We start from the raw sequence: 922,709 nt of genomic DNA on the forward strand, positions 1-922,709 counted from the left end.
CAGTTGGGAGAACATAATAATTCCATTACATCTTGCGTTACACTTTTTTCATTGGTTTATGTACGTCGTCCATTTGTTCATGATACCGATTCTAGAATTCTGGAACTCTGTGCCAGGTTGTAGAGTTTCGATGTGTAACATATATTTACGGAGTCATTTTAGTCTTCAAAAAGTATTTCCCGCATTCGATCTAGCCGAAGTCATACAAGATTTGGTTGACTGTTTCAACCCCTCTAGTACAGAGACTTTCTCTTAAGTATCTATGAAACAGCCCTATAATAGGTGTCTCTTGACTGGCGCCTGTCCAGTAAGGAAGTCTGTTATGATTCTGAGCGTCTTTGGTATACGTTCCCAGTAAGAGTTTTTTTACGTTTCGATCTAAGCTTTTTTCCAGTCATGGACGACGTTTTTTGGAAGTGGGAATGTTATATTAGAGTAGTATATCGAGTTCTTCTCGACATTTCCACTCAACGCTAGAGTTTACCTTAGTACCTACTCCTGAGAGTCCATATAACCCCTTGACTATCGGTGCATATATCGATCTGCTTAAGTTCGAGAGGTCTCATGTTAATTTCGCTTGCACAATGCAAGATTGCATAAATATCTGATTGAAATACAAAGGTATCTGGTCCTATAGTATAGTCTGTGTACCATGTATATCTCTGCAACTTGAATTGTGAATGCTCTGACCCATCCTTTTCGTGGACAGATGTTCACCTGGATATATACTTTACGCCTTTATTTAAGTACTATATGGTTAAAAGTCATCATCTATGCGGTATCTCTAACCATTACATTGCTCATGTTTTTTCGCAGTCTATATCCCATTCTCTACTCCCCTTAAAACTATGTGCAGAATCGGGAGGTCAAATAGGGCCCCCATAACTGTTGTTGGTGTGCTCTTCAAATCAATGTGCTGTGCAAAGTAGTTGCACCTTGCTTAATTTAGGGATGGCACTTTTTTACTGCACCTTTGGTTACCATACCACTGATACATAATTGATTATTGTTGGTTTTACCATCGTGTTATAAAACGCTTAAACAAGGTTAAAACTCTGGAACCAACCGTGTTATACATCCAATATAACATGTCTGATTTTAAAACCCACATTTTTTTAAAAGTGCGTCTAGCTATCAATAACGGTATGTTATATGTATAGCTACCTTGACTATTCGTTCTATCTGCTGATTCCAAGTAAACCTCAGTTCATCCGTATAGCCCAGGACATCGTGTCTGTCGTTGCTGACTCTAGCTATCAACCCATCCATAACCAGATTCCAAAAGAGAGAAAATAAGACTACCGTCGGCGTCGTGCGACTGCCTACCTGTGCTGACACTGCGTTACAGTAAAGTTGGGTATATCGCCAGTCTATCCACATGCAGCGTGTTTCGTCTATTCATCTTAGCCGAATCGACATTGTGATTACTTCGTAGGAAGTGTTGTCTAATATTCCTTTTATATCGAGAAATTCACCACTTGGTTTTCCAAAACGAGGTACCTCTATCTGTTTACAAGATAATATAGCGCCGTTTCTGGCACTAGAATAGCAAGTAGGAAACCCTCTGTCTCGGGAAACCAATGAGGTCTTGGCTGACCTCATTGAGATGTCATCCATGGAGAGGTTTATTCATCCAGGTGCTCATTTTTTCTTGTTTGGTCAGGTGGTTTATGCACATTTCTTGTTCCCTCAGTTTGAGCGGTGTTGTGTCATCTACTGCGCGAATTGCTCCATGTAAAATAGATGTCTCAGCCTGCGTCTGAAAATGGGTTGTTAAATTAGCAACATGTTTATCCAGTTGCTGACCTATGTCCATAAATCCTCTTCCCCCTTGATACCGTGGTAATGTTGTTCTCTCTACTGCACTGCGTGGATGATGTTTTTGCGCCTTGGTGAGAAGTGTTGTTAGTTTCCGCTGAAGACTTTCTATATTCGTTTTTGACCACTTTATAATACCAAATGAGTAGCTAATCGCGGAACAGGCGTACGTATTTAATGCCTTAAACAGATTTTTACTATTAAGGTATGACCGATTTAGCTGTCTTACTCTTCGCACAAACTCAGAAGTTAGTTCGGTTTTCATTTGTTTATGGTCAATTTTCCGAGCTTGCTTTACTTCGAGATATTTGTATATATCATTTTCACTCATTGCCTCGATGTTTTGGCCATATTACATATCGAAACCTCCGGACTGAACCTTTCCTCTGACTATATTTAGAATACGGCACTTGTCCAGTCCAATGTGCATACTGATATCATTTGAGAATGTTTCCACAGTTTTCAGCATCTGATCCAGACGGTTTCGACTGGAAGCTATTTATTTCAAATCATCCATATACAGCAATTCGATGTGTAACATATATGTGTACAAATGATTAAGCTTCACCACAACAGTATTGTTATTTTTTATGCTAAAACCAGAGTCAGTGGAGTTCAGTAGCTGAGATAGTGGGTTCATCGCTAAACAGAACCAAAGGGGACTCAACGAGTCCCCCGTGAAAAGTTTCCGGTTAATTGGGATATCTTCAATTTCGATGTTATTTTCACCGGATTTTGAAGGTGAATTTTAGTCTTCCACTCCGTCATTATATGCTTTAAAAAGGTCACTAAACTATCGTCGACTTTATATTCTCAATATATCTCTAAGCCATTCATGCGGTACTGAATCAAAGGCGTTCTTGTAGTCAATGAAGGCGGTGAAAAGGTTCCTTTTTTTAGTGTACGCTTGATTAGAAATGACTGAGTCGATTATATGATATTTGCAGCCCATGGAACCCTTAGCGCATCCTTTCTGTTGAGGCTCTATGATATTATTTAGAGAACAGTGTTGGTAGATATGCTGGGCTACACAGGATGTGACCAATTTGTACAAAGTTAGGCCCTTGTGGGCTGGATCTTAGGTGTTATTTTAATCCTTTGGTATTAGATAAGTGGTTCCCTGAGTAAGAAATGGTGGTCTTTCTTGCGGATTAAAAATAACATGATTAATTAATACGGTTAAAAGCTCATAAACACTCCAAAACTTCTTTAGCCAGAAGTTTTGAACTCCGTCTGGTCCAGGAGATTTCCAGTTATGAAGCTCTTTGATAATGTTCGAGACTTCTTCAGTGGTGAAAGATTCATAAGGAATATTACTGTAGTGTTGACAGTTGTTTCTTGGCTTGGCTTGGCTTGGGTAGGATTTATTTTTATTTTTTACAGTGGAATTCAGTTGCCTTCTCTGCATGCTCAAAAAGTACTAGTACTACAATTGTTACTAACTTCGTATCTCTTTAGGCGACCTGAATAAACGGAAAGTTTTTGTTTTAATGTATCCAGGCAGTGTTGCCTTAATTTATTATTATTATTATTTATTGTTTCGTTCAAACTATGACCTGGATTTATAATAATGACACTTAGATTAATTACTTTACTTTACTCTAGAGATCTCAATTTGACGTTTACAATTCATAAGGTACTTTATTAATTGACATTTACACTCTATATTTTATAGTTTACGTTATTTGGAAGATTTAAAATTGATTAAAACTGTGACTACTGTGATTGCTTATTATTTTATTCTGGTTATTTGACTTTTATGACAAAATGATATTTTGGCGAAATTAATTTTTTGGTATAGCTTGTCTCAAAATATATAGTCTTGCCTTTCCCGTTGTTAAAGAATTAGTGGTATTATTGCCATTATTAATAGATAAACATGTTTTACATTTCTACTTGATCGCTCAGGGTTGAATCAGGTACGGCTAATGTTGTATCAGCAGTCTCGTCATTAAGAACCTGTACTTGCTACTGTGTGTATAGTATATTAGTGAAGTTTGTTCGTAACAAATATGTTTCTCCCGTAGGAAACATAATCGAAAGCATTTGTCATGTATGATACTTAAAAATAGTTAAAAATGTATATCATACTTTAATAGATAGAGGCCGAATCAAATAAGATGCTGTGATAGAAACATGTTTACTTACAAAAACGCCAATATCGTCGATAGAGAAGGACCAAAGCAAAGAACCATTGACAGGACGAAAAAACGTAATAATTTTCAGATCATTTGGATAGAGCTCAACAAGATATTATAAGAAGAAAAATATAATCAGACAATTCCTACATTAAATAAAGTTAAATTGAACTTACAGGAAAAAGAAACAAATGTAGATATAGTTGTGACATCCTCCATAAAGTCATTTATAAAATGGGTTTTAAGTAATGTAAGATATACAAAAAAGCAGTAGTAATGGAATCACAGAGACTGCGTACTTGGAGAACTGAGTATCTCTCAGAAATTAGGAAGTATAAGTTAGAAAATAAATATATCATATACGAGTATCTGGATGAAACATGGTTTGATACTCATGATATAGTATGCAAAGGATGGGTCGATTCTAGAGCTTAGACTATCATTAAGATACCAGTGCAGATCTTTTTGAAAATTGGTTTCAAAATTTTCTTTTGAAAAATATTCCTAAAAATGATGTATTCGTCATGGAAAACGATCAGAGTCGTCAGCTACAAAAAGCGCCAAACAGGTCAAGTACTAAAACTGAAATTCGTAAGTATTTTTTATTTTATTTATTTTGAAACTAGTTATAACAAAGAACAACTGAGTCGCCTAGTATCAAAGTCGCCAATCTCCACCTTGGCCAATTTTACAGGAACCGCGAAATTCTGTGGTAGCTTTATTTCGGTTACGATTTGCCTAATTATTATAATTTGTTGTAAATATGTAATGATGATTTTGTTTCACACACATTTTTTATAGTCTACTATAAGTATCTACTAACTGTAAGTATCTAGTAGGTACTATAAGTTTCTACTGAGAAAATTCAAAAAGAAAATGAACATTGGCGATTGTGATAGTAATACTGTAACTTTGGTTACCTTGATACAAATTTCGCTGCCTCCAAGTCATTTGAAATGGGTCTAGTTAAATCAAAAGTCATTCTTGTGAAAATTAATTTTATTTTAATGAAATTACACAGATAGGGCTATATTTTCTTTACTTTGTGGCTCACAGAATGCGTCTTCGTGGTTAGGTACGCTGTTATTTCGCTGTTTTCGTTGATCTCCTGGACCTCTCTTCTTGCAATTCTTGCTGCTTACGTGATCTTTTTACATCCTGTATTTCAATACAGGATGTTTAATTGGAATATAATCGTTTGTTGACTTCTGCAAGTTCACTTAGTTTCAATTTTCTGCACTCAAAAGCAGTTGATTTGTGCTGGCACTGCAGTTGTTTTGGTACTTTTCTGATGTATCTGAAATAAAAAGATAACTGTTTTCAGATCTGAAAAATTGGTGGCTCAAAAACAAGATACTTAAAATTCAAATAGAGGTTTAAGTCATACTGTTACAAATAGTACACTTATCTAAGACGTTTCTTAATATAACATTTCCATTTTTCAGGTTGTCTAATTCTTTTTCGACATTTAGTTGGTATTACTGGCACGGGTAAAATATCCATTTTTTTGTATGTATTTAAAAGTTCTTAAATTTTCTAAAGTTTCTAAAAGAACAGAATTCTACAGAAAAAGTGCTAATATAAATTTTTGTTCAACGTTATCTTAGCTACATTTCTTGTTTGAAACATTTTTCACTACCGCGTACAGATTCTTGGTAAATCGATATTTTCCTTTCCTCCCCCCTCTGACGATTGCGACTGGAGTATTCTTTCCTTGTACATTTAGGTACATATATACAAATCGTTGCAAGTATCACAATTTGACGAACGATATCTTGATTACCTTTAATCCTAAAATATTTTACAATAGACTATTTTAAAGTACAGAAAAGCTTTTTATTGTGTAATGCATATACCCAAATGTACAAGAAACGTTATAATGAGAAATTTAAAAAATAGCGGTAGAACTTCTTCATTTTAAAAGTAATTGATTGTTCTTTCTATTATATGTATTTAAACTTAAAACTGCATGAAAAAAGTTATAGAACTATCGGGAAAATACCGACACCTTGAAATATTGTTTTTAAATACGTAAATGACATTGTTTTATCAATATTACATACTCAATGGATGCGAAAAATTCCAATTATAGTATAGGTATTTTCATAAAAAAATAGCTAATATAGAATAAATCTGAAAATTTAAATTGTCTTAAGGTGTCAGCGGATTCCCCCGGTCTACCCGAAGTCTCACATAGTTTGTGTCGTGAGCTTACTCCCAATTCTTGTTACATTTTCTCCTTATTTTTTGTTACATTGGCGCACAAAGCCAAAATTGAATGCATCAAGACAACATATATAAAAATAATACACTGTCCTTAATTAAAATACTAAATAATTATTTATTTTTTCTTTCTGTTAGTAAGTAGGAATATTTATTAGAAGTCTTTTAAACATTTTATCTATAATGTTTATACAGCATGTATTTGAATAATGTTTATTTAATGATTGACAGGTTCCTGGAATAAAAATGATGTTATCTGCTTTTTCATTGAGCTAGCTGATTGTTTTATTTACTTTGTTATGAAATATTTGATTAAACCAGAAGATTCTATTCGCTATCTAAATAATATATAGTTGTGACATCTATGTTAACTCTCTCCTTTAAAATTAATTTACACCACAGAGTTCTATTAAATACCTAAAGGTCGAACTCTCTATGATCGTATTGAAGCTGGCTAGAGGGCGCTATTTGTCGGCGAAAAAATAAGGGGGCAAGAATTTGAAAATTACATTTGACTGCATACATATAAGACAATTTTAAAAGATCTCGTTTATGTCACTTTATTTATAATTTTTATCATGGAATAATGAAGTTTGGGAATTCCTTTATCAATTTAAAACGTGTAAGTAAACGAAACAAAAAAATTTTTAATAAATAAATTTAAAAAAGGTGAAAATAAATTGTTGATTGTTGAATTTGGATATTTATTATTTGTATTATATATTACATAATGTATTTTAACAAACCAATTTATGTTTTTATGCAAAGTTCAAGAATGACTGAATTAGGTATATTTAGTTAGTTCATACCTTTTTGAAATAGCATTAACTTATTCAGTCCACTGTTTTTCCAGTGTATTGAGTATACCCCTAAGGTACATATGGCTAACCATCTCAATTATCTCGATACAGTGATAACTGAAGTCTACTACTTCAGTACATAAAGAGAAAACATTGCCTGAAGAAAGGTTATTCAGACAAAAAATGCCATTGACACATTTTTGAAGTCACCAGGTGCCAAGAACAAGGCTTTTTCTGTGTTTTCCACAACCTGAAAAGTGTCTTTTCCACTACTTGAAAAGAGGCTTTGTTAGAGACGAAAAATTTGTTAAGGGTTATCTTGGAAAACATGCCTGGTTTATTTAGACGACATAATCGTCTTGGAGATTTTGAAGATAATCTGAAGTGATGTTAAATCCCAAGAAGTGCCAGCTATTTCAAAGTAAATATATGGGTCATATAGTCAGCAAAGAAAAAGTGACCGTGGATAAGGGAAACCTCGATTCCATTAAGGAATGGCCAGAGCCGATTGACAAACATCAAGTGCGAAGTTTTCTCGGGCTATGTACTTACTATCGGAGGTTCGTTAAGAAGTTTGCAGATATCCACTAAACCATTAACGCTACTTAAAGAGGATGCAAGAGATTACTGCTGGGATGGAGACTGTCAAACGGCCTTTCAAACCTTGAAGAAGCATTTAATTACAGCACCAATATTAGGGTATCCACTGCCAGAAGGAGAATTAATCTTAGATACAGATGCAAGTAATAAGGAGATTGGAAGAGTGCTATCTCAGATTCAAGGAGAACAGCAACGAGTCCTTGGATCTTTTAGTAAAGTGCTTTCAAAACCTGAGTGAAATTATTGCGTCACCAGAAGAAAACTTCTAGCAGTAGGGAAATCAGTAGAACATTTCTACCAGTACCTCTATGGAAGCACATAAACGCTGATTCTCTTTCTAGAAGACCGTGCCCAGCAGAGAGTTCACTCTGCAGCAAAATAGAATCCAAGGAAGCAACGGTGCTAAGAACAACGATGGTAAACGACGAGTGGACGCCTTCTAGGATCAGATAAGAACAAGAGAAAGAGCCGTTTTTACAGAAAATTCGAAAATGGAAAGAAGAAAACCGTCGACGATCTTGCGAGCGAATGAATAAGACAGTTGGCAAGTATGTGACAAAAATGGTATCCAATCACCAGCGATACTAGGACCAGTACCTACCGTTTTTTGCAATCCACTACAGGTCTGCTGTTAATGAATCGACGGGTCAAACGCATACAAAAGTCCTGTTGGGACGCGAGATGCGACTACCTTGTGATCTAGAGTTTATATGTCGACCTGGAGATCATGTAGCTAGTGAAAATTATTTGAACGAATTGCGAAGAAAAATGGACGATATACACGAGTTATACCGTTCACATCTTCAGATCGCTAGTGACCGCATGAAGAAACGATACGATACCCAAGCCGAAAAGGGATGTTTTAAGAAGAATGACAAAGTCTGGCTCTATAAACCAAGGAAGCGTAAGGGTTGTTGTCTTAAGTTGCAGCAGTTCTGGAAAGGTCCGTACCTCATTATGGAGAAGATTAACGATGTTATCTACCAAATAAGCAAGATTCTGATGGGAAAGCCGATGATAGTACACCATAACCGGCTGGCTTCATTCGAAGGAGACCATGACGTAAATGAAGAAGTGGAAGTAAACCAAGTCCAAGAAGTATCTGACCTCACGTTTGAGGAATTCATGGGGGTCTATAGAGGTTCGGTAAAACAAGACATGGTGTTATCACTGAAGAAAAGCAAGATCTACTCGCACTTCCAGATGACTACTCACTGGCCCATACCATCCCGGCTAGTATTAAAGACGCACAAGGGTTGGCACCTATATTTCGAAGGAAGTTTGGTCGAGTTAGAGCTTTAATGCCAACTACCAGCCCCTAAAAAAGCTTTGAAACTACAAGATGCATCACTTTACCTTTTCTATCTGGTAACAAAAGACACTGCCCATGATCAGCTTACCTACCAAAATGTATGGGAAGTATTACTTCAATTAAGATAGCATATATTGGAGTCCAAGGTGCAAAAGTTAGCTGTGCCAAAGCTAGAGTGCCGTCAAATAGATTGGAGAGTTGTCCGAAATATGTTGGAGGAGATCTTTACAGAAGTCCAGGTACTAGTCTGTTGCAATCCGCATAGTTACTGGTGCGGAGCGAAAACCATTCCTTGTCACTTTTATACAACTGGAAGTTGTAAGAGAGGGTCCAGCTACTGATACCAGCATCCAGTTCCAGTCCCGACAAGGTTCCAGGAACCATCTCTTGAAGAGGAGGCCGACACCTCTTTCCGACACCAGCCTAACTGTAAACAAGTATTTCTAGAAGCCGTGAAACAGGTATGTGCGTATCGTCATCGAAGGGTTTACTTCCTTCTGGTACATTCATTAGAACTCTCGAGAACAGCATGGAACTGGCCCCAAATGATATAAACACAGAAAATATTTAGGCGGCATACTTTGGAAGAGGCCAGGGCTCGATTTGGGCTGTAGCGCCATTGGAGAGAGAGAGTAACCTATTGCATAATGTTATTCATTTCTTTCTTAAAAAAAGAATGATTGTTTTGAACGATTAGTTCCTTATATCCCTTTGCAAATAGATTTCTAGAATTAAGGAAGTCAAAGAGTCTATCTGGGGCTCTAATGAATTTTATAGTTATTTCAGCTCCTTTAAATTCATCTGATCCTTGTACCAGTAAAAATTCAAGGGCATTTTTATACAATTATTCTAAAGCACAAACCCAAGGATTAACGCACAAACCCAAAGATTAACCAATATATATTCCAAAATTATCTCTTATCTAATTATTATTGAAAAATACACTCGTATAAGTAAACATGATTATTTTTCAGCTAGGAGATTATCTTTCTTAGAACCAGTCACACAAAATTCCATAGAATTATTACAGGAAACAAGTGAGATTTCAAACAAATGTTTACATTTTTTACCCCCTTATTTGAGTCCAACTACCGGACAACACGTGCACTACACTTTAAAAATCGGCTTCAGTTATTGTGCTCCAGTTCTACGTCCCGTTTATTACTATAATTTTACTATATTTTACTATAATTTTACTACTACATTATTTATAAACTATGATTTACATTTAGAATTTACACCATCCAATTTTGAGTTGACATTCTCGACCGAGTTGCTTCGTTTTCGAGATAGAGAATAGAGGGAATTATTAAATAATATAATATAACATCAAAATTATTATACATTCATTATTATAAATTCATATATTCTTGACATTTTGTTATTTTTGACATTTTGTTGTTTATGAATTACAATAAATAATTTTTTATTCACAGTGTTTTAGATTTATTTACATATTTACATTACATTATATTAATAAAAATTACATATGACAACACTGGAAACAATGTTACCAATTTTAAATTTATACACTATTATATGCATGGTATTGATAATTTTGTGAAATTTAGAAATAACCACAGATCAAATATTTTATGCAAATATGTATATAACATAATATAACCAACGAATATAGACACATAATGATATAACTATTTTTAACAACGATGTAATTACATTGTTGGTTCCATCCTTAGTATATTACATCGTTGATTTTTAACTAATAGATAAATATTTTAGGTTGGTATGTATTCTTTAATATGTCATACCATAGTGATTCATTAGTCAGCTGTCAATTTGTGTATTTATCAATGTTAGTTTGTGATGTTTTTTACACTACTTTAAGCTGCCGCACCTTATCATAGTGTTTATGATAAATTTCCTTTATTTAATTTTAATTAAAGAATAATAATTACTATACAATCTCCTCACTTTATAATTAACTATATGCTTTATTAACTTTTATCGGCTGTATGGTAGTTTTCAGTTTCAGTTATCCCAAGATATAAAATAATAATTGATCAGTTATGGCTGGAAATGAGAGAGTGTCTCTAAATGATGCGTTATCAAATGTGGAAGTCTTGGATGAACTTCCTTTGCCAGATGAACAACCTTGCATCGAAGCACAACCATGTTCTGTAGTGTATCAGGCAAACTTTGATACCAATTTTGAAGATAGAAATGGGTTTGTTACTGGTATAGCTAAGTACATAGAAGAAGCTACTGTACATGCAAGCTTGGTAATTATATATTTTACAGAAATGTAATTTTAACTTAATATAACATTTTTCAGAATGAATTATTAGATGAAGGGCAAGAACATGCTGTCATGTTATATACTTGGCGTTGCTGCTCTAGAGCTATACCACAGCCAAAATCAAATGAACAACCAAATAGAGTTGAGATATATGAAAAGACTGTAGAGGTTTTAGCACCTGAAGTCAATAAATTGTTGAATTTTATGTATTTTCAGGTAAATATTTTCTAGACGTTTCATGTATCTAGCTATAATTTGTTTAGTATGAATTTAAATAATGGATTCTAATATGAATAATAGCAGGAGTATTCTTTTGCAAAGTATTCTTACTGGAAAAGTATATCGTTTTACTATTATTCAGTGTTTATTATAATTAAAATTCTTTTTGAATACATGCTTGCCATATTCTCAATAATTCCGTATAAGATAAAAAGATCAAACTTCCATTTACACTACAGAGCTCATCACAATTCTTCAAGCATTGAGATAAATTAATACCTATCACAAGAGCAAATCTATTATATTAACAGGTAGCAAAAGTTTGGTAGATACAATCAAACAAATTAAATTATTAAGTTAATTACAAAAAAGGTAAACACATTTCTTTGGTTTGGATTAATGCTCAGGTAATTATCAGAAGTGAAACAGTGCTATTACAATAGGGGAAACGAGAGAATAACTATTAATGCCAGTCACTTATTTATGACCATGGTTTAAAAAAACAAATGGAGGTAAAATGCAGCGTTTTAGAAATAGAGGCTGGCATGTAGTCATGATTCTAACTCTAGATACATCATCATTCTCAGTGTATTCTACTGATTATGGTGCAGCCTCAATTACATAGTTGTTCTTCATTTCTACCCATGATTCTCTAGTATTCGCTTTTCTATCCCATGTTGTACCAGCTTGTTTCCTTATGTTATAGTCCCATCTTAAATTTGGATGTCTTCTTGGTCTCTTGATGCTTTTTGGATAACACAGTGTAGTGTAGTCTAGTGGACCATCTATTGTCAGTTCTTTTTGCTAAATGTCCTGGCCACTGCCATTTTAAAGATTAAAGATGCAGTACCTGCATTTTTGTAATGAATTAATGTTTCGATACAATTACTCACCACATCTCTAAATTGTGAAAGATCTGGGATATTTATGAGTACTTAAATGCTAAGCATAAATCCTCGCATGACTTAGAGAGACGTAACGAAAGCTTACTGTTTTACAAAGGCAAACTTAATTGGGTTCAATACATTTCAAACAAAAAAGCATGGTTTGGCATAAATAATTACATGTTGTGTGAATGGACCTCTGGATATATTTGGCACAATATAATTTACATGGGAAAAGACATGAAATTTGATGAACAGTATAAATAAAAGCCAGTTTCTGTATTTTTGGCCTGTATTGTTATGACAATTATGAAACCTTTACTATTGAAAGCTCACTGTTTTACCACTAACAACTTGGATACTTCACCAGTGTTTACTACTATTTTATTAGTAGCTTCATCATATGTATATGGTAGGTACTATAAGAACACAAAGGAAAGATCTATTAGAAATAAAGATGAAGTTTAAGAAAAATGATGTTAAGGTGTTTTATAGTGGGAAACAGTAGTGGTAAATTGGAAGGGTAAACAGTAGATTTGCATTCTGTCATACAGAAATGATTACAAAGGAAAAGAGAGGAAAGAGTATAATTAAACCTAAGATTGTTGAAGACTGTAGCAGTAGTATTATGGGTGGTTTTGACAGGGTTGACCAACATCTTCCTGTTTACACTAGAACCAGGAAGCATGGTAAGCAATGTTTCAAAAATATATTTTTCCATCTTCTCGAACATACTGAGTGAAATGCATTCGCACTATGTTATTTATATATGTATTTCTGACTATTGGTCATCTTCAGAAATACATATATAATATATATGGTTGTCTTCCATTTATATACCTATTTTGTTTTTCTGTTTTGCGAGATGTGCCATTAAATTTTACTTTTATTATTCACTTGCATTAACATTTTCTAAATATATATATATATATATATATATATATATATATATATATATATATATATATATATATATATATATGTATATATATATATATATATATATATATATATATATATACTACAATTACCAAAGTGTGTTTATGTTTTAGAGAAAAGCCATTGAAAGATTCTCCCAAGAAGTAAAAAGGCTGTGTCATACTGAAAAAAGAAAAGATTTTGTATCAGAAGCATATTTACTAACTTTGGGGAAATTTATCAATATGTTTGCAGTACTAGATGAACTAAAAAATATGAAATCAAGTGTGAAGAATGACTACTCAACATACAGAAGGTAATAATAATATTTATATTATTTGTTAGTGTTAAATAAATAAATTACAAGTGGTGTTTTATTGAGTGAAATATGAAACAATAGATAAGTCTCATGCATTAGTTATTCTTATTGAATAACTAATTAGTTAATTGCTTTAACCGCATATGAGGTGTGTTCAAAAAATACCAAAAATTTTCGTTTTTGGGAAAAAATATTTATTTATTTGTCTACATTAATGTTGTCTCCTTCAAAGTAGTCACTATCAGATATTATGTCCTTGTACCAACGCTTCTGCCGATGCGCATCTATGTCATCTATGCTTGTGAAACCCTTTAAAGATTTCTTTATTTTTGGAAATAGGAAAAAGTCACATGGATTGATTTTGGCCAAAAATTCACGAACAAGCAATGAAGTGTGAGCTGGTGTATTATGGTGATGCAAAAGCCATGAATTGTTTTACCCCAAATCCGGTCTTTTTTAGGATTACTTCACGTTGTAAATGTAAATGGCGTTGAACTTGTAGGTAGTACTGTTTATTGACCGTTTAACCTCGTGGCAAAAATTCATGGTGCACTATACCTTTAAAATCAAAGAACACAGTGAGCATAACCCTCACGTTCGACCCACTTGTCGAGCCTTTTTGGTCTTGTCAAACCAGAATGCCTTACATCATATCCATAATCCCATGTTTCGTCACCTGTTATAACCCTTTTGAGTATCTGGATCGTCTTTTAAGTCATGTAGTGACTCCTGAGAAACCTCCATTCGTCATTGTTTTTGTTCAAAATTCAACAATTTTGGAACAAATTTTGCTGACACGCGTTTCATACTCAAAACATTTGAAAAAATGTCATGGCAAGAGCCAATTAACGTGCCAGCTTCATCAACGACTTCTCTGATCGTGATTCGGCGGTCATTCATGACCATTTCTGACTTCTTTTACAGTTTCATCGGTTCTTGATGTGCTGGGGCGTTCGTCATCTTCAACGTCTTCACGGCCATCTTGGAAACGCTTACACCATTCGTAAACACTTGTTTTTCATAGCATGTTTACCATGTTTTTAACACTCTTTCATTTTACACTCTTTTAACACTTTATTTGATTTTTTATGCAAAATTTAATACAAATTCTTTGATCCATTTTTTTAAATAAATGAATATCGCCGAGCTCATAAAAACCGTCGAACCTTAGATGCTGCCACAGACAAGGTAAACATTGAATATAGCTGCAATTTTTTTATACTTTATCAAGAATTGTCAAAAAAAATTTTTTTGACAATTTGGCTCTTCAAATCTGCAAAAATTAAAAATTCCTGTTTTGTAAACACCCCTCATAAGTTACGATATAATATTAAAGATAATAAATATACAATTTATAATAAGGGAATTAATCAGTTGAGGATATACACGTAGCAGTGAAATAATGCCTATAATGGACATATTTATTACTTCAGAATGTTGTCTCTGATGTGGGCAAAGATGTGGGACAAAGATTGTCAATTAAAATTGTTCAAACATGTCCAGATCATGGACAAAAGGCTATTACCCAAAAGTTATCGTTTAGAGACCACAAGGTAAAAAAAAGAGAAGAAAACAAATTAATTTGGAGAAAATTTTTACCGAGACGAACAGTTTTAAAGGATAACCTTTGGTAAGACGGTAATATATAGTGTAGCAAAAAAGATCTTAACATGTTTAACCTGATGTATAACAGTTTCGAATTTTTGTATTAGCAAATTATTATATTTCACAGATAATAACATATTGTACATTTATTTTAGAGCTGCCCAGTTTTTGAAAGTAATGTCAGATTCACAAACACTCCAAGAGTCCCAAAATCTTTCCATGTTCTTAGCAACTCAAAATAAAATTCGTGATACAGTTAAAGAAAATTTAGAAAAAATTACAGGATACGAAGAACTGCTTGCAGATGTTGTCAACATTTGTGTTCATATGTTTGAAACCAGGATGTATTTAACACCCAGCGAAAAGCACATGTTAGTTAAAGTCATGGGCTTTGGATTGTTTTTAATGGACAGTGAGCTCTGTAATATCAATAAACTGGATACTAAGAAAAAGTTAAGATTAGATAAAATTGATCGTATATTTAAAGTAAGTGTATGTAATGTATGTAGGAAAATGTGTAATTTTCCTCTGCTTTCCATAATAAACATATACCTCTGATATCTTTTCCTATTTATTTATTTAGCATATGGATTTTAACAGTATGATTCTATCAATTACTTAATTAGTTAACAAAGAACATTGATTTAAGGAATTGATGTGTGGGAACAACGCATTATTCCCCTGACGAGTTGTAAAATTTTAAGCAATGCCTTCCTTGACAGTGCGAAGCGCCAAGATACATCCGGCTATCCGGCATTCAGTACTTATCAGACACTGACGAGGAGTGCGTAGTTCTTTGCATAAAATTATTTCGTCGCCAACTTTCCGTCGGTAAACCATAGAAAAACTCGAACACCTATATTTGAGTTTTTAATGCAATTCTTGTAGATTTTTAGCTGAGGCACAGAATAAATAACAATCAGAATGCCCACTCTCAGATGACGATTTTGAAGTTTGTCAGCACGCGATCGCCATATTTTAAACGGAAACAGACTCGAATTGAGAAATTTGTGACAAGCTACGACAGAACTGTAATTTATATTTTTAGAGATTAATAATTTAGTACATTTAAAATAATTTAATCAATTCTTCAACTAAAAGTACGAATAAAATAGTGCATATTATGTCAATAGTTGCCGTAAATAAATTAAACCGGGTTAATTTTTCTATGCACACCAGATAAAATGTCACTGAACAGCACTGGTTCCGTTTAAAACATGGCTGATTCCGTCTGCGCGAACGAGATGCGCGTACTTATTTTTCAAGCAGAGTGGGCATTCTGATTGTTTATTATTCTGTCGCTGAGGTAGCTTGGAAATAAAACAATAATCAACCTAACCTCAACCTAATCAACCTATTATAAGAAAAACACCAACTAAAAAAGTTATTCGAAATAATTAAATTAAAATTAAAGGCATTTAAAAAAATCTCTAACCTATTAAATGTTCGAACAAACCACCATTTTGCGCTAAACAAAATCCGAATCTATCAACTAAAGCAAGTATCATTGCATTCAGCTGATTTGGCTGTACCCGACTACAGAGTTGAACAATTTTTTCTTGCAATTCTGCTAAATTGGTGGCTCGTCCGAATTCATGCCAATATAATTTTGATTTTAGCATTCCCCAGAAATAAAAATCCAAAGGTGCTAAATCTGGTGATCTAGTTGGCCATTTTATATTATTGACCGCAAGGTTTCGAACCGCTGGAATAATCTGATTGCTTAATAAATCTAGATACTTAGTACTTTTTTTTCGAAACATCCTAACATGTTTTCATTATTTTTTGTCCAGGTCTCTGAACCATATGTTAGGACTGGGCGTATTATTGTTTTGTAGAGTTTTATTTTTACATTTCTCGACATAATTGTGGATTTAAGGAGGAGATTGAGCCCAAAATAGCATCTGTTGGCCGTGCAAATTCTGCAGTTTATCTCTGCGGTAGTATTATTTTCAGTGTTAGGTAGTGCTCCCAGGTATACAAGTTCGTTCACTGCTTCGATGACGCCGTTTTCTATAACAAGTGGTCGTAGGATTTGTGGTTGCGTGCTTATTTTCATATACTTCGTTTTGTTGGTGTTTATTATTACCCGTTTTTGTAGCTGATTCTTTTAATGCTGCATACGCCTCTCATACAGCGTTTTTCGTTCTCCCAACAATATTGATTATTGCTATCACCAGCATAGGCCAGGATTTGCAGTGATTTATTATATATTGAACAAGTGGTTGTGTTTTGTGACATACGTATTACTTTTTCCAGAGCCAGATTGGACAGTATGCAGGAGAGGGGGTCTCCCTGGCGCAGCCCATTGTTTTAAAAGGTTCAGACAGTTCCCCTGAATTCGTACTCTACATTCAACTTTTTCAAGAGTTAGTTTTGTTAAATTTACCAACTGATTTGGTATTTCCAGCTCTTTCATTGCTTTGAACATTTCTCTTCTATTCACAGAGTCGTAGGCTGCTTTGTAGTCTATAAATATGTGATGAGTATCAAGCCATATTCCAGTGTTTTTCCCAAAATTTTTTTGAGGGTTGCAATCTGAGGAATTGTCGATTTACCACCTCTGAAACCAGCCTGGTATTTTCCTGCTATCTGTTCTGCATATGATGCCATACGGTGACATAGTACTGTGGAAAATATTTTATATGCTGCATTTAGAAGCGTAATTCCTCTGTGGTTAGAGCATTCAAAGATATCTTCTTTTTATTGTGTATGGTGCAAAGTATTTAAATATTCCAATCATTGGGGAGGGATTTATGTGTCCATATTTCTTTTATAAATTGCTGTAATGCCATAATGGTATCATGGCCACCTTCTTTATATAGTTCAGCTGGGAGATTATCTATTCGGGGTGATTTGTTTCTGACTAGTTTTTTAACTGCATCTAACTTCAAGAATCTTTGGTGGTTCCTCCTCCCTCTCGTCTGTTCCTCTTACCTCATCTCTTTCATCTTCCAGGTTTTCTTCTTCTTCCTCCATATTAAGTGTGTGGTTAAAGTGTTCCATCCATCTATTCAATACATCTTTCCTTGTTGTTAATAGGTCGCCATTCTGACTTTTGCATTGTCTTGCGGTTGCCTTGAATTCTTTTCTGTCGATGTTAACTCACTTATAGAATGGTCTGAATTCTTTCTCTCTGTTGAGGTTTTCTATATATTTAATTTCCGTATTTAGGTGGTTTTGTTTTTTTCTTTTGTGTATCCTCTTTTCTTCTCTCTTTACAGTTGTTCTTGTTCGTCGGGTAAGCATCTTTCTGTAGGCTTCATTTTTTTCTTTTGTTGCATTCTTGCATTCATCGTCATGCTGCTTCAATGTCTTCCTTTATTCTGGTCCAATAGGAGTCTATATCTGTTACCAGCGCTGATATCAAAATAAAATAACAGCCTAAGCTATCGTTGTTTATTCACAAATATAGGCTTAGCTTTTAATATTGCAAGTTGACAAATTATTTCCCCCTCCTAAATTAGTTAAAAAACCAATCCATAATTAATATTACACATGTTTAAATATTTCTATCATGAATATTCTTTAATATATCAAATATATTTTTTAGAATTTAGAAGTAGTTCCGTTGTTTGGAGACATGCAAATTGCACCTTTCAATTACATAAAGAGAAGCAAACATTTTGATGCAAATAAATGGCCCTTATCTAATAGTACAACACCTTCACCTCAAGCCGATCTAATGGTTCACCTTCCACAGATCAGAGAGGATCACGTTAAATACATAAGTGAATTATCTAGATACAGTAATGAAGTCACAACAACTTACAAAGAATGTGGCAGTGATACTGAAAATAAGGAAACGGCAGATTTGGCACTCAGAGGATTACAGCTTTTATCAGAATGGTCGAGTGTAGTTACAGAGTTGTATTCTTGGAAGTTACTACATCCAACCGACCATCACCAGAATAAGGAATGTCCTAAAGATGCAGAAGAATATGAGAGGGTTAGTTGAGTATTTATAATTTTTTTAATTACGTAACTTAAGGTTAATTTAAGAGGTCGGAGCAATAAGGGAACTAAGCCTCATTTGAAAATATTTTAGTAAATCAGGTTTAAATAATATTTTTACCTTAATTCCTTACATACATAATAAACTATTAAATATATTTTAGGATACAAAAGAAAACTGCATTTTTTTAGAAAAAATGTATTCAAATAATAAATGTGGCTTATGATCTTTTTGATAACAAATTTAATATAAATTCTATAGATAAGAATATACTTACAATATTAGTTTTTAATAAAAACATGAAGGTATTGCACTTGGGGGAGTGTCGAACAGGAGCGACTGATTACTGGACCAATCAGAGAAGGTCTTCAGTGAGTTTGTTATTTTATCTTGTAAAAATTTTTGTCTTTATCGCGATATAGCATTGTTGAGTCATCCGCATAAACTGATACAAATGCATCAGACATTACATATGGTAGGTAGTTCATTAATATACAAAATAAATAATATCGGGCCTAATATGGAGCTCTGTGGTACCCCATTCATAACAATCGGACCAGACATTGAAATTTTGAAGTTATTTTTTATTTTAACTATTTGGTGCCGGTCTTTCAGATAGGAACCAAACCAACTATGGCCAATTTCTCTAACACCATATCTGTATAATCTATCGAGGAGTACATCTTGTTGCACACAATCAAAAGCATGAGGTCACAAAAAATGGCAGTAGGATTTTCACTGTTTTCAATTGAGATAAAACTTCATCATAGAAACTGTTATTCGCTGTGGAAGTAGAAAATCTATTTCGAAATCCATATTGATGCTTTGTGATAATTTGGTTGATATCTAAAAATGATAAAAGCTGTTTTAGCATTGCATATTCAATAATCTTAGATACCACAGATGGAACAGGCAATGGTCGAAAATTTACATTAATTCAGGATCACCTTGTTTTAATACCGGTGAAATGATAGAAGTTTTCAGCACACTGGAAAAAACACCAGTATTGAAAGAAGCATTGATAATGTGAGCAAGTGGTGTCAAAATCTGAGACGCAATTTTCTTAATTACTATACCTGATATTTCATCAAAGCCACACGATGCTTTGTTTTTAATTTTATATTTTATTATGTCTAAGTTATCTTCATCTGTTGTTTAAAATAGGAACAAACTATTTTGAACAAAATCGTTGGAATGCTGAAAATTAAAATTGGTTTAATTATTTTACTAACTATATCTTCTGGTGCATAACAGATTTTGTTAAAGTAGAACTGACCCTTTGTGGTCTCAACAAAAACTTTGTGCTGATATTTTTTTTGTCTATATAGAGTTTTTAGCTCAGGTTATGCCTTACTCAAAGTATACAAATTCTTCAGACTATCTGAAGAAGATTTTACTTCTTGTGTGACCTGTTTTTTTTTGTTTTGGTAATGTTTGGTTTTTCTAATAGAACAACTAATATTGAAATAGAACTGTAATTTATCATGAAAGGCATTATCTTTACTCTCAACATCGGTTGCATGATAAACATCTTGCCATGTTTCTTTACTCAAGAGATTATTGAATGCATTTATAGCGCCTTCATGTGTTACTCTGAAAGTATTTCGAACTGATAGTCATAGTTAGATTAATAAATTTTAACCTCAACAAGAATATATTGTGATCCGATTCAGTATTTACATTTGCAGTACCTATACAATCATCACAATTTGTATATAGCTGATCTAAAATATTTCCGCATGTGGAAGTCGACCTTGTAGGTGTAAAGTTCCTGGGTGACAATCCATAATATGCTAGAAGACCAGAAAATCTGTGTGAATTATTTAGTGTCATGGAACTTACATTAAAATCGCCTGTTAAAAATATGAATTGATTTGGTTTAAAATTTGAATTTAAATTAAGTTTTTCATAAAATACATCAAATTTACCTTTAGGGGATCTAAAGCATACTAAAATTGTGTGTTGATTTGAATTATAATGCCACTTCAGCCCACATACCTCAATGTCTTTTTTAACCCAGTACTGATCGAGTAAAATGGAACTAACCTTCATATCATCCCTTGTCCAAACTGCAATGCCACTACATTTATATTAGGATCTACTAAAAGAATTTACAATTTTAAAATTTGGAAAACTGAATCACCTCGCCATCTGCTGACCACGTCTCACTCAGTACAAAGAAATTTCAGATCAGACTCCTTATAATCACGATATAAACAATCCATTTTAAATTGATTCAGTCCTTGAATATTTAACAGAAGGAGATCATACTCATCCCTTCCTTTTTCCTATTTAAAAATCATTTCTTCATCCTTCACTTTATTTGCGTATGTGTTGGGCGCTTCATAAAAAACCTACTTACATAGGATCCTACTGGCCATAGTTTTGAGTCCATCGCTTTACCGAAATTTTGTTCAAAAATTGAAACTTTAAAAGATGAATATATGTTGGGATGCTTAGCCGTTAACGACGTACATATTACTTCTGCAAAGTGTTTTTCTAACATCTTAAGATTTCCTGCCGTTTTATGTTACTCTACTCTAGTAAAATGGAGATGGCTAAATTTTGGGACATCACTAATTTCGCAGTTCTGATTATTACCTATAACAATACGTCCATTCCTTTTTTTATGCCTAACAGTTTTCCATTCTTGCCCACTATTATTTGTAACCGAATTTGTATTCTCAATATTTATCAAATTTTCATCGTTTGTTAAATTAATAATATCTGAACATTTTGCTTCCGTTTCTATTCTTAAAATGTCAGCTGATAATTGTTTATTATTTCGATATTATTATTATTTCGATTAAGGAAACAACTTGTTTATTTTTATTGGTAACATTTTTAAACACAGTTTTTGTTGGGGAACTCTTTTCTTTATTAACAGCTAGACTTTCATTAACAGCAATATTTTTTGCGGGTGTAGTTTTTTGTTTTTTGGGTATTCTTTACTGCTAGACTGTATCGGTCGTTTAAAGAACGTTGAGGTTTCTGTTAGAATGGTTTATTAAATTCATATTTTGTTGAGTAGATGGCGACTGGTCGGTTAATTGCATATATTTAAATAAATCTAGTTGTTCTTTCAGTAAATTTATTGTTATTTGTTGATTTGATATTATTTCATTCTGATTAATAATGTTCTTTAATCACCTGATTTCAGTTAGTCTCGGATCCTCATCGTCAGCCTCTTTATACAATATTTCGTTTGCTGGATCACTTAACCTCACACTTTCTTCACAGCATATAACTGTTTCGTCGTCGATTTATTTAATACATTTTAATTGCTTCAGTCAGCCACTATGTGATAACGTTCCAGATTTCGCACATAAAAGACCACTTTGTGCAACTTTTTGACACTTTTTACAGCACTTAACTACCGAGTTGTAAACACGACCGTTTCTCTGAGGAGCCATGTTCGATCCATTATTAAAATGAAATCTTCTTTAGCGACAATGTACACTTAAATGGACTTAATTTATTCTTCATTTTACTCATAATTTTAATTTTATTATCATCATACTTATAATTTAAACCCAAATTAAGAAGTTTGCACTTCTGTCAGCACTCCCCCGAGTGCAATATCTTCTTGTTTATATCTGGCAATTCCGTCTAGAATTCGGGCAGCGTGCCGCTAAGTGTTTACTAGCTTATCTGATAATCTGTCTTTTTACGTCTGTCCAATGTTTTCTATCACCTACTTTAATACTGTTTATAGTTTAAATTAAATTCCGATTTTTGTTATACTAGGAACAAACTACTTTAAATCTTACCTTTTGCATTTAGTTTGTATTTAATTTTCACTACACCGCGTGATAATCGTGAAAATATAGGAGAAAATTTAACACTTTGTTTACTACCTAGCGCCACATTGCCTCCATCTTGAAAATACGGACAATAATTTAAACTCTTATAGTATATAATGTTTAACCCATTTTCTACCAGAATATCAATAAATATATTTTTCCATAAATATAACTGCAGATGACAATGGAATGAAACTAAATAAACGTAAAAATATGTTTTTATTAATTTTTTTTTATAAACATAAGAAAAAAACGCTGTGACCATATGGTCACACAGGGAGGTTACCTATATATACATTATGTATTTACTACTGTGTATGAAAAATTTCAAAAAACTCAATGCAAAGTCCTAAATTACATTTTTACACTGTGTACGTATCACAGAAGAACATCTTTCTCCTGCACACCTACGTCTTTTGCCGTTAGGAACTGGAACAAGAAGATGGTCAATTTTGTCATATCGTAGATTGTCGGACACTCTATTCATGGACAGACTATTCCTGCTGACTGAAGGCTTACCAGGACGTCTAGGCGGTACTCCATATTTCCGCAAATACATCTGTGCAATTTCTCGGAGAAAAGGTGTTTTTTTTCTTTCCTTTGAGGACTTCTTATAAAGCACCCAGGCGTTATGTAGGCAAACGTCAACAAGCCAAGTAAAAAGAGGTCAATACCACTTTTTACTTTTGATGCGTGCCACATCTTCATCTATTCTATCCGTGCCACCCATGAATGTATTGTATTTTGCAATAATCAAAGGCCTTTGTACTCGAATAATTTTCTTCTGTTGCTTAGAGTATCTCTTGACGTAACTTTGAGGATTGATGCCGTAGCAAGTTGATGCAGCATTATCCATCCATTTGACCAAGATAATTCCGTCATTTTTAGATATAACATAATCAACAGAACCTCTAGTTTTAGTAGCCATTACTTTGTTGTCCGGCAAAGGGCAACACTTAGGAACTCTATTTTGTCTTATTGTTCCAGTACAGTCATATCCCCTTAGTTTTAATTCTGCAAGTAAATTGAAACTCGTAAATAGATTATCAGTATAAATATGGTAATTTGGCATCTTATTTAGTAGATCGTTAAGCATTTGAAATAAAGGAACTGTTGCACTTCCAAATTTTTCTACATAACTGTTATCAGTTGAAATCTGTTTACCTTGATATAACTGAAAATGAATCAAATAACTGTCTTCAGAATTCAAACACCAAGCTTTATAGCCAAAGCGTATTGGCTTACCTTTGATAAACTGTTTACAGCTATGTTTCCCAAAATTCTTGATCATTGATTCATCATAATTCATGTGCTGGGTTGGTTGAAAGTACTTAAGACATTTCATTTGCACCTTTTCTATAATGGGGCGTAGCTTCCACATTTTATCAGTCCTTCCAATTCTGCTGTTATCGGCAAAATGTATACATTTCATGATTTGATCAAATCTATTCCTGCGCATAGACACACCATGTGTACTGCCATGTCATCCTGTTGATCCCAATAATATGTTCTGCCCGGTAAGGGATGGTAGCCGGATAAAATTAAAATTCCGAAAAAACATTTTAATTCATCAATGGAAAGATTTGGATCTGGAAAATTCTTGAACGCAGCATATTTTTTTGTTTCTTGTAAAATATGCTCAAACATATCGTTGTCAAAAAATAGTTCGAATAGTTCTAATGGCCTCATGTCATAAAATTCATAACTTTCAGATTTATTCCCGTTTTTAAATTTTTTATTATGTATTAAATCTCCCTCTATCCATTGCTTGATCTCAGTTTTTTTAGAAATTCTACATTTTTTATTTTTTCCCTTATTTATTTGACTCACCTGTTAATCAGGTTCTGTTGTCTTTATTTCATCCACAGAGTCTTCCTCTCCTTGTTCCATATTTTCGATACGATTTATTCGAACTTCAGCTGACGCTAATAACTGTCTATGAGACAAATTGTCAACTAAACCACCATCGTCTTCGTCGCCGGAATCTTCATCCGTATCCTCATGAACATCTGGAGGAGAAATAAACACCAATGTTTCATCATTTTCTATATTTTCGTCATCATATAACATGGTCAATGCTTCTTGTAATGTAAAACCACGTCTAAAGAGAAAAAAACAGAAAACCTATTAATTATCACATATTATCCCTGTGTGACGTTATGGTCACAAACAAATATTGAAAGTTCTACCGCATTTAATACAATACTTTTGTGATAAATTATATAAATATGTCTTAAACACATGTCTCTAGATCCTATTTGTTCAAAAATATTTTTGGTTTCTTTAAAAATAAGATTAAAAAATATTACTTATTCAAAGCGAACGTCCATTTTGATGCTTTCTCGTTGTAACACCAACAAACAATAACTATAACATAACACGACTTTGCCAGCGAATAGATCAGGTACCGGGTATGTCATTCGTTACATAGATATCTCTAGTCCGCGTGGTCGTATTACTAGTTGCATATATCGCTGTATGTGTTAAATGTTGTATATTTAAAAGGGGCCATTTAATGTGACCATACGGTTACGCTAGCAGAAAACAGGTTAATTACGTTTCCAAATTGGATACAGTTTGTTGTATTCTTATTTGTCTCGATAGTACATAATTAGTTTATTTCAATTATAAGAGATTATGAAAAAGACAAAAAAGATTTGATTTCACGTTCAAAGCGTCTATGTATCTATTGATACGTATTTCGACTTAAAAAGTCTCATCAGATTAGTTATTCATAGCCGTTCTTAACGTGAAAAATAATCTTCTCTGTCTTATTAGAAGCAACAATAACATGACTTCATTATGGACGCAATAGCGACATCTGATAGATTTGTTTCGAAACTATCTTACCGATTTTTTTAAAAGAGATTAATATAGTTTGTTGATTTTAAAACATGTACTTTGACAAGGACTTCCGATTTTAAAGTTAAAATGTTAATAGCATGCAATAAAGAGTTTATTTTTCAGTTTATATAGTATTTTTACGAAACATGTAAAAAAATCTGAGGTGCCATCAACAAAAAACTTCCAAATAATATAATGCTAATATTTTTTTTTTTTTTTTAGGCGACCAGGTATAATTACACGGATGATGAGAAATTTGCCTTAATTGAAGTGATAGCAATGATTAAAGGCCTCCAAGTGTTAATGGCTAGGATGGAAACTGTATTTACTGATGCAATAAGAAGAAACATTTATGCAGAATTACAAGACTTTGTTCAGTTGTCATTAAGAGAACCTCTAAGAAAAGCAATAAAGAACAAGAAAGATTTAATTAGGAGGTGGGTGAAGTTATCATATAAAAATTAACCATCGAAAATGTTTTTGTTTGTTATGGTCTTAATTTTATCTTCTTCGGAATCTTGTAAAATGGAGTTTTTAATTTGATGATTGCTAACCCTAAAAATATTAATTTTTTTATTAGTTATTGAGTTATTGAGTCTTGAAAATGGCTATTTTCACGATTTTTAAGACCTTTATATTTCGAAAACGATGCATTTAAGAGAAAAGTTACTACGAACATGTTCTGCTCAGAATGAGCCAATTAACCTAAAAAACTTCATTTGTGTTCTGTTTTTCTTGGCAGAACACACCGTACAACGACGACGAGATTTTTCTATGACTGGTAAATGATCCCCCACATTTATCATATTCTTCGTTCTCTTTGAATGTCTTCCTACAGATCTTTATAGAACATGAACTTTGGTAGAGATTCTTCCTTTGGTTACTAAATCTTCACCTATTGTCAGTAAAATATCCTTGAATTTAATTGTCTTGCGATTCAGTTCGTTGTAAATAATCCAACTATTGACATCCGCTACCATTGTGAGTCCAAAAAGACTTTTTTCCACTATTCGAGCGATTTTTTATCTAAATCATACAATCCATACATTTGGTCACCCAAGTCAACTCCCTCCACACAGGAGGGAAGTTGTAAAACGGTATAGCTACTGGGCAAGAAACGTCTGCTTTTGTACCATCAAGTCCTTTACGGTTTAAAGTGGTTAAGGTATCTGTGCGGCAATTACTCAATAACAATACTTCCTTAGTGTCTTGCCATTTCATTCCAATTATTAATGCATCTGCATCGATGCGAACGAACTGTGACTCTCCTCTGACTAACTTAACTAATTATTGAGGAGAGGCATATTTTTTCTGGTCCTTATGGGAGTCCCAATAGCTGGAAACTTGATTTCGTGAAGTAGTTTTACAGTAGTGAAAAAACTAAGGTACCTTCAAATTTTTGGATTTCTTTTGGACTGTAAATATTTATATCATATATGTAACCTGTATCAGAGTCGTATCTAACCCATGTCTTTATTCCGCTTTTTATAGGCTTGTTCGGAATATATTGTTTCAATGTGCTTCGTCCCTAAAACTTCGTCTGCTCTTATCAATACTTTGCCTATTTTTACAACACGAGTCTCGATAAAAATGCGGTAAATGCGCTGTGCTCATTACCCTTTTCAACCTAAAACTTGAATTCACTTCGACCTTTTTAATCGTACCGGCATCTCCCTTCGCGTCCCACACTCACCCGTCCATACCACGGAACAAAACCAAAAGTCCTGTTAAACAGGGCATTTAGTCCTGTTAAACAGGGCATTTGAACTTGAATCATGCTTGCTTTCAGAATTGCAGAACTAAGACGTAATATTTGAATTATTTTACTGCCAGTTCTTGTGAATGCGTCTCAAACAAGTTTTTGTAAACACAGAATTGGGGAAATATTTAATCTTTGGCCCAGAGACGTACTGGATAAATTTTATACTTGAATATAAGATAGTTTTCAAGGAATTTACTGCATGCTACAATGCTGAATCAGAATAAAAATTGTTGGTGAGTGATATCTGCTTGAGTCGTAGATTGACGTCGCTTCATGCTGAAAAACCCATTGGAATGATTAGTCCCCACCGAAAACAACCATTGGGATTATATATCACGAACACTAAAATTGTCATTTTTTTGTACCACTCCAATTTGTTTTTCATAATATGATTAATAATTTCAGTCATTCTACAAAGGTTTTTACAATTTTACTAAAAACTCCATATCCTGGAGCTATGTGCTGATTTGTTCCTATGTATTTCTGTACGTATATTACGATTCTTTACATGGATGTGCCAGTATTTGAGGGTAATAATTGTGTGGGAAGGTTCTGAAAAAGAATCGTTTCTCTTCATTTGGTAGCGTTCATGGTCTTGTTGAGTCGTTGATGGATGGATTAGCCGTCACTTTACTCTTACGTTCCTCTGGTGGTTTAAAAGAAGACTATTTTAGGTATAATTTCCTTAATATGTATAATTTTTTAGCATCATCATGTCTGTTCGAGAAACTTGTGCAGATTGGTCTAAGCATTTCGATCCAATCAATGACCATTTATTAAAAGGTAGAAAGGACCCAGAGACTGGTTTTCAGATAAAAGTTCCGAGAAGAAATGTGGGTGAGTTATTTATTTTAAATTATGTAAAACATTTTTTATGCAGAATTTCACTTTTGTTATTACAGTAGAGCTTCGATTATCCGAACTAATTGGGAGATATGGGTGTTCGGAAAATCGGTTTTTTCGGATAATCGAACTGTATTGATTTAGCCGTACATATTTATCCACGGGTGAATGAAAGCTGTATTTACATACCTACATATGTATTTATATCTTTAATGACGAATAGGAATTAAACAAAAAAGTGCAGTCTTTGCAGAAAAACATATTTTATGTAAAATATTGACGAAAATTGTAAGAGTTTTTTAATTACTAATGCTTAAACAATCTTCAGCTCTCGTCTGCCGAAGCAAGTCTACCCGTTTACGAGCGGCTAGGTCACGTAGTTTTTTTAAGGACCGCTATTTTTCATTCCAACGTCGATGACTTAGGGCGTTATAAAGAAACTACTGAAGAAAGTTTCTATAAACCATTCCATGATAATTGTACTATCCATCCAAGCACTGCAAAATGTAAGCCATGTGCATCACAGACATATTAATGTGTTAACAACGTGGTCTCTTGCTTTTACCAATGACAAGCATGAGCAATCATTAACAGAATCTAACGCAGCGATATCACATGCAGCAGCTTAAACTTATTCCTAAACTAGTTCGTAAGGTTTTATTTTGCAATTTAGTGAAATTTTGCAATGAATTATATATTTTATTTTAGTAAATTTTAATTGATATAAAAATTTTTAATTGATATTGTTATTATTTTTTTTTACTTTTCTAAGCTTTGTCCATAAAATTGTACAATTTTACACTTATTTAATAACACTAAAAACCAGAATTTTATTTATATTTATTTACATATATTTTCGGACTTATGAATTTATACACAAATCTAGCGATCCCTCGTGACGTCACCGATGTCTAGTTCGGCCGTAAAGCCGCTTAGATGTCGTCAAAAACGTAAACAAATATTACCGCTAAACTAAACCGGAACTAGTCTGACAAAACACCTGCTCTCGGAGGTCGTTGACCATAACAATAATATTTAAAAACAACAGGTGACGGAAGTATTTGGAAATTGAATAGAAACAGGTGACGTATCAAATAAATACGTTAGAATATAAGGATAATTAAAATAAAGTAATTAAATATAAATATAAGAGTGATTATGGAAAAAATATAAAATTATGATTAAAATAAAATAAAGCTAATAAGAGAAAATATTATAAACAAGATAATGAGATGAAATGAAATTAAAATAAAAATAAGATAAAATACAATAAAATGGCATAAAATTAAATCAAATCGTATAAAATAACTCCTGCCTTTCTACTTCTATTGCAATTGAAACTGGAAAACGACAAAAGTATTTCTGAACTAGAATAAGAAACCGCCTGATACAATAAAAATCTAATTAGTAATTTGGCGTTTTTAATTAAAACTATCCAGATATCTTAATTATCAAATTAAATACTTTTTGTTTGTTTTTAAATTCCAATGGTTTGATATCTCGAGAAATACACTTCCAAATGAAAAACCAAAGTAACACGTGTTTAATATTTTTTTAAAATCTACCGATAACACCAAAAACTACTTACCACCCCCACCCCCTGGGGCCACCTAGGGAGCTAAAAGTTTGGCTATTTGGAGTTCTAAATATGTACGTTTAAGTACCCAACTCCAAATAAAAATCCAGCCGAGTGCAAATTTTACTATCCTCTCCCGCTATAAGCCTTTATTTTTATGAAAACTAAACCTTCTCCAGCTGATTGCAATGTATTATGATAGAATCCAATTGTAAAATATCTCGAAGGTAAAAATTAAGATAATGTGAAATTGTATTAATTAATCTTTTAGGACCATCTTCTACCCAATTATATATGGTAAGAACAATGTTAGAGTCATTGATTGCAGACAAATCTGGCGGGAAGAGGACATTACGTAAGGACATCGATGGACAATATCTAATGCAAATTGATTCTTTCCACAAAACTTCCTTTTATTGGAATTACTTGTTAAGTTTTAGTGGTAAGGACTTTTTATGATGTATGTACATTTTGTTTCTACTACATTTTGTTCTTATTTGCAGAGTATTTGCAAAAGTGCTGTGATTTATCTCAATTGTGGTATAGGGAATTTTATTTGGAAATGACTATGGGAAAAAGAATAAATGTAAGTATAGCATTAAACGATACGATCGCTTTATCTGGATCATGGATACTGATAAGATAAACAATAATAAGTCGTGGTCATTTAATCAGAAAACATAATATGAAACTAAAGTTTACTTTTCTTCTTCTTCTCCCTTCTTGTATGTAGGTTTTAAGCCTGTTTCTTCTTCAATATTAGCCCCCTAAATTGTTTAAATTATCGCACCATCTTTTTCTTGGTCTGCCAATACTTTTTCGTCCATTTGGTGACTTATCTCGTGATATTCATACTATCCTATCCTCTGCCATTCTACTAATGTGTTCGTTCCACTACTATGTCCGTTTTGTCCCACATCCATTTATGTCTTCTATATTGCATGCTCTTCCTATGTTTTGGCTTCTCTCCTATGTTGACTTTTATGGACAAGTATACCTACGCCTGCTCGTGCTCGTTCTTCTTTCTTCACTCCACTGTATCCTAGAAAATATTGGTTATAGTCTCTTTAGCCTTTACCTTTCTTCATACCTTTCTTCTCTGTTTCTTGGATTGCACAAATGTCTGTTTTTATTTATCTGTTCTTCTATTATCTCGTGGTCTTTGTTGTTGAAACAAGTAATATTCCATGTTTCTAATCTGATTGTGGGCTTATTTTTCCTTCTCATTTTCCTTTTTTTGCGTGGTTGGTCGTCTTAGGTTCCGTGTGGTTCCGAGGCTTTATATCGGTTCTTTGAGCCTTGTTTTCTTTTACAATGAGTAGGATGCTAAACTGGCCCATCAACCCTCCTCTTTTACCGGGCTTAGGACCGGCTATGGGCATGAACGCGATTTCTGAGCTACTCAATCCACCCAGTCCTCGCGCTCATAACCCCCAGGCTGAGTTGTTTACTTATCATTTTTAGAAATTTATGTTAGTTTATGAGAATATAGTGAAGAATTTGTAGAATTACATATGTAGTTAGCTTATTATCAACTTTTTTCTCTGCTGTGCCTTATGAATCACAGATTCCAAGAGACATATTCTCAGTCTCAGTTATCGCCTTTTTTCTTTTTGGGAAGTAAATTACATCTATTTAACACTACCTCTCAACTCTTCTCATCAGAGTTTATATAATATATTTAGACTAAATCATTTTTATCTTTAGAAATGCACTGTACGCCACAATCATAATGAAGAGTGTAACGATTTAATTACAATGGAAAAAAGGATACAGTTCCCTATTGATATGTCAATGCCTTGGATTCTTACAGATCATATTTTAAAAACTAAGGAACCGTCAATGATGGAGTAAGTATGTCATAGGTTACAAGCATTTTACGCAATATTCGGACGAATATGCAAAATTCAAAATATTTGTCGTATTTTGGATATTTGCCTAACTCAAGTTGATATATTTTAGGTATGTTTTGTATCCCCTGGATTTATACAATGATAGTGCTTTGTATGCTTTAACAATCTTTAGAAAGCAGTTTTTATATGATGAAGTGGAAGCTGAAGTAAATTTGTGCTTCGATCAGTTTGTTTTTAAGCTGAGTGAACAGATTTTTGCGTATTATAAACAATTAGCCGCAAGGTAAGTTCTTAAATTAAGATAATTTCTCAGAATACTTTGTTTAATAATATAATAATAAACATTAGTTATTATCTCAGTTTATAGACGAAGGAACTAACGATTTTCCCATAACACTCGCTGATACAGGTATCTAACAACTGCTTTTGATAAATTTGGTGATAACAATATTAGTAATAAACAAAACATGGAAAAGATTAAACGTAATTTTTTTTACTTGTAAACAATGTAAGATCGCTATTTGATTTTAAGTACTAAAGGTGATGACCGGTAAATTATATGGAAAAGTGGCACAAGTTTACTGAAAAAGCATAGAAAATCATTTAAAATGAGGGTTTGTAAAGTTATTTTTGTTGCTTAATTATTGCCAAAATAGGTTCAAAAGTTGATTTTTTGAAAATTAGTAATATCCATCCAATATACATTTTGCTATGTGCTTGAGCAAAAGGCTATGTTATATAATATAGAATAGCAAAATAATATATTATATAATACAAAATATTCTTGTGAAGGTATATTTTCCCAATGGAAGTTATGATGTGTTCTGATCCATGCTTCTTTACGGTCCTGGGTATTCATCCATCAAAGTTTCACCCAGCTCTTTTGTTGCAGTGTAATATTCCACGATGGCGTGGCACCCATATCAGTTTGACCCTGTTATGTTCCGCCAGTTTATCGAGTTCTCCTCTGCATTCTCGCACTAGCCTAGATAGAGTTCATCTTTGAGCTTCTAAAAGGCCCCAATACTCTTAAGAGCCCTATAAGTGATATCTGTATTTTTATATTTTTTTATGTTAGAGAATTGTAAGTCTGTTTTATTCCCGCTATAATTACTTCATACCTTTTTACGCTCAGTAAATTTATGCTCAAAAGAAAAAATTAAATTGGGAAATATACAGGATAAAGAATGGAAGGACTATTACAAGGAACTGTTAACAGAACAAAGACCACAATTCATTGGAAAAGAAAACAGGCGAAGACGCAGCAGATCCCCACAACAAGAAATAGAAATAATAGATAGGGAAATGAGAACGGCCATAAAAGCAATCAAAAATAAGAAAGCACCGGGACCTGAAGGCATCTCACTTCAGCTTATAAAATACGGATCAAAAAAATTACACCGGATGATACAATGGATCTTTCAGAAAGCCATAAATGGAGAACAGTTCCCAAAGGAATGGACGGAGGCATATATGGCATCTATATTTAAGAAAGGAGATAGAAAACGATGCGAAAACTACAGAGGAATAAGCGTAATATCATCAATAGGAAGATTATATGGGAAGATACTGCGAGAAGAGATAGACCAAGCGATAAAAGGCAAAATCGGGGAGGATCTGGCAGGCTTCACGGTAAGAAGATCATGCATAGACCACATATACACACTGGAACAACTGTTGGAAAAGAAAAAAGCAAAAAAAAAAGAGATATACATTTGGTATTTGTGGAACTGAGAAAGGCGTATGACTCTGTACCAAGGTCAGAACTATGGGAGGCAATGTACAAATTAGAAATACAGACGGAACTCATAGAAGCTACAAAAGCTCTGTATAAAGAAAATAAAGTGTCCATTAAAATGAACAAGAATCATAGGAGATTTCACCACAACAAAAGGGCTCCTGCAGGGATGTTCCACATCTTCAACCCTATTCAAAATATACTTAGAGAAAGCCTTGACTACATGGAAAAGAAAATTCGAAGGCATGGGAGTACCGGTACGGAACGAATACCTATATACGTTAAGCTTTGCAGGCGATCAAATAGTGATTGCACAACACCAAGACGACCTCAGCTACATGATGAAGAAACTACAAGAAGAATATACCAAGGCTGGCCTAGATATTAACCTCCCGAAAACAGAGTACCTATCTACAAGTGAAGAAGACATAGAAGATCTACAGATTGATGACAACGTAACAATCAAAGGAAAGGATAAATTCAAATACTTGGGGTTTATAATCACGAAAAGGCAACAACAGAGAAAGAAATTACACAAAGATTAGGACAAACAAGAACAGCAATCCGACAACTTAACTCAGTATGGTGGGATAGACACCTAAATATGAAGACAAAAACACAGATTGGCAAAAAAACCTAAGAAACTGTCCGTGTGATTAATTCTTCTGTATTTTCTGTGTCGTAGAATTTTGCTCAGTTCGATTGTAGCAGCGGAAGCGAATAGTTCTCTGTGGTATCGAAGTGCTAATTAATAGAGTTGTTGTTGTTTTTACCAAAAAATGGAATTAAATTCAGATGGCAGAGGAAATCCACCTGACAGAGGAAGGATTGACGATGTTGCTAGTAATATGGATTATGAAGTTAATGAAAAACAAAAGCAGTTTGAGGAAATTATAAATATTGATATTAATACACAATCAAAACAGGTACCGATAACAAATTCAAAAAACTTTTTACCAGATTATCAGGTAAGCAATAAAACAAATATTAATATAGGCCAGTCCATAATGTCAGAGGTGAAAAATAAATACAGTCAAGGTGACCAAGGTCCTTATTTTGTTTTTATGCAGAATAAGGAAGGTAACATTGGCCGATTGCATCGCATAGCGACAGCACGATTAATTTTAGGTGCAGTACCTGCAATTAAAGATAATATTGTTAATATTAATATTATAGGAAAAAATAAAATTAAAATTGAATGTAACACATATAAAAGCGCTAATATTTTAGTGGAATGTAAAAAATTAATAGAAAGAAATTACGATTTATATATTCCAAATTTTTTTACTCAAAAGAGTGGGGTAATTAAAGGGGTAGACAAAAATATTTCAGAAAATGAATTAAAAGATATCATTGTTCCAAGATACGGCAATTTTAAAGTAATAAACGTTAAAAGAATAAAGCGAAAAGAAAATGATCAACTGGTGGAGACGGGTACGATAGTGGTGTCTTTCAGAGGCCAAATGATTCCAAAACAAGTAATCATTGAACGAATGATATACCAAGTGGAACCTTACGTTCCGAGAGTAATACAATGCCTTAATTGCATTAGATACGGACACGTTACGTCACAATGTCGAGGTAAGAAAAGATGCAGCAAGTGCGGACAGGAACATGATTCAGATGTATGCGATTTAACAGATCCCACTTGTATATTATGTTTCGGAAACCATTCAGCATTAGATCGAAACAAGTGCGCTGAGTTTGAAAAACAAAAGGGCATTAAATATATAATGGCAAATGAAAATTTACCTTTTGAAGAAGCAAAATTAAAATACAGCAGTAGCTATAGGACAGTCCTGAATTCAACAAACACAGGAAATAGGTACACAGTGACAACCAAAAGAAAATGGAGCGAAGGAGCTCAAAATAAATCAGTTTATCCTTATTCAAAAGAACACGAAAATATACTGGACACTGCAAGCGCCTCTGCTTACCCGTCGCTACCAATTATAAACAACCCATTATATCAAAATCAAACAAAAATAGTCCAACAAAACTCACTAACTAGTAAACAAATTACTGATAATATAGTAACAATATTTAAAAATTTCTTAGACAAAAACTTAATTCCAATAGCAAACAAACAAATTTTAGACGACATTAAAAGTAATATAGAAAAAGTTTTAAATGGCCCTAGTAAATAATAAGATTTTACAATGGAATTCACGATCAATAGTGAACAATAAAGGCCATTTTGAAAAGTACATTTTCGAAAATAAATTCTTAGCTATTCTTTTAAGTGAAACTTGGTTAAAACCGAATTCAAAGATAAGCTTTTCCCAATATAACATCTTCCGTGAAGATAGATCAGATGGTTATGCAGGAGTAGCGATATTATTAAGAAAAAATATCAATTTTCAGAACAATTTAAATTTTTATAAAATAAATAATGTCATGTGCGTTGCAGTACAGATTAAAATAAATAATAAAATCTTAAATTTATATTCCATTTATGCAAAACCCAAGTTATGTGTGTCAAAAAACGAATGGGTTAAATTTTTTATTAGTTTACAAAAACCTTTTTTAATAGGGGGAGATTTCAACTGCCATAATAAAATGTGGGGCTGTGATGTCACCGATCAAGAAGGTCTTTATCTTTTTGAGGCTATGGAGGAATGTGGACTTAATTTCCTAAATGATGGGTCAGAAACATTAATTCGTAGACCTATGAATTTAAATAGATCTGCTATAGACTTAACAATTTGCTCTAGGGATATTTATTACAAATTTAATTGGCACACAGAAACTTTGAGTCTGGGTTCTGATCACTACCCAATAGTAATAGAATTTAACCATAATACTGATAATAACGTTACTAATAGTAATGATGTCATTGAAACTAATGATATATCTAGATCTAGAATTACATGGGATATTAAAAAGGCAGACTGGGCTTTCTTTACCTATCTCTTAAACAATGAAAAGAATAATAATATATCAGATGGTTCAGAGCAAAAATATTCCACATTTTGTGACTCAATCAATTTAGCTAGTAAATGCTCTATTCCAGAGAGGAAAAGGGGGCCCAATGCAAAATTTAATAAACCATGGTGGAATGATGATTGTAGGAACGCTATAAGACAACAAAAAGAAGCTTTTTTGCAGTTTAAAAGACTATCTAATTACGATAATTATTTAAAATACCAACAAGCAGAAGCTTATAAAAAAAGAATTATTTTAGGCAGCAAAAGAGCTTCTTGGAAAAACTTTTGTAATAGTTTAAATAAAAATACACCCATTAGCAAAATATGGAAGGAAATAAGAAAATTAAAAAACGTTTATAACCCTCCCAATAATCCGATAGTTGTAAATGAGTGGACAGATATATTTTTTAATAAAATTGCTAGACCTTGGGTTATAGAAGGAGAAATTAATCACAGGAACTCTACGGATAATAGACATGAAAATGACGAAGCAAACACAGACAACATATTTCTCACACAAGCATTTAGTCTGGAAGAATTAGAGAACTGCCTAAAAAGACATAATAATTCAGCTCCAGGATTAGATGGTATACACTATAGTATGTTGTATAATTTACCCATACATAAGAAAGTTCAACTACTAAATGTAATAAACAATATCTGGATGAGTATGGATATACCACGTGCATGGAAAGAGTACATTATAGTTCCAATTCTTAAGCCACACAAATCACCAAACTGTCCGGATTCGTATAGAGGCATTTCTCTATCATCATGTGTGTTAAAAACAATGGAAAGAATGATTAAATGTAGACTAGAATTCTGGTTAGAAAAAAATTCTAAAATACCTGCAACACAATTCGGCTTTAGAAAATCATGTTCTACGATGGAAAATTTAACGCACTTAATACTGGATATATATAACTCATTTTCCGTCAACAAGTCGGTATTTGCTACATTCATAGACATAGAAAATGCATATGACAATGTGAACCTACAACTTCTATACCACAAAATGAAAGAAATCGGACTGCCAGATATACTCTGCTGGAAACTTCATCAACTTTACATCAATAGAACTCTTTATCTTCAAATTAATAACAAACTAATAGGGCCGAGAGTTTCAAACATCGGGTTACCTCAAGGGAGCATCTTAAGTCCAATATTATACACTATTTACACAGCTCATATAGGTCAAAGCATAATTACTAGCAAACAAGGTAAAATATTACAATTCGCAGATGATATATGCATATATGTAGATCAATTGGAAATAGAACAAGGCAGTAGTAAAATAAATACAGTATTTAAACATCTACAAGAAGACCTAGATCAAATAGCATTAAACATATCTACCAAAAAAACACAAGCTTGCATATTCTCCCGAAAACGAAACATTCCAGAAGTAGTGGAGTTGCAAAATGTCTCGTTTAAAGTTCAACCTAAAGTTAAATATTTGGGTATTATACTGGATAGGAAAATGATTTGGAAAGATCATATTGAGTACATCGTAGCAAGATCTGACAAAGGGTACAATGCGTTACGAGCAGTAAACTATACAACCTGGGGAGCAGATCCCAACATAGCATTACTAATGTATAGATCATACATAAGATCAATATTAGATTACGGATGTTACTTTTACAATCAAGCCGCCAAAACCCATCTTCAAAAAATAGACATCCTTTCAAATAAATGCCTCAGATTATGTATAGGAGCTTTGATGAGTACTCCAATATCAAACCTAAGCGTAGAATGTAATGAACCACCACTATGGTTAAGAAGGAAAACTATGTGTGAAAAATTTATAACTAAAATGATAACTAAAGAGAGCATAATATGTAACAACTGCCACAAACTTTATATAAATGACCTAACCACTGAATACTGGAGGAAAAAGCCAACATTACTTCTTGCCGAAAGTTACAATAGAATAAGACAATTTAAAAATAAGCTATACACATCAACTCTCCCATCCATGTTTCAGATAAATCTAAACAATATACCAAACATACAACCAACCTACATGAGAGATTACTCGAAATTTCCAGTTTACTTAAGGAATGCCATGTTTAATGTGGATATAGAAACTTTATTTCCGGAACATTACCAAATTTATACCGATGCCTCAAAAATGAATTCGAGAGTGGCCGCTGCCGTGTGGGACCCTAGGACAAGGTATAAAGAGGGTATACGACTTAATGAAAATTTTACAACATTTTCAGCAGAACTTATTGCAATACTGAGAGCAATGCAGTATATAAGCAGTATAAACAATAACGAAGAGAAATTTCTAATCCTTACAGACAGCAAAAGTGCTTTACTTAAACTGGAAAGTTTGAAGGACATATCAAACTACATATATATTGACATTATTAAAGCATATATCGCACTTAGGGCTAAGGGCAAACAAATATCATTTTGTTGGGTAAAAGCTCACTCTAATCTTAAACACAATGAAATAGTAGATACTCTAGCTAAGAAGGCCACCGAACAAGAAAATGAAAGTAAATATAAATTAACATTAAATGATGTTTACGCTAATATTACCAGCAATAAAACCAAAACCTGGCAACAATGGTATAACAACTCAACTAAAGGGCTATTCTACAAAAACATACAATTAAATATTCCAGCTAAATCATGGTTTAATCATTACCACAGCGAAAAAATCGTTGTTTCATACATATGCAGACTTAGATTTGGACACTGCCTAGTTCCAGAACACAAATTTAAAATAGGTCTTAGTGATAGTAATCTTTGTGAATGTGGTGAGTTAGGATCTGCAGAACACATGATACTAAACTGTAGACTAAAGATAATAGAAATAAATCAATTCATGAATCAAGTATATAGAGAAACCAATCTTACACGACCTTTTAATTTAAAAACAATATTATCTAGTTTAGACGAACGTGTATATGAGATCCTAATTAAACACATACTTAATATAAAATTAAAATTGTGAACTATTAATACCTGTGTTTATCCCATTTGTTTACCTATCTTTCCGTGGTCTAGTCTTGTGTATGTGCATTGCTCTGAAAGACCCCTGAGCAGAAGTACTCCTTGTTGACATTCCTTATAATGTAATTTAAAAAAAAAAAATGAATAAATAAATAAAAAAAAAAAATAAAAATAAAAAAAAAGAAAATAAAAAAAAAAATAAAAATAAAAAAAAAGAAAGTAATAATAAAAAACACACAATAAAGAATAATGTTGAATAATACTGAATAATACTAGAATATATTTTATGATATAGATATATCTATATAAATGTGTAATATTGTATGATTGTAGCTGAAGATTAAATTATCCATTTATTGTTATAGAATCTAGGTATGTCTTTAAAATACAAAATCTTATTTTAATAGTAATATGTGACATAAATATCTGTAGAGCAAAAATAAGTTCGGCTAATGGATTAAGTCTACAGTCAGGAAATTCGATGACACACACTAGAATTTTGCTGAACTCTTTGTGTTTTTAATATAGTTTCATTATTGTTTTGATAAATTTTTGTAAAATAGAAGAACAATTTGATTTTTTGTGAATGTGGTAAGCTGTCAAAATTATTATGTCAAATATATCACTTATTCTTGATCTACTTTAATTTAATACAAGGTAGGCATCAACAAACAAAATATTTTCATCAGATGGAAGAAAATAACCTATAAGTACAAATAAAAATATTGTGTTTCAAAAATACTAATTAAAAGAAAATAAAAATGTAGCCTTACTTGTTGTCCTAATAGACCACCGTCGTGCGGTCTTGTTATTATTTAGACGTCGTCGATGGGAGCGTTAAACCATCCAGTCAGATACCAATTGGTCAATTGGTGGCAATTATTTATATAGTCTTATCTTATGCTAATCTTATTCCACAACTACTTAATCTTTTACTACTACTACTTAATTTTATTCTACTACTACTTTAATATATAATTTATTTTAGCATATTTCTTGATAAACGATTTCGTGTTGAGTGTTCGGCAGTTGGAGCTTATTTACTTCCCTATCCCAGAGCCAACCGGTACGAAACACTTCTTAAACAAAGACATGTGCAATTATTAGGTAGGTCGATCGACTTAAATAAGCTGATTACCCAACGAATCAATGCCGATATGCAGAAATCTTTAGACTTGGCAATAAGTAAATTTGAAGGTGGTGACATTACAGGAGTCATAGAACTGGATGGATTGCTACAGGTATTGTATATAGTTTTTGACAGGAATTATGTGAAGATTGTTCTGAATATTTTTAGTAGTAGTTTGATGTAAAAACAATTACATAAGTAAAACTAAAGTGTAATGATCAAACTATGAATTGGCTTTATAGAATCATCCTCCTCCTCAGTCCTAATCCCTTTTGGGATATGGTGACACCATCAGGACTTTACAGTTTTTTCACGATTTTATTTCATCCTTCCCTGTCCTGGGCTAGTTGTTCGGCTTCATGTAACCCTTGGTTAATCAATATTTTTGTTTGATCTACCCAACGACTTGGAGATCTTCCCCTAGGTCTCTTTCCTTCAACTCTACCCTCGACTATCAGTTTTTTCATCGTACCTGTTCTTCTAGCAATGTGTCCAAATATCTCTGTTGTATTTGTTTAAGCAATATATCCTTTACTTTAAGTTGTTCTAATATCGATACGTTAGTGCGATGATCAATCCAGAATATTCTTAACATGCGGCGGTATACCCACATTTCAAAAGCGTCTAGTTTATTTTTATCCGCTTTCTTATGGGAAAAATAAGTGCCCTTACCAGCCTTAGTTTTGTGTGTATTGTTGTCCTAGAATTTTTCCAAATTGTTACCAGTTTCATCATAGCTGTTCTAGCAATAGTTAACCTTCTACGTATCTCTCTGTCACACCCTCCGTCATTTGTTATTAGGGACCCCAGGTATATGAAACTATTTAGTAGAAACTATTTAGTACTTCAAAGCCCCCAACTTCTTTAATGTATTGAAGATTATTCCGAGCTCTGTCTACTGTCATGATCTTTGTCTTACTCCTATTTAGCTTTAGTCCATATGTTTTGCTTTTCTCCTCCAGACATTTCATTATGTCTTCCATTTCTTCTTGATTTGCCGCAATTATTAAAGTGTCATCAGCATATCTCAAGTTACTGATTTTTTGACCTATTGATATTCCACCCTTCAATCCGTCTAGTACCTTTCGCATAATGTGTTCGCTGTAGATATTAAACAGAGTTAGCGAGATTATGCATCCCTGCCTGATAACTGCCTCTGTTCTGAAATGATAGGAATGGGTGTTGTTTATTTTTACTGAGCACTTATTATTTTCATATAGACTTCTAATTATTTGAATTAAGTGGTGTGGTGTTTCCATTTCCGCTACTATGGACCATAGCTGCTGCCATTTGACTTTATCGAAGGCATTTGTTTAATCCACAAAGCACAAAAGCATAGGAGTATTGAATTCACGAGTTTTTTCGATTAGCTGTCTGACATTAAGGATGTGTTCTCTTGTGCCTTTTCCTGGGACAAATCCCGCTTGTTCTTCTGACATCTGAGGCAATTTAAAAGCTTTTAGTTTTTCATTTATTACATGAAGTAGAACCTTGCTTGCATGGGATATTAGGGTTACCGTTCTGTAGTTGCTGCAATCTAGCGGAGTTCCTTTTTTAAATATAGGGATGAAAGTGGATCTCCAGTCTCTTTTAAAACTCCTGCGGTGATCTAGTCTGCGCCAGATTTTCTATTTTTTAACTTTTTGATTGCTTTTTCTACCTCTGACTTTAGAATGTTTGGTTCTCTCTCCGCAGTGAACTCGTCGTGATTTGCATTCTGGGGATCATCTGCGTATAGACTTTGACAATATTTTCTCCATACCTCCGCAATCCCTTTCCCGTCATTTATAATATGTTGGTTTTGATCCATTATTGTTTGTGTGATTGGTTTAAATTCCCTGGATATATATCGGACTTTGTTATATAGCTCATGGGATTCATACCGGTTTGCATGTCTCTCTAGTTCTTCGCATTATTCATTTATAGGTTTATTTTTATCATCCCTACATGCTCTTTTAATTTCTCTATTTAACCTTGCTAATTCTTTTTTGTTGCTGTCGTTTTGATATATGAGAGATTTAATTCTCCTTCGCTCTTCGAGAAGTTGCAGCGTTCTGTCTGTCATCCAGTGTTTTCCCTTGATGATCTTTTTTCGGTTTTGTTTCTTTCTATAGAGGTTTCTATGACATTTCTGAAACCTTTCCACATTTCTTCTGGGTTGTTTTGTGTGTTCAACATACTAGTTTCTTTTATTGCATCTCTAAATTTTCCAGCCTGTTTTGATTTTGGTGCGGCATTGTTCTTTTTATCTTCGAAGCAAGCCCATAACAATTTATGATCGGATCCACATTCAGCTCTTGGTCTAGTTTTTACGTTTGTAAAACATGTCTTCCATCTGTTTCTTATCAATATGTAGTCGATTTGGTTCTTGTATTCTCCATTTGGCTGGTTCACGTCGATAAACGACATGGGCATGGTGTTTGAACATTGTGTTTACAATAGCCAAACTGTTTTCGGTTGCAAAATCTATTAAACGTTCGCCTCGGCTGTTTCTAATACCTAACCCATAGTTTCCTACATTTTGGATGTTATCATTTCTTGTTTCTCCTACCTTAGCGTTAAAATCTTGATGCCCATAATTAGGAGTGGTTCTTTAGATGAAATATTTCTTTTTGTGTCTTCAATAACGGAGTATATGTCTTCCACTTCATTATCTAACGCGTCTGAGGTTGGCATATAGACATGAAGAATGTGCATTTTGTTTGGTGATGCTAGTAAGGGTATTTTTCGTCTCTTTCGACTTCTCGTTGTAGTATATGCACTTTGCCTGGTTGCAATAATCCTCGAACATTCCAAGTTGCTATTCCCATTGCTTTTCTTTTTCTTCCAGGCGCCAATTTCGCATGTGTTGCCTGGTTGCTCACAAACACATGCCCGGTAGCCTATTTGACACTAGTTGACCCGGAACCAACTGAGCGCCAATCGCTAATCGGATCGCTAAGCATATCTAACTATTCATGATGGTGTAGTCACGGGAATATAATCAGGTGGTTTCCCCTTGCCTGCCTGATCACAGTATCACGGCCGGTTGAATCATTATGTGATATCTTCGAAACTCCCCATTTTAAATCAATAAAGAATTATTTTTTAAACAATTCAAAAAATCAAAAGCTCAACATTGAGGGCTAGAATTTCAAACAACAGTAAAGAAAATAAAATGAATAGAAAAAAAAATGGAATGTGCAAAAGCTGAGAGATGCTACTAAAAATCCGTCGACTAAAGAGCTTGTCATGCAGCATATTTTGGACCGACATATGTTCCAGTTCACGTTGTCCGAATGCAAAGCATGTCAGATTAAATGAAACCGAAATTTCCGAAACTGACAAAAGTGTATCTTTAAAAGAAACGTGGAGTTTTTTAATGGATACGAGTGATAAGTGAAGGTGACATGCTCCTTCTTGTTCTTCAAAACCCTGTCCATCTTTTAATCCGTAAAACTGTCACAGAATACTCAGCGGAAAAGCTCAAGGCCAATGACGTCGACTCTCTACATGGTGAAAAGTGAACAAGGAAAGGTACTGCCTTTTTTTTAGTACGGCATTATTTAGTTATACCACCGAGTATCCCGAGCGAGGGCACGTTTAGTGGCGTTGGAGTTCCTTATACACCACATCGAAACAGACTTAAAGGAGAAAAGGCTTCGCAGCTTTTATTTTTAAAGTTTTTCAAGTTTTTTCAAATCAAGAACACAGTTTTTGTTTATTATTCTTAGTTTGGTTCTTATAAGACCATGCATTAAAAGTTATCATTCTTTCCGAATGTCTTTAAAAAATGTTATTGATGCATTAATTTTTTCCAACAATTTATTTCTATATAAAAAACTTATACAGAAGTAAAACACTTCACATTTGTATTTAGGTGTAAAAATATAATTAAAACTTTTGAAAAGTGTCGTCAAAATTTATATAGTAGTACATATAAAGTGACGTTTTCGATCTAGATCAGATCATCTTTAGTGCCTTCTCTTGTAATTGAAGCTAACACTAAAATTGTAGCTGTGACATCAATATATGGTTTTACATTGTTCCAAATTTAAATTCTAATGTGACTCTAGGTCGATGACATTGGATAAAAATTTAATATTTAAAGAGCAACATGTTTCTTTGCTCGACTTGAACACGTGGTTCTTGTCAGTTAAAACGACACAGACCAAGAAGTTGGTCTGTGTCTGTGCTCTTTAAGTATTAAATTTTTATCCAATGTGACGACACTTATTAAAAGTTTTAATTATATTTTTATACCTAAATACAAATGTGAAATGTTTTACTTCTGTATAAGTTTTTTAAACGATGGTATACAGCCAACTACTGGGATTTTCCCATTAATTTTTTATTTCTATATATTATTGTTTATTGTTTTCATATTGGTTGTACATTTTAGGTTAACCGACTATGCCATAAATTATTAAGTAAATGGTTAGCTCTCGATGATTTCGATTCAATGTTTAGGGAAGCAAACCATAATGTCCTAGCTCCTTATGGAAGAATTACTCTGCACGTATTTTGGGAACTGAATTACGATTTTCTGCCTAATTATGTCTATAATGCTGCAACTAATAGGTACGAGATATATCCGATGGGTGTAATTTATATTAAGAGCTATTTTGCAGGTTCACCAAATACCGAGGGATATCTTTTGGAACCGCAGTCTCTAGAGACAGACCTCCACAAATGTCTCACCATTATCTGTGGGGTACCAAACAATTAAATTTAGCCTACACAACGCAATATTCACAATACTCAGGTACTTATTTCAGTTTTTCTTTGTTTATAGACCAATCAAGTTAGTAAAAAATGTATTTGAGTTCAAATGTGTAGAATGAGATACTGCAAAAAGACTCTCATCTAGGGATTCATAAATATTTTTTAGTGGAAATATGTTTGAATAAAAATCAAAACGCCAAACTCATTATTTAGCTCATAACTTAAAAACTTGTCTATTTAGAGCTTTGACGTCAAGAGACTTTTTCAGAATAAAAAGATACACAAAATGAGATATGCTAAATTAAAATCGAATAATAAACAAAAGAAATTTCGTTATTTTCGTAGATTTTTTCAATAGTTATGACGTCTAAGGGAATTTCTCTATTATGTAGAAGATGGGTTATGAGTCTTACTCTGTCAAATGCTTTCTTCGAGTCAATCAGATACAGAAATGATGGTCTATTATACTCTCCGTTTGCAACATGAAACGGCAATAATCAGTTTTATTTCTGAATGTATTTAGTAGATAGTATTTTCTCAAAATATTTATAAAATCTGAGATCCCAAATAGCTTTTAAACTTTATTTAAAAACTAAAAATTAGTGTTCGTGTTATGTTTCAGGTTTTGTTGGTCCCCAGCACTTTCATACAATGTGCAGACTTCTCGGATACCAAGGAATCGCAGTAGTAATGGAAGAACTTCTGAAAATAGTTAAAAGTCTGATCCAAGGAAGCCTTCTACAATTTACAAAAACGCTTATGGAAGCAATGCCAAAAATATGTAAACTACCTAGATATGATTATGGATCTCCTGGTGTTCTAGGTTACTATCACGCACAACTTAATGATATAGTGCAATATCCTGACGCACGTACTGAACTTTTCCATAACTTCAGAGAATTTGGAAATATTATTTTGTTTTGTTTACTGATGGAACAAGCATTATCCCAGGAAGAAGTATGCGATCTGCTGCAAGCTGCACCTTTTCAAAATATTCTTCCTAGACCGTTCTGCAAAGGTAAGCAATTAATTAGTGTTCCTTTTATCACAGAAATAATATAGTTGAAACAATGCAAGTTGTACCTCTTAATCTCCAAGAACAGGTCAGAATTTGATGATTTTTTAAAACATTTTATAAAATGGTTATGAAGTTGAAAAAACATTTCATACATGTACAACATATTGTCACCTAAAAGACGACGATTCTGTAGATATTTGAAGGTGCACTGCACAGAGGTGTGAAAAAATAAAACCGAGTGTAACAACTGTAGCGACTGTAACAACTGTAACGACATATCGCGCGACCACACACTACATGGAGTAGTAAAGGCAGTCCCATGCGTGTTTATTAATAAAATAAAATCGATTGAAATCGAATCCAGGGGAAAGTAGACAGTAAGCGAGGGCCAGGCAGGAGAAGACACTCGTGGCTCCAAAATCTGAGGTCAAGCCAAAACAAACTCGCGCGCAGAATACAGTGATGATTTAAATCATACATAATAAATGTACCTCTTGAGGTAAGTGTGACTGAAAGGGTTAAAAAAACAATATACTAGACAATATTCTTTCTGTTATTTAGAGTATGTTAGCATATTTTAGCAAAATTGGCCTGTTCCTGAGAATTAAGAAATTAATTGCATTGATTAATATACATATAAAACATGAAAATAAAAATGTCAAACCTTTCTAAATGATTTTTTTTTGTACTGAAGATGGTGAAAAACTCGAAGCTAAACAGAAACGACTAGAAGCAAAATACCAAGCTTTACAAATAGTCCCCAACATAGAAAAGCTAGGAACTGCCAAACAAGCTATGATATCAAAGGAAGGTGACTTGCTTACTAGGGAACGTCTTTGTTGTGGCTTATCAATATTTGAAGTGGTTTTAAGTAGACTGAGAAGTTTTCTAGATGATCCTGTCTGGGTGGGTCCCCCTCCAACAAACGGAGTCATGAACGTAGACGAATGCACTGAATTTCATAGGCTGTGGTCTGCTCTCCAGTTTGTTTATTGCATTCCAGTCAGTGAGAATGAATATACAGTAGAGTAAGTAATAATATTTGTATTCTTTCTTTTCAATCTTTTGGTGTATTTGATAGTATAGCTAATGTATTTTCTAAAGAGTTATGACGTTGTAAATAGTTGCGTAGATGCGTTGTAAACTGGCAACGATGCACTGGAAGATTAAAGTGAAAACTGGAAGAGTTCGACACATTTATGGTTCCGTACAGTGGCGGCTAGTGCTAAAGGCCCACGGGGCCATGGCACTGGCTCTGAAAAATATATTTTTATTCATCTTTATTATTAAATCTTTATCTTTATCATTAAATTTAATCTTTATCATTAAATTTAACAAAATACCCTAAATCACATTTTAATTTATTAAAAATGTAATAAAATAAATACATACTGTTGTGAATTTATTAATTGTTATGTCTTTAATTTATAATGTCTTTATCAAAAGGTTCTTATCTTAATTCATTAAAAAGCACAATAACTGATATTTATTTATTTATCACTAAACATACATAATTTATTAAAAAGCGAACGTAACATTTAAATTCGCGAGCGCGTCTTGAGAATTAACTGTTTTTCCAAATAAAATGTCCTGTTAATATATGCCAGTGCCGTTATCTCGAAAAGTCTTGAGTAGACGACGGCGAAACGGTAAAGGCAAACTGGATTTCCCGCATCGGTTCGACCTTGTTCTGAAAGGTCCACTCAGGTAAATAGACGCCTCTCGTAAAATCTAAAACATAGGCATGTGAATAAAAACATGTTTACAGGTTAAAACTATGACTCATATTTTTACGTAACATTGCCCCCCTCTCAAAAGATGGTTCCTCCTGGAACCTTGTCGGGACTAGAACTGGACGGTATGCTGGTATCGGCAACTGGACCCTCTTTTACAACTTCCAGTTGTATAAAAATGACAAGGGACGGTTTTCTCTCCGCACCAGTAACTATGCGGATTGCAACAGACTAACACCTGGACTTCGGTGTCTTTGAAGATCTCCTCCACCATATTTCGGATAACCCTCCAATCTAATTGGCGGCACTCCAACTTTGGCATGGCTAACTTTTGCACGTCGGACTCTAGTACGTGCTCTCTCAATTGAAGTAAGGCTTCCCATACATCTCGGTAGGTAGGTTGGTCACGGGCAGTGTCTTTTGTTACCAGGTAGAAAAGGTAACGTGATGCATCTTGGAGTTTCAAGGTTTTACCGGGAGCTGGCACTTGGCATTGAAGTTCTGCAACTCGACCAAACTTCCTTCGAAAGACGGATGCCAACCCTGGTGCGTCTTTGATACTGGCCGGGATGGTAAGGGCCAGCGAGTAGTCATCGGGGAGCGCGAGTAGATCTTGCTTTTCTTCAGTGGTAACACCATGTCTCGCTTTACCGGTACCTCCATAGGCACCCATGAATTCCTCAAACGTGAGGTCAGACACATCGTGGACTTGGTTTACTTCCACTTCTTCATCTACGTCGTGGTCACCTTCGAAAGACGCCAACCGGTTATGGTGTACTATCATCGGCTTTCCCCTCGGAATCTTGCTTATTCGGTAGATGACATCGTTGATCTTCTCCATAATGAGGTATGGACCTTCCCAAAACTGCTGCAATTTGGGAGAACAACCTTTTCGCTTCTTGGGATTATACAGCCATACTTTGTCGTTCTGCTTAAAGCAACCCTTTTCGGCTTGTGTATCGTACCGTTTCTTCATTCTGTCGCTAGCGATCTGAAGGTGGGAACGGACCAACTCATGTACATCGTCCATTCTTCTTCGTAATTCGATCACATAATCTTCACCTGCTACATCTTCTCCAGGTTTACATCCAAACTCGAGATCACAAGGTAGTCGCATTTCGCGTCCGAATAGGACTTTGGCTGGTGTCTGGCCTGTTGATTCGTTAACAGCAGATCTGTAGGCCATTGTGAAGAACGGAAGGTATTGGTCCCAGTCTCGCTGATGATCGGACACCATCTTTGTCAAATACTTGCCAACTGTCCTATTCATTCATTCTACCATACCATCCGATTGCGGATGATACGCGGTAGTTCTTGTTTTCTTCATGCCTAGTCTATCACATATTCCTTGGAATAGATCGCTTTCGAAGTTCCTGCCTTGGTCACTATGTATCTCCAAAGGCACTCCAAATCGGCTGATATATTCTTGGATCAACTTATCTGCAACGGTGGCGGCCTTCTGGTCGGGAAGTGCGTAAATCTCGACCCACTTAGTGAAGTAATCCATTACTACCAGCATCTATTTGCCTCCATTTTCACTTTCTGGAAATGGCCCAGCGATGTCCAAAGCTATTCTTTCAAACGGGCTTCCAACATTATATTGTCTCATAGGAGCTCTCCTTTTTCGGTAAGGCCCGTTACTCGTGGCACAAATAGTACATTTCTTACACCAGTCTTTTACATCGTCGGAACTGTTCATCCAATAAAACCGTTCCCGAATTCGCTGAAGGGTTTTCCTTACACCAAAATGCCCTCCCGATGGACTGTCGTGTAACTGACGAAGTACTTCGGCTATTCTGCTCTTTGGGATCACCAACTGTCTTCTCTTCTCTGAACCGTCATCATTTTCCAGGACTCGTTTGAGCAAGCCATCTTCGATGATAAATGAGTCCCACTGGGCCCAATACGTCTTAACTACTGAGCATAGGTTTGATATTTCCTGCCAAGGTGGTCGACGGTTTTCCTCTTTCCATTTTCGGATTTTCTGTATAACTGGATCTCTCTCTTGTTCTGCCCTTATCTTAGTAGGCGTCCAGTCGTCGTTGACAATCGTCGTTCTTAGCACTGCTGCTTCCTTGGATTCCGTTTTGTTGCAGTGGGAACACTCTGCTGGGCATGGCCTTCTGGAAAGAGAATCAGCGTTTCTGTGGCTAACTCCGGCCCGGTGCTCAATCTTAAAATCGTATTCTTGGAGTCGTTCGATCCACCTGGCTATCTGACCCTCTGGATTCTTAAACTGCATCAACCACTTAAGGGCGGCATGGTCGGTTCGGATTAGAAACTTTCTGTCATAGAGGTATTGATAGAAGTGCTCTACTGATTTAACTACTGCTAGAAGTTCTTTTCTCGTGACGCAATAATTCCGCTCAGGTTTTGAAAGAACTTTACTAAAATATCCGAGGACTCGTTCCTGTCCTCCTTGAATCTGAGACAGCACTCCTCCAATTCCCACATTACTTGCATCCGTATCTAAGATGAACTCTCCTTCTGGCAGTGGATACCCCAAAATTGGTGCTGTTATTAAATGCTTTTTCAACGTTTCAAAGGCATTTTGGCAGTCTATATCCCAGCGGTATTCTCTTGCTTCCTCTGTAAGTCGCGTTAATGGCTTAGCGATATCTGCAAACTTCTTAATAAACCTCCGGTAGTAAGTACATAGTCCAAGAAAACTTCTCACTTGATGTTTGTCAGTTGGTTTTGGCCATTCCTTAATAGAATCGATTTTTCCCTTATCCACGGCCACTCCTTCTTTACTGACTATATGACCCAGATAATTGACTTTACCTTGAAATAGCTGGCACTTCTTGGGGTTTAGCATCAATTGGGCAGCTTTAAGTCGATTAAAAACGTTTTCTAAATTCCTCAAATGATCTTCGAATGTCTATCCCAAGACGATTATGTCATCTAAATAAACCAGGCATGTTTTCCAAGATAACCCTCTCAACACATTTTCCATAAGCCTCTCAAATGTCGCAGGAGCATTACAGAGTCCAAATGGCATAACGTTGAATTGCCACAATCCAGATCCTGTGGTGAAGGCTGTCTTTTCTTTATCTACTGGGTCCATTTCTACCTGCCAGTATCCAGACTTCAAATCCAAAGTAGAAACCAATTTACTTCCAGCCAATGTGTCCAATGTGTCATCGATCCGAGGCAGAGGATAACTATCCTTCTTGGTAACGTTGTTCAGCAAACGGTAATCCACACAGAACCTCGTCGTTCCGTCTTTCTTCTTAACCAGGACCACCGGAGGGACCCATGGGCTCGTAGAAGGTTCTATCACCCCGTCTTTCTTCATTTCCTGAACAATCGTTTCAGCTTCCTCTCTTTTCGCCTGTGGTAATCGTCGAGCTGTTTGACGAATTGGCTTAGCACTACCAGTATCAATTTTATGCTTAACAACGGTAGTTCTTCCCGTCTTTCCTCCTTTCGGTACGAAAATATCACGATACTGCCGAAGAAATTCCTTTAATTTCCTTTTCTCCATCTGGTTTAGAGACTGTCCTGCAACTGCAACCATTTGGTCGAATTTGTCGTTGGAATTATCAGATGTTGTCGCCTGACGGATTATGGATGTCACAGGTACACAAGTTCCTACTTTTGTCTCTTTCTTTATGGTCACTGGGTAGTCGTTGACATTGATAAGTCTCACAGGAATTTCTTTAGCCGAAGTCACCAATTCCTTTTCAATTATGATTCCACGGCCAACCTCATCGTCGTGGTTCCAAGGCTCCATCATAACAGGTCTCCCTTCGTCTACAATTCCCTGTAGTCGCGCTACTATGATCGTTTCGCTTCTCGCAGGCACGACTGTATCTTCTGTAATGGCTGCTTGCACAGTGTTGTCATTATGTGGATGGAGAAATACCTCCTCGTTGCCAACTTTGATTACCTTATTCTTAAAATCCAATTGCAATCCATACATATTCATTACGTCCATTCCTAATATAACATCCTCTTCGATGTCAGCAACTATAACAGTATGGACAAACTTTTCTGCCCCAATTCCCAATTGTACCTGGATTTCTCCATGAATGTTGGCATTTTCACCTGTAGCGGTCCGAAGTCGCAACCTCGTTGGTAACAGTTTCTTTCGGCTGTTTATAACTGTCGGGCGTATAATGGTTCTGGTCGCTCCGGTATCCACCAACAACGTATGTCTTTTACCATTTATTTCTCCATCCACATATACACTATCTTCACGACATTTCAAAGAAGCTATTAGTATAAGAGGGTCTTTGGAAAAGTTCCGGGTCGAAGCTGCTCCCCTAAAGCCGACTCGTTCTGGTTTTCCTGATGGTGAGTTTCTTGATTTTATGGTCTTCGTTTTCTTGCATGTAATAATTTTCATCATATTAACGAGCTGGTCAAGTTTATCTTCATCTCCTTCCTCTTTTACAGTCCTAACTTTACTGTACCCACCAGAGGCCTGCGTAGCTGACTCGTATTCGAGGGCGGCGGATAAGACATCAACCAGCGTCTTGTGACGAGCTAATCGTAGTGTTCTCTGCATTTCATGATCACGAAGACCATCAATAAACGTTTGAACGGCCAATTTTTCCATCATGTCTTCGGGAGCTGTTGGATAAGCATATCGTACTAATCTGGCAATATCTACCTCATATTCTTGAAGAGCCTCATCTTTCTTCTGTCTACGATTTTTAAGCTGCGACTGATATACATGCTCCAAATGTTCGTGGCCATATCGCATATTTAACCTCTTCTTCAGTTGTTCGAAATCATCGGTCTCCTCTACGGCTATGGTCTGAAGCACATCTAAGGCATCTCCTCGAAGAGCGATAGTCAGGTTTACAGCCTTTTCTTTTTCAGATCATCCATTCGCTCTTGCAGCTGATTCGAACTGTTTCATGTAGTTATTCCATGACGATTTTCCGTCGAAAGTTGGGACTTTCACATGGACAGAACCTCCACTTCCTTCAAATTTCGGCCGTATTTCCAACTTACATTTAGTCTCGTCTTCTTTTGTCTCTACTGTAATTGGATTGTTTCCTCTCTCTGCCGTCCCTGTTTCCTCCAGCTTCTTTTCCATCTCTTTCCATATCTTTTCTTCGAAGGCCAACATATCGGCAGCAACTTGGTTTTTTAACGAAGATATTCTATCGTCCAGGGCAGACATCTCAGAAGTGACTTTAGAGATTTCCGAAGAGATGTTAGCAGAGACTTTGCTTTCCAGCGAAGAAATCTCGTTAGAAACTTTGTTTTCTAATGAGGCGATGTCGCCGGAAACTTTCGAAATATCGCCAGAAACTTTGTTCTCTAATGATGCGATGTCACCAGAAACTTTGGCTACATCACCAGAAACTTTGGCTACATCAGAAGAAACTTTCGAAATATCGTCAGAAACTTTGTTCTCTAATTTCGAAATCGACGAGATAACAGCATCTTCAAATATATAAGTCTCTGGATCTAGTCCTTCTTCTAGCAAAGCGTTCTTTAGTCGTTGGACTAACTCAGCCTTTTTTCCGGTAGAAGCTAATTCTCTGTCTTCGAGATGTCTTCTTAAATTAGTCACTGTCAGCTCATAAATCGTCGTCATTTTCACAATTTATTTTATATTCACTTGTATTATTATTATAAGTCTAATTTATGTTCGATCTCACTTCTGCCACCATTTGTTGTGAATTTATTAATTGTTATGTCTTTAATTTATAATGTCTTTATCAAAAGGTTCTTATCTTAATTCATTAAAAAGCACAATAACTGATATTTATTTATTTATCACTAAACATACATAATTTATTAAAAAGCGAACGTAACATTTAAATTCGCGAGCGCGTCTTGAGAATTAACTGTTTTTCCAAATAAAATGTCCTGTTAATATATGCCAGTGCCGTTATCTCGAAAAGTCTTGAGTAGACGACGGCGAAACGGTAAAGGCAAACTGGATTTCCCGCATCGGTTCGACCTTGTTCTGGAAGGTCCACTCAGGTAAATAGACGCCTCTCGTAAAATCTAAAACATAGGCATGTGAATAAAAACATGTTTACAGGTTAAAACTATGACTCATATTTTTACGTAACAATACTTTAGTTTGCAACAAATTATTTCACTGCACAAAATATTTTCAAAAATTATTGTCTATTAAAGTCAATTAATTAAAGAAGAAACAAATTTTGCTGCACTATTAAAAGAGATGGAGTAGAATCAACCTGTACGAAGAACTGTCAAATAATGAAATTTGACTGCTGAAACTTTTAGAATGATTAGTACAACTTATTTGAGACACGTAAACTTGTGTTCTGTGTCGATATGACACAATTGACACATATTTAGAAAATCCATTACCTCTACTAGTAATTTTTCTATTGAATCTATTGAATTGAATTTAATACTGAATCTTATTTCAAAGCGAAAACAAAATGTTTTGAAGGGCAGATACAATATTGACTTCTCAAGTTTATGTGTAAATTAAAAACCGTTACATTTTTTAGGGAATTGTTTGGCGAAGGTCTGCATTGGGCTGGGTGTACAATGATCGTTCTTCTTGGACAACAAAGAAGATTTGAAGCTTTAGATTTTTGTTATCACATTTTAAGGGTACAAAGAGTTGACATGAAGGATGAAGTAGTGAAAGGAATTGTGAGTTTTTGATTATTTATTTAATTCAATATTCTTTAAAATAAAAAATCCTGTAAAAATACTGTATAATATTCCCGTAGATAATTGGGAAACTTGATTAAATTTATTTTCCAGAATCTCAAGAGAATGGTTGATCGTATACGACGATTCCAGGTATTAAACTCGCAAATATTTGCTATTCTAAATAAGTTTTTAAGATCAGGAGAAAGCGATGAGCTGTCAGTTGAACATGTTCGATGTTTTCCTCCACCTATACATCCGTCAATCAATCCCCAACAGCATTACCATGCACCAGAACATCTCAGGCAGTATTAATTTTTAGGGCTAAGTCTAAATGTTATTTATATTTTGTTATTTTGCTATAAATACACATTAGTTGTAATTCTGTAACTGAGGAATGGACCAATAATAAAATCAATGTTGAACAGTTGTGAGGCCATCCTAATACTTTTTATACTATATTGTTTTTTATTAAATAAATATTTATGTATAAATGTTGTCTCAGCTACCTACATTATTTGTAGGTAATGTTTTCATACTTTTAGCTATGTTTTTCTTGGATTTTATCTTTGTCTTGCCTTTACTTCTCTATAACTATTTTTGCCTATCTGCCCTTTAGCATTCTGGTTACCAGCGAGGTCTTTTTTCTTAACTCTAATCTCTAGTTAGTCTCAAATAACTCTAATTTCATATACTTTCTCATATTTTTGATTTCTTCTGGTGCGGCCACCTGATAATATCCAGTAAAAACATAAAAAGAGCAGTACGCTATATGATTTACAGAATTTTGAATATTCTGGTGTACTTTTTACATTTTTCGATTTAGCAGTTAAAAAATAATTGTTTTAAATTGGTCATTCCTTTGTATTTATATATTTTTAAAAAATTATTATTTCTTCTTAAAATTATGTATATATTTTATTTAAGTTGGTAGTTATATAGATCCCTATAGGATAGATGGGTCTATCTAGTGTGGTTACATTTTAACCATTAATTTGGCAAGCAATACAAAAGTAATTTTTGAGAAATGGTAGTGTGATATGGTATATCACAAGACATTTTGACCATTTTTATATTATTCTTTTTATAGATAAGGGAGATATGGAATTATTTCCACAAGATACATAGTCAAATATCCAAATTTATTGTAAACATTTATTATGTATCTTATAAGAAAAAGAAAATATTGTAGCTGAAACCTCACAATAAAAGCAGAAACTAAAAGTACTAAAACTAGTTTTTTAATAAAAAATGGAAACAAAAAGTAATAAAGTAAGATATTAATTTTTCAAAAACGACCAAAACTGTTGTAAAACTTACTTGTGTGCTATTATGTAAAGAATTAAAACAATTTCTATCCTTTACTAAACACAATATAAGAGAACATTTTGAACACGACCAGGATGATTTGCAATACCTACACCTGCCTTTGGTATCATAAATAGGAAAATTATTAACTTTATCAAATCGTATTTCCTCTGATGGTCTCGGCAGAACGCACTCTTTAATTTCTTAATGCAAACACTCTGCTGTTAGAGCCTATGCTATGCTTCTAATAGTAATAATTATAACGCATGGATTCTATACAGAATCCATGCGTTATTTATACAAATATCTACCATTTGTGCAAATATGGAGAGGTACCAGCGACGAGTGTTTCGGGGAATTCTGTAAAGGCTTACCAGCATAGCCATCAAATCTACTCCACCCATATGAGAATTATAGTGTTTTATGGTAGTGTTTTATTAGAGAAGGACAAGGGATTTCAATTTTTGCTCGCTGACTTTTATCATACCTTTTAATTGTTTGCACAGGTGTAGAAGATATATATGTACTAGCTAGGACAACAGGTTTGTTGTTAAACCATTTCACAACATTTATTTTATTAATGTTGTCACTTCTTGAACAAAACGACCCTCTTCCTGTTTTCTTCGGAGAGTTATCATCTTCTAAACCACAATTTTTTAATCATTCCTTTCTCATTGTTCCCAGGGCTAAAATTCCATAATCATGACGAAGAATGTAAAACCAATCAAAACTTGAAAAGAAATGATCGACATAGCTAACACAGAGCCCGGTGAGTTCATTGATTGTGTTAGAGCAAGAACAACTTTAGTCCCTATCAATCCTAAGGATTCTTCTTTTCGTGAAAAAGTATGCTGCCTAAAAGTATCATCCCCCCATAAACTATGAAATCGTACACAAAACCTGAAATGCCGGCTCTAACAAATATTTTAAAACCCCATTTTTTTTGGTTTTGATTTTATGTACTGTCGTTGTGAACCAGCCTTATTCCCTTCATAAGGGACCAACATATCGTCGATACTGCTGTATGGTTGGTGACCCCTGAAGTACCTCGTACATGCTTGGCAAATTTCTCCCAAATTCCTCATGTGCGTTCTTTACAATCGTCCACACAGACACGCCACCTTCTGAACCCCCCTCTGCTTCTTAGTAGTCCACTACTTCTCCACTAATTCAACATTCATCTCGTTTACCACACTACCACTACTCTGAGAGAAAAAAAGAGTACCTCATTCCTTGAAGAGGCGCAAGCCTAAACAAGGTTAAAACCCTGGCTCCTCGTCGATACTAAGGCGTTTTTCTTCTTCTATAATACAACAATTTCTTCTCACTATGTCCAAAACTGGGCGAATTCGGTAGTACTGATAGTTGTTTATATGATCTTTATTTATTAGAAGATATTAGAAGATTTTTCACTAGCGAAGTGAATATATCTGCGAATTTTCTGGTGCAGTCCAAGTATAACCGCATAGCTACTATACCCATCAAAATCTGTATCGCTATGAAGTCGTCTCGTTTGCCGAACGGAATAAAGGCTTGTATTGTTGACAATCAACTCTAATAGATCGCCTGCAAAAAACATTTTGAAATATTCTAATGGTGACTTTATTTCATCCACCACAGAAAAGTTATTTTCGGGAATGTTCACAGGATATTGAAATTCTTTTTTCGTCCAGTGGTATTCAACCAAATTCTGTCGTTTCGTGCGTTTACTTTGTAGTTTGCCTTTAGGTTGGTTAGTATTGTCGTTGATCTCTTTAGATGGTCCAGGTATCTGATATTGTGATCGTGTTTTTAGAGGACTCAAAGCAGATTTAGGTATACTACAAATAGATTTAGGCGTACTATAAGCAGATTGATGTGTTGATAGCTCTGGTTTTGAATGTTCATTTCGGATACTGAATCTGTATCTGATAATGTATCAAAAATCTCTTGAACTTCAGAAGGTAAACTTTCGACTTCAGAACTTTCATCGGTTTCAGAACTTTGAGTTCTAGATGGTTTAGTATAACTTTCATTTTCTTCATCGCTCGAATCATCCATATCAGATGAAGGTGGTGGAAGTAATGCCAAAATTTTTTCGGGCCTTGATGATGTCATACTGGTAATTCGCTGAAACCAAGGAAGCACTATACTTATATAACTAAATTAATTCATTTTGAAACGTTTCATCAAAACAAATTCTACTAATGTAATTGGAAATGAAGTGGGGGATAGGTACAAAACAAAAATATTTCACAATACTGAATATATGGCAAAGTAAATTATAAGATACATAACAAAAAAGTTCCATTAAGCTATATCTTTGGCAAAGAAGATTATAGGATATAAAACAAAAATGCTCCTTTATGCTGTATCTTTGACAAAGTAGATTATAGGATACAGCTTAAAAATGGTTCGGTATTGTCACTTTTGGATATTTATATATAAATATTCATGTATGTATGATCACAACACATTATCATACTACAACTTCACCTCCTGTATTAAAACAAAATACTTACTTTTACACTAATACTGAATATAACTTACCAGTCTTTTTCTAATCGGCGTTCACTAGGCAACCATCTTATAAACATTGTGCCTAACTTTGAATGATCATTATATATGGCAGTACTATTAGCTTTCTGAGTTTAGTAGACGTATAGGCAACACAATTAACACACAATAGTGAGTAAATGATTTAAGAAATAGACAATTTGAATATTTGAAAATGACGTAGCCTATAAAATACAAATCCAAATTAAGGGTTAATAAGAAAATATGGATATAAATGAGATAATGGGACAACTACAACCATTGCATTTGAAGATTTTTGTGCTATGGATATAGTATAGAAAAAATAGAAGAGCAGTTTCCTTGGATTCTTGTTTGTAATAGATGTGCCCGAAAAGTATTTATTTTCCAGATACTTTCGGCAAACGCGACAAGAATATCACTTCAAATACATAGAAATCAAAGAATTAAGCGATCAACTTGGTTTTATAAAGATTAGGACTTTTCTTGTTTAACACAAGTAGGTTTTTCTCTTAATATCGTTCTGGAACTGTTGCATTGTGGTCTTCAAGTTTTCTCAAATTTTTCTTGAGAATAAATAACAATTATACAATAAACTCTTTATTTGTAGTTGATGTTTCGTTATCGGTACCACTTATAATATATAATTTTTACAAGTACACTAACTTTAAAATTAAATTTTAAAAATGGTATTTTAATCAAGTTTGGATTCAATCATAGAGCTAAAAATTGGTACGAATGTTCGGAATAATGGAAAAGAGAAAAATACGCCAACAATTTCAAAAGACTCCCAATGAACTGGCCCTCATAGCTTTACATTTATATTTGTTTATTTACTGACACAGTGTTTACTTGTGCAAATGTAATCAAACGACGTACATTGTGGATGTATCTACATAATGCCCACTTTTGTCTTATCTGTAGGGATTTATAAATTACCAAATATTGAATCTATAATAAAAGTACAATTATTTGTATAGAGTTTTATTTATGTGTAATTTTATATTGGAATGTAATTTACTTTTAGTTTTTTAACTTTGTATATGCGAATCCTATAGACGCAATTAAATTATTATATGTAATATCTAAGTATTATATTCACCTTGTATAAATTATTATATTCCTGGTGTAAATGTAAGCGAATCCCGCACTGCACTCGCGGATCACAAGTGCGGTTGAGAGGACGGAGTGTTTTAGTGGGTAGGTTCTCGCCACGGCGAAGATTGCGGTTGAGCGTGTCACATGTGGTGGGCTCGACAGGCAGACAAGTAGTTGTACTGTAAAACACGTTCACTTCTCATTTGGTTCACATACAGATTTGCTCCAGTTGTGTTTTCCTTGCAGATGATCATTAGCTTGGTTTTATTGGTGTTTATATCCAGTTCATATGTTCTACTTGTTTCCGTTATTTTGTTCATTAAGTTTTGCAGCCCTTCTATGGTATTGGAAAACACTATTGTATCATGTGCATACCGCAAGTTATTGAGCTTGACTTCATTTATTGAGATACCTTTATCAATATCTTTTAGAGCCTCTTCAAAAATGTGCTCCGAGAACAGACTGAATGTGGTGAAATTATGCACCCCTGCCTCACTCCCCTTAAGATTTTGACCTGATCTGTATATTCTCCATCTATTCAGAGCACCCTAATTGATGCCAATACAGGTTAGCTATTATTTTTAGGTCTCTTCGGTCAATCCCTGTCCTTTTCAGCACTTTCATCATTTGTTCATACCTGACTCTATCGAAAGCCTTCTTGTAGTCAATCAGGCATGTAAAAACATCACAGCTGACATCTCTACATTTCTGAAACAATACCTGCACGCTAAATAAAGCTACCCTCTTACCAACTACGTCCATAAATCCAAACTGATTGGGTGCAATTTGTTCCTCGCATTTCCGATAAATTCTTTTGTGGATGACTTTTAAAAACAGCGTCAGCAAATGACTCATTAGGCTTATGGTCCTATAGTCTTCACAAACTTTTGCTCCTGGTTTTTTGGGCAATGGTATGAACTCCGATTTGAGCCACTCTACTGGTATTTTTCCTGCCTTATATATTTCATTAAATATTACTATTTTTTATTTGTTCTGCATCTAATACCTTCAGCAGTTCTGCAGGAATTTCATCAAGTCCCGGTGCCTATCCATCCTTCATTTGTCTGACGGCATTATTTCTTCTGGTAGGATTTCGGGACCTGAATTTTCTTCAATGGTGGGTTCTTGTATTGTTCTAAGGTCGTGGCAAAGTTTCTCCAAGGATTTTTCCCATACTGTCTTTTTATCTTCTTTGGTTATGGCAAGATTACCTTTATCATCTGTTATTTTTGCGCTGTTGCGTTTTCGATTCAGCTATATCTTTCACCTTTCGATGGACATTAAATTTTTATCATATCGACTCTGATACTCCTCTATTTCTTGACATTGTTCTGTTTTTTGTTTCTCTTTGGTTTCTTTTCGCGGTCATTGTACTAGAATTTGCCAGGTGTCTCAGCCAATTTGTCAAGTGACTTTTGAGAGGGGTCAGGTTGCGTGAAAATGGTCTACCGATAAGAGTTTTTAGGAGGACCAACAGATCCTCCACGCGGAGGCCGAGGACACCGGCTAGTTGTTAAACTACCTAACTTTTGTATTATCCGACATAAGCGAATGAATCAAAAAACAAAATGTTGAGAAAACAGCTATAGTTAGGTTTTAATTTCAATATTTTATAAATGCTAGAATATTCCACAGGGTGATGCAAACTTTAAGAAAAAAACACAGTTTGATTCGTACGCCCGGTATACAATAAAAATTTTCCTGTTTATCAACGATATTATTATAAAGATATTGTTAAGGAATAAGGCTATAACATATTAAAAAAATCACTTAAATCGGACAACAGGTTTAGGAGATATAAGAAATAAAAAATTACCCATTTTTAAGGTGGCCGGTTATTTTTGGCCCAGAGTGTATTATCCTACCACGTAAAATAGTATCCGAGCTTTCTTTGCTATTATTTTACCAATAAAAGTGTTATTTAATATCGTTTGCAAGCATTAAAATAAATACCCATTCACGTTATGACGTCACGAAATCGACCTTCCGGCCATTGAAGAGAAGCTACCCATAATAATAATATTCCTTAAGCGTAGTGTACCTCAGCATCTTGTACTACCACGAGCCGCCTCTGGTACCCACTGGCTTCGTTACGTATTGTTCTGGGGTGCAAAAATTCTATATGTAAAATGTAATTAAGGGGCACAGAAAATGGCACCTGTATATTTTAGAACTAGTACTCTGCAATTTGTATTTCTTTATTTTTTTGTTCAGTACCATTTTATATGCTATTTGTGTATTACTTTCATGATCTAATTTGTGTCACTTTTGCTTTGATCTTCATCTTTAATTTTGCTTATTTTTCTCTTAATCATCAGGTCTTTTGTTTTTTATCTTCAAATTGAGTTCTATTTATTGAAAAATAAGAAATAAAACAATTTTTTTTTTAATTTATAGTACGAAAATATTTATTTAACTCCTTTATAAACTATTCTTAAATATCTAATATAACAAAACACATATTATTTAATAGTAATATGGGAACTTTTATATAATACTATAGGCAAGACAATTTTTTTTCAAAACATTTTTATAAACTATACTTAAATATCAAATACAACAAAACACATGAGGGGTGTAACATCAAAGGCGACAATCTCCACTTTTTCTTGTTTTGAATTAAGAACGCCATCTGTTGCGTTTTTTTATTATCTGTTAGATAAAACTATTTGTAAGAACCAAAAGCGGTCTTAACGTTATACAAATCGCAGTCAAAAGTTAATGTTGGGATCAAAAGCGTCAATCTCCATAGTTGAGTGCGTACTAAACAAGGCAATCTCCGCTGCGGCCAATAAAAACCACATAGCGCACGCACGTGATTAACACATGGTTAGATTTGCCGTTACATCGTGCTGTTATAATTTGTTTTAATTTTGGGAGTCGTTACGTTGCTTTTGTGCTAAACTATATTTGTGTCGTAAGAAATTAGTTTTATATACAAAAAAGTATTAATTTTTTATCATGGAAGTTAATTCGTCTCCTGTCATACCAACAAAGGCAAGGAAGCGAATAAGAACCTGAAAAAGGGAAGAAAAACGTCTAAGGTGAGTACTTATGTGAATGTTATGATTCTATTTCCTCGAACGAATGAAACTGAAAAACGGATCTACGAACTTCGAGCGAAAGCATTTTTCCAATTTCTTCAGGAAAACAGAGAAGACCTAGTTACTTTGTCGTTTGACTGCCAAAAAAATTTGGTCCTCCCCAAAGTTCCTGATCAAAGTGCTTATTATTCAAGGCAGCTTTATTTTTATAACTTTACTATTGTTGAAGGTTCCTCAAAGTCTCCACTTTCAAAAGAAAATGTATTTTCATACTGTTGGACTGAGGACATGTTTGGCAAAGGATCAAATGAAATTTATTCTGCAGTCTTTCATCGACTCAATGACACTGATTTTGGCAACATGTCAAAGAAGGTACGACTTTTCGCCGATGGATGCAGTCGTTAAAATAAAAACTCGATTGGTATGTCCTGCAAATGGCTAGCCGAGAGCACACCACGAAATGTGAAATACTTGAGTTAGTTTTTCCTGTAGTTGATCACTCATTCTTACCATCCGATAGAGTTTTCGGTCAAATTGAGAAGAATTTACGAAAACGAGAAGTAGTAACGACAACTGGCGAATACATGGAAATTATTTCCGAATTTTCTACGGTCGTTGATATGAAACAAAGCTGTGTTTACGATTGGAAGTCTGCTGTTCAAGCGGTTTTTAAACCAGTAGGAGCATGGGGTTTTCAGTTTAAGGAATGTAAAAGGTAAATTTTAAAACGATGTAGGACAGGAAATGTTTTGGCAAACTTCATTACAAAAACGATTTCGGACCTTTTGTAAATATCACACGAAAAGGCAAGCAGATTAGCATGATCAATCCAGAAAAACTTATCCCCGATGCTCACAAAGTAAATAATTTAAAACTGCGTGATGAGCGAAATCTTTTGACCAAACATTTTGGTTTAGACTGGACACAAGTCAATCAGATTAACTTAGCTTTTAGCTAAGTTAGCTTTTTCAACTTTATGAACAAGAAGCAAACGAAAACTACTTGGAAAATCCTGTTCCAGAGTTAGAGTCTGTCGAAACCTGTGAATATATACCCGAACTTCCGGATATTGTAGTTTAAATCGTAGGTATATAAATTGTTTACATATTATATTATTGTTTCATATCAAAATATATATATTTTTTGATAAGTAACAGACACAATGATGAAACTAAAATATTAAAAAAAAAGGAAAAGAAATAATTTCTTAAGCTCCTCTTTCTGGACATCCGATCACAAGCCAAATTTTATATCATTTTTCATCAGTTTTCTTGTTTTAATTTAATTTTGTTAGTTTCTACAGTTTTTCGCAGTTTCCCAAAATTATGGAAATGGAAGATTGCCGACTTTGATTTTACACATCTCACATATTTAATAAGAATGAATATAGGAACTTTTATATAACTGTACTAACTATACTACTATATACTATACTATAGGAACTATACCTACTTAAATATCAAATATAACAAAACACATATTTAATAACAATATATGAACAGAATTGTACCAATATTTAAGAAAGGAGAAGTAACAAACCGTAATAACTACAGAGCAATATCTCTACTGAGCACAACATATAAAATTCTAACAACCCTCAATAAGGCAAAACTCACTCAATCCACAGAGAAAAAAATTGGGGACTACCAGCAAGGATTCAGAGAAGGCAGATCCTCTACAGATGCGATCCACATAGTTACACAAACAATCGAAAAATGCCACGAACACAACATAGAACTCCACATCCTCTTCGTAGACTTTAGACAAGCCTTTGACTGTATTGGAAGAAATAAATTATTTATTGAAATGAAAAATCAAGATATACCATCAAAATTAATCAGATTAACAAAATTGACCATGGATGGAGCTCAAGCTAAAGTAACAACAGAAGAAGGTAGCACAAAATCAATTGCAATAGAAACAGGAGTGCAGCAAGGCGATTCCCTGTCAACCACATTATTCAACATAGCAGTAGAAGGAACAGTCAAGGCCAGCAAAATTAAAGGAACTATAGCCCACTCCTCAACACAAATAGTTGCATATACAGATGATTTAGTTCTTATGGGAAGAGACAAGGAAAGATTAAAAGAAGCAGTAACAATACTGGCAAAAGAAGCACGGAAAAGAGGTCTAGAAATTAACGAAGGAAAAACAAAATATCTATTCTGCTCTAGAAGAGAAGATAACAGGACGAGAGAAATTAAAATGGAAAACTACACTTTTGAAAGAGTCCAACAATTTAAATATTTGGGAGTAATAGTGAATGCCCAAAACAAGGAAAGTGAAGAAGTAACGGGACGAATACTAGCAGGCAACAAAACATACTGGAGATATCATAGGCTCATGAAGGACAAGAACTTATCCAGAAATACAAAACTGAAAATATACAGAGTTGCAATCAGACCATTAGTTACGTACGCAGCTGAGACAATGTGCCTCACGAAAAAAGATGAAGAAAAATTGAGAATTTTCGAAAGGAAAATCCTCAGACGGATTATGGGCCCAATAAAAATTGACAATGGAGAAATGAGAAGAATGAACCATGAACTAAGAGACATAATGAAGGGAGAATATATAGTTAGATTTATTAAATCACAGAGGCTGAGATGGCTGCGACACATAAAGAGAAGGAAAAACGACCTACTGATTAAGAAGATCACCAGATGGAAACCAGCAACTGAAAGACCAAGGGGAAGACCCAGAGAGATATGGGAGGATCAGGTCAGGAAAGATATCAAAATTCTGAAAATGAGAAACTGGAGGGAACTATGCACATATCGAAATGAGTGGAAGAAAATTGTAACGAAAGCCAAGTCATGCAACAAATTTTGACAACATACAAGTGGAATTCGGAGTGATTCACCACAATAATCGAATCAGAGAGCTCTAAGTAAGAACGGCAAACATTCCACCCGGAATGAAAAGCCCTGATGAGGATGATAGGAACTTTTATATAACTGTACGAACTACAATTTTTTTAAATTTCTTGTACGAAAATGTTTACTTAAACTTTCTTTATAAACTATACCTACTTAAATATCAAATATACCAAAACACATATTTAATAGGAATATAAAAACTTTTATATATAATACTGTACGAAATACAATTTTTTTTTTAAATTTATTGTACGAAAATTTTTACTTAAACTTCTTTATCTAAACGTAAGTATTAAATATTACAAAAGACATATTTAATATGAATATTGGAACTTTTAATACTGTACCTATGCAAAACAATTTTTTTCAAATTTATTGTACGAAAATTTTTACTTAAACTTCTTTATCTAAACGTAAGTATTAAATATTACAAAAGACATATTTAATATGAATATTGGAACTTTTAATACTGTACCTATGCAAAACAATTTTTTTCAAATTTATTGTACGAAAATATTTACTTAAACTATAGACTATACTTAAATATCACAAACAAAACATACATTTAATAGTAATATAGGAACTCTTATATAATACTGCACAGCAAAAACTAATTTAACATTAATACTAGTATATATGAACTTTAGGTACTCCTACGAGCACCCCTTGGCTTGAACAATCCACCTAAAAAAAAAATTATTCAATCAAAAACTACCAAAGAAAAATTGATATTGTAATCTATGTGGCTCTGGAAAAAGTAATACGTATGTCACAAATCACAACCACCGGTTCAATATATAATAAATCAGTGCAAACTCTTGCCTATGCTGATGATATCAATATTGTTGGGAGAACGGAAAACGCTGTACGAGAGGCGTATGTACTTTGTAGCATTAAAAGAATCAGCTACAAAAATGGGTTTAATAATAAACACCAACGAAGTATAATAAAAACGAAGTATATGAAAATAATCACGTAACCACAAATCCTACGACCACTTGTTAGAGAAAACGTCATCGAAGCAGTGAGTGAATTTATATAATTGGGAGCGTTCGTTAACACTGAAAATAATTCTACAGCGGAGATAAACCGCCTAATTTGCACGGCCAACAGATGCTATTTTTCGCTCAATCTCCTTCTTAAATCCCGAATTATATCGAGAAATACAAAAGTAAAACTTTTCTTCTTAAAGTGCCGTCCCCGTACGGAGGTTGGCATGATGGCTATTTTTATGTTTGAACTTGCTGCTCTAAACAAATCAATCGATATGCATTGATACCAATCACGTAAATTCTTCAACCATGAGTTCTGCCTTCGGCCAACAGATCTTTTTCCTTGAATCTTTCCCTGTATTATGAGTCTCAAAATTTCATATTTTGGTTCCTTCATCACGTGGCCCAGGTATTTCAGTTTTCTGGTTTGTATAGTGGTGATTAGTTCTGTTTCTTTACCAACCCTCTCCAGTACTTCTTTATTTGTAATTCATCAGTCCATGATATTTTTAATACTCTGCGATATAACCAAAGTTCGAAAGCCTCGATTCTTTTTAAATTGCATTTTTTAATGTCCAAGTCTCAGCTCCATATAATAATATTGAAAATATATAACAGCGAATCGTACATAGTATGATCCCAAATTTAGGTTTTGCATGTTAGGAGTGGCTTCATTCGTATAAATTTGGCAATCTCTATTCGCCTGTTTACTTCTGCAGTATGATCATTGGTTTTATTGATCAAAGTTCCCAAGTACTGATATTTTTCTACTTGTTCTATCACGTTACCATTGATTGTCAATAGGTGATGTATATTTTGTGGTCTTTTTGTAATTAGCATGTACTTCGTTTTTTTAGCGTTTATAGCAATTCCCATCTCAGCACTATTCATACTTAAGCTTTCGATAAGATGTTGTAGATCTTCTATACTCGTTGCTTTGATATTATTGAGCGTGTTTTGGAAAATTTCTTTAGATTATAAGTTAAACAAAAGTGGCGATAAAACACATCCCTGTCTAACTCCTCTACAGATCTTCATTTCTTCTGAGTGTTGCCCATCAATTCGAACTATGGCACTTTGGTTCCAATATAATGTTTGCACTATATTTATGATTTTACTGTCAATGCACTTGTTCATAAGTATTGATATTAGTTTTTCATGTCTTACTTTATCGAAAGCTTTTTCGTAGTCAACAAAGCACAAGTGTAGATCAACGTTTACAATCCCGACATCGCTGAATCAATATGTTGATGGCAAATAGTCCATTCCATTTCGAAACCCGAACTGCGTCTCGCTAATATCCTCTTCTAGCCTTCCGTATATTCCTTTATGTATTACTTTCAGCAGTACTTTTAAAGTATGACTCATGAGGCTCAGTGTTCGATAATCAGAGCACTATTTTGCTGCTTGTTTTTTAGGGATGGTTGTAAATGGTAAATGCTGACTTCAGCCACTCTAGTGGTATTATTCCCGTATCATACACCGTGTTGAATAAATCTGCCAATACTTCCAAGTTATCCTCTTCCACTAGTTTTAACAGTTCTACTGGTACTTCATCTAATCCAGCTGCCTTATTGTCTTTATAGTTGTTGATAGCATATTTGATTTCATCTATCGTGATCTTCTGTCTCTCTAATTTAATTCTTATATTTTCTGCATTTCACCTCTTTCTTTCATCTTGGAAATGTTCTCTAACGTACTCCTCCCATCGTCTTAATTTCTCTGGTAAATCTATTAGTACTACTCCTTTTTTGTCTTTTATGTGTCCCTGCTGTCTATTTCGACCCATTTCAGTCACTTCTCTTATTTTTTTGTTCATATTTCTCATTATCATATTTTGTTTCTAGTTCTTCTATCTCTTTACATTGTTTCATCAAATATATTTCCTTAGCTGTTTTGATTTTTTCCTTAATTATTCGTTGTATTTCTTTATACTTCTGTTGATCTTTTCCTTTAAATTTTCTTCTTTCTTCCATCTGTTGTAATAGTATTTCTTGTGTCATCCATTGTTTTTTAGCCTCTGACCTATGTTGTATCAAACTTTCTTGAGCTGGTTTCAGTAACGTGTTTTTTATATTATACCACTTTTTATTTACATCCATAATTTGTTTGTTGTCAGTTAGTGTTTTTTGCATATTAACATTCACATTATTTTTTAATTCGTTTTTCATTTCTTCGTTTTTTAGCATTCTTACATTAATTTTTGGTTGTTGTTTTCTGAGTTCAATTCTTTTTAATTTTATTTTCACGTCAGCAACTAACTGATTGTGGTCTGAGTTAACATCTGCCCCAGGATAAGTTTTAACTGAGGTTATAGAGTTTTTATATCTGCTATTTACGAGTATAAAGTCTATTTGGTTTCTGACAATGTAGTTTTCTGTATGTGAAGGAGACGTCCATGTATATAGTCTTCTCTTAGGAAGCTGAAACCAAGTATTGGCAATTACCATATTCTTTTCTTGGATTCTATGAGCCTTTCTCCTCTCTCGTTTCTAGTTCCTAATCCGAACTGTCCAACTATATTTTCAACTGTACCTACTCCAATTTTTGCATTAAAATCTCCTAAAATGTAAGTAATATCTCTAGATTTTGTTAAATTGATTGTATTGTGCAATTCTGAATAAAACTTTTCGATCTCATCTTCAGTCTTATCAGCTGTGGGAGCATAGACTTGGATCCGTGCTTGAATTTTTAGCATTATTATTCTTTCTGAGATTTGAATCACACCTAGCACTGATTTTCTAATAGTTTTGCTTATGATAAAAGCTACTCCGTATCGATGATCAGTCTCCTCCAGCGTAATAAATATTGTGGTTATTTATACAAATCAATAATACGACCAGTGCTAACAGATGTTTCGAAAGAAAAGTACTAAGACGAATCTATGGAGCGTTGAATGACAATGGACCCAATCACCCAACTAGAAAAACACTCCTTGATAGACACATTGGTCAGAGAAAAAGAAGAAGACTCAGAACAAGGTTTCTTGATTCATCGATGAAGACATAAGAAATATGGGAATACGTGCTTGGCATTCAATAACCGTAATTAGTGACCAGATATATCAGATATCAATTTCACTGTCACCATCTCAAAAAACGTGTTTATATAATAAATATTATGATATTCTCGGTGAACGTGACTCGGGGAACGGTAACTAAGATTTGGTGGTTTGAACAACCGTGAATTGTAGGTACGGCGAAATACCTGTGATATAAAAAGCGAATAAATTTATTTTCAACTGATGTATCTCTTAAAATAATAACTTTAGTTATAAAACATTTCATAATATCATCTCTGATGGTATCGCGTCTAGTCTCTGGGATAAGATTATTTCTTATAATTACCCGGTATTGATCTGCTATTCGCTGTTCAGAGACTTGAATCTCTGGGTACTCCGTGCAAAATTCGGCATATAGATGTTGTCGATAGCCGATCGTTTCTCGACCGAGGTTCGTCACCTTGTAAAAGAAATGCAAAATATTTTCATTTATAGACACAGTCCATTTCATGCTCTGCCTCGGTCGTCCCGCTTGAGTGAGCGCCGACTGATGTTCCAGCGCAGCACCTTCAGCGAGTGGAGCTCTTGTTGTTGTTTGGCTCCCTTGTGGTTGTTGTTGTTGAGATACAGCTGTAGGTAAATTAAACTAGGTATTTGAATCGGACCTACCCATATGCCTCAAAAGGAAAATCTTTGACCAATGTGCGTTACCTGTACTCACTTATGGAATGGAAACATTAACATGCACAAAAAAGGTAGTGAATAAGATTCGCGAGACTCAGCTCTGAAAGAGCTGGGGGAGACCTATGTCCAGCAGCGGACGTAACAGGTTGATGATGATGATGATCCATGGTGTAACACGTCACCTACATTACGTAAGATTCTTATTCAAATTCAAATTATTGAGAGTGACTTATTACGAATAGGGCAAAAAATAAGAAAACATTCTCGAAAAAGTAGTCAGGCAGCCTCAACGATGATGTTTTCAATTTTTTGCTTTTATTCTCTTATAACATGTAAGAGAAACGTTCTTAAAATGAAGCTTGATTGAGAGCTTGTTCTATTTTCAACAGAAGCTGTGGAACTTTTACGACCCTTTTAAGTATAACACGTTAATTTAGAAGAAAATGCATTATATATTTCATATGAAGATTATTAATGTTTTCATTATTCAATAAATGTTAAGCTTGTTTATTTTTTCATAAATGATTCACAAAATTAAATTGTTTTGATGTGATCGTTTTTTAATAAGATAAAAATAAGATAATACGAGAAAAAAATTTCTGATCTCGCAAAATCTAAGTGTAAAGTTTTCGTTGGTCTACCCTGTATAATACGTCTTGTTTAATTGCCATATAGATAAAAACTATTCTACTATAATAACCATTCTTTAATAAAACTCACTCTCACTCACTCGCTTTCTAATGTGTTCATTTTCATTAAAAAAATTTTATGAAAAATTTGTAAAAATTTTCATTCAAATTTGGATCAAGTCGGCATATTCAAGTCTTTAGACGTAAAAGAGTGAAAATATCCAGAAACAAATTGGCGGTATATTTAATATTAACTTACCATTTTCGTACTTAAGCTGGGTAGAGGGTCCATAACCTTTCTCATTTTTTGCAGCAATACGGAAAAAAATCCCTTGCTTCTTGTCTACGAAGGCCCCCCTCAAAGTTGCGTTAGTTACAATACAGATATTATTCTGGCCCCGGTAAAAAGTTACAAAGTTAAGTTCACTCTGATCGATATGTACGTTCTCCTGTAAAGAATATAAAAATAAATAATATATATATAAATATATATATATATATATTATATATTTTGAAAAATTAAAAATACAATATATTATGTTTCTCTGAACACTGGCTCAGAGAAAACGAATTAACAACATTAAAGCTTGATGGATATTTTTTGTCAACTTTTTATTGTCGGAACGTAAGCGAATATGGAGGTGTTGTAATTTTTAGCGATAATAAAATCTCTGCACGACCAGTTTGCTTAAATGACACCTCATGTGATTATGAGAGTGAATTCTGTGCATTAGAAATTATAGATATTAAAACTATTTTAGTAACAGTGTATAGAATCGGAAATGAGAATTTTAAAGTTTTTCTTGACCTATTTGGAAAGTTATTGGTGTTTTTCTCTGCTAATTTTTTAGAAATAATAATAATTGGAGATTTCAACATTGATTTCAAAAAAGCTTCTAATGAACTAAACAGTTTCCGTGATCTAATTTGTACTTTTGAGTTAACCATAAATATCAATGAATTGACTAGAATCACAACTAGATCAGCAACTTGTTTAGATAACATCTTAACAAACATAAGCAGTGAGATAGTTGATTGTGGAATTGTGGACCCATGTATTTCTTATCATCTTGATCAATTTCTCTACTTAAAAACAAAATCTAAAAAAGTCATGGTGCTAATACATACAGAAGCCATATAACAAATAATGGCATCCTGATGATAAAACAGTCGTTAAATAACGTTGAATGGGCTTCACTTGTTTACCTCAAAACAGCAACAGAATTATTAACTGAAATTAATTTTTCAATAAAAAAATCACGAACTCATAGTAAAGCTCCAATTTCTTGGTTCGATGATGAACTAATAGTAATGCGAGAAAATATTTTCACCGTCAAGATAATTGCTGATGTTACAAAGGAATATAGTGAGTATAAAAAGTTTATGAAGCACTATAAAACAACAATATCACTAAAGAAAAAACTGGCTTACGAGAATTTCTTTTCCAATTCAGAAAATATATCTCGTGACAGTTGGAAAGTTATAAATTATCACAGAAACAAATTTCAAAATAAAAAAGTCTGTCCAAGTTTATTTTTATTATCTGTTAATGATACTGAAACTAGGAATGTTTTGCATATATTGAAAAATTCACACTGCACTGATTTTTATTTCTTAAACAAAAAAATAATTGTGGAAACTATTGTTGAAAAAGGGAGCTTTAGATGAAATTGGAAATTATCGTCCCATCTCAATCATTCCCATTTTCGGCAAAATTTTTGAGAGTATTCTAAATGTTCGTTTGATAGAATATCTAGAAAAACACAAAATATATTACTGTAATCAATATGGAGATCATAATAGAGGAAATCGAACAAGCAATACGAAACGCAAAAAACGGAAACACTGTAGGTCCAGACGAAATACCTGCGGAACTACTGAAATGTCTAGACGATGAAACTCTACCTGTACTTCTGGACCTATTTAATGAAGTATATAAAACTGGAAAAATCCCACAGGAATGGTTGGTGTCCACCTTTGTAGCAATGCCAAAAACAGTACATGCCAAAGATTGTTCAGACTATAGGACAATATCACTAATAAGCCATACCCTCAAAATATTTCTAAAGGTGATTCATGGAAGATTATATAGAAAACTAGAAGAGAACAATATAAAGATAGAAGAACAAAAGTCCGAAAATATAGATATAAAGAGGGGAGTAAGACAGGGCTGTGTTCTGTCACCATTACTGTTTAACGTGTACAGTGAAGCCATATTCCAGGAAGCGATAGCGGATCTGGGTGATGGAATCTCTGTAAACGGAAGAATAGTAAATAACATAAGATTCGCTGATGACACCGTTATAATGGCAGACACCCTGGAATCGCTACAAGAATTGGTAAATAGAATTAACGATTATTGCATTTGATACGGACTAACAATAAATAAGAGAAAAACTAAATTTATGATTGTCTCAAAAACGCAACATGGAAATGAAAGATTAATGATAGAGCAAACCCAAATAGAAAAATTAGAGACATATAAATATCTGGGAACCTGGGTTGATGACAAAAATGACCAAAGCAGAGAAATCAAAGTCCGAATTGAAACGGCAAGGCAAGCATTTGTGAAAATGAAGACAATGCTTACCAACAGAGACCTTCAGTTGCATCTCAGATTGAGGGCTCTAAGATGTTACATATTTTCTATCTTACTATACGGAATGGAAGCTTGGACATTGAAGAAACAACACATAAGAAGCGTTCGAAATGTGGTGTTACAGAAGAATATTAAAAATTCAGTGGGTTCAAAGGATTACCAATGCTGAGGTACTACGACGTCTAAATAAGGAGTTAGAAATTATGAACAGCATAAAAAGAAGAAAACTAGAGTATTTGGGTCACATAACCAGAGGAGAAAAGTATGAGCTGCTGAGAATTATTATGCAAGGAAGGATCCAAGGAAGAAGAAGCATAGGAAGAAGACGCATCTCCTGGCTGAGGAACCTTAGAGAATGGTTTAACTGTAGTTCACTACAACTTTTCAGAGCAGCAGCCAACAAAGTGACCATAGCCGTTATGATATCCAACCTCCGATAGGAATGGAACTTTAAGAAGAAGAATCAATATGGCTTTAGAAAAAAGTGTAGCACTTCACTAGCTATACAGAAAATTGTGAGAGATATAGTTGATGGCTTGGAGGAAGGTCATTTTGTGTCTTTGACATTGTGTGACTTATCCAAAGCTTTTGACTGTGTTTTTAGGTCATATTTAACAAATAGAAAACAGGCAGTTTTTCTTAATAACAGCTATTCTGAATTTAACACTGTCGAATATGGAGTTCCTCAAGGTTCGATATTAGGACCCACTTTGTTTCTTATTTATCTGAACGATTTATTTCACTATAGTTTTCCTATAAAATGTGTTTGCCTCACAGATGATACAATTCTCATTAATACTGATATTAATCAGCATAATTTAAAAATTACAATAGATAGTGATACCCAGAAAGCAAAAAACTGGTTTGTACATAATGGGCTGAAGCTAAATGAAGAGAAAAATCATAATTTGATTTTCAGTTCCGATTGGAAGTATGGTGTTGAACTATTAGGAATCTTTCTAGATGATAATTTGGATTGGGGTGCTCATACAGATTACTTAAGTTTTAGACTTGCTAAAGTATATTTTTAATACGCAACTTGGTTTATATGATTCCTAAAAGTATCCTTAGGATGTGCGACTTTGCACTATTCCATAGCCATCTACAGTACGGAATAAGTAAGTTTAACATTAACTCCAACTTCCCTTGATCACGATACAAGATCTAGAGATGCTATTTTATTTAGTGTGTTTGTCGTTTCTTAAATTGTTAATATTAAATATCTGATTGCAATGTTTAAATTCGCAAAAATTTTATATGCATGTATGTAAAAATTATTGTCACTATTCCTTTGACTTCAACAAAACAAAACTATTTTTGTATATTGACTATATAAATTCTATTCTATTCTATTATTGAATGAAGTGCAATATATATTTAAATAAATAATACTAAAATATAGCCCTACCTTTGGTTCCATAGCCAAACAAACCGTATACTCCAATATTTTACCCTGGTTTGTACTAGGAGGATCCCAACTGAGAGTTGCACCACAGGCTAACTTACCCATTCTGAGCTTAGGGACTTTTTCAAACTGCGGTACGCCGATTGGGAAAGTACTAAACGTCGATACCTAAATCAACAAAATATAGTGCAGAATTTTTATTGTTAACTTAAAATTACTGTGCATTGTAAAACTCAAGAATTTTGAAAAAATATAATTTTACTTAAAGCCAATTAACTAATGCAAATATTTAATATTTTACATTAGACTTTTGTTAAGTATAGGTTGGTACAATAGTGTAGGTACTACTAGTGTAGTACTACAGTGTACTTATGACTTACGTGAAAGTAAACGACTATAATAATTGTAAGCAAGACAAGATAGTTGTAATATATTGTTCCAAATAATAAAGAAATAATCCATTAATAATATACTTATTTTTTCATTTGTAAACTAAATACTGAAAAGGATATGGGCCCAGCTGACTCCTTGAAAGAAGTAAAGTATAAACCAAGAAAACGTGATCTAAATTTGATATAAATATGATCTAAACGTGATATAAATCAAGAAAACGGAAACATCGAAAAAATTTCTATGGGTTAAAGGACACTCAGATATTGTTGGCAATAGTATTGCTGATTCTATAGCTAAAAATCTATTACAGCATCCACATACCGTGATAGAAGAATTGAACACATGTGACCTACTTGCCTATATCAAACAACATATTAAATTTAAATGGGACAGACAATGGATTCAGTTTGGTGAAAGTAGGGGCACTAATTTATACAAATTACAACCAACAGTAGATGTAAAACAATTTTACAAAGATGTCACACTAAGCAGAAACACAGTGTCAACTGTCTTAAGATTAAAAGTAGATCACGGATGTTTTCCGAAAGATCTACAGAAAATAGGAGTCCTACCAACAGACCGATGTGAGTGTGGAACTAGTATAGCTGATTTAAATCACATATTCTTCAACTGCCCACTACATCGTAATACAAGCACGTGGCTGCTAAAAGAATTGATAAAAGAGGGTTTAAGTACACCATTAAACGTAAATCTTCTATTAAGTGAAGACAATATAAAAATCTTTAAAATAATTATGATATTTCTTGTAAAAATTAAATTAAAGGTATGAGTGTAAAATTGATCGTATGCGTGAACATTTCCTTTGTATGTTTACCATATATGTTGCCCACCTACCTAACCGTGGTTTATGTATTGTTTGTTACAATAAAACCGCTCTGATGAATCCTTGAGCGTGAAAAGTGTCCTCCTTGTACAATCCTGTATGAATGAATACTAATATTTATATGTAATTACGTGGCTAAAGGTTTCAAGCCAATAAAAAAAAAATGATTGAAAGTCAGACAGAAGAAAGCCAACACAGGAGAGAAAATTTTATAGATGACCATTCAAAGACAAACTCCATTATAGTTCAATGTGTGACAGATAAACATTTAAACAATGTATATTTATCAAGCTTACATTAACAAAAAAGCTATTGACTTTAAAGTGTAAAAGAGATCAAAAACTGGAAGACCTTTTTATGAATTTTGACAAAAATATAAGAGAACTGGAAGGTGTAGGTAGTAAGATAGATGAATCAGACAAAGTATGTCATCTTCTTTTAACCCTTAATGAAGATTATGAAGCTGTAATTACTGTAATAGAAACATTAAACAGTGAGGTAACTATGAAATTCGTTAAATCTAGATTATTGGATGCAGAACTGAAGAAATTTGATAAAAACAAATCACCTAATATGAGCAATGAGGCAGCATTCAAAGTGATATTAAATGCTTCAAATGTGGTAAAATGGGCCATAAATCATATGAGTGAAACAATCAAATTGTTTCTTCACAAATATGCTAAATTACTTACTTAAAGGCTATATGACGTCATATGTTTTTCGGAGCACTTTCAAAGTGAAGAAAATTTAAAATTAATTAGCATCTCCGGCTTTTCATTAGCTAATTTCTTTTGCAGGGTAAAAAAGAAACAAGGCGGAGTTGCGATTTATGTAAAAGAAAATCTTATGTATCCTTCTCTTAATTTAAATGAATATAATGTAGAACAAAGTTCAGAGTGTTGTGCAATTTATCTACCTTCAATAAAAACCAATATTTTAACTGTATACAGATCAGGTAAGGGTGACTTTGACTTGTTTTTGGTGAATTTTGAGAATGTCATAACGTCCTTGCTAAGTAAAGCAGATGAATTGATCATACTTGGTGATTTTAATATAAATTTTAAAATTGAATCTGACCCTTCTCTTGATATTCAAAATCTATTAACATCTTTTGGTCTAAAAGTAACTATAAACGATTATACCAGAATCATATCTCACATCCCAGTCCAGGAGTTGCATCGACAACATTATAAGCATAAAGTTGTTGACACTAATAAAACATTTCAACGGTTTATTACTTTTTCTGGTTTACAGAAGCTTAAACGTGCGCTAGCTAGTACAAATATGTACTTTTTCTATGATATTAATAATGACCCTGATTTTTTGACAGTCTTTCTTACCGAAACTTATAACAATTTATTATTAAAGCATTTTCCAGTAAAAAAAAGTACGACAAACTACTGTAAAAACACCCGTGCAATGGTTTAATAATGAATTAAGTCCCTACAGATCTAATCTTTGTCTTATTAAACACATTGCAGATGCCACTAAGGATCCCGATTTGCTCAAAATATTATAAACAACAAAAATGTGAATATAATCGGCAATTACAAATTTCGAAAAAGTCAGCTTACCTAATGTCATTTTACTACTAATTCCAATAATAAACATAGAGACTGCTGGAAAATAGTAAATTTGAAAGAAACAACACAAGATCCAGTTCGGTACAACCTGATCTACCTCCAGGCGAAATTAATCAATTTTTTACTACAATTGCAGAGAATATAATAACATCTATTCCAACTATTAATGCCGATGTCCTCTTCAATTATAGAAATTATCCTTCTCCGAGCAAGTCCTTTTTTTCGTCCCGTTGTGAAAGAAGACGTCTTTCAAATAATAAAGTCTCTTAGTAATTCTAAGTGTAGGGACGTTCACGAAATTATTAGCAAAATTTTAAAAGAAACTTACCAAATAGTTTCACTAATCTTATTAATTTACTTATATCAACAGGAGTATTTTCAGAAGTACTACAATACTCAAAAGTACTACCTATCTACAAAAAAGGGGATTCCTCAAAAACTAACAATTCAAGACCAATAAGTATTGTTTCTACTTTTGGGAAAGTGATTGAAAATTACTTTAGCAACTCACAATATGGATTCAGAGGTGCTCATTCTACTACGAACGCGGTATTTAATGTTGTAAGCGAGGTGATTGAGGGGCTTGATCGCGGCAATCGCATGGCAATTCCTCTTTGCGACTTGTCGAAGGCTTTTGATTGCGTTTCACACGACATTTTGCTCTACAAATTAAATTACTATGGAATCACAGGTATCGCTCTTAAGCTTATAACTTCTTATCTATCTATCTATCTATCTAAGGTCATCTCTCCGATTTTATATCCGTAAAACATGAAATCCCACAAGGTTCGGTCTTAGGACCTCTTTTGCTTATTATTTATGTGAACGATTTGCCTAAATTCATATCTCCGTACAAATCCATACAATTCGCAGATAATACGACATACGTTATATCAGGACAAAATAATAATGATTTAAAAATGTCTAATGAGGAAATTTCTACTAAATCTAGTACATGGTTTGCTACAAACAAACTAAAACTTAACTCTGATTAAATGCAAAATTTTGTTATATCTGCAAGTAATTTACACAATAATCCAGACAACCCAGACAACAAAGAGACTGTCAAACTATTGGGAATAACCATAGATAAACGATTAAACTGGTCGGCTCATATCTCACAACTTAAGAAAAAGCTATCAAGTTCATTATTTGTTATTCGCCAACTAGCAAAGGTTGTCAACTTTGAAACATTAAAAATGACATATTTTACTTTATTCCCCTCTCACCTAAACTATGGTGTAATCATATGGGGCAATTTAACAAATGCACTTCAAATTTTTAGAATGCAAAAGAAATTTGAAAACGATTTTAGCAGGGGTTATCTAGAACACCGCCGACCTTTCTTTATCCGATTCAAAATTATGCCGCTACCTACTCTGTTGATATTTCTAGTTCTAACTGAAATTCACAGAAAACGTGCCCATTCAATAAAGCAGTTTGATGTTCACGTTCACAACGTGTACCTACGAAAAAATCGCTGTAGATTACGTCTTTCATAAAAAAATTGTCTTAATTTTAACTATTACAATATTTTACCAAAAAGTATTACACAGCTAATCTGTAACAGTTTCGATAAAGTTGTTTGTTTTTACTGCTCAGAAGAATATATGACTCATTGCAGAACATCCACTGAACTGCTTACCGTAACTTTGCCATAACTCTTTTTTTCTGTTTAATATGTGTTATTATTTGTATATGTTTAAGTTAGGTACGTTTTATATTTTTGTTTTTTAATTACTATGTATTTTTTGACTTGCTACAAACAAGATACTCTACTATTCTGTCTCATGAGTAAATATTCAAACCATTTACTTATAGTTTCAAATAAAGCAGATTGTAAATTAAATTGTAATAAAAAAAATTAGTTTGGTCTCTTTTGGCAGATACCAGATGAGAAATCATCAAAAATAAAATAAGGTTGAATAAAAAACATTTATATATCACCTACCTCACTCCAATCACTTCGACCCATAGTGTTGATGGCAGCAACTCTAAACTTGTAAGTAGTACCCGGTTCAATTTTAGAATAATCACGACCATGTGGATAAGGGGGCAGATTATCGACGGTTAGATGAGTAGAATCTAGATTCATGAAAAAGAATCTGATTACGTCACACTCAACGCCCTGTGAGTACCGTACCGTATACCAGATGCCCTCTTTACTGGGCATATGTGACGTCTTTGGAAGATTCGTTGAAACATCGATATTTTCTTTATCTAGTTGTCGTATTGTCTTCTTAAGTTTAACATCTTTACGGTCGGTTTCTGCTACTGTAGCAGAACGTGCTGAATCGGTTATGGCTGGACAACCCAGAGAAGCTGAGACTAGAAAAAAAATTAAAATATTTAATTTATATTTTTGCCGTAAAATAGTTTCGAAAGCCAGAAATACCAGAAAGCCTATGAATAACTGTTCTGATGAGCTTTATTAAAGCGAAATACGTATCAACAGATACATAGACTATTTTTGCGTGAAAGGAAATCTTGACTGTCTTTTTAATTTTATTTTTATATTTTTGCCTTTACCTTAAGGGGTATAGCAAAAACACTCGGGGGAGTGCTGACAAAAGTAAAAACTTCTCAAATTGCGTTGAAATAATAAGTATTAATTTGAGATAAATAAAATTAACAATTTGTTGTGACTATTAACTACATACATATTTATTGTTCTTAATGTAATTATATAAAATTAATAATATCAGTCTTTTTACATCGAAAATGTTGTGCATTTTTGAATATACACACACAAGTAGTGGTGATGACCGCAAAACTCTTTCGCAAGTTCAATGCTTTTTCCCATCCAGAGATGTGCTATATAGTCTGAACCTGTATCTTCTTCTTCTAGTGCCGTCTCCACTAATGAAGGTTGGCTATAACCATTGCAAATTCGTCTCTATCTTCTGCTTTTCTTAAGAGCGTCTGTGTGTTTAACCCGGTCCAGTCACGAATGTTTTTCAGCCAGAATATTTGTCATCTACCAGGACCCCTTTTTCCTTCCATTTTACCCTTCATAATCAACAATCACAACAACTCGTACTTATCATTTCTAAGTATGTGTCCCAAATATGCTGTCTTTTGCCTTTTAATGATGGTCAAAAGTTCTCTGTCTCTTCCCATTCTGTGCAACACCATTTCGTTCGTAATATGATCGGTCCATGGTATCTTCAAAATTCTCCTAAAAAGCCGCATCTAAAAGCTTCCAGTTTCCTCATTAAGGCAACATTAACAGTCCAGGCTTCGACACCATAAAGAAGAATAGAGTGGATATAACATTTTATCATCCGACATCGGATTTGCAGATTGAGTCTTTGGTTACTCAGAAATTTCCTCATATTCAAAAAGGCTGCTCTTGATTGCTCTATTCTTGAGCGAATTTCTGATTTCGGATTCAGATCTTCCGTAATCCAGACTCCTAAGTATTTCATTTTGTCCACTTGCTCAATATCTTCATTTTTTATCTGGTTCGTTGTAATGACTTTGCCCCTCTTCCTGATAACCATGGTTTTTGTTTTCTTTATGTTTATTGTTAAACCAAACTGTTCCCCAGTATCACAAATTGTGTTTAGTAACGTCTGCAGGTCTGTTTCACTTTCAGCGAAAATGACTGTATCGTCAGCATAACGGATGTTATTTATATTTTCACCGTTTATCTTGATTCCTTCTGTACAGTTTTCAAGTGCTTGCGTAAATAACTCTTCGGGATATATATTAAATAGTGAGCCTGTATAGGGTGTTCATTTTTCATTCTCGACACGGCGCGATATAATATATTATATATATATATATATATATATATATATATATATATATATATATATATATATATATATATATATATATATATATATATATATATATATCTGTACCCGAGAGCCAACAGGAGTTAAGTCCAATATTTTTAAGATATACATTTTTGAGTTAAGCGATACAGCTTTACCAGATCTATGTAATGGTAATAGAGTTTATGTCCTTAATACTGTTAAAATCTCATTTTTAAATATTGAAATGGTTTAAGTACGTTGCATTTGTGACGTACAATGATTTATGTGACTTAAACCAATATTATATCTACATTTAACAGCATCATAATAGTGCAAGTCCCACTTAACTCATTGTGACATTATAATTAGTGACTTAACCTCTCAGTGTCAGTCAGTGTTTTGAAATCTGTTGCATGACGTGTGTTGATATAGTAATAATTTGCAAGGTTGAACTTAATTATAACAACAAGATGAATAGTAGAACATAAAAAATATTGAACATGTTACCTGTGACATTGGTAGGAGAAAATGAGAAAGCTCAAGAAGAAACTTTATCTACTCCAGGTAAGATAACCTCACTTTCTGATCATGGTAAAATATTTAATATTATTTTATTATAAGGAAAACAGTGAATAATTTGTTTTGTATAATGGATAATTAACCAAATGTGTTTTCCAGATCTGTGTCCGAGAATTGACATTAATTCTGATGTTCCACAAAATACAGAATATCAACCTACTACCTTAGTTACTGAGACAGAGACTCAAATTCACGTAAACGCAGCTAATCATTTACCATCTGCAAATACATTATGTAATAAAATACATTTTCCTTATGCATTTTAGTATTAATAATTTAGGAAAAATAAATCGGATATTTATTAAAGATCATTTTATAGAATGTGCCACTGAAGATAATAAGAAAAATCTAAATTATATAAAATAATACCTACAGAAGCAGAATTCAATGGGTTTTTAATGCAACAATGAGTACCTATTACTCACAAAACAAATTTTTGAATAATCGATTCTTGTAATGATTTACTGTGTTTATGCAACTAAAGAAAGTTAAAAAATAAAGCTTAATTAGTTTTTTTGTTTTTAAATTTATCATTTTTTATGAAAAATAATCATTGCGTCTTTCTTTTGAAACAGTTTGATAGGCTCTACAAACTTAGACCACTCATAAACCATCTTTCAGAGACCTTTCAAAATGCTTTTACGCCATATAGACACATATCTATTGACGAAAGCATGTGTGCTTAGGGCGTACATCACTAAAACAGTACATGCCAATGAAACCAATAAAAAGGCTTTGGAATTTGAGCATTGGCATGTGCTAAAATGGGATACTTTCTAGATTTTCAAATATATCAAGCAAAAGCCACTGAATCAACGTCCGATATGTTAGGAGAACGTGTTGTTTTAGAACTTACGTCGAAATATAAAAATGGTGGCTATTGCGTATACTTCGATAATTTTTTCACCACAATACCACTGATGCAGAAACTACTGGAAAAAAAACTTTTGCTTGTGCACTGTAAAGCAAACAAGAAAATATTTTCCAAAAAATAGACAATAAATTTAAAATGTTTCTGTATTTAGTTTTTTTTTATGTTTTCAAAATAAAGTATTTGTTTATAAATTTTTGTAATTATTTTTACCGGTCGCTATATATACCATTGCCCAGTAAGTATTAGTTGTTTATCAAAATGCACACTGGTAGCTATGTCTACCAATTTTTCCAGCACTTCTGACAAAGAAAAATTTTTTAAAACTTTTTTTGTGTTAATGATGCTGTAGTAGTTACCCACGCTGCTCTCTTAAATATCTCAGATACGCCCATGGCCCAAATTAAAATGTAAGAAGTCGCTGCGCTTTAACGCTAGCTAGAAGCGAAATTTTGGTTTGGTCATGAGTTGGGGTCAAGACTCGAGAGTGCGCAGCAACTTTCCATATCTCGTGGTGAATTTGGGAATAATTTGAGAAGTGAAAAGAAAAGTAGCAAATGAAAAAAATTAAAGATGGGAAAAAACATGCACAGAGATAGAACAGCACATAGGACGAACGAGAAATTCAGAGTCATGGCGCATCTTAAAGTCGCTCCAAAGAAATAAGACAGAGAAAATCAAGATCGGTCAAATCAAAGAAAACGAATGGCAAGAATACTATAAAAAATTGCTAACCGAAGACCGCCCCGAATTCAAACAATCAGAAATAGACGGAATAGAAATCTACACACATGACGAAATCGAATTAAGCCTAGCTGAGGTAAAAAGAACGATCAAAACTCTAAAGAACAAAAAAGCAGAAGGTCCCGGCGGAATACCAAATGAATTGATAAAAAACGGATCGGAAAAGTTATTCCGTATGATACATAAAATGTTTGAGAGAGCACTGAATGGAGAAGACTTACCGGCAGAATGGACCCAAGCATATATGACATCAATATACAAGAAAGGAAATAGAAAAAACTGCGAAAACTATCGGGGAATCAGCATTATATCGTCTATAGGCAGACTGTATGGAAAGACCATTAAGGAAAAATTAGAAATATATATACAAGATAAAACCGGAGAAGACCAGGCAGGTTTCACAGCGGGGAAAGCATGCTTAGATCACATTTACACGGTCGAACAACTAATAGAAAAAAAAATGGCCAAAAATAGATCCGTCCATCTGGCTTTTGTTGATCTTAAGAAGGTATATGACTCAATACCTAGAACCAAGCTATGGGAAGCAATGGAAGACATCGAAGTTCCACGAAGATTAATAAACGCGGTAAAAGCACTCTACAAGAATAACGAAGTAGCTATCAAAATGGGCAATAGAATATGCAGTCCATTTAAGACGACAAAAGGACTACTACAGGGTTGCTCCACATCCCCCACCCTGTTCAAAATATTCCTGGAAAAAACCCTGAAACCATGGAAAAGAAAGTGCGAAGGAATGGGTATACCAGTAAGGAACGAATATCTATATACGCTAAGTTTTGCCGATGACCAAATAGTGATCGCACAAGACGAGGATGACCTTAGTTTTATGATGAGAAAACTGGAGCAGGAATATACAAAGAATGGGATGGAAATAAACCTAAAGAAAACTGAATACCTAACAACGGAGAATACAGAAATAAAACAACTGGAAATAGACGAAGGTAAACAAATCAAAGGAACAGACAAGTATAAGTATTTAGGTTTCATAATATCAAACAAAGGAACAACGGAGGAAGATATAAAAAATAGACTAGGACAAACAAGAGACTGCATACGAAAATTGAACCCGGTACTATGGGATAAGAACATCAGCATGAAAACAAAGAAAAAAATATATAATACCATGACAAGAAGTATCCTCACTTATGGGTGTGAAAATTGGACAATAAATAAGAAAACCAAAAACAAAATAAGAGCAACAGAGATGGAATTCCTAAGGAGAAGCTGCAGAGTAATAAGAAGAGATAGAATAAATAACATGGAGATTAAGAGGAGAATGGGAATGAACTCCGACATAATAGACTACATCGAACAGAAGAGGTTAACCTGGTACGGACATGTCAGAAGAGCAGACCAAAATCGGTGGATAAATAGAATAACAGAGTGGAGCCCGATAGGAAGAAGAAAGAGAGGCAGACCCCGAAGATCTTTCAGAGATGAGGTGGACGAAGCAATGAGTAGAAGAAACCTACAGGAAGGGGACTGGCTAAACAGGAAAAATTGGAGAAAACGAAAAATTGAAGGAATACAGTGAAAACTGTGAAAATCCTTGTATATATATATTTGAGAAGTGAGCGTCTTTTACATATGTCGAAATTTTAGTTAATACCATCATTAAATATTAAAGCAACTTAAATTAAGCAAGAAACTTAAATTATATATCAAACCACGTCATAATGACAATCGCTCTATAAAGCTACACGCTCGTCTCAGGTAAGCAATCTCAATTTATTTATTTTATAAAATCGGTTCTTTTAATATCCATCTATATCGTTATTCATTTTGTAAGAAACAAAATAGAATTAACGTTTTTATGTCATAATTTCTTATGGCCTTCATGTTTATTGTAATATGTATCGTTCCTCATTAGTTTTTATTAGTTTTTTTTTCAATAAGGTAAAAGTCATGGCTGCGTAGACCGTTTATCGAACGATCCGATGTGAAATATGTACTGTTATAACCATTCTTAGAAACAATTGCAATTTTCTTGATGCTATTTTGTAGATTCGTCACCAAGCCACCCATCCAGAGTATATTTTACATATACTCATCCGCTCATTTGGAGAAATCAGCTTGGCTTATTCCAATCAGCCTTTCATCGTCGTTGGTTTTTATAGAGCCGAGAGGTTAAAATCCTATGTGGACCTGTTTTCTGTGGAACCAGCTCTTGGAACAGATAAGCTTTTATTAATTTTAAATTCACATAAATATTTGTAAATCGTTTTGGATTTCTAAATTGTTGATACTTGTTTTGATTTACAATCAGTGTAAACTGTTTATATGCATAAAATCAAGTAAACTTACTAGTTTTTTTATACATAGGGAAGGGGTAATTAAAGTTTATATAGGTTGTTAAATAAGAGAGGGGAAAATTGAATGCGGTTTTTTTAAATCGGTTCTTATAAAGAGTCTCTGACCCGACTCATTCTATCACATATATTATATAAATATCTTGATTATATTAATTGATATTTAGTTGCTATTAGGACACATATTAGTCCTATCGGTGAGTACCTCACCCCTTTGCGTCTGCATATGATATGTATGAACAATATCTACGATTCATATTTTTTGACAAACCGCGTATATGACTAAAAAAATTTAAAATATTTGAAGAATAATTTTTTTCATAAAACTAAAAATAAAAAAGTTTCCCATATGGTACCGACTTAATTGGACACCCTGCAAATATCTCAAATCTAAAGAAAAAAAGAAACATTAGAATTAGTGCTTTTTTGTAAAATATTTAATGTTTGTGTAGTATGAAATAGATACATCTCCCGTGGTGTGAGTATGCAGGGGAGTTGAGATTAGAACAAAATTAAACACCAAAAAAAATTCGATTTGTAAAAGTAATATCTATTAATTACTAATTACTTTAATTAATATTTAAATACATTTATTTTATTATAGAATTATTTTTACTTACCTTTAGTTGTACTCTTTTTGCCATTATGAGAACTTGGCAACATTGGATATTTGAACCCAGAGGTTTGCGTAAAATCTTTAGGTTTTGTTGGAGTTTTCACTGGTACTTCGTCTCTCTTCTCAGGTTCAGGATTTGGAAGACCAGCTGCATATTTTAACCCAAGTTGTTCCATAAATTCTTTTGTTACTACTGATGGGGCAGCAGTAGAGGATTTAGTGCTTGTCCGCGAACTAGGTCTTCCACGTTTTCGCTTTCTTTCACCACTACCTAGTGAATTAAAATTAAATTAAAACACTAAACAACTGGAACAAGAAATGTGGACAGATAGGAGGAAAAATAAAAGCTGGAAGAAGAGTTTGGAAGCTGGTGTTTGGAAATGAATATAAATACTTGGGGGTAACTTTAACAAATACAGGATCAGATGAAAGGGAGATAATAAATAAAATAGGATAAGGAGATATAGGAGAAATAAGAAAGGAAACACAATAACATAACAATTACACTCGACTATATGGTGCAACGATATTACAAACAAAAGTAAACACCAAATCTTTAAGACAATTGTGGAAAGCTGCTCATTGTATGGTCCAGCGACGTGGATAACAACTAAAAGAATGAAAAATGAAATAAATGATGTTTTGGGCACTAATGGATAAAGTGAGAAATGAACGAATTACAGAACTATTGAATGTGAAGGATTATGGTATGGACATAAGCGAAAAAGGGACGAAACAAGAATACCGCCAAGAACTTGGAAATGTAAACTAAATAGAAGAAGGTAAAGAGGGCGTCCTAGATTACAGTGGTACGCACAAATAAAAACAACAATGAAAAAAAGAGGCCTTACTGAAGAAGATATATATGATAAGAACCAATGGCGATTGGGATGTGGTAACCAGCATACAGAATATGCTGTGTAAAGTCACGGATAAGTAAATAAGGGGTCGTTCAAGTATAACTTAACGCAGTTTGGTGGTAGAGGGGGTCTACGATGCGTTACGTAACATTGTTTTTTTTTGTTAACAAAATGCATTACGAAATACTTAAACGCCCCATAATTTTTTTTAACAATAAGAAAACACTTATCTGCATGCTTATTTTATTTTAGAAATGGTAAGACCATTTCTAAAATAGAAATAAAGATTTTAGAAATGGTACAATACAATGGTACACACTGCATTGTAACCGACTTTTACTTGCCTCCAATTAGATCTGATTCTTTAAGTGGCGAATCTACTACATTTGGTAGATGTACGATCTTGCTAACTGAGGGAGATTTGCTGTCACTAAGACTGACAGACTTCACATTCATTGGTTTTTCACCAATCGATATCTTTCTCTAAAGGGGAAAACATTCAAACAAGTTTTACTACAGATACTAAATAGAAAAATGTACAACTAAAAATCTTAAATCTTTAGACGGTTATTATTTGCCAATATTCCTGGTGTATTTCTTATTTACTTTTACATTACCCCATTCACGCACAATTAGTTATAATTACACTACAGGATATTATAATTCCTCTCAGTGGTCTATAAAATAAATTTTCTCTTCTTTTACATTTAATTAACTCATTTTTCCGTCACTTACTTTCTCTAATCATCACATTTAAATTTATATCTTTTTTAAAAAATCAGTTTCCACTTTCACTGGTTTAATTTTATAGTCAATTCATAAAATATAAACAATTAGGTTTAAATAATAATAAAAATACTAGTTACTGTCTCAATTTTAGTAAACTAATTTAATTAAAATTCATATAGAGTTCAACATAGGACTGCTTGGCCTGATTTACTTTTAAAAAAATGTACAATCAATCTTGTTCCGAATGTCATTGTCACTTTAAACAGTCAATCATCACTTTTGAATATCAAATTAGTTGGTAATTAATTTCCCTACAGTTCGGATGTAGAAAAACCCTTTCGAGTATGGACTTATATTCCCTGTAGGCAATTTAAAGTCCATCGGCATATAGCCAAATAATTTAACAATTTTATGTATGGTTTAATCCATTTAATCCCAGTGTGACAAAACAAGATTTACAACAAATACTAATATAATAATACCAACTACTTCGTCGTCTTCTCAGCTATAAACGGAATTAACATTTTACAGTGGAACTGCAGATCTGCAGTTGCCAATAAAGAAAACAGAAACTACTGCAGCAGCTTTGTCAGAGACCTGGTTCAAACCGCGAAGGTTTTATAACTTATAGGTTATAATATTGTACGGTCAGATCGTATGGACGGCTACGGTGGGGTAGCCACCCTAATAAAATCCAATAGACTATTTTCAGAAGTCGTAGTACAGAAACCAGTAGAAATAATGTGTACATGCATCGAAGCGAAACTTTTACCAAATAAAAAAACAGTGCATATATTGTCAATATACATTAAACCAAAGACTCGGATAGAATTAGAGAATGGATACATTTTTTCGAAAATCTACCACGACCCTTTATAATTGCTGGAGATTTTAACGCTCATCATCTTTCTTGGGGTTGTGAATTTAATAATGAACACCTATGGTGTTTCTTTGCTCAATGCTATTAATCACTGCAATCTAGTGTATATCGATGATGGCGCACCCACTCTTGTTACGTCAGGTAGGAAAAGTGCCATTTCTCTGTCTAATAAGTTTAATAGCTCTGACTCAGGCTTGCAAACCTCTGGTCCAGTTCACAACATATGGGTCCTTAAAATAGCCAACTGGAATCTGTACATGATAACAGTGGATGAAAAGAGCACTATATGTAACTACAATAATTTCATAGACATAATAAACTCAGTTGCAAACACTTATATTCCGAAAAGAACAATAATAAAAAATAAGTACTGGAAGCACAAACCAAAACAATGGTGGGATGAGACTTGTAAAAACATTGCTCGTGGGAGAAAAGAAGCTTTCAGATTATCGAAAGAAATAAAAAGAACGCAGTGGAGAAAATATGTTGAGAGCCTAAATCAGAAAATTCCCATCATTGAAATATGGAAAAAGGGTAAATAGTTTTAAGAATCGTCAACAACAGAATAAGGTACCTATTGATTCAGAAGCGAATTAGATACAGGAGTTCCATGCCTCAATCTCACCAGGCTGGGCAAAAGAATGCATAGAATACAATAAGTTATCTTTAAGAACTGTTCCCAGAAACAATTTGCATTTACTTGAAACGATTTGAGATGTGGGAATTGGAGAGATCTTTGAAATGATCTAACAATAAAATGAAAAAGACAGAAAAGATTTGATTTCACGTCCAAAGCGTCTATGTATCTGTTGATATGTATTTCGACTTAATAAGTCTCATCAGAAAAGTTATTCATAGCCGTTCTTAACGTGAAAAATAATCTTCTCTGTCTTATTAGGAAGCAACAATAAAATGGCTTCGTTATGGACGCAATAGCGACATCTGATAGAAACTATTCGAAACTATCTTACCGATTGATCTAACAATACTTCACCTGGCGAAGACAATATAACTTACTCCATGCTGTTTCACCTCCCATATAAACATAAAAAGTCGCTGCTAGAAATCGATAATAGTATCTGGACTGGTGAAAGTCCCATTCCGGATTTCTTAGGGTGCCTTTCCGTTCCGAACGTTGGCGATCATTCTATATATGATGACTTTGTTGGTTACTATACGAAATAGCTGTGTTGAGGTCTTTCTATACCATGCTCTCAGGTTAGCAAGCCAGGATATTCTTCTTCGTCCTGGGACCCTTTTTCCTTCAATTTTACCTTGCAAAATGCATTGGAGTATCTCGTATCTGCCTTGATTGTGATTCTTTCAGCTATCCATTACGGATAGCTGAAAGAATCACATAATATTATACATTTAAAAAAAAAAAGAAAGAAAGGGCCTGCGTAGCGCAAGCGGTAGGATGCTTGCCTCGCACGCCGGTGGTTCGGAGTTCGAATCCTACCGCCGGCAAAGAACAACTAGACATTTTTAAAAAAATGTCCCAATATACTCCCAAAGCCGCGAAGCGGTATAAAACGGGAGACTATTATTATTAAAAAAAAAAGAAACCGTTAGACCTCTCAAGTTCGTACAGACCTATATCCTTAGCATCTTGTATTCTTAAAACTTTGGAGAGAATCATAAAAAATCGATTAGAAATATGGCTAGAATTTGAATATATCCTACCTAACTCACAATATGGTTTCCGGAAATGTAGGTCCACTCTTGAAGCTATTACTATTGATGTGTTCATTTTTAATGTCACTATATTCCGACAAACGGCTTTCACTAAAAATAAACCAAAATCTTAAAGGATCCCGAACATCGAATTTAGGACTCCCTCAAGGCAGCATACTCAGCCCGCTACTTTTTATGATTGAAATGATTGCCATAGCAAAAGCATTTAGATATGTCCAGTCCAGAAATAGACAGAATCATGTTATATTTACTGACAGCAAAAGTGTAGTTGACCGAATAACAAACCTAAAATCATCCAAGAACCTTACCAGTATAGAGGCAGAAAGGTTAAAACTGAACTTTTAAGTAACGGTATAAAGGAAAGCAATAACTGTAGTGTGGATTAAAGGACACTCAGTAATAAAAGGTAATGATGTAGTGGATACACTAGCCAAATCAGCTAGTGACACAGGATACAATTTAAACACCAACATTGTTTCATTTTCAGATCTTACCTACAAGTTTACTTCAAATTTAAAAGAATTGTGGTAGCAGGAATATAATTCATCAGTGAAAGGGCTTAACTATGTTGGCCACCAAAATAACATTCCATCAAAAAGCTGGTTTCATGGATTAACAAAACGAAACTTCATTGTTATTATAAACAGAATAAGATCTAATCATGCTATGACTCTTTTGTACAAATATAAAATAGGACTGGATGAAAACCCATATTGTCTATGCAGAGAAGTTGGTGATATGAGCCATGTAATTCAAGAATGTTCAAGAAATAAAGAGAGCATTAAATCATTTTTCGAAGATATGGCAAAACTCAATTTCTGTTTTCCAACCACTCTAAATTGTATATTTTTTGGTAATAATATTAACTTATACCAATGTTTGTATAATCATTTAATTCGTTGCAAAATGAAATTGTAAAAACGAACACTATTGGAAGCAATTCTGCGAAACAGTGTTGTGAAAAAAGTGTGTTCACGAAAAAATTAATATAAAAAAATATAATAAACAGAATAAATTTTTTTTAACTATATTGTATACAGCTAACTCCTGGGAATTATCCCCTTTTTAATTAAATGAAAAATACACCAGGAATATTTGCACGAATACGACAACCAATGGGTTGGGACTAAGCGTTGAATCGTGTGTGACGTTCCAGGGAGGTCATTTTAAACAATTTTGAGCCTAATAAACAAATACCTTTGCGCCTATTTAAAATTTTATTTTGGTACTTTCTGTTATTGCTATTGTTCTTGTTCTGCTTTAATGTTAATGTATTAGATAGTTCTTGAGAATGTATTAAAGAAGAACTAAAATAAACACGTTAAAATGTTTATTTTTTGCATAAAAACGACACTCTATATAAAAGAAAGGAAGACTTTTTGTTAAAAATTAAACGAAGAGTTAAAAATGATTTTTAATTTGAAAAATCTCAGTGGCGTACCATTTTTTCTTAAAAACAATTCAGACCATTGCCCGTATGAGCGCCAATGATGAATATAAAATTCTTAATTTTATGGTAAAAAATACACAATAACTACCTCTTAAAACCCACTAAATTTCATTTGCTTCTCTCAACCGTTTTCAGAGCAAAAAATAGATTTTCAATTTGTAAGAAAAACTTTCATCCCGTATCTCGGAAAACGAAACATTTGCGTACATTTGTTTATATAGCAAGCTGTCATTATTGTTTCATGCAAAATCACTCCCTGAAATTTGTTGTACTTATACTAACATCCTGTATATTATTAAAAAATTTGTATTATTCAAATGGACTAAAAACTGACATTTTGAACCTCTGTAACTCAGAAACAATTGATTTATGAATCTTGGGACAATGAGAACTTTTGATCAGAATGACCAAACCTAACTCTCTCAAAGTTTCAGCCAATTTAAATGAAACCACTTTTACATAAGAAAATTGCCCTGATAGTTTGTAAGGTTATGAGACAGTATAGATTACCGATCAAGTATATCAACCTAATTCGATTATTCTTCGAGGAATAGAAAAATAGACTAGAACGTGCGGGGGAAATGACAGAAGAAATATCTATACAGAGCGAGGATACATCCTTCCTGCTTATTCCTAATCGTTAGAATCGGAATGTAACTGATAATAGAACAAGCATTAGGTGAAATTTACTCAATTAGTTCAAGGACTGTTAAATTAGTTAGTAGTTAGTTAAATTAGTATAGCATAGCACTCACATGCAAAATAAGATTAACAAGCTTATACAATATTTCGATATAATTGGGCTTAAAAGTAAGAAATAGAAAACGAAACTTCTAAAAAAAAACAGCTAGATTACTAAAATAAACGGAAAGGGAATAGAAAAAGTAGACAAGTGTACATAGCTGGGATCAAACATAAAAAAGGCAGATGTAGATCAGATATAGAGCAAAGCATAAGATGCACATAACTTCTTAAAGACAATTTTGAACACACACTATCTCAGTTAACAAAAATCAAAATATCCGGCATTTGCATGAAGAGTATTCTGTATTCATCATCATAAGTGGCTCGACAATCCGTTGTGGATCTTGACCTGCTCACGAAGAAGTCGCCACCCCTGTTGATTACTGGCCAATTCCCTCCATGTTCTGACCCTTAGAATCTGTAGGTCTTCTTCGACATCATCAATCCATCTCCTTCGTGGTCGTCCTCTACTTCTTGTGCCCTCTGGTTTTAAAAATATTAATCCCTTCGTGTATTCGTGATCTGCCCATCTGGGTCTCTGCACTTTATAGTATAGTATAACATATAGTGTAACAGTATAACTGATATAGTTCAAAGTTGTATCTTCGACGCCATAGCCCATTTTCATAGAGAGCATAAACAGTTCTGTCTGATACTGCTATGCGTCTTTTTATTTCGTCGCTTGTCGTGTTTGTTTGATTTGCTCAAAGGAATGGTTGTTAATTTGAATTCTCTGTTGGATATTTCGGGGGTTGTAAGAAACTAACATATATTTGGTTTTTTCCTCGTTTACCACAAGTCCTAATTCACTTGCCGCGTCAGCAAGCAACGATCAAACCAATGATTTCTTTTTTCTGACTTGGTTTTGCCCAATATTTCAACCGATTTCTGTAACACAATATCTCGTATATTTGCCCATAGTTGATCAATGTCTACTTCTTCTTCTTTTAAGTTTTCTGTCCTTATTTGGTCTTCTATTTGCTGTCTGTATACATTTGCAATGTCGGGATCTTTTAGTTTATTAATGTCGATTTTTTCCCTCCTTTTCCCGATCTCCTTTTTTAAATTGGATATTCTCTCTTTAAATCGTGTTTTAACTAAATAGTGATCACTATCTATATTTGCTCCTCTAAAAGACCTAACATCTAATAAGTTAGAGCAGTGTCTGGCGTCGATGATTATATGAGCTATTTGGTTAATTGTTTCATTATCAGATTTCCAAGTTTCCTTATGTATATCTTTATGGGGAAATCGTGTCCCAGCTATTACCATGTTCTTAGATATCGCAAAGTTTATGATTCTGAGACCACTATCATTAGAGTCTACGTGTAGGTTCTCTTTTCCGATGGTGGGCGAAAATATAATCTCTCTTCCGACTTTGGCATTAAAGTCTCATGCTATTATTTTGATGTCATTTTTTGGGCACTCATCGTACTCTTGGTCTAGTGCTTCATAGAATATGTCTTTTTCATCATTATCTTTTTCTTCCGTTAGAGCATAGATGCTAATAATATTAATATTATCGAACTTCCCTTTAAATCTCAGTCGACATATCCCTATGATCAATAGCTTAGAAAATCAATTACACTATGTTTGACCTTGCTGCTTACAATAAATCCGGTACCAAATTCGTGTTGGGATGTCCGCTGTAGTAAATATTGCAGTTATTTTTTTTTCCAGGATGCCTGAGCTAGTCCACTGCTAGTATTATGTATTAACCACAAAATTATTCAAACATCTGTTAATAGATCACTAAGAAAAATCCTAAATATATACTAGCATAAGAAAATATTGATTTCAGAACTATGAAAAAGAACAAATCAAGAGAATAGAGCATAATAAAAGAAAAATGAAAATGGATTGGCTATATACTCTGGAAAGAACAAACTAACATAGACAGGCAAACATTCGAGTACCAACCTGACGAAAAAGAAGAAGAGAAAGACCGAATAATAGCTGAAGAAGAACTATAACAAGAGAAAATGAAATAATTTGATTGAATGGAAGGAAAGTGAAGCGAAGAGTAAGAAACAGAGAGAAGCCGTGGAGGAAAGTTCAATGAAATGAAAAAAAGATGTAGATCATGGAAGGAACGATTTTCCCAAGACACTCTTTGATACAGGTAGAATAACGCGCTGATCTAATCCAATCACTCACCTTCTACTATTAGCCAAACAACGCAAAAATACGTCGAGTAAGAGATAGAGAGAGAGAGAGCGCACTGCGATAATAAAAATATTAAGCAATTGTTGATTCTTGTTAACTAAGGAACAAAATGGAAAGTCTGTAGAAATGAGATTAATTTACATTTAATTTAAAATATATGATTTTTACATAAGCTGTAAGTCATGTCAAAAACAGAACGTTAATATGTATAAATAACACTATAGACATTTCGATCTCAAATACAATTAAAATATACAGTGGGTGGCCACATTATTACGGGCAGTACATACACTTCTTGCAAACAATTTCATAAAGTTCTTGCAGACGAAGGACATACAGTTACAAAAATCATGAATGTTCATAACAGAGAACATAAGCATAGATTAAGTAGATTTTTTTGAAAATGCAACAGGATCTAAAGATCCATTAAGAATATCAAAAAAGTGTACAGAACTGTAAGGTACAAACTGTAAAGTAAAAGTACACAGAAAAGTAATCATCAACTGTTGAAACTATTGTCTTATGTCCACGTATATTATAAAAGCAAAAGAATGAAAAACTAAAGTACATGAATTAGTAAAAAATTAATGAAACAATTAAAAAATGTTTATTAGGTATATTAATATACCTTTTATAAAGAAATTTTTTAAATAAAATTTTTTGTGATACATGGTATACAGTCAACTACAGGAATTTAGTTTCTTTGTGGAAACAATTAGACTTAAGTAAAATATCAATAGTTCAAGCACTTGAAAGCGAATCAGACACATCGATAGAATCTTCTCAAGAATATGGCTCCATCACATAAGATTATCCAATGGAATCTTAATGGTTTACATGCCCGAACTGAATTTTTCAGAAGACTTTCAGAAACAAATCCAGCTGTTATATGCTTACAAGAAACCAATTTTAAAAAGGATTATTGTTATAAACTAAAGAACTACACCTGTTTTTATAAAAATAGAATAAATCCTAATATAGCAAGTGGAGGGGTGGTGATATATATACACAATAATTATGTTCTGAATTTAAAATTCTGAAAGAACTTTCGTACAAGGGACTGAGGTATTTGACACAAATATACAATTCGGTTTTAAGGACGGGATACTTTCCGCTTTTGTGGAAGGTATCACAAATTATACTAATCCTTAAGCCAGGAAAACCTGTTGAGCAAACAAGATCCTACAGACTTATTAGCCTACTCTCTGCTATGGCAAATTTACTAGAAAAAAAATCCACCGATTTGAAGATCAAGAAGACTGCTCTGCTGTTGTTTTAGACATCGCCCAAGCCTTTCGACAAAGTTTGGCACGATGGACTATTATACAAAATAAAAAAAAGCTTAACGAGCATTTCCTTCTCCTCAAATCCTACCTTCAAAGTAAGGTATCAAGACAAAACCATACTATATAGCCAATGAGGTCTGGCGTGACTCAGAGGAGTGTACTCCGATCCTCTATATCATCTTCACAGCTGATCTTCCCACTAGTAAAAATATAACCATTGCAACATATGCAGATGATACCGCTGTCATGCCATCTCATAAAGATCCTGTCATTGCTTCTCAAATCTTGCAGACCTATTTGGATGTTATTTAATCTTGACTAAAAACTTGGCGAATTAAACCGAATAAAATTAAATTTATCTATGTCACCTACACTCTACGAAGAGGTGCCTGTCCAACTGTGGCATTAAATGGTCAGTTCTTGGAACAAGAAGAAGATGCAAAATATCTGGGAATCCATCTACGCCAACGATTAACTTCGTATAGAAGAGAACACGTATATTTGCTAAAAGAAAGCAACTGGGCTTAAAACTTAGCAAATTGTACTAAATGTTAGATCGTAAATGACAATTAACAGCCACCAAAAAATTATTAATTTACAAAGTACAAAGAGCTACGGAATTCATTGTGGGGACCAGCATCCCATTCAAATATCGAAATTCTAAAAAAGATTCCAGTCCCAAGTACTTAAGATTATCGTACACGCTCCACTGTATGTAACTAACAGTGTTATTGCTCGTGATCTTAAAATAAAATCTGTCAAAGAAGAAATATCCTACTTCTCCCAGAAGATTAACGAACGCATAGAAAAGCACCCCAACACATTGGCTCCTTCCATATGATCTGCCTGTCAGATTTTTCAAACCTTAGCACTCTTCTATAGTGAAGTGTTGTGTAGTTAGTTTAGTTTCCCAAACATAACCTTATATAAGTTAAAGAAAACTGTCACTGGACAATTTTCCTAAATGTTTTGTTACTGTCACTAACATTTGCCTATTGTAAAAATTTATAGATTGCAAATGAAATGGGATGTTTATTAAAAAAAGTTAAAATTGAATAGTAAATCCCATTCTGCTTTTTGGATTCTGAATGGTACTGATTTTGATTTACTGGCACAGAAGACAGTAAGGGAAAGAAAGTTCTTTTTATTTATCACGTTCACCGTTAGATTCAAAGGTGTCATCATCTGGTGGTGTCGCCGTAATGTCGGGTAGGAGGACCTAAACCAAAACAATTTCTTGCAAACCAGGCGTGCATCGCAATATATCAATTGCCAAATAATTGTCGACAACATTTTAAAATTTTCTGTTATTCTAAATATATTTAGAATAACGTAATGCAACCTTTCAATTTCTATGAATATTTTTACGTTGTAAACATAATGCAGATACTTGTATGACTTTATTACCAAATCATTCCGATAATAATAAAAGTGCAGACAAAGTGCCAGTTCCGTCCCGTGTCCTGTCTCGCAGAAAAATCGCTGTCCCGTCAAAAATGCGGGACAAGACGTCCAGCGTGCATCCCTAGGTGCCCTACACTCCAGGCCAAGATTACAGACCATACCATGACGTTCATCGAATGTTTAAGCCTTTCTACGAAGGAACTTTTGTCTAATAAAATCTAAAAACTTTATTCACAGGAAACGCACATTTAACTACAAATATTAATTGCTCCACTCCAGTCTTCAACAATCATATCAATTATATTTTATTATCATTATTAGCTATAGAATTTGAAGCATCTGTAGTTGACGATATAACTATCGAAGAATTTTAGTAAGAAAAAATAAAGTTTTTATTTCTCGGAATTTAATTTTCTTGGAAATGAGTATGAAACATTAGAAATACTAAAAAACAATTTCGAGTTTGAATAATTTTTAATTAAAATCCTCTGATGAAATTAAATAGAATTAATTAAATAAAAAATATCATTTACCTGTTGATTATACCGAACAGGAAAAATTAGCAAAAAAGGATTTGAAAATATTTACACCGATCTAAATATATTTATAAGATGTCACCGTGACAACAGGATTTTTGATAAAGAATGACAGTTTTGTGACTTCTAAAAAAAGTTATGTATTATTATACCAAAAGCAACACCAATGATAAAAAAGGAGGACCACTTATTTTTTCAGCAAAATAATTATTTAAACTAGAAAATATGGAAATCGGTGTAATGTCCCTAATAATTTGGTCACCCAATGTATGTACATGAAACGAATTAGGTATCTAGAGAAAAGCTGAAAGAGGATTTTAGAAAAATGTGGCCAATAGCTCTTTTGAAATCAAGATGAGGGCTGGATGAAAGCATACCAGCACCGAGATAAACACATTACTGTAAAGAATGCGTTTAAATTGCCTGAATAGAAATAGAAAAATTGAAGGATCTAAAACACTTAAGAACTGGTTCTGAAATTATTTCCTTGTCGTTTATATTAATTACTATATTTAATGGGAATAAACCATAGTTTTAATTTGTCTATATTTGGTGTTTCGGTTTCCACCTTAAAAATAGTTCTCAAATTACAAATTAGACAAATTATTTTTGTTTTCTCACTTAGATATTGAAAAATTCTTCTTATGGTTTAATTTTATCTGCCTCATTTATAACGGCAATTCATAGATATATTATAGATGACTTTAATATGGTATCAATATTTTTGCGGTGCGTTCTTGTAACCACTTTAAGAAAGAAAAATTAATTTGATTGCATTACACTTTTCTGACCATCGGTCTCAATTTTTATTTATTGACTCCGAGCATAAATTTGTTGACACTAATCAAACATTTCAATGTTCGTTCTTCTTCTGGTTTACAGAAACTTAAACATGCGCTAACTAGTACAAATATGGACTTTTTCTATGATATTAATCATGATCCTGATTTTTTGACAGTCTTTCTTACCGAAACTTATAAGAACTTAATATTAAAGCATTTTCCACTAAAAACAGTACGAAAAACTGCTGAAAAAACACCCGTGCAATGGTCTAATAATGAATTAAGTTCCTACAGATCTAATCTTTCTTTTATTAAACACATTGCAGATGCCACTAAGGATCCCGATTTGCCAAAGTATATAAACAACAAAAATTTAAATATAATCAGCAATTACAAATTGCTAAAAAGTCAGTTTACTATAATTTTATGATTAATTCCAATAATAATCCTAGAGACTGCTGGAAAATAGTGAATTTTAAAAGAAACAACACAAGATCCAGTTCGGTACAACCTGATCTACCTCCAATCAATCATTTTTTTATTACAATTGCAGAAAATATAATAACATCTCTTCCCACTATTAATGTCGATGTCCTCTTTAATTATAGAAATTATCCTTCTCCGAGCAAGTTCCTTTTTTTCGTCCCATTGTGGAAGTAGAGGTCTCTCAAATAATAAATCTCTCTTAGTAATTCTAATTGTAGGGACGTTCATGAAATTAATAGCAATATTTTAAAAGAAACTTACCAAATAATTTGACACCTTTCACTCGTCTTGTTAATTTAATTCTATAAACTGGAGTATTTCCAGAAGTACTAAAATACCCAAAAGTACTATCAATCTACAAAAAAGGCGATTCCTCAAAAACTGACAATTACGGACTCATAAGCATTGTTTCTACTTTCGGGAAAGTGATTAAAAAGGTTATCAAACAACAATTTTATTCCTATTTTGAGTCAAATAATTACTTTAGCAACTCAGAATATCGATTCAGAAGTGCTCGTTCTACTACTAACGCTATATTTAATGTTGTGAGAGAGGTGATTGAGGGGCTGGAACGCGGCAATCGCATAGCAATTTCTCTTTGCGACTTGTCGAAGGCTTTTGATTGCGTTTCACACGATATTTTGCTCCACAAATTAAATTACTATGGAATCAGATATATCCCTCTTAAGCTTATAACTTCTTATCTATGTATGTGGCAGACACCAGGCGGTAGTGTCTAAAAGTCATCTCTCCGATTTTCTATCCGTAAAATATGGAGTCCCACAAGGTTCGGTCTTAGGACCTCTTTTGTTTATTATTTATGTCAACAATTTGCCTAAATTCATATCTCCGTACAAAATCATACAATTCGAAGATGATACGACGTACGTTATATCAGGAAAAATAATGATTTACAAATGTCTCATGAGGAAGTTTCTACTAAATCTAGCTCATGGTTTGCTGCAAACAAATTAAAACTTAACTCTGATAAAACGCAAAATTTGGTTATATCTGCAAGTGATTTACACAATGATCCAGATAACAAAGAGACTGTTAAACTATTGGAAATAACCATAGATAATCGACTCAACTGGTCGGCTCATATCTCACAACTATAAAAAAAGCTATCAAGTTCATTATTTGTTATTCGCCAACTAGCAAGGATTTTCAACTTTGAAACATTAAAAATGACATATTTTTCTTTATTCCACTCTCACCTAAACTATGGTGTAATCCAATAGGGCAATTCAACAAATGCACTTCAAATTTTTAGAATGCAAAAGAAAGCTGTCAGGATTTTAGCAGGGGTTACATATCTAGAACACTGATATGTATTCTTTATCAAATTCAAAATTATGCCGCTACCTACTCTGTTGATATTTCAAGTTCTAACTGAAATTCAAAGAAAACGTGCCCATTTAATAAAGCAGTCTGATGTCCATGTTCAGAATAGGCGAAACTGTCACTACCTACGAACAAATCGCTGTCTTTCACAAAAAAATTGTCATAATTATAACTATTACAATTATTTTACCAAAAAGTATTAAACAGCTAAGCTGTAATAGTTTCGATAAATTTTTAAAAAAATCTTCTAAAACATTGTTTTCACTGGTCAGAAGAATATATGACTCGTTGCAGAACATCCACTGAACTGCTTACCGCAACTTTGCCATAAATCTATTTCTGTTTAATATGTGTTCTTGTTTGTATATATTATTTAAGTTATGTTTTATATTCCTTTTTTATATACAATATATTTTTTTTTGACTTGCTACAAACAATATTTGTATCTGTTATGCTACTTATGTATCTACTCTACTACTCTACATAAAACCAACTTTAACATTGGTAATATATAATAATAGTCTAGATAATGATTTTGAGAGCGAAAATGACAGAGAGATGTTACTGAAAAACCTGAAACCGCCAAACCACCTCCAATATTTATTAGTTGAGTTAAGAATGTCACTCCTTTATTAGAATTGCTGGACGAAATCGCCAAAGATAGCTACGAAATAAAGGTTCTTAGCTTGGACCAAGACAAATTCCAACCCAAAGCACCTGAAAAATAAAGGATAATAACTATAACCCTATGCCCTAATAGACAAGAACACACAAAGAACGTATCATCCGAGTGTACTGAAAAATATGTATGTTGTTCTAGAAGAACATGGACACTGTGTAGAGAACGTTTGGAATATCAAATTCTTCAGAACTAAAAATCCACTACCCATGTTTTATATTGATCTTAAAGCAGCACCAAACAACAAAACCATATATGATATTACCACAAGATAAAAAATATGAACCACCGCGATAGAAAAGAGACATACCACAAAGCACTAGGTGCCAAAGTTATGGATATACAAAGAATATTGCAATCACAGGCCACGCTGCGTCAAGTGCACCGAAGACGCGACAGAGAAATGCCCAAGAAAAGTGAAATGCATACTATTCGAATGCAATCATCCAGCCAACTACAAGGGCTATGTTATTGACAAAGAATTATAGCAAACAACATATCCGGCACCAAAGCAAGTTAACTCTGCCAATATTAAATCTGAGCAATATATAAAACTCAGCATCACATATACCCAGGTAACAGCAAACAAACAACTAGAACTTTCTAGCACAAATGCGCAGCAATTCCAAAACCAGACATCACAACGAAACCAAAGAAGATATGTTCGAACTGAAACAAATGATAAAATGACTCATTGAACAAATGAGTACGATGTTAAAACTTTCGACTACAGTGATTGATACACTGTCCAAATGAATAAGTTTCTCAAAGTGACACTCTAGAATGCCAACGGACTAGCCCAATATACCCATGAGGTCAAAGCCTTCATAATCAACAATAACACTGACATAATGCTGATATCTGAAACCCATTTTATCCGCCGCAGTCATTTTAAATATCCTAATTATGTAATATACAGCCTCAATCATCCAGTATATAGAGACAGTATATAGAGAAGGACCATTAACAATAACAGTCATCTACTGCCCACCACGACATAACATAAACAAGCAATAATTCACACATTTCTTCAGATCTCTTGGAAACAGATACTTGGCAGGTGGAGACTACAACGCTAAGCATACACACTGGGATCTAAACTAATTTCTCCAAAATGAAGACAACTTTATGTGTGTGCAAGACAACAATCTTAAAAGCATATCCTACTGTCCTAGAGACAGAAATAAAATTACAGATCTGGTAGATCTTGGAATCACCATGTATTTACCAAACAACTACTTAAGGGGGTCCTTCTTGTTATGATCTGTCTTCTGTCTATTCTAATGTTTTAATAAAAGTTCAGAAATCCTTCACAGAACATCCTGCTACATTAACTAACAAATCTACAAACTGGGAACAATTCAGAGAATTACTACTAATAAATTAGAACTAAATATCTCACTAAAAACAAATCTGGAAATTGACAATGCCACAAAATACCTCAACCAATCCATACAAAAAACTGCATGGGAATCAACGACAATCAAGGAAATAAATCGCTCTACTGATGAACTACCCAATAAAATCAAACAAAAAATAATTGAGAAACGAATATTAATACGTATATGGCAACTAACGAGGGCACTACAAGATAAGACCAATCTGAATAGAGCTGCAGCACAGTTAAAAGCGTTATTAAATAAATACAAAAACAATGGTATGCATTCTTATCTCAGACATTTTTCACATACAGAAGCTATTGAGTATTTATTCTGAAAAATAACCAGGCAAATAGAACGTACTCAATTCTGCAACCCTCCAATCCGAACTGAAGATGGCGCATGGGCAAAAAGCAATAAAGAGAAGTCCAAAATTTTCGCTGAACATCTTAAAACAGTTTTCCAACCTTTTCCTGCATATGAACGTATTAATAGAGATAAAGAAATCCATATTTATCTAGAATCTTCCTATCAACTTGAGACTGCACTAAAAAAATACGTTAAACGGAGTGAATAATATCATTCACAGTAAATTAAACCCCAAAAAGTGCCCAGGCTATGACCTAATTACCGTAAAAATCTTTATGTATCCCCGTAAAACATCACGATGAGTATACTAGACTTTACCAGAGCTGGAGTCCCACAATGCAGTGTCCTCGGATCAGTGCTGTACCTTATATTCACTGCGGACTTACCGACAATACCAGAAGTAACAACTCATGCAGATGACACACCAGTAATATCTTCCCATGAAGATCCAGCCGCAGCATCACACAGAGTACAGGCTAGTCTAAATGCAATACAAAATTGGCTTAAAATGTGACGTTTACGAGCCAACGAGACAAAACCTGCGCAGGTAATATTTACAAACCGCAAGGGAAATTGTCCTCCGATATCGGTAAACGGTCAACCTCTGCCACTGGCATACTTGGGAATGGGTTTGTATCGCAGGCTCACATTGAGAAATCACATCTTTACCAAGCGAAAGCAGCTGGGTCTTAAACTCAGTAAAATATATTGATTAATAGGCCTGAAGTCAAAACTCAATCGACAACAAAATTTTAACCTAAAAAGTTATTTTAAAATTCATTTGCAGCTATGGAATTCAGCTATGGGGCAGGCTAGATTCAGCAATGATACTCTTGAAAGATTCCAATCGAAAGTCCTCCGAATGATAACTAATGCTTCATGGTACGTTCCAAACAAGACGATAGCACGAGAGCTCAAAATGACAACCTGTCAACGAAGAAGTCAACAAACTCAGAACAGAGACTAACAGACCACCCCAAAAATCTAGTCCAACATTTAATGAAACAACCAATCGGACAAAGACTCAAACGAACGATCCAGCCGACCTGTTAACTATAAACTAGTTGCAGAAGTTCAATAGAATCTAGAAACAGAAGCCCAACCAAACCCTAAGACATACGTGACACTATTCGAAGGATACAAAATGTGTTATGTGGGGAAAAGTAACACTAGTCTCGGTCACGCATGCGATTGAATCGGACCAGTGCAAAAACATACAGGCATACCGAGCGATAAGAAGTGTTCAGTTCAAAAATTAATTTGTATTTCGAGAACAACTTCCGAGATGGAAATCCAAAAGTAAAATATAATGTATTTTAACTAAAATTGTGGTTTATCCGCATTAAATATGTTAATTAACAATGAAGACTGCTAGTCCTCTGTATGATAGTATCCGGTGAATCCGTTAATTCACTTGAATATATAAGCAGACAATAGGGCCTCATACACGAGCGAATTATCCGTCGAATTTGATTCGTGGCGAATCAAATTCATCAAGTCGTCACGATTGTAGACAATAATTCAGATAGGACAGAAGTAAGTTTAATTATTTATTTATTTCATAAAAATAAAGTCAAGCAAACAATTGAAAATATTTAAGATTTATCTTTTTTAGATATTTAAATAACCGACTAAAAAAAAAATAAAGAAGAAGCGAACATCCGAAATTGAGGAGTTTATGAAAGTTTATGCCCGTCAACAAGGTTTAATATGTGTTTAAATGAATTTTTGTCCATTCTTATATAGTTTCGAAAATCACTTGGATCATTATCCCGGAGCTCTCTCCTTAGAGACATATTATGACTAAAATCGTTTCGTCGTAATAACCACTTTTTACCCACATTTTTCTCACTCTTTTTTTGAGTAAATGTTTATTTAAAACAAATGTTTAAATAAAAATAAAGTGTTTACGTTTCTTTTGGTATGTTGGTTAGTGGGTTCTCAAAGATTTGGGTCGTCTGAACCAGATTTGTGGCATCAAATCTGTATGTTTCCGATATGTACGGATTATCTGCTCGTGTATGGGGCCCTATTATTTGTCTTAAACTGTATGTATTCGTAAAAATTTTAATACTTACTGTACTATCTGAAACATTAGCAGTTCCTACAGGACGAATAGGAATTGTAACTGGCTTTTTTACAGGTTTATCTGAAAAAGAGACAATAAAAAAATTGTTTGAAATCCCAATAATTATGTACGAGTATATGTTCGGTTTTTCCCTTTGAGTCAACTATACAAATATGCTGTTCTAATCAATATGACTCAACAACCATGGTGTACGATAATATTTTTATACTGAAAATTGTCAATTTAAAAATACAAATCGACCTGTTTCAGGTTTTTTTTTCACATAGTACATAATAACGCTAAAAATGAATTTATTCCACACATATGGATCGCATGGTATATATACAGATTGAACGAATTTAAAACGGAACATACGAAATCAATGTATTTCGGCTCAACTCCGCTCTAGGTGGTTGGCCAACAAAAGGTTGTCAAATAATTATATTATAAAAATCCAATACTTCAGCGGGCTGCTGGATTCTGAATTCATTCAAGAACAATTCAAAACTCCAGCCAAATAGGTTGCCTAGAATCACTAAAAAAACTAGACTACACAAGCAGTTATTATGCTGTCAAACCACTTATCGCTTCCTTATAGTCCAAGAGATAGAGCCGAAATTTTGAACTGATCAGTAATATGACATTTCTCTATTGGAATATATTCATTGTAACTGGGTTAAGACTTTGCCTTACAGGCGGACGCCCCTCGTGGTACAGGGGGTGGCTATACAGGGATGAAGTTGTAATTTTTTTCGGAAAAATTAAAGATCGATAATATGGCTGAAAATTTGCCCAGAGTAAGATCTTGGTATAACTAGACGAAATCCCAAAGGGCGGACGCGAGAGTTAATACATAAGGGGTGGCGGACAGGGGTGAAATTGCAATTTTTTGGGGAAAAATTAACGATAAGTAATATGTCCGCCATTTTCATGGCTCATTATTTAGCCCCTAAAAACTCTAAATCCAAAAGGGCGGACAGCTGGGTTGGTACATAGAGCCATAAAACGGGGTCAAATGTACCACTTGCCTGCGCATTTTAGGTCTCGGTAACAATTTTCAAACTGATTTTATTATGATATTTTTATACCGATTGATTTGAAAATTTGTATGCTCACTTATGTTACTATTCTGAGAAGCGTCAAGTAGAGTTTTCCTCAAAATTTTCCAAAAAAATTTCCGTAAATGAAAATTTTTAAAGGTAAAATCTAATTTGTAGAATCCTTTCGATTTTCTGTATGTTTTTTTTTACAAACTAAAGTCATATTTACTTTACAAATCACATTTTTTTCTTAAATATAAATATTTTACGAATTAATTTTTAATTGAATAAATGTTTGATATTTGATATTTTATTAAATTAAAGTAATTTTATAATGTTAACTATTAAATATTTTTAGTATAACAAATAGTAATTTTACTTATTTTTCATTACAATAAAAATGTTTTTAAATTTATATTGCATAAATAATGGTTGTTCAGATATAAGAAAAATTTTATTTATTATTACATTAATAATCAAATACAAAATATATTATTTCTATTTATCAATAGGTAAAAAATTCAATTTGTAGAATTCCTTTAACATTTTACAAATAATTATTAATAAAAATCAATTTAATAGTGGAATTATCAATTTTTTAAGTTTTGAAATTTACTTTGTAGATATTTTCAATATTTTTTTAACTTTTAAATTGATAGAATTTTTTTTTCCTTAGTTAATTATAATTTTACAAATTCTGTTTGGACATTAATTTTGCATCATTATTATTTTAAAATATTAAAATAATAATGATGCGCGTTCCATTTAGATCAGTAATTCTAGACGCATGCGCTAAATGTAATAAGTATCAAGATGCTTTTATCCAACTTGGTGAAACTGACTTCGATTGTAATGAAGTTTTTGAAACCTTAGAAACTTTCATATGTCACTTATATGGAACAGGACTGACGAGAACAATTCCAAAAAGAAAAGTAAACGATGTCAGATTTTCACTATTTAACCGGCAGTATAAGTTGCATGATGTAAACGAGCCTTTAAAAAAAAAACTAAAAAATTTCGATGCTTCAAGCTTACCACTTGAAACCAGCTTGAAAATTTTTGGAAAAAAATCATGGTATAACTGACAGAAAATCGAAAGGATTCTACAAATTAGATTTTACCTCAAAAAATTACGAAAATTTTCATTTACGGAAATTTTTTTGGAAAATTTTGAGGAAAACTCTACTTGAAGCTTTTCAGAATAGTAACAGAAATGAGCATACAAATTTTCAAATCAATCGGTATAAAAATATCATAATAAAATCAGTTTGAAAATTCTTACCGAGACCTAAAATGCGCAGGCAAGTGGTACATTTGACCCCGTTTTATGGCTCTCTGTACCAACCCAGCTGTCCGCCCTTTTGGATTTAGAGTTTTTAGGGGCTAAATAATGAGCCATGAAAATGGCGGACATATTACTTATCGTTAATTTTTCCCCAAAAAATTGCAATTTCACCCCTGTTCGCCACCCCTTATGTATCCACTCTCGCGTCCGCCCTTTGGGATTTCGTCTAGTTATACCAAGATCTTACTCTGGGCAAATTTTCAGCCATATTATCGATCGTTAATTTTTCCGAAAAAAATTACAACTTCATCCCTGTATAGCCACCCCCTGTACCACGAGGGTCGTCCGCCTGTAAGGCAAAGTCTTAACCCAGTTACAATGAATATATTCCAATAGAGAAATGTCATATTACTGATCATTCCAAAATTTCGGCTCTATCTCTCCGACTATTAGGCAAGCTCCTCTTTCCTTTAAAGGAGACAGATAGTTGAACGATATTTTATACAATGTCTATCACTGGGTATGGATTTATTTTTGTCCAAGTTTTATATTGGTCCACTATTTCAAATGCAGTTCAAACAGACATATATTAAATTGTATGTTCCGTTTTAAATTCGTTCAATCTGTATATATATATATATATATATATATATATATATATATATATATATATATATATATATATATATATTATAGTTTATAATACATACAACATAAAATATTGGTTTCATTATCATTTTAGAACAAAATTTACGACGAGCTAGTTTAAAGCGGGTCCAGATGAGTGTAACGTGTGAAGGGGCCATTATACTACTTGCGAAGTTAATAGAAGTTGACAGACAGTGTAGACAGGTACTTCATGCGACTTCGCTTCGCCTCGTTCTACTTCCGTTCTGTCGGTTTTTGGCGTCCGAGTCAAAGGGCCCGAAGTTCGAATACGAAGTATCACACTACATTACTCGACTTCACGAGTATGTAGGGAGTTACCTCGCCTCGATTAACTTCACTTCTACACTTCGTCCGAAGAACTTCGATCGAGAGTTTAGACGGCGTTTAATGTAAGATTACGGTGTAACGAATCTTGGTTTCCACTCAATTGCAACGAACATGCGGAATAGGGAGGTCGTGATAGCAGTTGCTGCTTTTATTTGGATGTATTTATTAACTGAAGACCCGAAGAAACGTTCGGTGTGTCGATGGTGGAAAACTAAGTTGTATCGGAAAAGATACACTTTACTTGTGGAACTAAAATTTCAGCAAATAATGGTCAATATAAAAACTTTAACCCGCGTGTTGCCTCCTGATTTTGAATATTTATTACCAAAGATTGCATCTAAAATATCAAGACAAGATACTGTCATGAGATCTGAATTTCACCGCAAGATAGACTGGCACTAACATTAAGATTTTTTGCAACAGGAGATTCATGTACTAGCCTTTAATACACTTTGTTTTGACTCTTTTTTACTTTTCCTTTTTCCCTTCGATGTGAGGCAAGCAAACCGATTATTTTGTTTTTGCATTCTTCTACATCTCTTCCCAAATGAAAAGCGATATCACTCCAATCATCGTTTTTCAGATTTTTCTTAAAGTAATTCTCGTTTTTTGGATCCCAAATACCGGGGTTTTCTTGATGTAAACTAATAAGTTCAAGTGATTGTTCGTCACTCCACATCAAAAATGTACACACGATACAATGGTCACGAACATCGTACAAACGAGTACTGCGAGCGCCTTTGTTGTAGCGTTTTTTTACCGACAGCCGATGGATCACGGCGAGCGCTACATGTAATGCTCGTAGTGCCGTCCAAACGTAGAATTCATGTTGCATTACACGATAGATTACATTACGCGGTACACGCGTCTGGACCCGGCTTTAGCTGACGAAGTCGTATTGTCCATTAGAATTTTTATCTTGTTAGGTGTTTGTACTCGTGCTCTATTCCAGTTCCCGTTAGTCTTTAGTTCTTATTATATTGTTCCTGGAAGCGATAAGTAGATTCACCAGTATTTTACCCGATTTCTCAAGAAAAATTTGCCGTTTCGTCAGCTTGTTGATATTTCATTAGGATTTATTGATGCCTATAAAACGAAAGCATTACAGGCGAAAATGTACAGCCTATTATGGAAAACATTCATTGACTAGCGATTTGTCTTCCTCTTATATGTATATGTACCGAGAAACTGATCTAGAGTATCCATTTCTTCCTTAGTGGAACGGTAATAGAAAATAATTTGGAGTTCTTTGTCATTTCTGTTACTAACAGTTTTTTCATGGAGCAAACTACTCATTAAAACAACACTTTTATTCTTTTTAGAAATATAGTGCAGCATTTTTAAAATTCCGATTTGTATAAAGCTTTAATTCACGTATTTCAAATTCCATTCTGTATAAGGTTTTAATCTACGTATTTCAAATCTTCTAACATAAAGAATCACTTGAATTTCGAACAAAAAGACACAGTATGAGTGTTTGTTTATAGTCTTAATTGTTCCGAATAATTCATCCATCCAATGGCACTGCAGCCCAAATCGGGCCTTGGCCTCCTTCAACAAGCTTCTCCAATCATTTCGATTTACCGCTGTTTTTTTTTCATAAACGCGTTCGTAGACAGTTCCTGGCATCCTCATCGACTTCGTCTTCCCATCTCTTTTTAGGTCTTCCAACAGGTCTTTTTCCCTGCATTCTTGAATTTAGTAATTTTCTGGGGATTCTATTCTCCTGCATGCGGACCACGTGCCCTGCCCACCGTAATTTCTGCAGTTTAGTGTATTGTGCTAGAGTTGGTTCGCTATATTGCTCGTATATTTCTGGTGAAACGATGGTATGAAAGAAAAGAAAATTTTATTTAACATGTTCACGTCATATCATAATTCGCCTATAGATCCTAAATAATAGGTTCTAGATTATCTCAAATATATTATCCAAAACAAATAAAAAATTAAGTATGTTTTAAAAAGTGTGCTGATATGGCAACCTTATTTTTCCTACTTATTCTAAAACATAAATTTTACATTTTATTTAAATGTTTCTCTAATTTTATCTAATAATATATTTATACTTTTAAAATATAAATCCGTGATGTATTGTTATTTTTGTCACACAGTCCACTACCTTTTGAAATAGCTATGTTAAATTAATATATTAACTCATATTTCTTACCTTTTGTATTAATATTAGTTTTAGCTGTAATATTTATTTTAGATGACGGAACCAAGGCTGCTCTAGATGCTGATGTTATTGTTGCAGCAGGAGGGGGCAATTTTTGTATCTATAAAATGAAAGGGCGCTTATGAACAATGGAGGCAATGATGGTAAATACAATAAATAAATGTATTAAACATATAGAACAAAAAGTGCAAAAGTATTATATTAAGTTAAGATCTATGTAGAAAATAATTACTACCCACATAAAGGGTGCGGCATTAGTGCGAGTAAGAAATACGAAAAAAAATGATTGAGGTAAAACTTGGAGTTTTTGTATGTTCCCGTTTTTGCAATACCAGGTTTTGCAATGTTATACAAGGAAATTTAAAAGATAATTACGTTTTTATTAATTTCTTAGTAACAAAAACACCCTGTAGAATTGTAAATATTTGACAAGATCAAAACATCTATTTATGTTCAAACGATTTTTGATCTAAAATTATTAACAGAGCGAAATATTTAATTTTGGTAGACAGGATTGGTCGAAATTTCTAATGAGTATTTTGTGAGTTTTCTTAAATTGAGTATTTAGTAGTATTGTAATTAAATGTTATAGTATGGGTACTTTATTATTTCTTAAACATTCTCTATACCAAATTGATTTAATTTGTGAGTTATTCGTGATTTTTTGACCAATCGTGACATCTGATCGAACAAAACCTATTGCAAATGAATGAACATAATTAAATGTATCTCGCACCTTTAGTGTCAATGAGAATCCGCATATTAGTATGGGATATATAGCAAATGCTTTTGAAATTAGTGGTCACAGTGTACAAAGAACTTGAAAAAGAGATAATATGAATTATCATAACTAATTTGATTATGAAATCGTAGGCTTCCACGGCCAGAGTCAGAATTATAGTTTATTCGTCTTCCGGGTTTGGACCGTGTCATTTGTGAGTGACCCAAAAGTGGGTTCATCTCAGAAAGTAGGTTCCGAGATGAACCCACTTTTGGGTCACTCACAAATGACACGGTCCAAACCCGGAAGACGAATAAACTATAATTTGATTATCTTCGAGACCACCAGAGGGCAAAAGTCAACCATAGATTACATAATCACAAATCGAAATATTCACCACTCGAAAATATTAAATGTAAGGGTTCTAAACTCGGCAAACACAGGAACCAATCACGGCCAAGTATCAGCTAAAATATGAAGTTGTGTACAAACAAAACAAAACAACAATGGATTCGTCAATAGCAACTGTCAGAGTCCAAAATGAGCTCACTGAAAACTTTACAATAGTCCAAGGATTAAAGCAAGGAGACAGGCTGGCACCGACACTATTCAACCTGACCTTGGAATATGTGATAAGACAGCTGAATATAGGAAGAGGTAATCTCCTAACAAATAAATCAATACAGATTGCCGCCTATGTCGATGATATCAGCATCATGTCTCGCAGAACAGAAGAGGCGGCAGAAGTATATTCACAATTAAAATCAAAGGCAAAAGAGACCGGACTAGAAATAAATATTCAAAAGACAAAAAGTTAACACAGGCAAGACTAGGGAAAACAGACGCACAGTTGAATTAGAGGACGATATTGAAACGGTAGAAAGTTTCACATATTTAGGAGTTGCATTAAACACGGATGGAACAGAAGAACCAGAAATCCAGAAATCCAAAGAAGAATAGTAAAGGGAAACAAAGCTTATTTTTCACTCGATCATGTGTTCCGCTCCAAAAACACACACTGGAGAAAATCAGGGTCTACAAAACTATTATCAGACCAATAGTATGTTATGCATGCGAGGCATGGGTGATGACAGAAGAGACAAAAATAAAACTGGAAGTCTTCGAAAGAAAAGTCCTAAGAAAGATATTTGGACCTATAAACGAAAACGGAATATGGAGATCCAGGTACAACCATGAACTCTTCCAAATGTTCAAAGAGACACCGACCTCAGAATTCGTTAAACTCCAAAGACTTCGCTGGGCTGGTCATGTAGTAAGAATGGAGAAAGATTGCCGAAAAGAGCCCTAGATAGTAAAATGCAGGGCGCAAGACCAAAAGGAAGGCCACGGAAAAGATGGGAGGATGAAGTGGCAGCAGACGCGCAAAATTTGCTAGACGTGAGAACCTGGAGTAGATCGGCGCGAGACCGACAAAATTGAAGGCATAGTTTGGAGGAGGCCAAGGCTCGATTTGGCTGTAGCGCCATTGGAGAGAAAGTACAAACAAAAATTAAAACAAGCCCGTAACTGTTTAAAAACTCAATATGATAGAATCCAGTCAATCCTTTTATTCACTGGAATATATAAGCAGACAATATTTGGTTTAAGATGAAATATGAGTAAAAATTTTAATACTTACTGCAGTATTGGAAACAGTAGTTCCTACAGAACGAAAACGAACTGCAACTGGCTTTCTTACAGGTATATCTGAAAAAGAGACAATAAAAAAATTGTTTGAAATTCCAATAATTATATACGTGTATGTTCGGTTGTTCCGTTTGATTCAGCTATACAAATATGCTGTTCTAATCAATATGGCTCACCAACCATGGTGTACGCGCTTTAGATGAAATAGAATAAGGTAATAAACCTAAACAAAACTTTATTAACAAAAAATGTTGATGAATTAAATGAAATATTTATTTTAATAACCTTCTTCTTCCTTTGCCCTATCCGTTTCGGGCGTTGGCTATTAACAAGGCTATTTTGACTTTGTTTACGGCACCTCTGAACAGTTCGGTCGATGTTAGTCCGAACCATTGTTGCAGGTTATGTCGATTCTTCCTTGGACTATTAACTTTAGCAGCCGGTACTTAGTATGCCTCATGACATGTCCAAAGTACTCAAGCTTCCGTTTCTTTACGGTGAAGATTATTTCTTTGCTTTTGCCTATTCTCTGCATTACTTCCACGTTAGTGATGTGGTCTGTCCAGGATATCCGAAGAATACGGCGATATATCCACAGCTCAAAGGATTCTAATTTCTTCAGGGTGGCTTCCGTTGTGGTCCATGCCTCTGCTCCATAGAACAAGACCGGGAAGACATAACACTTGACCAGTCTTAATTTTAGTTTCATTGAGATTTTGCTTGTGAACCACTTTTTCATATTGTTGAACGCGTTTCGCGCTTTTTCAATTCGTGATCTTATTTCTGTTGACTGGTCCCATTTTGTGTTGACTGTGGTTCCAAGGTATGTGTATGTCTCCACTTGTTCTATTTTTCGGTTGTTTAATGTCAATTGCATCGGAGGTTGTTGTGTTCTGCTGATGAGCATGCATTTAGTTTTGGTTGTATTGAGTTCTAAACCATATTCTTGACTTGCTGTGTGTATGCTTTGCATGAGTCTTTGAAGCTCGTTGCAGTCATTTGCGATAATAACTGTGTCGTCAGCATATCTAATATTATTGATTACCTCTCCATTTACTTTTATACCCTCCGAAACTTCTCCCAGTGCTTCTCTGAAGATTTGTTCAGAGTATATATTGAACAGGAGCGGCGAGAGGACGCATCCCTGTCGTACACCCTTTTTAATATCTATCTTCCCACTGTGTAAGTTGCCCATCTTTATCTCAGCACTTTGGTTCCAATAGAGACTGGTTATTATGCGCAGATCCTTGCCATCAATATGCATCTTCCTGAGCATTTACATGAGTTTATCATGTTTGACCTTGGAGAAGCACAAGTGGACGTCCTTGTGCATGTCTCTGCATCTTTGAATTAAAACTTGCAGACTGAAGATCGCCTCTCTTGTGCCCAATGCGCTTCGGAATCCGAACTGTGACTCCGATATATTTGCTTCGCATTTGTTATATTTGTTTTATTAACCAGAAAAGCGTAATATTTTTTTTTTCAAAATTTAATTCGGTTTAGATCTTATCATTTCATTATCATTTTTAAAGCAAAATTTACAAGTGCTCGTTTAGGTGGCGGATTCGTATTGGCCATTAGAATTTTTCTCTTGTTAGTTGGTTGTACTCGTGCTCTTTTTCCAATTTCTGTGAGTATTTAGTTCTTGTTGTATTGTTATATATATTGTTAAATAATTGCTTCTAGATTATCTGAAATATATTATCCAAAACAAATAAAAAGTTAAGTATGTTTTAAAATTATGCCATGGCAATACATCTTTTTCCTACTTATTCTAACACATCAATTTTACATTTAATACATTCCTCAACTTGATCAACGTTTTAATACTGTTTTGTCGCTATATTTTATTGTTTTATATTTTCAAAGAATTAATCATAATATATTTAATCATGTTAATAAAATGTTTGATAGTGATTAAATGTTCTTAATTTTATTTAATTGTATATTTAAACTTTTAAAATATAAATCCGTGATGTAGTGTTACTTTGGTCACACAGTCCACGATAAGATACGTTTTGAAGTAGGTATATTAAATTAGTATGTTAACTCATATTTCTTACCTTGTGTATTAATGTTATATTCAACCGGAACATTTGTCTTTGGAGTTGGAACCACGACTGCTCTAGTTGCTAAACCTTTTGTTTCAGTAGCAGGGAGATATTTAAATTTTTGTATCTATAAAATGAAAGGGCGCTTATGAACATTGGAGGCATTGAAGGTAAATATAATACATAAATATATCATTAAAGATATAGAAGAAAATAAAATAATGTAATACATTAGTATTACAAATAGAGTAACAGTATTAAGTTATATTCAGTTTAGTTCTACGCAAAAAATAATTACGACCCACATACAGGATGCGGCATTAGTGTGACTAAGTCCAATTACTCATTTGTCATAAGAGATATGACAAAAAAATGATTGAGTTAAAAGTTAGAGCATAGATAGGACCATGTTTTGAAAATATTTTCAAATATACAGGCCACCCATATTGGCAGGGTGGAACAAACATCTGTTTTAAGAACACCCTGTATATTTTTACATTTTTGAACTTTTCTCTATGTTCCCGTTTTTGTAATACCAGGTTTTGCAATGTTATACAAGGAAGTTTAAAAAAAATTACGTTTTTTTATTAATTTCGTAGCAACATTAACACCCTGTAGAATTGTAGAGATTTGACATAAAAAAATCTATATATGTTCAAAAAAATGTTTGATATATTTTTCTATTGTCTAAAATTATTAGCATAACGAAATATTTAATTTTGGTATACAGGATTGGTCGAAACTTGGAAAGAGTATTTTGAGAGTTTTCTTAAATAGAGTGTTTAGTAGTATTTTAGTATTGTAATTAAATGTTATAGTATGGTACTCCATTATTTCTTAAACATTCTCTATACCTAATTGATTTAATTTTTTGTGAGTAATTCGTGATTTTTTTAACCAAAAATTAATTGCAACAACAATTAGCTGAAATTTTATTAGCATAAATTATCAATCAAAAACAATTTAAAAAAAAAACATAATCTAGACCGATCCTTAATTTGTTAATATTGGATAAGATATCAAAATACCTACAGTCCATCTAATTTACTTACCGTTGCACGTCATTATCATTGACAGAGATCGAAGTTGACATAGTTGCCAAAGTATAAAAAAATCCTGAATCCATTTTAAATCAAATAGGTCACATAATTATTGCAAAAGTGGTTTATACAACAAAACAAATTAATATTTAATGTAAATAAATAGAAACAAAACAAGAGTTAAAAAATAATCTTGTTAAAAACAAATTGAGCCGCTTGTATGCGTCGTGTAAAGAAGTATTAGTTTTACGGCCTGAGAAATAGAACTTACAGTTGAAATATGTAAATTTAAAGCTGCAGCTACACGCTAAAACAAGAATGTATATTTTAAGCATCTATAATAATATACAAAACATACATTTACATCCTTCTCTAACAGCAGTCAAGGGTAGAATGGGGCCGTCATTATCACGTTCCTGTTCAAAATAATGAATTAAAGAAGCTACCATTTCTTTACAACGACTATTTAAATTCTTACGTGACATTTTTGAAATAAAACACACTAATTTTGTTCTAAAAAGAACATATTTTATTAAATAGGTAAAAATATAAAATAAGAGGTATTCACTTTAAAATTCAAAATAATAAAGTACAAAAAGTGTCAACACCGCAACTGTCAAATAAGTATTACCAATTTTGCCAAAATATCACCCTCGTTCGATTACAGTTACAGTGTGTTCCGAACAAATGTTCTTCATGAAAACGCTTTATAATGCATTTATACAAATTAAATGAAACATATTATTATGTATTTCTTTAAGTTAACAGTAATAGAAATCTTTAAATATTATTTCTACGCGTATATAATAAAATATGTCTAGTGGCTGTAATGCCAGTGTACTCGGCAAAGTGATTCTAAAAAAGAACACATTTACCACCTAAATATTTCGTGTTGGTATCATGTGACCTCACTGGCTATGACGCGGATGGCGTGCAACGGTAAGTAAATTAGATGAAGTGTAAGTATTTAAATTGTTATGCGTGTGCTAGTCTGTACGCGCCTTAAGATGAAAGGCTTCTAAACTCGGCAAAAACAGGAACCAATCACGGCCAAGTATCAGCTAAAATATGAAGTTGTGTATAAAAAAAATTAAAATTAAAACAAGCCTGTAACTGTTTAAAAACTCAATATGATATAATTCAGTGAATCCTTTTATTCACTGGAATATATAAGCAGAAAATATTTGGCTTAAGCTGTAATATGAGTAAAAATTTTAATACTTACTAGAGGAGTTGAAACATTAGTAGTTCCTACAGAACAAATACGAACTGCAGCTGGCTTTTTTACAGGTTTATCTGAAAAAGAGGCAATAAAAAAATTGAGTTGAGTTTACCGAAAGTAGAAGCTGATTATAGCCGCAAATATCAAACATAGAACAAAAAATTTCGGTGTAACAGTATTGGCATGTTTTTATAATGTAGATGCTGTATACTTCAAACATAAAAAGATAAAACTTTAGAAAAGTACATTTTGTTTATATTATGTTATGAATTCTACAATTTTTGATTTATATAAAACAACAATGAGTAAATATTTCTTTCTTTGTAGATTAATTGACGTTAATTATTAGAAATTTTTTTAGCAATTACCCTTTTAATAGATTAGGGGATAGATTTGACAATCGTCAAATCAGCAGTTGCCAGATTACAACATTGTTTACAATTAATCTCGAAAGAGACAAATATTTACTCGTTATTGCTTCATATAAATTAAAAATTGCAGAATTCATAAAATAGTATAATCAAAATGTACTTTTTAAAAGCTTTATCTCTTTATATTTGAAGCATACAACATATGCATTATAAAAACATGCCAACACTGCCAAATCGAAATATTTTTGACATTTGCGGCTATATTCAGCTTGTACTTTCGGTAAACTCAACCAAAAATTGTTTGAAACTCAAATAATTATGTACGTGTATGTTCGGTTGTTCCGTTTGAGTCAACTATACAAATATGCTGTTCTAATCAATATGACCCACCAACTATGGTGTACGCGCTTTAGATGAAATAGAATAAAAAATAAGCTTTTAAAGTAAATTTAACAAAAAAAAACATAATGAAATATTTCTTTTATTAACCAAAAAAGCTTAATAATTTTTTTTTCTTCAAAATTTAATTCGGTTTAGAACTTATCATTTCATTATCATTTTAAGAGCAAAATTTACACCGTGCTCGTTTAGCTGGCGGATTCGTATTGGCCATTAGAATTTTTATCTTGTTAGTTGGTTGTACTCGTGCTCTTTTTTCAGTTTCTATGAGTCTTTAGTTCTTGTTGTATTGTTTCTGGAAGCAATGAGTGCATTCACCAGTATTTTTCACAATTTCTCAAGAAAAATTTGTCGTTTCGTCAGCTTGTTGATATTTTATTGGGATTTATTGATGCCTATAAAACGAAGAGCGGTGGAGCGTGCTCTGTTGGGGTTTTCAATACGAGAAAAAATTCCAAACCGCCAGCTACGACGAAGGTCAGGAGTGGCCGATGCTATAGAGAGAATAGCAGGTCACGTGGCTTGCATGACAGATAATAGATGGACAAAGCGGATACGGGAATGGAGGTGAAGAGATAATGTCTACCAAAGCAGAGGTCATTCACCAACACGTTGGACTAACGATCTACAACGTTACCATATGATTTGGATGCCAGGGGCACAAGATCTAAACAGATCGAAAATTATGAGGAAGATCTAAGTCCAGATGTGGATAAGCGAAAATTTAATGGTGATATAACGAAAGCATTACAGGCGAAAATGTACAGCATATTATGGAAAACAATAATTGTATTCATATATGTACTTCCTCTTATATGTATTTCAATTTGTTGGAGGAATCGATTACTAGAGAAATACAGTACACCCAGTTAGTTTTACTGTAGTAATTCATAATATTATTTGTTGCTGCTGTAAAAGAGTTTTCCAAATCGAATTCCTCGTTTTTTTTTTGGTCAGTATTAATTTCATATTCACATAACATATTTTGTAGAATGAGTCGAGTAATACACATATGGATGTGAAACGTGGACCCTCTCAACCACTGATGAAAATCAACTGAGAATATTTGAGCGCAAAATACTAAGAAAGATATTTGGACCAACCCAATGCAGCGATAGTTCGTGGAGAATTAAAATGAACCACGAGCTGGATGAACTAATGCAGAGCGCAGATATTGTCATATTTGTAAAATCACAAAGACTAAACTGGCTTAGTTACCTAGAAAGAATGCCAGATAATCGAGCTGTAAAAGTAGTCCAGAGATGCAAGCCCCAAGGAAACAGAACAATAGGAAGGCCCCGTAAAAGATGGATAGACGACGTAGAGAGGGATCTTAAAACCATGAACATCAGGCAGTGGCGAAGGAAAGTATCCGACAGGGCAGAATGGAAGAACATTGTTAAGCAGGCCAAGACTCACAAAGGGTTGTAGCGCCATTAGAAGAAGAAGAAGAGTCGAGTAATAAATTTATGTACATGACCATACTGGGAAACTTGACAGACTTTTCCCCTCCTAGAAAGTCTAACTTTTTTGCAGTTTTTTAACAAACCTCCTATTGGTTTTAGTAAATCCCATTCTGCCTCTTGAATTCTGGATGTTATTAATTTTGAATTGCTGACACAGAAGAAAGTAAGAAAAAAAAAGTTCCTTCTATTTATCACATTTACGGTTGGATGCAAAGGTATCATCATATATTGGTGTCGCCGTAATATTGGGTGAATGTTTATTAGGAGCACCTAAACCAAGCGTGCATCGCAAGAAATCAAAATGAATTGTCGAAAACATTTTAAAATTGTCTGTTATTCTAAATCTATTAATTATGTTTCATCAATATAAATTATTAAAACAGAGAATCTTTTAATTTCTATAAATAGTTTACGTTAAAAACATAATGCAGATAATTGTATAGCTTTAATTACTAAATCATCCCGATAATAATAAAAGTCCAGCAGAAAAATTGCTTTCCCGCGTACATCCTTAATGTTTAGACAATTAACTACTGTTTCTGGCTTGAACTGTAACTTACTGAAAAGCACTGTGTAGATATATCATAAATTCACTGTACAGTGTCGTGCCTTTATTTGCATGATATTCACTCTGTGATTTTACACCTTTGTTGATAAAAAATACATTTTTTTGCCATACCTTAGCCAGTAGCATGACTTTTAAAAAAATATAGTTGCAATAGTAAATAAAAATAAATAAATTTCACTGAAATATCCAAAAAATATGTCACGTAAAAATAAGATGCAATTATTAGTTTGTTTGTTGAATGTACACAAGAAAGTGATATAAGCCTAATGTTTAAAGAACATATTCAAAATATCCTTAATATATGATACAACTATGACACTTATGATAGGATTATTATACATTTACTATTAGCATCAATTATACCATTACCCTTTAAAAGCTTCGTTTAAATTCAAAAAGATGCACTTTCCAGAGCACCTCTGATAGTTACAATAATTTTATAACCCTTTGTAAGACCATGGCATGATTCGCCTATATAAACCGAAATAATTGCTTCTAGATTATCTGAAATATATTATCCAAAACAAATAAAAAAATAAGTATGTTTTAAAATTATGCCATGGCAAAACATCTTTTTCCTACTTATTCTAACACATCAATTTTACATTTAATACATTTCTCAATTTGATCAACGTTTTAATACTGTTTTGTCGCTATATTTTATTGTTTTATATTTTTATATTTTATATTTTTAAAATATATATCTGTGATGTAGTGTTACTTTGGTCACACAGTCCACGATAAGATACGTTTTGAAGTAGGTATATTAAATTAGTATAACTCATATCTCTTACCTTTTGTATTGATGTTAGTTTCAACTGGAACATTTGTCTTGGCCGTTGGAACCACGACTTCTCTAGTTGCTAAACCTTTTGTTTCAGTAGCAGGGAGATATTTAAATTTTTGTATCTATAAAATGAAAGGGCGCTTATGAACATTGGAGGCATTGAAGGTAAATATAATACATAAATATATCATTAAAGATATAGAAGAAAAATAAATAATGTAATACATTAGTATTACAAATAGAGTAACAGTATTAAGTTATATTCAGTTTAGTTCTACGTAAAAAATAATTACGACCCACATACAGGATGCGGCATTAGTGTGCCTAAGTCCAATTACTCATTTGTCATAAGAGATATGACAAAAAAATGATTGAGTTAAAAGTTAGAGCATAGATAGGACCATACTTTGAGAATATTTTCAAATATACAGGCCACCCATATTGGCAGGGTGGAACAAACATCTGTTTTAAGAACACCCTGCATATTTTTACACTTTTGAACTTTTCTCTATGTTCCCATTTTTGTAATACCAGGTTTTGCAATGTTATACAAGGAAGTTTAAAAAATAATTACGTTTTTTTATTAATTTCGTACCAACATTAACACCCTGTAGAATTGTAGAGATTTGACATAAAAAATTTACATATGTTCAAACGATTTTTGATATAGTTTTCTACTGTCTAAAATTATTAACATAACGAAATATTTAATTTTGGTATACAGGATTGGTCGAAACTTGGAATGATTATTTTCTGACTTTTCTTAAGTAGAGTATTTAGTAGTATTGAAATTAAATGTTATAGTATGGTACTTTATTATTTCTTAAACATTCTCTATACCTAATTGATTTAATTTTTTGTGAGTAATAAGCATAAATATTCAATCAAAAACAATTTAAAAAAAATATATATAATCTAGACCGATACTTAATTTGTTAATATTGGATGAGATATCAAAATACCTAAGTATTTAAATTGTTGGTGTGTAAAATATTAAAAAAAAAAACAAAATATTCTAACTATAGAGCGTTCCAAACAAAAGTATAGCTCAAACAAAGTATAGTTGGCTATGACTTTGACACTAAACCTGCTTAAAAGTTTGATACCTATTACACTATTTTTATAGTTGCTTTGTTGCTAGTACTAACATGATTTTTACTAAGAAGGAACTGATTGATATGTTTCTGTGATAGGAGAGTAACAAAAATGTGCTACTCTCAGGAAGTGAAGTTTTTTAAAGTTTACTAAAATGGTTTCAACGGGCAATGGATTGAACACCTAGAGTACGAGACATCTGACCAAACAAAACCTATTGCAAATGAAGGAGCAGAATTAAATATAATCTTTAGTGTCACTGAGAATCCGCATATTAGTACGAGAGAAATTGCAAATGCTTTTGAAATTAGTGGCCGTAGTGTAGGGAGAACTTAAAAAAAGAACAATATGCATCTATATCATGCATAATGCATCAAGAGCTTAATGAGTACAGGAATAAATTCAAAATGATGAGTATTGGTGGCCTCCTCGGTGTCCGGAGTTAGGAAGCTAGATTTTTGTTCTGGGGCTATATAAAACATAATGTGTACCCGAGCTACAACTAAATAAGTTATGAAGGAAAGCATGAGAAATGAATGTATGAGAGTAAACAGAAATGTATTTAGAAGATAAACATTTAATTAAATATAAGAAAAGTTAGAACAATTTTTTGAAGAATTTATAACTACTGTACATAAAGTCCTACTCCTGAAAAAAGATCTTAAAAATTATCGTTGACGTCACTTGATAGATATATAAAACATTGAGTACTTGGCAACAACACATTCACAAAGATGCAACACAACTTTGTAATTCTACTAATGTAGGGAGCCAATATGAATAATCATAACTAATTTGATTATCTTCGAGATCACCAGAGGACAAAAGTCAACCATAGATTACATAATCACGAATCGAAATATTCACCCCTCGAAAATATTATATGCAAGGGTTCTAAATTCAGCAAACACAGGAACCAATCACGGCCAAGTATTAGCTAAAATATGAAGTTGTGTACAAAAAAAAAATAAGACAAGCTCGTAATTGTTTAAAAACTCAATATTGAGTCTGCATTGCGTCTGCGAGTTGAATCAGCGACGATACCACGAAATGTATAATGTATTAGTATACATATATTTATACATATATGCATATATATATATATATATATATATATATATATATATACATATATATGTATGTATAGTATATATTATACTGCGTCTCGGTCACCCATGAGATTGATTTGGACCCGATAAGAAGTGTTCACTTAAAAAATTAATTTGTTTATCGAGAACAATTTCCGAGACGGAAATCGAAAAGTAAAATATAATGTATTTTAACTAAAATTGTGGTTTATTCGCATTAAATATGTTAATTAACAATTAAAACTGCTAGTCTTCTTAATGATAGAATCCGGTGAATCCTTTTATTCACTGGAATATATAAGCAGACAATATTTGACTTTAGCTGTATGTATGAATAAAAATTTTAATACTTACTGTAGTATTGGAAACAGTAGTTCCTACACGACGAATAGGAACTACAACTGGCTTACTTACAGGTTTATCTGAAACAGAGGAAATAAAAAAAAATTGTTTGAAATCCCAGTAATTATGCAGGTGTACCTTCGGTTATTCCGTTTGAGTCAACCATACAAATATGCTGTTTTAATCAATATGATCCCATTTCTCAACTTGATCAACGTTTTAATACTTTGTCGACATATTTTATTGTTTTATATTTTCAACAATTTATTCATATTTAATAATAAAATGTTTGATAGTGATTAAATGTTCCTAATGTTATTTAATAGTATATTTAAACTTTTAAAATATAAATTTAAAATTTTTGCGTTAGATATGTTAACTCATATTTCTTACCTTTTGTATTAATATTAGTTTGACCGGGAATGTTCATTTTAGGGGACGGAACCAAGGCTGCTCTAGATGCTGAAGTTATTGTTGCAGCAGGAGGGGGCAATTTTTTTACCTATAAAATGAAAGGGCGCTTATGAGCAATGGAGGCATTGATGGTAAATATAATATATAAATATATTGAAGATATAGAAGAAAATGAGGAGCAAAAGTATTGAGTTATATTAAGTTTAGTTGTATGTAGAAAATTATTACTACATTATATATATATATATATATATATATATATATATATATATATATATATATATATATATATATATATATATATATATATGTATGTATATATGTTGGGATAAATTTCCGCGGTCAGATGAATGAAAATTAGTAAGTTCTTGGGAAGAATCGCGTTGAGAATTAATTAATGACGTTTCGGCACCCATTTTGGAGCCATTATCAAGAGTGATACGGTTCCGTTCGAGTTCGGGGTCTCAATCTGCCTACTCCCCTCACTCGTGACTTACCAGTATCTTGTCCCGTATAAATACGAGAACCGTCAAAAGGCACTGAGGTCTCAATCTGCCTACTCCTAAGTGATATATAGAACATTGAGTACTTGGCAACAAGACATTAACAAAGATGCAACAAAACTTTGTAATTCTACTAATGTAGGGAGCCAATATGAATAATCATAACTAATTTGATTATCTTTGAGACCTCCACAGGACAAAAGTCAACCTTATATTACATAATCACGAATTGAAATATTCACCCCTCGAAAATATACTATGTAAGGGTTCTAAATTCAACAATCACAGGAACCAATCACGGCCAAGTATTAGCTAAAATATGAAGTTGTGTACAAAGAAAAATTAAGACAGGCTCGTAATTGTTTAAAAACTCAATATTGAGTCTGCATTGCGTCTGCGAGTTGAATCAGCGACGATACCACGAAATGTATAATTTATTAGTATACATATATTTATATATATATATATATATATATATATATATATATATATATATATATATATATATATATGTATATATATATATAAATATATATATATATATATATATATATGTATATATATATATATATATATATATATATATATATATATATATATATATATATATATATATATATATGTATGCATATTGTTATGTTAATTAACAATTCAAACTGCTAGTCCTCTTTATGATAGAATCCGGTGAATCCTTTTATTCACTGGAATATATAAGCAGACAATATTTGGCTTTAGCTGTATGTATGAGTAAAAATTTTAATACTTACTGGAGGAGTTGAAACATTAGTAGTTCCTACACGACGAATAGGAACTACAACTGGCTTACTTACAGGTTTATCTGAAACAGAGAAAATAAAAAAATTGTTTGAAATCCCAATAATTATGTACGTGTACCTTCGGTTATTCCGTTGGAGTCAACCATACAAATATGCTGTTTTAATCAATATGATCCCATTTCTCAACTTGATCAACGTTTTAATACTTTGTCGACATATTTTATTGTTTTATATTTTCAACAATTTAATCATATTTAATAATAAAATGTTTGATAGTGATTAAATGTTCCTAATGTTATTTAATAGTATATTTATATTTAACTCATATTTCTTACCTTTTGTATTAATATTAGTTTGAACTGGAACCAAGGCTGTAGATGCTGAAGTTATTGTTGCAGCAGGAGGGGGCAATTTTTGAACCTAAAGAAGGAAAGGGCTCTTATGAACAATGGAGGCACTGATGGTAAATATAATATATAAATATATTAAAGATATAGAAGAAAATAAGGAGCAAATTATATATATATATATATATATATATATATATATATATATATATATATATATATATATATATATATATTTCCGCGATCAGATGAATAAATTACTAAGTTCTCGGGAAGAACCGCGTTGAGAATTTATTACTGACGTTTCGGCACCCATTTTGAAGCCATTATCAAGGGTGATACGGTTCCGTTCGAGTTCGGGGTCTCAATCTGCCTACTCCCCTCACTCGTGACGTACCAGTATAATCTTGTCTCGTATAAATACGAGAACCGTCAAACGGCACTGAGGTCTCAATCTGCCTACTCCTCAGTGTCGAGTGACTGTCACTCGATAGATATATAAAACATTGAGTACGTGGCAACAACACGTTAACAAAGATGCAACAAAACTTTGTAATTCTACTAATGTAGGGAGCCAATATGAATAATCATAACTAATTTGATTATCTTTGAGACCACCAGAGGACAAAAGTCAAAGGGTTCTAAATTCAGCAAACACAGGAACCAATCACGGCCAAGTATTAGCTAAAATATGAAGTTGTGTACAAAGAAAAATTAAGACAAGCTCGTAATTGTTTAAAAACTCAATATTGAGTCTGAATTGCGTCTGCGATGATACTGTTGAATCAGCGACGATACCACGAAATGTATATATATATATATATATATATATATATATATATATATATATATATATATATATATATATATATATATATATATATATATAGTATATATTATACTGCGTCTCAGTCACGCATGAGATTGATTTGGACCCGTGCAAAAACATAAAGGCATACCGAGCGATAAGAAGTGTTCACTTTAAAAATCAATTTGTATTTCGCATATTCGCATTAAATATGTTAATTAACAGTTAAAACTGTTAGTCCTCTTTATGATAGAATACGGTGAATCCTTTTACTCACTGGAATATATAAGCAAACAATATTTGGCTTTAGCTGTATGTATGAGTAAAAATTTTAATACTTACTGGAGGAGTTGAAACATTAGTAGTTCCTACACGACGAATAGGAACTACAACTGGCTTACTTACAGGTTTATCTGAAACAGAGAAAATAAAAAAAATGTTTGAAATCCCAGTAATTATGTAGGTGTACCTTCGGTTATTCCGTTTGAGTCAACCATACAAATATGCTGTTTTAATCAATATGATCCCATTTCTCAACTTGATCAACTTTTTAATACTTTGTCGACATATTTTATTGTTTTATATTTTCAACAATTTAATCATATTTAATAATAAAATGTTTGATAGTGATTAAATGTTCCTAATGTTATTTAATAGTATATTTATATTTAACTCATATTTCTTACCTTTTGTATTAATATTAGTTTGAACTGGAACCAAGGCTGTAGATGCTGAAGTTATTGTTGCAGCAGGAGGGGGCAATTTTTGAACCTAAAGAAGGAAAGGGCTCTTATGAACAATGGAGGCACTGATGGTAAATATAATATATAAATATATTAAAGATATAGAAGAAAATAAGGAGCAAAAGTATTGAGTTATATTAAGTTTCGTTCTATGTAGAAAATTATTACTACAATATATATATATATATATATATATATATATATATATATATATATATATATATATATATATATATATGTTCGGATAAATTTCCGCGATCAGATGAATAAATTACTAAGTTCTCGAGAAGAACCGCGTTGAGAATTTATTACTGACTTTTCGGCACCCATTTTGAAGCCATTATCAAGGGTGATACGGTTCCGTTCGAGTTCGGGGTCTCAATCTGCCTACTCCCCTCACTCGTGACGTACCAGTATCTATCTTGTCCCGTATAAATACGAGAACCGTCAAACGGCACTGAGGTCTCAATCTGCCTACTCCTCAGTGTCGAGTGACTGTCACTCGATAGATATATAAAACATTGAGTACGTGGCAACAACACGTTAACAAAGATGCAACAAAACTTTGTAGTTCTACTAATGTAGGGAGCCAATATGAATAATCATAACTAATTTGATTATCTTTGAGACCACCAGAGGACAAAAGTCAAAGGGTTCTAAATTCAGCAAACACAGGAACCAATCACGGCCAAGTATTAGCTAAAATATGAAGTTGTGTACAAAGAAAAATTAAGACAAGCTCGTAATTGTTTAAAAACTCAATATTGAGTCTGAATTGCGTCTGCGATGATACTGATTAATCAGCGACGATACCACGAAATGTATAAATATATATATGTATATATATATATATATATATATATATATATATATATATATATATATATAGTATATATTACACTGCGTCTCAGTCACGCATGAGATTGATTTGGACCCGTGCAAAAACATAAAGGCATACCGAGCGATAAGAAGTGTTCACTTCAAAAATCAATTTGTATTTCGCATATTCGCATTAAATATGTTAATTAACAATTAAAACTGTTAGTCCTCTTTATGATAGAATACGGTGAATCCTTTTACTCACTGGAATATATAAGCAAACAATATTTGGCTTTAGCTGTATGTATGAGTAAAAATTTTAATACTTACTGGAGGAGTTGAAACATTAGTAGTTCCTACACGACGAATAGGAACTACAACTGGCTTACTTACAGGTTTATCTGAAACAGAGAAAATAAAAAAATTGTTTGAAATCCCAGTAATTATGTAGGTGTACCTTCGGTTATTCCGTTTGAGTCAACCATACAAATATGCTGTTTTAATCAATATGATCCCATTTCTCAACTTGATCAACGTTTTAATACTTTGTCGACATATTTTATTGTTTTATATTTTCAACAATTTAATCATATTTAATAATAAATTGTTTGATAGTGATTAAATGTTCCTAATGTTATTTAGTAGTATATTTATATTTAACTCATATTTCTTACCTTTTGTATTAATATTAGTTTGAACTGGAATCAAGGCTGTTCTAGATGCTGAAGTTATTGTTGCAGCTGGAGGGGGCAATTTTTGTACCTATAAAATGAAAGGGCTCTTATGAACAATGGAGGCACTGATGGTAAATATAATATATAAATATATTAAAGATATAGAAGAAAATAAGGATCAAAAGTATTGAGTTATATTAAGTTTAGTTCTATGTAGAAAATTATTACTACAATATATATATATATATATATATATATATATATATATATATATATATATATATATATATATATATATATATATATATATATATATATAATGGTATTTTGAGAACGATTTCCGAAGTGGAAATTGAAACGTCAATAAACGTACTTTAACCTTTAATTGTGGCTTATTCCCATTTAAATAGTAATTATATATATATATATATATATATATATATATATATACACTGTTATATTCCTAATTTGACATGAGAAATTAAAAGACCATATTCATATGTAGAATTCAATTTAAAATAAAAATTTTCATATTTCTCAACCACGAGCATATAAGTTTTGAACACCCTGTATAAGACAAATTTTGTAAAAATAGTTATAACTAGTTTTTAAGAAAGTGTTTATCGGAGTTGTGTACTAACCACAAGAACAATGCATTCCAAATAACCATTAGGGAGCTGGAGGAAGAAAGTGTTTTTCAAACGGTTTATGAAAACCAAGGACAATGGGTAATTTTACTTAATAGAAGAATAGGTTACTTAGTTTTTCAAGAAATGCTGATATTGGGTACATTATAGATAGTTAAAATATACCTGTGTATTACGATTTGTAAAGATAGATTAAAATATGAATAGTGTAGAAAATAGTTTTGTGGAAAATACGTCATGACTAAAATTTGTTTTGATTGGTTGTAAAATTAACTCAGGAGGGGGAATGGTTTTGGAAGGATGAAACGAATGAGTAAGGAAGGCAGTATGTTTGGTTGGATCGAAGGAGAGAGTGCAGTTTGTGAGTGTAGTGGACAGAAAAAAAATGGTGGGTTATTTGTGTCAAAAGTGACAAGTAGGATATCGTTGAAAAAGAGGAATGATGCCAAGTGGAGAGAAGATATAACTCCTTGAGTATAAAGTATCCAGTAATTTTAAGTGTTTCAAAAGTTTGGAATACTGCATCAGGAGAAAGCCGGAATGAGTACTGTACGAGGGAGAGCAAGGGAAATGAGAACGAGATTGCAGAGGAGCAGGAAGATTTTTGGGAAAGGTGGACAAGTTTCTTTAGATCACAACATCAGCAAATAAGGAGAGGTGTTTGTGTGAAGACATTGGCTAATCATCAGCGAAGGTCAGTTTAATTTTGTTATGACATGAATGTATGATTTGCGTAATAAATACCACAGTGCATATTGAACTACACATTTCATTATTATAAAATTATTAACCTCAGGAAAATTTGTTACTTAGACAACATTACAGTTTCTTTTTGTAAGAGAATATTGATAAAATAAAATTTTAATATCAAACAAAATTTGAAAACAAAAGAAAATAAGATTCCTAGTTTCGTAATTGTCATATAAAAATAACGATAGATAAATAATAAACTTTACAATATTAAACATTTTTTGCAGTTTGATAAAATAAATGACTTATAATTTAGAATTGAAATTCCTGTGTATATTATTTTATTCATTTTTTTTATCCTTATTAAGAAGCCACTGAGAAATATTTTGAAGCCACGAAAGAAAGTAAGTATTGATATTGTGATTTAGCCCTGAGATTTATTTTGGTTTGATTTTTTTTTATTAATTAGATAATTACTTGATTAATTAATAAAAGTAGATTACATCCACAATCATTAATAAAGTTCAAAATAAAGCACAATACATACATATATATATATATATATATATATATATATATATATATATATATATATATATATATATATATACACTCATGGACAAAAATATCGAATATTTTGGAATTTTCAAATTTTGTTTTTTCAAAATAAATTCTGGTCAAACAAGTCGTTTATTCTAAAATAGAGTTCATTTTAACAATGTTGATTGAACAATTTTAAGTTGTTATGCAGAGAAAATTGTGAAAAAAATTCATGTTTAATATTAGGTAAATAAGGTTATTTTACTCTAAACTTAAATGATAATTTAAATTGCTTAAACAACTAGTTTAAACTGAAAGAAGTGTGTGGGAGAACAGTGATACCAAGCCAACCCCGGTGATTAGTATAATTCTAAACCCAGAGAAAACTTCACTGTCCCACAGTTCCTTGCGATTTTTACTTCTTCGCTTGAAGACCCTTCGATTTAGTGGACCACCCAGAGTTTCAGTAATTACGACCAACTGATAATGTTAACGAATCACTAGGTACCCTGAGAAACCCTGTATTATTGAATATAAATTTTTATATTGTAATAGGACAACCTGTAAATCCAACAACAAACTATGTCTAGAAATAAAATCCAATAAGTTATGAAAGTCGGTTTAATATAAAATAATATAACAAATTCTTGTGTAGATTAGGTAAAATGACATAATGTATTTTAATCATTAAATACCTACATAAAGAAATAAACATTTATATACCCTAAGGATTGGTACCAACCTATTTATACGATAGGACTGGACAATTCTATCCTATCCTTAAACCCTAAAGGTTTTAGTTAGGTTAATTATAGTTGAATTTTAATGTTAATACTAACTTATTTACTGAATACTATTTTTAAATGCAATATTAGAACTTAGTAAAATCTAATCTGTATAAACGATTTATTGCAAAAATGATTGAATAAAACTACTAAAAAACTGCGGATTGGTGAGAAATTTGTTCAGTCATATTGTATATTTTTTATTTTCTTAAAGGCCTTAGCGCGTTACCGAAACCTAGGTTTTTTAAAGAAAAAGAAAGCACAATAGTCTACTTATTGATGTTCTTCGGACTCTTATTAGGTGTCGAATTATTCGTTGGCCTAGATTTCAGCTATGCCCTATGCTGCATTTTATATTGGGTAAAATTTACCTTGCTTTTCCAAAAGTTGTTGTAAAACCATCTACCATTTCACCTTCAGCACTTTAACTTTTTACACAGAACGTGCATACTAAGTTCGTTACACTAGCACTAATAATAACGATTATTAGAAGTAATTTTTAACTGCCGGAATTGCGGCATAATCCATTTCATCAACATGACAACATTTCACTTTCCCAGTCTTCTCTCGAATGTCTTTTTGTTTTTCATTTCTTGCTATTAAGTAACCTTGGACGAACCCATCCATATTTTTGTATAGGCTGCAAAACTAGTTCTGATATTTGGGCGAGACATGTCCATCTCGCTTTAATTCGTATCATATGCAATAGATAACTATTCTTACACTTTAGAAAAAGACCCCTTGATATGACCACAGAAATAATTCCTTTATTAACATTTGAACAGCGGCGTGCTTTATTTTCTTTTTATTAATATTATATTTTATTTAAAAATTTTATCGTTACAGAACCGTAACATTTTTCCCCCGGCTTGGGAAATTCCCAAGACCCAATTTCGGAAGAAATTTTTGTTCCCCTCGGAACCTCAGGCCGTAACCTTTTCGAAGTTGATGTTACATTTTCCCTTTAAGTCTACTATTTTAGTCATATTTACCAGACTTTCCTTCTCGAAAGCCAGCATCTCCTTTTCTAAAGGTAGAATACATAATTTAGTAATGGGTCTGGTATATATACTAGTAGATGTCCTTACTTCCACATTTCGCACCTTACCGTCCGAACCCGGATGTATTTTTATTACTCTTGCCAATTTCCATTTCATTGGTGGCAAATTATCGTCTTTTAGTAAGACTAGGTCATTTAATTTCAAATTGTCCCGCTCTAAATACCACTTATTACGGGCCTGGAGTTCAGATAAATAGTCTAAACTCCAGCGTTTCCAAAAGGTTTGTTGAATTCGAGTTAACTTTTCGTATACAGACAGTCTGTTTTCATTAACATTTAAAATATCCCTTTCAGGTAAATTCACTAGACTTTCTCCTATTAGAAAATGTCCCGGGGTGAGACTACTCAGTCATTTGCATCGTTGGAGATGGGTGTCAGAGGGCGAGAGTTCATTACGGCCTCTATTTGGGTTAGCACCGTATAGAATTGTTCGAAAGTTAATTTAGTATCACCTAACATCCTATAAATGTGATATTTGGCCCTTTTTACGCCAGCTTCATGTAAGCCACCCTGATGGGGTGCTTGAGGTGTTAAAAATTTAAATTCTATGAAATTATTTAAACAATAATTCTTTATTTCCGCCTTTACCTCCGACTTCTGGAAAAAAGTTTTTAATTCTTTATATTTGTTTCGACATCCCCAAAAACACGTACCGTTATCTGACAAAATAGATTTCGGCAACCCCCTTCTACTTACAAAACGTTTTAGTGCCATTATATATGCCTCTGTAGACAAATCGGAAACTAATTCCAAATGAACGGCTTTTGTAACCGTGCATACAAAAACTGCCATGTAACATTTAACTAATGAGGCCTTTCGCAATGTAGAAGTTTTAATCTGAAAATAACCCCCATAGTCTACCATTACATTTGTAAAGGCTCGGTTGGGCGTTACCCTATTGGCAGGTAATTCTGCCATCAACTGCTCGGCATTTCTCTGCTTATACCTAAAGCATACGTGACAAGATCTAACAATCTTTTTTATCATTTTTAAACCGTTCATAGGCCAGTACCTAGTACGGAAATTTCCTAACACTGTTTGAGCACCCGCGTGGTGCAAACGAATGTGTTCTCTTTTTAACAATAGATAAACAATTTTATAATTACTGGGTAACAAAGTAGGGTGTTTTTGATCGTAATTTAAATGAGTATTACCTAAACGGCCTCCCACTCTTATAAGTTTTAAGTGTGGGTCCACAAAAGGACACAATTTCTGTATAGATTTATTTTTTACAAAATTATTTTTTGTTAACTCCTGAAATTCTAAATTTAAATTTTGTTTTTGAATATTTTTTACAATTAAAATCTCTGCTCGGTCTAATTCCTCGACAGTAATTTTACCCGTCTGGGTTTGCAATTTATTGCGTGAATTTTTTAAATTATTCACAAACCTATTTACAAAGGCTATAGTATACAAGAGTTTAGAAAACGTTGACGTTTTATTAAATAACTCGGAAAATATATCTTTTGTTTCGACATGTCTTACCACTAAGGCTACCTTTTGCTTCTTAAGCTCCGTGTCAGTGTTATAATCAACATTCAATTTAAATTGTGTATAATCAATATTTTTATTTAACAAGAATTCAGGTCCGTTCCACCATAATTTATTATCAATTAATTGAGCAATTTTAATTTTACGCGTAGGAATATCCGCGACGTTCAATTTAGTGGGTATGTGATGCAATATGATATTTTTTGATATGTTTTGGAATTTTTTTACCCTGTTTGCCACAAAAACATTCCAATTTGTCTCTGGAGACTTTACCCAATATATTGCTATCTCTGAATCGCACCATAAGTGTATCTGTTTTACTTCCAAAACGGAAGACAAGGTTTCATATACCTTTTGGGAGAGTTCTGCACTCAGTAACAGAGCAGATAACTCTAATCGTGGTATCGTGGTGACCTTCAACGGAGCAACCCTAGTTTTAGCGGTTAGCAATCGGCTAGTTACAGTATCATCTTGATACACTGCCCGCACATAAATACAACAACAGAAACAAGTGGCGCTTGCGTCACTAAATGAATGTATTTCTATGGATTTTATTACTTTATTTATTTCAAAAAGACACCTAGGAATTTTTAAATTTTCTATAAGAGGCAATTCTTTTAATAATTGCTCCCATTCATGCAATATTTCAGGATCTTTCAAATTTTCATCCCAACCTAATTTAAGGCTCCATAATTTTTGTATTATTAATTTCCCCTGTACTATCACCGGAGCTAATAACCCAAATATATCGTACCATTTAGCTACAGTAGCTAAAATGCCTCTCTTGGTGAGGTTTTTCTCTGAATTTTTCAGAGAAAATGTGTACATAAATTCATCACGTGGAGCGCACCATTTGGTACCTAAAACTTTATTCACTTGTTCTATATTTTCCTCCGTATGTAAGTGATATTCTTTTATCGGAGTTGTACAAATTTCATTTATGAACTCTTGATCATTCGATCCCCATTTATGAAGGTTAAAACCGGCTTTATTTAATATTTCGTTAAGACCGGTATATATATTTTTTAAATCCTCTTTATGTTGACACCCTGTAAGTATATCGTCAACCCAAGTCTGGTTAAGCAGGCTAATCGAGGCTCCTTTATGTTTATCTTTGTTAATCTCCGCGATTTGATTTAAAACCCTAGTGGACAACCAGGGTGAACAGGTCAGACCGAAAGGAAGCCTATTAATAAATACAGTTGATTAGGATCGACACGGACTTGTCTAAACATTTTTTCTATATCCGCCATTAAAATATAACTAAATGTACGGAACCTTAATAGTATTTCATACAAATTGGGTTGTACTTGCATTCCTTTGTATAGGACATCATTCAAGGACAAACCAGTATTCGTTTTTGCTGAACAGTCAAAAACGACGCGCACTTGCGTAGAGGAGCTTTCTGTTTTTATTACCGCAAAATGTGGCATATAGTATTTTTGTACATTATGTACTTTTTTATACTCCTGCGAATTTTCTACCTTTTCAACATGTCCGCTGTCTATATACTCCTGTATAACTTGTTTATATTCCAGGAACGCTTCTGGAGCGGTTCTAAATTTATTTTCCAATGCACGAAACCTCTTTTCTGCCTGGTATCTTGAACTTCCTAAATCTTTTATTTGATCATTTTCTGGTAGAGTAACTTGAAAGGCACCATCCTGTAGTATTATTGTATTTTTCTGAAAGTGCTCCTCCAGTACTTCATCCTGCGTCCGGTCCATCATCACTTCAGGGATGCTCTCCAATTCCCAGAACTTCTTTACATATTTTTCTAATGAAGATTCCGTATTCGAATGGAGTGAAAATGTAGAGTGAACATTATTTACACAAGCTACAAAAGAATTCGCATCCGTCAGTGCATATCGAGGAACCGAACCACACAAGATATGTCCGAATTTGGAATTTTGTAATATCGGTAAATTTTTACCAAGTCTTATAATGCCTTCTAGCAATATATCATAAGCATAATCGGCTCCGAGCAAGATATCGACCCTCCCCGGTATATTAAATTCTATATCTGCCAGGCTACAGTTTTCCGGCAATCGCAACTTATCTTTATTTATACGTAACTGTGGCAAATCGCCAGTGATTTTTGGCAAAATATGACATTTAATATTAAATTTATTTTTATTATTCAAAGTTGTCAAACGTAATTTTAACATTTTATTTGACACCGAAGCCTTTTCCGCGATGCCCCTTATCTGCAGCTTAGCATCTATAGGTTTCAAATTCAATTGTTCAGCAAATTGCTCTGTGCAGAAAGAAGTCTGGCTGCCTTGATCGAGCAGGATTCTGGCGACCTTTTTCTGACCCTTTACATTATATACGTACGCTTGGATAGTACCAAGCAACACAACTGTTGATTGATTACCAGAAGCATTATTAGAACTAACAGTTGTATTTGCGGACGTACTTGCCTCATTGTCATTGACATACGTTTTACTGTTTGTTTTATTTTTATAGCCATTATTGGCACTATTTTTATTTTTATTATTAGTAAAATTATTTTTTGAATCTTTTTTCACGTTTATATTTGAAGAACTCTCCGTTTTAGTTCTGAAATGCATTTGACTATGATGGTCTTTTGCGCAATATTTACATTTTATATCGCTTCTACAACTATCTGTATGTCCTTTTAGACATTTAATACAAAGCTTATGCTCTTTAACATATTGATATTTTTGATCGTTAAGAAGATTATTAAATTTATAGCAATTGGTAATTTTATGGTTATTTAATTTACAATAAGTACATTCCTCGGCTTTGCTATCGTTGGAAATATGGAAACTAGCTCTCCTCTTTATTTCTAAAGACGGTCCTGTCTTTTTGAAATGGTTCAAATTTTCTAAATGTTCACAGTGTACTTTTACACTGTCTAAAAACTCCTCAAAAGTCTGTATTTCTTCGGCATGCGACCCAAATTCGAGTGCCCTTTTTGTACCATAATCCAATCGTTGCTCAACCATATTGATCATAAGAATATCCAATATTTGTTGGGGTGTTAAATTTAAATTTTTTAGTTTGTTCCAACTATTATAAGTGTTGGTATACATTTCCCGTAGGTCATTCGTTAAATTGTTTGAATGCTGTATAGGTTTATTATTTAAAAGGGTTTTAATTATATTTTTTATTAATTGCGCTTTATTTGCATATCGTGAATCTAACACCTCCCATGCTAGCCTTAGGTTTTCACCACTTACGGGTATGTTTTCTAGTAGTTTAAAAGCCTCGCCTTTTACAGACGTTTTTAAATATAGCAGCTTTTGTACTTCCGGTATTGATTCGTTCTCCATGATGAGTGACTTGAATAATTCTTTAAATGGACCATATTCTTCATTTCCATGTGAAAACACAGGTATGTTTATTTTAGGAAGAGTGACATTCACTTTCGCTTCCATCGCCATTGGCTGCAGCATCGGTTCAGCTTCACTTGGTTGGCTGTTCAACCTCCGCATTGTCCCTTTTATTAATTTTATAGCTTCATAATAAATTTGGTCCACCATTTCATTGTCTTTATCATCTGTGAACCTTTCATCTTCTAGCAACATGAAATATGCTTCATTATATTTTTCATAATACGTCCTCAATTTTCCTAAAATCTCTTCGTAAATATCTAGATCAACCTCTACGATAGAATTTTTTACTTGATTTAGGATTTGACTAATTTTTCCTTTATAAGCTGCACGGGTGGCTTTGTGGTTAGACATTTTATTTTAATATATTAATTTAAATAGGGTATTACCAAATGGTTTTTATTTTTTAAATAAAATGTTTTATATTTGTTTCAAATTATTTTTTAAATTTTGAATATTCTTTCTTTCTAAAGTTTATTTCTAAAGATTTATTGCAAAAACTTTATCTTTCCTACAAAAGAACTTTATTTTGAATTTATCTTTTTAAACTTTATTTATTTTTGAAAATTGATTTCAACGTTTTAGGTATATAAAACGTTTTACAAACTCATGTATAATATGTATTATTTAAATACTGAAAAACTTTTAATTTTGGTTTTTTAAGGACTTGACATCCCTTGGTCTGTTGTAAGCAAACAAAGGGTTTGATGCAGATCAAATCTGCTTTAGAAATTATTAAGTACCTTACATAACCTAATGTTTCTTTTAGACAAAAGAATTCTATAGTTTTTATTAACTAATAGAAACATAAATAAATTTGTTGTACTCTTTTAGTACTAATATATTTTTTTTACTGTTTTTCTATTTGGAAAATTATTTCTGTTGCCATATTAGCTCTTTTACTATTTTTCTAGACTGTCTGCTGTTGGTTTCTTCGGTCATTTATTTTTTACTTTCTTTGCTTTTCGTTTTATTAATTTTTATATTAAAATTAATGTGCCCAGATTAAAGGAACAACAGATCCGTGGCTCTTTGTGCCCTAAAATTGAGGATCCGCGGTCGAAGAACCATAAAAATGTGGGAGAACAGTGATACCAAGTCAACCCCGGTGATTAGTAAAATTCTAAACCCAGAAAAAGACTTCACTGTCCCACAGTTCCTTGCGATTTTTACTTCTTCGCTTGAAGACCCTTCGATTTAGTGGACCACCCAGAGTTTCAGTAATTACGACCAACTGATAATGTTAACGAATCACTAGGTACCCTGAGAAACCCTGTATTATTGAATATAAATTTTTATATTCTAATGGGACAACCTGTAAATCCAACAACAAACTATGTCTAGAAATAAAATGCAATAAATTATGAAAGTCGGTTTAATATAAAATAATATAACAAATTCTTGTGTAGATTAGGTAAAATGACATAATGTATTTTAATCATTAAATACCTACATAAAGAAATAAACATTTATATACCCTAAGGATTGGTACCAACCTATTTATACGATAGGACTGGACAATTCTATCCTATCCTTAAACCCTAAAGGTTTTAGTTAGGTTAATTATAGTTGAATTTTAATGTTAATACTAACTTATTTACTGAATACTATTTTTAAATGCAATATTAGAACTTAGTAAAATCTAATCTGTATAAACGATTTATTGCAAAAATGATTGAATAAAACTACTAAAAAACTGCGGATTGGTGAGAAATTTGTTCAGTCATATTGTATATTTTTTATTTTCTTAAAGGCCTTAGCGCGTTACCGAAACCTAGGTTTTTTAAAGAAAAAGAAAGCACAATAGTCTACTTATTGATGTTCTTCGGACTCTTATTAGGTGTCGAATTATTCGTTGGCCTAGATTTCAGCTATGCCCTATGCTGCATTTTATATTGGGTAAAATTTACCTTGCTTTTCCAAAAGTTGTTGTAAAACCATCTACCATTTCACCTTCAGCACTTTAACTTTTTACACAGAACGTGCATACTAAGTTCGTTACACTAGCACTAATAATAACGATTATTAGAAGTAATTTTTAACTGCCGGAATTGCGGCATAATCCATTTCATCAACATGACAACATTTCACTTTCCCAGTCTTCTCTCGAATGTCTTTTTGTTTTTCATTTCTTGCTATTAAGTAACCTTGGACGAACCCATCCATATTTTTGTATAGGCTGCAAAACTAGTTCTGATATTTGGGCGAGACATGTCCATCTCGCTTTAATTCGTATCATATGCAATAGATAACTATTCTTACACTTTAGAAAAAGACCCCTTGATATGACCACAGAAATAATTCCTTTATTAACATTTGAACAGCGGCGTGCTTTATTTTCTTTTTATTAATATTATATTTTATTTAAAAATTTTATCGTTACAGAACCGTAACAAAGTGCATGATCAGTAACGAGTATTCCCCCCTCTAGCTCTTATTACTGCTTGCATCTTTCTCAGCATGCTTGCAAGTCAATTTTGGACATATCCTTGGGAAATTGCATTCCATTCATCCTGTGCAGCAAGCCGAAGCAGCTCTATCGTATTTGGAACGGGATTTATTTGTCGTATGCTGCGTTTTAAGTGATCCAACATGTGCTCTATTGGATTTAAATCCGGGTTAGACGGTGGCCAATCCAATCTTCGAATTTGGACCTCATCAAGATAGTTACTCACTATGGCAGCGGCATGTGGTCGAGCATTATCGTGCATTAACGTGAATCTTTCATATTCAATGTAACCAAAATTTGACAAAACATGATCTTGCAGGATGTTTTAAACGTAAGAATCACCGGTCATCCGTCCATTCACTTCCACAAGTGCGGTACGTATCTCCCAACTAATACCTTCCCAAAGAATTATGCCACCAACTCCAAAACTAACGGTCGGGGCGAGACTTGCAGCTGGCGAATCGTTCTCCAACTCTTCTGTAGACGTAGTTTTGACCATCTGGCTTCCATAATAGGATTCTGGTCTCATCAGTGAAAAGAACGTTTTTCCAGTTGTCGATATTCCACTAAATATGTGTTCTTGCAAATTCCAAATGACGAGCTTTATGATTTTGGAGAAGACGTGGAACTTTGGCGGGGCGTCTGGGCTTTAAGTTTGCTTCTTTTGATCTTCGTCTAACTGTTTCTGAACTTACATTAACTTGTCTAACATTTAATAGCTCATTTCTGAGGTGCATCGATGTCAATGAACGATTTAATGTAGAAATAAGAACCAAAAAACGGCCATCAAGTGCGGCTGTGCAGTTTGAGCATCCTTGAGCAGGCCTTTGTACGAAATTTCCTGTTTCGCCTTGTGGTACCTTTTTAAAGTATTTGAAACTAGATTGACTTCTCCTGAGACGTCGTGCGATATCTTTTTGTGCATATCCTTCCTCGTACAAAATTACCATCTGTGCTACTTGGGCTTTATCGCAGTATCTAGTTGGTGGCATACTTGTTTTAAACTTAGTTAAATCAAAACAATATTTACTTAAATTCAATAAATTAAACTAAAAATAACCGAATTAGTATGATTTTTCCTTTACATGAAGAAGGTTTTTTATGATAAAATATACGAATGACACTAAACGCTAAATAAACGTCAAATATATATATATATATATATATATATATATATATATATATATATATATATATATATATATACAAGAATTACTGGATATTAGTGACTGTCGATATAAACAAACAACACAGTTTATTAGGGTTGCAGTCAGGAAATTGGCCATTTTTTAAATTTTAAAAATTTTAGAATGTATTTTGTCCATTATTTTATATTTTATATGTGTGTTATTCATGGTGAGTGTCAATGCTTTTACAAATAATCTGAACGACTAGTAAGTTGCACTGAAGAATTGTGATATTTTATAAATATTTACATATTTTTCTTATTACAGTGTCTTGAAAAAGGAATAAAACCATTCCGAAAGCTAGACAAAAAGTCTAGCTAAAATATAACGTTTTGTTTGTTTTTCCAAAATCAGATTTTCTGCTCTTTGACTATCATCATCATCATCATTGGCTCCACAGGGAGACTCCAAGTTGGAGACTCCAACTCCATTGAATTTTACTAAGTGTACTGGTATGCTGAATTCTATAATGGCCTTGTACAGTGCGTTTCTTTCAACACTATCATAGGCACATCTAAAATCAACAAACAGGTGATGAGTATCAATGCCATACTCATATGTTTTCTCCAGAGCTTGCCTTAGAAGGAATATTTGATCGGTCGTTGATCTTTCTTTACGAAACCCACACTGATATTTACCTATTATGTCTTCACAATATCCCGATTGATCAGAAGCCGGTTTAAAAACTCCATCACGTCTACAAAAACCTATCCAGATACTGATATAGAATCGGATTACAATCCGGTGGTGGCTGTAGTAAATATAAGATTCAAGAAACTACAGAAAAGTGCAGTTAAACAAAAGATAGACGTTAAGCAACTAAAAAACGCAACTATACTGGAAAGGACAAGAGAACAGGTAAGCAACAATTTTAGAAACATCGCTGCAAAAAATAGGAACACAGACAATGTAGAAAATAAATGGATGGAGATAGAAAAGGCCCTTATGACAGCTGGTGAAGGCTACTTAGCTCCAAGCAAAATTAAGAAAAAAGAATGGATGACAAACGAAATTTTGCATCTCATGGAGGAAAGGCGAAGAAATAAAACCAACGAGACAAAATACAAAGAAGTGAACCGTGAAATTAAGAGAAAAATTAGAGAAGCCAAAGAGAACTGGGTTCTGGACAACTGCAAGGAAATAGAAGAATATGATAGAAGGTAAGATAGCTTTAACATGCATGAAAAGATCAAGGAAATAACAGGTAAAAAATTGAAACAAGCATCCATAGTAAAGGACAAAAAAGGTAAAATAATTACAGATTTAAATGAAAAACTGGCAAGATGGACAGAATACATTGAAGAACTTTTTGCAGACGAAAGACCAGAAATAGCAGTGGCAGAACCTACAGGAACACAAAAGGGGGTAAAGCTGCAGGACCAGATGAAATTCCTGTAGAATTGTTGAAACTAATAGACGACGACGCACTTGAAATAATGGTGAACCTCTTTAACACAATTTATAGAACAGGCATCATACCAAAGAAATGGCTCTCCTCTACTTTTGTTACAATCCCGAAGACGAATAACGCCAGAGAGTGTTCAGACCACAGAACTATAGCAATGATGAGCCACACATTAAAAGTATTTTTAAAAATAATTCACAAAAGAATATTTAATAAATTAGAAGAGAACATAAGCGCCACACAGTTTGGATTCAGAGGTGGACTGGGAACACGGGAAGCTTTGTTTGGTCTGAGTGTGTTAATGCAAAGATGTTTGGATGTAAACCAAGACCTCTACGTAGGTTTCATAGATTTTGAGAAGGCCTTCGATAAAGTCAGACACCAAAAGCTGTATGAAATCCTAAGAAGCAAAAACATCGACAGTCGCGACATTACCATCATATCCAGGTTGTACTGGGGACAAACAGCAAAAATCAAAGTTGATAATGAGTTAACCGAAGAAATTGAGATTCGTCGAGGTGTGCGTCAGGGTTGTGTGCTTTCTCCACTATTATTCAATATATATAGCGAAACAATATGTCAGGAAGCGCTCCTAGAGCAAAACATTGGTATGAACATTAACGGAGAGTTAATTAACAATATACGATACGCTGATGACACGCTAATAGTAACAGATAACCTAACAAATTTACAGTTTTTGATGGAAAACATAAACACCCATACCAAAAAATATGGTCTAAAACTGAACATCAAAAAGACTAAATTCATGATTGTAACAAAGAAGCTATACACCAATTTGAATTTAACCATAAATAATCAGACAGTTGAAAGAGTTACGTCCTACAAATATTTAGGAGTTTGCTTCACTGATACTAATGACCAGACAAGAGAAATCAAGAGGCGAATAGAGATAGCGAGACAATCGTTTGTCAAAATGAAAAAGTTCCTATGCAGCCGGGACATAAATATAAACTTAAGAACGAGAATGTTAAGGTGTTATGTTTTCTCCGTTCTGCTGTACGGCATGGAAGCCTGGACACTGAAAAAGATAAACATCAAAAACATTGAGGCATTCTAGATGTGGTGTTACAGGAGAATGTGGAAAATACCATGGACAAAAAGAGTAACAAATCAAGAAGTTCTGCTGAAGATGGGGAAGGAATGCGAAGTCATAAAAACCATACAAACGAAAAAACTGGAATATCTGGGCCACATAATGAGAGGAGAAAAGTACTCTATGCTTAGACTCATAATCCAAGGAAAAATCTCGGGAAAGAGAAATGTGGGACGTAGGAGGATTTCCTGGTTGCGAAATTTAAGGGAGTGGTATGGGTGCAGTTCAATACAGTTGTTCAGAGCTGCAGCCAACAAAGTGAAGTTTGCTGTGATGGTAGCCAACCTCCGATAGGAGACGGTACTGCAAGAAGAAGAATATCCCGATAGTCGGTCGTAAAGAATATATGCCAATATTTTGTATGTTACGTTTAGAAGGGCTATTCCTCTGTAGTTGTCACATATTGTTTGATCTCCTTTCTTGTGGATAGGTACAATTATACCTACATTCCAGTCTTCTGGCAACTTTATTTGCTTCCAGATCAGTTCTACCAGTCTACATATACAGTATGTCAGGTTTTTTGCCATGTTTTAAAAGATCTGAAGGAATGCCATCTGCCCCAGGGGCTTTATTTTCTTTCAATTTTTGTATAGCTTGGATGACTTCTACCTCTGTTGGGATGTTATCTTTTTCTCTTTCGTCGTCAATGTCCCCTTTGGCTATAATACACACATTAAACATTGTTATTTTATGATTTATTACTTACATCAATAAATTTGTGTCGATGAAACAACCAATATCGCAATACGTCCACGCGACACATCGACATAAAGAAACACGCTTCGATGAATATATATTTAATTTATATTTTAAGCTATTCTAGTATTATAATTTGTTTTTATAGTGCTTATTAATAAAGTTACGTTTATTAAATTTATTATTCTCAAAATACTTTATTACAACTGCATTTCTAGGTGCACAGGTGATATTTTTAAAAGAAAATCCTTTAGAAAAATACCCGAAAAATAATATAAATGTATTACCTGTAAGAGATATGTATCTGCAGATAACGCTCCTGTCCATTTGACTTTAATGCTATGCATTTCTGCTTTAACTAATTCTATAAGACCAGGAGCAGGAGGTCTATCGACATCTAAGTACCACAAATCTTTGCAGAGTACCTAAAATAAATATTATTGATTCACTTTTTACAATTTAAATTGTGAAAGTTATTACCTGAATTTCGCCCTCTTTTACAGTTCCATCTCGACCGGACCAAATGTGGAGTCTTGAACCAATTGCCACTGCAGTGTGGGACGATCTGGCACAGGGCAAATCATGTTCAGTTTCTTGTTGGACATTTAATTCATCCCAGCTCATTGTCCCTAAATTCAGACATTTCAAGATATTTGTACACTCTTTAGATGATTCAACTTCTTTTGAGATCTCTCCTGAGAACAACTCTTGAGCAATTGTTTGAACAAATCCCCCAAAAATAAACATTTTGTGGCCAATCACTGTGGACGTGTGTAGAAATCTAGGCAGAGGTTGAATACCTGCTATTTTTGGTTGACACCAAGTCATTGTATTTGTATCCAGAAACCATACATCACCTAAGATGGATCCATTTGTACCTCCGTATATTATTAAAAGTGAACGATTCTGTTGTTTATCAGTATATGCTGCACTGGTATGAGATTCTCTTGGACAGGGAGTTGGGCCATATGTTTTCGGAATCTCCCATCGATAAGGTTTAGAGGTAATATCTAAAGTATAGAGGTCGTTTAAATACTTTGGCGGAGGGTTTTTGAGGTATCCACTATCATTGGTTACACCACCAAATAGGTAAACTTTTGAATTTATCAAAGTAAAACTATGTCCTGATCTCGGACAAGGAGACTCTCCATTTGTTGGTTTTGTTGGTGCTAGTAACGTACATTCCCATATTTGTGTCTAAAATCAAAATTATACGCAAATTAATAGTAATTAATATCCTTAGTGTATCGGGATTTAATTAAACATTCAGAAATCAGATCTAAGTAACCCAATTCAGTTTAAAAATTTAAAATCGTTTTAATGATATTAATCATTGCTTATTGCTCAATACGATTGTTTATGACATTGAAAATATCAGTGTAACTAGAACACGCTTACCGCGACGCTGACCTAGTAAAATTTGCAATGTAATCAAAAGCTTATTTAATATTATGTACAAATTATGTTAACAAACGCACGTGAGTTAAATACCTGGAAAATAACAGGAGTAGATTATTAAGAATTAAGAGTTAACAGTCGAAGCTAGTGTTGTCATCCGTCAAATGGGTACTCTCTCTATTATTGTACTTAGAGAACAATACAGTAATTATGAGTATCTAGTGAGTTCGAGTTCATCAACCCCATACAGGGAGTAAACTACTCCTAGAGTTCCACTATATGGAATTCCTGATGGAAGCAATTATATCGCGATCCTAGACCAGACGGAAATAGAGCAGATGTGGGAGGAAAGACGTCGAAGGACGAGGTACAGGAGAATGGAGCTGTAAACAGTAATTCCATCGTAAACAACAAAGATGTCAAGCCAGATATGGAGCTGAAAGTAGTGCTATACATAATCACGGCAGTTTTAATATTAAAGTTGGTATGGTCAGTATGGAAGGCACACAGGAGGAATTTGAAAAAGGACATCCATTGAGGCATATTAGCAAGAACAACGACAAATCTAGACGTTTAAAGTGGTAAGTCTCTATTATTTGTTTTTATGATACTTCCTTGCACGATTTATTGCACATTTTTATGAATGAATATTATAATACATAAAATAAAAATAAAATAAATACCAAATCAATTGGTAAATTTAACAAAACTAACTCTTGAAAAAGTTGAATGTAGAGTATGAATTCAGGGGGAACTATCTGAACCTTTTAAAACAAATAACTGGCTGCGTCAGGGAGACCGTCTCTCCTGGATACTGTTCCATCTGGATCTGGAAAAAGTAATACGTATGTCACAAATCACAATCACTGCTTCATTATATAATAAATTAGTGCAAATCCTGGCCTATGCTGATATCAACATTGTTGGAAGAACGAAAAACGCTGTACGAGATGCGTATGTAGCATTAAAAGAATCAGCTACAAAAATGAGTTTAATTATAAAATATGAAAATAAGCACGCAACCATAAATCCTACGACCACTTGTTATAGAAAATGACGTCATCGAAGCTGTGAACGAATTTGTATACCTGGGAGCGCTCCTTAACACTGAAAATATTTCTACCGCAGAGATAAACTGCAGAATTTGCACGAACAACAGATGCTATTTTGGGCTCAATCTCCTCCTTAAATCCCCAATTATATCGAGAAATAGAAAAATAAATCTCTACAAAACAATAATACGCCCAGTCCTAACATATGGTTCAGAGACCTGGACTCTAACAAAAAATAATGAAAACAGGTTAGGATGTTTTGAAAGAAAAGTACTAAGGCGAATCTATGGAGCAGTGAATGACAATGGAGTGTAGAGAAGACAATACAACTTCGAACTTTATAGAATATACCAGAAAGATGATATCGTAAAACTTATTAAGATATTCTGAGGTAGTATCTGACTATGATAGGACATAGTCTGAGGTGGATAGGACATGTAATGCGGATGGAACAAAATGACCCAGCTAGAAAAACACTCCTTGATAGACCCATTGGTCACAGAAGAAGAAGAAGACCCAGAACAAGATTACTTGATAAAATCAATGAAGACATTGAAAATATGGGAATACATGCTTGGCAGAGAAAGGCGATGGATAGGGACGACTGGAGAGAAATTCTTGAGGAGGCTAGGACCCACATAGGGTTGAAAAGCCAGAATGATGTTGATGAAAGCCATTCTATTATTGACTAACTTCATAAGATCACTAGTCAGAAATGGCACTAGAAAAAAAAAGTTTATAATCATGTATTCCTGGATATGACCCAAGCTTTTGACATGATATAGCATAAAGGACAAAGTTTCAGTAGGAAGCCGGAGAAAGCATACTCTGATTGGAGACAGAGGAAATTTACCCCAAGGTAATATCCTTGACTAGTACTATACATTTTATACACCCTCCTGAATTAATCAAGATACTATTGCCACAATTGCTATATTATCTCAATTGAGGAATTCCTTCGAGCAGATTAACAAGGAGGATTAAGAAATAACCTAAATCTATTCATATTCAATTCACTAATAAAAGGAAACAATATATTCCAATCAAAATAAATGAGCTCCAGATCCCACATGAGAACATTAAAAAATATTTGGGCACCACTCACAATGTAAGACTTGTACAAGATAAAAGATAAGATGAGACTCCAAATTAGGGACTCATAAAACGGCGATACTCTGCAATTAAATCCTCAAGCCTGTTTGAAGTCATGGCATATAACTATGGGGTTGTGCCAGCGAAAGTAACAGAGATAATCCAACGTTTTCAGAACAAATACTAGGGAATATCATTGAGGCTCCTTGGTACATTAGAAACAGTAACATCCACAAATACCTGGTGATTGATACTGCTGGACAGATTGTCTATAAAGGTCAGAATCATGAAGATAGGAATCATCAAATGACTGTTGAGTCCTTGCAGCTACTTGACAACTCAAACCAAATCACATGAACCAAGAAAATTAAACCATACATGTTAATCTTATAATGTAAATAGGCGATGCCTGATAAGAACTAAAGAAACACTGCTGAATAAGACTTCGACTTAGAAATAAGTTACACATTGTTCTATCAGTAAACAGATTGAAATGTTAACCTGAAAGAAACAATTTTTTTTAAACATGAGGTGTAAATAAATGACAACAATTTGCTATAAATATAATTTAAATTAAAAGAAGACTTTTATTAAATAATTGCATCAGATATCATTTAATCATCATCATCACTGGCTCGACAACCCTTTTTGGGTCTTGGCCTGTTCTAGGATTCTTCTCCATTCCGATCTGTTTCGTGCTTTTTTTCTCCAGTTTTTTATTTTTAAGGTTGTTATATCATTTTCTATTTGTTCTAAGTATCTCAGTTTCGGTCTTCCTCTTGTTCTTTTTCCTACTGGCATCTGTTTGAATATTTTGTTTGGTATTTCGCCTTCTTCCATTCTTTCTACATGTCCTATCCAACGCAGCCGTCCTATTTTGATGAATGTTATAATATCCGGATCCTGGTATATTTTGTATAGTTCAGAGTTGTATCGTCTTCGCCATATTCCGTTTTCTTTTGTGCCCTTGTATATGTGTCGCAAGATTTTTCTTTCGAAGGTGGCTAACAACGTTTCCTCTCTTTTAGTAAGTGTCCAGGTTTCTGAGCCATATGTGAGTACCGGTCTTATTAGGGTTTTATATATTTGGCATTTTGTCTTTCTTGCGACGTTATCTGATCTTAGGTGTCTAATTAAGCCATGGTAACATTTATTTGCAATAAATATTCGCCTCTTCACTTCCTCCGTAACGTTATTATCAGACGTGACTAGGGATCCCAAGTATATAAAGTTTTTTACCTCCTCTATGTTGTATTCTCCTATTAATATATTTTGTGGCTGCCTTATTTCTGCGTTTTTTCTTACCTGCATATATTTTGTTTTGGTCTGATTGATTTTAAGACCACTATTTTGTGCAGCTCGTTCTATTTGGTTGTATGCCTCTATCATTTCTCTTCTTGATCTTGCGATTATGTCAACATCATCTGCAAATGCTAGTATTTGCACGCTTTTATTAATGATTGTTCCTCGTGTATTGACTGTTGTGTCCCTCAGTATTTTCTCGAGCACGATGTTGAACAAGATGCATGATAGAGCGTCTCCCTGGTGTAGTCCCTTTTTCACATCTATTGTTTCCGTTAATTCATTTTGTATCCGGATTCTACTTTCTACTTTTAGAGATTCTTTTATCAGTTCTATTAGTTGTGTTGGTATATTAAATTCTTTCATTGCTTTTATTAAGAATTCTCGGTTTATATTGTCATATGCGCTTTCAAAGTCTATGAAGAGATGATGGGTGTCGATGTTATATTCACTTGTTTTTTCGAGGATCTGTCGCAGAACAAATATCTGGTCTATTGTTGACTTCTGTCTACAGAAGCCACTTTGGTATTTGCCAACTATTTTTTCAGCGTGTGGTCTAAGTCTTTCATAAATGACATTGGACATTATTTTGTATGCTGCATTCAGCAGCGTGATTCCACGGTAGTTTCCACATTCTAACTGAATTCCTTTTTTATGTAGTGGTACAATAATACCGCTATTCCACTCCGTTGGTAGCTGTTTATTCGACCATATCTTTGTTATCAATTCATGTATTGTTTTTTGTAGTGCGTCTCCTCCTTCCTTTAGTAACTCCGATGCTATTTGATCCGATCCCGGTGCTTTATTGTTCTTTAATTTTTCTACTGCTGCTCTAATCTCGGCTATTGTTGGTGGAGTCTTTTCTCTGTTGTCTGCTTGGTCTAATGGTATGTCAGGGGTCGTCTCTCTCCGATCTCCTTCAAACTTTTCCGTAAAATGTTCTGTCCATCTACTTAGTATCTCTTGCTGTTCTGTCAATATATTACCTTCCTTATCTCTACACATCGTTGTTCTCGGTTTGAAGTCTTTTCTGCTTTTGTTTAGTCTCTGATAAAATTTTCTTGTCTCTGTTGATTTACTTAGTTCTTGTAGTTCTTGAAGTTCTTTGTTCATATATTCTCTCTTTTTTCTTCGGTGAGTTTTCTTTTCTTCTTTGCGTAGTCGTTTATATTCTTCCTCTGCTTGTCGGGTTCTGTGCCCCTGTTGCATCAGTAAATATGCTCTGTTTTTTTTGTCTGTGATGATCTGACATTCTTCGTCAAACCAGTCATTCGTTCTTGTTTTTCTTTCTCTACCTTTTATGCCTAGTACTTCTTTAGCTGCCTCTTTTATGATGTCTCTGCATTCTTCCCACTCTTTATTTAGGTTTTCATGTGTTATTCTGTTTTCTAGTTTGTTGTTTATCTTTTCTTTATACTCTTTATTTTTGTTTGTTTCTTTGAGTCTTTCTACCTTGTATCGTTCATGTTTAGAGCCTCTTTCCTTTTTGATGTTTGAAATTCTAGCCCTTCGAGGAATTCCTTCGAGCAGATTAACAAGGAGGATTAAGAAATAACCTAAATCTATTCATATTCAATTCACTAATAAAAGGAAACAACATATTCCAATCAAAATAAATGAGCTCCAGATCCCACATGAGAACATTAAAAAATATTTGGGCACCACTCACAATGTAAGACTTGTACAAGATAAAAGATAAGATGAGACTCCAAATTAGGGACTCATAAAACGGCGATACTCTGCAATTAAATCCTCAAGCCTGTTTGAAGTCATGGCATATAACTATGGGGTTGTGCCAGCGAAAGTAACAGAGATAATCCAACGTTTTCAGAACAAAGACTAGGGAATATCATTGAGGCTCCTTGGTACATTAGAAACAGTAACATCCACAAATACCTGGTGATTGATACTGCTGGACAGATTGTCTATAAAGGTCAGAATCATGAAGATAGGAATCATCAAATGACTGTTGAGTCCTTGCAGCTACTTGACAACTCAAACCAAATCACATGAGCAAAGAAAATTAAACCATACATGTTAATCTTATAATGTAAATAGGCGATGCCTGATAAGAACTAAAGAAACACTGCTGAATAAGACTTCGACTTAGAAATAAGTTACACATTGTTCTATCAGTAAACAGATTGAAATGTTAACCTGAAAGAAACAATTTTTTTTAAACATGAGGTGTAAATAAATGACAACAATTGCTATAAATATAATTTAAATTAAAAGAAGACTTTTATTAAATAATTGCATCAGATATCATTTAATCATCATCATCACTGGCTCGACAACCCTTTTTGGGTCTTGGCCTGTTCTAGGATTCTTCTCCATTCCGATCTGTTTCGTGCTTTTTTTCTCCAGTTTTTTATTTTTAAGGTTGTTATATCATTTTCTATTTGTTCTAAGTATCTCAGTTTCGGTCTTCCTCTTGTTCTTTTTCCTACTGGCATCTGTTTGAATATTTTGTTTGGTATTTCGCCTTCTTCCATTCTTTCTACATGTCCTATCCAACGCAGCCGTCCTATTTTGATGAATGTTATAATATCCGGATCCTGGTATATTTTGTATAGTTCAGAGTTGTATCGTCTTCGCCATATTCCGTTTTCTTTTGTGCCCTTGTATATGTGTCGCAAGATTTTTCTTTCGAAGGTGGCTAACAACGTTTCCTCTCTTTTAGTAAGTGTCCAGGTTTCTGAGCCATATGTGAGTACCGGTCTTATTAGGGTTTTATATATTTGGCATTTTGTCTTTCTTGCGACGTTATCTGATCTTAGGTGTCTAATTAAGCCATGGTAACATTTATTTGCAATAAATATTCGCCTCTTCACTTCCTCCGTAACGTTATTATCAGACGTGACTAGGGATCCCAAGTATATAAAGTTTTTTACCTCCTCTATGTTGTATTCTCCTATTAATATATTTTGTGGCTGCCTTATTTCTGCGTTTTTTCTTACCTGCATATATTTTGTTTTGGTCTGATTGATTTTAAGACCACTATTTTGTACAGCTCGTTCTATTTGGTTGTATGCCTCTATCATTTCTCTTCTTGATCTTGCGATTATGTCAACATCATCTGCAAATGCTAGTATTTGCACGCTTTTATTAATGATTGTTCCTCGTGTATTGACTGTTGTGTCCCTCAGTATTTTCTCGAGCACGATGTTGAACAAGATGCATGATAGAGCGTCTCCCTGGCGTAGTCCCTTTTTCACATCTATTGTTTCCGTTAATTCATTTTGTATCCGGATTCTACTTTCTACTTTTAGAGATTCTTTTATCAGTTCTATTAGTTGTGTTGGTATATTAAATTCTTTCATTGCTTTTATTAAGAATTCTCGGTTTATATTGTCATATGCGCTTTCAAAGTCTATGAAGAGATGATGGGTGTCGATGTTATATTCACTTGTTTTTTCGAGGATCTGTCGCAGAACAAATATCTGGTCTATTGTTGACTTCTGTCTACAGAAGCCACTTTGGTATTTGCCAACTATTTTTTCAGCGTGTGGTCTAAGTCTTTCATAAATGACATTGGACATTATTTTGTATGCTGCATTCAGCAGCGTGATTCCACGGTAGTTTCCACATTCTAACTGATTTCCTTTTTTATGTAGTGGTACAATAATACCGCTATTCCACTCCGTTGGTAGCTGTTTATTCGACCATATCTTTGTTATCAATTCATGTATTGTTTTTTGTAGTGCGTCTCCTCCTTCCTTTAGTAACTCCGATGCTATTTGATCCGATCCCGGTGCTTTATTGTTCTTTAATTTTTCTACTGCTGCTCTAATCTCGGCTATTGTTGGTGGAGTCTTTTCTCTGTTGTCTGCTTGGTCTAATGGTATGTCAGGGGTCGTCTCTCTCCGATCTCCTTCAAACTTTTCCGTAAAATGTTCTGTCCATCTACTTAGTATCTCTTGCTGTTCTGTCAATATATTACCTTCCTTATCTCTACACATCGTTGTTCTCGGTTTGAAGTCTTTTCTGCTTTTGTTTAGTCTCTGATAAAATTTTCTTGTCTCTGTTGATTTACTTAGTTCTTGTAGTTCTTGAAGTTCTTTGTTCATATATTCTCTCTTTTTTCTTCGGTGAGTTTTCTTTTCTTCTTTGCGTAGTCGTTTATATTCTTCCTCTGCTTGTCGGGTTCTGTGCCCCTGTTGCATCAGTAAATATGCTCTGTTTTTTTTGTCTGTGATGATCTGACATTCTTCGTCAAACCAGTCATTCGTTCTTGTTTTTCTTTCTCTACCTTTTATGCCTAGTACTTCTTTAGCTGCCTCTTTTATGATGTCTCTGCATTCTTCCCACTCTTTATTTAGGTTTTCATGTGTTATTCTGTTTTCTAGTTTGTTTTTTATCTTTTCTTTATACTCTTTATTTTTGTTTGTTTCTTTGAGTCTTTCTACCTTGTATCGTTCATGTTTAGAGCCTCTTTCCTTTTTGATGTTTGAAATTCTAGCCCTTCGAGGAATTCCTTCGAGCAGATTAACAAGGAGGATTAAGAAATAACCTAAATCTATTCATATTCAATTCACTAATAAAAGGAAACAATATATTCCAATCAAAATAAATGAGCTCCAGATCCCACATGAGAACATTAAAAAATATTTGGGCACCACTCACAATGTAAGACTTGTACAAGATAAAAGATAAGATGAGACTCCAAATTAGGGACTCATAAAACGGCGATACTCTGCAATTAAATCCTCAAGCCTGTTTGAAGTCATGGCATATAACTATGGGGTTGTGCCAGCGAAAGTAAGAGAGATAATCCAACGTTTTCAGAACAAATACTATAGAGCGTTTCACGTTAAGAAAATAACATAGCGGAGATAGGGCCATGTATTTCTTATGGACGGTAGAAGCGCAGCGATGCCACGATGAACACAAGCGCGATTCAGGGTTGTATAATTCGTATTTTCGTTTTCACAGACATAAATTGAATTAATGGTTTTTAACGTAATTGACCAAAAGTGCCCATTCGAAACAAGAGATGAAAAGTAGGGAAAATGATTTTAATTAAATAAATAGTATTTACAAAAGATAATTTTATTTTATCTTATTTTAATTATAGTAACGATAGTTTATTTGTTTTTCGGTAAGAATATCATATACCATGAATCATAGAAATCAGTAGAAAATATTGCTTAGTTTAATCATGCACTTTGCCGGCTATTAAATATTTAAAAGCAAATAAACGGACCGCTTGGAATGCATATATCTAATTACTAATTGCAACTTAAAATAATACGGTGTATGTATGTCAGCGATTTTATGTCGTTCTCTGAGACTACATAATGATAATAAGGTTTTGTGGTTCTTTAGTTGAGGAGCAGACTTTCTATATGCATTTTGTCCATTTTTTCAAATTTTCAACCAAAGGTGGCATCGCAAACTATATGTATAGAGCCACCATTTTGTGTCACGAAAGACGTTTTAAATGCATTCTGTTGTCTGTAAATTAAATGAAAAAAATACCTTGGACTTTCTATGTGCTGTATGTCCATTGACGGTAGACGAACTAAATGAAGTTTGTCCGTGCGCTATGGACTAATTGCGATTTGATTGTTGTTGGCGGTCGTTGTCGTTGTATAGTTGGTGTCTATACTGTTATGTTTGTTTTATGTACGTTTGTTTTTCCGATTTTCAACAAAACAATATAAAATAATGGAGGTAGTTGTGACAGGAGATCATGTAGTTGGTGATACGGACCGCAGTAGCAGAAAAAGAAAAAGACATCTAACTTCTAAAGAGCGTAAAAGCAATGTTAGGTAAGCTTTAATGACTTATAGGTTACTTTTGTATTTTGGTATTGTTTACACAATATCATCTTAAGTTCTTATGTTGTTGTCGTTAATATTTTAATATCATTCTCTTTTCAAGGCATTCAAATCATTATCCTAATTTGGAACATTTTGTTGATTTTTCCTGTCATCACCCTAATCGAGAAGATTTTTGTTGTAATGAAGTATTCGAAGACGATGTTAGGACAATTAGAAGTATGTTTTATGAAACAATAAACAAAAATATACAGGATAATCATTTGGGGCATTTTATGGATGTTGAAAAACCAGATAGAAGTTGGAACCGAAAAATAGAAAGAAAATCCCACAATTTCTTTAGAAGATATCATGTAAGTTTTACTGTAATTCTTTGCTGTACGAAATTTTATAGATTTTCTAGACCCTTGCTGCATAATATTCTTTATTTTAGGTTTGGAAGAATGGAAAAAAAATTTACATTTGCCAGAAACTATTCTTATCCATATTTAGTGTCAGTCAGAGACGCGTAAATACTATTGCTCGAAAAATGCAATCTGGCAGTGGTATTGTTGAGAACCGTGGAGGGGACAAACGGTCTTTCAAGAATGTTAAAAAATTTGAAGCTGTTAAAAAATTTATAGCCAGTTTGAAAGGACATGAAAGTGATTACGGGCGTGCTAAATCTCGGCGCATTTATCTATCATCTGAAAATAATATTACTATTTTATGGAATCTGTACAATCAAAGTACTGCTGATAATTTGAAAGTAAATTACAAGTATTTTAATAGGATCTTTAATAGTCATTTTAATATTGCATTTGGAAGCCCTGCTACTGACGTATGTGGCTTTTGTGTCAGGACCCAAACTTCTATTAGCCTTTGTAAAGACAAAACTGAAATAGAGAAACTAAGAACTTCTCTACGTGTACATAAAATACGGGCCAAACAATTTTTTAAACTAATGAAGGAAAAACCGGAACACACTGTTTCCTACTGTTTTGACCTTCAGCAGGATCAAGTCTTACCGAAAGTGCCCATTCAAGATGCATTTTACGCCCAGCAGTTGTCTTTTTATTGTTTTTGTGTAACCGACGTGGATATTAAAAAGCCAGTTTTCTACACCTGGATGGAACATCAAGCAAAAATGGGATCTGCAGAAACAAGTTCTGCTCTACGTGATTTTCTTAATAAATCTGAATTTGGATCAGGTATAAAACAGTTAACACTATTCGCAGATGGTTGTGCGGGCAGAATAAAAATGCACACATGATGCATATGCTCATGCTATGGTTATACAGAGATGCCCCACAAAATATTAAATCTGTGGTACTTATTTTTCCGGTACGCGGACATTCATATTTGCCAGCGGACCGTGTTTTCGGGCAAATAGAAAAAGTTACACGATCCTACAGTACAATAAAAACCCCTACACAATATTATGAAATTTACTCCAAGAAGGGAGAAGTTAAACAACTTGGTAGAGACTGGACTGTTTATGATATAAAAACTGCGTTAACCTGTTTAAAAAAAATTGAAGGAATCAGTGCAGCCAAACGAATTATTATTAAGAGATCACAAAATAACAACAATATTTTGCTTAAGACCGAACTGTTCTACAGATATGATCCATCCAAACAATTCCAAACATTATTAAAACGTGGAAAGAAGCTTTCGACTTTACACTTACCTGCTGTAGAACTCCAAAACGAAATTAAACCAAAAAAACTCCAGAGTCTCTCGAAACTATTAGTGGAACCATCAGGGGTGAATTGGGTTAACGATCCTGAGCTAACATGGTTACAACCAATTCTTTCTGATACTGGTGAGCAAAATGACAATCAAGTTAACCTTGGTGAAACTGAGGATGATGACGTTATCAAAGGAGCTGAGTGCTGTAATTGCAATGATGATGACCATGGGGACCTTTATGATATGTAAAATGCCATTATTGTTCCATTCATTTTTAAACATTAATTTGTATTTAAAAATAAAATACTATTTTTATGAAGCTACTTGAGTTATTTTACATCGTTACTACCAAAAGTCTGTCATACCGCTTGGTGTAGACAATCAAAATGCGTTTTGTCCAAGGATGACAATCTAAATGCAGTTTGTCCAACAGTTTTTTCAAGTTTTTTGGGATATTATCAATACTAGATTTTTAGCATATAGGTATAATATTTGAATGGTTTTTCATCCATATTTTAGGTATATCAGTTTTTCGTTCAATTCCTTGCCAAACGCATAACAGTTTTTCTCTATTTGCCAAAATTACAAAAAAAGGACAAAATGCATATAGAAAGTCTGCTCCTCAGTTGTTATTCTGACTTTACAGTTAAATGTTAATTGAAAATGGAAATTCGAAAAATATATCGACAATCTAGTAAACCGCATGTCTGAGAGATTTGGCAACACTGATCTCCATAAGCCTAATGTTATTTTCTTAACGTGGAACGCTGTATAGGGAATATCATTGAGGCTCCTTGGTACATTAGAAACAGTAACATCCACAAATACCTGGTGATTGATACTGCTGGGCAGATTGTCTATAAAGGTCAGAATCATGAAGATAGGAATCATCATCAAATGACTGTTGAGTCCTTGCAGCTACTTGACAACTCAAACCAAATCACATGAACCAAGAAAATTAAACCATACATGTTAATCTTATAATGTAAATAGGCGATGCCTGATAAGAACTAAAGAAACACTGCTGAATAAGACTTCGACTTAGAAATAAGTTACACATTGTTCTATCAGTAAACAGATTGAAATGTTAACCTGAAAGAAACAATTTTTTTTTAAACATGAGGTGTAAATAAATGACAACAATTTGCTATAAATATAATTTAAATTTAAAGAAGACTTTTATTAAATAATTGCATCAGATATCATTTAATGCCTATTACTAATTTTTATATGCAAAAAATTGGCTTTGTCAAATGTTAAATGAGTGCAGTTAAATGTAAATTCAATAAATAATTCAGTACTTAATATTTTCAACAATAATATAGATTGTACAAATATTCAATAATAATTACCTGTAACTCATAAAGTACATCAGTATATATTCCATCATTGCTCTTTCCTCCAAAGCATATTATCTTTTCGTCATGTACCACACATTCCAAATAAGCACATCTTGGAAAATACCCTTTAATATTGATAAATCCCCACACATCTTTTCCTAAAAAATTTGAGTGATTTTACATATAGGTTAACCAACAAATGATATTAGTCATAGATTCAAATCAGATCTGGTGGTGACTATTTTAGAATCATAAATATTTGAAAATTCCTTTATAAAAAGTATAATATTCAGTTGCTATCAACAAGTCCTTGTAGACACTTCATCTCAGGACTAACAACTTCCAGTGGAGTCTTACATTGCCATGTTATCTATTCCTGTTGTAACTTAAACATCATAGGTTATAAAGTTAAAAAATGTGACTCAAAGTTAATTTAATAACAGTTAGAAGGTTTTTACCCATATATTTAGTGGCTTCAAACATGTACATTCAGATACATAAAAACACTGAAATAGGCATCTCATCTGAAAGCACTATCAATATTGGAGTACCACAAGGAAGTGTGATTGGTCCTTTACTGTTTGTGATCTATATCAATGATCTTCATGGTCTAGTGGCTAATACTACTTCCAGCATAACAAATTATGCAGATGATACAAACATTTTAGTCAGTGGTAAAGACATGTCTGTTCTAAGCGTTAATGCTAGTTTAGAGTTCCAGAAATCTAAAGACTGGTTTTCTATGAATAGGTTAGTTTTAAGTCAAAATAAAACAGATCTTCTTTTGTTTAAGACAAATTATGCACATTCAGATATGCCAAACAGTATTATTGTAAATAATGACACTTTAAATATTAGCAGCAGTACCAAATTTTTAGGATTATATATTGACAGTTTTTTATGTTGGGATAAACATGTTGACCAGTTATGTATGTCTTTGAGTAAAGTGATTTACAGCTTTAGAGTTCTAAAAAAATACATGAATAGTAACTCATTAAAAACAGTGTATCATGCTAATTTTGAAGCAAAATTTAGATATGGTCTAATAAATTTTGGCCACAGTAGGGACATAAATAATGTATTTCTGGTTCAGAAAAAAATAATCAGAGTTATAATAAAAAGTAGGGAATCATGTAGAGGGCATTTTAGGAGTAATAATATTTTAACAGTTTACACTGTATTTATTCTGTTATTTATTCTGTTTATTACTGTTTCTATATAAGAATAAAATACTCTTTAGGAACTTTGAGCCCAATAGTAAAAAATAGTAAATTAGGTTATATAATTATAAAATTCCAATACACAGGTTAAGTATAACAGAAAAAAATGCTCTTTATTGCTGCATCAAATTGTTTAATAAACTGCCTGAACCTATTAAAAGGGAGGAAAGATTAAGTTTGTATAAACATCAAATATTTAAATTACTGGTAGCTCTTGAGCCATATTCTGTGGAGGACTATTTGTATATGTAACGGTTAGGAATAAGTAAATAATATTTTCGTTTGTGACACTGTTTTTTTTAAATAATTTTATGTTCACGGAATGTATATTATTTTCTAAAATAAAGATATTGTTATGTTATGTTATGATAGCACTGGTGGTGGAATATTATACTCGGTTCACTATTCCCAGTCCGAACTGTCTAGTGAATTTAGTAATTTTTTTTTGCGAAGTTAGTTACTTTTTGACAGACTAAAAGTGGCTGGAAATTACTATACAACCAAGCATACCTACTCATAGCCAATATTAATAGTAAACTAACTAAATAGTAAATAAAATAGAACTTTGCGAATTACCGACAATAAATATTGATTTATCTGCACCATATAATAAATATTTATGTTAAATTATAACAACTAAAATATATTTTTTAAATTTATATACTACCCAAAATTTGATGTGTTTAGTATACACTTCCACTGTTTAGAATAATTCTCCTTTTTTAAACAAAGTAGTATGCAATAGTAGGATACTTCAGCTATTAATACTGAGAAGTAGGAATTGTTGTGTTGTAGGTTTCTGACAATGAATCTGTCAAAATATGCACCAGCTAAGCGAATGGAGTTTAATTCCAAAAACATTCTGTGATGTAGCCTGAATAGGGTTTTTAATATTATACCTTTTATAAAGGGATTTTTAAATAATTTTTTTGTGATACATGGTATACAGCCAGCTGCAGGAATTTAGTTTCCTTGTGGATAAATATTTGATATCATACACTGTTTGAAATATAATAACAATTATAAATATGGATAGATACAGTGCAAAATGTAAAAGAGGTTTGAAGATTATTATGAAAATGTATAAATTAAAATTTAAACATCAAGCGAATAGTTTTCAAATAAGATTTCAATCACCTTATAGTTGAAAAGATAAATCTAGTCCCTTGATCTCAACCATAATAAAAAATCATTTATTTACACTGGTAAGAAAGTGTTTAATCACCTACCACTCGATATAAGATCCTCAAGCAATATTTTTGTATTCCGAAGAGCAATCAAGAAGTTTTTATTATCTAAATGTTACTATAATATAGGGGAATTTTTTGATGATAGTTGCGCTAATTGATATATATATATATATATATATATATATATATATATATATATATATATATATATATATACATATCAATAATTATCTCTCTCATAATACACAAGAACATTATTTGCTTTAATTAAAACCTGTTAAAATATTTTAGATCCCAGAACATATCTAGCAAAACATTTTGGGTGAAATTGATATCTCAATGATAAAATTTTAAAAACATACACACTAATGAGGATGAGGACCCTAGAAGTAAAGGGGTATAAGTGACATTTTTGTTACTTATACCCCTTTACTTTTAGATCCTCATATGAACTGTAAAAAACTTTAAATTTTACTCTTATTACCTGTACTATATATATGAAACCTAATACTCCTGATTTCATCACTCTCACTCTCACCACTAAAAACTACCATTAAATCTTTGTAACGTACTGCCCGGTGTCCCTGTGTTGGAAGTGGCGGATGTCCATTATTGTTTGGTACTAAATTCCACTTCAATGGCTTATTCATATTTCCTACTTTATCTTTAACAATTGATTTTGTACCCTCAAACAATGGATTTTTTCAATGTTTATTTCTTGCGCCAAAACTAAGTTAACTTTCCAAAAAAAGTTAAACACAAACACAGAACACTGTTCCGTAACCCGACATTTCACGAAGCCGAATCATAATCATAGCACAGAACACAGAATACACCAATCCTTAGATCATAAAATGAAGAACTTAAAATAAAAGCGTGCAATAAATAAACAGATACGTGCAGGTACTAATGAAATTAATTAATTCCTTCTAAGTCGTACAGATGGAAAAATACATAATAGTAATATTAAAACGTCCTCATTTTTTTTAGTTGTTTTATTTAGTGTTGCAGCATTGTTTAGAGCAAGACCATCATGTGACGACACCATTTTTCTTTCCATTTATCGTTGTGTCTCTGTCTTACATCAAGTAAGTATAGCAGCGTTTTTTTTTTGGTGAGTGAGAGAGAGTAAGGAGTTGCAATGAGCCAGTGAGGGACAGATGGAACAACTGTAAGAGATCGTGTCGTCAATTCGCAAACGGCAAGCTCCATAGTACAAAAAAAATACATACTCTGGTTCTGGTATGCTCTGTCTATGTTAATATATATATATGTCTATGATATATTAGTCAATGACGTAAAATAAACGTCATATTATACTATACATTGTACGTCATTGGTAAACATCAATAAATCAATTTTATAGTTTATACGTCATTGGTTTTATAGTTTATATGGTATTGGGTTATTGTAGAATGTAGAATATATTTTTTTGGGAAAATTAAGTAAAAATAGTATTCATCACAGCAATTATTAATGAATATTACTTCTCTATAGATGTAAAAGTAAACAGTGAGAATGAGTTTATATCAACTAAATAGTGTGTAAAGACAAAGGATGTTCAGAGATGCAGACGGACTGGCTAAAAAATGTTCTACAGTGAGAATAGTTTACAGCCGAGAACATTCAATATCATAAATATTGGTGGGGCCATATTTTTGAAGACACACTTACTGCTGTAAAATATCACCATGAGATACTCCATTCATTCATAAATCAACTTAATGATGAGAAATTTTAAAGTGAGATCAGAGACATTTCCAACCAGAGAAATTATTCAATATCTTGTTTTTTAGTTTTAGAGTTTTTTATGACAAATTAAAAAGCAGAAACACTTCCATTCCATCAAATATCATCTCTCATTATTATGTATTTCTTTATATGGCCTTTTCTAATAATTTTCATTTATTCATCACCAATTAACATCCTGCAAAAACTTGTTTTAGAGAAAAATTAGTGTGTTAAGACTTAAAGTGACAACCTTTTCAATCAATTTTTTTATTGTTTTTTTTTTGTATAAAATTTTATTGTTAAAAGAAGTATTTGTATTTTAAGTAGAAATTATTAAAGAACGCTTTACAACTTCGAGCTGATGTTAAAATTTTTTTTGAAACAATTGTATTTCCTTTTGTGGATTTAGAATTAAAAAATAGGATATTTCACCAATTTATATCATCATCATTCTGGCTTCACAACCCTGTGTGGGTCCTAGCCCCCTCAAGAAATTCTCTTCAGTCATCCCTCTCCATCGCATTCCTCCACCAAGCATGTATTCCCATATTTCTTATGACGTCATCTATGTTATCAAGGAACCTTGTTCTGGGTCTTCCCCTTCTCTGACCAATGGGTCTATCGAGGAGTGTTTTTCTAGCTGGGTCATTTTGTTCCATCCACATTACATGCTCTATCCACAATTTATGTAAGTACTTTAAAATTTCTATCTACATTATTAAATTATAGCTAATTATATAAAATACCAATACTAAACTGCAGAGATTATGATGGTCAGGGCACGTGGTCCGCAAGCATGAAAATAGAATCCCCAGAAAATTATTAAATGCAAGAATGCAGGGAAAAAGACCTGTTGGAAGACCTAAAAAGAGATGGGAAGATGAAGTCGATGAGGATGCCAGGAACTGCCTGGGAACGCGTTCATGGAAAAGAACAGCGGTAAATCAAGATGATTGGAGAAGCCTGTTGAAGGAGACCAAGGCCCGATTTGGGCTGTAGCGCCATTGGATGGATGGATGGACCAAGACTTAGGAAAGTATTTAATAAACACATTATCTAAAAGTATAATAATTCAATTATTTAAGTAATATTTAACTAAAAAAGAGCCCCAACAAATCATTGGAGAAGAGAATTATACAAAACACTACATAAATTTAAGGAATACCTGAAACACCCTGTATATGTTAAAAAGCTCTTTAACAACCCAATCTCAACAACTGTATCATATGGGGTCTATTATAAATAGTGCAGGATGTAATTTTGAAGTTATACATTGTGGAAACCAGTTATGGAATAAAATTGTTTGTCAAATTTTAAACTTTAAAAAACGCTGAAGCCTGTCAACTTTTAAATATAAATGTGAGCTAACTATACATAAATTGGAATGTACAGGGTGATATATGCACCAAAGTAAAGTTGCACCAGTAGTGTAGTGACTAGTGTACAGTGTAGTAATGTCTGGGGGCTCAGGAGACTGAGACCCCAGAACACCTGAAGAGGATGTTGAAAGCTTGACACAGTGATAATTGATGTGGTTCAACCCGGAAGCCTGGTGAGTTTAATATTCATTTTTATAATAATATTGATCTTAGTTTTAGGTTTAATATGTATATAATATATATATTAGAATTATCCAAGCATAGTGAATAACGCTACATATTTGTGAATTTTTTGCTGTATTCTGGATTTATCTGATTAGTAGGTATTATATTATCATGTTCAAATAAATAACTGTTTCTAATTTGGAATAAAAATGAAAATGATTAAAATCTGTTAGTAATATCAAGTTCTCAATGCTTAGTTATGTAAGTCTAAACCGTATTCATTTTACAAATTCCCAATCGTCAATAGAACCACATGTAAGCCAAACAGGGTTGTACTGATGTACGATCCATGTATCATATGATTTTTAAAAATATTTACTTTTGAAACTGTTAGTGTAAGAGTTTCTTGAAATTTAGTCATTATATCACAATTAAACTAAACTCTAAAAAATAACACGACCAGTAAATAACTTAGCAATAACTATAACATAAATATAACACAATATATTAACTTAAAAATCAACACAATACAATTTGAATTTAAAATGCTGGCAAGTTTGGATCTGTAACATGAGAATCTGTCTGACTTAAGGTAATAAATTATATTTAATAGCCTCTTGACGAATGAGACGGCGAATATCAACATGTGCTCATGTTTACTGATGGGAATTTGGTAAACGAATGTACTTTAAGTAGTTTTTACTTTTATACCAAAGTTTAAAATGTACTGCTTTATCCATTTGACATTGGACATATCTAGAATGACTCACATAAATCAAGAAGTTATCAATCTCCTTTGCCTTTTATCCAGCCAATTTAGATAATATGCTAAGTATCAGAGTACAATTAGTTTTACCCAATTTCAGGGTTTCCCATATATGTATATGTAAAATTTGTAAATATGGTGGACAAACAGATGCTTTCCTAAAAGGTTTGGAAAAAATTTTAATGAATATTGAGCATTTTAAAGGAAACATTTTTTTAGTTGGTGGTTCTAATATAATAAATATGCCTGACAATGATTAAAATAGGGATAAAGACAAATTATTTTCTTTGTTAGGATCATATATTAAATGATTATAATGAAGAATACGCAGTCACAATTCATAAAAATTTAATATTTTATTTATATTTTAAACAAAATACTGCATTTTGCTTTACAATAGTATTTAGTGATTTTAATAAACAACATTTTCAAAATTAATTGGCACTAGCAGATTAAAATAACATTTATGAAAGTGATGATGCAAATCAGGTATGAAATATATTTTATAATATATTTGTACATCATTTTAATTTGAGTTTTACCATTAAAAAAAATATCCAAACTGAAATGCAAGGAAAAATTATATTAGGGATGAAGAAGTTGAGGCTACAACGAGACGATATCGTTATAATGACAATATCACAAGTCGATATCGTTATAATGACAATAGATCCATAAAACAGTATAATAATGCAAAAAATAATTTTGGTACGAAATAAAGCAAAAAAATTTAAACAAAAACAGATCAATCTGATAACGAAAGTAAAACAGTATGGGCAATAATGAATGAAAGGGTAATTCAAGAATGCAGAGGGAAATTTAAATCAGGTGTGTTCCTAGATAAACTGAAATTAGCAGTGATTAGACAATTTACACAAGAAAGATAGCATGACACAAATTGAGAATTATTAGCCAATAGGCTTTTTTAAAATGCATTAGGCTTTCACAGCCATCGTCTAACTTGTTAAGCTGTTTGTTTAGTCTATTAGGCTGTTGTCTTCTGAGATTAGTTCTCGACATTTCGCCAACACTAGGGGTTGGCATCTTCTGGAGATGTTACTGCTTCGCCTGTAAGCTGAAACTTTACAAAAAGGTGTCTCAGTCTCAGTAATCATAGAAGTCAGTAGTTCAGTGACTAGTGAGTGTAGTAGTGTCTGGGGGCTCGAGAGACTGAGACCTCGGAAGCCCTGAAGAAGACATCAGAAAGGATGTCGAAAGCTCGGCAAAATGGATATCGACGCAGTTTAACCCGGAAGACTGGTGAGTTTAATATTAATTTTTATAATAGTATTAATCTTAGCTCTAGGTTTAATATATATATATATATATATATATATATATATATATATATACATATATATATATATATATATATACATATATATATATATATATATATATATATATATATATATATATATATATATATATATATATATATATATATATATATATATATATATATATATATATATATAAAGTAATGGCATGTCTCGCAAAACAGAAAACCAAAAATGGTATGTTGATGGAAGGCAACCGTATATACGTATTTCTGACTATTGGTTGTCTTCAGTACGGCGCAGCCAAGTTAGAATAGCTGTAGCTGTAGAACTGTAGCTTCCTCCATGGTTGGTGTTAGTTGTTGCCTGGAAACCATCAGGGTCTTCTAACTCTAATGCCACAAATTGGTTGCATTACTCCTGTAGTGATCCTTTCCCAAGTTAATATGCTCCTTTTCTAACTTGGCTGCACCATACTGAAGACAACCAATAGTCAGAAATACATATATACGGTTGCCTTCCATCGATATACCATTTTTGGTTTTCTTTTCATGCCATTACTTTTTACTTTTATTATTCACTCGCATTAACCTTTTCCTTATATATATATATATATATATATATATATATATATATATATATATATATATATATATATATATATATTGAGAGAGAGATAGAGATTTAAAAACTTGAATGCCAACAAAATAACAAAATGAAGCTTTTCGTAATTATGCATCTTTTAGAAAAACATTTTCACAGAAATTTAATATTTTTTCCTTCCTAAAAAGGACAATTCCCATACATGTGACCAATATAAAAGTTATCCATAATATGAAGAATTTAAATTAATTTATGATGCTTATTTTGAAGTAAATGAAGCAAAAAAGAGAAGAGAATATATTCACTAAGAGCATAGCATAGTGGGTCACAGCTGTTTTTACTTGCATTTTGTGTTACTAACCCAGTGTGGAGATGTATCCTTGTTATTTTATGCATCCACCTTCAATTTTACTGTTTATGATGTAGGAAATGCCAATGAATAGAGAACAATTGCCAAAATAGAGATGTCATATTCTACTCCGGACAATATAAAAATCAATAAATCCCTTTAGCTTTTTTCTATACAGTAGAAAAATTTAATGTGAATTTTATTACACACAAGTTTCTACCTACAGAACATACTCAAAATGAATGCGATATGATTGATAAAAAAATAAAAAAGTTAGCTTCCCCACCACAATGGATCACTGTCATACAGACATCTAAAAAAATGGTAATCCTCCAAAGGAAGTAAGTACTGGAGATGTGAAGGACATAAAACAAATTATTGAAAAAAATTATTCAAAAAAATAACATAGAAACAAAAAAGAGTTAAAAGAGGAAGCCAATTCTGTATGTTTTATAAACAAAATTTCAAACATGAATTTAAAGTTATAAATATAAGAGGACAAATAGGTACATTTAAACTTGAATCAGTTACAAGGTCCCTCTTAGAATTTCATATGCTAAAAAACAAGCTTTGTTGTCACTTTGTAAATCTAATGTAATAAATACACAGTATCTTCTTACAGACAATAAATATCTACATAAAAAGATTCATAAAATATTCTATCATATTTAATTATTTGCTTATATGATAATATAAGCAAATATATATAATAATGATGATAACTATCAGTTGCCATAAAAAAGTCAAAGTTTGTAATTATACAACTCGAACATCGAGTTAAAACACTTCTGTTGTAGTTGGTATATACACCAATTACAACGGAAATGTTTTACTTTAATGTTGGAGTTTTTTAACTATATGGTAGACTGCCAACTCCTGGGAATGACCCCTTTTTAATTTGTGTAGAATAAAGCTTTATCTGTCATAATATTCTATTTTGTTTTAATGAAAGTTAAATATGTAGATTCTGCCAAAACAAAGTGGGAAAAGCAGAACTTATTATTATATGCAAGTGTAGAGTACTTAATTGTTCACCCACGCCATAAATACCTGGAATATGTCTTTGTAAAACCAGACTAGGTAAAAAATGTACCTCCAGAATGGATAATTTTCTTCGGCTCCCAGATCTGTTATACTGAATAGGTATATGTAGAGTATACACAAAAAATATTTCAGATGCAATGTGGAAAGGTGTAAGATGCGAAACAACCTTTTTGGATTCTACAATATACCAAATATACACTTTTTATTTTGATGATGTTTCCAAGAAGTGCGGTCAGAAATAAATGAAGAAAACCAAAAACATACATTGTTGTTATAAAGAAAAGCATCAAAATTATTAGATTTAAGTGTTTTTCATGTTTAAAATATGAACCAACACAAAAAAATATTTCAGATTTGGGGTTATTATTATTGTTTACAATATTATTTACAAATTCAAATTTTCTTTAACTATCAATGAAACACTTTAAATAACTACGATAATACGGCCAATTTCGGGTAGATGGCGCCCCAAAAATAAGAAATTTAATTGGAAACATTAAGAAATTTGTAAATTTATCACATATCTAGAGAGAAAATAGATTTAAATAAAATTAAGAAAATTAATTACAGTTCGCTTTAACTGTATTTTTTCGTATTTGATTGTTTATAATAATAAAAAATATTTGTCATTTTATGAAGTTAGAAACTTTGACATTAGCAGTTGCAGTAACTGTAATTAAGTCAAGTTGTAATAGTGATAAATTTTGTTAGTCATAATTTTGTCAGATGTTTAATAGATACGCTAAAATAAATAAATTTTCAAAATTATTGAGTAATAAGCAAATTTAAAATGAGTGATCCTAACGATCAACAACCAAATGAAAGACGCGAAGTGCCACAGGAACAAAATTTAGAAGATCGTTTAGTTTTTTGTGGCCGACATGGACATCCATATCTGTTGACTCATGGGCCCCACCCTCAAGTAAGAAAAAATTTAAATCTTCCTCTTATGGTAGAGCACCCTTTTCCACCACTAACTCGGCTTCCCGTAGTTTCGGTACCTGTCAGAGACCCCTTTGAGTACTAATTTTCTTATATCCATTAAGTTATGTTTCTTATATGTAATAAAAATTTGGTATCTTGTTTATAGCATTGATTTATCATTAAAGTTGTCACATGTGTAATCTTACTCCGTTTTACTTACTCTCTTTTACAACAGTATTAAAAAATTTACTAATTTTCTTGTATCCATAAAGTTATGTTTCTTATATGTAATAAAAATATAAAAGTTGGTATCTTGTTTATATCATTCATTTCATATTCCAGTTGTCACTTTGTTGTGTAATCTTTTACAGCATATTAAAAAATTTACTGATTTTCAGGTAAGAAGAAATTTAAGTGTTCCTGTTATGGTAGAGGTAGAGCGCCCTTTACCGCCCGTAACACCGCTTCCCGTAGGACCGGTACCAGTTAGAGTACCCTTCCAGAGAATTGATGAAACACGTGAGCAACTGTTAGATCAACTAGAACGAGCACTAGAGCATGTTTTCTCACTGCCGCCTCCCAATCATTTCTTACCAAGGTCCTCTCACCAAAAAATTGACGAGCGCCACTCTTCACCAATAATCCCGTTACCCGTAGCACCGGTACCTTTTAGAGTACCCTTCCAGAGAATTACTGAAACAGATGAGCAGCGACTACGAGATCTTGAACATTTTTTGGTACTGCCGCTTCCCAATAATAACGATAATGTTTTACCAAGGTCCTCTCACCAACAAAGACCAGTAAGTGCAGTACCCGTAGAACCGGTACCTGTTAGAGTATCCTTCCAGAGAATTGTTGAAACAGATGATCAGCCACTAAAACTAGAATTAGAACATTTTTTGGAACTGCCGCCTCCCAATAATGTTTTACCAAGTTCCTCTCACCAACAAAGACCAGTAAGTGCAGGTATTCCAATCGAAGAGCGTCACTCTTCATCAACAATCTCGTTACCCGTAGGACCCGTACCAGTTAGAGTGCCCTTTCAGAGAATTACTGAAACGGATGAGCAGCGACTACAACAACTAGAACATGTTTTCCAACTGCCGCTTCCCACTGATCCTTTACCAAGATCCTCTTACCAACAAATACCAGTAAGTGCAGGTATTCCAATTGACGAGCGCCACTCTTCATCAACAACACCGTTACCCGTAGGACCAGTACCTGTTAGAGTACCCTTCCAGAGAATTGTTGAGACAGATGAGCAGCGACTACAACGAGAACTGGAAAATTTTTTGGAACTGCCGCCTTCCAATAATGTTTTACCAAGTTCCTCTCACCAACAAAGACCAGTAAGTGCAGGTATTCCAATTGAAGAGCGCCACTATTCATCAACAATCTCGTTACCCGTAGATCCGGTACCTGTTAGAGTACCCTTCCAGAGAATTGCTGAAACAGATGAGCAGCAGTTAGATCAACTACATATTTTGGAACTGCCGCTTTCCAATAATCTTTTACCAAGGTCCTCTCACCAACAAAGACCAGTAAGGGCAGGTATTCCAATTGACGAGCGCCACTTTTCACCAACAATCCCGTTACCCATAGAACCGGTAACTGTTAGAGTACCCTTTCAGAGAATTGCTGAAGCAGATGAGCAGGGAGTACAACGAGAAGTAGAACATTGTTTGAAACTTCCGCTTCCCAATAATCTTTTACCAAGGTGCTCTCACCAACAAAGACCAGTAAGGGCAGGTATTCCAATTGACGAGCGCCACTTTTCACCAACAATCCCGTTACCCGTAGGACCGGGAGCTGTTAGAATACGTGTCCGGAGGATTACAAGGCGTAGAAATGAACCGCCCAGAATACCACAACTAGGGTTTGAAGAGCCCAATATTATAGGCTTTAATATCAATAATCCTCCAAGACATATGCATAATTCAAGAAGAGCAGAAGAAGTTGTTCCACGTCAAGAACGTGCCTTTGCACGACCAATCCAGTATCCCGTGTTACCAGGATCTCCCAGGAGAATTGCAACACATGGAAATATACCGCCTCAACTACCAATAATGGAATGGGAAAACCAAAATATTTTTGTGGATTATCGCAATCATCGCAGAACAAGAAATGTCCCTCAACCAAGACGAGCAGAGGCAGCATTAGGTGTTGCTCCAGCAGAACCCTACTTAATCGATGAACCAGCAGATAGCGCAGAGCAAGAGCCATAAATTCAAGCTTATATTAGCGATATCTTGTCTGTGAGTCCATTTCGAATAGGTAAAAGAAATAAGAATAGAAAAAATTCTACCACCAACGACCGGTTTCGCATACTATAATTTGCTGTGCATCTTCAGGTCTTAAGGCACATGGTAAACTAAATGATACCGATACAAGGATTATTATTTAGTGTTTTAGAAAACTTAGTTCAAACTGTTATGGTAAACTGGTGATGGGTGATCATCGGTTTTATTGTAACTATTTAAAAAATGGAGGGAAAGTTCTTGAGGGGAGAGATATTAACTAACCTAAACTAGGAAGTAGGTATTGTGTAGAATGTTTGTTGAAATGAATGTGATGTGTTATTTAAAAGTTATTTATATTTATCAATAGGTATATTTTGGAAATGTCTGTTAATTTATTGAAAATTATTTATTTAGAACAGACCGCTCTATGATAATAAATAAAGGTATATGTATAATTTATGGGTGTTCAATAACTCCAACTTGTAATTATCAAATTATTATAAATTGATTTGGTCTATATTATGGCAGAGTTGATGTGATGTCAAATACATTTAAATTAAAACACTTAAGGACACTTAGGGATAAACAGAACACATTCAAAATGACACAACAAACATTTAATTTAAAAGGTGGCACTAGATCACTTCTAAGGAGAGGAACTGAAAAAAAAGACTAGTTTTTTACCAGTTCCTCCCTTTAGAAGTGATGTAGTGCCACTAAGTGCCCCCTTTAAAATTAACTGTCTATTGTGTTTGTCCCTAAGTGTTTTTTAATTCAAATTTATTTGACATCACAATTCTGCCCTAATATAGACCAAATCAGTTTATCATAATTTGATAATTATAAGTTGGAGTTATTGCACAACTACAAATTATACATCTACCTTTATTTATTATCATAGAGCTGTCTGTTCTCGGTATCATTTAGTTCACCATGTGCCTTAAGACCTGAAGATGCACAGCAAATTATAGTATGCGAAACCGGTCGTTGGTGGTAAAATAAATTGATTATAAGTCTTTTTCTTATTTCTTTTATCTATTCGAAATATGGAAGTTTATATTACGCTTAAATCATTAATGTAAAATTGAACTTATCAATTATGTAATCTTTTACAGTATTAAAAAATTGACTAATTTTCTTGTATCCATAAAGTTATGTTTCTTATATTTTTAATAAAAATTATAAAAGTTGGTATCTTGTTTATATCATTCGTTTAAAATTCCAAGTTGTCACTTGTGTAATCTTTTAAACTGTATTCAAAAACTTACTAATTTTCTTATATCTTGTTTATATCGTTCATTTAAAATTCCAAGTTGTCACTTGTGTAATCTTTTAAACTGTATTCAAAAACTTACTAATTTTCTTATATCTTGTTTATATCGTTCATTTAAAATTCCAAGTTGTCACTTGTGTAATCTTTTAAACTGTATTCAAAAACTTACTAATTTTCTTATATCTTGTTTATATCATTATTTAAAATTCAAGTTGCCACTTCTCGTATAATCTTTTAAACTGTATTCAAAAATTTACTAATTTTCTTATATCTTGTTTATATCATTTATTTAAAATTCAAGTTGCCACTTGTGTAATCTTTTAAACGGTATTCAAAAATTTACTAATTTTCTTGTATCTTGTTTATATCATTATTTAAAATTCCAAGTTGTCACTTGTGTAATCTTTTAAACTGTATTCAAAAACTTACTAATTTTCTTGTATCTTGTTTATATCATTCATTTAAAATTCAAGTTTTCACTTATGTAATCTTTTAAACTGTATTCAAAAACTTACTAATTTTCTTGTATCTTATTTATATCATTCATTTAAAATTCAAGTTTTCACTTCTGTAATGTTTTACATACACTGTATTCAAAAATTTACTAGACTTGTGTAGACGATCGTGTAGCTCTTCATGGACATCCGTATTTGCTGACTCATGGGCCCCACCCTTAGGTAAAAAAATTAAATCTTACTCTTATGGTAGAGCGCCTTTTGCCACCACCAACTCCGCTTCCCATAGTATCGGTACTTGTCAGAGTACCCTTCTGGAGTACTAATTTTCTTGTATCCATAAAGTTATGAGTTTGTTGTATAAATGCTCTTAACTTTCTTTTATCAATATTTACTAATAAACCTTGAAAGAAAAGTCCATAGGTACAGAATTATTAATTAATAAAATAAATATAGAGCCATGTTGAAACCTGATATGAATAACATTGTAACTCTACTTACAATGTTTTTCAACTATGGATTAAATAACATGTATAAAGGATAACCTTTATTTTGGGCTAATAACTTTTATCCTATCTTATGTAAATGTAGTTATTCAACAAAATATCCTCATTGTAAGTGCAAATTTTGAATCACTTGGTGGAAAAAACGTAAACGATGTTACAATATTGAAAAATTTTATTATGATTATTTTTTATAAAAATATTGTAACATTGTATACAATGTTTTTCTCGAAAAATGTATTGATTAAGTTTTTACAACTTCATTATACGTTATGATACAAGCAGGGGCCGAAAATTAAGTTTTTAATTTTTATAATTAATTATGCAAGTGGAATGCATTACACAATTTAGTAAGGGCAAATACTTGAGTATTAAATCTTTTTTGTGACACCAGGTGGTCTGCTCGTTCCAATCCTTTGAAATCCTTAAAGGAAAGTTATGAAGAAATTAAACATTGTTTACGTCATTTTTCTTTAAACAAAGATGAAAAACCAATAACAATGTCTGAAGCTGCCGGTTTACATAAAAAAACTTGATACATTTGAGTATGTACTATTACTTACTATGTGGGAAAAGATTTGAGAGACAATAAATGCTTCAAACAAGACTCTTCAATAACAAGACGAATACATAAATACAACAGTTTCAATATATGATTGATTCATTGATATATTTCATACAAACTGTTAGAGATGATTTTGACAATTTGGAAAAAAAGCAGAAAAATAAGATATTGCATTATATTAATGATAAAAAATGGCAAACATACGAAAACTATGTCATGAAGAAATTCCAGAACATGAAATAAGATTCAGTGGCAAAGAACATTTTAAATTTAATATTTTTATTGTTGTATATGATTCTTTACTGATCGCATAAAGATCTGGAGGATATTAAACTATTAACAATACATTCAAAACAATTTTTCACGATGTTAGTGATGTTATACGTCACTACCTAGCTATTTTATGGAAGCAACCTAGCACGAGGTTGCTTCCATAAAGTCCTCGTAGACACACCATCTCAGGACTAGCAACTTCAACGTGGAGTCATATGTCGCCATGTTACCTAATCCAACGGTAACTTTAACATTTTATAAGAAATACTGTAAACCAAATGTAAATAATTATTTTTTTAACGGGTTTTTACCCATATATTTAGTGGCTACATTCATGTACTCCTAGACACTGATGATGGAACTATGGATTCCGAAAACGTTTTGTCTAACATAGCCCGTTTGGGTTTTTAAACATATACCTTTTACAAAGGATTTTAATAATTTTTTTAATATATGGTATACAGCCAACTACAGGAACGTAGATTCCTTGTGGATTTTTGGACACTTTTAACAGAATAGATATGAGATTTTATGTTCAAAAAATAAAAATTTCGTTTTGTACACAAAGGAAATACAGCTTGTTTTTATGCATGACCTAAAGCTTGTTTTTATGCAAAAAATATAATTTACGTATTACATAAAATCCCAAATTTAGTTATGATATTCATCTTAAATATTCCCAATAAACGTATTTATTTATTTTTTTCACTTTCAGATGAAATATCAAACCATACACTATTACCAATATTAGCAGACGAGTTTTTAGATTTTCAAGCGATACTTCTGGTTATCAGCCAGGCAAAAACTCAGAAAACAGTGACTGAGTTTGAAGAGAATCTGCATTGACAGCAAGAACTTGTTATCTCTTGAGACCCTAGTAATCCTACCGGATTATGAAAATTTTTATCATTCTCTGCCTCTAAATACTCATGTTTTAAGAGAAGTGGATTCCGAAGATGAATAAATAATATTTGTTTCAATTTTTTATAATTAAATGCTAGTCCATTTTAATTTGGTTTTATTTTTTATCATTTATTTTTCTTTTTAAACAGTTAACATTATAAACAGTCTGATTTGGCATGTACAATAAAGTAGTGCACAGAAGTGGTAAGTGCATACCTATATGTGATTAACGTCCTATGTTGGTCCAAATGTGGCTATGCCAACCGTCCAATGACGTTAATTGGACCTTACTCGAATGTCCGGTGGACTTTTTTTTTGTTTAAATGGCATAGGCAAGTGCCATACAGCCAGTCACAACATGAAAATATTCTACCCAGAAAGAAGATTGTGTAGTACAATATAAAAAGATAATATAAATTTCAAACTTAAGTAGCATTACAAATTTTAAGCATTAAAACTATTATTAAGGATAGGATAGAGATAAAGCATGAACACTTGTTTCTCGTCTAGGGACCCATCAAGACATTGCTTTTAAGACAAACTAGATTGGGTCACGGATAAAAGGTAATAACAAATGGGGTAAAACAGAGGTGTCCAGTGGACTTACTTGACGGACTTTTGGAATGTCCCTCAGACATTTATTTTAGCGCTGACAGTGTACATTAGACGTCATAACGCCATCGGATGAAGTACTAAAAGTGGCGCCATCCTGTTCATAAGAAGAATGTATTTTAGGGAATAAAAAAAAAATGTTTAAAGGAATTTACACTTATTATTATATTAGATATTTTACATTTATTTATGTATACTTGTTTCCATAAATAAATAAATCAATCCACTTTCAAAATTATACAAAAATTATCGAAATATACAAGTATATATTTTGTATTTCGTGTTTCTGTACTTCAAATACTACCTAAAGCTATTGATACATAAGTTAAACAAATCTATCTCATGATGCGAAATTAGACCATGCCTATATTTGAACCACACTTAGTTCTACGAGTAGGAACATGGAAATGTGAATTCTGATGAAGTGAACGGGGAGAAATATGAAAACAAATTAGCTGAAGCAATTCAGGAGATTGGATTATTTCATTAACAAGCTTGAAAATAAAGATTAATTCAAAGTTACCTCTTCTGGTAAGAAGAGAATCCAGATTCAAGAAATTGATCATACCAAATTAAGAATATGGTCTACACAGTTTACACCCACAGCAGACCACAGTGATGAGGAAATATCAGTATTTTACAAACAAATAAGCAACCTTATAAGAGATATGAACTCCTTATAGACATTGGAGATTTCAATGCTAAAATAGGTAACGGAAAAGAAGGGCAACATATTGGTCCTTATGGATTAGGAGAGAGAGAGAAATCAACGAGGAGAAACAATGAGTATCTTTGCAGCTGAACATGACTAATCGTGCTAAACACATTTTACAAACTACCACCTAGACGACTGTATATGTCAAAATCACCTAGAAACAACGGAGAAGACGCTATTATAAGAAACCAAATAGACTATATACTTGTTGGCAAAAGATATCGAAATAGTTTCAACAGTGTTAAAACCTACCCAGGCGCTGATATCCAATCTGACAACAGTCCTTTAGTGGGCGTGTATAGAACCAAGTTAAAGAAAACACGCGGAAAAACTGTAAAAAACATGACATGAGAAAACTGAAATGTAGTGAAGTAAAAGAAATAGTCAGCAAAATAATAAATGGAAAATTCAACTCAACGGAAAGCACAGAAGAGAAGATAGAAGTCCTCAATAAAACGATAGACGACATTAAAGACAATTTTATGAAGAACGAAGAAGATAAGGACAAAGAGAGTATTGATAATCCTTTACAAATTACATACAAAATTTATTTTTTGATGTGAAGGAGAACCAGTCCCCAATACCTACGGAAACAGGACTACCTATACTATTGGCAGAAATAAGAGCAGCCATAATATCACTAAAAGAAGGGAGAGCTTCAGGACCAGATGGAGTACAGTTTGAATTTCTTGAACTTATTGATGATGAATCTTTAAGAATACTATGTAAAATCTTCAATAATATCTATGACAGGCAATACTCCAAAAGATTGGTTAGTTTCAGAATATATTACCTTACCAAAAAAACAGGGAGCGACAAAGTGCGGAGAATATAGGCCAATAAGTCTAATGAGCCATACACTAAAACTTTTTCTTAAAATTATACATCGCAGAATATACAAGCTATGCGAAGAGAGAATACAAGACACACAGTTTGGATGTGGAGTTTGGATTAATGAAAAGCGTAGGTACGAGACATGCACCATTTAGTCTACAGGTATTATTCCAAAGATGCAGAGATATGACTTGCGATATCTACATCTGCTTTGTGGACTACCAAAAAGCATTTGACACAGTTCAACACCGAAAAGTGATGGATCTTCTAACAAAAGCCCAAATAGATGATAAAGACCGGCGTATAATACAAAATTTATACTAGAACCAATCAGCCAGAATAAGAACAAATCTTGGAGATGAACCGATGGAAGCGATCCAGATTCTGTGAGGCGTTAGACAAGGATGTATACTTTCACCTATATTCAGAGGAAATATTTAGTGAAACAAAAAGAGGAATTAAACGATTTCTACAAAGCGAAACCGAATTCAAATTTTTACCACTGTGTCTCCTAAAACTTGCGAAACAAACAGCTGGATAAATTACTCGGCAAGGGAATCTAAAATCGCATTCCACATGCCGTTCATCATGGTCAAAATTCGTAGTGAATTCAGTTTCTTGTACTCCAAACGAAGTAAGTAATAAAACATAATGACGGTATTAGATTAGATATGTTATATTTAGTGAAACTTTGGAAAATTGCGAACATGGAATCCTTTTAAATGGAGAACGTCTAAACAACGTCCGCTATGCAGATGACACCGTTATTTTTGCAGACAGTTTACAGCAACTAATAAACAAAGTAAATGAAGTAAGTGAAAGATTTGGACTAGAAGTAAACATATCAAAAACTAAATTTATGGTCATCAGCAAAAATAAAATTAGAGACGTCCAACTGCTTATCAAGAATACACCAGTGGATCGAGTAAAACAGTTTACCTATCTTGGAACAATAATAAACGAACAATGGAATCACTCACAGGAAGTAAAATGTAGAATAGAGAAGCTAGGAGTGCACTAAACAACATGGCCAAACTCTTTAAAAGCCACAACCTTAATCTGAAGATTAAGGCTCCTATGATGTTATACCTTCTCGATATTATATACTACGGAGTTTAATCCTGGACACTCACTGATGCGATGGAGAAAGATATGTGGCTATACAGAAGAATCCATGGACGGACAAGATAACCGAGACTGTACTACGAAAAATGGGGAAAGAAAGAGAAGTGATGTATACGATTAAAAGGAGAAAGTTAGAATATCTCGGACACATAATGAGGAACGGCACTAAATACAGATTACTGAAAATAATCCTTCAAGACAAAGTATTCGGAAAGCGAGGAATTGGGAGAAGAAGAATATCATGGTTAAAAAACCTGAGGAAATGGTTCTCCACAACAACTAATCTATTTAAAGCATCAGTTAATAAAATATTTATATCCAGAATGATCGCTAATATTCGAAACGAATAGGCACCAAAAGAAGATTATAGTTGAATTTTCAAGTTTGGAGTGGACAAGAGAAAATTATAGTTTTTAGACATGCAATCCTACAAAAATCTCTGGTATAGCTCTTAAAAAACCAAGCTTTTTCGAAGCCCAGGTGCACATAAGATCTATAAAATTAAAGGACAAATTTCTCTGAAAAATCACACCAAGATCTGTGACATTATTGACCCTATCAATCAAAATATTATCCAAATTTTAATTAAATACCATAGGCTCAAGGGTTCGATAAAATTAGATCACCAAACATTTCGCAAAACTGTCCAATGATTGTAACCCAAGACAAATGAGAATAGTTTAGAATAATATGGAAAAAAAATTATGTCATCTGCATATCTTAATATTTCAGTCAGTCAAGGATCTGATACCATCATCAAGAAAAACTGTGAAGACAAGAGGTCCCAAATGGGCACTGCAAAGCTAGGAAAGTATTCAGTTGAAGAAAGCCCTACAATTTGACATAGAAAGATCGGTCTGGCATATAACTTTTCAGCCATTAAAGAAGTTCGCTAGACACTCCAAATAAATTCTAGTTTATGCAACGAAACCTGCCAAATTTATAATGTAATCAGTGTAAACTAGTAGAAGTTGAACGACCAGGCAAGAAACCGTGCTAACCAGTATGAAGCTGATTCTTCAGATTAACTATCAAAAAATCAGTCAGTTAAGTATCCAACATTTTAGCAAGAGAAGAAAGATTTGTAATGGAACGATAATTAGAAATAATTGATTTAATGAAGAAATTAATAAACAAATTGTGATGGAAAGTGACCCTCAGTCAGAGATTTATTAAAAATAAACCATAGACGTTTACATAAAGAGATTGCAAAATTCCTTAAAAATAAGTTGGGATATTCTATATGGACCAAGACCTTTATTGGTAATAAGACACTGTAATCATGCTAGAATGTCACAAATTTTAATAATTAAGGAGTGAATATGACTGTAACTGAATCTGGTCTTTGACTCCACTTGTCTGGGCAGGAGAAAGAAGGATTGTGGACACTGCTAAAGAAATTGGCAAAATCATCAACAATGAGGCTCACTAAAAATAGAATCATTCAACTTCATGCAACTTGGAATATCAAAATTATTTCTCTTACAATTGTGTGGTTGGCGAATAGAAGCAGATGAGTAAATTTTTGGGTTTTAAAGTTAAAATCTTAAGTATGAAAAATATCAATACTTGATATGGAAATTTGTATATTTTATTTCAGCAGTAAATCATTTTTTTTTAGGAATTTTTAAACACTGACCAGCAAAAAAGTGGCCACCATATAAATTTCCGAAAATAAAAATTCATTGGAAGCTTTATGCACTCTTTATATTGTATACTAAACATCTTTCATTTTTAAAACAAAAAATGGTCATTACTGCTTGATTCCTTAGCATAATTTATATAATGAGAAGGCTACAAAAGAAAATAGTGTAATATCGAAACGCATTACAAAAAATAAAAATGACAAGTGAACTTGAACAAAATTGTCTAATATCGGGTATAATAACCTTAAACATCAATAACCGTTTGCATACGATTTAGAAGGAAAAGGTACAAATTTTGAATAAAAACTTGAGAAATACGTTCATATTCTTGACGAAGCATGTTTTGAAGTTCTGCAAGACTTTCTGGCTGGCCTGGTTGACTTCAAACCATACGATAAAGTTTATCGAAAAGATGTTCGATAATATTCAGATCAGGGCTGCAGGCTAGCCATTCTAGAGTATTAATTCCTACTTCCCCTAAGTAATTTGTCACGATTCTTGCAGTATGCGGCCGTGCATTATCTTGCATAAAGACGAAATTGTCCCCAATAAATGGACCAAATAGAACTACTGCTTCTGCCAAAACATCCTCTATATACCGGTGAGCATTCACGGTCCATTTATGGAAATAATTTCAGTTCGAGCTTCAAATGAGATTCCAGCCCAAACCATGACACCATCACCACCAAACTTTCTTCTCTGGGACATACAAGCTCGGGCATATCTTTCATTTTTCCGTCTCCAAATCCTCTCTCGACCATCTCCAGACTTTAAACAGAACCGCGATTTATCAGTAAAGAGAATTCGGCTCCAATCCTATATATCCCAGTCTGGATGTTGTCGAGCAAAAATTAATCGATTCCTACAGTGTCTGGGTTGTAATTAGAGAACAATAACTGCCCTTCTGGTCATTAGTCCTCTTTCGTTGAGGTATCTTCTATCCGTTCTCTCACTTACATTAACATTTCGAACCTCCTGCAGACCGTTTCTTGTAGCAATTGCGATTTTTTAAAAGTTCTATTGCAATAAAACGATCATCTCTTTGCGAGGTAAGTCTTTTACGACCGAAACCAGGTCGACATGAGTGTGTACCAATCTCTATAAAGCGATGGAAAGTTCTCCGTACTGTAGTTCTCGGAATAGCTAAAGTTTTGAATACATAAACTTAATATTATTCATTTAGTTAAATCCACGTTTGAAAAGCTAAATTACTGTTAATAAATGTTTTCAACTTAGAGGATGAACAGCGACTATAGAAAACAACAACATAAACGTCAAAACTGTCAAAAACAAGCATATGATCGCAATAAATATTTAAATTGAGACGCAATATGAAACAGTGCATAAAACTTCCATTGAATTTTTATTTTCGGAAATTTATAGGGTGGCCACTTTTTTTTGCCGTTCAATGCAAATAAAAATGTTTTTCAAAAAGACTTGTCTCTTTTCTGTCCGCCAACCATTACAAAATTCATCATAATTGCTAATGCAACATTCAAATTAAATTTTATTTATATATTTATTTCAGTTTCTGCCCTCTTTTTGGTTCTCTTCGAATATTTCATTATCAACTTTTCATTCTCCTTCCCCATGGCAGCGCTGGTTTTTGAGTTTTTCCAATCAGCGTCTAAAACAAAATTAATGTACATTTATAAATTGAACAAATTAATTTGCTTATTGTGAATAAATGATTATTCAAAAGCGTAAATTTAAACACGAGAATTTCAAGGTGTAATGTGCCATAGTCTTAATGAATCTCGCCTGAACTAGAAGAATACCAACTCAACCATTGCTATTTCCTTCTAATGACCAAATGAGCAGAAATTACACTTCGACACTTACATTCATAGCCAGACCTGAACATTTGTAGAGTTGGTAAATTTCGCCATCTAAATTACATATCCTAAAACTTACAACTAAAATTTTACCAGTACTAATAAATCAGAGGATAAGTTTAGCAGATTAACGAACAACAGGGTTTTTTTAGTGGAAGATCGTGTACAGATGCAATATTCGTTATAAAGCAAATTACTGAGAAATCACTAGAGTATAATAGACCAGCATTTCTGTGTCTGATTGACCTAAAGAAAGCGTTTGACAGAGTAAGACTCAAAGATGTAATCCATCTTCCATATAATAGAGAAGTTAAATAAATAGTCCCCTAAATATTATAAAAACTATCGAAAATATTGTCTGTCTGTAAACTAACTGTCGATGGACAATTTACAGAACCTATAGAATTAGGCAGCGGAATAAGGCAAGGGAACTAATTGAGCCCCATGCTGTTCAATTTAATCATGGATGAAATCATCAAAAGCGTTAACAAAGAAAGAGGATACAGAATAGGAAACAAAGAAATCAAAATACTCTGTTATGCAGATGACGCAATATTGATAGCCCAACATGAAGATAGTCTGCAAAGACTGATCCACAGATTTACCATAAGAGCAAAAGAATTTAATATTACAATTTCATCTCAGAAAACTAAAACAATAGTAGTCAGCAAAAACCAACCAGATGTAAAATAGATATTGATGGCATCAGTATTGAACAAGTAATGGAAACATTATTGAGAGTGCCATTAATGAAAGAACAACCCTATTGGCTTCTGAGAATGTCGGTAGTATAAATTTGAACAGCATTTCCTGATTGAAAAAACGGTAGTATAAATATTTCAAACAATACCAACTGTACTTTTCACATTCATTTAAAAGATTGAGTCGATTGAGATTTCCAAATATTTGAATAAAGCTTTTGAAATATTTGTTAGTAATATTTTATTCTTATATTATTTATTTGACATTACAAGTTATGTACTCCTGTCAGGTCAGCTATATATTTAAAACTGTTGATGTTGCCAGGGTAACTTTAAAACACATACGTTTTTGAAAGTTGAATTTAAACACGATACAGCATACTTTAAATAAGCAAAATGGGGTACCAATAAAAAAAAACAAATTAAAATCAACCTTAACTAATATAATCACATCTAACAATGTAAATTAATAAAGAAGTTAATAACTAATACAATATAAAACGAAATAAACTATAATCTATATGTAATAACATAAATGAATAACAAATGAAATACAGTTATATTGGCCAGCAGCTGTAATGGCAGCAGCATCTTGAAATTTATGACAAAATATAAGTTTTTTAAATGCGAAATACAGAAAAACTATAAGTCAGCGTAAAAAATGTGTAGATTGAAAAGTGAATAAAATATAAAACATAAGTTATTACCCAAGCTAGTATTATCCTTTGAACAAAAGGTAATTTGCATCTCATTCTAGATGTCAAAATGGGAAATCTCTTACAAATACCAAATGTTCATTCAATAACAATCCTTGAAGAAATTTGTGATTGATTATACAGTACTTCAGCTGCTGTCTGAGGATTCAGCAATGGTGTCATTAGGTAGTTGAGGACTGGATATCCACTATCCCCTAATAAAACATCATCCATAAATTCTCCATTTTCAAATCTTGTTTTCAAGGAAGAGTTGTTAAAAATATGGCTATCATGGCAAGGACCTGACCAGTGAGAAACTAAATCCATAATATAATTGTAGGCATCACATACTGCTTGAACATTTAGAGAGAAGAAATCTTTTCTATTTCTAAAGACTTCAGCATTGTTACCATCTAAAATAAAATGATACATATAACTTAGGATTCAAATCATACATTCACTAAACATCACAGACTCTATTTACTAACCTGGTGATTGTATGGGAATGTACAATAGGAGGATGTGGGAGTACAATCTATTGCACCAATTACTTTTGGAAATCAAGTAAATTTATAAAAATCTAAATTAATTTTGTCTCTATCCTCAACATTGGGAAATTTTTATATATCTGGGTCTTACAAAAACAATGGCATCTGTCACCTGTTTTATATTTCTTCCAGTAGTTGTTTTGTGGATACCACCAAAATCACTCATAACTATATAGAAACAACCAGTAGCATAAAATCTTAATGTTATTAAAATTTTTTCTGTTAGATCAAGCTCATGGTCATCATCATCATTGGCTCCACAACCCATGGTGGGTCTCCATTCTCTCCTATTCTTCACCTTGGCTCTCCAGTTTTGTACACCCAACATTCTCAAGTCTTCCTCCACCTGATCCTTAAATCGTGCCCTGGGTCTGCCTCTCCTTCTCACTCCATCTGTTATGAGAATTCAAGGTAAAGTTTCTGGACTGAAATCAAGCTCATGGTACCTAAAAAAGATTTTTACTATTACATATACATATCAAACAAAAAAAATATCTAACATGTGGTACCATGAAAGAATGGTTATATATCCTTACTGAAGATTTATATGGTGTAAAACAGGACCCAGTTCTTGTACCAATTGTCGTACAGGATTCTTATGAAAACGAAACGTTAAAAAAATTCGTTTTCGTCAAATTCCTTAATATAATTTTTTATTTCTCATACAGACTATGTTCCAATGTTCTTTAAAAAATATACTTCATCTTCAAAAAGTTCCTTTCTTTTTTTTTTTCTTATTTTTCATTTTCTCGATATAAAAAGTACATTTGGAACGTAGATTTTTTTGCAAAAATTAAAATTAAATGAAAATAGTTCAAAAACTGACATAACAAAACGAAAACACACAACAGCTTACTTACACTTTACACTAACTAAAGCTTATAAAAAAAGTAAGGCTAGGGTTAGAGTGTTAGAAACTTCTTCTTTTTCTTCTCTTCTTTTTTCGCACTGCTTTTAAGCAATTTGCCAGCTCGATACGTGGGAATTCCAGATAATCGAGGATCCTGTACTCCTGTGAATTCCGATAGCTAAAACACAAACTATAGCTGCGTGTGTGCCACTTTACACAATATTTTTTCATTTGGAAAGTAAGGATTACTTTAGATTAGGTTGAAAACAATGACGTGTAGAAAATGTCATTGGGCGCGTTCAGCAGACGGAGCTGCTCCACAACTGTTGAGTAAAAGTCTGCAATCAAACCGCTACCACAGAATAGGATGGAGTATTCTGTGCCGCTACCGATACGCTACTTCCGGAGCGGCCTGTCAAATTTGGTAGCGTAAAAATGTATCGCTACCTCCATCCAACATGTTGAGAGAAATGTCATTCATGATTGAGGGTTCGGTTAGGTGTTTGTCTGTTTTTTACGTTTTTACTTCCAGCCATAATATTACTTTATTATATGGACATAACCATTAAATTTATTTAACTTGTTTAGAGGTATTTCTTGATTGGATTTCTAATTCCTTTCCAGCTGTTTCCTAATAGCAAAAAGGTGATCCATTATTTATCTTTACAGTTTAATGACTGTTTGGTTCCATTCCTTCATGTTTTGTTCATACTTTCTTTTCACTTCATATATTAACTATTAAAAATGTTTACGTCGAAATTGATCATTACTTGATAGTTAATGTTATCTAAAAAGAAAACTCTGAAAACTTTTGTTTTCTACATCTCCATAACTTTTATTATAATTTCTTCCCACTACAGCTATTTTAGCATTTTGCCTTTCTCAATTGACAAACAAATGTCCGCTGTGTCTACACTTTATAGTCTCTGACTGAAAAAATAAAGGAGGGGAAAGCTGTATGTCTCAAATTGGTCATTCAGAATTATATATGTCTATTTTAATACTTTCACTGCCATGAGAAGCATAATGTGATACACGGGTAATATAATTTTACAGCCGCGAGAATCAAATATCGAATACACACGCATTTGTAATGCTCACACATCACAAATTATGAAAGCTCTGAGAAGCAATTGTGGTCTCTCATATCAAAGTATCGTTAATACAGTTTAAACGTAGACGGCTGTAAGCAACAGAAACTATATTTGGCCTCTGAAATATGTGAACCAATGTTTGATTCTCACAGCCTGAAAAGTGGGTTACTGATAAAAACTACTCAAGTCAACTATTATATATTTATTTTTTAACGAAAACTACATTCAAATACATTGCTATTTTAATAAGAAATTAACAAAAACTTTATATATTAAAAAAATATTGTTTTTTAATTATGCCATTCCTTTCCATGTTCCTATTATATGAATGTGACGTAAAGTTAAATAATATTTAAAAGTCAAGCTAAATTGCCAAACTACTCACAAATGTAACCAAAATATTTAATTTTTAAAATGACAAATTATTTGACATTGACAGATAGGGTAGCGGTAGCGGAATCCAGCAGGTTTTGACTTATGACATTTGGTCCAGCGCTTACCGATGGATTCGGAAGTAGCGGAGCGGTAGCTGCTCCGTCTGCTGAACGCGCCCATTGGATGGGTTGAAGGCATGGTGGTACAGGTTGAAGGGTGAATTGGTGAACCTAGATGAACTGGTGAACCTGAACTAGATTACGAGTTGGACAGTGATGGAGAAGATGATGGCGTTGTTTAGTTCTAAAAGTGGCCACTGTAGTATAATATATATGTAGTGTAAAAAAATAGTTTTAATTACTTTTTCAAAAACTTAATATAAATTTTGTCACAGGAGCAGTTTTGTCGACTACACAAGGACATCAAGTGGTCGGAAGTTCCTATGCGTATGTTAGATATTCCATTTTCTAAAACTAACGAGCTATTACAAGCAATACCGGGAAATGAACCCATAGACTACTTCAGGCAATACTTGATGACCAAATTGTAGGCCACATAGTAGAAGAAACTAATACTTACGCAGATGATGTTTACCTGTCTCACGGTGCTTTTGTGCAAAAGAATGTAACTTTTTAAGAAATTTTAACATTTATTGGACTAGTGTTACACACAGGTACACTACGGTTGAATCGCCTCCAAGATTATTGGAAAAGCCACCCATTATTTAATTCGAATTGTTTTTCACAGCACATGAGTCGTGATCGATTTTTGCTGATAATGAGGTGTTTACATTTTAATAGAAACATACCTGGACAAGCAGCCCAGGATCGATTATATAAAATAAGGCCAATTATAGATTTTTTTTAACAAAAAGATCTCTACTACCCTGGGAAAAATCTATCACTCGACGAATCCATGGTGCTATGGCGAGGTCGTTTGGTGTTTAGGCAGTATGTAAAGAACAAACGCCATAAGTACAGAATTAAATTATATATGTTAACAGAACCGGGTGGCACAATTCTGAAAACTTTGGTATATACCGGGGCTTCGGGTCATATTGGAGGAAATCTACAAAGGTGGTTTTGGAACTTTTGAAAAACTATTTAGATGCTAAGATGCTGGCCATTCTATATACTTAGACAATTTCTATAACTCTTTTGACCTAGCCAACCAGCTAACTAAGCGCAAGACTTATTGCACTTGAACGCTGAATTCAAAAAGAATTAATAATCCCAAGAAACTTATTTCTAAAAAACTTAAAAAGGGTGAAACATGTGCAGTGTATTCTCACAACCTGTTGGTTGGCAAATGGAGAGACAAAAGAGATGTTCTATATTTATGTAATGAACATGAAAACGAAATGGTCGAGTTTGAAGATAGAAGATATTGTACCAAAACAAAACCTAAACCAATTTTTCATTGCAATAAGCAGATGGGCGGAGTAGACCACCAGGACCAAATGAATGCATATTATCCCTGTGACAGAAAAACATTAAGGTGGTACAAAAAATTAGGTATCTATTTCATATAACTTATGCGCCTCAATGCCTTTTTCGTCTTCAAAAAATATTCAGGTAAAACCATGAGTCTTTATGATTTCTGACTAGCTGTCATATCAAAACTATTAAAAATTGAAGTACCCAATACTAAAGCTGCCCGGACCAATAACCCAACATCACATAAACTGACAAAAATTACATCTGTAAACAAAAAAGGTGAAACAAACAGAAAACGTTGTAGATTTTGTTCCCAAAAGAAAATTCGGAAAATGACATTGTACCATTGTGAAGGATGTCCTGAACAACCTGGATATTGTGTGGGAGATTGCTTTGATGTTACCCATAAATAAAAATTTTACTATTTTTATTTTAGATTGCTCTTTTTCGTTTTATGTTTATTGGAAAAATGATTATCTTTTTATTGTATTAGTTTATTTTATTTTGCACTTTGTTGCAACACAAATATTTTCCTATTTTTGTTATTTTATTGGGAAAAGTGCATTATTCTTGTTCTTTTTTTTATTTTTATCTTACGAGTTCAAATACTTTATTTACTGATTATTAACAAAATAAAGATTTTCTTAGCATCCTTTAAATTTTCTTCTACATAAATTTTGGCCTAAACCACTCATAACAATGGATTTGTTTCGGATCCGTGCCGACGAGCACTGCATAGAAAATTTTTTGACCAGTGCGCATGGTACGGATCCGTAACACATGCCAAAATTGACATCTGAGTAATAATTTTACATCCCTTAATCCAAAAAAAAGACTTTTTCAATAAAAATTTTTTATTTTTTACAAAAACAAATAGCCAAATAAAATATTTTTCAGTTACGAAAATAAGTAGACATTTTGTTTTGTGGGTTCGTCAATGAACACTAATTTTTGATATACACAAAAAGAAGTAAAACTTATTCCAAATCATCGTCATTAAATATTTTTATGAAATGTTATCAAAAATATGATGTCTTTCTTTATAACATTTAAAAATAGTTAAGAAAAATTCATGCGGTTGACCTAAATACAAATTTACAAACAATTTTATATTTTCGGTAATGATTAAGTACTTAATAAGTACATTTCCGTAGAATAATTAAATGGGGCGGGATCATTGTAATAATATTCAAATAACAGATTTAGTCATTCTTAAGCAGTCTATTTTGTGGTTCTTTCAGCCAGAGTTTGTCGAAAAAAAGTGTGATATATTTAGTGTTTATCAAAGAAAAATATGTGGTGGCCATGGGAAAGTGATTTGCGTTTACCTGACGAAAATGAACTTACGGATAATTTAGAAGATGAAGATGAAAGTGCGGGGCCAAGTACTCAGCAAAGGAAGAATTTGTGTGTAGCTGAGCAAAATATGGTGTTAGATGTATTTGATGGACTTTCTAAAAAAATGACCAAATATGAAGATGTTAAGCAAACGGCGGTTTTAACAAAAATTTCTTGTGCAACAGTGTACCGTTTAAGAAAGACAGGTTCGAAAAGTAGAACAAGAAAGGATTTGGAAAGCTCTAAAAAAATTCAACCTCACCTCTTGGAACCTGGTATAATTAAAAGAAAACATATTGTTGATTGTTCCACAAAAACTTTGGGAAGATTTTTGACCAAAAATGGTTTTAAATATAAAACTGTCAATGAGAGACAAACCATAATGGAAAGTAGCCACCTAATAAAATGGAGGGATGAATATATCGAAAAAATTTCACAATACCGCAATGAGTGCCGAGAAATTTATTATCTGGACGAGACTTGGTTTGATTCTCACGAAACGATAGATAAAGCCTGAACAAACGGTACAAGAAAATGCCAAATAGATGTACCCCATTTTAGAGGTAAGCGAATTTGCATATTACATTGCGGAGGACAACATGGATGGGTGAACGATGCGTTATTGTTGAGTTCCAAAAGTATTAAAGACAATTCTCTAGACTACCACCAAGACATCGAAGGGACGCTTTTTGAATCGTGGTTTGAGAATACATTACTCCCAAATTTAAAAGAAAATAGCGTGATTGTTATGGACAATGCATCATATCACTCCAGATGCATTAAACAAATTCCAACCAAACAGAGTAGGAAGGATGAAATTCAAGAATTTTTAATAGTCGAAGACCTTATTTTGAGGATTATTACACCAAAGATCAACTAATTCAGGTTCTTCATACAAAAGTCGTAACTAAAGAACATATTGTAGATAAATTAACCACTAACAATGGACATATGGTTTTAAGATTACCTCCACATTACTGTGTGTTGAATCCCATAGAATTGCTATGGGCTTAGTTAAAAAACCATGTCCGGAGGAATAACACATCTCCAAAAGATACCCAAAGTGTTGTCGAACTAATAAAAACAGAGTTCAAAAATATCAGTGCTCAAAACTTTCAAGAACATGTAAAGAAGATTGAAAAAGATTACATGAAAAATGTCACAGCCTTGAAGAAAATTATTATTAATTTGGCTGAGGGTAATGAAGAGAACGATAATGACGATGAGTTGGAATAACTGTTAACTCTAACTGGAAGATCCCAAATGAATGTGAATTTCCGAAGTGGCTAGTATACCTAAATTTTTCTAAATAATATATTACGAGGTAGTTTACTTTAAAAATAATCAGTATTTCGATCAATTGGTAAAAACATTTAAGTACACAAATTAATTCGAAATTCAACACTTTCTCCGATAATTTTATTTGAATGTTGGATACAGATTAGTACAACTCTGTAAATGTCTCTCTGGGGTTTGTGTTAAAATAGATATCAATATCGGATTACCAGTAGGTCAGTTATTAAAATTTCGCATAGATCTTGTCCCTCACTGTACTATTTGGTCAAGGAGTAGCAGATTTATCAATTTTAGTAGAGGAAATTGGGAATAAGTATAACAAAAATATGAGTTCCGAAATGGAAGATAATTAAATAGAACGTTATAACATTAAAATTAGAATGAAATTTTTGCTTAAATATAGGCTTTTTGGACGAAAACTTCTAAGAAGCTTATTCACTTTACATCTAAAATATATAAGTAATTATAACTAATATGATTACTGAAGTTAAGTTTTTACTGAATAATATATTCTAATATTTTTTCGTAACAAATTTTCCACAAATAATTCACTTAGCAATATTAGCTGGTAAAACCTAAAATTTTTAAATCTAAGATAATAATCTATTTAGGATCCACTGTTGTATTCATAATAAATGGTGATACATGTCGTATTATTACAGACATCGATACATTGTATGGCTTTCTATGAGTGATTGTTGTTTAATTACAACTTTTCATCGAAAACATTATAATTTATAAATAACTCTACATAACTAATAGTAAACTTATAGAACGGAGTAGGTATTTCGCATGTCAATCAAATTCACAAGTAAAAGCTTAAATAAATATGAACAATATTAATGAAAGAAACACATACTTAACACATATAGAAATATATACATGTAATATACATTTTGTAACCATATACAGTCCATCTAATTTACTTACCGTTGCACGTCATTATCATTGATAGAGATCGAAGTTGACATACTTGCCAAAGTATAAAAAAATCCTGAATCCATTTTAAATCAAATAGGTCACATAATTATTGCAAAAGTGGATTATACAACAAAACAAATTCTTATTAAATTCTTACGTGACATTTTTTAAATAAAACACAATAATTTTGTTCTAAAAAGAACATATTTTATTAAATAGATAAAAATATAGAACAAGAGGTAGGTATTCACTTTAAAATTCAATATAATAAAGTACAAAAAGTGTCAACACCACAACTGTCAAATAAATGTTACCAATTTATGCCAAAATATCACCTTCGTTCGATTAGTTACAATATGTTTCGAACAAATGTTCTTCATAAAAACGCTTTATAATGCATTTATACAAATTAAATAAAACATATTATTGTGTATTTCTTTAAGTTAACATTAATAGAAATCTTTAAATATTATTTTTACGCGTATATAATAAAATATGTTTAGTGGCTGTAACGCCAGTGTACTCGGCAAAGTGATTCTAAAAAAGAACACACCTACCGCCTAAATATTTCGTGTTGGTATCATGTGACCTCACGGGCTATGACGCGGATGACGTACAACGGTAAGTAAATTAGATGACGTATAAGTACGTTGAAATTTTGGGAAAATCGTAGAAATGGAGAAATCCAATTTTTCTTCCTGAAATCATTAAAAATTAGACAAAAATATTCAAATTTGACTCTTTAGGCTTAAAAGTAAAATAAATTAGACCAATAAATATATATACAGTAGACTCCCTCTATAACGAGAACTGAAATGGCAGACTAATTACCTTGTTATAAGCGGATCTCGTTATATCCAACAACAATAATACTGTGCATACATATGAATATGTAGTTTTCTAAAACATTAACTTTCTATAGTGAAGCCATTCGGAGCAATATAAGATGCTAATAAATATTGTTTGAATGGCGTTTTTAAAACAAAGTTGTTTACTTTTATTGTCAATGATATACGTTAAAACAAAGAATCTGTATTCTGTAAATATGTATAAAGCGTATTTTCAAGCTTTAAATTGTCCAATATTCTATCTATCATATTTTCTAAGGATGTGAAACAGTTTTATGCTTCTTTGTCCTTGGATAAAGTTTCTGACAACCTTTAAAACACTTTCCACATCTTGTCTATTAGGACCCATATTATTAGATGTGAATGGTCAATCCCCTACAATGACACTTGTGAATCATAAATTTTACATTTCCAACTAAGAATCATAAATTGTAAGAAGTTTATTGCGGGCGGCCCGCAGTTAAAAAGGGTATTTATTTATAGCTACGGCCGGGCCAAAACGTAAAAAACACGTTTTTTAATCTTATTTTCTCTCGTTATAAGCAAATTTACCTCGCTATAGAGTGTTATAGTTCAATAGAAATTTCACGGGACATCTAATGTACCTCGTTATAAGCGAAACCTCGTAATAACCGTGTTCGTTATAGAGGGTGTATAATATATATATATATATATATATATATATATATATATATATATATATATATATATATATATATATATATATATATATATAAACAACGCAGTTTATTAGGGCTGCAGTCAGTAGGTTTGGCCAGGATGTTATAGAAACACTCTTTTGACTTTTGGTCGAGCTTTCGCAATTCTTTTATTCCTTCTTCAAGACACTGTAATTAGAAGAAAGTGTAAATATTTACAACATATCTCAAATTGTCATTACAACTTACTAGTGGTTAAGATCATTTTTGCAAAGCTACGACACTCAACATTAAAAACACACATATAAAATATAACATTTAAAATAATGGACAAAATACATTTTAAAATTTAGTTGGAAAGTTAAAATTTTGTTAGTAACATCTTTTCATGGTAGGTTTGACTGATCCATAGAGAACAGAAAAAAAACAAAAATAGTGTGATTAAAAAGTAATTAGGAGTTCTTGCTATTATATTAATGGAAGTAGTATATTAAACCTGTCTTGATAGTATGCAACATGTTTTGTATGCAGGTGTATTACGGTGTGTATATGTAATCCTAATTACTTTTTAATCACACTATTTTTGTTTTTTTTCTGTTCTCTATGGATCAGTCAAACACACCATGAAAAGATGTTACTAACAAAATTTTAACTTTCCAACTAAATTTTAAAATGTATATTGTCCATTATTTTAAATGTTATATTTTATATGTGTGTTTTTAATGTTGAGTGTCGTAGCTTTGCAAAAATGATCTTAACGACTAGTAAGTTGTAATGACAATTTGAGATATGTTGTAAATATTTACACTTTCTTCTAATTACAGTGTCTTGAAGAAGGAATAAAAGAATTCCGAAAGCTCGACCAAAAGTCAAAAGAGTGTTTCTATAACATCCTGGCCAAACCTACTGACTGCAGCCCTAATAAACTGCGTTGTTTGTTTATATCGACAGTCAATAATATCCAGTATTTCTTATATATATATATATATATATATATATATATATATATATATATATATATATATATATATATATATATATATATGTATATATATTAGTTTTGAGTTTCTTGAACCGTACTATATTTAATATAAAATTAGTATTTCTTGGGTTTAGGTTCAATAAAATATATATTACATGTGGAACTAGATTTTATTTTCCACAGCAATCAACGTTTCGGCAGGAAACCCTTGCCTTTGTCAAGATTCTAAAATGTAAGTGTATAGGAACAAACAGTTATTGTAAAATATGTATATATATGACTTACTAAAACGTAAAACGGGACACAGACACTAATGAACTGACAAATAAAAGTTGATATCTGATATCTCATGGTTTACTGTCATTAGTATATAATTATTTTTATATGAGCCTATCATTGATGTTTTCGAAAAAGGTGAAGTGGAGATATGTTATGACTTTAAGAGCTTTTTATGGTGTTATATTTATTATTATTTAAATCAGATTGAAATATATTTTATTTAGGTTTTGTGTATCTTTTTTGTCATTTATTGCGTTGGTATTTCTTTTTATTTCTATTGATTAGTATATATCCCTCTTCTTTTCGTTTTATTCTATTTCTAAAATTTTGATGTTTTCAAAATCAAATTTATGCTTCTTCTCACTTTCATGTTTTGTGAGCGCAGTGACGTTGTTCTTGTCATATTTGTGAGAACGAATTCTGGATTGAAGCAGTTGACTAGTTTGACCGATATAGACACCTTCACAGTTGGTATCTCGTAATATATTATATATGGAAGAGTTGTGTAATTAGTTTTGATACTGTTGGGTTTGTTGTCTAAAGAAACATGGTCTTCACGATATCTTAACTACAATTCTCATCATCCATTTTCCCATAAGAAGTCTGTAATTATACTGCTATACTACTCAAAATACAGACCAACTGCAATAAAAAAAAGCAAAAAATGCCCTTCTAAAGAATGCATATCCCGAACATCTAATCGAAACAATTTTCAAATCAAGACTTAATAAATTTTATAACAACACAAATAACAACAAACCCAACAGTATCAAAACTAATTACACAACTCTTCCTTATATAAAAGGTTTATCCGAACAATTAACAAATCTTTTAGCCAAACATAATATAACAGTGGCCCACAAAGGAAACAACCTTTTAAATAAATATTTCACAAAACTAAAAACACAAACTCCAAAACTTAAAAAATCACATGTTGTTTACGAGATACCATGTATTAACTGTGAAGGTGTCTATATCGGTCAAACTAGTCAACTGCTTCAATCCAGAATTCGTTCTCACAAATATGACAAGAACAACGTCACTGCGCTCATAAAACATGAAAGTGAGAAGAAGCATAATTTTGATTTTGAAAACATCAAAATTTTAAAAACAGAACAAAACAAAAAGAAGAGGGAGATATACGAATCAATAGAAATAAAAAGAAATACCAACGCAATAATTGACAAAAAAGATACACAAAACCTAAATAAAATATATTTCAATCTGATTTAAATAATAATAAATATAACACCATAAAAAGCTCTTAATGACAGTAAACCATTAATGTCTGTGTCCCGTTTTACGTTTTGGTAAGTCATATACATATATACATATTTTACAATAACTGTTTGTTCCTATACATGTACACTTTAGAATCTTGACAAAGGCAAGGGTTTCCTGCTGAAACGTTGATTGCTATGGAAAATAAAATCTAGTTCCACATGTAATATATATTTTATTGAACCTAAACCCAAGAAACACTAATTTTATAATATATATACATACAGTGTGTCAATTTTAAAACTTACAATGGGCTATATCTCACGAACAAAAGCTGAAATCGAATAATGCTTAAAACGGTTTCTAGGATAGTAAGGGGAAACTAAAATGACATGAAAGAGAACTCACCCCCATCAACCCCCTAGACCCCACCCACCACAACCAAAAAAGTTTAAATTACAAACCCCTACTTGTGATACATCATTGAAAAGACTATAAAAAATGGTATCCAATGGTATAAATAATAATTATACAGGGTGAAGCACTAATTGTGAAACTTTGGCTTAAATGGAAAATTTAATAAGGTTTTTGTTGAACTACAAATTTGTTAAAAATGTCAATTAAGTAAATGTTCAAAGTGGGTCCCGTTGTTTTGTAAACAATAATACAGCCTATTTTCAAATTCTGCACGAACTTTGGCAAATTTTGTTCTAGTAATAGCGCGACATGCTTGCGTAATTCTTTCTCACAATTCCCCAAGTGACGCAGGTTGAGTTTTACAAACAACTGACTTGAGAGAACCCATTGAAAAAAGTCAGGTGGCGGTAAGTCTGGTTATCTCGGTGGCCACTCAATAGAACCTCTCCTTCCAATCCATTTGTTCGAATAATTAGTATCCAACCAGTGCCCAAATGGAGCTGCATAATGAGGAGGTGCTCTATATTGCTGGAAGTGCAGCAAATCTTCGTCTACAGCTAGTTTGCCTTGATCGTCCCTTTGGTTCTCTAATTCATGCACAATTAAAGGTTCGATGGCGTTTTCCAGCATATCGAGGTAAATGTCGCCACTGAAATTGCCTGGTATGAACAAGGAGCCAATTATAGCATCGTCTAATATTCCTGCCCAAACATTGAGTTTTTCAGGGTATTGAATGTGACTTTCTCTGAATCAATGCGGGTTCGCATCACTCCAGTACCGACAGTTTTGTTTATTTACATTACCATTCAGCATAAAAGTACATTCATCAGTGAAACAAATATTTTTTAACATTATCGGTTCAACGCGAATTCTTTCAGTAATGACTTCATAAAACTCAATTCGTCGGTCTGGATCATCATCGCCTAGTTCTTGAAGAATTTGTGTTTTGTACGGGTGAAACTTATGTAATTTCAATACCTTTCTAACCAACTCATGTGAAAGTTCTGTCATTATCCATGTTGATGCAGTAGGCTCTATTGCAAAATTTCCAAGGACCTCAATTTGGGATGCTTCATTCAGTAATCTTAGGTAATGCCTTTTTTATTTTGCACTGATTCCGTTTCTCCAAACTTTTCAACTAAATCGCGGACTTACACGTGACTTACATTTTTTTCCGGATGCCTTTCATGAAATATTTGAGGTGTTCGTAAATAAAACTGGTTCTGGGAGTTAAATATGAAAACGATCTCCACGCGTTCAGGTATACTGTAAACCATCGTGACAACTACAGCTGAATGACAGTATCGATTGTACAAATGATGAAAACTAATGACATTTAACATTCTCAAATAAATAAAAAATTATTGAATCCGACAGAACCCCAAAAACAGATGTTTTCAACTTTTTTTGAAAAAACGGAAAATTAAGTTTTTATTTAACAAAAATAAATTCTGACGGGCACTTATCATTAAAAATAAAAATTCCGGAGATAGCATTACAAATATAAAAGTCATAGTAAGCCGGCTGATATTAACACCCTGTATAATTATTAAACGTAATTATTAAAAGTAGCGAGATTAATGCACGTATTTCCAGTGGAAGTGGAAATCGTACATACCATGCTAATAAAAGATTGATGGCATCGAAATTATTAGACAAAATAACCAAAATGACTATCTTCAGAACTTTGATTAGACCCGTAGTAACCTATGGTTGTGAAACCTGGGTAATGACGAAAAAAGAGGAAGCTCAACTCAAGATATTCGAGAGAAAGATACTGAGAAAAGTATATGGCCCGGTGCAAGAGGAAGACGGCACATGGAGAATCAGGAGAAACGAAGAGGTTATTGAACTGAATGAAAGGTACACGAAAACGACAAATATGTTACAGTGGAAAGCGGAAAAAAGGAAGGCCCAGGACGAGATGGTTGGATGACGTAGGAGACGACCTGAAAACCATGAATATAAGACAATGGAGGAGAAGGGCCCAAGAGAGATCTGAATGACAGGACATAGCCAAACAGGCAAAGACCCATCCAGGGTTATGATGCCAAAAGAAGAAGAAGAATAATTAATAAACAATAATTATGCAGCGTTATCAACAGAATCAACAAAAACCTCATTAAATTATCCATTTAAGCCAAAGTCTCACAATTATTGCTTCACCCTGTATAATTATTATTTATACCATTGTATACTATATATATATATGTATATATATATATATATATATATATATATATATATATATCCTCCTCAGTCCTAATCCCTTTTGGAATGTGGTGGTGACACCATCAGGCCTTTACAGTTTTTTCACGATTTGTCTCCATCCTTCTCTGTCCTGGGCTAGTTGTTCGGCTTCATGTAACCCTTGGTTAATCAGTATTTTTGTTTGATCTACCCAACGGCTTGGAGATCTTCCCCTAGGTCTCTTTCCTTCAACTCTACCCTCGACTATCAGTTTTTCCATCGTACCTGTTCTTCTAGCAATGTGTCCAAAATACTGCAAATATCTCTGTTGTATTTGTTTAAGCAATCTATCCTTTACTTTAAGTTGTTCTAATATCGATACGTTAGTGCGATGATCAATGCAGGATATTCTCAACATGCGGCGGCATACCCACATTTCTAAAGCGTCTAGTTTATTTTTATCCGCTTTCTTTAAGGTCCACGTTTCGGATGCATATGTCGCTATGGGAAAAATGAGCGCCCTTACCGGCTTTAGTTTTGTGTGTATACCAATTTCATCATAGCTGTTCTAGCAATAGTCAACCTTCTAGGTATCTCTCTGTCACACCCTCCGTTATTTGTTATTAGGGACCCCAGGTATATGAAACTATTTAATACTTCAAAGACCCCAATTTCTTTAATGTGTTGAAGATTATTCCGAGCTCTGTCTACTATCATGATCTTTGTCTTACTCCTATTTAGCTATAGTCCATATGCTTTGCTTTTTTCCTCCAGACGTCTCATTATGTCTTCCATTTCTTCTTGATTTGCTCCGATTATTAAAGTGTCATCTGCATATCTCAAGTTATTGATTTTTTGACCTCCTACTGATATTCCGCCCTTCCATCCGTCTAGTACCTTTCGCATAATGTGTTCGCTGTAGATATTAAATAGAGTTGGCGAGATTATGCATCCTTGCCTGACACCTGCCTCTGTTCTGAAATGATCGGAATGGGTGCTGTTTAATTTTACTGTGCACTTATTATTTTCATATAGACTTCTGATTAGTTGAATTAAGTGGTGGGGTGTTCCCATATATATATATATATATATATATATATATATATATATATATATATATATATATATATAATATACATTTTTTATAGTATTTTCAATGATGTATCACAAGTACCTAGGGGTTTGCAATTTAAACCTTTTTGTTGTGGAGATATAGCGATTTAAACAGAACAGGGACAGGGACTGCAGACGTATTGAGAGACGCATGCAGTGTTTTATAAACCTCAGTAGAAAAACTCCACCTAGTCATTAATGAAACGATATCAAAGTACATGAAATTTTCAGTAACTCAAACAGGATTAAGAGATCCGCTAATCTTCAAAATCAACGAGAATGCAGATAACGTCCTAGAACTAGAACAAGTTTCGAATTTCACCTACCTGGGAACTAATATACATGAGAGAGGAAAAGATGACTGTTCAGGCAGGAGTTTTATACAAAATTATTATATCTAAAAATGTATCGAGACGAGCCAAAATACATATATACAAAACAGTTTTAAGACTGACAGTCCTCTATGCAAGCAAAACGGGTGCTAAACCAAACACAAGAAAAAAAAAAATAAATCTATGGGAAAGGAAAATATTGAGAAGAATTTTTGGAGATATTAAAGAGGGGGAGGTATATAGAAGAAGAACCAATGCCGAGATAATGAGTCTTTTTAAAAAACCTACGATATCAGAAGTTGTAAGAGCTTCAAGATTGAGTTCGGTGGGACATTTAAAAAGAATGAAAGAAGAACGAATACCAAAAATTGGTCGAATGAAGCAGAAAAGGACCTTAAAGAGAAAGGTATAAGAAATTATTAGGATAAAAAGGAAAGAAAAAACTAAGGACCGTAACAATGGAGAGCAATTATTGTCAAGCTATGGGCTAGGTTAGGTTAGGTTTGGTTATTAATCTATTATTAATATCCAGATTTAGCCATACGGCTCACACTCCCTCTAAGGGGAAAATTCACTCAACCCAGATACCTACGGTATCAAATGGATTGAGCTCTGATGGGACTCTTTCCATGTTATCGAGTCCTAGATGACTTGGTATGTCGGTGTATCTCATATAGATGTTCATTTAGACCCAGCTTTTTTATGTTTTCTAGGAGGCTCTTCGGGATGACTCCAGTGGTAGAAAGAATAATAGGTATCGTCTGGGTACTTTCCATTCTCCATTGTCTCCTGATTTTTATTTCTAGATCTCTGTACTTGGCAATCTTTTCGTTGTATTTAACACGTAAATAATTGGTGTTGGGTATCGCCACATCAATAAGTGTTGTTTGCCTAGTAATTTTATTAACTAGTATGAGATCGGGTCTATTATGGGCCACTGGTTGGTCTGTAAGCACAGTGCGGTCCCAGTATAGCTTGTAGTTGTCATTTTCAAGCATTCTATCAGGGACGTATTGGTAATAAGGAAGATGGTCGGTTTGGAGAAGTCCCAGTTTGTCAGCTAGTTCTTGGTGGATAATCTTTCCTACTGAGTCATGACGTTCTTTATAATCAGTACCGACAAATGCCTGGCAGCCACCGGTAAGATGTTGGATGGTTTCTTGGGCTTGGCATCCATATCCGCATTTGTCATTTTGGACTTGAGGATCTTTAACAATATATATCAGGTAATTTTTAGTTGGCTATTATTAATTATTATTAATTTATTATTATTATTATATATATATATATATATATATATATATATATATATATATATATATTGTATATATATTATATTTTATAATATATATTATTAAAGATTATACTTACCCGCTGAACATTTAAAGGTCCTTTGAGCAACCCGGTAAATTTAAAAGTTCTGGATTACCAACAGCAACAACATTTTCTGGAATATTAAACTTTTCCTCCAGATCGTCTAAATTCTCCGTCTACAAAATATTTATAAAGATATTAGAGATAGTTTACTATTATACAGGGATAAACACACAAGAAGTCCACATTGGAAATATTCATTTGATTTTTTATAATGCTAAAGCAGATCGAGTTTTATTCTAAAGGGGACATCTTTAGATAGATACAGATAACTGTTATTTATTCACACCCTTCTTTCCAGTACCACAAACATTTAATTTTAAATAGGAAATATACCATGTGGCACATCATTAAACAGATATTTTGCTGGATAATTTGGGCATCTAGTATAATTCAAAGTTATATCTTCGGCGCCATATACCAATTTCATTTTAGGTATTTCTCACAAAGATACCAAGAAGTCTTTCGCGTTTTGATCTACAACTTGATCTACAACTAGCTCTCTAGTCTAGTGTCTAGGATAAGAATATTTCTTATAATTACCCGGTATTGGTCTGCTACTCATTACTCAGATACTTGGATTTCTGGGTACTCCCTGCAAAATTCGGCATACAGTTGTTAGCAGGTCGATAGCCGATCGTTTCTTGACCGAGATTTGTCACCTTATAATAAAAGCACACAATATTTTCATTTATGGACACAGTCCATTTTATGCACTGTCTAGGTCGTTCCGCTGTAAGTGATCGCCGGCTGATGTTTCAGCGCAGCACCATCAGCGAGTGGAGCTCTTGTTGTTGTTAGGTTGTAGCTGATTTTATGACAGCGGCCCGCGTTCTTAACACTCTGCCTCCAGATTTAGCTATACGGCTCATACTCCCTTTAAGGGGAAAATTCACTCATCCCAGATACCTACGGTATCAGGAGGATTGAGCTCTGGTGGGACTCTTTTCATGTTATCGAGCCCTAGGTGACTTGATACGTTGAAGTATCTCCCAAAAAATTTCTTACGCATTTAGATGTTGAGAGCAGTACTGCTTTTTGCATGGTTTTATAGAGATATTCATTAGGACCTAGCTGTTTTATGTTCTCTAAGAGGCTCTTCGCATTAACTTCAGTAGTATAGAGAATAATTGGTACCGTCTTTTGCTAGCTAGTTCTTGGTGAAGAATCTTTGCTACTGAGTCATGATGTTCTTTGTAATCAGTTCCGACAAACGCTTGGAAGTCCCCGTAAGATGTTGGATGGTTTCTTGGGCTTGACATCCATATCGGCATTTGTCGTTTTGGACCTGAGAGTCTTTAACAATATATTTCAGGTAATTTTTAGTTGGAATAACCTGATCCTGAATGGCAAGTACGAAACCCTCTGTCTCCGGAAACATCTTTCCTGATGTCAACCAATAGTTCGACGCTGTATTGTCGACATATTCTTGGCTGATCTCATTGAAATGTCACCCATGCAGATGTTTACTCTTCCAGGTGCGCATTTTTTCTTGTTTAGTTAGATGGTTTATGCGCATTTCTTGTTCCCTCAGTTTGAGCGGTGTTGTGTCATCTACTGCGCAAATTGCTCGATGCAAAGTAGATGTCTCAGCCTGCATCTGAAAATAGGTTCTTAAATTAGCTACCTGTTTATCCAGTTGCTCATCTATGCCCGTAAGTCCTCTTCCTCCTTGATACCGCGGTAATGTAGTTCTCTCTACTGCACTGCGTGGATGGTGTTTTTGCGCCTTTATTCTACTTTCCGCTGGAGACTCTCTATATCCGTTTTTGACCACTTAATAATACCAAATGAGTAGCTAAGCGCGGAACAGGCGTACGTATTTAATGCCTTAAACCGATTTTTGCTATTAAGATATGACCGATTTAGCTGTCCTACTTTTCGCACAAACTCAGAAGTTAGTTCGGTTTTCATTTGTTTATGGTCTATTTTCCACGCTTTCTTTGCTCCGAGATATTTGTATATATTATTTTCACCCATTACCTCGATGTTTTGGGCATCTTGCATAGCGAAATCTCCGGGCTGAACCTTACCTCTGACTATATTTAGAACACGGCATTTGTCTAGTCCAAAGTGCATACTGATATCACTTGACAATATTTCCACAGTTTTTAGCATCTGATCCAGGTGATTTCGACTGGAAGCTATTAATTTTAAATCATCCATATACACAAGATGATTAGGCTTCGCCACAACAGTACTGTTATTTTTGATGCTAAAACCTGAGTCAGTGGAGTTCACTAGCTGAGATAGTGGATTCATCGCCAAACAGAACCACAGTGGACTCAACGAGTCCCCCTGGAAAAGGCCCCGGTTAATTGGGATATCTTCAGTTTCGATGTTGTTTTCACCGGGTATTTGAAGGTGAATTTTAGTCTTCCATTCCGTTATTATATGCTTTAAAAAGGTCACTATTTTATCACCGACTTTATATATGTTCAATATATCTATCAGCCATTTATGCGGTACTGAACAAAGGTCTCCTTATAGTAAATGAAGGCAGTAAAAAGTTTTTTTTTGTGTACACCTGGTCAGAAATGACTGAGTCGATTATAAGCTGTTTTTTGCAGCCCATGGAACCCGTAACGCATCCTTTCTGTTAAGGCTCTATCTATGATATTGTTTAGAGAACAGTGTTGGTAGATACGCTGGGCTACACATGATGTGACCAATTTGTACAAAGTTGGAAGACAAGTAATTGGGCGGTACTTGGCTGGATCTTGGGTGTTATTTTGATCCTTTGGTATTAGGTAAGTGGTTCCCTGAGTAAGAAATGATGGTATTTCCTGTGAATTAGATATATTATGATTAATTAATACTGTTAAAAGCTCATGAACACTCCAAAACTTTTTTAGCCAGAAGTTTTGAATTCCGTCTGGTCCAGGAGATTTCCAGTTATGAAGCTCTTTGATAATGTTCGAGACTTCTTCAGTGGTGAAAGGTTCATAGGGAATAGTCCTGTAGTGTTGAGAGTTATTTGTCGTGTCTTCAGTCCATCCAGCATTGTTGTTATGAGTAGCTCGCGTGGAAAGTTGGTTATTAGCATTATTATTATTATTTAAAGGATAGAAAATAATAGTCATTAAGTAGTTTTGTTGATCTGGACAGATAATTATTAGGAATACATATTGTAACGAAATAGCCCATCTCCGATGCGGGTACGTGTCACAGTTCTTAGAAGGTTGCATCTAGACTATTCGATCGTTGGTATTCTCGATGCGCTTTCCATGTGAAGGATAGAGGTGGACTACTCCAGAATATTCTAGTACATAATAACTTATACTTATATAAATTAGAACCGCTCGTTTTATTTAATCTCGCTACAGTGGTGTTCGGTGTGAGATTTAAAAAATATATTCAGCAGTGATTGCTAAAAAAATAAAAGACTTTTAACTTTTGAAAAGTATCGTTCGTCGGGAACATCCGCGTAGTTCGGTAGTGATCTTTGTAAAAAAAAGAACGTTTAAAAAGTATGTGTGTGCCTGACCAAAGACGCTGTTAGTACAACTTTCTGTAAAACAGTTGCATGAACAACTAAAAGAACGCGATGAAGATTGTAGCGGGTCCAAGAAGATCCTCCAAGAACGACTAAAGAATGTTCTCAACAAGAATGGAAATGACCCAGAGACATTCCATTTTCAATCAGCAGAAGAAGCAGTTTTAATGAAGATCAAACAAACTTCTAAAAAAAAAATGATAATAAATTTGAAAATATTTCTAGAAGATTCGACGAGAAATTTGAAAATGTCTCGCAAATGATTGAAGAAACCTCTAGAAAGAATGATGAAAGATTCGATGAAACGTCTCAAATTATTAAAGAAGCAGCTAGACAAAATGACAAGAAATTCGAAAATGTGTGTAGAATATTCGACGAGACTTCTCAAATAATTAAAGAATTATGTATTCAGAACAATGAGAAATTTGAAGAAGTTTCTAGAAAATTCGATAAGGTAGAAGAGATCATACAATTAGAGACCATGATAACTAAGACGAAAGTGCTACCACCAGTTAATGCAGTAGTTTTAGATCCGGTAGTGAAAGAAGAATCACCTATAGACGAAACGACACATCATATGAGATTCAAATTGCCACCATTTGATGGAAAGTCTTCTTGGTCCATATACCTTAGACAATTTGAAGCTATTGCGACAGACAATCATTGGACAGGTTTCCTTGACTGCTGCTTTACGAGATGATGCTGCGGATATCCTAAGATCGATTCCTAAGGGTCAAGAAAAATGTTACCAGACCTTATTCACTCGACTAGACAGACGTTACGGAGATGCTCATCTACAACAAGTCTACAAAGTACAACTAAGAAGGGTATCGGTATAGAAGGGTATACAACTTCCTAATGGCTTATCGCTCGGCCGTGAATGAAACTACAGGCCACACTCCAACCTGCCTAATGTTAGATCGTGAAGTTCGTTAGCCTTGCGACCTAAAGTTTGGCTGCAGACCTTCCGAAGAACATGTTGCAAGCGAAGATTATGTCGACCGCCTGAAGTTAAGAATGAACAACATTCATGAACTTGCCCGATACATATACACATCCAGTTAGCCAGTGATAGAATGAAAGATCAATATGATTCTCGATACAAGAATGAACGCTATGAAGTAGGTGATCTTGTTTGGCTTTATAATCCACAACGTCCTCGAGGCTTATCTCCTAAATTGCAAAGACAATGGGAAGGTCCGTATGAAATTAAAAAGAGAATAAATGACGTAATATACCGAATTAAGAAGTTGCCGGAAGGTAAACCAAAAGTAGTTCACATAAATCGTCTTGCACCTTATGCTGGCTCAAATGAAACAGAAGAAGCACGAACCCTTCAACATGAGATCAAAGATGACCGGCGACCAAGCTTTAATGAATTTATGTCAAATTACGCAGAGAGAAAGAGTGCTAGATTCGGTGTGACCACAGAAGTTCAGCAGAATCTTTTTAGTGTTCCGCATAACGTCTCTCTAGCCCACTGTGTTGCCCAAGATCTTGAGATGACTAAAGGAATTTCATCCGTATTTTATAAGAAGTTTGGTCGTTTGGACGAGTTAAAAAATCAGCAGCCTAAAGTTGGAAGAGTACTGAGATTAGAAGGTGGTTCTCGATCTTTGCTGTATATGGTGACCAGGAAGTCGTATACAGACAGGGCAAGCTACAAGGATATATGGCGTGCTCTAACTAATTTGAAGAAAATCGTGTGCAATTATGACATACAGAATTTGGCCTTCCCAAGATAGGCCATGCACTAGATAATCTGGATTGGAAGATTTTCGAAAGCATGCTTGAAGTGATCTTCCGAGAAACGGGTGTATTGCATTAATCCGAAGAGATCGTGTCCTTCAAAGACAGTAGACTGCTATTTCTTTCTGAGAGGTTCATGTAGAGCTGGAGAGTCATGTAGATTTCGCCATACTGGACCTTCATGTAGAGTTGCTGATCGGGCCGTTCAGATCTAAGAGGGGAGCAGTGTAAGGAAATAGCCCATCTCCGATGAGGTTATGTGTTACGATGCTGGAATGTTCGATCGTTGGCATTCTCGATGCGCTTTTAACGTGAAGGATAGAGGTGGACTACTCCAGAATATTCTACTACATAATAACTTATATATATATATATATATATATATATATATATATATATATATATATATATATATATATATATATGTATATGTCAGGCCATGGAGTTTGGGGTGTGTACATTGTAAAATGGCGTGCACCCCATCCATCCATGCTATGGCATGCTGGACGAGCCATACAGTCTGTAGTCAACACCCCGAAGTATGATCGGGAACACAAAATGTATCAATACTCATACTCTTATGAAACGCACCTGGCGGATCATAAGAGCCTTCACATTTTACTCTTCTTCAACTTGTCTTTGAGTGAAATTTCTTTAATCTTTTCTATCAGCCTCTCTTGGCTAACTCTTGTTTTCTTCTGACCCCGAATGGCAATTAGGTTTCCGAAGGCAGACGGGTCACTATATTTCTTTCTAATATATTCTTCCCATCCACACCTTCTTTCCCTCCCCATCCTACCCAACAAAAATATGGAGAAAACCAGATGCAAAAAATCCGTAAGTTAAGGTGGAAGCTATCGTGCTAAAAACTGAATGGTTGCACGTCACGCGGCCGCTAACGATGCTCTTGGGACACCGGGCGAAATCCCATTGAATATTAGCCTTGTTCCTGTAGGCGGGGCTCTACAGGAATCGACCAACGTTCCCCAGCTACTCGTGGGAATAAATATGAATACTCACCAACATGCTAGGCAAGCACGGTGTTTAAATGCCAAAAACCCGACCACTGTAAACCAACCCTATTCAATGTGCGTCATAAAGATAAACCTCAACATCGCCACATATAATGCTCGGTCACTCTCTACCGAAGAAAGATTCGAAGAAATGGAGGAAGAACTCTCAAAAGTGAACTGGGATATTGTAGGTATCAGCGAAGTTAGAAAAAAGGGAGAGAGTCTTACCTCACTCCCATCAGGCCATTTATTTTATTACAAAGGAGAAGAGAAATCGACAGTCAGAGGCGTCAGCTTCTTTATTCACAAAAGAATTGCTAACAGAATTGTGTCAATAAACCAAATCTCAACAAGAGTGGTCTACTTAAACATCAAAATAAACGCCAGATATATCCTAAAGTCCATTCAAGTGTACGCCCCTACTACAGGACATCCAGACGAAGAAGTCCAAATATTCTACGACCAAATATCCTGTGCAATCAAGGAAAATCCTGGCCACTTCTTAATAATAGGTGGTGATTTCAACGCCAAAATAGGCACTAAGGAAGACCCCTCTGAAATAATATTGGGAAATTTTGGAAGCGAAGGCAGAAATGATAGAGGCAAACAACTACTGAAAAACAATCTCTATCAAATGAACAGCTTCTTTAAAAAGAAAAAACACAGAAGATGGACATGGGAAGTGATGTAAAACAAGGAACGAAATCGACTATTTCTTAACAAACAAAAAAGAATTATTTTAAGACGTAAATGTGCTAAACCAGTTCAGTACAAGCAGTGATCATAGGTTAGTAAGAGCTAAAATAACGATATCAACCGAAAAAGAAAGACTCAAAACGATAAATAAGAAACAATCAAAGAAATGGACAAAACCAACTAACATTCAGGAGTTCGAAAAATATATTGGTAATTCATTGAAAGATACAACAACAGCAGACATCAATATATTGAACAAACAAATAGTCAACACAATGCAACAGGCTCAAACTAAATATTGTCCGACAAGCAAAAAAGATGAAAAACTGAGTCAACCCACGAAAACCCTTATAGAACTAAAGCAACAAATGAAAGGAGATAACACTACAAGCAAAGAAGCGATAAATCAAATAAATAAGACGATCACAAAGGCAATAAGAAAAGACATAAGAAACTACAATGTAGAAAAAACAAAACAGACAATAGAGCAAAATAAGAACATGAAATTTTTGAAGAGGAGTGTACAAAAGGGGAAAATAGAAATTAACAAACTGAGAAACAGAACTGGAGAAGAAACAACGAACAGAGATGAAATATTAAGAATAGTCGAATACTCTACACAGAGTTATATAGATCAAGAAAAAAAGATAACAATACGGAACCTCCAATTACACTAAAAACTGGGGTATTAAACCAGGGATCAGATTTAATGCCCGATATAATAAAATTAGAAATCAAAGAAGCCCTGAAGAAAATGAAAAATAATCGAACCCCGGGTGAAGATGAAATAGTATCAGAAGCACTAAAAATTGGAGGGGATGTATTACTTGAAAAAATTAAACAACTTTTCAATATCTGCCTTCACAGCGCCAATATTCCAACAAACTGGAACAACGCTACTATGATTCTATTACACAAAGCAGAAGACAAAGCAAATTTAGAGAATTACAGACCGATTAGCCTCCTCAGCCATATATATTGTTTACGCGAATACTAGTTAAGAGAATGGAAAGAAAATTAGAGACTTATCAACCAAGGGAACAGGCAGGATTCCGAAAAAGTTACGGAACAAATGACCATCTACAAAGTATAATATTTATCGATTTTCACAAATCCTTTGACACAGTTGAGCTAAGCAAAATATTACAGGCGCTTAAAGAATGCAGGCTAGATTATAGATATACTAAATTATTATACAAAATATACCTGCAGGCAACAACCACTGTCAGATTACATACTAACAGTAATCGCATAAAAATAGAACGGGGGGTTAGACAAGGAGACCCAATGTCACCTAAACTTTTTAATACGGTGCTAGAACATGCTTTTAAGAATTTGGATTGGATGACAAAGGGAATAAAAAATAGATGGAGAATATCTAAACAACTTACGTTTCGCCGATGATATACTTATAATAGCTGAAGATCTAGGTATGGCAAGAGAGATGGTACAGGAACTCGTTGTGGCTACAGAAAATGTAGGTTTAAATATAAATATCTCGAAAAAAAAACCATGACCAATTTGGTACCCAACCAGATCAGTATTGGTGGGAAAGAAATAGAACTCGTAGATAGATATAAATACCTGGGACATGAAATTATGATTGGCAGGGATAACCAGACTCATGAAATGAAGAGAAGAATCGGCCTTGGGTGGGCAGCATTTGGAAAACTGAGAGAAACTTTTAAAAGTGAGCTGCCTACATGCCTAAAGAGAAAGGTATTTGATCAGTGTGTCTTCTCAGTCTTGACGTACGGAGCAGAAACACTTACCTTAATAAAAGCAGCAGCTACCAAACTGAGAGTCACGCAGAGAAGAATGGAGCGGTCCATGTTAGGAATAACTCTGCGAGACAGAATAACCAACGAAGACATCAGGAGAAGAACCGGAGTGACTGACATCATCGAGACGATAGCCAGACTAAAATGGAGATGGGCAGGACACATAGCCAGAATGACAGATGGGCGATGGACAAAGAGGTTATTGGAATGGAGGCCAAGGGAAGACAAGAGAAGCGTCGGTCGACCACCTACAAGATGGACTGACGATTTAAGAAGACTCAATAAAAACTGGATAAGAGCGGCGCAAGATAGACGGGGTTGGAAGCATGAGGAAGAGGCCTATGTTCAGCAGTGGACTCTTGAGGCTGGATGATGATGATATATATATATATATATATATATATATATATATATATATATATATACACATATACATATACATATATACCAAAAAACAATTTATAAGTATGTTGGAAATATCGGGTATGTGGTGTGGTATAACATTATTGCTGATGTATATGTACATCCAATAAAATGCATGTTAAAATTTAAAATATCTTTGATCACGTCCGTTAACGATGAGAGAGTGATATATCTGGCTAAAGTTGTCGATATCCGTTCTCTTATTTAGGGACGATGGATGTTTTAGAATTTGACACATTTCAAGGATGGATCGCTTATGATAATTTTTTTGTTTGCACAGTATTTTGGTATTCGTGAATTCGATACTGTGTTTGGTTGAAATGGCATGCTGTGCAAGGGCACAAGATGATTTAGAAATCCTAATGTCGCTTTTGTGGGACGTTAGTCGACCTTGAAAAGAGCGGCTGGACTGGGCAATATAATAGCAGGAGTTGCACTCTGCACAGGGTACATGATAGACGACATTAGTTTGTTCTAGAGGGGCCAATGGAGCTTTTGTCTTAGAAAATAACTTTCCTAAGGTTCTATTATTTTTTAAGGCTATGGATTTATTATTATTATTAATGTAATTGACTCCAACCCATAAAAAACATATTTATATATTTTTTTCAAACGAGTCACAAGTACTTCACATATATATATATATATATATATATATATATATATATATATATATATATATATATATATATATATATATATATATATATATATCGAGAAAAGGAGTACGACCGTCAATCCAAAATAAACTAAGGTACACTCGAAGAGTGGTGGGTTTTTCGGTCAAAGTGGAGAAATAAAAGACAAAGAAGGTGGCTACTTCATCTATTTATTGAAGACGTTTCGCTTTCTGCTCAGAAAGCATCATCAGTTCATCTAAAAAGAACAATATGAAACCAAACATCCATAGAGAAGTTACAACAAAAGTGTGTTACCTTACAAAGACATGTAGCAGTCAATGATGTTAAAAATGTGAAAAAACTTACGAAACTGGACATTCAGAGTTAACGTTGTATAAAATAATTAATTGAAACTAGGTATAGTTTGCAATTTAACAAAATTAGCACAGCAAAAGAACATGTGATAAAAATACATGTATAAAAAAGTTATTATAAAAACTTAAGTAAAAAACATTAAGGTTTATTTTAAAGTGTAAAGAACTAAAGAGATCATACGAATGCACTTCCAACAATTTTATTTAATAAATTAGATTTTAATTTTAACTTTAGGTAACATTATAAGTTATTTAGATTAATAGTAATAAGATAAAATGAAGTTACCAGTCTTTAGCTTACTGAGTCTCGCCGATAAATGAATTTACAGGTTTAACACCCACGAAAACACGTGAAGAGAGGTGGCCTTGAGGTCAAAGTGACATAAACAGCAAGGCAACCTACCAACCTCTATATATAAGGCGGTATATTCAAAAATTGTGATAAATTTGGTTGACAGCTTGTCGTTAAAAAACCAAACAATGAAAGGAAAAGGTGGTTAAAATCACCACTCACCCCAACAGTGATTGATCTGTCAACAAAGAACAAAGCATGCGAAGTCAATCCAAAATATCATATATTATAATATTATGACGTCACTAGTTAGCCAGCTAACAGGTGAAGATTAATACAACTTCCACAGTCCAAAGGTTCAAACATTTAGGACCGTAATGAAAAAGATTCTATGAATCAATTTCAGTTTAATTTTATCAAACAAGTTCATCAAAAAGAACAATTACTTAATTATGTAAAAGTGATATTGACAAATATTAATAAAATATAAGTTGATAAATCTAAGTTAAGGAAGGAATAATGAACGCAATCTCGTAAAAAGACAGTTTTTAGAAATGTGTTCAATATTAAAACATCCTAATACCCTTAATAAGAGAACCGACATTAGTAATTTGAGTCAAATTTATCATGCATTAATTTTACAGAATTAGGCTTGATATGTTGTTTACTTAAATTATGTCCCACATTGGGGTTTTGTTATTACATGTTCATATAATAAATTTAAATAAAAATAAAATAAAATAAATTATTCCTTCCTTAACTTAGATTTATCAACTTATATTTTATTAATATTTGTCAATATCACTTTTACATAATTAAGTAATTGTTCTTTTTGATGAACTTGTTTGATAAAATTAAACTGAAATTGATTCATAGAATCTTTTTCATTACGGTCCTAAATGTTTGAACCTTTGGACTGTGGAAGTTGTATTAATCTTCACCTGTTAGCTGGCTAACTAGTGACGTCATAATATTATAATATATGATATTTTGGATTGACTTCGCATGCTTTGTTCTTTGTTGACAGATCAATCACTGTTGGGGTGAGTGGTGATTTTAACCACCTTTTCATTTCATTGTTTGGTTTTTTAACGACAAGCTGTCAACCAAATTTATCACAATTTTTGAATATACCGCCTTATATATAGAGGTTGGTAGGTTGCCTTGCTGTTTATGTCACTTTGACCTCAAGGCCACCTCTCTTCACGTGTTTTCGTGGGTGTTAAACCTGTAAATTCATTTATCGGCGAGACTCAGTAAGCTAAAGACTGGTAACTTCATTTTATCTTATTACTATTAATCTAAATAACTTATAATGTTACCTAAAGTTAAAATTAAAATCTAATTTATTAAATAAAATTGTTGGAAGTGCATTCGTATGATCTCTTTAGTTCTTTACACTTTAAAATAAACCTTAATGTTTTTTACTTAAGTTTTTATAATAACTTTTTTATACATGTATTTTTATCACATGTTCTTTTGCTGTGCTAATTTTGTTAAATTGCAAACTATACCTAGTTTCAATTATTTATTTTATACAACGTTAACTCTGAATGTCCAGTTTCGTAAGTTTTTTCACATTTTTAACATCATTGACTGCTACATGTCTTTGTAAGGTAACACACTTTTGTTGTAACTTCTCTATGGATGTTTGGTTTCATATTGTTCTTTTTAGATGAACTGATGATGCTTTCTGAGCAGAAAGCGAAACGTCTTCAATAAATAGATGAAGTAGCCACCTTCTTTGTCTTTTATTTCTCCACTTTGACCGAAAAACCCACCACTCTTCGAGTGTACCTTAGTTATATATATATATATATATATATATATATATATATATATATATATATATATATATGGTGTAAACTTACAGTGTATACGGTTCTCAAGTTCTTTTCCCATCTATTAGCGACTGCTTTCATGTCGTTCAATTTTAAAATTGCTGCTGCTGTTGGTGGGGTGACAGAGGTAGTTCCTATCATTCGGTTGACGATCGCTCGAAATGAATTAGAAACTAAAAAGTAAAGGTAAATTCGTTAATAAGTACCTATATTCTATAGCGATGTGTCTACGTTGTCCAGTGAATTTTTTACAGGATATTTAAATAGTCAAATAGATCACCACGGTATTACTTTTTCACCTTAAATAGTCAATACTTGCACTCTATTAATTCATTGTACTCACTGTTTGGAGAAAGATTAGGTGCTGCCTCTGTCGTAGTAGGCGAACTCCTGTGAGCTTCAAGCATCAACTGCCCGAATGTTAATCCTAACTCAAGGATGTCGAATGCAGGTTTTATATTGGCTCGGAAATATCTTCTGGCTACTTCATCTTTGGTTGTTAACTTCGGCTTTCGTGACATTGTTGTGCTTTCAGGTTGCTATAAAATAAGTTAAAATTTTAAGTTGTTGATTATAATACAATGCAATTTACACCTGGTTTTGACTTCAAAAGGTATTGAAAATTAATTACACTTTAAAAACAATCAAAAAATTGAACTGCTGAAAGAACAGTACGATTGCAAAACAGGTAACATTTTTTTATTTTTTTTTTATTGAATGCAAGTTTACAATCTACTCCTTAAAATATATAAAAAACAAGTAAAGGTGTTAGGAGTAGTCGTCTCGTGGTGTAAACAACACTACATTGGTTTTCATTGGTTTTTCATTGGATCGAATTTCATCATTAATTCATAGGTTTTTTCAAAAATTCATCTATTACTAAGTTGGAGACAAACCAGGGTGCGTTTATCATGGTGCGTAGGGTTTTGAACTGTATTGTTTGGTATTTGGTAATTGGTGCTGTTCAATTTTTTCACATGCGAAAAATCATGTCATTTTTTCGATGTATTACTAACCATCATTTTACCACAATTTTACAATCATTACCTTAGTCCAACGCTTGATAATACTTTCTGCTTCCATTTCCAACCCCCCTCCTTTAAAAATACAGACAGTTTTAAAATATCAAACAAGAAGACGTACTGACGTACTGCTCTTGCTTGTTAGGTACATATCGCTGGGAACAGACGCTCTCTCTTCTCTGTTGAATATCGTTAGTAACAAAGGTATTCTCTCTACTGTTGACTGCCGCTAACAACAAACATTCTCTCTCTCCCGCTTGTAGTTACGCTAAAAATACCGCAAATACTGTTTTAAATCGTATACACACGCAAATGTACTCTATCTCATGATATCAATTTTAGTACCACGAGACATGTATTCAGAAACCTGTAACCCGGAGAGCTTCCCCGTATGAAGAACAAACGCGAGTGAAAGCCTGTAAAATCCACGAGTGAGTGTGTGTGCAGCAGAAGTATTGGTAAGACTTTGTATAAACTTAATTTGCTATAATCTGTATAACCCTTTACTACTTATCCTAATTTATTTGAACCAGCCCTATGTAATACAGACCGCATGCACTGAAATTATAATCATAATTTTACATATGTACACCCTTTTTGTACAGGTGCATCTGTAGAGTTCAATACTGGATGATTAAATTGGCTTCAAAATTGTCATATATCCAGTTATTTTTATAGCAATTGATAATTGTGACGGTTTTGTGATAAGCCAATTCATTTGTCTAGTTTTTAAGACCTTGTAGTTCTCCGAGTAAGTTTTTCGTTTTAGTGAAGTCCTAGATATTTTAGTTCTGATTTTATTGGAATTACTGTATTGTTAAAAATAGGACGGCTGCGTTGGATAGGACATGTAGAAAGAATGGAAGAAGGCGAAATAGCAAATAAAATATTCAAACAGATGCCAGTAGGAAAAATAACAAGAGGAAGACCGAAACTGAGATACTTAGAACAAATAGAAAATGATATAACAACCTCAAAAATAAAAAAACTGGAGAAAAAAAGCACGAAACAGATCAGAATTGAGAAGAATCCTTGAACAGGCCAAGACCCAAAAAGGGTTTAATTTAAATTAATTTAAATATTTAGGTGCACTCATTGATAAGAACGTCTTGGGAAAAACCGAAATTAAACACCGAATTAGTCAAGGACGTAAAATTGGAGGATGTCTGAATTCCTTATCGTGGGATCGCAACATTTCCAAAAGGAACAAAAAAAGAATAGGGCAAACCATGGTTTAATCAGTTCTTTGTTATGGCTCTGAAGTATGGACAATTAATGCAGACCTGAAGAAGATTGAAGAAGATTGTTGGCAGTTGAAATGGATTATTTTGAGAAGAAGTGCTAGAATATCATGACTGGAAAGGAAGACCAACGATTCTATAAGAAATAACATGAATGCTACAGAAACGGTCATTGACAGAATAGAAAGAAGAGGTTTAAAATAGTTTGGACGCCTACTGATAACACCTGACGAACATTGGCCCCAAAAACTTCACAGATGGAAGCTTCCAGGGGAAAAGAGGTAGAACTCGACGCTCCTGGAATGAAGGAATTAGAAGAGCGATGGAATCGAGAGGTTTGGATGAGGAGCATGCCTTGGACCGGGAGGATTGGCAAAGGATTGTATTTACAAGTTGGATCCTGTAATACATACATACATACACATATATATATATATATATATATATATATATATATATATATATATATATATATATATATATATACAGATTGAACGAATTTAAAACGGAACATACGAAATCAATGTATTTCGGCACAACTCCGCTCTAGGTGGTTGACCAACAAAAGGTTGTCAAATAATTATATTATAAAAATCCAATACTTCAGCGGGCTGCTGGATTCTGAATTCATTCATAACTCTACCCAAATAGGTTGCCTAGAATCACTGTGAAAACTAGACTACAAAAGCAGTTATTATGCTGTCAAACCACTTATCGCTTCCTTATAGTCCAAGAGATAGAGCCGAAATTTTGAACTGATCAGTAATATGACATTTCTCTATTGGAATATATTCATTGTAACTGGGTTAAGACTTTGCCTTACAGGCGGACGCCCCTCGTGGTACAGGGGGTGGCTATACAGGGATAAAGTTGTATTTTTTTTCAGAAAAATTAACGATCGATAATATGGCTGAAAATTTGCCCAGAGTAAGATCTTGGTATAACCAGACGAAATCCCAAAGGGCGGACGCGAGAGTGGATACATAAGGGGTGGCGGACAGGGGTGAAATTGAAATTTTTTGGGGAAAAATTAACGATAAGTAATATGTCCGCCATTTTCATGGCTCATTATTTAGCCCCTAAAAACTCTAAATCCAAAAGGGCGAACAGCTGGGTTGGTACAGAGAGCCATAAAACGGGGTCAAATGTACCACTTGCCTGCGCATTTTAGGTCTCGGTAACAATTTTCAAACTGATTTTATTATGATATTTTTATACCGATTGATTTGAAAATTTGTATGCTCACTTCTGTTACTATTCTGAGAAGCGTCAAGTAGAGTTTTCTTCAAAGTTTTCCAAAAAAATTTCCGTAAATGAAAATTTTCGTAATTTTTTGAGGTAAAATCTAATTTATCGAATCCTTTCGATTTTCTGTAAGTTATACCATGATTTTTTTCCAAAAATTTTCAAACGATTTTTCCGATAAGGAAAAAAAATTAGAAAAACTTTTCTAAAACATTTGATAAAACTCTACGTCATCGTCTGAATCTTTTATAGAATATTTTGTAGTTTTAAAATGATATTATGATAATGTTTTTTTTTCAAACTAAAGTCATATTTACTTTACAAATCACATTTTTTTCTTAAATATAAATATTTTACGAATTAATTTTTAATTGAATAAATGTTTGATATTTGATATTTTATTAAATTAAAGTAATTTTATAATGTTAACTATTAAATATTTTTGGTATAACAAATAGTAATTTTACTTATTTTTTATTACAATCAAAAAGGTTTTTAAATTGATATTGCATAAATAATGGTTGTTCAGATATAAGAAAAATTTGATTTATTATTACATTAATAATCAAATACAAAATATATTATTTCTATTTATCAATAGGTAAAATTCAATTTGTAGAATTCCTTTAACATTTTACAAATAATTATTAATAAAAATCAATTTAATAGTGGAATTATCAATTTTTTAAGTTTTGAAATTTACTTTGTACTTAGATATTTTCAATATTTTTTTTAATTTTCAAATTTATTGAATTTTTTTTTTCATTAGTTAATTATAATTTTACAAATTCTGTTTGGACATTAATTTTGCATCATTATTATTTTAAAATATTAAAATAATAATGATGCGCGTTCCATTTAGATCAGTAATTCTAGACGCATGCGCTAAATGTAATAAGTATCAAGATGCTTTTATCCAACTTGGTGAAACTGACTTTGATTGTAATGAAGTTTTTGAAACCTTAGGAACTTTCATATGTCACTTATATGGAACAGGACTGACGAGAACAATTCCAAAAAGAAAAGGAAACGATGTCAGATTTTCACTATTTAACCGGCAGTATAAGTTGCATGATATGAACGAGCCTTTTTAAAAAAAAAACTAAAAAATTTCGATGCTTCAAGCTTACCACCATGTCAAGATGAATTACACCAACATCTACTGCAAGCCCATTATATTTCAAATATTTGGACAAATGCTCATAAAAAAGTACCAACAGAATTGTTGAAGAACATGGTTGGGAGTTTGAAGATGAAACATATAAATTCAAATGGTTTAGTGGACCTCAGATGCCAGAATCAATTCGAGAAGTAGTGATTGAAAATGAAGCAGACAATGAATGTGATATTATTGAACGTGAAAGTGACGAAGATGATGAATGTGATGACATCAGTGAGAGTGAGAAAAATGACGAAATTTTTAAAGTTTTTCTAAATTTTTTTTTCTTATCGGAAAAATCGTTTTTGGAAAAATTCATGGTATAACTGACAGAAAATCGAAAGGATTCTACAAATTAGATTTTACCTCAAAAAATTACGAAAATTTTCATTTACGGAAATTTTTTTGGAAAATTTTGAGGAAAACTCTACTTGACGCTTTTCAGAATAGTAACAGAAGTGAGCATACAAATTTTCAAATCAATCGGTATAAAAATATCATAATAAAATCAGTTTGAAAATTGTTACCGAGACCTAAAATGCGCAGGCAAGTGGTACATTTGACCCCGTTTTATGGCTCTCTGTACCAACCCAGTTGTCCGCTCTTTTGGATTTAGAGTTTTTAGGGGCTAAATAATGAGCCATGAAAATGGCGGACATATTACTTATCGTTAATTTTTCCCCAAAAAATTGCAATTTCATCCCTGTCCGCCACCCCTTATGTATCCACTCTCGTGTCCGCCCTTTGGGATTTCGTCTAGTTATACCAAGATCTTACTCTGGGCAAATTTTCAGCCATATTATCGATCGTTCATTTTTCCGAAAAAAATTACAACTTCTACCCTGTATAGCCACCCCCTGTACCACGAGGGGCGTCCGCCTGTAAGGCAAAGTCTTAACCCAGTTACAATGAATATATTCCAATAGAGAAATGTCATATTACTGATCAGTTCAAAATTTCGGCTCTATCTCTCCGACTATTAGGCAAGCTCCTCTTTCCTTTAAAGGAGACATATAGTTGAACGATATTTTATACAATGTCTATCACCGGGTATGGATTTATTTTTGTCCAAGTTTTATATTGGTCCACTATTTCAAATGCAGTTCAAACAGACATATATTAAATTGTATGTTCCGTTTTAAATTCGTTCAATCTGTATATATATATATATATATATATATATATATATATATATATATATATATATATATATTAGGGTGTATAATACCCAAAACTCTGATAAGTTTGTAATGTTCCACTAAATTATCACGGTTCTATAAAGATCGGCTGTAAAATAAGTTATCTGATAAAATGTAACGTTTTGATCAAGTCTCCCTCTTCTCCCCGAGTGATCTACTAATTTCATTGTTTTTATACTTCTATACGCACTTGGTAAGGCGAAATGCATGAGTCGTTTGCTCCCGAGGCGACAACTGTCACGGTATTTTTGAGCCAAGGATAGGGAGTGAGGTTTCGTTGCGTTGTGCCGTTCGTCCGTTTCGTGGTTCCGATAAGACTTGTTTTCGAATACCTGGCAGGCGTTTGCGTGGTTGGTTTCGAGCGTCAACTTACCTCCAACCTAATTCAATTTGAGGACACTGTCAGGCGAGAAGTTTAACTGGAGCGGTGTCGTAAGGCCAGTTTAGCGAGGACAGAGACCTTCCGTAGAGCAAAAGGAAAAAAGCTGGTTTGATCCTAATGTTCAGTATGAATAGGGACTGCAAAAGGACGGCCTATTGAACCTTTTAGCTCAAAAAGTTTTCAGCAGGAGGTGTCAGAAAAGTTACCACAGGTATAACGACTATTCCTATGATAACGAGCAGAATTCACCAAGTGATGGATTGTTCACCCATAAACAGGAAAAATGACAGGGGTAATGATTCCAAGCTATCATCCCTAGGATTATGCTTAAACCCACGGGTCCAACGTCTGATTATGTATCACGAGCCCTTATTTTCGTTGAGATTATCGGTTTACCGAGGTTATCGATCCTTGCCAGTAAGCCAGATCTTTAGACGGAAGAACATGGGTATTAAAATACTTTCGAAGTTTAAAAAACGGAATTGTCTGTAGACGACTTACCTACCTGGCAGGGTATCGTATTTGGCAGAGCAGTTTCCACGCTGCGATCTATTAAGACCTCAGCTTGGGGATTCGTTTTGTCGGTTAGACTAGACCCCTGGTATATATTTTTAAAAAATCCATAATCTGAACGTACCTACTTAAAACAATATTAATATCCGAGGTAATTATATATACCCCACAACTTATTATATACATATATATTACATTATATACATATATAACCCCTTATTATTTTCTGTTGAGAACGTATTGTCGAGTAAATACTTAATATGTTTATTTAAAAAATTCCCTAATCAGCGTATCGTCTCTCCGGCTGAGGGCTGGTGTAAGGCAATTAATTAAATTTTACGACCTTTTCATCTGGGAATGTAGGGAGTTTCGAATATCATATTATAAGAATATATACAATTGCGTAGATATAGTTATGGTTAGTCAGTCGAATTTGTACCACCTAAGCAAACTGTATTAAATAAAACTTTAAAGTCACATTTGTGTATTTTAATACAAAAGTAATTTTTTGTAATAGAAATTTAAGTTTTGGTTTACCGACTGAAAATAAATATAAATTCAATAGCCTCGTTGCCAAGAAAAATGTAAAATTACCTAAGCAAGGAACTGATCAGCCCTTAGCGACCGCTGCTGGGTTAGTAAATTATGAGGTGTATATTTTGTGAAGGGTAGCATGACAGTAAAAATTGTTTTAAAGCACAAACATTTACTATGGAACGAAAACGTCGAACACTGTCAGAAAATAAAGCCTGTTTTCGACGTCTGAAAGTAAATAACTATCCCCTCACTATTTAATGCGGTAAGTCTGCGATAGATGAATAGTGAATAGTTGCAATAGAATAATAGGCGATTTTAAACTCTTGAATATAATGCAGTATCTCTCAAATCGTATAAAATCCACGTATGTACCTCAAACAGACCTAAACGCTTATAGTTAAAAAAATCAAAGTGATAGTTGTAAATCGAGAAATAAAACAATCAATCTAAATTAAAATTAATTGCAGAATACAAGAGTTAACTTAGGCTCCATCGTAACAAACAAGACATTAAAAAACGAAATCCGCCAATGTAGGGCCATAAAAACAAAGAAAGTGCTCGGGCTAACTTCAAATGATATGAAAACTACCAATAACAAAAAACTACATTTCTTGACGGAAATAACATTTGCTACACTTAATCGTATGCGTCAAAAGACATAGCTGCTGTTGTCAGATTTACTTATACCAATGTTTTTGGTAACTTACCACATTTAAATCAACCATCGATCCAAAATCTGCCAACTTAAAGTATGTGCCGTAAAGCATTATATTAGTAGCTTTCACGTCTCGATGGACTAGTAATTTCTCATGCATGTATTTCAGGGCCTTGCACATATCGTATAAGCAATCCCACAGAAGCGGTTGTCGTATAATATTTTTTTCCGAATACTCCATAAGGTTCATTTGGCAAGCCTCCATCATCATATATACCTCCCCACACTCTTCCCACGCCATATAAAATTTCACGCAGTTTTGGTGGATTCCCAATTTCTCATTATTAAGAATTTCAGTATATTTTATGTGAGGAGGTAATGTACGTCTAAATTCTTTTATTGCATATTTTGTATTAGTAAATTTATTTATTGCCTTGTAGACAACTCCAAAACAGCCTTCTCCTACTTTTATAGGCGATGTGTAAATTTGTTGGTGATAGGTTTCATGGAGTGATGCATCATAATTTACATCCAGGTCAACTAAAAATAAAAAAAACATATTTAGTTAATTTTAATTAATACTTAAGTGTTAGAGTTCAGGTTGAGATGTTAAAGTTACCAGCGGAATTGGTAACATGGCAGCATACTACTCTACATGAGGTAGCTTGGTCCTGAGACAAAGTGTCTATGAGGACTTGTTGATAGCAACTATCAATAATCTTTCCTGTCATATTAGAAGCAACTATAAAATGGCTTCGATCTGGACGCAATAGCGACATCTGATAAATAAATCAGTAAACTAATTCTCGAAACTAAATTCAGATTTCCGCTTTAATCTGTGCCTTCTAAGAATTGCAAGGCAAAACAGACGTTGATAAAGATGTTATTAGAGACATGGGGAATCTAAAACTGTATTCCACAACATATCTCCTCAACTAAGCAAAAATCCTTAGCGAATTGGTTTCTCGTACTCATAAGTGCGTTACACTTACACCAATATATATATATATATATATATATATATATATATATATATATATATATATATATATATATATATATATATATACTGCGTATACAATATAAATGTATTACATTCTCAACACTGATAACATTTCAAGCATCAAATTTGAAATCTCCATATTGCCTCTCCATATCTCCTGGTTTTTGTTCAATTCGTAGCGTTGATTTATGAGCTAATTAGGCGTAGTTGAGTGATTTCTTGAGAAATTGGAAAGTTCGGTTTGTTGTTGAAATACGGAAGATGAATGGATAAAAAGAAAAGTTGGAAGGAGATTTTGGATGATGATGGATTTGGAAAGCAGAGAAGGTTGAGTTATCTGTTACTTACCTTAGAAAGAAGAACGTCGAATTCTGATTGAGTGCCGGTAGTTTGTAAACGGTTAAGTTGTGAAGAGTTAAAAAAATGGTAGCAGCTCTGATCTATGAATGCTGGTTGGCAGACGTTGCAGTTTGAGTTTCTACTGCAAGGAGATTTCTAGTAGGGGAAGGAGATCAAAAGGATCGTTAGGAGGTTTGAGCTAGAGTACGTGTAAGCATACTAAAGGAAGGAGTTTAGCTACAGCGTTTTTGATGAAAAAAAAAAATAAAAATAATAATAAGGAACATTGCAGAATATTAGCGACATTCCACAACCGAATGTTTTGAGAACAGCATTGCAGAGGTATACAGTTTGAAATGAAACAGGTAAAAAAAAATTAATTTATAAGGTTTTCTTTTCTTAAAAAGATATTTCTGAACTCAAAAAAGAACCGAGATATAATAAAATCTAATAAATAATTTGGCGTCTGTAATTAAAAGGATCCAGAGACACGACTTAAAACTCAATAAATAAATTTTGTTTGTTAATTATATTGAAATTAAATAAAATGAGAAATTAACACATTGGCTGCCACCATAAGAGTGTTAGGTAAGTTCCCCAAGTGCCAAAGTAAAAATGCTTACAAAACAATATTTATTCACACAATTGGTTAATAATATAAAGTAAGTTTACATTCTTATATTTACAAATTTTTTTGAAAAAAATAGCAAGATCACGGGTGATTCTAATGGCACTGCAATAACATATTACACACGTATGTGCCACTAGTACCACCGGTGATCGTAAATAACTTAATGCTGTTTAGGAAATATGCCACACAGTAAAATTTTTCGCAAACATTACAAAATGTAGAAACAAGTTTGGGTTTCTTTTGAACTTCTTTACTGCCTTTTGTTGCAACTGTTTCAGTGTAACATTAATTACAACGTTTTCTCTTCTTCCTATTGATTGTAGTTTTGGCGTCAACTGTAACAAGCATATGCTTTACAGTGGTAATAGGACTAGAATTGACTAAACTTAAGATTAGCATTTCCCGAAATGAGATGACTTTCTGTTTTGGTGTGTTCAAGGAATTATATATTATTAAACTATGGATGACAGCCGTATTCAATAAAATTTCAATTGCAGCTTTATGGTACCAGCGAACAGTTTTTCTCAGAGGTGAGAAATAGCTTGCCAGTTGATCTGAGACGTCAACAACATCTTTTCCTTTGTTGTAGTCTATAATTATTGCTTCAGGTTTAATTATAGCTACAAGTGTCTATTAGCATCTAATACTTGTTTTGCTAAAGGCACAGACGTGTAGTAGTTATCGGTTATTACAACTCTTACTTTTTGTAGATAGTCTTTTGCTAAATCTAGTACAATATTTCCCGATAAATCCTGCCCTTTATTAGCCATCTTGCCGGTATACATAATCATTTTTAGAATATAACCTGCAGGATTACATAATTTAAACAGTTTCAAGCCATAGCGGCGACACTTTGAAGGTATATACTGTTTGAAAGGTAGTCTTCCTCGAAAGGGAATCATACTTTCATCAACAACTAGTATTGAGCCAGGATTACATTGTTGGAGAAAACGTTATTGTGTCATTTCAAATAATTTTTTAATTTTATAGCAACGATCGTTTGATAAAGCAGCCGTGTTATCAGCAAAATGTAAGAATCTCAAAAGAAGCTGAAATCTGTTTCTGGCCATTACAGAAGAAATAAAAGTAAAATTATACAATGGTGACTTACTCCAATAATCAGCAATTTTGGGAAGCTTGACAATTCCCATATACATAATACAACCCAAAAATTTTAAAATTTCTTCTTTATTGGTAGGTTTCCATGCATGAATTCTGGATAATCTGCTATAACGTTGTGCATTTTTTACTTGCGCAGCATTTCTATTAGTCTCTTCTACAATAAGTTGTAAAATTTCATCATCGGTCAGTTTCCTGTATACATGAAAAGAAGTTAGTTCGGATCTATTTTGAGGATAACTATCATCATAGAGATATGATTCATTACCAGGAAACTGTATATCGAGACGTAAATGAGTACAGTCAACTTCGTACCATTCATGGTCATTATTTTGCTGGTCATTAGATTCTACCGATTTGTGCATTTTCATTCAATAAGCTTGAATCACTGTTACATTTATTTTCTTTATCAGATTCTTCTAAGTCACTTGGATTGTATTCTGAACCGGATAACAAAAATTCAACAATTGGAGCAACTCCGTCTATGTCAACTTTTTATTTTTATTTGGCATACGGTGCGTTTTACTTGTATTTAGTAAATTATCCATGATCTGAAAGACAAATTCCAATTAAAAAAAGTACTTTACTAGCACCATTTTTCATTAATTAAATGTAAGCAAAAACATTTGAGGTTATGTAAAATAAAAACTGTAATATTTTGTTTATCCTGACAGATAATCCAGCAACAAGATTTTAAAACGAATAAACTACATATACTTACTTCAAATAATTTCAAATTCACAAAAAAAACTACTAATTCCGTAGAAAAACTTGATAATGAATGCTTCTAATCGATTTCTACAACGCCTTATTCTCAACTGTCGTTACAAGCTATTTACGACATTATCGCGCCTAACAAAAGAACATAAGCAAGCTATGGATTCCTAGTATGCCACAGTAAAACTATTTGAGCGTCCTCACAGAGCCGACCGTTATAATAATAATTCTGAAAGTTAAATTCGCACAAGTAACACCGGTGATCCTAATGTCACAATTGCAATCTATTACTTAGGATCGCCGGTCATCCTTGTGGCAGCCAATGTGTTAAATTTAATTTTTTTAATAGATTTCAAAATCATAAAGGATGGAAGGCAACAGTAAATACGTATTTCTGACTATTTGATCGTCATCAGTACAGTGCAGCTAAGTTAGGATAGGAGAATGTTAACTTGGAAATGGATCACTAAAGGACCAATGCGACCAATTTGTGGCAATAATGTTAGAAGACTCTGAGGTTTTCAGAGCAACAACTAACACATCCATGGACGAAGCTGCTGCTACCTGAAGAAAATAATGCCAAACCTTTAGAACGTTTCAAACAAAAAGCTTAATATATATTACAAATTAAATTATTCATATAACAACTTACCGCTTATATCATAATAAATCGGTCTTGCTATTGGCTTGCTACGTGTATTATATCCAGAAAGAGTCGGTAGATTATTCTTTTGATCATCATCTTTCTACAAACCAATAGTAATTAGCAAGAATTCAAGATAGACATCTGTTAATTTTCAGTTAAATAAGTAACTTTTTATCTGGTACAGGTTAAACTACTATGCCAACTGTACTATGACTCGACACAACTGTATAGACGGTTTTGACAGTTGAAATGTATAGTGTGAGATATTAAAAAAAGACTCTCATCTAGGGATTCATCAATTTTTAAATGGAAATATTTTTAAACCTTTAAAAGCCGAAATATTAAAAACTGTAAAAAATCACTAATATCTTTAAAAACATGGTATTGGGGTATATTTTATTATAATATTTTGCGAAAAATAAATATAATACTCTGTCTTGTGAGAAAAAACACATTTCCAAAATGGAAACGTTGGCATCTATAGGTCACCACTATACAGTGCATTCATAAAGTGTGCAAACGGTCTATTATCTCATGACTTAATTATTTTCAGAATTAAAGCTCTAACAGGTCGATTTTTATTTTTGTTTTTTAACCTTTTTGAAAAAAAAAATAACTTTTACCCCCAATACCTTAGCAGATGTGACGTCATCGATATTTTTTGTTAATAGAAAGGGCATATTTTTATGCTATAACTTTTTCAACTATGCTATAACAACTAAACTTTTACAAGTGCTAATAAATCACAGGATAAGTTTAGGAGATGAACAACAGGGTTTTCGTAGTGGAACATCGTGTACAGATGCAATATTCGTTATAAAGCAAATTACTGAGAAATCACTGGAGTATAATAGACCAGCATTTATGTGTCTGATTGACCTAAAGAAAGCGTTTGATAGCGTAAGACTCAAAGATGTAATTCATCTTCTGTATAATAGAGAAGTTCCCCTAAATATTATAAAAACTATCGAAAAAATCTACCAAAACAACAAAATAGAAGTCAGAATAGATGGACAACTTACACAACCTATAGAAATAGGCAGCGGAATAAGACAACGGGATTCATTGAGCCCCATGCTCTTCAATTTGATCATGGATGAAATCATCAAAAGCGTTTAACAAAGGAAGAGGATACAGAATGGGAAGCAAAGAAATAAAAATACTCTGTTACGCAGACGACGCAATATTGATAGCCCAAGATGAAGATAGTCTGCAAAAACTGGTCCACAGATTTAACATAAGAGCTAAAGAATTTAATATTACAATCTCATCTCAGAAAACTAAAACAATAGTAGTTAGCAAAAACCAACCAGATGTAAAATAGATATTGATGGCATCAGTATTGAACAAGTAATGGAATTAAAATACCTGGGAATTACACTGTTTAGCTATGGAGATCTGGACAAAGAAGTGAGAGATCAAGTACAAAAAGCAAATAGACACTGATATGAAGTCAAGAATTTATAAAGCCAGTGTAAGACCAATAATGACATATGCCTCAGAAACAAGACCCGACACAGCCACAAAGCAAAGGCTACTGGAAACTGCAGAGATGAGAGTACTGAGAAGAATTACAGGAAATACACTGAGAGATCAAAAGAGAAGTGAAGACATTAGAAGAAAATGTAACTTACAGTGTATAAATGAATGGACACAAAATAGAAAAAAAGAATGGAATAACTACATAAGCAGAATGGAGAAGACCCGTGTCGTCAAAATAACAAGAGATAAGTCACCAATCGGCAGAAGTATCGGACGACCGCGCAAAAGATGGAGTGATAACCTTCCATAGAGGTATTAATCCACCGATGAACTAGCAGAATTGCTTATAAAGAGGAAGAAGAAGAAGAAGAAACAACAAAATCGCTGTATATATGTTTCGTAGTATATATGTTTTATATACTACCAAAAGGTATTCAACAGAATCAAGCATGACAAACTGATGTCGATAATAATTAAAGAAGTTAATATAGATGATAAAGACCTTGGAATTATTTAAAACTTAGACTGTATTAATACTAAGCGGAGTACGATAGGAGTACGTATTGTCCCTTCTTTTTTATTCATATATTATACTCCGAGAAGGTAAATTCAAATATTATACTACGGATTTACCGTAGGTGTACATGTAAATCCGTAATAGTAAAATGGAAAAAGAACATGAATTGGTTATTATAAAAAACGGAAATTAAAGTAGTTTGTACATGTTATGAAAAAGAGTGAGAGATATGGTTTACTTCAGTTGGTTATTTATACAGATGATGGAGTGTTAGTAGTAAATACTACGGAATTAGTACAAAATCTAGGGACGGCAACGATGTATCGATCCATTCATTATTTCAACAGATTTAACCTGACTGTATGGGGGATATACCCCCTTACCTAACAGTCATTTGTTCTCAGATGCAGAATATATTAAAGATGCGAACAAAACAACATCATGTTCTTTGCATGAAACCCAAAAATGTTGAGAATATAAAGAAGCTCGTCGTGGTCAAGATCAAAAGGAGAGACGTGGTCGCGGTTTCGCACCAGGCATCTCTTCGAGAAAAGGAAAGCAACTATTAAAAAGGAAACTTGATTTATAGAAAGAAGATGATCATCTATCTAGCAGTAGTAAAAAAGACGCTAGCATTTCCAGCGGAAAGTTGGGTGTGATGGAAGTAATTTCAAGAACTGTAGAACCTAATGATGACGCATTTTCTAATAACAATTGTGGGCAACGTTCATCATGTGCAGTAAATGTTTTCTATTATTTCTTTGATTTTGTTGAATTTGGTTCAATTAAAATAATATTTCTCAACTTTGATTGTGTTTTATATTTCGCTCCATCATTTTTTTTTAACAAGAAAAGGATTTCAAACTCTTAAAATATCAGTTAAAGACATGGAAAACTAAACGAAGTATACATGGAATGCTCATAAAGCGTGAATTTCAGAATTTACGTATTTTAAAAAAATTCAAAATAAAATAGGGGTCCACTTTTGGGTACTTTCCTCAACAAAAGTTATGTACTTTAATAATCAGCTTTGTTTTGTAAGTATGTAATAGGTACTAAATAGATAGGTACATTTCTAAATATTTTAATAACTTACCTCTTTTTTAGACCTTTTGTCAGCCATTTTGTTTTTGGTTCTTTTTAGCTGCTTTGAATTTGGATTGCCTAAAAAGAAAACAATTCATTATACACTTTATGTACTTTAGCAATGAAAATAAATTGAAGAAATTAAAACTACAGAATTTCAGCATATGTTACCTATAAAACCATAAAAGCGATGCAGGAAAAGGTATATGAATATAATCTACCTTGGACATAAAATAATTGGAGAGTTCTGCAGTGGATATATAAGTGCGCAGTACAGGGCGGCTTCTTGCAAACCGGGACACATGCTTAAATATCAGAAAATTCCCGTAACTTTAAAACGAAGAGTTTTTGAGTCTTGTTTTTGGCCAGTATTTCGATGATCTTATAGCATATCTAAATATTGAAACGTAAATCCGCAAACAGTTCCAAACATAACGAGCCTTTGAAATGTCTTAGAAAGAGACAGTCATAAAAAAAGAAATTCGAAAAAAATCCGAGTACCGAACGTTTTTGAAACAGTGGCTACACTAAAAAAGGTGGACTAGGTGCGGGGAAAGCCCCATAAAATGTACCAAATTGATACCCAACGCATCTCTCCAAAAAATTAGATTCAGAATGCCCTGTAAAAAACGTGGAAATAATTAGTAGAGGCTAAAATTTCTAGTTTGTATATAGATTCGATAATCGATCCATCGCTCCATCCGTAATCCGTAGCCTGTGATCTGTGATAAGAAAGCTATGCTAATGCTTCCAAAAAGAAGAACTTTCTTAGCTGTCTTGATGAGATAAAGGAACTAATTAAAGAAAAAACCACTTTTACAAGAGGTAGTTGACAACTAAGCTAGCCTAACATATAAAGGAGTCCCAAGGATAAAATAGGGGACTACGGAAATTAATTAAAGTAGAAAATAACAGGTTCTGAGAACAAAAATATTGAAAACCTACTAGGAGAAGCTCGTCAGCAGATGCATGGAAAATAGTGACAAGCTTGAAAAGAGACTTCACAAACAAAGCAGTCACTAATTTAGGCCCTTCACCAGTATGAAAAAAAACATTATGAACAGCTGTTAGTCAAAAAAAAATTAAAGTACACAACTGAAAATCCACTACCTACTTATCAACGAAATAACGTTTATAACTGTAACTATTTCAATAAGGAAAGTTAGAACCACACTATCCACAATGAAGAATGGCCGATCCCCATTCCTGTCAAATTATTAAAAGCATTATACCCCTGTCTATAAAACAGAATATCATAATGCAAAACTGTTGCCTACAAATACAGATTTAACTAGAGCGCAAACGGTGGTATTAATTTCTATTTTTAAGAAAGGCAAAAGAAGAGATACTAAATTGTTATCAATATTAATATAATAAGTCGACTGTCCAATAAAGTTATTAATGATAAAATAAGACAGTATTGGTTATAGAATTGAATAAAATTAAAGCGATTTTATACGACAGATAGCAGAAGTACAGGAAACGAATTAATTACATTTGGCATTTGTGGAAAACGTACGAACCTACGATAATAATAAGCGTCTATATTCTTTGATAATATCAAAGAATAGAGACGCATATTAATAATATCAAAATTAACCGGCAACGTGGCAGGTGAAGATGATGAAAAAAGCTCGGCTAAAATCTGTAAGTATTGCCAAAAATCAGTAGTCAATACTGTTGTAAAAAATGTGTTAATTGTGAGGTTTGAGGTTGTATTCCATCTGTCTTGTGCACTTCGAGTGGCAGGTTTAATTGTGGTAGGAAGAAATAATTTGGTGAAATACATGGTACAATGAATCTGTATTCAGTGTACCATGGGTGAAATATGTTGCTTGAAGCAAAAGATGAAATGTTAAAAGGTAAAGATATGATAATTGTCGAATTAAAGGCTAAAGAGGCCCTTCTCTATAAAAACAGCGCTTTACTAGAAGAAAATTTACAAAACTTTGAAGGAAAAGGCTATGCAGAGAAGACGAAGCCGCAGCAGTCAAAGTCAAACCATAACCCCCAAATTTTAGACTACACTATAAACGGCCACCTACGTTTGCTGTGATTGGTCACAGCATAAGGGGTGTCTATGCTGTGGATTGGTCGGCATCTTCATCTGATTTTTAATTTTTCAGGTTATATATCACTCTGTTTGGCGCTTAAACATCTATGATTAGGCGGTTTTATACCAATTTGCCAATAAGCACACATAAAATTTTAATTTAAATTTTTGTCATTTATTTTTAAAAATCTGTTCGTTAGAACACCATATTTAATTACCTAAGACTTTGTTTTAGCAAGCAATTATGGATTCTGTCTATCCATCTACTTCAACAAGCCCTATTCCATCTACTTCAACAAGCTGTGAAATTAACTCAGGAGCCTGCCATCTTTGCAGCAAAATATTTAAAAATGTGGAATTACGAAATCGTCATATCAAAAGAATACATAAAATAGATATGTCGATTAAGAAAATTAATCACATTATTTGTCCCTTATGTGAACAAGAAACTAATTTAAAAAGCCATGAGAACTTACGAAAACATTTAAAGGAGAACCACCAGGTGAGTATTGAATTAATAAATTTTGAATTTTCTAGTTTACAAGAATATGAGACATGGAAAGACATGCAGAAATTGGAGACAAGTTATGCTAAACAGAGAGCAGTTCGTAAAAAGGAGTATAAGATAGTATATTATCATTGTAACAGAAGTAACTTGAATGGTAGGTCCAGTACTTTTTTACTTCAAATAATTGAAACTTATACTAATCTATATTTAGGATATAAGCCCAACTATAAAATTAGGACGGAGAAATCTGGTGGATCAATTAAAATTAAAGGAGTGTGTCCCTCCAGGCTGATTTGCAAACTGAGAGATCAAGGACAAGTTTCAGTCAGGTATTGGAAAACACATGTTGGACATAAAGAGGAATTAAGAACCATGCATCTGTCAAAAGCAGAAGAAAAAATGATTGTAGAGAAGTTAACATCTGGGGTGCCATTTAGCAGAATTTTAGAAGATTCAAGAAAATTGGAAACACCAAAACTAGAAAGACTTGCCCTATTAACAAGTAAAGATCTCTCAAATTTGTCCAGGAAGTATAATACATATAAGAAACGAGATCAAAATGATATGGTAGCAACGGCTTTAAAGGTTCAGGAATGGAATGATAACAACAAGAATTACGCTTTCTTATTCAAGAAGGAAGGTAAAGACCAATCATTTTTTTTATGCCTACTACAATTATAATTAATCCTATTCCAATTTGACTTGTGTGAATTGTTATCACGTGACTCATGTAACAAACCTTACTCTTAGCAGACTCAACAACATTCATCCCTTTTTATGAAATATTCAATATACATTTTTAAATAATATATCTCCTAAGATTGTAGTTATTGGTTTTTTTACATTAAAGCTAATTTTGTAATGAAGGTGCTGATTTATGGGGCAAACTTACTAGTTTTTTTATTTTACTAGACAACCCTTTTTGGGTCCTTAGTCTGTTTAAGAATACTTGTCCATTCTGATCTATCTCACACTTTGCTCTTCCAGTTTTTGATTTTTAAAATTTTCATGTCTTGCTTTATTTGTTCCTTATATCTAATCTTCCTTTAGTTTTATTTCCAACTGGAATTATTTGTTTATTTTGAAAGGGATTGCATCTTCTTTTATCTGTGCTACACTTTCTTTATACTGAAATTGTCCTATTTGTATGAATGTTATGATATCCAGATCCTGGTATTCCCTTTATAGTTAAAATGTATATCTTCTTATCCACATACAATTTTCTGTTACTGGTTTATATATGTGGCTCAAGATTTATCTTTCAGAGTTAGCCTATTGGCTTTCTTCACTTTTAGTAAGTGTGCATGTTTCAGATACATATGTGAATAACTTATTAAGGTTTTATATAATTGGCACTTAGTTTTTTCTTGTATTATTACCCTGACTGTTGTTGTTTAATTAAGCCATGGTAACTCTTATTGGCTATGGATATTCTTCTACATAATTATTTGTTAACACTAGTATTACATATAACTAGTTATCTTATATAAGTTTGTTACACTTCAGTGCTATACTCTTATATAGTTAGGTGTTATGACTGAGTACCTGCTGTTTTGCTGCTACATGTATTTTATTTTAGCTTGATTGGTTTTCAGTTTACTTGTCCATGCAGTTTGTTCTATCTGATTGAGTTCCTCTATAATATTTTATATTGTTATTACTATTATGTTAACATCATTTTTGCAAAAGCTAGTTGTCTGCATACTTATTGATTATCATTTCTCATGAATTTACTCTTTCTATCTTCTTAAGTATCTTTTGCTTCTACTTATCTCTTCCCACATCGTTGCTGCTTCCCTTTACATGCTGTTTTTTCTTTCAGTTATTAATTTATATTCTTAGTCAAACCATTAACTTCTTTGTTTTTTCTGCATGCCTATTACTTCTTTGGATGCATACCTTATGGCATTTTACAGGTTCCCCATTCCTCATTTATGTTTTCATGCCTTACTTTATTTTATAGTCTGTTGTTGAAGGTTCTTTTGTATTCTTTATTTTTGTTTTCATTTTAGAGCCCTTCTATATGCTACCTTTTCCACAAATCACATGTTTTAACACATCATGGGCTCAGTACTATACTAGGAGACTCAAATTGTTGGGGTTTTAAGTTATCTTTTTTAAATAAGAACTCAACTCAACTCAAAAAATAGGACGAATGATTACCTATTAAAATATACAATAAAATTTCAGTCTCTTACCATTAATTTATCTTTAATTATCTCTAAACTATAAATTTTCGGTAAACTATAATTTTGGGGTTTTATTTTTATTAGGAGAACAACATGATGTACTTAAAAAAGAAGATTTTGCCCTAGGATTCATGAATTCTGTCATGGAAGATAAATTAAGAGAATTCCCTAGCATAATTTGTATGGATGGTACACACGGCACAAACAAGAGGGGAATGGATTTAACAGTGGTGCTTATTAAAGATGACAGGAATACAGGATTTCCAGTTGCGTTCTTACTGACAAACAGATTGGACCAACTAGTTCAAGAGGTTTTTTTAGGTATGTATTATATGATTAGTGGCAAATTTATGATTAGTAAGTAAAAATAATTTTCAAAAACTTTTAGGTGCCCTCAAGAACAGAATGCAGACCGGAATTCATGCAGAACATTTTATGAGTGACGATGATGGAAAATATTATGATGCATGGGTGAAGATTATGGGCAACCAACCAAAAAGGCTTTTATGTACGTGGCACGTCGTGAAAAATTGGAATATTCAAGGGAAGAAGAAAATAATGGATCCAATTTTGAAGAAACAAATGAAAACTGAGATGAAAAGAATTATTAATGAAACAGATGAAGATAGATTTATAGAGTTGTGTAATAAATATATAATCAAATTGCAAGAGGCAAATGAGATAGCTTTTTTTAATTATCTGACACGGTAAATAAATATATGAAATCATACATTTTAAGTCATCCTTAAGTATATTTTTTTTGTAGGTATTACTTTCAGAATGAAGAGAGAATCAAAATGTGGGCCCACTGTTATAGAAGAAATTCAGGAATCAACACCAATATGGCGATCGAATCATTCAACAACTTATTAAAAACGAACCATCTAAGAAGAAATGCAGCAGTGAGAATTGAAAAATTATTGGACACAATCGAAGATTTAGTAGATATCAAAATGTGGAAGAGGATTATAGACATTGAAAGACCAAATGCGAACAATTATCAAGACAGGGTTATATCAAAAGCACACAAATTGGCAGAAACGATGAAAAACAAAGTGGAGGTTAAGAGAAATGTGAAGGTATATGGTCAATTTCAGGTAAAGTCATTTAGAGATCCTAATAAATTATATAATGTAAATATAAGGCAAGTATGTGAAAATGAATGTAAGACATTGTATTGTAGAGTATGTAAAATTTGTATTCATCGCTACCAGTGTGAGTGTGCTGAATATGTGGTGAGGAATACCTTGTGTAAGCATGTGCACTTGGTGAGAATGCATGAGGAGCGTGAGGGAACTAACTCTGTTTTAGATGATGCTGCAAGGTGTTTGGCAGAAACTTCAATTATCAAATCAAAGCATCAGGAGGAAATTAATGAGTTTGTCAGAGGGAAGGTAGAACAGACAAATGTGATCCAGGAAAACACCAAGCGATGTCTTCAAAAAGAAAATGTCAAAAATGTCGTAGACAGCTTAGATGACTTAGATGATGAAATTTATACAGAAGCACATGACGATATTATGAGAATTGCTCAAAAAGTAAAGCGTAAGATGAAGGGAAAATATCAGGAAACCACTAAGGATATTACAAAGAAGCGAAAAATGGAAAAGCAGGAATATTTTTCTTCCAATAAAAAAAAAAACTAATTAAAAATTAAATTTGAACCATTCTTGTAGCTCACATGTATGTTGTGTTTTTGTATCTGTATTGAACTTTTATCATAGTTTTATAGGCTTATTTACAAGAGAGTTAGTTAATTTAACATTATTATATGTTTACTTGATAAGTAATATATGTAGTAAAATTTCATACATATATATGAAAATATGTAATTTTCATATATATGTATAAATGCTTAGTTTAGGCCTGAATTTTAAAGTAGTGTTAAGTAATGTATTTGTAGACTTTTATATTAGAATTTTATTTTTAAATCGGGATGTACTGGGCCCTAGGCGAGGTTTAGAGGGGTTTTCCTTCGCCATTACACCAATAACGGCCCCCCCTCCTTTGATTTCCCAGATTTTTAATAAAGAATAAAGACATTTTAAACATAGCTATTTAGTGTTTTATTTGGTTTGCAATAGTTATTTCCAGTAAACATCTGCTTCATTTTGTTGACAATGATAATTTTTCATAGCACTCAATTCACAAGATATCTTTTTATTATCCTACATTTGTGGTGAAATCTAACAGAATTTAGTGTAAAGTTATAAAAAATGAAAATGGATAAACGTCAATTTGGATTTATGCAAGGCAGGTCTACAACAGCAATTTTTGTTATAAGACAGCTAAGAGATAGACTTGCATAGTATTATTAATCTTGAGAAAGCACATGACGAAGTTATAAGAAACCTACTGTGGTAGAGATTAAGTAGAAAAGGAGTGCCGGCTGAATATGTGAGTGATTTATGAGCAAGTAACAACTATAATAGTGTTAAAACAACTATTATAGTGTTAGAACGATTGCAGGTGAAACTGCCAAATTTTGTGTGAAAATAAAGCTTCATCGGGGTTTCGTGTTAAACTGATATTTATTCTCATGTGTGCTGGATTAGATAACTGAACCTCCTTGGTATTAGTAGAAAAGACTAGAGTAGTGGAGACAGGTCCTTGAAGAAAAAGTATTAAAATTAAGTAAACAAAATATTTAGAATATTCTTTTAAAGATGGTATTCTAAGTCCAGATAGTCATTAGCTTGGATAGACAAGAACTCCCAAAAGATGATAATTTTAGGATCGGTATTACCGTTTTATCTATAATATTTCAATTAAAGATAAACGAAAGAGGCAAATTGGGTGATGTGTGATAAAAAAGGTACCTACCAAGAAAACTAAAAGGTAAGTTGTATAGGACTGCCTTAAGACCGGCTATGATGTATGGTACTGAATGTAGGGCAGGAAAAAAAGGGATGAAGAGAAATTGCATTTTTCTGAAAAACCATAATCTCATACAAAAAGTGGAGAGATACTTAGTAACTGGAAGGGAACAGAAAAGTTTAGAGGAAAATAATTAGAGAAGCCGATCCCACATAGAGAAAGGTAAAGAGAATAATAATGTTAATGAATGTTCTAGAAATAAAAATAATAAGAGGAACATCTAAAACTTAATAAAAAAATTACCTAATCAAAAAAATTAAACAATATCTAATATAAAAAGAATCACTAGCATATCAAAATAAAATACACACAATTCAGAATTTAATTTTACCTACATAAGACAATAAAAGACAATACATACATAAGATAATATAAAAAGAATCACTAGCATATCAAAATAAAATACACACAATTCAGAATTTAATTTTACCTACATAAGACCAAAAGAAAAAAAATTACATTTCTAATAAAACTATAATAGCCAGCTTAATCCTAAAATGTGAATATCATCCACTTTGTACCAATACCACAGTATACGTCAATTGTCTTTTTAGTAAACATGAAACCCGCCAATTTTTAAATTGGGACCCACCCACCAACCAATCACAGTAAACGTAGGTGGCCGTTTATAGTGTCGTCTCCAAATTTTAACAATGAAAACAAACACAAATGCAAACAGGGATGAGTAAAAAAGACGCCAACAGCGCGGTTTCCTGTGATTTCGGTCCATGAAGCCAATGCAGCAGTTTTGCAGACTAAGCAACAAAATATCATGCATAATATTCAAAATTTGGAAGGGAAAAATAATGAGAGTGAATGGGTGTCTGTGGGCCCCAAGACTAATCGTCGTAGGAGATTTGTGGTTGGACGTGGATCTGATCTATCAACATTCAGACGGTTCCTAAATCAGCATCTCTGCATGTTACAAGATTGACTCCTAGCACTAAACCCGAAGACTTAAGCTTAGAGCCTTAGAGACAAGTTTCCAGAAGTGACCTGTGAGTCTGTTGAGTCGAAACACCCAGACATTTATTCCTCAATGAAGGTCACTGTTATAGGTAATGGATTTTGACAAGACTTGTAAATAACAGGTAAACTTGTGTACTGAATCGGCATGACTCATAGCTCTTGTTAAAATCCATTACCTGTAACCAAAATAATTTCAGGAAGGTTTGGAATAGAGAAGTGTGGCCTAGTGGTGCAGTAGTTTCCTGGTTTCTTATGAAGAGAAGGTTGCCAACAGAAAAATAAACAGACCCTCTCAATCAACACAAATTGTAAGTAATATAAACATTAATACACCAAAGAAACTGATGTCAATATACTATCAAAATGTACATGGTTTAAGAATCAAAACCAATACAATATATGCTGAAGCTCTAACTGAAAACTATGAAATAATTGCCCTTACTGAGACATGGCTGAATGAAGGTATTTTTGATTCTGAACTTTTCGACAATAGGTACACAGTGTTTAGGAAAGATAGGTCAGACCATAGGCTACGAAGTGGAGGAGTACTCCTAGCAATCAAAAATGAACTACCTTTTGAACTTGTTAATGTTACCTGTGATAGTGATTGTGTAATATTTAAGATAAATTTAAAAAACTTTACCCTTTATGTTTCAGTTGTGTATTTTATACCTAAAGCTGATGTTGTGAATATGAAAATTATTTTAATTTATTTGAGAATATTTTGTTATTAAAAAACTCTAATGTGATGTTACTAGGAGATTTCAATTTACTCCATTTTAATGATAACTGCTTTTTGGATTGTGATAAAAATGTGCTAATGCAGGAGTTTCTTAATATTAACAACTTGCAACAAATAAATAATATTCCTAATTGTATGAATAGATTTTTAGATTTTGCTCTGACTAATATAGATGATTGTACTGTGACAAGGTCTGACTGTCCATTAGTGACTGAAGCTGAAGATTCATATCATCCCGCTCTCATCTTCAGTATCAGAGTAAGTGAAATAGCTGATTTACCAGGCAACAAAAAGGTATATACATACAACTAGGCTCAAGGTAACTACCAGCATCTTTATCATTTAATTTTTCAGTTTAACTGGTCCTCATTATTCTTATATAAGGATATTAAAAATGCTTTTAATGTTTTTTATAGTAAAATGTACATCTTTTTAAATTGTTCTATTCCTAAAGCCAAAAAAAGGGCCAACAACTCTATTTCCAGGTTTCCAAACTGGTTCTCTCAATATTTGATCCATGAAATTAAAAAGAAAAATAGTCTGCATCATTTGTGTTTAAATAAAGCCTCAGGGAGCCCAAAGAGTGTTGAATTTCAGCTTTTAAGAACTGATATTAAAAACCAAACCAAATATGAGCATAACTTATTAGAGATGTGTAGTTCACCATCAAAATAGTTCAAATGAATGATTCTTTCAACTGAACTAATTGAACTAGTTCATTAATTTTCATTGAACTAGTTCACTGCGAACGATTTGCATTATAAATTGTGTCTCAACTTTTAAAGAAGAAAATAATGAGTGAATGAAATCATATATTTATTATTTTGTGAATGGGATGGACTGACTAGTTTAAAAAAAGAAGTGCCGATTAGCCTCAGATAACAGATCATAATTCTTATGAACGTGACAATAACATAAACAGTCTTATCTTAATATCATAATGGTTCGGATCTTATGCCCATGCATTGGCTTGAAAGTTGACATGCTGTGTTGTTTCTCGTATTGTAATTTTGAAATAACAATTTTAAGTTGTGGTTAAAATGATTAATGCATCTACATAAAATATAATTTTATGTAAAAGTGAGAATGAAAATGTGTTATTTAATGTTCCTAGAAAATTCACTGATTTTTTTTGTAAGGTTCTTTTAGAAATAACCTAATATAGATACCTATGAGTTTAAATATATGTAAATATAAAAATAAATCATATGTGCTTTTCTCACCAATATGTGTCATCCTCAGGAGTCCCACAGAGGAGCAAACTAGGACCATTGCTCTTTATTTTTTTTATTAACGACTTACCAGACTGTATTAAATCTTGTAACAGTTTAATGTATGCCGATGATTTTAAACTTTTTAAAACAATCTCTAATAAGAAAGATGCAGTCAAATTGTAAGATGATCTAAGATCAGTTATTCAATGGTTTAACAATTCAAAAATGACTCTTAATGTTAAAAAGTGTGCAGTAGTTTCATATATGTGAAAACTCAATAGTGTTATTGAAGATTATTATATTAATGATGATCGAGTTGAGAGAGTGAGTGTTATGAAGGATCTTGGAGTTAAATTCCAAATCAACATGAAGTTCAATATACACTTTTATGAAATAACTAACACGAGCTTATTGCGCTTTGGGTTTTGTCAGTAGAAATAGCAAAAATAAGAAATATCCATATGTGGTCTCATACAGGGTAATGCTAGACTCATTTCAGTTGCAGTCACTTGCCACTAGAAGGAACAGTCAGGCCATTATGTTCATATACTTGATTGTTAACAGTTATTGTGGTTTAATTGAGTTTATTTACTTTGGAGCACCCAAGAGTAGGTTAAGGATAACTAACCTAGATCTATTCTTTACAAATTACTATAGAAACATATCACCAATAAACAATATGTTAAAAATTTGTAATGAAGTATTTAATAGACTGACTCATGTGGATATATTTAATGTAAAAAGCTGTGAACTTAAGACATTGCTTGCTCATCAGCACTAGGCTTAAGGGGTCTATTGTATGTTTTTCTTATTGTATTATTAATGTTTCTTAAACACTTTACATGTAATTACTATTAGTCTATAGTGTTTGTAAGGTGTCTAAATATGAATATGAATTATACATATATGAATATAACCTAATGCTTTGATTTCGAACTCTCTCAATGCAATTTTAATATACATTTTCAATTATATAGATAGAGAAACAAATACAAAAATTTTTAACAGGTTGTTACCTTTTAAAATTTGTCAATTATTTATATATTATTTCTAATTAGGTACTTACTCTCATTAATCCAACTTTTTAAATAAATGTAGTCTATATTGATATTACAAATGCAGAAATAGATATATTAAAAAATGTAAAGATAAAATATTTACCAAAGTGATGTCCAGAATAAAAAAATTACAACAAAATAATTAAAATATAAACATGGAGGACTCTGAAATGGGATAGTTTTTAATTTGGTAATTGTAAGACTATATTTTATAAGTATTTAGCATTTAAAAACATTCTATAAATGATATATTAAATTAAACAAGGATATTTAATCACTTATATACCTGTATAAATCTCACTTTCTTTTAAATAAATCTTTAAATACAAGAAATTTTCTTCAACTGAACCACAAACTGATGAAAATTCAGATTGACATTTCTCGAATTTTTAATTCAAATTCAAAGGTAACTTGATGTAGTTAGAATGACATTTAATGAAAATTTTAAGGGACATGAAATATTAGTCAAATTGACTTCTATTACAAAAATATGAAAATATTATATTCCTATTGTATGTATTATTGAAACTCTAGAACATTTTAAAAGTATAAAGATTAAATTAAATTAAAAGGATTGCCAAAAGAAAATGTAAAGAATATAGAGAAGCATCCTGAAATACAATAGTTTATAATTTAGTAATTTGTAAGACCATATTTCGTATTTAGCATTTAACAATATTTTATAAATGATATAGTTATATAAAATGAAAAAGAGGATTTTTAAAACTTATTTAAATGGATTTTTAAACTTACCTACCTGTAGTTTTTCTAAATGAATCTTGGAATAACAGGAATCGTCTGTACCAACAGTGACATTCTCTGTCCCTTTTCTGTAAAGAGCACTAGATGGTGCTTGATATTTTTCTTCTATACCGATAATCGCTGCCCGCTGGTCACGTAAAAATGATTTTTGCAACTTTACACTTTAAATAAAAGTATAAAATAAGCAAATATTCACCGCAATGTTTGTATATTATTTTCACATTCTTTTATAATTTTTGTTTAAAAAAGTAGAAAGTTGCAAATTATTTCTACATGACGACCGTTCATGGATAATTTAGGAAATATCGGGCTCCATCTAGTGTCGTTTAAAGAAAATTAACAGAGAATTTTCGCTTTGGCCACAACTTGGCAAAGAAAAGAAACCTAACCCTCTTTTGTATGCAAAGAATACGCGGTTGAGCGTCCATATTCTTTGGTTTTGGTTTATTTTGGTTAGAAAATGACTAATAAACATAAACAATTTACTGAATATTACAGCTCACTGTTGATGTTAAAAACTCTACATAACAATTAATAATCATTTTTTAATGGTTAAATACTTTTAAAAACTGGCATTGACTGTAATAAACAGCCAATTTCTACACTGATTCACAGAGCAGTATGTACCCCTTTGAATTAACTCATATAATGTATTAAATATTGTAAAATTTAATGTCCTTTAAATATTTCATTATTTGGTTGAATTGGCAGCTTAGTAGATCCTAGATCCTTCATGTTGATAGTGAATTTTTCTTTCCTAGATGTATGTTTTGCATTCTAACAGAATATGTTTAACAATGATTGTGAACTTGCAGTTGTGGCAGAAAGGGATGGGTTCTTTATTTATTAAATGGATATGGGTTAGAATAGTATGTCCTAATCGTAGTGGACTTATTACTTACCCACTACGTTTTGAGCGGAACTGGTAAGGTGGTGCTGGCTGACAGTTTCTAGAACATCTTTTAATTTGTTGAATGAGGAATTCCAGTTATTCTGCCATAAATTGGTAAAATGTTTTTTGATAGAGGCTTTATGGTTGTTTCTTGATAGCATGTTTGACTCAGGGATGCCTTCATCTAGTGTAGCTTCATTGGCAAGTTGGTCCACTGCTTTGTTTACCTTGATTATCACCTGTGATGGCACCCATAAAAAAGTTATTTCTATATTTTTTGTTGATAGTATTATAAGTTCATTTTTTATTGGCATTATAATTTCATTTGATGCATATAATTGCTGTAAAGATTTTAGTGGACTTAAAGAGTCAGATATAACTTAATAAGGTGCGAATTTCCTTCTGCAAACTTTTAGTGTCTCTAAAATAGCCAGTGCTTCTCCAGTAAATATGCTACAATTCAGAGGGAGGCACATTTTAAATTTTTCTGTTCTATGTATATAACCCGCTGCTAGCCCTGATTGAGTTTGTGATGCATCAGTGTTAAAAATTTTGATATAAGGATATTATTTCATGATATGATTGATGTATTACTGTTGGGTTAGTTGATGTTCTGGGATAGCAAGTAAGGAATATATTTACAATTGGTGAACTAGTTGACCAATAGGGGAAGTTCTAGGTTGGTTTTATGATAGTATCAAACTACTCACAGTTTTAACCACTGTATTTTAATCTTTCATGAAAAGGGAGTGTGTTCATAGGTTTATTTTTGTAATTACTGATAAATTTAGGTTTTCAAATATTTGAATACACTGGATTTTGGTGATTTTATGATAGTCGAGCTGCATAATTTAGTGACCATTGTTGCGTCCATGAGTGTAAAGGTAATTCATTAGCAAATACCTGAAGGCTACTGGTTGGGCTAGTTTTAAATGCGCCAAGGGCAATTCTTGGTGATGTTTGAATTGAGTTTAGTGTTTTTGGTAGCATCATAACATACTGCACTGTGGGCTAATTTGCTGTGTATAAGTGATTGGTATAAGTTTACTAGGGTTCTTATATCTGCTCCCCATGTACGGTTTGAGAGAATTTTCAGATTAATTCTAGGTTGACATTGTTTTTGCAAGGTATTTATATGGCTTTTACAGTTTAGAGGGCAATTTGGAGTTAACTCCAGACAATTTATTCTGTTTGTTTTTGTTAGAGTAGGTACATCCATTTAAAAATTAATATTCTTTATATTTTTTCATTTGATGAATCTTATGTACTGTGTTTTTTCAGGAGAAAAGTTAAAGCCAGTTTTAAGTGACCAGTTTTCCAGCGTGTGTAACAACTTCTGCATTACTTCAGTCGCACATTACACACTTCTGCCTTTGTGGTAGATAATTAAGTCATATGTGTATATATTGGATTTAATCGGTAATCTCAGTTCATCCAGGATGTTATTTATTGCAATCAGAAATAATGTTAAGCTTAAAATGGAGCCTTGCGGAATTCAATTTTAAAATATTATATTTCCATGCAGTATTGCATGGATATCAATAAAGACAGCTGTTTTTGATTATGTAGAAATGCTTAACGGATTTCAGTCTCGACCAATACTAGGTTGTTGGTACTGGATATGCCTTTACGAAAACCACTTTGATAGGGGGACAATAACTTTGAGTTTTCCAAATGCCATACTAGTCTGTTATTTATAATATTTTCCACTAGTTTGAACATACTGCATGTTAAGGATATTGTATAATATGACATGGGATCGTCTTTAGGTTTGTTGGTTTTAAGAATTGGGAATCTAATTCCATGGCACCACATCTTGGGAAAAATATTGAGTTAAATAGGTCTAGAAGGATAAATTTAGCTGATTCTGGAAGTTTTTTTAAGAAAATAGGGGGAATATCATCTGTGCCAGAAGTGGTATTTTTAGGCTATTTAGAGAATAATCAAATTCTTGTAGATGTTTTCATCCAGGGGCAATTTGTTGTCATGAATTTAAATTTTAAAGGATTCTTCATGATTTTTGTATTATATGAAGCTTGGGTTTAGGTTGCAATCATTAGAATTTAGTTGATACACATTGGCTAATACATTAGATATGTTCTTTTTGTTGGCAATAAGAGTATTATTGTAAGAAAGGGTATTAATATTGATATAGTTGTTTGATCACTTAAGGTTTCGGATCTTTTTCCAGATGATCTTGAAGGGATTTGAGGAGTTTACGGAGGCAACATAGTTTTACCAGGACTTTTTAAATTCAAGTAGATTAGCATATGTTTTATGTGTTTTAAGAATATTCAGTCCATGTTTGCTTGCAGCCAATGATTTAGTAATCTGATCCTTTCACCAGGGGACTAGTGTTCTATTACAAGTTTTCGTTTTTCCGATAGCTTTATGCGCTGCCGAGATAATTATATTACTTAGTGTACATATGTTTGTATAAATATTTCTAAACTACATTTATAAATTCTCATCTGTCAATAAACGCACGTGAAAGCCAAACAGGGTCACACTGAAGTATATTATATGATTTTTAAAAATATATACTTTTGAAACTATTAGTGTAAGAATTTCTTGAAATTTAATCACTGTGAGCAAAATTTAATGTCCCATTGAAGGAAAATGTGCTAAAATAAAATATTCATTAACTGAGAGATACATAACAAAGTAAACATTTTGAATAAAAAAGCAACACACTACAATTTGAATTTAAACAGACTGGTAAGTTTGGATCTGTAACATGAGAATTCGTCTGGCTTAAGGCAATAAATTATATTTAATAGCCTCTTGACGAATGAGAGGGCGAATATCAACACGTGCTTATGTTTACAGATGGGAATTTGCTAAATGAATAAACTTTATTTAATGTAAAGTTGCATACTTTTTCATCAATAAAATGCTGAAAAAGGTCCCAGTTAGCGGTTTTTCTTTTTCAAGTCTGGTAAATTGGATTGTTTTTTCTTGTTTGTCATTTAGGATGTCAATTATGATTGGAAAGTCATCACTGTCATATAAGTATTCTAGTGTCTTTCATTGTAATAATATAGTTGCGAGTGCTGGACTGCAAAGTGAATATGAATAGATGAAAGATTCCTATTATCGGTATTAAACCTGGTGGGTTCCCCAGTGTTCATACGTAGTAGATTTGAATTATTGATTGTGTTTTGTAATATGTTCCCGCAATTGTCTGTTTTTTATCTTCCCAAAGTAGTGTTATGACAATTTGTATCTACTACAAAGATTAATGGAGATGGTATCTGATGTAGTAAGATATTGTTACGATAGATAATGACGCATCATATGACTCAAACTGTAAACATATTTATTACTAATATCCTTATTCATTCGAGTATTTTCTAGTAAGAAGATCGACGGGTCTCCCTCGGCTAAAAAAAAACCAGTATGGCGTGACCTTCCAGTCTTTTCGCCAAGGGTCAGGAAGGTCGACATCCTTCGACGAATTTCTAGATGTATGGGTACCCCTCCGATATGAAAAACCTGCTTTTGATGGAATTCCTTCGATGGAAGGTCATCGATTTTTTGCCGCAATTCTCGATTAACGGTTATTTATATATATATATATATATATATATATATATATATATATATATATATATATATATATATATATATATATATATATATATATATATATTGATACGATTGGGGTTTATAGAAAATAATTTATAAGTTATATACTACATAATATTAGATATAAAAAAGTATTTGATTATTTTAAATAAGTTATATACTAGAGAATTTTATAAAAATATATTTATGTGAGGGCATTTTAAGAAATTAGCATATAATAATTGTAAAAAGTTGTATTTTAGTAGTTATGATTTTGTAGATATATTTAAGTGAGCCATGTGACTAGGCAACACACTATACATACTCTCCAAGTGACATTTTAGGAATTAAAGTGGGGTTATAATAATAATGTTAGTTTAAAATGTTTAATTTATATATATTTATTGATTTAAATGTTTATTCTGATCTGAAAAGCCTAAATGTCAACAAAATTATCAATAGAACATTAACGAATTCTCCAGAATGCAGAATTTGATCTTTGTTTATGTTGGAACATTCTGGAATAATGATTATGTTGGTGGATCGAACATATATTTTTTTCGAGAACATCCATATAGAAGTAATAGAACAAATGGAACATGATCTCTTACCAGATGATTCTAGAACATCCAAAAAGATATAAATACCCGTGATTTGGATTCAAGATGGCCAGTTTATTATGAAAGTTAGTAGAAGACAGTTTTAGTGAGAAAGTTTAAGTCAAGCAGTCAGAAAGTTTTAAGTCAGTCAGTCAAGCAGTTTAGTAAGAAATATGAAAGTTAGTTGGAGTTAGTCAATCAGTTACAAATAGTCCAATTGTTTAATATAGTGAGTTAAATGAAGATTAAAAATTATGTATATATTTTAATGCACATTTATAATTATACACAAATAACTATTGAAGATTAAAAAAGTATATTAGAAGAATATTGGTTGGATATTGGAAGAAATTAAAATTATATTATGATTGGAGATTAGTATAAATCAACTTATAATAATTGGATATTGGTATATTGAAAAGAAGAATAAATATAAATGCTGTTTGCTGGTTTGCTTGGTGGTTTATAAATGATGGTGAAGAAAAATATATCTTAAATTGGTAGAAGCTGATAATTGGAAAAAGTAATTTCACAAAAACAAGGATAACCGAAGTACGAAGACATTCAGTGGTGATTAGAATTTATATAGTGGAAAACAGTTCATTTAGGCATTCAGTGAAAGAAAGGTACAAAATTTTGTTAATATAATTTAGTTAGTGTCATAACAATTTCAATTTTGAAGATAGTTTGTTTAAATTTTACATTGTCTATAGAATTTAATTAGTTTTATAAGAATATCAATTTAAAGATAGTTTATTTTAAATTTACATTGGATAGGTTAGATATATATGTGTGTTTCATAATAGTTATAATAAAGATAATTTAAAAAAGTACTTACAAACTAATTCTTTGAGAACCGCGATTAAAACCCTATATTATTAAAATACTCATTGCTCATCATACAAACAAACAATACATCATAACAATATATATATATATATATATATATATATATATATATATATATATATATATATATATATATATAGTGATGAGTGCCTTAAGAACCGTCAAAATAACGTAAAAGATAGAAAACATAATACGTTGTGAAATAAAAAGAGATGAAAGTAGTAGAGGTGGGAAATTATCGATAGAAACCTCTAATTTACTTACATTAGGGCTATCGATAGTTTCCCACCTTTAGACGTTAGCGTATGAGCTAGTTGACTTCAGTCATAATATTACAAGAATGACTTCGAACATTTACATTTTTTAAATTTCGCATAAAGTAAAAACTGATTGAAGGCAATAAAGCAAATGTAAGTAAACAGTTTAATTAGTAGTAATTTGATAATTAATTCTGTGTTGACGAATACAGAATAACAAGCTATGATAATTCTGTATTGAGAAGAGTGTATGCGACGTCTAAAATCATAGTTTATTATTGATCAATATTTTAATTTTGGATAAAAAACTACTCCTACTTAAACTGTTTTACTTACATTACGTGATACGTATTACTATGACTGAAGTCAACCAGCTCATAAGCTAACGTCTAAAGGTGGGAAATTTTCGATAATTCTAATGTAATGTAAAGTAAACTATAGGTTAATATCGATAATTTCTCAACTCTACTACTTTTATCTCTTTTTATTTCAGAACGTATTATGTTCTCTATCTTTTGCGTTATTTTGCCGGTTCTTAAGGCACCCATCCCTGTATATATATATATATATATATATATATATATATATATATATATATATATATATATATATATTGCAGATGTTTATTTTCTTTTTGTATGTGACTTGAATTACAACGACTTCGAGGTTGGTATTTAGATTAATAAGCTTAGTTTCAATATAATTTCTGACAAAGATAGCCACCTCCCAGAAAGGGAGTATAGTTTTTTAAGTTTATTACTGAATTCCATTTGAAGTGAATTTCTTATATACACAGTATTAGGGGAGAATATTTTTGAATTAGTCATTTCAGTGATTCGAGACGACTGAAATACCCATTTGAGTTCCATTGAAGAATCAGTGATTTATCCATTGGATTTTTCAGTTTGAGAGAAAGTACCACTATCAGTTACATCTCGTGCTGCTAGTTCTAGATTTACAATTAATCTAGTTATGTTACTTTTTAGAATTTTTTGAAAATGAATACATAAATGTTGGGAATTCTTTTAATTCTGATGGTTCGTTACTATGATTTTGTGAAATGTACTCAGGAATTTTACAATTTAAGGCATTGTTTAAGAAGTCACATATTTTTGATAAATTAAGAAAAAGAGGTGGGTTTTGGAGGCAATGATAAAATTGTTTTAGAAGAGAGTTGGTTTGTTAAAAGTTTTAATTGTTCGATATGGGTGTAGAACCCATTAAGATTCCATTATATAATAAACTTATTAGACATTTTTAGAATTCTGCATCTGATAGCGATTCGTCGGTCTCTTCATTTGAAGATGTGTGAATGGGGTTGTTTTTTTTATCTGGTGATTTTTTTTAATTTTGAGTTGTGAGAGTGCAGTGAATAAAGTTAAGGATATCGGTTGATTCGGACAGTTCATTTGAGTAGCCCTTTGAGATCATTCAGGATGTGTAGCAAAGAGTATTGAGTAAAAAGTCGAATATTTCATTATAGTTTAATATGAATGGAGGTGATTGGTTTTCAATTTTGTCTTTTATGGATTCTAGTGAAGAAATAATCTCATCCGAGGTTTTATTTGAAATCTTGTTTTGTTTATTTGTGGTAGGAGTAAAAATTTGCGCGTCCGTTTGTGGGTTATTTTGGTCAATGTCAGGTGAGGATGAGATTTGCCTTTTAACTTGAATAAGTTGTTTGTTAATATTAACTAAAGGTTGCAGAGTTAATTTCAGTAGGGTTATTAATATTATTTAGATTGGATATGTTGTTTCTTTTGGTAAAGAGGGTTGACTTGGTTTTCTATAGTTTCAGTTATGCTGTAGGTAGTCCGTTTCCATGTTTTGTTGTGTTTCGGGGTCTGTATCCTGCGTTTTAGGTGTCATATTTGGAGGGATTTCTTAGGGTACCTTTGAGGAGTTAGCAATTGTTATGATTGGGACAATCTGTATCCTGATGTCAATAGTTTTGTTCTAAGTTAAGTCCATCAATTAACAGATATAAACGATAACGCTAAGTTCTACTTAGTTTATAGCTTAAAACAGAATTACTGACAGTAAATGGACCAGCGACCAGTTCTTAAGAACGATAAGTAAAATTAAAGTTTACTCACCGAAATACTACTGGCAGGCGCACAACACAATAACTTTACTCCACTGTGATTCTTATCAATTAATATCAACTATTTCGCTATTTAGATAAAAAAATATTGAAGAGGTTGTCCGATTCTAACATACACGTTCTAGCTCGATTAGGCCAGTCCGTTCTCCGTCATTAAGGCGTTCAGTTATTACTTAATCATTTAGGGTTTGTTCATTTGCATTTTATGATGTATTCAGAATTCAGATAAGAAGGTATCAATGCCGTTTTTTCTGCATTGACCTACCCTGTATTTAGACCTTTGCTATAAAATTTGTGCTTTCAATTACTTTCAAATGTACTATAATATATACTTCAGCTTGTCCGGGTACAAGTAACTGATGTTATTCTATAGTCTTACTTACAATTTTCTTGCATTCCTTGTTAATCTTAAAATGGGAAAATGTGTTCAAAATCAAACAATAAATTTTTAAATTAAAATCTTATTACAAAAATACTGCTACATACTTGTAAATAGATAGTACAAGGTCACATAAAACAGATAGTACAGGAAACATAAAAACATTCACATCTAACAAATAAAAACTATCCTTACAAAGATTACATTTTTGATACAAAAATAAAATATACGTACATAAAAATTAATAATAAATTCGACATTTCATTTAATTTATTTTCCATATCCTGGGAAAAACATATTTAAAATTTGACTAAGCGTTTCGTTAACTGTTAAATCGTAACATCCTCCTAGTTCAAATCGGCAATAAGGACAATTGTAATAGTTCGATTTGAATGCTCGCCGCATGCACGCCTTAAAAATAAAAAAAAATATTAACATACTTTACTTTATCAAATATGAGATAAATAACTAATATATTGGTTTGTATGCTAATTAATACAAGCACAATGTTTCTTTTCTATTTTAAATTACAGTTAGTGGACAATTCAATGTAATTATAAATTCGAATTGTTTGTAATGCCCTGTGTCGGATTCTTCTCGATCGACCATGATAAAATAAAATGTTGAAGTCGTTGGGTAAAATATAGTTTTATTGACAGCTAATGAATTATTACAATATAGTTATTGTTGAGGTAAAAATTTATCATAGACTGCGCCCCAAACTAGTCCCGAAGTTATATTTATAATCTCACTAAAATGCTACGATTTATCAAATAAGTGTATTGCTCTATGCATAGACCAAAAACCTTTTACTTTTAAAAGCTGGCAAATATAATTTGAACCGAGGAAATGACTGGGGATAAAGGGGTAGAATGCGAAAACATGAAGTTGATTCCAGTTTACTCCAATTAGCCTCTTCTACTCAAATACGACCCTCACCTTCACGATGGTGCCTCCTGTAAACCGAGCAACCCAACTGGAGATCCGGTATCCAACCCGGGTGGAAATTTGGGTCGGGAACTGACGAGAGCGGGTGAAATGGCCCTCCGAAAAGGGGGTTTGACGTTGGGTTAACTACCTAAAAACCTTTTGTTATGAAAGCTACAAAGAACGAAACCGGACTGTCTAACCTACGACGAACTCGGAATAATAAGGATAATTATTTAAAAATTTGCACGTCCAACGTAAGAAGCCTTTATCAACCTGGAGCCACGGCTGTGCTCATACAAGAAATGAATAAAGCCAAAGCGATATTGCTTTACAGAAAATGAGGTGGACTAGCTCAGGCATCCTGGAAAAAAAAAATAACTGCGATATTTACTCGAGACGAATTTGGTACCGGATTTATTGGAAGCAGCAAGGTCAAACATAGTGTAATTGATTTCCAAGCTATTGATCATAGGATATGTCGAATAAGACTTAAAGGGAAGTTCGCTAATATTAACATTATTAGCATCCATGCTCCAATGGAAGAAAAAGAGGATGATGAAAAAGACATGTTCTGAGGCACTAAACCGAGAGTACGATGAGTGCCTAAAAAATGACATAAAAATAATAGCAGGAGATTTTAATACCAAAGTCGAAAGAGAGAATATATTTTCGCCTACCATCGGAAAAGAGAGCCTACACGTAGACTCTAATGATAACGGTCTCAGAATTATAAACTTTGTGATGTCTTACAACATAATGTAATAGCTGGGACACGATTTCCCCATAAAGATATACATAAGGGAACTTGGAAATCTCCTGATAATGAACCAAATAGATCATATAATTATCGATGCAAGACACGAGATATAAATATACGAGATATTGTGTTACAGAAATCGGTTGAAATATTGGACAAAACCAAGTCAGAAAAAAGAAATCAGTGGTTTGATCATGAGTGGAAATGGCCAAAAATAGAAAGAAGGCAGCATATCAAAAAACTATCGACGAGAAAAAATTGACTAATTGTTATTCCTAGGAATATGAAAAATAAAGAAAGAGGAACTAGTGTAGAGTTTGTTGGTACTTGCGATGGTGTGGAAATAAGTAGCTTAGTATGGAAAGATAACAAATTAGTCACATTTCTATCGACTTTCGCTGGCGAAGTTCCTAAAACTACTGCTAAGAGATATGACAAGAAAAAAAAGAGAACAAAAGAAGTAAGTTGTCCATATCTTGCACAAGAATATAACCATCATATGGGCGGTGTTGATTTGTTGGAAAGCAATATGGGACGGAATAAAATTATTCTAAGCAGTAAAAAAATGATATTTTGGAATGTTTTACCATCTACTAGATTTAAACGTTGCTAACAGTTGGAATATTTACAAGAATTCAGCTGAACATAGAACTTTCATACTTTCTTTCTTAAAATAAAGCTGAAAAGATTTTAACGTTTATTTTTTTTATATGTACCTATATTACCTTATTTTCTGTAATATCTTATTAATAAAATCTTTTCCTATAAATTTATTTTTTTTAATGCCACGCTGTTATCAGAGATTTTGCTGAGATCGTTTTTCTCTAAATACTCAGCTTTATGCCTGATCGGGTTTTTCTTTTGGGAGAAAACTGATCTTTGTATGAATTTTCTAGCCACTACCGTGGGGAGCAAGCAATAACCAACCACACTACCTTGGGGAAACAATCAACAACCATCCATACTACCTTAAAGATGCATCAGAATATAATTTGAAACCCATTTACCAACATGGGGACAAAAATGATTGCTATAATCTAGACCAACAACCCCCCTTAGCCCAACTAACAAGCACCGACAGCGGCTAACTTCCACAAAAATCGGAACCCTTTTTAAATGAGTAAAAATTTATTTTTGTTTCACATTCATAATAATATGAATTCTGTTTATTATTATTTAATAAATATATATACCTTTACTATGACTTCTTAAGTTTTTTGTTATTTCCTGTACCTTTCTGGGATTGGTGTGGGGAGAGAATGAACAGGGAACGAACCCAGGGCTGAGCAGTCGGGCAGAGCACCATTCTGATGGATGGAACGGTGGGCGTTTTTCTCTTGAATATCCTTAGGAATATTCGAAGAATTTTTCCCCTCGTTTCTTCCAGCAGTGTGGTGTTGCTTAACGCCCTGGTCTTAGTAAGAACAGACGTTACATTTTTCATTAAAATTATTTGAAATAATCTTCTGTAATCTTGCATTTTATTTTTGCCCCTTAGATTATTTTGATTTTTGTATAATAATAAAAACATCTTAAAAACAAACAACTTACCTCACACATATTGTGTTTGCATTCAGTAGTAATTGGATTGTATACCATATCCTGACAGCAAGCACATTTGAAATTTTCTTGAATTTTTGCCAAATACTTCTGCTTTCCTAACTTAATAGTTTCATTGCAGTCATCCCATAAGGCAGCATTGTCCACATCTTCTTTTATTAACTTACTTATTTCTTCAGGTACTTCATATTCTATCTTTATTTTTTTACTGCTGTTACTCATTCCGTTGAAAAAACTTGTTATGGTATTTCTCTCTTTGGTAGATTTATTTTCTTTTTCTTCTAGTTCTTCCATTTCATCTTCACTTGCTTTACGTTTTCGTCCTTTGGAAGGCTTTCCCTTCTTTTCTTTTTCTGCTTGTTTTTCAGAATAATTATCTGGATACTACAACATAGCTATTAATAAAACTTGAATGTTTTCGCAAGATAGTAATAATTAATTATTGATGTAAAAACTAAATATTATAAAAGTATACATATAAGGCGGTTTTGAGGTTATCTCCTAAATCACAACCCCCTGGTCGTAAATGCCAAACGGCTTAAGTAGGATGACGTGTAAGGTATCGTTGGAAAGGGGATGAAAAATGGGCTGGGATGCAGTATGTGTCGTGTGCATCGGGTATTACGTCATATCTTCGTTTCTATTGGCCCGATCGTGGCGTATGAGGGCTCGTTGGAAAGTGAAGGGTGTAACGACTACGTTGGGACAAAAAAAGATAAAAGTATTCCCAAAACGGCAGTATATCGTATCTTCATTGCTATTGCTCCGATTTTGACGTGTGAGGTGTCAAATCAAAACGGTGGTAGCAAAGAAACAATGCCAAATGTCAATTCTTCTTCTTCTTTTCCGTATAGTGCATAACAGAACGTGACAATCGACGTATGACGTGACATCTATGTGTCAGGAGATGTAGAACGCGATAGGAGTGACATTCGATACTTGACTATCGGAACATCTGACTGAATAGATGGGTCGGAGATAGAATCCGAGATTGGAGCCACCTCTCTGATTGTTCCCATTATATTTTTAATTATAAGCTCAGAAGAGTTACTCAATTCTGAGCCACCTTCCAAGCGGTCTCTTTTATAATTTCGTTGTCCATCTTTATTCCCACGCGTTGGAACGAATTATTGGTTTATTACTGCAACCCATGAGACAAGAAAACTTCAAATAATTTTGACATTTTTCGTCACTGATTTATGACGTTACGTCGAGGATTATCAGCTGTGTCAAAAACTGCTATCAATAATTTTCAAACTGAATATAGTAGAACTATTTGGGTTTAGTTGGTTGGTTGAACTAATCTAACGGAGTAATGATTACTAAAAGTGTAAAGGAATACCTAAAATGGGAGCCGTGAAAGAATATAGCACATTAAACGACTTATAATAATGCGTGTAATTGGCTCTGTGGAAGAAGAGCGGTAAACTAAAAGGTAAGTGAAGATTTTTCCACTTTTAGCTTAATTTTTATTTCAAACACTATTTTATGTTCTACCAATTGTATCTCACCATTGATTAAAAACTACATATAGATAGCTCACCTCGTGGTAACTAAAATATGTATCTAGAGTTTTGAGTTTTTTTATTTAATTACGATTACAAATACTGTTTGTAGCAAGTCAAAAAAAAAAAAATAAAAATACATAGTCTATCAAAAAGGAATATAAAAGGTATCTTAAATATATCACAAACAAGAACCTGAGCAGTAAAAACAATGTTTCAGAAGATATTTTTTTATAACTTTTTCGAAACTATTACAGCTTAGCTGTTTAATACTTTTTGGTAAAATATTGTAAGAGTTATAATTAAGGCAATTTTTATCTGAAAAAGAAATCTATATAAATTTGTTCGTAGGTAATGACAGTTTCGCGGAGTGTGGGCGTGGAGATCACACTGCTTCATTAAATGGTCCCGTTTTCTGTGAATTTCCTTTAAAACTTGAAATATCAACAGAGTAGGTAGCGGCATAATTTTGAATTTGATAAAGAAAGATCGGCAGTGTTCTAGATAACTAACCCCTGCTAAAATCCCGATAGCTTTCTTTTGAATATGACATTTTTATTGTTTCAAAGTTGATAACCCTTGTTAGATGGCGAATAACAAATAATGAACTTGATAGCTTTTTCTTTATTTGTGAGATATGAGCCGACCAGTTGTCGATTATCTAATAGTTTATTATAGTATCCAATAGTTTAACAGTCTCTTTGTTATATGGATCATTTTGTAAATTACTTGCAGATATAACAAAATTTTGCGTTTTATCAGGGTCAAGTTTTAGTCTGTTTGCAGCAAACCATGTGCTAGATTTAGTAGAAACTTCCTCATGAGACATTTTTAAATCATCATTATTTTTTCCTGATATATTGTATGTCGTATCATCTTCGAATTGTATGGATTTGTACGGAGATATGAATTTAGGCAAATCGTTGACATAAATAATAAACAAAAGAGGTCCTAAGAACGAACCTTGTGGGACTCCATATTTTACGGAAAGAAAATCGGAGAGATGACCTTTAGACGCTAACGCCTGGTGTCTGCCACATAGATAAGAAGTTATAAGCTGAAGAGGGATACCTCTGATTCCTTAGTAATTTAATTTGTGGAGCAAAAGGTCGTGTGAAACGCAGTCAAAAGCCTTTGACAAGTCGCAAAGATAAATTGCTATGCGATTGCCGCGTTCAAGCCCCTCAATCACCTCACTCACAACATTAAATATCGCGTTGCGATATTTAATGTTGCATATTGTGAGTTACTAAAGTAATTATTTGACTCAGAATAGAAATAAAATTGTTGTTTGATAACCGTTTCAATCATATCCCAAAAGTAGGAACAATGCTTATGGGTCTGTAATTCTCAGTTTTTGAGGAATCACCTTTTTTGTAGATAGGGAGTACTTTTGAGTATTTTAGTACTTCTGAAAAATATTCCAGTTGATAGAATTAATTTAATAAGATGAGTGAAAGGTGTTAATACTATTTGGTAAGTTTCTCTTAAAATTTTGCTATTAATTTCGCGAACGTCCCTACGATTAGAATTACCAAGAGACTTTATTATTTGAGAGACCTCTTCTTCCACAACGGGACGAAAAAAAAAAGGACTTGCTCGGAGAAGAATCTATAACTCAAGAGGACATCGACATTGGTAGTGTAAAGAGATGTAATTATATTCTCTGCAATTGTAGTAAAAAATTGATTTATTTCATCTGGAGGTAGATCAGATTGTACCGAACTGGATCTTGTGTTGTTTCTTTCGAAATTTACTATTTTCCAGCAGTCTCTAGGTTTATTATTGGAATTAGTAATAAAATCACAGTAAGCTGACTTTTTAGTAATTTGTAATTGCCGATCGACAATTGGATGGCACTACCCGAAAAACGTATCGAGATTTCTCAGTCTGTGTCTGACTTGCGAATAGTTAAGAGTAGTGTCTTAGTATTTATAGTATTATCTACTAAAAGCTGCGTTTTGTGCTGAGTTAAAACGGAATTTCATATAAAAAGACTGACATTTTATACAAAATATCCTTTGTAACGCATAAGTGTATTTACGCGGGATATTTTGAAAGAAATGACAGAACAAATATTATATCTTTCTTTAAATTTGATATTGACGGATGTCGGTGACCTGAAACAGAGGGTAATTTGCGAGCATCATTTTGTAATGGAACATATTTATCAAAGTGGCCAACGAAAATTATTAAGAAAAGATGCTGTTCCTCTAAAATTTACAGTTAACAACTGATCTAGGTGAGTACTCATATCTTTAGAAACATTTTTAAGTTGGCCTAAAGCGCCTTGTCAATGAGAATATTCTTAAAATATATTTTATATCAAATCAGTTGATATTGAGTGATTTATATATTTTTTTATACAATTAAATCAAACGAGATTTTTATTTTTAAATATACAATTCGTTGTTAGTATCACTCCAGAAATAATGGAGATACTTGCTTTGGTTTAAATAAAATTACACATAAATTTCAATTACCATTTAAATCATGTGTCCGGACAAACTGATTTTAATAATAAAAGTTTCCTCCACATGCTCGAATTATTTCCTGAATTCTCCTTGGCATCCCTAATCAAATGAAAAATGTCCTGTTGAAGAATAAGTTCCCATTCCTCCAAGAGGGCTTCTTGTAACTTATTTAAGGTTAAAGGGACAGGAACACCACTTCGTATCCTTCGCCCAAGCATGTCCCAAACATGTTGTTCTCGGAACGATGTACAATTCTGTACGTGCCTCTAGAAAAATTCCAGCCCACACCATAATTGAGCCCCCTTGATAGCCTATCCTAGGACTGAAGGTACATTCTACAAAACCCTCATGCGGTCTTCGCCATACTCTCTCACGGCCATAAGTGGGCGGAGAATTCGATTTTATCTTACAGTGAGCTATCTATGTATAGTAGTTTTTAATCAATGATCTCACTAATTATCAACATGTATACTTACAACAATATCGTCTTCATGACCACCTTCTTCCCATGGTGCTGGATTGGGATCATCCCTCCTCAATAAATATCTGTATACCAAAAATCCAGACTCTCCCTTTTCTGGATAATATTTAACTACTTTGTAAATACCATCGTACCGTAATCCATCTTTTGGACTATACTTTGAATTAATTTTAGGATTACCTTTCCTTACTACTCGCACTGGTAGACCAGCTCTCCAATCTGTTGCTTCTGCCCCATTTTTGTCAAGTGGAGCATTGCAATTAACTGCTAAAGCCCTACAAAAATTTTCAGTATTCGTTATAAAAACCCATTTGGTAAAGGAGATAATCATTTTACTACAATTAAAACATACAGTACATACAAATTTCACCTTCAAAAGAATACGAGAAATAAATAATTACTTACATATTGCCTCGTTTAAATTCTTGATCCATACTTTGTTTGTTCACTCGTTTATTTCCACTTAAATCTCTGCCTCCACTTCCCGTGTAAATAAATTCATCGCCTTGATCTATATCGTCTTCATATCCGCCACTTAAAACAATCGAGTAGGCCCCTATATTTGCTGATCCATGAATACCACCTACGATAAGACGATGAACTCCAACCTCAGACACCTAGAACATTTGAATGATCAAATCCAAACAAAAAATGAAACTTATTTTAACGTGCAGAATAATTTTGTAAGTTTCGAACCTTTTGATCCCAAATTTGATATACCACGTACTAAATACACTAATTATATACTAAGTTTTGGCGATCTTTGATTTCTTCTTCTTACGCTGTCTCCATCCGTAAGCTGGTAATACAAATGTCAATTGTAGTTGTAGCACGAAAAATTTCAGAAGACGAGCGGTTAGTCAAACCACCTCCTCAGGTTCTTTGACCATGAATTCTAGCTTCTTCCTACTAATATAATACCGTTATTTTCACTGTATTATGAGTCAAGTTAATTACAAGTTTTTTTAACAGAGAGGAAGAGCACAGAATGTTCGGTGTAGGTCTTTTCGTTAAAAAAAAAAAATGCAAATAAACATTCTAGTATTTGTAGTATATGAATAAAAATGAAAGGTAGTTTTCAAAGTATTTTAAAAGTGCACGCACTTAGTGAATATTGAGTAGATGTAGAAAAGGAACTGTTTCATGAAGATGTAGAAAAGTATTTTAATTTATTGTCAAAACGATATATAAATCTGATAATTGGTGACTTTATTGCGAATATAGCAAGTGAGGAAATATATAAACCAATTATGCAATTGAATCGGTCTTTTCAGAAAAAACATAAGTAAATTTTTGGCAATATTGACATTTCTTCATAAATCCGTTTTTTATACGTGAACGCACCATTCTAAGTAGAAACGACATCAGTCTCGTCTTGCTGTAATAAGCAAATTATTATATTTTTTTTGTAGTTGTCGCTTGAAGTGTTTTGAAAAAGTTAATGCGGATGTAAGGGCTGAACTACTTGCCAAATTCAGAAGTATACTTACCAAGAATGCACAAGATTCATACTTACAAGGGCTTACAAGAAAGTGTGAAGTAAAAAAGAGACGACCTCGAAATGAAAATCCAAAGAATAGAAGATATAACATTAGTTACTCCTTGACAGGCTCAGGTGGGAAAATTATTGTTTGCAAAAAATTTTTCATGGTAATTCACACTGGAGTCATGAAAAAATTCGAAGAATTTTTAAGTTTCTTGTACAAGGAAAAGCACCACTAGATAAACGTGGAAAAAATATTTCAGGGAATGCTAAGTCTGAAAATTTAATAGAACAGATTAAGACTCATATTGTGAGTTTTCCCATTAAGATTTCACATTGCACAGGGAACGAGAAGAATTATTTAGATAAAAAATTGAATTATGTATGACCTATTTTGTGCCAAATTTCCTGATAATAATAATAATTCAGTAAAGTATAAATTTTATTTAAAGATCTTCCAGGAACATTTTTCTCTATCTTTTGGACGTCCATAGGTAGACACTTGCTGTGAATGTGAACAGTTAGAAATAAAAATGAAGAATCCATCTTTAAACGAGACAAACGGCACGTGGCCGTTGCGGAATTATCTGTACATAAAATACATGCAAAGAAGTTCTACAATAAAAAGGCAGAAATTGCAGAAATATGCAAGAAAGATGCCACTGTAGGTGGCCTGATGTTTGATTATATGCAAAATCTTCATATTACACTTATTCCTGTACAAGAGACTTTTTACTTAACTACAACTAACTAAGTAGGTTAGGTCAACTAACCTACAACGTCTTTGGAATTCACAATATGCAAAAAAAAACAAGGGATATTTTACACCTACCACGAGGATCAAGCTAGAAAGGGTCCCAATGAAGTTGCTTCATTTCTTATGGATTATATCAAATCTGAAGTGCTGTGAAATATCTTCACTTATTTTCTGATAGCTGTGCCGGTCAAAACCGGAATCACACTGTAGTGAGATTTTTACTTTTGTTAGTAGATACTGGAAGTTTTAAAACCATAAACCATTACTTTCCATAACGTGGCCATTCCTTTTTGCCTAACGACAAAAACTTTGCGGCAATAAAAAGAGTCATAAAAAGAATATACAGAAATGATAGAAAGAATTCTACACGACACGAAAAGTTTTTTGTTAAAACGGTGGAAACATTAAATATTTTTCAATTTAAAAAGTGGTGGCCTAAACATTACAAAAAAACGTGTTTGTCTACCGACTCAATGGGCAGAAAAGAAAAGGATAAAAAAATCGCTTTCCAGATTTCAAACTACTACCATTTTTTTATTCTTCTATACCAGAACACCAGAACTGTTGATAAAAATGGAATTCTATCACTTATTGTAAGTTTAAAGTTGTTAGTGATAAAACCATTAATATATTCCGATACTGTTACAGTCTCTGGTTGGTTTGAAGAATAAAAAAATGGTAGTAGTTTGAAATCTGGAAAGCGATTTTTTTATCCTTTTCTTTTCTGCCCATTGAGTCGGTAGACAAACACGTTTTTTTGTAATGTTTAGGCCACCACTTTTTAAATTGAAAAATATTTGATGTTTCCACCGTTTTAACAAAAAACTTTAGACTACATTATAATGCACAGCCTAGGTTTGGCGTGATTGGTTGGTGGGTGGGTCCCAATTTAAAAATTGGCGGGTTTCATGTTTATTAAAATGACAATTGAGGTATCTCTCTTAGGTTATTAATTTAACTTAGAAAAATTATAATAATTTTATATTTATTTTATCTTTTGGGACTCTGAAATATTTTCAGCCCGAAAATAACTTAGACGTATTTTGCTAACATTATTTTCTCTTTTAGGGACTTTTTATTTCTTTTTCAGGTTAAAAATAACTTAGATTATTTTTCTGATATTTATATACTGTTTTGGGACTTTGAAACATTTTTACTATAAAAATAACTTAGGATTATTTTTACTTTTCAGGTCTTTTTCGACTTAGGAAATTTTTAATACGAAATTTGTGAATAACTTTTTATTTGTTTATATTTTGTTGCATGTCTTTGTTGATTAGTCCCGGAGGCACAACGACAGACACAAATTTCGCATTTTCAGGAAAATCTGACAATTTTAAATAACTTTTGTTTCCCGAAATTATTGGGACTTAGAAAAATTCTCACTTTTTTTGCTTTTTTCTAAGACTAATTAACTCTTTATTTTCAGATTCTTAGTATTAAGATATCTAATCCCTTTCTTTGCAGATTCTTAGTTATAATACTAATCAACTTTTATTGCAGATTCTTACTTGTAATAAACATTTAATTGTATTTTAATAAAGGTATTTTTCCCGCTAGCTAGGGTTCATATATAACCTATATATCCACAGACCGTGATCCCTATATGCTCCGGTCCAACATAGCTATGGATAGTGCGACTGGATCACCTTCCCTCATTCCCGAGGGTCAAATCCAGCGACAATTAGTAATATATGTAGTAAAATTTCATAAAATATATGTATAAATGCTTAGTTTAGGCCTGAATTTTAAAGCTGTGTTAAGTATCGATGTTATAATCATGTTATATTTGTAGGCTTTTATATTAGAATTGTATTTTTAAATCGGGATGTACTGGGCCCTAGGCAAGGTTTAGAGGGGTTTTCTTTCGCCGTTGCACCAATAACGGCCCGCCCCCTCCTTTGATTTCTCAGGTTTTTAATAAAGAATAAAGACATTTTAAACATAGCTGTTTAGTGTTTTATTTGGTTTGTAATAGTTATTTCCAGTAAACCTCTGCTTCATTTTGTTGACAATGACAATTTTTCATAGTACTCGATTCACAATATATCTTTTTATTATCCTACATTTGTGGTGAAATCTAACATAATTCAGTGTTCTAAAAAATGAAAATGGATAAATGTCAATTTGGATTTATGCAAGGAGGCAGGTCTACATCAGCAATTTTTATTATAAAACAGCTAATTTAACAATTTAGAGTGAAAGAGATAAACTTGCACATAGTATTATTAATCTTGACAAAGCACATGATGAAGTTATCAGAAACCTATTGTGGCAGAGATTTAGTAGGAAAGGAATTCAGTGCCGGCTGAATATGTGAGTGGAGTATGAGCAAGTAACAACTATAATAGTGTTAAAACTACTATATATAGTTAGAAGAACTATTATAGAACGATACAATTGTAGGTGAAACTGGCCAATTTTCAGGGTTTCATCCGGGTTTCGCCCATATTTATTCTGATTTGTGCTGGATTAGATAACAACTGAACCTCCTTGGTATAGAGTAGCGGAGACAGGTCCTTAATGAAAAATGATTAAAATTAAGTTGGATACAAACAAAATATTTAAAATATTCTTTTAAAGATGATACCTATTTCAAGTTCAGATAGAGTAGTTGGCTTGAATAGACAAGAACTCACAAAAGATGATAATTTTCGGCTTTTAGGATCGGTATTACCGTTTTATTTATCATACTTCAATTAAAGGTAAAGGAAAGAGGCAAATTGAATGATGTGTGATAAAAAAGGTACCAAGAAAACTAAAAAGTAATTGTATAGGACTGCTTTTAGACCAGCTACGATGTATGGTACTGAATGTAGGGCAGTAAAAAAGGGGATGAACAGAAATTGCATGTTTCTGAAAAACCATAATCTCAGAGAAAAAGCGGAGAGGTACTTAGTTCCTGGAAGAGAACAGAAAAGTTTACAGGAAAATAATTAGAGAAGCCGATCCCACATAGAGATAGCTAACGAGAATAATAATGTTAATGCATGTTCTAGAAATAAGAAAAACCTCTATAAATCTTAATAAAAAAAATTACCTAATCAAAAAAATTAAAACAATATATATATCTAATAAAAAAAGCATCACTAACATATCAAAATAAAAAAAACACAAGTCAGAATTTAATTTTACCTACATAATCTCAAAAGAAAAAATAATTACATTTCTAATAAAACTGTAATAGCCAGCTTAATCCTAAAATGTGAATATCATCCGCTTTGTACCAATACCACAGTATATTGCTACTCTGTATATTGCCTAAAAAATTCTTTAGCGATATACTGTGTCACAATACCTCAATTGTCATTTTAATAAACATGAAACCCGCCAATTTTTAAATTGGGACCCACCCACCAACCAATCACGCCAAACCTAGGCTGTGCATTATAATGTAGTCTCTGGTCTATCCGGATGGTAAAGTATCAATTAATAAAAAAAATTGAAGATATACGCAAGCTCATGGACTACATACTAGAGGAAAAAAGATCATTTTTTAATTTAAAACCATAAGATGACTTAAGAAAAAACAATTTTTACAAAAAAAAAATCGGTTGCCTGTAAAGTCGGTTTTACGGGCGAAGATTTTACGTGACAACGTCTTTTTCTCGGTAGAATATTTATTGATATGAATATTATTAAATTGCACAATAGGAACAAGGAATTAAATGAAAATAAGAATTGCACAAATTTTAACTATAGAAATATATTTTGTTTACTAAAACATTGTACATGTAAACTTAAACTTAACTAATTTCTATTTGAGTGATTTTGTTGAGGATAGGACGATGATCGCACAAGCACGGAAGCACACACCGATTCAACGCGCCTAATTCTCTAGTGCTGCGCGCGCAGCGGACCGATCATGTTTGAGTGGGAGAGAGACGCAAGGCATTCGCCGGTCCGGCGGGCCTCTCTCTCGTTCGGTGACTCACTGTAACAGACGTGAGCGGGCGTTACACTTTTTCATGAATGACTCCGAGCCACAACCTAATTTAAGACGTTGTCACGTCAATATGTACAGGATAGTGAAATATTATTGCAACAATTAATTTTAAAGCAGTTTTTCTTACAGCGCTTTAAAACAGTTTTTTTTTATTTACTCAAAACGATAATTTCTGACTCATGTTGTTTCTGAAATGACCCATTCATTTACAGTAAACATGAAATTAATAACGACAATCGACAAATCATTTTCATCCGATTAATTATATCAAAAGCGCTTTTGAAATCTATGAATATTATGTGCATTTCTCTGTTGTATTCTCTCAATTTTTTAATTATTTGCTCCCCAGTCTGAAACCGCTCTAATATTCCCCTGATATTCGTTCAGCGCACGATTTAAGGCTCAATTTAGTATGTTTACTAGAATTTTATGTGGTGTTTGATTGGGTTATTGCTCTGTAATTCTCGTACTTCTCCCGATCTCTTTTTTTTTATAGTTAGTCACTGTAACACCCCTGTTCCAAATATCTGTTAGTGTGTTTTGTGTCCATATTTGTTGTATTGGCTTGTTTATTTCTTCGTGTAAACATCTTCCCCCGTATTTTATGAATTCTACTGCTATTTCATCTTCTCTTGCCGCTTTTTCGTTTCGGAGGTTTTTAATTTTCTTATACTATTGGTCTTACTTCTTCATCGCAGTGTGTTTCCTCCGTAGTTAATAGCATTTTTTCATAATATTCTTCCCATATTCTGCTGATCTGTTTATCTTCAAATAAGGTTTCTCCTTTTTGGTTTTTCGTCCTCTAGTTTTAAAGCTGGGCGTATTTTTTGTAAAATTGTATTATTTTATGATTTTTTTGTCTTTTTAATATCACCTAGTTTTTCATTTAACCAGTCATTTTTCTTATTTTTATTTGTCTTGGCTTTGTTTCTCGCTATTTTGATTTTTGGCTGTTTTGTTGATCCATGTCATTCTGGTTAAGTTTATTTCGTGTTCTGTCTGGTTCGCAGTCATGCGAAGTCATTGCTTTGTTTATCATCTTCACTGTACATAAATACAGATTTTTCTTTTGTGATTTCGCCTGTTTCCCCATCTTACTTTTCGTATTACAGCGAAGTCCATTGTGTATTTTTTAACCCTCTTGCTACTTCTTCCATCTTTCCAGTCCTTAATAACGTTTTAATATTCTATTTTGCTATTTTTAGTATATTCTTTTGCTTCCTTTGTATTTTTTCTTTTTGTTCCCTGAACTTTGGAGGTTATGTTATCTTTTGTTGTTTTTTCTTTGCTGCTATCATCAAATTTAATCTTGCCCCTATTCTTTGCCGTCGTCTGAGTTCTATTTACGTTTTTTTGCTAGTTTTGAATCCACGTTCATCATTGTTTAATCTTCCTCCATTTTCACAAGTTTATGATATTTCCGACTCCACTACCACACTGTCTCGTCTACTATCAGTTTCCTGTATGCTGCCTTTACTCGTTTACCTGCAGATCTAATTTTTTTGGATTTATATTCACTTTTTTTATATTATTGGTAAGTATAGGTAGGCTACAGTGAACTTATGACTTACGTCATAGTCAACGACTATAACAATTGTAAGCAAGACAAGATGGTTGTAATATGTTGTTCTAAATAATAAAGAAATAATCCATTAATAATATACTTACTTATTTTGTCATTTATAAACTAAATATTGAAAAATTATAACCCATATATTTGCTTATATACAATGAAAATACTTTTATTTCTGATTACTACTGTTTAAATATTTATTTACTGCAGATGTTATTGCACAACCTGTAGGTTTTTCAAAAATTGGAAAATCACGTTCATAAAGTACAGAACCAAAAAACAAGTATAAAAACGTCCATTATAATATTAGCCATTTTCTAATTCTTATAACCGACGTAAGTTTGGCTCACATGTTTTGGTTTATTTCCTATAATACGAATGATGACAAGGTGCAAAAATCCATCGGATCTACTTTATATAACTATACCTGTGCTCTATATTTCCAACGCCTTCCAACATCAATGCCTGGAATAGGGCCAAAGTGATCTTTGGAAACTACCGTACACTCAGTCGTTCTTCCAGCGCAAGCCATACCTCTACCCCAATCACGCGTAGACGTAGTGGTTTTACTTGGCATATTTGCCCGTTTTTTACTCAATCTTACTCCCTCACCTCTTTTAACTATCTCGGAATCATCAGTTTTGCATTCTGGGCAGTACCTGACGAATAAATAAAAATGGAAATTGTTTCACAAATAAAAGATACTTATTCATCAGTAAACGCATAGAAGGATTCAAAATATACTTCTTTTTGAAAAGTACTACCTTATCATCTACCTTTAATGAAAATAAATAACAATTTTAATTGGAAATACGTCAGAAATAACGCAATTTTCAATCAAAATTGTGGTTTATTCTTATTAAATACAGCAGAGAGCATAGAAATGTCATAAGAAAACAGTTTCACAATCATATAAAGTACTATCTTGTTTTTAAACTGCTTCAAAACTGATTATTATCGAAAATATAAAATAATGCGAAATTATCTAACTTCTCTTATGCGCGTATTTGACATAAAGCTTTATGAGGATTTTTTTTTAAATTAGTACATACCAATCTCCTTCCGGAACTTCATCTAATGGTGGATCGAGACATTCAAGATGATACTCATCGTCGCATTCATCACATAAAATTATATCTTCCCAATTTTGTTTTGTGTGACACACAGTACAACCACATTCACGACATTTTTTATTTTTATCATCTTTACAAGTGTTACAGTTGTAAGGGTAAATTCCTAAAACCACACACGTCAAGTTAATAAAACTATAAACATGATCATCGAGAGCAGAAACTTATGACTTTTCTACACTATCATGAATAATTACTAATTTATATATAAACTGCGTCGATTATCATAGGCGCAATGTACTCTCAAAATCAGCCTGGTGGTTTGTTGACAAAACATGTGTGGATAAAGCACACGTGTGTTTAGAACAATTTATGTCACTTCGATAAGAAATAAGGCGTCTTTTTAAAGAACGACCGGTTTGTCCAATATAGGACAATCCACAATCCCGACAAGGAACCCTATAGACTACATTGGTTTTTTTTTGTTGAGATAAGGGAGGACCTAACATTATTTATCCCAATCTTTACAGGCACAATCCGGAGAAGCCTCGAAATGCTGTAAATAAATTGTGGAAAAAAGGTAAAGAGCAGTAAATGTTAAATGTCGTGGAATAACTCTGAGAGAAAGCTCCTGGTGGAACATTTGAATGTAATGATAAAGCATCTGATTCTCCAGCATCAGCCAAAGTTGGTGAATGTCTCTGGTATGAAACAGTAAACAAATATTTATTAATGAGACGTAAAAAATATGAGTTTTTTAACAGAATATCCTTTAACATTTCTGTGAGGAGCATGTGTCAGCCTGTGAACTCTAAAACTTTTTACTGGCCATATCTTTTCTATACCAAGAGGGTCTTAATACCTGATCACTACCCCGGTGGACAGGCATGTCCAGGAAAGAAAGGCTATTATTTATTGCAAGTTCGTATGTAAACTCTAGGTGGTGATCATAGGAATTCAAAATTTCTAAGGTAGTTTGGACTTTGTCCGGTGGTAAGGCCAAACACAGGTCGTCTACATACCTCTTGGCAAGAGTTATGTGAAAATCCAACAGTTGAAGTCTACTAGAGACCAAATCGTTAAGTACAAAATTGACTAGTATTGGAGATATAGATGACCCCATCGAGGTTCCAAATATTTGAAGCTAGTATTTTTCATTAAAGACCAAATAATTAGTATAACCATTTTCAGCATCTCAGAGAAGTTATTCCACTGTAACGGGATTCAATTAAGCATCCAGAAATCAGATCTAAGTAACCCAATTCGGTTTAAAAATTTAAAATCCTTTTAATAATATTATTCATTGCTTATTGCTAAATGCGATTGTTTGTTTATGACATTGAAAATACCTTTGTAACTAAAACACACGCTGAGCTAGTGAAATTTGCAATGTAATCAAAAGCTTATTTAATAATGTTTACAAATTATATTAGAAAAACATGAATGCACAAACAAAACGCATGTGAGTTAAATACCCCGAAAATAACGGGAGTAGATTATTAAGAATTAAGAATGAACTGGGTACTGTCTCTATTATTGTACTTAGAGAACCAATAAAGTAATTATGAGTATCCAGTGAGTTCGAGTTAATCAACCCCATGCAGGGGGTAAACTACTCCTAGAGTTCCACTATATGGAATTCTTGATGGAAGCAATCTAAACAACATTATATAATTATCCAACATTATGTCAACAATGTCATTCCAATGGTTACCTAATGTTAAGAGAACAGTTAATGGTAAATTAGTAAATAAGGAGACCACGTCGAAGCTGACAAGGATGTGCCCAGCAGGAAGTTGGAAATTATTTATAAAAGAACTAACTGAATCTAAAGGAGTCCCCAACATTAAACTCATTATCAACGTTATACGCTTTATTTACGATATTCAATATGAACTTAGATAGGTTATCATTAGGGGAATTGATGGAAGATACAATGGGCCTCATGCTGAGTTGGGGTTTGTGAATTTTTGGAAGACAGTAAAGTCTAGGTGAATAGCCATTATAGAAATGCAAGAATTTGGCCGTAGAGTTATCTCTACCAGCAGTAATGCATCAGTTAGTGATTAATGTAGTAATATCTGGGGGCTCGGGAGACTGAGACCTCGGAAGCCCTGAAGAAGACATCAAAGAGGATGTCGAAAGTTTGGTGCAATGATAATCGCTGCGGTTCAATCCGGAAGATTGTTAAGTTAATATTAATTCTTGTAATAGTATTAATCTTAGCTCTAGATTTTATAAATATATTTGTACTCAATATCCGAATTTGGCCATTGACCGAAATTTATACCCACAAAGCGTTGTGAATTTCGTTTATTTCTCACATCGCGTTTCGAGTATTTTTGACGTGCACAGAACGCGTTGTGGATAAATTACAATGACCCACAAAGCGAAACTACGAAGCCCGTCGGAAACACACGATAAATTTCTCTTTATGGTCAATATAAATACCCAGAAAGGGAAATACAAAAATGGCATATCGAATCTCACCGGTACCACGAGTTTTACTCAGTGTAGTTTCTGATAATTTATAATACAATGGGTGAATAAATCGAAAACCTTAAAAATTAATTCGAGGATGGTTTGAATAAACTTAAGGTGGATTCAAGTATTAGGTCTACGCTACTTTTAGAAGGCAACTATAAAAAACTAATTTATGAGGTTAAAGAAGCACAAGAATTGCGAAGATTCGGCAAAGGACTATTATCTAAACATTATCGAAGACTCAATCGATCTTCTAAATGTGCCTATCTTCTAGAGATGTTGGCCCATCTTGATTGACCCATCTTATTCTATTCACAGCAGCTCGAAATAGATCAGTTGACGTTAGACCAGTCTAATTCCTAAGATTGGCCAGCCAGGATATACGTCTACGTCCAGGGCCCCTCTTATCGATATGAATTATTAAACATTGCAGAAAATGAACATCTGATAGCCAAAAGACACATTAACGAAGAGGAAATCAAATTTTTTCTTCAGCGTGAGCAATTATTTGATACTGTGCATACTTCTTCTTCTTCTTCTGGTTCCTATCCGTTTCGGATGTTGGAAATCATATTGGCAATCATGACCTTGCTCGCTGCGGCTCGAAACAGCTCCGTTGAGGTTTTCTTAAACCATGTTCTTAAATTCCGCAGCCATGATATTCTCCTTCTACCGGGTCCTCGCTTACCTTTGACTTTACCTTGCAATATAGACTGCAACAGGGAGTAACGGTGCTGATTTCTCATAACGTGTCCCAGATATTGCAATTTTATGCGTTTGATCGTAAACACAATCTCTGGTTCCTTCTTAATTTTTTCTAGAACTTCCTTGTTCGTGATCCTTGCTGTCCATGATATTCTCAGCATTCTTCTATAAAGCCACATCTCAAATGCTTCAAGTTTTTTAATAGTGGTGTCTGTAAGCGTCCATGCCTCCGCCCCGTACAACAACACAGAGAAAACATAGCATCTCAAATGTCTCATTTTTGTATCCAGGGATATGTTGTGACTTTTGAAGATGGCGCTCATTTTGTTAAAGACCGTTCTTGCCTTTCCTATGCGGCACTTTATTTCCTGTACATTGCTCCACTGTTCGTTTATAATAGTTCCCAGGTAGCAATACTGTTTTACTCGCTCTATCTGCGTCCCATTAATGTATAGATGAGCCCCATTTATATTCTCCTTGCTGACAATCATTTGTTTGGTTTTGTGGGTATTAATGTTTAGTCCGTACTGTTGACTGTACTCGTTTATTCTGTCCATTAGCCCCTGAAGTCCCTCTAAACTATCTGCTATCACCATGGTGTCGTCGGCATATCTAACATTGCATACAGCCCACATAAATAATGGACATAAAACAGAAAAAGGTAGGTACATATTTCCGTTTTTTAACTATTAGGCGCAGTCTTTAGATATATCTCTCTCTCTCTCTCTGGCAAGTTATTGTCAAAAAGTCTTTAAACAATTTTTTATTGTTTATAAGAATGGAGCATGAGTTAAAGAAAACGTACGCAAATATAACCCGAGAAATTATAAACTTGTACCTTAGTAAATGCAAGTTATGCCAGTTGAAGAAAAAAATTCCAAATACAGGCTTGGTTGTCAAGCCTATAATTTCTAAATATATGAACAGTAGATGTCAGGTAATTATATATAATAATCATATTGTAGATTGACCTGATAGATATGCAAACAGATCCCGATGGTCCATGTAACTTTATTTTAAACTTCCAGGATCATTTGACTAAATTTTTGTTTTTGTAACCACTGAAAACCAAAACAGCACTTGAAGTGGCTGACCACTTGGTTGATATTTTTTGTCTAGTAGGTTCTCAATATATCTTGCAAAGTGATAACGGTCGTGAGTTTGCCAACTCGGTTATTGTAGAACTAACTACTAAGTGGCCTGGTCTGAAAATAGTTCACAGTCAACCAAGATACTCACAAAGTCAAGGCTCTGTAGAGAGGTCTAATCAAGATGTCCGGGATATGTTGATTACCTGGATAAACGATAATAATAGTACAAAATGGTGCGAAAGGTTGAAATTTATACAATCTAAGCCAAACAGATCTTTTCGTAGAAGAATTGGTAGGGGCCCTTATGAGGCCATGTTTGGCAGCAGACAAACAAACAAAAGATGCAGACTTTCCGAAAGATGTCCTTGATAAACTAAAAAATGAAGAAAACTTGGAAGAATTAATAAATAGCATGAAAAACGAACATGATGATGATTATTTAAAAAATGGAGAAGAAAGCAACAGTGTAGAACCCTGCCAAGAGACAATCAAGACAAATATATCTTTAGAAATTCTGGACAATAATAGCCTGATTAAAAATAATGCAGATGCACCCAATATACAAGAAGGCAAAGTTGAAGGCAATTTTAATGATCAGTTAACCCAAAGAAGTAAGAGAATATTGAATGAGAGAGAAGAATCACATAAAATGATGAGAGTTCAGGCATCAAAGATGATATGTGAGTCAAATAAAAGATTCGCTCCTTTAAAAAAAGGGACTAATGTTTTGATTCTAGTGCCGGATGTTGATAGAGGTCGATTAACTCCAAGAAATGTATTAGCCATTGTTTCTGAAATTAATAATGATGGCTTGTACAAACTCAGTACTGAGAATGGACCACTGGAGAGATTATTTTTAAGAAATGAACTCCTTGAAACAGATACTCAATTCATGTTTGAATCAAATGATATTAGTAATACACTCATGGACAAAAATATCGAATATTTTGGAATTTTCAAATTTTTGTTTTTTCAAAATAAATTCTGGTCAAGCAAGTCGTTTATTGTAAAATAGAGTTTATGTTAACAATGTTTAATGAACAATTTTAAGTTTTTATGCGGAGAAAATTGTGAAAAAAAAAATAAATGTTTAATATTAGGTAAATAAGGTTATTTTACTCTAAACTTAAATGATAATTTAAATTGCTTAAACAACTGGTTTAAACTGAAAGAAGTGCATGATCAGTAACGAGTATTCTCCCCTTTAGCTCTTATTACTGCTTGCATCTTTCTCAGCATGCTTGCAAGTAAATTTTGGACATATCCTTGGGAAATTGCATTTCATTTATCCTGTGTAGCAAGCAGAAGCTTCTCTATCGTATTTGGAACGGGATTTATTTGTCGTATGCTGCATTTTAGGTAATCCCACATGTGCTCTATTGGATTTAAATCCGGGCTAGACGGTGGCCAATCCAATCTTTGAATTTGGACCTCATCAAGATAATTACTCACCATGGCAGCGGCATGTGGTCGAGCATTATGATGCATTAACGTGAATCTTTCATATCCAATGTAACCAACATATGACAAAACATGATCTTGCAGGATGCTTTAAACGTAAGAATCACCAGTCATCTGTCCAATAACTTCCACAAGTGCGGTACGTACCTCCTAACTAATACCTTCCCAAAGAATTATGCCATCAACTCCAAAACTAACGGCCTGGGCGAGACTGCAGCTAGCGAATCGTACTCCAACTCTTCTGTAGACGTATTTTTGACTACCTGGCTTCCATAATAGGATTCTGGTCTCATCAATGAAAAGAACGTTTTTCCAGTTGTCGATATTCCACTAAATATGTGTTCTTGCAAATTCCAAACGACGAGCTTTATGATTTTGGAGAAGACTTGGAACTTTGGCGGGGCGTCTGGGCTTTAAGTTTGCTTCTTTTGATCTTCGTCTAACTGTTTGTGAATTCACATTAACTTGTCTAACATTTAATAGCTCATTTCTGAGGTGCATCGATGTCAATGAACGATTTCGTGTAGAATTAAGAACCAAAAACGGTCATCAATTGCGGTTGTGCAACTAGGGCGTCGTTGACCAGGCCTTCGTACAAAATTTCCTGTTTCGCGGTACCTTTTTAGAGTATTTGAAACTATAGATTCAGTTCAGCTGAGACGACGTGCGATTCCCTTTTTGTGCTTATCCTTCCTAGTACAAAATTACAATATGTGCTACTTGGACTTTATCGCAGTGCCGAATTGGTGGTATACTTGTTTTAAACTTAGTTAAATCAAAACAGTATTTAAATAAACTTAATAAATTAAACTAAAAATAACCGAATTAGTATGATTTTTCCTTTACGTGAAGAAGGATTTTTATGATAAAATGTACGAATGACACTAACAACTGAATAAACGTCAAAATAAACATCAAAATATTTGAAACCAGTTGAGTACATCAGCCTACTGTATGAGTATTATCAGTAATCTAAAATTATTTTGAAATAATGTGACTACAAAAAAAAATTGGAAAATTCCAAAATATTCGATATTTTTGTCCACGAGTGTATTAGTGATATTAGTACAGACCCTGTAAAGGTAAAACAAAGGAACAAACAATGTAATTCAAAGTGTCACTTGGTTACTTGGTTTACATGCAAGAAGTTTATTATTTTAGAAATTTAATGAGAGACTGTAGATGACAATTGATTGGAAACCCCGCCGCATGCGACGGGCAAAATCACTAGTATAAATATGTAATAAATATTACATTGTTACATTCTAATAATGTGCAATAAAGATTCTAGTAGATCTAAAGATTATAACCTTCAAGCCCTGATCCATTATTTTACAATTAACATCAATAAATTAATTTTCTAATAATTAGTCAATCAAATCAAAAATAAAATTTAATAAACAATTCAATTTTTAGCCTGCATCTTTGCACAAAAGTTCCGTATTTCTTTATTAACCTATCTTTTCTTAATAAACAAAATATAAAAACTATGATCTTACTGTTAGTTTTTTCTGAATATCTGGATAACCTTTCTTCAGCACTAACTTCAGTTAACTGAACAGGATGCTCTATTCTCATAATTCTATCAACAAATATTAATTTGCAATTTTCAACAGCTGTTTGTTCTTTCCCAACTAAAGCGGTACCTATTACATTCAATTTACTAGCTTCTTCTATCTTAAAGTTATACCTGAAAAAAAAAAATTAAATAATTTGTATGTGTGATTTCAGTGGTATAAAGAATAGTAAAATAATTCAAATTAATTGTATTAATTATAGTCTACAAGCCCATGGGAGATTTTTAATGGATCATTTGACCCAGCATGAATCACATATAACATAGTAGGTACTACAATATGTAATAACAACTTTAGAAAATATGCCGTCAATTCTTATCAGTACAGGTGAGTCACAGTAAGATAAACTTAACTCTGCAAGATAAACCAAAAATATTGGTACCAGGCTTATTGGTATATTGGGCTTTTCTTTTCAACACAAAAAACTAAAATTCTGAAATTTAGAAGAAAAACAAAAAAAGATAATCAACTCTCACGGGGGAAGGGACTTTTTGGCCAAATATATTTGTAAGGCATTTACAACTTACATACAAAAAATAATGACCTGCGACCTAATGCCGTACAAAAATATTGGTACCAGGCTTATTGGTATATTGGGCTTTTCTTTTCAACACAAAAAACTAAAATTCTGAAATTTAGAAGAAAAACAAAAAAAGATAATCCAACTTTGACATACAACGGAGTATTACTATAGAGCGTTTCACGTTAAGAAAATAACATTGCGGAGATAGGGCCATGTATTTCTTATGGACGATAGAAGCGCAGCGATGCCACGATGAACACAAGCACTTAAGCAATTAAATTAATGTTTTTTAACGTAATTGACCAAAAGTGCCCATTCGAAACAAGAGATGAAAAGTAGGGAAAATGATTTTAATTAAATAAATAGTACCTATTTACAAAAGATAATTTTATTTTATCTTATTTTAATTATAGTAACGACAGTTTAGTTGTTTTTCGGTAAGAATATCATATACCATGAATCATAGAAATCAGTAGAAAATATTGCTTAGTTAAATCATGCACTCTGCCGGCTATTAAAGATTTAAAAGCAAATAAACGGACCGCTTGGAATGCATATATCTAATTACTAATTACAACTTAAAATAATACGGTGTGCATATGTCAGCGATTTTATGTCGTTCTCTGAGATTACATAATGATAATAAGGCTTTGTGCTTTGTGGTTCTTCAGTTGTTATTCTGACTTTACAGTTAAATGTTAATTGAAAATGAAAATTCGAAAAATATATCGACAATCTAGTAAACCGCATGCTTGAGAGTTTTGGCAACACTGATCTCCATAAGCCTAATGTTATTTTCTTAACGTGGAACGCTGTATAGATGCTATTAATCATCATAAAGTTTTAGGATTGACCTTCGACTCCAGACTTTTTTTTATTTATTTAATACACGGGATAACACTGCCCTAATTATTTAGGTGAACTAGCAGTTCTTGTTTTGTAAGTTAGATAAACTACTGATAAATAATTTGTATATTTTGAATTAATAGAAAATCCTGACCATCCTGAATTAACCCTTTCGGTCACACTTTTTTTTTGTGTAATGAAAAATATTTTGTTAATTATTCCTACCCAGTTATGGTATTCTTAATGTCTTTTGGTAGGAATATTAGCATTTTTTTATTAAAATAGGGCCTGTTTTTGATTTCGTCAATTGAAGACATTGGTTATAATATAACTGGTTACAAACTAATGAAGTATTACATATACTTTTACAGCTAAATGTTAGGATAAAAATACATTTTTTTACTCAAAAAAACATGATTTAATGATTATAATATATTAAACAAAATTACGGTTTATGAAATTGTAAAAAACAATTTTTAGTTTTTGCCAAACATAGATATACTTTACATTTTTGACAAAAAATACGGGAACTGCCTTTACATTCTGGGAGTTTACATCATGTTGAAGATTTCGTTTCTTCATGTAATTAAAAATGCGCTATCGCGTCAAACCTTACATAATCAATATGCCGGTTTTCCCGGTTCTTTTTCTTGTTCAACGGTTAATTCCATTCAGTTTCAAGTTGTTGAGTCACTTTGTCATCAAAAGACGATACATCATTTCAAAAAAATAATTTGACATATGGACATTTTGAAGTGTACTTACTATTTAATTTTATTATTTGCACCTAGAAGCTTCCAATATTTGAGAAAAACACAATTTACCTCAGTTTTAGAAGGGCAAAAAATATAATAATTTGAGTAGCGTCGTTGATAGCTTTCATAAACTGTTGTGAATGTAAACAGAGAAACTGCTTTAGTTCAACTGGGATTTAACAGATTGTATTACGGGTCGTAAATCTAATTAAGATTGGATATTGTGGGATAACTACAATGTTGCTATACTATAAATCCTGTAATATTTACTTAAACAAAGGGTTAACATAGACAACTTAATAAAATTTTATAGATGAAAATATCTTGTTTAAACTTAGGTAAAACCATTGTTTTATTGCAGTACTTATAAAACCCACAGCTATGGCTTTTGGTTTATCAATGTAAATTTAAAATTGAACATGGATACTGCAAATATAAAAAAAAACCAAAAAACCTATAAATAGCAAAAGTAGTGCCAAACTTCATATAATAGATATTAAATGAAGTTTGGCAAGAGGCACTTGGTCTATTAACACAAAATTAATACATAAAATTAGTCACTTGCTCTAGTCATGCAAAATTCAAAATCCAGAATAAGAAGAAAGGCTCTTGGTCTTTTTAAATATTTCTGGTTAACTGTTACTAACAGACTAATGGCATTTATTCTATACATAATTTATGCTATTTTCCACCAGAAAGTGCCATAATACACAATTTGAGAAAATGGCACTTGCTCTAGTGATGCATTACAGTCTATTTCATAGTAGTTACAGTGATAGGTACTTATTCACAATTTAATTAAGAATTATATTAACACTCTCGCCGCCAATGATATTTTAAATTTTTTCGTCATGCGCCAAAAGTATATTATTTTGTTAACGTGAAACGCTGTAAGTGTACATTAATGTTACACGTTTGTTAATACAGAGTGCACATTAATGTTACACTTGGCGGCGAGAGCGTTAACATGAAGCATATTATTAATAACTGCAACACTAACAAAAGGTATCATATTGATTGAAACTAAAGTAAAAATATTAGTTGCTTAGTCAAAATATCTAACCAGTATATTAAATGTTTTTATTAATATTATTAGGAAACAAATTACTCGTAGCAGCTTACCAATGCCCTCTTAAATGTTTTTCCTCTAAATTATAATTTGCTAAGACAATCATGCCAGGACATAGTTCCTCTGGTTTATAAATATGATATGATCTAGGCCTTATGTCATTAAATCCAGCATCAGTTTCAAAACCGGGAATTATGTGGTTTGCACTAAAATAAAAAAAACTTTATAATTATAATTATATGGGATTATATTATCAAACAATCTTCTGAATTTCAACTAATGATAGTTAGAATCAAGCTGAAAAATTACAATTTTTTGTTTTATTTTCAAAGCGAAAGTGCTTTTCATGATATTCTTTGTGACAACCTTTTTACTTTATATCACTTTTTATTTCTTGATTTAAATGATTTTTGACATTTTTCCATCTATACCTCTTATTTGTTCTATGTCTTTATTTACTAGAAGTTGTCTATTTACTAGAAGCTCTGCTATCTCCATTAACATTTTCTTTATTGTACTCTCCGAGCTCATTTAACAAAATTAGTCATATTAGTCCGATTTTATATATTCAGTATTTTGTATAAATGGATTTTTAATACATTTTTATTTAATTTCTGTTATTTCTTAATATCTTCTATTCATTATATATTCATAGATACTATTTTACATCAATGAATTTCTTCTATGGTCCACTTTTAGTTCTTTATCCTGATTTTAGTCACTTAGTTTACTTTTTGCTTATTAAAGTTATCTACAATTTTGCCTTCAAAAATACCTAAATACAAAAGAAACATATTTTTTTATTACTTACAAGCCAGTAAAAGAAAATTCTTCATAATTACCTTTTGATTCTGAAGATTAGTTTATTTTCATCTTCCTCGGATAAAATTTCAAATGGCTCCTTTTTAAAATAAATTTTAACAATAAATGCTTCATACCAGGTTCCATCATCTTCTAATAACACGTCAATAAGATCACCAACAGCATAATATTTACTTTCAGCTTCAATTAAATTTTTATCAGAGTCTTCGGTGTTTTTTGCATCAGTACTTTCTTTCGATTCAGAATTATCTATGTCTCTAACAAATAATTGCACAACATTGTTGTTTTGGATTTGGTAGTCAAGAATACAAACCTTGGATTCAAGCTAAAATATGCATATGATAAAATATTTAAATGATAATGAAAAACAGAAAAGAATCAAGTGATATTCACACATTTTTATGCTTATTTTTTGTAATAAAATTTTATAGATTAAAAATAATATTACTCAAATACATAGTAGAAAGATTTTATTTAATATCAAAATATTTTTCATATCTTAAGGAATTTATGTCAATGTTATGACAATAATAAATAAAGTTGTAATAAACGTATATAGTCCACAAGAAATTTTACTCTTTTACAATTACCAGTTCACAGATTTTAAAAGTATAATTAACATACCGTTTTTCCTTTGAAAAGAAGAGTCTGTTGTTTAGGTTTTACACCAGTCTTTTGTGTGACCAGTTTTTCAATGACACTAACTTTATCCTGTTTTGATACAGAAATAACCCATTCTTGCTTTTCGTCACCATTTTTTCTAATTTTAATATACATTTCTTCATACAATTTTCAAATTAAAAGCACCTGAAATTCAAATGTAGATTGTTGGATTTAACACTAACGTTGCTCTACTTTGTGTTATCAACTTTTTGGACGTTTGGTTCTTACTGACATAACAGATGGGCGGGAAAATACTTCATTGGTTCAAACAGGTTAATTTCATGGCATGCAGTTCAGAACTGTCAGAAATATAATTATACCCCGTCTCACGGTTCGTAGACTTACTACGGTTGCCTCTTTCGACTAACCAATGAACATTAAGCCCGAAATTACGTCACGAGAGTACAGTAATTTGAATCGTAACATTGTAATCGTCGTTTTTATGTCTTTGATGTGTAGAAAATAGTAAAGATAGTTATGAAATAAAGATCTCTAGTAGATTATAATACTTAATTATGGAAAACTATTGATATGTAGGCAGTTTGGTACTTAAAATTAATCACAACCGGTTGTTAACGTTTATCCCATGTTAATGCAGGATTTACGTAAATCTAGGACTTCAATCTCCATTTTACACTGAAAATTTGTCGCGTATACTGGATTAACTATTGAATGAATTACTGAATTACATAACTATTTTTTCCATTTTTTTAATATCTTTCCTTCACACTACAACCTGTGCCTGGCATTCTAAAATTTCATCAACATTATTATCACGTTAATACACAAGGAAATTTTAAAGTTTTAACCTACCTTATAAAAAAATACAAAGACAATAGGTACGTTTCTTCGATAATTCAAAATAAGTTTTTATAGAAAACAACACCAAAATTTCAAATACAAAAATATAAAGTAAACAGATATTTAAGAAACGATAAATAATAAAGCAAATAATAAACTGAAAGATAATTACCACGAACACATTGTGATAATAAATGGGTTTTGTATTCTTGTGTACTCTGGTGACGTAACTCAAGCATCTCCACCGCAGTCGGAAGAGGCAACCGTAGTAAGTCTACGGACCGTGACTCCGTCCCACGTTTTTGCTTCAGTATGGGCTCTTACGGACTATATACCTCTTTTTTCTTTTACTATTTTGTGCATTTTTCACTAATTCTATCCTTATTTACCGTTACGTTGTTACCATTTCCATTTTCTGTGAAGCATCTGAATCACCGATCTGAATGCGGTGTCAAAGTTTATGTTCTGTGATTAGGATGTCAAATGTCAACAATTATTCAGTTATTCTAACCCTTTCTCTTATGGTTTAAGAAAACCAGAGATATGTAAGATAGTGTAAGAGATATGTATTACATATCTCTGAAGAAAACCAACAACCAGATTACCTCACAGTTGCCAACAAATAGTGCTGGTGAATCGCATCTCAGCGAAGCCTTAAAAAACAGAAGAAAAAGAACCCTTTCTCTCTTTCCTTGTCTAAGTTCTAACCAAACTAAATTCAGAGTGTACTTTTATTAGAATCCACAATAACAAACAAACAACCTAGAGTCCTAGAATTATATTGACTCTTTGACACAGAACATAAACAGAAGTGATTGTTATAAGTGCTTAGTACTAGTTACATCAAGCAACTATTGACAACACTGTCACAGCACAGACACAAATGTTTGTTCCTTAGCTGTGACACCTTTTAATTTTTATTGAATTTATTGACTTAATGAAGAATTTATTATGTATTGCCTTTAATTAAAGTTGTTTTATGTTTGTGTAAATAAGCTGCACCAGTGTAAATTTGTTGTAGTAGGAATATAAGTTCAGCGCCACAATATATGCAACTATTAGTATACCTACGTCGCCAACGCCAAAATATATGCAACGACTATGCACGCACCAGTAGTTTCCGTAGGGTTAACAACCATACTCTAGAAGAAACTACATGTAGTAGAAGAGCTCAAATAATGAAAACTAGGCTGATTACATGATAACATGTGCGAAAAAACTTACGGACCAGTTGTTCCTCAAACTCAGTAACCAATGAACTTAATCGTTTAGTCGAATCATGACGGTATTGCGATTTGTTTTCGACTAAACTATTTAGTTATGCAGGTTGCGCATACAGTTGATAGTTGCATAGAAGAATTTAGTATGCCATCATGTATAACAACAGAGTACTTGCTTGTGCATTACTGTACATGGAAGATAATGAAAAAAGGAAAAGAAAATTCTGTGTACATCCTATACTAAGCGTTGAAGGATGTTTAAGTTACATAACTTAAACCGACATATAGGCCAATGCGATTTGTGTAGAAAACTTTTGGTTTCCCCCTTTACAATTCCCGGATTTATCGAATAAGTTTTTACAAATGAAAGCATGAGACATTGCTTTAGGAACGACTTTGTCGAATACGAATGACAAGTCAATAGAATATGCTAATGGAAAATTTAAAGCCGAAATAAATTATCTAATAATAGAGAAAGAACTATTAGTAACAGTATACTAGTTTACCTATACGGTATGACAAATCCGTTCAGCAGGTTAACCAAATTTAGATTGAACTTAGAAGAATACAACTTCACAATTAAATATGAGCAAGGAACAAAAAAATCACAGCAGATGCGTTATCATGAGTATAAATTACATTTAAAGAACTAAAGTAACTAAATAAAGACATAAGAAAGAATATATTGGTAACTGGAGTGTTGAATTGTTAAAATGCTCGAAAAATCAATTTAAATCTTTCCAGTAAAAATCAAAATTTGCGATCTTTTAAAAGATATTTTAAACCTTTTGCCTCCCTAATACTTTGATCGCCGTTTTTAAAATCGTCACTATTTAAAATACAATTAAAGATATCAATTCATTTATCGTTGTATGTGTGTACCGAAAATACTGCTTTTTTACGGTAACTTATAGTGGCTCTGGGAATATTAAAAGTTCTTGAAGCTTCTTGAACATCGTTTTCGGAGTACTTTTTTTATAAGTTTTTTCAGTTTTAGATCGTTTTGGCATAGTTGCTAAAAATATATAATAATTAGTTATTGGCCACACATAAAACATTAGTCAGTAACATATGTCAATCGCTGGATTCTTACAAAAAACTAATGTCTCAGTTATTGGACTAGATGTCCAATAATTTATTTATTTTGCTTCAACCACTTAGGGTTATTAGCATAAGAAAAATACAAAAAGTAATAAAAACACATAGGCATATACAAAATATCAATTACATAATAATGTATACAATATATTATATTTTAATTATTGATGTATTGTATTAAAGTTTATTAAAAAAGTTTATAGATTTCAAGAATTCTATCAAGTCAGCTACGTATTTAGATTCTCCTAGAAGTTCTTCTAATGTTTTTGGAATGTAGTGATAGAGTCTTTTAACTGAGTATATTGGACAGTCAATCAAAATGTGCTTCACTGTCACTTTACATTTACAAACAAAACACACTGGTTCCTCTTCTCTCTTCAACAAGTATGCATGTATTGTAAAAGTGTGTCCTAATATGAGACGTGTTATTAGGACTTAATGTTGTAATTAGGACTAAATATTGGCGTTAGCACAAACCATTGAAAACAAAGAAAATGTTAACAAATCTGAAGACTAAAATAACAAACATGAGTAGAACACTGTTTCCAGTCTCATCATCTAGTTCCTCCTCATCGTCTAGTTCATCCTCGTCGTGTAGTTCCTGCTCATCGACTTCCAGTTCTAGTTCTTTGCCTCCTGCATTAGAAACAAATCTACAATCTCCGGTTAGAGAGTCGACTGCATGTCCAGTAAATGGTAAGAAATTATTATTTTAATCGACACCTCCGATGTGAATTTTTAAAATTGTTTCCAGAGTCGTGTTCATTTTTTTAAACAAGCTGGACCTATTTTCAATAAAATCTATCTATCCTTATTTTATTATTTCCAGATACCAAGAATGATGAAGATGAAGAAAGTAACAGTGAGTTTTCATCAGTTTCCGACTATGATAGGACATATCAACCTCCTACTAAACAAGCGCGTCGAAGATTATCAGCTAGTTCAAGCTCATCAACAAGTTCTACAAATGGAGTTCAGCATATACCCGGATCTCGAAAAAAATCTGCAAACACGAGGCGTGCCATTGTTGCTAAGAATTTGAGAAATTCAGGGCAACAATACGTATCGGTATCAAAATCAAATCGAATTATTGAATCTCGCAAAATGGGACCAACATGTGGAAACCATTGCCGATTAAAATGCTGGGAAAAAATATCACAAGAAGCTCGTCAATGGCTATTTGAAGGGTATTGGGGAATGGGATCGTTTGAACGCCAAAGAGAGTTTATTGCGAGAAGTAAGACAGAAATAGTTCCTAAATACCAGTATAAAAAAGTCGATTCAAACAGAAAGTACAAGCATTCCTTCACTTTTGAGTTGCATAGTGCCAAAGTTAAGGTTTGTAAGATATTTTTTAAAAATACCTTAGGAATAAGTGATAGACCTATAAGAACAGTGATTAGTAAAATGGACAACAGGGGAATCTTGTTAGGAGAAGAAAGAGGGAAGCACAAAAAACATAAAAAAATATCTGACGAGCTGACAGACGGCGTAAAAGACCATATAAATAGCATTCCCCGTATAGAGAGCCATTTTTTAAGAAAACAAACATCTAGGGAGTATATTGATGGTGGAAAGAATTTAATAGATTTGTATAACGATTACAAAGAGCATTGTATTGAAAACAATTTACAGTTCGTAAAGCTACATACCTACCGAAAAGTTTTTAATTCTAATTTAATATCAGTTTCTTTGTGCAGAAAAAAGATCAATGCGATCAATGCACGGCGTATAAAGTGACGGAAGGAGAAAAAAAGAAGGAGCTACAAGAGGAATACAATCGACATTTACAAGAAAAAGACAAAAGTAGAGAAGAAAAGCTGAAAGACAAAGAGTTAATTTCTGAAGAGTTTGTAGTAGCTTGCTATGATTTGTAGGCGGTTATGATTATACCTAATGGAGAAGCGTCGACATTCTACTATAAATCGAAAATTAACTGTTTAAACTTTACGATATGCGAATTAGGTGTAGATCATACAGAATGTTATTTTTGGGACGAGTCCGACGGTCAGCATGGAGCGAATGAGATTGGCACCTGCGTTTTACGTTTTCTTCAAAAAAAGTCAGCAGGAAGTGATTTAGATATGGATGTAATTTTCTATTCTGATAATTGCTGTGGTCAGCAGAAAAACCAGTATATTATTGGAATGTATATTTACTCAGTTAAGAAACTAAAGTTTAAATCAATTACACACAAATTTTTAATTAGGGGGCATACCCAAAATGAAGGAGATGCTGCACATTCAATAATTGAGAAAGATATTAAAAAGACATTACGGTCTGGTCCCATTTACGTCCCGGCACAATATGTAACTGCTATAAGAAATGCAAAGAAACGTGGCAATCCTTTCGTAGTTAATTAAATGTCTTATGCAGATTTTATTCATATTAAAAATTTAGCAAGCTTAGCAATAAAGAAGAATGTTAATGGAGAAGCAGTAAAGTTATCAGATATTAAAGTTATAAAAATTGAAAAAAATGATAATAATGATATCCAAATATTTTACAAAACATCCGATTTTGACGACTATAAAGAAATTGCTCTACAGCGAAACTTTCACCGTATTTGTGACCAGCAAAAATTAAGTTCATTATATTTTAATAAAATTGAAATATCAGAACGCAAGAAAAATGATATCCAAAGCCTTATTACCACCAATCTCATTCCTCAATTTTATCATTCCTATTATAATCACATTTTAAAAGAATAAGATAATTAAACTTATTGTGAAAACAATATTTCTTAGAATTTTAATTTTCTGTTTATTAACCACTTCTCTTCACAATCTAGTAGTTTGGTTTATAATTTGTTCTATTAAAAATTAAAAAAAAAACGTTTCTTTAACTTTTATTTCACAGTGTACTCCTTAAAATAAATAAGCAAAAACTGTCACAATTAGCAAATATTTTCCAAATCATGCAAAACAAAAATGACACTAAAAACAAAAATCAGTTTTAGCTTAGCTTGTGACATATTATGTCAGGTTATTACACTAGGTGATGTATTTAGCCATTAAATACATTGCAAATCAAGACTAATATTAAGAAAAAAACTGCCATATATTGTTAAAAAAACAAAATTATCTTATTAATTTTATCACCGAAATTAAAAAATTTTCTACTGTAAAATTGTAAATTTGGCATTGTGTCACTTTTGTTTTCAACGTGCGTTTTGTTGATCAACTAAAATTGGTCAACTAAACTTGACTCGTGAGAATGTGCTTTAACGTTCGTAACAGTCACTACTATTATCCTTATTCAGCTCTGCCAAAAAATTCCTAATGTGACCTTCTCTCCATCCAAATTATTCTCTTCGACTATGAGCAAATAAAACAAAAAAAATTTTACAAACTAAACCATATCCATAATTGACTCAGATGTTAGCCATTTTTGTTTTCAAGAATAAATCACGATTCTTTTAAAGGTGTAAGGTTCATTCATGTTATGCAAAATCAAATTGCCTCCTACTATATATCGCAACAATGCAAAGTTTGGGAAAATTTATTGGTGTAGTTTCATTAATTTTCATTAGCGGCTAGGTATCAAATATTACGCTGTGCCGGTTAAATGGTACAAGTGAAGCGGGGCATTCGGCTTTCGCCTTTTAACAGAGCTCTCATAATTAATCCTTATTATTGTAATTCTGACCGCGATAAAAGAAAAGTGCTTTACTCGGCATCATCTCCTAATAGAATATGCTTCCAAGAACAGCATAAATACAAAAAAAAACCAAGTACAAATAAGTGTAAAGCTGATGGAAGTTAATGCACTTTTTAAATTATATCTGCATGGTTTAAAGCTTTTTAACAATATACAAAAATTAGATACCTAGTCGTATTAATAAAAATGTCTTAAAATAATTAATTATTGACTAATAATAGATCTTCTTCTTTTCTAGGGTCATAAGCTTTGAACTGGCTTTGACCCAACTATTTTGACCTTGCACGACTGATATGTTTGAATCTATTTTAAAATGTGATTGTTATTTGAATTTTTTAATAAAATAAAAACTTTTTGGATGTGTTTTGTTTTTTTAATTGTTTTTAGTTGTTGTTGTTAGATTTTATTTTTTTTTGTGGCTCTCATATATGAGCGACGTGGCCTACTTAAAAAAAATGGGTAATCTTTAGTTTGGTGGTCACGTCTCTCAAATATGATCGACAAATATTTTTTCTCTTTTGTTGCAGGTTTGAGAATTTGAAATAGAAACGAACTGCATTTCCTACAAATCTAAATGGTAGACGGAAACAAGAAAATGGCCCTCAGTCCGGGGCACTCCTTAAATGGAGAGAGGGTGAGAAGAATCCCCCCGTCAACTACTATTGAGGTCCAAGGCAGTGGACAAAGAATCCAAATATATGACAGGATAGTACGCATTGCCACCTGGAACGTACGCAGCTTATTCATGTCTGGGAAACTTGCAAATACTAAAGCCGAGATGAGAAGAATAAAAATAGACATCTTGGGATGACTGAAGTAAGATGAGCTGGTTCAGGAAAACAAAACACAAAAGATGGATACATCTATTGGTCAGGAGGAACCAACCGAGAACATCAATATCTTCTTCTTCTTCTTTTTATATAGACGTGACTCTGTTTGTTTTTCAATGTGCCTCCAGTAAGTTGTCGTTCCATCGTTTTCGTGGTCTTCCTACTGATCGTCTTCCTATTGAGGAACCGTCTCTTGCCGTCTTAACTACTCTATTTGTTGTCATTCGGATTATATGATCGTTCCATTCTACTCTTCTATTTCTTACCCAGATCTTGATGTTCTCCACCTTGCATCTATGTTGTATATCTGTACTTCTAGCTCTGTCCCATAGTGTCTTACCATCAATTTTTGTGTTTTCATCTCTGCTGTTTCTAACATTCTTTTTGTCCTCTCTGTATCAGGTCTTGTTTCTGCCGCGTATGTCATTATTGGTCTGATGACTGTTTTGTAAATTCTGCCTTTCGTTTCTTTCCCGATATTTTTATTTCTTCATATCGTTTCATTTAGGCAGCCTGCGGCTCTGTTTGCTCTATTCACTTGATCTTCCAGTTCGGTTTCGAGCTTTCCGGAGCTAGATAATGTGATGCCTAGATATTTAAACTCCTTCACTCCTTAAAGTGTTTGTCCTTGTGTATTGTAGTGTGATGTTTAATTTTATGTTTATAACATTTTATTCTTGTTGGATAGGCCGCAATTGACGAAATGCCCCTGAAGATGCTCTAGGGAGCGAAAGTACTTGGGCAAGATTAAATTAATAAAACTGTGCTCGATATCTGCCTTTTATTTGATCAAAGTTTATTACTTGATTGCCTATTCGAGCGTTAAAATTCCCCAATATTATCATCTTTCCTCTGACTTGCTCTATTACTTGTTTTAATTCGTCGTAAAAAGCTTCCCTTGTTTTTTGAGGCTTGTTATTTTTTGGGCCTTATACTCCGATGATGTTTAGGTCTTCCTTCTCCATTCTTGTCTTTGCTGTTACAATCCTTTCTGATATGTATTGACACTCTTTGATGTGATTTAGGTACCTTTGGTGTATTAGTAAGGCTACACTTTCTTTGGCTCTGTTTTCTTTTGCTACTCCACTGTAGATTAGTATGTATTCACCTAATTTTGATTGACCTTTCCCTTTCTTTTTTGTTTCCTGTAGAACACAAATGTCATAAATCATTTATCCAAAACGTAAAGGAAGAATGTTTTCAATTATTCTTTTTTTTTTAATTTTTCAGTTCTAATTTTTGTTTGTATTACCATTATTTTTAGATATTATTATAATTTGTTACAGTACCCCAAATTGTCAACCCTCAATTGTATTTCAATGGGTTTCAATTTGTTATATACAGTTGAGGAAAAAAAATCGCCCCCACAGAACATATAAGTAAATGATAATTTCTTGTTATCTTGTAATTCATATGATATTTTTCTTGTATTATTAGACTCTAATATATCATATGAATTACAAAATAACAAGAAATTATCATTTACTTATATTTTCTGTAGGAGCGATTTTTTTTTCATCAACTGTATATTATATAATATAATACTATTATTAATGTTATGTATATTGTATATTGAATAAATGATGTTTAAATTAAATTTTTAGTTATTGTTTTCTTTTCAAAATTATCATGGGGGCTATAATATGAAAGATGCCGAAAACAAGCTCTTCGCCATGGGGTAATATCAACTTACACAAAAATATTTTGAAGTAATGATTAAAAAAGTTCCCCGACAGCTGGCTTATTGCTAGAAATAGATGAAACTACTGATATATCATGTAATTCACAATTATCAATTGTTGTCCGATACATGTTACGTGGTAATACTTATGAGAGGTTTTTAGGTTTTACAGACGTAAGTAAAAGCCATAAGGTAGACTATATTTTTGGTATTTTAAAGGACAGATTAAAATTTTTTGATATGAAAATTAAATTGGTAGGGCAAACTTATGACGGCTCTACTGTGATGTCTGGTGAATTGAATGGTCTCCAGGCAAAAGTTAAAACTAAGTATTACACCACAAGCTTTATTTAATCACTGTCATGCGCATATAATGAATTTAGTTTTGCAGGATACGTGTAAAAAAATTAAACATTGTCGTCTTTTTTTTTGACTTTTTGACAGTTTAAGCGGATTTGCTTCCTTTTTCTCAAGCTCGCTTAAACAAATGAATGTTTCCAAAAAAAATGCCAATGGCTTGTTTAAATGAATTTTAAATCTCGGGTAGTTTTCACTGTAGCAGATTTTCGTAAACAGCTTTTGGAAGTTTTTGATATTATTATTGAAGGCGACGATTTTGAAAGTTATGATATCTCGGACCGTGAAGCAATCGGTTTGAAAAGTTTATTAAATTATTACTCTTTTAATATTCTTTTAAATATTTTTAAGAAAGTGTTTACCCAAATCGATTTGATATTCAATGTTGTTCAAAATCAGTCAACTCAGTGGCGGATCCAGAAACTTTTGTCGAGGAGGGTCATGGGTGTTGAGGGTGATTTTGATATAGGATTTAGATTTTTGTACCTTTCAGTGGCTGATCCCCAGAAATTTTTGTCGGGGGGTTCATGGGTCTTGATTTTGCTATGATTTGTGCCTCATGTAAGAGAACCATTTTTTAAATAATATTATTATTATATTATTAAGCGATATATTAACCTAACGAGAAGTTATTAAAACCCAAATACTCTACGGGTGCAAAGAAGGGTACAACATTAAGGGGTCTTAAATATAAACCAAAAAAAAATAATTTAAGCCCACATGCTCTATGACAGTAAAACCAAGTGTACAAGACTATTAAACCAAAGGAAAGTTATTAAAATATAAATACTGAAAAACCAAGGACTGTCAATTTAAACTAGGTATTTTAAAGACAATTAATTTAAACCCACCTATCCTATGGCTACAAAACAAACCAAGGATAAATAAGTATAAACATTAATGAATATTTTAATAATAAGTGTTTCAACAACGAACCTGTCATGTTTAAAATTTCACTCCTTTATGATATTAATAAATATAAAATAATTTATATTGCCACGATACACCTAATGATAGGCCTATAATTTGCTGTACTGCCAGTTGCTTGATATTAGTGGTGTGGGACAATATGAATATTGTTAAATTTACACACGAAGAGTTTTGAAAAACCAATAATAAAAACCACTGGATTGTCTTGACAAAAACTAATGGAGATAGAATAAAATTAAGAATAACAATTTCATGAATGTGTTTATAATAATTAAGTGTTGTGAATGTAAAGTAATTTTTTAGTTTTAAATATAGAAATAGGTTTTATATTGAACAAAGATGACAGACTGTGATAAATTTTATCAACATTATATAACATCATTGATGATACAACCTCATTAAGTTTGTAAGTAGTGAATTTTTTAATTAATTATACCAACGTTAACAATCTATTCATCACAGTTGTAGCTCCCTGATGAAGGACATAACCAATGTCCGAAAGCTTGGATTAAAAATTTACAATAGTACACGTTTCATTTTTTATTGCTGCAAACCCAATATTTAACGTTTACTTTCTTATATTGTCAGCAAATACTACACTCTTTTGATTTATATATATATATATATATATATATATATATATATATATATATATATATATATATACATATATACAAATATACATATATACATATATACATATATATATTTTTACATATATTTATATATTTATACATGTATATATATATATATATATATATATATATATATATATATATATATATATATATATATATACATATAATAATAATAATGATTTGTCAAAGTTTAGCCTCATAGATAGCCTTCAAAAGATACTGAATTACAAAGTAGTTATTTACTGATATATTCTGTAAATTACTTGTTTCTTCGATAAGAGTGCATTAAAAAAGATAATGTTTCTGTAGACTTATCTTCATTGGATTTTAATTATATCTAAGATAATTATTTTAAGAGTGTGAGTGAATAAACTAGTGTATGCCGATTTTCTAAATTAGAGTCATGTATTTAAAATTAGCAATTTTTTGTTGGTTGCTATACTCCTTTACAAAGAAAGGGGTAAGTTAAGTTTTTATTTATAAGTTTACTAATGAAAATTATATGGACTCGTATCTCAGTTTTTTTAACAGGTACATTGTGCAAAAATATTAGCTCAACTGTAAATTAAAATTTACTATTAACGTTTAGAATTTGAAATCGCAAGTTGTCAAAATGCAATTTAAATTTTGGTTTTTTAAGTTTAATTTAAGGTTTAGTTTAATTTAGTTTCCCAATACGCTTTCTGTATACATGTAGTGAGATGATCCACAGTACTGCCTAGATAACTTTCTGTCTTTAGACATAAGTTTATATTTAAGTTATTAGTAATGGTTTCTTTAAATAAAGTCCAATTAGTTTTGGATAAATAAAGCGTAGGAGGTCTAGGTAAATAAATTATTTCAGAAGAAAGGGTGAGAATTACTGGCGAGTGATCGGATGTTAAGTCGAAGCATGATTTAGTTGTTAGGTGATTATCTGGTATACCTTTGGTTATACAGAAATCAAGGAGACCTTGAAGTTTTCTTCTGTCTGTTGGCCAATATGTAGGTTCACCTGTAGAATATTTTTTGGGTTTATTAATATTAATTGCCTTAAGTAGTTATCTACCACGTAGGTTCATCAATCTAGATCCTCAAAAAGGACGTTTGGCAGTGTAATCAGCACCGGCTAGGGCTAGATGATTCCAATGATTACGTAAGGAGGAAAAAATTTGGCAATATTACAGTTGGGAGAATTAATCGATGATACTAAACGGCCGGCGCATACATAGTTGGGGTTTATGGATTTTCGGCAAACAGTAAGATCTAGGAGAGATGCCATTATAATTATTGTTAAGGTTTCTGATTTGGCTACTTTATCTGTAATGAGATTAGATCTTTTTAAGTTGACAATGCATTTATTTATGTTTATTATAATGTATTTTCTATATTTTTTTTAATTTTTGAAAAGTTATGCCAGAGGACTCTTTAAGAAAATTTTGGTTTTCCATTTTATTAAATTTAATATAAGTATCATATCAGTGAGTTTTTTTAATATTTAAAATAAAATATTTTTTAAACAAAACTTTTTTACATTAAAAAATATTTTTTCTCACTAATTTAAACAAGATACAAGAATTATGTAACAATAAAACACTGAAAACTTTGTTTTCAAAACTTCAACAAAATTTATTATAATATCTTATCACTACAGCTGTTTAAACAGAGTTCCTTTCTCAAGTGATCTATTTTTTGTATGTAAGTGTAAACACATACCAAAAATAGACTACTTGAGAAAGACACTACAGCCGAAACAGCTGTAGTTAGAAGATATTATAATAAATTTTGTGGAAGTTTTGAAAACAAAACAATTTGTGTTTTGTTTTATACAAACTTAACCTTACAACATAATACCTTCTAAGAATTTTGTAACATTTTTTTGTAACATGGTTATATTTTTTAATGTATTTTTTAACTAATAAGTTTTTAACAACGAAAACCATTGTAATTGACATTGTTTTTACATTTATATGTTATTTTAAAATCAGTTGAACTGAAGAAATGCAGAAATACTGCACGAAACGTTGTCTATTAAAAGAATGAAATAGTATTTTCACTTTTTTTTCTCTTTGACTGATACCCTCAATTGCAGTGAGATTTTTATCTCATTCACTTTGTATATTTAAATTTAAACAGTCATAGTCCTTGCTATATATATACAAACAACACAGTTTATTAGGGCTGCAGTCAGTAGGTTTGGCCGGGATGTTATAGAAACACTCTTTTGACTTTTGGTCGAGCTTTCGGAATTCTTTTATTCCTTCTTCACGACACTGTAATTAGAAGAAAGTGTAAATATTTACAACATATCTCAAATTGTCATTACAACTTACTAATCGTTGAGATTATTTGTGTAAAGCTACGACACTCAACATTAAAAACACACATATAAAATATAACATGTAAAATAATGGACAAAATACATTTTAAAATTTAGTTGGAAAGTTACAATTTTGTTCGTGACATCTTTTAATGGTGTGTTTAGACTGATCCATAGAGAACAGAAAAAAAAAAACAAAAATAGTGTGTTTGTTCTCAGTGTTAATATCAATTCCTCTGTACAGGTAATGATTTTGAAAACAATTGACGACATTGGAATGGATGCGCGCGAACAGCTACCTGCTTTATAGCTAACCAAATCATCAAGCCTTCAAATAAGCCAAGTTATCAAATAATAACACATCGAGAAGTGTTTTTTACGGTAAACAGAAACTTTTTATTGAAAAAACAATTCGTGAAAAGGATTCTAACGGTTCAGGAAAAAGTGCAAATTGTTGTCTGGCATGTGAATGGATTATCAGACAACATGATTAGACAACAATTTGTAAATATGTTTCCAAATAGGCCGGATCCAGCACGATCAACAATTCAGTCTATTATACGTAATTTTTTTACTTATGGATCCGTGTTCGATCCAAGAGGAGTTCGTAGACGAAGGGAGGTAAATCCAGATTTGGAACTAAGGGACACTTTGATTTGTGTAAGTATTGAGCAAAATCCTACCCAATCAACACCTCGTCGAGAGAACAATGTGGAATTCCAAGATTTAGAGTAGGTGAAATTTTGTAAAGACATCGATACCGTCCCTATAAACTTCATAAATCCAACGAACAATTCCCTGGGGATCAATATAGACGTTTAGAATTTTGTCAAACTGCAATGGAAATGTCACATCAAGATGAACATTTTTTAGAGAACGTTTTGTTCACCGATGAATGTACGTTTTCATTGCATGGTCGTCACAATTCAATCAATGCTAGGTATTGATCTCGAGGAAATCCTCGTCAGATTTATGTCGCTCGTACCCAGCGTCTTCGAAAAGTAAATGTTTGGGAAGAGATAAGGGAATCATGTCATTGGTCCATTTTTTATAGACGGTATGTTGACTGGGCGGAAATACTTGGAACTTCTGCAAAATGAAATTGTCTCAGCCCTTTGTAATTTACCAATACCTTTCGATTCCATATGATTTCAAGACGATGGTTGTCCTGCACTTAATTCTCGCATCGTCAGTGAATATCTCAGTGCGACTTTTCCTAATCGATTGATTAGTGGCCACGGATATTTTTTTATTTTTGTAGAATTTTTACTTATTTAAACATTCTTTAAAAGTTTTTATTTTATTTTCGAAAGTACGACGATACTATTTTGTCAATAAGATTTTTTGTTTTAACTTTAATTTTTGTTTTGTTTTAGTGGGTTTTGAACTCTAATCGTCTGCGATGTCTGTATCGCAATGTCGAATTCTTACCACTAATCCACGAAGGATTTATAATTATTCCGTGACAAGAGTGTATGAAACTCCTCAAATCATAGTAGAAATTATTCTTGGTTAATAATTTAAAACTTTAGATTAAATAATCACTACAAATTTTTGCTTTATTGTGGTCAATCAGTTTTTACTTTATGCGAAATTAAAAAATGGAAATACGTCACACATTCGACGTTACTCATAATAATTATGACTGAGGTGATTTAGCTCGAATCTAACGTCTAAAGGTGTGAGACTATCGTTAGTGGTAATGTAATGTAATATAAATTATAGGTTTTTCCGATTATTTCTCACCTCAACGGATTTCATCTCTTTTTATTTCACAAGGTAACTGTGTTTTCTATCTCTTACGTTAAAAAGCCGGGTGGTAAGACACTCATCACTGTATATATATATATATATACAGATTGAACGAATTTAAAACGGAACATACGAAATCAATGTATTTCGGCTCAACTCCGCTCTAGGTGGTTGGCCAACAAAAGGTTGTCAAATAATTATATTATAAAAATCCAATACTTCAGCGGGCTGCTGGATTCTGAATTCTTTCAAGAACAAGTCAAAACTCCACCCAAATAGGTTGCCTAGAATCACTGAAAAAACTAGACTACACAAGCAGTTATTATGCTGTCAAACCACTTATCGCTTCCTTATAGTCCAAGAGATAGAGCCGAAATTTTGAACTGATCAGTAATATGACATTTCTTTATTGGAATATATTCATTGTAACTAGGTTAAGACTTTGCCTTACAGGCGGACGCCCCTCGTGGTACAGGGGGTGGCTATACAGGGATGAAGTTGTCATTTTTTTCGGAAAAATTAACGATCGATAATATGGCTGAAAATTTGCCCAGAGGTATATTTAAGAAAAAAATGTGATTTGTAAAGTAAATATGACTTTGGTTTAAAAAAAAAAACATTATCATAATATCATTTTAAAACTACAAAATATTCTATAAAAGATTCAGACGATGACGTAGAGTTTTATCAAATGTTTTAGAAAAGATTTTCTAAATTTTTTTTTTCTTATCGGAAAAATCGTTTGAAAATTTTTGGAAAAAAATCATGGTATAACTGACAGAAAATCGAAAGGATTCTACAAATTAGATTTTACCTCAAAAAATTACGAAAATTTTCATTTACGGAAATTTTTTTGGAAAATTTTGAGGAAAACTCTACTTGACGCTTTTCAGAATAGTAACAGAAGTGAGCATACAAATTTTCAAATCAATCGGTATAAAAATATCATAATAAAATCAGTTTGAAAATTGTTACCGAGACCTAAAATGCGCAGGCAAGTGGTACATTTGATCCCGTTTTATGGCTCTCTGTACCAACCCAGCTGTCCGCTCTTTTCGATTTGGAGTTTTTAGGGGCTAAATAATGAGCCATGAAAATGGCGGACATATTACTTATCGTTAATTTTTCCCCAAAGAATTGCAAATTCACCCCTCTGCGCCACCCCTGATGTATCCACTCTCGCGTCTACCCTTTGGGATTTCGTCTAGTTATACCAAGATCTTACTCTGGGCAAATTTTCAGCCATATTATCGATCGTTAATTTTTCCGAAAAAAATGACAACTTCATCCCTGTATAGCCACCCCCTGTACCACGAGGGGCGTCCGCCTGTAAGGCAAAGTCTTAACCCAGTTACAATGAATATATTCCAATAGAGAAATGTCTTATTACTGATCAGTTCAAAATTTCGGCTTTATCTCTCCGACTATTAGGCAAGCTTCTCTTTCCTTTAAAGGAGACAGATAGTTGAACGATATTTTATACAATGTCTATCACCGGGTATGGATTTATTTTTGTCCAAGTTTTATATTGGTTCACTATTTCAAATGCAGTTCAAACAGACATATATTAAATTCGTTCAATCTGTATATATATATATATATATATATATATATATATATATATATATATATATATATATATATAATTTTATTATTTATTTCTAGGTAAACTCATTGCCTGGAGCTGAAGCTGAGTTTGAGGAAGATGAGTTAATAGTTGAGTTGGAAAATCTAGGCAAAATCCGTGGACATATTCTTCAAAGTGCCGAAGGAAAAGATTTCTACGCTTTTCAAGATATTCCCTATGCAGAACCTCCTATAGGAAAAAACAGATTTAAGGTAAAAATTAATGTTATTTAATAATAAAAAATAAGTTTTGAATAAATAGTGTAGTGGAGGTATACGCACCTGAAGATGAAGCATATAAGCAAATAAAGATAAATTTTATTAAAAATTGAATAAGGGAATAAAAAGAAATTAATGAAAAATAATGATTTGGGCAATTCATGAAAGAATCAGGGATTCTAGGACTACAATTCAGCTCTACCAATATAAATCCTACTCCAACCTCCCCGAAGGCATATCTGGTAGCCGCTGGGTACATGGCGTACAATCGCTGTGCGTGATGTAGCTGATTAGAGAGGATGGAAGGCGAGTTTCTGGCTTTTTAAAACTGGAACAGATAAGTTGAGGGAATAAATCCTAACAGAAAATTCTGGCCCTCCTGGAAGGAGGTTAATTCGTAGGACTTGCTCCGCTACACCTGTAAAACTAAAGCTTATCTCAAAATTTCCTAGTAACTAGCCTTGAATACAGGAAGTTTCATCACAAAAACGACATAGCAAACGAAAACAGACTGTGATTACGAATACATGGAGAAGAATGTGATATCATACAAGATTGGAGAAACAAAATTGACGAAGTGATTCCTGAGAAAAAAAGACAAAATCCTATTTAACTGTTATAAAAAAAGATCCAAGGTACTGCAGAAATTGATGGATACATTCATCTTTATACTGGATTAAACACAGATAAACGAGCGCAGTCAGGAATATTGATATTACTAGGAAAAGAGTTTAGAAAGAAGCTTAAAAGTTGAGAGCAGGTAAATAATAAAATAATTAAAACTTTATTCACATGGAAAGGAAAATACATTGAAATATCTGGAGTGTATGCTACAACTGACAATATGCAAAATGATAATTGCAACAAGTATTTGTTCTTTGTTAATTTCCTGACCTTCTAACCCTGTATAGATTGATAAATTTTCTTTTATTCTGATTATTACCGATAATTAGTGTGGTAATATCATAAGTAATTAGAAATAGACAAGGCGAAAAGCTCGGATTTGTTCGGAAAAATATTCCCATGAGATTTTTTACATAATTACTTTCATGAGATACCCAAAAGTAAAAAATTTTTTTAAACAAATTATAAAAATAAATTTTTTTGGCTGGGATAATTTTTTTTAATGTTTTTTGGATTATTGTGAACAAAAAAGAACTTTTGTAAGTTTTCTCTAAAGTGGATCGATTTCAAGTTAAAAATAATTTAAAACTTAAAAAACACAAAATGACGATTTTCAAGGCTCAAAAACACGGGTAAAAAATATTATTTTTGAAATCATCAAATGCCTAAATTTAAGATCAAACCCTCTTCTATCAGTTCAAGATGAAAATTCTGGGCTTATTTTATTTTAAATCGTTGTTTTTTAATTTTTAATGAAGCGCATATACTGGGACGGGCGCTCATTTGTATAATGAGAATTCAAACCAGCAAAAATTTATGCCATAGACCTTGTTTCTCTCTCCTATACACTCCGCAGCCCGAGCGCCCGTCCTTTCATACGCGCTTCATTAGCAATTAAAAAACAATGTTTTAAAATAAAATATGTAAGCCCAAAATACAAAGTTTGAACTTGAATTTAGATCCTTGGTGAATTCAAAAATAATATTTCTTACTTGTGTTTTTGAACCTTGAAAATCGTAATTTTGGACTTTTTTCAGTTTTAAATTATATATATCGACACTGTTGCCACTTGCAAACTGCTTCAGAATGCTACTGACCAATTGCTTGAATGGACTTTAGTGGATATAACCTTTTTGTTAAGACGGCAAAAATGATTAAGTTTCCTCGCAGGACATCCAGTAAAGAGTATACGGATTTTAGGACTCACATTCGACAGTAAACTTACTTGGAAATGCCATTTAAAAGATCTCAAAACTAAGTGCATCACAAATCTTAACACATTAAAAACGCTGTCCAATCATCATTGGGGTGCAGACGAAGACTCGTTACTTCAGATTTAAAGATGTCTTATTCGTTCTAAAATAGCCTACTACAGTTTCATTTATGTCTCAGCTAGCCTGTCAGATTTAAAACTTCTTAATTCTGTACACAACACTGCACTTCGAATCTGCCTTGGAGCCCTGAGGTTGAGCCCCGCAGAGAGTCTATATAGAGAAGCTAATAAACTTTTCCCAGCGGAATTATATAAAGAAGGTGGCCACGATATCATAATAGCCCTACAGCAGCTTATAAAAGAAATATGGATACAGAAGTCCCTTCCCAATGATTGGAATATTGGAATACTTTGCACCATACACAAAAAGGGTGATATCTTTGAATGCTCTAACTATCGAGGAATTACGCTCCTAAATGCAGCGTATAAAATATTCTCCAATATACTATGCCATCGTATGGCACCATATGCAGAGCGAATAATAGGACAATACCAGGCTGGTTTCAGAGGTGGTAAATTAACAATTCATCAGATTTCAACCCTAAGACAAATTCTAGAGAAAACACTAGAATACGGTGTAGACACGCACCACATATTTATAGACTACAAGGCAGCCTACGACTCTGTAAATAGAAGAGAATTGTTTAGAGCAATGATAGACCTAGGAGCACCAAATCAGTTGGTAAGTTTAACCAAACTAACCCTTGAAAAAGTTGAATGCAAAGTACGAATCCAGGGGGAACTCTCTGAACCTTTTAAAACAAATAACGGGCTACGTCAGGGAGACCCACTCTCCTGTATACTATTCAATCTAGCTCTGGAAAAAGTAATACGTACGTCACAAATCACAACTACCGGTTCAATATATAACAAATCTGTGCAAATCTTAGCATATGCTGATGATATCAATATTGTTGGGAGAACGGAAAACGCAGCACGAGAGGCGTACGTAGCATTAAAGGAAGCGGCTACAAAAATGGGTTTAATAATAAACACCAACAAAACAAAATACATGAAAATAGGTACGCAACCACAAACACTACGGCCACTTGTTATAGAAAATGACGTCATCGAAGCAGTTAACGAATTTGTATACCTGGGAACGCTCGTCAATACTGAAAATGACACTACCGCAGAGATAAACCGCAGAATTTGCACGGCTAATAGATGCTATTTTGGGCTTAATCTCCTTTTTAAATCTACAGTTATATCAAGAAATACAAAAGTAAAACTCTACAAAACAATAATACGCCCAGTCCTAACATATGGTTCAGAAACCTGGACTTTAACAAAAAGCAATGAAAACATGTTAGGATGTTTCGAAAGAAAAATACTAAGGCGCATCTATGGAGCGGTAAATGAAAATGGTGTCTGGAGAAGACGATACAACTTCGAACTCTATAGGATATACCAGGAACCAGATATCGTAAAACACATAAAGATAGGACGTCTGAGGTGGGTAGGCCATGTTATGCGGATGGAGCAAACCGACCCAGCTAGAAAAACGCTCCTTGATAGACCTATTGGTCAAAGAAGAAGAGGAAGACCCAGAACAAGATTCCTAGATAACATCGATGAAGACATGAGAAATATGGAAATACGTGCTTGGCGGAGGAAGGCGATGGATAGGGACGACTGGAGAAAAATTCTTGGGGAGGCTAGGACCCACAGAGGGTTGTAAAGCCAAAATGATGATGAATAAACTTTTCCTTTGGCTACGTCGCCGCTAACTCCTTATAAAGTAGTCGTCTCGAATCTCAGCTAATACCGAAAATCCAGCCTATAAATTACTGAGTAATGACCTTTTAAACTCTCCTCCTATGAAATTTCAATCTATGCCACAGTATCTCTCACCACATCTGAATAACATCGATCTTTAAGCCACAACTCCAATATTAATATCACCTAAACCTCCCTGGAATAAATTGACAGAAGATTTTCTCGCAAATCTCTCGTTAACAAATTATGATAAGCATCAAACAAATCTACAATTTCTAAGACAAACCTTTAAAGAATTAATTGCTAACAACAGATTTGACCAAATTTTATACACAGATGCTTCTAAGATTCCTATAGCTGTTGAATGTGCTGTAACTTCAAACACAGATTTAATCATATCTTGTAATCTCCCGCTCTTCTGCTGCATACATACTGCTGAATTATTCTCGATCCTCCAAGCTACAAAATTACTATTACCAGAATATAAAAAAGTAGCTATATGTACAGACTTTTTAGCATGTATCTACTCTCTCAAAAGTATGTACACGGTATATCTTTTGGTTCAAGCTATTCAAAACTCTTTCGATAGTTCAATCTCACTGGGAGTATCCATAAACCTCAACATGTCTCATGTTGGAATCCCTGGTAACAAACTAGCCGACCTCTTTGCAAAGCAAGCCGCATCTTCTAATATGGAGACTGAAAACATACAATTACATACAGATTTACAGTCGTATTTTAAAAATATTATTCAAATTTTTAGGCAAGCTCACTGGAATAAAATCCCTTGATATCCGTCCCACCGTTAAAAAGCTTGAGTTTCCTGCCATGACACGATAAAACAAAATCATAATTCGCCGACTTAGAATCGGCCATACAAGACTAACTCATAAATATTTAATGACTTCTCAAGATCCACCTACATGTACAGTTGTACACACTGTGGTAATATTCTATTTGTTAAACATATTGCCGTAGACTGTACCTATTTCAACAACAGAAAAGGGAATGTTTTGAGTCGAAACCTACAAAATATTCTCAGCTCGCCAGATCAATTGTAAAACCTTATTAATTTCCTGTATGAAACCAGGCTTTACCAGGAAAGAAGATTTAGAGCAAGAAACGTAGTTTAGAATTATTTGATAATTAATAATTGTACCAATATTTAATGGATTTAATGTACTTCTTTATCGATTGTAATTTCACTGTATATTCTTGTAATGTAATGTTATAAAAACGATCAAATTTACAGAAAAATTTCAAGATAGATAACCTATTTTGTTCAGAATGATCCAAAAAATTCAAAAAATATTTGCCCTGGCCGAAAAAATTGTTACAGTTAGTTTAAAAAAAATTGTTTAAAAAAAAATTGAAGAACTTTTCACCTGGGCGACCTGTTGAACCTTATTTTGGGGTATCTCATTAAAGTGATATGCAAAAAAATCTCATGGGAATATTTTTACGAACGAACCCGAGTTTTTCAACTTCTCTATAAGGAAAAATATAATTATTTTCTAAATACCAAATATCTGCTATTGTTTCTAGCCCCCCAAACCTCATGGACCGTGGGAAGGAATATTGAATACAACAAGCAATAACAAAGTCTGTCCGCAACAATTTCTCGAAAAAAAGCATAAGCTTTCCGATTTAAATGAAGATGAAGATTGCTTGGTTTTGAATGTATATACACCAGTGGTAAGTTTGTTTTTCCTATACAGAGCAATAATTTCCATATACGGAACAAAAACTTGATTATTTAATAATACTTCGTTTTTTTATTTAACCCGGCATTGTTAGCGTATCAGGAAATGACGCGATTGTTGGCCATTTTCTTCTCATTTAATTATATTGTATTAGGATATTTAATAATTAACAAAACCTAGTCGGTTGCTGGTTCTTTAAACATTTTATTAGTGATAAATAACATGAATGTATGTACTTTGTTTAATGAAATAATACATATAGAAAAAATTGTGGAACGTAAAAGAAATGTAAACACTTTATTCACTCTCATAGCATTTATTGTGACATATTGTAAATATATGTTCACCACAAATAGGTTTTGCACAATCTGCACACCTTGAAGTGTTTTTTCTATTTTTACTTCGAGGAGAGTAAAAACATTTGACTCTATCTTTAGTTTCTGCTGTTTTGTTGAAGAAAAAATAGTAAAAACGAAACTGAAGGCAAAGGAATTAATAAATTAATAAAGAAATTGAAATAAAATTATTATTTAAATATAAACTAATAAAGATGTGCCGATTATAACGTTACAACGTAAACCAGTTGTCGCAAGTAATGTTGCGTTCAGTATGGGCAATTGGTTCTATCATATGTTTAACCATGCTGCTAGGACTATTATCTATCTCAAAGACGTGTTATGTCTGCTTTACAGCATATATTTCCAACTTTGCTGTATAAAAAGTTCATGAATCAACAAGTGCGAACATTTTTATCCCATATTTTGCCCGGCTTACTGGGTTTATATTGACGAAAGCTACATTTTCCCCGAAAACCTTTAAGCATCTCGTCAATGCAGCAATACATTCCAACTGTATAGCAAGCCATGCACTTTTCCAAAAACTCGTCGAAAACTTTTCTAATGGGTGCAAGTTTGTCATGTTTTCGTCGTTCTGCTCTGAACTGGATATCTTCAAAGCGTAGTGCACGAAGGAGGATATAGAATCGCTTCTTTGACATAACTGCCCGAAAACATTCAGGAGCTGTTCCATTTGTAGCCCAAAGATCGTCCAGATTTGCATGAGAAGATGTAAAAGGGCCAGATAAGTACAACAAGCCAAATAGTGCTCTAATTTCATCACTATTGGTACATACTGTATTTCTGGAAATGGTAAGCAGGATTTTCAGTATCAAGTTACGGCATATATGGGAATCGATCATGAACGCATATGGGATTGTAGGAAGCAAGACTGTAGCAGTTTTTATTGAATCCTATACTGCGATGATATGACATTGGACAGCAGCAGTGTCATCATTACGTCAAGGTCTCGATGATGTATATCACATTTTTCAAAGGTTTGATACCAAGTAGTCACAGGCGAAAATCACATCTGATTTAACTGGCTGGGATACTGCGATGGAGAAAGCAGCGGGAATCTACTTTATTATTAATCCCTAGTACAATCATTATGGCAGTTAAAAGAAAAAAGAAGGCCCTCAGTCCTCGGCAGACTTTTAATAGTCAGAGGGTGCTGAGGGAGGAATCCTTTATTTTTAATACATCCAAATATAATGTGATTAATATCACACTGGGAAATATTATCGCATAAGCACTTTCCTAATACTATATAATGTTTAATCTAGTCAGGTAAGGAGGAACAGCTTACCTGGTTATTAGTTTTTAATCTTGTGATAGTTGCTGCTGATCGTTCGGATTTGTTATAATGGAATATGTGTGATAATTCTGTAAGGGATAGTAACGTAGGATGAATCTTGTAATTATGATTATTTGATGTATTCTCCAATATTTTCCATCTGTCTTGCCAGATAAATTTTTTTCTGATTATAAAATTTGATTAGATCTGTTACTGTGTAAATATATTTTTATATACCAAAATAAGTAGAATCCTTAGCAAGCTCATTTACTATTTCATTACCTATTACCCCGTGTGACTTTTTATCCAAATAAATTAGAGATCATCATATCAGATCTTAGAGAGTCTGAGATAATCACAGCATCTTGCAAATTTTCCTTCTTTAGCCAATCCAAAGTTTTCTTAATAGCTACTGCTTCTGCAGTGTAAACAGAGCCATTTGAAGGAAGTTTTATTTTAAATGATTTGTTATTGGAAGGAATGTATACTGCAGACCCTGCCTTCCCATCGTCCAGTTTAGAGCCATCTGTATAAATTATAGTTTTATTTATATATTCACTCAATTATGGAGTTTAAAAACGTGTTATTTATTTTAAGTGAATTTGAATATTTCGGAAATATAATATTTGTTTTTTTGAAGATCGTATTAAATTATAATTCATAGAGTGGTATAACTAAATTTGTTGATAATGTAACCGGTAAATCGTTGGTTTCCAGAAATGCATCCGCTAATAGTGAAGAATTTTTAATGTTCCAATAATTGTTAACTAGATTTTGTATGGATAATTCATACAGAATACACAGTAAACTACTTGTTCTGGCCTTAACTTTAATACATATTTGGTTGCCAATAAGTTTCTACGATTTTCTAACAATATTTCATTACTTTTACCAAGTTATAATATATATGTGGGTGCTATGAGATATATTATAGTATATCTCATAGCACCCTGAGTTAATCTCAAACTTTTAAACTGAATACGATCTAGGTAAATGAAATACAATAAGGCTTACTCACAATCAATTTAATTTTACTACCAAAATGACCGGTTTCGCTTTCTACACTTTGCAAAGCATCTTCAGGTCAAATGGTACAAAGTAAATTAAATGATGCCGGTACAAGAATTTTTAATCATTTAATTTACTTTATACCGTTTGACCTAAAGATGCTTTGCAAAGTGTAGAAAGCGAAACTGGTCGTTTTGGTAGTAAAATTAAATTGATTGTGAGTAAGTCTTATTTTATTTCTTTTACCTATTTGAAATGGACTCACACAAGCAACACATTCATGATTTGAAAATACGATCTATTTTTAGTAAATGTGTATTGCTTACTGATCCGTATAACACACATCCGTAATCTAAAATTAATTGCACGTAGGTCCTGTAAAACATCATTGCAACTTTGGGATCAGCACCCCATCTCCTGCAAGTTATACATTTAAAGACATTGATGCCTTTCTAACATCCTGTTTTTACATATTGGACATGTTTGGACCATGGTAATTTGGGGTCTAGGATTATATCAAGACATTTATACTCAAAAACAACAGGTAGAACATATTCTGACAGGTGTAGACTATCAGGCGTATGTATCCTATGTCTTGTAAATATCATAATGGTAGATTTTTCTGGAGATATAATTAGTTCATGGTTTTAGTCCAATTATCCACTAGCTTCACCATGTGTTCTAGAACCCTCATACAATCGTCATAGGAATCACGGATGGAATAAATATATATATCATCAGCATACTGGATACATTTTATGGAATCAACAAAATTATCGTGTATACTTGCCGAAAATATGTTGAAATGAATCAGGTTTAATACAGACCCCTGTGGTAATCCTGTATGAGTTATTATTGGACCATGTAACTGATTCCTATGGGCTCTGATATATAAAGTTGGGTTGCTAAAAATATTTACTATATTAGCAAATAAATTTGTGGAAAACCCTAGCTCGCCTAACTTTGAATGCATTACTGTTAAATTAACAGTCGTAAGCGCCTTTAAGGTCTAGAAAAAAACATGCTAAATATTTATTTTTAGAAAAATTTAGTTGGATATGTTGTTAAGTAACATTTGCATCTAGTGTACCAATACCAGATCGAGATCCATACTGAGTGCTTGGCAAAAGATTATAGTGTTCGACTGTTCAGTTAAGACTATTTTTGATAATTCTTTCTAAAGTTTTTGTTATACAAGACAATAGAGAAGTGGGTCGATAAGACGAGGAGAGAGTTTTGTCTTTGTTGGGTTTGATGAAAAGACAAAATTGTTTCTTTCATTTTGTCACTGTAATTTCCTTCCAGAAGCCAATCAATGAATATTTTTATTAAACAATTTTTAGCCTTATCGGGGAGGTGGTTAATTATCGAATGGGTGATATAATCTTTCCCGGGTCCAGTAGATTTTGATATTTTAATAGCTGCATCCAGTTCTTGGATGCTTATTGGATTTTCTAGTAATTTGGATTGACTAGAATTGCATATTGTTACGTGTTTTAATTGGTCTTGAACGTATGGTGAAGCAAACTTGTCAAGTACCTCTTCTATTAGCTCTATTGGAGTGGTGTATTTTTATTGATAGTATTTACAAAGTTAATCCATGATGTTTTTTAAACAACTTTGCATTTAGCTTGGTTGTGTTTAAATTTTAGATAATTTTCAAGATTTGAGACAATATTATACTCTTGAAAAGCTTTTTTTCGACAAGATATTAAATGTTTACATTCGTCGACGCGCCATACGGCAAGACCGGATTTTGGTTGAAACGATTTTTGAGTAATTATAGCAGTATCTGCAGCTTCACTTATTGTTTTTATTAATTTTTAACATTTCCAAAATGTACCATTTGTATAATGACTATCGGAAAGGCATTTTTCTAAGTAATTTTCAAATATAGACCAGTCAGCTAAAGACTCTTTCTATTTTGTGAAGGTATGAATTGTCATTGGAGAATATTTCAAATCTATGGTGATTTAAATTGTACCTAGTGAGTCATTTAGAGGATTCCACGTAAAAAAGCCTGTTAAATGAGGAGATATTAATGAGGTATTAAGTCGATCATAGAAGAACACTCCTTCGGTTTGGATATTTTGGTTGGTCTTCTGTCATTGAGTAAAATTAAATTAATATTGTCTAAAGCGTCAGCTAGAATATTACCTTGTGCACTATCCTGTATGGAACCCCATCGACAGTGATGACTATTGAAGTCGCCACCAATTAAAACTCTGCCTTTAATTTGACCAAATAAATTTTCCCAATCTTTGGATTAGACATATATTTTAGGAGGTTTGTAAACACATAGTATTGATAATTTTACTAATTCTATAAAAACATCGCAAACTTCTATATTTGGATTATAATTTGTTTTGAATTTTATATCTGAAAAGGAAATGTTGTTTGCAACTAAAACAGCAACGCCCCCATAGCCATCACGTCGATCAACTCTAATATTATTAGAACCTTTAATATATAATAATTTATTTTGTAACAACCAAGTTTCGTTAAGAAGAATGACATCAATTGTATAACTTTCTAGAAAATTACGCAAATTAGTCTTTTGTTTTATAATAATTGGGAGTTCCATTGAAGACTATTAATTATTGTTCTATGCTTATCCATCACTATCGTTGTCTGATAAACAAGAAAGTATGTTTTTGATTTAATTTTTAGTGAATTTTGTAATTCAATCGAGACTAGTTTGGAGTAAATTTGTTTATTTATGCTTTCTAAAGCAAATGAAATTTCTTGTAAAATTTCTTATTTTGTTTTTTCTTTATATGCCATAAACTCATTCTAATATGGGTTAGGAATAATAGGATGTAACACCGATTTTTTTGTTCGAGAAGTTGAAGGAATTGTATGGCAATTTTACATTGAGTGGGGGATATGGCATATCATTTAAGAGGATTAGAACTTTGTTTAAGTTTAGGAACGTATGAATTGATTACGGCACTGCCATTTGCGGCAGGCGGGAGTTGAGGAAAATTGTAAAAGTTGCTAAGCAATTCAAATTTATTATGTGTCGTGTTTTTGACACAAGATGGTTTTTTGCTAGATACTCAGCTTCTTTAAATGTGGTATTCTTAATCGCCATTATTTTTTTTAAATAATATCGATGTTGATAAGCTAGGCATTGTTTCGTTATTGTATGATCCTTTATTTTACAGTGAAGACAATATTGTTAGTTACTACAGCGGGTGTTATCTTCGTGTTCTTTGCCACAATTTTTGCATAAGCTGGAAGTGAACTTACGCTGCCTGAGCGTATGACCGAATTTAAAACAATTTAAACACTTTACTACGGGGTATATGCAGGCCCGTTCCTAGGGTAGTGAGCGCCTGCGTGCAGGATTTTTTGTGCGCCCCCATATTATGTTTTTAAGATACCTATATCATAACATGTTCTTGTGATATGATTGAAAATACGATATGAATGTAAAAAGAAAAATAAAACGAACCATGTTTGAAAAAAGATTTTATTTTCAAAATTAAATGAAGAAAAAAGGTCATTTTAAAACAATATTATTATGTAAGTTAACAGTAAGAAAGAAAACACTCAATTCGCAAATTAATTAATAAATTAAGGTATTCTGCAATGTAACATGAAACAATAACGGAAAGGAGATACTCTCAATGCAAAAAAACTTTATTAAATAATACATATATACCAAGTGAAAAATAATTAAATAACAAATATTGGAATTACAACATGACACGTCGTGCTTTTACAGATGCAAGCTCATTAATCATTTCATTGTGATCAATGGCTTCACAAATTTTATTTTCAATTGAAATGGCTGCCAAATCTGGTAGCCTTTCTTGGCACATTGACATTCTTAAATAATTTTTCATGTGCTTTAGCTTTGAAAAACTCCTTTCGCTAGATGCCACCGAAATTGGAAGGGTCAGGAATATTCTCAAGGCTATAAATAGATTTGGAAACAAGGATTGTAAATTTTTCTTTGTTATATAATTTAAAATATCTATGGGCGAATCCGAAATTTTGCTAGAGTCTGTGAGTGGGTTAAGAACTTTGTATGACAGAATTTCATTATAAAAATCAAGACCATCAATATCTTTGCATACGTTTCCTTCATTTTGAATTTGTAAAGCTAAATCCAAATCCATACATGATCTTTTAATTAGATCAGAATCTAGATTTTGAAAATTACCCAAAAATCCAAATAAATCGTGGCACTTATATTCCCCCAAAGTGTCTTTGTAGATTGAATTGTTGTGTCCAAAGTTTGAAAATAAAAACTGATCTTGAATTTTTGTTTTGGATCGAATACTGTTTCATCTGTACCGTCATACGAAAATTGAAGCTTCGCCTTTCTTTGTCTTAATAATGGGAATGTTTGCTCTACATCACTTTTTTCTGCTTCTGCTATCAGAAAGCCTCATTCATGAAAATCTCGAAATGTTTGTCTGACCTTTTTTCAGTGAAATAAATAATAAGATTTTTTATTTCTGTATGGCATTCATTTAAAGTTGTATTTGGATTCTGGACCATTTTACTTACTATATTAACTTTTGTTAACACATCATACCAAATTATAATAGAAAAAATGAATTTGAACGTTTTAATTTTGTCTAATAGTGACCTTGCTGAATGTTTCGTGTTCATATCTCTTGAATTATCTTCCACCAAATCATGTAAACGTTTACAAATTTCGAGGAATTGACACCTAAGAGGGCGAATGGCTTTGACTCTGCTTTCCCATCGTGTTTCACTTACTGATTTTAAAGTTAAGTTTGGTACATTCCTTTTTAAAATGTCCCATCTATAGGTTGAAGCAGAAAAAAAAATTGAACAACTCCTGAATAATTGAAAAAAAAAACCTACAGTCTCATACGAAATGAGTCAGTCTTAAATTAAAAGTGAGCTGAACAAGGTAAAAACATTGCTCTGGGATTAATTTTTAGAATTTGAGCTTGAAGGCCCACATGCTTGCCAGACATATTTGCCTCATTGTCGTAACCCTCACCTCTCATGTCATCAAGGTTTATTTTAAATTTTGATAATATTTCTTCTTTTAAAAAATTGAAGAGCCCTTCTCCTGTAGTATTTAAAACTTTGAAAAAACCCAGAAAGTGTTCTCTAATTTCGACTTCATATGGAGAACAATAAATATACGCGGCGAGCGGCATTAGACGGCGCGTCGTGTGCTGCCACTAATAAAATTGTAGGGTGGTAATTTAATTAGTAATTTTGGTATTATAATAGGGAATAGCAATCGGATGAAGTGATTGCTTTAGCGCTTACCGGGGAAATACTGAACACTGACTTTTTTTGTTTTAGAAGTGAGAATATTTTTGTAATGGTAACCAAATATTTGGCGCCCTTAAAATTTAGCGCCTGCGTGCGGGGCATTCATTGCATACTCGCCAGGAACGGCCCTGGGTATATGTGTTGATCAACTTGAAACCTTACCAAATTTAACGTAATATATTGAGGAGTGATATTTCCTTCAAATGTTAAAATTACCATTTGTCCAGGAATAAAAATAGTTTCATTATCTGAATCAATAAGCTTTTTTTTCATACGTCTTATCTCGGTTATTTTTTGGTCGGAAATAATATTATTCATCATATATTTTTCGTCCATTCCTTTTTTTGTGATTAAAGAAATTCGGAATATAGGCAATAAATTTATTAGAAGTGAAAATTTTTTTTTTCACTTCTTCTTCTTTCACTTTTCACTTTTAGTAACACGTTTATTTTTAAGATAAGGATAACTTTATCAAAAATATTTGTTTTGTAGAAACCCAGTTCTAATAAATCATTACCAATATTCTTTTGGATACACGGTGGATCTTACGTTTATGGAGCTGGTTCAATGTTATTGTACAACCCAAAGTTGTTGGTTGATTATGATATAATAGTGGTAACAATAAATTATCGATTAGGAGCACTTGGTAAGCATTTATATTTTATACATAATATTATGTGTGCATTATTTAAGGATAAATAAATTATACTGTTAACATTTTGAGACCTCAAGAATAAAAACTAAATTACAGTTTTTGTTTGTAGATATTGCCTGAATACTAAAGTTTATAAAAGAATTAAAAAGAGTTATAAATCACATAAAGTAATTAAGTAATTTTAGGGCCATATAAAATATGTATACCTTAGATTTAATATATAGGGTGAAAACCACCTATGGAATAAAATTATTTGTGGTTTGTCCTGGTTAGTGCTTATCCATTTCGGATGATTATGGCAATCTGTATTTTGTAAACTGCAGCTCTAAAAAGATTTGTAGTTGTTGTGTTGAACTAGGTACGTACGTAGATTTTTCGGCCAGGAAATTCTTCGTCTTCCTGGTCCCCGTTTTCCTTCTACTTTTCTAAATTTATTTTTAAAAATTGCACATTTATATTTAAAAATACACATAATGTGGGCTTTCCTCTATCGACTAAATCATAAATGCGACCCATTATTGAAGCAATTTCATCACCTGTACCTCTGCCTTCAACAAAACCAAATTGATTATCAGAAACGATTATATGTAGGTCTAAAAATTTTACCATCCTAGTTTTAATCGCTTTTTCCATAATTTTTGCAAGGCTAGAGATTCGTGAAATTGGACGGTAATTTTGACTTAAATCTTTATTTCCAGATTTATACACAGATTTGACAATTGAATTCAATATTCAATAATTTATTTAATAAATATGCTAAAGGGGGTACAATTTATTCAGCCACTTCTTTTAATAATTCTGTCTTTAATATATCAGGTCCGGGTGCTTTATTTAACTTAAAGGATTGAATAATCGCTATCTTAACCTTTAGTTATTGGATACAAAGTTCCAAGATTCTAGTCGGAAAATTGGATGGCGGTTTTTTACCAAATGGAATTCCCCCTTGTGTCTCTTGCACCTTACTATAAGAATACATTGCTTAATAGAACAGTCAGTACTACTATTATAAGGTCAATATATTATATATCGATTTTTAATTCTCACGATTGGTGAGATTTAAAACTCACCAATAATGCAGCAAATGACTAATGAAACAATAGAGATAATTTTTAACTTTTAATCTTTTTTATTGTGTCGAAAATATTTTTATCTTTGTTTTTTTTTCAGGATTTTTGACAACACTTGATGAGAACATACCAGCAAACTTGGCTCTCAAGGATCAACTTCTAGCTCTAAAATGGACACATCAAAATATCCATAAATTTGGAGGGGATCCCAAAAAAATAACAGTAGGTGGCGAAAGTGCCGGAAGCATATCTGCTGGATTTCACTTGTTAAGTAGATCAGCAAAGGGTACGCAAAAATAATATTTTATAAAATAAAAATCTGTATGTTATGCTTCTAAATCACTGAAATTTGTTTTAAACATCAATAAACAATCTTATCTAACTGAGATTAATAGTCCGGAGGCTAAAATTCTATTAATTGCGACTATTGGTGTCCTTAAATCAAGTCAGAAACTGCTTTTTAACTAACTGATGAAATTAGCTTAAATGGTTCCATCTTTTGAAGTCGTCATACTAGCTGAATGCAGTAGACATTGTAGAGAAGTTGGAAAGACCTCTTATAAAGAAAATATCGTCCGCTTCACCCAACGCCAACCTCCACCTAAACCACGTCACCATCGAAGGTATAAATGAACCGTCCTCTCTTCCCAGTAGCAGTAATGCATTGATTGATGATCAATGTAGTACTGCCTGGGGGCTCCGGAGACTGAGACCTTGAAAGCCATGAAAAAGACATCAAAGATGATGTCGAAAGCTCGGCGCAATGATAATCGACGTGGTTCAACCCGGAAGACTGTTGAGTTTAATATTAATTCTTGTAATAGTATTAATCTTAGCTTTAGGTTTAATATATAATTTAATATACATGTTCGGAAATTAGTACAATTAAATCTGGATTAATACTATTATTAAAATTAATATTAAACTCACCAGTCTTCGGCGTTGAACCGCGTCGATATCCATTGGGCCGAGCTTTCGACATCCTCTATGATGTCTTCTTCAGGGCTTCCGAGGTCTCAGTCTCCCTAGCCCCTAGACACTACTACACTCACTAGTCATTTCACTACTACGACTGGGACCAAGGGACGGTTCATTTATACCGTCGGTGGTGACGTGGTCTTAGGGTAGGGATTGGCACGAGAGTTGGCGCATTTCCGACAGTGGGATTTTGATTCGAGGATAGAGGGGGCTATATTTTCTTTATGAGAGGTCTCCATGTAGAAGGTAACCGTAAGGCGTCATCTCTTTTATTAAGGCAATTTGGTCTTTTTTCTATTTCTATGGCTTCTCGAATAATTCCTGGTTTATAGAAGCGGATGGGGGCTATGGTTCTGGAGTTTTCAAAATCAATTTTGTGACCTGTATGAAGATGGTGTTGACCGAGAGTTGAAATTGAATCGGAATTACGAACAGAAATGGAATGTTCATAAATCCTATTTTGAATTCTACGATTTGTTTGGCCTATATAGGATCGGGGACAGTCTACACAAGGAATTTCATAAACTCAGTGCTGTTCATTTGGAGTATTGTCGTTGATTGATCGGACAAGAGATGAAAGTTTTTGTTGGGGGTAAATATTGTTTTTATTCCTCTTGGTTTAAGAATTTTGTCGATTTTGTCAGTGAAAACTTTGATGTAAGGAAGAAAAGCTTTCGTATGATAAGGATCTGAGTCTTTGGATTGAGGTTGAGTGGGAGATTGATGTATGTGGATGTGTGTAACCGTTTTGGATGAGGGCTTGTTTTAAACAAGAGAGCTCAGCAGATCTACTTGCATCATCGGAAAGGCATATTGATCTGGAGACAAGGGTATTAATGACTGAATTAATTTGTGAAGGTGGATGGTGAGAGTTGGCATGCAAGTAACGATTGGTATGTGTGGGTTTTCGATAATAAATTTATATATATATATATATATATATATATATATATATATATATATATATATATATATATATATATATATATATATGTATGTATGATTTATTGGTTTATTAGTTTTATACATGATTTTCTAGCTACAAAAAGCGCTTGTGCTTTAACTCCCTATCTTTTTATATTCAGGCAATACATACATACATTTATTTCAGGCTTAATTAATGGAATTATCCAACAAAGTGGGTCACCATTATGTGGTGTCTTTTATCCAACAAATGACAGAAAATTGGCATTTGAATTCGGCAAAACGTTAAACAGTTCATTTACTTCAGCTACATCAAGTGATTTATTAGAACTTTTACAACAAGCATCGACCTCAGATATATTAGCTGTTCAAAGTAAGGTAAATACAATATTTATTTGTTGACTAGATTCATATGCATATACAAGAGTTGAACCTTGTGTCACGTTTCAGGGGGTCATTTTTAACATTTTTTATAACTTGTGCCTATTATATATAAAAGTCTATTATTGGTACTTTCTGTTATTGTTCTTGTTTAACATTATTTTATTAGAGAATTCTTGGGAATGTAATAAAGAAACAAAAAACACACGCTGAAATGTTTTTTTTCACAAATTTTAATTTGAAACATCTTAGTGGCATACCTATTTGTTATTTAAATAAATTAAGACCATTATCCGTACTCGCCAATGGTGAATATAAAATTCTTAATTGTATGACAAAAAAACGAGACATAACTACCTTTTAAAACCCACCAAATTTTAGATTCTTTGATCTTGAGGAGTTTATCACAAATGTCAGAAAATGTGTTGACGAAATGCCTGTTACATTTATCTGCCATAGTTGCTTGAATAAAATGCCTTTGTTTGGCACTATATAACGGGTCATTATATTGTTTATTTACTGTTTTATAGCGATTAAAAAATTCAGGTGTAAAGTCTGTGGTTAATTAGCCGCCCATTCTGGATCAGACGCTACAATTGTGATCTTATGTTATCCCTAAAACCAAGGGTTGCCAGCTTCGCCATCATCACCGTACCGGAGGTATTCCTCGTCGCCTTGGATGCCGTTTTGGACCTTATCCGTGACTGTGGATCAGGGACACTTAAGAGGGGCTAGTTTCCCGGTCAAAAAACCCCTGGAATTTGTGGAGGGCAGAGGTTGATTCACTTTCCCTGATAGGACTATCCAAAAAAGTCCAAGGACTTCCAAAGAGTTTCTACATGCTACCCGTTTGAAACTGATAGAATATTATAAATCCGTCAAAAGCCTGTATTCTTTTACTAAGCTATTGCGCATTTATAATTTGTATCTCAGAAGTCGATGCAACCTGGAATCGTCAAAATGCGGATTGAATTAACTAATTCTTTAGCATTAAACTGTTCAATTACTGAGTGAAGTTTGCTAAGCATCTCCAACCGTAACTGCATAAGATCGTGTAGATACAACCATTATTGGCCAGTATCAGTACTTACCGCCAAAATGCTTAGTACCTAAATAATGCTGATTGATAACCCCTAATTTCTTCTTCTTCTTCTTCGCGCGACTAGGATTACTCCTGTTTGTCTGCCTCTTATTCTGATTCAGTCGTTCTTGACTGTACATTATCTTTCCACCTTTTTGGCGGCCTTCCAACGGGTCTTCTGCTATACGGCTTGTTGTTTTTACAGATGTTCGCTAATCTATCTGGTCCCATTCGGTTTACATGTTCGTTCCAGTTTTTGTTTTCTTGTTTTTATCCACCTGTTATTTTTTGAATTTTGCATTGTTCGCGTATACTTCTGTTGGTTTGTCTGTCTCTTAATGATATGCCCGCTATTGATCTTAATACTTTCATTTAAAAATTGTTGATTTGTTGTTTCGTCTTTCTCGTATCGGTCCTTGTCTCCGCTGCATATGTTAGGATTGGTCTTACTGTTGTCTTATATACTTTGATTTTGCTTTCCATGGTCAGATATTTGTTTCTCCATATGGTTTCTCGGAGGCATCCACTTACTCTTGCCGCTTTTGATGCTTGCCTTGTGGTGTCTGTTCTTATATCCCTGTCACTAGTGATCTCTATTCCTAGGTAATTGAATTTCATTACTTGTTCTACAATTTTGCCGTCTATTTCTAGTTTGCATCTACGCAGCTCTTTACTGATCACTATAGATTTAGTTTTTTCTACTGACATTCTCATATTAAGTTTGTTTGCTGTGATATTGAAAGTGTGGAGCTGCCTTTGTAGGTTATCTTCGTTATCAGCGATTAGTACTGCATCATCGGCATAGCATAGTATCGTGATTTTATGCGCTCCCATGTGGTATCCGTGTCGTTTTCTTACTTCGAGAATTATTTGATTCATCACCATATTGAATAACAATGGGCTGATCGAGTCTCCCTGTTGGTATCGTAACTCTGATCTTGTTGTTCTTGTTAATTTCATTAATTGTCCTTATTATCTGATAGTCTATTTGTTCAGCTTGTAATAAATTTAAGATGTCATTTCGCTTCACCCTGTAAAAAGCACTTTTAAATCTACAAAGCACATGTATGCTGGTTTTCCATATTCAATAGACTTCTCTATTATTTGTCTGATAATAAAAATTGCGTCTATTGTGCTGCGGTTCTTTCGGAAGTCTTGTTGTTCATCTGCCATGTTCGCTTTTTCCTCGATTTTATCTTTTATGATTGCCGTTAACAATTTTAATGTACTATTCATCAGACTAATGCCTCTATAATTTTCAGGATTTCTCGAGTATCCCTTTTTAAGTATCGGTAGCAGGAGACTTTCCTTCCATTCCGTTGGTACTACTCCGGTATTTATTATATCGACGAATAATTTTAGGAGCCATTTGCGTAGTGTTGTTCCTCCATATTTTAGCAGTTTTTTGTTTATCTTATCAGGACCAGGTGCTTTTCTGTTTTTTAATTTTTTTATTCATTCTTATAGCTCTTCTTCTGATATTAGTACTCTACCGTGAGTTTCGTTAATGATTATTTCTCTGTTCTCTTCTTCTCCTTCTCCATATAATTTCGTGAAATGCTCAGTCCATTGTTCCTCCGTAATGTTATCTATGCGTACAAATTCATTCATTTCTGTTTTTTGTCTCCTTATCATCTTCCACACCTTTTTCTGGGATCCATAGAGGTCGTATTCCATATCTTTGGTAAATTTATAGCCTATCCCCTAATTTATAGCCTAAAATATAATATTTCTAGATATAACAAATTCACTCTAGTATTATATAGAAAAAGGTATATCTAATGACTTTAATTAATATCTTATTTTTTCGAAAAAAGTGTAGATAGAACCTTTTCGCTTAGTACGACAGTTCAGGAATTGAATACTTGAATAGGCTTGGGGAATAGGAAAAAAATCCATACATTTAATTTTGATATAGGTATATTTATTTTGTAGTTGACTTCTGGAAGATCTGTAGGGTTTATGGATGCCATTACATATAAACCTGTCATTGAAGGTACCTTTAACGATGATGCTTTTATTACTGAACCAATGCATGGTGCAGTACAGGATGGTCATTTTAATTTAGTTCCTATATTAATAGGAATCACTTCTGAAGAATCCTTAATGTTTTTGTTTGGTAAGTAATCTCTTTATTAATATATATTATTCTTATGTTTAAAATGAACACCATAGCAAGTTTAAGAGCTTTCGAACTATTTTAAAATTAGCATATACATAATTATTTATTTATCTAACTAATAAGCACACAATACCGTTAGTTAAAGGCTTAGCATAACTTCATTTCATAATTTATTACAATATTTACCCTGTATATAGTTTAATAGATTTGTATTATTATTAATATGTGTTCACTGATTTTTCGTTTCCATGCTATTCTATCTTGTGCCAAATATCTGTTCACGTTCCATTCTATTCCTCTTTTTTCTTCCTGCATATTGTATAATTTACTTATCCCATGCCAGTGCAGTGCGACGTTTTTCTGTATCAGGTATGTCCCTAAATTTTTTTTATTCCGTAATAATCTTTGTTTTTTGGTGTACAATCTAAAAGATTGTACGTTCGAGGTATTAAGTATTAAAAGTATATCATCATCTGTGTATTCCTGTCTAATAAAACCAATTTTGTAAGCACATACTTTCAAAAATTTATTTTAAACTCCCTTGATATTATAGATGTTGATATTATATGAAGGAGACCAAATGAGAGAACCATACTCCAAAACTGATCGAACTAAACTAAAGTATAACATTTTTGTAACAAGTTTATACTGAAAACATATTACAATTTCAAAAAAAAAATCCAACATCTTTAAAGCTTTAGTTAAAGTTTCATTAATATTATATTCAAAAGTTAATTTAGAATCAAAATTTATACCCAAATCTTTAATATTATTACGGGCCTCTAATGATCCATTATTATATAGCTGACAGTACAATTCAATCTACATAATTGACATTGGGCACAGGAAAACGGAATCAAACCTCTTTCATATCATCAATAAACTTATTCCAATGTAATTAAACAATTTAATATTGTACAACTAATACTAAAGCTGTTCTTTTTGCAGAGACACGCAATTTGGTTTTATTAATGAAACTTTGCTGATTGAAGAAACAAACATTATTACATAATATGTAATTCTCCTACGCTTAACGTTCTTAAATATTTGACAATACCGTAAATTTATTTACCTTGACTGTGGTGTTCAAAGTTTGCCATACGTTTTTATTTTTCGTTGCAACTTTAATAATGTATGAGGAATATATGTATAATGTTTTTTTGTAGAAATTAATGAAAGTGATATTGAGAAAAGAGCCAAATTTCTTGATGAAGATCCAAAAAATCTTATAGGAGATTACCTTAATGTAGCCGAACAAGATAGAGCAGCAGCTGGCTCTATTTTACATACATATTATAATTATTCTACTTTTACAGAAGATAGAACTGCGTTAATAAAAGTAAGCATATAATAATTTATATAATATAATCCGGTGAAATACAACACAAAAATGATATCTCGGAAAATTTAAGTTTGAAATCTAATACCAATATTAAAATGCTTTTTAATTATCACCGTAAACGATATTGTAGGAGGGCAAGGTAGCTATACAGTTCACGTATGTATATGGTATAGCGGCAAAAGGAGTTTGGGTTTAGCAGCCAAAGCGAACACACGTGCAGACAACGACATCGACGAAAATAAACTCGCATATCGGACCTTTTCACGATGTCGGAAGTCAAATAATAAATACAAGTGATTAAAGTAAAATATAGATAATAAGTGTTTATAAAAAAGAACTTTCGATTCGTCTACATTGAAAAAAAACAACGTAATTTAATTAAAATAGTGAAAGTAACATTGATAAATAAATTAGGTTTCGGCAAAGTGACAAAAAGATAAGAAATATTTATCGGTTGGTTTTTAAGATCATTAGCCAGATAATTAAGTAAACAATACAACAGGATATCGTAAGTAAGCAGAATTTTAGTTTTAATAGTAATAATAGTAGCTTTGATACAAACAATATAAACATATAGTCAGGGCCGGCTTCTGAGTTTTAGGAATAAAAGTGTTGGAGTATTGGACGCAGCCAGCGCGGGTGTGGGCGGAAATTTGAATTGAGTAGTCGCACAACTGCACCCGTGACGCAGTGACTAATAACCCTAGCACAGAAAATTACTATAAATAAAGAACAATGAATTCAGATGAGGAGTTAACTGATGAAGGAAAAAGGAGGAGAGAAGATGATGAATATTACTCCAGGAGATAAAAAAAAACACCGAGAACCCCACAAAAAAGAGAAGAAAACACAAGTGGAATCGACCAAATGATGAAAATGATGAAAGAATTAGCAATGGATGTAAAAGACATAAAAAAAGAACAATATAGATCACGAGACGAAATTACGCAACTAAAGAGGGAAATTACAGAACTAAAAGATCAACAAAGCGACTACAAAGATGAAATAAGAAAGATGCGAGAAACAAACGAAAAAGCTATTAAACAAATAGGCCAATTAGAGAAAGAAATTACCGCAGCAAACGAAAAAATAGAGAAACTGGAGAGAGAAAAAAAGAGGAAAAATGTAGTAATACAAGGACTAAACATTGACACAAATGATCAAAAACTATTGCGAGAGGCCGTAGAGAACTTTCTAGAAAAAGAACTACAAGTGTCAGTAGATGTAAATGGAGCGAGAAAAATAGGAGAAAATACTACCTTAGTAGAACTTAACAGCGTGAAGAACAAAATTGAAGTAATGAAAAATAAAAATAAACTAAAAAACAAAACAGACGAGCGAATCTACATAAATGATGATATGTCAAAGGAGGAAAGAATTATCCAGAAAGAAATTAGAAGTAAGGCTATGGCAGAGAGATATAATAGAAAAAATGTAAAAATAGGATTCCAGAAACTAATCATAGATGGAGAAATATGGACATGGAATAACAGCCAACGACAATTAGTAAAAGATAAAAATGTAAAACCAAAAAACTAACAGCAAAATTTAAACAGGCTAAAATAACGAAGACGACTTGGCAAGATAAAGGTACAAGAGATGAACAAAATGTAGAGATCATTACTGGAAACAAAGTAATAAACGAATGCATATTAGTAGGGACATGGAATGTAAGAGGAACGTACGAGGAAGGAAAACTAAAATACATAATCGACGAATGCAAAAAATACAAGTTCGAAATAGTAGCACTACAAGAAACAAAACAATTAGGGCAAAACTCAATGGAAATAAACGACTATTTATTTTTCAACAGCGGGGGAGAAAATAGAATGTTAGGCGCAGGCTTTGTGGTAAATAAAAAGCTGAAAGATCTAATCGTTGACTTCAAACCAATTTCAGAGAGAATATGTGTATTAAGAATAAGAGGAAAATACCAAAAAATAACATTTATAAATATACATGCACCGACTGAAGACAAAAGTATAGAAATAAAAGAAGACTTTTATAATCAAATAGATACAGTATTCGAAAATATCCCCAAATACGATGTAAAAATAGTGCTAGGTGATAGTAATGCAAAAATAGGAAAAGAAGAAATATATGTACCCACCATAGGAAAATACAGCTTGCATGAAACAACGAACGAAAATGGTCACTTCCTAATTGATTTCGCGAAAGAAAGAAATATGATCATTATGAGCACATACTTCCAACACAAAAGAATACACCAAGGAACATGGAGATCACCGGATGGGAAAACCATAAACCAAATTGATCATGTGCTTGTCGAAAAAGATATGCAAAAATGTATAAAGAACATAAGAACATACAGAGGTCCAGATGCAGATTCAGATCACTTTATAGTTGGAATACAAATGAAACAACTTATTCCAGTGCTTAGAAACCAGCGGAAGAAAAAGTATAAAGCAACTAAACCTGTGAGACTACTGACAGAAGAGGAACAAAATAAATATGAAAGAATAGTCAGTAGAGGATTAGATAATATTGCAGAAAGTGGGGATATTGAACAAACATGGATGCAAATAAAAGTATGTATGACCAAAGCAGCTCAGGCCAGTAATAGAAATATAAAACACGAATACAAAGAATGGTTCGACGATGAATGTAAAATGGAACTAGATGAACGAAATAAATTAAGAATGAAAATGATGCAAGAAAAAACAACAGAGATAGAGAGAAAATACAATGAACAAAGGAAAAGAGCCAAAAGAATAATAAGATCTAAGAAAAGAAAATACAATGAAGATAAATTAAAATGTATAGAACAGAGCTATAAAAATAGAGAAATTAGAAACTTATATCAAGGGGTGAAAAATGAGAAAAAGGGGTACCAAGGAAAACCTGTACACTACAAAAACAAAAATAGAAGAAATTTAGTAAGTGACGAAGAAATATTGAGCAGATGGAAAGAATACTTTGAAGAACTTTTAAATGAAATTCCCACAACAGAATATGAAGAGGAAGAAGAAGTGTATGAAAATGTCGATCAAGAACGAATAGAGGAAAGACCACCTAACGAAAAAGAAATAAAAGAAATAATAGAGAAACTAAAGAATAATAAGAGCCCAGGAAGAGATGAAGTAACAGCTGAAATGTTTAAATATGGAGGACCAGTACTAATTAAGCATTTGGAAAAGTTGCTAAAAGACATATGGGAACAAGAAAAAATACCGAAGGAATGGACCGAAGCGACACTGTGCCCTTTTCACAAAAAAGGCGACAAAAGTTTATGCCACAATTACAGGGGAATAGCCCTACTAAATGTTGCATATAAAATACTTGCAGTATATATAAAAGACAAGCTATCTCAAAATATAGATAATGACATAGGGGAATATCAATGTGGATTCAGAAGAGGGCGCAGCACAGTGGATCAAATTTTCCTACTGCGCGAAATACAAGCAGAAAGCTACGAATATGGGAAAGATACAATGGCCCTATTCATCGACTTTAAACAAGCGTTCGATAGGATAAAGCGCAAAGAAATATACAAAGCACTACGTGAAATGGGAATTAGTGAAAAACTGATAAGAATGGTAAAAATGACACTCCGAAAAACAGAGAATAGGGTTAAAATAAATGACGAAGAAACAGATAAGTTTGAGGTTAGTGAGGGGGTGCGACAAGGAGACCCACTGTCATCGCTGTTGTTCAGTATCGTCCTCGAAGTTACCATCAGAGAAGCTGGAATCAACAGGTCAGGACTTATATATCAAAGAAAACACCAATGCTTAGCATTCGCTGACGACATTGTACTGATAGCCAGAAGTAAGCAAGAATTAAAAGAAATAATAAAAAGATTAGAAATGAAAGCGAGAAAGAAAGGGATGTACATAAATGAAGAAAAGACCAAATATATGGAATGGACAGAAAGAGATTACCTACAAGAACAATATCTGACAGTAATAACAGATGAAAAAACATATAAATTCGAAGAAGTAGAAATATTCCAGTATTTAGGTGCGACATTCACGAGAAGACCAAATATGAAGGAAGAAATCCAAGCGAGAATTATGGCCGGTAACCGTTGTATTTTTGCACTAAACAATTTATTAAGAAGCAAAAACATATCTAGAAGGGCTAAGATAAGAATATATAAGACAGTAATAAGACCTATTGTATTATATGCCAGTGAAACATGGACAATGAACAAATCCGAGCAAGTCTTGCTGCAAGTCTGGGAAAGAAAAGTCCTCAGGAAAATATTTGGAGGTAAATTATGGAATGGTATATGGATAAAAAGACCAAATATGGAATTAGAGGAGATGTATGGAGAGCCGAATATCGTAGGGATCATAAAGTCACAAAGACTGAGATGGTTGGGACACATCCAAAGGATGGAAAACACGAGACTGCCAAAAAGAATGCTAATGGGAGGAATAGGAGGGAAAAGGAAGAAAGGCAGACCGAAAACCAGGTGGAAGAAGGATGTTGAAAAAGACATAGAAAAACTTAAAATACCAAACTGGAAAAATAAAGCAACAAACAGAAAAGAATGGAAAAGAATAGTAACCCAAGCCATGGGCCTTCTAGGCCTGGAGAGCTAAATTATATATATATAGCGACAAAAGGACGCGGAAAAAAGGACGCATAAAAAAGGACGCGGAAAAAAGGACGCGCGAAAAAAGGACGCGTGGAAAAAAGGACGCGTGGAAAAAAGGACGCATATTATTAATGAAATACTATAAATAGTTTATTTTAATTGACAATAGCAATTACCCCCGTTTATCCCCTATATATAATTACAGAAAATGATTCTACCTAACCTAAAATCGGTTACGGTAAAAGTAAAAAGTGAAAAATATTTATATGAAAAAAACTTGCCTTCACACTTTATCCAGGCTTAGGACTGGCAGCAGAAGCTGGCGTGTTTACAAGTTTTTTTTATTTTTTTTTTTAATTTTTTGCTTTTTTTGGAATTTTTTTGTCATTTTACTTTTTTTTGTTTTATTCTTGATATTAATTTTTTTTGTATTTTTTTATGTTTGCAACTGAAAATTGTGAGCAATGCCTCTCAAATATTCTAAAGTTGGCCTGTCAGCATAATCGGCAACAATAGCCCTTATCCTGTTTGCTGTATCTTGATATTTTCTTTTGCGTGGAGGTACATTGCCCGAAATGTACTGCTCTATTTTCAAAACATTTAAATCATATTCTTTTTTTAGAGAATTAATAAATTTCCAAATATTCGGATGTGCACTATTGAGAAGAGAAGAAAAGCTGTTGTGCCATCCTTCGACAGCATTATTAGTTCGAGGTATATCTTGGTCTGCCAAATCGTAACAATTCCATACATTTGCTGGAAAAAGAGGTTGTCTTCGATTTCCTCTTCTAGCTAATTTCCCTATCCAAGTGTCTTCAAAGTAATTAATCAGCGGCACTAGTAGTTTTTCATTTTGTGTATAAAAATCGCTATTGAGCAACTCCTCGTACACTCTGACTACATGGTTGTCTGGAACAAACGCAAGAGCTGTCAATTGTCTTAGGTGAAGAGCGAAGTCAGGATTCTCAATATATCTACGTTGCAATCCGGCACTTTGAATATGGCGCCACATACACTGCGAGAAATGAAAAAAACATCCGCGGATTCTCACATTTGGGAACTCAGTTTGTGCAGCATTCATTGCCGCTATTTCAAAGTCCATCATTATTGTTAGAGGGCGCAAGGCCGGATTCAACACCTTTAGTTGCTGAAAAACACGTGTATAAGTCTCTTGTGTTTTGTTCGTTAGAAGTGCAAATACAGTCGGGATTACATTACTGTATCGCACTCCATGAATTGTGTATATTTGAGAAAACAATGGTGGTGCTGAGTTAAATGTTCCATCGGCATACCAATGATCGCATTGTTCCATAAATCTTAAATTTCTTTGTGTTGAAAATAACAAAATACGTTCTTCTTCTGGCCCGCTATCAAATAATAGAAATAGCTCACTGCCTGTAGTTGTTTTATATTCTTCAGGAAGCACAAGTTCTTCTAAATTTCTCGGATTTGCGGGCGTACCTCCTAGCTCGTTCCGAACTCTTTGCACAGTTTTTTTTAACGACGACACTGATGGAAGTTGTGCCGTAGTAGCTAAGGAAAGTCCTTGAGAAATTTCACTTACTACACCTTGGGTGGAGTGTTCCAGTTGTTGTGCAACTTCTTTCACCCGGTTACAAGCTTCTTTTGCTTCAATCTTTGCCGTGTCTGCAACGTGATTATGTTCTCTGGATTTTGTAATTTCATCCACAACGGTATGCACTCTTCCTGTACATTTGCACTTATTATAAGTAGCACACTTTCAAATTGTCTTTTCACCAATCACTCGCTCTTTTTTATGGAGAAATCCATTATAAAGTAACAAGTTGTTGCCTTTTTGGCTTTTCACAAACGCTAACACCATCTTAACAGACTGATATAAATTTGTAAAATGTTTTCTTGTTAAGAACAGAATAAATTACCTACCGCGACAAGTTTCCCCTATATAAACAATTTGGTTAATGATGTTTTGTTATATCGGACCTTTTGTAATATTCATTTCTTAAAAACAATTATCAAACAATTAGAAAGTTTTATTTTCTTACTAATCGTTTCTATTTACATTATTAACATTACCTGCGGAATTTACCAACCTTCCGGTTCGCGTTAAACCCTCATTAGACCCCTTACTGGGCTGGTACTTGAGTTTTTCTAATCCCATACATAATTCTGATAATATGGAATCTAACCTGTTTCAATACCAGAAATTTTGAATCAACATTATATTAGTATTTATTATTTTACTTAAGATATTTTAGTCCTAAGCCTCGATAAAATGTGAGGGCAAGTTTTTTTCATATAATTATTTTTCACTTTTTACTCTTACCGTAACCGATTTTAGGTTAGGTAGAATCATTTTCTGTAATAAAATATGGGGATAAAAAGGGGGTAATGGCTAATGTCAATTAAAATAAACTATTTATAGTAATTCATTAATAATATGCGTCCTTTTTTCCACGCGTCCTTTTTTCCGCGTCCTTTGGTCTCGCGTCCTGTTTTCCGCGTCCTTTTGTCGTGGATTCATTATATATTATGTATTATATCAAAAATAGAGAATTTGATAGATCTTAAATATGTAAACACACATGGAATAATGAACATAGGGTTCAGTGGAATGATTCAAATATAGTCCTAAAAGAAACGGATGGTAAAAAGAGAAAAATCAAAGAAGCGGCTCTAATTTTGCAAAATGAGACCAATTGTGTCGCAAATTCCTCGGCAGAATGTAGTAGGATCTGGTTACCCATATTAAAAGAGGAAGTTATTAAAAGGAAAATACCAGTATTAGTAAGTCGGTAACATATAGAGGATACATCATTTATGTTTTTTAAATAACAAACATATAAAATCAGAATTTGGTGTTTATTGAAAGTAAACTAAATGCACGACCAAATACTTATCATGTCGGGATAGTATTGTGAGGTTTTCTTTCCTGGTTTTTCCCTCATAATTTACTATGGAATCACTAACAGGAGATTTTTACTGTCATCAGGGCATGTGTTTGTCTTTTTAAAGACGAATTACATGCTATGATTTTTTCTGAGGAATATTCTCAAGTTAAAGTTGATTTCATGTAATCGATGAACTATCTTACAAGTAAAGTCGTCCCAGGAACGCAACTCGACAATATTGGCAATATCATTTTAAAGTCGTCTACTTTAAAATGTATATTGTATGTCTGAATTGTCAATATAAATGAGTCAGATAAAATTAAATTATTAGAAGAATTTTTCACCAAGTAACAAAAAAACAAAATTTGTTTAATTTACTAATGTTTGTATTTTGAGAACGATTTCCGAAGTGGAAATTGAAACGTCAATAAACGTACTTTAACCTTTAATTGTGGCTTATTCCCATTTAAATAGTACTTACATTAACAAATTTAACTGATGGGCATAACAATGTATATAATTGGTTTATCCAAATTTATCTTGAATGAATTTTTGAATCACATCACCTTGAATACTACTCATAACACTTACTCCGCCATAGATTTGAGAAATTAACTTATCGGAAGTTAACTTAAAGATTCTTCTATGCGCTAGCTAAGGAAACAGCATCGTTGTTATTTGGTTTTAAAAAAGTTTTTTTTTATCATTTGACTGATTTGTTCCTCCTTATCCTTGCTGCGATTTGCATTACATGTTTTCTCTGCGTTCTTGATAGCTTTTATTAAGTTATCGTTTATGGTTTCGACATCCATATCGTCTGTGTTTGTTGTCTCCAGCCATCTCAGAATTTCTTTTTCGTAGGACACTAACGATTATTTATTTTCAAATTAACCAATTTATACTAGTTTGTACAGAAAGTAAAACGAGAAGCCTTGTTTTTTAATACAAATTTCAATAAAATGCCACTTAAATTCCATAATAAATGAATATTTGGCTAATACAATAGCTATTATATTTGTTTTGAGTTGCATGCAATAATTCTCGACATCTCTAAAACATAATACGTAAAGACATATGTCTGAGAAAAACCATCTTTGAGGTTTAGAATAAGCACAATGTTCACACAGATGTAATATGTATGTTATTTGATTTTAGTATACCAGTGATGAAGTTTTTACGAGATCAGTTATACGCCAAGCTGAATGTGCTTCAAGATATGTACCTGTTTACATGTATGAACTATCATGGTTACCTGAAGGCAGTACTGATATAGGTAAGTTTCAAAAATTAAACCCACCATCTTTCATGAGAACATATTTTCCTTAATTATCTGCGATTATCGTTTGTGGATGCCGTGCCTAAAAAACAATTCAAGATATTACCCGAGTTTTAGGCATGTGTTCTAGCTGATTAAAAGAAATGATATAACTGATTCGAAAAGATACTCTATCAAGAGCTGGCCAAAAGCATCCTACAAAACAAAGATTTAATAGCTGCTATAGAATAAATTTTTGTAAATTCGTTTATATTGAAATTTAAATATTTTAGGAGTTCCACATTCAGCGGATTTATGGTATTTGTGGGATACGATGGCATTTGGCGAAAATAAAGAAACACTGCGGAAACCTATACTAAAGTGGTGGACTAACTTTATTAAATATCAGTAAGTACTATTTTTTCTACGACTTTTTTGCGATATGTGTTATTGCTGTTTAAATTTTATTTTCTTAATTTTCTGCGTTTGTTATACGGGTTTGTTGTATTCTGGTGATTTCTCTGGCACTTTCTTCATTATAAATATAGCATGAATAGCATGATCTTCTCGCTCTAAAACCTTGTTGTTACTCTGCTAGTGTCCGTAAGCAAACTATTTACTTAAGTACATACACAAACAATCTTGGCCTTTCTGTTCGTGTCGGAGATTTTGGGTGCGGTTCTTTCAAATATAATGAAAAATTTAAAACAAAACTAACCTTTTATTATTTTATAACAAAAAGTTATTAAAAGATTCTACGAAAAAGTTACGTCATCCCAGAAAAGAAATTAACAAGTCTGTGTTTACGGTATTAAATTAGAAATGAGAAGTGCTTAGGACGGCTCCACACATGGGATCCAACGTTGGCGCCAACGTTGGAGCCAACGTTGTGTCAACTGTGTTCCCACGTTCAGTGAGGCATCCACAGATTGGGTTGAGTATTGGGGCGATATCAGTCTGTTTCCTCTAGAGCCAACGTCAACATGTCAGACATGGAAATTGCAGCGGCTGCGACTGTCGTGATAATCATTGCATATGATTATATTTTGCTACAAAAAGGCGAATTTTACGTCATTTTGTCTATAGCGTTACTTAAAGCTACTAGATCTTTAGAGATGCCGTGTTTGGCAACTGCAGACTGAATTTCTTAGCCTTCTATTTAGGCTAGATTCCGCATCAAACCTGACTTTAATCCACAACCGATAATATGGAAGTACATATTTTAAAAGTTATATGACCACACGACGGTGGTCTTTTAGGTCAAAATGATCTATATTTAAAATTAATAGCATATACTTTTGTAAAATGTTAAGAAAAGTACATTTTCTTTGGGTGCCTGAAAGACTCTGAAAAAAACAGATATGTATATTATTGCGAAACTGCAACAAAGAATACTGTGTAAAATGGCAGCACAAGTGTTTTAAAAGAAAAAGAAGGCAAGGACTCTTTTTATAAACTGTGGTTTGTCATTGGTTTATTTTCTTTTGCTTTGCTAGATTGTGCAAAATTAGATACCTAATTTTATTCAGGATGCGATAATTACGCACCAATCTCTTTGATGTGTACGCAAAAACCGACAGCCTACGGAAAACTCCCAAGGTTGGAGCAAGTCATAAAAACGTTGACGCCAATATTGGCTTCAACACAGTTTTGTCGGTACACCCATTGGACGAACGCTGTTGGGGCCAACGTTGGCCCCCATGTGTGGAGACGGCGTTATACGAAACGAAAATTCAAATCATATCGTAAACAAACAAACATTTTATATCTTGGCATTAGATTATGAATGAGAAATATAAATATGAAAACAAAATTATACTTTATCCCAAATTTCGAAATTCGTTCACATAAAAAAATATATATTTGTATATTCGAAAGAATGTAGATATTTATTGTAATTAAAACATCAATAATAAATCACTTCTCTGTTATTTAGTTCATAAATAATCTTTATGAACTAAACTTACCCTCTAGGTACTCAGGCTGGCAGAAACGCTGAATAGCTGAAACGCTGAAACATAATATCCGCCATAAAATATATAGGATTTTACGGCTAAGCAAACGGGATATTCTTCGAATTGTTGGTTTCAGAACACATACCATAAATCCATAGCTATTTAGATAACCTCAGGTCAATAAACTTAGTTCTAGCAACTATTAGGACCCTCGGTAAGGGTCTAAAATAAATATTTATTTGAAAATATATAAGAGAAAAGGAATTTTTCGGCTTACCTCGTCAAGAGACCACTCAAACAAAATGTTTGTCCTGTTTATTGGACGTATAAAGAGAGAAAGGTAGATGAATGGCGAAGAGTTCTGAGGCGACCAAGGTCGGAACCATTAGTACTAAAGTTTGATTTTTGGAATAGGTTAGATGCTTCCGCGCCCGGCAGATAGATGGTGTGAGCAACATTATTTTATTATAATCATAATTTTTTTGAAACTTTTGAAACGGCTACAGTGCTATAATTTTATTTAGTTTATTTGTTATCAGTATGGTTCTTAATTTTTTTGTTATGTATAATAGGTTAATCGTTGTAGTTTTCCCGGTCTGATTTATCCCTCTTATTGACAAAAGGTATTAGGATGCTTCATCTCTATCCTTGTAGTATTCAGTTTTCTTCTATTATTTTTTGGATTAGCTTTTATAGTTGTTTGGTAAGATCTGGTCCTCCATACTTAAGGAGTTCGTTCGGTATTCTGTTCTCTCTTGATGATTTTTTGTTTTTGAATTTTCTCAATACATCCTTTACGTTGTGTTGGAGGTTCATTATAGTCACGTTTAGCAAATAGGGATCGAGAGTATTCTGCAGACAGCAGACAAAGATGACGAGATTGTGGAAGAATTTTACCAACAACTGGAGACCCTGATAAGAATGACCAAAAAAAGTTAAGTGACATTAATAATGGGCGACTTCAATGCAAAGGTCGGCAGAGGTAAGGTGTCAAACGTTGTGGGCGGTCACGGATTAGGAACTAGAAACGAGAGAGGGGAACGTCTCATACGCTTCTGTCAGGAACAAAAACTATTGATAACTAATACTTTTTTAAAACTGCCCCCTCGCAGACTTTACACCTGGAAGTCGCCAGCAGACTCGAAAGAAACAAATGTAAGAAACCAGATCGACTTCATTGCCATACCAGAAAGATCCAGAAACTCAATCACATCAGTGAAAACCTATCCCGGGGCTGACGCTCAATCGGATCACAACCCAGTGGTGGGTAAACTGGGAATCAAACTAAAACGTATAGAAGGGAAGCCTAACAAAACCAAGATAAACATTAGGAAATTAAAGGATCCCAACATTAAACAACAAGTACAGGAATCCTTAAGAAGAAACATTGGAAACTTGAGTGAACCCGCACAAGACGCAGTTGCTAAATGGGAAGTAATAAAAAGAGCTGTTGAAATGACAAACAAGACACTTCTGTTACAGGAGCGCGTAAAGAAGAAAGAATGGATGACGGATGAAATCCTTGATATGATGGAAGAAAGAAGACAACACAAATGCAAAAATCAAGTGAAGTATCAAGAAACAAGTCACAATATAAAAACAAAGATAAAGGAAGTGAAGGAACGCTGGCTGAAGGAGAAATGCGATGAAATCGAAGAGTGCGACAGAAGATATGACTACCACAACATGCACAAAAAGATCAAAGAATTAACAACTAAAAAGAAAACCAATAATCCCCACCCGACACTAATAGACGCAGACGGTAACCTTATATCAGACGACTTGAAGCTCATTGACACATGGAAAGATTACGTAGAACGACTTTTTAACGATAAACGCAGAGCGACAATGGACCAGGATGACGATATGACTGGACCCGAAATACTAAGGTCTGAAGTGGAAAAAGCCATTTCATCGCTAAAAAACGACAAAACACCAGGTCCCGACAACATACAGGGCGAGATCATAAAACTCCTATGCGAAACGGATGACCACTTCCTCGATTTTCTGACAGGCCTTTTTAACACCTTTTACGACAAAGGGGAGATTCCGGAGGAATGGCTTCTATCGACCTTTGTAGCCATACCTAAAACACCAAGTGCAAAACACTGTGATCAACACCGCTTAATAAGCTTGATAAATCACATTACCAAAGTTTTCACCAAAATCATACACAATAGAATATATAACAAATGCGAAGCAAATATATCGGAGTCACAGTTCGGATTCCGAAGCGCATTGGGCACAAGAGAGGCGATCTTCAGTCTGCAAGTTTTAATTCAAAGATGCAGAGACATGCACAAGGACGTCCACTTGTGCTTCATCGACTTCTCCAAGGCGTTTGACAAGGTCAAACATGATAAACTTATGGAAATGCTCAGGAAGATGCATATTGATGGCAAGGATCTGCGCATAATAACCAGTCTCTATTGGAACCAAAGTGCTGAGATAAAGATGGGCAACTTACACAGTGGGAAGATAGATATTAAAAGGGGTGTACGACAGGGATGCCTCCTCTCGCCGCTCCTGTTCAATATATACTCTGAACAAATCTTCAGAGAAGCACTGGGAGAAGTTTCGGAGGGTATCAAAGTAAAGGGAGAGGTAATCAATAATATTAGATATGCTGACCACACAGTTATTATCGCAAATGACTGCAACGAGCTTCAAAGACTCATGCAAAGCATACACACAGCAAGTCAAGAATATGGTTTAGAACTCAATACAACTAAACTAAACTCAAAACTAAATGCATGCTCATCAGCAGAACACAACAACCTCCGATGCAATTGACATTAAACAACCGAAAAATAGAACAAGTGGAGACATACACATACCTTGGAACCACAGTCAACACAAAATGGGACCAGTCAACAGAAATAAGATCACGAATAGAAAAAGCGCGAAACGCGTTCAACAATATGAAAAAGTGGTTCACAAGCAAAATCTCAATGGAACTAAAATTAAGACTGGTCAAGTGTTATGTCTTCCCGATCTTGTTCTATGGAGCAGAGGCATGGACCACAACAGAAGCCACCCTGAAGAAACTACAATCCTTTGAGCTGTGGATATATCGCCGTATTCTTCGGATATCCTGGACAGACCACGTCACTAACGTGGAAGTAATGCAGAGAATAGGCAAAAGCAAAGAAATAATCTTCACTGTAAAGAAACGGAAGCTTGAGTACTTCGGACATGTCATGAGGCATACTAAGTACCGGCTGCTACAGTTAATAGTCCAAGGAAGAATCGACAGTAGGAGGGGACCGGGAAGAAGACGACACTCTGGGATGCATAACCTGCGACAATGGTTCGGACTAACATCGACCGAACTGTTCAGAGGTGCCGTAAACAAAGTCAAAATAGCCTTGTTAATAGCCAACGTCCGAAACGGATAGGGCAAAGGAAGAAGAAGAAGAGTATTCTGCCTATGTTTCCTTTTGATTTTGTCACGTTTTTATTAGTTCGTTGATATTTTTTCTTTGTCTTCTGATCTTTCTCCATATTTCTTCTTATTATTCTTAGAAGTCGTGTCTTGAATGTTGAATGTAATCTGTTTTGAGAAACTCTCCGAGTGTTTGCTTTTTTTACTTTTCTGACCAAAGTATTTGTTTCATTTCGGATTTGTTTATATAAGTTGTAAATCTTTTGTGTTTGTTGTGTTCTATATTGTGATAAGGCTTTTTTCTTTACATTTTTTCTTCATTTTCTCTGTAAACGATGTGGTTTTCTTTTTTGATATGGTAGAGCTCGTTCCTTTCCTTTCTCAAATTACTTCTTTTGCTGCGTTAACTATGTTTTTCTGAGTTTTTCCAGCTTTCCTCAATGTCATCGATGTCTAATATTTCATTCTCAGCAATCTTCTCTTATATTCTTTTTCTGTATAAGTAATATATCTTCTCCTTCTTCAAGATCCATATTGTATCTATATTGACTGCCGCTATTACATTCTTCACTACTACATTCAAACCAATCTCTCAAGTTCTTAAGGCACGATATTCTTCGTCTTCCCATATTTTGGGATCCCACGAGCACTAGTTCTTCGTTCGAGACCTGTTCCAGGTGGTCTAGTATAAGCTCCGGTTGCCAAGAAACGTGTAAACATACTGTGCACAGTACTATTGGATATTTGATACGTTTGAGCAACATATCGCTCACTTATTCCGTCTTAAATCAACGCAACAATAGCAGCCGCTGTTTCGGGATTCACAACCATAATTCTTGAGATTAAATCAACGTAATTCAACTTCAAATTGTCTTTGAGACTTGATTTGACTTGTCAGTTTACTCACATCAACAAGAACAAAAGAATAACAATATAATACCCACAGCTACCTTTGCACTTTTAAAAGTGATAAGAATAGTGTATTCTTTATTTCTGATTTTTTATGCATTTTTTTTTCGGATAAGCACTTAAGTTTTATTAGAAATTACTTAAAACATTTTGTTTCGTTTTTGTTTACGTTATTATAATAATAAAAGTTTAAAGAGAATTAAAATTTTAAGTTTTTATTTTAAAAATGCAAGTGCTCCGTTTTTTGTGTCGATGAGTGTATTTTAAATAAATTTCGAAAATATTTAATTTTAAATGGAAATAAGAATGGAAACCAAAATTTCAAATAAAGAATTAAATTATAATTTGTGATTTATTTCCAACGAGATATTTGATAAAGAGTCGCAAGGAGGCATATGCAATAAATTGGTACAAAATATTTGAAAGTGGAAAAGGAAGATATTATATTATCGATGAAAAATTATTACGATACGAATTCAGGAGGCGAAACCACTTTTGTGACACAGACACTTAGTTTTCTTTTTCTTTGCCGTTTTCTAAAACTCACGTGTACATTTAAACGAAATCTAAACGTTCATTTTCGTGTAGTTTCTACATTTAAATTTTAAAAACACAAGAAAAAGATTTTCATAAATTATACTACGATTTCTAGTAACGACAATATGATTTAGCATATATATATATATATATATATATATATATATATATATCCTCCTGGTAGGAGGTCGGAGCGTGGAGTCTGATCCTCTACACCAGGGCTTCTTAAACTTTTGTCATTCACGACCCCATTTATGATTGCGAGTTTCTTGATGACCCCATACAAATATAAAAGAAAAATAAACTAATGTTTTTTGATGATTTATTTATTAGGTAACATTTAGAATTTATTAGGTCATTATTTTTGTATTACCTACTTGAGTTATAAATTCCGTACATTCCGTACATACAATTCCCCCCCCCCCCCCCCTCCTTGAGTGGTCAGTTTACCTTACCTATGTAGTCACCTGTACCAATAAAAATTGACGGCAGAGTTTCTAAAGTTATTTATACATATTGACTATTGATTTATATGTGATTCATGCTGGGTCAAATGATCTCTTAAAAATATCCCATGGGCTTGTAGTCTATAAGAAATCAGTCACCTGGATCTTTTTTAAAGGCCAAAGAAAAAGAATTTAAACAGCAATAGTTACATGCGTACCTTCAAAGTAATTTAATCTTTAAAGGAGTACTTGCCATGTTACATTGTTTATAATAAGAAACTTTGTTTTTTCAGAAACCCCACCCCTGTTTTGGACGAAGAACTTCAAAACGTGATTTGGCCAGAAGTACAACCGAATGCTGTTAAATATTTAGATATAAATTCTCAATTCACAGTGAAGGAAAATCCCCGAAATTATTATAATTTGAAATCTCTCTTGGACTCCTTTATAAAACCTCCGTATGTTTCATATTAAACAGTAGAATAATTTTATTTTAAACAAAATAAATGTAAACGTAAGTACGAATAAAAAAAGACTTTTACTTATTTCCTTTAACTTCTACTCGAGGAAAGGGTACCCATAAATACTCCAATCCCTGTTGATGATCATCATAGTCTATCAGTTACGTGGTCATTTCACGTCATTTTGATCTCTACTAAAGCGTCAATAGGTATTATTTTGACCATATATTCCAGAATTGCTGGCTTAATTTCTGTAGCAACTAATATTGGGTGAGTCTATTCTAAGGTAAATTAGTGACATACAGCTCGGGTATGGAGGTGAGATAATCTGCAATAAAAAAATAGTTGACACTAGCATAACTGATTTCATATCATACCATTTTATTATGTTAATTTTTTCATCAGATCTTACATCTTGCTTAGAAGAACCATGACCTAATCGACTCATCACCTTATCCGATGTTACATGAACTGCTTTGGGTATTCTGGATCTCATTATTGTACCAGTTAAAAAAATATTTTTGATCAACATGTACTCAAATAAAAGTAAGGTAGTGAAATATCTATCAATGAATACATGTGTTCCTTCTAATAATGTTGTAGATAACTTAATAACGATGGAAAGATCAATGCTCGGGGTGAGACTTACAGACAAAAAAAAAACAAACACAGGGATTAGAAGTAAAACCAAAGTAAAAGACGCAGGAGAACATGCTGCCAAATTAAAATGGAGCTTCGCAGGACACAATACCCAACTAAAGGATAAAAGATGGAACCACGGAATACAACAATGGAGAACATGGTTAAGAAAAAGAAGCAGAGGAAGACCACAAATGAGATGGGCTGATGACATGGGCCTTTAGTAGTAGTTTTATGTGAGTCATTCAAACATGGGAAAAAGACGAATCCTCACAGCTTAAACCACGTTATAAAATTCTTCGTACAGGGAAAAAAGGTAAATCCGAGAAAGGTGGAATGTCAATGCTTGTCGGGACGTCGGGGGAGTACACGCCGCATTTTGTTTACTAAAAACGTTTAGTTTTCGAGAGAGTATATACCACAAATAGTAGTGTCAGTGGAATAGGACGGGTGGGGAGAGTGATTTGCATGGGCCCAGCCTTTCTTAATGGCGGCGGCGCTACTAGTCACGTTAGGTGAGGGGTATGACATAGCAAGAGACTTATGACTTTGATGTAAGTGCTGTTGCCATGGTTTCACTAGTTTTGCATATTTACCCAAATAATGATTATACTATACAATGTTTTTCAAAAAATAATGTAGCAAATTCTACTAAAGTCACCACTTAAATTTACAATAACTTATTTCTAAAGAATTATGAGTATCCACAAAAAAAAATGTGTTAGTGGCAACATTGTAATCCACCCTTTTGCAAGTTGCAAATGGCGTTATAAAAACATCGTATCCCAAATTTTAGAAATAGGCGATAAAAACAGTATACATCAATTTGTATATATCTAATAAACACTGCTAAAAGAAAAGAAGGTACATTACCAAAATGGTATAGTATTCCCAATAAAAAGAATATTTTTTGTTGATGGGTGAAAGTTAAAGATGAACAAATGGCTATTAAACATTCTGAGGATTAAGAGTTTATTTTTACAAGCACCAGGTAAGAACAGCACCTAATTATACCAAACTTTTGTTAGTAAATACAAACTCGATACTATTTTGTACATTTTGTTTTTGTAGTTAAATTACCTTTAAATCTTAATCAACATTAATCTTATATTTATATACTATATATATTTTAAAATCATTAAAACTCTTAACTCTGATCATTGCATTCCTAAAAGTTGCCTTATTTTATAAAAAAACTCTTAACTCTTATAATTGCATTCCTAGAATTTTCCTTATTTTATAAAAAAGTCATACATTCTTAATTTTAATAATACTTCATTATTTTAGATTTTCATGGATCTTCTACTTCTGAGCAATAGTTATATCGAGTTACATGCTAATTTGTGATGATACTGAAGAGCAAGATCACAGAAATGCTAGAGTTTACACTTTATTATCTACAGATGGTCCTTTAAGGCATAGTATTTTAGAAGGTATGGAACTTCCAACAAAGCAACACGATGGGAAGATTAAATGAAGATTGGTGGAAAAATCCTTTCATGAAGTTGTCCATACGGTACAGAATTGCAGCCAATGGAGACAGCAAGCTAACAATATTTAGAGTGTCTCCACCCACACCTTAACAAGGGCTTAAGGAATGAGGATAAGGAGGATATTTGTTGCCAATACTTTACCAAAGACAATTATACAAATAAACAAGTGTCAGGATACTTGTGTTTTATTTTGTTGTTTTTGGAACTTTGGTTTGTGAATGTAATGGAAAACAGATCTAATCATAAAACTTCAATAAAAACTTTCCTGTACCATAATATATACTCTCTCTGTATCAGATATACTGTTATACATTTATATATAAAAATGTGTAAGTGTATACTATATTTTTAGGCAGAGAGAATATATTTTTTGGCATAGAATAAGTTTTTATTTCTTATTTTATGACTATATTTACTTTCCATTAAAAGCATACTTTTTGAGTTTTGGCGCCTAAAAGTCAGAGCATATTTTTTGAATTTGCCGCCTAAAATTCACAACCTACGTTTTGAATTTGCCGCCAAATGAAATTAGTTTTGCCCCGTATGTTTTTAGCGCTAGAAACTCTCTCCCAAAACTTTCTATGGGAGTTACCTTACTAGGGGGGTATACACTCTGGTTTCGTTAGCCTTCATTAAATAAAGTGCGTGTTATTGTGCTCGAAAATGACGGATAGTGAAATAGATGATACTGGTCGCGAAAAAAACACTACAAAATAATATAAAGAGGTCAGCAGAAGTGCAGTTAAACCAAGCTCTCAAATTGTTTAACCAGGAGATGCGTCTTCTTCCGCGGCTCCTTCTACCCTGTATTCTTCCTTGTATTAATAATTGCAGCAAGTTATAACGCTCGCCCCTCATGACATGTCCCAGATATTGCAGTTTTCTGACTTTAATTGTATTTAAAACCTCTTTATCTTTTCCCATTCTTCTCAACACCTCGACATTCATGACTCTATCCACCCAACTTATTCTTAATATCATTCTGTAAGCGCATAACTCGAAGGCTTCTAATCTTTCCGAAACATCTTTCTTTAATGTCCAAGCCTCCAACCCATAAAATAATACGGAGAACACGTAGCATCTCAGAAGTCTTATCTTTAAAGAAATTGAAATGTCCATGCTGCATAGTACTTTTTTCAGTTTGTTGAAAGAATTTCTTGCCTGTCCTATTCTTGCCTTAATCTCTTCTGTGTACTCATTATTTTCGTTAATTATTGTACCCAGATATTTATATTTTTTAACTTCACTGACTTCTACCACTCTGTCAACCATTTGTTGTAAATCCTCAAGACATTCCGCTAATAAAATAGTGTCGTCGGCAAACCGTATATTATTGATTGGTCGGCCATTTACATTTATTCCCATAGTTAATTCTTCTAGTGCTTCCTGGATTATTTCCTCTGAATACAAATTGAACAAAGTAGGAGACAGGAGACAGGACACAGCCCTGCCTGACGCCCCTCTCAATCTGTATTTCATTTGAAAAGATGTTGTTCTCTTTTACCACAGCGATCTGATTATAATAGATAGCGCTAATGATCCAGATGTCTCTCATATCTAAGTTTTTCTTTTCAAGTAATTCGATAAGATGGTTATGTCTGACCTTATCGAAGGCTTTGTTGTAATCCAAGAAACACATATATACTGGCTTATTAACATCCATGCACCTTTGCACAAGTACATTCACAGCGAATAGGGCTTCCCTCGTTCCCAGTGCATTTCTAAATCCAAATTGTGTGTCACTTATGTGCTGCTCAAGTTTGTTGTGTATTCTCCGGTTTATAATTTTTAAAAATATTTTGAGCGTATGACTCATTAAACTTATTATCCGGTGGTCTTGGCATTCTTTTGCGTTATCCGTTTCCATTATCTTCACTACGTAGTTAATACTGCAAAAAGGTTGAACTCAATCAAAGTAACTTTCCCAATAGGAGGTCATTCTTACATGGAGTGCGATCGAGATATGGGGGTGATAAACCAAAAAATTATGGCTGAACTTCCTGAGGATTGGTACGGAAATTAGATCATGTCGAGTAAAATCAAATCCGTTCGATGTCGTAGAGGTCGATCAATCACTTATAAGAAACTGAGAGAGATTCCTATAATCGACAATGGGAGACGTCAATTATACGCAAACCATTTACAAATTCCGAAGAGGTGCAACTACCTGAGATCCAGTTTATTTTGCCACCAAAATTATATACAGGTGAGTTTGTTTTAAAAATTCCCTTCCTTTTCTCTTTTTTCATATAGATGTTTTTTAGAGCTAAGGAAAATTTCTAAGGAAAAATTCAACGATCTGGTCCACTTGAGTCAGTTTTGCACATCTGAAAGCGCTTGGTCGTTCTATAGAGGCTTACCTTACAACAAAAACAACAAAAACGTAAACAAAATGAGGAGAAAATAATAAAAGCTAGACAAATGAAGAACAGAAAAAAATATTGTTGTCATGCATTTCGCTTTTTTCCCGTGTTTATAGTCGTTTTGTATAAAACTTTGAGGTCGCTGGTTAAATGAAATTAGAAATAATATTGAAGAAAAATGCAATATTTTGACTGTAAATAAATTAGCGAAAAATAGCAACTATAACTTGTGAATAAATTACGAGAATTAACTGGTCTTAACTCATACTGTTGTCTGTACAAAGAATATAGACTTACCGTTTGAAATATTGATGTATTCATATCAGGCAGAAGAATTGGTCGCGGTGCGTCACGACGCCATCCGAGGCACAGAAGGAAGGAAGGACGTCCCGTGTGGTGTTCGCTGTTTCGGTAATGAAGTCGAAGTGTTGAGAGTTGAGACGGTCAGAAAGAACCCTCTAACCCTTGGGTGGTTTATGGACAAGTGCATCTCATAAATCAACCCTATTGTAGGACGCTTCTAAATAGCGACAATCCAATTCAATGGTCACAGTGTAACACGATACTCTACACGTGTTGTGTGTATTATCGACACAAAAATAACAAAAGAAGTCAAATTCTCCGTACTTAAAACATAATAAATGAGATAGCCAGTTTAACAATTTTACGAGATTTTATGAAATAACCGGAAACAATATATTTTAAAGCAAATAAGTTAGAATATACCATTAAATCAGAGCATATTATAGTATAGTAAAAGTAAGTAAAAAAAATATAAAAATATGAAAATAAATAACTAAATACTTTCCCAAAAAGCAATGTTTCTAAGTTTTGCGTTTTATTTAATTGTATGATGATAACTAGGGTTTGAAAGTTAAAAATTCAATTTTCTCGAATTAACCTCTTTGTGACATTTCGCCTTTCTTCCATGTAGTCTTCATATGCAAATTTTTAAAATATCTTTTAAAAACCCGTTACGGTATCTGTTAGATATTAGAAAATTTTACAGAGATAAATGTGTCATGCAGCAATCATGTTGCTGCTTTAATGAGAAAACGTAGTTAGTAAATATAAACGTTTATATAAAAATAATACGAAACAGGCACAATTCTTATTGACAGGGCCACAATATTTTTAGTTAAGTTATGGATAGTTTATACAAAAAAAATTATCACTCTTATTTTTTATTTTCTTTATTAATTACATATCTTACCTGTCTGAGGCCCTCCCATGAACGTTCTTTTGATTTTCCTATTGGTTTATACTATTTAGTTGTATTTTATCATTGGTTATAGCATCAATAAGTGCGCACGATCAAAGGTGCAGATTTTCCGGATTCTGATATCAAACCGTCAGTATAAACCGGGCTATCACAAAGGGCACTTGTACCGTTCCCTTTCTCGGTCTCAAAGCCACGAGGTCTTTGAATACATATAAAGTTTTGGAAGTGTGGTTGTTTTGATTTTATGTTTCTGGGAATAAAATGTTAGTGGGACTGGAATGTTTATGCTGGTGATTTTATCTATTCTGTGTTATTCCATACAGTCAGCTAGTACTAGTTCTTTGGCTGGTAAGTTAACTTTTTCGGTTTGCTACAAATTTTCTTCTGGCGTAGGAGACCAGAATTTTTGTTAGTCAAAGTGTCAAGTTATATTTAAAAATGACAACATTATGCCTTTTATGCTATTTCAACATTTTTTAAAACTTTTTGGAAGTTTATAAATGAATTTTGCTTAACTCGTGTGTGAAATTGATAGTAGGTATTAATAAAAATATGTTAATATACTTATTGTGTTATTTTTTTACAAAAAATTTATTAACATTTTATTCATTTATTTTGTGTCCAAGTGTGGATACGCATTTTTAAATACTCTCCACATTTTAAAGTTTATTTCATTGGATTTAAAGCAATACCGCGTAATTTAAAATTAATTTTATTCGGCTAGTTTTTTTTAATTGTAGTGTTTAATAAAAACATACTCGCATAGTGCTTAAAAATTTGTTACTTTCCCCTATGGGGACTGGCATTGAGTCGAGGACACTTTTAAGTGCCTCTATAGTGTATTTTTATGTATGAGAGAGTAATAAAACAATAAATTATGTATGCAAATCCCTAAACTGTTGATACGGGTGACTCAATGAAAAACAGATATTTGTCAACAAGTTTACAGAAGTATATAGGAAAACAATTTTAAATTGACTATGACCACCAGGTATAAAGGTTGGAGCAGAATAGAATACAATAGTTGTGAGGGTTACTAATCCCTAAATAAGGTTGCCAGTGTCGGAGTGATGGAGGTTAACAGGTACTAATGAATTTGCAAGAAATGTAAGATGTTTATTTTATTGGTTATATATAACCAATAAAAGTTTAATAAGTACCTACCTATTTGCAAAATAAAGTTTAATTCTTTAGATAAAATAAAACGTTTTATTTTATCTGAAATGAGTGCATTCCACGAAGTAAGGGTTTCAACAATCAAACATTTAATTCTTTAATTCCAGGAATCTACGACAGTAATTGACTAGATAATTACCTTCTAAACTTATTCCACAGAAAATGTGATAGTGGGTTTTTCCATTTTGTATATAGGAAGGTCCAAGTGGCGTATTCAAAATTCTTAACAGTTCACTAAAAGTAGGTACTTCAGTTGCAAGGTGCAGTTTATTGTGTATACTAGTGTTATGGAAAATTTGGAAGTGCCGTGTAAACGCCGAAAAATTGGTCCTCTAACAGTTAATGAAAAAATATTAATATTTAATTGTTTTAAATCATTTACAGACAAACGTTTATGTGAAAGTGTTGATGAGACCGTTGAGTTAGATAGCAGTACACTTGGTGTTGGGAAATCTACGATTTACAGAGTTATTAAAGAAGAGAAATGTGGTAGTTTTCAAATGCCACGTAATGCTCCAGGGAAACCAAAATTTCAAATAGAATATCATTTTAAAAAAGGACTTCGACGGAAAGTGTATGAATTCTTCTTTAGACAAGAATTTCCAACATTGGATAAAGTTCTTGTCTCAGTTCGAGATGATAAGGATTACCCAGAAATGAGTCGAAGTACGTTATGGAAACTTTTAAAAGAAATAGGCTTCCGCTGGAAAAAGAATCCCAGAAAGTCTATTTTATTATAAAGAAGCGATATTGTCATATGGAGAAGACATTTTCTAAGAACCATAAAGGAAATAAGAAACCAAAAAAGAAAAATATTTTATCTTGATGAAACATGGATCAACGAGGGTCATACACCAAATAAATTTTGGCAGGATGAAACTGTTACAAGTCAAAGGCACGCTTTTGTAAATAACTTATCTACTGGTTTAAACCCACCATCAGGAAAGGGACGCAGGCTGATAATAGTACACATTGGCAGTTCAGACGGTTTTGTTGAAGGTGGTTTATTAACTTTTGAATCAACTCGTACCGGTGACTACCATGAAGACATGAACGCTGATGTCTTTCAAGAATGGTTCGAACAAATGATAGATCTTCTTCCTAAGAACTGTGTAATAGTAATGGATAATGCAAGTTATCACTCCAGACTTATAGAAGGACTGCCCACAACCAAGTGGTTAAAAAAAGACTTGCAGAATTGGCTGAGTTCAAAAAATATTACGTACCATCCCGGATCTATAAGAAAGGAACTTTATTCGTTGTGTGCCCTTCATAAAGAAAAATTTAAAAAATACGAAATTGATGAAATTGCCAAAAATCGTGGAATGACGGTACTTAGATCCCCACCATATCATTGTGAATTAAACCCGATTGAACTGGTATGGGCACAGATAAAGAGTGAAGTTTCAAGAAAAAATACCACTTTTAAAATTCATGATGTTAAACAGTTGTTTTTGGAGGCCGTAAATAATGTAAAACCTGAAAACTGGGAAAAGGCAGTAAATCACACTATTAAAGAAGAGGAAAAAATGTGGAAGCTGGACAATATTACTGATAAAATGATCAAGCCAGTTATTATAAATATTGGTTCTGAAAGTTCATCTTCTGAATCTGATTTGGATTTGTAACAAGTAGCTGTAAGTTTTATATTAATAATTTTATTCATCTATTTAACATACCTTAGACGGTTTTAAAAACTCTTTTTCTCTTTTGTAATTTTTAAAAATTAAAAAAAATGTGAATTTTTTAAAACCCTTTTTAATGTAGGCCAGTCAGTTCTAATATAGTGTGTGATAAAAGAGGTCACTTTTGTTTACATACACATAAAACTTTATAACACTGAAATAATTCATTTATTTTTTACAATTATTCAAAGTAATTTTTCAATTAATCTTGAGCACGCCCATGGAGTGGTCGGAGGTACCAGTTAAAATTATGCTAATTACTCTCTCGTTCATAAAAATAAACTATAACAATATTGTTAGGTCATCTGAAGTAATGGAGCCTGAAGAAAACGTGGTACCGTTAAAAAATAGAGGATTTAACGTAAATTCAAGTATAATTTTGAAAATATTTTTGTGTATATTGAAAGGATAGATAACACCGATCTACATCCAATTACAATAGGTCATATTTTGTACAAAAAACTAGGAAATTCTAATATCTTTCAAGTAAGGGGAATTGGTAGGAACCAAATTAAGGTAGTAGTAGCTTCTATACATGATGCAAATAGTCTTATAAATAATAGTAAACTAAAGGAAGAAAATTTAAAAGCCTTTATTCCGGGTCACTTATTAGAAAGCAAGGGTTTAATTTGGGATATTGATACTCAATTTAATACTGTATACTTACAGAAAAATATTGAATCTCCTTCACGTATCTTAAATATTAAACGAATGTATAGAAAAGTTAAAAAAAAATGGTATAATTAAGTATGTTGCAAAACGAACTGTTATTGTAGCTCTGCCTCAGTATGTTATTATAAATCGAGTGTTTTGTGTAGTCGAACAATTTGTAGGTAAGGTTACTCAGTCTTATAGGTGTTTGAGATACGGTTACATTTCAAAATAGTGTAGAAGTTCTCAAAATCTCTGTATTCGATGTGGAGAGAATAAAGATGAAAATCACTCTTGCGAAAATTCAGACATTAGTTGCATTCATTGTCAAAGTAATGAACATGTTTCGGTTTCAAAAAATTGTCCTTCTTACCAAAAACAACAAAAAATTAAAAATATGATTAAAAATAAAATTTCTTTTATAGAGGCCAAGGAAGTTAATAAAAACTAGCCAAAATAAGTTTTGTAATTTTATCCAACTACAATAAAAATTTTCCTAATATTACACAAAATAAAATGTCCCCAACATCTGCGCAATCTACTTCTAATGAAGCTACGAGTACTAATTTTAATCCAACTTTTCGCCAAAACTCGAACAATTACTCAGTTCCTATCAAAAAGAGGAAAGCCAATTCTTCTCCTGCTGTATCTTCTAATTCTGTTCAGCCACCTCCCGTATTTAACTTCAGATTTGGACCATCTCAACCTCTACCTGCTAATCCACCCTGTTCTGCTTCTCAGAGTGGAGAAAAGGAGAACCAAGAGATTGCTCGAGCTATGACTAACTTTGTAATTAGTTTTTAAAAAAAAATACGTACATTGGACGATTTGAAATTTTTAGATAATGAAATAATAAATCATGAAATTACTTCTGTATTGGAGGGTATAAAAAAGGTTACATATTTTTCTCTGTCTTAAATAGATTTAAAATCATGCAATGGAATTGTAGATCTGCTGTCGCCAACAAAAACAGTTTACCACATTTTTTAAATGAAAATAATATTGATGTTGCCTTGTTGAGTGAGACATGGTTTAAACCCGATAAACAATATAATTTTAAGGGTTATAAGATTGTTACGACCGATTGTTGCGACCGATATGACGGTTACGTGGGACTGGCTACACTTATAAAATCAATTCATCGTTTTGAAGAAATGTGTATTACACAAAATAATTGTAATGACGATATTCTTGTTTCTGGAATCACTTTAAAATATAATAACTCTGATATTAATTTTGTTTCAATTTATAGACCTCCAGATATTCGATCGACTTCCACAGATTGGTGTAAAATATTGGAACAATTTAATTTTCCTTCCATTATAGGTGGTGATATGAATTCTCATAACAGCTTGTGAGGTTCACTTAAAAATGATGGCATTGAGCACCAACTTATTAATGCCATTGATACTCTTGATTTATTTGTTCTTAATAATGGCAAAGCAACCTGTCTGACCCGTCCGGATCTGACACAATCTAGTGTTGGTATTACGTTGTGCTCTCCTGATTTCACAAAAGAAATTACTTGGGAAGTCTTAGATGACATATGGGATCGAATCATTATGTAGTTCAAATGAATCTTTCTTCTATTAATTTTCGTAATGAATACATTCTTCCAAACTCCAAATGGAATGTTAATAAACCTAATTGGACCCAATATTCAAAAAGTATTAATAATGCAATCTCTTTTCAATCCATTCCGACATATAAGCCCTTTAAAATTATTAAACGACCACCTCCTCCGTGGTGGGATTTCGAATGTGAACAAGTTGTTTCTGTCAGGAAAGATGCTTTAAAAACATATAAAACTAACTCTAGTTTCGCTAATTACGTACCATGTCAGGAAGTAATGGCTAAAAAAAAAGTTCTATAACTAAAAGCCAAAGAAAGTTGGAATATGAAACACCTAAATATGAAGACAAAAACACAGATTTATAAAACATTAGTGCGAAGTATTATGACATATGGGGCTGAAAATTGGATCATAAAGAAGAAAAACAGCAGTAAGATAGTAGCAACAGAGATGGAATGCCTGCGAAGATGCTGCAGAGTATCAAGAATGGATAGGAGAAGTAATAACGAAATAAAGCAAAGAACATCAATAGAAACAGACATACTAACATAATAGAACAAAAAAGACTAAAGTGGTATGGATATGTAAGAAGAACTATCGACAGCAGGTGGATAAAGAGAATAACCGAATGGAGCCCCATAGGAAGAAGGAAATGAGGACGACCCCGAAAATCCCCGAGAAACGAAGTAGACGACGCCATGAGTAAGAGAGGTCTAAACGATGGAGAATGGGACAACGGAGAGTTATGAAGACGGTTCAGTGAGGGAAGGCAGTGCATATACTGTAGAATCCCTGAATATATATATATATATATATATATATATATATATATATATATATATATATATATATATATATATATATATATCCGAGGTGAGTTTGTTTGACGGAATTTGTTTGGGTAGTGACTGTCTATGTTATGTGAGCGCGTTTTCTGGCTTGAAATTAGTGTGAATATGTCGGGTGTTTGCCACAGCAGTTTGGACAGGATGGTGCATTTGCCATTCATACGATTTGTGATTTTGTCCCCAGTTTGGACAGATAGTGGATCTTTGTTGGTATTCTGTGTTGTGTTGTTCGCTTTGGCAGCATCTAGAACAGTATTTTAAGCGCAGGGGGATGCCGTTATTCGATCCAGGGATCTTACAATGTATAATCTTTCTGTTTAGCTTAATACGGTACTTCAGTGCTTCTGCGAACTTTTTTGGTTTTGAGTTTGCGAAGACTCGAACGAAGTATGTAGAGATATAATTCTAGAGGGCAATTATTCTGACGATTTTAGTGCGTGGGAAGTGTTCATTGTACCATGGGTTATAGTTATACTTCTCTTCAGTTCATGGGTCTGAATATTTATGTTTATCTATGAGTTATACTTCTTGCCCACCAATAATGATATTATGGTTGGGTACCCAATTTTTATTATTTTTGTTTTCGAGATGTTTATGTTTAAACCTATAGACAGTATTACACACTTTGGGTCTCCTTGTCTAACCCCCCCTTCATTTTTATGCGATTACTGTTAGTATGTAATTTGACAGTGTTTGACAGTTGTTGCCTATAGGAATATATTGTATAAATTTTGTATACCTATAGTCTAGCATGCATTCTTTAAGCGTCTGTAGTATCTTGCTTAGCTCAACTGTGTCAAAGGCTTTATGAAAATTGACAAATATTAGCACTAGATTTTAATTGTATTCCACTAATTTCTCTATTAGGGTTTTTATACTTTGTAGATGGTCATCAGTACCATAACTTTTTTGGAATCGTGCCTGTTCTCTTGGTTGATAAGAATACTATTCGCGTAAACAACTTTCAAGTAAAATTCTGCTCCAATTTTTAATGCTTCTGCCACTTTTCCATCTACGCCTGTGGTTTGATTTTTTTTATTTTTTTCAGGGCCTCTTTTATTACTGATTTTGTAATATCGGACATTAAATCTAATCCTTGGTTTAGTATCCCAGTTTTTACTGTAATTGGAGGTTGCGTATTGTTATTTTTTTCTCTTGATCTATATAGCTGTGTATAGAACTTTTCGACTATTGTTAATATTTTATTTTGCCCTTTTGCACTCTCCTTCTGAAAACTTTGATGTCCTAATTTTCTCTATTGCTTGTTTAGTTTTTTTTACTTTGTAGTTTCTTATATCTTTTCTTATTAACATTGTGATCGTCTTATTTGTTTTATTTAGAGCTTATTTGCTAATATTGTTGTCTCATTTCATTTGTAGCTTTGGTCTATAAGGGTTTTCGTAAGTTGACTTAGTTTTTCATCCTTTTTGTTTGTTGGAAAATATTTAGCTTGAGCATGTTTCATTGTATTGACTATTTGTTTGTTTAATATATTGAGTTCTGTTGTTATTGTGTCTCAAGAAATTATCAATATCAACATATTTTTCAACTCGTGAATATTAGTTGGTTTTGTCCATTTCTTTGGATGTTTCTTAGTTATCATTTCTTTCTTTTTTGGGCGATATCGTTATTTTCGCTCTTAATAACCTATGACCACTGCTTGCACTAAACACGTTTAATAAATTTACGTCTTTAAATAATTATTTTTGTTTGCTAAGAAATAGTCGGTTTCGTTTCTTGTGTTTTCATTAAGGCTTTCCCATGTCCATCTGCTGTGGTTTTTCTTTTTAAAAAAAGCTGCTCATATGATAGAAATTGTTTTCAAAAGAAAAGTTACTAGTTGTTTGCCTCTATCATTTCTGCCTTCGTTTTCAATATTTCCCAATATTATTTCAGAGGGGTCTTCCTTAGTGCCTATTTTGGCTTTGAAATCGCCACCTATTATTAAGAAGTGGCCAGGATTTTCTCTGATTTGATCGTAGAATATTTGGACTTCTTCGACTGCATGCCCTGTAGTCTGGTCGTTTATTTGAATGTTCTTTAGGATATATCTTGCGCTTATTTTGATGTTTAAGTAAACTGTCCTTATTGAGATTTGGTTTACTGAAAAAATTCTGTTGACAATTCTTTTGTGAATAAAGAAACTGGCCATTGACTGTCTTTCCTTTCCAACCTTCTTTGTCTATGTGGCTGTTAAAATCGCCAATTAGATCTTCTTTTTTCTTTGCCTGGTCTAATACATCTTTTAGTGCGTTGAAAAAATCTTCCTTTTCCCTTATGCTCGCATTCTAATTCATTGCATATACTCCAACAATTATTGTTGGTTGTCCAAATATATTCATCCTAATTTTCATTATTCATTAATTTATTTACTGGTAATCTTGTACGTGTTTTCTCAATTTTTTTCCTTAATCTTAATGCTCCTTTTGCTGCTCTTTCATTTTTGCCAACCCCACTTCCTATGTGTGTATATTTCCCTACAATTTCCTCTCCTTGACCCTTTTCTTGTTTGACTTAAGATCCTTAATATTATTAAAAACCAAAATTCACACATATTATAAGCTTTTAACTGCAAATCGGCAAGGAGGTGAATGCATGTTCATTTAATCGGCATTATGTTAGTAAGGATCTAATAAACAACGTGGAGTGAATCAGAAAGAAACATGGGTGTGTTAAAATGTTTACGCCCTAATAGTTTTTTCGTCATGTTAAATATCTAAACGATGTGTAATGTCTACACCGGCATAAAAGACGTCATGGTGATATGCTGCGGAGTTAATACATCAATCAATCACATATACTAAATACCCATGAAACGAAAATTTCACACATACTTTAAGATGATTACAGTTTTACATTAAGGTTTATAAAGTTTTACCTCAATCTTTTTTTATTTAAAAATAGGATGGATATTGATCATTTATAATAAATAGCCCGGTATTAGAAGTCCAATGGAATGAAATCTGGAAACGACTAAAATTGAATAAAGTTGTTATCATAAAGTCCTTACAGATACTTCATCCAAGGATTCGCAACCCCAGTGGAGTCATACGTTACCATGTGACCAATTTCTTTTATAACTTAAACGTCATAGTTTTTTAATATCAAAGATGTGCTTGATAGTTAAAATCTAACTACATTTAAAATGTTTTTACCTACATATATAGTGGCTTTAAACATATAAATCCAGATAGCACTGATGATGAAATAGTTATTCTGAAAACGTTCTGTGATCTAGCTCGATAGGGTTTTGATATTAATATACATTTTACAAAGGAATTTCTTAAATATAGATTCGGCAACAAATATATTCCTCAAACCAAACGTAGATTGAATTGAAACCTTTAGATTACAAGCTCATTCTTATCGTTACAGGTAAGTCACAGGTAAGATAAACACCACTCAAGGTGTGGAGGGGGATAATTTTTAGCCAAACATGTTTTTATGGTATTTATAAATTAGTTATGTTATACAAAAGTAATGACCTGGGACCTAATGCCGTACAAAAATATTGGTAAAGTTCTTCTCAGAGCCTTCTTTCAGTGGGTCACAGTTTTTCGATTTCTTTCTAACGCATTAAGTTGGATGTAACCGAAAAATCGTAGCGATAGTTAATTCGTTGATATTTAAAATGTGCGATTTAATTACGCAAATTACGAACATTTGACGTAAGACTTCATCCTTTAGAACTTTCAAAGAGTGAAGAGATCGTTGTCGTTCAGGTCAGTATTTGACATTATTTCACAGCGCTGTGCGTTATTTTGTGTTTTGGATTATTTATTTTTTCATTAAAATATTTTAAAAATGTCAAGATATACGGAAAAATAGCCAGTACTCAAATTACTTAACTATTTTAAATTAGAAAAGGAAGCTCTTCTTCTCATGGCGCCGTCTCCTTTCGAAGCTTGGCGATCCAAATGGCAATTGTTGTTTTGGAAACTGCTGCGCGAAAGATTTCTGCGGATAAGCGGTGGAACCATCTCCTCAGGTCTTTCAGCCACGAGTTCTGGCGTCTTCCTACTGATCTTTTGCCCTGTACTTTTCCTTCCAGTATAACTTGAAGTAATTCGTGTCTTTTGCCTCTCAACACATGACCCAAGTATTGCATTTTCCTCTCTTTGATTGTTCTTAGTAATTCTTTTTGTTTACACATGCGACGAAGTAGCTCAACATTAGTAACTCTTTGTACCCATGGAATTCTCAGCATTCGTCTGTATACAGGGTGAGTCATGAGGAACTTTACATACTTCTACCATATGTAGAGTACCTCAGGGAGCATATCATGTGGCCACTAAAAAATGTCAACTCCTCTTCTTTATTAATTAACAGGGTGATTTGTGTAATTGACCATTTATTTCATTTTACTGTAGTGTTTATACGGCTCATTTGATTTTTTAAATTTTTGCATGATACAGTACACTGCTATCAAGCATTCGACTGGTATTAGCTAAACTAAAAAATTCCAGGACTGGCTTTGGAAAATTAATTTAGGGATTCGTATTAACGTTGATTGAATAATCCAAATTTGGGTTATTCAATCAACGGTATTAAATATTACACCCTGTATATATATTTTTTAAAATGCAATAAGTGTTTTTCAAACTACATAAATAGCCAATGAAAACGACATATGCGACAATGTTGTCGCACTTTTATTAAATTTTTAGTGAACGATAAAATCTTACCAAAAATAGAACAACCATAATGATGTATCAAATTATAAGGTAATTAATTTAAACAAATGTTATAAATTTCAAACATTTTAATTGAAATGATAAACTGAGTCACTGCACAACAAAAAACAGTAACTACTAACAATAACGAAGAACAATTTAAAAAAAAACTAAAAATATGTACATAGTTATGATAAACCCATAAATTAGAACTGGAAAAAATACAATAATGGTAACAAAATAAAAATAATTCAAAATAGATTTTCGAAATGGAACCCTGCAGCCTGTACACATTTTTGTTGCCGAATTGTTAATTGACGTATTGAATTACGGATACTCTGGGGATCGTTTCTAATAGTATTACAACAATGTATAATTCTATCAATTAATTGTTGTCGGTTATTAATATTCACTGCGTAAACTAGTTGCTTCAATCGTCCCCAAATATGGTAATCAACGGGATTGAAATCAGGGGATCTTGAAGGCCACGAAATAGGACCTGCACGTGTTATCCACCTGTTGCCATAAACATTATTGAGATGTCTCACTGCCAGTAAAAAGTGTGGGGGTGCCCCATCATGCTGAAAATACATCCCTCGGATAGCAACATTCGCGTTGGCAAGCAAATTCGGCAAAATATTTTGTAGAAAGTTCAAATAGACCTGCCCTGTTAAAGGACCATCAAAAAAGTGGGGACCTACTAATTGGTTATTTATGACACCAATCCACACGTTAACCGAAAACCTTAACTGAGAACGACGTTCTCGAATAGCATGGGGATTTTCTTCTGCCCACACATGTGAATTTCGTGAATTATTTATCCCGTCTCTGGTAAATTGGGCTTCATCTGTAAATAGTGTCCTGTATAGCGTTGGTCGATTATTGTTAATCCATCTACAAAATTCCAACCTATCGATCTCATCTCCAGCATGTAGTCGCTGAACCATTTGAATGTGATATGGGTATAGATTATTTTTTTGTAAGACTCTACTTACTTTTGATTGAGTAACATTGAGTTCTCGACTTACTTGTCTAGTGCTTATTGTAGGGTTCATAGTAACGGCGTCCATAATGTCATCTTCCTGCGCTTCATCTACATGTCGCTCTGTTGTTCCACTAGGAAAAGTGCCATTTTCTTGCAAATAATTAAAAACTGACCCAAATTGGGAGTTCGACGATTAGGAAATCTCCTGCGATATTCTCTACTAGCAGCCCTACCATTCCCATTACAGAATCCATAAACAAATATTATGTCTGCATATTCTGCGGTCGAAAACTGATGTGGCATTTTGAACGAAAGTAACAAAAGCTCTACCAAAACTAACACAATGTACTTAACGTAGATATGACAGAAGAAATATGTATTCTTGTACACATAAATAACAATTGATAATGACAATAATGACAATGGGTATAAAATATCAAGAAACGTCAAACGGTCAACGCCAACCTTCATTTTAAACTTTTTTAGATTTATTTTTATTTAGTACAGTTGATGCAATGTATTATTATTTGACATAAAATTTTAATTATTTACAATCAACAAAAACTAACACATACAAGAGGTTTGACTTTTTAATCAATTTAATTTATTATTTATCGAAAATAATGCCCCAATACGATCTATGAGTAAAAATTTAAAATTGAAAAACAATTGATTCTATCGTAGAGATAATAGAAAGTGACAGTAAAGATGTTAATTTTCTACGTATTAGATTATGTTATAGGAACTCATTTTAATTAAAATGTTTGAAATTTATAACATTTGTTTAAATTAATACCTTATAATTTGATACTTCATTATGGTTGTTCTATTTTTGGTAAGACTTGATCGTTCACTAAAAACTTAATAAAAGTGCGACAACATTGTCGCATATGTCATTTTCATTGGCTATTTATGTAGTTTGAAAATCACTTATTGCATTTTAAAAAAAAATTTATACAGGGTGTAATATTTAATACGAATCCCTAAATTAATTTTTCTAAAGCCAGTCCTGGAATTTTTTAGTTTAGCTAATTCCAGTCGAATGCTTGATAGTAGTGTACTGTATCATGCAAAAATTAAAAAAATCAAATGAGCCGTATAAACACTAAGTACAGTAAAATGAAATAAATGATCAATTACACAAATCACCCTGTTAATTAATAAAGAAGAGGAGTTGACATTTTTTAGTGGCCACATGATATGCTCCCTAAGGGACTCTACATATGGTAGAAGTATGTAAAGTTCCTCATGACTCACCCTGTATATGTATTTGTGTGTACGTAGGTGTGCATATGTGTGTGTACGTATGTATATATACATATGTATGTACTACACTTGTTAACTATACTTACTGTTATCTAGTATTCCTATACCTTAACTAAATTTTTGATTTTTAGTTATTGCCGACAATTCAAAGAATTACCTCCTTTTAAATGTACATAGTTACATTGGGTTTTTCGATTAACCTTGGGTAAACCTTTGCGTGTTAAGTTCAAAGCTACCATACATTTCCTAAATATTTAAGAGTTTAATATTTAACTTATCTGCAAAGATTAAATTTCTTTTCTATATATATATATATATATATATATATATATATATATATATATATATATATATATATATTAAACCTAGAGCTAAGATTAATACTATTATAAAAATTATTATTAAACTCACCAGTCTTCCGGATTGAACCAGGTCGATATCCATTGGGCCGAGCTTTCGACATCCTCTCTGATGTCTTCTTCAGGTCTTCCGAGGTCTCAGTCTCCCGAGCCCCCAGACACTACTACACTTACTAGTCACTTCCCTACTTCAATAGTATTAATCTTAGCTCTAGGTTTAATTGTACTAACCGCGGAAATCTTTCTGAACATATATATATATATATATATATATATATATATATATATATATATATATATATAATATAATTCTTATTTATTGTTTCTTCTTTTTTATTTTTTGTATATTAAGGGAGAAAAATAACAAGTTTATTAGCGGAAGCGAATTCTGAATTATTTTCAGAATGCATTATTTGGTTAAAAACGAACATTTTAGTGATAGCATAATAATTTTTTCTAACTAAAGCCGTAATTTGTGTAAATTTTTCGGCGAAAAATAAATCTTCGGGGATAACTATACATGTGAATACTTTCCAAGCACCACTAACGGTTCAATAAAGTTGTAAATTGATAATGAGTGATGGTAAAAGTAAGTCTCAGTAGGGCCGCTTCCCTGATTCACCTTAATAATCATATTATAGTTTTATAGAGAAAAATTTCCGCGTTAGCTGCTTAATTATAATAAAGAGCATTAAAAATGTCTCCCCTGATAATTCATCTTTTAATAATTTACTAGTTCTTTATGTTTTAGGAACTACAGCGGCTCTTACAGCAAGGCGAATTAAATGAAGTAAATTTTCAGCTTTTTAAAAATATCATATTAAATGAGTTGTCTTCTAATTTATTTGCTTTAAAACCGGTGTTTTAATTAAGTCTATTCAAATGATACTTTTTGAATCATTTTTCAAATTTTCTTCCAAATTTTAGAATATATATATGTTAGATCACTAATCACTTATTTGACTTTTTAAAAAAAGAACTTTATTTGTTACAAATTAAATATTAAATAATAGTACAAAATTAAATTAATTTAAAATGACTACATTAACTGGACTGGTCGAAGTTGCAGCTAAGAGTGATTCCGGCATCTGAGAATGGTAATTTATAGGTTTGGTATGAAGTGCTGAATTGCTGTTCTCATGAATATTGGCCAACGGTTCGTACAAAGTTCTAATGCGGGCTCAGCGGTTTCTATGGGAATGGGATGATGAAATCTGAAGTCGGCGAACTTAAGCTAGTTCAAGGTTAATATTTTCTCATATAACAGCTCCCCTTATTAGTAAAAAGTCAATGCCATTGCTTTGACTTTTACAGAGTAATTGGTGTTTCTGCTTCGCTTTCCTGTTGGACATTGGGTCTTCTTCTGAAGGAGGATAAGCTTTGAAGTTTCTGTCTAATGGAATTTCTGCGTGGTAGTGGAGTTGGAGGCTGATCCTGGGACAAGGAGATTGCAATTTTTGGGAATATTTTGGTTCGGTATTTGCAGAAAAGGTATAAAATAACTAGGATAATAATCAGGGATAAGGTTAATATAGTGAATAAGGGTAGATGTTCCTCAATGAATGATTGGCTCATAATATGGTCCAGTTCTTGTGAATATTGGTCCAATTTGTGTTGTGCAATATTTAAGTCATCTACGTTGATTTTACTGAGTTTTAGTGGTTTCAATTTTGATAGGTGACTCTTTGTCTCAAAATGGTCACAGCATCTGTAGGGTACGTTAACTGGGTGACTTCTATACGTGATATTTGTATATTTCTCAATTTGGTCTCTAGCATGAATTCTGGTACTGCCAATGAATGCAATACATTCGGGAATTAATCTTAAGATTGAATTTGTTTTTATTATTTGTGTAGTGACGTCTTTCCTTGCACATTTGATTGTTACTGGTAATGGATCGGAAATGGTTAGTAACCATAAATTTCGGTCAATTTCTTGTACATTGTAACCTTGTGCCAAAAGTATGGACATCTGGCAAGTTTTTGGTAAGTTGCTGAGAGGTTTCAAAAGCTGGGCTTCACATATAGCATCTGTGTCTATGGGATACGGAAGAATGTCTGTACACATTCTTTGGTTTTGACTGATTTGTTTGCATTTTTCGGTGTCCATGGGTAAAACATATGAAATTGAATCATCATCTCGCGCTATGTATTTATGAACAGTTGAAAGTAAATGATGAAAACCAGTTTGATTATCTAATATTGGTATTGAATATAATTGATACAAGGTGAATATTTCGGGATCAACTAACGGAATTTCGAGAACGAAAACAATTTTTGAATCAAGCTGATAAGCTTGCAGTTTTATTATGTCAATATACTGAGCTATATTTGACATATAAGTGGGTAGAGGCAATACGTTATTTTGTAATGACTGTGAGATTTCTTTTAATGCGTCCATTAAGTCTATGGGCGAAATAATAGAACTATGTAGAATTTGCAGGCGAGAGAATGTGATAGAATTTAGTATATCATTTAAATAATTTTCTAAAAATACGTAGCTTTCCATTAAGGACTCACATAAATCTAGTATTTGTAATTGTGCTTGGTAAAAGGAGATGTCATTATTAATGTCCAGAAGTGTAGTCTCGATAGTTTTTAAGTCTTTGTTAAAAGTTTCTTCGTCTATTTGCAATTTTTGAATTGTAGTGTTGAAAGTTCTTATAACTGAAGTGGTAACAGATATTTGATTTTTTAGGAGATTTTCAATTTGAGTTTCATCGGAATTTATCATATTTATACATTTATTAAAGTATTCGCCATCAGAGGCGTCTAAATTTCCAGTAATAGATTTCCAGATTGTTCCAATACCATTTACTAAACCGCGTTTTAGGCGTTTATTATAAGGTACTGTGTCAGAGGTTATTTCTTTATATTTTAAATTAACGGAGTTTGAGATTTGTTTTAGCAGACTAACATGTGTCTGTACTTCGGCTTGAAAGGCAAGTTTTCTCGGTGTATCCACGTTAATAAATTTTTCTAACAGGTTTTCCAAAATTCTGTCATTATTGGATATTGTAGTTTTGATAGGTAATAATTCTTTGTAAACAAGTAAAGTCCATTTGTCATTAGATATTCGTATAGTTCCTTTTTCATGAAAAAATATTCCAATTGTGTTATTAATTGGAGTGAGGAGAATTTGGGATTGGACGATAGGAAGGAGTCCATAGAATCTGTAAAGGAAAATTATTTAAAATAAGGTTTAAGTCTGTCAAAATTTACTTTAGAGGTTTGGTTAGTTTTGGGGTTAAGGATAATTGCAGAATTTGTAAAAACTTCTTGAATTTCGAAAGGTCCATTAAAAAGATTATCCGATTTTGATTTAATTTGGGATTCTTTTACGTAAACTTTGTCACCAATTTTAAAATCAGGTCTTCGTTCTGAAATATTCTCGTCAAATCTTACTTTCGCCTTTTCTTTCTGTCTTTCTGTTTTTGCTCTGGCTACTTTGTAAAAATATTCCATGCGGTTATTCAGGTCTCGAATATATTTACTCATTAGTGTTTTTTGATTGTATAGAGTTTCTGGTGGTCGGCCTGCAGTGTGCCCAAATATAAGTTCATATGGTGTAAAACCGTGGGTCTTATTCTTTGTGTTGTTATAGCATATTATTGCATAAGGAAGTATAGTGAAGGGATGATCGTTTGGGTTCTCGGCTTGATTTGCTCTAATCATTTCTGAGAGTGTGGCATGAAACCTTTCTATAGATCCATTAGATTGTGGATGGTTAACGCTAGAAAATGTTAGTTTAATGTCGTATAATTCGCATAGATCTTTGATTATAGCATTCTCGAATTCTCGACCGCAGTCACAATGAATTCTTAGTGGTGTTCCATAGTGTTGAAAAAAGAGTAGGAGTGTCTTGACTACTGTTACTGCCTTTTTGTCTTCCAAAGGATAGGCTTGCGTGAATTTTGTCAATTCGTCACGAATAGTTAAAGCGTAGTTCCTAGTAGGGTATTCGAATATGTCCATATTTATTCTTTCGAATGGTGTTTTTGGAGTTTCTGTTATGACTAGTGGTCCACTTAAGTTTTTCCTGCAAATCTTAACTTTTTGGCAAATTTCACATGCTTTTACAAATTTCTCTACATCTTTTGTTAAATTCTTCCAATTGTATTTCTGCTTTATTCTTCTGACAGTTTCGTTTATTCCTCGATGTAAGTTGTTTTTACCGCAATGGTAATGATCTAAAATTTGAGGGATTTCGTCTTCGCTGGCTGTTTTAATTATATTTTGACAGATTCTTAATTTTAATTCTTTGTCAGCAAAAATATAAGAAAATATCTCTAGGATAGGTAGTTCGAGATTATTTTCGACGCAATATATTTTTGATTCATCGAATTGATCTTTATTTGCAAAAAGTACAAGAAACAAGTGTGATATTACTCGTTCGGGATCAAACGGTAATGGTATAATAAAATATTTTCGATCTTTTACAGTTTTGCTGTGTACAATATTAATTCTTCGGTTACTATATTCCATGTTTTCTTCGAATATGTCATTCATTATGTTCTCGTGGAGTTCTTCAAGTTTATTTTGCCAAAAAAATGTAACAATATTTTTGTTGGATTTGTCTAATAAGTCCGTATTCGATGTTTCAATTTTAGAATAATCGATTATTGACTTTGTTCTATACAGTTCGATAAACTTGTCAAGTTCTTCGGACATTTTTTCTATATTTTCTTCATCGTCGTCTTCGTTTTCTTGAGTTTCCGTGTCGTCTTCATTCGATGCATGTAATGAGATTTTTGATTGAAAGTTTGCACAATCCTTGAAATGGTTAATCTTTATCCTTGAGAGGGCATCTGCATTTCTGTTTATTTTTCCTGCGCGATGTTCTATTTTATAATTGTATTCTTCGAGTTTTAGGCGCCAACGCGCTAATCGGCTTCCGGGATCTTTTATCGAGAAAAGCCATGTAAGGGGTCGATGATCGGTAATCAGGGTGAATTTTCGGCCAAAAAGATATGGTCTAAAATGTTTGACTGCCCATACGATAGCTAATAGTTCTCTCTCTATAGTCGAATATTTTGTTTCGGCACCGCATAATGTTCTGGAGGCATAAGCTATGGGTAAATCTTTTCCAATAGGGCCTTGCGATAGAACAGCTCCAATCGCGAATGCACTAGCGTCAGTTGTTAGTAAAAATGGTTCCTCAAAATTGGGATATATAAGTATTGGATCTGAAGTTAAAATATTTTTGAGTTCGTTAAAGGCTTCTTTACAATCAGAATTAAAAATAAAAGGTACGTCTTTCTGAAGTAGTTTCGTAAGTGGTTTAGAAATTTTGGCAAAATTTGGAATAAATCTTCTATAGTAACCGGCTAAGCCTAAGAATGACTTTATTTCTTTGGTGTTCTTTGGTTCCGGGAAGTTTTTGATACAAGATATTTTAGCTGGATTTGTTTTTACACCATTTTCTGTTACAAGGTGGCCTAAATATGCTACTTCTTTTCTTAAAAATTCGCACTTGTCTGGCTGTACTTTTAAATTTGCTTTTCGTAACCTTTTAAAAACTTCTGTTAGTCGTGACATGTGATCATGAATAGTGGGTGAGTAGATAATTATGTCATCCATATACACTAAGCATCTTTCGTTTTGTATTCCTAAGAGGATGTTGTCCATTACTCTCTGGAAAGTAGATGGAGCATTCATTAGTCCGAATGGCATGCGGACAAATTCGTAATGTCCATTTTCGACGGAAAAGGCCGTTTTCTGGATGTCTTGTGGCTCGATTTCAATCTGGTGAAATCCAGACGCTAAATCTAGTGTTGTGAAGTATTGGCATCTTCCTAGTTGGTCCAATAGTTCTGATATTTGTGGTAGAGGATAACGGTCTTGTACTGTGAGTTCGTTGAGTTTTCGATAATCAATAACAACTCGCCATTTTTGTTTTCCTGACGCATCTAATTTCTTCGGTACGACCCAGACTGGACTCGACCAGGGCGAGACACTTTTCTGGATTATTCCTTCTTCTAACATTTTATTAATTTGCGTCTTTACCTCTTCCTTATGTATTTGAGGATATCTATAGGATTTAGTGAAGACAGGTTTAGCGTTGTTTGTTTCGATTTTGTGCTTGATTTCGTTTGTGAAGGTCAGTTTGTCGCCTTCGACATAAAATATATCTGCGTATTCAGTACATATATCTAGAATTAGTTCTTGTTCTTCGCAATTTAAATGATCAATTCTTAGTTGTTCTTTAATTATTCGTGTTCTATCTACTACGGGTTCTTCAAAATCATTTCCGTTGTAGGATAGGATTGTCTCCGAATTTTTGAAAGGTTCGATTGAAATGTCTGAAAATTCGATTGTCTTCGGCATAGCATTAGCATTTAGTACGGAAGTTAAGAATTCTCCATTTTCATCTACATGGACTAATGCATGAGGTAATCTAACTTTTTCTATTTCTTGAGCTGATAATATGGCATCTGTATTTGATAAGTTGCATTTTAGTCTGCATATTTGTTCGGTCCGGCTGTCAATGGTAATTCTGTTTTTTCCTTTTATTCGTTTTCTCTCTGGTCTTTCAAGATTTTTGTCTTGATCTCGATTGTTTACGATAGTATATTTTTCATTTATAGGGTTTTGATCTTTTAAATTTGATTCCTGTTTAGAATCTGATTTAATTTTTATTTTAGGTTCGTTTTGTGTTGTTTCTGTGGTGTGTCGGTGTTTTGTCTTTAGGAGGTGTGTTTGTCTCGTGCCCTACTTTGTGAAGGGTGACAGTTTTAAAATTTGTATGCAACTGTCGGGATTTGAGATCTATTACGCATTCATAATGATCTAGAAAGTCTAGGCCTATTATGCCATCGAAATCAATGTCTAAATTGAAAATAAAGACTTTGTGAGGATTATTGTCAGTGAAGGGAATCAGGACAGATTCTGTTATTAACAATTTTTGATCGGTTATACCTTGAATAGTAACGTTTTCAGGAAATCTATTATGATAATTGCGTGCTGTGTTTTCTTTGAAAACAGTGATTCCAGCACCTGTGTCGATTAAAAGTTTAAAAGTGTTGGTAGCATCATTAATGTAATATAAATTTTTGGAACTCATTGTATGAAATGGGGTTACATGAATGTCTGTTCGGGAAAATTGAGATTCGGATGAAAGTTGTCCAAGTTGAGTGCTTGGATTTGTTCTTGGATATTCGTAATATCCGTTGAGGGGTTCGTATGATTGGGAGGATGATTTTGATTCTGAAGTGAAAGAAAATCCTGATAATTTTGTGTGTTCTTGGTTTCGTAAAAGTTATCAGTTTGCGGATTATTTTCTGTATAATAATCCGTTTCATAGTTTTCATAGTTATCGGTATTATAATAATTATCTGTATAGTAATCGTCTGTATAAAAGTCAGTCGTCATTTCATCAGGGTATTCGTTTAAAACATGTGCTCTTTGGAAGTTTGCGTTTCTTTGAATAACAGATGGACGATTTTGATTTTGATTTTGAGATGAAAAGGAAGGTCTCTGTTGGTTGAAATTTGGATTGTTGGACGAATATTGATTCCTATTAGGGTTCTGATTGTTTTGATAGTTGTTAGGTCCATTAATATATTGGTTTTGGTAACCGTGTGGCCTAGAAAAAGTTTGGTTTGGCTGTACGAAACGTGAAGAGCGGCATTCACTATTTAGATGACCAATGCGGCCACAATTTGTACATTTTGTAAACTGAGATGAGGGTCTTCTCATTGGTTGAGAGGATTTAGGAATAGTTGATCTAGAATTAGATTTTTGTTCTTCAAAATATGACAATTGAAGTTCGCGTCTAATACGATTGCTTGCTTCAATGAGATCTTTTGGATTACTAGCCCTAATAATTTGTCCTAGACGAGGTTCTAAACCGGTTAAAAGTGTGTTTAGGGCCATGGTATCGATTAAGTCACATTGGGCAGTTTTTTGATCTGGGGATAAATTTGCTACTTGGATCGAGGCGTGCATTTTTGCATTCAGAACTTGTAAACGGTTAAAGAAAGTTAGAGGAGATTCGTTAGATAGTTGTCTTAGTCTTTGTAAGTCTTGTATTAAGGAGGTCAGGTCTCTACTGTCTCCGAAATGTAGATTTAGTAATTGTTTTATTTCTGTATAAGAAATTGGTTTTCTAGAATTAATAAGCTGTGCAGCTTTACCTTTGAGTTTATTTTTTACGTGAATCGTTAATAGAACGCGCTGATCGCCTGTGGCCATTTTAAAAGCACAGTCGCACGCATCTAAAAATGTAGAAAGAGAAATCGGATCGCCTTCAAATTCTGGGATAATAGAAAATATTTCCGAAAGCTTGTATGGTTCGATTTCTTGTTGAGTCTGGGAACGTGTCTCAGGCATTTTTCGAGATATTTTTAAACGAAAATAAAAAATAGAAGTATGGAGAAATATAAAATATATCAGTATATTAGGGAGAAAAAAAAATGTGGTGGTATATAAAGGGCAAAATGTATCAATATAAAAATATCAAATAATATATCAACAAAAATGTATCAAATATACCAAATAAAAATATATCAAGAAAAATATACCAAAATATAGCAAGTAAAAAAAAATATGTCAATAAAATATCAGTATAAAATAGTATGTAAAGAAATATCAATAATTTCAAATATTAGATAATCAACTTGTATTTTCTTTTATGTATCTTAATTAATTGACTTGCAGTATAGTCAATTTCGTAAATTATTAAAACAAAATTATTAACGAGATGATTCAAAATCCACTTACATAAAGAAGAACATCGGGACGCCTTGTTCTCTCTGCTCAGCTACCAGGGGCTTCACTAGGTGTTCCTTCCGTAGATTACAGGAGTGAGGTTGTTCGGAGATGCTTTCTTCTTTAAGGGTCGTCTTGTTCTCTCTGCTCGGCTACCAGGGGCTTCACTAGGTGTTCCTTCCGTAGGTCACAGGAGTGAGGACTTCCGTAGATTCTTTGTTCCGTTAAGGGATGAGAATCCGCCGCTGCCAGTGAGTATACACGTGTTCTAGCAACGTTAACCGGATCCTACTGACTTTGCGCCAATTGTTAGATCACTAATCACTTATTTGACTTTTTAAAAAAAGAACTTTATTTGTTACAAATTAAATATTAAATAATAGTACAAAATTAAATTAATTTAAAATGACTACATTAACTGGACTGGTCGAAGTTGCAGCTAAGAGTGATTCCGGCATCTGAGAATGGTAATTTATAGGTTTGGTATGAAGTGCTGAATTGCTGTTCTCATGAATATTGGCCAACGGTTCGTACAAAGTTCTAATGCGGGCTCAGCGGTTTCTATGGGAATGGGATGATGAAATCTGAAGTCGGCGAACTTAAGCTAGTTCAAGGTTAATATTTTCTCATATAACATATATATATATATATATATATATATATATATATATATTATTATGATTGTTTATTTTGACTTTAATCTTAGTTTATTGAGCCAATAAAAAAGAATTATAACTTATTTGTTATCAAAAGTAAAATAATCCTTATATTACCTGTGTTCGATGGATTCAAAAGATTTTCTAGTTGTCTTTTATCGGGATAGAGAAGAAAGGATAAGAATACAAATATATTATATTACAAATATTTACGTTTCTTTATTTTATATGAACGAATAAAACAATTATTAAATTCTGTCGTTATCTTATCAATCAGCATACAAGAAAATAAATCAAATTTTTATAATAATAAGATTATAAAGCTACATACATTTATATTACGTGAAAACCAATTTTACTTGAAACAAGAAACAACAAAACTTTAAACTTTTGATTAGCCTAACAAAACCTCAGTTCTTAAATTTGAATGCTAATGACCATGATGTCAAACCGATCCTTCACAGATATAAAATTCAATTGAACAAACACTTACAGCTTATTTTCTTCTTGAGTTGTATGTTGGAACATACCCAGAAAAGTCCAGTCTCCTCAACGATGTGATCTCTCCTCTTTGGCACCTCGGCTCCTTCTTAACGTCTCTGCAAACCTCCTACAGACTACACAAAAAACACCTGATTCACTTCTCCAAACTCAGCTACTTATTTATGACACCAGGACCTCCTTTTGTCAACTTGATGCCGTAAGAATACTTTCACATATACTTTATAAAATGCCCACGGTAGATACAAGGACCTCTTTTAATCTACTTGTTATCTCCTTCTGCAAACTATTCACTTCTTTTCGTTACGCCGGTATCCAAACTCACGAACCACACCCTATCTTGAGACAAACGACTGTTTCCTTTCGATGACCAAAATATAACTAACTCCTCTGGTCTCATGATCGGCTCACAAATTCCCATTTAAAAACGACCGTCCAGTCAAAAGCTCAAATTGTGTTTACCATGATTTTGGAAAAGCCTAATTTCGGTTTCAGAGAAAAACTAAATAGCTTACTTTAAAATTGGTTTTGTCAATACACAATTTATACATATTTCAAAAGATTAGAATATGGTCATTTAATACTCGACTATACAAACAATGAAAAGATTAACTAAGACAGGTAAAATGTCTTCTAATTCTAAACAAAGGTTTTTTTGATAATTTTGTTTGAAACGGAAATTTCTATTCTTATCTACACTAAATCTTATCTTAAATTACTATATACATTTTTGTTTATAATGATATCTTAAAATTTTATTTCGATGGATTTTTTTATTTATTTTTCTTTGGTTGGGAAAGAAGAAACATAACAATATATATATATATATATATATATATATATATATATATATATATATATATATATATATATATATATCAAAAGATGTCATGAAATGAGATGTTCTGACTGCAGTCCTAATAAACTGGTGGTTTTGTTTATATCGACAGTCACGAATATCCTGTATTTCTTATATATATATATATATATATATATATATATATATATATATATATATATATATATATATATATATATATATATATATATATCTTCTTCTTCTTTAGATGCAAATCCACTAATGGATGTTAGCGATCACATTTTCCATTAATTCTCTATTTCTTGCAATATGTATCAGAGATTGTATGATGTCGTTAATCCCTGTCCATTGCCTTATGTTTCGGAGCCAGGACATTTTCTTGCGTCCCATTCCTCTCTTGCCTTCAATTTTACCCTCGATTATAAGTTGGAGGAACTGGTATTTTTCATTTCGCATGATGTGACCTAGATACGCCGTTTTCCTTTTCTTGATGGTTTCGAAAAGTTGGCGTTCTTGGTTTATTCTTTTAAGGACATCTATATTTGTGATTTTCGCTGTCCATGGTATTTTTAGGATACGGCGATAGAGCCACATTTCGAAAGCTTCTAATCTGTTTATATCCCTCGTTTTGAGTGTCCAGCCCTCTACGCCATATAGCAGCACTGACCACACGTAGCACTTAGTAAACCTTAGTCTCAGTTGAAGATCGAACTCTGAACAAGTCAGTACCTTCTTGAATTTTACGAAAGCTTGTCGAGCTTGCTCAATGCGACATTTTACTTCCCTGTCCGATGCCCAGTCTTCAAAAAGCCACGATCCCAGGTATTTAAATTTACTCACTCTTTCAATGGACTTAGTATTCAGTGTTATGGTGGAGTTTTCAAGTGCATCCAAGTTTCTGGAGATGATCATAAATTTGGATTTTTTGGTATTAATCTCTAATCCCATTCGCTTACTGTATTCTCCGATTATAGTGACAAGTTGTTGAAGATCGACTATGTTGTCACAAATTAAGACACCATCATCAGCATATCGTATGTTGTTGATCAGTACTCCATTCACTTTGATTCCCATCTTTGCATCCTCCAGAGACTCTTGAAATATGGCTTCCTAATAAATGTTAAATAAAAGAGGGGAAAGCACACATCCCTGTCGAACGCCCCTTCTTATATGTATGGGTTTGGATATAGAATTGTCTATTTTTAACTGTGCCGTTTGATGCCAGTACAAGTTTTCAATGCATCTTATGTCTTTTTGGTCTATATCAACTTTCTTGAGGATCTGCATTAACTTGTGGTGTTGGACACGATCAAACGCTATTTGGTAATCTAGTAATATATATATATATATATATATATATATATATATATATATATATATATATATGTTTGTTTTGAGGTTTCCGCGGGAGCTATATGTGCTGTCACTATTTTTCCGGGTTTCCGGTTCCGGGTCAAGAAAACCAGCATTTTACAACGCGGAGTCAAACCCGGAAAAATAGTGACAGCATACATATATATATATATATATATATTATATATATATATATATTTATATATATATATATAGATATATATATATATATATATATATATATATATATATATATATATATATATATAAATATATATATATATATATATATATATGTGTCGTTCATTGTAAAAGTGGTGTAACTCCATCAAATTGAATTTGTAGATATTTTGACATTTGCAAATTGATGTACAGGAAAAAAAATAAAAGTCGTTATTGAGTTATTTACATTATTTATTGTTTACTACAAGACCAAGTTTCTAATCATAAGTATAAAACGAAAAAAATATATTGAATTCTGTGATAAAAATAGGAAAAAAATTTTTTTTTGGAGTTACTTCACTGTTATTGTGAGCTAATCGTACATAATTTCATCATCAGATGAACGTTCACTAGAATTACCGCTGTTTGACCGCGTTGGTATATCGGTAGGAAGATTTTTATAATACGAGTGATAAATCGGTGGAATATACGGTAAGAGGTCTTTCATATCTTTCTTTTTTGCGCTGGTTATGGGACGTTTTGAGGTATACAGTGGCATTTGTATAATATTGTACTTATTATAATACTGTATCTTTAAATTAAGGTCATCACAAGTTTTGCAAGTGTCTTGGTGTGGCATTTTAAAATGTAAATTAAATTTTGTGTTGAAAACTTTATTATAATATTTTAATTTCTTAGGTTCTGTCATATTAATATCACATTTTTCTTTGTAAAGATCATACATTTTTCGTATTGTTAGTCCTGGATTTAAATACTTTCTACAGGGGTTATTTTTCCTCGTGTAATGGCTTTGATAGTGAAATGATATTTATTTATGTCTATTTAATTTATAATGTCTTGTTCTTATCTTAATTCATTAAAAAGCACAATAACTGATATTAATTTATTTATTACTAAATATACATAATTATTAAAAGGCGAGCGTAACAATAAATATCGCGAGCTCGTCTTCAGAATTAACTGCCCTCTTCAATCAAAGTTCGGTTATTTTATAAGCAATCCTGATATTCGAGAACAGCATCGAAAGATCGCATTGTCTTGCATCGAAAGATCGAGAAGCTTAGCCGGGCTCATTCACCATAATTTTGGTTCTAGACTTCCACCGAAATTTCTACAACAAAACAGAATAATTAGTCATAAAATTTAGGCCAGTATATTTATCGTAACAATAGGAAGGAAAACTTTCGATGTGAGCTACAATGTCAGAATCATCAAGTTTTCTGGAACTTGTTGTGCCTCGTTTATCAGTACATTGGAACACATCATCCTTTGAAAGGCAACGATACAGTCTGCCATCACTGATTTGAAATGTTTTTAAAAAATATTTCTTACACACAGATCGGGTTTCATTACTTGACTTAACAAAATATTTGAAATGAAAATTTTTTCCTGCTCGTGAACTATTTAGTGGACGTTTTCTTTTGACTGCTGATTTTTGTACCAATGCATACAGATATGAATTTTGAAGATCATAATTTTTTAAATTCCAAAAAGAGTCAAATATTTCTTTTCTTTCATCCTCTGTCAACAGCGTTAAACATTTCTTTGGACATCCACAATCAATATTTTCAAATTTTTTCTAATTTTTTATTATACCTCTTTTAGTTAAATACTCTTTACCGCTATTTCTTAACATTTTTCTTTTGTTGACTGCCCAATTTTCTTTATTGAGTGATCTTTTTCTAGCCTTAGCTGGTACAGGGTCTGCTTGAAGATTTTGCTGGTCATTATTATCATTTATATTTTCGTCATGACTTGAATCTGTACCTAAAACAAGGAGACAACACATTTAAAAGGTTGAGCAAGTATAGTTAGTTATAAAACTCAAAAAATAAACAAAATAGTTCCGTATTAGGCAATCCAGACCACGTGACCTCTGGTTGGCAAACAAAGGTTATTTTTGTGATTTTCCTAATAACTATACGTTATTTATCCTGTATGAATATTATTCGCTTCATTTTTGGAATTTTTATTGTATGTAGTTCAATAATATGCTTAAACCAAATGCTAAGGAAATTATTATTAGAAGCACCAGATGTTGGACAAAAACAAGCAAAATAGTATTTGTTTATTGTTGCTTTTCAAACAATGAATAAAACATATCTTTAAAACACTAAAAAACATTAACAAAAACAAGTAGATAAAGTTACGGACAGTTTTGTTGGTTTTGTGTGCCAACCAAATACAATGTTTAACAGGTCAATGGATTGCCTAATTCTTATTAATAACTTATATTTTAAGGTTATAAAAATAACTAAATGAACAACAACGAAACTTACCGGAAGTACTATTATTTTCTTCATTTGAAGGGTGATATTCGGAATCAGAATTACTAAAATCATCTGTATCCATCATAATATGCTATTATAATTCGTTTTGAAACAGTAAACATAAATTAATCAACGAAATGATACAATATGTAACATAACCTCTTGCAATTTTGCCACAATAAAAGTGAAGTATCTCCGGACTTACTTCATTATTATTGCGACTTGGGATTTACTTCACTTTTATAATGACATATTTACAGTTTAAGCTCTCGAATAAAACTAGTAACCCCATCTACATGTTGAAGGAGTAAGTTTTGGAGATGATTCGCTTTTATATTGAAAGATTATACTAAACGTGGTTGAATGATACAATAAAACAGTAAATAACAAAATATGGAGTTACACCACTTTTACAATGAACGACACACACACACACACACATATATATATATATATATATATATATATATATATATATATATATATATATATATATTCGTCTTCGTCTTCAAGCAGATCCAGATTTGATTTCTCTTCAGATGACAGTGCTAAGGATTCCGACTTTCAAAGTAAGGACGATTTACTAAAGAGTGACACTAATTCGGATGAAAATACTGTTAATTTAAGGCAGTTAACTTGTACAGCTATCAGTTATCGCTGGAGAAAATCCTTGTTTGAAAAGTTTCACCGAGAGAACACCAAAACTTAAGGTACTCATCTTATGAGTCTTATATAGCTCCTGCGGGTAGGAGGCGCCGACCTAGTACCAATGAGGTTCCGGAAGATAGTAGACGTCAAACAACAGTAAGCTATACCCTATTCAATGAAGATGAAGCCTTTGCTTAATTGTCTAAGAATACATTCATGAATACCTTTGCTGTAACAACGAAAAAGCTGGAAGTTCTTGTATATAAAAAGAAACTTTTTTTTCAGATAATAGGACGTTTCATAAAAAATCGCTATTATCAGAGGCTGATCACTGTCCTATAAAAGAGCACATTAATCAAATACCCTGCGATGTTGGTCATTATACGAGGGCAAAGTCCAGTTAAGAATACCTAAGTCAAGAGCGATATCCAGATTCTAAAATAGCATAAATTCTATTGATCTGTTTTTAAATGCGAATTTCCAAATTTATCTTTTCGACGACCTCGAATGGATACATGTCACACCTGTGATATATTGTACTGTAAAATCCGTATAAACAAGTCAGTCAAAATGTGAGCTAGAACTTCACAAAAGGAAAGCAGAAAAGGCAAGAGAACTACTCAAGCAAGATACAATAGATTCATAACAACCTGGTAGCAAGGTTTGCTGTTTAACCATGGATCTGGAACAAGTCATGTTTGTGCCAACGTTAGTTCACTCAGATATGTTCTACTTGTCACGGCTTTCCCGTTTCAGCTTTGGAATACATGTAGGGGACATAAATAATGCCTCCATGTTCCTGTGGTACGAAGGATTCTCGGGACGTGGCGCAAACGAAATTGCATCGTGCCTGCTACATGTCTTAAATAACTGCTTTACTAAAAAGAAGGACATCATTATTTGAAGCGACAACTGTGGTGGCCAAAATAAAAAAAAGTAATATGTTTGTGTTGATGTTTTTGATAAGCAGCCATATTTTCATGCCTTGTTACAGGGATTTGTCTCATATATGATCCAGATGTCCCAATAGAAAAACGGAAAAAACTATGAAAGCATTCGTACCGGAGGATTTGACCAACGTTATTACTTCCGCAAGATACACTCCACCTTTCGATGTCATCGACATGAATAGCTTTGATTTTTATAACATCAAAGAGGCTGCTGAGAAAATGTAAAATACCATTAAGTTTTTTTTTTCGTCTTTATAGAGGGAGGTCTGGAATCTTTAAAAGACATCTCAGTTTAGGACGCCGCCTAACTGACCTTAGTGCAGGATTCGTTCTTCTTACTCCCGGCGATAGTTCCCGAGGTACTTTCAAATGCCCTCTCGTCGCCAAGTCTACGCCGAACGTCTACCTGCTAAACCAGACCCTCCTCTGTTATCCAGCGATCCGGAAGCGGAATGTACGCTGTAAGGCCGGCATCACTTCCGAAGCACTACCTTTATTCATTCACTCTCCATTCATACACATCCACAATCCATTCATCAGCAAGGTAGCTCCCTGTCTCGTTCCAGGTAGTGCGTAAAAGACCTCATCGCTCCTAGTACGGCATCACTCCTAGACGGGCATTTCCTTCGTCCCCACACCTGTCTCTCTTTTCATTCTGTTCCTTTCTACTATCCATCTGTTGCAATCTAACATCGTATGTGTCACAGTGTCCGAGTGTCCACAGTATAGGCATTAATCTGTGTCATCCTTTCCGAATATAGAGAGGTAGGCCCTAAAACACCCGTGTCCTGCGAGGAAATGTGTCAGGAAATAATCCAGTCGCCTGTGGCCACATTCCACCCAATTTCTTATGTTCGGGATCAGCATTTTCGTCCACTGTGCCATATCTTCCGTGCTGTTCCACTCTTCTTGCCATCTTTCAATTGACCTTTTTCTTTCCTGTCTTCTCTCGGCCATAGTAAGGTTTGGGCCTCTTCTCTCATAAAGCCCTTTTCTTTCCACCGCCAAAACATGTAACGGAACACATCCCGTGATGGTCCACATTCTGCCGCAGACACAGTCCTGTAGGCGCATACCACTCGCAACAGACTTGTCCTATCCACTTGTGTCAAGAGTCTTCTAATAATAAATACCACTAAGTTACAAGTTAACCAATCAGTTAAAATACGTGTTGAAAAAGAGAATCCTATAAACATCAAAATCAACCATTCATTTTCAGAATTTGAATCATGGCAAGAAACTAACATTTTAAGAAAGAACAAGATGCTAAATGATTTAAAAAAAATTAAATTAGTGATAATGGAATACGAAAACAAAGTACCAGCGAATAAGAAGGCCTCCAATCAATGATACCATAGCTCAACAATCCTCAGCACCAACAGTTCTACAAAAATTTGTTAGGAGTGGTTGAAACTGCACAAGAAGACCCTGCTGACAAATAATGATATATTCCGTCCCGCTACTGAAGAAAAGTAAGGCAGGTAGGAAAAGTAGGAAAAGTAGTAGAAGGGCATTTAGCACCTTCCTATTAAAAAAGATAAAAAAAAAGAATTGTTTTCGTTTTGTTTCTTCATAATATTATACTTTTAGATTAAGTTTTCCATTTTGTTATATACAGATTTTTTGTATAAATAAACAAACAAAATTAATTCTTGAGTTTTCTTAACGTTTTTACTAAATATCTAAAAATGTTGGTTTTGGCACTTAGCTTATTTGAAACTTCCACTCTTCAATTGTTTGCAATTTTAGTCAAACCATTCCTCGTTTCTTTTGCTTGAGGTTTCGTCTAATGTTTCCCTTGCTGTATTGGTAATTTTTTATGGAATGGAATCTTGGACCTTGAATACGACATCAATGAAAAAACTGGAATGATTCGAGCTGTGGGTGTACAGAAGAATTCTGAAAATATCATGGACAGAACACGTCACAAAAAAAGAGGTTCTGGGAAGGATGAACAAAGAAATGGAAATTTTAAATACAATAAAAACAAGAAAATTAGAATATCTCGGACATATTACACGTGGAGAGAAATACACCTTGCTGCAACTGATTATGCAGGGAAAGATCCAAGGAAAGAGAAGCATAGGGAGGCGTAGAATGTCATGGCTGCGCAACCTGAGAGAGTGGTACGGATGTACATCAAATGAACTTTTCAGAGCAGCCGTCTCAAAAGTCCGAATGGCTATGATGATTGCCAACCTCCGCCGCGGAGATGGCACTTCAAGAAGAAGATTGGTAATTGTAGTTTGGATGATACTCCATTCGTCTTCGATGTTATTTTCTTCTCTTCATTTCTCCTTTATTTAGTATTAGCTTTATACTGGTACTGCTTGTACTGATTATTTTTGTTATGATTTTTAAACATATATGTGTACCATTTTCTTTGTTTGGCTCCTTTCTCTTTTTTCTCCAATTGAAAATAACTGTTATAGGTTATATAATTTTTTCATAATTTTATTTCAGGATTTTTTTTTAAAAAACTACTTATTTGGAATCAAAAATTTCAAAACAAAACAAAAAATGTAATTATTTATTATAATAGGCCTTTTTATCAGCCGCCATATTTTTTGAACAGATTTGACAGTGACGTATAATATTTATATTATATATCATATGTATAGATTATTTATTAAATAAATATGTTTTAATTAATAAAGAAATAACATTCACACAGGCGTCATAATAATAATCGATTAAAAAAATTGATCTGCTAATCGAGGCACTTGTTTCTTTATTTTCCTATTTCTTTAGTCACATGAACTTTATTGTTAGTTATATTACTAACCTAACCTAATATCATTGTTTACCAATAAATTGTTAAAAAAATGGCTGACACTATTTTTTGAAAAAAAGTCCTATTCATTGTGGTTTATTCTAGTGTAGAAAACATTTAGCAGCAAGATTTTATTTGGAAAAACAGAAACGAAAAAAAAAAAAATAATAATAATTGGTTTATTCTCACCAATACGCATATTACAATAAGTATTATTATTGGACAAATTCTTAATCCTAACAGTGATAACTTTCCTATTTATCTGCAGGAAAATAAAACTATCATCTGGGATTTATCCGCTCACGAAAAATAAATATATTCTAACGTGCTTTTTCCTCCGCCCTTTAGTGCTTTCCGTGGGTGTAAAAATTAAACGAGCCCTTTTGGATTTGTTTCTGTCAACCAATGTATCTTCCTTATCTACAAGTAAAAGATAGTAAGACGATCACAATTCAAGTGACAGAGAAAACTGTAAAGAGCCTCGGCCAATCTCGCAGATATCTACCAAGAAGATTAATTGTTTATTTCAGTGGCATTTAGTTATAACGGAACAGAACACTGGACAAATCCCTTCTTATCGATTACATTATCACGTCATGGCGAAAAAATCTAATGGGTTGAAGAATTGAAACAAAAAGTAGATACATTTTTTATGCTATGATTTTTTTGTATTTAAAAAGGGAGTTCCATGTCTTTTTCCTTTTAGTAAATATGTTTGCTCAAACCCGAATAGGTATAAAGATTTATATAAATGAAATATAATATTGATATATATATATATATATATATATATATATATATATATATATATATTATAATATAATATATAGAAGAATAACAAGGGGACGAAGTTTACATAAGGAATCAAGTTAAAACGGGAAAAAGTTAATAGAATTTGCTACACAGAACAAAATGAAAATAGCTAGCACACGTTTTGATCACAAAGAAATTCATAAGATAACATGACTTCTCAAGATGGAAAAATAAAAAATCAAATAGATCATGTCCTAATTGAAAGTAAACGTGATAAGGAAATAATCGATTGTAGGATTTACACAGGGGCAGATACCAACAGTGATCATACACTAATAATAGCCAAACTAAAACAAGAACTACCAATAATTCCAAAACCTGTTAGAGATAGATTAAATTACCAATTAGAGCGCCTTCAAGAGAAGCAGGTTGTAAACAGACAAGAGGAAGAAATAAATAAAAAGCTAGAGAATCCAATCAAATAGGATATAGAAGAAGAATGACAGACCATACAGACAGCCACGTCGGAAGCAGCGGAAAAGTGTATACTAAAAGAGCAAATAAAAAGACGGCAAGACTGGTTCTATGAAGAATGTAAGAATGCTTTGACAAGAGGAAACAGGGCAAAACTACAAAGAGATAAAGTAAATACCCAAAATACGATCGAAAACTATGTAGCAAGCAGAAGAGAAGTGAAAAGAATTTGCAGAAAAAAGAAAAGGGAACAGCTACAAAAGCAATTAAAAAACAAGAAGCCTACATAAACAAAGAGGTAAAGAATTTCTACCAAGAAGTTAAAAAGTCCAGAGAAACTAAAAAGAATAATCCACAGTATTGCAGAAACAAAGAAGGCTTACTTCTAGGAGAAACAACAGAAAAATTAAACAGATGGGCGGTATATTTCAAAGATCTATTAAATACCGACCAACAAGAGGAACTCGAGGGAAATGAGAATTGGCAAGAAGATGAAGAAGAGACGTGCGAGAAACCCACTTTGAATGAAGTCGGAGAAAGAAGAAGTGACCTAAAAAATAACAAAAGTGCAGGAGAAAGTGGTATCCCAGCTGAGATTTTTAAGAAAGGTGGCGAAAGATTGAAGGAAACGATATTTCACTTGACATTAATAATTTAGCAGAAGGAAGAAATAGCGCTCTATTTGACCTATCTATAAAAAAGGACACAAAGCGGGGTGCGAAAACTACAAAGGTGTATCACTATTAGAAGTAGTCTATAAAATACTTATAGACTTATATATTTATATATAAATATGATAACAAAGTGATTGGAGAATACCAGGTAGGTTTTAGACCAGGAAGAACAACTTCTGATCAAATAAGTATACGATACTAGTGCAAGAATGTCCGATGTGCAAAAGTAATACTATTTATTTATGTAAAAGGTGTAGAGTGCATCCACACCCCGAATGTTTCGAAAATTTTCACCTTAAAATTTAATTTACATTTAAGATACAATATGTTCCCTTATTAAAAATTATACTGTTGAAAATGAGAAAAAAAATCTCTTTGGTTGTAAATTAGTCTTAATTTATGTGTTTTTAATCCAATCTAATAAATTGTAAAATTTCTATTTGTTTATTGTATCGGACGTTAATCGGTTAATTCTGTAAATAGAATAAACTTACCTCAAATTTACTTTACTTACCTCAAAACTATTTTAAAGTTAATAATAAAGTCTATTTAATAAATAGACTTTATTAAATCGAATAAACCATATCTCTCATTCCCATTCTTTTTAAGAACGTAAATATATAGACCAGCGACATGTTGATCAGTTTACTGATGTTTCAAACTATTCAATAAACTTGTCTAACTATACGCTCGTGAATCACACCAATTTATATTGGTTACGGTGGCAAATTTTATAGAACTATCTTACTGCTCACTTATTTACATTGGCGAAGCATACACAATAAAAATGACCTAGGTAAGAATTTACTTCTGACATTTAACAATGTTGCCGTTAGCTCTTAGTTTAATTTGTAGATGAGTCACGTTTAATTAAAAATTGTCCGACTATAAATGTTGTTCAGAATAAAATCTATTTCTTATAGTTTTTTGCAGAAACTGTTGTGTATTTTTTACAAAGGTATTAGTATTTGTGCAATGATTGTATTTTAAGTAATATGAACTTAGTTTGCTACAAAGTGAACCCATACTGCTGCAAATTGGTCCGAGTGTAGCATTTGCTTGATCTATTTTCGGTACTCCATAAAGAGTTGGTGTCCTGTGGTAATGAGGTAACAATTCTTTTTTTGGTAGTCTGTCAAATAATACTTACACTTGACTAGAGTTCTATTTGTTTTGTTTTCCAAGGGTGTGGTTGAGTTATTCTGTATTTTAGTGTATGGTCCATTTCTGATGAGTTCTTAACTTTTCACCTGATATATATATATATATATATATATATATATATATATATATATATATATATGAATACAGTTATAGATGATATTAAATTTTAATATCTTATCTAGTGTATTTTTATATTGAATACTTATTAATATTATAGAATGATAATTTAAGAGTCATATTTAAATTTAGTATTTTTTTTTGTGTTTAACAAAGGTTAACATTTGTTCTGAAGACTTACAAAACCTAGGGCCAATCTTGTCGGAACAATAAACGGTTGTCCCACTTTATAAAAACACACCCTCTCTTTACATTTACATAAAAATATGCTCAATCTCTACCGCGTAGTCGGAGATACCGACTACCACGAATTTTTCTTATTTATTTCATCTCCGAGCTATTTCAAATTACGTAGGGTAAGTGTATCCTGTTTTCTCTTCGAAGGACTTTGCCGCGGACGAATTTTTTTTAAATAAAAAATGACAGGAAAATATTAAGTCTCGTGATATAACTTTTGACGGTGAGAACGCTCTGATGATGAACGGTATGTTAGTTTGAATATCTAATATTCATTTCTTTAATCCGGTTTTTTAACTTTATTTCAGCTGTCATATATATATATATATATATATATATATATATATATATATATATATATATATATATATATATATATATATATATATATACGTATATATATATACATATATATAATATATATGTATATATATATATATAAATATATATATATATATATATATACATATATATATATATATATATATATATATATATATATATATATATATATATATATATATATATATATATAATAGATACTGTGAAGTGAACCCAACAGGAAGAAGAGAGAGCTTCTAGAGTCTATACAAATAAAAAAAAATGATAAAAAAGATGTCAAAAATTTGAACAAAATATATTTTAACTTAATTTAAAAACACATAAAAAAACAATCTCAGAACGCCTATGATGTTAAAATAACTGATTGTTTAAACGATAAACTAACATCAATAAACAACACATTAGATTTAAAATACATTTTACATGTAATGACTTAGTGGGTATGTCCTATGTTTTTAATATAATTTTAATTGTGACGTCTATTTGTTAGTTCCGAATTTTTACATGCTTGGTAAGTCGAAAGTTTAACTTTTAAACCGTATTATGTATGTCATAAAATGTTTTTTTGGTCAATATTACTTCTTGAAAAAGGCATGGATTTCCTGCCGAAACGTCGAAAAAATATATGAAAATGTCTTAGTATAAATCAAAATTTTTTTATGAACCTAAGCCCAAGAAAATCCACTAAAAATATATATATATATATATATATATATATATATATATATATATATATATATATATATATATATATATCTAAATATGTTTTGGATGGGTTGGAGTCAATAAAAGGGGCTATTGGCTAACTATTTTTTATCTCGAGCTTTCAATTGTGTTTACAATTATTTTCAAGAGCTGCTAAAAAATACAAAATATCTTACAAAGTGGAACTAGAAAAAAATAAATTATATGAACTCATCAAATAAAATTGGTTTTATTAATAAATTGCTGCTAAACATATTTCAAAAAAACTAATTTTCTTATCTAATAAATGTTTCTTAAATTTTGTAATATAATTTGGGAAAACTTTTTTAACACAAAAACAATTGAATTTATAAATTCAATTATTTTTTTTTCTTACTCTTATATATATATATATATATATATATATATATATATATATATAATATATATATATATATATATATAATATATATATATATATATATATGTATATATATATATATATATATATATATATATATATATATATATATATATATATATATATATATATATATAATAGAGAGTTTCATCATTTAAAATAACTCTACACTATTGTTTATTTTTTTATTAAATTTCACCTTAACTTAGATTCGTTAATTCCGCAGCTCTTATACTATTGGAGAGTCACAGCTCATCAATACATTCAAAGACAAGAAATAAATGTTTTAAACTACAACTACAAACGTATGTTTGTGTTTATTTAGTTTCTAAATGGATTTGCCATTAACGTAACAATAAAACATGCACCTATTGAAAACACTCCAAGCGAGCGAATAAATAATAAATTAGGTTTAAGACAAGTGTATATCACTTCGAGGTAAAGATAAAACAAATAAAAACAAGCCAATAAGAATTTAGAAACCAGAAATACAGAAATAAAAAAATCTCATTCAATTCAATTTCTATTTTTATCATGGTTTATCGGTTAGAGATAGAGATTAGAAACATAATATATATATATATATATATATATATATAAGAAAAAGTAGTCCAAAGTTTTTTGACTAGTTTGGAAAAAATATATGTAAATACTTTTTTCTTTTTGGGTGTGGTAGTTAATAAAAAATAGAGCTTTGCTAAGGCGTACTATTTATTCTGAATCCAAGCTTTCGGTGGTTTTTTGCCACCTTTATCAAGGTCTATAAAGAAAATTACTATGTTGTAACAATTTGAATGGTGCAAAAAAGGCTATAAAAAACTATAAAAAACTTACCCAAATGTAAGATTCGTGGCATAAACAACAACGTTAAATAACATGATAATCTTCTTCTTCAAGTGCCATCTCCGCGGCGGAGGTCGGCAATCATCATAGCTATTCGAACTTTTGAGACGGCTGCTCTGAAAAGTTCATTTGATGTACATCCGTACCACTCTCTCAGGTTGCGCAGACATGACATTCTACGCCTCCCTATGCTTCTCTTTCCTTGGATCTTTCCCTGCATGATCAGTTGGAGCAAGGTGTATTTCTCTCCACGTGTAATATGTCCGAGATATTCCAATTTTTTTGTTTTTATTGAATTTAAAATTTCCATTTCTTTGTTCATTCTTCTCAGAACCTCTTTGTTTGTGACGTGTATTTTCAGAATTCTTCTGTACACCCACAGCTCAAATGATTCCAGTTTTTTCATTGATGTAGTATTCAAGGTCCAAGATTCCATTCCATAAAATAAGGTCGAAAAAACATAGCACCTCGCCAACCTAACTCTTAGTTCCAGTTTTAAATCTCTGGTACATAGAACTCTTCTCATTTTGTTGAAATTTGCTCTAGCCTTTTCTATTCTTATTTTTATCTCCTGATTGTAATCATTTGTGGAGTTAATCATTGTTCCCAGGTATGCATATTTGTCCACTTTGAGGAAGACTTTTCTCCTTGAGGAAGTCTTTAATATTTCTTTACAGGGTTCCAGTAGACAATCTTTTAGTCGATTCCAGTACTCGTCAATATCGTTGGTGTTTGTGTTCAATTTGTTGCAGTTCACATGCAGTTCATGTTGGAGGCATTCTTTTACTTTAGGTTCTTTAAGTTTTCTTGTGTCTATTGTAGGGATTCTTTGATGTCTTTTAATATTTTTAAGGGTGAGTGTAATTTTGGCTATAAGTGGATTGTGATCTGAGGCCACGTCTGATCCAGGATATGCTTTCACGGCTTTAACAGCATTACGGTATCTTTCATTGATCATAATGTAGTCTATCTGGTTCCTGACTACTTTCTCCGATATATCTGCGGGCGATCGCCATGTATACAGTCGTCTGTTTGGTAACATAAAAAATGTGTTTGTAATAATAAAGTTCTGCTCTTGACAGAATTGTAACAGACGGTCTCCTCTCTCGTTTCGATTTCCCAGACCATAGTTTCCTATACACTTTCCGCTTTGTCCCTTTCCAATCTTTGCATTGAGATCACCTAGGACTATCGTGATTTCTCTTGTTTTCGTTATTCTAAGTGCCTCTTCGATATCTCGATAAAATAATTCTACTTCTTCTTCGTCGGCATTCGCCGTAGGAGCATAAACTTGTATCAAATTCAGTTTGGCATGAGATGTCACTAACTTCAGTACCATTACTCTTTCTGAGATAGGGAAATAGCATTCCACCGCTCTATTAGATTTTTTATTAACTATTACTGCCACGCCGTGTCTGTGTTGGTTACTGACATGATAATACTGAGTTGCAATTTCCTGCGAAGCTCCATTTTAATTTGGCAGCATGTTCTCCTGCGTCTTTTACTTTGGTTTTGCTTCTAATCCATTTGTTTGTTTTTTGTCTATAAGTATCACCCCGAGCATTGATCTTTCCATCGCTCTTTGTACTTTTACTATTTTATCCATATTAGACTTGGTGAGTGTCCACTCTGTGAACCATACGTGAGATAGGGAGGATACACTGATCGTAAATTCTGGTTTTCAAATATTGTTCTATTTTAGTGCTTTTCAAGATCCAACTCAGTTTTCTAAATCCTGCCCATGCTAACCTTATTCTTCTGGTAGTTTCGCCAGTTTGATTTTCTTTGTTAACTTTCATTATCTGTTCCAAGTAGATGTATTCGCTTACTGTTTCTAAATTTATGTCGTTCAACGTTATTTCTCTAATGTTCGGTGTAAGACCTACTTTTTCCGAAGCTTGAAATAGTTGCGTCATCATGGTCTGTAGTTCTTCGAAACTTGTAGCGAATATTACAATGTAATCAGCGTATCTCAAATGACTCAGTTTTCTTCCATTAATATTTATTCCTTTATCTACCCAGTTAATGTCTTTGAACACGTCTTCCAGTCCAAGTGTGAATAGCTTTGGTGAGATAACATCTCCCTGGCGAACTCCTCTGTTGATTGGTATAGCTTTGGTTTTCGCATCTATTTATATTTTCATTGTAGCTTTCTTGTAAATATTATGTATGAGCATTCTGTATCGGGAGTATATCCTGCAGTTGTTCATAGCTCTCTCTATTGCCCAAAGTTCTATGGAGTCGAATGCCTTTTCATAATCAACGAATCCAATGTATAAGTTCAAGTGATATTCATTGGCTTTCTCTATTAGCGTTCTGACTGTAAGAAGATGATGCGCTGTACTGTAACCCTTTCGGAATCCTGCCTGCTCTACCGGTTGATAGCTATCGAGCTTCGGCTTTAACCTGTTAGTTATTACTCTCATAAACAGTTTGTACATTTGGGACAGCAGGAAGATTAGCCTATAGTTCTTCAGATCTCCCCTGTCTTCCTTTTTGAAGAGAAGTATTGTCAAACTTTCATTCCAATCATCTGGGACTTCTCCTCTAAGAAGATATTCGTTGAAAAAAATTTTCAATTCTTCGAGAATAATTTCACTCCCCTCCTTCAACATTTCTACAGGTATTCCATCTGGGCCCGGAGCCATATTGTTCTTTAGTTGTGCCATAGCTTGTTTTATTTCGAAGGATTCTATGTTAGGGAGTATTTTTGAGTTGACATTCGTTATCTTTCTCTTAAGATCTTCCTTTGCAGTGTTATGTGGGTTCTTATTTGAGGAATATAAATCACGGTAAAATGTTTGGGTAACTTTTAGGATTTCTTTCTTTTTTCTTATTTCTTTTCCATCTTTATCCTTTAATGAGATTATTATAGGCTTTCCTAAGTTCGATCTTAAGCATTTTAGGCCTCGGTTATTTTCTATTTGAGACCATTGGTGTTTTTGTTCCATCACTTATTCTGTCTTCTTTATTTTTTGTTTTCTTTGCAACAGTCAGTCCTGATTTCAAGAGCTTTCGTTGCATTTCTTTATTAATTGTGTTCATGTCGGAGTATTCTTGTTGATAATATTCTACAAATTCTTTTCTTAAGACTTCTCTGTACTCATCTCCCTTCTGTCGTATTTTAGTTTGATCTATCTGATTACAATAATTATGTGGCCTGTTTCTACTGGTTTTCGTCTGTTTAACATGAATCCTTGCTCTTAAAAGACGATGATCGCTGCCAATGAATCGATTGAGAGCAGTTATATCTTTAAAAATGTCTTTGTTCGCACACAAGAAGTAATCGATTTCGTTTTTAATCTTTTTATCGGGTGATATTCACGTCCATTTTCGGTTTGCTGATTTCTTGAAGTGTGTGTTCATGGCATATAAATTTTGTTGTTCTAAGAAGTTATATAATTTTTCTGCTCTTTCATTCCGTGTGCCATAACCATGCATCCCTATGCTGTTATCAAATCTTCGTAGAACATTTCAATTACCTCTTCCTGATGTGTTGTTGTGGGAGCATACACTTGTATAATCTTGAACTTGGTTTTATTATCTAGGTCTATTATAATATAAGCTACTCTATCAGAAACGTTTCTGTGTGTAGAAATGTATAGTGTGAGATACTTTTTGACAAGAAATCCTACTCCACCATATGAATCGTCTATTTTACATGTATAGAATAAGCGATTTCCAGAGTTTAGATGCATGCATTGTTCGTCTCTTCTTTTCACTTCTGATAGTCTACAATATCCCACTTTATCTTGGATAGTTCTTCTTCTAAGTTTTAGACCTTTTCATCTTTAGCCATAGATTGGATGTTGTATGTGGCTAGTAGTAACTGTTTTTGTTTGTTCGTATCTATTTTGGCGAGTTTTGTTGAGCTTGTGCCTCCCCCAGAATCCGTGAGGCTGACTGGTTTTCCGGTGTGGGATTCTGAGCTGCTAGCTCTACCCACCTGGAGTATCATCCCATTTTGTTTTAAGTTCAACATGTTGTGTTTTGAGGGATATATTGGCATTAAAACAACACGCTTGCCGGACAGGTTGGTGAGTGTTCGCAGTATCACAGCCGGTTAAATCAGTATTTGATTTTCGCCTGCGACTTTGTGGTACCGCACCTGTATCACCTATCAGGAATTATATTCCTCAGCCACGGGCCACTAATGACACAGCTGCTGACCTGTGTCATGTCCTCCGTTGATCCGTAGGTACTTATTTGGCGAAGCCTTATTCATACCTGTCCTGAATATCTACAGGAACGTTTCCTATCAGCCATTACGACGCGCAGTGTCGGGGTTGAGAACTTCCTCGCCCAGTCTGTCTTGCACAAAGTATTGAAGGACCCCTACTCAGTTCAGCGTCCCTCCTCTACACAAGCTGAGACTGGCACGGTAGTGGCACAGCACTGGTAATGTAGTGTGACACTTCGTATTCGAACTTCAGGCAGTTTGACTCGAACGCGAAAAACCAACACATAACGAAAGTAGAACGAGGCGAAGCGAAGTCGCATGAAGTACCTGTCTACACTCTAGTACTCGCTGAACTTCGATCAACTTCGCGAGGAGTATAGTGGCTGCTTAAGATTTACATTTTTTTCCAATTTTTTGTTGTCGTAAAAATGACGATTGTTACGTCCCTCCACACATGTTCTTAGTTTTTTTTATTAATCATTTTTATTATTTTATTTTTATATTTAATTCTTTAATTAACGTGTGTGTATGTCTTATAATCGTGAATTAATACGGCCCTGTACACAACTCCCTATGAGACTTAAGTTATGGGAATTGAAGCTACGAGACGACACGCACTTCAGTCAAAGTGACAGTTTTGTATAAATCAGCGAGCAAAAACACTTCAGTATTTTTTTGTATAAACCTGACGACGCGGCTTTAAGAAGATTCTGTCCCATCTGAGTCAACCCCGGTGCACTGTGGAAGAAGAAGAAGTGTTACATCAACATCACAGGTACCGTAATTTGATTGCATACACACAGTATTTATATTAATTGATAAATTTACATATAACTTATTTTCGCATAAAAGTAATACCAGCACCTAAATAAACATTTATGAGCGAGTGTTTCTCTTATAGAATTTACAGTCGTTCAACGATAGTCCGCCATAACTGCCAGTAAATTATAGTCCACCTTTTTAGGGTTTTAAGGAGAATTATATTTACGTGTATAAAAACTTTTTTTACATCAGACACTAATTTAAAGTTGACAGCTCTAAAAGAAATACCTAAATTCGATTTGGTTATTTTAAAAAGTTGAAGCTGTTTATATTCAGAGTATATACGAAATCTGATATGGATTTCTAGGTTTCCGTTTTCAAATCCAACGTTTAGTTTGGCGCGATTGCATCGTATCGTATTTCGCAATCTCCCTGACTCTCTGGTATTATCCCATTATGCACATAAGATTTTCCCTTCTTTTCGATCAACTTATCGGAGTAACATTTTATTTCACATGCTTATTCAATAGTATTATTGATTTTCACGGTACACCTTTTCCAACCTCGCTAGTTATGTTCTTCTTTTTTTGTAAGAAAAAACAATTTTGGAATAAATCTTGGAGTTGGATTTCAACTTAATACATACTGACAAAAATTAAAATCTTACATTTTTTAAAATTAATAAGTAAAACAGAAGATTACTGCTTAAGATTTAATGTATTTATTTAAAGTAAAACAAACTTTCAAATTAAACACTAATTTTTTCCCTTCTAGAAAATAAGTAATTACTATTTAAATGGGAATAAGCCACAATTAAAGGTTAAAGTTCGTTTATTGACGTTTCAATTTCCACTTCGGAAATAGTTCTCAAAATACAAACATAAGTAAATTAAACAAATTTTATTTTTTTGTTACTTGTTGAAAAATTCTTCTAATTTAATTTTATCTGAATTATTTATATTGACAATTCAGACATACATTATACATTTTAAAGTAAACGACTTTAAAATGATATTGCCAATATTGTTGAGTTGCGTTCCTGGGACGACTTTACTTGTAAGATAGTTCATTCGATTACATGAAATCAACTTTAAATTGAGAATATCCGTCAGAAAAAAATCTTAGCACGTAATTCGTTTTTAAAAAGACAAACACATGCCATGATGACAGTAAAATTCTCCTGTTAGTGATTCCATAGTAAATTATGAGGGAAAAACCAGGAAAAAAACCTCATAATACTATCCCGACATGGTAAGTATTTGGTCGTACATTTAGTTTACTTTCAATAAACACCAAATTCTGATTTAATATGTTTGTTATTTAAAAAACATAAATGTAAATGATGTATTCTCTATATGTTACTGAATTACTAAAACTGGTATTTTCCGTTTAATAACTTTCCTCTTTTAATATGGGTAACCAGATCCTACTACATTCTGCCGAGGAATTTGCGACACAATTGGTCTCATTTAGCATAATTAGAGCCGCTTCTTTGATTTTTCTCGTTTTACAATCCGTGTCTTTTAGGACTATATTTGAATCATTCCATTGAACCCTATGTTCATATTCAATATTGTTCTGAAACTACTTTCTTATGTTATAAGAAAAATCTATAGTATTCTACTTCGGAAATCGTTCCCAAAATACAAACCCTTTTTTTTTAAGTAACAATATATTTACAACAATATAGGTACATCTTGTTGCCGAGAGGGGGGAATTTGGGCCTGTAGGACCCATCGCCGGCTCTTCGGGCTTCTTCCTATAGCCGGAATTGGATCGGGTATTCACCATCTTTGGTTTGTCGCTGGTAGAAAGGTTAAATACCATCGCTGTTATAAATAACAGTTCCAGTGACAAATATCTGTTATAGGTAACGGTTCCAAGGAACAGTTACAAAGTAACAGAGCAAAAATGGAAAACAGATAGGTAAAAATGATCTAAGTATTCCTTGACTTACGGAAGGAATAACTTAGTAAACAAGTAAATTAAATGGTATAAAAATATAATGCAAAGAAAAATGTTTCTAAGTGTTTCTTGACTTACGGAAGAAACAACTTAGGACAGAAATATAGATAAATGAAATATGTAAATGTGAGAGTAAAATATGGAAATATTTATAAGTGTTTCTTGACTTACGGAAGAAACGACTTATAATAAAAAATAAGAAAAATCAAATATAGAAAAGATGTGAAAATAATGCTAAGTGTTTCTTGACTTACGGAAGAAACAGCTTAGCAAAAAATGGAAAAATGAAATAGACAAATATATAAGTATTTTCTTAACTTACGGAAGAAAATATCTTAAATAAAATATCAGAAATAATAATGCGATATGAAAATATTTCTAAGGGTTCTTTTGACTTACCGGAAAAGAACGACTTAGACACACAATAAAATAACAAGTCAGATATCAGAGAAATACTTCTAAGAGCTCTTTGACTTACCGAAAAGAACTACTTAGATACAAAGTACAAAATCAAATATATAAAATAGAAAAGGCAAGATAAATATTCCTAAGTGTTCTTAACTTACGGAAGAACAGCTTAGATACAAATACAAGAAAATAAACAATCAAAAATAATCAAATAAAATAGCAAACAATCAGTACATGAACAAATATGTAATATTCTAACCTGACAAGGTCTGGATATACTATATATACATTTTCTTGCCTTGTACTATTTCGTTCCCTGTCTTCGTAGCTTCTATTCCTTCGTACACAATTTACCTGTCTATTATAGTTAGGTCGCTCTGTATTTTTTCTATTGTTAAAATCTTGTCTATTATTATTAGTACTGTTATTAAAATGTTGTCTATTATAATTACTGTTATTATTATTAAAATTTTGTAAATTATTACCATATCTATAATTATTATATGATTGTCTATATTGTTGATTATCATTTTTATTATATTGAAAGTTATTATTGTTTTTTCTGTTGTTATTATTACTTGTCATATTGCCTCTTTGTATTCTTTAAATAAAATTAATAAAACTATCTATTGTTTGAATATTTTGTACAGTTACTGTTTGCACAACATCAGCATCAAAATGTCTAGATACATTTAAGACTGTTTCATCCTCTCTAAGTGGTGGTTCCAAATATTTTGCAACCGTTATCAGTTTCAATGCATAATCTACCATATTTGATTTTAAATTGTGATTATACTTTCCAAAATATAGAATTTCTCTAAACTTTGCTTGCTCTAATTCACCCCAATAATAATTTAAAAATTTATTTTCAAATGTTTGAAAATTATCTAAATCATTTTCAATACTAGCAAACCAAGTTGCTGCATTGTCATTTAATGTCATTCTAATATAATCTTTAATATCATTAATATTATTCACAAATCTTAATTTATGTTTTAAACTATTTATGTATACTCTAGGATGCAAATTTTTTATATTACCAGAGAATTTAATCCCAGTCTCATTTGTTAAATTTAAGTAAGGTCTCCCTATGTCTCTCATTTGTGAAATATCATCTATTCTCTGTTCCACATTTCTTATTTGATTACTATTTATTTGGATATTTTGTTGTATATCGTCTAATTTTTCTTCTGAGTTTCTCCTGTCTTCGTTAATTTTTACTTCTAAGTTACATTTCTGCAACTCTATTTTCTGTTCTATATCTATCTTATTATCTTGAATAATCCTCTTTACTTCTGTCCTCTCATTTTCTATCCTTTTCTTGTAGTCATTCCGTATATTTTTTATTTCATTTGCTACTTTTTTCTCTGCAGTTTCAAGTTTTTTATCCATTTGTTTTTCTATTTGCTTTACAATTTTATTATTATTATCTTCTATTTTCTTTTCTAATTTTCTATAATTCTCTTCCAATTTCTGTTCCATTTTTTTCATGTCCTCTTTGACTTCTTTTGAATTCTCTTCCATTTTTTTCGTATTCTCTTCCATTTTCTGTTCTATTTTTTTCGTATTATCTTCCATTTTTTTCGTATTCTCTTCCATTGTCTTGTTCATCTGCATCATTGCATGTCAATATGGCATCAAAGCTGCCATATTGACATTTTCCTCTCTTTCTGGATTCATTTCTGCTGTATCTTGTGGAACTTGAACTAAACTCTCCTCTTGTATAGGTTGTGTTTCTACTTCCACATCTTCTTCATTCTTTTTGCTTCTTGTACCTTTCTTTCCTTGAGACATTTTGAGACTTTACTTGTTCAAATATAATTAAAAATAAAATCTATAATTTTTTCTTTCTAATGAAAATTAATTTAATTATATGAGAGCACTTATCTTCCCAAACTAATTCTTTTAAATAGAGAGCCCCGCGGTGGGCGCCAAATTGTAATGATGTATTGTTTGTTTGAATGATGAGCAATGAGTATTTTTAATAATATAATATATAGGGTTTTTATCGCGGTTCTCAAAGAATTAGTTTGTAAGTACTTTTTTAAATTATCTTTATTATATCTATTATGAAACACACATATATGTCTAACCTAGCCAATGTAAATTTAAAATAAACTGTCTTTAAATTGAAATTCTTATGAAACTAATTAAATTCTATAGACAATGTAAAATTAAACAAACTATCTACAAAATTGAAATTGTTATGACACTAACTAAATTATATTAATAAAATTTTGTACCTTTCTGTCACTGAATGCCTAAATGAACTGTTTTCCACTATATAGATTATAATCACCACTTAAATGTCTTCTTCTCAGCTTCGGTTATCCTTGTTTTTGTGAAATTACTTTTTCCAATTATTAGCTTCCACCAATTTAAGATATTTTTCTTCACCAGCATTTATAAACCACCAAGCAAACCAGCAAACAGCATTTATTTTTATTCTTCTTTTCAATATATCAATATCCAATCACCAAAATATCATTTAATTTTAATATTCAATTAATACTTCTTCCATTATCATCATTTATACATAACATAATTTTTAATCTTCAATATTATTTTCTTTATACTGTTTCTTAATATTGATTTAACTTACTATATTGAACAATTGTAACTGATTGACTGCCTCTAACTAATTTTCATACTAAAAACTCATAACTGATTGGCTAACTGAATGGACTTTCTTACTAAACTTTCTGACTGACTGACTTCCTGAATCCAAATCACCGGGTATTTATATCTTTTTGGATGTTCCAGAACCATCTGGTAAGAAATCATGTTCCATTTGTTCTATTAAATACATGTCTGAATTTTCTGGAACAAACCATTTCGCAAACAAGGCCATCTCCGGTGATCTAGAGAATTCCATACTTTTCTATTAATAATTTTGTTGGCATTTAGGCTTTTCAGATCAGAATAAACACTTAAATCAGTAAATATATATAAATTAAACATTTTAAACCAACATTATTATTATAACCCACCTTACATTCCTAATTATTTAAAATTTCACTTGGAGAGCACGCATGCCAATTTCTTAAAAACGCCCTCACATAAACAACTTTTATACAATTCTCCAGTATACAACCCATCAAAACAACCAAATACCCTTCACATCTAATATTATGTAGTATATAAAATATAAATTATTTTCTTTAAACACCAATCATATCAGTATATATATATATATATATATATATATATATATATATATATATATATATATATATATATATATGTTCGGAAAGATTTCCGCGGTTAGTACAATTAAACTTAGAGCTAAGATTAATATTATTATAAAAATTAATATTAAACTCACCAGTCTTCCGGGTTGAACCGCGTCGTACATATATATATATGTATATATATATACATATATATATATATATATATATATATATATATATATATATATATATATATATATATATATATATAGGTATTATATTTTCTATTTATATATAAAGTTGTCCTTTTAAGAATCGAAAATGTGATGCTGTGTGATCGAAATGTTGTGTCAAACTAAAATATAAATAATAACAAAAAATTGCTCTGCAATAGAGTGAGGTTGGAGAAACATTTCAGATTTTCAAGAGATGTGTATGATATAATTTTAAATAATTTAATCCTACAATCCAGAAGCCCTAATTAATTGTAGATTTATAACCTCATTAATGATGGTTTGTCTTTAATAACAAATGGAGAATAATCACATATACAAAAAAAATATATTATTTATTTATTGTAATTAAAGTTCAATGAATTTCATTCAACTCAATAAAGTCATTATCAAAGATCAGCTAGAATTTCATCGGCCTTGTATATTTCTATTTAACCGGTATTTCTCTGCAATAGTGTTTTTCCTGTAAAATTATATTTTTCATGTAAAAACCTTCAAATTTAAAACGAAATATGTCAGATAAAGGACACACGTAAGTTTTTGTTATCTCAATTTCAACTTTTTCACTTCTTAAATACTCGTTTCCGCTAGGGCGATGTCTCTCTGTGCGTCAATTAATTATCTGTCTACAAGGATTTTTGTTAGCAGAACTTTTTCAAGTTCTATTCATTTTATCGTTTATATAAAACTGTCAAACACGTATTTTCAGTGTGGTGAAGGCTCCGCGAAAAAAGAAAACTTATCTAACACAATATCCTCGGATTTAGTTTTGTTTGCACAAAAAATGAAACGTTTAAACGGTCGACGTTGTTTTATCTAATATGGCGAATAAGTCGAAATTTTGTTACTGCCCTGGATAACTGGGTTTTGGATATATGATTAGTTAACAGAAAATATATTTCTTTTGAAAATACACTTGGTGGAGATCAATACACTATTGAATCCGTTTCAACAAATTTTCGAAACATTTTCCAGCCAAAAAAAAATATCTCAAGTTTTAAGAAGTGATTTGGTTTTAAATTAGGACTGAATAGCGGAACTTCATTTGATATTTTAAGCATGATCCGTTAAGTTTTTACCACTCAGGCAAGTTTTTTGTTTAGGGTAGTGGGTTAGAGTGGAGTTGTTGTACATGTTGTTCAGACGCTTAACGTATAGTTAAAAATCTAATTTCTACTTCTTCGAAACTGTAAGTAAAATTAAACAGTCTTCTTCCAATTTAATATGGCGAGTTGCTAGCGTAAATATTATAAAGAAGAGGTGCAAGATTACTTCCTTGAGGAAAGTCCTTTCTGAATTTTCAGCGGTTTTTCGTATATTTCAAGGTACTATCCGTTGCAAGATAATTCGGATCGAATTTCCAAAATTAAGAGACTGGGTCGATATCAAGTACAAAATGACTCTACTCCCTTAATGCTATAACGAATAGTCACCCTTGATCTTTCATTACATTAGTTTCAATTTTAAATTCTATCCAAAGATTAAAGGTACTTTACTAAATGATACAAAGTAGGTGTAGCCAGGTACGTATTTCAATTTTGAGTTGTTAACGATTGGTAAATAAAGTTTTAAGCATAATTTTGTGTACCTTCTTCTTCTTAAAGTTCCATCTCCTATCGGAGGTTGGATATCATAACGGCTATGTTCACTTTGTTGGCTGCTGCTCTGAAAAGTTGTAGTGAACTACAGTTAAACCATTCTCTAAGGTTCTTTAGCCAGGAGATGCGTCTTCTTCCTTGGATCCTTCCTTGCATAATAATTCTCAGCAGCTCATATCTTTCTCCTCTGGTTATGTGACCCAAATACTCTAGTTTTCTTCTTTTTATGCTGTTCATAATTTCTAACTCCTTATTTAGACGTCGTAGTACCTCAGCATTGGTAATCCTTTGAACCCACTGAATTTTTAATATTCTTCTGTAACACCACATTTCGAACGCTTCTATTTTTCTTATGTGTTGTTTCTTCAATGTCCAAGCTTCCATTCCGTATAGTAAGATAGAAAATATGTAACATCTTAGAGCCCTCAATCTGAGATGCAACTGAAGGTCTCTGTTGGTAAGCATTGTCTTCATTTTCACAAATGCTTGCCTTGAAGTTTCAATTCGGACTTTGATTTCTCTGCTTTGGTCATTTTTGTCATCAACCCAGGTTCCCAGATATTTGTATGTCTCTACTTTTTCTATTTGGGTTTGCTCTATCATTAATCTTTCATTTCCATGTTGCGTTTTTGAGACAATCATAAATTTAGTTTTTCTCTTATTTATTTTTAGTCCGTATCTAACGCAATAATCGTTAATTCTATTTACCAATTCTTGTAGCGATTCCAGGGTGTCTGCCATTATAACGGTGTCATCAGCGAATCTTATGTTATTTACTATTCTTCCGTTTACAGAGATTCCATCACCCAGATCCGCTATCGCTTCCTGGAATATGGCTTCACTGTACACGTTAAACAGTAATGGTGACAGAACACAGCCCTGTCTTACTCCTCTATTTATATCTATATTTTCGGAATTTTGTTCTTCTATCTTTATATTGGCCTTTTGATTCCAATACAGAATATGAATGCCTTCTTAAAGTCGATGAAACAGGAATAAATATCTAGGTTCATATCTAAGCATCTTTGAGAGAGGACATTAAAAGCAAACAATGCCTCTCTCGTTCCCAGTCCCTTGCGGAACCCAAACTGAGTATCATCCATATCATCTTCTAGTTTTCTATATAATCTTCCATGAATCACCTTTAGAAATATTTTGAGGGTATGGCTTATTAGTGATATTGTCCTATAGTCTGAACAATCTTTGGCATATACTGTTTTTGGTATTGCTACAAAGGTGGACACCAACCATTCCTGTGGGATTTTCCAGTTTTATATACTTCATTAAATAGGTCCAGAAGTACAGGTAGAGTTTCATCGTCTAGACATTTCAGTAGTTCCGCAGGTATTTCGTCTGGACCTACAGTTTTTCCGTTTTTTGCGTTTCGTATTGCTTGTTCGATTTCCTCTATTATGATCTCTGGCCCCGTTTCGCTGTCGATTTCTTCCGGTTCTTGTCGATTATCCTCAAACAGATCTGTTATGTATGTCTTCCATTTTTTTAATTTCTCTTTAATTTCTATAATGATTTTTCCATTTGCGTCTTTCAGAAGGGCATCTTTCTTTTTTCTCAGTGTATTTTTCATTTCCTTTATTTTCTTATGCATGTTAAAGCTATCATACTGTTTAGCATATGTCTCTATTTCACTGCATTGATTAGCAAGCCAGGTGGATTTGGCCTCTTTTATTTTCTTTCCTATCAATCTCTGTAGTTCCTTGTATTTTGCTTTACTTCTGCCTTTATGTTTCCTTCTTTCCTCCATTAGATCTAAGATTTCTGAAGTTATCCATCTCTGTTTTTTTCTTATTTTTGTCTGCAGTAGCTTTTCTCCTGCCTTTATTAAAGTTTCCTGTACCATGTTCCGTTTGTCATTAACATCTGTTGTTTTTATCACGTCTTGTTTGATTTTCTTTACCTATTATTATTTTTGTGTACCTATTTAAATTTAATTAGTTAATAGCGTTTGTACTTGGAATTCAGAACTACAAATTTCTAGATACGTAAAGCCAGTGTTTATAAGAGATTTGAAAATTTCTTGGAATTTTATTCAGGTAAAATGGTAATGTTTACTTAATATCAAATTATCGCTAAATGGGCTTCAGTGAGAAGAAAGTTTGTTTGAAAAGAACTTCATTTTTCTTTTGTGGTTCATTTAGAACAGAAGTCAGTGTAATAACTATAAATATGAGGGATATAGAAATGATTAGAGACGATGTCCTGTACATTCCTTCCACTATTTCAGGAAATGAAGACGAGTCTGAACCTGAAAAACGTTCTGGTTATATTCATCTCACACACGATACAAAGAAAATCGTGCTTAACGTTTACAACGGTAAGTACTCGTTAAAAATACTCTTTAGTTAACCTACCTAATACCGGGTGAATTTTAAAACGACTAGTACCAGGTAGGGCGACTTCTCGCCCCAGTAGTTTGATTGGAAATCCGACGAGAATATTTAATTTGCTGTTCGCGGTATTTTGGGTTTTACTACTTCTTTGTGCTCTTAATACATCAACTACCAATGTCCTAAACTGTCAAAGCGATTGATTAAACTTAATTACAGATATTAATAAAAACGTTAGACCTGAAACGAGAATTCGCCCCATCCGGTATTAGGAAGATTAATCATATTTACCGATTAATTAATTCATAAAATACACAGAATTCCGAACAGAATTCCATAAAAAGTAAAATTACATATTTTTTTTAGCTCTTCTTGCGACCATGGTTAAATCAGAAGCGATCAAAAAGACGGTTTTTCTGACAAAAGTGCCACAATCCATTGTGTACGAACTTGATAAAAGACGGTCCAGTGTTGCAAAAACAAAGAAAGGATTCTGGTGCCCATCGAGTATTACCGAATTTTCATTTATCAGCTATACGGGAAACAATATATCATATGTAGACTTCGGCAAATATGCAAATAAAAATGTAGAAAATATGCGCATAAATATGCACGTGTTTACCCGAAAATATGCAAATATTTTACAAAATATGCATACAAATAAATAAAAAAATCGTAAAATAGTAACAATTTTATTTAAAAAAAAAGTGTACATAACTAAATATTTCCTACTATTCATTAAGATTTACATTTATTTTAAGTAACTACATCATTTTTAAGTATGAATAAACTTATTTAGAATTATGGTAACAATAAATGACCAAGTGGTGTTCAAAATTTTCTAACAAAAACTTGTGGCTTCTGTCTGAGTACATATATTTATATATGGAAAAACTTCGTTTAACATCAACTGATGTAACGGGAGCATTTTTCAAACTAACCAAAACATTTGGTTCTAAATTAATTGTTTCCGAAATATTTCCAGCTAGAACACTGACTACTTCAGAAAGAATATGGTAACCTTTATTTTTTTCCATAGTAGCTTCAAATTTCTTTAAAATATCTTTTCCAATATTACCTCTAACGTTCCGACAATATGACGCAAATTCTTTTATTAATGCTGTACTTTCGAACAATGACAGTTTTGGTGATTCTAACTGAGTAATTGTTTTTTGAACAAAACTAAAATTTGATTTTATAAATGAAAGTTCTTGTTGAAGCAAGTTACTCTGAAAAGTTTGTTTAGAATCCAAAAGAGATTGGGAACTTTCATCTGTTAACGTATCAATGATGTTCTTTATTTTAACAAAATGATCTGCATAAAAATTAGCTGCTTCTAACCATGTTCCCCATCGCGTTAAAATAGGTTGTGGTGGAAGAGGAATGTTAGGTAGCATTTCTTTATAAAGTTGAATTCTTATAGGAGATTTAAGAAATACTTTTTTGACACTGGATATCATGGTATTTACAAGAGGAAACTTTTTTCGTATTCCCTCTGCAACTCTGTTTAATCCATGCGCTACACAAGTAACATGTATTAAATCTGGGAAAAATATTTTTAAATTTTGTCCTGCTTTCACCATATAAGGAGCAGCATCCGATAAAATAAGCAGTAATTTATTAGAAGGAATAGTTGTCGGAAGAAAAAAAGTTGCTAATGTTTCTTGTATAAAACGCGAAATTGTTAAAGCATTTGTTTTCTCAAGTTGCTGGCATGAAATAAGATGAGATTTTGGTAAGGTATCTTCTTTAAGAACACCAATCAATAAATGAGCAATATACTTTCCTGCGGAATTAGTGGTTTCGTCTACAGATATGTAAAAATAATTATCTGCAATTTCTTCCTTAATATTAATTAACACCGACGAGTATAGCCCGTTCACATTATTTCTTCTTAGAGACCGATCACTTGAAACATTAAGTTTGCAATATTTTTTTAGAAACGAACTAAAATTTACATTTGCTAATTTTGAAAGCGGTATGTTTGCAGACACTAATGCGCGACACAAGTCTTCATTAAAAGTTTCTTGCTCATCTAATTTTTTTGAAGTAGATTGGAAACATTTAGCCATTGAAGTTTGATGTTTTCCTCCTATTTTTCCTTTTTTTGCAATGTGTGAAGCAGTTCTCACATGTTGGTCTATCTGAAATTTCTTCTCACATGTTATCTATAAATAAAAATAAAAACCTTTATTTTAACCCAACCTTTAAAATATAAAAATATACAAGGTGTTTTTGGTTAATCAAATAACTGGTTTGAAAAAAAAAACACTCGCTAAGTGTTTTAAATGCAGTATTAATCCACAAATTAGTTTTTGTTACTAACCATTAGTACATCATATAACTTATTTTAAAATTCAACAAAAGTTTTTTTTTTGTTAATTCAATTACAATAAAAATAATTGTGTTTTAGAATAGCTGACTTCATAAAAAAAGTAAAGGTGAAAATTTTTTCGAAATACACACCATTGTATTGTACCATGGACAATTTTTTCTCACTAAAGGAAGCTATTTTTCATTTAAAAACAACCTACGAGTACTAAATTTCAAGTAAATACGTTTATTGGTTTTAAAGTTATTGTTGTTATTAACTAAAAGAATTTAATTTTTTTTTAATTTTAACACCCTGTATCTCGAAAAGTAAATAAGTTTGACCCCTCATTAACTATATCGTTTTGTTCAATTTTTCGAGAAGTATCTACAGTCAAACGTTGTAAGTGTCATTTGGAAACACCCTGTATGTATGAAATATTAGATATTTAATAGAAAATATTAGATACTTACAATTTTGCCACAGACTGAACAGTAGATTTTTCCCATATCCATAGACAGCTCTTTATAAGGTTTAATCCAAGTTGAAGCAATGGTTGTTTTAGGCATTATAAAATCACAATCTTCCTTTTTGTTACGCACAACGAGTGTTTACGCTTTGAATATCAAAACAAAAATGATTTACAAATCTGAGCATCAAATTAGAAATGTTTAGGTACCTAATTCAATAAACTGGGAGATTTTGGAAAATCCCTAAATTAGGAACAAAACTATTAGCCATTTACCTTCTGTTAAGATACAATAAATTGTAGATAGATTTGGGGATTAGATCATAAAATGCAAATGAGCGAACCCTTAGCGATTATCCAATAACTGAATGCCTCAGTGACCGAGACTTTCTAAAAATGTTGAGGGCTACTTAAATTGATCTTCTTTGAAATTGTAAATGTTTTGTACCTGTAGAGATTACGTACTTAGATCATTTCTTGATTAAAATGACTACAAAATTTTATACAAGAATTGAAATAAATTGGTATGTTTAAAAATTTTTAAATACAGTATAAAAATCTGAACTTTTATGCACTTTATGCAAACTTTTATACAAATATGCCAAAATATGAAATATTTGCATAAAATATGCACAATATGCAAAATATGCAATATGCATATTTGCCGAAGTCTAATCATATGTATTCAGTGAATAACTTACCAACTTAAAATAAACTCTTGAATGAATTGAGAAACGAAGAAATAATCCCCGAGTGTCATTAAACTACTTTTTGGAGGTTTTTAAAATCTAATGGTTTTATGTTTCTTCTTCTTCTTCAGTGCCTTATCCGGTCCGGATATTGGCGATCATCAAGGCTATCATGGTTTTGTTGACTGCTCTGTGAAACAGCTCCGCTGAAGTCATCCCAAACCATTGTCGGAGATTTTTCAACCACGAGATACGACGGCGTCCCGGTCCTCTTCTGCCAAATACTTTACCCTGCATAACGAGTTGAAGAATTCGATATTTTTCTTCGTTCCGCATCACGTGGCCGAGGTACTCAAGCTTACGTTGTTTAATTAAATTAAGCACTTCTTTTTCCTTTGTCATGCGCTGTAAGACCTCAACGTTGGTGACATGGTCCACATAAGATATATGTTATCTTTTATGTTTAAAACAGTGAATTAACGGCAGGCAATTATGGAATCCAGCCGTTTAATAAAGTGGAAGTGCGGTTATTTGGAGAGTCTAAGATCTTTTAGGAGTGAAGGGAAGAACTTGTATTATTTGGATGAAACTTGGTTCGACACCTATGATATAGTTAAAACAGGTTGGATCGATGGTAGTAAAAAGTGTGTCACCAATGTTCCTCCCTCTAGAGGGAAGAGAATTTGTATTTTACATTGTGGGGAAGAATCAGGATGGGTAGAAGATGCTTTATTACTCTCTGCTAAGAGTGTAAGTGATTGTCGCTTAGATTATCATCAAGATATGGATACTTTGTTTGAAAAGTGGTCTGAGCAGCAATTACTACCTAAATTAAAAAGAAATAGCGTTGTTATTTTGGATAATGCTCCGTATCATTGTAGACTAAAGAGTAAAATTCCAAACACTAATTCAAACAAAGTTGGAATTCAAGAACTTTTATCAAAACATGAAATATATTTTATGGATTCTTACACAAAAAACAACTTGAAGAACTATTAAAATTAGTTAAATGTGAAAAAATTATGTTATCGACAGACTAGCTAAGAATTATGGCCATAAAGTATTAAGATTACCTCCTTACTATTGTGTACTGAATCCAATAGAATTGTTGTGGTTTCAATTAAAAAGTAATGTGAGGAAAAATAATAATTCTCCTAAATCATTTTCGACTGTTGTAGATTTAATTAAGACCGAATGTAATAATATTACAGCAGATAATTTGAAAAATGTATAGATCATGTCAAAAAACTGGAAGAAAAATACTTACAGTTCCAAAACATTATAAATAGAGTAGTTATAGATTTAAACGATAGCGATGATAGTGATACCGATTTAAATGTAGACGATAGTTAAGTTTAAATTTTTTTTTTAATTTTTTTACTATGTTAAATATATATTTTAATATAAAAGTATTACTTATATGTAATTTTCTTTTATTTTGTGGGATTGCCGTAATTTTGATAAAATGTATCAGTATATAAGTCCGACCCTGTATACAACTATACCTAAAAGATTAAATCCGAAATATCTTGCGACGAACAGTAATGTCGAATCGCCGATTATTCAGATATTCTCTCTCTTTAGTCGTTTCCTCATTACTGAGTATCGATATTTTCTACCATACCAGCAACTAACTGTTTCCATGGACTTCTATCCTGGGCTGCTATCATGGACTGAGAGAATTTCTTGACACTGACTTCCTGCAATTGACCTGCCCATCGTGTGGGTGAGCCACCTCTATCTCTACGACCTTTAAAGTCACTCTAGATAATCATTCATTCGTCTTGGGATACAAATGCGAGACAAATAGAGGAGGACCGAGTATAAATGTTAATCTTTTGAAGGATTGAGTAATTTGTTCTGTGCTCTGTCCATGAGATCTGAAGCATTCTCATTTAGTACCAATATCTTCTTTTTTTATGTATAGTTCTATGTCAGTTTTTATTATACAAGATTCTAGAGAAATGGGTCGATAAAACGATGAGAGAGGTTTGTCTTTATTGGGTTTGATAATAGACAAGACATATAATTGTTTCTTTCGTTTTGTCAATGTAATTTCCTACCAGCAGCCAATCATTAAATATTTTTATTAAATGATTTCTAGCCTTATCGGGGAGGTGGTTAATTAGTAATATAATCTTTCCCGGGTGCAGTAGATTTTGATACTTTAATAGTTGCATCCAGTTCTTGCATGTTTATGGGATTTTCTAGTAATTTGAATTTACTAGAATTGCACAATTTTACGTGTTTTAATTGGTCTTGAACATATTATTATGGTGGAGCGAATTTTTCAAGTTACTCTTCTTTTTAATGATCATTTTTAATAGACATTTTATTAATAAATGTAAATACTTTATTGAGCGTGTATTTAAAAAGTTAATCCATGATATTTTTTGTCTTTTCGTGAAAACAACTGCATTTAGATTTTATGTGTTTAAATTTTAGATAATTTTCAAGATTTGAGACAATATTATATTCGCAAAACCTTTTTTTGGGCAAGATATTAAATTTTTACATTCGTCGTTCTACCATACGAAATGACCGGAGTTTGGTTTAAATGATTTTTAGGATTCTTAGCAGTATCTACAGCTTCGTTAATTGTTTTTATTAAGTTATTAAACATTTCCGAAGATCTACGATCTGTAGAATGAGTGTCAGGAAGGCATTTTTCTAGGTAATTTTTAAATATAGTCCAGTCCACTAAAGACCCTTCCATTTTGGGAAAATATGAATTGCTATTAGATAATGTTTCAAATCTGTGGATGTGGATTGTACCTAGCGGGCAGACACGAATTGAGGACCAAAATGAAATTTTAAGTAAGGTTTTACTTTTATACCTGAAAAAATCGCACGAATTGAGGACCAAGACTTCAAGAAGGTATAAAATATTATTAAAAGTACGAATCCCAATAATCGTAGATATTTATTTGATATTTTATGGGATATTTATATAGATGTTTCTTTTCGGGAAATTGTATTATCTACACCTAGAGTAAACAATTTTGCGTTACATTTATTTACCGTACATGTCCAAAACTTTTCACCACTTTTAAGAACTATTTTTTCACGATACTTATAATCATCCAATACAAGTAACGAGTTTCCCTTTTCACTTTTCATCATTTTAATTTCACTCATTTTGACTACCTTTCAAGACAGCTCAAAATAAACTAAATCTAAAATATTATTTTATTCTTAAATATTTCCTTACTCATTAAAATCTCGTTCGGTCCGTAATTCGGTGCACTAATTTTGGCTGTTCAGGTAGCGGTCCTCAATTCGAGAACACCGTACCTAGCGAGTCATTTAGAGGATTTCAGGTAGTAAAAACTGTTAAATGGACGACGTTATAAGCATGTTCAAGAAGATGATGAAAGAACTGAAAGAAATCAGGAATGAAAATAAGGAATATAGAGAAGAGATGATAGCGCTGAAAAAAGAAAATATAAAGATAAATCAAGAATTGGAAGAAACACAAAACAAATTAACCCAGGTTGAAAACAAAGTAGAAAGAATTGAAAAACAGATGAAAAGAAATAACATAGTAATTACGGGTCTACCAATAAACGCAACAGATGAAACACTCTTAAAAAATAACGTAAAAGATTTTATACAAAAGCACCTAAAAGAGGATGTAGAAATAGAATCTGCAATGAAGTTAAAGAACAATATATGTCTGGTACAAATGAAGGATTATGGCGAAAAAATTAAGGTAATGAAAGAAAAAAGCAAACTCAGATTTCTTACTGGAGAAAAGATCTTCATCAACGATGACATGACCGAAAAAGAAAGACACATGAGGAAGGAAATCGTAAATAAAAGCAAGGAATTAAGAGCTGAAGGTAGAAATGTAAAGATAGGGTACAGAAAACTAACTGTGGATGGTATAAATTGGGTATGGGCCGGAAATGGTACTTTCAAACGAGAAAAATCTAGAAATATGGACCCAAAAAACGGCATATAGTAGTGAAAAAAGGAAAAGATGGCCCATTATGCCAACGAACCCTAGCGATGAACAGGAAAATGAGTTTGAACATAAATAGCAAAATAAAAAATAAGAATATGTACCTAAATATTGCGACATGGAATGTTCGAGGAGTATACGAGGAGGGAGCATTAATTAACCTAATAGAAGAACTAAAAAAATATAAAATACACATCTTAGCACTACAGGAAACACATTTAACTGGAAACAACGTCGAAAAGATTGGCCCATACACGTTTTATACAAGTGGAGGCAATAATAGGAATTTTGGAGTGGGTTTTCTGGTACATGAAGACGTGGAGCAGGTAAAACGATTCGTAGTAAAATCTGACAGAATGTGTGCAATTAGAATTAAAGGAAAAAATAACATGATATCGTTGATAAATATACATGCTCCAACAGAAGAAAAAGAAGAAGAAGTGAAAGATGAATTCTATGAAGAATTAGAGTCATTGTGTGAAGAAATGCCCAGACAAGACACTAAAATTATTATAGGCGACGCCAATGCAAAGGTCGGAAGAGAAGATATATATAAAAACATAACAGGGGGTGAAAGTAAACATTTGAATACAAATGATAATGGACAGAGATTAATCACATTCGCAATTGAAAACAGGATGAAGATAATGAGTACCCATTTTAGGAGAAAAAAAATATATAAAGGAACGTGGAAAATTCCGGGGTCAAATGGAACTAATCAAATAGACCACATCTTAATACAAGAGAAGTTTGCGAATTTAATAACAAATGTGAAAACGTGCAGAGGGGCTGACGTAGACTCAGATCATTTTTTGGTTAGAATTAATATGAGAGAAGCAATAATTAAAAGGCATAAACGGAAAAAGAAAGTGCAACGTAAATTTAACTTTGAAAAACTGCGAAAATTTGAGGTAAAGCAGGACTATCAAAAGGATATACAAGAAACCTACGCTAAACAAGATAGTACTACTGAGAGTAACATACAACAAAAGTTCTTGAAAATGACAAACACTATAAAGGAAGCTACGTCGAAGAACATACCAAGAGCAAAAAGATTTAGAAAAAACCACTGGTTCAATGACGAATGCAGAACAGAGTTAAAAAAAAAGATCAGATTTGAGATTAAAAAGTTTACGTTCGCAAAAACAAGACGACCTAGAAAGGTATGCCGTACAACGAAAAAAAGTAAAGAGAATCCTAAGGGAGCGGAAACGAAAGTATATGGAGAATAAAATTAAGCGCATTGAAGAAAATTACAAGAAAAATGAAATAAAAAATTTTTATAAAGAAGTAAAATACATTAAAACTGGGTACCAGGGAAGAACGATGAATGTAAAAGATAAGCAAGGAAACCTGATAGTGGACGAAGACCAAATATGTGAAAGGTGGAAAGAATATTTCGAAGAGATACTAAATGACGAAGTGACTACTGAAGAAAATTGTTATGTTCCTAGACCTCAAATAGTAATAGAAGAAATACCAAAGCCCACAAGAGAAGAAATTGAAGAAATAATAAAAGATATGAAAAACCAAAAAAGTCCCGGGGAGAGCGGCATTGTGGCAGAGAACATAAAATATGGAGGAGAGGTCTTAATAAACAAACTTGGTGAGCTAATACTAGAAGTATGGGATGCCGAAGAAATGCCTCAAGAATGGAATAAGTCGATTATAATTCCTATGCACAAAAAGGGAGATAGAACTGAATGCACAAACTATAGAGGAATATCCTTATTAGAAGTAATGTATAAAGTACTCGCCATACTAATTAAAAAACGATTAGAAATATATATAGAGAAGAATCTAGGAGAATACCAGGGAGGATTTCGGAAAGGAAGATCAACAACCGATCAAATTTTTATGCTAAAACAAATCCTGACCAATTGCTATGAATACAACATTTCAGCACAAGTACTTTTTATTGATTACAAAGCTGCGTACGATACAATAAACAGAAACAAGTTAATAGAAACACTAAAAGAATTCCAAGTGCCAGAAAAAATAATAAGATTGGTAAAAATGACAATTAGACAAACCATTTGTGCTGTGAGATGCAACGGTACAGTCTCAGAAGAATTCGAAGTGAAAAAAGGTGTTCGCCAAGGAGACCCGTTATCTACATTGCTATTCAATATAGTTCTAGAAAAAATTGTAAGGATTAGTGGGATAAATAGGTCCGGTACTATTTTATACAAAGAGCACCAATGCTTAGCATACGCTGATGATGTGGTTCTTATTGCAAGAAATGGAAAAGAACTATCAAATATAACAAAAAGACTGATTCGGGAAAGCTCTAAAATGGGACTGAAAGTTAATATTAATAAATCGAAGTACATGGAGATCTCGAGCAAAAAAGGAATAAGCACCAGGGGATCCTTTAAATTGGAGGTGGAGAATGGATCAGTTGTAGAATTCGAGAAGGTGGATAAATATATGTACTTAGGTACTCTTATTGATCAGACATGTAAAGAAGAAACTGAAATCAACCTGAGACTGACCAAGAGCAACAGGTGTGCTGGAGCCATGAGCAAAATAATTAAGGCCAAAGATATATCTCGTAATACAAAAATAAGAGTATACAAAACTATAATTAGACCCACAATGCTATACGCTGCCGAGACATGGACTATGAACAAAACCGTACAGAACACATTGGAAGCATGGGAAAGAAAGATACTTCGCAGAATATTTGGTGGAAAAGTAGTAGAAGGAGAATGGAGAAGACGAACTAACGCAGAAGTGTATCAGTTGTATGCTAACCCTACAATAACAAATGTGGTGAAAAAACGTAGACTAGAATGGCTCGGCCATCTAGAAAGAATGCAAGGTAATAGACTAGTCAAGAATATTGCTTGGAGAGAACCTGAGGGCAAAAAAAAGAGAGGAAGACCAAGAAAGAAATGGAGAGATGCAGTGATGGAAGATGTCAGAGAGATGGGAATCAGAGATTGGAAGCTGTTAGCTAAGAATAGAAAACGATGGAAATTATCCATCCAGCAATGGGCCTAAAAGGCCTGTTAACGCTGTACATACATACAAAAACTGTTAAATAAGGAGATACTAATATTGTCTATCATTGAAGGACGCTCGTTCGGATGTGAATTTTACTCTTATGTAATATGTCGTATTTAGAAGAGTAACCACTCGTTTCGATGTTCTAAAAGATTTGTGTTAATATCTGAAAAGTAAATAAGATGGTTCCCCTTTTTAAGATTTGCCTAAGTGCCCCCTTCAACCTCGCTTTGTTCCTGTTCTGTTCCTGAAGGAGTTTGTATTTGATCGTGTCCAGAGAGTTCAACTTCAAATAGATGTAGTTTCAAAAATCGTGTCCAAAGAGTTCAACCACAAATAGATGTAGTTTTTTGATCGTGTCCAGGTAGTCCAACCCCAGAAGTGTTAGCAATAATCCCAGAAGTTTCAGTGCTTATTTTATGTGAATTAAAGGTAACATTTTGTGTTTGATTTCTATAATAAAATAGACCTTTTCTTTTAAATAACAATAATTGCTTTCGTAACAATTTAAATAAGATAATATGTATTTTATATTGTAAATCAAGGCGTGGTTACTGTCAATCTTTTGTTTCTTTGTCATCCGAATTGAATGTTGACATATGACAGCTAACTTTAATTTATTTGTTGTGACATATTTGTGTTTTCGTAGGAAAGGTTAAATTTTAGAATATTTTCAATTATAAAGATATCTTTAATTTCATTAATCTAAATTGGCCACAGTGATTAAATAACTTAATAACAATTTTGACAGATTTTGTAGCAATCCCATTGTAAACAGACAACACATGTAAGTTTTTTCTTTGGAATTCTGTATTTTGCAACTATTTATATAGTATATTTTTTGTGCCATCTGTATTTTTGATAACTGTTTGTGGTGACACAAAAATAAATGTTAAATTTTGTTTCTTAACATTTGTTTATTTTTTTTTAAATTAACCTTTCTTGAGTTTCCATTTGAAAAAGATATGTTTCTTTATGTTTGATAATTATTTCCCGAGTTACAACTAGCTGTTGTAATGGTTATAATTAGGCACCTCGAAGTGGCGCTCTTTATAAATTACTAGAGGTGTTTCCTGTTTCCTTTTGTTTTGTTTGTCCCAAGTGATTCATGACCCTTGGTTTCATATTTTTGTAGTTGCCCCAATCTCAACCCCCTTGCCATTTACTTATCCACGACCCCAGCTCTCCAGTTAACCCCTGAGTGCCGTTCGCATTCGTTTCGATTTATTTTGCTTGCCCTATCTTCGCCTCCATAGTTTCTGTCCCCAATTTTCTACCCCCATAATCTTACCCTATGGTAGGCAAAATATAATTCGTTACAATGCATTTTGTGGTATCTGACTGGAAGATGTCATCTTTTAAATAGATTTAAAATCCGACTAAAACCGGTGCTGTTTTACAGCTTTCGCTGTGATACAAGTTCATGGAAATTGGATAATACTTATAACTAATTGCAGGGATTTACTTAAATATCTAAATCCAAATAGATGAAAAAAGTATATTTTATCTACTCATGATTCCAATATTCAGTATACAAATCACTTTTACTTAGTTTTTTACTTAATTGCTTTTAAATTTACTTCAATAATTACTATTTAACTAGCACGATAAATGAGTGCCTAAAACACGTCTTTCTCGTTTGCTGGTCAAACATCGACTCTCAGAGACAGGCCTTGTGTCAACAAATATGTCAAAACAAATGTTCAACAAAGCTCAAAATTTTTTGATTTTAACCAATAACAGTGAAGCTAAATTTTTTTTCTAATATTTAAACCTAGATTAAGTTCTAAAAATTTGAGTATAATTATGCGGGACACCTTGTATCTATGAATAACATTTAACACTTTGGATAAACTGGGATGTCGTAGGAAGTATGTTTAAAAACCCGTCTTCCTGACACAAAAATCAATACTAATTTGCATCCTTAATATGAACGCCTAAAATAATATAGTAACTTGTCGACACCCTCTTTTTAAAATATCCTATTATAGAAAGTCTTCAAGATACATAAGATTATGTTTTAAGTTATTCATGAAGGCCAAATAAATTGGCGTCCCTGAAGTCTACCCAGAATTCATTCATGGTATAATTTTAACACCGACATATTTGATCAAAATGAGAAATTGCGACGATACTTTAATAAGAAATACTTGATAAAGCTAAATTTCGGGAACCATTAAAATTATGTAGTAATTTTTAATTTTTTTTTACTTTTATTTCCTCATTTTCCAATTGATCTCTACTACATCACTTAATACGTTAATACGTTTTCCACCCTTTTCCCAATTTGTAATTTTGATCTTCTTTTTCTTCTTTTACTTTTCTATGCATTTTGTCTTAGACTGTTCCTTTCATTTTTTTCTGCCAATTTATTGGATATTCTAGTACATTTAAAAATGACTTTATATAGGGGAAAGTGGGGTAAAGTGGAATTGCTAAACTTTCAAATTAAATAAATTTTAGAATTTTTGTAATACAATTTTGTAAAAAACGTATCGTATACAGTAGTGTTATTTTGAACGTTATTTTAAAATATAAACAAAGATATTCATTACAAGAAATGTGGATATCAAAATAATTGTACAAGTTGACTTCATATTTTTATTGATATTTTAAATAAAACTCGGTAGAAACTTAGCAAAATATATTGGAAAATGAACATACAGTAAAACCTCCCTTAACTGAAACCTTTTTAACCGAAACATCGTTTAACCGAAACGGCTGACAGTGTCAATAATTTCGTCAATAAAAAGTAAATGTTTGTCGCAAAACGTAAACAATTCCGTTAATTTCACTCACCAATTGATGTCTATGTGTGTTGGGAAATCACAAAAACCAAGAGCTCTAAAAGATTTTTCGAAAAGGCATTTTAAGGTATAGAAGCCAAAAAATTTCATGGATGTCGACCACTTTATTTTTAGAATGGTTTGAAAATGAATTCGTCTCAAGTGTAAAATCCTTTTTAAAATCAAAAAACCTTCCCATTAAAGCATTGTTGCACATCACCCTCAAAATCTATAAAATGGTGACAATTGTCAGATTTTTGCCACCGAATGTCACAAGCTTAATCCAGCCGTTAGACCAGGGAGTCATAGAGACATTCAAGAGACATTATAGAGAAGCATTCTCAAGACATCTGTTATTACAGGAGACGAATTAATCCAAAAGTGTTCCCGAAATTCTCAAATCTTTAACAATAAAACATTTTTATTGGTGAGCTGAGTCCTGGGCCAAGATCAAATCTTCAACTTTTGAAAAATGCTGGAACAAACTTTTTGATAAGATTTTGATTGACGATCCTTAAGAAGAAAATGGTAAGAAAACGACAGAAGAAATTAAGACCTTTCATTAAAAATTTGCCGGGACATGACGAAATTAACTAAGAAGAGATACGTGACTGGTTAGCAGCTGATGACTCAGAACGTGAATTCATCGACCAGGACATCATTGATATGGTTCTTTATCAAGACAACCTGAGCATATCAGATGGCGAAGATTGTCATTACATAAAGTTTTGTCCTTTTCAGATTGCTTTACGTTTCGTCGAACAATCGAATGAGGCAAACTCATGACGTCCTGCAAATTAACAATGGAGGGAGAGAGAAACATCGTTGTCAAACGAAAACGCAAAAAAATAGCAGATTTATTTAAAAATGTTGTTTATTTGTTCATTTTCCTTAATTTTATTACTTTATTTTGGATTTACTTATTAGAAAACATTACGAAATAAACTCATAGTATTTTTTAATACCAATACTTTGATCAAGAGTATTATAAAAAACAATGTTATTTTTAACCGAAATTCTTGTTATTCGAAACGGCTTCCCCCCCAATTATTTCGGTTAACGGAGGTTTTACTGTATATATATATATATATATATATATATATATATATATATATATATATATATATATATATATATATATATATACAGATTGAACGAATTTAAAACGGAACATACGAAGTCAATGTATTTCGGCTCAACTCCGCTCTAGGTGGTTGGTAAACAAAAGGTTGTCAAATAATTATATTATAAAAATCCAATACTTCAGCGGGCTGCTGGATTCGGAACTCATTCAAGAACAAGTCAAAACTCCACCCAAATAGGTTGCCTAGAATCACTGAAAAAACTAGACTAAACAAGCAGTTATTATGCTGTCAAACCACTTATCGCTTTCTTATAGTCCAAGAGATAGAGCCGAAATTTTGAACTGATCAGTAATATGACATTTCTCTATTGGAATATATTCATTGTAACTGGGTTAAGACTTTGCCTTAGAGGCGGACGACCCTCGTGGTACAGGAGGTGGCTATACAGGGATGAAGTTGTATTTTTTCGGAAAAATTAACGATTAATAATATGGCTGAAAATTTGCCCAGAGTAAGATCTTGGTAAAACTAGACGAAATCCCAAAGGGCGGACGCGAGAGTGGATACATAAGGTGTGGCGGACAGGGGTGAAATTGCAATTTTTTGGAGAAAAATTAACGATAAGTAATATGTCCGCCATTTTCATGGCTCATTATTTAGCCCCTAAAAACTTTAAATCCAAAAGGGCGGATAGCTGGGTTGGTACAGAGAGCCACAAAACGGGGTCAAATGTACCACTTGCCTGCGCATTTTAGGTCTTGGTAACAATTTTCAAACTGATTTTATTATGATATTTTTATACCGATTGATTTGAAAATTTGTATGCTCACTTCTGTTACTATTCTGAGAAGCGTCAAGTAGAGTTTTCCTCAAAATTTACCAAAAAAATTTCCGTAAATGAAAATTTTCGTAATTTTTTGAGGTAAAATCTAATTTGTAGAATCCTTTCGATTTTCTGTAAGTTATACCATGATTTGTTTTCCAAAAATATTCAAACGATTTTACCGATAAGAAAAAAAAAATTAGAAAAACTTTTCTAAAACATTTGATAAAACTCTACGTCATCGTCTGAATCTTTTATAGAATATTTTGTAGTTTTAAAATGATATTATGATAATGTTTTTTTTTTCAAACTAAAATCATATTTACTTTACAAATCACATTTTTTTCTTAAATATAAATATTTTACGAATTAATTTTTAATTGAATAAATGTTTGATATTTGATATTTTATTAAATTAAAGTAATTTTATAATGTTAACTATTAAATATTTTTGGTATAACAAATAGTAATTTTACTTATTTTTTATTACAATAAAAAGGTTTTTAAATTTATATTGCATAAATAATGATTGTTCAGATATAAGAAAAATTTGATTTATTATTACATTAATAATCAATTACAAAATATATTATTTCTATTTATCAATAGGTAAAATTCAATTTGTAGAATTCCTTTAACATTTTACAAATAATTATTAATAAAAATCAATTTAATAGTGGAATTATCAATTTTTTGAGTTTTGAAATTTACTTTGTAGATAGTTTCAATATTTTTTTAACTTTCAAATTGATTGAATTTTTTTTCATTAGTTAATTATAATTTTACAAATTCTGTTTGGACATTAATTTTGCATCATTATTATTTTAAAATATTAAAATAATAATGATGCGCGTTCATTTAGATCAGTAATTCTAGACGCATGCGCTAAATGTAATAAGTATCAAGATGCTTTTATTCAACTTGGTGAAACTGACTTCGATTGTAATGAAGTTTTTGAAACCTTAGAAACTTTCATATGTCACTTATATGGAACAGGACTGACGAGAACAATTCCAAAAAGAAAAGTAAACGATGTCAGAGTTTCACTATTTAACCGGCAGTATAAGTTGCATGATGTGAACGAGCCTTAAAAAAAAACTAAAAAATTTCGATGCTTCAAGCTTACCACCATGTCAAGATGAATTACACCAACATCTACTGCGAGCTCATTATATTTCAAATATTTGGACAAATGCTCATAAAAAAGTAACAACAGAATTGATTGTTGAAGAACATGGTTGGGAGTTTGAAGATGAAACATATAAATTCAAATGATTTAGTGGACCTCAGATGCCAGAATCAGTTCGAGAAGTAGTGATTGAAAATGAAGCAGATAATAAATGTGATATTATTGAAAGTGAAAGTGATGAAGATGATGAATGTGATGACATCAATGAGAGTGAGAAAAATGACGAAATTTTTAAAGTTTTTCTTAATTTTTTTTTCTTATCGGAAAAATCGTTTGAAAATTTTTGGAAAAAAGTCATGGTATAACTGACAGAAAATCGAAAGGATTCTACAAATTAGATTTTATCTCAAAAAATTACGAAAATTTTCATTTACGGAAATTTTTTTGGAAAATTTTGAGGAAAACTCTATTTGACGCTTTTCAGAATAGTAACAGAAGTGAGCATACAAATTTTCAAATCAATCGGTATAAAAATATCATAATAAAATCAGTTTGAAAATTGTTACCGAAACCTAAAATGCGCAGGCAAGGCGTACATTTGACCCCGTTTTATGGCTCTCTGTACCAACCCAGCTGTCCGCCCTTTTATATTTAGAGTTTTTAGGGGCTAAATAATGAGCCATGAAAATGGCGGACATATTACTTATCGTTAATTTTTCCCCAAAAAATTGCAACCCTCTCCGCCACCCCTTATGTATCCACTCTCGCGTCCGCCCTTTGGGATTTTGTCTAGTTATACCAAGATCTTACTCTGGGCAAATGTTCAGCCATATTATCGATCGTTAATTTTTCCGAAAAAAATGACAACTTCATCCCTGCATAGTCACCCCCTGTACCACGAGGGGCGTCCGCCTGTAAGGCAAAGTCTTAACCCAGTTACAATGAATATATTCCAATAGAGAAATGTCATATTACTGATCAGTTCAAAATTTCGGCTCTATCTCTCCGACTATTAGGCAAGCTCCTCTTTCCTTTAAAGGAGACAGATAGTTGAACGATATTTTATACAATGTCTATCACCCGGTATGGATTTATTTTTGTCCAAGTTTTATATTGGTCCACTATTTTAAATGCAGTTCAAACAGACATATATTAAATTGTATGTTCCGTTTTAAATTGGTTCAATCTGTATATATATATATATATATATATATATATATGTATATATATGTATATATACTAGAAGACTAGAAGAACTGTAACATGTTGTTTATAGTTTTATTACTTTGAAAACCTAATCCGCAGCCCCTTAAATACATATTACCATTTTTCTCAATGAAAGTGTACATATTTCGAAAATTATTAACTTTAGACCCAGGAAAACCTTATACAAATACTTGTATTGTTACAAAATATATTCAAAAATGCTTTTTTATACATAGTATTCTATTTTAAAAAACACAACTTTGGTTGATTTTGTGGTTCCGACTAACCCTGTATAATCGAAAATAACTTTAGATCATAGACCTATTTAATACACATAATTTTTGTTATAAACATTTTTTTATATACCTAGTTCAGAGTTTAGCCGTAGCAAAAGAAGAGATATAGAAGTATATAGAAATGTTGCCATGAGTCATAGTACAAAGAATAACAGGTATGATATTGCGCAGGCCACTGTCAATAGATCCCCTACTCCTGACGTCACAATGAGAGTTACCGTCATTGTAATATATCTGTTTATAACGGAAATTTTATTAATTTTTTAGCTTTTGGCTTCTTTAGTAAGCTTGTTGTAGATTTTATTGTGTTTTGTGAGATTTAAGTTGATTTGTAGGCTTTTTAGTGTAAAAAAATTATTATTAGGAATATTTTCAACTCTTTATGCGATTATATAAGCGATAGTGGCTTTGTAGGTATACCTACTTTATATATGACAATAATTTGGTGTTTTAGAAGTTATAAATCTTCTTCTTCTAGTGCCATCTCCGCGGCGGAGGTCGGCAATCATCATAGCTATTAGGACTTTTGAGACGGCTGCTCTAAAAAGTTCATTTAATGTACATCCGTACCACTCTCTTAGGTTGCGCAGCCATGACATTCTACGCCTCCTTATGCTTCTTTTTCCTTGGATCTTTCCCTGAGTAATCAGTTGGAGCAAGGTGTATTTCTCTTCACGTGTGATATGTCCGAGATATTCCAATTTTCTTGTTTTAATTATATTTAAAATTTCTATTTCTTTATTCATCCTTCTCAGAACCTCTTTGTTTGTGACGTGTTCTGTCCACGATATTTTCAGAATTCTTCTATACACCCACAGCTCGAATGATTCCAGTTTTTTCATTGATGTCGCATTCAAGGTCCAAGATTCCATTCCATAAAATAAAGTCGAAAAAACATAGCACCTCGCCAACCTAACTCTTAGTTGTAATGTAATCATTTGTGGAGTTAATCATTATTCCCAGATATGCATATTTGTCCACTTGTTCGACGTTGGTTCCGTTTATTAGAAGATTCTCGTTATTTCTTTGAGTTTTCGAGTTTCTCATAAATTTCATCTTCTTGACATTCATTGTTAGACCATACTCTTTTCCATACTCCGCTATTTTGGTCACCAGTCTCTGAAGATCTTCAATATTTTCGGCTAAGATCACAGTGTCGTCCGCATATCTAATGTTGTTAATGGGAACTGCATTTACCTTTATTCCAGCTGTTTCACCCTCAAGAGCGTTTTTCAGGATCTCTTCGGAGTAGGCATTAAAAAGAATGGGCGACAATACACATCCCTGTCTCACTCCACATCTTATTTCAATTTCTTCTGACAGCTGTTCGTTAACACGTACTTTTGGTCGCTGTTTATAGTATAAATTTGATATGATCCTGAGATCATTGTAGTCAATTTTCTTTGATTTCAGGACATTCATTAATTGTTTATGTCGTTCTTTATCGAATGCATTATTATAGTCAATAAAACATACCTATATATCTTGATTGACGTCCAGGCATCTTTGTATCAGTACATTAAGTGAAAAAAAAAACTTCACGCGTTCCTAGGCCTTTGCGAAAACCACATTGTGTATCATTAACGTATATGTCCAGTTTGTGATATATTCGGTTATGGATGACTTTTAGTAGTAGCTTTAGCACATGAGACATCAAGCTAATGGTGCGGTATTCACTGCATTCTCTTGCGTTTTTTTTTTGGGGAGACAAATAAAAATCGACGTTAACCACTCTTTGGGTAATACGCCTGAACTATAAATTTGGTTCAAGAGTGTCACTAAAACATCAGTGTGCTTCTCATCTAGAATTTTTAATATTTCTATAGGAAGCATGTCAGGTTCAGGGCTTTTCCCACTCTTCATTGTTTTTAATGCGTGTAATATTTCTTCTTTTGTAATATATGGACCTATTTCTTCTGACGTAAGTTCTATGTGCTCCAGATCTCCTCTTTCGTCATCGAACAATTCGTCGATATACCTATTCTGCCTATCTTTGTACTTTCTCGTCCGTATGTGTTATAGTAGTCCCGTGTCTATCCAGAATTGCACGAGTTGGATTTTGTTTTCTTAGTCCTGCCAGTTCTTTAACTTTCTTGTGTAGGTTAAACAGATCATATTTATTTTGAAGGTCTTCGATCTCTTTGCATTTCTCTTCAAAGTATTTTTCTTTTGCCTACTTTCTCATCTTCCTGATCTCGTGGTTTATATCTCTGTATTTATTGTTGTCTTTGTTTTTAAATTGTCTTCGTTGTTCTTTGTACCATGGCCATAAGTACCCAGACTAACAGCCATTGACCATTGAACTGCGTGAAGCGTGAAGTCAGCAAATTCCATCAAAACTGGGGAACAAACTCTTTTTTTATATGTTTAGAAAGCACTCGATTATAGTTATCAGATAAATTCAATTTGTAATTAGGTTATTAGGTTTAATAAAACTATTATTAAATATTATATTCAAGCAGAAAAATTTTTTGAAAATAATATATTTAAATTGATAATTTTTTAAAAGTTCAATCAAAAGTGCAGAAATTTATCCATAGATATATGTATATATATATATATATATCTATATATATATATATTTATATATATATATATATATATATATATATATGTATATATATATATATATATATATATATATATATATATATATATATATATATATATATATATATGGATATGGATATATTTATGAGGTGGAGAAATACGAGGTATAACTCGCCAAGAAATAAATTTAATAAATTTATTAAATATTTGAATAATTGAAGTGAATAAATCAAGTTTATTGTTCCTATTAAGAGTGACACTTCTTGACTTTGATCAATTTTGCATATTTATAATTACAAGAGTCTGACAAAATGAAAGCCTGACCTTTCAATAATTGAGTTACCGATACCTTGCCTTAAACTAAATCATTGTTTACAACTCTACATTGACGAGAAAACCACTATAGTATGTTTATTTTTCAATTTGCTATATTTAGTTTTTCACAACAATGCTACACACATAACTACAAATATAATCTATCTGGTAAATAAAAAGTAAGTTCTTAACTTTTTTATCATTTTCTTTCCACTCTGGTAATTCAGTTTTCCAAATAAAAGACTTTTCCGTAACAATTATTTCTTCCGAATTTATACTAAATCTGCAGTGACAAAGCAAATTTGAAAAGTTTGAGGCTCCTGGGCTTTTCACTTCTCTATTGTAACTTCTGCGTCAATGATCCCGAAGTTCTATACTTTAAATTTTAAATTTAATTCGATCTCTTCCATTAGTATAGACAGAACAGTTGAGTTTTCGAAGAAACAAGCTTCTTGAAACAGTATTGAAAATTGTATAAAATTTTCTACTAAGTTGATAATGAAATAAAAAAGTTTTATTATAATTAGAGCGGTTGATCAATACTTTGATGTTTCTTCTTGGAACGCAATTAATTTAACAAAAACTAAAACTAGAAATGGTGTAAAGTTTTCGCTTATTTTTTTCATAATTTTGCTATAAACATGCAGTGTGGGCTGGCGAGTGAGGGCTATGGGCGCCGCCCTCCCTAAAAAAATTATGTACAAACAATTAATTTATTTCATATTTTCATATTTCATATTTACAATTTTCTGTTAAAACTTTTATTTTAATTAAAATATATATACCTAACTAAACTCAATTTTATAAGAATTAACTTTGGTTTAAGCATCCACGCTAAAAGGAATATATTGGCTATTAAAAATATATAATACATAGAATATGCTGCTATATATAAACTTTCCTCCAACACCTGATTCTGTTTTTTTATTGTAAATTAAATATGACTATGGAGTGAATTAATGTAAGATAAAAATTGGTCAAATTGCCTGTCAGTTCCTGTAAAGCACACCAGTATATCGCCCACGTATCTCCACCAATATAAAACCTGTTTCAATACGGGATGTTTTGAAATATTTCTTTCTAGACGATACATAAAAAGATCTGATACCAATAGGCTTAGAGCAGGGCTTAAACTTTTTTCATTCACGACCCCATTTATAATTGCGAGTTTACTCGCGAACCCATATAAATATAAAAGAAAGATAAATAAATATTTTTTGATGATTTATTTATTAGGAAACAATATACATATGGAAATTAAAAAAATTGTACATATGGCTCAAAAAGTTGTAAAATTGTATTTATACAGGGTGAGTCATCACTAACGGGACGGAAGATTACAGCGAAACGGTAAAAGATTTTGAAAAAATTTAAAATGTATAGTATGTAGGTTGATAGAGGCTACATTTTAAAATTATTCTGAAATATACAGGGTGTCACAATAAAGCGCGGCATTTCAAAGTTATATTTTTTCTTATGGAATACCCTATATTTTATTAGATTTTTTAATTGTCTGCAAAAAATAAGGTATAGTTTCATAAGATTTCCCTATACCTATGTACAGAGTGTTTTGAGTTATGTCGAATTTTCTTAAAATGTAAAACTTTAAACGAGGACTCATTCTTAATTTATTTAAGCAATTCTAATAAAATTACTGATACATCTAAATAGCTGGATATTGGTCGAATGTGTTTCATGATTAATTATTAAACATTTATTTACAGGGTGTTCAAAATTTGTAGTTTCATTATTGGATTATTCAATATGTAATATAAGTCTTATTTTATATGGAACACCCTGTATATTAATGAATTATAAAATTAAAAAAACTTTTTTCTTTCGAATGATATACGGATGTCCTATAACTAGGACTGATAGTTTTGCCGTAATTTAAAATTTTGTTAAACGGAAATCCATTTCAAATATTTATAATTGTTACTTTCGATTTTTAAACCCATCATATTGACATAGTTGGGTAATGGTTAAATTTATTCCATTATTGATTATTAAACATTTATTTACAGGGTGTTAAAAACTTAGTTTCAATTTTGGATTATTCAATATCTAATATGAGGCTTATTTTAAATGGAACACCATGGATATTAATACTAAAAAAAGTTTCCTCTTTTGCATGGTATAAAGATGTCCTATACTTAAGTCTTATAGTTTTTGCGTAATTTACAATTATTTAAACTCTTCATCGGTATACATATTGATTTTAAAACAAAAGATATAGTTAGTTAATGTCATTGAATGACATTGTCATTTTCTGACACTACGATCTGGTAATTGTCAAAATATAAACATTCGTGTGTAATATATAACTTTCATTGTTCCTAAAAATGAAGAATTACACTATCTGTGAAAGAGTCGACATGGTACTTTGAATTGGAGAATGTTTGGAAAATTGTCTCTTAGCTTCTAAAGTTTATGCTCAAAAGTATCCTGGTAGAAGACACCCACAAAAGGAAGTTTTTCAGATATTGCTTAATAGATTCCGTGCTACTGGTAATGTTGCATACGAAAAGGTAAATAAAAATAAACCAGTTATTGGTGACAACGTTAACGAACTTAATGTCCTGCTTTCTGTTACGGAAAACCCAAATATTAGTACAAGAAAAATTTCGGGTGAATTAGAAATTAGTCAAACTAGTGTATGTAGAATACTTAAGACCAACCACTTTGATCCGTATCACATTCAACTTCACCAGCATTTGACAGAACAAGATTATCGTAACCGTTTAAATTTTTGTTTATGGACTTTAGATAAAGTTGGAGAAGATGATGATTTTTTTAAAAATGTATTATTTACAGACGAATCGACTTTTCATAATAATGGTCTAGTAAACAGACATAATTTTCATTATTATAACACAGAAAATAAACATTTATTTCGTACTGTTGATCGCCAACACCGATGGAGTGTTAATGTTTGGGGCAGCGTTATGGGCGAGGACGTTATCGGCCCGTATTTTTTTGATGGACATCTCAATGGGACAAATTTCTTAAATTTTATAAACAAGATTTTTGGTCACTGCTTGAGAGCCTTTCACTTAGCCTACGAACAAAAATGTGGCTCCAGTTGGACGGAGCTCCTGCTCGTTTCTCACGTGATGTTAGGAACTACCTTAACAGAAAATTTACAAACAGATGGATAGGTAGAGGTGGTTCATATAATATACCCCCTAGGTCACCAGGACTAACCAAGATGGATTATATTAAAAATATTGTATATGCTACACCTCCTTCTACTAGAGATGACATGAAATTAAGAATTACAAACGCGTTGGCTTCAATAACTCCTGCTATGTTAAATAATGTAAATAAATCATTCGAAGATAGAATCGCTTGTTATATTGCACAAGATGGCAAGCAATTTGAACATATGTTACATACCTAAACATATTTACTTATAGTAAGTTTTTGATTATTTTGTATTATTTATGTTCATTATTCATTCTGTATTATTTTGTATTATTTGTTTTATTAAAATTCTTTCTGTTTCGTTATGTATGTATTTAATTGTTTTCAAAAAAAGAGTGTGTGCTCGTAAGCACGTAAGAAGTTATAGGTGCATCTATTATTATGACTTCAAAGAAAAAAATATATTTTACAGTTTTATTTTTATTTAAATATTAAACTTATTTTAATACTTAAAATAATACAAAAAATTAAACATAACGTTAATATCTACGTCATTTTTTAACCTTTTAACTGTAACCTTTGCGCAATTGCCTTTCACTTGATGAATCGTAGAAAATCTAAAAAACATCAGATTTTCAACAAATTTTTTTTTTATTTTCTTTTCATCATATTTTAATACTAATTATCCTATTCCCAACGAATACAAATCCAAAGACATAAAAATTTTAATTTATTTACAAAAAATGTATTTACAACTACACTGATTTCGTTTATAACAATATGTCAATATGATGGGTTTAAAAATCGAAAGTAACAATTTAAAATAATTGAAATCGATTTCCGTTTAATAAAATTTTAAATTACGGCAAAACTATCAGTCCTAGTTATAGGACATTTGTATATCATTCGAAAGAGAAAAATTTTTTTTAAGTTAATAATTCATTAATATACAGGGTGTTCCATTTAAAATAAGCCTTATATTACACATTAAATAATCCAATAATGAAACTACAAATTTTGAACACCCTGTAAATAAATGTTTAATAATTAATCATGAAATGCATTCGACTGATATCCAGTTATTTATATGGTTGAGTAATTTTATTAGAATTGCTTAAATAACTTAAGAATGCAGTCTTATTTTAACCTCTGTGGAGTGCGGATGTGTTAAAAATAATTTTCTTTGCTAAATAATAATTAACATTTATCGAATTCTCATTAAAATCTAATTATCACTTAATAGTGCAATAAATAAATTAATTAGTGGGTGATAAGCTGAAAAAATGGACGATGAACCACCCCTGGACAAGGGTGGAACAGTGGATGATGGAGGAGCAAGCGTAGATATGGTTACGTTTAACACCACGACAACCAACAGTCAAGATGGTAAAAATACAAGTGATAAAGATAAGGACACACCTTTAGATAGCAAGCAAAAAAGTAAGGTTTTCAATCTACAAAAACCAAACCTGTATTCAGATTTTGTCTACGTATTTATTGAAAATACCAATAATCAAAATATAGGTAAATTACATCCTATGGCAGTCGGTCATATTTTACATAAAAAATTAAATATTCAAAATATTGTAAGAATTGATAGAGTAGGCAAAAACAGAATTAGGGTTCAATTAAAAACAATTAAAGACGCCAATAAACTAGTGGCTAATGATCAATTGAAAAACGAAAATTTAATTGCTTATATTCCAAATAATTTATTATCGAGGAAGGGTGTTGTTAAGAATGTTGATACTTCTTTTGATGAGCAATATCTTTTTACAAATTTTCTATCTGCGGTAACTATTACTGAGATTCGGAGAATCAAGCGAAAGATTATTTCTGATGGAGAAACAATATTTGTCCCTCGACAAACAGTCATAGTTACATTCGAGGGTAACATGTTACCCTCAAACATTTTTATTAATTCTGTATCTTGTCCAGTTGAACCTTATATTCACAGTGTTACACAATGTTACCGGTGTCTTAAATATGGTCACGTAGCGAAGCAGTGTCGTAACACAGTGGCTCTTTGCATAAACTGTGGTAAAACAAAAGATGAAACTCATTCATGTCGGGATCCACAGGATAATTGTTGTATTTATTGTAAAACAAATTCACATAAATCCATCTCTAAATCTTGTCCAACATATGTAAAACAAAGTGAAATAAAAAAGAAAATGGCTGAGGAGAATTTAACTTTTACGGAAGCAAGAAATTTAAATAAAACATCATATGCTTCAACATTAAAAGTTCACAATAAATTTCAAGCTTTATCTTATTTATCAGAGGAAGAGTTTCCCCCTTTGCCCACACGAAGGCCTAATATTAAAAATCCTAGACAACCTTTTTCATCGCAGTCAACTAATTCTATTACCTTACAAACTGAGCGAAATCACAACGCTTTAAATCAAATCGAGTCAGTTAACAGAAAGCGAAAAGCCACATCTCCCATTCAAATATCAAATCCCCCTCCAATGTTCCCATTTAATTTTGGACCCAATAAACCTATTAATGTACCACCAAGAGAAAATTTTGAATCTGATATGTCAGATGAATTTATTAAAGGATTTTTCACGGTCTTTCAGAAAGTACTAAGTGAAGTAAAATCTTTTGAAGAACTCTTAGCCATCGATGTAAATTTTATTAAAAATATTGCGTTTAATTGTAATGAAAGTATACCTGATGATGACGACACATTATAATCTTAACCAATTAAAAATTTGTCAGTGGAACGCACGTTCCGCTGTATCCAATAAACATAGCTTAGTAAAAATATTATCAGATTATGATGTTGATATTGCTCTTATATCAGAAACATGGTTTAAACCAAAATTAACTTATACATTTTATGGATATTCTATTGTGCGAAAGGATAGGATAGATGGTATGACGGGTGTCGCTATTCTTATAAAAAATAATATCAGCTTCAAAGAAGTATTTCTTAATAATGTAGTAGATGGTAAGCAAGTCTGTGCAGCAGAAATTTTTGTTTCTAAAAACTTATCTATTATTTGTGTTTCTGTATATTGTCCTCCAAATGTTTCAGTTACTGTACACAATTTTTCCAATCTTTTTAATGATATAAATGGTACATCAATAATTGGAGGAGATTTTAATGCGCACCATGACCTATGGGGCTCATATAAAATCAATCAATCTGGGAAAAATTTGGTAAATGCATTAAATCAAAATAACCTGGTAATTTTAAATGATGGGTCACCTACAAAAATATCTCGGTCGGGTCAAAATTCTTCTGTCGATTTAACACTAGTATCTCCAGATATCGCAGATAAAACTAACTGGACGGTGGTAACAGATACTCTTGGATCAGATCATTTTCTCATTCTTATGAAACTTAGTATATTGAGGGAACAGTTTAGCAACACAATACAACCAAAAACCAAATGGAATACTAGAAAAGCTAACTGGATGGAATACGAACGAATGTGCATTTTATATTTTAGTAATAAACCGCAACTACTAAATGTAAATGATAAATATAAATATTTCATGGAAGGCATTGAATATGCTGCTACATGTTCAATTCCAATCAATAAACCTTGTAAAAGAGCTAAACTGTCACCACCTCCTTGGTGGGATGATGAATGTGATAAAGTCGTTCGTTATAGAAAAGAAGCTTTAAATAATTATGTCAACAATAGTAATATAGAAAATTATATACAGGTTGAAGAAAAAATGGCAACATCAAAAAAATTTTTAAAAAACGAGGCTAAGAGTTACTGGATTAACTACTGCGCTAAACTTAACAAAAATACTCCGTCTAAGGAAATATGGCAACAGGCAAAAAAAATGCAAAGAATTCCCGCACCTAAGCCTAAATGTAGTAACTATGACTGGATAGAAACTTTTTTGCAAAATATCACACCATGTTCAGCAGATCAGGAAGTAAAGGATTTAATAGATAATACAGATGTTCAAAATGATATATTTAATTATCCTTTGAAATTTACTGAACTACAATTTGCATTAAAAAGTACCAGTAACACAGCTCCAGGTATGGATCAAGTTATATACGATATGTTGTGGAATTTACCAACTGTCGGTAAATTATTTCTTTTGGAAATTTTTAACGATATTTGGTTATATAACGCTGTCATTGAGGAGTGGAAAAATGTTTTAGTTGTACCAATCCCCAAACCACACAAAAATCCCAACCTTGCAGAGTCTTACCGGCCTATTTCCTTGTTGTCCTGTGTTATGAAAACTTTTGAACGGATTATTAAACACCGGTTAGAATTTCATTTGACTGCCTTTTTTCCGTTGGAACAATTTGGTTTTAAAAAGGGATTTAGTACTATTGACGCAGTTTCTTATTTAACAACAGACATTCAGTTATGTTTTTCAAATAACTATTACTTAGGTGCTGCATTTCTCGATATAAAAGGTGCCTACGATGCAGTTAATATCATTATGTTAAGAGAAAAATTGCTTCAGGCAGATGTCCCTGCGAGAGTGTGTAATGTCTTATGCAATCTTTTAACACAAAGAAAAGTTTATGTAAGGTCAAATAACAATTCTGTAATAGGTCCCAGACGATCATCCACAGGTTTACCACAGGGCTCCGTCATTTCTCTTCTTTTGTTTAATGTTTTTACAAAAGAAATACACGAGGAAAAATATAATTATAATATTATACAGTATGCTGATGATTTTGTCGTTTATAACACTAATAAAAAATTAGAAGTAGGCATAACTGAGCTCACGTCACATATACAACTAACTACTTTGAAATTTAAATCGTTAGGTTTTTCTTTAACGCCTCAAAAATCTAGTGTTACCATCTTTACAAGACATAATCTACCCAATATTGATAACATAAATGTAAATGGTACCTTATACCCAGTATCAAATAAGGTAACTTATCTTGGAATTATTCTTGACAGAAAGTTTAGCTGGAAACCATTTATACAAAGTATAGAATCAAAATGTTTAAAAGGCATAAATTTTTTAAAATTCATAAGGAGAACCTGGTGGGGAGCAGATCCACATACATGTTTAACTTTTTACAAAGCCTTTATTAGGTCCATCTTGGATTACGGATGTACGTTATATGGATCAGCTAGTCCTTACATTCTAAAACGACTAGAAATAATTCAAAATATTTCCCTAAGACTCTGTTTGGGTGCAATGTGTTCAACGCCTGTGGACCACTTCGGATTGAAGCACTAGAACCACCATTATTTTTACGAAGGGAATGGTTAGCAGAAAAATTTATTATTAAGTCTTTTTTTAAAAACCGTACTCTGTTAGATAAAATAGCCTTATTAAATAACCACGATTTAACTAACACGTACTGGTCAAAAAAACCTTCTCCTCCATTATGTATGGCGTTTAGAAATACAAATAGTTATAATAGTAATTTAAAAAGAACTATTTCAGTCGAAAAATTTGAATTCTTTGATATGTTGGAACCACTAGGAATTAATATTCCTATATATAATGAAAATTTGTTGATAAGTAAAAATATATTAAGCGCCTGCATATCAAATCTGTCAGATTTTCTGGAAATATATACCGATGCATCAAAACAAAATAATGGTACGGGATGTGAATTCTATATACCCTCAACAAACGTTCAAGAAAAATTCAAATTGAATAATAATACTTCCATTTTTTCTGCAGAAGCGATTGGTATTATTAAAGCCTGCGATTATGTCGAAAAAAACAAGTTAAAAAAAATACATTTTTTAAGTGACTCTTTATCTGTTCTTAAATGCATCGCTAACCCAATTAATGTGATGGCTACTGATACAAATCCGTTTATTAGAGAATTAAAAGCAAAAATTCATAAATTAAAAAAAGTCAATACGAGTTAAAATTCACTTGGGTAAAAGCTCATATAGGACTTCGAGGCAATGAAGTTGCAGACTCCTTAGCCAAAGAAAGCGTTACAACTGGAGAGCATATCAACAACAATTTAGGTGGTCAGGAATATTTAATGATATCCAAGAGTAATTTTAAGGCAAAATGGGAATTGCATTGGAAAAACTATTGCTCTAATAACCTCACAGGATATACACTATTACATCCAAGTATTCCGAGAGATTTGTGGCACCAAGAATTTGATTTTACAAGAAATGATATTGTGACCATTTATAGGCTAAAATTCGGACATGCAAGCTTCCCTCAACACTTATATAAAATCGGTGTAATCAACACCGAACTTTGTGAAACTTGCAATGTGGTTTGCGACTTAGATCACATTTTTTATGCTTGTAGTAAATTTGAAATACAGAGACAAGAACTTATTAATAGTTTATTATTGCAAAAATTATACCTCCCTTTCAATCTACTTTATTTGATATCATTAAATATGTACAAGGTATATAAAATTATTCTTAAGTTTATTAAAATGTGTAACTTAAAACTTTAGTGTAGGTGTTAAGCTCGTTACCTCTGTTGACTCGCCAAATATTTTACCTTTTTACCTATACTTTCCGTGGTCTACACTTTCTGTCTGTGGTCACCTTGAATGACCCCTAGGTGCGAAAAGTAATCCTAGTTCCTCTCCCATTGTAGTCTTCTTTTAATTTCCAGAATTGTAGTGTATTTAGTTTAGTTAGAATAGGTTAATTTAAGTGAACTTTATTACACATTTGCTGCTGGCTGGATGGGCACTTAGCCCGATTGCCAAGAAAAAAAAAAAAAAAAAAAAAACTTAAGAATGAGTCCTCGTTTAAAGTTTTACATTTTAAGAAAATTCGACATAACTCAGAACACTCTGTACATAGGTATAGGGAAGTCTTATGAAACTATACCTTATTTTTTGCAGACAATTAGAAAATTCAATAAAATACAGGGTATTCTATAAGAAAAAATAAAACTTTGAAACGCCGCGCTTTATTGTGACACCCTGTATATTTCAGAATAATTTTAAAATTTAGCATTTATCAACCTACATACTAAACATTTAAAATTTTTTCAAAATCTTTTACCGTTTCGCTGTAATCTTCCGTCTCGTTAGTGGTGACTCACCCTGTATAATTACAAAAATTATATGTCCTATTTTTCATCAAAATTGCATATTTTGCAATAACATAAATAAAAGGGAATTATGACCGTCTTAGTTCGCTTGAATATATTTTAACGCAGTCGTTGAGTGGTAAGTCATTTTTTTTATTGTTACGTTGAATGTTTACAATCTACTCTATAAGTAAATACACGAGTTGTCGATAAACCTTCACGGAATCCAAACTGTGAACACGATAATATGTTGTGTTTATCAAAGAAAGATGTTAATCTGATTTTAAGGCATTTTTCAAAGATTTGTGTTAAAGTGGTAATTAGTGGGATGGGTCTGTAGTTTAACAAACTTAGTCTATCTCCTTTCTTGTATATAGGAATTACAACTGTTTACTTAAATTTGTCTGGACATTGACCAGTTTTAAATATTAAATTTATTAGTTCAACCAACGGTTTAATGATTTGTTTATATATAATTTTTATTGTTTCTGCTCTAATGTTGTCAATACCGGGTGATTTTTTCTTCTTAAGTGTTTTAATAATTTCCTCAATTTCACTTTCAGAGACCGGTCTTAAATACAAATGCATCACGCTGTTGTATTGTGGGAAATATGATGTCGGTGGTGTTATATTCTTGGCTTAATTTTCTCCAATTTCTGTAAAATAATGAGCAAACGAATTGGAGATAGTTTCACCATCTGTTACAGCAGTTCCTTCTTGTGTAACTATTTCTATAATATTTTTTTCGGTTTCTTTACCTGACAAATTTTTAACAATATTCCAAGGTTTTGTAAAACATTCTTGCTTTTCTTAATTTCATTTCTAAAGTAATCTTCCTTTGCATTTTTTAATAATATATTTAGGTGTTTTCTATAATTGAAATATTCATTTTTTATTAACATTGATCTTTGACATGTTTACGATACAAGAGATTTTTTGTGTTTATGGATTTAACCAGTCCTACAGTTATCCAACTTTGGCGCTTCTTCTCATGTTTTTTTGTGTTTTTTTATAACTGTTTTTTTACTGTAGGTTTGTTAAGAATTTCACATAATTAATTGCATTTGAATTTAAAATTTTTAGAGGCATATATTCACACCAGTCATAACTTTCTAAGTATTTTTTTAGTTTTTTGTAATTGATTATGTGTTGCTCTCTGCTTAGTTTTGTATAACTATTTTTTAGGTTAAGTGGTAAACAAATAGCAGTCGCTTTATGATTAGGAACACAAGTGTCCACGACTGCTGCTTTAGTTTGTCTAATAATTCCCTGTGATTTTAAAAAAATGTGATCAAAACAACTTATAATTTCCCTGTATTCTTGTATATTTGTTGACCATAGATTCAAATTGGTATTCATACATCCAATTGAGGTATTCGTAAGCACGTTCGTTAGTAATATCCTTAATACTAATATTAATGTCCCCGAGTAGTATATGGCACGCTAATCGTTCTTGTTTTTGTTGTTCTAAATATTGTCTTAAGGAATTCCTCCACTTCACCAGATGGTGAACGATAAAGACATACAACTAAGATTTTCTTATTATTTTCTAATTAAATAAGTAATTTAATTACATGAGAACTCCCAATCATTCTCCCTTTTTAGTCGAAAAAGTAATGGTTTTATTGTATATATACTGCTACCCCGTCATTTCGATTGAAATTTATGAATCACTATACAAGCATATGTATTCAAGGTTATTATATTGTACAGGGTTTCCCATTATATTTTGACCCCCCACTTATTTTCCTTAATTTCGGGAACACAAAAAAAGTTTCAAATAAAAGTTGTATTATTTTATCTGTACCCACCAACAGTGTAGCAACAGACCAAATTTTTTATACAGAGAGTGCCCAATAAAATGCATCTTCAATATTTCAAATGGGACACCCTGTATTTTTTTATAGTTTTGAGTAGCCCTGCATTTCCTGATTACAAATATATAACATAGTGTAGCATTAGTTTTGTTCTATAATGGCGTATGGTACTACTATACTATACTAAGATAAGAAAAAAATATATTTAGAAAGTCAACAAAATTAATGACTTACAGTGCTACATTTAAGATACAATACTACATTTAAGATTACAACAGATGCTCAACGTGCCCTCCATTGTTATCAATGCACAAGTAATATCTTCGTCTCAAATTTTCTAATGCGTCAGATATTGTGTTATTATGACCATTTAAATTTTCAATTTCCGCGCGAACTTTTGCCGTGATAGTGTTAATATTTGTATTTGAATCAAAATACACTTTTTCTTTAAAAAAACCCCATAAAAAGCTCTCACATGGTGTTAGGTCGGGACTATTTGGTGGCCATGTAATGGTTCCCCTATTGCCGATCCACACATTAAATTAATTATTTAAATGTTCTTGAACGGCTACGACATTATGTGGTGGTACTCCATCTTGTTGCCATATCTTACTATTTCATTGATTTTGTGTATAATTTTGATTTAATAACTCATCCACTTCTGTAATGACTGTGTCCAAATATGATTCCCCAGTTAATTTATAATCATAAAACAATGGTCCAACAATTTTGTTTTGAAATATTCCGCACCACACATTTATTGATTTTCTTCCTGACTCTTTTATTTGCTTAATTTTTCTTTTTCTATTATTTTTCTGTTCCCACGAATACCTATTTCTTCTATTAAAAATGCCTGAAGTTGAAAAATTTGATTCATCTGTCCATAAAATGTTATAAAAATAATTAGGATCATTGTTCAAATTTGTAAGCATGTCTTGACAGAACTGTAAACGCTTTCTCTTATGAACATCGATAAGTTCTTGTACCGGTAATATTTTGTACGGCTTATAGTTGTGCTTTTTTAAAACTCTGTATGGTCGCATGGCTTTTCTCTAATGCATTAGTAGCATTGTTTAGACTAGTTTCGGAATTTTCTAAAATAAAAATGTTATTATGGATTTAATCTATTATTTAAGTATTTAATTTTTACCTTAAAAGTAAAGCAAACTATTAAGATCTTCATCATCATTTCCTACGATAGTACGTTTCTTCCGTTAAAACATTTTTTCATTTATGACATGACGATAATTATATAAAAATGTATTTTCAGAAGGAGTCTGTCGATCTGAATAAATCAGCCTATATTCTCTTCTTGCCGCTTGCTTGTTTTTATTATTTTTTACATAAATTGAGAATATATCTACTGTTTCATCTGCAGTATAACCCATTTCGATATGAGGACTGACCGTTTATAATAAATTAATAATTGTTTCATTCTGAAATATCAGTTGCATAGCCACCTATGGTTACCCTTTTGTAGTACCATATGCCATTATAGAACAAAACTAATGCTACACAATGTTATATATTGGTAATCAGGAAATGCAGGGATACTCAAAACTATAAAAAAATACAGGTGTCTCATTTGAAATATTGAAGATGCATTTTATTGGGCACTCCCTGTAGACATTGTTGGTTGGTAGAGATAGTTCAAACACTCCTGACCATGGAGCTGCGCGAAGGCGGAGTCAAATTCACGTAAAGGCAGAAAGATTCAATTGTAAGTGGAATTATACAGTGCATACTACAATGCGTTTCGCATGGAAGTGGGGACTAAACCAAATTTCGTCTACTGCGCCGTGGTCAGGAGTGCTTGCACTATCTCTACGGATAAAATAATACAACTTTTATTTGAAACATTTTTTTTGTGTTCCCGAAATTAAGGAAAATAAGTGGGGGTCAAAATATAATGAGAAACCCGGTACATCACATAGTTTAAAAGTTTCAGTTAGTACTATCAAATCAAAATCTGAATTTTGTTGACTTAATACTGCACTAAACTCATCAATGTTTCTTGTTAAGCTTCTAATGTTTTGGTAAATAATTTTTAAGTTAATTTGATTATTTTTCTGTTCAATAAACTCATTTAGTTGCACTATTTCATTTATCTCGTGAGTATCAAAAAGTTCAAAATCTTTAAGTTGATTCATTCTAATGGATTACACAGTATTTAATAAAACAACTATAGTATGTATATATATCCACAAATCACGATGTATAGAACAAAAGGAACGGAACACAAAAAAATCAAACACTGGACATTTAGTGTTTATATCAATAAATCAATTATTATTGAAATCAAAACTTAATCAAATCAATCTGAACGCTAAGTGTATATGTTACGAGCAATGTTCGAAATTGGACAATCCTAGCATTGTACGGAAAATCTTGTCCACTTCTAGCATTGTACCCCTTACTGTACAATCTCCGAAATAGACATAATCGTCGGACTTTGTATAAAAGAATTGCTGTACAATGTTCGAATTTTAATAAGTAACCATTCGTCAAAGTTTGGGAGAATATGACAGATATCGATTCACAAACACCTTCCCTATATTATAGTATAGTGATGTACTTACCTCTTGAAGCTTTATAATGTTTCACTCACATTAGTACTCTATTGCAGAACCAATTCTTATTATTTATATTTTAGTTTGACACAGCCTTTTATCACATTGACGATTCGAAAAAGAAGAACTCTATACATAAATAGAAAATATAAAAATATCAAATAAAATTAACAAGAAATGTTCGATTTTTGATTTGGTGTGTCGCTTGTCAATAATAATCAAGACGAATCGATGAACGTTTCGATAATCATTTTTAATTTTGATCATTTCGGACATTGTACAGTTTGGGGATACAATGCTAGAAGTGGACAATAATTTCCGTACAATGCTAGGATTGTCCAATTTCGGGCTTTGCTCGTAACATATATATCAAAAAACCAATTAAAACTTAATCAAACCAATCTGTACTCTTAGTGTATATGTCAAAAAATCACAATGTATAGAACAAAAGGAATAGAACACAGAAAAATCAAGGTAGGTAATATGGAATGTTCAAAAAAATAATTCAATTTTAGTGGAACACCCAGTTGGTTTATTTAATTGAATTCGAATTATGTCTTGTTTTATAAAACAGTTTTTTATTTGAATGTAATGTCTCTTTGTTAAAAGTATTTGTTTTATTTTTTGCAATAGAGTGATTTCTTTCCTTACCAACTGCAGTATTTGGATTGGAGAAATAGGATGGGTTCTGATATTCCTTTCCTTTAATTTCTGTTCTGCCTGTAGTCCTTGGACCTTCTCCTCCTCCGTCTTGTTTTCTTCTGTTATTGAATTTTTCTTTTTCGTTATGCTCGATTTTTCTTGCCTAAGAATGAGGGTCACAGGATCACTTCTGATGGTTCTATTTTCCTATTCTGTATTTGATTCTTGCTGGAGCTCTGCGGCTGTATAGGAATCCTCGTTAATGTAAAGTTTATGATGTTGTATAATTGTATGAAGCAGGTATTGTTTATGTCCTGACTAGCGAGTACTAGTTGTTTACGTAGTACTTTATGTTCTTCCTTATGCTCTCTTGTAAGGTCTTGCGCAATATTTATATTGCGATCGATGAATTCGATCTTTATAGGACTGTCAGGTTATTTTCCCAATGGCTAGACATTATTTATTTCAGTCTCGATTATAGTTAAGCTTAACAGATTGTTCAGTTGATCAATGATACTTTGAATTTGTAATTCTTGTTTTTCTCGAACAATCAGAAAAAACACTAGGCTATTTTGTCTTTTATATTTTTCAGTGATTTCTATTTTTTAAAATGGTTAATTAATTTGGGTTTAGATAAGAAAGCAAATTGCCTTTGTTTTTTGAATATACCTATTTTGTTATTTTAAAGATTCAAGATTCATCAATAAAGCTCGGATTTATAGGCAACAAAAATTGAAGAAAAACGCGCCCGTATAGGCAAAGATTTTTATTAAAAAAGGCAGGAATATTAACATTTAGGCAAAATATAGGCAATAAAGGAATATAACTTATTATTTATTGTACAAAGTGAATTACCTAACGTAATATTAACTTTAGGCAGGTATATTTACACATCATAATCATAACATTAGTATAAAAAAACTAGTAACTAAATAACTGTAAATTAATAATTAAACATTGTAACCACTTAAAATTTTATCATTAATAGAAACAACTAAATGTTTTTCAATATTTTCGGTCTCAAAACGATGTCTTCGATCACTTAAAATTAATTTGTACATTGAAAACGAACGTTCGACATCGACAGATGTAATTGGAGCATATTTCAGAGCGGATAATAAATCTGGCATAATTTGAAATTCCTCGGAAAATGACCCATTCAAAACTTTAGCAACATTAGATAAAAACGAAAAACCTTCATTCTTGTCGAAAACATATTTCTTTTTTTTTTTTAAATTAATTGACCGTTACTTCCATGTGCCGATTTAATTTTTGTCTTTAAATTATCTATTAATTTTACTGACTCACATAAATTTATCTCTTGTTTTTCTAATAAGGTAATTGTGGTAACTATTAATTTATAATTGTCATTGATATAAGCGAGTTCCTGTTTCAATTTGGGATTTTTTAATATTTTTTTTGCTTCTCGAATGACTTCGGAAATATCATCATCAAATTCTGACATAACTAATTCTATTTCATTGCAGTGTTAAAAGTAAAAAAAAACTGCTTCGAGCCAGATTCACCACCTTGTAATTACTGGTTTAAGTGGCAAAGGGACACCGGGAAGTCTTTCTTTATATATTTGCACCTTCAACGGAGCCTTTACAAAAACTTTTTTCATAAAATTTATAAAATTATTTACCAACGGAAACAGATTTCTTATTTCTTCAGCAATTCTATTTACCCCGTGGGCTACACAAGTGCAATGAATTAAATTAGGATAAAAAATTAACAGCAGCTTTTAACATATATGCCGCAGCATCTGAAAGCATTAAAACTATTTTATTCACTGGTATAGCGTTGGGTAAAAAGAGGTTTGTTAAACTATCTTGTATAAATCGACTTATTGTTAAATTGTTTGTTTTTTCCAATTCTTTAACGGCAACTAAATAAGGTTTTCTCGCAAAGTTTTCGTTCAAAATTCCAATCATTAAATTAGCTATATACCTGCCGAATACATCTGTCGTTTCATCCACGATAATATACAAAAAATTGCCCTCTAACTCCCGCTTAATTTTTGAAATACATTCCACATAACATTTTTCCACAGTATGTTTTCTCAATATACTCTCGTCCGGTAAGGATTTATTAAGATATTTTTCGAAAAAGCATTTAAAACTAGGGTTATTAACTTTATATAGAGGAATGTTGGATGCAATCATCATCTGGCATAAATCAAATTTAAATGCGTCTTCCTCCTTTTTTTTTTGAGCTGTTTAAACTATTACGCAGAGATATTTGGGCTAACTTAGAGGATTTTAATTTTTCCAAATTACGTTTATGAAGTGGGGTTCCACAATGCTGGTCAATAAAGTACTTTTTTCTACTTGAAATCTGAGAAGTAAAAAAAAATAATTAGAATTCTAAAACCGCTTTAGAATTTAGTTATGTTGTGGAACGAGAAAAAAAGAGAAAAAATAAAACTTACCGATTTGCCGCATGGTTTACAAAATGTTCCATCTCCTTCTAGAGAAAGTTCCGAATAAGGTGCGATCCATAGCCTTAATTTAGATGTCATCTTTTCACACAAATGTTTAAAACGTTTTAAAACGTGTTCTTTGCTTTTCGGTATACGCAACAAAACTAAACTAGGATATAGCAATTTGTGACTAAACTCTGATACAGAAACCGACTGTACAACTGATAATAAACTAATAAAGCTTAGGGATTTCCAAATAGTTAACCCTCAAGTCTCGAGCAGGTACATTTTCCTAGAAATCTGTTATATAAACAAACCATTGATATTTTATTATTGACCCAAAATTTTATTATAGAATGGTTTAGTAATAGAGTAATATCATGGGTAGTACCATGAAATTTTAAAAAAGGTACAAATAGGCGGAATTTACGAAAAAAGGCAAAAAGTGCAAAAAACAATTATAATAGGCAAAATACCCAAAAAAGGCATTTTGCCTATAATCCGAGCTTTACTCATCAATATTCAGTATTAGTACCACATACACACTTGCTCACATAAACGCAACCACAACAATGAATATCATTATCATCATCACTGGCTCGACAACCCTTTTTGGGTCTTGGCCTGTTCCAGGATTCTTCTCCATTCTGTCCTGTTTCGTGCTTTTTTTCCCAAGTTTTTTATTTTTAAGGTTTTATATCATTTTCTATTTGTTCTAAGTATCTCAGCTTCGGTCTTCCTCTTGTTCTTTTTCCTACTGGCATCTGTTTGAATATTTTGTTTGATATTTCGCCTTCTTCCATTCTTTCTACATGTCCTATCCAACGCAGCCGTCCTATTTTAATGAATGTTATAATATCCGGATCCTGGTATATTTTGTATAGTTCAGAGTTGTATCTTTTTCGCCATATTCCGTTTTCTTTTGTGCCCTTACATACAGGGAGTTTCAAAAAAAGGTAACCCCGTCTCTAGGGCAGGTAAAAAACTGAAAAATAATTGGGGTTTGCTTAGTAAAAAATTTTTGTAACGATATCCGTTTTCAAGATACAGGGCGTTGAAGAAAAAAAAATTTTACGCATTTTTTACGATTTTGCCCAAACTACTGGCAACATTGTAATGAAATTTTATACGAATATGTTTTGGAAGCTGATATATCCCATGAATTTGTTTTTATGTCTAATTCTCATAGAGGGCGCTAGTTACACGGATCGTACTAAGTATTAGTCAATATAACTTTTTTAAGAGTATAATTATTAATCAAAATTTTAAGTAAACTTAAACATCATTCAATTTTACACGAAAAAGGTACTCTTGGTAAAACTCGATACTGTGTACTGTTTTCGGAATATTTTGATTTGAAAATTATGAAGTAATAATTGATGCTGGCATAAAATAGTTAGTAATTAAACAAAACTCACAAGAAGAAAATTAAATTAATGACTAAGAACATAAAAATAAAATTCAATTACAGTAAGTGTTCAAAATGCCCTCCGTTTTCGCGAATACACAAGTCTATTCTTTTTTCTAAAGATTCCATTAACCTTCTAAACGGTAGGGGATCAGCTATGGTGTCATTAAATTGACGTTGAATTCTTTCTTCCAATTCTTGGCATGAATTTACCTCTGTAGCATAGACTTTTTTCTTAATATACGACCAAACTGCGTAGTCCAAAGGGTTAAAATCGCATGACCGAGTAGGCCAATGAATCGGAGCTTCTGCACCTCTACCGATCCATCGATTCGGAAAATGATTACTCAACCAATTACGACACCTTCTATCAAAATGTGGTGGAGCTCCATCGTGCATAAAAAATAAAGATCTTCGCTCGTATAGCGTTAAATCTTCTAATATCTCGAATAAGGAATTGTTTAAAAAATTAAGATACATATCACCATTTAAATTTCCAGGTAGAATATGATAACCTATTAATTTGTTACCTAAAGTTGCTGCCCAAACATTAACTTTAAATGATTGTTGGTAATGTGATACCCTTTTGACTCGTGGATTCTCATCACACCAGTAGTGTGCATTATGGGAGTTAAACATACCTTGTCGCGTAAAGGTGGCCTCGTCCGTAAAAAGAATGCATTTTAAAAAATTTGGATTGTGGGCTGTCCTTGGTTGCAATGTTTTACAAAAATCCACTCTAACCGGTAGATCATCTGGCAAGAGCTCTTGGACTTGTCTGTAGTGATAAGGATGTAATTGCTGTTCTTTCAGTATCCGCCAAGTACTTGAAGAAGAAGTATTTGTTTGTCTTGCTATATTCCTTACGCTAACTGTTGGATCTTGATCAAGTAAATTTAAAATATTAATTTCTTTATTAATTGTTTTTGTTGTTCTTGGTGTACCACAATTTATTTTATTTGGTCTCACATTCCCAGTTTCTCAACAACGTCGTTCAACGGCTCTAAATGTTTTTTTACTTGGTAAGTTTCTTCTAGGAAACTTTTCTGCATAAAGTGTCACAGCTGCACTAGAACATCCTAAACATTCGCCTAAGGTTAATAACATGTCAGTGTATTCAACATTTGAGTACATTTTGATTTGATTTTACAGATAACAAGGTTTCAAAACTCTAATTATTGTTGATTTATCGTCATAACAATCAATAAGTGTCAGATTTCCATGGCAACTTGGAGAAAATAGAGGTATACCTATTAGAACTTTATCATTACTACCAGCACCAATTATTACTTCATAATTTTCAAATCAAAATATTGGAGTTTGCATCGAGACAGCAAAGTGAATAGACGTATTTAATACGAGTTCCAAAGCTATCGAGTTTAAAAAAGTAAAACACATTAAGTATTTAGTTAATTAGTTTTCATTAAACAAAAACAGTGTTATAATCAAATCCATCTAAAATCAACGGTTGAATCTGCAAAAACCAGTAAGTAAACAAAGTTTGTTTACATATATTTAAGCATTTATTGTCAATCGAAAAACACCCATCATTTTTCGAAATTTTGTTGAAATATCAAAACAAGTTCTTCAGGTGAACAGGACCGTACTCAGCCACAATTTAAATTATTAATGTGGCGTTTAAATAATGGATAACAAAAATCCAGGGGACCATGTCCCTAACCCTCCTCTGAACCTTCCCATATCTAGTACTTCAACTCAATACAATTCCCAATCATACGCATCAATTACAACAAAAAATCAAACATCATCCAAATTTCCCGATAAACAGCAAGCCATCTTATTTACTTCCATTGACGACGTAAAAATTGAAGATTATCTAATAGCCTTGGGCAGCACTGTAAATCCTAAAGATATTATTTTCGCCTCACGGATTTCTCAAAATAGAATATGCATTTACTTATCCTCAAAAGAACTAGTAGATAACTTCTTAAAAAATTATGGTTCAATTAAAGTCAACAACCAAATTCTCACTGCCCGCAAATTAATCACTCCAAGTCAAAGAATTGTTTTATCCAATGTATGCCCCAGCATACCACATTCTATTTTAGAAGCAGAGCTAATAAAGCTAGGTCTAAATCTATTATCGCCTATCAACTTTCTTAAAATAAACGCGTCTCGCCCAGAATTTAGTCATATTCTCAGTTTTTGCCGACAAACGTATATTACTCCTTTAGAAAACAATGCAATATTGCCAGCTTCTTTCATAATAAATTTCGACAATACATCATACAGAATTTTCTTAGCAACCGACAACCTTGAATGTTTTTCTTGTAAACAAGCAGGTCACTTAGCTGTAGTATGCCCACTTCTACAACATAACGAGCAAACTTCATTAGAGAATTTCGCCCAATGCACAGAAGCCGCCAACACTTTAGCGTCTAATGATGAATCTTGTCAAAACATAAGCGCATCTTCAGTTAATCAAAATGTCAATGTAAGTACCAAAGAACGAAATAAACAGAATACGGAACCAATGAAAACATCTGAAACGGTAGCCCAAGAAACTTCAACGATTTCCATTAAACGACAAATGTCAGAGTCTACACCACCGCTTGAAGACCTCCACAAACAACCTACATTTCAAAAACCCAAACCCAAGAAAATTAAACCGGAAAAATCCATTCACGATGAAATGCAACCATTACAACAAATGTTTGAAGACGATAAAAACAATTTTACACTGAACTATAACCAAACTTTAAATTTCTTTGAATCAGCCCCACACAACGCAGACATATTGGATCTTCTTAAAACCTATACAGACAATGTACCAGGTTTCCTTAAGGATCTGGACACTATGTACACTCAAAGCTCAAAAAAGCTGAAAACAAAAATCACAAACATTAAAAGAAAATTACAGCATCAACTCTCCAGAACATCTGCATCAATGGACAGCGAACTCTCATCCTCTCAAGAAAACTTAAGTACTTAACATTCAGATGTATCATACAATGGAATCTCAACGGGTACAACACCCGTTGCGAAATGTTACAAAAGTTAATTGCTCAACAAACACCATCAGTTATTTGCCTTCAAGAAACTCATTTCAAAGATTCTTACCATGCAAGGTTAAAGGGTTTTAAATGCTTTTATAAAAACAGGACCAATAGAGATAAAGCAAGTGGTGGAGTAGCAATCTATATCAACCAAATGTACGAAGCAGAACTAATACCTTTAAATACACCCTTAGAAGCTGTTGCAATCACAATTAATAGTGATATAAAGATCTCAATATGCAAGATTTATATTCCACAGAGTGAAAATTTTTCAACTGCCGTAATTGAGGAACTACTTCAACAGATCCCATCTCCCCGTATACTCTTAGGAGATTTTAATAGTCATAGTCCCCACTGGGGATCCAAATTTCGATCATTAAAAGGAAAAGTACTAGAACAATTACTTGACAGTAACAATATAAACATCTTGAATACAGGGGAACCCACAAGATTTAATATACAAACAGGAGAATCCTCAGTTATCGACCTAAGCATGTGCGATCCGGTCCTACAAACATCTTTAAATTGGGAAGTCCATCCCTACTTATACGGGAGTGATCACTTTCCTATTCTTATAACCCGTCCTTTTAAAACCGCCTTAACTACTCCTCTCTCAAAATGGAAATTAGACCAGGCAAATTGGACACTTTTCTCAGACCAAATAGACCAAAAACTCCCATATCTCCCTGACCCTAGTACCTCAAATATATCTTCAACTTATCTAAAATTCTCTGAGTTAATATTAGAAGCAGGCCACAAAGCAGTCGGAAAAACCAAAACTCTAAAAACTCACACGCCAGTACCGTGGTGGAATACTAAATGTGACGAAGCCATCAAAAAATACAAGCGAGCTTTTAACAAATTCAGACGATGTCCTACTACACAAAATCAAATAAAATATAAAAAACTGAGAGCTGAATCTCGATATCAAATTAAGCAAACTCAAAAACAAAACTGGAAATCTTTCGTGGCATCCATCAACAACTCTACTCCCCTGTCTGCATTATGGAGGAAAATTCGTCAACTATCTGGAAAACAGCAAAACGCCCAAATTAGTTTCTTAAAACATAATGATCAATTCATTACCTCAACACAAGAAATCACAGAAATTTTTGCAGACCTTTACGAACAAAATTCCAGCACTAACAACTACTCTCCAAATTTTCTTCAATTTAAATTTAGAAATGAAAAAAAGGAGATAATGATCACGGAGAACACGGAAGACTACATGAACTCGCCAATTTTACTTGAAGAAATGGACGATGCATTGTTTGGCATAAAAAACTCTTCTCCGGGTCCAGATGATATACCAATAATTTTTCTCCAAAAACTAAGCACAAATGCTAGAATATACCTCCTTAATGTTTTGAACCAAATGTGGATTCAGCACTACTTTCCAAAGTCTTGGTCAGAATCATATATTATCCCAATCCCTAAACCCCAAAAACCGAAAACAGATCCCCAGTCCTATAGACCAATATCCCTAACCTCGTCAACCTGTAAGCTATTTGAAAAGATTATAAACCGTCGTCTTACATGGTTTCTGGAAGATAAAAAATTGCTTATCCCGGAGCAAAACGGCTTTCGTCAAAATAGATCAACGACGGATAACCTAGTTGATCTTGAATCCGAAGTTCACGAAGCACTCATTAACAAACAACACTGTCTAGCTATTTTCTGCGATATAACAAAAGCCTACGATTGCACATGGAGATATGGTATAGTAGAAAAGCTTCACTCCTGGGGTATTAATGGACAATTCCTAAAATTTATTCAAAATTTTCTTCAACTTAGAACATTTAAAGTACGATCAAATGGAACACTATCATCAAGTCGAATCCAGGAAAATGGAGTCCCCCAGGGATCGGTATTAAGTGTAACTTTATTTCTTGTTGCAATTAACGATATCTTGGAACAATGTCAACATCCAGTAAATAATATCCAGAAATGGTCTGACAAAACAGGACTCAGTTTCTCTAACGAAAAAACAAAATGCATGCTCTTCTCAAAAAAGCGAAAAGAGGATAATCCAATTTTAACATTGAATGGTAAAAATCTGGTCTTTGTAAAAGAAATAAAGTTCCTCGGTCTTACATTTGACAAAACATTGAATTGGAAAAGTCACATTAAAAATCTAAAAGGTACTTGCCAGCAAAGCATTAATATTTTAAAGACACTGTCGAATATCAACTGGGGCAGCGATACGGCAACTCTTCTACGAATCTTTTCATCATTAGTTCGATCAAAAATTGACTACGGCTCAGTGGTATATAACTCAGCCAAAAAATCTGTTCTTAAAGAACTAGATGTAATCCAAAATACGGGACTGCGAGTCGCTTTGGGTGCCTTTCGAACAAGCCCCATACTAAGTATATGTAGTGAATCAGGGCAAACCCCTTTAGAATTTAGAAGAGATTTTTTAAGTTTGTCGTTTGCTTGTAAAGTTCTATCCTCTCTAGATAACCCAGTCTACCATAACGTTCACAGCAATCGTTTCAGCCACTACTTCTCATCTCATCCTCAATGTAATCCGCCTTTCTATGAACGAATTAACCGATTACTTCATAAATATAGCATACAATTCCCATCAATATACCATCCTTCCGAAAACCCTCCTCCTCCATGGATTGTAAATAAACCACCAGTAATTACTGATCTATCAAAATTTAATAAACATGAATCCCCACCAGCCATATTAATAAACAACTTCAAAGATATTATGGATAGATTTAGCGACTACCGACAGATCTACACAGATGCATCAAAAACAACGGACGGAGTCGGCGCAGCCATTTTCTGTAATATTCATAATGCTAAATTTAAGTTGCATAACAACTGGACTATCTCGAACGCAGAACTATACGCAATCCTTGAAGCTCTAAAGTTCATTAACACAACGGACCAGAGAAATTATACAATCATTACTGACTCAATGAATGCTCTTTGTGACATCAAAAACATATACTCCAGCAATCCTATTCATAAAGACATTTACAAAGAACTTCAAAATGCTGCAAAGGAAAACAAACATGTGGTATTAATCTGGGTTCCATCTCATATTGGAATACATGGTAACGAGGTTGTGGACCGTCTAGCTCACGAAGCAGCGACAAGTGATGGTCAAGCGCAATTAAATAAAATAGTGCCAAGTGATCTTAAATTGTGCTTAAAAAACATAGTTAGTTGTGCGTGGCAAAACAAATGGTCGCAGTGTTCCGAAAAACTAAGGCAAATTAAAGACAATGTTTTACAAAAACAAGCCTTTGTGTTACCGAGGAAAAAACAAGTCATCTTTTCTCGGCTTCGAATTGGGCACACCCGTCATACACATCTTTACCGAATTACAAGAGACAATCCTCCATACTACAACCAGTGTCAAACCAACAATACAGTTAAACATATTTTAACCGAATGTCAAATTTTCCAGGAAACCAGAAGTAAACGCAACCTTCCCAGCGACATAGGCGACCTTCTTAGAGACAATAATCATCTACACAATATTATAAAGTTTTTAACGGTTGTAGGCATAAAAGATATTTAAATTAATATCTAGACTGTACTTATATTACATATATCAATCGTCTTTAATGTTCTTTAATGTTAGTACGTAATTAATATTAACCTTTCTTTGTTACAATATGTATTTTCCATTGTTGTCGTCTATAACTCCAGTGGTTCGGACGACATTAAATAAATTAATAAAAAAAAAAAAAAAATCAAAATATTCCGAAAACGGTACACAGTATCGAGATTTACATAAAGTACCTTTTTCGTGAAAAATTGAATGTTTAAGTTTACTTGAAATTTTGATTAATAATTATACTCTTAAAAAAGTTGTGTGTGTGTGTGTGTGAGAGAGAGAGATGGCATTAGACAAAAAATCTTTTTGCCACAGAAAATTGTTATAAGGATGTTTAAATTTTTATTTTAGAATCGTTTATAAACTTGATTAGAATATTATATATAGATTTGTCAGAATAAGATAACAGATTGCTGATGTTCACTGGTAGGCTAATATTGAGATCAATTAAATCTAGATATAGGCTTCGAGTCTGTTCCCTATGATTAGGACAATCGAAAAATAAGTGGTTCAAATCTCCGACAGATTTACCATCACAAGGACAGAAAGGGGTTTCATAGATTCCAATCCTATGCAGATGCTCTGGAAAGAGGCCATGGTTAAGTTTTAACCGGGTTATTAACGAAGAATGTACTTTATTATAGTTAAAATTAAAATGGGGAATATTTTTTGGTAAGCATGGATGAATAGAAAAGTAATGGTTTCTTGAAGACTTCTGAACCTCTTTATATTTTGACATCCATCTTTCCCTGCCAATACTCCTGATAATAGAAAAAAGATCTTTAAAGTAGTAAAAATTTGTAATTTCTGATATCTCAGATGTATTTTTTGCCATACCATCCACTAATTCGTTTCCAATTACTCCATTATGTCCTTTAACCCAGAGTAAAGTAACTGTTTTTTTTGTGAATTTTAGATCATGTAATAATTTTTTGATATCAAGTATAATGGAGTTTTGAAAACTATCCAATGGATGGCTACGAATAACTTGTAATACTGCCTGAGAATCTGATACTATTACGATGTTCTCACAATAATTAGTGACACACCAAGTTAGTGCTTTCTGTATAGCAGCAGCCTCGGCTGTAAAAATAGAACAACATTCAGGAATTCGATATTTCTCAACATAATTGCTGTTTGAAACAAAAAAAGCGAAACCAGTACTTTCAACAGTTTTTGAACCATCTGTATAAATTATTGTTAAATCTTCCCCTAATTTGCTTAGTATGGATTTGAATATAATATTAGTTAAAATTGGCAAATCTGAATAAGAGGGCATTATAATGGTTGGTTTGTCTATCAGAACTTCAAAGTCTTGTATGTAAAAAGGAAATTTTGGGAGCTGTAATATATAAGATTGAAATGAATTCGTATCGATAAAAGATTCTGCAAGAGGAGGAGAATTTTTTATTCTCCAATAAGAATTTGTTAAATTTTCTGTCAAAAGTAAACCTATTTTGTGAACCATAGTTGTATTAAACGATCTGTATGTTATTAGACGTTTGTTGGCTAACATTTGCCTACGTATATGTAAAGGTGGTTCCTGGGCTTCTGCTAGAACTGCTTGGTTTGGTGAAGACATCATAGCTCCTAGACAAATTTTTATTGATTTAAATTGTATTCTGTCAAGAGTTAATAGATTTGTTTTGCATGTTGAACCGTAAAGAACACAGCCGTAATCCAGAATGGATCGTATGTAGGATCTATAAAACATTAAAGAGATATTTTGATCTGCACCCCATCTTTTTTTAGAAACGAAACGCAGAAGGTTAATTCCACGCTCGCACTTTTGTTTTACGTACTTTATATGGCTGGACCACAAGAGTTTTTTATCTAGGATCATGCCTAGATACTTATACTCTTCTGCTAAGGGGAAATTATAATCACCTATCTGGCATTTGCCTGTGACTTTTTGTCTACGTCTAGTGAAACATACAATCGAAGATTTTTCTTGTGATATACTAAAACCCATTTGTTTCACCCACTTATCTAAGTTACTAAAGCTAAGTTTTAGATTCAACATACAATCTTCATAGGATTTATGGCTGGTATATAAACATATATCGTCTGCATATTGAATTATTTTGCATTTTTCATCCGTCAAACCATGCAGATCTGCAGTATAAACATTAAATAATAAAGGACTTAGAATTGAGCCTTGTGGGAGACCGTTATATAATATTCTTGGACCGTGTAATACATTTCTATGGTCCCGTAAGTATATTTTTCTATTCACATACAAATTTATTATATTTACAGATAATCTTTTATCGATACCACACCCCACCATTTTTGAATATAATATATCCAAATCAACCACGTCATATGCACCCTTTAAATCTAGAAACAAACATAGCATAAATTCGTTTTTTGAAAAACAGAGTTGAATATCCGTAACTAAATGTATGAGAGCATCAATGGTACCTCGACCTCTACGAAATCCATACTGTGAGTAGGGAAAAACTGAACTACTTTCAATAAAATGTTCTAATCTAAATTTTATAAGCCTTTCAAAGGATTTTGTCACACATGATAATAGAGAAATGGGTCTATAAGATGATGGAAGTTCTGGGTTTAAGTTAAATTTGAGTAAAGGGCATATGATAATATTTTTTAAAGTATCGCAATATTCTTGTTTCAACCACCAACTATTAAAGATTTGTAAGAGAACATCTTTGGCATTTGACGGCAATTTGTCCAATATCTTATAAGTAAAACCGTCCAAACCGGGGGCTGTATTTCTGCTTTTTTTTAGTGCGAAATCAAGTTCTGAAGGAGTAAAAGGTTTTGACATGGAATCTACACTAGTATTAAAACGAAAAAATTCTTTAATCCTACCAACATTACCAGAGGCAGATGAAGGTGCAAGTTGGTCTAACATCTGTTTAATGAGATTTTCAGAAAGTTGAGGTTTTTTGTTGTACTGATAGTTATTGGAAATTGATCTGACGGTTGACCATATTTTTGAAAGAGGTGTGCTTTTGTTTAGACTATTTAAAAAATTTATCCAACTACTTTTTTTCTTTGTTTTAAATAATCGTTTGGTTTGGGCTGCTATATTTTTATAGTTTATGTAATTATTATAGTTACTTTGGGTTCGATACGCTTTCAATGCTTCTGATCGTTTTTTTATTATGAATGTACATTCCTCATCCCACCAATAAGGCCTTGGAATTGAGGGAGTAAAAGGTTTTTTTATGGGCATAGATTTGGAAGCAGCTAGAGAGATAGTCTGAAAGAGTAGGGCTGTCTTCTCATCGTTAGAAAGATTATTAGATGATAAAATTGTGGATAATTGTTTGTCTAAATCTGTCTGAAATAGCTTCCAGTCAGCGCGGCAATCGTTCCATTTTGTTGATGGATTAATTAGGAAAGAAGTAGGATTAATTTTAAGCTCTATTTTAATAGGAAAATGATCGGATCCCAATGTGTCGGGATATACTGACCAGTTTATACGATTTGTTAATGAGGCTGAGGTGATAGTCAAATCAACGGCAGAATGATTGCCACTCGCGGCGATTCTAGTAGGTGATCCGTCGTTTAGGGAAACTAATTCGAAAAAATCCATGCTTTCGACTAATATTCTACCATTACGGTCATCCGGGATCGGACCCCACATGTAATGGTGGGCATTAAAATCACCACAAAAAACTGTATTATTATAATCGAATTGTTCAAATAAATGTATCCAATCAGTCTTTTCTACTCTGATGTCAGATGGTTTATATATAGACACAAAAGATATATTAATTTTGTTAAGTAAGACTGCACACACTTCTATTCCGGTATTAAAATTATAGTTAATGTTAATTATTTGATAATCAATGCCGTTTAGTATGAAAATGCCTACACCGCCATAGCCACTTTCACGGCATTTTGAAACAAAATTATACCCTTTTAATTTAAAGTCTATTTGGTTTTTCAACCAAGTTTCGGATAAAATTATAATATCTACATGAGAATTATTAATATAATTTATGAGACTATCCCTATTACTTACTAACGATCTACAATTCCATTGTAAAATATTTAAGGAAGATTGAGTAAGTTGACTGTGCATTTGGAAATTAATAATACGAGTGAATGCTTTCATTGTCACTCGTCGCTAAATTATCCGTTTCTCTGTTATTACCTGTTTCTTCTAAATTATTAGAAATAAGTTTTCTTAATTCATTTTCTAAATTGCATATAGGTTGAGATTGATTATTGGTATACATAAGTTGATTAATATGAGATGTGACAAGTAATATAAGTTTCTCTTTATAGTCAATAAATTCGTCCCTGTAGGGATTGGGTATTATAGGATTAGATTTAGGGGTAGGTCTTTTGATAGAAGTTGACGCAGAGGTATGGGGTAAAATTGGTGGAGAAGTTGCTTTACGTTTATTATTTGTAGAAATATGAATAGTTTTCCTTACCGGTTTATTTAATGTGAAATTAGGGACATTGTTAGACGAGGTAGGTAAACTGGGAAAATTGGAAGTGTTATTTAGAATAGAAAATCTATTATTAGTTATTATTTTTGCGTAACTTGGATTGTTATGTAATTGTTCTGCTTCTCTGAATGTTATATTTTCTGATGCCATTATTGCTTTGATTTTCTTCTGTTTTTCGTATATTGGACATTTTCTAGACAACGAGGTGTGATCGTTGGTTTTACAATATATGCAATGATTATTTTCATTACAAGTTTCTACAGTATGGGTGGTGTCTGTACATTTTTTACATCTACTGTCCTTAGATTTACATTGTTTTGAGGAGTGACCATATCTGAGACATTTATAGCATTGCACTACCGGGTGTATGTATGGATCTACTGAAAAGTTGCATAAATTAATTATTATGTTTTGTGGAACCTCGTTTCCCAAAAATTCTACAATTATCATTTGTCTTGGTACTAATTGAGTTGTGCCATCGTTGTTCGTTACTTTTCGTTGCATCCTTTGAACATTTACCACTTGTCTCTCGGATATTATCGCATCCTTTAAATAATTCTCCGAAAAGAAAGTATCAACCATACGAACTATGCCTTTTCTATGTGTATAAAATTTTGGAATATAAGCTATAAGATCATTTTTATTTATTAAATCATGATTAATTATTTTATTTGCTATAGAATAAGTTTTAAAAATGACTTTTACCCTATTAATGCCAACTGTTTTTATATCAAGTACATCATTTTTAATGGACGAATCATTTAATAAAAAATGTCCTACCTTCATTGGAAATAACCTACCGATATTTTTATTTTTGTGTTCAATATATACAAAGAATGGGGCCTTATCGCTGGGTTTATACCGGTTTTCAAAATCAATTAAAGTATTTACAGACCTGTTATCATCAATATTAGTTTTTTCAGACGTGTTTACGGAATGTAATTCATCGGGCGGTCTATGACCTCCAATAGCATCTTCTTCCATACTTAGATTTTTTGGAATACCAAATTATGGGCCTAATTTGCACTAAACAAATTCACAAAATAACACAATAGCGATCACTATCAAACTCGCACCGACAGCAATATCAAAACAAACCGTTCACTACGGCTATCGACTCGGGTATGCTTAAAAAAAAAAAGTTATATTGACTAATACTTAGTACGATCCGTGTAACTAGTGCCCTCTATTAGAATCAGATATAAAAAACAAATTCATGGGATGTATCAGCTTCCAAAACATATTTGTATAAAATTTCATTACAATGTTTTTTTTTTTTCTTCAACGCCTTGTATCTGGAAAACGGATGGCGTTACAAAAATTTTTTACTAAGCAAACCCCAATTATTTTTCAGTTTTTTACCTACCCTAGAGACGGGGTTACCTTTTTTTGAAACACCCTGTATGTGTCGCAAGATTTTTCTTTCGAAGGTGGCTAACAACGTTTCCTCTCTTTTAGTGAGTGTCTAGGTTTCTGAGCCGTATGTGAGTACCGGTCTTATTAGGGTTTTATATATTTGGCATTTTGTTTTTCTTGCGACGTTATCTGATCTACACACAATGCATATAGAAAAGATTAAATATTTACTACTTACAATATTGCCACAAACTGAACAATACACTTTATCCATATCCATAGATAGCTCTTTGTAAGATTTATTCCAAGTAGCGACACTAGTTATTTTTGGCATTTTAAAATCAAAATAGTTAACAAATTAAACAAGATCGACTAATGATGCTTAATTTTTCACTGTCACTTTTGAGAACAAAATGATTTACAAAAAGATAATTCTAATCATACTCCACGCAATAAACTTTTGAAAAACCCTTTATTACGGGATTATAATCGGTTAACTGCTACAATAATACCAAGAATATTAGGTAGTATCGATAGGTACTATCTGTAATATTGAATACTGAAATATTGAAATACAGTGAACGTTGGAATTTCCAGTTACTTAGTCATAACATACTACGGTTAGATAAATACGAGTATTATTTAAAATCCGCAATTCGATATATATTGACGTTTGTCCATTTTATGCAATTTTTTATATAAATATGCAAAAATCCCCAGATATTTGCATGAAGTATGCAATATATGCATTTCGCATATTTGTCTAAGTCTAGTTATAATATTTTAGATAAAATAAACATCCGTCAAGTAACGGTGAAATACACCTGATAAATACCTTATAAAATAGCCAGTACTAATAAAATGCCCCATGAAAATGTCTTCATTCGAATACAAGCATACAGAAATAGAAGTTAAATTAAAACGTAAGCTAGACAGAGGGGTACAATTTTTTGAAAACCATTTAATTGCCCTTAGTAACGTAAAGGTGCGGGCCTATAACGGCAAAATAGATATAATAATCTCTAAAGCTCACTTCTTTGCTTATTTCGCTGATAATTTCTCATCTGTAGATACTAATTTTGAGGGGAATTTATAAAGCGGATGCCAACTGTAGAATACCATTCTTTTAATAAGTTTTTAATTGAAGCATTGTTGCCCTCTTTGAAGTTTCGCCTTTGTTTCCTTTAAGTTTATTTTATAGCGAAATATACTTGAGATAAAAGCCCCAAACCGACGACTAGGATCCAAACGGAAATATGTTTTTGATTCCTTTTTACTTTTTATCAAAATTCTTTTTAAGCTTATTATTAATACTTTGATTTTCTAAAGCCGCGCTTTTATTTAGAAAAAGGGCTCTAGCCGTGCAGATTTTACATCTAGATTTTATATTTATTATTATTTTTATATACGAACAAACTGAATTTTGCCAAGAATAATAATTTTGGGACCACAAAAAAAATGCAAAAAAATTTACCACTTTCACTTCCGGGCTTCCCCTTAAAACCTGGGTAAAAAACGAAAAAAATCGATTTACTAAGAATCCTCACGTCGTAGAAAAAAATGTTTTTAATAAAAAATGTAGCTGAGATAATTTTAAACAAAAATGTTTATTAGTCAAAATGTCAAATACGCACGCAAAGTCAATGTTCAGTAAAATTTTTTATCAGCTCGACGGTAAAAATATGATATCTTTTGATCCAAGTGTCCTATCGACAAAACTCAAGATGCGTTTTAAAGGTAAAGAATTCAGCTTTCGTATGCAATTTTTGTATTTTGCCGCAAGTAAACTTAAATTTTTTAAAGGTGTTGAATAAATCAACGTGGCACGATTTCTGCCATTTTTTATGATTCTCATGAGATCAATACAATCTATCCCTTTTATTGACTGGCCACTATAAAGTTTAGAATACTAGAGCCTAGAAAAAGAGTTTAGTTTTGGGTTTTGGCAACAAATCTGAGGCATTTGAAATATGCTTAAAAAACGCTGGATTTAAACTTTCACATAAAAAACAATCTAAAACGTTTAAAACTTTTTTTTTCAATTAAACTAGTACGTTTTTTAAAAGAACCAAACTTCTGCTATGAACTACACCAACATTTTTTTCTTTGAGGCATTTCCCGTGACGAGCGATCGTTTAAAATGTAAGACATTAAATTCTGTGTGTTTTAAAAGGTAAAAGAAATAATAAATTAGACTTACTCACAATCAATTTAATTTAACTATCAGACGACCGGTTTCGCTTTCTACAATATGCAAAGCATCTTCAGGTCACGATACAAAGTTAAATAAATGCTGAAAATAATAAACCCATATTAAGGTGTTGTCTAATAAAGGTAAAACAAAGATAGGTGATATAAATTATATAAATTACAGTAATTATGCCAATATTACATGTCTGTGGTTTTTCAAAATGAATAAAATGTTTAAGCAGACAAGGTAAGACCCACAAATTGGTAAAATAGTCTATTAAACTGTAATGAATTAATAAATAAACAAATAAATAAACCATTACTTACATGCCGGTACTCTATTAATTGATGGTTGAAAGAACATGGTTCAAACTATCTTGTATTGTTGATTGGAGAACTCAAGTCAACTATTGTAATTGTTTAACAGTAAACGGGGAAGTTCTTGAGGAGACAGATTTTATCCAATGAAGTAGAGATAGGTAAATGTAATTGTTTGTTTGATGAAAGTAATGTTCTATACCATTAAGTTCTTTAAAGTTATTTATATTTATTCTGGAGATATATTTATGAAATGTGTGTTATTTATTGAGATTTTTATTTTTGTTTTGGAAGGTGACATTTGTGAGACAATGAATAAGAATAGATGTACAAATTGTGTGGGTGTGCAATTATATCAGCTTGTAATTATCAAATTTCTTTGATAAAGTTATGTTGCAATATGTGGCAAATTGTTCTAAAGTCCAATATATAAAGTTAAAAATTAAAATTGAGACACTTTAAGACACACAGAAAACACACAGAAAACACTTAAAAAACGGGAGGACGAAACAGACATTAAATTTAAAAAGGGGAGGATTTTAAAAGAACTACATCTCTTACTTGGAGACAATGAGTTTTTTATGTTATATATCAGATTTTAGGTTAAAGTGTGACAGTTCTTCTTCTATTTTAAATGCTGTAAGTTAAGCTGTAAGTTAAGTTATCTAGTTTTATGAAATAAGCTGATATTAATAAATTTAAAGACTATTTTACCAATTTGTGAGTCTAACCTTGTCTGCTTAAACATTTTATTCATTTTGAAAAACCACAGACATGTAATATTGGCATAATTACTATAATTTATATAATTTATATCACCTATCTTTGTTTTACCTTTATTAGACAACACCCTAATATGGGTTTATTATTTTCAGCATTTATTTAACTTTGTATCGTGATCTGAAGATGCTTTGCATATTGTAGAAAGCGAAACCGGTCGTCTGATAGTTAAATTAAATTGATTGTGAGTAAGTCTAATTTATTATTTCTTTTACCTTTTAAAACACACAGAATTTAATGTCTTACATTTCAAACGATCGCTCGTCACGGGAAATGCCTCAAAGAAAAAAATGTTGGTGTAGTTCATAGCAGAAGTTTGGTTCTTTTAAAAAACGTACTAGTTTAATTATTTCTTTTACCTTTTGAAATGGACTCACACAAGCAACACATTCATGATCTGTGTGTTTTATTCATATTTAAAATGCCTCATCTTTGTTGCCACAACTCAAAATTGAAATTTCATTTCATAGGTTTTAAAGGTTTATCTCTAAAAATAGAAATTTTACTACGATTGGTCAATGAAAGTGATCAATTTTATTGATCACTTTCATTGAAAAATCGCGCCACGTTTATTTATTTAACACTTTTATAAAAACAGTTTTTTCACGGCAAAATACAAAAACTAAATACGAAAGCTGCATTCTTTACCTTTAAAACGCATCTTGATTTCTGTCGATACGACACTCGGATCAAAAGATATCGAATTTTTACCGTCGAGCTGATACAAATTTTTTCTACGTCGATACAGATTCTTGTTAAATCGATTTTTTTGAATTTTTACCCCCCTGCGAGGGGAGTTTTGGGAGGAAGCCCGGAGGTAAAAGTGGTAAACTTGGTTTTTTTTTCAGCATCATCAGTGGCATTACAGCTCGTTATGAGCCAAAGCCTTCTTCAGAACAATCTTCCAGTCGCCCCTGTCTCTGGCAACTCTTCTCCATGCTTTAATTCCGATGGATTTTAGATCATCCTCTATGTTATCTTGATACCTAAGTTTTGGTCTTCCTCTGGCTCGTCTTCCCACTGGTCCTCTTCGGTCGAAAATTTTTCTGATCGTTGCATCTTCATTTCGCCTAATTACATGTCCTATCCATCGAAGGCGTGCTAATTTAATACATTTTACAACGTCAAGTTCACCAAAACTTTTATATAACTCAAAGTTGTAGCGCCTACGCCACAAACCCTGTTCTTGGATTCCTCCATATATTTTCCTTAGAATTTTTCTCTGACCACGTTTCAGACCCGTATGTTAACACTGGCCTTATTAGTGTTTTATACAGGGTGGATTCAGGGAGGATTAATTTAAAAAATACCGAATTCTACTTGGAACAAATCTGAAATCCAAAAATTTTTAGATGAGGAAGATTTGTATTATTAAAGAGACATAAATGTATAAAAAAGCAATTATTAGAGGTTACTCAAAGTAAGCAATTTCAAGAGAAACATGTTGTTGATGATTTTGCTCTCAATAATGGACATACCGTACTTAGATTACCTCCTTATTTTTGTATATTAAATCCAATAGAATAAATATGGGAGCAAGTAAAAGAAAATACAAAAAAAATGTGTCTCCTAAATTTTCATCGGCTGTTCTTCCATTAATTGCAGAAGAAGTAAAAAACATTACAGCGTCAAGTTGGAAAAATGTCACTGAACACGTAATGGGGTGGAAAACGAATATGGTGAATATTTGCCAATATTAACTGATTCAATTATAACTCTAGACAATACAGTGGTATAGGTAATGGATTTTGGCAAGAGCTATGAGCTCCTAGCTCTTGTCAAAATCTATTACCTTTATAATGTGCGACAGTGACTCTGAATACAGTTATAGGTAATTAAAAATAGATCTTTATTTACTGTAGTAATTATACTTTTATTTTTATATTTTTATATATATATATATATATATATATATATATATATATATATATATATATTTTGATATAATAAAGAAAATGTACCTGGGTATTGGTGCCCAATAAAATGCATCTTCAATATTTTAAATGGGACACCCTGTATTTTTTATAGTTTTGATTAGCCCTGCATTTCTTGATTACCAATAGGTATATAACATTGTGTAGTATTAGTTACTTATCCGCGTCATGTCATAAATGAAAAAATGTTTGAATGGAAGAAACATACTATCGTAGGAAATGATGATGAAGATCTTAATACTCTGCTTTACTTTACTTTGAAGGTGAAAATTAAATACTTAAATAATAGATTAAATCCATAATAACATTTTTTTTTTAGAAAATTCCAAAACTAGTCTAAACAATGCTACTAATGCATTAGAGAAAAGCCGTGCGACGATACATAGAGTTTTAAAAAAGCACAACTATAAGCAGTACAAAATATTACCGGTACAAGAACTTACCGATGAAGAAAAAGCGTTTACAGTTCTGTCAAGACATGCTTACAAATTTAAACAATGATCCTAATTATTTTTATTTTTATTTATATTTTATGGACAGATGAATTTTTCAACTTCAGACTTTTTAATAGAAGAAATAGGTATTCGTGGGAATAGAAAAATAATAGAAAAAGAAAAATTAAGCAAATAAAAAAGTCAAGAAGAAAATCAATAAATGTGTGGTGCAGAATATTTCAAAACAAAATAGTTGGACCATTGTTTTATGATTATAAATTAACTGGGGAATCATATTTGGACACAGTCATTACAGAAGTGGATGTGTTATTAAATCAAAATTATACACAAAATCAATTAAATACATAGTATGATATGGCAACAAGATGGAGCACCCCACATAATATCGTAGCCGTTCAAGAACATTTATTACATAATTAATTTAATGTGTGGATCGGCAATAATGGTACCATTACATGGCCACCAAATAGTTCCGACTTAACACCATGTGATAGCTTTTTATGGGAGTTTTTAAATGAAAAAGTGTATTTTGATACAAATAGAAATATTAACACTATCACGGCAAAAGTTCGCGCGGAAATTTAAAATTTAAATGGTCATAATAACACAATATCTGACGCATTAGAAAATTTGAGACGAAGATATTACTTGTGGATTGATAACAATGGAGGGCACTTTGATCATCTATTGTAATCTTAAATGTAGTATTGTATGTCATTAATTTTGTTGACTTTCTAAATATATTTTTTTCTTATCTTAGTATAGTATAGTAGTACCATACGCCATTATAGAACAAAACTAATGCTACACTATGTTATATATTTGTAATCAGGAAATGCAAGACTACTCAAAACTATAAAAACATACAGGGTGTCCCATTTGAAATATTGAAGATGCATTTTATTGGGCACTCCCTGTATACAAAATTTGGTCTGTTGCTACACTGTTGTTCGGTACAGATAAAATAATACAACTTTTATTTGAAACTTTTTTTGTATTCCCGAAATAAGGAAAATAAGTGGGGGGTCAAAATATAATGAGAAACCCTGTACATATACATGCTTTTCTATTTAAAATCATATCGTTTTTTATTTTATTTGGAGCAACATTGATAAAACATTGTAAGAATATAATTTACGTAATTTAAAATTTTAAAGCATAATACGGTCCTGTCGATTTTCGAGAATACCCACTTGTTCTTCAAACAATGTTGCCAAACTGAATTTTGTTATACAGGGTGGTCCTTAAGTAATTGTACAAACGAAAACCGTAAATTCTATACTTTAAAATATTAGGATTTAAGTCAAATTGCTTTAATACAATGTTGATATTAAGAAAGATACAGGGTGTTAAAGTGCAAATTTAAAATTCTATTTTTCGCTATAACTTTCATGTTTGTAAAGATTTATGCATAAAAATTTACAACTGTGTACTTTTAAATATGAGAAATTATAATTTGATACACACTTTGATGTAGCTGATAGAGGGCGCCACATATACTACATATGTGGCATAAATTTGCATTTAACTTTTTTGCTGTTTGAGTTACCTGTATCTGTGATAAAAAATCTTAAAGATACATTATTTTAACAAAGAAAAGGTATACTTCTTAATAACTTCAAAACTTAACAGTTTTCGTGATAATCGCATTTTACAAATCAGCTGCATAATTCTGATTTAAGGCAATTACTCCAGGCAACGAAGGAAAAATAGACAAAAACATTAATAAATCTAAATTTTTGTATAAAATACCTTTAACTAAAGTTAATAGTTAACAAAATATTAAATAAAATAAATATATCAGCAGGATAATTAATAATAGGATTTGACAAAAACAGAATAATAGGATTTTACATCAAACATTTTACGTTTTATGTTAAATTAAAGTCATAATCAAAACATTTTGTTTACAAACCAAATTAAGAAATAGTTAAACTAAATAACATAACTTTTTGTTAAAGTAAGTGTTCGATATGTCCACCATTTTCTTTAATTAATTTGTCAATATATTACATAAAAGATCGTCTCATGTTAAATAGCATCATTGGTTCTAAAAAACTGCTGCAGTATTGATTTCTTCCCATAGTTGGTTGAGAATGTTTATGGGATTCTTATAGACACGTTGTTTTAATACGTCCCATACACCAAAATCAAGCGGATTAAATTCTGGGCTACGTGGTGGCTATAATCTATAATGGATGAATATATTCTTTTGGATACATATCCAAACCGTACGGTATATTATGGAACTACATCTTATTTGTGTCAGAGGTTAAATAATGTGTTAAACTGTGATGTATTTGATTCATGGGTTACTTATATAAACACGGAATAACCTATCGATGTCATTACTTATTTATATAATTACGTTACAGCTTACGTGTAACTATAATTACATCTCGAACAAATGGTCTGTTATGATTAACTAACGAACTAATATTATGCTGAACCAAATTACCTGTGTGTTTACTATATTTATAACAATATCGGTTATTAGGCCAACGATGATGTTTTTGTAAAAATGCTGAGTCTTTAAGGTTAGATTGGTAGAAAAAGTATTATGAAACAAGACACATATGTGTTATTAAATATCTGGCTTTAGTTTCTAATTGTCCTAATAAAAATGGTTAAATAATTTACGTAATGAATGATAAGTATTCTTTTGGAATTTTTTATAAATTAAATAACTATATCAATATCTCACCACATTGCAAAGGAATATGAGTGCCACGATCATTCCAACGTTCAGAACAGTTATATTTAAGTATGTTCTCCCTGCCTTCTCTCTAGAATGTGGTGGTTTCACCATCTTACATAAACCACATATTTTGTGTTTTCAGCATTTTACAATAGGGAAAAAGTAATACAACTCCAGTAGGCATAGAAACTTAAGAAGCGATAGAAAAGGGAAATTGTAAACATGATGACGGCCAACGTCTGAATACGGATACGGCACCTAAAGAAGAAGATGAAGAATATTTTCTTCAATAAGACATTTAGCAGCCATAACAAAAATTTTGTAATGTTACATTATCATCTTTGAGTTGTTGTAATAAGAATAAACTGTGAATTATGCTTATCTACAGGTGTTCAGTGCTTCACCGCACAAATATTACAACTAAGAATTATTATGCAGCTGACTTATAAAATGCGAATATCTCGAAAACGGTTAAATTTTGAGGTTATCAACAGGTATACCTTTTCCCTGTAAAAATAATGTATCTTTAATATTTTTTAACAGAAATAGAGCTAACTTTAAGAGCAAAAAAGTTAAGCGCAAATCTATGTCACACATGTGGCATATGTGGCCCCTCTATCAGTTACATTAAAGTTTGTATAAAATTATAATTTATCCTACTTTAAAGCATCCAATTATAAATTTTTGTCCAAAAATATTTACAAACGTAAAAGTTATAGCCAAAAATAAAATTTTAAATTTCCACTTTAACACCCTGTATCTTTCTTAATATCAACATTTTATTAAAGCAAGTTGGCTTAAATCGTAATATTTTAAAGTGTAGAATTTACGGTTTTTATTTGTACAATTACTTAAGGACCACCCTGTATATTCGATTTAAATTATCTAACCGAACTCCGAGTCTACTATACGTCTTCAAGGATTTGTCATCAGCAATCCCTCATATATCTTTTAAAACCTTTAAAAACCCGTATAAGATTTTTTTAGCTTTTTTCTTCTCCTGGCCAACAAATAAAAATAAAAAATTTAAACTGAAACAATTATGAAAACCGTGTTGGATTGAAGCGCTTGTAAAAGTGGTGTTAACATCGTGTATTCGCAAAAATCTTTAATTACACCAACACATACACATAAAAAGATTATACAATATATCGTAGTCAATTTTTTCTCCATTATTGAATTCAAAAATTTATATACTAATAAATAAAAATGAATTTAAAATAGGATTCATATCAAAGATAGAACACTGCAAATAAAATTTTTAAACTTTGTTTTGATCCACTGCACCCGCCCTAAACCGAAACTCCACAGTAATTGGTGAAGTTCGGAAGGTTTGTATAATCCTCGATGGACGAAACTTTCAAAGTTGCAAAACTCATTCTAAAGCACCACCAAAGGTAAGTTGAAGTTAGTCAATCAATTGCTCCAACACAACTTCTTCTTTCGATGCATTTTGAATCTCAATACCCACTTAATGATGCCTCGAGTAAATTACACTCATGGACAAAAATATCGAATATTTTGGAATTTTCTAATTTTCGTTTTTTCAAAATAAATTCTGGTCAATCAAACCGTTTATTGTAAAATAGAGTTTATTCTACCAATGTTTAATGAACAATTTTAAGTTTTTATGAGGAGAAAATTGCGAAAAAAATTAATGTTTAATATTAGGTAAATAAGGTTATTTTACTCTAAACTTAAATGATAATTTAAATTGCTTAAATAAGTCGTTTCAACTAAAAGAAGTGCATGATCAGTAACGAGTATTCCCCTCTTTATCTCTTATTACTGCTTGCATCTTTCTCAGCATGCTTGCAAGTAAATTTTGGACATATCCTTGGGAAATTGCATTCCATTCATCCTGTGCAGCAAGCCGAAGCTGCTCTGTCGTATTTGGAACGGGATTTCTTTGTCGTATGTTGCGTTTTAGGTGATCCCACATGTGCTCTATTGGATTTGAATCCGGGCTAAACAGTGGCCAATCCAATCTTAGAATTTGAAACTTATCAAGATAATGACTCACTATGACAGCAGCATGTGGTCGAGCATTATCGTGCATTAACGTGAATCTTTCATATCCAATGTAACCAACACATGACAAAACATGATCTTACAGGATGTTTTAAACGTAAGAATCACTAGTCATCCGTCCAATCACTTTTACAAGTGCGGTACGTACCTCTCAACTAATACCTTCCCAAAGAATTATGCCATCAACTCCAAAACTAACAGTCTGGGCGAGTCTGCAGCTGGCGAATCGTTCTCCAACTCTTCTGTAGAGGTATATTTGACCATCTGGCTTCCATAATAGGATTCTGGTCTTATCAGTGAAAAGAACGTTTTTCCAGTTATCGATATTCCTCTAAATATGAGTTCTTGCAAATTCCAAAGGACGAGCTTTATCATTTTGGAGGAGACGTGGAACTTTGACGGAGAGTCTGGGCTTTAAGTTTGTTTCTTTTGATCTTCGTCTAACTGTTTGTAAACTCACATTAACTTGTTTAACATTTACTAGCTCGTTTCTGAGGTGCATCGATGTCAATGAACGATTTCGTGTAGAATTAAGAACCAAAAAATGGTCATCAATTGCGGTTGTGCACCTTGGGCGTCCTTAGCCTTCGTACAAAATTTCCTGTTTCGCGGTACCTTTTTAGAGTATTCGAAACTATAGATTCAGTTCTGCTAAGACGTGGTGCGATACATTTTTGTGCATATGCTTCCTGATACAAAATTACAATATGTGCTACTTGGTGTTCATCGCAGTGTCGAATTGATGGGATACTTATTTTAAACTTAGTTAAATCAAGACAATATTTAATTAAACTTAATAAATTAAACTAAAAATAATCGAATTAGTATGATTTTTCCTTTACGTGAAGGTTTTTTTGATGAAATGTACGAATGACACTAACCACTGAATAAACGTCAAAATAAACATCAAAATATCTCAAAACAGTTGAGTACATCAGCCTACTATATGAGTACTATCAGTAATCTAAAATTATTTTGAAATAATAGTGACTACAAAAAAAAATTGAAAAATTCCAAAATATTCGATACTTTTGTCCATGAGTGTAGTACTCGTAAAATGGCGTTGATATTAAGCAGTAAATATTTACTTTAGGAGTAATAAATTGACTATTTTAGCAATTTTTTATTTCTTTTGGACGAAAATATGCAAAAATACAAATGCTTACATATTTAAAGTAAAAATTGAAAGGATTATTAAATCAACTTGTATCTGGAAAATATTTGTTAAAAAACTTCATTGCTCTATCGAAAGGTTATTTTCTCCATAATTTGTTGAACGAAACTTGATGTGTAATAATTTATTAGACCTTAGCGTCCGTTGAGGGATATTAAAATTTTTTCTGTTAGAACATTGTGGTATTTTTTTTATTTAAAGACGATATGTACAATTTTACAAGTACAGTTACGTGGTAAAAAAAAGAGATTTTTACAAAATAGTTCTGAAAGTATAAACAATTTTATACAAATATTGAAATCTGTCAAGATGTGAAATCTGACAATACAAATATTGTCTGTATTTAATAGATCTGTATTTAATAGATCTTCGAAATATTCCGCCCATCTGTTTTCTGTTGTTTCACCTAGAAGTAAGCCTTCTTTGTTTCCGCAATACTGTGGATTATTCTTTGTATTCTCTGGATTTCTCAACTCCTTGGTAGAAATTCTTTAGATTCTACAATGCAAAACCCTTTTGTAAAATTACCGTTATTTTTAATTTATAAACATTTAGAATAACTTTTAAACTATTGCTCGAAGATAAAATATTTTTTTATATTAACAATTAAGGGACGTAATTTTCGGCATTTAAAAGAAAAGGATTCGTAGTATTTGTACAAAAAGTTGTACAAACATTGCACTATAACAGGATCTTCTGTGAATTGTCAAAAATATGGTTCAAATTAAGACTAATAGAGGTGAGTGGAGGGGGAACCCACAAATCTACCCGTTCAAAAAATGAAAACTCAGCTTCAAATTACTACAATTGTTTATATCTCCGTATCTACTTAACGGATTTTAATTTTTCTTCTTTAATTTGTAAGTACTCTTTGCATATATTCATCATTATCATTGGTGCTACAGCCCTATAAAAGAGCCTCGACCTTCCCAAGTCTATTACGCCAGTCAGTTCTATCCATTGCCAACTGTTACCAGTTTGCTGAGCCTATTTGTCTACCATCCTCATCTACACCATCCCTCCATCTGAGTTTTGGCCTGTGGCCCTTTGCATATATTACAAATATGTAATTTGTTTAAACCATTTATAGAAAAAAAAATCCAACAAAAATCGATATTTTTTATAATACTGTCATGGTTAACTATTTATTCTTCTTCTTAACATGCCATACACCAAAGTGCGTAGGCGACTATCTCATTACTAGAATTCCTAATATTTCTTAACCAGGATAATTGTTTGCGGCCGGCTCCTCTCCTACCTTCGATCTTCCCTTGTAGGATTAACTATTAACTAATTAAATTGTGGTATTTCATATTTTACTCCTCTCAATATGTGCCCAAGGTAACCAATCTTGCGTTTTTTAATTAATTTAAAGAGTTCTCTTTCCACGCCGGCTCTCTTAAGGACGTCATCGTTTCGAACTCTATCCACCCAAGGTATGCGCATCATTCTTCTTAATGACCACATTTCAAATGCTTCAATTTTGTTGATAGATGTTTTTTTCAAAGTCCACGTTTCCATGCCATAAAGCAAGATGGACCATATGTAGCACTTGACCATTCTGAAGCGTATTTCGAAATGTAGGTTTTGATTACATAGGAGCGGACTGAATTTCACAAAAGCTTGTCTTGCCATTTGTATTCGGGTTTTTATCTCTTGTTGTGGATCCGATTGGTCATTGATTGTGGTGCCAAGGTATTTAAAAGTTTTCACGCGTTTTATGCGATCGTCACTTATGCATATTATCGGGTTTTCTGGAGGGTTTCTGTTAATGACCATATATTTCGTTTTCAAAATGTTGATTTTGAGGCCATATTTTTTACCTATGCTATTCACCCTATCAAGTAATAACTGCTGATCTTCCAATTTATCAGTTATAATCACTGTGTCGTCCGCATAGCGTAGGTTGCTAATTGGTATGCCGTTCACCTTAATGCCTAATTCCGTGTCTTCTAATGCTTCCGCAAATATATTTTCAACATATAAATTAAAAAGCATCGGAGAGAGTATGCAGCCTTGGCGGACACCTTTCCGGATTTCAAATTCATCCGTATATTGGTCTTGATCAATCCTCACCTTTGCCATTTGGTTCCAGTATAGATTCTGAATAATTCTGATCTCCTTCTGGTCAATGTTGGCCCTATGTAGTAGTTCCATCATGATATCATGTTTAACATTGTCAAATGCCTTCTCGTAGTCGATGAAGGTGAGGTAGACATCTTTTCGTTGATCTAAACAGTTTTGTATTAAAGTGTTCAAACATAAAATTGCCTCTCTTGTTCCTAGTCCTCCCTTAAAACCGAATTGTGTTGACCCGCTAAGTTCTTCTAGTATCTTGTACATTCTTGAGTGTAATATCCTAAGGAATAGTTTCAGCAAGTGACTCATTAAACTGATTAAGCGGTGTTCATTGCATTTTGTGGCATTAGCTGTTTTTGGGATCATCACAAAGGATGACTGCAGCCATTCTCGCGGAATGTAACCAGTATCATAAATTGTATTGAACAGCTTTACCAAGATTTCGATATTCTCCTCGTCTAGTAGTTTTATTGCTTCTATATTAATTTCTAACTATTTATAGGAAAGATAAAATATACTTTCTATAATAAATTATCTTTAATAAATAATTTAATATTACTTAATTTAAAATAAATATAAGCTTTTACATATACATATTAATGAGCCTATTGCTCGTAGATTTTATCTACGACTGCAATATTTATTATGGAGGTGTCGGTACTACATATATCAAAAAAGAAGAAATTATGATTGCACAAATTTTTTGCTAGAATTAATTGTATAATTGAAATGGCAGAATATTCTATAACAGAGTATCTAGAATATTCTATAATTATTATAATTATAATTTCGGCTCTGTAGTTACCCTTATCCGCCTAAAAATGTATTTATTTCAGTGTAGGAACAATTCGACTGAACTAGATAAATATCTATTCCATAAAATTTCGCAAGTTTCCTTTTACAGCATTTATTTTAACTTTAAAGTAAGGCATAAAATCGATGAAAATCTGTAAAATTTAAAGCAAGAGCAGCTTAAGGCAAAATGTAATGTCTAATAAAGTTGAATTCCTTTTATAATCGAAATGATTCCCAGCCACGTATTTCCTCACTTCGGGGAACGAGTGTAACAGGGACAATTCTAAAGAACACAGTATTTCTGAGGGTGCTACCCTGATTTTATCAGTTTGCCAATAAATCAAGTTTAAGTCTGCAGATTGAGATAAAACCATTGGAACTCCCGTCTGAAGCACCTAAGGCTATCCTCGCGTCAAGTCGTCCCAGATGTACGGCTTTATTTATATCTCCACATTTTTCGGTTCTAGCAGACCAGAGATATTTGCCTCTTAAATTAAGCGGCTACTCCAATTGGTTATAAGGGTAAAAACAATTGTTTCTCGGACTTATCTCACAAGGAGTCTTAAACATCTTACAATAATAGGTTCGAGTTTTAAGATATGGAAACAGGTGCAGAAACTCCAAATCTGACATAGCAAACTTATTTGAAGGCATAAAGATTTATATATAAATCTTTACGATTAATATAGATGGATAAAAGTACCAAAATAAATTATATATATATATATATATATATATATATATATATATATATATATATATATATATATATATATATATAGGTTCGAGTTTTAAGATATGGAAACAGGTGCAGAAACTCCAAATCTGATATAGCAAACTTATTTGAAGGCATAAAGATTTATATATAAATCTTTACGATTAATATAGATGGATAAAAGTACCAAAATAAATTATATATATATATATATATATATATATATATATATATATATATACAGATTGAACGAATTTAAAACGGAACATACAATTTAATATATGTCTGTTTGAACTGCATTTGAAATAGTGGACCAATATAAAACTTGGACAAAAATAAATCCATACCCGGTGATAGACATTGTATAAAATATCGTTCAACTATCTGTCTCCTTTAAAGGAAAGAGGAGCTTGCCTAATAGTCGGAGAGATAGAGCCGAAATTTTGAAGTTTGATGAAGTTGTATTTTTTTTCGGAAAAATTAACGATCGATAATATGGCTGAAAATTTGCCCAGAGTAAGATCTTGGTATAACTAGACGAAATCCCAAAGGGTAGACGCGAGAGTGGATACATCAGGGGTGGCGCAGAGGGGTGAATTTGCAATTTTTTGGGGAAAAATTAACGATAAGTAATATGTCCGCCATTTTCATGGCTCATTATTTAGCCCCTAAAAACTCCAAATCCAAAAGATAAAACGGGGTCAAATGTACCACTTGCCTGCGCATTTTAGGTCTCGGTAACAATTTTCAAACTGATTTTATTATGATATTTTTATACCGATTGATTTGAAAATGTGTATGCTCACTTCTGTTACTATTCTGAAAAGCGTCAAGTAGAGTTTTCCTCAAAATTTTCCAAACAAATTACCGTTAATGAAAATTTTTGTAATTTTTTGAGGTAAAATCTAATTTGTAGAATCCTTTCGATTTTCTGTCAGTTATACCATGAATTTTTCCAAAAATTTTCAAACGATTTTTCCGATAAGAAAAAAAAAATTAGAAAAACTTAATAATAATATCACATTCATTATCTGCTTCATTTTCAATCACTACTTCTCGAATTGATTCTGGCATCTGAGGTCCACTAAACCATTTGAATTTATATGTTTCATCTTCAAACTCCCAACCATGTTCTTCAACAATCAATTCTGTTGGTACTTTTTTTATGAGCATTTGTCCAAATATTTGAAATATAATGGGCTCGCAGTAGATGTTGGTGTAATTCATCTTGACATGGTGGTAAGCTTGAAGCATCGAAATTTTTTAGTTTTTTTTTAAAGGCTCGTTCATATCATGCAACTTATACTGCCGGTTAAATAGTGAAAATCTGACATCGTTTACTTTTCTTTTTGGAATTGTTCTCGTCAGTCCTGTTCCATATAAGTGACATATGAAAGTTTCTAAGGTTTCAAAAACTTCATTACAATCGAAGTCAGTTTCATCAAGTTGGATAAAAGCATCTTGATACTTATTACATTTAGCGCATGCGTCTAGAATTACTGATCTAAATGGAACGCGCATCATTATTATTTTAATATTTTAAAATAATAATGATGCAAAATTAATGTCCAAACAGAATTTGTAAAATTATAATTAACTAATGAAAAAAAAAAAATTCAATCAATTTGAAAGTTAAAAAAAATATTGAAAATATCTAAGTACAAAGTAAATTTCAAAACTTAAAAAATTGATAATTCCACTATTAAATTGATTTTTATTAATAATTATTTGTAAAATGTTAAAGGAATTCTACAAATTGAATTTTACCTATTGATAAATAGAAATAATATATTTTGTATTTGATTATTAATGTAATAATAAATCAAATTTTTCTTATATCTGAACAACCATTATTTATGCAATATAAATTTAAAAACCTTTTTATTGTAATAAAAAATAAGTAAAATTACTATTTGTTATACCAAAAATATTTAATAGTTAACATTATAAAATTACTTTAATTTAATAAAATATCAAATATCAAACATTTATTCAATTAAAAATTAATTCGTAAAATATTTATATTTAAGAAAAAAATGTGATTTGTAAAGTAAATATGACTTTAGTTTGAAAAAAAAAACATTATCATAATATCATTTTAAAACTACAAAATCTTCTATAAAAGATTCAGACGATGACGTAGAGTTTTATCAAATGTTTTAGAAAAGTTTTTCTAATTTTTTTTTCTTATCGTAAAAATCGTTTGAAAATTTTTGGAAAAAAATCATGGTATAACTTACAGAAAATCGAAAGGATTCTATAAATTAGATTTTACCTCAAAAAATTACGAAAATTTTCATTTACGGAAATTTTTTTGGAAAATTTTGAGGAAAACTCTACTTGACGCTTCTCAGAATAGTAACAGAAGTGAGCATACAAATTTTCAAATCAATCGGTATAAAAATATCATAATAAAATCAGTTTGAAAATTGTTACCGAGACCTAAAATGGGCAGGCAAGTGGTACATTTGACTCCGTTTTATGGCTCTCTGTACCAACCCAGCTGTCCGCCCTTTTGGATTTAGAGTGGGCTAAATAATGAGCCATGAAAATGGCGGACATATTACTTATCGTTAATTTTTCCCCAAAAAATTTAAAATTTCACCCCTGTCCGCCACCCCTTATGTATCCACTCTCGCGTCCGCCCTTTGGGACTTCGTCTGGTTATACCAAGATCTTACTCTGGGCAAATTTTCAGCCATATTATCGATCGTTAATTTTTCTGAAAAAAATTACAACTTCATCCCTGTATAGCCACCCCCTGTACCACGAGGAGCGTCCGTCTGTAAGGCAAAGTCTTAACCCAGTTACAATGAATATATTCCAATAGAGAAATGTCATATTACTGATCAGTTCAAAATTTCAGCTCTATCTCTTGGACTATAAGGAAGCGATAAGTGGTTTGACAGCATAATAACTGCTTGTGTAGTCTAGTTTTCACAGTGATTCTAGGCAACCTATTTGGGTGGAGTTTTGACTTGTTCTTGAATGAATTCAGAATCCAGCAGCCCGCTGAAGTATTGGATTTTTATAATATAATTATTTGACAACCTTTTGTTGGCCAACCACCTAGAGCGGAGTTGAGCCGAAATACATTGATTTCGTATGTTCCGTTTTAAATTCGTTCAATCTGTATATATATATATATATATATATATATATATATATATATATATATATATATATATATATATATATATATATATTACCGTAAAACGAGGTCACTTTGTGAGAGATTCAGCAGTTTTTGTCAATTTTAAGATATTTTTTATGGAATTAGTAGGTATATTCCAAAATTTACTTAAGAAACTTATAACTTTTAACTTGTAAATTAGCTGGATTTTATTGGGAAAAATTTACAAAAAATACAGCAATTTACAAACATATTTGTCACAATTTCGCCTCTCTTATTGGAGTGACTTTGTGACAATTTAAATTCTGCATACAAGTCTAAAGTCGGCATGTTAAGGGGTCGGAATTGTTACAGAAATCGCATGTAATTGTGATCTGAATATTGGATCTGACATAAAGTCGCCCATACGAGTTGGTCTGTCAGCATATCTAGTTGATCTGTCATAAAACCACCCCAACTAGAAAGCTTTATTATTAATATTAATAAAACAATATTATTATCCACAAATAATAAATAAAAAGTATAGTAAAATATAATATGTTCGGTAAATCATTTTGAACCGATAATTCTAATTATTCGCATAAATGTTCATTTCAAGCACTTGAAAAATTACTGTTCGAGAAATTTGGACGGGTACATTTATTTTGGCTTGTATTACATCAGCAAATTTGTACATAAGCTGGTCTTCCCTATGTGGCGACTTCCAAAATCTTTCACATTTCTCCATGGCGCACACCTTGATTTTCCACTCCAGTGACCACTCCTGGAAACAGAGACCCCTCGTACTGGATAATGACACATTCCTTTATCTTTAAAAGATGCCCCCACAGCGGCGGCATCTTTTGCTTCCACAGTGGTAGAGCATCTTTCTCTCCCACAGTGGTGGCATCTTCTTCTTCACAGCAGCGGAATCTTTCTCTCCTTTCTCTCGCACAGTGCTGGCAACTTTCTTTGACGCTGTTGGCATCTTTTTTTTTCACAATGGAAGAGGTTTGTTGAAACATTTCGTAATCGGATTTTGATCAAATATAGAACTAACAAATAGGCGAATTATTACTTCCCCGTAAGTAAGGGCATCCGAGTCTTCGCTCGTTTTAGGTCTTATGCCGCTGCAGCGAGTTTTTCTTTATAGAGCTCTTCTCTTGATATTGTTTGGAGGTTAATGGCATTGATTGGGAGTCGTCAATTTTTGTATTTTATTCCGAAGCAGCAGTTGTTCCAAAAAACTGTTACCCAATGACTTTTTTATGTTTTCACTTTGTTGGTTCATAATTTCTTCTGACATACGATTAAAAACTTCTGTACGGTTTAGCGGATGAATGCAGCATTTTTTAAAACCAGCTGGAATGATCTCGGCTTCCCTGTCATTCACAGCGACCATCAATTTCTGTAACAAAGCTGGAAATTGGTCTCTTGGTATTGTTCCACATCTGCTACTAATAATAGTGTCTTTATGTTCATGTAGAACTGCTCTCCACCTGTCATTGGTTAAAAGAAAGCAATCGTTGCAAAAGATGTGCTGTATTTAGAGGCAACGCTATAAGGATATATTAATGTTTTTACACTGTCGTACCAGTTCAATATTTAAATATGAACTAAAATTATCACCTAGCAGGACTTTTTTGCCTTCTTTTCCTTTAAGTATTGGCATTTCGAGGCCAATTCTCCGTCCAAGTTTTCCACAGTTTTTCAGACTTATTTACGACATAAACTGGTGCAACTTTCCCAACTGCAATTCCAGCTACCATTAATGAAGAGCACGCCTTTTGTACGTTGCGTATTTGCTTAGGGTACTGTGTGGACCAGGATAGTCAGCAAGATTCATTTCATTATAACTCCAGAGATTTGATGGAGGGACATTCTCTAACTCTCTCTCGAGATTATCGAAAAAACTATTTATAGTTTTACGGTCTACTGCAGCTCTCGAAAGGCTTACATTTCTAGCAAATCGATTAACCAATATATTGTTATGTCTAGACAGAAATGATGTCACCCATTCTTTTCCTGGAAAATTATCTTTGAAACATTTTACATTCTTGCCCCTCTTATCTGGGCATGTCTTTACAATACATCGAAGATCATGAGCTGTCACAGGGAAACCAAATGTTGATACAGCAATTACGTGTGCAATAATTGACTCTTCTTCTTCCCTCTCTAGAGCTGGTGGTCCACTAGAAGGACGGCTATGTCGGTTATGGAGTTTGTGAAACAGCGTATTGCGGTGAATTACGTATCTAAAAAGTTTAACAGGTAATTTTTAGGAAAATATTTTTGTTAAGTCATATTCATGCCTTTCGGCAGCATTCAGTATGCCAAGTGCTTTCGGTCTTATACTGGAAAGAGCTTCTTGCAACTTCGCTTCAGAATAATTTTTGTATTAACGAGTTCCCGGTAGCCTCTGGTATTTTTGGGGCATTGCTACTTACCTAAAAAATAATAAGAAAATGTAAAAAATAATGTCCCAATTTTACCTCATTTTGTCAATCTGATATGACTTTGTGACACAATTTAAAAAACATGAGATGCTTTATCGAAATCTTAATTAGGTGACGCCACTGGCCTATCAGTTGGAATTTTAAGACAATTTATACATGACAATAATATAACCTAAACTATAACGTACTCTATTTTATACAAGCAAAATCGATGTCCAACTTAACCAAACCATGAGAATAATCACTGGAACAATAAAACCAACGCCAGTGAGATGGCTGCCTACTCTGAGCAATATTGCTCCACCAGATCTACGCCGTACAGCAGCATTAGTGAGAGAGTACCAGAAAATTGTAGCCAACGTACAATTACCAATACATCAAGATATCCCAGACATCTCAAAAGAGCACCAGCGACTGAGATCTAGAAATCCTCCAATACGATCTGCCCGAAAAATTGGTAATTCCTATGATATACATAGGCAATGGACAACAAGATGGATGCCAACAGTAGAATCGGACTATATTAAGATACCAGCTCAGATAGACCAACTCAGGGTTTCATCGGATCAAATCTGCCCCGGTCCACTTGGGCAAGGCTTAATCGTATACGTACCGGATATGGTAAATGTGCTGATTCACTGTTCAGGTGGGGTCGTGCAGAAAGTCCCCAGTGCGATTGCGGACAATCTAGACAGACCATAAGCCATTATGTTTCAGACTGCTTGAATCGTGCCTACCGTGGAAACCTCCAGGACTTTGCGGAATGTTCCCCAGAAGCAATTGAATGGCTATGTAAATTGGACATTAATATTTAGTGTCATTCATTCTATCTTTAGTGTTTAAATAATATATTTAATATATATGTATATATTATTGTATTTGTATATTTATCGTACTGTGAAAGTCCATACGCTAAATAAATAAATAACGTACTCTGTATATATTTTAAATTAAAAAAAAAAGAGGTTAATCTTTGTAAATGGGTATATTTTATAAAAACCCTTAAAGGGGCTACATAAAAAAACACGAACGTTTTCGGAACAACAGTTCCATCATCAGGTTAAAATTACAGGTTACCATGCCTGAGCCACCAAAATATTAGGGTAAAAACCCTTTAAAATATATAAAGTTACCAAAGATTGTACATGATGTTATAAATATTATTTGATGTTTAATATTTTAATTAAATTTTACTTCAGGTAACATACACCCATGTTTTAAGAGACTATATAACTTTATCTTTAGAGACTTTATAATCTACTTGTATTTTAATTACACACACACGATGCTGATGCAGTTAGATGCAGTTCTACTTGTTTTAAAAACTTTAATATGGCCAATAATCAACATACACACAATTCATAATTCTTAAAAAGCCTTTGAGAACAACTGCGGCGGGTTCAGTCGATAAGTATGATCTCTATTGTATATCACCAAAGGACGATGTAGATTTTGTAAAACTGGCTAAACAACTGCACAGTGTGAAAAATTTAACATGCGGCTTTGTTTTACACCGAACAAAAATTCTTTTTTATCATTCCACCGTTAGAGTTGGGCCTATATTTATAATTTTTTAGTCTTAGGCTCTTTATATGTAAAGTTTTTTTATTAAATCAATAAAATGTCTTTAAGTTAAACAGTTCTTTACATATAATTAACTAAATTTTGAGATCTTCATTAGTGAAGTTAGTACCAAATAAAGTTTCTTGACTGGCAATGTTGCTTCTAGGCAACGAATTCAAAAAACACTTTCTCCTATCTCCTTCCCGTTTTTTTGTATCACAGGGTATTATTGAGTGTTGTATAAGATTATGTATCCAATAAAATAATTTTACGACATCTATTTTTGGTGTTGCCAGATACCGGGTTAAATAAGCTGGCAATAAAACCTGGAAAATCTTAGCAGGCATATTTACGAACTGCCTAAGATCGAGATGCATACCAGACCACTGCAATATAGCAAAAATAATTATTATTTATAAGAAAGGTAAAGAGGATATCAAAAACTACAGACCTATAAGTCTACTGCCAATCGTATACAAGATATTCACAAAGATCATCAACAACAGATTAACAAACGCATTAGATGCTGCACAGCCGAGAGAACAAGCTGGCTTCAGAAGTGGATTCAGTACCATAGATCATATTCATACACTTCGAGAACTAATAAGCAGAGCTAAAGAATATGAAATATGGCTAGCATTAACCTTCATAGATTTCGAGAAGGCTTTCGATTCTATATACCCCAAGGCAGTAAGAGAAGCTTTGACCAACCAAGGCATTGACAAACCGTACATAGAAACTTTAGCAAATATATATAGACAAGCAAAAGCTAACGTAATAATTTATAAAAATACTCCAGAATTTCCCACTACCAAAGGCGTCCGAGAAGGAGACGCAATATCACCAAAGCTCTTCACTGCAACTCTAGAAAGTATAGTCAGCAAAATGAACTGGCAGAACAAAGGAATATCCATTGATGGAGAATACCTTAACCATCTTAGATTTGCAGACGACATTGTTCTGATTGCTAATAATCTTGCAGAACTATAAGAACTTATAAGTGACCTAAATACAGCTAGCAATGAAGTTGGCCTAAAAATGAACTTGGCAAAAACAAAAACCATGTACAACGAGCTAGTGTATGTCCAAAGTCCAAGATGTAATAATAAAGAACACTGCACTTGAGACAGTAGACGAGTATGTATACCTGGGACAATTAATACATAAATCTAGCTCCTTACTTCCAGGAATCAACAGAAGAATGACACTAGCTTGGACATTTTTTGGTAGAAATGCAGTTATATTCAAATCGAAGATGCCAATCCACCTGAAGAAAAAAGCATTTGATGAATGTATACTACCAATCATGACATACGGCTGCGAAACTTGGACACTAAAGAAAGATATAATATCGAAACTCAAAGTAACTCAAAGGTCAATGGAGCGATGCATTCTAGGTATAACAAATAGAGATCTAAAAAGAATAGAATGGATCAGATAGAAAACCAAGGTTATTGATGTAATCCATAGAATTAAATCTTTAAAATGGCAGTGGGCGGGACATTTTTAGCGAGAAGAACTGACAATAGGTAGTCCACTAGAATTATAATGTGTATATATATATATATATATATATATTATATATATATATATATATATATATATATATATATATATATATATATATATATATATATATATATATATATATATATATATATATACAGGGTGGTCCTTAAGTAATTGTACAAACAGAAACCGTAGATTCTGCACTTTAAAATATTACGATTTCAGCCAACTTGCTTTAATAAAATGTTGATATTAAGAAAGATACAGGGTGTTAAAGTGGAAATTTAAAATTTTATTTTTCGCTATAACTTTTACGTTTGTAAACCTTTTTAAACAAAAATTTACAGTTAAATGCTTTTAAGTAGGATAAATTATAATTTTATACTTACTTTAATGTAACTAATAGAGGGCGCCACATATGCCACATGTGTGACATAAATTTGCTATTAACTTTTTTACTCTTTAAGTTAGCTCTATTTGTGTTAAAAAATATTAAAGATACATTATTTTTACAAAGAAAAGGTATACTTGTTAGTAACCTGAAAATTCAACCGTTTTCGAGATAAATGCATTTTATAAGTCAGCTGCACAATAACTCTTAGTTTGATATTTTTGCGGTAAAGCACTGAATACCTGTAGATAAGCATAATTCATAGTTTATTCTTATTAAAAGAACTCAAAGATGATAATGTAATATCACAAAATGCTTTGGTATGGGTGCTAAATGTCTTATTGGAGAAAAGATATTTCATCTTCTTCTTTAGGTGCCGTGTCCGTATTCAGACGTTGGCCATCATCATGTTTACAATTTCCCTTTGCTATCGCTTCTTAAGTTTCTATAATGGCATTGTATTACTTTTTCTCTATTGTAAAATGCTAAAAATCCAAAATATGTGGTTTATGCAAAATGGTACACCACCACATTCTAGAGAGAAGGCAGTTAGAACATACTTAAATACAACTTTTCTGAACGTTGGATTGGTCGTGATAGTCATATTTCTTGGTAATGTGGTGAGATATTGATATAATTATTTAATTCATAAAAAATCCGAAAAGAATACTTATTGTTCATTACGTAAATTGTTTACCGATTTTTATTAGGACAAATAGAAACTAGAGCACAGGTACTGAATAACACATATGTGTCCTGTTTCATAATACTTTTGCTACAAATCTAACCTGAACGACTTAGCATTTTTACAAAAACATCATCGTTGTCCTAACAACCGATATTGTTATAAATATAGTAAGCACACAGGCAATTTAGGTAAGGATAATATTAGTTCGTTAGTAAATCATAATAGTCCATTTTTTCGAGATGTAATTATAGTTACTCGTAAGCTGTAACGTTTTCATATAAATAAGTAATGTCATCGATAGGTTATTCCGTATGTATATAAGTAACTATTGAACGAGATATCACAGTTTAATACATTATTTAACTTCTGCGACAAATAAGATTTAGTTTCATAATATACCATAAGATTTGGATATGTATCTAAAATAATATATTCATCCATTATACATTATAGCCACCATGTAGCCCCGAATTTAATCCGCTTGATTTTGGTGTATGGAACGCATTAAAACAACGTGTCTATAAGAATCCCATAAATATTCGCAACCAACTATGGGAAGAAATAAATACTTCAGCAGTTTCTTTAGAACCAATGATGCTATTTAATATGAGACGATCTTTTATGGAATAATTGACAAATGAATTAAAGAAAATGGTGGACATATCGAACACTTACTTTGACAAAAAGTTATGTTATTTAGTTTAACTATTTCTTAATTTGGTTTGTAAACAAAATGTTTTGATTATGACTTTAATTTAACATAATACGTAAAATGTTTGATGTAAAATCCCATTATTCTGTTATTTTGTCAAATCCTATTATTAATTATCCTGCTGATATATTTATTTTATTTAATATTTCGTTAACTATTAACTTTAGCTAAAGGTATGTTATACCAAAATTCAGAAGTATTAATGTTTTTGTCCATTTTTTCTTCGTTGCCTGGAGTAATTGCCTTAGATCAGAATTATGCAGCTGATTTTTAAAATGCGATTATCTCGAAAACTGTTAACTTTTGAAGTTATTAACAAGTATAGCTTTTTTTGTTAAAATAATGTGTCTTTAATATTTTTTATCCCAAATACAGGTAACTTAAAGAACAAAAAAGTTAAGTGCAAATTTATACCACATATGTAGCATTAGTGGCGCCCTCTATCAGTTACATCAAAGTGTGCATCAAATTATAATTTCTCATATTTAAAAGTACCTAGTTGTTAATTTTTATACACAAATGTTTACAAACATGAAAGTTATAGCGAAAAATAAAATTTTAAATTTCCACTTTAACACCCTGTATCTTTCTTAATATCAACATTTTATTAAAGAAATTTCTCTTAAATCGTAATATTTTAAAGTGTAGAATCTACTGTTTCTTTTTGTACAATTACTTAAGGACCACCCTGTATATATATATATATATATATATATATATATATATATATATATGTATATATATGTATATATATATATATATATATATATATATATATATATATATATATATATATATATATATACCTATACCTATTAATTATTTGTGTCACTGTGATCTTCTACATCAGTTTCTTCCAATGTATCAGGAATTTCACTTTTATAAACTCATCGTCTCTATCAGAAAACATGTTTATAAACATATCGTAATTATATTATTACGAGTTTTATCAATTTTTAAATTTAATAAAGTATTTTTGAGAACCAGTTCCGGAATCTACTCAAAAAATTGTGGCATGAAATTTTAATTTTAAAACGAGTAAGTCATTTTTAAATGAAACTATATATTTATTATTTACTAAATTCAAGGTATTTATATAAAAACACTTTCAGCATTCTCGTTTTATCGGTCTCATAAAGAAAACCTGTCTACTTAATGTACCGTGCCTACAAATTACTCATATCACGATTATTGGTGCTAAATAAATTGTTTTCGACGACACTGTTAACAGTAACCAATCCGAAGATTTATAGACAGACAGTGCTAGTAAAATAAAACCTCCTTTGCTGGCAACTAATTAAAATATTAATACGAAACAGTGGGTGGGTCAAATAAACACATTTGTAGTACAGCCATGGTACAGCCTACATTATTGAATTTAAAGGAGTGCTTAGTGTGATTTTAAATCTGATCTATTTTATATCCATTCTAGGATATATACATATATATATATATATATATATATATATATATATATATATATATATATATATATATATATATATATATATATATATATATATATATATATATATACCTATATTCTTCGGTAGGGGTTTAAGGTTCGTTAACCTTTTGAGTTTATTTAACGCCTTATCAAAACATACTAAAAATGAAAAAACTACATTATACAATGTATCTTGTAGTAGTAAGTTGTTGTATCTTTACAGGCTTACCCTTGTAAAGATGCTACTAGAAAATTAACAGATATACATAGGTACTTAACATTTGGCGACATTTTATTAATTTGCTTTTCTTTTTTCTTTCAGTCTATACTTATCACCATGGGTTCCATTCCATTCCATTTCCAAGGGGTATCACCACATGTGTTTATTCTATTTCTTAGTGGGTGGTCGTATCTTCACTGTGCTAATTGTTGAAAAGGAATTGGTAAAAAATATACGGGCTTCGTGGAATAATTTGTTTGAACAGAGGTTGTGAATGACGGAATATATTAGACTACTTGTTGAGCTGGAACATGGAGTTTGATGTGATTCTTATTTATTGTGTAAGATGAGAGAGTGATAAATCTGGCTCAAATTAGCGGATCTAGAACCGTTACCCGAGAACTCCAAAAAATATTCAAAAAATAAAAAAATCTTTAAAAAATGACAAATTGGATGTTTATTGCAAGTTCTAAACACGCCAGCGGTACGCTGCCTGTCCTAAGTCTGAGTAAGTGTAAAGGGAACATGAAATAAAAAATATGTATTATAATAATAAATTACTTAATGAGATAGCTAGGTCGAACGCAATCTAAGCAGTAATAGCTATTTAAATAGCACGTAAGTTACCGTATCAGTAGGTATATAGGAAATACATGTAAAACAATAACTATTTAAATATATTTTTCGGTTAATTCTCTTTTCGGGCAATTGTTTATCTGCTAATTGCCTATTTGGGCAAGTGTCCATTTGGGGAATTGTCCATTCGAGAAATTGTCTATTCGGGGAATTGCTTTCGGGGAATTGTCTTTCGGGAAACTGTTTTCGGGCAATTGTCCGGGACCCCAAATTATCAATGTCAGTTCGTTTATTAAAGCAAAGAATATAGAGATTAAAGGCTGATGGATGTTTGAGGAGGGTCAATTCTAAAGCCAATCGGAAGCTTTCGAGTTTCTCCGCTCTGTACCTTCTTTTGATAGGTACATTTATCGACTGTGTATTATTGCAGTGTTGATGCTCGAACTGTAAGTTTGTAATTTGTAAAACCGGTGCAGTGGACCGTGTGGGTCTAGAGAAGTAATAGAATTTTGTGATTTGTAAAGATTGTTAGCACTTTTTGAAGAAGTTTTGACGGATGGTGAGTATGATGGTGAAGAGGAATCGGGAGAAGAAGATCATGTCGAAGACAACTTGGAGGGAAGCGATACGGAACAGGAAAATGAGGAATTAGATGATGAGACAAATTTTTCCATTAGTCCATATTTTTTGGGCAAAGATAATGAAAAAATGGGCTAAGCATATTGCCCGTAAGAACTTCAGAACTCGAAGTGAAAATATTTTTCTGCAGCTTCCGGGTTCAAAACAATGTGTCAGACAGAAAATCGATATTTTAAATATCTGGAACAATCTATTTGATACTGATATGTTGTAAATAATTGTTGATGGGACCAATACAAAAATAGAGGCAGAAAAGCAGAAGTTCAGTCGCGAGGGAGATATATACCTAACAAAAATTGATGAAATTCGTGCCCTTTTAGGTGTCTTATATCTTGCAGGTGTAAGAAAAGCAAGTCACCTTACAACAGACTTGTGGAAAACGGACGGCACTGGTATAGAGGTTTTCCGACTGACAATGAACATCACGAAATTCAGAAATTTACTAAGGTACATGCGAACTGATGATATCAATACAAGGCATGATAGAGTTCGTTTGGATAAATTAGCGCCAATAAGAGATATTATTACCAAGTATAATGAAAATCAGAAAAATGTTTTTCTCATTCTCAATACGTAACCGTGGATGAAAAGTTGGAGGCTTTTAGAGGACGGTGCTCGTTCCGCAAGTACATATTAAGCAAACCCAATAGATACGGTATAAAAATATTTGCACTGTCTGATGCGAATTTATTTTATACCAGTAACATGGAAGTATACCTTGGCAAAAACCAAGTGGGTGTTTCCATACTATCTAGAAACTAGTACCTAGGCAGTGGCGAAAAGGGCCTATCAATATCTCCACGTATCTAAGAGAAATGTGCTACACCAGCATTGATCTTGGCATAAGCTTGAAGGAAAATGGTTTAACTCTTTTGGGAATAAAAAAAATTCCTGCATATTTCTCTAACAATCAAGGACGACCTATTTGCTCTAGTACATTTGGGTTTGGTTCAAGAGGAACACTAGTGTCATATAAACAAAACAAAGACAAGAACGTTCGGTTATATTCCACTATACACCATGGAGACGAAGTTGATCCTGTAACAGAAAAACCAGAAATCATATTAGCATATAACACAGCACAAAAAGCGGTGTTGATACCGTAGATAAATTATGCGCACAATATGATGTGACACGTTGTAGTAGAACATGGTCTATGGTTGCTTTGTACAGCCTTTTGACAAATTGAAGTTTTGACAAATTTAGCATTTAGCCTTATGTGCAACCACTAGAAGAATCGAAGCCAAAATGTCTATATACCCAAGGATTCGACTAAAGGAGATCTGTCATTTGGATGAATATGTCGTGCCAGTTCAAAGAACTCCGGAAGCAATTGGGAGGTGTGGTGACTGTGGATGGAAAAACAATCAAAAAACGAAATATTTTGTTAGATTTGTAAAAGGTATTTTTGTTTGTAACATGTAAATCCAATTTGCAATGACTGTAACAATATTCCGGCTTAATTTTATTACGTTTTTTGCCACCTTTTATATTTTTTTATGATATGTCTTTATGATTTTTGTTTAAGATAGTTCTTGAAGACTGATATATTATGTTCTAATTTTAAATTAATTTTAATGTGTTTAGTAAAAAAGAGAATAAATTAAACTATTACAAAAATTGTGGACTATTTTCTGTGCTACGTAAATAAATATTTTAAATAAACAGATTATTTTATTGAAATTTAAACAAAATGCATTCACAGGAGTATTTTTATGACCGGTGTAGTAGACCGTGTGCGACTATTGATACACAAAATTAAACTGAAAGGTTAAGAAAAATTTAAGTGTTATTTTTATTATTCTATCAGTAAATACTTATCACTACAATTTAAAGACTATTGAATTGGTAATTTTCTTCTATTTTTGCACTAATAATTTTATAAATTTTGAATAAAATCCTTTATAAAAAGGTATATAAAAAACCCAGTTGGGCTATGTTAAATTGGCAAAACGTTTTCGGAATAAGTATTCCATCATCAGTACCAAGTTAATACATGGATGTAGCCACTAAATATGGGGTTACAAACCCTTTAGAAATTGCTAATTTAAATTTAGTTTACATAATGTCTGTTTTACAATGTAGATGGTAAAGTTACCGTTGGATTGGTAACATGGTGACATATGACTCTGCAATAAGTTGCGAGTCCTGAGACGGTATGTCTACGAGGACTTCAATAAAGCAACTGGGTTTTTTATATACCTTTTTATAAAGGATTTTATTCAAAATTTTTAATATATGGTATACAGCCAAACACAGGAACTTAGTTTCCTTGTGGATAATAATTTTATATTTATCTAAATGAATGCTTTCATTCCTAATCCAAAAAATAAAGTTTTCGATTATAATGAAAGCAGAGTTGCTTACATACTTTAATAGCTCTGATTAAATATTTCTATAGATACATTTTCCGGTTTTTCGATTTTTGCAGAACTGTTTATCGGTTAAAGCTACTAATGCATGATAATTAGATTACATACTTTTTTAAACAAAATATTTTATATAGCCTTGTTGTTGAAAATGTCTTTTATGTGAAAATAAACTACATTCGTTAGGGCAACATCAAACCAATAGTGGTTTTTAATTAAAACTGCATATATGGTGCATATTTTTACTTCAAACTAATACACTCATTTGCGGTTTGCATATTTGATGACTAAATTATTGCTAAACTCACCAGTTTTATTCATCATGAATATTAAATGACTTGGTTATACTGCAACCCATATGAATTAACGAATTTTCGATATTAAAAATAGCTGAAAACATATTTCTGATGAAAAAATGGTTGAAATTGTTGTTGCAATTCTTCTCTGTCGCTTTATGAATTTGATTAGGATAACTTAAATTAAAAACTCTAAATTATTATATAATATTCATTTGACTCTCGACTTGTAAACATCGATACGAATTAGGCGAAAGTTTATAGTGGTGATTAAAGACGGGCTCCGGCCTCGTTTTTACCGTTATTATCGTGTATCAAGTGGATATACTATTTATAAACTATTTAAAAATTAAAATATGCAGTTTTAACAATTAAAATGAGTGCTCCACGAGATTTATCGGTACTTGTTTCTTTTTATACTGCTACTGTTAATGGTCAACCTATAAATATTCAATATCAGCAACAGCAAATTCAACCAGAATGCCCAAATGTCATTTTTCCACAAAATTTACAACCAAATTCAGAACAAATTTTAAACTACCCACCAACAACAATATATTATGTTCCTAACCAAGTACTATCACAATCTTCCTCAAACTGTCAATACAATCCTAAAATAAAACCCACATTATCTACACCTCAAAATGAAGCTTCTGATTCTATTGAGATGACACATACATTACAAAGTGAAGAATCTTCAGGGGAAATCAGCGACATTAAGTCATCTGACATCCACGAATGACAAAATATACAACATGGTAACAAAAAACGTAAAATTTATCCTTTACAACAGAAAACCAACAGAACCTGACCAGAACCTGACACCAACAGAAAACGAAGAGACTTTAGTAACCAGCAATAAATTTCAGATTCTACAAAATGAAAACGAAAACGACAATGACAGTACAGATATCAACGAAACTCCAGCAATCTCTAAACCCCCACCAATTTTTATATATGGTGTTACTGAATACAATAAAATGGTTAATAACCTATCGAAAGTAACAAAAACAGAGACATACTATTGTACAGCATTTAAAAATAACACTGGTAAGACATTTATACAGCAACAAAATTGTGCATCATACATACCAAATGAAAGAGGATAGAGCATACAGTTGTAATTCCTAATTTACATCATCCAGTGCCCATTAATATAATAAAAAGTGAAATAGAAAAACATGGGCATTTAGTACGCAATATTGTAAATATAAAACACAGAGTAAGTAAGGACTCTCTAATGATGTTCTACGTCGATATAGAACCTAATCAAAATAATAAGAAAATATATGAAATTCAATTTCTAAACAACGATTCCAGTGTACCAGATACCAATTGTATAGACACTCCAAGACATACTGTAATAGACCTTATCACTGTGTCAAATGTGGAGGCAACCATATGTCAGCCGATTGTAAAAAAATCTAAGGACACACCTGTAAATTACAAAGGATGCATGGTATATAAAGAGTTAATTAGCAGTAGAAACAGAACAAGAAGAGTATTATCGCACACTTCAGCGAACAATCAACTGCAATATAACAGAAATACAGTACAGAATAATCCGAACTTAAGCAATCAAAATCACGCGACTTACACACAAGCAACAGGTGGAACAAATTAAATAATGTCCATAATAATACGAACTCATACAACCAAAATCATGCAACTCACGCTTAAATAACAAGTGGAACACATGTAAGTAATACAAACAGTGACATTGGAGAGATGATGAAGAGTTTCCTTAACGAATTCAAAGCTATGTCTTCACAACTAATAAATCAAAATAGCGTGATCTTAAACATACTTTCCACAGTAATAAATAAATTCAGTAATGGAACTTGTCACTACGAATTGCACAATGGAATGCCAACGGCCTAGGCAACCATAACACAGAAGTTACTAACTTTCTTAAACATAACAAAATTTATGTTCTACTCATATCGGAAATCCATTTCACTGACGGAACGATGATCAAGATTTCTCATTATTTTATTCACAACACCAACCATCATGATGGAACAGCACACGGTGGCGCTGCTATTATTGTTCGTAACAGCATACCACACTATGAGGAAACAATGTATCAGACGGAAAAAATACAAGCTGCAGTAATCTGTATCAGTACTCAACCATGGTCTTTTGACATTTGACCATAAGAATCCAATCCAAAATACTCAGAATGATTTTCAACTCGCTGCGGTACGTTAGTAACAAAACACTGCATGATGACTCTGGTATACTTTTCGTTGAAGACGAAATCAGCAGACTAACAAGAAATTATTTAGAACATCTGCCAGGGACATTTCGGGGCAATGATGGAAAAAATTGACGCACTGAAACAGAAATCGAAGAATGAATGATAACTCACTACTCTGGTCAAAAACTATCTCTAAACAGAAAAAGATACAGCTTTATAACAGCATTTTTTAAAAGCGTTGTACCTTATGGATGCGAAACCTGGCAACTCACTAGGAGAACGGAACAAAAACTCCTTGTTCTGGAAATATATTTCGGCGCAGATCAGCAGGTATATCCAGAAATATGCACATAACAAATGAAAGATTAAAACCAATCACTGACAGAACAACCGCCTCCATTGAAGGAATATAGCAAAAACAGCTTATTTGGTACGGACATGTACAGAGAATGACGACCATCCCCTACCGAATTGGATTGGCTGCCACATAAGCGAAAAAAACGAGGAAGACCGAGGCATGATGGAGTCCAAAAGCTAACGTCAGGGAGAGATCTATGACCAGGAGACTGGGTCAAGAGAGGTGAATGTAGACGGGAACCAAAAGGCGAAGGGGGCTATAAACCAGACATGATATAAGGATTTATAATAAGGATCCTTGCCTGCCTGCTCGTGTATAAGGTTACAGACATGTCGCAATACGCTTGCTGTTGTTAACTCAAGCTCAGTCAATGCTGTGTGGTCTCCCAAACAGTAAGTTTGAGTTAAGTAACCGTGTTTGTAAATTGTGTTGTATAAACCATCCAGACACGTTTTCTTATGTGTGTGGTGAGTTAACTTTTAAATTGCAAAGAAGAAATTTTACTCCTTTGATGAATAAGTATAATAAACTTTATTTTGGCTGTAAGGTGGGCGACTAGGATGAAAACAGGGTTTCACACATATATTTTATTATTTATTTATTAACGGGATACCAACCAATTTAATATATACACAAAGTGTTACAAGTATTATCTAGTGATACAATAATTATAAAGATATTGTAAATATGTATGAAAAGAATTGGCGATGCAGCTATATAGAAAAAAAAACAAATATTAAAATTATATAAAGCACATAGCAAATATATATCACATAAAATTACAAAATTTTTTTTTAAACACATTCTACAGACATTTTACGAAGCGCACAGCAACAAATCAAAGTCTATTCTATTTCCATTTAGAATGATTCTACTCAGTGGAGAATGCCTATCAAAGTTAGAGCGATGAAATTTAATTGCAAAATTATGAGATGTTCTAGTAACTCTAGAGGGAACATTAAAGTCAATTAGAGACAGTAGATCATTGCAATTAATTTTTGAATTCAGTAGTTTATGAAGAAACAAAACATCAGCATACATCCGTCTGGAAGATAGCCTAGGAAGGTTTAATGTATTTCTAATTTCTGAGTAGGAATCGTCGCTTAAAGGTTTGTGTAATTTAAAACTTAAGTACCTAATGAATTTATTTTAAACTTTTTCACGCTTGTCTATATGGACTTCGTAAGTGGGTGACCAAACGACTGAGCAATACTCAAGAACAGATCTAACTAGGGAAATGTAAATCAGTCTGATGGAATTAATGTTATGCAAACATCTAGAAGTTCTAATAATGAAGCCTAACATTTTAAATGCCTGGTTATTCACATAATCAAAATGAGCGCAAAAATTTAGTTTGGAATCTAATTGAACACCTAGATCTCTTACAGTTGAGAAAGCCGTCAGTGGTTCTTCAGCTAATTTGTAATTATAAGAGAGGTTGTTAATTCTTCTACAGAAACTAATAAAGTGACATTTTCTAACATTAATGCTCATTTGTGTAACATGCTGTAGACTGTTCACTGGATGGGTCAACGGTTATTGCCACATGTCGTTTGCAGTTCCAATGGTGTGGAGGGAACCGACGGATCATTCTTCAGACTGTTACTTTTGCTTAAAATATACAATAGGGATAACAAGTACGTCGAAACATACGTCTCAACTTGCATTCAATGATCCGACTTATCTCGCATAGTCAAGAAATATTAATACCGCCTCCTCCAACATCCATAGAAATTAGTAACAGCGACAATTGTGAACCAGATCAAGAAGAAAATGATGATATACAAGATAGTAGTTTTGTGGTAAAAACTGAGACTCATTTATTAACTCATGGTGACCTAGACTCATTCAAAGTTAGTCTTTACACTGTTCTATCGCATAACGGTACCATGAAAGGGGCATTTGGCAATATGAATCTGATTTTAGAAAATATTCCAAATGATATATAGATACAGATGGAACTTATGCAGAGATCTTAAAGTAATTGCTATGTTACTTGGCTTTCAGGCTGGTTATACAAAAATATGCTGTTTTTTTGTGAATGGACAGCCTAGATTGCAAAAGCCTTAAAAAGAAATCATGGTCTAAGCGAAAATTCCTTGAACCTGGTTAGAAAAACGTTAAAAGCACGTCTTTGGTTGATCTTAAAAAAGTATACACGCCACCATTGCATATCAAGTTAGGATTGATGAAAAGCTTTATCAAAGGTATAGGCAAGAATGGACAAGAATTTTATTTCTGTACTTCCTAGACTAAGTAATCAGAAAAGTTTCTTTGACTAAGTGATGCGAAAATCAAAGAGGACATCTTTGGGGGACCGCAAATACGAGATTTGATAAAAGAGAACAACTTCGAAAGCAAACTTAATAACTTGAAAATAGAGAATGGATCACTACAAGAAATGTGTCAATACTGTACTGAAAGTCTACAGTGATTTGGGCTGCAATATGTCTTTTAAAATCCATTTCTTTTATTTCCATTTCGACTTTCTCCCACAAAATGTTGGAGATCTTAGTGATGAACATGGAGAACGTTTCCATCAAGATATCTTATGGAAAAACAATATCAAGAAAACTGGAGTCCGATAATCCTTACTGCTGGACACTTACAAGAGATGTTCCAGACGCAAAATAGGTACTCAAGGAAATCCTTCACAACCAACTTTGAATGTAGTAAACCCATATCCGTTTAGCTGTAAATAAGTAAAATAATGTGTTATTTGTATTTAAATGTCACAAAAAAACCATATATAAAAGAAAAAAAGCTCTTTTGGATTTAATGTAAAGAGTACTATAAGAATCAGTCAATAAAACTTTTGGGACAAGACATAATATTTTTTTTGTTGCCCAGTGCTATTTAGTGCATTACCTACTACAAGAAAATAGTCTCAGAATATGATTTCTGATTTCGTCTCCTTAAAATATGAAAGTTGAAATAAAATATTCAAGATCTCTTCATCCCGTTCCAAGCAGTAAATTGTAATTTCGTTTAATATTTACATCATATTAATATTCGTAATAACGTATTCCACATGAATTTAATTTACTTACAACGAAGGTGTCAAGGCACTATAGTTCACGTCTGACTTGTTGTCAACACTTTCTCCTCAATTTTACTCTCATTTGGGAACGTTTGTCGAAGTTCAAAATTTGTTTTCCCTTTGGTGAGAAAGTTTTGCAGACGTTTCACCAAATCTGATTTGTGATTGTCGGTTCGTTGAGGTGGCCATTAAAACATGAAATTATAGCGAAATTTGTATAATTAGGTGCATACCTTGATTTTAGTGAATTACTAAGAAACGTGTGTAACGCTGAGGAATGGTAGGTTTCTCATTTGTCGAAAGTTCATATAGTAGGATCGTTTTAGCCTGTCGCATAAGTAATAAAAGTGTCTGTTCAGATTTGCCTCAGGTAGTCAGCGGTTCTCAAATTAAAAATGTACGGTTTTCTTAATTTGATAATACGACATTAGGGATTTTTTTAATAAAATATAACTTTGTATTATGTTTTATAATAATTGAATATCATAATGTAAATTGATAAACAATGAGTATGAAATATACAGGGTCATTCACGCAACATGTTGGTTAAAAGTTTTCAAAGTTCTGGTCGTCACTGGTTTCTGCAAACTTGGAATAATGGGTTATGCAAAGCATTCTCCATTCTTCTAGCACTTCCGGTTGTACCGGAAGTCGCCATTAAGTTTCTTATTTTAAATAGAAACTGTGCTTTTTGTTATTTTTTTTAGAATCTACGTAAAATTCTGGATCGATTTTTATTGGGATACCATTCTCGAAAAAATAGCCGTTTTTGAGATATTTAAAGTTTTTGAAAAATTTTTCATATTACACATACAACTTCAAAAATTAATATTGTGCTTAATATTTATGCTGAAAAAACAAAAATTCTCAGCTCTCTTTTCTTTTTAAGCGTGTACTAAACTCTATTTTTATTTAAGAATAAAAAAATTTGCCAATGTTAATACTGGGTGTTCAAAATTTTGTATTATATTTTTATTTTTATATATTTTATAAATATATCTATAAAAATATATATCTATATAAAACAAAGACTTATTCCTACTTCCCACACACACCTTCCCAAACCCACCGAGGTAGGTTGTCCTCCTGCGGTACAACCAGCCCCGGCTTTCCTCCGTCCCCTGGTCTTTGGAGCCAGGTCTCGACTATTTCGCGGTATCCCCTGTCAGGCAATGGGAGATTTCCGTGTATTTACATTTAAGTGGTAGGTTAGCCCATTTGGCTTTATCACTACCGGTCAAAGCAATTGTTCGGCGATCTAATGATGGTTGTGTGTGCCGATACTTGCTTTCTCTTTTCTGCACCAAGTGCAGTCGAGAGCGAGCAAGCATCGAATCCTTTCATCCGTCTTCTAATACCCAGTCATTCGTCCAGTCATGTCCTTAATCTACCTTACTTGCTAATCTAATTTTTTTGGTGCTTGCATTCAAGAGCGTCGTGCGGCGTGCCTCCGGCTCTCTCCTGCATGCGGTTTTTGTTTTATTTTTTTTTGGTGGTTGGTAATCTTTTGTGTTAATTTTTCTATCTACATATTAATCTATGGACAGGTATCATCACTATCTGACTCGCTATCCGATTCATCTGAATCTTCATCATTACGAATAATTAAAGGTCTTACTTCATCAATAACTTGTTCTATTTCATATGACTCTAAATTTTTTTTTCAGTATGCTCAATACATTTCCGCCATTGTTCCTCATTGACTTGGTTTAGTGCATCTTGCCAGAGTTGTAAAACGCTGGCTTCGTCGGTGGTCTTACATGAATGTTTATCATAGTAGTTTTTAGTGATGCCCCACACCAATTCAATTGGATTGTACTGGCAGTGATATGGTGGTAGTCTTAGGACCTCATGACCATATTTTAGTGCCATTTGGTCAACGACAAATTTTTTCTCAGTAATGTGTTCTTTGCACTTATTTAATAATTCAGCTTTTAAAACTAGATGTTCGTGTTCTATATTTTTCTCCGACAGCCACTTTCTTAAGTCTTCTTTTTTCCAGCTGCTTGTGGGAAACTTTTCCTCCTCTCTGGTGTGATACGAAGCATTGTCTAAGACTATTAATGACGGATTTTCCAGATTTTTTAATAATTTTTCCTCAAACCAATGTTCAAAAATATCGGCGTCCATATTTCCGTGGTAATCATCAGTTTTTTTTGTCGAAGAAAATATAAGACTAGCATTGGGTATAAAACCTTCCGTATTTCCTGCATGCAATATAATATATCTTTTGACATTACTCGCACTAGTACTCGAATAGCATTTGGTAGAATCATCTTGCCAGGATGATTTGGTATTATTTCCTTTCGCAAAAATCCATGTTTCGTCAAGAAACACAAATTGCCTGGCAAATTCGGAATTCTTGTTTTTTTAATAATTTCTTATTGCATTCAAGAGCGTCGTGCGGTGTGCCTCCGGCTCTTTCCTGCATGCGGTTTTTGTTTTATTTTTTTTTTTGTTTTTTTTTTTTGGTGGTTGGTACCCTTTTGTGTTAATTTTTCTATCTACAACTTAATCTATGGACAGGTATCATCACTATCTGACTCGCTATCCGATTCATCTGAATCTTCATCATTACGAATAATTAAATTTCCACCTTTTTCCAACAACATTGGATACCTCGCACAACACTTTACGATTATTGGTTTTTTGTATCTAAAACCCATAGCTTTTAATACTTTTGATAAACGGGTCAAACCCATATCACAAAGTTCTCTGTCCTTTATTTTTTGAATAGTGAAGTGTTTTTCTTGTATCATGTTCTTTTGCTTTGTACATGTCATAAATGATATTTCTGATTGAGATTTTAATACCTTGTGGCAAGTCGAGGGTTTTCGGGTGCAAACGAATCCTTTTATTTTCCTTACTTAATTCCTCCTCACTCATTTTGCGAACTCTTTGCAAGGTCCGTTCTGAAATTCCACAAGCTGCACTTGTCCTTTTTTGAACTGCCAGTACTGATGTAATTGGTCCCATGTTGATTTTTTCTAAAGTAAAATAATTTTCCACTTTCAACACAATTAGACGCTCACTCGGAGATAAAAACTTATATTTAGGTGTTCTATCGTTTTCTTGTACGTTATCCATTGTCACTATTGAAAACCGGCGATCGTTGAATACTAATAGCGAGATTTTTCGGAGCTCTCTGAATATATACACGAGGGGGCGGGGCCTCGGTGGCAGGGCGCGTCGGTCATTGGCCGATGAGTCCGGTCAATGGAGAGCCTCGACTCCGCAGACTGTTTACTATTTTTGCAAATATAACAACTAAAATTATCCAGTTATGCGACCGCAAAGAATGGATTCACTCCTCGAGACATTTTTATTTGAAATAAAAATAATAAAAAGTTTTTTCAATAAATTATCATCACAAAGCATTCAATTTGCGTTTTTTCACGATTTATAAAAAAATTGTTTTGGTAGCGCTGATTTATCCTCAAGTACTACAGCCGACCAGTAGGAGGTTCGGTACCCCAAAACAGATAGAAAAGGGAAAGCATAACAGAGTGGCTGTAACTAGAGTCATAAATTATTTTTCGGGCGTTAATCCGAAATACGACAGGGTAAAACGACTTCACTATATAAGATTTATACAGCATGTACAAAAAGTAACATAGCTGGCGAACTTTTTTATTTGACATCCATATGATGTTATATGGATGTCAAATTATCTCATTCTCATTATAACAATCTAGTCTACAAGACTATTAAACAATTTAATTCTAACTAACATAATCTAAGCTAACTCTAGTCTAAGTTAAGGGAAACTAACTAACATAATCTATTAATACCATGTTACACTCATAGTTCTTAGTTTTTCTATCTTAGTTTAGTACACCAAATTAACTTGTTCACTTAACACCGCACCTTTTCGTATCTTTTTTTAACACTCAATCTGTCAGATCAAGTGGTTTTGTTCGTTTAAGTCGTCTAATCACGTTAGTATTGTCTAAGAGATAACGAACCTCTGGATTTACGTGATGATTAACCCTTTTTCATAGCCCTTAGTTTGTTTTTTATCACCTCAGTGACGGTTTTTATATTTAAATATGTAAGTAGGTTATCGTTATGAACATACCAGAAGACATCGACTTAGCCTCTAAGTACTTTATTCTGGAATCTTTTTATGACACTTACATTGCTGGCACGGGTACATCCCCATAATTGAATACCGTAAGTCCACACTGGTTTGAGAACTTATTGTATAGATAGATCAGGAGCTTATTATATTGTTATAACTTTATTTAATTCTAATTTATTATATTGTTCTTATTTTAATTTATTAAAAAAACACGATAATTTATACCAATTTATTAAACCACTGTACAACAATTAATTTGACTAATAATTACATAATTTATGTATACGAACGTTATAATTTAAACGCGGCGCGAATCTTCAAAATTAACTGTCCTCTTCCCAACAAAATTTCTCTTTTTATATAAAACTCCGTTAGTTTCGGAATTCCCTATAGCAGACATGAATTTACTCGAACATTGTTGGTGGTGTTGACAAGAATAACGGGAACTCCATCGAATAGACTAGAAGGCGGTCAACGGCTATAACTAGTTTTTCAACTGCTTGGAACCGTCGAGTCGTGGATGACTCATCATAATTCGGGTCTAGAGGCTTCTGGTAAACAAACGCCGAAATGACTACAACAAAAACAGAATTAGTCATAATATATTTATAGGCCATGACATTTATTATCGTAACAGTATACTAATAAGGTTGAATATCAACCCAATCACCAATACATATTTTTTTTTTTTCAACTTGAGTTCTTCTTGCTTTTTCTTAACATGTGTTTTCTATTAATTTAACGTCCATAGTCATACCAGTTGTTTAGCCGTTACTCCTTAGAGGATGGAAGGAGCCAAAGAAGCTAGTCCTAAGAATTGCAATATGATTAATAAAATGTTAAAAAAATTACGTTATATACCGTCTAAAAAAAAGTGCAACTTGTAACATGGTACTTTCAGGGTCATTCGATAGGGAAGTAATTGATTTATTTATTGGTGCCTTCGAATAGAACCTCACCAAGTGTTACAACAGTTCAAACAGCTTCGGGATGTATAAACAGTTGTAAAAAGTGTCATGACGGTAATGAACCATGTGTTAGACCTGTCGATGAGGAGCGTCAAGACAGGGATATTGATATTTGTGCTTTTGTGAAAGCTAGTGAACCCTGCAATAGTGTACAAATTGATAGGGAAGTTAACGTGAATGCTCGAACTGTCCAGCGAGTTCTCAAAAGGAATGGGTATCACTGTTTTAAGATACAACCAACACAAGAACTGTTTCCGGAAGATTACTTCAGGCGGATGGTAAACCACATGATTTTAATTTATTTTATCTTAATTAATCCTAATAAACTTGAAAGCGACAACATTTTTGAATGGAGAATGAAAAGACCTTTTAAACGATATATCACAAGCCTATACTTCCTATTTTAAAAATTGGGTTTGTACCTGTCATTCTAAGGGGGTTGAAGGTAAGGGTTGCATTTTCACGTTAAAGAATGTCAAGTTATAATTTAAATTTGACGTGTTTCGGGATTTTTTATAAATATGTACAGTAACCTAAATAATGAATTTATTCCATTTGGCTTTTACACACTGTATATATATATATATATATATATATATATATATATATATATATATATATATATATATATATATATATAAATATATATATATATATATATATATATATATATATATATAATATACCGACAAACGAATCGATATGTAATAATATTCTTTAACGTATCCTGTATCCAGTCTAGTACATGCCGATTACTCGCCTTGCCGAATGCCACATTCGATTCGATTTCCAGTGCAAAATTGATTATTTCACGTGATATGACAAATGCACATTTCAACCTCATCCTAGCTCAGATTTACCAATGTATCAAATTATCTGTAGAGCTTCGCCTGCCGAGAATTGGAAGTTATCTCAAATACCGAATAAAACTTGACACACGAACACACCAGTATCTTCGCCTGCAGAAAAGGCATGCACATAGAAAACATAAGTCTCCTAAAAATGTTCAAATCATTTTTACCATGCTTTAAATTTTTTTGTATATTTTACTTGTAATAGTTTTATTAGAATTCCCAAATGTATATTTAGTAAGATACATATTTAGTTTTTACGAACATCAAATTAATTGGTTTAATTATTTTATGAACAGGTTATTATTATTATTATTCTATTTAATAGAGTTATAACCGAAGGAAATATTTAAAAATCACAAACCGAATATTACTCTAATCGTTAAAGCGATTGTTGCGATTAATTAATTAAAATTTGTCTGTTAACTCTAAAAACAACATATTTAATTTATATTACTTGGGGCTATATTTATTTAGTAGACTAAATTTACAATGATTGGGGAAAACTGTAAAAATTTAAGCATATGTGTACTCCCATAGCATATTAAGTTTTTAGATATTTTGACAAATATGAACCTAAAAGTTTATACCACAATTGAATAGAACTAATTGATGGTCAGAAAAAGTAAATTCAATTGAAGATGCGTAGTTGTATATAATCGGATGTATTTTTTCCAAATCGACGAAAATAAAGTCTATCGATTTTAATAGCAGGTACCAAAAATGTAAGAATTTCATTTAGTTGTACATTTTCATTTTCCTGCCGAGTTTCCTTGGAAGGGTTATCCTCTGCTTTAACCCCAAAAAATATAAACTATTTTTCCGTTTATATCTTTCGGTAACTTCCGAAATTGTTTCTTCCATATTAACCCACATATTGCTGAAACTATTTTTTAAAATTTTATCTTTACTTAAAGGAAATATAAGGAAATGTGTCTTATTTAACAACAATAAATACTAAAATAATAATTTTTGCATTAGCTGTCAAAATATGTCATGTTCTTTTCAAAGGACAGCAGTAAGAAGCAGTATATATTAGAAAGTAAAACTTTATTAATGCAAAAATAATTACAAAGCATGGAAATCCTTAAAACATTGTTTAGGTTGTAATGATATTTTACATTTTTCGCACAAAAATTGAACCTTTTTCTTACAAAATCCGCAACGAGATTGTTTTTCTTGATAAACAATTAAATGGTTCGTACCTTCATATCTTGAATGAAAGACCGTGTTGGGATTCCGTCATGTTTGGCTGCGTTTGGTATCTTTTTTGAAGGTTTCCAGAAGGTTGCAAACTATTTGCCTTCTAAATTCAAGCTGATCAAGGCTTCCTCCGTCTTTTCGGTCCAATTGCCATGGGTTTTGAATAGCCATGTCAATTCCATATACTATTAGCGGAAAGTACCATTTTTCCCCCTTATAGAGAAGCGGTAAAGACTAATGTTTTGGTCACAGCGGTCTACGCCACCCATAAAAGAATAATTGTATTGCTTTATTATATTTGGTTGAGCAACAAAAATGTGTTTCTTCTCCATATGGGAAAACCGTTTGAGAAGGTGATGTGGAAATTTTGGGAAACCACAATTTCTGTGTTTTTATCTAATCTGTAATCGTAAGTTTCCCTTTCTTTTTTTTATTCATAGCTGTTGGAGCATCTATTGTCACTTATTGTACCTGTACCGAAAAGACCTCTAGTTTTTAAATCATTAAGTAGATGCATGGATGAGAAGAAGTTATCAAAAAAAAGGTGGAATCTCGTTTTTGGTCAGTGTGATTGAAGCACATCTGCATAAGACAAAACAACCGACGAACCAAGACCCTAGTTTTTGTATGAGGCTGGTATTTGCACTGAGTTGCCTTGATACGGTGTAAACCATACAATATAACCTAGACGGAGTGTACCCATCCAAAGCCTATAACCTTAACAAATGGGTTTGTTTCGTATAAATTGTTTCGTAGAGGGCCTTCCAAAATATGGTAACATGGCTTCATCTAGGCTATGTTCTTGTTTGAAAGGAGCGTGATTTAAAAAAAAGTTATTCAATGCATCATATAATGGCCGTATTTTAGCAAACTGTTTTGTCCAAACTATTATTATCACACACATGACGAATTTTCATTATGATCTCTCGATAGAGCTTCATCGACTTTTTCATTCTGATTATCATCACGATTTTCCCAATACATATATCTTTTTGGTAACACCACGTAGCTACTCAAAATAAACACACCCAGAAATCACCTCATTTCATTATCTTTAACATCACTAGTCAAGTTTTTTTGTGCCGCGTATGTATTTGTATATGTTGTTATCATATTGAATAGATTGTCGTCAAAAAATAGTCTGAAGAGTTGTAATGGCGTGCGATTTTGTTTAGGTCCGATTTCTGGTCTCCAGTAAACATCTTTGGGATGCTGGTACAGATCACCTATAAGCCATTGTGCAGATCCTAGTTTTTCGAAAATAATCGAAGGTTTTGTTTCTTCTTTGCGTAGAGTAGCAAGAGGTACGTTGTCGTCGTCGTCGGAATCCAACTCTTCTGCACTATGATCTTGATTGTCGAAAATAACCTCCACGTCATTTCTCAGCTGGCTTCCTGGTAAATGGTCTATCGTTGTGACATCCTCGTCTCCGAATCACAATCTATTATATTATTATTTGCATTGTCTGAAGGAAAAATAATTATACCATCAGCAGGCGCTGGAATCTTATCTGTCTCAAGTTCTACAATTAACTCATGCAATTTTAACGGTTTTCTAAAAAAATAATCATTTTGTAGTGCTTATTACTACTGTCCTTTTAAAAGAACAAAACAAAAATGGACGTACACAAGAAAGTAATAACAAACTCAAAGCAATATTTTCACTATAATTACACGTAAGCATTGATTATAAACCACCCCCATGGGTGGTTTATAATCAATGACGTAAGTAAAGCAATGACTAGCAAATCATGTAAAACGCCCACATTTGATTTGTAATTAAAAAAAAAAACACTTCCAATTAGCAACATCCATGTTTAATTAAAACTCAAAACAAAACAATGCTATGCCGGTATGTAAACAAACTTTTAAAGCAAGCAACTGATGAAATATCTTGATCGATATGTTTGACAGTGAACCACACAGGCGCCATCTGTCAACGGTAAGTTTAAGTTATCAATTTAAGGGAAATATATCGATTGCCTTTTAAAAGAACAGTAGTAGTAAGTGGGTTAATAAAGTTTGAATTAACAACTTAACACATTGCAGATACCACTAAGGATCCCAATTTGATGATACGACATACGCTATATCAGGAAACAATCATGATGATTTAAAAATGTCTCATTAGGAAGTTTCTACTAAATCTAGAACATGGTTTGCTGCAAACAAACTAAAACTTAACCCTGATAAAACGCAAAATTTGGTTATATCTGCAAGTAATTTAAACAATGATCCAGATAACAAAGAAATTCATACAAAACATGCTCATTTAATAAAGCAGTGTGATGTCCACGTTCACAATACGCGAAACTGTCACTACCTACGAACAAATCGCTGTAGATTACTTCTTTCAAAAAAAAATTGCCTTAATTATAACTATTACAATATTTTATCAAAAACTATTAAACAGCTATGTTGTAATAGTTTCGTAAAAGCTATAATAAAAATATCTTCTTAAACATTGTTTTTACTGCTCCGAAGAATATATGACTCGTTGCAGAATATCCACTGAACTGCTTACCGTAACTTTGCCGTAAATCTTTTTCTGTTTAATATGTGTTCTTGTTTGGGATATATTTAAGTTACGTTTTATATTCCTTTTTTTATATACTATGTATTTTTTTGGAACTTCTTTCTAAAATACTTCTAAATCATTTTTCAAAAAAAAATGGAACATTGAGAAATCTGGGATTATTACTTTAATAAAAATTATTATTATTTAAAAGAAAAATAAATTTTAGAACCGGATTGTTTTCTCGACAAAGTTTGTTAATAGAATTTATGTTCTTATATAATTTTACACGTACAATACGAATAATTTTCTTATTCAAATGTATTTACATGCAATTCATTCGTAGTCAAAATGCTTGTTGACTTTAAATTGTGCAAATGGAAATTTCTCATAATCAATGCATAATTCTCTTCATATTCTATTTGTACAGGTGCCCCTGCTCTCAAATATTTTTCTCCGAGATAAACTGGCAAATAAATCAAGTATTCTAAAATATATACGAATGGGACGCAGTTTCCCTTCATACCCTCTTTCAAAATTGTGTAAGGATAAGGGAAAGCCTGTGTGGTGGTAATTGTGAATTACCATAATAATAACTAAAAAATTTAAAATCTGTGTTTATAAGGCCTCAGCAGTTATCATTTTCAAAAACGCATTCATTTGTGGACAATATGTGAACGAAATTTGAGAAACGCTTGGATTAATTAACCCCTTAGGTTTCTTTCACACGGGAATTGCATGCTTTAAAAGCATTGGCTTCATTTGGACAAAAATCGAATAGCCGTAAATATTAGATGAATTAATCAGGTTGCACATTACTGCGGAATGTAATAACACAAACATAATAGCAATTTACTATTTTTTGTTGGGAATACGCCACAATTTTACTTTAAAATATGTTTTAAAACTGTGGATATATTATATACGGATATATATATATATATATATATATATATATATATATATATATATATATATATATATATACATATATATATATATATATATATATATATATATATATATATATATATATATATATATATGTTTTAAAACTACGGAAATATTTTCACTTCGGAAATCGTTCTCAAAATACGAAACGTTGCCAGTCAAAAAGTGGCTGAAAATATTTTTAATTCAATTAATAGTTATTAGTTTTTGACAAATATTTTATTTCGTTTATTTATTTTTTAAATAAAATACGCTGCTCATGACATATATGCATGTTTTTTATATCAAATTAAAGCTAATTTTGTTCTTAATATGGTGATATAAGTTTCCCTGACAAAAATGGTCTAAAATTAGGGTTGCCAGCTGTTAAAAACGCGAGGTATCAAAGATAAAATAAACGCTACTGGTTTGAAGTGTTAGTTGTGTGAGTTTTTAAAGCATGTGTCGATGGATATATAATAATATACATAATATCACTTGTCAAACCAGTGTCTTTGCGTCTTAAATCTATTTTACTTTATCTTTGATACCTCGCGTTTTTAACAGTTATCCATTATCAAAACTGAATGTCACTTTGACAAAACTAGAATTCAATCTAATGGGTGTTAAAAACAAACTCGTATGTCGGTACTAATTGCATATTATATTCGTTCTCTCTCTATTAGAAAAACAACCTCATACTGTTCTTTTCGCACTAATTATGCGTGTTATATGCGGTTTTCAGGTGTTTCAAATGTCTACCTCAGAGGGAATTTCCTTTAGTGTTGTAATTTCTTTAGTACTTTGCTCCCCAAAAATTCTTCCTTGTTAGAAAATACCCAAAACGTAAATGATGAATTTTCCACACAAAATAGAAAAGTAGATTAATAACAAACAACTAAGAAGGTACACAAATAGTTTATTTACTTACCCCTTTATGGTACAATCTACAACAACTGTCAGGGGAAACACAACTTGTTGTACTTACCATTTTTAGAAAACAATCTACAGTTTTCTAGTGTTGTTTTTGAGCAGTTTTACTCATATTGTACAATAATATACCCTTAGCAAGAAATGCAAAACATCACACCACAGCCTGGTAAATTTTTGAGGTTAGAAAAACAACAGTCACAATGTATTAGTTAGGGCCAATATCCACTAAAGAAATGAATAAACGGCCAATGTCTAGGAAGGTGGACATTGGCCCTGTTTAAAATAATAATTAAAGGGCCAAACTCCCGTGAGGTTTACATTGGTCTTTTTCCATTTTAATGAAAATGGACTTGGGCCAAATTGTGATAAAAATAACTAAATGTATTTGGACATTGGCTTCTTTTCTGACAAATGTATCAAATTGACCTATTTTAGTATTGATATTAACTCATTATAGCACATTTTGGACATTGGCCCTTTTTCTACCAAGGTACAGATTTAACATTCCGAATATGAATTTCGCATCAAAGTTCCATTCCATATACGTGTTTTGCACCTCGCTATCTATTGGTTGAAACATGGCCGCGTGTCGCAAAGGACCAATAGAAAAGTAGGTGCTAAATACATTATACGGAATGTTTAAATGACCACAGCAGCTGCACCATGGTACGTACATTTCATTATGCACTAAAGATTCCTTTCATTAAATACGAAATACAAAGAGCTATGAAGTCACAAAATCATCGCTCAATAAACCATGAAAATTCACGACTAAAATAATGAAAGTAAATTAGTAAGGGAACTATACAACCAGAGTCCAGCCACAAGAAGACTAAATAGAACCTGTCCCCGAGATCTAAGAATAACCCAAATAGAGTAAGGTGAAACATTATATACTAAACAATGTTTATTTCAAAATTAAAATATACGTTTAAAAATTATTTAAAAATTACATCTACGGTTAAAACACATGAACCTCATTTATTTAATACTTTAGATTAGAATGATGTAGATTGTAAATAAACATATTAAACAAAAATTCATTTCTAAATAAATACATTTATCTAATTAAAAAATATATGAAATATGTCGTTTATTTCATTCTCGATATTATTGTCATATTTTAAATAAAGTTATTTAAAACAAAATGATATCTGCTTTTTATGGGAACAAATAAATGAAATTCCAGAGATACCTTCTCTATAAAAATAACTCAACGGCATTTATTCCATGAAATATACCTATAATTTTATACCTGTTTTATGCTTGAAATATTATTATAAAAAATTCGTGTAGAAAACTAAACACAAACCCCGGATTTAACATTTACAAATAAAAGTTACATGAAGCTGCATAAAGTAATTCTGAAATTTTGTTCCTAAGCAGATTTACCTGCAGACCGTTTAGGAATACGAATATATTAGCAAGAAAGCAGAAAAAGCCACGTTCTATACATTTTCTACATTATCACTCGCAAGCTAAAAGCCTTGCACATTTAAGCGCATAACAAAAATCAAATCGTCGAGATTTATGTTTACAGCAATATGGATACAAAAATTACAAAAAAAAGCATAATTTATGGACTTTTTTTTATACCATAGAGTTTGTGCTGTCATTTACTAAGACAGTTGATAGAAAAATACAGGAATAAAGAAATAAACGCTCATATGATCGTGAGAAAGCTTATGATAGAGTTCCTCGAGAGATTCTGTGGTGGGTGCTCAGTAAAAAAAAGAGATCTCGGTGAATATGTAAAGATTGTGAGAGACATGTATGAGAGAGTAAAAACTAGTGTGAAAGTAAGATTACACCTTCTTTTGAGATCCTGTCATATGCAGCTGTTAATTAAATGAATGCAACTTTAGCTTTCGTTGATAACCGGCCTTTATGTGAAGAGTTATAGAGAGAACTTTGTATTTGAATTTGTATCAGAAGAAGAGTTTGTAATTACGAACACTTACTTCAACTCCCATACAGATGATTATACACGTGGAAATCACCTCAAGATACTTCAGGCCACATAGTCAGAAATCAAATAGATTACATTATGATTAATAAAAGATTCCGTAACAGCATTACATCAGTCAAGACATACCCAGGAGCCGATATCAAGTCAGACCATAACCCACTGATTTGCAAAATGAGGGTCAGGCTAAAGAAGATTCGACGTAGTGTCATCCCAAAATACGACATCAGGCTACTCAAAGACCAACGCACAGAATAGAGTGTAAAGCAGCATATACATAGCAATTTGAGCAGAACCTGGTCTATTAAATCCGTTATTCAAACGGATTTAATAGACTAGGAGCTTGAAAAATTGCATAGAGTTTCATAAGACGTACAAGAAAAATTCCTCAAACCACCAAAAATTAAGAAAAAATCGTGGATGACAAATGAGATTCCAGATATGATGGAAGAGAGGCGAAAGGTCAAAGATCAGGATCAGACATTATCCAAAAGAATAGACAAAGAGATCAAAAAAGCAATCAGAATGGCTAAGGACACACAGCTGAGAGAACAACGTGCGAAGATACAGCTATTACAACAGAAACACGATTCATTCAATATGCACAAAAAGTTAAAGAAGCTGCAGGCTTATACAAGCCTAGAAGAGTTGGATGTTTGGCAGACAACCAAGGTAATCCACTACCAAGTGTGGAAGAGAGACTAGACACTTGGAAGAAATCTGTGGAAGTAACATTTGCAGATAAAAGGCAGATTGCCATTGAAGACATAGAATGCCAAACAGGACCCCCGATTACCATTGAAGAAGTCACGACAGTTATTAGAAAAACTTAACTGAACCTTCTTCCAGTTTTGGTTCAACTTCTTCACCCATTTGGTGGTTTTTATGACCACTGCAAAGGGTGTTTCGAAGTCGAATTTGACTGGTATAGAATTTGTCAGCTTGTCCTTAGAAACCAATAGAATTTTTTCCAAAATTTTAGGTGACTAACTAGATCTCCAGGTTTCATTATTTGTGTCTGTCGCATTGTTAAGGCGGTGTTTACTGAATCCCTCCTTATGCAGAACTGTAAGGAAGAAAGGTACACCAGAAAACAGGTAACCGGGTAACCGCGACAATAAATACACGCATAGCATACGCCGACGAGATTGTCAAGAGAATTTTTCATTCTTCCCGATCTCTTGGAAGCGACACAATTTCACGTCGGTCTGCGAGATTAACGTATATTTTTCGCGGAACACTTGCAACACATTCGCGGAACACCGGTTAAAAATCACTGTTCTACAAGAACAAAGTTAAAGTCCTACCGGAGATCTAAGAGAGTCATTAATATTTATTATCGATAAGTGTATCGATAAGTATTATCGATAAGGCAGCGGGGGATCGCCTCTGGACAGGATCGTACTATTATTTTCGATTTGCATTACTTATTCGATTGTTAGATGTGTTTATAAGCCGGTCTTTATCATTGCCTATTAAAGTTATAATAGTTGCAAAAATGTTTACATACTGTTATGTCTTTATTAATTCTAATTTATTGTTCTTATTTTAATTTACTAAAACACGATAATTTATATCAATTTATTAAACCACTGTACAACAATTTATTTGACTAATAATTACATAATTTATCTATCGGACGTTACAATGTAAACGCGAGCGCGAGCTTCTTTTTTGACTGACTGTTTTCTCCAAAAAGTCCTGTTATATACCCAGTACCGTTAGACTAGAAAGTCGATGGCCCTCTGGACTAGACAGAGCGGCGAAATGGTCACTCAAAACTGGTATGTTTACATCGGCTCGTCTCCAGAAAGTTCGATTGTTGTTTTTATAACGATGGGTCGTGTGTCAGGTAGGCATTACCTAGAAAATACGTGAATGAATGAGAATGTTAGTAATAAAAAATGTTTACGGTTTTGGGTCAGAATTTATCGTAACAATACACTACATTCATACGTTTACAAAACTTTATCATTTCTAAATAAAGTACAAAAAGAACACCAAAAATAATAGGAAAACGCTGACCAGTTTCAGATTTTTATTTGTATTATTTCTTGTAGAGTCACTACAAGGATTATGATGAGTCCTTTTGACTGGAATACACTGTATCTACCAGTAATAGTCGATGTTTTTTAATTAGCAATTATCCTACGTAAAAAATTTAATCATAAAAAATATATTTTATTTTATGAAAATATCTGCCAATAAAACATTTAAAGTGAAACTGACAACTTTCACACGGAAGCAAAACAACCAACTTAATTAAACACCTCACATAAATGTATATGTCACGGTAGTGGATTTTCATCACATAAGCACGACATGCACACACATGTGAAAATTTAATTTCAAAATTAATAATTTAATAGTGGCTTATTGTGTATTCAGTGTTACTATACATTTTCCGTAATAAATGCGGTTATTATTAATAATTTCTGGTTAGTATTTAAATAACTACGACAATTTATAACTTTGATTAATATTTGAACAATAATTACTTTTACCGCTTATAATTAATAATTCGTTAATCTGCTTGGTGAAAATAATAAAATATCAGGACACTACTAAAAAAAGTTCGTGTAACCTTCTGGCTAAGGTCTAGTGTTAAGGTTTTCAGGTCGCCCAAGCTTCCCTAACATGACTTAACGACTGCTTTCGTAGCCGGGACCGACGGCTTTACGTGCCCTCCGAAGCACGGTGGCAGCTCAGTTAAATTAGAAATTGAAAATTTTGTCGGTATCGGGAGGACTCTACTGCCCAAGTGCTCCCTATCTTCTTCTTACGGTGTCTATCCGTTCCGGATGTTGGCGATCAGCATCTTAGATCATAAAAACGGATAGACACTCCTTGTACCGAAACGTTGAAGCAAACACCTTCCGCGAAGGTGACGTCACAATACGGCATGAGCACGCTTGGATTCTTAGCAAAGCTCTAATAAAATTACCCAATTTTAGATTATTTTTAATATAACTTCAATATTTTGTAAAAAATATGGAAGATAAATTATTTAGCAAAGTAATTAATAAATATTTTTGTATAATAAATTTAAAGGAGAGTAATTTTCTTTTGGGTGGAAAGTTTCAGGTTAGGTGAAAAAAATATGTAGGAAATCTATTAATTTATTGACCACAAAACAAAATAGCTTTTGTTAACTTACTTCTAACTCTTATTACATTTACTAGTATTTAGTTTTTCACCTTCGTGATACAATCTAATGTTGCAATAATGGAAACAAATTATCTTTATTAGATTAAACAAATGGTTTCTTTCAAAATCATGATCAAACATATGTTCTTTGTATGAGTTAAACACAGAACCATGCACGTTACTCATGTCATTTAAGATCAATTTTGTCATTAATTTGAAATTGTTTAATTTTTTTGAATTGTACATAAATCTAATTTCGCTTTCAGTAATTTTGCAAATATGACTAACGTCTTTAGAAGGTTGAATTAAAAAATTTTTTGATATGCTATACCTAATTTTTGTGTCTTATGAATGGAGATTGTAAATTATCACATTCAATTGCACACAAACATATGTCACAATCTATTGTTTTCTCAACTTTCTTAGCGACAAACCCAGCGATCAACAACATCACAAACACAAGATGACAATGTTTTTGAAAAATTTAAATTATTTATAGTATAATCCTGATCCTGGTTACTAGTTATTGTTTCCCTATTAATTTCATCAGGTATAAAGTTGTCAATGAGGTGATGATCAACAGTTTTCATTTTCACAGTATTTGTTGTGCTCATTGTTAATATTATGGAAGGTGCCTGTTCTGTACAATTAGCCTGGGTAGATCCTGTAACACTTGTGTGCATTAAGAGTCTTTAATATGCAGCTTTAAATTGTTTTGCCGTTGGGTTGTTGTCGTAACCTCCATGACTCCTAATAGAACTAAAGAAAATTTCTAAGTGATCTTGAGAAAGTTTATAGGCCGAAAGATACTTCAGACCTTCATTAATATCCTCCACGTAATTTTTCCAAATTTCCATTAGTGACTTTAAACTAATGATCATACCAATAAAACCCGTCTATCTTTGGCTTAGATATAGTGGTTCACCATTTTTGAAACACTTAAGTGAACTAAGATATCTTATAGATTCTTCAATTTTTTGAAAAATCACTTGTTTATTATGTTGCTGTAAACTAGATTTTAAGTGTTTTGCCAATAAATTTCGGCTATTTAAAATATCAAAAATATCATTGATATGTTCAATGAAATTTTGAGTGGCTTCGCTATGTACAAATTCTTTTGGGCTTTTATTTATCAAATAATGCATTGCCGTAGCAACTTTTTGGCTGAACGTTTGGGCAGCTAATTTCACTTTCATTTTTTCCTTATACCAATTTAAATACCTTCGCATTATCCTAGTAACAAGATGAAGGCCTTCCTTTTCTTGAATGTCTACTAATTTTTGCAAATATTCTCATTTAATCGCTTTATTATCCCCGTCAAAAAACATTTTGTAATAACCTAAAGTATTGCGAATAAGTTGTAACATATGTGGATGGTCAAATATTACATATATTGGTTGATTTGTTGCTGGATGTAGAAAATATACTTTATTGGAATTAATCGATAAATCAACTCCAAGTTGTTTAACCATGCTAATATTTAATGCTGCACCATCAAACGTTAAACTGGTAATTGTGACATCAGCTTCGTGCATTATTTTTAAGCACATTTTTATTAGATCACTTTTTTGAACACCTGATAACCCAGCGATTAAAAAGTAGCCTATCGGCAGCTTCCATGAATTATTTAAACTATTAATTAAGAATACAATTGCTTCTTTTGCTTTAATTTCGGAAGAATCGCTTTGAGGTTTACTTCCTATGTCAACATACCTAAAATTATTGTTTTCAATTATTTAAATAGAAAATATAATGTTATGATACTTTTTATAATTGCTAATAAATATTAAGCTACACCTACCCTAAAAACTTTTCACCAACCCATTCTATTTTCTGGTGTATAGACATTTCATCGGCCATCAAAGCACAGATACATGATTTTCCTTTATTTCTAAGTTCAACTATTTTTTGTTTTAATACATTCACTGCTTCTTTTTGAAACCAAGGCTCACAAGCTACTACTTGATACCACTTTTGAAGAGTTCGTGGATGAGGCAACAAGTTAGGAAAAGTTTTTCTGACATACAAGTAAGCTTTTGGTGAATAGAAATTAAGAGTGAGAGCAAAGCTTTTTAACTCCGGTGGATATGTTTTAGTGCTCTTAGATTTAAGTAGCTGCTTAAAGATAGTTTTTGCAGAAGCATGCATCGTATCCTAATAAAATAAAAAGCAATAATCAAAACTTGATCGACTAACTACAAACAATATAAAATAATAAACTGTTATACATGCCAAAGCTAAATATATCACTAATTAATAAATACTAAGAAATATTAATAATTTTCCTTACCGAAAGTTTCAGAGAGGAATCTTCATCGATCATCTGTTTTTCTTTAAGATGTTCTAATAAAGATTTTAAGGTATTTACTTTTTTAATAAGCCTTCTATTTCGTTGTTGCAACATTTTGATTTGTTTGTTTTTCTTTTGATTTAATTTGTTTACTACTACTTTATATCCCTGGTCTCTGTTAGATGATCCTTGTTCAAAGTCACCAAGATAATGTCTTCGCTTTTTCAAAGGAGGTTCTAAGGTAGTTTCGTCTGAAATTTCTACTGGAGTCTTTATGGTGGTAGATTCACTCGTTATATTTATATTTTCCCTTTTAGATCCTGTTGGTTGACTGAGACAGTTTCTCTTTTTACTGAAAATTTTCTAGTTGTAACTTGCTTAATTAAATGCTTTGGAAAATCGAAAATGCTAGGTACAGCATCTTTTTTTAGTTGTTTTTTTAAACTCCAACCGCTAGTAATATACTAATCCGCTGTGAAATGTTTGGAGCACATTTTAGAACTCTTTGTTGGTTTACAATTTTCACGGCGCATCGCTATAATCCATTTTTTTGCAATGATGAATCTTTAGGAAGTCTAAAACAATTTATTTACTTAATCCTTCAGTTTTCAATCTAATTATAAAATGAAAATTATATATATGACTCTCTCTCATATGTATCTATTTTAAACCCTTTGGTAGGGAAAAGTAAAATAATAGGTGCTAACTTTCTGGTATATTTTTCCAGTTTAATTTGTGAATTTACTTACCCATGAAATGATATATCTGTCCCTTTTTTTGTCGCTGCGTACAATTAAATGCACTGCAAGATAACACCATAATTAAAATATTAATGTATTGGAAAATTTTTTAATTGGAATACTTTAAAAAGTTTACAACGCCTATAAACACTTCTAATCTCTACCGTTTCTGCTAAACTGACGTCACCCACAGCTGTGTGAATCGTTTTATGTTGACTTCACTCTTCGGGACGAATAGCATTACGGCGTGTCTATCAGTTTTTATGGTCTAAAATCAGCATAGCTATCCTAAATTTATTTGCAGCTATTCGGAATAATTGGGTTGTGGACGTATTGAACTACATACTTCCTTAGGCTTTGAAGCCAAGATATTCTTGTACTTCCTGGTCCTCTCTTTCCAAATACCTTGCTCTGAAGAATGAGCTGCAATAATGCATATCTGTGTTCATTTCTCATAACATGGCCAAGATACTCTAATTTGCGCTCTTTGATTGTGTTAGTGATTTCGCATTCCTTGCCCATTCTGCGTGGGACCTCAATATTACACACGATCCACCCATGAAATTCGTAAGATGCGCCTGTAACACCACATCTCGAAGGCCTCGAGCTTTTCTAAAGAAGCTTTAGAGAGCGTCCATGCCTCTACTCCGTATAATAATGTAAAAAATACATAGCATCTGATGATAGAGATTTTGGTACTTAATAATTACTAACACCGGTCCCACGAGACCGGTAATGCAGTCAATCTGTATAAAGAAGTTTCATTCTCTCTCTTACAAAATCTCCATGCTACTATTTCTAAATATTAGAAACATAAAACGTTATTTTCAATCATTAACGTAAAACAGTCAAGTGGACACTCAAATATTATTAAAGTTATAACGGCTTCTGAGAAGAGACAACTTTAATTCCCTCTTCTTTCATACTACATAAAATACAAATTACGAAAGTCGGCATGTACAAAATATGATCCCGAATTCAATTAAAGAGCCAAAAGTAAAGGCATGGTGAGCGAATCTAAAATGTTAACCCCAACTTTTTATTCAAAGTAGAAAACTAATTAAATTACTTAACTTGTATACTTAATTTTTCTCTGAAATAAATTTCCCCGATACTTGGAAACCGACTTGGATACAAAATGTTACAAGAAAAGTTAAAATTAAGCCCCGGTTAAGAGTCCGTGTGATTCAAAAAAGTAAAGTAAGTATAGTTTTAAGAGTTTGGCTGAAAGAGATCATATATCTGAAAAGTTGAACAATATGCGACATTTGACGCCATTAGCAAACAATAAAAACAGTCTAAACACGAGAGAAAAACAATAAGTGACGAGTTTCACAACAACACCAAATTTTAAATTTATTTTTATGAGCAACATAATAAATCAAAATTATTTACACTTTTCTACCATGTATATAAAGTTCAATATCCTCTTATTTAATTTGAATAAAAGTTTAAATTCCTAACGAACTTATTAAACACATACAGCTTTATCGTTTACAGTGTAAAGTTGCCTTTTTCATTATACAGGGTGAATGAAGAATGGACCAACAACCAAGAATTAGAGCACGCATCGGAAAAGCTAGATCCACCTTCAATCGGATGGGGGCATTCTTCAAGAGTCACAACCTTTATCTTGATACAAAAGTAAGAATGCTGCGATGCTACGTCTTCTCTGTCCTTTTTTATGGTGTTGAATCGTGGACCTTGAACGAAGGTATATGCAGAAAGCATTTGAGATGTGGCTATATAGGAGAATGCTTAAGATTCCGTGGACTGACCGAGTCACAAATGAGGAGGTCCTCAGAAGAATGAATAAGAACCGAAAAGTACTAACCACCATCAAATCTCGAAAGTTACAGTTCTTCGGACATATTATGCGAAATGAATCCAGATATGCTCTCCTTCAAGCCATCCTGAAGGAAAAATATTTGGAAAACCAGGTCCAGGAACAAGAAGAACATCTTGGTTAAAGAACCTCAGAATCTGGTTCAATAAAACATCTGTGCAGCTTTTCCGCGCTGCTGCAAATAAGATAAAGATTGCCATGATGATCGCCATCATTCGTAACGGATAGGCACATCAAGAAGAAGAAGAAAAGCGGAGGGCTAGGAACGCATCTAGAATTTCGAATGGGTTTGATAAAGCAACTGATTGAGGTTTGCTACAAAGATAGAGGTGTGTCCAGAGGAAGACCTTCAACGCTTCCAAACCCACTTAGACTTACTGGTCGACATTTCCCAGAAGTTGTTCGTGCCACAGGGAAAAAAGCTCATCCAACTAGAGTGTGTGTTGTACGCAGTACAGCGAAGGATGTATCCGGAAAAAAGTTAAGGTGCGAATCAAAGTACTGTGCGATGTGGGACTTTGTGTGACGCCCTTCTTCAAGACATATCATACGGTAAATAACTTTTAGTTTCTCTTGTTTAATTTTATTATTAACAAAATATAAATACATACGAGTATATGCATGTCTTGTTTTTACGCTACAATGTAACTGTAAGCTCTTCTGAATAAATACTTTTTGATCATCATTGAAATTTATGTATTTTTTTTTTAATTTCAGTCATTTTCAGTGTCAGGGGAGGCAAATGCCCCCCTGACCCTATCAAATGACGCCTCTGGTTTGCTAGGAATGACTTTTAGATGAAAAACCAACATACAAAGCTCTAGGCAAGGTATACAACAAAACCTTTAGCTCGCAGGTTTTATTTATCCAACCAAAAACCCGTCAACGAGATATTTCGGGTACCGAGATATCTCGGTACACATGTCTTCAACCGGTAAAAAAAATAAAAAAAAGTAAAAATAAATATTGAATAACATTTTTGAATTCTGCAAGAAGTAAAGAACTAAGTGCATTAATAAAAAAAAAATGGGTTTTTTTTGGGACCGTTTTTGTAAAAATAAATGGTTCGTTAAGGGGTTAATATAATAGCAAGCTCTAAGCCCTTAAAAATTCGTAAAAAGTAATCATATATCAATTTATTTAAACATAAAAATAAGTATATAACAATTGGATTTTCAGTTTCCATAATAACTGTCATATTTAAAGTGGATCCAGTTAATTGGAGTGGTGTACCCCTAATAATATTAAATTATATTATAGGCAATCATCTCACGTAAAAAAATTAATCTATTTTGCGAAAATACCTGTCAGTCATACGTTTAAAGTGAAACTGACAACCTATCACACACGGAATATAACATACTTAATTAAACACCTCACATAGATGTCTATGTCACGGTATTGGATTTTCATCACACAAACACGACATATATCTAATACAAATCTGCAAATTAAACTTCAAATTAATACTTTTGTAATTACTTATTGTTAATATATTTATAAAATACTTTTAGTGTTTAATAAACACGTTCAATATGGAATAATATATTTATTACTTAATTGACTTGTCTGTCAATTGTCCTAACTTTAATCAATAAACCAATCTATTCTAAATACTTTTTGTGTTATCTGCAATTAGTGTACAGATATGCAAAGTATAAATAATTTAATTTATCAATATCTGTAAGTGTATATTATAGACCTGGGGTCGTATTTTCGAATTCATTCGAGTATATTTCGCATACAAAATTAAAATAAATTCGCTCGAAATTCAGTTTATTGTATTTTTGAATACTGAAATACTGAATACTAAAATTTTGTACCTTTGAGTTAGCAACACCGATGTGTCATTTGATTAATAATACATTCTCAACAGGTGTATTTCCCGATGCACTGAAACTGGCATTAGTCAAACCTCTGTTTAAAAAGGGTGATCCAGAACTTCTGGAAAATTATCGTCTTATCAATCTGCTTCCTTCGTTCTCCAAATTATTTGGCTCAACGATGTGTGTGAGGCTTCTCAGCTTTTTCTATTCTCTTATTAAGTCATGAACAGCATGGCTATTTACAAAGAAAATCAATCGAGACTGCTATTTACATTTTTATGGACAAGATTGTGGCCGGTTATGAAAATAAACATCTTTCTCTGGGAATATTTTTAGATCTGTCAAAGGCTTTCGATAGTTTGGATCACTCAATTTTACTGGAGAAATTGGAAAGATATTTTATTAGGGGACTAGCTTATTAGTAGATAAAATCTTACTTAACAGTGTAACGATGTGTAGAACTTCCTACGGCAACAGCGTTCAACAGTTCGAACCGTGGGAGTGTCGATAATCACGCATCCAGTTCCACGACAAGACGACGAGGTGGGGTCCGGAGCGGCTATTTACAGCAAGCGGCTGGCGGAGTTAAATGAGTCTTGTGGCTAACGCTCTAGGCTCCCTGGCTAGCTAGTGCATTGAATCTGCGAGCCAACCCGGACAGAAAGACTTCCGCAGTGAGGATTATGCTCTGTCCTTAATTAAGCAGAACTCGTGGGTATAGTGGGTTGAACGTTACCGTCAACTCTGACTCAGAGTATAACGTGGATCTGCACAATCGAATATTATGATTGCGAGAGCGTTTGGCGCTTACGCTGGAATGAGGTGGAAGCGAGTATAAGTCTGCGTGCGATCTAATTCGCGTATTTCATTTTCTGTTAGTAATAATAATTTTTCTTTTACAGACGTCCGCCGGGGAATTCACTCTCGCGGGATCCAGGCGGGGATATAGAATATTTTATTTTTATTTTTGTACATACATTAGAATTAATAGATTTATTTTTATTTCAACCTGTGTTTTACTGAGTCTGTCACCTCGAAAGAGCTACCCGTCACAACAGGACGTAAGCAAAAAGTAATTGTAGAACATCAAGGAGTCAAGTACGTCTCCGAGGAGGGCTCTCTTACTGTAGGCATCCCACAGGGCAGTATTATAGGCCCTTTGTTATTTATTTTTTATGTTAATGATCTTTCTATGAACATTGTAAAAAATAGGAACAATATTCATCTAGTAAACTTTGCTGATGACACAAATATATTATTAGTTTTTGAATAACCTTCTAGATATTGCCAATGATACTTTGGAGGAGGCTTAGATATGGTTCAATATGAACAGACTTAAAGTAAATAAGGAGAAAACAAATTATATGATTTTCAAAACTAAAATGAACAGCAGTATCATACCAAGTAGTGTTCAGATACAAGAGAAGGAAGTATTTTTAGTAGATAAGACCAAATTTCTGGGTATACATATAGACCAGAATTTCGACTGTGAAATGTAGGTTGGTAAATTATGTGCTAAGCTAACATCAGTTTGCTACTCTTTTAGAATAATATTGTCATATTTAAATGTTATCTCAAAACGAGCTCTTTATTTTGCAAACTTCCACTCACATATAAGATTTGGGATAATTTTCTGGGAAGGAAGCACCAAAACTGAACTTTTATTATTCAGAAAAAATGGTTAAAATACTGCTTGGTTTAAAATTTAGAGATTCTTGCAAAGAAAAATTCAAAGAATTGGACGTACTGACTGTACCTGGAACATATATTTATGAGTGCTTGGTGTTTATCCACAAAAATAGACATATATTTGAAGTAAACAGCATAAAGCATAACTTTAATACACGAAGCCACAGTATCAACTACAATATGCCTGCGCAAACTGCGCGTATACTTTCTATCACAGAGAGGTTTCCGATGTATAGCCCAGTCTGGTTATGCAAAAATCATCGATTTCACGGCAAAATTTTTCGCAGATATCTTAAGCTTTTAGGACATAGGTGGGAGTTACTATAGATAAATTCACATTCAGATGGCAGCGTTCCAGAGATAGGCCTGTACTTTCTATATGCCAGAAATAACTACATTGTTGTCAGTTTTTAATCGTACCTACAATCGTACGTTATGGGCCGGCTCCTATAAAAGAATTATAATTTCGGAAATATTTATGAATGTGAAACGGAAAAATACTACATTTTTTTAATTATATAATTTTTCTGTTGGTATTTTAAAAATAGAAAGTTATATTTCGGAAATCTGGTCTTTTCGGAATTATATCTTCTGTTCAAAATTGTTTACAATTCGTGGAAATGAAATAATTATTTGTATAATCCGTTTTTGATCTTAATGTCCTTTTAATGACACACTTTCTCTACCTGCATTTACAGTTACAGACATTAAAAAATAATTTAGAATTAAAAAAATATACCTATTTATAAATTCAAAATTATTGTCTAATGCCAGCAATTATAAATTCAGGTAAATACTTGAGAGTCATTAAAAGAATTTTCGGTTGATATCAGACGTTTGTGTCGTGTCAGTGTCAAAATGGCCGCGAGTGTAATAAAATTCAAAAACGGTAATTTGTTAAATAGTGAATGCAAAAAAATAGTGTTAAATGTTTTTAACTATTTATCAAACAGTAATAATGATAAAAGTGTATCAACAATAGTGCGGGAAGTTTCTGCTATGACTGGAGTCTCTGAGCGAACGATATTCCGATATAGAAGTGAAAGTAAAAATGGTCCACTCGTAACTCCTATAAGAAAAAAAAGAACCGGTTATTTGAATAGTCGTGAGAATAGATATGATGAAGCAACTCGGTCTAGAATAAGACAAGTAGTGCACGGTTTTTTTATGGACAATATTCCTCCAACCCTTGACGTAGTACTAGAAAAAATTAAGCAAATGGAGCATCTTCCGAATTTTTCCAAGAGTACGTTGAGAAGACTATTGCACGACATGGGTTTTATATATGGCAAACAAGGTAGAAATTCAATATTAATAGAAAAACAAGAAATAGTCGCTTGGAGGCGTCACTATCTCCGGGAAATAAAGAAACTGAGGAACGAAGGAGCCAATATCATTTATATGGACGAATCATGGGTTAATACTGGAATAACCAATGGGCAAGTATGGCAAGATACAACAATAAAAAATAGCCGACAGGCTTTCGTAAATGGACTTACCACAGGTTTAAAAACTCCGACCGGAAAAGGACCAAGATTTGTTTTAGTCCATGCAGGAAACAAAGACGGATTTGTTGAAGGTGCTGACATCACTTTTCTTGCCAAAAAAGGTGCTGAAGATTACCATGAAGAGATGGACGGAGATCTATTTGAAAAATGGTTTGAAGAGATGTTAATACCGAATCTCCCAAAAAATAAAAAGAATGTCATTATCTTGGACAATGCATCTTATCACTCTAGGAAATTAAATTTTCCCAAACAATATTGGGTGAAACGTCAAATTAAGGAGTGGCTCTATGAAAAGGACATTTATTTTGAAGAAGATTACTTAAAAAATGAACTTCTGGAAACTGCTAATGTATTTAAAAATATTTATGACAAATACAAAATTGATTGTATTGGTGAAAAATACAGGAATCACAGTGACGAACAATGCCGCGTAGATGTACATACGTAGATCTTAAGACTTCCGCCTTATCACTGTGAACTGAACCCAATAGAAATGGTGTGGAGTGAAGTGAAACGGTACGTGTCCTCTAAGAATTCAAGTTTCAAACAAAACGACGTTAAAACATTGATTTATGAAGGTTATGATAAAGTACAGAACAATGGACATTGGAAAAATTACGTCAACCATGTTATAAAATTGGAGAATAATTTTTGGACAGTAGACAACATTCAAGATGACATTGAACCTATTAGAATTTCATTAAACGATGACTCTGAAGATGAACTAGATTATGAAAATGAAGATGATTGAAAATTGTTTTTCGGGGGTATTCTTTTCTCAGTAAAGGTAATAAAATATTTAGTTGATCTGGTTGAAATGTAGCACACTTAAATAACTCATTAATTGACATAATTTCAAGTAGTTATATTAGACGTCATTATGCAAAAAATAAAGTTATGAACATTTAATAAATTAGTGCACAATTGAGGCCCCTAGAACACAAGGGGTGTAAGTGCCAAAAACAAAGTTTTGAAAAATCTTTGTTCAAAGTTCGATATAAATTTAAAAACCTAGGTAGCACTTTTTCAGTTTTCAGCATGTTTTCAATGACATGTAATTTTTGATGGTGTTATTGTTGTTAATGTAGAAAGTTTGAAGCCAAAAGTACGTGCCTGTTGTTAGATATCAGTTGCTAAGTGATAAGCAACTGCACTTACACCCTTGTGTTCTAGGGGCCTCAATTAGGGGTTTTTTGCAATTATCTCAGTCATTTGTTTATGTATTTTAATTTACAAACTAAAAAATTAAAAAACTGTTTAAGATCTGCAACATTTATTTGAAACATTTTTCCCTAAAATGCACGAGGAACAAAATAGGCAAAAAAATGATTTTTTCCAAACTTCATCTTTCTTTAAAAAATAAACAAAGCAAAATTGGCTGTAATTCTTCAAGGAATTATCATCAGTTATCCCTTATCTACCGTTTAGAACATTAAAAAACCTGTAGAATATTTTTCATATTTTTTTCCCTATTAACTGCGGTATTATATATAAAAGCATTTTAGGAATTATTACCATTTATTTCATTCACGAATTTTCTATTAACAACTTTAGCTTACCTAAACATATCTTAGTTTACCGTGAGTTTGGCCCTGCTTATTTTACAAAAGTAGCAAAACTTACAATGGCAGTAGAATTGGCAACGATGTTATCCTATATCCGTACACTGCCATCTCAACGTGACTTATAGTATAGATGACGAATAGATGAAAAGATACTCCTATTTTTACCTTGCGTTTTTTTTTAAACAATAATTTATGGTCACAATTTGATTTTTTGTCTGTAAGTTTTTTCCATTATATTTTAAAAAAACAATATTTATATCATTTTTTTATATCAAGAATATCTTTATTTTCCCGTTTTTTCAATTAAAATTGATAGATAATTTACGGAGATATTTGTAAAAAAGCAGTTCTTTTGCACTAATTTATAAATTTAATTAACTTTTTTATTAACAAAATAAAATTTTATTAATACATTTAAACATCGAGAAATTACTGTCCTTTAAATTTGTTCCAAATTTCCCCCCGATCGATCAAATAGTTTAAAAGTTATTTAATTTGTTTATCCCTGAGGCTAATTATTTAAACTATTGAGCTTGCCCTATGCATGATGCTAGACACATTTAGCAAATTTCATAGGATTCTTTAAGACTTAGAAGTTAAATGCATATTGCGTTTTCATCGAAAAAATTATTTACAAAATAAACGTTTGAAAAAGGGGTATGTTTTTTACTTATAAACAATTGTAATAACTTTTACATTTTTCAAGCTACAGACTTGTACGTACAAGCATTGGATAGCTGGTAAAAAAACTCACATTTGAAAAAAAAAGAAACCTTCTATAACCAATAGGGACGAAGTTAGTGACTATTTTTTTTTAAATCATGTCTCCATTGTTTAAAAACATTAAGAAGTAAAATTTGCACAAATTTTGAATGAAAATCTAAACTTTATATTGAAACTTATAGCCATAAAATTCATCCAATTTTTCGACACTTACAGCCTTTCGAAACGAAGTTACTTTCGAAAGATCGACATAGGAAAGTGGAAGGGAAACTGTTTTAGCTCCTCGCTCCAAAATTTCGCCAGTCTCAGTTTAGTGGCTTTAGAAAGCAATATACTTATACTTCTTTATGTAAAATATTTTGTGTTTTTTGAACAAAAAAGTTTTAACTAAAAGAAGAGGAGAAAATATGCTGCAACCTCGGTACAGTTACGTTTGATGACGACAGTGATTCTGAAGATGTATATTTATAGACTGACTTAATAAGTGAAGACAAACAACCTGCAACAAAAAGGTTCAGAGCTGACAGTGAAGTCGAATAAATGAACCAAATTTTAACTTTTAACCAATGTATGTAAAGAAAATAAAAAAAGTAAAGTTCAATAAACATTGCAAAATTTAATAAGACAAGTGATGAAAAAATCGACTTATTTTATCAAAACAGTAACGCAGATTACATTAATATTGTATATCATATTTGTACGAAAAATAGAATAAAAAACAATATTGTTAATTATAAAAATACAAACAATTATAATTAATATAAGGAATATATTAATATATTGTGTAAAAAATTACCTGAAATTTAATTTATAAAATATATACTTAAGTATTATTACATCATTGATATAAAATGAAAAAATATGTTGATTTTCCGGGATTTTCCGAGATATATGGGGGGTGAAAATTATGTCATCATTATTAATGCTGCGACAGACTATTCCATCCAAATTAAAAAAAAAGTAAGTATTTACGCTGAATTTCAAATGGACTCAATTTTTCCTAGGTTTCCCATATTTTCCGGCCAGTGAAAACTATGTAGTTATTCATATTTCGACGAGCTACCCCAGAATAAAAAAGAAGCTTCCAGCTGCAATGGAAGCCGAGATAATGTAAATTTTTCCTACGTGTTACAATTTGAAGTTCCGATGTCGAAAAAAAAACGGGGCTGAAACAGTTATCCTCTTCACTTTCCTATATTGATCTTTCGAAAGTACCTTCGTTTCGAAGTGCTGTAAGTTTCGAAAAATTAGATGAATTTTACAGCTATAAGTTTCAATATAAAGTTTAGATTTTCATTCAAAATTTCTGCAAAATTTTACTTCTTAATGCTTATAAACAATGGAGATATGATTTAAAAAAAAATAGTCGCTAACTTCGTCCCTATTGGTCATAGAAGGATTTTTATTTTTGAATGTGAGTTTTTTTACCAGCTATCCAATGGTTGTACGTACAAGTCTGTATTTTGAAAAATATAGAAGTTATTACAATTGTTTATAAGTAAAAAACATACCCCTTTTTCAAACGTTTATTTTGTAAATAATTTCGATGTAAACGCAATATGCATTTAACTTCTGAGATAGTCTAAGTCTTAAAGAATCCTATGAAATTTTCTAAATGTGTCTAGCATCATGCATAGGGTAAGCTCGATTGTTTAAATAATTAGCCTCAGGGATAAACAAAGTAAATAACTTTTAAACTATTTGACCGATCCAGGGGAAATTTCGCACAAATTTAAAAGACGGTAATTCCTCGATGTTTAAATGTATTAATTAAACATTTTATTTTGTTAATAAAAAAATTAATACAATTTATAAATTAGTGCAAAAAACTGCTTTTTTGCAAATATCTCGTAAATTATTTATGAATTTTAATTGAAAAAACGGGAAAATAAAGATATTCTTTATATAAAAAATGATATAAATATTGTTTATTTAAAATATAAGGGAAAAAACGTATAGACAAAAAATCAAATTGTGACCATAAATTATTGTTTAAAAAAACGCAAGGTAAAAATAGGAGTATCTTTTCATCTATTCGTCATCTAGTAACACCCACCTATGTCTTAAAATCTTCAGATATCTGCGATACATTTTTCGACCTTCTTTTTAACCAAACTGGGCTAGTATGCATGTGTAAAATTTTATAATAAATTGTCGGATGTAATTAAAATGAAAAACAATTTAAACAGCTTTAAGCAATATTATGTAAGCGATCTTGTAATAGATCTTGAACCATATTCGATCAATGAATATTTAGTGAGATAAAGGTTGAAGGAAACAGAACTTGTTTTTTGTTGTTTTATTCAATACATGCGATTTAAATTTTTTTATCTTGTTGATGTGTAAATACTTTAATTGTATATTTTTATTACTTTTGTATCTTTTTTATATATTTTTATTGCTTTTATACCACTTGTACTTTTTTTTATCCTGTAATTTCATTGTATATTTTGACGTGAGAACGTCTTAAATTAGGTTGTGGCTCGGAGTCACTCATGAAAAAGTGTAACGCCCGCTCACGTCTGTTACGATGAGTCACCGAACGAGAGAGAGGCCCGCCGGACCGGCGAATGCCTTGCGTCTCTCTCCCACTCAAACATGATCGGTCCGCTGCGCGCGCAGCACTAGAGAATTAGGCGCGTTGAATCGGTGCGTGCTTGTGTCTCTGTCTTTCTCGAACGTTCTTGGCGTTGGAAAACCGAGAAAGCGTCATAATACAAGTTCACACGTGTGGTTAAAGTATCGTCAGCTGTGTCTGTAGTGAAAATGTGGAGTGCTTAGATTCGTCATTTACAACAACTACAACAATAAAGGTAAATAATTGTACACTAATATTTCATTATCGTAAACTATGATTGATTGATTAATTGTTAGATTGACACAAAAGTTGAGAAACTGAGTTTATAGGTTATGTCATACTATTGACAAATGTTGATAGTGTTAAGTAAATTATTAGTTTAAATCACTCTGCAATCAATCGTAATTCAGTCGATTCAGTCATATCAATAAATATTCTACCGAGAAAAAGACGTTGTCACGTAAAATCTTCGCCCGTAAAACCGACTTTACAGGCAACCGATTTTTTTATTACTTTTGTATTGCTTGTATTGACACTATTCAATTTAATTGGAGTCATTTAAATCGTGTATTTGTTTGTCAACCTATTCTTGGATATTTCTATTTCAATACGAAAAACTTCGATTGAATTTGAAAATACGACCCCTGATAGGTACCCAATCCACATGTTTTTTATTTTTATTTTTTGCTTTATTATTATTTTTTTCTTGACTTATTATTACTGACGATTACATTGTTATATTTATTAATATTTGTAATTACACTTTATTTTTCCTTTTCTTTTGGTTTCTTGTGATGATTAATAGGCAGCTCTGTTAATCAGTGAATAAGAATAATCCATGCAGGATTGTAAATAAATGTTACTTAATAATTAATTAAATTTAACACGCACCATATTAATTAATCATAATTGTCGAAATTTCATAACAAATCATCAAAGGTTTGGATCAGAGTTTAATTATTTAAAAGAAAGAAGAACATTTCCTAATCAAAATCTGAACGAGCACTAGATATTTTACAAAAAGACCATATCCTTGATGTAGTCGAAGCAGATCCTATAATAAATACCAGGCATATAAGCAGATAATTATACGTTTCCCAATTAAAAGTTTACACGAGAATAAGAAATAATATTTTACACTCTTATCACATCCAACATGTCCAAAGATTGCACCTAGATGAAATCAGAAGAATACAGTTTGCAGGTGGATTGCTAATAATGATCCCTTATTGTATAGGATTCTATTTACTGACGAAGCCCAGATTACAAGGGATGGAATAAATAAATCCCGCAACTCACACATTTGGAGAGACGAAAATCCGCATGCAATTCGCGAATCTAATTCGCAATATAGATTTTCAGTGAATGTTGGGATAGAAGTAATGATATATAACTAATAGGCCCCCATTTTTTGTACTGTTCACAGGTGCTGTGTATTTAGATTTCTTGCAAATTATTTTGCTGAATCTACTAGCGAATGTAGTCGCCCGCGGTATGTACTTTATGCATGATGGGTATCACCATATTTCTCAGTTGCTGTTCGTCAACATCTTCATGCATCTGATGGAAATATGTGGGGGGACACGGGGGACCTAATGCATGGCCTCCTAGATCATATGATTTAAACCTCGTCGACTATTCCACATGAAAAGAAATGGTGTATCGAGAAAATATAAATACAAGACAAGAACTAATTGAAAAAATTATTGATTTTTCAGGAAATCAATTAGACATCTGATGGTCTGGCGAAGATACCAGGGTTAGGAGCTAAGAAAAGGTTAATGCGAGTTAATAACAAAATAAAGTTAGTCGATATCGGCATAGCTCGAAACAAAGGAAAAAAAATATAATAAAATATGTACATAAGATGGAAGGCAACCGTATATACGTATCTCTGACTATTGGTCGTCTTCAGTATAGTGCAGCCAAGTTAGAAAAGGAGTATGTTAACTTGGGAAAAAAGCACTACAAGGACAATTCAACCAATTGGTGGCACAAAGCATAGTAGGTCCTGTTAAATGCTTCGATTTTTCGTACTTCAGAGTCATAGGTGAACTGTACAGTTGGCTACGACCAATATTCTGAGGTGTTCTTTCACGTATCTTCTTCACAGTTTACAGTTATAATTTGAGTCTCTTCATTAAGAGTGTACTTAAATTTAATAATAAATAATCTCAAATCGAATTTTTTTTATTTCTCTCCATTTTATCTGCTTATTCTTATCATCCTTTTTATTATTTTCCTGCACGTACTCGTTAAAGTTTTCGAGTGAAATGAAGTGCTCCATCTTCATTTCTTCACATTTAAACTTCTTAGAACTGTTTCTTACTGAGCATTCATTCACGCACTGGGTACAAAAATATAGGGTACTTGTGTTTGTATTTTTCAATGACTCCGAAATCTTCATCGCATTCCATGAAGGTATGTCCCAGTTTAAGGAAGTTGTGGTCTATTATTTCTATCTGAGTTTCTTTAACCACGTACATAAAAAATTTCATAATGTGTTTGTTCTTCTTTTGTTCTGAACAAGAATCACTAAATGCAATAAGACGTCGTGTATTTTGACTAAGGCCAGCAATAAATTTCCAAAGACATGAAGAAATTTCCATAGAGCCTCTGGATGCAACTGATTCATTTCACACACACACACACACACACATATATATATATATATATATATATATATATATATATATATATATATATATATATATATATACAGTAGTCTCTCTTTAAAACGATTCCCTATATAACGATAATTCATCTATACCGATGAAAATAGTAAACATTGGTTGGTTCGTCATAAGGACAATGTATTAATTCTTTCTCTATACCAATATCGTTATCTCTTTATAGCGATAACTTTTCAGCGTTCAATAGTCGATGACAAATGTGTTATTGTGTTTAAAGTTCAGACTTCCTAGGTCACGAGTGGCAAGGTCATTGTTGTTTCGTTTTGCGCTTAATAAATGCGGCCACCCATTCTACTCATTCTTATCAGAGGGTTAAGTGACTCGCTTTGATTGTTCGAGCGGCGTGCCTAACTGTTATCACACAAATGTTGTCATCTATTGACGACTTTTTATTTCCAGTTTGAATTGTATCTCAGTGTGTCAACAGTCAACATGTTTTTGAAAAAGCGTAAAGTGCTCTCGGTGGAGGAAAAGTTATCGATAACTCGAGCAATAGAGAAAGGTGAAAAGCAATCGGATGTCGTTCGCCGTACATCGGCGGGGGTTGTCTCAGTCAACTGTGGCTACGATATGGAAGGACAGATGTAGGGTGGTAGCAGGAAGAAGTTGCAGAAACCTCAGCACGAAGATTTAGATCCCGCTATGCTTCAGTGGTTCCAGCAACAGCGTATGCTGTACAACCATATCCAACTTTCTGGGCCTGTGGTCAGGACAAAAGCTGAGTTTTTTCAACTGAGCTTGTAATTGAGAATTTCAAGGCATCTGAGGGGTGACTGAAGCGAAAACTGTTAGTGATAGGGAAGTCGAAAAACCCACGTTGCTTTAAAAACATAAAAAATCTATCGGTGACCTATAAAGCAAACAAGAGTGCGTGGATAACTTCGGAAATTTTTGAAGAAGCGATAAGAAAGTGGAATATCGAGCTTAAAGGGAAAAAAATTCTTCTGCTTGTAGACAATTGTCCTGCTCATCCTGTACTGTTCGACTTTCAAAGCATTGAACTTTGTTTTCTGCCAGCAAACACAACAAGTATCCTTCAGCCCATGGACCAAAGTGTCATTAAGAGTTTGAAAAGCCATTAGAGGAGAAGACTTTTGATGGAATTGGTTGAGAACAATGGCGATCTTAAATTAACCATTCTTGACACCATCCTAATGATTAGTAAATCCTGGAACGAGGTGACAAGCAATACAATAAAACATTACTTCAGACACGCAGGGTGGCTGGAAGATCAACGATTGACTGATGATGAAGATGACCTGCCATTAGATGTTTGGACCAGAGAGTTTGAACTTACTATCACTTACGGACCGGAAGAGCTAACAGATTTTGAAGAAGTTGATGAAAATGTAGCTAAAACATCTGGACGTTCTGACGAGGACATCCTACAAGCAGTTCATGTAGAAGAAGAAAACAGTGACCCGGAAGTGGAAGCAGAGCCAGAACCAGCGCCGACTCCTCAGTACTGCATCGATTCTTCATCCACCAGGAAGACGATATGAGTGCAGTGGAAGATTCTCTGCGTCTTCAGGACAAGGTCAGGTCAGTTCTGTGGAAAGGGAAAAGGAAACAGACCAAGGTGACAGACTTTTTTGGTAATGTAGGCTAAATATATTTTAAAGTAGCATATTATTTTGTTATTGTACAGTATACATGTTTTAATTGTAGTCATTTTTTTTGCTTATATTATTCCTTAATAAATCTATGTGGTGTACAATACAGTGTTAATTCATTTATATTCGTTTTGATAATTTTATTAAATTAAAATAGGCTATTTAGTACAGCATTATTAATATTACAGTACTGAATTTTGTCTCTCTCTCTCTCTCTCTGTATAACGATCTCTCCTTATAACGATGAAAATTCCCGGTGCCTTGTATATCGTTATAGAGAGAGAGGACTGTATATATATATATATATATATATATATATATATATATATATATATATATCGAAGCACATTTCTTGTACAAATTATGGATCCCAAAATTATATGTCCATATTACTCGCATATAAAACACTTTGTTGGTTATAAGTGCTGGTGTAGGTAAAGTTTTTTGCAGATCGAAACAAACTGATACCACTTCTTTATTCCTTGAGGTTTCGGCCACTATTTTTGCCTCTTTTTTGGCTTGTATTTCCAATTCGGCTTTTCGGTGATGAAGCTTTCTCTCTCGCATATTATTTTCTTTTTATCTGACTCACTTGTACACGATTTTATTGTGTTATTATGTTTAGAATTTACAAGTATCGGACAAGGGATGATAAAAACTTAGATTAAATTCGGTATTAAACACTCTCCTGTAGCACCATTTCTTGACAGGAGCTTCATTATTTTCTTGACAGTGCTCTAGGTAACACTTGTACATTTTTTATGGCGAAAAATGAAGGAAGGTTTCGTCTACTGGGATTGTAATGTCTGGTGGAATGGCTGGTATATGTTGCAAACATATCAGTATGTCGTTTTACCTTATTAATTACATCCTGTGATAATTTATTAGGACCTGGAGCTCTTTGGAACTTACGGAACTTTCGAAACAATACTTTTAAAAATTGTGCACGTTTAAAACTATGCACAAACAATATTGGCATAATTTTTAGTAGTCTGGTTGTACCCAACCAGTTAATATTTGTGATTTATATTTCAACATTAAGTTATCTTTTCGGAGAACTGACGCTGAACAGCAAAGTTTAGTATTCAAAACCGGTCGCTCAAGATAAAATAAACTGATTGTAAGTCGAATATATATTTCTTTTTGCCTAAATAAAAAAAAGCTTTTCATTCAGTACTATTTATTTTGATCAAATTTTAATAATGTAAATGAAAACGAAGTAGCTTTTGTACAATGTACTTATAAGTGAAAAGTTAGTCTTATTAGATGTAAACGCTCGTATGTTGATTATACCGTAAGTTCTACTGCTGACTAAATTATATTTATCGATCGCTCCTTTGCCAAACACAATTTATTTAATAAAAAATTACCTGTCCATCAAAATTTTGAAGCCTTCACGATGAATTAATTATATATAGAACTGGATATATGCAGATTCCGTTTCAATGCTACCAAAATGTTAGAAAATATAACATAGCCGCATTGAGCCAACTTAATGTATGATCGATTCGCCAAGCCTTGAAATAACACAATCTTGATAGAGTGAGGCAGCCATCAAATTATATGTATTAAAAATTAGCTCTTAATCTTTCGCTTCTAAAATAGCATCTCATAAATATGTTCCAGAGTTTGCTGATGAAAATGAACGTTAAAAGTAATTTTACGTGGATTTATGTAAATAATTACTTCTTAGGGTTTTACTAGTTAAAATAGGGATTTAAATTATAAGTAATGAAGTTGTAAGCCCACTGTCTGAATAGTATCATTAATGATAATAAAAGTTTAAACTTTTAGTAAGGTTCATTTATACACTGTGACACTGTTCGATTGGAAAAACTAATGTAAAGTTTGAAGTTATCATCTGATTTGAATATCATTGTTTAACCCTTTCAGACCTGGTGTACATTGCAATGTACATTGAGTTTAAGTAATCCTATCCACTAAGATAATATATTTATTAAAAAATGCATAAATCAGCATATTTGCCAATTTAAGCAATTTCTGGTAGACATAAATAAATCAGTTGCTCTTTAGTTTTCGGTTTAAACGTATTGTGTTACTTTAAAAATTATTAGTAATGGCGGAGTCGACCAATGCTTCGTTAACTACGTTAGCTTCTTCTTAAAGTAAAGCATCTCTAGAACGCATTTTCTTCTACTCCAGTGTTGGTCTTTAGCCCTGTTATCACAAAGACACAGAAAACAAGGATATTTTGTATAGCCACCTTATTGTCTGAGGAGAAAGTTCAAGACATACTTGATGTTTTTTAGCACCAGCGATATTGTTTTATATTCTTCTTTCATTTTTGTAGAATGCCTAATTGGTATACTTCCATATTTGTTGCCATTATGTAGAACGACACACGTTAAACTTCGTTTGGAACTGTCGCTAAAAAGACGCCAACCCATTTTTTCTAACAGTCCTTTAATATTGTTTCAAAAGACCATATCATCTTGCTGAGAAAAAAAAAGGCAAAAGATCTTTTTCTGTATTACGGTAGTATGTAATTTTGGTGTCTGGGTGAAGAAGATTATTTTCCTGTAGTCTGGAGCAAGCAACTCGGAAGAATCCTTTGAAAGGTTCAAATCTCTGATAAGATCGCTTAGCTCTTCCTGAGTAAAGCGCTCAGGACGTGTCGAATCCTCTTCAAAATCACTGTCGTATTCCCCAAATCTTTTAGTCTGTAGTTCATCAGATAACGTTTCGACATTATCCTCTGGTAGACTACTAAATATTGGAATGGGCATCTGCTTAAGCTGATGTGGAATTGGTCTTATTGCTGAATCCAGGTTAGGATATGTCCACGTACGTCGATTGTTACGATTAATACCCTTTATATTTACAAGACAGAAATAGCAATGGTCAAAATGATTTTTTGGTTCCCTCCATACCATTGAAACACCAAACTTTAAACATTTTCGTTGTCCTTTCGTCCACTGTTGCAAGTTTTCAAGACAAGTTTTGCACACTACATGTGGAGCCCAGGATTTATCTTGATCTTCTAAATGAACACCAAAATAGGCTTTATATTCCCTTTTTATAAAATCACAAACTGGTTTTCTACTTTCCTTTACAATGTACTCGCCACATATGTAGCAAAAAACGTCCAGGTCATTTACACAACAACGCCTGCTTGTAGAAGTCATGGTTTTCAGTTGTCAAAAACAAACTCTTTATTTACCTTACTGGTTTACTTATTAGACAATAGTTAACAAGCCATTAGCGCTAATTTTGTTGGGCTGTGTTATTTAATCATTAAATGATTAAATTTGATAAAATACGGCTTTCTCTTTAATGTGGTACTTTTAGAATATATGTAGACCTAATAGTTTCGCATAATAACTTTGTATTTTCGCACAATTACTGTTAAGTGAAGTCAAAACTGTTCTTGAAATTTTTATATCTGCATGAATGTGATATTGTCCCTATTATCACGCAAAATTAAAGTTATTTGTGCATTTTTAGAAAAGTTATTATTCATTTTTGAACAATCGACTTTTGAAACTATATTTGCAATAATTAACACGTTAAGCCCCATGTGTACCACATTGGCACACACTCTAGGTTTATCTGGGACCGTGTGTACCGCGAAGTGTTGTGTTCCTAAAGCTGTGGCTTGTCGAGGATCGCATTTAACCCTTAACTACTGACGTGGATGTTTCAGGACGTAGACTCTGACATGCGGTATGTCATACCGTTGCCTATTCTCCTTTGTTTTTAATATAAATTTATCTTATATCACTGTATTTGTTTTTTATATCAACTACGGAATGATTCTTCACATTGCTGTAGCATAATATACTGCTACAAGTAAAATAAACTTTACTTTTTCAAGAATATTATGAATGCATGCATAATATTTAAAAAAATGGTGGACGTTACTACAAAATCGTTTATAAACTAAATTACAAGAAAAATTGATTACTTGTGACTAACAAATGGTAAAATAATGTTAAAAGAAACAGACTAATGATTTAAATTTAATGAGAAACTAAAATACAAAATTCTGACAATAACCAAAAATTACAATAAAATAACTAGTCATTTTGCGCGCAAGGTCCGCAATTTTTCTTTGTACACTGTAAGCACACTGGTTTTCCACAAGAAAAGCACACATAAAAAGTCTTTCGCTTAAATGCACTTGGGCATAAGTAACACGTCTTCTTTTTCTTAAGCCTTTCTTCAAAATCTGCTTCTTTTTGACGTTTTTGTCCTAGTATTCGTTCAATACCACATAATAATTCTCTCGGGATTCTGGGATTTTCGAGTCTTCTTTGTAGATGAGGTAAAACTAATTGTTTCGCCAACTCATTTGTGTAGTTTAGCCTTTCCATATTATCTTCTTGTAGTGATTGGTACACAACATGCGAATTAACAGCAGCTATATCAATGATGCGGTAAAAAATAGTAAGTGGCCATCGGCGAGAACGACGTTTTACAGAATATTTGGCACACTTGGCATCTAAAGTATCGACACCTCCTTTCGTACGATTATAATGAGCTATAATTTCTGGTTTTCCAGTAATCTGATCCGTGCCTATGGAATGGTGCATCGAAGAAATAAGTAAAACAGCCCTCGATTTTTTTGGCACATGGGAAATTAGGGATAAACTTTTCGTAAATCCGTAAGTAGATGAATTTACTTGCCTACATCGGTGTGGCTGGAATTCCGGAGGGATTTCCCGTTTATTTTTCTTGAGGGTTCCCACATACGTTAACTTCTTTACTTCTAACTGCTTTACTAATTCTATAGAACTAAACCAATTATCAGCTGTGATATTACGGTTAGTTCCATAAATAGGTTTAGCAAGCCAAAGAACAGATTGAGTTGGTTTATTCATGTTCTTTTCTTTCTCAGATAACTCAGTTCCGTCAGTGTCCTTGCCTCCATATATATAGGCATTGTATAAGTAACTTGTTCGTGCATCAGTCAGGCACATTATTTGAATGCCATATTTCACAGGCTTATTAGGATTATACATTTTAAACCTACACCTTTCCCTAAAGCCGACCAACATTTCATCAATACAAACACATGTGCCTACGGAATACAGTTTTTGACAATTTGATATGAATATAATGGAAATTAAAATAGCTAGCCCAAATCCGACACCCTCATTAGGCTAAAAGGAAGGGGAGAAAGAAAGAAAGAAAGATATGAATATATTAAATATGTTACTAATGGCTGCTGTTGGCTCTATCTTTTTTCTTTCTTCTCTATCCAGAGGGTTATCAAAACGTAAACATTTTAAAAATATTGCAAATCTTTCTTTTGACATAACACATCTGAATATATCTCTACCAGTGCATCTGTAGCAAATATAGAATTTATATCTTCGTCATTGGATTTGAAAGCTGATGAGTATAAAAGCAATCCCTAAAAGGCTTTTAGTTCTATTTCACCAATTTCATTTAGTTCTGGTCTATTCATTCTTTTATAGTTTTCACGAATTGCACGTAATTTATTATTTGTCCATTTACGTATTTCTTGTATTATATCCTCAGAAATAAGAAAATGAAAAAAAAAAAAATGATGAAGTTTCGTTTCTTACATCTCTGGACAGCACAGCTGGTACTTTTGTTACAAGGTTGTGTAACGGAGTTCTTACATTTTTCGAGGGTGCTGTAGTAGACCACTTAAAACGATTTTTGTCATAAAAATATGACTTACCATTATCATTTAAATGATATTCGTCTTCAGAACTTTCCGACTGCTCACTTCCGGTGTTGTGTGAACTTTCAATACATACTTCTTCGCTTGCATCGTCAACATCACTATCACTAAAATATTCTAAATCACTAGGTACTTCGTCAGCCCATTGAGATAAAACAGCCTCAAAATCATCATCTGAAAGCTTTACAGTTTTGCGGCTAAATTTAGAACAACTGGATGAACTTGCTGCCATACTAACAGCAAAAGAATACACTACACTGCTTTTAACTATAGAAACGTAAATACTGACATGCGGTACTTGATACCGCAAGAAAACTGTATGTCAACGTAGCTCAAAGACTAAACGTGTACTAAAACTGCAGCAATTGAGGGCAGGTACAATTAAACCCCACTTGAAGGTACACAGATGGTGTTCTAAGAATCTTTTATAAAACACGTTTTACAACAAAATATATTTTCGGCTCGGTATGGCATACCGCATGTCAGTGGTTAAGGGTTAAAGTGCTTTCTTATGTATAAATTTGTGTAAATGTTCTGTGGTAAACAAAATCAGAGGTCGGTCCGTTAAACCACGCGTTCACAAACAGGTTAGGTTATAATTTCTAACACACTTCAGTCAGTTTTGGGTCGAACGTTTAACGAGGTTAAGACTATTTTCTCTTCAGTTTTTTGTTAAAAAGTGGAACTAAAAAAGAAGATAATGTTCCATAAAGGACTATCGGAATACGAACTTCGCAGAATTGCTGAGAAGAGTGACTTTAGTGATATCAGTATGCCTAAAAGTACGTTTTATGATTCCGATGCCGATCCAGTGTACAATGAAAATTTTACTGATGGTTCTTCAGACTCATGCAGTAGTGATTATGAGTCTCGTAGAAAAAAAGATAAAATTTGCAAACAAACACAAAATTGCAAAGAATTTACTGCAGGTCCTAGTTCTAACCAAAAGAAGCCTGATACAAGAAGGAAAAGTAAGTTATTTAGGAATGCATAATTTCTGTTTGTAGTTTACTTTTTTTGCTTTGTAGAAAAAGCTGAATCTGCAAACGTTAGCCTGGAAACTGTTATTGACGATGTTGTATCAAGAAATAAAATAACATGAAGCGATGTGCCAAATCCTAATGATCTCAATATGTTCCAACTATCCTTTACTTCAGGAATAAATCAGGAAGAAATTGCAAAACTTACAGACCACAAACCAATAGATTTCTACCTACTGTTTATCGACCGTCAAGTGCAAGATTTGTTGGTTACTGAAACTAATAAATACGCCCAACAAACAATAATCGCTGGTATTGTAAATGAATCAATAACGAAACATTCGCTTATGAGTAACTGGAGACCAGTTGACAGAGAAGAATTGCTTCGATTTTTGGCTCTCATTATTTGGACGGGGTTAGACAGAAAACCCGAACTCAGAGATTATTGGAGTAACAATTTACTTTACAAGAATGAAGTTTCTAAAATGTGTGAAATAAGTAGAAGTCGATTTGAAATAATATTACACTTCTTTCACATTTCAGATAACAAGAGCTGTCCACCTGGAAACAGACTCTACAAAATTTCTCCACTTGTACAAATACTAAATGAAAAGTTTCAGAAAATGTATACTCCTACAGAATCGTTATGTATTGACAAAACTATGGTGCCATTTCGTGGCAGACTTAGTTTTTTGAAATACATTCCTAGAAAAAGACACAAATATGGAGTCAAATTGTTTAAACTTTGCGTCGCAGATGGATAAACGTACGCCGTAAAAGTGTACGGTGGAAAAGAGATGCAACCATCTGAAAAGTAGTTAGCATCCAGAGTGATGGTTCTCATGCAACAACTTCTAAAATAGATACAGGCAGAACTTTATATACTGATAATTTTTATACGAGTGTTGACTTGGCCCATGATTTAAATAATAGGAAAACCCATTTAGTCGGAACATTACGTGCCAATAGGAAATATAATTCAAAAGCGGTAGTCGATGCAAAATTAAAAAGAGGTGACATGCAATATCTACAGAGTAATACAAAAGTTGTTATCGGAAAATGGAAAGATAAATGGGACCTTTTTGTTTTTAACGACCAAAGATATTCCTTTGATGATAGATGTTCAAACAAAACGTGGACCTGTTCCCAAACCATCGACCATTGTTGACTATAATTCTGCAAAATCTTTTATCGATGTGTTGGATCAAAAAGCTGCATATAATTCCCCTGTTCGACGAAGTATAAAGTGGTATCGTAAATTGGCTGTGGAATTACTAACAAATACCGCAATTGTGAACTCTTTAGTTCCCTACAAATCTGTTACCAGCAAACATCTCTCAATTATTGAGTTCCGTGAACAGATTGTTCAAAGTCTTTTAATGCCACAAACAACTTCTGAACACTTTAACAACTCTGCATACGTTGGACGAGAAAGAGAAAAGGGGAAGGTGTTCAGTATGTTATAAGAACTTTTCAAACCGTGAAGGAAGAACATCAGCGATGAAGAATGCCAAAAGGGTGTACACTTTTTCTCCGGCATGTGCCGTTACTACCGCATATATATGTGTTAAGTGTTTTGTGAATATTCATACATGTTCTTGAAAAAATAAAATGTTTTTGTATTTTTAAACTTAAAATACCTTAGGAAGAAGGTTTTTGATTATCTTCCTGGTGTAAGCCAATATGGCACACTGGTCCACATTAAAACAAATTACAAAAATAATTATAAATAAACCGTGTGTACCGTGTTGGTACATGCTGTTTTTTATTTAAAAAATTGTATTTTTTTAGAATAGAAATAAATAGTTAAGTATACACATTCTTATTTTAAAATTATTAAAAAAATGTTCCGGTCTGACAGAAAATTTATATCATGATAGTCCGGGGCTTAACGTGTAAGCAACAAACAAAAATAAAAAAAAATTATTTGAATTATATTCTCATAACAAAAATAACTTTAAAAAAGTTATTATGCTTTTTCAATAAAATTGTTTTAAAAAATACTCTTCTTTTAAATTTTAAAGACAAAACTCTTCCACCACCTAGAAGCTTATTCAAACTGCTGTTGACACACTTTTTAAAAAAACTAGTGACATGGGGTTATCTTTATCCTATGTAAAATCCAAAATTATAAACTTTAGTAGACGCCCCCCTTCTCCATCTCCACTTATTTTGATCAACAATGTCCCTCTTCCTGTTGATAAACAATGCAAAATTCTCGGATTAACGTTTGACTCACGACTAACTTGGAAGCAACATATATTTGCAATAAAAGGAGAAGCGTGCATAAGACTAAACATAATAAAAACTCTATTACATCATTATTGGGGATCTGACGAAAAGTCACTTCTTAAAATATACAGATCACTAATACGCTCCAAGCTAGATTATGGTTGTCACATATATATATATCCGCCTCCAAAACATATATTAACCTTCTAAACTCAATTCACAACACAGCCCTTCGTCTTTGTATCGGCGCTTTTCGATCTAGTCCTGTAGATAATCTATATTGCGAAGCTAACGAACCTTCTCTTTGTATAAGAAGAAAACAACTGCTACTCTCTTATGTAGCATCGGTATCAGCTAACCCCTCTAATCCAGTGCATCCCTTATTTGTAATGTCCACGTATAATTTACACAATACCAATTCCTTACCACCAATAAAACCTATTCCACTAATTTTAGCACAGACACTTAATGATATCTCTCTTACACATACCCTTCCTCTTTATCCCCCTCCATCTCCTCCTTGGATCATGTCCACTCCCAAATTTAACACCTCGCTCACCAACTTCGATAAAAATAAACATCCCAAAGGGATCATTATAAATGCATTTAAAGACATTATAGATACAAATAAATACGACCTAATATTATACACGGATGCCTCAAAAATGACACAGGAGTAGGCTGCTCTGTTACAACCTCTCATTCACTAATTAAGTCATCACTTATACCAGCCGTCAGCAGCGTTCATACTGGCGAATTATTTAGTATATTGCAAGCTTTTAACCATATATCTCCACCTAATAAGCAGGTTGCCATATGCACAGACTCTTTAGCATCAATCCATTCTATCAAAAATATATTTACTTTTCATCCAATCGTCCAAAAGATCCTAGACTCTTACCAAATTATCTTGTCCCAAAACATAACAGTTACCATAATCTGGCTGCCAGCTCATATTGGTATAGAAGGCAATGAAACTGCAGATCACTATGCTAAACTTGCTACAGCATCACCTGAAATCACCGATAAAATTCAAATTTGTAAGGACCTAAAATCATATACTAAAAGAAGAACCAGACTCCTTTGGCAGCAGCATTGGAACTCTAACCGTTCGATCTTACACGAAATACAACCGTCAATAACCAGTCAGCCTACATTTGACTATTCAGCCCTCTCAAGACGAGATCTCATTGTGATAAGACGACTTCGGATAGGACATTCAAAACTCACACACGGCTACCTAATGTCCTCTAGCATCCGTCCCTCCTGTCAAATCTGCCAATCATATTTGACAATCAAACATATTCTCACTGAATGTCATCAACATTCGGCCAGAAGATTACAATACAAACTCAAAAGTGAAGTACGAGATATCCTAAACAACCCTGACCAAATAAAAGCTGTGCTACAATTCCTTAGAGATGAACACTTATATCAAAAAATATAATTAGATTTTAATTTAGACATTGTATAACATATTATTATCATTCCGTATTATTGTAACATATTCTTAATGTAACACTTAATGTTTGTGTAATGAAAAAATCATGTTATAGTACCTGTGTAAGTGGCCATAGTAGCCGAGCACGTTAAAGTTGAAATAAAAAAAAAAAAAAAAAATTATTTTACTTTTCCATATAATTTGCGGGTATTCACCTTTATTATTTAAAATCAAATAGCGATCTTACATTTTTTATAGGTATATTGCTTATAAAAAAAATAAGTTTAATCTTTTGAATATTTTGTTTTTTACATAATATTATTATCACCAAATTTATCAAAAGCAGTTATTAGATACCTGTATCAAAGAGTATCACAAAAAAGACTTTTTATCTGGTCTGGTCTTTATCGTTCCTGGCATCCGTTTGAATCAGGACTGGAGCAGTATTAACTTATACATTAGCTTTAGTATTTATCGATCGCACTACTCAAAACAATCTGAATTTACGGCTAACGACAATTTGTACGTTGTGTAAGCTATTGCTAAAACAATCTACTTAATTGTCTATCTCTACTCTATGTAAATCTACAGTAATCAAGTTAGACGCCCTAGACTCACTGATACGTTTTAACAAGATTTGTTTAGACCTCAAAGTAGCCAGTCTGCCACCGAAAATGCCACTTCCATTTATTATCCATTTCATTATATTAGTGGCTTCCAAGACCGTACTCAAATATTTTCAGGGAAATGTTCGGGAGGGCGTTGTTAAATAATATCGGACATAATAAAATATCTCCTGAATAAGACTGAATCTCCATCTGTGTTACTTTGAGTGATAGATTAGCAGACAATGATTTTCAACACAAAACAATAATTGCATAGTAGTTTTTTTTATTTTAATAACGCATCAACTGCGAAGGGTCATTAGCGTATTTATATTAATGTGACAGTTGATACAATTAGTGTATATACATAAGTTTACAATAATAATATGTATGTGTATTACAATGTATGTTTTAGATCTTTTGAAGTAGTTGACACTCTTTAAGATGGGAAAATATTTTTTGGGTATCTGTATTTTCTTCTAGGACATCTCTTAGGGAGTTGGGTATGCTATATTTGAGTCGTTCACTGTTATATTTGGAACATTGCATTAAAAAATGTTTTACCGTTAGAACACTGTTGCACACTTCACACACTGGTTTATTTTTGCGCTGTAATAAATAGTCATGAGTAAGTCGTGTATGGCCGATACAGAGACGGGTAAGTATCACTTGCTCTCTTCTGTCTTTTATTTTTGGTTTCCAGAGATGTGGATGTTTGTTGACTTCGTATAGCCTTGATGGAGTGTTGTTCCAAGTTTGTTGCCAGTTTTGAATTATTTTAGTTTTAAGTATGGTTTTAAATCTTTTTGTACCAATATGTTACTTTCTTCGAACATCGGGTTAGTTATTGCGTTTTTAGCCAGTTTATCCACAACTTAGTTACCTTCAATTCCGACATGTGAAGGCACCCATAAAGAGTGAACTTGTTGTTCTTATTTGAAATGTTTTTAAGTTCTTTGTTAATAAGAAGTAGAAGGGGGTTGTCACAGTACAATTGAGTCAGTGAGGATAATGAACCTAGAGAATCTGTGATTATTATACATCTTTCTTTGTTTTTGTTTTGTATCAACGATAGTGCTTTTAGAATTGCGAATAATTCAGCCAAAAAGATGGTTGTAAGTGACGACAATTTTTGAAAATTTAATTTAGATAAGTATGATTATATACGAAAGTAAAAAGGATGATCAATTTAATGTGTTTGTTGAAATTTATTTGTAAATTGATCAGCAAAAACGTTATGCAGTACAGGATTATTTCGGTTTGATGACAGTGCTGCTGCATATGTTAGGCTTAGATATTGTCTTCTGAAAGAAAGAGGGAGTTCTCCACTTTCCCAATAAAGACTTTGAATGGGACTTGTGTAAAGGAATCTAAAGGAATACATAGACATTGTATTCCTTAGACATATTTTGTATAACATCCAGTGACTTTAAATGTATTTTTTTGGAGGAGTTATAGACGATGGCTCCGTAGTCAAGTTTTGATAGAATTGTGGATTTGTGAATAAGTATTAAACTTGAATAATCGGCACCCCAGTTTTTAAAAGGCAAGTGATTGTAGTAAATTTATACCAGGTAGACAGGATTTTTTCAGCTGTTGAATATGTGTCTTCCAAGTTAATTTTTTATCAAACGTCATACCCAAGAATCAGACTTCTTTTACATAATCAAGTTTTTGTTCGCGTAGATATAATGCTTTTGTTTGGATTTGATTTTTCTTTGAGAAACAGATCGCTTTCGTTTTTGAAGTGTTAAACTGAAGTCCACTTTTAACTGACCATTTCTCATATGTGATTAGGAATAAGTTTATGTGAAGTGATCCATATGCCATTTGAAATTAAACGAGTAATTTTATTATTAGTTTTGTGAACTTAAATTTGTCGTATTTTTTTCCAAAGTTGGCGAGGATTGGAATTTTCGTTAATGGAGGATACATAATCCTGCCAGGATGATTTTTTTGTTTTTTTCTGCTACCTGCTTAGCATTGGCTTAAAATTTTTGGAAGAACTTCCATCTGACGAACTTCAGAACCGCAAAACATGTTTTATCTGCTCACCTCAGAAAGATAGAAAAACATATATAAATAAACATGCATAAAATGTAGCGATCTTATTTGCTTGCAGTGCAGCAGAAAAATATGCAATATTTGTGCTGTAATGGGGGTCTAACTTTATAATTAATTGTAATTATTGAAAATCGGCGCGTTTACTTTAAATAGTTCTAAGTTTTTTTAATATTTTTGCGAGTGTACCTGTATTAAAAAATACATTTTCAGAATAGTAGCATCAATAGTTTCTTTTATGAATTAAAATATAAAATTATGCATCCAAAATCAAAATAAATGTTTCTATGGAGATATTTTTGCACCGGGTCCCTGAGACCGGATGTTTCCCAATATGTACTATAGACACATGTTTCGGTTTAAGAGTTAAATAAACTTTTTGCGTTTTTAGAAAATACAAAAGGTAGCAATGGCCTCTTTTAGGAAGTCCTAAAGATAAATATCAACATCAAAACGCTTCTTACTAATTTGCTTTATGTCCAACTAAACTTTGATAAACTAACTATAAAGAAGATATTGACATGAATAATAAAAAAAATCAAATAAAAATATAATTTTAAATCTGCAGAGAATAACAGTGTACCTAGTATACCCTGCCCTTCACAGACAGAGCTCAGCGATGATGAGTCCCTTTTCGACACTTTCAAGAGTCTCTAAAATAAGTCCTATTGCGATATTTTGTCTTTCTCTTTTCTTTTTCCTACACAATCTTTCACTTTAATCCAGTGAAATTTTAACGGATTTTACACTCGTCTTAAATGCATCCAACAGCTTATTCAAGAGACCGCTCCAGATGTTCTATGTTTACAAAAAACAACTTTCAAGGAAACTCATAAGCTGTATCTAAAAAAATGCATGAGCTCTCATATTCCATGTGAACGTTTGGGTTGAAAATCTCAAAATATCCTCATTAGGTAGCATTTAAGCAAAAAACGCCGAGAGAGGTCGATTTATAAATTTAGTTTTGCTTTAATTTTGAATATTTGTAACTATCTATTTGCTTTTTTAAATAAAAACTTATGTATTCGCCAAAAATAGAAAATGGAATTTTAAAAACGGCAGATATATATCACTATTATCCTAAGTTAATAGTTTTTTTATATACAAGGTGTTAAAATTCAAACAATTACTTAGGTATCAATAAGTCCATATATTTTACGCCAGTGAGGTTTCAGTCTACGAAAATTCCGCCGATAATTTTTATGCCAATAATTCCTGCCCATACATTAACCTTTTAAGAGAATTGGGTATGGGCTACCGTCATCTTGTTTACTAAATTGTTGTTCTGATGAAGAAACATTTGTTATTGTTGGACAATGGTTCTCTTCACTGCTGGATTGTGAGCACAATGCTTATCAACATCCGCATCTAAATTGTCCACAAAATAAATTTGTAAAAATTGATGATCTGCATGTGGTAGTGGTTACAGCGCCCCCAGTAAGTGATAAATTTGTTCTTGTATCTTTAATTTTTTAAGATTTGTTAAATAATTATTTCTGGTACATATTTTAATACAAACTTTAATATTATCAAAAACTATTTAAGGCATAATACCTTCAAATTGATCATGAAATTGTCCTGTACAAAATATGTTGAGCCAAACGATGTCATCTGGAAACAGCTGTTATGATAATAATGTTTAGAAGCTAATAAGTCACCCCCTTTTCAAACTGTTTTTAATAACATTTTAATAAAATCTTAGTTTTTATAAAAAGTTTTTATAATATACCTTAAAAATAAAGCCTCAAAGAAACGATTGCAATTTACAAAATACCACTAGAGTGACTGTTTAGACAAGTACAGTTGTTTAAATAATTGCACTTCAGGATAAACAAATTGAATAATTTATAAACTACTTGGTCGATTCATTTGAAATTTGGCACACTTTAATAACTTTTATTAACTGACAGAATTTTAGAATAAATTACTACAAAATAAGGATTTTTTATCAACTACCCCTCATATACATTTTAGAACCTTCGAATATCTGTATAATATTTTTTCAGCTTTTTTTTCTTGCTTGACTGAGGTATTTGTACTTGTGATTAATATCTGATTGCCGAAAATACATGTTTTTTTTAAATTTTTACCAGTGTATGCTTACTTGGATATTCTATAATTAAATAAATATGTTAAGATATCTTAAGTGTTCGTCTACAATTACTTAGAAGAGCACTACGAATTCAGATAACTGCACAGTAACAACCGTATAGTGAAGACACATTTACTAGAGTTGAACTTTATTTTGCTAACTTTAGAAGCATCTTGAAATTCGGTCGCATAGAAATGGTTTTCTGATTGTATATGTGCTCGATAGATCAACACAACAATTATCTAAAGATTTCCTCCGCCGTTATTTCGTTTTCAATATGAAAGTTTTGTCATCAACGCAACGTATTTGAGTACAATTAGTATTAATGAAAATATATTTCAGAATGATTAATAATAATTAAACTCACTGGAAGGCTAACACGTTTTGTAAAGGGACTTTACCACAGGTAACATTGCTGTAGTACTTATGCAATATATATACATATATAAATATATATATATATATATATATATATATATATATATATATATATATATACATGGAGCACCGAAATAAAGTTGATTGTGTAAAAATAGAGTTTATTATTAATTACAAAATTATATTCTTGCTTATATAATTGCAAAATTCAACCATACATTTCGTGTTTGACCACGTTTCTTTAGTGTTATTGAAACTCTTTTAAACTCAGGTAAATTGGCGAGTTGTGTGTGATATTTTATTGACCATCGATTATTTGGAATGTAAAATTTTTCGTCAGTTGCTATCATCAAGTCCTCGTAAACACTTCGTCTCAGGACCAGCAACTTTATGTGGAGTCATAGGTCGCCATGTTATCATATCCACTGGTTTCTTTAACATCTTAAAATATAATACCAAATAATGTAAACCAAATTGTAACAGATAACTTTTAACGGGTTTTTACCCTGATATTTAGTGGCTCAAAATATGTACACCTAGACACTGATGATGGAACATGGATTCCAAAAACGTTTTGTCTTCATGACATAGCCCGTTTGGGTTTTTAATTTATATACCTTTTATAAAGGATTTTTACTTAAATTTTTTGATTTAAAAATGTTTTATGAAAAAGTTTCTACTAGATCTAGCACATGGTTTGCTGCAAACAAACTAAAACTTCTAATAAAATGCATAATTTGTTTATATCTGCAAGTATTTTACATAATGATCCAGATAACAATGAAGCTGTTAAACTATTGGGAATATCCATACATCATCAATATCCATAGATAATCAACTGAACCGGTCAGCTCATATCTCACAACTAAAGAAAAAACTATCAAGTTCATTATTTGTTATTCGCCAGCTAGCAAGTATTGTCAACTTTGTAACATTAAAGATGACATATTTTTCGTTATTCCACTCTCACCTAAACTATGGATTAATCATATGGGGAAATTCAACAAATGCACTGCTTCAAGTTATGACTAAAATTCACAGAAAACGAGCCCATATAATAAAGCAGTCTGATGTTCACGTCCACAATACGCGAAACTGTCAATACTTACGAACAAATCGCTGTAGATTACATCTTTCAGATAAAAATTGCCTTAATTATATCTATTTATCAAAAACTATTAAACAGCTAAGCTGTAATAGTTTCATAAGCTATAAAAAAATATCTTCTAAAACATTGTTTTTACTGCTCAGAAGAATATATGACTCATTGCAGAACATCCACTGAACTGCTTATCGTGATTTTGCCATAAATCTTTTTCTGTTTAATATGTGTTCTTGTCGAATACTCATGAAATGAGAAGACAGAGTAAGCAGACGTGTATTGATCGTATGTATCGGAGACCAAGATCCGGCAGGAAAAGAGTCAGGGCTTTTCAGGTTGTCAAACAGCAAAATCCCTACCAGAAAAAGAAAAAAGCAGACCGTCAATTTAAAATTGGAACGTGGAATGTGACCAGCATGTTCGAATCCGGAAAAATACACAATGTAATCCAAGAAATGAAAAGAATTAACATTAATATTTTAAGAATAAGTGAGACTCGATGGATAGGAAATGGAAAATGTAAAGTTAGAGACCAGACGATATACTATTCGGGTAATAATGACACACAACATCGACATAGCGTGGCAATACTACTGAACAATGAAATCTCATAACACGTACAGAAGTTTCTACCTTTTAACAACTAAAAACGAAAGACAGAAAAATAATTTATCACAGTGACTAGCTTTGACTGTTATTTTTTCGCTGCAACGCTTGATATATCGGGATTTTTGCAGCTGAACAACAACAAACGTATTTGCCCTCTCTTTCCCTTATTGCCAATAAAATTAAGAATAATTATATTCGGGGAAGCCTAGGGCTTACATTAAGTGTTGCCAAAATGAGATAAAATAGGTTAAGATGGTTTGATCATGTTCAACATCGAGATGTTAGTCACCCAATACGAAGAATTGGTGAAAGGGTTCCTGAAAGTATTAGGGGAGAAAGACCAAAGAAGGCTTGGACGGAGCTTAGGTAGGACATGTCGGTAAAGGAGATTGATATTGGTATGGCACGATATATAATCTTGTAATGTAATAAGGGAAGTCGAGCCCGCACAAAGCTATGGACAAAGAGAATGATGATAATTATTTTTATTTTTTTGATAGAATATTAATAAATTTATGTACAAAAAATGGTCGCTTCGCATTGAAATAAGTAAACAATAGCCGGAGCAAGGCTTTTTCTGATGTGAATCCTAAATGTTCATCGTTCTCTAGAAAATTTCAATAGAATTCCTTGCAATTAAACCATCAATATCTAATTTTTTTTACAGAAGTATATTTACTTACTCTTCTTTCTATACTATTTATTACATAATTTTTACTGGAGCATGATACAAAACTAAAACCAAATTTTATTAAAAAGTTGATATTTTATTTTTTTTAAATACATAGCTAAAATATGATTTTTCAATTATAATCCTCTTGCATATCAATAGTAGGTACAAAATGTATATAATTTTTACAAAAAGATATTTCAATCATTCTGTAGAGTATTTCATTATTTAATCTGTGTTCTAAAATTAAATACGAGTATATAAAACATTGAATTACATAGTATGTAAAAGCGACTTTTTTAATATTAGTTTATTTCACGTTTTCAGCTTTTGTAACCAGAACAAACGCATAGGGGATATAACGGATTATTTTTTCACATTGCACAAATATTCTTAGCCCAATTTTTTTCTTAACCAAATGGAACCCTTATATTTTTTTCGCAAATGCAAAGAACGTAAAACTAAATGAGAATTAGGTGATTCCCCGAAGTTTTTCACCTGATACACAAAGGCACGCGTCACACGTTTTTAATGCTGTGTAATTATTTGGCTGGCAATGTTGCCAAAGCTTATAATTTAGGCGTTCTTTCTACAATATAAAAATACACAATACTAATTATTGTGTATTTACAAGTACAGTAATTATTTTATCTTATGTACTTAAGGTGGTAATTTAATAATTAAATAAGCGTTTTGGATTTTGTGATTTTTCATATTGTGTGTGAAAGGCAAGTTGAATTTTCATAATACTCCCTATATATTTTTTACATTATATGCCGTGGGGGGGGGGGAGAGTTTAACTACCAAACCCCCCCTGGATGCCTAAGAATCATCATCATCAACTAGCATCTAACGTCCACTGCTGAACATAGGCCTCCCGCATGCTTTTCCACTTAGTCCGATTTTGCGCCATCTGAATCCAATTTGTAGTCACTCTTTTTATGTCATCAATCTGTCCATCTCGTTGGGGGTCGATCCCTATTTCTGTTAGCTTGTATTCGGGGTCTCCATTCCAAAATTCTTTTTGTTCACCGGTCATCAACTGATCTTGCTACAATACCTGTCCAGTTCCACTTTAGTGTTGTTATCATATCAATAACGTCTGCTACTCCTGATCTTTTGCGTATAGTAGCATTTGGTATTCTATCACGTAGAGAAATTCCTAACATTATTCTCTCCATTGCCCTTTCCGCAACTTGTAGTTTATTCACTGTTGTTCTTGTGAGTGTTAGGGTTTCTGTGCCGTAGGTCATCACTGTCAAAATACACTGATTAAATACTTTTCTTTTTAGACACTTTGGAATCTTAGACCTAAAAATATCCTTTATCTTTCCAAATGCAGCCCAAGCGAGGTTTATTCTTCTTTTCGGTTCGATTGTTTGGTTGTCTCGACTTATTCTGATCTCATGGCCCAAGTATTTATAGGAGTCAACTGGCTCAATATCTTTGTCTTCTACTAAGATGTTTTTGTTGTGGACTAAATTTGTCATAAACTGTGTTTTTGAAAAATTTATTTTAAGACCAACTCTTTTTGTGGCAGTATTAGTTCTTGGATCTGTGCCTGATCAAAGCTGTCTGCAATAAGAACGATATCATCTGCAAATTTAAGGTTGATTAAAAAATATTCCATCTACATTGATGCCCTTTTCGTTCCAATCTATTGTTTTACAAGCGTATTCTAGCAAAGTTGTAAATAATTTAGGAGACATGTTGTCTCCTTGCCGAACGCCTTTTTCAATACGAAATTTTCCAGTATCTTCATTAAGTATTACACAGGCTGTAGCATGCTGATAGATGTATCTGATGAGGGATATGTATCGGTGATCTATTCTACATTGTGTTAGAGCTTGGAGCATTTCACTTTGATTTATCGTATCAAATGCTTTCTCAAAGTCGACAAAGACAAGTATCAGGAATCTATTATATTCAAAGTTTTTTTCAATCCACGACTTAATGGTTTGCAAATGATCATTTGTTCCGCATCCAGCTCTAAATTCTGCTTGCTCGCAAGGTTGATAGAAGTCTAGTTTTGATGTCAATCTTTTAGTTATTATCTTCATCAACAACTTATAAACGCGAGATAACCAGCTAATAGGTCTATAGTTCTTTAGCTCTGTTATATCTCCCTTTTTGTGCATGATTACTATAACAGCTTTATTCCACTGAGATGGAGTAACCTCTTTTGAAAGGCATAAGTTATATAATTGTGTCAATGCTTTCAATACTGTCTTTCCTCCTGCTTTAACTGCCTCAATAACGATTTGGTTATCACCAGCTGCTTTATTGTTTTCATTTGATTTAATGATTTTGTTATTTCTTATTCTTCGATTGTTATTTCTGGGATATCCTCTGAACCCACATTCTGGACTTTTCTCAACTTGGTACCGTCTTTCTTACCCCTTTCTCTATATAATTCTGTGTAAAATTCTTCAACTACCTTAATTATCTTATCTTTATCTGTTACCACTTTTCCATTTCGATCTGCGAGCTTAACGATATTCTTCTTACCTAGAGCTTGACATCTCTTCAGCAAATTTAAACTTTTATTTTCCTCGACTACTGTTGTAATCTTTTTTTGTGTTATATTGTCGTACGTCCTTTCTCACTGCTTTATTAATATCTTTATTAAGTTTTTGTAGTACGCGTGCATTCGTATCTTTCCTAGGATTTGTATTGCACTTTTTCTCTGCGTTCTTAATAGCTTTTATTAAATTATCATTTAAGGTTTCGACACCCATAACGTCTATATTTGTTGTCTCTAGACATCTCCTTCTTGGACATCTTGGATTCCATCCTATTGGGTGTGTTTTTGTTATCATTTTGTATCTTTGTTTTTGGAAATTTAGCACGATCTTCGCTCTTACCATTCTATGATCACTTCCCACTGAACAGCTATTAAGAACTGTTACATCATTGACCATGACTCCATCTGGACTTGCCCAGGTCCATTTTCTTTGGGGACTTTTTTTGAAAAAGCTATTTATTGCAAAGAGGCCATTTCGTACCAAGAAACCCAAAAACATTTCGCCTTTTTTATTTCTTTGTCCGAATCCGTAGGGACCTATTGCAACTTCGGACCCGTCAAGTTTACATCCCAACTTAGCATTAAAGTCACCCATTACTAGGTTGTGTGTAGTAGGCGCCAGTTTTACTGCATTTTCTAGGTCTTCATAAAAGGTTTCCACTTCCTCGTCTGAGTGTATAGATGTAGGTGCATAGGCTTCAATTATTTTAAGGCTGGTTTTTTTGTTAAGCTTCAGTACGCAGAGATATTGTATGCTTCAGTATGCGCCTAAGAATAAAGCTAGTCAAATCATAATTTATAAAGTAAATAAATTGGTTATTATAGAATTAGTAGAATGTGACAAATGCAAAAAAAGTTTGGTAAAGTTTGTTTAGCAGAAAATGGCTGACTTCAATTAGTGCGGTCGTAAATATTATTAAATTTATCTGACTTGGCCCATTGTTAAGACCGGTCCGGAACGATAAGCAAACGAGGTAGACAGAGTTGGTCTTTTGACAATTAACACTGACTAGACGGTACTCCTATAATAAAGCAAAGGATCCACAAAATTTACAATAATTACGACGACAAAAACAAAAAAACGGATGTAAAATATATTACTTTGCCTTTTATACCCGAAATTAATGTTTTCAAATGAGTTTTAAAACAAATTAAATCTATTTTAATTGCTAAGATTATAGAAAAACAAACATTAATAATAATTTGTGATTCTGAAAAGAACTGTTTTTTTAAATCGTACATAAACATTTGTAGATTTGATGACAGTATCACTCCACACATAGTTCTGTTTCGCTATCGCTATCTTCATCTAAATTAATTATGATCGGTTCAATTATATTGTGATCTACAAATCTACATGAATATATGAATGTTCTTTACTTATTATGTGTTGGACTGAATTTCTCCAACTACTTGGAAGAATATCATTGACACATTTTCTTACTAACTCTACAACAGTACTATTTAACGTTGGAGAAATATTTTGTGACCTCACGTTAGACATCAATTCGTGCCTAATATGTTCTATGGGATTAAACATACAATAATAGGGTCTAAGCTGCAGCACTGTATGTCCCATTTCCTCTGCCTATGTATCACAAACATATACTTTTTTTTTAGAAAATGCCTTTGAAACTTCTAAAAGCTTTTGTTTGGTGTAACATTCATCAAAATACATATCACTCGTCTCCATGTAATTTTGAATTTCCAATTTAGTATTATTCGAGTTTGGAGCCTTACTTAGTTGACGACTGTGATAGCTTGCATTGTCCATTACTATCACGCTATTCTGATGAATGTTTGGCATAAGATTATTTTTGAACCATCCTTCAAAAAGTTCTGCCGTTGTATCTTCATGGTACTCGACGCAGCAGTCTTTAATATTCTTTGCAGAAAGCCACAGGGTATTTGGAACCCAACCATTTTCTGATCCAGCATGTAAAATCGTTATTTTTTTCCTTTATTTGACGAAGCTTTTGTTTTACATTTACCGGAGAAATCGACAAATCTCTCTCTAGGTCGAGTTGAATGTGTGTTAAACCATGTCTCGTCGAGGTAAATTATCGGACGATTTTCAGAACAGAATTTTATTATCGAAGTTATATACTCATAACGCCATTTTTGTAATCTATAAGGTTCCATAATTACTTGTCTTTTGTCAATTATAAGCTGGTGAGGCTACAGCTTATTTGGGTTTCGTCAACATTGAGCCGTTGCTTCAGAGCTCTTAATGTAGGTATGCCTTGCTCTTCGTACATTGTATAGACTTTTGGACGTATCAAGTCGTTATCGGCACGTTTTTTTCTTGTTTCTATGGGATTTGATGTAATTCTTTTTACTGTAGTCAGAGGTAATTTCGTAAAATCGCATATTTGTAAATATTTCGTAAAATCGCATAGCGGAAGTTGTGTCAAGTCCTATTTTAAGTAAGGTAGTGTATATAGTTTTAATTACAATTTGTTTACATCTACAGATAAATGTTTCTTCTTTACCGGAACACTAGAAGAATCCCCATTATTATTATCCCACGGACGGCCCATAATAATAGAAAACGTAATGAATAAAATGAGTAATACTACTTAACACTTCCAGTGATACATAAAGACAAACAAATTTTATCAAGAACTCGTATTTAAATACTAGTTGGTGTTCAGTTCCATAAACTTATTATATAAATACCTGAAAACTACTTAAAAGGTGATTAGCAAAACCGCCGCGCACTATCATCTAATTCGAAAAACCCTCTTCAGTAAAGTTTCGTCAATATAAGCCTTATCTGTATTAATGAAACTTTAATGAGTTTGGATTGTACGCAATTAAATCAACATTAAGAAATGAAGATTGACAAATTTTACCAGGAAACATATTAAAATTTTACCTGAAACCGGGCCTTTTATATTATTATCGGTTAACCCAGGATGTTTATAGTCGGTACAAATTGAAGTCAACCATTTACTGCTAAACAAACTTTAAAATAGTTTGGTAGTAAAATATTTTTTCAATCGCTATAATAGTTAAACTTTTTTGAGTTCCAGTAAGATTCTTTATAAACAGTGCATTGATTTTTTGGACTAGATCTCTTTTTTTGAAATTTAATTTAGTTGTAAAATGTGAAGCTAAAATTTCCCGCTGATATTTAAGTAAGAATTATATTGTTTCTGCAAATAAACAGTCGTCGTTGTTGTTTGTTTGGGTTTATATGACTGCGGACACTAAATCCATTCGCCAATCTTACAATTTTTACTCATTTTTTCATTAATCATTGTTTCTTATATAATCTTATCCTAAATCTATTACTAAGTACTAAGTAGTATTGATCTCTAATACATAGTCTTTTTTTTGGTAATTTGTTTCTAGTTTTTTTTCTATTAGGTGCTTTTTAGTTATTTATAACTATAATAGGTGATGAGGTCCTCAGAGTTCCACAGCAAACTCTTCTGCAGCTATCTACTTAATTCAATAGCTACTTTACTGTAGACTGTCCAAGTTCCTCATTTTTTCTCTTTTTTTATTTTTATTTATTTTTTTTTATTTTTTTTAATTATTATTTATTTCTTATATTTTTTTATTTTATTTTTTTTATTTCTTTTTTAATTTGCTTTTTTTAATATTTTTTTTTATAATTTTTTTTATATTCTAACAAATTACAAAGAAATACTTACTCTATATTTATAATTACAATTTGATTTTAATATCTAAAACATGTTTATACAATAATCTATATAAAAACTCATTGTTTTCTAATGTTAATAAATAGTTGTCACAGCCAAAGAATACAGTGAATTAAAAAAATTATTAACCTTATCGAATATAAGAGAACAGTCCAAAATTTTATGTTGTAGGTTACCCATCTGACCACAAGTACATTGTGGACTATCAGCTAGGTTCATTTTAAACATATATGATGGTGTAAGACAGTGGTTAAATCTCATTCTGCATATAGTTCTTGTCATATCCTTTGTCGACTCCATTTTAGAAAACCAAGATTTATCCGTAATATAGTTTCTGATTGCTTTGTAATGGTTTCCTGTATTTATATTCTCATTAATATACCTTTCTTTCCATTCTTTCTTAAGCTCTTTGAATATGTTTGATTCTATATCTCTAGACGTACAAAGATAATAAGTTAATACTCCTTGTGTCAATACAGTCAAGATACAATTTTATTTTCTGCTGAAAGAATTATTATATATCCTAACAAGCCAATTAATAATAACATATCATTCAGGTTTCTTTTTATACTAGAATGAACTCATAGTGAAATATGTAGACATATCAATGTTAATAAAAAAACAACCGCTGAATGCTTATTTTTCTTTTAGGCAGTAATGGGGACAGAGGACAGAGAAGAGAAACCGCAGGAAGGAACGGTGAGTTGCCTGTTTAGTATATTTGCTTAACATCTAAGTAGACCTGCCTCAATACTCCAAGCTGTAGAGACAAAAATGAATGATTTTGAGCATTAATTAGTGAATTTTTGAAACCAGCACACCGTTATGAAGGGCAATGACTGCGGTAACCTCCAAGTGTTTGCAACTCCAAACTGTTGATTATAATTTTTTATTACTCTTTTAAGATGCAAATACGATGTTTTTTGATTATTTTTATTTTTATTGAGGTAAACCCGGGGAAGTGTGATTGTGGGGCAAGTGTGACTATATATAAAATTTTCTACAATTTAGGGATGCCAGCGGATTCTTGTGAGTAGAAAGTTCTTGAAACAGCGATCTATGCAAATACGCAGTTTGTAGAAAACAAGTAACTTGATATTTGACCGTTGGCGTATGTTAGTACGAATTAACTTGTTGACGTTAGTGTGCAGACTTTGTTTACAAATTTTGTGAGAAGCGAGTATTAGGTGGTAAGTAAATATTTTATGGTATGCAGGATTGTTTAACAACTATATTACGTTGTATGTATTAAAAAAATTGCCAATTTTAATTTTTAACTGAATTATGACCTAGGTCACACTTACCTCGTTTATATTGCCTACTGGGGTAAATGTGACCACGTGTACTGGGGCAACTGTGAACTTGCACAACTGTCTTTTAATTTTTAATTCTAGATTGGATTGAAGTCGGATCGAGCAACTAAATATACCCAAGATGATTTAAATCACGCAGTGTCAGAGATCAAAAGAGGGGTTTTTTCGATATACCGGGCACATAAATTGTATAATATTCCTAAAACAACATTATTCTACCATGTGACTAGTGCTCGAGGAGTTAAAAATAAATCACAAAGGAGGACTCCAGCGATTCCACTCCAAGATGAGACTAGATTGGCCTAAGGACTAAAAACTATGGAGCAGTGGGGATTTGGAATATCCAGATTGGAACTACTAGAGATTGTTCGCGCATTTGTTACCAAAAATGACATAAAAACTCCATTTAAGGATAACACTCCTGGGGATGAGTGGTTCGGGAGTTTTAAAAGACGTCACCAACTTAGCATAAAAAAAACCCAAGCTGTGGAGTACTCAAGAAAAAAAATGACAGATCCTTTCATCATCCAAGAATATTTTGATATTTTTAAAAAAACTTTAGTTCAGCTAAAATTAGAGGACAAGCCGCAACTCGTGTGGAATATGGACGAAACATCTATTTCTCACTATCCCAAAAAAACCAAAGTCGTGGAAGCTAAAGGTAAACCAAGCTCCAGAACTACTTCCGGCCCAGGAACAGAAAACACCACGGTTCTTTCAGCAGTGTCTGCATTAGGGACGAAGGCAACACCACTAATCGTATTCTAGGGAAAAAATATTTGGGATTCCTGGCTACCAGATAACAAGAACTCATTTCCGGGAACTGCTTATGCAGCCAGTCCCAAGTGATGGATGGAGAGTGACGTATTTTTTAATTATTAAAAAAATATTCCCGCATTAGGAGAAAATAGGCTGGTACTGTTGATATATGACGGTTATAGTACCCATATTAGTATTGAACTAGTTGAATTAGAATGATATACCAATCATCAAACTTCCTCCTCATACCAGCCACCTTCTGCAGCCTTTGGATTTAGCCGTATATAAGTCTCTAAAACACGCTTGGGAGCGACAACTTTGAAATAGGGTCTACTTTTATTTTACAGAAGCTTAATAAACTAAAAGTCTATCAAGATACTATAGGAGCAGGAAATTTCAAAACTATAGTGGATTTGCAAAAAATGCCAACTTACGCCAAAAATCAATTGCCGACTATACAGAATACAGAAATCAAAACTGATGGTTTCAAATCACCACACAGCTGTATACTAAAACGTGGTACTAATTGTGGATTTTACCACGACTTAATTGAATTAAAAGTATGAATACTGCTTATATAAATACTATAGAAGAATTTGTAATTGTTTTGGTTTGGCATTATTATATGGGACTTAACCACAATTGATTGTAATGAGAAATAAATTTTACATATTTATGTTTTGATCTTTCGATTTTGATACAGAAAACGTTTTTACTTTTTTTAATTCATTCCTCGATTTTATTGTAAACATTATTATAACTTCTAGAGATTTCTAATTTCTCATTGGTTTGACTAGAAGTTTCATCAATTTTACTGGACATTTCCCTGATTATTTTCATAAGTCCTCATCTGCTGACTGGAATTTGACTGTCGTTATGTTGTCTATATTCTCGATTAGATCGTTCATGATCTTTTTAAAACTACTAGAACCTTCCGCTGGTCACGCAACTTCTTCACTATAAAATGTTTTAGCAACATCGTTGATCTGAGAGTCGCAAATTTTTAAAATAAATCATAAATAGTACCGAAAACAAAAAAAAAATATTTTTTCAAAAAAGACAAGGTTTTTTTTAACTTGGCTAAAGTGCTAATCTGACCCAAGAACCTTGGCAATATGATCATTAAGGTAGTATTTCAATGATCCTGTAGGCGGAGTTAAAAAACCTGGATTTACCGAGATACAAAACTACTTCGCTAAAATTAAAATTTTCAACAAAAAGTAAAAACATGCTTTTAAAAAATTACCTGAAAAATAACAAAGTTTTATAAACCTGTCTATATGTTTAATTTATTTAATAAAACTATTTAATTGGTATCACTTGAAAGATATCATTCCTATACTAAAACAGATAAATTCCGCAGTACTTCCTCAACACGCCAACGTATTAACATTATAAAGACTGATCTACGATATAAAAGATCTAAGTGAAATTAAACGCCTCTATAAAAAACGAAGAAAAAAAGTGTGGAAATTGCTAACTTGCTGCTCAATTACCTTCCAATATATCATATTAAACGTAACAACGTGACTAAAACACAACGAATGACTGCCCAAAAGACATATCAAAGATATAAGGTAAAAGTAGAACTGACAATTAACAAACATGAAAAGAAATTCACATATTTAGACGACTTAGAATAAATTGGTAAAAATTCTAGAAAACTTTATTTTTTTCGGAAATGAAAGAAACTACACAAAGAGCCGAGATAATTGATATTCCAAAAGAAAGATTCAGTGTTTTCACCAGTTTTAGGCCGGGAAGATCATGCAACGACGCACTATTTATAATGAGGCAAGTGCAAGAGAAATCGTTAGAATACAACAAACCGGCTTATCTATGTTTCGTCTTACAAAGGCATTTGACCTGGTCAAATTAAAAGACGTTATCCACTTACTGTATACAAGAGATATACCTCTAGGAATAATCAAAACGATCGAAAATATCTAGCAAAACAACACAATAAAAGTAAAAGAAAATTTAACATGTTAATTTCCCCAAAAAAGACGAAATGCATGGGTAAAACAGCAAATTTACTAAAATATAAATTGGAGCGGGGAGGTCAAATAATAGAACAAGTGATGGAGTTTAAATACCTAGGCATCACATTATCTAGCTACCGAAAGCTCGAAACTGAAGTGGAAGATCAAGTAAATAGAGCAAACAAAGCTGCAGACTACCTAAATGAAACAATATGGAGAAATAAAAATATCGGGAAAAAAACGAAAGGCAGAATTTACAAAACAGTCATCAGACCAATAATGACATAAGCGGCAGAAACAAGACCTGACACAAAGAGGACAAAAAGGATGTTAGAAACAGCAGAGATAAAAACGTTTAGAAAAATTGATGGTAAGACACTATGGAACAGAGCTAGAAGTACAGATATACGACGAAGAAGTAAGGTGGAGAACATCAAAACTGGGTAAGAAATAGAAGAATAGAATGAAACGATCATATAAGCCGAATGACAACAAATAGAGTAGTAAAACCGGCAAGAGACGTTTCCCCAATAGGAAGACGATCAGTAGGAAGACCACGAAAACGATGGAATGACAACTTACTGGAGGCACATTGAAAAACAGACAGAGTCATGTCTATATAAAAAGAAGAAGTAGAAAAGAAGCAGAACAAAACACAAAACCTTTTAATTTCCATTTATTATTTTCAACTTTATCTTGAGATAGAAGATTTTATTTTTCTCGAAAATGAAAAAGACAATACACAAAGAGCGGAGATAACTGCTATTCCAAAAAAAAGATTCAGTGTTTTCACCAGTCTTAGGTTTCTACTGAAACATTTAGGCGTCGAATGTCACTTACCAGTAAAGGTTTTTTCTAGAATACCATTTACCAGCTGTCTGTGAGCATCTATAGGGTCAGATTTTTAATCTAGGAAGAAGGACAAATTGAAACTTGTTTTATTTAATATTATTAATGACGAAATAATAAGAAAATATCTAAAATAAGGTTATACAGAATCAGAGAAGTATGTTTTAGAAACAAGCAACAATTTTTTATGCACTAGTTCTAACACCGCTTCAATTAAACCACAAAATATTTCATCATAATAATTTCTAATATTCAAACAGAACAAAACACAAAAAACGAAAATCACCATGAGAGGACAGAACACCGAATGAACTTCTAAAGTACGGAGGTCTATGTAGATCTGACCAAACAACTATTAAAACTAATCCAAAAAATAATAGAACAAAACAGAATTCCTCAAGAATGGATATCAAGCATCCTAATACCTGTCTTCAAAAAGGGAGAAAAATCGGACCCGGAAAATTACAGAGGAATTAGTTTATTAAAAACAACACTAAAGTTAACAACCAAAGTGATAACAAATAAATTGAATAAAATTATAACACTAGCAGAAGAACAACAAGGTTTTAGGTCGGGAAGATCATGCAGCGGTGCTATATTTATAATGAGACAAGTGCAAGAGAAATCATTAGAATACAACAAACCGGCATATCTATGTTTCGTGGACCTTACAAAGGCATTTGACTGGGTCAAATTAAAAGACGTTATCCACTTACTGTATGCAAGAAATATACCTCTAGGAATAATCAAAACGATCGAAAATATCTACCAAAACAACACAATGAAAGTAAAAGTAGAAGAAGAACTAACCGACCTTATTGAAGCTGGCAATGGGGTAAGACAGGAAGATTCCCCGAGTCCTGTATTGTTCAATCTGATTATGGATGAAATAATAAAAAAGTAAGAACTAAAAAAGGATAACAAATGGGAGAAAAACAACTTAAAACAATCTGCTATGCAGACGACGCAATACTACTCTCTCAAAGTGAAGTTGGTTTACAACGTATGCTGCACCAATTTAATATAACCGCCAGAAAATTTAACATGTTAATTTCCCCAAATAAGACAAAATGCATGGTTAAAACAGCAAGAGACTATATTCGTGTTCGGAGCATTTATTGACGATAATATGGGTCGCATACTTAGTTGTGGTTTGTGAATTTTGGGGAGACAGTAAAATCTAGGAGCATAGGCATTGTAGTTATGGAGGGATTTGGCTAGTTTCTCGTCAATAATTTTTTTGTTTTTAAGTTCAGTGATATATCGGTTGATTTTGTTGGTGTAGGTTGAAGTGGGATTCCGAAGAAGTGGTTGATAGTATTTACTAGCATCTAGGAGTTGCTGGCTCAGGTTAATGTATTGCTCTCTCATCATAAGGACTATGGCATTACCTTTATCACTAGGTAGTACCATTAGGTCAGGGTGTTTTTTTAGAAAAGTCTACGCTTGTTCATGTATTAGATCAATATCGGTTTTGGCGTTAAAAGGCTTACGTGAGAAGTTAGTGAGAATGTTATTGGCAGATGATCTTAATTCGAGAAGGTCATTGGTTTCAGAATGGTTTGAATTATTCCTGAAACCACATAAGGGTAGAATTTTTGTCATAAACTGGCACGTCCATCCATAGAGCCAAAGGCTTTAACAAGGAAAGTGTGATACACTTCTTTGATATTTACTTCTTTGAACAATACTTAATGCATAAACTGGATTAAGTATTGTTCAGTTAAAAGTCTAATACGTTCTTACACTCACAGGCTTGAAGCAGGTAGAAGCCTTAACCTTTGCAGAAGCCGTCTTTATTCATTACAGTTCTGTATATGGGTGCTGGAGGAACTTTTGTTTTAGAATATCTGATTTTTCTCAGAAAAAATCACAATGTGCTTCCTCGTGGTACAAAAGTTGTGTGTTATCCAAGTGGGTGGATTTAAAGCCATATTTTTATACAGTGGCTCCTACATTTTATTGAAAAAGTTAAACCATCACAAAACGATCCTTTGTTTTGCAAAAATTTAGCAACGGGGAATTTTGTTGACATGGTGGGTTTGTCTCCTTATTCTGCCCACAGATAAAACCCTCACATGCAACCATCAGATAAAACATTAATTGAACCCAAATTGAACCCTTAAAAGCCCATTACAGTAAGGCTTTAAAATTCTCTTTAAGGTCAAATCAAAGATCACTTACACATAATGACATTGCTGATGATTTTGGAAAAGCGTATCAAAATGAAACGATTGCCTTTAATAACTTTAGAAATACCGGAATATTTCCTATAAATTGCCTTGTCTTTAACAAAAGCGATTTCCTTGCTGCAGAACAAGATAGTACTAAAAAGGAACAATCTGCAGCAGTTAAAAATATTGCCGAAGTTGTATTCATCATCATCAATGGCGCTACAACTCTTCGTGAGTCTTTGCCGCGTTTACTATTGCCTTCTATGTTTGTTGGTCCTGTGCTAGTAATTCCCATTGTCGCACTCCTATTTTCTCTAGATCTTCTTTGACTGCATCTTTCCACCTTTTTCTAGGCCGCCCTACAGAATTCGTCCCTCTGGCCTTTCCCAGAACACATTGTTAATAAGGCGATTGTCGTTACTGCGTATCACATACCCTGCCCATCTGAGTCTACTGGCCTTTATATATCTGACTAGATTTTCTTTTCCGAATAGAGTCCCTAGCTCGTTATTGTATCTGCCCCTCCATTCGTTTGTCACGCTGTCTCTGCAAGGGCCATATATCATTCGAAGAATTTTACGATTCCATACCAGCAATTTATTTATTTCTCTTTTTGTTAGCGTCCATGTTTCGCTTCCATACGTGACTGCTGGTCGTATTATTGTCTTATATATCCGGATTTTTGTGTCTCGTGAAAGAAGTTTTGACTTTATTAGATGTTGCATTGCAAAGAAAGATCTGTTTCCTGCCATTATTCTCGTTTCAACTTCTCGCTCTAATTTGTTGTCATTTGTTTATTGTTGCTCTTAGATATTTAAATTCTTTAACCACTTCGAAGTTGTGATCATTTATAGTAATGTTTTGCCTTGATTCGCCGTCGTTCCTGTTTTTTGTTTTTTGTTTTCTCTTCATTTATTTTTAGACCGATGTTTAATGCAGCTTCTTCAAAGCTCGAGAAAATATCCTTAATTTCTAATGTTGATTGAAAGGGAATTTATTGGACCCAAAAACATTACACTGCTGCCAATAGAATACCTAGAAAAGCAGCAATTATTACTTCGTTACTTGTGATTTTCGAAATTTTAGCCTTATTTTTCAATTTTCGAAGCAACAAATGATCGAACCGAAATTCAAAAACTGCCATTTTAAACCTTTGCTCATCTACTAAAAGATGAATGCTCTAAATAATATATTGAATAGCCCTATTTTTACCTGAAGGGATTTAAACGAGAAATCTATCATTTATAATGTGTTAGGTGTATAGTACCCAAAAAACACATTTACAACCTGGCTGGCTCACTCAGTGTCCCGACAAAAAACTTATTTCCTTGAACTACAGTCATTACAGGACTTGATGGTTAGAGCAATGAGAATGTAAGACAAGAATGAATATCTACTCAATTAATAAGAACATAAGGGGATAATAAACAAAATGAAAACAACATATAAATAGAATGGATGAAAATCGAAGAACTAAACAAGTACTAAATTTGCAAACTGAATGGACGAAGTGTAGCATTCTCCTGAAATGATAGATTGAAGCTTAAAAACAGAACAGGTAACAAATTTCTTTTCTCTGAAATTCAGAAGAAGAAGCAGTCCTAAAATGAGTTAGATATCCAAAAACATAAACGAATGAATATTTAAACATAATTCTTCTTCTGGATCATCATTTACAACTAATGATAATTTCAATTAGACACACAAAGGATAAAAATCTAAACATTTTAAACACATAATAACTTCTACTACATAAAATTTGTAAATGTTAGTTTTCGCCACTAAAGACAACATTCTGTATTTGAAACCGCAATAAGGGTTTTATTGCAAACTCTAAAAGTTCTGTATACAATTTGTGTTTATATGTTCTTAGAAACGCAAATGCTTTTGTGAGCGCTAATATTTCCGAAAATGACATAAACTTTGTAAACGGTATGTTCCTTCTGTATAAAACTATTTACGATGTCATACAAGGAATAGTATGAAAATATTCGCAATTCGTGAAAGATTATTCTTGTGAGTAAATCTGTAAAGACGATGTTAACAGCTTCAAAAATAATCGAAAGAGTAGTGGAAAACCAGAAACTTGTGAAGGATAAGTTCTTTGACAATTTTTATCCTGCCTTTTGACTACGCTCTTTACCTAAACATACAGAGTGTCACAAAATGGTATCACGATTTCTAGGAATAAAATAGTAGATAATATATTTATTTTTTTTTAATTTATTAATATACGGGATTATCCCCATTACAAAAAAATATATGTTAACATACAGTATAAAAATCAATCTCTGTAATTGCTTAGAAACTAAGTGAAGCTTACAAGCTCTTTTTATCCGATTTTTAAATGAAGCCAAGAAGACAGCAAATATTTCTAAATTGTTCCTATTTATAATTTTCAGTGTTCGCTCAATGGGTGAGTGCATACCATAATTTAATTTTATTTGAATTTAATTAATCGGAACCAACGTCGAACAAGTGGACAAATATGCATATATGGAAACAATGATTAACTCCACAAATGATTACATTCAGGAGATCAAAATCAGAATAGAAAAGGCTAGAGCAAATTTACAAAATGAGAAGAGTGCTATGTACAAGGGATTTAAAATTGGAACATAGAGTTAGGTTGTCGAGGTGCTATGTTTTTTCCACTTTGTTTTATGGAATGGAATCTTGGACCTTGAATGCGACATCAATGAAAAAACTGGAATTATTCGCTGTGGAGCTGTGGATGTATAGAAAAATTCTGAAAATATCGTGAACAGAACACGACAGATCAACATATCTGAGACTTCTGGAGGGAATATAGGTAATATAAGCTAATAGATTGGAGAAGTTCAGGCAACAAATTAAACCATTTATTAATTTAAACACAAATACTAAATCAGAGTTCATGTTGAGTGTTTTTAAAATATCTGTACCTATTCATAATGCATATATTTAATTTATATGCATATTATCTTAAAAATAGGCGTTATATAACAACCATATCTAGGCTTAAATTTGGACATGCTTGTTTTCCTGCTCATCTCGCAAGGATTCATGTGATCGAGAGTAAAAACTGTGTGGAATGTGGAGTAGAAGGTGACCTAGATCATGTAATTTTTGGTTGTGCCAAATATAATTTGGAATCCACCTTATTATATAATAATATAGTTCGTATTACCGGTAAATCTCCGTTTAACGTTTTATCTGCCCTAGCGACTCAAAATAGATTAATTTACGATTGCATAATCGATTTTTTGACCAAATGTAATATTTTTCTTTAGTTAAAAAAAAAAAAAAAATTGGTTTTTACTTTTTACCTTTGTTTTCTCTAATTTATATGTTTAATCCTATTTACGTTAATTATTATGTTATTGTTATATATTATAATGTCCTGATGGTCCCCTGGACGTAAAACGAGTGACCCATGTTAATTGTATATGTTTATGGATATATATGTGTATGTATTATTTATATTTTTTCTCTTCTTTTTGTTAAATGTTGTAAATTTATCTATTTTAGTCTATTCGATTGCAAATAACTCAAAAACTTTTTACTGTACCTAATGAGATTAAAAGATCATGTAACTGGCTGTATGGCAAACTGCCGAAGCCATAAAAATAAAATAAAAAAAAAAAAAAAAAAAAATCTTAAAAATGTGTTCTGCAATCTCTCCAATATAGTAGAATGAACTTGGTATTGTGGAGACCATACAATAGATGCATTTTCCACTTTAGATACCACCAAAGCATATTAACTGTTCTTAAAGCCCAAACAGATAGTCTCAGACAGTTGCGAATGATAAAGCCTGAAGATTTTAATGAATTAACTGTTACATCATTTATATGTTGTACACAACGTAACTGTTCATCAAAGGTGATTACTAAGTCTTTTATTTAACAATAAAACACTGAAAACTTTGTTTTCAAAACTTCCACAAAATTTATTTTAAACTCTTATCACTACAGCTGTTTCGGCTGATTGTCTTTCTTAAGTGATCTATTTTTGGCATGATGGCTCTAATGAAATAAGTTGAGGAGGGGAGAACTGTTTGTCTCAAGTTGGTCATTCAGAATTATATCTGTGTTTTTTAATTTGTTGATTTCCATATCTAACAAAGATATCTTAAGGCCTTTATTTTGAATGTGAGGAATTTTAAATTCGTCATTAAAAGAATGATTATGATCTACAAGGTGAAGTGCGTATGTAGAATCTGTTTTTCTATTATTGAAAGCCCTTTTATGTTCTGCTATTCGTTTATTAAAATTTCTACCAGTTTGACCGATGTAAGTTTTTGGGCAGTCGCCACTTTTAAGTTTGTACACACCACTGTGTGTTTTTTATTTTGGCTCTTGTTGTTTTTAATATATTTGCCCAGGTTGTTATTTGTTCTGAAAGCTGGTGTTATTCCTTTCTTTTTATGTGTTTGGCTATTTTTGTTGATATTTTGCCTGTATATGTAATCGAGCAGAAGGTACTGGCTTTTTTCTCTGGTGGTGGAAATACTAATTTCAGGGCTTTCTTGTATAGTTTTTGATTTAACATTTTATTAATTGTTTGTTCGTTGTATCCATTGTTTACTGCTATTTGCTTAATGATATTTAATTCTATCTCAAAATTGTATTTTGACATCGGAATTCAACTGTCAAAGTTAAACTTGATAATTAAAAGTTCTCCTATTAGTTTTTAATAATTGTGTGTATATTAAACAGTATTTAATAGTTATATTACAATTAATAAGTATTCAAGATTCCCATTCAGGTAGCCAACGGAGTGGTACGGTGGTTAACGTGTACGGAGTGTAAATAGCTCCCCCCTAAATGGGGGAAGCTTTAAAAAGAAAGACGCCGTTAGGTGTAACTATTAACCAGACAATGAGTGCAAATAACTCTAAAAGTGATGCGGAGTCAGAAAATTATTTATCGGTCCCCGTACAAGACATGGATACCACTTTAAGTTCTGAGACAACAGCTGAAACCAGTCGTCAGGTCATTAGTGATAAAGAAAAGGATATTTATAAACAAAATAAAACACCTAAAGTTTTTAATCTAAGAAATGGAGATAAGTATAATTTGAGTAATATTTGTGTTTTTATCGAACGAAAAAATATTGAAAATGCCGGCCGTCTTCATCCCTTATTTGTGGGAGATATCTTACACAAAAAACTAAATGTTAAAAATATTAACCAAATTAGATCTGTTGGAAAAAATAGAATAAAAGTTAGTCTAAAAACATGTTCTGATGCCAATGCTTTAGTAAACAATCCTCTTTTATCAGAAAATGATCTTGTAGCGTTTATACCAAATCATTTATTAGAAATTAAGGGTTTGATAAAAGATATTGATACTCAATTCGATACGAAATATATTTTAGATAACATAAAATCTCCTTCAACAGTAGTTGATGTTAAACGTACACATCGTAGAATAGAAAAGGATGGTGATATACAGTATGTCCCCAAAAAAACCATTATTGTAACTTTTGAAGGGAACACTTTACCTAGTTATATTTCAATAAATAGTGTATATTTTTCGGTGGAGCGGTTTTTTAACAGAGTTACACAGTGCTTCAGATGTCTACGCTATGGTCACATTTCTAGGCAATGTAAAAATATTTAAAATATTTAAAAAAGAGTTATGTATTAAGTGTAGTAATGTAAAAGCTGAAAATCATGTTTGTCACGATTCAGAAATTCGCTGTTTATATTGTAAAACAAATGACCACGTTTCTATTTCAAGAAAATGTCCTCATTATGAAAAACAACGTAAAATTAAGAATGTTATGGTTGAACAAAATATTTCCTTTATTGAGGCAAAAGAATATTGTGAAATGTCTTATTCTGGTATATCTGTAAACAATAGTTTTTCTATTTTATCCAACTCCAATTTTCCGCCTTTACCAGCGATTGAATCTAAGTCTGGAAATTCTAACTCCCTTTTACACTCAAATTTTAAGAATAATAGCAATTACGTTTTGCCCACCCATCCTACACGAAGTCCTACCGGCCATAGCAATAAAAAACGTCGAATTTCTAATGACACTCCTCCTCCACAACCGATGTTTCCGTTTCAGTTTGGCCCTAATCAACCACTGCCTCGAAATAATAATCCACCAAATTATCAAAATTTAAATAACAAAAACATTGTAAAGTCAATTGCAGATTTTATAGTTGAATTTTTAAAAGGTATTCATACCATTGAAGATATCAAAAATTTGAATAATGATTTAATTCAAACAGGAATAAATAAAGTGTTGGAGGACACATGTAAAAAGTAACCTTCACTCCATTACCAAAGACATTAAATATTTGTCAGTGGAATGCACGTTCTGCTGTTTCGAATAAAAATAGTCTAATGCATTATCTTGTAAATAATAATATTGATGTAGCAATAATAAGTGAAACATGGTTTAAACCCAAAAAAGTATATAGTTTCGTAGGTTATAATGTAATTCGTAAAGATAGACAAGATGGTTTTTCAGGAATTTGCATTTTGGTCAAAAAGTCGATTTCACACCTAGAATTAAGCATAGTTTCCAATTTTAATGTCGATCTTCTTGTTTGTGGTATTAATATCAAATTCAACAATAAAACTTTAAGTATAATTTCTGTTTATAGGTCACCGGATATTAAAACCAACACAACTGATTGGGTAAATATTTTTTCGCAGTTTTCAACTCCATGTATTATTGGTGGGGATTTTAACGCGCATCATGCTACTTGGGGATCCCATAAAAACGATTCTATTGGTAAACAACTCATTGAAGCAAGCAATAATTGTGATTTTGTAGTTATGAATACTGGCGAACCCACGTGTATTACCCGGCCAGGATGCAATGATTCTATGATAGATGTTACCTTTTGCTCCTCGGACGTAGCTAGTGATATAGATTGGGCAGTTTGCTCTGACACACTTGGATCGAATCATTTTATGATAAAAATAACTCTTGCAATGCAGCAAATTCCGCAGGACATCACAATTCCGCGATATAGATGGAACTTAAAAGGAGCTAATTGGGAACAATATAAAGAGTTTGTGGAAGACTACTTTTATAACTTTACTGATGCAGAATATCCAACCACCAAAGAAAAATATGCATTCTTAATCAATTGTATAAATAATGCGGCACAAAGAACTTTAAAAGAATACAGACCGTTTAAGTGCAAAAATCGAACACCTTCACCTTGGTGGGATGCAGAATGTGACAACATAATTTCTGAAAGGAAACATGTACTGCAAGTATACAAAGAAAACCCCACAAAAGATAATTTTCTTGCATACCAAAAATGCATGGCACTTACTAAACGAACATTAAAAGAAAAAGCTAAAAAAAGTTGGATTGAATGGTGTTCCAATCTCAACAAAAATACTCCAACTAGCATGATATGGAAACAAGCAAAAAAAATGAATCGTAAAACAATAAACATTGGTAAGCCACATAATGATGATTTAATAGATGCGTTTTTTAATCATGTAGCTCCCCAGACTGTTCCTTTCACTGTAAATATCGAACATACGATCTTAGATAAAAAACACTTTTTGGCAAATAATTTTCACATTAATGAACTAAATTATGCTTTAAGAAATAAAAAAAGTACTGCCCCGGGTTTTGATCAAATAAAGTATCCGATGTTAGAGAACCTACCAATTATAGCAAAAAGTTTTCTTCTACAAATTTTTGATGAGGTGCTTGCAGGTGAGTGCATTGAAGATTTTAGGAAAATTATAATCACACCGATTCCTAAACAAGGTAAAGACCCTAACTTGGCCCATTCTTATAGACCAATTTCTCTGCTATCATGTGTGCAAAAAACTTTCGAACGTATGATAAAATATAGGCTGGAATGGTGGCTACATAAAAAAGACCTGCTTACGCCCTGTCAATTTGCATACAAAAGAGGAGTTGGTACGCTAGATGCACTTACAACCTTAGTAACAAATATTCAAAATAATTTCTCTAGAAATAACTTTCTTCCAACAATTTTTATTGATATTGAGAAAGCATATGACACCTTAAACTTAAATATTTTGAGTAAAAAAATGATTATTGATTTTAACATTCCTAAGGCAATAGTGTATGCTATTATCGGATTATATTCAGAAAGACATGTTTATGTCAGGGATTTTAACAACCATTTATTAGGCCCAAGATATGTTTTCACAGGAATTCCACAAGGAGCTGTCTTAAGTCCTTTTCTTTTCAATTTATACACAGCTGACCTACATAAATTAAAGTTGGAAAAATATCCTTTTAAGATCATCCAATATGCAGATGACTTCTGCATTTACTGTGAAACAAAGAAGAGAGATGAAGCTTTTGGATTTTTAATGGATACCTACAACGTTGTAGAAATATGGTTGGAAGAAAATCACCTTCAGCTGTCGGCCACAAAATCACCAGTGACCATTTTCAGTAGACATAATATTCCCAATATCGAAACATTTATAGTAAAACAGCGAGAAATTCCTTTTAAAAAGGTAATTAAATATTTGGGCATTATACTGGATCACAAGCTCACATGGAAATTTCACATAGAATATATGTTAAATAGATGTGAAAAAGGCCTAAACTTTCTGAAAATGACAACTAAAACTTGGTGGGGAACAGATGTTCAGACTTCCTTACTTTTTTATAGAACTTACAATCGCTCTATCATAGATTATGGATGTTGGTTATATGGATCTGCCAGCAAGAACTTACTAAACAAATTAAACATATTTATAAACCAGTGTTTGCGTATCTGTATTGGTGCCATGAAGACAACTCCTATTGAGCCCCTTTATGTTGAAGCACGTGAGCCTCCAATTTCTCTTAGAAGACATTTCTTGGCCGAAAAATTTTTACTGAAAATTAAACACCAGAACACTTTCCTTTATACCGAATTAACAAATTTAAACAATTATGATTTAACGAATAAATATTGGATTAAGAAAAATTCTCCAACCCTATGTGAAGCTCTTAGAGAAAACACAGTTTGTGCTGATGAAGCTATTAATTTAAAATCACACACAGATATAAATGATTTTGAAGCTCTTTTTTATAGCGTTAAATTTATTAAACCAAATTATGTTAACACTGGAAGAGCAAATAACAACATTATAACAAGCATCTTATCCAATTGGGATTACTACAGTACTATCTACACGGATGCCTCCAAATCAGAAGAAGGTACAGGATGTGCCTTTTACATCCCCATGGAGAAGGTAGAAAAAATGTTCAAATTAAAAGCAAATATTTCCATATTTAGTGCGGAAGCAATTGCCATATATCAAGCCCTACTTTTTGTTTCTAACAGAGATTCCTCCGTTATTATTGTTTCAGATTCCATGTCAGTTCTCACAGCCATTAACCAACCTTTTGTTCCAACCACATACTCCAATCCCTACATAATATTAATTAAAAAATTAGTTAAACACTTTAAGGAAAATAAAAAAAATGTGATATTTATATGGGCCAAAGCACACAGTGGAATTAAACATAATGAACATGTGGACCAACTAGCCAAATTAAGTATTTATTCAGTGGATACCACAGAATTTCTACCCAGTATTTCTGATTTGGTTGCTTCACGCAAGGCAGTTTTAAAATATAAATGGAGTGACCTATGGTCTGAGTTTTGTTTTACCAACCCAAATAGATACACTTCTTTACACACAACTGTCCCTGTTGCACATTGGCACAGAACTTATAATGTCCCTAGGCGTTATATAACAACCATATCTAGGCTTAAATTTGGACATGCTTGTTTTCCTGCTCATCTTGCAAGGATTCATGTGATCGAGAGTAAAAACTGTGTGGAATGTGGAGTAGAAGGTGACCTAGATCATGTAATTTTTGGTTGTGCCAAATATAATTTGGAATCCACCTTATTATATAATAATATAGTTCGTATTACCGGTAAATCTCCGTTTAACGTTTTATCTGCCCTAGCGACTCAAAATAGATTAATTTACGATTGCATAATCGATTTTTTGACCAAATGTAATATTTTTCTTTAGTTAAAAAAAAAAAAAATGTTATGTATGTAATGTTACCTTTGTTTTCTCTAATTTATATGTTTAATCCTATTTACCGTGGCCTAGTTCTGTGTATGTTATATATTATAATGTCCTGATGGTCCCCTGGACGTGAAACGAGTGACCCATGTTAATTGTATATGTTTATGGATATATATGTGTATGTATTATTTATATTTTTTTTGTCTTCTTTTTGTTAAATGTTGTAAATTTATCTATTTTAGTCTATTCGATTGTAAATAACTAAAAAACTTTTTACTGTACCTAATGAGATTAAAAGATCATGTAACTGGCTGTATGGCAAACTGCCGAAGCCATAAAAATAAAAATAAAAAAAAAAAAAAAAAAAAAGACATCGGAATTTCTGTTAATCTATGTAACATACTATGATAGGCTGCCAGTTTATGTTGAGTGGGATGGGATGATGAATTGTGAATATTCGTGTCAGTATGGGTAGGTTTATGAAATATGGAGAAGTCATGTTTGATTTTAAGTCTGATAATTTTTAAATCTAAAAAATTTATGGATTGATTTTGTTCTGTTTCTATTGTAAATTCAATATGACTATGAAGTGAATTAATATACGATAAAAATTGGTCGAGTTGCCTGTTAGTTCCTGTGAAACATACCAGTACGTCGTCTACGTATCTCCACCAATATAAAAACTGTTTGAATATGGGATGTTTTGAAATCTTTGTCTCTAGATGATCCATAAAAATATCTGATAGCAATGGGCTTAGAGGATTGCCCATTATAAGAAGATAATTGTTTTGAAATAGGACAATTCACTATCATTAATTGTATTAGAAGTAGTATATTTTTTAAAACCTCTATAAAAACTTATATAGCAGCATTTAGCAACATTTAAGTGCAAAATATTATTCTCACATCAAATACTCAAGCGGTCTAAATCCTCTTGAATTAAAGTTATGTCATCATTTGAATCTACGGATTTAAATAATTTCAAATCATCTGCAGTGATCGCAGTTTCTCAAATATTCTGATATCACAAACATATTAGATAACAAGGGTGAACAGTGAGCTCCTTGGGGTACTCCTGATGTAAAATTAATTATATTGGAATTAAAAAAACCTATTCTCACTTGTTGCGTGCGGTCTCTTAAAAAGCTGCTAAACGATTGCAAGAATTGATGACTTAAGCTAAAGGCATTTAATTTTTCTAATAGGATGTTATAATCTACTCTGTCAAATGCCTTGGAGAAGTCAGTATAAAGAGTATCCATCTGACCGTTATTCTCCAAGGCGTTTAATATTTTTTATTCAAAGAGTACTAAATTTGTTACGGCTGATTTATTCTGAGAAAATCCATGTTGATTGTGTATTAGGCGCTGTTTACAATAAAATTTTAATTGATCGATGGATCTATGCAAAATTTTTGGTATAGAGGATTTTTTACACACGCTTCGATAATTCGTTATGTCTCGTTTGTTACCTGATTTAAAAATTGAGCATATATAAGAATGCTACCATAAAGTTGGGAAAACTGATGTCTGTAATGATGACTCAAAAACAATATGTAAAGGATTAGATAGTGAATAAATACAATTCTTTAGAAAGTAATCAGGAATACCATCTGGACCACTGCTTAACTTATTAGGTAAGCATAAAATGTTAAAAATATCTTCGACTGATATTGAAAAATTGGGTATAAAAAGATTGCTGTTTCATATTTCATTTATAGGAGTAGAGCTGTTTATTTTATAAACATAATCAATCCAGGATCGACGTTTAGCTGTGTTTATTGTCAATCTAGTTATGGCTCAAGTTCTCTTATATTCTAGTTGGTTTTCTAGTGAATTTATTTTTTTTTGTATTTATTAAAGGCAGTTCTACTTTCTCTAATGATCTTTTTACAAGTTCCACCATGGAACTGGAGTCGTATGTTTCGTTGGAGCTGTTTTGCCGATTGAGTTTTTAGCTGCCTTAATAATTATTTTGGTCAAGTTATCTAGAGATTCTTCGACATTAATTATTGTTGTCGAGTACTTGTTTATATCGGACTCTATCTGTCCAGCGAAACATTTATCACATTTAAATGTGACAAAAAACGATTTTTGTTTCTCTTCCCCTTTATTCGATTGGTGATTATCATCTAGCATTATTGGTGACTAGCATCGTCATTGTCAGGTTCAGCTTTTGGCTCAGAATCCGAGAGAAATTCCGCATGAAGCTTTTCAAGATATGCTTGTTGCTTTTAGAAATCTCATATTCAAAAAATCTGTAAAAAATAAGTATAAGTATATCAATCAAATATACAGAAAACATAATCAGTTCATCACTCCCAATTATAAATTACATAAATATTTTTTATTTACCCCAGAAATAAATTTTGCTATTGTCATGCATTTAGTTTTTTTGGTAGAAATGGCATATTTAGTTGGCGGCTTATTTGAAAGAACTGAAAGAGCTGTCTCTGAAGATCATCTTCTGATTCGGCAATAATTGCTGCTTATAATTTTGCCCATGAGTAGGTTAAACAAGAAGGGGCTTAAACTGTCGCCTTGTCTAATTAGTCCCGGTGTTTTGTGACCCGGTGAATATTTTCAGTGAATTGCTCTCCTGCGCAGTCTCTTGCTCTAACTTTGGTTACATTGTTGTTATTTAGGTTATGGACTATCTTTGTTATGTTGGTCGGTGTTTTATTTTCTATTAATATATTTAGAACGTCTCCCAGGCGAACCCTGTCAAACGCCTTCGTCAGATCAATGAAGCAAATATACGCTGGCATGCCGAACTCTATAGCTTTATCTTTTATTTGTTTTATTATGAATATTGCATCTGTTATAGATCGCCCTCTTGTCAAACCTTGTTGTTCTTTAGCATTAGTGATTTGCCTTTCCAATTTGTTCTTAGGAATACTCGTGAAAAATTTCATCATTGTATTTAAGAGGGTTATTCCTCTGTAGTTTTGTGGCCAAGTTTTTTGTCCTTTTTTAAATATGGGGATTGTGATGCTCTTATAACATTCCTCTGGTGTTTCTGTGTCGTTTAAGATTTTGTTAAATCGTTGTGACAGTTTACATGCAAGTTCAGGGCTTCCATATTTGAAGAATTCATTGGGTATACCATGTGTTCCAGGTGATTTTCTGTTTTTTAGCTTCTTGATCTTTGCTTCTACCTCTTCGTCATTGATTGTAGCACTTATATCTGCTTCGTATTCGTTTATATTCAGCGTTTCTTAAGCATCATATAGCTCCTTAAAATGCTGTTGCCATGTCTCTATAGGTACTCCCTTGGTCTGCACGAACTCGTTAACAGTTTTTTTTCTGTTCCGAAGCATTTTTCATACTTTCTTTTGGGCACCATATAGGTCGTAGTCCATGTCGCTGGTGAATTGAGCCCAATGTTCTCTTTTGAATTATTTTATTCTTGCGTTTACTTCGTTACTTACTTGGACATATTCTGCCAGAGCTTCTTCCGATTGTGTGCTTTTATATCTCAGGTAGCATTTGCGTTTTAATACAGAGGACAAAACCACGGTCTGGTGTGGTTTATCGCCTCGTGTTAATTTTCCGCTTTCCAATTACTTCTTCTGCTGCTTGGTTGATGCATTTCCTGTTTTTTTGCCAAGTATCTTCTACTCCACATTCTGGTTGTAACTAGATCTCTTTTAGTTTGCTGCTAATCCTGTTCTCATAAAGGAGTTTTGTACTCTCTGTTGCTAGCGACCCTATATTGTGTCTTTCGATGAGCATTGGGGGTTTTCTGTTTCGTTGCGGACGATCTAGTAGCATCTTGCATAAAACAAGTATGTGATCGGCCCCAGGTTAGCAATTGTTAGGGCTCTGACATCAAGTACTTGTGACTCGATGTCAGTGTTATCACTCGATTTGTGATTATTAAATCTATCATTGATCGCTGGCCTCGATTATTGTTAAAAGTGTATTTATGTTGGTCTTTATGAGGAAAGTATGTGTTGTTGATTCTCATTTAACTTCTAGCGCAAAAGTGTATTAGTGCTTCGCCGTTTTTATTATTTATTTCTTCGTTGTACTTTTGTTTTATACCTGGTATGACATCGTTTCCGATCCGTGCATTAAGATCCCCGAATACGATAATTTTGTGTTTAGCATTTATGTTATCTACGGTGTTTTGTAGTTGCTGATAGAAATTTTCAGTTTCTGCTGTGGGCTTAGATATGTCTGGGGCATATGTGCTTATCAGGTGTGTTGTGATGTTACGCATTTTTATAGAGATTCTTAATAACCTATCGTTGATGTATTCGATATCTTTGATGCTTTGCGTGTATTTATCGTGCAGCAAAAATCCGACTCTATTCCGAAAATATTAAATAGCAAATCTCTGCAAACACCCTGTAAAACCAAGCAATAACTGATTAATATTACTAATTTTTGGTCATCCGGTTGCAAATATCGACAGTGTGTTTTATTAATAGAACGTGTACATGATACACCGAAAATGATAGTAGAGTATAATAGTGAAGACTCTCTGTATGAAAATAAACCGTATTGCATTCAAGCTATCGAAACGCAGTCTATGGATATTTGTTCTTGCTAGTTAATGCATGGCAAACCAAATTCTACTGCAATCTGAATTACGAACCAATTGTCTAATAGGCACAACTGTTAAATTACAACTGTATTGCTGCATGGATGATTACTATTTTGAAAATACTCTTTAATAAATATCTCATAGCTTCTAATGGACGAGTTCTATTAGTTCTTTGCAATTATTTACTATATTATAATTAATGCTCATATGCATTTAATATTCAAACCGCACAGAACTAATTAATTGAATATGTTTGAATATTATAAGGACAAAAAGTAAAAACTGTAATTCACATAGTAAAATATATTCGAAACACGACAAACTATTTAATATTACTCAGACAAGACCAAGTATTTAAAGTGTATTTGTATAAGAATAAAGTATATGGAGAAATTACACGGGGAATTATCCTGAACACTATTTTGCAGTATATGTTGTCCCGTTAAGAGCGTAGGCGCAAAATTTCGGGCCAATGCTTTTTAAATGCATTCATTTTTTTCGAATCCTGAGAAAACTAACAAATATTTTTTAAAAACATTTAAACACATAATGAAAGTTTACATTATTACCGAGGGCCAAAAGTCCTTTAGAATAAACAAAAAAATTTTTTTTAATGAGATATTTGAAATTAAAAATCACACTAAATTTTCTTTTTTTTTTCACCCCTGTAACTTATTAAAATAAACATTATAGAAGTTTTCAGAGACTTTCTGCCCTCAGTAATAATGTATTCTTTCATTCTGCGTTTAAATTTTTCAAAAATACTTATTAGTTTTCTCAGGATTCGAAAAAAATTAATGCATTTAAAAAGCATTGGCCCGAAATTTTGCGCATACGCTCTTAAGGGCTTGATAGGAAGTGTTAATAATGGCGCTGTAACAGTACGCGCACGGCTGACATAGACAATAGCGTATCAATGTGTTTTACAAATGCTTATCATACCGCCCACCTTGAAAGGCACACCTTTCAAATAATAATTATTAAATTACACTAAATATAAGCCAAATAAATGAAAACAAATATAATCAAATCAAATTGTTCAAAACTAAACATTTAAATTAGTAATAGAGTTTAACAAAATAGTAAACACTTTTATATAGTTCATCAGTTATCACTGCACTGTGTATATAGGAAGCGGACATATTGTACTAACTACTCTCTTGGTAAGACCCTTTGTAGTGCAAAGAGTAACCACTTTGGTTACACTATCTGGACTAGGATGAAGAGAATAAATACGAAACATCACCCAATTTAACGGGTGCTGTCCCTTATCCTTTATAAGAAATAAATTTCAAAGGTGAATGTTTGACACAGGTACACAACATTCCATTTTTGTTAGCTCTGCAGTTCGGTTATATATTATAAAGACCATCGTTGCCGAAAGTGCTACCGAATCTGCTGGACTGGAGTCTTTAAAATTGATGAAGTTACCAGGGATTGATGTCTGTAAGGTCAACTTCTGGAATTGATTCCATTGAACGTCCAATTAAGAATTGGGCAGGAGTGATTAAGGTAAGGTCAGAAGGATCAGGGGATATAGGAGTCAAAGAGCGAGAGTTTAGGATACCTTCTATCTTAACAATAACAGTGTTGAAATCCTCATAAATCCTTTAATTGTTTAATTCATTATAAGATCCTATCAAATGTTATTGTCAGATACTGGTTTTGGGTAAGTTGCTCATTATCGGATAAACATGTTTAGGATTAAAATGAAAGCAATGAATACATTCTCTTACTATTCCTTTTACTGTGTTTCTGTCATTAATAGTCCAGAAATTTTGCCAGAAGATGTTTAGTTTTTTAGTCAAAAAAAGAGTTTATTCTCTTACTATTCCGTTTACTGTGTTTCTGTCATTAATAGTCCAGAAATTTTGCCAGAAGATGCTTAGTTTTTTAGTCAAAAAAAGAGTTTAGAGAAAGAATTTTACATTTGGAGAAAATCATTTTTCCCTTTGAATATACGATGATCAGATAATTCATTGAGAAATCCTTCACCTTGAGCTGGCTTAGTTAAAAAAGTGCAGAGACTGATCTAACTCTTGTGCAAAAAGGACTTTCCTAAACGTTACCAATAAGCAACGAGTGTTTTAAGTTTAACAAGACAACAGAAATCAATAAATGGAAAATTAAAAGAATTGACTACAATTATCCGCGTGAAAGCAAATTGGCTGGATCTTGACTTGAAGTAACATGTCTAAAATTGCGAGCTGCTGTCATTGATTAAATCTCACTGATACGATTGGCTACAAAGATTTTAAGTAAATAAGATGGCGTATTTATCCAACCAAGAACTATTGTAGAATCGGTCCAATAGTATGAGCTTCGAAATTGAAGTTTCAATGAATTATTTACTTTATTAATAAGCTGAGATAATATAAGAGCTGCGCATAGTTAAGAGGTATTGAAACTCGCTTGAGGGGAGCTATGTACCTTTGAATTGGCAAATAATAGGTTTACGGATATTTCACCTTGTTCATTGATACTGCAACTATAGATATAAGAACCATATGCTAGTTCACTAGTATCAGAAAACGCGTGCATTTCTAATACAACAGAATGCTTAAGCTTCACATGCCTAGGAATTTTAAGTTTTTTAAATGACAAGAGAATTTTGGCTTTTATCACTACTGTGTTGATTAGGCCCAATGGGTTGAATATCTGAGATATACTTGATAATATAGAACGTTTGGGAACCCTTAATAAAGGTAGATAATTAATCTTGTAATAAAGTATGTGCGTGTGTGTGTGTGTGTGTTTTATGTTATAATTTCTTCTTTTAAAGTGAAGCTTTTGACAGTGAATCTTGACTTGTCGTTATTAATTTTTATTACTGCCATAAGAGACATCATTTTATATTAGTTAAAAGCTTTAAATGGTATTTATTTTTGCAAATTTACAAATATTTTTGTAAATAAACAATTTAATATTGTGTAACTAATAATAAAGTTGTCCTTTTTACAGAGAAATGCAATTCAGTTTCATTCTGAAACTTTGCTGATTGAAAAAAGAAACAATATTATATATATATAAATTTTCCGTACCGGGCCTGATTTAAATTGCGCGAATAATAGTGGTCATTCGCTACTGGAGCTCAATTAGTTAAATTACATCTTAAACAATCTGTAACAGGCTGGTTATTCTGTACCTGTTGTTTCAGCGGTTGCGGAGGAGCCCGAGTTCACTGATGTTATCCAGAACATCACCGTTGCTGCAGGGAGGAATGTCAGATTTGCCTGCGCAGTTAAGAACTTAGGAACGTACAAGGTAAGTCAATATCATTTGTTATTTGATCTTTGCTACTGTTGTTTCTGTCTGTACCGAGAGATAAGATCCGCATCACATTGCTTGTTGAGCATAACTGGGAGATTTCGAGAAAAACGAAGTTATTAAGACTTAGCTTTTATATTTTGTATTTTAAATTGAATAATAGGCAACTCATATTAGTGATTTAGCCCAGTCTGGTTAAAAAAAAAGGTGGAAAAATGTTTCGCAGATATCTGAAGCTTTTAAGACATAGGTGGGGGATACTAGATAATGAATAGATGAAAAGATACTCCTAGTTTTACCTTGCGTTTTTTTTAAGCAATAATTTATGGTCAAAATTTGATTTTTTGTCTATAAATTTTTTCCCTTATATTTTAAATAAACAATATTTATGTCATTTTTTTATGCCAAGAATATCTTTATTTTCCCGTTTTTTTAATTAAAATTGATAAATAATTTGCAGAGATATTTGCAAAAAAGCAGTTTTTTTGCACTAATTTATAAATTTTATTAATTTTTTTATTAACAAAATAAAATGGTATTAATACATTTAAACATCAAGGAATTACCATCATTTAGATTTGTGCGAAATTTCCCCCCGATCAGTCAAATATTTTATAAGTTATTTAATTTGTTTATCCCTGAGGCTAATTATTTAAACTATTGAGCTTGCCCTATGCATGATGCTAGAGACATTCAGCAAATTTCATAGGATTCTTTAAGACTTAGACTATCTCAGAAGTTAAATGCATATTGAGTTTTCATCGAAATTATTTACAAAATAAACGTTTGAAAAAGGGGTATGTTTGTTACTTATAAACAATTGTAATAACTTCTATATTTTTCAAGCTACAGACTTGTACGTACAACCATTGGATAGCTGGTAAAAAAGCTCACATTAAAAAATAAAAAACCTTCTATGACCAATATAAACGAAGTTAGTGACTATTTTTAAAAAAATCATATCTCCATTCTTTATAAACATTAAGAAGTAAAATTTGCACAAATTTTGAATGAAAATCTAAACTTTATATTGAAACCTATAGCTATAAAATTTATCTAATTTTTCGAAACGACGGTACTTTCGACATATCGACATAGGAAAGTGGAAAGGATATCTGTTTCAGCTCCGTTTTTTTTTCGGCATCGGAACTTCAGATTGCAACACGTAGGAAAAATTTACATTATCTCGGTTTCCTTTGCAGCTGCAAGCCTCTTTTTTTTTATTCCGCTGTAGCTCGTCGAAATATGAATAACTACATAGTTTTCACTGGCCGGAAAATATTGGAAAACTCGGAAAAATTGAGTCTATTTGAAATTCAACATAAATACTTACTTTTTTTAATTTGCTCGAATAGTCTGTCGCAGTATTAATAATGATGACATAATTTTCACCCCCCATAAATCTCGGAAAATCCCGGAAAATCAACATATGTTTTTTCATTTTATATCAATGATGTAATAATACCCTTATAATATAAAAATATAATATAATATATTTTATAGATTAAATTTCAGGTAATTTTTTACACATTATATTATTATATTCCTTATATTAATCATAATTGTTTGTATTTTTATAATTAACAATATTGATTTTTATTCTATTTTTCTTACAAATATGATATACAATATTAATCTAATCGCCTTACTACTTTGATAAAATAAGTCGATTTTTTCATCACTTGCCTTATAAATTTTACAATGTTTATTGAACTTTACTTTTTTTATTTTCTTTACATACATTGGTTTAAAAGTTAAAATTTGGTTCATTTATTCGACTTCACTGTCAAGTCTGAACCTTTTTGTTGCAGGTTGTTTGTCTTCACTTATTAAGTCAGTCTTTCCATACATTAACATATTAATGGGCGATCTTAATGCCAAGATGGGTCAAGGTAAGGTAGGAGAACAAGTAGGGAAATATGGGCTTGGAAACAGAAATAACAGAGGAGATCGATTGATTCAATTTTGCCAAAGTGAAGACTTCGTAATAACAAATACCTTTTTCAAATTACCTCCTCGACGGTTATATACATAAACATCTCCACAACATACCAAAGAAAAAATAGTGAGAAATCAAATAGACTACATTATGATAGCAAGGAGGTATCATAATGCTGTTAAATGTACTAAGACGTACCCAGGAGCTGATATAGGCTCAGATCATAACCCGGTAGTTACTGTGATAGAGGCGAGACCAAAAAAGATTAGAAGACCACACAGAAAGGCACTAGATTTAAATAAACTTAGAAACAAAAGTATACGACAAGAAACAGGAGAAGAAATAAATAAAAACCTCTGTTCAGTGCAGCAACAAATTAACGATACAAACAACGTTAACCAAAAATTAAAGTACATAAATACAGCTATACAAACAGCAGGAAAGAAACATCTTACAAAAACAACAACAAAGAATAAGGGGTGGATGACACAAGATATACTAGACTTGATGGAACAAAGAAGAAAGATGAAGAATTACCCAGACAAATACAAAGAAATAAATAAACACATAAAAAAGAGAATAAAAGAAGCCAAAGAGGAGTGGATTAAAGAACAATGTGAAGAAATGGAAACCTATGAGAAAAAGTACGATGCGTTCAATATGCACAAAAAAGTAAAAGAGATGACAGGAAGCATAAATAAATGCCAAATAGGTAAACTTAAAGACAAAGATGGAAATCTTATTGTAGATCTAGAGAATAAAATACAAAGATGGACAGAATACCTGAATGAATTATTTGAAGACGATAGAAACAACTTAACTCAGATAATCAATGCAACTGGGCCAGACATATTGAAAGAAGAAGTAGAATACGCAATAAGAAACGCTAAAAATGGAAAAGCAAATGGACCTGATGAAATTCCTACAGAACTGTTGAAACTTTTAAATGATAAATCCGTAACCATAATATTAAATTTTGCAGCGAGGAGCTAAAACAGTTTCCCCTCCACTTTCCTATGTCGATCTTTCGAAAGTAACTTCTTTTCGAAAGGTTTTAAGTTTCGAAAAATTGGATGAATTTTATAGCTATAAAATTCAATATAAAGTTTAGATTTTCATTCAAAATTCTTGAAAATTCTACTTCTTAATGTTTATAAAAAATGGAGATATAATTAACAAAAAAATTGTCGCTAACTTCGTTCCTATTGTTCATAGAAGGTTTATTTTTTTGTGAAATGTGAGTTTTTTTACCAGCTATCTAATGGTTGTACGTACAAGTCTGTAGCTTGAAAAATATAGAAGTTATTACAATTGTTTATAAGTAAAAAACATACCCCTTTTTCAAACGTTTATTTTGTAAATAATTTCGATGAAAACTCAATATTCATTTAACTTCTGAGATAGTATAAGTCTTAAAGAATCCTATAAAATTTGTTTAATGTGTCTAGCATCATTCATAGGGCAAGATCAATGGTTTAAATAATTAGTCCCAGGGATAAACAAATTGAATAACTTTTAAACTGTTTGACCGATCAGGGAGAAATTTCGCACAAATTTAAAGGACTGTAATTCCTTAATGTTGAAATATATTAATAACATTTTATTTTGTTAATAAAAAAATTAATTAAATTTATACATTAGTGCAAAAAAACTGCTTTTTTGCAAATATATCCGTAAATTATTTATCAATTTTAATTGAAAAAACGGGAAAATAAAGATATTCTTGGCATAAAAAAATGACATAAAAATTGTTTATTTAAAATATAAGGGAAAAAATTTATAAACAAAAAATCAAATTTTGACCATAAATTATTGCTTAAAAAAAACGCAATGTAAAACTAGGAATATCTTTTCATCTATTCATTATCTAGTATCCCCCACCTATGTCTTAAAAGCTTCAGATATCTGCGAAACATTTTGCCGTGAAATCGATGATTTTTGTATAACAGACTGGGCTAATTCTGCAATATAAGTTAGATGTAATAACTATTTTGCTTTTTGGAATTTCTCCGTAAAATTCCTCATAGAAGCATAGCGTTTCTGAAAGTCTAAGGTCTGCTTGCCATAATACTAAATTCAGTACTGAATTAATACTAAAAATGAAGGGTCTCGGGAGAAAACCATGAATGTCACAAAATATGTTATTGAAAAAATTAATTTTACAGTTAAATACCGTGTAAAACCTAAAATATGTGCCTGATATATTATATTCCAAAACATTTATATTTACTACTAAAAACTAGTACTTAAAACTAAACCAATGAAACAAACAGTTTTTGTAAAAAATAGGAAAACATCAGTCAGTGTCAATCTTTTATGTAAGAAAATCATGAAAGTCCAGGTACGTTTCTTTTCTGAGCCAAACTTTTCTTCATTATAACAGGCTGCAATTCCTCAAGATTTTAATTATTGACAGTTCCTTTGTTGTTTTTTTTTATCTTCATTTTATGAGATATACTCATGTACATTTCTTTTGCTTGTTCGGATTCGCAAAACTTTAATAAAACCATTATGGATAGATGGCGCTGAACGAGTAACAGTGTGTGTTTAGTCTAGCTCCGAGAAAACCCAAGTTATTTACGGTAAATTGCATTCATTTTAATAGTTTTTCAGTACTAATTAGTGTAGTGTTACGTATAGTTATATAGTTTAAATAAAATGCCATTAACAAGAAATACTCCTGAAACAATCAATAAAAATGTTGTAGCACGTGTTGAGAAACTTGAAGAAGCTTTACAACAAGGTATGAAGGATCTAAGATCTCAAGTAACCAGTAATATCTCAGGTACCCAAATAGATTTTATAAATAATTTTGAGAAAATATGTTAGAATTAATTAATTCCGTCAAAGAAGAATTAAATAAAGTGCAAAAACTTGTAATTCAAAACCAAAATAGCATTGAATATCTAAAACAAGACAAACGGCTTAAATGCCTTATTATCAATGGTGTCGATGAGAAAGAGAAAGAAGACCTACCTGATGGTATTACAAATATAATCAACAATAAACTTAATATACCTATCTTGTCAACCAATTTAGTTGATTGCTATCGACTAGGTAAAAAAACGAAATTATGATAAGAGGCCAAGACCGGTAGCCGTTGTGTTTGTAAACAGATGGTTGAAAACAAAAGTGTTTAATCAGAAGAAAAATCTTAAAGGTTGCAATGTCGTGATTAGTGAAATGCTTTCTCCTGATTGTCAGGTATTATTAAAAAAAAGTGAGGACATCTGTGGGTGCCAAAAACTGCTGGACATATCAAGGTAAAATATATGTATCGCAAAATGGGTCAAAGAAGCTTATATTATCTGAAAACGACCTTGCTTTATTATAATTTAAATTTATTTTCATATATGTTGCTTTGCAACTAGAGTTAATATTATTATTAGTTATAATGGTATATCTCGGGGATAGATTTTGGCATATAGGTACTTCCTTTATTTTCATTTTTCTTTGAACATTTTATTTTTGTTTCTTTTTTAATTATTGCTTTAATAATCTGAACTTAGGCGAATTAAATTTATTTACTGTTAGATTATTTTCTTTACTCTTCAATTCAAATTTAACTGTACATCTTGAGTTAATTAGTAAAAAATCCTTAGTTTATACTGTGTTTTGAATTAAAGAGTAATATCTATTTATTTTTTTTACACTGTTAATACATCACCATGTGAATTACTGTTTATGCAAATAATAATCATCTACAAATTTTGCTTATATTATTTACATAATCGTTTGTACCAATTTAGTATGGATCTAATCTAAGCTTAACATGAGTAATTTAAAGTGTGCTCATATAAACTCTAGATCGCTAGTTGCGCATTTTATTGATGTAAAAGAACTTATTTTGAAAAATGATTTAGATATTTTGGGTATAAGTGAAACATGGTTAAAGGAATCAATATCCAGTAAGAACATTAATATACCTGGCTATAACTTTGAGCGAGTAGACAGGAATAAAAATGACACAGGTGAAGGTGTAGGTATTTACATAAAATGTAATATAAATTATGTGCTGATTGAGTCATCAAATGAAATTGAACAGATATGGTTAAAACTCTCTCTTCGTTATGAAACACTAGCTATTGGTGTTTTATATAATCCTTATGGAGCATTTCATAAAACTTTCTTTGGAATTTTGGAAACAACTTTATCATCAGTGCTGCCAAGTGTAGATCATTTACTCTGTTTGGGCGTTTTTAATGTTGATCTGTTAAATACCAATAATTATTCCACACAGTTCATTACAGATGTATTAGATGGTCTTGGACTAAAGCAGATGGTAAATCAAGCAACTAGAATCACCCAGTCACATCGACTCTGCTTGATTATATAATCACATCTACTGAGGATAAAATCTTGTCTATTGAAGTAAAACATATCCCAGAAATAAGCGATCATGAATTGGTTGTTTTAAAATTTGGTTGTGATGTCAAATCTAATACAAATAAATTTATTACTACTCGTACTATCGTACTACTATTCACAAATTTAAATTACAGTCAATTTAAATCTGATCTGGAATCTACACCATGGAGAATAATTAATGAATTGCCAGATATAGACAGTAAAGTCGATTTTCTCTCTAATAATATCATTACTTTACTTGACATACATGTTCCATATCAGACTTTTAGAATCTCAAAGAAATATGCTCCATGGTTAACTAATACCATCAGGCAATTAATGTTAGATAGGGATAAAGCACTTACTGCTTACAAGTTAACTAGAAATATAAATCAATGGAATGACTACAAAGTATTGCGTAACTTAGTAACAGCCATGACTATAAGGGAGAAAAAATCATATTTTAAAAACATACATGATCAATTTTCTAAAGATATGTGGAATAATTTAAAATATTTGGTAAATAATTGCAAAATCAAAAATAACTTTGAAATTAAAAACGTGTGGAATGCAAATGAGATAAATAAAAAGTTTATTGAAGCCATACCAAACATGAAAGCAGGCATTGATACACAAATATTATATGAAAATAACTTTAAGTATTCCCTCAGTTCTTCTCTTACCTTTAAAACAGTATCTGAAATTAATATTTTACATATTATTAATAATATTAAAAGTAAAGCTATTGGTAATGATGGTATTAACATATTAACGCTTCAACTGTGTATTCCCTTTCTTCTACCGTATATCACTCATATCATTAACTTTTGCTTAACAAATTCAATTTTTCCCACTAAATGGAAACGGGCACATGTTATTCCGTTACCGAAGACTAAAAATACAGAAAGCATGAATGAATTAAGACCAGTAAGTGTACTGCCTACATTATCTAAAATTTTGGAAAAGGTGATTGATATTCAGTTACAAACGCATTTAAAAAATAACAACATAATCCCTATGATGCAGTCCGGTTTTAGGTCCAGATATAGCTGTCTTTATGGTTTATTAAATATTACAGATGATATTTTGAGAGCCTATAACCAAAACAAAATATCAATTCTAATTCTTCTTGACTACTCAAAAGCTTTTGATACAATTAACCATAATTTGTTATTCTCTATTTTAAAATATATTGGTCTAGAAGCGAGAGCAGTTGATCTAATGAAATCCTATCTTTCTAATAGATGTCAAGCAGTAAAACTTAATCAAAATATTTCTTCATTTCTAGATCTTAATACTGGTGTGCCTCAAGGATCTATATTAGGTCCAATTTTATTCTCTATATACATATCTCATTTTCCTTCTGTGTTTTTGTCCTGTTCACAACATTATTATGCAGACGATACCCAACTCTATATGTCATTTTATCCAAATGAGTGTGATCAAGCGGTAAATGCAATAAATCATGACCTTCTTAAGCTGCAGATTTTTTCTCAAAATCATTGTTTAAAATTGAATACATCAAAAACTCAGGGTATCATTTTTGGGAGGAATCTCCATAGGAAAATATTCTTAGAGAATTATGCCAATCAAATTATCTTAGGAAATGACAATTTAATTTTTAGCAAAAAGATTAAAAGCCTTGGGGTTTGGTTCGACGAAGATTTAAGGTTTACATATCATGTTAGTATTTGTTTACAACGAGCTTACGCCGTTTTAAAATTACTGTATCAAAGCCGCAATTTATTAAGTAGGGCCACAAAGTCATTATTATGTAATGCTCTGGTACTATCAAAATTAAATTATTGTGACGTGCTTTACAGTGCGTGTCTCACTGAATTTGATTCATGGAGAATACAGAAATTGTAAAATTCTTGTTTGCGTTTGATTTTTGGCATCAGGAAATTTCAAAGGATAAGTCATGTTTTCACTGTAGTCAAGTGGCTAAATATGAAAAATCGTCGGAAACTCCATGCTTTATGTTTTTACCATAAAATCATTCAAGAGAGAGTTCCACCATACCTGTACAATCGAATAACTTATAGGACGGACGTTCATAATCTTAATCTTAGACACAAGAATACCCTCACTTTACCTAAACATACAACATCCTTTTTTAAACGTTCATTTTCATATTCAATTGCTTGCAATATTAACAGTTTGTCCTACAATATTAAAAATCTGTCTAGAGTCAAGAGATTAATTTATGAGCAGTTGTTAGCTGAACAGTAATTTAAAAATTTAAGAATTAAAAAAAGTAAATAGTTTATAATTTATAAATTTAATATGTACTTAATATTTTTATGTTTTATTGTAAATACAATTTCATTATTTAGATATAGTCTATCTATCCTATTTTCGGGGGTTTAGGTGGAAGAGAAGTTGTGTGCCGCTGTTGCACAGTGGTACACAAACTGAATCTCGCCCTACTGATATTATATTTCATTGTAAAGAAAATTTAATCTGCTGTTAATAAAGACATTTATTATTATTATTATTATGTCTCTGAACTTGTTTTCGTTAATAGCAATAAAGTTGAAGTATGATTGTATGGGTAGTTCAAATTCCGAAGGTGACAATTTATGCGACTTTTTAGCTTGAACGGAAGAACGGATGTGGTCCTCAAGTTTGCTACCATTATATGAATCTCGGTGAAATACAGTGTGAACATGAGTATTAACACACATCACCTCTTTAATTTTTGCATAGCAAAAGGAGCTTTTTTGACATATCTATCGTTAAAAAATTCAGTCCATCCCTTGATGAAACACTGAGATACTGAAATTACATTAAATGGGACAGACTTTATGCGAGAAGCTATAATATTTTCCTCCCAATTAGCAGGCGTTTCCATTCTTTTTTTAAGGTTAATAAGGCCCATATTTTTATCGCACTCAAGGTACGAATGGCCTCTAACGGGATATGTTATTGTAATGGATTGAAGACGTTTTACTACTGATACCATGTAATGAATAAACCTTACCACTGTATAGTTTTAAACGAACACACTTCATCTGATCCCTTTTTAGCAATAAACGCTGGATATGTAAAAAAATAAGAATCAGCGTTTGATAACACATGGATGTTAAAACAGTAAATCAAGACCTGTCGGCGGTAATATACATCATTGGTGGAGATATTCGGCAAGGAAACATTTTTTTGGAAGTCCTTAGCTATAGTTTCATAATTCTTTTCTATTAGTACCCTTCTTTTGCTTTTATTTTTCCTATCATAAAACGCTTGAGCCCTACGAAGATGGACCTCTAAGTGCTTTTAATTTGGTTATTTCAGTACGTCCACTTTTCTGATCTGTTTCAGCTGCTTTCATTTTTGCACTAATTTCATTTCGTCACATTGACTGCAGGTATCCGATCGCGGATAACCGAAACTAATGTTATATTTTTGTCTAAAAATTTCTCTGTAACTTTGATAAGAAACTTTAACTTCCAGATATTTTTCTTTAAACAGGGAAAACATTTTCATTATATTCAAAGATTCAGGCAAGTAGGTTTTATCTTTATTATCATGTAAGCTACAGTGACTACTTCTTCTATATATATATATTCTATATATATATATATATATATATATATATATATATATATATATATATATATATATATATATATTGCATCATGATATCTTGCATCATGTACATTTTTGGCCCTAGATCGCCGCCTCTGTACGTTTACTAATGAAAGAGAACACAATTACGCATTTTGTTCATTATGAGATATCAATGAATTAAATTCTTTGTCTATTCATTTCATTTACTGTGTGACACCAACACTTCAAGCGTTTGCATTTGCAGAATTCACCCAACTCATGTGACTGAAGCTTCATTTTTTTCATGACTTCGTATAACCTGCCCATGTTCACTCTCTTTTTAGTGGATATGTTTCCACTATCTGCCATAATCGTTTTAAATAAATTAACTAACCAAACAGAACTGCACAAGCACGTGGTTATAACGATGTATTTACTACACTCACACTGACATGACCGTTTGCAAGACAAGGATGCCAATTATATTTTATGGCGCTGCTGAGTGGACATTCTGTGTTTCAGCCGTTTACGCGCGGATATACACGGTTTTCTACCGATATAGGGTATTTAAAAACTGTAATAACTCGTGACACGCACTGTTTTCTTCCTTATTTGAAATGTCCAAACATAGATATTAACAAAACTTACTAGATGGTGTCCTTAACTCAATTTTAGTTAATTTGTGACGTTCATGGTTTTCTCCCGAGAACCCTCAAATCTTGTATCTACAAGTTAGATGCGCGCGCCGATTCAGTACTAAAAATTAGAGCACGTTTTAATTTATCGTACTAAAAATAATGAAATATTAACTAAGAGTGAGGTTATTCTCAACTGATCATAACAATTTATTAAACAAATTATTATCCATTCGTAAAAAGTTTTTTATATGCCTTTTATCTTCTTCTAATAATTCCCATTCAACATAATTTAATATTCCTTTGCATAACCCTCTTCTCTCGATATATTTTTTCTCCACATACGCTTTTTTTAAGAAGTGTATGATTTTTTTCTTAAGCATCACTTTTACAATTAAAGGTACTGCACATAATTTTAACTTCTTTTTCACTATAATTATTTACCTGTGTGTTTTGTTTACTTTGATCACATAAAACAAACTTCATTGTTAGGTTATCAATACAAAATTGCTAAAGCACATGCCTACATGCTAATTAAAATTAAGTTGCAAACACAAGCTCATGTTTTTCACACTAAATCGACTCGCGCAACTAATTAATATTTTTAGTACTGAAATCAGTACTGAAATTAGCATAATGGCAAGCGGACCTCAGATAGCTTATTTTAACAATTATATTTTGGGTCACATGTGTTAGTTATGCTTGTAGTTGATTTCCGTAATTAAACTAAAATAAGTGATTAATAATAACTATTTTTATACAAAAAAGTGAAGAATGAAAAAGTCTCTTTTGCAGAGACTGTGTGCTTTCGTTAAAAAAATACCTGTTTCAACTAACAAGATCATTCAACTAGAGCAACAATCCAAGTCCTTGAAGGAGGAGTTAAACACAGTTAAGCAACAGCAGTGTGTTACTACCATCTTCAACAATATTGAAACGATGTGGCGAAGATATTACGAGTGGGGCAGGCATCTGAAGCCAATAAAGATGACGACCAATTAGTAATTGCAATCGCATTGATACAAAAATAGGTTATGATAAAAAGCAACTTCAGCAGGAACTGTTTAAACCGGTTTTGCGTGCTCGAGAACAGAAGGGAGACTCCGACTTGATTATTTAATTTACAAATAGACTTCCGATAATTGCTAAAAGACCTCTTTCAAAAAACAAAACTTAATATACACTATTTCTATTTATTATCTTGGGGGAGTACGTGTTAGGCTAAATGAATTCGAACCTTTATTTCCCGACGTAACTATGATCTAATAATTTTGGTAGAAACTTGGCTAAATCAAGATTACTCAGATAATGATCTAATAAACAAATCAAATCTGACATTAATAATCTCCAGCATCTGTACACAAAAGGTACCAAAATCACATCAAAGAGTGTCAATACATATCAGAAAGGCTTGTAACAGCAAAGATAAAGATTATAATGCTTCTCTTACCTAAATCTGAGACAATCAAATAACTTACCAAATCAACGTGGAGTATTTTTAGATATCATTTTCTACAGTATTGAAGATTATTAGGAACTGTCAAATGTTAAATAATTAGATTATTTTACTACATGTTTTAACTGCAATATTGCATTTATCGTAATGCAAATTGTATAGGTCTAAACAATTATTTTTCTTCAGCTAACTAAAATACTATTTTTGAATACTTAAATATTAATATCTCAGTAAATAACTTCTCTAAAGTAGTCTCTAAAACAGTATCACTCCTCCACTTCATCAACTCCAGAAACTTCATAGTGGTTTTATTAGCATCACCAAGTTGCTTATGGTCATATCTGTATAGAAACCAAGAATTGGCAATCGCAAGGTCAAATAAGTCAAAAATGGTTTTAAGTGTCCATTTTTCTCATCTTAGTTAGAGTAACGTTCAAAGATTTTCCTTTTTCTTGTAAAAATTTAATATTTGTACAATTACAAATATTCTCAAAATCTAAATCATCAAAATATATACCGACGTAGTTTTCAACTTTCCAATTTTGCCTCTCGTTAACTGTATCCACAATTCTAGTAAAGTCTGCATGCTGATGGAGAAAAGCACCCATTTTGTTCCATGTATTTCGGTTCTCAAGCCCTTTTGTTCGTTCATTGAGTGGCGCGTTATCTAATTCATCTTCGGATGGTATTTCTGTGTCTTTTGATCTGATTGCTGAGGCTGATACAATTCTTCATTTGGATCAAAGCCCTCACCAGGTAAATCTCGATGATTTGGTAAAAATAAATGGCCCGACACCATAAACTTATGATCTATTGCTTCAATATCTGTATCTGCCATTAATTTTAACCAAAACAAACACTGCTGGAAGTTGCGGTTTTGACCGGCCTTAAGCATCGCTGTAAGCGACAATATGCTTTGCTGCATTTATCATAATATTCTTTCGTATTCATGATTTAATTTCTTGTGATCACCTGGAAGCAGTGATTTTATCCCAAATATACATAAAAGTCTTGTCTTTTCGGCCTTATCTTGTGTCTCCCTAAATTGTATATGTTTCTTTAATAAAACGCAATAGAACAGGTTAATGTCGGAAAAGGCAAAGCCTTTTCTAGGTTGAACGTAAAACAGTAAATTTTTCCTCTATTAATAATAGCCAATTTTTTGTCATTGGCTTGACTTGGTCTTGCCTTTTCAGACTTCAATAGATGCAACGCATGCTGTGCTGAGAAACGCTAGTTTTGCCTAACATGCATCACACTACGCTTATGTGCCTTTAGATGGACTATGAAAGTGTAGATTAAAATCACGATGGAATATATTTCGGTACATTGCTTCCGATACTGGACTTATATTTTCTATTGAGCATTTTTCCGTATAAAGATTGTACATAACTCTTATGTTCAGACTGGCATCGAGGTATTTTCTATTCGGATTATGACTTCGGGCGTAACGGGACTGGCACATGGGGAAACGGCCAATGTGTTCACGTACATATTCAACATGTTCTTCAGGAGTTATATTTCTTGGTTTATGCCTACCTCGCAAATCTTCTCCAGGCTATGAAACACGTGAACGTTGAATAATTGCTCTTTCTACTGAGAATTTGTTTTTTGTTAAATGTAAACAATAAATATTTATACCTGAAGATAATGAGGATTTCAAATTCTCCAATCTGTCTAGTTCATATTCACTCCCACTACCAGGAAAAGGTTCTATTTCAGATTCACTAGCATTCATGTTTCAGATCTTTTTGCTCCCCAAAATAAACCGATTTCAAGCACGCTACTAAAATTTCTTAAATGACACAGTAGTATGTCACGCGTCTACTGACTTGTACCACTCTGCCTTTCAAGCAAGCAAGCAAGCACTTTAATTAAACTTAGCCTGTGAGAAATGTTCACCCCTAAGAATTACGTTCGGGTGTAACAATTCATTGGAGCGAGGTGTGTTAACTCAAGTAAAAACAGGAGTCACCCCACCGCGCTCCAATGCTCCAGACCATCCCTTTCCCCCCTATAGCACTCTAATGCGCAATAGAGGCACAACTATCAGCCAAATGCTCTTCATGTGGATGTCCTGGGTATTGGAACCTCAACATGGTTTTCAAACCGAATGCAAAACTTAGGACAGCGCATTGTCGCTATGTTCCTGTTATCTTAATGTGGCTTATCCGAGAACTAAAATTGCTTACTTGGGCCTCAAGTTTCAGCTCTGAGACAGGCTCAGTTCGATGACTTGCTGCTCAAGGGGTTGGGCCCTACGTGCCCGGGTTTTGGCTTTCAATGCTGTTACCATTTCGTTAAATAGGTAAACTAGTTATGCCATCTCTAGGTACAATGGCAAATATAAGTATTTCATATTTTGTATGAAAATAGATTCCTGTGAAATGAAGCTTTTGCCGATATTTGGGCACAAATGGAATTTTGTGACTTGTACCACTCAGGCTTTCAACGGCTCCTAATGCTATTGTTAATTCCAGCATATCATCTCACCATTCAACTATCATCACCATTTCTAGTTTGAAAGGCTAGTTACCCATGTACCGCTTGTCCGCCATGTCTCCTCTTTTAAATTGATGATATATTAGCTTGTATATATGTAATATACATATTATGTTAGCGATTTGTATGCGCTTGTACACACTGTATATTATATTTTTATATATTGTGGCACACAAAAAGGTAAAGTAGCAAACGGAATTTCTCAACTCAAAGGCCTAGTATATTCGTATATGTAGGTGTTGAATGTGGAAAACTTCATAAATTTGTCATACATTTCCAGACGAATACATCTGAAGTATCTTCTTTGCTTCCCCTTTTTAGCGATCTCCTAAATGGCCGTTTTCATATTATGCATGACGTTATTGTTATGAAAATCCAACGAACGTTCGTACCCTATGAAATTGTATTGTTGCCACAACGTGAACACCTGTCCTGCGGTATTTATGTATTATTTCAACACTTAATTACGTTTATATTTTCTGCTCTCAGATGTAACACAAAGTAAAAGAGAGTTTAAGTAGGTATGTCACTTTCAGGTGAATTTTACGAGGACCAATTTTTTAGTAAAAGACGACCTCTTCAAACGGGTATAATTTTCAAACAAAATAGGAAACCGAAGCGGACAAACCATTTCAGAGATAATAGGAATTATGAAGCAAAAGCAGACATATAATAATATTGTTCTACGTTATGGTTATTGCTGTTGCACAATATTTAGTGGGTCTAGTAAAAGGAGGATCACTTTTGGCTTGAAATATTTCTAAAATGAGTGATATGCTTGAGGGATCCATTGTAAACAAGACATAAGATGCTCATATTTTAAATTTTCGATTTCGAGATGGGAATTATATTTATTTATTTAAGTCTTTCTGAAAAGAGCTTCAAAAGAAATAGGTCGGCCTCTCATTTTCAATGATACAAGTGTAACTGTACAATGGTAAGTATCGGAAGCATGTAAAATTGATAGATTTTCTGCAGAAAATTCCATTCTGTATTTCTGGTCCTAAATGTTATTGCCGCTGGTTGTTAAAAATAATCGCGCAATCTATTGATTTGTTTGAAACCTCTTGTACCGTCCAATAAACCTGGAACGCTGGTTTCTTCTGTGTCCTCTTCAGAACTTCCTCCCAACGCATTAGATCATAAACAAACTGACAATGGGGCCTTACGTATCTCTCTACCATGTGTAACGTTTATTCGTATTAAGACCAGGACGTTAAGCAACACCACATTGCTGGAAGAAACGAGGGGAGGAATTCTTCGAATATCCGTAAGGATATTCAAGAGAAAAACGCCCACCGTTCCATCGATCAGAATGGTGCTCTGCCCGTCTGCTCAGCCCTGGGTTCATTCCCTGTTCATTCTCTCCCCACACCAATCCCAGAAAGGTACAGGAAATAAAAAAAATATACGAAGTCATAGTAAAGGTATAAATTTTTAAACTGAGACTCAAAGATTCTGCCGGTTGCCGGTATAAAATAATTTAAGTATAAAAAAAGTACTCAGCTTTAGTTCGTTCTGAAGGAGTCGTTCAGTTCTCCAGGAACGGTTCTGATCTTTGTGGAAGTTAGCCGCTGTCGGTGGTTGTTGGTTGGGCTAAGGGGGGTTGTTGGACTAGATTATAGCAATCATTTTTGTCCCCATGTTGGTAAATGAGTTTCAAATTATATTCTGATGCATCAGTGGATTTAAGGTAGTATGGTTAGCTTTGGCTTCCTTTATTGCAATATTGGTAGAATTATAAGTACCACAAGAATCTGTTTTTGAAGATTTAAAACTGATTGTACTCCTCGGTAAAAATTTGTCCAAATTTTTTAAGAGAGTCGTAATTACGACCGCACTAGGGGGTCTGGGGGCGCTGCAGTTTGGGTAGAGTAAGTGCATAAAGGGTATAGCCAACTTCCGAGGAGAAGTCTACTTATTCTGGCAAAACCCTCCTCTCAACATCTGTGTTGTCGCTGCCCGTGATCCATGAAAGGGCAAACAGTTTCACGCAGGTAGATTAACCGCGTTTGACAGGTTGCCGAACGAGGAGCCTACTCTAAAACTCGTCTTTAACTACCGTCTCATAGGTGCACGTTCAGATTGGGACTGGCCGTATATGACCAGCAAAACCTCCTGCATGAAGGTGATGGACTCGTCTCGTTTCTAGTAGCCCCCATACAGACTACCGCCACCTCAAACGACGACCACATTACTGTTCCTACGTACAGGACATAAGTACTGGATCACGCCCTGTGCTCGTTGCTGCGATCCCGACACCTTAAGTGACGGCTCACCAACTCTTGCTCCATCCCATTGCTCGACTTTAACGATCGGTAGGGACCAAAACACAGCAGTATTCGATTCGTCCTTTCGCTCCGAAGAGTTACTTGGAGATGGAAGCTGTTAGACAACCAGACATCCCATTGGTCGCCTTCTACGACTGGTAGGGACCAGTACACTAGAGGTATTCTCTTCATCTGTTTACTCGTAGGAAACTACTAGTATTTTTTGGTTTTCTAGGCACTCAGTCTGATAAACCTCATACCGGATTCTATAGTGCATTACATTGTCAAAAACATACCATTTGGGTTGTCACTCCTCGAATAATGGCTTTGGTATTTTGTAAATTTTTCAAAAAAAGAACGAACTCAATCTAATTGCTCGTCGTTGTATTTTCTCTTGCGTTGCTTATGACTGCCTCTCTTATTCATACTGCCTTGCAAACCATGTATATCCATACACGCCTTTGTGCACCCTCTCTTTTTTTCTCCAGAAACTACTACTAAACACTCGATTGTCCAATGCCGTTTGGAAAGAGCATCTTTTTTAGTCTTTTGTTTTACTTTATCAGATTTCAAACAATCAAAGAACGTTCCAAATTTCCATCTTTCAAAATTTTTACGCGCTCTGGTAGTGGTAAAATGTCAAAACATTTTTGCCTGCAACTACAGTTTGGCCCTTGGTCTTTTTTCTAAATTTCTCGCCCTTTTCCCCCTGTAGGTTTTATAGATTTCTCAATGATTTCGTAACTTCTGATTCCTAATCTGATCATTGAAACCCTTCTTACGCTTTCATCCTTTCCTTTATTATTCTTGAAATCCATCGTCGTTCTTGTGCTTGCATTCTCTTTCGTGTTTTTGGACATCCAAAAACACGATTTGTCCTCCTCTTTCTTGTTCCTGAGATCCATCCCGCATCAAAAAATATTTTGCACTATAATGTAAAACACGGTATCTGCACCTGATACCATTAGTCAATCACATATAGATCATGTGATGTAAAATATGCTATCTGCAGCAGTTACCACATTTTTGACTTTAGATAACCTCATAACATATACTTGAAATGTTTTTATGTCACTTACCTCAGTCTCACTACTATTTGCGCTAAGATTATAATCTGACTGCTCATCGGTTGAGTAGGGATCATGTTGTGATGTATCGTCGCAAGATTCACTGTGGACACCACAATTATTATAACATGCCTTGGAATCGAAAGCAGATCTTTAGCAGTGACAGTTTGTACACTTGAAGTAGATAGCATATTATTATGTTTAAGTTATGTTCTTGCAGAATTCTAGTATCACAATCAGTTATTAATCTTCACTTAATAGATATGGTAAATCAGATGTTCGGACCACGACCTGTACAGGATTTTGGAAGTCATGACATGTGAATTACTATTTTTATTGAAGCGAAGCTCGTATACTGTCTTTTTATTCTATTGTCTATTTTACTTTTTTTCTATGCGAAATGCTGAGACAAGCGTCACAAGATAGCGTCGTCACAAGTATTCTAAATGTCATTTTTTTTGTAAAACTACCAAAAAAAAAGTCATAAGAACCAAAAGAAAATTTGTTTCAAAATTTTTACTTCTTTTTGTTTATATAACTTATTTATTTTTCATTTTATGATAAAATGTCATAGGAATAAATTATTAGTGTGTAGTAGTCAATAGTGACTATCAGATCTAAGCTATTAAAAATATTTGTAGATAAAAATTATATTAACAAAAAAGTTATAATAATTAAAACAGTTATCGTTTGGGTAAAATATTCGGTTTGAAATATTTAAATGTTTGAATTGCAATTGAATACCTATATACCTATCGAACTGAAGTTGGTATTATATTTTGGTACCACTAAGATTGTAACTGATAATTAAAACATTGACCATTGGAATAAGCAAGCTGCTTCCAATTTTTTAGAAGATACAGTGCTCAATGTTTTTTATGAAAAATGCTTCCTGTATATGGTTATATATACCATATATAACCTAGTTCGTTGCCAAATTGTTAACGAATATCGCAGCGCGGGACATGAGGAAGCTGATACAAAAGTCGCATTTTTCCTAAGTGAAATTGAAAACGACACTAAAGGCGGTGCAATGTTTTGATACAGATATCTTAATAATAATTATAGGAAATATGACGCATTTTAAAGAAGGACTAAAAGTATGGCTACAATTAGACACAGGAAAAAATATGCACTTTATCAGTGTAAATAGCATCTATGTTTCGCTCGTGGCAAAGCTTTGAATTCCATGCTTTCGCAGGCTGCAGTTTTAACCTGTCATTTTATAGAATCGGTAAAAAGAAACCGTGGGCTTTATATGCCGGTAGCGAACAATTCCAATAAGCTTTTATAGATATCCAAAATCCCAATTGCGACGATTATCAGCGAGTAGTTAATTTTAAGTCATAGTATGTTTTTCCTGTGTATCGTTATATTACACTCGCGATCATAAAATCCGGATCACCTTGAAAATTTCAAGTTTCTTGAATATTTTTGCATCTGGTGCAATAATAACCTTTTTTTTTAGGCTAACGTATTTTTTATTTGTCATCAATGTTTGTTTTGAAAGAAAAAAAAACGGTTTTTTTATTGTTTTTATTAAAAAAGGAGAAAACAAACCAAATTGTTGATAAAACAGACATACGAAAAAAAAAAATGAAAAATACAGAACGTGGTAAAACAGTGGAATTTCAATGACTAATATCGTGTATTGCCTCCCCTTGCTTTAATAACCTCTTGCAGACGACGGGGCATATTCTCAATTTTTCTCCGGATTACATGTTGTGGTATGTTATTCCACTCTCTCACTAACAGATCCTTAAGCTCCTGTGCGTTGTTAGGAGGCGGTGTATGGGTTTGAATACGTTTTTTCAAATCGTCCCAGAGATGTTCGATGGGATTCAGGTCCGGAGACCTAGCTGGCCAGGGTAACCTCGTAATTCCAACCTCGTCCAAGTATTGCATAATGATCCTGGCAGCGTGCGGTCGCGCGTTGTCCTGCATAAAAACGGCGTCTTCTCCAAGCCCTGCCATGGTGAGCATAACATATTCTTCCAGAATCTCCGTAAGGTACCTTCGTGCAGTTAAGGACCCATTTTCGATGAAGGGTAATTCTGTGCGGAAGTCGGAAGATACACCTCCCCACGTCATAACCGAGCCTCCACCAAATAGCATTCTTGGAGCAATGCAAGCTTGTGAAAATCGTTCACCGGTTCTCCTCCAAACTCTTACACGTCCATCGGATCCAGTTAGGCAGAAACGGGATTCATTTGAGAATAACACTTTGCTCCAATCATTAATTCCCCAATGCGCGTATTGTCGAGCAAAAGCTAGTCGTGCAACTCAATGCGCCCGGCGAAGTGGCGGTCCTGTAGCCATTACCCGAGAAGATAGTCCAGAAGAACGAAGTCTTCTCCTGACTGTTGCAACGCTAACATTGCAATTTCTTACCTCCTGTAGACGATTTCGATGCATAACCGCAGTTGAGGTCCGGTTTCGTAAAGCCTGAAACATAAGGAAACGGTCATCTCGTGCCGTGGTCGTTCTTCTTCGTCCAGAGCCAGGTCGTCTGGTTAGCAAATTCGTCTCCTGAAAGCGTTGAAGCACTCGTTGAACCGTAGAAAGGCTTACGCCAACAGTTCTTGCGACTTGCCGTTGAGTATGACCGTCTTCCACAAGCGCAACAATGCGTGCCGTTTCAACAACAGTCAAAGGCATTTTTGGCAAAAATAAACAATAATAAACACTAATATTGGCACTAATATACACTAATGGTGGCAATATTAAACGTTTGTTTGTTGCGTTTGAACAGAAAGTCGAAGCACAAATGAGACATTTAAAATAAACGGCAGTTACAGGTAGCGTTCATTTTGGGAAATGTATAGTTTTCCGCTAAATCATCATTATTGGAATTCTTTGTTACAAAGGAAACCGCTAAGCCAACAGCAACTCTCAGAAACATGCATTAGTTTGTATTTGTGTTATTATTATTTACGAATATTAATGAATAATTAGTATTTTTCGCATAGAATAACATAAAATATAGTATAAAAATGCTGAACAATGATGTTGCATAACAGTAAAATAACATTTTGTTTAAAGGTAACAATATTTTCCCATATCAGAAATTATTCAGTTTAAACGTACATAATATTTTTATTTATATTCAAAGCAAGAAAAAGTTTGGGTTCCAGGCTGGACTCCTGCACAAAGTACGTGGCTTCATGAACGGCATTTGGTGCATTGGATCATGTCTTCAATTCTTTTTTTATTATGGTCATTTAAATTTTTTAGCCGCACAAAAGTCATGATCTTTGAAGACCATGCGATCAACAGGCCATACTCCACTAGTTCTTAAACCATTTACCGCAATTTCAATGCTTGCTGCTCTCCCATAAGCTTTAGAAATCAAGCCAGCTACGTGAAGTTGTGTAACACATAATCTGGGGTTAGAACGAAGCCACTTTTCAACTGATTGAGTGTAGTAGCCTTTGAAAGGCTTAAAGAATAATCTATCCAAAGACTGCACGCGAAGGGTCGTATGCCCAGGCAATTGTAACATTATTATACCGTGCTCTCTAGTACGTAAAATTGCTTCAGAATTCTTGAAGTGCGTTGTATGCCCATCTAGTACCAAAAGAACTTTTGTTTCTACTGTTGGGTTTACAGAATCCATAAAATGCTAAAGCCATTTTACAAAGAAATCACTAGTCATGTATTTTGATTTTGATATCTCAACCATACTCCCTGGTGGAGCACCAATCCTCAAATCATTGTTCATTCACATACGCTTAAATATAAGCATAGGTGGCACGTAAATTCCTGAAGCACTCGCACAGCAAACAACTGTCGTGTTGACTCCACGTTCTCCACTGGACATTGACAAAACTTGTCTTTTACCTTTTTGTGCGAGAACCTTCTTTTCATTTTCTCTGCGCTGACACCCGTTTCGTCAACGTTAAATATTCGAGTTGCATCAACATTATTCAACAATTTTTTCCAGAAGGTCGAAAAAATTCTTTTGCGCGCATCATGGACGTTGCTTGAGGTTCTATCATTGAGATTATGTCCTTATGACGAGTTTTGAAAGCATAAAACCACTTCTTTCCTATCATTTGGGACTCTTTATTAAAATTATGTGGTATTTAATTTCTCTCGACGAGTTGAAATGCAAGTGGTCGAGCATCATTGATCGTGAGGTCAAACATCAACCTCTCCAGTTTTAAAATATTATCAACTAGCTCCTTCTCCACTGCTGTTGGTAACATACTGCCTCGGCCAAAAACCTTCGTTTCTTCATTTGCCTTGACATTGATCCTCTTAAGGTGACGGAGCAAGGTAGGCCTAGGGACTCCATACTGCCTGCAGCATTCATTTAATTCCATGTCTCCATTACGAAACGTTTGAAGAGCCCGGCTCATGTCGTCCACATTCCAAGTCCCATATTTTTCTTTGAGCATCTAAAACACACAAGAATGGTGTATCTAACAATGGTATCTAAAATTGTACCAGTACAATATAGGCAACTCGGCGTGGTAAAATATGGGTAACTTGCACTTTATGTAAAAAAACTACGATTCCTAACCTAAAAATGGTCCGGCAAAGGGAAACAACTCAGTTTTATATACCTAAATACATGCTTCTCTTGTATTTATAAATCAAAATGGTTTGCACATACCTTTACAGATGCTGTAAGCTTCCGTATGGAACTAGAAAACTATACTGAAACACCATGAAATACAAAAAAAATCGATAAAACAAAATCGATAAATGTAATCATTGTAATACTTCTTCAGCACTCAACTCTAGGTAGTAACTAGTTCCACTAAACGACGTAAGGGCGCTCTGGCACCTTCTTAAAGAATAAATACAACGGTGGTACAATATTGGCGCCGCGCCGGTACAATTTCGGCTACTTTCACCTACAAAAAGGCATAATTAAGTGATAAAATCGTGGTTGAACTTCGTATTGAAATCTGACAGTCTAATATGTTAAATTATGTTATGATGGACCGTAGATGAAGACAGACTTTAGTTTTCTAGAGAGAAATTATTTTCTAACTATTTTTGATTTGCCTGATGTTGAAAAATTTTGTAGAAACAATGAAAATTCATATTGTGATATTTTATTTAGTAACTGCATATTTATTAAATTAATTTCCCTTAATATTTTAAAATTCTACAAGACGACGTCCGCTTGAGTTCGTTTGAATGCACAGCTTTTTATTTAGCTACAATTTCGCATCAATATTATTTTCCAGCACTCTTTCATCCTCTCTGGAAAAGCGTTGTTTTTTAGACGCCTTGCGTTTTCATTATTTAATTTGGAAAAACCCCTTGGCGAGTTTTGTGAATTTACCTCGAGAAAGCCATCACAAAAACAAACAACTTTAACTTAACTTCAGGAAAATTTCGTTTCGTTGTTTCTACGATTTATTCGGACCTAAATGAAGTAGATATATCAATATACGGATCATAAGTTGACTGGCCTTCATTAGCAGGGGAGAAAGAAGCCGAATAAATTATTAGGGACCAACCATAAAATATTTATAACTTTATTAGAAATGTTAATAGTTTTTATAATATATTGTTCTTACTATGTCTGTTTTCCATGGATATTGGCAACTAGTAAGCCCAATAACGGGACGCGAATTATGTATTTATAGTTTTCCACATAATTGGTTCGTGTTCTAGCCTAAATGCTGTATTTATGAGAGTTTTGAGTTTTACGATGGCCTTTCTAAGTAACTGTTGTAATATTTTTTATGTTATTAAGTCAAATCCAGTGGACTTATTAGAATTAATATTAATATTGCTTCTTCCCAGCGATAATTGTTTGTCCCCGCAATTAGTGCAATCTTGAAAGTATTGTTCGTCGGAAACATCTGCGTAGTTCGATAGTGATCTTTGTAAGAAAAAAGATTTAAAAAATACGTGTGTGCCTGACCAAAGATGCCTCTTGCAGAACAATCAGTAAAACAGTTACGTGAACAACTAGAAGAACAAGATGAAGACTACAGCGGTTCCAAGAAGATCCTTCAATAACGATCGGAGGATCTTCTCAACAAGAATGGAGATATATGACTGATATATTCTATTTAATCAGCAGAGGAAGCAGTTTTAACGAAGATCGAATAAACTTCTAGAAAGAATGATGATTGAAAATGTTTCTCAAATGATCGAAGAAACTTTTAGAAAGAATTATGAAAAATTTGAAAATGTTTGTAAAAGATTCGACAGACTTCTCAAATAATTAGAGAAATATATATTCAGAACAATGAGAAATTTGAAGAAGCTCCTAGAATATCGGATAAGGTAAAAGAGAAGATCAAACAGTTAGACAGCATGATAACCAATAATAAATTGCTACCACCAGTTAATGCAGTAGCTCTAGATCCTATAGTAAAAGAAGAAGCACCGAGGGGCGAAACGACACATCGTATGAGATTTAAATTGGCACGATTTGATGGGAAGCCTTCTTGGTCCATATACCTTAGACAATTTGAAGCTATTGGAACAGCCAATCATTGGACATAACAAGAAAAGTCTGTTTCCTTGACTGCTGCTTTACGAGGTGATGCTGTGGATATCCTAAAATCGATTCCTAAGGGTCAAGAAAAATATTACCAGACCTTGTTCACTTGACTAGACAAATGTTACGAAGATGCTAACCTACAACAAGTCTAGAAAGTATAAATAAGAAATAGAATTCAACGAGCAAGTGAGAATTTGCAAGAATTTGAAGCATATATTTCTCGTATAGCGCGGTTGGCTTATCCGCACGTACCAGGCAACATATTGAAAGAAATTGCTGTAGATACCTTTGTCAATGTGTTAAGAGAGAGTGAACTACAGAAGGCTTAACGACTAGCAAGACTGAAAGGTTTATATGAAGCGCTCGCCATTGCCTTGGAACACGAAACAGCTAGTCAAGCTACACGAAGCTATCGAGTCCGAACCTCTAAAGAAGGCGACGAGCTAAATGATAAACGTCTGGAGGAAATCGTACGGAATATAGTTCGTGACACAATAGCAAAGAGACGCGATTAGAGATAATGGAATGGTTGGGACGAAGGTCACATTCGCTGTAAATTAAAAAAAAATAATAGTCAGAAAGCTAGAACAGATCGAACACTGGACTAAGAAAAATCATTCAAATGCTAATGCTCTGTTAAGACTGCCATGCAGTGCAAATTGTAATCACTGTCTTAAATTAGACGAACGACTTTGACCTGTGAGACAAACCACCATCATTAATGATCAATATAAGCCTCAACAGCTACAAGACGCCCAAGGAGATCATCTTTGTATAAAAAGAGTATTGGATTGGATGCTTCTTAGCAAGACATTAGTGCGTGTAGTCCAAAAGTCAAGTCCTACTGAAGCCAATGGAATTGCCTAGTCCTAAAAGATGATTTTCTGTATAGAACCTTTGAGAACGATGATGGTACAGAATCTAAGCTTCAGTTGATTGTAACTGAAAGTTAAGTGCCAGAAGTAATGCGTCAGTTACATGACGGTGCATCAGGTGTACACTTTGGTATTGCAAAGATTCTGCAAAAGGTTCGAGAACAGTTCTATTGGGTCAATTGTAAAAATGATGTAAGAAGATGGTGTCGCAAATGTGAACTGTGTGCAACCAGTAATGGTCTAGTTGGTAAAAAGGGGCACCCATGAAAGAGTAAAATGTTGGTAGTCCTATGAAAAGAGTAGCAATCGACATTACAGGTCCATTTCCAGAAACGGATGATGGAAATAAATATATCCTGGTGGCCATGGATTATTTTACGAAATGAACTGAGGCCTATGCGATCCCAAAATCAAGAAGCTGTTACCGTTGTAGAGGTACTTGTTGAAGAATTCTTTAACCGATTTGTTGTTCCCTTGGAGATCCACTTCGACCAACGGCGAAACTTCGAGTCAACTCTCTTCCAAAACGTTTGTAAATTGATTAGTGTCAATAAGACCAGAACGACATTTGTGTTTGTTATTACTAGTTGCCTTAACTTACTTGTTACTTTGTCTCACTTCTACGCAAAAAGATGCCAACATATCTCCTCTTTCATTTCGTATTCCCAGACCATATTTTCCTATGATATCTTCTTATTCTCCTTTGCCAATATTCGCATTAAAATCTCCCATAACAATACTGAACTTGTGTTTCTTGTAAATGCTAATAGTTGTTCTAAATCATGATAAAATTTTGTAATTTCTTTTTCTTCATAGTCTTGTGTGGCTGCATATGCTTGTAAAATTTTAACATTTATTGTTTTTGTTTACATTTGTAACATTAGTATCCTGTCTGAGAATAGGACAAGGAGATCCAATGTCACCAAAGCTCTTCACTTCAACCCTAGAACATACATTCAGCAAAATGAAATGTCAGAACAAAGGCCTATTCATCGATGAAGAATTCCGCAGCCATCTAAGATTTACAGACGACATCGTTCTGATAACTAATAATCCTGCAGAATTACAATAACTAATAAGCGACCTTAATGCAGCTAGTGGATGTCCAAGATATAATAATAAACAACACCGCTGCACTTAAAACAGTAGACGTGTATGTATACTTGGGATAATTAATACACACATATGGCTTCTTACTCGCAGAAATCAACAGAATAACGAAATTGGCTTGGGCATCTTATCGTAAAAATGCAATTATATTTAAATCCAGGATGCCACTCCACCTGAAGAAAAAAAAGCATTCTATCAGTATCTTCTTCTTCTTTAAGTTCCATCTTCTATCGAAGGTTGGAAATCATCATGGCTATGCGGACTCTGTTGACTGCCGCTCTAAAAAGTTCTGCACTACTGCATTCAAACCATTCCCTTAAGTTCTTAAGCCAGGATATTCTTCGTCTTCCCACATTTCGCTTTCCTCGGATTTTGCCTTGCATAATAAGTTGTAATAATGCGTATTTTTGCCCTCTCATCACATGTCCTAAGTACTCAAGTTTTCGTCTTTTGATAGTTAATATTATTTCCGCCTCATTTCCTATCCTTCTAGTTACTTCCACGTTTGATATTCTTTTAATCCATGATATTCGTAGGATTCTTCTGTAACACCAAAATTCAAAGGCGGCCAACTTATTCAGATGGACTTGTTTTAGTGTCCACGCTTCCAAGCCATAAAGAAGAGTAGAGAATACTAGCGAAACTCAAAGTCACTCAAAGATTAGTGGAGCGATGCATGCTAGGCATAACAAGGAGAGATCGCAAAATAATAGAATGGATCAGACAGAAAATCGAGGTTACTGATGTAATCCACAGAATTAAATCTTTAAAATGGCAGTGGGCGGGATATTTAGTCAGAAGAACTGACAATAGATGGTCCACTAGAATTACACTGTGGTATCCAATAAGCGTTAAGAGACCAAGACGACGACGTCCAAACTGTATAGATGGAACTATAATATAAGGAAACAATCAGGTATTACATGGCACAGAGAATATGCTAAGGATTATGATGATAATGATTATGATAATTATTGATATTTCTTTTGTTACTTCTTTGGGACGGTAGGCTTTATTATTCCTTAGTCTGTAATAAAATATATTCTCTATATCGAGTGGTCATACAATTGTTCTGTTTTTGTTTTTAAACATTAAAGGTTTGTTTCGTTGTCGTAAAGATAGATTTATATTTGATTTCGCTATATATTTCCATAAAAGTATCAAATTTTGCAACTATTTTTTGATAAATACATTTTTAACAGTGTATATGTATGGCAATACAAGCCTTTACATATATGTATACATATTTCCACATATACACATCATCAACAAGCCGCTTAATCCTCTGGATTATAGCTAATGCTCTAGGCATTGTAATCCACTTGTTGGATAGGATAAATATTTCCCTTTTTCATGAATTATGCATTGCGTATTTTTTATTGCGACCTAGCTTTTAACGAAAGCCCCAGGTATGAATGCTACTAGTTCGATTATGAGGTATATAAATATGTTTTCTTTTTAAAATAAAGTAGCAGCTTGCAGATTGTTCAGAAATTGTTAAAACGTCTCACTGTACAAGTATATGGTTTTAATAACTATACGCGTTTTTGAAAAAGTTATATATAATTTTCTTCTAAAAAGTACCAGATGAAAATCATATCGAAACCGAAAATATTCCAATAATGCTAAATAATACTAATATTCTAATAATACTAAGTAAGTGGACTAAAATGAACATAGAAAATGTTCAGAAAAAAGCTCGAATACGTCTCACAAAGGCACAAAGACATCATCCTCGTAGTGCAGTATTCAAAATAATATTACATCAATATCTAGGGGGAAGAGGATTTATGGATATAGGTGAGCAATTGGTAAAACAGGTTGCTACCTTAAGAACTTATTTTCAGGAACAAGGTAAGGCACATGTTTTACAACGCAAGATTTGCACAGTAAAAGACACAAAACTGCTTTAGTTAATGGAAAAAGAGGTGCACATAAACCACTATCTAAGGAAAAAAATGCTTAAACTTGATGGTTAAACCTCAACATGGGCGACCTCCCAATGAAGTCAGCCAGGATTATGTCGCAATACAGCGTCAAACTATTAGTTGACATCATAAAAGATGTTCCCTGAAACAGTAGGTTGCTTGCTTGCCATTCAGAATCAGGTTATACTAACCAAAAATTGCCTGAAATGTGTCTTCAAATATCCTTAGTTGCAAAACGACAAATGCCGATATGGATTCAAAATATGCTAGGCAAGAATCCTTGTAAGATTTTACTATGAATTACCAGGCATTTGCAGAACTGATTATGAAGAATGGCATGATCTTGTAGGATAAATACAGCATAAGAACTAGCAAACAAACGGGGACTTCTTCAAACCAACCATCTTCCGTGTTATCAATATTTTCCTTACAGTATGCTTGGTAATAAAAACTATATACAAACTTTACTTCAACCGTACTATGATCAGAGATCAACCAGTGGCACATAATAGACCGGATTACATACTAGTTAATAATCGAACTAAACAAACAACACTAATTGATTTGGAAGTATCTAACAATACGAAGGGAAGTTCAACGAGGACAGGGATTTGAGATAAAAATAAGGAGACAATGCTATAATGGTATATGGTTTAAATGTTTGGCAATGCTGTAATGTTTGTTTTTCTCTTTAAAATTCTCTTCTACATCCCATTCCCTTTCATTTAGCACCTCGTACGTCACGATCGGACCAATAACAGCAGAGATATGATGCAATGCTCTTTTGGTATGCTGCAATACACGTAGAGCATAGTACATTGAACCCCATTTATCATTCGCTTTTCAACGATACGTCACACGCCATCCTACGTTAAGCCATTTGGCATTTACGACCGGAGGTAGGTGTTGAGATTTAGGGGTTGTGCTAGAAGTAACTTTGTCTATCTACTAGGGCACCTTCAAAGCCAGATCTATAATTATTATATTAAGTACGATGTTTTACGACCTCGTGCATCCCCTCTTTTACTTTCACATTCCCCCTTGTCAGTTCACATACACCTGCGCTTTTTATCACCCCATATTTTTATTTCTTTTCAATACTGTCATCTTATTTAAGTCGTTTTTATTGCTTTTAGGTGAGAATCTTTTTTCCAGTTTTCCTCTTGAATTTTCAGGCATCCTAATGTTCCCTTCACCAATTGAACTCGTCCGGGGGCTCCTTTTCCGAAAAGGGTGATTTAAGTAGATATGCGGCTGAGGGGCATGCGGCGCATATAATAATCCATAGTCTGAATGCTATGTCCTAGCATATACTGCTTTCCAGATCGAATCCAACAGTACTAGGGACATCTTCCCTAGTTGGTTTAAAATGTTTCCACCTCAGTCAAAAAAAGGTTACCTAGGGCTTGGTAAAATGGAGAGATCCTCCAGAGTTCATTTCCGTTTATACCTAGGTATCTGGGATGAGTGAATCTTTTCCTTAAAGTAGTAAGAGCGGTATGACTTAAATCTGAACGTAAAATTCTATAGCTACAGAAAATAGCTTCATAACTAAATAAAATATTTTTTTTTTAAATTCAGTTATGGGAAAGATCATAAACGGAATATACCGACAACGCTTTTAACTTTTAAATTATTAATTTCATGCTCCAACTAGTTAATTAAAGATATTCCCTTTATGTAAAACATGTTTTTTCAAGAAAATTATTACCAGCCAAAATAATCTGAATGAAGATCTCAAATTTCAATGAAAACGGTGTATTGCCATTAAGCGACATAGTTCAGAGTGGTGTAATGTAACAATGTTACATTACAGATATTGGGACTCTGAAATTCAAAGTGTTGCGAAAAGTTTCTGAAATTCAAGTAAAATTCAATGAACACAGAGTGTAAAATTTGTATTCCCATTTTGAATAAAATCTAAGTGTACTAAAATATTTAATGTAATTAATGCTATGAGTTTTAAGAGTGTTTTATTCTTTGTTGGGAAAATTTTAATATGTATGTTTTAATTAGTATTGTTGGTTACTATCATTAAGGTGAACTTTATTAACAAATTTATTAACGATTTAATTAAGAAACTTGTTAAAATAAATATTTTACATCTTACTCGCCTCTCATTGTCATTTTGTACTCTCTTCAGCCTTAAGTAATCCAACTTTGGACATAGGCCTCCCCCAAATCAATCCAGTGTTTTCCATTTGCGCCACTTGCATCCAGTTGTGTCCTCCGATCTTCTTAATGTCAAAATTACAATGTAAAACACCTTAATTACAAAAATTATATTGTTGTGTTAGTTAGAAAGCTAATGACTTTCATATAAACGTGGAGTAATACACGGAAAACCTCAGAAATCATTACTTTTTAACCTTACTTTTTTAGAACGCTGTCGTGATGAAACAATAAGCCCGCTCGCACAGGCGTTCCGAGTTCTTCGTTCAGAGTTCTGCGTTTAGAGTTCTTTTTTGGAGTTCTAAACACAGACATACTGCGGTCAATTAACAGCGTTTCAGTTTTATTCCAAATATTAAACGTTCTCAGCTAGCTCTTCTTCCGATGAATAAGCATTACTTTTGTTGAGCCTGGAGGCGTCCAAGCAAAAAAAATGCTGGGTGCACCCAATTAACAGTAAGCAAAAATATTAATAATATTTTCTTTTCGTATGTCGATAAATATCTTCAGTGAATAATTGAACAATTTAATAAGGCGTGATATACAAAACCCGATACCAACTGGAGGTAGCCTATTTTTTTAATAGTATTTCTTTATCTACATTAAGAAATTAAATTACTTATAAATATATATTTCTAAAAAAAATTTTAACTAAAAACTATTTTTTAAAAATTACTACTGAAAAAACTACTACAGTAGACTCCCTCTATAACGAGAAGTGAAATGACAGACTAATTACCTCGTTATAAGCCGATCTCGTTATATCAGACAATAATAATACTGTGCATACATATGAATCTGTAGTTTTCTAAACCATTAACTTCCTATAGTGAAGCCATTCGGAGCAATATAAGATGCTAATAAATATTGTTTGAATGGCGTTTTTGAAAAAAAGTTATTTACTTTTATTATCAATGAAATATATTAAAACATAAAAGAGTTGTTTACTTTTATTATCAATGATATACGTTAAAATAAAAAATCTGTACTTATATTTTTTTCCAACTACGTAATGTATAAAGCGTATTTTCAATGATATCATAAACTATTGCTTCTGCAATTTTAAGAACTCTGTCATTTTTAACTGCTTTAAATGGCCCAGTATCATTCCCTCATATTTTCTAAAGATGTGAAACATCTTTATATTTATTCATTGTAAAGAAGTTTATTGCAGGCTGCAGTTAAGTTTATTGAGGGTCTGTTTGAAAAGGTATTTATTTATAGCCACGACCCGACCAAAAACGTAAAAAACACGTTTTTGGATCTTATTTTCTCTCTTTATAACCAAATTTGCCTCGCTATAGACGGTTATAGTTCAATAGAAATTTCACGGGACATCTAATGTATTTCGTTATAAACGAAACCTCGTAATAACCGTGTTCGTTATAGAGGGAGTATACTGTACTTAATTTGGTAAGTCGGTTAAAGAATCATGTAATCTGTATCTGTATCCGGAAATGTATGTATATGCTGCGATCTCATCATAGCTGGCAAATTCTTGAGAAGTTTGTGATTCTTCTTGAATTGCTTGTGATGTCAATGGAGAAATAATAGCATTTTATCTAACCAAATTATTTGGTGTGATACTTCCAGTACGTCTTCTAGAAGTAAAGAAATTTGAATGTGTCGACAGCGATCTGTCCTGTTCTGTTGAAGATGGGGATGTAACATTTCAGGCATAAAAACTCAAATATAAGCAAATAAATGTACTATATCTAGTTTTAGCATAGCTTGCGTTGTGAGTGAAAATTTTTAAAACTTGAGCGTACCTTAGAAAGAAATTATTTTCCTCATCCACTGTTCTGTTTTCTTTGCTCGGTTTTTCTCTTCACTATCATTCGGTTGTTCCTCATTCTTGGGTTTTCTTTTTGCAAAAATCCATATGTTGACGACTGAGAGTCGCTACAATTAGTTTTTTTAGGATGGTTAAAGGATGGTTAAATGCTATGTATGGTCTATATTATTATACGGCATGGAATCATGGACGTTAAGAGTACCTTCCATTAAGGCCATTAAGAAGTTGGAGGCCTTCGAAATGTGGACGTTGCGAAGAATGTTCCGCATACCATAGACAGATAGGGCGAGAAACGAGGAAGTCTTAAGAAAGGCAAATACTGAGAGAGAACTACTCAATTTGATCAAGGTACGAAAAATTGGATACCTCGGTCATATTTTGAGAGGAAAAAAATACGCAATCCCTCAACTAATCATACAGGGAAAGATTGAAGGCAAGAGAGGAGTAGGTCGCAACCAAATGTCGTGGCTACAGAACATAAAGAACTGGACAGGCATAAATAACACTGGCCATCTTTTGCATGCCTCAAAAGACAGACGTTTGGCCTTAAGGTAATAAGAAGGCACAGCACTATAAGAAGAAGAAGTTTTTTCCAATCTGGCTAATACATCAGTATTGATTACAAATATCTGATACGGATTTTCTAATACTGACTTACCCCCGGCAAACAGGATAAAAATAAATATTGAAGACTACGACATAAAAATAAATAATACTCTAAACTGCGTATCAAAAAATCGCATCAGATCCAACAACGTATCTAGAAAAAACAACGAAAGACAAAATACACAAAATACAAGCATCAAATATCAAGAAAGACAAACAGTTCCAGCTCACTCCACGAGAAAAGTCGTCAAGATGTACAAAACTTCACGTTTTGCCCAAGGTACATAAAGCATGGTACTCATTACGCATGGGGTATAATGGAATAGTGATGTGCAACATATAGCTCCTCCTATTCAAATGTCAACCTTACCTGCTTGTATAATGATCTAGATCATGGTCCTCTAGTGCATCCTGCTAGATAACCAACGAGACTCTGACGTCCGAGTCTCGTGCCGAGAGTATGTCGCCAATTTGCCGGATAAGCACTCTACATTCTACTGGCCAACGACATCGGGCGAATGAGCTGGTAAGTGGATGGGCACTTTGTTGTCCTAAGATTGAGAAATTGGTCTCGAAGACGAAAGAACAAAGTGGTCAACGGCATCAGAATGCAGAAGGCAACGAGAAACCACTGCATTAAAGGTCCTTGATGAGATCTCTCCAGCTGTCATGGCTAATACAACTAAAAAGGAAACAGCTACTTATCATGGAATACGGAAGCCAAGATTCGACAGGGGAGGCGATCCACCTCTAGATCACAGGGTCTCCCAGGTCGTAACCCCGCGAAACCTCTGAGACAGAACTGGAAAAGTGTCTACAAAAACTACAGAGTTTGTTATTAAAATATGTACTAGGAAGGTGAAGAAAATGTATCAGACTAGAAAACTTCATAATACCATTTAAGAAATGGCCAGACTTGGAATAGATATAATGGGCATAAGCGAAATGAGAGGACATAGTGGTGCTTGTATTGTTGACAACCATATGGTATACCACTCACGAAATGATAGCGGTCAACATATTTATGGAGTTGGAATAATCATATATTCTCAATTACGTCAATATGTTACAAATGGTATACCTGTTTTTAAAAGATTAATAATAATCCAACTGAATACTACTCCCGTCAAACTAAATGTTTTAACTAAGTGTATGCTCCATCATCGATAAACCAGAGAAGAAGAAGAGGTAGGCAATTCTATGAGTTGTTGATAAATCCACTTAAACGAATTAAAAAAGAAGATATAACTATTATAATAGGTGACTTAATTTGCGCTTCTAAGTTTCAGTTTTAAGGTCGCGGCATATTATCGTGCACGTATAGTTTCCGGTACGTAGCGTTTCCACTCCAGCAATCGGATTGCGCACATTTTCATACATAGAACGTTTCAGTTTGGTTCGGTGAAGATATGATCTCGCTTTTCTCGACAAAAATTATGTGCAATTGCTCTTCTACTTAACGATGAAGAAAGAAAAACTGTAGTAAAAAGGAGGTTTGAAGTACATCCAATGCTAAGAGAAAGGAAAAAGGAAGGTGAATACTGGACTTTATACAAAGAATTAATTAATGACGATGAAAAATATGGACATTTTGGAATGAATAGGATTCAGTTTGAATATATTTTAAATTTAATTACACCTTTAGTTGAAAATCAAAATACTCCATTTAACGAAGCCATATATATCAAACCAAAGAGTATTTTTAAAAAAGAAGAGGTATCACTTCCGTGCAAAAGTCCTAATTGTTTATCACTTTCGTGTTTAATTGTCACAAAGCAATAAAAACACAATGCATAAATGACAAAATAGCCTCGAAAATTATTTTTTCAAATACTCTGTATCAAAATCAAACAAATACCTAAATAAACAACTAGGGGAAAACGAAGGATATCTAATTCACATTATCCGTATCAACCGGTTACGACTCGTTACGTAGCCGTCAGCATCAGTAAAATATTGTTTTCGAATATACTGAACGGAAACGTTAGGTGTCTGAAACGCTATGTTCCGGACAGTGTGCGTTGTTCATATTTAAAACCATTTAAACTATATTTTTCGGAAACTAAACGCTGTGCTGGAAATGCAACGTGCACGATAATGTGCCACGACCTTTAGACTCAAATCGACGCGGTTCAACCTGGAAGCCTGTCGAGTTTAATAGTGTTAATCTTACCTTTAGATTTAATTACTAACCGCGGAAATATAATTATATATATATATATATATATATATATATATATATATATATATATATATATATATAAAATATATAAAATACGTGCTTTACATTATTAAAATTATTTTTTTTTCAAATAATAAAACTAAAATACACAGATATTTTCATTTGTCGTAAATACTCTTAAAGTTTATTGTTTGGCTTGTTTTAGGTTGCTTGGATGCATTTTGAGCAATCAGCAATCTTGACAGTCCACAATCACGTAATAACAAGGAATCCACGGATAAGCGTCACTCACGACAAGCACAGAACTTGGTTCCTACATATCAACAATGTCCAAGAGGAAGATAAAGGCCGTTATATGTGTCAAATCAATACTGTCACGGCTAAAACGAGATTTGGATTCCTGCATGTCGTTGGTAAGTTGACTTGTTATTGTTTGTAATAAAAATCGCTTAAGTGTTTTGTGAAACATCCACAATTGATAAACATAAATTCAACTTTATTTTACCCAAAGAATTTCTGTATTGAGAAGTCGTAAATGTTCGCGATATATTTTATTAATATTTGTTTATTTGAAAGGAAATAGAACTATAAACTTTATGAGACTGATATGACAATAAAGTAGGCATACATTTTTATATACACTTTTTATCTTTGCAACATATAAGGTCAGTGGCCCAAATTCAGACATGTTTAGGCTTTCACGTTCCATTTTATTTATTGGAATTAATACTTATTGAGTAACATTGATCAGTTTTTATTTTCTCGAATTAATAACTGTTTCTAAGAGAACCTGACAAATTATTAATCATAAAACTTCGACAAGTTAATTATATTTTTATATTTATTATAACCATACAAAAATCACCTAATTCCGACATCAAGAGTGCAGTTTGCTCCAAAATCAGACATGTCAGTGAACCTAATTCAGACACTGATCCTAAATCAGGCATTTGAGGAACATTCTTCCGACAATAAATAAAATCACTAATTTAAGAAAAGTTAATATAAAATAGGACAGATTATTTATAACATTATATATTATTATGCGTTTTTAATTCTTTAATAGAAAAATATCCTCTTTTATTTATTTCTGTGGGAGGTTTGATCTTCTTAACAACTTCATGGTTATCATACCAAATTTCATCTTTTATAGTTGGCCATTTTCACCAACTGCCAGCCTTAACCATTGCATTAGCCAACATCTTTTCACTGTTTTTATCTGTAATTTGTGCTGGATAATATTCTTCAAAATAGGTGACAATTACAAAATCACCTATTTTTATTTCTCCAATCAAAACTTCATCTAAAATAATTATTATTGTAGAGTAAAATTAAGCAAAAAACCTAGTTACTTAAATAAAATGGTGTCTTACCTGAATTTTTAATGTCATCGTTATCTTTAGTTGACTCTTCGTCACTAACTGATCCATCTTTTTCTTCTTCTGTGCTTTTTTGTTTATTTTTAATGATCTTTTTTCTAGGTTTTTTTATATTTTCCTCGCGCAATTTTTTATTTTCTTCTCTTTTTCTCTTTCTCTCTTCTTTTTCTCTAATTACGTTTTTCTGGTCTTCGTCTTTTTTCAAAAAATATTGTCTCCAAGCGTCGGAGGTGCCTACCGAAGGAACCTTAATTCGACACTTTCTTGAGGTTATTTTTTTCGTAGGTTCAAGCCAGAACAATGAGTTTTTAAACGGGGATGGTATAACCACTCCTGGCAAAACACGAGAATGTTTATTACTTCTGCAAGTCTTCATATCTTCATCTTTATTGACTAATTCCTCTCTTAGTTGCTTCTCTTCAATAACAGTTGATTTTTCTGGTGTCAATTGTAAGGTTACTAATATTTTTTCAGTATTATTTTTCTCTTCTTTGGCCGATTCCTCTTTTACTTGCTCGTCTTCAATGATATTATTTTGTGTTTCTGGAGTCAACTGTACGTTCCCTAATATTTCTTTACTATTATTTTTATTATTGACTGATTCCTTTGGTATTCGCTCGCTTTCAATGATATCAATTCGTTTTTCTGGGGACAATGAAATAATTTCTAATACATTAATTTTCTTTCCTATAACATTAGTTTTTGTTGTTTCGTCGAATATTTCTTTCGTGCCTGTTTCGTCAATGCTTTTCATTTCTTCAATAATGGTTAATTCTTTTTCAGCATATGCGCTAAGGCCAAGAAGTTCTTCTTCGATTTCAGTATCTTTAACTATGTCTTGTATGTCAAAAATTACTCCTTGTAACGTATCATCAGCTTCAAATTCCACTTTATTTTCCCACCCATCTTCTAGAATTAGGTCTTCTTGAATATCGATTATAATGTTGGCGGTTTTCTCAATATTTTGGGATAATCTAGATTTCTGATATAGTTTGTACCAAACTTCATACAAACTCTTATCTTTAATTTCACCTGTCCACTCTGCACCCATCAGTCCGTAACATTTAGTCAAACAATCTGGCTGAATGAACGATTCCAGATATTGCAAATGACTCACTCTTTCAGGATCCGGTGCGGCTGTACTTGTGTTAAGCTCATTGCCTTCAGCGAGAAGTTTATGATAATCGATATTATCAGCATTAAATGGACAAAGACCACATACTTTAAACAATTTTTTGAAAATATCTTCCACATTTGTTATTGAACTTAAAGCATTTTGAAGGACAGAGGCAAAGGTGTCTTTTCCTAAATGTTTATAATCATTTTGAATTTTAAAATTTTGTACTTCAGTTTTCCATTTCATTTTTAAAGATTTAAATAATCCCACATCTAGAGGTTGTAGAATATGTGTGGAATTTGGTAACAAACTTATCAGGATTATTTGTTTTTCTCTACAGTAGTCAGTCAGAGGTAAGGTCACGTGTGACTTATGTCCATCCAAGTATAATATTACTGGAAACTGAATATTTTCAGATAAGAGCCATGGATAAAAAATGTTTGTTATATATTCGAAAAAAGATTCTGAAGTCATCCATCCGCTGGTTGACTTACCAATACTCCAACCTTTAGGCACCTGCGATACTCTGTGCTTGGGTATTCTTTCATATGCGTACATTACCATATTTGGAGCTAGTTGACCGGCAGCATTAGCCGTAACAAGAACAGTCAAGCATTCTTTGTCATCACCGGATCTATCGTGCAGGGACTTACTTCCTTTCTTGGCAAGCACTTTGCGACCTTTTGGCGAGAGAAAAAAAGCAGACTCATCCGTGTTGTATATTCTTTTTGGATCAGTTATATTAATATTACATGAAATAAAGTATTCTTCAATTTCCTTATGCCAGTTTCTGATTTTGTTTTCAGTTACGGCTGCTCGAGATGTACATAAGTTTTGAGCTATTTGTTCACTAATTTCTGGATGCCTTTTGGTAAATAATTCATACCAGTGACGACTTGGTCTTCCGTCTGTAAAATTGTTAGGGCGCTTTAAATTTTTTATCAGAAGGCGAACACTATCGAGCAATTGATCCTTGGTGACAGGAAAACCCATTCGCCCCATATTAATTATCCATTGAACCAATAGATTTTCTTTATGAACGGATAGTACAGAAGGTGCTCCGCTGCGACATTCTTCTGGGTAAATGCCCCGGATCTTCCCAATGAGTGTAGTTCTCGGGACGTTATATAGCCTCGCTGCGGCTAAACAAGGTGTTCCACCTTTAATGGCCTCTAAAGCACGTCTCACATCATCTTAGGTATATGCCTTCTTTTTCGTCGACATTCTGTAAATAAAGCAAAAAACTATTACAAATAATATCTAAATGTTAAAATAACAGAGAATATTCGTTTACACAAATTAAACATAATTTGGACATTTAAAGTCCCTAACTCCGACACCTGTGTCGGAATTTGGATACAAGCTGTAAAAAATAGTTCTACTAACTAAAGTGGTATAGACTTATGTGAATATAAGAGAAACGAAAGAAATAGAACTATATTCACTTTATAACTTATGTACGCAATTCCGACACCCAGTGTCTGATTTACGAAATACAAGAAATTTCTTGTACCTTATTCCGACACCATTAAAATTTTTAGATGCTGTAATTATACTGATAGAATTCCAACTTAAAATGAAAATTTAAAGCCCTTATATACAACGTCAACAAAGTTTATTCTAATTTTCTTAACTATTAATATCTTATAGTAAATATAATAATAGCTGAAATCTGCTTACCTTATTAGAAATTCTTTCTCGAGGGACACAACACACAATTTGCAAGAACCGTCTAACTTTTAGTTTATGTATTGACAGATACAATGTCGGTAAGGTAGGAAACGAATTTTGAAATGAAAAAATCAATGTTAAATTAAACCAATAGATGTCTTAATATTTATCTGGATATACCAAATTTCTTATTTTAACCGAATAAACAGAAATATGTCTGAATTTAGGACAGTGTCTGAATTTGGGTCACTTACCTTATTTGCCTTTTTTACTTTGTTCTTATTCTCGAAATATTTACCAAATCATCGTACTTGCAAATTTGGAGTTGAAAATGCTATATTTCAAACAATTATGTTTTTATATTATTTGTATTATTACGTTACAAAAAGTTATTTCACTTTCTAATGTAGTTCACATCGATACTCCAAACCGAGCGGACGTTAGGTGGTTCTCCGTTATCAACGTGCGACCGGTTTTATCGAATTGAACAGATAAGTAAATGTTAAGTGATTAAAAAGCAATCAATTAGTAATAGACTTAAAAACAATAAACTCATCAAATTAAATTTAAAAACAATTCAGTAATTTATTTATAATGTTTCCAACGGGAAATGGACCAGGATTCGACAACTACATAGTTAGCCAACAAATGCAAAATGTAAACAGCCAGCCATTACCAATCCAGTATCCATCAAACCAAATGAATTTTTACCCACAAATGCAGATTCCAAACAACACACAGGGTCAATCACAAATCAACAATATACAGGGTTATCCACAAATCTCATCACAAACACCAGGTATGTACAATATGCAAATAAATCAACCAACCACCAATTCTTCGACGAATATAATATTTCCGCCCAATCAAGAACAATATATAAATCAACCAAACGCGCCACACAACAGCCACATAAATAACAGAAATAGCCAGCAATACTACAGAATGTCATCAACAAGCGATGACGAACCAGAAAGTGCAAATGTGTCAACAAAAAACTCATGGCAAGTAGTTAAAACTACAAAACGCAGAAAAATCAGATCAAATGTAGAAACAGACAAAGAAGATGATACCATTACACTATCGAACAAATATAATACACTAACGGATACCCAAGAAAATCAAACCAATCAAAATGAAACAGCGCCAAGAAAACCTAAACCACCACCAATATTTGTTTACGGTGTAAGCGACTTCCCAGAAATGAGGAAAAAATTTACAGAAATAGCTGAAGCTGAACAATACGAAACCAGGACTATGGCAAATAATACAGTCAAAATAATTTGTAGCGATCCAGAAATATACAGAAAATTATCAAGATATATGAGAGAGAACAACATTATTCATCACACATATCAACCAAAGGAAGAAAGGGCCTATAGAGTCGTAATTAAATACCTTCACTATTCACATGCAACAGAAGATATCAAAGAAGAACTGACAAAACTGGGTCACAAGGTAAGAAACATCATTAATGCTAAACATAGGATTACAAAAGAGCCGGTAAATATGTTCTTTGTTGACCTTGAACCATCAGACAATAACCAAGATATTTATAAAATTCAGAAATTACAACACTGCAATATACAAATTGAACCACCCATAAAAAAACAAAAATATCATCCAATGTATGAGATGTCAATTATATGGCCATTCAAAAACATATTGCAATAGACCATATGTCTGTGTGAAATGTGGAGGGCAGCACAGTACAAACAGCTGTAAAAAGAACAAGAACACACCAGCTACGTGTGCTTTATGTGGAGGAGATCACCCAGCTAACTATAAAGGATGCGAATATTATCGTAATTTAAATAGAAATAAAAATATAGCACAAACTACATATAATCATCACCAAAATATGTCGCAAGCACGTAACAGAAACTTTATACCCAATACAGTAAGACCAAATGTAAGCTATGCTAATGCAGCGAGTAATAGACAACCTCCTGCTGCTCCTTCAGATAACCAAGATTCAAACACTATTCTTATGAAGTTTTTAGAAGAATTCAAAGCCATGTTTAATCAAATCTTGCAACAAAACAGCATGGTAATAAACATGCTAAGTAAACTCGTATGCAAATAAAGTTCTTTTTACGAATAGCTGAATGGAACGCCAATGGCCTGCTGAATCATAAGAACGAGGTGATAATATTTCTACAACAAAATTTTATAGATATATTATTAATAAGTGAGACACATTTTACAGACAAATCGTATTTTAAAATACCTCATTATCTAACGTATCATACTAACCACCCAGACAAGACAGCCCATGGAGGTACAGCAATCTTGATCAAACAATCAATTAAACATTTCATGATGGAAAGTTATATAACAGACTGTATCCAAGCTACAGTAATTAAAGTGTGCTCATTACCTTACGAAATAACAATAGCAGCAGTATATTGCCCTCCAAAGCACAATATTAAAAAAAACGATTTCGGATCCTTCTTCAATACTCTAGGTCCAAAATTTATCGCAGCTGGTGACTTTAATAGTAAACACACTTACTGGGGATCAAGATTAATAACAACAAAGGGGAGAGAGCTCTATAGCTTAATGCAAGAAAATAAATACTCATATTTATCAACAGGAACACCAACGTACTGGCCAACGGACCCCAAAAAAAGACCAGACCTCTTAGATTTTTGCATCATAAAAGGAATATCTAACACCTTTATGGATATAGTTCCAAGTTATGACCTATCTTCAGATCATTCACCAATTGTTGCAACAATTAGCACATGCGTTATTAACAAACAACCTACTCCAAAACTGCATGGACCTAGAACAGATTGGAACCTTTACCGAAAAATACTAGATGAAAACATTAAACTAAATGTAAGACTAAAAAGCCCTTCAGAAATAGAAGCAGCTACAAACAACCTTATAACTTTACTTTAAAACGCTGCAAAAGAAGCGACACCGAACGATCCAGATAAAAATAAAATCGAGAAAAGAATAAATATTCCATTAGAAATTAAAAAGCTCATTGCTGAAAAAAGAAGAGCAAGAGCCAAATGGCAACAAAGTCGGAACCCAGCGGATAAAACGTTTTACAATCGCTTAACCAATAAATTAAAAACACAACTAAAAATTGCAAGAGAAGAGTCAGTCAAAAAATATGTAACACAACTTAATAGATACGACCATTCAATATGGAAACCAATCAAATCATCCTTAAAACCTCAAGCAATATCCCCACCAGTAAGAAAAACCACAGACACACAGAACCAATGGGCAAGAAGCGATAAAGAAAAATCAGAATTATTTGCTGAACATTTAGCAACAGTATTCCAACAACACAACAATGAAGAAGATCAAGAAATTATTAATTATTTAAACTTAGAACAACCATCAGTAAATCCAATAAAATTAACAACACCCAAAGAACTTAAAGAAGAAATCTTAAGACTAAATATCAAAAAGTCACCAGGAATTGACCTAATAACACCAAAAATGCTAAAAGAATTACCAAAAAAGGGTATAGTAATCCTTACATATATATTTAACGCAATATTAAGATGTAATTATTGGCCTAACAATCTAAAAATTGCAGAAATACTATTATTTCCAAAACCAGGAAAGGATCCAAGTAAAGTCTCATCCTATCGACCTATCAGTCTGTTATCAACAATCTCCAAATTACTAGAAAAACTTTTAATAAAAAGAATAGATCCAGACTTTACAGGCGCAGATTGGATACCAAATTATCAGTTTGGATTTCGACGAGAACACTCAACTATCCAGCAATGCCACCGAATAACCCATAAAATCAATACCGCATTAGAAGAAAAGGAATATTGCCCAATGGTATCACTAGATGTACGCCAAGCTTTTGATAAGGTTTGGCATAAAGGACTTCTTTATAAAATTGTAAATATTGTAAATATTGCCCAATGGTATCACTAGATGTACGCCAAGCTTTTGATAAGGTTTGGCATAAAGGACTTCTTTATAAAATTAAACAAATATTACCACCATTCTTTCGAATACTTACATCATACTTGGAAAACCGACAGTTTAGAACAAAAGTAAATGGAGAAATATCCAAAACGCATCCCATTAAGGCGGGAATTCCACAGGGAAGCGTCCTGGGACCTTTATTATATATATTATATACGTCTGATCTACCAACATCACATAACGTAACAATTGGCACATTTGCAGATGACACAGTAGCACTTACAAGTCACAAAAACATTAACATAGCTACACAACAACTCCAAGACTATTTGTATGAGCTTGAAAACTGGCTAAAACAATGGAAAATAAAAATAAATGAAAACAAGTCAACCCACGTAACTTTTACTTTACGACGAGAAACACCACCACCAATATATATCAATAATGAGGAAATACCCAGGACTAAAACAACCAAATACCTAGGGCTACACCTGGACCAAACCCTGTGTTGGAAAGAACACATCACCAAAAAAAGAAAACAAATACAACTAAGACAAAAAGAAATCAATTGGTTAATTGGAAAAAACTCCAAGCTGTCAATAAATAATAAAATTCTAATTTATAAAACAGTTATCAAACCAATATGGACATATGGCATAGAGCTATGGGGATGTAGTAGTAAATCTAATATTGCTATTATGGAAAGATGCCAATCAAAAATCTTAAGAGCAATTGTTGATGCACCCTGGTACGTAACCAACCAAAGAATCTATGAGGATCTCAATATCTCAACAGTGAAAGAAGTATACCAGCAAAAGAAATTACAATACATTCAAAAAGTGAACACACACTCCAATCCATTAATTTCCGCAATACCTCAACATCGAGTTATCAGAAGACTAAAGCGACGTTGGCCAACAGACCAGTAACATGGACCCGTGATTCTCTCACTGGAGGGGACCACATCACGCCAGAACCAAGGGACAGGACCTAAACTCATCACATTAACTTATAGAATACATTGTTTTATTCTGATTGTTAATTTATTAATTATAATAAAAAAAAAAAAACTTTCTAATGTAATACAATATAGTTTCCAATAAGTTTTGTCTTTTTTTTTGTGGTTTCTAAATTGGTCGTAATCAAACCAATTGACTGTACAACTGTACATCTTCTACTTATTCATAATACCCATTACAAAATTGAAAAGTTTTGTACCAGCTTGTGCAGGGTGTCGCAAATTGGTATGTTTTGCAGAGTATACCGAAATCTAGAGGATATAGAAAAAAAAATATAATACCAACCAAGGAAATATAATACCAACTTATGTTTTTTTATATGGCCCATATATTTTGGCATTTTTTTACATTTTTAATTCTCTTTCATCTGATGTGACATGTTATACCAAGTGATGAATCGCCAAACCGGTCATAGAAAACTCAATGGGAAATTCTAAATTGTTGAATTCCTGCTTCCCCCATTATTTTACATCAACAGTCAAAAGAAACTATTTGTAGAGAACTGAAATCTGCATTAAAAACAAATGTTAAAATTGTTCTACGAATTAAGCGTACTCCAAAATTTTGCAAAAATATAATACATTTTTCAGGCCACCACTAAAAGTCAGGCCACACGTAGTGCAAGAATGTGTATGACGTCTTGCGTTTGATCATATTGATGTAAGATGTTTGACAATATTTAACTTGTCAATATTTTTATTTTATGATTAAATTATAAACAGCAAATTTTCCCAAATACTACTACTACTAGTGAACAATAAATATTACTTTGTAAACAATAAATTATATTGTTTACAAAGCAATAAAGTTGATGAAATGTACTCAGTTCACGAAAAATCGCAATAATATTGTATTCAAACAATGTGCGAGCACTACCAGATCTTTATTTAACGTAAGATATTATAATACACTCCAATTCAATTCAAGGTTATACAACAATTCAAAGAATTTCAATATAGTTTTACTGTGATCCTTATTCCTAAAAACAATTTATGATAATTTGCAAACATAAAACTATATCAAATGCTCAAACAATAAGCCATTTTGTACTAAGCAGTATCCCACTCGATTGCAAAATGCTCGTCTAACATTAGTCAGAACGCGTGGCGTTATTTTTGCATTCTTCAATAATTCGCATTTTTAATGCTTCACTATCTGTAAACTTTTGGTCAGAATAGATTTTGGATTTTAAGATAAAGAAATGAGTTAATTTTTTAATCAATAAATCAAAGAATACAAATTTTGGCAATTCAGCTACTGTCAAATATCACAAACATGAATATGACCAAACGCAACATGTCATACACATTCTTGCACTGCGTGTGGCCCGACTTTAAGGGGTGGCCTAAAAATGTATTATATTGTTGCAAAATTTTGGAATACGATTAATTTGTTTTCGATACAGATTTCAGTCCTGTACAAATAGTTTTTCTTGACTTTTGGTGTAAAATAATTAGGGAAGCAGGAATTCAACAATTTAGAATTTCACATTGAGTTTCCTATGGCCCGTTTGACGATTCACCACCCTGTATATCTATTTTCAGTTGTTGAAGCTACTCGGTAAATAAATTATTAAGTAAATAAATAATTTGACATCACGTTAACGACATTTAAAAAACACTCAGTAACATATTCTAACATTGTATTATATGGAAGGAATAGGAATAACATATTTACCAACGAAAAAAACTACTTACCAACTAGAATTAATTTTAAAAAAATATTAAAATTATAATAAACATACAAACAACAATAAAAAACAATGAAACAACTAGAAAAAGTTTTAAAAAAATATAAAAATTATAATAAATGCTCAAAATGCCCCCCGTTCTGTTATAATAATAATTGACACATTTTTTGTACAGATCTTATAAAATTGAGTATATGCATTGCCTTTAGTTTTCCAACTGACTGCTTTGTAATCATTTTTTCCTTAATGTTAAAGTCAGTTTTATAAGTAATATTTTTTTAAAAATCACCAAATAAAAAAATCTAGAGGATTTAATTCTTGTAAACGAGGACCATAAATATCACACCAATTATGCAATTTTTCATTTAAATAATTTCCAATGAAGTCGGCATTATGGTGCTCCGGTGCTCCATCTTGTTGAAACTAAAATGTATTCCTCTCATCCAAATACTTTTCATCAAAAATGTTTTTAAATTCGTTTCAAAAGGCTCATTTACAACTATTGGTAAATTTACTGACGGACAGTACTTGCCGCTATTATAGTAAACTTGTTATGTATAAACTAGTGGACTATGTGGACAGTGCACTTGCCACTTGCCCGTAAGCGTCAAGTAAAAATCGAGCAGCTGTCTAGTTTACTAACCGACTGTCATATAAATCTTTTATTTTTAAAAAATGATGTGGAACAGTGACCAAATAATAGCATTTCTAAATTTTTATGAAAAATAATATGTACTTTGGGAACATAAGGATTAAATATCACATGAATAATAGTATGGTACAATTGGTCCAAAAAAAGGACTAACCCTGACATCAAAAGTAGAAGTTTTCATCCAACACCAAATTGTTCTTATGGTCCATCTCCTGTTCAGTAAAAACGTAACACCATTTTGAGGATTTACTCCCTCATAGTGTATACTTGCGTATCAAATCACAACATAAATGTTAAAAAGGGAGTCATTAAATCATTATATGATAGAACTAAAATTGCCTGTTCTAATGACAATTCGTTTTTGGAAGAAAAATAATTATTATAACATCTACTTTAGTAAAAAATGATTATCCGATGTCGGACGTCATGCGTGAGTCTGTCAGTAATTTCCCCGATTCAAATTCATAATAGACAACCTACATTACGCGGCTCAGAGTAGTGGGTCAGGCTCTAGACATTAGTCTCTTTATCTTCAGAAAACTTGTGAGGTATGTATTAAGTGCCGCCTTGCAAAATAAAAGTCGATAAGAAGAAAAATCTAGTGAGAGGCTTAGTAACTTTTTTGGGTTTAACAAGCTTTTAAAATTTTTTTTGTTCTTTTTAAATAATGCGTAAAGTAAATATTTGAAGAGTTATGTAACTAATAAAATAAAAATAGCAATATACTCTTCTTTATATCCATTTTAAAATATGTACATTTTAATTTTAAGAAACGCATAGTTTCACTCCTTTATTTACATAAAATCTTATTGGCAAGTACGACTATATCTAACCCCAGTTTTGCCTATGAGGTTTGAGCATTTATTCCTAAAAGGAAACCTGTGAACTGTTTTCAAAGCGTATTTCTCCTTTTGTCATTCATTTAAGTCAACTCGAGAATTCATTTACATTTAAATAAAAAAGATGCTATCGATAAGTTCGATCGCAACTGAAATGGCTAATACATTGGGACTTCTTAAAAGTACGCAATGGTAATCTGATAAAAAATTTATAGCTCTTTATCTTTTTTCTTATCAGTTTTCTGGTATTTTTTCTTCTGTTTTCTTGCAGTAGGGCTTTTTATTTTTCTGAAGACTACCTAATACAGATCATAAATTTTATAATCGATAATATACGGGATGCTTTTATATTGTTAGACTTTCCATAAATATAAAATCTTTCAAGAAAATAGAGCAGTTTTTATAAATTTTATTCCATGTTAAATTATCAAAAAGTCCAGACATATAATATAACTAACTGTGTATTATTTAATGGGTAAATATTGAAAGTGCTTATTGAAAATGGCTCATAGACGAAACGCTTAAGGAATAATTATTGCCTTTTATTTATAACAGACCGACAAACCCAGAAATTAAAAAAAAGCTTCTATTAAAAATTTACAGTCAGGAAATATAATAATAAAACTATAATATATATATATATATATATATATATATATATATATATATATATTAATATATATATATGTATATATAGACATATATATACAGTGTGTCCGTAAAGTATGGAATAAATTCGATATTCCCTAAATAAAAAGCCTTTTTAAAAAAATCTAAAACACGTCGATTTTTAAATTTAATTTTCTACATTTTACAATAAAATTTCATTATACAAGGTGATACACATTACAGTGGTGACGTCATCGGCTCTTTTTTTAAATGTAACACCCTGTAGATTTTTAGTAACACCCTGTAACACCATTTCTAGATCGATAAAAATGAGCTGATTTCAAAAAAGTATAATACTCGGGTATAATGGATATAAGTTGCTGAATTTAATGCAAATACGCCAGAAGATCTGAACTGTCACAAAGAACCTCCGACATACCATAAGTTGAAAATATCATCTAAGGAATCTGAAACAGAAACAAACAATAACCAAGATAAGATGGAGGATGATAAAGAAAATCAAATGGAAGACGAACTTTTAGAAAACCATAACTACACTCTGGGCCAAAATTAACCGGCCACCTTAGAAATGGGTAATTTTTGATGTCTTATATCTCCTAAACCTGTTGTCAAATTTAAGTGATTTTTTAATATGTTATAGCCTTATTTCTTGACAATATCGTTATAATAATATTTTTGCTAAACAGGTAAATTTTTATTGTATACCGGGTGTACGAATTAAACTGTGGTTTTTTCTTAAAGTTTGCATCACCCTGTGGAATATTCTAGCATTTACAAAATATTGAAATTAAAACCTAACTATAGCCTCACGTTTTCTCACCATTTGTTTTTTGTTTCATTTGTTTATGTTGGATAATACAAAAGTTAGGTAGTTTAACAACTAGCCATGTTTTTCATCAATACAGACGATTTAACTCACCAGCAAAATTAACCCCACCAGCTTTATTATTGTTTTGTTTACATTACCTGTGACAATTTGTTTCCTAAATTTGTGTCATCGAAGGATTATTGATATATAGTCGTTGTACGCCATTGTTGCAAATCTGTTTCCGTGTTAATAACAATTCTTGAACAATTTGTAATTAAAATTAACACTTAAAATTGTAATTTTATATCATTGTGAGCGAATATTGTTTAAGTTGAAATTTTAGTGCTTATTTATTGTTTGTGATTTTTAAAATGCCACTCGTTTAAACTGATGCTGCTAGGGCAGTGGCTTTAGTTGATGCTGGTTACAGTCAATGTCATATCGCTGGTATACTCGATGTACCCAGAACTACGGTACAAGATGCCATCAGACGATTTCGGGAGACAGGATCGTACAACCGCAGGCCAGGTCAAGGCCGAAAACGATGCACTTCAGTTCGAGATGACCGCTTCATTATCACTAAAATATTGAGAAATCGCTTTTGCACCGCTCCTGAAGCTCGTAGGGCTCTTCTTGAGGTTAGAAACGTTAGTGTGAGTAGACAAACGATTAAAAAAAGACTGTCAGAAATAAAGGCTTTTCGTCCAGCTCGCGCACCACAGCTGCTCCCACAACACCGTAGGGCTAGACTTCATTTTGCGCGAGAATATGCTAATTGGACTATGGCGAAATGGAATAATATACTGTTCTTAGATGAGAGCAGAATAGCCCTAAAAGGTCCAGATGGACGCTAACGTTTCTATAGGCGTTAAAATGAAAAGTTTGCTGCATGCGCTATAACCGAAACAGTGGCTTACCGAGGAGGGTCAATAATGATTTGGGGAGGTATTTCTTACGAAGCGCGTACTGATCTTGTTGTGTTCGGTAGAGAAGCAGTGTTAATGCACGAGGATACGTGCAAGAAGTTCTCCAAGACCATGTCATGCCTTTTGCATCATTCATTGGTGATAACTTCAGACTAATGCATGACAATGCACGTTGCCGTACAGCAAGATCTACCCGTGAGTATCTTAATGAGGTCGGGATTCAAGTTCTACCATGGCCAGCACACAGTCCCGATCTTAACCCAATTGCATATCTGGGAAAACCTCAAAAGACGGGTAAGAGCAAGAGTACCAGCGAGTACCAGCCCCTGCATTATTTGAAGAGCTGAAGACAGCTGCGGTAGAGGAGTGGCACAATATCCCCCAATCTGATATCCAGAATATCATGAATTGATTGCCAAACCGGCTCCAAGAAGTCCTAAGGGCTAGAGGCGGCAACACCCATTATTGATACCCAATTTTTTTTCAATTAGACTTTGATTTCCAAATCAATTTGAATTAATTTTGAAGGTAATTTGAATTTTCTTCGAAGATTTTATTCATTGGATTTTTACTGTAACAAATGACTTCTTTTCAAAAAGATTATTTTTTCTCTTCCGTTGAGACAAAAATTGATAAAAAACATGTCTAGTTGTTAAAGCAAATAACTTTTGTATTATCCAACATAAGCAAATCAATCAAAAAACAGAATGTTAAGAAAGCATGAGGCTATACTTACGATTTAATTTCAGTATTTTATAAATGCTAGAATATTTCACAGGGTGATGCAGACTTTAAGAAAAAAACACTGTTTGATTCGTACACCGGTATACAATGAAAATTTACCTGTTTAGCAACAATATTATTTTAAAGATATTTTCAAGGAATAAGTCTATAACATATTAAAAAAATCACTTAAATCGGACAACAGGTTTAAGAGATATAAGAAATCAAAAATTACCCATTTTTAAGGTGGCCGGTTAATTTTGGACCAGAGTGTATATTACGGAGAATATAAAAATAACAAATAAAGAGTGTAGAAACCCAAACCCCACCGAAAATGATATTTTGCAAGAAAATAATACACAAAATATGCAATTCAAATTCAAATCAACAAATCTATCACCCGTTTTAGGTACTTAAGTATTTAACTTTACCTAGTACATCTAAGACCATAAAAAAGAAGATGTCCATTAATAGAATAGGAACCATTTCCTCCGATGAGTGGAGACAGTTTGAGAAGCAGAAGAAAGATATTAACTGAGCAGAATAAGGTGTGACTCGTGTGAAGAGGAACTGACTAGTGACACAGAAATAAACGAATTAAAGAATATTGGTTGTGACAATTGTCCTGCGTGGTATCATCTAAAATGTACTGAATTTGCTGGTAACGTTTATGAGAATGTATATAATAAAGAGTTTCTATGTCCAAAATGCAAGAATAAGTGGCTGACTACAGACTACAGGGTAGACATGGCTGACTTGCGGAGAAATGGGGCTGACTACAGGTGAAAAGTTCCATATTTTGTTAAGTGTTGTTTTTTTATATATAATTATAACATAATAATAACATTTAGTTAATCTCCTATAATTTAATAAACAAAGTTTCTGATAAAAATATTTGTTTTTATTTAACACCTTTATTTTTTTATATGCAATTGAAACAAATTAAGATTCTCACTAAAAGGCTGACTACTGGGTGTCTTACCCTACTCTCATATTCTCTAATCCAGTATAAACAATGTAGGAACGTTAACAAGTTTACACACATTGTCAATATTCTTTGATATCTCGTATACGCATGCCATCAGATTACAGTCGAGCGATTCTAATCAATTATCATTATATTAAATGAAACACTGGTCTACCCAAATCCACTAACGGAATTAGTGTGGCTAGTTGAAACAGTTATACCAAGTGTGAGATGCACGGCGACTTATACTCATTAAGCTACCTAAAGGACACAGAAATCTGCTACGCTTAGGTCATTGTTTGAGGGTAATCCTAAATGTAGGCCAATAGAATCTGATGAAACAATGTCAACATAGAATATACAATTTTTAATATAATATAATGATACTGCTTGCAAGTAATAAATAAATCTCAATTTAGGCCAGGAAATGAAGCTAAAAAATGAGAAAACCTTGCAATTTTTTCGTCCAGCATCCATTTTTGTACAAAAATTTGGGATTAGGCTCCTTTCCCCTCTAGTTCATTTTCTATATTGAGCCGTTGTACGCTTTTGGTTTTTTAAGGATGAAAACTACCCGTAATTGTAAAAAAATATAAAATAACATTTTTAATTTTAATATGGTCAACATTTGGTTTTTATCAGTTAAATAAGCCCCCTATTTGGTCCCCTCATCACGTGGCCTAGGTATTTTGAATGGTGCGTAATCTGATTTCCAAATTAAGATTTATGTACATTAGGAGTGGCTTCATTCGTATAAATGCTGATCCTGAAAGGAGGAATTTACTTTTTATTTTTTTTACATGGTTCCCACGTAAGTGAAACCATTGTTCGGTAAAAGTTGCACTAACTCAATCGATGAAAACCAATTATCTGCGGTGACATTTCGGTTTGTTTTAAACAATGGACGAGAAAGTCGTAAAACAGGAAGTTTTTTTTTTCATTTTCTGATAGTTCACGTCCATCAGAGAACTTCCATTATGGCTCAACGCAACAGCCGTAGTCTGGTAGACTACGCTTCAGTACTTAAGGGTTAAAAGGTAATTTAACTTGGACCGCCCAGCTCTATTTGTCAGGATATGGTAACATTGATGTGTCTAATTGATTTATTTTTATACGTGTAATAATTTTACAAAGTATTTTAACATTAGAAGGAAAAACATTACAGTTAAGATTTGATTTCACGTATAGTGCGTCTGTGTATCTGCTTAGACGTATTTAGCCCTAAAAGGGCTCTTCAGAACGGCTATTCACAGTCGCTATTCACATTTTAACTTACTGAAGGTTGGCTATAACTACAGCAAATTGCTCTCTATCTTGAGCTGTTCTTAGTATCGAATGTGTGTCCATGTCTGTCCAGTCTCTTACATTCTTCAACCAGGAGCATTTTCTTGTTTCTGGACCTCTTCTTCCCTCCACTCTTCCTTCCATTATAAGTCGTAGGAAGTTGTATTTTTCTCCTCTGTAAATATGTCCTAAATAACTCGTTTTTCTGTTTTTCACAATATTTAGGAGTTCTCTCTCAGTACCATTCTTCTTAGCACCTCGTTGTTGGTCACGTGTTCTGTCCAAGAGATCTTCAGCATCCTTCGAAAAACCCATATCTCAAAGGCTTCTATACGCGTCATACTTGTAATTCCGAGAGTCCATGTTTATACTCCGTATAGCAATATGGAATAAATAAACGTTTTTACAAATTGGTATCGGATATTCAACGATAACATAGAGTTTATTAGGATTTTTTTCATTCGTTGAAATGCGGACCTAGCATATTCTATACGAGCACGTATTTCGACCTCGTGGTCAAGGACGATTGTTATCCAGCAACCAAGATACTGGAATTTTTGTACCGGTTCTATATGTTTGCTATAGATACAAATATTAATGCCGACATTTGGTGCACGTGTAACAGCCATTACTTTTGTTTTATTTGTGTTAATATTTAGTCCCAAGCTATCTCCCTCTCTGGTTATGACATTCAAAAGTCGTTGTATTCTCTTTTGATTTTTATTCCTTCTTCAATATTTTCGAGGGCATTTTGAAAGATCTTTTCGGAATATATATTGAATAACAGTGGAGAAAGTACACAGCCCTGACGAACTCCTCTTTTTATTGGCAATTCTGCTATCAGACGATTGTCTATTTTGATCGACGCCATTTGATCCCAATATAGTTGTTTAATAAGTGCTACAGTGTTATGGTCTATACCATGTTGTGTTAGGGTTTCTATGAGTTCTGCGTGTTTTACTCGATCAAACGCTTTTTCGTAGTCGATAAAACAGAGAAACACGTCTTATATTTAATAGTATTGAACAAAATTTGAATTTTATTTATTTTCTTCTACCCCTGCTGTTATTGAACACTAAACAAAGACAAAGGCATTTCTGAACACAAATGAAAACCCTGAGATATAATAAAAATCTAATTAATAGTTTGGCGTCTGCAATTAAAATTATCCAGATATGTTAATTATAAAATTTTATAATTTTTTGTCTGGTTTCTTTATTCTATTGAAATAAATTAAAATAGGAATTTTATTTCATTTTTAAATATATTTCAAATATCCATTTTATAAACATAAACGATGTCATATTCTGACAGAAGTGAAGTTGATAGATAAAAATTAATGCAAAATACAGTTTCAGCTCAAAAAAATTACATATAATTTAGCCGTATTTTAAAAGTTTTAATAAATTAATATATAATTGTTAGCGTGTATAATGGACACCTACTGTAGATGCCAAATTAATTTTTAGCATTCTTATATGTAAATAATATTGGCACGGTGTGAATGCGCAAATGCTGTAACTTTTATATATATAATCTGAACAAATACCTTCTGGCAGTATGTGTTTGTGTTTCGCCAAAGCTAAAACAGATTTCGCATTTACGATGATAAAAACTGATTTGGAAAGTACATATTTCTAAATAAATATCTCTCTTCTCTTTATTGATATGCGTTAAATTTTCCCGTTAATTTTTCTACTTTTTTTAATTTAGAATTATTTTTCATTTTCCTTAGCATTCTTTACTGTCTAGCATGTCTTTCTTGATGTCTTACCTAATTTACCCCACACTCTAACTTACATATGCTTTAATTTTAAATTTTTTATTGAGGACATAAAAAAACTTCAAAAAGAAAAATTTGTCTCTTTGTGCATCAGTCGATTTGTTGTGATTAATCTTGTTAAAAAATGTCTTTCTATACATAAACAAAATCTGTTCATGAAGTAATATTCTATGCGTCGTTCATATATCTCTCTCAAGTCCAGATCAAAAGTGCTTTCATCTTTTACTCAAGCCGATTATACAACCGGGACACCCCCTGAGGTGACAGGTTTGGGGCTACACAATAAAACCATAAACTTAAGTGGGCGGTCTTTTGTTTAATGGTGTTATGGGTAATTAGAATAACAGACAAGAGTAATATTATCAATTAATAAATTTACAACGTATCAAAGGTACATACAGGTAATACATCCTCCTGTAAATAATTAAATTTCGAAGACAGACACAATTTTCATAAAATGTACATTTATTGTAAATTATAGCAGAAACATGCATATTATGTATATTTTCGATAAAAATATAATTCAGCTTGTAAATTTTTAAATAAAACAAATTTAACAAAATAATGTATAGCAAGATATTTTGAGGTCACGGTATTGCTGAATTCCTTTGATTATATCGTCTTATATTTTTCATTTTTTGTTACTTTTTCGATAAAATGAAACTATATAAATATAGAATTATGTGTGATGTTTCTTTAGAAGATATTTCAAATAATAATTATAATACAAATCTTGCAATTTTGGTAGCATATTTTCCCACAGTTCTATATCTTTATCAATCTTCTCGAATAAAATACCTTTTGGGATCCATACCGCAAACTAACAATATTCTTTACTCGGTATAAATAACTGGTCTTGCACTTAATAGTAATAGGAATCAGTTCTTTTTAACCCGCGATCAGTACCGCTGTTAGAATTTATCTAACATTTTTCATTTTCTTTGTATCACTTTTTTTTGCGCCTAGTATATTTATCTCTGGCCAGCTATGCCCCACTCAATGTTTTGTCTAGTCACTACCATGTTTAATTTAGATTGAAATCAACAGGAATCTGTTCAGTGTTGTGTTACTGACGTTACTGTTCAGTGTTCAGTGGGCTATGAAAGTTGTCAGTGTCGGGATGTTAGTAAAAATCTAAGGCGGTACTGATTACGTGGTTACAAATTTTAAATTATATTCAAATATTTTTGTGAGCTAGGCTAAATTTGGACTTTATTGTTATTTGTGATGGCGTACGAGAGGGAACAGCAACGGTTACTAGCCCTTTGGGAGGCTATAAAAGATAATATGCAACAAGATGAAGTCGATCAATCGGACATAGATGTTTCAGAGGCCGCTTTCTTAAGTGATGAAATAGATAAAGAGAATGTACAAGGCCCTGCCTCTACACAATCAAATTTAGAAAGGTCTGAAATAAGTGGTACCTATTATACTGGTAAAGATGGTACTAAATGGTTAGTGCACCAAAATCAAAACAAAGTTGGAAAAACCAGCCCTCAAAATATTGTTACACAGATACCAGGTGTAAAAGGTATTGCAAAAGAAGCCAAAATAATATTGGATTGTTGGAAACTTTTTTCTCGGATGAAATCATTCAATATATTACAGATTGTATCAACGAGAAACTTCAAAAAATTAGACTCACCAGAAACGCAAAACATTACAGTCCTACAGATTTTGACGAAATAAGTGCATTTGTCGAGCTTTTATATCTTGATGGTGTAAAAAGAGCCAAACATTTAAATACTTCAGAACTTTGGAGTACGGACGAAACGGCCCCAGAATACTTTGCTGCTACTATGCCAGAACGCCGTTTTCTTTCACTCTTTGGTACAAGCTATTAGGTTTGATGATATTGAATCTAGAGTAAAAAGAGTCCAAGAAGATCATTTGGCGCCTGTGCGATACGTTCTGGATAACTTTGTTGGGAAGTGTTTACAACATTACTCGGTGGGTAGTTACATAACACTGGATGAGATGCTTGAGGGTTTCAGAGGGAGATGCAATTTCCGCCAGTATATTGCAAATAAACCTGCGAAATGTGGCATAAAAATCTACGCTGTTGTAGACTCTCTTTGTAGACTGTAGAATATTTTATACACATAACATTGAAATTTATGCAAGTAAACAACCAACTAGTCCATATGAACTAAAGAACGATGCCCATAGTGTTGTAACAAGACTTTTAAGATATTGTAGTGGTACTGGACGAAATGTAACTATGGACAATTACTTTACATCTGTATCTTTGGCTAATGACTTGGTACACAACCACCGTATAACGTTAGTTCGCACATAACGTAAGAACAAGCAAGAGGTTCCCCCAATTTTTTTAGATACTAAATTACGAAGAAGAAATAGCAGCATGTTTGCTTGGGGAGTCGATCCCAATAAATGCGTTCTTACCTCATATGTACCAAAACCTAATAGAAATGTACTGATGCTGTCGACGTTTCACAAAGATGATGAAATTGATCCAGAAAGTGACGATGCAATGAAACCTTCAGTCATAACATTCTATAATCTAACAAAAGGAGCTGCTGATATGCAGCTCCTTTTGTTAGATTATAGAATCTAACTGTCTTTATAATATAAATAACAAAACTCTGAATTATATTAATCTAGTATTAGAGGATACTTTTACAAATAAATATCTTCCTTGAAGATTATGCAATGAAATGCACGTTCGGTAATATCTAATAAAAATTCTTTTATTTTTTCTACTAATTTTGCCCTCAATAGACCTCTAAGGTTTAGACCTCCAAGACTTCCAAGATTCCAGAATCCTATCCTAATTTTTCTAAACTGTAATGTTGTTCCCCTGAAATAGTCCTCATCCAGAAATCCGAACGGAGTTTATTACATTGAAAGTCTTTACATTATTGTGATCTGAAAAGATTTTTGAATGTCTGAATGCATTTTCTATCAGCATCACGTCCTACATGAATTAGCTAACACACCATCAATGCCACCAAAGTGTAGTATTACCCCACATATGCTTGCATGTTTCTGTATAGACCAGGATCCCTACTGTGAGGACTGCCTATAAGCCAATGTATTGTTGGCCGTATCCCGCCACTGGTTAGACATATACTTCATTCGGGATACCTAAGACTATCTAAGATAGTGCTTATCAAAAACAGTGCCACTAGAATTCTTCATTTTAAGCCATTAGTTTTCTGTCTTAGTTTATTTTCATTTGCTTCATAACTTTTAAAAATAGTTCAAAACTTGCAGCCCTTGTTTATGAACTTTATTACAGTACTGACAAAGAACTCTCCTATATTTTACAAAAGTAACCAAAACGGCTTAGACATGGTTTAGACCATTTTATTTTCTTTAAAATTCTATATTTAAGAAACAGATAATCGAAAATATAGGTTAGGTTTTGTAGTACTCCTGTTTATTATAAATTCCTTCTGTCGGAGTGACTAACCATCCAAAAGAAAGAAGAGTTATCCCAAGGTTTGCTCTAATTCCCTTTTTTTTCAATATTTTTTTATATTAACAATAATATCATCATCATCACTGGCTCGACAACCCTTTTTGGGTCTTGGCCTGTTCTAGGATTCTTCTCCATTCCGATCTGTTTCGTGCTTTTTTTCTCCAGTTTTTTATTTTTAAGGTTGTTATATCATTTTCTATTTGTTCTAAGTATCTCAGTTTCGGTCTTCCTCTTGTTCTTTTTCCTACTGGCATCTGTTTGAATATTTTGTTTGGTATTTCGCCTTCTTCCATTCTTTCTACATGTCCTATCCAACACAGCCGTCCTATTTTGATGAATGTTATAATATCCGGATCCTGGTATATTTTGTATAGTTCAGAGTTGTATCGTCTTTGCCATATTCCGTTTTCTTTTGTGCCCTTATATATGTGTCGCAAGATTTTTCTTTCGAAGGTGGCTAACAACGTTTCCTCTCTTTTAGTAAGTGTCCAGGTTTCTGAGCCATATGTGAGTACCGGTCTTATTAGGGTTTTATATATTTAGCATTTTGTCTTTCTTGCGACGTTATCTGATCTTAGGTGTCTAATTAAGCCATGGTAACATTTATTTGCAATAAATATTCGCCTCTTCACTTCCTCCGTAACGTTATTATCAGACGTGACTAGGGATCCCAAGTATATAAAGTTTTTTACCTCCTCTATGTTGTATTCTCCTATTGTTATATTTTGTGGCTGCCTTATTTCTGCGTTTTTGCTTACCTGCATATATTTTGTTTTGGTCTGATTGATTTTAAGACCACTATTTTGTGCAGCTCGTTCTATTTGGTCGTATGCCTCTATCATTTCTCTTCTTGATCTTGCGATTATGTCAACATCATCTGCAAATGCTAGTATTTGCACGCTTTTATTAATGATTGTTCCTCGTGTATTGACTGTTGTATCCCTCAGTATTTTCTCGAGCACGATGTTGAACAAGATGCATGATAGAGCGTCTCCCTGGCGTAGTCCCTTTTTCACATCTATTGTTTCCGTTAATTCATTTTGTATCCGGATTCTACTTTCTACTTTTAGAGATTCTTTTATCAGTTCTATTAGTTGTGTTGGTATATTAAATTCTTTCATTGCTTTTATTAAGAATTCTCGGTTTATATTGTCATATGCGCTTTCAAAGTCTATGAAGAGATGATGGGTGTCGATGTTATATTCACTTGTTTTTTCGAGGATCTGTCGTAGAACAAATATCTGGTCTATTGTTGACTTCTGTCTACAGAAGCCACTTTGGTATTTGCCAACTATTTTTTCAGCGTGTGGTCTAAGTCTTTCATAAATGACATTGGACATTATTTTGTATGCTGCATTCAGCAGCGTGATTCCACGGTAGTTTCCACATTCTAACTGATTTCCTTTTTTATGTAGTGGTACAATAATACCGCTATTCCACTCCGTTGGTAGCTGTTTATTCGACCATATCTTTGTTATCAATTCATGTATTGTTTTTTGTAGTGCGTCTCCTCCTTCCTTTAGTAACTCCGATGCTATTTGATCCGATCCCGGTGCTTTATTGTTCTTTAATTTTTCTACTGCTGCTCTAATCTCGGCTATTGTTGGTGGAGTCTTTTCTCTGTTGTCTGCATGGTTTAGACCATTTTATTTTCTTTAAAATTCTATATTTAAGAAACAGATAATCGAAAATATAGGTTAGGTTTTGTAGTACTCCTGTTTATTATAAATTCCTTCTGTCGGAGTGACTAACCATCCAAAAGAAAGAAGAGTTATCCCAAGGTTTGCTCGAATTCCATTTTTTTTCAATATTTTTTTATATTAACAATAATATAATGTAGTATAAATCAACATGTAATATTCTCTGTACCAACATGTAATATGTTATATTTTTTTTTATAAAAGTGTTGTGTGTGGGATAAGAATTATCCCTGGGAGCAAAACTTTTTCGGGCTCGGAAAAAACGCTTTGAGGTACGTTGAAATTGAAACCGTTGATTAAAACCAATATGTTTCGGTTTCATTTTTTGGCGTTAAAGAAATTTGTTCGCTTTTATGTGTGTGATAAACCAAGTCACAGACATCTTTAGAGCAAAATAAATCGCATGTTGTAGGGGAATGAGGAAGATTCAATTGGAAATTTCGAATGTGGAGCTCTGACAATAGCTTATATTTAACCGTATTGGCAGGGTGCTTAACGAAAACTTTCTACCCCCGAGAAAAAATATGACCGCAATCAAGAGTGTCTTTAATACCTTACTCGATTGGAGAACACCGCTTTATCAAGTGTTTTTTGAGTAGTCAATCAGTATACAAGATGATATTTTAATAACAGATTCTTAAACGCGTTTTATTCTAACGTGTGTTATAACAGTTTTCGGAAAAATATTTGAAGACCACAAGAAAATAACTTGATAAGTCACATTTTTGGCTTTCTTCGGGAGAAAATTTTTAATGTTTAAAGCTCTGTGATTATGTTAAAATATATCTTACAATTAATTAGTAATAAAAATAAAAAAAATTGATATATTGGTTGTAGGTTTACGTTTTAGTTTTTTAAATTATTGCATATAATATATTGCATATTAATGATATTAATTGTTTTTTATTCGTCTACATGGACTTTTTTGGACTACATGGAGTTTTTTGTCAAAAATAAAACAGAAATGGAGCAAATATATTTTTACTGCAAAAAGTATTAAATAAAACATTGTCATAAAAAAAACATTTTACAATATAATTCCAGTTTTCCAGTTACTTCAATACTTTGTCATGGTTTATTTCTTGTTTTTGACTGTAAGGTTGTCATAATAGGCCTTAGCTTTAATGTCACAAAAATATTTAAGAGACTGGAAGTCCTTGAGCTTCTCCATAGAAATAGGCAGCAACTCTGTAAAAAAATAGAAACGGTACAGAAAGTGTTAAACAGTCAGATTTTTCAAAACATTTACACTTGATTGTTAGAATGATATTGAACACCAACCTGTATAAGCAGGATCAGGAAGTAGAATCTCTCCTCTTAAGTTTTTGATTTGTTCTATAACCAATTTTCTCTTCTCTTTATTTTTGGCTTGATGGAACTGTTTTTTTGTCAATGGGGATGATAGCTAGTGTTATTTCTTCTGTTTACTCTTTTTCAAAGGCACTTGCTCCCATACCCATGCACCGTGAAAATATGTTCTGAGCCTTATTGAAACTGTATGTGAGTTTTCAAACATAATTTCTCGGATAGATCTGGATAGGTTAGGAAAGATAGTTTCTTTTTATAGACGAAGTCTACGAACGCTGTCCAAGACTTAATAATAGTGGGCTCATCTTCTACTCTTACGACTACAAAAGGAGTAGTCTCAACTCTGGAACACTCATCCTCATGACACCAATCTTCCGAAATCTCACACCTAGACTTTTCTTGATCAAAGCTGTATTTTTGTCCCACTCAAGGTATGAGTGTCCACGAATATAATATGTTATTTTTATCAGCTTTAGTCTTTTCCAGATTACTGACCAAAAAGTGGCAAAACTTGAATAGAGTACTGTTTTTGTTTTGCCCCGAGCACGAATCACAGAAAACATAAAGCTCTTCAACATTAGGATCAAGGATATATAACATATTTTATATATATATATATATATATATATATATATATATATATATATATATATATATATATATATATATATATACTACTCTCCAAAATTAACGCACCACCTAAGATGGACCATGATTTTAAAACTATATTTCTTCTGAAATACATTGATTTACTAGGAATAGACCTTATAACATGGAGAAAACATCATCAAAATCTAATCATTCGTTCAGAAGAAAAATACCTTCAAACTTTTGGTACATTTAAGGTAGTGCGTTAATTTTGGACATTAATGTATATATATATATATATATATATATATATATATATATATATAGTGGAAGAGAAATAAACAAACCTCGTCTGCACCTTTTTTTGAACATTTTCTGGATAGATATAAAAATAGCTCTCACTACTTGAAAGCACATTTATATTAATTGCCTTTTGTAGTAGACATCGTTGGTTTCAATTTTAGGGCATGGAAAATTCCTGCTATAATCCATAGTAATGGCTTCTATTTTTGAAGATTCCATAGCATTTTGTTTAGCAGTCCTCTTTTTCTCATAAAACGCTTGTTTTCTCAAGTGAAGTTTTTGTTTAGTTTCAAGTGTTTTTAGTTCTTAACTAAGCTTGCTCTGTACATGTACTTCCTCGTTTGTTTTTAAACTTAACGTTTTTTCCGATAAATCTTTAGCTTTCATAAGAAAAGTTTTGCATTAAATTATTTCTCTTCAGAAAAAACTTCGTAAAGAAATCAACAATTACGCATCTGCCTGAATATCAAATTAGGGACATTCGCCGAATAATATATGATTTTCATAAAACAGAAAAGTGTCGTCTTACTGTTAAACGGCTAAATATTCATATGACAGAAACTTCCTTAAGAAGAGTCCTTAAAAAAATGCAATTTAGATGGAGAAAAACACAAAACAATCGTAAAATTTTGGTGGAAAAAATGAAAATAACTTTAAGAGTAAAATATTTCAGAAGGCAAAATAGACTAATCGTTTATTTAGATGAAACATATATACACAGCGGACATACTTCGTCGAAAATTGGACAGAAGATTCCACAAAAGGTTTATGTTCTGTTATTTCTAAAGGCTTATAATAGTTCACGTTGGATAAATAGTCTAGGCGGGATCTGTTTTGGATTGGACATTTTCCATAGGAAGCTATTTTTTTGCTGGAATCCCTTCAGGATATGCCCAATATCGATAATCACGATATGCGCCCTTCGCAAACCCTGTGCTTAATTTTTTATTTTACAGAATCTGAAAACAATTGAAAATTTCTCATTTTTTTTTGCTCCTTTTTTCGTTTATAATTCGGAAAATATTGATTCTAGAAAAAAAATTATAAGAAGTTAAAAGTTTCGTTATTCAATTTTACACAATATTTTGTTAGCTAGAAATTGAAAATTTAATGTTTATTGTTGAAAAAATAGCAATAATTGGAAAAAAAAAAGTACAAAAAAATGAAGTTAATCCTTTAAATGTTTTCGCCTTTCTAAACTTGACTTACAAGCTCCATATTCCGCCTAGAAAAACCTTTTAATATGTTTAAAACGTGTGCTAAATTTTGTTAAGATAGGTCGGATAGGTTTTGCATAATAATTTTGCAACCCAGCCTACTGGAAAAAAATCGCAAATTTTCAAATTTATAGTAGGTCCTAAATAAGGCCCTCAGATAATTGCAAATTTTTTTACACATAAAGGAAGGCTCAATCTTTCAAACGCTTTTTGTAAAATTCAAATCGGTTCTCTAGGAGAGCCTAGAAAAATTTTTAAAGTTTTAAACATTTTTTATATATATTAGGCTTATAAACAAATTGAATAACTTTACGAGCTTTAAACATATCAATTTTAAAATTTATATACTTAAAGAACATTAAAAGACGCTTCTTTAAAAAAAAAGATACATTCGGTTTACTGGTTGCCGAGGTGTTGAAGGTCAAAGTTGGCATTCATTTGCCGTGTAACCATAAGTGATAGAGGGCTCGTTTTTAAACAAATACCCTCGTTTTGTCAAGTACTTTTTATATGAAAAGTTTTACGTAATGCGCTTCATGGCAACATCCATAAAAAAGACAAATAAAAAACCGTTTTCGCGTAAAATGTCTCTCGGAATGCATGAGAGGTGGTGGTGGGGGACATTCACTCGAAATGTGAATCAGCGAGTTCAAAATCATAGCGCGCGCTAAAAATTGCATTATCTCGGCTTCTTGTTAACCAATTTTGCTCTTTTTTTTGAATCGATGTCTCGGACGACAAGGATTTCAAATATCATATTTTCAAATACCATTTTTAATTGGAAATTGGGAAATTTGCAATAAACAATTGGATGTTAAACAAGTAATTGCATTTTTTCTTCATGCATTTTTTTTGAGCTTGCAATTTACACATTGAAGTAAATTGTTACTTTTAGTAAACAAATATGTATTTATAAATTGTTAATAAATAATAAGTCTTTTTCTTTTTTTGGAAGGACAAGAATCTTCAGGTCTTATTTCTTCCTCAAAACCTTCATTTTCTATTTCAATATCTTCATCCTCGATCTGTAAATTTAATGTTTCTTCTCCTTCATCTGTAGCTCGTAAAGTTATTCAATTTGTTTATAAGCCTAAAAAATGTTTAAAACTTTAAAAAATTTTCTAGGCTCTCCTAGTAACCCGATTTGAATTTTACAAAAAGCGTTTGAAAGTTTGAGCCTTCCTTTATATGTAAAAAAATTTGCAACTATCTGAGAGCCTTATTTAGGGCATACTATAAATTTGAAAATTTGCGATTTTTTTCCAGTATGCAGGATTGCAAAATTATTATGCAAAACCTATCCGACCTATTTAACAAAATTTAGCACACGTTTTAAACATATTAAAAAGTTTTTCTAGGCGGAATATGGAGCTTTTAAGTCAAGTTTAGAAAGTCGAAAACATTTAAAGGATTAACTTCATTTTTTTGTACTTTTTTTTCCAATTATTGCTATTTTTTCAAGAATAAACATTACATTTCTAATTTCTAGCTAACGAAATATTGTGTAAAATTGAATAACGAAACTTTTAACTTCTCATAATTTTTTCTCTAGGATCAATATTTTCCGAATTATAAACGAAAATAGGAGCAAAAAAATGAGAAATTTTCAATTGTTTTCAGATTTTGTTAAATAAAAAATTTAGCACAGGGTTTGCGACTGGCGCATATCGTGATTATCGATATTGGGCACATCCTGAAGGGATTCTTGCAAAAAAATAGCTTCCTATGGAAAATGTCCATTATGGTCTGAATTTCTACAGATCCCGCCTAGTCTAAAATGGGTTTTATTAAAAATAGTTTATTGATATTCAAATCAGGGACCATATCTGGAGATTATCATTCCAAAATTAATTCGGTAAATTACGAGAAATGGCTAAGAGAGATTTTAATACCCAACAGACCACCTAGTTCAGTAATAGTTTGTGATAATGCTAGTTATCACAATATACAGATTAATCGAGCGCCTAATTCCAATTGTTTGAAGAATGAAATGATTAAATGGTTGACACAACATAATATACCTTTTACTCCAACGAGTTTAAAACCAGAATTACATACAGATTGAACGAATTTAAAACGGAACATACAATTTAATATATGTCTGTTTGAACTGCATTTGAAATAGTGGACCAATATAAAACTTGGACAAAAATAAATCCATACCCGGTGATAGACATTGTATAAAATATCGTTCAACTATCTGTCTCCTTTAAAGGAAAGAGGAGCTTGCCTAATAGTCGGAGAGATAGAGCCGAAATTTTGAAGTTTGATGAAGTTGTAATTTTTTTCGGAAAAATTAACGATCGATAATATGGCTGGAAATTTGCCCAGAGTAAGATCTTGGTATAACTAGACGAAATCCCAAAGGGCGGATGCGAGAGTGGATACATAAGGGGTGGCGGACAGGGATGAAATTGCAATTTTTTGGGGAAAAATTAACGATAAGTAATATGTCCGCCATTTTCATGGCTCATTATTTAGCCCCTAAAAACTCCAAATCCAAAAGATAAAACGGGGTCAAATGTACCACTTGCCTGCGCATTTTAGGTCTCGGTAACAATTTTCAAACTGATTTTATTATGATATTTTTATACCGATTGATGTAAAATCTAATTTGTAGAATCCTTTCGATTTTCTGTCAGTTATACCATGAATTTTTCCAAAAATTTTCAAACGATTTTTCCGATAAGAAAAAAAAATTTAGAAAAACTTAATAATAATATCACATTCATTATCTGCTTCATTTTCAATCACTACTTCTCGAATTGATTCTGGCATCTGAGGTCCACTAAACCATTTGAATTTATATGTTTCATCTTCAAACTCCCAACCATGTTCTTCAACAATCAATTCTGTTGGTACTTTTTTTATGAGCATTTGTCCAAATATTTGAAATATAATGGGCTCGCAGTAGATGTTGGTGTAATTCATCTTGACATGGTGGTAAGCTTGAAGCATCGACATTTTTTAGTTTTTTTTTAAAGGCTCGTTCATATCATGCAACTTATACTGCCGGTTAAATAGTGAAAATCTGACATCGTTTACTTTTCTTTTTGGAATTGTTCTCGTCAGTTCTGTTCCATATAAGTGACATATGAAAGTTTCTAAGGTTTCAAAAACTTCATTACAATCGAAGTCAATTTCATCAAGTTGGATAAAAGCATCTTGATACTTATTACATTTAGCGCATGCGTCTAGAATTACTGATCTAAATGGAACGCGCATCATTATTATTTTAATATTTTAAAATAATAATGATGCAAAATTAATGTCCAAACAGAATTTGTAAAATTATAATTAACTAATGAAAAAAAAAATTCAATCAATTTGAAAGTTAAAAAAAATATTGAAAATATCTAAGTACAAAGTAAATTTCAAAACTTAAAAAATTGATAATTCCACTATTAAATTGATTTTTATTAATAATTATTTGTAAAATGTTAAAGGAATTCTACAAATTGAATTTTACCTATTGATAAATAGAAATAATATATTTTGTATTTGATTATTAATGTAATAATAAATCAAATTTTTCTTATATCTGAATAACCATTATTTATGCAATATAAATTTAAAAACCTTTTTATTGTAATAAAAAATAAGTAAAATTACTATTTGTTATACCAAAAATATTTAATAGTTAACATTATAAAATTACTTTAATTTAATAAAATATCAAATATCAAACATTTATTCAATTAAAAATTAATTCGTAAAATATTTATATTTAAGAAAAAAATGTGATTTGTAAAGTAAATATGACTTTAGTTTGAAAAAAAAAACATTATCATAATATCATTTTAAAACTACAAAATATTCTATAAAAGATTCAGACGATGACGTAGAGTTTTATCAAATGTTTTAGAAAAGTTTTTCTAATTTTTTTTTCTTATCGTAAAAATCGTTTGAAAATTTTTGGAAAAAAATCATGGTATAACTTACAGAAAATCGAAAGGATTCTATAAATTAGATTTTACCTCAAAAAATTACGAAAATTTTCATTTACGGAAATTTTTTTGGAAAATTTTAAGGAAAACTCTACTTGACGCTTCTCAGAATAGTAACAGAAGTGAGCATACAAATTTTCAAATCAATCGGTATAAAAATATCATAATAAAATCAGTTTGAAAATTGTTACCGAGACCTAAAATGGGCAGGCAAGTGGTACATTTGACCCCGTTTTATGGCTCTCTGTACCAACCCAGCTGTCCGCCCTTTTGGATTTAGAGTTTTTAGGGGCTAAATAATGAGCCATGAAAATGGCGGACATATTACTTATCGTTAATTTTTCCCCAAAAAATTGCAATTTCACCCCTGTCCGCCACCCCTTATGTATCCACTCTCGCGTCCGCCCTTTGGGACTTCGTCTGGTTATACCAAGATCTTACTCTGGGCAAATTTTCAGCCATATTATCGATCGTTAATTTTTCTGAAAAAAATTACAACTTCATCCCTGTATAGCCACCCCCTGTACCACGAGGGGCGTCCGTCTGTAAGGCAAAGTCTTAACCCAGTTACAATGAATATATTCCAATAGAGAAATGTCATATTACTGATCAGTTCAAAATTTCGGCTCTATCTCTTGGACTATAAGGAAGCGATAAGTGGTTTGACAGCATAATAACTGCTTGTGTAGTCTAGTTTTCACAGTGATTCTAGGCAACCTATTTGGGTGGAGTTTTGACTTGTTCTTGAATGAATTCAGAATCCAGCAGCCCGCTGAAGTATTGGATTTTTATAATATAATTATTTGACAACCTTTTGTTGGCCAACCACCTAGAGCGGAGTTGAGCCGAAATACATTGATTTCGTATGTTCCGTTTTAAATTCGTTCAATCTGTATATGAACTCGAATTAATTTAGGCAACGGTTAAGAATAATGTCAGTCAAAGGAATGTCACGTTTAAACTTGAGGACGTAAGAAAATTAGCAGAAGAAGAATTTAATAAAATCGGTATTAAAGGATGAAAAAAACAGTGTAATCATGTTATAAAGATAGAAGATGAATATTTTGAAAGAGAAATACAAACTGATCTATGTTCGGAAATTAATCCTCTCGTCATTAATCTTGGGGTCTATTCGAGTGACAGTGACTGTGAGTCTTCTTCTGACGAAGAGATATACACACTTAAAAATGTTTTGCATAATGTAATATTTTTAAAATTATCCACCAAATCTGGTGAAATCTATTTTTTTTTTTAACAAAATACTTTATTATATATATATATATATATATATATATATATATATATATATATATATATAAATTGTATGTTTTGAAAAAAATAACAAAAAAAATTTAAAGGATTAACAATTTATTATCATTATTTACAATATGTATTATAAATATATTTTTTTTATTTTGTACAGATATAGGAACTAATACTTAATATGCCGTATTTCCACCTCTTGCATCAATGCAAGACTGAATGCGATGTCCCATGCTTCTTATAAGTGTATTAATGTAGTTCTGGTCCATGGTTCCCCATTCTTCAATCGCTGCTAGTCTAAGGTCTTGTAGTGTCCTTGGGGGTAGCTGCCGGGACTGAATTTTTCTTTTGAGCATATCCCATCCGTGCTCAATGGGATTGAGGTCAGGTGAGTAAGGTGGCCATTGTAATCTGACGATATCTTCTGTCTATAAAAAATCCGCCACATGCCTCGTACGATGGGGAGGCACATTGTCGTCCATAAAAATAAATTCTGGGCCAACAGCTCCTCGCCACAAGCGTACAACAGGCCTAAGAATGGTATCAATATAAATTTGTCCATTCATGTTACCAACAATAGGAAGTAAAGGAGTTTTATTATTTAGCATGATGCCGCTCCAAAACATTATAGAGCCACCTTGGGACAGCTTGGTCAAGTCTATCCCGTCGATTTGGGTTCCTCCATCGCCAATCGCCAATCCTCCAATCGCCCTTCCTGGCGATTATCCTACAAAAGGCTAGTTTTGGTTTGATCAGAAAATAACATATTTCCCCATCTGTTGTCATGCCATTGTAAAGGTTCATTGGCCCATTCGAGTCGAGTCCTTTTCTGCTCTAACGTAAGTTTTGGTACAAACAATCGTCTTCTTGTAAATAAATTCGCCGAATATAACCTGTTTCTAATAGTCATAGAGAGGTTTTTCCGGGCAGTTAACGTTAAAAAGCGTTCTTGGACATTGGTAGTAATTCTGACTCTTCCGCGTTTTGGACGATCGCTAACAGAATTCGTCTCTCGATATTTTTTGACAATCCGAGACACATCACTCTAATTAACTCCAACCCGGACAGCAACGTCGACTTGTGTGTGGCCTTCCTCAATCAAAGTAACGATTCTAGCTCTGTTGAACTCAGATATCACTTGTCTATTCATATTGTTCGAAAACTGATGAACGCAATATGAATACTGAGAATCTTTGCGATGATTAAGAAACAAAAATCAAGCAATAAAATACATTATTTTGGTAGACAAAAAAAAACTCTGTGCAAAAAATTTCAAATGAGAAACGTTCAGTGGAGTTACAGATAATATGCAAAACATTTTTGAGTGAGTGTATTTATAATAAATTAATAAACTCTGTATTAGTTTATCTAAATAGCCCTTGAAAATATAATTTCGGTGTTTTTTTTATAAAAATACCACACAATAGCCGAGTTACTTTTCTGTTAAGTTACAAAATGGCCTGAAAATAATGATTTTTATTTTATTCTATAGCATTAACCATTTATGTCATGTCTCAAAATATGCACGCCACTGTTTCACAATGTTCTAAGTAACCTACAGTCCATCTAATTTACTTACCGTTGCACGTCATTATCATTGACAGAGATCGAAGTTGACATAGTTGCCAAAGTATAAAAAAATCCTGAATCCATTTTAAATCAAATAGGTCACAATTATTGTGCAAGTGGATTATACAACAAAACAAATTAATATTAATTTAATGTCTATATAATAAAGGCAATTTAATAAATTGCCTTTATTTAGTCTGTAAAAATTTACAAACAAGAGATACATGAGGCGAAGTCTAGCTAGAGCTACTCCACTTAACCTCAAGTTTACAAAATCAGTTTGAAATAAGTAGAACATGAAAAAAAAAATTATTTATAAATTGACATAAATAATAATATAATATTGAAATGGTAGAAATAGTCATGTGGCTACTAGAAAAATAAGATAAAGAAAATAATTTGTGATGTTATGTGATAAATGATATTAATGATAAATAAAAACAAAACAAAAATTCTAAAAATTCTAATGATAACAATTACGACAACAATATACTATATAATAATAATAACGTTACTGCGATTGTAGTAAAAATTTCTTATAATGCCGCTTCATGAAATCAAGAGATTTACCTCTTAAATTTTTTGTTAAACTATTAAACACTAAAACAGCATTGTAAGTAAACGATCGCTGGAAAATAGCTAGTCTATATCTTGGCAGCATAAGACTATGAGGATATCTCAGATCCAGATTATGAGCGTCTCCACGAAATACTAATTTGTTCCTTAAATAAATAGGATTTGACGACGAAATAATTCGATATATCAATGAGACGAGGTGATATTTGTATAAATTATCTATTGTTAGCCATTGAAGTTCTTTAATTTTGCATGATACACGATCATATTTTCTTATGCCAAAAACAAATCTGCAACAATTATTTTGAATTTTTTGCAACCTCAATTTCGTAACTTGATCTAAGCAAGGGTAAAATACCAAGAGCCCATAATTAAGAATTGACATAACCATAGTTTCACAAAGTAACTTACGCAATTTAAAGTTTAAAATGCCTTTGCTTCTATACAGTTGACGCATAACTAAATAGCACTTTTTTACTAAAAGAGTGACATGCTCTTGAAAACGTAGCGTACAGTCATATATGACTCCTAAGTTTCTGCAACTATTAACATTTTTTAGAGGTTAATTTTTTATAATTAGTTTTAAGTTATCCTGAACAGTGACTTTATAATTTTTTGAACAATATAACAAAGAATTACATTTTTTAGCATTAAGTTTAAGATTATGTCTAGTGGAGTAAGTACAAATAGATTCCAAATCCTGATTTATTTTTTGTGACGCTTGATTTACAGAGTTAGGTTCAAAAGAGAAATACAGTTGTGTGTCATTTGCAAAAGAGTGCAATTTCAGATTATTTAAAGATTTATACAGGTCGGATATATATATTGAAAAAAGAAGAGGACCAAGAACCGAACCTTGAGGCACCCCTGAATTGACAGATGCAAATTCAGATGAACTATTATCGATTATGACCTTTTGATAACGATTTACCAAATAAAATTTGAAAAACTATAAGGAGGTATCATTAAATCCAAAATATTTCAATTTAGCACACAGAAGAGCGTGATCAATAGTGTCGAAGGCTTTAGAAAAATCAAGCAAGATGACTGAGGTTGCTTTTCCTTCATCAAATGATCGAAGTATATTATCGGTTAAGTCAAGAAGCAGGGTCGTTGTACTAAACTCTTTTCTAAAGCCTGATTGTATACACGTAACTACATTATTTCTGAAAATATAATCGTATATCTGTTTATAGATAACCTTTTCTAAAATTTTTGACAGTCCCGGTAGGATGCTTATTGGGCGAAGATCATTAAGTGATTCAGGTTTATTTGATTTGGGCAGTGGTTTTACCAAAGCGTATTTCCAAGTGTCCGGAAAATAACCTACCTCCAAACAACAATTTATAATGTGCGTAATATAAGGAGCAGTAATAGAAAGGGAGAGTTGTAGCATCTTTGCAGAAATATTATCACATCCAACAGATTCCGATTTTAACCCTAATATAAGTGATTTAATTTCATCAATAGTGGCCATTTTAAACGAGAAAATAATATCTGGGTTGAAAATATTTGACTGATACCATTGGGTTGTCTCAGGACAACAATTTACAGGGCTAAAGACAGATGTAAAATAATTATTTATAGATATAGGATCTTTAAGCTCCTGAGGGATCTCTATAACTGGTTTATTTACAATTTTGAATAACCTCACAGCTTTCCAAAGATCTTTTTTATACAAAGAAGCAGACCGATAATTTAAGTAACCATTCTTCTCCAAACGGACTGCGTTAGTAACTGCGTTTCGAAGACCTTTATAGTAACTATAGTCTAAGACGTTTTTAGTTTTCTTATATTTGGCTAAAGCAGCATTACGAGTTTTCATCATATTCTGTATTGTGGGTGTTAGCCACGGAGCAGGTGGCTTTGTAATTCTTGATTCAACATAGGGAGCATGTTTATCAAACAGCGAAACTAACATATCATTGAAAATTCGAATTTTATTATCTATAAAATTTTCGTACAGTATATTATCCCATGACATTTTTTCCAGATCTGCGTTAAAAGAAGATATTGAAAAGTTTTTGTAATTTCTATATATCTTTAAAAAATTTGTTTTGTAATTAATATCTAAATCAAATTCACAGTACACTGCTCTATGGTCAGATAGTTTATGATCTAAAACGCCTGAATGTTTAATGAGTTTACTTTTATTTGTATAAATAACATCGAGCAATGTTTGTGAACTGTTAGTTATGCGCGTAGGTTCCTCTACTAATTGAACAAAATTATAAGACTGAAAACAATAATTTATTTGATTATCTACTAGCTGATCAACATTGATATCACCAGTTACAATAATATTATTAAATTGAGGTACTATGTGAGAAAGAGTATCATCACAGTACTGTATGAAATTTAGCATCCTGCACGCCTCAGTTCTATATTAATAGAAATCTTTAAATATTATTTCTACGCGTATATAATAAAATATGTCTAGTGGCTGTAATGCCAGCGTACTCGGCAAAGTGATTCTAAAAAAGAACACACCTACCGCCTAAATATTTCGTGTTGGTATCATGTGACCTCACGGACTATGAGGCGGATGACGTGCAACGGTAAGTAAATTAGATGAAGTATATGTACCAATTGCCAATTGCCAATGCCCGCCCTTGGTTCTTCATATTTGGCGACTACTTTATACGTACTTAAAAGTGTTAGACTTCAGAGCCTTTAGTGCAGCTTGACTGTTAGCGGCATGTAATTATATTAACATATTTCTTCAAATTATTTTGTAAGTGGCTAAAGTTTCTACTCAAAACATTTAAATTGTATACTGTGGATAATATTCAGTATTCGTATTGTATTTTGCTTAAATTAAATTTGGTCATTATAATTTAGAATAATAATGGCCAAGTAATTTTTAGTCATAAAATTAGAAAATTATATTAAATTATAAATTATAGAATGTGTGTTATACACTTTTCAGTGCCTCCAAATATAGATGACTCATTGAGCAGCAGCGATGCGATTGTGAGAGAGGGCTCCAACGAGACGTTAACTTGTAAAGCTACCGGATTTCCTACACCTAGCGTTAAATGGAAGAGGGACGATAATACCAAAATTACCATAAATAAGACCCTTCAAGGTAAGCCTTATAAATTATCTTTTTTTCTTTCGCGGTTACATTTTATATCCTTCTTGTTTAACGTATGCACCAAGTCAGTATTGACTCAAGGAAGAATGTACAACGTCGCGGCTTATCTTTAAAGTCGATGCTTGATATTCTACTCGATGTTTTTATAGTATATGTATATAGTATTTATATTACAATCTGTATTAGGTACTCTTTATAATATAATTGCGGTTAAGATAATTATAATTATTACAACAATTAGTAAGTTGGATTTATATTTTTTTATTTGATAAATACTATAGTCTACCAAATAAAAAATTAAATGAGTCATGTGAGTGATCAATTAAGTTTAGCGTATCGTTTAGCTATTGCCATGACTGTTACCACGTATATAAGTATACAGATTGAACGAATTTAAAACGGAACATACGAAATCAATGTATTTTGGCTCAACTCCGCTCTAGGTGGTTGGCCAACAAAAGGTTGTCAAATAATTATATTATAAAAATCCAATACTTCAGCGGGCTGCTGGATTCTGAATTCATTCAAGAACAAGTCAAAACTCCACCCAAATAGGTTGCCTAGAATCACTGTGAAAACTAGACTACACAAACAGTTATTATGCTGTCAAACCACTTATCGCTTCCTTATAGTCCAAGAGATAGAGACGAAATTTTGAACTGATCAGTAATATGACATTTCTCTATTGGAATATATTCATTGTAACGGGGTTAAGACTTTGCCTTACAGGCGGACGCCCCTCGTGGTACAGGGGGTGGCTATACAGGGATGAAGTTGTAATTTTTTTCAGAAAAATTAACGATCGATAATATGGCTGAAAATTTGCCCAGAGTAAGATCTTGGTATCATCATCATCATCACTGGCTCGACAACCCTTTTTGGGTCTTGGCCTGTTCTAGGATTCTTCTCCATTCCGATCTGTTTCGTGCTTTTTTTCTCCAGTTTTTTATTTTTAAGGTTGTTATATCATTTTCTATTTGTTCTAAGAGTCTCAGTTTCGGTCTTCCTCTTGTTCTTTTTCCTACTGGCATCTGTTTGAATATTTTGTTTGGTATTTCGCCTTCTTTCATTCTTTCTACATGTCCTATCCAACGCAGCCGTCCTATTTTGATGAATGTTATAATATCCGGATCCTGGTATATTTTGTATAGTTCAGAGTTGTATCCTCTTCGCCATATTCCGTTTTCTTTTGTGCCCTTATATATGTGTCGCAAGATTTTTCTTTCGAAGGTGGCTAACAACGTTTCCTCTCTTTTAGTAAGTGTCCAGGTTTCTGAGCCATATGTGAGTACCGGTCTTATTAGGGTTTTATATATTTGGCATTTTGTCTTTCTTGCGACGTTATCTGATCTTAGGTGTCTAATTAAGCCATGGTAACATTTATTTGCAATAAATATTCGCCTCTTCACTTCCTCCGTAACGTTATTATCAGACGTGACTAGGGATCCCAAGTATATAAAGTTTTTTACTTCCTCTATGTTGTATTCTCCTATTGTTATATTTTGTGGCTGCCTTATTTCTGCGTTTTTTCTTACCTGCATATATTTTGTTTTGGTCTGATTGATTTTAAGACCACTATTTTGTGCAGCTCGTTCTATTTGGTTGTATGCCTCTATCATTTCTCTTCTTGATCTTGCGATTATGTCAACATCATCTGCAAATGCTAGTATTTGCACGCTTTTATTAATGATTGTTCCTCGTGTATTGATTGTTGTGTCCCTCAGTATTTTCTCGAGCACGATATTGAACAAGATGCATGATAGAGCGTCTCCCTGGCGTAGTCCCTTTTTCACATCTATTGTTTCCGTTAATTCATTTTGTATCCGGATTCTACTTTCTACTTTTAGAGATTCTTTTATCAGTTCTAAAGATCTTGGTATAACCAGACGAAATCCCAAAGAACGGACGCGAGAGTGGATACATAAGGGGTGGCGGACAGGGGTGAAATTGCAATTTTTTTGGGAAAAATAACGATAAGTAATATGTCCGCCATTTTCATGGCTCATTATTTAGCCCCTAAAAACTCTAAATCCAAAAGGGCGGACAGCTGGGTTGGTACAGAGAGCCATAAAACGGGGTCAAATGTACCACTTGCCTGCGCATTTTAGGTCTCGGTAACAATTTTCAAACTGATTTTATTATGATATTTTTATACCGATTGATTTGAAAATTTGTATGCTCACTTCTGTTACTAAAGCGTCAAGTAGATTTCCTCAAAATTTTCCAAAAAAATTTCCGTAAATGAAAATTTTCGTAATTTTTTGAGGTAAAATCTAATTTATAGAATCCTTTCGATTTTCTGTAAGTTATACCATGATTTTTTTCCAAAAATTTTCAAACGATTTTTCCGATAAGAAAAAAAAATTAGAAAAACTTTTCTAAAACATTTGATAAAACTCTACGTCATCGTCTGAATCTTTTATAGAATATTTTGTAGTTTTAAAATGATATTATGATATTGTTTTTTTTTTCAAACTAAAGTCATATTTACTTTACAAATTACATTTTTTTCTTAAATATAAATATTTTACGAATTAATTTTTAATTGAATAAATGTTTGATATTTTATTAAATTAAAGTAATTTTATAATGTTAACTATTAAATATTTTTGGTATAACAAATAGTTATTTTACTTATTTTTTATTACAATAAAAAGGTTTTTAAATTTATATTGCATAAATATTGGTTGTTCAGATATAAGAAAAATTTGATTTATTATTACATTAATAATCAAATACAAAATATATTATTTCTATTTATCAATAGGTAAAATTCAATTTGTAGAATTCCTTTAACATTTTACAAATAATTATTAATAAAAATCAATTTAATAGTGGAATTATCAATTTTTTAAGTTTTGAAATTTACTTTGTACTTAGATATTTTCAATATTTTTTTTAACTTTCAAATTGATTGAATTTTTTTTTCATTAGTTAATTATAATTTTACAAATTCTGTTTGGACATTAAATAATAATGATGCGCGTTCCATTTAGATCAGTAATTCTAGACGCATGCGCTAAATGTAATAAGTATCAAGATGCTTTTATCCAACTTGGTGAAACTGACTTCGATTGTAATGAAGTTTTTGAAACCTTAGAAACTTTCATATGTCATTTATATGGAACAGGACTGGCGAGAACAATTCCAAAAAGAAAAGTAAACGATGTCAGATTTTCACTATTTAACCGGCAGTATAAGTTGCATGATATGAACGAGCCCTTAAAAAAAAAACTAAAAAATTTCGATGCTTCAAGCTTACTACCATGTCAAGATGAATTACATTAACATCTACTGCGAGCCCATTATATTTCAAATATTTGGACAACTGCTCATAAAAAAGTACCAACAGAATTGATTGTTGAAGAACATGGTTGGGAGTTTGAAGATGAAACATATAAATTCAAATGGTTTAGTGGACCTCACTGATACATAAGGGGTGGCGGACAGGGGTGAAATTGCAATTTTTTTGGGAAAAATAACGATAAGTAATATGTCCGCCATTTTCATGGCTCATTATTTAGCCCCTAAAAACTCTAAATCCAAAAGGGCGGACAGCTGGGTTGGTACAGAGAGCCATAAAACGGGGTCAAATGTACCACTTGCCTGCGCATTTTAGGTCTCGGTAACAATTTTCAAACTGATTTTATTATGATATTTTTATACCGATTGATTTGAAAATTTGTATGCTCACTTCTGTTACTATTCTCAGAAGCGTCAAGTAGATTTCCTCAAAATTTTCCAAAAAAATTTCCGTAAATGAAAATTTTCGTAATTTTTTGAGGTAAAATCTAATTTATAGAATCCTTTCGATTTTCTGTAAGTTATACCATGATTTTTTTCCAAAAATTTTCAGATTTTCAGGAACATCAGTTCGAGAAGTAGTGATTGAAAATGAAGCAGATAATGAATGTGATATTATTGAAAGTGAAAGTGACGAAGATGTGATGACATCAGTGAGAGTGAGAAAAATGACGAAATTTTTAAAGTTTTCTAAATTTTTTTTTCTTATCGGAAAAATCGTTTGAAAATTTTTGGAAAAATTCATGGTATAACTGACAGAAAATCGAAAGGATTCTACAAATTAGATTTTACCTCAAAAAATTACGAAAATTTTCATTTACGGAAATTTTTTTGGAAAATTTTGAGGATAACTCTACTTGACGCTTTTCAGAATAGTAACAGAAGTGAGCATACAAATTTTCAAATTAATCGGTATAAAAATATAATAAAATCAGTTTGAAAATTGTTACCGAGACCTAAAATGCGCAGGCAAGTGGTACATTTGACCCCGTTTTATGGCTCTCTGTACCAACCCAGCTGTCCGCTCTTTTGGATTTAGAGTTTTTAGGGGCTAAATAATGAGCCATGAAAATGGCGGACATATTACTTATCGTTAATTTTTCCCCAAAAAATTGCAATTTCATCCCTGTCCGCCACCCCTTATGTATCCACTCTCACGTCCGCCCTTTGGGATTTCGTCTAGTTATACCAAGATCTTACTCTGGGCAAATTTTCAGCCATATTATCGATCGTTAATTTTTCCGAAAAAAATTACAACTTCATCCCTGTATAGCCACCCCCTGTACCACGAGGGGCGTCCGCCTGTAAGGCAAAGTCTTAATCCAGTTACAATGAATATATTCCAATAGAGAAATGTCATATTACTGATCAGTTCAAAATTTCGGCTCTATCTCTCCGACTATTAGGCAAGCTCCTCTTTCCTTTAAAGGAGACAGATAGTTGAACGATATTTTATACAATGTCTATCACCGGGTATGGCATCGAGTTAGAATCTATAGAGAGGGCATCACGTGACTAAAAACGACCTCACTTCGGCCATATTGTGTTGCCACTTTTGACAGATCGTATATGTTTATTTACGTTGGTTGTTTTTCGAATATTTTTAGTTTTATAATACTTTTATAGAAACTGTAATAGTATATTGTGATAGTGCATAATAATGGTTTCTTGTTCTCAACGTAGTTGCAGTAGCAGAAGCGGTATTAATAAAAAATCTTCAGGAATATCGTTCCACAGGTTAGTATACAAACATGTAAACAAAGGAATGGCCCGTACTTCAGAGAATAAATTAATAGTATTTGACTGTATTAATTTATCTTTATGTATAATATATCGTGTTTTTAGTGTTTACCGAGGGATAAATAAATCATAGTTAATTAAAAATGTTTGCACTGTTTTAGATTATGTTTAAATATTCTGAATAACTAGTCATATTTTTATAGTAGTTTTAATATTATTGAGTCCGGTCATGATCCCACCGCCATATTGGTTTCACAGTTAGCCACGCCTACCTACGCCGTTTTTAGTACATACGTTAATATGCTCATAGCTTCTCCATAGATTCTAACTCGATGGGGTATGGATTTATTTTTGTCCAAGTTTTATATTGGTCCACTATTTCAAATGCAGTTCAAACAGACATATATTAAATTGTATGTTCCGTTTTAAATTCGTTCAATCTGTATAGTCAATATATATTTAGTTTTCTCAAAGTTATAAGAACCTTGTGTGTTAGAAGTATACAGGTACCATTATGTTTAACTATTGATTTTGTTAAATATTGTTTTTAATTATTTTCTTGCTCTGTTTTGCCACTATTCGTCGAAGTTATAACAAAATTAACAAAAGTGTACCAAAACTATAACACACGAAACCATGTCATAGAAACTTTTTGCTAGAAAAGTTATTTTGCTAATGCTTTAGTGTAATACACATTAAAGGATTTAAATCTGTTCTAATGCATGTTGGGGAAAGTTTGAGTTTTTCTAACGATGTATAATAAAAAGCATTATTAATCAGGTATATTTAATCGCTGGTGAGTGAGTATTTAAATGGACCAGAGAAATAAGGATTTATCCAGATATTCTCTACAACAAAGAATAATTCTGGTAGAATAATAAAAGTTACGCAAATTCATCCAAATTTGATTTTGCTTCAAAAGAAGGCTTTTGTATTGGACTGTTAATATGTGATTAATTTTCGAAACGATTCATTGAATATTTCTTAAACAAATTAATTTGTTGTAAGAAATCAATTTTTGTTTATCCCAAATTTGCAAAAATTTTTGATAACACGTAAAGGCATGTGTTTGTCCGGGTATTTCTTTGGCCAGTGTGAGTTGTGTTGGCTTTTTCTCCGGTCGCGAACAATGCTTTTTAGCACTCTGACGTCGGCTCTGAACCGAAGTATTTTGTAGCTGGTGACCTTCTGGCAAGTATATCACCTCTTTCATTACCATGTTTTCCCCGATAATCTGGAACCTATATTTCCGTTTCATCAGTCTGTCTAGTTCGTTTCGGCATTCCCACACTAGCCTAGAGTCCACCTTAGGGCTTATGAGAGCCCCATGGTTGCTTGGCTATCTGTGCATATATTAATCCGCTTCAGTACGATAACCTCATGTTAATTTCTCTTGCACGCTTAAGATTGCAAAAATTTCTGCAGAAATACGGAGGTACTACTACCGAATATTCCTGCATCCGACCGTTCTGCATTTTTAGACCCGTCCCTATAGCAGGTATAACTCTACAGTCTAGATCAAGTGTTTTCTCTGCCTCATCCCTCTTGTGGGCAAATACCCAATCGGAAAAGTAATTTAGGCTTGTACCTAAATACTATATGGTCAGAAATCATGATCCATTAGGCATCCCTAGTTTCATTTATTACGTTACCATGTTCTGATCTAACTGATACGTTGCTCAGGTCTTCATCATCATCATTTTGGCTTTACAACCCTGTGTGGGTCCTAGCCTCCCCAAGAATTTTTCTCCAGTCGTCCCTATCCATCGCCTTCCTCCGCCAAGCACGTATTTCCATATTTCTCATGTCTTCATCGATGTTATCTAGGAATCTTGTTCTGGGTCTTCCTCTTCTTCTTTGACCAATAGGTCTATCAAGGAGCGTTTTTCTAGCTGGGTCGGTTTGCTCCATCCGCATTACATGGCCTACCCACCTCAGACGTCCTATCTTTATGTGTTTTACGATATCTGGTTCCTGGTATATCCTATAGAGTTCGAAGTTGTATCGTCTTCTCCAGACACCATTTTCATTTACCGCTCCATAGATGCGCCTTAGTATTTTTCTTTCGAAACATCCTAACATGTTTTTATTGCTTTTTGTTAAAGTCCAGGTTTCTGAACCATATGTTAGGACTGGGCGTATTATTGTTTTGTAGAGTTTTACTTTTGTATTTCTTGATATAACTGTAGATTTAAAAAGGAGATTAAGCCCAAAATAGCATCTATTAGCCGTGCAAATTCTGCGGTTTATCTCTGCGGTAGTGTCATTTTCAGTATTGACGAGCGTTCCCAGGTATACAAATTCGTTAACTGCTTCGATAACGTCATTTTCTATAACAAGTGGCCGTAGTGTTTGTGGTTGCGTACCTATTTTCATGTATTTTGTTTTATTGGTGTTTATTATTAAACCCATTTTTGTAGCCGCTTCCTTTAATGCTACGTACGCCTCTCGTGCTGCGTTTTCCGTTGTCCCAACAATATTGATATCATCAGCATATGCTAAGATTTGCACAGATTTGTTATATATTGAACCGGTAGTTGCGATTTGTGACGTACGTATTACTTTTTCCAGAGCTAGATTGAATAGTATACAGGAGAGTGGGTCTCCCTGACGTAGCCCGTTATTTGTTTTAAAAGGTTCAGAGAGTTCCCCCTGGATTCGTACTTTGCATTCAACTTTTTCAAGGGTTAGTTTGGTTAAACTTACCAACTGATTTGGTACTCCTAGGTCTATCATTGCTCTAAACAATTATCTTCTATTTACAGAGTCGTAGGCTGCCTTGTAGTCTATAAATATGTGGTGCGTGTCTACACCGTATTCCAGTGTTTTCTCTAGAATTTGTCTCAGGGTTGAAATCTGATGAATTCTTGATTTACCACCTCTGAAATCAGCCTGGTATTGTCCTATTATTCGCTCTGCATATGGTGCCATACGATGGTATAGTATATTGGAGAATATTTTATACGCTGCATTTAGGAGCGTAATTCCTCGATGGTTAGAGCATTCAAAGCTCAGGTCTTCTCGCAATCTATAATATCTTAACTTCGCTTTTTATCTTATAATTATATGTACAGGCATATGTTTGTCCTGGCTGCTGTGATCGAAATCACAGGGAAATAGCCCCTGTGACTTCGATGCAATCAAGTTTTTTCACCTTGCTTAGTTTGAGGATGCACTTTTTTGCTATACCTTTGGCCACCATACCACTGATGCATATGTAATTTTGGGTTTCACCAAGATGTTATAAATCAAATGTAAAATGTTTGATTTTAATCGACACGTTTTTCCATGATTGCGTCTGGCTACCATTAACGTAGTAACCGCTCTCTTGGTTATTCGTTATATCTGATGATTCCAAGTAAGCCTCGAGTCTAATATTACCCTTATGCTTAACTTTACCCACCAGTTTTAAGTGTATACCATTTAGGCTTTAAGGGCCCAATCCCTTTAAATTTCTCTTTAGTAAATTTCATGACTTCTGAGGGCTTATGTTAAGTCCTACATTTGAAATCTATTATGTAAATACAGTCAAAGCCTGTTGCATTCTATCTCTGAGCGTGCCATTAAATTTGCAGTGGGCTAGATGACTAGGTCGTAGGCATAGCCCAGTCTGGCATGATGCCTCTCGTTGCTGAGTGTAGCTGTGATCTCACCCATGAACCGATTCCACTAGAGAGTGCTCTCTCTAACGCACAGCCTCTGGTTACCTGTGCTGACACTGTATCCCCCATGAACGTTGTGTAATTAAACGGCTTCTCAGTACGCAGACTATCCATCTGCAACTTATTTGTCTTTGGTTTTAGACGAATCGCCCTTGTGATTGCTTCGTAAAAGGTATTTTCAAAGGGTCTCTCTATATAGAGAAATACACATAACATCACCTCTTGGTTTTCCATAACGTACTTCACCCTCTGTATGAGATGGTGCAGTGTCGTTTGCTGCTCGATATGTGTACTGTCTCTGATGAATCAGACTTTCAACCAATATACAATCCCTAGAATGCCCATTAAGCAGTTTTTCTACAGTCTTCAGTACGAGTGACATCAGGTTTATCGGCCGTAGGGGCTTTTTCCTATCAGATTTTGACAGGTTTGGGTATAAAAGCCACCCTTAGCCTCCATGCTTTAGGTATGTACCTGAGTCCTAAGCTAGCTTGCAGTATCATACATATTTTTTGTAAAAAAAGTGATTTCCCTTCTGTAAAAGAATTATTGGATAAATCCCGTTCGGACCTGGTGATCCTGTTCGGATCCCTTCGGACCCGGTGATTTATATGGTTCAAATAAGTTTGTTGCCCATTTGATTTTGTCCTGGTCTACCATTAATACGATAAGTTTATTTGATAAGGTCATTGGCTCTCATTTCAAAACAGATGTGTCGATGATCTGAATAGGACACCTCATTTGACACATGCCAGTTTTAACAGTTCTAGCCACGTGGGTCGTGGACACTGTTATATCAATTGTTGACCATTTAAAGTTAATTATTCTTCGTTGTAAAATTTAAGTACTTTTAAGCTAAGAAATAATTTGAATAATTTTTTGGATTGGCACATGGAATTTTAATTGTTTTTATTCAAAAAGTTGGTATTTTTAAGCTAATTAAAAAAGGTTGCCCTATGTAGAATGAAGTTAGCTCTTTTTGTTTAATAACAGCAACCATAACCATAGTTTATTCATTGGTTATTTTAGCGACCAGACATTTAATTTGCAATTGGTTTTAATTTGACATTGGAGTATAAATAAACCATCTAAATTTAAATGCTTGCAACTGAGACTTTAACAGATGAATTTTCTTTTGGTCGACAATTTTATTTTACCGAATCTCGATAATTTGTATTCAAATGAAACCAGTTGAATTATCGCATTTCCAGTGGACGATATCCGAGTCTGTTAACGATTAATTGATTCCTATGTAACAGGTCATTATAGTGTAATAATTGGTTTATTGCATTAAATCGAGTATGTAAATTATCATAATTAGAAGCAAATATTTTTAACGAGATACACACAAATCTAATAGATTCATTACATAACCTTATATTGTTATTAGAGTGCATAAAGTAATTTGAATAAAAACGGCTACTTTAAAATGTTAACAAATTTCTATCTTAAATAACTTTTCAATTTATGGTTCTAGGTTTAGAACATTATATCGACACCTTGTAACTCGATTTTGAGTTACAGTTTTCTTCTTGTGCAACTTTTTATGCTCTATCCGCGTATATCATCGGTGTGGATGTAACTGAATTTATAAGAAACTTTTCAAATATGAAAAATTATTTATAGAATAACTGAGTAACTACAAATACAACGTTAACCCAAATTCAATTTTCGTTACTGGATGATAAAACGACCTTAGGTCTTTACGGTTATAACAATTATATTCAATAGAGTTTGTAACATTTTCGAATAAAAAATATTAAAGAAAAATACTGTATCGTACCATAGTGTATTAATACAATTCTCATATTTCAAAAACTACATCGTAACTGTTGTTAAATTTTATTCGCCGCATTGGCTTTAAGTTCCGATAATGGCGATAATAGTCCAGTTAGTTACTGTATAGATATGTTTCCCGGTGTTTAGTTTGCAGTTGAATACTACACAGTAGAGGTGTTTTTTTAAATCATGAGCAAAAATCAACGTGGTTTTCGACTGACATAGTTGGTTTTGCAAAAGACAGGTGGGTATTGTATAATTTTCTGAAAATAAACAACGCTAACTATAGTCCGTCCCCAGTGGCGCACCCAGAATTTCTGTGGGTGGGGGGGGGTTTAATTGGGCACCGAATTTTTTTTATGGAAGCTCCATTTTGAGTCCTTAAAATTTGTGAGTAACAGCGTCGGAATAGCAGTGGCGGATCCAGAAATTTTTGTTAGGGGGGGTCAAGGGTCTTGAGGGTGGATCAATAGGATTTAGATTTTTGCACCTTTACGATTGACATAATTTGTGCCTCATGTAAGGGAACCATTTTCTCAATAATTATTTTAAGCGATATATTAAACCAATGAGAAGTTATTAAAACCCAAATACCCTACGGGTGCAAAGAAGGGTACAACATTAAGGGGTCTTAAACTTAAACAAACAAAAAATAATTTAAACCCACATGCTCTATGACAGTAAGATCAAGTGTACAAGACTACTAAACCAAAGGAAAGTTATTAAAATATAAATACTGAAAAATCAAGGACTGTCAATTTAAGCTAGGTATTTTAAAGACAATTAATTTAAACCCACCTATCATATAGCTACAAAATCAAGAACAAACCAAGGATAAATAAGTATAAACCAAAGTTAAGTAATTTAAATGGAATAACTCAATGTAAGTGTAAACATTAATGAATGTATTTAACATTCCTAATAAACTCTATCTTATCGTTATATCCGATATCAATTTTAAAAACAATCATTTATTCCTTATTGCTATACGGAGTGGAAACATGGACTCTCGGAATTACAAGTATGAAGCGTGTAGAACCCTTTGAAATGTGTTTTTCGAAGAATGCTGAAGATTTCGTGGACAGAGCACGTGACCAATAACGAGGTTCTGAGAAGAATGGGGACTGAGAGAGAACTCCTAAATATTGTAAACAACAGAAAAACGAGTTATCTAGGACATATTTACAGAGAAGAAAAATATAACTTTCTACGACTCAGACTGAAAGAGAGAGTAGAAGGAAAAAGAGGTCCAGGAAGAAAAAAAATACTCCTGGCTGAAGAATGTAAGAGATTGGACAGGAAGGTAAATAAAAGTTCAGTGATTAAAAATACTATAAGAATAAGATAAGTAAATATTATATAATTTTATAAAAGGAAAGACAGTTAAGATTTGATTTCACGTATAGTGCGTCTGTGTATCTGCTTATACGTATATCACCATAAAAGGGATCTTCGGAGCAGATATTCACAAACGCTCTGATCGTGAAAACAATATTTCCTGTTATAGTAGAAGCAACACTAAAATGGCTTCGATCTGGACGCAATAGCGACATCTGATAAATAAATCCGTAAACTAATTTTCGAAACCAAATTCAGATTTCTGCTTTAGAAGGCACAGATTACATAACGTATCAGACAGAGCTAATGCAACAACAATATTCACTTTGATATTTATTATTGATAAATTATAAAATGTAGCACACAGTCTCAACAATTATAATATATATTCAAATTACAAATAACCAATTCGTAGACAAACCTGAAGATAAGAAATACCTAATACAAAATAAAAAGGTGCTGCTTTCGAGCGAAAAGTCATGTCATGTACATTGAATGAGCAATAATGTGTGGGCGGTATTTCTATCTCATCGATAATTGAACGATTATCTGGCACTCAAATGACGAATTGACAAAATTTGAAAATCTGAATTCGTGGGAGTCTTAGTCGAGGTATTACTGTATTTAGAATTGTTGATTTTTTTAAAAAGCAGTTTAAAAAGGCTTGCGTATAATTCTACACTTACCCCTAGAATTAATGAGTCTAAATAATTTCAACTCTTGACTTCTTGCTTATAGGGTTGATGGGTTTTAAATTATTTTTTTTTAGGATTATTCGATAGATATTTAATTTTGTTTTGGGGGTGGTCATGACCCCTGTGACCCCACCCTTGGATCCGCCACTGCGGAATAGTGCCCTGAGGTGAAGTTTTAACCCCCAAAACCCCCCTGGGTGCGCCACTGTCCGTCCCACGTTTTTCGTTCAGTATGGGTTAATTGGAAAAATAGAACAGTCTCAACAGTTGCTTAATGTAATTAATTACTAATCACATACTGACTGCTGTCACTTATAATCACTTATGTCTGTGTTCGTAGTCCACAGGCGGCTACACATGGAGGACGCGCTGGGCTCCCCCTTTGCCGACCCACCTTTATTACTGCCCGCGTCAGTCAGTCTACACTCTGTTTAAGCTACTAATTAACAAAAAAATTAACCTTTCAGTACATGTGCCTCAAAAAGTTGCATTAGTACAGCAGACTGTGAGTCCGCATATTGAAATAGCAAGTATGAGACGAACTAAAAAATTCTTCTGATAAAATAAAATGAACTATTAGTGGATTAGTGGATGGAGGCGGTAGTGGATCTTTAGATTTAACCATTTCTTTAATTCTTAATTTCATTGATGTTGGCAAACAAGAAAGAGTAGCACCAGCGCAAAGGTGATTATCAACTAATCGTCTAGCTAAACTTTGTAAAAAAAATTTTCTGCTGGTTATATTATTGGGATTGTTGCAAGAAAAATGGCATTTGCATTAATACCTGCAATATTTAGCATCAAATAGAAAACTACCATTGGCCATCTCCTGAATTCAATTACCTAGGAGTAGAGATCACTAGTGACAGTAAGACAACGTAAGACGCAAGACAACGTAAGACCAATCCTAACATATGCAGCGGAGACAAGGACCGATACAAGAAAGACGAAACAACAAATCAACAATATCGAAATGAAAGTATTAAGATCAATAGCGGGCATATCATTAAGAAACAGACAAACCAACAGAAGTATACGTGAACAATGCAAAATTCAAAATATTAACAGGTGGATAAAAACAAAAAAAAAAAACTGGAACGAACATGTAAACCGAATGGGACCAGATATATTAGCGAACATCTGTAAAAACAACAAGCCGTATAGCAGAAGACCCGTTGGAAGTCTGCCAAAAAAGTGGAAAGGTAATGTAGTCAACAATGAATAAAACAGAATAAGAGGCAGACAAACAGGAGTAATCCTAGTCGCGCGAAGAAGAAGAAGAAGCCATCTCCTGGTATTTCTTGCAGTGTTATAGGCAGCACACAGCTTGTCCACGGTATCAACACCCCCTTTAGTATTGTTATAATCCATTATGATTTCGGGTTTACCTGTTACTTCATCTATTTTATTATCATAATGAAGATTTGATAACAGTAGGACGTTTTTATTTTGCTTGAATTTGTAGGGCATAAGAGTGGCATTTTGTCGAAAGCCAAATAAACTACTGTTACCTAACCGTGACTTTGGGAGGTTACAAACTCAGGTGGTAATTCAGTTTCTTTTTACGAATTGTACCAACTAACGTCAGCTTTTTTGCATACAATGACTCTAACAGATTCATACTTGTGAACCAGTTATCAGTAGTAATATTCCTTTCTGATTCATATATGGGTTCACATAATCTCAAGACTACCGCATTGGGAGAGTTCGCACAGCTCACAGCACAAGGACCATCAGGTTGTTGCCCTACATAGACTTCAAGATTTGAAGTAAAGGAACACTTGGCATCAACTAACATCAAACGCTTCCAGTTTCTCATCCACTGTTACCAAATGAAAAGAACTGTAAGTAGTTTTTCAATTGGTAACGAAGGCATCAAATATTTTCCGTATGGGTGTTAACTTCTCCAGCTTCCTGCATTCTTCGCGAGTTTCAAAATTGTCGAATCTTAAGTGTCGTAAAAGAAATTGAAACCTGTTTAGAGACATCACAAGTCGAAATAACTGCACCTGTTAATTGCGTATTGTATAAGTCTTGTAATTTTAAGCGACTTGATGTTAAGACGCCGGCTAAGTACAACAATCCAAATAGTGCTTGAAGCTCGCACATGTACGTAGGTGATGTATCACATTCACATCTTACCTTTTGTTAATTAAATACTCCAATAAATATAAAACCTATGTCAGTTTCACCACTACACGCTCGCGGATTCTCAATTCGCATTTGCTTAGAATTTGGAAACAAGTTAACGTATAAGTCGAGTGGATGAAGACTTATAAAGTGGCTACAGAAAATAGTGTGAGGTTTGCGAGAAATTCTATATTTCAATCAACAGCGGACTGTCAGTCCGTGTGCGTGTAGTGGAAGGTTACCAATTTATAGATCTGTTAGAAAATGCACAAGGTTCTCAAGATATTATGGCCACCATAACAAATTACACATATGATTTTCCTGGACTACTATTAATGATTACTTACTTATATACATAACAGATAGATCTCTCAAAATCAAATGTACCAAACTTAAAAAAAATTACAAACCACCTCAATGACGAACTTCCTTTTAACGACAGTGACCTTTTACATGACACAGACCAAGAATCTCAATAAATTAAAACTATTCTACAACTGTAAATTAAAAATGGCGTCGTTTAAATCAATTCTTCAATGAAATATAAATGGATACTATAATAACTTACCGATGTTAAAAATTCTACAGTCAGAGTATTCACCAGATATCATTTGTCTTTAAGAAACGAATTTTAATGACAACCAAGAATCTTATTTACATAATTATCAAAGTTTTTCAAAAAATAGAGTAAACCAAAGAATAGCAAGCGGTGATTGTGACAATTCTTGTAAATGGCAATTTAACTACAAGTAGTCTACCCCTGCCAACACATTTGGAAGCTCTAGCCATTTCTCTAGAAGAGCCCACAAAAATAAATATTTGTTCTATCTACTTCTCCCCAGGACAAACAATTGATAACAGGATCTTTTCAACTTCATGAGACCAAAACCTACTCCACTTGATAGATCAGTATAACTTATCACTATTGAATGATGGACGCCCTACAAGATTCAATATACATTCAGGCGAATCAACACCCTTGGATTTAACGATAGCGAAGAATATCTTTTTTGAATTAATAACATGGTACAGAGTAGACTACACATATAACAGTGATCATCATACAATAATAATCACAAATAACGATTACATCCAATAAAAATAACGATATTTTACAGCGAATACGAATATTTTTTGTCATATCTCTTATAAATCTTCCTAGTACCTCCTTAGTTTTTCATAAATAATAACATGCTATAAGCAAACGGTAGAAAATACTTTTTAATCTAACTTATAATACTTTATTTTCAGTTTCTGAATGGGAAGGAGAAACACTGGAGCTAACGAAAATCTCAAGATTGGATATGGGAGCTTATTTGTGCATTGCTAGTAATGGCGTACCTCCTACAGTCAGCAAAAGAATCAAGGTTAGCGTAGATTGTAAGTACTTATTCTGAAACTATTTCCTATTTCTTAATAATCCTAGTTTTTAATAGACAGCCTTGTTGGATGATCCTACCATGGAAAAGGAATATAATAACACACTACTTTCCTGGATGTTTTAATCTTTAATAACGATACTGGATATGAGACTCAGGTGTATAGAAAACCAACACACACCAACAGATATTTAAATTTCAAATAAAATCACAATATTAATATTAAAAAGGGAATCATTAAATCCTTATACGGTAGAGCCAAATTACTTGTTTGAACGAAAATTTGTTCTTGGAGGAAAAACATTTGTTAACATCTGTTTTATTAAAAAATGATTATCCTTTATTGTTTATAAATAAGGAATTTTCAACAATCGACCGAATAGAGCAGAACAACTTAGAACGAGATCCTATAGCATACACAAGGAATAATACGAGGAAAATAACGATACCATACATAAAAGGATTATCAGAAAAACTTAAAAGGATAGAAAATAAATTCAACATTTCAACAACATTCAAAACAACAAACACATTTAGATCTATTTTGTCTAAAACCAAACCTAATAATGAACAAGAAAGGACAAAGAATTGCATTTATAAAATACCTTGTGAATGCGATCAGTTTTATTTAGGTGAAACATCAAGGCCATTAAATGTTAGAATAAGTGAACATCAATCTTATATTAAAAATAGAGAATTTGATAGGTTTCAAATATGTAAACTTGCATGGGGTAATAAACAATGGAATGATTCAAATATAGTTCTAAAAGAAACGGATGGTAAAAAGAGAAAAATCAAAGAAGCGGCTCTAATTATGCTAAATGAGACCAATTGTGTCGCAAATTCCTCGGCAGAATGTAGTAGGATCTGGTTACCCATATTGAAAGTGGAAGTTATTTAAAGGAAAATACCATTATTAGTAAGTCAGTAACATATAGAGGATACATCATTTATGTTTTTTAAATAACAAACATATAACATCAGAGTTTGGTGTTTATTGAAGGTAAACTGAATGCACGACCAAATCCTTACCATGTCTGTCGGGATAGTATTATGAGGTTTTTGCAGGTTTTCCCTCATAACTTACTATGGAATCACTAACAGGAGAATTTTACTGTCATCATGGCATATGTTTGTGTTTTTAAAGACGAATTACATGCTATGATTTTTTTCTGACGGATATTCTCAAGTTAAAGTTGATTTCATGTAATCGAATAAACTATCTTATAGGTAAAGTCGTCCCAGTCAATACAAATGAGTCAGATAAAATTAAATTATTAGAAGAATTTTTCACCAAGTAACAAAAAAACAAAATTTGTTTAATTTACTAATGTTTGTATTTTGAGAACGATTTCCGAAGTGGAAATTGAAACGTCAATAAACGTACTTTAACCTTTAATTGTGGCTTATTCCCATTTAAATATTAATTATAATATCAAACATTCAAAAAACTATATATTGACTGGACAATTCGATCTAAATATCAGGATCGAATTGTTTTCTAATGCCGCTTTGTCCAATTCTTCTCGATCGACCATGGTATATAAATGATTGAAGTGTGGAGTAAAAATTATAGTTTTATTGACAGCTACTGATAATTACACTCTCGTTGTTGGTTAGGTAACTTTCTATAATAGACTGCCCTCAAATGAGCTCAAATCCCCAATTTATAATTTCACAAATAATGTGTACCTTGCACAGAGGTTAATGCTTCTATCATACTAACAAACTTTGAACTATGAGCTTACAATACAATTCAATCTAGGCCGTAATTGCAACACTTAGGAAGTTCAATTAGAAAATATATTATTTGGCAATTTATTAAGTTTGCCGGTTTGCAGGTTGAATGAACTCTATTAAAATATTACTCGATATAGTTTTACAATGTCTCAATTATACACGGTGAAACTATAAAAGGTTTAGAAGTTAAGAATAATGTGAGATTACAAATTAAAGGATTAATTTGTGATTGAACATTGACAGCGGACCTGTTTTTAAATAAACGTTTGCAATTTACGGTCGATTTAAGTATGATCTTCATTTTAATAGTTAAGTTCAGTGATACAAAACAACAAGAATAAGACTGTGAGTAAAATTTTTGATATTTACTGCATTTAAACGACCTTTCTTAATCCGATTTGTAGGTTAAAAACCAAATCCACTCTGTTGATTAATCATCCATCACAAAAAACTCGTTTGGTGATTAATGAACCCCAACAAAATAGCAGAGTTTTTTTTTATTTGATTTTTTTTTATTCTTTTTATTCGGAGCTAAAATTATTGACAGTTTTCTCAATAAATACTTTGACAGTTCTCAGTTATTACGTTTGTATTGACTAAAACAAATTTTTTCATATTGTGTTGCGATTGGAAATAGATTATGTTAATTTTTCGGAGGTGCCTTGAGTGATCTTATGTTTTAAAAAGATAAATGTTAGAGATCCTTCTTGTGTTCCATTTTACCTTTTACAATTTCGTCGTTGTCTACTTTGCATTCATACAATTTAAATGGTAATCAATTGCATGTCAGACTTCCTTTCATTGGTGCGAATTCCCCTCTATTGAACTTGCAAATGCTAGTTAACTTTTCATGTAATTGCTTAATCCTTATTTAAACCAAAAATTATTATATGCATGCAAAAATTGTTTGTTTTTTACTTTTTAATAAATAGGGGAGGCCTGGGAGACTTTGAACAGATTTTAGGTATAGAACCTACTATCAAAACAAGGATTAGAAAATTAATTTAAGCGCATACTATATTTTATTAAATACAATACATATTAGCTAACGTCTGGACAATTTTTCATTGTGTTATATTGATTACAGTCTTTATGGGAGAGTATAACTCGTAGAGATGCTTATGTCTATAGTCTCCTTACACTCAAGGAGACTATGGCCAACCTTAAAGGAGATAATGGAGAATGCATTTCGCCAAAACAACCTTTATTTTTAAGAAAAACTAAAACATTGTATATTCGGAAACGCTTACAAAATCTATATAATACTAATAATTAATCTAAATTGTATTGTGATCAATATATATTAAAATAAATCATTCCCTCATATCTTGCTCTATTATCTTTAATTGGCGGGGGTAGAACTACTACAATATCAGTAACACTCACTGTAGCTGTAGGCTCAGAAGTGAAACTGAATCTATTTGATAGACCAGTATCGAAGCCTTTAAAAAAGGTAAAGTCAAAAAAAATTATAGTAGAATAAAACCTTTTGGAAAAGGAAGAGAATATGCTAAAAATGAAAGAAAAAATAAATTTCACTCCATCCGAGGTCAGGAAGTGGGAGGGGGTGAGTTTTTAAGGGTAAAAATCGGTTTATCGCGATTTTCCTATGTCGCTATGTCGAAAAACATTATGCAGCAGGCAGCCATTTCATTTTTGACGGCTATCTTGAAATTTAAAAATCAGTAACTGTGACACCAGCACCAGCAGCTCATTCAACTAAAAAAGGAGAAGGTAGTCGTAGAAAAACCTCAGACAATATTCCAGAGTTTCATTATCAAAACCATACTAAAATACCATTTTTGCAGGAAAAAATTTTATCAAACGAGAAAAACAAAGACAAAATAATCATAACGTTAATGGAAATATTACAGTCACAAGGATTTTTCTGTAAACAAGCCGAAGAAGATGCTGATGCTGATATAATTAAGACTTCGATAGAAATTGCCAGAGATACAAATAAAACTCTCATTGTTGTGGGTCAAGATATTGATCTTTTGGTCCTTTTGATTTAATTAAATGAAAATAATAATGATATTTATTTTCTTAAACCAGGTTCTGGAACTGTAAAAGATCAATTTTTCACGTCGAATAGTTTTTAAATATGAATGTTGCAAAAATATCATTGCATTTCTGCATTGTTTTTCAGGTTGCGATACAACATCTAGATTTGCCGGGAAAGGAAAGAAAACTATCATAAATTCATTATTAGACGCTAAAAATTTGTCAAGTTTGGCTAACATTTTTTATGAAAAAGATGCAAATAACCAAGATATCGCAAAAAATGGATTACAATTAATCAAATCTATTTATAAGTGCAAAAATGATAAGCTAACGCTGAATCAATTACGATTTCAAAAATATCAATTGGCAAAAATCAAATCATCTTTCGTATTGGCAAATCTCCCACCCACAGAAGGTGCAGCAGAACAACATTGTTACAGGGCATATTATCAGCTTCAATGTGGTTGCCGAAAACATGGTTTGAAATGCACAAATTTATGTTCAAGTTGTCACGGCTCAGAAAAATGCTCTAATGTGGAGGAAAAAGCATACGAAGAAATTAATGATAATGATTCTGATGAAATTATGGATGAGGAAGTAACGCAGACAGGAAACAATATTGGAGATGAAGACGGTGATGGTCTTGAAGATTTCGAAGATCTTCTAGAATCAGAAGGCGACGAAGAAATGCCATCAAAGAGGCAAAAATTAATGCCCTAAAAAATATTAAGATAAATATATACATCATAAATATATAAATTGTAAGATTGCACATGACAAAAATGTAATTAAACATTAATAAACCAGCTTTTAATTGTAAAAAAAATCGTATAGCAGTCACATTTTTTTAATGAAATTCTCTTTAAATCCTATCTTGAATATTTTAACAGCTATTTTCACATCTCTTTTTGCAATCTTAATGTTTTGTGGATTTATATTTTTTTTATCAATGTATCATGAAATCTTAAGCTACATGACTAATTACAGTATTAATTATAAGAAATATCTCAAAATTGTACATAATGATGAAAAAAAATTTTTTCGGTTTGAATTTTTTTTTGTTTTTTGCGTTTTTTAAAAACATTTGCCATAGTAATGTATATTTTTTTTACAATCGGAAAGTAGAGATTTCATCGAACAAAAAGCCCACCGACTTTTTAAAAAAAGCGGATATTTTGACGCGTGAATTTTCGATTGAAAATAAGGGTGCTTTTTCGATATTAAATCAATATCAGGTAAAAAAATAAATTTTTCAATTCTAAAAAATTACAGTGTGTTTGGTACATACTAAGGCAAGTTTCCACCAAATTTCGTAAAAAAAAATTTTTTGTAAAAGATAAAAATAAAAAGCCAAAAACTTAGGTTTTTCAATTTTCCACAAAAATTTTAAGGTTATGTGAAAAAAGTGTAAATACAAAAGTTGTAGATCTTTTTGTTACCTACAACTTTGCTATTCAACTTTTTTCCATAGCACTTGTAGTTTCGCCGAAAATCGCGATAAACCGATTTTTACCCTTAAAAACTCACCCCCTCCCACTTTCCGACCTAGGATGGAGTGGAATTTATTTTTTCTTTCATTTTTAGTATATTCTCTTCCTTTTCCAATAGGTTTCATTCTACTATAATTTTTTTTGGTTTCAAAAATTATCGACCCTGGTCTATGATGGCATATTTTTCTTTAAGAATCTGTACTAACAATCTGTTTGATCTACATTATCAACTACTGCCACAAAATTTCTAACACGTTTTTCCCCAAAAACTTTGGTAACAATGTAATCGCCCTTAGAAATTTCTGTATCTAGCCTTTCTTTTCTAATTCGTAACTATCATCTGACGAATTATCGTTGTACTTTACTTCATCACTCTCGGAGTCCGATGATTCCTCTTGTATGATTTTCTTCTTAACTTCTTTCGTTTTCTTATTTGCGACTATATTTTTTCCCTTTAAAGTTTCCTCAAGTAGATTTTTCTCTGGTGTGTCGGTTGCAATCATACATCGGCCTCTTTTCCTACCTCTATTAAAAAATTTTCTAGGCGCTTTTGCATAGTGCTGAATAAGTTCTGGAGATATAAAATTATTTGTGTCTTGTAATTAGTTGTTTTTAGGCGTGTTTGCGGATCTGAAATTCCCTGATCTTGAACTGAACTTGTAGATGCAGAAGCCATATTGTCAGGTATATGACGATCTGTAACAGATGAAGATAGAAAATCCTCTTCAGAAAATATATTTTGATAAAATTAAACAATCCCTGTAGATCGAAATCCAGATTTTATATTAACTGGATTAGCGACTCTGTCCCAAGACTGAAAACACATCAAAGGTAGATTTGTATGTGCTCAGGGTTTGTCCAGGATGAGAAAGCATCCATGAATCTGCTGCCTGATTAAAAAAGTTTTAAATGGACTAAAAACAGTTCGATCAATATTCGATTGATGTATACGGGCCAAGCGTAAGAATTACGATGCCGTTGGCTCTGCAAAACTCCACGGCCTCCAAGGATATATGCGACTCATGGTTGTCCATTACAAGCAAAACCCAATTTTCTGGGAACATCTAACATTTTTCACAAAGTGTTTCAAAACTTGAATAAAGTTTTCACGTGTCACCCAACCGCTGGGATACGCTAAACCTAAAGGTCCGTCATCAGGAACTGACTTCATCATTCTGGCAGCATCAAATCTTCGCCGCGGAAAAATCTGGTGCACCAAACTAGTGGAAAAGTATTCCCATTTGCACAAATAATACCAACATGGGTCATGAGTTCCCCTCTTTCCCTGGATGTTACTTTTCCTATTTGATGTTCACCTTTTTTGCCTACAACCTTTTGAACACACTTAACAGTAGTCATACCGATCTAAAGAAATTGCGTATTTAATATGATGAGAACAATTTTATGTACCTATTTACCTCATCTAAGATATAAATTTGAGCCGCTGTAAAAGAATAGCGAATAAGCAAATCTTCCAATTTGTTCTGGAATATCCCCACATTTGTTCTGTTAAAACTAGTCATACATGCTAAACTAGTTACTTCTGGTTTTCTTACTGATAGCCGTGGGTATCGTCGCATGAAATGTATAAATCAACACCCTGATGCCAATTTTGTCAGTTCCCATTTTTCTGATATTTTTTTTTTTTTTTCATTTCTAACAGCGTATTCATAGGCTAAATTTCTAGTTAATTTGGGTGTAACACCATAGAACATTGACGAACATTTAAGCAAATAATTTTCTAAGTAAGTTTTCATCTCATTTGTGAAAATTTGTGATTTATGAAAATCTGGTTTAAAGTTGATCTGTTCCATTCCAATTAATTTTGCGCTCTTGACGTAATTTGCTAACCAGCTTTTGATCAACCCATAGTACTTAACGCTCTTTCGGATACCCAAGTTATTTTTTATTACAGCCTCGACGACTTGTTTCATAATTAAGGGGTCTAAATCTCTATTAGTTTTTTTTTGTTGTAAATGATTCTCATTTTTAACGGACTATCCTACAAAATAAAAAGACATATTTATTATTTTATAGGGAGACAACGGACAGATTTATGAGACTATGGACATCTGTTCATTGTCTACTCTGTATACACAAAAAACATTTTTTCGCTACAGAATGAAACGTGTTCAGAAATAGACGATTATTGAGGTATAACCTCAAACTCTATGTGTTTATCAAACTCTCGCCAAAATACAAGATTCTAAATACTTTTCAGATTGGAAGCATAGCTTGCATATATACCATCTGAAATTACATAGTACTTACCAAAAACACAAAACATTCATTCATACGAAGCAGTTCAGTGAAGTCGCTAATCATATTTTTCCGGGGAAATTTAAACGTGTCCATTCTCTCCTTGTTTACAAAGTCTCCCAGGCCTCCCCTAACTATTATTTATCTACCACCCACTTTTTTTTTCTAATTCGCTTTCAGTATTTATTACTAACACTATACAGTGTGTCCGTAAAGTATGGAATAAATTCGATATTTCCTAAATGAAAAGCCTTTTTAAAAAAATCTTTTTTTGAGGGAAATTTTTTATTGATTTATAATATTAATAAATTATAAATAAATTATAATAAATAACTTGAAAGTAATCCAGTAATTAATACCTGACTTAATCTTAAATGTTCGAATTGTAGCCCTTGTTGTATTTGACAGTAACCCAAACGTTGTACAAATTCTTGTAGAACCTTGTTTATGCTTTCTTGAGAAATATTGTTTATTTCTTTACGAATTCTTGTTTTTTAGTCTCCAATATTTGCAGGTTTCGTTTTATAAACAACATTCTTTAAATGGCCCCACATAAAATAATCCAAAGGATTGAGGTTTGGCGACCTCGCTGGCCATTCAATATGTTCACGTCTTCCAATCCACCTGTTAGGAATCTCCAATATTAATTGTACTGGGGAATAAATTAACTAAAGTAGGTATGAGATACCCACTTAAAAACTGAAGGTATGCTGGTCCGTTTAAATTACCTTCGAAATAGTAGGGTCCAATGATTTTATTTCTTACAATGCCAGCCCATACGTATATTGTATATGATGTTCCCGCATCCAGTTGGAGTTTTATTTTGCCCAGTATCTACAATTCTGACGGTTGACCTCTTCATTTAATTTGAATGTAGCCTCATCAGAAAAAATAATATTTTGAACCAAGAGAGGGTTTCGGTGGCTGTTATCCATCATTATTTCGCAAAATTGTATTCTTTTATCTGGATAATCCTCGTTTAATTCCTGTACAACTGTGCATTTTACTTACTTTACTTACTTTTACGTACTTTGTGTACCGTTGTTTTGTAAACATCGAGATCACTACTAACCTTACGAACAGAAGTGTACGCATCTTCTGATCTTCTTCAAAAGCAAGTAGAACATCTAATATTGTAACATAATTTACAGAGGGACGACCTGATTTGCGTGCATTTTCAACTGTACCAGTTTCTCGACATTTCTTTTCAATCTTACTTACTGTTAACTGCGTGATGGGCATTTATGGATATTTATCATTAAATAAATGACACACTTCCGTCTGAGTTCGCGATTTGTCTCCATCCCAATCATCATGAGTATTTCAAGTCTTTGCTTTACACTCAAATTCATTTCTACTTAAAATTAATTTTAAGCAATAATACAGAACATTCACGAATTAAAACAATTATTGTACTACTTAATTGTTATTGAATGTTTCTAAAAATAATTACAGTTTACCAAAAACTAAAAGTAGGCTATTTGTTTGAAATTGATAATAAATAATTTATTCTCTAAGCGCATATCTTTCAAATTATATCCATTAGCCCCGAGTATTATACTTTTTTGAAATCAACTCATTTTTATCGATCTAAAAATGTTCTAAAATACAGGGTGTTACATTAAAAAAAGAGCCGATGACGTCATCACTGTAATGTGTATTACCTTGTATAATGAAATTTTAATGTAAAATGTAGAACAATAAATTTAAAAATCGACTTGTTTTAGATTTTGTTAAAAAGGCTTTTTATTTAGGAAATATCAAATTTATTCCATTCTTTACGGACATACTGTATATCATCGACATACAATAACTCTCGTAAACTTTCTTCTCATCTGATGCAACGACAATATACATCAATGTTCAGAATTTCTACCTTCAATTTTTGGTTATTGTATATAAAATTACAAAATAAACACGACAAATTAGGATAAAATTGCTTGACGAGCATATACCTAGGGCCTAACCGTTTGAAAACATTACAAAATGCTTAATATGCAATTGTGATTTATGGAAGAGAAAAAACATTTTGCAATTCCGGGTTTTTATATTGGATTAAAATAGTGCAGTATACTGTTTACACTGTTACAGTCGGTAGAATAAATTATTATCTATTGTATCGCAGAAAGCAGGGCTGCAATTTGGGTTGTCAACTGTACAATGAAGGGCTAGAGTCCGGTTTAGACTGAAAATTATGCACTATGCACAATGGTCACCTAATATATAGGAGAATCACGACAACAGTAAGTGGGTCACTGATTGACGATCCAGCTTAAGAGGTCCACTTATGTTTCGTGTTTAATGATATAAATTTTCGACAGCTTAAATACAACAAAATGTTATTCCTACGCCTGAAAAAAGAAACAATTGTTATTAAATATAATACATATATTTAATAACAATATAAAATATAAAACATTATACCATTAAAATAAAAAGTTCAAGAGTTTATAAATAACAAACTTTATATTTCTGTAATTTAAAAATGTTCAAGTCTGTTTTCTATTTTGTCTTTAATTGACTCTAGAGAAAGCAAAAGTTCTGCGCGGGAATTTCTGGTTGACGTTTATGACTTTTTCTTTGGTTTGCTTACTACAGGAGTGAAGATTTGTGAATTGGTCTGTGGTGTATTTTCTTTAATTTTTTGGAGAAGATGAGATGAGATTTATTATTGTAATTACTTAGTTAATTAGAGACGTTTGCAATAATTGGAGATATTATTTCTACTGGAGTATGATTTCTGATGGATGGTTTTTAAGAAGGATATTTTACTTGTAATATTTATAGATTCTGACATGTTAGAGTAATTACTATTTAAATGGGAATAAGCCACAATTAAAGGTTAAAGTACGTTTATTACGTTTCAATTTCCACTTTGGAAATCGTTCTCAAAATACAAACATTAGTAAATTAAACAAATTTTGTTTTTTTGTTACTTGGTGAAAAATTCTTCTAATAATTTAATTTTATCTGACTAATTAATATTGACAATTCAGACATACATTATACATTTTAAAGTAGACTACTTTAAAATGATATTGCCAATATTATTGAGTTGCGTTCCTGGGACGACTTTACTTGTAAAATAGTTCATTCGATTACATGAAATCAACTTTAACTTGAGAATATCCGTCAGAAAAAATCATAGCATGTAATTCGTCTTTAAAAACACAAACACATGCCATGATGACAGTAAAAATCTCCTGTTAGTGATTCCATAGTAAATTATGAGGTAAAAACCAGGAAAAAACCTCATAATACTATCCCGACATGGTAAGTATTTGGTCGTGCATTTAGTTTACTTTCAATAAACACCAAATTCTGATTGTATGTGTTTGTTATTTAAAAAACATAAATGATGTATCCTCTATATATTACCGACTTACTAATACTGGTATTTTCCTTTTAATAACTTCCTCTTTTAATATAGGTAACCAGATCCTACTACATTCTGCCGATGAATTTGCAGCACAATTGGTCTCATTTAGCATAATTAGAGCCGCTTCTTTGATTTTTCTCTTTTTTCCATCCGTTTCTTTTAGGATTATATTTAAATCATTCCATTGAACTTTATGTTCGTTATCCAATGCGTGTTTACACATTTGAGATCTATCAAATTCTCTATTTTTAATATAAGATTGATATTCACCTATTCTAACATTTAATGGCCTTGATGTTTCACCTAAATAAAACTGATCGCATTCACAAGGTATTTTATAAATGCAATTCTTTGTCCTTTCTTGTTCATTGTTAGGTTTGGTTTTAGACAAAATAGATCTCAATGTGTTTGTTGTTTTGAATGTTGTTGAAATGTTGAATTTATTTTCTATCCTTTTAAGTTTTTCTGATAATCCTTTTATGTATGGTTTTGTTATTTTCCTCGTATTATTCCTTGTGTATGCTGTAGGATCTCATTCTAAGTTGTTGTGTTCTATTCGGTCGATTGTTGAAAATTCCTTATTTATAAACGATAAAGTATAATCATTTTTTAATAAAACAGATGTTAACAAATGTTTTTCCTCCAAGAACCAATTTTCGTTAGAACAATTAACTTTGGCTCTATCATATAAGGATTTAATGATTCCCTTTTTAATAGTATTAGTTTGAATTGAAATTTAAATATTTGTTGGTGTGTGTTGGTTTTCTATACACCTGAGTCTCATATCCAGTATCGTTCTTAGAGATTAAAACATCCAAGAAAGGTAGTGTGTTATTATATTCCTTTTCCATGGTAAATGTTATTGTCTCTTCTTTATCGTTTATATCATTCAGGAATGAGTCCAACAGCTCTGATCCATGAGGCCATATTGAGAATACATATCTTCACCATACTGTGGGTTTTAAATTTTGTTTAGAAATAATATTTGTTTCAAAATCTTTCATAAATATATCCGCTAATAATGGAGATAAACTTGAGTTCATTGCTACAGCAAAATTTTGTTTATAGAATTCATTATTTAGTTGAAAATATGTATTATCAGTACATAATGTTAATAACTCCATTATAGCTGATATCTTTTAGAGTCTCTTGAAAAATGTGCTCCCAGTACAGATTGAATATTAGTGGTGAAATTATGCACCCCTGTCTCATCCCCTTAAGATTTTGACCTGATCTGTATATTCTCTATCTATTCGGAGTCCCTCTGATTGATTCAAATACAGGTTAACTATTATTTCTCTTCCGTTAATCTCTGTCCTCTTCAGCACTTCCGTCATTTGTTTATGCCGGACTCTATCGAAAGCCTTCTTGATATCAATCAGGCATGCAAAAACATTACAGCTGACATCTCTACATTTTTGAAACAATACCTGCACGTTAAATAAAGCTTTCCTTGTACCAACTATGTTCACAAATCCAAACTGATTGGGCGCAATTTGTTCCTCGCATTTCCGATAAATTCTTTTGTGGATGACTTTTAAAAACAGCGTCAGCAGATGACTCATTAGGCTTATGGTCCTATAGTCTTTACAAACTTTTGCTCCTGGTTTTTTGGGCAATGTTGCGAACTCCAATTTGAGTCACTCTACTGGTATTTTCCTGCCTGCCTTGTATATTTCATTAAATATTTCAGTTATTATTTTTATTTGTTCTGCATCTAATAGCTTCAGCATTCAGAATTTCATCAAGTCCCGGTGCCTTTCCTTTGGCTGACGGCTGCCGATATTTCTTCTGGTAGGATTTCGGGACCTGAATTTTCTTCAATGGTGGGCTCTTGTATTGTTCTAAGATCATGAAAAAGTTTCTCCAAGTATTCTTCCCATACTTTCTTTTTATCTTCTTTGGTTATGGCAAGATTGTCTTCACCTTTCGATGAACATTGAAGTTATCATATCGACTCTGATACTCCTCTATTTCTTGACATTGTTCTGTTTTTTGCTTCTCTTTGGCTTCTCTTATTTTTCTTCTGACGGTGGTATGTATTCTCTTATATTCTTGAAGATTTTCTTTGTTTTTTTCTCCGATCCATAAGTTCAAGTATTTCATCGGTCATCCACGATTTTCGTTTCTCTGTATCTCTCTTCAGGTGTAGGTGTTGCTCTTTTATTTCTCTCACTGTTTCTTGTATGATGGTCAGACTTTCCTCTACAGTTCCTGCAATTCTGCATTTTAGCACCTTTGTATTGAGGTTTTCACTCACCTTCAGTCGAACATTGGGATCTTTCAGTTTTCTAACATCATACTTCTTCATTGACTTATTTGTAACCTTCTTGATTCTGATTTTGAAATTACCTACAAATGGTACATGATCAGAATTTATGTCTGCCCCCTGGTATGTTTTGACAGATGTACAGCTATTCCTATACCTCTTATTTACTAGCATGTAATCAATCTGATTTCTTACAATCCTTCCCACAGAATTCTGTGGAGATTTCCAGGTGTACAGTTTCCTTGAGTGTAGCTTAAACCAGGTGTTATTAATTGATTTGCTTCCGCAAAAATCTCCAATGTGTCTCCCCGATCTAGATGACTATGTTTATTTTTTATAAATCATTGTTTTCATGGTGGTATACTGTTGAGTTTAGTTGCTATATTTGCAACAATGAGCATGGTTTCTAATCTTCCCATCGACTCTGTGCCTTGGTCTATAACTATTTTTCTTGGTAACACACTTTAAGATAAAGTTTTCTACCATTGCTTTGGCTACTGTTTGATCTTTATTTCTTATTATATACATACTCTTATATATCTTTACTTAATTTGCATTGCAGATGCAACACATATTTATTTCCATCGTTATCAGTTTCTATTGGAACTACTAAGTCTACAAAATAGTAATATTTGAAATACAACTTAAGTATTTTGCGAATGTAATGAGATACCCGAAATATTAGAGCTTGTAAATGATGTACGAAAAAATATTCGGAAAAAGTCGATTTGCGATATCGCAATTATTGGGATAAGAAAAACAATTCTGTGTAACGACAATGAAACAGACTTTACTTGGTAACAAGGCAATTACTCAACACACACACCCTATGTTATAAAAATGTACAATAATCCAATTGGCTGCAATAAGAGATTAGGCTGCAAGATTATACTGGTATTACGTAAAAACCCAAGGAGTAGTTTACAGAAATAACCTACTCATTTGTGAGTAGGAGTGATCTCAAAATATTATTGGTAACGTTTAAAAAGCGGATAAAGCACTCTAAGAACAAAATAAATCAGCAAGGAGGGCTCCTTATTCCGGATTAAATTTTTTTTTCAACTGATTATAAAAGCAGTAAAGTTGAAAATCATGATAATGGCCAATCATAAACTAAAAAAAGTATTTTGGGATTTATAGCATAATAATACACCTGGTTTTAATTAAAGTACACATTTCGAGTAGTAATCAAACAGTTCCAGGAAACTGCGACAATAATTTCCAAATTTTCAAAGTATACAAATTAATTCATTAATCACAATGCAACTGTTAAAATTAGTTTTTGTTTATTGTGATAGGCGGATCAGTTCCAATGATTTGAACATAATGAACTGTTGGCTTGCTACTAATTTTAATATTTGACTGCTAGGAAACCATTAGTAGGTAATAGAGATTATATATGTATAAAATTTTTCCTTTGCAATATAATTAATAGATATAATTATACAATAATATTGATTTACAAACAATAATATGTTGAATATTAAATGATTAATAATTTATTCAGTTTTAAAATAATATTATATTGACCATTAAACAAATTTTAATGTTTATTTGTGGTATTTTATTTAATAATAGTGTATATATAACTTTAAAATAACACAGATATAATGTGTATGTAGGTATGTATCTGCGCGTATGTGTGTGTCTTTTTGTGGGTGTTTGTGTCTAAAAAGGGCGTCACTTTGTCTTTTTTTGAGTAACAAAGAAACTCAAAACCAAAATACTAATCAATCAATCAATAATGCATTTTTATTTCTCATTTAAACAAAATACGATACAATATTCTCTTTTAGCGAAAGGCTAATTCTTTTTAACAAGGTCATTAAAGTTATAGTTAATAAACGAAACGTTATAGTAATAAACGAAATGTGTATATCCTACTGAGTAAGACTTCGCACTAGATCAAACAATAATAACAATGTATAACATTAAGGTATTACATGCATTTAAAATGAGTGAATTTGTCCCTTAGAGGGACTGTAAACTGTTTGGCTTAAATCTGGATACTATTAATAACAATAATAATAACAAGATACAAGCACAATAAAAAGCTAAATATCAATATGCAAACAAATTATTCATGCTAATTTTAATATTTTCATCCTATTGAACTATAACACTATAACTTATAACACTATGCTAATCGATTTAGTAACTTAATAGGCTCAGTAACTGATACCTGTACGGCCATGCCTCCCTACAATAACCTGCTAACTCAGCCCGTCCCTTTCTCATCATAGTAACTACTTCTACTCTACTAAGTTGATTTCTTCCCAATCACTTTAACTTAATCTGTTTTAATACCGATTATTTTCTCAAAAAATGTATCACATCTTCCCTTTCCTTTGTGTTACACATTGAACAAAACCTTCTATTATCATTTCTGCCAGGTCGATCATTGAAATATAGAACTCCACATCTTAATTTGAACAGCCATCGAATGTCCCCAAAGTTTTCCATTTCCAATAAATAATGCATGTTTACTCCTACTTCCCGCAGTTCTTTGTAGTGTCCACAAAAATTTGATCTCCTCCTTCTTTTTTCTATCATTCTCTCAATCATACTAGGCCAACTATCTTTCAATTCCCGCTCACACCTAACCTCAATACCACTTTTTCTCCCACGCTCATCCTATCTTTCCACCAGCCATACCTAGCTCTCATCATTTCTTTTAAAAGAAATTTTGGCAACCTATTATTCGAACATTCTAGAATTTTTTCAATATGTTTTTTATGTAAATTCACTGTATATATTCTTTCTTTATATTTTTCCGAATCAGTTTGGGTCCATGTAATTTTAGGAAGCAGTGGCAAAACTTTACTAGTTGATCTCAGACCGCCCCCTGTATACTCCCTCTCTATATCGCCTTTTGTTCTGCCATTCAAAATAACCAATGTTAAGTCCTCACGTAGCTCAATTACCTTTTTTCCATGATAATTAATCAACTTGTTTTTAGAAACTCTCCTTTCAGACTTGTAATTTTGTATACCTCATCCACATCAAGATCTACACCCAGAATCCCTTCCTGTCCCAACCGTACATTAAAATCACCTACAACTGATGTATTTTCAACACTCTGATCTAAATTTTCTACTAAAACCCTTTTAACGGTTTCAAAACATTCCTCCCAGTACTCTCCAGGCCTCAGATACACTGGAATAATGCTTACTTTTTGATCATCTATTTTTATATCTATAATTATTTGATTATCAACTTCCCTCAACTTATGTTATAGCTTCTGATTAAAACCACACAACCACCCCCACTCGCTCTACCAAAACTGCTAAACTCATTTTCAAGTTAAAAAAAAATAGTTGGTTGACCTTTCTTAATCAACTTAATAGATATACACCCCTTTTAAACATTTGGAATTGTGTAAAAGCTATAAGAAACAAATATCATCAACAAAAGAAACCTCCATTTCACGAAGATTTAATTGGGGATGTTCTGAATCAGCTGGCCCCGCCTTCGGTCTCTAATGTCGATGTAGACAATCAAAAAATTTTCATTTTTTTCTACTTTCTATGTCTAAAGCTTTTACCTATTCAGAGTGAATTTTGGCATTAAAACAAACCAGAAGCACGGCTCCCGGTTTGGATGGTTTCACATATAAAATTTTACACAATCTTCCAGTTTCAGCTAAACAAATAATTTAAAAAAAAATTTAACAACTGGTGGGTAAAACAAGATTAGACTAAGAATTTAAAAGATATTGTTATATATTTAATAAAAAAAACCATATAAAGATCCAAAATTACCATCATCATATCGACCTATATCGTTAATGTCTTGTCTGGCCAAGACTTTTGAACGCATGATTAAGTTTCGCCTAGAATATTTTATTGAAAGCATTTCTCTCCTACCTACTACACAGTATGGATTTCGGAGGGGCCGTAGTACTATAGATACATTGACCCATATGGTTACAGATGCACAAATATGCTTATCTGAAAATAAATACGTGTTATGTTATGCCTATTTGTTTACCTAAAAGGTGCATATGATGTGGTTGATTTGAGTATCTTAAAAACAAAATTGTGTAGAATGGGTATCAGCAAATGGGTATTAAATAACTTAATAAATTTGTTTCTAAACAGAAAAATTTATATTCTTGATTACAAAAATTTACTCCATGGGCCAAGAACAGTATAATAACGGTTTGCCGCAGGGATCACTTTTATTTAATGTATACACAGCAGAGCTGCATAGTTTGATGGATGACACTATAAAAGTTATTCAGTACGCGGATGATATTTGTTTGTATAATATCCATAGTTCATATGAACGATGTATTACAGATTTAAAGTATATTTTTTGCTGTATGCGTGATTGGTTATATACTATAGGTTTTAGTTTTTCACAGCAAAAGACTGCGGTATGTGTCTTACTAGGCACAGACTTAAAACCCCTGATTTGTATACCATAGGTGATTTTACTATACCCATAGTAAAACAATATAAATATCTTGGCATCTATATTGATAATAAACTCCTATGGACCAGCCACATAAAACACGTAAAGCAAAAATGTGAGAAAGGACTCAACATTCTGCGTGTAGTTTCCAAATATAAATGGGGTGCAGATGTTAAAATATCCCTTACATTTTATAAGTCATAAATCCGCTCAATAACGAATTATCGATGTACTATTTATGCCTGAACTAGCAAATCAAACTTATTAATCTTAGACAGAATTCAATATTAGGCAATTAAAATAAGTCTAGGAACTATGACGTCGTCACCTAATTGTGCAGTTCTCGCTGAAGCACAAGAACCGCCTTTGTGCCTTTGAAGAGAGTACATATTTAGCTAATAAACAGCTAATAAAGTACAAGACATTTAGTACATTTATGGTCAAAAAAAGATCAAATATAGCGGTCCAGAACCTTACAAACAAATATTGGAGAATTAAAACTCTCCTCCGCTTGCTGATGCTTTTATTGACACTGAGAGACATAAAGAACTAATACATAGTCAAAAAAAAATATCCTGTTTACGAAATTATTTTTGAAGCCTTAATATTTAAACCAACCATTACAATTCCAAAATATCCAGATAATATATTTCTATCAAAATTAATTTTCAAATCTATACTCTGTAATTTAGGAGAGAATAAAATCATCATCTATACGATTGGATCAAAAAAAATATTTAAAACAGGCTGTGTAATTTTAGTTTTTAATATTAACCATGTTGAGCAATATCAAGTCCCACATTATTTATCGATTTTTAGTGCAGAAGCTATAGCTATTAGGAAAGCTCTAGATTGGTGCGAGATGAATTTACCTTTATCTGTGGTAATTATAACAGACTCTCTCTCAGTTTTGCACGCCATTAAAAGCCCTCCTTTTAATCATTATAACAACAATATTCTACTATCTATAAAAATAGTGTATATAAACTGCAGGAGTATAGTGTACGAGTTACATTAGTCTGGGTTAGAGGTCATTCAGGGATAACTGGGAATGAAGCAGTAGCATGATGCAAAAAGCACTTGACTCAGAATTGAGAGTAAACATGTGCAACTCATCAGATAGTCTCTATTTTAAAATCCATCCGGTTTGACCGACGAACATTCCTCACATCAATTCGTGGGATTATGATAGATATAAGTCATCAAACATATCACATTTAAAACTTAGTCATGGTCGCTTTCCAGCACATTTATTTCGGATTGGTATCTTAGATTATCCGTGTTGTAGTCACTGTCCAGAAAAACCTTTAGCTGATATAAATCACATTTTTTTTAGAGTGTCAAAAATATACTGCACATACAGATATGCTGTACTAAGAACTGAAAAATGTTGTAAGTCTACCAACTAACATCCCTACTTTATTAGCACAACAAGAGAACGAAATATACAACATTTTAATCAAGTTTGTTTTAGAAGCAAAATAGATATTTAGCTCATATTGTATGGTTACATATATGTGTATTTACAAACAATATGTAATTAGAATCCAAAACTCTGTTTTACCCCATTTGTTAATACCTCCTGCTCGTGAGCTAGTCTAGTTTGTCTTAAGAAAAATGTCTTGGTGGGTCCCTAGACAAGAAAGGAGTGGCCATGTTTTTATCCTTATCTTATCCTAAATAATTAAAAAAATACAAATATTTTGTGGCAAATAGACATATTAAAATGCCATCCACTATCTACACACAAAAAAGAAATATACAAGCTAGAAGATAAAGACGGAAAGGCAACAACAGATAAACAAAACATTCTGAAAATAACTAGAGAGTTTTATAAAGACCTCTATACCAGCCAAAGACCACAAGAAAATTTACCGACACGAGTAAAGACTCTCATAAATCAGGGATCGGAAATACTTTTACCCATTACTGTGTCAGAAGTAAGATCAGCTTTAAAGGAAATGAAGAACCATCGATCGCCTGGTGACGATGGACTCGTTATTGAGGCAATAAAAGCAGGAGGAGAAATTCTATTAAAATCAGTAAGCGAACTGTTTAATAAATGCTTACATGCGGGTACGATTCCTAAAGACTGGAACAATGCAGTGATAGTCTTGTTACACAAAAAAGGTGATATTACTAAATTAGAAAATTATAGACCCATCAGCCTCTTGACACATATGTATAAACTCTTTATGAAAATCTTAACAAAGAGACTAACACCTAAACTTGATTTCTATCAGCCCAAAGAACAGGCAGGCTTTAGGAGAGGATATGGCACAAATGACCATTTGCACACCATAAAGATCTTAATTGAAAAATGCATCGAGTACAACATACCACTGGTTCTTGCATTTGTCGATTACGAGAAGGCTTTTGATACTGTAGAGTTTGAAACCGTACTGGAAGCCCTAAATCAAAGCCGAATAAATTACAGGTACACGTCACTAATCAAAAACATCTACGAGAACGCTACATCAAGTATACGACTACACGAAGACACAGAAAAATTCAGCTTAGGTCGAGGAGTAAGACAAGGAGACAATATTTCACCAAAATTGTTCACGGCAGCTCTAGAGTCAATATTTAAGAACACCCAATGGCAAGATATGGGCATCAATATAGATGGAGAAAGATTAAATCATTTGAGGTTTGCAGATGATGTCGTATTAATCGCAGATAACTTACAGGATACGGTTTCTATGCTACATTCGCTTAAAAGTCTGTCTGAAAGAGCAGGATTAAAGATAAACTTTGAGAAAACTAAACTTATGACAAATCTCGTAATGAGTGGAAATATAACTATCGACAATAATACCATACAACAAACAGACACTTACAAATATCTGGGACACGAGATCAAAATAAACAGAGACAATCAAACAAATGAAATACAGAGGCGAATAGGCCTGACATGGGCAGCATTTGGCAAACTAAGCCATATTCTAAAAAGTTCAATTCCCATGTGTCTCAAGCGAAAAGTTTATAACCAATGTGTTTTGCCTGTACAAACTTATGGAGCAGAGACTTTAACACTCACGCAGAAATCTGCGAATAAACTAAGAGTTACACAACGAGCCATGGAACGTGCAATGCTGAATGTGAGCCTCCGAGACCACATAACAAACCGACAAATCAGGCAAAGATCAGGAGTTCAAGACGTCATCGAAAGAACCACGAGACTTAAGTGGAACTGGGCAGGACACTTAGCCAGAACACAAGATGGACGATGGACAAGACGAATTATGGAATGGAGGCCCAGAAATTATAAAAGAAGCCGAGGACGACCACCGACTAGATGGACCGACGACATAAAAAGAGTAGCGGGAAACTGGCTACAAGCGGCCCAGTGTAGAGAACACTGGAAAGAACTGAGGGAGGCCTATGTCCAGCAGTGGATGGGATTGGCTGATTGATGATGATGATCTACACACATATACACGAAGCTCTCACAACTACTTGTCACAGACAGGTAGTGTCGACCCCATAGGAATAAGAAGAAAAATCTAACAAAAGATTATATTTTAACATAAGCATAATAGTTTTATCATTAAACATACTTTTATCTTATTCATTAAATAATTTTAAAGGGCTTCTTTCTCTTGAGCAATAGTCCAATACTGTTTAGGACATAAATCTGGTTGGATATTTATATGAATATAAAATAAAGATTCACATTAAAAAATAAAAAAAATTATATTTGATACTATTTATTTATTTTGGCTCTATAGTGTAGTGAAAATCAATTTTTTTTTCAGTTCCTCCAATGTTATGGATTCCACATCAGCTGGTGGGAGCTCCGTTGAATTACGCCGTGACCCTCGAATGTTTCACGGAGGCGAATCCAAGTTCTCTAAACTACTGGACCCGAGAAGACGGCCAAAGTATGATTCACGATTCAAGGAAGTATCGCACGGAAAATAGCCTCGGCAATCCTTCATATAAAACCCACATGAAACTCACCATTAACAACATTCAGCAAAGTGACTACGGGACTTACAAATGCGTCGCCAAGAATCCCAGAGGGGAGACGGTTGGGACTATTAGATTGTACAGTGAGTTTCACCATTTATTAATAAATATCTTAACATCACGAACAAAAGCGCTTTGTCCTTTTTATTTTAAAACTGCTTAACTTCCCTTTATACAGGGAACTGCCTGTTATAATCCGTGTTTCATATTAAGTATTTTGTAGACAAGTTAATAGACTTAACAGACTTAAAGAAAGGGGAAATTCTTATAGATAACTAATTTAAGTATTGATAAAGACAAAATAATTCTTGTTTCCTTAAAAAACGCAAAAATATTAGATTGCTCACTAGGCACTCTTGAGTGACTTAAAAACAAATATTACGCTACAGCGAAGCTTTATTTTGTAAAGTTTCAAATTATATTAAAGGAATTTTCTTTACTTCCTCAAGAATATAAGAAATACTGCTTCTCGAAAGCTAATTAAATTTATAAGAAGTATTAATACCACAGATTTTTATGATATACAAATAATTTAAGCTAATCTATAGTAGAAGTATAAGTATAGTGTATAGTATTGCCTTCGTTTCAAAAATCTTTACTCATTAATTTAACTGAGTTCTCCTATATTAACAAACAGTACATAAACAAATCAAATAATATTCAGTGTCCTTCCTAATGCAATTTTGATATAACGATTGTACCAAGAAAAATTTGTATGAATTATCCACAGCTCCACATAATTCTCTCCACAGCTCCGTGTCCCCTCTCAGAACAAATTTGATCTCCTTCGACTATCGACAACTTATTCACACGTTACTAATATGATATAATATTTTTTAACCCAAAATTCTCAAATTTAATATATTATGAATGTTTTTCCCGTTGAAACGCTTCTTCTGCCTTGAGTTGTCCAATTCCTTGTTCTATGCAAAATGAACTATCAGTTCTCAGCAGCCTCCTATGTAATTGGCAATATTAAACAAGATATTGCAATTTAGTGTCTTCAATGCTCTCCTTCGAATGCACGTACCTTTCCAATGATGCCAGCCTCTTTTCCTCTCGCCAAACTTAATCTCTCGTTCCGAAATAAACAGCGATACGTAGAATACAAGTAGGAAAAGTTTACTTACAAATTTGTACCAGATCAGCTACCGTCGGACACATTTACTTCACCAACTCACAACTTATTCTTTATCACTTACTACCTTTGGATACCAACTCGAAAACCAACCATTCACTTTAAGAAACTGGAACTAACTGCTCTCTCATCTCCTCTATCCATTCATCCAACCTCTCATTATACACACCCATCACCACTTTCCAAATTCTCGGCCAATCAGAAATTTGCATACCACTTCCACATAAAATCAGAAATACCTACAAACTTTCCTAATTCATATTATTTCTAAAAGGACACTTAATTTCTACTGGGTATTTAAATATTCCGAACAATCATTTATTTATTAACTATTTTTATTGTCCTTTTCATGGCGCAAATCCGGCTTACGGAACACTTTATGGCTTATGGGGAAAAACCATCGTTAACTTTTATTCATTGTTATATTTATACAAAAGATTACCTTTGGTTAATTCCAGGCAGCTCGGAGTATTTTTTTATTTTCTATAATCTCTGAAATATTGATTTCATCGTACATTTAATATTTTTACCCTTCAATTTTGAATACCACAACAATATATCAATATATATATATATATATATATATATATATATATATATATATATATATATATATATATTGTTATGATATGTAAAATCGAGAAAAATATTGGTTTGTTTAAAAATATTTCAAAGTTCAAAAACATTAAAATAATTCAGATAAGTAGGATAATATCCAACAAACATTTCGAAGAAGGAAAGTTATTAAATTCTTGGATTACCTGTACTAAACAAAATGTAAGCTTTGCATAAATTATTTCTTTGTTATACTTGAGTGACCCGCATAATTTTAAGTGAAATCCAAAGACAATTGAACCACATTAATGCAGTGATTAGAGACAAATAGAAGAGATTTTAGAAAGAGGTTTTTGTTAGTTTTAAGAATCATAGAAAATATTATTTGTAAATAAGTTTTAGGAAATTTTATAATTATAGGTAAAAATTTGTTTGTTATCGAAATGAAAAAATGGGGGAATTGTGACGAGTTTTGATTGGCGGAGATTGAATAAGGTGGGATAAGTATGTAGGAAAAAGTTTAGCGAGATTGAGGAGAGAGAAAAGATAATCAGTTGATTTTCCAAGTCTGTAAGACGAACAGGGATTGTTCTCTGGTGGTTCCCAAGAAGTAGCAAGCAGTAGTGTTGAATGTTAGTGAGTTTTTGTGGAGTTAGTGTATCTGACAGAAGCTGAAGCAGCAAAATATTGTAAGTCATATTTTCCTACTTATATTCCAAGAGTCACTGTTCAGGCCAACGAGAGATTCAGTTTATCGTAAAGAGAAGATATTCCAAGAGTCAATTTTTCACTCGGGCCAACGAGAGATTCAGTTTATCGAGAGGAGAAAGGCTATCATAATTTGAATGATTGTTGCTTTTGAAGGAGATCATTAAGGACGATATACTTGCAACAATCTGTTGTAAGATTGCTGATTACATAGGGAGCGGTTGAGAGGAGATAATACAGTCTACAAGGAACAAGGATTTGGACCACTCATCATCAGAGAGAGATATTTTTGTTTTCTGCAGTTTTTTTTCTTTTATTGATAACACAATTTTTACACGTAATTTAGAAAGGATATAAATATTTTGATTAGGAGAGTTAGAATAGTTTGGGATTTTGAGTTTTCAATGAATATTGTTTGTACCATTAATTTTGATTGTTCACATACGGAGAACAAAATTTTGAGAATCCTTATATGAGATTTGTTTATTGAAAACTTTTGAGTGTGAATTATTTCATTATTTTTATTTCAATATATAGTGTTAGATCATATGTGTTTTTTATTATTCCGGTATTCTCTGGACCTTACCTTTCACATGTAATAGCATAGATATTGAAGCACGAATTTAACCCTGAGATAAAAGAATTAAAAATTGTGATAGAGTCATAATCATATCATTTAAATAATTTTAATTAATCAAAAAAATTAATTAGCTAATTATTGCTTGGCGCACCAAGACTTTAAATATCACAATAATATATATATATAGAGAGAGAGAGGCTATTTAAGCAAGGGTATTTAAATATACATATGTTTAAGATATATGCGAGAAAATAATATTTGCAAATATTTGTTTTAAAGATTTACCGAATTTTTTTTTGCATATGTATATAGGCTGAATTTATAGATACTATATTGAATATAGTTTAGTGAATTAAATAAACAAAGCCATATGCTCAGATATTTTAAAAACATGTTGATAGAGAGAATCTGGTAGCAAATTTGGATTTGACGCGCTAAATTATTTAACGCAGTTAAAATAAGTCCGATAGCAAAACATGTGTTGACCAGTGTAGTCGATTTAATGATATTGCTGAACAGGCACGTACGGATTATTGCAAACAATAGGATACACTACCTAGAAAATATATTACAGATATGCAAGCATAATATAGATATATTAAGTCTATTAAAGGAGATTAGTATTATTGATCTGTATAAACCAGCTAAATTAATATCAAAAGACTATTATGAAATCCATTACTGCTTGCTTGGCGATTACTTCGTTGATTTAATAAATGTGTACAAAAATAAATACTATAAATACATTTTACTAGTATCAACTTGTTTTTTAAATTTGTTGTGGGTCTTGCCACTAACTACACAACTCTTACACCAGGAAAATTAACAAAAAAAGGTGAAAAAACTATATCTAAAGTTTTATGATTGAAAGTATGGGTATAATACACAAAATAGAAATAAATTAAATAGCTGAAAAGTTCCGGGGATCATTTGGGAGAGTTGAAAGGGGGTGAAAAAGTTTTTTTTTATTTTCGGCGAAATTTGACATCCTATCAAAAAATTTTAAATTATAAAGTTGTAGATAATGTAGAAATCTACAAATTGTGTTATATAATATTTTTAATATAACTTCAAAATTATCGGAGAAAATACGAAAAATACAAAGAAAATTATTTGTTTTTTTTATCTTTCATTTCTGTAAAAGTTATTTAATTTGGATATGTTCTTAATTATCACAATTTGGAAAAAAATCCAAAATTTGCAGAAATTTCCGCGTTTTTTTCGAAAAAAAAAACCCATTCTTTAAAGAAATGCCAATTCCGTGGTAAAATTTTTTGTAACTTTTTGCTTTTTTTAATAATCTGCTTAGAATTATAGGAAAATAAAAAAAATATTTAAGAAATTGGTAATATTGTTACGTAAAAATATGAGTCATAGTTTTAACCTGTAAACATGTTTTTATTCTAATATGTTGTAGAGTTTACGAGAGGCTTCGATTTACCTGAGCGACCTTCCAGAACCGATGCGAGGGAAATCCAGTTTGCCTTTACCGTTTCGCCATCGAAGGTTTTAGACTTTTCAAGATAACGGCACTATTATATAATAACGGAACTTTATTTGGAAGGGACAGTCAATTCTCAAGACCCGCGCTCGCGAATTTGTTATGTACGGATATAATAAATTATTGTCAGATAAGTTAATATAAATAAAGAAATAAATTAAATCCGTAAGTGTTATAAGTATTGAACCTTTTAATAAATTCACAACAAATGGTGTCAGAGTGAGATCGAACATAAATTAGACTTATAATAATAATACAAGTGAATATTTGTAAATTGTGAAAATGACGACGATTTATGAGCTGACAGTGACTAATTTAAGAAGACATCTCGAAGACAGAGAATTAGCTTCTACCGGAAAAAAGGCTGAGTTAGTCCAACGACTAAAGAACGCTTTGCTAGAAGAAGGACTAGATCCAGAGACTTATATATTTGAAGATGCTGTTATCTCGTCGATTTCGAAATTAGAGAACAAAGTTTCTGACGATATTTCGAAAGTTTCTTCTGATGTAGCCAAAGTTTCTGGTGACATCGCCTCATTATAAAACAAAGTTTCTAACGAGATTTCTTCCCTGGAAAGCAAAGTTTCTGCTAACATCTCTTCAGAAATCTCTAAAGTCACTTCTGAGATGTCTGCCCTGGACGATAGAATATCTTCGTTAAAAAACCAAGTTGCTGCCGATAAGTTGGCATTCGAAGAAAAGATTAAAGAGATGGAAAGGAAGATGGAAGAAACAGGGACAGCAGAGAGAGGTAACAATCCGATTACAGTGGAGATAAAAGAAGACGAAACGAAATTTAAGTTGGAAACACGGCCGAAATTTGAAGGAAGTGGAGGTTCTGTCCATGTGAAGGTCCCAACTTTCGATGGAAAATCGTCATGGAACAACTACATGAAACAGTTCGAATCAGCCGCAAGAGCAAATGGATGGTCTGAAAAAGAAAAGGCGGTAAACCTGACTATCGCTCTTCGAGGAGATGCCTTAGATGTGCTTCAGACCATAGCCGTAGAGGAGACCGATGATTTCGAACAACTGAAGAAGAGGTTAAATATGCGATATGGCCACGAACATTTGGAGCATGTATATCAGTCACAGCTTAAAAATCGTAGACAGAAGAAAGATGAGGCTCTTCAAGAATATGAGGTAGATATTGCCAGATTAGTACGATATGCTTATCCAACAGCTCCCGAAGACATGATGGAAAAATTGGCCGTTCAAACGTTTATTGATGGTCTTCGTGATCATGAAATGCAGAGAACACTACGATTAGCTCGTCACAAGACGCTGGTTGATGTCTTATCCGCCGCCCTCGAATACGAGTCAGCTACGCAGGCCTCTGGCGGGTACAGTAAAGTTAGGACTGTAAAAGAGGAAGGAGATGAAGATAAACTTGACCAGCTCTTTAATTTGATAAAAAGCATGACATGCAAGAAAACGAAGACCATAAAATCAAGAAACTCACCATCGGAAAAACCAGAACGAGTCGGCTTTAGGGGAGCAGCTTCGACCCGGAACTTTTCCAAAGACCCTCTTATACTAATAGCTTCTTTGAAATGTCGTGAAGATAGTGTATATGTAGATGGAGAAATAAATGGTAAAAGACATACGTTGTTGGTGGATACCGGAGCGACCAGAACCATTATACGCCCGACAGTTATAAACAGCCGAAAGAAACTGTTACCAACGAGGTTACGACTTCGGACCGCTACAGGTGAAAATGCCAACATTCATGGAGAAATCCAGGTACAATTGGGAATTGGGGCAGAAAAGTTTGTCCATACTGTTATAGTTGCTGACATCGAAGAGGATGTTATATTAGGAATGGACGTAATGAATATGCATGGATTCCAATTGGATTTTAAGAATAAGGTAATCAAAGTTGGCAACGAGGAGGTATTTCTCCATCCACATAATGACAACACTGTGCAAGCAGCCATTACAGAAGATACAGTCGTGCCTGCGAGAAGCGAAACGATCATAGTAGCGCGACTACAGGGAATTGTAGACGAAGAGAGACCTGTTATGATGGAGCCTTGGAACCACGACGATGAGGTTGGCCGTGGAATCATAATTGGAAAGGAATTGGTGACTTCGGCTAAAGAAATTCCTGTGAGACTTATCAATGTCAACGACTACCCAGTGACCATAAAGAAAGAGACAAAAGTAGGAACTTGTGTACCTGTGACATCCATAATCCGTCAGGCGACAACATCTGATAATTCCAACGACAAATTCGACCAAATGGTTGCAGTTGCAGGACAGTCTCTAAATCAGATGGAGAAAAGGAAATTAAGGGAATTTCTTCGGCAGTATCGTGATATTTTCGTACCGAAAGGAGGAAAGACGGGAAGAACTACCGTTGTTAAGCATAAAATTGATACTGGTAATGCTAAGCCAATTCGTCAAACAGCTCGACGATTACCACAGGCGAAGAGAGAGGAAGCTGAAACGATTGTTCAGGAAATGAAGAAAGACGGGGTGATAGAACCTTCTACGAGCCCATGGGTCTCTCCGGTGGTCCTGGTTAAGAAGAAAGACGGAACGACGAGGTTCTGTGTGGATTACCGTTTGCTGAACAACGTTACCAATAAAGATAGTTATCCTCTGCCTCGGATCGATGACACATTGGACACATTGGCTGGAAGTAAATTGTTTTCTACTTTAGATTTGAAGTCTGGATACTGGCAGGTAGAAATGGACCCAGTCGATAAAGAAAAGACAGCCTTCACCACAGGATCTGGATTGTGGCAATTCAACGTTATGCCATTTGGACTTTGTAATGCTCCTGCGACATTTGAGAGGCTTATGGAAAATGTGTTGAGAGGGTTATCTTGGAAAACATGCCTGGTTTATTTAGATGACATAATCGTCTTGGGGGAGACATTCGAAGATCATTTGAGGAATTTAGAAAACGTTTTTAATCGACTTAAAGCTGCCCAATTGATGCTAAACCCCAAGAAGTGCCAGCTATTTCAAGGTAAAGTCAATTATCTGGGTCATATAGTCAGTAAAGAAGGAGTGGCCGTGGATAAGGGAAAAATCGATTCCATTAAGGAATGGCCAAAACCAACTGACAAACATCAAGTGAGAAGTTTTCTTGGACTATGTACTTACTACCGGAGGTTTATTAAGAAGTTTGCAGATATCGCTAAGCCATTAACGCGACTTACAGAGGAAGCAAGAGAATACCGCTGGGATATAGACTGCCAAAATGCCTTTGAAACGTTGAAAAAGCATTTAATAACAGCACCAATTTTGGGGTATCCACTGCCAGAAGGAGAGTTCATCTTAGATACGGATGCAAGTAATGTGGGAATTGGAGGAGTGCTCTCTCAGATTCAAGGAGGACAGGAACGAGTCCTCGGATATTTTAGTAAAGTTCTTTCAAAACCTGAGCGGAATTATTGCGTCACGAGGAGAGAACTTCTAGCAGTAGTTAAATCAGTAGAGCACTTCTATCAATACCTCTATGGCAGAAAGTTTCTAATCCGAACCGACCATGCCGCCCTTAAGTGGTTGATGCAGTTTAAGAATCCAGAGGGTCAGATAGCCAGGTGGATCGAACGACTCCAAGAATACGATTTTAAGATTGAGCACCGGGCCGGAGTTAGCCACAGAAACGCTGATTCTCTTTCCAGAAGGCCATGCTCTGCAGAGTGTTCCCACTGCAACAAAACGGAATCCAAGGAAGCAGCAGTGCTAAGAACGACGATTGTAAACAACGACTGGACGCCTACTAAGATCAGGGAAGAACAAGGGAGAGATCCAGTTATACAGAAAATCCGAAAATGGAAAGAGGAAAACCGTCGACCACCTTGGCAGGAAATATCAAACCTATGCTCAGTAGTTAAGACGTATTGGGCCCAGTGGGACTCATTTATCATCGAAGATGGCTTGCTTAAACGAGTCCTGGAAAATGATGACGGTTCAGAGAAGAGAAGACAGTTGGTGATCCCAAAGAGCAGAATAGCCGAAGTACTTCGTCAGTTACACGACAGTCCATCGGGAGGGCATTTTGGTGTAAGGAAAACCCTTCAGCGAATTCGGGAACGGTTTTATTGGATGAACAATTCCGACGACGTAAAAGACTGGTGTAAGAAATGTACTATTTGTGCTACGAGTAACGGGCCTCACCGAAAAAGGAGAGCTCCTATGAGACAATATAATGTTGGAAGCCCGTTTGAAAGAATAGCTTTGGACATTGCAGGGCCATTTCCAGAAAGTGAAAATGGGGGCAAGTACATGTTGGTAGTAATGGATTACTTCACTAAGTGGGTCGAGATTTACGCACTTCCAGACCAGAAGGCCGCCACCGTTGCAGATAAGTTGATCCAAGAATATATCAGCCGATTTGGAGTGCCTTTGGAGATCCATAGTGACCAAGGCAGGAACTTCGAAAGTGATCTATTCCAAGGAATATGTGATAGACTAGGCATGAAGAAAACAAGAACTACCGCGTATTATCCGCAATCGGATGGTATGGTAGAACGAATGAATAGGACAGTTGGCAAGTATTTGACAAAGATGGTGTCCGATCATCAGCGAGACTGGGACCAATACCTTCCGTTCTTCACAATGGCCTACAGATCTGCTGTTAACGAATCAACAGGCCAGACACCAGCCAAAGTCCTATTCGGACGCGAAATGCGACTACCTTGTGATCTCGAGTTTGGATGTCGACCTGGAGAAGATGTAGCAGGTGAAGATTATGTGATCGAATTACGAAGAAGAATGGACGATGTACATGAATTGGTCCGTTCCCACCTTCAGATCGCTAGCGACCGAATGAAAAAACGGTACGATACACAAGCCGAAAAGGGTTGCTTTAAGAAGAACGACAAGGTCTGGCTCTATAACCCCAAGAAGCGAAAAGGTTGTTCTCCCAAATTGCAGCAGTTTTGGGAAGGCCCATACCTAATTATGGAGAAGATCAACGATGTCATCTACCGAATAAGCAAGATTCCGAGGGGAAAGCCGATGATAGTACACCATAACCGGCTGGCGTCTTTTGAAGGTGACCACGACGTAGATGAAGAAGTGGAGGTAAACCAAGTCCAAGACGTGTCTGACCTCACGTTTGAGGAATTCATGGGTGCCTATGGAGGTACCGGTAAAGCAAGACATGGTGTTACCACTGAAGAAAAGCAAGATCTACTCGCGCTCCCCGATGACTACTCGCTGGCCCTTACCATCCCGGCCAGTATCAAAGACGCACCAGGGTTGGCATCCGTCTTTCGAAGGAAGTTTGGTCGAGTTGCAGAACTTCAATGCCAGGTGCCAGCTCCCGGTAAAACCTTGAAACTCCAAGATGAATCACGTTACCTTTTCTACCTGGTAACAAAAGACACTGCCCGTGACCAACCTACCTACCGAGATGTATGGGAAGCCTTACTTCAATTGAGAGAGCACGTACTAGAGTCCGATGTGCAAAAGTTAGCCATGTCAAAGTTGGAGTGCCGCCAATTAGATTGGAGGGTTATCCGAAATATGGTGGAGGAGATCTTTAAAGACACCGAAGTCCAGGTGTTAGTCTGTTGCAATCCGCATAGTTACTGGTGCGGAGAGAAAACCGTCCCTTGTCATTTTTATACAACTGGAAGTTGTAAAAGAGGGTCCAGTTGCCGATACCAGCATACCGTTCCAGTTCTAGTCCCGACAAGGTTCCAGGAGGAACCATCTTTTGAGAGGGGGGCAATGTTACGTAAAAATATGAGTCATAGTTTTAACCTGTAAACATGTTTTTATTCTAATATGTTGTAGAGTTTACGAGAGGCTTCGATTTACCTGAGCGACCTTCCAGAACCGATGCGAGGGAAATCCAGTTTGCCTTTACCGTTTCGCCATCGAAGGTTTTAGACTTTTCAAGATAACGGCACTGGTATATAATAACGGAACTTTATTTGGAAGGGACAGTCAATTCTCAAGACCCGCGCTCGCGAATTTGTTACGTACGGATATAATAAATTATTGTCAGATAAGTTAATATAAATAAAGAAATAAATTAAATCCGTAAGTGTTATAAGTATTGAACCTTTTAATAAATTCACAACAATATTATTCATTTTTCTTTAAAGTAATATATAAATTCACTAAATGTATATCTTAAATCTACTGTATGTATTTAGTTAGTTAAGTATTTCTGTAAAAAATCCTCGGTTAGCGACCTATGAGATAAGACATTTGATTACTTAAATACATTAATATATATTTTAAATATTTTCATTACAAAAGTTCGTTTTGTTTATTTTAAAGAAGATTTATTATTATGACTTTTGAGAAAACTAACATTTTGGCAAAAAATTAATAAAAAAATTGAAAAAATAATTTAAAAGGACATAAAAATTAATATTTTAAAATTGTCATGCGATTTTTGGTTTATTTAAGGTCACCAATACAACAAACTAAACGTTCAAACTAGGGAAGTTACCACCCACTACTGGAGCAGCCATACAATATTTTTACCAATCATATTTTCAACTCCAAATGTGATGTACTAAAATTCATGCTATAGTCTAACAAGCTATCTAAGAGACTCACTAACATTGAGCTTAGCGTAATGCTATTGTTAGAGGTGTGAAATTACATAAACAAGGTCTCATTTCACAAAATAGGTAGATCCCTTATTTATGGAATTTTACATCTTAAACAATAGCACCCCGCTGAGCTGAACATTCATGACTCTTTTAGATAGCTTGTTAGATTATACCAAGTGGGGCTGAAAAGATACGCGAACAATGCAAAATTCATAATATTAACAGGTGGATAAAAACAAGAAAAAAAACTGGAACGAACATGTAAACCGAATGGGACCAGATAGATTAGCGAACATCTGTAAAAACAACAAGTCGTATAGCAGAAGACCCGTTGGAAGGCCGCCAAAAAGGTGGGAAGATAATGTACAGTCAACAACGACTGAAACAGAATAAGATGCAGACAAACTGGAGTAATCCTAGTCGCGCGAAGAAGAAGAAGGGCTAAAAAGAAATAATTATGAATGGCACAAAAGTACTTGTGCCACATTATACAGACGATTTAACCATCTCAGATGATTTATTAAAAACAAGTTGCAGTTGTGAAAGTTATACATGTGGCTGCAGGAAACACGGACTTCAATGTACCGATTTATGTTTGAAATGTGATTCAGGAAACTGTACAAATATCGAAATAAGTTTTCAAAATGAAAGTGATTTGAAGGGCGTAACACTCGAGGACGAAGAGACAAATGTAGTCCCAAACTCGGAGTATTTATTTAAAGAATCAAGTGATCAGGACGATGTTCTTCAAAAAGAACTAGAAAATATTCAATCAGACTATGAAAACGATAAAAATTTGAGAAAAAGAAAGAAATATCTTCATTATTACTATTTTATATAGATCTTTAATTAACTTTTATCAGTGTACAGGGTGAAAATATACTTTTAAAACTGTTAAATACAATTTCTTATTTATTTTTGTCACACAATCTAATGGTCTGATAAGTTTTTACCTTTTTTATAATTTTAAAAAATATCAAAAAAATCGCAAATATTTAAATGGTAAAAATAATATTTTGCGTTGTTTCAATTTTTATGTATTTTTTTTTTTAATAGGATTCACTATTTTTTGATTTCAATAAAACGTAGAGGTCTCAACAAAGAAAATGAGCCCTAGTAAAAGATTTACAAAAAAATCGGAAATTTTCTGAAATCAGAACAAAGAAAATTGTGATAATTATGAACGTATTAAAGTATAATTTCACACAGTTTCATCAAAATTGAATGACTTTTTCGAAAAATGAAAATTTCGATGACGACATCGAAAAAATATGATTTTCTTCATTTTCTCGGTAAATTTACTCCGGACATCTGGGATTTTTATACAACTGACTGTGTGAGATCGATAGAGAAACTATTCTTCGTTCACAAATTGTTGAGAGCACGAAATATGCCTCAAACTCATAAAACGGTCGTAAATCATAGGCGTTCCTAAGGTGTTTATTCATTAAATAATAATATATAATGTTTTAATACTGTTATATATAATATTGATAATATTTTAATACTAATATATTTAGCAAAAAAAAAACAATTAAAATTTTCACGACTAATGTTGGTTATTATATTATATTAATAAAAATAAGAATTTAACCATTAACAATTTTGTAAATAAGAATACCTTATCTCTTTGGATATTTCAATACTAATCTTCGCGTTTAATCACTTTACTAGAAAACCTGGAATTCGTATCCGAAGGTACTATTCGTCGCAAGATAATTAAGATGGAATTCCCCAGATTTTTAATAATATAATTATATTCGAAACTTAACTTGAAAGGGTGAAGTTATTACGAACGAAAACAATTTTTTTGTTTAGTACGTTTTTGATCGCATGTAATTTACGGCTCGTCGGTGTTTCCGCGTCTACGGCAATAATTAGCGTCTCGAATATTTCTTTTGCGAATTATATGCAGTGCGTGAGTGATTTTTTATTCCATATACCTACGAACATATACGTACCTTTCGCTCGTGCTCGTTTTGTTGGATTGTTTGTGATGGCTTCATCATCAAGTTTTACACCGGTACTGTTGCGTACAGTCAGTAAGTCTGTCTATTCACCAAGAGAGAAGACTATTGTCCTGAATGTTCAAGATGCTCTGGTTTCTCAGAATCCCACAAACACTGTTCGCAACATAGTCGAAAGTTGTGCCATCATGACTGGCGTAGGAGAGTCAACTTTATATAGGTTCCTATCAGAAAGAAAAAAACACGGTATAGCTAACCCAAACACAAAAGAACACTTAAAGAGAGGGAAAAAGCCTATTGAAATTGATGAATTTGCCAAAAATGGTATTCTAAGGAAAATTCATGGATTTTTTTTCAAAAAAGAAATACCAAACATAAACAAAATTTTACAAGAAGTTAGAGACGACCCGGATTTGCCTCATATCGGACGAACTAAATTGTGGCAAGTTTTAAAAGAATTAAATTTCCGGTGGGAGAAATCAGACCGAAAATCACTTTTGATTGACCGGGAGGAGAAGATGATGTTGGAGAAGAAATTATCTAAGATTCATACGAAAATTCCGGGCTGAAGAAAGGCCCATCTTCTATCAGGATGAAACGTGGGTAAACTCAGGTCATACTCTAAAAAAAATTTGGTCAGATAAAAATATATTAAGCTCCAGGCAAGCCTTTATGGAAGGTTGGTCTACTGGTATCTCCCCACCTTCTGGTAAAGGCAGTAGATTATTAATTTCTCACATTGGCAGTGAAAAAGGATTTGTTAAGCATGGTTTGTTGGAATTTCATTCCAAAAGCACAAAAGACTATCACGAGGAGATGACAGCTGATGTTTTCGAAGAGTATTTTGAGCAAATGATTGAACACATACCACCAAATTCAATTATAGTATTAGATAATGCACCTTATCATTCACGACTAGTAGAAAGACTTCTAACGAATGCGTGGAAGAAACAGGATATTCTTGACTGGCTGCGGAATAAGTATTTGCCTTACGAAGATGGAATGGTAAAAGCAGAACTTTTAAAAATTGCCCGGCAACACAAATCCAAGTTCGAGAAATACGTAGTTGACAAAATGGCGGAAAGGCGAAACATCACAGTCTTTAGACTTCCACTCTACCACTGCGAAATAAATCCAATTGAACTCATTTGAGCACAAATGAAAAGTTATGTATCTAGAAAAAATACGTCATATAAAATACAAGTTCTACGTGAATTGTTATATGAGTCTTTATAACATATTACAAAACAAAACTGGAAAGATGAAGTAAGACATGTAATAGAAGAAGAACAAAAAATGTGGGATCTTGATAACATAATTGATGCTACCGTAGAGATTATTAACCTAATTATTAACCCTCAAGACGACTCGGATTCCGAAGTTGATCCTATTTATTTTGAATTTGAATAGTTTTCTAATCGTAATTATATAAGGTAAGTAATAGTAGTTGTAATCGTTAGGTATTAAAGGGGAAAGGCGCAAAATGTCGCCTGTCAAAATGTTCAATGTGTTTTAAATGTATCCATTTTTTTTTCAAATCCTGAGAAAACTAAAAAGAATTTTTGAAAAATTTAAAAGCAGAATGAAATATTTTTTAGAATAAATAAAAAGTTTCTTTTGCATGCAATATTTTCAATTAAAAATTATACTATATTTTCTCTTTTATTTTCACCCCTGTTACATAACATATTAAAATAAACACTGTAGAAGTTTTCAGAGACTTTCTGCCCTGAGTAATAATGTAATCTTTCATTCTGCGTTTAAATTTTTCAAAAATATTTATTAGTTTTCTTCGGATTCGAAAATAATGGATACATTTAAAACACATTGGAAATTTTGCCAGGCGATATTTGACGCCTTTTTCCTTAATTATAGTTTATTTTTATGAACGAGAGAGTAATTAGCATAATTTTAACTGGTACCTCCGACCACTCCATGGGCGTGCTCAAGATTAATTGAAAAATTACTTTGAATAATTGTAAAAAATAAATGAATTATTTCAGTGTTATAAAGTGTTATGTGTATGTAAACAAAAGTGACCTCTTTTATCACACACTATATTAGAACTGACTGGCCTACATTAAAAAGGGTTTTAAAAAATTCACATTTTTTTTAATTTTTAAAAATTACAAAAGAGAGAAAGAGTTTTTAAAAAAGTCTAAGGTATGTTAAACAGATGAATAACTTTCAGAACCAAGATTTATAATAACTGGCTCGATCATTTTATCAGTAATATTGTCCAGCTTCCACATTTTTTCCTCTTCTTTAATAGTGTGATTTACTGCCTTTTCCCAGTTTTCAGGTTTTACATTATTTACGGCCTCCAAAAACAACTGTTTAACATCATGAATTTTAAAAGTGGTATTTTTTCTTGAAACTTCACTCTTTATCTGTGCCCATACCAGTTCAATCGGATTTAATTCACAATGATATGGTGGGGATCTAAGTACTGTTATTCCACGATTTTTGGCAATTTCATCAATTTCGTATTTTTTAAATTTTTCTTTATGAAGGGCACACAACGAATAAAGTTCCTTTCTTATAGATCCGGGATGGTACGTAATATTTTTTGAACTCAGCCAATTCTGCAAGTCTTTTTTTAACCACTTGGTTGTGGGCAGTCCTTCTATAAGTCTGGAGTGATAACTTGCATTATCCATTACTATTACACAGTTCTTAGGAAGAAGATCTATCATTTGTTCGAACCATTCTTGAAAGACATCAGCGTTCATTTCTTCATGGTAGTCACCGGTACGAGTTGATTCAAAAGTTAATAAACCACCTTCAACAAAACCGTCTGAACTGCCAATGTGTACTATTATCAGCCTGCGTCCCTTTCCTGATGGTGGGTTTAAACCAGTAGATAAGTTATTTACAAAAGCGTGCCTTTGACTTGTAACAGTTTCATCCTGCCAAAATTTATTTGGTGTATGACCCTCGTTGATCCATGTTTCATCAAGATAAAATATTTTTCTTTTTTGGTTTCTCATTTCCTTTATGGTTCTTAGAAAATGTCTTCTCCATACGACAATATCGCTTCTTTCTAATAAAATAGACTTTCTGGGATTCTTTTTCCAGCGGAAGCCTATTTCTTTTAAAAGTTTCCATAACGTACTTCTACTCATTTCTGGGTAATCCTTATCATCTCGAACTGAGACAAGAACTTTATCCAATGTTGGAAATTCTTGTCTAAAGAAGAATTCATGCACTTTCCGTCGAAGTCCTTCTTTAAAATGATATTCTATTTGAAATTTTGGTTTCCCTGGAGCATTACGTGGCATTTGAAAACTACCACATTTCTCTTCTTTAATAACTCTGTAAATCGTAGATTTCCCAACACCAAGTGTACTGCTAACTAACTCAACGGTCTCATCAACACTTTCACATAAACGTTTGTCTGTAAATGATTTAAAACAATTAAATATTAATGTTTTTTCATTAACTGTTAGAGGACCAATTTTTCGGTGTTTACACGGCACTTCCAAATTTTCCATAACACTAGTATACACAATAAACTGCACCTTGCAACTGAAGTACCTACTTTTAGTGAACTGTTAAGAATTTTGAATACCCCACTTGGACCTTCCTACAAAATGGAAAAACCCACTATCACATTTTCTGTGGAATAAGTTTAGAAGGTAATTATCTAGTCAATTACTGTCGTAGATTCCTGGAATTAAAGAATTAAATGTTTGATTGTTGAAACCCTTACTTCGTGGAATGCACTCATTTCAGATAAAATAAAACGTTTTATTTTATCTAAAGAATTAAACTTTATTTTGCAAATAGGTAGGTATTTATTAAACTTTTATTGGTTATATATAACCAATAAAATAAACATCTTACATTTCTTGCAAATTCATTAGTACCTGTTAACCTCCATCACTCCGACACTGGCAACCTTATTTAGGGATTAGTAATCCTCACAACTATTGTATTCTATTCTGCTCCAACCTTTATACCTGGTGGTCATAGTCAATTTAAAATTGTTTTCCTATATACTTCTGTAAACTTGTTGACAAATATCTGTTTTTCATTGAGTCACCCGTATCAACAGTTTAGGGATTTGCATACATAATTTATTGTTTTATTACTCTCTCATACATAAAAATACACTATAAATAAATGTATCTTTTACAAATGGCAAGAAACTTTTTATTTTTGAATAAAATAAATAAGTTTTATTAAAAAATACAATTTACATAAGTACAGTTTAAAAAATATATTTATTTAGTTCAAATAAATGTTTCAATCATATACTCTACGACACTGGTCGTTCATATCTAACCATTCAAAATACCCTCGTAATAGGATTATAAGGTATTGTATTCCTTCAGATATAAGGTGGGTTAGTCGAAAACGTCTTAAACCGTCAGTTTTAGGTTGGTTTTTACTATTATATCGTATTACTTATCCTCTCTGTATTTCAGTTTTCTAATTAGGGTTAAACTTGTAGTGAGCTATCAACAAATTGTGAACCGGGTATACTATTCTATGCGAACAAAATATAAAGTCAAATTTGCAAAAAATAGACATTTGTTGTTTTTCAAATAAACGCTTCAAATGTACAAAATGTGTGGGAATGATTTAGGATTAGAATAAAACCTGAGATGATAATATTTAATTTAGCGTTTTTAATCATTATTGCTATTTCTGAAATACAGGTAAAGGAGCTCGTACACAATAATTATAAAAATGCTTTTACAATCTTACACAAAACATTTTTAATACTATTATATATAACCCTCTGCGACTCATGTTAATCATGTTCCTTTATGTTTGATTTATCTGAGAAATTATATTTCATTTAAAATGCGTCAAACATTCGTAAATTATCTTGTATAAAGTTTCGAAACAATCTTGTAAAGAAGTTCGACAAGAAATATCACGAAATCTTTGTAGAAGCGAGTCGACTACAAGCTGTTGAAGAATTTATTTGAGTGAGAGTCGACTTTTGGGATGAACACAAAATGTGTGAGAGAAAAGGACGGAGAAGTGGGTATTCAGTAATTTAAATAATTTATTTAAGTTCCGTAAACTTGAATTTTTTTTTATTATAACCAATAAATTAACAATCAGAATTCTATAACGTTAATGTGATGAATTTAGGTTCTGTCCCTAGATTATGGCGTGTGGTGGTCCCCTCCAGTGAGAGAATAACGTGTCCATGTTACTGGTCAGTTGGCCAACGTCTCTTTAATCTTCTGATAAGTTGGTGTTGAGGTATTGGGGAAATTAATGGATTCGAGTGTGAGTTCACTTTTTGAATGTTTTGTGATATATTTTGCTGAGATACTTCTTTTACTGTTGAGATGTTGAGTTCCACATAGATTCTTTGGTTGGTAACGTAACAGGGTGCATCCAATATTGGATTTACTACTACAGCCTCATAGCTCTATGCCGTAGGTATGTCCATATTAATTTGATAACTGTTTTGTAAATTAATTTTATTATTTATTGACAACTTGGAGTTTTTGTCGTTTTTTTCTTTTTTTTGTTGATATGTTCCTTCCAACAAAGGGTTTGGTCTTGATGTAGGCCAAGGTATTTGGTTGTTTTAGTCCTTGGTATTTTCCTTATATTATGTTGTTGACGTGAAGATGTCAACAAAACAGGTACGGATCCTTTTGGATCTTACATTAACTACTGAGCCTTCTAATTTGTATTTAGACGAAGATTGTAATTTTGTTTTTAAAAACTGTTATTTAGAGGAATTACTAGAGAATAATACTTCGCTTTCGTTATAACAAACAGAGAAAACTCAAGCCGACTTAATTAGACTAATTAAGACCTAGTTGTATCAGTTATGTTATTTGTACAGTTTGGGCAATTTCTTTTCAATAATCTCGTTCAGCTTGTTTTTTATTATTACGAGTAAGCTATTTGTTTCCTTTCTTCAGAGAACTTGGTAACGTAGGTGTTGTAATTAAGGATGTCTATTATCCATGGTATTTAAAAGCTTTTTTACCCGTAAATAGTACGGTTTTTCAGTAAGAGGTTTAGTAAAAAGGTTATTATATTTTTCGAAAAATGTGGTTTTTTAGAATCGTGTATGGTCCGTATTGACTGCTATAGAAGAGGCATGTGAAAGTGTTAAAAGCATATGCCTATAATAAAGCAGTGACGCGTATACCTATAATGGATGCTGAAATATAAGAAATTAAGCCATATTCTATCTGGAAAGTAAGTATACAGAACCGTCAATGCTAAGAAATAAATAGAAAATGCAACAAATTACAGAACAGAAAAAAGGCTAGGAAATTTTACAAGGAAACCAAACGATACACTCAAGGACATGTGACAAGAACAACAGTGTGCAAGAACAAAAACGGGACAATTATCAGCGAGAAAGAGGAACTAATGAAAAGGTGGAAGGAACATTTTCAAGAGCTCTTAAACCCAAAAAAAGAACAAGACCAAAAAGAAGAAATAATTCATCACGCAGCAGAACAACTAGTTGAGGAACCAACATTGAAAACAACTATATACGTCATAAAACATCCGTAAAACAACAAAGCGCTTGCATAGATGGAATAACTGCAGAACTAATAAAGAATTGTGGACATGTGCGATGGAAGCGTATCCATAAACTAATCTGCCGAATATGGACACTAGAAGTCATCCCAAAGAATTGAAAAGTAGGAATCATATTTCCTATGTGCACGAGGGGAGACCAACGACTCTGCAAAAATTATAGAGAAATATGTAGAGAGATAAGAGAGTTAAATGTCGTATACAAGATATTATTAGGAATTATATACAGCCAGCCGTCTTGAATCATTTTTAGAACAACTAATAGGTGAACATGAACATATTTAGAACTTATATATTGATTTCAAACATGCTGTTGATGGAGTCGTTAGACAAAAAAATGTTAAAACAACTATCCATGTTAGGAATACCGAAAAAGTTATTTAAACTTATACAAATGACGTTTGAGGGTTCCAAAGCCATGATGAGAATAGGTGGAGATATGACAGAGGCATTTGATATTGAAAATGGTGTTGTTAAAGGGATGCCTTAATAATAACACTTTTTAATCTAACTTTGGAAGCTATTATCAAAAAACTAGATATGAACGGCTGGCTGTAATAATCCACTCAAATATGTGCATATGCGGATGATGTTGCCATAATAATCCGCAGTAGAAGGGTATTAACCGAAAAAGCTATAGATTTGAAAAGGGAAGTCGCTCGATTTGTTCTAAATATAAATGAAAGGAAAAAGAATGCACAAGGTCGACTCGACGTAAGAATCTGAAGGTAGACAATCATACCTACGAATATGCACCTTTTCCTACCTAGGCTCAATAATAAATGATGGCAACAACGTTAATCAAAAAATACAAGCACATATTCTTAGCGTTAATAATATAAGTACTGTTAATTGCATACAAAGACTTAATGAAAAGTAAGTTACTGAATCGTGAGTCTAAGCTTAGAATCTACAAAACAGTAATTAGATCAGTGGTCACATATATATGTAAAACGTGCAGTCTTTCATTTGAGCGCAAAATATTGAAAAAGATATTTGGACCAACCGATTGCAGCGATGGTTCGTGGCGAAAAAAAATTACCTATGAGCTGGATGAATTAATGCAGAGCGCAGATATCGTTAGATTTGTAAAGTTACAGAGCCTAAACTGGCTTGGCCACTTAGAAAGAATGCCAGATAACAGAACCGTAAAAGTCATCTAGAGATGGAAACTCCAAGCAAATAGGAGAAGAAGAAGGCTCACTTCGACCATCGTATCGATTGCCAGGTAAAATAAATGCATTTTATTTTAAATGCGAGCGTTCACTGTCAGTGCTATGATCTAGGCGAGAATACCATGCGATGGTCTCCGTAATGAACGCACCCTTACACGAGATAATGGGTTTGACGATCGTGTCAAATAATTTATAAATGTGATACTTAACTTTAAACAATCATACAACCTAAAACAATTTATTTTGTGAAAGGTACAACACACTCAGTTGTTTTATTAAAATAAACATAGGTTTATTTTTACAGGTCATTCCTAATGTCCTTATAAATAAATGTCTTTAATATAATTAGACAGTAGTTTAAATTTGCTTTTATGTCACAGATAATTTTCCCTTGTTGATCTAGTATTAATTAAACTCATTTTTCTCTCAACTCAACTCTGTACCAAGTTTTAAGAATCTACAGCGTTTGCTTTAAGAAATATAAAATGCATAAGAATATGAGAAGAAAAATAAAACCTATTGTTTTTAACTTTAATGGGATTCTTCATTGTATCAAAAGTATCCCATGTACCAAAGTTCATGACAAATTGCGAGTTTTTCTTTTAAGATTTGTCGTTCGAACAAAAGCAGTAGCATGAGAATATTATGAGATGAAGAAGCCCGATTGATTACAAATTTTATTACACCAACACGAGCCTATTCTATCAAAGTACAATAATCTATAACTTTTCATTTTAAGAGTTATTGCACAGGTGGAAAATAAGGTTGCCATACACGCTACGATAAATCGATAACGATTTAAGTGTACCGTTTAAACTGTACCTACAGTTCGTCGTTTATTCAACTAACGTACGCGCTACGATATAAATCGTTACAATTTATCGGTACCGTTAAAACTGTACAGTACTCTTCTTATCAATAATCAACAATTTTTATGTGTAATTTTAATTGTTCGTGGGATTAATATTCTCCTTGAAAAAGATAAAACAGCGGAAAATCATAGCATCTGGTATAAAGACTGGCTGATGAAAGGTGAAGTTTATTCTTATGTAAATTTGTTAAAGGAATTAAAAATGTTTTCAAAAGATTGGCATAATTTCCCAAGAATGGACAATGATACTTATTTATATCTGCTGTCTATGTTAGCACCAATTATCGAAAAGAAAGATACTGTTATGAGAAATGATATTATACGAACATACACGTATCGATAAAACTGCGTAGTTCCTCCGATTCCGATAAATCTGTTGAAATTTTTGTACTGTTCCGTTCGACGGTACCATTTTAAAAATCGTAGAAAACTGTGCAGTATTTCTCCATACAGGTAGCGATTATCATTGTAATTTGAACGGTACAGTTAAATCGTAATGATTGATTGTATCGTGTATGGCTTTTTATAGAGGGATCAACGGGCGGACGGACAAACTAGAATTAGATAATTTCAATGAGGGCCTATGGGTTCCTTAATAAATAAATAATAAGTTACATTACATTTACCGTTTCATTCTTAATGACGGTATTTTCTGATTTATATAAGATATATATTCTTATAGTCTTGACTTCACTAGCTTTTTTATTACAGCTTCATCACCGCCAACATCTTCATCAAGGCCAGCTACCGATTCTTCAAAGTCAAGGGATATCTGGAGCAAAGGAAACGGTTCTAGTTATGGGAGTTCTATGTCAGTCTCTCATATTTCCGATAAAGGTATCCAAACGAATTATTTGCTTTATTACTTTAATATAACATTAGTAATATTTTAATTAACTTTATATTACTTTCCGAAAAATAAACAAGGAAATCTCAAGTATTAAAACAATTCCAGGCATCTGAAACATCTAAACATACTAATTCAACATTATAATCATGTAGAGTCATGGAGCAAAATCTCCATTGAAACAGACTAATTTATTTACAGTCTTCTACCACTAACACTAAAAGCACAATTAATTTATAACATTTGTTTACTGAACGATACAAATTTATATTATTGACTGACTTGTACAATTGATTTTCTCTTCATATCTATTTTGTGAAACGCTCCCAGAGCTTTGTCACCGCCGCTAGAGGACCTTAAACGGCTGGACACGTGCATACTCGAATAGTTGAGTATTTTCTATCAGGGACGTAGCAAAGCTATCGTAACAATAGTATTTGCAAAAAATAGCTTGTGAATTAGATTTTAATCTTAAAATTGAAAGTGAATGGTTTGCGTCACGAAATAGAAATCCAAAAGGGTGTAGTATTTGTAATGTATATCCTACAGTATCACATTGTACTACACATCTGCAAAAGTGTATATTAAAAATAATACAGTGATTAGTATCTTACAATGTATAAAATAAAAAACGACTAATGCAGTAAAATATCAACAGAGAGGAAAATGACTAAAGAGCAGAGTATATCGAAAAAAATCGTATTTTAGGAGGACCAAAACGTCACATTTATACAGTTCTTTAGAACATAGTCACCATGCTGAATGATATGATATTTATGGTGATGTATATGGCAATATGTACAGGTTTTCAGATATACAATGTGTTCATTTGAAAAGGACCCAGCCCCGAAACACTTAAACTTTTAACTTGAAAGGGATACTTTTTAGTGTTAATATCATAAACGTCAGATTCGCCCTCTCATTACTGAAGATACTCCTTATCTTTTTCAAATGCCGTTAGATATCAAATCATCCCTCATTTAAAAGGTCTGATAAATCTGTATTCAATCATATTGTTTTACCTTTGGTACCAACCTCCATTGATCGTTGTTTTAAACTGGCTCTCTTTAAACTTTTCGTATGCCTAAACTTATATGTTTTCTGCAGTCGATTTTTTGTACTTAATTAGTTATTAGCAAATTAAGGACAAAAATCAGTAAATTTTCATTTTGTTGTCTATCCGCAAAAGGTGAAGTATTTGAAACAAATTTAAGAGTAATAAACTTATAAGTCATATAAAATCTTCAAAATGGCGTTTTCTAAATGTGTTTATCCTTATTTGTTGCTTAGAAAGTTGCCAAATAAGTCAGAAATTTCGGTTTTTTATAAATATTAACCAGTAAGTACTGACATCTTAAATCAATGGCGTAAACACTAACTAACCGCCTGACAGACGGGATTAACATTTTAGTGTATATTTTTTTTGTTAAATATTTTAATGCAAAAAAATATTGCGATGACTTAATGAAAGTATTAGTTATCTAAAAAACACAGTAATTAATATAGTTTATCTGTATTTATTAATATAAAAAACAAGAATGGATCGATTTTTTGTGTACAGTAAGAACAGTCCTTTCTTTTTTTCTAATTTTTTCACTCTTACTTCTGGACGCCTTTGAGGTTTCATCTATACCCAGTATCTCTACAGCATATGCTCAACTTTAGTTTTCTAGGTAAAGAGGAACTTTCTAGTCTTCTGTTTAGCTGAGATTGGATAAGTTGAAATGCCAGTTTTTCAATAAAATTGGGCCTTTCTAAATGAGTATTATTTTTAAAAGACTCATAAAGAATATAAGCATTTACTGTACTTATATCAAACATTCCGAAAAATATAGCCATAGGCCAACGGCGAGTTCGACGACTGCTTGTAAATTTGGCACATTTTTCGTCCATTGAATCGACACCACCCTTTGTTGAATTATAATCCACTATTATGTGTGGTTTTTTAGTGTTTGTATCCTCAGTGGCTGTGTAATGAGATGATACTAAAATTACGGCTTTATTTTTATGTGTTGTGTGTGAAAGTAAAGTAATGTGTTTTGTAAAACCGTAAATGCCGTTCCCACTTCTCGTCGTCTGGTGGGTAAGAAGATAGGAGGAATTTCTTTACGATTCTTGCGGAAAGTTCCAATGCAAGCTACACCTTTACTTCTCAATGCCTCTACCAGCTCTATAGATGTAAACCAGTTGTCAAAGGTTATAGATCTGTTGGTCCCATAGAGAGGAGTAGTTGGCTTACTGTATGTTTTCTAGTACCGTCAGAATTTTTTCCCGTATATATATATATATATATATATATATATATATATATATATATATATATAAAACAAACATATATATATACAAGGATTTCCACAGTCTTCACTGTATTCCTTCACTCAACCGTTTTCTCCAATTTTTCCTGTTTAGCCAGTCCCCTTCCTGTAGGTTTCTTCTACTCATTGCTTCGTCCACCTCATCTCTGAAAGATCTTCGGGGTCTGCCTCTCTTTCTTCTTCCTATCGGGCTCCACTCTGTTATTTCATTTATCCACCGATTTTGGTCTGCTCTTCTGACATGTCCGTACCATGTTAATCTCTTCTGTTCGATGTAGTCTATTATGTCGGAGTTCATTCCCATTCTCCTCTTAATCTCCATGTTATTTATTCTGTCTCTTCTTGTTACTCTGCAGCTCCTCCTTAGGAATTCCATCTCTGTTGCTCTTATTTTGTTTTTGGTTTTCTTATTTATTGTCCAATTTTCACACCCATAAGTGAGGATACTTCTTGTCATGGTATTATATATTTTTTTCTTTGTTTTCATGCTGATGTTCTTATCCCATAGTACCGGGTTCAATTTTCGTATGCAGTCTCTTGTTTGTCCTAGTCTATTTTTTATCTCTTCCTCCGTTGTTCCTTTGTTTGATAAAACAAACAACACAGTTTATTAGGGCTGCAGTCAGTAGGTTTGGCCGGGATGTTATAGAAACACTCTTTTGACTTTTGGTCGAGCTTTCGGAATTCTTTTATTCCTTCTTCAAGACACTGTAATTAGAAGAAAGTGTAAATATTTACAACATATCTCAAATTGTCATTACAACTTACTAGTCGTTGAGATTATTTGTGTAAAGCTACGACACTCAACATTAAAAACACACATATAAAATATAACATGTAAAATAATGGACAAAATACATTTTAAAATTTAGTTGGAAAGTTAAAATTTTGTTAGTGACATCTTTTAATGGTGTGTTTTGACTGATCCATAGAGAACAGAAGAAAAAACAAACATAGTGTGATTAAAAGGTAATTAGGAGTTCTTGCTATTATATTAATGGAAGTAGTATATTAAACCTGTGTTGATAGTATGCAACATGTTTTGTATGCAGGTGTATTATGGTGTGTATGTAAAAGTAAATCTTTATTTTATTTTTGATGTTTTGTCAGTAAGTAACAATAAATGTTGCTCAATTTATCTATGTCTGACTTTTTATTTATACAAGACGTATTAGATTTTATGAAACACATTTCCAAGAAAACACGTTTTGAATGGTTTTTTTTCCTTTGCCAAAATACAAAAATCTTCGAAATTAAATTTATGTTGTAAAGTTAATGCATGTTCTGTGAGTGCACATGCGTTATATATATATATATATATATATATATATATATATATATATATACATACGTATATAAGCATTGAATGAGTAGCTAGTTCGATCATCAGTACAACACATAATTTTAATACCATACTTTATGGGCTTACTCGGTATGTATATTTTGAAACGACATCGACCTCTGAATACCTCTGAATCCCACTAGCATTTCATCAATACAGGCTGAAGTTCCTATAGAATACCATGCCTAACAGTTGTTAATAAATTCACTAAAAATTTCTGAAATCGCTGCTGCTGGATCCAACACTGTTCTCTCATTTCTGTCTTCGGGATTGTCAAATCGCAAACATGACAAAAGGAACGCGCATCTCTCTTCTGACCTAATGCATCTCATTATTTCTCTACCAGTTCCATTAGTAACAAAAATAGTATCTAAGTTTTCATTATTTGATTTAAATAAGCATGTAAATCCTAAAAATCCCAAAAATGCGTGAAGTTCTGTCATGTCAAGGTTTTTGAGAGAAGGTGAATTTTGATTTTTGTACTTTACTCTTTCTTTGCCGATTTTCACATTCGTCCATTTAAGAATTATGTTGCAAATATTATCACTGAATAATAACTTCCAAACCTGCAAAGGGTCTACACTATCTCCAATTTCAGCTGCAGGGTGTAATCCAGGTAACTGTAAAACTATATTCTTCTGTGGACGCCGGCCTCTATTTATCCATCCAAAACCCAACTGATACTATTCAGAAACCCTAAATCCTCCTGCTTGAAGCTAGAAGATCGAAACCATATATTGCTCAATGGAGAAACAGTGTCCTACTTAGCAGTCGAATTCAAAAAGACGCTTAACTGGAACGCTAACCTTAGAAACAGCTTGGACAAGGTAAAAAACAGAGCCAAACTCCTAACACACTAAGTGGCAAATCGAAAACATTAGTCAAGTTACTCTCCTACATACGTATAAAGCCTTTTTAAGACCAATTATCGAATGCAGTGCAAAAATCTTCTCTCTTATTGAAGTGCTCTCTCTTTCTAGAAAAAGTGCTCTCTTAAACAAAAGACAATTAAACCAAGTCATGGCCTCCGAAAGGAAAATCATGTGTAAAAGATATGACTATCCATCAGTTTTAATCCATCAAATAGCAAGGGTAGACTCTATCCATGATAGGATACTTAATCTAAGTAAGAGATGCGTTCTCTCCACTATAAACGGTTCGAACAACAGAGCAAAGGAAGTTCTCAAAAAACCTTGACTCCGACGAGAACATGTACTCACCAGAATTCCAAAAACAAATGTTCCATTCTCGCCATCTAAGCTTCTAAACATATCAGACAAAGAACTTCCTGATCAATACTGGAACATTTTAGAATCCATTCCAATGAAATATCGCAAGCAATATATTGCGCTAGCCAAAAGCGCTGATCAAAGAGCCGTTACTAACACCTTGAACTGTATAAATAGTAACCGCATGGAACACTATAGATGTTAAGGTAAATGTAATCACCCTTCTCCTACAAACAATAAACAGATAAACATATAAACAAACAACAAAAATAACATATCATCTGAGGAAGTGTGCAAGCAAAAAAGAAAACCAACCAAAAACCTCAAACCTTCTACCACATCCTTCACCCTCCTGACCACATACGATTAAATCCGCTATCCAAATCCAACGCAACAAAAAAAGGGACGGCAGCATACCTCGAAGAGGAGACAGCCTAAAACGAGGTCTCATAACGTTAGTCGTCCTACAGTATACAAATGGTAGTTGTTGTTTAATTTTATACAGCAAACCTATATACCACACTTTATCAAAAGCTTGTGTGATGTCCAAGAAGACTGCAGAACAATAGGGCTTTTCCTCCAGATCATGGTTTATGATATTAACAAGTCTACGCACTTGGTCAACTGCAGCGTGTTTTTTCGAAAACCAAATTGATAGTCAGAAACTAAGCAGTTTTCTTCTAGGAAAGAACTCAATTTCTTTATTATTAGTTTCTCAAGAATTTTAGCAAGAATTGGTAATAAACTAATGGGTCTATATGAAGTTACGGATTTTAAACGTTTGTTTATTTTATGGATTAAAATAACTTGAGCCACTTTTCACTGCGAACGAAAATAACCTAATCTTAATACCGCGTTGTAGATTTTTTTTTAACAAGGGGATCGCATTTTGTGGTAATTGATACAAGACAAATCCAGTAATCAGTTCATAACCAGGAGTTTTTTTTTATGAGTATTGAGTATTGCGTCAATAATAATATAAATAATTATTATTTTATACATCTAGTAGATATGTAGTTCTTCTCTTGGGATATTTTTCTATAACCATATATTTTTTGTTTCAGGTTCGCAATATCAATCAAATTTAAATGAAATCGACAAATCAGAACACAAATCAAGTGCCAACTCGGACACCAAGGGTAATTTTTACGAAAACTCTTCAGAAAATATGGGAGGCAATCTTAACTGTAAGTTATTCACATTTAACGATAATTTAATTATGTTTTATATTATTTTAATTTCTATAACGCTCTGTACATTGGTTAACGGTACTAGGTATGTTAAAAAAATTCTAACCGTTTCAGTTTTTAGGTTTCATCATATCACTTTGAATTTTTACCCATTTTATATGGGTACCTTGATTTTATGTCTCATTTTCGCGTTAATTCTTGGTCATTTGACAAGTTAATGAAAGGTTTTCTGTGCCCTACGTTAAACTGTCCGACATATTACAGCAAAAACAATATGTGAGATTGGCATTTCCAAGAACATAAAAACGTATATCTGCTATGAGTTCTAACGGATATCATTCTGCAAAAATGTTGTTATTATTACTTTATATTAGTGATAAAATATTTTTGTGTTTCAGTTTGCTTGCCAACCCTTTTATCATCTTTAATCTTGCCAATCGTGATGTTGGGAGCGGCGCGGTGAATCATCAAAAGTTGAATAAATTCGCTAAAAAGTGAGTGTTATTTCTTAAAATGAACGCTTTAAAATGGAAATATGAGTGTATAATGTACATTTGGCAGTTAATGTTTAAAGAAAGACTGAAAATTTGTTAGCTTCACTTATCACTGAAGAACATAGTAGGATAAAAAAATGTAAAATTGCACGGCGCTGAGATACCGCACTTCTTATATGCTGCAGGTAACATGAGCCAAGTGACATAACCTTATTGCTATTCTCACTAGTAATGACTTAATGATCGTTGTTTATTTTGTTGAATATAAATCAATGTCTTCATGTTTATTTCACCATGCTGCATCTACACATTGGGAAGATATATCGATTACAATGCAAAGTTTGTATACTTAGTTAATTAGTTTCTTCAGGAGATATATGTATATATATATATATATATATATATATATATATATATATATATATATATATATATATATATATATATATATATTCACATATTTCACACCGTATATATATATATATATATATATATATATATATATATATATATATATATTCACATATTTCACACCGTATATATATATATATATATATATATATATATATATATATATATATATATATATATACACGGTGTCCCGATTTTGGTGAATATTCAACAGGTGAATTCAGAGGTCTAATCGGTCATTTATGTTGGTAATTAAAAGAAGTCAACTACTTCACTGATTTAATTGAATACCCTTCGCTTTATAATTTTCGAAAGCATCTTCAGTTCACTATAAAAAAAATTGGTGTAAGTTTATCAGTAAAAATCAACAATTGTGGATTTATACTTGCAAAACAATTTGTAGTTTTTTCATCATTATCATTATTATATCAAGAACTAACACTGATCACTACTGTTCATTACTTAGTGTCTGGTGATTTGAATTTAACGGAAGGCTTCATTGGGTTGAGTTGTTTAAGACTATATAGACAAAACGACACTAAGATAAGAATTTACATTTGAAAATTTTCCGTTGGTGAAACGAGAATATCATGCCATGCGCGTGTCTATTTCGTTGTCGTGTCTGTCTACGTGGGTGGTCGGTGAGGTTGAGCTGCGCAGTTGTAGAGAGGCATTAAAGAAAGAATATATGGGGTGCGTGGAATAATTTGTTCGATTTCGATGAGGAAGGTTTTATAAAATTGACTAATGTATGACTATTTGTTTCAAAAAGAAATATGGGATATAAAGTGGTTCTTTTATTTCTTTTATTCGTGACTGTTCGATGTTTTAGAATTTGGGACATTTCTAGGAGCGATCTCTTATGATAATTTTTGTTTGCAAAGAGTTTTGACGTTTGTGAAGTCGATTTGATGTTTGATTGAAATGACATGTTGCGCAAGGGCATAAGAGGGTTTAGAACTCCTAGTGTCGCTTTTGTGAGAAAATATTCGACCTTGAAGAAAGCGGCTGGTCTGCCAATATAGCAGGAGTTTCACTCTACACAGGGTATATGAGAGAGAACATTATTGTGTTCTAAGGGAGTCCAGCTATCACTGTTAATATTTGGGAAAAGGTAAGAGAATCTTTATTACGTAAAGATATGAACGTGAATGTTCCCGTTTAGGATCGTGGATCCTCTTCAGGTTTGTTATTGGATGTATAACAGAACCGAAAATGTCACTAGGGCAAGTTGTCGTTGGCGTTTGTTAGCGAAGCATCTTGGAGGTTGTTGAGATGAAGCCGATGTTGTCGAATACGAGGTGAGAGGTTCTGTCTGGATTTGATGTTCTTTCAAGATTGTGTGTTTGTGTGTGTGTGTGTGTTTTAGGTCCAAGTGTGACAGAGGCTGTGTCTCTGGTTACTATTGTACATGCAAGCCGTTTTTACATCTACGACCAACTTTAGAACTAGTGTATTCCACTATAATTCTGTTATTGGACGTTTGCGTTAACGGCCAGGTCTTGTCAGCTTTCGAGGGACAGCTCTGCCACAAATAAGCCTCTGTGTGAGATGACATGACAGTGTTGGACGCTACCATTTCGATGTAACTTTGGTTCCATCAGCCGTTTTTACGTCTTCAGCCGACTCTATTTCAGCCGAATTTGTGTTTGAGTGTTTTTGTGTGGGAATGTGTAGTGTGCTGACTTGACAAAGACGAAAAGTGTGTTCTGTAGTGACCATTGTTCCTGCAAGCCGTTTTTAAATCTACGACCAACTTCACAACTAGTGTAGTAAACTATAATTCTTGTTGTTGATTGTTGGTTCGATAGCCAGTTTTAATCAGGGTTAAATCAGTTTAAATGGGTCAATGAAGTTTTGGTCTTCGAAAACAACTTTCCTACAGTTCTGGTGTTTTTAAGGCTATTTTAACTGGTAAGTTATTAAAGAGTTTAGTAAACTTATTCGTAATTTTAGAGAAGTACGGGAGAGAAGCATATTTTGTGGCTAGTTGTGGGATAAACTGGGAGTTATTCCTCTGTATATTCTTAGAAATGGACGCTAATTGTTCACCATTGGGTACTTCTGTAATAGAATGCACATACCTTTTGGAAAATAGATATTTATTGATGATAGAAATGAAATCAGAGTTATCAATGAGAATAGACTTCTGTAGATTAACAGATTTCTCTTTGTATAGCACATGTGTTAGGGTATGTACTCTACGACTCAGGGCTTGTGTGAGGTTATGCTTATATCTGGTTGGATGTGAAGAGTGGTAATTTCAGAAATGGTTACTAACCATTTTTTTTTCTGCACCAGATAGTGACCAATGTGTTATTCTGTATGCGAAAAATTCGCATATCTAAAAATTGGATGCTATTTTCAACCCCAAACTCACATGCGAATTGGAGGTAACGATCAAAGCTGTTGAACACTGATAAGGTGCCCAAAATGTTATCAGTTGGTGTTGTTAGAATCAGATAGTCGACATACCATTTCACAAAGGAAATCTGGAAATCTAACTTCTTGATACTCTTATTCATGAGGTCGTCTAGTACAAAATTGACAAAAATGATATAAATTCAAGATCCCATAGTGTTTCAAAAATTTGACGATAAAATTTGTCATTTAATATTAAACAATTAGTGTCAAAGGTCAATTTTAATAATTAAGGGAAAGTTTCCCACGATACTGTACTGTGAGGTTAAATTTGGTTCCAATAGTTCCTACGGAAGGTTACTTACTACGCTGGAAATTTTGAAAGATTTGCAAACAAGGATACTACATCAAAGATTAATAAGACATAGTCTCTTGGTAACTGTTAATTATTAATAAACTAACTGATCTGGAAGAAATCTGTTATCTTAATGTCATTAATATAACTGTATGCTTGTGATTGAATGTCCATTAGGTGAAAGGTTAATAAATGCTATGTTCTCAATAGCACATCCTCTTCGATATTGATAATCAGTCCTATAAATATTATATTAAGTAGTAATATTAAGTTTTGTATGTATGAATCACCTCTCCATAGCAAATCTCTGTTTTTTGAGGACCATTTCTTCCTTACTCTAGCCCTGAACCTGCCTTCCATTGGGTTTGGCTACGCAATCTTTGGCAGCTGTTTAGGTTTTCGGGGTTCACTCGTCTGATCCAGGCCACACTTCGAGGAGGTAACTATAGGGATGAGTAGGAAAAGCTAAGATGCTAACTGGAGTCAGCACCTTATTGTACGACTCACTACCCCTTAGAACATCTAAACAAACAAATTATGTGTAAAACCCATTAACTTTGACGCTTTATCTGCCTGTTAAGGCTCTCTATTTAAAGCCTTAATTAATTTCAATTCAGTTTCTTCTTTAACAAAATCCTTAGTAATAGTAAAAGCCCTTTTTAACACAGATAAATCCAAAACACTCGTTCATGCGTCAATTTTCTTTATTTCAAGGGCCACACGGAACTTTTGCGAAGCTATTATTAGAGCATCTTTTATAAACTTTATTTTATTGTCGGAAACAATTTTACCCAGCTAGTTCTTACAGATCAGTGCTTCCTATCAGTCAACTTTTGCAACTTTCATCGCTGCAATCGTTTGGGGAGAAAGTAACACTTTTTCTTTTTGTAATTTTGTCTTCTTCGGGAAGTCTTCTTTTAAAGGCAGTCAACTTAACACCCTGTTTCACATCAGTGCTCCTTCGATAAATCGCTGGAGATTTCCTTGGTATTACAACATTACTATTGCGAAGACTTTACTCCCTCATATTTGTGAGCTTCCCGCTTTGGGTTTCGGAAGAGCATTACCGAGATACTTTAAGTTTCTCGGTGTTTTCTGTAAAAGGATGGAAATCTTTACCTAACGTTGGATTTTGTCCTGATGTTGTGGTGATTGTTTCGCAGTTTAGGTTAGGTTCAATATGAGTGAGGGTTTTACCACCCTTTCACTCGACCTAAGAGGTCTATTGGTTCGTCGTCTACTGGACATTCTTTTTTTTTTTTTTAGAGGTAGTTCTTTACTTATATTAATTTGATCCATTCCGGTCCCCCTATTATAGGAGAAATAAAGAAGTATGGTTGGGTATCTCCAGTAGACAGTTTGTGATAGTTAGTTGTAAGTGCAATATGCCTTTATCTCGTGTTTTGCTGCTATCATGGTTCCTTGGCAGCAGTCTGGCCCATCGCTACGTCAATGTGGAACAACCCGATATTAAAAAACAGCTTCCGATCTGGAAAAAAAAGCTTCAAATAAAGCGTTTATTTTATTTGTGGTTTATTATAAACCCATATTTATTTAAAGCTAAAATCCGCAAGGAAATACTTTAAAATGAGTACTAATTATACCTATACTGCAGTATACCTCAATGTTCAGCATCTGTTTATAGAGTCAAAATTTTTGTGTTTTTAACCCCATATTTCCAGCGAATGAGTGGTCTTCCTGTCTCAAACTATACTAAAATTACATGTTAGTTATTTATTGGAAATGGAATGAAGTATAATGCATCGTATTTTTGTTTAAAAAACTCACACTTTCTTTCATATGTTTTTAGTAATTTTACAGTTAAAGATTTTACAATGATTTAAAACTCAGTCATTGCTATTTTCTTCAGTGATAATTAAAATAGGTGTCTTGTATATTGTTGAATATTATTATCTAAACAGTTATTCTGTAATATAATATTTATCAGTGTTTGTGGGTATATGTAAAGTTATACGGAGCAACTGAGATAAATTCTAATTTGAGTAAGCTGTGAAAACTAAACGCTTTGCGTTATTATTATCAGAACTTTCGTGACATTGAGCACTTTTACTAAATTTTTGAATATTTTTATTAAGAAAATTAAATTTAAAAATTTTTTAGAGAAAAAATCAAAACTTGAATGTTATTTTTGCACAGGTAATAAAGAAACAAAATATGTGTCAGTATTCAATTGTGAATGTTTGGATTCATTTTTCGAAATGCGATTCTGAGTTAGGGCTTTATTTAATCTTTTTTTATAAGTTAATAAAATTTAAAATTAAAAGTGAAACTGGAACAAAACCATGAAGTCGAGATATCCAGGAGTGGCTAGTATACCTGTTGAATACAAAGCACATGGTGTTCGTGTGTATCAAGGTATAAAAAATACTTATTAAAAGCTTAAAACTTTCATTTTAAAGAAGATCTTTTCGGAATTGAATCATTTCATCATCAGTTTAATAAAAAGTTGTTAAAAACATTGTTTGGCCACAGAAAAACATTGGAAGGACATCAGTAACAAAAACAATCCTCATGGAATTTACAAAGGTAAATGCAATAGACTGTTAACTTGGTTAATTAATAAAAACTAAAAATGGGGGCATCTTACATGACCCCCAGAGCTGGTGAGATTTTATCGACTTACATTACCTCTGATCTGTGCTGGAGTCTAGGGCTAACTGATGAAGTTAGCCCTATCAGTTAGCCCTAGACTCCAGCACAGATCAGAGGTAGTGTAAGTCGATAACGAAGTATACGAACGAACGATAGTAATTACTTTAAAATGCCACAAGAAAATAGCTTCAGAACAATATTTATTGTAGATGATATGCTATTTGTGCACAGTGCATAATACCCACGCGCTACTCCGTCCATAAAAATACTTATACGTATGGAATTTTTAACGGTTTTTAACAAACGAAATTTGGGTTGCCAAAACACTTGTCCAAAACATTGAATGTTCACAACTTACTCTAATTAGGATTTTTTCTTTCGATTGCTCTACATATCTACCTAATAAAATATCATTTTTAAACTATATATCTAAATATAAAAATTGTCTTTAAATTTGCTAGGAGTGGGAATTGAAAGTCATAATTTATATTGAAACTAATTTTCGATGGTTTCGAAGGTGATTTATATGTGGAGGGAGTTATCTTTGATTATTAATAAAGATCTTGGAAAAAGTAATAATAGATAAAAGATCAGTTAAATGAGCAAACAATTTCTTTGTAACCTAGTTTTAAAACTACTTCAAAATTTTCTGTAAAATTATTGGTTTACTAAATATTTAAAACATGAATTTTGCTGATTTCTTTAACTCCCATTTTCCATTATTATTAGTGCTACATACAGGGTGAGTTTTTAGTGCGACATCGGTTGATAATTCCATTATGGTAAAGAATATCTAAAAAACCTATTTAGAAGAAATATAGGCAATGATATTCTCCATACTTGGTTAATATGTGGAATTCTACAAGGTGATTGATAACTACGTGGTATAGCAAACAATTTTTTAAATGGGACACCCTATATATCTTTTTAAATTTAAATTCTTCTCAATATTATTGTTCTTATATTATTGAGTTTTGCATCACTACACAGAGTATTTAACAAGGTATGACCATTTTTATTTCTAAATCCCTATGAAATCAACCCCTATGTATATAAAGAAGTAATGCATAAACAATTATTTATTTTATATAATAAAGTAAACAATATATTGCAGTTTTTAAATTATGTTTAATTGAAATCATTGACAAAAATTTGTATACAGGGTGAACTACAAAACAAAATTACGATTTTCTCAATTTTTTTTAATGGATCGTATTTTATTTTTTAGAAATATTGTATTTATGATACCCTTGCATTTTTATATAGCATTCCCTATACCTAAACTCATTACTTGCCGAGATATTTTTCTTCAAAATTCGGAAATACATTCAATTTTTGTAAGTAGAAATAAGGATTGAGTATTGATTGATAATATAACAAAATTATTTCAATTTAATAAATAACTAACAAAACAAATAATCCATAACAATATGCAATGAATGTATCAATAAATGTGATATTATGAAAATATCGTATTTCCTTAATGAAATACAAGATTCCTTAAATTCCTACAATATGTTTTGTATAATAATATAACAAGATTATTTTTATTCAATAAACATAATAATAAAGATGAATTAAATTACACATTCCCAGTTGGTCTGTGTCGTTTTAACTGACAAGAACTACCTGTTCTAAATTTTATCCAATGTCATCGACCTAGAATCACCATATAATTTAATTTTGGAAAGATGTAAACCCATATATGGATGTCATAGCCACAAATTCATTGTTAGCTTCAACTACATAAGGCACTGAGGATGATATCTGATTAGATCGAAAACGTTATGCTACTGTATAAATTTTGACGACACTTGTAAAAGTTTTATCTATATGTTTTTATATACCTAAATACAATTGTGAAGTGTTTTAACTTCTGTATGTTTTTTAACTTTATATATATATATATATATATATATATATATATATATATATATATATATATATATAATATGCATCTCCAACCTCCAGCGTTAGCTTTCCATTACTCCTAGCTATATTGGTATAGATCACGCGCGTATGACAGATAAACATGGCTAGACCACTCAAAGTAAATATTGTCGTTTCACCGCGATTCCCCATACCTTTCTTATTATGTCTATTCTTATTATGTGTATGAATTGATGACGTGTAAACAAATTATTTATCTGACTAAATGCATATTCTACAAAGAATTTTTCACCTTGTCCTCGTATTGCTTTTCTTACAAATACCATCATTTAATCTAATCTACAATAATTCTGCTCCTTTTTAGTGTTAGGCTATTTGGCAATTTAAAAATGATTTCACTGAGACAAGGCACTGAAGAAACAGCAAATTCTCAGGATCAAAGTGAATAAAAAGTTTTCAGGCTTACACAACCTTTAATTAGTTAAGAAATAATTACGTATAAATGAATGTTTTTCACAGTCTGTTAAGAAACTTGGAGAAGAGCAATTATTTTTAATTGTCAGGAGCAGGTAGACTTATTTTATTTTTGTTTTTTATACCTTTTAATTTAGACGGTGATCTACAAGGGAAAGACGTTTATCTGTTTACCATATTACACAACAGTTTAACATGATGAACAAAAGGGAACATACATAAAAGATTATTTTCTTTTTTTTTTATTTCAAATTACATGTCTCGGCTGCTGTGGCCATTGACACGAGGAACTGTATTACAGAAAATAATAAATTAAGTTACATTGATTCAATAAATTTCAATACAGATGATATCTAAAAAAAAGAAAATACAAAAAACTAAACTAGCGGATGATTACAAAATTGAAATATAGATAGGTGATACAATTACAACAGGTGATATAATTTACAGTTTTTAAGAAACTCTATCACATTAGACATATTGTTTTTGGATTTTAAGATATCACATAAACTTCCGTGGATACCATGTTTGATCCGTGCTGCTGCGTACTGGTTACATTCCACAAGTATATGGTGTACACTTAGACGGGAGTTGCAATATTGGCAGTTTGGAGGTTCTTCGGGAACCATCAGATATCCGTGGGTTAGCCGGGTGTGCCCAATTCTAAGCCTTCTAATGATGGTCTTCGATTTTCTTTCCGTAGTAAAAATTCTAGGTCCTAAAATGTTTGGTTGGATGGACTTTAGTTGGGTAGTGCACCTGTTCCATTGATTTTGCCACATTGAGGTAGATAACTTTTTAATTTCAATTATTATATCTTGAAATATTTGGACTTTTTCATCTGTAAGGTCAGAGCGACGTTCTTCATTTGCTGCGTGGTCAGCATTCTCATTTCCTTTAATACCAACATGTGAAGGATTCCATATCATCGAAACCGAAGTGTTGCATTTAACAAGTGCTGTACATCTTTTGTGGATCTCGTTAACTAAAGGATTTGATGTGTAGATTTTTCTAATAGAATTTATGGATGATAATGAGTCTGTGCAGATTGCTAAGTTTTTGGTACCCTGCATTGGAACCTCTAGAGCTTTAAGTATAGCGTAGAGTTCTGCTGTGAACATACTGGTCATCTTGGGTAGTCTATACGTTGCTAGTCTGTTATTTGTGGAAGTAACAGCACATCCGACACTTTCTTCGTCTTTAGATGCATCTGTGAATATTATGTTATCAATTATTAGATTATTTTCTGAAACAAAATACAATATATATATATATATATATATATATATATATATATATATATATATATATATATATATAAGTAGTGTTAATCAACTGATTAAGTTAGAAAATAAACTTTGAGACTCTTTGGGTAAACACAGCTAAAATAATAGGCTAAGGCTCTTGTTCCTTTATTACCAATATTTCGTCGATAGTCATCGACATCATCAGGGATGAGGATTTGAGATTATCGCCGTAAAGAAAGCTGGTCAAAGTTATAAAAATTTTGTAAAAAATTGTATAAGTTTTTTTCACAAAATACATGTATTGTAAATTTACAAAGACTGGTACAAAGACAACACACAATTATTACTTTGTATTGGCTTTGTATCGTCTTTGTATTGGCGCTTTTCGATCTAGTCCTGTAGATAATCTTTATTGTGAAGCTAACGAACCTCCTCTTTGTATAAGACGAAAACAACTGCTACTCTCTTATGCAGCATCGGTATCAGCTAACCCCTCTAATCCAGTGCATCCCTTATTTGTAATGTCCACGTATAATTTACACAATACCAATTTCTTATCACCAATATTCCACTAATTTTAGCACAGACACTTAATGATATCTCTCTTACACATACCCTTCCTCTTTATCTCCCTCCATCTCCTCCTTGGATCATGTCCACGCCCAAATTTAACACCTCGCTCACCAACTTCGATAAAAATAAACATCCGAAAGAGATCATTATAAATGCATTTAAATACATTATAGATACAAATAAATACGACCTAATATTATACACGGATGCCTCAAAAAATGACACAGGAGTAGGCTGCTCTGTTACAACCTCTCATTCACTAATTAAGTCATCACTTATACCAGCCATCAGCAGCGTTCATACTGGCGAATTATTTGGTATATTACAAGCTTTTAACCATATATCTCCACCTAATAAGCAGGTTGCCATATGCACAGACTCTTTAGCATCAATCTATTCTATCAAAAATATATTTACTGATCATCCAATCGTCCAAAAGATCCTAGACTCTTACCAAATTATCTTGTCCCAAAATATAACAGTTACCATAATCTGGCTGCCATCTCATATTGGTATAGAAGGCAATGAAACTGCAGATCACTATGCTAAACTTGCTACAGCATCACCTGAAATCACCGATAAAATTCAAATTTGTAAGGACCTAAAATCATATATTAAAAGAAGAACCAGACTCCTTTGGCAGCAGCATTGGAACTCTAACCGTTCGATCTTACACGAAATACAACCGTCAGTAACCAGTCAGCCTACATTTGACTATTCATCCCTCTCAAGACGAGATCTCATTGTGATAAGACGACTCGGATAGGACATTCAAAACTCACACACGGCTACCTAATGTCCTCTAGCATTCGTCCCTCCTGTCAAATCTGCCAATCATATTTGACAATCAAACATATTCTCACTGAATGCCATCAACATTCGGCCAGAAGATTACAATACAAACTCAAAAGTGAAGTACGAGATATCCTAAACAACCCTGACCAAATAAAAGCTGTGCTACAATTCCTTAGAGATGAACACTTATATCAAAAAATATAATTAGATTTTAATTTAGACATTGTATAACATATTATTATCATTCCGTATTATTGTAACATATTCTTAATGTAACACTTAATGTTTGTGTAATGAAAATTCATGTTATAGTACCTGTGGAAGTGGCCATAGTAGCCGAGCACGTTAAAGTTGAAATAAAAAAAAAATTATTACTGTTGTGTATTGGACAGAAAGTCCTCTCTAGAGAGTTTTACATCTTTTTTTGTTTAATTGTTAACCTGAACTTTATGTCATGTAAAGCCGACAATGTGGTTGATTTGCAGGTTTGAAAACTCTAACCTCTAAAATCGAAATAGGATTTTATTTCGATTATCATCATCATCATCCAGCCTACTGCATCCTGAACATAGGCCTCCCCTAATGTCTCCCACTTCGCTACGAAATAACCTAGTGTCGATATCGTTATTAAACAAACACCCTGTGTATACAGTGGCGCACCCAGGAGGGGGGTTAGGAGGTTAACCCCCCCCCCCTAGAACTCTATTCCGACACTGTTACTCACAAATTTTAAGGACTCAAAATGGAGGTAGCATCATAAAAAAAATTTCGGTGCCCAACCAAACCCCCCCCCCCCCCCCAGAAGAAAATTCTAGGTGCGCTACTGTGTGTATAAAGAAGGAATACATAAATTATTAACCATTTTACATCATAAGGTAAACAATATGTTCTTCTTTTTAAATTATGTTTAATACAAATCATTAACGGATATTTGTATACAGGGTGAACTACAAAAGAAAATTACGGTTTTCTTATATTTTTTAAATGTCCAACCCTCTTTTATTTTTTCAAATTATTTCTTATTTATTATATTAAATTCTTTCACGTGCGTACTGGGAAAATCCACTAACTAAAGTTTTGAGAAAATGCATTTAAACATTATTAAAATCGGGTACACTGGCTATTCAAGTTTTGATACCTGTATGATTTTGAAGGATGTTAACCACAGTTAGTTGATTTTCCTTATCATTGAATGTACCTATCTAATATAACTGTTGGCTCAATGAAATCTATAAATTAATATTTATGGGGTAAAACCTTTTATAAAAAAGAAGGGAAAAAAGTCTTTAATCTTTATATTAATAAACACAGATATACAGAGAGTTAAAATCAGACACTAACTCAGAAAGAATTGTGATCACTTATGTCATGTCCTCTTCGGTATTACTGTCCTCAACAGCTGGTTCAAGTATGACATCTGTTACCAGTTTTGATGTGGGAAGAGAACCTGTACCAACCTCGAAATTCTTCTTTTCTTCTTCTACTTCTTGGAGATCTTTCGATCTGTTTAATTCTGAAGCTGCCTCTGGTTAATTTCATGGGAGGTAGATTGCCAACTATCTCTCCATCTTTTAGGTGGTCTTCCCGGAGGTGTTGAACCGGGCGGGTTGTTTTCTAAGGGAATTTTTGGGAGTCTATTCTAATCCATTCGTCTTACATGATTGTACCACATCCTCTTACGCTGCCTTCCCCATCTTAAAATATCTTGAATTTTGCACTGCTCTCTGACGTTTGTATTTCTCACCCTGTCTCTTTTTGTTTTGCCCACTATTGTTCTTAGGGTTTTCATTTCGGCAACCCTTAGCATCTGTTTCGTTTTTTTGGTATCTTTGTGCACTTCTATGCCATATGTCATGATCGGTCGTATGCAAGTCTTGTAGATTCTAATTTTACTATCTCTGCGCATATACAGATTTGACCAGACTATCTCCCGCAGACATCCCGACAATGCGGATGCTTTGTTAATCTGACTCCTTACGTCCTTTTCCTATTTCCTCGAAATTCATCTGGTATAATATTGTTTTTGCACAACTTCATTAAATCATTTTGATTGGATCAGGTTTTAAAAGTTGCTTCAAATCATAAAAATCTGTGTACTTTAGTTCTGTAATTTTTTACGGTTTGGAATTTTTTGATTTTCGCGTAGGTTCGGTTTTGATCGGGCTATCCGAAGGATATTTAACAAATCGTTCATTGAATACACATTTACATACTTTTTGCTTTTTCTATTGCACTATGCAGGAATCAGCTTCCATGTAACTGTGCCCGCTTTCCAGAAATATTTATGTTCTATAACGTGAATATGTGAATTGTTCACTGGATATAACAGAAGAGCTGCCACATGTTGATTTTCCTCGTTTGCCATTTATTATACCATAATATTTATTTTTCCAACCTTCCAAATGCGGTGTTTAGTAGTTTCTCAAACCTTGTAAATTTCTTTGATAATTCAAATGTACTTTTTTGGGAAAAAACATTAGAAACAGTCCTCACAGTGCCAGAGCCAATTTTAGGCAAGGCTGAACAGTGATTCAGTGGAAATCGGTTGTTGCTTAATACTGATAAGACAGTTTTTGTTTACCTTAGAACTAGCCAGTCACGAGAACAGTTTTCAGATACAATCAATTTTCTATCACAAAACACGGAACCTGCTAGATCAGATAAAATTTCTTGGTCTTCATATTAAGTCTAAATAGAGCCTGCTACTTATTAAGAGTGTTGAAGAGCTATCTAGACCAGGGGATTTTACTATCAGTATATTATGCAAACTTTTATTCTATTATGCGATATGGAGTAATCTTCTGGGGTGCTGCAGTAGATAGCTTAACTGTCTTTATAGTCCAAAAAAGGCAGTCCGGGTGATCTTAGGACTAAAGGCGGGAGAATCCTGTAGAGGCGGATGATTCAAATCATTCAATATACTCACTTTCTCGGCCATCTATATATTTGAATGTATTATGTTAGTTTTTAAAAAAATTTCTTTGTTTTATCACCTACTTCCCAATCATGAATATAATACAAGAAGCCTTAATTTTAAATTCCCTTTTTACAGATTGTCTCTAATAGAGAGAAGTCCTTTGTATGCGTGTGTTAAATTTTACAATAGTCTACCATAGAGCACACTATAGAGCTTTTAAAAGAAAGGTTCTGCAACGCCTAGTTAACATTGAGCCCTATACTCTGTCGGAGTGCCTAGCCTATCCTTCTCCCTGATCAGCATATTTACTTTGTAATGTTAATATATTTTAATCTGTGATGTCAATATACATATTTTTTTAATCTGTGATTTATAATGTGACGTTATTTGCCCAATTATGTTTTAAAAATTTATGCAAATAAAAATTTACTCTACTCTACTCAACTCTTGTATCCGCTCTGTTATTACTCAACTCTTTACGTTGAAATCTCATCTATATCCCATTCTCATTGGCAAATATTTTTGGGAGTATACAAACCTCCTTAGCACGGTTAAGTCTCGACAATAATTTTGTTGATTTTGTTATGTCTTCCGTAGGCTACACTGTATATCGTAATATGAGTCACAAAAAATAATATTTCCGACACTGAATCAGTGTTTTTTTTATTTAAAGATATTTATGTGAGCAATACAACAATACAAGATAAGGTATTATTCACATTAAATATACCCTGCCTTCCCAAACAGTTCCCAGGAACGCAAACTAATATCCAATATAACGTAACACTATATCGTGAAATATAAGAAGGGAATTTTTTGACGAATATTAGGAAAAGTTCAGTGGCCAGTTATAGAACGTAAATGGCAAGTATTAGGAGAAGTTGAGTCAAACTGTTGCTATAGGAACAACACGTGTCGACTCCTCCGTATTTTGTAAATCGCATCACGTTGTGAGACGAAACGAGACCATAGGCAGGTACGAACGGAAGCAGACTGTAAGCAGTCGGGGAAAAGACAATGAGAATGCGATAATGCGATAATAACGAGACAACACTGGATACAATTGGGTAAAATATCAATAAAAAATAGATAGCTAGACACACGCCATGTGTTTAGTCTAACAACTTTTTAATTCAGATAAAAGCAAACCTGTTTATTTTATATTCTAATTAGTGGTTTTAATAATATATAAACTTAATATTATTATTCTGGATCTGTTTCCTTCACTTGGGAATAAATAACAAATTGTATCATTCATGTAATTTAGTTTTTGGCGGAGTTATCCCCATTTTATAAAAATAAAAAAATTACAAGAGTACATTCTACCAATGTAAGGACAATGAAAAATGTAATAAGCACAAAAAGTACCCTATTTGTGACACTGACTCCTCCAGGCATATAATAACAAGAATTTATATGTTTCTCGCTGTCGATTTTTTTGGACTTCCAGTAGTTATTAACAAATTAAGGTCAAAAAACGGAAATTTTAGCTTTTTTCGTCTATCAGCAAAAAGTGAACCATTTGAAACAAAGGGCAAAGCCGGATAAGAATATTAAAATTGCCTCAGGGGAAGCTTGACCCCAAATTTTAGCGTAGGTATTGTTAGACATCACACAAGATAAAGGTTCACAAAATTTTAGCGCAATATATTGACACATAACCTCAAAATTCCGTAAAAGGTCAAAAATCGTTTTTTGGTCATAATTCGCTTTTTACCAAATTAGATTTATTTTTTTTTAATTATAGGTTTTCTTGTCCTCTACAAAAATATTTAAACGAAAATTAGAGTTATCGAGCATTTCAAATTGATTTTAACGTTTGAAAATTTTAAATGCCTCTAAAAAAATAACAAAATCGTATAGATCGATCGAAAACAATACATATGATGTGCGATCACTAAAACTATTAATTAACAAAACTAATTAAAGGTATTGGTGTTATTTAATGGTTTTAATGATTTTTAAAAGAGTAACATCTATCTAACTAAAAGTATAACTCAAAAACTGTGAAAACGCAGGAGAACCGAAGGTTTTACTCAGATTTTTTTCTTTTAAATCACCATAACTCTGGTTCAAAGGGTCCAAAATGGTTTATCGGAGGTGTTAATTAAAGGTATTGATTTCATTTATTTCCTCAAATACCTTTTAAAAAAGTAACTCATCTCTAACTAAAAATGGAACTGAATAAACGGCGAAAAAAACGGCAAAAAACGTTTTTTTTTATTTTGCCTACCTTGTATCACTTTAAAACTCCCGAAACAATTCCTGAACATAGTTTTATTGATCAAACATCATATGTATTTTTTTGAGCGATCCTTATTTTTTGTTATTTTTTTATAAACGTTTAAAGCTTTACAATCGCTCAAATAAATTTGAATTTCTCGCCAGCTCCCATTTTTGTTCAAATATTTTTGTACAGCACAAGAAAAACAAATTTAATTTAGTAAAAAATTAAGCAAGCTATGGCCAAAAAACAATTTTTGACGTTTTATGGAATTTTGAGGTTATGTCTCAATATTTTTGGCCAAAATTTGGTGAATATTCATCTTGCGTGATGCCGAATAATACCCCAAAATTTGGGGTTAAGTTTCCCCTTGGTTTTGTGTTAATAATAATATCTTAGATGCGATATGCGGCGCCGTCGAGGACTCTTGGATACATCCCACAATTGGCCTAAAATAGCAGGTGCACTTTTCTGGACTCCTTAACTACATTATATAGGATTGTTGCACCCCAGAATCCTACATAACGAAGCCAGTGGCTACAAAAAAATTTAACACCCATCAGGTAAGTATTCGATAATCAAAGGCCAGCGAATATAGCTCAAAAATTGCACCCAGGGTTTTGTGTTAATAGCTTAGATGTGGCGCCCCCGAAGACCAAAATCCATAAACAAGAACCAGAGATACAGTTACACAGTTACCAGCTCCTTCCCCCTCCATCGCTCCCGCGAGTTTCAAAACCAGCCGATATTGAAGACCACATTTTGAAGCTTTGTGGACAATTCCGTTGAAAGGCAATCTTTTCGAATTTGGTACATTACATTAAAACTTTAAAGTATGTTCTTTCAAATGACGATAATTAAATATTTTAATTGTTATAAACAAAACTGCTGTGAATTATTGAAAAAAGGGATTTTGCAACTTTCTAAGAAACAACTAAGGATAAAAACAATTAAGGTTGATCTTCACCCTCAATTAATTTGTTTCTGATCCTAAATATGGCTCTACTGCGGCATGCTGGTGTGGTAAATTTTTCAACTTAATTGTAGATTTTTACATGATGACTCTGTAATATTTTCAAACCCTAAAATAAATTACAGTTTTCTATCATTATATCCATTGGCTGAGTTGCCAAGTTGTGTAGACAGTAATTTTATCAAATACGCTATAACTTTATTATTAGTAGACCAAGTAAGCAAAGATATCTTTAACAACATCTTTATGTATAATATTTTACTGCTCTGCTGTGCCAATCGGAATATAATATACCAAATAAACAAAGTTACGCCTTTGCGGGAACATTTGTTATTAGAAAAAAAGGTGCCATTTACACATATATCAATGAAAAATTATTCATAATATCTAAACACTTTTATCGACAAAAAAATTATGTAGGTAATTAGCCGGCGATAACTGTGAATATCGTATTACCATTAAATTCATATTTGTCATCATTGATTACATTATTGTTGATAGTTTTGTTAATGGTAAAAATTAAATGATCTGGTAGGATTAAATATTTTAGTGAGAATTATATTATAAATGGTCAATCATCAAAAATATTATTTAAAACGTGAGAACATGTCTTCCTTTTGGTCTGTTTATTACTGGTTTCGGGTTTGTTATCTTCCTAATTAGTGCGTCTTCTTCTCTTCTTTGTATGTATCCAAACCGTCTTGGTCTTTGTGCATTAATACATTTTACTATGTCTTCCACTTCGGTTATATTTCTATTTCTTATTTCACGCTTCATTAGTTTTCTATATTCTCGTTGTTTAGTCTTTTGTAGGCTGTGTATTCTTTTTTTCTTTCAATAATTCTTACTTTTTCTTTTTTTTTTTTTTTTCGTAAGACACATTACTTCCGCTCTATGCTATCGCCGGTCTAATTGCTGCTCTATATATGTTTGGCTTTGTTTTTTTGCTGTTTTTGTGTCATGCTTTGGATGTATGATTTGGGGTTTTTCATGCGGTATTTAGTAACATAGTTATATTTGGTCTATTCAGCTCGTCAGTTTCCATATTCGACCATTTTATAACGCCAAATAAGTATGTGAAAAGTGGCATTGCGTATGTGTTTATTGCTTTTACTATGTGCTTGGAATTAAGTTTGCTTTTGATATGATATTATTATTTTGTTTTATTTATTTATTTATTTATTTTGTTTGTATTATTTTTATTTATTTATTTACGATGACATTTTAAAGGTTTTTATATGACTATTTTATAAGACTGTTCTTAAACTCAAATGCTTCATTTTTTGCTGATAGACGAAAACAGTGAGAATTTACCGTTTTTGACCTTAATTGGTTTATAACTAATTGAGTCCTTAATTGGTTTATAACTAATTGAGTCCAAAAAATAGACTCCAGGAAACATGTAAGTTCTTGTTACAGATGTCCATACTCCTCAAAACAACTGTAGTTTGCCTGCTCGGTTCAGTTTTACAAACAGGGTACTTTTTTGCTTAATTCCTGGCCTATAATTCCAAAATGTCATCAAACTCGAGGCGTGTTAATGTAAATCGGAAGTTATACCATATTTTTACCATATAAAAATTTTCACTACCGAGAAGGTGGTATCTCTCAACAGACTAATGAAACGCATTGGTACTGCATTAGTTTTTTGTCTTGATATTTTTCTTATATTATATTTTCCGAATTTCAGTTCAATAGGCTTGGTCAAAAAGAATTTTGAGCGAAAAGCGTGAAACTGAAATATTTCTAATATTTTCAATTTCTTTGAATTGTCGGGTAATTGGATATCTTGATAAAAGAAATATCTACTTCATTTCCTAAAAGGTACTAATACAAATTGAATGGATGTTCCTCACATACTAGTTTATCTTTGAACATTAACAGTTAAGCCAATTAACGTGAGTAAAAACAAATATTAGGATTGGCAACATTGGTAAAACATCTATCGAGGCACTCCTTCAATTACTTCAGGAAAATAATTATTCATAGTTATTGACATATACCACAGTTCGTTATATATTTGTTAACTAAGTTTATAAGCTGTAAAACTAATGTAAATTAAACTATTGTTTTAAAAAATATATTTTTTCATTCTCATATAGTTGTATTATATTACACACAACCAAACTTATATGGAATCATCTGGTATTTCTTATTATTTTAAGCAAATTAAAAAAAAAACCAACCTACAAAGTCAAAGAATATTTATTGTAAAGCAATTTATTCACCAATACGTGAAAATTAAAGAAACCCATAAATTCTTAAATAATAAAATTGAAATTATTTTTTTTTACTGTCAATAGCATACAAAATTTCAATGTACAAGGAATGATGGTTAGATTGTTTTTATTTATTTATGTTTTTTTTAACAGTCAGTTTTCTTTAAACATTTTATTGTGGTAGGTTGTTTCCTTTCTTCAACAGCAACTTGCACTAGCTGTACGGTGTTTTGTGGATTATCCTGGCGAGGTCTAATTTTTTTTAAGCATATCCCACAAATGCTCTATAGGGTTGAGGTTGGGTGAGCAAGCAGGTCACTACAGAATAGCGATATCTTCTGCTTCAAGGAAGTCTGTAGTGATTTTGCTGGATTGTGGAGGTGCATTATCATGCATAAAAATTAAATTTTTTCCCACTGCACTTTTCAGAGTTTAACTAGAAGTTAGTCTTTCCCCTTTGCACATCCGTTAACACCACATAAGGCATATTTGCCTTTTTGAAATACATGGTGATTCCATGTAAGTTTGTTGGTATGTATATGGTTCTTTATAATTCTTAAAGTATTTGAAATATACATATATAGCAATTTGTGATGTTCGTCAGTATTTTTAATTTTATTTTTATAAAAAATTTATTGTGACCTGCATAGAAATTTCTGAGTCGGGATGGTTCTCCTCCTCGATACTTTTAATATCTTAGGTATAGCTTCTTGCCAATTGTTATGAAATTTTTGATAATAAGTTTTTAAAAGTTAACGCATAGATTCAAGATAAATTTAATTGCAGCATTGATTCTCGCGACATATTCCTTCATTGGAGCCCAGTGTATCTGAAAAATCATCAATTTTTCATCAATCAGGACGTACAGCTGATTTTGCTTTGTTTTTTTTTTTTTAACCCATTTAAGGCCGAAACTTTTGTCTTTCTTATATTGATGAGATATTTAATTTTTAGGCTTTAATAAGGTTGACAAAAGTAAATTACGGAAGAAATTACCTTAGGTCTTATCTTAAGGTAGGGTTTACCTACGTTAAACAAACTTATAACTCATCCTTTTTATATTTCTCAGGTACCAAATGTTCCTTTTAACATGTAGGGCCTTTTTCTTTTTCTTAAGTTATAACTTGAGCAATGTTTGAACAATACAATACCAAACCACCTCTCAGCCATCAATTTTCGGTTTATATTGCATACTGGTCAAGACACAAAACAACTTATCATCTGTATCCTTCAAACCGAACCAGTAATTTACGTTCATGAATTTATAACTTAAAAAAAATCTATTATATTTACCAGGTACCAAATGTTGTTTTCTGACATAGAGGGCCTTCCATGCTTAAGTTGTAAGTTAAGCAATACGTGAACATTACATTACAAAAACATTCTTTTCATATTCAAATTTCATCTTAACAGCAAATTTAAACATATCATTTACTATATCACTCCTCAACAATAAATTTTATACAACCATCTTCCTAAATATGTCTTTTTCACTATTTTCTAGGTCCCAAATGTAAAATCTTTAGTTAAAAAAAAACAAATTTAGACACATGTATAGTTGGTTGCCTATCGATACCTACAAAATTTCATGTACTCAAGTCTACCTAAATTAATTTATAAAACAAATTTTTTTTAATGTTTTTCAACATAAATATTGATATACACGTATGTATTGACATAAACATTGATGGTTGATACTGTTATATTATTATAATTTTAATTTATTCAATTTTAAATAATGCTTTCTTCTGTCATGTTAGACAACTACCGTAAGTTGCACTGACTGCTTTGTTCTGACATCCGTCCTGTCAATATTGTCATTTTTATCAGTTGTTATCAACAGGTCCTCGAAGATACTTTGTCTCAGGACCATGACACCGATGTAGAGCCATACGTTGCCATGTTACCAATTCCATCGGTAACTTAAACATCCTAATTTTTAATAACATATAATGTAACATATTTATAAATTAATAACATTTAAAGGGTTTTCACCCATAAGTGGTTAATTACTTTCAGGTTACACTGATGATGGAATTTACATTCCGAAAACGTTCTGTATTTGTGATATAACCCGTTTGGGTATTTTATTTATACCTTTTACTAAAGATTTTTACCCAAATATTTAGTGGCTCAAAACATGTACACCTAGAAGCACTGATGATGGAATACAGATTCCGAAAACGTTTTGTGATATAGCCCGATTGGATATTTTAATTATATACCTTTTATAAAAGATTTTAACTATAACTTTATCCTCAACTACAGCCGATTAACTGGTGCTGCTCTCATCTGTCCAGTGTGAGTACTTTTAGAAATAAAGGCTGTTGGTCTTATTAGGGCTATGACGTTATTTGGGTCACCTACCTTATGCAAATTGTATATGTCCACTGTGCAGATAGTTTATACAGAGATTAAGATGGTTTACTTAATTCAGACATCGTTTGAGTAGCAAGAAGAGATATTGGAGTATTTATTATTACGCTTAAGATATCTATTTTCCAATATATCTGAATAATTTTTTAGAAAATTTGATTAATAATATGATAACGGATTAAAGGTATGAGGTGATGAGCGATTACCATTGCGATTACTATGTAATTTAGAGGTGTGTCCCAATATTCTGTAGATATAAGGTAGGTGTAGGTAATATGGCCATGTACAGTAATATGGCCATCCAACAAATTTCTTACTATTTTTATGTTTAAACGGTAGAACTCTTGATATTAGCATAGTAATACACATTTAGTGCCGAAATTGTTAAACAGTTGTACTTTGTAAGTGTGTATATCGGTTTACAGAACTCAATAATATCCCAAATCCTTTTCAAGAAAGCAAAGGAATAGCTGGTCGTTATTGGCTACGTAGTTTTATGAAGCGCAATCCTCAAATCAGACCTAGGAAAGCACAAAACTTAAATCCGGCTAGGGCACAAAAGCTTAATAAATTTATTGTAAAAGATCATTTTACTAAGCTGGAAGGTATTTTAAGAGAAATGGACATACTTGATAAGCCCGAACAGATATATAATGTAGACGAGAAAGATTGCAGGTTAACACTTCACCACCAGCAGAAAGTTTTGGCGTAAAAAGGGGCTAGAAGAGTACATGTTGTTGCAAACGAACATGGAGAAAGTGTTACCATTGTTTCTTGTGGTAATGCTCTCGGTACAGCAATCCCTCCAATGGTACTTTTTAAGGATAAACCCAATCCAAAAAACAAATTTAAGACCTTGCCTGCTAAGAAAAAGGGAACAAAAAAACAAGAATCTTGGTTCTGCAAATTATGCAAGGAAGACAGGATGGTAGATATAAGACTGTGTAGCGTATGTAGCACTTATATCCACGAAGAGTGCATGGGTCTCACAGCTAAAGACAAAATTGATACGTTCTTATACCCTGATTGTGAAAAATAAGACAATATTAAGTTTCTGTACTGTATTTGCTTAACATGTAATAAAACTGTTAAAAAATCTGATACTATTTTATTCTATTTTGTGTTAAGCTTCATAATTAGATATAAAAATTTACTTTCTGTAGAGTGGCCATATTAGCGACACCATGTTGGTAATATGGCCAAAAGCAGTATTTTTTTAATTAAGTCATAAATATCATATTTTTATCAATTTTTGAAAAATTATACAATAAATATATATATTTAGATAACCCATGTAACTGTAATAACAGTACTTTTTAAAAAAATTATATTTGGCCACAAATACGGACAAAAGTTCTTAAGGTGGCCATATTACCTGCACATACCTTACTAGATTGCTATACAGTGATGAGTGTCTTACCACCCGGCTTTTTAACGTAAAAGATAGAAAACACAGTTACCTTGTGAAATAAAAAGAGATGAAACTCGTAGAGGTGAGAAATAATCGGAAAAACGTATAATTTATATTACATTACATTACCACTATCGATAGTCTCACACCTTTAGACGTTAGATTCGAGCTAAATCACCTCGGTCATAATTATTATGAGTAACGTCGAATGTGTGACGTATTTCCATTTTTTAATTTCGCATAAAGTAAAAACTGATTGACCACAATAAAGCAAAAATGTGAATAAAATAATTTAATTAATAGTGATTATTTAATCTAAAGTTTTAAATTATTAACCAAGAATAATTTCTACTATGATTTGAGGAGTTTCATACACTCTTGTCACGGAATAATTATAAATCCTTCGTGGATTAGTGGTAAGAATTCGACATTGCGATACAAACATCGCAGACGATTAGAGTTCAAAACCCACATGTGGTTTTTTTTTAATAATTTGAAATTATGCAAAGATCGTTTTGCTTTGAATCACTAAACAAAACTAAACAAAAACTAAAGTTAAAACAAAAAATCTTATTGACGAAACAGTATCGTCGTACTTTCGAAAATAAAGTAAAAACTTTTAAAGAATGTTTAAATAAGTAAAAATTCTACAAAAATAAAAAAATATCCGTGGCCACTAATCAATCGATTAGGAAAAGTCGCACTGAGATATTCACTGACGATGCGAGAATTATGTGCAGGACAACCATCGTGTTGAAACCATATGGAATCGAAAGGTATTGGTAAATTACAAAGGGCTGGGACAATTTCATTTTGCAGAAGTTCCAAGTATTTCCGCCCAGTCAACATACCGTCTATAAAAAATGGACCAATGACATGATTCCCTATTATGCCTCCCAAAACATTTACTTTTCGAAGACGCTTGGTACGAGCGACATAAATCTGACGAGGATTTCCTCGAGATCAATACCTAGCATTGATTGAATTGTGACGGCCATGCAATGAAAACGTACATTCATCGGTGAACAAAACGTTCTCTAAAAAATGTTCATCTTGATGTGACATTTCCATTGCAGTTTGACAAAATTGTAAACGTCTATATTGATCCCCAGGGAATTGTTCGTTGGATTTATGAAGTTTATAGGGACGGTATCGATGTCTTTACAATATTTCACCTACTCTAAATCTTGGAATTCCACATTGTTCTCCGAGACGAGGTGATGATTGGGTAGGATTTTGATAATACTTGCACAAATCAAAGTGTCCCTTAGTTCCAAATCTGGATTTACCTCCCTTCGTCTGCGAACTCCTCTTGGATCGAACACAGATCCATAAGTAAAAAAATTACGTATAATAGACTGAATTGTTGATCGTGCTGGAGCCGGCCTATTTGGAAACATATTTACAAATTGTTGTCTAATCATGTTGTCTGATAATCCATTCACATGCCAGACAACAATTTGCACTTTTTCCTCGACCGTTAAAATCCTTTTCACGAATTGTTTTTTCAATAAAAAGTTTCTGTTTACCGTAAAAAACACTTTTCGATGTGTTATTATTTGATAACTTGAAGGCTTGATGATTTGGTTAGCTATAAAGCAGGTAGCTGTTAGCGCGCATCCATTCCAATGTCGTCAATTGTTTTGAAAATCATTACCTGTACAGAGGAATTGATATTAACACTGAGAATTTAGTGATGGATTTGACATTAAACAGTCTTTAATGGATTATTTTCCATTCACAACTGAAGACTGTAAAACTGGAATTGAATTTGAAATATTTTGTATTTCTATTTTATAACATTGAAATAAGAATAAACTGTAAATAATGACTTTTTCGAAAACTTGTTACCTAATATGTATCATATTTTCTATTATTTTTGATTGAGTAAAACAAAAATTTTACTCTTGGTGTGAATTGAACCCCAGTCTTCTTATCAATAGACAACGTCTCTAACTATTACGCCAACTCAACTTACAATTGTTTTCGGAATGAACATACCTATTTAGTTTAGTCAAATATTTCAATTTAGTTATTTTTATTATTTAATAAACTTAAAGATTTATAATTTAAAATCGCTACTAATTAATGTTTTTTACTATAATACATCTTAACTATTTAATCATTTATTCTAACATCAGAAATTATTAAAATAAAACATTTTCGAGGTCATCCGTATAATTATGACTGAAGTCAAATAGACACGTCTAATAACTAGCCTTATCTCGTACTATCTCACAACTTAATCTGTCTTCTATCCTTTCCGCTATTTTGCCGGGTGGTAAGATACTCATCACTGTATATACTACTTCATATTTGACGTAAGTAATAAACAAAGCTAGAGTAAAATTCCAGAAATAGCAGCATTTAGATAAGGAAATCGTAGTATTTGGCTTAGCGACGTATTATTGATTATTAAATACTCAAATGAGTCATGGAAATCTAATCAGTTCTCAAAGTCACCACTAAAGCTTAGGAATTCAATAGTACACTTTGAATTTGTATGAGACATAAAACCGATAGATTCACTTAAAACTTGAGTAATTGATTTATACTTAACAATTGTAGAATAGAAAGTATTTTCAAAAGTGTTTCATCCTCCTGACTAATAAAATCGCTTACGCTTAAATAATCAATTTCATCTTGTATCGGCCCAAATTCATCAATTAAATTTACTGCTCTATTTAAACGGGAGTTTAATTCATACATCTATCATCATTGTCATTTGAATTGAAATTTTGCAAATACTTTTTACAATTTGTTAATTTAGCCTTAACAGTTCAACGCTTTTTCGTAATTAATTTAAATCTGACAATTTTAATAGTATTTAATACAAAAAATAAAGAAATACGAAATTTATTTAGATAAAATAGTAAAAAAATGGAAAAACAGGAATTTTGTACTCACTTTAAATTACAATTAACCACCTGATATCTGATTAATCCCCTTCAAAGTGGCGTAATGAAAAAAAACACTTTGAATTGGTCCATATTCACTTAAACTGATATAGGATTTTTGAAACAGCTAAATTCTTACATTCGATGTTCTTCTTCCTAACGGTTGTACTTGACTCTGATGAATACATAACTGTGGACTTTGGCGGAGGCGTTAGAACCTGCTTGGAGCTTTAACTTGAGTGATTTGGTAATTAAATAAATTGGTAATTTTTTTTCGTATAAAATACGATATCATGTATAAAGATGGGATGGTAAACTGGTGATCATCATCATCATCATATGACAGTCTGTAGCATCCACTGCTTAGTATAGGCATTCTTTAGTAGTCTATAGTTCTGCCGTTTTTCTTTTAAATATCTGCGTAACTGTTCGGCACATCAAATAAATAGCTCTGTCTTAGATTTTGGTTTCCTCGAATCATAAGGCGCAGTGTCCATGACTAACAAATTTAACAGTAGAAATAATAAGGCTCTGAAACTACTTTCTTGTGGCATATTTAATTTAAATATTATCTTTATATCTATCAAACAGACAGTTAAACCCGACAGAGGACCTGATGCTCTCAAAAGGTCTAAATTATGCTGTAACACGCTTAATAGTTCTTAAACTAGAAAAATCAGTGCAGTTGAAAAAGTTTTTCAAGTACTACCAATGCATGAAAAGGAAGAATATAGAGTCCTATCCAAAAAGAAACTGAAGAAAAACACAAAGTCAGAGCAAACACCAGTAAAGAGGAACTCAAAGCTATCAAAGCCCTAAAAAAAGATGAGTACATAATTATATTACCGACTGACGAGGACAACGTAGCTGTAATTATGGACAAAAGCTAATACCAGGAGAAAATTCAAGAATTCGTCACAAGTGGTCCTTACACCAAACTAAAAAAAGACCCAACCAAATCACTGGAAAACAAAGTATATAAAGCACTGCACAAATTTAAGTAAAACCTGACAAACTACCAAAGAAGCACATTAATAACACATTACAGCAAGTCACCACACTTATATCTTCTTCTTCTTCTAATGGCGCTACAACCCTTTGTGAGTCTTGGCCTGCTTAACAATGTTCTTCCATTCTGCCCTGTCGGATACTTTCCTTCGCCACTGCCTGATGTTCATGGTTTTAAGATCCCTCTCTACGTCGTCTATCCATCTTTTACGGGGCCTTCCTCTTGTTCTGTTTCCTTGGGGCTTCCATCTCTGGACTACTTTTACAGCTCGATTATCTGGCAGTCTTTCTAGGTGACCAAGCCAGTTTAGTCTTTGTGACTTTACAAATCTGACAATATCTGCGCTCTGCATTAGTTCATCCAGCTCGTGATTCATTTTAATTCTCCACGAACCATCGCTGCATTGGGTTGGTCCAAATATCTTCCTTAGTATTTTGCGCTCAAATATTCTCAGTTGATTTTCATCAGTGGTTGAGAGGGTCCACGTTTCACATCCATATGTGACCACTGGTCTAATTACTGTTTTGTAGATTCTCAGCTTAGACTCACGATTCAGTAACTTACTTTTCATTAAGTCTTTGTATGCATAAAAGCACTTATTACCGCTAAGAATCCGTGCTTGTATTTCTTGACTGATGTTGTTGTTGTCATTTATTATTGAGCCTAGGTAGGGAAAAGTGGAAGCATATTTGTAGGTATGGTTGTCTACCTTCAGATTCTCATGTTCATTCGATTTTGTGCACTCCATATATTTTGTTTTGCTTTCATTTATATATAGACCAAACGTAGCAGCTTCTCGTTTCATTTCTATGAACTTTTTCGCTTAATACACTTTTGTTGCGGCTTATTATGGCAACATCATCCGCATATGCGCATATTTGCATAGATCTTGTATTAATACAGCCGTTTATATCCAGTTTTCTAACAACAGCTTCTAAAGTTAGATTAAAAAGTGTTGTTGATAAGGCATACCCTTGTCTAACTCCATTTTCAATATCAAAGGCCTGCGTCATATCTCCATCTATTCTCACCATAGCTTTGGAACCCTCCAGAGTCATTCGTATAAGTTTAACCAACTTATTGGGTATCCCTAACATAGATAGTTGCTTTAACATCTTTTGTCGATCTACTCCATCAAACGCCTGTTTGAAATCGATATACAAGTTGTAAATAGGTATGTTATATTCAACACATTTTTCATGTATACCTCTTAACATATGTATTTGGTCAATAGTTGACCTCTTTGGTCTGAAGCCACATTGGTATTCACCAATAATCTCCTCCGAAAACGATTCCAGGCGGCTATATATAATTCCTGATAATATCTTGTAGATGACATTTAAAACTGTTATGCCCCTATAATTTTTGCAGAGTCGTTTGTCTCCCCCTTTGTACATAGGAAGTATGATTCCCACTTTCCAATCTTCTGGGATGACTTCTAGTGTCCATATGCGGTCGATTAGTTTATGGATACGCCTCCATAGCGCATGTCCACCATTCTTTATCAGTTCTGCAGTTATTCCATCTGTGCCAGGTGCTTTGTTATTTTTTAGATGTTTTATGACGTTTATCGTTTCTTCCAATGTTGGTTGCTCAACTAGTTGTTCTGCTGTGTGGTAAATTATCTCTTCATCTTCATTTTGTTCTTTTTCTGGGTTTAACAGCTCTTGAAAATGCTCCTTCCACCTTTTCATTATTTCCTCTTTCTCGCTGATAATTGCCCCATTTTTGTCCTTGCAAACTGTTGATCTTGTTATGTATCCTTGGGTGCATTGCTTGATTTCCTTGTAAAATTTTCTAGCCTCTCTTCTGTTATTATAATCTGTAATTTGTTGTATTTTTCTATTCAACATTTCTCTCTTTTTCCTTCTGCATATTTTCTTTGCATCTTTTCTGAGTTCTTCATATGCCTTTCTATTCGATCGGGAATCCCTTTGTAGACATTTCTGTCTAGCTATATTTTTGCTATTTATTACTTGTTGGCAATCTTGGTCAAACCATTCCTCGTTTCTTTGGCTTGAGGTTTCACCTAATGTTTCCTTTGCCATATTTGTAATTGTCGTTTTGATGATATTCCATTCTTCTTCAATGTTGTTTTGTTCTCCTCTTTCATTTAATATTACTTTTATTTTCTGCTGGTACTCATTCTTCTTTTTAGGATTTTTAAACATATATGTATTCCATTTATTTTGTTTGGCGCCTTTCTCTTTTCTTACCATTGATATTCTTTGTTTTATCTTCGATATAACCAAGAAATGGTCCGAATCGCAATTTGCGCCTCTATATGTTCTAACATCTGTTACGGAGGTTGCCCACCGCTTAGATATTAATATGTGATCAATTTGATTAAATTTATTAGTACCGGGTATCATCCAGGTTCCTTTATGAATATTTTTATGAGGAAAACACGTACTAACAACTCTTAGTTTGTTTGCCACCACACTTATATACAATTGCAAAAATTAACAAAGATAATGTACCCCTAAGACCGATTTACAGCACCATAGGTTCTCCTCAATAGCAGACTGTCAAAGTTCCTCCTAAATATAATACAGCCTCTAGCACACAACGCAACATCTTTCATCAAAAACTCACAATATTTCTTGCAAAAAATAGTAGAAATAAATTACGATTCTAACAATACGCTAGTTAGTCTTTTCACCAATGTGCCATTGGAGAAAACTTTATAAATAATACGAAGCAAACTAGAGAGGGATGATACACTGACAACAAAAACCAAACTGAATATATTAGCAATCACAGAGATACTAGCTTTGCGCAGATAACACTTATTTTCAAATTGATAATAATTTCTATAAGCAAAAAATTTCGGATTAGCCATGGGCTTAAAGTGATAGTGTCAAAGAAATCAGAGGCCCACAATAACAAAACAAACACAGTGAACTGTCTGATAAAACCATAATGATGCTAAAACATAGAAGGGAAATGAAAGTAAATAGCAACATACCAAGAATACAATACATAGAACTTTGTAAGACAAAAAGGAAAAGTATTAAGGAAGACATTAGAAAGTACAATAAAAAGTAACAGAAATGAAATAATATAACTCGTGACTAAATACCACAGCGAACTATAAGAGCACCTGAAATACTTGAAGAAGCACTCAGTAACCAGAAGATGTACCATAAGTCCTTCCGGAAGAAGTAGAATCGACAATTACAAAAATAAAAAGCGGTAAAGCAGCTGGAATAGATGGCATAATAGTGGAACTGCTTAAATACGCTGGCAAAAAAACCTGGAAAATCTTAGCAGGCATATTTACGAACTGCCTCAGATCAAGATGCATACCAGACCACTGGAATACAGCAAACATAATTCTCATTCATAAGAAAGGTAGCAAAGAGGATATCAAAAACTACAGACCTATAAGTCGACTAACAATCATATACAAGATATTCACAAAGATCATCAATAACAGATTAACAAATGCATTAGATGCTGCACAGCCGAGAGAGCTAGCTGGCTTTTAGAAGTGGATTCAGTGCCCTGGATCATATCCATAAGCTTCGAGAACTAATGAGTAGAGCTAAAGAATATAAAGTACCGCTAGCAGTAACCTTCATAGATTTCGAGAACGTTTTTGATTCTATATATATCCCACGGCAGTAATAGAAGCCATGACCATCCAAGGCATTACTGACAAACCGTACATGCAGACTTTAGCAGATATATACAGACAAGCAAAAGCTAAGGTAAAAATTTATGAAAACACTCCAGAATTTCTCACGACCAGAGGCATCTGACAAGGAGACGCAATATCACCAAAGCTCTTTACTGCAACTCTAGAAAATATATTCAGCAAAATGAACTGGCAGAACAAAGGAATATGCATTAATGGATAATACCTCAGTTATCTAAAATTTGCAGACGCCATCGTTTTGATAGCTAATAATCCTGCACAACTACAAGAACTTATATCTATCTATCTATCTATACAGCCCTTGCTGTCCAATTTTGGACATAGGCCTCCTCTTCCTTCTCCACGTCTCTCTATTGTAGGCAGTTTGTATCCAATTCGGGCCTGCGTGTTTCTTCAAGTCATCTGACCATCTCATTTGTGGCCTTCCTCTTTTTCTTTGTAACTATATGGTCTCCAGTGTATAATCATCTTATTCCATCTGTCGTCTTTCTGTCTTATGGTATGTCCAGCGAACTTCCACTTAAGTTTTGCTATCTGCGTCAATACATCGGTCACTTTTGTTTTGTTGCGGATCCAAGTATTTCTTTTCTTGTCTGATAGCCTGATGTTCAGCATTTGCCTTTCCATGGCTCTTTGGGTCTTTGCTATTTTTTCCATGTTTTCCTTTGTAAACGTCCAAGTTTGAGAACCGTAGGTGAGAACAAGAAGTATACATTGGTTGAAGACTCTTTTTTTTAATATTGGGGGTATTTTCTATTTTTTAGTATATAGGAAAGTTTTCAGAAGGAAGCCAACCGTATCCTTCTCTTTATTTCTCCGGTCTGATTTTCTTTATTTGATTTAACTAGTTGTCCCAAATATACATATTCTTTTACTTGTTCTATAGTTGTTTGTGCAATTGTAATTATTAATTCTTCTGGTTGGTTGGTCATAATTTTCATTTTATTATAATTCATTTGTAGACCTATTTTTGTTGATTCGCTATTTAATTCATCCATCATATTTTGTAATTCTTCCCTTTTATCTGTTATTAATACAATCTCGTCTGCATATCTCAAGTGATTCAAGTATTGGCCACTTATGTTAATACCCCGTTTTCCCCATTGTAGTTTCCTCATAACGTCTTCCAAAGCTTGATTGAATAGTTTTGGTGATATAGTGTCACCCTGTCTGACTCCTCGCCGTATTTTAATGGGCTCCGTTTGTTCAACTATTTTAATGGATGTTGTTGCTTGATCATATATATTGGAAATTAAGTCCTTATATCTATAGTCTATTCTCCCATTTTGTAAAGACTTCTTTACTGCCCAATGTTCCACCTTATCGAATGCTTTTTCAAAGTCTACAAATGCCATATACATTGGGATTTGATATTCGTTGGCCTTTTCAATTAATATTTTTATCGTAAGCAGATGGTCGCTTGTATTGAATTCTTTTCTAAAACCGGCTTGCTCTCTTGACTTGTAATTATCTAACTTAGTTGTTAATCTGTTTGTTAGTAGTTTAGTTAACAGTTTGTACATTACATTCAGTAGCGTTATGGGCCTATAGTTTTTCAGATCTTTTCTATTGCCTTTCTTAAATATACCATTTTTCAAAGTAAAACACTTGCACGTCACGATTTATACAAAGAGACGTCACTTGTATTTAAAATTTCCAGAACGTCAACCTTAGAGTTCAAATGTTTCTAACACAGCTAATAATACGAAACCCATACGGAACTGCTCGATCTTTCATAGGCGTCAACATGGTGTAATAATTGTAAGAAATGTAATCATCATTATATTGACAATTTTAGAATTATATTGATTAAATAACCAAAAACATTTGTTATTATTAATAATATAAATTTTATGAAATAACTCTTCAAGTCTAATATTGCACAAAATAATAATTTTAATTAAATAGATTAGATAATTGTACGCAACTGATACCGGATTACTTCAAATTTTATTGACAGTTCAGCGTGTGGCAAAAGTGTATAAAGTGTTGCCGCTTTTTTAGAGTAAGAATTTTGTTTATGTTTTGATTTCTTACACAATTTGGTCATAATGTAATATATATTAATAAATTACATATAAATACATATTAAATTTAGACTAATAGCTTTAAAAACTAATTATTGTTGTGTATTGTGATTGTGTTATGTCAAAACAAATAAATAGTCTGTAGAAAGCTGATAAGCTTTCATATAAGATAGATAATTTTGCACAAGAAATAATTGCGGGACGTCTTTACTACTATAGTTTGGCCGCTGAAAAGATGGAATGATCACGTGAAAGACACGCACTCTTAAATATTCTTCTCCCTATGTTATCACTTTTCCCACGTTTACACCGCTCAACAAAAACGAACTAACACTCGCTATAATATATTTATACCGTTTTTTACAGGTTATTAATTTGCATTACATTTAAACATTTTATTGGCTTTTGTGTATAGATTTAAATTCATTTTTCAACTTTTATAGGGTGGACAAATAAAAAAGTTTATATAAATATGTCAAAAATTAAATTTAAATAAAATTAAGAGATAAATTCGCTTTATAAATTTGATGGAATGCGATTCGTTTAAATAGAATAGAATATCTTTATTCGCAAGAATCGGTTGACAAAGAAATATATGATTTAAATGATTGAAAAACACGTTTCTGTTTCGATGAATATTATAGCAAAATTTAAATTTAGTAAAGAAATTAATAATTGTAAGAGTAAATGTCAAGAATTTCACAATAATTATAATTAATACATAATAATATATACATATATATACATATAATATATATATATATATATATATATATATATATATATATATATATATATATATATAGATATATACATATATATATATATATATATATACATATATATATATATATATATATATATATATATATATATATATATATATATATATATCGTCGGGCTAGTACTTATTTGTTCCATATGCCAAATTCTCATTTTGAGATATTTACATTTAAATATTTTGGTAATATTTACTCGTTTATTTTAAAACTCAGGAAAATGATGTTAATTCTAAAAAAAATATTTAAAATGGCGTGTTGGATTATGCCTTCAAATTTTTACTGACTCTTTTTAAATTTGAAAAAAAAAAATAAAAACCTTTGCTTATGGAACAAAAAGTAAAATTAGTACAGGAATTTGCACATTTGTTCCATATGCAATGAAGTACAAAACTGAATTATTTTATAACGTTTTAAGTAAAATATTTTAGTTTGCGTTTCTATATATCTTATATGTATCATTCTACAATTAGATCACAGTTTATTACATTATTTCTAATCTTATATTACTGCAACTTTAAAAAAATACAAGGGTACATCAAAAAGAAAACTCCTTTTTGCTTTTAAAATTTATTAATAATTAAAACATGTGTATGTGAAACAAACAGTAAATAAAAGTTAAATATTCTTCGTAGGTACCTACTCATAACGTAATTGAAAGAAATAATTGCAGTTGGAAGAAAGAAAATCATTTATTTAGTGAAGAAAATATTGTTCTGTACAATATTTTGTCAAACTCAGGCATGTAGGCAAACATAGACACGATATGCTTTATTTTTTTAGCGTCGACTGTAGGTTTTTCGGTAATAACCTTTACCATGGAAAAGTTAATAATAATATTATGATCGTTTTTGCCCTGTTTTTTAGCAGAGCCGCGTGTTTTATGTTTATTAATTCTAATAAAAGTAACAGTGTCATTTTTATTAAAATCACATTTAAAACTAATATGCAAGGGGTCATCTTTTTTATAGTTAATTTGATTAACTTTAGTAAAAGGCAGATCTTTAAAATTTAGAGTTTGGCTTACTGTTTGAAAATTTAAAAAATCTTTTTTTAGTTAGTAGTAGAGGTGTCTTAAGAGTGAAACAGGGCTGTATATTGTCCTATGTTTTAAATACTTTTCTATTTTACTGTGAACAGAGTCGATTTCTTGAGTTAAACTATGTCCGGGCTCCATTTTCGACAAACCCGTCTTTAGAGCCGATATGTAAGATAATAAGTCTTTTTCCTTTTCCAGAAGGATGTTTCAGTCCTGTAGATAAGCCTTCCAGATGTGCTTGTCGAGCACTGGTAATTGACATATCAGTCCAAACTTTATCAACAGTATGGCCAGCGTTGATCCAAGTCTCATCTAGATAGAAGATACTTCGATTTTCCTGTTTATACTGCTTTATACATCGCAAGTATCGACGCCTCCACGATATGATCTCATTTTTTTCCTTTAAGACACTATTGCGGCATCGTTTCTTAAAGCTGCAAAATAAAATAGTTTTAAAATAATTATACTATAATAGACCGTGTAAAAACAAATCGACTTCAATAAACAGCGTATTCATATTCGTAAAACATTCGCATTAAATTTCGCAAATTCGAGTGCGAATGCGAAAATACAAGAATATGCAAATATTCGCGAATACGAGTACGAATATTCGTTACATCACTATTACTAACATTAAAAATCATTCTCACCGAAAATTAATTGATTTCAATACTTTTCCCAAAGTAGTCTTCTTTAGATCAGGGACATGAGGATTTTCAGAAATTTTCTTCATAATCTTTTGGATTGTTGGAAGCTCATTATCGAAGAAGAAACTGTGAACTATCCGACGAATCATGTTCTTATGCTCATCTGTAATTGTATCGAGCACTTTGTTTCCTCTAGAATATGGTTTTGGTGGTCTAAATTCTCCATTATTTTGACGATGTTCTTGTAAAACATTCTACACTGATGACTTGGTGACACCTAAAATTTAAAAATATAATTAATAATATTGTTGACATAATAATGCTAATAGTTACCTGTAGCCTCAGCAGTGAATTTTACAATATTTCCCTGTTCTGCTAATTCTTGGGATGCTTTTTTATGTCATTCATTATTACACCTTTTTCCTCAATAGTTAAATGTCTTTTTTTTGATCTTTTTCTTGGAGGTGAAAGAGTGTTTACATCCATATTTAATAAACGTAAGACACAATTAATAAAATCGTTAATAAACCGAACTCACAATAAAATTAATACAAATTAATATACGTACGCGTAAACTCTACAAACAATTTTTAGCACTGCCAACAAAATTCTCTAGACAGCGGAAGTTGTCAACACAAATAATGACGGTGTAAACAGTTTCTCAGAAAGTCTAGTTTTGACCGACTGACGATGCTTGCATTGAGTGATCATGCGACCTTGGATTCCATCTTTTCAGCGGCCCGAGTATACTATTACAGCCCTAAAAGAGGTAAGTTTAAAATTTAGAATATACAATTTTGTATTAAAATGTTTTCTTATGTATTTTAGTGTGTTGCAGTAGTCTTAAAACTAAGTGTATTTACTATTAATATAATAGTTTGACAACTAGTTGACATTTTAAAAATTCCTGACTTACTAACTATTCTGATGTTTTGGCAATGCTGTAGGGTTCTGACGTCGTAAATCTTGAATGACGTGCAAGCATTTTTATGTGAAAAATGCTATAGTAATACTGTTATTGCCTAGTTCCATGTGGTGGGTATTTGTTTTGTGTTCAATATTTTATTCATTAGTACATAAATTACTTCCACTGTAGTTTTCCCCCCATTTTTTAGCATTTTCACAGTTATTCTATCTTTCCTAGGAGATTTGTTATTCTTCATTTCTTTGAGTGCCTTTTGTATTTCATTTTTACTGATTTCTGGTTGTAGGTCAGAGTTAACGTTCTTTATTTTCAGTTGTAACTGATTACGGATTTCTTGGATTGGTTTTTGTTTTGTTTTATAGAGATTTGTATAATATTCGTGCGTCATCTGTAAAATTTCTTTTATATTGTTGGTCTCCACTCCTTCTTTGTTCTTTATGCTATTAATGTGTATGTTTCCCAGGTTCTGCTTTAATCACTTCATGTTTCTATTTTTTTCAATTGTTTTCTCTATCTTTTCTTCCTGTACTCTCCGTTTACACTCCTTGATATTTTTTCTAAAAGTTTTGTTTATTTCTTTGTATTCCATTATATTTCTGTCCCCTTGTTCTAGTAATGTTCTTCTTGTGTTCATAAGAATCTTCGTTTCCTGGGATATGAAACTTTCTTTTTCTGTTGTCTGTGCTATTTCTTTACCCACTTTCATTAGAGTTTCAGTAAATATCATGTTAATTTTATCGATATGTTTGTGTTCTATATCTTCCTTGGTCGGCAATATTTCCTTTATTCTGTCTTCGTACGCCTGTTTTTCTTGTTTTAGTTTTTCCATGTCTAATTTCTGATTATTTTCCATTTTCTTTCTTGTTTTAAATCTACTATTAATGATCAGCTTGGCTCGGACTAGTCTATGGTCGCTACCAGTTGAGAAGCGATTTAGGGCTGTTACGTCTCTAAGGATTTTTGCGTTAAAAGAATATAATCAATTTCGTTTTTAGTTCCACCATTGGGACTAATCCATGTCAATTTTCTTTGGGGTTTTTTCTTAAAGAATGTATTCATTGCATATAGTTGCTTCTCCTCCAAGCAATTCATCAATGTGTGTCCTCTATCAATTCTTTTGCCGTATCCATGGTGTCCTACTTTGTCTTCTTCTTTATATAGTTGTTCTCCTATTTTGGCATTGAAGTCCCCGATTATTAGCGTTAATTTTGATTTCTTTTTCCATAGCTGTTGTTATATCTTCGTAGAAATGTTCAATATCTTCATCGCTGTAGGTACTTGTTGGAGCGTACACCTGTATGATTTTTAAGGACATTCTTTTTAATTTAAGCGTCGTATATGCTACTCTATCTGATATGCCCTTGGTAGATTGTATGTGTTTAACTATTTTTTTATTTATTGCAAATCCTACTCCATTGTTGGTGTTTTCTTCATTACCTTTATAGTATAGCAAATTTCCTGATTTTAGCTGTATTTTTTGTTCTCCTTTTCTTCTTACTTCGAATATGCCGATAATATCCCACTGTATTTTAGTCAATTCTTCCTCTAGTTCGTGGATTTTAGTGTCTTCGTTCATGGATCTGATATTATACGTTCCTACATTTATTTTTGTCGAATATTTGCCTCCCCCAGAATCCTTGAGGCGGACCGGTTTCCTGGTGTGGGATTCCGAGTTAGTAACATTACTAACCTGGGGTTCTATTCCGTTTGTTTCATAATTCGACATGTTTCCTGAATAGGGATTTTTTGGCATTAAAACACCTCGCTCGCCAGACGGGTTGGTGAGTTCTGTACCAGCCGCCCACTCTGGGTCAGACGCTGTTCGTAGCCGTCCACTCTGGATCAGATGCTACTGTTTTGCTAGTTTTTGGTCTTACGGGTAGTACGGGCAAGAACTTATAAGCGACCTAAATGTAGCTAGCAATGAAGTTGGCCTAAAAAGGAACTTAACAAAAATAAAAGCCACGTACAACGAGCTAGTGGATGTCCAAGATGTAATAATAAACAACACTGCACAGAAGACCAGTATGTATACCTGGGACAATTAATACATGGCTGATTACTCCCATAAATCAACAGAAGAATGAATCTGGCTGGGCCATCTTTTGGTAGAAATGCAGTTATATTCAAATGGAAAATGCCACTCCACCTGAAGCAAAAACCATTCGATCAGTGTATACTGCCAATCATGACATACGGCTGCGAAGCTTGGACACTAAAGAAAGAGATAATAGCGAAATTCAGTCACTCAAAGGTCATGCATTCTAGGTATAACAAAGAGAGATCGAAAAAGAATACAATGGATCAGACAGAAAATCAGGGTCACTGATGTCATCCACAGAATTGCATTTTTAAAATGACAGTGGGCGGGACATTTAGCGAGAAGAACTGACAATAGATGGTCTTCTAGACAATAGATGGAGATCAAGAAGACGTCCAAATTTAATATAAGATAAGATCCATCTTATACACATATTTTATTATATTTTTTTATTTGTTACGAGCTATGTAGTCACCTACTAACTTTATTGAACACGCTCCTTTTCTAACTTGGCTGCACCATACTGAAGACGACCAATAGTCAAAAATACGTATACTTATACACATATTTTGTTATTAACTCACATTAACCTTTTCTTATATATATATATATATATATATATATATATATATATATATATATATATATATATATTGTTATGATATGAGAATGTGATGCAAGAAAACTACAAGTTGCTCTTATTTACCGGCTAGCTTTATGAAGATAAAAATAAATTTTTTTTTTTTTTTTAAGTTGATTAATTTGTAATATTGATAAATTTAGAAATGCTTTTAATAAAATTTATTGAACGCCTGAAAATATAAAAAAAAATTTGACAAACATTTATTCTACTCACCTTGTATTCTCTAAATCTCACAGGATACTGCTTTTTTTTATGCAAAGTGAATCTTTTCTATTATTGATAAAAGAAAATTTCGTTTGTTTATCTAAAGTATAGAAAGAAACGTGCTGTATTTTGAATTTGAATTTTTACTTATTTTTCTTAGAACATGCAGACTCTTAACTCAAGCGAGTTCTGTGACCTGTAGTGCTTGATAAAGAAATACAAAATTATATAAAGCAAAAATCACCACACAAGAAGTTTTATTTTTAATGTACTGTGCAATTATTCACAAGTGATCAATTAAATATTACACAACGATATCTTGTATAATATATAAAAAAATTATTTAAGATTCTTCCAATAAATAAGCCAATACTTAACCGTTTAATACTAATATGAATGGATTTAGATTTATGACGTAAAACAATATTGAAGTAAGTATATGAAATTAGTGTTTTGTGAAGTTGCAACAAGAAATCCTTGATCTAATACGTGTTTGTTTGTCAAAGTATTTATAACCTCACTTACTATCTTTTTATAGCGAAAACAAAGGTTTATAATCCTTCAATTTTTAGTTTAATATCGATTAACTGTTTTGTTTAATGATTTTAGTAAGCAAAAGAAACGACGAATTATATTTGGTTAATATTACAAAAGTGATAATAAAATTTTTGTGAACTTGACTTCAAATTAATTTTTTTCTAACACAAAGATGATTTAGACTGATATAGGCTGTTTAAAAAGGTAAGATTATTTCTAAAGAAATTTCAAAACTTGCGTTTAACTTTATTAAAGTTCACTTTCGTCTTTCAGATAATCCCTTCTCTAAAATTTTATGGAAATCTTCAATAACAAAGATTGCATCTTTCAGTGACGTCTTCTAATGGATTAGGGCCGCAAAACTATCAGAATTATCTCTCCAATGGTTGAGAAATATTTATAAGTACCCAAAATGAATTTTAAATGATCTTCAGTCAAAAATAAACACCAAACGGTCTCTTTATTCAGCGAGAATTCAAATGAGTGGAAAAACTCACCTTTCTGGTAGCTGTTGACCTCTTTATGATGACTGCTAACAATTCCCTTATCGGAAAATATACTGTTAATCTGCAGGCTTTGCTAAAATTTAATCAGAAACGATGGTTTCTTATCGGCAAGGTAATTTGAATATACTTTGTTATAATTCAGGACTTTTTTAAGGTTTTAAAATACTTTTGAAAAATTGTGCTTGCTGAAAAATCAAAAATTTTCTGGACCCTTCGTAACTATCGATTTTCTATTCTTTTATTTTTCATTGCTTACCAGATCTCCAAGCATTTTGACAATGTTTTTAAAGATCTGACAGGATTTTTGTATATTTTAAGTTTAAATCATAATCAATTTCATGATCAACAATTGTTTTTGGTTTAATTTTTTATATATAAATTTTTTTATTTTTTTATTTGAAAAGTGTTTATCAACCAACTATAACTCAGTGGCTATAATAACTCACGTATTAAAAGAATCTTATTTCTATTATGCTAAATTTGTTTATAATAAACCAACTGGTTTTAATTATAATAATACTAAAATTATTTTGAAAACATTAATTAAATCTGGTGATACAATATAGTCGTTATTGGTTTGTTACATGTCTGTGAATTCTGCTTATTTTTGCTTTTAGTTTCTTTCTTATTGTTGAATCTAGTTTCAACTATTAAATTAACAACAATAATACAATTGTTTGAGTTAAATATATATGTGGTATATTCAATATTGTCATTTTGTTTTATGTTCACACTATTCATAAAAAAAAACTGTTTAGGAGCTTTAATTTCATAACAATATATATATATATATATATATATATATATATATATATATATATATATATATATATATATATATATGTTAGACAGGATATAATAGTAACTAGAAATCGTTTGTGACTGTCAAGGAGGAAAAAGCACTCAGTTACTACCGTCCGGCTGTCATTTTCCATCTCGGAACAAATTATTATAGACATATTAATTTCACTTGTGTTGGAGAACAATATCGATTTTGTCTTTCTGCTACGAAAACTCAGTAATGTTTAGGTACATCCTAAAATAATACGCCTACCTTTAGGTAAGTATTTATGGTAAAATTGGAAGACTAAAACACGACAGTTTATATTATCGCATTATATAATGTGTCCCAAAAGTAACGCATAAAATTCATAATTTCGTTCTTGATAGAGTTTGGAAAAAAAAAACACAAAAACAGGTCGATTTTAATTTTCAAATTGTAATTCTTTTGTTGCACATGTAATTAGTTCTAATAAATCTAATACTTTTTTTTGAAATGGCACACCCTGTATTTATTTGAAGAAATGAATAGTCCTTTCAGAGGCAAATTCAACTGTATAAGGTTTAAGTCCCTCTCTTATTACGTTATAAATTATTTCAGGATATCTATTATAATACACTTGTAGAAAAATGGGAAAAAGTAAAAGAAAGTGATAAAAACGTTTTATTAAATCAAATGTTTAAAACAACATCCATTAGCTATTTTGCAGTGGCCAGTTCCATGTTTCTGTATATGTACGCCACTCACAAGTTTACATATAAGAATGAATTGTTTAGAATAATATGATGATTTATATTTCTTAGAAAGGTCTCCTTTAACAAAAGATACAGTTATGTCGTTATTTGAACAGATTGAACCTTTAATAAAACTTTGTAACAAATGGGTAAGTAGACTCTTTAAGATATAATAAAATTTGCCATTACATTAACATTGGTGGATAGAAATCATTAAAAAGTGAAAATAACATACATTAATGTACAACACAATGCAATCGCTGTGACATATTGCACGTTTCCACCTCTATATTCATTTCACAGTAGGTACGAATTGTCGTAATTGTCACATTGACATTAAAAATTTCAAACGAAGTTCTGAAAGAATAAACAAATAATTAATAAAATGCCTATTACGTTGTATACCGTCCAAGAAAAAGTGCAACTTGTAACATGGTACTTTCAGGGTCATTCGATACGCAAAGTAATTGATTTATTTATTATTGCCTTCGAAAATAGACCCCACCAAGTGTTACAACAGTTAAAAATACCATTAAACATTTTCAAACTTCGGGATGTGTAAACAGTTGTAAAAAGTGTCATGAAGGTAATGAACCACGTGTTAGACCTGTCGATGAGGAGCGTCAAAGCAGGGATATTGATATTTGTGCTTTTGTGGAAGCTAGTGAACCCTGCAATAGTGTACAAATTGCTAAGGAAATTAACGTGAATTCTCGAACTGTCCAGCGAGTTCTCAAAAGGAATGGGTATCACTGTTTTAAGATACAACCAACACAAGAACTGTTTCCGAAAGACAACTTTAGGCGGATGCAGTTTTGTGAAATCATGTTAGATAAACAGAATGAAAATGTACACTTTTTAAAAAATATTTTTTTTGACGAATCTTCATTTTTATTACATAAAAGACACAATCCATCCGTTGCAAGGAATTATTCTCCGAAAAATGAGCACCTCAGTGTTGCAGTGTGAACGCCGCATCCCCAAAAGTTAAATGTTTTGACTGGGATGTTAGGCGACTATATTGTCGGTCCATTTTTTATCGATGGAAACCTAAACGGGCCCAAATATTTACAACTTTTACAGAATGAGATCATTCCGGCAGTTCGACGTCTTCCCGTTACTTTTCAGGAGGTTTATTTCCAACAAGATGGGTGTTCGGCTCACAACTCTAGAGCAGCTATTGACTTCCTCAATCAAACGTTTCCTGATCGACTGATAAGTACACGTGTTAAAATTAAATGGCCCGCTAGATCCTGTGACTTGGCGCCTAACGGTTTCTTTTTTTGGGGTTTTCTCAAAGAAAACATTTATAGGCATCAGTTTGAAAGGGCCACAAACCTAGTCAAATTAAGGGCAAAAATACTTCATTTCTCTGCAAGCATTACACCAGCCCTAACTCCAAAATATGAGGACAAATCTGTATGACGGATTTGGTTACTGTTTAGCACGAGGAGGTGGAATCTTTGAGCAATTAATTCATTAATCTGCTTTCCTAATTTTTATTTTTTGTTAGGTACATTTTACGAAGTTTGTAGGTTTTTAATTAAGTAGTATTTTTTATGTTTAAGTTTGAAAGAATTTTATTGTTTTTTTTTATTTAAAAGTACAAACGATTCTTATTCTGATTTTTCTTCTTCTTTGTTGTCTTATTGTTGTAAGCTTTGTCCATAAAATTTGTACAATTTTCAGTGACAATAAAGCATATTACTTATTTACTTACTTATTTATTTATTTGTATTGCTATTAAGGCTAAAAAATAACCAAAAAATTAGTTTTAGATCAGCATTATAATAAATATACTCTAGAGATGGGATTGCAATAAATCTTAATTCCTATGGTCAACAAAACAATGTCGTTATCTGTATAGAGAAAATACTAGTTAGCACATATTTTTAGGGAAAAAGCTGTAACACCAGTCCAACAGTTATTTTTAACATTAATATATTTTGCTTCTGGAAAATGCAAATATCAGTAGCCGACTATATGGGTATATCGAGGAGGGCCACAGCTTCAAGAATTGAAAGTATATCAAACAAATGATGAAATGCTCCGAGTTAAAGAAGAGTTTTATGCAATTCTATGATTTCCACAGCTGCAGATATGTGTACTTTAATACGTACTACAATAAAAATGTAAATCTATTGAGTGTCATCACTGAACGAAATATATCGATTCCTGTACCATTTGTTCGCCAAAGGTCTTTTAGATTACGATGACCATTTCTATATAAGTACACCCGATAGGTAGAGGAGGCCAAATAATGCCTTTATTTCAACAATATTGGTCCTGCTATAATATGCTTTATCTTTGTAGGCTAACGCTTTTTTATCTATCAATACATTGGTGCAGACCGTGATACCTTCAAGTATTTCTTCATCAAAAAAAGAAACCAGCAATCTAAAAGAGTCTTAGCGTTTTTAGCATATGGTTTGGATCCTGGTAAGTTCGAAATTATGTTCTCTGCCCTCGTTCTAACTGCTTTATTACTATGGTGTTTTCTCCATTTTGTTTTGAAATCCCTACCTAAATAATAAGGATTATTTTTTATCTTCTTTTCGCTTATTTTCAGATTCCAGTACTTCTAGTTCCTCAATTTCTTTATTTTATTCACCATCATACTGATTACTTATGTGATCAATTTCGTTTTCATCGTCGGAGTCCATAATTTCGTACTCATCATCTTCGAGGTCTTGCCAAAGTGCCAATAGTTTGGCTTGTTCTTTTTCGTTATTCATTCTAGACAAAAAAGTTTATATGTACAACAAATAACGCCACGAATTAAAATTGTCTTAGTTACCTTGCGAATTAAAATTGTGTCTTCGTCACCCAGGTGGGGTCTAATCGGATTGCAGAATACTGTACTCACTTTGACGATCAACTCACAACTGAAATTGGTTCAGAATACACAACGGCAACATGTTTTAGGAAGCTATAGGCAACCAATAAAACATCCGTTATTAACCATAGAATTATACTAGTTCTAAGTGTGTTGGTGATACCATTAGACCTCACCTGGGTGATGCTGGGTTAAATGAAAAACAGCGAAGTTTATAAGAAGCCGTGTCCACTCGTAGGTCTACCATCGGGTTTTTGCCGATATAAAATATACCTTGTCGGTGACTAGGTAAAATAATATAAGTAGTATTTTACTTATTTTGAATACATATTTCCAAAATTTGTGTAAATTTTTATTAGAAACATCGTGAATTTAGGATGTGGCTGCTCATCGTTAGTAGCATTTTAAGTTTACATCTTCTATCAAGGTTTAAAAACTCTTTGCGTATGTATACAATAAGATGTAAATTTACAGAAGATTTATGGAAAAATTTGATGATCCGTAAGAACTAATTTGCATTTTTCCAATATCTAAAGTTAGGAAGGTAAAGGAAATTCATTACAAGTTAGAGGTAAAAAAATAAACAGGGCCGGACAAGTATCTTAATTTTTCCAGAACTTATTATTTAATGACCGAAAACTATTGATAATTATTTTTAGTAGTACAGGGTAAATTAAAGCAGCCTTTACGAAGATTATTTACGTACTTACATCTTTACATTCACAATCTTCGTGATAATGACTTGAATAGACAATAGTGCACATACACTTTTGAAAGACTTGTTAACTAGTAACTAGTATTTAGTAATAGGAATTTTGTTTAGTTCTTTATGTATTTGTACCTACTGATTTTATTTATGCTATTTGTTTTTCTCTCTTTTTCTCTTTAATATATCGTTTTGTAATATGTCTTTGATTTGTTTAAGCCCATTTACCCCTGATTCTCCTGGTTAGCTAAATGTCCTTGGGCATAATAGTGACTCTCTTAGCGTGAATAGCGCATAAATTGGTATCTTCAAATAAACCTACCAAATATGCTTCACTCGTTTCCAGTAAACCGTAACTGCTGAACTCTGAAAACGTAAATCTGTTTTTAAATCTTGTGCGATTTCACGGACAAGACGTTAGAAAGGTAGTTTTCTGATAAGTAATTCAGTACTTTTCTGGTAACGTCTAATTTCACGAAGAGCTACGGTACCTGGCCTGTAACGATGAGGTTTTTTAACTCCTCCAGTGGCAGGTGCACTCTTACGAGCACCAGTAGATTTATTCGGCAGCTACTGATCACAAGTTGAATGCTAGTTGCTTTGTAATTCCAAGTATTACTGGATATTTACAAAGCAACTAGCATTCAACTTATGATCAGTAGCTGCCGAATAAATCTGCAAATGAGAAACTTGGGTGGAAGTGGACGTGCCAGAGTTAACCCCGGTAATTGTAATGGTCTGAGATTCTGTGGTGATCCCTAACTGATGTACTAGGTTACTGAGCTGGCTGGCATTGTCTAAAAGAGCTTTGATATAAATTTGTTTGCCAGATTTGTCAGAGAGATATACGTCAACTGTACTCAGTAATACTATAGAGTTGTTAGGAGTAGTTGAAATAACATTTGAGAGTGTAACCGCATTTGTGCTGTGTGAAACATTATCTACAACTTCTGGAAATGAGCGAGAAGTAGACGGGTGGTTGTCTACAGAACTATGAGTATTAGAATTCTGAGGAACAGAACTACAGTTACCATTGAGAGACCTTGACGGTTGAGAGTGAGTGTTACGTCCTGATCTCCATATGTAGCAGAGAATTATGACGTTGGTTACAGTGAAAACACGTTTTACTACTAGGGCATACTTTAATCAAATGTTTATTGCCTAAACAATTAAAACATAACGAGTACTGCTTGACAAATTCACGTCTAGAGGCAACATTTTGGGACTTAAAATCTTTACAAATATAAATAGAATGAGACTTGTTTTTACAATATGCACATGACTTATTAAAGGAACTAGAACGAGACGATGCCATATTTTGTTTAGCATCAGTATGGGTATGACATGAAAATCGTACATCTTTGTTACCGGAGGGTTTATACTTATATGTGGTGATGGAAAGCATTTCTAAATGGCGGACTCGATTTTCTATCGCACTCATAAATTGGGAAACATCTGATTGCTCAAGTTCATGTTCTTGAGAAAATTCTAACTGCCGAACTGTAGCATTGTCTAATTTCTGGCTGATAAGATGTATAAAAACTAAATTTAACAACTTCTCGTGCGATAAATTGAGGTTTAGAAGAGATTTATATGCATTGGAGACGGTTGTGTGAAATTCTCTGAGCTGGGTAAAGGTTGCATTATTAGGTAACCCTCTTGTATCAATAATGTTTGCGAATAACTGTTTGATAACAATAGGATTATTGGAATACCTATTAACTAACGTGGAAAGTGCAATGTTGTAATTAGACTCTATAAGTGTGAGGTTCTCTATTAGCTGGAAGGGCTCTCCTTTTAACAGAGAACGCAAATAAATAAACTTTTCTATACTAGTAAGTGATGTATCTGCATCTACTGTGCTAGTAAATATTTGATGAAAGGTTTGAAATTTATTAAAATCGCCAGAAAAACATTCCAATTAGATCTGCGGAAGTTGTATGCTTCTTTGCGTGGGTAAACTAGAGGGACTATTTTGAGAAAAAGTACTAGAAGAACTGCTATTTTCTGTTAAACTAAATTTAAGCAAATTCTCCTGAAGTGTGGAGAGCATATTTAAATAAATATTATCGATGATGTTTGTATCTTCATCATCTTCAGCTTCAGAGGATTCTATTTCATCTTGGGCTTGGCAATAAGAATCATACGCCTTTTTTAAATGCAAAATACGATCTTTAGTGGAGTGAATAGTGAGATTAGCCAAATTTACATCGAGATAATTATTTAATTTTGTCAGTTTAGTTTTTGCCAAGCGCCTATTTTTTAAACTTTGTGTTAACTCCATCTTTGACATGTAATGAGAATTTATATATACAAAATAATACCTTAATTATCAAATGATTTTAAAGAGACTAAAAAAATGAAAACATTAAAGGTGGAGAAAAATATAAGATATTTTTGTGGGGTTTTGAACCAAAGTGCTAAGAAAGAGATTACAGGTAGAGAAGAGCCTCAAGATCCGACAAAAATTCTTGCACATTCTTGTTCGAACATTCACATTCCTAGCGAGCGAACGTAAATTAATAAGTACTTAAATAGCAATTATTGAAAGTGTTTTGTTTTTGTGTATAGACAAATACACTATTTATGTGTTACAATTACAAGATACAATTACATTGTATCTTGTAATTGTAGGCGGAAAGGTCGGGTTCGTTAGGAAAAATATTCCCATGAGATTTTTTGCATAATCACTTTCATGAGATACAGCATAATAAGGTTCCTGAGTAAAAAGTTGTTCAAATTTTTTTAAACAATTTTTTTTAAACAAATTGTAACAATCAATTTTTTCGGACCGCACTATTTTGTTTTTTAATTTTTTAATCATTATAAACAAAATAGATCTCTCATAGTTTTTCTGTAAACTTCATCTTTTTCGGTTATAAATATTTTTTTTTTATTTAAATCAATGTGTCTCAGCTGCAATGACCATTGACACAAACAATATTGTGTACAAAAATTACAATAAGCACATGTTACTAATTGCTACAGTTAATCTATAAGCTTAGAACCTATGACTAAATAATACAACAGTTTTATCACTAAGTTATAAGTTAAAGGTAAAGTACATGGAAAACAAGGGGTCATATTCAGTCATATTGTCAGTTGTTGAACAACTGAATGTCTTTCAAGAAACCTATTAGGTTAAAGACTTGATCGGGTGAGTTTAAAACGTCTTTGATATTTGACTTAAGTTTATGTTGCACTCTGTATTTTGCTTACCGGTGACACTCGATCAGGATGTGTTTCACAGTTAATACACTTGAGCAGATTTGACAATTGGGGTTTGGCTTGGACTTCATTAAGTATTCATGTGTGAATCGGGTATGTCCTATTCTTAATCTTCGGATGACAGCTTTTTCTTTTCTAGAGATTGTTGGAAGTTCAAATTTTTCAACAGTCTGCTGGATCTCATGTAATGCACTCTTGTTTGTGTTCCAGTGGGTTTGCCAGGTATGATACTTTAATATGTTGGGCTTTTGAGGATTGAGTAAGAAGCTTGTTTGGCTGCTTGGTCTGCTTTTTCATTACCGGGGATGCCGATATCGGATGGTAGTCAGATGATCGTGATATTTACACCTTGAAAAGCGAGTGCACTGTAAGTCCTATGGATTTCTTGAACTAAGGGATGCTGAGAGTATAGACTTTTTATCGAGTGTAGTGACGACAGGGAGTCTGTGCATATTGCTTGGTTTTTATCATTTGTTTTTAGTTTTTTAAAAGCTTCTATTATAGTATCGCATAAAGTTCTCCAGTGTATACGCTGCATAAATTCGGTAAAAATGATGATTTTATTATTTCATCATATGTGGTAATGGCACATCCAACGCCTGCTTCGCTTTTGGAGGCATCTGTATACATAATTTTTTGGAATTGGTTCTTGCTTATGATTTCTTCATAAGTGTTGCCTTATGAGAAGGCTTGAGGTTTCATGTTTACTGTATTCTAATAGAGAAGTGATTGAATGTGAGATTGGTCTATTCCAAGGCGGAGTATCCGGGATTGGGAAGAGATGTGTTTTAGTAAGATCGATGGTTTTTCTTAGAGTTCATTTCTGGATGTCTATTATTGATTGGATCCTTTGCGAGGTCTCCGGAGGCGGTGTTGAAGTAATTAAATGGTAGACTGGATTGGATGGGTTTGCGGATATGGAAGCAAAGTAAGATTGAAGAAGATACTCTCGTCGAATCCAGAGAGGTGGTTCATTAGCCTCGCAGTAGAGGCTGTCTATGGGACTAGATTTGAAAGCGCCTAAGCAAAGACGAATAGAAGTGTTATGCACAAAGTTCAGTAGCTTTAAGTCAGCTTTTGATGCACATATGTATATGAAGCTGCCGTAGTCCAGTTTTGAGCGGATTAAAGCTCTATATATATTAAGTATACCTCTTAACATATGTATTTGGTCTATAGTTGAACTCTTTGGTCTGAAGCCACATTGGTATTCACCAACTATCTCCTCCGGAAACGATTCCAGGCGGCTGTATATAATTCCTGATAATATCTTGTAGACGAAATTTAAAACTGTTATGCCCCTATAATTTTTGCAGAGTCGTCTCCCCCTTTGTACATAGGAAGTATGATTCCTACTTTTCAATCTGCTGGGATGGCTTCTAGTGTCCATATGCGGTCGATTAGTTTATGGGTACGCCTCCATAGTGCACGTCCACCATTCTTTATCAGTTCTGCAGTTATTCCATCTGAGCCAGGTGCTTTGTTATTTTTTAGATGTTTTATGACGTTTATCGTTTCTTCCAATGTTGATTGCTCAACTAGTTATTCTACTGTGTGGTGAATTATTTCTTCATCTTCATTTTGTTCTTTTTCTGAGTTTAACAGCTCTTGAAAATGCTCCTTCCACCTTTTCATTATTTCCGCTTTCTCGCTGATGATTACCCCATTTTTGTCCTTGCTGTTGATCTTGTCATGTATCCTTGGGTGTATTGCTTGGTTTTCTTGTAAAATGTTCTAGTCTCTCTTCTGTTATTATAATCTGTAATTTGTTGTATTTTTCTATGCAACATTTCTCTCTTTTTCCTTCTACATATTTTCTTTGCATCAATTCTGAGTTCTTCATATGCCTTTCTATTCAATCGGGAATCCCTTTGTAGACATTTCTGTCTAGCTATATTTTTGCTATTTATTACTTGTTGGCAATCTTGGTCAAACCATTCCTCGTTTCTTTTGCTTGAGGTTTCAGCTAATGTTTCCTTTGTCATATTTGTAATTCTGGTTTGGATGACATTAAATTCTTCTTCAATGTTGTTTTGTTCTCCTCTTTCATTTAATATTACTTTTATTTTCTGCTGGTACTCATTCTTCTTTTTAGGATTTTTAAACATATATGTGTTCCATTTTCTTTGTTTGATACCACCATTGATAGTCTTTTCAATATATTTTCTTGACATTTTTGCTTCCAAAGAAGAAAGTTGTAAACAAATTAACCTAGAAACTCTTGTTACTACAGTTGCCCCGGTATCGCCATCCACAGTTGCACCGATCAAATGTCACGTAAGGGCAATAATTGTGAACTCCTTCTTGAATTGCTAAACTAATTCTTCTCATACTCCGGATACCGAGCGCTAGATGCCGCCTCAAGTTTACTTTCAGAAGCATGAACTGAAAAATAGCACTGCTTATGTACTGAATCGAGTTTTTAAAAATTTAACTCAACTACGACGTTATTTACCTAAATAAAAAAATGACCGTGAGACTTTTATTTGCTAACTGAATCTTTGTTTTGGTAGCTGAATGTCTCAAGAATTTGTCACTAGTTAGTACCAGAGAGATTAAACAAGCAATTACTGTAAACTTTATATATCTTGTTAATTAAAAAAAACATGAATGGGTACCACAATTACCACAAACCAGTTATCCCATTTCACCCTATAGCCAATCTTAAGACACTCTGCAGTGACTGATCGGTTAATCACATGTACTTGAAATCAATTAGGTATTCTTCTCGCATGGTCAAATCCTCTTTGATATAATAGGTTTTGTTTTATTGTTAAATAAAATTAAACTTAATTTTATTTACATCAATAAACTTTTAAAAGTTTAATATTGTAGCCTGCTGTTTATTATATTAAAATATATTGCAGGAAATATTGCCCTGGTCTGTCAAAAACGGTAATGAACTATTTTTTTTAGATGTAATAGGGAATCCCCTTTCGTGGTATGCTGCAAGTAGTATTTGTGATATATAATATTGTTACGATAAATTCTGACCCAAAACCGTAAATATATTTATTACTAATATTTTCATTCATTCACGTATTTTTTAGGTAATGCCTACCTGACACACGATGGGTCCCCCCTTGTAATAAAAACATAACAGTTCGAACCTTCTGGAGACAAGCCGATTTAACCATACCGGTTCTGAGAACAATTCGCCGCTCTGTCTAGAAGGCCTTTCAGCAAAACAGCGGTCTATGTTCGATGTGTTTCGAGAAACAACTGTTTTCATTCTCGAATAACAGGACTTTATATTTATAGAGGAATTTTGGTTATGGAGGGACAGTTAATAAAGAAGATTCGCGCTCGCGATATTATTGTTACGCTCGCCTACTAATAAATTATTGTATATGTAGTGATAAATAAACTTATATAAATTATCGTGCCTTTTAATAAATTAAAGTAGGAACAATATAATAAATTAGTAAAGACATTATAAATTAAAGACATAACAATTAATAAATTCACAACAAATGGTGCCAGAAGTGAGATCGAACATAAATTAGACTTATAATAATAATACAAGTGAATATAAAATAAATTGTGAAAATGACGACGATTTATGAGCTGACAGTGACTAATTTAAGAAGACATCTAGAAGACAGAGAATTAGCTTCTACCGGAAAAAAGGCTGAGTTAGTCCAACGACTAAAGAACGCTTTGCTAGAAGAAGGACTAGATCCAGAGACTTATATATTTGAAGACAAACATGATGCTGTCCTCTCGTCGATTTCGAAAGTTTCTTCTGATGTAGCCAAAGTTTCTGGTGATGTAGCCAAAGTTTCCGGCGACATCGCTTCGTTGGAAGACAAAGTTTCTAACGAGATTTCTTCGCTGGAAAGCAAAGTCTCTGCTAACATCTCTTCGGAAATCTCTAAAGTCACTTCTGAGATGTCTGCCCTGGACGATAGAATATCTTCATTAAAAAACCAAGTTGCTGCCGATATGTTAGCCTTCGAAGAAAAGATATGGAAAGAGATGGAAAAGAAGATGGAGGAAACAGGGACAGCAGAGAGAGGTAACAATCCGATTACAGTGGAGATAAAAGAAGACGAGACGAAATTTAAGTTGGAGACACGGCCGAAATTTGAAGGAAGTGGAGGTTCTATTCATGTTAAAGTCCCAACTTTCGACGGAAAATCATCATGGAACAACTACATGAAACAGTTCGAATCAGCCGCAAGAGCAAATGGATGGTCTGAAAAAGAAAAGGCTGTAAACCTGACTATCGCCCTTCGAGGAGATGCCTTAGATGTGCTTCAGACCATAGCCGTAGAGGAGACCGATGATTTCGAACAACTGAAGAAGAGGTTAAATATGCGATATGGCCACGAACATTTGGAGCATGTATATCAGTCACAGCTTAAAAATCGTAGACAGAAGAAAGATGAGGCTCTTCAAGAATATGAGGTAGATATTGCCAGATTAGTACGATATGCTTATCCAACAGCTCCCGAAGACATGATGGAAAAATTGGCCGTTCAAACGTTTATTGATGGTCTTCGTGATCATGAAATGCAGAGAACACTGCGATTAGCTCGTCACAAGACGCTGGTTGATGTCCTATCCGCCGCCCTCGAATACGAGTCAGCTACGCAGGCCTCTGGCGGGTACAGTAAAGTTAGGACTGTAAAAGAGGAAGGAGATGAAGATAAACTTGACCAGCTCGTTAATATGATGAAAAGCATGACATACAAGAAAACGAAGACCATAAAATCAAGAAACTCACCATCAGGAAAACCAGAACGAGTCGGCTTTAGGGGAGCAGCTTCGACCCGGAACTTTTCCAAAGACCCTCTTATACTAATAGCTTCTTTGAAATGTCGTGAAGATAGTGTATATGTAGATGGAGAAATAAATGGTAAAAGACATACGTTGTTGGTGGATACCGGAGCGACCAGAACCATTATACGCCCGACAGTTATAAACAGCCGAAAGAAACTGTTACCAACGAGGTTGCGACTTCGGACCGCTACAGGTGAAAATGCCAACATTCATGGAGAAATCCAGGTACAATTGGGAATTGGAGCAGAAAAGTTTGTCCATACTGTTATAGTTGCTGACATCGAAGAGGATGTTATATTAGGAATGGACGTAATGAATATGCATGGATTCCAATTGGATTTTAAGAATAAGGTAATCAAAGTTGGCAACGAGGAAGTATTTCTCCATCCACATAATGACAACACTGTGCAAGCAGCCATTAAAGAAGATACAGTCGTGCCTGCGAGAAGCGAAACGATCATAGTAGCGCGGCTACAGGGAATTGTGGACGAAGGGAGACCTGTTATGATGGAGCCTTGGAACCACGACGATGAGGTTGGCCGTGGAATCATAATTGGAAAGGAATTGGTGACTTTGGCTAAGGAAATTCCTGTGAGGCTTATCAATGTCAATGACTACCCAGTGACCATCAAGAAAGAGACAAAGGTAGGAACTTGTGTACCTGTGACATCCATAATCCGTCAGGCGACAACATCTGATAATGCCAACGACAAATTCGACCAAATGGTTGCAGTTGCAGGACAGTCTCTAAATCAGATGGAGAAAAGGAAATTAAGGGAATTTCTTCGGCAGTATCGTGATATTTTCGTACCGAAAGGAGGAAAGACGGGAAGAACTACCGTTGTTAAGCATAAAATTGATACTGGTAATGCTAAGCCAATTCGTCAAACAGCTCGACGATTACCACAGGCGAAAAGAGAGGAAGCTGAAACGATTGTTCAGGAAATGAAGAAAGACGGGGTGATAGAACCTTCTACGAGCCCATGGGTCTCTCCGGTGGTCTTGGCTAAGAAGAAAGACGGAACGACGAGGTTCTGTGTGGATTACCGTTTGCTGAACAACGTTACCAAGAAAGATAGTTATCCTCTGCCTCGGATCGATGACACATTGGACACATTGGCTGGAAGTAAATTGCTTTCTACTTTGGATTTGAAGTCTGGATACTGGCAGGTAGAAATGGACCCAGTAGATAAAGAAAAGACAGCCTTCACCACAGGATCTGGATTGTGGCAATTCAACGTTATGCCATTTGGACTTTGTAATGCTCCTGCGACATTTGAGAGGCTTATGGAAAATGTGTTGAGAGGGTTATCTTGGAAAACATGCCTGGTTTATTTAGATGACATAATCGTCTTGGGGGAGACATTCGAAGATCATTTGAGGAATTTAGAAAACGTTTTTAATCGACTTAAAGCTGCCCAATTGATGCTAAACCCCAAGAAGTGCCAGCTATTTCAAGGTAAAGTCAATTATCTGGGTCATATAGTCAGTAAAGAAGGAGTGGCCGTGGATAAGGGAAAAATCGATTCCATTAAGGAATGGCCAAAACCAACTGACAAACATCAAGTGAGAAGTTTTCTTGGACTATGTACTTACTACCGGAGGTTTATTAAGAAGTTTGCAGATATCGCTAAGCCATTAACGCGACTTACAGAGGAAGCAAGAGAATACCGCTGGGATATAGACTGCCAAAATGCCTTTGAAACGTTGAAAAAGCATTTAATAACAGCACCAATTTTGGGGTATCCACTGCCAGAAGGAGAGTTCATCTTAGATACGGATGCAAGTAATGTGGGAATTGGAGGAGTGCTGTCTCAGATTCAAGGAGGACAGGAACGAGTCCTCGGATATTTTAGTAAAGTTCTTTCAAAACCTGAGCGGAATTATTGCGTCACGAGAAGAGAACTTCTGGCAGTAGTGAAATCAGTAGAGCACTTCTATCAATACCTCTATGGAAGGAAGTTTTTAATCCGAACCGACCATGCCGCCCTTAAGTGGTTGATAGAGCTTAAGAATCCAGAGGGTCAGATAGCCAGGTGGATCGAACGACTCCAAGAATACGATTTTAAGATTGAGCACCGAGCCGGAGTTAGCCACAGAAACGCTGATTCTCTTTCCAGAAGGCCATGCCCAGCAGAGTGTTCCCACTGCAACAAAACGGAATCCAAGGAAGCAGCAGTGCTAAGAACGACGATTGTCAACGACGACTGGACGCCTACTAAGATAAGGGAAGAACAAGAGAGAGATCCAGTTATACAGAAAATCCGAAAATGGAAAGAGGAAAACCGTCGACCACCTTGGCAGGAAATATCAAACCTATGCTCAGTAGTTAAGACGTATTGGGCCCAGTGGGACTCATTTATCATCGAAGATGGTTTGCTCAAACGAGTCCTGGAAAATGATGACGGTTCAGAGAAAAGAAGACAGTTGGTGATCCCAAAGAGCAGAATAGCCGAAGTACTTCGTCAGTTACACGACAGTCCATCGGGAGGGCATTTTGGTGTAAGGAAAACCCTTCAGCGAATTCGGGAACGGTTTTATTGGATGAACAGTTCCGACGACGTAAAAGACTGGTGTAAGAAATGTACTATTTGTGCTACGAGTAACGGGCCTCACCGGAAAAGGAGAGCTCCTATGAGAAAATATAATGTTGGAAGCCCGTTTGAAAGAATAGCTTTGGACATTGCAGGGCCATTTCCAGAAAGTGAAAATGGGGGCAAGTACATGTTGGTAGTAATGGATTACTTCACTAAGTGGGTCGAGATTTACGCACTTCCAGACCAGAAGGCCGCCACCGTTGCAGATAAGTTGATCCAAGAATATATCAGCCGATTTGGAGTGCCTTTGGAGATCCATAGTGACCAAGGCAGGAACTTTGAAAGTGATCTATTCCAAGGAATATGTGATAGACTAGGCATGAAGAAAACAAGAACTACCGCGTATCATCCGCAATCGGATGGTATGGTAGAACGAATGAATAGGACAGTTGGCAAGTATTTGACAAAGATGGTGTCCGATCATCAGCGAGACTGGGACCAATACCTTCCGTTCTTCACAATGGCCTACAGATCTGCTATTAACGAATCAACAGGCCAGACACCAGCCAAAGTCCTATTCGGACGCGAAATGCGACTACCTTGTGATCTCGAGTTTGGATGTAAACCTGGAGAAGATGTAGCAGGTGAAGATTATGTGATCGAATTACGAAGAAGAATGGACGATGTACATGAGTTGGTCCGTTCCCACCTTCAGATCGCTAGCGACAGAATGAAGAAACGGTACGATACACAAGCCGAAAAGGGTTGCTTTAAGAAGAACGACAAAGTATGGCTGTATAATCCCAAGAAGCGAAAAGGTTGTTCTCCCAAATTGCAGCAGTTTTGGGAAGGTCCATACCTCATTATGGAGAAGATCAACGATGTCATCTACCGAATAAGCAAGATTCCGAGGGGAAAGCCGATGATAGTACACCATAACCGGTTGGCGTCTTTCGAAGGTGACCCCAACGTAGATGAAGAAGTGGAAGTAAACCAAATCCACGATGTGTCTGACCTCACGTTTGAGGAATTCATGGGTGCCTATGGAGGTACCGGTAAAGCGAGACATGGTGTTACCACTGAAGAAAAGCAAGATCTACTCGCGCTCCCCGATGACTACTCGCTGGCCCTTACCATCCCGGCCAGTATCAAAGACGCACCAGGGTTGGCATCCGTCTTTCGAAGGAAGTTTGGTCGAGTTGCAGAACTTCAATGCCAAGTGCCAGCTCCCGGTAAAACCTTGAAACTCCAAGATGCATCACGTTACCTTTTCTACCTGGTAACAAAAGACACTGCCCGTGACCAACCTACCTACCGAGATGTATGGGAAGCCTTACTTCAATTGAGAGAGCACGTACTGGAGTCCGACGTGCAAAAGTTAGCCATGCCAAAGTTGGAGTGCCGCCAATTAGATTGGAGAGTTATCCGAAATATGGTGGAAGAGATCTTTAAAGACACCGAAGTCCGGGTGTTAGTCTGTTGCAATCCGCATAGTTACTGGTGCGGAGAGAAAGCCGTCCCTTGTCATTTTTATACAACTGGAAGTTGTAAAAGAGGGTCCAGTTGCCGATACCAGCATACCGTTCCGGTTCCAGTCCCGACAAGGTTCCAGGAGGAACAATCTTTTAAGAGGGGGGCAATGTTACGATAAATTCTGACCCAAAACCGTAAATATATTTATTACTAATATTTTCATTCATTCACGTATTTTTTAGGTAATGCCTACCTGACACACGATGGGTCCCCCTTTGTAATAAAAACATAACAGTTCGAACCTTCTGGAGACAAGCCGATTTAACCATACCGGTTCTGAGAACAATTCGCCGCTCTGTCTAGAGGGCCTTTCAGCAAAACAGCGGTCTATGTTCGATGTGTTTCGAGAAACAACTGTTTTCATTCTCGAATAACAGGACTTTATATTTATAGAGGAATTTTGGTTATGGAGGGACAGTTAATAAAGAAGATTCGCGCTCGCGATATTATTGTTACGCTCGCCTACTAATAAATTATTGTATATGTAGTGATAAATAAACTTATATAAATTATCGTGCCTTTTAATAAATTAAAGTAGGAACAATATAATAAATTAGTAAAGACATTATAAATTAAAGACATAACAATTAATAAATTCACAACAATATTTTTATACGTCAGTAAGTTTATTTACTATTTCTTATTTATTTAGTCTTACTTTAAGGTTTCTTATAGTATTATTCTCGTAACACTACAGCTATTAATTCTCACAATACAGATGGGCTCATCCACCGCTGAAAAAAAAGCAAGACCATCAGTGAAAATATAATTTATCTGGAATAACGCATGTCGAATAACTAATTAAAATTTTGGGCAAACGTGGTCGAAGGGAGGAGAGTGGGAGCGTGCATATCTGCTCATGATAAAGCACATTACTAACACCCGGTGTAATATCGTTCCACGGCTTTTCTACACACAATGATGCTCTGCCCAAGAACATCTATCCAATTTTACTTTATAAAGAATAAGGGCCACACAACACGTTGTGATACTTTTTCTTATATTGAATATCGGCTTGCTACTCGTATTGCGTTCGATTAGGATTTTCCTTATTTCTATAGGGCGAATGCTCTCGGAACAGCGGAACTACGCAAATCTTTACGATTAAACCAGCATGTTATATACTAAATATATATTACTATACATATGCTGTAACAAAAAAAAATTCAGTCAAAAAAAAGTACCGAATATGAATAGTAGATTTAATCATTTTTTTATACTTGTGTTGGATATTACCGCACCACCTAAATTTTCGATTCTCTCTTCATTATTTATAGTCCAACAATTTATTGGAGATGGGCATTGGATTACATTTTGGAGATGGGCATTGGATTACATTGGTAAGAACTGATTTTAAAACTTTCATTTGTTGGGAAAATTTCAGCGGCGCCGTTATTTCAATATATTTTTTAGAATTGAAATATTTTACTAGAAATTAATTAAATCGTGATCTGTACGTACCTTTGTTCGTCTTTGGATTTCGTAATTAAATAAGTCTTGCTTTACTATTATGGGTATATAGATACATGACTTCCTACGGTTAAAGCTTTTGTTATAAGGTAAAGGCGCCACTTATGGCCACTACCCCGCGTTTGGCCATTTTACTATATTAGCAGGATAATAAGCATCGCGTTCATCACTATTTACCCACTTATGGCCAACCTGCTGGCCACAAGTAGGTAAACAAAATCCACTTTTGGCCAGTTTACTTTACTACTAAGGTAGTATGTTTACATAAATATAGGTACCTATTTTATTTTTTTTTTAGTGAAAATGACAAACGCTCTGACGAATAATGCAAGCAGAGTAGGAAAGGTAAAAATACTGAAATTCCAATACTCACCTTCAAAAATAAATTGAGCTTTAAATGCCATATCCGAAGAAATGCATGTGGCTACAGTAAGTTGTGAGTTTGAAGTTGCGAGAACTACTTTGCTTAATAAAATATCCGAAAGGTCTACAAGAGATTATGCACATATCGACTCGATTTAGGAGCAATCTAGCCGATCAACAGCTCCCATTGTATTATTATAAATGACGACTTTCGGTTTAGAAATAGCATATCCTTCTCTATCCCTCTATCTTGTTGCTTCCATTTGTGGATTATGAAGCATATATAGAAGACTCTTTCTTATCCTTTATATTACTTTTCCCATTTAAAACGAAATCCTTTCTTGTTTCTTTAACTTTTTCCTTACAATTGTACATATTACATGTTTACGTCTTCTTTATGTACGATTCATACGTACGAGGTCATATCTTTATATATGACAACCGGTATGATTTCGTAAGTACTGGCTCGTTAGCTTTGGTTTTGATTGGTGTTTAACTTCGTTGGTAAAACTTAGAGGAGTGTCTGGTTGGTAAAATATATCAGAGAATTTTTGGCGCAGGCGGCAAACTTGTTACTCTTCTTCTTAGTTAAGATGTTCGGTTTTAATCAAGTCGTCGATGTCTTGCCTGTATTCTGGTCCGGAGGTTGTTTCCATGGAATATATATGGAAAAATTCGATGTATATTTCCTTCGTATCAATTGGTTCCGTAAGGGAAAGATGAATATATTCTGACGTGTAGGTGGCAATTTCGGTCCAGGCGAGGTGGTTCTCGGCATTGGTAAGAGATTCTCGTACTACGACGCCTTGAAAAATTTGTCTGGGAATAATGATAGTTTCCTTTTCTTTTACTAGAACTTTGGCTTGGCTAAAAAATTGTGTTTTATTTGTTTCATAATTTTTAAAGAGATTGTAATGAGTTTTTGTAACTAGAAGTGATTTAGGAAAGTTTAATTGGGCTTCAAAGAGTTTTAGATTGTCGAGGCCAATAAGGCCATCAAAAGTTTTGTGAAATTTTAACAGATAAAATTTTATCTGGTTGTCTGAATTAAATTCTGAAAATGAAGGAATTTCAGAACGAATTAGTGGATAGTTATCAATTATGCAAGCAGCAAATGTTATAACATATCAAAAGCTACACTTATTAGATACGTACAATCCTTCAGAAATTCCGAAGCTGCAGAGTTCTCATACATTGCTCCAAATAATGTGAAGCAGGTTTTTAGTCAAGAAGAAGAATGTGAGATAGAAATCTACCTTCTCACTGCCACATTCCTGCATTATGGTTTAACCAAAATTGAAGTCCGCACTTTTACATACCAATATGCAACTACAAATAACAAGTCTCATCCACCTTTCTGGAATGAAAAGAAGATAGCTGGAAAGGAATGGCTACGTCAAATTTTCGCAGGCATAAAGATTTGTCTCTACGTAAGCCCTAGCCTACAAGTTTAGTACGCTCAACATCCTTTAATAAAACCAATATTGATACCTTTTTGCAGAATTATAAAAAAGGGCTATCTCGCGGCAATTTTACACCAGAAAAAATTTGGATTTGCGACGAGACCGGTGTTACAACTGTTCATGTACCACCAAAAATAATCGAACCCAGAGGAATAATACAATTGGATCAAATGACTGCAGAACGAGGACAAAACCTTACTCTAATAGCCTCAATAAACTCAATCGGTAATCACATCCCATCGATGATGATATTTCCAAGGGTGAACTTCAAGCCACATATGCTAAAGGGTTATCCGGTTACAACCATAGGAGGTGCTAATCCGTCCGTGTGGTCAAACGAAATATTGTTTTTGCAATATTTACGATATTTTAAAAATCATGTGAAACCAATAGTTGACGATCTAGTCATATTATCCAGTCATTGATTTTTGTAAGGAAAACGGCATTATTCCGATAACGTTTCATCCTCATACCAGCCGTAGGATGCAACCGCTCGACAGAACAGTATTTGGACCAATGAAAACATTATAATGTGGCCTGCAAAGAGTGGCTACTAGAGTAGCTTTTTCCAAAAGCATTTACTACATCCAATATCCAGAAAGGGTTTGAAGTCAGCGGTCTCTATCCAATCAATGAAAATATTTTTGAAGAGAGTGAGTTTTTTTCATCATATGTAACAGATCGTCCTCTGAATCAGCCTACTGTGGGTCGTGAATCAGTCGATGTTGAACAAAAAACGAAGATTGAACTTTGAAAAATTAAAGGCAAATATCGAGCACAATTGTAATAATCAAATCTTGCCCAAGTACTTTCGCTTTCTACAGCATCATCAGGGGCATTTCGTCAAATTTGGGCTATCCAGCAAGCGCAGAATGTAATAAACATGAAATTGAAACATAAATTGTACATAACACTACACTAGAACAAGGACAAACAGTTTAAAATTATTTAAAAAGATTCTACGCTACATCCTTGTCGGCAACAGGAGAGAGAATGAGAATCATATCAAATCATATATCAAAAAACGAAGAGACTAAAACTTCGGCTAAAAAAATTAACGTCTCTACCTCAAAAGGTCTTCAGGCAGGAACTTCACGAAGTTCTATTTCATCTGAAATGTTGCGACCCTATCCAAAGGCGCCGGCTCTTAAAAATAAGTCAGGAAGAGCAAGGGAAAGTCACGTATACTTATCGACACTCCAGAGAAAGACGAAATAGCGGAAATCAAAAAGGGAGAGACTCTAGCGAAGAGGTCATCTGAGAAAGTGCAGGCAGTTACCAAGAGATTAGTGATAGAACGTATTTTGAAAAACGCCCCAAAGACAGTTGCTAGGTATGATAGTGAATCAAGTTTAAGTAGTTCTGGAGAAACAATTGAGAACTTAGTAACTAGAGAGGAAAATTTATTAAATGAGCAAGAAGTATACGACTTCCTGAAAATTACGATATTCAAAAAGGGGACTTTGTGTTAGTGAAAGTAGCGGGAAAAAATCGTTTACTTATTATGTTGCCGAAATTCTAAATTATACGGCTAGTAATGAACTCAATGAACAGCTTCTTTCACAAAAAGATGCACAGAAGATAGACCTGGGAAAGTCCAAACGGTATAACAAAACGAAATTGACTACATCATAAGCGACAAAAAAATAATTAAAGATGTAACAGTACTTAACAAGTTCATCACAAGCAGTGACCACAGAATGATACGAACAAAAGTCCAAATCAACATAAAAAGAGAAAGGAACATAATGATTAAAAATAAATCTCATGGTATCTGGACACCTCCATTAGATATCAACCAATATCAGGCATATATCAATAATAAGATACTACTGCATGAAACCACCGAGAACGATCTTAACGACTTGAATACTTGCATCATAAACGCTTTACAAAAAAGTCACCGAGTGCACTGTCCTAAAAGAAAATCAGATAGTGAAATTCTAAAAAAATTCTGAAAAAGTCCATTGTACTGAAAGCTGCTGGATCAAAGAAGACAAATGAGAATCGATAAAAATGCAGACAGTCACACTCTAAGAGAAATGAATAAAACTGTTTCGAAGGCAATCAGGAGAGATTTAAGAAAATTTAAAATCGATAATATTAAACGCACTATAGAAGAAAATAACAGCCTAAAAGTTCTACGTAGAAAGCTAACGAATGGGAAATGCGAAATTCATAAATTAAGAAACAAGCAAAATGAAACAATATCACTTAGAAACGAGTTAATACAGTTCGTCGAAGAGTTTTACGAGGAATTATATGGAAATTGACGAGAAGATCAAACAAGAAGTGAAGTGATATTGAGTGCACGAACTAGCTTTTCTTTCTGTGATTTATTTTTATTTTATAAAGTAATACTGTGATACGTTACATCTGCCGTAAATAGGTTAAAAGGTTTTTTGATATATTAGAAGCTTTTTTTAAATTAAAGTGTAAACAAATTCAGGTAAATTAACCTGAAAATGCAAGCTATGGGAGATACTGTAAGTATTGATAAATCTGATATTATAAATTATATTTTGCAAAATGGGTTTTCATCTATTCCATACGAAGAACAAATTGTTATTAAAAATAAGGGGCGTCCTGTGCCTAAAATGTCACAGCTTATAAATATTAGTGCGGGTGGTAAGGGAAGTAATAGATCATTTTCAGATAATTGGTACAGCAAGTACTCATGGCTTACCGGGAGTGAAATAAAAAACAAACTTTTCTGTTGGCCTTGCATTTTATTTTCGACAAATAGGGGCAAACATCAAAATTCGTGGTGTGAATCTGGTTACGATAATTTAAAGGAATTATTTAGGGCTTTACATAAACATGATATTTCGAAAGATCATACATAGAGCCAGATTAAATTAGATTTATTTGAAAAACAAAATATCTATGTTTCATTAGATAATGCCCAACGTGAAAATGCTATTAAACATAACGAAATTGTAAAAAATAATCACGCAGTTTTACGTTGTTTAATTGATATTGTAATTTTTTTAAGTTGTCAGGAATTATCCTTTATTTTACACGATGAATCGGAGCATTCGTTAAATCAAGGTAATTATAGAGAACTAATAAAAATGTTTAAGAAATACGATTTGGAATTCTCTAATTTACTTTCTGATTCGAAGACATTTAGCGGTGTATCTAAAACAATCCAGAATGAATTAATAGAATCAATTAGTTACATTTTGAGTAACGTTATTGAATCTGAGATTCAGGAAACCATTTTTTGCTTTTCACTAGTAGTAGATGAAACTACCGACGTATCATGTCATTCTCAATTATCAATTGTTGTTCGATACGCGTTACGTGGTAATATTTATGAGAGGTTTTTAGATTTTACAGACGTGAGTAAAAGCCATAAGGCAGAATATATTTTTGGTCTTTTAAAGGACAGATTAAAATTTTTTGATATCAAAAATAAATTTGTAGGGCAAACTTATGACGGCGCTGTCGTGATGTCTGGTGAATTGAATGGTCTCCAGGCAAAAGTTAAAACTATTGCACCGCAAGCTTTATTTAGTCACTGTCATGCGCATAGAATGAATTTAGTTTTGCAGGATACATGTAAAAAAATTAAAGAATGTCGTCTTTTTTTTGCCAGTTTAAGCGGATTTGCTTCATTTTTCTCAAGCTCGCCTAAACGGACTAATGTTTTAGAACGGTTTGTTTCGAAAAAAATCCTAACAGTTTGTCAGACGCGATGGAATTTTAAATCTCGGTTAGTTTTTATTGTAGCAGATTTTCGTGAACAGCTTTTGGAAGTTTTTGATTTTATTATTGAATGCGACGATTTTGAAAGTGATGATATCTCGATCCGTGAAGCAATCGGTTTGAAAACTTTATTAAATGATTACTCTTTTAACATACTTTTAAATATTTTTAAGAAAGTGTTTACTCAAACCGATTTGATATTCAATGTTGTTCAAAATCAGTTAACTGACATTATTCATTCCAAAAATAGAATAACAAAACTGGTGCAAAATCTCAGAGATTTTCGTAATGATAGTAATTTCCAGTATATAAGCAGTGACGTTTTGGACTCTCTTGATATTTCCGAACACCCCAAAAAAAGACAAAGGCATGACACAGAAACAGATCTCGAAAAACGAGTATATTATGAAATTTTGGATACTATTATTCTGCAAATAGATACTCGTTTTTCATTCAAAATTTAAAAAATACGCCAAAGAATTTCCAAGATATTTATTAGACAGGTTAATTAAAAATTATCCATCATTCTTTAATAAAATAAAATTAGAAATTGAATTAAAAGTTTTATATGCTCATCCAAATATTTTCGGAAGGTGGGATAAGTTACAAGATACGTATAATTTTATATACTGTAATTCATTACAACAAACTGTTACCGAAATTAACAAATTATTGTCATTAATTCTCTCATTACCACCAACTTCTGCCTCAAATGAACGAGATTTCTCTTGTCTCGAATAATCAAAACATATTGTCGAAACACCATGAAACAAGAGAGAATGTCAAGCTTGTCTCAAATGTCAATAGGAAAAAAACTTTTAAAATCTTTCAAAAACTTTAATAATAAATTTTACGATGACTTTATAACCCATTTTGCTACTTCCAAACAACGTAGACCTTGCTGGACCGCCTCTTCAATCCAGTTGTCTTCGTAGTTAAAAGAAAATCTTGTAAATTCCTACTAAAGTGGGCCGGACAGTCGTCATGTCATAAGTTTTGACGAATATTTAAAGGCACATCATCTAACGAATCAGGTAAAACATTTTACAGGAAATGTAAGTAATCAGCACCATTTGAACGAGCAGGCAATTCCACAGGCGCAAGAAGATAATCGGTAACTACTCCTATCGAGACGTTTATGTTAAACCTATGCTGATGCTTAAGTTCTTGAACAACATGGGGATTGTCACCAACGTACGAATAATATTGTGTATTTACACATTAAAAATTTCATTTTTTGTGAATGTAGTGTTATGTTTTTATTATTCTAATTTATTGTTTTTATTTATTATTAAAGGTTCTATTTATAACACTTACAAATTTATTAATGTCTTTATTACTAATTTATCTTACACTAATAATTATATAATTTATAATAATACGTGCGTTACATTGTAAAACGAGACGCGATGTTCAAAAACTAACTGTTCTGTTTACAACAAAATTCCTCTTTAAATATAAAATTCCGTTATTCGAGAACTGGCGCGATTTCCCATTGGAGAGCCCAGAAGGTCGCTCAGACTGGTTTTATTCGGCTTGCTTCTGGAAATTTCAAGTCGCGGGTGACTCATCAGAATTCAGGTAGACAGGTCTTTCAACTGAGCGCCGAAATAACTAGAATATAAAAGATATTAGTAATAAATATGTTTACAGTTTTAAGTCATATGACACGTCATTATCTATCGTAACAGTAGCTTTGTCGCAAAACAAAATTTTTGCACTAATTTATAAATTTTATTAATTTTTTTATTAACAAAATAAAATGGTATTAATACATTTAAACACCAAGGAATTACCATCTTTTAGATTTGTGCGAAATTTCCCCCCGATCAGTCAAATATTTTATAAGTTATTTAATTTGTTTATCCGTGAGGCTAATTATTTAAACTATTGAGCTTGCCCTATGCATGATGCTAGACACATTCAGCAAATTTCATAGGTTTCTTTAAGACTTTGACTATCTCAGAAGTTAAATGCATATTGAGTTTTCATCGAAATTATTTACAAAATAAACGTTTGAAAAAGGGGTATGTTTTTTACTTATAAACAATTGTAATAACTTCTATATTTTTCAAGCTACAGGCTTGTACGTACAACCATTGGATAGCTGGTAAAAAAGCTCACATTAAAAAATAAAAAACCTTCTATGACCAATAGGAACGAAGTTAGTGACTATTTTTAAAAAAATCATATCTCCAACATTAAGAAGTAAAATTTGCACAAATTTTGAATGAAAATCTAAACTTTATATTGAAACTTATAGCTATAAAATTTATCTAATTTTTCGAAAGGACGGTACTTTCGAAAGATCGACATAGGAAAGTGGAGAGGATATCGGTTTCAGCTCCGTTTTTTTTTTCGGCATCGAAACTTCAAATTGCAACACGTAGGAAAAATTTACATTATCTCGGCTTCCTTTGCAGGTGCAAGCCTCTTTTTTTTATTCTGGGGTAGCTCGTCGAAATATGAATAACTACATAGTTTTCACTGGCCGGAAAATATGGGAAAACTCGGAAAAATTGAGTCCATTTAAAATTCGCCCTAAATACTTACTTTTTTTTAATTTGTTCGAATAGTCTGTCGCAGTATTAATAATGATGACATAATTTTCACCCCCCATAAATCTCGGAAAATCCCGGAAAATCAACATATGTTTTTTCATTTTATATCAATGATGTAATAATACTTATATATTTTATAAATTAAATTTAAGGTAATTTTTTACACATTATATTATTATATTCCTTATATTAATTATAATTGTTTGTATTTTTATAATTAACAATATTGATTTTTATTCTATTTTTCTTACAAATATGATATACAATATTAATCTAATCTGCCTTACTGCTTTGATAAAATAAGTCGATTTTTTCATCACTTGCCTTATTAAATTTTGCAATGTCTATTGAACTTTACTTTTTTTATTTTCTTTACATACATTGGCTTAAAAGTTAAAATTTGGTTCATTTATTCGACTTCACTGTCAGGTCTGAACCTTTTTGTTGCAGGTTGTTTGCCTTCACTTATTAAGTCAGTCTTTCCATACATTAACATATTAATGGGCGATCTTTATGCCAAGGTGGGTCAAGGTAAGGTAGGAGAACAAGTAGGAAAATATGGGTTTAGAAACAGAAATGACAGAGGAGATCGATTGATTCAATTTTGCCAAAGTGAAGACTTCGTAATAACAAATACCTTTTTCAAATTACCTCCTCGACGGTTATATACATGGACATCTTCACAACATACCAAAGAAAAAATAGTGAGAAATCAAATAGACTACATTATGATAGCAAGGAGGTATCATAATGCTGTTAAATGTACTAATACGTACCCAGGAGCTGATATAGGCTCAGATCATAACCCGGTAGTGACTGTGATAGAGGCGAGACCAAAAAAGATTAGAAGACCACACAGAAAGTCACTAGATTTAAATAAACTTAGAAACAAAAATATACGACGAGAAACAGGAGAAGAAATAAATGAAAACCTCCGTTCAGTGCAGCAACAAATTAACGATACAAACAACGTTAACCAAAAATTAAAGTACCTACATAAATACAGCTATACAAACAGCAGGAAAGAAACATCTTACAAAAACAACAACAAAGAATAAGGTGTGGATGACACAAGATATACTAGACTTGATGGAACAAAGAAGAAAGATGAAGAATTACCCAGACAGATACAAAGAAATAAATAAACACATAAAAAAGAGAATAAAAGAAGCCAAAGAGGAGTGGATTAAAGAACAATGTGAAGAAATGGAAACCTATGAGAAAAAGTACGATGCGTTCAATATGCACAAAAAAGTAAAAGAGATAACAGGCAGCATAAAGAAATGCCAAATAGGTAAACTTAAAGACAAAGATGGAAATTTTATTGTAGATCTAGAGAATAAAATAAAAAGATGGACAGAATACCTGAATGAATTATTTGAAGATGATAGAAACAACTTAACTCAGATAATCAATGCAACTGGGCCAGACATATTGAAAGAAGAAGTAGAATACGCAATAAGAAACGCTAAAAATGGAAAAGCAAATGGACCTAATGAAATTCCTACAGAACTGTTGAAGATTTTAAGTGATAAATCCGTAACCATAATATTAAATTTTGTAGCGAGGAGCTAAAACAGTTTCCCCTCCACTTTCCTATGTCGATCTTTCGAAAGTAACTTCGTTTCGAAAGGTTTTAAGTTTCGAAAAATTGGATGAATTTTATAGCTATAAAATTCAATATAAAGTTTAGATGTTCATTCTAAATTTGTGCAAATTTTACTTCTTAATGTTTATAAACAATGGAGATATAATTAACAAAAAAATTGTCGCTAACTTCGTTCCTATTGTTCATAGAAGGTTTATTTTTTTTGTTAAATGTGAGTTTTTTTACCAGCTATCTAATGGTTGTACGTACAAGTTTGTAGCTTGAAAAATATAGAAGTTATTACAATTGTTTATAAGTAAAAAACATACCCCTTTTTCAAACGTTTATTTTGTAAATAATTTCGATGAAAACTCAATATTCATTTAATTTCTGAGATACTATAAGTCTTAAAGAATCCTATGAAATTTGCTTAATATGTCTAGCATCATTCATAGGGCAAGATCAATGGTTTAAATAATTAGTCCCAGGGATAAACAAATTGAATAACGTTTAAACTATTTGACCGATCGGGGGGAAATTTCGCACAAATTTAAAGGACGGTAATTCCTCAATGTTGAAATGTATTAATAACATTTTATTTTGTTAATAAAAAAATTAATTAAATTTATAAATTAGTGCAAAAAAACTGCTTTTTTGCAAATATCTCCGTAAATTATTTATCAATTTTAATTGAAAAAAACGGGAAAATAAAGATATTCTTGATTTAAAAAAATTGTGTAAATATTGTTTATTTAAATTATAAGGGAAAAAACTTATAGATAAAAAATCAAATTCTGACCATAAATTATTATTTAAAAAAAACGCAAGGTAAAAATATGAGTATCTTTTTATCTATTCGTCATCTAGTAACCCCCACCTATGTCTTAAAAGCTTCAGATATCTGCGAAACATTTTGCGGTGAAATCGATGATTTTTGTATAACCAGACTGGGCTACAAGTGCACACCGTCGACGTACACGGCTATCGATATGCAGTGCGCGCAGCTCAGCAGAACCATAGAAAAACTGTTCTCTGGCAGAACCTAACAAACCGTTCTCATAGAGAACCATTTCTTTGATTTTGACAAACGTGCGCGGCGTTCGACTGACTGTGAGTTATGCGTCGCTCACTGTTCTAACAAACCATAGCTTAAGATATTTCCCATGGAAGATTTTAAAATTGTGGGATACATGGCAGACTATCTGCCGAAGCTAATTTCTGAATTTTCCTCATCTTCCCTTAAAATAACATCTTCATGTGCTGCTGTTACATCATCATGTCGCCATCTTTTATTATTTTTTTGGGACCATTGAATCTGTTTCTCTTAGTCGTTGATGAAGAGCTGTAAATGTTGAGTGAGTTAAATAAACTAAAGCATATAAGCGTATTCCCTATTAATAAAAACTCACTAAAAGATAAACTTCGCGAACTGACTACAATTTGACATTGAAAAACGTAGGTTACACTTATGTTGACAGGTCCACAGCCAAATAGTGCAAAAAATATGCATTTAACTTTCATAACGAAAAAACGAACAATTTTAAAATTGATTTTTCTTGAAAATGGTGTATTCTATCGACTTTTAGAGTAACAGTACCTTTTAGTACTAAAATACCTGCAAATTTAATAATCTCGTTTCACGAATGCTTAAAAGGTAAAGACAAAAAAGTTTGAGTTAAAATAACCGTAGACCTACCCAAAACGGACGCCGATGATCGGTACTAAAAATGAAATTGATTTAATCTGGGGGATAAATAATCGTCACAATTTTCGTTTTTCTAAATAGAAGCTTTCTGGAGGTATTTTGAAAAAAAAAAACTAATTACAAGGCGCCATCTTCAAAGAGCTCTAGCTCCCTTAGGAAGCATTTTTGGACTAGGCGAATTGGGTTAAAATGTCTTAATAATTATCTGAGGAATATCCAGTCTTCGTTTGTCAGGAAAGTTTCTGGACACCATGTTTATTACGAAAAGTTTACCCAAGGTACTACACTCTCCCCTAATTTTTTTATTTTTTTAATTTTAATGTGAGTTTTTAATATAAAAAAAAATAAGAAATCCTCAGACTCTTCAAAAAATATAAATTGTAAGTTTCAATCTTTTATTAACCTGAGTGTGAATTTGCAGGAATGAAAAGCTATATAAATTAATAAGAATGTGAATTGGAATCGATTATGATGCAATGCATTTTGGCCCATTTTAATTTTTTTTTTTTTTTAAATGTAAATTAATATGGAAAATTATGGAAATTAACACTGAAAATTAGACTGGTCAGTTGGCTTCGCCAATCCCATTTCTCTAGCCCAAAAAAACCACCATGTACAAGTTTTTTGCTTTATCCTATTTTTATTTCTAGATAGGTCAGTCATAGCAATAAAATAAGTTACCAGTTTTTTCATTGTCCGTATTTGGTAACTATTGAACGAGTACTTTGATTGGGAAGTTTGAAATCGGCCTTTTTGTCTTTTTTTAAATGGCCATTCGTTACACGAATACTGCTCTGTCACGCAAACATTTAATTAAGCTAGTTTCGTCATCCAGAGTGAGTTTCAAACAGCCGGCAGCAAAAGTATAAAATGCTGTATTCAAAAGAACAGGTTATATTTTCGGTTTTCGCTGATTGCAGGCTATGCAAATTTTAGTGACGCTATTTTATTGACACTGAATGATATTTTTGCATGTAAAACGATTATATATTTTACTATCTTTACCGATATGTACTCAAACGGGTATATGGGCGTGAATATTTTGGGTATGAAACAGACTGTACAGTGTTTCCAATAAATAATGGAACATCGAATTGAAAGCCGGAACATGAATGAATGATGATATGGTTTTGAAATAATATACAAAGAAATGATGAAAAGATTCATTGAATCGGTGTCAACACAAACGTTCTAAGTCATGAAACCATTTTTGCGAAAAACTGAACTGTATAAATCTGTCTGTAAAAACTGAACTGTCATTTAAATAAATACCAAAAAATTTGGGAGTGTTGACACTTTTATATGTAATGTTTGATGTTCAAATTTGTCGACTTAAAACTTTTTTATTCACATCCCTAAGATCACACAAAAGACCTTCATTTCGTTTAAGAAAAATACATTTAACCTACAAAAATAGAATTTTAAGTAAAAATTTTAAAATAATTACTATTTAAATGGGAATAAGCCACAATTAAAGGTTAAAGTAAGTTTATTGGCGTTTCAATTTCCACTTCGAAAATCGTTCTTTTTAGGTATTTTGAGAACGATTTCCGAAGTGAAAATTGAAACGTCAATAAACTTACTTTAACTTTTAATTGTCGCTTATTCCCATTTAAATAATAATTACTTTAAAATGCCACAAGAAAATAGCTTCAGAACAATATTAAAAATTTTAAATTCAAATATTCAGTCATTTTTTGAATGCTTCCTCCATGAAATGCTATGTTTCCTCCTACTGGATGTCGTGTTTATCTTCTCCAGCATTGGAATTATCAGTTGTTTGCCACTCCATTAATTCATCATAAAACTGTCTCGATACTACCAGGTATATAAGATAAAGCTTGCCAATATCTTGGAGCTTTACTTTTTTAAGTGGTACTTTATCGTATGAATAAAAAATTATTGTGGGAAATTCAATTGATTGATTATTGACTTGAGAAAGTTTATAGGTTTGTTCCATAAATCCACCAATAAAAGACCTACAAACAATCACACCTTTAACTGTTCCATAAGTAAAGTGCATGAAGGAACCTAATTCAAAAGATATCTTATCCTTAGCAGGAACACGTTTTCCTCCTCTTGTTTCCTCAGAACTACATGTCCTTTTATAGTAGGTTGTATGTTGGAAATCTAGTATATCTTCTGTGCTAACTTCTTTGACTGCAAACTCATCTATAATATTACTCGAATAATTTCGGTTATCTCGTGCAAGGTGTACACCCTTGATTTTCTCTTGATGATTCAAAAATCCTGCCTAAAATGTAGGTAGGAGTGTCCTCTAATGGGGTAATAATTTATGTGCCTCTTTAATTGCCTCAAACTATTTTTCTCAGACAGCTACAAAGCTGTTTCGAGCTAATTTTATATTGTCATTAAAATATTGTAATATGCTAATTTGCTGGTAATGGGGACATTAGATTTAAATATTTAACAAATTAGAAACAAATTAGATTTAGAATTAACCAGAAGTTTATCTATATTTATTAGGTATATCAGATTTATGATCACAATTTTAATCTTCTTTAATTAACTATCTCATTGTTTAAGTTATATTTTGCAGTTAATAACTTATTGTTATTTTTAACCCACTTTGCCTGGGCTATCATGGGGAACCATAAATGTGTCGGACTTTTTTAAATTTCACTTTAACCTTCCAGTGAATGGTTGCCAGTTAGATCTACGAAACTATTTACAACTTCATAGCTTTTTTAGAAAATCCATTACCTCACTATAACTACTATTGTGATTTATTATTATCAGAAACTATATAATTTTATTGTATTGTATTTTTGAATTAACATATTAACTGCTTCAAAAACTGAAACCGTTTTTTAATTAATAAATAAATACATAGTGAGATGATTGCTTTTATTTTTTATCTTGAAAACGTAAGTAGCTTTCTCTTGTTTGATTTTGATCCTTTGTTCTCAATCCATTCTAACCCCTTTCATATTGCGGTTAACTCTTAACAGGTGCGACTTGTTCCTAAATTGCTATATCAGAACGATGCGAATTCAAGTGCATTGTCAAAACTATACCAATTAATAACTCTGATAGCAGAAATTTCGAGAATCTGCAGGAACAGATGAATAATAAATTATGAGATCCGAGTTGTTAATTAAGAAATTAATGGGCCAACTTGAAATTTGTGGTTTTTCGATCAGCTCTTAATTCATTACTTTCCAAGTTGCTTCGGTATTTCTACTCTTTATTGAAAAAGTGTATATTTTCGATAACGTTGATAAAAAGCAACTGGTTTATTAAAATTTATTATACCCAAGTCAATCTGGAAAAAAATCATCGATTTCATGTAAAATTTTTATACAGGTTTTAGACGTTTCTAATCGTATATGAGGGATAGCTGATGACAAATCCTTAAAGACGGACAGCTGATTTTACTGTGTGTTTTTTAACAATCATAAAAAGTGAAAAAATCATTTTTGCCTATAAAATGTTTCTTATATATTTTAGAGAAAAACTGTTCATATACAAGTTGTAGATCTTAAAAATATCTTTAATATGAGAGTTTCTAACTGAAAATATATAAACAATTGACCGAGATAATTTCAAAAACCCTTATTTTTGTATTAATTTATGAATGGTAATAACTTTGTTTTTTGAATAATGACATTTATTATAACTACTTGAAATTATGGATATTAATGAGTTATTAATTTCTGCTAAATCTCAGCTAGATCGATCAAATAGTCTGTAAGTTTTCAATTTGTTTATACCGGAGAGCGATTATGTAAATAACTGAATCGCTAATTTTAGAAACAAACATTTTGGCGATTTTGAGTTTATAACACCAACATGTATTTCTATGGGATACACACAATTTAATGCAGAATACACCGGTTGATTTTATATCGATTTAAAATATTCATATATTTCTGAAACCACCTTAGTCCCGGACTAAGGTTGTTTCTGCACTAAATTGTCAGTTGTCATTTTGCATATCGACGTTTACCATAACCTATAAAATTCATAGTGTTTCTATTGTTTGTTCTTATTATTGCTTACAAAAAGTTGTCTGTATATTGGAAGAAAAACGTTCATATTTTATTATTATTATGAACAACGATGACCAACCATCAGTGCTGAAAACTCTAAGGATGGAGAGCCTGCTACTAAAAGGCGTAAGGGAATTGGTAAATCGGATGAATATCAGCGAATCAGAAACTCTAGAGTTAAAGGACAAACATATATTAGCTACAAAAATAAGGCCATAGAACCAAAGCAAATAGGACCTCAGTGCAAGTAAGGCAATAAAAATATAATATTTTTTAATACATTTTTTAGGTGTCTACTCAAATGTTTTGAAAAAGTGAACGAAGATCAAAGAACATTATTTTTGGTAACTTTTACGGTATGACATCAAAAAACGAAGAGGATATATATCTACAAGGATTAATAGAAGTAATATAGGTGTCTAGAAGAAGGAAACGTAATGAAAGAGGTAAAGATAGGACAAGAAGTTACAAGCTTTTTGTTAATGTTGATCAGACTAAAATAAAGATATGTGATGGTGCGTTTTTAATTACTCACGCCATTGGAAGAGAAAAGCTAAAGAGAATTAAAAGACTTGTGCCTCTACCGAGACACAGAAGTTAACGAGGGGCCAACGAATTTCGTTCTCCATTTCCAAATTGCATCATTTTGTCTACAGCGTTAATGCTCTCGGCAGTATTTGAGTAGTGAATACATTAATGGTACGATATGGAGTACCTTTAATGTTTCCATTCCAAAAACAAGCAATGTTAAAATAACAACTCAAAATGCTTTTAAAAACCCAATTCCAATACTAGAGGCCCAAAAAGGCAATTTGATCATACTGCTTTAAGGGGTGAAGGAACCATTCAAATCATTTTACGAAAATATTATTCAAACATCAGCAACTAAGAAAAAATCCAAGGAGGTCACAAAATTAACTGTATGATATTGTTTAGTAATAAATACTTTTGTTTTGACATCTGACATTTTATTATTGAAACAACCTAAGTCCATTTTAAAAATGTTAATTTAAAGAGTTTAGTAACGATTTAGAATGCTTTTGTGATAAATGCTTACATTAGGTGTAATCTATTAACTTCAAACTTCACTTTTAGTGAAAATGTTCAGATCTCTCGGCTATATATCAGAAACTATTCATGTTATAACTTTAGGAGAAAAATTCCTTAGTAAAAGTGGTCAAGAGAAATCGCTGAAAATAACTTTCAACTTTCTGGGTTAACCGCTAGGGGGCGTAACCTCTGAAGAAAAATTTGAAAACCAGTTTTTTGTGAAATATGCCCAATTATACCAAGTGTTAAATAAGTAAACTAGAAAGAGGCCTAAATTCCGCACAAAGTTGTTCAAGTACTTTTTTTTATTTTTTCAAATAAAGGGAGGGGGAGAGTGGGAAAGTATTTGTAGATAAATACCTATAACTTTGGTTTGGATCAACCGATTTTAACGAAATTAGTGTCATTAGAAAGAGTGTGGACGATTTAATTTACATCTACTATAAAACAATTGCATTTAGTTTTAATTGTCATGGGTAGAGGGTACTTTCGAATAGAAAAAATTAAAATTTGTTTTTCTTCAAAATGTTTAATAGAAACACCTATTCATTGTAAATTATAATGGAACTGCATTAAATTCGTAACAAAATGGCGCAAACCGCATGTTGATAGCTTTTGTCAAACTCAAGATATGAATAAAAACGCATAAACATAAGTAAGTATAGTATTGACTCACCCTTTATTGTAACTTAAAATAAATATGTGAAAGATCATACAAATATCTCGATCATTAAAACTTAATGTCCAATTAAATGTTCAAATTGTTTTCCATCGTTGTCCACACAAATGTAATCTTTCGCGCGTAGTCATAACAGCTGCTTCAATCTCAGCTGTTGATATACTATTTATTGCGTTTATAATGCGCCGTTTCATGTCGTCTCGCGTGGTTGGTCGAGTTTGGTACACTAAGTACTTCAATTTTCCCCACAGATATAAAAGTCCAGACATGTTAAGTCTGGAGATCTACCTGGCCATGAAAATATACTTCCCTTCCAATCCATTTATTTGGATAACTTGCATACAAATAATCTCGAACTTGTCTGGAAAAGTGCGCAGGGCACCCGTCATGTTGTAATATCATATATCTTCTTGTTTGTAAGGAAATATCTTCCAATAAAATAGGCAACTGATTTTCCAGAAAATCCAAATATGTTTCGCCATTTAAAGTGCTATCAAAGAAATATGGACCTACGATCTTTCCGTCAACTATACCATCTACCAAGACTCCATCTACCTTGAACCTGCACCTCATGTATCCAGTGCGGATTTTCTTCAGCCCAATAATGCGTATTATGCAGATTAACACCACCCGCACTATTAAACGTAGCCTCGTCTGTCCACAAAATCTTTGACATGATATGCGGTTGTTCTTCTAGCAGACCTAACATCCAATTGCAGTAATCCAGCCTTGCATCAAAATCTCTCTCATGTAAAGCTTGGTGGAGAACTACATGATAAGAATGCAGTCTAAAAAACAGAACAACAAATATTGGTGAAAAAGAAACCTCTATATTTACTAAAACTCAAAAAATCTTGAAAAATCCACAATTGTTTCACAAGATAAATCGTGCATAAGTATTTTTAAGAAACGAATAAAAGGATAAAACCACCGTGTTGCCGTTTTTATAGAAATATTAAAATAATAATAAGTTTAAAGAGAATTTCAAGTTTCTGACCTAAACGTTCACTTTATAATATAAAAAAACCAACCTGTGATGTTTTAAAATCCTTAGAACAGTAGTTTTGGGTATGTTTAATTCTATAGAGATTTGCCGACTACTTAAATGTGGATTCTGTTGAATTAAAGCAAGAACATTGATTGAATTATCTTCGGTCATACCTCTACTACGTCTTTTAAAACAAGGACGATGAAACCTACCAGTTTCTCTTAATCTTCTTGCCTTTCTTTCAAATACTTCTTTGCCATAACGTTTCCTGTCAGGATATCTTAGAGAATATATACGTGAGGCAATAGCTGCATTTTGGTGACATTCGAAATAAACTCCAATCATATACAATTCTGCATTTGATATACTCATCACGAATTCTTAATACTGATAATTAATTACTAATATTACCAATATTAATACCTATTGAAAAAAGTGCAATCTTCAATTCAATTATAATTTAACACTTCTTGACAATGTTTTGACTGCTGTCAATAAATAAGCAATATGAACTCCCCGTCAAATTCATTGTCGTAGCCTACTTAGTTTCGAAAAAACTATTTTTAATCATATAAAATAACAATGGTCAAAATAAGTATCAATATTAAGATTCTTCTGCTATAACAAAATTTGAAAGTACCTACTGACTTATTTTTCAATTTAATTTATAATACAGGGTGAGTCAATACTATACTTACTTATGTTTATGCGTTTTTATTCATATCTCGAGTTCGACAAAACCTATTAACATATGGTTTGCGCCATTTTGTTACGAATTTAATCCAGTTCCATTTTAATTTACAATAAATAGGTGTTTCTATTAAACATTTTAAAGAAAAACAAATTTTAATTTTTTCTATTCGAAAGTACTCTCTACCTATGACAATTAAAACTAAATGCAATTATTTTATAGTAGATGTAAATTAATTCATCCACACTCTTTCTAATAACACTAATGTCGTTAAAATCGGTTGATCCAAACCAAAGTTATAGGTATTTATCCACAAATACTTTCCCACTCTCCCCCCACCCTTTATTTGAAAAAATAAAAAAAAGTACATGAACAACTTTGTGCAGAATTTAGTTTACTTATTTATCTAGTTTACTTATTTAACACTTGGTATAATTGGGCATATTTCCCAAAAAACTGGTTTTCAAAGTTTTCTTCGCAGGTTACGCCCCCTGGCGGTTAACCCAGAAACCTGAAAGTTATTTCCAGCGATTTCTCTTGTCCACTTTTACTAAGGAATTTTTTCTCCTAAAGTTATAACAGATCGATCAGAGAGAGATCGGCTTATTGGACCACCCGGTTCATTCTTTTAATACCCGATAAAAAGATAATATATACTTCATTCATTCTCACTTTTGGGAGTGGTACAGCAAGCTCCTGGCTGACTGAGCAGCTCTGCTCGATTTAAATCAAAACTGAAACAATTTTTACTACTTTATATCTTTTATTTCTTAAGTGAGTTTCTTGAATTTTAAATACTTGTAATGTAGTTTATTTTATGTGATGTTTGAAAGTTATTAAAATATTTTAATAGGATATGTAATAACCATGGAGAGATTATGTTGATTGTTTTTGTTGGAAAAATTTTTGGTGTTTTAATTAATTTAAAAGGCTCATTTTATTGTGTAAACAGCCCTAATTGGTTCCTTGTCGTGTTTCCTATCCATACAATTTAAGTCAATTATGTGATTACAACATTATTTCTTGTTTTTGTGCAGTTTTAAAATTCTAACCTAAATATCAGGCACATGTGATAGATGCACCAAGCATGTTTTTTTAAGGAACCAAAGTCTTCCATCGATATCTTTGGTTTTCCTTGTGATTATTGCAAGTTGGTATTGTGTAGAAATTGTTCTAAAGAATTGTAAGTGCTACATAAATCAGAGCAATAGTGATGCCAAGTAGAATAATACTACATATTTGGAAGGGAATTTGATTGGGCTCTCAGCACGAGTAGATGTTTTGGAGAGTGATGTTGCATGCATAAAGGACACTACTAAGCAGGACATGGACATGATATAACACATAAAACCCCTTCGAAGTGAGCTGGACTCTTTGAATGGTTCTTTTCAGGTAAGCTTTAATGAACTTAAATCTAAAATTCGTTCTGAAATATCCAGTTTGAAAGATATAAGAATGCCTCAAACAACTGGTCGCATGGAACAAAACACAACAGACCAATCAGTGATTAGCGAAAGGATGAAAAGACAGAAAAGATCCAAAAAAATTATGATTTTTAGTATGCCTGAGTATGGTGAGGATGACGATTTAATCAAAGCCAGATCCCTCTTATCTGGATTAATGAACTCAGCCATTGATATTATTGAGGCTGCAAGAATTGGAAAAAAGAACAAAAATGGATACCGTTCATACAGAATTGTCCTTCGTAACCATCAGTACTATCTGTCAATACTCAGAAACAGAAGAAATATTGACAGGTCATTAAAGATTTTTATCGATTCAGATCTCCCTATACCAGAGAACTGCATTAAACACTATCAAGAGTGAACTTAAGGAAAGAGAGAGAAAAGGTGAATAAAATTTGTTTATCAAGTACTTAAATGGCACACTAGACTAATGACAATAAACTAACACAGTCTTCACCTGGACTGTGGGTTTATTTTCAAAATGTCGGAGGTCTAAGAACTTCGACAGTTTATTTATAAATGTATCCTATCATATTCAGGCAGATCATATTCAATGAGACATGGTTGACGTGCAACTGTGCCAATGGTAAGCTACAGTTGTTTGACCTCAACATATATAGAACTGTTCACTCCAGAGAAACAAGTTCATTCTTAACAGGTGGTGGAGTCCTTATTGTATTTCATAAGAGCTTAAACAGTAGATATTTAACAGTTAACCAGATAATCGAACAACTTTTCGTCTTGAAGACTGAAGGTGCAATTCAGATTATTATATATAACAGCTTATTTACCACCAAAGTCTACATTTGAGAAATATTCCATATTTTGTGAAACCTTAGAACAAATAGCTGAAGTTTATCCATCTGCACACTATTATCTGGCTGCTGACTTCAATTTACCAAACTGTAAATGGTTTTCAAATGACATGTGCCTACAAAAGTGCCCTACAAAAATTCCTCTACCAGCTACCACACCATCTGAAGTTGAAGCGTTGCAGGATATGTCAGGTATGTGTGCATAGCACAATTTGTTTCATTCCAACACTAATGAGAATTCCACTAGTAATATTCTCGATTTGGTGCTGGTTGATAATGTAACTGTGTCCAGGGCAGATGAAGCTCTTTTGGGGTATGTACCACCCACCCCTGTAATTTGAGATAAAGATGAACCAAAGGTGCCCCAATAATAGTGGTTTGGTTAGTGATGGTTTCTATAGCGACTTCAAGTCGGCTGACTATGTGAAAATAACTGACTTTTTGTCACAGTTTTGTTTGGATAATTTATTTTTAGGAAAACCATTGAATTCAATTGTGAATATTTTTTATTATATAGTTTACTTAGCTGTAGAATTATTTATCCCCCTAAACAGGTATTCAAAACGTAGATTCCCTTCTTGGTTCTCTCCAGAGTTGAAAGACCTGATAGTTGAGAAAAAGAAAGCTTACAAAAAATATCTTTTATCTAAATCACTTCTGGATTATCGCACTTTTCCTCAGCTGAGGGCCAACTGTAAATTTTTAAAAGCTGATGGCTACATAAATCATATTTATTTAACAGAATTACCACTAGGAAAGCCTTCCCTGTCCGCTCTGTTGAGTTATTGTGGTGTTGAAGTTTCAAATAGAGTTGATGCATCTTCTTTACATTTAGATAAATGTAAATAGATCTGGAGATAAATAGAATCGACGGGAATTTGTTTCTAATATAATGCGATTGACGCCTTGGAAAGCTCTGGATGTGCATGTTCACATTTCTGAGTGTTTCGTTATGCTTTCCATTGTTACTAGGTGGCGCTGCAATATCTCTGTCACGAAAAGTCTCATTTGGGCAATGAGATCTACACGCCTTCTTGATATGCCGTGGATTGAACCAAAAGCATGTCTACAAACTCGTTTGGACAGCTTACCCAGCTTTATAAAGTATTTTTACACGTTAAATTTTTACACTAACAATTAAACCGCATGAAAACGCACGCCACGCAGTATTAATAGCGACTAAGAAGTCAAAACAAATCAGCTGCCCTGCCGGCCCAGCGCCAACAGAAGATGATCTTGCATTCCATGAAAATCACCGAACATTTACAATCGTTAGGTGCAAAAAGGATGCAGGTCCGGAGCTGCACCTTCTTGCAAAAAATGAGTGAAGAGGCAGATCCATAAGGACGTATTTCCTTCATTTATTATCAGATCTGCATCGTTCCTATACCAGTCAATCCGCCATTTTTTTTTTTTAATTATGGCATATGTTTCCACCCAAAACGGTCTAAATATGGAGCTACATCCTTTTTACAGCAAACTCCTCATTTGTATTTGGTGTCGACGACAAATTCTAAGGTTTTCCCAATATTCTGTCTTACGGCGAAAATTTGATCAGTTATTGATTTATTACGTATTAGGTCGTATTACTGTTTTTTCGGCGTAGGGAAGCATTCTGTTGTATAGTAAATTCGATAGGATTTTATGTTGAAAAGGGTAATAAAGAAAAACTATGTAGTCAAATAAATAAAAAAAGCCATTTAGTACATATACATTTTATTAAATAATGGGCAGTATGTGATACCATATTTACCGACTTATTCATAAACATACAATTCTATTCCTAGTCTTATTCACATTCAAAATAGTAATATTGGTTATCCCAAAAATATGTTTTACTATTTTCACATTTCAGAACTAAAAATATAAAATGAGGGATGAAATCAAAATATATAAAACTTTGGTGTTTAAGAATTTTGTAAGAACTTACCACTCTTTAAATATACCCGTGAATAGAATTTGGAAAACCAGCAAATAAATTCAACGTATATTCCAAAAGAATTTATTATTAGTTTACAAAAATTGTACAAAATATTTAAAGTGTGTCATGTCCTTGTACAATACTGTAATAAGACATTGGTAAAATTCACCTTTGGTTGTATACTGACGATGAAAATAATTAAAATGGAAAATATAACAAACTGAAAATAAAGACATGAAGAAGAAATAAAATATTATAAACAAAACTGTTCAAAAATTGTTAACATACGGCTAAAAAAATAGACTATAACATAAGTAATGTAACAACATGAAAATAATTGTTAATAAAGATAAACTTACATAATACACAAAGTAAAAAAAGACAAATGCACAAAATTTTACCCTTAACAATGCACAGAGTAAACTGGAAGAAATAAAAATAGAAGATACTTTAGTATCTATAATAAAAATAAGCACCTTTAATATATATATCCTCTTGACTTAATATCTGCTCTTAAAGCTTAAAATCGTTTTGAATTGAATTTATCGAATGTCTTTTTATATATGTAAAACGACAATTACTCAACCTGTATTATTTCATTAGCTCTGATGTCTTTTCTTTGACATCTCAAATGTTTTATGTCAAATATACTGCATATAGAATTAATTCAAACTAAAATAATACAAAAAATTAATCATTCAAACTGTTTCGCAACTAAATTATAATAAATTAATAAAAAAAACGAGTTCATCAAAGCAAACAAACCGATATAAAAGTGACGAAAAAATCAACATTGTTTTTCATAACTCAATCATGTACAGGGCCTGTCAATTCATAGACCTCGAAAGCTACAATAAAACTATTCGGAACACATGAGTAAATGGCAGTGTTGCTAAATTTGTCAATGCTGTAGGAATGTTAGAATTAAGAAAACAGTTACGTGAGATCTTCACCATCATAGACATCTGAAGTGGAGAGAGCTTTCGGCAGATTCGAGTTTATGATCCCCAGAGTACCTTATAGGCCCCATACACCTGCGTTCAAATTGCACAAAAACACATTGCTGTCCAAACGGATCACACCACACCAACTGAAATTTGTGTTATACTAATAAAGTATTTATTGCAAATTTTGGGATTTCTAATCAGAGTGTTATAACTGTTCGAACATAGATTAGGGTTAGGTTAATTGGATCAAATAAAGCTATTTGGCCAATTATATCGCTTTTTTGAGTATTATTTCACTGTAGACTTCCAAATTTTTATTAAAATCTGAAGAGACACAACTCTAGACAGGGATCATAATTATATTTACAATTTTACAAAATAGCTTACAGGAGTCGTCAAGTGAATGAATCTTGATGATAAAATTGAGTCGAAACTTTTTTCAACGAAACTTGGTGATTTTGATTAGAAAATATAACGGAATATTGGTACTTGGCAGACATTTTTTTTCACAGTAACATTTTATTAAAGAATATATGGTCTAATGAGTATATTTGGTCCAAATAATCTGATTTTTGTCTATGTCCAATAGTTACAACTCACCCCATAAATATCAAACACGGATGACACTGAAGATTATTTTGAGAAACGATTACGTACATTTGTGATTGAAGGTCTAATTCAAAAGAATAATCGAATAGTTTTGAAAGTAGAGCAGATTTGCAAGAAAAAAGAAAAAGATATTGAAGCTGGAAAAAATAAGATAAATACCAAAATATAAGTTGCAAGTAAATTGGTAGATGTCCAAACAATTATCTAGATATGTATGCCCCACATTACAACCGAGAAGTTTGCCGATTCAATATTTATAAAATTGTTATTAAAAAAGATAATAAGCCCTGTCAAAAAGCTACTACTGACCAAAGTATCGGTTTTACTATTTTTTATACTTTACTATTATTATAAAATATTGTATTAAACACAGATATACGCTTTAAAAAAATAAACAAAAATTGTAACCAAAGTATCGTTCTTTATATCGTAGAATGAAGTAGCTTACTCTGTACATCTCATACAGAGGATATACGGTTACGTATGGTGTTAACGGGTGATACATTCCCTACAAGCAGACATTAAGAACCACTTGCCCAAAAGCTGCAGGAGTCCATAGTAAAAAAATAAAACAAACAAAATTAAATTTAAAAACAATTTCAACTGGGCTTTCACAAAATCTTCGGTACATTTGTACAATTAAAAAAATTAAGATTTATTTATTTCTAGTTGTAATTAACCAAATTAATCAACATATTTTAATATATCTCTTGGTTTTATAGTTTAAAAATCCTTCTCGTTACAGCTAAAGGAGAAATTTCACAACATTTTAAGCTGACGAATATATCTAATACATCTATGAGAGTATTCGAAAGTAGCTAGCATAAGAAAACCAATAAATCTCATAGGTTAAAGTGTGACTTCAAACCTACAAGAACATACAAATTTCTAAATTGTTCAACACCGACAAAACTCTTTCATGTGTGTCTTGAGTCGTTTTCTCATTCTGTGTCCCATTCCCATTCAATTCGTAGAAATAAATAGCAGAAGTTGAATGGTACTAAATGTCTTAATTTCTGAGAATGGTGTGGTACTTCGGCGCATGAGTTAACAAAAAGAATTACGCAGCATAATCAAAGAGAGAGAAATACAATACTTGGGTCATGTGTTGAGAGGTGAAAGATATGAATTACTCCAAATCATATTGGAAGGTAAAGTTCAGGGCAAAAGATCAGTTGGAAGACGCCAGAACTCGTGGCTGAAAGACTTGAGGAGATGATTTGACCGCACATCCACAGAAATCTTTCGTGTAACAGTTTCCAGGGCTACAGTTGCCATTTGAATCGCCAACCTTCGAAAGGAGACGGAAACGTTATACCATAAGAAAAACTAGTTAAACGGGATTATTGGCTGAAATTATTATATTGAAAAACGTTAGTAAATGAACATCGATGGAATATATAGCGGCATATAACTTTACGATATAACTTAAGAAAGCTGTAGTTCACTTTTTCTCAACATTGAACAAACTGGGTTGTCAAATTCTCATCCCCGACACGGCAAGTCCCCACGGCTAATAGGAAACGTCCTATGGATATCTAGGACCTATCGAGAACAAGACAAGAGATGCAAATATGTCAATAATTGCAGATTGGTTGCTTAACAATGACCACAATCAGGGTCCTACAGGCGAACCTTTAGTAAAATAAAGCAGATTCTGTAGAACGTGTGATGGCTAAGGGAGGGTTCGATATTGCATTGAGAGCTTCGAGTATACCAGAACCAAATAAAAGGTTTCTTCGGTGTTAGCGCAGAGCTTATATAAGCAGTCTGCCAAAGTCCCCAGGAGTTATAAAATAATGTAGAATGACAGGTGTAGAACTGTAGAACCCACGGATTAAAAAAAAAACGAAATATATATATAGAACAGATTCCGTTAGAGAAAAAGAAGATGAAATAACAATTTAAGTGAATTATCTCGGACATATAATGCATAGAGAAAAATAGAACATATGCTCATAACATAAGGCTAAATAGAGAGCAGAAGGAGTATGGAAAGAGTCTAAAAGATAAGGCGAATATCTTGGCTGAACACCCTAAGAGTGTTTCAGTCTAGATTCCCATTAAACCTAATAGATAATATAGAAGAGAAATTATGCAAAACCCACATATATTCAACATACTTTGAAAAAGTGGGGCAGATACATAAATGTACTTCAAAAGCAGTCAGAAAGAATGCAAGGAAATGCAACCAGAACGCATAACTGAAGTTGTACAAGAATTTAACAATCAAAGACATCAAAACACATAGGAATACTATTTTAAAAATAATATTTCTACTCGTCTAAACGAAATTACTTGATAATTGAACCCGAACCATTCTGAAGGTTTCTTAACGAGACTATTTCTACATTTTCTCTACGCTCCGTTTAGCATGTATTTGCCAACATATCGTTTTCGAAGTGCCATCTAGATTTTGAGACAGTTTTGTGTTTTAAAATGTTTGTTTTCGATTTGGAGCGTTTATTACAAATTTTACTGGTGTATTCAAAGTTGACTAGAGGTATCAAATAATTAGTTATGAAGATTATGTAAGTATAAGGGTATCAATTTACTTTGTGTGTTAATTCCAGCAGAAATAAATTCAGTCATTGAAAGAATTATTAAAACCCTCGATATTTGTGATCAAACCCAGAAAGACGCTTCCGAGCTTTTTGACAGTTATTGGTGTTATACATTTTACGTACAATAAAAAGTGGCAGTGGAAAATACTTGCACAAAAAAATACTAATTGTTATAAAGAAAATTGAATTAGTTTAGTAACCTAACTATACTGCTACCATGTATGCTCTATAATTTAAAAAACGCCAAACTGGAAATACTCAGTATAATTAATTTACCTAAAACGTCTTAAATTTCACTAAACCTATATACAAAAGTTGTACTAATTTTTCATTTATTACTAAGTATTTATATTTACAAATGATTTTTATTTTATAAATAATATACATTTTTATACACGAATAAATTAATGCTCGTTCAATAATTTAGAAATAACATGTGTTAAAGGCAGTGATAATGAATACAATTGTACACTATTCTTTCGCATATGACAGAGAGCTTTAATTTTTGGCAACCCATTCAGCCTTTTTGGCACTTAAATTTTTTTAACTGTTTATCTATATCAAATATTTTTTACTAATAACCTACAAGATAGCGACCAATCCAGTTGAAGATAATAATTAAACTAAAGAATACAGAATATAGTTGACTAGAGACCATATACCTTTTTAAATATTTAAATATACTAACGTAAATTTTGTCTCAAAAAGAAAAATTAGGTAACCTGAACAATTAAGCAATTAGGTGAAAAAAATCACTAGAAGAGCTTCCTTCATGTCATTCCGCACATCATATTAACTCTTTGACTGACGATGAGTCAAGAGTTGAGTCATGACGATTTCTACTTACAGACCGATGACTCAATTCTTGGGTCAAGTGTACCGTAAGACATAATTGATTCAGTATAGCTTAGACCTTCAAGAAGTGTTGTGTATTTTATGTCGGCCTATTGCTAGATATTTTTAAAAGATATTTACAGTTCTGGTTTTCAAATAGTTTGTGAAGTGCATTTGATAGTGACGGTGAAATTGCAGGACCATCTAGACCTAAAAGTGCTTGAAAGGACTATAAAAAAACTATAAATCTATGTAATTTATCTGAAGAACAGTTAGAAGAATTGCTGAATTCATCTGATAGTAATATCGATTTTCAGAAAGTGGGAGTGACTATGAACCAGATGATGATGGGCTAAGTCCCTACGAAGAAGAAGCCGTAGACGAAACTAATTTAGAAAATATTAACGAGTCCCATGCTCGTTCAAATGAAAATATACGTAACATACATAATGTGCTGTTATGGGAGTGATTTACAAAATTTTAATTATTTTCAATTTTCTGGTAATCCTGGGCTAAAAACAAGATTACTTACAGGTAACCCGTATGACTTTTTCCAATTTTTGAGCGAAAAAACAAAAGAGCACTCCAGAATCACCACCTGGAAACCGTTAACCGTTTCATCACTAAAAGTATTTTTGGATTAATGGTTGCACATGGGCAATATTTAATTGAACCGTATTGAAGATTATTGGAAAACAGATAACTTATACAATCTTCCATGTTTTAGACAGTCTATGAGTAGAAATCGTTTTCTTACAATCTTAAGATGTTTGAATTGACCACAAGTAGGCCAGCCATGTTATAACGATCGCCTGAATAAGATTAGGTGGCTACAGGATTTTTTTAACGAACGAATTGACCAAATTTATTATCCAAATAAACAGCTTTCCTTAGACGAGTCAATTGTACTTTGGCGAGGGCACTTAGCATTTAGACAATATATCAAGAACAAGCAACATAAATTTGGAATAACACTGTATATGTTAACTGAACCAGATGGACTTACATTAAAATTAAGAATATACAGTGGAGCAGAGAAAGATATACAGGGAGACATGGGGCATGTCGCTCATGTAGTATTTTCATTGATGGGAAATTATTTTGATCAAGAGCATTCATTGTTTATGGACAATTATTACAACAGCCTTGCTCTCAGTAAAGAACTTTGATAAAAAACTTACTTAATAGGAACGTTAAGATTAAACAGAAAAGGAAACCCGACACAAAACATAAAATTGGCTAAAGGGGGAGTTACAACTAAATATGCTGACGGAGTCGCAATAGGAAAGTGGCGTGACAAGAGAGAATTTTATTTTATTTTTACAGAATTTAGCGGTGAAATGATTAGTCTACAGAACAAGAGAAGACAGATGATCAAAAAGCCGAATGCTATTGTGCAGTATAACAAATACATGTCAGGGATTGACCGGAAAGATCAGATGTTGTCATATTATGTCAGTGAACGGAAAACGATTAGATTGTACAAAAAACTTGGCATTCATATAATGTCAACGATGTTACTAAACAGTTTCCATTTATTCAACAAACACTCCTATTACAAACACTATAATAACAAAAATCTCTCCTATTATGATTTTCGGCATGAAATTATAAAGATTTAACTATCAGAATTTGAGGAAAAACCGGCAGATGTACAAAAAAAAATAATCTTCAGAGCTCTACTATTCACCTTCCGGAAAAATACCATTCTGATCCCAAGGGAAGACAAATAAGGAGGAGATGTAGAGTATGCTATGAAAATAATATACGTAAAAACACTCTATTTTTGGTGCTTTGTGTCCCGATAAGCCTGGGCTTTGCCTTGGAGACTGCTTCAGAGTATTTCATACTATCAATTAAACATTTGTCATGGTTTTTTAAATTCGTTGTTGTTTAATATGCAATATAAGTTTATATGATTGATGTATGTTGTTTTTATTCCTAAATTTAGATTGTAATATTGGTTTAGCTATATGACTCAACTGTTGAGTCATCGGCCTGTATGTGTGGATACATTCTCAAAGGCCTATGACTCAACTTGTGAGTCAAGGTTCAAAATACTGTTTGACATATATATACTTCAAAATGTATATAATTATGATATTTTTTATGTCCATATTAGTAATAAACTAGTACAGGTTTTTCGATACTCCCTCAACATTCTTATCGGCATTGAACGTGTTAAGGCCCGTACTGACGAGCAAATTTATTCGCACTCTGTGTGCGCAAAAAATGCTCAGGTCTGTATGTGTACCCACATAAAGTTAACCCACACGAATCCTATCCGTCAGCAGTCGGTTTCTGGATATCAAAAAATATTAACGCGTCAATTTGTTCGGTTTGAACGGTATCTGAGAATGTAGTGGTTGTGCCCGTACATTGTACAGATTGATTTTATTAAAAATTGTTTAATTCAAGATTTTTTTAAAAAGAATGGAGTGGAGTAAAGAACAGTGCTTGCAGTTAATTGACGAATATGAACAACATCCAATTTTATGGGAAGCCAAACAGTTTGACAGTTAAAATGTATAGTATGAGATAGGACAGAAATACTCTCATCTGGAAATTCATCAATTTTTTAATGGAACTATTTTTAAATAAACAATAAAAACGTCAAACTCACTACTTTGTTCATAACTTAATCAAAAGTAAAGTTTAGGACTTAAAAAATTATTTGTATTATTAACTTTTTTAGCTCGTCTAGATAATTTTTTATTTTATCTGATCCTCCTCTTAAAAAGTTTGGCCCCGTCTGTATTAAATAATAGAACTAAATTCTAAAAATGTTCATTTATATTTGGTAGTAGACAAGACACGTATAAAACAATATGATTTACAATGCCTTCAAAGAACACTTTTGAAAAGAAAAATTTGGAGAATAAGCAAGTATTTACCTGTAATTTGGGAAATTTTTATTTAAAAAATTAGGTTCACTTTTTTCAAATGTTTAGAACAACACTAATATAGCTAAAAATAATATCGCTCTAGATCTAATCAAAAGCTAGAATTGCCAAATCTTAAAACTTCCAACACGTTCGATAATTTAAATAAAAATTACCAATAATAAATTCCCTTAATTTATGAACACAAAAATGCAGTCGTTGTCTTGCACTCATGAATTAACTCCGGTGCATGATAAAATCTACAGTCTGCCTTACGAGAACACTAACCACTTACCCACGAAAGTGTTAAATTTTGAACATGTTTAATTGCACATGTATTTGAAAACTAAAATTATACTCTTACAGCGAAAAGGAATCTTCTAGTCAAGTTCTATCCAATATAGACTAAACAAAACCTCCAAGTACATAGCAGCTAGATAAAAAGGCGACTAGTTGATTTGGTGACCCGCGAGAGGAGTCTGTAATTCGATTAAAGTATGTTACTACAACACTAAACGTTTTGTTTCGTCTTTGCTGAAATGGATCTCGACTGTAGCCGAAGCACAACACCTGGACATAAAAGATATTACATAAATGTATCTACTGCATTTTATTAGAATAGCTTGGACAGCTTCCTCTTTTCATATTTGGAGATGGACTTTGCTGCAGAGCCGTTTAAAATTGAATTATTTGTGTTGTGTGGTCGGTCCACGGAATTCGCAACATTCTTCTCCAACGGAACATTTCAGTGGCGTCTATCTTTCTTTCTTAGCACTCCTAAATGAATGTTTCTCTTGTTTTTTGTCATGAAACAGGACTATTTTAAGGCATGTATTACTGTTAGTAGTACATGGGTCACTTTAGTGTGAGAAAATTTGGTTAACGTGGGAAAAAACACATTGGGTGATGGAGCAACAAAATCAGGTGTAATAAAAGTTTGTAAACGTTATCATAACACTGGAAACTTAGTAAAGAAAGAAAGAAGTTCATGCTATTGTTAAATCAACTGGCTTATAAATATCGGACCGCACTATCAGAAGAACGTTGTGTGAAAATGGATTGCGAGTACGAACTCCTAGAAAGAAGCCGTTCCTGAACAAAAAACAAAGGCAAAAATGCATTGATTGGGCTTGGGCACACAGAGGGTGGACAGAAGAACAATGGAGTAAGTGATGAAACCAGAATCTCGATCTTTGGGAGTGACGGAGTGAAGTTGGTTCGCCGCCGACCAGGGGTAGACCTTTTGCCCCAGTGTACTACGGTCACTATGAAGCATCCTGTGAGTGTCATGTTATGGGCTTGTATGACCACTAATGGAGTTGGACGTTTAGCAATAATAGGGAGCAATATTAATGCAAAAACATATCAGGAAGAGATACTCCAAGCCAAACTGCTGCCGAATATCTGAGATTTGTTTGAAGAGGATGCCCAACAATGCATCTTCCAGCAGGATGGAGCAATTTGTCATACGGCTAAGACTTTCATGGAATGGTTGAGAAACCATGGCGTTACTGTCCTGCCTTGGTCTAGAAATAGTCCCGATCTAAATCCAATAGAACACTTATGGCTAAAAGTGCTAGTATCACGCCGAAACCCAAGTAAGCCATTATTCAAAACTGGTTTAGAGTTATTACACCAGAAGATTTGGCTCGTTTCGTGAACTTCATGCCTCACAGAATCGAGTCTGTTTTATTTATTTTTAAAATTTTAGAGGGTTTTTCCTCTTAAAATATATATTAAATACTAAGTAGAAGCATAAAACGATGCAATGAAATTATAGATAAACTTATAACATAAGTCTTGCGAAAAAGGGAAATGCTGATAACAAAACTAAAATTTTTGTAAAGTTTCCAGAATTTTGAGCACTAGTGTACACTGCGTATCACGGTGGCTGGTTGAGGCGCTTACTCTCTGACGTGACAAGGCACGCTCACAAAATGGTGATTCCTGTCAAATCGTCTTTTAGCACTTCTTTTCCGTCTGTTATTCTATGCGATATGTCAGAGACTGTTATTTCTGTCATTTGTTTTGTGTAAAGTCTTCGCTGGTTGAGACGCTCCCACTTTTGCACTATGATGTTACAAGTCCCGCTCATATCTGCAAGGTCTGTCAAATCTTCTTTCAGCTCTTCTTCTTTTCCAACTGTCATTATATGCGATCTCTAAGCTTTTCTCACTTCTGTAATCTGTTGTGTATAAAGTCTTCGCTGCCTACTACTGCACTATGAAGTTACAAGTCATGCTCACACTTGCGACATCTTTCTTATCACAAAAAGTATTCTTTTTTTTTTAAATTTTATTAGGTAACCATCATTTCTCTCCAATCTCCAAAAGCTAGTCCGTCACGTAACATATGCTCGTTTCAGCTCATTCAGTCCGACAAACAAATTCAGTTCCTGTAGCAGCAAATTTGATTGTAAAGTAACCAATGCATGGGCTTTTGTCAGATTCCAATAGATAGATTTGAACAAGTAATAACAAGGTATACGAGCCCCTTCCCATATCAGTTGGCCCATCTATGGAATTTGCAGTTTAAGTCGATTACCATAAACAAATTATACTCTGCATGTTTTTATAAGTTCCCATATTAATTAATATGGCATTTTTATTTATATTTATTTATATTTATTATTTATGCAGTGACGTTATTGGAAGACACATTTCTAGATCAACATATCACAGAGAGGCCCACAAAGTAGGATTTGTAACTTACAAAGTACTTAGCCTAAAATTTTATTTTAGGCTAAGGAAAAGCCACTTTTAACATTACGACAAAAGAAAAATAAACTAAGATGGTCAAAAGAGCATAAAGATTGGACTCAGTTGCAATGAGATGTCTGAAGAGAAAAGTCAAATTTCCTGCATCTGTCATGATCTGGGATAGCATGTCGCCTAAAGGTGTGGGTAAGTTACATTTTATTGATGGGATTGTAAACACGGATAAATATTTGAATATTTTAAAAGAATTTTTTTTACCTATGAAACACCGTTTAACAGCAGCGGAAGATTTTGTCTACTAACAGAACGGCGCAGGTTGTCATACCTCAAAAAAGAGTTAAAAATGGATTGAAGACCATGGCATACCACTTCTGGAATGGGTTTCTAACAGCCCCGACTTGTCCCCGAACTTGGTGAAAACTGTGCCTCGAAGAATTGTGGATGTCATTAAAAATAAAGAGGATGTAACTCAGTGGTAAACTTTCACATTTTTTTTTTGTAAATATTACATATTCTATGGGTTTTTTTTTTAAATTCATTATTATTCTGATCCTATTCTGTTTAATCAATAGTTTTCATTACGTTATAAAATATTTTCTATTAGAAAATTCAAAAATGTTGTTCCATGCATTAAAACATAAAATTTACGCTGCGCTTTTATTTTTGTTCTCTAAAATTTAATTTCCTTATCAACCTAACGTTGGGCCAACTGATATGGGAAGGGGCTTGTAGTGGAAATAATACTACAATAGTATACTAGAAAGATCTTGAATTGCTATTTTTTTATTCTACGTTTTCTGACTCCCATGTTTTTTATTATGAAGTCTAGGTCTGTTTTGGAAGTTAATTGCCAAAAAGTGAATTGAATACGAGCGATACGTCTTGAATATTCTAGTCCAGTAAACAATATTCTAGTGTTTACCAGAATTCCATCTAATTTATTTCTTTGCTGTATAAACACTGGTTATTGTGATAAAGCGGTAGTTTTTAACCAATAGTTTACACAACGTATTAATAAATCCATTGATTCACGTCAATGTTCTTTATTAAATAGTAGATTAAAAGCAAATAAACTTCATTCAAGTATTCTTCATTGCGAAGAATCAACAGTTGTGGATCCGTCTAAGATCGGTAATCAGGCAATCATCCGGTGCACACATTCATTGGCTAAGCAACCCTGCGAGTCAGTTAAAAAAACGGTCCGTTGAAAAAAATAACGTTTAAAATGGGCTTAATAGTTTAATTGTATAAATTAAAATCTTTATAGTCAAGAGTTGCGATTCGGATATGATTCCTTAAAACCACATAAAAACACAAGAATTAAACATGAAAAAATATTTTTTTAACAGGGAATAAACAAATAACGATTATATGTGTATACATAATAAATAAAAATGTTATGAAATTGACATATACAAAAAAATTGAGCTTTTAACAAAAATAACTTGCAAAATAACAAATAAAATTAAAAAGAGGCATGCCAATGAGGCAATTTTACAAATATGTTTCCTAAAATAGAAGACTAAAATGTTGGCAGTTGTTATTTTTGAAAAGGCAACACAATATTCATTTTAAAAGAATAAAATATTTTAAAATGTAAATAATAATATATACAGTGCGGCATAGTCTCTGTGTAATTCGACAGAAATATTAAACATCTAAAGGTATATTTTAAAAGTATCTTCTAGTATACAAGAAGCTCCAGAAACAGACGGCAATATAATAGACACCTTTTGAAGAGTTTTAATAATATTTGAATATGCTTATTACAATGAATGAAACGTTTTAAAGTAATTATTTTGCTTATAAACAAAATCTGAAATTGAAAAAACAAAATATTACAAAAGATTAAAGTGTGATTTCACATTTAACATGATTTTCTAACCATTAAATTCCGCGGGTCGTTCCAAATTTTACAGAAAAACACGTTATAATTGATATACTTTAATTGTCACTAATATTTCAAGTAACCTGAACAACTTTTAATCATTTAAATTATCTTAAACTTAAAACTGGAATAGAATATATGGTGGTTAATTAAAATGTATGTTTTTTTTGCCACCTATTTAAGAAATACTCGATATATCGGAAGTATATTTAAAATACACCCTTAGAGTGTCTAACTGCGTTGTCAAAATCTCAAATGTTTAGCTCTTGCATATTTACAGAATTCCTCGAGGCTTGAACTCTACACCACTCTGTACATATTGTATAACTAATCAGTAAATGACTTTCATGTTTACGTGGTTAAAAATTTGGCATTAGATGGAATCACAGTCGTGCCTTTCTTCCTTGGTCCAACTGTCGTACCTCCACTCTCTGTAGTAGAACTTTTTCTTGAAGTGTGTGTCATGTTTCTTCTTATCTTCTGGGTACCTCTGGTATTTTAACAGAGCTGGATTCAACCTAGTGGGACTTCTATCTACAGGTACTGGTTCAGGGCTAAAGTTTATTGATAAGCTATTAGATCGGATAGGGGAAGAAGGGGATGGGGTTCGGGGAGGGCCTAATTCGTCAGTACCTTGATCTAAAATAGGCGGCGAATCAAGGTACGTCTTACTTGTAGGCATTTTGAAAAGAGTTGGTTTAGTATTAGGATTAAGTTTTAAATGTTGCTTTGTGGGGGGAACTATGGTACTTGGGGGAATGTCTCCATGTCCATGGCCGATACCAGAATCAGGTGACGTATTGCAACTATCAGTTCCTTCAGTCGATCTACGGCGTTTATCCAATTCCGTCGAAGCGAAGGCAACTAGACGGTCGAAACCTGAAGAAATTCGGTCCTGCCATTTTGATTCTTCGCTCTCTTCCTCGACTACGTCGACATCTAAATAAAAAAACGTACGTCAAAATAATGCATCGAATATATATTTAACTAAATAGTAATAAAATAGCAAATAATAGTAAGTAATGTGATCAAAGTAAATAAACGAGTTTCCGTTGAAAATAAATAAACTTTTATATATTATATTTAAGTTAAATTTAATTAAATTAGTTTGATTACCCACACATTTTATTAACTACAGAATAATATGTTTAATCTTTACGACACTAATGCACAGATTTCTTCTTAATTAGAAATCTCTTAGCCGGGGTAAGGAATCCATTCCATGCAATATTTTATACAATACAGGTCCATACGATGTAATACTTCATAAATCCGCTCTATAAACATTACAATATATTTACTGAATGAGCATATTATTCCATATTGTATTCTTAATAAACGATGAGTGGGAAATAACATTTCAATTTTCACTTGAAGCAACTGTTCAGAACATGGATTTTTAAGAAGATTCTAAGATTTCTGATCAGCATCTCAAATTTATCAATAGGGGTTTTCTCGTCAATACCCCATTTGCCTTCTAGCATTTGCTGTTTATAATTACCTTCTATTGTGACTCTAGATTTTTAAAGGTTACTTACAAGCTGGAATTTGATTTAGTTCCTTATATTGACGTCTTTTGTCATTTTATTTAGTTCTTTCGTTTATTTTATGTGTCGTGACAATTTTAGTGGAGCTACTTTGGTAATTTGTTAACGTGTTAAGGCGAATTCACGTATCTATACAACTAGATTCGTGTATTGCAATAATTTAACAAAGGCCGCATTGAAAATAATCAAAACAAAGATACGAGCAGCTAAAGGGAAATGTTACAACGATAAAAAATGCTAAGGAATAGAAGAACTAGAGACAAATTATGACATCTTCAAATTGGACAACAAAATTAAAGAGCTTGTAGGCATAACATGATTAAACAATAGTATAATTTACTATTTCTTGTTGGGAATAAACCACAATTTTACTTTAAAATAAGTTTATTTGAAATTAAACGAATTTTGTTTTTTTTTATTGGTAAAAAATTCTTCTAATAATTTAATTTTATTTATATATACATTATACATTGTAAATTGATACTGTCAATATTTTTTAGGTGCGCTCCTGGGACGACTTTATTGGAAGATAGTTCATTCGAGTTTACTCCCAACACCAAACTCTGATTTTATATACATTTTTTTAAAACATGAATAATATATCCTTGATATGTTATTGACTTACTAATGGTGGTATTTTCTTTCTATTTTATTTAATTTATTAATGATTTCTACTTTGAGAATGATTTCCGGAGTGGAAATGAAAACACCAAATAAACTTATTTTAAAGTTTAAATCGTGGCTTATTCCCAACAAAAAATAGTAAATTGTATTAAGATGTCACAAGAAAAAAGCTTCAGAACGATATACACAATAGTATTATAATATCTTAGTTGATGAAATCGGAAAGATAATACCAGGCACACTTATTCACCCATCTGATCTATTTAATTTTTTTTGTGATGACGTCACAGATCTCATGTACACCGACATCAATTATTGAGAGTATTGTGGGCCCAATTGAGATTTCTCAATTTTCAAATAAAAATCCTGAATTATAGGATGATAAAAACATTTTGGAACAGCCACGTTGATAAGCCACGTGGCCCTGGGAAAATTTGGTATCTCGATAGCATTGTAAGCTTTTCGAGATGACACGTAAAAACGATTTCACAAACGCAAAATGACGGAAGACATTACAGACGAAAAGAAGACTATTAGAATGCTAAAGAAGTGACATACGACATTTGACAGGTGGCGTCATTTGTATGCTACGAAAATAGAATAATACGTTGACATTTTTATTGGTCTGCGAAAAATACGGTCGTCATTTTTAATCCCTGAACAACAGCGTGGTACGGTCACGATTTTAGTCGAGGATAAATAAGAGAAACACGCGTGTGGCGTCAAAGTGGGAGGAGCTTGCAAGGTTATTCGGATGCAAAATTTTCCCAGGTCTAAGTGGCCCATACTCTACTGAAAGACAAGCTAAGCAGGGGCCAAGAATGCATTCAAGAAGAAATGTAGAAAGCATGGACAATATGTAGAACATAATATAGGGTAAAATACTACAAAGGCTGAAATAATACATTCAAAAAATTTAGCAAAATCGAAAAAAAGCTACCAAAAAAAAATAGTTGACAAATGAAATATTTAAACTAATATCAAAAGATCAGATATGACAGTTACAACTAATATGTTGTAAAAACCAATAAATCAGAGGATAAGCTTATCAGATAAACAACAAGGTTTTCGTACTCTAAGATCGATAGATGCACTATATGATCGATAGATGCACTAGATACTACTAATAAAATAACTTGTTATAAAGCAAATTAAAGAAATATCATTATTTATGTATGTATAACAGACCAGCATATTTCTATGTCTGATCGACTTAATGAAAGTATTAAGACGAATTAAGATTCAAATATGTAATTCCTCTTTTGTATAATAGATAAGTTGCCTTCGATATCATAAAAACTATTGAAAATATCTACCAAAACAACAAGATGGAAGTCAGAATAGATGGATAACTGACAGCACCTATAGACATAGACAACGGAATATGACAAGGGAACTTATTAAGCTCTATGCTCTTCAAGTTAATCGTGGATGGAGTTAAAAGCGCCAACAAAGGAAAAGCATAATATAGAATGAGAAACAAAGAAGTCTTTCTTTGTTTCTTAATATTGTTTTTTTCAATACTCTGTTTTTCAATATTGATAGCCCAAGATGAAGATATTCTACAGACTATCTAATTCACACAGTTAACACAAGAGCAAAAGAATTTAATATGGCGATTTCAATCCAGAAAACCAATACAAACAATAGTAATTAGCAAAGCACCAACCAGATGTAAATTGTGGATAATCTTCTTCGCGTGACATATCAGACTTATCCAACGTTGGCAATCATGATTGCGAAGGCTTCTCAATCTTCTATCACAAGGATGTGGATACTAAAGATATAAAAGAATGGAATGATCACATAAACATAGTGGAGGAAACCAGAGGGATCAAAATAGCAGCAAACAATATAGGTATTGACCGATCGCGCAAAAGATAGATTGGCAACTTTCCATAGAGGTATCAATCCGCTAATTAACAAGCAGAGTTGTATATAGTAGAAAAATAGGAACAAGAAAAATATATAAATACATAAAAAATACATCATACATAACAAATATATAAAAAAATATAAATACTCTTCTGCAAAAACTCTAGAAGCAAAACTCTTCGCATGAATTAGAGAATTTTGTGGAAGAAAATGAAAACTCTTAACAGGCAGTTTCAAGCTACAATTTTTCACATTGCTTGGCTCTTGTGATCAAAAAGAAGATGACAACTTCACAATAGTCTAAGCGTAACAAGAATATACAGAGTGGAACAAAAGTTTGGAAACGCCTAAGTATCTCTGCGCTACTATACACGTATTCTGCCATATGAAGATTTCAAATTTGATGCTTGCAATGTTGCCAGACTTACCATTTTTTTGATATCATTAGTCACTTTGGTTTGTTAAATACAACACTCTGTATATTTTATTATTATTGGAATCCTCGCTTCAAAACGAGGTCAACCGTATGTAACACTTGGTATTTTATCTAGTGACGAAGGTCTTAAATAAATAAAACTTTTCAGTGCCAAACAGTTTTGAAGTAATTCAGTAAATAAAGAATGCTGTTATTTTGACATTAATTCATAAAACTAACAATAGCTTGACGTTTATTGAAAAATTAATTTTATGTTTTTTATGGGATTAAGCCACAAATTACTGGTTGTGATTATGATAAAAATAACATTTTTAATTAACTAATATTTGACGTTTCGATTTCCAATCCAAAAATCGTTTTTAAAAGCCCTTTACATATAGTATTGTGGTCATCTTTGAGTCAGTTTTTTCATCGTGAGTGTTTCTAGATTATTTGTGGTGTTATGTTGTTTTCTTTCTTCAATCTTGTAAAATTCCTCGTTTATAAATGACAGCGGGTGGTCATTTTTAGTCAGAACCTTTGTTAGCAGGTTTTTCTCTTCCTGAAATGCATTTTCATTAGAGCAAAAGCTTCGGGCTCTGTCATATAGGGATTTGATGATTTCTTTTTTTAATGTTTATGTTATGGTTAGACTGGTAATTTAAATATCTGTTGGTGTGGGTTAGTTTTCTGTAGACTTTGGTTGCATACCCAGTGTCTTCTTTTGTGATTAGCACGTCCAGAAAAGGAAGTGTGTTATTGTCTTCTTGTTCCATGGTGAATTTGATTAATTCTTCTTTATTGTTGATATCATCAGAAATTTATCCAATGCTTCTGATTCGTGGGGCCAAATGGAGAACACATTATCTACATATCTCAACTATACTGGGTTGTTTATCTTGTTTATGTACAATGTTGTGTTCGAAATCCTCCATGAATATATCTGCTAATAATGGAGAAAAGGATGAACTCATGGCTAATTTGAAATTTTGCTTATAGTAATCATTATCAAGCTGAAAATATGTGTTATTTGTGCAGAGTGTAAGTAGCTCCATGATAGCTGATATATTCAGTTTGGTTTTTGTTTCATCATCCCTCTCTAGTTTGCCTCTTTTTATTTTTAAGTTTTTCCGATGGTACATTGGTGAAAAACATCAAAGGTAATGATATAAAAACTCACTAGCATTTTGTTAGAATTGTAATTAATTTCTGCTAGTTTTTGCATGAAATTTTGTGAGGTTTTGAGGACAGATGTTGTGTTGTGTGCTAGAGGTTGTATTATGTCTAGGAGGAACTTTGACAGTCTGCTACAAGGGGAACCCATGCTGCTCCAAATCGGTCTGAGCAGCACATTAACTTTGTGATTTTTTGGAACTCCATATAAGTGTCCCATATAACTCCATATAAGAAATCCCATAAAAAACATAATATTTAAGTTAACCATGCCACAAGAAAGTAGTTTCAGAACCATGTTCATTAAAAAGTTTTGTAAAATAAATTGTATTAATAGCTAAAACTGACAGTTGTTTTATGTGATTTTAAAAGCTATACAATAAAGATGGTTTTTAATAAAAATAAAAACGAATTCCTGTTCTAATGATGAGGAAAATGAATATAATTGTAACTGCTGAGAACTTCGTTAACAAGATATGTTTTTTCAACGCAGCAAGATTTACACTGTGTGGGAATGTAAATCGCCAAAATTTAAGGTATAGAAATGAGGTAAATCCACACTGGATACGTGAAAATCATATTCAAAGACCAAACAACTAAATTTATGGTCGAGTATAGTGGGTACTCAGTTAATTGAGCTATTTTTTATAGAAGGTAATTTAACAAGAAATAATTATGAAATGCTACTTGTCCGGCGTTATTTATACCTCCTTTACTTATATCAGCAACATTTCCAAAAAACTTTTTACTTCTACAATTGAAGAGATCAAAATTTCCTTAAAGTCACACAACACTTTAGGTTCCACATCAACACCAAAGATAGGATGAACACTCTTGATAAAAGTGGTATTTGTAAATTAAAAAATTCAAAAAACTTGTTATGACGATTTTGCGTTTCTAGACATTCTGTTTTATCTTATTAAGATGTTCCTGACAACATAAAGACGAAAGTATTGTATGTGGTTGAACTGCTATTGAAGTGGAGATTTCAATAAAGATGCAATATACAGGGTCTTGTATTTAAAAAATCAAAGTGACTAATGATATCATTGCAAGCATCAAATTTGAAATCTCCATATTGCAGATTAGGCGTATCCTGGTGTTTGTGCAATTCGGACCATCCTTCTAAGAGATAATTACGCGTTCCCAAACTTTTGGTTCACACTGTATATTTTACTTAAGCAGGCAAAGGGAAAACAGTATATAATTGGAAGAAGAGAAATAGACCAATGTTCGCAACAAAATCATTAAAAATAAGGTGGGAAATCATAAAAAAAAAACTAGTAAAATCAGAGTTTAAAAAAAATATTCACTAAAAACTCCCGAAAACTAATCAAATCAATATTTTCACAAAATATCTGGGGTAGTAAAGTAAATGCCTGAAATTTAAACAACAGTCAGACAATTGAAATATTTCATTAAAATTCAATTTTATCATCATAGATAAAACATGAACAATGAAAGTCGAATTTTAGACTATTATTAGCATCTAGCAAGTATTAGGTGTGTAAGAATTAATAAACTAAATCACCGCCACCAAAATAAAAAAAATATTTAATTAGCTGTGTGGCAAAATTAAGATAAATAAGCGCTAAAGCTACTTACCACCATATATTTAACCAGCTTCTAAATCTAGTATGGTATAGCATGCCTAAATTGTGCGCGTGAGTATTGTGAGCATGCCTGAATGTGCGCCTCCTATATTTAACGCAAACAAACTACAGTAAATAGGAATAATTAAATTTAAAAATTGGTATTATACCGAATCAAGATTTACTGCCAAATGGTATATCGTTTAAGTCTCAAATTTAAATCTCCCTTATAACAACTCAGCAAAATTGGTTGATATTATGTACAGACAGATATATAGACCAGAATCAGATTACGTGAGCCAAAATATTCCCATTAAACAAAATACGTCTAAATAAAATGAGTATTCGATAATGCATGTAAAATTTATTTTTTATAATAATTTTGCTGTCTATTTGCAAATCGTTACCAAAATCTGCACAAATGTATAAATTTTAACAAATAATATTGTTTTATTTATTATTTTAATCTTATTATAAGGACGCTACTTGGCTACTTGGGAAATGGGTCATTAAGATGATTTCTAATAGCTAATAAAAAATATGTTTTTTATTACATACATCATTTAGGTAAAGCTCAATAATTTTTAATTTAAATTTGGAAGAAGAACACAGCCCTAGTAGTGACTAGATAAATACTAGGAGTATCTAGGTGAAGATCTAGTGACCAGATAGAAGATCTGTAGGTCGGAACCGAAATAGTGGCACAGGTCCGACAAGAATTGAAGGCAATAATAAAGACAAAGACTCACGAAAAGTTGTAACGCAATTGATGATGATGAAGCATAACATGTTATATTAAAACCTACAGTATACCTACATTAAAACCACAATTACAAATAAAAGTGTGATCATCTACCGTCATAGAGATATTGATTTATCAGTATACGTACTGATACATCAATACCTCAATACCTAAGTAAATTTTGTACAGTAATATTATGTCACTCTAATTTAAATTTAACGCTGAATATATCTCACTTCACACTTTGTATCCGCATCCAAATTCAAAAAGTAGAAAGACATGTGTTTGTTGGACGATTACTGCTTGATCATTTTTATTTTTAATTATCTTTTGTCGGTATATCTTTTCAGGCACCTGATGGCAGAAACTGTAGTTGGTTTATATGAAGTCAACGTATTCACATATTTGTCATTTTTGTGTGTTTTACCGACAACCTTATTCCTTTTGTAATAAATTTGCTCAGTTTTTTCTAGTAAACGCTGATAAACATTGTGCTCCTATAATGTATTTTACAATAGACTACCTAAGCTCTGACGTCACAATGGGCGGGGTTTTTCCCTTTCCAAACATTTCTAATTTGTGTGTATTTGTCCCATACGTGTTTGAAGAATAAATAAGGACTTTTGGTCATGAAAATTCATTCTGTGCGATTGGTATTGATCATGATTAAGTATGATCGTTCTTATCGTTCTTATTGCAGACAGCTTTGATCAGGCACAGATAATGCTCCAAGAACTCCATACTGCCACAAAAAGAGTTGGTCTTAAAATAAATTTTTCAAAAACACAATTTATGACAAATTTAGTCCACAACAAAAACATCTCAGTAGAAGACAAAGATATTGAGCCAGTTGACTCCTATAAATACTTGGGCCATGAGATCAGAATAAGTCGAGACAACCAAACAATCGGGCTGAAAAGAAGAATAAACCTCGCTTGGGCTGCATTTGGAAAGATGAAGGATATTTTTAGGTCTAAGACTCCATGTGTCTGAAAAGAAAAGTATTTAATCAGTGTTATTGCCAGTGATGACCTACGGTGCAGAAATCCTAACACTCACAAGAACAACAGTGAGTAAACTACAAGTTGCGGAAAGGGCATTGGAGAGAATAAGGTTAGGGATTTCTCTACGTGATAGAATACCCAATGCTACTATACGCATAAGATCAGGAGTAGCAGACGTTATTGAAAGGATAACAACACCAAAGTGGAACTGGGCAGGTAGCAAGATCAGTTGATGACCGGTGGACAAAAAGAATTTTGGAATGGAGACCCCGAATACAAGCTAACAGAAATAGAGGTCGACCCCCAACGAGATAGACAGATGACATAAAAAGAGTGACTACAAATTGGATTCAGATGGCGCAAAATCGGACTAAGTGGAAAAGCATGCGAGAGGCCTATGTTCAGCAGTGTACGTTAGAGGCTAGTTGATGATGATTGGTATTATTTGCTGTTCGTAAATTTGTGAAGTAAGAATATCAAAGGATTAAGATATTAACTCTGAATGTTTATATTTGAGGGTTACGTTATTGTTTAATTAAAACTTATTATTAAAAAATTATTTTTTACTGTATTTCAAGGTATTTTGTTCAAAATTTATCAATAAATCATTGAATTTATTTACAACGTTAAAAAATATTGAAATTAATGTTTTATTTATTCTTGTCTGTCACCTAGATCTGGCTGGTAGTACTTCATTTCAATCTATTAAAGGTCTCTTATATGAACTAATTATAAGTTATAATTATACATTATTTTTAAAGTATGATTAATAACATTTTCCGTCTGTAGTGTTCAATTAATATTTGGTAATTGTATGGAAATGTCTAGAGGCTCTGCTTATATCGTATAGGCTTACAAGATTAACAAAATAAATTAAATGTGTCAGTATCACCGAGTAGTGACTATGATAGGTCCAGGACACGAATAATAATCCAACATAATGTCAAAACCAACATGAAAATCGACTACTGCATAAATAATGACATATCTGGAAGGGTGCAGATACCACAATAGTTCACACCATTATTACCAAAGACCGCGATACCAGAAATTAACCGACGATACGTAGAAAGAGTCGTCTAAGCTAAACATTGAAAGACGAAAATTAGCATATATAAGACTAGAGAAAGAGAAAATGTTGGAAGTTGAAGAACTAATTTGAAGAATATAAATAATACGATAAAATAAACAGCATAACGGTCAGAACAAAGAGTTTTCTATAAATTTGCAAAATGTTACATTTGTTTAATCAGTATTTTTTCAGTATTTATATATATATATATATATATATATATATATATATATATATATATATATATATATATATATATATATTTATATACATTTATTTAAAACGGCAGATCATTTGGCGAATAAACCATTGACAACGTTGTTTTACTAACGAACATCAATAAATATCATCAGATATTAAAAACTTTACATTACAATTTAGTTTATACATTGTTAAAATTTCAAATATGTTCTGTTTTGCAGTGATGATGTTTAAAACAATGAAACACACACATCCACGAGAGCATGTACACAGAAAGCGATTATCGCGAAGCAATGATGAAGTACAATACTTATACTTTTGTTGAAATGATCTATTGTAACAGTTTAAAGCATGCACTTTAAAAATGACAGCGTTTAGTAATGCATGAAATAGTTTTTGTAAAATTAGTAATGAGATAATCTAACATAAACTTGTGAATATACTCAAACACTTGTACCATTTTGCATGATATCGAATTAATCAAATAAAATATTGCAAATAGTAGGTTATTCAATAAGCTTTGCCTTTCAATAAGAAAAACACGATTGTATGGTTTCAAATACACTGTGTTATCTGATATCTTCCTGAACTTTCATTATATTTGTTCCAATATTCTAATCCATGGATTCCATGCCTGAAATGTCCTGCAAATACCTCTTCGTTTGATGAAAATCGAACCCGGCGCACGAGTTTTTTGAGATATCAGACAGCCAAAAGTCAGGGGAGCTAGATCGAATAGATCGATAGAACGAATTGGGTGAATGTTACTTTAATTAAGTGATTTTCGCAATGGTTTATTGAGCTGTGTGAGGATGCGTTATGATGATGAAAAATTAATTCTTTTTCAGCGAACCAGGTCTTTTCTTATCTGGATATAGAGACAACAGTCGACAACACCTCCTAAGAAACAATCAAAAGGGCGATTCGGCTGAAAGGACTTAAAGAAACAGGCTGCAAGTAGATGGACTACATGTTAACGAGCCTTGTGATGTACGTAACGATACTGGGAGGTACAGTGTCAGCACAGATCAGCCAGAAGCTCTTCGTAGTCTTATTTCCTCCCTTTTGAAATCTAGTCATGTATGGGTTAATAGCTAGACTCAGCAACGACAGCGATCATTTCTTGTTCTATGCGGATAATTTGGCCAACTTAGCCCACGGTAAATTTAATTTAGACACATAATTCAACAAGCTTAGAATGTGGTTACAGAAAATAAAATAGGGCTTAACATAAGTACTCCAGAAGTGCAAAACCATGGAATTTGCCAGAAGGAAGAATTCTGAATGACACAAATCTGGAGCGTGAAGTAAAGTATCTTAGCGTAATATTACCTTATTGGATAAATGTGGAGTTTAACACTATAGGACATTTAAAAATGATTGATAGCACAAATATTATTGCACGTGAGATAAAACCCAATATAACATCATAAAACACTGACGAAGATTTTCTAAAATAAAATATTCAGCATTGTTCTGAAAATGTTTAGATTTTACCTAACATTTTTAAACAAACCGATTTATTTTAATTCTTGTCATAAATTTTGTAGTCATTTTAATCGACAAATGATATAATTACGTAATCTCTGCATGTACAAAATATTTACAATTTCCAAAAAGGACAGCGTCAATTTATAAGCCCTCAACTTTCTTAGAAAGGATTAAAATTTCCAAGCGGCAGAACGTGTTGTGAATAATTTTGGTTAATATTAACAGGTTGTGTTTGTAAAGTCCTGTGATTTTAACACGCAGATTTGTTATTTCTATAATAAATATTGATATTAATAAGTGAACTTGTGTAGTAAAAATGTCACAAACGTCATTTAACCGTACCAATGAAAACTTTAGTGTTAAATGTACATGATGAACGCCTCCGTCACTGAGGCGTTCAGTTATTTCTTAATCCCTTGGGGTTTGCTCATCTTTATTTTATGATATATTGTATTTGAGGTTTATCGGGGTGGTCATATTAAATTCGGATGAAAATTCAGATAAGAAGGTATCAATTATTACGTTTTTTCTGCATTGACCAACGCTGTATTTAGACTGTGCTACCAATCATTTTCAAATGTACTATAGACATTTTATATTGGATTTATAACATATGGTGGTTAAACCAACAATTACATATGCATCAGTGGTATGGTAGCGATAGGTACAGCAAAAAAAAGTGCCATTCTCAAATAAAGCCAGGTGCAAAGACTTCCTTGCCTTTGAATTATAGGGGCTCTAATAGGTACATAGAAGGGCCTACTGGAACTCGCTGCTCTGCACATCTCAATACGGAAGAGGCCTAAAGTACTTTTCCGGATGGACATCTGTCTACAAGAGATAAGGCAGAGGAAACACGCAACTCAGGCTGTAGTCTTACCCCTGCCTGGTGCATAGAAGAGTGGGGTGCAAGAATCTACAATAGTGATGTAAAATAGGAAAACAAGTAACAAAACGTTACAGTAACAAGGAGTTTTTACTAGTTTGGAGGTAATCCACGAGCAGAATCCCTTTTGCATCCCAAAAAATTTATGCAAACACTGTTTTGGATGAATTTTGAACATGTTTCGGTGCCGACGTCCCAACTTGGATCATGATAGCAGATTCAAGTTTCATCTATAGTGATTAAACGCTGAAGAAAATCCCTTTTATCCTTTCTAAAACGCTCCAAATGTTGGTGAGAAAATCGCATTTGAATGTGTTTTTGTTCCATCGTTAGCGAATACAGCACCCTTTTTCTATAGAGTCTACTAAATATCTGTCGGGTAATCAACGATCTTTCAAAACTATACTGTATTTTGAAGGTGAAGTCATACAGTCCAAAACTAAAAATCTTATCACCTCACGTTATTCAACTATTCCCATTGTGAAAAATATTATTGATAGACCCACATGAAAGTTCATACGTGTTCATTAAACAGTAGTAACATCTTTAGCAAATAAAACCACGAACCAAACAGCGCCATCTCTTATCGAATGATAAAATTATTGAGCAACTACTTTCATGCTACATAGAAAATATACAGATCTGGTGAATCGTTTTTTCAGAAGAAAGCGGTAGAGGTGTCCACCCTAATATACATAAAAAAGAGAAGAGTTAAACTCTTAAATATGTTTCTAAGAAGCCTGAGAAATATAAAAATAATTAAAACGGGACATACCAATTATAAGGACTAAAATACGTCCAGATAATTCAAAATAATGTAATGGATAGTCCTCTAAATTAGACAGTGTAATCTTACAATCAAGCAAATATCTAATAAAAAAAATCACAGTTAGTTCTGACACACTTCCTATAACTTATTCACGATATTTCTTTCTCTATCCAGATATAATTATATTGATTTCAAAAGAATTAGAAATTATAAGTATATCCTTACCACCTATTCTTGTGTTTATTAGAATTTTCTCCATATTACCATACAGTACCTTCTCAAATCCATTCCAATGGTCTATGTAGCAGAAGTATCTGTTATAATTGAAAGATATCTGCTATTTACAGAGTTCATATAATATTTATTTTGTAAGTAATTTTAGAGGATAATAATAGTAGGTAATTATAAAAGTAATTCTTCCACAAATTCACGCCCCTCAACACGAATAGATTATTACACAACGGATTTATGCAAATATTACCAATATTGTGAGTAAATAATTTTATAAAAAAATTACAGAATCAGTATACTTACAGGATGCAAATAGATTCGAAGATATTTGAATTGATCTTTTTGAGTAATGAATCCATATAAAGGAGGGAGTTGACGAGAAATATTTGGCAGTACATATAGAAGTATCTTCGATGTGTTTAAAATAGAAGCTAGAGGATAGTTTAAAATACAAAGCGCCAAAAAAAGCTGATCTATATTTTTGAAAAAATGTGTAAAATCACGACATTTTTCATCACACAAAATAAAGTACATTTATATACATTTAATGCAACCCTTGGTTTAAGAGATACATTTATTTACATTTGCCAATTATTATCTTAGTAAGTTTTTATTAAATGACATGCAAATTTTTTAGGGTTGGTAAAATATTTAAAAATATTTCGTAAGAACATTTCTGTTAGTAAAGATTAGAAGCGTGTATTACACATATTAAAATGTATCTTTATATGTAATGACAATGTGAAGGATTATAAAAATAAAATTTACTTAATATAAAAAAATGAATCTCATTACCTCCAAACCCATGGTTGATTCTTTATTGTACTAATACAGATTATAAGGCTTCAAAAAAAGTTCTCAGCTCCGTTATTAGATAACAACATGATTTTATTTTTGAGTAAAACAAAAAAAATTTTAGTTCCCATAAATAGCCCTAGGGGGCGCCTAAGTTAATTTCTCAAAAACATGTACCCTTCTTCTTCTTCTCGTAGCACTACAACCCGGGGTTGGTTTTGGCTGACTGCACAACTTGCTTCCATCTTGAACGGTCGTCCATACTAGTTGGGTCAGTGGGTAGCGTACCGTGTACCGTTCACATCATAAAAAACTGGTACAACTCTTATAACCGAAAATCGTGTTTTTCAAGTTGTGTAAGTTGATCTTGTCATATATGTCATTCTAATTTCTAGGGCAACGTGGCCACTTCAACGAAAATATTGTATCATATCAGCTAAAAGGAGGGCTGTACGACAGACACATTATAAAATTACAGTAGTTGCATTCTAATGTTCCCTATCCCAATACCCTACGTTTAAAGATCCTTTAAACATATTGGGCATTAACTCAATCCTCTCTCTGGTTATTAAATTTATTGGATACGGTTTTTTGTTGTTAATGATAATAATAATACCTATATAAAAACTTCAAACATTTTTTAACGTTCTTTTTTTATTTATATTTAGTGCAATTCCAACGTTATCTGTGATGGCAACAACGAATTGATTCACGAACCATTGTGTCAAGTCTGAACACAGGTTTACATTGGAAAAAAAAAGTGTACCAGTTTTATATGACGGGAACTGTACACCTTTTTTGGGACATTAACTTAAGCGTTCCTAGGGCTATTTATGGGAACTAAAAAACATTTTTTTTTAATTCAAAGATAAAATAATATAAATCATGTTCGATTCTAATATTAAAAAGGAGTTGAGCAAAATTTTTGAAAATACGCATGCATTTTTTAGCCCTCTAATTTGTACTAGTACCTTAATAGTTTGAATGCAATTTGTAAACATAATGGAAAACAAAACAACACTGAATATTACATATTAATGGGAAAATCCCAGTAGTTGGCTGTATACCATCGTTTAAAAAAACTGATACAGAAGTAAAACACTTCACATTTGTATTTAGGTATAAAACATATTAAAACTTTCAAAAGAAGTGTCGTCAAAATTTATACAGTAGCATAACGTGACGTTTTCGATCTAGATCAAATCATCTTCAGTGCCTTCTTTTGTAATTGAAGCTAACACTAAAATTGTAGCTCTGACATCAATATATGGTTTTACATTGTTCCAAATTTCAATTCTAAGGTGACTCTAGGTCGATGACATTGGATAAAAATTTAATAATTAAAGAGCAACATGTTTCTTTGCTCGACTTGAACACGTGGTTCTTATCAGTTAAAACGACACAGACCAACTCAGTTGGTGGACCAACCTGGTCCACCAATATCCTGAATCAAAAAAATGGAAATACAAAGAAAATAAAACGGTTTTGCCACCGGGAAAGGTTATGTAAACTTTTGTTTGTAATTGCCATGGTCTTGGTTGACTAGAAAAGGAAAAAAGCAATATATGGCGAGTTACACAAGTACATAAAAGTACACTTAATGATACACAACAGCTACACATGCAGATGAGATGCTTACAGTCAAAATTGGGTATACCACATTAAAAGAAGAATAAAACTAGCTTTTTTAATGAGGGTATTTCGTTGCAATAGCAAAGAATCTTAAAACTCTGCATGGAAAAAATGCAAACCAAAAACTCACAACGAGAGAGGATGGAACCAGTGAAACTTTCAATAATTTTGAACTTAGATCCGTCATCCACATCATGAAAAATATCACAGACCCTTGACCATGAACTCTTCAAACTGCTTGAACTCATGATCCTCAGTGAACTTTAATCGAGAATAGACGAACAACTCATTAAATGACAAAGTGATTGGAGCAGGAAGGTCTTGAATATCATTTTAACACTTGCCCCACACCCTAAACTCTTTCAAAAATGGTATCATATTACAGGAGACAGTAAACTCACGTTTCTTATCCACGTTTTCCTGCAGAACATAACGTTTCTCATCTCTTTCAATGAAAATAATAGAGATAATGATCTCATTCAATGCGTCATTACAAGGAAGCTACACGGATCAACATATGTACCAACGATTAACCCGTACCAATAGATGCTAGGGTTTTCATTCACGCAGACAGCTATTGTTGCGCAAGCAAAAACTTTTTCCAAAATTGAGATAAGACTAACTAAATTCTTACAGCACCTTACTAGGAGTTCTAAAAGTGCAAACATGGTTGTTGCCTCCAAGACCGAGACCAAGCAAGTTTAACTGTCAAATTTCTTTCACCGCCAATTATTGAAAATAACATTTATAGGTTATATAAACTTTTCCCGCTCTATTTAAGGATTTTGTTTTTAAAATATTTCTGGATTGGAAATAGAAACGTCAAAACAAAATTGTCATGTAAAAAAATACTGGAAACAGGTGAAAAATATGCCACAGGAAAATAGTTTCAGTACCATATAAATGGATTACTTAAAAATGTACATTGCTCAAAACTGGGAGTTAATGCGTTTGAATAAAGCAATCAACTAGGGTCATAATAGTGTCATCTGTCATCGCCAACTTTTAATGTATTCCATATTTATAAACAACGTAACACAAAATATTTATTGATAAATTACAAACTGTTAGAACATACAGTGAACAATAAAATAAATAATATCTAATATTTTTTGTTAAGAATTGTTCTTGTATGACGACTAACTAATAATATATCAGAAATTTTGATACTTATAACGTTTATGATTACTACAAACTGTCACACGATTATTTTTTTCTTCACAACTGAATAAGTCTTTTTTGTTAAAATTGTATTTTTATTTGGTTTATAGAGCATCATTGATATAGAAAATAAACTTCTTGTAAAAATATTACTACAAAATGCTACTAACTCTTTTTTATACAAACAACGATATAAATATTAAAAATTGTATGTTTTCGTTAAACTTTGTACTTTTAATCAGGTATAAAGAACACGGCAGGCATTAAAATCATTATCTTTAAAAGCACTACTAAAAATTGTTACATCTAAAATTTTATATTGTTAACTAAAATAATTACTAGGACACATACTTTCTTGTTAAAATCTGCACTTGTGTAATACGGAAAATATACCTTTGAAACTGTATATTTAGAAATAAATATACTATAAAAAGAAATGACTGTACTTTATATCTAGTGAATTCTAATTAAAACGCACCACCCCACATGCGTAAACTGACATTGTGACTGATCAAATAAAGACAACTTTCATTTTCGGGAGCATTTTATATATACATTATTTTCTTTAAAGTTAATTGAGCGTCATTCACGAGATTTGTAAGTTTTACATCACAACCAACTGTGTAAAAATTACCTAACAATATTTTAGAATTATTTTAATTTTTTTGATTTATATACATCATATTTTGATTAAAATAATTTTATAGAAAAAATTTGGTACTCAAAAAACAATTATTTAAAATAAATATCATTAAAAAACAGTAGGTCAATTCCCCTTTAATTTATGGAATGCAAATTACAGTTAGGAAATGTTATTATTTCCAGAGTCCAAATAATAACACACAACGGTCCAAATAACAATCCAGGAAACGGATAGGAAAGATAATTAACGGTACTATTTTAAGGAGAGGAAAACAAGAATCAACAGAACAACCTAAAAAGCAATAAATTCGCTAAAAACAGAAAGTCATAGGGACAAGACGGAATAACCAATTAGCTTGTGAAATATGGAGGAGAAAGTAAACCTTATAGATGACAAAACTTGTCCAAAAAATAATATTACAATAATTGTAATTTGTTTTTAACAGGTTATATAGAATACGGGAACAAAACACGGGAACACTCTTTTGTGCCACTTTCTCAAAGCGTTCGAAAAAATGATACTTTACCGGGTCCCTCAATTTGTTGAAACTAAAATGATTCCAGAAGAAGCAGGTTTCAGATCTAGAAAATCCTGCTGCAGCCAAACCCTCAACCTCATTCGACACATTGAAGATGGTTTTGAACGGAAACAAATAACAGAGGTAGCTTTCATAGACCTAACTGCCACCTGTAATATAGTTAACCATCCACGGCTGCTAGCGAAACTCTACAAAACTACAAAGGATTTCCTACTCACAAGATCTAGTGAAATGCTTTCAGAACAGGCGCTTCTACGTAACATTCCAGTCCAGGAACAGTCGGTGGAAGGTTTCCTCCTACAGGAAAGTGTCCTCATACCAATTATATACAACATATACCCCAACAAACAAAGGGATTTATTTACGCTGATGATACAGTTGTGGCAGTTCAGAGAAGAACCTTCAATGAGTCAAAGAAAACTGACAAATGTTATAGAAGACTTAGCACTATTCTATGATGAAAACCAAATGGAACAGAATCCCATAAAAACCTTAGGAACAAGCATGCTTAAACGGCGCTGGAGGTGGAATGACGTGGTCAGGGCAAAACCTCGGCATGCGTCTAAATAGAACTCTGTCTTACCTGTATCACTGACAAGATGTCAATAAAAAAGTAATCGCAAGAAATAACATCATCTGCAAACTAACTAATACAAAATGGGGAGCACAACCACACACTCCTACCACCTCTGTCTTTATGTTTTACCGCCGTGGAATTTGGAGCACCAGTGTGGGCAAACTTTGCTCACGCTAAACACGTCGACATGGGTCTCAATGAAACAGCTCGAATAATATCGGGTTGTCCGAAACCGACACCCATCGAAGAGTTATACTCCACATTTGGAATCTCTATCAGAAGACAGATCACTTCTGAGGTAGAACGAAAGAAGCAGAAGGATCGAAGGATTCTTCTATCACCACCAAACTTAGCCAAGCAGACCTAAAGTCTCGAAAAAGCTTTCTGGAAAAATTAAGTTCCTTCCCCAAAGCGCTTGATGCACCAAATAAACCTATGATAAGCGTCAGCTACCACAGCCCATTTAGCCCGTTTAGAGGAAATCGCTACTGGATACTAGATAAACTGAGAAGATGAGCATACAAGAAGGTCGATACCAGCAACTGTAATTTTAACAAATGAGCAAAATGATTTTAACAAACTTGATGGTGTTCTGGATACAGAAAATAAGTAATTAAACCTCTGATTAATTCCCATTAAATGGATGACAGACGACATCTTGAAATTAATGGAACAACGTCGACTGATAAAATCTAATGAAACAGAATATAGACACCTGCAGAGAAGAATAAAAAAGGAGATCAAATTAGCCAAAGAAAAATGGATGAGAAAGGTGCGACGAAATGGAGGATGTAATATCTAAACACGACTTATTTAATATGCACAAAAAACTAAAAGAACATATTTAAAAAAGAGTTCCCACTGTACGCGTTGACAATAAAAACAAAATTATTGTAAATGAGCACGAAATAAGAAAAGAATGGCAGCTGTATATATCAGAGTTGTTTGAAGATGACAGGAATAATATTGCCGAATTCTACCAAAACTGTACTGACGGCCCAGAAATTATGAAATGCGAGGTAGAACACGCTATAAATAATGCTAAAATTAGAAAAGCTTGTGGTCCAGATGATACACCAACTGAGTTGCTGAAACTAATAGAGGATGATAACATAAAAGTTGCAGTAAGACTTTTTAATTCAATATATAACACCGGAGTAATTTCCACAGATTGGCTCAAATCCATCTTTGTTGCAATACCTAAAAAACACAATGCAAGAAAATGCTCAGAATATCGATTAATTAGCATAATGAGTCACACTCTTACAATTTTCCTAAGAATACTTCACAACAGGATTAGACGCAAATGCGAAGAAGATCTCGAAGATACCCAATTTGGTTTTAAAAATGCTATGGGAACCAGGGAGGTACTTTTTGCGCTTAACATCCTATTACAAAAATGCCGTGACCAAAGAAAAGATGTATTTACATGTTTCGTGGACTTCGAAAAGGCATTCGATAAAGTACAGCATGTAAAATTAATGCAAATACTGAAAAATATCGGAATAGATGACAAGGATATTCGGGTCATTAAAAATTTGTACTGGAACCAAACTGCTATCGTAAAAATTTGAGATAACTACACAGATTAAATCTCCATAAAACGAGGAGCCAGACAAGGTTGCATTTTGTCGCCAACATTGTTCAATGTTTACTCGGACCAGTTATTTAAAAAGGCACTTGAGAGACAACCATATGGAATAAATGTCAACGGGGAACTACTTAATGTGATTAGATATGCAGACGATACAGTAAATCTGTCAGATAATATTGAAGGTCACCAAATTCTGCTTGATCGTATTCACGAGGTAGGAGGGGAAATGGGCATTAAAATAAACTCAAAGAAAACCAAATTTTTAGTGTTTAGTCGTGACCCACATCCCGATCCACAGCTTCAATTAAACGGAGTCTAAGTTGAGAAAGTTCACAAAATGACATATTTGGGAACTGTGATAACGGACCAACTAGAGACCAAGTTATTTCTTTGCAATAATCATCTCAGTTTAGAACTAAGACAAAGAATGGTTAAGTGCTATATTTGGTCCGTACTTTTGTATAGTGCAGAAGTGTGGACGCTAAAAGTATTGATCATGAATAAAATTGAAGCATTTGAAATGTGGGTTCATAAACTAATGCTAAAGGTACCTTGGACAGCAAAGAAAACTAATAAAGAAGTACTAAGGAGCGTAAACAAAGATAGAAAACTGCTAAAGACTGGTAAACATCGAAAAATGTCTTATCTGGGACATATAGTAAGGGGAAGTCGATATAAAATATTACAACTGATCCTTAAAGGTAAAATAGAGGCCCGTAGAGGTGTAGGAAGAAAACAAGTTTCTTGGTTAAAAAACATTCGTGAATGGACACAAATATCAAATGCAGGACAATTATTCCATATTGCAGAAGATCGAGAAGCCTTCGCAATGGTGATCGCCAACGTCGGATAATTCTGATATGGCACGCGAAGAAGAAAGATAACATATACATAAAGCAGTTTCAGAACAATATTTTACCTGATAATTCGGAATTTAATAAATTTTCAGTTATTAAATATCCATTTATTTTAGATATTGCTTATTGTTTTAATGTTAGAAATGTCACAGGGTTGGATGCAGTATTGAAAGACTTTTCAATTAGACTATTATTCCCACTTGAATTTTTTTATGTAGATAGGATGTAAAGAGGTAAGTAATGCCGATATTAACTGACCTATTTTGGGTGGCACGTTTTAACTGGAATGCACTGAAACTATTTTTTTAATTAAAAATACTACTTTTGTAAATTATTTTGAAAACTATTAAGTCATATGTTTAAACAAACATAACACACATAAACATTTTAAAAATTGGTTGAATGTAGTCACATTCGCTAAAAACATATCTAACAATGGTACGTTTGCTTAGTATAATATGTACTTCGTCAAAATATACGTCCTCACTATTGTAAAACGTGTTTTTAACACATTCAGTGAGCTTCCCGATGAGATTAATAGTACCAGAACAAAAAAAAAGAGAGAAAAAGATAAAAAGAAGTATAAATAATTTAACACATTGTCCAGTACATTGGTTGCATTCAAGGGATAACACAAACAATGCTTTTTGGTCGACATTGATTCCAATGATTAACAATACCAAAGTATGTATATATTTCTCCTTGAAATTTTTGTCAATCAATACTTGAACATCAAAAAAGTTGAAGAGAAATAAAAACATTGATAGATCGAGTCGATAGTTTCTTTGATATATTTCTATCTAGTATCAACTCATGATCTGATTCAAGAAAACAACAAAAAGGAACAATCATAATAAATAATTGATCGAATCATTCGTTCAATTATTATTAAACTAAGTAAATGTCTGGCAATATCAAGTACTAAGAATCAGTGACGAGCTGAAGCAGATTGTTTGCGTTCTGGCTATTTACACAAAATTGCAGTGCCAACAAAAAACTAGGTTAAAAAACTAGAAACATGCGAATGGATTAATAAGCAAAGCATAACTAATCTACTCTAATGTCACAACCTTTCTTATAACAAATAATAATGATGGGCAACATCCACCACCAACACCATTGAACATCCAAGGTTAAAACTAGAAGTGATAATGGAGTATTAAATCACTTTTTACCTCCTCCTTGTACGATAGGTGATTCTCTCTTAAAAACGCCCTCGTTATTTGAGTTCGCCATTATTCCCGGCTGATTAAACCCGTGCCTGCGCTCGTACATTTCAACCTCTTCTTTGATAGATGCACCAAGCGCTCTGGATTGAAGAGTCGCTGCTAAACCTTCCGCAATAAATGCGTTTCGAGATTCAGCTCGAACCGGTGACTTGTTGTCATTAAAGTAGGATTCGTGGTACGGCTTGATGTCGGCACGCGGAAGAGGCATGTACATATCATTTGAGTACGACGAATTCACTGCGCTTGGTCGAGTAGCTTGTGTGGGATACAAAACAGTTGTCCGAGGGGAATACTGTTGTCTTGGACTTGGTTGAGGCGGAGTTATATACTGAAAAAATATAAAACAAATCATTAATCATTAAACCATAATGAGTATTCATGATAGCAAAAACAATTAACGCATTAACCAACTATACTCGGATTGGAAAGCTTGATAGCGCAGTTTTTATGGCAGAAGATTACAACGTCCTTTACGAGCCCCTTCCAATATCAGTTAGCTCACCTATGAAATTTGCAGTTTAAGTCGATTACCATAAACAAATTACTCTGCATGTTTTTTTACGTTCCCATATTAATTAATATGGCATTTTTCTTAATATTTATTAAAAACAGTACCCTTATGGTTTTTTATTTATTTTCAACAATAAAAAAAATTTCACTAAACCTTGGCTATGCATTCACTTACGTCAACATAAGTGGATTTTTTCATAATTATGTGAAATCCAGAGGTAGCTATGAAAAAATGACATCAAAACAATAATATTGTCAGTTAATGTCAAATGTATTTTGTAGTATTGTAAAGCTTTTAGCCGTCTGTGGATTATACAATGGGTCGAGGAAAGTTATCGATGAGAAAATTTGTTCAATCATTAATAGATTTTTTAATTCTGGAAAATCCAATTCGAAAATCGCGAATTGTCGCATGTTGCAATTGTCTCGACCTTCCCAAGTCTATTACGCCAGTCAGTTCTATCCATATATATATATATATATATATATATATATATATATATATATATATATATATATATATATATATATATATATACACTCGCGATCATAAAATCCGGGTCACCTTGAAAATTTCAAATTTCTTGAATATTTTTGCATCTGGTGCAGTAATAACCTTTTTTAGGCTAATGTATTTTTTATTTGTCATCAATGTTTGTTTTGAAAGAAAAAAAAACGGTTTTTTTATTGTTTTTATTGAAAAAGCAGAAAACAAACTAAATTGTTGAAACAGACATACGAAAAAAAAAATGAAAAATACAGAACGTGGTAAAACATCGGTGGAATTTCAGTGACTAATATCGTGTATTGCCTCCCCTTGCTCTAATAACCTCTTGCAGACGACGGGGCATACTCTCAATTTTTCTCCGGATTACATTTTGTGGTATGTTATTCCACTCCCTCACTAACAGATCCTTAAGCTCCTGTGCGTTGTTAGGAGGAGGTGTATGGGTTTGAATACGTTTTTTTATATCGTCCCAGAGATGTTTGATTGGATTCAGGTCCGGAGACCTAGTTGGCCAGAGTAACCTCGTAATTCCAACCTCGTCCAAGTATTGCATACTGATCTGGCAACGTGCGGTCGCGCGTTGTCCTGCATAAAAACGGCGTCTTCTCCAAGCCCTGCCATGGTGGGCATAACATGTTCTTCCAGAATCTCCGTAATGTACTTTCGTGCAATTAAAGATCCATTTTTGATGAAGAGTAATTCTGTGCGGAAGTCGGAAAATACACCTCCTAAAGCCATGACCGAGCCTCCACTAAATGGCATTCTTGGAGCAATGCAAGCTTGTGAAAATCGTTCACCGGTTCTCCTCCAAACTCTTACACGTCCATCGGATACAGTTAGGCAGAAACGGGATTTATCTGAGAATAACACTTTGCTCCAATCATTAATTCCCCAATGCGCGTATTGTCGAGCAAAAGTTAGTCGTGCAACTCGATGCGCCCGGCGAAGTGGCGGTCTTGTAGCCATTACCTGAGAAGATAGTCCAGAAGAACGAAGTCTTCTTCTGACTGTTGCAACGCTAACATTGCAATTTCGTACTTCCTGTAGACGATTTCGATGCATAACCGCAGTTGAGGTCCGGTTTCGTAAAGCCTGAAACACAAAGAAACGGTCATCTCGTGCCATGGTCGTTCTTCTTCGTCCAGAGCCAGGTCGTCTGGTTAGCAAACCCGTCTCCTGAAATTGTTGAAGCACTCGTTGAACCGTAGAAAAGCTTACGCCAACAGTTCTTGCGACTTGCCGTTGAGTGTGACCGTCTTCCACAAGAGTAACAATGCGTGCCGTTTCAATAACAGTCAAAGGCATTTTTGGCAAAAAATAAACAATAATAAACACTAATAATGGCACTAATAAACACTAATGGTGGCAATAATAAACGTTTGTTTGTTGTGTTTAAACAGAAAGTCAAAGCACAAATAAGACATTTAAAACAAGCGGCAGTTACAGGTACCGTTCATTTTGGGAAGTGTTTAGTTTTCCGCGAAATCGGTATTATTGGAATTCTTTTTTACAAAGGAAACCGCTAAGCCGACAAAAATTCTCAGAAACATGCATTAGTTTGTATTTGTGTTATTATTATTTACGATAAAGCTCGTTAAAAATGAAATAACGATAATTTTCAAGGTGACCCGGATTTTATGATCGCGAGTGTATATATATATATATATATATATATATATATATATATATATATATATATATATATATATATATATATATATATATATATATATATATATATATATATATATATATATATATATATATATATATATATATATATATATGGATTTTATGTATGTATTGGTTTCTCTTCGCTACAAAAACATTTACGAAAGCTTAAAATGTTCATTTTAAAGTGTTAATAAAACATTATCAACATAAAAAAGTCAAGGTACCGTGGGGATATAAAAGTGCATACCCAGCCCCCCCCCCCGGCTCCTAGACTATTATACATGTAGGAAAATTATAAATATCGGTACCTTCTTGTTTCACTTTTATATAAATAAAAACTGCGCTATCAATGATTTTTAAATGGAATATAGTACTACCATTAATATTTACCTTCGAATGAGAATGTATATAAGCTAATCCTTCCAGTCCTTCAGTGGAAGACGGTCTAGAGATAGGGCTGTAAACTTGCTGTCTAGGCACTGGATCGGGTTCTTTGGGGGTGGGAGGTAAAGTAGATAATGGAGGCATCTCTGCATTAGGCACTTTAACATTGACTCTTTCTGGACGGGGTGGCAAATTAGCGTTGACCACAGACCTTGAGGACAACGTTGCTGTACCCTGGATATCACTCATGTCTACTGCAGCATTGATAATGGATTGGTTAGATATTTCAAGGGTTCGTTCGATTTCACCAGACATAAGGTCCCCTGAAAAATATTGAATACATTAATATGCATACCTTTAACAATACATTGTTTATTGGAAATGAGATTTATGAATTAATGAACTAACGAATGGAACACTATGAAAAACACATAGAAATTCCAGGTCTATGTTTAAAAAAGACATTCTCCTGAGAAATTTCATTTCTCAGGAGACATTCCTCTGAGAAACATTTCCAATTTATTATTAACGAAACACCCTGTATAATAATATTTCAAGACCTGAAAGAAGTCTTATCAACAACTTAACTGAGCGTAAATCAATCACAATCACGTCTTGAAGCAGTTGAGGGTTTATTTTAAGATGTAAAATATAAAAAAACATTTACTTACCAATTGTTCTTGTAGCAACCATTCCATCTGCAGTATTATAGGGTATTTGTTGGTGAGCCAATTTCTCCTGAGAAAGATGTCTTCGAAGGGCTAACTTGGCAGGTGATACTTGGGTGTAATCTGGCTGTTCAGTATTTAAACTTCGATCAGGAAGCGCATGTCTTTCAGGATTTGAATGCCTCTCTGTGTTGAGAGGCCGTTCTGAATTCAAGTGTCTCTCAGCACTGATTTGTCTTTCCTGATTTATATGTCTATCGGCAGTCAAGTGCCTCTCAGAGTTGTACTGCCGTTCATGGTTAAATTGTCTTTCTGGAATTAATTGCCTTTCTGAAGCTAAATGCCTTTCATGCTGTATATGGCGTTCTTGAGTCAAGTGCCTTTCTTGGGATAAATGCTTGTCGATGCTCATTGGTCTCTCATGGCTTTGATTGTATTGCAAAACAGGTGTTTGAGCTTGTTTGGTTCTATTTTGAACATCTTCATTAAGAACTGAAGTAATAATGCTTTTCAAGCGATCTTCAAAATTTGCTATACGAAGTGCTCCCTGGACTTTGCAAGCGTGATTGGTGTGATTATTTGGAACACTGGGCATATTAGCCATAGGAAAATTGTGAGTAGTTTTTTGCCGCTTTGTTGTCATGGCAAATGGAGCAGGCATATTACGTATTAAAGATTTTGGGTAATTGTTATTAGGTGGTAAATGTTTAGTGGGATTATTGTGAATTATTTGTGGCACTTTGTTATTGATTGCGGACATTTTACTAGCTTCAATTTTTCTTCCAGTTTCCAATATCTTTTGAGCCAATATTTCTGGATTTTGTTCCTCAATTTTTGCTATATCTGGAACATCAGGCCAATCTTGTGAACGAGCTCTATACTCTCGAGATTTTCTAGAAACCTTAGCAGGTTGTTGTTGTCTAGCCGCTAGTGCTTGAGCTTGTTTTCGTTCTTCATTTTTCTGAAGATTAAGAATATCTCCCTCCAACTTTGATACCTCATTCTGAAGCTTCTTCCTTTGTGCTAAAGTTGACGATATTTCTCTTAAGATGTAATTTTGACTAGCTTTGGGAGATAGACCAGACGCTACTGCGCCTGCATACTTTTCACAAATCTCTGCTTGTCTCTGTAATACAAAATTGTCTCGTTCGCCCTCCAAACTAGTTACTTCGGCCTGTAGCTTGCTAGCTGTTGCTTGTAGTTCTTTGTGACGACAAACTATTTCTTTAGCCTTTGCAAGAAGATCAACAGGAGACGTAGCATCGATTTCCAATTCACTCATTCTAGCTTTTAAAAGAGCAACACTGTCATCAATTAGAAGCGTAATTTGTTTTTCTAATTGTGCTGCACGATTCTTCAATTTTCTATTTCTCTCGTTCTCCTCTCCAATTTGTACCTCAATAAGATTTTTATAATTTGGATTCTTCAGTTGATTTAACATTTGCATGTACTGACCTTTGAACATATCAAGCAGTACTTGTAAACCATAGGGTGTTTCAGCTGGTTGTTCTGGTATGTCAAGCTCATTATGAACTATTGAATCTGAACTTAACGTAGTCAACTGCTGGTCAACACAACCTGGTGCAGGAGGTAACTTCTTACCTGTTGCTTGGGGCGATGTGCTTAGCAATGTTTCGTTATGTAACAGATCCAAACCGTTAATTTTAATTTGTTTCTTAGCTCTTGTTTTCTTCATTCTGCCTCGTCTGGCTTTTGGTTTGGAAGCAGTTTGTTTTTCTTGTTGTTGAGCTTGAGTTTTGGTATTCCTATTTACTTTATGCCTCAATTTCTTTGGCTGACGTTTGTTCTATAAAAGATAAAATAACGTAAAAATTTAATATCTCCTGTTTTTAAAAAAAGTTCATCATTAATTTAAAAATGTAGAAAAAAGCTGTACAAATGCAGATATTTTAAAACATTTTAATTGGAGACATTACCAATCACATTCTATTATATAAACTGTTAAAAATATGGCTTATAATCAAAAACTACATATATGTACCGATCTGAAACTGTGAGCCTGCAATTAGACATTGGAATTAATGGGGAACATCCTATGGGTATATAGGACGACAGGTATGAATAAAGTATAACCAAACATGGATCAACTGAGAATATGGCATAAGTACTAATGTCCTGGAACGAAATATGTGGGCATATGGTATATGGTATATACCCTTAGATAACAAAGGATCAAGTACTTTTAGCGAAGACCTACTATGGCATCAAATTTCCTAGTCACTAAAGGGCTAAGACAAGGATGCTGTGTATCGCCAGTATTATTCAATATATGTATATATATAATTGATGAAACCATGAGACAGTAGAAGAGAAGTGCAATGGAATGGAAGTACCGATAAGATACGGAAATCTGACAATTAACCAAGAAGTACAACGCTAAATTACTAGCCACTGAGATGGATTTTTGGAGGAGGTAAGCCAGAAAATAGACTAGAACACATAGGAAACGACGACATTAGACAACAAATGAGAATAGAAAGAACAGTCATAGGTGACATCGATAGACAGCAGCTACTATGGTATGGGCACGTAAGACGAATGAAGGAAACAAGAATCCCCAAAAAAACGTTAGAATGGCCACAGAAAACGAAAATGAGGAAGACTAGCAACCACATGGATGAAGGGCATTTCCAAGGCGATGTCGGAAAGAAATTTAAGAGATAGAAACTGCCATAATTGAAAGGAATGGAAAAGAAATGGAAAGAATAAATCTATCAAATTATGGCATACTTAACAAAAAACAAAGCGTTACCAAATGATATGCTTTGGTAACCACAATATTTCAAACTAGAATAAATACAAAACTTACATACAATTATTAAGAGTACAGTTGTGAGATATGGCCATTAAAAGAGAAATCAGAAAGGAGCTTAAGGTTGTGGAAATAGATCTTTGGCGAAGATCTATAGGAAGAATTCACGGCAGCCAAACATACAATAACAGACGAAATTAAAACCAAACAACTAATATGGTACGGCGATGTCTAAATCGTAGCGGAAGGAAGAATATCTACACGAATCCCAACATTCTTGAAATAATTTTTAATATCGAAAGATCCGAAAGGCTCAAAATGAATCCAAAACATGCAATAACCATTTTGATTATATTTGAGATGACACATATACAGAGTGAACCAAAAGTCTGGAATCGCCTAATTATCTCTTAAATGGATGGTCCAAATTGTACTAAAACGGGAGCCTATTTTGCAAATAATGCAGATTACAAATTTGATGCATTCAATGTTGCCAGATTTTTAACATCATTAGTCACTTTGGTTTTTTTAAATATAATATTCTGTAAATAGTCACAAAGGTTTTAAATAAATAAAACTTCTCAGTGGCAAATAGTTTATGCTGCACTGCAATTATGTATGCTGCACTGGTTTTGTAAAACAAAACAACGCAACAAAAGGCAATATTGGACTTGCGAAGACTCGTTTGTGCCTTTAGGTTAGCACAAGCTTGGAATCTAAAACTCGACGACCTAACTGGGCACCTAGAGATTTTAAGAGGCCCCTCCCATTTTATACTGATGGGTAAAAAATACAAGAGATAGAAGGAATAAGAGTTAGTGGTATTAATACCAAATTGTCAATATTCCTATATATAGGAGGAAATACTGCTCCAATATTTCAAGCAGAACTGCCAGTAATCGATTTTTGTACTCAAAAACGGCCCCACTCAGCCAAAATATTTACTGCCTCAGTCAGTCAAGCCGAAATAAAGGCTCTGAAGTCTACAACTTTTGAGTCATTAACCGTTTGGAACTGCAAACAGTCCTTTTAGCAACAGGCAGAGTGCAACAAAGCAACTTTTCTGTGAGTTCCTGGATACAAAGAAATCGTTGGTAATGAGATTGTTTATGGTCTTGCTAAAGGTGCAAAAACTACCTTTTACCGGCCATTCTGTTGTACCAGAAACCAGCATAGTGGGGGATATCCAGAAATGGGAAAAAAACTTTTAGGAACAAGCAAAAAGGTTATTAGAATTAGAAGAGGAATGGGTGGTGCTCACTGGACACTGCTCAAAATGCAGAGAAAACGACTAAACATCTTGTTTGCAGCTACAGGGTAATAGTTCGTCAAGCCGTCAACTAAAGTACCTGAAGAAGGTCTCTTTTGAAACCTGCCAAGGAAATAAATATTTCTCCTAAACGGCTTTCTTAGATGCCTGGATCTGTTGGATGTCTGAAGGCCTACGCGGCCAATCGACTGCTTTGAAATCTACAATATATAACAATTAACTATTGCAATAGATAAATGTTACAGAAATAAATTAAAGCTACACAAGAAAATGAGCGACATACACTCAGATTAAAAAAAACGCAAAGCAGAAAATTTTGGTAAAATTCAAAGTATTCCATTTATATGGAATACGTATAAGCGGTTGTCGCTGCCCTGTATCAAAACAAAAATCTAATACCGTCATTATGTTTTATTACTTACTTCGTTTGGAGTACCAAGAAACTGAATTCACTACGAATTTTGACCAGGATGAACGGCATGTGGAATGCAATTTTAGATTCCCTTGCCGAGTAATTTATCCAGCTGTTTGTTTCGCAAGTTTTAGGAAACACAGTGGTAAAAATTTGAATTCGGTTTCGCTAGGTAGAAATCTTTTGATTTCTCTTTTTATTCCATTTATTTTATTTTTAGCCCTATTTTGATAATTCTTGTAGCACACTGTGTATAAATTTATAAATTTTAATTTGGTATAGTCAGTTTTTTGATAAAATTTTATATTTGACTTATTGTACAGTGTTAATTAAAACGTGGTTTTATTATCCTAACTTTGAAACATCCTGTGGAATACCTTTCCGTTTGCTAATTTTTGTAAAACCTTATTTTTCGGTTGCAACCATGCTAAGCATTGTGTTTTTTGTTTCATGTCGAAATATGCCTTGGTTCATTTTTTAGAGCCAAATGAATTTGCCACTCACAATTTAGGACTTTTTTAATTACGATTATTTTTGAGTTATTCTGTAATACGACGAGGTGGCTTTGGTTATCATTATGTCATATTGACACTTACATTTTGTTTACATATGATTGATCATGGTTCTTAGTGTCGAAGATTGTGCGAAAGCCGTTGCTCTGGTTGAAGATGAGCGAAATTATGAATATGTGCACCTTTCGATTCGTATAATAAGTCAAATACAAAATTTTATTAAAAAACTTCATCCATCCATCGAATGGCATTACAGCCCAAATCGGGCCTTGGCCTCCTTCAACAGGCTTCTCCAATCATTTCGATTTACCGATTAAAAAACAAACTATACTGAATTAAAATTTATAAATTTTTACACAGTGTGCTAAAAAAATCATCAAAATAGGGCAAAAGATAAAAAAACTGAAATACTTTGAATTTGACCAAAATTTTCTCGGTTGCGTTTTTTTTGCATCTGAGTATAATACGAATCTTCAATTTTCAGTTATAGCGAATGCAAGCCCTACAGAAGTCTTACATAAAGTGACGATACATGACAGAAAACTCATATTATAGATAACATTGCTCCATAGTAATCGATCAGTATTACAGTAAGTTATAAATCAGAAACATAAACTTAGATGATCACAATTTCAAAGTAATCTAAATTTATTGTTCACCAGATGCATATTAGTTAGTCAACAGCTATACATAACCATCAGTAAGTTAATAAAATATGTATAAATACAGCTCCACGGAAGTAAATATAACTAAATAAAAAACAAACAGAATCTATAAAAAAAAATGGATGGGACAGAATTAAAATTGTGGAAAGGTGGAGTAGGAAAAGAAAATTTCTCCCAAATAAATAAACCGGCAATAAATAGAGGAAAAGATTACAATGGCTTGATTCTCTAGAACATAAACACGCTTTTAATTTTTTATGGCATGTACTTTAAAATATTGTTTTTTACCTTTGCTGGTTGGGCTTCATCTTCAGATTGACTGCTTTTGCCTTTCACAGAACAATAATCAGACCAAGCTTTCCTCGTGGTCGGACCATAAGCACTATCATGATCATCGAATTCGGAGTCTGATGAGGAATCCATTAATTGCTTGGATAAATCTCTCTTCGCTCTGTCCCTTGCTCCTCGATTACTGATGGTGGAATTTGAATTTGAGTTGTCTTCGTCTGGATTCTTGAAATAAGAAAATTGATAGAAGATACACCATTATATTTTTGCGATATAATCAAAATAAACAATAGAGAAAAAAAATTACACATCATAAATATATTCAAAATATTTAACTACTGAATACACTTACGGTGTTTTTTATTATTACACAAAAATACTTTAAGAGTATTTATATTATCCAGTAATCTCATATTATTGATGAATAGTAACAAACTTCAAAACTTGCCAACACCTATCGATAAATTGGAAGCCTGAAAAATAAGTTTTTTGCCTTACAGTGTTGCAAAAGTTCGACTTCAAGAAAATATTGTAGCAATGTATATGTTTGAAAATATTTTAATAATAAATTTAATGTGTAAATTGAACCTAAATAGTAAACATTTTAATTTTCCAAACAGCATTTGGCTTATTTTAAAAATTATTTCACAATTGTTTTATTATAGGTGTATGTAATACATATTGTTATTCTAGTAATAATTAAATGAGAAAAGTCAAATATATTTTCATAGCATAATTTTCGGAATGTTCAGTAATAAAAAACAAATTAAATCAAGTCTGAGTAAAAATAGTACGCAAAAATTAGCAAAAAAATGCAACACCTAGAACGACAAACATATTTTTAAATATTTTTTATGAAAGTATACATTATAATATTCTTAATATTTGATAACATTGTAAACAAATTTGCAACGTCATTTTCGTCCAAAAATTAAGATAATGAGTGGCTGATCCTTGATTTACTATACACTAAGTTCCTCTATGTATTTGTCTGAAAAAAAAAAGTTCCTCTATGGGGCATTCATCGAATTACGTGGTCTATATCATATTACGGAGTACTTGTCCAGATTCTTCTTATGGCATGCCACATGTTTGATGGAAGATGTGGCAATCGATTTAGATTTCGATCTACCATATCCTACACATGTTCGATGGGTGACAAATCAGCTGATCTTGATGGACACTCCAAGGTTTCTATACCAGATTCTTGTATGAACTCCATGGTTTAACGAACAATATGAGGTCTTACGTTATCCTGTTGAAAGATCGCATTTAATATGGTTTGTAGGTAGGGATGTAAAACCGGTTGCAGTACTTCCGGTAACTTTCTTATCTTTTTTTCTTTTTGCGAAAAAAGAAGAAAACAACATCAGTTATTCAGTATATGTTACAATAACCGTAAACAAAGTGTTGCATTTTTTTGCCATCAGTATATTTACAATATTTGTGAATGCGATATTGCTATTGATTTGGTTTTTATTTTAGTTTTTGTATTTAAAACATAAGAAGAGCATGCAATATAGAAGACATAAATGGATGGGTGACAAAACGGAAACAGGACAGGAACGAACACATTAGCAGAATGGCAGAGGATAGGATAGTACGAATAGCACGAGATAAGTCATCAAATGGACGAAGAAGTATTGGCAGACCAAGAAAAAGATGGTGCGATAATTTAAACAATTTAGGAGGCTAATATTGAAGAAGAAACAGGCTTTAAAGCCTACATACAAGAAGGAAAGAGAAGAAGAAGCATTTTATTTACAGTTTATAAAAGTATATTCTTAACATCAATATCGGCAAAATTCGTTAAACGTTCTGATAAATCGGTACCTTTGACAACAATGTTAGGAAGTGTACCATCCTTAAATACTTGAAATCGTTATAATCACGACCTGTCTTATTATATAGAAAATATCGTCAAAGCTTTTTAAAATAATCAATAAATTATGTAAACTTAAAACACAACTTTGAAATTGACAAAAAGTCAAAGTATGTCAACGAGAAATTCTTTTCTAATTTTTGTTTGGAAGAACGGCAACACTTATTACACTCAAGAAATATATTTAACATAACCACTGAAAATGACAGAACAGAGCAAAACTAAAACACGGAGGCAAAAAGGATGACAGAAATTACAACACAGAAACATAGCTTAAGTTACAGAACAAAATAACGGTCTGAAGAATATTGATCGAAAGACGAAGAGTCATCATGAATATTTGCAAGGTTAAGTCAAATATGTTTTGTACATGACTTAAAATTTTTATAGTAGGAGAGCTAGTGAACGCTCCGAGTAACGGTATGTCTGTAAGGCTAGAAATTCTTATATTGATGAGTCAGCATGCTAAGTACGGTAACGATCACCTGGCACGCATCAGCCCTGCGCCTGCACGTCGTCAACCCCTATATTATTGAAAGTGTAGATAAAATTTGAAAAAAAAACTTATTGCTGTAAGCATGAAAATTTTCATACGATTCTGTTAATTCATTGTGAACTTTAAAAAAAAAATTGACAACCGTTTTCGATGAGCACAAGTGCCTGACAGGTGAACCGAAAGATGTGTCATATACAGGGTGTCAGTAAATTCGTGCAAGAAACTTTAGCAGTTTAATCGGCATAAAACAGTAATGACAGTTTGCTATATAAATGTATGTCCGTAAATGCTTCCTTTAGGAGATACAGGGTGTTGGAAATTTTTCTTACAAACTGAATTTATTTATTGCCTTCGAGACTGGTTGAGATATAAAAATGAAATTTAATGAGTTTTAAGAGGAAAAATTGCGCATTTCTTGACACACAATTAAAAATGTAATATTCATCATTGGCGCACATACGGTAATATTTTGATTTTTTGGGAAAAGTATATAGAACGTTCTGGTGAAGTTAGCTACAAATGAAGGAAAGTTTTGTATTTGGAAGTGTTGCCATGTCGTTTTAATAAATCGCGAAAGAGCATGCGATGTATTATTAATTAATTTTTATAAACATTCTTTTTAAGTTTGTAAATAAAGTTTAATTATTATTTAAGCTTAATTAGATTCTTATAAAACTTACAACTGGTTAAATTAAATCGTTCTTGCCGCATTTCTGCTACATTTAATACCCTTTCAGGTTCAACAATTATTGTTGTAGGCATTATTTAAAATTGAAATTTTATTTACCGAACACACAAATTCACACAATTTAAATGTAGTGACGATCTGAACAAGTTCCAGTAACTAACTAAACTAATACATTAACAAAACGGTATTCAGGTACCATTTCATCCCAAAATGATAAGAAATTGAAATCTGCTGAACATCTGTTGCAATCTGGAAACTAGTGTTTTGAAGGGTTTGACAGTATTGCCAAATTTATACGCTAATCTACCAAAGGACAATTATAATTTTTTTTTGCTAATAACTAATTGCAACTAATAGCGAAAGAAACAAATATTCATTCGTTCGTGTTTTATATAAATTTAAAAAAAATTTAAAAAATACCAGATTCCATAAAATAATATAATAAAAATGTAGTTTCAAAGCATATTTGAGTCATAAAACATATACATAATAAGGACATGGCAATACCACAAACGCAAATTTGACGTTTCATTTGTAGCTAACTTAACTGAAAAGTTCTATATACTTTTACCGAATTTTTTTTAGAAAGAATCTGAGATATTTAAAATAAAAAAATATTTTTGAATTCATCGTTAAATTGGTGAAAAAAAAAAAATTCTTGCTTATTTCTCATATAAAGTACGTATGTGTATGCTGCCAGAAAAGTAAGAGAGACAAAATTAAAAGAAATGGAAAACCAAAAAGTCCCAACGAAAGAGGGAACATCGACGAAATATAGCAACTAATGAAGAAGATAATATAAACAGCATCCAGAAAAGCGTTATCAAAAGAAATAGTTATCAAAAAGTTAAAAACAAAACGGAATGGTTTGATAACGATTGCAAAGGAACTATTAAGAAAACAGTAGCCCAAGATGCTAAAACAGGAAAGAAAGAGGAGAAAATAAAAATTGAAATAGAAAGTTCAAGGAGTCATTACACAAAGACTGTTTGTCTTTGTGTATTGTAGTGTTATGTACAATTTTATGTTTATGACATTCTGTGATTGTTGGATACGCCAAAGTTGATGAAATGCCCCTGAAGATGCTCTAGGAAGCGAAAGTACTTGGGCAAGATTTAATTAATAAACTGTGCTCGATATCTGCCTTTTCATTTGATCAAAGTTCATTTATTCGAGCATTCAACCTTATATCAATTTTGGTTTTGACATAAACCATTATTTTGACGACGTTTCGACAAGGTCGCACTTGCCATTGTCAAGTCAGGCAGTAGCGCTTCTTGTTGGTGAAGTCACCACGCCGGAAATGATCAACAAAGTCCATGACATGATTATGGCAGATCTTCGAATTAAGCTCCGCAAGTTAATAGAGGTCCTAATTATTTCCTACAAACGCTTACACAACATCAATCACCATTATTTGGACATGAAAAAGTTATCCGCGCGATGAGTGCCGCGTTTGCTGACAATCGATCAAATGCAAAAACGTGTGACCACTTCGGAGATGCTTTTGGCGATGATACGGCGCGATCCGAAGGATTTTTTCGCCGATTTATCCCCGTTGATGAAACCTGGGTGTATTATTACACACCAGAAACCAAAAAACAGTCGAAACATTGGCGCAAACGCGGCGAAGGGCCGCCGAAGAAGGCAAAGAGTGCACATTCAGCCGGCAAAGTGATGGCGACTGTTTTCTGGGATGCGAAGGGCATCATCCACATCGACTACTTGGAAAAAGGAAAAACAATCAATGGTGAGTACTACGCAGCATTATTGGATCGATTCGATGCCGAATTGCGTCGAAAAGCCCCGGTTTGGAACGCAAAAAAGTGCCCTTTCACCAAGACAATGCAACGGCTCACCGATCGGCCGTCGCCATGGCAAAATTACACGAATTGGACTATGAATTGGTTGAACACCCACCGTATTCCCCAGATCTTGCCGCCTGCGATTTTTTTCCTGTTTTCAAACCTAAAAAAATGCTCGGAGGACGCCGTTTCGCAACAAATGAAGTCGTCGCTGAAACTTCGGCCTATTTTGAAGAGCTCGAGCAAAAGTGCTATTCGGATGGGATAAAAAAATTGGAACATCATCTTACTAAGTGTCTCGAGATAAAAGGGGACTATGTTGAGAAATAAATAGATTTAATTCCAAAAAACTTGTTTTTTCTATCAAAGGCTAGTTTTATATCAATCCACCCTCGTATATATACACCTTATTGTGTAATAAATTCAGATTCCGATTAAGAAGAAAGCAAAACATTCCAGAAAATTTATGAAATATATATTCTTACAATCCAAATAAATTTTAGAGTACAGACTAGAAAGAACAAAATAATATTTACTTTACTAACCTTTAATTGAGGCTTCTTTAGTCTCTGGAAGTACCTTTCCAACTTGGTGCGATCAATGAGGTGTAGATAATAGGAAACAGGCTTCCCCGTCCATGAGACTGATCCTCTTAGCGGCGACATTTCGGATACGTGCATAATAGTACCAATATCACTAAGGTTTCGGTCGGTAATTCTAAAATTTAATGGACAGAAACTTTTTGAAGAAACTATCTTTGCTCCGTCTTTTAAATCGGCAAATCTTTCCTTTAATTGATGGTCGACTGCTGGTCCAAAAGCAAAGTTGTTAACGAACACAATAGTAGCTTGGTTAATTTTCTCTCTATGTTCTTCTGTTAGAAAGTCTCCTTTCAGAAGTTTGTATTCTCCGTACTTTTTTCCGTACCACTGCATCCAAGTGCGAAAATTTCTGTTCATACTCTCTGCATACCGACTGGGCACTTCTGCACGTTCAATTCCTAGACATATTTTGCAAGGTGTAGCTGCTGCCATCTGAAGGACGACCTGTCCAACTCCGGAGCCGAGATCAATAAATACATCATCAGAAGTTATTTCGATCTGATCTATCATCTGACATACTAGATCATAGGAAGTTTCGCCGTATACTTCCGGCGAAAATGGTTCGTACTGGTTCAACTTATCTGGATCCGTTACTGCAGTGTTGTATGTTTGCTGTAAGATATGTCTCAGAAGACCTCTGGATGGATAGTTTGACGTCCGATGAGCTGATAATGATGTTCCTTTCTCCTAGGAAAAAGGGCATACCTGTATTAACTTTGCTAGGACAATTTTAAAGAATACTTAGCTCTGAAGACATCTATGTGCAGTGACAGTTAAAAAACTGTATTAATAAATTGTATTACAACATACAGAACATATAAAAGAATAGATTATTTATCTTAGTTTGTTTATTTTTGATAATCTTTATTTATAGAGGTATAGAATTTTCATTTGGCAACACTATTTTCAGTGACAGCCATTTTGACAGCTGGGACTGCAAACTTTGCATATTTATTTAGAAAAACATCGTGTACTATACCTACTTCACCCAATCGTCTATTACAGTATTCAATTAGATTAACGACGCAACATTTTCACACCAGGTTTAACGCCGATGATAACAAAAATCCAACCAGAGTACATACCGAACAAATTGCTGGTATCAAAACGAAATATTACTCAGTGCTCAGTGTTTGCCATATTTTACTGCCTAGAAGCACACCTTAGAAGCAATATTAAGTGATGGAACTGATATAAAAAAATTGTAATCATACCTATATTCCATAAACGTATTTCATAAATTGTAGTACTTTAAATTTTACTACGCCAGTGACCCTTTGAACTTGGGGCATAAATAAATAAAAAACAAATGAACTGTTGATCTTAATTTTCACAATAAATTGTTTTTGACGATGAAATCCATTTTTGGTTAAATGTCTACGTCAATACGCAGAAATTATCACATTTGAAGTAAAGGTAATTCTTACGCCTTTGTTGAGATGCTTTTATCTTTCAAATAATGCAAAGTTCATGGATATGAAATAAAAGTCACCTATTTCAATATTCCATACCTCTAAAACACTCTGTATATAGTACCTACAATATGTGAGACGACCAAATCTTTCGACGATATTACCTAAACACACAAAACCAAAATTAAAGTCATAAGAGCCTTTATGGTGTAAGTTTGCACAGGAATGTTTTCGTAGGATCGTGGATAGAATCGAATATATGTATCAATCCTAAAAGAACTAAAGAGATCATGCATGCTTGGATCATGTGATAATACTGACAGCGCGATTTAACAATCTAATTATTGTGTGGAAGTCATCTAAAAGCGTCTTAGATCCAAAAAAAGTCTTAGACGCAGCGGCTGTGGATTGCAGACGAAGTGGCAAATGCTACAAAATATACAGAGAATTTTTAATACACTTGAAAAAATCATTTTTGACTCGCCTTCCTAAAACAATTTTCCTTAAGGATTTACAAGTCCGTAGATTAAGGATAAGTATTCGATAGCTGGTCGAATATACGTCTTATAAGTGTGTATAAGAGTTTTTAGATCTGCTTTTCTAATCTGGTTACCAACGGGTGAAAGAGGCTGGCTCCGTTATATTTTAGGTTCATACAAGTATTTACACTATCTCTCCTACTTTGTAATTCAATAGGATGGTGTTATCTTTCAGTAAAGTTGTGTCAATTAATGCAAAAAAAAACTGTATAAGACATAACTTAATGTCTTCCTTATGATCACGCTGAGGCAATAAGGGATCATATTATCTCTATCATTTTTTATTTTAAATCATGTAGTCGTATCTAATAAAAGAAATTTTAGAACTAGAACTAGCGAAGAAGCTATAGAGTACTTGCTTTCGGAAGAAAATGAAGCAGATATTTTGGTACCTCCTCCCGACTCTAGATGCTAGATGTGAAGGGAAAGGATGATGATCGGTTATGCAAAATGTTCCGTGAAAAGGATAAATAATTTAATATTTTGATAAAATCATGTTAAAATTAGTACAAGTACAGACCTAGAAGTGTCTTAGAGTCAATATATTGTCATGAATGAAACTTGTGAATCTCAAGAAAGACCAGAACGTTTACTGATCCAAGAATAACATAAAGTATAACTTTGGAGATTTGGGAAACTTTTGAAAACAAAAATTTTGAGGAGGCTTCAGAGTTGAGTGTAGGCCAGTAAAGAAAAAAAAGCAGCTAAAAAAATCTTATACAGGTTTTTGAAGGTTCTAAAATTTATATGAGATATAGCTGATGACAAATCCTTGAAGACGTACAGCTAATTCTCTTTTGTTTTTTTTTAACAATCACAATAAATGAAAAAATTATTTTTTGCCTATAAAACGTTTCTTATAGAGAAAAATTGTTAAAATAAAAGTTAACATTAACATTAACAATTGAACAAGATAACAGCAAAAAACCTTATTATTGCAGTAATCTATAAATGTTAATAACTTTGTTTTTTGAATGACAAGTGACTACCTGTTAATATCTGGCAAGCATCTAACTAGGGAAATTGCTAATAAATTTGATATTTTTTATGTCAAGCGCTTGTAAGTAGGCTCACTGAAAAGATGGTGGAAAAACACAATCTTTAAAAAAAAGAAGATGGCAATTTTTTTTCTTAAAATCACATTTCCATTATTTATTAACATTAAGAGCTGAAAATTGGAGAGATTATAAACGAAGATCTAAATTTTATGATCTATTTTATAGATGGCATCTACCAAGAAGGAGTAAAAAGATATAACCCATTAAAGTGACGGTATTCGTAAAATACCGCCTGTCCGAGCTCTGCTTTTTTAATGGAATTTCAAATTGGAAAGTGCTGTAAAAATATGCAATATCTCGTGTTTTTACGGCACGCAGAAGTTTGTTTTTGCGGTAACTCCATAAAATAATAAGAGCTTTCCTCTTTTCAGCTCCCGGAAAAATCAGAAAATCCCGGAAAAATCATTTTGAATTGAGTTAAATCAGATAGAGCTCCATATGTGGCCCATGCTAAAGTGATTCTTCTTTGTAGTTCAGCAGTTTGGTTGTCCCTGTCAAAAATTGTGCCACTTTTCCATATAATTTAGTATTTAAAATCAAATAGTGATCTTACATTGTTTATATATTGTTTATTTATAAGTAAAAAATGACGTTTAATCTTTTGGATTCTGTGTTTATTACATATTTTTATCACCAAATTTATCAAAAGCATTTGTTAGATACCTGTACCAAAGAGTATCGCAAAAAAGGCTTTTTATTAGCTAATTTCTCTGGTCTATGCACATTGAGCTATTATATTTACAGCTGTAATATTATTTTAAATCGTATTTATGTCCAAAAGCAACAAATTCTCTACAGATCTCTTAGTTGATGACATAATAATGAATTTAAAAAGAAGCCCATTTAATTTTTAGAAGCAATAATTGACCAAATCTACTGGAAAAATATCTTGTATTCAAAACATCTACTGGCATCACGTTATATTTAAATGCGGTTACTTTGTTGACGAACATGAAAATATCCTCAGCTGTGTTATAATTATAGCCATCACTTTTAATAAACTCATTTCGTATTAAGATGTATCTAATTCTGGTATATTTCGAAAAATAATACGATAGTGTCACTGCATCTGCAACCGAAACTTCAAAATAATTCTAAACGTGAACACCTGAGTCATTATCCACGTTTGAAAAATACGCAATTAGTTAAGTCTGATCACATTTAATTTGAACAGACTGAACTAATCTCCAGAAGAAAAAATAACTCACCAAAGAAACAACACTGTCAATGGCTCTGTTGAACTTATCACATAATGATTTCATACTCTCATAGCTCTGAGTGTCATAGTTGCAAAGAATGTTGTTCTCTAATGGCAGTTTTAATTCAGGAAGATCTTCGCAAACCCATCTGAAACAAAAGAAAAATGTTAGAAACAAAAGGAACCATTATATGCACATTAAAAACCAAAAAATTGTTATTCTGAAGGAAGTAGGTTATTAACAAATTTAAATTTAAACAAAACAAAAAATTCACAGTTCTTTATTATTATTAGATTCTTGAAGAAATTCTTAAAATTAATTTTTTTTAAACATTCAATTTGATAATTAAACAATAATAATTAATTTTAAACACAACGATATTTGATGTATTCTCGCGGTATTTGATTACATTCCTCCTGTGTAGCAGTCGAAATTGTGTCATTGAATTAGGAGCAGTAATTCGTGCTCGTACTCGTACATTTCTTTTCAGCTTGTCCTATATATGTTCCATGAGATTTGCGGCAGGACTATTTGCTAGCCACTCAAGCGCTGCAATCTCAGCATCGTCAAGGTATTGGATCACTGATCCTGCTGCGTGAACTCATGCATTAACATGCATTATCAAAAAATTATCGCGGTCAATAAAGCGGGCATAGGGAAAAACATGTTCTTCAAGGATATTACGATGTAACAATCAGAATTCCGTCTTAAATTTACATCAATAGACTCTCTAACTAAAGCCGCCACAAATTAAGATTGTGTACAAGATTACATGCTGCGAAACAATCTCATAACCATCGTTATACACGAATACATCTACTCGTATCAGGTTTCCACATTATTTTCTTGTTTGATCTGTAAAGATAACCTCTCCTAACTGATGACATTTATCAGTTTCTCCCACATCTGTCTTAACACTAGTTGTTACTCCCTCATACATATCTCTCACAATCTTCACCTGCTCACAATGGACATTTTCTTATTCAGCGCTTTCCAAAGAAACTCTCGAGGAATCCCATCTGCCTTGCATAAATGAATTGAATATTTTGGTGAAGTGAATCAAAGATTGTTTGTACTGTCTGGATATGGTTAAATGATACACTCCATATTATGTCATCAACAAATTTCTAAATAAATGTTAGTAAAAACGGCAATTTTGAGGTTCCAAGGTCATATTAAATAGTCTAAGATAATTGTTGCTAAGATAGAGCTTATAGGACTACCCATTGGACCAATTGAGCCAGTTGATTTTGACTAATTGTTATATTGGTCAAAGTCAATAGTGGCTTAATCAACGTCCCACGCAGCACAAAAGTGACTGCAACATAAGAAAAAACTCTTGTGCCTTAGTGGAATACCACTTAAAGACAGGGCAAAAATTTCACTTTAATAATGTAAAAATCTTAAAACAAGTTGACAAATGCAAAAACCGATTCCTCCTTGAGATAGTACACAACTCCTGAATCTATCGATTATAAAACTGACACTAACCATTTGAGTAATATCTACTGCAACATTCTAAGTAACACATGACATGATAAAACATTTCCTAACTTTAAAAAACACACACATTACTCACTTAATCTTTTAGTTACTCTACTTTTCATTCCATTTCTAAATAGTCCTAAACTAACTCACCATGTACCATCAATTACCATCTCTAACATTAATTGCACCTTTTCAGCTTACAATTTCAGTAATACCGTCTCTTGTTTACTTTAACCTATTCACTGAATTTTTTTTTTATTTAATTTAACGTGCTTGTGACAGCTCGGCCATTAGTACGAGGCACCGTGTCACTGAAAATTGTTCAATATCAGACTTCAAAATGTATTGCAGTTACCATAACTCAAAATATATCAAATCAAAAACTTATTAAATCAATATAATTCAGATATGTTAAAATAAGTTAAATCTCTACTCTGAAGGGATGAAAACTCCATTATAAAAAAACATTTTTACAACTATTATCAATAAAATTGATGAAACTAAGACTCAACTTTATGGTAAAGGTATTGAGACAGAGAAAAGGGAGGTTTTCATGGTTCCGAATGAACTACAAAACATTTCATTCACCGAAAAAATATGTTTCAAAAAGTAAATACGACTGACAAAAAGGGGTATTTAAATGCAACAAAAATATGGATAAATTTAGATCGAGATGCTTCAACAGTTTACATGGATAAATATGGAAACATGAAGTTTATTGGAAGTACAAAGTACCCAAGAAGAACAATTCTCAATGCATAAATTGGTATTTCAATAGAAGCTTTAGAACAAATTTTAGAGAAAGTAATGATTGTTTTGCTCTGTATAAAAAAAAAACAAACACATGAAGACAGTAACCTAAAAAAATTTCTAATAGAGAAATTAACAGGTAAAAACATTACCACCTCACAATGGATGGAAATATTTGAAAGCGAGCTCACAAGATTAGAAATAAACAAAGATATGAATAAAATTGAGGTTCTGAGATTATTTATAGAAGAATCATTGTTGACCGAAATAGTTCAATGGTTATAATAAAATATATGAGTACATTAAATTCTGATTGGAAACAACGGAAATATCATTTTTGTAAGACCTGTGCAGACAACAGCTGGACTCCAGTAAGGTACGCTATTGAATTTAGATACACAAAAGAGAGATTATTTATAGAAGGATCACGTGTTGACCGAAATAGTTCAATGGTTATAAAATGTACAAGTATATTAAATTTTGATTGGAAAACTATTTCTGAAATACATGTGCAGACGAAGGGTGGACTCCAGTCAGGTACCTATTGAATTTAAATAAACCAAAGAGTGACTTACAGGGATTATTTATAGAAGGATCATATGTATTATCGAAATAGTTCAATGGTTATAAAATATACGAGTATATTAAATTTTGATTGGAAAACTATTTCTGAAATACATGTGCAGACAAAGAGTAGACTCCAGTGACGTACCTTATTGAATTTAAATGAACAAAAGAGAAACTTTTGCTAGAAATAAACAAATAATGATTCAAATTATATATCTGACAATATCTATAGCACCTAATTCAAATAAAGATGCAAAAACAACAAAAAGCGTGTATTGTAAAGAAAGTTAAAAAATAAATACCTTGCAAGATATGTGAAAAAGATAAATAAGACTTATATTACCACCATCCTCAATGGACTACCTAAGCTCTGACGTCACAATGGGAGGGGATTTTAAAAATCTAATGCTTTCATGTTTGAAACAGTGAATAAACGGCAGGCAATTATGAAATCTAGCCGTTTAATAAAGTGGAGGTTCGATGATTTGGAGAGTCTAAGGTCTTTTAGGAGTGAAGGGAAGAACTTGTATTATTTGGATGAAACTTGGTTCAACACCCACGATATAGTTAAAAAATGTTGGACCGATGGTAGTAAAAATTGCGTCACCAATGTGACTAGAGGGAAGAGAATTTGTATTTTACATTGTGGGGTAGAATCAGGATGGGTAGAAGATGCTTTATTACTCTCTGCTAAGGGTGTTAGTTATTGTCGCTTAGATTTTCATCAAGAGATGGACAGTACTTTGTTTAAAAAGTGGTTTAATAAAGTATTAAGATTACCCCCTTACTATTGTGTACTGAATCCAATAGAATTGTTGTGGTCTCAATTATAAAGTAATGTGAGGAAAAATAATAATTCTCCTAAATCATTTTTGACTTGTAGATTTAATTAAGACCGAATGTAATAATATTACTGCAGATTAGTGAAAAAATGTATAGAGCACGTCAAAAACTAGAAGAAAAATACTTACAGTTCCAAAACATTATAAATAGAGTAGTTATAGATTTAAACGATAGCGATGATAGTGATACTGATTTAAATGTAGACGATAGTTAAGTTTAAAATTATTTGTTTTTGTATTTTTCACTATGTTAAATATAATATATTTTAATATAAAAGTATTACTTATATGTATTTTTCTTTTACTTTGTGGGATTGCCGTAATTTTGATAAAATGTATCAGTATATAAGTCCGACCCTGTATACAACTATACCTAGAAGATTAAATCCGAAATATCTTGCAACGAACATTTCGAGAAAACGAATATCTTTAGTCTTTTACAGGATAAAATCACTGACAACGAAAAAGGAATAAAACATTAATTTAAATATTTTTCAACTTCGTTAATAAATTCAATGATTTATTGATTTATTTTGAAATAACCCTGATAACATCAAAAACAAAATACCTTGAAATACAGTAGATAATAATTAAAGTTTTAATTAAACAATAACATAATCTTAAAATATGAACATTCATAGTAAATATCTTAATACTTTGATATTCTTACCTTACAAATTCACGAACATCAAATAATATCAATCGCACAGAATGAATGTTATGAAAAATGTCCTTATTTATTCTTCAAACAATTAGAAAAACCAATATTTATACACACAAATTAAAAACGTTTGGAAAGGTTTTTAAAATTCCCGCCCCTTGTGACGTCAGATTTATACAGTTCATTAGACAAGGCGATTTATTTGCATAATCACTTTCATGAGATACCCCAAAAATAAGGATTAAGAGGTCGCCCAGGCAAAAAGTTGTTTAATTTTTTTTTTTAAAATTAACAATCAATTTTTTCGGTCCGGAAATTTTTTTTTAGGTTTTTTGGATCATTATGAACAAAACAAGTCTGTTGTCAGTTTTCGTTGAGTTAGTTTTCGTTGAGTCAGTTCAAGTTGATAGTTTTCGAGTTATCAATTTAAAACTGCAAAAAACGCAAAATGACGATTTTCAAGGCTCAAAAACACAAGTAAAAATATTATTTTTAAAATCATCAAGTGTCTAAATTCATATTCAAGCCTTGTTCTATCAGCTCCTGATGAAAATTCTGGGCTTATTTTATTCTAAAACATGGTTTTTGAATTGCTAATGAAGTGCGTATGGCAGGGCGGGCACTCATTTTTACAATGAGAATTCAAACCAGCAAAAATTTGTGCCATAAATATTGTTTTTTCTCTCTCTTATACACTCCACAGATCGAGCACCCGTCCTGTAATAAGCGGTTCATTAACGATTAAAAAACAATATTTTAATAGCTTTTCGTCTTGTCTAAATCAACTTGCTGGTTCAAAAACAAAACAATTTTGCTGAAAATCTCAATTTTGAAACCCCAAAAACCATGCAAAAAAGTTTAAGATTCCTACCCCCAAGCTTTCCCGTAAAATCAACCCTCGTGGGGTTGCGGAAAAAAAATCAATCTTTTAAATAAAATTTGTACTATTTGTATAAACAACAAGAGATTATATGAAAGATCAGAATTTTAGTGTCTACGAGGACTTGATGATATCATCGTTGCTATCAAGTCCTCGTAGACACTTCGTCTCAGGACCAGCAACTTCATGTGGAGTCATACGTCGCCATGTTATCATATCCACTGATAACTTTAACATTTTAAAATATAATACCAAATAGGTAATGTAAACTAAATTGTAACATATAACTTTTAACGGGTTTTTACCCTGATATTTAGTGGCTCAAAACATGTACACCTAGACACTGATGATGGAATATGGATTCCGAAAACGTTTTGTCATCATGACATAGCCCGTTTGGGTTTTTAATTTATATACCATTTATAAAGGATTTTTACTTAAAAATTTTTAAATTAATTAAATTAAAAAAAAACATTTTTGATACAGTAAAGTATTATGGAGGACTTTGTCACAAACGTTGATCACTGTATAGTATATATATATATATATATATATATATATATATATATATATATATATATATATATATATATTATATAATTGCATCAATATTATTACAAAGCAATACCCATATAGAGAAAGTAAAATTATTAAAACGCGGTGTGTTCTGCAATGAAAAAGCAGGTGTGCAACAGCGGTATGGGCAGACAACTGAAGGTCTAGAAAATAACATCTGTACCTACAATACAAAAACGAAGAAAACAGGTAGATTTAAAAAAAAAGGGCCCGATCCCTGCGAGGCAGCTTTATTCTTAGCTACTACAATGTGCATGTGTGTTTTCATTCTATATTGGTATATACAAATGCTGTCGTGACTGAAATTTGCAGTAGACTATAATTTTATATTTAGCTGAAGTTTCCGGCATTTCGCATTTGGTATCTTTGGCTATATTTGATAACAAAAACATAAAAAAAAGGCTTTAAAAATAAATAGTAAGTTTAGGTAGTAGTAGATCGTACTCATATTAGGAAGATTTTCTGGATGTGTATAATTTACAACATAGAAGTAACAAGTAGACATACTAGGAAATAAGAACTTTTAACATTATCGGAAAGGGAATAAGAACATTAAGAAATTAGTAGTCTAGGAAATGAAGTATCTAATAATATTCGACATAGATATAGAGAGACAGATAACTGTTATCTCAACAATTTTTAATTATACACTAACTGGCACGAAAAACGTGCATGGCACTTGCATTTTTAAAATAAAAACTTAAAATTTTAATTCTCTTTAAACTTTTATTATTATAATAACGTAAACACAAACGAAACAAACTGTTTTAAGTAATTTAATTTAATTAAGTAATTTCTAATAAAAATTTCACTGTTTCAGTAGATAACAATTTAAAAAATTAGGAAAAAAACGAAGGTAAATGTTGTAAGAAAATGGCGCTCAATTAATGAAAACTTAAATCATGTGTCCGGACAAACTGATTTTAATAATGTTTTCTCCACATGCTCGAATTATTGCCTAAATTTTCCTTGGCATGCCTAAAATCAAGTCTTGTTAACGAATAAGTTCCCATTCCTCTAAAAGGGCTTCGTGTAAGTGATTTAAGGTGAAAGGGGCTGGAACACGACTTCGTATCCTTCGCCCAAGCATGTCCCAAACATATTCGATTGGGTTTGCGTCTGGACTCAATGTTGTCCAATCCATTACAGGAATGTTCTTCATTTAAAAACTGTTGAGTGATTCTCGCACTGCGTGGCTTTTATTATCATGCCTCAGAACAAAGTCATTTCCAACAAAACCAGCATAAGGCACAATAAAATCTTGGGGAATTTCTTCAATGTACCTGGCAGCTGTTATGGAGCCTCTTGGAACGATGTACAATTCTGTACGTGTCTCTAGAGAAATCCCAACCCACACCATAATTGAGCCCCCTTGATAGCCTACCCTAGGACTGAACTAGGGTACATTCTGCAAAATGCTCATGTGGTCTTCGCCATATTTTCTCACGGGCATCTGGAGACCTCAAGGTAAACCTGGACTCATCGGCAAATAAAACGTGCCTCCAATTATTTACAGAAAAATGATCATGGTTCTGGCAAACGAAGTAGTGCAACTCGATGGCGCCTGAGAAGTTGTAGGCTTGTTGAAGGTCTGCGACTGCTTAAATTTGTTTCTCCAAGCCTTCGACTAATTCAGGGATCCTCACTAGGATTTCTTTGAGAGCCTAATAATTTGAATAATATTTTTCTCAGGGCCGCAAGTACAAGTGGTGGTATTAAATAACTTTAAAACTATATGACTATAACATAAGTTCATTACAAGTTACGTAAAAACAATATAATTATAAATTATATGGACTGTTTTGTATGTAAAAAGTAGGAAAATGTCTTTTACTTGACTCCAGGAATTTCAAGTCCTGAATTTGTTAATTCTTTGAAGTCGACGGGCGAAATCTTTCACAGCTCTCTAGAATGGCATCTATGTTAGCAGGTTGGGAAGAAACTGAAATTCTCAAAATGTTTTCAACGTTCTCACTAGTTAGCCTAGATCTGTACTTGTTTTTTATGGACTTCAGCTTACTGAATGTAGATTCACAGACATAATAGATGCAAAAATACACAAAATTTTCTGAGCAGTCAATTAACTTAGGAAATTTGTCATTTTCAACTGCTTCCCAAAACTTATAGTGAGCTTTTTCCTTCTTTTTTTCTTTAAAAATACTTTTGAGCTCTGTATCATTCTCAAGATCAATTAACTCATTTTTCAAATCCCTAGCTTCGTATTAAAAAATAAAAAGATGAGCTACATTTGCTGTTGTTGTTGCCCATGATTTTCCACCAAGCGAAATGGTTCTTGGAACTTCCTGAAGTCACTAAACCTCACAGACATTTCATACTTGAGGTCTGCTAACAGCTTCAGTAGGTCAGAAATCTCTTGACTTTCATCTGGATTTTCATCAGACAGTGCTTTAACGGAAGGAAAGCTGGAATAATTTTCATTTGACAATTCTTCAATATATATATTCAGCTCCTGCTCCAGTGAAAACACAATACTCATCATTTTCGTTACAATGTAATTGTAGTCTCCTTGCAATTTGGTCAATGTTTCATTCATAATGCTCGTTGTATCAGTGAGAAACGCTACTTTAAGTCACCAACTAAAATTATGAATATCAGGAAACTCTTTATTCTTTGTAGCCAAAAACAGAGTAATATCATGTCGAATGCTGAAGAAACGTTCCAAAACTTTACCCTTACTCGGCCATCTCACTTCTGTGTGGTAAAGAATGTCCCCATATTGCGACATAAGTTCTTTCAAAAATTCTTGAAACTCTCGTGGTTTAGTTTATTTGATTATATGACATTCACAATCTTTACAAGTGTTTTCATAAAACAGCTGAAATTTTCACCAAATTTAGCAGCTAATCTTTCTTGATGAATGATACAATGAAAACTCAATAAATTATCATTTCCCAAGCGTTTTTTCAACAGCTGAACAAACCCTATATTTCGCCCCAACATTGATGGGCAACCATCAGTACACACAGAAAAAACCTTTTTCAAATCAATGCAATGCTATTCAAATAATCAATACCTCGAGTTTGTCCAATCATAGGAATCATGCCCAAAAAATCTTCTTTAAGAACACAATCCTTCGATACATACTTTACGAACAATAACAGTTGAGTAATTGCCGTTATGTCAGTATACGAGTCGAGCGCAAGACTAAAATATTTACTTTTCTGCAGTTCATCGGTAAGATTAAAGGCAATAATTGCTGCTAAGTTCTGTGACCGTCTCATGCACGTTGAATCAGACAGCTGAAGTTTTGAAACTTCATCTAATATTTGTTTTCTGCATCAGAAAACGGCTTTATCTTTTTTGTTAAAATTTCCGGCCAGTGCCACTGTGGTGGGGGTAAAGATGACTAATGCGAAATGCGGTACAATGCATGGCGCCGCTCTACACTACTGTAATCTGATTAAATACATAAATAGAAACATAATTATATTATAACTCGCGTTGATGAAAAGTAACAAAGCAGGAGGATGATTAAACTTTGCCAAATTATGAAACAATAGTGATACGAACGGTGTTGTATGCATGTGAAACTTGAACAATAAATCAGAAAGAAAAGAGTTAGAGATTTTGAAGAGGAAGTTTTTGGTGTTATAAAGGAGGCTATCAGGGAATGACGCAGAAGAACCCAAAGCATAAGAGAGCTAAAATAACACAGATAATCAGGACACAAAGAGTTAGATTATGGGACATGTCTTGCGAATGCCAAAAGAAAGAAACGTCCTAAGAGTTCTGCAAGCAGGAGAGCAAAGGAAAGAAAGAAGAGGGAGACCACGAAGGAAGGGGTTTGATAACGTCTGGATTGACAGAAGAAATGGAAATAAGGGACTGGAAAGAGCAAGTGAAGGAAAAGGTGGAAGAAACTAAGCCAAGGGTCTCTAAGACCTGTAGTGCTGATATATACATAAATAGTTTTAAATGCATTTCTTGTATTTCTTTAGGTCAAAATTAATTCTTTCTAAATCTAAATGTTTTTATTTTCTAAAATAATCAGTTTTGATATAATTATTTCTAAATACATTGATAGTGATTGCTGAATGATCACATTTCTAAATGCATGATAGTAATTACTGAATGATCACATATCTTTAGACTGGAATAAACATCATAACATAACCTAATACTGTCACTTAACACATAATCAACAAAGGTTTCAGTGTTTACAGTTGGGTATACTGAATAATAAATGCCTTATTATAAATCAACATTTGAATTTTATAATCACTAAAGTTAGTATCCTCTAAAAAATCCAAATTAAAATGTTCCACGAAATACACTTTTTGAAGTAGAAAATATATCCATTATAAATGTTCCTTTCAAAATTATCGAGAATGTAGCAACCTCAACAGAATGTGAGATATACAAACAATCAGTAAACCATTATATGAATCCAATGTTAACTATTTATAAGTTTACACCAACAATGTTTTTTTCAAAATTACACGCTTGTAAATAGAAAACTGAAAATCCTTGCTAACATATTGTCATTGTCATCGTTATAATCATGAAATAATGGTAGCGAAATATAAGTAATTTAGTTTAGAATAAAGTTGGTTATAAAAAGTAATTTTTAACTAGATGTTATTTCCAACACAATAATTCAAATGTCTTTCATTCATTATATGAAATGATTCTCTGAAGAACCTTAATAAAACTTAAAAAATAAAAAAAAAACATTCTTTTCTTTTCAATTTGTTACAGATGTATCTCGTATCTATTGGAAATGAATTCTTGTTGGTATTCGAGGAAAAAATGAACAATACGAATGTTTACAAATTAAACCCTAACGCACAAAACTGAAAAAAATTAGAAAGTATATTGGGTTTTTAAAAATATTTGACAATCTGCATTATTTAAAAAGGGTCTTAGGCACTTTAACAACCGTTGAAAATCATCTGATTTATTAGGGAGGGTACAAGCTAGTCAATGCATTGACCTTAAAATCAACAATTGATTCATGGAAGGGCGCAGTGAATTTGGGGTGCAGGTTCGTGACTATGTTCACGTAGCCACTCGCTGAATTTAGAGAAATCGATAAGGGCATCTTCCGAAATTGACAAAATCTATAAAAATTAATTAAATCGGTAGAATATAATTGAGTTATCGACATTATGTACTGATAATACCTATTGTAAGCTACATAATGAATTCTATATACAAAATTTTGGTCTAGCAAATGGGCTCTACTATATATTAGAGAATATATTTATAAAAGTTACTAGGGAAAAAGAATATAATAACTCTTTTTAAAGAATTAATTCTTTTATAAATAATTGATGGATTCGACCGTTACTTGATGGAAATTAATTTTACGTAACAATAAAACACTGAAAACTTTGTTTTCAAAACTTCCACAACATTTATTATAAAATGTTAACACTACAGCTGTTTTGGCTGATTGCCTTTCTCAAGTGATCTATTTTTGGCATGCGTTTACACTTTATAGTCTTTAATGAAATAGGTTGAGGAGGGAAGAACTGTTTGTCTCAAGTTGGTCATTCAGAATTATATCTGTGTTTTTTAATTTGTTAATTTCCATAGATTCTAACAAGGATAGCTTAAGGCCTTTATTTTGAATGTGAAGAATTTGAAATTCGTCATTAAAAGAATGATTATGATCTAGAAGGTGAAGTGCATATGTAGCATCTGTTTTTCTATTATTGAAAGCCCTCTTATGTTCTGCTATTCGTTTATTAAAATTTCTATTAGTTTGACCGATGTAAGTTTTTGGGCAGTCGCCACATTTAAGTTTGTATACACCACTGTATAAGTGTTTTTTATTTTGGCTCTTGTTGTTTTTAGTATATTTGCCTAAGTTGTTATTTGTTCTGAAAGCTGGCGTTATTCCTTTCTTTTTTATGTGTTTGGCTATTTTTGTTGATATTTTGATGGGAGATATCAATATTTCAACAAAATTCTAAACAAAAATCACATTAAGATCTATTTTATCTAAAACCGTAGGGCTCAATAACTCAGAAAGAGTCGGTTTGATACCGTGTGTCGAATAAGACAAGTGAATTTTTCTCTTAGAGAGGATGAGAGCCGTTCGACTTAATCTGTTAAAGGCTTCCTTTATGCCTGTAGTGCAGTGTTAGAGTATACCAGAGAGAAGCTTATTTCTTGAACCTACGGTATACAAGAAAGGTAAAAGGGTTAGCACTATACTTCAACCGCCTATTATTATAACCCTAGTTTGCCCAAGGTATTCATTTTATTGAAAGTCGACCTGGGGACTTTACATATTTAAAAATGTCCAGATGTTTCCACCGATGCCACGTATCGAATCCAGTCCTGCGTCATAGTTAGACATTCTACAGTTTCGCCTATCCGGCATGCCTGGGGGCTTTCCTTCTTTTATACCTGTTTATCCTTCTTGCGAGCTATGTCAGGAATAATTTTACCTTAGTTTTATTATACTATTCACTCGCATTAATATTTTAACTTTGTTATCCTTGTTTTAGCTTTGTTCTAAGTGTCGACGGCGTTCCTCTTTTTTCTAAAGTAGCTGTAGTAGCCTCCTTGGATGTGTCAGTTGTTGCCCTGAGATCTCAGGATCATCAATGGCACAAATTGGTTGCATTGCTCTATTTTCACAAAACGAAAGCTATCTGGATTAGGTGAACTAAGGCTGCTGTGGACGAACTAGTAAGAACCTGTGAGGTTAAGTATCTGATGGATCAAAACCTATGCTCTGAACCAAATTAAGCGGTTTTGGAGATAAGTGAATTTTATTAAAGCCTTAACCAACACTCCGCAGTGTTCCAAAGCGAAATATTTGCATTGATAGCCTGAACCTCTGAATGACACAGTTTATTTTTTTCTTATAAATCTCTTAATGACCTTTATATGTCCGTCTTCCCGTATTTTCTCCATATTTCCTCGTTACGTAAAAGAAATCTTTTATTAGGTCAGCTATATATACACAAGAATGTAAGAATAAATTATAATCTAAAGACTGAATTATTTCTGTGTTCCAAATCCAACAATTCGAGTTGTTGCATCGCAATCAATAAAATGCATTATGGCACTTAATTATTTAGCTATTAGTAATGACCACTGTGCGCAATGATTTATACAACATATAGCGGGATAGTCCAGATATGTCTGCTATTGATTCTATAAAATCAATTTAATATATACTTCAGGGATACCAAAATTATTTAGTTGGATACACATTTGAGCAGAAAAACAAAGCTAAAGATGTGTTTTAACTTTTAAGACCCGTTTTAGAACAATTTGGGAGAAACTCGATAAAAAATAATGTTATTAAGGAGTTTGCAATGAAATTTGTAATAAATATTTCCAAGAGATGTTAGAAACACAATGCTGTCAAGAAGAAAACAATCCGTTGAACCAAAGAGTAGAAGATGATAATGTAGATCCAATAACTATAAATGAGCTGCAAGAAATTATTACAGAGATGAAAAACTGGAAAGCACCAGGGTATGACAGAATAACAAGTAAAATAATTTAAAAAAAATGGGACAAAAACCATATGGAGAGAAGAACAGATATCAACTGGTTGGCCGAAGTCTCAGATAGTACCTATGTATAAAAGGGTGATAGAACGGATTGCAACAATTACAGAGGAATAACACAGGAATAACATAGGACGTATGAGGTGGATAGGACGTGTAATAGGGATGGAACAAAATGACCCAGCTAGAAAAACGCTACTTGATAGATCCATTGGTTAGAGAAGAAGAGGAAGACCCAGGATAACATCTATGAAGACATATGGGAATACGTGCTTGGCGGAGGAAGGCGATGGATAGAAACGACTGGAGAGAAATTCTTAACGAGGCTAGGACTCACGCAGGGTTGTAAAGCCAGAATGATGATGATGATGAAACGCGGCACTGATAATCTGCTAGTAGAACTGTTTAAGAAGGGTGAAAACCTTAGTAGATGTCTACATACACGGACTACGTGTATATGGACAGAGAAAATCTTCCCCAGCGACTGGAATACCGGCATAATTTGTACCATACACAAGAGGTGACATCCTCGAATGCTCCGATGAGCGCCACTGAACTATACTCTAAACTATAGAGAAATCACTTTATTAAACAGAGCATATAAAATATTCTGCAGACTTCTTTGTAATCGACTAAAACCATAAGCAGAAAGGTTAGTTGCAAAATACCAACCGGGTTTTAAGCTGGAAATCAACTTCTGACCAGATTTGCACGCTGTGGTAAATACTGTAGAAAAAGAGTTAAACATAGAAACGCATCACTTGTTTGTGGACTGTAAATCTGTCTATGGCATAATAAATAGAAAGAAGCTCTTTGATATACAGGAACTGGAAATACCAAATCAACTGGTGGAACTCGTGAAGTTAATAACGGAGCAAGTGGCGTATGGAGTGTGTGTACAGGGAAATCTGCCCTTAGATTTTGAATCTAACGGGGGATTTACATAAGCATTAGAAAATGTTATTACATCCTGCCACATTAAGAGCATCATCTATAACAAAAGCACCCAGATCCTTGCATAGGCCCATGATGTAGATATTATTGGCCGAACACAAATGGCTGTTGTAGAATCATATAAATAGTGTTGCCCAAATGCAAGAACAAGACGAGACTTAGACAGTCTTGGTCTTGGTCTTGCGGCAATGCACCTGGTCTTGGTCTTGGTATTACACTTTCGGTCTTGGTATTGCACTTTCGGTCTTGGTCTTGCAGCAAGAGTCTTGCAAGTCTTGCAGTTACCCATTAGCCTATTGCTATTTATTAAACGTTACTTTATATCTTAGAACAACGTAACAGAGTAAGTACATTTTAAGCTTGAATTAACATAGCCATAATAAAGGTCGAAGAAGAACGTCATGGCTTATAAACCTGAGAGACTGGTTTAACAGATCCTCTGCATCTCTTTTCCGAGCTGCCGTCAACAAAATTACTATAGCCAATTTGATAGCCAACGCTCGACAATCGAGCTCGGACATGAAGAAGAAGAAGAATAAAAAAGACCAACCAAATTAATAAATGTCTAAACAACTGACATCGGGTGGGGTTTGAAGCCACGATCTAAGCGATCTGTGCCTATGCTCTAACTAACTCATCTATCTACCATGCCCCACGGAAGTCAATCTGTTTCTTAATAAACGTTTGCATTTACTACGCTTACATGTGCTAAAACGTGGTTAAAACACAAAAAAAACAAATTAATGACATCAGCATGCCTGTACTAGAATATTATCTGCCTAGAAAGGGATTGATGGACATTATGGGCAAAAAATCCACATACATGTATCAAGGGCACAGATTTTTTAGGTGATCAGATAAAAAACTATAATCCACTTAGTAAAGCAAAGTAAATGTTTTTACCAATCTTATTTCTACTTTTATATAAAAAACTAACTTATAGTTAAATAAAAAATAAAGAATAAAGAAAAAATAAAGAATAGGTAAAAAAGCAATGATAATCAAAAGAAGTAGTTTTAAATTAAGGAGATACCTACTTAATAAATACATTGATTTACCAACTAAAGTAGTAGGTAGATAATATATTATGTAATTGGTAATAAGGTAATAAGTATATTTTTTACATCTCCACTTTTTCAACCGTTTTTTTAAAAGCAACCCTTTGTTTGTAATATCTCCATCGAATTTTGGTTTTTCAGGAAGAAATATTTGTAATTCCTTTTTGTGAAAAGATATTAGATGCTTCCTTAAACCTGACGTGTTTCTGGTGTTCATTTTCATTTCAAACTTCCTATGTAGGCACAATTTACACAAAGCAATTTGGGATGCATAAATTATTTCGAAAAACTCAAGTATCTAATAACAAACCGAGAATTATATATGGTTACTTCGGTATTTTGTTTACGTGGTAGGCGACATTATCTGTTATTAATTTGTCTCGTTACTTTTGACTGTTTCAGCAAATTTTCTTTAACCGAATGATCTCATCGCACACTCAGCAGAAACAATTTATAGCCTTATGCCGATAAGATTTTTTTATTTAGATTACTCCTGACTAAATTATAATGGGAAAAAAAATTGAATTATTAAGTGGTTGTTCATAACAATTATATTTTTTTAGCTAGGGTGACATATTTTAAAAAATATCGATACGATATTATTGTCGGCGTCGCAATGCAAGAAGATTATTTTTATGATTAGAGAGCGGCTATACTCAAAATATGGACAATTAATTTCAGAGCAAAGAAGTCTGCTGGAAAATGTACAAAATATTTTATTTTTACATTGTAATTATGACCTCTGAGCACGTGTCAAATGTGTTTTTTTTAATGAATATTTTAATTCGGTATGTATGTTTATGGTATTATTTGTAATTCGCATAAGTCCAGTTTATCAAATTTTATTACATATTTTTTTGCATCTAGAGTCTTTAAGCATATACCCGAACTACTACACTCGCCAAAACCACACTCAGTCCTAACTGCAAGACGCAAGAGTCTCGCAGGCTTAGTCTTGTTCTTGCTTAAATCTTGCACGGTCAGTCTTGGTCTTGGTCTTGCTAAAATTAGGCGGTCTTGGTCTTGGTCTTGCAAAAACGCAAGAACAAGACCAAGACTGCAAGACCAAGACCGATTTTGGGCAACACTACATATAAAGTACTACAAGTGGCAGCGCAGGTTATGGGACTGGTGATAAATACTACTAAAACCAAGTATATACGGAGGATGTAGATAATAGTTCCATGTAAATGAAACAAGCACAAGTGAAGTGTGTCAGTAATTTTGTTACAGCCAAAACGATGCTACCATGGAAATAAAACGCCGTATAGTTCTGGCAAATAGATGCTATTATAGTCTGCTTCCTCACCTTATATCAAGAATCCTGTCTAGACAAACAAAATGTTAAATTGTATAAAACTATCATACAAGCGATGCTATATGGCTCCGAAATCTGAACACGACAAAGTATAGTGAGGAATTGCTGAGATGTTTCAAGCGTATGGTACTGAGCAAAATATACGGTACGATAAATAAAAATAGTATATTATACAGATTCTATAAGAGCCCACATATAGTGAAAGTAGTAAAGATACATTTTCCATTTTCCAAAACCCAGTAGGAAGTAGAACTATAGGAAGAGCTAGACCAAGATATACCGACGACGTAGAAGAGGCTCTCAAAACAGTAGTCATTAGAGGATGGAGAATAAAGGCATTTTATAGGGACGAATGAAAGGGCGCCCTGAAGCAGCCCAATGCTCATGAAGAGCTGTAAAGCCATAATGATAATGATAATGATAATGACTATGTGAACCCTGGAAACTCTACCAGAATATCTACTTTGACTATGTGAGTGGTATGATTGAAAATTGTTTAACTGAATTAATCGCTAAAAGGACAGGCCTACATCCACAAATGGATTAATTATGGTATGATAGACAGACTTACGATTTGAGCCCTCACGTGTTTAAGTGAAAATGATAATTTATATATTTTGTCTGTGTATGTATAATTATAAAGCAGACTTCATTAGTCTGAGAAGGAAAAATGGTGGAGTAAATGCATTAGCGAATGGAAGTTAAGCAGCTAAAAAAGAAACCAAAGGCAACCACAGCGTAGATGTAGGACGACAAAAAAAAATAGAAAGCAAAATTGGTCACAAGCAGGCGACATTCCTCTACAATCAATCTTGAGAAAGTATTGTAAGCAGCAAATAAAGTTATAATAAATAAGAAAGAAGAAAAATCGCATAAAGTCAAAAGAAAAAATACAATTCTAAATACCTACAGAAAATTTAATAAGATGGAGGTAGCAACAATGAAATAAAAATATTTTTACGAATATAAATAAACAGTACATTATAATATAGTAATGAAAAATAATATGTCTCGATAACTACAAAGAAGTTATTATTTGAAAGAAGATGAAACTTTTTAATGATAGATTTTTAATGATGATGATGATGTCATGAAGATGATGACAAAACTTACATATACGGAGCAAAAAATATTCAGTACAATAAAGCCACAACATAAGCTGTCACTGCAATTTCTAATATACACAAATTTTTAAATAACCGCCATAGCAGGGTTAAAAACTATGATATATACTGTTCAATGTTTTTTCTAATAATATCCGATGTTTTAAAAAGTTTGCGAAACACCGGTATGTACTAATACAGGGGTAAATGGCCCAGATAGGTATGGCATCGATTCCTCGAAACCGATTTAGTATCGCATCACCACCTTCAAAATTATTGATTTGCTACCGCGTCATGTCACTTCTGCAGCGACCGAGCCAAGCAGGGTCATGGTCTAGGAGGGAATCGATGAACCCGGTCCCGAATTCGTTGGCGAGGTTGCCAGAACAAGTGCAACGTATTTTACAAAGAGGGTGTACACCAAAACAAAACACCGATATTAAAGGGTTCGAATAAATACAATTCCATTGAAATATATATTTACAAACAGAAATGAAAAGTTTAGTTAGATGTCTACTATTTTGAGTTGTTTTCTCTCTTATTTAAATATAATACTTGTTTTAAAATTTTGAGAAGCTTGCGATACAAAATAACAGCTCAAACTGGATTTACTGTAATATTTTCATGTATGTTGATGCTAAGGAATACTGTAATGAGTTTGGTTGCTAATTTTTGTCGCAAATAAGAGTTTATTGTAGGATGGGCCACTTATGCATTTATCTATTTCGGGGTATTTTCAAAGAATAAATAGCTCATTCTCAAAGAAATGAGATTACGGATGATTTCAATCCTAAAAACTTATTCAAAAATATTTTGTAACAGTCAAAAATATTTCCATTAAAAATAGGTATTAATTATTATCTTTATCAACATTTTCTTGCTCTGAAAATAAGCCATCATCTTCAACTTGTATTTTACGTGCAAAATTCAAATAAAAACTAATAAAAAATATGATTATCAGGAGGAATGTAATCAAGACATGAGAGCAGATCTTTGTATTTAGCTTCTTGTATGATTTTTCTCCCCAAGGTTTCAGGTTTCTCCTTATTAGCCACTGTATTTGTAGCCATTTCACTTTCTCGTCATTTTCCGCAATTTTACGATATGAGTAAGAGCCATTTCTACTCCTTTAGTAAAAAAAAAATTGGCAGATTCGTGTACGACGCTACCTCCTTCGCCATCCGAAAGTCCCTCATTCGCGGGGGCCTAGTATCATCATCCTTGCCCTCTGGGAAGTAAGCGTCCAAGAGAGTCCTTAGTGCCTCCTCGTCAGTGAAAGATATACTTCCACTGGGAAGACTCCCCTAATCCACCCCCGGAGTCGGATCTTTGGAGAGGGCATGATAGTGCTCAGCTGCAGCGGACAAGTGTTCCACGCTGTTACAGTAGGCCAGCCAAGAGCTCCTCTTTGACCTCTTAATCAGAGACTTGTATTCCCTCTGAACCTTTTTAAAGGAGTCCCAGTGGGCAGGCCGACTAGTCCTCTTGGCTTTGATGAAGAGACTCCGAATCAGCCTGCGCTGTCTTTCTACCTGAGGTGTCTACGGGGAAATAGCAGAACCAGGAGTTCTCTGGTCTACAGGAGGGCAGCTAGCTTCATATGCCGAGGTTAGGGCTCCGGATAAGTTATCCAAAGAGATCTCTATCTCCTCAGCGCCGCCTCGACACGGGGGAAGATCCACGAGGTTATGGCTGAGCTCCTTTCGAAGGAGAACCCAGTTTGTAGTTCATGGATTCATATATGAAATATTCTGGAGTTTAAGAGCCTCGTAATAATTCATATTCACACGCTATGTTACCAACCACTTTGATTGATGAATTATTACTCGGTTCATATTTTGGAAAACAGAACTTTCAAAAGATTCCTCTATTTCTAAAAATGACATATTCACTAATTAATACTTGAAGAAAAACATTTACACTCAAACAGTTCGTTTAGCAGGCAAAATTACTTTTTTTATAAACCCCACAAAAACTTATTGATGTGATAAAGCATAACACCAAATGAAGATCTATTGATCTAATCTACTGATAATATATTCAGCTGTTATAGAAGTGATAAAAAGTATGCATTTAATTACCTGATTAATATTCATAGTCAGAAACCATTCTAAATAATCTTAACACGAAGAAAGTCTCATTGATTGCAGCTCTTGTAAACACTGTAAACTTTCAAATACAACTGATTCTGAATTACAGATTAAATATAAATGCAAAAGTGGTCCAAAGTGGCTTGGGTTGTGCTAAATTCTCGATTGGGGAACTAAATTAGGGTTGGGCTGTTAGTGTGTTTTAACCTTCGCAATATTTATAGGGCGTTTGTGCTGAAAAGTGAAGTTCTGCAAATTTATGGGTTGAGCCACTATTGCGATCAACGCCTCAAATAGTCCAACAAATGAAACACAGAAGGAATGAAGTAGTTAGAGTCCTTCGACAAGGCTGCGCGTTCATTTTTATTACTATTAAGTATTCTTCTTCTCATTGCGCCGTCTCCTTTCGAAGGTTGGCAATCCAAATGGCAATTGTAGTTTTGGAAACTGCTGCGCGAAAGATCTCTGCGGATGAGCGGTCGAACCATCTCCTCAGGTCTTTCAGCCACGAGTTCTGGCGTCTTCCTACTGATCTTTTGCCCTGTACTTTTCCTTCCAGTATAACTTGAAGTAATTCATATCTTTCGCCTCTCAACACATGACCTAAGTATTGCATTTTCCTCCCTTTGATTATTCTTAGTAATTCTTTTTGTTTACACATGCGACGAAGTACCTCAACATTAGTAACTCTTTGTACCCATGGAATCCTCAACATTCGTCTGTATATATACATCTCAAAGGCATTATTATTATATGTATTAAGTATTACAGACATCATATTATATATATATATATATATATATATATATATATATATATATATATATAAAGACCACAGAAGCCACCATTAACTTATCGATATTCTTATAAAACAGGTACACAATATAAGAGGATTATAGGAAATATTTATACACAATAAAAACACATTGTTAAAGTTACAATAATTATTCCGAAAAATTTAATATCCAGCGAGGAGTTCGACAGGGTCGTGTTTTGTCATCCTTATTGTCCAATATTTACTCTGAATACTGAGGCAGAGAAAAATTAAATATAAAATTGATTGTTGTGTATCCAAACTACAAACGTAACTTAAATAAATTCTGTGTCTTATGGCAATCTTATCTATCTCTCTAAAAATGGTATTATTAGACCCGGGACTAACGATTTTCCCATGACACTCGTTGATAATAATATGTAACAAACAAAATATGCAAAACATTAATTTTAATATTTAAAAATTGAATTCATAAATTCATTTATAAAAGTCGCAATATCTCCGGTTATAATCAAAGAAAATTGATGTTCTTGTTTAATTTGAGGTACCATGTTGCATAAATAATAAAAATGCATTCAGTTAATTTGTGAATTGTTTATTTAACAGAGTAATTTGTTTAAAAAATTTAAAATAAATATTGATTTTGCGAAATTTTACTTTTCTCTTATTATTATCAGTAGAAAATGTTATAAAATGATAAACAACTTAAATATTTATGTATTATAGTTATAAATAATATCTTTTTAACAATAAATTTTACAAAAAATTAATTTTTTATTTGAAAATCAAATTATTACGTGTTAATTTTTTTTTAAATATATGTATTTATTATTTTTACAATTACTTTTCTTGGCTTTTAATTTGCAAATATTTGGAAATATTTATTCTATACTAATCTCAAAATTTTATTTTATTTCATAATTTATATAACAATTGTTTTTTTATTATTTAAGAGATGCATTCCTGAATGGCTTGTTTTTTTGTGTACTAACCTGACAAAGTTGGTAGAAGTTTTCCTAACTTCTCTCAATAGGCGTAACCAAATCCTAATACATTCTGTATTTAAACTTGGTAAAAAAGTGCAGTTTCTTTCAAAATTACTCCAGAATCTTTTATTGTAGGTACTAAATGTTGAGGGTTCTTAGAAATTATGCATATTCGAGACCTATCAATTCGCACTCAAAACTTATTTGATATTTACAATTATTTGTGTTTTAATATTGCTATGAACATAATTGTTTGTGGTATGTTGTAAATCAGATTATATTGTTTCTGGAAATAATTTTCAATATTTGCAATTAAAATTCCCGATTTTATTAACGTTAGGACTTCGATTCAGGAATTTGTTTTCGAAATGCAAATAACCGAGTCAATAATTACGTTTCCTGTCGATTGGCTGAAAATAAATTCTTTCGACAACGTAACACTACAACATAGCTCGCTCGTAATGACAATTCAGCCATGTGCTATATTAAAGTTACGATCTTGAATGGTATTGTTACCATACAAATAACGACATTATAGCGATTGTTAGTTATATGATATGTTGTTCTTAAATTATGTTATTTATATACAGAGTGTTTCAAAAAGGTATGTCATAAAATAAATCACGCATTCCGGGGACAAAAATAAATTGATTGAATCCAGCTTACCTTAGTACAAAAGTGTACACAAAAAAAGTTACTGCCCTTTGAAGTTACAAAATAAAAATTGTTTTTTTCGTTATCTCCTAAACTTTGCATTTTGTAATAAAAATGGACACGTTACTTTCTTGTTCTGAAAGCATTTTTCATAAAAAAGGAACAACAAAATCTAAGCGCACAGAAAAATTTTAAGGGGGTGTGCAGCCCTAAATCCCCCCAAACTTTTGAGTACGTTCAAAACAAATGAATTTTGTGGCATCATAAGTTTAATTTTCCTAGTTGGCCATAAAATTACAATTAGTTTCTACGGATACAATAATTACAAACAGTTCCATCAATAATAATCAATAATTTGAAGCTATCATTTATTGTGTGAATAAGACTAATATTAAAAATTTTGATATTACAATGGCCTACACATTTCAGGAAATGGCAGATATGCATTTAACTTTGGGTAAGTTGGATCAGATTAAATTATGATTTCAATAAACTATCGGGAATATCGTAGGTGAATGTCAAGGAAATAGTGCAGTAGCCGCAAGGCGTTATGCAGTAAAATACCCCAATCGAAATACACCCGATAGACGATTATTTCTGACCATTGATCGTCGTTTACGGGAAACGGGTACATTCCAACTGCAAGTTGCTGGCAATAGTGGTCGTCCAATAATGGATGCAACTGATGAAGACATTTTAGAAATCATTGAAGAAGTCCCTGGAACAAGTATAAGGGTAATAGCTGCTCAACTAAATGTTCCTCACGTAAGGGTTTGGAGGCGTTTGAAGGATCAGCTGCTTAAACCCCATCACTTAACAACGGTTCAAGAGTTATTGGTTGAAGATTATCCTAAAAGGATTGGATTTTGCGATTGGTCGTTAATGGAAAACACTCGAAATGTTAATTTTATTAGAAATATTTTGTTTACCGACGAGGCTACCTTCAGTAGAAATGGAATAACAAACCATCATAACGAGCACATTTAAGCCGACGAAAATCCTCACGCCAAAAAAACGACTAATCACCAAAGGACTTTCAAAGTTAATGTTTGGGCAGGAATTGTAGATAACAATCTAATAGGCCCAGTATTTCTTCCCAACAATTTAAATGGTGATAATTATTTGCAGTTCTTGGCAAACGATTTACAAGAGTATTTGGAAGAAGTGAATATTGCAATAAGGCAAAATATGTGGTTTCTACAAGATGGCGCTCCACCGCATTACAGTAATAAGTCCGGGAATACCTTTACAGACAGTATCCTGGTCGGTGGATTGGAAGAGGTCGTGACGCACCTATTTCTTGGCCACCCAGAAGTCCAGGTCTTAACCCCATGGACGTTTGTTTTTGGGGGTTTATGAAAGAGAAAGTGTATTCTGTAACAATAGAGGACGAACAACAATTGAGGGTTAGAATAATTGAAGCTGCAAATGAATTTCGTCAGAAAAATATGATTTTTCAGCGCATTCGGTTTTCCTTATTAAAACGATACCGACTGTGTATTGAAGAAAATGGGGGTCATTTTGAACATTTATTGTACTTATTAATTCATTTAAGCAATTTATTTAGTTGCACGTAATTTTTTAAAGGTTAATGAAAAGGGCCGTAACTCAATAAAAACTATTTTTTGAAAAAAGTGATAGGAGGCAAAAAAATTTCAAAATGTGGTAAAAACTAATGATGCCACAAAATTCATTTGATTTGAATGTACTCAAAAGTTTGGTGGGATTTAGGGCTGCACACCCCCCTTAAAATTTTTCTGTGCGCTTAGGTTTTGTTGTTCCTTTTTTATGAAAAATGCTTTCAGAACAAGAAAGTAACGTGTCCATTTTTATTACAAAAGGTCAAGTAGTTTAGGAAATAATGCAAAAAACAATTTTTATTTTGTAACTTCAAAGGGCTCTGTAACTTTTTTTGTGTACACTTTTGTACTAAGGTAAGTTGGATTCAATCAATTTATTTTTGTCCCCGGAATGCGTGATTTAATTTATGACATACCTTTTTGAAACACCCTGTATAGTAATATATTTATCACTAGAGACCGAAGTATATGCAAGACGCATTTTTTTGCATATCTGGAATATTTTGCATAAATTTCATATTTTTACCAGAAATATAAGATATTTTTATCGAAAAATGTATATTTTTGAGTGAATGTGTCAACCTTTTTTCGAAATTGTTCGTTTAAATTTCCCCCCGAGTAATAAAATATGTTTCTTTGAATCAATTTGGGCGTACCAGCTATTGCAATAAAATGTTTTAGGTAAACTATTAAACAATTAACAACCTTTATATACAAACAAAATGAAACATCATAAATACTTTTAATGGGAAGGGTTTTTCCGAAATTCAATAGGGGCGGAAGTAATTCGGTGAAGCTTTTAGGAATAAGCAGCTGTATGAATCTCCAAAATTAACATTAGTTTCATTTATGGTTTTCGCGTTAAATCGTGTAAACGTGTGTATTAAGGCAAATTTTATAAATACGTAACCCGTGACTTCGTTAATTTGTTTATACTAAGTACTAAGTACTTGGATTTAGCCATATCCTGAAGACAAAAGCAAGCCATTGTCAGCGCATGTTTCGGTAAAAAAAACGTGTGAATAAGCTTTAACTTTTTTTCAGATTTCTTCTGGTAGAAAATGTTTAATGGATCATCATGCAGACACGACACCTTAAGAAGTTTGAAAAACTCTTGAAATGACCCAATTCAAAAGGGCAAAAAAACGAGCAGCAACTTTTTAACCAGGACCTTTGATATGCATTGTTATCTTCGTAAATTCCAATTTCAAACGAGAAAAATCTCATTTTTGCAGAAATATAGTAAATTTAACATTTACGATGAAAGTACCGTAAGAAAAAAATATATCGAGATCTGCTACGATGATGTAAAAACCAATCTTACCTTATTGCGTCAAAGCAATTGGAGAAAACCAACAATTTGACTATAACACGTTTTGTTTAAAGCGAGTTAATGAGATAATACTAGTTTGTGAAATTGTCTACCTACTATAAGTATGTGTGGTTACTGTATTTCTTAAAATATTGTTATTTTGTATATACTAAAATAAACAAATGTTAAAATTGTATTTCAATCTTTACTGCATTTTGAATCTATATAAAAAATAGGTACTACTTTTTGAATACCAGCAGGAAGGCATTTCAGATCGAGATTTAGACATGCGACTCACACTCCCTCTAAAGGGAAAATTCACTCATCCCAGATACCTACGGCATCAAAGAGGTTGAGCTCTGGTGGGACTCTTTCCGTGTTATCGAGCCTTAGATGACTTGGTATGCTGAAGTATCTCCAAAAAATTTTCGTACACATCTGGACGTCGCGAGAAGTATTTAGATTATTATTATATGAATAGACTCTAATGATAACGGTCTCAGAATCATAAACTTTGAGATGTCTAAGAACACGGTAATAACTGGGACACAATTTCCTTATAAAAATATACATAAGGGAACTTGGAAATCTCCTGATAATGAAACGATTAACCAAATAGATCATATAATCATCGATGCAAGACACTGCTCTAACTTATTAGATGTTAGTTCTTTTAGAGAAGCAGACATAGATAGTGATCACTTTTTAGTTAAGGTACGATTTAAAGAGAGAATATCAAATTTAAAAAAGGAGATCGGGAAAAGGAGAGAAAAAATCTACTAAAAGATCCCGACATTGCAAATGTATACAGACAGCAACTAGAAGATCAAATAAGGACATAAAACTTAGAAGAAGAAGAAAACATTAACTAACTATGGGCAAATATACGAGATCTTGTGTTACAGAAATCGGTTGAAATATTGGGCAAAACCAAGTCAGAAAAAAAAATCATTGGTTTGATCATGAGTGCGAAATAGCCACAAATAGAAAGAACGCAGCATATCAAAAAACCATCGACGCAGGTTGTACACTGAGAAAAAAAAAACAAGAGTATAGACGTCTTTGAAGAGAGGAAAAACGTATCCATCGACGTAAGAAGAGAGAATACGAACAGAACACTATCAATGAGATACAAACTTTATTCGATAAAAATGAAACGAAGAAATACTACAAATCTTTAAATAATAGCCGTCGAGAATTTAAACCACGATTAAAAATTAAAGACACTAACGGTATCTAAATATAAACAATATTGAAGGAGGTTACAACATAGACAATCAACAAAATCTACAACGTCAACTAGACAGTGAAGACCCAACAAGAGAAGAAGTGTAAAATCCCATCCCAAAACTCAAAAGACCCCAGAAATGTATAAAAAAGGGGTGATCAACTTTTTGCAACAATCCTTAAACTAATAGTACTTATATGGCAAAATGAATTGGTATTGCCTAAAGGGAATAATATGTCCGTTGCATAAAAAGGGTGATCAACTGGAGTGTAAGAACTATAGAGGCATTACTCTGTTAGCATCTACGTATAAAATCTTCGGCAATGTATTGTTTGAAAGACTTAAACATTTTACAAAGGATATTGTTGGTCAATATCAATGCGGATTTACTGCTGGAAAGTCAACTACACATCAAATTCAAGCACATAGACAGATTCTAAAAAAAGTCACTAGAATATAACATAGATACACACCATCTCTTCGTCGACTTCAAAGCAGCCTATGACAGTATGAAAAGAACTGCATTATATAATGCAATGATAGACTTTGGGATCCCACCTAGGTTAGTTAAGTTGACCCAACTATCAATGGAAAAAAGTAAGCTCATGCATTAGAATTGAAGGAGAAAACTCTAGGTTCTTTGACATTAATAATGGTCTAAGACAAGGGGACGCGCTGGCGTGTCTCCTCTTTAATATTGCCTTGGAAAAGGCAATCAAACAATTAAATATTACAACGAATGGAACTTTTTTTAATAGATCGATGCAAATTCTCGCATTCGCTGACGATATAGGTATAGTGGGCAGAAGTATGAGGGACATGATGCAGTGTTTTACAAGACTTGCGGACGCGGCAACTGAATTAGGACTTGTGGTAAACGAGGAAAAACCCAAATATTTGTTGGTTTCTAAAACCCCCGAAATATCCAACAGAGAATTCAAATTAACAACTATACCTTTCAGCAAGTCAAAAAATTCACATATCTTGGATCGCTAGTAAACGCAACAAACACGACAAGCGACGAAATAAAAAGACGCATAGCAATACTTAACAGAACTGTTTACGGTCTCCAGAAACATTTGAAAAATAAAAGTATAAAACGTGCAGTCAAGCTTAATATATATACAAGGCCTTAATAAGACCGGTTTTGAGATATGGGGCTGAAACGTGGACCTTATCTCAAAATGATGAAAGACTTCTTGGTATTTTTGAGAGAAAAATTCTTAGAAAGATTTTTGGGGCCGTAATGAAAATGGGCGAAGATACAACTTTGAACTATATCAGTTATACACCGATCCAGATATGAAATTCGTTATATTGCAGAAACTTAGATGGGCTGGACATATTGCTATAATAGGATGTCACATCACGAATACACGAAGAGATTAACATTTTTAAAACCAGAGGGAACAAGAAGTATAGGATGACCACGAAGGAGATGGGTCAGAAGATGGAGGGAAGTTGCCAGGAATCGACAGAAGTGGCGACTTGGTTGTGAGCAGGCCAAGATCCAGAACGGATTGTCGAGCCACTTATGATGATAATTATATCAATTGATGTTTAAATGCAAAAGTTATTAACAAATATGTAACTAACGTCTACATATTTGCATATACTACGCATATTGTTTAAAAAATGTTGCATATTTGCGTCAATATTGTGCATATATATATGAGCATATTTGCTATTTTCTGTTGCATACATTCCGGTCTCTAGTTATTACCTTATCAATATTAACATTGTCTTTTTAGCGACGTCTATAATACTATAATATTGTCATTTTAGCGACTTCGATATCAATATCGACATCGATAACCAGATTCTGCTGCATTTTGTCTGCTCTGGCCTAGTCGAAACTTGTCTATATAACGTATTGTCATCTACGTAATATAATACTTTACCTTTTTACCTTTCACTTAACTTATTGGAAACAACTTTAGACAATATTTGTTTTTTTTTTTAATAAATCCACAGAAATCGACAACATTTAGAACCAAGACTCTCTTGATATTATTAAAAAATCAAATTAAACCAAGGAGATAAGTAATGTGTCACCTAATACAAATAATACCATCTTTTTATAGTAATATCAGTAGACAACAATGCCAGAATCTACATGTCGCATTTATTTATGTTTTTCATTGAGGAGGGCATCGACCCGAAGGAGAATCAGCTGCCATATCGATTATCACGTATATTCCTAAAATTCTCTTGAAGGATTTTCTTTCTCGTTTTATAGTCCTTTATCCACCATATCCTTTATCGATTTGGCAGACAGCAGCTTCCACCCCTCACGGTTCGGTACAGTCGAGGTCGTTTGCACTATACCTCCACCGCATTTTTTATTCCAGTCCATTCGCCGTAACGCGGGTGCAATGCTGTCAAATCTTCGCAAAAATTATATATAACTTTAAAACTCGTAGCTCTGTTAAAAATATTTTAACTAAACTTAAAAATGAACAAATATTGATTTCTGAATATTTCTAATCACTTCCCTTCCACTGTTATTTCCTGGCATTTGCGAAATTATTTGTTACATATTTCTATTAAAATTCTGAAAATGTTTATCAAAACAATCGCATACAAAATAAATGTAAGATATCGACAAGCAATGGAAAACCAGGCAAATTGGAATGCCCACTACTTGGAAATCACGACGAACCAAATAAGATCAACGAGCTCGAATAACGGATGGATTAGAGATCCATCCAAAACTCAAGATTTTGAATTGTGGAAGATATGGATCAAACGAGAATAACAAAAAATAAACGACGAACTACGAATTGGAATGACAAATAATAATAAGGGTAACCTTTAATCTGGTGTCCCAGATGTTTTCAGGTAGTTTCATTTTTCACGTCGATTGGAGTATGTACTATGGCCCTCATGATTACTTCATTTTCTGAATGTGTCCATACTGCAGCCATATAATATATTCATCTCTGTGTTTTTTTGTGGCAGCCGTCGCTCAGTGGCTATGTTACTGGCTTAACAAGCTAGAGGGCCCGGCACCGACAAAATTTTCAATTTCTAATTTCACTGAGCTGTCACCGTGCTTCGGAGGGCACGTAAAGCCGTCGATCCCGGCTACGAAAGTAGTTGTTAAGTCATGTTAGGGGCGCTTGCGCGACCTGAAAACCCTAATACTAGACCTTAGCCAGAAGGTTACACGAACTTTACTTTTTTGTGTTTTTTTTTTCTTAAATGTATTGAACTAAGTAATACTTTGAGTACACCTCAACTATATCCTATATTTCGAACTTAATATTATTTGTTTCATACCAACTATACAAAGCACCTGACACTTGAAAAAGTAATCAGTAACCAAGAAGATGTACCAGAAGTCATTCAGGAAGAAGTAGAATCGACAATTGCAAAAATCAAAAGCGGTAAAGCAGCTGGAATAGATGATATAACAGTGGAACTGCTTAAATACGCTGACAATAAAACCTGGAAAATCTTAGCAGGCATATTTCCGAACTGCCTAAGATCGAGATGCATACCAGATCACTGAAATACAGCAAACATAATTATCATTCATAAGAAAGTTAGCAAAGAGGATATCAAAAACTACAGACCTATAAGTCTACTACCAATCGTATACAAGATACTCACAAAGATCATCAACAACAGATTAACAAACGCATTAGATACTGCACAGCCGAGAGAACAAGCTGGCTTCAGAAGTGGATTCAGTACCATAGATCATATTCATACACTTCGAGAACTAATGAGTAGAGCTAATGAATATGAAATACCGCTAGCATTAACCTTCATAGATTTCGAGAAGGCTTTCGATTCTATATATCCCAAGGCAGTAATAGAAGCTTTGACCAACCAAGGCATTGACAAACCGTACATAGAAACTTTAGCAAATATATACAGACAAGCAAAAGCTAGGTAAAAATTTATGAAAACACTCCAGAATTTCCCACTACCAGAGTCGCCCGACAAGGAGACGCAATATCACCAAAGCTCTTCACTGCAACTCTAGAAAATATATTCAGCAAAATGAACTGGCAGAACAGAAAAATAAATATGTAAGGGAGGCTACACCATAATCGGTAGAATATGCTGAGAATGATGATGATATAATATCTCGAAACAGGCGTTTGATTGCGGTACCCATATCAAAAAATGATCCAAATTATAAGAACAACTGGGAACTCTACTGAAATAAAACGGCAGCAGTCCAAATAGAACAAAAATCATCGGAAAATATACGATTATACGAGGATGGTGCAGGACTGGATCCTTTCTCCACTACTGTGTAATCTGTACTCGAAATATATCTTTAGTATATATCTTAATAAAGTAAATGGCAATGTTGTCAGTTATGTATAAATAGAAACCATAGACATAATAAGAATAGACTTGGCATCGTGGGCAAAATAGTCAAACGCGGAGCACTTAATCGGTAGTCTATCTATCTCTCTTTAGCACCTAGCATAATAAATGCAACAATAAAGCCCGTTTATTAAATTAATTTTTCTATCTCGATTTTCTAAAACCGTTTTTTTTGCTACGAGTTATCTCGCAGCATTTTTCTCCTCTGCTACAAAAGTGTATCGTCCTTCTAAAGCTTATTTATCTAACAAAATTCTAACATTTTCCGTATTTTCCCAATTATTTTCTGTACATCCCATTCCCTTGTTCCTATCTCTACCTACTTGTATTTTCCAATCTCATATTATTAATACGTATTGGTTTTTTCCTCTTGCTTTATCAAAAATGTGTTTTGTATGTAAAAGTTTTCCATACTATCTGCAGTTCCTTCTATTTACATTAAAATGTATAACATGTATAATTTGTCAGTATAAATAAGGCCAATACGATTAAATTATGGGAAGATTTCGTTATTTTGTTCAAGAAGACCATTATGGTAACGAGAGTGCTAATAGTCTTACCAAAAAAGGAGCAAATCATCCTTTTATTGGCCCAGAACTCATATACCCATTCTGTTGTATATCAAAAAGCTGCATAGTGAGAAGTCCGAAAATAGAAAAAGGAAAAGGTCAATTAACAAAACTAAGTATATTCTAGTGGGAACATATTCCAGGTCAAAGGCAAAAAAATTTATTATAACCTTCTGCTTACTATGTAAAAAACTCTTGGTTATAGGAAATTTAGAATTAATGAGCAAATTATGAGGCAGTCCGAAAAAAAAAAGTCCAGTTTTATTACCATACAACTCCAGGAGACGAGGTCACAGTGGGCACCAGATACCTTGAAGACCGTCGCCGTCATAATATTCGTATTCAGCAACTCCAAAAACTCCTGGATAATGGTTTTTGACTGATTTCGAATGAAAATAACATAAAACCTCAGAAGACGAGGTCCAACCTGGGTACCAGGTAGCTCGAGGACTATCATCGTTATCATATTCATGTTCAGGGACCTCGAAAACCCTCGAGTAATGATCGTTGACTGAATTGGAATGAAATTAATATACTCAAAGAGACGAAGTCCGCCTTGGGCACCAGATAGCTCGAGGAGCATCGACATAACATATTCGCGTTCAGTGACCTCGAAAACCCCCGTGTAACAAAAATGGAATTCGCTGCTGTCGATATTTTCCGGGTTGCAAGTTTTTCACTTTCTATGGGCTTTGGAAATACATTCTCCTTATGCACGAAATAGTATTCATTTAAACAGCATGAATTTTGTTCAAAAACTTTCCTGACAATTTTCCAAATCGACGATTCATCTTGCTGTGGAGAATTGGTATGTTTAGTGCTTTGTTGCCTCGCCTAAAAAGTTGCCAAGAAAGATCGGTGCTACGAAGCGCACACGAATGAAAAAAAAATCGTACAAAAATCGCGAAATATATTAAAAAATCAAAACTCTACAAAATGGCAACATTTTAAAAGAGACTAAAACAGTAAAAATATATCAGTAACAATCGGTAAAAAAACTAAAAGTTATTATTATTTTTGTATTCTTTTACAATAAGATAAAATTCCTTTTAGAATATTCATTTATCAAAGCAGTGTAATTATTATTATTAAAGGGAAACACTTCCAAAAATAACACGCAGGAATTGATTACAAGGTCGCTGCCCTTACGTGTGACTGAACTTACGATTTACGGTTATTTTAGGATACGATAACAGTGTAGAAATAAAAATTGGTCTTATCTAAGCAGGACATTAATTTAAAAATGCGTATATTCTCTTTTGTATTATGCGTAATTGTAAATTATTTTCAAATTAAAAACAATTTTAGGCTGTACATATATAACGGCGAGAAAGTATAAGGATATTACAAAAACATTAGTCAACAATACATAAGACAATATTCCTTCAGATACATTTTTTTAATTGTAGTTTATTTGTTTATTTGTGTTTTTATTTAAAATATTAAGTGACACAATATATACAGTAATAACAAATTGTGACCAAATTTTAAAAAAATGTTAATATATATTTAACGACGTTTATTAGGTCGTTTACTGAAGTCTTCTCCTAGTAGGGTTGGCAGAGTACTTGTAAATTGTTTGATAACCGCTCTTGTTTTTTTGGGCAATAAATTAAGAAGTGATTGACCGTCAGAGATTTATTACAGAGGTTGCACGTGGACGATTCTCTTCTCGAGAGTGTGCAATCTTCTTATGTCCTAAGCGTAAGCGGGTTAAAATTGTTTGCGTACAAGAAGTACTAACGCTAGATTTCCACAATCGTATATTCGGTTTTACTGTTCTTAATTTTGATTGCGAAAGAAACCATTCGCGCTGTCATTGGCCAAGCACTTTTTTAAAAGCGTTTTGAAATCGTTTGTCACACTTTCACGCACTGGTTCTGTTTCCGCACTTGTTACCGCATCATGCGCGCATCTTCTGTCTCTTCAATACCTTGAGTTCCGATATGGGATGAGGTTCATATAACTTCAGGAGTAATCTTGTTATTGTGGGCCATCTGTAACTTGAATTTTATTAACGCCTCTATTTGGTGAGTAGGATACGGATACTGTATTGTAAGAGAACTAAGGGAATCAGTTATAAAATGAGGTTTTAATATGTTTGGGCATATTTTAGTGCTGTTTAATAAATAAGCATATTTTAGTACTGGGCTCTAATAAGATGGGCTCTTTTTAGATCAAAAAAAATTGCTAAGCACATCCGGCTAACTGCTAATGACTCATGCACATCGCTTTCTAGATCTAAGATATTGTCAATTGCTCATCGATTACGTCTGAAGCCATTTTTTTTGGGGTAACAGATTAAATTTTTCCAGCATACACATTAGCCTACTATTTTTTCTATTAATTTCTCCACAGCACACGTCAATGATGCGATCGGTCTGTATGATTCACCGCCAGTTTTTTTTTGTCCGTATAGACGGAAAATGGTTGACAGCCAGATTTTATTAAAAATCATTAGTAGATGGTTATTTGTCAATAGTGAGAAATATTTTAGGAACTTACTTTCCATGTCCTCTTCAGTTTCAAGCAAATTGTGAGTTTCTAGTGCTTTACAATATCCAAGACTCTTTTCGCACACCAGCAGATGATCATTGGTTTGTACAGAGTCACAGTCACAGAGATCATCTACAGTGTAGCCCCACTTTTTTGTTTAGTTTACGGCACTCCACTTATCAGCCGGTTTAGAGGTTTGCACATGCACATGGAGACAGGTAAGTTTGATCCACTAGATTCTTCTGGTCGAGTAGAGGTTGTGGATCGTGCCGGCCCCAAAGTTCTCCCTTTTGTTCGCTTGGTGAGATCTCCAGCTGTTTTGGAAGCTGCGGTGTGACTTCAGTGGGGTGTGATCATGCAGGGGGTGTCTTTTCCGGCCTCTACGGCTACAGCTCTTCTGATCTTGGGTGTAGCTATTTCTGCGGTGGGATAGATTTTAAGGACTGGGGTAGTTCTACTACCTGTAATTATTCAACCCGTCTCATGCGAGGTATGTGCTGAGAGTAGCCAGACTGGAGCCGCATACCTACTCTGCTGCTGAGAAATTTAGTGCAAGCGCTGAGGTGCGAAGGACATGTGTGGATGGGCACCTTAAGTTCTACCTGTCAGTTTCTTCAGGATATTGTTTCTTGATGTAGTATTTTAGGAACACAATAGGGATATTATTATTATAATAACAGTCTTATGAGACTACCCTTATGATGACCACCTGTCACCAGTTTACCATAACGGTTTTTTAACTATGTTTTTCTCAAACATTTAATAATAATTCTTATTGCATAGCTAATTATAGTCTGCGAAACCGGTCTTTCAAAGTTTAACCAAGACTTTATCCCTTATGCCTTTTGTGTACTAAAAATGCCATATGAAATAAGCAAAAAAAAAGAAAATTTAGAGTTTAACCAGGGTGTGATTTTTTGAAAATCAAATTTTCCTAATTCTCCCAAACATTTACAAGAAAAATTTTTTTATTTTCAAGACCAGCCGTTAGTCTTTTTTGCAGATTCCTTATTGTGAAAACTAACAAACTCTCAAGTGTCATGAAACAGAAAATCACGGACACTGGCCTATTAAGATTACATGTTTAGGTCATAATTAACATCTTGGTTCGATTACCAGATTAAAAGATTATTAACTTTTGAAGCATGTCTACTCCGTGATGACCTCTCTCCGAATTATTGTACTCTCCTTAAATTAAAGTATAAATATGGAAATTTACAACAGTTGTTTCAGATAATATACAACTATGAGTATATACTTTGAAAATGTTGAAGGAACCCTGTAGCAACATAAAATAATTTATTGTATGTTAAAAGTTATTTTCACATCAAAATCGGCATCGGCGAAACGGAAACAACATGAAATCCAAATGCCATTACTAATTTACTAATCAGCTGATCATTAATTACGTAAAAACGCAAGCGGAAATACTTAGTCATGTTTGGAAACTAACTGAGTCAACTTTAGAAAAAGGCATAATCACCACATAGGGATTTACACAAGCTAATTATGTATGATATGAAAATTATCTATTAGCACTTTTAAAAGACGCCTTTATCTATTTTTTTATTTGGGCGATTTTGGTGTTATAATTAACGACAATTTAATTTGGTCGAAACATACCTTGCATATTTCTATAAAAAAACAAACAGTAAAGACTGGCTAACGTGTCAATTCATAATAACAGCTCAGTTAAAATTCATGCCAACAAAGGTAAATTTAACATAAACTCCAACTTTCATGATCACGATACAAGATCTAGAGATGTTATTAGAGCACAACGTTTTAGGTTGACAAAGAGCATTCGACTGATGTTGGTTTGTATAACTTTTTGCCAGATGAAACAAAAAGCCTTCACTTATTATCGTTTAAGCATAAAATCAAATCACACTTTTTGAAACATTGTTTATATTCAAAAACGGAGTACCTAAGAATAGCTTTTACACAATAATAGTACTAGTTTGGTCAGGGTATTTGCCTATTATAACGATATTTCATGTTTTTACCTTTTTATTTAGTGTATTTGTCGTTTCTTAAATTGTTAATATTAAATAACTGTTTGTAATGTTTAAATTCGCAGAAATTTTATATGATGTATGTAAAAATTGTCACTATTTCTTTGACTTGTCAAAAACAAAACTATTTTTGTATATTGACTAAATAAATTCTATTCTATTCTATTCTATATGACAACTGAAGCTTAAAAGGAAAACGTTTTGACAAAACCCCAGAAAATCCCACACTTTTTTTGCAATCTAGTGTTCTCGATGTGAAATAGCTTTCAGGACTTTCATGGAATAGATAACGACTTGTCTTATAACAACATTTAATTAAATACTTTACTATAACTATTTTTTTTTGTTATTTATGTGTGAAATATATCTACAAAATAATAGTTGACGTAAAAATGAAACTTGTTTTTAAACCTTTGACTGTAATAGCCATACACGCACCTGCAAAACAACCGAGATGTCAATACAAGAGAAGACTATTTATGGTGTTTAAATCATTTTATAATTACTATTTGTGAATTAGTTCAGAATTTTAATTTTAAAACATAAAAGAAAAAACAGGGAGACCGCACTAATACACAACGACAACCCATTACAAAGGAGAGATTTCAGATCTTTTACATTACACCTTAAGTAATCACATTACCTATTACCGTTAAGTAAACCTTATCGGGGACCTGCCGATGAGCTGGAAATTGTCAAACTCGAAACCGGTCCTCCAAGGTCCGGAATTAAACCAATTGTGAATCTAAGACAAGAAAAATTAGGAAATAAAAAGCCCTTTGGTACAGGTACCTAACAACTGCTTTTGATAAATGTGGTAATAACAATATGTAGTAAACAATTAGATACATATGTCATGGGAAAATCGTTAGTTCCCTAGTCTAGTAAGTAAATTTCTCAAAATCAGATAAGAAAGTTCTTGATGAAAGAAAATAAATAAAAATAAATTGTTACTAAAGTGAAGGAAAAATATAAGGAAGAAGCTTGCCTAAAATAATGTCAAGAAAATTACACACCTTATGACAACCCCCCTTTCCCCCCTCCATTCCACTCCCCACCCCCCCTAATACTCCTTAGAAAGAATAGACATAGAACAAATAAAAGCTACTTCATAAAAATGAATAAAAGTGAATAACAGTTTCAATCACATACAACAAGCAATGTAGCAAAAATGTTCTTATGTTTCAGTAATGTAGACATTAAGCTCTTACATACCAATGTCAGCTAGCAAATCAATAGCTAATTCAATTAAAGCAGCAAATCACATAGATAATCCACTATTTACATTTAAACTGTTTACAGTTAATAGTTTCTATAGATACATATACCATACTGACACTAATCACCGAAATAGTATCACAAGATTAGTTACCGTGATTTACTGTTTTCACTAATCTTCATATGAATAATGACTTTATTGTTTCTACTGTTTAATAGAAGGTGTTAATGTTGTTACTTATGCACTTCCATTGTTATTAACATACATTCCAACTTATTAACAGCGACAATTTTATTTTGTTAGTTTATTTAAATAAAAAATATAGGAATAAAGAACAAATGTTTATGTATGGTATTAATTGATCTCAATTAAATATAATAGAGCATCTCGGAATGTTCTGTGGTGTGAATTGAATAAAAAATGAGTTTATAGTGAGCAAAAGATCCTTCCAGTCTTCATCATGCCCTGATTCCCAGTACCTATAGATCTACTTCCTTTCACATCGTCCAAAAAACGTTTTTTCTGTCATAGGATTTTCAATAAAGGTTTTCATATTTTTCATCCGTATCATTCATTTATGTTATTTATTCATTAATTTTGATCATTTTTATGATATTTGGTTCTCTGTATAGGTGGTATAGCTCGAAATTAAAACATTTCCTCCATAATCCATTGTCATTTATGGCTACATATATTATTCTTAGGTAGGATTTTTCTTTCAAAGCTTTCCAGTAGAATCTTTGTGTTTTTGAGTAAGTGTTCAAGTCTCTAAGCTATACGAGTATATGTTAAAACCGGTCTACTCAGAGTTTAAAGCTAGTCATACACGGGGAGTATATATATATATATATATATACATATATATATATATATATATATATATATATATATATATATATATATATATATATATATATATATATGAGATATAATTATATTATATCTCATATATTACAGAAATATCGCTTACTATATACCCCTAAAAAGACGCTTAGAAATGGAATATACCAACTAAATTTTTTGTTGCATTTCTACAGCACCAAACCTTTTTTATTTGATTCCATATATTTTTTCACATTCAAATGTGGGCAGGAAATTGTTATTAATCCTAAACTACTATCTTGGGGTCAAATTTGACCCCAGGACTTGAAATTTCGTGCGTCACTGGTAGACAGTTTGGCAAACAACTTTTTTATGTATTCTCCAAATTAAGTACGTTGTTTAGCGTACCGCTTAGTAGCAAACGATCAGTGGGATAGTGCACACGTGCTGCTGAGTTCCGGTCGGATTTGACCCCACCATGATAGTTACGTTATTATTATTTAAGATAATACATTAAAATGACTTTAAGAATTAGCGGAAGTACGGTGATAAAAAAATGATAATGTTTTTGGCTTCTCGAATCCCTGGAGGAGCCAACCAAGAATATTGGACACTTATAGCGACACTAATAACAGTGATACTGACAGCGAAAATGTCAACTATTTAAGAATACACTAGTTATAAATACAATTTATTAAAGTTTTATATTGCGAATCAAATTGATACATAAATGAAAAGCACCATGAACAGAATTCTTACTATAAGATTGTAAATTATCGTCAACGCTCTCGGCGTTCTGGCCTACCAAAGAATTAATTTATTAATAAAGTTCTTACATTTTTTGAATTATTTTCATTATTTTGTATGGGCTGTAAATCATCATTTGCTTCATCTTCAGTTCCATTCTCAGGAAAATTATCATCCATATCAATGGCAATATTATGAAGCACTCCAGTTGCAACAATCCCAATCATGGTGTTTTCTAATTTTAATCTCATTCCTAAGCGCAGTATGTTAAAAATGGAAGAAAAAAGGTAAAAAAAAAATATATTAAAAAACAAACAAGTAATGCTAAACATGAAAAAGGCTATGGCCTAAATGCAGAAGAGTTAGTTCAGTTGTCGGATGAACACTTCGAAACAAAAACAGGAATTTTTAAAAAATCTACAAAAAAATATCTGAGAAAGAACAGATTTTTAATAATACAACCGCTCAAAATAACAGCCGCTACTTGGTATAAAGAACTTCAGCAACGGTTAATGTCCAGTAATTTCGGTAAAATATGTAAATTGTGAGAAAAATCAGACAGAAATAAAACTCTGGAAGCAATATTGAATCCAACGTTTTGTGGAAATAGATTTACAGAATATGGAATTGCTAACGAACCCAAAGCAAAAAAAAAATGTTAGATACAATTTTAAATATTAATATTGAACTATCTGCAATAATAATTCAGCAATACCGTGACCTCAAAATATCTTGCTATACATTATTTTGTTAAATTTGTTTTATTTAAAAATTTACAAGTTTAATTAAATTTTTGTGGAAAATATACATATGCATGGTTTCTACTATAATTTACAATAAATGTACATTTTATGAAAGTTGTGTCTGTCTTCGACATTTAATTATTTACTGGAGGATTTGTTACCTGTATGTACCTTTGTTATGTTGTAAATTTATTAATAGACCTGTTATTCTAATTACCCATAACATTACTAAAGAGAAAACAGCCCACTTAAGTTTATAGTTTTATTGTGTAACCCTAAACCTGTCACTCTAGGGGTGTCCAGGTTGTATAATCGGCTCGAGTAAAAGATGAAAGCATTTTTGACCTGGACTTGAGAGAAATATCTGAACGAAGCTTCGAATATTACTTGATGAACAGATTTTCAGAAAGAAATTTTTGAAATAAAGATAGTCCACTGAAATTCACCATTAGGATTATCGAGGATAGGCCATAAATAAAAATATTGAACCTATTTTGACAATTTACTATTGAAAAAAGTTACTTGAGTTAACAACCAATAAACAAATAGCTTTTCGCCCGTGCAGAATCAACAAGCACGGAGGACTAGTACGCGTTGATATTACGTATGAAGTTAAAAAAATCAGTTATTGAATATTCTGAAAAATATGAAAATAACAAAAAATAAGGAGGATGACATAACTCAACGATGAGAGAACTCGGTAATAGAAAAAGGACAACCTACTTTTAACACTACTATTTGATTCACCAATTAAAAAAGGTATTGGTATGTATATAGAGTACTTAGAATATTCATTAAATGATAACTTTGGATGATGCAATGATTGTGAACACTAATAGTTTTAAATAACTAGCATATGAATAAAAACAAATGTATGTTCCGGAAATGAAAGTTTTGTAACTAGAATGAGAAACATGAATTGGATTAGACATCAGTGAACTAAAAATAGCATACTGACAGAAAATATTAGCAGAAAGAAAAAATGGAGGAGTATAGTCTACCATGCGAAATCGCATCCTTTATTGTGAAGATACAAGAAAATCTAATCTATAGTTCATTGGAAAAGTTCTAAATCAATACTACAATAGCTTCTAAATAAATAAAAAGAAAACTATATATATTAATTTTAGTAACTAAATGAATGTTAGTAAAGTGTAAGATGTATGATGGATGAAATAACAAGAAGACTTAGGTCAGGTATTTGTTTTCCAAGTCTTGCAATGGTAAGACAGTTAGCAACAGATAAAAACACGAACCAAGATAAACACGGTATAACTAGAAATTTGTAGCCAAATATACAGATAGAAGTTCCACTATATACAAGGACAATCTAATAAATATACTGTCTACTTTGGATGGACAACAGAATTTTCTTTCGACTTCCTTAATATCATTTCATCTTTGCTTGGTCTGGTTGTATTTCTTCGGCAGTTTGGCCAAACTGCTTTGTTATGTCTGGTATCCAGTCGTTTATGTTACCTACATTCCACCTTTGCCTGATTATTCCACCTTTGTCGCTATTAGATATCCCATCGTTTTTTTCCTGTGATATCTCTGACTAGCGTTATTTCATAAGTTTCCATCAATCTTCTTGTTTTTTCCATATCAGGTCTTGTTTGTCCAATATTAGTTAATAATCAACAAATGTTTGTTGCGCCATATTGTATACTACTCATCAAATATAGCCTGAGACTTGGTGATTTTGCCATATACGTAGAAAACTAAGTGAGAACGCTTTCGGACGAAAAGAGATGCATAATGCGCTATCTCTACTCACCTCGTTGGTACACTCTATGAAACAACTTCACAGAGTGTGAGCTTAATTTTATTTGTAAAATACCTTTTTAAATGAAACCAATTATGCAAATTATGTACGAGCCCTAATATATATATATATATATATATATATATATATATATATATATATATATATATATATATATATATATATGTATATATATATATATATATATATATATATATATATATATATAATTAAGCAAATTAAAATATATACAAATTCAGTCGTTTGACTGTAAATTTATCAATGTCAATTTTCTGCTGCGAAATCAATGCAGCAGGACACTCATAAAAAACGTCAAACTATATTCTACAATTAATTTCTTGTCAAATTGTATTATTGTAATAAAATGGTTAGGTTAGGTTAGGTTAATATAATTAAGATGTAAATTTTAAAAGAATGCCTTCAACATGAAATGCATGTGAACTGCAGCAAATTGAACACAAACACCAATGATATTGACGAGTACTGGGATCGACTAAAACATTGTCTACTGGAACCCTGTAAAAAAATACTTAAGACTTCCGCAAGGAGAAAAGAAGAATGGATGAATGACGAGATACTCAATATGATGGAACAACGGAGACAATTTAAAAACAAAGAAAACAATAAATACAGAGAGATAAACCACGAGATCAGGAAGATGATAAAGCAGGCAAAAGAAAAATACTTTGAAGAGAAATGCAAAGAGATCGAAGACCTTCAAAATAAATATGATCTGTTTAATCTACACAAGAAAGTTAAAGAACTGGCAGGACTAAGAAAACAAAATCCAACTCGTGCAATTCTGGATAGACACGGGACTACTATAACACATACGGACGAGAAAGTACAAAGATGGGCAGAATATATCGACGAATTGTTCGATGATAAAAGAGGAGAACTGGAGCACATACAACTTACGTCAGAAGAAATAGCTCGATATATTACAAAAGAGGAAATATTACACGCATTACAAACAATGAAGAGTGGGAAAAGCCCCGGACCTGACATGCTTCCTATAGAAATCCTAAAAATTCTAGATGAGAAGCACATTGATGTTTTAGTGACACTCTTGAACCAAATTTATAGTTCAGGCATATTACCCAATGAGTGGTTAACGTCGATTTTTATTTGTCTCCCCAAAAAGAAAAACGCAAGAGAATGCAGCGATAAGAGAATGCATAGTGGGATATTTTTGAAGTTGGACATTGTGGTATGGTGCATTATCTATAACCGATGCACTACGGGATGGTAGGTTAGGAATAAGTTTCTCATGAATCATTTTTTATACTTATTAATTCATTTAGCAGCTTCTCCCCATTGGTCACTGGTGTATGAAACCCTTCGGTGGTATTGTCTCCCCAGTTTTTGTCATGGGTATGAGAGGAATGGATATAAGTTTGACCAATGTAAATTATTAGCCGATTATTTTTCCTATAACGTTTAATATTCCTCAGAAAATTTCTCCGAAGCACTTGTGTATCAGGTTTTCCATTAGAAATTTCCTGTTATTCTTCGCTTTCCTCCATCGAAATCTCATATCCCCCATCCCTTTTTTATTGTCGCACTAAAAATCCTACAGATGGCATTGGATACAGTAGAAGACTAGTGTCCAATGGAAAAAAATTGACAACCCAGAAGAACAACTAATACTGCAAAGCAGACCTATCGGGAGGGAAAAACGAAACAAAATAACTAGCAGTTAGAATGGATAATGGCCTAACGTTTACCAAAATACAGAAGCAGCAAGACTGACCATTAGAGGACTCAGAGGAAGAAAAGCAAATTAACAACAAAAACAAAGGCACGGAGGGGCCCAAACACTCGAGCGCCGAACTGGACCTAGCCCAGAGCAAGGACCTTCCAGGAAAGCAAAGCACAAAGAGGATATGTCATTAAAGATAATAGCAGGATAATAGTGCCTCACGCTGTCCTACATAATTCGGTAAATGTTCTTGTACCTGATCCTTAGATGGCAAGCCTTTTGATGATTTGAAGCTTCCATAGCACATCAGCATGCTATAGGTCATGAGTAAGATGGTCAGAGCATTGAAGTAGAATGGAGTGATTCCAGATTGTAACAATTCAAAAAACTTATAGTTTTAACTCACCTATTTCAAATTCCGTTTTGTGTAAAGTTTTAATTCACGTATTTTCAAATTTCATTTTTTGGAGAAAGCAGTAACTTTTATGCGAACCTGTATAAGGTTTTAATTCGGCGTGTTCCACTTATATATTCGAACGTAAGTTTATCATAATCGCAAAAAAAAACACTTGGTGTCTCTTGAAATAGAATAAACATTCAATGTTTGTTTTACTCATCCTAATTGCGTATATCGGAGTTTTCCAGTAAGAGCTGCCTGAGAACGGAAGTAAATAATGCGCTGATCAAAGGATTCAGCGTTGAGTGTCTTAGCCCGTAGGGGAATTTTTGCGACTGAAATTACGTGAGAATTGAGATAATTACCGGTCAAGCTTTTAAACAAGCCGGTAATCTCTTATTCTTTCGCCAGGTACTAAGGGCTTTTGTGCCTTAGTTCCAACAATTTCCTGTTCAATCCATTAAAAGTTAAGTACAAATTTCTATCTTCGTTCACTAGCCAAAAATGGAAGTCGAAACAAGGTTTTTATTGCTGAGAAACCTACCATGGTTTAGTTAATATTGGGAAACAGTCTTTCTTCTATTAAAAGAACCCGCAAGTCTACAGTGAAAGCATGTTTACTGAAACAAAGAAATTCACAGTAAGTTTGCTTCAGCAGATAATTATTGAGCTGAATATTTCCGTATTAAGTGGTCAATATGAAAAAGTAAACATATCTCATTATTTTTATTTTTATTCCATATGTATCCAGTGCGGTGTAGTGTTAGTTTTTTTTAAGGACTGCATCCCGTAACTTTTTTGCATGTTTTGATCACTACTGTTTTTTTGTAAACAACACTAAATTTTGTATGTAGATTGTAAAAACCGAAAAAACTAATATATATATATATATATATATATATATATATATATATATATATATATATATATATATATTTATAACGAGTTTATTACAGCTGCCGCCGTTTCTCGCAACCTAGCTTCCAACGCTTGCGATCGTTCCAGTCATCTACTTGTAGACCCCTATCTTCCATTGCACCTTTTACTTCTTGTCTCCACGATCTTCTTGGTCTTCCCTTTTTCCTGCGGTTGGTGGGGATCCACTGTAACATTCTCTTTGGCCATCGTTGATCATTCATCCTTTCTACATGGCCATACCATTTCAGCCTTTTGCATCCTATAGTTTCCAGGACGTCAATGTCTATGCCCATACGCTCTCTGATTTCAGTATTCCTTACTCTATCTCTTCTAGTGAGTTGACAACATCTTCTCCAATAATTCATTTCCATTGATTGTATTTTGGATGCGTCATTTTTATTTATTACCCAAAGCTCTGAACCATATGTAGCAATGCTTTCTATGATACTTTTGTATATCCTAATTTTTGCGTTTCGGGTGATGTGGTTATTCCAAAGTATACTATTCAGTTGACATATTGCTGAATTTCATTGACCAATTCTAGTAGCTATTTCTTTTGTATTCCGACCATTGTTTGTAATGTTTACACCGAGATATTTATAGCTATCAGTATTTTGAATTTGTTTGCTTCCTAGTTCTAAGTGTGGGTTCCTTCACCTCCCACTACTACGTACTCTGTTTTTGATGGATTAATTGATAAGCCCCACTTAGTATATTCTTCATCTATTTTTCGTAACATGTAGTGGATATCATCTTGATCTTCTGCAAGTATTACTTGGTCATCAGCAAAATGCAAGCTGTACAGTGTATGGTCTCCAATTTTAACACCCATAGGTTCATATTTTCTTTTCCAAATATCCAAAACCCCCTTCAAATAAATCTTAAAGAGTGTAGGTGCAATGCAGCAGCCTTGGCGAAGTCCTTTGGTCACTTTTATCTTTTTTGTCACTTTTTGTCCAATCTTTATTACACTCATCATATTATCGTACAACTCCCTTACAGCATTAATGTAAATCGGTGGAATATTCTTGTCTTCTAGCACCTGCCATAGCTTGGCTAATGGGACACTGTCATACGCTTTTTGAAGATCAATAATACCATGTGTGTCTCCGAAAAAACTAAGATCATGATATATAACTCAGGTAAATTTTTAATTTTCATTTTTTTTTAATAATATTCACTATTAAGCTCATTTTTAGATATATTAATCAGGCCATTGAGAGAAATTTATATCGACCTTTCTATAAAGATGTAAGAAGGTATCAAATTATAATCGACATTTCTGTCTTTAAGACCACAAATAAATAATTGCTAGCAGGTTTACTGTTATTTGGCATATATGTACTTTGGTTTTAAAGAGTTTTCTTTGTCATTTTAAGAAAAGACAAAGTGGCTTAATTTGTGGCAATTATTAATGATTTTTCTTTGTACTTTTATCCCATATTTCTAGTTTAGCTCTAGTAGCTATCATCTCTTTAGCGGCATAATTTTGTGTGTCTCAAACACTGTCCATCGTTTGATGTGTTACAAGATTTACACGGATCAATCCCCTCTTCCTAATGAATTGTAAACCCGAATGTCATTTTAGGGGCGTACAAGTCCTCATCAGACTGGGTTTACTTCTAGTGCTTGCTTGCTTGCGTTATATTTACTTACTTAGCTATGTATCACTATTCCTGAGTAGTTAAAATTCCATTCTTGCTAAATTATTTTGCCATGCACTTTTAGGTATCTTATTGAATTTTTGGAGATTACCACGTATTTTGTTGTGTACGTTGCCTTCAACAAGAAAAACAATTGCTTTAAAACGTTCATGATCATATGATACCACTTGTAGTATGTTGCACAATAAATATTTTATATTTTGGGAATAAATCATAATGATTGTAATAAAAATTATACAATAATATATAAAAATTCATCTAACCTGTAAAATATTGTTTTTGTTAATTTTATATCATCAAATTTTTTGAAAACGACTTCAAGATTGGAAATAAAACGGTCAAAAACAAAAAATCATGCAATTTTAATTACAATCATTAATATAACAACTTATAAAGAAACAAAAGGAAAAGTGAATTTGTATCAACTTACCTGATTGTCTCAACAATTTCGATTGCACCATCGTGCTTATCCTAGAAAGCAAAAACAGAATGTTAGACTATTGGTGTTATAGAATAAATAAATAAATAAATAAATATCATTGCGCCGAACTTTCGACATCCCCTTTGATGTCTTCTTCAAGGCTTCCGAGGTCTCGGTCTCCCAAGCCCCCAGACACTACTACACTGATCATTAACCAATGCATTACAGTAATAAGACCGGGATACTCCTATTCTGCAATATGGAGATTTCAAATTTGATGCTAGCAAATGATTTCAAGATAATGATGAATAAAATTGTAACTGACGAGAACTTTGTTAAAAAGATATGTTTTTCCGACGAAGCAATATTTACACTGTGTGGGAATGTAAATCGCCAAAATCTAAGGTTTTGGAGTGAGGTAAATCCACACTGGATACGTGAAAACCATACTCAAAGAATACAAAAACTAAAAATTTAAAAAGCAATAATTATGGAACGCTACTTAGAAATGAAATTGTAAAACAAGTTTGGAGCCAATTTCAATGAGATATGGTTTCAGCAAGACTCTTCAGCTCATTTTGGTGTAAATGTTTGGCGATATTTAGATCAAACATTTCCCTAACAATGGATTGGTAGATTAGGTAGTATTGAATGGCCTCCTCGTTCACCCGATTTAAACCCTTAAGATTATTTTTATTGGGAATAGTTGAGTATATTTATAAAACTAAACCGGTACGTGTTGCATTGCTAATGCAAAGAATTATCGATGAATCGATATTGATATCGAATTAATTTGGCAATGTAGTAAACTTTTAATTAGTATGTTCAAATTCAGTTGCACATAGTTTGAATCAAGAATGATTGAGATGATTATGCGTTTCTAGGCTTCTGTTTTTTCTTAAGTTGTTCCTGCCTACATAAAATCGAAAGAATTGTGTACAGTTGAACTAGTATTGAGGTGGAAATTTCAGTAAAGGTACAATATACAGTGTGTTGTATTTAAAAACCCAAAGTAACTAATGATATCCGAAAAATGGTAAATCTTTCAACGCCACATAGGTGTATCCCTATTTTTGTATAATTTGGACCATCCATTTAAGAGATAATTAGTCGTATCCAGACTTTAGATCCACTCTGGACAAAAAAATTCAGAGAATGAATGAAAATAAACCAATTAAACAAATACTAATTTAAAAACGTTGTTGAGAACAAAAAAAAAATGTTGTTGAAAACAATAAAAGTACGCAAGACTGCATACCTTGGACAGTTGGACACATACTGAGGAATGATAAAGATAGTCTCCTGCAGGTCATCATGCAGGGTAGAGTCGATGGCAAAAAGAGAATAGGTAGAAAGAGGAAGTCACGGCTGCGAAATATCCGAGATTGGACAAACATGATTGTATTCCACGTTGCAAAAGACAGAGAAACTTTTAAAAATGTGGTCGCCATTAATGGGGACGGCATAGGAAGAAGAAGAATTTAAAAACCGAGAGGAAGAAGAGTAGACCGCCAGTTGATTGACGATTGCAATTCTTGCAATACATATATACTTTTGCATATATCACAAGCACAGTCAAAAAGTTGCTAAATGTCTTCGCTCTTAGTTACATATATCTATAAAATAGCACTCTTCATAACATTTGCAATAATTTAAAGAATTCATTTTTTCTTTTGTAGGTAAGAATTTGTTTGTCTAATTTTTGCAGAAAATAAACAGTTTTCTATAAACTATTCACTAGACTATAATGAGAAGATTTTTAATTTATGTGTTGTACAACCTGATCCATAAAACAAACTATTGTTCACTAATACTCGGGATTCTTGTTAAAAATTAGTAGTGGAAAAATAAACATGATTATGATAAACTAGTAGCAATCTTATATTGGTTTATTATGAATTACTAATTTACGAAGCATTTTTATTAGAATAATATTAACTGAAGAAGTAAAAGGTAGCAAAATATGAATTTCTGTTAAATGAAGCCTTCGTTTCCTTAGTTTATAATAGAATCTATACATTCTTTGCATTTATAGATAACCTGACTCTTCCACGGAACTATTTTTTCATAACTTGCTAAATTTGTTAAATGACCTGCTCAATAAAAGGAGAAAAATTCTATGCAGTAACTTTAATATAAACTACGCTGCTGCTTGTAGTACCCAACTGTCCTTGGTCAATATATTCGAATCGTATGGAAAATTTATTTTTGACTTCTAGGTGGCACTTCCCTCTGTGGACGTGGACTAAATTTCAGTGATGTTTTAGATAGACTTGTCTGTATTTTCAATAAGGCATTTCCTTTAATTACAATTAAGCCAAAATATCACAAACCCTGGACTACCAAAGGTACCTGCATATCAGCCAAGAATATCCGTTTACTACCAACGTCTCAATCGCTGAATATTTCACCAAGTACAGAGGAACCTATCTAAAATTTATCAAAACGGCGAAAAAAGCGTCCTATCAAAATCGCCTGGAAAGCTCTATAAGTGTTGCAAAAGAAACTTGGTCCATAATAAACGATCTTCGAAATAAAACAAACACAGCTTAAACATTTTCCCTTCCGAATCCTGAAAATTTTGATAAAAAAAAACTAAATTTCTCCGGAATTCGAGGTATTTGTTTAAATTGATACCAATCTTACTTGGGGAATAGGAAACAACTGGTTAGAGCAAATGATACTGACTCTAGTCACAAAAGCATTGTATATATTTTTTTTTTTTCGTCTTTATAGAGGGGGGTCTGGAATCTTCAAAAGACATCTCAGTCCAGGGCGCCGCCTGACTAACTTTAGTGCAGGATTCGTTCTTCGTACTCCCGGCGATAGTTCCCGAGGTACTTTAAAATGCCCTCTCGTCGCCGAGTCTACGCCGAACGCCTACCTGCTAAACCAGACCCTCCTCTGTCATCCAGCGATCCGGAAGCGGAATGGCCGCTGTAAGGCCGGCATCACTTCCGAATCACTACCTTTATTCATTCATTCTCCATTCATACACATCCACACTCTATTCATCAGCAAGGAGGTTCCCTGTCTCGTTCCAGGTAGCGCGTAGAAGACACTCATCGCTCCTAGTTCGGCATCATTTCCAGATGGGCATTTCTTCCTTCCCCACAGTCTGACTCACGCATTCCAACTCACACAGTGTGACCCACTTTTCTAGCTTCACCTTTCAGCATCATTCACTCTTACCTTTAGCGTTGGTTTAGCAGTCTTTCTTCCTCTTCCTTTTTGTTGATTACTGCACGGATATAGCTGTGTATATTAGTCCAAACTAATTTATTTTCAATCATTCTCTCAATCATTTCTCTCACTGTAACAAAATTCACACCTGTCTCTCTCTCCATTCTGTTCCTTTCCACTATCCATCTGGTGCAATCTAACATCGTATGTGTCACAGTGTCCGAGTATCCACAGTATAGGCATTCATCTGTATCAGCCTTTCCGATCCTATAGAGGTAGGCCCTAAAACACCCGTGTCCTGTGAGCACCTGCGTCAGGAAATAATCCAGTCGCCTGTGGCCACAGTACACCCAATCTCTTATGTTTGGGATCAGCATTTTCGTCCACTCTGCCACATCGTCCGTGTTGTTCCATTCTTCTTGCCATCTTTGAACTGACCTTTCCCTTTCCTGTCTTTTCTCGGCCACAGTAAGGTTTGGACCTCTTCTCTCATAAAGCTCTTTTCTTTCCACCGCCAAAACATGCAACGGAACACATCCAGTGATGGTCCATAAGGCTGCCGCAGACACAGTCCTGTAGGCGCATGCCACTCGCAACAGACTTGTTCTGTCTACTCGTGTCATGAGACTCCTACAGGCAGTTATCTCTACGGCCTCGCTCCAGACTGGTGCCGCGTAGAGGACGATCGATTGTACAACACCGTGTAAGACCCTCCTCCTTTCGGATTTGGGTCCTCCAATGTTCGGCATCACCCTCCCCAACGCAGCCGTACTATTCGCAGCCTTCCGGACCACCTCCCGCACGTGCTCTCCCCATTTTCCATTCTGGTGCAATGTCACTCCTAGATACTTTACATGTTTCTTAGGTGTTAGACATGCTCCCGCACATTTTAATTCAATATTTTGCCTATTCCTTGTCCCCTTCAGAATGATGGCTTCGGTTTTCTCTGTCGCAAGTTTCAGTCCGTGCTGCGTCATCCATTTCTTTACGACGCCGCCTGCGGTTCTAACCCGGTATTTGAGATCTGGCTCATCCCGAGCCACTACCAGTACAGCGAGGTCATCCGCGAATGCGAAGGGGGTTGTACCCTCTCCGTATTCACAGTGCATAACCCCGTCATATGCCAGATTCCATAGCGTCGGGCCCAAGACAGATCCCTGGGGTACCCCGGCCGTCACGTCCACGATCGTGCCCTTTTCCACCATAATCCTTCTCTCGGACAGATACTCCGCCACCACATTCATCAGGTAACCAGGACATTCTCTCTCCTCCATTGCCTTCATTACCTCGTTCCACTGCAACGTATTGAATGCATTCTTAACATCAAACAACAGCAGAGCCGCCCAGCGATGTTCATCCCCTCTGTTGCGCAATGCTTCGAGTACACTCATGATTGCATCAATTTTTTTTTGCTGATGATATTAGTATCACCTGGAAAAACTCTAATATTGCAACTATAACTTCTGATCTACTTAAAATAAAAACCTGGCCCGACTCTAATTTACTCTCTTTTAACGTGGATAAAACAGTAGCATTATTCTATAAAGGAGCTCTTCAACCCTTGTCTCTTAATAACAGCCAGATCAGTATCGTTGATTCTGTAAAGTTTCTTGATATTTTTATAGACAGCAAACTTAAATGGTCCCTTCATATCGATTTTTTAAGTAAGAAACTAGCCTCAGCCTGCTATGCAATAAGATCTGTTTCGAAGGAAACAGATCTGTTTCGAAGGAAATCAATTTAGCATCTTCCAAAATAACATATTTTTCTCTGTTCGAGTTTCATCTTCGATATGGTCTTCCTTTTTAGGGTTCTAGTACAGCTGCCCAATCTGATGTTATTTTTAAATTACAAAAAAGAGCAATACGGTATCTGTTTGGCCATAGAAGAACAGCCCATTGCAAAAGCTACTTAAAAAATCACGGGATCTTAACGCTTCCCTCTTTATATATTTTAGAAATTGTTTGCTTAATTGGTAAACTCTCGTCCACTGAGAAATCTATATTATATTCTGAAAAAAAAACTATCTTTACCACTTAAATCTGCAACATCTTTTCTTAAGTTCCGTAAATGACAAAAGTCTATCTATCTGAAAGATTATTCAGTAGAAGAGTTTCTTAACGAATAACTAAGAAATTACAGTACCTTTATGTACAAGTAAATAAAGTATTTTTTATCTATATTTGGGTGTCATATTCAGGAATTTTAACTTACGAGTATTAGTTCGTACCGTTTTATTATGCAATTGCAATTTATTTAAATTTTGTCATGGATTGTTTATTTGGTGATATTGACGATTTACGCAATTTCAGTAAAATGTAATTGTTATTGTTATTTTCTGACTTTTTCTAAGCTTTATTCATAAAATTGTACAATTTTCAGTGTCAATAAAGCATATTTCTATTCTTTTTGCAAAACAATACTCCTGGTACAAGCTAGATCAAATTTCTTACTTCAAATCTTACTAGAAAAGGAATGGCAGTAAAACCTTGGTCGTTATAACTAAAATTCAGAAATATATTTCTGCGATTGCCAATTAAATATTCGAGGTATGATTCAACACTAAGGTATTACAATTTAACGATTATGTGAAGGTATATAAATAACTGCTACTGACAGCTAAATTCGTATGAACCTGAACTGTAGGTAAATATAACTGAAAGGCGAAAGAACAATAACAAGATCTAGGTCAAGTTAGATAATTTTCGAGATATTGGAAACTCTCATTTTATCTCCAGTGCATCGAAATCGTAGTTGATAAATGTCTCATAAAATAATATTGACGAAGAAAGTTGTCTGAATTATTTATAAACAACAGTTATCCTTGAACTACCAATATTCAACATTAATTATTACGACGCACATCACAAAAAGGACTAAAATGTGACAACAAATACGAAAAGGTATACGAAGAAAAATACATTCCTTTTATTTTAATAACGAAATTCCCGCTTTAGATCAAAGTTGGGATACCGTGAAAGAAATATTCCTAAAATAAAATGAGATAGGATTTAAAAAATTCTATGGAAATTAAACTTTAGGTGAAAAAAAATCTTTTTCACCTAATCAATTTTTTTCAATCAATGGCAGTTCTCTGCCATTCAATAAGATCTGAAAAATTACCAACCTACCTTAAAACACACCAAATCCGGTCAAGTTAGCCCAAAAAATAGTGGTACACTTATAAAAATTCGCATAGAGCTAAACATTTAGCTCTATGCCAACGTATATTGGGACACCCTTATAAATAAAATGTAAAGTCCCTATTAATCCCAAAACTGCAAAAAATATATTCAAGGTAACAGATAACAAAGCGATGAGGTAACATATTAGATGTACCCGAGATGAAAATAGTAAAATACTAATTCATGAAAAGGATGCCAAAAAGAGATGGAAAAAGTACTTTTGCAGGTTATTAAATGAAGAATTTGACAGACATTAACAGCAATGGTGACCAAAATAACAAACGAAGAAGTGGCTCAAGGAATTCAAAAAATAAAGAAAGGAAAAGCAGTTAGACCAGATGATATACCTAGGGAAGTGTGGAAAGCATTAGGAGAGACAGGGACAAATTGGTTAACAGGTCTATTTAATAGAATTATGGAAGTTGGACAAATGCCAGACGAATGGGGAAGCAGTGTATAGTTTAATGTATAATTTAAAATAAGTGAATAATTTTTAAATTTTCCAAATTTCTTTGAATCCACACCGCTTTCGTTATTTCCCATAGTACTGTTTTTATGGACGTATGGGAACTCATCACTTTATAGTCCCCCATAAAATTATTAGACCCTCCGAGATATGGTCACTGATCACCAGCATCCTTTGGAGAAAAATAAACTCATCAGCAGAATTTTTGCCCTAAGGCGCTGGTTTCTAATGCGATAGATTGCCTGTTATCTGTTCCACTTCTTGTTTTTGTGTTCTATTAAATTTTGTGAACATTTTAAGGTCTGTAACTGCCACGGGGTGCAGGTAGACCAATAATCAGTTCGCAAATCTCTTCAGGTTTATTTTAAAATCCCTGGTTTTATCGCGGTGATGAGTTTGTACTATCTACGAAGGCATTTACGCTAATTGGTGATGAGTTTACGTGAACCCTTTTTTATTATTGAACAGTATTGAATTAAACAGGATCACAATAGATCGTTGAATAGGCCTACTGGAGAAACCACGTTAAAAAATGCGCCAAGTAACAACAGCAGAGGTGGGGTGGAAATGTGTACAGATTTTTCATCTTTTTGAATTGTTACATCTTCGAAACCGTGCCTCTTAGGAGAAAAATTATAAAGACAATTTTTATAGATTGCATGGTCTAGAATTTTTTTCTAATGTATTTTTATGATAAAGCTTACCGTTTACCTGAAAAACGTAAAAACCCATATTTGCAACCTTTGACCTTGAACAACTTTTTTGCATCATTCAAAAATTTTTAAGTATGTAAGCTACCTACTTACAGTAGGTGTATATAAATATCGATATACATATAAAATATAGTATATAGTAAGTATACAATAAATATATAGTTGAAAAAAAAAAGATCTCCATTATTATTTTTTAACCATTTTTGAGTTCAATTGTTTGAACCATTTTCCCAACGATTTTAATATTAGGACACAACCCAGCGCCTAATAAAGGGCGGGCAGGCCCAGCGACTACCCGGGCGACAAATTTTGAGGAGCACTGAAATAAAATTAAAATATTCTTTTATTATTTTTTTAGATTTTATAAATTAAAATTGGTTATTATTTGTGTTATTTAAAAAAGAATCTAAATAATGATTACTAATTACGCAAATGCTGCAAAAATTTAAATTTGCTTAAAAAGACCAATAAAAATCTAAGTTTAATGGGACTTAATTAATGAATGAAATTATATCTTTTGAAAAACCTAATTCCTGAAAATGTAAACAGTCGTTTAGAGATTCTCAATTTTATAAAAATTCACTAATGATATACAATTATGCTAAATTTGTAGAGAATTTTAAGGGTATTGCTAATAATTATTCCACTAACTGTCGCTGCTTGCAGTAAATTAAAATTTACTAAAACATGTAAGATCAACGATGACAAATTAATAGAGGACTTTAACCATATCATTCTGAAAAATGCAGAAATATACATCGACAAAACAATGAAAATAAAAAATCGTACACATAAGAGGGTGTGTAACACATCCTTAAGCATCAAGCATATTATCTTAATAGACTGTCAACATTATGAACAACAACGGTCTCATTATCGCCTACCCAACAATTTATCAGAGGGTGATATGTGTCCGATAGAGAATATAAGAGACCACCACCAGAGAAAAAACCCAGTACCTTCTGCTCGATTACATATACAGGCAAAATATCAACAAAAGTAGCCAAACAAATACAAAAGAAAGGAATAACACCAGCTTTCAGAACAAATAACAACCTAGGCAAATATATTAAAAACAACAAGAGCCAACATAAAAAACACTTACACAGTGGTGTGTACAAACTTAAATGTGGCGACTGTCCAAAAACTTACATTGGTCAAACAGGTAGAAATTTTAATAAACGAATAGCAGAACATAAAACGGCTTTCAATACTAGAAAAACAGATTCTACATACGCACTTCACCTTCTAGATCATAATCATTCTTTTAATGACGAATTTAAAATTCTACACATTCAAAATAAAGGCCTTAAGCTATCTTTGTTAGAATCTATGGAAATCAACAAATTAAAAAACACAGATATAATTCTGAATGACCAGCTTGAGACAAACAGTTCTCCCCTCCTCAACCTATTTCATTAGAGACTATAAATTGTAAACCCATGCCAAAAACAGATCACTTGAGAAAGGCAATCAGCCGAAACAGCTGTAGTGATAAGAATTTAAAATAAATTTTGTGGAAGTTTTGAAAACAAAGTTTTTAGTGTTGTATTGTTACTTATGATTAGACTTCGGCAAATATGCAAATAAAAATGTAGAAAATATGCGCATAAATATGCACGTGTTTACCCGAAAATATGCAAATATTTTACAAAATATGCATACAAATAAATAAAAAAATCGTAAAATAGTAACAATTTTATTTAAAAAAAAAAGTGTACATAACTAAATATTTCCTACTATTCATTAAGATTTACATTTATTTTAAGTAACTACATCATTTTTAAGTATGAATAAACTTATTTAGAATTATGGTAACAATAAATGACCAAGTGGTGTTCAAAATTTTCTAACAAAAACTTGTGGCTTCTGTCTGAGTACATATATTTATATATGGAAAAACTTCGTTCAACATCAACTGATGTAACGGGAGCATTTTTCAAACTAACCAAAACATTTGGTTCTAAATTAATTGTTTCCGAAATATTTCCAGCTAGAACACTGACTACTTCAGAAAGAATATGGTAACCTTTATTTTTTTCCATAGTAGCTTCAAATTTTTTTAAAATATCTTTTCCAATATTACCTCTAACGTTCCGACAACATGACCCAAATTCTTTTATTAATGCTGTACTTTCGAACAATGACAGTTTTGGTGATTCTAACTGAGTAATTGTTTTTTGAACAATACTAAAATTTGATTTTATAAATGAAAGTTCTTGTTGAAGCAAGTTACTCTGAAAAGTTTGTTTAGAATCCAAAAGAGATTGGGAACTTTCATCTGTTAACGTATCAATTATGTTCTTTATTTTAACAAAATGATCTGCATAAAAATTAGCTGCTTCTAACCATGTTCCCCATCGCGTTAAAATAGGTTGTGGTGGAAGAGGAATGTTAGGTAGCATTTCTTTATAAAGTTGAATTCTTATAGGAGATTTAAGAAATACTTTTTTGACACTGGATATCATGGTATCATGATATACCATGGTATCATGGTAAAATATTTTTAAATGTTGTCCTGCTTTCACCATATAAGGAGCAGCATCCGATAAAATAAGCAGTCATTTATTAGAAGGAATAGTTGTCGGAAGAAAAAAAGTTGCTAATGTTTCTTGTATAAAACGTGAAATTGTTAAAGCATTTGTTTTCTCAAGTTGCTGGCATGAAATAAGATGAGATTTTGGTAAGGTATCTTCTTTAAGAACACCAATCAATAAATGAGCAATATACTTTCCTGAGGAATCAGTGGTTTCGTCTACAGATATGTAAAAATAATTATCTGCAATTTCTTCCTTAATATTAATTAACACCGACGAGTATAGCCCGTTCACATTATTTCTTCTTAGAGACCGATCACTTGGAACATTAAGTTTGCAATATTTTTTTAGAAACGAACTAAAATTTACATTTGCTAATTTTGAAAGCGGTATGTTTGCAGACACTAATGCGCGACACAAGTCTTCATTAAAAGTTTCTTGCTCATCTAATTTTTTTGAAGTAGATTGGAAACATTTAGCCATTGAAGTTTGATGTTTTCCTCCTATTTTTCCTTTTTTGCAATGTGTGAAGCAGTTCTCACATGTTGGTCTATCTGAAATTTCTTCTCACATGCTATCTATAAATAAAAATAAAAACCTTTATTTTAACCCAACCTTTAAAATATAAAAATATACAAGGTGTTTTTGGTTAATCAAATAACTGGTTTGGAAAAAAAACACTCGCTAAGTGTTTTAAATGCAGTATTAATCCACAAATTAGTTTTTGTTACTAACCATTAGTATATCATATAACTTATTTTAAAATTCAACAAAAGTTTTTTTTTTGTTAATTCAATTACAATAAAAATAATTGTGTTTTAGAATAGCTGACTTCATAAAAAAAAGTAAAGGTGAAAAATTTTTCTAAATACACACCATTGTATTGTACCATGGACAATTTTTTCTCACTAAAGGAAGCTATTTTTCATTTAAAAACAACCTACGAGTACTACATTTCAAGTAAATACGTTTATTGGTTTTAAAGTTATTGTTGTTATTAACTAAAAGAATTTAATTTTTTTTAATTTTAACACCCTGTATCTCGAAAAGTAAATAAGTTTGACCCCTCATTAACTATATCGTTTTGTTCAATTTTTCGAGAAGTATGTACAGTCAAACGTTGTAAGTGTCATTTGGAAACACCCTGTATGTATGAAATATTAGATATTTAATAGAAAATATTAGATACTTACAATTTTGCCACAGACTGAACAGTAGATTTTTCCCATATCCATAGACAGCTCTTTATAAGGTTTAATCCAAGTTGAAGCACTGGTTGTTTTAGGCATTATAAAATCACAATCTTCCTTTTTGATACGCACAACGAGTGTTTACGATTTGAATATCAAAACAAAAATGATTTACATATCTGAGCATCAAATTAGAAATGTTTAGGTACCTAATTCAATAAACTGGGAGATTTTGGAAAATCCCTAAATTAGGAAAAAAACTATTAGCCGTTTACCTGCTGTTAAGATACAATAAATTGTAGATAGATTTGGGGATTAGATCATAAAATGCAAATGAGCGAACCCTTAGCGATTATCCAATAACTGAATGCCTCAGTGACCGAGACTTTCTAAGAATGTTGAGGGCTACTTAAATTGATCTTCTTTGAAATTGTAAATGTTTTGTACTTGTAGAGATTACGTACTTAGATCATTTCTTGATTAAAATGACTACACAATTTTATACAAGAATTGAAATAAATTGGTATGTTTAAAAATTTTCAAATACAGTATAAAAATCTGAACTTTTATGCATTTTATGCAAACTTTTATACAAATATGCCAAAATATGAAATATTTGCATAAAATATGCACAATATGCAAAATATGCAATATGCATATTTGCCGAAGTCTACTTATGATTAATACGACATTCTTCTCAAAATACAAAAAAAATGACAAATCATGACTAATTTGATGCTCAGATTTGTAAATCATTTTTGTTTTGATATTCAAAGCGTAAACACTCGTTGTGCGTAACAAAAAGGAAAATTGTGATTTTATAATGCCTAAAACAACCAGTGCTTCAACTTGGATTAAACCTTATAAAGAGCTGTCTATGGATATGGGAAAAATCTACTGTTCAGTCTGTGGCAAAATTGTAAGTATCTAATATTTTCTATTAAATATCTAATATTTCATACATACAGGGTGTTTCCAAATGACACTTACAACGTTTGACTGTAGATACTTCTCGAAAAATTGAACAAAACGATATAGTTAATGAGGGGTCAAACTTATTTACTTTTCGAGATACAGGGTGTTAAAATTAAAAAAAATTAAATTCTTTTAGTTAATAACAACAATAACTTTAAAACCAATAAACGTATTTACTTGAAATTTAGTACTCGTAGGTTGTTTTTAAATGAAAAATAGCTTCCTTTAGTGAGAAAAAATTGTCCATGGTACAATACAATGGTGTGTATTTAGAAAAATTTTTCACCTTTACTTTTTTTTATGAAGTCAGCTATTCTAAAACACAATTATTTTTATTGTAATTGAATTAACAAAAAAAAAACTTTTGTTGAATTTTAAAATAAGTTATATGATATACTAATGGTTAGTAACAAAAACTAATTTGTGGATTAATACTGCATTTAAAACACTTAGCGAGTGTTTTTTTTCCAAACCAGTTATTTGATTAACCAAAAACACCTTGTATATTTTTATATTTTAAAGGTTGGGTTAAAATAAAGGTTTTTATTTTTATTTATAGATAGCATGTGAGAAGAAATTTCAGATAGACCAACATGTGAGAACTGCTTCACACATTGCAAAAAAGGAAAAATAGGAGGAAAACATCAAACTTCAATGGCTAAATGTTTCCAATCTACTTCAAAAAAATTAGATGAGCAAGAAACTTTTAATGAAGACTTGTGTCGCGCATTAGTGTCTGCAAACATACCGCTTTCAAAATTAGCAAATGTAAATTTTAGTTCGTTTCTAAAAAAATATTGCAAACTTAATGTTCCAAGTGATCGGTCTCTAAGAAGAAATAATGTGAACGGGCTATACTCGTCGGTGTTAATTAATATTAAGGAAGAAATTGCAGATAATTATTTTTACATATCTGTAGACGAAACCACTGACTCCGCAGGAAAGTATATTGCTCATTTATTGATTGGTGTTCTTAAAGAAGATACCTTACCAAAATCTCATCTTATTTCATGCCAGCAACTTGAGAAAACAAATGCTTTAACAATTTCGCGTTTTATACAAGAAACATTAGCAACTTTTTTTCTTCCGACAACTATTCCTTCTAATAAATTACTGCTTATTTTATCGGATGCTGCTCCTTATATGGTGAAAACAGGACAAAATTTAAAAATATTTTTCCCAGATTTAATACATGTTACTTGTGTAGCGCATGGATTAAACAGAGTTGCAGAGGAAATACGAAAAAAGTTTCCTCTTGTAAATACCATGATATCCAGTGTCAAAAAAGTATTTCTTAAATCTCCTATAAGAATTCAACTTTATAAAGAAATGCTACCTAACATTCCTCTTCCACCACAACCTATTTTAACGCGATGGGGAACATGGTTAGAAGCAGCTAATTTTTATGCAGATCATTTTGTTAAAATAAAGAACATAATTGATACGTTAACAGATGAAAGTTCCCAATCTCTTTTGGATTCTAAACAAACTTTTCAGAGTAACTTGCTTCAACAAGAACTTTCATTTATAAAATCAAATTTTAGTATTGTTCAAAAAACAATTACTCAGTTAGAATCACCAAAACTGTCATTGTTCGAAAGTACAGCATTAATAAAAGAATTTGCGTCATGTTGTCGGAACGTTAGAGGTAATATTGGAAAAGATATTTTAAAAAAATTTGAAGCTACTATGGAAAAAAATAAAGGTTACCATATTCTTTCTGAAGTAGTCAGTGTTCTAGCTGGAAATATTTCGGAAACAATTAATTTAGAACCAAATGTTTTGGTTAGTTTGAAAAATGCTCCCGTTACATCAGTTGATGTTGAACGAAGTTTTTCCATATATAAATATATGTACTCAGACAGAAGCCACAAGTTTTTGTTAGAAAATTTTGAACACCACTTGGTCATTTATTGTTACCATAATTCTAAATAAGTTTATTCATACTTAAAAATGATGTAGTTACTTAAAATAAATGTAAATCTTAATGAATAGTAGGAAATATTTAGTTATGTATACTTTTTTTTTTAAAATAAAATTGTTACTATTTTACGATTTTTTTATTTATTTGTATGCATATTTTGTAAAATATTTGCATATTTTCGAGTAAACACGTGCATATTTATGCGCATATTTTCTACATTTTTATTTGCATATTTGGAGTTAATGGCATAATTTTTTGGGAAGGTATTAGTTGGGAGGTACGTACCGCACTTGTGCAAGTGATTAGACGAATGACTGGTGATTCTTACGTTAATGTACGATAATCCTCGACCACATGCCGCTGCCATAGTGAGTAATTATTTTGATGAGGTCCAAATTCGAAGATTGGATTGGCCACCGTTTAGCCCGGATTTAAATCCAATAGAGCACATGTGGGATCACCTAAAACGTAGCATACGACAAAGAAATCCCGTTCCAAATACGATAGAGCACCTTCGGCTTGTTGCACAGGATGAATGGAATGCAATTTCCCAAGGATATGTCCAAAATTTACTTGCAAGCATGCGGAGAAAGATGTAAGCAGTAATAAAAGCTAGAGGGGGGAATACTCGTTACTGATCATGCACTTCTTTCAGTTAAAACGACTTGTTTAAGCAATTTAAATTATCATTTAAGTTTAAAGTAAAATAACCTTATTTACCTAATATTAAACATTTATTTTTTTCACAATTATCTATAAAATTGTTCAATAAACATTGTTAAAATAAACTCTATTTTACAATAAACGACTTGATTGACCAGAATTTATTTTGAAAAAACAAAAATTTGAAAATTCCAAAATATTCGATATTTTTGTCCATGAGTGTATTTAGTAAAGTTTTTTATTATAAATGTTGTTTCGATTCGTGGCGTATCCAATTATTACACAAATTTACATGTCTCTGAAATTAGCATATCCATTTTATAAGGCCGAATTCAGACCAATACTATAAATTATTGCTAATTTATTGCTATTTATTACGGAAAGAAAAAACTGTTGCTCTAGACGTTTCCGAGAAAAATTGAGTATCTTTAAGGCATATTTTACTGCTAATTAACTGCTGTTGATTAGTATATTAACCGATCCCCAAAAACTACCCCATTATCCCCTAGCTCAAAACACATTAACCGACATATCGGCCAAAAAGCCGCGGGAGTTTATTGCCGAAATTTTACATAGTTTTTACATTTTACATAAGTCACATGTATGCAACACGAATAGTATAAATTTACTTTCAAATCCGCTCGTTATTATATTCCATTATGTTGCACGACTTATAAGTAAATAACTATTTTATTATTTTTTAAATAAATAAATTTTTAAACAATTCTTAATTGTGTAATTTTGATTTTTTGTTTTTTTTTGCTATTTTTAATTTGCAGAAAATTTGTATATGTATGAAAGGGCGCCAAATTTTGTTTTGCCCTGGGCGCTCAAAGCCCTAGAGCCGGTCCTTACAATGCCAATATGGCGGTTAATTATAAATGTGCCAAATATAAAAAATCTATTATATAGTCAATAAATCGTAAACATTTAATACTGTTACAAAAATGTTTTAAGAATTGAGCATCTTATTCTGTAATCTATGAATATACAATATACCGTATGCTTTGTGTTAACGGGATCTTAAAATTTGGTGGTTCCACAATTATTACAAAGTGATGTTTTGGATGTTGACCTTGATCTTGTCTAGTTTTACCAAACGAAAGCCATCCGGCAATAACCGCTGCAGATTGCAATAACCTTGAGTTATGTATATTTTTTTAGTTTCGGAATTGGTTTTTTTGTGAAGTGACGCATTGGTGGAAAATATGTGTAATTATCGGAATCAACGTCAGCACATCCTTGACAGTATAAACTTCAGGAGAAAATTATAGCACCACTTGCGTTTAAGGGTTATATTTATGTATTTTAAAAGCAGATGAGATAGAAATGTATTTTGAAGTATATGTTTTTTTGTGACAATCCATAGGACATAAAGATACGCAAGAGGCCAATTATGTTATTTACTCGACACATATAGACGGTTTTGACAGTTGAAATGTGTAGTGGTATGAGATAATACAATAAGACTCATTTAGAAGTTCATCATTTTTTACTAGAACTATTTTTAAATAAACAATTAAAACGTCAAACTCATTATTTTGCTCATAACTTTCAGAAAAAAAGATACACAAAATGAGATATGCTAAATTAAAATCGGATAATAAACAAAAAAATTATTGCAAACTGAACAATAAAATTGCTGCCTTTTGAATATTGTTAATAACTTTTTTAGTGTTTTTTAAAATTTGTTTAAATGTAGGAGAGACCTAGTTGGTTGTCATAAATTCGCCTATTAAAATTTTTTAAGATTAGTCTTACTTGTTTTGAAAAATGCGCATTACCGTAAGATAAAGTGAACATTACTTCAATATTCCCTGTTTTTGTAGATCTCTATATATGTATTCCAACATACTCATATAAAATAATCAGAGTAGCTCTACTCAAACAACTTTAATTTTTTTAATTAATAAAATAATTAGAAATCTGTAGTTAGAAATACTGTTAGTATTTATCACAATCGCAGTTTTGACATCTGCATGGCACAATATTGCCATCGGTGCATTTGAAGTGTGCTGAAAAGTTGCATTCAATGCATTCGATCCACTGTTCTCCAGGGCGACTATTGGAATGTGGCTCCATGCAAACTAGACAGAAAGCATTATCCTGGTCTGAGTTTTTATCTGAAGATACTGTTAATGGACGCTTCTTCTTTATTTTTCTCTTGAATAAATATTCTTTGGCATTATCAATAGTCGTTATGGTTGAAGTGGAAGCAGAGTTTTTTGCGATTCTTTTCTTTTTCTAGCAGTAACTGCTGCCTTCTTCTCTTGTGCTGCCTTTTTTTCCTCTTCTAAAGCTTTTTTGATTGATGTGTCTGTGAGAATTGCAGTGGAACGTATTTTTCTTCCTCGTTTGGTATTTGTTTTTCTGTCGCCAGCTTTAGGAAATGGTCTTAAGTTTGTCAATAAATTGTTGCTGGAAGTTGGTCGAAGGGCAACATCAGAAAATGATTTAGCCGATGTATCCTTAACAGATGATATAGAATAGAATATGAATTAACCTGAGTTGCCGGAGTAACTTGAATCGGCACGAGTGGAGGCGGATCACACAGCTCTAAAGACAGATTTAAATCAGGTAGAGGATGGTTAATTGACACATTAACTTCATTTGGTTCCGGTAGGGGTGTAATCTAGCTCGCGTCCGTAAAAGAATTTTACACGTGCACCCTGGGTCATGCTAAATGAGCTAGCGCGATAGTTGGCGACTAGTCTATCTCTTAAAGATCTCCTAGTCATCGATATACATGGAAACAGTTACAAAAACTAGTTCTTCTCAGAACTATATGACAAGAAGCATTGGACCAATCCTCCGAATATGCCAACTAAATATAGAGGCACTTAGTAGATCAAAGTGTGAGGTACTACCTAAAATCCTGCTAGAAAATAACATTGACGTGCTGTATAACATACGGCTGTGTAACATACATCCGCAGCAACATAGAAAATGCCCATCTAGTGGACACCAGTACCAATGGAAACATTCAGATCATTATAGAAGTATACGAACTAATATGTAACTTTTTATTTAAAGTTGGTTACATTATTTAAAAACTAATATCTTACATTACAATTCTGTGGCTAAAGGACTAGTTTCCAAGCCAACTCACCAAACACACACACACACACACATTCAGATCATTACAGTAATAATCGAAGAACTTACAATCGCTAATATATACAAGCCCCCAGAAACCCAGTGGCTTCCAGAAGTATTGCCTCATCTTTGCCATCCGGCAGTTTATATGGGAGATTTTAATAGCCACTATACGATATGAAAATATCACAGCAATGACCAGAACGGCGAAGCACTTGTAGAGTGGCAGAAGAAAACAACCTTAGTCTAATATTTAATGCAAAAGACAGGAGAACATTTAGATCCGCAGCGTGGAGAAAGGAATACAACCCAGACCTCTGTTTCTCAACCCAAAACTCTCAAAATCAACCTGTCAATATAACAAGAAAAGTCCTGAAGAATTTCTCACACAGCCAACATCGCCCAATAATATATGAAGTAGGTATCCAGGTCCCGATAGTCCGATCCACTCGCAGACCAAGATGGAATTTTCAGAAGGCAGACTGGCAAAAATTCTCTATTGAACTTGATAAAGTTATAAGATGGGTTCCAGCCACACCGGAAAGCTACGATAGATTTGTAGGTTCAGTGATATCAACTGCAAAAAAGTGCATACCAAGAGATTACCGCAAAGAGTATATCCCAGGCTGGAATAATGAATGTGAAGAACTCTACAATGACTATAGAGAGAATGGTGACCCAGATGTAGCTAATGACCTATTGCAAACATTAAATGAAGCCCGGAGAGATAAATGGATAAAAACAACGGAGAAAATGGACTTTAAAAGATCGAGCAGACAATCTTGGAACCTACTTAGAAAGCTAGGGGGAAGTGCCCCGCCCGTTAGAAAACCCCACTTTTTGTCCCCCGACCAAATAGCTAGCAGAATAGTTACCCTATCTAGGGTTCCACGTGACAAAGAACATACAAAATATATAAAAAAGGAACTCAACAACTTACGTCAAACATCTGGACATAACCCAAGGTTCTCCCACGAATTCACCAACGAAGAAATAACATCAGCTCTCCGAGACATGAAAACTGACAAGGCGCCTGGTTTTGATGGGATACATCCTGAGTTCATACTACAATGCGGTCAAAGGACAAGAAAATGGTTGGCTGCGTTCTATTCACTGATTCTTAGAACTGGAAACATACTAAAAGCTTTTAAAAAGAGCAAAATAGTTGCTGTATTAAAACCCAATAAACCCCACGATAAAGTTGAAAGCTACCGTCCTATAGCACTTCTCAGTTGCTGCTATAAACTGCTGGAACGACTTATCCTAAACCGAATAGGCCCACAAATTCTTGAAAATATCCCACTCGAACAAGCAGGTTTCATACCTAATCGAAGCTGCGCAGATCAGGTCCTAAGTCTAAAGGTCGCGGAATATTATCGTGCACGTATAGTTTCCGGCACGTAGCGTTTCCACTCCAGTAATTGGGCTGCGCGTTCACATTTTCATACATAGAACGTTTCAGTTTAGTTCGGTGAAGATATGATCTCGCTTTTCTCGACAAAAATTATGTGCCATTGCTCTTCTACTTAACGATGAAAAATGAAAAACTGTGTCAAAAAGAAGGTTTGAAGTACATCCAATGCTAAGAGAAAGGAATAAGGAATGTGAATACTGGACTTTATACAGAGAATTAATTGATGACGATGAAAAATATTATGGATATTTTAGAATGAATAGGATTCAATTTACTTAAATATGTTTTAAATTTAATTTCACCTTCAGTTAAAAAACAAAATACTACATTTAACGAAGCCATACATATCAAACCAAAAAGTATTTTTAAAAAGAACAGGTATCACTTCCCTACAAAAGTCCTAATTGTTTATCACTTCCGTGATTAATTGTCACAAAGCAATAAAAACACATGCATAAATGACTAAATAGCCTCGAAAATTATTTTTTTAAATACTCTATCAAAATCAAACAAATACCTAAATAAACAACGGGGGGAAAACGACGGACATCTAATTCACATTATCCTTACCAACCGGTTACGACTCGTTACGTAGCCGTCGCGTCGGCATCAGTAAAATATTGTTTTCGAATATACTGAAAGGAAACGTTAAGTGTCTGAAACGCTATGTTAGGGACAGTGTGCCTTGTTCATATTTAAAACCATTTAAATTATATTTTTCGGAAACTAAACGCTATGTGCTGGAAACGCAACGGGCATGATAATATGCCACGACCTAACTCAAACCGATTCAGACACTATTTTAAAAATATTGGAAGAAAAGTGACGCAACTGGGAGGCTGCAAAATTCTGAGACCTGCGTAGAGTCAAAAAGTTTGTGTATTACCAAAAAACTAAGAGTGACATCTAAAAGTAGACTAAATTTACCATTAAAAAAAGTTATACCAGTTTCAAAAATATTCACTTAAACTTTCACTTATTAACTTTCTTGGAAAACTGTTTTTAGAAGTCAATTTTCTAGCATTTTAGTTATGTGTACTTGCGTCGATGTTGCTCCGGAGAAGCGATATATTAAACGCGTAAGAAAGAAGCTTGCATTTACGTTATGACTGTATAGAAGCACCTATAAGATATCATGGATGGATCCAAGATGTACTGATGATATTAAACAAAGAAAAATAGAAACAACAAAATTGGAATATAACAGCCAAACTAGAAAACTGATCAAAGATATTATTATTAATATTATAAAGAAAATGTAGGTGACAGACGAGAGCCTGAAAGATGCAAAATATAATAATATATTAGTCTGCGTGTTTCGTTTAACAGGTCAATAGCCCCTTAAAACACGACTCTCAATTTTACAGCAAAACACCGGTAATGAGTCACCCGAGTTTGCAATATCTTAGAAACCAATTCTTTACATTCTTCGTCTATAGAATTTTGAATGAAAAAATTAGTTGTAATGAGATTCATGAAATTATTATTCAATACATTTTGTAGAAAAATAAAAAAAAAAATAGTCAAACAATTGTAACAGCACAAATGCGTGTACATTTTAAGATTTTGTTTATTTTAGTGTATCTGAATTGTTTATTTTTATTATAATTATTATATTGTAAATGGCATGTTCCGTTTAATCAAAAAATAAACAAAACGGTGGGTATATTATTTCATGCAGTCGTCAACAAGGTTTTTGTTTACGATTTATTGTTCGATACAGACCCGCTTCAGGGATGCAAGCGGAGAATCACGTCACGTGTAATATTTGATAGTTTGCCAGTAGGTCGTCCTTCATTACGCAATTTACATACAGAAAATTAAAATAGATAGTATATATTATACAGGTATTTAAACATAAACGTGAATCACACAGCACCGTCAAACAGTGATTATTGGCATCAGAGTTGCGAGAAATAATTACGGTTTCCTTTAATTTTCATCATCAAGTTTTTGTTGAATTTTCGTATAATTACGTGAGTAAGTTTGGCTTTTCGTAATATTAGTATTTGTAAAGGATAAACAGGACATGGGATTTTATCGTCTATAAATAATCCGAGTGGATTTTCCGCTTTTATTTATGTAAAGGTGGATAGTGCCATGTAAATTATTTTAATAGTAAAAAAATGTATCATTCTTCTCAAAGTAAGTTTAAGCTGAGCATTCGTGCATACATCATCTATTCTTGCTATATAGTTTCGAAGTGTATAAACGCATTTTGGTCATAACGTCCAAAAATTTATCTATTTCTAGCATTAAATAAAAAAAACTCTAATAAAAAAATACATGTAGAGTTCCAGCAAGACACGGGGTCAAAATCCCATGAAAATATGAGAAATATGCTAAAAAAATTATATTCCTTTTCAATCAGGGCAAACAAAGAAACCCGATACCTGAGGCAAAAAAAGTAAGTTAGATTTGATTTAGCACTGATAAAAATATTTTGAAACCAAATCAAAGTGTATGCACCAGATGATAGTTCAATTACACACTTATGCAGGTTCCGTTTTCGAACGACATAAATTTGGAAAAGATATAAGTTACAGATTTAGATGATGGCTGATTTGGGTTCCACCCACAAAAATAAAAACAAAGGAGATTGTATACACTGGATACACAAATAATGACTACTGGAATACGCAACACAGTTTAATACAGTTAATATCTTCAGGTCCAAGTCCTATCCTTATATACCAACAAGTTTGTTTGCCACGCAATGCTTACTAAACGAAGACTGGTTAAGAATGCATTTATGGACTCCAATAACTAACAATGAAATGATAAAATTTTTAGCTCTTATTGGATGGATGGTTTTGGTAAAGTTCCCACCAATATGGGATAATTAGAGACTTCACAAATGATTAGAAATCGTTTTGAGCTAATTTTAAGGTTGACTTACTTTGTCAACAATACTGAAACTACTGGATAAATTTATTAAAAAGATATATACACCGGGTGAGAAGATCTGTATAGAGATTCACTAATACCTTAAAAAGGAAGACTAAGATTCCGCCAATATATACCAAACAACATCATTGCACTGCAAAAGGGTATACTTTTAATCTCTCTGGTCAGCAAATTCAAAGCCCTTATGACTGAAGTTCCTGAGAAAATCGTCATGTCGCTAGCAGACGGCCTTCTGGACGAGGACAGGACCGTGTATACAGACAATTATTATACCAGTGTTCCTCTTGCATATCGTTTGAAACGCAGAGACTCATCTGGTTGGCACTTTGAGGCCGGAAAGAAAATACTTGCCTAAGAATGTAATGGGAGCTAAAATAAATAGAGGCGAGATATCGGCAAAACAAACAAAAGATTGTCGCGGTTTTGCCATGATGCTGTCTACTAAACATCTCTACAAGTTACTCTCAAAGCAAGTAGAATACAATTCACCTATACTCAAACCAGAATGTGTTGTAGAATACAATACGGACAAGTTTTCATTGTTGTCGTCTATAACCTCAGTGGTTCGGGCGACATTAAATAAATCAAAAAAAAAAACGGACAAGTTGTCGATTAACCTTAGCGACCAGATGACAACATGCGGATCTGCTTTACGTTGTTGTATAAAGTGGTACCATTAACTTGCTTTTGAAATTATATGAATCATCATCAGCCGTTTTGAGTCCACTGCTGGACATTGGCCTCCCGTAAATAATTCCAATGCATTCTATCTTGAGCACCCTGAATCCAGTTGTGCTGAATCCGCTTGATGTCATCTGACCACCTTGTTGGAGGACGTCCTCGATTACGATAAGCATCGTGTCTAGGTATCCATTCCAGAATTTTCTTCGTCCACCTTCCATCTTTTAATCTGGCAATATGCCCCGCCCAGTTCCATTTCAATGTTGTAATCCTTTAAACTGCGCCAGTAACACCAGTTTTTCTCCTAATTATTGTATTTGATATCTGTCTCTGAGGGATATATTCAGCATTGACCTCTCCATCGCTCTCTGTGCCACTTGTATTTTATTGATTACTTTTCTGGTAAGGGTCAATGTTTCTGCTCTATACGTTAGAACTGGGAGTACACACTGATCAAAGACCTTCCTTATCAAGCACATGGGAATATCTGATCTAAAGACTTCTCTCAGTTTTCCGTAAGCCGCCCATGCCAGTCATATTCTCATGTTTAGCTCAGTTGTTTAATTATCTCTTCTTAATTTAATCTCGTGGCCCACATATTTATAGCTATGCACCTGTTCAATTTGCGTGCCGTTAGTTGAGATGTTTTTCGCCAGAACTAGGTTGGTCATATATTGTGATTTGGAGAAATTAATTGTAAGTCTAACTCGTGTACACGAGCTCTGAAGGTCTTGAAGAAGCTGGCAGGCATGATCTACCCGGTCTGCAATAAGGACTATGTCGTCTGCAAATCTCAAGTTGTTCAGAAATTCTCCATTTATGTTGACTCCAATATTCTCCCAATTATTGTTTCTCATAGCACTCTGCAACAAAGCGGTGAATAGCTTAGGAGAGATGGTATCTCCTTGCCTAATACCCCTCTCGAAAGGAAATGTATTTGTGTTGCCATAATACATTCTAACTGCAGCTGTTGCGCTATTATAAATATTCCGAAGAAGAGTTGTGTACCTATGAGTCAATGAGGAGTAAATGAGGAATAAGTTTGGTAAATGCTCATTTTTTATATAATCAAATAACAATTAAAAGAAGTGGACCGTCACAGAATTTCGGGAGCAAGTAATTATTGGATTGCTAAAGGAGCTGGCACTGGTGATATATCAATTCGAGCAAAATATCCGCTATAGAAACACCATGTAATAAAAAATGGGATGGAAGGTAAAAAAGTTTGTGGGCGCTGTATAAAATGTTATGGAAATATGGAAGAAGCAGAAAAGAAATTGAAGGGATAATCGTCAGAGCATGCCAAGTTAATACAAAATGTTTTATATGCGATAGCTTCATTTTTCGAGACTGTTTTGATGCTACACATTAGATTTAGTTAATTGAGAAATCTTAAGATTGAAATTTGTTATTTTTGCATGTTTTTTTATGATATCTCATACCTTGGTCCTCCGAACCCTAATCCAAGTATACCTGTCAATTCGTGTAGACCAAGACATTATTTTTGCCACATAAAACATATCATTGGTGTGTATAATAAACTATACACAGCATTTTAATAATGTCTATCTAAAAAATACATATGGCGCTAAACGTGTTAATAAATATAGTTAATTGCTCACCAGTGAAAGAAAAATCACGAGGAAGCTTTATGCGCTTATAAACTCTACGTAAGGAACAAATAGGATTATTTTCCAGACCAGAAAAGAAATCCAACGATCAGGCATGTACTCGACAGAAATCTGGCAAATGCTGTTTATTCTTTTTTATTTTTGAAAACTTTTTTTAATGGAATGTCAGGCCCGGGACTGCAGACCTTGCTAGCACCCTGGTTAATCCGGCGCTGAGCAATACCTTATACTACACTGTTACTTGAGATAAATACAAAATGTTATCTGACAAAATAACAATTATCTTACCCTCAAAGAAATTATCAACATTGGCTGATAATAAAATGATACCAGAAATATTACAAAGTATCTATTTAAAATTTTATTTGAAATTTAAATTAAAGAAAATATTTATTGTAGATAACCCAGTTTTGTTCATGTCCTTGTGACCTCAATGTTATAACTTCCTTTGTCATTTTTACGTATTGGCTAATGTTTTATTTAAACCATTATTTTTTGTTAGATTTTTCACTTCGTACAACCCAACCTTTAATTATTTTTCATCAGTAATATCAGTTATTTATAATTGTTAGTTGATGAATACGAGAAACATCGGACAGATAAGAAAAGATAAAAATGGGTATTAATGTAGGATTTTACTACAACTTATTTGGTAGTGGGAGAGAGTTAACACCTTCAATATTATTATAGATGCAACACCCCCATGAAGTGCACAACATGTTTTATGTTTCTATCTTCTTGTTTTAGTCCGATTATCGAACGTTGACGATCATATTGGCAATAATAACTTTGTTTACGGCAACTCAAAACAGATTAGCTGATGTCTCTTGATGCCACACTCGGGAGATTTCAGAGCCAGGGCCATGGATGTTCTTCTTCGGCCTAGGCCACTTCTTCTGGCGATCTTGCCCTCGATTATGCGATTTAGAACGTTATACCTCTCTGGATATCTCATCAGATGTCCGAAATATTGTACCTTTCGAATTTTCATTGTTTTTGTTATTTCTGTGCTCTTTTTTATATGATGTAAAACTATTTCATTTCTTATTAGATCAGCCCAACTTATTCGCAATATTCGTCGGTAAATCCACATCTCAAAGGCCTCCAATTTTTTCATTAGTGTTTCTGTAAGAGTCCGGCTCTCCATGCCATACAGCAATATGGAGAATATGTAGCAGCATATTAATCTGATTTTAAGGTTCAATGTAATATCTCTATTAATGAGAATTTTCTTTAGTTTATAGAAGGCGGCTCTGGCTTTTTCAATCCGTATTCTTATTTCTTTGCTTATATCCCAGTTATCGTTAACATTAGCACCCAAATAGGTGATATTGTGGACTCTTTCTAACTTTATTTCATAGGCTCTGATGTTCATGGGCATGGACATATTTCCCATAAGGACAAGTAAGCCGTAGCCTAGTGCGGCAAATATCCAGGAGCGGCGATTTCAAACATTGATATAGAAATCTATTTATAAATGTAAAATGTCAACAGAAAAAAAAACAAAAAAACGTGGGCAGTCCTATGAGACTGTCAAATATGGCTGGACTCTATAATAGCTTGCAAGCTAAGATATAAAAAAGACAGTTAAGATTTGATTTTGCATTATAGTGTCTCTACTATTCACTTACACATATTTTGTGGTGACAAGACTTATCAGAGCGACTGGTGTAGAATTGATAAATAAATAAATAAATAATAAAATAAAATTAATAACAACAAACAAGTTGCTAGATGCAGAGTATGAAAGTGTCGATACAAATATAAAAGTGAAGATTGCTGAATCTACTATTTTTGAAGATGGTTGGAGTAACCAAAGGAATGAGCCAATACTAAACTTTATTATTAACACTCCATCTCCTGTTTTTTTATAAAACTTTGTCTACAGACAGTAATCGACATACAGCAGAATATATGTGTGAAAAAATATGTGAGGTTTTAGAAGAAATATCACCCAAAAAATTTCAAGCTGTAATGACTGATAATGCTAGTGCCATGGTTAGGGCCAGGAACCTAATTTATGAGAAGTACAAACATACATCTGTTTATGGGTGTATTGCTCACATCTTAAATTTGTTGATTGGTGACATTTCTAAAACAAAAACAGGCTTCTTTAGAAGAAGAAATTAAAGCTATTATCAAAGAAATCACAACTCTCACATTTTGTCAGCCACTTTCGACTAAGTCAAGTAACTGAGTGTTTTTTTAACTTAGAAAATCATATGGACAAAGAACTACCTTCGAGTCCATTATGTAAACAAGAAGAAAAAGCAATAAAAATGTTTGTCTCTTAAAGGAAACAAATGACAATACATTCAATTAACTTAGCAGCGAATATATTGGATCCTAAATTTAATGGTGTTTATTTAAGCAGAGAAGAACAAGTTGAGGGAACTGAGTTTATAGATAATTTAGCCACTTTAAAATATGGTGATGACTCAGCTGAAATAATGGCAGATTTGGCATTTTATTGGTCTAAGGAGGGATTTTTTTGGAAATCCATATGTTGTAAAATCAATTGAAAAACTAGACCCAATCATATGGTTTAAAGGTAAATGTTTGGGAACAAAATTATCTAAAATAGCAGTGGATATATTAAGCAGGCCTTCATTCAGTACAGCGACTGAAAGAAGTTTCAGTACTTATGGTTTTATCCACCCCTCTAAAAGAAACCGGCTTACTGCTGAATGAGCTGGTAAGGTAACTTTTATTGCTAACAATTTAAAATTGTTAAGACGTAGATCAATCCATGACTGCTGGAAACTTGTGAAAAACAAAATCCTTCATCTTCTCATCAGTACATTGAAATGCAGAATGTAGTTGACCAGGATGAGCTAATGATATAAATAGATTCTGAATCTGAGGCCTTATCTTTTTCAGATTAGATCATCACATCCATTATTTGCTGTTAAGAAAATTTAATTTTTTTTATTAAATCAATTTTATGTTTACTGATGGTTTTGTATTTTTTTATATATAAAGAACACTGTTGTTTCGTCTCATAATTTTGTATATAATTTCATGATTCTTAATACCCTATTTCACCTTGTAACAATATCCCTAAGCTCCTCATAGGGTTCATTCTCAAAAAATTCTCCATATCTAGAATATTCTCGAGCTATTACTGGCTATCTGAATACCAAAAAAAGTGTAAATAAATAATCAAATCTTAACAGGGCTCATGTATACAGATGTTAAGTAATTTTAAATGATATCTTTGAGTAATAATAGTAAAATGATATGTATAATACCAGAACAAAAAATATGTCTGAATAATCTGAGGCATAAATTGTAAAATACAGGAAAAAACTAAAATAGAAATCAAGGTAATAATCTAAAATTTATAAATAAAAAAAAATATTAAATCAGAAGAAATCCTTGTACTTTAACTCCCTATAAGAAAGTTGCTGCATTAAGTATGTAGGACTTATGGTGGAGTTTAAAGAAAAAAACAGAGTTTGGTACAAAGGTCTTATGACCAAGTGTCTGGGAAGGTAGGGTCTTGCTTGAACCAAAAAGCTTTTGATAACATGTAGTTGGAAGCAAGCTAAACAAATTTTAAGAACTTTGTAAGATAACCTAGCTTAAGCACCAAAAATTTACTTTTGTACTGGAACTATTTACTATAACATTTGAAGAATGCCTTGAATATCTTAGACGACCACACTAGAAATATAAACCTAAATAGACATAAACTAAGCCATCTAGTTGTATTTTTTAACCAGCTTTCCGAATATTTTTGCGCCATTTAATTTGAACTAAATTCTACAGAGTTATTGTAAATGTTTATAAGCTTAAAAATTGCTATTTATTATTAAATCATTTTGAGTGCATAAAGCTCTGGATTATTGCGATTCATTCAGTCAAATTATCTGGGCCGGCCTTAGAAATTAGCTGATTATTCAAAAAATCTTATAAAAAAATTTAATCTCACAAAACTATTCAAGCGAACTGGCTCATCTTTTACACACAATTCAAACACGATGAGTCCCTTAAGTACAGGTACATTTAAACAAATTTTAATTAATAATAAAAAAGTTATATAGTAATAAAAAATTAACAATATTCAAAAACAGCTATTTTTTTGTTCATTTTGCAATAACTTTTTTGTTTATTAACCAATTTTAATTTAGCATATCTCATTGTGTACCTATATTTTTTTTTTGAAAAAATTATCTGTTGTCTTCAAATCTCTAAATAGACAAGTTTTTAAGTTACGAGCAAAATAATGAGTGACTATTTGATTGTTTTTTTTTTAAATATTTTCACTAAAAAATTTATGAACCCCTAGATGAGTCTTTTGGATTATCTCATATTACACATTTGACTGTCAAAACCCTCTATACAGTCATGACAAAAAAATTCTTATTTTTTACCAACTTGGTGTTGATTGGTCTAACTTAGAATTATTTGGTAAGATCTCTCACTTTCAAAATATTTGCTTATGGTTCATTTTTATTCCAGTTGTCTTTTTAATTTTAGTCATAACTTTGGATTTTTGTTTTTCTTATTACTGTATAAATGGCTTTATATCCAACCTTCACCAGTGTGCAATCAATTACTTTTTTCATCAGTTTGTTTTTTTTTGCAATAAAGATATTGTACATTGATATCTTCTGAACTAGGTGGGTCTGCATAAAATTTTGTTGTGTCTTTGTTGAGTTTTTCATTAGTATTATTGCATCTTGTCTCTGATTTTCCTAGCATTTATATCTCGGAAATTATTATTTCATTTCAAGTCAAGAATTAAACAACTAATTGCCAGCTACTCTTGTTATTGTTTTAAAGGGTATATTCCTTTTTTTATTAGCTTTAAGAGCAACCATATCTATTTTTAACTACTTCCCATTCTGTTAATTTTGCAGTTAGCAAGTCAAATGCAACAGTTTTTGTTATATAATCACATTGTTTGAAACAACCTTGAAAAGTTTCTAGTTGGAGGATAAAATAGCTATTTATTTATCACAATGAAGTGTAAAAAATTTAAAAGCTTACATATTGGGATGAAACAAAATTAAACAAAAAGGAAAGACAGATACAAACCAGGTGTTAATCCTTTTGTGTAGTACTATCAGATTTTTCATGGATAAATTAGGAAACTTACAATATTTTTTAAATAGTATTATAAGTACTACTTGTAAAATTAAATATCATAAATAAAAATAAGTTACTCAATATACACAATATGCCAAAAAAACACAAACAAGCAACCAATAAAAAATAAGGAAAAAAGAAATAGTACCCGCTTTTAATAAGAATAATAATTAGGAATTATCAAAATATACAGGGAGATAAATCTTACAGGTAATACAACACTCAATCTCAATCAATACCATAACTACTTGAAATAAACAAATATTTATAGGAGTTGAGTAAGCCTTATCTATTCAATAAATAAATACAAGGTTCCAGGGTCATTTCAGAATCATGTATTATCAACATTTTGTTAAAATAACAAATTTTGTTATCAAACCAAATTACATTGAGTTGAAAATGTAGAAATAACTTTATTATAATTTCAGAATTTTTGAACTAATTCAAATTTAAATTTTTAGACACCTAACAGTAATATTTACATTCATATAAAAACACAATAATTGATGATTTTGGATATTAAATACTTATTAACCAGTTTTTTATTAATTGTTGTAAGGTAAACAAGTTTTATCATACAGTGTGGATTAGTATTATAATTAGTATGATTGGAACTAGTGTCATGAAAAATGAAAACAAGTAGTTTAAAGGTTTTGTGATCTTGTGAGCACTTTTATAAAAATAATCGTTGGAGTGATATGAAAATATTAAGTTGTTTAGATCCAGAAAAGGTTAATATCTATATACATCTTCCAAGATTTATTACTAATAATACAGAACAAGTCAAAAATGTAAAACAACAATTCTTTAAAATGAAAAGGAATATTTTTATTAACTTTAGATGGAAGTACTGACCAAAATGATTCAAGAACAGACATTTTCCTTAAAAGTTTTTTTTTTATAAAAGGCTATTAATTTCTTATTAATCTTTTTCAATAATTTCATGAAAATATGTGGATGGATATGAGTTTAGGCAGTATTAAACACAAAGGATTTACCCCTTTATTGAAATTAAAAATTCAAATTTAGAGAAGATAATATAATGCTATTGGAAATATGAACATTAGCCAGTTAAGGGGGATACATAATTGTAAACTTCAAGATGAGGAAAAACATGGGTACAAAGTTTGCTGGTTATCAAGTCTTTTGTGCTTAATACATAACTAGATTAAATGATTTAATATCTTAAAACTGGTAAGTATATGGCATTGTTAATTTTGAGAAATGCTGAAAACAGATGAGGAAACTTAGTGGGTACAATATTTGCTGGTTATTATGTTATTTGTGCCTAATATACTAGTATATTAAATAATACCAGTGATAAAGATATTGGAAATGTGAACAGTAACCTTCCAAATGTTATGTGTCATTGTCAACTTTGAGACATGATGATAGATGGGGAAAGAAATGTATAACAAGGTTACTGGTTATCCAGTGAGCAAGTTTTGGTTGAACTGTTGTGGCCAGGGAAACAAATTATAATTTTTTTATATATCAAACAGAAAAAGAATTAAGAAAGGTTGGCTAAAGACGAATTTTATCATCTTTAAAGCATTTTCCACAATTAAAATATGATATTAGTTTCAACAATGCGATTATAGTTAGTTTCTTTAATTGAAAATATAGATACATATATTATATAGGTTATTTTTAGGCCATACAGTGTGTTTTGTTTCTGACATCTTGCATAGCCACTTCCAACATTTTCTTCTTAATATACATATTTTTACTTTTTTGTTCTGGGGTTTTGAATGCTATTGCTTTAAGTAGTCTGTACTTTGGGGGTCCCAGCCACTGAAGTTATCTTGTAGGTTGACAACTAGTACCTGGTATTCATGCATTTGTCTTATTTATCACTTATACATCATATTAGATTTTTCTTTTAATAGAAGCATTCTCAAACTTATCACAAATACTATTATAATTAATTAGTCCAATTTTTAAAAAAGGAAATGTGCCTTTCAGCATACATTTAAATGTTGCTGTATCTACATTACTTTTTCATCCATAAACTTTAATGCCCTCGAGGTCCTTTTTCTCCTATTATATTTGAAATTACTAAAAATATATTGATTTCTTGATACCTAATTAAAAAGACAAATATGTAAGAAAATAACACATTCAAGATTAATTTATGGCAAAAACTAAGGACAATATAGATTTTTTTAGTTATAGTCATTTTTGCCTGTTATAAAACCAAAAGTGGATAAACTGTAGATAACATTCTAGTTAAAAATAAAGGTTTTGAAGTTTGTCTCACAAAAGAACATATTTAAATAAATACATTTGATGACTGAGGTGTGTGAATAAAGGAAAATCTGACCACATGATTTCAAAATATCTACTTCAAGGACAAATTTATAAATATTTATACCAATGTTGCAGGAAATATATAATCTCCCACGTTATGAGGTATTTTTAAAATACTTTTTTATAGAATACATAAAAGAGTAAATGGGTTATTTTGAGTTTTAAGTGAGACTTAAAATTATATCTACGATGTATACTATCAACCTCCCACTTAGCAAACAATATTTTAATTAGGACAACGAGGTTTATAATAGAAAATAGACAGACTAACGGCTGCGGCTCCGCGCAATTTATATAGTTAAAATAAATACAATCTAAAAGTACCGTTGTAAAACATTTACTTTAACTTTCAACAACAAATAAAGCGTAACAAATATTTAGGCATTTTAAGTGGATTGAAACTTCTGTGAGGTAGGATTTTGATAAAATATACCAGTAACAATAATTTACTTACGTTTCCACGACCAGAGGTTAACGGCCAAGTATATAATACGGGTTCAGCCCCAGCGGGAGAATGCAGTTTTAACTCCATTATCCCAAAATACGTGATGTTAGCTAACCGAAAAATCTTCACTTAAAATTTTCACCATTTGCACTGATAAATCTACTACATACATAACACTTTACACACAGATTTTACGAAAGTTTTTAGAGCTCACATAACAAAACACGCCATCGCTGCTCAAGCAGCGTACACCTTGCGCACGCACGATTTCAAATGCAACACCCCTCCATTTGAAAAGCTGAATTCACTTGGATATCCATTTAATTTTGACATTCTACGTACCACATATACACTGTTGTCAAGTTTCATTTTTGGATTCCTTATGTCTATGACAAACTAAATTTTAAAAAGTGATAAGAGGAACAGAAATACCAAATTAAGGATATAAATACTTTTTTCTATTATCCTTTTATGACATCGAATACGGACCAATTAATATATTTTTTACGCTAAAAACATGCCTTTAGAATGGAAAAACTGACTCATCACACCGATTTTTAAGAAGGGGTATCCAACTAAGTGCTACAACTATAGAGCTATTATGTTACTGAACATAACGTATCCTGACCACAATCATAAGTAATCGACTAAATATAGGACATAATCAACAGGGATTTAGAAAAGGGAGATCAACAATAGATGCAATACACGTACTAACGCAAACCATAGCAAAAAATTTGGTTGCCTGTAAAGTCGGTTTTACGGGCGAAGATTTTACGTGACAACGTCTTTTTCTCGGTAGAATATTTATTGATATGAATATTATTAAATTGCACAATAGGAACAAGAAATTGAATGAAAATAAGAATTGCACAAATTGTAACTATAGAAATATATTTTGTTTACTAAAACATTGTACATGTAAACTTAAACTTAACTAATTTCTATTTGAGTGATTTTTTGTTGAGGATAGGACGATGATAGGAGAAATATGAAATGAAAGGAAGTGTTTCTGCTGTAATGTGTCTTGAACGCCAAGAACGCTCGAGAAAGACAGAGACACAAGCACGCACCGATTCAACGCGCCTAATTCTCTAGTGCTGCGCGCGCAGCGGACCGATCATGTTTGAGTGGGAGAGAGACGCAAGGCATTCGCCGGTCCGGCGGGCCTCTCTCTCGTTCGGTGACTCATCGTAACAGACGTGAGCGGGCGTTACACTTTTTCATGAATGACTCCGAGCCACAACCTAATTTAAGACGTTGTCACGTCAAAAAGCTACAAACATGGCATAGAACTACACATATTGTTCATCGACTTCCAACAGGCCTTTAACAGCATATCGATGGCTTAAAACACACTTATTGTATGTTCGTGAATGTACTTTTTGAGTAAATCGATTTCGAATGTTTAAGCTCTTGTAGCACTGTGTTACATTCAACATTAAACATTTTATAATTTATAAATTTATATATAATATATAATTTTTTTTATGATACGTCATTAAATGGACATTGAAATGGGTAATAAAAATAAATACATTACCTCACAATAAAATTAAAGAAGAATACTTAAAAAAAAAGCATGGACATACAATAGTTGGCAATAAAAGTATAGACATACAATAAGTGTACATCACGATTTTGATTTAATAATTGGACGTTTTATGTAAATAAAAATAAAGAAAAAGGAGAATATAAATGTATTTATTCATGTTAACACAATAAAGAACTTCAACAGTCTATTTCACTTTCAGAATCACTTTCTATTGGAACTCTGTCTTGCAAATTGACTTTGGTCGATAGGGAATCTATCGCGCCTTTGTAGTCATTGGGTATAACTCCAACATTGCACAAGTATACTAGATCTTTTTTCTTGGCGATGGATATTAGCAGTTGCTTGGAGTATTTTTTTTTTTTTTCAATGAGACTTCTTCCCAGGTAGGTGATTTTCTTGTACTCCTGCGTGTGGCTGACACATCCAAATAGTAGAAATCTTCATCATACAAGTTATATTTATACTGTACTTATAGTGAAAGACTTACTTTTTTCAAAACGAAGCCACTTAAGTTTAAGCCACTTAACATTTTCATTATTCACGTTCAACTTCATAATCATGTGTTCATAATCATGAGAGTGGTCAGGTCTTGAAAGTCAAACATGTCTCGTAGCCTAGAACATTTGTTTTGTATGGCCCTGGTTTGATTCTCGCCATTTCGATAAGGAGAGCTCATTCTCGTGTAGAATAAACTGATTTGTTTAAAACTTGACTTTTTTTACAATCACTATCAGAATGTCCGTCTCTAACAATATACCTATTGTAATATGACTTGACAGAGTGGTAGAAGTCAGTAAAGAAAACGGACTGTCCCTAAACACAAAAAAGACACAATTTAAGGAAAGAATAGGACAGGCAAGAAATTCTTTCAACAAACTGGAAAAAGTACTATGCAGCAGGGACATTTCAATTTCTTTAAAGATAAGACTTCTGAGATGCTACGTGTTCTCCGTATTATTTTATGGGATATGGGATATGGGAGGTTTGGACATTAAAGAAAGATGTTTCGGACAGATTAGAAGCCTTCGAGTTATGCGCCTACAGAAGGATATTAAGAATAAGTTGGGTGGATAGAGTCACGAATGTCGAGGTGTTGAGAAGAATGGGAAAAGATAAGTAGGTTTTAAATACAATTAAAGTCAGAAAACTGCAATATCTGGGACATGTCATGAGGGGCGAGCGTTATAACTTGCTGCAATTAATAATACAAGGAATAATACAGGGTAGAAGGAGTCGCGGAAGAAGACGCATCTCCTGGTTAAACAATTTGAGAGCTTGGTTTAACTGCACTTCTGCTGACCTCTTTAGAGCAGCGGTATCGAAAGTGCGAATTGTCATGATGGTTGCCAACCTTGTTAGAGGAGATGGCACATTAAGAAGAAGAATATGACTTGAATTCGCAGTGAAAAGGAGATAATCTCAACACTTTATGGCCTTGTTCTCTTAGGAGCTCATCAATTATATACACATTCTCTTTTCTGTTCCTTTTTGCAATTTATATTCTTTCAGGTTTTGTGAGTTTTGCTTCATACTTGATCTTGTTTGTTATCAACCAGGTAATCATTTCCATGCTAGTTGAAACAGTGGATGATTGCTTTTCTAAAAGAACACTGGTATGAAGCATTATCCATCACAATTAATGATGGTTCTCCTAAATTGGGAATTAATTATTCACTTATCCATTTAATGAAAATTTCGTTGTTCATTTTCCCATGATAATCAGCTACTTTAGATTTTGAACCAAATAATAAACCTGCGTCAGTAACAAAGTTTCGAAGAACCAGCGTGATTGTAAAACGTTTATCATCCTACCCTTCTGGTTTACGTACACTTTTTATCCCTTAATTAATTACTTATACTTTGCAGAGTAACATGTTTCTCTAAAAAAGCAGATAAGTTCAGAATTAATCGCATTGTTCTAACTAGTTTAATGTAAAGAAAATTAATACTTTGTTTTTATAAAACTATGAATTGTTTCAAATTAAAAAACTCATAAGAAAATTGACTTAATATGAATAAATGTATTCCGCAGAAATTTATATATACATATACAATCATGGAGGTGAAATTAATAAGAATTCGTTGAAAATAGGAATTTCGTGAATATTTAATTTCAATTTTTCAATGCTGAACAATTCTTATAATATAAAAAAAGTCAAATATTAGATAAAAGAGTCATTTGTTATTGGTTTTTGATGTAAAAGTACTTTTGTTTAGTAAGTAATTTGGTCTTATCAATCTTCTAGATTCCTAGATTGTCAATATGTCTTGTTTCTATAAGAATTTTTAATCACATTTCATAAATCGTATTGTTGAGTTCAGGTTGATATTATATTTTTATAAAAGCACATCGGGAAAACAGGTCCTTTCAAGGAATGGCAAGTAGAGCTATAAACAACAAGAAGCAATGAATAACTGTATTATTTCTAATGAATTTTTGAATGAAGGAATGAAATGAACTAATCTTTCAGGCATCTAACAGGCAGATATCGTCGGCGTATTCCAGATAGCTTAGGCGTGTGGTTAACGTCCATTGTATCCCTCTTGTGTCGGAGTCTAGTTTGGAGAGAACATAGGCTACTGCTATGTTAAAAAGAAACGGAGAACGCACGCATTCCTGCCTTACTCCCGTAAGTATGTCAAATTCGTCGCTGTTAATTCCATTGTGTGTCACACTGCATTTCGCCTCAATGTACAGTGACTTTATAATGGATATTATTTTATGCGAGATGTTTCTTAGCTATAAAATTTTCCATAAAGCAGCATGAGATATACTGTCACAGGCACGCTCGAA

General features: G+C 32.8%; 9 protein-coding genes, 2 long non-coding RNA genes and 1 pseudogene across 17 annotated transcripts; 6 read left to right on the top strand and 6 right to left on the bottom strand.

The window, feature by feature from the left end:
• The first annotated feature begins 10,672 nt into the window (after positions 1 to 10,672).
• On the top strand, positions 10,673 to 59,344 carry Cyfip (Cytoplasmic FMR1-interacting protein Sra-1). The gene is made up of 18 exons (XM_072546897.1): positions 10,673 to 11,131; positions 11,185 to 11,364; positions 13,304 to 13,485; positions 15,249 to 15,579; positions 18,647 to 19,042; positions 25,918 to 26,132; positions 28,164 to 28,294; positions 30,148 to 30,318; positions 30,380 to 30,462; positions 31,584 to 31,726; positions 31,839 to 32,012; positions 40,350 to 40,602; positions 44,872 to 45,050; positions 45,101 to 45,234; positions 45,817 to 46,212; positions 46,907 to 47,240; positions 54,398 to 54,545; positions 54,660 to 59,344. Exons 1-18 carry the CDS (start codon positions 10,919 to 10,921, stop codon positions 54,858 to 54,860), a joined length of 3,864 nt encoding a protein of 1,287 aa, XP_072402998.1. The 5' UTR covers positions 10,673 to 10,918; the 3' UTR covers positions 54,861 to 59,344.
• Positions 59,345 to 86,480: 27,136 nt separating this feature from the next.
• LOC140452058 (host cell factor 1-like) lies at positions 86,481 to 160,862 on the bottom strand. Of its 2 annotated transcripts, none has more exons than XM_072546095.1 (19): positions 160,613 to 160,862; positions 157,731 to 157,876; positions 144,561 to 145,277; positions 144,368 to 144,505; positions 128,658 to 128,745; positions 128,314 to 128,384; positions 127,108 to 127,192; positions 126,764 to 126,834; positions 125,602 to 125,686; positions 125,258 to 125,328; positions 123,967 to 124,075; positions 123,586 to 123,653; positions 121,056 to 121,170; positions 117,461 to 117,531; positions 115,208 to 115,322; positions 113,137 to 113,204; positions 110,768 to 110,876; positions 105,290 to 105,360; positions 86,481 to 86,693 (listed from the first exon to the last, which is right to left on the bottom strand). In XM_072546095.1, the coding sequence occupies exons 1-19, from the start codon at positions 160,776 to 160,778 to the stop codon at positions 86,613 to 86,615; spliced, it is 2,445 nt and encodes an 814-aa protein (XP_072402196.1). In that variant the 5' UTR covers positions 160,779 to 160,862; the 3' UTR covers positions 86,481 to 86,612. The 2 variants fall into 2 exon arrangements, with proteins under 2 accessions (XP_072402196.1, XP_072402197.1); XM_072546096.1 differs by lacking the exon at positions 160,613 to 160,862 and adding an exon at positions 158,177 to 158,475.
• A 7,263-nt stretch (positions 160,863 to 168,125) lies between these two features.
• LOC140452335 (uncharacterized) lies at positions 168,126 to 171,749 on the top strand. Its single transcript, XM_072546520.1, has 2 exons — positions 168,126 to 168,367; positions 168,768 to 171,749. The coding sequence occupies exons 1-2, from the start codon at positions 168,236 to 168,238 to the stop codon at positions 170,592 to 170,594; spliced, it is 1,959 nt and encodes a 652-aa protein (XP_072402621.1). The 5' UTR covers positions 168,126 to 168,235; the 3' UTR covers positions 170,595 to 171,749.
• Positions 171,750 to 174,844: 3,095 nt separating this feature from the next.
• On the bottom strand, positions 174,845 to 184,158 carry LOC140452237 (uncharacterized). Of its 2 annotated transcripts, none has more exons than XR_011952155.1 (4): positions 183,829 to 184,158; positions 183,233 to 183,738; positions 182,757 to 183,157; positions 174,845 to 181,140 (listed from the first exon to the last, which is right to left on the bottom strand). It is a non-coding gene; the product is annotated as an uncharacterized lncRNA (long non-coding RNA). The 2 variants fall into 2 exon arrangements; XR_011952156.1 differs by having other exon boundaries at positions 183,802 to 184,158.
• Positions 184,159 to 200,014: 15,856 nt separating this feature from the next.
• On the bottom strand, positions 200,015 to 221,702 carry LOC140451905 (membrane-associated tyrosine- and threonine-specific cdc2-inhibitory kinase-like). The gene is made up of 5 exons (XM_072545858.1): positions 221,607 to 221,702; positions 220,308 to 220,795; positions 212,646 to 212,841; positions 212,333 to 212,475; positions 200,015 to 200,133 (listed from the first exon to the last, which is right to left on the bottom strand). Exons 2-5 carry the CDS (start codon positions 220,554 to 220,556, stop codon positions 200,026 to 200,028), a joined length of 696 nt encoding a protein of 231 aa, XP_072401959.1. The 5' UTR covers positions 220,557 to 220,795; positions 221,607 to 221,702; the 3' UTR covers positions 200,015 to 200,025.
• A 2,719-nt stretch (positions 221,703 to 224,421) lies between these two features.
• On the bottom strand, positions 224,422 to 227,874 carry LOC140452054 (uncharacterized). Its single transcript, XR_011952124.1, has 3 exons — positions 227,806 to 227,874; positions 224,717 to 224,810; positions 224,422 to 224,628 (listed from the first exon to the last, which is right to left on the bottom strand). It is a non-coding gene; the product is annotated as an uncharacterized lncRNA (long non-coding RNA).
• A 2,023-nt stretch (positions 227,875 to 229,897) lies between these two features.
• Positions 229,898 to 234,598, top strand: LOC140451927 (uncharacterized). Its single transcript, XM_072545900.1, has 5 exons — positions 229,898 to 230,510; positions 230,568 to 230,996; positions 232,630 to 232,866; positions 232,934 to 233,252; positions 233,312 to 234,598. Exons 1-5 carry the CDS (start codon positions 230,093 to 230,095, stop codon positions 234,189 to 234,191), a joined length of 2,283 nt encoding a protein of 760 aa, XP_072402001.1. The 5' UTR covers positions 229,898 to 230,092; the 3' UTR covers positions 234,192 to 234,598.
• A 14,290-nt stretch (positions 234,599 to 248,888) lies between these two features.
• Positions 248,889 to 277,598, bottom strand: LOC140451928 (E3 ubiquitin-protein ligase UHRF1-like). The gene is made up of 10 exons (XM_072545901.1): positions 277,308 to 277,598; positions 276,704 to 277,008; positions 275,915 to 276,067; positions 272,591 to 272,781; positions 265,333 to 265,516; positions 264,708 to 264,939; positions 256,927 to 257,138; positions 256,517 to 256,796; positions 252,053 to 252,445; positions 248,889 to 249,225 (listed from the first exon to the last, which is right to left on the bottom strand). The coding sequence occupies exons 1-10, from the start codon at positions 277,458 to 277,460 to the stop codon at positions 249,085 to 249,087; spliced, it is 2,244 nt and encodes a 747-aa protein (XP_072402002.1). The 5' UTR covers positions 277,461 to 277,598; the 3' UTR covers positions 248,889 to 249,084.
• LOC140452205 (uncharacterized) lies at positions 269,318 to 270,993 on the top strand (annotated as a pseudogene).
• Positions 277,599 to 288,867: 11,269 nt separating the features above from the next.
• LOC140452125 (para-nitrobenzyl esterase-like) lies at positions 288,868 to 332,703 on the top strand. Its single transcript, XM_072546204.1, has 11 exons — positions 288,868 to 289,021; positions 294,278 to 294,451; positions 299,619 to 299,768; positions 308,180 to 308,333; positions 309,510 to 309,695; positions 311,499 to 311,689; positions 314,709 to 314,892; positions 316,062 to 316,234; positions 324,827 to 324,944; positions 325,220 to 325,334; positions 332,452 to 332,703. Exons 1-11 carry the CDS (start codon positions 288,965 to 288,967, stop codon positions 332,630 to 332,632), a joined length of 1,683 nt encoding a protein of 560 aa, XP_072402305.1. The 5' UTR covers positions 288,868 to 288,964; the 3' UTR covers positions 332,633 to 332,703.
• Positions 332,704 to 338,491: 5,788 nt separating this feature from the next.
• LOC140452009 (lachesin-like) lies at positions 338,492 to 800,049 on the top strand. 3 transcript variants are annotated; one of them, XM_072546018.1, is made up of 10 exons: positions 338,492 to 338,684; positions 539,892 to 539,939; positions 564,012 to 564,118; positions 599,232 to 599,439; positions 637,269 to 637,427; positions 653,335 to 653,463; positions 674,778 to 675,074; positions 697,265 to 697,390; positions 703,351 to 703,473; positions 703,875 to 704,337. In XM_072546018.1, the coding sequence occupies exons 1-10, from the start codon at positions 338,615 to 338,617 to the stop codon at positions 703,937 to 703,939; spliced, it is 1,332 nt and encodes a 443-aa protein (XP_072402119.1). In that variant the 5' UTR covers positions 338,492 to 338,614; the 3' UTR covers positions 703,940 to 704,337. The 3 variants fall into 3 exon arrangements, with proteins under 3 accessions (XP_072402119.1, XP_072402121.1, XP_072402120.1); XM_072546019.1 differs by lacking the exon at positions 338,492 to 338,684 and adding an exon at positions 374,446 to 374,686; XM_072546020.1 differs by lacking the exons at positions 703,351 to 703,473; positions 703,875 to 704,337 and adding an exon at positions 799,837 to 800,049.
• gpp (DOT1 like histone lysine methyltransferase grappa) lies at positions 787,285 to 918,644 on the bottom strand. 3 transcript variants are annotated; one of them, XM_072546017.1, is made up of 10 exons: positions 918,370 to 918,644; positions 885,956 to 885,996; positions 839,792 to 839,930; positions 835,518 to 836,261; positions 830,102 to 830,326; positions 824,185 to 825,988; positions 823,520 to 823,836; positions 820,384 to 820,765; positions 805,029 to 805,121; positions 798,591 to 798,728 (listed from the first exon to the last, which is right to left on the bottom strand). In XM_072546017.1, exons 1-9 carry the CDS (start codon positions 918,445 to 918,447, stop codon positions 805,075 to 805,077), a joined length of 3,777 nt encoding a protein of 1,258 aa, XP_072402118.1. In that variant the 5' UTR covers positions 918,448 to 918,644; the 3' UTR covers positions 798,591 to 798,728; positions 805,029 to 805,074. The 3 variants fall into 3 exon arrangements, with proteins under 3 accessions (XP_072402117.1, XP_072402116.1, XP_072402118.1); XM_072546016.1 differs by lacking the exon at positions 805,029 to 805,121 and having other exon boundaries at positions 787,285 to 798,728; positions 835,518 to 836,258; XM_072546015.1 differs by lacking the exon at positions 805,029 to 805,121 and having other exon boundaries at positions 787,285 to 798,728.
• Between the last annotated feature and the right edge of the window lie 4,065 nt (positions 918,645 to 922,709).

The sequence above is a fragment of the Diabrotica undecimpunctata genome, chromosome 10 (assembly GCF_040954645.1).
Source record: "Diabrotica undecimpunctata isolate CICGRU chromosome 10, icDiaUnde3, whole genome shotgun sequence".
NCBI classification, from domain to species: Eukaryota; Metazoa; Arthropoda; class Insecta; order Coleoptera; family Chrysomelidae; genus Diabrotica; species Diabrotica undecimpunctata.

Bases quoted from the DNA above. Each gene is read 5' to 3' on its own strand.
- Cyfip (XM_072546897.1), top strand. From the start codon at position 10,919: ATGGCTGGAAATGAGAGAGTGTCTCTAAATGATGCGTTATCAAATGTG. The intron at 13,486-15,248 runs GTAATAATAATA...CATTTATTTTAG, and splicing joins GACTACTCAACATACAGAAG to AGCTGCCCAGTTTTTGAAAG. The intron at 15,580-18,646 runs GTAAGTGTATGT...TATATTTTTTAG, and splicing joins AAATTGATCGTATATTTAAA to AATTTAGAAGTAGTTCCGTT.
- LOC140452058 (XM_072546095.1), bottom strand. From the start codon at position 160,778: ATGAATAAGCCATTGAAGTGGAATTTAGTACCAAACAATAATGGACAT. The intron at 128,385-128,657 runs GTAAGAAATATG...TCTCTGTTTCAG, and splicing joins AACTAATATTAATACAAAAG to ATAAACCTGTAAGTAAGCCA. The intron at 123,654-123,966 runs GTAAGAAATATG...CCTCTGTTTCAG, and splicing joins AACTAATATTAATACAAAAG to ATAAACCTGTAAGTAAGCCA.
- LOC140452125 (XM_072546204.1), top strand. From the start codon at position 288,965: ATGTATTTAAAATTAGCAATTTTTTGTTGGTTGCTATACTCCTTTACA. The intron at 311,690-314,708 runs GTAAATACAATA...TTTATTTTGTAG, and splicing joins TATTAGCTGTTCAAAGTAAG to TTGACTTCTGGAAGATCTGT. The intron at 325,335-332,451 runs GTAAGTACTATT...TTGTTTTTTCAG, and splicing joins ACTAACTTTATTAAATATCA to AAACCCCACCCCTGTTTTGG.
- LOC140452009 (XM_072546018.1), top strand. From the start codon at position 338,615: ATGTTTATGCTGGTGATTTTATCTATTCTGTGTTATTCCATACAGTCA. The intron at 564,119-599,231 runs GTAAGTCAATAT...GGCTTGTTTTAG, and splicing joins AGAACTTAGGAACGTACAAG to GTTGCTTGGATGCATTTTGA. The intron at 703,474-703,874 runs GTAAGTTATTCA...TTTGTGTTTCAG, and splicing joins TATGGGAGGCAATCTTAACT to TTTGCTTGCCAACCCTTTTA.
- LOC140451905 (XM_072545858.1), bottom strand. From the start codon at position 220,556: ATGGCGTGGGAAGAGTGTGGGGAGGTATATATGATGATGGAGGCTTGC. The intron at 212,842-220,307 runs GTAAGTTACCAA...CTTATTTTATAG, and splicing joins CGATGGTTGATTTAAATGTG to CAACCTGAAAGCACAACAAT. The intron at 200,134-212,332 runs GTAAGTTTACAC...AATATTTTGTAG, and splicing joins ACTTGAGAACCGTATACACT to ACGGAGAATTTAGACGATCT.
- gpp (XM_072546015.1), bottom strand. From the start codon at position 918,447: ATGGAGTTAAAACTGCATTCTCCCGCTGGGGCTGAACCCGTATTATAT. The intron at 885,997-918,369 runs GTAAGTAAATTA...TTTGCTTTCTAG, and splicing joins TAACCTCTGGTCGTGGAAAC to GATAAGCACGATGGTGCAAT. The intron at 839,931-885,955 runs GTAAGTTGATAC...CTTTTGTTTCAG, and splicing joins GAAATTGTTGAGACAATCAG to ATGGGTTTGCGAAGATCTTC.
- LOC140451928 (XM_072545901.1), bottom strand. From the start codon at position 277,460: ATGTATATTAAAATTAGAAAAAATGGTGACGAAAAGCAAGAATGGGTT. The intron at 264,940-265,332 runs GTATGTACTAAT...TTTATTCGTCAG, and splicing joins GAAGTTCCGGAAGGAGATTG to GTACTGCCCAGAATGCAAAA. The intron at 249,226-252,052 runs GTAAGTTGTTTG...TTTATTTTTAAG, and splicing joins GCAAACACAATATGTGTGAG to GCGTGCATGCGGCGAGCATT.
- LOC140452335 (XM_072546520.1), top strand. From the start codon at position 168,236: ATGAGTGATCCTAACGATCAACAACCAAATGAAAGACGCGAAGTGCCA. The intron at 168,368-168,767 runs GTAAGAAAAAAT...ACTGATTTTCAG, and splicing joins CTCATGGGCCCCACCCTCAA to GTAAGAAGAAATTTAAGTGT.
- LOC140451927 (XM_072545900.1), top strand. From the start codon at position 230,093: ATGGATTCTGTCTATCCATCTACTTCAACAAGCCCTATTCCATCTACT. The intron at 232,867-232,933 runs GTATGTATTATA...AAAAACTTTTAG, and splicing joins AGTTCAAGAGGTTTTTTTAG to GTGCCCTCAAGAACAGAATG. The intron at 233,253-233,311 runs GTAAATAAATAT...TTTTTTTTGTAG, and splicing joins TTTTTTAATTATCTGACACG to GTATTACTTTCAGAATGAAG.